This window comes from Aquarana catesbeiana, linkage group LG03 (genome assembly GCF_042186555.1).
Source record: "Aquarana catesbeiana isolate 2022-GZ linkage group LG03, ASM4218655v1, whole genome shotgun sequence".
Taxonomy (NCBI): Eukaryota; Metazoa; Chordata; class Amphibia; order Anura; family Ranidae; genus Aquarana; species Aquarana catesbeiana.
Genome location: NC_133326.1, coordinates 200,883,401 through 201,938,223, shown reverse-complemented (window position 1 = coordinate 201,938,223; position 1,054,823 = coordinate 200,883,401). Strand labels below are relative to the sequence as shown.

Sequence of the window (1,054,823 nt, the reverse complement as noted above, 5' to 3'; positions counted from 1 at the left end):
TGGGGGGTGAAGTACATGTAGGTGGGTCTGGATCTTCTTTTACGGGTTTATTTTGTTTTGCATTAAAAAACCTTTTAAGGGTTAGATTACGGATATAACGGTTGAGATCTTTAAACAAGAGGAAGGGGTTGGGCTTGTTTATGGGAGCGAAATTGAGTCCTCTGCATAGCAGACTGGTGTCTGCAGTGGAGAGTTCTAATGAAGACAGATTGAAAATCTTCATAGTTTGCGGAATTTGAGTAGGTTGCTTTTTGGACTTGGTTCGTCCTCCTCTACAACCTCTCGGTGAATTTTCTTTTTCTCCGGTTGGTTGGAGGAGGACAATGAGCTAAAAAAGAAGGGTCAGTGGGTGAGAGGGGACCTGGGGCATGGGGCATGTGTGTAGATGGGATGGGGGAGGAAAGGGGAGGGATGTGGGAAAGGGGAAGTGTGGGGGAGAGCAAGTCTGTGGTGGAATGGCTGGGTGTGTCCCCAAGATTAGGTCTGGACACGTATGTAGTTATGGGAAGATCAGTGGTAATACCTGACGGTACTTCCATATGATCATCATTGGTAGTACTGGGTACTTTGGAATGACGTGGGTCGGTAGCATTATTCGAATGAGCTATCCCAGGTATAGCTCCTGGCTGGTTGTCTGACGTCTGACAAGAAGTCAGTGTAGCAGTTGTGGCAGCATTGGTGCTTTTTGTAGCACGTGATGGTCTGTTGTAAAATCTGTTGAGATCAGTTAATAGATTACTGGTTTTATGTTTATTTTTAGTGGTAATGGGAGTTTTACGTACCGTACGATCATGGGTATTGGACAACAGATGTACAGAGTTTTTGTAAGGGAAACAAATTCCCATTAGGGGAGGGGGGTGATTGGGAGGTTGGATGGGGGGTGGTGGATGTGGGTGAGAAACATGTGATGATATGTAGGGTGGGGGAGGGGAAGGGAAGCAGGGATGAAAAGGACACGACGATTTAATGTCGTGGGTGGACTGTGGCAATTTTTGTTTCCAATTGAAAACACGATCTAAATTAAAATCGTCAAGATCTCTCTTGAATTTACCTAGTTTGCCTTTTAACATAAAGTCCTCATCGGACTTAGTGTTTTTCTTCAAGATCATAAACCAAGAGAGTGGGATAATGACTTTCTGATCAATGATGGTCTTGGCTATGGCATTGGCTTCTAACCTGAGTTTTTCAAAAAGATGTAATCTATGTTCAACCAGGATTTCCATCCATTTTGAGGTACAAAATTCGGAAATATTTTCCCATTCTTTTTTACGAACAGTATCAAGAAAGGGGCAGTCCTTGGTGACTCTAAGACCTCTGGGCGAGATCTTAGTGGAGATATACCTTTCTAGAAAGAATTTATCCCACCATTGTAAATTAATGTGTTTGATAATTCTTTCTAGATGTTTAAATTTGCCACACAGAGAATATCTAGTAGTGCCGGTTAGCTTGATGTCATTGGAGAACATATGGGAAGGTAGAATGGCATATAGTTCTTCCAATACCTTATACTTATAAGTTTCTATGTCATCTAGGAATTCCATGATAGATGACCAAAGCTAGGTTAAATGAGGGGGGGGGGGGGGGGGGAGGACGGATGGGGGGAGGAAGGGAGTGGAAAGCACTATAGAGGTTATTGGTATACGTATATGTCTATAGGGACACTACAAACAAATAACAGTGCAGGTGCAATAAATTTAAATAAAAAATGATGTACAAGGAACCATTATTTCCGAATTTTGTACCTCAAAATGGATGGAAATCCTGGTTGAACATAGATTACATCTTTTTGAAAAACTCAGGTTAGAAGCCAATGCCATAGCCAAGACCATCATTGATCAGAAAGTCATTATCCCACTCTCTTGGTTTATGATCTTGAAGAAAAACACTAAGTCCGATGAGGACTTTATGTTAAAAGGCAAACTAGGTAAATTCAAGAGAGATCTTGACGATTTTAATTTAGATCGTGTTTTCAATTGGAAACAAAAATTGCCACAGTCCACCCACGACATTAAATCGTCGTGTCCTTCTCATCCTGCTTCCCTTCCCCTCCCCCACCCTACATATCATCACATGTTTCTCACCCACATCCACCACCCCCCATCCAACCTCCCAATCACCCCCCTCCCCTAATGGGAATTTGTTTCCCTTACAAAAACTCTGTACATCTGTTGTCCAATACCCATGATCGTACGGTACGTAAAACTCCCATTACCACTAAAAATAAACATAAAACCAGTAATCTATTAACTGATCTCAACAGATTTTACAACAGACCATCACGTGCTACAAAAAGCACCAATGCTGCCACAACTGCTACACTGACTTCTTGTCAGACGTCAGACAACCAGCCAGGAGCTATACCTGGGATAGCTCATTCGAATAATGCTACCGACCCACGTCATTCCAAAGTACCCAGTACTACCAATGATGATCATATGGAAGTACCGTCAGGTATTACCACTGATCTTCCCATAACTACATACGTGTCCAGACCTAATCTTGGGGACACACCCAGCCATTCCACCACAGACTTGCTCTCCCCCACACTTCCCCTTTCCCACATCCCTCCCTTTCCTCCCCCATCCCATCTACACACATGCCCCATGCCCCAGGTCCCCTCTCACCCACTGACCCTTCTTTTTTAGCTCATTGTCCTCCTCCAACCAACCGGAGAAAAAGAAAATTCACCGGAGAGGTTGTAGAGGAGGACGAACCAAGTCCAAAAAGCAACCTACTCAAATTCCGCAAACTATGAAGATTTTCAATCTGTCTTCATTAGAACTCTCCACTGCAGACACCAGTCTGCTATGCAGAGGACTCAATTTCGCTCCCATAAACAAGCCCAACCCCTTCCTCTTGTTTAAAGATCTCAACCGTTATATCCGTAATCTAACCCTTAAAAGGTTTTTTAATGCAAAACAAAATAAACCCGTAAAAGAAGATCCAGACCCACCTACATGTACTTCACCCCCCAATGTTTTTGAATATGACGGTGATATCATAGATGTCCTAGATTCCATCAGGGAAGAAGAGGACCTGCTTGATCTTTTTACACAACACATGGCCACCTCCCCGCCCATCATTCACTCCTCTTTTAAACCGAAGTCGGTTTTTTTCCCTGCCCAATCGAAAGGCCCTTTCCTAGAAAGCTTCTACAGAGTGGTATACGCTGACTTTGTGAAGCTTTGTCAATCATCCTCCACCATTCCTATTCATAAACACAATCTTACAGTCGCCGAAACTCGAGCATTAGATTCTCTCATTCAAAACACCAATGTAGTCATCAAAACAGCAGATAAAGGAGGAAGTATAGTGGTACTGGACAGAGCAGACTACATTAAAGAGGCCCATAGACTCCTCTCAGACCAAACCACATACATTAAACTTAAAAAAGACCCCACTAGCGAATTTGCTCTGGAGGCGAGCAATTTGGTCCAATCAGCTCTTAATAATGGAGTGATTAATAAAACGGAAGCTTCCTTTTTTCTGAAAAGCTTCTACCAGGTTCCATATTTCTATTATTTGCCCAAAATCCACAAGAACACAACCACTCCCCCGGGAAGACCCATCGTGGCGGCGATGGACAGTGTTACCACGGGATTCAGCCAATATATTGATCAATTTTTACAGCCACTAGTTAAGGAATTACCGTCATATATCAGAGATGGTTCACATCTCCTAGAACTCCTAGCACCGTACAAGTGGGAATCCACCTACTTGTGGCTTTCATTGGATGTTACTTCACTCTACACCTCCATCCCCCACTCATTTGGATTATTAGCTCTGGAATTCTTTCTTGCCCAGGACCCTCTTTTAAACCCCAGACAAGCTGCTTTCATCATGGAGGCTACCAATTTTTGTTTAACCCATAACTACTTTGATTTTAATGGTGAGTTCTTCCTGCAAGCACAGGGGACCGCCATGGGAGCTAATTTCGCCCCCTCCTATGCCAACCTGGCTATGGGTTACTGGGAGAAAAACTTTATATGGCACAATAACCCACACTCAGCAAATATCATTTTCTTTGGGCGCTATATAGATGATCTGATCGTGATCTGGGACGGCTCCCCAGATCAGATTACATCATTTGTGGACCACTGTAACCATAATCCCTATGGACTTGCCTTCACCCACACCTCTGACCCCACCCATTTAACATATCTCGATTTAGAATTGGGTCACATGGACGATAGAATCATTGCTAAAAATTACACCAAGCCAACTGCTGGAATTCCTTCTTACATTTTCACAGCTGCCACTATCCGAAGTGGACGAAAAATATACCAAAGGGACAGTTCTGCCGTCTCAGACAGAACTGTACCCTTGATAGCGATTATGCAGCCTCTAGCATTCCATTAAAAAACAAATTCGCTGAAAAACAATACCCTAAAGAATTGGTTGATGTAGCTTGTGCATCCTATTCCAAGGGTAAACCAGCCAAAACAAATACTTGCCCAACTGATCACTCCACCAGATTTATCACGACCTTTCACTATGAATATAAAAAAATGGAAAACATCATGAAAAAACATTGGGGGATTCTATTACAGGACCCCCTTCTCAAAACTCTTCTCCCTACAGTACCACGAATCACTTACCGTAAAGCACCTAACTTGAAAAGTAAAATTGCCCCAAGCAAATTCAAAACTACTGTGACCAACGACCATGCCACCACACTTATACCTCTGGTTGGCATGTATCGATGCAAAAAAACCCTATGCAAAACTTGTGCCTTTGTTAAACATGGACAAAAGTCATTCCTTTCCAAAGGTAAAACGTACCAAATAGACCAATTCTACAATTGTTCTTCCGATTTTGTAGTCTACGGCCTTATGTGCCCCTGTGGACTGATCTATGTCGGTAGAACAATCTGCCCCCTCAGACAGCGTTTCGGTCAACACCGGAGACTGATAGAGGGTGGCAAAGATATGCACAGTGTCCCACGACATTTTGCTAGTTTTCACCAAAAATCCACCACGGGCCTCACTGTATGGGTAATTGAACAAATCCCCAAGTCATATACTCCCGCCGAACGTTTCAAAAAGCTCTGTGCAAGGGAAACGTTCTTGATTTACAATCTCGACGTCCTCTCGCCTGGGGGCTTGAATGAGGGCATCGAGATTGCCACCATATTATAGATATATATTGCTTTTATTTGCTTATATATGGTATGTGTATATTCATTGCTTGTATCTTTATCATCCTTACCACAGGTTGTATACACACTAACATATCTATTATTGTGGGGGTGGCGGGTCCACGAGTAAGTATATTCCATCCCCCGCCCCCTCCCCTGCCCTCATTCTTTCCCATTACCCCTCTAACCCCCCCCCCCCCTTTTTTTTTTTTCTCCATTCCTTTCTTCCCCCCCCCCCCCCTCCTTTCCCTTCTTGTTTTTCCTCCCCGCCCCCCCCCCTTCCCCCCCCCCCCCCTCCCCTTTTTTTCCCCTCCCTTTGCTCCTTTCTCCTGGTTCTTCCCTTGCGGACTGTGTTACATTGCTAATTATATTTACAGTATGTACTGATATTTATGTTTATATAATCACCATCTCTTGTGTATTTTACATATATAAATTTCTTATTTTTTATATATATATATATATATCTTTTATCTTGCACTGGTCTATGATCATTAATATTATTATTATTAATTTTTAGTACCATCCCAATTCTCAATTGATACACTTACATGTTCTTATATATGGTCCATATTAGTTGCATATGCACCAGGTTTTATTCTGCAGGTGGATGTGTACTGGTTTTTAATCAAACAATTTTAATTTTTTAATTTCCATTTTCCAATTCTATGTATAACTATGCTCATATGTCTTCTATATATGTATGTACAGATACTCCATGTTTAAATTTTATCTACTTGTGCCCCACTTCCATGTGCATTATATCTAGTATTGCCAAACAGCTGCATTGTATCCGGATACGGTTTATTATTCTCAGCCCCGCCCCTTCCCCCTCCCTCCCAAAGACTACAAAAGGACTGCCATCACATCTGCCCCCTATGCTTGAAAAAGGAGTGCCGCTATTCCTGTCATCTATAGCGCGCAGACTCGGAAACGCGTCGCAGAGCTGTGACGTCACGGCCCGGCGCCGCGCTGCGCTTGCTTTCCAGGCCTCGTTCTGGCTCCCTGTACGGCCGTCACCATCTCTCTCCACGGAGCCGTACGGGCCTCAGACGGCAGCGCGCCCGGCGATCAGCCTTGACGTCCCCCCACCCCCTCCCTGGAACCCACAGACCGTTGGTCTTTGTTATTTAACTTACTACCCATTCTGAAGTGCCATCTGGAGACCCGAGGGAACTTCCACCGTGTTCTGCCATCACCATCCATCCCTGCCAGGACTTGATGTGTGACCAGCACTGCACGGACTCGCTGAGACTTGTGGTCCTCCAACCTCTCCTCTACTCAGAGATGCACCAGAACGCAATACTACAGTCTTCCATGTGAGTGGATATTGTTTGTTGTAATAAATGATTATTGATTTATACTCAGAGGCGCCCCTCTTCCTTGTTTTTATCTTCCTCAGCCTATTGGACCCTGCTTCTGGTCTTTTATTGGTGGCAGCCCTGATAGACTTCCTCTTGTGTATATGTCTATATACACCTACAGTCACCTACCCTGCCATTGGACTATTTAGGATCTGTTATGTGAGGTATACCTGCTTTGCGCCTTTTTACTTGTTTAAAGTTATTTATATGTATCTCAAGGTTCAGTGTTGGGACCCTTACTTTTTAACATATTTACCATAAGTACCATTTCAGTGTTTGCAGATGACACCAAACCATGTAGTAAAATAATGTCCTTACAAGATGTCTCCAACAAATGTAAAGTTATGCACTTGGGGGCTAAAAACATACTAGGGGAGGACAGCTTAGAGAGTCAATGGAGGAGAAGGATCTAAGTGTTCTGGTAGATCATAGACTTATTAATAGCATGCAATGCCAAGCTGCAGTCTCTAAAGCTAGCAAAATATTTTCTTTTTTTTAATTTAAAAGGCATGCAATAGATACAATAAATCGTAAACTTCTCATACATGACAGCCAATGACATGGTACAAGAATCACATCAGATAGGCAGGTAAATTCTGCATGGCAATCAATAAGCAGTCATAATGAGCAGCCATCGTAAAAGAGGAGCAGTAAACATGTAGAAGTCAAACAGTTAGTCAAAAGACATCCTTATATGAACCATAGGAGCCTCCCAGGGTGACATATCAGGAACTAATCTGGATTACCTAAAAAATGTCCCTAACTCCTGGAAGAGACCACTCAATCATGAGGGGAAGTTGACTTCAGGGGGTCTGTGTCAGAAAGGATCTTGGTTCAGGACACTTGCTGGGCACTCTGGAGTGCGCCGCTTCACCCTGGAGCGCTCCCATGCGGGCGCGCACCTGGGCGTGCCGGCGTGGGCGCGTTCGCGGTGTTTGGCACTGGTTGCCCTATTTAGGTTGCTGGGATGCTGTGCTCGGTGCTGTCCGATCATCAGCTTCCTGTTCCCGTGCTTCCTGTTTCCTGTGTACTGCTTCATCTCTCTTTGTGACCCAGCTTGTTTACTGGACTCTGCTCTGCTATCCGCCTGCATCTGACCCCTGCCTGCCTCCGACTTTGAATCTGCCTGACCCCTCTGTACAGTGCCGACCGCCTGCTGCCGAACCTGCCTGTGACCTGGACTTTGCATTTGCTTATCCCTTTTGTACCGTGCTGACTGCCTGCTGCCAACTTTGCTAGTGTCCGGACCTGTCTGCTCTGCTCTGCACCTGTTAGCTGACCTGCAGCCTACCTATCTTCTCCAGCCAGCTTGCATCAGGACTCTGGGCCTTATCCCAAACCACCCGCCAGGCTCTCATACCATTCTGTGCTCCCGTGCCTGCCGTGTGCTCTATCAGGGGCCGGGAACCAGATACGTACGGGAGGCCATCCTCTGCTATATCGGGTTCGTCAGTCTGATACGGGTAAGTCTGACAGTATCGGACAGCCATGTCCGAGCCCTAGCAGGGGACCTCTCCCATGGAGGAGCTATGTAGACACCTGGCGGGTCTCACGCAGGCTGTGAAGAGCCTTCAAGAAGGTTATACCAGACTGGAGGAATGAGTTCAGGTGCTGTCCTCACCTGCTAATCCGCAAGGCGCTTCCGCTGCCGGGCCCTCATCCGCACCCTCAGTGGTTATGTTACCTCCTGAACCCAGGGTCCCTACACCCGAAAGGTTCACCGGTGAGCGCAATAAGTATCGAGCATTTCGCAACGCTTGCAAACTATACTTCGCCTTGCAACCACGCACCTTCTCCTTGGAAGCAACCAGAGTGGGTTTTGTCATCTCCCTTCTATCTGGAGAACCACGGGCCTGGGCCCACCGCCTCCTGGAGCAAAAGTCTGTCTGTTTGGATACCTTCTTTACTGCTATGTCTCAATTATACGAGGACTCTCAGTTAAAAGCCATGGCTGAGTCCACTTTACACGCCCTACAACAGGGGCGCAGGCCCGCAGAAGACTACGTCCTGGAATTTAGGCGTTGGAGTTCAGACACTGAATGGAATGACGCGGCCCTGCGATACCAATTCCGTTTGGGGCTATCCGATTCGCTCAAAGACGAGCTGGCACAGGTAGGCGTACCCCAAACTCTGGAAGACCTTATTAACCTGTCGTTGCAGATCGATCTGCGTCTGAGAGAGCGTCGTTCCGAGAGGTCTGTCAACCAGTTCCGCCCCACTTGGGTCCTTCCCAGGGTCCCTAGTGCTTCCAGCTCCGTAGGCCCAAGCCTTCCGGTACCAGCTGCCTCAGCCCTTGATACTTCCAAACCGATGCAACTGGGGCTTCTCCGTCCATCTCTCACTCCCGAAGAACGACAACGTCGACGGGTCAATAACTTATGCATGTACTGCGGAGAGTCAGGTCACTATGTGAGGTCTTGCCCGAATAAGACACGTAAGTCTCTTTCCGCTACTTCTAAGTTCACACCTGCCTTGCCTAACCTTGCTAACCATCTGGCTCTCTCCATTATCCTCCAGCTTCCAGGATAGGATCTGCCTACCCCGGTCATCGACTCAGGAGCTTGCAGTTGCTTCATTGATCTCACCGTTGCGACTCAACACCGTATCCCTCTCCGAACAAAGTCGCAGGGACTTGCTGTCTATCTCGTGGATGGTTCCACCCTCAGCTCTGGTCCGGTCACCCAGGAAACCATCCCACTGCTAGCCACCATGAACACCTGTCATCGGGAATTTCTCCGGTTGGATGCTATTTCTTCACCACTCTTCCCTATTGTTCTAGGAATGCCTTGGTTGCAGGCGCATAACCCCAACATTGATTGGGTTTCTGGGGAAATCAAGTTCCCTTCCAGTTACTGTCAACAGCATTGTTTGCACGGAACTCCTGCAAAACCCAGTCAACTCTTGTGTCTGAACACCGACACGGAATCGCAGCAGGCAATCCCCATCCCTTACCAGGACTTCTCCGATGTCTTTAGCAAGAAAGGGGCTGAGACCCTTCCGCCTCATAGACCCTACGACTGTCCCATTGAGTTGTTGCCTGGATCTGAAGTTCCTTTTGGGAGAATATTCCCTTTGACAGAGCAGGAGCTGGGTACCCTCAAGGTGTATATCGATGAAAATCTTAAAAGAGGCTTATCTGTCCTTCTACATCACCAGCCGGGGCCGGCATCTTTTTCGTCGAGAAAAAGGATCACTCGCTACGTCCCTGCATTGATTATAGAGAACTCAATAAAGTGACCATCAAAAATCGCTATCGCTTACCCCTTGTGCCAGAGCTGTTCCAAAGATTGGGGTCAGCAAGAATATTTACTAAACTCGATCTCCATGGGGCCTATAACTTAATTCGCATCAGAGAGGGGGACGAGTGGAAAACAGCCTTCCGTACCAGGTTCGGACATTACGAATACCTCGTCATGCCCTTCGGCCTGTGCAATGCACCAGCAACTTTTCAGCATTTTATAAATTACATTTTTCGTGACTTTCTGGATTTATATGTTATTGTATACCTAGACGACATTCTGATCTTTTCTCCTTCTGTTACTGAACATCGCAGGCATGTCAGGAACATGTTAACCCGACTCTATGCTAAATTAGACAAATGCGAATTTGAGCTCCGGAGCATTCAGTTTCTTGGCTTAATCATCTCTACCAATGGTGTCAAGATGGACCCGCAAAAGGTTGCAGCTATTCTGGACTGGCCCACTCCCTCCAATAAAAAAGGGGTCCAACGCTTTGTCGGCTTCGCCAATTTTTATCGCAAATTTATAAGAAGTTTTTCTACTATCATCGCCCCTATCACAGAACTGACGAAACAGGGAAAACAATTCTGCTGGTCTCCTCAGGCGCAAGCAGCCTTTGATAAACTCAAGGAACTTTTTACTTCCGCTTCTATCCTAAAGCACCCAGACCCTGCCTTACCATTTGTCCTTGAAGTGGACGCATCAGAGGTCGCGGTAGGGGCAGTACTGTCTCAATGGCAAGGTGCCAAGGCTCTCCTTCATCCCGTGGCCTTCTTCTTACGAAAACTTTCCGATGCAGAAAAGAATTACAATGTAAGTGATCGGGAGTTGCTGGCCATTAAAGCCGCACTTGAAGAGTGGCGCTACCTATTGGAGGGGGCCGCTCACCCCATTTTGATTTACACGGATCATAAAAATCTTGAGTATTTGAGAACTGCCAAGAGATTGAGACCATGACAGGCAAGGTGGGCTCTGTTCTTCTCTAGATTTCAGTTCCACATTACGTATAGGCCAGGTACCAAGTACATCAAACCAGATGCATTATCTCGTATGTTTCATGACTCCAGGGAATCTCTGCCTCCGGACACTATTCTTCCTCCCGGATTAAACAGGCCTCAAGGAATTGGTCCCCTTCTGTGGAAGGCGAGGTAAGCTTGCAAGACGGCTTATTCCGATACAGGAACAAGATCTTGGTCCCAGAGGATCTGAGGCTTGCCGTACTGGAACTCTGCCACGACCACAAATTGGCAGGGCATTTTGGTGTGTTGAAAACAACAGAACTGGTACAACGTACCTTTTGGTGGCCCCAGCTGGTAAGCGACTGCAGGAGCTTCGTGAAATCCTGTATTACCTGTGCTCATAGCAAGAGCAGCCGAACGAAGGCCTGGGGTCTGTTAAGGCCCTTACCTGTGCCGGAAAGGCCATGGAAAATGATTGCGATGGACTTCATCGTTGAGCTCCCGTTGGCAGAAGGCTACTCCACCATCTTCGTCATTGTAGACAGGTTGTCCAAGATGGCCCAATTCCTACCAATGAAGGGTAACCCGTCAGCTTTGGAAACTGCAAAAATATTCATTAAGGAAATTGTACACCTCCACGGAGTCCCCTTGAGTATAGTATCCGATCGTGGGGTCCAGTTTACTTCCAGATTTTGGAAAGCTCTCTGTAGGTGTCTTGAAATAGAATTGGCATTCTCATCGGCCTACCACCCCCAGACAAATGGGCAGACGGAGAGAACTAATCAGTCACTGGAACAGTACCTTCATTGCTTTTCTGCCTTCTCACAAAACGACTGGGTCTCTCTCCTGCCTATTGCCGAGTTTGCCTACAACAACTCTGTGAATTTGGCCATCAAACACCGTTTTTTGCGAACTATGGGTTTCATCCATCCTTTTTAACCAGTTCCTTACCTGAATGTGCGATTCCTGCGGTCTCTGAAACTATGAACTTCTTCATCAGCAACAACAAATTATTGCAGGAAACCATGGCTAGAACCCAAGAATACAACAAAAAGATGTATGACAGGAAAAAGCAAGGACGACTGTTGCTAGAACCTGGCAATCAGGTCTGGCTGTCTACCAGTAACTTAAGGATGGCTTGTCCTTCAAGAAAGTTAGGTCCCAGGTTCATGGGTCCCTTTTCAGTCAAGAGAAAAATCAATGATGTGGCCTATGAGTTGGACTTACCTAATTCATTGAAAATCCATCCGGTTTTTCACGTATCCCTACTTAAACCCGTTATCCCCAACTCTTTTTCGGGTCGCAATACTGGCCCGCCTGAACCCGTAATTATCAATAATGAGGAGGAGTTTGAGGTGGAGGCAATTTTGGACTGTAGAAAGAGAGGCAACCAAATCCAGTATTTAATCAAGTGGAGGGGGTATGAACCACAAGACAATTCTTGGGAACCGGAGGCCAATTTGCATGCTGAGGAACTCTTAAGGGATTTTCGGAGTACCCATGCAGATAGGTTAGCCCGGCTGGGCATCCGGAGGCTGCCCTTAAGGAGGGGGCACTGTCAAAGAGGATCTCGGTTCAGGACACTTGCTGGGCACTCTGGAGTGCGCCGCTTCGCCCGGCGCATTTCCGTGCGGGCGCATGCGGGTGCGCGCCTGGGCGTGCCGGTGCGGGCGCGTTTGCGGTGTTTGGTGCTGGTTGCCCTATTTAGGTTGCTGGGATGCTGTGCTCGGTGCTGTCCGATCATCAGCTTCCTGTTCCCGTGCTTCCTGTTTCCTGTGTACTGTTTGATCTCTCTCTATGACCCAGCTTGTTTACTGGACTCTGCTCTGCTATCCACCTGTATCTGACCCCTGCCTGCCTCCGACTTTGAATCTGCCTGACCCCTCTGTACTGTGCCGACCGTCTGCTGCCGAACCTGCCTGTGACCTGGACTTTGCATCTGCTTATCCCTTTTGTACCGTGCTGACCGCCTGCTGCCAACTTTGCTAGTGTCCGGACCTGTCTGCTCTGCTCTGCACCTGTTAGCTGAACTGCAGCCTACCTATCTTCTCCTGCCAACTTGCATCAGGACTCTGGGCCTTATCCCTGCAAACCACCCGCCAGGCTCTCATACCATTCTGTGCTCCCGTGCCTGCTGTGTGCTCTATCAGGGGTCAGGAACCAGATACGTACGGGAGGCCATCCTCCGCTATATCGGGTTCGTCAGTCTGATACGGGTAAGTCTGACAGTCTGTCTGAAGTCTGTGCACTTCAAATTTCTTTGATTGGAGAGAAGAAAGAGAGAAAAGAGGGAGAAGGGTAAAGAGCGATAAGGAGAAAAAGGGTATAAAAAAAAGGTGGAAGTAGGGGAAAGAAAGAGATCACCTTGGGGGAGAAACAGGGAGCCCATACAAGTGAAACAGGCTGTGCCTGCTACAAGCGGCACTGGTCAGGAATATTAGAGGAATTAATCCGAGAAACAAAACAGGTCCTAATAGAACCACCTGGTCTTATGTTCCTCAGAACAGTTAGGTTTTCCATTAACTTAAGGTTTCCACATACAGGGGGTGCAGGCCCTCGCTGCATTAAGAAGTTGCTTGAAAAGGGATTTATTATACCATTTCCTAGATAAAAGGGTCAAATTAAGTAGAACTGCAGCTGGATCATCCTGCAGGGAGATGTCTGTGAATTTATGGATAAATTGGAGTACAGGTTGCCTTAAGGACTGCAACTTGGGGCATTCCTAGGGAAATTTGCAGGATGGCACCTGTGTGTAGTCCCCAGCACCAGCATCTGATCGATTGGTGGGGGAAGAATTTAGCTAGAACCAACGGGATCCTGTACAAGCACATTAGCATTTTATAGGTAGTCTCCTGATATTTACTGCAGAGAGATGACTTATGCACAAAGAAAACTATATGCTCTTTTTGGGGTTTGGAAAAGGTAACTTTCCCATTTTGCCAGGTAAGGCGGGTCTGAAAAGTCATGCAAATTCATCAAGGCTTTGTAGTAAGAAGAAAGGGAACAACGAATTGGCCCAACACCCAAGCAAATCTCCTCAAAGGAGTGCAGCTTCCCAGAAAAGAGTGTGGGTTTAGGCAAGGAGTCTAGCTTGAGAGGTACCCTGCAGGAAAGAAAATTAGTAGGTCTAATCCAGGCATTAGATCGTAACCATTGGAAAGCACAAACAGTATGAGCCCTTGTGGAGATTGCAATAGAAAGATTGAGTCAGTTAGACCAGGTGAGAACCCAGGGTGCTCCACTATTGGGGTCATAGGGGAAAGAAAGCTTTGCACTGAGGATAGAAGAAAAAAAAAATCTATCCAATTCGGTGAGCGTAGGTACAATCAAATGGGATACATGTTGTTTCCCGGGCAAAGGTAAACCGTGAAGCGATGCATGAGCTGCCTCTTGCTCCAGAGCAAAACAGAGTTTCTGGTCTTTATGCCTGCACCAGTCAAGGACCCTGGTCATATGGACGGCTGTACAATATAAGGCTGTATCAGGAAAGCCCATTCCACCCTGGAGTTTTGTCCTCAGCAGTAGGGCTCTACCAAGGCAGGGGTGTTTACCATGCCAGATAAATTTAATGAAAGTGGACCGCACCACATGGAAAAAAAGTCTGGGGTATTCAAACAGGCAGGGCTTGCAACAGATATAGGAGTCTAGGCATCACATTCATCTTGAGTTCATTGCAACGACCAAATCAAGACAGGGCCAAATAATGCTATTTCGCAAAGTCAGCTGATAGGGTCGACAAGATGGGTTGGAAGTTGAGAGAAAAGATGTCATTAAAATGCGCTAATATTTTGGTGCCATGATCCTAAATAGAACGAGTGGCACATTTAAATGGAAAGTTGGGTGTAAGCCAGTCACAACAGAATCCGGTAAGGAAACAGTGAATGCTTCAGGTTTTTGAAGGTTAACCTGAAATTTGGATAAGGCACCATATTGTTTTAGTTCTTGCAATAGAGAGGACAAGAGGATGTTGTCTGCGTATGCTGCAACCTTGTGTGTATTTGCTAGCAGAAATCCCCATGATAGATGGGTCAGCCCTGATGTGTTCAAGAAGACGTTCCAGGCAAAGAACAAAAAGCAGGGGCGACAAAGGGCTCATTACAGAGCACAACAGGGAACTCTTTACATCTGGAGGAAGAGATATTTAACCTTCACATACAGTTCTTTACAGTAAGAACTGTGAAAATTTGAAATAGACTTCCTCAAGAACTGGTTCTGGCCAGCTCAGTAGATTTTTTGAAAAAAGAGCTGGATGCGTTCATTCTTAAATGTACAAAAAAATAACTGGATACTATAATTTAGGGGTATTAACTCCAGGGATAATTGATCCAGAGAATATGCAATTGCCAAATGGGGGCTCAGTAAGGATTTTTTTTCCCCACTGGAGCAAATTGGATGATGCTTTCCTGGGGGGGGGGGGGTTGCCTTCCCCTGGGTCAATTGTGGGTAAAGGATAATGTATATGGAGGTTTTCTATTTGTGTGAATCTTTTTTTTTTTATTGGTTGAGTTTGATGGCTCAGTGTCTTTTTTCAACCTGACTATTAGAGTTGGGCCAAACACCTGGTTCGGTTTGTGCCAGAACTCTCGAATGTCCCAAAAGTTTGGACCTGAACCCTATTAAAGTCTAGGGGACATGAACTTAAAAAATCATAGGTCCACATTTGAACGCTTATATGCACGTTATTGAATGCAAGGCCATAAAAAGGGTATGAGGGCCTGGGTACTGCCCTGGGGGACATGTATAAATGCAATTTTTTTTAAAGATTGTTTTTACAGGTGCAGTAAAACAATCTTACTTTAAATATAGTGCCTGGGGGGTCCCTTAGTCTACCTGTAAAGTGGCGCATCTGTACACTGTATAGAACCTGCTGCAGAAAAACTGTCATTTATAAAGAAAACCTGCAATTTAAATTGCTGGCAATACAATACTATTGTCGGCAATAGAAAAAAAATGGTGTGGGGGTTCCCCCACCAATCCATACCAGGCCACATGCCCTCAACATGGGGGGGTGCTTTGGGGCAGGGGGGCTTTGTCCATCAACAAGGGGACAAGGTGCTCTGGGTTGGGGGTGGGCCAAAGCACCCCCCATGTTGAGGGCATGTGGCCTGGTATGGTCCAGGAGGGGAAGCACTCGCTCGCCCCCCTTTCCTGCCCTGCCAGGCTGCATGGTCGGATAAGGGTCTGGTACGGATTTTGGGGGGGCCCACATCGTTTTTTTTTTTTTTAATTTGCATCAATGTTTTTTTTTATTCAATTGTCAGTAGGGAAGCCTGTTGACAGCTGATGACTCATCCATTGTTAAGGACACAGCAGCTGGCTTCCCAGCCTGATCCTCTTTGTTCTCCAGACTTTCTAAAATTCTGGAGAAAAAATCCATGCTATACTGGCATATCAGATCCTTCCGAGAAATCTTGATAGATGAGTATAGTAAAAGATCCAACACCCTGGACATAGACATTGTAAATCTTTGTAACAAGCTTCAGCAACTTAAAACCCACAGACCTATTACAAATAAAGAAGACAGACTGAAAACACATTTAGAAGCATTCAATAGAGACATACTTATGAAGAAAGGACAAAAACTCACTCGGGATAGAAATGCCTTTAAAGATGGCAAAGCCTACAAATGGACCCAAAATAGATCTAACCAAAATAAGAACAATTACCCCCAGGGACACCAACCAACAGACTTCTAATTTGCCCCAAGCCCCCTCCCAAATCCCCCCACAAACCAAAAACAGGGCAAAGTACTAAACGTTTTTATCACGGTGACCCCACTGAGGGACAACAGGCTAAAAAACTGACCCTGGACATCCCTAAGAAATCAAATCTCTCTACACCAACACACAAAATAATCACTAAAACATTAAACACGCACGTTAACACCCAAACCTTGACTAGTGAAAATCCCCCTGCACAGCTAATCAAAACAAGGGAATCCACCTCTTAACCCAACACTTCAACTATTGGTTCACTGGACACTATCTCCAACGATCCGTCTTTTTTAGAGAGGATCCTTATAGGTGCCCAACCTACACAACCCAACCTCAATACATCCCCACAACTTCTACTGGTGAACAAAATCAAACTGAGCTCAATATAATCAATTTATCATCCTACAAACTATCCCAAGATGAAGTAGCTGTCCTAAAGAAAGGCTTAAATTTTTGCCCAAATTAAGATGCAGATAAATTTGAAATATACAAAGATCTCCAACTCTTTGTCCGGAAATTAATCTTAAAAAAACTTTATTACAAACAAGGAGGGTCAATGGACTTTACCCCACAGGAAAATCAGGCAATAGATCAACTGGTCTCTCTCCTTGAGGAGAATGATCAAACCAATCTTATCGATAATATTGACCTTTCCCAAATTTTTAAATCAGTTGAAACATCAGGCGATATCTCTAAGACAAATAGGTCTGCACTAAAGAAAACATCAGACTTCTGTCCAGCACCGAGTACCTATCCAAATGCAGCGGCATTTCTTAAATTAGTTGATAAAGAACTAGACAACACGTTCCAATAATTTAACAAAAAGAGAAATCTCAGCATTAAGAACACTATCCAGTAACAACCAAATTACCATAAAGGCCGCAGATAAAGGCGGAAATATCGTTGTGCTCAACAATGAGAAATACGTCAACATGTGCAATAAAATACTAAATAATTTGGAATGGTATCGCCAGATTCCGGCTAGCATTGCAAAAAAATACAATGATGACTTCTACCTGCTAATAGACACTGCCTACTCAAATTCTATAATCACCAAACAACCCTGGGAATTCATTAGGAACAACATCCCTCGAACCCCTGTGTTTTACGCACTTCCAAAAATCCACAAGGATACTAATAACCCACCCGAAAGACCAATCATCTCCAGTATAGGGGCAATAAGTGAAAATGCTAGCAAATTGGTGGATGAATTTCTGAAACCGTTTGTTTTGTCTTTACCCTCCTTTGTAAAAGACACACTTCATTTCTTACAAATCATTGATAAACTAAAGATCCCCGAGAGTGCACTACTACCCTGTTTCTCCGAAAATAAGACCTAGCGTGATTGTCAGTGATGGCTGCAATATAAGCCCTACCCCCCAAATAAGCCCTACCCTGTTTCCCCGAAAATAAGCTCTACCCTTAAAATAAGACCTACAAGGACTTTAACTAGGGCTTATTTGGGAGGTAGGGCTTATATTGCAGCTATCACCGACAATCACGCTAGGTCTTATTTTCGGAGAAACAGGGTAGTAACAGTGGACGTCGAATCCCTATATAGCTCAATCCCCATGAAAAAGGCATAGCGGCCATAAAATACATCATGCAAAGAGCTGAGAATATAGATCCTATTATGTAGAATTTATTAAACAAAAAAAAAAAAAAAAAAAAAGGAGCAGAAGTTGGGACTTTATATGAAGCATGCGGCCGAATAGAACAACATGAGCAGAGAATGACTGGTGGGTGTACAGAAATAATGATAGTTAGCCCAGTCACATAGTGCTATGGCATGTACATAGTAACATAACATGAACCAGTATCCTGATTATACCATTTATTAGATATAGCAATCATATCGTAACAAAAATAACATAGGTAACATGAGTGGTACATGACATTAACAACATAATAAAAGGAGAGGGCGGCCACCAGATATACATTTCTGTGTTCACGCATTATAATAAGTTCATAAAGTAATTGGTAAAGGCCAATATGGAAAAGTAAAATCATAAACATATGGTAGAATATCACTCTTGGATGAAATTGGTATTAAGGGCATCTCTATAGCTCGACGCGTTTCATGGATACCTCCAATCTTCAGGAGCAGATGCAATAATCTATAAACATAACATATGATAACATATAACATATGATAAGTTGGTAAAACTGGCCGATTGAACAAAGTTTATCTCCCTCCCACACGTTATTTCCTCACTCTTGTCCATGGGTTGTGCCGCCTCAGCTCCCGGGAGGATGCTTGTTCCCCAGCGGGCCCGGGCCCATTGCGCCGTCGCATGCCATCACAGCTCAATTGTAAGTTGTCTACGGGTGCCATATATTTTCAACATCGTTACCATTCATCAATATTTCTGCTCTCCTTGCCTCTCTAGCCCCTGTATGTGGCAATTCCCCTTTGTTCAATCGGCCAGTTTTACCAACTTATCATATGTTATGTTTATAGATTATTGCATCTGCTCCTGAAGATTGGAGGTATCCATGAAACGCGTCGAGCTATAGAGATGCCCTTAATACCAATTTCATCCAAGAGTGATATTCTACCATATGTTTATGATTTTACTTTTCCATATTGGCCTTTACCAATTACTTTATGAACTTATTATAATGCGTGAACACAGAAATGTATATCTGGTGGCCGCCCTCTCCTTTTATTATGTTGTTAATGTCATGTACCACTCATGTTACCTATGTTATTTTTGTTACGATATGATTGCTATATCTAATAAATGGTATAATCAGGATACTGGTTCATGTTATGTTACTATGTACATGCCATAGCACTATGTGACTGGGCTAACTATCATTATTTCTGTACACCCACCAGTCATTCTCTGCTCATGTTGTTCTATTCGGCCGCATGCTTCATATAAAGTCCCAACTTCTGCTCCTTTTTTTTTTTGTTTATTCAAATAGGGATGGAGGCCACCTACGGCGGATGCCCTGGCCTCATATAAAGTCCCACAATTCCCCCCTCTTTACATGTAGAATTTATTATTTCTTTGTTAGAATTCATCCTTAACCACAACGTATTTACTTTCAATGGCTCCCACTACCTCCAGGTGCAGGGGGTTGCGATGGGGACATGTTGTGCCCCATCGTACATCAACCTGTACCTGGGGGAGTGGGAAGTCATGTTCCTGGGCGATGAGACTTTATCGATGTACACGGACCACATCCTTGGGTGGTCCGTGTCTGGGACGGTTCCCCAGATCTACTCCAACAATGTCTTTTAAGGATGAATCGTAATGACTTTAACTTGAATTATACCATGTCCTTTGACAAATTTTGTGTTACATTCTTGGATATAGAAGCCTATAGAGGAGAGGGGGGAGCCATTTTGAGCAGACTCTATAGGAAACCTACAGCAAGCAATGCAATTCTGCATGCTACGAGCTTCCACCCCAAACCCCTTATGGACTCTATTCCCTACAGCCAGTACCTCAGGGTAAGATGGAACTGCTCAAACGACACCGTCTATAAAATAGAAACAAACTACGTGAAAGACTGCTACAGCGAGGCTATTCTCACACCTCGCTAAAATGATCCTTTAAAAAAGCTTCCTTACAATCAACGAATGAGCTACTCTACTCTCAGAAACCTAAAAATTACAGCAATGCCATCAGAATTATTACGAAATACAGTAATCAGCAAAAACAAATTAAAACCATCATAGAGAAATATTACTAAATATAGAGCAATGCGATCCAGCATTGGGACGGTTTGTTCCACCCAAACCCTTGTTTACTTTTAAACGAGCCACATCCCTGAGAGACAGGATCATCACTAGTGAATAAAAAGGAGAAATTAATAAATCTCACTGTAAATATAAAGGAACCTTTAAAGGTCGGGCATGCAATTACTGTAAATTCATGCTCACACAAAAAAAACCCTACCCTTCCCAAAGGCCAGACTTTTTACCCAAAGCATTTTGATAATTGTAAAAACTTATGGGGTAATATACATGCTTTTGTGCGACTGTACATGTTTCTATATTGGCAAAACAAAAGTGGAATTTTGGAGAAGGGCGTATAGACATATAACGAGTATGAAAACCTGCAACCCCGATCTTCCTCTTAGCCGACATACCACACTAGTGCATAATGGAAAATTTCCAAAAATAAGGTTTCTTATTTTGGACCGCATACATCCAAGCCTCAGAGGTGGAGACTGGAATAAGATTCTGTTGCAAATGGAATCACGATGGATCCATAAATTAAAGGCCACCCAGCCTCCTGGCCTAAATGAAGCAATCTGATTCAAACCCTTCCTTGAGGGTTTTTCCTCGGGGGGAAGGGAACAATAATGTTAGAATATCTCTCCTTCTTTTGATCATTGGAACCAATATGTCAACAATAAACTTTTATGGCATATATTACCAATCATATCCACATACCATTTGATAACATACAAATAATAAAGGAAAAATCTTACTTCTAATGAAAAACATATATAATATATACAATGAGATACTCTATGTTGATTCTGTTCAACATATGTTACTCCATGCAATTCGATTCCTTATACAATCCTATCATGCCATTTAACATCTATATGTAAACTATATACACGTCTGGTTCAATGATCTAATATCCTTTGGAGCCCTGCTCTGCTACTAAACAGCTTTTGATATCAAATGATGTGAACTATATTTATGCTCATCTCGTCTATTGCATTACATCATGTTTAAATGAGGTATATTTATGTTGATCCTGCCATAAGTACCTGTCATTTTTATATGCCATCTCGTCTATTGCATTACATCATGTTTAAATAAGGTATATTTATGTTGATTCTGCTATAAGTACCTGTTATTCCTTTATGCTATCTCGTCTATTGCATTACATCATGTTTAAATTAGGTATATTTATGTTGATCCTGCCATAAATACCTGTCATTTTATATATGCAATGTAAGTTAGTCATGTTATTTGAATTATAGGACATCTATCTTTGCTTGTCTCGCTCTATGTACTCTACTCCATACAATCTGTAATGCCATGTAAACCTGTGAGATTATATCTGCTACCATTATCGTCTTGATTCCAGAAGACTGTGTAATTACACATTTATTTATCTATTATCATACAATCCAGACATGGGATGTTTTTTTCATCTAACAAACACTCCTTTACTCTTATATAAACTAATTTGAGGTACGCCCGGCACACTAAGCCGCACGGGCTATGTAACTCATGGTGGCATCATGTGAGGGCACAGTCAAGTCCATCCATGACTGACCTCCATCTTGCGACCCCAGCAGACATGCGCAGTCCGCTGGGGAAGCCTACTGTGTCAGCGGGTGGAGTGGGCACGGCCACGCTTTGACGTGCGTGCTCGTGCATGCGCGCCATGGACGGGGCGGCACGCACTCAGCCCGGGGGGCCATACGCGGCTCATGCCTGCTCCCTCTGCCTCCCATACCATCAGCTGTTGCAATCAACAGCAACAGCTGATTGGAGGAGATGTGCTTTATAGCAACACTGGACAAACATGCCGGACATCCATCGCATTCTGCGGGATGACACCGGTCTGAACAGCCAGAGATTTTTTCCTACTTCTGCACTATGTAAGTAAGATATCACTTCTCAATGACTGCTATTGCTTTTTGTGCGCGCTGCGTATACTCCCCAAGACTAATACCAAGGCTCTGTACTGGCTTTAATAATATTGCTAATAAGTCAACAGACAATTTTTTAATACAACTTCATGTTACTAAGGTTAAATGTCCTTTATCATTTTTTTACTATCTTCTATTATACAATAATAATTTCTAAATAAGCAAACCATCCTATTCAAATGCTATAGCAATCTTTTTAACACACATGTAATGTCTTGTTTTGAAAAAAGAATATTTAAAACCAGTCATTCAACTAATTAAATAAATGATTAATTCATTTGTTATTATTATAGTTACCAACTACATACTAGTAACGCCATTCGCTGAGCTACTAAACAACATCAAGGTATGATTCAATGTTTGCACACACAATTCCAAACCAATTTAATATTTTTTACTAAGTAACAGGATACCCTATTATATACTTTTATTATTATGCTTTCTTGCAGGACTTGCCTCTCGGCCTCAGTGGACCCTTAAATTATATACCCCTTTTATACGCCCCCTACTGGCCTCTTTCCCTTTTTGGAAGGCCAAGGGAGAGTCTCTTCTCTCCTTCCCTTACTATCACTGGATAAAAAAACACATAGTATACGTTGTGAAAGATATTTTACTTTCATCGGGGTATGGATATAAAATAAATCTTCCAAAATATTCAAATCAATATTCCCCTCTGGAATCAAGAACCTGTCTGGTAGATAGACCGTGTCATTGTTGCTGTTTTTAACTAAATGGAATGCCAAGTCAGTAATACAGTATACCTAAGTGTAAGAAATATGGAGATTACATTATGAACATACATATATATGTACTTAAATGCTTATATTTGTTTTTTTCAATATATCTTTCTAGAATAGAAATGTCTTAATTTACACCCACCCTTGAGGAAGGAGGAACATACACTCCGAAACGCGTCGGATGCAAGAGTACTGTTCTAACATTGTATATACACCAGTGTAAAAATGCCTAATTTGCATTCCAAATAATAGATGTTATACTACTGCTATGTTTTTATTGTTTCAACTCAATAAATTATTTTTGTATTAGATATATTTTCTATATATTTTTGTATGGGCCTAAAAAGTCCACCATTAGGGGATCTTTCTTGTTGCCCAGCCTGCTCACTAACAACCAGTTGCTCACTGTGCCCTGATTAAGCACAGCTTTGCTCAATCAGAGCTTGTAATTCTTTGTGCAGCGCATTGAGGGGCACTCAGCGGAAGAACATCTCACCGAGCAACCTGATAATTCAGGTGTTCGCCGAATAGGCGATGTTCGGGCTGAACTTTTGTTCGGTTCACCTAGTGATCTGGCCAGTAACACACCTACTGTAGTAGAGTGTCTACACCCTGGATGAAGGAACAACAGAGACATCTTTGGGCAGAGTGTTCTGGAGAGGGTAGTATTAGATGCATCAGCAGATTTAGATACGCTAACAAATTGAAGCCAAATACAGCTATCCTTTTTTAAACAGTTACAGCAACAACTTTGCTCATTTGGGGTTAAAAGTTTTACATAAATTTATAAAAGCTAATCATTGTAAGCATCCCTGTCAATGGTAAATGGTTGGTCTCAAACTCTCTAATTGCTACATTTGGAGGACAGCTTGTTATGTTGAAAAACAACAGTTACTTTCAGGATCACTGGAAAAAAAAAATAAAAGAAAGAAAGCCTGAAAAAGGAAACCAATGCAGTCATCACATCTAAGAATTGGTAGTAATAAATACATGTTTTGGGGTTTAATAACACTTTAAGTGGCTAAAAAAAAGTCATCAACCACTGTATGTTTGACCAATAGGTTCTTAGACATTAATGATAGAGTTACTTTAACTGTTTTGCAGTCAGGCCATGCACCTAAGTTTTAACCAGGTAATTTTAACAATTTGCTTTCCATTTTGTTACTTACAACTTTCAGAGTTTGTAAAAGACCCCTAAAACAATACATTTTCTGAAATCACAGCACTGGTAGGTTCAAAAGATGGTGCTACTGATTTTGTAGGTCTCTTGACAGTTGCAAAAATGTTGTAAAATGATACAGGCATTATTGTAATGTAGCTTGTTAGAATGCGCAACCATGCGTCAAAATGCACTGTTGCACATAGAGGTGAATGAATGCAATTTTAAAACAATAAAAAAAGGAAAAAATCCCAAGTACACAACGCACACCAATGTATACAAGTTATGTGCACCATCACCCAGGCCCTCTGATTTGAATGGGCCCAAACACATATAAAGTGCAATATCACGATGGTTGTGAAAGTTATGAGTGTGTATAATTTGTGTGGGGGAGGGGGCTTTACAGCCTCACGTAGGAGTGTATTTTTGTGCCCAGGAGGCACAGGTGTTTTTGTGTAGCACCTGCAGGCAGCAGCCTGTACAAATCATTAGCAGACAGGCCTATAGGGATAGGGATGTATGAGCAGCCCAATTTGCTTCCAGGATGTGCATACAGCCACGCTGTCTGTCAGAGTGTCATTGTTTTGTACAGACTGCTGCCCACGGCTGTAAGCAAATACCTGTAACACCTGAGCACAGAAAAACACGGTGTATAAGGCTAAGGCCTGTTTTATTTTTTTATTATATTTTACCTTGTTTTAAATGTTTTTCATTTTTTTTAAACAGTTCTGTGGGAGGAAGAACTTTTGAGGGGTAAGTAAATTAGGAATACTGTATATTTACTTACCTGCTCTGCATTCCAAAATTCTAATTCTCTCACTGTGTGCCTACAGCAGCTGACAGATGTAAGAGGGCAGAGAAAAGATGATGACAAGAGAGCTGCGGGGAGAGCCACAGGGATTGGGTGATTGGACTGGTGGAAGCCATGTTCGGTTATAGGTTCATGGTTACTTAGATGACGATGAACTTATAGAAGATTCTGGAAAGCCAATGATGTAAGGCTTACTAAGCTGGCCAGCTCAAAGTGGCCCTGTTCCAATGTAAGCCTTACATTCTTAGCAGCAAAATGGTTAAAGGGTGGGTCCATCAAAACTGATATTGACACTTTTTTATTGAAGATGGAAAATGAAACCACAATATCTTTACTCCGTTCCCAAGACCTGCCTACTTGTTTTCTTTTTTGAGGCCTCTGGTGGAGATATGAGAAAACACTCCAAAGTAGGCAAAGTAGGCAAGAACACTCCAAACTCCAAGGTGGGTAAAAACTAAAAGCAGTGATTTTTTTTGTTATATCTTAAATGCTAAACTGACTCTCAGCCACATTCTAAACCTTATCTATATAGCCCTGTAAAGAAGAGATTGGTAAATTTACCTATTCTGCAGCCTCTCCGCTCCCGTCCCACACTGAACTGTCAGCAGTAGCTTCAGTGTGTGGGAGTGTGAGAAGCAGCCGACAACAGAAGCCCCTAGTAACTCTATAGGTGATGTCACTTCCCAGGCATTTCAGTCGTTAATGGTTTTCTCTCTATACACAGCAGTCGCCGCTGGAGACCGGACCGGATTGGCTTTAGAAAAGGTAAGTATAGTGATTTTTTTCTTTACAGGGTTAAATAGATTATGTTTAGAATGTGGCTGAAAGTAGGTTTAGTATTAGATGGTTTGGCTGAACTTTCACTTTAATTTTACTATTATTAGTTGAGGTCCAGAGTATTATTTTTTTTTTTATTATTCTGGTTCTGCATATTATATCTTTTAGATTGTGTAGTCTACCCCAACAAATTATACATCAACCTTTTTTTGGACAGATAGGGATTTAATTTAGTAGCAAATTTGGATACATATATTGTTACTTCCTTGTTTTTAGGGGTAATAAATAGTAAGAAAAAATGCATCTTCTTGTAATTTTTTCGAATACAACCTTTGCATAATACTCAACCCTGCATATACTTACCCCACATATAATCAACAATGTCTGCTGATTAAAGTAATCATTATAGTGCAACATTTTATGTAATGTATGGTAAGAGAGATTATGTATGATGTTCAGTATGGGAGAGATTGCCCGCATCCCTAATATAGAACACAAACCAGAACGAATACCCTCTAGTGGGACTTTGAAGGGCAATGACTTTAAAATGGTGTATACAAATTAGTTAAAAAGTATTGTTTGTATTGATACAAACAATACTTTTTAACAACTTTGTATACACCCTTTCAAAGTCATTGCCCTTCAAAATCCCACTAGAGGGTATTCTTTCTGGTTAATGTATGGTACAGCAAATTTATCTGTGTTACTTTAGGAAAGCTTGAGAATAAGAAAATGAGAAAATGATGGTTTGCATATATTGTTAACAATAAGATAAGATTACATCAGGCTGATGAAGGCAGAAATTAGCATTTTACTAAACATGTTTAGGATACTGTGTTTTATTTAACCACTTGCCACCCGCCATATAGCAGAATGACGGCGGCAAAGTGATTTGAATATCCTGACCGGACATCATATGACGTGATCAGGATATTAAGCCGCTGCGCACCCCGGGGGGCGCGCATCGCGGTGATCGTTGTTGCGGTGTGTCATTCTGACACACCGCAACTCCGATCTAGGTAAAGAGTCTCTGACAGAGACTCTTTACCACGTGATCAGCTGTGTCCAATCACGGCTGATCACAATGTAAATAGCAAGAGCCAGTGATCGGCTTTTCCTCACTCTCGTCTGACAGACGTGAGTAGAGGAGAGCTGACTCGCGCTCTCCTGACAGGGGTGGACTGTGCTGATTGTTTATCAGCACAGCCCCCCTCGGATCCCACCCAGGATCACCATCATGCCGCCTAGGACCACCAGGATGGCCATCCACACTGGACCACCAGGTATGCCCCCCTAGACCCCCAGGGAAATACTAATTTGTGCCCAGGAAGCTTCCAATCAATGCCCAGGCAGCTGCCAATTAGTGCCCACTCACAATGCCTACCACTGCCAGTGCCACCAGGGATGCCTAGCAGTCCTCATAGCAGTGCCGCGTATCAGTGCCCATCAGTGCCACGTATCAATGCCCATCAGTGCCGCCTATCAGTGCCCAGTGTAATGGATGTGAATAAGGGGTTACCAGGTAAAAATATTAAAATGGCTATTTCAAATGTAATATTGCATCAGAAGTTTGAAATGGTAAAATCCTTAGCTTTAAGACTTTTCAGAAAACAGCAGATATCTGCTAGTTAATTATTTTCAGTCTGAAGCCAAACCGCACCAGGTTAAAAACAGACTGTCTTTTCCAAGACGTTGCACCAACAGCAGACATGACGTCAACATCCAATGCTTGAAGGGGAAATTACCAATAATTTAATAATAGCTATGATTAAATGCTGAAATTGGTACTAAAACTGCTGAAACTGTTAAAATCTTATGTATCGTCATAACAACATGTTTTGCATATGCTGTATTCTTTGTCTAACAGAAAGTGTATAAAACTAACCAAAAAGCAGAAATAAACTCAGAAGTTTTTCGTTCTGAACTGAGTGTCAGAGCGCGATTACTTCATGGCATGCATGCTTTTTAATTTGATAAAGGGGTAGATATAATAATATCAGACTTTGTTCTGAATCCAAAACATTTTGGCGCTCTAACGTGGGGCTCGAGGCTAGGGTCCCAAGAAGCCGTTCCAGGAGGGACCAGGATAAAGCCAATGTGGAAATACAGGAGGAGACTGATCACCTCTAGAAACGAAGACACTTTTGATATCTTGATACTTTTGATACTCTTTATATCACATAAATATCACAGTCATCAAGACAGAACGTAGCAAGATAGTGTTATATATTGGAAGGTGGTCCGAAAGAGGACAGGTGGTGGTTAGAGGATTGTCGGACCCTCGAGTCCAAGACAGCTTCATAAAACCACTATACAAATCCTGAGCCTGGACACAAACTTCCTAATAGCTAACGATGGGGCAGAAGTTAGAGAGACCTAAAGAGGGTAGTTTGGCTTGTGATTTGGTATTAGAATGAGAAGAAGAAGATGCTGTCACGGAAGGGAAGAAAGTGTGTGGGGTCACTATGCATTTGGGTGGTCGGCTAGAGCCGAATGAATGGCGTGCTCTTTTAAGAAGGGGGGGTTTGTTGTGGGGCCACGGGCTGCTGTGAACAGCAGACGCTTGGCTCAAAGTTGCCAAAGCCATTCATGAAGGATGGATAGAACAGGAAATATGTCAGAACGGTTGTATTATGTATGTGTACAAGAAGCCAGAAAAGGGGTCAAAAGCTAAGATAGACAGCCAGCCAGCCACCGCCCTATAATGGTGTCTGGAACCCAGGAAGTAGACACTCCCTTTCGTCTACTGCCCCTCTGCTACAAGTGACAGAGAAGCCCATGACACCTCCCCTGCCGTGCTTAATAGTAGACAATGTACACTTGTCTTTGTACGGCTCGGGTGGTTGCTGCCACACACGCCCGACCCAAACTGTACCACCTGCACCACCGCCCCCACCGGAACCTACCCACATATATCCGGTGATAGTCCAGTCCTTGGTATCGTATTACAGAGCCCAACCTACCCCATTAATGACAAGTGTACATTCTGGGGAAGACTCGGACAGCTCCCAAAGGGGGAAACGCAGACACTCAAGCCTCAGGAGGTTCCCCCTTGGCCCTCCTGCCCTAACAGACCTGGGACTAGGGACCCAACCTTAGCCCCAACACGGTCCCTCCTCTCAAAGTCCCGACCAGAGTCACGCCGGCCCTGCCAGGACGCACCAAGCTGACAGGCATGCCCGAACAGGTACAACCCCAAAAGGACAGACTGTTACATTTCAAGGCACACCCCGCATTGGATCCATCCCCATGTATGACTCGTCAGCTGGGGCAATGGGTTCCTTCGCGCCATTGTCCAACGACCCATTTGACCACCTATATGGTGACATACGTTTACAGTCCCTCTTACGCCCCTTGCAATCCAGCAGCCATTACCCAGTACTTTCCCTGAACCCCCTTTGAATGGGTTCCTGGACCCTCACACCACCAAAGACAATGGCTCCTTCCCTTCATCACCGAGAGTCTGAGAGTCTGACTTTAAGGAGTTTCTATAATAACAGTGAATGTAGCAAATGTGCTATATTTATGCAAATGGTTTTAATTGTGTTTAAGCTGTATTAGCAATAACTGGTTTAAAATGTTCAAATTCAATAGAGAATATATTTAAGAGTAGTATAGATAAAGAGGAAGTTTATGTATTCTGGGTGTTATGCCAAGAGAAGGAACGAAAGAGGAAGTGCTTTCCTTACGTAAATCTGTATCTAGATTTAGGGCCCATTCACATCTGAGCATTTTGTAGGTTATTCCTAAAAAAAAAAAAAAAAAAAAAAAAAAAAAGAGAAAAGAAAACATTTATTCTGTATGTATTCATATATCCACTCTGAAATGCCTGAAGCCTATATGTGTACAGGAGGTCACACAAGGAAAGGCGAATCTGTTGAGAAATAGCACAAGAAGTTTACTAATTTGGATTGTAGCGTGCTGAACAAAGCACATAGACACATGTTAATTTATTTCATGTCTTAAAGAGTCAATCCGAGAGGGTCTGAGTATAGAGTAATGGAGGTTGAGACGTTGTTATTAGTAGTTATCAGGTCCAGAATCCTCACAGTGCAGTAGAGAGTAGTTCCTCTCATGATGGCCTCTGACACACCCTATCTGCGCCCATCAGTACCAACTCCATGTGTCTACTACAATTGCGGAAGACCCAGCGGAAGACCCGGCTGTTCCAGAAAAGAATACCGAAGACCGCAGAAGCTTGTCCACAGGCAACCAGGCCCCAACCATGACCGACGTGAAGATGCCCAATATCGGAGAAATGACACCACTCCTCTGCCTCCTCGACCCCCTCCAGACCATACAGATCTTCTCCGCTAGGATTTTGGCAAACCTGTGTCACTTACCCCTACAATGGTATCTTCTGGAGACTTAGGAGGCCTTCTCGCAAAAATTAACTCTCCCCATCGAAGGCCATCCTACTACTTTCTTATGCGACACAAGCACTGTCAGAAGTGTGATTGGGGGAGAAGAACAATCCGGTACCTTGTTCTTATCAGACGTTGACATAACATGCGTAGGGGTGGACGGAACACCCAGGGAAAACCCCCTTACACGCCCTTTACAAGTTGGCAATTTTCCTGATCTACTACCAAGATTTGTGGTCTCTTCCATGTGCCCCTTAAATCTGTTAGGGGCTGATGTCTTATCCAGACTTCAAGCTTCTATTTTCTTCCAACCCAATGGTGGTGTTCTAGTCTCCTCATCGCTAACTATCGATAATGCCTCAGCACTATGCTCCATTCCCCTTTTACTATCATTGGATGCACAATGTGAGGTTGGGATCCCAAAAGAAGATTTAGATCGAGTCCCTACATGCCTGTGGTCCACAGGGCCTGAAGACGTAAGGCGTCTAAAAGTGCCACCAATCATGGTGCAGCTAAAGCCTGGGGCCCCCTTGCCCAGAAGACCACAGTACCCCTTGAAGCCAGCTCAAGCTGCATCTATTTCAAAGCAAATCAAGACCCTTCAGTCAAATAGAGTTCTGATACCCTGCACATCTCCGTGCAACACACCACTGTTCCCAGTGAAGAAACGAACTGCAAAAGGAGAGCCAGAAAAATACAGAATGGTACAAGACCTTAGGGCTATGAACGAAGTTACTGTATTGGAGACACCTATTGTGGCCAACACACACACCTTGCTGGCAGGAATACTGCCCACAACAAAATAGTTTACAGTAGTAGACTTAGCTGGACTGTTATGCCACAAGGTGCCCAGAACTCCCCTTCCAAGGCAATGGCCCTCATTTTGGACAACTGGATGAAGTTACACCCAGACATTGTACTCTTTCAGTTTGTAGATGACTTCCTACTTGTGCAGATACCCTTGGTGATGCCCTGATCTTCTCTGAAAGTCTCCTCCAACACTTGGCCGAGCAAGGATGCAAGGCCTCAAAGCAAAAAGACCAGAGAGAAAGTGATTTTCCTAGGCCTCTGCATTTCCCAAGGCACCCGACATCTCACTGAGGAAAGAGTTGCTGCAATCAAAGCCATCTCTTTGCCTCAAGGTCATAAACCCTTACATGCTTTCCTAGGAATAATCTCCTATGGCCACTCTTGGATCCCAGAAGCCTCCCTCTTGATGCAACCCCTTTATGATGCCCTTTCTCGCTTTTTCCAGAAGCTGTGGACTATTTTGAAACTCTGAAGGGGATCCTTTCAACAGCCCCTGATTGGGACTAAAAGACTTTCAAACTGTTTGTCTCAGAGAGACAAGGGGGGACCCTCCTGTCTCAGAGCTGTCTTTGCAGCCCAAGCCCTTTTGGACAAGACTGCTGACTTGGTGTTGGGCCACCCGTTAATCCTTCTTGCCCCTCATGACATAACTGCCATACTAAACCAAGTACAGCCCAAGCACCTGTCTTCAGAAAGACACCTCAGACTCCAGTGTGCCTTGCTCCTCCCTGATAACATCACTCTCCTCCGATGTGATACTCTCAACCTATCCACTCTACTTCCACTTCTCGAGGGGGGGAACCTCTTTGGAGAATGAACCTCATCTCACTGCTCATGACTGTTTCGAGGTGATAAAAATGGAGACTTCACATTTACCGACAGTCAGTGAAACAGCCCTTGAGAATCCTGACTTGACAATCTTTGTGACAGCACTGGACGGTACCACACAGGAAACGCAGTCACCACCAAAGATACAGTTCTTCAGGCTTCAGCATTGCCTTCCTCCATGTCTGCCCAGGAAGCAGAACTCCAGGCCCTAACAATGGCATGCAAATTGGCAGAGGGGAAAAGAGCTAACATCTATACAGACTCAAGATACACCCTCTGCGTTGCCTGCGATTTTGGGATCATCCGGAAAACCAGAGGGTTCCTGACAGCAGCAGGAACACCTGTAAAACACAGTACAGCTATCAAGGACTTAATGGATGCCCTACTCCTACCAGCACAAGTGGCTATACTCAAGATAAAGGCACACGGCAAGCTGAATTCCCAAGAAGCACGAGGCAATGACCTGGCAGATACTGCTGTGAAACAAGCTGCAAACAGAACACAAGAAGTGGTCAGTGGAGTGGATGCACTCATCCTGGATGGTACAGTGGATACCCCTCAAGAAACTGTACAGACCACCATGATTCTACAAAACCCTCCTGTGAGCAGGACCCATCTCAAGGAGCAGAAAGAAGCAGCTGACAAAGAAGAAAAAGAACTGTGGATCAAGAAAGGAGCCATAGAAACTGAAGGGATCATGGAATTAAACAAGAGGCCGTGTCTGCCACAATCAAAGTTTCCTGCAGTGGTACAGTGGGCCCACGGTGCCTCTCATCTGTCAAAAACTTTGATGAATGCCCTAATCAATAAATACTACTTAGCCCCAGGGATTACACCACTTACCAGCAACTTTTGCAAGTCATGCACTATCTGTGCTAAATGTAACCCAGGAAGAACGGAAAAGGTACCTTTGAAACATCTAGCAAAGTCCCAGTACCCCTTTCAAAGGATACAGATTGACCACATCCAGATGCCAAAGAGTAGCCAACATGAATATGCATTGATTGACAGTAAAAACCACGGCTAAAACACTTTTAACGGAAACAGTGTGCAGGTATGGTGTCCCAGAATTTATAGAGAGTGACCAGGGGCCGGCTTTCACGGACTCAGTAACCAAAGAGATATGGGCAGCTTTAGGAGTCACATGATCTTTCCACACCCCATACCATCCTCAGAGCAGTGGGAAGGTGGAAAGATTAAACAGCACAATAAAATTTAGAATGCTAAAAAAATGTCTCAGGAAACGGGAATGAGTTGGACTTAGACAGCCTACCCATTTCCTTATTCAGTGTTAGGTACACTCTAAGGGGAAACCATGGTCTGTCACCCTGTGGGATAATGTTTGGTTCAGCCCCAGACTAGGTTGTTATTTCCCACAATAGTTGCAGCTCCAATCTGATGAATTAACTGATTATGTGACTGCTTTATCGCGAGAATTAATCTATATCCATTTGGAAGTATTCTCCACCATTTCAGATCCTGAGCGAGATACAGGATCACACAAGTTGGTCCCCGGAGACTGGGTCCTGGTAAAGAAGTTTGTGAAAAAACACACCCTTGAACCCAGATATGTTGGTCCTTTCCAGGTTCTCCTAACAACCACCACATCAGTCAAGGTGGCCGGGAAGAACACGTTGACACACACCTCCCACTGCAAGAAAGTCCCTGTACCTGCCGAAGAGGCCAAGGGGACCGAACAATGATTCTGCATATTCTTTTCATAGTAATCATTGCCCAGGCGCAAGAGATAGCCATCAAACAAAAAGATGGTGTAACCCAGTCCTGGTATACCTCATCCAATACACATGTTGCCACTTTTATATCCTCTTATGAACAGATAGTTGCAGGTACTATGTATGGGATCCGGTCCTGGAATGAAGCAGTAAGACCCATGACTGTGTATGTATGCGTCACTGACACCTATTGGGGTAACAACTGTGACTCCTGGGGAGCAGTGGGTTGGAACACTGGGGGTACAAACCTGAAAACGCCCAAAATAGAAAAGACAAAAATTGTAAGTTACTCTTAGAATGACAATCAACAAACACACAGATCAGCCATACACCAAAGAGTTCAGGCTGACCATTGAGAATCATAGCCCAGAAGACAGTGAGACCTATGTTCTGGGCCTATGGTGGGGAGGTGGGCATCCTTGTTTCAGAAATCCTTTCCAACTGAAAGATATGTTCAGTAATCCTGAGTGGGGAGTTCCCCAATCCACATATAGCTCAAACCCCCTGAGGCCCCATATACAGAAGTTAGGGGACATGGTGGTCATAGCAGACCCTACCTTCAAGGACACAATGGCCGCAGAAACCGGATTCTCAGATGTCAACTTGTGGCTAGAGTGGATGAGGTACAATGCAGAGAAACATAACAAGACCAATTTTTATGTATGTGGGGGGCTAGGCCTCATTTGGGAACAGTACCCCTAAACATACCCCCCAAACATGAGACATGTTTCCTTAGCCTGTTTACCAACACAACCACTAACCATTGCTTGTGAGAACATTGGAAGGAGGAATATCCTATAGTCACCAAGACTCCCAAGCCAGGAGAAGGTATCCCCATATATCCTGGCAATTACACATGCTATGGACGGTATCAGGGAGTGGGGAAAAACCCTTTGGGAATTTCACTAGGGGTTACTGTGAATCTTATAGTGAGGTGTCTGCAGATCTAGTGCAAAATCAAGTCCAGTCTTTGGGAGACGTGTACTGAATCTGCAGGGTCATGAAAACTAGAAGCAGACTGACAGGACATTGGACAGGAGAATGCGCATTGGCTAAGGCCATAATGCCTCTGCATATTTTTCCAGAGGCCACTTCACAAATAGAACCAGACTTAAATGACACACCCAGGCCTAACAGGAGGCATAGGAGTGCCCCAGCAGGAAGCTTTGACCCCCATGTATACGTAGACACCATAAGGGTCTCTAGAGGGGTCCCAGATGAGTTCAAAGCAAGAGACCAAGTAGCAGCAGGATTTGAATCTTTGATCATCATCACTGTAAATAAGAATGTAGACTGGATAAATTACATCTACTATAACCAACAAAGGTTTGTCAATTACACCAGAGATGCACTCCAAGGTTTAGCCGAACACCTAGAAGCCGCGTCACACATGACTTTCCAAAACCGTGTGGCCTTAGATATGGTCCTAACTGAAAAGGGGGGGTGTGTGTAAAATGGTGCCTAAAACAGGTACATGTTATACCTACATCCCAGATAACACTGGCCCAAACGGTAAGGTGACTTTGGCCATCAGGAAACTTGAGGATTTGTCTGAGGAACTAAGAAAGAATTCAGGGCTCACCAACCCTTGGGATCAATATTTCACCTGGATTAGGGGAGGGTGGTAGGGATTACTAACACAGATAGGAATAACCATCCTGATAATTTTGGTGACCTTGGCTGTCATAGTTTGCTGTATTGTCCCCTGTCTTAAAAAAGTGTGTAGGGGAAGCCATTGACCAATGTTCTCCTACATTCATGGAAATACCAGATGAAAATTATGAAATGCATTCCGTTACAGTCACCTCCCCTCGAGAAGCAACGCCATAAGGTTACAGGGACAGACAGCACCTGATTGCCCCTCCCAGCTGTATCGAGTAGGGTAATGAGTTAGTCATTGTTTTCCTCTATATACAGTTGAAAAGAATTGCAGGGGAATGGGCCAGGGGTAGGATTTTAAGTGTAAGGGACAGATTTTAAATAGACATTTTCAAGGGGGGAACTGTAATGGATGTGAATAAGGTGTTACCAGGTAAAAATATTAAAATGGCTATTTCAAATGTAATGTTGCATCAGAAGTTTGAAATGGTAAAATCCTTAACTTCAAGACTTTTCAGAAAACAGCAGATATCTGCTAGTTCCTTATTTTCAGTCTGAAGCCAAACCACACCAGGTTATAAACAGACTGTCTTTTCCAAGAAGTTGCACCAACAGCAGACATGATGTCAACATCCAATGCTTGAAGGGGAAATTACCAACATAATTTAATAATAGCTATGATTAAATGCTGAAATCGGTACTAAAACTGCTGAAACTGTTAAAATCTTATGTATTGTCATAACAACATGTTTTGCATATGCTGTATTCTTTGTCTAACAGAAAGTGTATAAAACTAACCAAAAAAGCGGAAATAAACTCAGAAGTTTGTCATTCTGAACTGATTGTCAGAGCACGATTACTTCATGGCATGCATGTTTTTTAATTTGATAAAGGGGTAGATATAATATCAGACTTTGTTCTGAATCCAAAACACCAGCATCGTCACCTATCAGTGCCACCCATAAGAACCCATCTTTGCAGCCTTTCATTGCCCATCAGTGTCGCCTATCAGTGCCCATCAGTGCCACCCAAGAGTGCCCATCAGTGCCGCCTATCAATGCCCATCAGTGCTGTATATCAGTGTAACCCATCAGTGCCACCTATCAGTGCCCATCATCAGTGCCCGTCAGTGCCTGCTTATTGGTGCCACCTCATCGGTGCCGCCTTATCAGTGCCTGTCAGTGCCGCCTTATCAGTGCCCATCAGTGAAAGAGAAAACTTACTTATTTACAAAATTTTATATCAGAAAGAAAAGCAAAACTTTTATTTTTTTTCAAAAAATAAAAACTGCAGAGGGGATCAAATACACCAAAAGAAAGCTCTATTTGTGGGAACAAAATGGTAAAAATTTAGTTTGGGTACAGTGATGGATGACCGCGCAATTGTCATTCAAACTGCGACAGCACTGAAAGCTGAAAATTGGTCTGGGCAGGAAGGTGTATAAGTGCTCTATATTGAAGTGGTTAAGAGAGCATTTGATGCTTGTGCAGTAATCACATCAATTGACATTATTGTTGTGACCTGGAGATCAGTTTGGGGAGAGAATATCTTTATTTACTTGTATTACCTAATTATATTTGTATATGTATTTTTCCCTTATTGGCTTCACTTTTCATGGGGGTTCTGGATCTGGTCAGTGGAGGCCAGAGTCAGCCCCCCCATGCAGCTGTGCAGCAGCAGATCACTTCTAATAGTGATCTATTGAAGGCTACAATCAGCTTGCAATGGATCATTATAGCAGTGACCTACTGCTGCAACATGGAATAGAGCTGTAACAGTGTGTTCCAGTTGTGTCAGAAAGCTTTAAAAAGTATTAAAGTTATTAAATCCCACTTTCACTAATATAGCAGAGAAACCCATTACTGTATACAACATTGTTGGAGCACACTGAGTTACCCAGTCTTAATCACTACAATCAACTTCCGCCTCTAAAACCTACCTCTGCTTCTATTCTAAAGCCTTTGGTTTTTCTTCTAAAGCTGGCCATACCTTACACAATATTCTCAATCAATTTCCTTTAGATTTACCTTCAACTATGTAATGCAATGGCCTGCCTGATTGCATACAAATTAAAATTGTTTAGGTTTGACCTCATATTATATGGTTTTGGTAAATCTAAAGGAAGATTGTAGAAGAAAATTTTATAATTTATGGCCAGCCTTAAAGTAATAAACAGGATTTTTCAATTAACCTTGCCAAATAGTGCTGCCCCATCATCCCTTTAATACAGGACACATATTAAGTACACAGGTTCTGAGGCTGATTTAATGCAGATAAGGCACCAAGTGAGTTTAATTACCATCTAATCAGTCACAGAACCTGTATAATAAATATGTGTCCTGGATTAAAGGGATGATGTGGCAACCCTAGCTGGAAAGGGTTTTGAAGGATTAAGCAGTTCTTTTAAATCATTTCACTAAGCTCCTGGGGATACAGCAATGTGTTGTCAGTCTTGAGGGTGGAGCTATTTACTGATAGGGCTATCAGTGTTGTCAGTATCTAAGCAGCTACAGGAGCAACAAGGGTGACAATGCTGCAGTGATTTCACCACAAAAGAAGGAGGGTTTTCACTTTATCAAAGGAAGTGTCTATCCAATGTTTTTTTCTGGCAAGATCACTAGATAATTATAGAATGTTCTAGGATACTTACAAAAAATGAGTGCCCAAACTTACTGGTATGGTACAACACATATGTGATTTTATATTTTGACCATATTTCTACTTTAATTGGTTTCCAAAAGTGACTTGCATTGTACCAAAAGGCTAACTAATGAAATTATTTGTGAAACTAGAAAATGTAAAAAATAATTAATTATGTAATTCATCGCTTTGCAAGCTGTAGTAGCACAACTCCTCCAATATAAAAATGAATTGATTTTGTATAAATAGGATGCAGGAAAAGCCAAAATGTTGCCAAAATGTACATGTAAACTAGAAACAACAATATAACTACATTTTCATACTGAGGAAAAAGCAACTTGCTGTTGTAAAAATAAAATTAAACATCAACTCATTAAAACTTGGTATTATTAATATTTTTTAAGACTGGATTTTACTTTTGTGAAAAAAATCATTTAACTTTGTACATTTTCCCATTAGGTCACTGTATAGAAAAAAAATATCTGCTTGATATAGTGTACAGTTATGTGTTGTCAAACCTATGATGCAATCTTTTTAACTTTATGAACTGTATAATTATATTCTTGTTTCACCAGAGTTCAGTCCTTAACTGATGCAATGTAAGTTTTGGTCACATATATTTCACTCAAAAAGGAACAGCATTTTAATTGCAGCATAGTATTATGTTTCTTATATTACCACATATTTCATCTCTGGCTGCTCCAAGATTCATTGCTTCATTACTTCATATTATATTGCCCAGAGCCTGATATCTACATCTTTATGATGCCCCGGATCCGGAGCTCATGAAATATGCAAGCTGACATTGTCTTTTGAGGGACAGCTACAAGACGCTGCTATAAAATTTGGATAGACTGCCTAGGAATTTATTGACAGATGAAGTGAAATAAAGTTTTGAAGAGTTTGCTAATGCAATGAAGTAAAAAATATAATTATTTGTATTATTCAGCAGTTTGTAGATTTAGCATGCCCAGAAATTTATTTGGTAACAAACCTTTAAAAGAATCAAGGATGCATACCAAAAACTAGTAGTAAATGTCATTCCCAAGAGCTATTATGTCTATTTTATTTTTTAAAGACTTATTTTTACATGTATACAATCAAGATATAACTACATTATGTATAAAAAGTCATAAATACTGTATGCTTGAAAAGGTATTCAGACATTGTTCAACTCATTAATTCAGAAAAGCATCTATAATTACATTTTATTTATTACATTTACAGTATATTTTCACGTAGGCACTGCACCTGCACCACAATCTAACCTAAACCAAACCAAAATTGTGGTCAAGAAACATTATATTTGAATAAGATCTGCTTCTATTCTTATTAAAAGGTATCTATAGCAAAAACATTTTTTCATGGTTCTGGATAGAGTGGGGAAAGCTTAGAACTCCTGTCAGGTGTTACTGCAATTGGAGACTCCAATGGTGAAATTCTCTGTTTGTTTCTCTGTTGCAGATTTTCCTTTACTTCCTGTCTGGTAAAAGGTTGTCCACAGAACAGAAGGTGGGGGTAAATCTCTATAAGGCTCCAAAGTTGTGCCAACTTTTGAGTTCAACTTTGACGTAACTTTGGATGGGTGCAACTTGGATTTGACTTTGCCCAGTGATAATGGACAACTGTTGCACACAAGTTGCAGTGTATAACAATCAAGTACGACTTTCCTGCAACTTTTGAGGGTTAACATTGAAGTCTATGGCCCTCAAGTTGCACGAAAGTCGGGCCAATGTAGGGCATGAACTACTCTGAAGCTGCTGCAACTTTAAGTTGCGCATATATGAATGGGTATCATTAGAAACCATGGGGAACGACTTGTCATGCAACTTTGATGTCCAAAGTTGCGTGACAATCCACACAAGTGTGAATGGAGCTTAACAGAGCCCTAGATAGCAGTAAAACCAGACTGGGTTTCTGTCACATTCAATCCAAAACCAAACAAAAAAATCTCTCTGTAATTAAATTCACTTTAATCTCAGGACTGCAAGCACAAATCAGACCTCCTTGTTGTCCCTTTTGTGTGACCAGCATACAGGTTAATTCCAGGTATGCGCACTGTCTTATTTTTTTTTTAATAGAGGTGCTGTGTGAAGCAGGCTGTAAAACAGCAGTTTGTTTCTTTTAGACTCCACATGTGCACAGTATAACCTGTTTCTGATTCCTGTTCTTGTCTTTGAATAGCAGTCTGGCAGAAGAGAAGATGGTGTAAGATCTTATGGCTCCAGAGATTTGGGGGGTGATATGGATGCAATGAACACATCATCAGGGAACAAAGTGGAAATAGTTAGTTCTTATTTTAAGTATATGGCATATATCATTTTTTTCTTTTTTGTGTAAGACTTGTAAATTTAATTTTAAAGCAAATAACATAAGTATTCCTTTTAATCTTAGCAAAACAGATATTATAGTGTTATAATAAATAATTATTACAAATTGTGTATTAACATCGTGAAGGTATGAAATTAAGCACCATCTGTTAATTTCATCAACTGAAATCAGTTCAAACTGAACTGCAGCCATCATGAATAAGCTATTTATTGCAGCTTGACTAATGTTTTTGCCTGAAAAGGTCATCTCCCTGTCAATTCTGCATCTTTTATGGACATGAATTGTCTTCTGCTGTATTGATACTGGGCAGGCCAGCCATTGTTACTAATGTTTCTATGTAATAGATGCTGGTAGGGGGAAATTATTGTAAAAGCTAAAAAGTAAAAATGGAACTGCAACACAGCCATATGTAATGTAATAGAAAAACCTTAATGTAAAATTTTATACAGGCAGAACAATCTTGTTCAGTGTTTATTATTTATTTAACCGACATGTTTTAGGGAATTTACAGTGTCCCCTTCATCAGGGCTGCACCGGGGTGTCTGAGACAAGATAAAGTGATACAAATTACATTACATATTTAAAAAGTCAGTTTGTATAGAAAATACATTCTGGCCATAGAGAACATCAGTGTGTTAGTAAAATACATTTATATTTTGCATATGGCAAACTGGCAGCAAGAACTGCTGCAGCAAAGCATAAAATAAACTAGTTTTAAAAATAAAAGTTTTTAAAGTTAAGATTTCATTATGTAACAAGTTGTATTCACAAAAAGGGTTTTAAAGTAAGTTGTTAGTCATTTTCCCTAAGAAAAATGCTTTTTAGAACATATTTAAGAAATAACGTGTTTTAAGAAAGACTGAACACTTAACTCAAATGTTAATAGACCATAATTGCTAAGGTAAACCTTCCTCTTCAAAAACTCTTTGAGCTTTCCTAATGTAAAGGCAAAACTTAGTGAATATCTACTGGAATAAACACAATTACAGACTGAAACATTTTTGCCAGTGACAACTAAACATAGCTAACTAAGCATAAGTGTGAAATACTAAGGTTTTTTGGGTTTATGAATTTTAGTAGTAGGTAGTCTAGAGATGTTGCTGGGACAGATCCTGAACATGATTATAATAAAGCAGAATAAAAAATACCCTTAAATAGAGATGTAAGGGGGATTAAATCCCAACTGGTTGACGTGTTTGGATGGGGAGATATGGATTATTTCTTCTCTACAACAAAAGTCAGAGTAAGTAAGTATGTAGTTCAGACAACAATTACACAACATAAATGTTGGCTTGGGAGACCTCCACTATGTAAAGTTCCAATAGATAAGATGGATGGGTACCTTAACCACTTGCCACCCGCCATATAGCAGAATGATGGCGGCAAAGTGGTTTCAATATCCTGACTAAGCGTCATATGACGTCCGCAGGATATTGAGCTGCTGCGCGCCGCCGTGGGTGCGCATCGCAGCGATCGTTGTTGTGGGGTGTCAGTCTGACACCCCACAACACTGATCTAGGTAAAGAGTCTCTGATGGAGACTCTTTACCACATGATCAGCCGCGTCCAATCACAGCTGATCACGATGTAAACAGGAAGAGCCGGTGATTGGCTTTTCCTCACTCGCGTCTGACAGACACGAGTAGAGGAGAGCCGATCGGCTGCTCTCCTGACAGGGGGGGTCTGTGCTGATTGTTTATCAGCACAGCACCTCTCGGATCCCACCCAGGACCACCAGGGAAGCCGCCCAGGACCACCAGGGAAGCTGCCCAGGACCGCCAGGGAAACCATCCACACTGGACAACCAGGTATGCCCCCTAGACCCCCAGGGAAATACTAATCAGTGCCCAGGAAGCTGCCAATCAATGCCCAGGCAGCTGCCAATCAGTGCCCATTCCAATGCCTACCACTGCCAGTGCCACCAGGGATGCCTATCAGTGCCACGTATCAGTGCCCATCAGTGCCACGTATCAGTGCCCATCAGTGCCACGTATCAGTGCCCATCAGTGCCGCCTATCAGTGCCCATCAGTGCCACCCATAAGAACCCATCTTTGCAGCCTTTCAGTGCCTATCAGTGTCGCCTATCAGTGTCACCCAGCGCCACCCATGAGTGCCCATCAGTGCCGCCTATCAATGCCCATCAGTGCTGCATATCAGTGCCACCCATCAGTGCCGCCTACCAGTGCCCATCAGTGCCGCATATCAGTGCCCATCGTCAGTGCCCGCTCATTGGTGCCATCTCATCAGTGCTGCCAGTGAAAGAGAAAACTTACTTATTTACAAAATTTTTTAACAGAAACAAAACTTTTATTTTTTTCAAAATTTTCGGTCTTTTTTATTTGTTTCGCAAAAAATAAAAACTGCAGAGGTGATCAAATACCACCAAAAGAAAGCTCTATTTGTGGGAACAAAATCATAAAAATTTAGTTTGGGTACATTGTTGTATGACCGCGCAATTGTCATTCAAACTGCGACAGCACTGAAAGCTGAAAATCTGGGCAGGAAGGTGTCTAAGTGCCCTGTATTGAAGTGGTTAATAAAGGGATAAGTAAAACAAATTTATGGCTTTGACTTGATAGTAGAACCACTACGGTTCATCAAAGCACAATATAACGTTATTAATCTGTAAAGCCCAAAGATTTTGTATTATGTGATACATTTATTTATTTTACTAAAATCACCCTTAAGCCCCTTTAAATGCTGTGGTAGTCCAAAATGTTTTTTTTTTTTGCAGAGATAACAGTGTGCTTGCAACACTAGTGCTCTCTTTAACTATCATCTCTTAATACTTCCCTGCACATATCCTGCTTTATTCTATACAACCTCATTTTCAGACCATAGAGCTATACCTGATTGTATAGACTTTAGACTTTTAAGTACTATACAAGTTAAGAACCCAATGCAAAATATTGATAGTATAGCGAGCTATACAATATGCTGTTGCTTTTGACAAAAGCTATACCAAAAACAACCCTTCTTATATGTATACCATCAGAGAAGGGGTGGACATTTTGGACACGTAAAGACAATTTTGGATTTTATCAGTATAATAGTGTATTGAGCACCTCAGCAATCAATACAACATAGATTTTGCCTGGCAGTGACACCATCAGGCAGAACAATAACATTCAGTTTATAGATGAACACTTCATTACAACTCTGTACTCTTACTGTTTACCACAAGATACACATCAAAGCATTTCATTTCACTTACAGAAACTTTTGTATACTATTTAAAACAATATACTTATTTCTTTCCAGTTCTACAAAATACTCTTTACATAAATGAGATTAACCATATAATGTTATCTACCAAAACTGGAAATATGAGCATTTAATAACATTACATGTGTGTAATTTTATTTAAAAAACCATATATATATATATATATATATATATATATATATATATATATATATATATATATATATATATACTATACAGTTGTGTGAAAAAGCATTTGACCCTTCCTGATTTTTTGTTTCTTTTGCATATTTCTCACACTTAAATGATTCAGATCTTTTAAAAACTGGTAATATATTACACAAAGATAACCCGAGTAAATCCAAGATGCAGTTTTTAAATTATTATTTCATTTATTAAGGTAAAAAAAGATGATCAAACCTGCCTGGCCCTATGTGAAAAAGTAATTGCCATCTCCCATACTGAATCATGAATGAACTGTGATTAACCACAATTTTTTGGAAAGCTGAGTTAAATTTCACTTGCCACACTTGCCAATTTCACTTGCCACACCCAGGCCTGATTGCTGCCAGACCTGTTGAATCAAGAAATCACATAAATAGAAGCTGTCTGACAAAGTGAAGCACACTAACCGATCACAAAATGCCACACATCATGCCACAATCTAAAAAGAATCAAGAACAGATTAGAAACAAAGTAATATATATACATCAGCCTAGAAAGGGTTTCAAAGCCATTTCTAAGGCTTTGGAACTCTAGTGAACCACAGGAAGAGCCTTTATCCACAAATGGAGGTAACTTGGAACAGTGGTGAAATTTCCCAGGAGTGGCTGGCCTACAAAAATTACTCCAAGAGCATGACGATGACTCATCCAGGAGGTCATACAAGAACCCAGAACAACATACAAAGGACTGCAGGCCTCACTTGCCTAAGGTAAGATCAGTGTTCATGATTCAACAATAAGAAAGAGGCTGGGCAAAAATGGCATCCATGGGAGAGTCCCAAGGTCAAAGAACACAAAGGCTCATCTCTGTCAGAAACCATGAATCAGACTTAGACAGAAGTACAGTTAAATCACACTTGTTTAATAATAATAAAAAAAAGGTAAACAGAGTAAACATAGTCAAAACATAGCCAGAGTTAAGGAACCAGAACTTATAGTCAGACAAGCCAAACCGTCAGGGAGCCAGAGATGAGTGTAGTATAACAGCAAGCAGGATCTGGAGCCAGAAGTAATGTCAGCAAAGCAAGTCTTTAACAGGAACACAGGACAGCATCTCTAGAGATGCGACCGAGGCGAAGACAGAGATCATCTGGACTAGACGGCTAGAGTAGGCAGGACCGACGAGCAGGATCATCAACAGGTGAGTCACTGTGGAGAGATAGGAGCTGGCAATTAGCCAACAGCTGAGCGGCCAGCTCATAGAAGGAAGGGCTGGGCCCAGCCCTGACAATCTCACCTTTACCAAAAAACATCTTTATTATGCCCAAGACTTTTAGGCAAATATTCTGTGGACTGAGGAAACAAAAAATTCACTTTTTGGAAGGTGTGTGTCCCGTTACATCTGGCATAAAACTAATACAGCATTTCATAACAAGAACATCATACCAACAGTCAGACATGGTGGTGGTAGCGTAATGGTCTGGGGCTGCTTTCCAATGTGGCTGAATTAAAATTATTCTGCAAAGAAGAATGGGACAAAATTGCTCCACAGCAATGTGAAAGACTCATTGCCAGTTATTCCTTGATTGCAGTTGTTGCCTCCAAGGATGGCACAACCAGTTATTAGGTTTAGGGGTAAATTACTTTTTCACATAAAGCTAGGCAGGATTTGACAGCTTTTTTGCCTTAATAAATGAAACCATCATTTAAAAACTGTGTATGACAAAAAAACTGGCGCTGAAGTAAATACTGAAAAAAGTGTCAATAAAGTGAAAACTGTTGCAGCTGCTGCATGAAAAGTGCTAAAACTTCAACATGTGCTGTACGAAAGTATGCGGCGCTAGCAACTAAATAATAAGTCAATAATGATACACTCAATGTGTGTCTGTGAATGAACACAATAAAATCAATAACAACCACCTTAATGCGTGTCTGTGAGTGAACACAATAACCACATGAAATTAGCAAAAGGAATGAATGGCAAAATGGCAATATAACAATACCATGTTCTATAAGTTCTGTGATAGGGTGATAGATATAAGTGAAAAAAGTCCTCAATTAAGTATGTGGATTCCTTTAAGGGAGACCTCACTCATCAACCAATGTCAGACCTTCAGCTTGAAAGTCTGAGAAAGTAAACATACACAATCACCTGGAATGTTGTAGTTCTGGGGATCAATCAGATGGATGCTGAAATGTTGCAAGTCAGATGAATGCTTGAAGGTAAGAGGGATATCACATTCCACCAAAAAAACAAAGAAAGGATAACATGGTGGAGTACCGCTGGAGAATCTAAAAAGCACGCACTACAGCGCTACTTACAAACTGTAAGGCACAAACAGGCATTCAGAAAAGACTTCTGCGATCACCGCTCAGATGGAGTGCACTCCACGGAGGCAGGAAATTTTGTCACTGGTTGTGTGAGCCGGATATTACGCCAACGCGTTTCGCCCCTCCTCCAGAGCGCCATCAAAGAGATCATTTAAAAATGGCATTTTGTATTTACTCGGGTTATCTTTGTGTAATAATAAAATTTGATGATCTGAGTAATTTAAGTGTGACAAATACGCAAAAGAATAAAAAATCAGAAAGGGGCAAATATTTTTTCACACAACTGTATACATCAACACCTAGAGGGCCTTTATATTACAAAAATGAGTCTGGGCTTCTTGTGTATTTATTGCTGTACTATTAAGGATCATAAGGGTACCTCCAACCCATACCTGGTCTCAATTTACTAATTGCTATATATTTCCCAGATTGACAGCTCAGATAGTTTTAAGATAGGAACCACACTTTTGCAGAGGTGTTCTAATGTAGCAGTGCAAATGCACGTAAATTATTTTCTTCATCCTAAATGTTAAAGTGTTTCTCCAGGCAAAAGTAAAAAAAATGCTATTGCAGTTTCAAATAAAATATGCACATAGCATATAAATTCATTTTCACAGCTTAAGGGATTGTAAAGCAATTACCTGTTGATCCTGTTGTTTTCCTGCTAACGCCATTATTTTCAGTGCCAGTCTGTCAGAGTCCTGGATGTGAGGCCGAATTGCAGAGGGGGCTCCCTTGCGGCTAAGTGCAGCGTAACCCTGGGAATGAGACAGGGAGTACGGTGCCCAAAGGTGCACGGGTTGCCAGAGCGCTGTTGCTGAGTAGCTGATAGCAGGGAGCTGCTGGGGTGCACTGGTGAGGTTGAAGGGCAACTGTGCAAGGAGAGATTCCAGGTATGGAGTCGTGGAGCAACCAGGAGAGGAGCCAGAGCCAGGCCAATGGTCATACAGCACAGGAATCAGTCCAAGGTAAGCAGGATAATCAGGAACGGAGACGGTAGCTGAGCCAGGGGTCAAACACAGGACGACGATCAAGGTACAGATGCGAAGCAGAACAATAGTCAGGTCTAAGCCAGGGTCAATGCAGGCGGAACACAGGAGTAGTCAGGCAAGCCAAGTAGTAACAGGAAGCAGGTATAACGACAGGCACAAGGAACACAGGAAGCTGATGATAGCAACCAGCAGATCCAGCAACCAGCGTGTACCAGCAGCAGGCTTAAATAGGCAAAAGGGCGCCAATGATTACCGCAATGCGCATGCATCTACGCACTCCCGCTGTTGCGCACCTGTGTGCGCCCATCGTCGTGCGCCTACGTGCAAGCATGTGCACAGAGATTCACTTGGCGCCACCATGATGGATACTGGCAGAATTACCCGTCCTATGGCTATTACCCTGACACAGTCTGACAATGCTATATAGCTGCTTTTTTTCATGGTTGATCCTCCCAGCATTATTGGGACATTTTGGTGCTTCATTATCCATTCCTACACATAAGGCTGTCTGACTTTTTGTTTATTGAACATACACTCCTTGCATATGTTCTAATACCTCCTAGTGAAGAGCAATTACAGTTCCTGCCCACCTATTTTACTGATGTTGTTAAAGTGGAGAAGCTCCGCTCACTGCTAGAAAAGCACAGAACCAAAAATGATTGGTAGTGGTCATGTAACAAAAATGAAATCACAACAATCTACAGTATTTAAATGTTGATTTTCAGCTTACTGCGCTGTTGCTCTTTAAATCACATTTACGCGGTCATGGAACACTGTACCCAAATTTAATTTTTATAATTTTTTCACACAAATAGAGATTTCTTTTGGTGATATTTAACCACTTCAGCCCTGGAAGATTTACCCCCTTAATGACCGTGCCATTTTTTGCGATACGGCACTACGTCACTAACTGAAAATCGGTCCTGCGACATTGTACCCAAACAAAATGTATGAACTTTTTTTTCCACAAATAGAGCTTTCTTTTGGTAGTATATCATCACCCCTGCGGTTATATTTTGTGCTATAAACAAAAAAAGAGCGACAATTTAAAAAAATAAGCTATATTTTTTACTTTTTGCTATAATAAATATCCCCCCCAAAAATCTAAAAAAACAAATTTCTTCCTCAGTTTAGGCCAATATGTATTCTTCTACATATTTTTGGTAAAAAAAAAAAAGCAACACGCATATATTGATTGGTTTGCACAAAAGTTATAGCGTTTACAAAATAGGGGATAGAGCTATGGTATTTTTTTAATTATTTTTTTTTTACTAGTAATGGCGGTGATCAGAGATTATTAGGGGGACTGCGACATTGCGGTGGACAGATCAGGCACTTTTGAAACTTTTTTGGGACCAGTGACATTATTACAGTGATCAGAGCTAAAAATATCCACTGATTACTGTATAAATGGCACTGGCAGTGAAGGGGTTAACACTAGGGGGTGATCAAGGGGTTAAGTGTGTCCTAGGGAGGTGTTTCTAACTGTGGGGGGAGTGGACTGACTGGGAGTACCAGAGGGATCGCTGTTCCTGATCACTAGGAACAGACAATCTCACTGTATTCTCCTGTCAGAATTGGGATCTGCTTTGTTTACATTGGCAGATCCCTGTTCTGCCACTCTGAGGGCGATTGTGGGTGGCCGGCAGACATCACGGCCGCCAGACCTGCACATTCGCTCCCCCACTGTGCAGCACAGACATGCACAGTGTCTCGTGCATGAAGCGACATACAGGTACGTCGTTTCGTGCAATAGGGCCGCCCTGCCACAGTATATATGCAGTGGGCAGTCCTTAAGTGGTTAAACTATTAGGACAGTCTCATGCAGATAGCAGAGAGAGAGGAGAGATACCGTGAGGGGAAAAAGTATTTGATCCCCTGCTGATTTTGTACGTTTGCCCACTGACAAAGAAATGATCAGTCTATAATTTTAATGGTAGAATTATTTTAACAGTGAGAGACAGAATAACAAAAAAAAATATCTAGAAAAATGCATTTCAAAAAAGTTATAAATGGATTTGCATTTTAATGAGTGAAATAAGTATTTGATCCCTTATCAATCAGCAAGATTTCTGGCTCCCAGGTGTCTATACAGGTTATGAGCTGAGATTAGGAGCACTCTTCTTAAGGGAGTGCTCCTAATCTCAGTGTGTTACCTTTATAAAGGACACCTGTCCACAGAAGCAATCAGATTCCAATCTCTCCACCATGGCCAAGACCAAAGAGCTGTCCAAGGATGTCAGGGACAAGATTGTAGACCTACAGAAGGCTGGAATGGGCTACAAGACCATCGCCAAGCTGCTTGGTGAGAGGGTGACAACAGCTGATGCTATTTGCAAATGGAAGTAACACAAAATACCTGTCAATCTCCCCTTGTCTGGGGCTCCATGCAAGATCTCACCTCGTGGAGTTTCAATTATCATGAGAATGGTGAAGAATCAGCCCAGAACTACATGGGAGAATCTTGTGAATGATCTCAAGGCAGCTGGGACCATAGTCACCAAGAAAACAATTGGTAGCACACTACGCTGTGAAGGACTGAAATCCTGCAGTGCCCGCAAGGTCCCCCTGCTCAAGAAAGCACATGTATAGGCCTGTCTGAAGTTTGCTAATGAACATCTGAATGATTCAGAGGAGAACTGAGTGGAAGTGTTGTGATCAGATGAGACCAAAATTGAGCTCTTTGGCATCAACTCAACTCGCCATGTTTGAAGGCAGAGGAGGCCTATGACCCCAAGTACACCATCCCCACCATCAAACATGGAGGTGGAAACATTATGCTTTGGGGGTGTTTTGCTGCTAAGGGGGCAGGACAAGGGATGATGGACGAGGCCATGTACCATCAAATCTAGTGTGAGAACCTTCTTCCCTCAGCCAGGGTATTGAAAATGGGTCATGGATGGGTAATCCAGCATGACAATGACCCAAAACACACGGCCAAGGCAACAAAGGAGTGGCTCAAGAAAAAGCACATTAACCACTTGCTTACTGGGCACTTAAACCCCTTCCTATCCAGACCAATTTTCAGCTTTCAGCGCAGTCATACAACACTGTACCCAAATTAAATTTTTATCATTTTCTCCCCACAAATAGAGCTTTCTTTTGGTGGTATTTGATCACCTCTGCAGTTTTTATCTTTTATTTAAAAAATTTAAAAAGACTTTAAAAAAAAAAAAATTATATTTCTCTTTTATTGATGTACGCTGATGAGGCGGCACTGATGGGTGGCAATAATGGGCACTGATCAGTTACACTGATAGGCAGCACTGCTAGGTGGCACTGATTGGCAATACTGGTAGGCATTGATAGCTGGCACTTGTAGGCATTGATAGGTGGCACTTGTGGGCACTGTTAGGTGGCACAGATGAGGCAGATGTGCCTCTTCCACTTCGGGACCGATGTCCCTCGCGTCTGAGCCGGTGATCAGCTTTTTTTCTACTCACGCTGATTACTGATCTTTTGTTTACATCATGTGATCAACTGTCATTGGCTGACAGCTGATCACATGGTAAGGGGCCGGGCCTGGCCCCTTACTCGGATTGGTGATCACCCGAGTCTCAGTGATACGGTGATCACAGCATGCTCGGCGCGTGCCCTGCAGGTCGTGTGCACAGGGGAGGCTGTCATATGATGGCCTCCCGGGAATTCAGGTACGCGCTATGGCTGAATGACGGCCATAGCACGGATGTCAAGTGGTTAAGGTCATGGAGTGGCCTAGCCAGTCTCCAGACCTTATTCCCATAGAAAACATGTGGAGGGAGCTGAAGGTTTGAGTTACCAAATGTCAGCCTCGAAACCTTACTGACTTGGAGAGGATCAGCAAAGAGGAGTGGGACAAAATCCCTCCTGAGATGTGTGCAAACCTGGTGGCCAACTACAAGAAATGTCTAACCTCTGATTGCCAACAAGAGTTTTGCCACCAAGTACTAAGTCATGTTTTGTGAAGAGGTCAAATACTTATTTCACTCATTAAAATGCAAATCAAACACCTCTATATGGTTAAGTGGGAGAAAGCCCTTAAGGAGGAACTCTCCACGGAACAATGGCAGGTGATATGGTCTCAGGCAGCGAAAAGTTCAATTTGCACACTATATAAAGAAAACGCATACAAAATAATTTTCTTCTGGTACATGACCCCAGATGTACTCCATGCCATCTACCCCACCAGCTCAGATCGATGCTGGAGATGCTCAGGAGCCAGGGGTACCCTTCTTCATATCTACTGGGAGTGCCCCCAAATTGTCACCTTCTGGGGAAAAGTTCAGCAGTTACTGACCAATCTCCTAGGAAAATCACTTCCTATGACTCCTAAATTTTTTCTATTAGGCCTATCTCCATTAAAGCTTTCAAAAACCAATAAAAAATTAGTACGCCACATTCTAACGGCAGCACGATGCCTCATAGCATTGAATTGGAAAAAGAAACCCCCCCCCACCTCAGAAGCACTGTATGCAAGGATTAAAGATGTGGAACTGATGGAGAGGATGACGGCCAGGATGCAGGACAGATTGGAAGCCCACGATAAGGTCTGGGAGCTGTGGCACCTCCGGGAGGACTCTTTATAAACGGATCATTGACTCACTCAGGTGACTTTACTCCTTCTCTTTCCCTGTTCTTTTCCTTTTCTTTTTTCTTCCCCTTCTCCTGTTCTTATTACAAAAGTTACTTTTGTTACTAGATATCAGAGGTTTATCCTTAATTTGTGATGTTGAGAAGCTGTTGTAACTATGCTAGCTTAGAAACCATAACCCTCTCGCAACACACTAAGGAGAACACTATATGTACCTATACTTGTCTGTTTCATACCATGTATCGCATTTTTCTAATGCTCCACCCGTTGTATTCTATGCAATGTAAATTTTGATAACAGAATAAAATAAAAATGTTATTGGAAAAAAAAAAAAAATGCAAATCAATTTATAACTTTTTTTTAAATGCGTTTTTATGGATATTTTTGTTGTTATTCTGTCACTCACTGCTAAAATAAACCTACCATTAAAATTATAGACTGATCATTTCTTTGTCAGTGGGCAAACATACAAAATAGGAATCAAAAACTGCAGTGTTTATCCTCATGACACAACACAGGAAGCACTTCCACTTGAGAAACTTAACATTTATAAATCACCGGGACCAGATGGCTTGCATCCGAGGGTACTTAGGGAACTCAGTCAAGTGATTGCCAGACCGTTGTTCCTAATTTTTACAGACAGTCTACTGACTGGAATGGTACCAGCTGATTGGAGAAAAGCCAATGTAGCACCAATATTTAAAAAGGGCCTAAAATACATCCCTGGGAATTACAGACCAGTTAGCCTAACTTCGATAGTATGTAAACTCTTGGAGGGGATGATAAGGGACTATATACAAGATTTTAGTAATAAGAACGGTATCATCAGCAGTAATCAGCATGGATTCACGAAGAATCGTTCTTGCCAAACCAATCTAATTACCTTCTATGAGGAGGTGAGTTGCCATCTAGATAAAGGAAGGCCCGTAGATGTGGTGTATCTGGATTTTGCAAAAGCATTTGACACAGTTCCCCATAAACGTTTACTGTACAAAATAAGGTCCGTTGGCATGGACCATAGGGTGAGTACATGGATTGAAAACTGGCTACAAGGGCGAGTTCAGAGGGTGGTGATAAATGGGGAGTACTCAGAATGGTCAGGGGTGGGTAGTGAGGTTCCCCAGGGTTCTGTGCTGGGACCAATCCTATTTAATTTGTTTATAAACGACCTGGAGGATGGGATAAACAGTTCAATCTCTGTATTTGCAGACGATACTAAGCTAAGCAGGGCAATAACTTCTCCGCAGGATGTGGAAACCTTGCAAAAAGACCTGAACAAATGAATGGGGTGGGCGACTACATGGCAAATGAGGTTCAATGTAGAAAAATGTAAAATAATGCATTTGGGTGGCAAAAATATGAATGCAATCTATACACTGGGGGGGAGAACCTCTGGGGGAATCTAGGATGGAAAAGGACCTGGGGGTCCTAGTAGATGATAGGCTCAGCAATGGCATGCAATGCCAAGCTGCTGCTAACAAAGCAAACAGAATATTGGCATGCATTAAAAGGGGGATCAACGCCAGAGATAAAACGATAATTCTCCCACTCTACAAGGCTCTGGTCCGGCCGCACCTGGAGTATGCTGTCCAGTTCTGGGCACCAGTCCTCAGGAAGGATGTACTGGAAATGGAGCGAGTACAAAGAAGGGCAACAAAGCTAATAAAGGGTCTGGAGGATCTTAGTTATGAGGAAAGGTTGCGAGCACTGAACTTATTCTCTCTGGAGAAGAGACGCTTGAGAGGGGATATGATTTCAATTTACAAATACTGTACTGGTGACGCCACAATAGGGATAAAACTTTTTCGCAGAAGAGAGTTTAATAAGACTCGTGGCCACTCATTACAATTAGAATAAAAGAGGTTTAACCTTAAACTACGTAGAGGATTCTTTACTGTAAGAGCGGCAAGGATGTGGAATTCCCTTCCACAGGTGCTGGTCTCAGCGGGGAGCATTGATAGCTTCAAGAAACTATTAGATAATCACTTGAATGACCGCAACATACAGGGATATACAATGTAATACTGACACATAATCACACACATAGGTTGGACTTGATGGACTTGTGTCTTTTTTCAACCTCACCTACTATGTAACTATGTAACTATGTAAAATACTTTTTTCCCTCACTGTAAGAGAGGACCCAAACTCAGGGCTTTGCTTTCAGGTTAGTATGCATTATCCTGTGATGTAGTTTGTTCAATTTTCATGACTGAGGTTTAAACACTTCAATACCAGGCACTTAGACACCTTCCTGCCAAGGCCAATTTTCAGCTTTCAGCGCTGTCGCAATTTGAATGACAATTGCGCGGTCATGCAACACTGTACCCAAACAAATTTTTTATCATTTTGTTCCCACAAATAGAGCTTTCTTTTGGTGGTATTTGATCACCTCTGTGGTTTTTATTTTTTGCGCAACAAATAAAAAAAGACCGAAAATTTTGAAAAAAAAACAAGTTTTTCTTTGTTTCTGTAAAAATTTTTTGTAAATAAGTACGTTTTCTTCTTCAATGACGGGCACTGATATGGCTGCACTGACGGGCACTGATATGGCGGCACTGATGGGCACCGATGAGGTGGCACTGACAGGCACTGATGATGGGCACTGATAGGCACATGTAGGTGGCATTGTTGGGTACTTATGGATGGCACTGATGGGTAATTATGGGTGGCACTGATAGGTGGCACGGATGGGCACTGATGAGTGGCACTGACACTGATTAGTGGCACTGATGACACTAATGGGTGGCATTGCTGGGCATCACGGAAATATAATGGTGCCAGTCAGTGCCCATTTGTGGGCACTGATTGGCACAGATTGGGCAAATTGGGCACATGTGGATGGCCATGGGGTACATACCTGGCCATCCACATGTTGCCCCCTTCGCTGGTGGTCCTGGCGGCTTCACTGGTGGTCTAGTGTGGGCATCCAAGGGGGGGCTGCGCTGTTAAACAATCAGCGCAGACCCCCCCTGTCAGGAGAGCCGCTGATCGGCTCTCCTCTACTCGCGTCTGTCAGACGTGAGTGAGGAAAATCGATCAACGGTTTTTCCTATTGACATTGTTATCAGCCGTGATTGGACACGGCTGATCACGTGGTGAAGAGCCTCCACCGGAGGCTCTTTACCAAGATCGTTGGGGCGTTGTGTCAGACTGACACACCGCTCCACCAATCGCCTAGTTGCGCGCCCCCACGGGCAAGCGGCGGCATGTTATCCTGCTGGATGTCATATGACGCCCAGTCAGGATAACTGAACCACCTCCCGGCCGTCAATCTGCTATGGGCCGGGCGGGAAGTGGTTAAAAATACTTTAATTCTTTTTTTTTTTCTCCAGGTTAGAGCACTTGTCAGATTAACCACAAGTTATTAAAAGATTCTTCATCAACCTTAATGCTTGTAGATTCTTCTAGAGATCAGTCATGCGCAGGTGAAATGATAATAAGGAAAAAATTTGTAATTTACATCATAATACATAGACACTCCCAATGTGTGTACAGTGACATCATCAAGCCAGGGGCTTGCACATCAAAACTATTTATGATAATATTATTTTCCTTATTGGTAGTATATACATAAATGCTAAGTAGATGATTAGTACAAAAAATGGATCTCATGAAAATTCCTGGAAAATTATATAGCTGAAAAAGTAGGGGAGACCAGCCCCAGGAAGCATGGAAGTGCATGCTAGTTGTATTTGTATCATGCTATGATGGTTCCAATGTATAATGCAGCAATGTCTGCAATAATAAACAAATCTGACAACAAGAAACAATGCTTCATTGACAGGAAACCATTTTATTGATGTGTAAAACATAATAAATGCCAACCACTGTCAGGGTTTGGCATATTTATGTAGGTTTTCTAGGTCAGTGAAAATATATAGATTTACCGGTTCTAAGACCTGACACATTCAAGGTGCATCTGAAATGATTTCCCATCTTTTAAAATCATATTCATCCACATATATGGCCTTTTTGTGTATATATCTATATAGATAGATATATACACAGTATATTTACACAGTATATTTAATAACACAAAGTATTTTCAACAACTTAAGTTCTCTGTTTACTTGGTTTGTATCTCTCTATATTAATGTCAATGTTTCTATCATAAAACTTAGTTGAAAGCACACACAACTGCTGGCTGAAGCAAGCCATAAACACAAGTGGCACATGGATATATTTTATTTTGACAAAGTGCACAGTGCAGCAAGGCTGTTTGCATTGGTTTCAGATAAAATGATTTTTTCAAAGTACTATTACTGTATCTTCAGTGAAAACACTTTTTCTTTTTTACACGATACAGACAGATATAGATGGAGTACAATCAGACAGCATAAAATTGTGCTTTGCTGGCAACCACAGCAAAGTATTTTTACTAGATTGTTTACACAATATTTCAATACCATTTCTTCAGAAACGATGCATAACACAAGATAAACACATAAAGGGGCAAAGAAGAAGATGTGGAAATGGCACTCAATGGTACATTGTACTTTCCAATGTAACTATGCTTTGTATGTAGGCGCACTACTGCTTCATTGCAGCAATTATAAATTGGTAATTGCTCCACTGCAACGGCACTGGTAGAAACTAAAATAATTTTGTTTTATTTTCTTCTCCAAATCTGGATAGTGAACATCAGTTCACCTTTTTTTTCTCTTTGTGGCGGACGTTCTATGTTCTTTTATGTTAGGTATTGAAGTTCCATTGCACATACTATAACATTTTAAAATGAGTGCTAACTGGGGGATTCTGCCTTAAACATACTCTGCCCCCGTTTAAAGAAAAAGAAACAGTCGCTGCAAGGAAATGATTAGACCCCTTTCATACTGGGGCCACGGCTGCGTTACCGCTAAAGCACCGCTTGTTTTAGTGGCTCTTTAGTGCTATCTAACCACTTAAAGCCTGGAAGCATTTACCTCCTTAACCACTTCAGCCCCGGAAGGATTTACCCCCTTCCTGACCAGAGCACTTTTTACAATTTGGCACTGCGTCGCTTTAACTGCTAATTGCGCGGTCATGCAATGCTGTAACCAAACGAAATTTGCGTCCTTTTCTTCCCACAAATAGAGCTTTCTTTTGATGGTATTTGATCACCTCTGCCGTTTTTATTTTTTGCGCTATACACGGAAAAAGACCGAAAATTTTGAAAAAAAATGATATTTTCTACTTTTTGTTCTAAAAAAAATCCAATAAACTCAATTTTAGTCATACATTTAGGCCAAAATGTATTTGGCCACATGTCTTTGGTAAAAAAAATGTCAATAAGTGTATATTTATTGGTTTGCGCAAAAGTTATAGGGCCTACAAACTAGGGTACATTTTCTGGAATTTACACAGTCTTTAATTTATGACTGCCTATGTCATTTCTTGAGGTGCTAAAATGACAGGGCAGTACAAAACCCCCACAAATGACCCCATTTTGGAAAGTAGACACCCCAAGGAAATTGCTGAGAGGCATGTTGAGCCCATTGAATATTCATTTTTTTTGTCCCAAGTGATTGAATAATGAAAAAAAAAAAAAAAAAAAAATTACAAAAAGTTGTCACTAAATGATATATTGCTCACACAGGCCATGGGCCTATGTGGAATTGCACCCCAAAATACATTTAGCTGCTTCTCCTGAGTATGGGGATACCACATGTGTGGGACTTTTTGGGAGCCTAGCCGCATACGGGGCCCCGAAAACCAATCACTGCCTTCAGGATTTCTAAGGGCGTACATTTTTGATTTTACTCCTCACTACCTATCACAGTTTTGAAGGCCATAAAATGCCCAGATGGCACAAACCCCCCCCAAATGACCCCATTTTGGAAAGTAGACACCCCAAGCTATTTGCTGAGAGGCATGTTGAGTCCATGGAATATTTTATATTTTGACACAAGTTGCGGGAAAGTGACAATTTATTTATTTATTTTTTTTTTTTTTGCACAAAGTTGTCACTAAATGATATATTGCTCACACAGGTCATGGGCATATGTGGAATTGCACCCCAAAATACATTCTGCTGCTTCTCTTGAGTACGGGGATACCACATGTGTGGGACTTTTTAGGAGCCTAGCCGCGTACGGGACCCCGAAAACCAATCACCGCCTTCAGGATTTCTAAGGGTGTACATTTTTGATTTCACTCTTCACTGCCTATCACAGTTTCGGAGGCCATGGAATGCCCAGGTGGCACAAAACCCCCCCAAATGACCCCATTTTGGAAAGTAGACACCCAAAGCTATTTGCTGAGAGGCATGGTGAGTATTTTGCAGCTCTCATTTGTTTTTGAAAATGAAGAAAGACAAAAAAAAAAATTTTTTTTTTCTTTTTTTAATTTTCAAAACTTTGTGACAAAAAGTGAGGTCTGCAAAATACTCACTATACCTCTCAGCAAATAGCTTGGGGTGTCTACTTTCCAAAATGGGGTCATTTGGGGGGGGGTTTGTGCCACCTGGGCATTCCATGGCCTCCGAGACTGTGATAGGCAGTGAAGAGTGAAATCAAAAATTTACGCCCTTAGAAAGCCTGAAGGCGGTGCTTGGTTTTCGGGGTCCCATACGTGGCTAGGCTCCCAAAAAGTCTCACACATGTGGTATCCCCGTACTCAGGAGAAGCAACAGAATGTATTTTGGGGTGTAATTTCACATATTCCCATGGCATGTTTGAGCAATATATCATTTAGTGACAACTTTGTGCAAAAAAAAAAAAAAATAATAATAATTTGTCTCTTTCCCGCAACTTGTGTCACAATATAAAATATTCCATGGACTCGACATGCCTCTCAGCAAATAGCTTGGGGTGTCTACTTTCCAAAATGGGGTCATTTGGGGGGGTTTGAACTGTCCTGGCATTTTATGCACAACATTTAGAAGCTTATGTCACACATCACCCACTCTTCTAACCACTTGAAGACAAAGCCCTTTCTGACACTTTTTGATTACATGAAAAAATTATTTTTTTTTGCAAGAAAATTACTTTGAACCCCCACACATTATATATTTTTTTAAAGCAAATGCCCTACAGATTAAAATGGTGGGTGTTTAATTTTTTTTTTTCACACAGTATTTGCGCAGCGATTTTTCAAACGCATTTTTTGGGGAAAAAACACACTTTTTTACATTTTAATGCACTAAAACACACTATATTGCCCAAATGTTTGATGAAATAAAAAAGATGATCTTAGGCCGAGTACATGGATACCAAACATGACATGCTTTACAACTGCGCACAAACGTGCAGTGACAACAAAATAAATACATTTTTAAAAGCCTTTAAAAGCCTTTACAGGTTACCACTTTAGATTTACAGAGGAGGTCTACTGCTAAAATTACTGCCCTCGATCTGACCGTCGCGGTGATACCTCACATGCATGGTGCAATTGCTGTTTACATTTGACGCCAGACCGACGCTTGCGTTCGCCTTAGCGCGAGAGCAGGGGGGACAGGGGTGCTTTTTTTTTTTTTTTTTTTTTTTCTTTATTATTTTTTTGCTTTTTTATCTTATTTTAAAACTGTTCCTTTCATTTTTTTTTTTTTAATCATTTTTATTGTTATCTCAGGGAATGTAAATATCCCCTATGATAGCAATAGGTAGTGACAGGTACTCTTTTTTGAAAAAATTGGGGTCTATTAGACCCTAGATTTCTCCTCTGCCCTCAAAGCATCTGACCACACCAAGATCGGTGTGATAAAATGCTTCCCCAATTTCCCAATGGCGCTATTTACATCCGGCGAAATCTAAGTCATAAAATGCTCGTAGCTTCCGGTTTCTTAGGCCATAGAGATGTTTGGAGCCACTCTGGTCTCTGATCAGGTCTATGGTCAGCTGGCTGAATCACCGGCTGCATTCTCAGGTTCCCTGTTGAGACAGGAGAGCCAGAGAAAAACACGGAAGACGGTGGGGGGGGGGGGGCATTCTCTCCCACTGCTTGTAAAAGCAGTCTAGAGGCTAATTAGCCGCTAGGATTGCTTCTACATGAAAGCCGACCGCTGGCTGAAAAGAATGATACCAAGATGATACCTAAACCTGCAAGCATCATTCTGGTATAAACACTCAAAGTCGTGAATGCTGTACTCAGACAAAAATATGGTTAACAATAAAGCACAGTAAACGGTAAAGTATAAAAAATTGCAGACCTGAAAAGCAAACATGATAAAACATAATAACAATAAAACATTGCAGAATAGAATACAGTAAAAAAGAGCAGAACAATAGAGAGAATAGAGAGAGAGAGAATAGAGAGAGAACAATAAAACGACAACTATTATTTTTTATTTTATATTTTTGTTTGTGTTTTTTTTTTTTTTTTTTTTTTACACTTTTTTTGTAACTGTAACTTTTATAACTGTAACCGGTTCCAGGTTCGGGTCTCTCAAAATGCGATGGCATCTTGGGAGACCCTGTGAAAGTGTGTCCTAGTCTGTGCAATGCTGTACCCTACGCTAATACTCAGCTAGTGAATGGTAGCGTTCAAAACATTCACCAATGCAAAGACCAGGATTGTCAGGACAGGAGGGACAATAATAGTGGGTGTCACGCCTATATCCGCGCTTGCTGCAGACACAACATCTTTTTGGGGGGGGTTCGTTGGGTAGGGGTACTCGGGAGGACATAAAAATGCCTCTCATGCAGCCGACTGCATTTGGTTGGGGATGTGAATGGGGGAAGTACGGGCGCTGCAGAAGTGGTGGGTTCCCAATTAGGATTGGCGAATGCAGCAGGAAGGGCACTATGGGCATGATGGGCCTGTGTTTGTCTTCTTGGTGGCAGCGGGACACTATTTGTGCTTGCCACCTCACCAGCTTGAACTGCACTTATGGGACTCGCCACGTCACCAAGTGTTACTGCAGTGCTGGTTTGACTACGACCGGGGTGTACTAGGCCGCTGGCGCTTGCCAGTTCACCAAAACGCTACCAAAAAAACTGTTAACGATCGCAGGGATCAGGCCTGACTCTGCGAACGCTGCAGTTATGCATTTAGTGTTTTGTAAGTGACAGTGATCGATCGATACTGCACTTGGGTGGGCTGGGCTGGGCCGGGCGGAGGGGCAAAACGCAGGTGCTAGCAGGTATCTGGGCTGATCCCGCTAACACTGCGTTTTTGGGAACCCTAAACTGCTGGGGACGCCAGTATAGATCTGATCGGATCAGATATTGATCAGTTCAGATACTATACCACTAAGGGAGGTGTACAGTGCGTGCGTGGGTGTTAGCGCTACTGGCACTAACCTGACGCTGCCTGGGGCTGGTGCTTGCCAGTTCACCAAAACGCTACAAAAAAAACTGTTAGCGATCGCAGGGATCAGGCCTGACTCTGCGAACGCTGCAGTTATGCGTTTAGTGTTTTGTAAGTGACAGTGATCGATCGATACTGCACTTGGGTGGGCTGGGCTGGGCCGGGCGGAGGGGTAAAACGCAGTTGCTAGCAGGTATCTGGGTTGATCCCGCTAACACTGCGTTTTTGGGAACCCTAAACTGCTGGGGACGCTAGTATAGATCTGATCGGATCAGATATTGATGCGTTCAGATACTATACCACTAAGGGAGGTGTACGGTGCGTGGGTGATAGCGGTACTGGCACTAACCTGACGCTGCCTGGGGCTGGTGCTTGCCATTTCACCAAAATGCTACCAAAAAAACTGTTAGCGATCGCAGGGATCAGGCCTGACTCTGCGAACGCTGCAGTTATGCGTTTAGTGTTTTGTAAGTGACAGTGATCGATCGATACTGCACTTGGGTGGGCTGGGCCGAGCTGGGCGGAGGGGCAAAACGCAGGTGCTAGCAGGTATCTGGGCTGATCCCGCTAACACTATGTTTTTGGGAACCCTAAACTGCTGGGGACGCCAGTATAGATCTGATCGGATCAGATATTGATGCGATCAGATACTATACCACTAAGGGAGGCGTATGCTGCGTGCGTGGGTGTTAGCGGTACTGGCGCTAATCTGACGCTGCCTGGGGCGACGCATATCACCGCCGGGCGATCAGGGGGCTAAATCTTTATTCGGTAATAAACGGCGGGTTCCCTGACACTATAAAAAATAAACAAACTAACCAGCGTCACCCGTAACGGTTATACAGTGATCAGTGGTGAAAGGGTTAACTAGGGGGCAATCAAGGGGTTAAAACATTTATTAGATAGTATATGGGGGTCCCTGTCGCTATAAAACTCTGACGGCGAACCTAAATATTTACGTCCCTAACTAGCATCACCAGCGACACTAATACAGCGATCAGAAAAATGATCGCTTAGCGACACTGGTGACAGGGGGTGATCAAGGGGTTAAAACTTTATTAGGGGGGGTTAGGGGGGTACCCAAGACCTACAGGGGGCCTAACACTCACTGCCCTGACACTGTAACTGTCACAAACTGACACCAATACAGTAATCAGAAAAAAAAAAAAAAAAAACTGCTGGTGTCAGTTTGTGACAGGGGGGGGGGGGTGATTGGGGGGGGGATCGGGGGGCGATCGGGGTGTTTAGTGTGCCTGGCATGTTCTACTGTGTGTGTAGTGTGTTGGTGCACTTACATTGCAGTTTTCTCTCCTCGGCCCGGAACGGAAAATACCGAGCCGAGGAGAGATGACATCATTTCCTCTGCCTCTGTGTACAATACAGAGGCAGGGAAATGATCCCATTGGCTGAGAGCGATTGCGAGGGGGGGGCCACGAATGGATGGCCTCCCCCTCACCTCCGATCGCCGGGGGAGATTTGCCGACCGCCGCAGGCACCGGGGGGGGGTCCGATCGGACCCCCCACCCGCGGGCAGGCAAGGACGTACATATACGTCCTTTTGCCTGCCCGTGCCGCTCTGTCGACGTATATAGTCGTGCGGCGGTCGGCAAGTGGTTAATGACCAGGCCATTTTTTGCGATAAGGCACTGAGTCTCTTTAACTGACAATTGCACGGTCGTGTGATGCTGTAGCCAAACAAAGTGTATGTCCTTTTTTCCCACAAATAGAGCTTTCTTTTAGGGGTATTTGATCACCTCTGCGGTTTTTATTTTTTGCGCTTTAAACAAAAAAAGCGTCAATTTTGAAAAAAAAGCAATATTTTTACTTTTTTCTATAATAAATATCCCCCCAAAAATATAAAAAAACTAATTTCTTCCTCAGTTTAGGCCGATTTATTCTTCACATTTTACTTCACCAAGTTAGACTATTGTGTTCTGATCCATCAGATATAATTCAGATTAAAAAAAAAACATTGAACTAAAGGCTGCAATGTATCAAAATAGATAAAAAGCCAAGGGGGTGAATACTTTTGCAAGGCACTGTATTTTTGGTAAAAAAAAAAAAAATCGCAATAAGCGTATATTGATTGGTTTGCGCAGTTATAGCGTCTACAAAATAGGGAATATATTTATGGCTTTTTTAATTATTTTTTTTACTAGTAATGGTGATGATCTGCGATTTTTAGCAGGACTGCGACATTGCAGCAGATGGATCACTAATGACACTGGCAAGGAAGGGGATAACATCAGGGCCAATCAAGGGGTTAAATGTGTTCCTTGCAGGTGTTTTTTTAACTGTATGGGGGATGGGCTGCCTGGGGAAACACACAGATCCGTCTTCCTGCATAGCAGAAAGACAGGATGTGTGTGATCTCCCCTGTCAGAACGGAGATCTGCCTTGTTTACATAGGCAGATCCCCATTCTGTCACTGCGGGGAATGATCGCGGATGGCTGGCGGACATCGAGTCCGCCCCACCTGCTGATTGGCTCCCCCACTGGCCAATGGGCGTGCAATGACGGCGTTTCGCGGGAACGAGTCAACCTGCCACAGTACAATGGCGCCGGCTGGTCGGCAAGTGGCGCTTTTTGGTTGCTTGCCCCAAAGAAGGAGTTAAAAGCGCCTGTTTTGCGGCACTTCCGAAGAAGTGGAAAATATTTATTTTATTGTGCTCCACATGTTAGGCCAAAAACGCTGAGAATCTAATACTACTTTAATATTCACCTCTCCTGCCACCTGCAACTTGACTCCACCATTTTCAGGTGTTCCGGGGGGCCTGCAATCCCTGCTGTGCTCTACAGTTTCATCCACTAACCTGCGTCAATACAGGACACAGTAGTGACATAGTGTGGCTGGCAGAAGGAACCACTGTGGCAGACTGGGTTTCCAACACACCTGGAAAATGTGCCAGATGCTAAAGACTGTGGGGCAGGTAAGCAAGACATGTATTAAACATTTTGTTTGCAAGGAGTGCTTGTTTCTATTTTTTTTTCAAAAGCCACATGATATAAGAAATGTTTAACCCTCGGTGCCTTCAGATATGAACATTTGCTCACCAAAGATAAAATCCCAATGCAGTGGATCTTAGAATATTTCCTCTGAAATTGGCTCAAAGAAACTTGAACAAAGGCTGAAATCATGCAATAGGCTTTCTATTATTTAACCACCAGCCTACTGGGCACTTTTACCCCCCTTCCTGACCAGGCCAATTTTCATCTTTTAGCGCTGTCACACTTTGAATGACAATTGCACAGTCAATTTTCTCACACAAATAGAGCTTTCTTTTGGTGATATTTAATCACCAGTGGGTTTTATATTTTTTGCTAAACAAATTAAAAAATACCGACAATTTTGCAAAAAAATAACATTTTTTATAGTTTGTTTTAAAATTTAGCAAACAGGTAATTTTTCTCCTTCACTTATGTGCGCTGATGAGGCTGCACTAATGGGCAGTGTATATCAGAGACTGAAAATGTGGTTAGTTTCAGACTGAAATGGAAAGAGTTACACATTTTGAAGAAATAGTACAAAAAATGGTAGTTTTTATATCATGAATTTGAAATGGAAATAGCACATCACCACATGAACATATATGAGTATTCTTTGCAAGGTAAAATTCACCCACCCATTTTCTAAGCGCTAAGCACTTTTGCAACCCCATTCACATGGCATAACTTTAAAAAAATATTTAAAAATCACAGCTTACCTCTTTTAGGTGCTTTTTTTCCCTGGGACTTCCAAGGCAAAATTCTACTTATTTCTCTTTGTTATGTGGGGGCTGGAAAGCTGTGTTTACTATAACCCTGTCTGCACTATGTAGGCAGATACCTTCTCATCAGTTGTACTAGATTTGAACACTGTCTGTCTTAACAAAAGTTTAAAGGTGTAAAGCCCCATACACACTATTAGATTTTCTGCAGATTTTTGTCTTCAGATTTACCAAAACCATGTAGTGCAAGGGCCTGCCTGATTGCATACAAATTGAAGGTTTGACCTCATATTATATGGTTTTGGTAAATCTGAAGACAAAAATCTGCAGAAAATCTAATAGTGTGTATGGGGGCTTAAGAGCTGGTCTTTCCTAGTGTATATTAATAAGAAATGGACCCAGCTATTGGGACAGATCACGCTGAGCTAGTTGAGAAATTCTTGCAATCAGCCATGGCACCTTCTCCTCAGGAACATCTAAAACAACACTTTCTTTTTTCTTTTTTAGGTAGGCTGTGTGAATAGGAACACAAACATATAGTCTGGTTTTCAAAAATTTGACTGCAAAACTAGGAAATACTTTTTAAGTAAATCAACCGCATTTTTTATTTTTTTTTAAATACAGGGCTATTATATACCTACATTGAGTTTTTTCTTTTGCTTTAGTGTACCTTAGTATACTGCACAATAAATCAAAATTTCTTAAACACACATGTGGGCTGAAGGCTTTTGTTTTCATGTTCAATCATGGTGTGAATATGAGGTAGAGATATTACAGTTTTAATATTAGCTGTAGCTAAGTAGCCAGTGTAGAGCAGACTGGGGGATATAGAAAAATTAGAAATCATGAAAATAAAATCTTTATAAAAAGAAAGTACAGTTATAATAGTAAAATAGCAATTAAATATATTCTACATTATGAGTTATTCTTCAAACAAAGAAGATTAATTAACAGGGTTGATTTATGTAAAAAAGAAGTACTGTAGAAGATGTTGTCTTAAACTATGGAAGTGCTTTCAAAGAAAAGTTTGCACTACAACATTTTATTCCTTTAACGATACATGTTATTGACCACTTCAGTACAGGGCATTTATACACCCTTCCTGCTCAGACCAATTTTTAGCTTTCAGTGCTTTCACACTTTGAATGCCAATTACTCAGTCATGCAACACTGTACCCAAATAACATTTTTATCATTTTTTCATACAAATAGAGGTTTCTTTGGGTGGTATTTAATCACCACTGGGTTTTTTTTTTTTTTTTTTGCAACATAAGTGAAAAAAGAGCTAAAATTTTGAAAAAAAAAAACACTTTTTTTAGTTTCTATGAAAAAATTTTGCAAATAAGTCATTTTTGTTCAGAAATTTGGGACAAAATTTACACTGCTACATCTCTTTGGTAAAAATAACCTAAATTAGTGGTTATTATTTAGTCTCTGTGAAAGTTATAGAGTCTACATGCTATGGTGCAAATCATTGAAAATTGATCACATCTGATCACACCTGATGCACTGGCGGCCTATCTCATTTCTTGAGGCTCTGAAATGTCAGGAAAGTACAAATACCCCCCAAATTACCCCTTTTTGAAAAGTAGACAGTCAAAGGTATTTAGTAAGAGGCATGGTGAGTTTTTTAAAGTTGTAATTTTTTTCCCACAATTCTTTGCAAAATTAATTTATTTTTTCCACAAAATTGTCATAATAACAAGTTATTTCTCACACACAGCATATGCATGCTTCCAATTACACCCCAAAATACATTCTGCTATTCCTCCCGAGTATGGCAATACCACATGTGTGTGACTTTTACACAGCCTGGCCACACAGAGAGGTCCAACATGCAGGGAGCACCATCAGGGGTTCTAGGAGCATAAATTACACCTCTAATTTCCTACCGACCTATTACATTTATGAAGGCCCTGGAGCACCAGGACAGTGGAATTACCCACAAAATGACCCCATTTTGGAAAGCAAACACCCCAACGTCTATTCTATTAGGCATAATGAGTCTTTTGAACGGTTAATTTTTTTTCCATAAGTCTTCAGGAAACGTGGAAAGAAAATTAAAACGTATTTTTTTTACACAAAGTGGTCAGTTTATAAGATATTTCTAACTCAAAGTATGTATATAGCAAAAATGACATCCCAAAACACATTCTGCTACTCCTCCCGAGTATAGTGATAGCACATGTGTGAGACTTTTACACAGCCTGGGCACATACAGAGGCCCAACATGCAGGGAGCACCATCAGACGTTCTAGGAGCATAAATTACATCTCTAATTTCCTAACGACCTATTACACTTTTGAAAGCCCTGGAGTAGCAGGACAATGGAATTGCCCACAAAATAACCCCATTTTGGAAAACAAACACCCCAACATATAATCTATGAGGCATAATGAGTCTTTTGAACGATTAATTTTTTTTACACAGGTCTTCAGAAAACATGGAAAGAAAATGAAAACTGATTATTTTTTTTTACACAAAGTTGTCAATTTATAAGATATTTCTAACACATAGCATGTATATAGCAAAAATTACACCCCAAAACACATTCTGCTACTCCTCCTGAGTATGGCGATACCACATGTGTGAGACTTTTACACAGCCAGTCCATATAGAGAGGCCCAACATTGAAGTAGTACCTTCAGACTTTCCAGGAGCATAAATTACACATCTCATTTCATTCCTACCTATCCTAGGTCCTTGAGCACCAGGACAGTGCAATTACCCACAAAGTGGCCCCATTTTGGAAAGCAAACACCGCAACGTGTATTCTATGAGGCATGGGCTGCAGATAGGTACTTGGGTACTCTGATGGGCTGGAGACAGGTACTCAGTTACTCTGATGGGCTGGTGACAGGTATTCGGTTACTCTGATGGGCTGGAGACAGGTACTCAGTTACTCTGATGGGCTGGTGACAGGTATTTGGGTACTCTGATGGGCTGGTGACAGGTACTCGGGTACTCTGATGGCCTGGTGACTGGTACTCGGGTACTCTGATGGGCGGTGACAGGTACTCAGATGGGCTGTGACAGGTACTGTGATGAGCTGTGACAGGTTCTCAGGTACTCGTGTACTTAGATGAGCTGTGATAGGTACTCAGATGGACTGTGACAGGTACTCGGGTACTTAGATGGGCTGTGACAGGTACTCAGACTGTGACAGGTACTCACATGGGCTGTGACAGGTACTCAGGTACTCGGGTACTCAGATGAACTGTGACGGGTACTCAGATGGACTGTGACAGGTACTCGGGTACTCAGATATACTGTGAAAGGTACTCAGATGGGCTGTGACAGGTACTCAGGTACTCAGATGGGCTGTGATAGGTACTCAGATGGACTGTGACAGGTACTCAGGTACTCAGATGGGCTGTGACAGGTACTCGGGTACTCAGAAGAACTGTGACGGGTACTCGGGTACTCAGAGGGACTGTGATAGGTACTCGGGTACTCAGATATACTGTGACAGGTACTCAGATGGGCTGTGACAGGTACTCAGGTACTCAGATGGGCTGTGACAGGCACTCGGGTACTCAGATGGGCTGTGACAGGTACTTGGGTACTCAGATGGACTGTGACAGGTACTCGGGTACTCAGATGGGCTGTGACAGGTACTTTGATGGGTGGCGACAGGTATTTTGATGGGTGGTGCCACCTGTGAGTTAGAACAGGGCCACCACTGAAAAGTATCCATCTCTCATCCACAGCAATATTACAATTAGAGGACAGGTATAGCGGTGAGAGTGAAAAAGCATGCTCTCTTAAACTGTATACTCCTGACTGGTGCCTGTATTACCGCTCTTCATTTAGACCAGAAAAAAAAAAACACATGATACAAATGTTATACATTGAGTTGCAGTTCAGTGATTAAAATAAGCACTTGATCCCCAAAGAAAACATGACTTAGTACTTGGTGGAGAAACCCTTGTTGGCAAGCACAGAGGTAAGACATTTCTTATAGTTGGTTACAAGGTTTGCACACATCTCAGAAGGGATATTGGTCCACTTTTCTTTACAGATCTTCTTTAAATCCTTAAGATTTCTTGGCTGTTGCTTGGCAACTCGAAGTTTCAGCACCCTCCATACATTTTCTATAGGATTAAGGTCTGGAGACTGGCTAGATCACTGCATGACCTTAATGTGCTTCTTCTTGAGCCACTCCTTTGTTGTCGTGGCAATATATTTTGGGTCACTGTCATGCTGAAAGACCCATCCATAACCCATCTTCAGTGTTCTGGCTGAGGGAAGAAGGTTCTCATCCAAAATTTACAATACATGGCCCCGTCCATTGGCCCCTCAAAGCGGCAAAGTCAGTCTGTACCTTTAGCAGAGAAACAGCCCCAAAGGATAATGTTTCCGTGCATGACTGTAGGGATGGTGTTCTTAACGTCATAGTCAGCATTTTTTTTCCTCCTTCTTAGCATTTTTTTAATGTTTTTTCTCAGGATTTTTGGTTCCTATTATGTCTTTATCATTTAAAATACACCAATAATAACAATTTATAGACCCTTGATTTTTTTGTAAGTGGGCAAACTTACAGAATCTGCAGGGGATCAAGTAATTATTTTCCCCACTGTAGTTAGGATTCAGTGAAAGCAAAATCTTTTTTTTTTTAATTTTCTAATATATATATATATATATATATATATATATATATATATATATACACACACACACACAAATAGCATATATATTTGAACAAATAGCAGACAAAATGATTGTGATATCATTCTAAAATCAGTATTTGCCTAGAAACTACATTTTACAAAATAAAATATGAATCTATCTATCTATATATATAAAATTTAATTCCATACTATTTTACATATGTATAGTCACTGCTGTTAAAATTGTATGTTGGCTGTACGTATCTGGGGCCTGTAAATGATTCAATTAGTATATAAACATTGCAGTGACTTTCTTTAACTGACCTTCCTAGCTATCTCCTGTCAGTATTATATCACACTATATAAATGAAGCAGAAATGTACAGATGGAATCCCCTTCAGAGCTTATTGTTTATGCACATATATAATTGGCAAAATCTGCTTATACACAAACACTACTTTCTATTCAGTCAGCAGGTAGAAAAGCAAGATCAAATTAAACATGTACACTTGGAGGACTTAGCAAACAGCTTGATGACCAAAAAAACAAATACTTTATTTCTTATTTACTGTTTTGATTTGCAAAACAGAATTTCACGGTGACAAGCGGCATTAAACTAGTTTATATTTTGCTTCATGCTGCTTTTTTTCTTGGTTGGCATATTTCTCCCTGGGATTAAAACCTTTCCAGAGCATTTTAAGTAACCATTTAATGCAGATTGTTCATGAAAAATGTAAAACTTCACATTAAAAACTTTGTTAATCACTAAGCCACATTTACTATGTCAAATATTTAGACAGCATTTCTTTCTCGATCAATGAAAATGTAATGATTCCACTTGCTTTATAGAGCCAGCTAAACCGTTGTCATTTCAGCACTTTGTTGATAGCAGAGCAGGCAGGAAATAACATGAAATCCTGATCTGCTTTCCTTGTGGTGTCAGATCTCTTCCCCTCAGTTCTGACCTACTATAACACATGAGCTGCTAGCCATCTTCTTATCAAAAAGGGTTACCATAACAATGCAACACTATCAAAGCAAGAAAGCAGAACAACTAACAATCAGAGTTTGGTCTAATACGGTTCATAGATGGGCAGGTAACTTCATGATACAAGTGAGGAGATATCCTTAAACATGGAGCTTGGTAATGGCGCACTTGATAGAGTGAGGGAAAAAAGTATTTGATGCCCTGCTGATTTTGTACGTTTGCCCACTGACAAAGAAATGATCAGTCTATAATTTTAATGGTAGGTTTATTTTAACAGTGAGAGAATAACAAAAAATCCAGAAAAACACATTTCAAAAAAGTTATAAATTGATTTGCATTTTAATGAGGGAAATAAGTATTTGACCCCTTCACAAAACATGACTTAGTACTTGGTGGAAAAACCCCTGTTGGCAGACACTTCTTGTAGTTGGCCATCAGGTTTGCACACACCTCAGGAGGGATGTTGTTCCACTCCACTCCTCTTTGCAGATCCTCTCCAAGTCATTAGGGTTTCGAAGCTGACGTTTGGTAACTCGAACCTTCAGCTCCCTCCACATATTTTCTAAGGGATTAAGGTCTGGAGACTGGCTAGGCCACTCCAGGTCTTTAATGTGCTTCTTCTTGAACCACTCCTTTGTTGCCTTGGCCATGTGCTTTGGGTCATTGTCATGCTGGAATACCCATCCACGACCATTTTCAATGCCCTGGATGAGGGAAGGAGCTTCGCTCCTTTGATGCAGTGAAGTTGTCCTGTCCCCTTAGCAATAAAACTCCCCCAAAGCATAATGTTTCCACCTTCATGTTTGACGGCGGGGATGGTGTACTTGGGGTCATAGGCAGTATTCCTTCTCCTCCAAATACGGGTTGATGCAAAAGAGCTAGATTTTGGTCTCATCTGACCACAACACTTCCATCTAGTTCTCCTCTGAATCATTCAGATGTTCATTAGCAAACTTCAGACAGGCCTGTACATTTGACTATGGTCCCAGCTGCCTTGAGATCATTGATAAGATTCTCCTGCATAGTTCTGGGCTGATTCCTCACCGTTCTCATGATCATTGAAACTCCACAAGGTGAGATCCTGCATGGAACCCCAGACCGAGGGAGATTGACAGTAATTTTGTATTTCTTCCAATTGCGAATAATTGCATCAACTGTTGTCACCCTCTCACCAAACTGCTCGGTGATGGACTTGTAGCCTATTCCAGCCTTGTGTAGGTCTACAATCTTGTCCCTGACATCCTTGGACAGTTCTTTGGTCTTTGCTATGGTGGAGAGATTGGAATCTGATTGATTGCTTCTGTAGACAGGTGTCTTTTATACAGGTAACAAGCTGAGATTAGGAGCACTCCCTTTAAAAAGGTGTGCTCCTAATTTCAGTTGGTTACCTTCATAGAAGACAACTGGGAGCCAGAAATCTTGCTGATTGATAGGGGATCATTTCACTCATTAAAATGTAAATCAATTTATAGGTACTTACTGGCAGGAAAAAAAAATGTTTTACTATCCAAAGTTAAAATAACAAAGGGCAGAAGATTTAATAGATGGAAAGTTGAAAAAATGACTGAAGGTCCACTTTAAACAATGTTAGTAGAACATGCTGCTGCCACTGATCTGCTGAGCTGTGATTGGAAACAAATGAATTATTTCATTAGTTTCTCTTTCATCTATAGTAAGAGGAAGGGAAAGGGGTCAACAGATGTAAATATTATACTGTTTACAACTACGATCACCGTAATTTTTTCATCACCGCAACCACATGGTCGACTATTTTCTGTTTATAAACGTCAGTGCAGAAATAAAGGTTCACCACATTACCATTCTAAGATGTAAGGTAGCAGGTAAGTGGTTAATCACCTCAATACCAGCATTTTTATTAATTTCCTAGAAAATGTGGCAAAAAATTAGATCTTGGGGAGGCTCCTTTTCAAAAAAAGAGGACCTTTTGTTTTCTTTATAAAGAAATAAATTAAAAAGCAGTGGTTATTAAAGTGTTTGTTACCCCAGTATATCATATTTCATATTTTCACCAGTGTGAAATCACTGGTGATCCTGCTACTCCCTCTGCTTTCCTCTTAAAAATGGACCATACTAAGCAGGAGAACATACTGTAGACAGTTCTCTAGCTATACTGGGAACTCAGCCTGCTCTCCTCCAATGATTAGACTTGTGCTGACATGCCTCCCCTGCAAAGCCTATCACTTGGAAGCTCAGTGTGCTGCTGCTTCTCCTCTCCCTAGCACTTATGCAGCTGAGAACAAAGGGAATGTGATGACTTATAAAAAAGGGGAACAGAATGTACTTATAATGTTTTTTTATATGTATACATCAATGTTTTGCCTTTCATTTCAGGTTAAACCGAATGGGTTGTTTAACAAGGTGATCATTTACAAACACTTTAAATACCAGCAAAAAAAAAAAACGCTCTGTCTGTCTCAGAAAAAAAGATATACAATTATTTGGGTACAGTGTTGCATGGCCGAGTCGTTGTCAGTCCAACTATCACAACACTGAAAGCTGAAAATGGCCTGGTAATGATGGGATGGTATAGGCAGGTAATTGAGCATTCAGTCATGCTGGGTTTTTATGCTTTTTTCTCCTATGGTTCAGCGAGAAGAAGTGTGTGACCAGTTACTACCTGCTCTCTTCTCATTGAGAAAGACAGGCCAGACTGTTTAGAAACTTTTGGTAAAAATGAGCACTTTTGACCGGAGGAGCATTTTTTTTTATCAGATTTTAGGTGAACTTTACCCAAATTTTGTGTTGGGCAGTTTAAAAATTGGGGTTTTTAATGGCCAGCCTCTTGCCTACTATATACAGTATATGCTACACTGCTTCTCTCCCCTTTTCTTCCAGTTTGTGTGCATTTCTTTTTCCTGTCTGTGTTGCCCTGTGGTATTTTTTCCTCTTGTAGTCTATATATTGCTCTCTTCCTCTTCTCCTCCAATCTATGTGCTGCCCTGCTACTCTCCTTTTACAACCTGTATATCGTCATGTTGCTCTTCAATTCCAGTGGGTGTGCTGCCTTACTCCAGTCCTCTCCCAGTCTGTGTGCTGCCCTACTCTGGCCCCCTTCTAGTCTGTGTGCTGCCTTGCTCCTGTCCTCTTTTAAAGGGGTTGTAAACCCTGAAGGTTTTTCACCTTAATGCATTAAGGTGAAAAACCTGCTGTGATGCAGCAGGCCCCCAGAGCCCCCCATTTTACTTACCTGAACCCGGTCTTTCCAGCGACAGGGACGAGCACACCAGCTCCAGCCTGTGTCTCGGGTCCTGATTGGATTGATAGAAGTGCAAATATTGGCTCCCGCTGCTGTCAATCAAATCCAATAATGCAGGAGCTGGGGGTCAATAGATGCAGCAGCAGGACACGGGGGCGCGCCCACACGATAGCTCCGAGGGAGAGTGGTTCTCCAACGGGCACTCAAGAAGAGGTGGAGCGCCGCTGAGGGTCCCCAGAACAGAGTATAGCTGTACTTCCCACTGATAGGAATTGCTGGTGATGTCCCGGTGATTGGAGGAAGCGTCCTTAGGACTACATCTTCCGAACTGGCGCCCGGTTGTTGCTGAGTAGTCGCCCAGGAAGGAGGTTGGCAAGATTCCCTACAAAGCCTCTTATGGGACATCCCTTGAAGTTATTATTATTCAGGATTTATATAGCGCCAACAGTTTATGCAGCGCTTTACAATATAAAAGGGAGACAATACAGTTATAATCCAATAAAATACAAGAGGATTAAGAGGGCCCTGCTCAGAAAAGCTTACAATCTAATAGGGTGGGGCAGGTGGTACAAAAGGTTGTAACTGTGGGGAATGAGCTGGTGGACGTGGTAGGAGATTAGTTGGAGACATCATAGGCTTTCCTGAAGAGATGAGTTTTCAGGGATCGCCTGAAGGTAGCAAGAGTAGGGGATAGCTGGATAGATGGATGTAGCGAGTTCCAGAGGATGGGAGAGGCTCTGGAGAAATCCTGGAGACGAGCATGGGAGGAGGAGATGAGATAGCTTGAAAGCAGGAGGTCTTGTGAAGAGCGGAGAGGTCGATTTGGGCGATATTTGGAGACAAGATTAGTGATGTAACTCGGGGCAGAGTTGTGAATGGCATTGTATGTTGTGGTTAGTATTTTGAATTTAATTCGCTGGGTGATTGGGAGCCAGTGTAGGGACTGGAGTAGAGGGTTGGCAGACACTGAGCGGTTGGCAAGGTGGATAAGTCTGGCAGCAGCATTCATGATAGACTGAAGAGGGGATAGCTTATGGAGAGGTAAGCCAATGAGAAGGGAGTTGCAATAGTCAAGGCGCGAGATAACAAGTTCACCTCATATCTCTCTCTACTAAGCCTGTTTTGACCCCCCCTGAATAAGTGCAGTCGCAGGCTTTCTGGTAAGCCTTCATTACTCTATCACCAGGTGGTGGGCAGCACTGGCGGTGGATTATTGATCCAGAATTCCGCATGAAATAATCTTTGGACTTCACTTACACCATACTTATGAACTTTTTTCACGATATTTGCATTCATTATATTTGCTTTCTTTATCACCCATGGACTTTGGATTGATTGATTTTTTCATTAGTCACTATTATTAGCTGTTATTTATTATTGTTGTTTAATTTTTTCTTTTTTAAACACAATTTTTTTCACTTGTGATATTTGTCCAGCACTGCACTGCTCTCTTCATGTCTATTTCTTGTGCCCTCGTATTGGGGTTATAGTGTCCAGCAGCAGGACCCCCTTCACGGTTACTTTATCATAATTAATTATTTTTTCATATATATATATATATATATATATATATATATAATATTAATTATTTTTTCATATATATATATATATATATATATATATATATATATATATATATATATATGAAAAAATAATTAATTATGATAAAGTAACCGTGAAGGGGGTCCTGCTGCTGGACACTATAACCCCAATACGAGGGCACAAGAAATAGACATGAAGAGAGCAGTGCAGTGCTGGACAAATATCACAAGTGAAAAAAATTGTGTTTAAAAAAGAAAAAATTAAACAACAATAATAAATAACAGCTAATAATAGTGACTAATGAAAAAATCAATCAATCCAAAGTCCATGGGTGATAAAGAAAGCAAATATAATGAATGCAAATATCGTGAAAAAAGTTCATAAGTATGGTGTAAGTGAAGTCCAAAGATTATTTCATGCGGAATTCTGGATCAATAATCCACCGCCAGTGCTGCCCACCACATATATATATATATTTTTTTTTTATATATATTTTTATATATTTTTTTTTTTATATATTTTTATTTTTATATATTTTTTTTTTTAACACCTAGCGCAATTCTTTTTCTTTATGTCCAGCAAGATAACATGCATGCTCCGGGGCACGCAGCGCGGCAATCACGAGTGCGGAGTATCAGTTTGACACACCGCATCTCTGATCGTGATAAGAAGCCTCTGACAGAGGCTTCTTACCACGTGATCAGCTGTGACCAATCACAGCTGATCATAGCGTGAACCATGAAGTGACGGTAAACGGCATTCCTTAGTTTGTGCTGACAGGGAGAGCCGATCGGTGGCTCTCCTTGTCAGAGGGGGGTCTGTGCTGATAATCAGTGTACTAGAAAGTAGCCCCCATCAAATGTACCATTAAGCTGCCAATCAGTGCCCAGTCAGTGCCCCATCATAACCCCCTGCCAGTGCCCAATAAAGTGCCAATCAGTGCCCACCGCAGTGCAAATCAGTGTCCACCCTAGTGCCAATCAGTGTCCATCACAGTGCCAATCAGTGCCCAGCATTAACACCTGTCAGTACCTGCCCAATCATTGCTACCCATCAGTGCCATCTATTAGTGTCCATCAATGCCACCTGTCAGTGCCACTTATCAGTGCCAATCAGTCCACCGGTCAGTGCCCATCAGTGTCGCCTGTCAGTGCCCATCAGTGTCGCCTGTCAGTGCCCATCAGTGTCACCTGTCAGTGCCCATCAGTGTCGCCTGTCAGTGCCCATCAGTGTCGCCTGTCAGTGCCCATCAGTGTCGCCTGTCAGTGCCCATCAGTGTCGCCTGTCAGTGCCCATCAGTGTCGCCTGTCAGTGTCCATCAGTGTCGCCTGTCAGTGTCCATCAGTGCTGCATATCAGTGCCACCTATCGGTGCCCATCAGTGCTGCATATCAGTGCCGCCTATCAGTGCCCATCAATTCTACATATCAGTGCCTCATCAGTGCCACCTTTTCAGTGCCAACTCAGTACCCATTGGTGCCACCTCATCAGTGCAGACTCATCAGTGGCCGTCAGTGAAGGAGAAAACTAAATTTTATAACAGAAACAAAGAAAAACGTTTTTATTTTAAAAATGTTGGTCTTTTTTAGTTTGTTTAGCAAAAAATAAAAACCACAGAGGTGATCAAATACCACCAAAAGAAAGCTCTATTTGTGGGAACAAAATGATAAAAATTTAGTTTTGGTACAGTGTTGTATGACCGTGCAACTGTCATTCAAATTGCGACAGCACTGGGCGCTTAAAATTGTCCTGGGCAGGAAGGGGCGAAAGTGCCTGGTATTGAAGTGGTTAAAGGGGGCAATTAAACATTTATTGGTTCTATACACTACTGTTGCATACAGTTACACATTTTTTTTTTAAATATCCATATTAGTATTATGCGTTTAACAGGCAAAAAAGGTTGTAATGAGAAAAACTACACTAAACATCACTTTTAGGCCTAATGTGTGCCTGAGGCTCACCATTTCATGAAAGCACTATAGGATCAACAAAGGCAAAGATTATTCCCAAGTATTATTTTGTGAAAAAATTAATTTGTTTTCTCATGAATGTAAACAATCTTCAACAAATGTGTTAGCCAATAATTAGGCTGTGGTCACTGCTTTTGTCAATGAACACACAGATCCATAAATGGGTATGTAACCACAGAAACTAGAATTTAATTGCTTAAAACATTTTTTTATGGTGTTTTTATTTGCAAAGTTTGCATTTTTTAATGTTTAAAAAAAATACATTTAATTTTGGAAAGGAGACCTAGCTTCATTGATCTCAGAAGAGTATATTGGATAAATAATTTAATAACAGTGTGTGGTAAGCAATTTGAAACCTATTACAGGTTCTTTGTCCAAAAAAATGTGAGCAATTATTTGTCAAAGTATGCCTTGATTCCTGTACCTGTGGCCTCAGATTGCTATTGTATATGTTCATGTAGTCATAGTTGTATTGAAGAGTCAGGGTTTTCCTTTCTAGGAATCAATATCCTTCCACATGGGCTAATGCACATACAATCTAGCAAAATTGGTCTTTGACTTGAAAGGTGCTTAACCTACTAATTGAATAATAATCTCAGCAATGACCAGTTTGTGTTTTTCTTCAGTGTTATTTTTTAAGTGAAATCATGTTGTTTTATATAGAAAATTGCTTCTTTGGCCATCTGTGTACATTTAAAGAAAGGTAAAATAAAACAGCATAGCTGTAGTATTTCCCAGGGAATATGATTCAGTTGGGCAGTTTATATTTTCTCTGCTGAAAGTGAAATATCATATCCAGCTCAGGAACAGTACACCTACTTAGGTCAAGGCTACTAAACATAATTAAAATACAATTCTACACTTTATCAAAAACACACACCGTGATATGCCTACCTAGTATTACTGGACCATTGGATAGCATTACATTTTATAGCAATTATTTAAAAATGCTATACACACAGAGTGCATTATACAGTTCCACCATGCCATGACAACTGAACCAAAATGTAATAGCCAGTGTGGCTGGAACCTGAGTGGTTTCTCAGCAGTTTTAGTCACCCTGCTCCCTTTCTTAGAAGGCTGCCAATTCGCTACTAAAGTTGCAGAGAAACAGATTACAGCATGTTTTTAAAGCTTACTTACTGATTGGTAAAAATATGCAAGTACTAGAATGATCGTAGTCTGGGCAGAGGTTTACTTTAAAGTAGTTGAAAACACATACATAAAGCAAGTGAAATGACTAGCCTCAGGTGATACACAGAGATGAAAAAATCCTCCTACATAAGTTGTATCTGCATATTGGCAGTCATCTGTTCTGTACAGCCTTCTATAACACAGACAACAGAAGAATAAGGCAGCAGAGAGAAATCACACTCACAGCTTTGGATAGGGACAAGTACACAATATAGAAGGATGTGTTTTGTTCAGGTTTTGTGTCTGAGGTTTACAACCACTTTAACGAAGAAGGAATAGGAGGAGAAGACAGAGGAACACAATACACGCTGGCTATATTGGGACGTTCCATTTTTCGGATGAATAATTAACATGTTCTTAACTAACCAGGAACTCAGTTCTTCATGCTGTCAATCCCACCGAGGTTCCCCTTCTTTCCCTTACTCCTGCCATTTTTTTTCTCGCTCCTCCTTTTCTTCTTTTATCGCTCCTTTTTAACCACTTCATCCCCAGAAGGATTTGCCTGCTTAATGACCAGGCCATTTTTTGCGATAGGGCACTGTGTCGTTTTAACTGACTTACCCAAATAAAATGGACGTCCTTTTTTCTCCACAAATAGAGCTGTCTTTTGGTGGTATTTGATCACCTCTGTGGTTTTTATTTTTTGCATTATAAACAAAAAAAGGCCTTCAATTTTGAAAAAAAACCCCAATATTTTTTACTTTTTGCTATAACAAATATCCCAAATTTTTTTTAAAAAACAAATTTCTTCATCAGTTTAGGCCAATATATATTCTTCTACATATTTTTGGTAAAAAAAATTGCAATAAGTGTATATTGATTGGTTTGCACAACAATTATAGCGTCTACAAAATAGGGGATAGATTTATGGCATTTTTATTATTTATTTTTTTTTTTTTTACTAGTAATGGCGGTGATCTGCAATTTTTAGCAAGACTCCATTTAGATGAAACACGTTGGGTTTGCTAGCCAGCTCCATACATTGCAGTATATCTGTAATCACATTTTATCTGTACACATCTTGATGATGATGGTACCTTTTTTTTAAAAATAAACCCCCCTAATGATCTACACCATGTGGAGGCGTTTTTTCTTTCTATGACCCCTATTGTGCAAGCATCAGTCGGACGAGAATTCCGTGTACCTCGCCAGGTTGCTGAGTGCATCGCCAGGATTGCGGAGTGCGTCGCCAGGTGACCTTGACCAGAGTTCTAGTTTTCTGTCCCTAAGCCCAATTGACTCTCTGCCGCTGGCACGTGGGTCCAGAACCTATACCGTTCTATACTATCCAAATCTTTACCTGTACTGCTCTATACTATCCAAACTTTCTGCTAAACTGCCCTATACTACCCAAACCTTCACCTATACTGCCTTATACTATCCAAACCTTCCACTATACTGCTCTATACTATCTAAGCCTTCAACTATACTTCCCTATACTATCCAAACCTTCCTCTAAACTGACCTATACTACCCAAACCTGTCACTTTACTTCCCTATACCATCCAAACCTGACCTTATACATTACTAAACCCTATACTGTACCCTCCTGACCTCCCCTCTACTGTGCCCTCCTGCCTCCCCCATACTGTGTGCAGTCATACATAAATACAGGCCGCTAAATGGCTGGGAGATGCATTTATTACGGGGGCAGTGTGTACAGGGAAAAAGAGTCCATGTATACAGGGGGCAGTGTGTAGAGAGGGTGAGACAGTGTGTGAATTTAATTTGGGATAATTTCTTGGTTTTGTGTATTTGTTGTGTCTAATTAGACTAAAAAGCCATGCCAAATATGTAGCATTATTTAGCCACACTCACTCCTTGCCACTGCACGCATAGTACGCCACAGGTCACGATCTCCCTGGTAGGGCCCCTAGTGCATTGCTTTGCCCAGGGGCCCATGATGTTATTAAGATGGCCCTGTGCAAGGGTCATGGAGCTGAGTTAGACTTTAAATACATTTTTCAGGGGCCAGTTCACACTAAAAAATGCACTTCTGATGTGTTCCAGATGCTTTTTTTTGCTTACAGTTCACACCACACGCTGTTCTGTTGCTTTTTTAATGAGTTTTGCTTTGTTCCAGTACAATTCTGTGCAGAAAAAATGCAGCATGTTCTACTTTTTTTTCTGCACTGGAAACTGACTGGAACTGATTGCACTGGTGTGAACTATGGCCATTGGAATACATGGAAAACCCTGTGCATGCATTTTTAATGCAGAAAAAAAGAGCACTGCATCTGCTGTGAACTAGCACTTAATCTTTTAAAATTTGCATCTTTGATTAAAATAACACCTACAATAAAGCTCCTTGTGCTGGCACTTCCTGTTACAGAGTAACAACATTGTGTCTCTGTCACTCAGTTGTTCTCCTGTACAGTCACCCTCACATTCCAATGCACTATGCCCAGTCCTGTTCCAAAGTTGTTACTAACAGGAAATCTACCCTGAGAAATGATGTGCATAAGTTCATGGAGTACATGCAAATAGGCAGTGGCTGCAAAAAGGCTGCAGGAGACCAGCAGTGCTGAGATGAAACAACGGAAGAATAACAGGTTAAAACAGTATTTTATTTTAAAAAAGGAAGAAGAAATAGCAATTATTTATGGCTCAATGTTTTAGCTAAATGTCATCCAATTAGGGTTTACATTAATGTATGTGATATGAATACACGGAAAAAGTACTGTACAAAACTATGCTGTTTAACAAAAATAGTATATAGAGGATGTCTTTGTAATTATGTATACATTTTGATGAGTATTTTCTGACCCATTTATCATTAAAAAGTCTGATTTTGTAGGATCCCGGAAGGTAAGGGGGCTTGTCACACATTATCTGCACTCTTTCAGAATGTGTGGCAAATATAAAATACTGTCTAGCCAAGCATTACTTAAAGTGCATCTAAAACCAAGAACAGAAAATAAATACACTGCAGCTAACAGGGTAGATTTGGTGGCTGTCTAAATTTTCTTTTTCTCAGCTCTTTTTCCTTTATTTTTATCTAGTGATCCTGCAACTGGGGACAGCACTGTCAATTATAGGACAGCAAGGGTATTCGCACTAAAGAGCACCCAATCTCTACTCATCTCTTTAATTTGGGGGTATTCTGCAGTTCAAAGAGCTGAACTAGGCAGACACTGCTTGAGATTTCAGTGAAGCAAGGCACATGAAATTATGAGCTTACAAGATTTCTGGCAGAACCAACAATTTTTTTTTTACTTATCGAATATGTAAACAAAAAATTATAATGATTTAGAATGTTTGACATATTTAACAGGCTAAAAAGGGGGGGGGCAAAATAATGAATCATTGTTGGGATTTTTGGCACATTTGAAGGTAATGTGGACGACTTACAGAGTAGCCTAATGGAAACGTGTAAATATATCTTGGAATCAAAACGTGAAGGCATCACAGTTGTTTGCTTATTTCTATATTTTTATTAAGAATGCGCACATTAGCAATGACTATTTTTTTTTGTAATCAGACTGGTAATGGTCGAAACACTTTTACAAAATGTCCTCATTTTGCAAACATCAATGTCTTACATGCACACAAAGTACTTCAAATATAAAACACTACTCAGAAGGCAGTGCAAAACATTTGCCATCATTTAATTCTCGGTATCCTGGAGCGAATTCATGTTTAAAAATAATAAGGGGAAAAGATAATAAGTTTGCTGCCCTTACAAATAAAACCGGTGTTAACATTCTGTAAAGTACATTAGAAAATTAAATATGGAAGCAGGTTAAATGTTTTGGGAACTACCACCTTTTTTTGTGCTCCACTTTTCATAAATCAGCCACACTTAAATACTGCAGATCTAACACAACTGACTTAGCCACTTGCATTTTTGTTTTTGAAGAGTGTAGATACATCAACTTTGCTTGGTCAAAGTCATATTGTCTTTACTAACAAATATTTTTTTATTTAGAATTCATTTTTATTTTGTACAAGTCCCTAACTATGAATCATATTTAAAATGTTGAAACGAAGTTATAATTACATTTTAAATAAACAATAATACTAGTACAAAAAATAGAAGTGTTTCTATACAACTGCTTAAGACACATGCAGGGATAATTGGATTTCGTTTTTTTCATGCTCATCAGTGGAAATAATTATTGAAAATGGCCACTGTAATCTGGCTCAATATACTGTAAGTATAGAAACTATAGAGGCTTTAGCTCAGTTGCAAACTGAAATTAATGAATCAAATAAATGTTAGAGATTTGTGCTGGTGTTATAAACAATGTATTAAATTATGTAATATCACACGGCTTTTGGAGGTTGTCAGGGATAATGGAAAAGGTTTTGTTCAACCTGTAGGCTACCAGATGGCTTACAATTTATTTACTGTATGTCATGCAGACTTATAACAATACCTATATCTATTTATATGTTTCAAGGTACACATAAGACCTTTGTCAAGTTCAGGCCATGATGAAATGGCTCTGCCCGTACTGTGACTATGTTCTTGTAGAGAATACACAGCTGAGCCAACCCTTTAGAGGTTGGAACTGAAATTTTTCAGCAGGTGGCCTAAAAGTTCATTGACATTGCTTCATGCCTCAGTGCCTTCTTTACTAACAAGGAACTAGGATAGGTAGACTTCTGATGAATCCTGAATATAAAAACAGATGCTGATAATATGTGAAAATGCCAGAAACTGTTTTGGCTTTAGTGACAACTCCTTTCTGATACTACATACATGGTATTCTACTAAAGAATGTTTCGCTCTATTTAAAGACAAAAGAAATCAACAAAAATATAACAAATACAAATTTTCCATGATTTCCCTAATCATTTTAGTTTTCAATACTGCAATTTTAAAAGTAAATTACAGACATAATAGTGTTAAGGACATCATTTCAAAATAGTTTGATTTTCAGTTAACATAAATATTTGTTTAAACCACCTAAGAAATATTATGAAAAAAAAAGATAATAAAAACATTTTCTGTTTCTACGTGGTAATAGGTATGTTCAATATTGAGCAAACAAGCTCTGGTCTTTAGCAAACAAATCCTAGCATTACAATGTCTAGCTTGTAAGCAGCTCATTTGACATATTACACCACTATATTGGTGTAAATAGCTAAAGTTTACATACAGTGAGTATAGAAAAAAATCACCCCCCTTGAGGCTGGGTTCACACCTCCGACAGATGTGGCTCTCAGCAGGGGTCCGGTGCATCCTTGTTTTCCATTTCAGGGACGAATCAGGGCCGAATTTTTGCCTGAATTCAGCCCTGAAACAGAGCCAAAGATGCACAGAACACCTGAGCAAGCTGCTCCGCGGCCGCAATGAAGATATGTGAACAATCTTCACAATCTCCTGTCATGTGAATTGGATGCGGGGAGACCAGCATCCAATTCGCATAGGTGTGATCCCAGCCTTAAAATAATCCCATTCTGTTGTTTTGCAGCCTGAAATGAAGACATGTTTTTTGTTTTATTCAGCTGTATTTACTTATAACATCCAAGCGAAAGATATACCAACAATATGTCAGAAAAAATAAAAAATCAAACACAGATACACTGAGTTGGAAATAGGATAACCCCTCTCCTAAAAATGACTTGTAAACTCAATAAGGTAAAGCTAATCACCTTTTCAATGGCACACAAAGCCATTTGACTTTCAACTGTGATCAGCTGTGGTCATTTTGATTAGCTCAGCATGAAAAGAGCTGTCCTGGAGCATTTCAGTCCATGCTACTGCAACTGAAGAAAACAATCAACTATGGATGACAAGGCACGGTCAAAAGATCTCTGGGATAAAGTTGGGGATAGGCACATTTCAGGAGATGGATACAAAACAAATTTCAAAGACTTTATCAATGCCTAGAAGCACAGTGAAATCTATTATTAAGAAGTGGAAGGTATTTGGTACAACAAAGACCCTCCCTGGATCAGAACGTTACTCCAAACTGGAAGAGAGAGCCAGAAGGAAACCGGTCAGAGAGGCTAGAGGCCTACAGCAACTCTGTTGCAGTTGCAGGAATTTATGACAAAGAGTGGTCATTCTGTGCAAGTGACAACAATATCACAAATTCCCCACAAATGTGGCTTGTATTGGAGGGTTGCAAGAAAAAAAAGCCACTCAACAAAGGCCGCATGCAGTCATGACTGAGCTTTCCAAAAAACGCACCTTGAAGATTCTGAGGCCACATGGAAAAAGGTTATGGTCAGATGAGACTAAAATTGAATTATCTGGCCTAAACACCAAACGATATGTCTGACAGAAATCCAATACAGCTTACCATCTAAATAACACAATTCCTACAGCAAAGCATGGAGGTGGTAATATCCTGTTATGGGGGTGGACTGGAGCACTTGTTAGGATAGAAGGAAAAATGAATAGGGGCAAAATACCATCAAATTCTTTAGAAAATCTGCTGCCCTCGGCCAGAAAGTTGTCAATGGGAAGGCTGTTTACCTTCCAACATGACAATGACCCAAATCACACAGCAAAAATGACCACACAGTTGTTGAAGGAGAAAAAGGTGAATGTCCTTACATGGTCTAGTCAGAGCCCAGACTTAAACCCCACTGAAAATCTGTGGAATGACTTGAAGACTGTAGTCCATAGAAGAGTGGGTAAATATTGCAAAGTCTAGTTGTACAAAGTTAGTAGAGACATAAAGGCTGTAATCAAAGCAAAAGGTGGTTCAACAAAATACTGATACAAGAGGGTGGTCCTTTTTCAAACTCAGTGATTGGGTTTTTTATTTATTTTTATTTTTTCTGACATGTTGGTGTTATATCTTTTACTTGGATGTTAGAAGTTGCACTGCGCAAATACAGCAGGATAAAACAAAAACTGTGTCTGTCTTCATTTCAGGCTGCAAAGCAACAAAAGGTGCTTAATTTTAAGGGGGTGATTCTTTTATAAACCCACTGTATAACTCTTCTTGATCGGTTGCTTGGCATCATCATACCTACTGGGGTTGATTTACTACAGGCAAATAGATCATTTTGGAAGGAGAATTTCTCTTAGTGAATGTGGTAAAGCTCTGCTGACTTCCATCATCCAATTATGTGCAAGCAAGAAGACAGTTTATATTTTCCTTGCACATGATTGGTTATTATTTGGAATGTCAATATTCACTAAGTAAAAGGAATATTTTCCTGCAAAGTGAACAGCCTATTTGTTTTTAGTAAATCAACCCGTATCACAATGACAATAGCAGAGAAAAATATATCATGGTTGTATTTTATAGGTTTTAATGCACTGCCATGAGTTAAAAGGCAAAAGGGAATAGAGGAGCATTAAATATGTCTAAATTGTCAACTATCACAAACAAAAAATTAATAAACTGAATTTAAACCACTGAATAAAATGTTATATCTGTGCTAAATGTATTAAAGTTAAAAATCAAATCAGTGGAAAATAGCAGGCAAAGAATAAAAGCCTATTTTTTTTTTTTTAATGTCATGGCGACTTCAGTTCTATATACCAAATAGTAACTTGCCACATATACAGAAACAAGCTCAGTTTCTACCATAAATACATTAACAAAAAGAACTGAGGTTAAATGGGTAGAAGTGAAATACACTTTCTTTACTTAGTATTTAGCAGTACTGGGGCAAGGTAACTGAAAGAAACTTCCAAGCAGCATCGTCAGTAATATATTAGAAAGATTTTAATGCTTACTATATTTACATTTCACAATTTCAAATGACTAATTTTTGAAATACAAAGATCTGAATAATCCTGACTAGTGTAATTCAAACTTGATGCACTTATTTAGATAACTTTCAGAACACCTGCCATGATAAATTGGCCGAACCAGAAATGGGAGGATGCCATTTTCCTTTAGTTCTACCCTGTAAATTCTCTGAAAAATAAGTTTCTTTGGTATGTGGCATGTATACAATGGGCCTGGTCTATCAGAATTTACACCTAAGCCTCTGTAGATATGATTCCTTGTTATTTTGTGAATTTGTGAAAACGATATCACTGCAATAAAAAAGCACAAAAAGTATTTATATTGTACATATTCATATAAATCACTAATAAGGAGGGAGGTTTTCAATTGTTGCCTGCTCTGAATCAGGTCATTTCTTGTAGTGATTGGGGGCATCTGCAAAAGCAAACTTTAGTCTGTAGGCTTCAGCCAGGAGGACGCTGATATCTTCATTCCCCCAGTGTGCGGTTGGCAAATTCTGCAATAGGATCAATAATCCCTGGAAAACAAATGAAGAGTACATATTAAAAATCTTTCATATGTGCAGGTAGTGCCTTGATGAATGAGCATACCTAGCATGTGTGTTGATATATGCCTAATTTTTAGTTCGTACATAAACCCAAACATGCCAATGCTCTAAAATTGGATAAACCTTCAACAGCATCCTAAGTAAAAAAAAAAAAAACTACTGCAGTGTAATGATCTTTTATTGAATTTACAACATTATAGCCAAATAGATTATCCTGAAAACTCCAAGAAATAATTTGTTCATATGGAAGTGAAATTTGTCATAGCAATGATCTGAAAATATTTCATCATATTTCTGTATGTGTAAAATATGTTTGCTTTGCAATAAAAAAAACATGACAAACAAGACATAAAAAAGAAGCCCCGTCTAAAAAAAAAATATAAGAGAATCTATAATGAATATTAAATATCATCCACTTGCACAATATGGATGCAGGAATAGACTTGTGGGAATAAATATTATGTGATACATCAACCCTGAAATTATAACAATTAATCCCCTCTGCGTGTGTATGTATTTCATTTTACAATATGTCATCAGCCAGAGCTACAGCCTTGGAAAATCATTTATTGCTAGTGATAACCTAGTAAGTTTTGCCCATTCAGATGCATATATTTTGTCAGGCTAACATATTTGTAAATGATTACCATTCAGTGGTAAGGAAAATGAACATCACTGGCAAAATAGAGAAAGCCTTCTCATTTCTCCAGTGTCACTTTAGGTAGAAATAACCAACACTGAACAAGTAAGAAAATCAGGACCTCTGATCTGCAATTCTTTTTCTGGGTCAGCGACAAACTCTTGAAGCCAAGCATCATAACAAGCAAGTAGCATAGGACACTAGGTTAGACAACACATTTTAAATCAATAAATTACATAGCACTGATTCTTTTGGCTGCAGCACATATTTGGGAACAACCAGTTACCAGTTTAATTTCCACAATTCACATACAAATGCCCTTACCTTGGTAATAAAAATGCACACACACACTGAGACCTATTTGGGTGGAAACCAAATAAGTCACCAGTATGTCTTTTTGAATTGCGGGAGGAAACTGGAGAACAAGCAAGCTCCACGCAGATCTTGGTGGGAACAGAACCAAGTTCAAAGAGCTGAAAGACAGTAGTGCTAATTGGGTAACACAATTATATTTCTTTTACACATCACCCAAAAGTGATTTTTTAGTTTTATCGTAAGTGGAGCCTGGTGATCTGAGTAACCCTATGGCATATTCTCTTGAGGACTTCCATAGAAAGATCCATATTTCCTGGCTCAGTTGTCATCAACTTGGAATGTCGATTGTTCTCATTAATCTTTGGACAATCCTACTGGCTTCTGTTTCAATGTCATTAAGAAGATATTTAACCACTTCCCGACTGCAGGATGCCATGTGTCGTCCTGGAATGGAAGTGGTAATACCGGGATGATGCCTGCAGCTACAGGCATCATCCCGGTATCTATCTTTTCAGCTGGCAATTCCATCTCTTGTAAAAGCCATCCTTGCTGCTGATTGACTGCTGGATTGCTTTTAGAGGCAGCAGGAAGGGACGTCCCCCCTCCCATTGCCCAACGGCGCCTCTTCAGGCTCTTTCGTGCCATCGCCGGGTTACTATAGAACTGGTCATGAACAGGATTGGTCCCTGGCCATCTCTATGATCCTGGGGGGCTGGAAAGTATGTCACTTCCCACTTCCGGCTTTGGCAGATGTAAACACTGACATTTTTCCCCTGGAATGCAGAGATTGTTTTTTTTTTTAATCTCATGCTTTCCAAGAGAGAGGAAATATCTGGGGTCTTATTGATAAGACCCCAGATGTCTCCATAAAGAGGACCCGTTGTGCCATTTCTCTTTTACAAGCGATATTTACATTTCTTGTAATAGCAATAAAAGTGATAAAAGTGAGAGACCCGATGCGTGTGGCCAGTGGCTGCAATGCCTGCTGGCCACCCGCGATCGTGGGCACGAGAGCCAGAACAGGGATCTGTGTATGTAAACACACAAATCTCTGTTCTGACAGGAGAGGAGAGACAGATCTGCTGTTCCTAGTAATTGGGAACAGCGATATCAGAGCAATACCAGTCAGTTCCATCCCCCCACAATTAGAAACACTCATGAGGGAACACATTTAACCCCTTGATCGCGCCCTTGTGTTAACCCCTTCCTTGCCAATGACATTTATACAGTAATCAGTGGCTATTTTTAGCTCTGATCTCTGTATAAATGTCAATGGTGTCAAAAGTGTACGATCAGTCCGCCTTAATGTTGCAGTCCTGCCAAAAATCGCTGATCGCCACCATCACTAGTAAAAAAAAAAGCACCATAAATCCATCCCCTATTTTGTAGATGCTATAACTTTTGCGCAAACCAATCAATATACGCTTATTGCGATTTTTTTTACCAAAAATATGTAGAAGAATACATTTTGGCCTAAACTGATGAAAAAATAATTTAAAAAAAATTTTGGGGATAGTATAGCAAAAAGTAAAAAATATAGTTTCTTGCTCAGTCGGTCTTTTTTTGTTTATAGCGCAAAAAATGAAAAACACAGAGGTGATCAAATACTACTAAAAGAAAGGACATCAATTTTGTTTGGGTACAGCGTCGCACGACCACGCAATTGTCAGTTAAAGTGACACAGTGCCGTATCGGGGAAAATCTTCCGGGGCTGAAGTGGTTAAATACACTTTTTTTCTAATACCAAAGAATTTGCACTTGCTTAAAAACTGTAATTTTGATGAGACTGGAAATGAATGAATAATAAAAAAAAAAAAACCCCTCCAAAACACGAATGTGAGCTGGCAGACATGGCAAGACATAAAAACATCTGTAACTTGCTTCAGGCTGTTATACTTGTAGCTTTATTTTGAACTGTAAGCATGATTAATTTACATTGATTTATGTGTTACAGTGATCAGATGTCGCATTCTATTCACTTTTTGCTTACACTCAGCTGTGAACTAGAAAATTTACCAGGTTATGAGCAAAAAAGCAATGGCATTATATAACTACATTATTGTCTCACACTAGTCGGCAGGTAGTGGCTGCAGCCACAGCAACAGTGATAGCAATACTTATAAAGCCAAAGTTTACTATACAAGTTCTGCATACTTTGGAAGGGTCATGCACGTGTAAACTTTTGCGCAAACCAATCAAAGTACGCTTATTGGATTTTTTTTAACCAAAAATATGTAGCAGAATAGCAATTAGTCTAAATTGATAAAGAAATCTGATTTTTAAAATTTTTTTATTGGGTATGTTTTATAGCAGAAAATAAAAAAAATTGTTTTTTTTTCAAAATTGTCTGTCTTTTTTTGTTTATAGCGCAAAAAATAAATGCAGAGGTGATCAAATACCACCAAAAGAAAGCTCTATTTGTGGGACAAAAAGGACATCAATTTTATTTGGGTACAGCGTTGCACAACCGCGCAAATGTCAGCTAAAGTAACTCAGTGCCGTATCGTAAAAAATGGCCAGGCCAGGAAGGGTGTAAATCCTTCCGGGGCAGAAGTGGTTGAGGCCCATTGTGAGTCCCGTGCACCTCCATACTGTTTGCATTTAAAAATAACAGCTGGCTATTGGCATAAGATGGACTCAGGTCTGTGGTACAGACACTGCCAGCTGACCTTTTCCTTACATTGTATGGGCAGAAATAATTCTGAATTGCTCTGAATAAAACAAATACAAACTTGTAATAAAGTAAAATACAAACTGGTGATAAATTAATTAGTGAAAAATAAATTAATAAAAGTTCATACAAGGTAATATAAAAGTCCAACACCATATGAAGAATCCAAGCTGCATCTTAAAAGATGTGTCATAGCTCCACTTACTGAAGAAAAACACACCACATGCCCTTGTACCTAGTAAGGATGTCAAATTACAAGAGGACGTTTATTCCAATAATAAGCACTTAGAAACAATGTAGGCAAAATGCCTCAGCCAGAACTCCAAACCTCACAAAGCTGCCAAAGTATCTGTTCCTGCCCCTTTTTCTAGAAGCAGCACATCCAACTGTCAACGAAGATCTACAGTTAACTAAAAAGTGACACAAAGCTCTCACTGCTTAACCCCTGTAGATGTGCCCTCCTCCTTAACATTATAAATAACAACACTACTAGAACGTCTATAAATTAAATATATTTCATAATAAATAGCACTATTTTTTAAAAGGGAACAGTGTTAAATGTCATAATAATACTGTTTAAATGTAAAATGTTATAACACCCTTCTACCAAAGATATTACCTTTATGTAGCATGCTGTTCGGGCTTTAATTTAAGGTATAAATCAGTGGTGTGGTTGAATGATTTCTAAGATGTATGCTTACTTTGCTAAAACCTAAAAAGAAATAACTTTTCTCCTTTTCAGAGTTTCTTTTTCAATTCATTTTGCTTTATATTACTATGACCTCTATAGTTCTAGGGTTGAATGCAGCGCTCCAGCATTATGGTAACTTACTGACTAAGCTACACACTCAATTTCAAAATCTAATTTAGGGATCCAAGTTCAGTAGATAAAGGGTGAATGAAACTGTCCAGACCCCTGTCTTATAAAATGTTAAAGAGATGAAAATTGTATTTGTTTGACCTCCACAGATAGTAAGGCTGTAGCCTGAAAATAAAATCCGCTAAGTACATTTAGGTCTGCTTTTACAGCCACCACAATTATAGACAAGGCAAAAGACAAAGAAATCTCTTTGGCAGGACCTACTAACCTTAGTAAAGCAACAATCAGATTGAATTCTTAGCATTCTCTGGACTTCACATACTTGTGATTCAAAAACAGTAACAGTAGAGTGACTCTTGTGTGCTTCGATCATTGAGCCATCTGATGATGTTAACAGTTTTACTCATCTCTGCATGCCTTAGAAGGCTCACAAATGTAGAATATATACTACCAAATGCCTTCCTCCATAATTCAAGCCCCCCGGTTTACTGGCTTAGAAAAATGTGAAACACATCTTCATCTGACTTTTCCATATTTACAGAATGAGCAGATGTGAAAAAAATGCAAGTGTGTTTAATATTATGGAAGAACAATGTAGCAACACTGACTGTCTCTGCCTGATATACTGGGCCCTCAGTATTCTTCTGGTTGATCTGCAACAGATTTGGGCTTCCACTGTGCTGGCAATATCTGACAGATTATGCATATATTCACATATGTTCATTTTATTAAATCATTTTTAAACCAATAGTTGGACAATTCTTGGCATTCTGTACAGATAACAAGATTTTTTGTATATAATAAATTAAAATAACCTTCCTCTAACTAAAAAAATAAAAGATATTTTGGGGCAAATTTTGCATGGTAACATAAAATCCTAAGTTATAACCACGTTATAACAGTGGGTCCTTTACTTCTGTATGTTTGATTAATTTCAAGCTGGTATAGAAGCATGCAATGGACTTGAATATCCATTTAACATGGCAGGGGTATGGCTAACTTACCTGACCTCTACCTAATAGATGCAGGTAAGTTGTACATAATGCACTCATCTTATCTCCTTCATAGGACCCCAGAAATGCAGAAAAAAACCATCATCATTTGTCTAGCATTTTGGGTTAGGTCATCTTCATAACCAGATGTCACTGATGCATAAATATTCAAACCAAAAAGTTACACCTTTGTATAAAAATGCCCCTTGATATATAACAAGATAATAAAAACATTATTAGAAATTCTTACAGACTTGCGTTTGTAGAGATGTTTTAACTACTTCCTGTCCGCCCACAGTACATCACTGTGGGCAGGCTGGATCATGTACATGTACATCATTCAGTCTGCTGTGGGTTGGGTGTGCGCATGTGCACACCCCCTACTAATCCACAATGTCACTGGCTACAGTGGGATTTTTTCAACAGGTCTCGGCCAATGATTTATGGCTGAGACCTATTTATTGGCTGTAGCCAAAACAGCACAGAGTCCTGTGTTTACATACACATAGGGCTCTGTACACAGATAAGCGATCTGGCTGTTTCAGGGAGAAATAACAGCTAGATCTGTCACATTAAGGGGTACAGAAAATAGTAAAAGGGAAGGAAAAAAGGGGTAACAAATGTCAAAATGACTCAAAATGGTGCCATAATTGACAATATAACAAGTCGATGTTATGGCAGGTGAGTAAACAAATAATAAACGAAGAGAAAGAGCACAGAGTAGGAGGAGGAAAGAGTAGAAAGAAAGGAAAAAAGGAATGGAACGTTGGCTACAGAATCCATTATTATCAAACCATAACGTATGTAAAGACTGCAGCATCACAGTAAAGGACAGTCCCAGCTGATGTATTTCTGGAGAATATGGGTCCATATCGTATAGAGAGGTCCACAGAAGCATTGTATCAAAACATTGCCAGTTCATGCAAGAAATCTCCTAAATTTGTTGGAAGAGGAATAATGGAGCCACACATACCACAAAATGTTTTTTCCCATAGGTCCATTTCCCTTACCTGCATCTCTTCCATAAGCATGAAGTTGTTAAGGGTATCTACCAACATGTTTAGAAGGGGGGGGGGGAACGTCGGTTTTCCAAAATGTAGTAATAATAAGCTGGCGTGCAGCCAAAAGAAAAAAATCTGAGGAGATTTGTTTTCTGAGATTTGGCCGAGCCTGGAAGGACAGATAAAAGGGCGAGGAGGGGATGAGAGATTCATCATAAATCTCATTGTAGATCTGAAAAATCAGTTTCCAAATGGGACAGAGTCAGGCACATTCCCACCAAACATGTAAATATGTTCCTCTCTCTTGGTGACAGCGCCAACATGTATCGGTGGAGGTCAGGTGGATCCAGTTGATAGAGACTGGGTCTTTATACTAGCGGAAGAGTAATTTATCATTTTTTTCTTGCGCATAGCAGGGGATTGAAGATTTGTGCATAAAGGTAAATGAGGTGTGTCAATCCCCTAGAGAAATCTCCATCTCCAAATTCCCAGACCACAGCCTTAAGTGGGTAATGCACCATGTGTATGGGAAAGGATTTCTTTATAAATCAACAACAGCATGTGACGAGGGATCTGAGAGAGACTACACAGTCCCTCAAAAGCAGTTAGAGACCTATAAGCTTGTCCTGACATATAAAGACCTACAACACCTTGTAAAACACAAATTCGTCAGCCAGTCAGTAGGGTGGGCAGAAATCCCATTTGTTAGGCACACAGTTAAACCCTTCCAGCCAGTGTCATTAGTACAGTGTCAGTGTACAGTATTATTACTGATCACAATATTAGTGTCACTAGCGACATCAGTGTCAGTTAGTGACCCTCCCAGATACTAAATTTACAAAAAATGTTTTTTTCTTATTGGATATGTTTTTTTAACGGAAAGCAGAAAATATTGTTGATTTTATTTTTTTTTTAATTTTGGTCTTTTTAGTTTTAGTTTATATAATAAAAATGAATAAACCCAGTGGTAATCAAATACCACCAAAAGAAAGCTCTATTTCTGTGAAAAAAAATTAAATAAACTTTTTTGTACAGTGTTGCATGACCGCACAATTGTCAGTTAAATTACAGCAGTGCTAAATAGCAAAAAATTGTTTGTCATGAAGGGGGTAAAACCATCCAGAGGTCAAGTGGTTAATATATAAATATACATAAAGTCTAACATACAAAGAAAAATAAAAACAGGTAAAGATGTGGTGGCGATTATGAAGTCTTTATTACATAGAAAAACATTATTCAACTGTTGCACTAGGCCAGAACTCATTTTGCAAATTTGCTGCTTGGAGAGGGCAAAGCATCGGAAAAAAGAAGCCAGAAGTAGAATGAGCACGGACCACAAGCATTGAACCAACTGTACTGTTGTGCTCTGGTCCATTTTACAAGAGCTGTATCACATAAAAGAAAACATGAAGGCAATAAACATTTTACACTTGTCTCCCGCTGTCCTTTTCAGAGATAATTGATGGATTTCTTCTGTAATTTTGCAAATGGCTTCCTCTTTGCTCCTTATGGAGGAAACCTGTAACTTGGCCCTACTCGCTCCCTATCTATATATTTATTTTACTGCATATCAGACATGCTGGCAAAAAGGATTTCAAACCACAAATATTCATATTGTTGGTCAAGATTTACCCCTTGCTCCTACCACTGGAGAAATTTACAGCTGTCTCAAATGTATGGTGCAAATGAATGACCAATGTTAGATAAGTCAAGCAAACCTAGGTAAGGATGGGTTCATACCTATGTAGTTTGCTTTGGTCCATTTCTGCAGTGGTTTTTGCTGTGCATTTTTTGCACGTGTTTTTGATGCTTTTTTTACGCGTTTTGCATTTTTATGCTTTTTTTTGTTGGACAATTTGTTGTTGAGTGGATTAAAAGACACAAATCACAGTAAAATTGTGGTAATATCGCTGCAAAAATGCACAACATGCTTTTTGGAGCTTCTCCATTGTAGTCCATTGAACCAAAAATACACAGTTTTGCTTTTAACCACTTACCGACCGCCGCACGATGTACATCCAAACTTTGAACGGGGATATCATTGTATGGCAGCAGCTAGCTGCCAAAATCCCAGTATCCCCGTTTTCGTGCGGCGGCCGGCTTTCAGATAAAAGTGGTCCCTGCGGCAGATTCGCCGCAAGATCACTTTTATCGGTGGCAGGAGAGGGCCTCCCGCCGCGATCCGGTGCCCTCCGCCGCTTACCAGAGGCGTCGGTAGCGGCGGAGGCGATTGCATCTGTCTCCGTCCTGTGCCTGGAGACGAGTGAGGCTAAGATGGCGCCCACTCATCTCCATGACACTGCTGGGCGGAAGCGACGTCAAAACGTCACTTCCGTCCATGCCTCTTAAAGGCACATTTTTTCAATGTCATTAAAATATTGTAAAATAAATAATAAAAATAAAAAAAAATGTAAAAAACCCCCCGTCCCGACGAGCTCGCGCGCAGAAGTGAACGCATACGCGAGTAGCGCCTGCATATGAAAACGGTAGTCAAACCACACATGTGAGGTATCACCGCAACCGGTAGAGCAAGAGCAATAATTCTAGCCCTAGACCTCCTCTGTACCGCAAAATATGCAACCTGTAGGATTTTTTTAAACATCACCTATGGAGATTTTTGAGGGTAAAAGTTTGATGCCATTCCACGAGCGGGCGCAATTTTCAAGCGTGACATGTTGGGTATCAATTTACTTGGCATAACATTATATTTCACAATATAAAAAAAATTGGGCTAACTTCACTGTTGTCTTATTTTTTTATTCAAAAAAGTGATTTTTTTCCAAAAAAAGTGCGTTTTTAAGACCGCTGCGCAAATACGGTGCAAAAAAAAGTATTGCAACGACCGCCATTTTATTCTCTAGGGTGTTATAAGAAAAACCATATATAATGTTTGGGGGGTTCTAAGTAATTTTCTAGCAAAAAAAAACCTGTTTTAAACATGTAAACACCTAAAATCCAAAACGAGGCTGGTCCTTAAGTGGTTAAAGAAGTCTTTGACCCTTACCAAAAACACAGCAGTTGTAAAAAGAATATATGTGAATGTGTCCCATAGGAAACCATGTTAAACTGACTGTAGTGCGTTTCTGCAAAACGCATTTAAAAAAAACACATAGGTGTGAACTGAGCCTAAAGCTTTTAAACAAAGAGAAAAACAGGTTTTGGCAGAAACTGGAACAAACTGTCTGCAATATAACATTAAGGTAAACTAGCTCCTTCCTACATTTGCAATTGCATTGCTCTCGGATTTATTCTAGTATATTTATCAGACCACAATTTTTAAATTCTTAATAAGATTTGCAAATCCTGACATGTATAAATGCTTTCTAAATCTGTCAGCTCCTATTGCTGTTTCATTCCCATAAAACATACTAATTACATGCTGCTGCCTGTTGATATATGCAGTTTAATTCAGTAAATTAGAATTTTAATGCTGACAGCTAATTAGTAACAGCATAACTTCATACTGTTCTAACACATACATAGACCTTCTAACAAGTGCACTGACCCACAAAGAATGCTGAGGCTATGTTGCCCTATAGTAGTAGTTTGTAATATAGTTCTGAGGCTAAAGTGTAATGACAAGTTAATACCAAACCCACAAAAAAATGTAAATTTATAACAACATACCATATAAAATAGCCATTTGCTAGGAAACCAATTGACATTTACACATCCAATGTAAACTAGACATAGTTATAGATTAATTGTGGGCACTGACCACAGGCTAAGGATATGGTCCAAGGCTTTTTTGCAACTTGACAATAATTCATCTACTTGTCACAACTGTCCATGCTATATACAATGTTTAATTTTTTAACATTTGCAGCGGAATCTTGTATGCAATTCCAACACAACTATTCCATTGTGAAAGTTGGCTTTAATGTTGTTTTTGTAGCTGCTTCAACAACAAACAATAGACCATACTCACAAGATAACCCTTGACAAACTCAACTGATAGGGGATTTGAAAATCAATTTATGTCTACAGCCAGCTGAAGACTGCAAACACTATAAAGGCTGACCAAAAACTGGGAAAGAAACAATCACACAGTATGTTTGTTCCCTAGCCAGTCACTGCGAGCCTACGATACAAAGCGGAGATACAGTATGTATATACAAAGGGCATCAATCAAATATTGATGGAATCCTAAATCTTTATTCACACCTTTTTCTCTACTACACTGATTTAAAAGGTACACATATACTGCACTGATCAATTCCTAAATGGATGTGTAGCACAGTGGCTTAGTGGTTAATGTTCCTGCCTTGCAGCACTGGGACTTGGTTTGAAAATTGGCCAGGACGCTATCTACATAAAGTTTGCATGTTCACCCTGTGCTTGTGTGGGTTTTCCAAAGTTGAATGCCTATAATAATATATAAGGATTTCTCCTTCCATCTGGGGAATGGAGCTCTGTGTAAAAGCGTATTTGCAGTGCACTCTCTGCTCCTCTTTTAAGTAACTCAGTGGCCTGCAGAGATGTGACTAGATTATGCCAGTACACATAGGCGTGTGGAACCTGGACAGGTGGCTGGAGTGGAACATAAGGGACCGGTCTGTATTTTCTTCTGCAGCAGCTGAAAGTAGGCTTCTCCTCCTCTTCCTCATGCCGATATTCAGCTGCCAAGGGAGGAAAATACAGGGGATTGGTACCAATGTATGCCACCCCTCTTGTCCCAGTTCCTTTTCTTTCTGCTGCTCAGGTCCCCCTGTGTGCTCACCTGCCCCCCCCACCCCCATTGTTTTAGGATGGCGAGTGGGGAAGAAGCCAGTTAATATGTCACAAAGGCATATATGTTGGAGCTTTGAGGTGCACACCCTAATACAATAGGCTGCGCACACCTATGCCAGTACATTTAGCCACCAATCTATGCTGCAGCCACAAACCAGTTACATTTAGATTATATTTGCTCTGATGGATCACCAAAACGTACCAATAACCATTGCAAGAAAAGCTCTGGGAAACCCAGTTTAGCTATAGAAGCGTGTTATTTGCGCTGCTGGGTTTCTTGAGAAGTCAGCTTAATCAGGCCTAATTATGCTACAGTTGTGGTGGCAATCTAGTAGGTAAAAAGCAACTGGGCTCAGGATGAGCGGAACATAACTGTCCAGTAAGTTCTGCACAGGCTAAAATGTATTTTGTGCTTTATGTTTTATTTTATTTTTTGTGGAAACATTGCTTATTACTTAACTGCTTGTGTTCATTTGCTGATTAAAAAACAATGATGCTGATTGCAGTTAAAACTGAACTGTTGAGTGGATTCTTACTACCTGTCCAAAAAAAAAAAAAAAAAAAAGGAAAAAACAAAAAAAACTTAGTAGCATCCCTTTCACTGTCTCTTATCAATACACTGTTTAGTGTGGGTGCCAATCTAAACAGTCCATTCAACTTATATCCAATCAGGTAAGCCCTTGAACCACAAAGTGCGTGAAACATTTTGCTGATCTAAGAGATCAAAAATCTAGAGAAAAGCAAACCTATATAAGCAATGAGAGATATTTCTCTCTCTCCACACTTAAGCTAGGTTCCTCTCCCACAACTCATTTCACTTTTCCTGACCTGTACCTAATTATCCCTCCAAGTTCCAGTTTGCCCTTAGAGTTTCCAGACTGGTGTCTATTGCCCCGTACACACGGTCGGATTTTCCGATGGAAAATGTCCGATCGGAGCGTGTTGTCGGAAATTCCGACCGTGTGTGGGCTCCATCGGACATTTTCCATCGGATTTTCCGACACACAAAGTTGGAGAGCAGGAGATAAAATTTTCCGACAACAAAATCCGTTGTCGGAAATTCCGATCGTGTGTACACAAATCCGACGGACAAAGTGCCACGCATGCTCAGAATAAATAAAGAGATGAAAGCTATTGGCCACTGCCCCGTTTATAGTCCCGACGTACGTGTTTTACGTCACCGCGTTTAGAACGATCGGATTTTCCGACAACTTTGTGTGACCGTGTGTATGCAAGACAAGTTTGAGCCAACATCCGTCGGAAAAAATCCTAGGATTTTGTTGTCGGAATGTCCGAACAAAGTCCGACCGTGTGTACGGGGCATAACTGTTATTACTTGTCTGTACACTTTCTATCTATGTTCTGTTCCTGTCATGTAGTCTTAATCTTGCACTCCAGATTCTGGTAGTGCTACGGGTCGAGAGATAGCACGCTGTTTGACTAATGGTAAGGCTCCATTCACACCAATGCGTTTTTTCATGCTTTTTTGCAGAAACGCAGGACATTATTTTAACATTCCTTCAGAACACGGTCACATACATCTTTGTGCCTCTATGTTTTTGGAAAGGGTCAGGGACTTTTGGACTTTTTGGAGAAGATGCAGAAAAGCATGTAGTGTGTTTTTATTGCAATTGTGTCGCAATTTGCGTTTTGCATTTTTTTGCCCAAAAAATAAAAATAAAAACACAAAACGCGGCAAAAACACAGCAAAATTGCAGTAAAATGGTGGTAAAAAATGCAAAAAGTACTGCAGAAATGCTCAAATGCAAACTGCATTGGTGTGAATGGAGCCTAATTCCTGGGAGAATCCAATTGCTGGTGGACACACTAGTTTTAAAGAATTGAAGATTACTATAAGAAGAGCTTATCCAGACCACAGACCCCTTGCTGGATTAGTTAGTGAATGCACAGGTATGCCCAATGCACTTCCGTGTTAGTACTGTTATCTTGTCCCCTGGCCTCAAGTCATGGTCTGATTGTGAAATATAAAAGAATACACTGACAAGCTTTAATAACTGTATGTATGTGCATACCCAAGCACAAAGTATACACTAATGCAAAAGCTAAAATTAGTCATGAATGACTCAAAAATATAATAAAAATAATACAAAATAAGTCCATCAGAGTCCATATTAAAACAGTGCTCAGGACCTCAGACTTGGCCGAAGATTTACCTTCCAACAAGACAATGACCCTAAGCACACAGCTAAAATAACGAAGGAGTGGCTTCACAACAACTCTGTGACTGTTCTTGAATGGCCCAGCCAGAGCCCTGATTTAAACCCAATTGAGCATCTCTGGAGAGACCTAAAAATGGCTGTCCACCAACATTTACCATCCAACCTGACAGAACTGGAGAGGATCTGCAGGGAGGAATGGCAGAGGATCCCCAAATCCAGGTGTGAAAAACTTGTTGTATCTTTCCCAAAAAGACTCATGGCTGTATTAGATCAAAAGGGTGCTTCTACTAAATACTGAGCAAAGGGTCTGAATACTTAGGACCATGTGATATTTCAGTTTTTCTTTTTTAATAAATCTGCAAAAATGTAAACAATTCTGTGTTTTTCTGCCAATATAGGGTGCTGTGTGTACATTAATGAGGAAAAAAATGAACTTAAATGATTTTAGCAAATGGCTGCAATATAATAAAAAGTGAAAAATGTAAGGGGGTCTGAATACTTTCCGTCCCCACTGTATTTACTCTGATATTCTATAAAGAGCCATATTTGAGACTTGGTCCAAAAATTCATAGATTATGAAAAGATTGCATTTCAAGATCCACCTCTTCAGCCTGTGGGTAGCTGCTTGGAACTATAATGTAAACAATTGTACAGTATTGTAAGGAAGTAGGACTCCCAGAGTCAGTTTTTATGGTTTGTTTAAATATTTTTATACAGCAATATGACCTTATTTTTTATTTCTTCCTGTACCCTGGTACAAATTTAGAGGGCTATAGCTTTTATGTTTTTAATGTTTTTGTTTTCATTGTGGGATCAGTGTCCCCGGTCCCATTTTTGGCTTCTTCTTTTCTGCTGCTAATGGAAGTCACGGTAATGTTTGACACTAAAGTTTGATGCACTTCACCAATAAGGGGGTGTGCAGGGGGTTCTCCTTTGGGTGCGGAGGCTATCATGCTCTCCAAGAATGTGGAAATCCAATACAAAGCACAGGAAGGGGAGGGCTTTAGATTAGTCACAGGACCAGTATCATCAAGGAATAGGATAACTGGCGTGTGCCCCAGTCATCTGCACACGTTCCAGCAGACATAGTGCCACTTGTCAGTTTACAGCTAAAAATATTCATCCCTCTTATCCATGGATCTGGAATACAACAAAATATTTATGGTAAGATGACACATAAATTACTTCAATAACTCGCTACACATATACAGTATTGCACAAGAGTGAGTACACCCCTCGCATTTTTGTAAATATTTTATTATATCTTTTCATGTGACAACACTGAAGAAATGACACTTTACTACAATGTTAAGTAGTGAGTGTACAGCTTGTATAACAGTATAAATGTGCTATTCCCCTCAAAATAACTCAACACACACCCATTAATGTCTAAATCGCTGGCAACAAAAGTGAGTACACCCCTAAGTGAAAATGTCCAAATTGGGCCCAAAGTGTCAATATTTTGTGTGGCCACCATTATTTTACAGCACTGCCTTAACCCTCTTGGGCATGGAGTTCACCAGAGCTTCACAGGTTGCCACTGGAGTCCTATTCCACTCCTCCATGATGACATCACGGAGCTGGTGGATGTTAGAGATCTTGCGATCCTCCGCCTTACATTTGAAGATGCTCCACAGATGCTCAATAAGGTTTAGATCTGGAGATATGCTTGGCCAGTCCATCACCTTTACCCTCAGCTTCTTTAGCAAGGCAGTGGTTATCTTGGAGGTGTGTTTGGGGTTATGTTGGAATACTGCCGTGCAGCCGAGTCTCCGAAGGGAGAGGTTCATGCTCTGCTTCAGTATGTCACAGTACATGTTGGCATTCATGGTTCCCTCAATGAACTGTAGCTCTCCAGTGCCAACAGCACTCATGCAGCCCCAGACCATGACACACCCACCACCATGCTTGACTGTAGGCAAGACACACTTGTCTTTGTACTCCTCACCTGGTTGCCGCCACACACACTTGACGCCATCTGAACCAAATAAGTTTATCCTGATTTCATCAGACCATAGGACATGGTTCCAGTAATCCATGTTCTTAGTCTGCTTGTCTTCAGCAAACGGTTTGCGGGCTTTCTTGTGCATCATCTTTAGAAGAGGCTTCCTTCTGGGACGACAGCCATGTAGACCAATTTAATGCAGTGTGCGGCATATGGTCCGGGCACTGACAGGATGACCCCCCACCCCTTCAACCTCTGTAGCAATGCTGGCAGCACTCATACATCTATTTCCCAAAGACAACCTCTGGATATGATGTTGAGCATGTACACTCAACTTCTTTGGTCGACTATGGCAAGGCCTGCTCTGAGTGGAAAATGTACTGTTAAACTACTGTATGGTCTTGGCCACCATGCTGCAGCTCAGTTTCAGGGTCTTGGCAATCTTCTTATAGCCTAGGTCATATTTATGTAGAGCAACAATTCTTTTTTTTTCAGATCCTCAGAGAGTTCTTTCCTATGAGGCGCCATGTTGAACTTCCAGTGACCAGTATGAGAGAGTGAGAGCGATAACACCAAATTTAACACACCTGCTCCCCATTCACACCTGAGACCATGTAACACTAACAAGTCACATGACACTGGGGAGGGAAAATGGCTAATTGGATCCAATTTGGACATTTTCACTTAGGGGTGTACTTACTTTTGTTGCCAGTGGGTTCGACATTAATGGCTGTGTGTTGAGTTATTTTGAGGGGACAGCAAATTTACACTGTTATAAAAGCAGAACACTCACTGCTTTACAATGTAGAAAAGTGTAATTTCTTCAGTGTTGTCACATGAAAAGATATAATAAAATATTTACAAAAATATGAGGGGTGTGTTCACTTTTGTGAGATACTGTATATACAGTAGGAAACCGCGATATTGTGTCAATCTCGCCGTTGTTATCGAAAAATCGGCGTGGGGGTCCCCCCAAAATCCATACCAGACCCTTATCCGAGCATGCAGCCCGGCCTGTCAGGAAAGGGGGTGGGGACGAGCGAGTGCCCCCCCCCTCCTGAACCGTACCAGGCCGCATGCCCTGCGGCCCCCCTCCCCCAAAGCACCTTGTCCCCATGTTGATGAGGACAAGGGCCTCTTCCCGACAACCCTGGCCGTTGGTTGTCGGGGTCTGCGGGCACGGAGCTTATCGGAATCCGGGAGCCCCCTTTAATAAGGGAGCCCCCAGATCCCGGCCCCCCACCCTATGTGAATGAGTAGGGGTACATTGTACCCTTACCCATTCACCTAGGGAAAAAAAGTGTCAATAAATAAAACACACTACACAGGTTTTTAAAGTAATTTATTAAGCAGCTCCGGGGGTCTTCTTCCAACTTCTCCGCTCTCTCTGTCCTCTTCTCCCGGTGTCCGGTTCTTCTCCCGGTGTTCGGCCTCTTCTCCCGGTGTCCGATTCTTCTGCCGGGCTCCTCCGCTATCTTCTGCCGCTCTTTTGCTAGCGGTGGCCCGGTCTTCTGCGCCGTCTTCTCCCCTCTTCTCTTCTTCCAATGTTGACACAATGCTCTTTCCCTGCGCATGCTGGGACTGCGACGCCATAAAGGGGTGGGGTCACCGCCTATATAGGTCATTGTGCAGCTCACAATCTCGCAGTCAGGTACAGTACTTGCACCATAGGGAAATACTTTATGCAGTACTCTATACAGAACATTGGCTTTTACTATGTGTATGGGACCGTTGACAACGTTTTTTACAGGAGTCTAGTATTGCAGGTATGATATCAAGCTACATTTGAGTGCATTTATTGAATTGATCTATTTACTTATCATACCTTGGCTCTGGGTGATTACTTTTGTTTGTGTAATGGTACCCCCCACTCCTCCCCCTGCTCTTGTGGGGGGTATATTGGTTGGAGATCTTTTGAATGGTGATGTGGCACACAGACAAGCTGTGCTCTGATTTGTCCCTTGAAGTGCGTTAGATTGATACTAATCTTTAGCCTTACTACTTTGTCACTTGGGTTTTTGCCTTTTGCTTGTTGCATTTAGGCCTAAAGATTGCATAAAACCCCAAAACTATTATATATTTTATGAAAGCAGACACCTTGAATAAAAAAGTGGTAGTTTGAATTTTTTATATTACCAGAAATTTCTAGGAAAAAATACATTAAAGCTAATTTTAGGGCACACAAATGTAATAAAAATTTTTGGTAAAAAATAAAAGATGAGGTTTCACAAAATAAATAGATGCTCCAACATGTCAAACCTTAAATTTCCGTGCGCATTGAAATGACAACAAACTTCAGTACCCTATATTTTCCATCTGTAACACTTTTTTAGTGCCCCTATAGGTCATCATTTTAGCATTAGGGAAGAGGTCTGGTACTAGAAATATCGCTCTCACACGGACGTGTACAGCAATATGTGACATGTGCATCGCAAATGACGTTTCATGCATAGGTGCCCCAGATGACTGTGTTTACGTTTGTTATGTGCGTGGATGCGGGGAGCCTCAAAAAAAATTTGGGTAGGAATTTTATGTGCTTGGGTGTAACTTTATTTTTTCAATTACTTTTTTTTTTTACGAAACTTTTTTTCATTACATAGGGGACCAAAAAGTCTCCTGTGCAATGATTTTTTGATGACAGATTCTCTTGAATGAGACACCCGGGGTCTCAAAGACCCCGGATATCTCCCCTGTACTCCACTAAATTTAATGCAGTACATCTTGCACTGCATTAGATTGTCTCCCGGCCATGCTGGGGGACCCAGAAGTGGCAGCATACATGTTGCTTCCGGGTCAGCAAGAAGAAGGGGATGAGAGCACATGTATGTCCACTCAGCTCCCTCCCTTCTACCTAGTGACCCCTTCCATGCAGGTCCCAGGCCCGCAGATGGGCAAGCGGAGCCCCAGGTACCTGACAAATGTGAGCCTAGGGGGGCCTCTTAACAGGGGTGTGCGGAAGTAATCCGGCAGCTGCAGAGGCCCAGCACTTCTTCCAACTGATAGCCAGAAGTCGGCTTGTCAGATATACACAAACTATGCAGCCACCAGGAGTGGGACCCAAGAAGAATTATTACCAAGATGTCAGCAAAGACAAACAAAAAAATTACAATGGCCAAAAAACACATTGTGGACTATCTTTACTATTTCTTTTAGATGAGAGAAATAAGTCTCTTTACTTCACAACCTTACCTGTGTAATTCCCTCTGTCCCCAGCCCCACATGTGCTTATGTCTCTATACACCTCAGATAGTGATAGAATACAATTTAAAACATATGATAAAAGATAACATGTGATATCATTTCAAATTCTGGATGGACCCTTTGCACACTGCTATAATTAATTTGCCATGGATTTCGTGCTTAGACAAACTAGGCTACTTTACTACACAGTCATGTGATGACCCATCACAATAATCTTCATGACCTAATTTGGGTGCCAGGCCAATGTTTAAAAAAGCACTAGTTCAACAGATTTCAAGCAATGCACAGAAAGGCCCATTTTACACGGACGTGTCCCTGTACGGGCTCAGCTTTGCTCAGTGAGGAATCGTTCCGTCGATCCCTGCTGAGCAGGCAGATGACAGGTCGGTCTCTGCACACTGTGCAGGAACCGACCTGTTAGAGCTCCGCTCTCCTCTATGGGGGATCGGATGAAGACAGACCATAGAGTCCGTTTTCATCTGATCTGCCAGACGGAAGGAAAAATAGGGTTCCCATCCGTCACACTTTAGTGGATCAGAGCTGGTCGGATGTCAGTGAACATGTCACCGCTGACATCCGTCGCTCCATAGACCTGTATGGAGCGTCTGTTCAGGTCTGCCTAAAAAACTGAATGGTCCGCCCGTGTGAGAGGGGCCTTAAGCAAAAAAGAGGTATTCATGAAGGCTGACCCAGGGGGCAGGCAGGGAGTTAACTAGTATTTCAGATGGCTCAGTGGGATGAGCCTATTGGCAGACACAGAAGAACCTCTGAGTTCAGACCTGGATATCTTTTCTTTGAAAATGATGTTGCATTCGATGGAAAAAACAGAAAAAGTGGTATATATGTTGGTAATTTTAAACATTTTAGATAAATACAATTACCTAACACCATGAAGGTTGTTTGCTGATATGGTAATGAGCAGCAGAAGTCTACCAAAGCAAAGTTTTCAGTAGGGAATTGAAAATAGAATGTCTGGCTTGTTGTTTAATTCAAACTTTACATAAGAGCAAGGTTAATAAATGTTTCTCTTCTTTATACCTATTTAAACAAAATGGAAGTACAATATACTACTACATCTCTAGTTGCCTCAAAGACAGAATACATTCCTATGCTTGTTATAAAGCATTGGTGATGGACACACGACTCACACATCATGCTCCCTACCATAAAAACACCTTAAAGTCACTGCAATTTTGGAAATCACAAACAGCTATTCATCATTAAAAGGAAACCACACAACGCTGTCCTTACTACAATGACAAAGAAGTTAATGATGTAATGGTTTATCATAGGCAATCGCTATTCTCATCCTATTATTATGTGTGAAGACTACAGCTGTTAGCTGAAAGTGGAAAGACAAAATATTACTGGAGGGGAAGTTATGGTAGTTGGCATAATATAAGGTTAATAAATTAAATATAAAACATTCAGTCAATTAAAAGGCATTTCCTTAGGGTTGCTGGTGCTAGTGAAAGGAATAGAAACAGAACTACCAATAGCATATTTATAATTACATTACATCTGTAAGGGTGTATTTTTTATATTTGAAAGATAACAAGAGATACAATTGAATATTCAACTATATTTTAAACAAGGATTTCCAGTGATGGCAATATCATTAGAAAACAGCATCTCAGTGTGCTAAGATACATTGAAAAATGCTGAACAGGTCTATTAGTTAATGAATGGTTAGGATGGCTTCAAGAACCTGCAAGAGCTTTAGTGACCTAGGTAACCTAATGACGAACAACATATTCAGAGGCTATGTTAACATGCTATTTGGAAAGAGAATAAGAGCACCCAGGTATAACTTATAAATATGATACAAAATATATACCCAAGCAGACTGCCTGCTAAAGGAACATTTTACTTTGTTTCAAAACCATTGTACACATTAATGTTCTGAAAACTACTATACTAATTTTTAGTTAGTATTTTTCATGAGCACGTATTTAAAATGATTGCAGTCCTTTCCTTGGGTACTTTTCAGTGGTATTTTTTTATTTGACTTTTACATATTTAGATTTTTTATTTGTATTAGATCCCTTGCACACTCTCAGTGCTGCCGCGTTAGCGGTTACATATAGTTACATAGTAGGTGAAGTTAAAAAAAGAAAAAGGAAAGTCCATCAAGTCCAACCTATGTGTGTGATTATATGTCAGTATTACATTGAATATCCCTATATGTTATGGTCGTTCAGGTGCTCACCTGATAGTTTTTTTATAACTATCGATGCCCTCCACTGATACCACCGCCTGTGGAAGGGAATTCCACATCCTTGCCACTCTTACAGTAAAGAACCCTCTACATAGTTTAAGGTTAAACCCCTTTTCTTCTAATTTTAATGAGTGGCCACGTCTTGTTAAACTCCCTTCTGCAAAAAAGTTTTATCCCTACTGTGAGGTCACCAGTACGGTATTTATAAACGGAAATCATATCCCCTCTCAAGCGTCTCTTCAGCAAGAATAAATTCAGTGCTCGCAACCTTTCCTCATAACTAATATCCTCCAGACCCTTTATTAGCTTTGTTGCCCTTCTATGTACTCGCTCCATTTCCACTACATCCTTCCTGAGGACTGGTGCCCAGAACTGGACAGCATTCTCTAGGTGCAGCCGGAGTCTTGTAGAGCAGGAGAATTATCGTTTTATCTCTGGAGTTGATTCCCTTTTTAATGCATACCAATATTCTGTTTGCTTTGTTAGCAGCATCTTGGCATTGCATGCCATTGCTGAGCCTATCATCTACTAGGACCCCCAGATCCTTTTCCATCCTAGATTCCCCCAGCAGTTCTCCCCCCAGTGTATAGATTGCATTCATATTTTTGTCACCCAAATGCATTTTTTTACTTTTTTCTACATTAAACCTCATTGGCCATGTAGTTGCCCACCCCATTAATTTGTTAAGATCTTTTTGCAAGGTTTCCACATTCTGCGGAGAAGTTAGTGCCCTGCTTAGCTTAGTATCGTCCGCAAATACAGAGATTGAACTATTTACCCCATCCTCCAGGTTGTTTATGAACAAAATAAATAGGATTGGTCCCAGCACAGAACCCTGGGGGACCCCACTACCCGCCCCTGACCATTCCAAGTACTCTCCATTTATCACCACCTTCTGAATTCCCGCTTGTAGCCATTTTTCAATCCATGTACTCACCCTATGGTCCATGCCAAAGGACCTTATTTTGTACAGTAAACGTTTATGGGGAACTGTGTCAAATGCTTTTGCAAAATCCAGATACACCTCGTCTACGGACCTTCCTTTATCTAGATGGCAACTCACCTCCCCATAGAAGGTTAAGAGATTGGTTTGGCAAGAACAATTCTTCATGAATCCATGCTGATTACTGCTAATGATAAAGTTCTCATTACTAAAATCTTGTATATAGTCCCTTATCATCCCCTCCAAGAACTTGCATACTATTCATGTTAGGCTAACTGGTGTGTAATTCCCAGGGATGTACAGTATCTCACAAAAGTGAGTACACCCCTCAAATTTTTGTAAATATTTTATTATAACTTTTCATGTGACAACACTGAAGAAATGACACTTTGCTACAATGTAAAGTTGTTAGTGTACAGCTTGTATAACAGTGTAAATTTGCTCAAAATAACTCAACACACAGCCATTAACCACTTAACAACCGGCCCATAGCCAAATGACGGCTACAGGGCGGTTGTTTAACTCTGGGAGGGCGTCCAGGGACGTCCTCCCAGAATTCTGCTCTCGCGCGCCCCCTAGGACGCGCACTCGAGAGCATCCGTGACCGCCGGGTCCAGAGGACCCGGCGCATCACGGATCTCGGTAAATGGCCGCTAATCGTGGCCGTTTACCATGTGATCGCTCCGTCAAATGATGGAGCGATCACATGTAAACAAACCGGCGTCATCTGAGGACGCCGGTTCCTCTCCTCCCCTCCTGTGTACCGATCGGTACACTGTGAGCGGAGAGGGGGATGGATGGATGGCTGCTGTGGGCTGCATCTGTAGTGCCCACAGCGCTGCACAGAGACATCCAGCCATCCATCCATCCATGCTCAGCCATCCCTCACTACTCTGCATACCCCGCAATGCTGTGCAATACTCTGCAATGCCCCACAGTACTCTGGTATGCCCCACAATACCCCTGCAATACTCTGCCATATCCGGGAATACCCCGCAATACTCTGCCATACCCTGCAATACCCCGCAATACTCTGCCATACCCTGCAATACCCCGCAATACTCTGCCATACCCTGCAATACCCCGCAATACTCTGCCATACCCTGCAATACCCCGCAATACTCTGCCATACCCTGCAATACTCTGCCATACCCTGCAATACCCCGCAATACTCTGCAATACCCCGCAATACTCTGCCATACCCTGCAATACCCCGCAATACTCTGCCATACCCTGCAATACCCCGCAATACTCTGCCATACCCTAGAATACCCCGCAATACTCTGCCATACCCTAGAATACCCCGCAATACTCTGCCATACCCTGGAATACCCCGCAATACTCTGCCATACCCTGGAATACCCCGCAATACTCTGCCATACCCTGGAATACCCCGCAATACTCTGCCATACCCTGCAATACCCCGCAATACCCTGCAATACCCCGCAATACCCAGCCATACTCTGCAATACTCGGTGATACCCAGCCATACTCTGCCATACCCAGCCATGCTCTGCAATACTCTGCCATACTCTGCAATACCCCGCAATACCCAGCCATACTCTGCAATACTCGGTGATACCCAGCCATACTCTGCCATACCCAGTCATACTCGGCGATACTCTGCAATACCCAGCCATGCTCAGCCATACTCGGCCATGCTCAGCCATACCCAGCCATGCTCAGCCATAGAAAAAGAGAGACTACCGCGCTGTATTAACCCAAAGGGTACCTAATGCAAATTATTGATACTAAATTGTGATAAAAAAATATATAGTGGAAAATAAATATAACAAAAACAGCCACTCAAAGTGAGATACACACACTGTTACAACAATAAATATAAATGAGCAGCGCTGTGAATAAATGTATAATTGTGAAAATATACCAGTGTAAATAAAATAAATAAAACCCAATTTAAATGGATAACATAGTTCCTGAAATCAAAACATAGGGTGTAGACCAGTCACTCTGCACAAGTTGAGAGAGCAGCAGTGACCGGTCTTTATTACAGGAAGCTGCTGCACAGAGATTGTACGTAAGAGGGAGACTAGTGTGAGAGACAAGACACAGAGAAGAAGAGGAGATACAGAATACGTCAGACCATGGTCGGGAAAGAAGCCAGGTTCTGTAAGAGAGAAGAAAAAAAAAAAATATGAGAAAGTGGAAAAAAGGAACACATTAGAGATAACACACCGTACCAGATTTCAGAAAGGGTATCTCTAATGAGAACAACCCCCAGCTAGGAGTTTATCATCCCTATGCTAGAGGTATTGCCTGGTACTTGGTGTACAGTGGGTTATTATTCCATGGTATATGAAGTGGCATTATACCAAGTGGCATTATACCATTATTCCATGGTATATGAAGTGTTGTCTTCATCCGATGAAAGGCCCTGACCGGGTTAAGGTCGCAAGCCCTCTTATGCTTGCCGTTTGGTAAGCGCGCATCTCATATCTAGTTATCACAGTGGTGCGGTGAAGGATCAACTTTTTTATCTGCATTCCTGCCTTCAGACTGGGGCTTATGCCTATGTCTTTTCACTATATCCATCTGGACTTTATTCAATGTGTTAGGACTGTTTATCAAACACCCTATGTTTTGATTTCAGGAACTATGTTATCCATTTAAATTGGGTTTTATTTATTTTATTTACACTGGTATATTTTCACAATTATACATTTATTCACAGCGCTGCTCATTTATATTTATTCATGCTCAGCCATACCTAGCCTCTGTATGTGGCCAGGCTGTGGAAGTCTCACACATGTGGTATCGCCGTACTCAGGAGGAGTAGGAGAATCTATTTTGGGGTGTCATTTTTGGTATGTACATGCTATGTGTTAGAAATATTGTATAAATGGACAACTTTGTGTTAAAAAAAAAAAAGCGTTTTAACCACTTCCCGCCTTCCGTCATACGACGTCCTTGACTTTGTGCGGGGATATCTGAACGATGGGTGCAGCTACAGGCATCATTCAGATATCAGCTTTTTCAGCCGGCGATTCCCTACACCATAAGAACGATCATAGCAGCTGTTACACTGCTTGATCGTTCTTACAGGAGGCGAAAGGGGACGTCCCCCCCTCCCGCCGCCCTCCGGTGCTTCTACCGACTCACCGCTACGATCGAAGCCAGGATCTTTTTTTTTTTTTTTTATTTCAGGCACAGCCTAGAGGTGAGATGTTGGGTCATATTGACCCCATATCTCACTGTAAAGAGGACCTGTCATGCCATATTCCTATTACAAGGGATGTTTACATTCCTTGTAATAGGAATAAAAGTGTTAAAAAAAATGTTTTTTTGGAAAAGAGTGTTAAACTAAAATAAGTAAAGTAAAATGAACAATAAAAAAAAAAATAAAAAAATTTTAAAGCGCCCCTGTCCGTGTGCTCGCATGCAGAAGCGAACGCATACGTAAGTCCCGCCCACATATGAAAACGGTGTTCAAAGTACACATGTGAGGTATCGCTGCGATCGGTAGAGCGAGAGCAATAATTTTGGCCCTAGCCCTCCTCTGTAACTCAAAATTTGTAACCAGTAAAAAATTTTAAAGCGTCACCTATGGGGATTTTTAAGTGGCGAAGTTTGGCGCCATTCCACAAGCGTGTGCAATTTTGAAAGGTGACATGTTAGGTATCTATTTACTCGGCGTAACTTCATCTTTCATATTATGCAAAAACATTGGGCTAACCTTACTGTTTTGTTTTTTTTTTTAAAGCAAAAAACATTTTTTTTCCCAAAAAAAACGCGTTCGAAAAATTGCTGCGCAAATATCGTGCGAGATAAAAAGTTGCAATGACCGCTATTGTATTCTCTAGGGTCTTTGCTAAAAAAACATATATAATGTTTTGGGGTTCTATGTAATTTTCTAGCAAATAAATGATGATTTTTACATGTAGGAGAGAAATGTCAGAATTGGCCTGGGTGCTCCAGAACGCCTGAAGGTGCTCCCCTGCATGATGGGCCTCTGTATGTGGCCACGCTGTGTAAAAGTCTCACATATGTGGTATCGCCATACTCAGGAGTAATAGCAGAATGTGTTTTGGGGTGTAATTTGTGGTATGCATATGCTGTGTGTGAGAAATAACCTGCTAATATGACAATTTTGTGAAAAAAAAAACTTGATTTTGCAAAGAATTGTGGGAAAAAATGACAACTTCAAAAAACTCACCATGCATCTTTCTAAATACCTTGGAATGTCTTCTTTCCAAAAAGGGGTCATTTGGGGGGTATTTGTACTTTTCTGGCATGTTAGGGTCTCAAGAAATGAGATAGGCCATCAGTACTTCAGGTGTGATCAATTTTCAGATATTGGCACCATAGCTTGTGGACGCTATAACTTTCACAAAGACCAAATAATATACACTAATTTGGGTTATTTTTACCAAAGATATGTAGCGGTATAAATTTTGGCCAAAATACATGAAGAAAATATACTAATTTTCAAAATTTTATAACAGAAACAAAGAAAAATTTATTTTTTTTACAGAATTTTCGGTCTTTTTTCTTTTATAGCGCAAAAAATAAAGAACTCAGCTGTGATTAAATACCACCAAAAGAAAGCTCTATTTGTGTGAAAAAAAGGACAAAAATTTCATATAGATACAGTGTTGCATGACTGAGTAATTGTCATTCAAAATGTGAGAGCACCAAAAGCTGAAAATTGGTCTGGTTATTAAGGGGGTTTAAGTGCCCAGTGGTCAAGTGGTTAATGTCTAAATAGTTGGCAACAAAAGTGAGTACACCCCTAAGTGAAAATGTCCAAATTGGATCCAATTAGCCATTTTCCCTCCCCGATGTCATGTGAGTTGTTAGTGTTACAAGGTCTCAGGTGTGAATGGGGAGCAGGTGTATTAAATTTGGTGTTATTGCTCTAACTCTCTCATTCTGGTCACTGGAAGTTCAACATGGCACCTCTTGGCAAAGAACTCTCTGAGGATCTGGAAAAAAGAATTGTTGCTCTACATAAAGATGTTCTAGGCTATAAGAAGATTGCCAAAGACCCTGAAACTGAGCTGCAGCATGGTGGCCAAGACCATACAGTAGTTTAACAGTACAGGTTCCACTCAGAGCAGACCTTGCCATGGTCGACCAAAGGAGTTGAGTGCACATGCTCAACATCATATCCAGAGGTTGTCTTTGGGAAATAGACGTATGAGTGCTGCCAGCATTGCTGCAGAGGTTGAAGGGGAGGGGGTCCACCTGTCAGTGCTCAGACCATACGCCGCACACTACATCAAATTGGTCTGCATGACTGTTGTCTCAGAAGGAAGCCTCTTCTAAAGATGATGCACAAGAAAGCTCGCAAACAGTTTGCTGAAGACAAGCAGACTAAGGACATGGATTACTGGAACCATGTCCTGTGGTCTGATGAGACCAAAATAAACTTATTTGGTTCAGATGGTTTCAAGTGTGTGTGGCGGTAACCAGGTGAGGCGTACAAAGAAAAGTGTGTCTTGCCTATAGTCAAGCATGGTGGTGGGAGTGTCATGGTCTGGGAATGCCGGCACTGGGGAGCTACAGTTAATTGAAAGAACCATGAATGTCAACATGTACTGTGACATATTAAAGCATGTATGATCCCCTCCCTTCGGAGACTGGGCCGCAGGACAGTATTCCAACATCATAACGACCCCAAACACACCTCCAAGACAACCAGTGCCTCGCCAAAGAAGCTGAGGGTAAAGGTGATGGACTGGCCAAGAATGTCTCCAGAACGAAACCCTATTGAGCATCTGAGGGTCATCCTCAAATGGAAGGTGGAGGAGCGCAAGGTCTCAACATCCACCAGCTCTGTGATGTCGTCATGGAGGAGTGTAAGAGGACTCCAGTGGCAACCTGTGAAGCTCTGGTGAACTCCATGTCCAAGAGGGTTAAGGGAGTGCTGGAAAATATTGGTGGCCACACAAAATATTGACACTTTTGGCCCAATTTGGACATTTTCACTTAGTGGTGTACTCACTTTTGTTGCCAGTGGTTTAGACATTAATAGCTGTGTGTTGCGTTATTTTGAGGGGACAGCAAATTTTCACTGTTATACAAGCTGTACACCCACTACTTTACATTGTAGCAAAGTGTCATTTCTTCAGTGTTGTCACATGAAAAGATATAATAAAATATTTACTTTTGTGAGATACTGTATTTTGGGCCCTTTATACATATTGGTGCTACATTGGCTTTTCTCCAATCAGCTGGTGCCATTCCAGTCAGTAGACAGTCAGTAAAAATTAGGAACAATGGTTTGGCAATTACTTGAGTTCCCTAAGAACCCTTGGATGCAAGCCATCTGGCCCCTGTTAAGTTTCCCCAAGTCTAATTTTAATTCTGTCCTCTGTTAACCATGGAGGTGCTTCCTGTGATGTGTCATAAGGATAAACACTGCAGTTTTGGTTACTGAAGCCCCCCAATTCCCTTGTGAAGACTGAGGAGAAGAATAAATTCAATACCTTCGCCATCTCCCCATCCTTTGTAACCAGATGTCCTTTCTCATTCTTTTTGGGGCCAATATGGTCTGTCCTCCCTTTTTTACTGTTTACATACTTAAATAATTTATTGGGATTTTTTTTGCTCTCCTCCGCTATGTGTCTTTTGTGTCCTATCTTAGGCACCCTAATTGCGCCCTTACATTTCTTGTTGCATTCTTTATAAAGTCTGAATGCTGATGATGATCCCTCAACCTTGTATCTTTTGAAGGCCTTCTCCTTTGCTTTTATATGCATTTTTTCATTGGAGTTAAGCCATCCAGGACTTTTGTTCGCTCTTTTAAATTTATTACCCATTGGAATGCATTGGCTAATGCCCTCATTTAATATGCTCTTAAAGAAAACCCATCTCTCCTCCGTGTTCCCATCTCTCACTGTTTCCTATATTGCCCCGTATTTCCAAATGTGATCAGGTATTGTTGGTAATCAGTAGATCCAGTAACGCTTTATTTCTAGTTGGTGCATCTACTATCTGAACCATGAAATTATCCTGCAAGACATTTAGGAATTGGCGAGCCTGCGTGGTTTCCTCCGCCCAGGCTATGTCTGGAAAATTAAAATCCCCCATTATGATAACACTTCCCATTCTTGCTGCTAATCCAACTTGTGATAGGAGATCTGTCTCCCCCTCCTACCTCAGGTTAGGGGGGCCTATAGCATACTCCCAATATTATTTTCCCTTAGTTTCATCCCTTTGGAGCTCTACCTATAAGGATTCCACCTCCTCCCTAGCTCCCTTAGTGATGTCATCTCTCACATTCACTTGTACATTATTCTTGATATATAGGCATACCCCTCCCCCTTTTTTACCCTCTCTATCCCTGCTATAAAGGGTATACCCTTGAATGGTTGCCAGCCAATCATGAGATCTGTTGAACCAGGTCTCTGAAATTCCCACAAAATCCAAATCCTCCCCGCACAACAGTATCTCGAGTTCACCCATCTTGTCCGCCAGGCTCCTGGCATTGGTGAACATGCCATGTAGTTTAGACCGGTTGCATACTAACCTCTTATTGGGTGTTCAGAGATTGCAACTAGGACTTGTTACTATACTTACCTTGCGTTTATTTGCTTTAGTCAACCTACCACTGATGCCCCCAATACTACCCTCTGGACTATGTTCCGCATTGACGTTGTCACATGAAAAGATATAACAAAATATTTTCAAAAATGTCAGGGGTGTACTCACTTTTGTGAGATACTGTATATGTAGAGATCTTTAGAGATCTCTGACAGGCTCTTGCATCTATGTAGAGATCTTTTACTTACATTCTGATATAGACAGCTAGCTTCAGCCATCTAAAAGACAAGTCCAAATCCTCTGAAATCTGTCCAGACAGCTTACCATCAAAAACCTATTAATTACTAAAACATCCTTCTCACTTGATTGCCATCATGACTCATTACATTGCTAAATGTGAAGACACAAACTAATTTGTGCAGATGTGATTGGAAAGAGTATTAGGCCAATTAACCTGAATCTCCCTTGTTTGCATGTACATCTTAACGGCTATTGTTTTATCTCTTCTGTATTCAGTTATGAGAGAGGAGAATGAATAATTGTGAATAAATGAGACTCTTATCTATGCCATTAGTGAGCTTTGTGTCTCAGAATACAAATTTTACATACCGGGAACTGTTCTGACATTTGATGCTGGGGAGATATTGATTAGAAACAATATCACCCCCTCTGTGGATTAAAGGAATTGCTATTAAAAAGATTACTAGTGGTATTGCACGAGCTGAAATAAAAAGGAGTATAGATAATATGTATTTACATAATAACCTCTTTGTATTCTCTTTTCCACAGTAAAGCCTAAAATGTATTTCTTATATGCAAACCGTGCGCAATAGAGATGTTAATGCTGTCTAACATAAAAAGGTAAATGTTATCATTTATTCCCACTCAACAAACAGTAATTACTAGGTGTACAAGCTTTTTAAAGCTGGCCAAAGGCTTAAAAAGGTACTTGAATAGTTGTAATGATAGAACCATGGTACACTTAGCCCCCTTAATCCTCTCTGATGAAGAAACACATACAAAAATAAATATACTGTGTGTGTGTGTGTATACACACATACATATATATATTTACACATACATACATACACACACACACGCACGCACTATATTATCAAAAGTATTGTGACACCTGCCTTTACACACACATGACCTTTAATGGCATCCCAGTCTTAGTCCGCAGGGTTCAATTCTTTTCAGCTATAACAGCTTCAACTCTTCTGGGAAGGTTGTCCACAAGGTTTAGGAGTGTGTCTATGGGAATGTTTGACCATTCTTCCAGAAGTGCATTTGTGAGGTCAGGCACTGATGTTGGACGAGAAGGTCTGGCTCGCAGTCTTTGCTCTAATTCATCCCAAAGGTGTTCTATCAGGTTGAGTTCAGGACTCTGTGCAGGCCAGTCAATTTCCTCCACCCCAAACTCACTCATCCATGTGTTTATGGACCTTGCTTTGTGCACCGGTCAAAGTAATTTGGTGGGGGGGATTATGTTGTGGGATTGTTTTTCAGGTGTTGGGCTTGGCCCCTCAGTTCCAGTGAAGGGAACTCTTAAGGGGTCAGCATACCAACGCATTTTGAACAATTTCATGCTCCCAACTTTGTGGGAACAGTTTAAGAATGACCCCTTCCTGTTCCAACATGACTGCGCATCAGTGCACAAACAAGGTCCATAAAGACATTGATTAGCATGTTTGGGGTGGAGGAACTTGACTGGCCTGCACAGAGTCCTGACTTCAACCTAATAGAACCCCTTTGGGATGAATTAGAGCGGAGACTGCAAACCAGGCCTTCTCATCCAACATCAGTGCCTGACCTCACAAGTGCGCTTTTGAAAGAATGGTCAAACATTCCCATAGACACACTCCTAAACCTCGTGGACAGCCTTCCCAGAAGAGTTGAAGCTGTTATAGCTGCAAAGGGTGGACCAACTCAATACTGAACCCTACGGACTAAGACTGGGGTGCCATTAAAGTTCATGTGAGTGCAAAGGCAGGCTTCCCAATACTTTTATATAGCGTGTATATATATATATATATATATATATATATATACACATACACACACACATATACACACATGCCGGATATATATTTTTTTCAATTAATAGAACATCTTTGTGATGTAGGCTAAGCGTTTGTTTGATAAAGGCCCGTTTGTATGTCTGCGGAAAGACTGCACATCAATTCTTATTGTCAGCAGCCATTTAATGACCACATTTACCAACATGTCTGGCAGTTTCCTCATTGATTTGTATCTTATAATTATAGCACATGGTAGAGTTGCAGGTGGCGTGCTTCAATATCAGGCCAAATGTTCAATATCACTCAGCAACAGCAGCATTTATGATCACTGTTACTTAAAAAGAGAAATTAAACCAATTACATTTTTACTTAATTATCCTATAAACATATCCTTTTTACCGTACAGTTGGACAATATCATAAGACATCTCCACATATGACAGTGAAACAACAAAAATGTCCAACTAGTTTAACATACAGTTTTAATTATTATGCTTTCATCAGATTTCTGCATACTCACACTTACTTAGTCATCTAGAACAATTTGAATCACACAAGAAAAAAGACTATTTGTGCCAAAGTACCATAACACTAAAATACAGGACTGTTTTGTTTAATTTACTAGGTTGCTGATTCGCTGCTAGCCTAGAATTAACAGTTATTCTTTGTTAGGACAAACTGGTGACTGGAAAATGTCTTTTGCAAAGTATGACATCCTGTCTATTTACCCTCTACTCCAAGACCTATTTAACAGATGAATGGCCTGCTGCATTGAATCCGCCACTGGGAAGCAGGACCAAGACCAAGAGGTTCAGCCTTCATACCACCACACCTTATACCAACACATTGCCAATGCAGGCAATACCTTACCAATTTACTACAGTAAATCATTTCTTCGAGATAAAAAAAAAAAAAAAAAAAAAGACCTTTACTGTGAAATCAAATAATAGAAAATTTCACATAAAGTATTTATCAAGCCCACACAGATTTCCCACTGACTTCGCAATACATGTAAATGTACCATGGTCTGAGTACAAAATATCCAACAACTACTTGACAATCAGTGAAATGACAATATACAGTGCCTTGAAAAAGTATTCTAATCCCTTGAAATTTTCCACATTTTGTCATGGTACTACAAAAAATGTAAATTTACTTTACATTTTTACTAAAAGACGTACCCCTGTAATTGCAGCAAAAGGTGGTTCTACGAAGTATTGACTCGGGGGGATGAATACAAATCCATGCCACACTTTTTAGATATTTATTAGTAAAACATTTTGAAAACCATTAATCATTTTCCTTCCACTTCACAATTCTGCGCCACTTTGTGTTGGTCTATCACATAAAATCCCAATATAATACATTTACATTTTTGGTTGTAACATGACAAAATTTGGAAAATTTCAAGGGGGTATGAATACTTTTTCAAGGCACTGTAACTGATCTACTTGTATGTACCTATAAAGGTCTTCCAAAAAAGCATAACATACAGTATGTCTGATACCCTGTGGCTCAGCATATAGAGCAGTGGTGGTCAACATACAAATTAGAGGTCCTCACGTACAGCACCTGACACTTCCAGAGGGCTGCAAGATAGCAGCCTGTTGTCGTATGTTGAAGTGCATTACATGGAGGTAAAGCAGATTGTTGATTGGCTGTAAAGTACTTAAATGTCTGAAAATTTCTATTCTGCTGTGTTGCAATGCACACTAAATAGAAAGTGGGAGTAAATTAAGTCCCATCAATGTGGTCAGTAGCAGTAATAGTAATTCCCAACACTGGTGTAATTGCCTGTAATAGTGACCTTCCCGTGTTAGTGTATGCAATAGCAACCTCCAGAATTGGTTCCAGTGGACATAATTTCTACATAAAAAAATAAAACAAATTCTGCAAAGATGTAAGTGGATGCAATAATAAAACGTGCATTTATGTCAATGACCACTAACATTGGGCATTGGTGTCAATGACCGCAAAAATAAACCCAGCATTGGTGTCAGAGACAGCAATAATAAATACAGCATTGGTGGTAAGTGGCAATGCTATTTAACCCCCCCCCCACCTTCATTGCTAATCAGTGACAATGCTGTTAATCACTGCCCTCCCTTTATCCCTTTCTGCATAGATAGTTAGTGGCAGTGTTATTTAAAACACACACATTTGTGGTCAGTGGCAGTGTTAATTAACCCCCTCCCTCCTTGCACTGGTGAAAGGATTATCAGGTGAAAATAAAAAAGCAACATCTATAGACTGGTAAACTGCAGTATATTACATTCTTGGGTTTAGATATAATAGATTAAAAATGGATTATCCTATTTATTTTGGTGAAAAACAGTTGTGTATAATAACAATTTATAAACAATAAAACGAAAAACCTTTGCTGTAAAGTATTGATAAACAATAGTGTTGTAATGTAAAAAAAAAATATTCAAATTTCATCCCATAAGTAAATCTGATGGTGATGGGAGGAAAATAACATTTTTAGTTTGCATTTCTTCCCCCTAGGAAGTGCATCAACAAAAGACATATTTAAATAAATCTAGCATCATTTACTGACAAACTATCTACATGAGGCACTAGCTTCAGAAGAAAAACAACTATATTTGCCAATTAGCATAAACATCTTGATAAATACTGACCGTCTGATCTACGCTGCTGCAAAGGTGCTTGGAAAGAAAAATTACAACCTTCCTATTTCCAAAGCACATTTGTACTCATCTAGTTTGCACATCCCTACTGAGCACTTAAGCAACCGTCTAGTAAGGAAGAAATACATTTTTAACGGATTTTATTCCTGAACGAAATATTATTCCCCAAATCAACCAGCGGCAAGTCTCAATACTCAGGTCTACCGAGTCATGAATAACTATGTAATTAATTTATTTATGACAGCTGTGGTACATAAAATATTCAAATTATATTTATTTTTGTCAGATTATCATGACTTCCAATTTTTATTCTCAGCATTTAAAGAGCAACTCCACTTGGGTAGCACATTGTATATACACCAGAGTAAAAATTGTAAACAGTTTTTCAACACTTGAACAAGCTCTAGAAGTATCTATTGTGCTTAATGGAAAGTTTTCTTGTTGGGAATTGATCTGGGAAAATGTGTTTCTATGTGAACATTGTATGAACAATCACAGATATCTTCATAAAACATAACTCACCAATGGCAATAAGGAAAATGCAAGCATTTTTTGAAAGCTCTAAAATTCATATGGAATTATATTTTAAGACTGGTAAAGAACATCACATTATTTAAAGCGGAGTTCCGGCCACATTTTTTTTTTTCATGTATTCGAGCATAATGCATTATTATCATAAATAATGATTTTATATGTTTGCTAGTGAATGTTGCTAATATATTTATTTTATAGTCACAACTTATTAAATCCTCTTCTGGCTGTTGCCATGATGATTGGAGGCACGTGAAGCCCAATCGATAACTCTTCTGGGATTAGCGATGGTGAGGTGCATGCTGGGCAACCAGCATGCACCTCTCGATATTGCACATACACGATTCTCCTGCGGCCGTAGCGCCGATTGTTTCGAAAGTTGCCATAACGGGTGGCGACGGAGGAAGGTCCTGCCCCGTTGTTATAGCAACCGCCTGTCAGGAAATAACGTGATTTTTGATCACAGTACAGCCCACAGACTCCTGGGAAATGATGACTAGCACAGGCTAGGGAGAAAGTGACGAGGAGCGCCACAGACCAGGAAGTGGCAGATTAGGAGCACTAAATAGCAACAGGGCTTTTCTGGTAAAAAAAAAAAATGTTTTCCCCAAAAGTTTCATTATGGGATTAAAGGTCTGTGATTATGTAAAAAATTATTTCAGGGTAGAACTCCACTTTAAAGTACAATTACACTCTTGGAGTGTTAGGCTATAACATACATCTGGCATATATACAGTGGGTATAGAAAAGAATTACCCTCCCCTTTAAAATGAGCACATTTTGTTGCTTTGCAGCCTGAGATGAATACATATACAGTTGTTGTTTTATCCAGCTGTATTTACTCAGTGCAACTTATAACATCCAAGTAAAAGATATAATAACCAACATGTCAGAAAAAAATCAAAAACAGAGCCATTGAGTTGGAAAAACGATCACCCTCTTGTGTCAGTATTTTGTTGAACTGCCTTTTGCTTTAATTACAGCCTTTAGTCTGTTGGGATATGTCTTTACTAACTTTGCAAATCTAGACTTTGCAATATTTGCCCACTCTTCTTTGCAGAACTGCTCAAGTTCAGTTAAATGTGATGGAGACTGTTTGTGGACTCCAGTCTTCAAGTCATTCCACAGATTTTCAATGGAGTTTAAGTTTGGGCTCTGACTAAGTCATGCAAGGACATTCACCCTTTTCTCTTTAACCACTGTGTGGTCATTGTTGCTGTGTGCTATTGTCATGTTGGAAGGTTAACCTTCTTCCCATTGACAACTTTCTGGCAAAGGGCAGCAGATTTTTCTCAAGAATTTGACGGAAGAATTTTGCCCCATCCATTTCTCCTTCTATCCTGACAAGTGCTCCAATCTTTGTTGCAGAGAAGCACCCCCATAACAGGAGATTACCACCTCCATGCTTTACTGTAGGAATGGTGTTATTTGGATGGTGAGCTGTATTGGATTCCCACCAGACATATCGTTTGGTGTTGAGACCAAATAATTAAATTTTAGTCTCATCTGACCATAAAACATTTTTTCCCGTGTGGCTCCCGAACCTTCAAGGTGCGTTTTGGCAAAGCTCTGTCGTGATTGCATGTGGCCTTTCTTGAGGAGTGGCTTTTTTCCTGCAACCCTCCCATACAAGCCACATTTGTGAAGAATTTTTGATATTGTTGTCACATGCACACAATGACCACTGTCATAAATTCCTGCAACTACTTCAGAGTTGCTGTAGGCCTCTTGGTAGCCTTTCTGACCAGTTTACTCCTGGCTCCGTCATCTAGTATGGAGCGACATCCTGATCCAGGTAGGGTCTGTGTTATACCAAATACCTTCCAATTCTTAATAGACTTCACTGTTCTTCTAGGCATTGATAAAGGCTTTGAATTCTTTTGCATCTATCTCCTGACTTGTGCCTGTCCACAACTTTATCCCGGATCTTTTGACAGTGCCTTGCCACCCATAGTTGACTGTTTGCTTCAGTTGCACTACTAGGGACTGAAATGCTCCATAAAAGCTCAACGTTTCATGCTGATCAAAATGACCACAGCTGATCACAGATGAAAGTTAAATGGCTTTGTGTGCCATTGAGAAGATGATTAGCCACACCTGATTGAGCTTAAAAGTCATTTGTAGGAGGCAGTGATCCTTTTTGCAACTCTTTTTTTAATGTTATGACATGTTGGTGTTATATCTTTTACTTGGATGTTCCATGTTGCACTGAGTAAATATAGCTGGATAAAACAAAAACTGTGTGTCTTCATTCCAGGAACAAAATGTGATTATTTGAAAGGAGGTGCTTCTTTTCTATTCTCACTATAGGTGTGAAGTGTTTTACTGAGCACAGGGTTTATAATTCTTTTGATCAAGGCTAGACAATACAGCTGGGAGCATGCCACCATTTTCCTGGTTTACAGCTGTCCATGCCAACTGCATGCTCAATAGACAGAAGTATTGTTCAATGGGCAGACTGGATGCAGAAATAGGGTAACCATCTGCCTAAGTATGCTGTAGGGCAGGGGAATGTGAATAGCAAGAATGACTAAACCAAAATTCAATTATTTTGGTAGATAAATCCCAGTTCAGATTTAAGTATTTCAACTAACTGTGTATTTATCTGTTTGCGTGGAGTTCCCTTTTATAAACTAAAATACTTTTACAGGCTTTTAATACATGTTTATGTATTAATATATTGAACACTCATCTAAAGCAATACAAGGAAATTTGTTCTGCTTCTGTGTTTTCACTTTAAGATCTTTATTTAATATAGCAGGTAAGCGTTCCATTGTCTAAAAGTTTCTTGTAAGAAAATTGCTCATGAAAAGATCATCCTTATTTATCTTATTTTTAACCTTTAGCAACACTCTATGACCTTTTCGTCAATGGATCAAAAAACAGAGAACACAACCTGATACACTGGAAAGATGAAACTAGCTAGACAAAAAAGGTCATGCGGCACTGCCTTGGATCTGATGCTGGACACTCATTTTTGATTCTAAATAGGATAAAAGTCAATCTTTGCTGCCATGTTATCAAACCCAATAAGATCAGGATGGAGTGACTGTTCAACATCTTGTTTTAGATCAGCTATAGAAAAGCCACGGTTTGAACTGGGGATTTGAACTGGTTATATCATGCGTATCTAGTAATCTGCAATTTGACTTTTTCACTCACCCTAATGCCAAACAAACCCTGATCTTATAAGTGCAGGTGGAGATCTTCTAAGCTGTGATCTTGAGGCATCAGTGAATGCGGCTTCTCAAAGTTTATTGCTTTGACAGCTTGTTATTAGTTTGAATATCTTGTCAAGTTGTGGAAGAATCCACTGCTAAAAATAGAGAGACATTGATAGCTCAATAGGACACAACTGCCAGCTTCTGAAATTGGTCAACAACTTGGGCTGACAGCTCTCAACAAAGTGAAAAATGGAAGGTGACACTTTGACAGAGCAATCTTCTGTTAATCTTCTGATAACATAGGGAGGTATATTGCTTGTGTAATTAATTTCATATTTTTGAGAAGGTGAAATTCCATGGAGAAATGTATCTTTATGTCCTGAAAATAAAAGCTTATGACACATTGATGGTCTTTGCTGTTCATATTTCTTTTATCACACGCTGGGGCATAGATTTTATGATCACTACATGACCCACTTAAGGCAGCAATTAAATCCCTCATACATTTTTCTTACAATTTTTACTTCATAAATACAGAATTGGCCAGTCGTTTAACACTGAAATGAAATTTGGGTCTCTGCAGTGCTTTTATTTGAAGCAGTGAACATGAAACATGAGATGTTGGTGAGAATAAACTGTGCTTGTCTTGCCTTTAGAGAATTTTGCTAGTTTTCTCGGCTTTGTTTAAAATATATATTGCCGACATTTAGAAAAAAATTATCATATTGCTATTGTGTCCAGTGACAAGCATATTTCTTCTTTAAATGCACAGGTTATTGAAATAAAGAATTATAAAATGTAATGTGAAAAGTGCATTAATACCTAACAACCAATCAGGAATCATATTTAATTGCACTGACTGCTCGGAATTGCTGAACAGTATGGTTGGTTGCTACAGCATAATTCACCTTCACAGACCATCATTGTACCAAGAATTAAATTAAATGGATCAGTATACCCAAAAGTTATAATTCAGATATAGATGTCTTGAGGCAAGTCATCCCCTATTAACTATTATTGTTCTTATTAAAGCGGAGCTCCAGGCTCCTTCAGAAAAAATTTAAAGTCAGCAGCTGCTGACTTTTAATATTAGGACACTTACCTGTCCATGAATTCAGCAGTGTCTTCAAACATGCCGATATTTCAGTCGGCTCTTGGGTGCTGCCATCGCCATCTCGGCTAAGGGAAAACAGCGGTGAAGCCTTGTGGCTTCATAGGCGGTTCCATACTATGCACGCGCGCTGCGCCTTGTTTTCTGGCCCAGCAGCGGGGGAAGGAGGTCGAACTTCCGCCTAAGTTTGCCATGGTAAGCTTAGCCACAAGTGGGAGCAGGTATCCATCAAAACCAGGTACCCCCCAAATATGGCAGCAGAGGGGGGGAGACAAACAAGCAGAGCTTCCCCTTTTGGGTGGAGCTCTGCTTTAACACATATCATTCAGCTAGGGTGAATGCTTAAAACCAGTATAAGCTGGAAATAATTGGCACTAGGCTAAAACATTATGATTGACATGAGAAATGACAGATGCATTATGCTGTAATCCACTGTTATATCCCTGACCATTTTTGGTACTATTGTTTTGGTCCAGATGCTACTTGGCATGGGACTGCATGTTTTGGTGCCGAAATGCAGCTCATGGTAAGTATTGGGGCAATAATTTCAAATATAAATTTGTTTTCAGGGTCAGCATTAGTAGGGAGGTTACAGGTTTAGTTGATGCATGGTTTAGGATTAGGTGATTAAGTTCAATGGCTAGTTTACCCCAAAAATACAGCACCTGGGGCATGAGAAAATAATCATCAGACCCTAGCACTGTCACATGGGGCAGGGGCATGCCACTTAGTGTGACTGCTGGTGATTTTGCAGTAGTAGGGGAGGGGATCCAAGTGGTAGGGATACTTAGGATAAGGAGGGTGGCCCGTTTGATTATTTTTTTGGCAGGTACACTGAATGGGTTTGTTTATTGGCTTGGTAAAGGGGCTAATGTAAAGTGCTACTATGTAGGCTGTTTTAAACGTTACATTTGGAGGAAAGAAAAAGTTTTAAGGTAATTGGTGATAATGACAGTTGGTCCTGGGGGCATGAGTGTATATTCTTAGTTTCACATTTGTTTTCAAGCACTGGAAGCTCCATAATGGGCTAGAAACAAACATATCCCTTTTTGCCCACCCCATGGTGATACCAGTCCACATTTTGCATGTCTATAAAATAAAATTAAATGAAGCCAAACTAAAGTCTCCCTAAAGTACAGTCCTATACATCCAGGTTATGATTTGTAACTAATTTTCACTTGAAGATGCCTTAACCACTTCCCGACCGGCTACAGTACATATACGGCGGGATGGCTCTCCTGCGCGAATCGCTGTATATGTACGGTGGATCCTTTAAGAGCCATAGCAGGCACATGCGCGTCGCTGCATGGTGGCGGACCCGATGCGCGTAGCCGGCATGCGTGATCACCGCTCGCCACCCGCGATTGCGGGCACGAGAGCCAGAATGGAGATTTGTGTGTGTAAACACACTAATCCCTGTTCTGACAGGGGAGGAGAAACAGATCATCTGTTTCTACAACGATCTGGCTCCTCCTCTAGTCAGTCACATCCCCTCACAGTTAGAAACACACTTAACCCCTTGATCGCCAGGGACATTTACACAGTAATCAGTGCATTTTTATAGTACTGATCGCTGTATACATGTCAATGGTCCCAAAAATGTGTCAAAGGTCTCCAGTCTGCCGCAATGCTGCAGTCTTGCTAAAAATTGCAGATCGCCACCATTACCAGTAAAAAAAAATTAAATAAAAATGCCATAAATCTATCCCCTATTTTGTAGACGCTCTAACTTTTGTGCAAACCAATCAACACGCTTTGTGCGATTTTTTTTACCAAAAATATATAGAAGAATACATATTGGCCTAAATTGAGGAAGAAATTAGTTTTTTTTTTATATCTTTTTTTGGGATATTTATTATAGCAAAAAGTCAAAAAAACTGTTTTTTTTTTTCAAAATTGACACTTTTTTTGTTTAAAGAGCAAAAAATAAAAACCACAGAGATGAGCAAAAAAGGGACAACAGTTTTGTTTGGGTACAACGTTGCACGACCGCGCAATTGTCAGTTAAAGTGACACAGTGCCGTATCTCAAAAAATTGCCTGGTCATTAAGGGGGCAAATCCTTCCGAGGCTGAAGTGGTTAAAATATCAATTTCTCTTGATGAAAGTAGCTTTCTGCTCTCCCACTTTAGTGTTCTTTGTTGGCATTGATGAGTAACAGTCACTCCTCTCACCACGGGTATCCCTACACAGAATACAAAGAAAGAGGGGGGGGGGTGTCTAACCAGGACTGTTAAGGAAATTGATAGCAAAGTCTAACTGTAGTACCTGTTAGAATGGCATTCTTATTTGGAATATCAGTATAACAGTTTCCAAAAGCACAGGGGGAACATTTCTGTGACTTCAGGTGGGCTTTAAAAACCTAAACAGATAGACTGTAAAACCTTAAAGTGTATTTATGGCCAAAGTGTTTATATCTTAGGCTAGTAGGAAAAAACAAAGGTTTACATGTTGTCTGGGACCCTACATTTACAAGCTCACTTGTCCTAGTGACTTTATCACAGAGATAAAAAGTGGTGGTGTCACCAAAAAAAGAATAGGGAAATCTTCCAATGGGGACACCTGTTCAGTGACAACTGTATATAGGGGAAGGTCTCACATTGTACATATCCAAAGGGAAAACACCTAAGTGACACAAACAGCAAAAATAAATAGAGGTTTTAAATGTTTGCTACACAGTCGAAAACTAGAAGAAAAGTTTTGGCTATACATATCCTTTAAGAAAAATGATCTCACTACCAGAATCCGCAAACACTATCTTTTCATCATCTATCAACAACTATCACTTTTGGGTGGACCAACTCCTAAAAAATGTGCGACAGCCATTAATTCATCACAGAGCACATTGCAAAAGATAAATGGGTAAGGTTGGAAGACCTTCAATTCAGCCTAAGGCCCCTTCCATATAGGGTGGGCTCCGCTAGGAGTCCGCTTGCTGAGTGGGGGTTCTGTCTGCTGGTCACTGCTGAGCAGGCAGAATTGACTGGTCTGTGTCCGAGATGCGTATGCAGGGCAGACACAGACACAGCCTGCTCTCCTCTATGGGTGCTCAGATATAAACAGACAGCCTGTCCGTTTACACCCGACTGCCATCCTGATACAATCTGCTGGAGGGAAGGGTCCCTAATCATCTGTTTTTAGCAGATCAGATTGGATTGGATGTCAGCAGGTATAAATCGCCATGTCTGTTTACACATACTGCTCTATACAGTAAAACCTTGGTTTGAGAGTAACTTGGTTTGAGAGTATTTTGAAAGACCATCAAAATTTTTAAATACATTTTGACTTGATTTACAAGCAATGTCTTGATATACAAGTAGCGTCATGTCACAACTGAGTATAAAAGAGAAGAAAGGCACCTCTAAGTGTAGCAATATGGTTACATTTACTGAAGGTAAAACATTTAGCAACTCACATGGTTGAGGACTAAAACAGGCACATCTAAGTATGCAGGCATCCGGGGTAAAGCTGTTCACATAGACCATCCTCCACTTTGCCATCAACGTCGCCCCTTCCACGCTGTGCTCCACGAGTGGTTCAAGCCTCACTTTCAGATCGCTCTACTACAGGATAGTCTTCCCGGTCACGATTGCAGACTGACAGCGGTGAGAGTTGGATGGTCTATGTGAACAGCTTTACCCCAGATGCCTGCATGCTTAGATGTGCCTCTTTTAATCATCAACCATGTGAGTTGCTAAATATTGTACTTTCATTAAATGTAAGCATATTGCTACACTTAGAGGCACCTCTCTTCTCTTTTATACTCTGTAGCTGCTGCTGGATTTTGCTTCTAATCCCCTTGTGGAGGCTGCCATTTGTGGATGGACATTTTATAGTTACACAACCCATCACATTGCTATAATTTTTTTATATGGACTATAAACTGACTTATGAATAAATGGTTGTGGAACAAATCATTTGAGTTTCCATTATTTCTTATGGGGAAATTTGCTTTGATATACAAGTGCTCTGGATTACAAGGATGTTTCTGGAACGAATTATGCTTGCAATCCAAAGTTTTACTGTAAAGGGAAAATGGAGGGTCTGATCGGGTCCGCCTGAAAAACCAACAGGCAGACCCGATTGGTCCTCTTATGTGGAAGGGGCTTAATATGATGTAATCAAAATGTATTGAAACTGTGTTTTTGATCTTATACATGTAAGATGCCACTTAAGCCGACCCAGTGCTCTAGAAATGTTTGCGATGGTATGTGGCCTCAACCAGCACCCTCTGATGTTTTTCGCCCCACCCACCAGGGCTTATTCACAGAAGTCACATACTATCACAAACATTTCTAGCACACTGGGTCGGCTTGAGTGGAATCTTTCTATATGTCTCAGTGGACAAACTGGGAAACTTTCATCCACCAGCTTTGAGCGGCGCTACAAGCTCTGCACAACCAGTGTGTTTTTGATCTACTTTATGATGGTCAGGAAGTCTGTACAATCAGAAGCTGTGTGTGTCATAATCATCATCTTCTTACAACCTTTTATGTATTATCTCTCCTAAAAAGAACAGTAATAATTACATGTTGATATGGTCCTGTTGTATAAAATATAGCACAAACCATACAAAATTGGGTCACAAAGAAAAATGTGTGGTATTATTTAACATTTTTCAACTCATTCAAGCACTATTTCATTTGAGTTTCTGCCTTATCTATGTCTGGACTTCTTTAACCACTTCAGCCCCAGAAGGTTTCACCCCCTTCATGACCAGGCCATTTTTTGCGATACAGCACTGTGCTGCTTTAACTGACAATTGCACGTTCATGCGACGTTGTACCCAAACAAAATGTACGTCCTGTTTCTCCCACATATAGAGCTTTCTCTTGGTGGTATTTGATCACCTCTGCGGTTTTTATTTTTTGCACTATCAACAAAAAAGGCTGACAATTTTGAAAAGAAAAAAAAACAAGATTTTTTATTCTCTGCTATAAAATACATCCAATAAAAAAAATTAAAAAAATAAAAATTTCTTCCTCAATTTAGGCCAATATGTATTCTTCTACATATTTTTGGTAAAAAAATCCCAATAAGTGTATATTGATTGGTTTGCGCAAAAGTTATCGTGTCTACAAACTATGGGATATTTTCATGGCATTTTTATTTTTACTAGTAATGGCAGCTATCAGCGATTTTTAGCAGGACTGCGACATTGCGACAGACAAATTGGACACTAAGTGATACTTTTTGGTACTTTTTGGGGACCAGTGACACTAATACAGCGATCAGTGCTAAAAAAAATGCACTTTCACTGTATAAATGACACTGGCAGGGAAGGGGTTAACATCAGGGGCGATCAAATGGTTACGTGTGCGCCTAGGGAGTGATTTCTAAATGTGTGGGGGATAGTTAAACTGGATGAAGAAAGAGATCTGTGTTCCTGATAAGCAGGAAGACAAGTTTTCTCTCTTCCTCTCTGACAGAACAGTGGTCTGCCTTGTTTACATAGGGAGACTGCCGATCTGCCTCTCCAGCAAATGATTGGGGGGCCAATCAAAGTGGCACCTGGACGCCGGTGGCGCACCCCAGGTACGTTGTTTCATGCAGCCGGGCCGCCCTGCTGCAGTAAATGTGTGGTGGGTGGTCCGGAAGCAGGTAAACTCACATATAGAGAGATTTGTATAAAATTGAAACTAAATACCGTAGATTGACCTACATGATTTCTAAAGTCTGGTACATATAGGCCGAATATCGTCCAGTTCAACAGAAACCGTCTGACGTTGGGCCCATGTATACATCAGCCTGAATGGCTTCTGTCGAATGGGCATGCTTGAAAACCAGCATCCAATCGGCATCCCATCTCGCCTACTGGGTTGAATTAAAAAGAAAACTGATAGTGTGTACCAGGTTTAACAATGTAACCTACTTAGAGAAATGGTTTGTTTTGTCTATTATCTGAGCTGCATGTTTACATTGTTTAAGATTAACTTTCTAGGTTTTACAACATTATGTACAAGACACACTGTATAAGGCATACAGACAATTCAAATCAAACTTGAATCATCTAATGACATAAACTATATTAACAGCAACATTAATAGCTAATATGATTAGAATTTAATAACATTAAATGTGCAAACAGAATCAGCTTAATTATAAACAACATATTTTACTACTTAGTATACAGTCTGTTTCTTTTTTTCAGCAAAAATGAAACAGATATACAGTGTGTCCTAAAGAAAAAAAACATAGCATGAAGTATACAAAAAAGATCTCTGTAAAATCTAGAAAGACAAGAATTTCTTCTTGTTTTGTGGAATAACTATTGTCATTTGTTGGACCTTACATTCTCTAGCAGTTCGCATGTATTTATAATAACACAGCACATTGGGCTAAGTGGTTAGCATTTCACCAAGCAACTCTAAAGTCATTGGTTTGAATCCCAACGATAGATAGATAGATAGATAGATAGATAGATAGATAGATAGATAGATAGATAGATAGATAGATAGATAGATAGATAGATAGATAGATAGATAGATAGATATAGAGGTTGGTTAACCCAGTTGTAGATGTGTTTACAGTTAAGTCCATGTCCATCAGAACTGCGTTTAAGGGCCTGGTAGCCTACTTTTATTCAAAAGGAAAAAGAAAGTCTTTATAACATAAGGTTTTCCACACAGGGGCTTCACACAAAACAGTGTTAAACAAAAATGCTAAGCCACCTGGCTCTCCTGTTAGCAGCACCTCTGCTCTCTCAGACCATTGGCTCTTCTGGCTCACTCAGCCTTGGTTGCGGCACCCTGCTGTACAGCCCACCCCTGGCTCCCTGATAGGGTTTGCCAGCACCCCAAGTTCTCACACACCCCTCCGGAACTCAAACTTCCTCCAGCCCCCTGGACTCGCTAGTCACCTCAGCCTTCCTAGTTCCTCCAGATCCACGTAGTCTTTTGACTAAAATGCCACTTTAGTTTTAGTTGTATTTTAGTCGGCTAAAATCTAATGGGTTTAGTTAAATTGCAATGCATTATTTAAGCTTTTCTCTAGAATTGCCAAACTAATTATATACTCCTGGAGTAAAAATCTAACAACATGTTATTATTTATGGTATTAAGGTTTGAACATGCACTACAGACACAGATTTAGCCGTTGTGATATAAAACCAAGTTTCATAAACAAAAATATTGCTTTTTGACAAACAGAAGCGCAACTTTAAAATATAAAAAAAACAAAAACCTGTAAACTCTATTGGCTGTAATGCCATTACACATATCACCTGAATAGGTTGCCAACATTAAATATTAAGTGAAATAATAAGAAAAGCCTTTTTCTTCTTTCTTTCAGCAGCTTAGAAGATGCCCCCTACTAATTCATGTGGTAGTGCAATACATGTTTAAACTTTAATGTGCTATTATTATAGGCTGGGGATGGAATTGTGTTGCCAATTTAGAAAAGGCCAACAGAGGGCGCTAAAGAGATGGTGTGAATTAGTGTGACGTGTGGAACTGCATAGGAAAGGGAAAGGATTGATGGGAGCCTGCGTCTTTCAGCCAATACAGCTTGCTGACAGAGTCAGGGGGATGGGGCTTTAACAGACAGGTGGGGCTCCAAGGAAAGTGGAAGTTCAGGTGGGTAAACATCCCTCCCTCACATTTTCATTCCGTTTTCGTTCATTGATTAAAACTGGAATTGATTTATGTTATAGTTTTCATCAATTTGCTACATTCAAATGTTATTTTCATTTCGTTTTCGTCACTGAAAACATGCCGCTAATGAAAACTATGACAAAAATATTTTTGTTGACAAAATTAACACTGCTCACCAGACCTGGTTTATAATGATTGTGCGCACCAGGACACACACACACACACACACAACCTGTAGAAATCCAGGAAAACCTGGGCACAGGATTGCAGGTTCTGTCCCACCCAAGACTCTTTGGAACCTTCAAACTCCAGGCCCCAAACCCAGAAAAAAAGGTAAAATATTTTTATATGCTGGAGCTTATCAGACCGAGAATCCTTTGTCTTTTTTCTGATCATTACCTACATTTACAGTGGCAGGGCCTTGCTGTCACATTATTTATATGTAAAGCACTGCTTAAATTGTCAACACTATATAAATACCTATAGTAATAATAATAAACATTAGTAACAAACACAAAAACAATCTTTGTTCACTAGTTTATATTTACTGCAGGTCATTTTCTTCAAACTATCCATACACACAATATTAGCCACTAGGGCCTTTATTGGCTATAGGGAATATAGGGAATGATGAATTTGCCTGACACAGAACTTGCACTACAAAGCAAGGCTCACATATTTATTTGCCATACCAAAACACTAGTGCTTACTACCCCAAATCCCAAAAGAAGTTCCAGCTAGAGCACCATCTTGCAAAAACTTCCCCACTATCTTGCGAGATTTGGGCATTCCACAGGACTGTCACCCTCATCTAGGTGTTACAGGCAGAAGCTAGGAGTAAGGTTAAGTATATTTTTGAACTTTTCCCCCATTTTTTTTTCTTTAAATTAACAGCAGCATTTTGACCTTGGAAGACTTGAATAAATAAGGACACATTGCATTTTTAGTTCAAGGTCCCTTTTAAAATGATACATACCTATAAAACACATTTTAAAAAAGTTTGGAGGAAGGACAGATAAAAATAAGTTGTTATCCTGAAATAACAGCTAACAGATTTTAAAATTATTTTTAGTGCAAAAACACACAATATAATACCCATTTTTATTAAAATATAAAAGCTAAGGTTGCATCGAGTAAGTAGATACCAAACATTCCATGCCTTAAAATTTTTGTGCGCCCGCGATATCGCCAAAAATCATGGTGTCCTAAAATTTCCACAGGCGACACTTTAAAAGCCTTTTCAGAGCGAACTAAGAGCTCTTTTGCTAAATATATTTTTCTCACTCTGACGTTCGCAGCGATATGTCACACATGTGGTGCGACCACGGTTTATATGTGGATGCGCACCTTGGGCTTTAGTTTGCATTTGTGCAGGTGTGTGGGACAACAGGGGTTACAAAATTTTTTTTGTAATATATATTATTACAATTTATTTTTTAAAATGTTTTTCTTTTCTTTTTTTAAATGTATTTTTACTTGATTGCTATCACAAGGGGTTAATAAACCCCCTATGTGATAGCACCTGGCAGGTGACAGGTATTCTTTATGGAGTCATTGGGTGTCTAATAGACCCCAATATCTCCCCTACCCTTCACACTCTCTAACCAAGCACAGATCGGCTTGGTTAGATGTGTCCCCTGGCTGTACTGGCCAGGAAATGGTGCATCTGAACCCGGAAGTGACATCACTTCCGGTTTCATTGTTTGCATGTGAGATCGGGGCATGGATTTGCCTCGGTCTCACAGCACTCTCCCTTCCCTAGCCTGGGCTCTTACCAGACCTGTGGAACCATGGGAGGAAGTTGGGCACTATGCTGCCAGGTCTGTGAAAGTGATTGGCAGCGATGGAGCTGCTGCATTCCTTTCATTTTGCACCCAAACGCCGGTTAAACAAAACCCATACAAGCTGAAGGCTGCTACTGCAGCCATAAGCTTATGATTAAAGGTTCACTTTTTGAACATAGGAAGCACATTCAAAGAGCTGAACTGGTTAATGATAACCCCACATAGATTAAATTAATAGTAAAGGTTTTGTTTTTTTCTCCTGAAATAAAGAGGAGGTGTATACTTACCTGTAATATCTAAATGTGGGGATATACTGTGCTACACCCTGAAACCATTGACACCATCCCCCATTAGGATTATGCACAAATTGAGAAAGTCAGTGAGAAAGGTTTTTAGGTGAGGACGCATGCTCAGTTCTTTAAATATTGTATCTGTAGTAGTTGTACATATATTTGTTTGTGTAAATTTGTATATTTTCTTTGATATAGACATTATGTCCGCATCTTTGGTTGTGAGAGCATGTGGACCCTGAAGAAGCTCTGGATCAATGCAAAATGTGTCGGTCCACTAGGCTCTGTATCTGTTTCATGTACATTATGTAGATATGGACTTAGTTTGTATATGCAAATCATTTCATGTATTAATAAAGATGTTTTTGTATTTTTAATATTTTAGTTTTGTGTATTGTGACACAGTTACATTCCCCTACTCCAGACTTCAGTTTGTGTATACTTACCTGCACTGTGCAAGGATATTGCACAGAGCTGCCCCTTGCCTCCTATTCTGGGGTCTTCCGCCGGTGTGTGCCATCATACCAAGCCGTTTGCGTAAGAGGCAGACATGGGTGTATGCTTCCAAGCCAGGCTGTGGGCATCAGCGCAGCTCACCCCACTCCCCCTTCTCACTGGATTTGATTGACAGCAACAGGAGCCAATTATTCCGCTTCCATGTGAGACCAGTAAGAGACAGAGAAGCACTGCTGCAGATGGGTACAGCACTGGATCAATACAGGGCTCAGCTAAGTATACGCGGTGGGGGTGGAAGAAAAAATTACAGAAATGATTTTTACTTTAATACAGGTAATGCATTATGGTAAAAAAAAAATAAAAACTTGCGACTTAAGAACCACTGTAAATAAAGATCTTCCAATATACCAGTTAGAATATTCAATTAATATTTAGCATTTTCAGGTTATTTTTCACTCAATTTTTTTCACATTTGTAGTAAGAAAAAAAAGAACTAACAAAGCCTTGGGTGCAGTGAAAGCTGTGTTAAATGCAAGTTTCTATTGTATTGTCTACTGTAACTGTTTGACTATAGAGATCGATTAGAGATCCATATCTTATCTTATTTGCCGTTTTAATTTTGCTTTAATGGTACCTATGATTTTGTGTATATGACAATAGAAAAGATGTACAATTATTGGATTAAGTTACAATAAACCAGACCCACAGGGATCGCACACCAAATTATGCAAGAAAAAAAAAAAATCAATAAAAATTTACTGTAAGAGTTATTGAACAGTTTAAGAAAGTCAATTATATTAAAAGCCATGTTGAACTACCAGTGCACACTTCTTTCTATACTAAATATGAACTAGTAACACTGATACAGTTAAAGTAGAACCACAGGCAACACTTTATTTTTTTAATTTTGGATGGAGCAAGGGAGGGTTGTAATTAATTTTTTTTGCCATCTGTGTTCCATTATGGAGTTTTTCTTTCACGTCCTGTCCCATAGACTAACAGGAAGTGAGCAAATTAAGGGAATTCCTTGAGGACCCCCAGGTCACTAGTTGTCCCATTGCAAGATTTCCTCTCTATTACTTTTCTGAACACAACCCAGAATTTGGGATTTTCTTTTACTTTAGGCTACTTTCACACTGGGGTGGTGAGAGTGTCGGCGGTAAAGCACCGCTAGTTTTAGCGGCGCTTTACTGTTGTTTTAGCTGCGCTTTTTGGCCGCTAGTGGGGCACTTTTAACCCCCGCTAGCAGCCGAAAAAGGGGTTAATACCACCCGTGTAGCGCTGCTGCCAAAGCGCTTTGCAGGTGCTTCGGCAGCGCTACCTATTCAATTCAATGGGCAGGGCCGTTTAGGAGCGGTGTATACACCGCTCCTGCACTGCCCCAAAGATGCTACTTGCAGGACTTTTTCTAGCGTCCTGCAAGCGCACCGCTCCAATATGAAAGCACTCAGGCTTTCACACTGGAGTGACAGGAGAGCCCCTTTATAGGCGCTATTTTTAGCGCTAAAATGCCTGTAAAGTGTTTGTAAAGCGCCTCAGTGTGAAAGTGGCCTCAGTTTTCAATGATAATGGCAAACAAACAGGATAGATAGAGATGGCGAATCTTCTTTACGGGGGCACAGAAAGCAATAAAAACTGGCAAGTGTTTTAATCCCTCTCCATTCTATCTAAAACTAAAAAAAAGTTTTGCCTTTAGTTAGAGTCAGGTCCATAAATATTGGGACATCGACACAATTCTAATCTTTTTGGCTCTATACACCACCACAATGGATTTGAAATGAAACAAACAAGATGTGCTTTAACTGCAGACTTTCAGCTTTAATTAGAAGGTATTTACATCCAAATCAGGTGAACGGTGTAGGAATTACAACAGTTTGTATATGTGCCTCCCACGCTTTAAGGGACCAAAAGTAATGGACAATTGGCTGCTCAGCTGTTCCATGGCCAGGTGTGTGTTCCCTCATTATCCCATTTACATGGAGCAGATAAAAGGTCCAGAGTGCATTTCAAGTGTGCTATTTGCATTTGGAATCTGTTGCTGTCAACTCTCAATATGAGATCCAAAGAGCTGTCACTATCAGTGAAGCAAGCCCTCAGAGAGATAGCAAAAACATTAGGTGTGGCCAAATCAACTGTTTGGAACATCCTTAAAAAGAAAGAATGCATCGGTGAGCTCAGCAACCCCAACAGACCCGGAAGACCACGGAAAACAACTGTGGTGGATGACCGAAGAATTCTTTCCCTGGTGAAGAAAACACCCTTCACAACAGTTGGCCAGATCAAGAACACTCTCCAGGAGGTAGGTATATGTGTGTCAAAGTCAAAAATAAAGAGAAGACTTCACCAGAGTAGATACAGAGGGTTCACCACAAGATGTAAACCATTGGTGAGCCTCAAAAACAGGAAGGCCAGATTAGAGTTTGCCAAATAACGTCTAAAAAAGCTTTCACAGTTCTGGAACAACATCCTATGGACAGATCAGACCAAGATCAACTTGTACCAGAGTGATGGGAAGAGAAAACTATGGAGAAGGAAAGGAACTGCTCATGATCCAAAGCATACCACCTCATCGGTGAAGCATGGTGGTGGTGGTGTCATGGCGTGGGCATGTATGGCTGCCAATGGAACTGGTTCTCTTGTATTTATTGATGACGTTACTGCTGACATGCAGGAGGATGAATTCTGAAGTGTTTCGGGCAATATTATCTCCTCATATTCAGCAAAATGCTTCAGAACTCATTGGACGGCATTTCACAGTGCAGATGGACAATGACCCGAAGCATACTGAGAAAGCAACCAAAGAGTTTTTTAAGGGAAAGAAGTGGAATGTTATGCAATGGCCAAGTCAATCACCTGACCTGAATCCGACTGAGCATGCATTTCACTTGCTGAAGAAAAAACTGAAGGGAAAATGCCCCAAGAACAAGCAGGAACTGAAGACAGTTGCAGTAGAGGCCTGGCAGAGCATCACCAGGGATGAAACCCAGCGTCTGGTGATGTCTATGTGTTCCAGACTTCAGGCTGTAATTGACTGCAAAGGATTTGCAACCAAGTATTAAAAAGTGAAAGTTTGATGGATGATTGTTAATTTGTCCCATTACTTTTGGTCCCTTAAAAAGTGGGAGGCACATATACAAACTGTTGTAATTGCTACACTGTTCACCTGATTTGGATGTAAATACCCTCAAATTAAAGCGGAAAGTCTGCAGTTAAAGCACATCTTGTTCATTTCATTTTAAATCCATTGTGGTGGTGTATAGAGACAAAAAGATTAGAATTGTGTCGATGTCCCAATACTTATGGACCTGACTGTATACTTTAAAGCTGTAATAAGCACAAAAATGTTATATATTGCAGTTTAGTAAACCTTAAATATAGTGACTGCATTTTTAGGCAGTTGTAAGGTCAATTTTTTTAATTAAAATAAAAAAGATATTATAATTAAACGGTAGAGAGTGGTCCCAAACCTCCTCTTTAAGGGTCTCCTGCTGGCACTCTAGGCTCCTCATCTTGTGCCGTGTGCCACCATATGAAGCCACTCTCAAGCCAGGCTGTGTGTGTTCATTGACAGAGTGTGAAAAGAAAAACCATATAAGAAGCATGCTGATAGCAAGAGAGAGAAGACTGGCTCAGAGATGAGCTCATTACTCTGCTGCTTCTCTTGCATTGTCCAGTTACAGGCTGAGGATGGGTCCAACACAACCTGAGCTCACAGGAGGTGGGTTGAATGATGTTGGCCCTCAGATTGAGAGTATCTAGCAGCAGAAAAAAAACCACTGCAAGGGAAATTTCGGGATTGAAGGCGACCACCATAACCTGACTGGTTATCCTGTCTAGTTGTTGCCCTTTGTCATTCTCCATAAAATCAATAGTGATTAAAAAATCAAAAATAGCTATTCAGTGGTGCCTCCGTGGTATTTCTCTCTCGTTTTTCCTTTGTCACTTTTGATTCAAGAGGTTAGGCACGTGTGTAAGTTTACATGTACATTTGGTTAGCACACCTGTGTGTGTGAGCTTGTTAATTTTTGTTGTTATATTAATGCATTATAATAATGGAAAATGCTAAAATGTCCATTTAGAGACAATTGTGTTGGTGGGGATTGGTTTATGACATCATTATGCCTGCAAGTGGACTTTTTTTGTATCTGTTGATCTTTCAACTCAGTGACATTTTAAATAAATGTGATTTTGTTTTAAAAAAAACTACACTATGGGATCTACCTTTTTGTTCTCTCTATCCTGTATGTGGCTTTTATACAGAGCACTGGATCACTGGGGAATCTGTGAATATCATAAATGTGAGCAGCCAGGCACAATTTATCTCTTTCTTCTTCTAAGATTGCCCTGTATTTGGCTCCATCCATCTTCCCATCAACTCTGACCAGCTTCCCTGTCCCTGCTGAAGAAAAGCATTCTCACAACATGATTCTGCCACCACCATGTTTCACGGTGGAGATGGTGTGTTCAGGGGGATGTGCAGTGTTAGTTTTCCGCCACCCATAGCATTTTGCTTTTAGGCCAAAATGTGGACGGTCATGTCTTGGTAGATGTGCAGTTGTTCCACACTCTTTCCATTTACGGATGATGGATTGAACAGTGCTCTGTGAGATGTTCAAAGTGTGGGATATATTTTTTTATAACCTAACCCTGCTTTAAACGTTTCCACAACTTTATTCCTGACTTGTCTGGTGTGTTCTTTGACCTTCATGATGCTGTTTGTTCACTTGGGTTCTCTAACAAACCTCTGAGGGCTTCACGGAACAATTATATTTATACTGAAATTAAATTACACACAGGTAGTCTCTGTTTACTAATTAGATGACTTCTGAAGGCAATAGGTTCCACTAGATTTTAGTTAGAGGTAGCAGAGTAAAGGGGGCTGAATACAAATGCACGCCACACTTTTTTCAATATTTATTAGTAAAACATTTTGAAAACCATTTATCATTTTCCCTCCACTTCACAATTATGAGCCATTTTGTGTTGGTCTATCACATAAAATCCTACTAAAATCAATTTACGTTTTTGGTTGTAACATGAAAATATGTGGACAATTTCAAGGGATATGAATACTTTTTCAATGCACTGTAAATACAATAATGAACATCATATTTTGCAATGAAAAGTTTTCTATAGCTAGCTTTATGGTTTAAAGACCAAGAAGGATATTGACCCGCTGTCCCAAAGATTGTTGCTAGTACTAGAGACAAGAAATACAGAAACTCAGGGCAACTTTTGATGTACATACCATTGCACAGAATTTATTTTAAGAGTAAGTTAATTTCCCTTTTATTACCAACTATTCCTTTTTCGGAACCAACTATGTCGGTTGACATAAATTTGACATACATTTTTGACAACTGGTGGCAAATAAGTAAATAAACTGTCCTAACTATATCTAAAATTAAAAAAAGGGTTAGGACAACACAAGAGAAGTGCTGTCAACTTATGTCACCTCTTAATTTTTAAAAGCTCCCTAAATCTGACTTTTGTAAAACCAGTCCCAACCGTGTAGGAGAGATTTAAAACCCTTATAGCCAGCAAATCCCAAAGCTTGCATAAAGTTAAACAGAATTAAAGGTAGAGGGAGACAGGCGAGATTAAAGTCATAAATGAACTGAAGCGAAAAATAGCGTTTGCTTCCCTCCAGAAACAAGTTATGGCAAGTTTGTTTTGCCATGCCACATTAAATGGGAAATGTTATCATCTAGGATTCCGCAGTCTGTAATATATATGTTGCCACTTTCAGGTATTTAACAAGATGCAATATCAGCTCCTATATACATAAAGTCAAATCAGATTTATATAACTCTGGAATTTAAGATACCCAGTACATACAATTAAATTACAACTACTACACCAAAATATCACAGCTTCAAAGAATGGGATTATCTGTTCACTAATAATAGAACACACAGTATATTACTCATTACAAAAACTCTTTTGGCCAAATCATTTAACAAACAATACAATTCATATTAGAAATGGGAGCACACATTAAATAGATTTGCTTTAAAAAAACAAGGAAAGGCAATACCGTCTATAATGAAAAAAACTATTAAATTAAATGAAGGAGCAGTTGGGCTGCTCCTGTTTCCTTCAACACTAGTCCAAAAATTAAAAATACTTGCTAGTATAAAATGTGATGGTGTGGTAAAATGTGTATATATCTTAATCAATACAGGTTTGCTGCCACTAAGCATATTGTGTTAGATATGACTACAGTCAACAAACCTTAAAATGTTATCATCCAATAACAAAGACATATGGTCTTGTTTTAGACCCCTTTCACACTGGGGTGCTTTGCAGGCGCTACAGAGCTAAAAATAGCACCTGCAAAGCACCCTGAAAGAGTCGCTCCTGTCTCTTTAGTGTGAAAGCCCCGAGGGCTTTCACACTGGAGCGGTGCGCTGGCAGGACGGTAAAAAAGTCCTGCTAGCAGCATCTTTGGAGTGTGTATACCGCTCCTGCCCATGGAAATCAATGGGCAGCGCGGCTATACCACCAGCATAGCCCTTAACCCTTTCTCGGCCACTAGCGGGGGTTAAAAGCGCCCGCTAGCAGCCGAATACCCCCGCAATTATGACGGTAAAACGCCGCTAATAATAGCGGCACTTTACAACCGACACCGCCCCTGCCCCAGTATGAAAGGGGCCTTAACAAAACAGAGGGAATGTTGAACAATGTTTAAATGCACAATAAACATGGCAGCTACCATGAAATAATTCTAACACCAGGCTTTTTTTTTTGTGCTTTGATGGCTCAAGCCTAATGGTTATAATTGTTGACATCACAAACGTTGTTGCCTGTACTCCATAATAAAAAAAGAATGGCTAGAGCCCTTGGGAGTTTTTTTTTGTTTGCTGTGACTCGTTAAGTCAGCCATGCATGGATCGAAATTGCCCGCTGAACCGACTGAATTTCGATCCACGTATGGGCAGGCTGATTGTTCCCAAGTCGATCAGTGGATTGAAAATATGAAACGACTGTGTTGATGGGGGAATGCCTCCCGCAGCGCGATTGTATTCTCCCAGCAAGGGGGCGCAGGGAGCCTTCTCATCCAGCAGAATACAATGATTACTGCTGGAGGCTATAGCTTTTTTTCTACATGCAATTACGCAATACAGCTATAGCCTCTAGTAGTAATAACTGTACTATGCTGGCTGGAGAGGCTCACTGCGCCCCCTCGCTGGGAGAATATAATAACGCTGCAAGAGGCATTTCCCCATCAACAATGACGGTGTCGATGGGGAAGGCGATTCATTTATGGCTTGCCTTAGGGAGATTTCTCATCACTTCTTGTCCCAGACACCCAAAGAAGGGAGAGAAAATTTCTCCAAATAAAGCTAAATTCCTGTCTTAAGCACTTGTAACTAGAACAAGAGATTCTAGAGGAAGATGTTACCTCAGCTACTGTTCAAACAAAAACCATAACATTTTGAACTTCCCATCGCTTCCTGTACCCACAATATTACTCACCTGGACAAACTGAGGGAAAAAATCTCCCCAGCTGTACAAAGACAGCAACAGAGGTTTTAACACTTTCACTTCTATCCAAAACCAACCAATTTTCCAACTTGTACCACTAAAGTCTGATCACTTGCAGCCTTTAACACACATTCACTTGTTCCAGAATTATATTTATAATATAAATTGTGTTTCTTATCAATGAAAAGCAAAAGTAAAACAACACTGATTAACAGAAAGGACAGAAGAGCTATGTTATAAAGTAATTGTAGGTGTATGTGAAAATTACAGAGATTAGAATTTTTTATGTTCTCTCTTATATCTGTTATGTTGTGATAGCTAATTATGCAGGGGATTATTAGCACAACAACGAAGAGGTTACTGCTTTTGGGCCATTAAACATCTAAAAAAAAAACAGCAGTATTAAAAAAGAAGTATGGCCAAAGCTTTTTTGGTCATATTTCTCTTCTGCTGTGTCACAGAAGCACATTTATGCCGCATACACACGAGCGGATTTCTCGTCAGAAAAAGATATGACGGCTTTTCCAATGGGATTCCGCTCAAGTTTGCCTTGCATACACACGGTCACGCAAAAGTTTGTTGAAATTATGACCATCAAGAATGCAGTGGCGTACAACACTAAGACGAGCCGAGAAAATGAAGTTCAATGCTTTCGAGCATGCGTCAAATTTTTTCCGAGCATGCGTTGGGATTTTGCGCGTCGGAATTGTCACAGACGATCGCATTTTCGGATAGGAACTTTTCCCGACCAAAAAATTTAGAGCATGCTCTCAATCTTTTGCTGGCTGGAATTCCGCCAGCAAAAGACCGATGGAGCATACACACAGTCGCATTTTCAGACGAAAACTCTCATTGGTCTTTTGCGGGCCGAAATTCCGATTGTGTGTATGTGGCATTACTTGTGCTTTCCTGTGACCCAGAATCAGCCGATAAAGGGATAAAGCCCACCGTTGTCTGACGCCACAGAGCTGCTCAAGGCTACGGAAAGCTCCAAGACAAGAATGTCAAAATCCACCCAGAAGCCCGACTGTTAGCTGGCTCAGTCTCTCAGCACCTTGCTGGGAGCCTGAACCAGCTGCTCCTGTCAGCTCCCTAGTCCAGTGCTGCAGTGAGCACTGGAAGGGCAGAACAGAGAGTGGTGACTGACAGTGAACGATCTCAGGCTTAGAGCTGGTGGGGGATAGCTGCAGCAGCACACCGATGCTGAAGCCATATAGTTGAGCACGGGTTTTTTTTTTTTTTAATTCCCGCACTTCTCCTTTCAGAAACAATCTACAACCATTTACCAGAGAAACATTTTGTGCATTGATTTAAAGGGGAGCTACTGTTTTTTTTTTTTTTTTAAACCAGGTAAATATAAAGAAAGAAAAATATGAATGCACTTGTTACAACGTGCAAATAACAAATGGTGCTCTGTACACTGATTTGCTGCTCACCATCCTGGAGAGGGCTGGGATGTGGCAGAAGGGAGAATTTTGACGGTGCTAAGGGTTTTGACAACTCCTGAAGTAGTTGAAATCCCCAGCAAGTTCAAAGTCACATTGCATGTGAATAAAAAGTTAATTGAAAAAGGAAAACTACTAAGTAAACATAGAATACTTAATTTTTCTGTTTTTTTACCCTCAATTTCGTAGGCTAGTGAAGGGTTTCTTTAGATATAGCTAAGGCTAAAGATAAGTAACTGACTAAATATATCAAAGCTGCTAACTACAGTCATAAGAATATGACAAATGTAATTGCCGGAATACTCAAACCCCCCCCCCCCCCCCCCCAAAGAAAACTGATATGCATAGTCTGTAGAAAGGTTATAAATACCCTTCCTCTGATCATCTTTTGACTGACAGTTATTCACAGCAAATACAGTAGTAGAATTGGTTGTGTCAAAGGGAGCTACATACAGAAAAAAAACATTTACACTTATCATAGAATGAATCCAGCACAGGACAACGTACTATTTCTGCAAAATGACATTTACTCATGTGAAAAAAGTATGAAGAAAAGTGTATGCATTGCTCTGATCATTTCAGGATAGTCTTCCTGTCAATGCTTCAGTCATTTAAGAAACGACTAAGTTTAAGCTAAAATAATATTGATTACACGTGATAATTAGAAGTCTTATGCAGCGTACACACGGTCGGACTTTCCGCCAGGAAAAGTCCGACGGAATCTTTTCAGCAGACATTACGATCGTGTGTGGGCCTCATCGGACTTTTTTGTTAGAAAATTCTGACGACCTAGAAATAGAACATGTTTCAAATCTATCCGATGGAATCAGTTCCTAACGGGAAAAACGCTTGTCTGTATGCTGTTCTGACGGACCAAAAAACGATGCATGCTCTGAAGCAAGTACGAGACAGCAACTATTGGCTACTCGCTATTGAACTTCCTTTTTCTAGTCCTGCCATACGTGTTGTACGTCACCGCATTCTAGACGGTTGGACTTTGGTGTGATCGCGTGTACGCAAGATAGTTTCAGCGGAACTCCGTACAGAACTCCGTCAGAAAAACCTTCAGAGTTCATTCCGACGGAAAAAACGGTTGTGTGTTTGCGGCATTATTAGTATAACTGAAAGCTAATTAAGATAGAAAACTGAGGGATTTGAAAAAGAAAATTTTACAGGTAAGTGTTGCCAAACCAGAATAAATAATTACAATGTAATTGACAAGTACATAAACATATTAAACACTTCAGCCCCGGAAGATTTTACAGCCTTCCTGACCAGAGCACTTTTTACAATTCGGGCAACTACGTCGGTTTAACTGACAATTGCATGGTCATGCAATGCTGTACCCAAACAAAATTTGCGTCCTTTTTTCCCACAAATAGAGCTTTCTTTTGGTGGTTTTTGATCACCTCTGCGGTTTTTATTTTTTGCGCTATAAACAAAAAAAGAGTGACAATTTTGAAAAAAAATGCAGAATTTTTTACTATTTGCTATAATAAATATCCCCCAATTTTAAAAAAAAATAAAATTTCTTCATCAATTTAGGCCAATATGTATTCTTCTACAAATTTTTCATAAAAAAAATCACAATAAGCATACATTGATTGGTTTACACAAAAGTTATAGTGTCTACAAACTATGGGAAAGTTTAATGCATTTTTATGGCGTTTTTATTTTTTTTACTAGTAATGGCGGCGATCTGCAATTTTTAGCGGTATTGCGACGGACAGATTGGAGACTTTTGACACATTTTTGGGACCGCTGACATTTATAGAGCGATCAGTGCTATAAATATGCACTGATTTCTGTATAAATATCACTGGCAGGGAGGGGGTTAACAATAGGGGGCGATCAAGGGGTTAACTGTGTGTTCCCTCACTGTGTTCTAACTGTGTGGGGATGGGAGTAACTAGGAGAGATGACAGATCGCTATCCCTACTTCGAAGGGAGCACACGATCTGTCTTCATTCCTCTGACAGCACAGGGATTTGTGTGTTTACACACGCAAATCCCTGTGCTGGCTCACGTGCATGCAATCGCATGCCTCCAGCAGCGCTCGCACGTCCTCTGGTGGCACTCCTGGGCAAAGCTGTATAAATAGGGGATTTCACCCAGGAGAGCTATTCTGCTGCAGTATTTCTGCATGAGCCGGTCAGGAACCGGTTAAATAGACAGATAGTGGCTACATTTTTGTCTACCATTCCAACCCATTTTTGTGTGTGAATCCTGAAAATGGGTTTTTCTTATTTGCCAGAAGGTGAAAAAAACCCATCTTCCCTGGGTTATAGAGGGTCTTCTGCACATCCCTGCCTTTTAGCTAATTAAGACCTGGTGGAGTGAGATTCAGTCTTATGTGTAATGGTTATGTTTCATCCTACCTATTCTAATAAGCTGAAATGACTGCTTGGCTTTGCCCTATTGCAAATTTATCACATCGAAGATTCTTATCATCATCAGTTAATCAGTAGTTTTATAAGAACCCCATAAAAAGGGCATTACAATATTTACAACCCATAAGTCATGCAATATTACCTCAATGTACAAAACAATTTGATGTCCTATTTAGAAACTCATAAGAAAAACGAAGTGCTTTTAAGGTGGAACACAAATTAATCTAAAAGATGCATAGCTTCTTGATAACGTTAGGATAAGCTGTCATTTATATTTCATAAATTCCTGGATGCCTAATTTCACAATAATGTCATGTCTGGGATTTCTGTAATTTAATAAATTTAGGTTTCATTTCAAGAGAATAAAGACAAGTCAGGAGTATAAATGTTCCATTAAATTGTCACAATAAATTGCCTTTGTGAATTGGAATTCTTATTGCAATAATCAAGGAATAAATCATTTAAATAAAACACACTTGCAACATTCAACTATAATAAAATGAATGCCACTTTATGTCCTGAAAAATAAAAAACGTTGATTTTAACAGTTCTGTTTTATTTAAATGAAGACACAATAATTCTAATAAGGTACTTAAAATGCGGTCTAGACCATTTTTAAATACCTCTCATGTCTCTCCTTGGAATAAATGTATGATTAATACATCATGTATAAATAAGCCTTCAAATATATCCCATTTCACAACACTGCACAACTACTGGCATACATTTATATATTTTTAATTTTTTTAATTTCTAAAGTCTCTCAATCCTCCTCCATCAATTGTAGTTTATTAGTTTACTTTCCCCTCTTTGGCTCCCTGAACATACCTACCTGTAATTTCAAAGAAGTATTCAGCAGTACACGTCTCTTCATACACGATTCATTTCAAAGACACGATAAGGGAAGTTAGACAAAACTGGAGCAGCTGTGCATAGAAACCAATCAGCCTCCATCTGCACCTTGTTTAGTTAAACTTTGACAATGAAAGATAGATTAGATAGAGGATTGGTTGCCATGCACAACTGCTCCAGTTTAGATAAATCCCCCCAATGACCTTAGACAAGCCTATAGAGAACTTGTGACCTTATTTTTACTCAACCCTACATAAACTAGAAAAGAGCATTTAAATTTAGGGGACAACAAATATAGATGAGTAAGGTAAGTAATACCAACACATTATGAAATACTTACCTAAAAACGAAGCCCTCCAGCGGCCTGCTGACAGGGTTTCCATCTTCACCTGGACTTGCTTCCAGGTTTTGATTGGCTGGGCCGTGATGTCATCAATCCCGTGTGCATGCGGCACAGCTCTCTCAATGGGCAGCGCACCTGCCCCCTGCCAGGAGAACATAATATCTCGGCAGGGGGGATTCTCCTGTCAACACTGTCTGTGTTGATGGGGGAATCAGGAATGACTACAGGAAAGATATTTGTTTAGTCTATGGCCAACCTTAACATGGTACAAGACTGTGGTATTACAATGAACAATAAATACAAAAATTGGAAGCGTACTTAAATGTTTCACTTCATGAAACTAGTTTTCCTATATCGCCCCTATGGTAATCAGTAACTAGTTTAACATCTGTGTTAGCTGTAAGGGCTGGACAAGGTCTGACTCTTCTCAATCTCAAGCCACCCTGAGATAGACAAGTAAGGCTATACATTTTTTGAGTGATAAATGGTAGAGCAACTTGGACACAGTAGTAGGGGTCAGCAGGAAGAATTGCAGCACCAAGCAGGGCTACCTGACCCAATCAGAAGTGTTTAATAGACGCAGCATCTGCAGGTCTGCAAGAGAGCAAAGTTTGAACATACCACCTGCTGCAAAGGTGGGTGTTAAGCTGCTTTTTTCACAGAATGATTGTTCACATCTTGTATTTTACATTTAAACCAATCCTGTAAAAAGGAACAAGACCCAAGAAATATAGTATGCTGGGAACAGCATAACAATTTGCAAATAGGAATTACTGCATTCTGTATAAATAGGATGCAAAGAAAGAAATAGAAAGGATTAGATAAAATGAAAAGAAAGCTTATCCTAAATCAGATGTCATCAATGAGCGGCATGTGTCACTTCATCCTATTATAGAGCTCATACTCCAAACACTTCTAGTTTCTATTTGTTTCGTTATCAGCCATGCTGATTGAATTTGGTAGTCAAGTGTGCAAGCTCCTGTGATTTCTCTCATCTCTGGGGTTATACACTGATAAGGCCAATAACTGACATTGTTATTCAGCATATTCTACCAGAGAAATAAACACTCTAAGAAAATGGATTTCTTTAGAGAGAAATGTCTCCAGTGACAGTATTGAATTACTAAATAAATGAAAGAACTGCTGCTACATTCTCCTGAACGGGGCAGCTAAATTGCCAGGCAAAGACGGGGTATATTTAATGTAAAAGGGAACTTCTTTTCTTGTGGAGCTTGTTGAAGTGACTGCCACGCTTGGCAAATTAATACAAACTATATGCGATACATAAAATAACTTTGGGAATGAAGATCTCTAACTTGTACTGGTGGATTCATCAAATGGATTTATTCCATCGTAAGTGTAATTGATTTAGTATGGGGTGACATCTGAATAACAACCTTCATTCTGAAAACAGGCCAGACATCTGTGTTTGAGTGCTGTAATGTCCTTGACATCTTATCAAGTAGAGAATAGTCTATTCTAATTTTGCCTGAATGCAGAAGGAACTATGTAAGAATATACTCCAGGAAACACACATCAGATTGGATATACGTAACTCTGAAGTTAACACATTGCTGTACTGAACCTGTATGGCTTCTTAGTGAAAAACAGTTTTAGAACAGATGTAAGACAATGTTCAGATGGTTAACGAGATGCTGCCAACCCTGGATAGGAAATGTTCAAAACCAGATCAATCAAAGCAAAAGCAGCTTCCTCCCATGTCTTTGTCCTTGCCACGCTCTGTGCAAGAGGCAGCCAAGCGGAAGCAATTAACAAGAAATAACAAGAGAGTGTTCAAACACAAAAAAATAAGTCTGACAAAATTATGAGGCAAGGCAAGAATCCCTGTTCGGCTGGCACCTTACTAGGTCCAGCGCAGGAGAATGTGCATTTCCTTACCAAAATGGCACATGTCATGTTTAAATGCTTCATGAGAAATGATACCTGTGAAATGGGCACGAGTCTCAAAGTTAAAAATATACAAAAGTGCCAGATACACCCCTGATGGTAAAGTTTATGTAAACCCTAACAATAAAGGTTTCTATGTGAAGACACAGTGTAGCGCTAAAAGGCCATCAAGCAAGAAGACAGCATATTACAGTGCATTGAAAATGTGAAAACAAGGAAACAAGGAATAATAATATGTGCTAAAACAATAATGTTTAGTCAAGTCCAGTGACTAAAAAAAAACAAAAAAACAAGTGTAAATGTGAATTCACAATTGGTAAGCTCATTAAAGCAAATGTCAATAAATATAAGGAACTTAGGATCCACTCTTGAGGTGATACTCGAAAAGTAGAGGTAAGTTATTGGCCGTTAGGATGCCAGAGATAGTGTATCTTCCACCAAGGATATAAGATACAGTCAGGTCCATAAATATTGGGACATCGACACAACTCTAATCTTTTTTGGCTCTATACACCACCACAATGGATTTGAAATGAAACGAACAAGATGTGCTTTAACTGCAGACTTTCAGCTTTAATTTGAGGGTATTTACATTCAAATCAGGTGAACGGCTTAGGACTTTAAACAGTTTGCATATGTGCCTCCCACTTTTTAAGGGACCAAAAGTAATGGGACAGATTAACAATCATCCATCAAACTTTCACTTTTTAATACTTGGTTGCAAATCCTTTGCAGTCAATTACAGCCTGACGTCTGGAACGCATAGACATCACCAGAAGCTGGGTTTCATCCCTGGGGATGCTCTGCCAGGCCTCTACTGCAACTGTCTTCAGTTCCTGCTTGTTCTTGGGGCATTTTCCCTTCAGTTTTGTGTTCAGCAAGTGAAATGCATGCTCAATTGGATTCAGGTTAGGTGATTGACCTGGCCATTGCATAACATTCCACTTCTTTCCCTTAAACTCTTTGGTTCCTTTCGCAGTATGCTTCGGGTCATTGCCCATCTGCACTGTGAAGCTCCATCCAATGACTTCTGAAGCATTTTGCTAAATATGAGCAGATAATATTGCCTGAAACACTTCAGAATTCATCCTGCTGCTTTTGTCAGCAGTCACATCATCAATAAATACAAGAGAACCAGTTCCATTGGCAGCCATACATGCCCATGCCATGACACTACCACCAACATGCTTCACTGATGAGGTGGTATGCTTTGGATCATGAGCAGTTTCTTTCCTTCTCCATACTCTTCTCTTCCCATCAATCTGGTACAAGTTGATCTTGGTCTCATCTGTCCATAGGATGTTGTTCCAGAACTGTGAAGGCTTTTTTGTGGCAAACTCTAATCTGGCCTTCCTGTTTTTGAGGCTCATCAATGGTTTACATCTTGTGGTGAACCCTCTGTATTCACTCTGGTGAAGTCTTCTCTTGATTGTTGACTTTGACACACATACAACTACCTCCTGGAGAGTGTTCTTGATCTGGCCAACTGTTGTGAAGGGTGTTTTCTTCACCAGGGAAAGAATTCTTTGGTCATCCACCACAGTTGTTTTCTGTGGTCTTCCGGGTCTGTTGGTGTTGCTGAGCTCACCGGTGCGTTCTTTGTTTTTAAGGATGTTGCAAACAGGTGATTTGGCCACACCTAATGTTTTTGCTATCTCTCTGATGTGTTTGTTTTGTTTTTTCAGCCTAACGATGGCTTGCTTCACTGATAGTGACAGCTCTTTGGATCTCATATTGAGAGTTGACAGCAACAGATTCCAAATGCAAATAGCACACTTTAAATTAACTCTGGACCTTTTATCTGCTCTTTGTAAATGGGATAATGAGGGAATAACACACACCTGCCATGGAACAGCTGAGCAGCCAATTGTCCCATTACTTTTGGTCCCTTAAAAAGTGGGAGGCACATATACAAACTGTTGTAATTCCTACACCGTTCACCTGATTTGGATGCAAATACCCTCAAATTAAAGCTGAAAGTCTGCAGTTAAAGCACATCTTGTTTGTTTCATTACAAATCCATTGTGATGGTGTATAGAGCGAAAAAGGATTAGAATTGTGTTGATGTCCCAATATTTATGGACCTGACTGTATATACTCTTACTGGACAAAGTGGACTCACATGCCAGCGGCAGTGAGTCAATCGAGCTTGTATTGGCAATCAATAATCACAATAAGCGTATATTGATTGGTTTGCTCAAAAGTTATAGCGCCTACAAAATAGGTTATTGATTTATGGCATTTTTATTATTATTTTTTTTACCAGTAATGGCAGTGATCTTCGATTTTTATCATGACTGTGACATTGTGGCAGACAGATCGAACACTTTTGACAATATTTTGGGACCATTGACATTTATACAGTGATCAGTGCTATAAATATGCACTGTTTACTGTATAAATGTCACTGGCAAGGAAGGAGTTAACACTAAGGGGTGATCAAGGGGTTAAATGTGTTAGGGAAGCTCTGCTTGTCTGCCCCCCTTTCAGGTGGAAGTGGGTACCCGGTTTTGACAGGTACCCACTCCCACTTTCGGGTGACCTCGCCACGGGAAAATCAGCCAAAAGTTTGGCCCCTCCTTCTCCTGCCGGGCCATTCACAAAGCGCATGCACAATAGGGGACCAGCTGTGAAGCAGCAAGACTTCACTACCAGTTTCCCTTAGCCGAGATGGCAGCGGCAGCACCCGAGAGCCGATTGAAAAATCGGCTCATGTGAGGACACCGCTGGATTCATGGACAGGTAAGTATCCTAAATTTAAAAGTCAGCAGCTACAGTATTTGTATCTGCTGATTTATAATTTTATCTGAAGGAGCCTGGAGCTCTGCTTTAAAGTGTTACTATAGTAAATTTTTTTAAAAATGAAAATAAAAAACCTGTTATACTCACCTGCTCTGTGCAGTGGTATTGTACTCTTCTCAGGTCCCGCGGCGGCGATCCTGGCTCCTCCTCCTCTTTGTGTGTCCCCATGGCAAGCCGCTTGCTATGGAGGCACACAATGTCTGTGCGGTCCCAAGCTGTGTTTTTATGGAGCCGCGCTCCATAGACTTACACAGCAGGACTTTGCCCCGCCCCCACTTCCCCCTCGCTGCATTTGATTGACAGCAGCAGGAGCCAATGGCTCCTGCTGCTGCTAGAGTTCTGTGTGGAGAGGAAGAGAGGGGAGAATAGATGCAGCCATGCACAGCGCTGGATCTATTCGCACTTCTCTTCCCCTTCACACAGGGAAGGTGGGGGCAGAGAAATAGATTTTTTTTTTTTAACCTAATGCAAGGAATTTAATAACCACTTTCGCCCTGGAAGATTTGGCTGCTCAATGACCAGGCCATTTTTTGCAATACGTCACTGCGTCGCTTTAGCTGACAATTGCGTGGTCGTGCAACATTGTACCCAAACAAAATTGACGTCCTTTTCCCCATACATAGAGCTTTCATTTTGTGGTATTTGATCATCTCTGCGGTTTTTAGTTTTTGCGCTATAAACAAAAAGAGTGAAAATTTTGAAAAAAAAAAACCACAATATTTTGTACTTTTTGCTATAATAAATATCCCCAATTTTTTAATTTTTTTTTTAAAAAAGCGAATTTTTTCCTCAGTTTAGGCTAATATGTATTCTTATACATATTTTTGGTAATAAAAAAGGGGAAAGATTTATGGCATTTTTTTTTTTTTTTTTTACTAGTAATGTCGATGATCAGCGATTTTTATCGGGACTGCAACATTATGGCGGACTGATTGGACACTTTTGGCACATTTTTGGGACCACTGGCATTTATACAGCAATCAGTGCTATAAAAATGCACTCATTACTGTGTAAATGTCACTGGCAGGGAAGGGGTTAACAGTAGGGCACAATCAAGGGGTTGTGTGTCCTAGGGAGTGATTCTAACTGTGGGGGGTTGGGACTGTCTGCGTGAGGAGACAGATCGTTGTTCATACTTAGTATGAAGAGCAGATCGCTCTCCTAACCTCTGACAGCACAGAGATTTGTATGCTTACATTGACAGATCTCTGTTCTGTCTCTGTGTGGAGCAATCACAGGTGCCCGGCTGTCATCATGACCAATGGGCATGTGCATCGGCTTCGCGCATGACTTCGGCGGCGCGCATGCGCCTCTAGTGGCTAAAGGTGAACAGACGTAAGATAACCTCGTTTCGCTCAGGGGAGCCTACCTGCCGCAGTACAACTGCGGCGGCTGGTCGGGAAGGGGTTAAGGAAAAAAATGTTTTTATGCTTTAGTGTCACTTTTAAGTACAGGAACATATAATCTCTGTAGGGAATAAAATTGCTTATTAAGCCCACTAAATACTTTCAATACACAATGTTGTAAAAGGTATATTTTAAAATATATTAAGGCAAAAAAAGGTGTAATAAAGAAATCACACTTGTCGAAAAGAGATAATATAACATCCTCTCTTCTAGTACATGTGCAGCCTATTCCAATTCAGCAGGCCCTTTATTATTAATGAGCCTTTATCCCTAGCCGAGATAAAGATGTGTAGTCACAAATTACACCCTGACCTTTGCAATCTGAAATGCATTGCAGAGCAAACCTGGCTTAATGCTTTTAAATGCTAACCATTCTGATTACACAATAATTGTGCAGAAAATGCAGATCAAAAATGTTTAGAAACATTTTGCATAAGCTTTAAAAAGAGAGGGGAATAATTTTGCTCCCTGCCATATCCATCAAATAAAATTAAGCTAAATGTTTATCACTTAAATGTCATTATCATGAATGACATCAGATAAAAATTATCATGTTCAACAATGTTGTCTAATTGTAGATAATACTAGTGCTACCGCAAAGGAGCAATGTTAATAAAGGGACGAGCACTGAAAGGTATGGTTTACTCAGACCACAACTCTGCCACACTCTGAAAGACCCCTTTCACACTGAAGCGCAGGTCATTTACAGGCGCTAGCGGATCACTATTTTTAAGCCCCCGTGACAACGGGACCTAAAAATAAAAAAAATAAAAAAGACCCGTCTTGCGGCACTTTCAAATAATCACTTTTAAGGCGCTTTGGAAGTGCTGCCTATTCATTTCAATGGGCAGGGGTGTTTTTGGCACGCTATTTACAGTGCTCCAAACACGCCCCAAAGATGCTGCTTGCACACATAAAAATGAATGGAAGGCAGTTTTCAGGTGCTTTTCCGGTGCTATTTTTAACGCTAAAACGCCTAAAAACTGCCTCAGTGCAAAAGGGGTCTTAAGCAAGCTGGATTGAATTATTATTCACTTACCTGCATTTAGAATTTAGATCAACATATATGCTTTTAGCCCTAGAGTCCGATAGGGTGCTTGACATGTTAACAATGTGCCTAACACCCATTTGTGATGTGTGTAGAGGAATCACACCTCAGCATTTTTGCAGCATGCATTTGCGTGGGCACGGCAGCCAATTCCAATGCAAAAAAAAAAAGATGCATAAACCTTTTCAAAAATGCAGTCACAAGGAAATCGCATGGTCTTTTTTTCCAAGTGGGCTGCAATGCATTGGGGTGCCATTCAGAATGAATTCCCGCACCCGCAACCAAGCGCATAGGTGTGAACCTAGCCTGAAAGAATAAGGTCTAGATGCATAACTCCCTGTTGTAGGGATTAGTTAAATAAATATTTGTTATATTAATGAAATCTCTTTGACTTTACACTTTGAACACCATATTGTTTTGTTGCTTAAAAACAAATTCTACACAACAAATTATACATACAGAAAGAAAAGTTACCTGTAACAAAATGGAACTTGCATGTCTCCACTGAACTGTAGGTTTGCTAGTCTATTTAACTAGTAGGAAAACTGGAAATACTAGAAATGCATTTGAGATCTGAAGCAAAAAATATATATATGTAGACCAACAGTAGTTGGATAAGTTCACTTTTTATACATTTTTTTTTCTTTTTGTATTATTTTTAACACTGGAACCTGTAAAGCATTGCACTTGCAATCAGCAGATTTCGGGTGCAATGCCAGGACCCTGCAGACTCCCAGTACACTGTCTGCTCGTATCTCCAATACAGCCAGGCAGTTACTGAATTGCAGGAATAATCAATTAACTATGAGAACGCTCACTAGCGCCCTCTCAGTACATTGAGAACTACAAGTTGTCAGGTGTTGTGACCAACGGTAAATGTAGTTCACTTATTCACAGAACTCTGTAAATGAACAATATGCCCGTGTGGGCAGAGGCTCGCACGGCCGCACTGTTTTAAAATTGTGAAAGCGGGTGTGGGGAGAGGATCCCCCACCCACTGTCACAGGAAGAGAGGGATTGCAGGAAGAGCAGGCAGGAGCTGGAACATGTTACATAAAATACTAAATAGGGGTAGAACATATAATATGTTCCAAAGGTGAACTCAGCCTTTAATAGGTATTTTTTTTTATCTGCTGTGCCACATGCTTTATAGAAAATTTGATATCATCAGTAAAACTATTACTTTTTTTTTTTTTTTACACCTGATGACTATTAAAGATGGGACTTTAGAGGTGTTGAAACCTTCTTAACTAGATGCCGCAGGTTTTATGTGCCCGCACCGTGTTGCTAGGACATGGTGCAATCCTGATCTCAATGACAGAGCTGTGTGTACTAGCTGTTCACATAGAAATACATAAGTTTCTATATAAGATAAACAGTTGATTCAGGCATCTAGGTAGCAATGGCCACTGGTCAGAAAAAGGGTTAATGCAGCTCTTAGTGACACTCAACAACTTCAACATGTAAACTGAATGCCAATGATATCATGGGAATTTTGCAAAGTTAGCCAAGATGTGTAGTTTTTTTCACGTGATTTTGCATGTAGTGCTACAACTGGGTGCCATCACATGGGCTTAACAGTAGAGTGTGCATTTTTCAAGGAGATGATTAAGGTTAGGCAACCAACTAGAGCTATGATATGAAAGTAATTTCTCTTTGGAAAATATTTTAAGAGATTTTGAATTAAATCATTCTATAATATTTTAATGCCTGCAGTTAGGCTGAGGGTCTACAATTCTCCTCTACACTGACCTTCACAAATATTTTTACAAACAGTGCAAAACAAATGATGCTCTTTTGCTATAAATGGAATAAATCTCTACAGGAAGACATATCAATTTAAATAGGCAAGGGGATAGGGAGGTTATGTTTTATGCTCATGGCTTAAGGAGAACGTGCAAAGTCTACTGTCACAAGTTCAAGTCTATGTACAGCTAATCTTATGATAGCATTTTGTGCAGAAAATATTTGCTTAATAACCGTGCAAATAAAACATCAACATCCTAAGTTTCCCAATACCCCATATTGTTTTCTTTACAAGAGAACAAAAAGGTGAAACGTTTTTGGTCTATGGACAACTTCTCCACACTTGTTAAAGCAGATCTTCATCCTGAAATTAAAGTTCCCTCCTACCAATCCCTCTTACCTTCTGATACACAAATAGGACCATTTTTTTGTTTACTTAACTATCTTTTATTTATTTTTTTTCAACCAAAAGACTTCTGCTGCCCCCCATGCACTGCACTGATGTGCACTATGCTCACTGTGCCTCCTGAGATATACATCACATATCCCAAGAAGCATAGCCCAAAAGTGCAGGCGGCAGGTCCAGCAGCACATCCTCAAAAGGACCACTGGCTGAACCCGGCCTCCAGATGAAGTCACACAAGAAAATGGCAGCGGGGGAGCAAGCAGAGGCATAAGAGAAGAGGATCTCAACAGGACAATGCTGGATTTGCTGGGTGGGCGAGTATCTAAAATGTGAAGGAGACAACATCAGGTAACCAGGGGTTAAAAAAGGGGGGGTGAAGATGAAGATCCGCTTTAAGAACTAATTTTTGTCTACTTTTTTTTTATTATAGGTTCAGCACCCATATTTAAAAGCTATATGTTTAACAGTGCACAGCATAAATGAGTACACCCCAACAGATTTGTCAGAAAACCTTTACTTTCCTTTTAGAATCAACATTTTCTACAGGACACTATACTACAAAATACTCCCACAAATGCGGGCCATTGATTGCAGCCAAGATATGTTAATTTGCACACACAAAAAAGTATTTTTCCTAACAAATTAATTCAAGACAATGTTGCAAAAATGAATACACCCCAATGAAAGTCTTAGAAGCAAAGCTACATTTTAGACAACTAAATCATAATTAACAAGAATTCAACTACAGGTAAGGCTAATTATTCATTACACATGTCTAGTATGCATCGCATACTAGCTCATTATCAAATACTTACCTTAGAATGAGGTCCCCGTATTGCAGCCTGTTCCACGCCGAGGGAGCTGACATTTTGCCCTCTTCGTTTCTTCCAGGTGCGCAGCTCTGGCACTGTGAATGGCCAGAGCGGCGATGACGTCACGCCCGCGCATACGCGCGGGGGTCTTCTTCCTGGCAAGGTCCGGACCTTCAGCCAGGCATTCACAGAGCATGCGCCGCTGACGTCAGAGGCTACATGCAATGTGAATATCTCCTAAACCGTACAGGTTTAGGAGATATTCATTTTACCTATAGGTAAGCCTTATTATAGGCTTACTTGTAGGTAAAAATTTTAAATAAAGGTATACAACCACCTTAAGGCATCAACAGCAAAACACAGCACTTGAGGTAAATTTGCTCCGCTTTCAGCAGGATCATCCTCTTGGTTAGGCCTGTCAGGTCGTTTGACTTGATCCTTTAAGGACTGGCAGACTCCAATGGCTGCGACAGCTGGCTGAATAGCTGAACTGGCCAAAGAAAAGAAAGCCTTTAATAGTGACTCCAGTTTCTTGTCAACAGGGTCTTTCAAGCCCTGAGTGTTATCCACCAGACAAGTTAAGTTCTTTTTTAAGGAAGAGACTGCCGCATCTATGGCTGGCATGCTCCACTTCTTAACATACTTATCCTTCATGAGATATAAAAGGGAAAACCCCTTAGGAGAAACGAAAATCCTGTCAGGATGTTCCCAATCAGCATACACCGCCTGTTCCAACAATGGGTGCAAGGGGAAAGCCTGTGTGGCCTGAGGAGGCCTCAGGGACCCCAAAGAGGACCAGGGGGGGCTCATAAAAATCTGCAGCAAATTATTTAAAGGCAGAACGAACCATCTCGGTAAGAGTCTGGATCGAAAGCCTCTGTAACTGAGAGGCAGATACCAACTGGGCATCTTCTGGCCCCGATTGCTTAGAAGCAGACATCTGCCAGGCCCTCCACAGAATTCTTGGCATTTAGCTCTTCCACATCCTCAACACATTCCTGCTCCAAATTAGGAGGCTCAGGGGGATCTGTCACGCTTCTTGCCACCTTGCGGGATGGAGGCAATCATGCCAGCAATTCTGTGCTCTAACCCGGCTAGGGCTGAGGACAGTTCATCCTTGGTGATAAAGGGTGAAGCAGGAGCAGCAGCTGTAGGCACACTACCAGACAGGCAAAGCGGCTCAGATTGCCCGGAAGCCTCTAGTCTCTCAGGGGATACAACATTAGGGATACGACTAGGCTCCTCAGGAGCTACTGATGACATAGGTGTGCCTTTCCCTGTAGTGTTAACCCTGCTCCACTTTTTTGAAGACATTGCAAGCCACAAAAAGGGAATACCTGGGTTTAGCATTTACATACCCCAGAAGGGAGACCCCTTAATAGAGCTCACCAAGCCCCTATGCAACAATCCTGCTAAACACCTTAGCCTGCCGAGCAACACCTGGTTACTCACGTGACCCGGGTAAGGAGAAATGAACTGCTGAAAATGCCTGGTTCAGAGCCTGCTCTATGTCCCACAGCTGCCCTCTGGAAGCACTGCATGCTTAGCATACACAGATTAAATAAGCTGGCTGTGCGCCCAGGAATGGGCGCAGCTGTATTCGCATATGAGGCAAATCTTTGTGTGCCCAGGTTAGGCTACGGGACATGCGCAGCTCCTTGTGCGCACAACTCCTGTGGCGAAACCACGTGCTCCATAGCAGCCAAACAACCGCAAACTCCTGAGCACTTTGGCGAACACATGTGCGCCATGCGAACCAAGATGCGCAATGGCGCACCCTCGTGCGCGGACCATTATTTCAGGTAAAAACCAGCCAGACAACAAGAAAAAAAAAAGTACTCTTTGCAAACACCCACAGCTAGCCCAAAACTGTGGTCACTGCACACAGGTGTCCAGCCTCTAGAAAGCTTGACTGATTGTTACAACCACTGGGGCACCCCACAATAAGTAAATAAGGGGGTTTCACTTACCCGTTGAGGCGCAGGGCAGCCTTAGAAACTAAGAGCCCAATATTCACCCAGCACGGTGGGTTCCTGTCACTTGAGGACCTTCAAGGACTTGGTACCCGATCTGTTAATCCCTTGATTCATTTAAGAACCGTTTGTGGGACTAAAGACTTGGAGCTCAGAGAGCTCCACAAACGTGCCTATCCATCTTGCAGACACTGGTAAAAAAAAAACCTGAAGTGCTGCCTGTATGGGAGGGGTTATATAGGGGATTACTTCCTGTCTTAGGCCCCTTTCACACTTGTGTGACTTGTCCTGTGACGTGGGACTGCAGTCGCATGACAAGTCATTCCCCATGATTTACAAAGATAACCATTCATATATGTGCGACTTCAAATCGTGTCGACTTCAAAGTAGTCCCTGTACTACTTTGGTCTGACTTTCATGCAAGTTGAGGTCCATAGACCTCAAGTTTACACAGGCATTCCATGAAATCACGTCAAAATTGCGGTAAAATCGCATATGAAAGGGGCCTAAGACTTTGTCTACCAGTGTCCACCCACCTAGAGATGGCATTTAACCCAGTAGGTAATGAATATTATCCAAACTCTGTATCCCGTGATGTATGATAAAGAAAACATTTTCCAGCTTGTTCGCTCCACAAAAGTCAATCTAACAATCTACTTCTGTTAAAAGGGGGCAACAACACACAGATCCAAATTTGTCTGGTCCCTGATGAACCAGCCAAATTTTGATCTGCCTAAGGCCATCTTAAAGCGGCAGTAAACTTTCTTTGAAAAAAATAAAATTGTAGGCCCACTATGCTGTAAGCCATAATGTGTTAGTATGCATTGCATACTAGCACCTCATGGCATGCTTACCTTAAAACGAAGACCTCCAGTGGAGCACTGTCACAGTTGAGAGGGCTTCCATCCTCACCGGTCCTGCCTTCCGGTTTGTGGGCTTTGGCCGATTGAATGGCCAAGCAGAAATGTCACTCCTGGGCGTGCGTGTGGGAGTAAAGGCCACGGCCCTTCAGAGCGCATTTGCCGGCGACGTCACCGGCTGAATCCTTTGTGAATATTTCCTAAACACCGTAAGTTTAGGAGATATTCACTGTACCTATGGGTATGCCTTATTATAGGTTTAACTGTAGGTACAAATTCAAAAGCGGAGTTTACTACTGCAGTCAGAGGCTAAGACTGAAAGTTAGCGAACTAGGAACCTATATTGGTTATGTTGACCCATGCTGCTCTATCTTGCTCAATATACCCCATCAGTGGAAACTTTTTTTTTATCTGGTGAGCAGACAGGTTTCTTAAAAGGCTCAAGGTTTGATGCTGATTACTTTACCCTTGATAAATGTTTAAGGATAACATTTTAATTATTTAGGTCAGTGATTAGAAGTAAAAACTACAAGTAAACAGCTGAATACACAGGTGAAATACAAATGTACAAGTTACAATGAATCAATATGGGGATACTAATTTATTGTCTATTCAGCATAAAAGAGGCAGAGGGAGCTAATAGGAGGCTTCAAATCTAAACCTTGAAATTGTGGTGGTCGTACAACATGGATAAGAGGTGTGAGTAACAATACTAGCGTAACAGAATAACAAAGCTATTGGCAACATAGTTATACTCAACTGCATATTTAGCATTTTGCTATGCGTTCAAGTTTAATACAAAGGATTAATCCAAGTGTTTAAGTCATAAAAAAATATCAACATGTTATGGAGATCAAAAATAAAGAGTGTGGTCCCTCGTGCTACCAAGTGAAAAAACAATTTAAATAAATGATAAATGAAACTGCTGCTAGACCTAAAGTATAGACAGTGCACACAAATTAATAAAATGGTGAAGTGATTAGCACAATTTCTAAGGCCCCTTTCACACTGGGCCCTTTGCTTTAAAAATAGCGCCTGCAAACCGACCCGAAACACCTGCTGCTGTGTCTCCAGTGTGAAATAATAATAGCGGCACTTTACCGCCGATGTTCCTCCCACCCCAGTGTGAAAGGGGCCTTAACAAATGAATACGAATGACAATATAAAATAGTGACCTACTAAATGCCACAAACAGTACAGTACCTGACCGCGAGATTGTGTTTCCAGCGCGATAGGATTCTCAGCGACAGGGTACTGTGCATGTCGCGCTGGCTCACTGCTCGGGAAAGGAAAACTTTTTTTTCCTTTCGCGATGAGCGACAGGCAGTGCTGACAGCTGTCTGGTATGAATCATGAGGGGGAACGCTGCGCCAAATTTTAAATGAAAAAACCGGCGTGGGTTCCCCCCCAGGGGCATACCAGGCCCTTAGGTCTGGTACGGATTGTAAGGGGAACCCCCTACGCCGAAAAATCGGCGTGGGGGTCCCCCCAAATCCATACCAGACCCTTATCCGAGCACGCAGCCCAGCCGGTCAAAGCACCTTGTTCCCATGTTGATGAGGACAAGGGCCTCTTCCCGACAACCCTGGCCATTGGTTGTCGGGGTCTGCGGGTGGAGGGCTTATCGGAATCCAGGAGCCCCCTTTAATACGGGGGCCCCCAGATCCCGGGCCCCCCACCCTATGTGAATGAGTATGGAGTACATGGTAACCCTACCCATTCACCTAGGGAAAAAAGTGTCAATAAAAAAAAAACACATTACACAGCTTTTAAAAGTAATTTATTAGGCAGCTCCAGGGGTCTTTTTCTGACTTCTGGGGTCTTCTACCAACTTCGGGGGGTCTCTCAGGCCTCTTCTCCCTCTCTCTGGTGTCGCCTCCACGCTCTCTGGTTCTTCTCCGATGCCTTCTTCTGCCAGGCTCCTCTGCTATCTTCTGCTCTTTTGCCGCGCTTTTGCTAGCGGAGGAGCCCGGTCTTCTGCGCTGTCTTGTCCCCTCTTCTCTTCCAGAGATGTTGACATGATGCACTCTCCTGCTGGAATGCTGTGTGCGAGCTGCACAGCCATTTATATACGCGATGACCCCACCCCTTGTGATGCCACAGTCCCAGCATGCGCAGGGACTCTGGGGGCACGCCCCCTTATGACGCCAGAGTCCCTGCGCATGCTGGGACTGTGACGTCACAAGGGGGCGGGGTCATCGAGTATATAAATGGCTGCGCAGCTCGCACACAGCATTCCAGCAGGAGAGAGCGTCGTGCCAACATCTCTGGAAGAGAGAGCGTCGTGTCAACATCTCTGGAAGAGAAGAGGGGACAAGACAGCACAGAAGATCGGGCTCCTCCACTGGAAAAAGAGCGGCAAACGAGCAGAAGATAGCGGAGGAGCCCGGCAGAAGAAGGAAGAAGGCACCGGAGAAGAACCAGAGAGCGCGGAGACGACACCGGAGAGAGGGAGAAGAGGCCTGAGAGACCCCCGAAGTTGGCAAAAGACCCCAGAAGTCGGAAGAAGACCCCCAAAGTCGGAAGAAGACCCCCGAAGTCGGAAGAAGACCCCCGGAGCTGCCTAATAAATTACTTTTAAAACCTGTGTAGTGTGTTTTTTTTTTACACTTTTTTTCCCTAGGTGAATGGGTAGGGGTACAATGTACCCCATACTCATTCACATAGGGTGGGGGGCCGGGATCTGGGGGCCCCCTTATTAAAGGGGGATCCCAGATTCCGATAAGCCTTCCGCCTGCAGACTCCGACAACCAACGGCCATGGTTGTCGGGAAGAGGCCCTTGTCCTCATCAATATGGGGACAAGGTGCTTTGGGGTGGGGGGGCCCGCAGGGCGCCCCCCTCCCCCAAAGCGCCCACCCCCCATGTTGAGGGCATGCGGCCTGTAACGGCTCAGGAGGGGGGCCCTCGCTCGTCCCCACCCCCTTTCCTGACCGTTCGGGCTGCGTGCTCGGATAAGGGTCTGGTATGGATTTGGGGGGACCCCCACGCCGATTTTTTGGCGTAGGAGATTCCCCTTACAATCCGTACCAGACCTAAGGGCCTGGTATGCCCCTGGGGGGGAACCCACGCAGGTCTTTTCATTTAAAATTTGGCGCGGCGTTCCCCCTCATGATTCATACCAGACAGCTGTCAGCACTGCCTGTCGCTCATCGCGAAAGGAAAAAAAAGTTTTCCTTTCCCGATCAGTGAGCCAGCTCAGCGTTGGCTCCCGTGACGGGGCTCGCAGGTGTCAAATCTCGCCGATAAATGCGGCGACATTGACACAATATCGCGGTCACCTACTGTAAGTGCAAAATAGTGAAGCTACAGTTCAAAAGATTCTTCCAAATATCTATAAGTCAGTCCTTCAAAATAAAATTTCCGTGCAAACAGTGTTCTGGTGACTTCACACAATTGCTTAATGCTCACAGAATTCTCACCTCTGTGAAATGGTGAATCAGCCTTATGGATATCTATGGTGATGGCGGGCTACCAGGCCTTGATATGTCACTCAGGATTCTTGTTACATGGATTACAGGTGTCAGAATGGGTTGAGACTACAATGCAAAAGAAGAAAATGCAGCTCAAGGCTTCCGGCTGCCTTTCACATGACATATCAAGACCTGGTAGCTGGGAGCCTGGAAGTGGAAGCCCATCATCACCATAGATATCCATAAGGCTGATTGACCACTTCATAGAGGTACCCGGAATCCTGAGTGATCTACTAAGACCTGGCAGCTGGGAGCCTGGAAGTGGAAGACCGCCACCACCAAAGAGACCCATAAGGTCGATTCACCATTTCACAGAGGTGAGAGTTCTGTGAGTATTAAGCAATTGTGTAAAGTCACGGGAACACTGTTTGCATGGAAATTGTATTTTGAAGGACTGTGTTATAGATATTTGTAAGAATCTTTTGGACTGTAGCTTCACTAATTTGCACTTATTGTTTGTGGCATTCATAGTCATTATTTAGAAATTGCGCTGATAACTTCACCATTTTATTAATGTTATGGAGATACTTGCAGTGCATTTTTTATGTATTTATAATACTGAGAATAATATGACAGCTCAACTATCCGAGACTTGTTTTGTGGAGCCAGCAGGACTATAGGGCAAATCAATGGAGGCATCAATTAAAACCATACAGTTGGAGGTTCATGCTGGTAGGTCATGCTGTTACTTTCCTATATTTATGTTGCTCAAAACTTGCTTTATGCTGGAAGCTTTGTTATGGATCAAAACAGAAATATGCAATGAGAGCTCAAACTCCGTCAGCAACACTTTTCTATATGATCAGCAATTCATTTAACACTGAGCTCCTAAAACACATTAAGCAAATCTCCTAGCTGCCTTTGAGTGCTATGCATAAAAAATCTTCAATTTTGAATGACCGTGTGACAGTATCACGACACTGAACAAAAAGATTATTAATAATACAGAAGCATTAGAATATCATGCCACTGATATTATTTATACAAGAACTAAATTTTTAGGCAGCAGCACAAAATGTGACAAAATCTTAAAATCTGTAAACAATTAACAAGTAATAACATTAATAATTAACATTTGTGTTAGTAATCCACAGACTAAGAGACCTATGAATTCTATGTTCTTGTTATAAAATATACCCACACTCTGTCACCAGCCCAGTGTAAGTCAGTAACAGTGGTTCCTGCTTTCTGCCACCCCAGTCCCAATGTCATCAGACCAGTGGTCCAGCAACAGTGTTCCTGATTCCTGCCACATAAGTCACAGTGCTACCAGACTACTGCAAGCCAGCAACAGTGTTCCTGATCACTGCCACACCATTTTCAGTGTCACCAGACCAATGCAACCAACAACAGTGTTCCCGATTGCTGCCATACAAATCCCAGTGTCTCCAGATCAGTGTAAGCCAGCAACAGTGGTCCTCATTGCCGCCACACCAGTCCTAGTATTACCAGAGCAGTGAAGCTAGTAACAGTGTTCCTGATCACTGCCAACTGAGTTCCAGTATCACCAGAACAGTGTAAATCAGCAACAGTGTTCCTGATCACCACCATACCTGTCCCTGCATCACCAGACCAGCAACGATGCTCCTGATTATTGCCACACTAGCAGCCAGCAACAGTGTTCCTGATCACCACAACAGTGCTTAGTAACTCACACTAATGCAGCCAGCAACCGTGTTCCTGATCGCCACCACACCAGTGATCACAGGAGTTGTTTTTTTTTTTTTACAGTACAGTGTCACCAGAGCAGACTAGACTTATGTTCATTAGCTGTACAATGCAATTATTAAAAATGATTACAGTGGGTATATATAAGGGAAATTAGCTTGAAGAGTGATCAACACTACACTCCCCTAAAATCAGACAAAGCCTCACAGTATACATATATTCTGTTCTTATTACAGACCCATAGAAAAATTATAGAATTAGAGATCACAACAGAGAAAGTCGTATTTGATATTAAGCAATCTAAATCTTCTAAAGACCCATGTTACGGTGTCATACCACAAACATTTGCTCTGCAACTAATGCCACACTTGATTAAATATATTTTAACACACTCAAACAGGACACTCCCCTGGACAAAGACTCTAACAGGGCCCGCATTTGCACGAACCTTGAGCACAATAAAGACTTGAAAAAAAAAACAAAAAAAAATCCTCTCTGGGTGATTAATACAATATATATATATATATATATATATATATATATATATATATATAATATATATATATATATATACACACACACACACAGGGATTTTAACAAACCTTTTCCTACTGGTTTCTGCCCTGATGGAATAGCTGTTAGTTAGATCATGTCTTGTGCAGAACTGATTCTGAAAGGGAGTGACTTTTTCATTATTGATCAGCTGCTGCACTTGCAGGGCTCTAATGAGGAAAGTGGTGGAGTCTGCATTCTTTTAGAAGTGATTGACCCTTTAGGAAGATCTCTCCAAAACTGAAATTTCCATTGCAGAAGATTTCTAAAATCTGACTTATATCTTAGTGCAGGCTTCTGGAAAATCAAAGAGCCAATCACACAGGCAAGAAATTCCATCTCTGAGTGTGGTCCATATATCAACTTGCATTAAATTTTACAGAAAATTACAGCACAGCAGACGAAAATTAAATATAATTTTGAATAAGTTACAATATGGCTTGTGCCACAATTGTATACACTATATATTTTTTTCAAATTTGCAATATCTGTATTCCATGAAAGTGGTGTTATCCTGTAATTAACCTTGCAAATACAATAGCACCAGACTAATATCATTAATTGCAAATTTTAAAACAATATATCCATATGGATCAACTGTTCTTTATTCCTAATTGAGGCATTGAACCAAATTAGAAGGGAGATCTTGACTCCCTATTAAGATTCAATTGGGACAGCAAAGAGGAAAGGAAAGGCATGCTACCTCTCTCCCAAACTATCAAAGGCTTTCAAAACAATATCATGGTCACACATTTTTTACACACTGACTAAATGAAACTTCACAACTGAACTTATTACCATATTAGACTCTGCCTCTCCACCCCTACTGCAAATATCAGATTGAAAGGACACAAACCTGTTATTATTCACATCCAGTTGGGCACTAGACAGGAATGCCCCTTGTCAACGCTTCTGCACAACTTATGAATTCCGGGTGCCACCAGCAGAGTTACTCACCACAAAGGCATCTTTTTTGCAGACAACTTACTACCATTCCTTCTTTTTTTCCAATCATCTCTCTACCTAATCCATTCAAACCATTGAGAGAATTTTGGAATATATCAGGACTTAACGTCAATCACAACAAGTCAGGGGCCTTAAAGTCACTTTACTGGATTCTATGGTCAAAAACCTAAAGGATCATTTAAGCTTACCTCAGACATAGCCACACTTTACAAATCAAATTATGCCCCTCTTTTTACAAAGTTGGTGTAAAAGATGAATAAGTGGTCTACTTACTCTTTCATGGATAGGTAGAGTCTCTTTGATTGCTACCTAAGTTCTGTATCATTTCAGAACCTTTCCCATCAACTTCCCCTCCCCTGATCTGTAAAAATAATATAATCTGACATCATAAAAAATGTATCTTCTAGGGGACACAGGTTTGGCTGCAAGAAAGCAAATGCCTTTAAATACTCTGGTGGATTATGGATGCCAAACCTCCTGAAACAATATAGCTTATAAACCAGACTGGTTACATATCGAATCTCAGGTGGGCGCTCCTCAATCTATACGCCTCCTTATATGGCTGCTGCAGAAAAAATATAGTGTACTTTTGTGCCCTAAACCTTCACATCCATTATGTCTATGAGATAACTCATGTAAACTATTCTGACTCCTGATTATTTTCTCAGAAGAGAGGAGATATCTGTGTAATATCAGTTGATCCCACAGGCTAGCTTAGGAAATGGATTTGGAAAGAGACCAGCGAAGAAGACTAGAACTCATGGCTTACCCAAATACATGGGAATACATAGAGTGGAACTTCACCTATAATTGGACCATTTCACTTTCCCCCCTGCACCTTGTGCATGTACAGTAGTAAGCTGGCTGGGACACAGCAGGAAGTCACAGCTGGCTTTCCACAAGCAAGATGGTGGCATGGGTGACCCAAAGACTGGGGAAGAACTGGCCCAGATGCTGAAATCCTGGACCATTAAGAGTCTGTTAATTAAAAGTCAGCAGCTATAGTATTTAAAGCTGCTGATTTTTAATTTTTATACTAAAAACTGTAGCTCCTCTTTTACCTGACACTTTGAAGCTAATTACAAGGTCCTCTCTTAGCTGCTATTTAGTCATCAACAGAATTGCTAAGATCTATTCCATTGCCTCTTCGATATGCTTCAGAGGATGCAAGCAAATGGGCACGATGTTCCATATTTGGTGGACCTGACCTAAAATCAGACATTACTGCACAAGAATATATACAATGGTATATTCTTCTACCAATATCAAAATCCTCAAGTCTGGCTACACCGGCCACTTAAACAAACTAGTTACTGATATTACCAGAGACTGGTTCTACATATTTTTGGCCAAAACATTTGTGGTTGATACTACTGGGACTAAAAAAAAGATCTACTGGTGTGATGTGATGAGGTGTGATGCATGAAAATCTAGAAAGCATTTTACAGGACAAACAGGAGTGGTTTGAGAGAAATTGGAACCTGTGGATATGCCAAGTCCTTTAGTAGTCCTTTATGTAAGCTGGACACCGGGGTTTGTATGGTATGGATCCCTAGGCCGGGAGGAGGATTAACTTTATCTTTCTTTTTCTGTCACTATCAGCTTTATCATTACTTTCTCTTCTGCCCACCTTGGAACTTTCACTCGCTTTATCGTTTTTATGAGAGACTAATGCCCCGTACACACGGTCGGATTTTCCGATGGAAAATGTCCGATCGGAGCGTGTTGTCGGAAATTCCGACCGTGTGTGGGCTCCATCGGACATTTTCCATAGGATTTTCCGACACACAAAGTTGGAGAGCAGGAGATAAAATTTTCCGACAACAAAATCCGTTGTTGGAAATTCCGATCGTGTGTACACAAATCCGACGGACAAAGTGCCACGCATGCTCAGAATAAATAAAGAGATGAAAGCTATTGGCCACTGCCCCGTTTATAGTCCCGACGTACGTGTTTTACGTCACCACGTTTAGAACGATCGGATTTTCCGACAACTTTGTGTGACCGTGTGTATGCAAGACAAGTTTGAGCCAACATCCGTCGGAAAAAATCCATGGATTTTGTTGTCGGAATGTCCGAACAAAGTCCGACCGTGTGTACAGGGCATTACAGTTGTAATGGCTGAAGCAATAATATAGAACCTACTTTGGATGGGGTTCTGGGTTTCTGATGATGTCATCAGCTAAACAGACAGATACAGGTCTTTGCTCAACTTTCTATGCAATAAACGAAATATGTTCAGAGATGGACCCTATCTTTTGTAGCTCAGCTATATTGGATGGCTTTTTATCTTACATTTGTTCAAAATACTCATATTATGTCTCTATTTTACATATGGAGTGTCATAATTCATTGTAATAAATGTTTGTTTTTCAAACATTAACATGCACAGGGGTATGACACGCACCCTAACTTTAAAAGGGAAGTTTCAGGGAAAACATTCCATGGACCCCTTGCACAGTACAAGGACCCCCTGCACAGTACAAGGACCCCTTGCCCCCTTTCCCTGCACATCACACAGACCCCTTTCCCTGCACATCACACAGACCCCTTTCATTATAACCCCCCCCTGCACTCCCAGAAGACCCTCAGTCTCCTGGGACAGCAATTAAAAACATCACTGTCGGCCCCTTCTCATACACCGTTCCTCCTGTGTCACTCTCATTGTAAATGGAAGCTTCTAAATACCTCAATTAACGCCGCTCTCTCGTGGACCCGGTCTTGTGACTATTCTCCTCTGCTGTTTCATTGACGGTCTCCTCCAATCACAAGCTACACTCGTGGAGGAGGAAAAGCGGGAGGAGGAGAGCGGCCAGCAAGAGCCACATTAATTGAGGTATTTAGAGGCATTCATTTACATTGAGAGTGACACAGGAGGAGCGGTATATGAGAAAGGGCTGGCAGTAATGTTTTTTTCAACTTTAAAGTATGCTGGCAGTGCAGTCCCAGGGCAAAGTATATATAAGGTATCAAGCAAATGGCTGTTTTTCAACTGGGCATGGGGTCATGAAATCTACTCTATACAAGTCGATACTAGTCCCTCCATCTATGCTCTGCCCCTTGGTATTCAACTGTTAAATGCAGCAAGAAATTTAGCAAAAATTAAGAGCTTTACAACAGGGGTGTGACTCAGCACAAGGGAAGCATGGAGCTTCATCTCAACTTGGAGGCGTCAAGCCCCAAAAGATGCTTTCTCCATTATTACTGGTAAAGCCAGATTAAATTAAATATAATGCTCATGTCATTTGTCAGATAAAGAAAGACATTTGAATACAAACCCAGGTAGAAAATATACCCCGATACCTCAGTTTCAGGATAAAAAAAACCTGACCCCTTTTGTCAGGGTAAGGCTTACCATTATGAAAACATTAAATAACCCACGTACACATGGGAAGATCATACAATCATAAACCTCTCAGTAAAGTATTTATGTTGTTAAGTTTTGTTAAACTGCACTGCTTAAAAATATGTTCCAGACAGCAGTTTTTCCAGTGACTATCTAGATAAAGTCAAGGGGTTAACATGTAAAATCTGTGAGAGGATGAAGAAGTAAAATCAGTTATATAATTTTCAAGACCGTAAAATAAAATGTTCATGAGTTATGCATTTTAACCTTGCTGACCTTCAACCTTGGCAATCACATGCTTCTTCAAATGAATTAAAACAAGTACTGCGATTTCATGGTTCTTATTTATGCATTTATGTTGTTATACTGTGGCAGCGTTTCGTAATGCCAATCAATATCAAAAGAAGATCTGTGAATCCGTAAAGTGTATGGTTGATATAAAACCACTTACAAAGAGGATTACTTAAATCCAAGACATCCTTCAAATAATGAAAAGTGAGTGATGGGCAGAAAAAGCTAGAAATGCATTGTCAGTTATTGAAGACATCCAAAGCCAACATGTTAGATAAAGAAAAACATCAAAGAATTAAAAATGTAAAGCAACAAAATGCTTATGATTAGGAAGTGTTGTTAAAATACATCAATGTAAAAATTGCTAAATTGCCAAATGTTTCAAAAACACCATGCTTCTAAGAGATCTAGTCATCACAATTTAGAATCAACTGTAAACACTTCCTTACATGAGACAACAGGCCTACTTACTATACAGTCCCATTGTTGTGTAATCTTGACTTTCTATGCAAAATTATAGGTGATGGGAAAGAGACAAAGATCAAACACTTCTGAGTGTGCCCTGCAGGGGCGGTGGAGGGGACACCAATACCAGGTGGAAATTGTGATTTAGAAAGAATAATGTGGCAACAGAGTTTTTTTTAATTATTTCTACATTACTGTACATCAGACAGTGTCTAGGCACGAGTGAAATCATCCTTCTGGTGAGATTTGATACATAGGGTTTACACAGGTACACTAGGTTCTGTGGGGGACCGTATGTACACTGGGGAACAAGAAGATCCTGCCAAAGTAGTAGCAGGTTCCTTATACTATGCTTTATCTTTGGCAAAAGTCATTACAGAACCAACGTGTTTAATATGTACCACCTTGTTACCTCTAAACCTATATTTTCAATCAATTAATCTAATAGGGATGAGCTTTGGCATATTTGCATTCTAGTCCAAACCAACCTGAGCGAGCCAACCAGGAAGGTGTCATTGTTCTGGGCCAGTCATAAGCCTGCCCTACAGTGGCATCTAGACATGCCCAATGTACAGTATCTCACAAAAGTGAGTACACCCCTCACATTTTTGTAAATATTTTATTATATCTTTTTATGTGACAACACTGAAGAAACGACACTTTGCTAAAATGTAAAGTAGTGAGTGTACAGCTTGTATAACAGTGTAAATTTGCTGACTCCTCAAAATAACTCAACACACAGCCATTGATGTCTAAACCCCTGGCAACAAAAGTGAGTACACCCCTAGGTGAAAATGTCCAAATTGGGCCCCAATTAGCCATTTTCCCTCCCCATTGTCATGTGACTTGTTAGTGTTACAAGGTCTCAGGTGTGAATGGGGAGCAGGTGCATTAAATTTGGTGTTATCGCTCTCACTCTCTCATACTGGTCACTGGAAGTTCAACATGGCAAAGAACTCTCTGAGGATCTGAAAAAAAGAATTGTTGCTCTACATAAAGATGGCCTAGGCTATAAGAAGATTGCCAAGATCCTGAAATCGAGATGGAGCACGGTGGCCAAGACCATACAGCGGTTTAACAGGCCAGGTTCCACTCAGAACAGGCCTCATCATAGTCGAACACAGAAGTAAAGTGCATGTGCTCAGCGTCATATCCAGAGGTTGTCTTTGGGAAATAGATGTATGAGTACTGCCAGCATTGCCACAGAAGGTTTAAGGGGTGGGGGTCAGCATGTCAGTGCTCAGACCAAACGCCACACACTTCATCAAATTAATCTGCATGGCTGTCATCCCAAAACGAAGCCTCTTCTAAAAATGATGCACAAGAAAGCCCGCAAACAGTTTTCTGAAGACAAGCAGACTAAGGACATGGATTACTGGAAGCATGTCCTGTGGTCTGATGAGGCCAAGATAAACTTATTTGGTTCAGATGGTGTCAAGCGTGTATGGCGGCAACCAGGTGAGGAGTACAAAGACAAGTGTGTCTTGCCTACAGTCAAGGATGGTGGTGGGAGTGTCATGGTCTTGGGCTGCATGAGTGCTGCCGGCACTGGGGAGCTACAGTTCATTGACTGAGAGAATCATGAATGCCAACATGTACTGTGACATACTGAAGCAGAGCATGATCCCCCTCCCTTTGGAGACTGGGCCGCAGGGCAGTATTCCAAGCATGTCTCCAGACCTAAACCCTATTGAGCATCCTCAAACAGAAGGTAGAGGAGCGCAAGGTCTCTAACATCCACCAGCTCTGTGATAACGCCACGGAGGAGTGGAAGAGAACTGCAGTGGCAACTTTGACACTTTGGGCCCAATTTGAACATTTTCACTTAGGGGTGTACTCACTTTTGTTGCCAGTGGTTTAGACATTAATGGCTATGTGTTGAGTTATTTTGAGGGGACAGAAATATTTCCACTGTTATACAAGCTGTACACTTACTACTTTACATTGTAGCAAAGTGTCATTTCTTCAGTGTTGTCACATGAAAAGATATAATAAAATATTTACAAAAATGTAAAGGGGGTGTATTCACTTTTGTGAGATACTGTATGCATGCGGCTGTTGGGCAGGGAATGGCTGGATGCAGATGACTGGTGCAGTACAAGTAAGAACTTCTTGGAGGGTTCCCTCAGGTATGTTTGGACAAAGCCCCGAACATGTCTGAGCTTATTACTACTATCTAATAATGATTACCGGCATACTCAACTTTTTTTAATATGGAAACGCTAACAGATTGTAAATGTGTAATTTTGTACAATTTGGTAAAGCCCCAGTTGATGACAATAAAAAAATTGCCCTTGTAGTGGGTTCCCCCGTATTGCCAAGGTAAATGCTAGTTATGCCTGGGGGTTACTTTACAAGCAGCTTTACTTATACTTATACCTTGCTTCAGCACTCTCCTCTTCCGCCCAAAGCTATGGTCTATGCATTATCAAGTACAATAGAGGAACATTGACCCTGTACTGTACGTTTAGATGGCCAGAATGTGACTAAAGGTGGCCAGAACTTTCAAAGCAGCTGCAGGGGATTGGTTACAGCAATGAGGGAGACTGCTGCATCAAGGAGTAGATTTTTTTCATTCTCACGGATTTCCAAGTTATGGTAGTATTTCACACAGTGGGTTTTGTCTTGTTAAAAAGAGAAGTCTATTAGAAACAACATACAATATTTAAATAGTCTAGATTTTCTGCTACAGAAAACAGAAACAAATATTTAACAATCGTTTGATGGTTCATTATTGTTAATTAGTGTTCAGAACTTTATCATATATGGTGGCTGCTTCATGAGTTCGACTGGTTTTGACACTACATTGATACAGCTGAATCCTCATACAGGCGGTCCCCAGGTTACAAACAAGTTAGGGTCTGTAGGCTTGTTCTTAAGTTGAATCTGTAAGTCGGAACAGGTACATTTCTTAAGTGTAGCTAGAGCCAAAAATATGATTTTTAAGCTTTTTAAAAATGGCATAGGGAAGGGTTAACACCCCTGTAACATTTATTTTCCTGTCTGTGCCCCTGTTCAGAAGATTTCACCTCACTTTCTGTCCCTATGACAATTGGATTTTGAAAAGTTTGGGTTGCTGTGGAAACAAGCCTTGGTGATAAAGCACCAGTGGAGGTACCCTTTTCCTATAATAACTCTTACAGGAGTGAATCTCCCTTCCTAGAGGTAGATTTCCTCTCACTTCCTGTTGTCTCCCTCCGTTTGTAAGTCGGATGTTTGTAACTAGGGGATCACCTGTACGAGGAGTCTCTCCTTCCCACCAACCTTCACAATACAGCTATGGGAAGCTCTGTACGCACTTTTCAGCATACATCCCTTATTTGCTATACATATATGACAGTCTAGTGCCTGGTAACCTTCACTGGAAAGAGCACAAATGACACTAAGATAGGTGACCAATAACCAGAGAATTTAAAAAAAACGAGTTTAAGTGTTTACATACTGTATATGGGGTTAACCTGACCTTGCATCCTGCTATGTATATATCTGAAGTTAAATGGCTTATTATCTGTGGTATTCATACAACATTTCAAACACTAGAATGCACTAGTGTACAAAGAAGTCTTTTAAAATGACTGTTATGTTATGGAAAATGTATAACAATTGGGGAAAATTTGACCAGCTATTTCACCTTATATTTCCTTAACCACTTGCCGACCGCCGCACGACTATATACGTCGGCAGAATGGCACGGGCAGGCAAAAGGACTTACAGGTACGTCCTTGCCTGCCCGCGGGTGGGGGGTCCGATCGGACCCCCCCCCGGTGCCTGCGGCGGTCGGCAAATCTCCCCCGGCGATCGGTGGTGAGGGGGAGGTCATCCATTCGTGGCCCCCCCCTCGCGATCGCTCCCAGCCAATGGGATCATTTCCCTGCCTCTGTATTGTACACAGAGGCAGAGGAAATGATGTCATCTCTCCTCGGCTCGGTATTTTCCGTTCCGGGCCGAGGAGAGAAGACTGTAATGTGAGTGCACCAACACACTACACACACAGTAGAACATGCCAGGCACACAAAACACCCCGATCCCCCCCCCCGATCCCCCCCCCAATCACCCCCCCCCCCGTCACAAACTGACACCAAGCAGGTTTTTTTTTTTTTTTTTTTCTGATTACTGTATTGGTGTCAGTTTGTGACAGTTACAGTGTTAGGGCAGTGAGTGTTAGGCCCCCTTTAGGTCTAGGATACCCCCCTAACCCCCCCTAATAAAGTTTTAACCCCTTGATCACCCCCCGTCACCAGTGTCGCTAAGCGATCATTTTTCTGATCGCTGTATTAGTGTCGCTGGTGACGCTAGTTAGTGAGGTAAATATTTAGGTTCGCCGTCAGCGTTTTATAGCGACAGGGACCCCCATATACTACCGAATAAATGTTTTAACCCCTTGATTGCCCCCTAGTTAACCCTTTCACCACTGATCACTGTATAACCGTTACGGGTGACGCTGGTTAGTTTGTTTATTTTTTATAGTGTCAGGGCACCCGCCGTTTATTACCGAATAAAGATTTAGCCCCCTGATCGCCCGGCGGTGATATGCGTCGCCCCAGGCAGCGTCAGATTAGCGCCAGTACCGCTAACACCCACGCACGCAGCATACGCCTCCCTTAGTGGTATAGTATCTGTACAGATCAATATCTGATCCGATCAGATCTATACTAGCGTCCCCAGCAGTTTAGGGTTCCCAAAAACACAGTGTTAGCGGGATCAGCCCAGATACCTGCTAGCACCTGCATTTTGCCCCTCCGCCCGGCTCGGCCCAGCCCACCCAAGTGCAGTATCGATCGATCACTGTCACTTACAAAACACTAAACGCATAACTGCAGCGTTCGCAGAGTCAGGCCTGATCCCTGCGATGGCTAACAGTTTTTTTGGTAGCGTTTTGGTGAAATGGCAAGCACCAGCCCCAGGCAGCGTCAGGTTAGTGCCAGTAGCGCTAACACTCACGCACCGTACACCTCCCTTAGTGGTATAGTATCTGAACGCATCAATATCTGATCCGATCAGATCTATACTAGCGTCCCCAGCAGTTTAGGATTCCCAAAAACGCAGTGTTAGCGGGATCAGCCCAGATACCTGCTAGCACCTGCGTTTTGCCCCTCCGCCCGGCCCAGCCCAGCCCACCCAAGTGCAGTATCGATCGATCACTGTCACTTACAAAACACTAAACGCATAACTGCAGCGTTCGCAGAGTCAGGCCTGATCCCTGCGATCGCTAACAGTTTTTTTGGTAGCGTTTTGGTGAACTGGCAAGCACCAGCCCCAGGCAGCGTCAGGTTAGTGCCAGTAGCGCTAACACCCACGCACGCACCGTACACCTCCCTTAGTGGTATAGTATCTGAACTGATCAATATCTGATCTGATCCGATCAGATCTATACTGGCGTCCCCAGCAGTTTAGGGTTCCCAAAAACGCAGTGTTAGTGGGATCAGCCCAGATACCTGCTAGCACCTGCGTTTTGCCCCTCCGCCCGGCCCAGCCCAGCCCACCCAAGTGCAGTATCGATCGATCACTGTCACTTACAAAACACTAAACGCATAACTGCAGCGTTCGCAGAGTCAGGCCTGATCCCTGCGATCGTTAACAGTTTTTTTGGTAACGTTTTGGTGAACTGGCAAGCGCCAGCGGCCTAGTACACCCCGGTCGTAGTCAAACCAGCACTGCAGTAACACTTGGTGACGTGGCGAGTCCCATAAGTGCAGTTCAAGCTGGTAAGGTGGCAAGCACAAATAGTGTCCCGCTGCCACCAAAAAGACAAACACAGGCCCGTCGTGCCCATAATGCCCTTCCTGCTGCATTCGCCAATCCTAATTGGGAACCCACCACTTCCGCAGCGCCCGTACTTCCCCCGTTCACATCCCCAACCAAATGCAGTCGGCTGCATGAGAGGCATTTTTATGTCCTCCCGAGTACCCCTACCCAACGAACCCCCCCAAAAAAGATGTTGTGTCTGCAGCAAACGCGGATATAGGCGTGACACCCGCTATTATTGTCCCTCCTGTCCTGACAATCCTGGTCTTTGCATTGGTGAATGTTTTGAACGCTACCATTCACTAGTTGAGTATTAGCGTAGGGTACAGCATTCCACAGACTAGGCACACTTTCACAGGGTCTCCCAAGATGCCATCGCATTTTGAGAGACCCGAACCTGGAACCGTTTACAGTTATAAAAGTTACAGTTACAAAAAAAGTGTAAAAAAAAAAAAAAAAACACAAACAAAAATATAAAATAAAAAATAATAGTTGTCGTTTTATTGTTCTCTCTCTATTCTCTCTATTGTTCTGCTCTTTTTTACTGTATTCTATTCTGCAATGTTTTATTGTTATTATGTTTTATCATGTTTGCTTTTCAGGTATGCAATTTTTTATACTTTACCGTTTACTGTGCTTTATTGTTAACCATTTTTTTGTCTTCAGGTACAGCATTCACGACTTTGAGTGGTTATACCAGAATGATGCTTGCAGGTTTAGGTATCATCTTGGTATCATTCTTTTCAGCCAGCGGTCAGCTTTCATGTAAAAGCAATCCTAGCGGCTAATTAGCCTCTAGACTGCTTTTACAAGCAGTGGGAGAGAATGACCCCCCCCACCGTCTTCCGTGTTTTTCTCTGGCTCTCCTGTCTCAACAGGGAACCTGAGAATGCAGCCGGTGATTCAGCCAGCTGACCATAGAGCTGATCAGAGACCAGAGTGGCTCCAAACATCTCTATGGCCTAAGAAACCGGAAGCTACGAGCATTTTATGACTTAGATTTCGCCGGATGTAAATAGCGCCATTGGGAAATTGGGGAAGCATTTTATCACACCGATCTTGGTGTGGTCAGATGCTTTGAGGGCAGAGGAGAAATCTAGGGTCTAATAGACCCCAATTTTTTCAAAAAAGAGTACCTGTCACTACCTATTGCTATCATAGGGGATATTTACATTCCCTGAGATAACAATAAAAATGATTAAAAAAAAAAAAAAAAAAAAAATGAAAGGAACAGTTTTAAAATAAGATAAAAAAGAAAAAAAATAATAAAGAAAAAAAAAAAAAAGAACCCCTGCCCCCCCTGCTCTCGCGCTAAGGCGAACGCAAGCGTCGGTCTGGCGTCAAATGTAAACAGCAATTGCACCATGCATGTGAGGTATCACCGCGACGGTCAGATCGAGGGCAGTAATTTTAGCAGTAGACCTCCTCTGTAAATCTAAAGTGGTAACCTGTAAAGGCTTTTAAAGGCTTTTAAAAATGTATTTATTTTGTTGCCACTGCACGTTTGTGCGCAATTGTAAAGCATGTCATGTTTGGTATCCATGTACTCGGTCTAAGATCATCTTTTTTATTTCATCAAACATTTGGGCAATATAGTGTGTTTTAGTGCATTAAAATGTAAAAAAGTGTGTTTTTTCCCCAAAAATGCGTTTGAAAAATCGCTGCGCAAATACTGTGTGAAAAAAAAAATTAAACACCCACCATTTTAATCTGTAGGGCATTTGCTTTAAAAAAATATATAATGTGTGGGGGTTCAAAATAATTTTCTTGCAAAAAAAAAATAATTTTTTCATGTAATCAAAAAGTGTCAGAAAGGGCTTTGTCTTCAAGTGGTTAGAAGAGTGGGTGATGTGTGACATAAGCTTCTAAATGTTGTGCATAAAATGCCAGGACAGTTCAAACCCCCCCAAATGACCCCATTTTGGAAAGTAGACACCCCAAGCTATTTGCTGAGAGGCATGTCGAGTCCATGGAATATTTTATATTGTGACACAAGTTGCGGGAAAGAGACAAATTTTTTTTTTTTTTTTTGCACAAAGTTGTCACTAAATTATATATTGCTCAAACATGCCATGGGAATATGTGAAATTACACCCCAAAATACATTCTGTTGCTTCTCCTGAGTACGGGGATACCACATGTGTGAGACTTTTTGGGAGCCTAGCCGCGTATGGGACCCCGAAAACCAAGCACCGCCTTCAGGATTTCTAAGGGCATAAATTTTTTATTTCACTCTTCACTGCCTATCACAGTCTCGGAGGCCATGGAATGCCCAGGTGGCACAAAACCCCCCCAAATGACCCCATTTTGGAAAGTAGACACCCAAAGCTATTTGCTGAGCGGTATAGTGAGTATTTTGCAGACCTCACTTTTTGTCACAAAGTTTTGAAAATTAAAAAAAGAAAAAAAAAATTTTTTTTTTGTCTTTCTTCATTTTCAAAAACAAATGAGAGCTGCAAAATACTCACCATGACTCTCAGCAAATAGCTTGGGGTGTCTACTTTCCAAAATGGGGTCATTTGGGGGGGGGGTTTGTGCCACCTGGGCATTCCATGACCTCCGAAACTGTGATAGGCAGTGAAGAGTGAAATCAAAAATGTACACCCTTAGAAATCCTGAAGGCGGTGATTGGTTTTCGGGGTCCCGTACGCGGCTAGGCTCCTAAAAAGTCCCACACATGTGGTATCCCCGTACTCAAGAGAAGCAGCAGAATGTATTTTGGGGTGCAATTCCACATATGCCCATGATCTATGTGAGCAATATATCATTTAGTGACAACTTTGTGCAAAAAAAAAAAAAAAAAATAAATAAATTGTCACTTTCCCGCAACTTGTGTCAAAATATAAAATATTCCATGGACTCAACATGCCTCTCAGCAAATAGCTTGGGGTGTCTACTTTCCAAAATGGGGTCATTTGGAGGGGGTTGTGCCATCTGGGCATTTTATGGCCTTCAAAACTGTGATAGGTAGTGAGGAGTAAAATATGTAAAAGTAAAAATGTACGCCCTTAGAAATCCTGAAGGCAGTGATTGGTTTTCGGGGCCCCGTGTGCGGCTAGGCTCCCAAAAAGTCCCACACATGTGGTATCCCTATACTCAGGAGAAGCAGCTAAATGTATTTTGGGGTGCAATTCCACATATGCCCATGGCCTGTGTGAGCAATATATCATTTAGTGACAACTTTTTGTAATTTTTTTTTTTTTTTTTTTTTTTTTTTTTTTTTGTCATTATTCAATCACTTGGGACAAAAAAAATGAATATTCAATGGGCTCAACATGCCTCTCAGCAATTTCCTTGGGGTGTCTACTTTCCAAAATGGGGTCATTTGTGGGGGTTTTGTACTGCCCTGCCATTTTAGCACCTCAAGAAACGACATAGGCAGTCATAAATTAAAGGCTGTGTAAATTCCAGAAAATGTACCCTAGTTTGTAGGCGCTATAACTTTTGCGCAAACCAATAAATATACACTTATTGACATTTTTTTTACCAAAGACATGTGGCCAAATACATTTTGGCCTAAATGTATGACTAAAATTGAGTTTATTGGATTTTTTTAGAACAAAAAGTAGAAATATAATTTTTTTTCAAAATTTTCGGTCTTTTTCCGTGTATAGCGCAAAAAATAAAAACGGCAGAGGTGATCAAATACCATCAAAAGAAAGCTCTATTTGTGGGAAGAAAAGGACGCAAATTTCGTTTGGTTACAGCATTGCATGACCGCGCAATTAGCAGTTAAAGCGACGCAGTGCCAAATTGTAAAAAGTGCTCTGGTCAGGAAGGGGGTAAATCCTTCCGGGGCTGAAGTGGTTAACTGTGCAAAATGTATAACTTGCTATAACAAAAACTCTGTGAAAGCCTTTACTCTTGATTTACACCAAACAGGCTACCCAAGTAGTCTCACCACTCTTTGGGCATTACATTTACAAACATTTAAAAGAAATTCTATAAACATATGCTTTTTTTTGTTGTTTTTTGTTCCAAACCAAAGTTTATTCAGCAAAGAAAAATGGAGGAAAAAAAAAAAAAGGGTGATGTATACAAAATCCCGAAGAAATACAGTATCTTAGTTGTATAACAATGTACATCTTGTGACATTTAGATGGTTTGTTTTTTAGACAAGATCATGTTTTAAATAATAAATCAATATACCAATACCACGCAAAGATTTAAACAGGTAAAAACAAATGCAAAATAAATAAAAATAAAGCAAGATAGCTAGAAAAGGTAGCCATCAAACTAGCTGATAAAAAGTAAACAGGGTTTCGGCTTTAAACTAAAAATAATGGCAGATAACAGTTACTTGGCCAATCTGGTTAAGAAATTTTTCTTCACGTTGTAAAAAGCTGCTGCTCGGTAAGGCATCTTTTCAACTTTACAGTTGTATTCTGTCAAGCAGACAGAAAGTAAAACCAGATAATGAAACAGTTTTATTAGCAACATTCACATTGTCTTTTCTGTGATTTAAAATTATATTGCAGTGACCATATCTTCATAGTTCACAAATACCTACAAAAACAAACATATTTATACAATATTGCTATGTGCCACAGAAAGACTGCAGCTACCATAAAATTTGTGCTATAATTTCAATCTTCATTTCAGCACCTCTAAGTTTACAACTAGGTTGCTCACAAAACAAGTTAGCCATGCTGGAATTCTTTTTGTTTTGATAAGTCTTCATTCACATATTTAAGAGGCCAGCATCACAGCTTGTGTTAATGTAGTTTCTGAAGAATAGATTTGCCTTGTATAACATGGAACTGACAAAGCAGAATAGCAACTTTAACATTTGTTTGATGAGTTCATTTATTAGTAAACAACTGAGTAGGGTACATTTTTCCAACATATTTAAAGGTGCATATTGGTTATTTCTTTTAGGTAAAACTTCACCCAAACCTATTCAGAGTATATTTTTTGAAACATGCATCTAACATAGCAAGACTTTCTATGCTAGTGCCAGGGTAAACTAGTAAACTAGAATTAAAATCACTTATTAATATTTTAGCTTTAGTCAAATTTGGTTGATTAGCAAACCCCAGCATGCATTGTTGCCAATGGTATACTATGGTCAAATATGACAATCAAGCCTTTAGAAGCATACAGGGAAGCTCAACCTACTTACACAGGACTTCAGTTTTTCACCCAGGCATTGCTGTAGTGCAGTTGTCTATCAAACTCAAAAATCTAAAAATCCATGGTATATTGCAGGGTGGCTATATCAAAAAGAATGCTGCAGGCTCATTACAGTTCTCGTAGATACAGAAAGCCTTAAGTTTTTACAGTTTCTTGCAAAATTTAAACATTTCTTACAACCACCAATAGGGCCAAATCTTGGGATTCCTAAATGTGACTGCAGATACAGAAAGCAGAGAGTGAGGGAGTTACAGAGCACATCCTTCAAGACAAAATTCCAGTGACTCTGTGAGGTTTTCTAAAACCCCTTTAACACTGGTGCCGCCTGTGCATTTGCGGGAAATTGCCGCTAGTTTTAGCGCCACTTTACTGTCGTAATGGAAGTGCTTTTCAGTCACTAGCAGGGAGCTTTGCTTTGGCAGCGCTGCCCAATCGTTTCAATGGGCAGGGCATTTTGGGAGCAGTGTATTCACCGTTACCAAACCGCCCCAAAGATGCTGCTTGCAGGACTATTCAGAATGTCCCACAAGCACACCGCCCTGGCTTTCACACTGAGGAGACATGAGAGGCGCTTTACAGGTGCTATTTTTAGCACTAAAATGCCTGAAAAGTGCCTAGTGTAGAACCCATGGAACTCAAATGCGTTTTGCAGTGGATTTAAACTCACTGCTTATGAACCTGCCAGCCCATCATGAACTTCTGGAACCAGGTAAGTGTGTATATCCTACTCATTACCCACTCTCTACCACCACGCAACCCCTTTTTTTCTATTTTTTTTTTTTAAGAATGGTCATACGCACCCTTGCTTCACCCCCCATCGAACCAATAATCAACTTAGCTCTACATCTGTCTGCTAGCTGCTACACATTCCATTATCAAAAAATGGAACTCAACTAACCCTCCAACCATCACCAATATTAAAACTGCTATTCAGTATGTCTACCTAAATTAAAAACTTGATGCTGAATTAAAGCAAGATGATAGATGAGAACTTATGTCCAAATGTAAAGAATATACTAGGACTATCTCATATGGCCAAGAATAAGTTGGGCCTTCTGCCCACATACTGATCCAATTAATTTCCTCGCTTATCCTATATTCTGCTACTATTGTTGCATCATCTCCAATCTTAGGTGATCTGGTTCCTTTTTTTTCTTTTCTTCTCCTCCAGGATATGGATTTGTGTCCTGTTGTTCAAATATAGTTGTTCTTATTCTCCATTGTTCTTTCTCCTTTCTTTTAGGTTAGGCAGTAAGTGAGCATGTTGTCCCTGAAGTTGAGGTGTGAAAAGCAAAAAAAATGGGCAAGTGTAAGGATTTGAGCAACTTTGGCAAGGGCTAAATTATAATGGCTAAACAGGGTCAGAGCAACTCCAAAATTGCAGCTCTCATGGGATGTTCCCAACCTGCAGTGGTCAGGACCTACCAAACTGGTCCAAGGAAGGAAAACCGGTGAACCTCTTCTGCTGCTTCTTTAATCCCCCCACCAGTATTTAGATCACCAGTCATCATGGGGGGCAGCTCTGACATGATGATTTCCTCTACACAGTACTGAAGAAAAGATCAGCTGCAGAGAGACTACAGGTCATACTGGCGAACAGCCCTTTGCCCTCTTGCTTGCTTTATTTGAGCCTTCACAATTCAGTTCCTCAATCACTTGGTTCCTGACTCAAACTGTATTGTAGCTCTATTCAAGTCTATGATGGCTGACAACACAGACGCGCCAGTAGTGTACAAGATTTCAGCTAGGAGAGGAAGAAAATAAGGAGCAGGTCGTGACCATCCTAACTCGAGTAAATAAACAGGTGGGTTTAGGGGTTTTCAGAGTAAACTTATGTAGGGGGGGTCAGGGATGGTGGGTGAGTATTTTTTAATAAATGTACACCTTTACATTAAAAGGGTTGTAAACCCTTATGTATACCCAGTAAAGTGACTGGCTTCGGGTGATACACAGAGATTAAAAAAATCCTGTACCTGTTTATCTGCAGTCTTCTGTTCTCTACATCTGTTCAAATCCAGAATTTTAAAACTTGTCTAAGCTGTCAGAAAACAGGGGGCGGAGAGCTGAAGTTACACGCTGCATAGCTCAAGGAGAGCTTTGACAGCTGATTGGAGAGAAGGAACACACCCCCCTTCACACAGCACACAGGAACAGAGCTGAGGTTGTCAATCAGCTGGAGCTCCCTTCTCTGTCACCTTTTTACTCTGGATGTCAGGAAAACTTAGCAGAAGTGACCAATGCTGATAGCAGAGGAAAGAAGCAGCAGACAGAAATTACATTTAGTGCTCTTGACTGAGACAAGTACACAAGTACACACTAGAAGGGCTTTGTTCATACAGTGGGAAAATAATTATTTGATCCCCTGCAAGTTTCCCCACTTACAAAGAAATGGAGGGTCTATAATTTTATCATAGGTATATTTTAAATGAAAGAGACAGATTAGCAAGCAAAAATCCAGAAAAAAATACATGATATAAATGTTATAAATTGAGTTGTAGTTCAGTGAGTAAAATAAGTATTTGATCCCCAAGCAAAACATGAATTAGTACTTGGTGGAGAATGCGCAGAGGTAAGACATTTCTTGTAGTTGGTTACCAGGTTTGCACACATCTCAGGAGGGATTTTGGTCCACTCTTCTTGACAGATCTTCTCTAAATCCTTCAAGTGGATGGAAACCCAATGTCATCCTTTCTAAACTACTGCCATAGGGGTTATCTATAAGGATATACATGCCTCCTGCATGTATTTTTACCTCTGTCTGTTATGAGACCTGAAAAACGGCAGATTCTGTGGGTGGGTCTGTTGTCTGGAGCTCGATGGGTGGAGTTGTGATGTCAGTAGACTCCCCGCCCACCTCTACACTCCCCTTGTCAATATGCATTTCTCCTGTGTATTTCTTACAATGAACTTCTGCTATGATCTCTAACATCCAGTGAAAAGACAGGAATGTCACCACACGACTTCAGCATGCCAAATCATGCTGAGGTGTGCAACAGCCAATCCTCGCAGAGCTGCTGAAAAAAAGGAGTGGGGGGGTGGGAATTAAAAAATAATGCATGTCTTAGGCTAGTGCACGAGATATGTAAATTACCTGTCACTCACAGCAAGGGGGAGGATTTGACAAAGTTTTTTTGTTTGTCAAGATTTATCTCACTGGACAACAAAAGAGGATTGCTCAGAGCTGGATTAACTCTTTGTGGCAAGACTGGGCTCAAATGATAGTTAATCTTATACTCTACATTATGACATAATAAAAAAAACTTTAAGGTTTCTTGGCGGTTGCATGGCAATGCAAAGTTTCAGCTCCCTCCATAAATTTTCTATTGGATTAAGGTCTGGAGACTGGCTAGGCCACTCCATGACCTGAATGTGCTTCTTCTTGAGCCACTCCTTTGTTGCCTTGGCAGTTTGTTTTGGGTCATTGTCATACTGGAAGACCCATCCACGACCCATCTTCAGAGTTCTGGCTGAGGGAAGAAGGTTCTCATCTAAGACTGTACAATACATGGCCCTGTCCATTGGCCCCACAATGCAGCAAAGTTGGCCTGTACCTTTAGCAGAGAAACAGCCCCAAAGCACAATGTTTCCACCTCCATGCTTGACTGTACGGATGGTGTTCTTAGGGTCATAGTCAGCATTTATCTTCCTCCAAACACAGTGAGTCGAGTTAATGCCAAAGAGCTCAATTTTAGTCTCATCTGACCACAACACTTTCTCCAAATCCTTCTCTGAATCATTTAGATGTTCATTGGCAAACTTCAGATGGGCCTGTACATGTGTCTTGTTGAGGAGGGGCACCTTGCGGTCGCTGCAGGATTTCAATCCACAGAGCGTATTGGGTTACCAATGGTTTGCTTGGTGACTGTGGTCCCAACTGCCTTGAGATCATTCAAAAGCCCCTCCTGTGTAGTTCTGGGCTGATCCCTCACTTTTCTCATGATTATCCGTACCCCATTAGGCAAAATCTTGCATGGAGCTCCAGACCAAGGACAATTGATGGTTATTTTGTATTTCTTCCATTTGTGAATGATCGCTTCAACAGTTGTCTCCTTCTCACCAAGCTTCTTGCTGATGGTCTTGTAGCCCATTCCAGCCTTGGGCAGGTCTACAATCTTGTCCCTGACATCCTTTGACTACTCTTCAGTCTTGCCCATGATGGTGAGGTTGAATGGAAGAAAGAGATTCTGTGGACAGGTGTCTTTTATACACATAACAAGTTGTCGTTAGGAGCAACTTTTTAAATTGACAGGACTAATCTGAGTACCACATGAGCACATAGTGTAGCCAGTTTGTGGGAGCCAGAATTATTGTTGGTTGGTAGGGGATCAAATACTTATATTACTCACTGAACTTCAACTCAATTTATAACATTTGTATCATTTGTTTATTTCTGGATTTTTGGTTGATGTTTTGTCTCTATCATAAACCTATGATGAAAAATATAGACCCTTCATTTAGTGGTAAGTGGACAAACTTAAAAAATATGCAGGGGATCAAATAATTATTTTTCCCCACTTTATTTCATGTCTGAGGTTTACAACCACTTTAAAATTAACAAGGTCCCCCAAAAACTCACCTATAACTGGGATCAAGCTTTTTGCATTAATGAGTTGCTAGCTACTTCCTGGTTATGGCCACCGCACAGAGAAGAATCCGCATGAGAAACAAGTTGACTGGCTACCTGCGCATCTATCCAGTACCTCTTTCTTTATACAGATGCACCGTTGAGCATGGGTCATAGCCAAATCTCAGTGATAGGTGGTTTTAAAGTAGGTGGAAAGGCCGCACAAACTCTTAAAAACACACTTCTCCCATTGCTCTGACAATTTTCTGTATACATTTATAATAAAACAATATAGAAAAACTTTTAGTCTATGTGCAGTCAAACCCGCTGGCTCATTTCTTTTCTTGGCAGCTTGTGGAGTTCAAGCTGATGGATGTCTCAGAAGCACTATCTACTGGCCAATAACGGTGCTAAACAGCAATGTGTTGACATCCCTACCAACAGCAGTTAGAAGTTCTGGCTCAGAGAGCACACAGAACTGTGGAAAAATTCAGCAATGCCATTATATTATCTTCACCCCTTCACAGGAGAAAAAAGATTCACAACAGCACTGGCAAGGTCAACAGTTAACAACCTGATACACATTTAGAACTTAAGAAAACAGTATAATAGATTGTTAGGTAATTTCTACAATTTAAAGCAGCCCATCAATTTAACAGTTTTAAAAAAACAGTTCCATTCCTGGCACGTGCCAGGAATGCAATTGTCACATTGGTTGTGCTCTCAACCAATATGTCAAAACATCAAATTACTGTTCCCATAACTGATCACATGTACAGCACCATGGCAGTTGCAGATCAAACAGGAGCCAAGATGGCAGCTTCCATGGCTGAAAATGACAGGAGGGTTTAGTTCTGCTTTAAGTAGAGTTGCACGTTACCCACTTACCGACCACTGCACGATGATATATGTCAGCACAATGGCAGCGGTGGGCAAATGGGCATATCTGTACGTCCCCTTTAATTAGCGGGGCTAGTGGGCGCGTGCCCGCCGCGTACAGCATGACCGTGCCCGCTATGTAAACAAGGCATTTCCCCATTCTGCCTAATGACATGACAGGGATCTACTGCTCCCGATGTCATGTCAGTGGTAGCCTATCCCCCCAGTTAGAATCACTCCCTAGGACACACTTAACCCCTTGATCACCCCCTAGTGTTTAACCCCTTCCCTGCCAGTGTCATTTACACAGTAATCAGTGCATTTTTATAGCACTGATCGCTGTATAAATGACAATGGTCCCAAAATAGCGTCAAAATTGTCCGATGTGTCCACCATAATGTCGCAGTCACGATAAAAATCGCAGATCGCCACCATTACTACTAAAAATAATTAATAATAAAAATGCCATAAAACTATCCCCTATTTTGTAGATGCTATAACTTTTGAGCAAACCAATCAATATGAGCTTATTGCGAATTTTTTTACCAAAAATATGTAGAAGAATACACATCGGCCTAAGCGAAAAAAAACGTTTTTTTTTTATATATTTTTGGGGGATATTTATATGAAAAGTAAAAAATATTGCTTTTTTTTTTCAAAATTGTTGCTCTTTTTTTTGTTTATAGCGCAAAAAAAAAAAAATGCAGAGGTGATCTAATACCATCAAAAGAAAGCTCTATTTATGGGAAAAAAAAGGACGACAATTTTGTTTTGATGTAACGTCGCACGGCCATGGAATTGTCAGTTAATGCGACACAGTGCCGAATCGCAAAAAGTGCTCTGGTCAGGAAGGGGGTAAAATCTTCCGGGGCTGAAGCGGTTAATATGATCTCTAACTCATGAGCAGCATTAGGAGTTTTCCAAATAATTTACCAACTTTGAGTCAACTCAATGTTTTCTGGATAAAAATGTTAAAAAATTTAGAACAGGGTAAACAGGCTAGATTTTTGCCATTTTCAATGCATTTCTGTTTATTCAAATTCAATTGTTTTTAGGAGAAATTAATACTAATCAAGCACACCCAGGACTTTTAACAATCACTGTAATGAGCGATAAGAGAAAATGCTAATTATATAGGCATCAGACATACTACTGCGTTCTGTGTACAAATAACAACGGTTTATTAAGTACTGTAGATCGTTTTCTAAATCAGCAATTCTCCAACACACTTGCTTTCTTTTAACCCGATACTTTATAACATCATCATTTCTTATCTATCATTCAATTTCCCAGGTCCCCCTCAAATAGTCTTCATTGGGCCTATAAAGACCACAGTATAAGCACTGTATTTTCTTAGATAATACAAACAGGGCTAAGAATTTAGTGGAAGTAATTCTAAGAGCAGGAAAATGTTTTATTCCTATTTAGTTGTACATCAAAATCCTTTGCTACTGTGATACAAACATCTGTTATACCCCCCCCCCCCTCCCCCCCATCATCCAATCAAAACAGTTTTGCAGCTGTCAGCATTGATTTGTTCTCTTATCATTGGAACAAGCGTCATGTATGAAACGTGTAGATGAGAAAAATAATTAATTCAACCCAAATCACTCTCAAAATTAGAACCTGACAGCAACACAATACAGGATATAATCATAAGGACAGGAATATCACTTCCCCTTGAAACAAAACAGCTAAGCAACTGTGAAATTACAATATGGTCTACATTTAAGACGAATGTTCACATTAAGTATTGAAAGCCACCCTCTCAAGCTGTGTGTCTATTAAAACAATATAAGAAGGTAATTCTCCTAAACCCATTGTCATCGAAGCAGAAACAGAAAATATAGCTGCCGTAAACTCGTTTCCAAATACCCATATATACATTGAGGTTCTATTGATTACTTTGTTGCTTTTTTTTTTACTTCACCTATTACTGTATAATACTTTCATGCTTTTTTAATAGGACAAAGAGCAATAAACAGTGTATTAACCCCCTAGAAGCCAAAACACATCTCTTCTTGTCTTGTCCAAATTACAGCTCTGAAATGTAAACTGATTTGTTGCCATGGCTTACTGCACATTGTGCATCATTATTCATTTTATGTATTGTGCAGTATTAAAGGAGTTGTAAAGGCAGAAGGTTTTTCTATCTTAATGCACTCTATGCATTAAGATAAAAAGCCTTCTGTTTGCAGCAGCCGCCGCCCCAGCACCCCCTAATATTTACCTGAGCCCCATCTCTAACTAGCGATGTCCACAAGTGTCTTGGCCATCCGAGACGCTTCCTCCTGATTGGCTGAGACACAGCAGCAGTGCTACTGGCTCCTGCTGCTGTCAATCTAAGTCAGTCAGCCAATCAGGAGAAAGAGGGGGTGGGGCCAGGCTGCAGCTCCGTGTCTGAAAGGATACAGAGAGCTGTGACTGGACTCGAGTGCCCCCATAGCAAGCTGCTTGCTGTGGGGGCACTCGACAGGAGGGAGGGACCAGGAGCACAGAAGAGGGATGTGAGAAGAGAAGGATCTGGACTGCTCTGTGCAAATCCACTGCACAGAGCAGGTAAGTATAACATGTTTGTTATTTTTATTGAAAAATAAAACATGACTTTACAATCACTTTAAGAAAGCACTTTCACTAAGAACTGCTTACTGTGGAGCTGTATCATGGTACTGCCCCAACATAATTACATAAACAGTTGATCTATCTGTAAGGTTTATTGATTTTTTTTAACAATAGAAAACTACAAAGCATAGTTTGTGACGCAAACTGAGGATGTCAGACAAGCAGAATGTTCTATCCAAGCCCCATTGATGAGTGCAAAGAACATAGGCATATAATACCGTATATCCTAAATAGAGGCATGCCACTACTTTTCATTGTGTTTAATATGAAATGTGGTCCATGGAATCAGGAGTAATATAAAGCTAGCACCATGGTTCTGGACTATACAACACCTTGTAATGACTCTGAGAAGGAGAGGGACCAATTCAAATTCCTTGCCCCTAAGGAGGAAATGAATAAAGTGAGAAAGGTAGAAAATAATAGATAAAGAAAGAGGGGTCAAAAAAGTAGAAATCTTTAAACAATATGTACTTTTTTTTTCTTGGGAACTCTGCTTTTTGTTTTATATTACAAGACTTACAAAAAACAGCAAAGGCAGAGTGAACCTATAGTCTGGTCTAGACATTTATATTAGGGTTGCACCAATATCGTTTTTTATCGGCAAGTATGTGTCCCGATACTTTCGGTCAAGTATTCGCCGATACCGAGTACCGATAGCTTTGCGGTGCGATTTGAGCCCATACAAAATGAATAGGCTTAAATTGCACTGCAAAGAATCACATGCGATTTGAACAGGAATGTGCCACGATTCCTGTCTGAATTGCAAATGGATTCCAGCACTGCTCCTGTGTGAACCCAGGCTGAAGTCACTATGACAAGCTTGGGTTCACAAAAGGGCGGTGGGGGAAACCGCATGTGATTTGGAAAGAAATCGCACCACATTCCTGTTCAAATCACACGCAATTGTTTGCAGTGAGATTTGAGCCCATTCATTTTGTATGGGCTTAAATCGCACCGCAAAGGTATCAGTTTTAGGGATCGGAGTATTTGCATGAGTACGAGTACTCATACAAATGCTTAGTATTGGCAACAATACCAGTATCGGTGCAAAGCTAATTTGTATCATTAGTAACGTTACATGTGGGTGGAAAAACATGAGTATAACAAATTCTAAAAAGATCAGCACTGTTACCATCACTTATAAACTACATGGGAATCTTACTAAATGCTATAAGTCAACAAAGTGCAAAGGGTTTGAACTTTTGTGACTTATGGAATTTAATAAAATACACAAGTAGTTTACCAGTGATGGTAACATCGCTGCTCTTTTTTGAATTTATGTTCAAAAAATTATGTTATATTTATCACAGTGTATCATAAACTGTACATAGTTTGGAGTAGAAGCTATTTACACATGATTTCACAGAGCAGTATGATTGAATTTGCAATAAGATTTCACTTACAGTGCGGGTTTCTTTTGACGTCATCAAGAATCATGAGTGTTAAGCATCTGATGTTACCCTTGTTCTTTTTTTCCAAGTTAAAGTACATATCAAAATGTTGTACCCTGGAGAAATAGAAGCCAGCCATGTCCATGGCAATGAGAACACATAGCTTTCAACCTAAAACATGATTTTGATGGCATAAACATGATCCCTGGGTATAGGGATTGGCCAGTGGCACTTATTAAAGACTATAAATTGCCAGCTAATACAATTAGTAACTTGGATTTTCCTCAGCCTAAGGCAGCAGATTTGACAAAGTTATATTTCTTCATTCCAGTGTGTAATGACAACAGCTAGAAATGTGCACAGGGGAAGGTCTGCTATGGACAACTATTATGGAGTTCCCTTGAGTACATACAACCTATATAGTGAAACAACCATAAGCAATAAGAATTCTGCTTGATAACAGATGGAAGTGTAAAAGCTGTGCACGCTGATTGTAAAGGATTACGGTTAAGTACTTGAGTAATGCTAATGGGTGAAGTTAATGAGATATTATGGGTATGATGTACAGTAAATGTCTTTCCTGCACTATAAAGTAGTATTAAACCCAAAAGAAAACATTTATTATATTGCAGCTTACCAATTCTTAGATGTGATGGCTGTATTGGTTTCCTTTTTTAGGCTTTCTTTATTCTATTTTCATCTGGTAATCCAGCCAGCAAGTTTGATGTTTTTCACTACACAAACTCTTCAGCAGAATATATCAGTTTACATGGATGAGACAAACCATTTAACACTGACAGGGGTGATTCAAATGATCAGCTTTTATTTATTCTTTCAAAACCTTTATCCCAAAAGGAAAATAACTGTTTGCTCTAACTCGGTGGTTCTCAAGTCCTGTCCTCAGGACCCACTAACAGGCCAGGTTTACAAGATAACTGAAATACATCACAGGTGATATAATTTGCTACTCAGTGATTGCAGTATTCTAGTTTGCATCTCCCCAAGGTAGTACTTAAATTGTGGCCTGTTGGTGGGTCCTGAGGACTGGAGTTGAGAACCACTGCTCTAACTGATCAGAAAGTGTGAGCTGGAGTCTGGCTTCAATTTGTTTGTGGTTCTAAATCTGCTAGTACATCTAACACTACCCTTCTCCCAGACTAAAAATGATGCTGTCTGCTGTGCCTCGTATTCTCATTCCTCCAGAATTGTGTCTCACTAATACAGGAGGGTGTGTTATTGTCCAGATCACCAGATGAAAACAGAGCGGAAAAAGACAAAGAAAATAAAACCGATGTAGCAACCACATCTTATGATTGGTAAGCTGCAATATAATACATTTTTCGTTTTGGGTTTATACCGCTTTAAGTAAACCCTTATAGGACCATAGCAAGAGGTGTGCCAAATTCTCTCTTACTTACACCTTTCAGTATATTCATTAGTGGAAGTAGGGGGACAAAATTGAAGGCTGTTAGAAATTTCTGGACAGGTGTGGTGACTTTTATCTCCTCTGTAATAGGACTTAACTTCTCTCCTACTCCTCAAACAGTCTTACTCAGCATGGATTCCCACCTATGGCCCTCTAACATTAAAGTTATAATCACACATATCTTCATAGCTATTCGCTTAATAGCTAGGAAATGGAAAAGTGCTCATTCTCCCACTTTAGAGGAAGTAGTAAGCATACTTAATGATCATTGTTTGCTTGAATATGCCTTTGCCTAAGTGAACTTACAGATGCAAACCTTCTTAACTAACTGGCGCCCCTGGAGATCTTAAGTATTGTTCCCACCATGTTACAAGATCTACTCAAGACAATGCATAACAATGGAACCGTCTCATGCTGGGTGGTCCTTTGCAACTAGACTTTTTTGGATGCTGCTCCTTTACTTCCCTAGTATACCATCGCCTACGATTTTATCCGCCTGTCAATACCTTGTATTTTGCTTCCTACATTCCCATACATATTTGACAAGTAATGCCCCGTACTCACGGTCGGATTTTCCGACGGAAAATGTGTGATAGGACCTTGTTGTCGGAAATTCCGACCGTGTGTAGGCTCCATCACACATTTTCCATCGGATTTTCCGACACACAAAGTTTGAGAGCAGGCTATAAAATTTTCCGACAACAAAATCCGTTGTCGGAATTTACGATCGTGTGTACACAAATCTGACGCACAAAGTGCCACACATGCTCAGAATAAATAAAGAGATGAAAGCTATTCGCTACTGCCCCATTTATAGTCCCGACGTACGTGTTTTACGTCACCGCGTTCAGAATGATCGGATTTTCCGACAACTTTGTGTGACCGTGTGTATGCAAGAGAAGTTTGAGCCAACATCCGTCGGAAAAAATGCTAGGATTTTGTTGTCGGAATGTCCGATCAATGTCCAACCGTGTGTACGGGGCATAATTGTTTATAGTATATTGTACCCTGTTGGTCACAGTTTTATGACTAATATTGTGACATACTGCTTTCTTAACTGTGTATTCTAAACAGTGTGATTTTTTTTTTTTTTTTGTATTTTACTAAAATCCTTCAATAAAGAATAAAGTAAAAAAAAAACAAATAGTAGTTGAAGGCTGTTAAAATAAACCACAGTGAAAGAGTTCCACAGCCTGGCTTCAACTCAATCTCCTTCCATAGCACACACCCATCTAATGTGTTTCACCCAGGCAGGGCTTAGTCGTAGAGTCAAAGTTTTGTGTGGTTAATTTCAACAGCGTGTAGCACCACTCTTTACAGTTAAAATTTTGCTATCGAGTCAGGGGACTAGCACCTGGCAGCAGTAATGTATAGTGGCATTTAGAGCAAAGCTTTTTGTTATGTCTTGAAATCTATAATTTACCTTTGGATTATTGGCTGAGATAATTCATAAAATGTATTATGGTTATTATTACTAGGTATGTATATCATTTGAGCTGATGCGGTTCTGACTCTCTCAGAGAGAAATTTCAGCTGAATTGGGAATGTTTACCAGTTCAACGTGCAAAGTAATAACAACATATTAGTTTTGTACCAGCAGCATGCCAGTTTATAGTAGTTAATCTTGCCCATATTTCAATCATAAGAGACACCTGACAAGCACTAGAGCTTGTAATTCAGTGATTATCTTGTTGAGTTAAAGCTTAACTTCAAGAAAAAAATGTTTTTTTTTAGATATCAGCTGTGTTAAAAAAAAAAAATCACCTTGAATGATGTGTATTCCTCCACATGTGGGATGCTGTTGCATTATATAAAATTCTTTGTTTCATTTATCCCATGACTAGTGTAAGCACCAAAACTTCCAGCACTAAAACTTACAGTTCTGGCTCCCATACAGTGCATAGACTAAATTATAGTGGATTGCTTGCACCTCATCCATTCCCAGTACATTTTGTATACTTTCCACTGAATACAAGAAGTTATTTGACTGGATGGGGGGAAATCATGACATTCACCTGCACCTTCCTCCCATCATTCAATCACAGAATCACATCTTCACTGGCTGTATCAGGATGACGTAACATCCATGCATGGGTAGGAGTTTATACACCCCAGCATATGCAAAAGTGTACATTGTCCAGTATATGCACAGTTTATGGTACATTATCAAAATCTTTCACAGTGCATCCAAAAAGTATTCACAGCGCTTCACTTTTTCCACATTTTTTATGTTACAGCCTTATTCCAAAATTGATTAAAATCATTATTTTCCTCAAAATTCTACAAACAATATCCCATAATGACAAAGTAAAAGTAGTGTGTTTGAAATCTTTGCAAATTTATTAAAAAATAAAAAATCACATGTGCAGAAGTAGTCACACTCTTTGCCATGACACTCAAAATTGAGCTCAGGTGCATCCTGTTTTCACTGATCATCCTTGAGATGTTTCTACAACTTGATTGGAGTCCACCTGTGGTAAATTCAGTTGATTGGACATGATTTGGAAAGGCACACACCTGTCTATATAAGGTTGCACAGTTAACAGTGCATGTCAGAGCATAAACCAAGACAACAAAGTCCAAGGAATTGTTTTTAGAACTCCGAGACAGGATTGTATCGAGGCACAGATCTGGGGAAGGGTACATAAAAATGTCTGCAGCATTGAAGGTCCCAATGAGCACAGTGGCCTCCATCGTCCATAAATGGAAGAAGTCTGGAATCACCAGGACTCTTCCTAGGGCGCCCAGCCAAACCGAGTGATCGGGGGAGAAGCGTCTTGTCAGGGAGGTGACTAAGAACCTGCTGGTCACTCTGACAGGGCTCCAGCATTTCTCTGTGGAGAGAGGAGAACCTTCCAGAAGAACAACCATCTCTGCAGCACTCCACCAACCAGGCCCGTATGGTAAAGTGGCCAAACAGACGCCACTCCTAAGTAAAAGGCAAATGATAGCCCACCTGAAGTTTGCCAAAAGGCATCTGAAGGACTCATGAGACCATGGGAAACAAAATTCCCTGGTCTGATTAAACAAAGATTGAACTCTTTGGCCTGAATGGCAAGCGTCATGTCTGGAGGAAACCAGGCACCGCTCATCTCCTGGCCAATACCATTCCTACAGTGAAGCATGTTGGTGGCAGCATCATGCTGTGGGGATGTTTTACAGCGGCAGGAACTGGGAGACTAGTCAGGATCAAAGGAAAGATGAATTCAGCAATGTACAGAGACATCCTTGATGAAAACCTGCTCCAAAGTGCACTGGACTTCAGATTGGGGCAAAGGTTCATCTTCCAACAGGACAATAACCCTAAGCACACAGCCAAGAAAACAAAGGAGTCACTATGGCATAACACTGTGAATGTCCTTGAGTGGCCCAGCTTGAAGCCAAGAATTGAACCCGATTGAACGTCTCTGGAGAGATCTGAAAATGGATGTGCACCGACGCTCCCCATCCAACCTGATGGAGCTTGAGAGGTCCTGCAAAGAATAATGGGAAGAACTGCTCAAAAATAGGTGTGCCAAGCTTGTAGCATCATACCCAAAAAGACTTGAGGCTGTAATTGGTGCCAAAGGTGCTTTAACAAAGTATTGACCAAAGGCTGTGAGTACTTATACACATGGAATTTTTCATTTTTTATTTTTAATAAATTTGCAAAGATTTTAAAGCAAAATGTGGAAAAACTGAAGCACTATAAATACTTTCCGGATGCACTGTATTGCAGGCCACCCAGGCCAATTCTTACATTTCTCTCATACATGTAAAAATCATTGGATAAAATCTTGCTATGAGGTTGATATGCTCCTACTCTTTAGAACACAATCATCAAAGAAGGGGTGGTATAGGGGGCATTAATGCCTTTGGTATAAGTGTGTACATTTATTGGGAGTACCAACATATGATGGCGTACTCTGCTTGGGTTGACATTTATAATGGTTTAGGTGACATGTAAGAGTATCGGTGTATTACAATTTCTTTCAATGTACTGAGTGACAATACTCTCTAGAATGTTAATTGTTTTTGTACTGCTTATTATTTCTTAATAAACGACTTCTCTGATTTAAAAAAAAAAAAAAAAATCATCAATATTTTTGCTAAAAAACTATTTAGAACCCCAAACATTATATATCTTATTTAAGCAGAGGCCCTACAGAAAAAAACTGTTGGGTGTTGCAATTTTTTTGTCACACAGTATTTGTGTAGCAGTTTATAAAAACACAAATTTTGGGGAAAAAAAATATACTTTAATGAATTTTAGTGCACAACACCACAATATAATACCCTATTTTTGATAGAAAATAAAAAATTATGTCAAGCCCAGTAAATAGATTCAAAACATGTCATGCTTTAAAATCGTGCACGCCTATGGAATGGCAACAAACTACAGTACATTAAATTATCCATTTGCGATGCTTTAAAAGCCTTTTGCAGATTACCAGTTTAGAGTTACACAGAAGGTTGGGTGTTAGAATTATTACTCTCAATAATAATAAATCTTACATTCGTGGCAATACCTCACAAGTGTGGTGCGATCGCCATTTATATACGAGTGCGGGACCTACATGCGCATTTGTATTTGTGCTTGAGCATGGAAGGATGGGGGCGCTTTCATTTAAAAAAATATATATATATTATTTATTTTTACATTGTACCTATATTTTTTTCAGCTTTATTGCTATCACAAGGGATGAACAACATCCCTTGTGATAGCATGGACCTTGACAGGTCATCTTTATGGAGAGATCTGGGGTCTAGAAGAGACCCCATATCTCTTCTCTGGCCTCCAAAGCATCTGATAAAACAGAGATCGGTTTGATGAGATGATTGCACAAGCTGGTTATGGCTTGTAGACATCAAACCGAAACCAGAAGTGGCTAAATCCTTGTCACTTTTCTGATCTCACAGAGATGGAAGAACAACTTCAGTTCCTCTCTCTTTGTTCAGTGCACCAGATGCCACTGGTTGGAGTGGTCCCCAATGGAATGGGAGAGCCTGGGAAAGTGGTAACTCCTCCGCCACCTGTAGAAGTGTTCAAGTGGTTTTATAGCCACTCAAACCTCTTCTATGTTAAAGGGGATCACAGCTGAAAAAAATTTGCTACTGGGATGTTGCCTGGAGTGTAAACAGGGCAATTATTAATCTGCAAATTATGACTTTTTAGTCAAATGTCAACTGCTAAGCTCTCACCTCCATCTCAAATCACTACTCCTGGCTGCAGAAGTAAGCAGGGACCAGTGACACGTGGATCTCACAGGAAGGACAGAGGCACCTTTGATCTGGCCTCACATTCCCTGTACTGTGCAAAAGGTATGAAAGAGGTGCAGAGTGAGGAAATAAGTGAGTTTCAGCAGAGAGCAGAGGAGAAAACTTTGCACTGATTATGCACACTTATAAGCTGATCAGTTTAGCGGAACACAATTATAAAGTTGATAAATACTGAACCAAACTGAAAAAAAGGAAGATTTGTTAAAAAAAAAAAAAAAATTATTATATATATATATATATATACTATACACAATCATCATTACTTAATCCTTCCAGGTCCCAAATATTTGTTTTTGATTACACTGATGCTTACTGTGTGGACGCCAAGGGATTAACAAAGAATGTGAAAATGCCATTAAGCATTATTGCAATAGCAAACACATGGAAATGGTGGTGGTGTCTTCACTATCCATCTCAGTTTTATCTTTTTTCATTTATTAGCAATGTACGGTAACATATTCTTTTAATAAAGGCTTGACAAACTATGGTTAAGATTAGTGTTGGGGGATTGTATGTTTTCTTATTTTTTTCCTAATGAAAGTCTATAAAACAGCCAAATTTTATTTAAATTAACTACCAAATTAAAATGCTATCAATAACTTTAAAAAAAGATGCTATTAATAATACAATAATAAAAGATGGAAAATGTTATTTTATGCACCCTTGCAGAAATCGATTAAAAAAAACAAACAAAACAAAACACAAAACTTGTTTTATAAATTATCATAGGCCTTGAGCTAACCCTAAATCACAAGACAAAGCCAAGAGGGCTGTAAGCATAAGCCAAAGGGCAATACATGTCCTGGGGCTGCCAGGTGACCACTTTTCAACTTTCCCTGAAATATTAAGTAGCATATTATAAAGTATAAAAAAAGCTCATCATTAACTAGGTAAAAACCATAATATTGTGTATCTCACAATGCATGTACAATATTCATCTGCAATTTCCCTTTTTCTGGTTTATAAGCTGTAAACTCTGCTTTATCTGCAGAGCTTCTTTCAATGAGCTATGGCTCTGGCTCGCCATAAAAGCCTCTAGCATTAACCAGTACTTAGAGAGGCATGTAAAATATTTTACAAGTTTATGCATTTCAATTTCAAGTATCCCAAGAGAGGTACAATTTTATATGCTTATTACTTCCCTCTCCATTACCAATTTTCCCCAGTGTAAAACCTCTATTTGCTTTCCTTTAAACTCAATACACACTTTATTTTGTGCTACTGAACAACATGGTTAAGAGTGTCTTCTAAAAACATAATATTAAGTTACTGCTACATAAAGTATTACTAAAAAAAACCTTGCTAATAGGAAAAAATAGATTGTTAAAGAGAAGTGTGTTGCAAAGACATTCAGTTTAAATACATACACGCATTACAATTGTGTGGGAGCTATTTTCAACAATAAATATACAGCGTATTTACACAATGGGGGAGATTTACTAAAATTGAAGCACTCCAAATCTGGGGCAGCTGTGTGTAGTAGCCAATTAGCTTCCAACTTCAGCTTGTTTGATTAAGTTTTGAAAATAAATACCATAACAGCTGCACTAGATATTGCATGCTGCAGTTTTAGCAAATAACCCCCAATGTGACATGGGGATGTTTAGCTCAGTGGTAGATGTGGTTGCAAGTAAGTCCATGTCAGTCAGGAACTATATTTAAGGGTCTGGTAATCCACTTTTATTAAAAGGAAAACGGAATCACCATAAAACATAAGGTTTCCCACACAGGGTCTTCAAAACAGACGGCTTGACTCTAATGCACACAGCTCCTCTGGCCTTAGTCCTTAGGCGGTTATTCCCAAACCTCCATTATAAGGCCTATGTGCGCCTGAGCACACACCCTGCTGGTCCTTCACACTGGATTGCAGATTCCGTCTCCCCCTAGACATTATGGAATCTCCAAACTATGGAGCCCCATCCAGGAATACCAAAACCTAGAGAAGGCTATTGCCAAAAAGTCCAACCGTGTGTACGCGGCATTAGCCCTGCACTCAGCAAAAGTGCAAACCTTGTGTCCCTTTGCTGACCAATTTCACAGTGACAGAACCTCGTACTGTCAATATATATATACATACACACACACACATACAATATCTGTGTGTTGAACTCCATTGCAAATCAATGTGGTCTTTATTCCAATAAGCGGTGCATGGGAACATACAAAAAAACTATTTTAGGGATCCATGCCCTTCCTCACATGCAAACAAAGGTAAATTTAAATAGAGACACAGGAAGAAAACTGTCCCCCAAAAGCATGGCTGAAACGTAATTCAAACATTATTAACCACCAACACGTGATGAACCGCAATAACCCAACGCGCACAATAAGAAATATAGTCCAATATAATTCCTAATATATTAAACAATATGTACTTAGTGTATTTACTATGATTGCACTTCCACAGTGCTTCACATCCATATGACCTGTAAGAGATAAAACAATAAACCAGATTCATATACATAGACAGAAATCAAAGGGGTTGATTTACTAAAGGCAAATAGACTACTCTTTGTTAAAGTGCAGTTGCACTCATTTTCCAAGTAAATGTGGTGAAGCGTCACTTTTTAAAAAAAATGTCCAATCAGGTGCAAGGAAAAATACTGCATTTTTGCATGCACATGATTGGATGATAGAAATCAGCAGATCTTCACCACATTCACAAAAGCTCTGGGGAAAATGAGTGCAGCGGAACTTACAAAGTGCACAGCCTATTTGCCTTTAGTAAATCATCCCCAAGGTCTCTGTTCAATCCATGTGGATATAGAGCAACAAGCTATCAATTTCACCACACCTCCCCCATTTCTTTTAAGTCAATACTCTACTACCTTCCTTCTGTTTCGGGGACATTTTCTAGGGCCACTATTCTTAGGTTTAATTCAGAGTGATTCTGTTCTAAAATCTGTTTAGGAATTGGTAATATTGGCTAACGCATCTGTATAAAATGTTTATTTTGAACTGTATGATCTATTATTTTCTTAGTTATCTCACCCACATAAATACATTTGCAGGGACATACCAACATGTATACTACAAATGAAGAATGATATTTGTAATGCTCTTTTTTATTGAAAAAGCTCAACCTGTCTTGGAATTAATAAAAATTCCTCCCCACACAGCAATGAACATTGTGTGCACGATAAACTGGATACGAGCCCATATGTTAGTGATCCAAAAATACATGTGGAGCAGTGAGCTCTGAGGTTGCAGACTTCAGTCCAACCAGGCAGTTACACAATACAGGCAAAAAAACATTTATGGCTAATTATTGTAATAGTGAGATGTTTGGGTAAGCTTGTGAAAATAAATGCCTGCATATCCAAATTGCTCAATAGATCTTTCTACTATGTGAGTGGAATTCTGTTGCAATGGCAATCCTGGGTTTATTAGTCTTCTGATTATTCTTCTCTGTAGTTAAAGATCATTTCTACCTACTACATGCTCCAACACTGTATTTAATAAATCATCTGGACAATAATAATTAGTGTGTCTGCTCAACCAACCTTTGCTCACATCTCTTGGCATCATTAACTATCCTCATCACCCTGCAAAATGGAGCTCTGCCGAACAATTTAAACAATGTGGTGGATTTAAACTGTCAAATTGTAGTAATTAATTCTTATCTGCTGGTTAGGTATTTAAATGCCCATCTTCCACATACACCATTGTATCCAAAAATTCCACTTGCTTTACATCAATAGTCAGACTGAATTGTATTCCCACGCCATGTTCATTCAATTTCTCATTAAATGAGGTAAGTGATTCAATGTCACCTTAAAACATCATAACACTACACAGAGCTTAGTGAAAATTTTGTATTTAATTTTAATTTTACTAAATTAAGCACACTGTTTTAGGTTTGGCATATATACTGTAGTTTAGACAGAGCAACGTTTTGTTGGGAAAATATCCAAATAGTTCAAGCTGAAATCTTCCCAATTCTGATACAATGTTGATGATTTTCTTCTATGTAATAAACACTGTCAAGCAGAAAAGGGCCAGAAAGTGAATACTGCAAATTAAGACGTTAGTTTAGACCCAGATGACTCACTTAGGGCAAGTAACTTGGGATGGTGACAGATACTCCTCAGAGAGCTTGCAGGCTGTGAGAAATACTGCAGGGGTTCAAAGAGTTAAAGACATGCTTTAGTTTCAAGGTCTCTAAATAACGAAGTAGTAGAGCTACGTTAAATTCAATGGTGATTATGTTAACTTTGAAGGGTCTTCAATACTTCATGGCCCCTTGATAGATAAATTTTATGATCATGGGGGGTCAATAGAGTCTGAATGCAATGCAAATGGCAGATGAAGCAGCCAACCAAGCCTTATAGGATTGCATTGTCGAACCTTTTTTCAGATGATTTTCATTAAGCAGGATGAGGACTACCTAACAAATGTCCTGTATATGCACTGGAGATAAAAAAATATATATTTTGGAGGCACAGCAGTGAGCATCATAGGCGGAAAAATACAATGGAAACAAAGAGGTTATCAGGACTTGCACACCGATATTTGGAGGTCACTACAAGAATATAAACCTGTAATGCTCCAATCAATGATTGAGTTACTGTTACAAACTTTACATTTACCTGTTCACAAAAGAAGAGCAACAATTTATCATTTATTATGAATGGAACAGCATTATCTAGACTTGGCAGAGAAACTATCTCTGTATTTAAAACAGTATGTTAAAAATTCACATCCAGACCCACATCTAGAAAAGTTATTATGTCATCACAAAACCACAAGGACTATTCCAACATGCAGATTTAAATAATATGACTAAGATAAGAGTATATTCTGGAGCCTTTTTTTTTTTTCAAGGTGCGTGAAGGCATACAGGGGAATTCAAAAAAGCACAGAAAATTCAGGTAGTTCTTTATAGTGATATCTTTACAAAGTGGCACTATTACTGCACCAAATTAAAAAAAACATTTACCTCCAGTTTTTTAAACACACTGTTGGCTTCAAAGCCAACAGCCTACTAACAACCAGTGACAATGACAGAGCAGGGAGCCAGATGGGGAAATTTAAGCTCCCCATCAATTCAGCCAATAGCATGCTGTCCATTGGGTATGGTTCCACCCAGTACCTGCTGTCAATGAAAAGAGGAGCGTTAATAGGTACATGGATCTATTGCCCACACTGATATTTGTTGTTCAGAGGGACGTTGGTTTTCAAAATAATGCCTTAGACACTCTTGCTTATTTCACAAAGGCCTCAACTTGTGTAAAAGCAGCGTGAGCAGCAATCATCTACAATGCATTTGCAGAGGTTTCGGCAACCTTTGTTAAAGCTTTTAACCACTTAAGGACCATCCTCGTTTTGGATTTTAGGCGTTTACATGTTTAAAACAGGTTTTTTTGCTACAAAATTACTTAGAACCCCCAAACATTATAAATGTTTTGTTTTTTCTAACACCATAGAGAATAAAATGACGGTCGTTGCAATACTTTTTTTTGCACCGTATTTGCGCAGCGGTCTTATATACTTTTTTTGGAAAAAATTCACTTTTTTGAATAAAAAAATAAGACAACAGTAAAGTTAGCCCATTTTTTTTTATACTGTGAAATATAATGTTACGCCAAGTAAATTGATACCCAACATGTCACACTTCAAAATTGCGCCCGCTCGTGGAATGGCGTCAAACTTTTACCCTCAAAAATCTCCATAGGAGACATTTAAAAAATTCTACAGGTTGCATGTTTTGCGTTACAAAGGAGGTCTAGGGCTAGAATTATTGCTCTCGCTCTACCGGACGCGGCAATACCTCAAATGTTTGGTTTGACCACTGTTTTCATATGCGGGCGCTACTCGCGTATACGTTCGCTTCTGCGCGCAAGCTCGTCGGGACGGGGGTTTTTTTGAATTTTTTTTTATTATTTATTTTACATTATTTTAATATTTTTTTACACTGTTTTAAAAAAAAAAAATTGTGTCACTTTTATTCCTATTACAAGGAATGTAAACATCTCTTGTAATAGAAGAAAGCATGACAGGACCTCTTAAATATGAGATCTGGGGTCAAAAAGACCTCAGATCTCATATTTACACTAAAATGCAATTAAAAAAAAAAAGTCATTAAAAAAATTACATTTAAAAAAATATGCCTTTAGAAGGCGTGGGCGGAAGTGACGTTTTGACGTCGCTTCCGCCCAGCAGTGTCATGGAGACGAGTGGGCACCATCTTAGCCACGATCCGGTGCCCTCCGCCACTTACCGGAGCCGTCGGTAGCGGCGGAGGCAATCGCATCCGTCCTGTGCCTGGAGACGGATGCGATTGCCTCTGCCGCTACCGACGGCTCCGGTAAGTGGCGGAGGGCACCGGATCGTGGCGGGAGGGCCGCCCTCCCGCCACCGATAAAAGTGATCTTGCAGCGAATCCGCTGCAGGGACAACTTTTATCAGAAAGCCGGCTGCAACACGAAAACAGGGATACCGGGGTTATGGCAGCTAGCTGCTGCCATAACAACGGTATCCCTCTTTAAACTTTGGACGTACATCGTCGTGCGGCGGTCCGGAAGTGGTTAAAGTACCATTCAGCTTCAGTTTGTAAATGTTGAACACAGATCCTAATGTGAGTACCAATTGTCACTTTTAGGCCTTGTTTAGGCTTGGTTGGGGAGGGAGGAGAAAAAAAACCCATGGTTGAGCCATGTTTTTACCTCCCCTCAACTGCTCCTGTTGTTGCTGAGGCATTGGCCAGGGGTGAACACATACCACTGTTGTGATGTTTTGCTTCACAGCCATAGCAAGAGTCATATCTCATTATGCTCAGCGGGCGGTAAATGGGCAGCCTCCCGCGACCGCACACAATACACGCATTGTTTCGTAGTTAAGAGATTAAAACAGGCAGTGAGGAGGTGATACAACTTCTCCTCACAACCTGTCTATTGCTGTTGGTAGTGCGATCCAAACACAGATCAGGCTTTGGACTGTAAAGCAAATTTAAAAAGGCCTAAACAAGCTGCTAGCAGGCTTCAGCAGTTCAAGCTTGTTGAAAGCTTGCTAGCAGCTTGTTTAAAGTGACATACAGCACTCCCATTAACATCTGTGTGTAAAACTCTGTATAATGCACAGAACCTCACACCTCTGCATTACACACAGTATCCCAAAACTGTGTAGCACATACAGTGACTTAGATCTATGGATACCACACAGTTCTTCAAAGCTCTTTATTACAAGCAGTACATACTACATCTGCACTATACAGACTGCCTTATACCTTTCTATTTTACACAGTGTATCATCCTTCTTTTTCACACAAAGTGCCCTTTACCTGTACAACAGCATATACAGAAACATTCTATCCTAGGGCAGTGCCGAGGTGTTGGCTGGGTGTATCATGTATGTGTTTGTATGCAGTGTGGGACATTCCAAGTACAATTGAGCCTGAAAGCAAGATATAATTGCTGGTAGGGAAGACATCTCCTGTCTGTAAACATCACTACAAGTATATACTCTATATTTACCTTTCTGCATTATGCATAGTGCAGACAAAAAGCTGTGTGGGGACATGCTACCTTGACAGGCACTGGGTGTTTGTTTGTGTTTGTGATAAGAACCAAAAGAGTTCAGTGCGGTGTATACAATTTGTTTTAGTATTGTATGTATATATTACTCTGTAAATGTGTTTTGGAATTATTAAAATTTGTACTTTTTATATATTTCCTCTCAATTGCGAGTTACTAACAAATGCCGAGATAGTCCCAACTTCCAACCCTTAGGTGTGCATGCGCGGATAGGCAAGTGGCAGTAACTGCCTTCGCGCCTCCACCCCTATATCCCCTCAAGAACCAAAAGAAGACAGGGAATAACAATCCAGTACAAGTAGTACACATCAAAAGGATATCACATCTATAAATTATTTTGCAGGGTTTAAAAATGAATCCCTGTGTACCTAGCATTCAGTATAATTGATAAACAAAATCCTAACGACAAAGTTTAGCAGTGGCTGGAGTAGTTCTTGGAAATTCATGTTTCCCTCAAGGACAATGCAATGTAGCACTGCCACAAATGGGGAACTCATAAAACATGTATCAACTAACTTATCGCCACAAAATACATTTATAAAGCCACATCACTGTTAAAAAAAAAAATTAAAACATACACACAAATGTAATATTCATATGGGCAGAACTCTATTCTGCATTTTCCAGTTCAAAGAATGGGATCAAATTTGCTATGTTTTATTTTGAAATATATTTATTCAATCCACCAACATAAACACTTCATACATGCGCATAAATAGACAGGAGCACTTAGCAAAGTGTTTGATTTACCGGATACTTATAAGAACAATGCATATTGTGAATGCCAGGTACTCCAGCTGCTATGCCAGGTTATCTAAATGAGTGCTAAGTAAGTAGTATACATGGGGGATTTGAAATCATGAGCCCTAAGATAAACTACTCCACAATTTATTCTCTAGCTGGATGACAATTACAACATCTATTCATCCCATAAGTAGACTTCTGACTATTACTAAATACTTGAACTAAGTGTGTAAATAATTTGTTGCCACATTTTCCGGTTTCTATTGTGTAGGCTAGACAGCTGGTTTACTGGGTAATCAAATAAGTCACTGTTTGTCACAAACAATATGCCAGAGAGTGATTGTATGGTTTAATCAAATTAATCTCTGTCACAGGCAATATGTTGCTAAGTAAAGAATGCACTCTGACTTTGGTAATACAAAAAGTGGACACTAAAGGACTTGTAATGTATATTAGCAAGAAATTTAAATTGAAAGTAAAAAACACTATCCTAATATACTTGTTGTGGGGCTGTTCTTTTTTTTAAAGGAATACAACTTTATTACATGCCAGTTTAAAGTCTGACAATATTTAAAAAGTGGTAATAAGAAAGGAGCATATCATCCATCAGTATGTTTATATAAATAGACTTTATTCAACATAAATTACCATAAAGAAACCACAAGCAGAAATCCGGCATTTTGAGAGGTTGACAATCTAGACATGAGCAATAATGAAATCACAGATAACCAACTTGTAACCCGGTAATGTATAACTGCATCATAGCTCAAACTATCCCACCTTTGTCTTATCTTTGGTGCAGTTTTTCAAAAGCACACCAAAAAGGCACCTTCCATTGTAAGTTAATGAGAATGCATAAAAAGTGCATAGTTTGAATGGGCCCCAAGAGACTGTGGCATTATAATATTGGTGGCAGTTGGGCAGAACTAGGATGGATGAACAGTTTTAAAGTAAAGGTCCACAAAGTTCACTCCTGCTGCACTTTCTAATTGTGCTTACATCTCTGTACATTACCCTAATCAATTTCATACCACAGAATCTTTACAAAAAAAGAAATTCCCTATGTCCCAATAAAGCCCGAAACATGTTAATATACAAAAACAGAATGATTTTTTCGTTTTGTGTGCGCAAAACAGCAAGCGGTTTCTAAAAGCATTCAGCAACAAAACTCTAAGGTCATCTCAGATTTAAGGTCTGTGTCAATGGGCTTTGGACTTATTGTTTAAGATGCAGCTTGTTTTTTTACATCAGCTTGTGACTCTTATGGAATGATTGAGAATTCATGGAAAGTGTATCTCATCTGTAGCCAACCTCCTTCTAACCTGCTTTAGGGCCTGTGTCAATGGGCTTTTGATAGTTTCAGGCTGGGTTCACATGGAATTTTTGCCTGAATTCAGACCTGAAATGGACCAAAAGACGCACAGGACTCCTGTGCAATTCGCACTGGAGCCGCCGTGGAGATGAGAGAACCGGTCGCAATCTCCTGCTATGCAAATTGGATGTGGGGAAACTCTCATCCAATTCGCAATAGTGTGAACCCAACCTCAAGCAAGTTTTGCATTTCCAAACAAGTCTTTGATAAGCAAAAGCCTTATGGATTAGGTCAGAAGACAGTAAACTGTAGGTCAAATGCACTTGTCAATGAACTCTGAATGATTTCAGATGTAGAACTTGCACTCTTTTTCTACTACAATAAGCTGTAGACCGAGTCGCTGAAGTGAAAAAAAAAAGTAAGAGTAATGCCCCATACACATGATCGGACTTTCCGACAACAAAACCGTGGATTTTTGTTCGAAGGATGTTGGCTCCAACTTGTCTTGCATACACACGGTCACACAAACGTTGGCCAACAATTATGAACGTAATGACGTACAAGATGTACGTGATATCTCCATTATGAATGCTAGTTATATCTCCGGCTCGTACTTGATTCCGAGCATGCGAGGACTTTTGTCCGACGGACCTGTGTACACACGATCGTAAAGTCCGACAACAAACATTTGTTGGCGGAAAATTTGAGAACCTGCTAGCTAACATTTGTTGGCAGATGTCCGAAAACAAATGTTCGATGAAGCACACACATGGTCGGACTTTCTGCCAACAAGCTCACATCCAACATTTGTTGTTGGAAAATCCGAACGTGTGTATGGGGCATAAGAGTTTGAAGTTTGTTAGAGAGGGGATTAGGGTAGGGACTTGCAGTCAGGGGAGGCACCTGCCATGAACATAAAAAAAAAAGAGCTTGGAGGGTCGTAGATCAGCAACCTGAGGTCACAGGGACCTCAAATTTGGAGGCTAGGTAGCCTAAGCCCTACCCCAGCACTGGTAAATTTGGGGCTCCTACGACCTATGGTTCCAGAGATACAGGGCTCCTTGCGCAGCCCATCAGAAGCTACATACAGAGCAGCCAGTTTAAATACAAGCTGGCACACTCTGCAGCAGACTGAGAGGATGAGTTCACAGTGCCTCGCCTCACTTCTTGTCAGAGGCACGGAGCTCAATGGACAGCTTGGAGTCTTGGACCAATGGTAAAGTACCATTAGCCCCAGCTGTCCAATAAAAATGCTGCAGTGGAGGCACATCTCTGTGCAGTGTCATAGAAGGGGCATGTGTCTAAAAGACAAATGCTCCCTTCCAGCCCAGCCCTCTTAACTACAAGGAAAAAACATGGGCTTATGGGTATAAGATTTACCCACAATCCAATGTTTTTCTCACACAGTTAAGAGGGAGAATGAGAATTTGCTGCTGTTGAAAAAGCACTGTTATAATCAAGCTAAATCATATATTATTATGCTATATGTTATAAGATAATAATTTATTATTTATCTATTTGCTGTGAAATTACTGGTTATAGCTATAGCTGAAGTTATAACTTCAAACTTCAGTAATTTGTCCGTTAAGCCACCTGCTTGAGTACAGTTTTTGAAAATATAGTAAATTACCTTAAAAACAATATATAATAATTATTTGTATATTACTTATGGTAATTAACTTTTTTAATTTTTGCTAGAAAATTACTCAGAACCCCCAAACATTATATATATTGTTTTAGCAGACGCCCTAGGGAATAAAATGGTGGTCATTGCAACTTTTTATGTTACATGGTATTTGCGCAGCAATTTTTCAAATGCTTTTTTTGGAAAAAAACAGTTTCATAAATATAAAAAAAAAAAAAAAAAAACACTAAAGATAACTCAATTTTTTTTATAATGTGAAAGATGATGTTACGCCAAGTAAATTGATACCTAACATGTCACGCTTTAAAATTGTGTACACTCGTGGAATGGCGCCAAACTTCAGTACTTAAAAATCTCCATAGGGGGGCGTGGCTTGGACATGGCTGGATAGAGACATGTTTTACCAGAGCTCCTGGCCGCCTCCAGATTACCCCGACATTTACAGCCAGAACCAGCACATTATGCACTGCTCACGGAAGAGAACAGCAAAGAGGAACAATAAATCTACAAAACCCTCACCTCAGGCTCCGCCATCGAGTGAAATCAGGCACTTATTCCTACTTTCTCAACAGAACTCTCCGGATCCCAAGATGGTGACTGCACATGCGAGCATGGGAGAGACCCGAGCGCTCAGTCATTCACCTAACCTTCAGATGGAACTTAGAATGCCGGACTCATTCATGGACACTCCACAGGACTTCCAACCTGACTCAGAGGATTCGTCACAACCCTCATCCCTTCTCTACCGAGCAGACCCTGAACTCCGCTTCTTGCTTCAAGCACTTTCCACTAAAGCTGATATCAGGGCTCTGATCAGCACAGTGGAAGCAGAAAAAAAAAAGGAAATCACAGAAGTGAAGTCGGAGCTGAAAGGCCTCTCATCGCGGTTAGCGAAAGGAGAAACGTCCCTATCCTCCCTGAACCAACGGATGACAGCGTTGGAAGAGAAACAGGACACCTAGATGGAGGCCATGGTAGATCAACAGCTCCACCTGGAAGATATGGAAGACCAGAGCTGCAGGAATAATTTATGGCTCCGGTGCCTCCCAGAAGCCACAGAAGCTGAGGACCTAGCTGAAACAACACTTGCAATATTCCGCAGCATAGAGGGGGTGGAATTGCCTACCCAGGTCAAGCTGGACCGTATACACAGAGCACTAGGTCCCAGATCAATGGACCCAGTGAGACCACGGGATATTATCTGCAGGCTACACCACTATGCTCACAAAGAATAGATCATTCGTAAGGCCTGGGAAGAAGGAGAGCTGGAGTTCGATGGAGCCTCCATTAAGATATTCCTGGATCTCTCCCGTGCCATGCTGCACCGTCAAGCATTGCTTAAGCTGCTGTTGGATCTAGCCAGACAACAAAATGCCACCTATAGATGGGGATATCCGCTCTCGGTGACATTCCGGAAGTACCAGAGATCGTTTACCCTCCGAGCTCCAGTGTCTCTGCCGGCTCTCTTCGAATTCCTTGATGCAGAACCGATTGAGATACCCAATTGGCTGTCCCTTCTCCCGCGATTCCCAAACTGCCAGCCTTCAACACACGAGCAGACGAGAGACCCCCCCGCCTAGACAACAGAGAAACCGCCGTTGCCCCAGAGCACCATCCTCAAAGGGGGCACGTGAGGTGTGAAGCCTACCTAATGTGAGTACTTTCTCCCCTGTTGCCCCTGTCCCAGACTGAAGGCTCGGCATTGTGGCCTGACCCCCCCATTGACTGTGCTCGTTACACGCATTGTATGGGACATTGCCCAAAACTGTCAGTGGCTACTGCCGAACACTATCACTTCACTACCCACTCCTGAAGGACACCCCTCCTCCAGACCAACTGACATACTAAAAATCAGACCACAGATGACTACATCCACCTGTCCTAAAATATGCAGCCCCCAGACATGCAATCCCTCTGCCCAAGCAGCAACCCCCGGAGCCCCCCTTCTGCCAAAAATGAAGCCAGGATGTGTATTGACTATTAGTCACCTTTTCATGGCACCAACCCCACTCTTTCTGGTACGTGCACTGACGACCTACCTGGGATGCCCTCAGCTAACCAAAAGGCAGATGGGAGGTCTATATTGAACACACTAGCCACCTACTGCACAGCTGGTACAGGCACTGACCTGCATAGGTGGAGCGGGGAGGTTTTTATGAAACCCTTTTCTTCCAACTTCCTAAAGCCCTGCACATATGATAGGACATATGGGAAAAAAAGGAGACAAGCTATGGAAAATCAGAATCGAGATGGAAGCCGACCCGGCTGTATGGAGGAGGGGGGTTCTCTTCATCCTTTTTACTCCCCCCGCTCTCTTTGGATGAGGGGGCTGGCGTCTCCATCTGGGAGGGGTATGAAGGATACTAAGTGAGAGGAAGGATTATAAATGTATAGAAAACAAGCATAACCTATTACATAACGTAACCCATATATGCCTACATAAAGTATTCAGGTAATGCACCAGAGCTAAAGTGGGGACGGGGTGGGAGTAGATGCCTCCGGTTATGAGCTTACAGGATAACGATGCATGATACAGTTAATTTTTGACGGGGATGGGGGAGATAAGGTGAGAAATATAATATATAAGAAATCGACAAGTTGGTTCTTTGTTTAAACATTGAACAATAGCACTGTTATGTTGTTAAATTAAAGTTTGCTGTTTTTTTCTATTTTCTCTTGAGTAGCATAATTATTGCACTATTATGTTTGTCGGGGCGGACGGACGGGCCGGGAGCTCGCCTATTGAGCTCTGTACTTCCTCTCTCCCAGATAGGATAGCATATCCACTGGGGAAGCGTTCTTTAATCCCCCTGGGAGATATACGCAGTTACAGTAATTTAAGATGGAAATAGGGTGATAAGCCTAGATTGTATAATTTGAGTCTTCCTTCCTTTTCTTTTACCTCTGATTTCTTTTTCTCTTCTACCCGGATTATACTCCTCCGGGTTTATCTAATCTCCTATCCTCCCTAATCTTATCCACACCCCCTCTCTTCTTTCTACCCCCCCAATATGGCACTGGATCAAATTGAAGTGATGTCACTCAATGCCAGAGGGCTCAACACACCAGAAAAAAGACGTATGTTGATGCACGACCTAAAGCATTCCCACACAGACATCGCTTTCATCCAAGAGACGCACCTAAAAAAAAACAACCTACCTTACCTATGAAATAGGTCCTATCCATTAGCCTACCACTCTACTAACCTGACGACCAAGTCGAAAGGAGTTTCCATACTTATCTCCAACAACACCCCCTGGCAATACCAGGATTCCCTTATAGACACAATGGGACGTTACATATTCCTTAAGGGTCTACTGGGACACGTACAAGTAACGCTAGCGATAATCTATGCCCCAAATGAGAACCAGGCCTCATTTTTGGACGGAGTACTAGGGAAGCTACAGGACTTTCAGGAGGGACAACTAATCCTTGGGGGCGACTTTAATGCCAAATCACTACACAAGGCACATTTAATAGGCGCCTGGAGATTACAGCACTCTGGCAAGTGAGATTACACATTCTACTCTCCCCCACATAAAATATACACCAGAATAGACTACTTCCTGATCCCACACACTCAATTACATGCTGTCAGGACCACATCCATAGGCAATATCACCTGGTCAGATCATGCACCAGTCTTTTTGACCTAGAACCTGACCAGAACACAATCGTCCATAAACCGTTTCTGGCGTCTCAATGAAAGTTTATTACAAACCCCAGAAGTATTAGAAGAGCTGAATAAGGAGCTCAACCTCTACTTTCAAGAAAATGACCAATCTGATTGTGACCCAGGTATCTTATGGGAAGTGCACAAGCCAGTAATTCCAGGTATCCTTATTAAACATGGAGCTCGCATAAAACGAGAAAGCACAAACAGCTGTCCCAGTTATTAAACAAATTAGCAGCAACAGAATCTAGACATAAACATGCCCCCTCCCGGACGTCAGAGACAGAACTCACGATAATCAGGAAACAGATCACAGATCTATTACATTACAAAGCAAAGGCAGCTCCGCAGTTCTGCCGAAAGGCAAGCTTTGAATCAGGAGACAAATGTGGGAAGCTACTGGCGAGAGCGGTTAAAGAACACAAACTCTCTTCATATATCCCGCAGGTGGTCAGGAGTGATGGTCAAAAAATGGTCCTACCAGCACAAATTACACAAGAATTCCAGGAGTTTTACTCCCACTTATACAATTTGCCGCTGTCAATGTCACCCCAGTCAGCAATAGAAGAATACATTACAACATGTCAACTACCTTCCCTTTCCCCCGAGATCTGTGAGGAACTAGACTCCCCAATATCTCTGTTAGAACTCCAACGAGTATTAGGATCCATGAAACCAGGGAAATCCCCAGGCCCAGACGGATACACGATACAATATTATAAGACACTTCTCCCAACTCTAGGCCCGCACATGATCAATCTATTTAATGCAATAGATTCCGGCTCTTCTTTTACCAAAGACACACTGGGAGCCCATATATCGGTTATTCACAAAGAAGGGAAAGACCCTACAGCATGTGGCAGTTACAGGCCTATATCACTGTTAAATGTAGACCTCAAAATATACACTAAGATTCTGGCTACCCGACTGGCACACCACCTGCAAAAGCTCATCCACCTGGACCAAGTCGGATTTATACCCACGTGAGAGGCAAGAGACATTACCACTAAAGTACTGAATCTACTACATGTGACACAATCCACAAAGACACCCAGTGTTTTCCTAAATACAGATGTGGAAAAGGCATTTGACCGGGTGAACTGATCATTTATGTTTTCTGTCCTCAGGCATGTGGGTTTGAGAGAGGTGATGCTAACTGCCCTCTATCCCCCTTTCTGTTTGCCCTTTCCTTGGAACCCTTCCTCTCTACAATTCAGCTAGACCCTAACATACAAGGGGTAACGATAGATAAAACACAACATAAGGTCTCGGCATACACCGACGACATGTTATTCTCCTTAACAAATTCCGTAGTTTCATTACCGAACTTACTCAAACAATTCGAGATTTACGGCACATTATCCAACCTGAAAATAAATTTTACCAAGTCAGAAGCGATGGGAGTCACACTGCCATCGCAAACCCTTATAACAATGTGATCTAGTTTCCGCTTCAAGTGGACACCGGTTGCTCTGAACTATTTAGGCACGAGTACCCCTGCAAATATCTCCCGTATCTACGAATTAAATTTTCCTCCTTTGTTAATAAAGACCAAAAGATTACTTGAGAAATGGCATAAAAACACACATTCATGGTTTGGTTGGAGCAATCTGATAAAGATGTGCATCCTACCAAAATTCCTCTATCTGTTTCAGGCTTTAGCGATCTGGATACCCTCCCACTACTTTAAACAGATACAGGCAATATTTACCCGCTTCGTTTTGGGCCAACAAAAAAAGGCGCATCCCCCGCACCCAGCTGACTCGACCAAAACACTACAGAGGACTGTCGTACAAGTTTCGCAAACAACTAATGCCGCGTACACAGGGGTGGACTTTTCGACCGGACTGGTCTGACAGACTTTCCGGCGGACTTTTGATGGACTTTTGAAGGAACGGACTTGCCTACACACGATCACACCAAAGTCCAACGGATTCGTACATGATGACGTACACCGGACTAAAATAAGGACGTTGATAGCCAGTAGCCAATAGCTGCCCTATCGTTGTTTTTTGTCCGGCGGACTAGCATACAGACGAGTGGATTTCTGGGTCCGGCGGAGTCACGACGTAAAGATTTGAAGCATGTTCCAAATCTAAAGTCCGTCAGATTTGCGACTGGAAAAGTCCGGTGAAGCCCACACACGATCGGATTGTCCGGCGGATTTGGTCCGTCGGACCAGTCCGGTCGAAAAGTCCGACCGTGTGTACGCTGCATAAGACTTCACCTCTAACACCAATTATTGGTAACCCTAAAATTCCCCCGGGTATACAACTCACACGATTTTCGACTTTATGAGACACAGACCGAGTTACTGCCTGCAGTTTGTGATCGGAGATAAATGGGCCAATATTGCTGAACTAATGGACCCATCGGGCCCCTACCAGCTGCCTTTTTGGAACGCAGCACAATTACAGCATTTCCTTCAAACTATAAAAGACCCCCAGTCATACGCTAGGTAGCTGAACACATTTGAGGAGTATTGCTCTGGCACAGAACCAATGCCCCGGGTCCTATCCAAAGAATATGCACTACTTAACACCCCCCAGGAACAACCAATACAGAATGGGAAACAGACTTGAACCGTACGTTTACTGCCCCACAAATACAGAACATGATAAGCCTCTCTTTTAAGTCATCACTATGTACTAAGATACAGGAAACCAACTATAAGGTCCTGATGAGGTGCTACATGACACCCAGTCGACTTCACACTATTTACCCAGATACGTCGGACCGCTGAGATGTGGGCAGAGGAATGATTCTGCATATATTCTGGACATGCCCTAGACTGACAAATTTCTGGATGTCAATCTGCACCATATCTCAAAAATTCACAGAGTTTAAAATTCCAAATGATCCAGCATCCTTTCTGCTCCACGTCTCCACGATGTCAATTAGAACCTACACGAAATCCCTACTACGCCATTTTTTAAACGCAGCCAAATCCTGCATTCCCTTACTGTGGAAACAGCAGAACCCACCGACGACAGCATTATGGCTGAAAAAAGGAGGACATAAGAAAGATGGAAGATTTGATACTGACAGCTGCTGACAGACAAGAGACATACCAAAAAACATGGACTATCTGGAATTTATTCATTTGCTCAGATGAGGGTAAATCATTGCTTGAGATATGAATAATATGTAAAGTGCAAGTTGAGAGAAATTTTATATACGCGACATGCAGCTAATAAACATCCAACTCCAGATGCCATCCCTGCTCCCCTCCCTTCGTTCCCACGGCTTCCTTTCCTACCCCCTTCCCTTTCTGCTACTATCTCTTCGCTATTTCTTCTTACTTTAAATATCTTAATTATATATTATTTGTTTAGTTAGGATTATACGGAATGAGACAGGGTCGTGTTGAAGCGTAGACAGACAGAAGTTAGAAATCTACAGACACCACGACTCAATAACGCAGACATAAAAGGGTATTTCAACTGTTGAGCGGAGGAATTATTAGTCACTTGCTGTACTATAACTTTCAGCTCCATGTTAATCAATAATAAGAGGCTGCGACCTCCTATAATATAAGATGCGGTCACATTGTACAGACCCTGTTCATTCCTAAAAAATTAAATAAAACTTATATTTGAAAAAAAAAAAAAAATCTCCATAGGCGACATTTTAACATTTTTTACAGATTACATGTTTATAGTTACAGATGAGGTCTAGTGCTAGAATGGTTGCTCTCGCTCTAACGTTTGCAGCATATGTAACCTGCGTGTATCTGGCTCTAATACTAGCCAGTGCCTCACCAGCCACTGACCTCACCACACGTCCCTGGATTAGGGGATGCCCGAGCTCGCCCATACTCAGAAGAATTTCAAATTGATGTAATGATCACAAGCCTACAGCCCAAGAACAGACCCCAAAGCAATTTTTGCATTCTCAAAGACTCTTACACAAATAAATTAATTCTTCGCACAGATTAGGTTAAATCACCAAGCTGCAAGCACAAAGCAAAAAAACAACTGTGTAATGCAATATGATTAGTGCTACACTTCAAATTTAACAGTGCAAAGATCTCTAAACAATTTGTATATTTTACATTAAAATAATGGTAAATAATACAAAACATAACCCCTACAGTGATTCAGTGCCAAACCATTACATTCTTAAATACAATATTTCATGATAAAAATATAAATACAATATGTCATGTCAAAAAAAAAAAAAAAAGAGAGTCCAGATATTCATATGCATAAAGCAATAATCTGCAATCCTTCAGTGAAACCTCCACCATCCACTTTAGGCACTCTCTCACCCTTGGATTTGGACCCTCACTACAAAAGTGTGAAGCATGTGTCGCTTTAAGGCCTGGTTCACACCTATGCATTTTTTTGCGTTTACAGTTTTGCAGAAACACACTACAGACCATTTAATATGGTTTCCTATGGACCACGTTCACATCTGTGCATTTTATGGAAAGGGCCAGGGGCTTTTTTCAGTTTTTTTATTCCATAGACTTCAATGGATAAAAAATGTGTATTAAAAAATGCACCTGGAAAATGCAAACTGCAACCTGCATAGGTGTGAACCGGGCCTAAATCCTAGGGTCAGGCTTAAGCATTCCTTAATGAATTCAATCAATCAGGCATATACCAGCCTGATCAGAAAGACAAAAGGAACCTAGTGCTCTCTGCAGAAAACATTTATTATATCACAAAGATAGAGGTAATACACTCACATGAGGACAAGATAATATTGCCCAACTAAAGTGCAAGGCATGAGGGAAAAAAGCAAACATCCGGGTACCCTATACCATATCCTTTGGTCATGTCCATACCTGAAGGATCTTTGGACAGGCATATCAAATATAATAACTGACATAACACATATACAGTGCACAATCACTCCTCAATTAGACATTTTAATATTCAGCATTGATTTAATCCATTGGACTGGAATGTAAATTACCTACATACTTTTAGCAGCTAGACTGCTTATTACAAGACGCTGAAAGACAAACATCATGCCATCAGTCCTAGATGGGATAGCATTAGTACATACGCATTACTCCTACGAACATTTAATGTTGTGAGTAAAAAAACGCATATTCTAAATTCCTCAAATTATGGCACCACTGGAAACACTGGTACGATAGATTTATTAGCTGAATACTTATTTGAAATACTCTATTTAAGGCAAAAATAAAAATTAAGTACAGCGCTACGTTTAGAAAGAAAGTGAAAAGCAGCCAACACACCTATAGACTTAAGGCAGAGAAAAAAAAACAAAAAAACAAAAGAAACAAAAATGTGGCGCTATATATCACATCCACAGCCGTGTGTATTACAATAAAGACATATAAAAATGGTGAATACTACCAAAAAATGTATGACCATAAAATGGATAGTGTCAAATAATTAATCAGTGTTGATCACATATAAAGTAAATACACAATAATACTTAATCATCAAATGTGCCAGTGATTAATAGAAACCCGTGCTGGTTCCATAAGCCAGACACCAAACATAAAAAACATAAAACTTTAGAAGTCCATAAAAAAATGTGTAGAAAAATAGTGAAGAAAACATCAACAGAGTTCAAAGGGGGTGATGCATGGCCAGATGGTATTCACAGAATTTTAGTCGCACCAAATCTGGCGAGTGGGCAGAAGGGAGACCACAAGTGGGCATAGATTGTACATCAGTGCCGAGGCCAACACCAGGAGTAGAGGAGGCTTACCGGAAAGAATTGACCTGAAATGGCGTACGCCAGACAAGTCAAAAAAGCATAATAACCACTGGTTCTGGGAAATGCGTCTTGAAAAAATAAAAATAAAAAATGCATACAAATAAACATACTACTTTACGATATTGTTTATATATTTTGATGAATTAGTTATACTTATCCTTTTTTTTTTTTATTTCTTTTTGTTGAACATGTTTTTATCAAAGCATACAGACATCTGGGTTATGTCAACATGACAATTACCCTTTACAACCGGCCACGCAAGGCCTAACATGGCTATCCAACTAACATAGTCAACTAACAACCCAACTTCTCTCCCCCCCCTCCCTCCCACCTTGTCACAGCTCAAGGATGTCAACCTTTCAAAGTGAGCAATGCTACCCCTGATCGTCACAAAATACTTTGTTGTAATAACATATTGATATACTCCATACCCTCATTGTCATCAGTAGTAGTGTCACCGTAATCATAATAATAGCGCTTTATCTTAGGGCAATCCCATCTGTTATTCACCCTTAAAATCATAAGTTATGAGGTATTCATCCCCTATCCCACCGTAATATCAGATTCACACCAGGCCTTCCATATTTTGTCAAACTTTTTACCACACCCCCTCGCCCTGTATGTGGATTTATAAAAAGGTAACATAGTATTAAAGGATGGTGAGTAACGTTTTCAGAGCCCTCGTTGGAACCACCTCCTCCACCAACCCCAACAAGCATACTTTTATTGTCATTGGAATGGGCACTGACAAAAGAGCTGAAATACACTGTGTGATTTCCTTCCAAAAATCATGAATGGGTGGGCACGACCAGAAAATGTGTTCAGCGTTAGCTGGAGAGAACGAGCATCTCCAGCATTTTGCCGAGTCACTTCTATATCTTGGCAAGCCTAGCCGGCGTGTAGTAGCTTCTATGCAAATATTTAAATTGTATTAGTCTATCAATTGCTGATACTAGGTGTCTGAATGGTTGTGTCCATAAGTCATCCCAATCCTCACCCTGTATGTCTGGAACTTCTGCTTCCCATTTATACAGTTAGTTACTGCCTTAGGTGTTGTTTTAAAGAATTCTTTATATGTTACTGAGAGGGTTTTGGTCAAATCCTCCTCTGAGAGCATGAGTTATACTTATCCTTAACATACCATAACATAAAATATACACAATTAATTTTAAACAGCTGTATCTCCATCTTAAAATAAAATTTACATAAAGTTACAAAAAGTATATAAAACAATGACATAGAGAAATTAGCAACATGTATATAAATGTATAACAAAAACCTTTGCAATAGAACTCCTATAAGGTTTGTAAGAATTAACAAGTATTGGCTTTGAAGTTTTCTAAATCCCCCATATTAGAAAAATGACATAGATTCTTCTTGAGGAAACCTATGACCCTGGAAATGCCATAATTGCTGTTATTAAAGAATAAAGTGAGTGGTGTGTTTCAATACCTTTAAGCGAAGGTACGTAATAGTCATTATCTAATTGCTTGATGTATGAAGTGAATAGTAATGTTAACATTTTCAGCAAATCGATGAAATCCATTCAATCACATCTTGTCAAGGTGAGGGACAGGAGTTTACCTCCAAAACATAAAAGATAAAATTATCATTGAAGCCGCACAGGGGAAAAAGATGGAATTGTTAACAGGAAAATAAAGCTTTGTATTGATTATAGAAACAGAATGATTTTTTTTTTCAATAGCTCAAAGTATCATCGTGTAAACAGAAATATTGATCAAGTTGCTTATGAGAAAAGTAAGTGATGCGCTTGCATACACTACATCATAACGAGCTTGATATAGGACAGATCATGTGTTTGCAATATCCCAAAATGACTCTTGAGCTTTCTTTAAGCAATGGTTTCAATATCACATACTAAGGTCAATTAAGACTGCTTACTAAGCACAATGCGCATGCAATGTATCCCTCCTATGTATACAGTATGCACACTTGCTCTACTACAGTATATTACCTAACTGTGGCTTTTAGAGAAATACTATTATCATAAAGTACAAAATGGCAATTTTAACCACTTCAGCCATGGAAGGATTTACCCCCTTGATGAAAAAGGCCTTTTTGCGGTATGGCACTGTTAACTGACAATTGCGCAATCGTGCGACATTGTACCCAAACAAAATTGATGTCCTTTTTTTCCACAAATAGAGCTTTTTTTGGTGGTATTTGATCACCTCTGCGGTTTTTAATTTTTGCGCTATAAACAGAAAAAGAAAACAATATTTTTAACTTTTTGCTATAATAAATATCCCCAAAAAATATATATAAAAAAAAAAAAACACATTTCTTCCTCAGTTTAGGCCAATATGTATTCTTCTACATATTTTTGGTAAAAAAAAAAAAAAAAAAAATAGAAATAAGCGTATATTGATTGGTTTGTGCAAAACTTATCGCGTCTATAAAATAGGGGATAGATTTATGGCATTTTTATTATTATTTTTTTTTACTAGTAATGGCGGCGATCTGCAATTTTTATCGTGACTGCGACATTGCGGCAGACAGATCGGACACTTTTGACACTATTTTGGGACCATTGACATTTATAATATAATATAAAAATGCACTGATTACTGTGTAAATGTCACTGGCTGGGAAGGGGTTAAACACTTGGGGGCGATCAAGGGGTTAAGTGTGTTCCCTCAGTGTGTTCTAACTGTAGGGGGGATGGGCTCACTAGAACAAGACAGAGATCACTGCTCCCAAACACTGAGAGCAGTAGATCCCTGTCATGTTGCTAGGCAGAACAGGGAAATGCCTTATTTACATAGGCATCTCCAAGTTCTGCCTCTCTGTGCCATGATCATAGGCCGCTGGCGGAAATCGGACCCGCGGGCATGCTCCTGCGGTGCATGGCAGGCGCGCGCCACCTGAGGCATGCATGCGCCTACAAGCCACCGATGACGGAGTGACGTACAGGTACGTGGTTTCCTGCACCCGTGCCATTCTGCCGACATATATCGACGTGAGCCGCTTGGCAAGTGGTTAGTACAAAAGGAAAATTTGGCTTTCTTTCATTAATATTTCTTTAATGGTTATTTAATAAAATAGGATTTTTATCATACCTGTTTAACCACTTCACTACCCGCCCATAGTCATATGACGTCCACAGATGGGATCTCCCATCCTGGGTGGACGTCATATGACTTCCTGGGATTCCCGGCCGTCTAGGGGCCGGGAGCGCGCTCGTACGCGCCGGCCGCGTTGCTCGGGACCCGGTGCGTGTGCCCGGCGGCCGCGATGTCCGCCGGGCACCCGCGATTGCCCGTTAATCGGGCCAGCATGTGGATCTGTGTGTGTAAATCGCGATCGCCGCTAAAAAAATAAATAAATATATTTTTTTTAAAAATGCCATAAATCTATCCCGTATTTTGTAGACGCTATAACTTTTGCGCAAAACCAATCAATATACGCTTATTGCGTTTTTTTTTACCAAAAATATGTAGAAGAATACGTATCGGCCGAAACTGAGGAAAAAATTTGTTTTTTTTAAAAAAAAATTGGGATATTTATTATAGCAAAAAGTAAAAAATATTGTGTTTTTTTCAAAATTGTCGCTCTTCTTTTGTTTATAGCGCAAAAAATAAAAACCGCAGAGGCGATCAAATACCACCAAAAGAAAGCTCTATTTGTGATGAAAAAAGGACGTCAATTTTTTTTGGGTACAACGTCGCACGACCGCGCAATTGACGTTTAAAGTGCGACAGCGCTGAAAACTAAAAATTGGCCTGGGAAGGAAGGGCATGAAATTGCCCTGTATTGAACCGGTTAATCCTTTCCTTGGATTAAAGTATGTAAATGGGGTAGTATTCTGGAGCACTGGGTTATCCCAGGATAACCCTCTTTCTCCCAGCATACCACAATTTAGTTGCAAGCAATGGTAGGAGTGGATCACAAGAACAGAGAAAAGAAACTTGTGTGCCAAAATATCTTCCAAGAAAAGAATTTTACAGGTTTACAATGGGATGTCCAAAAGCAGTTTAACTGATGGGTTAGCAACAAATGAAAGACTAATGAAAGGGCTTAGGGAAGCATACAATGCCGCATGAAGACTGAAGCCAACATCACCTGGAATAACTTATTGATCATGTGAACAAAAGACCAGGTGGCAGCCTTGCAAGTCTGAAAAAAAAACAGGGGCTGATGCTGAAAAACCATGCAACACTAACTGATCTAGTGGAGTGTGCTTTAACAAGGAAAGGATGAACCTTGCCCCTGAGATCATAAGCTTGAATTATGAGCTGTGAAACCCCCCTTATAATGGACTGAAAAACAGGATGTTCCCTATGGGATCTTCAGAAACAACAAATAAGGGAATCAGAATGATGAAATGAGCTGTAGTGGAGAGATGAACTTACAGTGAGTACGACATCCAGACAATGGATATATCAGTTTAAAGCATTGTACACAATGCAAAGTTTTTTTTCGTTCCACCCAGCGGCCTGAACGGGAAAAAAAACTGACAGCTTAGGTCAGGGCCGCTGTACTAACAATCTGATCTTAGTACATCGATCTCCTCTTTTCTATTGTGTTCTGACATGACGATGCCCCCCCCAACCAGTACACTCAAGTCAGCGTTCTCAGCCAATGGCCGATGCCGCCCGACATTTGGCCCGTGTGTATGGGGCTTAAGATTAGGGATGAGCCGAGCACCCCCCTGTTCGGTTCGCACCAGAACTTGTGAACAGGCAAAAAATTTGTTCGAACACGCGAACATCGTTAAAGTCTATGGGACACAAACATGAATAATCAAAAGTGCTCATTTTAAAGGCTTATATGCAAGTTATTGTCATAAAAAGTGTTTGGGGAACTGGGTCCTGCCCCAGGGGACATGGATCAATGCAAAAAAAAGTTTTAAAAACGGCTGTTTTTCCGTGAGCAGTAATTTTAATAATGCTTAAAGTGAAACAATAAAAGTGTAATATCCCTTTAAATTTTGTACCTGGGGGGTGTCTATAGTATGTCTGTAAAGGGGCGCATGTTTCCTGTGTTTAGAACAGTCTGACAGCAAAATGACATTTCAAAGGAAAAAGTCATTTAAAACTGCTGGCGGCTATAATGAATTGCCGGTCCGACAATACACATAAAAGTTCATTGATTGGCAGGCCGCAGGAAAAGAGGGGGGGGACGAGAGAGCGCCTCCCCTTCTGAACCGTACCTGGCCACATGCCCTCATGACATCTGACCAGACAAGCTACCTAGACCTGTTGGTCATCAAGCTTTTTTGACCTGTATGGCGTATGCCACTTCAGGCCATTTAACTCTGGTAAGCCTCCACACTCTCCTGGTGATGGTCCTGGCACTGATTTCAGCTTTTCGTGCACCTTCGGTTCTACCACGGTTCACTTACCTGCCTGATTGGGTCTAATCATCCCCCTGTGCTTTTGGGAGGCATTCGCCCATCATCGCTTTTGCACTATCACCATAGACTTCTTTGATCTTTTTCACTTATATGATATGGACTATTATATTTTTTGATGGTATTCACCAATTATTTGAGGTGTTATATACACATATGTGTTATTGCTTTTTTATAACAGTCACTGTTATATTTGTGTATCTAATACACCACAGTTTTATTTAGTAGGTTACATTAATTGTATAAGGTTTTTCATTTTTCACATTATTTTGATAGATTTATCATACATATTTACTGAGCTTATAGCGCTACACTTTTAATTTTTTTGTTTTTTTCTATTTTCTATCTTCCTTCGGTTTCTTCCTCCATCTTCTTCTTCTTCTGGTTCTTCCTCTGGTGTTCTCGTCCGGCATCTTCCTCCGCGGCGTTGGCGTCTTCTTTCCTTCTTTTCCTTGGGCCGCTCCGCATCCATGATGGCATGGAGGGAGGCTCCCACTGTGTGATGCTTCTCCTCTTCTGACGGTTCTTAAATAATGGGGGGGCACCCGGTGACCCCGCCCCCCTCTGACGCACGGGGACTTGACGGGGACTTCCCTGTGGCATTCCCCGTGATGTCAGAAGGGGGCGGGGTTACGTAACGGGTGACCCCGCCCCCTCAGACGTCATGGGGAATGCCACAGGGAAGTCCTCGTCAAGTCCCCGTGTGTCAGAGGGGGCAGAGTCTCCCTCCATGCCATCATGGATGCGGAGCGGCCCGAGGAGAAGGAGGAAAGAAGACGCCGATGCCACGGAGGAAGATGCCAGACAAGAACACCAGAGGAAGAACCAGAAGAAGAAGAAGATGGAGGAAGAAACCGAAGGAAGATAGAAGAAAGAAGATAGAAGAAACATTTAAATAAAGGAATTGTCAAAAACTATCTCTTGTAATTTTTAACATTTTTGACAGTTTTTTTGTGAAATGGTAGGGGTACTTTTGTACCCCCTTACCATTTCACACATGGGGGAGGGCCAGGATCTGGGGGTCCCCTTGTTAAAGGGGGCTTCCAGATTCCGATAAGCCCCCCGCCCGCAGACCCCCACAACCACCGGGCAAGGGTTGTGGGGATGAGGCCCTTGTCCTCAACATGGGGACAAGGTGTTTTGGGGGGCTACCCCAAAGCACCCTCCCAATGTTGAGGGTATGTGGCCTGGTACGGTTCAGGAGGGGGGGCGCTCTCTCGTCCCCCCTGTTTTTCTGCGGCCTCCCAGGTTGCGTGCTCGGATAAGGGTCTGGTATGGATTTTTGGGGGGACCCCACGCCATTTTATTTTTAATTTTGGCGCGGGGTTCCCCTTAAAATCCATACCAGACCTGAAGGGCCTGGTATGGAATTTAGGGGGACCCCCCACGTCATTTATTCCAAGTAAGAATACACAGAGAAATATCTATCTATATATCTCTATATCTGTGTCAGACAGAATTGGATTGAGATTTCACAAAGTCACCAGAGAACACACAGGGGAAACAATATGCACAAAACCTTGTATAAAGCCCTTTAATATGGTGAGAGAGGAGGCAATCCCTAGAAATTGACCAAGGCCAAATTTTGACCCTTGAAGGGCAAAGGCAATTGTAGATCCAGATCAGACCAGAGAAAAGACAGGATCTGTCCCATGCAGAACATCCTGAGATTGAACTTTCTTGACCTGCATCAGGAGAAATACGCCAGACAAGTGCAATGGTAGGCTGGGTAAAATTCCTAGCCCTTCTTAGTCTTCAAAAGTGTAGAGTTGATCAGATCTTCCATCTCTTAGGACCTGGGCTCCAAAAGCCAGGTCATCAAGCCACTGACCAAAAAAGCGGGATTTAAACTGGTTCTTGGGATAGAAGATCCTGGTGGTCCAGAAGGGTCCATGGAGTATTTTCCAGGAACCTGACAAAGTCTGAGTACCACATCCTCCTGGTCCAGTTTGGTGCAATGAGAAGCATTGGATTGGTCTCTATCTTGAACCTGAGGAACAGGCGTGGAAGAAGCTTCAGAGGAGGAAACATTTTGAGCAGGTTAAACTGATCCAACAGAGTCATCAGAGCATTAACTGAAAAGGCAAGGGGATCCCGGGATCTGGCAACAAATTTAGACAGATTGTGGTTGAGTCTGGGAGCCAGGAGGTCAACATTTGGTGCTCCCCATCTGCAACAGAATTCCCTGAATACCTCTGGCTGAAAAGACCATTATCCCTAAGGACAAATGTTATTGACTGATGAAGTCAGCCTGACTTTTTTTATGCCTGGAATAAGCATGGCAGACAAGGCTGTCTGGACTTTTGCAACAGTAAACAAGAACAGAAAAATTTTGTCAGAGATTTGTCACCAAATTTGGACAACATCCGACATCCCACACCTGTGGCATATGGCTTGGAACACTTCTGGATAGAGAACCCATTCGCCCAGATCCAGACCCAGACTCCATGTAAACAATGACTTCTGAAGGTTGAGGATCGAACCGAGTCTGCACTGTTCGCTGGCCTCTGTCTGATAGGGAGAACTGTTTGTTTTTAAATATAGAAGTAACCTGCTCTATTCACCTGTACACCCCTGAAGAAAGAAGCCTCTGCAACGCGTTGGTTGTGGTCTATTATTCTGCCATGCTGGTTGTCATCCCAGTAGTTCTTGGACCATTTTAGAGCCACATGTTTCTATGTTCCCCGTATGTCTATGGACCATTTTAGAGCCACATGTTTCTATGTTCCCCATATGTCTATGTTTGATTAATCATGTTCATAGCCATTTTTTGACTGACTCTTAACATTTATACTTCAATAAATTTTGTAAAAACCTACTCTGATATATTGTTATTTGGGCCATTAAAGTCCCGTAAGGGGGAGTTCTCTCCACTTTTCAGTTCTATTTGGAATGTAGGCCCAGCCTTTTGGTCAACCACACCACCTTCTCCTTTTTTACACTGATCCTTTAGCAAGTGACTGTCCAGGTAACTCACAATGTGTATACCCTGAGAATGGAGCAGAGTTAGGACCCAAACAAGCATCTTGGTAAAATTGGTAATGCTGATTACCCACTGCAAATCACAGATAGCTTTGATAAAGATGAAAAATGAGAACTTGTATACAAGCATCCTGGGTGGCCACTGATGCCAGAAAATCCTCAGAAAGAAGGGAGGAATCGACCACCTAGCAAATTCAATATGTAACTTTTGAGCCCTCAGGAACAAGTTGGGAGTTTTCATATTCAGAATGGGCGATACTCCTCTATTTGGTTTGAGAACTGTAAACAGTTTTGAGTAGAAACCCTGCAAGTGTTTGTTGTTTGGGACTGGGGAAATGATCCCCTGTGAGGAGTTGAGAAACACCAGCAAAAAGATTTGCCTGTCTTTGCAAGAACAGAGGGAAATTTAAGAGCCTGAAGCAAAGACACTCTAGACCCAAACGTCTGAGATTTGCTAGGACCAGAACCAGACAACTCTAACGAAGGGGGGGGGGTCCCATCACCTAGAAGAGGGCTTGGAGCACGCCTTCAGACAAAAGTTTGTTCTAGACTAATTCCGCGTACACACGAGCGGATTTTTCGTCGGAAAAAACTTGGATGATTTTTCCGACAGAATTCCACTCAAGCTTGCCTTGCATACACGCAGTCACACAAAAGTTCTCTGAACTTTCGACCGTCAAGAAAGTGGTGATGTACAACACTACGAGGAGCCGAGAAAATGAAGTTCAATGCTTCCGAGCATGCATCGAACTGTTTCCGATCATGCTTAGGAATTTTGCACGTTGGAATTTGTACAGACGATTGCATTTTCGGATAGGAACTTTTTCTGACCGAAAAATTGAGAACCTGCTCTCAATCTTTTGCTGACGGGAATTCCGCCAGCAAAAGTCCCATGGAGCATACACACGGTTGCATTTTCCGACCAAAAGCTCTCATTGGTCTTTTGCTGGCCAAATTTTCGTTCGTGTGTACGCGGCATTAGAGTTGGAAATGGAGGTGCGAGAGGGACAAAAAAAAAGGGCACTGATTACTGTATAAATGTCACTGGCAAAGAAGGGGTTAACACTAGGAGGCGATCAAGGGGTTAAGTGTTACCTAACTGTGGGGGCAGTGTATTGACAGGGAGTAGAGAGAGATCACTGTTCCTGATCACAAGGAACTGACAGAACGGGGATCTGTCTGTTTACATTGACCGATCCCCATTCTATCTCTCTCTGAAACAATCATGGGGCGTCGGTGGACATCGCAGCTGCCGGCCATGCTCATCGGCAATGGCGTAGCGCCCCCTAGAGCTCTTTAAGCAGCTGATGTACAGCTACAGCGATTCGCACAGCCGTGCCAACCTGCTACGGTATACTGCATTAATTTTATTGTTTAAAAGAATTTGAGTTTAGTGTCCCTTTAATACAAAAAGTGACTGGGTCCACCATAGGGACCATCCATTTTTACATTAAGCTCTTCATAATAGGATAGTGTGTAGAATGTTTTGGCAGAGCAAAAAAATCTTTAGGTTAAAGGAGTTGTAAAGCCGGAAGGTTTTTTTATCTTAATGCATTCTATTGCATTAGGATAAAAAGCCTTCTGTGTGCAGCAACACCCTCCCTAAAACTTACCTGAGGCCCCTCTCTGTCCAGCAATGTCCACAAATGACTCAGCCGTCCGAGAGTCTCCCTCCTGATTGGCTGAGGCACAGCAGTGGTGCCATTGGCTGCCGCTGCTGTCAAAGTCAGCTAGCCAATCAGGGGAGAGAGGGGGTGGGGCCAGGTCTGGGCTCCGTGTCTGAATGGACACAGGGAGCTGTGACTCAGCTCGGGTGCCCCCATAGCAAGCTGCTTGGTGTGGGGGCAATGGACAGGAGGGAGGGCCAGGATCCCAGAAGAGGAACCCGAGAATAGGAGGATCTGGGCTGCTCTGTGCAAATCCACTGCAATAGAGCAGGTAAGTATGACATTATTATTTTTATAGGAAAAACATGAGGCTTTATAATCACTTGAAGGCCAATCACTTTATAGGACAGGTTCTAGAACGGGGTTGACTGAGAAGGTCTTAGTGGATTTGACCAAAAAATAGAACTCCATGCTGGAGACCTTAGGGTGAGTTAAAACAAGAGTGTACAATAAGGGTCGCAATGATAACCTTAAAGAGGTAATAAACATTCACATAAGCCCACTGAAGTGACAAGCTTTAAGTTTTACACTTTGATGAAGTAAATTCTCAAGCAGAAGCCGTGCCTCTTTCGCTGGAGCCTTCTCTTCTTCAGAGTCCTCCAAATTACTCAGAGTAGATGGTATTTCTCAGTTTCTGGAATGCAGAGGGCAGGCATCTGACATCAAACAGTCCACAGCAAACAAAGAGCTAATCTGAGACCTGAATGGAAGAATTTGACACAGTTCTTTTACACAACCTCACTGGGAAAAGTGCTGTCAATCACCTCTTTTGTGCTAGAGAGGGGGACAACATGGATTACCTGGTGTTTGGGAAAATATCCAAAATTGACACAAACAGGCTATGCTTTATTTTTCATTTCAAAGGTTTTAAAACAAATTTAACCTTGGAGGAAATTTCAGCCGAAGGCATCTTATCCTGATCTGATTCTTCACAAGGAAAGAGGGTCATCTACCACCCCCTCAGGCAGCTTGTCTGCAGCAAAGGCAAAGTCAGGGACCAAATCAAGAAGGGAGAATGAAGGGGTTTGCTTGTGACTTGTGGCATGGGCCATGATAATAGACATTGTAGCAGAAATTCCTCCCTAAATAAGTAAGATGAAGCCTGTGTGACCAAAGAGCCAGCAGATTTTCCAGAGGAAGGCAGTGAATAAGACTGGGTCAACTATCTGAACATGGGTTACTACTGCCCTGTGCAGGGAGACTACCACCTTCCCCCACAGAAATGTGCAGAATTTCAGCTAGTGAGGCCATCTGTCCCCTTGCCCCTGAGCTTATGATTTGCCAGGTGCAGCGTAAATTGTCCCCTGAAGGGCTCTGCAGAGGAATAGGGTGTAGTCTATTGTGTCAGGCATTATAGGTTGCTGAACTAAGACAGGCCCAGCATATTTCTCTTCTTCTATCTGATATAACATCACCTGTGGCATCGGCTATAGTAGCATTACCAACAACCTTGAAACAGTTAACAGGTCTACAATGTTGTGTCAGAAGTGACAGATGATTTGGAGATTTTAACATGATGCGTAGTTCAGTTTAATTTTATTCTCAGTTTTCGGGGATCTAGAGAGGTAATATATGTCAGAAATGTAAGTCACAATTATGTTTTATTAGCTTAGCATCACACAGTTGGTGGCCTGCAGCTGACTGTTGTTTCTGATAAACTAATGTACTGTTAACATTTATGTGAAATGGTAATTAAACAACTGATCACTGTGCAATGCAAGTGCCCATCTACAGTATCTCACAAAAGTGAGTACACACCTCACATTTTTATAAATATTTTATTATATCTTTTTATGTGACAACACTGAAGAAATGACACTTTGCTACAATGTAAGGTAGTGAGTGTACATCTTGTATAATGGTGTACATTTGCTGTCCCCTCAAAATAACTCAACACACAGCCATAAATGTTTAAACCTCCAGCAACAAAGGTGAGTACACCCCTAAGTCAAAATGTGCAAATTGGGCCCAAAGTGTTCATATTTTGTGTGGCCACCATTATTTTCCAGCACTGCCTTAACCCTCTTTGGCATGGAGTTAACCAGAGCTTCACGGGTTGCCACTGGAGTCCTCTTCCACTCCTCCATGATGACATCCCGGAGCTGGTGGATGTTAGAGACCTTGCGCTTCTCCACCTTCCGTTTGAGGATGCCCCACAGATGCTCAATAGGGTTTAGGTCTGGAGACATGCTTGGCCAGTCCATTACCTTTACCCTCAGCTTCTTTAGCAGGGCAGTGGTCGTCTTGGAGGTATGTTTGGGGTTGTTGTGTTGGAATACTGCCCTGTGGCCCAGTCGCCAAAGGGAGGGGATCATGCTCTGCTTTAGTATGTCACAGTACATGTTGGCATTCATGGTTCCCTCAATGAACTGTAGCTCCCCAGTGCTGACGGCACTCATACAGCCCCAGACATTACACTCCCACCACCATGTTTGACTTGGGTAAGACACACTTGTCTTTGTACTCCTCACCTAGTTGCCGCCACACCCACTTGACACCATCTGAACCAAATAAGTTTATTTTGGTCTCATCAGACCACAGGACATGGTTCCAGTAATCCATATCCTTAGTCTGCTTGTCTTCAGCAAACTGTTTAAGGGCTTTTTTGTGCATCATCTTTAGAAAAGGCTTCCTTCTGGGACAACAGCCATGCAGACCAATTTGATGTAGTGTGCGGCGAATGGTCTGAGCACTGACAGGCTGACCCCACCCCTTCAACATCTGCAGCAATGCTGGCAGCACTCGTATGTCTATTCACAAAGACAACCTCTGGATATGACGCTGAGCATGTGCACTCAACTTCTTTGGTCGACCATGGTGGAACCTGTCCTGGTAAACCGCTGTATGGTCTTGGCCACCGTGCTGCAGTTCAGTTTTAGGGTCTTGGCAATCTTCTTCTAGCATAGGCCATCTTTATATAGAGCAACAATTCTTTTTTTCAGATTCTCAGAGACTCCTTTGCCAGGAGGTGCCATGTTGAACTTGCAGTGACCAGTATGAGAGAGTGACAGCGATAACACCAAATTTAACACACATGCTCCCCATTCACACCTGAGACCTTGTAACACTAACGAGTCACATGACATCAGGGAGGGAAAATAGGTAATTGGGCCCAATTTAGACATTTTAAATTAGGGATGTACTCACCTTTGTTGCCAGCGGTTTAGACATTAATGGCCAGAGCTTGCAATAAAATTTTCAGAAATCTCTCTTTAAGTTCACTGCACTGTTTTCTTTAGTGCAATAAGCAAGGAATATGAACACATATTGTACTTGCGTGCATATACTAGACATACCTTCTCATATAGAATTCTACTTGTAAAGGTATAATTTTACCTCTGTAAATACAGAAAAGAGCAGGTAAAATTCTCCAGTGACCGAAAAGACTGGAAAGGATGTTTTCCAACAAATGTTAACAAAATAACAATTTAAAAGTTTCATTTCAAATTTGGAATATCTAACAGAGGATACGGGCACACTGCAAAGCTTCAGACATGCATAGCTATTCTGGTAATGTATTCTTTCAACAAAATTACTCCTGAAATTCTTAGGTCAAAAATAGACTAAAACAGTCTACTAGTCTTCCTTTGTGTCTCTGGTGTCATAATCTATTAATGCAGAGTAACCATTTTTGTTTTCACTGAAATCAAATAACCAAAAGATAAATGCAGTTGGCTATAGGTTACTGCACTTTTCCCTTTGCATACTGATTAAGTTGGTACCTTGTTTTGAGCCGTCTTTTCTTAAAGTAAACATGAGGTGCTGCACAGCTGTACAAGGTGATAAATACCACATCAATGATACAACTGTAGGCTGGTGCTTGGCTACAGCAAAATGGAGGAGAAGACATTGGGCTTCAGTTACTAAAACCTGCAAAATCTACGAATCAGCTTCCTGTTTTTTTTGTCAAAGCTTAATTGAATAAGCTGGAGTTGACTGGCTACCAAGGCACAGCAGCATTGGATTTTGCAACTCCACTGTCTTTTATTTTTCTCTCCCTCTACTGAAATACTGAATGTTATGCTCTGGCCAGCAGGGGGAGAGCTAAAGCCAACCAAGCCCATAGACTTCTTTGCAGAACACTGGGAATCCTGAGAGTTGTAGTATGAGATGGCTGCCATATAATGGGGCCAATGGACTCTTTACACTACAGGTCCTAATAGGCACTGTGCAGTAGGAAGAGTGAAGACATTATTTTTTAATAAACTGCCCACAAAAATTCTTGGTGCTGTGGGAGTTAAAAGAGAGAGCACCTCTGTCTGGATATTTGCCTGCCAGCAGGAGATCATACCAGTGGCAATCTGAGCCTGAGACTGGGAGTGAGGATAACCAAGGGCAGGAGGGCAGTGCAGCACCACCCACATTACAGTACCTGCACTGCTGCAGCAGGGAGACTGGAGTGCTCACTCGCCCTCTGCTTTCCACCAATGATCACTGGAAGCTTTTTGGGAGAGACCGAGGAGTCCCCTATCTTCTACAGAGAGAGGTCATCCCAGTATCCTGAGAACTGGTGAGATGGCTAGTCAATCATTATTGATACTGCTAGCAGGGAATGAGCCACTGAGAGCATGACACAGAGTATACCCAATCCATGCCGCACCCATATTGCACTCTATATCAACCCTATGCAACATTATGCCGAACCTTTACCACATCTAAACCAGATTTATCTTGCACCTGTGCTGAGACTATACCATACCTATACTGCATGCAGGTTAACTGGGACTGTCCTAAGTGCATCAATGCTCTCAAAAGGCCCCAACATTAGCCGGCAGAAGAACTACCCCTCCTCTAATAGTTATTTTGCAAGTCCTCTTTATTACCCTGCCCCCTCCTCTACCATTCACTTTTTGTCCAGACAGTGCATACCCAGTCAGTCTAGGACCAGCATCGTCACCATAATTGCACTCTGGCAGTATAGTTCAAGCAATCGGTAGATGAAACTTTACTATAGCTCACTGCTGCACGTAAGGTGGCCTTGCTACAATTTATGCTAATCTGGATGCAAAATTTAATCTTATGCCTAGTCCTATGTTAAATTGTGTTATTACCCATTTCTATGCTTACTCCATTACTAACCATATCAGGTGACAATTTATTAACTTTGCCTTTACTGATTCAGTGCCTGTTTTCTTTGATGTATTACTACTGGGTACTAAGTATTACTTTCAGTGACTTTCTGTGATATTGCATGTTTTGCACAATCATCCTAGTGTGTCATAGGGGCTGAATTTCTTAAAGAGGTTGAGGTGAAGAACAGAGGCTCTATCCTATCCAGCGGCTCCTGCAGAGGAAGAGCTATACAAAGCAGCAGTGATATAATGATAATGGGGCAAACGCAAAACAAAAGCATATTTACTCCACCATCTAATACTAGCTACCATTTTCTTTACTTAATCATATAGGCATAATATAATATATAATATAGAAATCTATTTCTTATTAATGGCAGATTGTTAAGGTTTAGTGTATGTTTTATTCATTGTAATAGATACCCATTACATGAAAAAAATAGTTAAACACATCAATTTAGTCTGAGTTGTTAATTTGATTGTGTCATATTATGTAATCTTAGGCATATTATTTTAGCCTTTGATTGATGACATACTGAAAAAAGCTACCCACAAACATGAGATGACATTCAGCCAATACGACACCTTTAAAGTGGTTCTAAAGTCAAAAGGTCTTTTACTTTATGCATTCTTCGCATTAAGGTAAAAATCCTTTCAATAGCAGTTCCCTCAGGCCCCCTTAAACACTTACAGTACCTGAGTCCATTTATTGTGTCTGTCTGCTGTAGCTCTTCTCTCTTCTTCCTGTATTCACTGGAGGCTCTGATGGCAGTGCTACTGGGCTCCTGCTGCTGTCAGTGAAATCAAATGAGGAGAGAGCAGGAGGCATGGCCGAGTAGCACTGTGCGTGTCTACGGATGCACACATCCTGGCTTGGGAGCAAGCCTGTATGTGTGCCACCATAGCACACAGCTCACTACAGGGCACACTGAAAAGATGAGAAGTGGAGTGCCAGCAGGGGACCCCAGAAGAGGAGGTAAGGGCCAGCTCTGTGCAATATCATTCAGATATCAGAAAAGGTAAGTAGAACATCTTTCTTACTAAAAAACAAACAAAAAGCAACAGCCTTTAGTATCACTTCAAGGCCCTGGGTGTAGGGGAGGAGAAGGAATAATGCAATTGAACAAGTAGTGCAGTGTTGAGTTTCTGCACTACAAACAGTGGTATTTGCTCAATTTTAACACTGTTCACCGCTTAGTCAAAGTGAATGTTTAGTTTACTGCAAATAGGGGATTATTTAATGAGAATTGGGAACAAAAAGTGTTTTCTCTTTTTCACGCTTTCAGTTCTGCCAGCTTAGTCTGCTCTAAGTGGCTACCACAAAGTTAATCCATTTGAAGCCAAGGTATTTTTGTATTCATATGTTTTTCTTCTATAAACATTTCATCTTCTACTTCAATTACTATGAGCGCTATGATTCCTCTCTAGTGACATTAAGCTTTTTTTTAGACCAGCTGTAAATTCATACTTGGTTCAGCAACCACACACATTTTGTCTATAATGATAAAAGAAATGACTAAAGAATAGTAAGTAAGGAAAAAAACTATTCCAAAATATAATGGTTAGCAAAAGTCCCTGGGTTCTTCAATGAAGCAGCAATACAATCCAGATGGATTTCACTTTATTCATGCCACAAAAGTACAGCTCAGGGAAATGGCCTCAACTCATTCCCTTAAATGTATGCAGTCCCGCACTGAATATTACCGGCACCCATTTCTCTCCATTGAAACTAGCTGTTCCAGATTTAAAGACCTATTGTTTTTCTTGGTTCAGTTAGTGATAAAATTGCTCAGTCTTCACAAAATAAGAGACAGGGTAGAACAATATTACAATTTCTAAACAAGTGATTAGGGGTTGTAAAGCTTCACTTTTTTTTTTTTTTTTTAAATAACAAACATGTCATACTTACCTCCACTGTGCAGCTCATTTCGCACACAGTGGCCCCGATCCACGTCTTCTGGGGTCCCTCGGCGGCTGTCTCGGCTCCTCCCGTATCAGCTAACCCCCTCTGGGAAGCGCTCTATCAAGGGGGTTAGCTTGAAGACGAATGCAGCTCTATAAGTCTCCGTGTTTTCAAGGTACTGCCGTCCTACTGAACAGAGTTGGGTGCTAGCTATGCACAAGGTAATGGAAATAGAGAAGTCCTGGACTGCCGCACTCCATCAAAAAACATCTTTATTGGGTATAAAAGTGACAAGTTATAGAAGTGGACACAGCGGGGATCAAATCGCTAGGGGGTTAGCTTGCGGGCACGTTCCCGAATCCTGTATCCAGCGTCCATAAGCCGCCGACTCTGCCCCGCCCCCTGGCCCTCGTGTCATTGGAGTTGATTGACAGCAGCGCGAGGCAATGGCTGCGCTGCTATCAATCTATCCAATGAAGAGCCGAGAACAGCCGAGAAGACCAGGCCGACATCAAGCGCGTTCTTGACACGGGACTTTTGAGGGCTCAGGTAAGTAAACCGTGGTGCTGGGGGGCCTGCAATCGCCGAATGTTTTTTCACCTTAATGCATAGGAGGCATGAGCCTTTACAACCCCTTTAAAGCAGGCCAAAGATTATGTGATTTTCATTCCTGCAACCATGTTCAATTTCCCCATCAACACAGTCTTGATGGGGAAATAACGTCCATGGAGCTATTGTGTTCGCTCGGCTGGAAGGGGGCTGCGGGGAGCTGTCCCTGCCATAGACACTGGCAATAATCGCATGCAAAAATCTGACACGCTGGTTGTATCGACTTGGGTACAATCAGCCTGCCCATAGATGGATCAAATCTCAGCCGGACTCTGCTGAACCGGCTGAGATTTCATCCATCTATAGCCAGCTTAAGGCAGGCTCTACGTGATTCCACTCCGCTGGGCTACAGCATTCTGCCGGAGGGGGGCCTTCCTGAATACTGAAAGTGACAAGATACTGAATTGCAATAAGAAAGGACTTTATTACATATGTAGCATGTCCATATGTGGGCATCATGTATGTGCATGTTACAACAAACTATATACTTAACACATAACATGAATGAAATAAGTCTGAAGTTTCAGAAAGACTCAACAGTATGACTAAAGTTTAGCATGTTTAACATAAAAACTAGCATAAAAATCTCCAACAAATGTACAAATTAGTCTAAAAATCTCATATTTAGCAAGGCAAGTACGGTAATAACCAAGACCAGTCAATTTAACTTAACACTTCTATCCATTGACCCCGTATCAGGGAAATAGGCGCATCCCCAGGCGCAATAGTGCAGGGATTGCGAATTGGCGTGGACAAAGGCACGCTGGCGCGAATCAACACACACAGGTGCAGCACTGTAAACGGGCGAATGTGCATGTGCTGCGGCACATGCACAGTGTGATAGTGGCGCTGCTGTCTATTTAAACCCGCTGCTGACAATGGTGCATTGCTGGTTTATCGTCAGCTTCCCTCTGTTTTCCTGTGCCTTGTGTATCCTGCTGATCTGATTTCCTGTGTACCAACCCGGCTTGCCTTGACCTGCTCTTCTTGATCTCCCGGCTTGACCTCTTGGCTTGTATCTTGACATGTTCCTGCTTGCTCCCTGCAATGATCCCGGCCTGGCTTAAGGACTCAGCCTTTACCTGTCTCCTGTGCAAAGACTCAGCTGACCCTTGGTCACTCTGATCTTGGACTGTCTTACTGTGAATGACCCCTAGCCTGGCTCCCGACTCCGCTATCTGGTTTGCTCCACTGGTCCGCATCTCCTGGACCTTCCAAGCATGCCTGCCTTGCAGTATACCTTGCCTGTCCCAGAAAGCTCCTGGCAACCAGCTCCAGCAATCAGGCAACCCGTGATTCTGTGGGCACCACACCTCCTGTGTCACCTTCAGGGGTGTGCTGCACTCGGCCGCAAGGGGAGCCCTCCCAGCATCTTGGCCTCCAACCAAGTTCCTGACACCTCGTTCAGCCATAGGGGCACAGAACATTAGTTTAAACATCCATTAGACATGGCAATGCCAACCAAATCATGATCTGGTAAGATGTTTTAACTGAAACAGCCTAAATATTTCCAGTAACAAATTAAATAGTAGATTTATATTTTAATATCAGATTTTTAACATACTTGATGTTCATGCACATAATTAGTGAGTTCATTTTAGAATGACAATAATATGTATTATGTACAGTTTACTTAAAAATGTAAAAAAAATGCAGTATTGTTTACAATCAGGGACTGCAAGAATGATTTGGAGTTAGATCAATGAAGAAAAAACAAATATATGCAAAATAACTCATATAAATAAACCAGATTTTACTTTATTAGCGTCAGTTCAGTTACAAAAAAGGATTTCTAATTGTCAGTTATAGATTTCTACACCATGCGCATTGTCCCCATTCTTCGCACTGCCTTATTGAATAAGAAACTGTTAAACCTTTCCTTTTACAATGCATTGTAACACAGTTGATTCCACACTTACTATAATGTATTTATTCAATTTCTATGCACAAACTTGTACAAACTAAATAAAACAAATTAAAATTCAAAGGTTTTTACAACTACACTCTTTTCTTGAATTCAAACTAATATTTTATTACAATGCAAAATGTAGCAGTCTTAACCAAGAATAATAAGTAGTCATAAAGAGTGAATGCTTGTCTTCCCCAGAGTACCAGTGGAACAAAAGTGTCTTGGGTCGCTCTTATTCATGTGCAAATAGGTTTCAGTTCTGAGAATTTTTGACTACGTGATATGCAAAGACTATATTGTCTTAGCTTTGTGCAGCTTTGTAAAGAACTGTTTTTACAATTAGTGCTAAAAGCAAAATTACACTAATTACAATCATTAGTTGTATCTTCACGACTCATCTTAATTACATTTTACAGATTGTAAGAAGAAAGTATACTGGGGATTTTAGTAGCAACTTGTCTCTCACTTTACACTGGGCTGCCATATAATTTCTGATAAAATGCCTAGCAAATGAATTTAGCACAGGACTGCAGCCCCACTTTCTCGAGAGTGAGAGATAATTTAATTTTACACTACATTTGTACTGGGCCTTCTCTAAGTAGCTGTGCCAAATTGAAGTATAAGCAATGGATAGAATTTAGCTGAGTCATTTAAATAAGACCATACGTGTAATTACATCTTCTTAGTGATTTAGTACATAAACTTAGAGAAGTTTATCTGCTTTGACACCTACCTGTAGCTGTAAGGATAACTTCATTATTATAATTATTATAGACGCACTTACAGTCTTCAAAAATTTAAATAGTCAGACTACAGAAAATAATTTATGGGACAGATTTTACAACACACAGTTCCCAATATTCTGCTGGCACTAAAGCCAGGTAGAAGCAGTTAGTTCTGAATACTGAATTAGGTTTTACATATCTTCTATCTATAAAAGAAAAAAAAAAAGAAAAAAAAAGCAAGCTAAATGGCAGTCAGCACTGTCTTATGTAGTTAAAATACACTAAAATTACAAATCCATACAAAACATGTAGGAAAACTATAATGGCAATCGTTTTTATGTATACATGACATGAAAGGCTGCAGATTGACAGGCCTGTCACTTGTACCTATGGGAGATGACATGATCTTCCTTTGAATGCTACCAAAACATTTTACCTAAATCAGGCAACGTTGAGCTTAGAAGCACCTAGCATAAAACAAATCCTCCACTTTGAAAGTGAATAATTCTTCAATATTCACACAAGTTTAACATAGTGGGACCTCTAGGCAACTAGATTATTGCAAACAATCCCAAATTGTCTCAAAAACCTCTAAGTATCAATAGGACACCATTCTATGTAAATATATGGTCCATCACAAGTTACTTAGAAATACCTTGTTCCCATTCACCCAGAGCGCTGTCCCTCTGTCTCCCCCATCGGTAAAAAATTTTCCCCTAACATGAACATAAAAATACCATAACTCACATATACAGCACCAGGCCTATCACACACAGGGGGCAGAGCTAGTGCCTCTCCAGACATCTGCTGTGCCTCAGTGTTCCAGTCAGCAGCATGTTACCATACACAGAGTCCAGGCTCCCCTCCCCATCACACACCGAGGACAGCATTTCGGTGGCAGGGCTGAAGAAACAATTCCACAAAGCCAGCCAGAGTGTGGAGGAGAATAGCAAAGGAGCATAGATTACATTGAAAGGCCCCGGAGGAGTATATCCAAAAGCAAGGCAGACCCTTTCTGCTAAACGGCAGGGGGTCAATAATCTCTGGTGAGTGTGGGACCATTGGGGTCACACAGCACTACACCGGATTTTACTTCACTGGATGAATGTTAAAAAGACACAGTACTGGTGGACTATATTTTAATATTGCGCACATGGCACGGGAAGATTGGTACTTTTTTATAATCATTTAGATTTGTTATATATATTTGATTAATGGTATTTTTTGTTCATATTAGGAGAATTTTTTCACTAATAGGGGGAAACAGAGACAGTGCTGTAGGTGAATGGGAAATTGTATTAAGTTAGCATGAGGGCACACTTTTGAACAGAGGCAGTCTCAATTTCACGTGCTTGGAAGTGATAAGTATTGACATAGCATAGATGCTTAGCTATACTTAGCACAAAGAAACCATGACACTGCAGAGGGTTAATATACCAGATGTCCGTATGAAAGCAAGAAGTTAAACTTCATCTTCTGTGCCTTAATGTGAATTTATGCAATGCTTATAAATATAGTGTGTATGTATACATATGCATAAAGTTACATTTTTTGTTTCTTCATGTTAATTGCTGCAAACAGGTAATATAAGTCCTAAAAATTAATCAATATTTGGAACATAGAGGCAACAGAACAAAGCCAGCACAAAAAATAATCTTAAAACTATATGTCTATCTATATCTGGAGTTTTAGAATGACACTGTAGTTATTTTATTAATGCTTTGACACAAATCATGAAGGTATCACACTGTCAGCTTAACAATTCCTCAGACAGGATCATCAAACTCAAAACAAAAACTATTAGAAGAGGCAATGTGGTCCTAGACTAACCAAGAAGGTCAAGGAAATGGGAATATGAAGCATCGGGTATTTCAAGAAAGTAATAACTATGATAAAACGCATTGCCATACTGACAGTTAATGTTAAAGAAAGCAGGCACTTGTTCAGAAAGAAAATTGAGTTATATAATGTTGTCAACACTTTTGTGAATATACATTATGTTAACTAGAAAATAAATGCTGGAAAAATAGAACAAAATGAAAAACAGTAATAAAAACATTGTTATTTATTTTTATTCTGCCTGCTGCCTAAAAATGCAATAAACAAATCCAAAGAGTAATGCATTTTCTTGCTACACAATCAGATATGGGAATCTCCAGAGGACTTATATTACATCTGTCATTCCACAAAAAGGTGTGTGGATCAACATACCAAAAACACAATACTACAAAAACATTCAATAAAATGTTTTTTTTTTGCATAAACAATACTGCAAAAGATTGGGAAAGATTCCCAGAAAGTTGGTATATATAATACGACCCCAGACAGTATGCTATCAAAACATATATTATTTAATGGAGTAAAAGTATTGTAGCAAAAAGACAGACACAGTCAAATATAAACCTCCACCAAACACCGCAAATAACAATGTTGTTATTGAATCATTTACAATGTAACACATACAGAGCCAAAATGCACAGACTCATAAGAGCGGGCGAGTATACCCTCTGTCCCCTGTGTGTGGTTATGATCAATAGAATTGCTCATAAGAGCAGTGTCATTCCCTTGATGAGGGGATAGATCAATTAACACCACACATGGACAGTGGATCACCCATTCTAATGCCCCGTACACACGATCAGACTTTCCGACAACAAAACCGTGGATTTTTGTTCGAAGGATGTTGGCTCCAACTTGTCTTGCATACACACGGTCACACAAATGTTGGCCAACAATTACGAACATTGGTACATACAAGACGTACAACGAGCTGAGAAAAAGGAAGTTCAATAGCCAGTGCGGCTCCTTCGGCTTGATTCTGAGCATGCACAAACTTTTGTGCGTCGGACTTGTGTACACACGATCGGAAATTCCGACAACAAAGTTTTGTTGGTGCAAAATTTGAGAACCAGCTATCAAACATTTGTTGCCGGAAAGTCCGACAGCAAATGTTCAATGGAGCATACATACGGTCGGACTTTCAGCCAACAAGCTCACATTCAACATTTGTTGTCAGAAAATCAGATCGGGTGTACGGGGCATAGGAGTATCAATCAGAGGGTATGATGGTATCTTGTGTAATGATCATGTAAAACAATGTATATTCGACCAATCCCTCTCCTAATGGCTACAGGTAGGGCTATTTTTTAATAAAAACATGTCCTGGGGGGTGACATGGAATCCAGAAATAAAAAGGCAACAGAGATCCAAAGCTGTAACACTCGTCCAGACAAGCCAATCGATGAAAATACTCAGATGGAAATAAAAGTCTCTCTCAGTAAAGCAATCTTCTCAGCCGATGTCAATATAATCTGCATGTGCATGTAAACTCTGCGGCCGAGATTGTAACACCAGGGAGTAGCACAGATGCTGAGCTGTTACAACCAATGAAATCGGTGGAAGTGAATTCTCAGGTGGGGGTATAAACACTCCTCAGCTCCAATCCTCCTGGCCGATAATTGTACAGTCGATCTGTGCACATAAACTCCACGGCCGTGACTGTGACAGCTGTAGGTAAAGTAATCTTGGCATATAGCCGACTCACAGTTAGTAGAGTATGTTGCAAAGTAGCAAGGAATCTGAACACTCCGTGCACGGAAAAAAGACACAAATGCTGGAAATTAATAAACTCCTAGAGGAGAGCACAAATTAATTAGACCCCCTTAAGGATGAACCTGAATTTATACGCCTCAATTACTTTTTAAGGAAAGAAGTAGAAAAAAAACTCAAAAGAATTTGACGATGACTAAACAAAGGAAATTCAGGAGAGACCTTGAGGACTGGACACGGGGGAATATGTTGGACCTCAGCAATAGGAGGGGAAGGAGTCAGCCACGCCATAGATATAACACATATGGACTCATGCTAGGATGTGTGTTTTATAGATTGTCATCCGTCTCCCTGTGTCTGATTTAACCAAGGCTCGCTCTAGAAGAGCGCACTTGGGTTGAATCGGGACCAGCGGTAAAACCGTCAGTATGAAAACCTTCTCATGGGCTTGGAGATGTGTTCTCTGTGTGTGTGGGCCTTTGACGGTTTGTAAGTATCAAGTGCAATGCGCTGGACTTCTTGCCTTCAAATGTCTATGCACATTAGAGAAGCGAAGTCCGCATAACGAGAGAAACATATTATTTTATCTCTGTGTGAGTGCCCTCCCCTTTAGTGTCATTCCCTGTGATGTCATTTTGCATGGAGGAAGCGATTGGCTGTTGGGGCCATGAGTTTCTGGAGTTTCTGTGTTGTCATATCCTTATTTGGTCATATCCTGTGTTGAGGTCACATGCTGTTTGTGTGTGAATAAAAAGCCAAGAATCTCTCTGCCCGGCAGAGCAGATGAAGGAACAATGGAACTGAGATGGTGATTATGGCTGCTTACTAGGGAACAGGGGAGACATGGGTTATTTAGGGATGCATTATACCATTATGGTGAAGGGGAGCGTGTTAACGCAGGGGAGATTGGTTATGTATAGCCAATCTCTCCACCAAAGATAGCGAGTCAGAACCGCAGGAATGAACAGAACCTCCTGCACAATCAGATCATTAGGCTGTGTGATGTGTTAGGTTGCAAAAAATTTTCATCTTTTGGTATAATGCTGGAATTTTGATCATATGTCTGTTGTGTGTGTTTGAGCGACTGATGCTGTGTAACAAGTATGTGATGCATATGAGAAATGTATGAATTGTGTATGGTGTTTAATTTTGAAGTTGTGTAAGTAACTGAATGAGAAATAGAAATGTATGAATTGTGATTATTAGCTATGTATGGGCCGAGTATAAAGATGGTTTGTATTGAGGAAGTTTTGAAAGCTTTGAATTTGTTTGTAAAATGCCTGCTGCCATGTGGTGCGGGGGAGGGGCGAACCGGGCATTGCTGGTCCATCAAATACAATGGGAACTGTTGGCTACTCCATGTGGACAATAGGAAGGGGGGAGCTTTTTTTTGTTTTGAGATGAAAAGATCATGTAAGCATCACTGTAGGTTGGCTGGTCTCAATGATTCTGGGATCACTGTTTGTATTTCTCAAACGTCTTGTTCCTGTGAAAGCTGATGTGAACTCTGTTTGAGAAAAGAGTGTATGTTTGAGCCATGTTATTTTGTGGTTTATGTGGTGTTGTTGTTTCATTGGATAGCATGTGTTCCTAAGTGTGCATTCTCAAATTTGCAGTCAGTCTTTGTGGAGAAAGATTCTAGTGAAGAAATCCTGGTTTTGGCGAGATTACATACTTTTCAGTGGAACTGTTCCTAAAATGTTTGTAATGCCCTGTACACACGGTCGGACTTTGTCCGGACATTCCGACAACAAAATCCTAGGATTTTTTCCGACGGATGTTGGCTCAAACTTGTCTTGCATACACACGGTCACACAAAGTTGTTGGAAAATCCGATCGTTCTAAACGCGGTGACGTAAAACACGTACGTCGGGACTATAAATGGGGCAGTGGCCAACAGCTTTCATCTCCTTATTTATTCTGAGCATGCGTGGCACTTTGTCCGTCGGATTTGTGTACACACGATCGGAATTTCCGACAACGGATTTTGTTGTCGGAAAATTTTATATCCTGCTCTAAAACTTTGTGTGTCGGAAAATCCGATGGAAAATGTGTGATGGAGCCTACACACGGTCTGAATTTCCGACAACAAGGTCCTATCACACATTTTCCGTTGGAAAATCCGACCGTGTGTACGGGGCATAAGTGTTCATGTGGTGCCTCAAATGTGTAGGTTTGTGGGGAGAAGTTTGTGTAGCTAGTGAAGAATTCTTGTTTTGGTGGGATCAACAATTAAATTTCATGAGTTAATGGCGCCATTTTGTTGTGGCCTGGCTTTCATCTACCATTTTCTATTCCCTTGTGTGTAGCCATGCAGTCTGAGCTACCTAATATCTAGGCACAATTTTCCTTTTAAGTGAAAATAGCTTTAACTGAGTTTTTTGTACTTTTAGCGGTGTGTGTTTTTAAATATTTTGGAGTTCCTCAGAGGGCAATTCATTGTTTTGAGGCTTGTATTGTATATCTTGCAGAGGAGGAATTTCAGTTTTGGCTTTTGTTGCACTGTTGTGTGGTATTTCGGTCTCAAAACTTGTGGTTTGATTTCCCAGGGGATATGTGAGTCAAGGGGGATTCCCTCCCATTTGCAATATGGGGGTGTATTCCACCCTCTCCTGGACAAAAGTTTTTAAACTGTTGAAATATATATGATGTTTAGCTATAGATTTTTTTATAGACGTAGTATTGAAGCTATTCAAGGCTCCCCCTCCCCCTCCCTCTTCCCGTTCACTGATATTTAAATAAACCAGTTAGATGGGTTTGTTTAGAGCTGAGAAGACAGGATGATCTTTCCAAGTTGTGATGTACAAAAGGAAGTTCTTTGGAGGTGTGCAACAGGAAGTTGGTGGGAGGAGCTTGTTTTTTTTTTTTTAAACTTGTGTTTGGAAGGACGAAATCATTTTAATTAAGGTTTATACTGTAATATAGTTTTGGGTAGAGAGCAAACAGGAGGCATCCAAGTTATTGTTGTAATATCTAGGTACAGACAGAAGCCATAATATTGTTTTGAATAAGTGGACAATTTTCATGGGGTTTTTGTAGTTTGTCTGGCAACACATTTATAGGGCTGCCGATAATCGGTTGTAGAGCATGTAAATGTGAGGAGTAGTACGCTAGCATAGAGCGTAGAGCTTTAACAGAATTAAAAAAAATGATCCAAGTATAATAATTAAAAACAGTGATAAAAGGGGCAATATCGTTATTGTGAATGATGAAGACTATGTAGATGAAATCGAGAGAAGACTCAAAGATGAGTATACATATTTGAGATTAACTGCCCCAACCTGACTTCCCAGCTCAACTATAAGCTATTACTGGCAGAAGAGGCAGAGGTTATTTCTAAAAAAAAAAAAAAAAAAAGAGTTGAAATATCTTAAGGTTGATACCCTTTATGTTCCTGTTGTCTTGTATACCATTCCTAAAATCCACAAAAACCCTAAAAAAAAACCCTGGAAGACCTATCGGGTCTGCAGTAGGAGGCCCCCTTGAGAAAATTGGAAAATATGTGGATCTCCTAATCAAGGAAATGGTGACTCAACTTAAATCGTATGTAAAAGGACATGGCGGACATACTGAGGAAGCTACAAGATTTGACTATTCCTGAGGGGACTTAGTGGGTATAGATGTGGAAACAATCTAAGCAGCCATACCCCATGAATCGGGCCTGAAATTAATTGCATATTATCTGGAGAAACACCATCCCCTAATGGGGACACAGAATTAATTTATTGTGGAACTATTGGAGTTTATTTTAAAGAACAATTGTTTCCAAGTCAATGGTAAATTCTACCAGCAAATAAGAGGAACTTCGACGGGGGGCCATGGGCACCGGCATATGTCTGCCTCCACTTGGGTTCATGGGAAGAGGAATTGGTCTATCTGTTGGCTCTATTTCATGCTCATTCTAGGTCATGGGCCATATATTGATGATGTATTGATCATTTGGACAGGGTCCATTGAATTGCATGCATTTATCCAGGAACTTAATAGGAATTAAAGAAATATTCACCTTACTTATAATTACCATCAAACACAAATTCCTTTCCTTGACTTGGTGTTATGTTATGGTGTGTTTTTCTGCTTATATGTAATTTTCCAAGATGCATATACGTATATAAACAATTGTTTAAATAATTTTTTGCATATACTAATGTTTAAAACTGCGGATACTTATACTTTTTTTCTTTCTTCTATATAATTTTAATTTTATATCAGCACCTACCCAGTATGTCCTGAGGAAGCTACTAAATTGCAAAACGTGTTGACAACCAAGAGAGGAATTTTGGATTGTACCTTCTGATATATATACATACCTATATGGTATTAATCACAGACCTATCATTTACCTCAATGAAAGGATCCAAACCTCTATGTCGGTTTTATTGGGTATTGGTTGACCTTGTCAAGTAATAGGTTGTTGTTGTTTGTTATATATTATTTTAATCTATTTTGTAATAAAGCAATATTTTTTGTTTACCATTACTGCCTCATGATATGCCAACAAAGTCCACCTTTTTTTGAGAGTTTTCAACTCTCCCAATCCTTACATATATCTATTGGATGTTGGCATAGTGGGGGTCCTCCCTTTCTATGCTCTTATGAGCAATTCTATTTATTGATCTTACCCACACACAGGGGACAAAGGGTATACTCACCCGCTCTTATAAGTCTGTGCATTTTGGCTCTGTATGTGTTACATTTTAAATGATTCAATAACAACGTTGTTATTTGCAGTGTTTTGTAGAGGTTTATTTGATTGTGCCTGTCTTTTTGCTACAATACTTTTAGTCCATTAACCACATGCCGCCTGCCATATAGCAAAATGACGGCGGCAAAGTGGTTTCAATATCCTGACCGGTTGTCATACGACGTGATCAGGGTATTAAGCCGCTGCACGCCCCCGGGGGCGTGCATCGCAGCGATCGTTGTTGCAGTGTGTCAGTCTGACACACCGCAACTCCGATCTAGGTAAAGAGTCTCTGACGGAGACTCTTTACCACGTGATCAGCCGTGTCCAATCACGGCTGATCACGATGTAAATAGGAAGAGCCAGTGATCGGCTTTTGCTTACTCGTGTCTGACAGACACGAGTAAAGGAGAGCCGATCGGCTGCTCTCCTGACGGGGGGGGCTGTGCTGATGTTTTATCAGCACAGCCCCCCCTCGGATCCCACCCAGGACCACCAGGGAAGCCGCCCAGGACCACCAGGATGGCCACAACACTGGACCAACAGGTATGCTCCCTAGACCCCCAGGGAAATACCAATCTGTGCCCAGGCACCTGCCAATCAATGCCCAGGCAGCTGCCAATCAGTGCCCACTCCAATGTCTACCACTGCCAGTGCCACCAGGGATGCCTATCAGTGCCTCATATCAGTGCCGCGTATGAGTGCCCATCAGTGCCGCTTATCAGTACCCATCAGTGCCGCCTATCAGTGCCACCCATAAGAACCCATCTTTGCAGCCTTTCAGTGCCCAATGTCACCTATCAGTGCCCAACAGTGCCACCCATGAGTGCCTCTCAGTGCCGCCTATCAATGCCCATCAGTGCTGCATATCAGTGCTGCCTACCAGTGCCCATCGTCAGTGCCCGCTCATTGGTTCCACCTAATCGGTGCCCCCTTATCAGTGCCTGTCAGTGCCGCCTTATCAGTGGCCATCAGTGAAAGAGAAAACTTACTTATTTACTAAAACCAAAACTTTTATTTTTTTTCAAAATGTTTGATCTTTTTTTATTTGTTTAGCAAAAAATAAAAACCGCAGAGGTGATCAAATACCACCAAAAGAAAGCTCTATTTGTGGGAACAAAATGATAAAAATTTAGTTTGGGTACAGTGTAGCATGACCACGCAATTGTCACTCAAAGTGCGACAGCGCTGAAAGCTGAAAATTGGTCTGGGCAGGAAGGTGTATAAGTGCCCTGTATTGAAGTGGTTAAATAATATATGTTTTGATAGCATACTGTCTGGGGTCATATAATGTATACCAACTTTCTGGGAATCTTTCTCAATCTTTTCAAGTAATGCATTTCCTTGCTTGATGATGAGTCTTGCACAGTCTTTCCTTATTCTATTTAGTAGAGTTAAAGATCAGGCCCTACTCAAAGAAAAATGATTCAGCAAGTTGGACAGTCTCCCTGTGAAGTCACAAATGTCATTAAAAAAATAGGTATTTTTGCCTCAATAGGTCAGGAAAGGCCCAGTGGTTGCAAGCAATTGTCAAAATCAGGAGAACTGCATCCTACTGCAGCAGTCATGGTCAACTATAAACATGAATACCCCAGAGAATCCAGACCTTTTTTAGGCAAGAACAGTGGTGTAGTGGATAGTACTTTTGCCTAGCAGTAAGAAGGGTCACTGGTTCGAATCCCCACCACAACACTACCTGCCTGGAGTTTGCATGTTCTCCCTGTGCCTGCGTGGGTTTCCTCCGGGTACTCCGGTTTCCTCCCACACTCCAAAGACATGTTGGTAGGTTAATTGGATCCTGTCTAAATTGTCCCTAGTATGTATGAATGTGAGTTAGGGACCTTAGATTGTAAGCTCCTTGAGGGTAGGGACTGATGTGAATGTACAATGTATATGAAAAGCGCTGCATAAATTGACGGCGCTATATAAGTAACTGAAATAAATAAATAAAACTTCTAGAGAGATAAAATGCTTGAACAGGCATAATTCAACTGCTTTATAATGTATATTGCCATAGAAGAGGATCTTCCTGCTGTTAGCAATTCAAATATTTTAGACACTTAAACTGAAAATTTTTACAATGCCACAAAATATTTTGAGACCAATTCTTCACAATAGTGAATGGACATGCTGGTTTTACTCACTGAACTGTGACTCAATGTATATCATTTGTATCAGGTTTTTTTCTGGATTCTGGTTGAAATTCTGTCTCTTTCATTTAAAATACAGCTATAATAACAATTAGAGACCATGGCAAACTTACAAAATCTGCAGGGGAGCAAATAAATATTTTCGCCACTGTATTCTGGTGAGTGCCAAGTGTTGGTGATGGTGTCAGGTTGTGCATACTGTGGGAGTCACTGCAATTTTCTCTACCTCACGAATTAATGGTGGAAGCCTCTTACGAATTGGTTAAACGTTTACATTATTTATATATTATTGGACCTTTTATGATTTATATTGTATATGTTTATGCAATTTAACTTTGGTTGGATACAAATAGATTTTTTATGAATTATCAGTCAGTATACATATTATTTATTGGATCATGTTTTTACCACATTTTGGATGATTTATTTATTGATGTGGTTTGCACAATACACAATAATTAAGCACTGCATTTACATCTAGTGACCAGGGAGGTTTTCTGCATATTGACCTCTTTTGCCATCTCTTCCATCAAGTGCTGACTTTTATTTATTTTGAAATTGAAAAAGTGAAACACTTGAAAATGGCCATGGCATCTGAATGTCACATGCCAAAGAGACACTACAAGAATCTATGCCAAATACACAAAGCTAATAGGGTGGTCAAGTATCTATCCAAGCAGAAAAATGTCTCTCTAAAGGTAACTCCAGGCAAAACCAATATATTTGTCATACCTCTCAGCCCATGTGCATAGCCGGTCACTGCAAATCTTATTTTCTTACCTGTTTCTGTTAGAAAGATATGCTTCTCTTTTGACCCTGTGACATCATCGTAGGTCCAAATCTAAACTTCTGCAGAGGCTGGAAGGAGGGGTAGGGGGCAGTTTGGGGATGTTCACAGGGAAGCAGAGAACTTCCTTGCCATCACAGATACTGTACGTACTGCCCTCTTTTCATTAGTTTCCCCTAAGAATAGCAAACAGCAAAGCCTTTTTGCTTTGAGGATCCTATTTAAGTGCAGCACTGGCACATTAAACAAACCCATAAAACCCACAAAACAAAAAGCTTTGCTGTTTGCTATTTTTGTGTGGCTGTATGCATGTGAAACAGGACTGCATATGGAGAATTTTTGGGTAGGATCTGCCCAGCATACACATCACTATCAGTGTCCAGACCTCCTGAGCAATTAGGAGCTGCTGGACACTGATCAGAAGTAGCACAGAGAAACTATGAGCAGTTTTCTTGTTAAAAGAAGTCCAATGATTTATACAACCTGTCATAGGCACAGGCTATGATTTTTAACACCCTGCAGGACACAGATCAGCAGGGCTAGCATTGCGGGCAGAGAGAGGCTGTAATTTACAGTGGCAGACATAGCCGTGCTAGATCAGAGGGAGGAGGATCTGAGAGGGGAGAGATGAGGTTGGGTGGGAATGATCCTACTACTGCAGGCAGTGTAAGTATAATGATGTCAACTCTGCCTGATTAGAGCTTGTAGGAACATTGAGGGGACCTGCTGCACAAAAAGTAGGCACAAGTGCACAGTCCCCTTGAGTAAGAAATGCTGGAGAATAGCTTCTAAAGCATTGCTTTGGTAGAGGACACCAGAACAATGCAGGAAAAAAAATATGTGAGGATAAAGGATTAAAAGGTACAAAATTAGAAAATGTTAACTTGGAGATAAACTTTAACATCTATAACACCTAAGGCCTGTAAATCAATTAAGTTTATCAATGAAATAAAGGCAGCAGTGACAAAATACAGTCTGCCTGTAAATTGCAAATGAAAATATGTTTATGCTTTGAATAATTGCATAATCTTTTAAATGGACAATTTTCTTTTCCAATAAGTTTTATTGAATAGTATTTTACAAGAGAAAGGTATAAATCACATTATAGGGTAACACTGGGTTAATGCCAAGCCATACATCTCCATAAACTTACAAACATAAAGATAAATAACATCACATATGGTAAGGAAATCAGGACCCACTCAAGTCCATGGTTGCGATGAGCCTAGGCTCATACACAAAGCGAACAAAATCTTACCACCATGGTACTTGGCAACTTAAATGGCCCTGAGGTTAAGTTAGCCACTTTATCTTGACAGTAAACTGTCGAGGCACAAGGCTTCACAGCTAAGTTTCAACAGGGGACATCTATCCCGTTAGCCGAATACACACTCCACTGTCTCGTGAGCTGGCATAATACGTGGCTCCCTACCTTCTCCAATTGGAGGGGATAACTTTGCAACCCGGAAAAGAAAATAGGAGTCAACATCCCGCACATTTAGAAAAAGACTAGAAAGAATACAAAATAAAATGAAGAGAAGGAAGGAAGTGCCTCTTCCAACCCACACCACTATCTAAATCAAGTGAGCATAGGTGTCTCCCAATAGTTATCGAATCCAGGGGCTCCAGGTTTTCTCTAGCAGCTTAAGTTTGTCATTAAGTATTGCAAACTAACTGTTCATTAACCATTATCCAGGACAGTTTAGCCCGTACCAAATCTATAGGTATCACTGCCAACTTCCATGACCTGGCTATTGCTATCTTTGTTCCCACAAACATAAAATAGATCAACCTACATGCATATCTCAGGACATTCTCCACAGGGCCTGTATAGGAGACTTCAGATTTATTTGAGTGAGCGAATGGAATTATAAATTCTGATCTAGAAACACTTCACCTTGGGGCATTGTCACCATATATGGAAACCAGTCCCCTCCTGACCACATCCTCAGAAACAGAGTGGAGAATCACCTGAGACATAAGCAGCAATCCTAGCCGGCATCCTATACCATTTCAGGATTATTTTGTAACTGGCTTCAACTATAGAAGTATTAATGAGCAACCTTGATGCTTGAGTCAGCGTGTACCAATCATCTAATTCCAAAGCGTCACTTTCTCCCATTGATGCATATATAACTGTTTCACATTAATAGAGGTCAGTATAGAATATATTTGTGATATGTAGCCCTTTAACTTATCATATTTGTTAAAATATAAAGAGGGAAAGGAATGGCGCCAACAAACATCCAAAATCAACGTGTATACATTCTAAATCCCAAAAATATGCAGCTGCGCCTTTAAGTGGTATAACCACTCTCACAAGTGTAAAATGGTCAAAAGGTGCTAACATGTGATCAATAATAAAATAAAACAAAAATTGAATAAACCATAAAAAGTAAATCAAATTATATCAAAAAGTTCTTGAAAAGAAATCCAGTCACTGTGATGAAAGTATTTGTGTGCTATACATCAACTCCTTCTTATAGTGCTTCACGAACCACGTATATAGAATGCGCACTCACCAACCATCCTTGTAAAGCCAGCCTTTAGATTATATCAACTCCTGCCTCTCCAACAATGGACTGCGACCAAGAGATCTCGTAATGGCATAAGTGGCTTCACCAACCCTGTCTCTCCAGATAGCTCGCTCTCATAATATCACAGACGATTATCCAGAGAAGATGAAAAGTGTCATAGTGTAGTAAATTAATATCCGGTTTGTCCGTGGGCTTAGCTTCCGGTCCATTTGGAATGCACACTAGCTTGAAGTGAGCGGCAGGGATTACACTGAAGGCTGGCTGTGTTGGTGCTGACTATAGCACCAATAAATGTAAGTGTGAACTTTGCTACTTATTGTAATAAGCCAAAGCTATATTAAATTACTACACTATGACACTTTTCTGAATACTTTTAAATGAATATTTACTTTGCAAGAGATCTGTAATGAACAACAATATTTCAGTGATTTGGCCGAATGATACAAGTGAAAATGACATAATTTAAAAAGTAATTAAAATGGGAAAAAATGGAAGAAAATTATTTTGGCAGTGGTTGTCTTACTCAGTTCAGCAGCCAGTTAAGGTTTCATACTTTAAATGCAAAGGACCAGACTCCTTCTAAGAACAGCCTTGTTTGGTAATAGTAAGCAGCAACAATGAAAAATATCTGGAACCACCTCTCCTAATAAGCAACAAGTCCCAGTGTGGCATGTTCAAATAAAATGAAGGGAAACATTTAAAAAATTAATTCTGATATTATACTTGCTGATCCTTGGAAAACATGGAGGCTGTAGTAGGTAAAGATCACTTCATGTTTCTAAAAGTGAAAAGTCCTAAGAAACATTCCATTTTCAGTTTAATGGCTTCTTCACACTTGTGTGGAAACCTGCATTTTTCTGCAATTAAAAAACACAAGCCTCCACAAGGACGTGCAGAAAAACAGTTCATTTTTATGTACCCTGTTCACTTTACAATGGAGTGAAGTGCAAAAAAGCCAGCATATTTGCATTTTGAACTTTTTTTTCTGAACCTCTCCAGAACTCTCCTAAAGAGTCAGTTCTTGTGTGTCTGTGCAACACAGAAAAACAGACACCAGCACAGGAAAAAGGCCCCTTTGTCTGTGCAGGCTAAACAAGCCTCATAAAAAAATTCCCACAAACATTAGATATTTTTTTCATATTTATTTTTGAACACCAAATAATATATAAATATACTAACTAGAACAGTAAGCCTAGCCATGAGACTGCACATAAAGAACTGCAAACGCATGCATGCATATTTGTATTCCCACAAACTAGAACAAGGATAAAGCCATAGCAGTATCTTATTGCACCAAAATATCTCAAGCCTGTTCTGACAACAGATGCTGAACTAATGCTCCATAAAGTAAACTTATTACATTGGCTACATGGTTAAGTGATACACTAAAGCACAACTACCTCTGGAATAAATTCTGAGCCCATATATGCTTCTATAAACGATATAACCTGTATGCAAAATAAGCAGTAACTACTGCAGAAGCTAAAGGAAGAGATATGTAAAAAGCAGAACAGGCTATAAGTTTTCTGTTATGAAATTACAACCATCCTTGAATGGTACCAGTTAAAATAAACACAACTCCGCTAACAAATGTACTTTAAAATGTATAAAAGTTAATGCACGGAAACCCAGAATAGCTTTGAAGGTGCTAAGGCGCCCAAAACAAACAGGTCTGGGGATTCCAGACATCTTGAGATATTACAGGGCTATCGCTCTACAAAAAGTTCTCAACCGGCGTTTCCACACCCAGTCAAAACTTTGGGTCTCTCTAGAAAAATGTTTAGAGGGGAGAAACTTGGCCTATGCACCATGGTTGATCCGAGAGCATAGAGGACTGTCAGATACTACCTCTCCACTAACGACGCATGCTCTCTCAACGTGGGACAGGATAAATCAGACTTTAAAACTATCCCCTCCCATGTCCCCGCTGGCTCCGTTAGGGGGATTCTTGTGGTTCCCGCCAGGGGAACAAGTAGGTTTTTTTTGGGCCTTGGGTGGATGATGGCAACGCCAGTTGTGGAAAATTAATGAGCAATGGTAAACTTTTGAGCTTCGAGTCCCTGCAGACCGGACATAGAGGCCCCCAAATGAATTTTTGGAGGTATAGGCAGCTCCACCATTTTTTTTAGATCAATGGTCCTTCTATTAGAGACATATCCTTCCTCACGCCCTTTGAATGCCTTTTTATAGAAGATGAACCGATCCCCCACTTAGTCTCAGAAATGTATCACCTATTGGGTTCTGCCACCCAAGACAATAAACCGGCTTTCATCAGAGTTTGGGAGAGGGACCTTAAACTTGATCTATCTGCAGCTCAGCTGTCACACCTATACCAGCTCACCCATTCCAGTTCTATTGAATCTAAAACTCAGGAAGCTAATTATAAAATTCTGTCGCCTTGGTATAGGGTGCCAGCTGATCTAGCCCATATTTATCCCTCAGTATCAGACTGATGCTGGAGGGATTGTGGACATAAAGGTACACTTCTACATATTTGGTGGGAGTGCCCACAAATCGAGCCGTACTGGATAAATAAGCAGTGTTTAAAAATAATCTAAAAAAAGAGACTAAAATGTCACACTAAACAGCGCTAATGTTGAGCAACCTATAATAAACATGTGGCCAACTACACATGCAAAAAAAATCCATCAGAAAAAAAGTGATGTAAATTTTAGAGTGCAGTTCATAAAGTGTTCATCAGGTGATGATGGAGAATATTCCTCAACGTGCACCTTTCACCGATCACTTCAAATTCCACCCTGTGCGAACACACTCCCCGCAGGGGGTTAAACTCACCAGAGCTAGAACATAATACAGCATCCAAAAGAACAACAGTTCACACCACCAGCTGCTGCTAACATCACTCCAGGGGGATCTCAGATGTACAGGGCTCGCAATAAGTCAAAAACAAAGAGAAAGGCGCACATAGTGTAATCCTGTTTATTGACTATATATCCCTTACAACAGGGCTCGACAAACCCCGGGCGCCAGGTCGCATTTGCGACTAGAATTAGCGACCTGGCGCCTGGGGCGGCACAGCTGGGGTATCCTGTGTCCGTTCGACACCCTCCCGGCGCGATCGCGTTGGGCCGCGCCGGTAATTGAGGCCCCGGCTTTGCGGCCTACTGCAGTCCTTGTCCTATGGTTCCTTCTGCAATCGGGTGCCCTCTGGTGGTGGCCGTTGGTATGACAAGACATCCACCAATGCTAATGGAGCTTTCCCTACCTGTTTTCACTGCCTGCTCATCTCCTTCCCTTTACTTAGAACCCCAAAACATTATATATATTTTTTATTCTAACACCCTAGAGAATAAAATGGCGGTCATTGCAATACTTTCTGTCACACCTTATTTGCGCAGCGGACTTACAAGCGCACTTTTTTGGGAAAAAATACTTTTTTTAATTAAAAAATAAGAAAACAGTAAAGTTAGCCCAATTTTTTTTATATTGTGAAAGATAATGTTACGCCGAGTAAATTGATTCCCAACATGTCACGCTTCAAAATTTCGTCCGCTCGTGGAATGGCGACAAACTTTTACCCTTTAAAATCTCCATAGGCGACGTTTAAAAAATTCTACAGGTTGCATGTTTTGAGTTACAGAGGAGGTCTAGGGCTAGAATTATTGCTCTCACTCTAACGATCGTGGCGATACCTCACATGTGTGGTTTGAACACCGCTTTCATATGCGGGCGCTACTCGCATATGCGTTCGCTTCTGCAAGCGAGCTCGGCGGGACGGGGCGCGTTTAAAAAAAAATATTTTTTCTCTTATATATTTTACTTTTTATTTTTTATTTTTACACTGTTTAAAAAAAAAAAAAAAGTGTCACTTTTATTTCTATTACAAGGGATGGGGCACATTTAATTTTTTTTTTTTTTCTTATTATTTTTTCATTTTAACGTTTATTTTTTCACTGTTCTTTTAGAAAAAAAAAAAAGGTCACTTTTATTCCTATTACAAGGAATGTAAAAATCACTTGTAATAGAAAAAAAGCATGACAGGACCTCTTAAATATGAGATCTGGGGTCAAAAAGACCTCAGATCTCATATTTACACTAAAATGCATTAAAAAAGAAAAAAAAAAAAAAATGCCTGCCGCCGATAAAAGTGATCTCGCTGCGAATCTACTGCAGAGACCACTTTTATCTGAAAGAGAACCGCCGGCTCTTGAAGAAGATACTGGGGTTATGGTAGCTAGCTGCTACCATAACAACGGTATTTCTCTTCAAAGACAGGACGTATATAGTCGTCCTGCGGGAAGGAAGTGGTTAATTAAAATGAATTTATTATTTGTCATCTCCCTGCTTGGCCCCTTTCACACGGGCTGTCTGATCAGGTTCGCCTGTCAGTTTTTCAGGCGGACCTGATTGGACCCTTAGCGGGGATATGGCGGTCTTGTGTCCCTGCATGGCAGGAAATAAAAGCAGTCACATTCGTTCTCGTCGTCTCTGTGTAAATTTAAGATAGCTTTATTTTCAATATAAAAATTAACCATTGTCGGTCGTTTAAAAAAAAAACCTGGCTCCTAACTTTTTTAGCTGGCTCCTAGATTCCAAGCAAATTTGTCAAGCCCTGCCTTACAACACATACACACACCCCCCTTCAATAAATATACGTACATCAATGTTCATAATACCCTTGCAATCAATCAAGCAGGTAGTAAGGAGCGTTTTTACATCACCGCAACAAGCCAGTATCGCTGCACAGGAACCGTCATCCGCTTCCTGGTTGTGTAGCTGGCTGTGGTGGAGCGCACACGTCACTTCCTACGTCGCGTAAGCCACGCCCTGATGCGTTTCGTCATATCCTCGTCATCGTGGATGCCCTCTGTCGAAGTCAGGATATGACGAAACGCGTCAGGGCGTGGCTTACGCGACGTAGGAAGTGACGTGTGCGCTCCACCACAGCCAGCTACACAACCAGGAAGTGGATGACGGTTCCTATTGAAGGGGGGTGTGTGTATGTGTTGTAAGGGATATATAGTCAATAAACAGGATTACGCTATGTGCGCCTTTCTCTATGTTTTTGACTTATTGCGAGCCCTGTACATCTGAGATCCCTCTGGAGTGATTTTAGCAGCAGCTGGTGGTGTGAACTGTTGTTCTTTTGGATGCTGTATTATGTTCTAGCTCTGGTGAGTTTAACCCCCTGCGGGGAGTGTGTTCGCACAGGGTGGAATTTGAAGTGATCGGTGGAAGGTGCACGTTGAGGAATATTCTCCATCATCACCTGATGAACGCTTTATGAACTGCACTCTAAACTTTACATCACTTTTCTTCTGATGGATTTTTTTTGCATGTGTAGTTGGCCACATGTTTATTATAGGTTGCTCAACATTAGCGCTGTTTAGTGTGACATTTTAGTCTCTTTTTTTAGATTATTTTTAAACACTGCTTATTACACTGTATGTAGCGATTTCTTAAACGGCTGCTTTTTTTGCCTTAGGGCTTTACGCCTTATTTGCAGATTGGGTTTTACTCATATATATATATATATATATTTGTTATTCTTATATATATATAATTTTTTTCTGTATTCAGATCAGTATCGCGTCCTGGCGCTGAGTGGTGTATCTGCACGTACTGGATAAATATCAAATCCCAAATAAAAGAAATCTTAGACTTGGATGTCCCCTTGCCACCGGCTCAATTACTTCTGCATATCCCCCAGATCCCGGTTAGCAGATACAAGAAAAGCATACTGCCACATCTTTTGAATGCGGCTAGGCGCCTTATCCCAATATAGTGGAAGCAATCCAGAATTCCTTCGAGGGAGGAATGGATTAAAAAAGTAAATGACATTAAGGAGGCCGAACATTGGGTATCGACTTGTAGAGGTACTGTGGAATGCTTTAACGTCCTATGGAGACCCTGGCTGGACTATATAGCTAACCCGGGGCAGGTATCTTCCAGTCTAGACCTGGCACTGCTAACGCTAGCAGAACCGTCCCTCAGAGCTTGTATAGATAAAATCCGTATAGCCCCATGAAAACTCTTTCCCTCTCTCTGGTCCCTCTGGAGTGGACCCGACCCTGGGGGAACTTGCTCGGTGCGGAAACGATGACTCAATATCTGATCACAGGTATGCTCTGACCCTTCCCCTCCCTACCCCTAACCCCTCTTCCCCTTCTCTATCTTTTTACTCTCTCTCTCTTGGTGCTCTTTTACCCCTTTTTTTATTATTATTTTCCACCAAATGCTCGCGAAACACCATGGGTGGGTCCGGTTGTTGGGGGGGGACCGGGAGAGGTAGTAGGGAGGCTGATTTAGCCCCCCTCTCCTGGGGCCCCTGCCTGCAGGACGCCCCATATACATGCCTTTTTACTCTTGTGATAGTCGACACATGTTTCTAAAATGTTCTAAATGTCCATGTATTTCAATACGGCTATTCATAGTCTGATTTTGTATGCTGTTTCATACTAAACTGTTTCTAAATAAAGATTTTACAAAAAAAAAAATATAAAAGTTACAGTGACACTAAAGGTAATTTTTTTTTTTTAAATAACAAACATGTCATACTTACCTCCACTGTGCAGTTCATTTTGCACAGAGTGGCCCCGATCCACATGTTCTGGGGTCCCTCTGTGGCTCTCACGGCTCTTCCCTGCAATAGATAACCCCCTCTGGGAAGCTCTCTCCCGAGGGGGTTACCTTGCAGGCGCACTCCCGTGTGATACACTCGGCGTCCATAGCCACCAAGTGTATGACTCGGCCCCACCCCCGGCGCCCATTTCATTGGATTTGATTGACAGCAGCGGGAGCCAATGGCTGTGCTGCTATCGTTCTATCCAATGAAGAGCCCAGAAGCCGTGAAGAGAGCTACGCGGGATCGCACCCACGGAAATTCAAGGCTCAGGTAAGTAAAACAGGGGGCTGGGGGGGGCGGACACTGCAAGGTGAGTCAATTTAAAGCTAGCTAGACAGACAGATTAATTTACCATGTAATGTATTTGACATGGACTTTTAAAGTCAAAGTATATACACTAATCCTACTAGAAAATGCAGGAAACCAAGTAGGAATTAGTTAATTGATTTGCTAACAAGGTGAATTGCAATTTGCCTATTATACTCTTATGAAGTCTTATTTCCTTCTATGGAGAATCATACAGTTTGTGGATCCTGAATTATTAAACTCCCTGTATATTCGACATCTGCATGGAAACACAAACCAAAAGTTTGTGATTTACTTACTCTCTTGAAGAATTGGGCAAACTTTGAATCACACATTTTTGAATCACCTGACCATAATCAGGCCTCATGCACACTGGACGTTTTTACAGCTGCTATTTTTGGCTTCGGGCGTTTTTTTTTTTGCAGCCAGTAAACTCCCCAGAATGCTATCCCGTGTCCATGCACACATAGGTGTGTTATCAGCGTTTCTTGGCAGGGGCGTTTTCTGGCTGGAAAAAACCCCACAACTAGTGGGTTTTAAGAAGAGTTTTTCAGCTGTAAAAACACTGATAAAAGTTTAAAAATGTAGATAAACTGCATTTCTTAGCATTTTTGAGCCATAAGCTTTTGTGGGAGTATAGTTTTGCTAAAAAAAAAGCTAAAAAAAAAGGCTGCAAAATTCATTCTACAGTTACATTTTTCTACAGCTAACTCTAGCGGCATTTTTATAACGTCCAGTGTGCATAAGGCCTTGCAGATGCAGATCAGGTTGAACCAAGCAATTCAGAATCCAGACAGTTGTGACTAAGTGAACAATTGTTTACAGAAGGTACAAGTTTGCACAAATATGTTTAGGCTAATAGAAAAAGGCAGTATTTGTTGAAGCAAACAAGTTTGAGCATCAGATAGTAAGCACTTATGCTTGTCTACAGATCCTGGAACTTTCACCCCTGCGGGTGATGCAACTCAGCTTCTCTTAGAGCCGTCCCTACTAGTCTCTTCTAATTTCCCTGGAGTTGCATGTTCCTGTACTTGTATGTTATGTGATGTTTTTATTTATTTTTATACTTTTCTTTTCCAGATGTCTTCAGGCTAGTCATGTCACGTGCAAGGTTTTCTTTCTCTTCACCTCTTCTACCGGGCTGGTTCTCAGTGAGGCAGAGAACAGCACTGACATAATGATGCCATTACAATGCGTCATTACATCGTGAGTGTAGGGAGCAATGTTGATGCCCCCCTTAGGAGGTAGGTCCATGAAACTGTGCATTCACAGTACATCCTCAGTCTTCCAGGTTGATAAACTCCCAAACTGAGGATATCCTGTGGCATAAAAAATGTGCTGTGGTGGACATTACTGAAGAGCAGGTGAGTATGGCAGTAAGAGCTGCATCTTTTTTTTTTAAATAGTTGGGAGACATTTCAAGAAAAAAAATAGCCAATAGTGTGGCTTTACATAATGGTAGAACAGCAGCAGTAGACCAGCATTCAAAAAAGATTTACAATCTTATTCAATATAGGTAATTCCACTAATGCCAAACATACACTTCTGAATGGTTACACTGGGTCACTGCATTTACCAATAGTACAAATAATACATTTTGAATCTAAATGGAGAGAAATATGACCTATAACGGTTTGCCAAACTCGTCCTTTAATGTCCCTTTAAATAGTTAATTTGGGCCAAGCTATTTATGACATTAGCAGGTGCGCTTGCTGGGTGCACCATAATAACTGAATGTAGCCTCAGCTGTATACAGCGTTGTGTCCTGACAGTTGAACAAGAACTTCCCATCCCACTCCCGAAACAAAATAGAGTTGGGCTGAGTGCTGCTCTGTAGCTTGTTTCCAGAAGTGGGACGGGAAGCTCTCATTCAACTTGTGAAACAGCACTGTAAACTGTATGTAGCTGAAGCTATATACAGTTAACACAGCGTGCCTAGCATGCACACCTGGTATTGCAGTAAATTAACTTTTTAAAAGAACATTAAAAATTAAGTTAGGCTTTGGATTAGATTAAGCCTAAAAGAAAACTGTACTTACAAAATATACATAATAAAATTGTTGGACTCTCCCCTTTCTTGATCCAAAGGCTTAAATTTGTTAGTCACTGACCCAAAACAAGCATACAGCTTGGGGGCTCTTGATGCTTGTTCCACATCAGCTACTCAGAAAGTACTGACACAAGAGACAACTAGTCAACCCAAACAAGGATATATCATTATCTAGGTTAAACAAGACAACCTCCATATTTCTGTCAGTATACGTTTCCTTTACTACCTGTAGAAGGATGGCATGTGGACCAGGTACTTTATCTAAAATAAATTTGGTGCAAATTGGTAGTGTACAGTAGAGTCAGCTTGGAAAATAATGCATGAGATTATAGGACATATTATTAGACTTTAAATACATCAAAATCATGTACCACAATTGTTAGCAGAAATATTTGGCTAGATACCGAAAATGTAATTGTCTCCCTAAAGTCAGTAATCTCCATTTTGTTACTGGTACACAGACTTAAGACACATACATTTGTAATATGCTGTACATACAATCTTGTTTAAAAGATGTTTGCAAATAAAACCTTCAATGAAGAAATGTGTCACTAAACTTTCAAAGCTATTGTCTCTAAATCTGTGAAACAACTTTGGAAATTGTGGTTCTACAAATCACCAAGCTTGGAAGAGGCTGCAAAGCCAAAAGGTGACATTGTTTAAGCGTGCTGTCTGTACTTACTTCACTTTGTTGAGGGGATTTATTGCACAGTCACCATAGACACATAACACTGGCCTCATTTGAATCCATATGCTACAGCAAGTAAAAGTAAAATATGACCACTTACATGGAAATCTCTCTCTTCCAGTATCTCTTTCCTCCATCTTACTAGAAAGGCAGCACAGACATATAAATGAAAGTGTGAAAATCCTTCAGGTTCAGACTAAAAGAAAAATAAATACAATTATAAGATATGTTATTCCAAATACACAAAAACATAACCTAACATATAAAATTCAGCAGTAAATCAAAATGACAATAACTATTTTCAGTTGCATCATGAAGACTACCCAAGTAAAAACTTTTTCTTTTGCACAGTAAAGAAGGGCTGCATTCACTCTATAGCATGTTTTGGAGAAAACCTGTGTGACAGTGTCAACACATGGGACATTTTGCTTCACAACTTTTAACCTTTGAGGAGATGTTGACAGAAAAAAAATACTCAGCAGAGGTAGAATAAATATATAAGGCCTCCATGGACTTATTCACTTTCTTAAGGGCATTAGCTTGCCATCATATATAAAACTGGCTTTTTAAAAAAAATAATTTTGTGCTATGTTGAACAGGAAAGTGGTAAAATGGACTCCACTGCCATATCCCTGGAGAAGAGATAGCACTACTAAACTGTGAAAAAAAAAAGGGGGGGAGAATTAAAGGACATGTTCCCTTTAGGAAATACAACTCCTCAGTTCAACTCCCTTTCGCCCAACCCTAGTCCTCTAACCTAGAATCCCCTTTTCCCTACTTAACCTGTTTCGATGACTGCAAAATTAACAACACTGGTGCAAACAATTTGTCCAATGCTGCCTGCACAGTAACCTTAGACTTAAATGGGGCCTTACTTCAATGGTTCAGATAAAAGCCATTTCAATCCATCAGAACGTACATTTCTGCACCAAGTCTGTAAACACCATAGGAGGCCACTACTGTCAAATGAGGTAAATAAGCACCTGGGTGGGGGTGGGGGGAATCTGTCATTGTTCTTGCATCCCTGACTTCAGCAAACTGACCTGATATGTCACATCTTTAACTAACAAGTTCATCACCAATGTGTCAGGGCTGGGCTCAGCTGTCGGCTAATTGCCAGCTCCCATCTCTCTCCACAGTTACTCAGCTGTTGTTCAGATCCTGCTGGTCAGTCCTGCCTACTAAAGCTGTCCAGTCCAGAGGGTCTCTGCCTTCGCCTTGGTCACATCACAAGAAACTATCTCCTGCCTTCCTGTTTAAAGACTGGCTTTGCTGACATGCTTTCTGGCTCCAGATCCTGCTTGCGGTTCCACCACATTGATCCCTGACTTCTGGCTTGGCTGGCTATCCGTTCCAGTTATTGAACTTTGGCTATGTTTTGAATATGTTTGTTCTTTTTCTTTTATTATTAAACAAGTGTGATTTAACTGTACTTCTGTTTCCGTCTGATTTCATGGTTTCTGACACAATGTGCATATCTCTGATCTTCTAACAATTGAATGACAACTGCTTAACATTACTTAAGGATTTACTGTTAACAATAAGATTTTAATCTGTAAACTAGATTATAGTAAAACAAAAATTAAATTACATTTACTGGTAACGTTCCTTTTTATATTCTACTTTATTTCTATTTACACGGCAGCATATACACAGTTACACTTGCTGCATAAAAAAATGAAGATCCCCTTTGAGCAAATAGCAGTCATTTTCACTTGTTGAATGACAGTAAGTAGATGTATTATGATTCACAAAGCACATGCTGCTGTGTGTGTATCAAAAATCAAGGCAGCAACTGGAAAATGACTGCTTACAAACATCTGAAAGTTTTCTTTGAAACAGGACCATGATAAACTACATTACAGATATCAGAGAGTTCTCAAAAGATCTACCATAAGGATAGCTTCCTTAAAGGAAAAGTAAAGCCAAAGCTCGTTAGGTTGTACTTCTCCTGTGATCAATTTTCAGCAGACAGTGGGCTGAAGCCCGTTGTCGGCTGATGTTACGGAGCTGATCCAGGCTGGGGAAAGATCGTGACCATATGGTCAGAATTTGCCCAAAACCACGACCTAGCTCAGCCTCTTAGCGAGCCGCTGAAAGCCTGGGCCAACCTCTCCCACCCCCTCTACAGCACAGAGCTGCAGTGAGCATGGGGTGGGGGGAGCATACAGTGATGACTGACAGTTGCCGGCTCTCTGCTCATGGAGCTCTGAGAACTGAGCAATCAGCGGTGTTTGGTTGCTCAGTTCTCAGTCTTAGAGCCAGCGGGTGAAAGCCTAGGTAAGTATGATTCTTTAAAAAAAAAAATCCCAGAACTTCTCTTTTAACTACTTGTTAAAACTATGTGCCATTTTTAAGTTTTCAGTGCTGTAATTTTATGACTGACAATTATTTGGCCATACAACTCTGTAGCCAAAAGCATTTTATATATATTTTTTAGACAAATAGAGCTTTTTTTTAATATTTATTAACCACTGGGTTATTTTAATTTTGACGGCATAAACAACAGAAATTTTGAAAAAACAAACAAACATGATTCCCTTACTTTCTGTTATAAAACATATATACAAATGCCAGGACAGCACAAAATTCATCACATACAGTAGGCAGATGAGATGTACAAGGAAAGTGTGCCTGGGGGTGGGGTTATAGGGTTAAAAAAATATTCAAAATTACATTTATTAAACACCCAAGTTTGTGATTCCTAATAAATATACACATATCTGAGTTTATCAACTCAAGTTTACCAAATATAAACACCAGAAAAAGTCTTATTAACTAGTATGGACAAAGATATGATCACCAACAGTTTTTAACACAAAACAAACTACAGTTAGATTACAGAATCGACATATAGAGAAATGCTCAGTATTGTATTTAGCCTATATTATTTAAGTACTAAAACAAAGGTGTTATCGATACTTGGTTAATCAAATTGAAGGAATTATGCCTGCCTCTTCAAGAGACAAGCTATGTACTTCATGTCTGATAAATTACTTGTGAAGAATAACATTGAGAAATATTCAAAGCTCTAATAATAGATAACATACTGCTATGAATGTCAGTATCTCTAAATTAGTGGTTCCACACTTTAAGACGAATCAATATATGGTGGTGGTGTCAGCACAGAAGTGTCAGTGCAGTATAACAAGCAACTGTAGAATAGTTATAGCATGGTGGAAAGACCTGCATTTTGATCTATAGACTTGGAAGCTAAGTCAAGGTTTCGTTATTTAGGAAAAAAGAACAAATATATCAGTGGTTAATATCATTCTGTGACCTTTATTGCATTAATGAAAAGAATATGGTGAGGATTGGAATGAGTGTGATTGTTCTATACACTGACCTAACAACCTGTCATCTCAAGAGATGTAAATATGCAATTCACTTTCTTGCCCACAATGTCAAGAGACATTTAAGAAGGTGAAATAATATGATGTTGATAAGAGTCATCTAATAGCAGGACACTGAATTGGTTTGTCCCTTCTAGATTGTACAGCACAATTAAATTAAACCTTGCTTGTGTTCTTAGCTTTCTGACACACACTTTGACTTACAAAATTCATATCTAAGGAGATAAAAAGCATGTTTGATCAAGGTGCAATAAAATAAGGAAAGTGCCGAACATTCTCAGCATTATCTTTTCAAACACCTGTGACTAACATTCATTTTCCATTTTTTTTTTTAAATCAAGTTTTAATCTTATAACCCACAGGGAGTTTTCTTTTAAATATACAGGGAAAATAAGTTGGAAAAAGCATTAAAGCTAAAACAAAGCTTAAATATAAATGTGTCTATTTATAGGTATAGGAAGACGGAGAGATATACAGTATATGAAATTGACAGACTTGTACCAGGAACATTATTCTTTAAAAAAAAAAAAAAAAAAAAATCTTTTATCTTTGAATCAAATTTTTATATATTTTTTTATTATAAAGAAACTTATCAAAGATCTTCAGTGTACCAGTAGCAAACTAAAAGCAACTGATCTATTTTAAAAGTATGCTTGGTATTTATTAACCGGTTCCCGTTCAGCGGTTCCCCTGGGTGAACAGCCTTAACTGTACGTCCGCCCTTTAAGGCACTGTAAAAGGCACGCACCCGCAGCGTGTGCCTGGAGCCGATGCAAGTGCCCGGCGGGCGCGATGACTGATGGGCGAGGACCAGGATCTGTGTGTGTAAACACACAAATCCCGATTCTCTCAGGGGAGAGGAGACAGATCGTGTGTTCATGCTAATTATGTCATTTATAATGGTTTGTAATGCATTGATAGGGGCTTAAAGAACTAAAGGCAAAACTTTATTTTTTGAACAGGGTGAGTGAGGGTTATAACCCCTGCCAGGTGTTTTTTTTTGCCATCTGTGTCCCACTAGGAAGATTTCCCTTCACATACAGTCACATAGCCAATATAGGACATCCCTTCAAAGTGAAGGAATCCCTGATTATCACCAGAGCCAGCATCCTCAGTGGAAGATCCCCCCTCTGTTCCTGTTCTAGTTACAACTCAGTATTTGGGATTTTCTTTCGCTATCGTTATTGGTGATAACAGCAAATAGGACACACAGAGAGGCATTCTACAAAAGAGAGGTATTCTAACCGTTCTCCACTCTATCCAAAATGAAAAAAAAATGCCTTTAGTTGTACTTTAAGTTTTTTGTTACAAGCTTATAAGTGAGGTTACCATGGCACAAAAGGACAATAGTCAAACTTTATATAGGTTGCTGAGTGCATACGTAATCTGTAAATGGCAATATGCCATAGATATTGTTCCAAGCTTGTGTCAAATATGGGAAAGAGGGGTGGGTGCACATGCCTCACATGATCCACCCCACATCTAAGTGCAATAGAATTTAAACCAACAAGCTGTACGACAGCTACATTTAAAAAAAAAAAAGTTTATTGATCCACAAATAAATCTCTAGCTAGACACAGATTGGTGGACTGACGGATCACATTTTTAAATCTTTGGTTCATTAGGCAAGGTTTTTTGTACGCCATCGAGCAGGTGAAATAATGATTCTTCAGTTTGAGACACAAAGGGGTTGATTTACTAAAACGGAGAGAGTGCAAAATCTGGTGCAACTCTGCATAGTAACCTATCAGCTTCCAGGTTTTATTGTCAAAGCTTAATTGAACAAGTTAAAGTTAAAAGCTGATTGGCTATCATGCACAGTTTTAGTAAATCAACCCCTAACTGTCAATGTGGAGGTGTGATAGTCTGGGGCTAATTTCCTGGAAGCCGAGAGCTGCAAAAGGTGGCTATGTTGAAGAGTTATCTCTAATTATTAGTTGTGCTTTAAATTTCCAGAGTACATTGATACAAACTGCACGCATTTCAATAAAAACAGTGACAATGGGAAGTGTTATAAATCTTCTAATAGTATGTGTGTATATATATATATATATATATATATATATATATATATATATATATATATACTGTATATACACATATACTGTATATATACATACACAGTATCTCACAAAAGTGAGTACACCCCTTATTTTTGTAAATATTTCTGTATCTTTTTTATGTGACAACACTGAAGAAATGACACTTTGCTACAATGTAAAGTAGTGAGTGTACAGCTTGCATAACAGTGTAAATTTGCTGTCCCCTCAAAATAACTAAACACACAACCATTAATGTCTAAACCCCTGGCAACAAAAGTGAATACACCTCTAAGTGATAATGTCCCAATTGGGCCCAATTAGCCATTTTCTCTCCCCAGTGTGGCCACCATTATTTTCCAGCGCTGTCTTAACCCCCTTGGGCATGGAGTTCACCAAAGCTTCACAGGTTGTCACTGGAGTCCTCTTCCACTCCTCCATGATGACATCACAGAACTGGTGGATGTTCGAAACCTTGCGCTCCTCCACCTTCTGTTTGAGGATGCCTCACAGATGCTCACTGGGGTTTAGGTCTGGAGACATGCCTAGCCAGTCCATCACCTTTACCTTTAGCTTCTTTAGTAAGGCAGTGGTCATCTTGGAGGTGTGTATGGGGTCGTTATGTTGGAATACTGCCCTGCGGCCCAGTCTCCGAAAGGGAAGGGATCATGCTCTGCTTCAGTATGTCACAGTACATGTTGGCATTCATGGTTTGCTCAATGAACTGTAGCTCCCCAGTTTTGGCAGCACTCATGCAGCCCCAGACATTACACTGCCACCACCATGCTGGACTGTAGGCAAGACACACTTGTCCTTGTACTCACCTGGTTGCCGCCACACACGCTTGATACCATCTGAACCAAATAAGTTTATTTTGGTCTCATCAGACCACAGGACATGGTTCCAGTAATCCATGTCCTTAGTTTGCTTGTCTTCAGCAAACTATTTGCGGGCTTTCTTGTGCATCATCTTTAGAAGAGGCTTCCTTCAGGGATGACAGCCATGTGAACCAATTTGATGCAGTGTGCGGCATATATCCTGAGCACTGACAGGCTAATCCCCCACCCCTTTAACCTCTGCAGCAATGCTGGCAGCACTCATACCTCTATTTCCCAAAGACAACCTCTGGATTTGACGCTGAGCATGTGCACTCAACTTCCTTGGTCAACCATGACGAGGCCTGTTCTGAGCGGAACCTGTCCTGTTAAACCGCTGTATGGTCTTGGCCACCATGCTGCAGCTCAGTTTCAGGGTCTTGGCAATCTTCTTATAGCCTAGGCCATCTTTATGTAGAGCAACAATTCTTTTTTTTCAGATCCTCAGAGTTCTTTGCCATGAGATGCCATATTGAACTTCCAGTGACTAGTATGTGAGAGTGATAACAACAAATTTAACACACTTGCTCCCCATTCACACCTGAGACCTTGTAACACTAATGAGTCACATGACACCGGGGAGGGAAAATGGCTAATTGGGCCCAATCTGGATATTTCCACTTAGGGGTGTACTCACTTTTGTTGCTAGCGATTTAGACATTAATGGCTGTGTGCTGAGTTATTTTGAGGTGAAAGCAAATTTACACTGTTATACAAGCTGTACACGTACTACTTTACAGGCCAGCATAGTGGTGTAGTGGATAGCACTTTCACCTAGCAGCAATAGGGTCGCTGGTTCAAATCCCGACCACGACACCATCTGCCTGGAGTTTGCATGTTCTCCCTGTGCCTGTGTGGGTTTCCTTCGGGTACTCCTGTTTCCTCCCACACTCCAAAGACATGGTGGTAGGTTAGTTAGATCCTGTCTAAAAAATTGGCCAAGTATGTGTATGGTTGTATGTGTATGTGTTTGTAAGTGTGTCGGGACCCCATGGGGCAAAGGACCACGCTATACCACAGATGGAAACCGGTGGCAAAAGTGCCCTGAGGCCATTCAGTTCGCATAGGTAGCGCTATACAAGTCACTCATTTATTCATTTACACTGTAGCAAAGTGTAATTTCTTCAGTGTTGTCACATGAAAAGATATACAAAAATATTTGCAAAAATGTGAAGGGTGTACTCACTTTTGTGAGATACTGTGTGTGTATATATATATATATATATATATATATATATATATATATATATAAACTTTTTTTGGTCAAAGGTACAGCTAAGATTATCTATAACTGTTGTTGACATTGTCTTTGTTAATGCTGGACAGGTTTTAACCTTTATAAAGATCTCACACGTTTACCTCACTTTAACTTTACCTCTTTACAATGGCCACCATCAGACAAGCTTAAAGTTGGTGTAAAAATCCACAACGACCTTCATTTTAGTATCTCTACACAAGATCTGTAGACAGATGTACAGCCTTCCAGAAGACTGTTCCGAACATATTACTTATGACTTGGAGCGTGTTTATACTGAACCATCTGTCACCGTCAATAAAGATCATTTATATTTTTACAATTACAAACATCAAGATGCCATGAAAGAACTTTCAAGCTTTATGTGAAGCTCACACACTTTAACAACCCTTAATAAAAAACCCAAGTGATAAGTGTAAAAAAAACATAATGACATGTATTTTCTCAGCAGTTGATATACTGGGGTTAATTTTCGAAAATGCAAATAAGCTACTAATTTTGAAAGGGAATTTCAAAATGATTGAGATTTCACTTTGTAAAGAATATCTCATCACGTGCAAGAAAAATAAAATAAACATTTTATGTGCTTGTACATGACCGGAAGATAAAAGGTCAGCAGAGCTTTATGTCAGTCACTAAGCTCTGGGGTAAGTTTCCTTGCAAAGTGTACAGTCTATTTTGCCCTTAGTAAATAAACTCCCTTTTAACCCATTTACACAAATTAAGTACACAACATTTTATAACACATGATATGATGAACATTAAAAAAATATATATCTCCAACTCTTAATTTGCTTAATGTTAACTAAAACCTGGACTAGGGAATCTGACGCTGCCTCTCCTCCTGCCCTCTCCTATGGTGGTCCCCACTAGACTCACTCATCCAGAACCAGTAAAGGAAAAGGAGGAAGAATTGGAATACTAATATCCCCACAAAGCATTTGTAAAGTTCTTCCTTCACACCTCTGTTTACTCCTCTCCTGTTTTAACGCATACTGTATATTATTTTATTTTTTTAAACAATTCTTTATTTTCTAAATGTCACACATATAAAATGAAAACAATAAAACCTGAGCAGAGAAAAAAGGGCATACACAAGCTTATACTAACAAAACTAGGATAACAGACATCAGCAAGTTTCAGCTAAATAATGCAGGATCAACACTCAAAAGAATGAAGGAAAGCAATCACCAAAAAATATCAGTAGATATCAGCCCCCCAACCTAGAGGAAGCGTATCAGAAACATGGGCGAATAAAGACACGCTGCCTAATATATGGTACCTCCAAACAACTGAACAGGGGAGTTAAATCATTGTTTTGATTGAGTTATCATTCTGTATGTCATGATCATAGTGACACAAAAAGGGTCATAGATATACTGATGTCAGGAGTAAAACCATTAGCCATAAATACTCTCAAGGGTATAAGTTAGATAAATAGGATGATGACAGGGGGTTATGTCCAGGATTATGCTCAGTAGTAGGGAGTTTGAGTTTGCCCAGTGAGTTGGAGAGATTGGCCCTTCATACCATTCCATGTACTGAAAAGTGGTCATTAATTGGGCTATTTCAGCCTATGAAAATAAGTGCTCTATAAAAACCCTCTATCTCACAAAAAACGTTTGGCGGGCCCAAGATTTTGGACCATAGCATCCAATTTTTTCAAAGTAGAGCAGGATTTCAACTCTCTCCTAACAACATTGGGGTCATTGGCGAGGTCCAGTCCTTGAATAGGCCATCAAAAAGCAGAGAAGCATCCAAGAAGGAAGTGAGCAGACTTTCAATGAAGAAGCTGGATCCAGTTGTTCAGCATAACCAAAAAGACACAGTATCTTACAGTATTTGGTCCCAGTAGGATCTTATAATTGGGCAATTCCAGAAACAATGCAGCAAAGTAGGTCTACTTGTGCCACACCAGGAACAGATAGCCAACATGGGTTAATTGGGGTCCATTGAGGCTGGGATGAAGGCCCCATGCAAGAGCTTAACCGCTTGGCGACCAGCTGACATCATTATACTGTGGCAGGTCGGCTCTTCTGCGCAAACCGCCGTAGGTGTACGCCGGTCTTTGCACAGGAGATCACCCCCTAGTGTTAACCCCCTCCCTGCCAGTGTCATTTTGACATTGATCAGTGCATTTTTTTAGCACTGATCAATGTAATAATGTCACTGGTCCCCAAAAAGTGTCATTTGGGGTCAGATTTGTCCACCGCAATGTCACAGTCCTGCTAAAAATCGCAGATCGCTGCCATTACCAGTAAAAACAATTGAAAAATAAATAAAAGTCCCTAAATCTATCCCATAGTTTGTAGTCGCGATAACTTTTGCGCAAACCAATCAATATAAGCCTATTGTGATTTTTTTTTTTTACCAAAAATATGTAGAAGAATATATATGAGCCTAAACTGATGAATAAACTACCAATATATATATATATATATATATATATATATATATATATATATATATATATTTTGGATATGTATTATAGCGGAAAGTAAAAACAAATGTGCTTTTCTGAAGGATTTCCTTCAGTACTGTAACAATAACACATTTGGTATACATTTCACCTCTGTTTCTGATCCCAATGATCTCATATTCCTTGATCTTGAAATATTCCATAATCAAGATACCAAAATATGCTCATGGACCAATTTTAAACCCACAGCAGGAAATTCCTACCTGCATAGGAAAAGTACATCCCGTACAGTAAATTTTGTTATCTAAAATGCAATTGTAGTTCCATCGAGGACTATAAAACACAGAGACGAGTCTTGATACAAAAATTCTTGGAGAAAGTCCACCATGAAGAAGATATCAACCAGGCTTTCTCAAAATACCTCCAAAAATACCTTAAAGAGCACCACCCCGAGGATAAAGTCAATAAGGAAAACAAATGTTTATTAACAAGTACAGTAAAAAGCACTGGGCTATTAAATATTCCTTAAACACTGGGGGATTCTTTGTAAGGACCCCAAATTATTGACATGCATCCCCCCTCAGCCTAAACTGGTGTTCAAAAGAGGCAATGTTAAAAATCTCATAGCCCTCCGCAAATTACGCAGGAGCCAAAAACTGGATTGCATCCCTAAAATGTTCTCCCTCACTGGTATGTACAAATGTCACAAGAAAAAAATGCCTTACTTGTACACACCTGACACATGGCCAAAAGACATTCTACGACTCAAAGGGCAACTCCTTCGCTATTGATGAATTTCTAACATGTTCCACTATCTTTATCTACCTCATCACTTGTCCCTACAAAATGTGTTATTTGGATCGCACCATCAGACCGCTTTGTACCAGATTTGGGGACACAGGAGGAGCCTGAAAGAAATTCACCCAAAATGTAGCATTCCGCATTTTTTTAGCCCATCATGATAGAAGCCCTGCACTGCTTAAAGTAACGGCTTTCCAATCCATCTCACATTCCCTGCCTGATGGGGAAAGGTTGTGCGCACAAGAAACTTACTGGATCTTCAAACTTAATAGTCTCTCACGTGAAGGCTTGAATGAAGAGTTGGTCAGTACTATTCTCTAATTCCCTTTAGCCCATGGTGTCCTTCCCCATGCCCCCTTACTTCTACTTCCCATCATACTTTTCAATCCATTCCACACGTAACATTGGAAATACATTCTATTCCAGTGTTTTTTATATATATTTTTCAAACAACATACGTTGACATCTTTCATATTTCCTCTATATATGTGGAATGCCTATACGTCAGCCTCAAGTTTAAGTTCATGATTCCCATTACTATTATTACTATTTAATTTCATTGTTCGTAGGTTTAGTGCATACTTTTCATCCATTGCCTTTATACTCCTACATATACAGTATGTCACAAAAAGAGTACACCCTCACATTTTTGAAAATATTTTATTATATCTTTTCATGTGACAACACTGAAGAAATGACACTTTGCTACAATGTAAAGTGGTGAGTGTACAGCTTGTATAACAGTGTACATTTGCTGTTCCCTCAAAATAATTCAACACACAGCCATTAATGTCTAAACCACTGGGAACAAAAGTGAGTACACCCCTAAGTCAAAATGTCCAAATTGGGCTCAATTACCCACATATACCCACTTTTTTCATCATTTTTTTCAGATACAATAACCATACATCAGCCCCTGAAGAGCGAGCAGAGACTCACGAACTACGTGGGGTACCATCAATGCTTTTTATATGCTCTAACTACTGGGTATTTTTGCTGTATACATCATTATTCATATATTACCTCAATTTATATATGTATGTACAATGTTTTACTCTTCATGATGTATGTATGCATATTTATTGGCTTAACAACTCACAACTTACATTGTTGTTTTTACGGCTGTATATCAATTGTAGTGAACTGATATCTATTTTTACTCATGCTGGTGACTTGGCCACTATGCTGGGTAACGCATAATTATTGTTGTTCCCATTTGGTTACACAGCATTTTGTAATTAATAAATTGATTTTATTACACTTTCTTTTGTGCCAATCTCTCCTACCTCATTCAAAGTCCCAGGGCGACCTGTTCTTTTTTGTGCATTTCAGGGATGGAGGTGTGAGAGTGGTCATTCCAGACCTTAATTTCCCTTTTTTTTTCTTCTAACCCGGGTGGAAGACACCCAACCAGCCCACCATTTGGTTTGGTTTTGACTGCTGGTCAGTGTTCACTCCTACATCCAATGCATCATCATCCCTTGTCCATTTGGATCTGGCCTGTCATCTAAGGGAGTTCATTATGGGCTGGTCTGGTTTACTCTCGCTGTTTGCCTTGAGGCTGGCGTTTGTTTTGTCCAGCTCGGGGGCTGCGTTGTGTGGGCTGTTCTGTCGTCCTGGATGGGTGTGGCAACCTGCACTTCGGCGCCATGTTTTCCACGCCCACACTGTGATGTCCCCTGACTTCACATTGTTGCGGGCTGTTTGGAATATCCTGGATGGAAGGACGGTGATTGCTCACGCACACCCCCTGTGATGGCTGGCGCCATGAGGCCAGTCCGTCACCATCTGTACATGACGCTGGGGGCGGAGCTTCCTGATCCGCCGTGGGTATATCCGGATGTTCAACACGGCTGCAGCTCGCATTTGTGGCTTGTTGGTCTGGCACAGTTGGGCACAGATTCGGGAGCGCACTCTCCAGGCTTGGGCTTGCCTAACTTTTTTAGGTAATATATCAATTTTTTATACTCCCTGTATGGTTGGTATTATTCCACCATACACAATAGAGTTTACTGATTAATTATTTTTTCCCACCACCTACCTACACACACTTCACTGTTTTGTTTGTTTTATTTTACCACTTCATATTAGTCAACTACATACATATATACACACTTCTGGCTCCATCCATTTATACACCAGCATGTTAATTTCAACCCTCAGATTGTACCACCTCACGCTCTCTTTTTCTCTCTTCTCCATCATGCCTTTGAGACCTGTGCATCTCCATATACATTATATATATATATATATATATATATATATATATATATATATATATATATATATTTTCAGGCACATCCGAGTTTGTTGACTATATGCCTTATGCAGTTTGTGCTGTTCATCCTGACCATTTCCCATCTGCGGTTCTTGTTCGCTGCGTTCTCTGAGCTCCCGAGCTGGATATGCCTTTGCCGCCCTCTTGACATCAGCGTTTGGTGACCCAGCCCAGTGGATTGGTAAGTGTGAGGTCTCCCATGTCCCTGACCTCTCTTGCCAACCATTTTCCCTGTTTACATTCACCAACATATACCCACTTTTTTCATCATTTTTTTCAGATACAATAACCATGCATCATCCCCTGAAGAGCGAGCAGAGACTTGCGAAACGTGTAGGGTACCATCAATGCTTTTTATATGCTCTAACTACTGGGTATTTTTGCTGTGTACATTATTCATATATTACCTCAATTTATATATGTATGTACAATGTTTTACTCTTCATGATGTATGTATGCATATGTATTGGCTTAGCAACTCACAACTTACGTTGTTTTTATGGATGTATATCAATTGTAGTGAACTGATATCTATTTTTACTCATGCTTGTGACTTGGCCACTATGCCGGGTAGTGCACAATTATTGTTGTTCCCATTTGGTTACACAGCATTTTGTAATTAATAAATTGATTTTATTACACTTTTTTGTGAACTTGTGCCAATCTCTCCTACCGCATTCAAAGTCCCAGGGCGACCTGTTCTTTTTTGTGCATTTCAGGGATGGAGGTGTGAGTGGTCTTTCCAGATCTTAATTTCCCTTTTTGAATTGGGCCCAAAGTGTCAATATTTTGTGTGGCCACCATTATTTTCCAGCACTGCCTTAACCCTTCTGGGCATGGAGTACACCAGAGCTTCATAGGTTGCCACTGGAGTCCTCTCCCACTCCTCAATGACGACATGAAAGAGCTGGTAGATGTTAGAGACCTTATGCTCCTCCACCTTCTGTTAAAGGATGCCCCACAGATGCTCAATAGGGTTTAAGTCTCGAGACATGCTTGGCCAGTCCATCACCTTTACCCTCAGCTTTTTAACCAAGGCAGTGGTCGTCTTGGAGGCGTGTTTGGGGTCGTTATGTTGGAATACTGTCCTGCGGCCCAGTCTGGGGATCATGCTCTGTTTCAGTATGTCACAGTACATGTTGGCATTCATGGTTTCCTCAATGAACTTTAGCTCCCCAGTGCCGTCAGCATTCATGCAGCACCAGACCATGACACTCCCAATACCATGCTTAACTGTAGGCAAGACACACTTGCCTATGTACTCCTCACCCGGGTGCCGCCACACGCTTGACACCATCTAAACTAAATAAGTTTATCTTGGTCTCATTAGACCACAGGACATGGTTCCAGTAATCCATGTCCTTAGTCTGCTTGTCTTCAGCAAACTGTTTGCAGGCTTTATTGTGCATAAGCTTCAGAAGAGGATTCCTTCTGGGACCACAGCCATACAGACCAATTTGATGCAGTGTGCAATGTGTGGTCTGAGCACTGACAGGCTGACCCCCCACCCCTTTAACCTCTGCAGCAATGCTGGCAGCACTCATACGTCTATTTCCCAAAGACAACGTCTGGATATGACGCTGAGCCTGTGCACTCAACTTCTTTGGTCGACCATGGCGAGGCCTGTTCTGAGTGGAACCAGTCCTGTTAAACCAATGTATGGTCTTGGCCACCGTGCTGCAGCTCGGTTTAAGGGTCTTGGCAATCTTCCTATAGCCTAGGCCATCTTTATGTAGAGCAACAATTCTTTTTTTTTCAGATCCTCAGAGAGTTCTTTGCCAAGAGGTACCATGTGGAACTTTCAGTGACCAGTATGAGAGAGTGAGAGCGATAACACCAAAATAAACAGACCTGCTCCCCATTCACACCTGAGAACTTGTAACACTAATGAGTCACACGACACCGGGGAGGGAAAATGGCCAATTTGGACATTTTCACTTTGTTGCCAGCGGTTTAGACCTTAATGGCTGTGTGTTGAGTTATTTTATTTACAAGCTGTACATTCAGTACTTTACATTGTAGCAAAGTTTCATTTTTTCAGCATTATCACATGAAAAGATATAATAAAATATTTACAAAAATGTATCTCACTTTTGTGAGATACTGTATGTGTGTATGTTTATTTACGTATGCATAGATGTATTCACTTGTTGATATCTGGGCCTTGCCCTTCTGTTGGACTGCCCATGGCTGTGGGTGGTGCCTTTGAACCCCTCTGGGAGGTGATCTATGAACACTTGTATATAAGAAGCTGAAGGAGATAACACTGCTGGGCTCTGAGGAAGAAGGTATCCCTTTGAAACGCGTTGGCCGGCAGTGGCCCTCAAAGTCTTCTCCATTGCCATCATCTCAAGGCCATTTTTTATTGCAGTTTTCTTTCATATGTTTGTGAGTAGTTTTTAATTTATTCTTTTAACAAAATATATATAAGGCTAATGCACAAGGTTGGTACGCTCTCTTTTTTCTCTTTCTCTTTTGACTGCTAGGATACCCATATCCTTGAGGGCAGCGAGGCCTGAGGCATTGTCCACTACAAACTTTTTTTTTTTTTTTTTTATTAAAGTTATTTTTATTGTAATTTCAAGGTAAATATAACAACAAAACAGAGCCTATTGGGCATACCCAGGCTCGGTCATAAGAACTACACACTAATACAAAAAAAAAACAAAAAAAAACACATATACATATATAAAAATATATATATATTCTAACTAACTACTGTACGCTAGACCACCTGCACAGAATATTCAAAGTAGTACCTCTAAATCCATGTATATCCTGTAATGCCCACTTTAGTCATTCATGAAATGAGATGTACATTACAGTAAACATATTCCTATTCCCCCCTTCCCATAAACTATCGATTGAGCAGCCTAGTGATGTTCATGAGATCAGGGATCTCACTTGTGCCATTCCCGGTGCTAATAGAGTGAACTAGTCATCAATTGAATCTGCATTAGTGGACAGGGATTCCGTCCAAATATCCCATATTTTGTGGAATTTTTTGCCACAGCCACATGACAGGTAAGTAGCTTTGTACAAGGGTAGAGCCGCATTCACTAACTTCTTCCAGAAATTTAATGAAGGTGCAGATGAGGCCTTCCATCTGAGTACTATAGATTTATGGGCGTAGTAAAGTAATAATCCTAGCAGGGTTCTGAGTGCCCGGCGTGGGGCCAGTGGTTCCACCAGTCCCAGCAGACATACCTCTATAGACAATGGCACGGGGACGGTGGTGACAGTCAAAATAAACTTGGTTACCTCAACCCAAAAAAATTCAATATGAGGACAGTTCCAAAAAATATGAGTGAAATCCGCTGATGCTGAGTTGCATCTCCAACAAGAGGCAGAGATAGATAGATAGATTCTATGTAAGCGCACAGGTGTGTAATATACCTTATGTACTATTTTAAATTGCACTAGTTTATCTCTAGCTGATACTAGTTGTGAAAAGGGGTATTCCCATATTTCTTCCCAATATTCTGTGTCTAGTGTAGGGAACTCTACCTCCCACTGTGCCCTAAGGTTTTCTAGCCCCGCGTGGACATTGGGGAGTAGTGCTTTATATATGGTAGATAAGGGCTTAGATAGAGCTTCATCTCTGAGTAGAGTCTCCAGATTCGAGGTGTAAAAGGCCACCTGGGCGTTTTCAAATTGGGTGTTGAAGGCATGCCTAAGCTGCAGGAATCTAAACAGGTGTGAGTTAGGTAAATTATACTGTTGCTTCAACCTGTCAAAAGTTTGTATTCTGCCCTCGAGACAAATTTGATTTATATATTTTATGCCCTTGCATGCCCATACCCCAGGGTCGGGAATGGACCCGAATTCTGGCAATTTCGGGTTAAACCAAAGAGGGCTATAGGGGGAAATGTGCCCGGAAGGTATAGGGCGTATTGAATTTTGCCACTGACCATGCCCGTATGACTGCCCTCATTGCCACTGTAAGAGGAAAGGGAGCTCTAGGGCCCCGGTAAAGTAGGTTCCGTAGCGCCTCATAAGACCCCAAACGTGCTGCTTCCAGGACCACCGTTGCGTTGGACTCATCAGAGACCAGCCAGTTGTGGGCAAGGGATAACATAGCCGCCACGAAGTAGTAGTGAAGGTCAGGGCAAGCCAAGCCTCCCTCTCCCCACGGTCTCTGCAGCACTGTCAGCTTAAATCTCGGCTGACCGGATCCCCAGAGAAAAGATATTAAAATGGTGTTTATTAGGCGAAAAACCTTTTTTGGGATCCAGACAGGTGCATGTCTGAGAGCATAGAGAAAGGCAGGCAAAAGCTTCATCTTAAACAAATTGATCCTCCTGATTAAAGAGAGGGGGAGATGTGCCCACGCCTTCAGTCTTATTCTCATCCTTTGTATCAGGGGTTCCAAGTTAAGGGTATGATAGTCAGAGGTAGATGTGGAGATGTGGATACCTAGATATTTAATTTTGTCTGTCCATAGTAAGGGTAAGTTGGGATCTGCTACCTCCTTTGCGGTCTTATCTATGGGCAAAATTTGGGATTTATCCCAATTGACTTTGAGTCCCGAACAGCTAGTGAAGTTAGAAAGAATGGACAACGTCTCTCGAAGAGACTGGGCAGGGTCACCCAAGAAAAGGATAAGATCAGCTGCGTACAGAGAAACTTTTTCGTGTATGGATCCCACCTGTATGCCCCTAACCCCATCTGCTTGTCTGAGGGCCGAGGCAAGTGGCTCCATCACCAAGGCAAAAAGGGCCGGTGACAGTGGACAACCTTGCCTTGTACCTCTTCCAACAGAGAAAGGCGCCGACAGGGCACCACCAAGCTTGATCTGCGCCGTCGGTTCCTTATATAAAATATCAATCCATCTGCGGAATACTTCTCCAAAACCCATAACCTCTAGGACCGAGGACATAAAAGGCCATGCCACGGAATCAAAAGCCTTTTCAATGTCCAGTGTCACCATTACCCTCGTGGAGGACTCAATGGGAGGCAGCTGAAGATGGTGGGTAAACACTCTGCGTAAATTTATATCTGTTGATTTCCCTGGCATGAAACCAGTTTGGTCTATATTAATCAGAGATGGTAAAATCGTCCGCAGTCTGGTCGCTAATATTTTTGTCAAGATCTTGAGGTCATAATTTAGCAGGGAGATAGGCCTATAAGAAGCACACAGGGATATGTCTTTTCCGGGCTTAGGGATGAGGACTATGTGTGCTTGATACATTGAAAGGGGTAAGGACATTTGTTTTTTACTTTCAGAGAAGACTTTTAACAATTTTGGTGCAATTAATGATGCATACGTTCTATACCATTCACCAGGTAGGCCATCAGGTCCCGGTGTTTTACCACTAGGAAATGAGCAAATAGCCTTCCTCTATCTCCTCAGTGGTAAAATCTTTGTCTAAGAATTCAAGATCCTCCTGTGAAAGAGTGGGTAGATGCAGGGAATGTAGAAATTCCCTACGCCGATCTTCAGGCCAGCCAGGGACCGCCTTGTATAAGTTTTCATAGAAGGATTTGAATTCATCTAGAATTAGTTCAGGGGTAGAGATCATCTGACCATCTAAACCACAGATTTCTGACACCACCGTCTGCAATTTAGAGTCCGCAACTAAATTCGCTAGGAGTTTGCTATTTTTGTCTCCGGATTCAAAGATCTTCCCCGCCAGGGAATTTAAATCTAAATGTGTGGCCGAGGTAAGATGTAGAGACAATGCTCTTTTCGCATCAGCTAGTTGGTTAAAGTGATCCAGAGTCGGGGAGCCAGAAAAAGCCTCCGCCACCCTAGCCTCTTCTTCCTCAAGTACCTGGACCTGACTAGACATCTCAACACGGACTGCTTTAATAGCTGAAATGTATTCTCCTCTGGTGTTGGCCTTAAAGGCGTCCCAGACTACTTGCGCTGAGGTTGAATCCTCATTGATCTCCCAGTATTGTTGTAATCTGGGAGAGACCTCCTCCTCCACCCTCGAGTCCTGCAACCACTTGGGTGCTAAACGCCAACAGTCTCAACTCCTGATGTTCGACAACTCCAAGGTGACCTCCAGGGGTGCATGATCAGAGAGGCCCGCAGGTAAGTACGAGATCCCCCTCACCGCCGCCAGGGCACAGGTGTTGCCAAATACCAGATCGATCCTAGAGCCTGATTTATAAGTGGTGGAGTGAAAGGAGTAAGCCCTAGTGGTTTGATGCTTCCATCTCCAGATCTCGGTATAATTAAATGCTTGTGCCCATTGAAGCAGGTCTGGCAAAAACACTCTATTTGGATTGGACGAGTCCAGGGACGGATCCAAAATAGAATTAAATTCCCCAGCTATGTATAGTCTGGAGAATTGTAATGTAGCTAAAAGCTCATATAGCTTGTAGAGGATCCGTTGGTTAAAGGGAGGGGGTATGTATATATTCACGAAAGCATAGACAACTGCTCTAATCTCCAGTAGTAGGATTATGAAACGGCCCTCCTGATCAGTATGTAGATGCATGACCTTATACGCAAGGGATTTGTTCAATAAAATGGCAACTCCCCTTGCATAACTGGAGTACGTTGCGTGAAATGCTTGTCGCACCCAGGGTCTGCGTAGCGCCAGGATCTTGTTCCCCAGAAGATGAGTCTCCTGCAGGAACAAGATATGAGGTCTGTGATTATTCAGATATTTAAACATTAATGCCCTTTTTACCTTGTTATTGAGACCCCGTACATTCCATGATACCAGTTTTAACTCCATAAATGTAATGACAGATTATGGTACAACATAATGATACCCATGTATGGAGGGGGCCAGCCCCCATGGAACCAAGGGAAATGTCAAAAGTCTAACAACTTTTGCATTGGACATAGTGAGCATTAATAGAACACCTGAAATATAAACATCAGTCAGTGGCTATAGAGCGTACAAAAAAGAAAGAAAAAAATAACCTGTGAACTCCCTACTGACCATGAAGTACCCCTAAAAGAGAAAATAGAACAAAGAGAATAACTATGGTCAGTTTGATACCCAAAACCGGAACAAACGTTTAGATCTTCAGACTTCTGAAAAAAAAAAGTTCCAAAGTACGGCAACTCAGTGTCGCCGACGCCTCTTCAATTGGCGGGGAGTATATATAGCTGAGGGTTTGATACTTCTGTGAGTTACTTTTTTCAAGGTAGCTCCGGGGTAGAAGAATGTATAAGAAAAGTACATCTAGTTTAGGAGTAGAAAAACTTCAGTGATCAATGGGTCTAGGAAAATAAGAAAAAATAACAATCGCAGTCAGTGGGAAGTCAAACACACCAGCTTCCGGGGATAGGATGTTCTCCCACCCAAGATAACATTTAAATTCTGCATGAGGGCCAAAGGAGTCATCTAGCAACAAAATCTGATGATGATGTCCAAGTAGCTATACACCAGAAACCGACGGCTGGATAAAAACAACCCCCCCGAGCATGGATCCGGAAGGGAAATGAAAACTGTGTGCTAACTTTAAGATAGCGACTTGTAGTGAGGAAAAACATCATGCGTTTACCGTAGGTTGTTCAGCCAGTCGTCAGCATCAGCCGGAGAGTCGAAGAATCTGACCGAGCCATTATGAGGGACCCGGAGACGGCTGGGATACAGCATGCTGTATTTTATGTCCTTTTCCCGTAGACGCTTACGGACATCATTAAAGGACTTCCTCTTGCGCTGCAGGTCAGCCGAGAAATCGGGAAACAGCAGGATTGAGGAGTTACTGTATGGAAGCGAGGATTGTTTGCGGGCTGCGGAAAGGATTCTGTCACGGTCCCTGAAGTTGAGGAAACAGACCAAGAAGGGTCGGGGATTTGCACCAGGAATACTGCGTCCCGTGGGTACACGGTGGGCACGCTCGGCAACATAAGTTGGGGAGGTATCCGCGAGACCCAACAGTGTTTTGAAGAATTCTTCCGCGAACTCCGCTGGTCGGTCACCCTCCTCCCCCTCCGGGAGACCCAAGACTCGGACATTGTTGCGTTTCGCTCTGTTTTCTGCGTCATCGGATTTAGCGACTAGCTGTTGTACGGTGCGTTGTAATTCCGCTATGGTGTTGTTGTGGGTAGCTGTAAGATCTTCAGTAGCAGAGATTCTAGATTCTGATTCAGTCAGTCTACCCCTGATCTTATCCAGGTCATTTCTGATGAGATTGCATTCTTCTGCGAGGCGGTCTATTCTCACCAGCATGGAGGTTTTACTTTGTTCAATGGTGGCCAGGATCACTGCAGTGCTGTCCTGGGATGGTGGGGCAGAGATAGACGCACTCGGAGAAGCTGGAGGCTCCATAGCTAATTCTGTCAACAGGGTTTGTATCTCCCTATAAGAGGAGGATCTCATTGTGCAGCCGGTGCAGGGGCCAGGCGGCCCGGCGTGGACGAGTTCTTGGGCCAACCCTTAGGGCCCATGAAGGAAAGGTGGGCAATAAACGTCAGCAATCTTCCACTGACCTGCAGGCAGTAGCTGTCCAGCGAGGGGGGCCAGCCAAGGGGACCATGCAGGAGAGACCCAGGGAGCCAGATGGGTATAGGAGGGTGAAGAGGATGCTGGACCCCAGGGCTCCTCAGCCTGCCCTCACAGTTCGTTCACCCTGACTGACTCCCCGTAGCTGTGTGGAGCAGTAAGGTGCAGGGCTGACAGGACGGCCGTGAGCGTCAGCGTCCGCACCCCCGAGCTGAGGCTAGGCCGGCCGCGGTGCTCCCCCACCGGCCGGCGACGTAGGAAAGTGCGGTCGGCGGCAGGCTGCACTAGGCCGCACCAGGCCGGATTAGGCCGCGACCACGCGGGGCGATATCAGCAGCCCCACGGACAACCGGACCCCACCAGGCACACAGTAGGGTAAGCTGAGGGGTGAAAGGAGCCCCCTACCTTGCCAAACAGTCCAGGGATGGCTTTTTTAGCAGATCAGAGGCCCGGGAAGATGGCGGCGGCCGCGGGTGTGGAGGATTTGTCGTGTCCCGGCTGATCACGGGCCGGATCTCTGCAATATCCTCACCGACTGCAGCAGGCAGAGTGTAGGTGTCCTCAGGCAGGTATTTGGGCTTTTTTAGCGTATATAGCGTAAGGATGGCACAGGATTAGATCACGGATGCTCGGAGCTCCTCTCTAACACAGCTGCCTGCGTTCACATCCGGACACGCCCCCCCTCCACTACAAACTTTAGTCCTCCTGGTTAACACACTTGTGCGCAAGAGTATTTGTTTCCTGGTATCAGGCTCCTTGCCAGGTTTAGGCAGAGTAACAATATTGGCTGACAACATCTCCTCGGGAAGAGAGGCTTTATTGGCCGCTTCTGAAAAAAGTCTTGCCATGTAAGGGGCTAGAGTTTCGGCAAAGTTTTGGCAGTATTCATTTGTAAGACCATCAAGTCCTGGGGATTTGCCATTAGGCAAAGTTTTAATTGATAGAGCTATTTCACTATCAGTGAAAGGGGAGTTCAAAAGTTTTAAATGATCAGAGAACTGGAAGATTGATTTGTTTTATAAAGTTGTCCATATCGATACCATAGGGCTGGGGGGTTGTTGGATCAACTTTTAGATTGAATAATGCCTTGTAATAGTCAGCAAAGGCATCAGCGATGTGCTGAGGATTACTAAGCTTTTGTTTCGTAAACGGATGGTAAATAAACGGTTATCTAGACTTAGCACTGCAGGTTTTTAATCTGTTTGCTAGCAACTTCGCAGCCTTGTTATTGTTGGCGTCTTAGGTATTGATCATGTTGAGAACTTAGGAGTGACCTCATAACGTAGAGAGACTAGAGTCGTCGAGTAGGATTCAGAGGGTGATGTTTATTTTTGTTTTCTAGATCATATATAGATTTCACAAGGGCCATAAGTTTGTTATTGTATTGCCTCTTTGCTCTAGCACTCATTTGCAGGATAATCCCACGTATATATGCCTTATGGGCATTCCATAAAGTAAAAATGCCTGTGTTGGAAACATCATTGGTGGTGAAATAGTCGCGGAGATGTTGTGTTAGCTTCAGCTTATTTTCAGGTTTTTGAACAATGGAATTATTACAGCGCCAGATAAACCTTGGGGGACAGGCGTCATCCTCCTCGATAATGAGAGAAATTGCAGTGTGGTCTGACCACGTAATATCATATATAGAGGAAGAGGAAGCCTGTTGTAGCAACCATCAACAAAAAAAAAATCAATCCTAGCGTAGGAACGGAATCTAGAAGAATGTCCCAGCTTGCACAGCTTTGGCTTTCTGGTTCAATTGCTTGAGCAATTTGAGTTGATGTGAATTTGGAGCATAAGCATTCACCAAAGTGTATGGGATAGAACTGAGGGTGCAATTCAGGATAAGGAATCTGCCTTCAGGATCAGAAATGCACTTTTCTAAGACAAATTAAACCGTATGTCTAATAGCTACGAGGACTCCTTTTTTTCTTTTCAGGGGCGCTGGCCATGAAGACATGGGGGTAGGATGGATGTGCACATTTCAGGGTAGCATCAGCTTGAAAATGAGTCTCCTGTATGTTCAGAGTGTCTGCACTTTGTTTACAAGCTTCAATCCACATAGATTTGCATTTGGCCGGGTGGTTTAGGCTCTTCACATTAAGTGATAAAAATTTAAGTCCCATGAAGTAAGATTATAGATAAGATAAAGGCAGGGCTTGCTTGATGGTGAAGAAAGATTGAACCAGGTGTAAAGGGAGGTGAGATGGTTGGTAGGCATGATCACCACTCTGAGTCATTAGGCGTGAACTTTGGTGTTGCCAAAAAATGAAAGTGGTGACACCCTGTTTGCGAAGAGGGGATGGGGTGAATTACAGAACTATGTTAAATCTGCAGGTTAGGTAGGGAAACAGTTCCAACTGGTAGTAATGATTAACAGTAATAAACAAAAAAAAAAGAAACAGTACAAAAAGGTGAGTCCTGTGATCAACACAGAGGATCTCTGCCAAACAGCATTGCCAAACATAAGTGGGAATAGCGGGACATTTGAACAGCGTAATTCCCAGTCCACCAGGAATATGGTGCATTAAATGCTAAAGAGAAGTATAGGCCGAGTATACCTTAGGTCGGATGGGTACATTGTTTTGCTGGTACGTTCCTCCATTCTGGGTTGGATTTGGACACCTATTGGGACCTGTTATCCGATGGCAGAAGGTCAGGAGAAATGTCCCACCTTTGCAATAGAAGGAGGCAATCTTCCAGAGAGGTGATGTAGGAGGTGGAGCCATTGTGAGTGACCTCCAGTTTTGCAGGGTACTTCCACTTGTACTGAATGTTGTGGTTCTTCAGTGCCTTGGTTATTGATATAAGGTTGTGGCGTCTCTGCAGGGTAAATTGAGAGAGGTCAGGGAGTAATTGCACTTTTGTAGCTTGTGAGGGTGCCTGGCTGCCTAAATGCTGCCAAAAGCGTCTCCTTCACTTGAAAAAAGCGTATTCTCAAAATAACATCTCTGGGGACCTCCTTCGGTAAGAAGGAGGGTTTAGGAACACAGTGAATTCTCTCTATGGGTGAGATCTGCCGGGGTGAGTGATGGGATGCCTGCCTGAAACAGATCTCGTGTGAAATGAGGAAGTTGTGAAGCTTGCACTGACTCAGGGATTCCCCTCATTTTTTTAGTTGTTCCTCCTGGATCTATCTTCAAGATCTGCAAGATTTTCTTTAATCCAGGAGATGTCCTCAGCTTGGGCGGTGTGAGCGTCAACCAACGTGTTGTAATTTTCAGTGAAGTCACACATGGAGCACTCTACATGACCCAACCTATCACCCAATGCTTGAATTTCAAATTTTGTTTGCTGAATGCAGGCCAGCATATATTTCTGTAAGGACGCTCTAAGGGATAAGAGCATGTCTTTCAACATAGTATCTGAGACAGGCTGTCCACTTGTGGGGAAAGTGGTCATTTGATCAGGCAAAGAGGTGGTGGCTGCACATTCACTGTTAGTGCCTACCTCTGTTAGCATGTCATCAGTGGCATCCTCTGCATCCTCTCTGCGAGGTTTGGATTTCACAGGGCTCAGGAATGTAGGTGTGTTGGAACCTGAAGCAGGGAGTTCACATTCTCTCCCTATGTCTGCCGTGCTGTGTCCTGGAGAAGCTGCTGCTAAGGGTCCAGCGGTGGACCGAGAGCTGAGGGCTCCTCCATTATTTTGTGGCCGCCGGACCGATAGGGGGAAGAATCCCATTCGTTTCTGGGGTCTGTGGGTGATCCCGTTTGTGACAGGGCATGCTTGGGTGTGTCAGGAGCACAGGGAGAGGCACTGCTGGAGCAGAGGAGCTGTAGGTGAGCGGCCGCAGTTGATATATCCTGGTGGGTGTGAGGAGCTATCTGCTCAAGCGTCCATCTTGCCGGACAGTAGTAATTTTGATGCTTTTTATAAATACTCTGACTTCACTTGTTATCAGTACATTGTGGAATAATCCAGCTGAAGCCGAGTTAAGGTCTTGTGGCACAGGCTGGGTTAACTGTATACCCTATTTAAACCAGAGGTCAGCTTCTAACAACCAGCTGATGAAGGAGGTGTGGCCTTGCCTCCGAAACACGTCCTCCGGGTCCCCAGCCCGCGCCTAAAGCAGCCTCGCCACCAGTAGCACTTAAAAAATCATAAGAGACTTTTAAACTGACCTGGCCCTCAAAGACTCCTACTAGGATTGTTTTTTAATTACCACTTGGACTGATTTTTCACAATGAATCTGCAATATTTATGGGCTATATACACTACTCTGAAGTCATTAGGTTTTAGCGCTGAGCTTTACACTGGCTGTGTACCTTTTCTTTCTTTAGGATGGGCTTACTGTCTGTTATGAGTAATCATAGCCCAATGTCCATAGCCCCTGAGGATTTTCCATCAACTTGTAGGGCGGAACTTAGGGACAATGACTTCATCACGCCTGCCAGCCGTGAATCATATCAAACAGGTAGTGGCGGTATTGAATTTTTATACTGGAAACTTTTTTTTAAAATGCTATTAAAATGAGTCTCTGATTTACTGTACTACGGGAGTGCTTTCCTTTACATTCTATGGATATTAGAGCCATGATGTGGTACTGGTGAGAGAGGCTGTGTTCCATTCTAAACATCCTACAGTATGTGGGGATTGTACTATATAAATGTGCATATTGACCTCTAGGCTTTGAAGGCCTACTATTTAGTAAGTGTTTTGGATGTAATTGTGATGAAGGTATCTATCTGCATGGCTACAGAAACTTCACTGATACTGAGGAGCATCTTTTGTCGATGGGCTGACGTCACTGCACAGTTCTTTCACAACACAGTGTTGGACATTTACTTATGGGGACTCCACTGAAGGAGTCTCACTAAGGGCGCTGCAGTGTTTCACATATGTTATCATAAGGACTTCCTGTATAAATCAGCCTTTTTTCTGACTGCGGTTGATTTTATTGTGAATATTCTTTGCATGTGTCATATTAGTTGAAGTTTAGTGCAGTTTTTTTAGTTAGTGTAAGTAATTGAAAGTATCTTCTTATAAGCCTTCAATAATCCCGTTTAGCAGACAGGGAGAGGAGGGTCAGTGCTAGGAGTTCATGACAATTAAAAGGGGAATGACCACATCACAATGACTTTAGCATTGCACTGTAACATTCATCTGGTAAACAGACTCAGGAGAGATATTTGAAGCAGTACCAGTATCATTCATTAAACCAATTTAAGCAAAATTAAGGAAGGAGAATCAAAGAAACAATAAAGTTAAAGCTTTTGGCAATATATAATTACATGGTTACAATCGGCACAGTCAGGTGAATTTTTATCACCTAAATGCAACATGTCTCTTTATGATTCCTGGATCCCACTATCTGGAGCTCCCAGGCACTAATAAATGTTTAAGTCCCATATCCCTCAAACAGTTGTCCAGCTGGTTGAATAATATGCAATTCCACAAAGGAGATGATTAATTATCACCATCACAAACAACTTACACCCCAATCTAACAATATAATTATTACATATTTTACATTTTGATGTCCAAACTACTTACCTCATGTATCATCTTAATTACTTTTTTACTTGTTTCCCAGAGAAGCAGAATAATATGGCATTAATTAATGGACACAATAAAGAAACTGCCAGTATTGTTTCAATTCTTTCTGTGAACCAGGCTCATTTGCATGGCTCCGTTTTTTTCTACCTTTTATATTAAACAATAGCACCACTGAGACTGCATTAAATTTTAAGTCCATTAAACAAAACACAATCATATCCATTCCCACAGATATTCATCTATTACCATATTTTACTGCAACAAGCACAGTTTTATTGTATTGTCTCTTGAGCATTGATCTAAGGGGTCAAATTTTTATTATATTATGCATTTTGCATGATAATAGCATTGGAGGTTACTATGCATTACATAGTAAATGTATGGCGAAACACTTGCATGCAAAGCAATGATCTCTAGAAGAAACAAATGAGCAGACTTAAAGAAATATTTTCTTCAAATAAGTGATGCAAAAAGTTAAAGTTATTCTAAACCTATAAGTACTAGTATATACTAAAACAGCGCTACTGTCATTTCCCTATATGACAGGCTTTCAAATGGTTATAAGCACATGAGAAAATATAGATGGCAGATGGTGATGAGAAAAAGTCCAAAAGACACAGGATGTGGTCCTAATACTGGATAGTAGTAGTGCACCTCACACCAAGATCCTCCAAAATGTGTGTCACACTCCCCTTAGGGGTTCTCACTCACCAGATATAAGCATAAAACAAGCCTTTAATATGCCCAGAAATACTCCATCCACATCTTAAGTTGGGTCAGAACCGCAAATCACCTCCGCAGGTACTTGAATAAATGGGAAACAAACTTCACATAGCATAATTCCGTTTTATTGTAGTCACGAACTTCATAGAATACGGGTTTCCAATAATTTTGCAATGGATAAAACATACAAGAAAATGCACTGTATAGCATTTCCAGCAGCCCTAGTTAGAAGCAAGACATTCACCTTGGAAGAACGGCCTCTGCTGATAACTTCTGGTTGTCTCTTCCTGGCTGTGGAATGGAAAACGTCACTTCTGGCCATGGTAAGGTCACGCGCCGACGCGTTTCGTCATCACGACTTTGTTTGAGGGCGTGGCCTTATGATGCGGCAACCCGATATTTATACCAAAACATCACAGCTGAAATTTAACCCTCTGATGGTGCACATAAACGGTGGTCAGTACACCACTCAGAGGTCAATAGATTCTCAGCAGCTGGCGATGGTAATCTTTGACATGTAGCAATACACGGCCAGATTGATATTACAACTCCACTTTGTTAAAGTCCATTGCCATATTAAGATCAATCATAATAAAAACTACCACATTTGATTATGCCACAAAACTACAGGTCAATCATTATTAACATTATATTAAACTCATATATAAAAAAAAATATATTAAATCGGTACATAATTGGTTAAAAATCATGTACAAATTCAACTACATTTTAAAATTGCTAAAAATTCATAATACAAAACAAACTAATCAGAGTTATATTTAATAGTCACTCACTAATAATATAATTGATATCTAGCTCTACGTTTTACCCTTTGGGGGTGAGAGTTTGTCCAAAAAATCCAATGTGTTTCACGCTTGGAGAGTTCTCTTACCATATTTGAACCTCTCCATACTGGTTTTATATAGACTACACCCCACAAATTTAAACCAGAGGGATCCTGCTTATGGGGAAGTTTAAAGTGCAACAATACACTTTGGTCCTTATAGCTCAATTTAATGTTCTGAATATGTTCTGCAATGCAAAGCCTCTTGGTATGGCCTACATACATTAACCCACATGGGCACTCCAGGACGTACACCACATGTATGGTGTTGCAAGTAATGAATTCCTTAATCAGGAATTCTTTATTATTTGAAGTGGACATAAATATATCTATACCTCTTATGGGCATTAAGACTATGCACGCCCTGCAAAAAAGCCATCTCTGTCCCAAAAAAACGATGGTCGGGTGGGAGAGTCCAAGACTTTTTTGACCACCATGTCACCAAAACTTGAGGCCTTTCTGTAAATAAACTTAGGCATAGATGGCAGTACAGGTTTTAATATTTTATCGTATGTATTAGAGACTAAGGTATATTTTAAACCTACTGACCCTGTGTGGTTGAAGAATATACCTAAAGGTCAAAAAATGAGGGTAAGGAGAAATTGCTCTACTGCAGATGACTTTGTAATCCACTCTGAAGTGTTTATGGGCAGATTTGTAGAGAAAGGTTATAACCCCCAACATCTGGACACAATTATAGAGGAGATATTGACCATCCCATGAACAGAATATCTAAAAGATAATGCGTCAGTGAATAATAATACGAATCACAAATGGGGTTTTATTTCCTCCTTTCACTCACAATATAAAGAAATAGAGACAATTTTTAAAACTCATTGGCATATCCTTTGCCTCGATAAAATAATTAAAACCTGTACTGCCATCTATGCCTAAGTTTATTTACAGAAAGGCCCCAAGTTTTGGTGACATGGTGGTCATAAAAGTCTTGGACCCTCCCACCAACCATTGTCTTTTTGGGACAGAGACAGCTTTTTGTTGCATGTATAAAGTGCAGGGCGTGCATAGAAGTCTTAATGCCCATAAGAGGTATAGATATATTTATGTCCACTTCAAATAATAAAGAATTCCTGATTAAGGAATTAATTACGTGCAACACCACACATGTGGTGTACGTTCTGGAGTGCCCATGTGGGTTAATGTATGTAGGTCGTACCAAGAGGATTAGGAGGATTCGCATTGCAGAACATATTAAGAACATTAAATTGAGCTATAAGGATCATAGTGTATTGTTGAACTTTAAATGTCACCATAATCAGGATCCCTCTGGTTTAAAGTTTTGGGGTGTAGACCATATAAAACCAGTAAGGAGAGGTTCAAATATGGTAAGATAACTCTCCAAGCTTGAAACTCATTGGATTTGTTTGACAGAAACTCTCACCCCCAATGGGTTAAACATAGAGCTAGATATCAATTATTTTATTGGAGTTTGTCTCCCATTTATCCGAGTACCTGCGGAGGTGATTTGCGGTTCTGACCCAACTTAAGCTGTGTATGGCGCATTTCTGGGCATATTAAAGGCTTGTTTTATGCTAATATCTGGTGAGTGAGAGCCCCTAAGGGGAGTGCGACACACATTTTGGAGGATCTTGGTGTGAGGTACACTACTACTATCCAGCATTAGGACCACATCCTGTGTCTTTTGGACTTTTTCTCATCACCATCTGTCATCTATATTTTCTCATGTGCTTATAATCATATGAAAGCCTGTCATGTAGGGAAATGACAGTAGTGCTGCTTTAGTATATACTAGTACTTATAAAAGTATCTGTGGACTTGATACTATTTGCTGATATAAAATTTTATTTTTAATCAGCTGCTGATCAATGAAGTGTATGTGATACATGTGTTAGTGCGTTGTTATTAACATTCAAGCCCTGGAGTGCTGAGAGAGTGGAAGGAGGCCCCGTTTTTCACTTTTTTTAAATATATATTCTAAACATAAACTATATTTATAAGTATAGAGGTCGAAAACGGACTCCCAAATCAAGTGATAAAGCAACGTATTAAAAAGTAGTTTCCACGTTACCTTTTATTCTTACTTTTGGTTCAGGGTCACCCGACTGCTTCTATTTGGAGCCAAACAATCCAGGTGGTGGATGGGACCAGCCTGCCGCGTCAAGAAAAGAAATGACAGGAGTGCCAATCACTCTTACCCCTCCCATCAGTCTCCCAGCTGATTACATCACCAGCAGCATCACCTGCTGGGGGGTAGGAGTGTTTTATAGATAGGGGATCCTCCTGTAACAGCCATTCAGGGCAGGGCAGTCTGGTCCCTCCCACTGCCTGGGCTGTTCAGATTTGAAAAAAAAAAAGGCATAGTAAACTGTAAATATGGCTTTTTAGAGCATGTGGTGCCAAATGAGATGGCAACACTGCGAGGATAAATGACCCCACAGGTCATTGCCACCACTAACAGCCACAAGAGATCACTGGCAGAATCAACGGGTGTTTTTAGCCAAAATGAATTTAGTAAAAAAAAAAAAAAAAAAGGCAGAGAATGATACTGTATATACATTACAGAGATTATGATGGCTTTTTTTCTAGGTTTAATGACACTTTAATTTTCTTCTCCTTTCTCCTTTTGTCCAAGACAGCTGAGCATTAAAACAGTCACATGTACCAAAAAAATCCACATTTGAACTTTGCAAATTGAAATTAAAGAATACAAGTTATGTACACATTGAACAGGTCAATATATTTTCCACAAGTTATATCAATGAGGTTCATACTTAGTTCGTAATACATCAATAAAGCAGAACTTCACCCCGAAGGGGAAGTTTAGCTCTTTCCCTTTCTTTCCCACTCCTCCTTTACATTTGGCCCTTTTTTTGGGGGGCAGGGGGGGAGTGGGTACCTGATTTTGACAGACATCTGCTCCCCCACTCCCGGTCAGATCGCCGCAGCGATCTGAGAGGAAGTTCAGCCTTCCTGCTTCCCCTGCAGCCTTCTGGGACACATGACAGGTCCCAGAAGACTGCAGGACCAATCACAAAAGCACAGCTTCACTGACGGTTTCCCTTAGTGAAGGTGTTGGCGCCTGCACTCGAAGCCAACTGGAGAATTGGCTTGGGTGAGGACAGCGCTGGATCTATTGGCAGGTAAGTGTTCTTTATAATAAAGGTCAGAAGCTACAGTATTTATCATATTTTTTTTGGGGGGGGGCTAGAGCTCCTCTTTAAACTGTTATTTTTCACTCTTTGTGAACAATAATTACAGTGATGGTGCTGGCTAGACCTGGTTAATGCCAACAGGGTTTCTCTTCAAAATGATCATTGTACACTGTACTGGGACAATCTCCCATCATGCACTGCAAAGTAACATGCAGTGAAATAATTATTTCCTTTACAGATGAAAATGGCAAGGCTGAAATCTGGACTGAGTCACAAGTCTGGTCCAACTGTGGAGTCTAATATACATGACCTAGTTATCATCAGAAATGGTCAAACTGGATGAATGCTGGCAAAAACTGGCACACAGATTATTAATCAAATACAAGCTAATGACTTCTCTTTATTGGTGTCCCTGCAAGTAGAAATTAAACAAAGTGAGACTGTTTCATTTTCTAAAGCTGACATTAGACTAGATAGTTCAAATGGTATTAAACCCAAAAACAAAAATGTATTACACTGCAGCTTACTAATCGTTAAATTAACTTTCACTGTGATAGAAAAACATTAAAGTTTGCAGTGATTTCCATCATAGTTAGCTATTTATAGGTGCCATACCAAAGTTGCTTTTGTTGTTTCTTTTTTTACCCACAAAAGTCTTATTCTAGCTAAAAAAATGGTGAGGTTAACAACCTTATAAACTGGTGCTGTGTATAATCTGATGTTCAGTTACTACTATAGTATATATAAATGTAAAGTAGAAAAAAGGTAAATATTATTTATGCTACAATTTTATCTGATTATTACAAATACTGTGCGTCTTAGTTAAGGTTTCAAAAGGTTACAATTTGCAAGATGCATAAACTTAGGGGTGAATCCTCACTCAAAATGCCACCTGTCATTTTAACAAACCTTTCCCAGCAAAAAACCTTGTTTCTTGAGTGTCCACGCTGCTGTGAAATTGCAAACAAGCCATAAGAGAAGGTGAAGTGCATCTTTATATGCATCAAGCTAATTAAAAATATTTAATTATCAATAATTCAAACAAGATGGACGTTACACAACCCAACCTACATACTGTATATAATATACCAGAAAGTGGCAAACATGGAAGCTTGCTCACACCAGGAGCATTGATTTGCGTTACTGAACGCAGTTCCAAGAAAAGGCAATTTGTCTTACGTCCTATGGTTTTGGTTCACGCCAATACCTTGTTTTTTTTTTTGCAGCATGTCTCAACATACTATAAAGTGTCGCAACACACTGCAGCAAATATTGTTAGTAGACACTGCAGCACCTGTTAAAGAAGCTGCAAATATGACCAAGCCTGGATATAACTTTTATAGGTGTTTTTTTACCTTTTAGTACAGATTAAATCATTTTTTTAAGCAATCTCTAATAAAAAATAAAAAAATCATGAAGTACACAAACCTAATAAATACTTTAACATAGACATCCACCCAGACATAAGTCAGAATGAAATGTAACCTGTTTCATTTAGAAACAAAATAAAGAAGCCTCTCTATATGAACTACTGCCAAAATACAAAGCTCTTTGGTATGAGTGCAGGTTCTCCAAGATATTGCTCAGACCATTCCTGATATCATGTCCCTACTAACAACCTTAATAAAGCTAATTAAAGAAAGAACAGATCTATCAGTCTTAAATCTGATAAATGTGTAAGATAGAAAATAATTAGCATTACCTCTACTTTGCTTCAACTTTTATAATTAGAATCAAAGTTTGGAACAAATTGTATCTTTTAGGTTCAATAAGTTTTTATTGTATATAAAGTAATTTTCCAAACGGAAGATGAATACATTAACAAGACCAGATGCTCGACATAGGGCAATCTGGTTTAATAGAAAAGAAACATACATAGGCCGATCAGTACAATATTATGCGTTCTGTCCTCAATATGAAAATAATGTAGCATCTCGACAGCTTTCAGAACTTTTGCTATTAGTTTTATTAACAAAAATTCCCGAGATCTGGACGCCCCAACGGGGTCATGCTGCGACCAGATGTCAAAGAACTCAAAATAAACAGACAGATAATTTGAAAGCCAACAGCATATATACCTTGGTATTTTGAATACTGAATACTGTAGGTTATAAGTCTTGGCTATAGATAGCTCAGAGGGGTAGTATAAGAATAAAGAAAAGTGTTAGAATGACAGGAAGAGGAAAGAAAAGAGGGGGGGGAGCGGGAAGGAAGACTGGCAGGGTAGGTAAGAGGGGGGGGGGGAGGGGAGAAGGGGGGGAGGAAGGGGGACAGCGAGCCTCATCCCAAGTCGGAACCTATATTGCTAGGTTGCTTGTGTAGAGTTGGTAGGTTCTGTTACTTGACTAGGTGCCTTCGTATCTGTGAGTCTGCGTTTTAGCTTATCTGAAGTGGAGTAATGCCTCCAGATACTCCAAATGAAGGAGAATTTTGCGTATTTGTCTATGGCTCTGGCTTGCATTTCCTCCATAAGCATGGCATTGTTTATTTCATTTACCCACTCTAGAAGAGATGGGGAAGTGGTGGATTTCCAGTGTCTAGAGATTAATTGCCTGCCGCTACTGAGAACATTTTTTAGGAGGTTGTGTTTTTGTGACTTAATTTTACCAGGTAGTACGGATAGAAGAGCAATGAAAGGAGAGGGAGAGAGTGATTTATCGTAAATTTCGGTATAGGTCTGGAAGATTTGGGTCCAGAACGGACGTATCACGTCGCATTCCCACCAGATGTGACTATACGTACCCTTCGCAGAGTTACATCTCCAACAGATGTCGGTGGTTGATGGAAACATGATCCTGAGATTCGTTGGCACTCGATACCATCTGGATAAAACCTTGTAGTTTTTTTTCCTTGGTGTAGCACGAAATGGCTGATTTGTGGGTAAAGAGAAAGGCCTTACCCCATTCAGCATCAGTTATATCCCTCCCGAGTTCCTCTGACCACGCTTTGGTGTAATTGGGTAAGGTATCATGGGTGTGTTCTATAATCAGTTTGTAGATCAATGAAAGGGTGTGACGGGGAGTTTCCGATAGTGTGCATAATTGTTTAAAGCCAGTCAAAGGTCTGTGAATCTGTTTGGAGTCATGTAGTTTTTTACAGTAGGCTGTCAGATGTAGACGCGTTAACCACGTTATGTTGGATGATGCGATGTTTAATCTTGACGTAAAAGTACCATGTGTGCTGTTGACAAATTGTCGTGCTGTGGGCCAAGTGGCTCTGTTATGATCATCTATGATTTGAGTTGAGCTGCCTTCAGGGAGGGCCGGGTTGTCAAATAGAGGAGTAAGGGGACTTGGTTCAGTGGAAAGTGAGTATCTTTCTTTTCTACGGTACCAGGTTAGTAGGGCATCTCTGGTCAGTGGAGACAGGTTAGTAAGAGATTTATGGGTCCACCCATAACCCCATGGCAAAGCCCGGAGGTCAATTGAATTTAAGTCTTGTTCCACCAAAGTGGAGGCTTTAAGTAGTGGGCTGGGAAACCACTCCAGGATACGGGAAACCACTGCTGCTGTGTAGTAGAGTTCAAAGTCTGGAAGGCTTGTCCCACCTTTAGAGATGGGGGCACATAAAAGTTTGTGTTTCAGTCTGGGGTGGTTTTCCCTCCATACGAATCGTATGGCCATAGAACGGAGAGTGCGGAAGAAGGCGGCCGGTAGAGCAATTGGGAGGGCTTGAAATAAATACAATAATTTAGGGAGTATGTCCATTTTCAACACATTCGTACGGCCAAACCATGATATTGGCAGGTCCCCTCGGCTTTCAGTGAGGCGTCTGAGTTTCGTGAGAAGTGGACTGTAATTTAGGGCGCATATGTCCGAGGCACGACTTGGGATGGCTGTACCTAGGTATGAAATAGATTTTGTTTGCCATTGGAATGAGAAGTTGGCCTTAAGGAAGGAAAGGGTCAACTGTGTTAAGGATATGTTCAGTGCTTCTGTTTTAGAGATATTCAGCTTATAATTACTGAGACCCCCGAACCGTTTGATCTCAGTAAGTATGGATGGTAAACTAATATGGGGGTTAGTCACATAGAGAAGCAAGTCGTCTGCATAAAGGGAAAGTTTACATTGTGAGGACGGGGTCTGTATCCCTCGTATATCAGGGTTTGCTCTAATAGCTTGGGCTAGATGTTTAATTACTAAGGCAAATAGGAGAGGGGAGAGGGGAGAGGGGAGAGGGGACAGCCTTGTCTTGTGCCATTTGAGAGTTTCTCTGATTGGGTTCCATTAACTAAAATTGTGGCTGAGGGCTTAGAATATAGAGACATGATATGAGCAAGCATTCTAGGTCTTAGTCCTATTTGGGAGAGAGTAGCTTGAAGAAAGGGTCAGCTGACCCTATCAAAAGCCTTCTCCGCATCACAGGAGAGAAGGCAGGTCGGTATGTGGTTACGATGGGCATATGCCACGAGGTGGATGGTTTTGGTGGTGTTGTCCCTGGCTTCACGTCCAGGGACAAAACCCACTTGATCTCTATGTATTAGATTTGGCAAAAGAGGTGAGATACGGTTCGCTAGGATCTTAGCATATAATTTAAGGTCTATATTTAGTAGGGATATCGGCCTATAATTAGAACATAGGGATGTATACTTGCCTGGTTTTGGGATGACTACTATTTGGGCTTGTAGTAAAGTAGGGGAGGAAATTGTATCTTTTAAGTGTTATATTTTATGACTCTACAACACTGAATGAAAACTATGAAACAAAATAAAGAGCGTAATTGTATAAATGCACCTGTGTTAAGGTAATAGTCCACAGACTATTCCTTGATGCAAATCCTTTCAACACAACAAGTCTAAACATCATAAAACAAAGAACTAGGAAACTAGTAATATCTCTCTCTCTATATATATATATATATAGCAGGTCCGACGGACTCGATACCTGCTGGCCACCCGCGATCGCTTCAGAGACAGGCAGAAGGGGGATCTGTCAGTGTAAACAAGCATCCCCATTCTCTCAGGGGAGGCAAGACATATCGTCTGTTCCTAGTGATTAGGAACAGTGATCTCTCTCCTCCTCCAGTCCGCCCAGCCCCCATAGAGTTAGCAACACCTCCCAGGGAACCTACTTGATTGCCCCCCTAGTGTTAACCCCTTTCCTGCCAGTGACATATATACAGTAACCAGTGGCTATTTTTTAGCTCTGATCTCTGTATAAATGTCAATGGTTCCAAAAAGTGTCCGATCTGTCCACCGCAATGTGGCAGTCCCGCTAAAAATCGCTGATCACGGCCATTACTAGTAAAAAAAAATGTAAAAATAAAAAAAATGCCATAAATCTATTCCCTATTTTGTAGAAGCTATAACTTTTGCGTAAACCAATCACTATACACTTATTGCAATTTTTTTACCAAAAATATGTAGAAGAATACATATTGGCCTAAACTGATAAAGGAATTTGTTTTTTTTTTACATTTTTTGGGGGATATTTATTATAGCAAAAAGTAAAAAGTATAGTTTTTTCAAAATTGTCGGTCTTTTTTGGTTTATAGCGCAAAAGATAAAAATGGCAAAGGTGATCAAATACCACCAAAAGAAAGCTCTATTTGTGGGAAAAAAAGGACATCAATATTGTTTGTGTATAGTGTCACACGACCGCACAATTGTCAGTTAAAGCGAGGCAGTGCTGTATCGCAAAAAATGGTCTGGTCAAGGTGGAAAACTTCCGGTCCCTAAGTGGTTAAACTCCTTGGATATTGATCTGGTCAGTTACATAGCAAAGGGGGTTGTTAATTAGTTTCAGCTACTTTGGTGTTAATAAAATTAACAACAGGTGCACTAGATAGGCAACAATGAGACAACCTCCAAAACAGGAATGTTTTTACAGGTGGAGGCCAATGACATTTCTTTTCCATACTCATCTTTTCTGACAGTTTTTTCACTAGTTTTAAATTTGGCTAGGGTCAGTGTCACTACTGGTAGCATGAGGCGAAACCTGGACCCTATAAAGGTTGCACAGGCAGTCCAACTCCTCCAGGATGGCACATCAATACGTGCACATTGCTAGAAGGTTTGCGGTGTCTCCAAGCACAGACTCAAGAGCATGGAGGAGATTCCAGGACACAGGCAAGTACTCTAGGAGAGCTGGACAGGGCCATAGAAGGTCCTTAACCCATCAGCAGGACCAGTATCTGCTCCTTTGAGCACTGTCAGAGCCCTACAAAATGACCTACAGCAGGCCACAGCTGTGAATGTCTCTGACCAATCAGAAACTTCATGAGGGTGGTAAGAGGGTCCAACGTCCTCTAGTGGGCTCTTTGCTCACTGCCCGGCACTGTGGAGCTTGAATGCCATTTACAATTGAACACCAGAATTGGTAGGTCCACCACTGATGCTCTGTTGCTTTTCACAGATGAGAGCAGGTTCACCCTGAGCACACGTGACAGTTGTGAAAGGGCCTGGAGAAGTCATGGAGAACGTAATGCTGCCTATAACATCGTTCAACGTGACTGTTTTGGTGGTGGGTCAGTGATGCTCTGGGGAGGCATATCCATGGAAGAATGCACAGACCTCTACAGGCTAGACAATGGCACCCTGACTGCCATTAGGTATTGGGGTGAAATCCTTGGACACATTGTCAGATGTTACGCTGGTGTAGTGGGTTCCTCCTAGTGCACAACAATGCCCGGCCTCATGTGGCGAGAGTATGTAGCCAGTTCCTGGAGGATGAAGGAATTGATAACACTGAATGGCCCCCAAGCTCGCCTGACCTAAATCCAATAGAAAACCTCTGGGACATTATGTTTCGGTCCATCCAATGCTGCCAGGTTGCACCTAAGTCTGTTCAGGAGCTCAGTGTTGCCCTGGTCCAGATCTGGGAGGAAATACTTCAGGACATCATCTGTTATCTCATAAGGAGTATGCCCCGACATTAACAGGCATGAATACAAGCATGTGGGGGCCATATAAACTAAGGAGTACCATTTTGAGTTGCTGCAATGAAATTTCAGCAAAATGGACTAGCCTGCTGCATCATTTTTTCACTTTGATTTTCGGGGTGTCTTTGAATTCAGCCCTCTGTAGGTTGATCATTTTCATTTCCACCAAACGATGTGGCATCCTTTCGCTCCTAACGCATTACCCAGTCCATATCAGTATAGATATCCAGCATGATATTTTTCCCCATCGAGATCTGATGTGTTTTCAAAGTGTTCCTTTAATTTTTTTGAGCAGTGTATATACATACACACAGTGGTTATATGTAATAATCACATTTTGTTGCTTTGTAGCCTGAAATGAAGACAGACACTGTTTTTGTTTTATCCAGCTGTATTTACTCAGTGCAACTTATAAGATCCAAGTAAAAGATATAACATGTAATTTTTTTTAAATTCAAAAACAGAACCAGTGTTGGAAAAAGGACCACCCCCTTGTGTTACTATTTTATTGAACCACCTTTTGCTTTAATTACAGCCTTTCGTCTGTTGGGATATGTCTCTACTAACTTTGCACATCTAGACTTTGCAATATTTGCCCAATCTTCTTTGCAGAACTGCACAAGTTCAGGTAAAATAGATGATGACTGTTTGTGGACAGCAGTCTTCAAGTCATTCCACAGATTTTCAATGGGGTTTAAGTCTGGGATCTGACTAGGCCATGTAAGGACATTCAGATTGTTCTCATTCAACCCACTGTGTGGTCATTTATTTGTCGTGTGCCTTGGGTCATTGTCATGTTGAAAGGTAAACCTTATTCCAATTGACAAGTTTCTGGCAGAGTGCAGCAGATTTTCCTCAAGAATTTGATGGTATTTTGTCCCATACATTCTTCCTTCTATCCTGAAAAGTGTTCCAGTCCTTGCTGCAGAGAAATACCACCATAACAGGATATTACTACCTCCATGCTTTACTGTATGAATGGTATTATATGGATGGTTAACTGTACTGCATTTCATATTGTTTGGTGTTAAGGCCAAATAATTTAATTGTAGTCGCTTCTGACCATAACATAATTTTCCATGTTGCCTCAGAATCTTCAAGGTGCATTTTGGCAAAGCTCAGTCCTGACTGCATGTGGCATTTTTTGAGGAGTGGCTTTTTTCTTGCAACCCTCCCATGCAAGCCACATTTTTGGAGAATCTGTGATACTGTTGTCACATGCATACAATGACCACTTTTTGTCATAAACTCCTGCAAGTGCTTCAGAGTTGCTGTAAGCCTCTCGATAGCCTCTCTGACCAATTTATTCCTGGCTCTTTCATCCAGTTTGGAGTGATATCCTGATCCAGGAGCCTGTGTTGTACCAAAAATCTGTCACTTCTTAATAATAGACTTTACTGTGCTTCTAGGCATTGCTTTTGACATTTTGACATTTTTTGTATCCATCTCCTGACTTGTGCTTGTCCACAACTTTATCCTGGAAATATGTTGTCAAACATGTAATGATATTTGTTTTGTTTTTAATAGCTGGATAAATTGAATTCAGGCAATTTTTTTTGCTTGCATATAGTGAGGATACATGTGATCATAGAATCCTCTATATATCTTTGTTCCTAGGGAAATTTCTCCTTACTTCTTGTCCTAGTGACAACTGTGGGAAATGACTACTGTAAAAACCTGAAAGAATGGCTTTATGTGTCCCTATTAGTATTGTCCCCTCATCTCTATTTCCAATGTCACTAAAATATGAATGAGGACACCAAAAAAAAAAAAAAAAAAAAAAGACAGTTTTTTAGCTTTCCCCATTTTATCCAAAACAAAGTAAAATGTTTAAAATGGGTAATAGAGAAGAGGAAACATGTTTTTATGGGTTACCTAAGCATTGTACCAGACCATAAACAGGTAAGTCATTAAATTTCAATAGCATCATACTTGGATTAAAAAAAAGATTTAAGACTTTCCATAAAAAATCTGTCTCTTGGAGCACAGTACAGAACACAGTATCTTTAGTAACAAACCAAGGGATATATGCAGCTACCCACCCAGGTGATTGGACATGGGCAAAAAAAAAAAGCTGCCGGTACATCCCTTCTATAACCCTCCCTTCCAGCGATGCTCAGTTTTGTACCAAGTAATAGGAACATCATGATGAAATAAAGAGAATGGACCAGTGTCCTGTACAGTACTTCACTTTTCTTAGCCTTACTTACAGTACAGGACATAGGATCTTTAGTGATTAAACATAGGACATCAAAAAGCAGTCCAACTAAGGAGTGCACGACAAAACAAACAATGCCAACCTGCCCATGTAATAAGTGAGTCAATAAGAGCTAACAAGCAATGTGTGAACCAAAGGCAGGTCTGAGAAACAGGCATCTAATGCTGAAAATCTCATGAAGCACAAATTCAATAGAGTGCTTCAACAGGGATGGGAGGATCTTTATCTTTTAATCCTTTTAATACCAGACGAATGGACCTGACAGCGGGGGGTTTTACACACACACTGTGTATATCTGACAAGCCGACTCCTGCTTGACAGATGGAAGCATTCTGGCGGCTGTACTGCAGCCCAATTGCTTGCACACAACCCCTGTACTGTGTTCCCCCCGCCATGCATCCCTGGCTCCGCTTGCTCATCTGCAGTCCTAGGACCAGCATAGCGGGTGCCGCTGCGTAATGGGAATGGAGTTGAGCAGACACACATTCGCTCTTCTCCCCTCTCCTTGGTGCTGACCCGAAAGCGACGTGAAAAACTTCACTTCCAGCTCCCCGTCAGTTTCTGCCCAGCATGATCAGGAAATAATGTAATGCAGACCAACCTGCCCTGCATTATAGTCAGTGGAGCCCAGAGGAGACATCCAAGGTCTTTTAGACCCTGGATGTCTCATTAAAGAGAACCTGTCACCAAAAAAAATCATCACATAGGGAACATTTTAATCCCCTGTGTGATGAAAGAAGGTTATGTAAAAAAACAGATTTTTTTTTTTTTAATTTTTAAAAAATTACAGTTATACCCAAGCACATAAAATACACCCCCCCCCCAAAAAAAAATAATAATAATAATAATAACTGAGGCCCCCTTACTCCCACATATGAGGCGATTACACATGAAAACATGTCCCCCTATGGAAAATATAAGATACTGAAGTTTGTCACCATTTCACAGGCGCATGCAAATTTAAGGTTTGACATGTTGGGTATCTATTTACTCAGTGCAACCTCATCCTAAATTTTACCAAAAGTAGGTAATGTATTGTGTTTGTGTGCCATTAAATTAACTATATATAATATATTTTTTTACTGAAATTTTTAGTTTCCTAGACCTTTGCAGTAATATCAAGTGACATGAAAATTTTAAACTACCACACTTTTATTTTCTAGGGTGTCTACTTTCAGTTTGGTGCAGTGATCACTGGAGTGACCCTTATCTCAATCTTGCGGAGCAGACAAAAGAGAAGCTGTATGAGGAGGAAAAGCATAGATCAGCTGAAACGGATTCCATGGAGTCACCAGCGTTTCCAAAGCAAAAGCCAGAGGGTCCCTGGACCTGGTAACAAACCTGTTCATTTTAATGCTGAATCTGGATGCCAGAGGATCCATGTCCAACACCCCTCACCTGTAACAGAAACTCTACCACCTCAAAGTGAAAATCACTCCATACAGAAACAAAATTCCTTAGAACCAAAATGGATGTTACCAAGTCTGGTGCCATTGCCAGAACAAGTTTAGTACTGTCCGACAGGTGAAGGGGACAATGCAAAGTCTGTGACCTCTAGTCCAACGATTACAAACTGGTGAGTGGCAGAGAATATGAGTATAAGAGGCTGCATTGAAAAGCATTCAATTAGACCCAAGACCTCCATGCAAGCACAGTGCTGATTCTCTCCTAGACTGCAGAGCAGAAAAGCAGGAGTGGAGAGCTGGGAACTTGCCCCAGGGGAAAGAAAAAAAAAACCCTGAACAGGGCTGAGATGAAGCCCTGGCTCATATACTTCAAGTGATGAAGCCATACCACATAAAAAGGAAAAAAAAAAAAAAAAACTTTTTTTTGTATACACCCAAAAGGCTACCTCCTCACATTTATTAATAATATGCAAAAATATAGAAAAGCACAAACCACATAACGAATACTTCCCAGTCCTATCCCTCCCCATCTCCCCCCAGAAAACCCTGCAAACTCCACCAATCCCCCTCCCCCACCCCCTAGACCTATGAACTGCCTCACCGGGATCTCCCAGAGGAGCTGAAAATGTGCGGCTATGCTGATAACCCCTCACACTGATGAAACAAACCCCTGGTGACTACACCTGCAAAGATAGTTATACATACAATGGGGACGCAAACATCCATCCAAGCAGCTGGGATGAGAGCACCCCACCTTAAAGCCGCTATAGGTGAACACAGTGCAATCTAACAGACAGCTACACCTGGGGGATGAATGTAAAGTCTTATGAATTAAACTGAGTGCCGCTTTTAGTCCTGTCACAAGACAAAAAATCACAATGAATCCTCATCCAGTCCCGAATCTCAGGTAATTGTAAGTGCCTGTAGGTTGTAAACACAGAGGCAATGGGTGCTAAGATGATGTCCAGCAATCTGCTATGGTATATCTCATTATTGAACACCTCATAGAGAATGAAAGTAATATCCACTGCTTGCTCTGCTTGGTTTCAAAAATAGATGGAACTGAAATAGTCCCTACTAGGACATAACTTCAAAGGACATAAGCTCAAACATATCTAGCAGCATAATAGACATCCAATCCGGCCAGTACTAAACCACTGTGTCCCGGAGCCTCTAGATACCTCATGAATACTGCCAATATGATCGGTCTGTCTGTGTATAGATTACTCACTGTTCCGTGGTTTTTCAGCAGCCAATATATGTTGTTCATATGATCCAAAGTCCTTAGTGGAAAAAGCCAGAGAGCCTTACAACCAGTTCGTTCAGCAGGCAAGTGCAGTGGAAGTCCTTACAGGTGTCCTGTGTAAATAGTGCAGGTGTTCAGTATCCCCTGTAAAAAATCTAAGCTGCTGACATCCTATAGAGCACAGGACAGGTGCAGGGCAACAGGCTGCAGTGAGGTGGGATGATCCCGTAGCATAGCACACCAAAAATCTCTGATAAGTCAGTCAGGTAAGTGGTATCATGTAACCAGGCAATGCAGGATGCAGTACATCAGGGGGTGTAGGGGGTGCTGCTCCAAATGGATCTACATATGTTTCGTTCCGCCACCGGAACTTCGTCAGGATGAAGCCATACCAGGGCTGAATTCTAGAGATTTAGGTGCTCTGGACTACATTAAGGTCCTGACAATTCGATGGATGTTACCTGACCGAAAATAAATTGTCTATTCCTTCAGAATAATCAATCAAAACGCACTGTATGAGCAGGGGCTAGTGCCTCAGTAAAACACGATGGGTTCAGCGAGCTGTCAAAAGGAAAGCCAGCACTTAGAAAGGCTGCATGTCTCCAGCTGGACAAAACACGGGATACCTAGAAGCACTGGGAAAATGGGACAGGCTTGTAGGTATATTGTAGTTCCACGTAAGCCAATAGGACTCCCACATGGAGTGAAGCATTGATCAATCTGACCAGTTACAAATGGGAAATTAGTACCTGAAGGGTTAAAGTGATATTAAAGCCAAAAAAAAAAAAAAAACATGTTATACTTACCTGCTCTGCACAGTTGTTTTGCAGAGAGCAGTCCTGATCTTCCTCACTTTGAGTCCCCTTGTCAGCGCTCCTAACCCTTCCTCCTGCCAAGTGCCCCCAGAGCAAGCAGATTGCTCTGGGGGCACCCGAGTAGGCTCACTCCCGAGCCGCGGTTGTGGCTCGGCCCTGCCCCCCCCCTCCTCATTGGCTTACTGGCTGTAAACGACAGCAGCAGGAGCCAATGTTCTTAACCAATGAGTAAGGAGAGTCCCCGGAGAGCTGAGGTCACCATAGGCAATTATGCCAACAGTATGCCAATTAAAGTATCAGCAAGGGTACTGGCATCTAACTGTAGAGCAGGAGGGGAAAAGGCTGCCTGTGACAAGGTCATCTTAAGCCAATAGTAGTGTGTAAATGAGTCAATATCATCAAGGGTTACACGCAGACCAAGGCAGGAGGTGTTAAAGGCCACACATAACTAGGACGTCATAGGTCACTGTGCAAGCCCTATACCAGTGAAACAGTAGTTAAAAGGTTCTTTCGCAAACCAACTGTAGAACAGCAGGGGGTGATGGCTGTAATGTAAATGACCAGGTCACTGGGAGGTGTCATGCAAACAGTTTACAAGTGAGACAGTAACAACAACTGCTACTCACAAACCACTGCAGCAAATGAAGTGTAAATTAATAGATGTGACTAGGTCACCATACACCTTCACCAAAAAAAGTGAAACTACTGCAGAGCAGCAAGGGTTAATGGCTGAGCAGAACTATGTCACCATAAGCATTTGTACAAATGTACACAAGTGAAACAATACTAATTTCTGCAGAGCAGTAGGTGTTAATAGCTGTGTGGGACAAAGTCACTATTTGTTGTTGTGCAAACAGTGCACAAATGATATTGCTCCAATAAGGTTACTTACAGACCACTGAAGAGCAGAAAGGGATACAGGTCCTATGTGACAAGGTGTACAACCATAAATAAGTGAGACAGAACCCATAAGGTTACGCACAGACCATTGCATAGCAAAAGGAGGTAATAGCCGTGTATGACTACATTACCATGGGCTGCTATACAAGTGAGCAAGCACAAACAAGGTTTACTCAGGCTTCTACAGAGCAGGAGCGGTTATTGGCCATGTGTGAATTAGTCACCATAGGCCACTATACAAAAGTGAGACATCACCACAAAGGGTTACTCAAAGTAGGGGTTAATGACCATGCAAACCGTACACAAGTGAGATGTTCCCACAAGGGTTTCTGACGGACCATTGTAGAGCAATAGGAGTAATAGCTGTGCAGGATTAGGTTACCACCAGTGTTAATTTTGTAGACTAAAACATTTTAGTCGACTAAATGATTACTCATTTAGTCGACTAAAAAACAACTAAAACAACTGAAATTTCTAAAATACGACTAAAACTAAAATAGAATTTTAGTCAAAAAACTGAAAAGGGACTAAAACCAAAATGCCATTTTAGTCAAAAGACTAATGCTGCGTACAGACTATCGGTCATTTGGACAACAAAATCCTAGAGTTATTTCCGATGGATGGTGGCTCAAACTTGTCTTGCATACACACGGTCACACAAATGTTGCCGGAAATGGTTAACATCAAGAACGCGGTGACGTACAACGCATACGACAAGCTGAGAAAAATTAAGTTCAATAGCCAGTGCCGCTCTTCTGCTTGATTCCGAGCATGCGTGGAATTTAGTGTACACACGATTGGAATTTACGACAACGGATTTTGTTGTGCGAAAATTTGAGAACCAGCTCTCAAATTTTGTTTGTCGGAAACTCTGACATAAAATGTCCAATGGAGCCTACACACGGTCGGAATTTCCGACAACAAGCTCACATCGAACATTTGTTGTCGGAAATTCTGACTGTGTGTACGCAGCATTAGACTAAAACTAAATTGAAATATGACTTAAAAATGAACAATGGTCTGTAGTGCATGTTCATACCTCAATACCATAAATAATAACGTGAGATTTTTCAGTCAAGCAGTATATGAGTTTGGAAATTGTAGAGAAATGTTAACTAATGCATTACAATTTAATTACACCCATTAGATTTTAGAATGTGGTGGAGATTTTAGTCGACTAAAACGTAGGACATTTTAGTCCACTAAAACATAGGACATTTTAAGACTAAAGACTTAAGACTAAAGCCTTGTACACACGAGCGGATTTTCGGCAGGGAATTGTGTGATGACAGATTGCCTAAAATCCGCTCCCTCAGACAATTGTTGTTCAACTTTCCGTCAACAAATGTTGGATGGCAGGCTAGTAAATTTTCGGCGGACAACGGTCTGTTGTCAGATTTTCGTATCATGTGTACACAAGTCTGTCACACAAAAGTCCAAAGTACAAAGATGAATGCTCAGAATCAATGCTCACCAAACACGACATTAGCAGAAGGTGCCCAGAGGGTGGTGCTCAAGAGCTGAAATTCCACGTAGTACGTCACTAAGTTCGTGTTTGCTGACAATTGTGTGCTGTTAGTATGCAAGACCAATGCAGAGCAGGACAATCTTTATAATCTGCCATGTACAGTGCAATAATGTCCCCCCCAAAGGGGTATGACAAACCAACCAGAGCAGATAAGAAATGATTAATACTTCTGTGCCATGCATTGTAGATGAATGGGGTCCAGGCAACATCCAAGTATCACTATGTTGAAGTGTTCTCTAGGACAGGAGTAAGAAATATTCCATGGTTCAAAAAATTATAATTCACTTAAGGAAAAGGGCAAGCATCTCTAAGTAGAGAAGATGTCTATCACCTAATGCCAACCTGAACATTGCTGTGAAGTGCGGGGTTTTTGAGAAGTCCCCATAGCTCTTTTGCTCTGTCAGTGTCCATATAAATGAAGATAGCGGTCTATAACCAATGGTTATTAAATACAGATGCAGTGTCCTGTACTGTACGACTAACAGGGGATTTAGTTCAACATTTATTTATTTCCTAATTTTCCGTGCTGGTCAACTACCAATATTTATCGGTTTCTTGGGGGTGCTGCACAAAAAAAAAGTCAAGTTAGTTACCTAGTAAATAATTTGCAAATTGAAAGAATTTTCCAGGACAACACATGAGAATGAGGCAAAAAGGAAGTTCTGGACAGCTGCACTCCGGAATATAGCCTTTATTAGTAAAAAGTCCAGATACAAGCCACAGCAAAAAATGGGACAAACAAGCTGACGCGTTTCACACTTAACAGTATTTAGTCTTAGCTATGACTAAGCACTGTTAAGTGCGTCAGCTCGTTTGTCCCATTTTTTGCTGTGGCTTGTATATGTTTTGACTTTTTACTAATAAAGGCTATATTGCGGAGTGCGGCTGTATATAACTTCCTTTTTGCCTCATGTTGCTGTATGCTTAGCCGGCACCTGCTGTTCCAGTTCCGAGTTCCACATTTCTACCTGGAGCGGTGATCCCTTTCCCTTCCCCCATTGTTCCTGGATTATACAACACATGAGAATGGCTGTGCACACCTAAAATAGGAAACACAATGCTCAACAAAATGAAAAAGCACCAGATCCCTGTAAGCATTAATAATTCCCAGAACCGATGGCCAAATACCACTACAAACTAGACACTATATCATTGTTCTGCATTCATTAGGTAAGTGAGATCTCGTATAAGGGCTCATGCACACCGCATCTCAAAAAAGCTCAAGCAAGCGGCTCCTACAGGCTTTTGAGCTTTTTTGAGATCTATTCTTTTTCTGCCTGGAAACTCCCCTCTATGTTAGCCAATGTGTTCATGCACAATATAGCTTTTTCAGGAGTTTTCAGGCATCTGCTCTTACAGGCAGGAAAAACCTCCCACCAAACCTGCATTTTTTGAAAGGAGCTATTGAGCAAAAAAGACACCTAAGTGCCCAAAAATGCGTGAAAAAGCACAAAAAAGCAAGAAAATGCACAAAAAAAGAGGAAAAATTAGCTGAGGGGAGGGTTTGTGAAAAAAAAATGCCTATGCTCAAAAAAGCTCAATAAAAACGTGTAAAAGAGCACAAAAAAGCACAAGCTTCTTCAAGCTTTTAGGCACAGAAATAAAAGCAGCTTTTTTTTTAAGCTGCAGTGTGCATTAGCCTTAACTCATCCAGTTGTTGTGAGATAGCTATAACTTACAATCTCAGCAGTGTTGGCAGACAGTGGCTTGATACTAATGACAACTTGCAGATTGTAGAGGGCTTTATTTGAAAACTTGTGCAGATCTTCACAAATGAACATCAGATACAGTGCCTTGACAAAGTATTCAAACCCCTTGAAATTTTCCACATTTTGTCTTGTTACAACAAAAGTCGTAAATGTATTTTATTGGGATTTTATATGATAGATCAACACAAAGTGGCACATAATTGTGAAGTGGAAGGAAAATGATAAATGGTTTTCCAAATGTTTTGCAAATAAATATCTGAAAAGTGTGGCATGCATTTGTATTCAGCCCCCTTTATTCTGATACCTCTAACTAAAATCTAGTGAAACCAATTGCCTTCAGAAGTCACCTAATTAGTAAATAGGAGTCCACCTGTGTATATTTTAATCTCAGTATAAATACAGCTGTTCAGTGAAGCCCTCAGAGGTTTGTTAGAGAACCATAGTGAACAAACAGCATTATGAAAGCCAAGGAGCACACCAGACAGGTCAGGGATAAAGTTGTGAAGACGTTTAAAGCAGGGTTAGGTTATAAAAAAAAAATACCCCAAGCTCTGAACATCTCACAGAGCACTGTTCAATCCATCATTCAAAAATGGAAAGAGTATGGCACAACTGCAAACCTACCAAGACATGGCTGTCCACCTAAACTGACAGGCAGGCAAGGAGAGCATTAATTTAGAGAAGCAGCCAAGAGGCCCATGATAACTCTGGAGGAGCTGCAGAGATCCAAAGCTCAGGTGGAAGAATCTGTCCAAAGGACAATTATCAGTCGTCCTGGAAGAGTGGCAAGAAGAGCACCATTGTTGTAAGAAAGCCATAAGAAGTTTGCAGTTTGCGAGAAGCCAAGTGGGGGACACAGCAATCATGTGGAAGAAGGTGCTCTGGTCAGATGGACCAAAAGTGAACTTTTTGGCCTAAAAGCAAAACGCTATGTGTGGCAGAAAACTAACACTGCACATCACCCTGAACACACCATCCTCACCGTGAACCATGGTGGTGGCAACATCATGTTGTGGGGATGCTTTTCTTAAGCAGGGACAGGGAAGCTGGTCAGAGGTGATGGGAAGATAGATGGAGCCAAATACAGGGCAATCTTAGAAGAAAACTTGTTAGAGTCTGCAAAAGACTTGAGACTGGGGCAGAGGTTCACCTTCCAGCGGGACAATGACTCTAAACATGCAGCCAGAGATACAATGGAATAGTTTAGATCAAAGCATACTCATGCGTTAGAATGACCCAGTCAAAGTCCAGACCTAAATCCAATTGAGATCCTGTGGCCAGAACTGAAAATTGCTGTTCACAGATGCTCTCCATCCAATCTGACAAAGCTCGAGCTATTTTGCAAAGAAGAATGGGCAAAAATTTCACTCTCTAGATGTGAAAATCTGAGGCGTACCCAAAAAGACCTGCAGCTGTAATTGCAGCGAAAGGTGGTTCTACAAAGTATTGACTAGGGGGGTTGAAAACAAATGTACACCACACTTTTCACATATTTGTAAACAATTTTGAAAACCATTTATCATTTTCCTTCCACTTCACAATTATGTTGTCATGGTTATGCAATAGTTTTCTCTGTCAGCTTACCTGTCTCCATGTGTTCATCTCTAAAGACCAGCTGCCTCTCACCTGACTGGTTTTATAACCTCTCCTCTAAGCATGGCCCCACCCCAGGCCCTATCAGGGAACCCTATATTAACCTGTGCACTGCAAGCCAGCAGTGCTGATCAACCATTGTGTGTTAGCCTCAGTGTGTACTTGCTGTGTTTCCTACGTCTGATTCCTGTTGCTGACTTTGGCCTTATCTCTACTCTCCCTGTCTTGCTTGTTACCCTGACCTTTGGCGTGTTATGTATATCCTTGTCTGTTAGTCGCCCTGACCTTATGCTTACCCCTTACTTCCCTGTCATTCCAGCCTGCTGCCTCCTTCCTCCTCTCCTGTAGTCTATGGTGAGCGTGAGCTGTGAGACCCTGGGGGCCGCAACTTGGAGCCAGACTGCAGCGCAGTCCATCCTCACCACTAGAGGCTCTGGTGAACACCCGCTGGCTCTTAGACTCCACGCCCTGGGGAATCTATGCTCTAGCTCCCACTGGGATCCATGTTAGTTATCCTGTAGACCTGCTTCCTGAACCCTCCAGGGTTCAATCTGCAGCAGTCAGTCCTAGGGTCCACTACCTTAACGGTGCACATCTGACTCCTACAGAGTGCATTTGTCACCTGGTCCCAGGTGACCTGACAGATGTGCCACTTTGTGTTGGTCTATCACATAAAATCCCAATAAAATACACTTACGTTTTTGGTTGTAACATGACAAAATATGGAAAATTTCAAGGGGTCTGAATACTTTTTCAAGGCACTGTAGATCAAAAAAATCATAGTATGTCTAGTTCCGGAAATTACTGTACATGTGCTCAGGAGAGAAACTTAACCACTTGCTGACCAGGCCTTTTCTGGAACTTTTTGTTTACAAGTTTAAATTACTATTTTTTGCTAGAAAATTACTTAGAACCCCAAAACATAACATAATTTTTTTTTAGCAGAGACCCTAGAGAATAAAATGGCAATCGTTATATATATTTCATGTCACACTGTATTTGCGCAGCGGTCTTTCAAACACAATTTTTGGGAAAAAATACACTTAAAAAAAACAAACACTAAAGTTAGACCATTTTTTGTAGAATGTGAAAGATGATGTTACTCTGAGTACATAGATACCTAATATGTCATGCTTTAAAATTGCGCACGGTCGTGGAATGTTGACAAAATAGGGTATTGAAAAATCTCCATAGTCGACTGTTTAATTTTTTTTACAGGTTGCCTGTTTAGAGTTACAGAGGAGGTTTAGTGCTAAAATTATTGCTCTCACTCTAATGATTGCGGTGATACCTCACATGTGTGCTTTGAACACAGTTTACATGTGAGGGGACGGCTTGCGTATGCGTTCACTTCTGCGCGCAAGAACGAATGGACAGGGCACTCAAAAAAAAAAGTTCTTAATTATTTTATTTTTTATTTTTGCACTGTCCCTTTATTTATTTTTTATCACTTTTATTCCTATTACAAGAAATATAAACATCCCTTGTAATAGAAATAAGCTTTACAGGGCAAAAAGACCCCAGATCTTTCATTTACCCTTAAAAAAAAAAAAAAAAAGACACTTTGACGTTAACAAAAAAAAAACAAAAAACTTTTCTTTAAGCCCGACAGATGGAAGTGACGTTAGACGTTGCTCTGGTCCTCCAAGGGCAAAGAGCCCAGGGGAGCTATCTTGCCCTCACTCGACTTCCTGCCCAGGCATCAGAGGGATTGGATGGGCTCCAGGCTTACTGATGTCTCCGGTAAGTTCGGAGACGACCGGGAAGCGGCAGGAGGGGGGCACCTCTCCCGCCGCCTTTACAAGTGATCCCTTTGGCAAATCCCAAATCCCAACCATGACACTACCTGCCTGGAGTTTGCATGTTCTCCCTGTGCCTGTGTGGGTTTCCTCTGGGTACTCTGGTTTCCTCCCACACGCCAAAGACATGTTAGTAGGTTAATTGGATCCTGTCTAAAGTGGCCCTACTATGTATATGTAAGTGAGTTGGGGACCTTAGATTGTAAGCTCCTTGAGGGCAGGGACTGATGTGAATGTACAATCTATATGTAAAGTGCTGTGTAAACTGACGGTGCTATACAAGTACCTGAAATAAAATAAAAATAAAATCTGCCGCTGGTATCAGTTTTGTCTTGTAGAGAATTGCCCACAGTATAAAAGCATACTGGGGTTATGTCAACTAGCTGCTGCCATAACAAGGGCATTTAACATCAAAGTAATTACGTAAATGTACTGTGGGCAGTCAGCAAGTGGTTAATATACAATGAAAAGAGAGTGGGGCTAGTTATACAGAGCACCTCCTGGCTATGGAGTGAGGCAGGGACAGAATTATTTAAAGGTAAACTGACGACAATGCATGTGTAACATGATAATCTTAATATAGGTATAAAAAAAAAAAGAGCAGAGGGTGGGAATTCTGCTGTTCTGGAAATAAATTTACCTATGTTGGCTTTTTCCCTAACTTGTTCTAAACACTCATCCCAACCCACACATAATTCTGGGTATAGTTCTACTTTATCTTCTACCTAACAAAGCATTTTTTTCATATTTGAGCTATGTGACAATAGTCTTTCATCATGCAAGGTTCTATTTCATTTCATTTTTTTGTTTTTATATAATTATTACAATAGCTATATCTAAGTGCCTGCATGCTGCTAACCACAATTTCAGCACCACAAGGAAAAATTATACAAAAGATCAAGGCTGCACCCACAGTACTCAATGTAGTTTTTCTTCATTTTCTATCACTGGATACTAAACACGGAAATTTGACGGAATATCCAGTCGACATAAAACATTGCACAGACTTTATTGGACATGGTCGTCTGTAAGGACAATGCAGATAGCACAGCAGAAGAAAAACATTCCAGTAGGTGGTACTTTTCATCTTATTTTTATTGTTACCAGTGTTCTTATCAGAAAATGTTTTCAACTAGGTGGGATGCTCTGCAATATTCTAAAAGCAGCAAAAGCATTCACTGAAAAGATACACCAGGAAAAACAGGCCTGAAATGTACAAGCTTACAATCTAGTATGGTCCTATTCAGTTACAATGTCACGTAGCATTTACAATAAAATTTACATTTCAGACACAATGTGCCAATAATGATTAGCAGCCAGGAGATGTTTACATATTGAATATTAAACTACTCATCACTTCAAACTTAATAGCAATCATGGAGAAGGGCAAACAATAACACCATTGGGAAAATTCAAACTCATTTAAGCAAAATAACCCTGAAAGAGCATAGTAATGAATAGCACCCTGTGTAATTGTTAATGATTAAATACATCAACTGAGCTCTTTGATGTAATGAAATGCTTCAGAAGACAATAGTCTTTCATATACTTTATTGCCAATAAATAGCCACTTATCATTACACTATTATAATTACAGTCTCTCCCTTCGTATACTTACTGAAAATATCTTTTGATTCTAAAAAAAACTAGTCAAACTACCAGGGTACCGAAACAATAGTTTCACTATTATTATGTGGACATTAAATAGGTCTTGTATCTTGGAGCATATCCATATTTTCTTGTTTGCAAAGATTACCATACCCCCCAATATTCTAAAAATATGTATTAAGAACACGTCTGAATTGATGGTGATGAAGTCGGCATCAGTAAGTAATTTTCCTATATATAATAGTACTGCAAGATACAATCATGTTGCACATGTGGAAGGCAAATTATAACTTTTATCACATTGTGCCATGATAACTGCATTCTAACTGCATTATAAAATGTGTACAATGTGTGTTTAACTAAATAAAGCTATGACAGACCTAAAAAATAAATACTTTTTGTACTGACATCTACACTTATGCATTTGCTCCGGCTGAATGTATTTCATTTCACTAATTCAGTAGGGCTGATCAAGATGTTGTAAGGATATACAAGTCAGTGATCACATTACTGATTTGTGAGCTTTTAAAGAGCAGTATCAAAAACATTTACTTGTCTTTGGAAGTTACACAATAAACAAAATCAACATCAATCATGAATCAATAATCCAAGTGCCAGCTTTAATTGATGAAAATATTTTACTAAATAAAAGTTTAACAAATCAATTAACACATATTTTACTAGATAAGCATTAAAGTAGTGAATTCCACCTAACACAACTTTGTGTGATGGCAAAAATGCCTAAAATAATAATAAACCGCATCCTTATTCTAAAAAGAAAAAAAATGCTCCATACACATTCACTAATTATTAACTTTGTAAGCTATTTTTCATGAAATAGTCTCTTCTGTGTTTTTCTGCCTCCTTATAACATTCTCCATTAGCTCCCAAAGCTCACCCCCTCCACCTCTACCACTGTCTATCTTGGGAGCCAACAAGAGAGGGTGGATATGTTCCTTCATGCAATGACACCGTGAAGAATGAATGAAGCCACCCTCTAACAAGAAAGTCACATTACAGCAGCATAAAAAAAAGAATGTATAATAAACACCAGTGCCTAGGTATATAAACTAAGTTTATAAATAATATGGGTAAGTTGCTGCTGTCTATGCTGTCCCCTCAGGTCAACCAATGTGAATGAGTAAATATACAGACAGTGCCTGCTTCACCTGAAGCTAATAGTACCACTGCTGTTATAGTATATGCTATAACCAATCTATACTGAAAATGATTGCATTGTGACAATTTATCAAAAATGTGCAAATAATTATATGATAGAAGTATTTTGAAGTGACAATTACAGTGCAAGAATAATAGTTGTGCAAAACAAAGTCTTTGTTATGTGCAAAAAAGTGCTGTCATGCTCCGTTCCCAAATAGATATCTGTGCATCCACCACATGAGAGGCTGTAGACCCTCCACACTCACCAGATAATATGGACTCCCCTACCTTATAGTAAGGAAAGTCTGCTGAGCTTGTCGGTCTTTTTCTGGGAAACCTTTCCCTCTGTGATGTCCTTCGGTGGCTCCCACTGGTACAGATTGCCTCCAAATGGTTCCAGGGTTCCAAAGCCAGATTATGCCGGTTTACAATGAATGGAGAGAAAGCTCCTCATGTTGTAAAATCCTTAGGTAATCTATTGCTTATAAGGCATTTTACATTACTTCTCCAGCTCAATGGGTATATCTCGGGCTGCTATCTCATCCTTGATGGAATCCGAGAGACCATGACAAAAAGCAGCCACAAGGGCCTCATTGTTCCAAGCAACCTCTGCTACCAGAGTACAGAATTCAATGGCGTAGTTGGCAACAGTTCTCGTACTCTGATGGACATGAGGCACTTGGCAGCAGAAGTGGAGCGTGCGGGAACGTCAAATACCCTTTTAAAGGAGGCCACAAACTCAGGGTAACTCAAGACAACAGGTTTTTGCATCTCCCATAGAGGGTTTGCCCAGGCCAAGGTTCTCTCAGAAAGCAAAGATATCATGAAACCTACTTTGCTTCTGTCCTGGGAAATGCCTGGGGCAGCATCTCAAAGTATATCTCAACCTGGTTGAGAAACTGTCTGCATTGAACTGGATTGCCCCCAAATCGATGGGGAAGCGGCGCGAAACCAGACATACCTCTTATAGAGGTAATACTCGAGGTGCGTGCCTGCACAGAGACTGGTGCAGCAGCAGGGACGGCCTGCAACTCAGATTGTACTGGAGCAGCCACAGTGGGAGATTCCAAGTGAGTCGTGTGACTCAGGAGCATTTGTAACGCCATGGCAAACTGATCCATGCGGTGATCTTGCTCATCCAATCTGGAAAAAATATTACCAACAAGTGGATTGATTATCTTCTGAATTCATGGCCTTTGCCTACTGGCAGAAACCATTAAATCAGACCAAGACAGAAGTACAGTTAAATCACACTTGTTTAATAATAAAAGTAAATAGAACAAAACGTAGTCAAAACATGGCCAGAGTTCAGGAACCGGAACGTATAGTCAGACAAGCCAAACGTCAGGGAGCCGGAGATGAGTGTAGTAAAACAGCAAGCAGGATCTTGAGCCGGAAGGGATGTCAGCCAAGCAAGTCTTTTAACAGGAATGCAGGAGAGCGTCTCTGTGATGTTGACTGAGGTGAAGGCAGAGATCCACTAGGCTGAACGGCTTAAGTAGGCAGGACTGACAAGTAGGATATCATCAACAGCCGAGTAACTGTGGAGAGATAGGAGCTGGCAATTAGCCGACAGCTGAGCAGCCAGCTCTGAGAAGGAAGGGCTGAGCCCAGCCCCAACAATGCAATCATTTTCAGTTAATTGGTTATAGCATATACCACAACAGTAGTGGTACTATTAATTAGCTTATGGTGAAGCAGGCGCTATATATATTTACTCATACAAATAAAAAATAAATAAAAAATTTGGAAAGCGGGGGGGTTTACACACTGTCCCGATGGCTGCAGCCACCGGGATTGTGTGTAAATCTGACAGACTCTTGGCTGTCAGGTGAAAGCATGAGCTGCTGCCCGAGTGCTTTCACGCACCCCGGGTAACGGCGCCCCTTCCTCCCTCCTCCCACACGCGCCCCCCACTGCATATTCCGAGCTCTGCTTGCCCATCTGCAGGCCCAGAACCAACATAGCGGGTGCCACTGGGTAGAGGGGAGGGAGCAGATAGGACACACATCCACTCTCTTCCCCTCTTTGTTGCTGGCCTAGAAAGCGACTTGTTTGACGTCACTTCCAGGTCTGCCTCTCAGTATCCCCAGGCCTGGATAGAATGTAATGCAATGAGATCTGCATTGCATTCAATTCAATGGAGCACAGGGGAGACATCCAGGGTCTTTTAGACCTAGGATGTTTTATTAAAGATAACCTGTCACCAAAAAATCATCACACAAAAGACTTTTTGTTACCTATGTGATGAAACAAAAGTTAAGTAAAAATATCTTCTTTCTAAAAACATTAAACTTACACCTAAGCACATAAAACACCCCTCCACATTTATTTTTGAGGCCTCCCCCATCCCCACATATACACGAACGTAAACACATGTGCCAGGGGCACACTGAATGGAAACAACTCAGTCATGCAACACTGTACCCAAATTGATTATTTTCATGACAGATAGAGCTTTCTTTTGGTGGTATTTAATCACTTTTTTATTTTTTTGCTATATAAACAAATACTGAAAATTTAGAAAAAATGCATTTTTCTTTTCTTGCATGTTTCTATTATAAAATTTTACAAATAAATATTATTTCTTCATAAATTTAGGCCAACGTGTATTCTGCTACATTTCTTTAGAAAAAACAACCCAAATCAGTGTATATTTTTTACTTTGTGTAAAAGTTATAGTCTTTAGTCTATGGTATATATATATATATGTGAAAATGGAACAATCCTGATGTACTGATGGTCTGTCTCATTTCTTGAGGCCCTAAAATGCTAGAACAGTACAAATATCCCCAAAGTTACCTCATTTTTTTAAAAAAAAGTACAGTCCAAGGTACAGGAAGTCCCCAAGTTATGAACACAATAATAGGGACAGTAGGTTTGTTCATAAGTCAAAGTTGTTCGTAAGTCGCAACACTGCATTTGTAAGTGTAACTTCCGGTCGGAACACTGCATTCGTAAGCATAACCTTCGCCTGTGCATGGATGTGGGATGTTCCAGGCGCTTGTTATGTTATCTGGGGCTTTTCTAGCCATGCAGTACATGTAGTACTGCAGTATGGGATGTGTCCGGAGGTATCCAGGACCAGCGTGGAGCACAAGTGGCCGGCATTTGAGGCCGTTCATAAGTAGGAGTCGTTGGTAACTTGGGTGTTGCTAAACTCGGGGACTGCTTGTATTTGTTAAGCGGCATGGTCACTTTTTTGAAGTTGTAATTTTTTCTCACAATTGTTTTTACCTACTGTCACTAAAGCAGTGCAGTGTCACCATATGACTGGTGTGGCGGTGGTCAGGGATACTGATTGGTGGCAGTATGTATTAAATAGAAAAAAAATTATATACAGTCACCAAAACAGTACAGTGTCACCATAGTGATAATGTACTCTGGGGAGACGATCAGGATTTTTTTTCTTTATACTTTGATAGCTTATATAATGATGATCAATGTAAATGGTGGTAACACTGCTGCACACCTCTTAGGGCACACCTCTTAGGGCACACACAAGGCATGCAAATGGAAGGACTTTATATGACGTCCTTCCGGAAAAACAGTGCTCCCACTCAGCTGTCTTTTACTATAGGCGGGAGGAGGTTAAACACAATAGTGAAATCAAAAATAGGTTGAGTTTAATGGAGTCACATATAGTAACAAATGGATTTATATGAGTTACATATAGTAGCAAAATTTCAGCTAGCAAGTTCGAGTTTCCAGTGTTCTGTTTGCTGGTCTCTGTCCCTACAACAGCGCTGTGAACAGTGGTGCAGTGTGTCGGTTCTCCAATCTCTCTCTCCGCATCTCCAATATAGGTAAAGATGCCTATGCCTATGCTCTTTACCACGTGATCAGCTGTGTCCAATCACAGCTGATCACATGGTAACCAGGAAGTGCCATTTATCGGCTTTCTTCCATTTGCGCTGACAAGGCACGGGTAGAGGAGAGCTGGTCAGCGGCTCTCCTGATGGGGGGGGGGTCTGCGCTGATAATCAGCGCATTGATCAGTGTATACTTATCAGGGATTCCCACCAGTGCCCATCAGGGATGTAAATGAGTGGCCATCAGTAATGCCAGTCAGTGTCTCTTCATCAGTGCTGCCTATCAGTGCCCATCATTGCTGCCTATCAGTGCCACATATCAGTGGCCATCAGTGCTGCATGTTAGTGCCTCCTCATCAGTGCCACCTCATCAGTGCCTGTCAGTGAAAGAGAAAACTTACTTATTTACAACATTTTATAACAGAAACAAATTAATTTTTTTTTTTTTTCAAAATACTTGTTCTTTTTTTATTGTAGTGCAAAAAATAAAAAAAGCCAGTGGTGATCAAATACCACCAAAAGAAAGCTCTATTTGTGGGGAAAAAAAGATAAAGTGTCGCATGACCACGCAATAGTCATTAAAAGTGGGACAGCACTGAAAGCTGGAAATTGGCCTGGGCGGGGGGGGGGGGGGGGGAGTGCCCAGTATTGAAGTGGTTAAACTGAATAACTGTACACCAGGTTCACTATATGGACTACTTATGTATTTAAACATGGTGATCATATCCCCCCTAATGTCCTCTTCTCAAGAGAGAATAAATTCAGGTCAGCTAATCTTTCCACATAGCAGAGCTCCTCCAAGCCTCTTATCAGGCATAAGGTATGTATGCACTTTGTGCTTCAAGTATTTAAAGCAAGTTAGTGTAGGCATTATTTACTGAAGAACTAAACACTTGGCTTACATAAACTAGCTGAACATGACAGACAAGAGAATAAACACTGTATTCAGAATTCCAATTTTAAAACTCACATATACAGTATCTCACAAAAGTGAGTACACAACTCACATTTTTGTAAATATTTTATTATATCTTTTCATGTGTCAACACTGAAGACATTACACTTTGCTACAATGTAAAGTAGTGAGAGTACAGCTTGTATAACAGTGTAAATTTGCTGTCCCCTCAAAATAACTCAACTTACAGCCATTAATGTCTAAACTGCTGGCAACAAAATTGAGTACACCCCTTAAGTAAAAATGTCCAAATTGGGCCCAAAGTGTCAATATTTTGCGTGGCCACCATTATTTTCAGCGCTGCCTTAACCCTCTTGGGCACGGATTTCACCAGAGCTTCACAGATTGCTACTGGAGTCCTCTTCCACTCCTCTATGACGACACCACAGAGCTGGTGGATTTTAGAAACCTTGCGCTCCTCCACCTTCCGTTTGAGGATGCCCCACAGATGTTTAATAGGGTTTAGGTCTGGAGACATGCTTGGCCAGTTCATCATCTTTATCCTCAGCTTCTTTAGTAAAGCAGTGGTCATCTTGGAAGTGTGTTTGGGGTCATTATCATGTTGGAATACTGCCCCGTGGCCCAATCTCTAAAGGGAGGGGATCATGCTCTGCTTCAGTATGTAACAGTACATGTTGTCATTCATGGTTCCTTCAATGAACTGTAGCTCCCCAGTGCCGGCAGCACTCATGCAGCCCCAGACCAGGACACTCCCACAACCATGCTTGACTATAGGCAAGACACACTTGTCTTTGTACTCCTCACCTGGTTGCTGCCACACACGCTTGACACCACTTATACCAAATAAGTTTATCTTGGTCTCATCAGACCACAGGACATGGTTCCAGTAATTCATATCCTTAGTCTGCTTGTCTTCAGCAAAGTGTTTGCGGGCTTTCTTGTGCATTATCTTTAGAAGAGGCTTCCTTCTGGTATGACAGCCATGCAGACCAATTTGATGCAGTGTGTGGTGCACTGACAGGCAGACCCCCCACCCCTTCAACCTCTGCAGCAATGCTGGCAGCACTCATACTTCTATTTCCCAAAGACAACCTCTGGATATGACGCTAAGTGCGTGCACGCAATTTTATTTGGTCAACCATGGCGAGGCCTGTTCTGAGTGGAACCTGTCCTGTTAAACCGCTGTATGGTCTTTGCCACCGTGCTGCAGCTCAGTTTCCGGGTCTTGGCAATCTTCTTATAGCCTAGACCATCTTAATGTAGAGCAACAATTCTTTTTTTCAGATCCTCGGAGAGTTCTTTGCCATGAGGTGCCATGTTGAACTTCCAGTGACCAGTATGAGAGAGTGAGAGCGATAACACCAAATTTAACACATCTGCTCCCCATTCACACCGGAGTCCTTGTTACACTAACGAATCACATAACACCGGGGAGGGAAAATGGCTATTTGGGCCCAATTAGTACACCCATTTTCACTTAGAGGTGTACTCACCTTTGTTGCCAGCGGTTTAGACATTAATGGCTGTGTGTTGAGATATTTTGAAGGGACGGAAAATTTACACTGTTATACAAGCTCTACATTCACTACTTTACATTTTCGCAAAGTGTCATTTATTCAGTGTTTTCACATGAAAAGATATAATAAAATATTTACGTGTACTCACTTTTGTGAGATACTGTATATATAGCTATATTTGGGCTAAACTATGCAGGAACATGGTACTGGTAAAAGCTGTTTATTTCCCATAAAAAACACTATTTTATTCATGCTACCCTGCTCCTTGCAAAGTGAGTCCTGTGCATACAGATTATTGACCCAACCTTCCAACAAAAACAGTATTTAGAAGTGATTTTCAAGTGAGCTTCCACAATGACCGAGCTACTTGACTTCAATCAGCTGCAAAGCTTCTTTTATTCTGTTATCACATCAGCATTGGGAATGAATGCCAAAGATTCAATAGTCTTCCTGAGGAAGTTCTATCACACTATTAGAATAGCAATGAGCCTCCCCTCTACTCACATATCTTGTGGAAAAATATATGCATGACAACAAATACAACACAGTCAGGTAAATCATAGATAGGTGTGCGGGACACATAACTGATGTGGAAAAACTATAGTATTTTCAAGGGCATTCACATATGATCACAAACCAAGCTACTGGCCCTGTGATACACTACAGTGAAAACCACTGAATCTTTGAGGGTATAACTGTAGTACAAACAGGCTAAGACCTACAGAGCACTTTGAAGAGGCATTCACTTCCTCTGACTTTTCCACTTCTTTTAATGTTATTATCTGGAATCTATGTTTTCTTCTTTATTTTTATTTTATTTTTATTTTTAGAGAGAAAAGGCATACATGTGTTGCTCGAATACATTCTTGTTACCGACCCTAAATTTAAAGAGTAACAATGTACATTGCAGGGATTTTACCAACTTTGTTGCAGATTCCTGCCTGTTTTTGTTGTTGTTCTATGTCTTTTTGGTACTGATTCTGAATGGGAGTGACATTTTCATTATTAATCAGCTGGTGCACTTTTTGTGCTCTAATCAAGAAAGCTGCATGGTCTGTAGATACCTTTAGAAGTAATTAACCCTTTAGTAGGATCTTGACAAAAATAATTTTGAACCTTAGTGCAGACTTCTGCGAAAATCAGTTAGCTGATGACAAAAACAAGAAATGACATTGCTTGAGGGTCTATATACACCCACTGTGTACAGAAGACTTCCTGGTTGCCATATTGCACTGCATTTTACAGGAAAATACAGCACTGCAGATTGAAAAGCAAAGGTAATTTTTAATAACATTAAATTACAATATAGCTTGCGCTGCAATTATATACGTTCTATATACAGTATCTCACAAAAGTGAGTACACCCCCACATTTTTGTAAATATTTTATTATATCTTTTCATGTGGCAACACTGAAGAAATGACACTTTGCTACTATGTAAAGTAGTGGGTGTACAGCTTGTATAACAGTGTAAATTTGCTGTCCCCTCAAAATAACTCAACACACAGCTATTAATGTCTAAACCGCTGGCAACAAAAGCAAGTACACCCCTAAGTGAAAATGTCAAATTGGGCCCAATTAGCCATTTTCCCTCCCCGGTGTCATGTGACTCGTTAGTGTTACAAGGCCTCAGGTGTGAATTAGGAGCAGATGTGTTACATTTGGTGTTATCACTCTCACTCTCTCATACTGGTCACTGGAAGTTCAACATGGCACCTCATGGCAGAGAACTCTCTGAGGATCTGAAAAAAAGAATTGTTGCTCTACATAAAGATGGCCTAGGCTATAAGAAGATTGCCAAGACCCTGAAACTGAGCTACAGCACGGTGGCCAAGGCCATACAACCGCTGAACAGGTCAGGTTACATTTAGAACAGGCCTTGCCATGGTCGACCAAAGAAGTTGAGTGCACATGCTCAGCATCATATCCAGAGGTTGTCTTTGGGAAATAGACATATGAGTGCTGCCAGCATTGCTGCAGAGGTTGAAGGGGTGGGGGTCATCCTGTCAGCGCTCAGACCATATGCAGCACACTGCATCAAATTGGTCTGCATGGCTGTCATTCCAGAAGGAAGCCTCTTCTAAAGATGGTGCACAAAAAAGCCTGCAAACAGTTTGCTGAAGACAAGAAGACTAAGGACATGGATTACTGGAACCATGTCCTGTGGTCTGATGAGACCAAGATAAACATATTTGGTACAGATGGTGTCAAGCGTTTGTGGCAGGCAACCAGGTGAGGAGTACAAAGACACACAAAATATTGACACTTTTGGACTTTACATTGTAGCAAAGTGTCATTTCTTCAGTGTTGTCGCATGAAAAGATATAATAAAATATTTACAAACATCAAAAATGTGAGGGGTGTACTCACTTTTGTGAGAATATATATTATATATAGATACAGTATATACATTTTTTTTGCTAAATGTTTTTCCAACAAAAGTAGAGTTATCCTTTTAATACCTGGCAGAACCACTTTTGGATTAGATTAGACATGTGAGTGTTTTGAAATAAGTCTCTCTTGGCACAGCTTGATCCTGTTATTTTTCCCATTCTTCTATTGCTTTTTTAGGTTGAACAGGGACCAATGATGAATGCCAGCTTTCATGTTGTTATAGATCTAAATCTGGAATTAAACTGGGCTGCTCTAACACATTAGGTATTCAGCTTTTAACCATTCCAGTGTATTTATAGCTACACGTTTAATGTAATTGTCTGTTTTGCTGGAAGGTGGACCTCTGCCCAAGTTTCTCCTTTTATATTGCCCTCACTCTTGACCAGTTTTCCAATCCCTGCCAACGAAAAGTGTCTTTAAAACATGATGCTGTCACAACCATGCTTATCCATCTGAATGGTGCTGTCAGAGTGAGGAACATAGGGTTTTGCTTTGAGCCCAAAAAATAGGATTTTTGGCTTACCATTAAAATCAGTTTCTTAGAGTACACTACAGCACAGGATCTTTAGTGTTTACCATGAGTTATATGAAGCTACAGTCAGGTGATTGGACACTGGAAGAAAAAAGAAATCTGCATCAACATCCCCTTTATAACTCTTCCCACATCCAGCTAGCCTCAGTTTTGTTCCAAGCAAGAAAATCATAGGAACAGAGGGGAGGGACCTGTGTCCTGTTCTGTACTTTAAGAAATGGATTTTACTGGTAAGTGAAAAAACCTAGATTCTTAGAAGTGCAGTACAGGACACAGGATCCTTTGTATTTAAAAGGCTTGTAAAGTCAGAAGGTTTTTTATCTTAATTAATTCCATGCATTAAGATACAAAAGCCTTCTGTGTGCAGCAGCCACAGCAGCACCCCCTAATACTTACTGGAGCCCCATCTCTGTCCAGCGATTTCCACAAGTGGCCGTCCAAGACTCTCCCTCCTGAATGGCTTAGATACAGCAGTCGTGCCATTGGCTCCCGCTGCTGTCAAAGTCAGTTAGCCAATCAGGAGAGAGAGAGGGGGGACGGGGCCAAACCACAGCTCCATGTCTGATTGGACACACAGAGCTGCAGGTTGGCTTGGGTGCCTCCATAGCAAGCTGCTTGCTGTGGGGACATTCAACAGGAGGGAGGGACCAGGGGCACAGAAGAGGGACCCGAGAAGAGGAGGATCTGGGCTGCTCTGTGCAAATTTACTGAAACAGAGCAGGTAAGTATAACATGTTTATTATTTTTATAGAAAAAAAAAATGAGACTTTACAATCACTTTAACCATACAACGTGTAGAAGCAGTCCAACTCAGGAGTGGTCAAAGACCCTCCATGCAAAAGTAATAGTAATGAGAAAGGCCACTCTGTGAGTAAGGTCAGACAAGGGAATATCCCCATTAGGTTTGAAGGGCAGCCTTTTTATAGACCAAAGAACCAGGTGAAAGTTCCACAAAGTCAAAGGAGAATGTACAGGGGGAGAGATGTATGTGATACCCTTCACAAATAGCAATGATTTCCTCCCTCTACTCATATACATTCCATATTTTGGAAAAATGTATGCATGATGACGAAAACAACATGATATATGTGTGAGACATTTATAACTGTTGTGGAAATATTATATTATTTCCAAGAGCATGAAAACAAATCAACCCATTGGCCCTGTGATATGTTGCTAACAAAATTGCTGAAAGGCTGAGCCGGGTGCCAGTCCGGGCATGTGGGTGGATTCCAACCATATGGTCATGATCTTTCTCGAGCCTGGACTGGCTCTGTGATGTCAGTAGGATTAAATGTTTTAGTTGTAAGCCCCCTGACTCTTGCTTCCCTTAAGCCATAGGATTTCCCATCATACTCTTGTAATGTAATTCAATGTTTTAGGAGATTTTAACCGCTTCAGCCCCAGAAGATTTTACCCCCTTCCTGACCAGAGCACTTTTTGCGATTTGGCACTGCGTTGCTTTAACTGACAATTGCGCGGTCGTGCAACGTTGCACCCAAACAAAATTAATGCCCTTTTTTTCCCCCACAAATAGAGCTTTATTTTGGCGGTATTTGATCACTTCTGCGTTTTTTTTTTTGCGCTATAAACAAAAAAAGAGCAACAATTTTGAAAAAAAAGGCATTATTTTTACTATAAGCGTATATTGATTGGTTTGCGCAAAAGTTATAGCGTCTACAAAATAGGGGATAGTTTTATGGCATTTTTATTTTGAATTTTTTTTATTAGTAATGGCGGCAATCTGTGATTTTTATAGGAACTGCGACATTATGGCGGACACATCGGACAATTTTGACACTATTTTGGGACCATTGTCATTTATACAGCGTTAAGTGCTATAAAAATGCGCGGATTACTGTGTAAATGACACTGGCAGTGAAGGGGTTAACCACTAGGGGGCGATGAAGGGGTTAAGTGTGTCCTAGGGAGTGATTCTAACTGTGGGGGGGATGAGCTTCAAGTCACATGACAGCGATCACCGCTCCCGATGACAGGGAGCGGTGATCTCTGTCATGACACAAGCCAGAACGGGGAAATGTCTTGTTTACATAGGCACTTCCCTGTTCTGAGGCTCCGTGACACGATCGCCGGGAGCATGCCTGTGGGCATGGTCTCGCTGTACGCAGTGGGCACATGCCTGCTATACCTGACTCTTAAAGGGGACGTACAGGTACGCACATTTGCCCACTGCTGCCATTGTGCCAACGTATATCGGCGTACAGTGGTCGGCAAGTGATTAAATCCTTAAAAAAAGAATAAAACACATTTCAAACAACAATTTGTTAAAGTGTAACACAATGGTGGAAGTATATCTGCATTATATACGTTCACAAGTTGTATAATTAGGATATATAACGATGGCTGCATCTTGGATTTGTAAACATTTGCTTTTTCACTATATGCCATGCTTGCAATAATACTTTTTATATAAACATTTTTGAATGTGCATTCTTTAACTTTGCAAGAAGGCAGCTTAAGCAATACAGACAAACGGACTGAGGAAAAACATCCCCTATCTGCACTGTTTATATTGGGCAGCCACTACCAATTAAAATGTTTCCACTTAGAGCCATACCAAAATGAAGATCACATAAATATGGCAACCAGAAGTTGGCTTTCCTCTGTTTTTCCTGTGCTGTTCAAGCATGCATAGAAAAAAGAGGCACGGTTCATTTTTTTTCATTTTTTCGGCAGCAACTTAATTGCTTAATTGACCCAAACATCAAATATTCACTATAAATAAGCCTGAGTTTCTGTAATTCTATAAGCTAGCCACAGATACTGAATGACCTTTGGCCAGACTGATCAATGTTCAATAGTACTTTCAGTTATGATTAGATACCTTGAAGCCGACTAAGGTGTACGTTTATCAAACAGAGATAATTTATCTCATTTCAGTTCTCAGCAGTTCTCAGAGAAAAATCTCCTCTGGCACCCTGTTTATGAAGCGGAGAACATTTGTTCTCAGAAGGAGAAGAGAGGAGAAGTTTTTCCTCTGAGAACACCGGAGATCTGTGTAGAATGGAGAGGGCTACCTGTTATCTCCTGAGATACCTGTTTGATTACAGAACAGCTGAGTTTTAAAAGTGAAACCAAACTTAAAAAAGACCATGTGATTACATGAAAATAATAAGCACTGACCACTGGCGCTTTTTTTTAACGCAGTTTTTTTACAGACGTTTTGGCACATTCTTTAAATGTGTGTTTTTGGCTCTTTTTTATTGCTAATTTTGGCATTATTTACGTGCATTTTGCTGGTTTATAATACGCTATATTTTTTTTTAACGCGCGTCTGGCCGTGGGTTTTTTTTATTGTGCATTTTGGTGCAGGTTATTTTAACACCCATTTTGGTGTGGTTTGTAACGCAAATTTTGGCACTTCTTTTAGCATGTAGTTTGACACCTTTTTAACATGCATTTTGATTTGCTTTTTATGCGTATTTTGGCAAACAGCACATTTGCTAGCCACTTTTGGGGTGCTATTAACAATTAATGGCACCACAAGCATATCATGCATTTTGCACGTGTTTCTGGAATGCACACAAAAATGCAGGTAAAAAAAGAGCCTAAATACATGTAAAAAAATCACCAAAATGGACATAAAAAAATTTCTAAAATGTGTTTTTTTAAAAACAAGCCAAAATGTGTGTTGAAAAAAGCAGCAAAAAGTGCATAAAAAAACTGTACCAAAATGCACAAAACAAAGGCTCAAAAAGCCAAATCGAAAATTTTTTGGGCATGGAGCATTGTGCATTTTTGCTCATTGGTAGTGTATTTGTCAAATGACAAAATGTGTGGAAAAATGCATGTCTGCTAACTGCATTTGGGGTGCCGTTAACAATGAATGGCACCCAAAAGCGCATTGTGTATTTTGACAGAATTTTACAGCAATTTGGAATCGCCACAAGAGTTGCAAACAATTCTGTAGCTCTGATGTGAATGGGTCCTAAAAAAAAGTACATTATAACTATACTGTGTGTATATATATATATATATATATATATATATATATATATATATATATATACACACACACACACACAAAATGTATAGTTTTTATTTATATTTATCTTTATGCTTGCTATTGCTGATATTAGGAGGAAAGAAGCCTCCTTCCTCACATCAGAGATATTTTACAGAGATGGCTCACCTTCATAAACTGGTCATCTGTGTAAGCCCAGGTTCACACTGAGCTGCAGGAAATAAGCCCTGCGGGTTCAGCTGAACTTGCATGATTTCACTCCCGCATGTCGGTCCCGATTTCAGCTGCAATTACACAGACATCTCTGCGGGTTTATGCACAGATGTCAATGGAAACTGCAAGCTGAAATTGCAAAAAGTAGTACAGAAACTACTTTTTGAAATTGGGGCGGTGCCGCAAATGCGGCGTTGCACTGATTAGGACGGTACCATTGCCGGAAACAGCCGCCGATTTGAAATGAAATTTGACATGTCAAATCACACCAGTGTGAACCAGGGCTAAAAGTGAATGACAGAATGGTGTGTCCTGTGAAGAGAAGTGAAGAACATGTCCTCCACTCCTCATCTCAGCTTCATAAACTGGCACACCTGAGAGATCAGCTGTGATCATCAGGATCTCAGCTCTTCTCTGCTTGATAAACGTACACCTAAATGTTAGTTTGAGGTTTAATTTTCCTCCATGTAGTTATTACCCACTGCTTAGAAAAAAGAATTCTGTTTTATTCTGCACATCCAGTAAACAAAGGAGGTTGGCAGTTTACTATATCCATTCATATTTATGTTTACTATACAACCTTTAATCATTTTTTTTTCCTTCTAAAATCAAAGAAAACTAAAACAGAATAAAGCAATTTTATTAATACCAAATGGTATAATAAATGTAAGAATTAAAAATATCACTTCAAAACCTCTAAATTACTCTAATATATGACAACCTATATAAAGTATTCAAACAAATCTGAGTTACTCTCCCATGACCTACTTACTCAGGTACCAATTAAAGTAGAAATCAATTCCCAGTTGTCTACTTTCACTCTGCTTTTTCCTATTACTTATTTACTCTTCAGTAAGCTGGAACATAAGGTGTTCATCCATTATCATTTTTGGGTGATCACATTCTCGTGCAAAGGAGGCAATTAACATGTTTCCAAAAGATTCTAAACAAATGATTACAGCAAAAGTAAAACAAAACCCACACTAATGATCATATTACAATTCTCTGACATATTTAGCATAATTATAGATCTATAAACTTGTGCACTTGCGCAGCTGTTGGACAAAGATAATTGAAAGAACATGTCAATCTAAACCAAGTATACAGTAAAATAACTAATTTATTTTAATTGCAAAATCTGAGTAATCAGGTTTTAAATTAGCACTGGTGGTGTGCTTAGAGTAAATATTGCTGATCATTGTCTTTATTAACAATTTATAGATAAAATGCTTCTGAGCCCTTCTACTTGTGCTTTCTAGAGTGTTTACAACCTGAAGTCTCAAAGTGAGATAGTTCAGAAGGCTCTAGGCAAATTGCTAGCCTTGATCTCCCATTTGTTTGCAAAGCAATTATGATGCAGTGATTAGGTCTACAGATAAATTCAGTAAGCAATATGCTCTTGACAAAAAAAAAAAAAACACCATATGATGTAAACAAATTTCTAAATAACAAAACATACTAATGGTTCAATAAAGAAAATATGCAACGTAGGAACTTATGACTCAAATAGTCACTGTGTTTCAGAGGAAACAAAATCTATAAAAAAAAGTAAAAATGCAATTATATTCCAGCAGCATTTTAGGACCAGAATCTGATAAAGAGTTTAGCAAAGATTCATTGTTACAAACCTCACCTAAATATGTACAGCCCTCATCAATTACATGTTATGACATGTTTTATTATAATAATTGTTATTATGTTGTACAAAAACACAAAGGCTGCACAGCACACACACACTGTAGATTCCATGAGCAATGTCAGAGGTGGTGCTCTTGGGGGTTATACAAGACAAAATTGTTAGTTGTCATGTGACCCCTTAGCTGTTTTCCACTGTGAATAGTGGGGAAGAAATGTAGTTGAAAAATCTTTATCACTCCATTGTGAGGACTTGGTGAAATTTTAGTAAACATTTTTTTAAACACATGGTTTCAAATGTCTTACTGAATAGAATTATGTAACTTGATACAGCAAGGAATATTAAAGGTAAACCATCCTCACCTGTGATCTGTTTGCTTGTAATTAGCATGTGTGTATAAAAGGTCAGTGAGTTTCTGGACTCCTGACAGACCCTTGCATCTTTTATTCAGTGTTGCACTGACGTTTCTGGATTCTGAGTCATGGGGAAAGCAAAAGAATTGTCAAAGGATCTGCGGGAAAAGGTAGTTGAACTGTATAAAACAGGAAAGGGATATAACAAGATATCCATGGAATTGAGAATGCCAATCAGTAGTGCTCAAACTCTAATCAAGAAGTGGAAAATTAGGGGTTCTGTTGAGACCAAACCACGGTCAGGTAGACCAACTAAAATTTCAGCCACAACTGCCAGGAAAATTGTTCGGGATGCAAAGAAAAACCCACAAATAACTTCAGGTGAAATACACGACTCTCTGAAAACATGTGGTGTGGCTGTTTCAAGATGCACAATAAGGAGGCACTTGAAGGAAGATGGGCTGCATGGTGGAGTGGCCAGAAGAAAGCCATTACTACGCAAATGCCACAAAGTATCCCACTTACAATACGCCAAACAGCACAGAGACAAAAATTGTAAAATAAAAATGAAAATAACAGGTTTTTTTTTACACATCATGATTGCTAATACCAGTAAATTTCATAGGTATAAGCAACCATGTTTACTGAATGAAACTGGTTTATTCGGTGTCTTTTGTTGTGATTAGCTGTGATTGGTCAAAGCTAATCACATGGTATAGTTGCGATGTGATTGGCCCTGTCTATTTCATTTGATCACTTTGACCATTAACAGCTAGCAACACAATTTTATACAATGGATGGCATGGAAGGAAACCATCAGTGTTTACAATTGTCATATGATCTGCTGTGATTTGTCACAGTGATCACACGGTACTGGTAGCGAGTCGGTACAGTGATCAGTCATCAACTGTGTCCGGTGGAGGACTGTGTCTTCCCAGAACAACAGTGCTCTCGGCTATCATTGTGCTATAGGCCGGGCAGGAAGGTGTTAAAGTTTACTGAAATTCTTGCAAAGTTCTGTAGTTAACTTACTTTGAGAGGATTGTTTTCCCTTAGCAAAATCAAAGTTCTCCTTTACAGGACAGTTACAATCAGTAAACAGTGGGATACACTATAAATATAAAGTTGAATCCTGATATGAATGTGTTTTTGCATGCGTACATGGAGGCTGTCAGATAATTAACAGTCGGATACAAACCACATGTAGATGTGTACAGACTTGGTGTTCTGTGCAACTGGAGGAAGCTATGCAGATGATGTTGATAGGTCAATAGATAATAAACACTCAGGTACAAGAGGACCTGTAGGTAAACAATGATATGGCACAATGCAAAATTAGACAGAATAAAAATAAAAAAAAATAACAGGACAACTTAAAACCCATTATTAGGAAAAATCCCTGTAAACATTTTAGGGGGAGATTACTACTATGAGCATGACCCAAAACATTTCTAGTGGCTTATCACTGGAATTGGCTGTCTTATTGGTCAATTAGAAAACAGGAAGCGGTGAGCAATCCTTGGCATTATCAAAAATCTCTGGCACTTTGTTATGAGAGCAGCCCATATTCAGTTGTAAGTGTAGGCTTTGGGAGGCTGCAGCAGCATTGTGTAGGCACCTGTAGAAACCTGGAGGTTTTTTTCCCTAACAGACTCGCATTAATGCCACTGTATGGTTTTTTGGGGAGGGGGGAGCCGATACCCTCTTTTTTTCTCACGCGGCGCCCGGAAGGGAGATCACCTCTCCCCCCTCCCTCTCGGCAATCATCTGGCAGTCCCAGATGATTGCCACAGGTGAAGCCACAGCCGGGCGCCCACAGTGCCAATTCCGGTGCCGCAGAGAGGAGGGGGAAATGAGCGGGGCTTCGTTCCCCTTCATCGCTGGACCCTGGGACAGGTAAGTGTCCGATTATTAAAAGTCAGCAGCTGCAGTATTTGTAGCTGCTGACTTTTAATTTTTTTTTTTGAAGCGCAACTCCGCTTTACCTCGCAGTTAGTTTTCAGCTTCTAGATCTAAATAAAAGCCTCCACTAGAAGGTCCCGAGACAATTTCTTTGCTTTGTGACAACCTCCTACTAAGAATAGGTTATATAGTGGCATCACTGACAGACAGAAAACAGTTACCCTTAAATCTAGCTTAGTGGCTCCTACTTATTTTGAATCTAAAATTGAATTAAGTACATACTATGAAAAAATGTCACATCTTAGAAATGCTAAATCCAATGGAAATTAGAACATAAGAAACATTAAAAGCACAAAATGACCATCACAGTGGGAAATGTACTTACAGAGAGGTTATTAAAGCCGTTTTCCATCTTCCCAACAAACACAATTCTGGTACTGGCTGAGAAGTAATTTGAGTTATGACTATGTAAATCTGAACTGCCTGGCAACATGAAATAAATTGGGTTTGTACTCTTTGGTTAAGGAGAAGTTGTCATGAACTGTATTTACAGTTTTGATTCAAGAACGCAAACTTTCTTATTTCCTGGCACCAACAGTTAAAAACAGGAATCAATCAGTGTCTAGAAGCTAAATTGAATTCATACTGCTATTGTTATCATTGTATAGTGGAACTTATTACACAATAGCACAGTTGACTGTGATTTTAAAATATGATTGTAGTGCATTACATTTGTAAGGGTCAGTTCTTAAAATATGTCTATTATGTTTTAATAATCCTACCAAAAATACAAAATGTAAAACGTTTAAGATTTCAACAGTATTTATGTAAAACATTACCACTGGATAAAATCAGATGTGAAATCATGAGATATCAATACAGCATTAAACAATCTTTTTGAGAAGAAAACATAACCCTTTTGCTGCCAGGCCCTGTGCTCCAATTTTAAACGCAGGTGGCCAGACAAATTTTGGCAATTTTTCTTTTTCCTTTACAGCCTCCAGAGTTTGTAAAATACCCCCCCCCCATACACACACAAATATCTTTTCTGAAAGCACATGACCAGTAGAAGAAAAAGAAGGTGCTACTGATTTTTAAGGTCTTGTGATATTTGCCCAAAAGTTTATCAAAAATACACTAAAATCACAATTAGCGGATGCAAACACAGCAAATTTTACCAAATCCCTGCTATAATTTCCACTAAATATAAAAGCTTAACCTGTACTGAGTTAGTAAATAGCAAATATTTGTAAATTTTAAATTGTGCCTTTTTGCAAAATGGTGAAAAGTTTAACGTACACAAAACTGTAAATAACCACATTTCTGTAAAAGTCTGGAGGGTGTTCATTTTTTACTCACAGCTTTCAGAATTTGTAAAAGACCTCCCAAACCATATATTTTCTGACAGCACATGGCCAGTAAAATAAAAAACAAAAAAGTGCTACTGAATTTTAAGGCCCTGCAATATTTGTGCAAATGTTTATCAAATCAATTATTTTGCCAACAATACACTATCATTATAATCATTAGCAGATACAAACAGAAATGTTTACAAAATTCAAAGCTGATTATGTGGACTCCATTAGAGAGATACCACCTCACTTCCTGCCCAGCTGACAATGGTTTTGACAACCAGGAAGTAAGGAAGCTGCTGTGTTTCCTTGCTGCATATTTTCCCCTACTTCCTGTTTGAAATAGTTGTTGGTACAACTTCCTGTTGAGGGGAAAGCTCTAAATTACATCCCAGATAGCAGTAAAACAGTAAAAACAGCCTAAATCTTCTACATTATAAACACTATCCAAAACTAAAGAAAATATATTTTGGCTTGATATACATCTGAGTTAACAGTCCAGCAGGCTTTTGCTAATTGGAACCAGTTTCTGACTTGAAACCTTTCTTTAGGGTAACTAACACTGAGAATGATAGGAATATTCACTTGTCCTCAAATTAGTAGACATGTCAAATATGTGCAGTAAGTATCAAGAAATCAGGGGCAAAAAGGCCTCAGGGGGTGCAGAGGAATTCCATTTGTCCTTCAAGACTTCTACATGCTGCCCAAGATTCACAAGCCAGGAAATCCAGGCAGACCCATTATAACAGGCATGATAACAGGCATGAATACACTTACTGAACATATCTCAGGCCTTGTAGAAATCATTTAAAACCTTTAGTCATGAACACTGCGAGTTTCCTACAAGACACCACTGATTTTCTGAACAAGCTTAACAATATACAACAATTACCACCAAATACACTTCTAGTCACTTCTAGTCAGAGATGTAGAATCTCTGTACAGTAACATCCCTCACAAGGATGGGTTGGCGGCATGTCACAGATTCTTATCATCCTCACAAAACCACAAATACATTGCTGAGGATGTGACACAGCTCATTGAATTCATTCTTACACACAACTACTTTACTTTCAATAATGACATCTATCTCCAGTGTGTGGGTACTGCTATGGGAAGCAAAATGGCACCTCAATATGCAAACTTATTTATGGCTGACTTGGAGGACAAAATCCTGAAGAGCATACAACAAAAGCCATACAAATATTATCGCTATATTAATGATATCTTCATGATATGGACTGAAGGTGAAGAAAATCTAAACCAATTCTTCTCATTGATCAACACTTTTCACCCATCTATCAAACTAAAAATGGACTATTCGAACACACGTCAACTTCCTGGACACTACAGTATACATCAGGGATGACAAGCTTCACACGTCGATATACAGAAAACTGACTGACCGGTGCAGCTATCTTCATAGTTCCAGTTTTCACCCCCAACACACTAAACGGGCCATCATACACAGCCAGGCCATCAGATACCACAGAATTTGTTCAGACCCAGAAGATCTCAGAACACTGGCAGACTCCTTCTTTAAGAAAGGTTACAAAGACAAAACCATCAACAACAGCATAAACACAGCCTTGAAAACCGGAAGAGAAAATCTCCTCCAATACACAGAGAAGAAAAACAAATAACCGTGTACCTCTAGTCACCTCATACAACCCAGCACTTGAAGGGATCAAAAAGATAATCAAAGATTTACAACCCATTATAACAGAGGATGAAACTCTGAAAGGAATATTCCAACAACCCCCATTATTGGCTTACAGACAACCACCCAACCGCAGACACAAACTAATCAGCAGGAAACTTCACTCTCATTATGAAGTCACAAATAATGGAAGAAAACCCTGCAATAAAAAATGCTGCAAACTATGCAACCAGATCAATCTATCCAAAAGTGTTACACACACAAATGGGACCTTCAATATCATGGGATCTTACAACTCTACCTCCAGTAATGTTGTGTACCTCATCCAATGCAAATGATGCAGCAAAAGATCTTATGTTGGTGAAAGAGGACAGAAGTGGCAAGCAAGGATGAATTTGCACAGAAATACCATCAAAGAACATAAAGAAGACAGTTTATGCACACCTGTGGGACATCACTTCTCACAACCGGACCACAATATAGAAGACCTCAATGTTTTAGTTCTTAAAGGGAATTTCAGAACTATCCAGGAAAGGAAAACGTTTGAACTAAGAATGATACTTCTTTTTGACACGAAAAATAATGGCCTGAATTTAGATATTGGTTTCCTTACACATTATGCTAAAGTTTTATGACCCCCCTCTGTGACTAGTATCCCCCCCTTCATTCTATAGCTCTCCCTCTGTCTTATCTCACTAACTCTGCTGCTATCTTTATTACCATTGATTTGTATGTGTTTGTTTTTCTCTTTTTTTTTTTTTTTTCTTTAACATTCTGCTTAAAAATTTGTGAATCAGTACTGCTTGGACCTTAGTTAGTGCAAATAAAAAAAAGTATCATGGACAGTACTCAATTTTCTCTGTCACAATTGCACTAATACGGCTATAATCACATGAAGTATTTGGCCTTCAAAAAAATACAAAAAAACAAACCCTGGGGCACCCCAAGGTTCTGTCCTGGGACCAATCCTATTTAATATATTCATAAACAACCTGGAGGATGGGATAAACAGCTCAATCTCTGTATTTGCGGACAATACTAAGTTAAGCAGGACAATAACTTCTCCGTAGGATGTGGAAGCTTTGCAAGAAGATCTAAATAAATTAATGGGGTGGGCAACTAAATGGCAAATGAGGTTTAATGTAGAAAAAATTTAAATAATGCATTTGGGTGGCAAAAGTATGAATGTAATCTAATCAATAGGGGAAGATCCTCTGGCGGAATCATGGATGGAAGAGGACTTGGGGGTCCTAGTAGATGACAGGCTCATCAATGGCATGCAATGCCATGCTGCTGCAAGCAAAGCAAAAAGAATATTGGCATACATTAAAAAGGGATTAACTCCAGGGATAAAACAATAATTCTTCAACTCTACAAGACTCTGGTCCGGCCGCACCTGGAGTATGCTTTCCAGTTCTGGGCACCAGTCCTCAGGAAGGATGTGCTTGAACTGGAGAGAGTTCAGAGAAGGGCAACAAAACTAATAAAGGGACTGGAGGACCTTAGGTATGAGGAAAGGTTACAAGCACTGAACTTATTCTTTCTGGAGAAGAGACGCTTGTGAGGGAATATGATTTCAATGTTCAAATACCGTGCTGGTAAACCCACAATAGAGAGAAAGCTTTTCCACAAAAGGGAATTTAATAAGACATTCACTAAAATTAGAAGAAAAGTGGTTTAACCCTAAACTGCGTAGAGGGTTCTTTACTGTAAGAGATGTGTAATTCTCTTCCACAGGCAGTGGTTTCAGCGGGGAGCATTGATAATTTCAAAAAACTATTAGATAGGCACTTGTACGACTACAACATACAGGGATATACAATGTAATACTGACATAAAATCACACACATAGGTTGGACTGGACGGACTTGTGCCTTTTTCAACCTCACCAACTATGTAACTGTGTAACCATCTAGTTATACCACATTTCTTAAGAACAGTCCTAAGGAACCCCCAATGGACCCCATCAAATGCCTCCTCTGCATCCACTGATAGAAGCAGAGAAGGGGTCTTCATGAGTTCCAGGGTCTATAACAACTGGTGGCAATTGAGAGGTCCTTACTGGGCTACGGTATCATTACAATTAAGGCTTGAATCAGAGGACATGGCTAGATTAAGGACAAAGACCAAATGAGGGGATACCAAGTGGGTAATTTGTTTATAGTGCTCACTGGGGTATCTATCAATGCCTGGGGATTTTAGATCAGGTAAGGTATTTTAATAATGGATTCCACCTCCTGGACTGTGAAGAGTTGGAGAAATGTGCAGTGTGGGTCAGGGGACAACTGGGATAAATTGCATGTCTGCAAAAAGGATGCTATTGTGGATTCGGATGGGTTTATCATGTTGCTATTATTTTGGAGGTCATATAGAAACTGACACTAATCGCTAAGTGCCTTACCTGTATCATGCGGGTTAGTGAGTTTCCTTTTAGTGATGGGATGGATAATTTCAAGGATTTTTTTGGTGTATACATTGTGTTTGCACTTTTTTAGCCAACCATTTGCCTGCCTTATTGCTAAGCTCGTAATGGCTAGCCTTTAGCTATTGCAAATGGTCTTTATATTTATATAGAAGTTTCTAATTTGTTGTCTTTCCTGCAGTAAAGCTAGAGAAAGCTGGAGGGTCAGGTTCCTTTTGCTTAGTCTATCTGCATGCACAATTGAGAAAAGCAAGTCCTCAGTCTGGCAGTTCCTCTGTTTCCTAACAAACAAAGCTAGCTTAATCAACATGCCCTGCATATAGACGTTGCACGTGTTCCAAAAGGTGAGACCATTGGTATCAGGATGGTCACTGGTATCAAAAAACAGATGGTGAGCATGAACAATTTGACAGAAGATCTGTTGGTCAGCCAGGAGGGAGGGGTTAAGTTTCCACATGTTCGGTGATGTGCTTTAGTGACTGTCATCAATATCAAGGGTAATAGGTACATGGTCTGACAAAGAGATTGTGCCAATCGTGGAGCCAGAAATCTTTTGCAATTAATAATTTTAAGAGAGAAAATAATTGATCCTAGAGTAGGATGCATGCGGGGGCAAAAAAGAAAAGTAAAGTCTTTCTTTTAGCCGTGATGGCCACACCATATGTCATATAGGTTGTATTTATCTAGTAATTTGGTAAGGGGCTGAGGCAAATTCTTCTTGGTAGAAGAGTCTAGTACAGGATCATGGCCCGTGTTAAAGTCCCCTCCAATAATAAGCATCCCTTGTGTGAGGCAAGAATGTGATTTTGGCTGGTATTAAGGGCATAAAGGTTCACCAGGGTATAAAGGGAGTGGTTGATTTCACATATTTAAATAAGATATCTTGCATGTGGGTGAGCAATTTAACACATTTAAAGACTGTAGAGTCTTTAATAGCAATGAAGACACCACATTTCATTTTCAGACCATTGGCCATATGCAAGTGTGAAAACTAAAGTATAAGCAAGGGCATTTAGAAGAAGTGAAGTGAGATTCTTGCACAAAGATGACATGTCCTTTAAGGGAATAAACTTCCTTCATCAATGAGGCACATTTGTAGGGGCTGTTGAGCTCTTTGGCATTCACAGAGATAAACTTTAAAGTCATAGGAAATAACATAGTACTGTTGTGTGTACTGTACTGTTAAAAAGGGCCCAAAAAACTTCCCTGGGAATTACAGACCAGTTAGCCTAACATCAATAGTATGTAAAATCTTGGAGGGGATGATAAGGGACTATATACAAGATTTTAGTAATAAGAACAATATCATTAACAGTAATCAGCATGGATTCATGAAGAATCGTTCTTGCCAAACCAATCTATTAACCTTCTATGAGGAGGTGAGTTGCCATCTAGATAAAGGAAGGCCCGTAGATGTGGTGTATCTGGATTTTGCAAAAGCATTTGACAGTTCCCCATAAACGTTTACTGTACAAAATAGGGTCCGTTGGCATGGACCATAGGGTGAGTACCTGGATTGAAAACTGGCTACAAGGGCGTGTTCAGAGGGTGGTGATAAATAGGGAGTACTCAGAATGGTCAGGGGTGGGTAGTGGGGTTCCCCAGGGTTCTGTGCTGGGACCAATCCTATTTAATTTGTTTATAAACGATCTGGAGGATGGGATAAACAGTTCAATCTCTGTATTTGCAGACGATACTAAGCTAAGCAGGGCAATAACTTCTCCGCAGGATGTGGAAACCTTGCAAAAAGACCTGAACAAATTAATGGGGTGGGCGATTACATGGCAAATGAGGTTCAATGTAGAAAAATGTAAAATAATGCATTTGGGTGGCAAAAATATGAATGCAATCTATACACTGGGGGGAGAACCTCCGGGGGAATCTAGGATGGAAAAGGACCTGGGGGTCCTAGTAGATGATAGGCTCAGCAATGGCATGCAATGCCAAGCTGCTGCTAATAAGGCAAACAGAATATTGGCATGTATTAAAAGGGGGATCAACTCCAGAGATAAAACGATAATTCTCCCGCTCTACAAGACTCTGGTCCGGCCGCACCTGGAGTATGCTGTCCAGTTCTGGGCACCAGTCCTCAGGAAGGATGTACTGGAAATGGAGTGAGTACAAAGAAGGGCAACAAAGCTAATAAAGGGTCTGGAGGATCTTAGTTATGAGGAAAGGTTGCGAGCGTTGAACTTATTCTCTCAGGAGAAGAGACGCTTGAGAGGGGATATGATTTCAATTTACAAATACTGTACTGGTGACCCCACAATAGGGATAAAACTTTTTCGCAGAAGAGAGTTTAAGAAGACTCGGGGCCACTCATTACAATTAGAAGAAAAGAGGTTTAACCTTAAACTACGTAGAGGGTTCTTTACTGTAAGAGCGGTAAGGATGTGGAATTCCCTTCCACAGGCGGTGGTCTCAGCGGGGAGCATTGATAGCTTCAAGAAACTATTAGATAATCACCTGAATGACCGCAACATACAGGGATATGTAAGGTAATACTGACACATAATCACACACATAGGTTGGACTTGATGGACGTGTGTCTTTTTTCAACCTCACCTGCTATGTAACTATGTAACTATGTGTGGCTGATGTGAATTTATAACTGATAGTGCAGGTGAAAAAATATACCTTCGGGCTAAAGTCCATTCTGAAAAACTGATTGGTGCAGATGTTGGGCTGTCTTCTTCATCAGCATTCTGAGGTCACTGGCAGGCTTTTTTTCTAACAGAATAAGCAGAATTCTTTAAGGAAGAGTGTGATCAAGGTGGGGTAGTGATCTCTGGTGGAGAAGAGATCTGAAATAGAAAGAGCAGCGACAACAGGTATAAACAAAAAACAGGGCTAAAAGCATCCCGCTAAAAGGTGGGTAGAATGGGCAGCCAAAGCTGCTACGTTAACTAGGGTAGACCATTCAGGATCCAGATGTGCTGATTGCAGTGGAGAAAGCACGTAGATATCTTTCAGAATAAGCTGCCACTCTTTAAGTTGAAGACTTTTGTCCAAACTGTATAGGAACGAGTTTGCTATTCCAGTTTACAAGCAGTTTTGTAGGAAAACCTCACTTTTGGGGGCAGTTTTTTTCCTATTGAGAACAGTTTGTTGTGACAGATTAGTGTGCAGAGAACTATTCGTAAATGTATTTGGTAAAACTGGGATTTGTTTGGCTCCCGCCATGATACCCTCTTTAATATGGTAAAAGTAAATAAGGGCCAGCACATGGGGATCCTATGAATTTAGGCTTGGGATCCTGTGGGCTCTATCAATACACAGTTCTAGTTTGCTTAGAGACACAGTATAAGAGCTTTCATAAGCTATTGGAGAAAGGTAACTAGGTCAGGTAGGGGCACAGACTCTGGAACACTTTGGAATTTAACATTATTTCACCTTGAGTGGTCCTCCATGTTCGAAACGTTAGCTTATAAAGCAGTGAATTTCAGCATCATGATCAGTATAGACATCTACAAGGTCATTGTGTGCTATGAATAGATCACTTTTTTTTCTCAATGTGATCGATTGTTTCAGGGTGGGTTTGTACTGTGTTATTGAGGTTATTGTATGAGACAGAGAAGCATGCTTTTCATTATGTTTTCAGAGATAAGTTGGTCTGCAGCTGGGAAGTTCTCAGTTGATGATTGTGTCTGAGTGCCCTGAGTTGTGCAATGACCATTATGCCATGGTGCAGTTGTGTGTCACCTTCCCTCTGCTGAGCTGCATGTGGTGGGGTGGAGGAGGGAGAAGAGTCACCTAGCATGGATGGACCTTTTCTCTCAGAGAGGATTCCCTGGGCAGCAGAACTGGAGCAGAGAGTGGTGCCTCATCGTGGGAAGAAACTTCCCTGCTGGATAAAAGTCTGTGAGCCACTGTGGCAGTTTGACAGGTTTACAGTGCTTAGACATGGTCCTGGAATACCGATAAGTTGTAGAACATTTGGCAGGAGTATGAAACCCCTCTCCCTGTGCTGTGAAGAAGCTGCTACGGTATATTTGTCAGGCTGACAGAGCTTAGGACTAAGCAGCCATCTTCTGCAACAGCCGGACATAACCCTCCCAACTTTTTATTTTTGTAAAATATAAAGATAAGGATTAGGTGAGTAAATGGATAACAAAAACTGTATAAGTCTCAAAACTTCATGCAAGCACAAAACAATGCCAAAATACCTGCTGTGCGATAACCAATATATATGACATTGCCCACCCATGCATGCCATTTCCTTTTCTATGCGCATGGACACTGGGGGGGGGGTGGAGAGATTTATTAATAGGCTTATTTTATCTATTAAATGTTATTTATTTTCAAATTATTGCTTTAACAAGGAGGCAGGCGAGCCCCTATGCTAAAGCATTGTACAGTTGACAGGTTCTATTAGCCAGGCGGATTGAGCAGAAACTGTCTTAGATATGCTGTTTCTCTGGCTTGTTTGTATGCTGATAGCAAGCAGGAGTAAAAAAAAAAAAGCTTGGGTCTGTCTCTCATGTCTGTATGGTGTCACATGATCAGCCTATGCATATGTAAATGTGTACATGCTCATTCACATGCACATTATTTTGGTGCAAGAAACAGTAAAAAATGTGGTGAGTTTATCCTGGACAAGCATATAGTAGACATCCTTTTATAGAAGAAAACTGTAATAGTGATTTGCTTGCTGGGAAATAGCAACAGAACAGACAAGGCGAGAGAGACAATCATGGGGGACAACCATGTAACAGTAAGCAGGTTTGCACCATATAGGCTAAAATACTCTTATTGAAGTTTAAATTATAAACAAGGTACAGAATGGGGATTCATATCAAGCAGCAATTTATAGGAAAACAGGGAGAAAAACCCTCTAAACTCCTCAAACAGTCATAGCTCTACAGTAGGAAGCATGGTTGGTACAATCTGAGCTGCAAGTACTACCTGATGTTTATGCTCAAGGAAGACGCAAGGGGAACAAAGGCTGGACTTGGGTCCAATAGCATTTTTTAAGACTTTTGGACTACTATAGTGGCACAGAACAACAGAAAAAATATATTTGTATTCACTTTCTTATGACCATTTCCCAAGTACCACATTGCACTTAGATTTTGCACACAAAATAGCACTGAGAACCAATCTCCAGTCCAACTGAGATATCTTTCCCCATCATACAGCTTCAGAAACATCTCAGAACGCCCTCATTCTTAGGCTTCTGTAAGTCTGTATAACACGTTATGTATGTATGCTAAAAATTTCGAATTGCTCATACAGATTCCATTGTTACTTGACATATTGCTTAAAAGCAAAAGCCCAAACTGACCATTACAATAAGTGCTTGGAACACTGGATATTTTATATCTGGCTAAATATTAAAACAGCACCACTAATATATTTGAGTAAACCTAGGATATTCATTGTTTAATAGTATACATTGTATTAAATGTTATTGCAACACTAATGATTAATGTCTCTGGTAACAGCTGAATCGTGTTTAAGAATAGAACCAAACCATGTGCACGGCATATTTGTGAATGTATGGCCATGCTCCTGGGTGTCACTCTGCACAGAGACACAGCGCTGATGAAAAGGCTCATAAATCAGGGAAAGGCTGGATTCATCTTTCTTCTTTGTAACTTCTAGAAGAAATACACATACCAGCTTTACTCATTTACACAAGGTCTTTTGGCAAGCTTTTATTTCTCCCAGTGTGATTATAAACCGTGAACCTTCCGCATTGCAAGTTTATCAGGAGAGTACTAAAAAAAGATTCCAAGGCAGAATTGTTTCACATCTAGCTCTCACATGCATGCACCTGTATACAAGCACACTGCATCGGCATGAGCATCAGGGGACAAGTGAATGTTAAGTAACATGCAATTTAAAAATGGAATGGAAATTTATTCATAGCATAACACTGGGCTGGAGAACAACTGATAATGTGTAACCTCAAAGGCTTTTACCACCAAGGATGATCTTAGAAAATAATAAGAATCTATGGTGACAGCAAAGAAAAATATTAACAAATTACATTCCTGTAAAATCAACACATCAATATCTTTTAAAGAAATATACAGTATCTCACAAAAGTGAGTACACCTCTTACATTTTTATAAATATTTTATTACATCTTTTCATGTGACAACACTGAAGAAATGACACTTTGCTACAATGTAAAGTAGTGAGTGTACAGCTTGTATAAGGCCCCTTTCACACATGCGGACCGTATGTCCGTATTTCATCCATCCGTTTTCGGATGAAATACGGACATACAGCCATCCCTATGGGATAGCGGGTGTCAGCGGATGTACATCCGCAAACACCCGATGTCATCCGGCTCCGCTCTCATCCGATTCTGCGGACGGAAGAAAATCCTATTTTTCTGTCCGTCTGCAGAGCGGATCGGAGGCACACGGACAGACGGTCCGTGTTCCTCCGATCCCCCATAGGGGAGAGCAGAGATCTGACGGGGCGGTCCCTGCAGAGTGTGCGGGTCCCGCCCTGTCATCCACCGGCTCAGCTGGGGAAAACGGAGCAATCCCCGCTGAGCAGCGGATGTTCACGGGGCAGATCAACACGGATCCGTCCCGTGTGAAAGGGGCCTAACAGTGTAAATTTGCTCTCCCCTCAAAATATCTCAACACACAGCCATTAATGTCTAAACCGCTGGCAACAAAAGTGAGTCCACCCCTAAGTGAAAATGTCCAAATTGAGTTCAAAGTGTCAATATTTTTTGTGGTCACCATTATTTTCCAGCACTGCCTTAACCCTCTTGAGCATGGAGGTCACTAGAGCTTCACTGGTTGGTGCTGGAGTCCTCTACCACTCCTCCATGACGACATCACAGAGCTAGTGGATGTTAGAGACCTTACGCTCCTCCGCCTTCCGTTTGAGGATGCCCCACAGATGCTTAATAGGGTTTAGGTCTGGAGACATGCTTGGCCAGTCCAACACCTTTACCCTCAGCTTCTTTAGCAAGGCAGTGGTCATCTTGGAGGTGTGCTTGGGGTCATTTTCATGTTGGAATAGTGCCCTGCGGCCCAGTCTTCGAAGGGAGGGGATCATGCTCTGCTTCAGTATGTCAAAGTACATGTTGGCATTCATAGTTCCCTCAATGAACTGTAGCTCCCCAGTGCCGGCAGCACTCATGCAGCCCCAGACCATGACACTCCCACCACCATGCTTGACTGTAGGCAAGACACACTTGTCTTTGTGCTCCTTACCTGGTTGCCGCCACACACACTTGACGCCATCTGAACCAAATAAGTTTATCCTGGTTTCATCAGACCATAGGACATGGTTCCAGTAATCCATGTCCTTAGTCTGATTGTCTTCAGCAAACTGTGTGCAGGCTTACTTGTGCACCATCTTCCGTCTGGGATGACAGCCATGCAGACCAATTTGATGCAGTCCAGACAACCTCTGGATATGACGCTGAGCATGTGCACTCAACTTCTTTGGTCGACCATGTTCTGAGTGGAACTGTCCTGTTAAACCACTGTATGGTCTTGGCCACCGTGCTGCAGCTCAGTTTCAAGGTCTTTGCAATCTTCTTATAGCCTAGGCCACCTTTATGTAGAGCAACAATTCTTTTTTTCAGATCCTCAGACAGTTCTTTGACATGAGGTGCCATGTTGAACTTCCAGTGACCAGTATGAGAGAGTGAGAGCGATAACACCAAATTTAACACACCTGCTCCCCATTAACACCTGAGAGCTTGAAACACTAACAAATCACATAAAAAAAAAAAGCTGTGGTATTGTGGCCAAATGCCATTTCTCACAATGGAGTCCCACACTCAAGTGATACTCTGAGCACCCTTGTGACATCACTCCAGTGGCCTCCGACCACTAACAAAGTGGTTTTGTTACTAACACTGATAACAGAAATTTTTTACTAACACTAATGTCAAGGCATTTTTTTTTTTTTAACTGCCATCAATGAAGAAAAATATATTTCTTTCACTGACCATCAACATATTATAGGATCCCCTGATTATTGAGGAAGGTAGAGGGATGCAGTACAGAACAATTTGCCACTGAAAAGGGACACATCTATCACATTCACCTGGAGGAAACAGGGTCACCTAGCCTAGTATATATAAACACCAGAATAAACATTTTCACATTTGAACATAGTCATTAAAATGAAACAAACTGAAAACCAAAGTACTTTCTTAAGAAAGTACATAAAATCAGCAATTAACTAATATAGAGGCACCTGTTGCTGACCTCTGCTTCTAAAAATGCTAGTTACCTGGATGTCATGCTAATCCATTCTAATCTGCTTGCTTGGTCCTAGTCAGTCACATAAAAAGTATTAAAGCTAAAGACAGGCAGGCACTCTTAATACAGCATTGCTTAAAATAACAATCAAAATAATAGGATTTTTGACTTACCGTAAAATCAGTTGCTCTGAGTTCATTGAAACACACAGCGCTTCCCTATTCAGAACGATAGGGTTTTATCGCCAGAAGTAAGACACTAGGCAGAAAAAAAGACTTGGCTACACCCATGGGCAGTCCTAGATGATATACACCTCCCTCTCTGCTATAGGCCTTCAGTTTTGTTCCAAGCAGTGTCAGAAGCATTAAAAACTCCATAGAGGGGTGGGTGCTGTGTCTGTCAATGAACTCAGAGAAACGGATTTTATGGTAAGTCAAAAATTCTATTTTCCCATTCGTTCATTGACAGACACAGCACTTCCTTATTCAGAACCATAGGGACATCCCAAAGCAGTGCCAAACATTGGGAGTGGGACAACGAAAAATCCCAAGGCTAACACAAGAGCCAACCAGGTAACAGGAGCTCAACACAGAGCCCAACCTGAACAATACCCCTTCAAGAGGGAATAGACCCTCTATATTGCAGCCTGCAACACCTTGGGGCCAAAAGAAGCATCCTCAGATGCCAGAACAGCCACGTTGTAGAATTTTGTGAAAGTGTACACCGACGACCAAGTGGCCGCCTTGCAAACCAACGCAGCTGACGCCTGATGATGGAAGACCCCAGAACCAATAGGCAGCCAAGTAGAATGTACCATAAAAGGGTAAGGAGGAACCCAACCCTTAATAGACTAGAGTCATCGTCTGTCTGAGCCATCTCAAAAAGGTCGCAGAAGAAGCAGACAGCCCCTTTTTTGGCCTGTCTGTGATCACAAACAGTGAGTCTGATCTCCGGAAAGGCCCTGTGACTGCCAAATACACCCAAATCGCCCAGACACATCCAGGGCATGTAAGGTAAATCCCTTAGGAAATTTTGACCTGGGACATAGGGAAAGCAATACGTCTTATCAAAGGAATCAGAGGAGGGAACCATGGACAAGGGCAAAGAACCACTTCATCTTTGTGAATCACCAGGTAAGAAGTATGACTTGGTAATGCCTACAATTCCGACACTCTGCGAGCAGAGGCGATAGCAACCAAAAAACCCACCTTCTGGGACAGAGCAAGCAGAAGAACCTCCCGAATATATTCAAAGGGAGGCTCCTGTAGAACTGGATGCACCAAGAGTAGATCCCACGGCGGTAGAAGCAACTGCAACCGTGGAGGCAGATGTCGAACCCCTTGATTAAAAGTACGCACCAGGGAGTGCGAGACCAGGGGATGCCGAAGAAAACTGCCAAGGCCGACAAATGGCCCTTGATGGTACTCAAGGCCAAGTTCTGCTCACCCCCCCCCCCCCCGTGAAGGAAGGTCGAAATTCACTGAGAAAGAACAAGGGTAAATGGCCTCACCCCAGGATATGTATGCTATCCATGTCCGGTGGTAAATCTTCCCAGAAGAAGGCTTCCTAGCCTTCAGCAGCGTTGTAACTTCAGCACCTGGCTCATAACAGCCAGGCCTTCAAAAAAGGTCGGCATACCAAGACCGACAAGATCATCTGGGCCCACTAGAATGACCGTAATCCCTTCGGCCTTGATCCTGCGCAAAAGCCACGGCAGAATCTTGAGTGGAGGAGAGGCGTAGATCCGACTATACTGCCCCCATGGGGCCACCAGAGCATCTGCGGTGTCCACCAGAGGAGCCCATGACATTGCCAGAAACCTCAGTACCGTTCTGTTAAGCCGGGACGCCAACAGGTCTACCTCAGTAGTGCCCCATCGGAGACATATCTGATGAAACATGTCCTGGTGAAGGGACCACCCCATGGACCAACACTAGCCGACTGAGGCAACTTCCTGCCATTTTTCCACTCCTAGAATACATACGGTGGAAAGGGTCGGAACAAGGTGTTCTGCACACCGGAGAATACTGGCTACTGTCAGGGCTGCCAACACACTCTTCGTTCCGCCCTGTGATTGACATAGACCACCGCCGTGGCATCGTCCGACTGGATCCGTACCAGGAGCCCCCAAAGTCGACCTCCATGATCCATACTTAGTCTGCTCGCACGAAGTCCCAGGATATCGATCAGCAGTCCGGATTCCTCCAGCTTCCAATGAGCCTGAGCAGAAACCAGTCCCAGGACACATTCCCACCCAGACAGACTGGCATTTGTGGTGACCACTGTCCAATACAAGGGGAGAAAGGATGTGCCCTGCCGAAATCCCAGAGAGCAAAGCCACCAGACCAGGGACCCCCGGTTTTCTGGCTCAGCCAAATCTGATAGCCCAGAGACCTCGGGCACTTTACGCCAGGATCTCACTTGAAAGGTGCTTGCATGGAACTGTGCAAATGGAACCGCCTCAAAAGGTAGATACCATCAGGCCCAACACCCACCTGCAGGATCGCAGGGAGGCCCACCTGTGAGACAACAGTTGTTAAAACGCAGCATGCAAGAAACACCATGGCCAGAGATGAAACCTGAATCAGGCCCAGACAATCCAATTTTCTGGAAGGAGCCTGAGCAGACTTCAGGTAGTATAGAAGCCAACTGAAAACAGGTTTGTATAGCGTTTGTATAGCGAGCTACGTTGCCCCTCAGGTTAGCCGAGGACTCTGCTTGCAGAAGAAGATTGTCCAAGCAGCCCAGGACCGCAATCCCACGCTTATGTAACCACGCCAGAACTGGGGCCAACGCCTTTGTGAGTACACGAGGGGTGGAGGCAAGACCAAGAGTCAACACCGCAATTTGAAAATGCTCTTTTCCCACAGTAAAATGGAGGAAGTGTTGGTGCTGGGCACATATTGGAGTGCTTAAATAAGCATCCGTGATGTCAACAGAAATAAAAAGTAGTATAGGGCGCACAGGACTAGCGTAGTCCAAATGATGTCTCTATTAGGGGTCGGCAGTCCAAAAATGAACGGGAGAAATGTTGGTTGAAAGGGATGAAAGGATGGTAATCTTCAGCAGAAAGGGCTGCAACTTTAAAAGACTTGAAGCAGGGTCTAAAATGACATAAAAACAAACAAAGGCGCCTCTAAGTGCAGAAGATAAACAATTTTAATACCCCAACTGGGTTAAAAACACTTACAAAATAGGAGTAGAAAACAGGCACATCGTGGGTAAGGCTGCACTGGAAGGGGTCACGATCAGAGGAAGCCTTCAGGAGGATGGATGTAGTCACTGTCAGCAGCGGTGTGAAACACAGGGAACAGCTGTGAAGCCGGCGTCGTCAGCGTGTGAGGGCTGCGAACCCGGAAGTGATGTCATCCGATGAGCGGCTCTGTGACCAGCCTGAACCGCAAACGAAAGGCCGGAGAGGGGATGTGATGTCATCAATGAGGGACGCGTTTCGGAACCGTCATTCGTTCCTTTCTCAACCTCGGATTACACTGATGGTGTTTCTCAGTGCTGGGGCTCAGTGGAATGTGTCCACATTCCTCAGCCCCAGCACTGAGAAACACCATCAGTGTAATCCGAGGTTGAGAAAGGAACGAATGACGGTTCCGAAACGCGTCCCTCATTGATGACATCACATCCCCTCTCCGGCCTTTCGTTTGCGGTTCAGGCTGGTCACAGAGCCGCTCATCGGATGACATCACTTCCGGGTTCGCAGTCCTCACACGCTGACGACGCCGGCTTCACAGCTGTTCCCTGTGTTTCACACCGCTGCTGACAGTGACTACATCCATCCTCCTGAAGGCTTCCTCTGATCGTGACCCCTTCCAATGCAGCCTTACCCACGATGTGCCTGTTTTCTACTCCTATTTTGTAAGTGTTTTTAACCCAGTTGGGGTATTAAAATGGTTTATCTTCTGCACTTAGAGGCGCCTTTGTTTGTGATGTCAACAGAAGCCTGAAAGTCCCCATGATGAAGGGACGCCACCACCGTGTGGACGGATTCCATTCTGTACCCACTGAAACTGGGACAAGCACACCCTGAAGCAACAATTGGAAGGAAAAAACCCTTTTCGGGGTTCAAGGCCAGAACACTAGGACATAGGTGAGGGCGCGCCTTCATGCTGAAGGGGTCTTGTCCGTGGGTCTACGGAGCCCCACTCTTGGCTCGCCAGACCAGGTCCATTGCGTGCAGATAAGGACCGCATCCGCACGAGGCCCTTATCCCAATTTCAGACATTTACACTTCCCTCCTGTGGGACTCGTAACAATGGTAACCCAGTCAGAGCTTTTTTAGAAGCCCAGTCCGCAGACCAACACTTAAGCCCCAATACATGTCTAAGCACCACTGCAGAAACAGAGAGCTTAGCTACCAAGGAAACTGCGTCCAGGAGGCATCGCATACAAACTGCAGCCCCCCAGACCAACTCAGCAAAAACAGAGGGAGTCTGCTACCCCTCCAGGTATGTTAGCTGGATCCTTAAAAGTAGGAGACTCCTCCCAGAATCATGGTCGCCTTGCGCACCCTAGAGACAGGGGGATCCACTACTGGTGGAACAGTCCACTCCTTAAGGAAGGACCCCACAAAGGGGTACCTCAAAACGCAGTGTCTTTGGAACCACAAAGGGACGCTTTGGACACTCCCAGTCTTTACGATAGGTGGGAGAAGGGAACGCTTTTGCTGTGCGAGACAGTTTATGGGTGCCAAGGGGGCCAGCACCTCCACCGCAGCCACAGCTGCATCCTCCATCTTTAAAGTTTCCTGCACAGATGTAATAAGGGAAACAACCAGCACCTTCTTGTGCGCCACTGCAGTTGTGGAGGAACAACCTCACTACCTGACAGGACAGGGAGTGTGGCCACCAACCCCGCAAGGTGGGCCACATCCACGACAGCAGAGCCAGACATAGGATCAGTCGAGACCGATGAGGCAGGGGAGGGCGCCATTTACTAGCCTATATTTCCAAGCGCCTCTTGTGAAAATGCACAGGGGCATTACCGAGGTCCACGCAGGGGACGTCAACTGAGGCCCCGCACATGGGGCACTGACCCAGGCTTCTCACAAGGAGCACCACCCGAGACTCCGCACTAGGGCGCCTACTGATACCCTGTACAGGGAGCACCATTGGACCCCTAACAGGGGCACTGGCTGAGACACCGCACAGAGGGCACCTACGGATGACCTGCACAGGGGACACCACTGGGCCCTTCACAGGGGGCACTGACTGAGGGCCCTCACAGGGGGCACTGACTGAGGGCCCTCACAGGGGGCATCCAATAAGGCCCCTCACAGTGGGCGCCTACGGAGGGCCCACTTAAGCAACCCCCCCAAAAGGGGGTCGCCCTCCGAGCCCCCACAGCACCATCCCTCTGGTAGAAGTCATCCAGCGTGGCCATGCGGACTAGCAGACCAAGGCCTAAATTTTCAGCCACCCAAAGCGAGTGCACAGGTCAGCGGGGGGGACCGGACCAGGCTAGAACTGAGGAAGGAGGGCGGATGCCCAAAACAGAAAACGGTGACCTCCGCCGCCCCCCACTCTAGGGCCCCCTCACACGTCGCCCAGTCGGTAGGCCGCAAAAGCCACGGCCCAAATTTTCAGCCACCCGCCGCAAGTACTCAGCCACAAAGCCGCGGCAGGGGGCACGCATCTGTGAATGCCCGGTCACCCACCCAACCATCAGGTGCTAAGGTGTACCCCCATAGTGACAACCCGGAGGGGGGGTGGACAGTGTGTCCAAAGCACCTAAGCCAGAGGCCTGGGCCTCACCTGGGGAAGGGGAGATGTGGAGTTGATTCCCAGAGGGACCGACCATCCCAGGGAGTACCCCACCCCACATCACTCCAGGAGATCCTCCTCGCCACTGAAGTGGGGGGGTTGTTGGCCATGAGGAACGCTGCGACCATCCAGTTGGGCTATGTTGCGGCCGACCTAGCGCAAAACTGCGGTCTGCACATGCTCGCTGGCCAGACTGGGGAGACCACTGGATCTTAGTGTCCAGCCCATCACACAGTCCGGCAGTTGATTTTAGATCTCACAGGAAAAAATCCACGAGAAAAAAAGTAGCTTAAAAAGCAAAAACAAAAAATTTCCAGGACCAGAGATCCTATAAGGGAACTAGGTCCTTACACCTGACTAGACAGAAAAAAAAACTCAAGGCCTATAGCAGAGAGGGGGGTGTATATCACCTAGGACTGCCCATGGGCGTAGGCAAGTCTTTTTTCTGCCTAGTGTCATACTACTGTAGGGGCCGATATAACCCTACGGTTCTGAATAAGGAAGCGCTGTCTCTGTCAATGAACGAATGAGAAATATGAGTTTAAGAAAACATCGCATACAGTAACAAACTATGCTTCTCAATGCGACGCTCAGCGCTTTGAAGATACACTGATCTAAAGGCATGAAAGATTTATGTCATCCTTTTTTCCTATGCCGCTCAATGGCTAAAAAAAGTGTTCCTCCATATAACAATATCACAATATGTCACTATCTTAAAAAGTGAAGGAATGGAAAATATATCACACATAGAAAAATATATATTTTTTATGCTAGGGCCAATGCTAATGCTTAAAACAAATATATAGTAAAAATAAAATTTTTGTACATACGGTAAAACATATTTTTCTTCAGGAACTCTTAAACAGTTGGGTTACACTGCCCCTGCAAGTGGTTGGGACACTGGCAAAGAAAAACATGTTGAATGCAGCCCCATATAATTCTACCTCTAACCATCATGCCTCAATTTTATGAGCAACCTGCACATAGTGCCAATAACACAGAGGGGAAGAACCTGTGTCTCTCAATTGGCTTAAAATAAACAAACAAAAAATAACATATGATGGTAAGTATGAAAATTGAATTTTCAATGTCTCCTATTGAGGGACACAGGAACATGCACATCTTAAACAGTCAGGATACCCAAAAGCAGTCCAACTGATGGGTGGACAACAGCCACTGAGAGGTCCAACAGATGTGGAGATTGTTCCACAAAAGAGTGTCTAAACAACCTAAGTCTGAATCATGGCTAGATATTGAAAGGGCCAAGTAAAATAGGTAAACTGATATGACCAAGGGGAGGGAATCAAAGATCAACCAGGTGCTCCAGACCAAGAGAGATAATCATAAGTAAGGGTGAATTACCACCTGAGCGAGCAATGAGGACAATCAGCATCAATCAGCCAAAGTATACTACCAACCAACTGTCCATCACAAACAGGTAGAAAAAAATGCTACCTGAATAGGACAAAACCAGACCAACAACTAATATGGTCAAGAAGAAGAAATGTTTGCTGGGCCAAGTCAAAAAGAAAAACAGATCCCTAAGGGGAAATTTGAACACACATACCATGTTCAACAGAAAGATTATTTGGTCATCTGCAGAAAAAGGCTTATGCCTAGCATATCTAACTTTTGACTTCAGGGAAAGGAAGTTATATGTTCAGAATATGTCCAAAACAAAGACCAGCTGGTCAAAACATGGGGCTTAAGCTTATAACCCCTAACCCTTAACTTTAGGGAAAAAGGAGGTCTATAATAAGGAAGGTTGTTAGACAACTATTCGACAACTAATCTAGTATTGATATAGCCATGAGTGTATGAGCCCACACAGCATAAAATCTAAATGTATAGATAAAAAAAAAAAAACTCTTAAATCTGGAAAAACTATAGGATAATAACCCTGTAAGCTTATGAAAGAGAGGATAGGGCAATCAACAACACCTGCAAAAAAAAGGGGAGGCAGGAACAAGATTATATTGTAATCCAAACTGGTATTGAAGAACACAGGAGGAGAAAGGCTCCCCCAACACCCAGAGGTTTTTCTGTGGTGTGACATTTACATTGCAACTTGCCTAACCACTTACCAACTATATGGTTCAAGAATCACAGAGGTTACCCCTGAAAAGTGCAATATTTTCTGCTGAAGTGCCAGGGGTAGGAACCCTACTGCTGACAGAGAATAGAAGAGAGAAAAGAATCTAAGGAGAGTTCCCCTGAAGACAGCAGTTTGGTCACTGAAAGAAAACCTTTCTCCTGTTCATTATAGGTCTCAAGAGGACCTCCAGGACTACACTATCCCTCTTAGGGGAATCTTCAATACAGTTCCAGCTTGTCTTGCCTGCTGACCATCCAGGTGAAGACAGGACCCCACAGCAATGGATAATTCCTTCCAAGGATGAAAGAGTGGCACTCAAGTGCTGAGGTCTCACTCTTCAATGTGAGGACAATCTGCCTGGGCTTCGGTCGAGGAGGGTTCGACGAACTTCAAATAAGTTTGGATGCTGAACCCAAATCTAATTAAAGTCAATGGGAACCAAATCTGCCAAATTAAAAAGCCCTTTCTGGGCTAATGTCTAAAATAGCATAGGGGGTGGCTTCTGCTCAGGAGAACATGTACCAATGCAAACATTTTTTTTTTAATAAAAAATTCATGTGGGCAGAAGCAGTGATATATTTAAATAACTTACATTTACAAAGAAAAAAAAAGTTTTAAATTGTCGGCAAACAACACTGCCCTCCTGGATTCTTTTTTGTTAAAGAAAAAATGACATGCAGACCCCAGCATTCCCCCAAAATACATAGCAGATCAGCCATTGCTTGCTACCACTGATAGCCCTTTTAGTGAACAGTTGTGTCTAGCTCCACTCACGTTCCTACAAATTGACAGCACACTGCCCTATCTGCAGGGGTTTAGGGTTATATAAAAATCTCTGCTCAGCATCTCCAAGCACCCTTACCCCCATAGACCCCCACGCCCCCGGTTTAGCAGGGTGCATGAGAAGCTAGCTTCATTAACCATTTATTAACCAATATTACCAGCTTGCATGTGGCTGTTATCACTTGGAAAAAAGTAAAAATGTTACAATCTTAGTCAGTTATAAGTAATTCAAATATTATTTAAGCATACTTCTTTGCAGACATGGATATCATCTACCTCCAACCTACTGCAGTCTCTTCCTAGTTCCTGCATGCTGAGTGTAAGGGTCCAGCTGCTACTGGTAAATAAGTCCCAGTATTGTAATAATAAAAAAACTAGTCAACCAGATGAGCAGGAAAAAAATAGTCAACCAGATGAGCAGTGAAATGATATTTCAGGAGGGGTTCAGTATACGAGCAGTATATAGACTACCCTCACTGCTGTCATGCTTTCCATAGTTCCAAGTAGCAATATCTGAATTTGTTTGTCAGTTTTAGAAAACTGTAGTCGGCTGCAGATTGTAATGGCATGATCATTATTAGCAATATTACATTTAAAAATGTCATTATAGCAGTTCTATAATTTTTTTTAAAGAAATGTGGTGTTTCCCTCTCTATACATAACATTTTTGCAGGATCTACTCATAACTGTAAGACCTTTAGAGAAGCTACAGATTGCATCCCTTATGCCAAGTTTCAATTTTTTAACACAATACCAGCATAAAAATTCCTGGTTGGGGATGCATAGATTTAACTTGACATATTTTATTTATAGTATATGACATATTAGAATCAACTGATATAAATGTGGACTACATAAGCAGGAGTCAATAAAACGAAAACTGAATCCACAATTAACGGTTAAAATAAAAACCAAACCCCATCAAAACGAAATATGTGAAAAGCAAAATAGTTGGCAAGGGATTGGTATTCGGTTTATAAACATCCATCTGTTGAAATCTGTCAAAAAAGAAGCAGCCAAAATGTATTTTGGCAATTCAAGAGTCTAACTTGATACAACTGATGACATATTTAATGGCAAAATCTAAACATGTTTACTATTTAAACAATAAACATAAAACAAAATAGACTTTGCCTGAAAAGAAACACCCTGTAAAACATGGCCAAAATTGCAATCAGATATTTTTTTTTTCTTTTTACAAAAGCTGCAATTAATTATAGCATCTATGTTTTTCTTTCTTATAGTGCACTTGAAACAAGTAATCAATATTCAGGCAGTGAAGAATATCTTTAGATTATCAATGTGAGCCTTGCCAATCAATTGTCCATGATAACATGCTCAAACAAACAATCTAAAAAGCACATCTGTCAAATACGGAGCAAAATCGATGCTAAACCTAATGCCAGTAAAAGCTTAAAACCACATATTTAAAGTAGAACAAAAACTGACAATGCTTTGGTAGGCTCCTGGAATTAACTTAATCTCATTGCAGCAACAGGTACAGAATTAATTACCACTTTTCAGTGCTGTAGTATGTTTAAATGTTTGACAGCAGTCAGCTTGTGAATAGAGGTGTTACTGTTGGTATTCCAAAACAGGTGACTAAAAGGCTCCATGCACACAGACATGTAAGGAAAGTGCTTATCATACAAGCCTGCACTCAGTAAAGACTCCCTGAGCTGGACTTCAAAAAACTAATTTTGGTCTGACACTATGGGGTTAATTTACTAAAACTAAAGAGTGCTTCAACATGGCCTTAGACTCGCTTCTTGAGACATCCATGGGAACCTTCTCACTTCCTTTTTCTTCTTTACGACAAGTGAAACTTCAACTGGCCTTTCTCATGCTCCATGATACCTGGCGCACTCGGAACTCACGAGGGAAAGATTATACATTTTTCTCATCCCCGCACAATGGCTACTCGAGGCTAGATTACCTTTTCATACCCCAAAAGGACACGGCCTACCTCTACGATGCGACAATAGAAACCATAGTGCTTTTTGACCATCATCCGATTACCCTGACTCTACGATTCCCCCAGAGGGAAATGTCTACCAAGATCTGGTGAATGGATGCCTCCCTTCTTACCAATCCTGGTGATCTGGCCACCATCAAACAGACTATAGGTGATTACTTCCGCCACAATGACACGCCAGATGTGTCCCCCGTGACTCAATGGGAGGCATATAAGTGTGTGAGAGGCCACCTGTTAGCCATCGTGGCCAGAAAAAAGAAGGTACAGCAAACTTTGGTCCGAGCACTGTCAGACAAAATCTCTATGCTGGAAGCGCAGCACAAATGTTCACTGGCTATTAAGATAGCAACCAACTTAGTTGACACACGGCACTTCTGCTAGAAGAACTATTTAAAAGGGCACGGAAGTGGCAGATGTTATCACAGAAATTGTTTTATGAGCAAGGTAATAAGCCAGGGAGACTTTTAGCAAGGTTCATGCAAAAACACACCCTCGGTTCTACTGTCCATCACGTAGTGGATACGTTTGGGGTAACTCATTCTAAGAATGAAGATATTGCTCGCCAGTTCCACGCCTTTTATAGCAAACTGTATGATATTAAATCAAATGAACATAGCCCGGTAGCAGCAAATACACGATCGGATCTGATCAGAGACTTTCTTCACATGTATAGCCCGGTTAATGACTGGCAGGCTCAGAGGAATGGGAGGAAGCTTTAAAGGCCACGAAGCCTGGTAAGAGTGCAGGGCTGGATGGCTTCATGGCACAATACTACAAAAGCTTTGCAGATCTTTTGGCTCCAGGTTTTCTCAAGGCCTTCAATATCCTATCACAGGGGTTTCCAAACTTTCAAAACAAAGGGCCAGTTTACAGTGCTTCAAACATTAGGAGCGCCAGACTGTGGCCATTGGGCGTAGAAAAGGTCCTGATGTCAGTGGGAAAAAACAATGCCCCATCTTTGGTGTCAGTGGAAGGAATAGTGCCCCATCTTTGGTGTCATTGAGAGGAATTGTGTACCATCATTGGTGTCATTGAGAGGGATAATGACCAATCATTGGTGTCAGTGGGAGGAATTGTGCCCCATCATTTGTGTCATTGGGAGGAATTGTGCCCCATCATTGGGCCCCATTGTTTGTGTCATTGGGAGGAATTGAGCTCCATTGTTAGTTTCATTGGGAGGGATTGTGTCCCTTAATTTGTGTCATTGGGGGGAATAATGCCCCACTGTTGGTATTAGTGAATTAAATAGTGCCTCAAGGGCCAGATAAAACCTAGCAAAGGGCCACATTTGGCCCCAGGGCCGCAGTTTAGAGACCACTGCCATATCAGATACCCCTAGTTCTTCAGGAAGCCTATTAGAGGCATATATCTCGGTGATTCCAAAAGAGGATCAAGACCCCACTAATGGGGCACAGTGGCACATCAGGCTGGGCAGCAGGCAGAGGCTCATCAGGCTGGGCAGCAGGCAGAGGCTCATCAGGCTGGGCAGCAGGCAGAGGCTCATCAGGCTGGGCAGCAGGCAACGAGACATCAGACTGGAAAGCGGGAACATCAGACTGGAAAGCAGGCACTGACTTCTTTTTCTTTTTTTTTTTTTTTTTTTACAAGAGAAGGCACTGGCTCTTCAGGCTGGAACGCTGACTCTGGCACCTCAGACTGGGACTCTGGCACCTCAGGCTGTAACATATCAGACCATGCTGAGAGTATTGGTTGGACAAAGGACGATCACATGCTGCCTGTCTAACAAGGGTCTGTACTGAGTGAATACATTCCATAAGTTTCTGCTGAGGACAAACGGAATACTGCTCAATAAAGCATGCAGAATCATCCCCTAACAGCCACACCAGAGACTCCACCTGATCAGCACTGAAAGGGGGAGAAAAATGATCACCGGTCTTTAGAACACAGGACAGGGCTAGCTCAGCACATATTTGGATCAAAGGCTGCACATCCCCAAACAGCATACAGCCCTGATCAACCCAGTAGTGAACAAAATGAATGATCTCCAGCAGCTGATCACTGGTCCACTCCTTCAGTGTCTGGCGGAGATATTCACTACTCTCTGATGCCAGCAGAGCATAATAACAAATCACATCAGTGTTCATTGCAGCAAGCAACCTGAACCAAGATGGTTCCTCTGTGCAGCCACTTCTGGTCAGGGATGGCCTTGGTTTACTGTCATGTACCAGGTATGACCAGAACGGTGTGGTTAGCTACAGAGGAACACCAAACACATGTAAGTGAAAATATATTTATTAAAGTGAGTGAATAATATAAGTACAACCACCTCCAATATGACACAGTGCAATAACCAACCAACAGACAGAGACCCACAAAAAACAACAGACAGATAAGTACAATAAATGGGAAATACCAGGATCATAAACAATAGCTAGGCCAGGGCCAAACACAGCAGATCAGCAGATGGACAGGGGATGTTCCAAAAACATAGACGTAAGCCAGGCCAAGGTCATACACGGGGAGATCAGCAGATGGGGTAAGGAACACAGTACAGGGAGAAGATAGATGGATGGATCAGACTGCAGGCAGGGATGCAAGGTAACAGGTGGGACATGATAGGGATCAGGACAGGGATACAGGATCAGATACATGGGTCACAGGTTCAGGGCACAGGATCAGGTTTAGAAACAGCATCAGATCACAAGCTAGCAGGTCAGGGGCAAGAACGAAACCAAGGCAAACATGTGAGTGCTTGCCGGGTATTTATAGGCCTGTGATTGGCCTCAAGTGACACCTGATTACAGGAGGTGCTGTCTGCTCCACACTGCCAGGAACATTTCCTGACAGATATTATTGGTCTGTTCATCTGGCTCGGATAGTGGATTGGAGGATACATACACGATGTAAGGGATGGGTACTCTTTGAACAATTGATCGCAGAATCTGAACTCCACTCAGTCCCCTGGTTCTCTAAAAAGCACATAACACCCAACATCCAGTCTCACCCTCTTATTGGGGCAACTTTTCATGCCTTTGAAAGGGCTTGTAAAGTCCACGCGCTCTCAGCCAAAGACTGCGCAATCACTCATATTAAGGGTAACCCAGATGTTCTTGCAGGCATGGCTAAGGCCTACTTATCAGCTGAGTGGCCCTACGGTATGAAATTAAAACGCGTGGTGCAAGACACCGGAACTGGTTCGTAAATTCATCTCGACAGTCCCAGATCGGTGCTGGAGATGTGGACAGGACTTGGGCAATTTTCTCCACATATGGTGGACATGCCCACTGATTCAGTCATACTGGCGTAAGGTGCATGAGGAGACAACTGCGATTACCTTGCTCCCACTGGATTTTTCACCAGCACAGTACCTCCTTCATCTTTCTAAAATACCCAAGAAAAGATACTATAAGTAGGTAGCTATGCATATGATTAACGCTGCTAGACTATGCTTGCCGGTTCATTGGAGGTCCACATCGACCCCTTCAATTTAAGAATGAGCGTCACGCATCAATCATATTGCAGCGATGGAGGAGAGGATACCACCCAAGATATCTCCAGTTTCTCGAATATATGGGAAGCCTGGTTTAAATATCGAAACTCTCAAGGATATCAAGAACTGATAAAAGGCAACGTATAGCCAGTGTTTCACGGTTAGTCTCTTTGTAGATAAAATCAGAAGGCATTGTAGGTTCTTATACAACATACATCACTACCAGAAGTAGATGGAGAGGTTAGCTGGTGGTTATCCCACCCCCACTCCTCGCATTAGCCTTTCAATACACCCCCCCCCCCCACTCTTTCCCTAATCTTTCTTTTTCTTCCTTACCTCCCCCTGATTTGGTAGTCGGCTCCTTCTCCCACTCCTCTCACGATATGCAGAACAAGCAGAGATCAGATCAGGAACCTTGCCAGAGGCCCCAAATGTCTAATAACTTTGACATGTCTATAGGCACCTGAATTACCTTACACAAAAATGGCAACGCAACAACATCTCGAAGAGCACTTTATGTCTTTTCATGTTAGGAATGTTGATTGTACCTTATGCAGGGAGTACCTTATTGACTATGTGACTGGTATGTAACTATTGTTTGTACTCCAGTTGGAGCTGTGTCCTTTTATATTGACATTTCTGTATTGTCTGTTAAAATCTTTAATCAAATTTTCAGGAAAAAAAACAAAAAAAAAACAAAAAAAAAACTAAAGAGTGCAAAATCCGATGCAGCTCTTGGGAGAAACCAATTAGCTTCCATTTTTATTTTTTTGGCAAAGCTTAATTGAATAAGCTGAAGTTAGAAGCTGATTGGCTACCATGTACAGCTGCACCAGATTTTGCATTCTCTGGTTTTAGTAAACCAACTCCTATGGGACTTGTTTAGTTTTTCTTCAAGCAACCTCTCAATTCAACAGCACAGGGGATTTAAAAAAATGTACTTGGTGCTGATATATGTCCCAGCCATAGCGAGAATTGGACAGAGTGAACGGACTTTACCGGTACCAAAAAAGGACCAACACAATTACAAAAAATATTTTACAAATAGTTAATTGATTAAAAAGATATTTGTACACTATAAAAACAAGAAAGAAATCAGAGCTCCCATTATTAAAGCTACTCGTTTGATATCATAATAGATCTCTGTTACTGCTAGGTCAAAGAGGTTGACATTTCGTTTTAATGCTTCCTCAGGACCTTATTCCCTTGACTATGGACAGAGATCAGGTGGAGAAAAGCTCTTAAGTAAGGTGGTGTGCCTGGTGTCATCCAAGAGGCGGCTTACACACAATGTCTTTCGGTACAAAGCCCCAAACAAGGAAGAGGAGAGAGAGGAGTCAATCACTGTCTCTTAAGTCTCATACTGCAATATTCTTCCTGCCTAGTATCTCAGCTGAGCCCTAGAGAATCTCAGTAATATTGAGGTGGCAGTAACCACTAGCATTAAGCTAAAAAAAACAAACTTTGCATCTCTTTACCAGACTACACTGTTAAATGGTGTCAATAGACCAGTATAGGGTATCCAAATCAATTTAGATATGTTATATGGCCACCGATCCTTTTGTCATTTATATCAGACTGTTCAGCCAGATAGTCTCACACCTCTTGCTTTGACAACACAGCAGCATCCATTGGTCCATATGTCCCAGCCAATATGCACCTGTTATGTGTTCTAGAAACCCAATTAAAATAATCAAATAGGGCTTTCTTCATCAGAACCTGTTTTAAAACACAAGCCTTATGTTTCAAGCATAGGTTCACAGTAAAGTTTCATATGTTCACAGTGATGTTTCTTGGTGATTTCTCTACTTCAATAACGATAAGCATATTTGGGCAGTTTATTAGGCAACAGTTTGGAAACATCAGAAGTGGGACCAACACATCTGTCTATTTAGGCACCAAAGAAGTAGAGGTGCGTTCATGCACACTATGCTATTTTGGTTTCCATTTATTTATTCATTTTTTCTAACTTCAAGTTTCCAACCTTACCCAAAATAAAAGTGAATACTTGAAAATTACCTAAAAAAGGCAACAACAGGTATTGTTTTTGCTAGATCAGTAAGCCAGCAGCACAATCTTCTACTGAATATTATATTATGAGATCTTGCAGCCAGACAACATTAGAGACTATGTGAATATTATGTTATAGAAAGCAGCTTTAAGTGGATGTAAACCAAAGAATGCAGGTACTACTTCTGTTTATATTTAATGGTACAGGTAGGACTGCAAAGCTAAACAACCCATTTTAAATAATTGAAAAAAAAAAACAATACTATAATCCCAAAGGAGAAAGTAATTTACTGTGAATCAAAAATTAATTTCCCTCATAGCTAAAAAAATACATAAATTTGTAGTAATTAAACCTGTCTACAAAACTTTGTATACAATAAAAAGAAGCAGACATAATGAGATGAAATGTAGCTCTGCATTACAATAAACCACATCAAGTAGAAAACATTTCATAATGTGAGTTACAAAAGCTCAACAAGCACTTTGGTTCTTGCCACCTGAGACATAGCTTTATTAGATCAGATAAGGTGCACTACAAGCATAAAGAAGTTTACTAAAGCATAACAATAATTTTCACCCAAGCAAATATAATCACACACAGGGCTGGATGAACGCAATCTGCATACAAAGTTAACAAATGAGGACATTTTGAACTGAAAGTAAAATTAAGTAGTGGAGGTAGTCATTTTCAGATACAATAATTTACCCTCCAGCAAATAAGTGCTCTAATCGCATTTTGATAATGCAGAAAAAACCCACTACATAAAGGGCTTATCACAATAAAAACAAAGTTAACTGTCTTGAAATACATAAGCTGTTATTGTTGACCTTCACTGGAAGCTGCTAATGGCCTGGATATTATGGGTATCTTCTAGATCCAACTATCTACGGAGTCATTACCATGTAGGAAGTACAAATCCAGACAAGTTGGGTGATTGCTAGTTCTCAGAAGGGCTTTTGGGCAGAGGGCTTTATGTTTACACATCTTAGGAGTAATGGATAAAAATGAACCTCAGACAAGCAGCAAATACATATACATAGCAGTTATATACATATTACCTCACTGGAGAACCGATATTACTCCAAGAATCCTTGATTATTGCTCAAACACACTATCAAGCACGGAATTAACTGTGTAAGCCAATGTGTGTGTGATATATATATATATATATATATATATATATATATATATATTATATATATATATATGTGTGTGTATATATATATATATATATATATATATATATATATATATATATATATATATATATATATCTATCTATCTATCTATCTATCTATATCTATCTATCTCTATCTCTCTCTCTCTCTCTATATATATATATATATATATATATATATATATATATATATATAGATAGATAGATAGATAGATAGATAGATAGATAGATAGATAGATAGATAGATAGATATACACACACACACACATATACACACACACTGATCATCCATAACTTTATGACCACCCACTTAAAATGAAGTATGTCCTTCTTTTGCTGCCAAAGCAACCCTGAACCATTGATGCATGGACACAATTAGACATCTGAAGGTATGCTGTGGGATCTGGCACCAAGCCATTCGAAGCAGATCCTTTAAGTCATGTAAGTTGCAAGGTGGAGCCTCCATAAGATCTGACTTGTTTTTCCAATACATTCCACAGTTTCTCAATTCGATTGAGGCATGGAGAACTTGGCAGCCAAGTCAATACCTTAAACTCATTGTTATGTTCATCAAATAATTCTTGAACCATTTCTGTAGTGTGGCAAAAGAGAACATGACACGTCAGACCAGACCAACTTCTTCCATTGCAAAACAAAAGGGTGAACCGCTCCAGGTGGTGTACTGAAGAAAACACCCTCCTCAAAGTGGAAGCCAGGTGCAGGCTCAGCGCAAGCAATATTGAAGAAATGGATTCTGGAGAGCCGCACTCCGATAAAAGCCTTTATTGTAATGAATAGTCAACGTTCATGTGACAACAGAAGCAGGACAAACAGCTGCCGTGTTTCACAACATTGTTGCTTAGTCATAGAAAAATGACCACATATTGTTCGACAAACATATACCAGATTCAAACATGTCACATGATGCATTCAATGATTTAAAATTGCAAACACATGTGGCCAAGAAATGGGGCGGGGTGAGAAGGAAGAGATGCATACATACATACATGCAAGGTCCACGAGAAAACATGGAAAAAGATGGAAAACATGGAAATAAACCACAAAACAAGATGGTTAACAAATAAAAAAAGAAAAGATACGCAAATATAATAAACTCCAATATCTCAAAATAGTCAAAAAAGTAAAAACATCATAATAAAGACATAGTAAACCATCACCATGTATAATACAGGGGAAATGCATGAAAACATGAAATCATAACAATAAAAACTAGATACATTTATAAACAAAAGTACATGTGCAAATTGTTGTGAAGCAACCTTTAATAGTAAAACCGTGCATAAAAGAAAATGTCTAAAAATCTACCAAAACATGTTGGAACGTACCATGTTTATATGTACGAACTTCAGTTCACAGGGTGCCACTAAAGAATAAGGGCACAAATACAAATGCAAAGTGGCGGTGTGATGATGTCTAGTAAATAAATACTTAGAAAAACTCTAAAAAAAATTAGTGATGACTACATCAAATAACACTGCTATTTAACCACATGAACATGCAAAAATAATATTTAATAGAACCCCTACAGATATCTAAATCTCTGGAAACCCAAAGACTTATTGGAATATATATTCACCAGAAAACACACACAAATGAAATATGATGGAAAAGCGACAGAAAAACAGCAGGAAAACATCAGGAAGACTATCAGAAACCAGCAAAACAGCAGGAAAGCAAAAAAATGCAGAAAAAACAACTCAGAAAAAAACCCATAAAACACTGGTTTAAACATAAAAAATGTATATATGAAAAAATTCAACATCAATTGAGAGTTAATCGTAAAAATATGAAACATTCCATTCAAAATTTAATCCTGCTGGTTTCCTGGTATTGAGGGAAAAAATATAGTAAACTTCCCTCTTGCAAAGCGCTGTAAATCTATTGCCTCCCCTAGGGGGTGTCACTATAGCTTCAATCCCCTGAATAAATAAACTGGAGACATCCTTGGTATGGACTATGTTCATACTATACCTGTCATAAGGGAGTGTGGTCATGGTGACCACACCCCCTTATGACGGCACAGTCCCAGCATGCCCAGGGACTGTGATGGCATAAGGGGGCGGGGTCACCGCCTATATAAGTTCATTGCGGAGCGCTCAGAGAGCATTCCAGCTGGAGAAAGCGTCGTGTCAACATCGGAAGAAGAGAAGAGGGGACAAAACAGCGCAGAAGATCGGGCCCCCGCTAGCAAAAGAGCGGGAGAAGATAGCGGAGGGCCCGGCAGAAGATGAGGACACCGGGAGGAGACACCGGAGAGACCCCCGAAGTCGGAAGACCCCGGAGCTGCCTAATAAATTACTTTAAAAACCTGTCTAGTGTGTTTTTTCATTGACACTTTTTTCCTTAGGTGAATGGGTAGGGGTACAATGTACCCCATACTCATTCACAAAGGGTGGGGGGCCGGGACCTGGGGGCCCCCTTATTAAAGGGAGCTCCTGGATTCCGATAAGCCCCCCCGACCGCAGACCCCGACAACCAACGGGCAGGATTGTCGGGAAGAGGCCCTTGTCCTCATCAACATGGGGACAAGGTGCTTTGGGTTGGGGGGGGCCCGCAGGGCGCCCCTCTACCCCAAAGCACCCACCCCCCATGTTGAGGGCATGCGGCCTGTTATGGTTCAGGTGGGGGCGCTCGCCCGTCCCCACCCCCATACCTGACCGGCCAGCTGCGTGTTTGGATAGGGATAGGGGGACCCCCACGTCGATTTTTTCATTAAAACTTGGCGCGGCGTTCCCCCTCATGATTCATACCAGACAGTTGTCAGCACTGCCTGTCGCTCATCGCGAAAGGAAAAAAAGTTTTCCTTTCCCGATCAGCGCGACATGCACAGTACCCTGTAGGCGAGAAACACAATCTCGCGGTCAGGTACTGTACATGGCGTGAGGCTTGTGCTTACAAAGTCGTACTGAAATCGTGTCCATATTATTCAGGTAAGATTTGCATGCTACTTGAGGGTTTAACATTGAGGTCTATGGAGTATAACTCGCATAGAAGTTAGACCAAAGTAGTGCAGGGACTACTTTCAAGTCAGCACGACTTAAAGTCATGCCAATATGAATGGTAGTCACTGAAAATCATGGAGAATGACTTGTCCCACGATTTTGCAGTACAAAATCGTGGAACAAGTCGTAAAAGTGTGAAAGGGGCTTAAGAGAGATCAGCACTTAAAAACCTGAATGTTGATAAAAGCATAGTTATTAGAAATGCTGACAAGGGGGGCACAGTTATAATCCTCAATTCCAATGCATATAAGGATGAAGCTTTACATCAACTATCTGACACCCCCACCTACCAGAGGCTCTGGGGCAATCCCAGACATTTAAAGAGGAACTAGGTACCCTCTTAGACAGAGCAGTTTTGCTGGTTTCTGATAGTCTTCCTGCTGTTTTCCACCATATTTCATTTGTTTGTGTTTTCTGGTGATTATATATCCCAATTAGTCTTCAGGTTTCCCGAGATATAGATATCTGTAGGGGTTCTACTAAATATTATTTTTGCATGTTCATGTGGTTAAATAGCGGTGTCCTTTGATGTAGTCATCACTAATTTTTTTAGAGGTTTTCTAACTTACTAGACATCATCACACTGTCACTTTGCATTTGTGGCCTTATTCTTTAGTGGCACCCCGTGAACTGAAGTTCGTACATATAAACATGGTACGTTCCAACATGTTTTGGTAGATTTTTAGCCATTATTTACAGTACCTGACTGCGAGATTGTGTTTCCAGTGCGATCCCATCGCGCTGGTTCTCAGCGACAGGGTACTGTGCATGTTGCGCTGGCTCGCTGATCGGGAAAGGAAAACTTTTTTTTCCTTTCGCGTTGAGCGACAGGCAGTGCTGACAGCTGTCTGGTATGAGTCATGAGGGGGAACGCCGCGCCAAATTTTAAATGAAAAAAACAGTGTGGGTTCCCCCCAGGAGCATACCAGGCCCTCAGGTCTGGTATGGATTGCAAGGGGAACACCTACGCTGAAATATCAGTGTGGGGGTCCCCCCAAAATCCATACCAGACCCTTATCCGAGCACGCAGCCCGGCCGGTCAGGATAGGGGGCGGGGACGAGCGAGCGCCCCCCTCCTGAACCGTACCAGGCCGCATGCCCTCAACATGGGGGGTAAGTGCTTTGGGGGAGGGGGGCGCCCTGCGGGGCCTCCCCACCCCAAAGCACCTTGTCCCCATGTTGATGAGGACAAGGGCCTCTTCCCGACAACCCTGGTTGTCGGGGTCTGCGGGCGGGGGGCTTATTGGAATCCTGAGCCCCCTTTAATAAGGGGACCGCCAGATCCCGGCCCCCTACCCTATGTGAATGAGTATGGGGTACATGGTACCCCTACCCATTCACCTAGGGAAAAAAAAAAGTGTCAATAAAAAAACCACACTACACAGGGTTTAAAAGTTATTAGGCAGCTTCGGGGGGTCCTCTTCCGACTTCGGGGGTCTTCTTCCATCTTCTCCCAGTGTTCGGCTTCTTCTCCTGGGCCCCTCCTCTATCTTCTTCCAGCTCTCTTGCTAGCGGGGGCCCGGTCTGCTGCCGCTGTCTTCTTGCCACTGTCTTGTCGCTTCTTCTCTTCTTCCGATGTTGACACGACACTCTCTCCTGCTGGAATGCTGTGTGCGAGCTGCGGAGCCATTTATATAGGCGGTGACCCCGCCCCCTTGTGACGTCACAGTCCCAGCATGCGCAGGGACTCTGGGGTCACGCCCCCTTATGATGCCAGAGTCCTTGCGCATGCTGGGACTGTGACGTCACAAGGGGGCGGGGTCACCGCCTATATAAATGGCTCCGCAGGTCACACACAGCATTCCAGCAGGAGAGAGCGGTGTGTCAACATTGGAAGAAGAGAAGAAGCGACAAGACAGCGGAGATAAGACAGCGGCAGCAGACCGGGCCCCCGCTAGCAAGAGAGCTGGAAGAAGATAGCGGAGGGGCCCGGGAGAAGAAGCCGAACACCGGGAGAAGACGGAAGAAGACCCCGAAGTCGGAAGAAGACCCCCGAAGTCGGAAGATGACCCCCCGGAGCTGCCTAATAAATTACTTTTAAAACCTGTGTAGTGTGTTTTTTTTTTAATTGACACTTTTTTCCCTAGGTGAATGGGTAGGGGTACCATGTACCCCATACTCATTCACAAAGGGTGGGGGGCCGGGATCTGGGGGCCCCCTTATTAAAGGAGGCTCCGGATTCCGATAAGCCACCCCCCCGGAGACCCCGACAACCAACAGCCAGGGTTGTCGGGAAGAGGCCCTTGTCCTCATCAACATGGGGACAAGGTGCTTGAGGGCATGCGGCCTGGTACGGTTCAGGAGGGGGGGCACTCGCTCGTCCCCACCCCCTATCCTGACCGGCCGGGCTGCGTGCTTGAATAAGGGTCTGGTATGGATTTTGGGGGGGACCCCCACGCCGATATTTCGGCGTAGGGGGTTCCCCTTACAATCCATACCAGACCTAAGGGCCTGGTATGCTCCTGGGGGGGAACCCACGCCGGTTTTTTCATTTAAAATTTGGAGCAGCTTTCCCCCTCATGATTCATACCAGACAGCTGTCAGCACTGCCTGTCGCTCATGGCGAAAGGAAAATAAAGTTTTCCTTTCCCGATGAGTGAGCCATCTCGGTGCTGGCTCCCGCGACGGGGCTCGCAGGTGTCAAATCTCACTGAGAAAAGCAGCGAGATTGACACAATATCGCGGTCACCTACTGTATAAACACGGTTTTACTATTAAAGGTTGCTTCACAACAATTTGCACATGTACTTTTGTTTATAAATGCATCTAGTTTTTATTGTACTCGGAGTCTCATGTAACCGTATTAAGAAAGGTCTGAGGGGAAATGGGAAAAGTCAGTATGCCTAAAAGGGGGTATACCCAAGTAGAAGTAAAAGAGAAGAAATAGCAATAAAAAAGGGGAAGGGCAGGTGGGACACAAGAAAAACCGTCAACCTACAAAATCAGGCTGACCTGCGGTCAGCCTCCCATTTGTACTCGGGGTCTCATGTAACCGTATTAAGAAAGGTCTGAGGGGAAATGGGAAAAGTGACCTGCGGAGTGCCAAAAGTCACATGGTCAGTATGCCTAAAAGGGGGTAAAAATAAGACAGTAGGATGAGCTAGCAAAAGATTTGATTGAAAGTAACGGTATGTGACATTGAGCAGCTAAATGGAGCAGCTAAATGCCTGAAAGCCCATGACATCTCAACAAGTGAATCCGGAGATGCATGCTGAATTTCACTTACCTAACTTCTCCACAACATGCAACACGGAACCCCTTGGTGAGAAGCAGCAGAAACTGCACCTATTCTAAAAGAATGGCCAAACCTAGGCATGGCAGCCGGGTATGGCGATGTTTCATGCACTACGCTAGTGAAGAAGGGAGCACTAGGGAAAGCCAAAGTGGCCTATCCCTGGGTACTTCCGCTGTTGCCACCATGAGTCGGTCTAGGACTGTGACCGGGCACCAGCTTGTGGAAAGCTTGAGCTGTGAGTGGCAAAAAGGCAACGAAAAGCAAGTAGATATTGAATGTTTGTGACAATAGAACCTAGGATACCAAGACGGAAAAGCCTGGAAGGTATCCCAGGCCGTGTCACCAGCCCCCCTAGGCTTAAACTGACAAAGACTTGTAGATCAAGCTCCATCTGTAGCAGGAAAAAACGGGACAGTGTAGCACAGGCGTACGTGACTGAGACCTGCTGGAAAAAGGCGGGTAACTGAAACGGGACAGAGCATCTGCTGCTGTATACTCTACCCCACTGTTGAACCTATAGTTAATGTAAATAAGGAACTGAAAGGGCAGCCAAATCAGCCTACATATAACAAAGAGTAAAGACCTGGATCTGCTTTGAGCAACACCTGAGGTAGACTGATTATCCGTGCAATCACAGAGCCTACCATTTCCCTTGCCGTCAGAGAGACATGGGAGAGTATCCAGCTGAGTGCTAGTGCAAAAGTATCCAAAGGCCAGTGGCTGTTTTAGGACACAAAGGATAGTTTAGTAGCAAAATAACACAGACCCCACCACCTGGATCCTATGCCACTGCCAGAGTGACGGCTGAACCGGGAGGTTTCAAGGAGGCCATGTTCAGAACCCCTAACCGGAGCAGGATGGATGGAGGCAAAGTCTTCGATATCTGCTGTCTGTGACATGACCTAAGCAGACGAGAACACTGTCATAAACAAGAATTAACCAGATGAACCCCAAAAGGAAAAAACTCTTACATCCCTTACCGCTACTCAAATAAAGGTGACCGTGAATAAAAGACAAAGTAAACGTTGTGCAGGACTGAAAATATGTCAGTCTCCAGAAACTAGCAAGGCCGAGTTACCTGAGGCATGTGAGGCAAATTAAAAACGTAAACTCAGACCTATGCAACCTGAACACGTGTCAGGCAAGTGACATGAGAAGTGCGATGACATGACGTATGAACTCGTGATGAAAGACATGTAAGAACGGATGAGGAGACTTGCCACTGCACCAGCCAATAAGAAAAGATTATCTCAACCTTTGGAACCCATGAACGTGATAAGTAACCCTGCAGTGGAGTGTTGCCGTGAGATCTAAACGTGTTGATGTGAACCTGACTTCTGTATGAAATGACAATAAACGGAAATGTACGTTGTGCCGGACTGAAAACGTACCAGTCTCAAGAAACTAGCCAAGCCAAGTTACCTGAGGCATATCAGGGAAATTAAAAATGTAAACTCAGGCCTATGCAACCCGAAGACGTGTCAGGCAAGTGATATGAGTAGTGAGATATCAAGATGTATGAACTCGTGACGTGGTCATGTGATTAACAGATGAGGAGACTTGCCACTGTACAAGCCAATTAGAAACGATTATCTCAATCCTTTGGCACCCATAACGTGATGGGTAACCCTGCAGTGGAGTGTTGCCGAGAGAAATAACGTGTGGATGAACCGGACTCATGAACGAGAAGAAAATAAAAAAAATGTACGTTGTGCTGGACTGAAAATGTACCACTCTCAAGAAACTAGCAAGGCCAAGTTACCTGAGGCACATCGGGCAAATTAAAAACGCTAACCCAGGCCTATGAACCTGAAAACGTGTCAGGCAAGTGATAACTTATGAAACAGAAACCGAGATGTAACGTATGCAACACGTATGAGGAGACTTGCCACTGCACAAGCCAATTAAAAACGACCAACTCAATCCATGCGAACCTGAAAACGAGACAGGTAACTGCAGTGGAGAATGCCATGATCTAACCATGAAGATGTAACTCAAAATGATAAAAACATATGAAAGGTACCCAGCCAAATGAAAAAAATAACAACCAAGAACTGAGTGAAAAACACGCAACTGGGTGAGGAACATGACCTGCGCGTGAAACATGAGTAAAAGTAACCTGTGACAGGAATGTATGCTATGTGAAGGAACGTACTGAATGAGAACCGTGAGTAGCGTGAGCAGCATGAGCAGCATGAGAACCGAGGCTGCATGAGAAACGTAGGTTGCACAAGCACATAAATTGTATGAGCAACGTGAGATATATTGCAAAACGTGAGTACCATGGGAAAACGTGAGTAACATGGGAAAACGTGAACATGGGAAAACGTGAACACGGGGAAACGTGAACAACACGGGAAAACGTGAACAACACGGGAAAACGTGAACAACACGGGAAAACGTGAGTAACATGGAAACAACGTGAGTAGCAAGGAAATGTGAGTTGGCCTGAGAAAAGAAAGTTGCGTGAGAAACGAAAAAGTTGCATGGGAAACGTAAATTGCATGAGAAACGTAAATTGCATGCCTTCCATGCGTTTAATGTCATAATGACAAAACCTGACAGCTGAGCATCCTAGCAGCAACAGATCCCACCCCTACCCCTGGCACTATGCAGAGCGGACCTTGCTCTGCCCCCCCCGCCTCCTAAGTCACACCAAGAAAACGGATGGACCTTGAACTGCCCCTCCCCTGCCCATACATCCCCCAACTGGGGGACCCCTCACAACGACTCAACCAAGCCCCCCAGCTACCAGGAGCCACAGTGGGGGAAACGTGTGCTGGTTGCATCCTCCTTCCCTGAACAAAGATGAGTGAAGACACTGGGGATCCCCGCAACAAGCACAAGCATCAAGGGCCCCAGCTCCTTGAGTGACCCACGCCCCCTTGCCAACAACCTCCACACCATGGAAGAACCCCCAACGAGCACCCAGCGGACCATCGTTATGGACGGAGGTAAGGGAGAGAGCGTCTCCCCCTTACCTCCGTCCGTAACGAAAACCTACCACTGCAGCACCAGAACACCCGGACCGGTTGGCCCCTTCTCCGCCGATGCCCCCCCATCGATACCTGAGTCCGCCCATGAGAAATGGAAAGAACGACCACCGCTGCCACCGCACGTCCATCTTGCCGAACTGAAACTGGAAATGATGTCCGATAGTCGCACCGGAAATGACACGTAACGCAAGAAGCGTCGTACACGAGAGAAACCGTCATACATCCCGACTTCTCCTACAAAATCAGGCTGACCTGCGGTCAGCCTTCCATTTGTTACAATTTTATGTTTTCATGCGTTTCCCCCAAATTATACTTGGTGATGATTTACTATGTCTTTATTATCATGTTTTTACTTTTTTGACTATTTCGAGATATTGGATTTCCTTATATATGCGTATTTTTGATATGTACATGTATATAAAAGCAATCCCTTTTTCTTTTTTTTGTTTGTTACCCATCTCATTTTGTGGTCTATTTCCATGTTTTCCATTCTTTTCCATGTTTTCTCAGGGGCCTTGCATGTATGTATGTATGTATGTATGTATCTCTTCCCACCCCCCCCCCTTTTTTTTTTTTTTTTTGCTAAATGTGTTTGCAATTTAAAATTAAAATCATTGAATGCATCATGTGACATGTTTGAATCTGGTATATATTTGTCAAACAATATGTTTAGCCCTGCTCCCCCTGCAGCTTCACTACCCAATACATACACTTGGGGATGGCACAAACCTCTTAAATCAGATATCCACATAAGAAAATGGTTTTAAAGAAGTTTTGGCCCAAGCAGGATATAACACACTTATAGGTTTTATTTATATATATATATATATATATATATATATATATATATATATATATATATATATACCGTATTTATCGGCGTATAACACGCACATTCATTTTAAGGGGGAAGTTTCAGGAAAAAAACTTAAATTTTAAATAAGGAACTTTGAGGCAAAATAAGGGTCAGTGCCCATCTGCAGCCTCACCATTGCCATCAATGCAGCCTGATCAATGCCCATCTGCAGCCTCACAAGTGCCATCAATGCAGCCTCACCAGTCCACATCAATGCAGCCTCACCAGTCCACATCAATGCAGCAGCCTCACCATTGTCATCAGTGCAGCCTGATCGATGCCCATCTGCAGCCTAGAGGGGACAGGGAGGGGGGTGGGGGACGAGCGCCGACAGATTACATACAGTGAGAATCTCCTATGATAGACAGAACAGTGGTCTAATGGCGGCCCAGGAGACGTGACTTCCTATTACAGAGGCCACCAAGTAAACAGAAGTTTCTCACTGTATGTAATCTGACGGCGCTCGTCCCACCCCCTTCCCTGTCCCCTCCGAGGCAGCTAAAATTGAAGTATTGGCGTATAACACGCACACGCTATTTGCACCCAATTTTCATGGTGAAAAAGTGAGTGTTATACGCCAATAAATACAGTATATATATATATATATATATATATATATATATATATATATATATTTATATATTTGTCAAAACCAGGCCGTGGCAAACTCAGTCGGAAGTTCGCCCCTCCCCTCCTTCCCCCACAGTGGGAACATTCACAGAGCGCAGCGCTGTTCGCACATGAGCAGTAGGGAGCCGGCTGTGAAGCCACAAGGCTTCACTGACAGTTTCCCTTAGTGGAGATGGTGGAGGCAGCACCTGATTGCGGATTAAAAAATTGGCTCGGGTAAGGACACCACTGGATTCCTAATATTAAAAGTCAGCAGCTACAGGATTTCTAGTTGCTGACTTAATTTTTTCTGAAGGAGCCCGGAGTTCCTTTTTAAGGTATCCATGTGACTATTACTACTTATATGCCTACAGCTCAGCTTGCCCAGGGGTTCAACAATACCGTCCTACCTCTCACATTGCAATAGCAATATAAGTATTTGGAAACCACTATGCTTCACAAAGGTAGAAAAAACATTTGACACAAGTAAAATATTTTTGCACTTCTGTAAAGTCACAGACTATGTGTCACAATATCAACATATCAGCCACCAGCTAGACTGCAGGTAGTTCCACAACCAGGCAAATGGGAGTTTCTGCTATGCAACTGCAGAGAGCCTATGAAAGTGGCACTCGGAAAGCAGACCTCTCTCTGGTGTCTCTCAAGGTTTGTTCAGCAAGTTTGAGGCTGGCAGCTAGTTATAGGCAGATGACAGGTGTGAGGTAAGCAGAGTTGCCGTGGAATGCATGATTGTTATGTACACATTTCCTCTCACTAGCTTAACCTTTCTTTGTTGGCAAGCTCCTTTTGAAATTTATTGCAAGGTGTCAAAATCCAGTTATGAAACCTCAGCTGCATCAAATATAGCCCTTGATCTTTTTTTCCCTTCTGCAGAGGATATTTAAGTAAAACTAAAAAAGTTAAGTTTTATCCTTCAGACTTTGCAAAGGATTTAGGGTCTGAGCAAACATGAAATTAAAGCTGCAAACAGCATGATCATATAGCAACTAATGAGTAATAGACTGTACTTTTATGTTGCATATCTTCCAACAATATAAATAGAAAAGAGCCTTTGCGCTACTATAAAAGTGTTCAAAAAATGTGTAGGTAAATAAATAATATAATCAATAAACATAAATATCCACCATAATGGTGAGGTGGATGATAAAGTGCAATATAGTGCAATAAAATGTGCTAAATACTGTCTGCAGCAAAATCTAATAGTGTCCACAACACATCAATTTTTCATGTGTATATCTATTTATAAGTATTTTTATACTTTTATTATACTCTGTAACAAATCATGATTTTTCGATTCTAACCATTTCTAATTTTTTAAATTTTTTCTAATTTTTAATTTATTTTTTCACATTTACCACTTTCATTAAAGTATTTTTATCTATTTTTAGCAGGTTCTAATAACTTTTTTTAGGTTTTGAGTTTTTAAATTCAACCTAATTAACTCCTCAGTCCGAGTCTGACCAGCGGAAGTAGTTTACTAGTCTGACTAGTTCACATAGGCTTCTGGGTCATTGCACGCTATTCTGGATGTGGAGCTGTCATCACAGAGTGTTCTCGTATCGATATCTAACAAAATGGCCGCGTCGATCGCATGCGGCGGGCTATAAGAAAATGGCCGCGGCTATTCAATATAGCGGACTACAAGAAAATGGCCGCATTTTCATTTACGGTTTTAGTATTTATAAGCAAATCCACTGCAGCCAATCCGGTTCCCCTGATAAGAAGTCACGTGGATGACGTAACACGTAGGGAGTGGCCGGAAGTGGACGTTACTCGATACCGGAAGTGACGAGAGAACGGCGTATTAACGCTACACTGTTGCAATTTTGCTCTTAAACCTTGTTTTTTATGTAAGGGTCAAATTTGTTTTCAATAAATTGGTTTAATATGTTGACATACTACACCATCGGAGGTTTCTTTTCTTACCCTCCCCTTTTGTAATTTCAACATAACGGGAGTGTATAGATCCGCATAAAGAATATCTGCACGGGCATAATCTATACTGGGACGGAGTACACCCTGGTGGCTACTATCAGAATACCATCCAACTACTTACATGCTGATATTCTAAGGATTAGAGGTGAGAGTTCTGTGAGCTCACTTGTGGATTACATATATTTAATCTCTTTTTCAATTAGCTTTGCAGGCAACCTGGTTTATTTATAAGAACAGCATTTTGAGACAATCACCATTGAGCTAGTTGCCTGATTAGAAGACAACTAATACATCACTATATGGATTTCTCCATCAGTTCTAACCATTGTTAATGTCCCAGATCACTTTTTGATTTATTATTTATTTAATATTTATCTACGACCATTTAACACTCATATTTTATATCATTTACGTTTTATTCCGCACGGTTTCACTGTTGCGCAAGATCATAATTTATATCTATAACTTCCAACAAGGCATTCCTGGCAAAGTTTATTAGCATGGGAAGGGAACAAATTTAGTCACTTACAGTATAAAGGAGACATGCCTTTTGCTGGCCAAAAAAAAAACTAACTACGCCTATGCATTTATGGAGGGCAGGAGCTACTCGGCTCGCTACAAAAAAGGTGCCCTAGGAGCAGATATCCAGATTGCGTTGTTTACCATGGATCTATGCTGCCATCACACTTCTTATGCCATACTCTTTAGGCTTTTCTTAGTTGTCAATCAAGTACACTGTTACCTCGCAGCTGCACAAGTCTTACACATGTCAATACATGTTTGTATTTTGCACCATCAATTTTGTAGGCTTGTAAAACAGCACTGAAAATATGTCAAACATGCATTTCGAATCACAAGGTTACTGCACAAGCATTCTCCGTTAAGACTAAACAACCTGGGAATGGGAGACTTTAGAGAATCACTGTATCAGGAAACCTTCCTGACTGAGGGGTTGGCTTGACACTGTGGCTCATGACAGTGCAAGACTGACTGTATTTGCATATATACAGTAGATGTTATGCAAATACTCTATAATAAACCAATATTTGTCAACTTTGGAACATGTTCCACCTGTTTTTTAGGGTGGAACATGTAACATGTTCCAGAATCTGCACCCCCCCCAAACCCCCCTCCTGTGACAGCGGGTGGGGGATTCTCTCCCCACAACCGCTGTCACAATTTGAAAACAGTGTGGCTGTGTGGGGCTCCACCTACAGGTCCACGTTATTCATTCACGGTTTCCTGTACAGTGGAACCTCGGATTACGAGCATAATCCGTTCCAGGATTATGCTCATAATCCAATGTACTCGCATATCAAAGCAAGTTTACCCATTGAAGTCAATGGAAACGAAAATAATTTGTTCCGCATTGACTTCAATGGGATGCAATACTGCGTGCGGCCAGAGGCGGGGGCGCCGGAGAGCCTCGGAAACAGGCGAAAAGACCCGAGGGACACTTCGGCGGACCTCGCAAACCTCGGAAAGACACTGTTCACGAGCCTTTCCGAGGTCAGCCGAACTGTCCTCAGGCCTTTCCGTGCATTTCCGAACGGCGCCGATTGGCGACTTTCGGCTCTGCTCGGCTCCGGCGCCCCCCACCTCAGGCCAAAAGCGGTACTGCACACCGCTTTTGGCCTGAATCCTGCTCGGTTTGCGAGACAACACTCGCAAACCGAGTTAGGCATTTTAGAAATACAGTGCTCAGTTTGTGAAACGCTCGTTAACCGCGTTACTGGGAAACCGAGGTTCCACTGTATATGAATTCCTACAGGTAGGGCTTATAGTTCTTAATGAACTATAAGGGTGCTGGTGAGCATCCTCATAGTCTATTGATCTTCCTGCTCTCAGGTAATTGCCTGCCTATAAGAGGTACGAGCAAACAGCTATGCTGCAAGTCTGCAGGAACCTGAGATTGCACCTGTGATCTGATGATTGTGGGTGCAATGCTCTGCAGGCTCCTTAAAGAAAAAATAAAAAATAAATACACATTTTTTTTCACTTGCAAAAATGTGCATTTGTTATTTTTTAAGGTGAACTTATCGGTTAAGAGTTTGCACTATTAGACTTGCTTCATTAGTGATTTGCTTTGTGGCATGCATTATTATTATATTTACTTTAAATTTTCATGTACTCTCTTAATTTGCAAAGATAAACAGTTTGAGCATTGTCAATCTGTACACGTACTGAAAAGGCAACTGCACAAGGACTTCACTATCAGATGTAACGTACATGTATATAAATATACTTTGACCTATGAAGCAGTGACTCTCATTTATCAAGCAGTCATAAAGGTAACTTGAGCCTATCTGGCACATTTGTTGTCATCTGTGTCCCATTTGTGGAAAAGAAGAAAAAAAAAAGAACACGCAAAGCGACATCAACCACACATACAACCACCCACTGCTATCATACACATACACACCGCTCTCTCCAGACCTCACTTGGGAAGCCTTAATGTCTAGCCAAGGTTGCCATACTTTAGTAAACTTTTTAGAACAGGCAGATCCCTTGTAAATAAGTATATACAAAGGGAATGCCAGGTTTATCAGATGACAGACATATGGCAGTGTGGGCACAGCTGGATCCTTCCTATGAAGCAAAATCGCTTTTTTAGCATAAAAATATATCAAACAAAACATAATACGATTACAAGTAAGTGGAACATGGTTATCCAGTTCATCCAAGTAGGGAAACCTTCAGCGTTTTTGGCGCTTGCAAGCATATCAAACAATTCAGCCCAAAAAGAGGATAAGTTTGGACAAGACCAAGGCATATGCAAAACATTAGCAGAAACTTCCCCACATCTAGGACAGCAGGTTTGTTTAGTCAACCCCATACGATTCAATTTTGCAGGAGTATAATGCAGTTGGTGAATAAATTTGAAATGTGCAATCTTATCGGCCATACTAATAACATCCTGTAGGAAAGTTTTGGTAACCTCCTCTCAATCCTCATTCGTAAGATCTGGAAAGTAAGCATGCCATTTCCCATAGGGGGAAGCAAAGGGGTGCGAACCTGCAGATTGCAATGCATTATAAAGGTAATTGTGGGTCTTTAAGGACCCTAGGAAAACACCGGGAGTAATAGATTTTACAGAAAAATAAAGCTTTTCATGCCCTAAATAAAAAAAAGTTAATAATAGAAATGAAAATATAAGAAACTTATAAAGACATTTCATGTAGAAAGCTATTTCAGAAAATTATTCATGCAATTAATAGTCACTTATAAAACAAGGCCACATTGTACAAATTCATAAATACATAATTAGGGAAAAAAACAGGAGGGGTTAAAACAATGCTACACTAGTTCAAGATACAGAAAACAATTTCAGAAACATGATGCATTATCATTGTTTACACAAGTCTCAAAAGGCTTGACCAGGGTTAGCTGCCATGGATTTGGTTGAGCGATCTCTAATACCACTCTCTAGAGGCAAAGCTGACAAAACCGCAGGGTTATTTCTATAAACCTGTTGTGGTCCAGTAAAGTAATGCCACAAAGCCATTTTCGTTCAGATACTGAACACTGCCTTTTTCTTTTCCGAATCCAAACAATGCATGCAGTTCACAGAGAAAGGCTAGAAACACTGACTAATCAAAAACATGCATGCAATATTCAGTACAGGAGAGAATCATACTGGTAAAAGGCTACTATAGCTGTCGTAAACTTAGAGCCTCCCACCCTGCAAACATAAGCAACATATTTGTCACACAATTGCTTAAAGTCCACCTGTTTCAGAGCCAAAGAAATAGAACACACTTGATTTTTTTTTTTATTTATTTTGGAAGTGGGTTGTGCATGATGAACAGAACATTTCACAGCTAATCAGCCACAGCAGTTAGTGACAACAGTGGATATTACTCCAAAACAAAATATATGTATTTCTATAATTAATAAACTGTAAAGCTTTTTTTAGCAAAATTGGCAGTTTGCTGAAACCTGCAGCTGGATGGCATCACAGCAACAATGGTGCTGTGCACCAGACAGATGCAAAAGCATGATAAATAATGTCATTACTAATAGAATCCAGGAAGAAAATCAAGAAGGTATTATATCTCCCTTCTTCTTTGCTATATCATTGTACTCCTCATCCCCTGATGTGGACTCCATTATCCTAACTGCCATTTTATCATTAAAATTGTTGCAAGTTTCACCACTCCAAAATTTCCTTGTTTGTTTTCAGCTACGGTACCATCACTATGGCACAAATCCGGTATGCTTTTATAAATCAAACTTGTTTGTCCAGGTGCGGTCTGCCCAAACACTGCCTTTCCAACAGCACCACTGTCTGCGGCACAAAAAGCAAAAAAAAAAAAAAGATAAACGTTTGCACCCGTGCTTAATATAACCACTTCTATCAGCTGCTGTATAAACCCTATATGTGTGCTACTTCTACTACAATGAAAGTGTATATACCATTATAGGAATATAAAATGTCCTTATTCATAAGTGCATTGCTAGGAATACAAGTCCTTTATATATCAAAAGTGCTTGTGCAACATGTGCTTTAGCCAACAGTAAAATGTCCTTTTCACAGGTGCATTATCCGAAATAAAAATCTTCTCTATATTTCAAAGTGCTTGTGCAAGATGTGCTTTCTAAATTAATAGTACTGATCCTCAGTGAATCACTCCACCACCATGCCTCCACCTCCACTCAGTAAGTCAATATGAGCCTTATCCCCTCAGAGATCAACCATCCAGAGCTCCTTTCCTCCAATACATCCATCTATATATATGTATATATATATATAAACCAAACGGAAACCAGAAGAAACAAGAAATCTCCAATAGTGTAAAACCTTTAACATCACTAAACCAACAATGTATATGCTTACAATAAAATGTGCATTCCTCCCGGGCACATACACTTTAACATGTAACAATCTCGGCTCCACTGTTGCTAGTGCGAGCTCGGATGCCTGTCCATACAACTCGGGTGTATCTCACCACTTCCGGGTCCGGCAGAATGACATCACTTCCTGTAGCCCCACCTCAACGTAGGTTTCGTCGTGATGACATATTCAGGAGGCAATATTTCTAATAAGAACATTTTATATTCCTATAAGGGCATTTTCTTTCATACATATACATTTTGCTCACAATTGCACTTTAAATATTTATTGTATATACAGTGGGGAAAATAATGATTTGACCCCCTGCAGAGTTTATAAGTTTGCCCACTTACAAAGAAAAAAAGGTTGCAGTTCAGTGAGTAAATAAGTATTTGATCCCCTACCAACCAACAATAATTCTGGTTCCCACAGACTGGCTACAACATGTGCTCATGCAGTACACAGATTAGTCCTGTTAATTTAAGAAGGTACTCCTAACAACAACTCGTTATGTGTTGTAACATTAGGGGTGTTTAGCTCAGTGGTAGATGCGTTTTTCAAGAGAGTCCACATCAATCAGTAATCAGGTTTGAGGACGTGGCAGACCATTTTTATTAAAAGGAACAAAATAAAACTTTATACACAGGATTTCCCACACAGGGGTGCTTCTCCAGTAAATTCACACAACCAAAAATGCCAAGCCTCCTGGCTCCTAGGCTTACTTTGCCTTGCAGTTCCCTGCTGAACCAGCCTACTCCTGGCCTCAACAGGATTCTCCAACCCCCTGGGTTTGCTCACTGTCCCCCAGACTTCAAGACTTCCTTCAGCCCCCTTGGACCTGCTAGTCGCCTCGGCTCTCCCAGCCTCCCAGACCCTCTTCTGGTCTCCTAGGCCTATTAGCCATCCCGACTTTCCCAGTCCTTCAGACACAAAGTCCCCCCTCACCAGGGATGTAGTCTCACACAGGGCAGAGGGTTTTCCTGAGAGGGGTCTGTCTTTCAACAGCAACAAGCTGCTCACAAACCACCTTCTGCTCTCACCAGTGCCTGGTTATATGGGCTGTGTACACCTGGGCGCACATGCTGCTGGCTATCCACAAGACCAGGACACAGGTTTGGAGATCCCGTCCCACCCAAGACTCTTAGGGATCTCCAAACTAGAGTCCCATCCGGCAGTAGCAAAATCTGGACAAAACTGCCAGAGCAGTTTACTCCATTTCAAATCTACCCTCTGCAGTCTTGCAATCAGCAGATATGCACACTGTGTCCCTTTTACATCCAATTTCATAGGGCCTCGCTCTGTCACATACCCCTCCTTGTTTCGATCCGGAGGGAGGAACACCTGTACCCACCATTGCAGTCGGGATGCCTCTGTGCTGGCCGTCAGCTTTGTAGGCCCAACTCTTTTTTCGAGTGTGCTTCCTGGTACGTCTCACCCAGGATCTTAACAGGGTCCTATATTTCCCTATACTCAGCCTAATTTTTCTTCTCTTAGGGTCCCTGGGCTTATTCTTTTTTCTTAGGGGAACTTTGCTTTCCCTGCTCCTTACTTTCAACTCCATTGATATCCGCTTTACCCATCACTATAGGTCTTTCAGGTTCAACGTGTCTCTGGTTAACCACGGCAACTAAATCAATGTTTGCAGTACGAACCATTAGCAGATCACACATTTCAATGTCACACTTTCCAACACAACCATTGTTGTCTATCTCAGTGCTTGTTAGAATCAAACCTCAGGGGGGACCACACACAGGCGAGTGACTACACCCCACAGGACGATAGCCCAGCTCAACCTCACCTGTTCTCCAACGCTCCATGGGTGGCTGTCCTAACAAATGACACTGATCCAAACATAAACCATTTCTTTCTGGTGTAAACATTACATTTTTGCAGCAACCAATACCTATAACACTTTTCCCCACAGTGTCTGCTGGTACCTTAAATTGTACCTCTTTCCCAGTGCCAGAAAACGACTCTGCTATGGTCAGGTCCATAATGGGCCCTTCCTTTTCAAGAGATCTAGCGGGTGAGACAGTATCTGCACCCCTTACTAACCACTGCTCATCCACACCTTAGACCACACCAGCAAAGATGTTTCTAGTCACTACAACAGGCAGAGACCTCTGATGTCTCCAACAGTTCTCCTGAGCGCCTTCCATACCAATCAGTAACTGGAAGCCCTTTCTCAGAGAACCTCAAGACCATCTGCCACACTGCCAATAAACATGGTACCAACCAGTTCCTCTCATGATGAATATCACCATGCACAGTTTGTACTACTTGGCTCCACACATTGGTACTGCGCAGTACCACCTCGTCTGACCGTGGTGGAGACACCCAAATGCACAGCGAATGCGCTTATATGACTTTAAACATTTCCAACAGTATATTAGTCACCTTAATGCGCTCCACATCTACAGTAAATACAAGACCTTTTCAGGGACTTTTATGTTAACAATGACATGGAGGGGCTCATCCGCTGAAGCTACAGAGGTTGAGACGTTAAAAGCGACCTCCACCTTACTGGAGGTAACTTAACACAGCCCGGTGCTCAACTGGAGCACTGTCAGATGTATGTCTAACACTTATCCCTTCTGCAGCATCAGTGAGCCACTGCAGGTCATTACAAGTCACACTGCCACTTTGGCACTCAACATTAGTTACCTGCTGAACTGTGGACAACACATCTGCGATGCCAGCGCCCTGAACTGTTCCTTCAGACTGGAGGACAGCAACCTTCACAGGGACCAAGGCACCTTTGTCCTACCTTCAACCACTCGCTGCTCTGCGATCACCCTGTCTGGTACAGCAGTTGTTGTGTCCACCCCCCTTCTCCAGAACACTGCAGATGGGTCGTGAATAAGTTTCCAGTATGTCAATGATCCAAAACATACCACCAAGGCAACAAAGGAGTAGCTCAAGAAGAAGCACACTACGGTCATGGAATGGCCTAGTCAGTGTCCAGACCTTAATCACCAAAATGCATCTCAATTTCTAACATTTGTATCATGTGTTTTTTTCTGGATTTTTGGTTGATATTCTGTCTCTATTTAAAATACACCTATGATAAAAAAATTATAGACCCTTCCTTTCTTTTTAAGTGGGCAAACTTGCAAAATCTGCAGGGCATCAACTAATTATTTTGCCCACTAAAGTGAGAGATGCTAGGAGTAGGGAATACCTTTTTTAATGCTTTCCTTCTCACTTATCTTAGGACCATTTTTATCTAACTGCCAAGTCTATCGACTTGGCAGAGTTTCCATGTGCTATGTCCATTTGTACTACTGCAGATCTCCCCGCTGGACACACTCCTACTTCACTGGAATCAATCCCATGATTCAGAGTCATAATTGTAAACTACAATAACTTACATTTAAAAAAAAAAAATCACAGAAAACAAAAACTAAGCAGATATAAATATAATATATTTTCGCACATCACTTCCAATCATGTGTTCCTTTTCACTTTCAAGCTAGATCCAAAGAAAATATAATGATCATCTATGAAAATATATTAGCACCATCCTTACAACAGGCTCAATCTGATAATACCTTCCTTGGGAGGCATAATATTTTATGTGCAATTTGCCAAGCTATGTTATCTAATTTGCCCAGAGTATCCCTACAAACATCGCCTCAGACACATTTACTAATCCACTATTGGTCCCATGCATTTTAATACTTACTATATATAATATTATACCCACAGCTCAGCAACAGCTAAAACTTACCAAAAATAAAATTATATATATATATATATAAACTTTAATTTGATATGTATGTCACATACCAGTGTGTATAGCAACATGTAAAAAATTTAAAAAATAGCTATAAAAATATACAAACATGCCAAGTTAGATGGGCACCTGAGCAAACATGAACAAAAAATGCATGGTTTCCAAACAATGAAAGAAGCAGATTGTTGCATTCTATATATAGAATACAAGGTTATGTGTAGATTTAGTCCTTTAACCACTTCAGCCCCGGAAGATTTAACCCCCTTCCTGACCTGTCTTTTTACAATTTGGCACTGCGTCGCTTAAACTGACAATTGCGCGGTCATGCAATGCCGTACCCAAACAAAATTTGCGTCTTTTTTTTCCTCAAAAACAGAGCTTTCTTTTGGTGGTATTTGATCACCTCTGCGGTTTTAATTGTTTGCGCTATAAACAAAAAAATAGCGACAATTTTGAATGAAAAAAAAAACTATTTTTTTACTTTTCGCTATAATAAATATATACCAAAAATGTTTTTAAAAAACAAATTTCTTCATCGGTTTAGGCCAATATATGTTCTTCTACATATTTTTAGTAATAAGCGTAAATTGATTGGTTTGCGCAAAAGTTATAGCGTCTACAAAACTATGGGAAAGATTTATGGCATTTTTTTATTATTTTTTTACTAATGTAAAGATGTCTGAGCCGACCAGGACTCTGACCCTAGCGCTAAAAATGGAAAGAATTTTTTAGTATACTAAAAGCTGCTGTTATAATTAAAATAAAACACTATTAAGATGAATATACCGTATATACTCAAGTATAAGTCGAATTTTTCAGCACTTTTTTTGTGCTGAAAGTGCCCCCCTCGACTTATACTCGAGTCAAGCACTTTTCTGCAGCAAAAAATTTCATTTTCCAAACCGAATTTGGGGCCCCGTATCTCAGGGCCACTTGGAGCTAGGAACCCCAAATTTGGTGTGCAAACCCAGTGGAACTGGTACCACAACATATCCAAAGCTGGAGTTCCTAGCACCAAGTGGCCCCGAGATATGGGGCCCCAAAATCAGTTTGGAAAATGTCATTCTCTGTTGCAGAAAAGTGCTTGACATTTTCTGAACCAACTTTGGGGCCCCGTATCTCAGGGCCACTTGGTGCTAGGAACCCCAGCTTTAAATATGTTCTGGTACCAGTTCCACTGGGTTTGCACACCAAATTTGGGGTTCCTAGCACCAAGTGGCCCTGAGATACAGGGCCCCAAAGTCAGTTCGGAAAATTAAATTTTTTGCTGCAGAAAAGCCACTTGGTGCTGGAAACCCCAGCTTTGGATATTTTATGGTGCTAGTTCCACTGGGTTTGCACACCAAATTTGGGGTTCCTAGCACCATCATTTCGGAACCCTTTGGGTTCAGAGACCCCAAATTTTGGTTGCAGCTAGGGGGCATCTAGAAACCCTTAACTACCGAGTTTGAAGTTCGGGGGACCTATGGCTGCAAATGGGCACAGTAAGGCATGCAAATGGGCACAGTGAGGCTGCAAGTGGGCACAGTGAGGCATGCAAATGGGCACAGTGAGGCATGCAAATGGGCACAGTGAGACTGCAAATGGGCATTGTTGACCCTCTTTTCCACTTACAGTAGCTGTGCATTTCTCACCCTCGTCTTATACTCAGGTCAATAAGTTTTTCCCATTTTTTTGTGGTAAATTAGGGCCTCGACTTATACTCGGAACGACTTATACTCGAGTATATATGGTACATTCTTAGAAGAAGAAGTATTAACAGCGCATTCAAATTATGTTATGTGTACCTACGACTAACCATTGATTGGCAGTCATAATTAACCATACAGTTCATTAGAATTAAAGGAATAAAAAATGGCTTAAGAAATTTACTCTAAAACCAAAACCACAATAAACCTTGACAGGGTTCAATAATGATAAAATCCAAGGAAAGTCGTAAAGTCATATACAATAATCCCAAAGTTCAAAATACTCAATATAGTAAAACACTGTGTTGTAGAGTTATCCTTTTGAAGCAAGTCCCCTGCATGCAGGTGAGAGCAGTAGTTTAATTACAGCTTAGAATCAGTCCCATGCATGCAGGTAAGTGCAGTGGTAAAATCTCAGCTTCTAATTCACATAGAACTTGATGCTTTTCTGCAAGGTGGTAAACCTTCACCATAACAACGCGTGACTAGCCCCTTATGTGTGTATGCTTACCAGAGGTAAGAATCAAAAAAGCCAAAAAGTAAAGGAGATTAAAGGCTTTTTTGATTCTTACCTCTGGGATTATTGTATATGACTTTACGACTTTCCTTGGATTTTATAATTATTGAACCCTGTCAAGGTTTATTGTGGTTTTGGTTTTAGAGTAATTTTCTTAAGTCATTTTTTATTTCTTTTATTCTAATGACCCATATGGTTAATTATGACTGCCAATCAATGGTAAGTCATAGGTATACATAACATAATTTGAATGCGCTGTTAATACTTTCTTCTTCTAAGAAGGTATATTCATCTTAATAGTATTTTTTTTTACTACTGGCGGTGATCTGCAATTTTTAGCAGTACTGCGACATTGCGGCAGACAGATCAGACACTTTTGACACGTTTTTGGGACCATTGACATTTATACAGATATCAGAGCTATAAAAATGCACTGATTACTGTGTAAATGTCACTGGTAGGGAAGGGGTTAACACTAGGGGGCGATTAAGGGGTTAGATGTGTGTTCCCTGGATGTGTTCTAACAGTGTGGGGATAGGACTGACTGGGGCAGGAGATATATTGTTGTTCCTACTTAGTAGGAACAAGCAATATGTTTCCTCTCCCCTAACAGAACAGGGATTTGTGTGTTTACACACAGAAATCTCCGTGCTGTCTCTCATGCGTGCGATCACGGGTGGCTGGCAGGGATCACACCCGATGGGCCACGTGCATCGGGTCCCCCGCTGTGCGGTGCGCGCACGCCCCCGGTGGCTCTTAAAGGGAACAACGTACCCATACGTTGTTTTGCCCAGCCGTGCCATTCTGACGACGTATATCAGCGTGAGCCGGTCGGCAAGCGGTTAAATAAAGGTATTTTTGTGGATAATCTTTAAAATTAAAATACAATAGTTTGGAGTCAATTGTATTGTAAGAGTAACTCCCTTTCAGACACTCGATCTAGGTCTAAATCTTCAGACTCTGCCATCTAAGGCCTCAGGCATACTAGGCTCTTCTATATGCCTTTCTCCTGAAAGGATAAAATCAGCATTGGAAACGTGTCTAAAGCCTTGTATTCCGGCACATCAAGCATTTGGGCATTCATTTCATTAGCCAGAAAATTAATTTATTCTAACCACTGAAGAGAACCGTTTAGGTGTGTTTACACACTTTCAGGAGCATCAGACATTTTTTTTCTGGTCAAACGCTCTTCTGCCAAACGTGATTTTGGTGCATTCAGATTTCTGCCCCTAAATGTTGCTGCCTGTAAATGCCAATGTGTGCATGGACACATAGGAATTGATTTAGTAAAACTTGAGCGTGCAAAATCTGAGGCAGCTATGCATGGTAGCCAATCAGCTTCTAACTTTAGGGTTAGAAAAAAATAGCAAACACTTGTAAAATTAGTGTTTGACAGCTGCAGTGTTCAGGAAGCCTAAAAAGAAAAAGTTTAAGTTTTAATTTGGTGTGTATAAATAACAGACTTTTAACAACATGTGGCCAAAATCTCAATCTGAGGAAATAATAAAAGATTACATAAAATTTATATGCAAGTTTCATTTTTGATTTAGGCAGTTGTTTTACCACCACCTGTTCTCACCTAAACATCTGACACTTTAAAAATCCAGCTTAAGGTGAAGAAAAAATATAAAATTTTAAGTTTTCAAAATGTGCTTGATGGTCTACAGAAATTATTATATGTCTTTAAAAAAAAAAAAAAAATCTTTCTTACAATGGCTAAAAAAAATAACTTTAGCTTTTTACATAATGTCAACTTAGCATGCACACATATTCATTTAAAAAAATTTAAACATATAATTTTTTTTTACATAGGAGCTAGAAAAGCTTACCACCCAACAAAATCATGGGTCATAATACACAAGGTATCAAGGTATGAACCTTTGGTTACAGGGCTACAGAAAGTTTCAATGATCTACATACTTGTGTTCTATTTAAAAAAGAGTCCCAAGGAGGAACATGGAACTCATAATATTTTCATTTATAACTTCCTATGAATGAATGACAACTTTGACATGTGCCTAACACATGCTAATAAAAAAAAAAAAAAAACAATAAAAGGAAAGAAAAGGAATGGCAATGATTAAAGCTGTGAAAAACATCAAAATTGTATAGTTTTTCATAACATATAACATATCTGTATTGTTTTAGATGAGATGCTATGTGCTGTTTTCATGTCAGGACAGCATGTAACAAAGGAAAGGCAGAATCTAGAGAAGATTGTTTGTACACCTGAAATTAATAGCAATGGGTCACCTGCTGCTTGGACTCACCTGGTATGTATCCCACAGCCTGATGGTACACCGCAGGGGGATCTCTCTCATCAGAAGATTATTCATCCAACGGAAAGCAAATTGCAGGTATTCAACCTCATACTGATGTAAGTGTCTATGTACTTGTTCTGAAAAGAAGAAAGCCACTTGTTACATCTCAAGATACTTCACATTACTACATACTAATAATATATTGAAAGAGAACCTTCAAGCCAATCACAAGCAATATTCTCTGCATATGCTTTTAAATTCTCAAGACTGTGGTACGAGCATTTATTTTCAGTACTGGGTTTGCATAATATAATTCAAGTCAGGCTCACATTAACTTGCAAAATATTCAAGCCAACTCAAATTAAATAAAATGATCAACACAAGAAATAATAGATATTTAATGCTAGGATCAACACAGCTATATGTGAAACAAATCAGTACAATGTTCAAGGTTGCATAAAATAACCATTTGTTAACTAAACAATATACCACTTAAATTGGGTTTGTTTAAAAAAAAACAAAAGAAAAATAATGGTTTTTCTACATACAGTCAGATGCCTGCTCACATTTTCTAACTGTTCCAAAATAATGACTAGTAAAATTCCACTTTCCTTTAGTCCCTATTTGTACTACAAGTGTAAGTGTTTGCATGGATCATCTTCTGTTCTACCTGACACCATGTAATGAGAACTACTACTACTCTGATTGTATGTATTACTAATATTAAACACAGAACATCCACAAAAAAAAAGTAAACAAAATAATGTAAAGAGAGCTTAGTTCACCATAACGATCAGTTCTTGCCCTGAGTGAGCCTATAATAAAACTGATGTCATAAATTGTGCAAACACAATGTTCCTAGACAATGTGCCCAGAAGAACGTTTTAGGGTTGGGGTCCCATGCAATCTCCCTAGCAGAAAGTTGGGGTCCTATGCAAACACAGGAAGAAAAGATTTAAAAAAAAAAATTGACACTATCTGTGGTGATAAATAAGCTCCAAATTTGAAAGACAAGGGTTGCACAGCATTGGGACACTATGCCCTTTTGAATTATAAAGGGTTAGTTCACCTTTACCAAAAAACTGCCAGTAAGGAGTGTCTGTGCAGCTTTGACTAAAGTCAAACAATGCCCTTGCTATAGGTATGAGCCATTTACTTACCTCATGTAGCCTGACTGGAAAACTCCCGGGGCATACTATTCACCTTTGCCATCACAGAGTGAGCTCAGAGCTACTGCATCAGGACAGGGAAAGCACCTGTGCTTTTTGAGTTTGGGTTTGAATCAGAAAAAGAGCTTACTCCTGTAATGGTGAAGGTGAACAGTAATTGTTGGGCCTCCCTTAGAAATGTCCTATCAGCATCCTGGGAGTTTTCCAGTCAGGCTTCATAGGTATAGTACATAAATGGCCTACACCTATATTCTGTTTAATTTTGGTCAAATAAGCTGCGCAGCTTGGTTTCATCTGCAGATATCCCTTATCTGCGCAGTTTTTTTTTTTTTTTTTTGTAAAGGTGAACTATTATATGTAAATAATGCAGCCATTACTCTACAGTCACCAACACCACATTGAGGCTATCAAATCAATTCTTCATAAATGCGTCTTTATATCACATATTAAGTGCTTCCTAGAAAATTTTAAGGAAAAGATTGCAGATGGAAATGTGGGAGCTTCCATTATTAACGTCTCATTCTGCAAGTTCTGATTTTTTGGGCTGCCATGCTGACTCTCTTGCTTCAATATTCCAAATCACTAACCCGAATAAAATTCACAAATAAAGATGTCTGACTTTTCCGTAACTTTGCACTACAGTATTAGAATGTATTTAAAGCTTAATTTAAAGTGAACGACATAAGAACTATGCAAATAATTATGTTTCACCTGCATATAAAGCTACTATAAAAGTCCCTTTAACCAGTTGCCAACCAGCTGCCGTCGTTATAAGGTGGCAGGTTGGCTCCCCTGAGCAAATCGCCGTAGCTGTACAACGGGGCGCGCGGGCGCCGCGTGACGTAAGAGCTGATGTGCGTGCCGGCGGCCGCAATGTTTGTTGGGCACTCGCGATCGCTCCTGAGCGAGACAGACGGGAGGTCTGTCAATGTAAAAAGACAGATCTCCGTTCTGTCAAGAGAGAGGAGACAGATCTGCTGTACATACTGGTTATGAACAACGATCAATCTCCTCCTCCAGGCAGTCCCACCCCCCACCCTCATTAGAAACACTCCCTAGGACACACATTAACCCCTTGATCACCCCCTAGTGTAACCCCTTCCCTGCCAGTGACATTTATACATTAATCAATGGCCTATTTTTAGCTCTGATCGCTGTAAAAATGTCAATGGTCCCGAAAAAGTGTCAAACGTGTCCGATCTGTCCGCCGCAATCTCGCAGTCCCGCTAAAAATGGCAGATCACCACTACTACTAGTAAAAAAAATAATAATAATAAAAATGCCATAAATCTATTCCCTATTTTGTAGATGCTATAACTTTTGTACAAACCAATCAATATATGCTTATTATCGAAGAATACATATTGGCCTAAACTGAAGAAGAAATTTTAATTTTTTTATTTTTTGGAGGATATTTATTATAGCAGAAAGTAAATAGAGTTTTTTCCAAAATTGTCACTCTTTTTTGTGTTTATAGCGCAAAAAAATTAAAAACGCAGAGGTGATCAAATACGACCAAAAGAAAGCTCTATTTGTGGGAAAAAAAAGGACATCAATTTTGTTTGGGTACAGCGTCGCATGACTGCGCAATTGTCAGGTAAAGCAACGCAGTGACGTATCGCAAAAAAATCCTTCCAGGGCTGAAGTGGTTGAATACTGGCCCAACAGTAGGTCTTTGGAATGAGCACAATGCTATAGATGTAGGATGCAAGATGAAGGGTACTCTATAGAGAAGGATTGCACTTGTAACTGGTAGACGTTTGTGGCTATAACAAATGGTATTTATTCATGCCCCATACGTGCTTTTTATAAAAATGATAAATTACTTTTCTTACTTTAAAAGATCCAATGAAAGTCACATTGAAATTTGATTGTTGGGCTTAAGTATTATCATTTCAAACTTAAGCACTGTAAGATTCACTAGCATTTAAACAATAATGAATAATGGTCCACTAAACTATAAGCATCACTCGCCAGTTATATTGATCAAGAAAAGCAAAGGCAAGTGTTGAATGAATTCATTCTTCCTTCTTGTAAGTAATTGTGAGCAGATGCACTTTCGCAGATAAAGGCAATTTGGTTAGCAATAATTCTAAATTTAAATTTTCCAACTCACAAGAAATAAGCATTTGCACATAATGAATGAACAGGCAAATGTAATTATTGTCATCTATCAAGCAAAAAAATATTTTTCATAAAATACTTATGCAGCAGTTTATGATAATAACATTATACGAGAGAAAGGCAATGATAGCTCTAATACTAAAATGTACACGGCTTAAGCAAGTGCCATTAAATACATTTCTCAGCACTTTGAACATTTTACAGTCATATTTTCCATCCGCAACATGTCACCTTGTTTCCATGGGGATAAATGATGCCTACCATTGCTGTTAAGAAGACTAATTATCACTGTATATCAAACAAACCAGTTGCATAAACAGGACAGCTATTTGTTACCGAGCTTTTAAATGGTATATGTATAGATTTGGATATGCAAAAATAGCTGCTTGGTAAACAAGGGTAACAGTCAAAGTATCATTATCAGGCCATTACATGAATAAAATGCCTCAAAGCTCCAGGATGATGTGCAACAATGACTTGTATAAGGCATATAGGGTACAGGTAAAAATGACCAAACACAAATAAAAGATATGTCACTATTTAATTCCTCCCAAACATTTACTTTCGTAAACTAATCCAAGTAAGGGTTCTTTAGAAAGGCAAGGACAGGTGCCTTTGGCTAGGTTCATAATTGAAAAAAAACATGAAAGCAAAATGTTTGTTTATTTTTTCATAGGAGCCTGCAAAGCGCCTGTGATCAGTGGATCAGGGGTGCAATGTCAGGCTCCTGCAAACACTTCTTCCAACTCTCTGTCTGTACCTCTGTATAGGCTGTCAGTTGGAGAGCCAGAGGATGATTCAATTGAGAGTGCACCGATTACCACACTCGTAGTCTATTGAGAACTACAAGTTCATCTGCCACAGTGGAAGACAGGACTTGTAGTTCGTTCATTCACAGAACACTGTGAATGAATGATGCAGCTGTGCGGGCAGAGCCTTGCACAGCCACACCTATTTTAAATTTGACAACAGCTGCAGGGGAGAAGAACCAGGCAGTTTGAGGGTGGGAGAGGAGGCATTTGCACAATGTTACATCCTAAATACGGTAAAAATATTGTGTAAGAAGTAAATTAAGCCTTTAAAATTTGGACACAAGCTCTGCAGCATATTTACATTCAGGTCCAGAGAGATTGGCAGAGGAATTTTGTAACAGCAACAAGAAAAACAAAATATTATTGCAATTATTGCAGTAAACTAACATATAAGTACAGTTCAGTTTTAGGTGGAAGGCACTGCCATGGCTTCTTATTTCTGGAGTTTGGTTTCCAGTGATAGGTCCTATATTGCCTTGACACTATATAATCCAAAATGCTTTAAATTTGGCATTTTTCAATTTTAATTGTTATTCAGTTTTAAACTTTTCTGATATTGGGAAATGCATTGCTTTGAGGCAGCATTTTAGAGGCATGTATTATCATCTCTGGCGATGATCATGAAGGGCAAAGTCATTATTTTGGACATAATAATAGGATTTTTATAACAGCTTACCTGTAAAATCCTTTTCTTTTGAAGTACACAGGACACAGACCCATAGTAATTACTATGTGGGTTATAGTCCACCTTCAGGTGCTGGACACTGGCACACCCTAAACAGGAAGTTGCCTCCCCTATATAACCCCTCCTATACCGGGAGCATCTCAGTTTTGTAGCAAAGTAATACACGTGTATACTAGAAAGAGGGGCGGGACCTATGTGTCCCGTGATGTACTTCAAAAGAAAAGGATTTTACAGGTAAGCTGTTCTAAAAATCCTATTTTCTTTAATCGTACATCACGGGACACAGAGCCATAGTAATTACTATGTGGGATGTCCCAGAGCAATGCCAACCGAGGGGAGGGAGACACAACAAAAGTAGGGCACGATGAGATCAGAGAACTTATACTGCTCCCTGCAGTACACTGTGCCTAAAGGCGACATCCTCATGTCTTTTTACATCCACTTGATAGAATCTGGTAAATGTATGGATTGAAGACCAAGTTGCGGCTTTGCAGATTTGAGCCATGGAAGGCTTGGTGATGCACTGCCCACAAAGCACTAACAGCCCTAGAGGAGTGCGTTTTGATTGGAGAGGGTAGAAACTACCTCTTTAAACCATAAGCTATAACAATTACTTGTCGAGTCCATTTAGAATAGTAGATTTCCATGCTGCCTGTCCTCTTTTAGGACCTTCAGGCAATCCGAACAAAACATCAGGTTTTCCGAATCTGAGCCGTTGTCTTTAACCACTTCAGCTCCGGAAGAATTTACCCTGTTCCTGACCAGTGCGTTTTTTGCAATTCGGCACTGCGTCGCTTTAACTGACAATTGCGTGGTCGTGTGACGTGGCTCCCAAACAAAATTGACGTCCTTTTTTCCCCACAAATAGAGCTTTCTTTTGATGTTATTTGATCACCTCTGCAGTTTTTATTTTTTGCGCTATAAACAAAAAAATAGCGTCAATTTCGAAAAAAAAACGCATTATTTTTTACTTTTTGCTATAATAAATATCCCCAAAAAATATTTAAAAAAAAACTTTTTTTCCCTCAGTTTAGGCCGGTATTCTTCTACATATTTTTGGTAAAAAAAAATATTGCAGGGAGGTGCGCATGCGCGGGACTCCCGAGGAGACGCTCTAATCGAAAGCTCCGCACCGCTCCGGCCCTTCTCTTCCCCCAGAGCTCTCAGAACGAGCGGAACTAACACCAAAACCTCCCCTGGGCTCACCGAACCTCCCCAGCCCACTACTATATGCCGAGCGGCACGAAAAAGAGCGAGGTGAGCCGTCAACTGACCTTTAATCAGGCGGCCCCTGACCCGTCCAAGATGGCGACCGCAGCTTCTAAGAGGGACAGCATGGAAGTCACAGATCACACTTCCCCCACCCAGCAGCGCGCTGACATGCTGGCAACAACTGTAAGTCAAGGCACCGCTCAAGAGATCCCCCCTGCTAGCACAGACTCCCTCCTAGACAGGACCCTGGGTGATATTATCCACCCACCCAGGCTCCATTCTCCTCTAGGCCTAGCAGGGCCCATCCATCCCCCAGCCTCACAGCAGCCCCAGACCCAGGACATGCAGCTCCTGCTACAGAGCTTTTCAAATATGCTGGCAGCAGGTCTAGCTCAGAATGCCACTCAGATTACAGCCGTTATTAAAGCTGATCTACAAAATTTGGGCTCTTGTATAGATGCAATTGAGCAGGTGGTGGATAATACTGCTGCACGCACCAACCAGAACACGGCCTGTATTCAGTCCCTACAAGACCAGCTAGATACTGCCTTATCCAAAATAGACGATTTGGAAAACAGAAATAGACGTTACAATTTCCGTATACGTGGGATTCCCGAAACAGTGACGGATATACCGAATACCGTCCAATTATTCATAAAAGATCTCATTCCAGACATCCAAACTCACAGACTTGAACTGGACAGAGCACACAGAGTCCTCCAGCTTCCCCGCCAAGATGGCCTCCCGAGGGACATCGTGGTCAAGCCCCATTTTTATGGCGTGAAGGAGGAAGTTATGAGAAGATCCCACAACATAGATAACCTGTCATTTCAAGGACATAAGATTCAAATTTTCGCTGACATCTCGCCAGCCACGGTTCAAAAACGAAGAGCGCTCAAGCCATTGTTGGTTATACTCGCCCAAAACTCCATCAAATATCGCTGGTCGTTCCCTTTTCGCCTTCAATTCCATTTCAAGGATGTACTCTACTACTTCTCCAATTTCCAGGACGGGGAGCACTTGCTCCTGCAACTAGGCCTGATCTCACAAACTCTGGCTCCCCTGCAGGAAACACCTACCCCGGGTAGCCCCCTTACTCCACTGTGGAACAAGCAGCAACCAAAGAGGCTACGAGTCTCTCGCTCCACAAGATGAACGCTCCTTCTCATGCCTGGAATGGAATTCCTTTATCCAAACTGCCTGTTGGACTGAGGACCACGTGTTTTCTTCAGAGTAGGGGCATCCCTACGTTAAACTAACCGCTACAATCTTTTCAAGCCAGCCTATGCCCACAGCTAGGCCCCCCTAGCCCCATTAATAGCTATTGGGAATCCCTCTCTGGGCTACAATGTATCCTCTTGACGAGGAGATATACTTTACGGCATGTCACAGTAGACAATATAATGGCTACCCTTGTAAAGATAAAAAAGGAAAGAATATACCTTATTTTTTCTTCTTCTAGATTCCCCCCCCCCTTTTTTTTTTTTTACCCCCCCCTCCCCACCCTGCAGTGACTCTCCTCCCCCTCCCTTTTTTTTATTGCATTACTGATCTTGGTTCCCTATTTTATACCCAATGTCCTACAACCATCTTACAATTTAGTCTGCACCCCCTCCTGGTGTCCGATCCCACTTTTTTTTTCGCCTTGCATTGGGGGATCCAGACGGCCGGAGCGGCCCTGCATACCACCCTCTCTGTTGTGACTCGAGGGGTCTCAGTGCCCCTCTGGTGACATCGGGTAGACAACCCTATTTGAGGTTGCCCTCTCCCCTTTTTCTCCAGGCTCCCCCGTTTAGGGGAATCCGGACCAGGACTAGTAATACTAGTCCGAGTTTTAATTACTTCCTTATACACTATTTCCTAGTTTTGATCTCATTAATTGTTGGTTTTGCACTTAATGTTTCCGGTATTATTATGCCTGATTAATCTACTTGTCCTACATTCTTCTCTCTCCCCTCTTCTCTTTCCCTTTCCTCTCTCCTCCTCTCCTTTGTCTCTTCCCCACTCCCCTCCCTCCCTTTCCCACCCTATCCAGGAATCCTCGCGGAACACGCCTACCTACCCAGCACTCAGGAAGAATTACGAATCTATTCCTCTTCGAGCAGACCTCCATTCCCGGGTGGTGCTGGTAAGCTCCCTATGCCTCATATCGCTCCGCATCCCCTACACCCATGGCTGACCCGACTACCCAGGCACATTCGTTAAAAATAGCTTTGCATAACGTCCAGGGACTCAATTCCCCCTCAACGCCGCAAGGCATTTCAGAGCTACCATTCTAGGGGCCTCGATGTTGTCCTGCTACAGGAAACCCATTTCCCGGCCAGTTATAACCCCACCTTCCTACACCGTACGTTCCCGACTTTTTTCCTGGCGAATGCTGACACCAAAAAAAGGGGTGTCGCCATTCTCCTATCTAAAAATACTCCCTTTGCACTCACACACACGATCAAAGACCCAGAGGGCAGGTATATTTTAATAAAAGGAACTATAGGGGGGATTCTGTACTCTATCATCTCCTATTACGCTCCTAATAAAAGACAGGCACCTTTCTTCACTTCTATGCTGTCAACTCTAGCCCCTCACTTAGAAGGCAGGGTGATCATGGGCGGTGACTCTAACATTGCTTTTGATCAACTATTGGACAAGTCCTCTCAGGGGAGATCTCGACTTAAAAATCCACCCACGCAAAGCCTCAAAATTGCCCGCCTTCTACATGATATGGGCCTGATAGACATCTGGAGGGAATTAAACCCCACAGCAAACGATTATACCCATTTCTCGGCACCTCATAATACCTACGCCAGAATTGATCATATATTCCTCCCAAATTCAGATATCCACACAGCATCCCAGGCCTCCATACAGGAAGTCCCATGGTCAGACCACTCCTTAGTGACACTTAAACTCTCCTGCTCCCTTTCACCTTCTGGACCTCCACAGTGGCGCATAAGTAAATCTCTATTATCCAACCCCGTCCACTGTATTATTTTAGAAAAAGAAATCAGGGAATTCTTCCGTCTTAATGATACAGGAGACACCTCTCCTAGTGTGCTCTGGGGAGCACACAAGGCTGTCCTTAGAGGGAAAATGATCCAGATGTCGTCTCAACTTAAAAAGGAAAGGAAAGCTGATATTTTGCAAATGGAAAGGGAATTCCATTCCCTCAGTAAATCCCATAAAGCTGACCCTTCTTCCACAACCCTGACCAAACTAGAAGCCTCCCGAGTAGCGCTTAACCTGGCCCTTACATCTAATGCAGACAAGCACCTATCCTGGCTCAGTGGCAGATTCTATATCCAAGCAAATAAAAATAGGCCCCCAGTTGGCTGCTAAACTATCCCCCAAAATTAAAACCTTCTCTCTGCCCAAGATCAGATCCCATGCGGGAACTCTTACCCAAAATCCCCAAAAGATCTTGGAAACCTTCCAGGCTTTTTATTCTAAGCTATACTCAGCCCCCGTCCCTAACAACTCAGACTCTATTGATTCCTTCCTGAATAGCCTCGATATTCCCACACTTTCGGACTCCCATAGGTCCATTATGGAAACCCCCTTCAGGGTAGAGGAAATTCTTGAAGTTATAAAAGACCTCAAAACAGAATCAGCCCCAGGCCCTGATGGCTTCTCCGCACATTATTATAAAGCTTTTGCGGTGGCCCTCTCTCCTTATCTGGCCCGCCTCTTCAATTCGCTTTGCGCGGGGTCCCCCTTGGAACCGTCAGCCAACTTGGCATACATATCAGTAATCCGCAAACCGGGTAAGGACCCCAGTGACGTATGCAACTACAGGCCAATCTCGTTGATTAATAATGATTTAAAAATTATGACGAAAATTCTGGCTAATAGACTGGCTTCCTTCATTGCTAACTATATTCACAAGGACCAGGTGGGGTTTATCCCCGGAAGACAGGGGCCGGACCAGATCAGGAGAGTGGTAGACTTAATTTCCCTCATGCAATCGTCATGGGATGGGGGGCCTTCTCATACAGGATATGTCCTTTCGATAGACCTCCAAAAGGCCTTCGACACGGTCACGTGGCCATATCTCTTTACTGTATTGCGGAAATGGGGTTTTGGCCCGGAATTCATTACCACTATATCCTCCCTTTATTCCTCCCCTAAAGCACGTATTAAATTACAAGGCCACCTTTCCGAAGAATTCTCTATATTGCAGGGGACTAGACAAGGCTGCCCTCTCTCGCCGATTCTATTCGCAATAGCGATAGAAACCTTGGCTCTGGCCATAAGACAAAACCCTAACATCCATGGAGTGCAATGTGGTCAAAAGACTCATAAATGCGCCCTCTTCGCCGATGACGTTCTCCTGTTTGTCACCTCCCCCTCATTTCCACCCCCAACATTCTTCAACTACTTAACTCGTTTGGCTGCATATCGGGACTTCAAGTTAACATGGCCAAATCAATGGCTCTGAATATCTCCACCCCCCATGAAATGGTGGAGAGACTCAAGACCAATTTCCCCTTCTCCTGGAGCGACTCCTCCTTACCTTACTTAGGTGTTTCTTTATCAGCGAAAATAGAAAGTCTATACCACCACAATTACCCCCCGATGATCAAGACACTATCCGATGATCTCACGCATTGGGCCCGATATAAAATGTCCTGGTTAGGTAGAATAAATTTGGTAAAAATGACATTACTTCCTAAGATACTGTATCTCTTTCGCTCCCTACCCATTCCCATCCGAAAACACACACTAGACAAACTTCAGGCTTCAATTACCAGATTTATCTGGGGGGGGAAGGGACACCGCTTTTCCAAACAGGTGCTATACCGACCTAAGAAAAAAGGGGGCCTAGGTCTCCTTAATTTATGGTGGTATTATCAAGCCACACAACTCTGCCAATTTTCAGCTATTTATTCTAAAGGCCCTAGGCCTGATTGGGTTGATATTGAACGCCAAGCCACTCCTAACCATACTCTGGACTTTCTGGTTTGGAGACCACAAAAGGATAGACCCCCAATTCTTTCCCCCTCATTGTCTCATTCAATGGCCCTGTGTGACACACTTTATAAGAAACATTACCTCACTTCCGCATGGTTGCCCCTAACACACATTTTCCACAACCTATAATTCCAACCAGGCATGAACATCGAGGCCTTTAGGTGGTGGCTCGACAAGGGCCTCTACAGAATAGGACAATTTTTCATCAACTCCGGTCCCATTTCACTTAAATACTGCATCTCTAAATTGGAAATGCCAGCATCAGAGACTTTCCGCTATTACCAATTATCACACTTCTTACGTGGGATTTGGAAAAGCTCGTCAGCCCCATTTTTGGTTACTCCCTACGAATTCTGGTGTTCCTCAGCCATGGGTGTAAGGGGTGGAATTTCCCTAATATACTCTGCACTAGCGGAGCCCCGGGAGTAAGCGAATTATATGTTGCAATGGGAGCGGGATCTGCAACTCGACTGGGACATGGATACCTGGCATACTTGTGTCTCCTGCTCCTTTAAGGGAATGCTTAGTTCCTCCTTGATGGAGGCGGATCTTAAAGTCATGACCAGGTGGTACGTGGTACCTGGTACCCACCCGAATTACTAAATTTTATCCACATTCTTCGCCCCTCTGTTTCAGAGGTTGTGGCCATATAGGTTCCCTACTTCACACATTTTGGGAATGCCCCAAAATTAGAGGGTTTTGGAATGGAATTTTTCATCTCATCCACAAAACCACAGGCTTTGCAGTCCAACAAAGCCCCACCATATCTCTACTAAATTACAACATCCCGAAAGTACCTAAATTGTCTCGATCTCTGATTCACTTCATACTGCTTGGGGCCAAGATTACGCTAGCTCATGCCTGGAAAAAACCTTTGGTTTCCCTTCGCCAGGCCAAACAGAAAATCTCCTGTATTATGACACAGGAAAAGGTCTCGAGCAGAATTTTAGACACCTCTGATAAATTCAGACTTATTTGGGAGCCCTGGGCTCGTTTCCTGGGCCTATCTCCTCTTACCTGAATATGTATAAGGTCTAGATAACCCCCAGGTTCTGGTAGGCTCCAGGCCCTCCTCTTTCTCCGCGAGGATTCCTGCTCCTAACCTTCTCATACCCTCTCCTCTCTCTCCCCACCTTACCCCTCTGTTCTTCCTCCTTCTTTCCCTTTCTTCCTACTTTCTTCTTTCTAAAATCCTACTAAGTATGATGTGCAAAGGTTGAGAATAACGTACCTTGCAGAACTCTCATGCACTGTTCATTTTTCCTTTAACTACATATTAAGGCTGTACAGTTCAAGAATGGAAAAAGCCGCAACATAGTGATTTAGCATGTACCTCCGCTAATTTTGGGGGAATGCCCCCTGTATAAGTGATATTATCTCTTAAGTTACTGTTGGGCTCACATTTTGCTTTTTGGTTACGATAGAGCTCTTGTTTATTCAAAGATGGGCGGTCCGTGAGTTCAGGACGGGTCCAATGAAGGCCTTTTTATCCCCCAGTGCTCCTCTCGGCTGCTCTGCGTACAGCAGGTTCCCATTTGGGGTGCGTGGCCGACCCTTGAGGAGCCCTGGTACCTTAGAGCCTTGGTTTCCCTATCCTGACCTCCGACGGCCATTCTCTAGAAGAGAGTGTATTTAATGTTGCCCCTGAGTTTATTAGTGTTTACACTTTTAATTTGAAGCTGACTATGTGGAAGGTACATGTATTTCTTGATTCTAATGTAATTTACATTGCTGTGTTATCTCATTTGGTCTCTGCCATTTTGATATTTTTGTACTGTTATTTATTTTTCAATAAACAGTATTGAAATAAAAAAAAAAAAAAAAAAAATTGCAATAAGCGTTTATTGATTGGTTTGCGCAAAAGTTATAGTGTTTACAAAATAGGGGATAGTTTTATGGCATTTTTATTATTAATTTTTTTTTTTTACTAGTAATGGCGGTGATCAGCGATTTTTATCGTGACTGCGACATTATGGCGGACACATCGGACATTTTTGACACATTTTTGGGACCTTTGTCATTTATACAGCAATCAGTGCTATACAAATGCACTGATTCCTGTGTAAATGGCAAAAGGGACGTACGGGTACGCCCATTTGCCCAGCCATGCTATTCTGCCGACGTACATCGGCGTGCTCCAGTCGGGAACCGGTTAAGTAGACTGCTCTCACCACATCAAGAGAATGTAGTGATTTTTCTTCCATAGAACAGGGTTCTGGAAAAAATGAAGATTAAACAATATCCTGGTTTAGATAAAAACCTGATACTACCTTCGGTAAAAAGTTAGGATGAGGACGCAATACTACCTTATCCTTGTGAACAATAATAATATGACTCTTTACAAGAAAATGCAGCCAATTCTGATACCCTTCTTGCAGCAGATATGGTTACCAGAAAAAATAGTTTCCTTGTCAAAAAAGGACCAAGGGAGTATGTCGTATCCTTCCAAAAAAAAAAAAAAAAAAAAAAAAGGCTGTTTTATAATGCTGCCAAAACAAAATTCAAGTTTTAACACGGGGATTAAGCCGTGTTACCCACTGAATAAAGTTACGAACCAAAGAAAGCAAAGCAAGTGGTCATTGAAATAATATCGATAAGGCCGAGACCTGTCCTTAGAAGCACTCAAGGTCAGCTTTATTTCTCACCCCATCTGCAGAAAGTCAAAGATTCTACCTTTGACCTATTTCCTGGGGTGCAACCCCTGGTTTCACACCAGGAGACATATGCTTTCCATATATAGAATTATGGAGGCCGGCTCCCTTGCATTAACCAAGGTAGAAACCACTGAACCTGACAGCCCGCGTTTCTTCAGAGTGTGGGTCTCAATAGCCAAACCATTAAATTTAGCGTTTGTAAAGTAGGATGGAATACCGGACCTTGTGAAAGAAGGTCTGGCCATGGCGGTAGGGTCCATTGGTCCCCTACTGTCATCTTTACGATCTCTGCATATCAAGATTTCCTGGGCCCTGCTGGAGACCACAAGAATCACCAACTTCCCTTCCTGCTTGATCCTGCGAAGAAGTCGTGGACGCAGGCAGAATAGGAGGTAATGCATAAATCAGTGAGAACCGATTCCACGGGAATAGCAAGGCATCTGTTCCGCATGCTAGCGGATCCTTTGTTGAACCTGGATGTAAACAGATCTATGTCGGGGATCCCCCATCTTTGACATATTGACAGGAAGATATCAGGGTGAAGGAACCATTCTCACAGGAACAACTGCTGGTGACTCAAGTAGTCCGCCTGCCAATTTTCTATTCCTAGAATGAAGACCGCCGATAGGTAAAGTACATTGTTTTCTGCCCAAGATAGGCTATGGTTCACCTTTCTCTGGGCCGCACAATTTCTTGTGCCCTCTTGGTGATTAATAAAGGCCATTGCTGTGGCATAGATGGATTAAATCCTGGCAGGACAATACCATTCAGGCCCTCAGAACCAAGTGCTCTGCCTGAATTTCTAGAATGATAATGGACAAGGCCATTTCTGATCTGGGCCACTTCCTTGGTAACTGAAGGAAGGGTTTTCCCCTTTGCAGATTATTGGATATTAACCATAAACTGAGGCTCCGGCGTGCCTAGCCTACAGCACCTGGTATTTCCAGGTGGTCCATCCGTGTATTAACCAGGCCCGACCCTACTTAGCCTCCAAGATCAGACGAGATCGGGCGCTTTCAGGGTGATGTGGCAGTAGGCTTAGGAGTCAGACACATTGGGAATCTAGAGTTTGAACCCTTTGTTCCAAGCCGATAGGATATTGTTTTGCAGCAGTCTCGAATGAAACTGAGCATAAGGAAAAGCCTCAAATGAAGACACCATCTTTCCCAACAACCTCATGCAAAGTTGAATAGAATTCATCTAGCTTCAACCACCTAAATCAGTTCCTTTATGGCGCGGATCTTTGCCTGGAGAAAGAATACCCCTTTTCTGGATGTATCTATGATCAGACCCAAGTATTTTAGCCTTTTTCATGGATTTAGAGAGGATTTCTCCTAGGTTGAGAATCCGACCTAGATATTCCAGGTAGTTGAATGTGGTGACCATACTTTGGTCTAAGCAGGCTACCAACTGGACTATCAAGAACATATAGTCCAGGTAAACCATAATCATTATACCTTGGGCCCTTAATATGGCTAGAAGAGGGACCAGAACCTTTGTAAACACTCAAGGCGCAGTAGCTAGACCGGAAAGCTGAGCTACACACTGAAAATGAAGATTTTCAACCTTGAAAAGTAGATCGAGGAAAGCGAGGAGCGTGAGCGAGAAATCTAGTGAGCGAGGAAACAGGCATATGGAGGTATGCATCTTTGACGTCAGAAGTTCTTCTCCTTGTAGGATGGAGATAACTAATTGGATTGACTCCATGCGGAAGAAGAGTGGTTATATTCAGGAATTGAATTAAAATTTTTGAGATTCGGAATGTCCATTTGGATTTAACCAAACCCCAACCTCTGCTCTTACATGGGGGCCAAGACTTATTTTTCTCTGGATCCTTAGGAACGTTTGATCTGAGAAAACAAGGAGACAGGAACTCTTGGAACTCCAGTTTGTACCTTGGAGCTATTTAGGAAGTCCCCCATTCGTCTTGACACTCTTCCTGCCAGATCCTTGAGAACTGCAGAAGAAATCCCCCTATTGTGCGAAGGGGGGCACCTCCTCATAAGGAGGCTTCAGTATCTTGTAGGTTACCTCCCCCAAGACCTCTTTTGTCCCTGGGGTTATCTTTTGAACCTGGCGGCGGAAGCCGTCATGACTGCCTGAAGGCTGATGCCCCTGGCACAGAAGGAGCTTTAAAACGAAAATACATTTACTCCTTTTCTTAAATGGCAAAAGTGGTACTTTTTCCAATAGAATTTCTTTGGATGTATTATCCAAAACATCCCCAAATAGCTGTTTTACCGCAAAAAAGAGGACTTGCCAGGAACTTCTGCATAGTGCTTAGCGAAGGGCGCAAGGTCTGAAGGATAGAATCTCTCATAGCAACTATTGCAAACATAGAGCTGCCAGATCCTGGGCTTGCTGAGCAGGATAACCTTGAACACCTGTTTAACCTCCTGACATCCGGCCGTAGCCGAATGACGGCTTCAGCGCGGATGTCAATTCCAGGGAGGACGTCATATGACGTCCTCCCCTTTCCTCGCTCCCCGTGCGCGCTCACGAGTGCGCAACGGGGAAATTCTGTGTTGGCCGTGTCCCTTGGACACAGCCAATCACAGATCGCTGTAAACGGCCAATCACAGCGGCCGTTTACAGCGCGATCGCTGCCTCCAATGAGAGATGATCTAAAATGTAAACAATTGAGATCATCTCTCATTGCCGGCTCTCTCTCCTCACACAGAGACAGCGTGTGAGGAGAGAGAGATCTGTCAGCGATCTGTGAGTGTCCGTTTGTCATTTACTGTGCCTACAGTGCCCCATCAATACAGTGCCCCATCAATACAGTGCACCATCAGTACAGTGCCAATCGGTGCCCACCTGTGCCAATTGGTGCCCACCTGTGCCAATTAGTGCCCACCTGTGCCAATCTGTGCCAATCGGTGCCCACCTGTCTGCCCAGCGGTGATCAGTGTCCAGCTGCACATCTGCACAATCAGTGCCCACCTGTGCCACCTCATCAGTGCCCACCTGTGCCAATCAGTGCACATCTGTGCTGCCTCAGTGCACATCTGTGCCGCCTCATCAGTGCACATCTGTACTGCTCCATCTGTGCCGCCCCATCTGTGCCGTCCCATCAGTGCCCAGCTGTGCCACCTCATAAGTGCACATCTGTGCAATCTCAGTGCACATTTGTTCCACCTCATCAGTGCCCACCTGTGCCGCCTCATCAGTGCCCACCTGTGCCACCTCATCAGTGCACATCTGCACATCTGTTCCACCTCATTAGTGCACATCTGTTCCACCTCATCAGTGCCCCTCTGTGCCACCTCAGTGCCCATCTGTGCTCATCGGTGCCGCCTCATCAGTGCCCATCAGTGCAGGCTTAGCAACCATGGCCAAAAGAAGCTTTTCCGCCGAGGAGGCGTACCAAATACTGTCCCAGGCCGACGAGAGCAACAGGGAGCTCTCTTTTTCAGATTCCCTTTCCGATTCTGAGTTGGACATAAATTATGAGCCAGTCCTCAGTAGTGAAACACTGAGTGACTCAGAGGAGGAAGAGATTCGGCCCGCCAAACGAAGGCGTTCTGGTGGGGAGGCAGTGGCATCTACCAGCACCGCAGTCCCATCCACCAGCATGGCAGTCCCGTCCACCAGCACGGCAGTCCCGTCCACCAGCACGGCAGTCCCGTCCACCAGCACGGCAGTCCCGTCCACCAGCACGGCAGTCCCGTCCACCAGCACGGCAGTCCCGTCCACCAGAACCGCAGTGGCATCTACCAGCACCGCAGTGCCATCCACCAGCACTGCAGTGCCATCCACCAGCACCGCAGTGCCTCGGCAAGAAAGGCCAAGGACCCATGCCAGCCTTCCCTATGCCCTGCAGAACCCCTTGTGGCTTCCTCCTAATTCAGGAGAAGCCAACATTCCCCCTTTCACTGCCCAGCCAGGAGTCCAGGTGAACACGGAGAATTTTTCCCCAATAGATTTTTTTAATTTAATTTTTACCGAGGACATGCTGTCAAGTATTGTGGCCCAGTGCAACCTTTATGCACAGCAATTCATTGCGAATAATCCAACGTCCTACTATGCCCGTCCCTACGAATGGAGAGACCTAACGGTGGAGGAGTTGAAGGTTTTTTTAGGGCTCACATTTAACATGGGACTCACGAAAAAAAACACTTTGCTGTCCTATTGGTCAACCCACCCCCTCCAACACATGCCAATATACTCCAAGGTAATGCCCAGAAACAGATACCTCATGATAATGAGGTTTCTTCATTTCAACGACAATACCCAGTGCCCTCCCCGAAATGACCCAAACTATGATAGACTTTTCAAAATTCGGCCACTTTTAAATTATTTTTCTGCACTATTCCCCCTGCTGTTTACCCCAGACAAAAACATATGTGTGGATGAGTCCCTTCTTAAGTTTAGTGGCAGGCTTAAAATAAAGCAATATATTCCCAGTAAAAGGGCACGCTATGGGGTGAAGGTATACAAATTATGTGACCGAGTCACAGGTTACTTGTATGCCTTCAAAGTGTACGAAGGGAAGGACACCCAGCTGCAACCCCCTAATTGCCCAGACTACTTGGGATCAAGCGGGAAAATTGTTTGGGATCTCACATACCCCCTACTGGAGAAAGGCTACCACCTGTACGTAGATAACTTCTACACATCTCTGCCCCTGTTCCACAACTTGCATCGGAAGAAGACGCCTGCATGTGGTACCATCAAAAAGAACCGGAAGGGCTTTCCTCAAAGTCTGGTCAATAAAAAATTGAGAAAAGGAGAAACGGCGAGTCTACGAAACAACAAGGTTTTGGCAGTGAAGTGGAGAGACAAAAGAGATGTGTACATGTTGTCTTCAATCCACGATGATACCTTCATGGAAATCCACAGAAGAAATGGCCCCATACAGAAACCTAAATGCATCTTTGACTATAATTTGTTTATGGGGGGAGTCGACTTGAATGACCAGATGCTGGAACCGTACCTTGCCACAAAACGGACATACCATTGGTATAAGAAAGTCACAATTTATTTTTTTCATTTGGCCATCTACAATTCTTATGTCATTTATCGTAACTCCACCCAAAACCCCAAACGCTTCCTTGGCTACCAGGAGGAAGTTTTCACTGCCCTTACATTCCCGAACGGCCCCCCAGAAAATATCCGATCTGATGTTCTAAGTCGACTCTCCGAACGCCACTTTCCAGATAAGCTCCCTCCCAAACCAACAGGCCAACGACTGCAAAAAAAATGTAAGGTGTGTACCAGAGCTGGATTCAGAAGAGACACATCTTATTATTGTGCACAATGTCCTTCTGAACCAGGCCTCTGCGTAGGTGAATGTTTTCGTCGTTACCATACTTCAGTAAATTATTAGTGAAGTATGGTAAACGTAAGCCTCCGTTCCTGCAATTTACCCTCACACCCCTTATGCCACTGCCTCCTCTGTAACTGACCCTGGCTTGTTATTTGACCACGCTTCTGCCTAACGATTCTGCACATACCTCTGCCTGATCTGGAACTGACCCTGGACTGTTATTCGACCATGCTTCTGCCCAACGATTCTGTACATACCTCTGCCTGATCTGGAACTGACCTTGGACTGTTTGACCATGATATTTGCCTGCCTCTTGGACTGATCTTGTACCCTGCAACTGGACTAGTGGGATTCAACACAGGGGTCTCACATATGTGAGGGGCTCCAGAATTGTTTTTCTGGATGAAGAAAACAATTTATTTTGTTTTCTCAATCCTAGATTAGGGTCTGGAGACTCGGAGGCTTCAAAGAGATTTGGGTGGGAGAAGCCTCTACCCCTGTCCCTATTCTGTCCTGAACGAGGCCCTACTTCTGCCTGTAGGACTTACTGCCGTCATGCCTCTGCCTGTTGCACTGACCACACCACATGGACCTGCCTACTACCAGGACCAATATTTTTGGCACTGCGGACAATATCTCTGCCTGCACTGACCCTGGACTTTATATGGACAGTAACCCTGCCTGCTGCCTGGACAATTGTGTTCGCCGCTGCTGACCAAGTCCCTGCCTGCTGCCTGGACCAGTGCTATCCTCCTGTGTACAACTGCGCTACTACAACCACAGGTAATCTTTTTTGTTTACGCTTTGCTCAGCATAATGTATTTTGGGGTGTAATTCTTGGTATGTGCATGCTATGTGTCCCTGGAACACCTGACGGTGTTCCTTGCATGTTGGATCTCTGTATGTGGCCAAGCTGTGTAGAAGTCTCACACATGTGTTATCGCCATACTCAGGAGGAGTAGCAGAATGTATTTTGGGGTGTCATTTTTGCTATCTAAATGCTATGTGTTGGAAATATCCTATAAACGGACAACTTTGTGTAAAAAAAAAATGCGTTTTCATTTTTTTCCACATTTTCCAAAAACTTCTGGAAAAAAATAAACCATTCAAAAGACTCATCATGCCTCATAGATTATACGTTGGGGTGTTAGCTTTTCAAAATGGGGTCATTTTGTGGGTGTTTCCATTGTCCTGGTGCTCCAGGGCCTTCAAAATTGCAATAGGTGGTTGAGAAATGTGATGTGTAATTTATGCTCCTAGAACACCTGATGGTGCTCCATGCATGTTGGGCCTCTGTATGTGGACAGGCAATGAAAAAATCCCACACATGTGGTATCGTAATACTCAGGAGGAGTAGCAGAATGTATTTTGGGGTGTCATTTTTGCTATCTAAATGCTATGTGTTGGAAATATCTTATAAAATGACAACTTTGTGTAAAAAAAAATGCGTTTTCATTTTTTTCCACATTTTCCAAAAACTTCTGGAAAAAAATAAACCATTCAAAAGACTCATTATGCCTCATAGATTATACGTTGGGGTGTTAGCTTTCCAAAATGGGGTCATTTTGTGGGTGTTTCCATTGTCCTGGTGCTCCAGGGCCTTCAAAAGTGTAATAGGTGGTTGAGAAATGTGATGTGTAATTTATGCTCCTAGAACACCTGATGGTGCTCCATGCATTTTGGGCCTCTGTATGTGGCCAGGCAGTGAAAAAGTCCCACACATGTGGTATCGTAATTCTCAGGAGGAGTAGCAGAATGTATTTTGGGGTGTCATTTGTGGTATACACATGCCATGTGAGAGAAATAAGGTATTACAATTACAATTTTGTGGGGAAAAAAAAAAATCTCAATTTTGCAAAGAATTGTGGGAAAAAAATACAACTTCAAATAACTCACCATGCCTCTAACTAAATACATTGAAATGTCTACTTTCCAAAAAGGGGTTATTTGGGGGGCATTTGTACTTTCCTGGCTTGTTAGGGTCTCAGGAAATGAGTTAGGCCTCAGTACATCAGATGTGATAATTTTTTTATGATTTGCACCATAGCTTGTAGACTCTAAAACTTTCACACAGACCAAATAATTTCCACAAATTTTTGGTTATTTTTACCAAAGATATGTAGCAGATATGTAGCAGTATAAATTGTGGCCATGAAGAAAAATTACGAATTTGCAAAATTGTATCACAGAAATTAGGAAAAATTTGTTTTTTTCAAAATTTTCGGTCTTTTTTCATTTATAGCGCAAAAAATAAAAAACCCAGAGGTAATCAAATACCACCAAAATAAAGCTCTATTTGTATGAAAAAAAGGACAAAAAAATCATTTGGGTACAGTGTTGCATGACTGAGTAATTGTCATTCAAAGTGTGAGAGCACTGAAAGCTGAAAATTGGTCTGGATAGGAGGGGGGTTTAAGTGCCTAGTAAGCAAGTGGTTAAACTGGTCTCTCAACGATTAAGCAATAACTGTCAGCGCAGGCTGAGACACTCAATCTGCCTGAGAAAAAATTTTTATTTTTTTTAATAGGAATTCCAACTTTTTATCCGTTGGATCCCTAAGCATTTGAGCATTGCCTGCCGGACAAGTCAAACTCTTATTCACAGAGGATATAGCAGCGTTAATTGCTGGTATACCCTACATAGTGAGTTTCCTCCACCATAGGATAAAGTGTGAAAACTTTATAGGAGGGAAAATAAAGCTTATTTGGGTAATCCTCTCAGATACAAAAAAGCTTTTCCAACAATGAATGGACAGGAAAAGGCATGTACTGCTTGAGGAGGCTTTAGCGAACCTAAACAGTCAGTTAAGGGTACATAAATGTGGAGCGGATCATTCAGCAAGAAATTGCACCATCAATCTTAAAGCGGAGTTTCGCAAAAAAATTTTTTTTAGATGTCAGCAGCTGCATATACTGCAGCTGCTGACTTTTAAAATAAGGACACTTACCTGTCCCGGGGTCCAGCGATGTCGGCACCCAAGGCCGAACAGTCCCTCGATCCTCGGGTGCTGCCGCCGCCATTCTCACTGAGGGAATCGGGAAGTGAAGCGTTGCGGCTTCACTGCCCGGTTCCCTACTGCGCATGCGCGAGTCGCGCTGCGCGTCTACACTGGTCCCCGTTGTGTTGTGGGAACTGTGTATTTCCCACAACACAACGGAGGTGGGCGGGGAGTCTGCGGCTAGCTATACCCGGAAGTGGGTGCAGATACCTGTATTATACAGGTATCTGTACCCCCCTGAAAGGTGCCAATTGTGACACCGGAGGGGGGGAGGAATCCGATGAGTGGAAGTTCCACTTTAGGGTGGAACTCCGCTTTAAGATTGAAACAGCTGATTCTCCAGCATTTGACACCTCAGAAGAGGAGTCATCAGCCTCACCACAGTCCCCTGAGGGAATTTGTTTTCTCCCGCCCCTTAGTTCCTCAGTTTGAGGGTCCTGGGTAATGGAAGAGAACCTGTCACATTTTGACCCACACTGGGATGCAATTAAAGTCGCAAAACCTATCATGGCTGAGGAAAGATCTTTTTAGTAAAATAAACAAGGGCTGCAGTGTTGAAAACAGTTGCAAACATTTCATGGCCCCGATCTCACTCTAACCAGCCACCCCCTCTAAGGGGAGGATGCAATTTGTAGAGTAGGCTTTCCAGAGCTTGAGGGAGACCCTTTTAGCTCTTTTTTGGGGTGCTTCAACCCCCCCTTCTGACCTTAGTCCGATGCACAAAGCAAAGGTACTACCAGATGAAATCACATCCACTGCTTGAGCAATAGTCAGCCACTGCCGCTGCTATTAATGCTCAGCCTGATGCAAATAGTAAATGTGTCAAATAGGAAATGCCTGTGTCACCAAAACCTCTTTCATGTTCCTCTTTGCTCTTATGACTATCTGACAATTTTGCAGCCAGCACAAATGGAGTTTTTTCTTTTTTTTAAAAAAAAACACACTCCCAAGTTGGGGGATGCCACCGCCGTGCTAAGCCACGCCCCCACCTCGCATCGCACCCTCCTCCTCTCTCTTTAAAAAAAAAAGGTAGTTTTCCAGCGCAAGCGCGGGCCTCCGATCCGCCGGGATCGGCTTGTGAGTGAGGGAGGGATGGCGTGGAGGAGACCTGGAAACTGCCGCCGAGTAGGGGCGGTGAAAGAAAATGGCATTGCTGATCGTTTTTAGTTCTCCCTTATACTCAGCCTCATGAAGAGGGGAAGAGTTCAGCCCAGGTGAGAGTGTCTGGAGGAAGCAAAACCCCCAAACTTACCAGAGGTCTGCCTGCTAGCCAGAGGAAAAAAAATGTCAGCTGCTTCTGTGACACAGCGTGATCTCTGAGCAAAGCATGAGAAGGTACGTGCTCCATACAGCCCCCAATGGTGACACTTAGGCATGACAACATTTACTTTAAAGGAGGCATTTCATAAGAAAATGTAAAAATTACTTAGAAAACTCCACTTACCTTTCCCACCGCAGGGTTTTCTGTGGTAAAACCAACAGACCCAATCTTCACCCATCACAGTGGGTTCCGTTAAACCTTTAGCAGCAGGGACCCACAGGGAACCCACAATCGTGGACCTGTAATAGCACCCCGCCAGTAAAACTTTATGGCCTTAATACCAAAAGTACTGGATCCCGGGGTCCAGCTCTCTAAAAAGGTAAGCGTTCACAAGCAAAACCTCGTTTCTTTGGATACGAGGCCAGGGCGCCATTCAATTTGGCCTAAAAGACACTCTGAATGGATCCGGCTGCATAGCTAGCCCCAGCAAGGATTGCTCCAGTGGAGCTCAGCACAGCACATCTTCACTCATGACCAACACTTTAGACGCTGGCGAAAAAAACTAAGATGCTCCCGGTATGGGAAGGGTTATATAGGGGAGCATCTTACTGTTTAGGGTGTGCCAGTGTCCAGCATCTGAAGGTGGACTATAACCCACATAGTAATTACTTTGGCTCTGTGTCCCATGATGTACGATTAAAGAAAAAAAAAAACAGCCCAAAAACCAGCAAAACAATCTCTAGGTCGAAACATTTAATGCATCCACAATACATACAAGCAATTTTATTGGCATAGGCCAAAAACTTTTACAGATTTTTTTTGATAAACATACTGTATTCAACAAAAGTACGTAAATGAATAAAGGTGACCAAAGTATATAGCTACAGAAAAAAAAAAAAAAAAAAACACATAGGTTATTACATTTCCTGCCGCTCTTCCTGCAGTCTACAAATATGATACAAGCCTCCTATTTTCAAGGCCAAGTATATGTGCGTATCTGCACTTCCTGTCATGTTTATACATAACGATCAACGATCCATCAGGCCCAGTCAGAACACTATCTGATAGAACATCTCATAATATTTTGATTAACATTCTTTTTGCCATTATTTAAAGCCTTGTTTCACAAGACAGGGCAACGTACCTTCCACTTATCTTTTCCAATTGTGCTACATTCGTATAAAGTATATGCAAAATATGCAGTTTCTATGACCTCTACAGCCTACGCCATAGCTTCACACATTTTACTTGGAAAAAATAATTGTCTTGATTTATGACTGCCCAGTACTTAATTATTTGCAAGCACTACCCTCCAACATGACTTTCTTTATAAAATAAATACTGATGTCAAAGCATGTATAGGTCCCCTAGGTACTCTTAAATGTTAATTATGTCTTCCTTTCAACACCTCTTGCTTAGTTAGTGTATTCCAAAGCACCTGAATCACTCAAACTCAGGAGAAGACAAATCATCCTTTTTCTCACATCTGTCACAAGTAGCTTTGCTCAGTGTCCTTCACATAGCAGGGTAACATAAGATTTACTAATAGGGTTCGGAATAACTATTCTACATTTCCAGCAAGGCCATTTTAAAGTAGCCATCATTTTCTGACAAACCACAAACCCTTAATTCAAATGTGTTTATGTGGTAAACCGGTTTTCCTACCACTCTTTCATAAACAGCAGCAAGGTGCCAATCTCCCAGTATTTGACATGACAGTTAGACATCAAAAAGTTTATATATCCAGCAATTACATATAAACCAAAGGTCTCACCCTATAAATACAATAACACTTGCTCAGATCATACCAGTGTGTGTAAATGGATTAAAAGTACTCCAGCTGGTTTATAGAGAAGGATTAGAGCTTTGCAAGGAGCTTGTCAAACAGGAGAATACCTAATTATACAGTACATTATGCACTGTGTACAGGGTTACCATCCTAGACATAACAGTTTCTCGAAATGGACTCTGCGGGAACAATACTTACACAAAGCTCAGACATACATAATCAATATCACAAAGAACTGCTTTACCTCATTTTCCTTTTTTATATCCAGTAACATTTTGTGGGAGGAAAAATGCTTGAGGTGATGTAGCCATATTAGTGCTATTGCGACATAACATTCTACTAAAACTTTTGTAAATCAGCACTGCTGGGACCTAGAAGAAGGGGACATACCCCGACAGCTTGTCCTGAAAAATTGTATGTTAATGCAAACTAAAAAAAAAAAAAAAAAAAAAAAAGAGTATCACGGACAGTACTCCATTATTTCCGGGAGGGAAAAAAAAACTCCACCCTAAAGCCGGGTACACACTACATTTTTTTTCATGTAACCCTGTGGGATGCGCAAAAAAAAACTGATGGCCCTGGTCAGGAGCCACTGTACTAACCATGCAAGGTTAGTCCAGCGATCTCCACTGTTGAGCTGTTGGTTTCTGACAGGGGGACAGCTCCCCTGCCAGAAGACTCCAATCAGCACTCTCTGCCATTGGCTGAAAGCGCTGATCGAGAGTTGGTCGGCTGCTGGTGTTCCAGCAGGCACGTCTGACATACACACAGGCAGAATGTCAGCCGTTATTTTTTGTATTGGCAAATGTCTTCCAACATTCTGCCCGTGTGTACGGGGCTTAAGTTACATTATCCTGAAATCCTACAATAAAGCAGTCATTCAGTAAGCAAAAACTTGGACTGCCAAAATTCTGAAGACAAAAAATACACAGTCTTGCCTCAAAATACTGGCAAAAATATTCCTTAAGACCTGGTTCACATGCATTTTTTCATGCATTTTCAGTTTTGTAGAAACACACTACAGTCCATTTAACATGGTTTCCTATGGGTCACATCACATCTGTGCATTTTATGGAGAGGGCCAGGGACCAGCAGGTTATGTTTTTGGTTCCACAGACTTCAATGGATGAAAACGTGTATTGAAAAACACAGAGTGCACCTGGAATAAGCATCAACTGCAACCTGCAAAGGTGTGAATCAGGCCTAAAAATGGGGAAATAGGTGGAGAGTTTGTACATAGTAACCAGTATTATTGCAATTGCCATCTTTTTCTGTTCAGATTTAAAATGTAGCAAACAAAGTAGCTGCTATTAGGATATTTTTTTTTCCATGACACAAGATTAGAACCTGTCCTCAAATACCAAACAACCCACGTAATCTCAGACAAAATACATTCTGATAAATGACAGAAAGGATAGACTGCCAGGCAGGGGCTGACATCAGAATATCCTTGTCTCATAGTCCCTCTTAGTAATGCAGATTTTTTATTTCTAAGTGTGTCTTAAACAGGAAAAAGTAAGTTACGTTGTAGCTGCGAAGAGAAAAACAACCCTGGACAGTATGGCTAACAGCACCACTTCCTTCTCTTTTATAAAATCTAATTTCTAAATAAGCATGCATAACACATTGCTCACCTGAACTTACTTTGTATTCAGAAAGAAAACTGCTAAAGAAAAAGCTTTAATTTTGGAATGGCTTCAATGCATATTAATAGTACTTTACCAATTGTATACCAATAATATTATACCAATAGATGTGTATATTATAGCTCACATGTCTACTTTTTACAACTGCCTTTTCAAAACTAACATATTTTCTTGTATGTGGCTAACAATGTTTCAATGGGTAGACATATTTGTAGAATATATGCTGCATTTGTAGAAATGCATAACCATTTACAGATTGTTCCAAAGAGTGGAAAAGGTATTATTATATCCAAGTAAATGGAAGGCTTTCCTTCCAGTTTCCCAGTTTGAAATTAGTATGTGTTAATTCCAAAGTAATATGATCACAGAAGCTGCTGGCTTACATAAATGAAAAGCTAACACGAAGGGATTACTGAATATAATTTCTTTATTGGTTTATATTAAAATGTGCAATGTACAAAGAGTCTTAATCGCACAGCTTTTTATAACATTATGATATCACCAATTTGTGCAATGGAAAGAGAAATAATGTAAAGCATCCAACTGGAAATAAATGAAGAATGCTTAAGCACTTAGAACATATGCGCACATGCTCGAAGGCAAAAGAATTATGAAAGCTAAAGACAAACAAATAATTGACAAACAATTAACTATTCCTTAAAATATGAACCTCAAGTATGACTGGTTGCACATTTTTTTAAACTCACTGAACAGTATAACTAATGCAGACAACAAAACTCTTAAAAATTGTTTAAAACTTTTGGCACATACAACACTGTTACACTGTTATAAGTGCTGCATTTAAAGCAGTATTAAACCCAAAAGCAAAATAATAAAAAAAAAAAAAAAAAAAACAATATTAAAAGTGCAGCTCACCAATGCTTAGATGTGGTGGCTGCATTCATTTTCCTTTATTTTCACCAGGTAATCCAGACAGTAAGTCTGTTGCTTTTAATTTGTAGACAAAGTAGCAATTAGCGGGAGACACCATTTAACACTCACAGGGGTGATTACAATGGTCTTCTTTGATTTATGTAAAACATGTTTTCACAAAAAGGAAAAAAAAAAAATGTTTGCTGCTCATGAAATGTTGGCTTTCAGCTTCACCTTGTTAGTCAAGACCATCTAAATCCATCTACTGGTCTAACACTACCCTCCCCTCAGGCTGACAATGCTGCTTTCTAAACGTGTCTGCTTTACTGCTTCAACTAGGAAGGAGACACCATAATGCCTGATACTAATGATGAGATTATTGGATGGGTTAAACTGCCTTGGTTGAGTAGCGGTATAGAAGATGGGTTGCCTCGCCATAAAGCCACGCCCTCAGATGATGTCGTTGATGATGAAACGCATCAGATTCTGGCTTTACGACGACCATCAGTGACTACAGCACGTCGTTCGGAGACACAATGCTTACTACCTCCGGAAAGTCATCTCACTGTGGTAGGAGACATCGCAATATCCCCGGTTTGCAGACGTAACCTTGTTTGATGCAAGTGCAAGTCCTAAAAGGGGGTGATGTTGTGGATATAAATAAATAGTTTTAAATTGTATTACACTATGGAGTTTGTTTTCCTTTTTCTATGATCTGAAACAAGCTTATCACTGCGTGACCCAACCCTCTGATGCAGTTTGTCCTGAGAGATTGGATATAAGGATTTTAAAACAGTGTGATTTTCTGCCTATAACCCTGTCAGGTCTGGTAAGAGTTTAATTAAAGGGGGATGTGAGTACCCCCCTGCTTCTTCACATGTGGTGGTGTTGGTGACAGTCGAACATCTCGCAAGCAAGAATTGAACCTATCCTGGACAATCTCATGGATTTTTAGCTGCAATATATTTTGGACTTTTTTGTATCAATTTGATTGCACTGCATGATGTCTTTGGTATTTTATTATATCGTCAGAGTTTATAGCGCTGCCAATATCTGTACATGTAGATTATTGAATGATCGTCTGTTTTTTTTTTTGCATTCTAATCTCATATCGAAAATGAAGAGCTTACTAAAGTTCAACGTTTTCAAATGACAGAACAAAAATTCTGTACTGATTAAACAAAAATCGTACAATCCGGTATCATACGAGAAAAGTTTTCGTACTTGTCCCATCGGATAATATCAGATGAAGTGTCGTGATCGGCTCTCAAAAGCTGTTTACTAACGATCAGATTATCGTACGATCGTTTCGAAAGCAGTATTTTTCTTATGATTTTCTGATTGCATGTACGGGCCATAAGATGGAAGGAAACACATTACTGGCTGGATCGCCAGGTAAAAAAGCCTTAAAAGAAAATGCAGCCATCACATCTAAGGATATAGTACTTTTTTTTTTTACAATGTGTGGCTGTGTGGATGTTTAAAGAGGCAGGCTGTATTTAAAGAAAACTTCTACTGTAAGAATCTAGAGGATGTCACTGCTGTCTGCAAATGCAGGCACATATTTGCTTTAAGAGTTATCTTACCTCTGCTGGCAAATCACCTTTGAGAAGCATTAGCAAAAAAGAGGGCAAAATGGCTTGAGTTATAACATCATTTGTAAATAAATGACTGAAGATCAAAAGACAGCAAAATATGAGTAGTTTGGACTCAATCAGCAAAAAAGAAGCTATAATGGGTTCTAGATTCTAGGTTTATGTTATTACAATACATTAAAAACTATTAAAGTTAATATCAAAGGAATAATCAAAAAGCGAGGTGCATAGTAAGGTGAATAAAACTATGCAGGATACAGCACTAACAGCTTATAAATCTAGCCAGTATAATATGGATAATTCCATTCCAATTTTATAAAATAGGCAAAATTAGTTTAGGTTGCAATCAATTTATGTACATCATCAATATATGTTTGGCATATTTTGTTAGAAAGCACACTTCAAAAGGGAACACGTTTAAACTGATACTAAATATATTTTGTGCTAATTAAAGATAAGATACAATGAGCAGTAGCGGTCTTTGTCCAACTGAACTGCCAAAAAAGTCCTCTATGAACGCAGCGGACAAGGAAAGAGGGACACATCTCTGACTCAGATGTGTAATTTAGACATATTAAAGGGGGGAATTTACTAAAACGCGAGCAGACAGAATCTGGTGCAGCTGTGTATAATAAAGCAAAGAGAGTTTATGGGGGGTGGGGGTTGTTTAGCTAAGTTTAAAAAAAAGACATTAACTGATTGGCTGCCATGCATAAGTGCTCCAGATTCTGTTTATTCCAGTTTTGATAAATTCCCGAGATTCTGTTTTGACTTCTCCTGTAACACCCTCTAGCCTCTATATGCCGGAGCTGCTAATTCATAAACTCTGCCTCATTATCAATCAACAAACTCCACCGCAAGCATTCAAATGACTATAACAAATATTTTGTCTTTCAAATAAACATTGTCCATGTATAGAAGCAAGCTTTTTTCCCCATTTTAAACAATTTTACTTTAATTTACACATAGTCACATGATCATCCGTGTCAGATAGGCTGGACCATCGGGGGGAGAAAAGATCATTTAACCTGCTGTCAATCTTGAGGATGGAGATATCCTGCATGGCCAGTAGGTGTGTCATGTGTAATGGTTTGCTGGCTGGAAGGAGGAAGTGTCCAGTTTCCCCTACAGAGAAATTTAAGCATGCACAGAGTGGCAAATGTGGATCAGGATCCAAAAGGTTCTCATTCTGATGAAGGAAGTCCTATGAACCGGCAGGATCACTTGGTATTTACTACCTGCTCCGCATTTTTTAAAAAGCTTCAGCACACAGTTGAATAATACATTTTTGGTGCTAATGACATTTAGATTTTGGGGTTTTACTGACACTTAAACTGTGAGGAGTACAGAAGCAGATGAAGTAAAACAAAGCATCAGTAAAACCTCCAGGAAATCCTACACCAAAAGAAGATGATGTGAACAGATGAAGGCTGATTAGCCTTGTAGACATGTCAAAAAGAGACAGAAGTTAAATGCACTGGCTATATTCGTATTTAAACCAACTAAATACATTTTAGTTGATTAAATTATATTATTTACCCTACTAAAACTATCTACACGTTTTTTTTTTAGGTTCTAACATACACAACTGTTTATTGGGACCTAAAATAGCTTTTTAGCACTGCTCTAAGCAGGTCTGTTTTCTCTGCCCCCTGGTCCTCAGGTGTAGGGGCAGCAGTGTTCAAATAGTTTCTTCCAGCAATGTCAGTAATAGGCATCCGGAACGCCGATATCCCGTTCAACCCATATGGAGTGTGCATATGGAGTGTATGGTTATGCAGCGTCACCCAGCACTTCCCTGCTGACCATGTCCACTGATGGGTTTAACCCCGCCGACTGGCGGCTTAGTCATAAAGCTGACCAACAGACCTGTCTTACTAAAAGTCCTAGCTTAAAAAATATAGAAAACAGAAACAAGTATATTCTACATAAATAAGCACCTGTATCAGGGGCATAACTACAGATCACGGGGCCCCAGCAACCTGCCTACCGTCACTGGTGCTATTATAAAGTATGTCTAAGTCAAGGATAGATAGCAGGAGAGCTTCCAGCATAGTCGATAAACTTTAAACCAGTATTGTGGGCAGAAGTTGTCAGGAAGAGGGGCGTAAGTGGAGTAAATTAACTTTTAACAATAATTTTCCACAGAAACACTCTGCCCTTCTGTCCTTTGTAGCTCAGCAGTCTTTCTGCATCTCCGATCTGAGGACCTCAGAGTAAATCTTTAAGGCTAAATTCACCTTTTACGAAATAAACAGATAAATGCACATCTTTTTGCAGGTAAAAAAAAAAAAAAGTGCATACATTTTTTTTTTTACTCTGCAGCCTTTAAGTTATTGCACCCGCGATCAATAGCCAGGGTCCTGCAGACACTCATTACAGCTGTCGTATGGGCAGTTACTGAATGACAGGAAAAATCAATGAACTACGAGGACGTTCACCAGCACCCTCACAATTCATTGACAACTACAAGCCGTTGGTCATGGGGGAAATTGGAAAACATGTAACATTTTGCAAAGGAAGTTATTCTAAAGATGAACTTTAAGCTACCCCACCTCTTCAATCACCACAACAAGTAAATACATTGCGGAAATATTTCTGATGAATAATATGTCTTCCTGAATATATACTCACAGTGAAGCAGTAATTATTGAGAACTTATTGAATACGTTAAACATTGGTGAGTTTGTGACTTGACTTCCAACAATCTTTAATTTGCATAATTTCCATAGCCAATAAATAATTTTTGACTAGAGCAAATAAAGTGGCATTATGCATTAAAATCATTAGGAATGTTTCCATTTATTTACTATCAAGCTTTGATGTTTGGATATGCAGTTCTAATATCACTGCCGTTTTAGTAGGATTGAAAATTTTAAGATTTTATAGGCCTAGGACAGAAAACTATTTCATTAACACTTCTACAAAATACTTCTATAAACATCAGTAATAAAAGACAAGTAACCACATCATATAAAACTTGTAACAGTTTATTAATTTAAAAAACAAAATAATTACCAAAAACGAAATGTTTGTGTAAATGTGTTGGTGGCGTTTCCTCTCTACAGTGCTTATGTCTCCTTTTTAAAATCTAAAACCCAGCCCAGGGTTTGGGTCCCTCATTCCTAGATGGCACACCACACACTCAAAAAATACAGCAATGCAACCTTCTGCATCACTCTCTGCAGCATTCTTCTGTGAGTTCAGAGCCGGCTGTGGAGCTCTGAAGATCGGCTCTTACAGGAAGTGGGTTAAATGGGTTAAATAACACCCAGTCATTCAAACTAGAAGAGAACATGCATATAGGACCTAGATCGATGAGTCTGCAGGATGATGAAAAATGGGTGAGAGAAAGCAGCAGATATGCTTTTTATTTTTAGCCTCCTTTGCTTAAACACCCACACTGGAATGAGCTTTACAGTGTAGGCAAACTGCTTATTACGCTGAAAATACATTGAAATACAGAGTTGTGAACTGTTTTAGGCCACTTTCAGACGGGGCGGACTCCGTCATGCAGATTTACCTGCTCTATGGGCGATCTCTCCGCTGAGCCCTGCTGAGCAGGCGGATGACAGGTCTGTGTCATCTCCGCTATGCAGAGCGGACACAGACATAGCACTCTTTTCTCTATAGGGCAGTCGGACGGAAATGGACTGCCTGTCCGTTTCCATCCGACTGTCATCCGATCTGATCTGCTGGACAGATGGGAAAGGATCTTAATTTGTCTGTTTTTGGCGGACCTGATCGGATGCCAGTGGGTGTCAGCAGACACATGTCCACTTACATTCGCGGCTCCATAGAGAAGAATTGGTGGTCAGATCGGGTCCTCCTGAAAAATGGACAAGCAGACCCGATTGGTCTGCTGGTGTAAAAGGGGCCTTATTTGCAAAAAATAAGCTAATTTTTCTATTCCAGACACTCCTGTCAGACACTATATAACATCCTGACAGCTTATGTATACCACTGCAGTCAAAGCACAGCTTGATCAAGACTGTTATTGGATAGTGAAGAAGCAGCAGCTCATTGAAAAAAAGTAATCTCTGTGTTTTGTTATCCAATCAGCAAAATCAGGAGTGTATTACCCAAGCCTTCACATTTGTAACCCTTTGTGAGGAAGGACAGTGCGTGCACCTATTTTTGAAATGATATTGAAACCCGACAACACAGTACAGGCAGGTTAATTGCAGTAAACAACTCCACAGCACCCTCCTTGACATTACATGGAAGAGGAAAGCTAAGTAGGATTTTTAAGCAAGTAAATAAAAAAGAAAAATAATAAACATATTTTTTTTTTTCTTAAATTATGCTTTGTAGGTGTTATTTCAATTTGGCTGCTGGACTGGAAATATACTTTGTTTCTTTTTTCCCAATAGATGTTTATTAGTTTTTACGTTACAACAAGAATGCATATTGACTATTGTACAAATTCAGTTATACAGTACAAGTATCTCATGAAATGCACTGATAATAGGAGAGTGAGCAACAGTAAGTGTATTTATTCATACTGAAAAGATATATTTCAAACAGGTAGTTAAGTATCCCGGTATTAGAAAAGAGGGCAGTAGCAACCATGGTTTGATTTAGTGAATAGGAAAGAACCTGGCACCAGTTAGGCGTCGGCTATCCCCAACTCACTGTTGCATCAGAGGAAAGATTGGGCAAATGTGATAAATATTACGAGCAAAGTTTCGACTTTACACTTTAACTTTAAGTTTCTGCTAAAGAACAGAAGAGTTAGAACCTCTGTGGAATCTGTACTGCTGTTGTATACCCACTGGGGGGGGTTACCTTCTCTTTGTGTCCTTGTGGCCAAAAGAGAAATAGGAGGAATCCCTCCATAGATGGCAAAAAACCCTGACAAAAAGTTCTCTACCTGTATCATTGTGAGATGTCTGACCTGCTAACCACATAGGAACTAAGAAACATCTACCCAACAAGGCTATAACCTGCAATAACAATATAATAAAGGTTCCAAATCTTGTGATTGAAACCGAAAGATTAAAAAAACGCTGGAGTTGGATTGTAAATACTGACATGTAGTAACAGTGTACAGTTGGTTAATTGGGATCTGTAGTGAGAAACACAGCAGCAGCAAATGCCAGAAATAAAAAGAAGCACTATTCACATTTAATGATCAGTGGTTGGAAAGCAGCATTTTCATATATAGTGAGCATATAGCAGGGAAAATTAGATAAAATGGAAATATAGGAAAATAAATAAATTCACAGTTGAAATAAGTTAGGTGTGAAGTGTCTTAAAATTAGAAACCTGTCACTTTACCAAAACCAGAAAACCCAGTCAGAAAGTCCTGCCAAGATCTTGCTTCATTTATCCTCGCTGACATTAAAGCTTTACAGCTTGATCAATGCCTAGACCAGATGTGATTGGATTGTGGAGAACCTTAACAAATTAATGAGGTCAACTGTGAGCTCTCCCCTTCTATCAGATAACCCCCTGTGCATTGTGCAGTGTGGTAATGACTTACTGGTTTTCAGTGCTTGCCCCTTTTCCCAATCTAAAGCTTGCTGTGCAGAAAACTACAGACGACCGACATATGAAAAGACATTTAAAATACATTTAAGAATTTTTTTTTATGAATAAATCACCAAGACAAATTAGCGTATCTTATATCTGCCTTCAATTCTACTTTAAATCCTTCAAAGTGAAACATTATTTTCACATACATTACATTTTGTGGGGGATTTTGATTATCTTGGCTTCTAGAAACAGAATCTGTCCTTTTTGTCACTTTTTAAATTATTAGAAAGAGTAATCTGCATCAGTTGTCATGCTGTCACTTGTAGAAAAACACAAATTACACCTGCAGGTACTGTTCATTTGGGTGCACCCAAGCATGCCACCAGCACTGCCGTATAAATATACAACAAATTACAACACCTGGCAAGGAAGGCTAGAGTCACATTTGCTTGGTGTCATGCTTTATCATACATCCAAAATACTTTCATTTCTTTCTATAGGTTGACAGATTTTTTTTTCAGGTTTTTATGTAATTTTAGTTTTTCGTTCACTGCAATGACTCAAACTGGCAGGAGGCCAAAAAATGCAATAAAGAAGGAAACCTAAGTTCTCATGAAAATAATGCATATTTCATTCTGCAGAATGCTGGCTTGCATTTTCAATCCATCACAGAAAGAGAAAAACATAATGTCATAAACTGAATATATATATATATATATATATATATAATCAAGATATCTCACCAATGCTGTCAAAAAGGTTAGCAATTCTTCCTTTATTATATGATCACCAAATACTCATACTCCAATGTCTTTTCCTCTAGGGATATCCAATTAAATTTGATCTATACAGTGAAAGAGATTTTGATCTATACAGTGAAAGGGTTTTTTTTTCCATTTCCATACAGATTCCTGATTTGTTGTCTAGGATTTTTAGCATGCCAAAGAAAACAAGTGTGTTTCCTAATCACAGTACAACGACTCAGTCATTTGTTGGGTTTTTTCAAGTTATTTTATTGTTAGATACATTTAAATGCATAGAAACATTTGGACATTTTCCTCAAGATTCTGCTTTAGCACAGAGTTCAGACAGAGCTATTACAGGAAATCAGCAGCAGTTTTGAAGATTTCAGTTTGCAGTACATCTGGTTAAGAAGACCGAAAGCTGCCACTTGACTAATAGGATGTATACTAGTTTGGGAGACTTACAGACATAATATGCGAGATGCTGACCATTTGTGATGGCCTGATACAACCACTGCAGATACAGCAAATCCTGAAACATGGAAGAAGAAATTATCCAAAATAATTTTCCTAGAAATTGTTGCCACCTTCCCTCCATGGCAAGGATGCGGGCAACCGTGCCAGGGCGCAATCATGGCTGTTCCACATAATTATCTCTATTCAGGATTTACTAATGTGGTAGTTAGACCTTTTAACAATTGTATCACGTAAATGAGTAGGGTTCGAGGGGAATAATTGTATGGGCTCAAACCCACTACCCTGAAGTAAGCATACAGCATGTTAGTCAACAATTATTCCTTTTTTTTTAGGTGTCCGAGACAGGCATTTTACCTCAGAACATAAAATGTTTACCATGGCTCTGCAGTATTGGCGGCAATATCAGGCATCGGGCAAAAGGTTCATTTCAACAGTGAAAAGAATAAAGCCCAACACGACTTTCATTCTGGTTGAATACAGTATGCCAGTAAAATCATCGTAATACGGATATGAATCACAAGTTGTACCAGAATGTTATCCAAGATGAACAAAAGAGAGTTGTGCCCTCTCAAAACCTTTAACAATAGATTTCCCTACTGCAAGTTTTAAGTAAAATCTTCTAAACGTGATGTCTATGAAAATCCAACATAGAGAAGCTGAGTGTCAAGTTAGTAGATATACATTTACAGTGCTTAAAGACCAAGCAACTTACACCTAAAGTATGTGAATATTTTTTAAAGAAGTTCTTTAATACTACTTATGAAAAAAAAGGCACCCTGAATTAAAAAAGAAAAATGTAGGCACCCTATAAAAGAAAACGAAACTAAAATAATTGTTATGTATAATAATAATAATGGGTGTTCACAGACATAGAAATAAAAGCTTATTACAACTAAACATAACATATTATTTGAAACCTGTTTTTACAAATTACTACCACAATATGAAAATGTTTAAAAAATCTGCACTACTGTTGCTCTTGCAATTTTTAATAAAAACAGGGGAAAAAGATATTTAAAGTATTATTATTAAAAGTAAACAAATATGGAACAATATCAAATACATTAACGTATTAAAAATGGCAAAAAAATAAAAATAAAGAGAACACGGCAGGAAAATATATATGCATAAATATCTGAACTGTAAATGCACACATGTACACAAAGACACGTGGGACAGGGTTAATCCATACTGTTTCTAAAAGCACACATTTTAGATGGAAATCATACCTGCATCTTAAAGCATGTAAGAGTGCACTGAAGCACTGTGGTGAAAAGAGAAGTTACGCGCCAAGAGTCAGACCAGCAACTGTAGGGAATTACGAGATGTGAATGTTTTGAAGAATTTCTCATTTAGATGAATGTTGGGGACAAAATAAATGATTCTTAAATAAAACAATTTGTGACACCTTTATCCATGAACTAATGAGAACAAACCCAGTGGGAAAAAAATATCAACAGTTCAATCCTGAAATGTTTTAAAATTACAGCAATATTAATTAATGTGGAATATTTGATTTCACTAAACGAAAGGAAATAGGAAGCAATATTAAGATGTTCAGATATGGAGGTAGGTGTGTATATTAGGTGATCATGTACCCTGTGTCTTTCAAAAGAGGTTATGATTAGGGATTTGTGCCAAGTTATGCCAGCTGGCATCTCGCAATGGACAATAACAGCATAAGCTCTATGTGTATGTGTGCGCGGGCATTAGCAAACTTCTGCCTGATATCAGTCAATACATGATTTTTGGAGCCAGAGAGATGGGAGGAAGTTGTAAAATCCAAGGCACTGCAATATGTCCAGTATCTATTGCATACACACATTAGTATCCTCCTATATTAGTTATTGGATAGTCTCACCAGACTGGGACAACACATATATTACAGACACACTAAACATAATTTACTAAAATTGAAGAGTGCAAATTCTGGTGTAGCTGTGCATGGTAGCCAGCTTCTAACTTAAGCTTGTTCAATTAAGCTTTGACAAAAAAAAAAAAAAAAATTTGCACTCTCCAGTTTTAGTAAATCAAACTGACTGTTCATACTGCAGAGAGAATAAGTAGTGATAGAAAAGAGACTGTTCAAGTACATAGAAACTCCCCAGCATGTCATGTCTTTTATTTTACTTGCAGGTTTTATAAGTGCAAGAAGACAGGCAAGACAATTTTCACTGTAAAGAAATGCAAAACAAAAACAAAAAACTAGATCATTCAGCACAAGAAAAATATGGGACATATTGCATCTTTTGAGATTTTGGTTTGCAAGAAGACAGGTTTCATTACTTTGTGGGATAATGCTGACATTTTGAAACCTCAAATGTGATTAAACTTGTTTCAAATTTACTGGAGGATAATGCACCTCAGTGAGGGGACACCAGGACCAAACAGCCCTGCTGCCCAGCACCCTTGTAGGGCTTTCAGAAATTACAATGTGCAAGACAAAACACAACTGTTTTGATACACAATCAAATTAGCCTTTTTCCTTACTTACGGTCGTAAAAAAAATAAATAAATAAATATAATAAAAAATAAATTATAGATAGATAGATAGATAGATAGATAGATAGATAGATAGATAGATAGATATGAATGATTCAAGAACCACAGTAGAGGTTGCTCCCTTCAGTTCATTACCATTACATTTTAACCCTTTCACTGCCAAGTCCGTACTCCGTACGGACTTCCTTTCTCCCTCTCCTTTAAGCTTATGGTCACTTCAATGACCATAAGCTTATATCAGAATTGTTCAGCAGACGCTGCTGAACAATTCTATAGCTCTGATCAGCGGATTACAACCGGCTGATCAGAGTTATTAACCCCTAATGTCACCGCCCGCCCCCCAACCATGCCGCCGCTTTCCTGTCCCCTTCCTCTCCACCCCCGCTGCACCCTTCCATCTAAAACTTGCCCCCCACTCTCCTCTCCTATCCCCTTCAATCCCTTTTTCATCCCCAGCACTGATTACCCCCCCCACCCGATCTGATCCCCCTGCAAACCCGTTACCCGCAGCCACTATCATTAGCCGGCATCCCTCCTCTTCCACTTCCGCTGGCTTCAGGTGCTGCATGGGGCTTGGGGGGGTCCAGATGTATCCCCCCCACCAGTTAGATCACCCCCCAAATGCCCCCGTACCCCAGATCTATGGCTGCTCCGAGTGGCATCTCTCCTTTCCCTCCCTCTGCCTGCAGCTACTCCCTGCACAGATCTCCGTGATCTGTCAGGCTGGGGAGGGAGGCGGCGGGAGCAGTTGGGGCTTGGGGGGGGCTTAGTAAACATGTGTTTACTAAACTCCCCCCTGTAGAAGAGAGGGCACATGCAGCAATCACTACTGTTCACTGTGTCATTTCCTAAATGAATGGAATCTCTATACAGATTCCTCATTCATTCAACTAAAGTGATACAAAGAAAATGGACTATCTTCAGTCCCTTTCTGTCTCAGAAAAAGAGATATACGGGGTCTGTTTAGACCTCCTTTATCTCACCAAAGACCCCCCCCCCCACACCACCACCACCAAAAGAGCTAAAAAAAAAATTACTGTAAAAAAATGTAAACAGTAAAAAAAAATATACAAAAAAAACACAAACATAGTAAGACCCCCCCCGGTCTGCCCACACTCACCCCTCCACGGTGATAGTCCCCCCTGCACTCACCCCTCCACAGATACCTCAGCTTCTCTTCCCGGCCAACCCGATCCATCCTGATTGGCCAGGAGGAGAAGACGGAAGACCGCAAATATCAATTAGTTATTGACACAAGTGGGTGGGGGTCCGGGGTGCAATTATCTGCGCCCCGAGCCCAACCTTTTTTAAGCCAATTAGAGCCTCATGCTCTAATCAAGTGGCTTGAAAAAAAAATTAGTCTGGTGCACCGCAGGGGGGCGGCGCCCCGGCGCCCCTAATGGACCGGCCGCTCCTGGTAATACCCCTTTCACATGGAGTGGACTCTGTCAAACAGATCTGCTTGCTCAGCGGGGGGATCTGTCTGCTGATCCGCTGCTGAGCAGGAGAATGACAGGTCAGTCTCCGCTACGCTGATGCAGAGTGGACACAGCTTACTATTCTCCATGGGATGGTCGGACGGAAACGGACCACCTGTCCAGTTCCATGGGATACGATCCGATCTGCTAGATGGATGGGGAATTGAATCCCCATCTGTCTGTTTTTAGCAGACTGGAACAGATGCAGGCAGGTGTAAACGGACGCATGTCCATTTACATCAGCCTTTCCATAGAGAATGGGTGGTCCGATTGGATCGCCTGAAAAATGGACAGGCAGACCCGATTGGTGTGTGCTTGTGTGAAAGGGGCCTAAGGCCTTGTTCACACAGGCCATACACAGCGTACCTTTACAGGGATGCAATGGTGTTATGTGCATGTCCCTGAGTTCACACTGTCTGCGTTTGGGATGATATACAGCAGCTATGCCTGTGCAGCCGTTGCATCCCAATTGACATAAATGGTACTGCCTGTATGGGGATGCATGGAACACCTGTGCATCCCTGTGTGAGTAAACATGGCCCCCCATGGGCGTACACTTTAGTATGCCACGTGTGAACGATGCTTTTGTACTAATTTAGCAGGAATTCTGTAAGTTACGTTGTGTTTATGTGCAATATTAATGATTTTAGTGTATTTTTTGTGAAAATAGCGATATGATGAACATTTGCGTAATTATTGCGGGGCCCAAAAAATCAGTAGCACTTTTTTTTATTCTACAGATCATGTGCTTTTAGAAAATGTCTAGTTTGAGGGGTCTTTTCAAATTCTGAAAGCTGTAAGTGAAAAATGAAAACCTCCAGATTTTTTGAGAAATTTTTGGGTACTTTCGATTTTAACCATTTTGCAAAAAGGTGCAATGTAAAAATTTTAACTTTTTGTTATTTAGTAACTCCATACAGATTAAGCTTTTAGATTTAGTTGGTATTTAGCAGGAATTTTGTAAATTATCTGTGTTTTTTCTGCTAATAATGGTTTTAGTATATTTTTTCCCAATATATTGGTTCAATAAACATTTGCGCAAATACCGCGACGTGTAAAAAATCTGTAGCACCTTCTTTTTATTCTAGAGGCCATATGCTTTGAGAAAATGTATGGTTTTGGGGATCTTTCAAAAATTCTGAAAGCTGTAAGGGAAAAATGAAAACCTTCAGGCTTTTAGAGAAATTTGGATAGTTACACTTTTGTGTCTGTTCAATTTTCACCATTTCGCAAAAAGGCGCAATTTAAAAGTTACAAATATTTGTTATTTATTAACTCAATACAGGTTAAGCTTTTATATTTAGTAGGACTTTTGTAAAATGTGCTGCATTTTTATCTGCTAATGGTTTTGGTGTATTTTTTCATAAAATATATGGTTGGGGGGGGGGTAACAAATTCTGAAAGCTGTAAGGGAAAAATAAAAAGCAAAAGGAAAAATTGCAAAAATGGTCTGGCCAACTGAGTGTACAAAATGGAGTACAGGGCCTGGCAGCTAAAGGGTTAAACAGAAAACTTTTTTTTTCAACTTTGAATAGAGTGGGGAAGGATAGAACCCCAAGCAAGTTTTTATTTCTGTCCGTGTATGGTACTGTAGATATTTCCCGATCATATTATGCTGTCTCCCCAGGACAGAATTAAATGGGAAAATAACATTCAGACAGCAAAAAAGTCAGACACAGAGCCACGGCCTGGCCCCACCCCCTTTCTCTTCTCTTTGATTGACTGACTGTTTGACAGCAGCGGGAGCCAATGGCGCCGCACTGCTGTCTCAGCCAATTAGGGGGGAGTCCCTGGGCAGTCAAGACACTGCTGCAACATCGTTGAATAGAGATGGGGCTCGGGTAAGTATTAGGGGGCTGCTATACACAGAAAGTGTTTTATCTTAATGCAGAGAATGCATTAAGATTAAAAAAAACAAAAAACCTTCTGCCTTTACAATCACTTTAAATTAGATTTCATTTAAATATTTTAAAAAGTGTTTTTCTTTTGTTAGACTTACTGTAATAAACTTTCAGCAAATGTAATTCAATTGCCACATAAAAAGTTTGAACATCTTAAATATATAGCTGAGATGTTATATATACTGGAAGACAGTGAATAACATAAAATATATATATATATATATATATATATATATATATATATATATATATATATATATATATATATATTAATGATATGAATTAGAACATTTTACATAGCACGCATCATCAGTACTTTTCAGTCACTTTAAAGGTCTATTCTTTAAATGACAACATGCCCCTAACCCATCTTATATTCATCTGTGCACAATATCCATGCTGTGTGGCCCATAGGGAACTGCACAGCTGTCATTGAAAACTCTCCCACTGATTCCTTTGAAGACGCCATCTATTGTTGGTTCCTATAACAAAAAGCTTCTCAATAGGAATTGTAATATGATTTTGTCTTCACATGAACAGAAGATATTAGGACTGGCCAGTAAAGGCCCAGCTGTATGGTTCTCCTGTGGGCCAGGCAGTGGATCATTTTCCTTCAGTTCTTTACATCCACTTGAGTCAAATTTTTGGATAAAATGAGAATCACAATTTTTTTGCTTAGAACAAAGATCACAATTCTCTCACAATTCTCGCGGCGTAACAAAATTGGGTTAACCTTACTGTTTAGTTTTTTTTTAATTCATTCAAGTGTATTTTTTCCCAAAAAAACGTGTTTGAAAGATCACTGCGCAAATACAGTGTGACATAAAATATTGCAGCTGCCATTTTATGCTCTAGGGTCTCTGATATATAGATATATATCTATCTATATATATATATCTATCTATATATATATATTATTTTTGGGGTTCTAAGTAATTTTCTAGCAAAAAACACTGATTTTAAAACTTGTGAGCAACAAACATCAGAAAAAGGTTTAGTCTTTAAAGTGGTGTTCCGGCCGAAATTATACTTTTTAAATAAAAATACCCCTATAATACAAAAGCTTAATGTATTCTAGTAAATTTAGTCTGTAAACTAAGGTCTGTTTTGTTAGTTTATAGCAGTAGTTTGTTATTTTATAAACTTACAGCAGGCCGTGGCCATCTTAAGTGTGGGCATCTGAAGCCAGACTGTATTTCTTCCTGGAATTCATCCTTGCAGATCTCGCACATGCTCAATGCAGCACAAGCAGTGTAATAGATTTCAGGTCAGGTTTCCATAGCAACGGCAGTTTCAGAGGAAGTTGCCGCCCCTTCCCAGAAGGCATTGCAAACAGGAAATGATGCGATGGGCCGCGGCCAGGGAGGAGCAAGTGAAAAATGAATACAGCAGATATACAGTAGGTGCTGAGAAAAAAAAAAAAATATCCAATTTGTTTACAGTGCACAGTTTAGTGAGGGATGCTTAAGAGTTGTAAAAGTGGGTGGAACTCCACTTTAAGTGGTTAAACGTCCCTCATTTACAGAGCAAAGTCATTCCTTTGATCAAAATAACCAAGAGATATATTGTATCTCTTCTCCATCTCTCTGGCTGAGGAATGTTTTTGTTTTTTTTTGACAGCTCTGGCTCTGCAATGTTTATTTCAGGGAAACGTCAGTTCAGATGGAGAGGGGGTTTGAATCCAGATTGTTTTTTTGTTTACAAACGTTTTTGTTTATTGAAGTACATGAAATATACAATCTTGTGATAATATACATCATAAAATTGACGTCAAGAGTATATCTTTGATAACAAAAATAAAGAACATTTTCAAAGCATACAGAAGAGTCATTAGAAAATACTGATCAGTTACTGTCTAAGATAACAAATATATAAAGAAGCAAGGGAGGAATATACCTGAGAGTATTGTTCATGTGAGGCAAGGTAAGAAACTGGTATTTATTCTTGTGATAGCAAAATATGCCTATGGGTTTTCCACGCTTTCCATCTATGCTCAAACATGTGCATTTTATCCTGTAGGGTATACCAAATCCTCTCCATTATCATAACCATATTAATTCTGTCTAGAATGGAGGATAGGGATACTACGGGGGACTTCCAATGAAGGGCAATAGCCCATAAGGTGGATACGCAAATAGTGTGTATAAGACATTTCTCCTTGCATGAGGATACCTGGGAATGATGCTCCAAGGAGACACATTGAGATTGTGAGCTGTAGGGGAAATCACAGAAGCAATAGCAGTCACTTTCTTCCACACTGGAGAAAGTAGCCCACAATTCCAAAATATGTGTTTAAAATGTACCTAGGAGCTGGCATCCCCTGAAACATAGTCCAGACGTTCCTGGGAAGATGGCCTGGAGTCTGGAAGGAGTATAATACCATCTGGTCAATACCTTATAGGCCATTTCCCTAACTGCCAAGGATTTTGTAGATTTGTGTAAGTTGTCCAGCATTGTATCCCAATCCTCTGGAGCGAACAGTTCATCACAGTCAGTTTCCCATTTACTCTATATGGAGGCTCAGTATAGAAATATGAAGCCAATGCTGTTTTGTAGAGAACTGAATTGAGGCCCTTGCCTCTGGGGGAGTCACGACAGAGCTGTTCAAAGGATGTAGGCAGGGGTGATGGGGTAAGACTATAATGAGAGATATAAATGTGTCTTATTTGTATAAAGTAAAAATGTTCTCTAAGTAGGATTTGTTTCTGTGAGCGGAGATCAAATGTGGCAATGTACCTCCTAGTTGGAGATCTGCTAAGGTGACCAGTGAGTTGGATTTTTACCATAAGAAACTTTCCGGGTGGTCAAACACTGTGGTAAATAAGGGTTCTCTTAAAAAGTAGGAACCTTGGGGTGCAGATAAAATTAGGCCAAGTTTACTTTTATAGCAGTTCCAGAAGATTAAAGATTGCGTTACAATAGAATTAAGGGAGGTAAGTTTATGTGCAGAGTTGGAGGGTGACCATAATATATACGGGAGGCAATAAGGTCGGATAGAGTTGGATTCAAACCTGACCCTGGGTACCCTTGAATCCGGGATATTCCACTGAGCTATCTGAGAAAAGCGAGCTGCTAAGAAATAAAACCAAAGATTTGGTAGTCCTAGTCCCCCTGTGTCCTGAGGTTTATATAAAATGTGTCTGGAAAACCTGGGCCTTTTGTTCTGCCAGATAAATCTATTAACTTTCTGTTGTAGCTTGTCAATAAAAGTTTTAGGGATAGCGAAAGGGAGGGCTCTAAACAAATAACAAAAAAAACAAAGAGTTTTGGTAACAGGGTCATTTTGACTGCCGTGACTCTTCCCAAAAATGAAATGAGATAGGAATGCCAGACTTTAAGCAAATTCCGAAGTCGGGACACACATGCTGGATAGTTTGCAGTAAAGATGGAAGACAATTGTGGTGTAATATAGATGCCAAGATAGGGAATTTTATCAGTTGACCATTGAAATGGGAAGGATCCTTGGAGTGTCTCACACTGAGCAGAGGGTACGTTAATGGGGAGTGCAGTCAATTTTGTTATATTTATTGTGAGTCCAGAGATGGAGGCAAATTTAGATAATATGGTGAGTAAATTGGGTAGGGAGATTTGGGGTTGAGTCATAAAGAGCATAACATCGTCCTCATACATGCAGAGTTTAAAGTGGGAGGATTCAAGCGGATACCGGAATATGTCCGGTTGTTGTTTAATAGCGATTGCTAGGGGTTCCAAGGCTAGGGCTTATAATAAAGGCGACAGGGGACATCCCTGACGAGTGCCTCTGCCCAGTGTGAAAAGTCCGAGTTGCAGCCCAGCAATTTAATTCTTGTTTTGGGAGGGTGGTAAAGGGCCTGTACACCCATTAAAAATGTGCCTTTGAAGCCCATGTAGGACTGAAACTAATTAAGGCCAGAGCACGCTATCAAAAGCCTTATTGATGTCAAGGCTCAATAGAAGAACCTGCTTTTTGTATAGATTAGCGTCTTGGAGAACATTCAGGGTCAGGCACATATTAGGATTTTTACTACAGTTACCTGTAAAATCCTTTCCTTGGTGTACATCACGGGACACAGAGCAGCCATATAACCAACTGGGTTATATGCCACCTATATGTGAATGGACACTGGCAAACCAAAACAGACAGGAAGTCCTCCCCTATATAACCCCTCCTACGCAGGAAGTACCTCAGTTTTGTAGCAAGCAACAAACTTCCCAAATAAGAGGGGAGAGATCTCTGTGTCCCGTGATGTACTCCAAGAAAAGGATTTTACAGGTAAGCTGTAGTAAAAAGCCTAATTTCTTTATCGTACATCACGGGACACAGAGCAGCCATAATAACTAACTGCCCCATCTTGGAACCTTCTGGCAATATAAACAGAAGATCTTCCGCATCTGAGCTGACATTCTCAGATAGACTCTGATAGCCCGTACTACGTCAAGAGAATGAAATAATCTCTCCTCTGCAGATTGTGGATTCGGGGAAAAAGGAAGGTAGAATAATATCCTAATTTAGATGAAAACTGGACACTACCTTGGGCAAAAATTCTGGTTGTGGCCGCAAAACCACCCTATCCTGGTGCAAGATCAAATAAGGTTCTTTACAGGACAGAGCCGCCAATTCCGACACCATCCTGGCCGACGTCACTGCCACAAAAAAACTAATTTTCTCGTGCAGCTCTAATATGCCTGTCATGTTTTTTTTTTACTTATGATTTTATTGCTATCACATAGGGGACCAATAGTCCCCTATGTGATAGCAGATACATGATAGGTCCTCTTTTGGGGAGGCAGTGTGCGCAAGGAAAGTGGCAGAAGAGGAGAAGAGCAGTATACACAGTGACAGGACAGTCTGTACAGACAGGCTCCCTCATTTGCCGATGCGGACTGTCACTGTCAGCTTTTAAATGCATTTGTCGGCTCTTTTTTCTATACTTAATAGAGCAGAGAAGGAGCAGTCATTCTGGCCCACCCCTAAATTAAACAAATGGGCAGGGTCACCCAGTGACATCACCCGATGACCCTGACCCTTTTTAATTCAGTGGCAGGACTGAATGACAGCTCCTTCCTGGCGCTAATAAGTATAGAATAAAAAAGCAGACAAGCTGACAATGACAGTCAGCATGACAAGTGAGGGAGCCTGCCTATACAGACTGCTCCCTCATTATATTTACATATCTATTTCCCTCCTGTCTTTCTCTGCCCCAACCCCCCCCCCCCCTCAAAAAAAAAAAAAAAAAAGCCAATTACATGTAGAAGCTGACAATGACAGTCAGCGTCGGCAAATGAGGGAGCCTGTCTATATAGACTGCTCCCTCACTATATATCTCTTCACCACAACCCCCCACAGTGACTGGTTGCCCCTAACATCCAATGTAAAAACAGATTACAAACAAAAGATAATCTCCTAAAACAAACAATTTTCTAAGCCTCCCACTCATAAATCAAACATCATTTTCTGCTTATTTTGCTCCTTTGTAAAAATATTACAATTTCTAATCCCTGTGACATGATCACAAAGTTTCTATCAGAATTTATATCAGGCTGGTGGGAGGAGTTAATATGATGCCATACATAGCTTCCTGCATAAATATTCATGCCCTGCCTATTACTCAACAAAGCATCTCCCCACCACACTGCCCTGCTCCAGGCTGTAGGTGTCTGTTGCCCGGACATTCAGGATGCTGCCAGCTCTGAGCAAGGCAGTAGGAGAGAAACATCATGCTCCAAAACCTTCCCTACCTCTCTTCTGTCATCCCCTTGTGCAATCACTTGAGGATTTACTACTTTAAGTGATTAGCTCTGTCAGTGTAACAATGCTAACAGTGTATTAGCACAGCTTTATTTTTTGCCTGCACATTCACCTACAAACTTAAAATGCATTTTCAATGCTGACAAAAAACAAAAAAAAACAAAAACAAACTTTGCTTTATTTACTGCTCAGAATAACCCTGCAGAAAACACAAGAGTTCTCTACTCCCCTGTCCCTGAAGCGGTCTACAAACAGCTAAATTGAAAGAGCAAGGGATCAGTGGGTGGATATGTAGAAGGCTGCACAGTCAAGAACAAGGGGGGCAAAGATCTCCCCTTTTTAGGCTACAAGATGGTTCTACCATCTGACCAAATAAAATAAAACCGTGAAATATTTTATATTCTATTTCTAGAACATATAGACAAAAAGTATCCTTGCGTAATTAAAAAAAAAAAATATATATATATATATTTTTTTTATTACAGGGTTTGCAAACATTATATACAGTATGTTTTACTAAAGATGCTCATTTATTAAACATCTTGTTAAACGCAAATGAAAGCTTCACATTAATCTTCTGGTTAGACACAGCATGATGCTACAGCAGTCTTTTTTGATCAATCAGAAAGCATATTCAGCAAGTAAACAGGTAATGATTTTATTAATACACAAGTTAACAACATTTAGTTTAATACATGGATCAACAAAATTACAAGCACTGTAGATACAGCTGCAGCATTTCATTAACAAATCACCTTTTTCTGTTGTCACTTTTTACCTGCAACAAATTATTAACTTCATATGTTAATTAGTCATCATTCATTAACAGGAAGCCACAGGCTAAAATGGTTTTAGCTTTTTTATGAAGAGAAAAAAATACCTTATCCCTAAAGTAATTGTGTTACTATCCCAATCTACCTTGGTATCTGTCCCTATGTTACATACTGAAACCCACATTGTAGGGTTTTAGTAATGTGTGTTTCGGTAATGCCTTAGCCCTGTTGCTATGTTTTATTTAACTTTTCCACAATGCAGAAATTATCCAATGTGCTTCTTGCAGTATGGTAATAGAACTTTTAGCAATAACAGAGATTTATATTAAATATCATCTTTTTGCTGTGTACTGTCATAAAATGTAAAATGTAGATTATATGTGTCTTGTCATACCTGGGCTAGCTGAAAGCCTGTACTGCCAAGGAAATCCTGAATGAAGGAAGGCAGACTTATTACAGGCACATCCTGGCAGCCTTGAGACACACTTTTTGATATCACTTCCTGAATGATAGATCAGGCATGTTGATATTTGGCAAGTGCAAAGCCAGTAAAAGCTTCTCTGCTTTGCTTAACCCAAGGTGATTAGCATAGTTAAAAAAAATATATATATATATATATATATATATATATATATATATATATATATATATAAAATCAGAATTTTGACATAGCTTTAAATTCTTTATCTTGGAGTACAGTACATGACTTGCATTCTTAGACCATGGATCCAAGAATGCCGATACCTTCAGGTAACTGGACACTAGGGAAATAGTTGCTAGTGCCATCCCCAGAGTGTACTATAAAATCCTACCCACTCTGTTCCAGTTTTAAGCAAGCAATAAGGAGCAATTCAAAAACATGAAAGGGGGAGGGTTGTCCTGTACTGTACTAAGATATGGAATATACAGGTAAAGCACAATTCATATTCCTTATTTGTACATTCCTGGACACAGAACTCATATTCTTAGACCATAGAACTTACCCAAGCAATGAACTGAGTGAACAACACTACAAAATAAACTGCCAAAACAAGTGTTAAAGAACCTAAACACCTTATGGTCAAAGCTCGCATCAGCAGAGGCTGAACATCTACCTGGTAAAACCTAGAGAACGTGTGAACAGAGGACCAGGTGGCAGCTATACAAATCTAGGGAGCAGATGCTTGATGCTGGAAAGAAACACCAACAACCCTGGTAGAATGGGCTCTCATGCACTGGAACAGGACAAAGGGAAGGAACAACAATGCCAGGTTGAGAACCAAGGTGATACAGGGGATTGAATTGAGGGGCTTCTATGCAAAGAAAAATCTTGATGAGGGTTTGTGAGCAAAGAATAAAATGGAAAAAGCAGAAACCTGTCATTTACTTATGTTGGTCAAGAGCAGACTGAAGAAAAGCCAACGGATGAGTCATAAGAATTTTCCCTGGGACTTTCCTTCCTGGCCTTGCACCAAGCAAATTATTATTTTCATATGCGGTGGTAAAACTTGGATTTTCTTGCTCTGATCAAGGGGAGAATAACAGAGTCAAATATGCCTCTAACCTCTAGGACTTGGCTTTCAGCAAGTCGTAGGGCCAGTATGTCTGGTCTGTTTGGAAGAGACCAAGGCTTGTTCACCAGAAGTCTGACCATGTCCTTGTACCACAATCTTTTGGGCCAATTTGGCGAGATGAGAAACACAAGAGCCCTTTTCTCGGCTCTCTTGCACAGCAGTCAAGGTAGGATCTTCATTGTAGGAAAGGCATAAATCAGCCTTAAAACGGAGTTCCAACCAAAAGTGGAACTTCCGCTCATTTGTCTCCTCCCCCCCACCGGTGCCATATTTGGCACCTTTCGGGGGGGAGGGGGAGCGGGTACCTGTCTTTGACTTCAATAGAGATTTTGAAAAATCTGTGGATGCACAGACCATTCTCTTGGGTCTAGGCTTTGGTAGCCCACTCCACGTGTGTGGATGGCTGAGAAAGCAGGAAAGTGACCCTCTGCCCAGATGAGCATCAGACTATTTTTTTCTTAAAGCAGCCTGACTTCTGGTGATCCCTGATAATATATGCAGACCACTGCTGTGACATTGTCCTACTGTACCCTGGCTGGGAGATCTTGCAAAAGGGAGGTCCAGTGATGTAGAGAAAATTTGATGGCTCTTAGCTCCAGGACATTGATAGCGAGTTTCAACTCTGATGACTAGATTCTCTGGACAGTATGGGTGATGTAAACGCTACCTCAGCCTGTAAGACCAGCATCCACTGTCACCACCTTCCAGGGAGTGTGAAAGAATGATCTTCCCAAATCGAAGGCAGGATTACAGATCTACTAAGTCGGGGAGAGCTTTGTCTGGTGGGACACATGCACTGGGCGATACAAGGATTGTATTTGCTTTGTCCATATAATGAGTATGTTGCATTAAAGAGGTCTGGATTGAAACTGGGCAAAATGAACTGCCTCAAAGGAGGCTACCATCAAGCACAGAACCCTCATGCAGAAGAAAACTGAGGGATGCTGTTTTGACCTGAGGGTCCCCATGTGAGACCTTTCTTGGGGTAGGAAGGTTTTGGCTTGGCCTGTGTTCAAGATTAGACCCAAGTACTCCAGATGGTGTGAGGGCTGGAAAGCAAACTTTGAAATGTTTATTATCCAGCCAAAGGCCTGGACACCGTTTGGATGTTGTTGATCAAGGATTTTGGCTAAGAAGTATTTTAGTAAGACATCTAGGAAACCTTTGACATGAAGGACAAGGGTGCAGAGGAGAGCCTAAAAAGAAGTGTTGATAGCCCACAGAAAAGTAGGGGAAAACTAAGAATGTGTAGTTACACATCTTGTATGTCTACTGATGCCATACATTCTCCTGGTCTTAAAGAAGCAATGACAGATAACATTGATTGAGTCAAAAATGTTGGTACACAAAGAAGTCTGTTAAGAAATTTTAAGTCAGGTATTAGGCTGATGTTCCGGTTTGGTTTGGGAGTGTAAATAGGTTTGAATAGAAACCTCAAAACAATTCTTCTAAAAGGAACTTGTACAATCACTCCCTGTGTCTGAGGTTTGTGCAAGGAAGTCATTAAATCTGCCTTCTTTTTGTCCAAAGCTGGCAGTTTGGAAGGCAATAAAATGAAGAGGGGGCAGATTCAGACTGGTGAAAATCATGAGTGCCCCCTCACCCCTTTATTGTGAGGAGGGCTTCTGGGCAAGCTTGGTGGACTTGAGAGTGCATGGCTCATGACAAAAGGAGACACAAAGCCTTGATTTGGAAGTAGACATCTGGGAAGAGTGAAAAGAACTCTTTCACTGAGAAGTAGTAGCTATAGCAGCATCAAAACAATGGCATCAGCATTGCTGAATGCGTTCCCATGGGGGAAAAAAAGTGGATGAAAAGGTGTCATCCCAAGATGCAATTACCTTATCCTCCTGAAAAAAGTCTGAACAGGAGTTAAAAAAAATATCAAACCACAAAGTTTAAATGTATCAAGCTGAGAAACAAAGACACAATAATGTAACACCCAAATCCTCTGCTGTAGAGCTGCCTCATGTCTGAGCTCAAAACTGTTAACCAGAACTATTTAGGCTGCCAGAGTTTGGTAAATTTGTCAATAACAAAGTGCTCAGTTTTCTTTCAAATAAACCTGACATCAGATTTGTAATATGAGTTTTTGAGTGGCTGTTATAAGCACTGAGCTCAGGCAGCAGATTGGTTTGTCTTGCAACCAGACAATGTTGCTTTAACTAGGAGAAAACATAAGTGATTGGATAAGAATATCTGTTAGTTTTTTACTGTAGTAACTGTCTACGTTGGAAGACCTTCTTTTACTTAATATGCAATCATCAGAGCATGAAGTAAGCAGAATCTCTGCAACTGGGACACAGATAGCAAAAAATGTACACATTTAGGAGAGTGGCGAAAAGTCAGATTTACCTGTTGGAGAGTTCTCCTCTACACATTTTTTTAATGTTTCAAAAGTTTTTATTGAGATGAGAAAAACATAGGATACAAGAATTAAAGCTGAGGCAGAGGTATCCACCCAGAATATGGATGTACACAAACATGGAATGTTACAACAATATCTCCTGAATCTGAATAAGCATAAAACCTATATGATGAGGTGCATACTCTAAAGCAGGAGGTGGACTGCAACATCAATCCTCAGGTGAGGAAAGGCAGGAAGGAGGAGAGTTAGCAGAGAGTGAAAGAAGGTTCTGAAGTAGACTTATGAAGGTGAAAAAGTGTACCGCTATTTTTAGCGGTGCTTTACCATCGCTTTTCAGCCCACTAGCGGCCGATGAAGGGGTTGATAGCGCCTGTGTAGTGGCGCTGCTGAAGCGGATTGAAGATGATTCGGTGGCGCTGCCCATTGATTTCAATGGGCAGGGGCGCTTTAGGGTCAATGTACAAACCGTTCCTAAAGCGCACCAAAGATGCTGCTTCCAGGACTTTTTTTAACGTCTCGCAAGCGCACCGCTCCAGTGTGAAAGCATTCGTGCTTTCACACTGGAGTGACAGGAGAGTTGCTTTACAGGTGCTTTGCAGATGCTATTTTTAGCATTAAAACACCTGTAAACCAACTCAGTGTGAAAGTAGCCTAAGGGTGATACTTCTGGTGTGTGCTAGCCATGACATTGCTTGTGGAACTTATCTCCAAACATGTTTGTCCCACAGATGCTCAATAGGGATTTAGGTCTGGAGACATGCTTGGCCAGTCCATCACCTTTACCCTCAGCTTCTTTAGCAAGGCAGTGGTCATCTTGGAGGTGTGTTTATGGTCATTATCATGTTGGAATACTGCCCTGCGGCCCAGTCTCTGAAGGGAGGGGTCATGCTCTGCTTCAGTATGTCACAGTACATTGGCATTCATGGTTCCCTCAATGAACTGTAGCTCCCCAGTGCTGGCAGCACTCACGCAGCCCCAGACCATGACACTACCAGCACCATGCCTGACTGTAGGCAAGACACACCTGTCTTTGTACTCCTCACCTGGCTGCTGCCAAACACGCTTGACATCATCTGAACCAAAAAAGTTTATCTTGGTCTAATCAGACCACAAGACATGGTTCCAGTAATCCATGTCTTTAGTCTGCTTGTCTTGAGCAAACTGTTTGCAGGCTTTCTTGTGCATCATCTTTAGAATAGGCTTCCCTCTGGGATGACAACCCACCCCTTCAATCTCTGCAGCAATGCTGGCAGCACTCATACATCTATTTCCCAAAGACAACCTCTGAATATAACGCTGAGCATGTGCACTCAACTTCTTTGGTCGACCATGGCGAGGCCTGTTCTGAGTGGAACCTGTCCTGTTAAACTGATGTATGGTTTTGGCCACCGTGCTGCAGCTAAGTTTCAGGGTTTCGGCAATCTTCTTATAGCCTAGGCCATCTTTATGTAGAGCAACATTTTTTTTTATCAGATAGTTCTTTGCCATGAGGTGCCATGTTGAACTTCCAGTGACCAGTATAAGAAAGTGAGAGCGATAACACAAAATTTAACACACCTGCTAGCCATTCACACCCAAGACCTTGTAACACTAACAAGTCACATAACACTGGGAGGAAAAATGGTTAATTGGGCCCAATCTGGATATTTTCACATAGGGGTGTACTCACTTTTGTTGCCGGCGGATTAGACATGGTTGTGTAATGAGTTATTTTGAGGGGACAGCACATTTACATTGTTATACACGCACCACTTTACATTGTAGCAAAGTGTAATTTCTTCAGTGTTGTCACATGAAAAGATATAATAACCTATTTACAAAAATGTTAGGGGTGTACTAACTTTTGTGAGCTACTGTACAGTCTCCCCCTGATGAAGACACGTGATTCCTTGTGTCAAAGACGCGTAGGGGAGGGGCCAGGACGGAGCGATCAGCACAGAGCTGGGCTGAGGATTTCCTTACACCCCGCAGCACGCCGAATAGCGCTATTTTTACCTGTATTGTTTGGTGCACAATAGCATCTGTGAAATGTGAGTACCCCAGTGTGGGGATTGGGTATATTTTATTTTTAATAAAGTACTTGGCGATATTACACTATATAGTCCCTTCTATTTTCTTGGTATGATACCTGTGGAGCCATAGAGAGCCTGTTTGGAGATCATCTGTCATCCTATCACTGAGCCCAGGGGTGGCTCCATAGCGTGTATTGACGCAGCTGAACACTGTGTCACGCGCTCTAAGGTGAGCGCAACTACTTTGGGGGTCACGAGGCACATCACGGCATGATCTGGGCACTGTGATTCAGGAATTGGATTTTCTTCTGTGAAGCACTTTATGCACCTTAGTTCACCTTTGGAATTTTTTATTGCACATTGTTGTGTGATGCTATATTGGAGGATTTTTTATAAATAAGGACAATATTGTCTCAAGCATCACATATCACTTTCATGGTTCTATGTATATATTTTTGTATATCACCTGTCACTTACATGAATTTATTGGAGTTTTGCATGTGATATGTATATGATATTATATTTATAATGCACGTTTTTCATTTTTATTTTTATTGAGTATCATCGATTAATGAGTGTGCATTACATTTATATATGCAGAGTTTATTTATTGTTTGCACATTGCACTTTGGATTTATTATATATGGCACTTTGGTGCACTTCTCTGACACATTGATTTATATTTGCAGAGCTGATTTCGGTATTATTGATTAACAAGTGTGCATTATATTTATTTATTTATTTATTTATTTACATACGTAGAGTTGATTTAGTATTGGCACATTGCACTTTGGATTTATTATAAATTATATATGGCACTTAGTTGCACTTCTTTGACACATTGATCTATACATGCAGAATTGATTTCAGATCTGCATCACATGCACATGGCACTTTTTTAAGTGCACATAGTACCAGTAGGGTGAATGTATATATTGTTACATACCTAAGCGCAGCACAATTTTCTTCATTTATATTTATTGCACGGCCATAAATAAGTGATCTGCGTTTGCAGCTGGGCATTTACATCCATATTTAGTTGGTTCTCCATTAAGGTATTGGATTATTGTGGCTCGCAAGATTTCTTCTTTATTACTGTACAGTCTCGTCTCTAATGTCCAAATGGACCACACTACCACTGTCCTGGATGGGCTGAATCCCTGTTGTGAAAATGTCTATTCTCCCAAAACTCCTCTACCAATTCCGAGAACTCCCTATCATAGTACCTTCATACTACCTCCGAATTTTGCAGCATCGCACATCCTCCCTTATCTGGAACAAACAGATCCCGACTACCTAAACCTACTCTATATACTGTACCTCTAGAATTAGAGGAGGCCAAGGCGTTCAAAAGTTTCAGAAGTACTATTATGCTGCACAGCTGGCCCAACTTCCAAAATACCATGCCACAGCGGAAACCCCACTATAGGTAGCCATAGAATCAGTGGACTGTGATTCCATCTCCACAGCCAATTTCCTTTGGTTGGCCCCAGCCCTACGTAGATCCATCACCAACCCAGATACAAAAACATAGCCTCGCTATCTGGGATAGACTTAAGACTTAATTTGGCCTCCAGTCCCCTCATAATCCTTTACCCTCTTTTCTTTGCAACCCATACTTTTCTCCAGCCTGGTCCTTCCCGGCCTCATTCTCAGCTTGGTCGAGAGCTAGCCTGATCAGAGCTCATCAATTCTTTATGTCCACCACCTTCAAACCCTTCCAAACACTCTGTGAGTCCCATGACATTCCCTCCTCTGAACTCTTCCGATTTTTACAGGTCAAACAATTTCTCACATCTTTTATCCCAACCGATCACCCAGACTCAGGTTTTACATCATTTGAATGGGCGTGTAAGTTCGATCCCCACAGACGAGGGCTAATCTCTGAGCTTTATACCTTCATAATTGCCCCAGAAACAGCAAAACCTCCAGAATATGTTAGCAGATGGGAAAGAGACCTCAACCTCACTCTAGACCAGGCTGATTGGTCATCTATCTGGCAGGTAACTAAGTATTCATCCCCAAACATTGCCACCCTAGAAACTAACTACAAGGTGCTCAAGCAGGTGGTACCTGGTCCTGCAATACTTGCCACACTGTTTCCGCGGCTGTAATGAGGCAGGTACACACTTCCACATTTGGTGGGACTGTCCCATAGCACAAGCCTTCTGGTCAGAGATTTTCTTAATCTTGACAAAACTATTTGCCAACTCCCTACCACCTGACACAACAGTGGCTCTTCTGAACAACAAACCCACGTCCTTGACTCATCACCATTTTAAACTACTGTTATATGTCACTACTGCTGCCAAGCAGACAATAGTGAAAGCTTGGAAATACCCTGCCTTTTTAGGTGTTTCGAGGCTGGCAAAAGCTATAGATGTGCTTAATAGGGAGGACTTTAGTTAAAGTTTTCGAGCTGCCCAGATAAATTTGTTGAAGGTTCGTTGAATTTTAGCAATGTCAGAAGATAGTATTGGTAACGGCAGAGTCCTGAAGAAGTAAAGGATATGTGGGAAGAAGAACATCTTGGCCCTATGTTTTTTGAGAATAAGAGTAGAAGTAGTAATCCCTCACAGTGCCATGTTGACATCTTCAAGGATCATAAAAGGTTTCTAAAAGTAGAAGGGAGGAGAGGGCCATAGACCTCCTTCTCTTTGAGCTGGAAGTGTCCAGGGAGTGATCTGTTACTTTGTTGAAGTCGCCACACAATGACTTCTCTGAGTCTCTGAGATAATGTAAAGTTTTTGCATGATAGTTTTGCAGAAGGATTTTTGGCAGGTATTCGGTGTATATATATTAACTATTATCAAAGGCTTATTGTTGAAGGAAGCCAACAATATTGAGAATTTGCCAGAGGGATCTTGTGCTACATGTGATAAAGCAAAGGATGCTAAAAAGTGTACTGCAATCATAACCCCTCTTAATTTTTTATTAGATTGAGAGTTGTAAATATGAGGGAAGCGTTTGTGGGTGCAGCGGGTCGAGTTGTTCAAAGAGAAATGTGTTTCTTGAACACATAGTATGTCTGTGCATTGGGCAATAGACTCAAGTCACAGGAGGGAACACTTGAATGGACTATTTAAGTCGTTAGCATTCAGGGATGTAATATCATAATGGCACAGAAAAGATATATGGTCCTGATAGACTTGGAGGGTACACTACATGATCCAAAAGACCAAAGTTAAAGGTACGATATTTGTAAATAGTCAAAATATGCAAGAAGTGAGGTTCACAGAGTATGCAAGTACTTCACAAAAACAAAAAACAGCAAAAAAAAAGTAAATATGAACAACAATGCAATTTCAAATCAGTTAAAACACATAGGAACAGTCCTGAGAAATGCTGTGCACACCATAGCAGTTGGGTGGTGAGAGGTCACCAACATGACATCTGCTCCTCCAAAAACATATAAATGTAACATCCAGCAACAAGTATAAGTGTCCATGGAGGGTAGCCCATGGGCAGCAGTGACATCAGATGACAAGGGTGCATCACTTGAGGCCCACTTATTGGTGATTTTGGATGGCTTGTTGGTGGGAGTTTTGAACGGTGTTTTAAGGATTATATTCCAGTTGTGCAGCTGTTTAATCCCATCTTTGGGAGTTAGGAAGGTGGTTTGCTGGTTCTGGTGACCAATAGCTTCATAGGGAACCCCCATTTGTATGTGATCTTGAGCTCCATGAGTATTTAAATGACTGGTGCAAATGCTTTGAGTGCCTGTGATGAAGCTTCTGAAATATTATTATATAGAGGAATTTTGACAGGAATTTTGAACGGTTCAGGAAGTGTCCACACGGATCTAGCGGCTCATCTCATATTGTGTTCCTTGAATTGAAAAAAAAATGGACTTGGGCCAGAATATCCATGGGGAGGGATGCAGGCAAGTGACATGGCTTGTGGATTCTATGGGCCCGGTCAATGAGCAAATCCTGTCTTGTGAGTGATGGCAGGATTTTGCAGAACAGTTGGTGTAGATACAGAACTATCTCAGCAGGTGTTATAGCTTCTGGGACTCCCCTGATTTTTATATTGTTTCGCGTGGAGCAATCCTCCAGGTCAGCAACTTTCAGGCGGAGTTGTTGTATAGCTTCAAAGTATTCATCTTGTATATTCACTACAGTATTATGATCTGTGGTGGCTGCGGATAAGTACTGTTCAATGTGCACAGTACGTTTCTAAAAGAAATCAATCCTACTGCGCAAGTGGCTAATGGAAGCTCTAAATTTTCTCTGCATGTCAGCTTGTAGGGACATTGCTTTAAGAGGGTGCTCTGAAGCAGGGCTGTCAGAAGTTGCAAATGCTGCAATTGATTGTGTAGGGAGAACATCAGCTGTGGGACTAAAAGTGTCAGCACCATGTTGTGTCTTCACAGGAGGAGGCTTGGTGGGGGAGTGAGCAGGGGATATGGCTGATCTCTTACCTCTGTCAGTGTGAGACAAGTCTGGATGGAGCTGCTGTCCAAGTGTCTTCTCCATGTTTGAGGAGGAGGCGGCGCCGTGTTGTTTCGGTCCCGGACGGTGCCATCTTGGGCCGGAGGCTGGGCAGACCGGATATAGTCATCTAGAAGCCAGCGCGATCCCCTCAGCTGGGTTCACTTGTAGGACATACTCCGGGACTGTGCTGTTTAGAGCTCCCTGTCTCAGTGCTCAGATGGGCTGCTGGTTGGCGCTAGGAGTAGCTGTGGAGGAGCAGCTGTGGAGGAGCGGAGCTCCGTTATCAGTCGGCCATCTTCTTACGCGGACCACAACAGGCCATGCCCCTCCTCCAAACATTTTTTATCACAAAGACAGGAAGTGACTGGGCAACAAAAAAAAAACTAATAGATGTCCTATTAGCTTACCACTCTATTGTAAATTAGATAAAAAAAAAAAAAAAAAAAAGTTTATTTTGAGCAGGGCTTTGAGCTAAGGATATTCAGCATTCTGTATACATGGAAAATATATTTGGACTTATAATGTAGAAATAACAGACAATCACCTGTATTCTTTAAGGTATCAATAAGAAGTATAACCACAAGATATCAACAATCAGTGTCTCATACACCGCAATGATGCAAGAAGTAACTTCCTAAACAATGCACAAAGCAACTCAGAAGTTTTCAAGAGATAGGCACATTGACATATATCAGACAGGTTAGCTGCTGATAAACTACATATGTCTTCCAAGTTCCAACAGAGTAAAGATACAAAGCACACAAACTAATCACTTACACAATAGACAGTACACACTTATCACAGCCACAGAAAATGTGCTGAAAAAATCTACTGCTTTCCTTCAAAAAAAAAAAAAAAAAAAAAAAAAAGAAAGAAAAAAGAAAAAAGGATAGAATTGAGCATTGCATCTGCTAACTTGTTTCTTAAGTGCAAGTCATTCTTGTCTTCAATTTACCTTTTAGTGAAACACTCTCCCAGAAAAGTTTAGTGAAGTTTGGACTACTAGCCTGCATACTTGTTCCTAAATTATCTACTGGAGTAAAGGACAACAGCCCTGGCACGTGCAGCTTTAGGCTGTCAGTGGTTCCTTACTTATTTCTATTTCAACAAGTACACAGTTGGGCTGATTTATGAAACATTTGCGCCATGAGTTGCGGCGCACGCCAATGCGCAAATGACATTTTCGTATTTACAAAGCATATGCACCGGTAACACAGCGCAATTCCCCATTTACTATTCTCTTCCCGGTGCACGGGAAGAGCCGATCGGTACGCCACTATAGACATGGCGCACGGCATCTTTAACTTAAAATTTCAACAAGCTGGAAGTGCCAATATTATGGGGGTGATGTGGGGTGATGTGAGGAAGTATGGTACTAACTGCCCAAGTCACAAATATGGCGAAAATAGAAATAGAATTTCTCCGAACAAGCCGGCTGCGCCGGCAAATACATTTGTAGCTGCGGGAGGTCAATTTATGCACTGCGCATGCTCAAACGGCATTTGCGCTTGTTCAAATGCGTTGGTTCAGTGCACCGGCAAAATCTTAGTAAATGTCAAGCAACGTAAATGCATTTGCATAGGTTGAAAGGGCGCACCTCACACTTTTTATTTATTTATTTTTTTAACGCTGGCTGCAGCTATAATGAAACGTTGGTCCGGCAATACACATAAAAGTTCATTGATAAAAACAGCATTAAGAAAAAAAACAAAATTAAGAAAAAAAAATGTGTCGGGTTCCCCCGAAATTCAATACCAGGCCCTTCAGGTCTGGTATGGATATTAAGGGGAACCCCACGCCAAAAATAAAAAAAAAAAGGCGTGGGGGTGCCCCTCAAAATCCATACCAGGCCCTTATACCTGGCAGGCCGCAGGAAAAGAGGGGGGGGCGAGAGCGCCCCCCCATGAACCGTACCAGGCCACATGACCTCAACATTGGGAGGGTGCTTTGGGGTCACCCCAAAGCACCTTGTCCCCACGTTGATGTGGACAAGGGCCTCATCCCCAAAACCCTTACCCGGTGGTTGTGGGGGTCTGCGGGCGGGGGGCTTATCGGAATCTGGAAGCCCCCTTTAACAAGGGGACCCACAGATTCCGCCCCCCCTGTGTGAAATGGTAAGGGGGTACAAAGGTACCCCTACCATTTCACAAAAAAGGGCCAAAAATGTTAAAAATGACAAGAGACAGTTTTTTACAATTCCTTTATTTAAAGTAATATAAAATATGTTGGTGCGCTTATCCCCATCTGTTGGAGTGGTGCTTATATATATAAAATCCTAAACCATAAAAACACCCTGAAGTTGTCTGACCATTATAACAAAAGTGATTCAGCTACTGCAAATGTGTGAGTGGATTACATTGTTTGCCCAGTCTTGTAGCATTTAAAACACTGCGTTTTTCTGTTTTTTCTTTTATCTTTATGTGAATCATCATATGTAATTCATCATGCAACTGTGATCTGTGAGAATTGAAATACAAGCAAGTTCATCGAAGGCAAGTGATTGGACATTTAGAGCTCAGCTGGATTAACACAGACACTATTTATTGCTTTTTTTTTTTTCATCTACATATATCTAGGGATGTGTGTTCCCTTATATGTTTTTTGATGCATCTATTTGCATTTATTCAATTTATTGATTGATATATGTATTTGCACCTATTCACTTTACTGATTGTGATATCAGGGTATATGTTTTTTGATGCATTTTTTTGCATTTATTCACTTTATTGATTGATTATTTATTTGCACTTATTCACTTTACTGATTATATCAGGGTGTTTTTATGGTTTAGGATTTTATATATAAGCACCACTCCAACAGATGGGGATAGTTTGATAAGCGCACCAACATATTTTATATTGATTTATAGCAACAGGTGTCACAGCACTAATTGGTTGGTTGCAGCTTACACATTTCTTTTTGCTGTTTTGCTATTATATAGAGAATCCACATCAGCGCTTTAGTTTTTTTTTTTTTCATCCTTTATTTAAAGCCTTCTTCTTTCCATAATCCTTTGGTTTCTTCCTCCAACTTCTTCTTCCTCTGCTTCTTCTTCCGATCCTCTGCTTCTTGCTCCAGCGTTCTCATCCGGCATCTTCCTCCGCGGCTGCCTCTTCCCTGCTTCTTTCTCAGGCCGCTCCCGCTGTGTGACGCTTCTCATCTTCTGACACTTCTTAAATAATAGAGGCCACCTGGTGACCCCGCCCCCTCTGAAACATGGTTCCGTTATATAAGTGTCAGAAGAAGAGGAGCGTCACACAGCGGGAGCCTCCCATCATGGATGCAGAGCGGCCCGAGAACTAAGCCGGGAAGAAGACGCCGCGGAAGAAGATGCCGGACGAGAACACCGGAGCAAGATCGGAGGGAGAAGCAGACGAAGAAGAAGATGGAGGAAGAAACCGAAGGATGAAGGAAGGAAGAAGACCCAAAGATGGAAAGAAGAGACTTTAAATAAAGGATTTGTCAAAAAAACTGTCTCTAGTCATTTTTAACACTTTTTTTGTGAAATGGTAGGGGTACCTTTGTACCCCCTTACCATTTCACACGGGGGGGGGATCTGGGGGTCCCCTTGTTAAAGGGGGCTTCCAGATTCCGATAAGGGTTGTGGGTATGAGGCCCTTGTCCTCATCAACATGGGGACAAGGTGTTTTGGGGGGACCCCAAAGCACCCTCCCAATGTTGAGGGCATGTGGCCTGGTACGGTTCAGGAGGGGGGGCGCTCTCTCGTCCCCTCTCTTTTCCTGCGCCCTGCCAGGTTGTGTGCTCGGATAAGGGTCTGGTATGGATTTTTGGGGGGGATCCCCACGCCATTTTTTTAAAATTTTGGCACGGGATTCCCCTTAAAATCCATACCAGACCTGAAGGGCCTGGTATGGATTTTGAGAGGGACCCCCACGCCATTTTTTTTATTTTGGCATGGGGTTCCCCTTAAAATCCATACCAGATCTGAAGGGCCTGGTATGGAGTTTTAGGGGAACCCCAGACATTTTTTTTTTCTTAATGCTGTTTTTGTCAATGAACTTTAATGTGTATTGCCGGTCAGGCATTTCATTATAGCTGCAAGTAGTTTTAAATAACTTTTATTCCTTAAGGGCCAGTTCACACCACATGCAGTCCAGTGCGTTTTTTTTTCTGCATCAAAAACGCATGGAAAGTAGGTTATATGGTTTTCAATGGCATAGTTCACACCAGTGCTTGCAGTTTCAGTGCGTTTCCAGTTCCCAACAAAAAAAAAGTAGAACATGCTGCATTTTTTATGCACTGGACTGTACTGGAACGCTGTAAAATGCATCAAAAATGCAATGGAACACACTTGTCCTTATTTAAGGTTAAGAAAAAAGAGGGGGGGGGAAGAGGGGGGGAAAGCACTGGACTGCATCAAGAATGCAACAAAAACGCACTGGAACGCATCAAAAACGTGCATGCAGAAAAGCACCTGGAACGCATCCGGACTGCGTTTCTATGGTGTGACCTGGCCCCCAGAGGATGTGATGTCATCTCTCCTCGGCTCGGCAGTTTCTGTTCCAGCGCCGAGGAGAGAAGACATGTAAGTGCACAAAACACACACACAGTAGAACATGCCAGGCACATAAAACACCCCCGACCCCCCCCCCCCCGATCCCCCCCCCAATCACCCCCCCTGTCACAAACTGACACCAAGCAGTATTTTTTTTTTTTCCTGATTACTGATTGGTGTCAGTTTGTGACAGTTAGAAGTGGTAGGGCAGTGAGTGTTAGCCCCCTGTAGGTCTAGGGTACCCCCCTAATAAAGTATTAACCCCTTGATCACCCCCTGTCACCAGTGTCGCTAAGCGATCATTTTTCTGATCACTGTATTAGTGTCGCTGGTGACGCTAGTTAGGGAGGTAAATATTGAGGTTCGCCGTCAGCGTTTTATAGCGACAGGGACCCCCATATACTATCTAATAAATTTTTTAACCCCTTGATTGCCCCCTAGTTAACCCTTTCACCACTGATCATCATATAACCGTTACGGGTGACGCTGGTTAGTTCGTTTATTTTTTATAGTGTCAGGGCACCCGCCGTTTATTACCGAATAAAGGTTTAGCCCCCTGATCGCCCGGCGGTGATATGCGTCCCCCCAGGCAGCGTCAGATTAGCGCCAGTACCGCTAACACCCACGCACGCAGCATACGCCTCCCTTAGTGGTATAGTATCTGTACGGATCAATATCTGATCCGATCAGATCTATACTAGCGTCCCCAGCAGTTTAGGGTTCCCAAAAACGCAGTGTTAGCGGGATCAGCCCAGATACCTGCTAGCACCTGCGTTTTTCCCCTCCGCCCGGCCCAGCCCACCCAAGTGCAGTATCGATCGATCACTGTCACTTACAAAACACTAAATGCATAACTGCAGAGTTCGCAGAGTCAGGCCTGATCCCTGCGATCGCTAACAGTTTTTTTGGTAGCGTTTTGGTGAACTGGCAAGCACCAGCCCCAGGCAGCGTCAGGTTAGCGCCAGTACCGCTAACACCCACGCACGCACCATACACCTCCCTTAGTGGTATAGTATCTGAACGGATCAATATCTGATCCGATCTATACTGGCGTCCCCAGCAGTTTTGGGTTCCCACAAACGCAGTGTTAGTGGGATCAGCCCAGATACCTGCTAGCACCTGCGTTTTGCCCCTCCGCCCGGCCCAGCCCAGTCCACCCAAGTGCAGTATCGATCGATCACTGTCACTTACAAAACACTAAACGCATAACTGCAGCGTTCGCAGAGTCAGGCCTGATCCCTGCGATCGCTAACAGTTTTTTTTGTAGCGTTTTGGTGAACTGGCAAGCACCAGCGGCCTAGTACACCCCGGTCATTGTCAAACCAGCACTGCAGTAACACTTGGTGACGTGGCGAGTCCCATAAGTGCAGTTCAAGCTGGTGAGGTGGCAAGCACAAGTAGTGTCCCGCTGTCACCAAAAAGACAAACACAGGCCCATCGTGCCCATAATGCCCTTCCTGCTGCATTCGCCAATCCTAATTGGGAACCCACCACTTCTGCAGCGCCTGTACTTCACCCATTCACATCCCCAACCAAATGCAGTCAGCTGCATGAGAGGCATTTTCTTTATGTCCTCCCGAGTACCCCTACCCAGCGAACCCCCCCAAAAAAGATGTCGTGTCTGCAGCAAGCGCGGATATAGGCGTGACACCCGCTATTATTGTCCCTCCTGTCCTGACAATGCTGGTCTTTGCATTGGTGAATGTTTTGAACGCTACCATACACTAGTTGAGTATTAGCGTAGGGTACAGCATTGCACAGACTAGGCACACTTTCACAGGGTCTCCCAAGATGCCACATTTGGTATGGAGTTTTAGGGGAACCCCAGACGCATTTTGAGAGACCCGAACCTGGAACCGGTTACAGTTATAAAAGTTACAGTTACAAAAAAAAGTGTAAAAAAAAAAAAAAAAAAACACATACAAAAATATAAAATAAAAAAAAATAGTTGTTTTATTGTTCTCTCTCTCTCTCTATTCTCTCTATTGTTCTGCTCTTTTTTACTGTATTCTATTCTGCAATGTTTTATTGTTATTATGTTTTATCATGTTTGCTTTTCAGGTATGCAATTTTTTATACTTTACCGTTTACTGTGCTTTATTGTTAACCATTTTTTTGTCTTCAGGTACGCCATTCACGACTTTGAATGGTTATACCAGAATGATGCCTGCAGGTTTAGGTATCATCTTGGTATCATTCTTTTCAGCCAGCGGTCGGCTTTCATGTAAAAGCAATCCTAGCGGCTAATTAGCCTCTAGACTGCTTTTACAAGCAGTGGGAGGGAATCCCCCCTCCCCCCAATGTCTTCCGTGTTTTTCTCTGGCTCTCCTGTCTTAACAGGGAACCTGAAAATGCAGCCGGTGATTCAGCCAGCTGACCATAGAGCTGATCAGAGACCAGAGTGGCTCCAAACATCTCTATGGCCTAAGAAACCGGAAGCTACGAGCATTTTATGACTTAAATTTCGCCGGATGTAAACAGCGCCATTGGGAAATTGGGAAAGCATTTTATCACACCGATCTTGGTGTGGTCAGATGCTTTGAGGGCAGAGGAGAAATCTAGGGTCTAATAGACCCCAATTTTTTCAAAAAAGAGTACCTGTCACTACCTATTGCTATGATAGGGGATATTTACATTCCCTGAGATAACAATAAATTTATGATTTAAAAAAAAAAAAAAAAAAAAATGAAAAGGAACAGTTTAAAAAAATGATAAAAAAAAAAAATAATAATAAAGAAAAAAAAAAAAAAAAAGCACCCCTGTCCCCCCTGCTCTCGCGCTAAGGTGAACGCAAGCGTCGGTCTGGCGTCAAATGTAAACAGCAATTGCACCATGCATGTGAGGTATCACCGCGAACGTCAGATCGAGGGCAGTAATTTTAGCAGTAGACCTCCTCTGTAAATCTAAAGTGGTAACCTGTAAAGGCTTTTAAAGGCTTTTAAAAATGTATTTAGTTTGTCGCCACTGCACGTTTGTGCGCAATTTTAAAGCATGTCATGTTTGGTATCCGTGTACTCGGCCTAAGATCATCTTTTTTATTTCATCAAACATTTGGGCAATATAGTGTGTTTTAGTCCATTAAAATTTAAAAAAGTGTGTTTTTTCCCCAAAAAATGCGTTTGAAAAATCGCTGCGCAAATACTGTGTGAAAAAAAAAAAAATGAAACACCCACCATTTTAATCTGTAGGGCATTTGCTTTAAAAAAAAATATATAGTGTGTGGGGGGTTCAAAGTAATTTTCTTGCAAAAAAAAATTATTTTTTAATGTATTCAAAAAGTGTCAGAAAGGGCTTTGTCTTCAAGTGGTTAGAAGAGTGGGTGATGTGTGACATAAGCTTCTAAATGTTGTGCATAAAATGCCAGGACAGTTCAAACCCCCCCAAATGACCCCATTTTGGAAAGTAGACACCCCAAGCTATTTGCTGAGAGGCATGTCGAGTCCATGAGATATTTTATATTGTGACACAAGTTGCGGGAAAGAGACAATTTTTTATTTTTTTAAATTTTTTTTGCGCAAAGTTGTCACTAAATGATATATTGCTCAAACATGCCATGGGAATATGTGAAATTACACCCCGAACTACATTCTGTTGCTTCTCCTGAGTACGGGGATACCACATGTGTGAGACTTTTTGGGAGCCTAGCCGCGTACGGGACCCCGAAAACCAAGCACCGCCTTCAGGCTTTCTAAGGCCGTAAATTTTTGATTTCACTCTTCACTGCCTATCACAGTTTCGGAGGCCATGGAATGCCCAGGTGGCAAAAAACCCCCCCAAATGACCCCATTTTGGAAAGTAGACACCCCAAGCTATTTGCTGAGAGGTATAGTAAGTATTTTGTAGACCTCACTTTTTGTCACAAAGTTTTGAAAATTTTCTCGTCTTTCTTTATTTTCAAAAACAAATGAGAGCTGCAAAATATTCACCATGCCTCTCAGCAAATAGCTTGGGGTGTCTACTTTCCAAAATGGGGTCATTTGGGGGGGGGGGTTTGTGCCACCTGGGCATTCCATGGCCTCTGAAACTGTGATAGGCAGTGAAGAGTGAAATCAAAAATTTACACCCTTAGAAATCCTGAAGGCGGTGGTTTTCGGGGCCCCGTACGCGGCTAGGCTCCCAAAAAGTCCCACACATGTGGTATCCCCGTACTCAGGAGAAGTAGCTAAATGTATTTTGGGGTGCAATTCCACATATGCCCATGGCCTGTGTGAGCAATATATCATTTAGTGACAACTTTGTGCAAAAAAAAAAAAAAAAATTGTCACTTTTCCGCAACTTGTGTCAAAATATAAAACATTCCATGGACTCAACATGCCTCAAAGCAAATAGCTTGGGGTGTCTACTTTCCAAAATGCGGTCATTTGGGGGGGGTTTATGCCATCTGGGCATTTTATGGCCTTCAAAACTGTGATAGGTAGTGAGGAGTAAAATCAAAAATGTACGCCCTTAGAAATCCTGAAGGCAGTGATTGGTTTTCGGGGCCCCGTACGCGGCTAGGCTCCCAAAAAGTCCCACACATGTGGTATCCCCATACTCAGGAGAAGCAGCTAAATGTATTTTGGGGTGCAATTCCACATATGCCCATGGCCTGTGTGAGCAATATATCATTTAGTGACAACTTTTTGTAATTTTTTTTTTTTGTCATTATTCAATCACTTGGGACAAAAAAAATGAATATTTAATGGGCTCAACATGCCTCTCAGCAATTTCCTTGGGATGTCTACTTTCCAAAATGGGGTCATTTGTGGGGGTTTTGTACTGCCCTGCCATTTTAGCACCTCAAGAAACGACATAGGCAGTCATAAATTAAAGGCTGTGTAAATTCCAGAAAATGTACCCTAGTTTGTAGGCGCTATAACTTTTGCGCAAACCAATAAATATACACTTATTGACATTTTTTTTACCAAAGACATGTGGCCGAATACATTTTGGCCTAAATGTATGACTAAAATTGAGTTTATTGGATTTTTTTTAGAACAAAAAGTAGAAAATATAATTTTTTTCAAAATTTTCGGTCTTTTTCCGTGTATAGCGCAAAAAATAAAAACGCCAGAGGTGATCAAATACCATCAAAAGAAAGCTCTATTTGTGGGAAGAAAAGGACACAAATTTCGTTTGGGTACAGCATTGCATGACCGCGCAATTAGCAATTAAAGCGACGCAGTGCCAAATTGTAAAAAGTGCTCTGGTCAGGAAGGGGGTAAATCCTTCCGGGGCTGAAGTGGTTAAATAATGACAAGTGCATTCCAGGGCATTTTGATGCGTTTTACAGCTTTCCAGTACAGTCCAGTGCAGAAAAAATGCAGCATGTTCTACTTTTTTTTTCAGGAACTGGAACACACTGAAAATGCAAGCACTGGTGTGTACTATGCCATTGAAAACCATATAACCGACTTTCCATGCATTTTTGATGCATAAAATATGCACTGTACTGCATTGGTGTGAACTGGCTCTTAAGCAATTTGGCATATTTAAAGGCATTTCTCCTTGTTTCGTTTTTGGGGTTGTCCAATTGGTGACATTGATATATGTCCCTTAGGGTAGGACCTGGGCCCCATACCCATATGTGTATTTTGCTTTCCTTGCTTCTTTTCCAAGTCCTGATTTTTTTTGGACCAATAAAAGTGTTTCAATTTTTTTATGTTTACATGTGTGTTCTTTTCATGCAACGGATTTCCCAGCTGCAGCTTAACTAGGCTGATTGGCATGTCTAAGACAAATCCCTTTTTAATTTTTTTTTAGTTTTAAGTTACTTTCCTGGTGCCTTCATGGTAGCACATGCATGGATTGTGCGTAATCTGCCATGGATAGTGACCAGGAAAGTAACATTTCAGAGTGGTTAGTATTCAATTTTCTTTTTGAGCAGCGGTTTTCAGCCTCAGTCCTCAAGTACCCCCCCCCCCCCCCCCGACAGGACATGTTTAGGAAATTTATCTTATCTAAAATAGCTGTCCAAAATACAAAGCCATTGACTTTGATTTAAAGCACCTGTGCAACATGAAGGAAAACCTGCAAACATGGCCTGTTGGAGGTACTTAAGGACAGGGTTGAGAAGCACTGATTAAGGCTCCATTCACACAAGCGCGTTTTTTGAAGCATTTTGCATTTTGCAGAAATGCACGGGAATTTTTTAACATGGGTTCCTATGGAACATGTTCACATCAATGCCTTTTTGTTTCTCTGCATTTTTGGAAAGGGTCAGGGACTTTTTTTCATGCAAAATGCAGCGTTTTGCATGTAATAGAATTCAATGGACAAGCATCAAAAACGCAAGTGCACCGTTTTTGCAGCGTTTTTGATGCGTTTTTGCCGTTTTTTTAAATTTTTTTATTTTTTTTAATTTTTTTTTTAGACTGTAAAAAAAACTAAAAAAAAAAAAAAAAAACGCAAAACGCAAATCGCGGCAAAAACGCTGCTCAAAAACGTGGCAAGCATGAAAAAAAAACCTCCAAAAACGCCCAAAAGCAACATGCATAGGTGTGAATCGAGCCTTAGAGCACTGAACTAAAATCAAGCTGAAGACAATCCTATTCTAATTGTGGACATTTGAGGGAAATCAAGATTTTTTTTTTTTTTAGGTTGGGCTTTGAGTCCCTTTTCTTAAAATTGGCTTTGCTTTCTGTCACTTAGCCAAACAGGAAGTGAGAGTAAAACCCTAACAATATTTTTCCTTGGGGACACACAGGTCAATCTAACTAGTGTCCCCATTATGCAAATTGCACTCTAGCACTTTGTTGTGTACACCCCAAATTATTAGGTATTTTGGAGTTTATTAAACGCAAATCTTTTCTGCAATACAAGTGTAGTTGATGAATCAATCATCTAATCATGTAGAGGCAAAGATGCTGTTTTTTTTATTTTCCTTGCATTTCCCCCTCGGATCTCCAGCAAGTGCACTTGTAGTGCAAAGTGGATTTACCTTTTAGTAAATAAACCCCAAGATACATAATAATTTGGGATGTACATGGCAAAATGCTAGAGTGCAATCTCCCGAATGGGGAAACTATTTAGGTTGACCTGTGTGTCAACCAAGGACATACATTGGTAGGGTTTTACTCTCACTTCCTGTTTGGCTATGTGACAGGAAGTAAACAATTTTGAATTAGAAATTGGCAAAATTTGGGAGGTGTCTTCACCCTACCAGGGGTGTAGACATCCCCAAAACTTCTAATCCCTCTGCAGTCTATCCCCAAGCAAAAATAATAAAGGATTTTAATTATTTTAACTTTGCAAAGACACATTTCTAAGTTCAATTGTGATGCATGTTAATGGCTCATTTAGACCTTTAATAGAAAGTCATCAGTTGCCTTTGACTCTAAACATTATTTTTGGCCAGTCCTAGAAATCTGCATCTGTATTTCTATTAACCACTTGGTGTCTGTGCTATAGCCAAACGACGGCCACAGCGTGGACCTGAATTTCTGGGAGGCTGTCAAAGGCCGGGCTCCCTGTGTGCTCCCTGCTGGGCGCGCACTGAGTCTCGGGTGATCACAGATTGAAGTAAGGGCCGAACCCGGCCCCTTACCATGCGATTAGCTGTCAGCCAATGACAGCTGATCACATGATGTAAACTAAAGTTCGGTAGTTGTTTATTTTTTTCTACTCACGCTGACAGCATGAGGATAAAAATAAAAGCTGATCACCGTCTTAGGTACAAGGGACATTGGTCCTGAAGAGGCAATTCTGCCTCATCTGTGCCCACCAGCACCACCTGCCAGTGCCACCTATCAATGCCTACCAGTGGTTCCAAGTAGTGCTGCCTATCAGTGTAACCAATCAGTGCCGCCTCATCAACGTACATCAATGAAGGAGAAAAATTACCTGTTTGCAAAATTTAATATAAAAATATCCAAAAATATACAAAATTATTTATAAAAATCTGTCTTTTCTTTTTTTTGAACAAAAGAAAAAAAAAAAAAAAAACACAGAGGTGATCAAATACCACCAAAAAAATGTTCTATTTGTGGGAACTTAACATTTGGTCAAGTATGACCACACAATTGTCATTCAAAGTGCATCAGCGCTGAAAATTGGTCTGGACAGCAGGGGGGTTTAAGTGCCCAGTAAGCAAGTGGTTAATTTCCATGCCAAATAGGGATTTCTGTAATAAAGAGGTGTGCCCGCTGTGTATACGGCATGTACGCATGGGCGTAAGCAAGTCACACACATATGAACGGTACTCATTGTAAATCATGGGGTAGAACTTGTGATGCAATTTTTCAGTCCCAAGTGGCATGAAAAGTTGCAATAATGGAAAACAAGCCAAAAAAGCACATTGTAAATCACACAACTTTGGGGTTGAAATAGTGGAAACAGAGCATTAGGCTAAAGCGGTAATAGGAAGATGCACTGTAAGAATTACTTCTAATTGTAGAAAACCAAACAGGCTCTTGCACTGAATATAATTTATGAAAGATCTAACTGATTGGCCAGTGTATGGAGACCTTTAAAGATATGAAAACTTGAATTTCTGTTGTTTAAGCCTCATACACACGATGGGACTTTGTACAAACTTTCCAGTGTATTTTTGTACAAAGGGCGTTGGCCTTAGGGTTCTTTCACACGAACGTGTCCGTGTACGGAGCCCGTTCTGCTCAGCGGGGAATCGCTCTGTCGATCCCCGCTGAGCAGCAAGATGACAGGTCTGTCTCTGCACACTGTGCAGGGACGGACCTGCCAGCGTGCCATTCTCCTCTATGGGGGATCAGATGATGACGGACCGTAGAGTGCGTCGTCACCCGATCCGATCTGCAGACGGATGGAAAAATAGGTTTTTCCTCCATTACACTTTTTCGGATTGGAGTGGGTCGGATGTCAGCAGACATGTCACCACTGACATCCGACTCTCCATAGAGGTCTATGGAGTGTCTGTTCAGGTCCGCAGGTCCGAGGCGGACCTGAAAGGTCCATCCGTGTGAAAGGGGCCTTAGGCCCGCTATTTTTAGCGCCGCTTTACCGGCGGTATTCGGCCGCTAGCGGTTTAAACCCCCGCTAGTGGCCGAAAAGGGGTTTATATAAGTCCGCCCGCAGAACGCCGCTGCGCTGTCCCATTGATTTCAATGGGCAGGAACGTTTTATACACCGCTCCAAAGGTGCTGCTAGCAGGACTTTTTTTAGGCCCCTTTCACACTGGGGCGTTTTTAGGCGCTACAGCGCTAAAAATAGCGTCTGAAAAACGCCCTAAAGAAGTGGCTCTATTTACACCAGTGAGGGCTTTCACACTGGAGCGGCGCGCTGGTAGGGCATCACAAAAAGTCCTGCCAGCAGCTTCTTTGGAGCGGTGAACTCACTGCTCCTCCCCATTGAAATCAATGGGGCAGCGCTGTGATACCACCGGCAAATGCCACTCCAGCGGCGTTTTGCGGGTGGATTTAACCCTTTTCAGCCGCTAGCAGTGGGGTTAAAACCAGCTGCAGATAGTAGCACCGAGCTGGCTCGCTCATCGGGAAAGGAAAAAATGTTTTTCCTTTCCCAATGAGCGACAAGCACGGGGATCCGACTTGGATCCCCGCCAATACCAGGCACTGTGGTATGAATCTTGAGGGAGAACGCCAAATTTTACATAAAAAACCGGCATGGGTTCCCCTCCAAGAGCATACCAGGCCCTACGGTCTGGTATGGATTTTAAGGGGGAACCCCCTACACCAAAAAAAGGGCGTGGGGGTCACCCCAGAATCCATACCAGACCCTTATCCGAGCACACAGCCCGGCTGGTCAGGAAAGGGGGTGGGGACGAGCGAGCGCCCCCCCTCCTGAACTGTACCAGGCCGCATGCCCTCAACATGGGGGATGGGTGCTTTGGGAAGGACAATGTTGATGAGGACAAGGGCCTCTTCCCGACAACCCTGGCAGTTGGTTGTTGGGGTCTGCGGGCGGGGGGCTTATCAGAATCCGGGAGCCCCCTTTAATAAGGGGGCCCCCAGATCCCGGCCCCCCATCCTACGTGAATGAGTATTGGGTACATGGTACCCCTACCCATTCACCTGGGGAGAAAGTGTGATGCCACCGGGTGACCCCGCCCCTTATGACGGCATAGTTCCATCATGCCCTGGGACTGTGTCGTCACCTCGCAGACGGCATTGCAGGAGAGAGTGTAGTGTCAACATTGGAAGAAGAGAAGAGGGGAAAAGACGACGAAGAAGACCGGGACCCCTGCTAGCAAAAGAGCTGGAAGAAGATAGCGGGGGAGTCCGGCAGAAGAACCGGACAGCGGCAAAAGACCGGGTCCCCGCTAGCAAAAGAGCTGGAAGAAGATAGCGGGGGAGTCCGGCAGAAGAACCGGACACCGGGAGAAGAGGCCGGACAGAGCGGAGAAGAACCGGACACTGGGAGAAGATGCGGAGAAGAGGCTGGAGAGCGCGGAAGAGACCCCCAAAGTCAGTCAAAGTCAAGAAGACCCCCGGAGCTGCCTAATAAATTACTTACTTAAAAAACTGTCTAGTGTGTTTTTTTCTTGACACTTTTCTCCCCCAGGTGAATGGGTAGGGGTACCATGTACCCCATACTCATTCACGTAGGGCAGGGGACCAGGATCTGGGGGCCCACTTATTAAAGGGGGCTCCCGGATTCTGATAATCCCCTCTCCCGCAGACCCCTACAACCAACGGCCAGGGTTGTCGGAAAGAGGCCCTTATCCTCATCAACATGGGGACAAGGTGCTTTGGGGTGGGGGGGCCACAGCGCTCCCCCCTTCCCCAAAGCGCCCATCCCCCATGTTGAGGGCATGTGGCCTGGTATGGTTCGGGGGGGTGCTCGCTCGTCCCCACCCCCTTTCCTGACCGGGCGGGCTGCGTGCTCGGATAAGGGTCTGGTATGGATTTTGGGGCGACCCCCCACGTGTTTTTTTTTGCGTAGGGGGTTCCCCTTACAATCCATACCAGACTGAAGGGTCTGGTATACCCCTGGAGGGGGAACCCATGCCAGTATTTCTTGCACTGCTTTAATAGTAAGATGTGTTTTTCCTATTGCAGCGAGCGCGAGATGTACCTCGCCGAGAACCAGCGCAATGGGATTGCGCTGGAAATATTCTCACGGGCAGGTACTGCTGTGCATGCGCCGGTTCACACGCTCAATTAAGGCTTTATCCGGCGTACCAATTAAGGTATGAACCAGCGCAGCGCATTCATCTTAGTAAATGACCCCTAGTGTGTTAGTTCTGACTTTTTTAAGGAAAGCAACCCAATGCCATTACAGGGTCTTTTTTAAGTAAAGCACAAGTTACCTTTGAGTGAAAACCTAGAACAGGTAGTGTAATTTCCCTCTCATTTACAATCAAAGTACTTACTTTGGCCATGAACATGAGATGCTATAAGACTGATTAGATCACCATGCTGAGGATAAATATATATCTAGCCTCAAACAAAATGAATATTTTAAGCTAAAGAAAAAAGGGATTCGGTGGACCACTTGGCCTTTTTTCAGCCATCATTCTTCTAGCTTCTCTACAGCATATCAGTTAGCCAAAAAAAAGGACCATGTAACCCGCAGCTCTGTTTGCAAATACATACATTGATGCCAACCTTATTAACCCCTTTGTGCCCAACCTGGCATCTCTTTAAACAGTACAAAATGCCTGGGTACAGGAATCAGCATCAGTGATCATGGGACCACTGTCACAGTGGTCACAGAATCAGAAGCCGGTCCCGTTGGTTACCGATTTTTAGCATGGGCTAAGAGCTATTTTTGTGCTGGGAGTCCACATTAAGTGCACTTTCAGCACATAAACATAAGCTGTCAAGCTGTTAGGCATTTAAGTGTTAAGCGCCCCCCGCCCCCCACCTTTGCCGCTTCCAATATGTGTTCGGCAGTCAGAAAGGGGTTAATGACTACTCCTTCACTGCTAATTTATCAGTTCAGCTCTTGTTTTCACGAATTACAGTGGGAAGAAATCTGAAACAAAGTTTGATAAAAAAAATTTAAAAACCTGCAGAATATGTAAAGTATTTTGTTCAGCAATGTTGCAGTCTCTCAAGCAATAAAAAAAAATAAATAACATTGAATTAATTAGGCAGAATGCATTACCTTTACATTTGGCTTTTCCAGTTCTGTAAAAAATCACTGTGATTTGGATAAGGGTTGCTCTATCTGTTTAAGATTATGTTGTAACTCTGAGTAATGTTAAACATAGTACACAGACAGTAGTGATCATGTACAACAGACAAACGCTGCTCAGATTAATTATCAGACATTTGCCACCAACTGTATCCAACTAAAAAAAGGCTGTGCACCAAATAAAAATTAAACTACTAAAAAAAAAAAAAAAAAAAGTGGCTAAAAAATATAATGAATACTAAAAATAAGAAATTAGTTTGCCCTTATTGTTTGACACAATACCTCCACTGTGACCAAAGTCCTAAAAAAGGACACAAGGAGGAGAAGTTAGATGTGTAAGTATTTCTCAATTAGCACGTCAAAAAAAAAAAAAAGGGGGGGGGGGCTCTGCTAACTTCCATTATCCAACCATGTGCAAACAAAAATGCAATTTTCCCCCTGGTATTCTTTGCAAAGTGAAGTTATGTCCTTGCAGAGTCCTTTGTCCTCTTCACTTAAACAATAACCATAAGGGAGAATGTAATTGTGATGCAGTCCTGTGTTGGCTAAAGAAAGCGATAAGACTTATGTCCCACAATGTCAATGTGCTATAGCATGTGCGGATGTGTTTTGATGTGTTTATCTTAATTTTAATAGAAAATGCGTCTAGCAAAAACATTCAAAAATAAATAGGCCCTAAAAGTTGACTTTAAAGCAGCACCTTTGGCTCTCCAAAACAGTACAGACATTTCTCACCACACTTCCCAGCTAGTTAGCACAAATAAAAAATATATAAATAAAATAACCAGGCTGCAGCAACTTCAAGCAACTCAGAGGTATTTGTGTACATGGGATGCCAAACATTACCAAGTAGGCCCATTTGGCTGGTTCTAAATTGAGCTGTTGTCAGCTGCCGAGAGTGACCGATGGGCAGGGATCTGAGTTGAAGCCTATCTTTCATTTACTTCACACCAGAGTTTAACCCCTTGGTGCCTGCAGCACGCAATAATGTGATGGGTGGGCCTTGGCGATGAGCGGCCACATATTTAAGTGAATTAGTGTAAATACAGCTGTGCTGAGAGCGCGTGCTCCTGGCACAGTTAACTATGGCTAATGGAAATTTCTCAATTGCTACAGGCAATCACGGCGGTCACATGATATGAAAAAGGGGAGGGGGAGGGGAAAACTTTGTGGGACTTTAAATGAAACATATGTGAATATGTCTCCATCCTTAAATCAGTAGAGAAAAAAATATAGGTGGGACTTTAACCACTTCAGCCCCGGAAGGATTAATCCCCTAATGACAAGTCCATTGTTTGCAATATGGCACTGCCATACCCAAGGGAGAGGAGCATTCTCTTTTCTGTGGTTACTATTTTTCCTCTTTTTGTCAGGCATCCTTGCTAGACTATTTTATATAATAAATTTTTTTATATTTTCACAGATACTTGATACATTTGCCCCTAAAGAGTGAAATAAATCCACAAAATGCATAGGCTTATTTGACGCATCATATTTTCATTACATGGTTCAATTAGTTTTATAAACAAAGATTTCATGTTCATTTTCTGTCTCTGAGGTAGTCCATGTCATCTAGGATGGCTGCAACATATTTATCCTACAATGCATTATTTTGATGCTGTTGTCAGTTCGCATATATTTATTATACAATGTATCAATTTTCTGTTGTTGCCAGTTTTATTTACAGTGTTTTGTTAATGGATTTTTTTTTAACATGTCATGCAATTACTACAAAGAAAAATTCAAGTTAGACCTACCGGTAACTTGTTTTCCAAGTTACCGGTAGGACAGCACATGAGAGTGGCTCCACCCACTAGGAAACAGGAAACACAAACTCCACCACATTTTAAAAGGAGGCTTCTCTCCACAGCTCATCAGTTGTAGTAGAGTACCTCCGGCCCAAGCTGGAACACACAATCATAATACGGTTAATTCACAGCACATATATATATACACACACTTCCATATACATACACATTATATATATATATATATATATATATATATATATATATATATATATATATATATATATATAAACATGATGGAGCGGGTAGTTTGCTGTCCTGAAAGACTCTTGGAAAACAAGTTACCGGTAAGTCTAACTTGAATTTTCCCTTATCGTCTTTCAGGACAGCACATGAGAGGATAATCGAGACTTACCAACTAGGGAGGGACAACAGCCTGCAGGACCTTTCTGCTAAACGCCTGATCACCAGCTGACAGAAGATCCAATCTGTAGTGACGGACAAACGTAAGATAATTTGACCACGTAGCCGCCTTACAAATTTGGTTTGGGGTGGCACCAGCTTTTTCTGCCCATGTAGTGGCTAGAGCTCTGGTAGAGTGTGCTCGTACTCCCTGAGGAAGAGACAACCCCGAATGGACATAAGCTTCTGAAATAGCCATTCTTAACCATCTGGCAATTGATCCCTTTGAAGCTTGCCTTCCCTTTCTGTTGCCAGAAAACAAAACAAATAAAGAGTCCGAAGACCTGAAGTCCCTTGTTTTTTCTAAGTAATGTAAAAAAGTTCTTCTTACATCTAACTTATGAAATAATTCTTCCTTACTTCCTGAAGGATCTGAACAAAAAGTTGGCAGGATGATTTCCTGCGACCTGTTATGGACTGATGCCACTTTAGGTAAGAACCCTGGATCTGTTCTAAGCACAATCCTGTCTGGGTAAATTGACATAAAGGGCTCTTTAACTGAAAGAGCATGAAGTTCTCCAATTCTTCTCGCAGTCGTAACTGCAACTAAGAATACCGTCTTCAGAGTTAAATTCTTTAAAGAGATTGACTGTAACGGTTCAAAAGGATCTTTTGTGAGTACTTGTAAGACCACTGTCAAGTCCCATTTTGGAAAGTGTTTAGTGGGAACTGGTTTGGATCTAGTAAGTGACCTAAAGAATCTTGTGACCAACGGAACTGAGGAAAAAGGTTGATCCAGGTATACTCCTAGGGCAGCCACTTGTACTTTAAGAGTGCTAATTGCCAGCCCTTTGTCTACCCCATTCTGCAGAAATTCCAGAACTGACACAATGTCTTCTAAATCTCAGTTTGCCAAGCGACACCAAGAGTTGTAGTCTTTCCAAACCTTAGCGTAGATATCTCTAGTCACCTTCTTTCTACTAGCAAGCAAAGTGGATACTAGAGGCTCTGACAAACCTTTGTCTTTTAACTGTTGCTCCTCAGATACCAAGCAGTGAGACTTAGTCTTGCTATATCCAGATGATACACTGGACCTTGAAGTAGTAAGTCCTGTCTGAGGGGAAGTCGCCAAAATGGCTTGACTGACATTAGTAGAATGGAGGAAAACCAGGCCCTTTTTGGCCAGTACGGGGTGATCAAGATTACCAACATCTTTTCCTTTTGTATCTTCCTTAATACTAAAGGAATTAGCTAAAAGGGGGAAGGCATAACCCAGCTGAAACTTCCAAGGATGCGCCAGGGCATCTATCCCTATTGATCCGTTGTCTCGGTGCAGAGAGAAGAACTGAGGGAGCTGAGCATTTTCTCTTGATGCGAATAGATCCACCTGCGGGCACCCCCACGTCTGGGTGATTAGAGTGAATATTTCTGGATTCAGACTCCACTCTGCCTCCTGAAGCTTTTGTCTGCTCAAGAAGTCTGCTACTCCATTTAGCGTGCCCTTGAGATGTACTGCTGACAGGGAAAGTAGATGCCTCTCTGCCCATTCTAGGATCTCTGAAGATAGCAATAGAAGAGTCCCACTCCTTGTGCCCCCTTGTTTGTTCAGGTATGCCACCATGGTGGCGTTGTCTGACAGTATCTGCACATGGGACCCCTGAAGGTTTGGAGAGAAGGCAACCAAGGCTAGAGCGACTGCCTTTAACTCCCTCCAATTTGATGACCTTCCTGCTTCCACTGGGGACCAAACTCCCTGAGCTATGTCTTGACCCCAGTGTGCTCCCCATCCCCAACTGCTGGCGTCTGTCGTTATCCTTCTCTCTGTTGGGAAGGACCAGAGTAAACCCCTTGACAGCACTGCCTGATCTCTCCACCACCAAAGGGTCCTTTTTACCCTGGTGAGAAGCTTTACCCTTGAGTCTAAAGTCTCTGGACTGTGATCCCAGATCCTTAAGAGAAAATTCTGAAGGGGTCTGAAATGGGGTCTGGCCCATTGAATGGCCGGCATAGTTGAGGTCAAGGTTCCCAGCACTGACATAATCTTTCTGACTGATACCTCCAAGTTCGTCTGAAGGCTGGATACTGCATGCAATACCTTAACTTTCTTCTCTTCTGGAAGAAAGATCTTTTGATCCACTGAGTCTATCAGATACCCCAGAAATTGGACTCTCTGTGCTGGATTGAAATTTGATTTTTGGATGTTTACAATACAACCTAAGGCCTCCAGATGATTGCGAGCCTTGATCAAATCCTCCTGTAACTTTTCCCTTGAAGGGGCAAAGAAAAGGAGGTCGTCCAGGTAAGGGACGACCGCAATTCCTTGTAGCCGGAGGGGAGCTAGAGCTTCCGCCATAATTTTGGTAAATATTCGAGGGGCGGAAGATAGACCAAACGGGAGGGCCCTGAATTGAAGATGCAGAACCTCCCTCCCCATATTTACTGCCAGCCTCAGGTATCTCTGGGACTGAGCGGCTATAGGTACATGCAGGTACGCATCCCTTAAGTCGATTGATGCCATAAAGCATCCCTTGACTAAGATTTCTTACCGAAAAGATGGAGTCCATACGGAATCGCCTGTATTGGACTGACCTGTTTAACGGTTTTAAATTGAGGATGAGCCAAAAGCTTCCTGACGGTTTCTTTATCAGAAAGATATGGGACTAGAACCCCTGATAATCTTCCTCCGGAGGCACCCGAACCACAACACCCTGTTTTATCAGATCCCCTAACAGGCTCTTCATAGCTAGGGCTTTTGTTGTGTCTTTTGGCAGATTTGTTACACTGTACCTCTCTGGCGGAAGGTTCAACAGCTCTATCTTGTATCCCTGGCTATCAAATCCAAAATAAAAGGGTTTTTTGTTGTTTGTCCAAAGAGGAAGGAACTTTTGAAGCCTTCCTCCCACAGGCACCACCAAGTCATTGTGTTTTATTGGCCGGCGTAGGAGGATTGAAAAGGACATTTTCTTTTGGCTCTTCCTCTTTGTGCCGCCCAATTCTTTCTTTTTTCTTGGGGCCTGTTACTCTTTTCCTGATTTTTTTGAGATTGAAAAAAACGCCTAACCGGCTGCTTTTTCTTTTTAACAGGAAAGGATTTCTTCTTATCAGCTGTTCTATCCAAAATAGACTCTAGCTCGGGACCAAATAGCTGATCTCCCAAAAATGGAACTCCACATAATTTATTTTTGGAAGCTGCGTCCCCAGGCCATGTCTTCAGCCATCAAGCTCTCCTAGCTGCAATGGTCAGGGCCCCTGATCTAGCTGACATTCTTATTGAATCTGCAGAGGCGTCAGAAATATAAGCTACAGCTGCTGTAAGGGTTGGGAAGGAATCTAGAATCTCCTGTTTGGGTGAATCGGCTATAATATATGCTTTTAGCTGATTCAACCAGAACTCCATATTTCTGGAGACACAGGTTGTAGCCATAGCAGGCTTAAGATTCCCTATAATGGACTGCCAGGCTTTTTTAAGTTGTTGATCCGCCTTCTTATCCATAGGATCCTTCAAAGTACCCATGTCCTCAAATGCCAGATCTGTTGATCTGGATATTTTGGAAAAAGCTGCATCTAACTTCGGGACTTTATTCCAAAGTGACTCAGGATTATCCTTAAATGGGAAATGTCTCGTGAGCTTTTGGGAAAAAAGGTTTTCTCTCTGGGTCAGCCCATTCTTTTTTAATGGTCTCCGAGATTACCGAATGTACAGGGAAAGTGCGACCTGTTGCTTCACTAAGTCCTTCATACATTCTATCGTGCAGCGATAACGCTCTTTTTTCTTCCTCCATTCCCAATGTTGCATATATTGCTTTCAACAGACTGTCTACTTGTTCCAAGGACAGTTTGTATCTTGAAGGTGCATCTGCCTCATCCTCTTCCTCCTCCTCTTCTCCAGAGTGTGAGGGGGAATGCCCCCTTTGGGTAGTCGGGCCAGCCTCAGCCTCTACCGTTGGGGTTAAGTGTGAGTCCTGAGAGGGGTCTGAGGTAGTTGCCTGACTTAATGCTGGTGTTACAAGAGAAGAGCGAAAAGCCTGTATAGTAGCATCTAGCTCTTTCTTAACAGATGCGATTATGTCGCTGCACGCAGAAGCCTCTTCCTTGACTAAGGAGTCAATACAAATCTGGCAAAAAGTCTTCTTCCAACCCTCAAGTAACTTTGTTTTACATGAGGGGCATCTCTTTTTAATAGCTGGATCAGAGCTCTTAGCCTGCCAGAAAAATGACAAAAGAGAAAACACCAGCATCCAATAAGCCAAAGCTTCCTCCTAACGGACTCACCACAGGTGCACAGGTGGAATAGCAGTTAACCCCATGTGCCCAGACAGGCCCCAGCCACCAAGGGGGAAAAAACATTTGTGAGAGGGGCACCAAAGTAACCAGGATAGTTCTCCATACCTTCTTACTTGGGCCTTACTGGTGCCTGTCCCACATGCAGCTGCCACAAAATCCATAGTGGTGCTGCTCCGATCGGTGGCTCTTATGAACGCCGGTTCCAGAGTCAAAAAACGCCGTTGCGCCCGACCGGAACTGGAATATAGGCACCAGGACCGCTCCTCCCTTCTACCTCTGCGCCATTTCCGATCGGAAATGATGCGCCCGTTCCTAGTGCCTTCCCCTCGCCGGATACCTCACTTCCGACCGGTGGAGTCTGTACTCTACCAAGATGGCGGCGGCCAGAAACGCCATCACGCGGTTTAAAAAAAAAAAAAAGGCCCGCGAATGGCTGCCGCCGCCTATGGAGCGGCTCCAGGAACGGTCCAGCTCATCTTGAGCAAAGGAAAAAGGAGCCCACTTACCAGCAAACCCTGTGGCGCGGTGTGGGAGGATCGGACTCTCTGGAGGAAAAAATAGGTATGGTGGGGTAGGCAGCCTGGCCTCTCAGGTACAGCACCATAAGAGACCCTGGCCCCTACTAAGTGTTCCCTTGCCGGAGGAAACACAAAAACTGATGAGCTGTGGAGAGAAGCCTCCTTTTAAAATGTGGTGGAGTTTGTGTTTCCTGTTTCCTAGTGGGTGGAGCCACTCTCTCATGTGCTGTCCTGAAAGACGATAAGGGAAAAAAAGATTGTGTTTTTACACTGACTGTTTTTCTGCTGCTGCACCTTATTTAAAGGGTAAGTTCACCTTTACAGAAAAATCTGTAAGATGAACTTACACAGGACCCCCTCCTCATCCCCACCCCCCAGTCCCACTGACCTGGATTGCGGTGATCTCCTGTTCTGAACCCCGGTATAGCCGCGTCAGGGGTCTGGGGGCTTAGAAATCCCCCAGATGAATCTCCAAAATGTACCCCATGAGGAGGGATGTTTCAGAGCATTATAAACTCTGCAGTCACATGATCATTAACCCTGCCCTGCCTCCCAGCATCCTAAACCTCCTAAAGGGCCAGGAGGTGCTGGCGCCAAGAAAATAATACAGTGTGTGTCGATACTTGTATGCTGTACGATAGCCATTGTTGCTTTGTTGAGTTGGGTGCAGACACACATTGGGGGCTTTAGCTGTTCTGAACAATGCTGGGCTGGAGTTGAAATGACCATCACATAAGCAATTACAAAAACCTGCAAACACTACAAATAGTAAATTACCACTTCAATACTGGGCACTTTAATCTCTTCCTGCCCAGACCAATTTTCAGCTTTCAGAGCTGTCACACTTTGAATGACAATTGCGCGGTCATACAACACTGTACCCATATGGATTTTTTTTCTTTTTACACAAATAGAGCTTACTTTTGGTGGTATTTAATCACCACTGGGTTTTTCATGTTTGCTACATAAACAAAAAAAGGTGTTTTTCTTTGTCTATATTATAAAATTATGTAAATAAATATTTCTTCACAAACTTAGGCCAAAAAGTATTCTGCTACATTTCTTTGGTGAAAATAACCCAAATCAGGATTAGTCTGTAGGAAAGTTAGAGAGTCCACAAACTATGGTATATGTATCTGAAAATAGATCAATCCTTATGTACTGACGGCCCATCTCATTTCTTGAGAGCCGAAAATGCCAGGACAGATCAAATATCCCCCAAATGATATTTTTGGAAAGTCGACAGTCTGAGGTATTTAGTAAGAGGAAAGGCACGTTTTTTTAAATTTGAGTTTTTTGGAAAATTAAGAAAAAAACTTTTATTTCACATTTTTTTTATATACTGTCAGCAACGCAGTAAAGCGTCATATAACAGGTGTGGCGGTGACCAGGGACACTGACTGGTGATAGTATGTAAAAAAATTATATATTTTTTTCAATTTTTTATTCTTAAATACTGTGATAAGAGCAATGCCATGTTACCATAGTAACACAGTACCATTCTGGGGAGTTGAACAGGACTTTTTTTTTTTTTTTTTTTTACATACTATGAACATACTGTTCACTGCTATAAGCAAATATTTTTTACTGAATGACAGTGTGTAGACTGTGTATTTATGTGATTAGCTGAGATTGGCCACAGCTAATTGCATAGTACAAATGGACTGTAATTGGCCTGTCTTTACCATGTGATCACTGTGACCAATCACAGCTAGCAACACAATTGTATACAATGAATGGCATGGAAGGAAGCCTTGTTTACAACTGTCATGTGATCTGCTGTGATTGGTCACAGTGATCACATGGTACTGACAGCGGGCTGGTACACTGATCAATCATCCTCTTCATCCCATGGAGAAGCGTTCTCGGGAGGACATCATATGAACAATAGGGTTCCCCTCCCCCCAGAATGTCATTTTACAATTGCCTGGGTGGGAAGCAGTTCAACAAGCAGAGAGTGTGCACAAAATTTTTAAAAATTAATCCCAACAGTTGCAGTGATTTTTTTTTTTTTTTTTTAAGCAGATATCACATTTTTTATGTTAAATTTCCTTATTATTAGAATTCAAACTAATGCAAGGTTTGTAGAATTATATTTGCATGGATATGTCAAATAAAGTGAGAAGAACACAAACACCAAATAGATGGGAAATAATAGCTGCTACTTTGGAAATGTAGGGAAAGCACCATTCAGAACACTGTACTCATTATTTAGCAAACATGTTATTTTTTTTGTAAAATAAGCAGGTGTTAAAAATAAATAGGCAATTTGGAATTTATGCAATTATTATGTAATCTTTTAATCACAAATTTGAAATAAATGAAATGCAACTGATAACAATTTTATTCTCCCAAGTGAAATTTAGATAAATAGGCCTTACACTGAAAATCACTATATCAGTAAATGACAATCAAAGCACCCATGCACTACGAGCTTTTCTACTTCTATTGAGGGGATTTAACTTTTGATTACAGCATCTTAAGAGAGTTCTCTGCATCAATGAACTGTGTATATCTTAAATACATAATTACACTTACATGATTTGCGGCAGCTTTTAATAGAACTTATTAAAACACTCACTGGAAATCTGGCCGGTAAAGTTTTAAACATAATGCAAAGTTGAACAGATGCATTGCTAAGCTGGAAATTACGATATATTACATCAGTTATTCACTTCAATAGGAGCACTACAGTGAATCGACATTATTAAAATGTCCTCATACAAAAAAATAGCAGAAATAAACTACAATAGATACTTTTACTTAAAAGTCTACTACACACTATAATTTTTTCTCAAAATATGGGGTTTTATACTGTGTGTCAAAGTCTTTCAGGAATCTAACTACGCTGAACCAATAACCTGAGCCAAAAAGTAGAATTGCATAACTGAGACAAATACGTAAACCCATACAATGTAAGCAAAATACATTTTCCTGAAGCCATAGTTAACAGTAGAGGGGATTTTAAGGAATGCTAGCCATGTCATCTTTGTCCTACCTAAACGAGAAGTATAGCCAAATATTTTTTGGCCATACTTCTACTGTGGTCACAGGAGTGCACTTACTTTTGCTCTCCTATTGCCCACTGTCAATTGACATCACAGAGCCACTCCAGGCTCTGAAAGGAACCTGGACTAAATTGTCGGGATCCACCCAGCTGTCTGATTGACAGCTGGCTCCTGCTCTCGGATGTGGACAAGAGCCAAAGCCAGCTATGTCTGCCCCCCTCTCCTGCCCAAAGCTCTAATGCAGGGGGCTCAAACTGGTGGCCCTCCAGCTGTTACGGAACTACAAGTCTCATCATGCCTCTGGTAGTCATGCTTGTAACTGTCAGCCTTGCAATGCCTTGTAGTTCTGGAACAGCTGGAGGGCTGCCTGTTTGAGACCCCTGCTCTAATGAGCACTGAAGGGACAGAGCAGAGATCGGTAACGGACAGTCACCACTCTCCGCTCTATTGAGACCAAGAACTGAGTGATTAGAGGTCATGTAGGAGAAGCTTTGCCACCCTAGGATGCTTGCTTCTGATTTGGACTGTAGGCTATATCTCTTTTAGAAATAATATGTTTGTTTTGGAGCCCTTGTTTAATCTCTCCTGGTGTGCTGCTGTACTTGCTTTTGTGATTTTTGTCAGCTTGCGGATTGGGGTAACTATAAAGTGTATATGCATTATGCATATATTATCATTATCTACAGATCATCTACTGTATATAAGCTACATTTATATTTGTGTATTGAATCTGTACACATATATTTTACCTACAACCGTATGTATTTTTGCAGATACTTCCACTACCCTCTTGTATTTAGATACACACACACACACATATATCTGAGGCATGCATACAGTATAAGCATTGATTTTTACATTTGATTTGATTACACATCTGAGCATTCTACATAATTAGTAGGTGGTGGATGGGGGTATATGAACCACTTCAGCCCCGGAAGGTTTTACCTCCTTCATGACAAGGCCATTTTTTGAGATACGGCACTGCGTTATTTTAACAATTGCACAGTCGTGCCACACTGTAACCAAATAAAATTGATGTCCTCTTTTTCCCCACAAATAGAACTTTCTTCTGGTGGTATTTGATCACCTCTGTGGGTTTTATTTTGTGTTTCCTTTAAACAAAAAAAAAAAAAAGCGACAATTTTGAAAATAAAAACGATATTTTTTACTTTCTGCTATAAAACATATTCAATAAAAAAAATGAAAAAAAAAAAAAATCGAATTTCTTTATCAATTTAGGCCAATATGTATTCTTTTGGTAAAAAAAAATCTCAATAAGTGTATATTGTTTGTTTTGCGCAAAAGTTATAGCGTCTACAAACAATGGGATATTTTTATGGGACTTTAATTTTTTTTTTACTAGTAATGGCGGCAAACAGAGATTTTTAGCGGGACTGCGACATTGCGGCGGAGAAATCGGACACCTGACACTTTTTTGGTGACTAGTGACACTAATACAGTGATCAGTGCTAAAAATATGCACCTTTACTGTACTAATGGCACTAACAGGGAAGGGGTCAACAACAGGGGCGATCACAGGATTAAGTGTGTCCCAAGGGGGTGCTTACTAACTGTTGGGGTTTCTCCGAATGGGAGAACACAGAAATCTGTGTTTTTGCTTAGCAGTAACACAAGGACCTCGGCTATGGAAAGATCTTCAGACTTACATCCGCATGGAAGAAAACCATCAGGTCTTCAGGAAAAAACTCAAGACCTACCTCTTCTAAGAAGCTGACAACACAGAACGCATTGAGGCAATTCAGTTCGCATTTGCAGCGCTTTACAAATCATTCATTTATTTATTCACAAGATCTCTATGTCCTCCCCTGTCAGAACGGCGATCTGCCTTGTTTACATAAGCAGATCCCCATTCTGCCTCTCTGGGGAACGATCGCAGGCGGCCCCCTCTGTCCAATCAATGTGCATCCCCAGAGGCTATTGCACAAAGTGATGTACAGGTATGTCATTTCGCACAGCCGGCCGCCTTGCCCCAGTACAAGTGCGGAAGGCGATCCGGAAGTGGTTAATGAAAGTTGTGCCTTGGGCAAATAAACAGTTTGTGCTGCTATGATTTTATCTAGTTTTTAACTTGTAAACATTGAATAAAACATTTGTAATTTTAATCATATTGTGTGGTAGGCACCTCAAAATTCAATTTTTTATTTGTTCACATGAAATCCTTCACAAAAAAAAAAATATTTTGTTTTTTCAGCAGTTGTAAGAGCAAAAGACAGGCTATGTCTGCATTGCATCCAAACTACAAAAAATGTTCAAGTGCTAATTCCTAACTACACAGAAGGCATAACACAACAGTAGACAGTTTCTCAGCAAGGAACATAAACATCGATAGCATTTTGAAACAGAATTCTAAACAAAGTAAGCAGTGAAGATGCCTTTTGCTTGTCATTTAAAGCATGTAAAAAGGTGACAGATCCAATACAACTTCTGGGGATATCTTACCGAAAATGCCTGTGACAACTAGGAAACTGACAGCAGTAAAGGTCTCTGCAAGCAACAGTGACTGAACAAAGAAAACACAAATTTAAATCTTCATTCAGCTAGGCACTTTAGTTGTTCAGTGAGGCTATTTTATTTCTTAATAAAACATTATTAGATGATTTCATTGCAATGAAATGGAAGTGAAATTAGATCCAACAAAGTATTTCCCAGTTAGCAAATAAATAGAATGAAAGAACCCAGAGGCTAAACTAGCTGTATAATGTTACAATATATAGTTCTGCAGGTTTCTAAAAAAAAATATGTTTTTGTCCATCATACCTGGGGATCATTTGAGCCTGTGGGGTCAGACTATATTGTTGTCATATTTTTAAACAAGGTTACAAAATTTCAAGGCACAATTTAGTAGTCTGTCACTATCTCTGCAGGGGGAAATATATATTTTCATCATCAAGCATTGCTTAGGCAAAAATGACTTCTCTGTTGGTTATTGCCAAATGATAATTTGCATCAGATTATACACCGATCGTTCATAGCATTATGACCACTGACAAGTAAAGTGAATAAAACTTTTTATCTCTTTACAACACCCTCACTCTCTTTCCTCCTGTATCCTGCTCATGTGGGTTTCTGTGTCCTCGAAGAGCAGCGCCGGCTGGACCAGACGCAAGCTCATTAGGATCTGCACGTTGAGCGTGGTGGTGGATAGCCTTGGATGTGCTGCCAGGATCCGGGCAGCTAGGTTGGATGTCCACAGCTTCCCCTTCCCCTGCTGAGATCTTGAGGTGGTTATAGTAGTGTGGCCACAGTGGAATCCTTATGCCGTATGTATCTTCACACAATGTGAGTTTGACCATTGTAGTGTTTTTGATGTTACCATATTAAAGCCGAGTTACACTAGGGCGGCTTTGTGCTCTATTCTCTTGTGTTTTGTCTGGATGTGTTCCTGCCACCCAGAGGATCCATAGAGAGCAGCAGCACCCTTTGACTTGAGGGCTATACCAAACTGTCGATCAGCGCACCTGCTAGTTTTTTCTTTTGTGTGTATTTTATCTCTTTATAACGGCATCTGAAAATTGGTGAGATATATTAGACAGCAAGTGGACATGTTGTCCCTGAATTTGTTATGTTGAAAGCAGAAAGATGGACAAATGTAAGGATTTGCATGATTTTGACAAGGGTCAAATTGTAATGGAAAGAGGACTGGGTCAGAACAACTCTAAAACTGTAGCTCTTGTGGGATGCTCCCAGTCTGCAATGGTCAAGACCTACCAAAAATGGTTCAAGTGAATTGGTGAACCAGCTGGCCTGTGTATTCCGATCCAATAGAAGAGCTACTGTAGGTCAAATTGATGAAAAATTAACGCCGGTTCCAATAAAAAGATGTCAGAACACACAGAGCATCACAGTATGAGGCTGCATAACCGCAGACGGGTCAGGGTGCCCATGCTGACCCGTATCCATAGCCAAATGTGCCTACAATGGACACGTGAGCATCAGAACTGGGCCACAGAGCAATGAAAGAAGGTGGTCTGGATGGAATTCAAGAATAAGTTGAGGAACACAACACATGCAAGGTGTTGACTTGGTCTTCAAATTCTCCAGATTGAGCATCTGTGGGATGTGCTGAAAAAACAAGTCAAATCCATGGAAGTCCTACCTCGCAACTTACAGGACTTAAGGATCTGCTACTGACAGCTGGGTGCCAGATACCACAGCATACCTTGAACACATGCCTTGACAGGTTATGGTGGGTTGTCATAGTGCTTTTAGTGATACCCAGAACTGTCATCCTTTTTCTTTATGACCAATGTTAGTGTAAAAACTAAACCAACAGCATAATGGAATCTGCACTATTCTGTTGCTCCTACTGTATCTTTAAAGTTAAGATTTTAGATTAGGTATCACTCAACAGATTTTCAAACTATCAATACAGGGCTCTGCCTAAAACTAAATGTTGACCTGCCAAAGAGAAGAAATGACACTGCACACCATTTAAAGTGTTATGTCAAGATTTGAGTATGCACAAATATAAGACATTATGCACAAATTGGACAATTGAATTACCAAATATATGTATTTACTCATTGGTGTGTTTCTGTGGCCCCCAGTGTGACAATTCTAGCTAGCTAATTAGCAGCTTTAAAAACTGATCATCTCTTTTGAAAAAGTCTCTTAACCACTTCCCGTCCGGCCTATAGCAGATTGACGGCCGGGCGGTGGTTCCGTTATCCTGACTGGGCGTCATATGACGTCCAGCAGGATAACATGCCGCCGCGGGAGCGTGCATCGCGGCGATCGGTGGAGCGGTGTCTCAGCCTGACACACCGCTCCACCGATCTTGAGCGGTTGATCGGGTTTTCCTCACTCGCGTCTGACAGACGCGAGTAGAGGAGAGCCGATCGGCGGCTCTCCTGACAGGGGGGGGTCTGCGCTAAATGTTTATCAGTGCAGCCCCCCATCAGATGACCACACTGGACCACCAGGGACGCCACTAGGACCACCAGGGAAGGGGGCAACATGTGGATGGCCAGGTATGTACCCCATGGCCATCCACATGTGCCCAATGTGCCCAATCAGTGCCCACAAATGGGCACTGATTGGCACCATATTTCAGTTCTGCCCAGCAATGCCGCCAATCAGTGTAATCAATGCCACCAATCAGTGTCATCAGTGCCACCTGTCAGTGCCCATATGTGCCCATCTATCAGTGTCCATCAGTGCCCATCTGTGCCACCTATCAGTGCCACCCATACGTACCCATTAGTGCCACCCATAAGTACCAATCAATGCCACCTATGAGTGCCCATCAGTGCCGCATACCAGTGCCACCTATCAGTGCCCATCAGTGCCACCTATCAGTGCCCGTCAGTGCCACCTCATCGGTGCCCATCAGTACCGCCGTATCAGTGCCCGTCAGTGCAGCCATATCAGCACCCGTCATTGAAGAAAACATACTTATGAACAAAAAATTTTAACAGAAACAAAGAAAAACTTTTTTTCAAAATGTTCGGACTTTTTCTATTTGTTGCGCAAAATAAAAACTGCAGAGGTGATCAAATACCACCAAAAGATAGCTCTATTTGTGGGAACAAAATGATAAAAAATTTGTTTGGGTACAGTGTAGCATAACCACGCAATTGTCATTCAAATTGCGACAGTGCTAAAAGCTGAAAATTGGCCTGAGCGGGAAGGTGTCTAAGTGCCTGGTATTGAAGTGGTTAAACAACATTCCTAAAAGATATAAAATATCCCCCACATGTCATTTAAAGGCAGAACTCTTACCAGCTTGGGAAAGTAACACATGCAGTTTATTACAGTGACTGAAAATCTCTACCCACTCTACCCTTTTATTACTCACCTAACTTCACTGCCTGTGTTCCTCACTGGCCTCATTACAGGAAAGGCAACAAGTAGATATATCTTATGGTAAAAAATATGTGTGATAATATTGCGCCAACTAAGTGAAAAAAGCAGCCAACATAACCAATAGACAAATGGTGAAACAGTAAACAAACAAAAATGTGGCGCTAAAAAATAGTGTCCGTTATCGGGCAACCACCAACCAGAATGGTCATCTGGAGGTGTGAATGCACAATAAAGTTTTTATTAGGATGAAAACTCCACTGTAAGGGAATCATCAATGTTTTTTTTTTTTACTATGTGGATAAGTGTATTATACTCGTGAAACAGTCAGAAATATGTACTGGAGCACATGTGACTAAGAAACTAAATGGCACTCTCTGACAAGTGAACTAATAACCATACATCTGTGTACTCTCAAAAGAGCATGCTAGGAGAAACAGTGTACATAAAATGGTATACCCCTAAAGGCTAGGTGACATAATAAAGGACATCCAATAGATCATAAAAAAGCGCTTCCGCTTGGAAATGTTAAAAAAGAGTATAGATAATAAACTGTGAATAATATAATTCAAACATTTACAATTAATATTTGTCAGAAAGTCCTGAGAAATACATATATCAGATATTAGTAAGGGCCAACTCAAAAAGTTCCAGTATGTCGAATCCCCTTAATCACTAATGACAGGGATAGACTTTGTATCCCCGGATCTTGGGAAACAGGAATGAACCTTGAACCGACTTGACATCTACAGGTGTGTATGAATGGTTGGATAACCCTTACCGGAATTGGTGGACGCCCTAGCCGAAGGCTGGGAGTCAGATAAGGCTTGTATCTGGAACATCCAAGGACTGTTATCCCGCCAAGGAAAGGTGCAGACCCCTGTCTTGGTGCAGTGAGGCGTGATGACAGCTACTCACCGGTCATCCCAAAAAATGGTCTCCCGATCTAAAGCTCTCCGGCCCTGTTTGTTGGGGTTCCGGAACAATTTTTATCGCATTAAAACCTTTTGGAAGTGGATTTACACTATGTGGAGGATCTTTGTGCTTCTTTTTTGAGGGATATACGTCCCTTAGATGTACCTGCATTGTGTATATACACAAACATCACCTCCACATCCATACCAAGGAGAGCTTTAGATCGGGAGACCATTTTTTGGGATGACCGGTGAGTAGCTGTCATCACGCCTCACTGCACCAAGACAGGGGTCTGCACCTTTCCTTGGCGGGATAACAGTCCTTGGATGTTCCAGATACAAGCCTTATCTGACTCCCAGCCTTCGGCTAGGGCGTCCACCAATTCCGGTAAGGGTTATCCAACCATTCATACACACCTGTAGATGTCAAGTCGGTTCAAGGTTCATTCCTGTTTCCCAAGATCCGGGGATACAAAGTCTATCCCTGTCATTAGTGATTAAGGGGATTCGACATACTGGAACTTTTTGAGTTGGCCCTTACTAATATCTGATATATGTATTTCTCAGGACTTTCTGACAAATATTAATTGTAAATGTTTGGATTATATTATTCACAGTTTATTATCTATACTCTTTTTTAACATTTCCAAGCGGAAGCGCTTTTTTATGATCTATTGGATGTCATTTATTATGTCACCTAGCCTTTAGGGGTATACCATTTTATGTACACTGTTTCTCCTAGCATGCTCTTTTGAGAGTACACAGATGTATGGTTATTAGTTCACTTGTCAGAGAGTGCCATTTAGTTTCTTAGTCACATGTGCTCCAGTACATATTTCTGACTGTTTCACGAGTATAATACACTTATCCACATAGTAAAAAAAAAAAAAAAAAAAAACATTGATGATTCCCTTACAGTGGAGTTTTCATCCTAATAAAAACTTTATTGTGCATTCACACCTCCAGATGACCATTCTGGTTGGTGGTTGCCCGATAACGGACACTATATCTTATGGTAAATCAGTGTGACATCATAATGCTGCTGCAGTCTGAATCAGAACAGAACTTCACCACTAAACAGCCAGTAGGAAAGTTCATATAAGCCAGGCAGTGATACATACATCTAAACAGGCCCTTCTCTTCTGCAGAGAAGATGATAAAAGACCACTGACTACGCATGAAGGGGACTATTTTGGCATTTTTTTTTTTTTGTTAAATAACTATAACTAGACCTGGATTCTTTCCTAGATACACATAATATAACTGGATACTAATATTTATAGGTAAATTAGATCCAGGGAACATCCAATTGCCTCTTGAGGGATCAGGGATAAACATTTTCGCCTGCTGGAGAAAATTGGATCATGCTTTATTGGGGTTTTTGCCTTGCTATGGATCAACTGTGGGTATAGGATTGTAAATATATATTTTTTCCCCTTCCATTGGTTAAACTGGAAGAATCTAAATATCTATGTAACCCATTAGTTAGTTGGGGGTTCTGCTAATGGTTTTTCTTACAAAACCTCCCTCCCTTTTTTCCTCCTTAAATTTTGGAAGGTTTGTCAATGTTGATTACAGAAGTAACACACTATGGAATTAGGTCAAATTTTAAAACAAATAAAAAACAGAGTAGCAAGGAACTGAGATAGTTGGGAGGGTCCTTAAAGTTCACCTGTTATAATGGAACTAGGTTTAAATGTGGAACATTCTTTTAAGTGAAAGGACCAATTTCACCAGCACTTTTATAATAGGAACTGAAAATCAAGAACTATCTATGATATGGATGGGCTTGGAGAACAATGGAAAAAAAATGTATAACTGACTATAAAATGTGGTTGTAAAAATCATTAAGCAATAGGCAAACAATTACACAGCCCACCAAAAAAAAACAAAAAAACAGCAACTTGTGTTTTGGACCTGTTCTTGGGGTTATTTAGGGTGCAGATTCAGAAAATTGCATTGGCTAGACTGTATCAGCTCTAGTTTCCTAGATATGGTTAAATCTATATAATTTTTTAGTTCGTTTTTGAAAAGATCTAGCTGATCAACTTGTTCTTCTGTTACCTAGTTTGTGTCTTTTTTCCGTACAAGTTAGCAGATACAGTAAAAGTGTTTATGTGCTTCCAAATGTAATTTTACATTGGAAACACTGGATTTCAAAGTGTAAGTTATTAACTGAATTATAGTTATCATATAGGACGTGTGTGTATATTGCCAATCATATAATTTCATGTTTGCCAATCGAGCACCGTAGAGGTTATAGCTACTTTATGATTGGGCTGCCTGAATCATCCCAACCCATGTGTTGCTATAATAATATCCTGGTTTTTGATGGGCAACCAGAGTGAAGAATGGTATATGACATTTATGATGTATCTCAAAAACAAGAGTGGATAGGGAAAATTTGTGCCATTTTTGGGAATCAATGGGTACAATATACCCAGAAAAAGGTCTAATGTTCAGGGCACCAAATTGTGTGTTGACCTGTGTTATTTTTTTACCATTTCTCCTACATAATCCTACCTGTTTAAATCACGCACTCTCTCAGTAAAGTATTGCAGATATGACTTCAAAAAGCTAAAGAGCATTACAGGTATGACTTACATTTGATTTTGTAAATCTCAGTAAAATCCTGCTCAAAAACCATTTATGTCACAAAGCTGGAATGTTAACATAATTACCAGATATGCTTCAATCAGCTGACAAATGTACAGATGGAGCCAAACAACAGAACTGCCAAATGTCTAACATCTGCAGAACTTGGATACATGAGACCTCAATTTATTCCAATTTCCACAAGAGCCAGCTCTCTATACTGAACCTGTGCACATATTTAGAAGGGTAGCGGACAGAAAGCGGAAGGTTAAAACATTACTTAACCTTTCTAAGCCACACATGCTAGGAATACAAGGACAAATAATGTGGATATGGCACTGCCATAATAGTTATCAGGACATTAACAGAAATAAATAACCCATAAAGCATATAAACTAACCATCTTATTTGTCCTTGGTGTATTTTCCCAATGCTGACTTCAAGGGATTACATAAAACAGGGCGTTTTCAAAGACACTTCAGTATTGGTATAATAAAGATGATGCAGGGCATTTTTAGACTGAAAGCACGGTTTGCTGCTGCTAGCAAGCACTTGAAATATTTGAGTGAATTGCTTGTTGGCCACTTAATCGAATATCTGATTGGCAACAGTTTATCTGACTTGTTTTGCCAGAATACAAGTATGCAATACTGTCCTATTGTTCGGAGTATGCTTTACAATAGGAAAACAGATATATAGTACTGGTTGTACTTTGTACACATTTTTACAGCACAGACAAGTGGAGTCATTAATCATAATTCTATTACAATATGTGAGTTGCAAGAAGGATTACCAAAAACATAGACTCATAAAATTTCAGAAGATCAATGAACAGACAAATTCAACATTTACAGTAACCTCTGATTCTGATCTGTCCTTCACCCATTTTACTAACACATACAGGAAAAGCTTTACTGAAATGATGCTGGTTTTGAATTAAACTTTTACATTAACCTCACTAACAAAACAAAATACTAACAAATGTGCTATTCATGTCCCATTGGACTGTTGTAGATTCATTACTAACAAAGTAACCCTTTACCAAGCTGTCACCACTTCAGTTAATAACGCATGTAGCACTATTGTACCAAACTACTTTACTATTGCTTCCTGCTTCAGACATTTAAATGCACTTTTCATTCAGGAAAATACATATTATTGTATATATACAAAGATTTTATATTTCCCCTTTTGCAGCCAGTCAATGGTGAGTTCATATCAAGTACTTAAAATGTTCACATTTTGGGGTTACAGCCAAGCCATGTCTATAGACCTAAAAGAGGGATGTAAGGTTACACCTGCACACAACTGAATTAATCTGAGGAAGGACAAACCCTCCAAGTAAAGATAAGGTCATAAATATCTTATTTTCAAGTGTGATCATCAAGACCAGACATACTGTAAATGTTGAATTATCTTATTTGACAATCTGGAATGCTATACCCAGTGCATCTAGTTTATATAAAATGTTATGTATTATAATGCGGTCTGCACATCCTGAACACATTTAGTAATACAGAAGTTTGTGCAGTAGCACTGCTTGTCCTATGTATTCCACTCCTAGTTAGCATAACAGTCAAACTTATATGTTCACTTCCAAGTACGATATTGAAAAGTAGTGAAGGATGTTTCAAGACAGGGGAAATATAATACTGCTGGGAGCTAAAGGTGTAGTGTGAGCATATTAAAAGTAGGAACATACATGCTCACCTCTCAGCTGCAGCATCAGTCCAATGCTGCAGCTGTCCCCTGCTGGCTCTAAGCCAGAGCACTGAGCATTCACATCACTGCAGATCGCTCAAGTTTTCGGTGTGCTCTGTGCAGAGAGCAGTGACGGTAAGTCACCAAGCTCTCTGCTCTGCCCCCTTCAGCTACTTCAATGGAGCACCAAGCTGGGGAGGAGGCAGAATCAGCTGGCTCAGGTCCTCAGTGGCATGCTGAGAGGCTGAGCCAGTTGTCAGTCAGGCATCTGGGTGGATCCTGACATTATTGTCAGGATGCTTCCAAAGCCTGGACTGGCTCAGTGATGTCAGCTGAAAGCAGGCTTTAGCCCACTGATTCTGGGTTGCAGGAGAGCACAAGTTCACACTCCTGTGTTCCAGAACAAAAGCATGGACAAAAACAGCTTTAGCCATACTTATCTTCCAACATAATGCTGGTGATGGGGAATACTATGTCATTCAATACAATTGTTATAGGCTAGCCCAATCCAAAGTTCACCACTGCCATTTGACCACTCCAGGGTGTTCTGGGATGCCATGGGTCTTTTAAGATCCTAGAAACTCCCTGAATCAAGGTAATCAACTACCCACTTGTCTGTAGCTTGAGACATGGCTGGGCGCTACCTACAGCATATTATCACTGAGCACTGCAACAATACTCATTTCAGACTGAGAAACAATTCAGCAGATGACATGGCTCCCCAAATCATCACCGACTGTGGAAATTTCACACTGAACCTCATGCAACTTAGTTTCTGTGCCTCTCCACTCTTCCTCCAGACTCTGGGACCTTAATTTCCAAATGAAATGCAAAATTTTTCACAGTCCATGATCATTTGGGAAGCCACATTATCTGCTAGTGTTGGTCCACTGTGTTTTATAATGCCCAAAGTCAGTGCAGCCATCTACCAGGGAATTCTACAGTACTTGATGCTTCCTTCTGCTGACCAGTATTATGGAGATCTTGATTTCATTTTCAGCAAGACTTGGCACCTGCCCAGACTGCGATACCTGCTTTATTGATTATGGTGTCACTGTGCTTGATTGGCCAGCAAACTTGTCTGACCTAAACCCCATAGAGAATCTGTGGGGTATTGTCAAGAGGAAGAGGAGACACCAGACCCAATAATGCAGACGAGTTAAAGGCTGCTATCAAAGCAACCTGGGCTTCCATAACACCTCTGCAGTGTCACAGGCTGATCGCCTCAATGCCACGCCGCATTGATGCAGTAATTCATGCAAAAGGAGCCCCAACCAAGTATTGAGTGCATACTATACTGTACATATGTTTCAGTAAGCCAACATTTCTGTATTAAAAATACTTTTTTTTTTAATTGGCCTTATGCAATATTCAAATTTTCAGAGATACTGAATTTTGGCTTTTCACCAGCTGTAAGCCATAATCAAAAAAAAAAAAAAAAAATGCTTAAAATATATCACTTTGTGTGTAACACATCTATATAATAAAGGAATTTCACTTTTTGAATTGAAATATTGAAATAAATGAACTTTTAACAGCACATAGCTGCTCTGGGCTGGTTTATGTTGTTTAAAGCGATGACCAAGCAGGGAAAATCCAACAGGGTGGCTGTACAGAAGTCAACAGTAGATCAACTTCTGTACAACTTCCCTGCCCATACATGGTCCCTGCAGAACTGGACAAATTTTGATCCATGTATGACTGACTTAACTAACATTTCCCTCATTCCAATCTCATGGGTCCCAAACAGGGACATGCAGTCAGGGGAGGCAGGTGAGGCCATGAGCATAAAAAAAAGAAAGATTAACTTTGAGGGTCATAGCTTGGCAACCTGGGGACACAGAGACTCCACATTTGGGGGGTAGGTAGCTGAAGGCAAAATGTGGGGCTCCTATTATCTATGGTTCCGGAGATACGGGGCTCCATGCGCAGCCTGTCAGAAGCTAAAGACAGAGCAGTCAGTTTAAATGCAAGCTGGCACACTGTTTGCAGCAAACTGAGAGGATGAGCTCACAGTGCATCTCCTCACTTCTTGTCAGAGGCACTGAGCTCAATGGACAGCTTGGAGTCTTCGACCAATGGATAAGTACCATTGGCCCAAGCTGTCCAATAAAAATGCAGTGGAGGCTGGCCTTCTCACTAGAATAGTTTGAGCTCATCTCAGTAGAACCTTGTGTTTGCTTGACTCAAGAGTTTACTATCAGACCAGGATGTTTTACCTCCTAGTCATTATCTGTAAATATATAGAAAACATTGGAGATCTAAGACTGTTCGACAGTATGACAAATGAGAAGTGAAGGAAAGAAGGGAAAGAGAGAAGAGAAGAAATTATAGTTGATGAGCCACAAGAAGGGGTAGAGGAAAGGAAAGGTCTTCCAGGAGGATCCATTTAAAGTAGTACTTGACCTGAAAAAAGAGGCACTTTTATATAGCATGCTCATGGTGCCCAGATAGTTTCAAATAGCTGGACTCTATCCAGCAGCTTGGCTACAATTTGTTCCTGGGACATGATGCAGGAGATTATAGGCTTTGTTGCCAAGATGGGGACTGAAGGTTTCTTCTAGGCTTCTGCAATCGTGATTTTATCACCCAAAAACAAAATAAAAAAAAAGGATCAGAGTTTGAGTGTGTTTAGGGACTGCTTACTCTGTGGTTCAGAAGGGTGATCATGGGGTCTTGGGGAACAGCTACTCCCATAACTCTCCATACTATTTTGAAGAACTTGTTCCAATAGCTTCTGATACGGGGACAAGTAACATATGTGTTACATGGAGCCCATCAGATTACACCCTCTGTAGCACAAGGGGGAGGCATCTGGGTAGATCTTGGCCAGTCTAGTGGGAACATAGTACCATCTGGTAAGGATTTTAACATTTGCTTTGAGTAACCACTTGCCGACCAGCCGCCGCAGTTGTACTGCGGCAGGTTGGCTTGGCTGAGCGAATCGCCGTCATTTTATGTTGGGCGCATACACGGCGATCTGAGGTGATCAAATACCACCAAAAGAAAGTTCTATTTGTGGGGAAAAGGTCATCAATTTTGTTTGGGTACAATGTAGCATGACCACACAATTGTCAGTTAAAGCGACGAAGTGGCGTATCACAAAAATGGCCTGGTCAGGAAGTGGGTAAATCGTTCCGGGGGCTGAAATGGTTAAATAAATATTCATAATAGAAATGCCTCCTTTTTGATCCATGATATTGGAACACCATGTTTCATAAATGGTAGGTTTAGGGGGGTCAGGTTTATTCAGCCAAACAGAATGTAGGAAATGTGTAATTTGAGTAGAGTCTGAATTTTTCATTATTCAATATTTTGAGTTTACCAACACAATACACTAACGAAATAGTACCAAACGAGGTGAAGAACTGGCCAATTTTGAATAATGCCCTATTCAGCCACCATCGGAAAGCTAAAATATTCATGCACGGGGGGAATGCTGGGTTTTGAAGTAAATGAGAGAGGGGTCTCATGTTGGATACTAACAAGCCCTGTTTGTGGAGCGTATCACAAAGTGCCAGGGAGAGGGATAGGGTAGATACAATACAATCTTAATTTAGGGGGGTACCATAGAAGGTAATTGATTGTGTGAAGAGGAACTGCTTGTCTCTATATAAACTCAATCAGGTTTAGGGACCTCTGGAGAATTCTATGGAGATTTGAGCCAATTGTGCGGCCTGACAGTACCACCATAAATTGGGAAGGCCCAGGCCAGCTTGGTTTTTAAGACAAAAAAGAGAACCTCTTTAGCATGATAGCCCATTTTCCCCCAGATTAAGCTAGAATAGCATTTTTTTTATAGGTATGGGGAGGGAGCAAAAAAAGGTATAGTAGATGTGGCAGCAATGCCATCGTAATAGCATTTACCCTACCCAACCAGGACAGATCACGCTTTGACCACATTTTAAAGTTCCTATTCTAGCTTTATAAACTTCGGAGGGTAATTAGCTGCAAACAAATTGTCAATCCTGTTTGATAGTTTGATTACTAAATATGGGATAGAAGCCACTGCCCAAGTAAATGGGAAATGGTGTTTGAGCTGATCCACTAGCTTAGGGGGGATTACAATGTTTAAAGCAGCAGATTTGGTGATATTTACTTTGAGACCTGAGATAGAGCCAAAGTCTCGAAGAAGTTGAAATACATTGGGGTAGATATTAGTGGAGAGGTAATAAAAGAAGCAGGTCATCTCCAAAGAGCGCGCATTTGTGTTCTTGAGATCCACAGGAAACCCCTTTAATATCATGGTGGGATCTAATGGTGATAGCTAGTGTGTCGATAGAAATTGCAAATATTAGCGGGGATAAGGGCAACCCTGTTGTAAAGTGCCTTGCGTAAACTGTTGCCGCTATATAAATCCTGTATAATAATAAATAATAACCCTGTCTAGTCCCCTTTTCTGATGGCAAAAGTGTCTGAGTAGTGACCCAATAAGCAAACTTGTGCACTAGGATTAGAGTATAATGAATGGATAATTCCTAAGAATTTATGGCCAAAACCCCACCTCTCCAGTATTTCAAATAGGTAAGTCCAGAAGACAGAATCAAAGGCCTTCTGAAGGTCAATTGACAATTGATAATAGAAAGCCTTCTTGTGAACCCCCCGCCCCCGTCCCATTGGGAATGAAGTAAGGAATTTTTATCTTTGACTCTTCTAATTTGATCTGCACCCTGTCTCCCCGGGATGAAGCCAACCTGATCTTTATGAATATATTTAGCAATAAAACTGGATAATTGCATTGCGAAAATTTGTGTCAATTTTGAAATCATTGTTTATAAAGGGAAATTGGACGGTAGTTACTGACTTCACTCACATCTTTCCCTGGTTTGGGAATGACAGAAACAAAGGCTGTGTTTAAATCATTATCCAGTGTAGCTCCATCCCAAAGAGAGTTGAAGAACCGTTCCATATAGGACACCAAGGAAGGACAAAACTTCTTTTAGTAACAAACCGAAAAACCATCAGGACCTGGGGATGTGTTTGTTTTAAGCAATTTAATGACCTCTAAAATGTCCTCCGGTGTAATAGGTTTTTCTAACAGTTCCATATGCTTATATGTTAATTTAGGGAGGAGTAAATCCCAAAGGAAATTTGTATGGGGGGGGGGGGAGAGAGACATCATTATACAATTTTGCGTAAAAATTTTGAAAGGATTACAAAATCCTATTGGGATTTTGAGTCAGGTCACCTGAAGTTGTGCAAATTTTGGGGACTGACAGAATGCGTGGTTTGAGGCTAAGTTTAGCTGCCAATTTAGAGCCAACTTTATCTTTGTGAGTAGAATTTTGCACCTATCCATCTAAGCCAGATTAAGTTGTACTCACATATCATCTAGCTGGGCCAGTGTGTAAGAGGTAGGGTTATGTTTGTGATGTTTGCTTAGTGAGAGGAATTCCCCAGTCAGTTTCTGGATTTCCACTTTGCGTTCACATTTCAGCTGGGAGGAAATCTGGATTTGTTTCCCTCTCAGCACAGCCTTGAGGGCTGCCCACAATGTAGTTGGTGAAACGGAATCATTATCAACAAAGTACTCTCTCAGGGTTTTATCTAGTAAGGTGCAATGTACGGGATTACTCAGAAGGCCTTTGTTAAGATGCCATCTACACAAACCCTCTACCCCTTGGCACCCATTTCTTATGCAAGTGACTTGTGTCTTACTAACAAGACTTCTTTGTCATTTATTTCTGGATATACTATCAAAACGATTACATTGTCAGCCATGCCTAATGATTCTCTGTACCTCTGAGGACGAGAGGCATATTCCATACCCTATGAAAATTACCACTTGCCATCTGGGGAAATTTTGACATCTCTCACATACAAGTTAAAATCAGCATTTTTTGTGCTAGAAAATTAATTAGAATCACCAAATATTATATACTTTCAGAGCAAAGGCCCTGGAGAATAAAACAGTGTTGCATTTTTTTATGTTCACACAATATTTGCGTAATACACATTTTCAGGAAAAATACACTTAAACAAAATTTATTGCACAAACTCAATATGAAACCCATTTTTTTTGGTAAAATATAAAAAATAAGGTGCATCAAGTAAATAGATAGCAAATATGTCAAGCTTTAAAATTGTACATGCCTGGGGGGCGTGGGGACCGGACTCCAAGATGGATGCTTAATCTGGGAGCTCCGCTCAATTACCAGAGATAATCCGCAGCCATCAGAGCACACCGGCACCATCCAAGACCTCATGCACCGCCACCTTGCCGGCGAAACCCAGGTGATCCAAAAAAGGATGCCTAGACACCACAAGAACCCGCAGCAGCCACAAAGAATGACGAGCTGCTACGCTGCACGCGAGCCTCAGCAAAATGGCGGTGGCACGCGGGAGAACAGGCCAGAGCACGGACCCGGAGCCTGTAGTGGCAACAATGGGCCCTCTTCTGCCTCCATCCGCACACCTAACCCTCCCAGTGAGTCATCCTCGGGCCCATCCAGCCCCTCAACGAGGAGTCCGGCAAAGTCAAAGCAGTGGAGACACTCTCCACCCAGGCTGCCGGCGAATCCTGTCATGGAGGCAAGCGGGCCTCAATGCACCACAACGACACAGAGTGTTCAGGGAGGGGATCCCATCACAGATTTCCCCACAGCAGACAGACCAGTGTCAGACACTATAGAGGAAGGACATGTTGCTGTCCCTGCGATCATCCCTGCAAGCAGACATGATCAGGGGGATAAATGAATGCAGGAGGGAGGTGCAAGCCTTAGGCCACAGAGTGCACCAGGTGGAACACAAAATGGAGGAATATACCTCATCATATAATGTAATGGTGGAGGCCCACACAGCACAGGGGGAAGATATAGAGTGGATAAAGGATAAGCTGGCAGACCTTGAGGACAGGTCCAGAAGGAACAACCTCAACTTGAGGGGTATACCTGAAGCTGTTCCCCCCAATCAGCTCCTGCAATTCGCCCAGACCATATTCTCCAACTAGTGCCAGAAGCAACAGCACAGGATCTTTTTGTGGACAGAATACACAGGGTCCCCAAACCGTCCTTTCTCCCTGCTGACACCCCCAGGGATGTACTGCTGAGAGTGCATTACTATCACATAAAAGACCAAATATCGCAAGCCTCCCGTAAATCAGAAAATGTCCCACAGCAATATGCAAACATCAGATTACTCCCTGACTTATCAGACACACCCGCCGCAACCTGATGACAATCACCAAGGCACGGAGGAACCATACTATCCTCCATAAATGGAAATATCCTGCAACACTCTTCATTACCCATAACGGGGTCACCATCACAGCAACCACATTAGAGGAAGGGCTTGCTGCCCTGCGGAGGTGGAATATACTTCCTGAACAGACCACCCTCCACTCACTCCCTGAAGGGCTGCCTCTCATACAAAATGATTGACAAATTGTAACCCACAAGCGCTCTTCCAAGAACAACACCGGTGGAAGCTCATAGAGATAATTTACAAGCATACAAATTTATCTCTGGAAAAGAGTTTCACAGTTAGATACTCTTCGACACCCCTATACCACCTATAGCAGTTACGCCTGCACTAGGATCAATTTCTGGATCCATTTATTATGCTACCCTTCCATTCGAAGTAACCTCAACTTATCAACTGACATGGACGAACAACACCTGCCCTTCTCCAGTGGCACAGCAGCTGTACCCTACCAAATACATGGACGCAGTGAGTACCTACACAACAATGCCTCACCAAACATACTACATCCGCTACAATGACGATTAAATGCTTATCCATTAACACCCGAGGTCTAAATCACCCGGCAAAAAGATTCTCTCTCTGGAAGGAAGCTAGCAAACAAAAGGCGGACATTCTCTGTGTACAAGAAATGCATTTCCAAACCAATAACAAACCACAATGTACGCATAGGGACTATCCGTTCATATACATGGCCTGCACGCCAAAGTATAAGAAAGGAGGTGTCCTGTTAGCCATTAAAAACTCCCTCTCCTTCCAACTCAAAGATATTGTTCTTGAGGAGGGGGGTAGATACACCATTGCCACTGGAGATATAAATTCCAAACCATATACCCTAGTCATGCTGTATGCACCAAACTCGTACCAAATCCGGTTCATTAAGAAGGTTCTCCATAGAGCAAACTCAATGAAATATGGAAATCTCCTGATCTGTGGAGATTTCAACGTGACATCTGATCCAGTACTGGACACCTCATCAGGCAAATCCAAGGGTATTCTATCCCTTCAAGCACTTCTTCACAAGGAGGAACTGTTTGACGCATGGAGATGCCTCCATGCCAATGAAAAAGATTACACCTTTTTCTCCAATAGGAACTGCTCATACTCCCATATAGATATGTTTTTGATGGACAAGTGACTTCTACAAAATGTGGAGACCACAAGTATACATGACATAACGTGGTCAGACTACGCTGCCATATCTATGTCTGTTGTGGAAAAGGGAGTCTCCTCCTCACCCCCCATCTGGCGCTGTAACACCAGACTACTTCAGGAACCACATTCTTTCAAATCAATCTCCCAGCATCTAAACAATACAATACAAACGCCAATAGAGTAGGCAATTACCTAGCAAACAGACTGAAAGCGGTTTGTACAAAAACAAGAACATACTTTAAACATCCTACGTTATCCTACAGGATTACAAATCCACAAGATATAGCGAATCAATTTGCTGAATACTACAATAATAACCTACATAATGATCCCAAAACGCCTCAACCGACCGCTGAAAAAATGCAAACATTTTTACAGAACATAAACCTACCAACCCTCTCCGAGCACCAACTAGCAGCCTTAAATGCCCCAATTACAACCCAAGAAATAGAACTATTAACACACTTCCAAATGGGAAATCTCCCGGACCTGATGGGTTTTCTAATGAATATTTTAAATTATTTAAAAACCTCCTTTCACCACACCTAACCACAATATACAACAAAGCTGCTGAGTCTGCTACCTTACCTCATGAAATGCTGAGGGCACACATAGTAACATTACCAAAACCAGGTAAAGAACCCAACACTCCGGCCAACTTTACACCCATTTCCCTTCTCAACTAGGATACCAAAATTTACGCTAAACTTTTAGCCAAAAGACTGATAAATATTACTCTCACAATTATACAGCGCGACCAGATGGGTTTTGTGAGGGGGAGACAAACTTCTGATGCAACTAAGAGAATTGTTAATGTGATGCATCATGCTGAGATAACTTGAACGCCTTCTCTGCTGCTATCTATTGATGCAGAGAAGGTGTTTGACAGAGTCCACTGGACCTACATGGAAATGACTGTAAACAAATATGGCTTCAGAGGCTCCATATTAATGGCCATTATGGCCCTGTATTCATGTCCTTCAGCGCAGGTATACTCTGCAGGCTTTCTATCCACACCCTTCAATATTACTAATGGTACCAGGCAGGGGTGCCCCCTATCTCCGACCATATTTAACCTGATGATTCAACCCTTGACAGAAGCTATAAGAACACACCCCTGGGTTACGGGTTTCCAGTTTGGTACTAGCATACATACCATCAATCTTTTTGCGGACAATGTAATCCTACTCCTGACCAATCCGCTAACATCCCTAAAACAAGCCCACAAAATCCTCACTGATTTTGGAGACATATCCTATTATACGGTTAATTTCACTAAATCATTCATATTGGATGTAGGTGTATCACCCTCCACACGTGATATTTTACAATCACAGCTACCCTATGCGTGGAGCAAGTGGAGCATCACGTATCTAGGAATTACTATTACAAATAAAACTTCAGCGCTTGCCAAAGTTCATGTGGTACTGCTGATAACCAGACTGGAAACACAACTCAGGGATATGTCAAAAAACGAAATATCATGGCTGGTTAGGATCGCAGCTTATAAAATGTTGATATTACCGCAAATATTATATTTACCAATCCACATTCCTCACCACTACATTAACAATATAGCAACCCTCGGTTGGAGGTATATATGGAATGGAAAAAAAGCCAGATGTTTTAGAAATAATCTTACCTTCCATAGGAAAGCAGGTGGGGCAGGACTAGTGGATATATTTGACTACTACTAGGCAGTACGTTTAGACCAAATGAAACATTGGTTCCAAAAAACTGACACACCATTGTGGGTGGACATCGAACCAACATTAGCACTGACTAACAATCTGACGTTATTAACTCTGAGCGATAGGTGGACACCATGGAACACAAAACAAATGTCTCCCCCAATGCAGGTATCTTTAAGAGCCTGGAGATTCCTACTGGAACATAATCACACAGACACACATGACACAAAATATGACCTACCTTTGACTCTACTAGATTCCATGATCCCAATGATGAACGTTAAAGACCTAATGCACAAGGGTATCACACATATATCAGACCTTTACACTGGACCACAACACAAATCTGTAGAACTGATCAGGACACAATACAAACTTCCTAATGACAGGCTATTCACATGCTTACGAATCATACACTTCCTAAAAATCACATTCTCACCCGACAATTTCCCTTCCATGCAAAATATGGCACTTCTACTCTACAGCCAAACAAGACACGAAAGGAATATCCTTCTACGTCATAAGAGACAAACATACATTTGTTAAAACTATAGCAATGAAAAAATGGGACAGTAGAACAATGGCAATACACATTCAAAGAAACACATAGAGCTTCTCACTGTGTCAAACACTGGGAACTAGCAATTAAAATAGCAAACAGATGGCATTACACCCCATAAAGAATCGCAAACTACTTCCCTGGTTCATCACCACATTGCTGGAGGGCTTGCTGACAAATTGGGAACCTCTTTCACATGCTTTGGCATTGCCCCACAGTTAAAAGTCTACGGAACCAAGTATTCCAAATGATATCATCCTTAATAGGAATGCTTATGGTCCCAGATCCAACTTTGGCAATTCTCCACTTAAACATAGAAAAATTCCTCGCAGACTTCAGATCAGTCATAACTCACATATTGATGGAAACGCGATTACTGATTCTACGTAATTGGAAATCCACAACAGCCATAAACTTATCAGGCGTTACCAAAGCTGTGCACAGGAACTATACGTTTGAACGCCTTATAGCAATAAATTCTTTGCACTGTACAACATTCAACAAACATTGGTCTATATGGCCCAAATGATCTTGACAACACCAGAGGTTACTTCACTAAGTTGACTTTAATTGCTTCCAAAAATTGATGATTGATTAACAATGACCACAATGAACCACTTTTCCCAATTTACTACAGATGACTGTGTTATATTATTATATTATATTAGATTAGATTATATTACCCCCCCCCCCCTTTTTTTTTTGTTCAGTACCATGTTTATCTCTGTAATATTCAATAAAAATATTGAACTAAAAAAAATTGTACATGCCTGTAAAAAATGGCAACAAATATACAGTATCTAAAATTATCAATTTTAAAAGCTTTTACAAGCTATCATATTAGAATTAAACATGAGCTCTGGTGCTATAATTACTGCTGCCCCTTCAATGTTTGTGTCAATACTTCATGTGTGCTGTACTTACCATTTACATATGCCTGCACAACCTACATGTACATTTTCATGTGCATGTGACCACAGGGAGACTGGGGTGCTTTATTTTATTTATTTTTTTTTAACTTTTTCATATTTTTTTCCCAATTCAACTTTATTGCTATAACAAGTGGCGAACAGATAGATTTGGGCAGTGACAGGTATTTTTTAGAGAGAGATTAAGGCTGGGTTCGCACTAGAACACACAGCGACTCACAGCAGGAGTCCGGTCCATCTCCATTCATTTTAGGTCCAATTTCAGCCCAAATTTTGAGCTGAATTTGGACCTGAAATGGACCAAAAGACGCACAGCACTCCTCTGCAATTTGCACCGGAGCAGCTGCGGAGATGTGTGAACCAGCTCCATAGAGAGCCGGTCACAATCTCCTGCTATGCGACTTGGATGCAGGGAAACCCGCATACAATTTGCATAAGTGTGAACTCAGCCTAAAGGTCTATTAGATCCCTGATCCCTCCACTGCCCTCTAAATAAACAGATCAAACAGGGATTTGTTTGATCAGCTGCTTCTATGGCTGTACCAGCACTGAAACCAGAAGTGATGAAATCCTCATAGCTTTCAGCTTCATTTGTCACAGAGGAGATGTGGGGAATGATTCTGGTATAACCACTTGTTCCCCAGGCCATATTCTGTATATACGGCCTGAGGACGACAGTTTTTACTTTTAACCAGCCTCCGGACAAGCCGCCACAGTTATAATGCGGCAGGTTGGCCCGGCTGGGCGAAGCGTCTTGGCTATACTTCACGCGTGTGGCCCCGCCGATCAAATTCACTTCAGAACCAATCTCCAGGCCCAGGCCAAAGGTTTCTGGCCTGGACCTGGTGATCGGTCCTGACGAATGAAATCCTTCCCCTGCATGTGTAGGTGTAACCACAGCAAGGGAAGTGATGTCATCTCTCCTCATGAAAGTCTTTTCGTTCCAGAGAGAGGAGAGAAGACATCTCAGAGTAAGTGCACCAACACTTAACTGACACCAGTTCACCTAGGTACACTTGTCACCCCCCGATCCCCCCCCCCCCCAGTAAACCCCTTCACCCCCTGTCACTGTGTCACCCAGTGCAGTGTTCATATTTTTTTTTATCACTGTACTGGTGTCATTAGTGACAAAAATCAGTGTTAGGGTACTTAGTGTAGGCCCAGAAAGGTCTAGGGACCCCCCCAATAAATGTTTAAGCCCTTGACCACCCCGTCACCAGTGATCACTGTATTAGTGTAACGGATGACACTAGTTAGCTATTTCTTTTTTTAATAGCATCAGGGCACCCGCCATCATAGTGTCAGAGAGAGTCTGTGTCGCCCCAGGCAGCGTCAGATTAGTGCCAGTAGCGCTAACACCCACGCACCCACCATACACCTCCCTTAGTAGTATAGTGTCTGAACGGATCAATATTTGATCTGATCAGATATATACTAGCATCCCCAGCAGTTTAGGGATCCCAAAAATGCAGCGTTAGCGGGATCATCCCAGATGCCTGCTAGCACCTGCGTTTAGCCCCTCCGTCCAGCCCACCCAAGTGCAGTATCAATTGATCACTGTCACTTAAAAAACACAAAACACATAACTGCAGCATTCGCAGAGACAGGCCTGATCCCTGCGAATGCCAACAGTTTTTTTTTCAGGCTCAGAATATGAGCCGGTAGACAGCAGCGGCACCCTGACAGATAGCTCTGATAATGGAGTAGTGGTCCCTGCCAAGGTCAGGCATACCCGACGCCATTCTACTGCTGTCATTGAGGTGCAAGAACCACATTGCTCTTGTATGGAGCAGAGAGCCAGTACTATTGTCGCTCATCCTTCTGGTGAACTGGCAATCACCAGCGGCCTAGTACATCCTGGTCGTACATCCAGCACTGCAGAAAAACTTGGTGACGTGGTGAGTTCCATAAGTGCAGTTTAAGCTGGTGAGGTGGCTAGCACGAGCAGTGTCCCGCAGCCACCAAGAAGACAAACACAGGCCCGTGGAGCCCATAGTGCCCTTCCTGCTGCATTTGCCAATCCTAATTAGGAGCCTACCACTTCTGTTTCACCCGTACTTCCCCCATTCACTGGCCAACCCGGAATTCAGGTGGAAACAATTGATTTTACGTCACTTGATTTTTATTTGCTGTATTCACAGAAGATCTCTATAGATCTATTGTGGACCAAAGCAATTTGTATGCTGGTCAATTCATCACCGCTAATCCCCAGTTGACTTGGAGACCTACTGCGGTGTCTGAATTTAAGACCTTCCTGGCCTATCCCTCCCCATTGGGCATAACTAAAAAGAGTGAGTTGCGGTCATATTGGTAAATGTTGCGCATAAAATTCCAGGACAGTTCAACCCCCCCCCCCCCCAATTACCCCTTTTTGGAAAGTAGGCATCCCATCGATTTGCGGATAAGCATGTTGAGTCCACGGATTATTTTATATTTTGCTACAAGTTGCGGGAAAAATATTATTATTATTTTTTTTTTTTACAGAAAGTTGTCACTAAATAATATATTGCGCAAACATGCCATGGGCATATGTGAAATTACACCCCAAAATACATTCTGTTGCTTTTCCTGAGTACGAGGATACCACACGTGTGAGACTTTTTGGTAGCCTAACCGCATACAGGACCCCGAACACCAATCACCACCTTCAGGCTTTCTAAGGGAGTACATTTTTTATTTCAATCCTCACTGTCCACAGTTTCAGAGGCCATGAAATGCCCAGATAGCACAACCCCCCCCCCCCCCAAATGACCCCATATTGGAAAGTAGACACCCCAAGCTATTTGCTGAGAGGCATGTTGAGTATTTTCCAGATCTCGCTTTTTGTCACGAAGTTTTGAAAATTGAAAAAAGAAAAAAAAAATACATTTTTCTTTTCTTTCTTCATTTTCAAAAACAAATGAGAGCTGAAAAATACTCACCATGCCTCTTAGAAAATACCTTGGGGTGTCTACTTTCCAAAATGGGGTCATTTGGGGTGGTCTAGTGCTATCTGGACATTTCAGGGCCTCCGAAACTGTGATAGGTAGTGAGGAGTAAAATTACCATACCATTTTACACCCTAAGAAAGCCTGAAGGCGGCAATTGGTTTTCGGGGTCCAGTACGCGGCTAGGCTCGCAAAAAGTCACACACATGTGGTATCCCTGTACTCAGGAGAAGCAGCAGAATGTATTTTGGGGTGTGATTTCACATATAACCATGGCATGTTTAAGCAATATATCATTTAGTGACAACTTGGTGCAAAAAAAAAAAAAGTCATTTTCCCGCAACTTGTGGCAAAATATAAATATTCCATGGACTCAACATGCCTCTCAGCAAATAGCTCAGGGTGTCTACTTTCCAAAATGGGGTCATTTGGGGGGGGGGGGTTTGTGCTATCTTGGCATTTTATGGCCTTCAAAACTGTGATAGGTAGTGAGGAGTGGAATAAAAAATGTATGCCCTTAGAAAGCCTGAAGGCGGTGATTGGTTTTCGGGGTCCCATACACGGCTAGGCTCCCAAAAAGTCTCACACATGTGGTATCCCCGTACTCAGGAGAAGCAGCAGAACGTATTTTGGGGTGCAATTCCACATATAACCATGGTATGTATGAGCAATATATAATTTAGTGACAATTTTGTGTAATTTTTTATTTATTTTTTGTCATTTTTTAATCACTTGTGATAAAAAAATTAAATATTCAATGGGGGGTTGTACTGCCCTGCCATTTTAGCACCTCAAGAAATGAGATAGGCAGTCATAAACTAAAAGCTGTGTAAATTCCAGAAAATGTACCATAGCTTGTAGACGCTATAGCTTTTGTGCAAACCAATAAATATACGCTTATTTCATTTTTTTTTTTTATCAAAGACATGTGGCTAAATACATTTAGGCCTAAATGTATGACTAAAATTGAGTTTATTTCTGGTCTTTTTCTGTTTATATTGTAAAAAAATAAAAAACACAGAGGCAATCAAATACCATCAAAAGAAAGCTCTATTTGTGGGGGAAAAAAAAAGACGCAAATTTCGTTTCGGTACAACATTGCATGACCACACAATTACCAGTTAAAGCAGCGCATTGCCAAATTATAAATAGTGCTCCAGTCATTGAGCAGCCTAATTGTCTGGGGCTATAATTTAAAAAAATGGAAAAAGTGAAAAAAAAAAAAAAAAAAAAACACACAAACATAGTAAGACGCCCCAGGTCTGCCCACACTTACCCCTCCGTGGTGTTGGTCCCCCCTGCACTCACCCCTCCATGGATACCTCAGCTTCTCCTCCCAGCCAACCCGATCTGTCCTGATTGGCCAGGAGGAGAAGCCAGAAGACAATAGCAAATTTGAATTCACTATTGTCACAAGTGGGTGAGTTTGGGGTGCAATGCTCTGTGCCCCAAGCCCAACCTTTTTCAAGCCAATAAGAGCCTCAGACTTTAATCATGTGGTTTGAAAAAAAAAACTCTTACAAACGTAGGAGTCGGCGCCCTGCAGGGGGGCGGCGCCCCAGCACCCCTAAAGGATCGGCCGCTCCTGGTAAGACCCCTTTCACATGGAGCAGACTCTGTCAAGCGGATCTGCTTGCTCAGCGGGTAACCGTCTGCTGATCCCTGCTGAGCAGGCGGATGACAGGTCCGTGTCCGCTCCGCTGATGCGGAGCAGACACGGACATAGCTCGCTATTCTCTATTGGAGGGTCGGATGGAAACGGACCGCCTGTCCAGTTCCATCGGATACCATCCAATCCGATCTCCTAGATGGATGGGGATTCCATTCCCCATCGGTCTGTTTTTAGCGGACTGGATCAGATGCAGGCGGGTGTAAACAGACACATGTCCATTTACATCAGCCTCTCCATAGAGAACAATGGGTGGTCCGATTGGGCCCGCCTGAAAAACAGACAGGCAGCCCAGATCGGTGTGCTTGTGGGAAAGAGGCCTAAAGCCTTGTTCACACAGGGCATACACAGTGTACCTTTACAGGGATGCACAGGTGTTCCGTGCATCTCTGTGAAGGCAGTCCCATTGATGTAATTTGGGATGTAGCAACTGCACAAACAATTGCTGTTGCTCCCAATTTTACATCCATGTAGGTCCGCATGCATGTCCCTGAGCTCACACTGTCTGCGTTTGGGGTCATGTACCCACAACTACACGGATGTCAGAATGGGAACAGCAGCTATACCTATTCAGCCGTTGCATCTCAATTGACATAAATGGGACTGCCTGTACGGGGTTGCATGGAACACCTGTGTGCCCCTGTGCGGGTAAACATGGCCCCCCATGGGCCTACACTTTAGTATGCCACATGTGAACGATGCTTTAGTACTAATTTAGCAGGAATTGTAAGTTACTTTGTGTTTATGTGCAATGATAATTATTTTAGTGTATATTTTGTGAAAATAGCGACATGATCATGAACATTTGCGCAAGTATTGAAGGGCCCAAAAAAATCTGTAGCACTTTTTTTTATTCTACAGGCCATGTGCTTATAGAAAATGCTGTAAGTGAAAAATGAAAACCTCCAGATTTTTAGAGAAATTTTTGGGCACGTTTGATTTTCACCATTTTGCAAAAAGGCACAATTTAGAATTTACAAATATTTGTTATTTATTAATTCCATACAGGTTAAGCTTTTATATTTAGTAGGAATTTTGTAAAATTTGCTTTGTTTTTATCTGCTTATAATGGTTTTAGTGTATTTTTTTTTTCAAATATATTGGTTTGATAAATATTTGCACAAACACGGCGGAGTCTAAAAGATCAGTAGCATCTTCTTTTTATTCTACTGATTATATGCTTTCAGAAAATATATGGCTTGGGGGGTCTTTCACAAATTCTGAAAGCTATAAGTGAAAAATAAAAAAGCAAAGGAAAAATCGCAAAAATGGTCTGGCCACCTGAGTGTACAAAATGGAGCACAGGGCCTGGCAGCGAAAGGGTTAAAAAGTAACTCCACTTTCGTGGGGAAAAAAATAGCAAATAAAGAAGAAATAATATAGCACATATAATTGTGACACTAATCATATTGTTGTTGAATGTTATTAAAAATTACTTTTCCTTTTCAATCTGCAGCTGATGTAATTTTCTGAGAATACATTGCAATATGACTACCTGGAGTTGTTCTGTATACAGAGTGTGTACTGACACTCCCTAGAAACATAATTTTCTGCTTGGGTGATTGGCTCACCAATTTTCCCAGAAGTCTGCCTAAGATACAAATCAGATTTCAGGCATCCTCTGCAACAAAAATTACATTTTGGAGAGTGCCCAGCTGACAAATAATTATGAAACCACCCCCATTAGACACACTCAGTACAGAGGCAAAGACAAACACACACACAGATTTCTTCAGAATAACAAAAGGTAGGAATCTGCAACAAAGGTTGTTATAATCCTTGCTACAGTCAGATCCATAACTATTGGGAAATCAACACAATTCCAATCTTTTTGGCTCTGTACACCACCACAATGGATTTGAAATGAAATAGACAAGATGTGCTTTAACTACAGACTTTCAGCTTTAATTTGAGGGTATTTACATCCAAATCAGGTGAACAGTGTAGGAATTACAACAGTTTGTGTAAGTGCCTCACACTTTTTAAGGGACCAAAAGTAATGGGACAGATTAACAATCATCCATCAAGCTTTCACTTTTTAATACTTGGTTGCAAATTTTTGTAGTCATTTACAGCCTGAAGTCTGGAACGCATAGACATCACCAGACGCTGTGCTTCATCCCTGGTGATGCTCTGCCAGGCCTCTACTACAACTGTCTTCAGTTCCTGCTTGCTCTTGGGGCATTTTCCCTTCAGTTTTGTCTTCAGCAAGTGAAATGTATGCTCAATCTGAACCAGGTCAGGTGATTGACTTGGCCATTGCATAACATTCCACTTCTTTCCCTTAAAAAAGTCTTTGGTTGCTTTCGCTGTATGCTTCAGGTCATTGTCCATCTGCACTGTGAAGCGCCGTCCAATGCGTTCTGAAGCATTTTGCTGAATATGAGCAGATAATATTGCCCGAAACACTTCAGAATTCATCCTGCTTCTTTTGTCAGCAGTCACATCATCAATGAATACAAGAGAACCAGTTCCACTGACAGCCATACATGCCCACGCTATGACACTACCACCATCATGCTTCACTGATGAGGTGGTATGCTTTGGAGCATGAGAAGTTCCTTTCCTTCTCCATACTCTTCTTTTCCCATCACTCTGGTACAAGTTGATCTTAGTCTCATCTTTCCATAGGATGTTGTTCCAGAACTGTGAAGGCTTTTTTAGATGTTGTTTGGCAAACTCTAATCTGACCTTCCTGTTTTTGAGGCTCACCAATGGTTTACATCTTGTGGTGAACCCTCTGTATTCACTCTGGTGAAGTATTCTCTTGATTGTTGACTTTGACACACATACACCTACCTCCTGGAGAGTGTTCTTGATCTGGCCAACTGTTGTGAAGAGTGTTTTCTTCACCAGGGAAATAATTCTTCAGTCATCCACCACAGTTGTTTTCCGTGGTCTTCCGGGTCTTTTGGTGTTGCTGAGTTCACCGGTGCGTTTTTTTTTTTTAAAGGATGTTCCAAACAGTTGATTTGGCCACACATAATGTTTTTGCTATCTCTCTGATGAGTTTGTTTTGTTTTTTCTGCCTAATGATGGCTTGCTTCGCTGATGGTGACAGCTCTTTGAAATGAACTCTGGACCTTTTATCTGCTCCTTGTAAATGGGATAATGAGGGAATAACACACACCTGGCCATGGAGCAGCTGAGCAGCCAATTGTCCCATTACTTTTGGTCCCTTAAAAAGTGGGAGGCACATATACAAACTGTAATTCCTACACCGTTCACCTGATTTGGATGTAAATACCCTCAAATTAAAGCTTAAAGTCTGCAGTTAAAGCACATCTTGTTCGTTTCATTTCAAATCCATTATGGTGGTGTATAGAGCCAAAAAGATTAGAATTGTGTCGATGCCCCAATATTTATGGACCTGACTGTATGTGCATAGATCATCCAGAGGGGAATGTTTTTTTTTTTTCTCAACAAAAGTGGAGTTTGCTTTAAACAAAAACAAAATTTCCTGAATCATGATACATGAAAAACTATTCAGCATCAATGAAAAGAGAGGGCACTCAATTGCTACGTCCGTAATATTAGGGAAGAAAAAGGGGTACTACTGGAGGTACTATCAAAAGTCGGACTTTATAGGCCAGGAAACAATGGAAAAGGAAACAATATAAATAATCACATTTATTGAAAAAATACAATATTAACATAATTTTAGGAAAAAGTAAAAAACATCATACATATGCATCTATGCAATTTGTACAGTGAGCCCTTGTGCGCCTACGGCTTCTTCAGGACAAGACCAAGGTTCAAAGACGCAACAGATAAGAGAAATCTTCAGTTGGAATACGCTGTTATATATACCCACATCTTGGGTGGGCGATGGGTTTTCAAAATTCTGAGTAATAAGTGAATTTCAAATTTTATGAACAGGGGCAGGTGAAAGCTTTCACTCCAAACATGTATGAGGCCAGCAGAGCAATACTATCAGGTCCAACATATATAGCAGAAACAGACCCTTATTGGGATTCAGCAATGCTCATGTGCTGTGCATGGAGAATATAGTATGAAAACGAGCCCCTGGGAGACAGCCGAGCACTGCACACTACTTTCTCCTAAAATTATGTTTATAATTTGTATTTTTTCAATGAATATGATTACTTATATAGTTTCCTTCTCCATTGTTTCCTGGCCTATAAAGTCCGACTTTTGGTAGTACCTCCAGTAGTACCCCTTTTTCTTTCCAACCATTCAGCATCATTAATGATAAAGAGAACCAATTTGAGAGAGTATGGAATCCTGGAATCAAATATGTTAATTCTCATTTGTTTTCCTGATTAATCATCCTCGCATATTTGTAACCCTTCCATCCACTTAAACGGAACACCAAATTCCTTCCCTCTTTCATTTATAGTTTCTCTTACCTTTTTTTTTTCCCCTTTCCTTTTACGGTCTTCCACATTAGATATCTATGTCTAGAGCACTGTCATCTCACAGAACGATATTAGAATGGTCTTTAAATTATTAATAGTCGACTATGTACAGCATGAGCTTACTGTATCTGTTACCTTTTCGTGTTTAAAATTTAATAAGAACCGGCCCTCAAAAGGTGCTTTCATATCAAAACACATTACCATCATTTCGTGTAGGTGATCAATGTCACCCAAGGGAGACATGGCGCATATGCCTAACCGCTAAGCCCTATGGGGAGCAAAAAAATGAATTGTTGCACCGTCCACCTGGACATGGCAAGGAAAGGAATAGAACTACCTAAAAGAGAAAAAGAAGTGTCAAGGAATCAAGGTGAGAACCTTCTTCCAGGCAAACCTGTCCGCAAGTGGAAGTAGAAGGAAGAATTCACTGCTGCTCGTGGGAACAGAAAGTAGGTGGCTCCAATTTTATAAGGATGACAAGAGCACAGCAAATTCCAATCTTGTTAGTAAGAAAAAGTTTACATGGATGCATGGACAGAAGGCCAGTGCGTCCCAGCAGAACAGTCCCCGCCCACTGGGACGCAACGCGTTCAGAACGTGACGTCATCCGCGGCCACTGCGCATGCTCCATCTCATGTTTACACTCCGCTGTGTAGTGCACTGTTACCGTCCTGGCACTTGTGAAGTGCCGGTTATGTAAGTGGATTTTTTACTTTTTATAATAAAGTTTGGCAAACAGAGAGAGCACTATGTTTGTCCCTTTTTATCTTTATGATTTATGATATATCCCGATCCCCTGCTACGTGGTTACCTGGAGGAGTTTCCTATCACCGGATTGAACCATCACTCTCTATGAGCCCTATGGGAATGCTTTCATGACCCTCTATAATTTAAGGGTCCTGGCCATCAGGTGAGAGGCCATTCAGTATTTGGTGAAGGGCACCTCTATCAGTCACACATTATTGGTTTGATATCACGTTTGTTCGGTGGAATCCTACAGGAAGTCTGGACATTGTCACTGCCTTTTATATTTACTGAAGGACTTCTGTTATATTGTCACCTTCTTTATATCCCTGGACGCTCTCCTTTTTTGGTTTTATTTGTTTAGCGCTGCAGTGTAACCCATCACACTGCTTTCATTAGAAAGGAGAATTGACATAAAGAGATCTAGCCATAGGTCTACAGGAGTCATGGCAAAGCCTAACTATTAGGTAGACAAATAGTTGGGACAGAGGAGAATCCATGGGAACCTGACTACTAAAATAGGTAATACTAATGCAGGGGTACTCAACCCATGGTTCGTAGAGTCCTCCAATGTGGCCCACAACCTCAAACTAGGTAAGCACATGCCCATACTCAAGGAAGGAGGGTCAGCAAGCCCAGATTGCAATCAACGGTTTTGCCGACCCACAACCCCAGAGCATCAGAGTTCATGAAGCCAGCTGCAAAGGAAGTAGGCACACCTCAGAGGAAGCAGCTTTCATACTGATCCTCAGGTGGGTGCAGCTCGGTGCATCTGTGGCATTCCTGCAGGTTAGCTGTACTGAGCCATAGACTTCTATTATATCCTGCATGTTTGATGTGCTTTCTGAAAGCGCACCACACCAGCAACATATAACAGAAGTCTATGGGAAAGTGCAGCTAATCCACAGGTGCATTGTGCTGCACCCACAGTGCATGTAAACCACAGTGCATCTGTGTGAGGCAGCCTTTTAGGGGGTTCAAGACAGTAAGGGCTTGTTTACATTTGCAGTTTGGGGGAGGGGTGGTAAAACCCCATAGTTAAAACATGTTTTTACCACACACCCCAAACAGCGATGCAGTGTCAGGGATCGCAATGGTGACCCCCACACCATGCTCCAGTGGACTCGTGCGACCTCCCTCTCACACTCTGTTTTAAACTTGGACAGAAGGGGCAGTTGGCATATGCAGCAACTGATCCTTTCCCTTTAAACACACCTGACCTCCTTAAACTCACCTTGAAGATTCTGAAGCCACATGGAAAAAGGTGTTATGGTCAGATGAGACTAAAATTGCATTATTTGACATCAACACCAGACTATGAGTCTGGCGGAAATCCAATACAGCTCACCATTCAAATAACATCATTCCTACAGCAAAATATGGAGATAGTAATATCCTGTTATGGGGGTGTTTCTCTGCAGCAGGGACTGGAGCACTTGTCAGTATAAAAGAAACATGGATGGGCTAAAATATCAAATTCTTGAGGAAAATCTGCTGTCCTCTGTCAGAAATTTGTCAATGGGAAGAAGGTTAATCTTTCAACACGGCAATGACCCAAAGCACACAGCAAAAATTACCACACAGTGGTTAAATGAGAAAACGATGAGTGTCCGTGCGTGGCTTAGTCAGAGCCTAGATTTAAACCACAATGAAAATCTGTAGAAAGACTGCAATCCACAGTCACCATCCAATTTAACTGAACATGAGCAGTTCTGCAAAGAAGAGTGAGCAAATATTGCAAAGTCTAGATGTGCAAAATTATTGGAGACATATTCCAAAAGACTAAAGGTTGTAATTAAAGCCAAAAGTGGCTCAACAAAATACTGACATAAGGAGGGTGATACTTTTTCCAAATCAGTGATTCTGTTTTAGATTTATTTTATTTTTATCTGACATGTTAGTGTTATCTATTTTGCTTGGATGTTATAAGTTGCACTAATAAATACAGCTGAATAAAACAAAAACTGTGGCTGTCTTCATTTCAGGCTGCAAAGCAGCAAAATGTGTACATTTTAAAGGGGGTGATACTTTTCTATACCTACTGTATTCCATAAGGAAATCTGGTCTTGGATAATGTGGTCTGAATCCCCCTTCGCTCAAGTAGCTGTCTCAATGTATTCATCAAGGAGTTCACCATTGAAGGGTATGGGCAAAAATCACCTTTGCTGCACGGGATCAGTCGCCAGAGCTTTAAGACATAGGATTCTGCACATATGCACACAAAATGAAGACATTCAGGAAAACTGATGGATCACATTATCCATGATGTCTACACAGAAGACTAGGGCTGAGGGCAAAAGCTGTAACCTTAAAAAAAGATTAGGATCATCTGTATCAGGAGAAAGTTCACCAAGGATTTCTTCAGCCCAGTTAACCCTAGACTGGTTAATCGCTTAGGCTGCAATAGCTGGTAGTAGGGCAGGGCCTGCCAGGGGAGTCTACAAATGAATATCCACTGAATCATTAATACAGACAGTACCCTCAAAAGAAACGGTAGACTGTGTCCATAGTGGGGACAGACCATTTTTTGTTAAATTGTGCATTGATAAGATACAAGACTTCAATGTTGACAGGAGGAGGAAATTGCCTCTTCAAGTCTGGCCTATCATTATGTAAGGCCCAACTAGCCTGACATAGTAGGAAAGGGCCTTCTACAAAAGACCCTTTTTGTGTTTTTTTTTTCTTTTTTTTTTTTTTTTTTTTACATGTGGGGGCTATGCATAACTAGACACATCTATCCACAGACTATTATGCACTGCCTCGATGATAATGTCCAACTGGATTTGAAAGTGCTCTTGCCAGCTTTGTTTTCTTTTTAATTGTTGTGGTTTACATTCTATAATTTAGTAATATCTACTGGTCAAATAAAGTTACTATATATATGCTGCACTATTAGAGCCTCCTCCCTGTTTCCTTGATGTGCTTTATGATCAAGCTGTCTTGTAAAGAGTGGGATCTGAATTGGACAGCTAGGTCAAGTAGCAAGGAAGTGTTGTGCCTCTGATATAGAGGGATTGAGAGCATCCATCCATTCTGGGATCAGTCACACACACACATGCGATCAGCCTCTTTATAAGAGAGTGTGGGTCTGGTAAGTATATTACCTACCTTTGGTGATGGGACCACTGGATCTGTGGATTCACTACACGGCTAGCATTTATTTCTTCAACTTGTAAAAGGCATGGATGCACTTTATTGATTGTGGACACTGTTATTTATCATTTAATTTTTGCACTCGATTTATCAATTTTTCTTGATTATACAGTGCCTTGCAAATGTATTCACCCCCTTTGCATTTTTTGTGTTTTGTTGCCTCACAACCTGGAATTAACATGGATTGTTTGAGGATTTGCATCATTTAATTTACAGAACATGCCCACAACTTTGAAGATTTTTTTTCCTTTTTTTGTGAAGCAAACAACAAATAGGACAAAATAACAGAAAAAAGTCTATGTGCATAACTATTCACCCCCCCTAAAGTCAATACTTTGTAGAGCCACCTGCTTGATAAGTCTCTATGAGCTTGCCACATCATACCACTGGGATCTTTCACCATTCCTCCTTGCAAAACTGCTCCAGCTCCCTCAAGTTGGATGGTTTGCGCTCGTGAACAGCAATCTTTAAGTCTGACCACAGATTTTCTATTGGACTGAGGTCTGGGCTTTGACTAGGCCATTCCAACACATTTACATGTTTCCTCTTAAACCACTCAAGTATTGCTTTAGCAGTGTGTTTGGGGTCATTGTTCTGCTGGAATGTGAACCTTCATCCTAGCCTCAGATTACATACAGAGTGGTACAGGTTTTGCTCAAGAATATTCCTGTATTTAGCATCATCCTACTTTCCCTCAACTCTGACCAGTTTCCCAGTCTCGACTGCTGAAAAACATCCCCACAGCATGATGCTGCCACCACCATGTTTCACCGTGGGGATGGTGTTCTTTGGGTATGGGATGGGATGGGATGTGTTGAGTTTGCGCCAGACATAGTGTTTTCTTTGATGGCCAAAAAGTTCAATTTTAGTCTCATCAGACCAGAGCACCTTCCTCCATACATTTTGGGAGTCTCCCACATGCCTTTTCACAAACTCACGTGTCGTTTTGTCTTTTGCTGAAAGCAATGGCTTTCTTCTGGCCACTCTATCATATAACCCAACTCTATGGAGCGTACGGCTTATTGTCGTCCTATGAACAGATACTCCAGTCTCTGCTGTGGAACTCTGCAGCTCCTCCAGGGTTACCTTAGGTCTCTGTGCTGCCTCTCTGAATAATGCCCTCCTTGCCCGGTCCGTGAGTTTTGGTGTGCGGCCGTCTCTTGGCAGGTTTGCTGTTGTGCCATGTTCTTTCCATTTGGTTACGATAGATTTGATGGTGCTCCTAGGGATCATCAAAGATTTGGATATTTTTTTATAACCTAACCCTGACTTCTCAACAACCTTGTCCCTTACTTGTTTGGAGAGTTCCTTGGTCTTCATGACAGTTTGGTTAGTGGTGCCTCTTGCTTAGGTGTTGCATCCTCTGGGGCCTTTCAAAAAGGTGTGTATATGTAATGACAGATCATGCGACACTTAGGTTGAACACAGGTGGACATCATTTCACTAATTATGTGACTTCTGAAGGTAACTGGTTGCACCAGAGATTTTTATGGGCTTCATAACAAAGGGGGTGAATACATACGCACATGACAATTATTTTTTTATTTCAGAAAAAATAGTGTTATGCATATATTTTTCTAATTTTACTTCACCAACTTTGACTATTGTGTTCCGATCCATCACATATAATTCAGATTAAAAAAAAAAAACATTAAATGAAAGGCTGTGATGTAACAAAATAGGTAAAAAGCCAAGGGGGTGAATACTTTTGCAAGGCACTGTATACATCAGACTTTGTCAGTTTATATGTACATTATCTCGCAAAAGTGAGTACACCCCTCACATTTTTGTAAATATTTTATTATATCTTTTCATGTGACAACACTGAAGAAATTACACTTTGCTACAATGTAAAGTAGTGATTGTACAGCTTGTATAACAGTGTAAATTTGCTGTCCCCTCAAAATAACTCAACACACAGCCATTATTGTTTTAACAGCTGGCAACAAAAGTGAGTACACCCCTAAGTGAAAAAGTCCACATTGGGCCCAAAGTGTCAACATTTTGTGTGGCCACAATTATTTTTCCAGTACTGCCTTAACCCTCATGGGCATGGAATTCACCAGAGCTTCACAGGTTGCCACTCCCATGACATCACAGCACTGGTGGATGTTAGAGACCTTGCACTTCACCTTCCGTTTGAGGGTGCCTCACAGATGCTCAACAGGGTTCAGGTCTGGAGACATGCTTGACCAGTTCATCACCTTTACTCTCAGCTTCTTTAGCAAGGTAGTGGTTGTCTTGGAGGTGTGTTTGGGGTCGTTATGTTGGAATAGTGCCCTGCAGCCCAGTCTCCAAAGGAAGGGGATCATGCTCTGCTTCAGTATGTCACAGTACATATTTGCATTAATGGTTCCCTCAATGAGCTGTAGCTCCCCAGTGCCGGCAGCAATAATGCAGCCCCAGACCATGACACTGCCACCACCATGCTTGACTGTAGGCAAGACACACTTAGCTTTGTACTCACCTGGTTGCCGCCACATACGCTTGACACCATCTGAACCAAATAAGTTTATCTTGGTCTCATCAGACCACAGGACATGGTTCCAGTAAGTCTGCTTGTCTTCAGTAAACTTTTTGCGGGCTTTTTTGTGCATCATCTTTAGAAGAGGCTTCCTTCTGGAACAACAGCCATGCAGAGAAGTTTGATGCAGTGTGTGGAGTATGGTCTGAGCACTGACATGCTGATCCCTACTCCTTCAACCTTTGCAGCAATGCTGGCAGTACTCATACGTCTATTTCCCAAAGACAACCTCTGGATATGACGCTGAGCATGTGCACTCAACTTTTTTGGTCGACCATGGCAAGGCCTATTCTGAGTGTAACCTGTCCTGTTAAACTGCTGTATGGTCTTGTCCACCATGCTGCAGCTCAGTTGTAGGGTCTTGGCAATCTTTTTATAGCCTAGGTCATCTTTATGAAGAGCAACAATTATTTTTTTCAGATCCTCAGTGTTCTTTGCCATGAGGTGCCGTGTTGAATTTTCAGTGACCAGTATGAGAAAGTGAGAGAGACAACACCAAATATAACACACCTACTCCCCATGCACACCTGAAACCTTGTAACACTAACGAGTCACATGACGCCGGGGAGGGAAAATGGCTAATTGGCCCCAATTTGGACATTTTCACTTAGGGATGTACTCACTTTTGTTTGCAGCGGTTTAGACATTGATGGCTATGTGTTGAGCTATTTTGAGGCAACAGCAAATTTTCACAGCTATACAAGCTGTAAACTCACATTTCTTCAGTGTTGCCAAATGAAAAAACATAATAAAATATTAACAAAAATGTCAGGGGTGTACTCACTTTTGTGAGATATTGTAAGTGAATATTGATTTCATAGTGAATTTATTACCAGTACTGATGGATTTATTTCATTATGCATTGATATAAGGATTTTTTTTTAGTTTTATATTTTGGTGCTGCAGTTTATTTACATGTTCATTGGGAAAGGCACAAATTGATTCCTTTGCTAGTCCCTACTGACCACAGACTTTTTTTGTGTTTGGTTTAAGGATAATGACTCAAGACACACAGCAACACAATTAAAGCACATAAGAATAGCTAAAAACAAAAATTTGGACTAAACTGAAGTCGTCTTCTATGATCCATGTTCTGAATCCAACCAAAAATTGACATAAAAATCTGGAACATTGAGACGGCATCCCTAAAACTTGAGAGAGCTGGAGCAGTTTGCTGAAGAACAGTGAACCAAACTACCTGATGACAGATGCAGAAGTCTTATTGAGAGCTACAGAGACCACTTGTTTGCAGTGATCTCCTCTAATAGTTGTGCAACCAAGAACTATGTTAAGGGTCCCATCATTTTCATCCATGTCATTTTAGTTTATTTGATTTTTTAAAGTATTCTTTTTAATAAATATGGAAGGAACAATGTTGGACGGCAATTGTCAGTTTCAAGCTCTTTCAAAGAAAAGTGTGGGTTCTTTTATTTGTGGAAGGATACCAACATATTTTTCCATGTTTGCATTACTATAGCAAAATGCATAAAGCCCTTAGGCTGGGTTCACACTATTGCAAATTGGATGTAGGTTTTTACATAGCAGGAAATTATGACAGGCTTTCTATGGAGTCGGTTCACACATCTCCGCATCAGCTCCAGTGTGAATTGCACAGGCGCCCTGTGCATCTTTTGGTCTGTTTCAGGTCCGAATTCAGCCCAAAATTTGGGCTGAAATCAGACCTGAAACGGCGAATGGAGACGCACCGGACCCCTGCTGTGAGCCACTGCATTCTTAAGTGTGAATCCAGCCTTATGCCCCGTACACACGGTCGGACTTTGTTCGGACATTCCGACAACAAAATCCTAGGATTTTTTTCCGACGGATGTTGGCTCAAACTTGTCTTGCATACACACGGTCACACAAAGTTGTCGGAAAATCCGATCATTCTGAACGCGGTGACGTAAAACATGTACGTCGGGACTATAAACTGGGCAGTGGCCAATAGCTTTCATCTCTTTATTTATTCTGAGCATGCGTGGCACTTTGTCCGTCGGATTTGTGTACACACGATCGGAATTTCCGACAACGAATTTTGTTGTCGGAAAATTTTATATCCTGCTCTCAAACTTTGTGTGTCGGAAAATCTGATGGAAAATGTGTCATGGAGCCTACACACGGTAGGAATTTCCGACAACAAGGTCCTATCACAGATTTTCCATCGGAAAATCTGACCGTGTGTACGGGGCATTACAGTGGTAAACTACTCTGAAGACTTGACTCCTTGGTGTTAACAATAGATCACATTACCCAACAACTGTTCGGGCTCCTACCAGTCCGATTTTAAATCCACACAAAGAAAATAAAATATGTTTTTCTAATAATTAGACTTTACATGTAAATATGGAGACAAAAGACAAATTTAAAACCATAGAAGTTTATTTCCATATATTTATAAAAAAAAATATCTGTCATTAAAGATCTTAAAATTGCTTTTGGGAGAATTTGAGATCTAAATATCTGCTCCTTTGTACTCTGTTTTTGTGATTCCTTAACCTATAGGTCTGCAATATTATGTGATACTCAAGTACGCATTCCCAATGTATCTGATATTACATGATGCAGATCTTTGTTTTTTTTTTTTTTTTTTTTTTTTTTACTTTTTTGTGATCCTGTTTATCCACCCCAACTTCCTTACAAGAAATGCTGATGTTACATTTTGGATTTACTTCATTACTTTGCTCTATATTTGAAACTTCTCTATTGTACTTTCTTGTTTGTTTAATAAAATGTTTATGCAACAAATAAAAATGTCACAAATTACTGTTTAGAAGAGAATGGACATATTCACCACACAGATGGTCTACATCTTTATGGTAACCACTTTTTTAGTAATAGCTTAGTATGGCCTACAGAATGTTGACTGGGCAAGGTGTCCTCTCTGTTTCAACACATTTCACAGGCAACATCTTCAGGACAGAAAGGAAACATAACAGTGCCCTACACATAACAGAAAACAACTTAGAAATCAGTATGATCATAAAGTATAAATTACAACTGCAATCACAACTTTTCAAATATATTACATAATTGGAAATATTTAATTTGTCCAGAACAGCATAGCAATATAGCGACGGCACAGCTATACCCCTGGTGGGCAAGAAGGAACCCCCAGCAAGATGCACCAAATCTCTCCTAGCTAGGCAAGATTAATACTATAAAAATTACCTTGCTTACTTGGCTCTTATATGTTTCCCACTCATTGCCAATAGGCATTGTTTTCTGTGACCTACTAAAATTGTAATCTAAACATCAGTTTTGTCTGGGGTAAGAAAGGATATGAACAATCCAAAAATAACTTTATAACTTTAAATAACTTAGTTTTCTCCTAAATCTTGGGGGGGGGTATTATGTAATACTATCAGTCTGCCCAACTAGTGCAAATACTAGATGTGTCCTCAGAGAAAGCTAGGCTAGACTGGGCATTAATGGAAAGACAAGCGACCCCACATTGCATGTTCATTACTTTGGTGCGTACCATGACAATGGCTACCTATTCCCGCTCCCACCCTTTCACACAGCTTTGCCCTGTGGGACAAGCTGCAACAATTTAGAATCTTATATCATCCTTTTGCCCTCTGGCACATACGTATATATATCAATCTTTTGTTCCCACTGGGCCTGGATGTCAGAGCATTTTCCTGGTGCTTGGACAAAGGGTTGTGCAGAATTGGACATGTTTTCATTCACAGAGGACCCTTTACCTTACAGTACTGTACAGACACCTTAGATGTGCCTCCCTCTGAGCGATTTCAGTTTTGTCAAAATTCCTATTTTTTTAAATCCATACGATTGGAAGCCTCTAATAGGACAGTGCTTACTACCTATGAAAAATGGTGTACACAGGATTTGGGTCAGATGGGTTGGTATTATAGAATATTTGTATTGTTACTTAGCTTACAAATTAAGCTTTCTTTTATGACAGACTGGGATGATGATTTTTTTTGACAGAGATCTTGAACTTTGGCAAAAATGTTTTTTTTTTAAGTTCCTTTAAATGTATTATAAACATTGCTAATTGAAGCTAATGTGAACGTGCTCACGTGATGGTGCTTGATCCCCACCTATCTCTCTAAAATGTACTAAACCTCCTCACCACTATGCTTTAGAGGCTGAGATCTTTACAGGCTATGTACCATGTGTGGTGGGAATGCCCCAGAATTCTGAGCTTCTGGAACAGTTTTTTTTTTCACTTTCTTGCTAGGATCACCAGGGTACCTTTACTACAAGTGCTCCAAAATGCTACTCTTCTTAATAAGCCTATCGGCATGCTCTTTAAGCATGCTCAACATTTGATATGTTTTATGTTACTAGCTGCAAAGATGACCATAACAAAGGCCTAAAAACAACCCTTGGTGTCCCTTGCGCTGGCAAATCAGAAAATATTGTAGAGTATGACCTATGAAAAAAAATTATTATCTTTAATGATAGGGTCAAACAGTTCAAGAACATATGAGATCTCCGTGTCCAATATATGAAGATAATGGCTGTCACCTGACTGGTGCTCAAATATTTTAGTAGTGTATGTCTCAGTCCAAACCTTTACTACTTAGTCCTCTTTTTCTTAACCCTTCTGTCTTTCCCCCTGAGGAAGCCTATTTATCATTTTTTTGGTGTTACAAAGCACTGCAACACTGATTCTCTTTACCATATGTAACTGCTAGTTGTTGAAATGTCCTCTGGCCAATGCTGGAGCTCATAGTGAAGAAAGCTACTGGTCCTGATGTGTTATCTGATTCAGTCTTTCTGTAGTATTTTGTATTACCATATAGCACTTGTACTTTCACTACCTGACTTGTTGGAGTTACTGTACTGCTGTTTACCTATGTTTAATATAAAATATTAAACCTAAAAGAACATCTGGGTAACAGCGACCATAACATGATTTTATTAAATGTAAGTTGTAAACAACAAATGCATATTGGAAAGATTACAACACACCTAAATTTAAGAGAGCAAATTTTCCAAAACGGAGGGCTGCTTTCCAAGTTTTAGACTCATTAAAGAACACAGAATAGTAAAGGGAATCAAATGTATGCAAACACACTGCAAGATATATTTACATGGGCAAGAAGTTTAAAAGGCTAAAAATAAAACCTATGTGGATCACATTCAAAGTTAAGAAATCTATAAATCGGAAAATAGCATTTAAAAATATATAAAAATGAAGGAATATCATTTAAAAGATACAAAGAATATGACTGAATATGTAAAAAGGAAATCAAGACTGCAGACGTTAAAAACAAATGACAGGTTGCAAAAAAAGAGACAAGGACAAACCTCAAAATTCTTAAAAAAATAATAGTAGTCAGGTCTAAGCCTGTAGGCCCTTTACTAGATAATTTTGAGTTGGTTACTGGGGACATAAACTAGGCAAATTTATTAGATATCTTAAAATCTCAAGTCTTTAACGGGGATATTATTGACAAAGTCCTAAATGATCTACAATAGATCAAAATTGACATGGTCCAGAAATGTTTACACAAAATAAAGGTGAATAAAGCACTGGGACCAAATGGCTTACATCCAAGTGTCCTAAAAGAGCTGAGTTATATCTAAGCCACTATTTCTAATTTTTAGAGACACTTTAACAAATGACATGGTACCACTGGATTGGTGCGAGTCCAATGTGGTGCCAATATTTAACCACTTGCCGCCTGCCCACCGTCAAATGACGAGGGGCGGTGCGGCTCCCGTTCTGGGACAACGTCATATGTCGTCCCAAAACAGCCGCGTCATGTATTTAGGACATGGCGCAACCCCGATCTCTGTAAAGAGCTGCAGCTCTTTAACCATGTGATAGGCTGTGTCCAATCACAGCCGGTCACATGTAAACACAGAGATGTCGGTAATCGGTGCTCCTCGCCTCACACTGACAGATTGTGTGGCGAGGAGAGCCGATCAGCGGCATCTCCTCGCAGGGGGACATCTACACATATAATCAGGACATTGATCATCAGTGCCCTGATTACAATATAGCACCAAATGTGCCAGAGTGGCAGCAATCAGTACCAGCAATCAGTGCCCGCCAGTGCCAACAAGTGCCACCAATCAGTGCCCATTAGTGATGCCAGTCAGTGCTGGCTATCAGCTCCACCTATCAGTGCTGCCCATCACTGCCACCCATCAATGCTGCCCATCAGTGCCGCCTATCAGTGCCGCCCATCAGAACCACCTATCAGTGCCCACCAGTGTCACCTATCAGTGTACATAAGTGTGGCATATTAGTGCCTCATCAGTGCTGCTTCATCAGCGTACATCAGTAAAGGAGAAAAATTACTTATTTATAAAATTTACTGACAGAAACTAAGAAAGGCTTTTTTTTTTTCAACATTTTCAGTCTTTTTTTTATTTAGTAAAAAATAAAAAAAAAACAGCAGTGATTAAATACCACCAAAAGAAAGCATTTTTTTGTGTGAAGAAAATTATAAAAAAATTGACATAGTTACAGTGTAGCATGACCGCGCAATTGTCATTCAAAGTGTGACAGCGCTGAAAGCTGCAAAATGGCCTGGGCAGGAAGGTGGTGTAAGTGCCTTTTTAACCACCTCTGTATTGAGGTGGTTCAAAAGGGATTAAAGTCTTTATCAGGTAACTACAAATTGATTATTTTAACTTCTATAGTTGGGAAGATACCTTAGAGTTTAATAAAAGACCATATAGACATGTTTTTGCTAGAAAATAATATCTTATCCAATAGCGAGTAAGGATTCACAAAAGACAAAAGTCATCAAACAAATCGGATTTCTTTTTATGAGCAGGTAAGCAAAAACTTAAATAAAGGAGTGGCTGTGGACATAGTATACTTTGATTTTGCTAGAGCGTTTGATACAGTTCCCCACATGCGTCTAATGTGTAGATTAAAGTCTACAGGCTTAGAAAATTCAGTATGTAAATGGATAGAAAACCTGGCTAAAACACCATGTTCAGAGAGTAGCAATGAATTATTCATACTCTGAATTTTCTAAGATTATTAGTGGTGTACCCCAAGTTTAGTGTTGGGATCCTTCCTTTTTAACATATTTATAAATGATACAGGGTCTGTAATTAGAAGTATCATTTCAGTGTTTGCAGATTAAACCAAGCTATGCAGTGGGATTACGTGCTTACACAATGTCTCCAACTTAGAAGCTGACCTCATTACACAATTAAATTGGGCAACTTGTGCACTTGGGGGCTAAAACATGCATGTATTATACATCCTAGTAGGAGAACAGCTGGGGGAGTCAATGGTGGAGAAAGATCTGGGTGTTCTGGCAGATCATAGACTTATCAATAGTATGCCAAGCTGCAGTTTTTAAAGCCAGCAAAATAATTTCTTGCTTTGAAAGAGGTATAGACTACAGAGAGTGAGACATCATTTTGCCCCTGTACAGATCATTAGTAGACCTCATCTGTAATATGCAGTTCAGTTTTGGGCACCAGTTCAAAAAAGGATATCGGAAAACTCAAGAAAATGCAGAGAAGGGTAACCAAACTGATAAGAGGAATGAAGCAGCTCAGCTATGAGGAAAGATTAGCTGAACTGAATTGATTCTCTTAAGAAGAGGCAATATGAGATCAACATGTATAACCCCCTTTGTGACGAGCGTACGCATATATGCCGCCTTGGCTCCTGGGGGTTATACCGGGATGATGCCCGCAGCTGCAGGCATCATCCCGGTACCGTTTTTTAGAGCGGGCGATCGGCTTTCCAGGGATAACTGATTCAGCTAAAAGCCGCTCAACTGCTATCCCGGAGGAGCGGGAGGGGACATCCCCCCTCCCGCCACTCTGACCTCCCATTCCACGGACAGCAATAAAAGTGATCTTTTTTTTTTTTTTTTTTTAAACACAATTTAATAATATAAAAATAAATAAAATAAAGAAAAAAAAAATTAAAGCGTCCCCGTCCCTGCGAGCTCGCACAGCAAAGAAAGCACATACGGAAGTTGCACCCGCATTTGTAAACGATGTTCAAATCACACATGTGAGGTATCGCCGTGATCGTCAGAGTGAGAGCAATAATTCTAGCACTAGACCTCCTCAGTAACTCTAACCTGGTAACCGTAAAAAATTTTAAAGTGTCGCCTTTAGAGATTTTTAGGTACCGTAGTTTGTCGCCATTCCACGAGTGTGTGCAATTATAAAGCGTGACATGTTTGGTATCTATTTACTCGGCGTAACATCATTTTTCACATTATACAAAAAAATTGGGCTAACTTTACTGTTTCATTTTGTTTAAATTCATGAAAGTGTCCCTTTTCGCAAAAAGTTGAGTTTAAAACACCGCTGCACAAATACCGTGTGACATAAAATATTGCAACAATCGCCATTTTATTCTCTAGATTCTCTGCTAAGAATATTTATATAATCTTTGGGTGTTCTAAGTAATTTTCTAGCAAAAAAAATATGTATTTTAACTTGTAAACGCCATGTAAAGTTATTCACTTACAGATCATTAGAGGACAAGGGGGGAGTCTGTACAGCTGAAGGAAAAGAGATTTAACCTTCACATAGAGAAAGGCTTCTTCACAGAAAGATCTGTGAAAAAGTGAAATAGACTCACTCAAGAACTAGTTCTGGCCAGCTCAGTAGTTTGTTTAAAAAAAAAAAAAAAAGAGCTGGATGCATTAATTAAGTGACAAAATATAACTGGATACTAATTTTTAGAGGTAATAATGCCAGGGATAGTTGATCCTGAGAATATCCAATTGCCTCCTGGGGGATTGGGAAGGATTATTTTTCTCCCACTGGGGCAAATTTTATCATGCTTTATTGTTTTTTTTTGCCTCTGGATCAACTGTGGGTCTAGGATAGTGAATATGGACGTTTTCTATTTGTGTGTGCTTTCTTTATTTTATTGGTTGAACTAGATGGACGAGTACCTTTTGTCAACCTGACTGACTAGGTAAGTGGGCAACAGGAGCCTTTAAAGTATTTTGAGCTACAATGATGGCCCCATTGTTTTTGCACACATTATTATAGTATATACCATGTTACAGTGGCGGTGGGGTGTGGATACGCAGGTCAAAACAGTATATGGGTAAGATATTTTAGTTGTAAAGTGATGTAATTGTAGCTTGCCCTCTACAGGTCCCCTTTTATAGTTACAGACTATCAGTATATATCAGATTGAATCATATACATACTATCAAGCCAGGATTCTAACTTATATTATATATACTGGGGTGTCTTTAAGAACCTTCTATGGGGGGGGGGGGGGGGTAAGTCCATATTTATTGGACTAGGAAACTTTTTAATTAGAGCTTGCCTTTGCCTATAAATTACTAACACTTACATATACTGTACCTGGATTAATACCTGTTGCAGTGTTGATAATTTTTCACAAAATATATTAATTGATCTCCAAGACCTTATCTTGAGGCTTTTTTAATGAGTATGCATATTACAGTTAAAATACATACCCTTAATATACAGTTATGTTTTGCAATGTCCATTCTAACTGTTGCCATTAAATCTCGACACACATTAGGTATCTGTCGCACAATGGTTGGGTTTCTCTCTTGCCCGTGTCCACCTGGGAAGTAGCTGTGCCTTCACTATACTGTTCTGGACAAATTAAATTTTGCCATGTAATATATATGAAACATTTATGAAAAATTGTAATTGTAACCATTTGATCCATATATTATGATCATACTGATTTATGATTAAGTTGTTTTCCATTATGTGTGGTGCACTATTATGCATCTGTTCTGTCCTGAAGAAGTAGACTGTGACTTTGAAATGCGTTGAAACAGAGATGGTGCTTCACCAAGGGCCTCAGTCAGCATTCTGTAGACCATACAAAGCTACTACTAAAAAAGTGGTTACTATAAAGATGTAGGCTGTGTCGGGAATGGGTCCATCCTCTTGTGAACAGTAATTGTGTGACATTTTATATCACTGGATCTATACAAGTTGCCCATTAATTTTAGGATCTTTAATGATAAAGAAGTTTTTCATAAATATGTGGAAACAAAATTATATGGTTTTAAATCATGGTTGTCTCCATATGTACCTGTAAGGTTCAATTTTTTTTTTTTTTGATTAAACATTTTTATTTCCCACAAAAGTATACAATTTTCCAATGCACAAACATTTTTCTTCATTCAGTACAATCATTCCACATATACGTAAAACAAAAAGTTCCTGATCGATTACAGAGACTGTTGCTATGCAATTTTTTTTTTGCAGCATCAGCATACTTTTTCGATTATATTTGCTTGAAGAGAGTGGTATATATGACCTGGGCCCAGCTGGGTGGTACATGACATAGGGAGGTGTATTCTGCAGTGCTATACACGTGTCAGATGCATTAAGCCAGCGGTCCCAAACTTTGTTATATTTTGCAGGGCACCCTCTATTAATGTGGATTCATTTGTTAAAGGGCAATGTGATGTTTACATCAGTCTTCCAGTCAGACAGTCTGGAGGGAGCCTGCCTCATCCAAAGTTTAGCAATTGTTTTCCGGGCAGAGAAAAGTGTCTCATACATAAAATTGTTTGTATATTTGTCAGTGTCTGGAAAAATACCTAGTAGGCACGGTTTGGGGTCTAGAGTCAACGGGGACCCCATGTTGTCATGAAGGAAATCTACCACCTGTTTCCAGAATCCCTGCATGTATGGGCAGGACCAAAGGAGGTAGTAGAATGTGCCTGTTTCTCGATTACATAATAGACATGTGGAAGGCTGTCCCTGATTAAATTTAGCCATTCTTACTGGTGTGAGGTATGTACGATGTAGAATATACTTGGGTTAATCTGTCAGTTACTTTGGGAGAGACAGCTTTGCATGTGTCCAGTGCCTCATTCCAGTCTTCGTCTTCTAGGTTCCCTAGGTCTCCTTCCAATTGTGTTTTTTTTTTATATTATAGGCTATTTTCGTTGACGAGGGAGAATGTAGCATGTTAAAGAATATTGATATTAGTTTCTGGGGGTCTTCACTTTTGACTACATCCATTATAGGATTGTGGGCGGGACCAGGTATCAATTCTGGGAATTGGGATGGAATAGCATGTCGGACCTGTAGGAATCAGAAAAACGTGATTCGGGAGAGTGAATTCTAATTTTAATGCATCAAAAGTTTTTAATGTGCCAGCAGTAAGTGTGAGAGGTAGAAAATTCTGCTTCTACATCAAGCCTCGGAATCTGGCACAATGAAGAGTTCTCTACTATGCCAGATGGGAGAATAGTGGTTATGTACGGGTACATCTAGTTTGATAGAGGCCAGTCTCCATATCTTTCTGTAGTGGGTTAGGAGGAAGTTATGTTCTTTTTTGGTAATATTTTCAATGCCTGCTGCTTTGGCGCAAATGGGGTCTGTTGTTAGTTGGGCCCAGGTAGGACATAGGAGTGAAGTGAATCGCTTCCTGTCCATCTTATCTATATGGAACAATTGGGATAGTTGGGATGCTAAGTAGTATAGACTTTAGTACGGTAGGGCCATATCAGCCAGATCAGTGGGGTTTCTGAGTAGTCGCCATGCTAATTTGTGCCTATTTTTCCCTCAAACAAAGGGTTTCAGAATTGCATCTATGGTTTTAAAATATTTCAGCTGTAGATATTCAGGGGTGTGCCATAATATATGTAGAATTTTAGGAAGGAGTATCATTTTAATGAGGTTGATTCGACCTAGTACCCCGAAAGGGAGGCGTGCCCATACTTGTGTTTTAGATTTAATCAGGGCGAACAGTGGTTCCACATTTAGAGAGACATAATCGATCGGTGACTTAGTTACGCTCACCCCCAGGTATCTGATACTATTGCTTCGCTGTCGGGGTAATTGGGTCTGTAGTTCTGTTTGGGGAGCAAGATCAAGTGGGAGAATCTGTGACTTCTCCCAGTTGATCCTGAATCTGGAAAATGAGCCAAAGTGTTCAGTTGTTCATAGGGCTTCAGCCAGAGAGGGACCTGAATCCACTAGATATAGTAGTGTGTCATCAGCGTACATGATTATTTTTCTTCTAGATCGTCTATGGCCTGTATTAATGGGTTGTGTCTGATAGATATTGCTAGAGGTTCTGTGGCCAAGGCATATAGTAGGGGGGGATAGAGGGCAGCCCTGTCTGGTGCCTCTGGATAATTCAAAGGTATCTGACTGCCATCCGTTAGCTGTTACTCTGGCTACTGGGGCCTGGTATAGTAAGCAGGTCCATCTAAGAAATTTAGGGCCAAAGCCATATTGTGCCAGACATTTCTGCAAGTAGTTCCACTCTACCGAATCGAACGCCTTGGCTGTGTCGAGCGTTACCACTACCCTCTCTACAACATTATCGTAATGGGCTTGCATGTTTATGAACAATCTTCTAAGATTGATTGAGGTGTTCCTGCCTGGCATGAAGCCGGCCTGGTCTTCATGCACTAGGGTTAGGATAACCTGATTGAGGCGCAGTGCCAAAATTTTTGCCAATATTTTGATGTCCACCTGGAGCAGGAAGATGGGCCTGTATGACTTGGGGAGGCCCAAATCCTTGCCCGGTTTGGGGATGAGCACTATAACAGCCTCCCTCATGGATGCTGGTAAGGAGAAAGTTTCAAATAGGTGAGTGTAAAGGGTAAGCATCTGAGGTAGGAGAGTCTCACTGTATAGTGGATAGAATTCGATGGGTAGTCCATCAGACCGAGGTGACTTGTATCTAGCGAAGCTGGCGATTGCCATTGCTATCTCCTTGGTCGTTAGTGGTGCTTCAAGTGCTTCTATCTGGGTTGAGGTCAGTTGTGGGAAGGTGATTTTTCCACTGAAGTACAAAAATGCAGACAAAGTTTTACTGAAGCCAAAAGGTGCCTATGCATCAAAAACCCTAAATATTCCATGCTGTTCCCTGCACGCCTTCGCGTAGAAGACTATGACCGTGCCATTTTCTTTTAAACTCCTGAAGACACTATCTCCTGGCTAGAGAGCTTAGAAACCAACAGGAAAGCACATGTTTAACCTACAATATACAGCACCCGGCTGTACACTTTTTTCAGGTAGTGTAGACTTCCTCCCGGGCCTCCACTTCAATTCTACCAGTTTGCTGTCAGCGATCAATGGGTGTTAGATCATTGGATGTAGTGGTGGTGTAGAGGGAGCTAAACAACTTGTGAAAGATTGCGGTTACTGTGGTAGGTACAGTCACTATCTCACCTGACGGGTTCTGCAGGGGGATCACTACTAGGGGTCTGTCCTCACTGTGAGCCATGTACGCTAAAAGCTTCCCCACTCTCTCTCCATGTTCAAAGAGTTTCTGTCTAGAGAAGAAAAGCTTTCTTTCAAACATCTCATATATTGCAGTGGGTTAACTACCCTCAATTGCAGTTTAAGGTGGGAGGCTTTATCAGGAGTTGGGTCAGTCTCATACTGACGTTCTGTGAGAGAGAGCTCCTCCAATACCTTATCTGTCTTTTCAGCTGTGGTTGTTTTAAGTTTATTAATTTGAGATATCAGAGTGGCCCTTACGTGGAGTTCGAATGAGTCCCATATATTCGCAAATGAGGTAGAGTGAGCATTTTCCTGGAAGCATCTTTTCAATTCATTGTCTATCTGACTATCATCTGATAATAAAGAGAGCCAGAAAGGGTTTAATCTCCATGTCCTAGATGGTTTAACTATAGGGACAGCTAGTGTTATCCAATACGAACTATGATCCAACAAGAGTCTAGGTCAAAAGGCCGCGTCTAGTAGGCGGGGCACTACTATCTGTGACAGGAGGATAAAGTCTATGCAGGGCATTGGGTTGTGGGTGGAAGAGAAGCATGAGTATGCTCTGGCATTTGAGTGTTTGGTCCTCCACGAGTCAGCCAGATTGAAGGATGACATCAATCTGGAAAATCTGGTGGATGTACAAGACCTAGGAGTTGAGGCAGATTGTTGCTCTGTCCAGGTCGGGATTTAGGGTGGCATTAAAGTCTCCCAGCCAAATGGTCCAAATAGTCCATCCGTCAAGACTGTCATGCAAAATGGAGGTGGTATATAATAAACCATTAGTAGAAACTGTTCACCATATATTTTAGCATAAATAAAAACATAGCGACCTTGTGGGTCTGAGCTTAGGTCACACAATTCAAAGTGCAGGGACTTGGTTATGAGCAATGACACCCCTCTTACGTGTGTGTTAAAGATTGAATGATATGCCCAGCCAATCCAGGGGCTTTTAAGGGCAAACTGTAGGCAGCCGTCTATATGCATTTCAACAAGGACTATAATGTCTGCCCTTTGTTTTTAATGTATGGATAGGACTGCTGTGCGTTTAACTTTGTCTCATAATCCTCTAACATTCCAAGTTAAGAATTTCAGAGAGGCCATGGTATAGTGTGATGTGAATAATAGAGGCGTTTGATCATATAGTACCATAATTTCACACAAGAGGAGGTCATCACCCTATATATGCAGGCAAGTTCTCCAGATAGTAAAGCATGTAGAAATATACTGAACATTGCATTCTGTAAATGATATAATTTGTATTGGTTGCATTGGACTTTTGACATAACAATCCCCCTTCCCTCTCACCCAGCCTAACACTGACCCCAACTGGTGTAGGCATGTTCTCATAACAAAAAAATTAACTTGCGCGTGAAGTGGGTCAAACACTTCATTCAAGTAAAACAGTAACAGAGAAAACCTGGATCTGGGCCCTGAGTGAAAAAGATTGATGCGGTAATACCGCTCTGGAATCAAACTTTGCAGGGCACAATGTGGTAAGGCTTGTGTGGTATGGCGGGGCAGATTCCAGGGTGAATTTATACCCACGGTCCAGGTCATTTTGGTAGTGCAAGGGGGGCGAAACTTCACTGAATAAATCTTGCATATTGTAAGACTTCTGTGACTCCTAGTAGTAATTCTCCGTCTGCACAGGAGGATGTTTAATCTGTTTGCGGCCTCAGCCTAAGTATTTTGTGTAGTCCGGCCATAGCCTTTTAGGTAAATTTGCGAGTGCCCAGGACAAGGTAGCGTTGGTTTTAGAGCGTCCTGGATGGGGGGGGGGGGCAGCAAACTGGGAAAATTGAAATGGAGGACCGGTAGGAAGTCTAAACTACCTGAAAAACAGCCGGGTGCTGTATATTGTAGGTTAATCATGTGCTATGCTGTTGGTTTCTAAGTTCTCTAGCCAGGCAATGGTGTCTTCAGGAGTTTAAAAGAAAACAGCACAATCATTGTCTTCTATGCGAAGGCGTGCAGGGAACAGCACGGAATATTTAAGGTTTTTGATGCGTAAGCGCCTTTTGACTTCAGTAAAAATTTGTCTGCGTTTTTGTACTTCAGTGGAAAAATCTGGGAAAATGGCCAAAGTGACATTACCAATGGGTATATGGCGGCTGTCTGGCGGGCATGCAGTGCGCTCTTTCAACAGCAAATGTGGCTAAAAAGGCCTCTCTGCCATATGTTGTGATCAGCGATGTTCAGCGAAAGTTGCACTATGGAGCCTGTTCTCCATGTAGTCTTGTTTTGCAAGGAGTTGATTGATCTGTTACTGCATGCGTTCGGATTAATTCTGTAAAGGTAGGATCGCGTCCTCTACTTCCCCCAATCTGGTCTCCGAGGTATTAACCCGTTCCTTGAGCTTATGAAGGTCCTGTCAAACCAGGGAGAAATCCACCTTCACCTCCTCAATTTTAGTCTTAAGGGGGGACAATACCTTCCGTATCTCTCCCCTCTGACGCGGGTCCGCCATCATCCTCTTTCATATTTCTTAGGTTGTCTTCTTATTTCTGTCTGGTTTGGCAGCCGCAACTGACCCAGGTTTCATCGGGGCCATGGCTGGTATAAAGAAGAGGCAGCTGTAACAGGCTGGGTGATGCTGGTGTCAGTATAGGGGGTGAGCTGGGCACCAGGGGAGTATGTAGGCCAGGACAAGGTATGGACACTGAAGGAGGGTGTAGTAAAATGGCCGCCATGTATGGCACCAGCGATAAGGCCACGACCGCTACTCACCTCTGACGGAGCTGGATGTTCGCTGGACACTGAGCCAGGGATATCGCTCTGACAGGCCGGGGTGCTCCGGTAGCAATGCAGGCCCGGAATCTGGCTGAAAAGTGATAGGGAGGCCCGCTTGGGTGTAGCAAGATGGCCGCTGCTAACGGGTTGGGGCCAGGGGATCATCTGCAGGCCGGCGCTCAATAGTGGCACTGTGTAGGCTGTATGAAGCAGAGAGCGAGTGGAGTGTCAATCAGTACCTGGCGAGGAGCGATCCAGAAGACAGCAAGGCTGGGATGCAGTGCTGGCCGGAAGGAGAGAGATGGCCGCTAGCCTCCGGGAGTAGGCCGAAGCTGTGGGCTTTCCTAGATGCGGCAACCGTGTGGGACGGTGCCATTCCATTCAGGCCGCTGTTCGTTCGGAAGCCTGTGGAGTCGTGCCAGGGTATATGCAGGGTGCTCAGGGGGATTTCCCAGGCGGGTGCAGGAGATTGCGGAGTGCAGGAGTATTTAGTAAAGGAGTAATGGATGGAGCTCAGGTCACACACATCCTACTCCATGCTGCGTCAGGCCATGACCCCCATAAGGTTCAATTATCAGAAAAAAATATATATTTTATTTTTCTTTGTGGGGATTCTGTACTATTGTTGCCCTTGTTAAAATACCTGATTTATGTTAAAGCGGGGGTCCACCAATCTATCGTTTTTTTTTTTTTTTGAGTTCATTCACAAACTTTTTTTCTCAGCATCACATACTCACATATTGTGTGTAATATGTCCGCCTGTGTCAGATTTCGTCGGAAAGAATAACTTATATTATTCACTGCAGGCGGTTTCCATCTTCATTGTGGGCATTTGAAGCCCACAAGCAGTTATTTCCTGGATGTGGTGAATGCTGTGCTCCCAGCATTCACCGTTCGTTTCCGCACATGCTCAGTGGCATCCTGAGAAGCCTGAGACTAGCTCCCAGGAGTCTGGGAGAGGCAAGAAACACGCCTACTCCCACGGGAGGAGAACCAGGAAGTGCAAAGAAGAATAGAAAAATAAAAGGTAATTACGGCGATTTAAATTTTTTTAAACGGCATGTCAGCATCTAGGCAAGGAAGAGAATACATACAGATATTGTTCAAAATTTGGGTGGAACCCCGCTTTAAAGTGATTGCAAAGGAAAACATTTATTTTTAAAATAACAAATACATTATATTTACCTGCTCCATTGACACACAGTTCAGAACGTTCTCTGCCCCAGTCCCTCTCACAGGCTGTGATTGACAGCAGCAGGAGTCAACAGCTCCCACTGCTGCTGCCATGTCCAGTGATTGGGGGGGAGGGGGGTGAGTGGAGAGCCACTGCTCTTGTGCACAGAGCTGTGCACATCAAGATCAGGCTGAAGTAAGTATAAAGGAAGGCATCGGGAGGAGGGGGAATGCCATACAGAAGATGTTTTACCTTAATGCATAGAAATAATTAAGAAATAAAAAAAAAAAAAAAAAAAACCTTCTTCCTTTGGAACCAGTATCAAAAGCGTTCAAACTCTCTGCAAATATAGAAAAATACATGCTTATGTGCCAGATATGCACTAAGCTCCTAATTTCAAGTTGTGGACGGAAACACACACCTTTTTCTGGACTGAAATAGCAAGGAATAATGTGAGCCCTGTCCAGCTGTTTTAGGTAAAGTACTAAAACACACCCACTCTCATTATCTTCACAACACTTGTACACACGATGAGAATATTCGACGAATGATCATCGTTTTTTTTTTGCATGCTAGTCTCATATCAAAAATGAAGCTGTTACTAAAGTTATGAAAATTCTCATATCACAGAATACAACTTTGGAAGTAATGTAATATTTTGTATTGTATTTTAAATGTATTCTTTTGTTTCTGGCCATGTGTGGTCTAGTATCGTACAAAAAACATGTTTGTGCTTGTTCCTTCAGATAATTTTGAATTAACTGTCATGGTTGGCTCTCGAAAGCTGTGTACTAATAATCAGCTTATTGTGCGACTGCTTCAAAAGTGGTATTTTTCATCCAATTTTCTCATTGTGTGTATTAGGCATTAAAGTGGTTATTATGTGGTCCAAGATGGGAGCCTGAAGGGCTCCTTGGATAACAAAGGAAGCATACACAGGACAACTGAATTTCTGAGAAAATTAACAGGTATTTTTTCACACTTATTGAACATTTTATATATATATATATATATATATATATATATATATATATATATATATATATATATATATATATATATATATATATATATATATATATATATATATATATATATATATATATGTATGTATGTATGTATGTATGTATGTATGTATATGTATATATATATATTTTTTTTTTTTTTTTGGCTTTCAATGCCATCATTGACAAGTTAGTGTCACAAAAAGCTTAGTTCTGCTTGGCATCACTTTGTTAATGCCCTGTTCATTAATTTAGCAAACTATCAAGAGAATATTTAAGATTAGGCCAGCTTTATCTGTCAAATTTATTTTAATTAAATTTTGCAGTAGCACAATGACAGTTAGCCTTTCTCAAAGGGAATTCTTTTAAAAGCTTGGAGGCCTAACCACAAATTGTACTTGAGCAAATGTTCATTTCTCTTATATTCTGCTTGCTTGTATTTAGTGAACTAAAGAAACACCACAAAGTAAAAAAGTCTTTTAGACTACATTCCTTACTGTAATTGTATATATAACATTTCCATCTATCTCTGCAGAACTGACGAAAAGAGAGCAAGCAAGCATTAAAGCAGTAGCTCCTGGTCTGCAGTCAGTTATGTCTGCAAATAATAGTACAGCTTAAGATTAGCCTCTTTTCCTCATTAAAGTAGACCCCTTTAAAATCTCAATAAAACAATCTTGTCACTAATATTTGCAAATTAACATGTCAAATATTGTGCATGCTTTGCTGGTAAAGTGTTATATTTGAAGGATAAGTGCACTTCCTGCATTTGGGAATACCTGCCCAACACAGAAAAAATTTACATTTTTGCTCATACCTTGAATGATCATCAAAGTTTACAGTACTTAGTCTGTAGGAGATCTATGCACCTAAGTGCTCTCAACCAGTTTTGGAAATCTGATGTATGCACTAAAACATGCCAAAGAAGACTATGACCTATGGCCTTCCCTTCCGCATGTACTTGGCTACAGAGGCAGATGACGGTAGAAAAAGACCAAGTGGCCCTTCAATTACATTTTTTTCCACTTTCTTGACTGAGTATAGACCTATCTTTATCCCAAGCATGCTTAAAATCATCTACTGTAGATTTTCCAAGTGTCTACCACACTTTCCAGCAAATAATGCTTCCTAAAGCTGGCCATACACAGTTCATTCTTTTTGTTCAGCCAGCGGGCTGAAAGAAAAAAACAAGGTAGGAGGAAGAAATAACCCCTACCAGGACATTGTATTCTGATAGAGCAACATGTCTCGTCAACAGAAAGCAATCGACTTCTGTTGAGCAGGGACATCCAGACACTAATCAAAACTTGTCGTGTTCCTACTGAACCAGATTTAAATCAGTGTATGGCCAGCTTAAAACTGGGTACACATGGGTCGAATGTCAGGAGACATTTGCCGGTTCAAAAAGGCCATCCGCTATTCAGTCCGTATGTATGTTGGTCTGTCATTTGGCTGGCTTCTGAAACCCAGCAGCTGACCGACTCCCGATCAGCGCTCTCCAATGGTGAAGAGTGCTAATCAGAGTGTTCTGGTGGGGGGGGGGGCACCCCCCCTGTCAGAACATAACAGCTCAGCAGGGAAGATCACTGTACTAAAGTTGGCACAAAAAAGAAGCCATTAGTGTGTTCAAGGATTAAGGTTAGTTATACACTTTCCTGCTGAAAGTTTATGGCCATGCCCCAGTACTAAAAGCACTGCCCTCCCAAACCTTATTCACACCTTTAATTTACTGTATGAAAGGTTACAATCATATCCCAATTTCCCTTCTTTTGTCAAGAATGTACATATTTTGTTCCTGCAGTTTCTTTCTATCCTACAGATGTGATCTATTCCTCTGATCATTGATAACCTCCGGACACCCTCTGGACTCTATCTTATCATCTCCTTGTGCACTGACCTAATTTTAGTGGGAGCTCTAATAGTTTAAAAAAAAAAAAATCTGGGCTAGCCCTGAGCTAGTAGAACAACGTAAACTGAGTTTTATTATTCACGTTTACAAAATTGCTATGGCTGATTGGGCTAAAGTCCAACAAGTGCCCTTGACTTACTCTTTAAGAGTACAGCGTACTTACTCGGAGTTCAGCAGGTCAGCTTATTTCAAGAGACAAAGCTGAAACTCTCCAGGGAATAATTTTGGGACTAGAAAGGAGGGTCTGACACCTCAGGGTACACCAGCCATACTTCATGGGGATAAAAGCATTTACAGGTTGCCAAGAAAAATAATAACTGATTTTCCAAGAAGCATTGCTATTTAAGAGTTCTCTTTAACATTTCACTGAATTTCCACATTTGGACAATCACAGATTACCCTGTGATACGGATGTTGTTTTTTTTTTTTTTTTTGTGACTTGTCACTGCTGTGCTGCAAGGAGATTGTCACTGATTTTTTACTATATTGGCCTAATGCAAAAAAAAAAAGGAAAAGCTCATGCTCTGGTATCTTGACCTTAAATAATGCATAGTAGAAATCTTTCAAACCGCATTCTGTCCCATGTTGATTGAGGAAGACATCCTATATGGGACATACGGAGGTAGACTGGCATGGCAAATAACTGTACTGATAGGATATCACTTTGCTGTATTTTAACTCTATATTGTGGCAGCTGAAGCAGTTCCAAGCAACTTACCATCAATACGACTAACCAGCTCCTCCAGCATTTTCACTTTCTTCTGAATTCCTGGCTGTGCAAAGGTGTAGTTATCCTGTAGAGGTGAAAGTAGTAAAAACGGTGTATCAGACATTTGTTGTAGCAATTATGAACACATCTGAGAATTCAGTAAAAGACTTGACCTTTAAAATGTTACATAACACCAAGCAAAAATATTAGAACAGGAATAACTAAAGACTAAGTTTGCCTTTTTTTTAATAAACTGGCCTGTTCTGACAAGGAGCCCCAGTTTAAAATTCACTGTGTGTGCGTGTGTGTGTGCGTGCGTGTGTGTGTGTGTGTGTGTGTGTGTGTGTGTGGGGGGGGGGGGGGGGGGGGCACAGCGTGCCTTGGGATGAGGATGGACACTTAATCAAGAAGCTCTCCAGTTACCCGAGGAACGTTTCTGCCTCACGCTGCTTCACATTCAAGAATGAGCAAATTTGGCTACCCACACTTCTCAGGGCTTGGCAGTGAGATGCAAGACTCGGAAAGATACAGGTGCCATCCTAAACTTGATTCAGCAGATGCCACGCACTTCAGATTACATTCTATTGCTGCTGACATCAAAGATGCTCTTTCGGTAGCTGTCTCCGACTTCAAGGATGAACTCTGAGGTGTAGCAGACTGTCTTGCAGTAGAGTGTAGAACTTGACGAGACCATACAACTCACAGGCTTTCATAGCAGCAAAAACTGGAAGACTTAGATAACAGGGGGAGCCGGAGGAACTTACAGTGGCTGTAAAGATCCAATTTCTTTCTTTCAAATAAACACGTTATATTTGCTTGCTCTGTGCACTGGCTTTGCACAGAGTAGCCCCAAACCTCCTCTTCTGGGTCCCCCACTGGTGCTTCTGGCTTCTCCTCCCTTCCAAATGTCCCATAGCAAGGTGCATGCTATGGGAGCACTTGTGCAGGTTCAAGCACGATCCGGGCTGTGTGCGTCTATTGACACATAGGATTTGATTGACAGTAGCAGGAGCCAAATAGCTCCCATTGCTGCCGCCATGTCCAGTGAGGGGGAGAGAGAGCAGCACTGCTGCTCTCAGGCACAGTGCTGGATCAAGCTAAGGCAAGTATTTAAGGGGGCTGGGTGGCGGAAGCTAATCACAAGTGTTTTACCTTAATGCAGAGAAAGTATAAAGATAAAAAACCTTCCGTCTTTACAACCACTTTAAGCTTTAGAGTGTGTTGAACATGAACATATTCCTATGGCATTACAGACCCTCTTGAAAGAGCTACTGGAACATCTGCAGGATACTCTCCACAGAATTTAAAGGGGCACACAGAGCTCAGACTGTGAAACAGAGACAGAGACTCCTCAAGAGATATTATATGCTGTTTTGGGGACTTCAAGCTGAAAGAGGAGATTATCAAAGGGGAAACAGAACAAGAAGCCCTCACTTTTAACAACTCCGATGTGAAGGTATTTCATGTCTTCCCTCTTCAACACCGCGGGGCACTGAGACTGAGCTTGTCAGTGCTGACAGAGTTTAACATTGCTTACAGATGGCATTTCCTTTTTGCCTGACCGCAAATCATCAGGGGAGATCTGCGCTCCTACAAGTCCTGGAGGACCTGTCCAAATTCTTTGATCTACGTCAACTGTCTCTGATACCAGTCCTGGAGTGGTATGAAGATTTCCTGCAGGCGAGCTCCCAGAGATCTACTTTTCCTGAACACCTTAAAGGGGTTGTAAAGCTAAACATTTTTTTGGCAATATCTGATCTATATGCTATATAGATCATGAATCTAGTTGTTATTTCTGCCAACATTTTTTATTTATCTGTTAGATAAATAGGCTTTATCAGCACTCCCTCCTTTCCTCTCGGTATGTTCTCCTCAACTTCCGGGTTTTCGAGCATGCTACCTGCAGCAATGTCACGGCTTCAAAGGAGCTACATTTCCCTTGATGCTTAGCGCCATCACGCATGCCTAGTGCCGCTTTTTCGCTGTGTGACGACGAACCTGAGCCACACTTCCACTTCAGCAAAAAAGGGGTGGAGTAAAGGCGGGGCTGCGCTGAGATGGTCATTCAGATTACAATAGCAAGTCACAGGAGGCGGAGCTACAGCATGTTAGACACGCCCACAGCTCCCCTGCCTCCCAACGCACACACAGCGTCTCCCTGAAGGGATGTAGTCCCAAGGGAGAGGGCGAGCACACTGACTAACCCCCAGCCAGAACGGCTCGGATGATGGGGGAAAGCTTCTAGAGGAGGAGCAGGAAGTTGAAAATACACACACAGAAAAAAAGCATTTACAAAGGAAAACAAAGGAAAAGGTAAATGAACCAACAGTACACTACCTTAAAGGAACATATTTAGAAAATAAAAAACGAGAAGAGAAGAGACTGCTCTTAGATCTATCCTCGCAGGAGAGAATCTGATGACCCTCCCAGGGATGCTTGATTGAGTTCTGTTGACACCCTAGTAAATTGAGCTATAAACAGTTGCTGCTCAGCAAAAGACAAACCACTTAGTGATGGAACAGATAGCAGGTTTACAGAAAGCACTGACCCAGCAGGCTGAAATGGTGGAAGGTAACCCCGATGTGAAGGGTGACACGCGGAAGGCCGTACAGTGGACCCTGCAAAAGATGACGGCCACAGATAACATTAAAGCTTACTGGGCAATGTTTGAGCGGATTGCAACAGGGGAAGGACTGCCTGAGAAAGACTGGGCAGATTTGCTGGCTCCTTTTCTGACTGTAGATCATCAACAGGCATACTGTGACTTGGCCCCAGAGTCAGCACAGGACAATAAACTGCTAAAGGTGGAAACTTTAGCTAGGCTGGGAGTGACTGTAGATTTAAGGGTGAGTCAAGTTCATGGCTGGCGCTTGACAGGGCTAAGCCTGCCTGTGCGCAGCTGTATCATCTAATGCACCTGTTCCAGGATTTGTTGAAACCTGAGGAAATGACACCCGTTAGATTGTGGAGTGAGTTGCCCTAGACCAGTTCTTGCATGGTCTTCCCAAGGACCTGCATCAGCTCTATGTATGCTTTTGCCGCTGGTCCATTAAACAATCTAAGTAGGCTTGAGTGTGTGGACAAGAGGTGGTGGCACTCCTTGACTCAGGCATTGGGGTTACCCTGCTCCAATCACAGGTTGCGGGGTAAGCTGATGCCCGGGAAAAAGATTTGGGTGATCTCTGTACATGGGGTTGTCAAAGATTATCCAATGGCTGGTGTAACCCTATCCACATCAGCAGGAACTGCTACATTAAGAGATGGAATGATCCCAGGGTTACCTCATGACTAGCTAATTTGGCGAGACCGCCCCCTTTATTTGGGGCTTGCTAATTCGAAAGCCCAAAGGTTCAGGGACCTTCACCAAAAAGGAGAAACCCCCAGATGAAGTGATTGATACTGTGCTGCAGAACTGGTATAGTGATTACGTTTGCTGAGAGCTGTGTGAATCTGCAGAAACTGACCTGGGTCCACTGGAGAAGTTTTCAGGATTAGAAACAGAGTTCTTCCTCTGAGCCGGACTTGTCAGGTTGTGGGTACTCCCAAGAGGATTTCCTTGGTGCTCAGAGGAAAGACTCCATTTTGATCCCCACCAGGGAACAGGTCACACTGTTGAGTGGTGAACCACAGCATGCTGTGGAAGATATGTGGGTTCCCCAATTTTCTGTGAGTCATGCATTACAGTACAGAGTAATTAAGGGTAAAGTGATTAGACATGAGCACAAACCACTGGTAAGGGCACAGAGTCGAGTGCACAACCGGTCTGCCACGGTCAGAGTCTGAACCTGGGGATCAGATGCTTGTGGTTGGGCCTACTGTGGATAGTTGGTGTCTCACAAAATGGCAGGGACCCTCTGAAATAGTCAAGAAGGTGGGTAATGTTCTCTGTGCCAGTGAAGGTGAGATCGGTGCTGGTGACTTTATACAGCCAAGTTACCCAATGATCATATTGAGGACTTTGATAGAATATGAAAATGTTGCTTCATTTAAACGGTGGCCTAGAGCAATGTTTCTCAACTCCAGACCTCAAGTATTCCCAGGTCATGTTTTCAGGATTTCCCTCAGATGAAATGGCTGTGGTAATTACTAAGGCAGTGAAACTGATCAAATCACCCGTGCAAAATAATGGCAAGCCTGAAAACATGACCTGTTGGGGTTACTTGAGGATTGGAGTTGAGAAACAATGGCCTAGAGGATGTTGGACTTGATCAGTACAGTCCTCTCTGCCAGTAAAGTTTCAGGAAGTGTAATGGAACAAAGGTGATAACCCTCTAAATTGGGATTTTAAACAGATCACCCACTCAAAAATATATAAAAAATATTCTTTAATGGTATAGAGTAAAAACATGTAAAATCCACATATAACAAAGATGCACAATGTGTGTTACATAGAACATATAATAATTACTGTACACGAACTTGGCATGCAATAAAATTGCCCAAATGCCCTGCAATAAAACTGCCCATGGACTTTTCTGTCCTCATTGCCTGCTTAGACATGGAATCATCACACTGGAATTTATTTGAATGTTTAAAACGTTTTGAACCTTTGGCCCCTGAGGAAGGTATTTGAACATCTCATAACGGAAACGTGTCAGACATTTGGGCAATTTTATTGCATGCCAAGTTCGTGTACAGTAATTATTATATGTTCTATGTAACACACATTGTGCATCTTTGTTATATGTGGATTTTACATGTTTTTTACTCTATACCATTAAAGAATACTTTTTATATATTTTTGAGTGGGTGGTCTGTTTAAAATACCAATTTAGGGGGTTATCACCTTTGTTCCTAGTAACAGGGATGGGACCACCACGCTCTATGTGATATGATGGGAGCCTCTCTTTTTTCAGGAAGTGTAATGGGACAGGATCAAGAGGACTATGATAGGTACAAAGCAGCAACCTGGGCTAGAGAGTATGCAGGTTCAGACTACAAAGTGGTGCATGGACCTGTGGGTGTGCATCAAAATTTGGATGCCCTTTCCTAGGCCTATGGCCATTTTGTGCATGGTGTCCAGACCCCTGGCCTGGAAGAGAGGGGGAGAATATGTAGAGTCAGCCTAGGGGAGGTTAAGAGAGGGTTAATAAAGAGGTACTTCCCTTCTCTTCAGCCCTGTGTTTTAAGCAGCTGGTCAGGGAGGCTGATTGATGGCTGTTTTGCTATCAATTCTGAGGAGACCTGAATGCTGGATGGAAGCCTCCCTGTGCTGTCTTGAATCTGCTGGGTGAGCTGGCCTGTTACTGGGACGTTTGCAATATTGTGGATGTTTTGGCTGGAATGCTGAAAATGGTGTAAAAAGAAGACTGTTTGTACTGACGAGCAGAGTTTTTTGTGTTGTTTTGAGCTGCCCATGAAAACAAAGTCCGTCATCCTTTTCCTGTTTTGCTGAATAAAGCAAACTTTAAGTTGCCTGAAGCATCTCCCAGCCCCTATTCAACCCTCAGGTCCCGACAAGCTATATTCCAAATTGATTCTGGCCATTTGTTCTCCCAATCATATGTTTATCTGAATAGACATATTGTTTTATGCGTCGTGTCCTATGCTATTCTATCAAGGCATTAGCTCTCAAATAAAAGGGACAAAACCTTAGTAATGTCTTTCTTGTTATTGTTTCCATCTGCCAGTAATCCATTATTGTGGACCCTCCGCTCTATTAATTGTAGTCCACACTACAATATCCTGAGCACTGTTCTTGGGGGTCGTCTTTGATGTGCATGCTACTTTCTCTGATTTTGATTGTTTCACACTGTGGCTCCTGAGACTCTATTTTGGTTTCATCTCTCCCCCAGAGCCCCATATAAGGAGGTCCAAATTGTATTCTCGTATTCTCAGTAATTGACCCTGCAGTAGATCGCTTTTCCTCATTCGATTGCCTTAGGATCCCTTTCAATAGTATCTATAATGTTCATCCCCCCCACACTGTCCCAGTATAGTTTTCCCTTCCCTCCCTTGACTTCCTTTATTTTTCTCTCTTTCCTCATTTTCTTGATCTCCTGTCTGTTTCTTGGACTACTGGTGGCCCACTTTCTAACATATCCATGATTTTCGACCCCGCTTTAATGCTCCTCAATGTTGCATTTTTGCGTACGCCTACACTGGTGACATTTGCAACTTCTGTTTGCTAGGTTTTGGAGTTGTATTTCCTAATTATTTTGTTAATTCACTGTGCCTGTACTGCTACCTCTCTTATGCAACCCTGGTAGATGATCGATCCCAACTATATGACTATGCTTATTTAGTCAAGGTTTGTTATTTTGCTATCAACTACTATAATCTATGTTAAGATTAGACTTTCTGGAGTAGATCTCTCTAAACAGTTGGATATCTACCCGCAGCTTTTCTACGGTGCATCACCTAAACTTCAGAAAGTATTCTTGCCTTTTTTTTCCTTGGTTTTGTATGTATATTGTATGTTTCTGAAACACTTCGCTTTTATGTGAAGTTTATAAAACTTTTATGAAACCAAAATGCACTGTGTTGTTTGGAACACTATTGCATGGAATATTATATTGTATGGAATATATTATATTGTTCCAATATTTGGAACAAACATGCACTTATAGTCACACGTGTTGATTATGAAAATTGAAGCAACGCTCATTAAAAACTAGCAGACCACCTTTTTACTGTGGCAGGGTGGCCTTGTCGCCCTGCATCACGTACATGTACATGAGCTAGTATTTCCGGGTAGGGGGTGCGCACCCACTGTCTAGTCTGTGCTGTCATTCCCTACAGCACAAGTCGGTCAGCATTTCCAAGCCAATAATTCATGGCTGGGACCTGCTTATTGGCTTAGCGAATCACACTACAGAGTCCTGTGTTTAATAACAACATAAGGTTCTGTACACAGTGCAGTGATGTGGCCACATCTATTAGTAAATGAAGCACACTTTGTTAGGCACACAGTTAACCCTTTGATCGTCCATAGATGTTAACTCCTTCCCAGCCAGTGTTATTAGTATAGTCACAGCGTGTATAGTATTAGCGCTGACCACTGCATTAGTGTTGCTGGTGATGTCAGTGTCCGTTACTCAGTTCCCACCCAGTGTCAGATCGCCCGCTGCACCATAACAGTCCTACTATAAGTTGCTGATCACCGCCATTAATAGTATATATATTAAAAAAAAAAAAAAAAAGTTTGTAGACACTATAACTCTCACGCAATCCAATCAATATACACTCATTGTTTCTTGTTTTTTACCAAGGACATGTAGCAGAATACATTTTCGGAATTTTTTTATTGGATATGTTTTATAGAAGTAAAAAATATAGTGTTTTTTTTTTTCAACATTTTTGGTATTTTCTTATTTATATAATAAAAAAATAAAAAAAAACAGTGGTGATAAAATGCCACCAAAAGAAAGCTCTATTTGTGAGAAGAAAAAAAAAAAACTGATGAAAAATGAACTTGGGTACACTGTTGCATGACCACACAATTGGCAGTTAAAGTAGCACAGTGCCGAATAGCAGATTAGGCACCAGGGCTCAAGATCCAGTGCCAAAAAACATTGAACATGATGGCTATGAAATGCAGCCAGACACAGGCACCCCAGAGCAAGGTAATACAAAGTGTACATAAGTTTACATACTTATGTTGTTAAAGTGATTGTAAAGGCTTTTTTTTTTCCTTTTTAATAACAAACATGTTATACTTACCTTCTCTGTGCAGATGGTTTTGCATGGAGTAGCCCAGATCCTCCTCTTATCGTGTTCCTCTTTGCTGCTCCTAGAACCTCCCTCCTTTGAGTGCCCCCGCAGCCAGAAGCTTGCTACAGGGGGCACCCAAGCCGAGTCAGAGCTCTGTGTATCCATTCAGACACGGAGCCCGACCTGGCACCGCCCCCTCTCTCCCTTGATTGGCTGACTGACTTTGATTGACAGCTGTGGGAGCCAATGGCGCCGCTGCTCTGTCTTAGCCGAACAGGAGGAGTGTCCTGGATGGCTGAGGGAATGGTGGACATCGCTAGAGAGAGAAGGGACTTAGGTAGGTAGCAGGGGGATGCTGCCACACACAGAAGGTTTTTTTATCTTAACGCATAGACTGCATTAAGATAGAAAACCTTCTGCCTTTACAACTCCTTTAAAGGGGGCAATACACGGTATTAAGAACTGGGGTATGTAAACTTTTGATCAGGGTCATTTTGGTAGTTTCTGTTGACATTATGATTTAAAAAGAGTAAACACAGTTGATTGATAATAAATGGCTTCAGCCAAACACTAACCTCGAGTGAAAGAAATGTTTTTTGTGCCATCATTCATATTCTCTGAAAAATAGCCAAGAAATCATAAATTCTGCCAGGGTATGTAAACTTTTGAGCACAACTGTATCGGTGGTAACAAGGTCTTTTGACAGAACAAGCTTTCTCCCACTAGAGTCTCTTCTATAACATGCTAAAGGCAGAAGGTCCCTTTTTTGAGTTTTACAGCCAATGCACTTTATCTTTGCTTACTGGTTGCAGCTGTGGACAGAAACACAACTTCTCAGGTCAGACAGACTGCTAGGCATCATGAGGCATTATTGCCCAAAAACAACATATTTAGCAAGCATGCAGACTCAAAGTGGTGTGTCATTTTGAGATGATTGACAAAGTATTTGCCCTCTATAGATGGCCGCATTTACAGAAAATCCTGGCTCACCCTTACCACAATAAACAGTCACACTACCATTGTGACCAGCTGATACAAAGAATACTTCCCACTACTGTAGTCCCAATACAGGACAGTCGTAATCCAGCAAAGACCTGCCCGATAATCTTGAGTCTGCTGTGTGAATAGGTCATCTACTGTAAAGTGTGGCTCATATAAGCAATTTAAAGGGGATGGATAAAGTGGTCATTAAAGCTCCTTTGAATATGTTACCTGCCAACCAACTACTGTATCTTATAGCACTGAAAAAATATATATATATACATACATATGTAATAAATATATATATATATATATATATATATATATATATATATATATAAATGTCTATTTAAAACATATCTATGAATACATTTTTTTTTTTTTAAGGAAATAGGAAAAGGTTAGACACCCTGGCAGTATTTACTGCTACCTGGGGCTCTGTTAAAGAGATTTACCCTCACTTCCTGTTCAGAGGACAACCTATTATCATACAAGATATGAGGGAAAATCTGTAAGCGGGAAATAGACAACTGCAAAAGGCTGACAGAGGTTTTAGCATTTCCATACATATTATATATATATATATATATATATATATATATATATATATATATATATATATATATATATATATATATATATATATATATATATATTTTTTTATTATTAAAGCAGAGTTCCACTCAAAAGTGGAAGCTCAGCTTGTTTCCTTCCTCCCCAACTCCGGTGCCACATCTGGAACCTTTCGGGGGGGAGGGGGGGAACGGGTACCCGGTTTTGACAGATACCTGTCCCCACTTTCAGGAGACCTGGCTACGGCAAAATGCGGTGAGGTCCTCCGGAAGTTCGGCCCCCCTCCTCCTTCCTCCACCGCCAGGCCAGTTAGAAAGTGCAGTGCACTTCACGCATGCGCAGTAGGGAACCAGCTGTGAAGCCGAAAGATTTCACTGCCAGATTCCCTTACCACAAATGGCGGCGGCAGCACCCGAGAGCTGATCGGAATATCGGCTTGGGTGCCAACATCATGGGATCCCTAGACAGGTAAGAGTCTTAATATCAGGGACGATCCTGGCCAGGGTGCATGGGGTGCAGTGCACCCGGGCGCCACAGAGGTGGGGGCACTGAAGTGCCAGAGTGATCCCCTCCCTCCTCCTCCTCCTCTCCTTGTCCGTAGGTGGCTCTTTCCACCGGTCACCGCCGCCCCTGTGTTTCTTGCCAAAGCCCATACCCCTCCCTCCTCCTGTTAGAGGAGGAGAGCTGGAGATTGGGGCGGCTGTGTCTCTGTGTGCAGAGAGACCAGCTGTGCAGTGATGTCACTGGAGGGGGGTGATTCGTGCCCGAAGTGTTCCAGTTCTCCTACTCCTGTGTCTCACTCCCGCCTGCTGCCCAAGCCTGACACGCTCTGTTCTCCACCAGGGCGGCGCGGCTGCACACTGTCCTCTTCACTCCAGCTGCCGCCCGGATGTTTTCTAATTAGTTTAATGGAGGGGGGGTTTGTCGGGGGTCTATACTAATGGAGGGGGGATTTGTCCTATGGGGTCTATACTAATGGAGGGGGGGTTGTCCTGGGGGGGTCTATACTAATGGAGGGGAGTTTGTCCTGGGGGGGTCTATACTAATGGAGGGGGGTTGTCCTGGGGGGTCTGTACTAATGGGGGGGTTGCCCTGGGGGGGGTCTGTACTAATGGAGGGGGGGGTCTGTACTAATGGAGGAGGGGGTGGTTTGTTCTGGGGGGGGTCTGTACTAATGAAGGGGGTGGTTTGTTCTGGGGGGTCTGTAGTAATGCAGGGGGGTGGTTTGTTCTGGGGGGTCTTTACTAATGGAGGGGGGTGGTTTGTTCTGGGGGGTCTGTACTAATGGAGGGGGTGGTTTGTCCGGGGGGGGTCTGTACTAATGGAGGGGGGTGGTTTGTTCTGGGGGTCTGTACTAATGGAGGGGGTGGTTCTGGGGGGTCTGTACTAAAGGACGGGGGGTGGTTTGTTCTGTGGGGTCTGTACTAATGGAGGGGGTGGTTCTGTACTTATGGAGGGGGGTGGTTTGTTCAGGGGGGTCTGTACTAATGGAGGGTGGGTGGTTCTGTACTAATGTAGGGGGGGTGGTTTGTTCTGGGGGGGTCTGTACTAATGTAAAGGGGGTGGTTTGTTCTGGGGGGTCTGTACTAATGGAGGGGGGTGGTTCTGTACTAATGGAGTGGGGGTAGTTTGTCCTGAGGGGGTCTGTACTGATAGAGGGGGGTGTTTTGTCCTGGGGGGTCTATACTGATGGGGGGGTCTGTACTGAGGGGGAGTTTATATTTAGTGGGGAGTCTGCACTGACGGAGAGGGGTCTATACTTAGTGGAGGGGGGTCTGTACTGAGGGGCGACTATAGTTGGTGGAGGGGGGTGATACCATGTTTTACCGCACTGGGTGACACCCCACTCCCTCTTCTCTTCACGCGCGCTGCTGTACTAGTGAGCGGCGCACTATGTTTCTTCCCTGCCTTCATATCGGCCAGGGAAGAAAAAAAAAGGAGCAAAGAAGAGGATTGTGGGACATGTAGTCCTGAGGACTGGCAGCCCCACTGTAACACGGAAACTGCAGCCCACACAGCATGCTCAGCTGAATGGGAGAGAGAGAGAGCCAGGAGCCCGGGAAAGCTTTCAGGGAAGTACACCCAGGACTCCAGAGGGAGAGGACAGTGCTAAGGGGAACACCATCAGAGAGAGAACCCCGCTGCCCTGCGCCACCAGAGGGAAAGCCACACAGCCTACCTCCATCCCTGGCAGAGAAAGGAATGGAGTCATTGCCAGAATACAGATCTGGGCTCTACCCAACGGAGTCGCCATGGGCAATTCAGAGTGAGCTGACTCCTGATCAGAGGAACCGTTGTTGCTGTATCGCTGGGTCAGGTGAGAGGGCCGATCGGCCATTATATACTAACGTCCATAGGAATTGCAGTCTCTGACCATCTCTTGTAACATGTCTTCAGTCTCTGACCATCTCTTGTACTATGTCTTCAGTCTCTGACCATCTCCTGTACCAAGTCTGCAGTCTCTGACCGTCTCCTGTACTATGTCTGCAGTCTCTGACCATCTCTTGTAACATGTCTGCAGTCTCTGACCATCTCTTGTACTAGGTCTTCAGTCTGTGACCGTCTCCTCTACTATGTCTGCAGTCTCTGACCATCTCCTGTACCAAGTCTGCAGTCTCTGACCATCTCTTGTAACATGTCTGCAGTCTCTGACCATCTCTTGTACTAGGTCTTCAGTCTGTGACCGTCTCCTGTACTATGTCTGCAGTCTCTGACCATCTCCTGTACCAAGTCTGCAGTCTCTGACCATCTCTTGTAACATGTCTGCAGTCTCTGACCATCTCTTGTAACATGTCTGCAGTCTCTGACCATCTCTTGTAACATGTCTGCAGTCTCTGACCATTTCTTGTAACATGTCTGCAGTCTCTGACCATCTCTTGTAACATGTCTGCAGTCTCTCACCATCTCTTGTAACATGTCTGCAGTCTCTGACCATCTTCTGTAACATGTCTGCAGTCTCTGACCATCTTCTGTATCATGTCTGCAGTCTCTGACCATCTCTTGTATTATTTCTGCCAACTCTGATCATTTCCTGTATTATGTCTGCAGTCTCTGACCATCTCCTGTAGTATGTCTGCAGTCTCTGACCATCTCCTGTACTATATCTCCAGTCTCCGACCGTCTCCTGTAGTATGTCTGCAGTCTCTGACCATCTCCTGTACTATGTCTGCAGTCTCTGACCATCTCCTGTACTATGTCTGGGGATTCTTTCTAACAGACTCTAACAGAAGCCCTCTCTGTGTGCATCAGAGAGACTCCCCTCCAGGTCTCATTAGTGTACACTCTTCCTGTATTTTCTTTATTGTTAAAAGATCATGGGAGGATCCCAGGGTAACAAAGACTTCTTAGGGGAGCATCTCTGTGTTTGAGTCGTTGCCATAGTAACATTTGTAAAGGGGAGGAGTTGGTAAGATGACCACGCCCACGTGGGGGCGCCAGAAATATTTCTGCACCCAGGCATCTGTGACCCTAGGATCGGCCCTGCCTAATATTAAAAGTCAGCAGCTACAGTATTTGTAGCAGCTGACTTTTAATTTTTGAAGCGGGGGGGGGGGGGGCTGGAACTCCGCTTTAAGTTACATAAGTTATGCCTATAGATATACTTTAATTCAATGTATCCACTTTTGGTAGCACCACTTGCAGTTTTTTAACCTTATTCATTAATATATTATTATGAATCTGATTGGATTGCATATCCTCATAAACAAGCAAATCAAAAACCTTTCATATAAATGCCCTGCAGACCTTCAGGCACAATTCCTTTTGTATATGGCACAGTAAAAGTACTTATGTAACCATGTTTACCCTATGCCTTTTTAAAAGAAAAAAAACACAACAGTAATGAAAGGGTTAGCTCGTTTAAATCAAATTTAGATTCATAAAAGCATAATTTTGTTAGGTTTTGCACATTAGATAATAGACTTGTAAAATAATACTCCCAACTGCATGCTCTAACATCTGATCCCATCTTAATTTTATTATGTTTCAAGAACATTCAATATTTTAGCTTTTTGCAACAAATAAAAGCAATCACACAAATGAACAGATAGTATTGAACATTTACAAGCCTTTCAGAGGTGCTTTAGATGCCTTAGGCAGAGAACTAAAACAGATCAATGTTAAACTCTAATAATTATAAAGGCCGTGAAACCACCAAAAGAACACAAGAACCAGGCTTCCTTTATCACACTATCACAAAGCAAACTAGTGCATTATATGGTCACGAATTAAACACAGTCATAAACATTGAGTGGTACAATTTAAAAAAAAAAAAATAAGAGAGATCATTATAATGATGTTGCTGTATACAATTTAGGCTATGTTCCCACCTATGCATTTCTAGTGTGTTTTGCGGCGTGCAGAAACGCACTACAGTACATTTAACCTGGTTTCCTATGAAACACGTTTACATCTATGCGTGTTTCAGCCGCTGCGTTTTTGGAAAGGGTCAGGGATTTTTTTTTCAAGCAGCAGATTGTGTTTTGCATGTAATAGCCCTCAATAGACCCGCAACAAAAATGCAAGTGTCACATTTTTGATACGTTTCAGACGGCCGCGGCTTCCTTATCAACCGATCATCATCGGCGGTCAGCGGTGAATCTAAAAAAAAAAAAAATTGCTGGCAAAGAAATAAGAAAAAAATGGTGTGGTATGGATTTTGAGGGGAGCCCCACTCCAATTTTTTTTTAATAATGTGGGGGTCCCCCTCAAAATCTATACTAGACACTTATTTGAGCATGCAGTCCAGCAGGTTAGGAAAGGGAGGGGACGAGCGAACGCCCCCCTCCCCCCGAACCCAATCAGGCTACATGCCCTCAACATAAGGGGGGTGCCCCCCCCCCAAAGCACCAACATGGGGACAAGGGCCTCTTCCCCACAACCCTAGCCTGTGGTTGTGGTGGTCTGTGGGCGAGGTGCTTATTGGAACCTGGAAGTCCCCTTTAATAAGGGAGCCCCCAGATCCTGAACCCCATGTGAATAAGTATGGGGTACAGAGTAGGTACCTTTACTCATTCACCAAAAAAAAAAGGTGTAGTGTAAAAAATGTCACTTGTCAGTTTTTGACAATTCCTTTATTTAACCACTTACCAACCGGCCCATAGCCGAATGACGGCTGCAGGGCGGTTGGATAACTCTGGGAGGACGTACTATGACGTCCTCCCAGAATTCCCCTCTCGCGCGCCCCCCTGGGGCGCGCACCCGAAAACATCCGTGACCGGCGGGTCCAGAGGACCCGGCGCATCACGGATCCCGGTAAATGGCCGCGATCACATGTAACAGACCGGCGTCATCTGATGACACCGGTTCCTCTCCTCCCCTCCTGTGTACCGATCGGTACATTGTGGAGGAGAGGGAGATGGATGAATGTCTGCAGTGCTGTGGGCTGGATGTGTAGTGCCCACAGCGCTGCACAGAGACATCCATCCATCCATCCTCAGCCATCCCTACTACTATGCAATGCTGTGCAGTACCCTGCAATACCCCCACAATACTCTGCAATGTTGTGCAATACTCTGCAATGTTGTGCAATACTCTGCAATGCTGTGCAATACTCTGCAATGCTGTGCAATACTCTGCAATGCTGTGCAATACTCTGCAATGCTGTGCAATACTCTGCAATACCCCCACAATACTCTGCAATGCTGTGCAATACTCTGCCATGCCCCCGCCATACTCTGCCATGCCCCGCCATACTCTGCCATGGCCCCGCCATACTCTGCCATGGCCCCGCCATACTCTGCCATGGCCCCGCCATACTCTGCCATGGCCCCGCCATACTCTGCCATGGCCCCGCCATACTCTGCCATGGCCCCGCCATACTCTGCCATGGCCCCGCCATACTCTGCCATGGCCCCGCCATACTCTGCCATGGCCCCGCCATACTCTGCCATGGCCCCGCCATACTCTGCCATGGCCCCGCCATACTCTGCCATTACTCTGCCATTACTCTGCCATACTCCGCCATGCTCAGCTGTACTCGCCCTCTGTATGTGGCCAGGCTGTGGAAGTCTCACACATGTGGTATCGCCGTACTCAGGGGGAGCAGGAGAATCTATTTTGGGGTGTCATTTTTGGTATGTACATGCTATGTGGTAGAAATATTGTATAAATGGACAACTTTGTGTTAAAAAAAAAAAAAAAAAGCGTTTTAACCACTTCCCGCCCGCCGGCCGTCATACAACGTCCTTGACTTTGTGCGGAGATATCTGAATGATGGTTGCAGCTACAAGCATCATTCAGATATCAGCTTTTTCAGCCGGCGATTCCCTACACCATGAGAACGATCATAGCAGCTGTTCCACTGTTTGATCGTTCTTACGGGAGGCGAGAGGGGATACCCCCCCCCTCCCGCGCTTCTACCGACTCACCGCTACGATCGAAGCCAGGATCGTTTTTTTTTTTTTTTTTTTTTTATTTCAGGCTTCCCAGCCTAGAGGTGAGATGTGGGGTCTTATTGACCCCATATCTCACTGTAAAGAGGACCTGTCATGCCATATTCCTATTACAAGGATGTTTATATTCCTTGTAATAGGAATAAAAGTGGTCAATTTTTTTTTTTTTTTGGAAAAAAGCATCAAACTAAAATATATAAAGTAAAATGAACAATAAAAAAAAAAAAAAAAAAATTTAAAGCGCCCCTGTCCCTGTGTGCTCGCATGCAGAAGCGAACGCATACGTAAGTCCCGCCCACATATGAAAACGGTGTTCAAACCACACATGTGAGGTATCGCTGCGATCGGTAGAGCGAGAGCAATAATTTTGGCCCTAGACCTCCTCTGTAACTCAAAACATGTAACCAGTAAAAAATTTTAAAACGTCGCCTATGGGGACTTTTGAGTAGCAAAGTTTGGCGCCATTCCACAAGCGCGTGCAATTTTGAAAGGTGACATGTTGGGTATCTATTTACTCGGCATAACTTCATCTTTCACATTATGCAAAAACATTAGGCTAACTTTACTGTTTTGGTTTTTGTAAAGCACAAAACAGTTTTTTTTTCCAAAAAAAACGCGTTAAAAAATTGCTGCGCAAATACCGTGCGAGATAAAAAGTTGCAACGACCGCCATTGTATTCTCTAGGGTCTTTGCTAAAAAAACATATATAATGTTTTGGGGTTCTATGTATTTTTCTAGCTAATGATGATTTTTACATGTAGGAGAGAAATGTCAGAATTGGCCTGGGTGCTCCAGAACGCCTGAAGGTGCTCCCCTGCATGTTGGGCCTCTGTATGTGGCCGCGCTGTGTAAAAGTCTCACACATGTGGTATCGCCGTACTCGGGAGTAATAGCAGAATGTGTTTTGGGGTGTAATTTGTGGTATGCATATGCGGTGTGTGAGAAATAACCTGCTAATATGACAATTTTGTGGGAAAAAAAAAAGTAAAAAAAAAAACCTTGATTTTGCAAAGAATTGTGGGAAAAAATGACAACTTCAAAAAACTCACCATGCATCTTTCTAAATACCTTAGAATGTCTTCTTTCCAAAAAGGGGTCATTTGGGGGGTATTTGTACTTTTCTGGAATGTTAGGGTCTCAAGAAATTAGATAGGCCGTCAGTACTTCAGGTGTGATCAATTTTCAGATATTCGCACCATAGCTTTTGGACTCTATAACTTTCACAAAGACCAAATAATATCCACCGATTTGGGTTAATTTTACCAAAGATAAGTAGCGGTATAAATTTTGGCCAAAATATATGAAGAAAAATGACTAATTTGCAAAATATTATAACAGAAATGAAGAAAAATGTATTTTTTTACAGATTTTTCCTTTTTTTTTCTTTTGCGGCGCAAAAAATAAAGAACCCAGCGGTGATTAAATACCACCAAAAGAAAGCTCCATTTGTGTGAAAAAAAGGACAAAAATTTCATATAGATACAGTGTTGCATGACTGAGTAATTGTCATTCAAAATGTGAGAGCACCAAAAGCTGAAAATTGGTCTGGTTAGGAAGGGGGTTTAAGTGCCCAGTTGTCAAGTGGTTAAAAAACTAAAATACAAAAATAGGATTTTTCCTACAGCTTACCTGTAAAATCCTTTTCTTGGAGTACATCACGGGACACAGAGCAGCCATTACTATCTGGGTTATACGCCACCTACTGGTGAATGGACACTGGCAGATCAATCAAACAAGAAGTTCTTCCCTATATAACCCCTCCTACACAGGAAGCACCTCAGTTTAGTAATAAGCAATAAACTTCCCAGACAAAAGGGGAGGGACCTATGTGTCCTGTGATGTAAAATCATTTTCTTGGAGTACAGGTAAGCTGTAAGAAAAATCCTATTTTATTTATCGTACATCACATGACATAGAGCAGCCATTACTATATGGGATATCCCAAAGCAATGCATTTGAGGGGAGGGTGACACCATCGCTGAAACTGCCACTATTACTGTTTGTAATACGCTGAGGCCAAAGGCAGTATCCTCCATGTTCTTTACATCCACCTGGTAAAAACCCTGTGGATGTATAAACCAAAGACCAAACAGTGGTCTTGCACACCTTGGCCACTTACACCTGATGGTGGATGGCCCAAGATAGTCCCCCACACCTGGTAGAGAATCTCTCCCAAGAAATGTTTTTTTTTTGCCCTTTAAAACCATAGGCATCATTGATAAACTAGCAGATCCGCTAGCAGATCTGCTGCTAAATATTCTACCTGGATGCCGCCTTCCCTTCCTGGGCTCTTCTGGCAGCATGTCAAGATCACTTAAGTGTTCCTGCTCCTCATTCCAGCATCCGGGTTTTGGGTATTGCATTTTCCCGGTCTGTGTCCACCTGCTAGCAAGCCAATTGCTCAGTCCTTTGCTTGTGATAGAGACAGTGATACCTGCATTGTTCCTGTTTGTGCCCCCCGTTTATCTGCCCTGCTTTGCTAGATTGGATTTCCCGGTGTATGACCTGGATCAGTCATAGAACCACGCTATCTGTCTGCGAACTGCAAGTATTCTGTTTGTTTGCTCTGTTCGCATCTGCCCTGGTGTGGTGGTCAGGCACTATAGCATTGTGTATAGGTCCTGGGGGCAACCAAGTACCGGTAGGCCTGCTTGCCTTAACCCTTACTGACTGGCTCCTGTACATATACGTCGGCACTTTGAAGATGGATATCTCGGTGCTGCCACACCCGAGGTATCCATCTCTTCAGGAGCCCATCGTGTTTACGACAATGGTGGTCTCTGCGGCGAATTCACCGCAAGATCACCGTTATCGGCGGCGGGGAAAGGGCCCCTCCGTCGCTTACCGGAGCCATCAGCAGCGGCGGAGGCTTTCGGGTCCTTGTTGTGGCTGGGTATGGAGACGAGTGAGGCTAAGATGGCCCTCACCCATCTCCATACCATAGCAAAGTGGAAGCGACATTATAACGTCACTTCCGCCCATACGTCTTAAAGGGACATTTTTTCAATGTAATTTTTTTAATTTTTTTTATTGCATTTTAGTCCAAATATGAGATCTGAGGACTTTTTGACCCCAGATCTCATATTTAAGAGGACCTGTCATGCTTGTTTCTATTACAAGGGATGTTTACATTCCTTGTAATAGGAATAAAAGTGACCCAAACTTTAAAAAAAAAAAAAAAGTGAAAAAATAAAATCGAGTAAAATAAGAAAAAAAAAATTTTAAAGAGCGCCGTCCCGACGAGCTCGCGCGCAAAAGCGAACGTATACGTGAGTAGCACCCACATAGGAAAACAGTGGTCAAACCACACATGTGAGGTATAGCCATGATCGTTAGAGCGAGATCAATAATTCTAGCCCTAGACCTCCTTTGTAACTCAAAACATGCAACCTGTAGAATTTTTTAAACGTCGCCAATGGAAATTTTTAAGGGTAAAAGCTTGACGCCATTCCACGAGCGGGCGCAATTTTGAAGCGTGACATGTGGGGTATCAATTTACTCGGCATAACATTATCTTTCACAATATTAAAAAAAAAATTGGGCTAACTTTACTGTTGTCTTTGTTTTTTTTATTAAAAAAGTGAATTTTTTCCAAAAAAAGTGCACTTGTAAGACTGCTGAGCAAATATGGTGTGAAAAAAAGTATTGCAATGACCGCCATTTTATTCTCTAGGGTGATAGAAAAAAATATATATATATAGTGTTTGAGGGTTCTAAGTAATTTTCTAGTAAAAAGACCGTTTTAAACTTGTAAACACCAAAATCTCAAAACGAGGCTAGTCCTTAAGCGGTTAAGGGAAAGGGGGCTGCTATAGGTGAAGCACACTGTAGCTAGCTATAGTGTCTGACCACCTGCGTTGGGGTAGATGTGACACAAACCAGGATTCTTGACCTGTGCCAACAGCTCAAGTAGATCCTGAGTACCTGAACTACCTCTAGAGTATGCAGCGATCTTTCTCCTATCGACTGTAGATTAGGAGAAAAATAAAAGGCAAGACACTGTCCTGATTTACGTTAAAACTAAAAACCACTCTAGGCAATAAAGATGGATGAGGACGCAACCTCACTCTATCCTGCTGTAAGACCAGCTCTGACACTCTATTTAGTGACGTGATAGCAACCAAGGAAGCCATTTTCCTAGATAAGGGACTAACAGAGATTTGGTTCGAAAAAATTGCCTCTTCAAAGACAGTCAAGAGCAAATTCCAGTCCCAAAGACACAAGAGTGGCCTGACGTGCGGGACTATCTACGTGCCACTTCTTGGCTGTAATTGAAGTTCCCTGAAGCTGGCTTCCAGGGCTCAACAGTGCTGAGATACAGCACTCCAGGACCGCTGGACTGGGAGTGACCAAAGAGCGACCTCCCCAAAACTGGCTATGTCAGTGTACCAAGCCCTCCTGGGCTAATTCAGCTAACACTATTATCAGTGTTAAAACCTCCCGGATTCTTTGCAAAAGATGTGGTTAAAGTCAAAACAGAGGGAAAGCGTCAAATAAGGGAGAACTGGTCTCTAAAGTGTTACCAGTGCATCTGCCCCTATTGCCGGTGGGACTTTCGTCCCGGACACAACCTGTTCCCACTTGTTGTAGAACTTGGAATCTAGTAGATCCACCTGTAGAGTTCACCCTGCCATTATTCTATACCTGGAATATGTACTAGTGATAGAGACAGCATTACTTGTACTGTCTCAGACAGAATGTGGTTCACCCTTCTGAGCCACATGACTCCTGGTGCCGCCCTGGTGGTAGATATATATGCCCCTGCAGAGGCATTTCCAGGTTAAACCTACAACTGGTTTGTCCCCACATCCAGAGCAAGGTATACTGTCTCAAAGTTTCATGATATTGATAGGCAGTATTTTCTCCTGCGGAGACCAAGTCCACTGAACTATAGCACCCTTCAAACCAACTGGAGAAGCTCCAGATTTTGATCCATCAACCACCAATTATAGCTCTGCAATACCCCAGGAACAGAGTCCTCCTGCAATCCAATGCCTGGATCTTCATGCTCCAGAGAGAATGATCCTCTACAAAAGACCTTGAGTAGGACTATATGTAGGGAATGTGCCTTGACCTAGATATAACTTCCTTCTGCAGAAATGTATCAAAGGAAAATCTGGAACAGACTGCTTCCTGAACAAAGATTATTGAGGTATACTGAGATTGGCACCCCCTGCATTTTCAGCAAGTCCAGCACTGGTGCTGGGAGCTTTGTGAACCCTCGGAGCTGTGGCCAGCCCGAAGAGCAGAGTCACAAAAAGCACATATGCGTACAGTTCAAAGCATATACGTATGTAGTACAAACTAAAACATGTCAGCCTGCATTTAAGCAATATGCATTTATGGAAGAATGCGTTTATGGAAGCATGTATGTGATAATGCAAAGAACAATTAGGCGGCTGATGTCACTGATTATTTCACTGTCTTGCTTTAGTGACTTATTCAGTAAGTGCAATAGGTGAAAAATCTGTTTCCCCTGAAAATAAACATTTTGAACTCTGAATTATGATAGTACAGAAAAGCAAGGGATCATGAAAAATTTTACCTGCTTAGTATAAGCAAAAATTGTTCCCACGTTGAACATCAGACTGTATTTTGGCCACTGCAGCCTCTATAATCCCTTAAATACTGAAATTACAAATATACCTTCCTCAAAATATGTTGAGTGGATTAACAGAACATGCTTAAACCTGTATTTCTCTTCAGTGGAACAAAAATGTAATTCAGCACCTTGGCTAGCTCAACTCTGCTCTATTCTCTTTACACAAAGTTTACATTTTAAAAAATAATTGCTAGAAACTTCAAATTATTATCTATTAACAAACTATAAAAAAAAAAAAGCTACCTGAAAAAGTGCAAGGGGCAATGGCAAGTTTTAACATATTGAAAATACAAAACATTTGATAACTATTTAAGAATCCTGCTCTGACCACGCAACCATGAAACTTTAGATGTAGAATCTTAAAAGATCAGGCATCGATGTATGTATTCAGTATTAAATTGTACTTATAACAAATAAATCTCAGTTATGAAGTTTCTGATCTTACGGAGGTTAAAATAAAAGGCCCATACTAGCGCTATTAAAGGGGTACTAAATGTAAAAACACAACATTCAAATGCATTTTTTTTTTCCATTGTAACCTTTTTGATCAATAGATTTATACAGAATTTTTAAGTAACAGCCAGAAAAAGAAAGCAGTATAATGCAACACTGTGCAAAAGTTTTAGGCATCTGTGAAGAAATGCTGTAAAGTACGAAGGCTTTAAAAAAAAAAAACATTTTAATTGTTTATTTTTATCAGTTTTCAAAATGCAAAGTGAGCAAACAGAAGAAAAATCTAGTCAAATCAATATTTGGTGTGATTACCCTTTGGCTTCAAAAGTGCATCAATTCTTACACTTGCACAAAGTCAGGGATTTTGTAGGATTAGGCTCAATTCACACAAATATGACCCCAAAGTCGCACAAATTGCAGTGTGCTTTTGATGTGACTTTATACTTTGGCACTCAAGTCGCATCAAAGTAGTACAGGAACCCATCGCATAAATTGGAACAGGTGCCAAATCAATGGGCTGTGAAATGTCATGCAACTTTGTGTCCAAAGTCGCATGACAAGTCACACTAGTGTGAATGGAGCATTAGAGTCAGGTTTATGATTAACCAATTATACCAAGCAGGTGCTAATGATCATCAATTTTATATGTAGGTTTAAACACAGACATTAACCGAAACAGCTGTGTAGGAGGCTTAAAACTGGTTGAGGAACAGACAACCTCTGCTACTAAGGTGAGGTTGTGGAACACCATTTTAGGTCATATACACCATGGTAAGACACAAGGTAGTTATACTGCATCAGAAAGGTCTTGCTTAGGTAAAAGATTTAAAATCAGACTGGGGTTTTAAGATGTGCTCATCAAACTCTTTTGAATAAGCAAAAAGAAATGGGCAAGATTGAGGACCATTTTTCTGGGGTGCAGAAAAATACCTGCAGGTGTTCTGGACTGACGAGTCAAAATTTAAAATCATTAGTTGTAGCAGGTGGCAGTTTGTTCGCCCAAAGTCTGGAGAGCAGTACAATAATGAATGTCTGCAAGAAACAGTAAAGCATGGTGGAGGTTCCTTGCAAGTTTGGGACTTAATTTCTGCAAATGAAGTTGCAGATTTGGACAGGATCAACGGTTTCCTCAATGCTGGGAAATAAACGCAGATACTTATCCATCATGCCACGTCAGAGAGTAGTGTAATTGGTCCCAAATATATTCTGCAGCAGGACAATGACCCCAGACATACAGCCAGTGTCATTGAGAACCATCTTTAGCATAAAGAAGAAGAACAAGGAGTCCTGGAAGTGATAATTTGGCTCCTACAGGGCCCTGATCTCAACATCATAGAGTCTGTCTTGGATTACATGACAAGATAAAAGGATTTGAGGCAATCTACATCCACAAAAGATGTGTACTGTAGTTAGTTCTCCAAGATGTTTGGAACAAACTACCTGCCGTGTTCCTTCAAAAACACTGTGCAAGTGTACCTAGAAGAATTGATGCTGTTTTGAAAAGGGAAGTTACACCAATGAATGATTTGGATTTTTTTTCTTTTCATTTTTTATCCCATTTTGCTAATTTGATAAAAATTAACTATTAACGCTTTTGTTACACCTGCCTAAGACAGTACTATATATATATATATATATATATATATATATATATATATATATATATATATATATATATATATATATATATATATATATTATAGCCCAGTAAGTATTTAAATATACATACACAATCACTAATGTTTCATAGTTTAAGAATGTTAATGTAATATCAAATGCCATGTTAAATCTATTTAAATTTGTAGCTTTCATTAACATGACACCCTGTGGTCTTGCCATGTATATGCTTGCTGAGGTACTACCTGTTATCGATTGTCAATGCTCTGTCCCTGTCTCCCAACTGCTTTCCTGCATTGCCATACAAAGACCATTGATATTTTAACACACATTACATTTGTACTGTCAACTGTTGTCACCATCAGGAAACCTGCCTTAAGGAATGCTATACAGCCATGGCTGAAGTGTGTGCATAGAGGCAGGAAGTGGATGCAAAAGTGTCTGCAGGAGATCAGCAGCACTAAGGTACCACAAAGGATTATAAAAGGTTAAAACAAGTAAGTTAACAAAAATTGCATTTGTTTATGACACACCATGCTTGAGAAAATTAAATGTCATTCACATAGGATTGACAACTTTAACCTCTTGCTGACCGCCAGGAGTACATCTAATGTTGGCGGGCAGCAGCCACAGGCACCGTGACGTACAGGTAGTTACTGGTTTAGTGGCACGCCCCCTGCTGACTTGTGCTGTGACTGGCCACAGCACAAGTTTGTCAGCTGGTTTCATCATATTGGCTGTATACCTGCTGATCAGCTGTGGCCAATTCGAGCACACTGGGTGTTGATATACACAACACATAGATCAAGTTGGATTTCTCCCTGCTATCAGTTACTGTTCAGAACCGAAAGCAAGGAGAGGCCCAGCCAGAAGATCTGTAAGTAAAAGCAGCACACATACACTTTCATACACTAAACCCCTTGATTGCCCTCCTGATCACTCCTGTCACCCAGCTGGTGCCATTAGTACAGTTATTAGCCATTATTATTATCACTGATCACTGTATTAGCGAGACAACTGTCAGTGTCAGCACCAGATTAGAACTAGTGTCCTCAATATAGAGAACTAGATAAAACAGTCACTAAGGCTACACCTGTAAATGGTAGCTGGAGGGGAAATCAAGTAGGTTAACCCCTGAGCAGCCCAACAATGATGATAACCGTCACCTCAATTAGATAACATTAGGTGGTGTGTTCCTCTGAATTAAACAGCAGCATATAGAAAAAGGGGGAAAAAATTCCCAAGGAATTCTTCCACGAGAAACAACCAGTATTAATCAAAGTTAATTAAATGTTTATTGAGCAATTCCACATAGACACTAGAAACAATAAAACATTATATCTAAATAACCTCCACCACATTCAGTTTAAAATTTGACAACGTTGTCCGAAGACACAGGTAGCCACCACAAACACTCATACCACACATATATTATGGGCCACTAATTCCACATGGTTATGTGCTGAATCTGTGGTTAATTAGATCACAGAGCCAAGAAAGCTGGTGCCTAGAGTTCCATATGGTACTCCACATGGGAGAATAACAACTTCACAGATAGCTTCAACGATAAACAAGATATCGGTCCATGTGAAGTGAGACATTGAAATTTCAATACCCAGCCATGTATATAAATGTTGATACAGCTCACCACTCTTCTGGTAGTTCGTTTAAGAGTTGTCCTGCAATCCGGCCACCCGGTCATCCAGTTGCTGTGTAAAGGGATTGGTTCACACAGAGTGGAGAGAGATGTCCTGCTCGATGCTCCACGTGTGTAGCTGGCATCTTGCGCTGTAACTGCAGATGTCCGGGGATCAATTCTGTATTTCAAGCATACTTCCGGGGGAGTATAGTGGAGAGTGTCTGTAGCTGGCATTTCTTGCCCTCAAAGCATAGGGCGTGATGGGGTCATGCTGACGCATTTCACTCATGACATGAGTTTCCAGTTTGCTCTGAGAATGCCTTAACCCAACGTTTCCGGTTATCGTTTTTTGGATTCAGCCCCTTGTTTTGGCTGATGAAGATTTTACTACTAATGTAATGGCATGACAGTGCATTACTTGAATAAGACCTAATTTTAAGGATTTACATTATGTGGCATTTATCTCTTTGCTGATACATTGCGCTGGATATCATGATCTATGACCAGGGGAGTATAGTTTTCCATGTGACAGTTGGATGATCCCTTCTGCTCTTTGTATGCTGAGGAACAACCGTGGATGCAGCATATGAGATCAATAAGCCCTTTCTGCCCACCCGTAATAGGTGGTCAACACTCTCTTGTAAGAGTACATCCAAAACTATGGTTGTGGTTTATTCACATGGTGGAGGAGCTGAGTGAATAAGAACTTTTGCATATACTCAAACTGTGAAGGCATTTCATTGGTGCCGTTTTGAAGACTGGACTGATTTGTATTTTCTTTTTTTTTTTCTTCTAATTTTAAGCGCAATGCATTTGTTTACCAAAAGGGGGAGTTTCAGGAAGTGCTAAGGAGACTGAAGAGAGGGAAGACATCTATGAGGAGTCCGCTGGAACTTCTTGGCTCATGGTCCATCACAGAAGCAGTACTCAGGAGAGTTGTGAATGAAAGCGCTTATAGACCCTTTTAGAGGTGAATGTGTCATGGAGCTCTGACAGAGGACCATCCCTGGATTTCTATCGATCACGCTGGTGAAGAGATCGCAGCAGTTACATCTACATGCGTATTGCCCCTTTGGGGTGAGTGGAGCTGGTGAGTGGGGACCCTTGAGGGGGAGCACAAAGTCACCAAGGATACTGCGAGCACTCAAGTCATCTTTTTGAAAAAATGTTTTTCACAGTTTTTGGAGAATACTTAATGCATAGACCTATGGACTGTTATATGAACACTTATATGTGATTTTTGCTTCTATACAATGATTATGGGCTCTTTAGCTTGCCCGCATAGTGCGGTTCTTTAAGCGGCTCACTTAAGCTGGCCACATATGGTGATTTAGCTATATCTGTGGGTATTTCTAGTATGTGAAGGTATTACTATTAGTTAACCACTAGGAACATCACTATACAGCTATTATGTATTTTGCACTTTATTTAACATTGATATCTGACACTGATCACGGGTATACATCACATTGTGAGGCTGAACATTTTGGAAAGCCTAGCAGCCACTCTATGGCACATTTTATGTTTTATGTTACTAATTTTATACTTTAACACTAACGGGGTTTAACGTTAGATGGGACGTTTTTTGGAGGTGGGATTATATATTTTTTATTTAGGTGGCGTATATTCATTCTTGGGTTAGCACGCTGGCTCCCCATTTCGCTTCCCCCCCCCATAAATCTACCTGTTCATGTCCGATGTAACCACCTGTAGGGAGCACCATTTACCCCATTTTATTTTCTGTATTCTGTCTGGAGAACCCCTAGGGGAGCTCCATTTAGGGAGGCAGCAGACCTACTCATTGCCCTAAGCGCAGTCATCACACATAATTTACTATTGCAAAAAATGGCCTGGTCATTGAGCAGCCAAATCTTCCGGAGCTGAAGTGGTTAAAGAGTTTAAACTTTTTTCATTCTTAAAACTCCAGGGCCCATGTTTGAACCACCCTAAAGCATCTGCAATCCTTTCACTGTAGTCCTACGTTCTATTTATAATTGAGCATCTCAGCCACTGATAATGTATAATATTGGTTCCATTTTCAAGCTCTGAAGGTTCATATCTTGTTATTACACTGGTTATTTCTCAGTTTGATGCCTCTCCTGATGTCATTGAGTACTGTTCTCTCATCTCAACTATTTAGTGGGGTAGCTGGCCCCTACCCTGCCACAGTTTGCTCCCATCTGGGGTGGCAGGGTGGATGTGGTCTTCAGCTACCACCTAGAGCATACTAATTGGAAGAGTTTTAATTCCATATGTATCTTTACAATATTAATATTTTATCCCCTGTCCCCTCCTCCCCATTATTGTTATTTGTATTATTCTTGTTATACTTATGGTTTGAATGGACTAGCTTAGTTGGCAATTTATACTACCATGTGCAAAAAATGTGATGTCCATTGTTCTTCTATATATATATATATATATATATATATACATATACACACACACACACACACATATATATATATATATACATACATATAAATATATGAAAATCTAAAAAAATGTGTTATATATATATATATATATATATATATATATATATATATATATATATATTTTTAAATGCTTTAACACAGAACAGCAATGGGGCAGCTGGGATATGCCAATGTGTGAATGAACTTAAACTTAAACTGTAATCTACACTTATTCTTAAGAGCAGCAGTGTAAATATAACAGACGGAGGAAGGTGCCACCACAACTTACCGGCCTGACATCACGGACACCCCAGCAAGGGGATTCTTTCAAAGACCCTCTGAGAGTCTGCGGGAACATCACTAAAAGGCCCTGGTGGGGTAATCAGCCAAAAGTGTTACTGGAACTTTTATGTCAAAGAGGTCCAGTACTGCTGGTAAGCAGGCATCTTTTCCACATTTGAAGTGAAGGTGTCTTTGGTGGTCGGTCACACAGGGGACTGTTTATAGACTGTGTGTCACCTTGATTGAAACCTCCATGTGAATCATTATCTGTGAGCTCAATTGATAATTTGTTTTATCACTTGATGGGGACTCTTCTATGCTGTATTTGTATATATTTTTGTGAGGTTCAATGTTTTTTTTTTCTTCTTTTGGTTTAGCGTGAGAGCCGGTTCACACGGGGGCGACTTGTCAGGCGACCTAGCCGCCTGACAAGTCGCCTCCCGTTCTGTACAATGGAACCGTTCTAATCGGAGCGACGCAAGTCGCTCCGACTTAGAAGAAAGGTTCCTGTACTACTTTGGGGGCGACTTGCATAGACTTCTATACAGAAGTCGTCTTGCAAGTCGCCGCGGCAGTCGTGTGCAGGTCGCCTCGGTGAGGCGACCTGCAAGTCGTGCCGCTTCTAATGTGAACCGGCGCTGACTCTGTTTTATATAAATGTTTAATTCTGTGTTGATATCACACAGTAGGGTCGCTGCTCAATTTATTCTTTGTTGCTTCTATGTATCTATTTTTTTTTTATTTCTAAGTGCAGCTTTTTTTTTCCATAAAAGTAAATATAACTAATGATTATCAATGTGATCGTGGGAATTTAACGCCCATGTGTACAATGATTTAGGCGTGCTTGTCCTAAACACACTACGTGAACATCTCTTTTGGGAGATCAGTGTGAAACATCATTTATATCTTGAATTCTGAACTATCACTGATGTTTATCCATTAAATCAGTATCCTCTGATAGCTCCCTTACCAAAAATGATATATGCAGTGTGCTTAAAAGAGTAAACTTGCCAATATGTGCAAGGCTATCAGTAGTTGGTCACACTATCAGCAGAAAAAAACATACCGGTTACTATTATTTTACCTCTCCTATGTAACCTGATATTGACTTTGGATATTTTCAGTTTTTAGAAAAACCAAAAGCTCCTTGAAGGATTATTCAATAAAACTTAATTTGATTTATTACTGAGCATTTTTTCTCTAAGCATTGAACCAAAACAAGCAGTTCCCACGTTACCTACAAATTTAACATGGCATCTACCTCCTTCAGAACTATTCACAATAAAATATGGGACTAGTACAAATTGTTGTCTAACAAAGGTGTCTGAAAAGCTATACAACGTGTTGTGCAAGTCAAATAGTTAAAAATAAAATACTTATTTTTTTCTCCAGCAAGGGTAATACATAACAAGCATATTTTATCTAACTGTAGAGTGCACAGAACCTACTGATGTGGGGTATAGACTATTCTTTGAGCCTATGTTCAACAAGTGTAATAATGCCTGGCATGTAGCAGACACCAATTTCTATGTTCTACCCTCTTTTTCTGCACTTATTGGGAAAAAAGTTGGTCAAAGGTGATTTCACAAAAATGGAAAAAAAAAAAAAAATTAAATTGACAATTTGAGAAAAAAAAAAAAAAAAAAAAACCTGGTCAAAACAGCCACGCAGTCCAATTGAGTTTTTTTTCAATATACTACAGTACCTGACCGCAAGAATGTGTTTCCAGCGAGATCCCATCGCGCTGGTTCTCGGCGACAGGGTACTGTGCATCTCGCGCTGGCTCGCTCATCGGGAAAGGAAAACGTTTTTTTCCTTTTGCGATGAGCGACAGGCAGTGCTGACAGCTGTCTGGTAGCGCCAAATTTTAAATTAAAAAAACAGCATTGGTTCCCCCCTCAGGGGCATACCAGACCCTTAGGTCTGGCCTGGATCTTAAGGGGAACCCCCTAAGCCGAAAAAACGGCGTGGGGGTCCCCCCAAAAATCAATACCAGACCCTTATCCGAGCACGCAGCCCGGCTGGTCAGGAAAGGGGGTGGGGACGAGCGAGCGCCCCCCCAGAACCGTACCAGGCTGCATGCCCTCAACATGGGGGGTGGGCGCTTTGGGGCAGGGGGGTGCCCTGCAGCCCACCCACTCCAAAGCACCTTGTCCCCATGTTGATGAGGACAAGGGCCTCTTCCCGACAACCCTGGCTGTTGGTTGTTGAGGTCTGCGGGCGGAGGGCTTATCGGAATCCGGGAGCCCCCTTTAATAAGGAGGCCCCAGATCCCGGCCCCCCACCCTATGTAAAGAAAAGAGGGCGCACCAGCCTAGTGCATTATCTTTTGGTACATTTATTCAGAAAATATACTGAAAACTACTCACAAAGGTAGGAGACAATCACGCTTAAAAAGGTCTTTGACATATGGCAGTCCGTCCACCAGGCTCTGATGTAGAAGGAATGCCTTTGAAAACGCGTCAGCCAGTAGCGGTTCGTATGTACACCCTCCAGGACTCAGAGTCTGCAATCAGTAGACAGACCATATATCAAAGACCTTTTTAGGCGTGATTGTCTGCTACCTTCGTGAGTAGTTTTCAATATTTTTTCTGAATAAATGTACCAAAAGATAATGCACTAGGCTGGTGCGCCCTCTTTTCTTTGTGTTTTTGTCTATTACTAGGATATCCCTATCCTGAAGGGCAGCAAGGCCAAAAGTTATTATCCATTTTGATCTTTTTGGATCACCTAGCCAACACACCAGTGCGCAAGAGCATTTGCTTTTTTGTTGTACCCCCACCCTATGTGAATGAGTATGGAGTACATTGTACCCATACCCATTCACCTGGGGGAAAAGTGTCAATAAAAAAAACACACTACACAGGTTTTTAAAGTAACTTATTAAGCAGCTCCGGGGGTCTTCTTCCGACTTCTCCGCTCTCTCTGGCCTCTTCTCCTTGTGTCCGGTTCTTCTCCTGCTCTCCGGATCTTCTGCCGGGCTACTCCGCTATCTTCTGCCGCTCTTTTGATAGCGGTGGCCCGGTCTTCTCCGCCGTCTTGTTCCTTCTTCCGATGTTGACACGACACTCTCTCCTGCTGTAATGCTGTGTGAGCAGTGCGCGATGACTTATATAGGCATTGGGCGTGGTCAGAGTGATGTCACCCGGTGACCCCGCCCCTTATGACATCACAGTCCAATCATGCCCTGGGACTATGACGTCATAAGGGGCGGAGTCACCAGGTGTCATCACCCGGTGACCACGCCCCATGCCTATATAAGTCATTGCGCACTGCGCTCACAGCATTACAGTGGGAAAGAGCGTTGTGTCCACATCGGAAGAGGAGAAGAAGGAACACGGCGGAGAAGACTGGGCCACCGCTAGCAAAAGAGCAGAAGACAGCGGAGGAGCCCGGCAGAAGATTCGAAGAGTGGGAGAAGAACCGGACACCGGGAGAAGAGGCCGGAGAGAGCGGAGAAGTCGGAAGAAAACACCCGAAATCGGAAGACCACCGGAGCTGCCTAATAAATTACTTTAAAAACATTTGCAGTGTGTTTTTTTGACACTTTTTCCCCCAGGTGAATGGGTAGGGGTACGATGTACCCCATACTCATTCACATAGGGTGGGGGCGGGGATCTGGGGGCCCCCTTATTAAAGGGGGCTCCCGGATTCCGATAAGCCCTCCGCCCGCAGACCCCGAAACCAACGGCCAGGGTTGTCTGGAAGAGGCCCTTGTCCTCATCAACATGGGGACAAGGTGCTTTGGGGTGAGGGGGCCACAGGGCGCCCCCTGCCCAGAGTGCCCACCCCCCATGTTGAAGGCATGCAGCCTGGTACGGTTCAGGAGGGGGGGCTCGCTTGTCCCCACCCCCTTTCCTGACCGGACGGGCTGCGTCCTCGGATAAGGGTCTGGTATGGATTTTTGGGGGGATCCCCACGCCTGTCGCTCCCGATGAGCGAGCCAGCTCGGTGCTGGCTCCCGCGACGGGGCTCACAGGTGTCAAATCTCACTGATAACAGTGGCAAGATTGACACAATATCATTGTCACCTACTGTATATATAAAATTCAACACAACACCAGTTATTAATTTGGCAAGCAGAGAAATAGGATTCAGCAATATGTTTTCAGAGTAAAGTGTGTTTATTTCTGTGCATGTTTTGTGCAAGTGAAAGCATGTACCTATGACATACTAGTAGAAGTTAAAATTATTGGCGTCACTAGGGTTGGTGTCACCTGGTGCAGTGGAACATAGTGTGTCCCCCCCCCGACTAGCCTGCTACAGTGCTCTTTCCTGCCGCTGCAGATTGACAGGACAGGCAGTAGGGCTTCCCCACCCTGACACAATGCTTTTTGATAATGTCACCCAGGGCCTTTTTCTCTGAGAAAAGGTGCAGGAAGTCAACCATGCCCCACACCTTTCCCCAGAGTAGGGGGCGTGGGGTTCAGCGTGCCACAGCAATTGGGTGTGGGAGGGTCCTAAAATACCAGGAGGGTGCTCGATACACAGTGTAGGGTTCTTGAGGGTGCTAGGTACAGGGTTCAGGAGTGTGCTTGATACAGGGTGCAGGGTTTTGGTGGGTATTAGATACAGGGTGCAGAGTTCAGGTGGGTGCAGAATTCAGGTGAGTGCAGAGTTTAGGTGGGTGCAGGGTGCAGAGTTCAGGTGGGTGCAGAGTGCAGAGTTCAGGTGGGTGCAGGGTGCAGAATTCAAGTGAGTGCAGGGTAGAGAGTTCATGTAGGTGCAGGGTGCAGAGTTCAGGTGGGTGCACCCCCAACTGCCATCCTTGACAGGACTGTCTTCCCCTCCCAGCACAGACACCCATCCCCCTTCCTGTTCGATTAGCACACTTTAATTTCTCCCCCCAAATCTCCCCTCCAAACACAGACCACAGATACAGCATGGCTCAATGCAGTGGGTTAGATGCCCTCTCCCTCCCAGGCTCCTCGTCATGACCAGTCAAAGGACACACAGAGCCAAGGAGGAGCCACCTAGCAAAAGCTTCCCCGGCTTAGTGTGATAGGCGGCAGCGAAAGATGCTGCAAGTGCTGAGAATAGGTATGTGGCTGGCATTAGTAGTACAGAAGCTGCTCTCAGGGGTTCAGTGCAGCGGCCGGACAGGAGTGCTGTCATTTCTAAACACAGAAGCCTGTTTTCTGTGTGTAGAAGTGACAGTAGTAAGTGGAAAGCACGAAAGCTCAGGGTCAGCGTCGGGGATGGCGGAACTCTCTACTGCCATGTTCCGGCTGAAGAAAGCCCTGGTGTCACCCCTCTGGTGGGTTTTACCCGGGCGCAGGCCACACCGCCCGCACCCCCATAGCAACGACACTTTGGATTAAACAAAATGTATCACTCCAAAAAGCAACTAATCAGATAGCGATCACTCATAAATCATCTCAAATATCTGTAAGTATTCATGTTCTTACTTTTTCTAGTGGAAATATATCCATACTGTAACTAAATGATACAATGTTTCTCTACACTTGCACAAATAAAATCTTTGTAAACATTGACTCAGCAGCATTAAAAATAACCAAAAGGTAAAATATAAAACTAGAATTCAGATAGACAAAAATACACTGATGTGCAGATTCAGCTATTTTAGAAATAATTTGAACAGATTCCTACTAACAATAACTTTCTTTTTTAGAACAGCTTCTATTTTCAACTCAATGGCAATGGGTTCTAGCATCACTCCATCTTTTGCCGGGGTGTTTATGCATTATATTGAGAGTACATCTATAAAGATGACTGTCCAGAAAAAGGACAGTTACAACATCTTAGAACTATATATGGACGTAAATGCATGTCCTTGGAAGAACAAGAGGCAAAATAGGGTAACAAACAAGAAAACATGTAAAGTGAAAAGAAGAGCACAACACTTATAAATGCTGACGGGTAAAAAAGTTCTAAGTCTGTCAGCTATTTTAGGTACAAAGAGATACATGAAGATATTCTCTAAACCTCTTTGGTATACCCAAGAAATGCAGGGATTAACAGTACAGTCTAGGGTGAGAAACAGAGATTAAATGCTTGCTGTGCATTCCGGACGAGATAGCCATGGCTGTCGTTGCTTCCAAAATGCCACCCTTTTGACGTTTTTGATTGTGAACATCAGTTCAAACTGTGTTTGCGTATTAAGATGTTGGATGAAGGGCAACCACTCAGGAGGGGTAGGTTGTTTCCAAGCAGAGGCTATTGCTATCCTGCCCACTACGATTCCATGCACTATGAAGGAGGAATGTGAGGATTTCCAAGCTTTGTGGTGTAGAAGTAATGCGGTGGCTGGGTTACAGGTTATGGTAGCTTGGGGAATATTGGACAGGAAGGAGAAAACACTTCCAGAACCATCAGTACTACGGGGCAGGACCACCAGATGTGTAGGAATGAACCTGTGTTGCCACATTCTCTCCAGCAGTCAGAGGTAATTGAGATGGACATTTTTGAAAGTCTAGCTGGGGTATAGTACCATTTGTGTAGGAATTTTAGAGAGGATTCCCAGTGGGTGATTCAATTGGAGGATGTCAGAAGCAATTTGGAAGCATTATGCCAACGAGTCATGGTACGATAGATCCGCTTCCCATGCTTTCATGGAATGAGTTTTGTTAGTAAAAAGATTATGGCTGAGAGGATGGAAAAATAATGAAATCCCTTTGCTCCTCTGCTCAGCAGTGTTGAATTGTGTTAATATATTCGAAGGGATCTGATGTTTCAATTCGCTAAGATTCGTGAGTATGAACTTTAGTCTGAGGTATTTTTAAAACTCAATTTAAGGAATTTTCAGTGATTGGCACCATAGCTTGTGATAACTTTCACAAAGACCAAATATACACCGATTTAGGTTATTTTTACCAAAGATATGTAACAGTATAAATTTTGGCCAAAATTTATGAAGATAAATTACTAGTTTGCAAAATTTTATAACAGAAACAAAGACCAATGCATTTTTTTGTATTTTTTCATTTATAGCGCAAAAATAAAAAAATCCAGCGGTGAATAAAAATACCACCAAAGGAAAGCTGTATTTGTGTGAAAAAAAGGACAAAGATACCATATAGGTACAGTGTTGCATGACTGAGTAATTATCATTCAAAATGTGAGAGGACTGAAAGCTGAAAATTGGTTTGGTTAGGAAGGGGGTTTAAGTGCCCAGTGGGTAAGTGGTTAAAGAACGCCATTTAGGAGATATTTACAGTATACTGTGCCGATGTTTCTTCAGTAGCAAGTGCCGCAACCGGCAGCTCGCGCGTGCATGCACACCGGTGGCCCTGGAAGGAAGAGGGGCGAAGATGGATGCGGCCTGCAGCAGGGAAGGCACAGGCTTTATTTGCAGGTAAATGTCACATAATGTGCTAGTATGTGATGCATACTAGCACATTATGTCTTTACTTTGCAGGGGAGGAAGAAGAAAACATTTTTAGAAAGGGTTTACTTCCACTTTAACTGAGGCCTGCAGTTCTTTAGATGTTGTTTTGGGTTCTTTTATGACCTCCTGGATGAATCATCATTGTGCTCTTGGAGTAATTTTGGTAGGCCGGCCACATCTGGAAAGGTTCACCACTGTTCTAAGTCCATTTGTGAATAATGGCTCTCACCTAGGTTTGCTAGAGTCAAAGCCTTAGAAATGGTTTTGTAAACTTTTTCCAGACTGATAAATGTCAATTACTTTGCTTCTCATCTGTTCTTGAATTTCTTTAGATTGTGGCATGATGTGTTGCTTTTTGAAATCTTTTAGCATGCTTCACTTTGTCAGACAGTTTCTATTTAAGTGAATTCTTCATTCAACAAGTCTGCCAGTAACCAGGCCTGGGTGTGGCAAGTGAAATTGAAGTCAGTTTTCCAAAAAAAATTGATTAATCAGATTTAATTTATGATTTAGCAGGGGTGGGGGATTACTTTTCACATAGGGCCAGGCAGGTTTGGACAGCTTTTTTTGTATTTACTTGGGTTAGCGTTGTGTAATATTAAAATGTGATGATCTGAATCATTTAAGTATGACAATTATGCAAAAAAGTAAAAATCAAAAAGGGAGCAAATATTTTTTCACCATTTTTCTAGGTAAATATATTTCCAAAGGTGCTACTGACATGAAATTTTTACCACGTCAGTAACAACCAATGCAATCCATACATACAAAAAAACAAGACAAAATGGTGCACGTTTAGGAAATATTTACATTACCTAGAGGTAAAAGTTAACTTCCACTTTAAGTCTTCTCCCCATTATCATCCCCTTTCCTTTTCTTTTACCTTTTTTTCTTTTTATTTCCCCTATTCCCCTCTCCCATACAAACTTTCAAGTTGCAAATTTTCAAAGACACGAACATGCGCTGGCATATCCAATCATGTGAGTTAGTTTACATTTCTGACCTACATTCTTGTGCGTGCATCCTCTACAAGTGGATGTGCTTCAATGTACTTTATACAGTACTGTATCTTTATTTCAACCTTTTTTCAATGTATTTTTTGTGTGAAACGTGTTATAAAGCTATTACAAGAATTTATTGGGCCAACTGTGTTGGTTGGGTATGTAGGCTAACTTCGTTGGACTTAAAAATGTGCTCTTAGAACAGAATGTGTTTTTATGTTGGGGACTTGCTGTGCTCCTTTTGTGTTGCTTTTTTGTACTTCTTTACTCACATTTGAACTTAACAGCTTCCCCCTTCTTTTTCCCATGTGTCATTTCTTTCTACTACTCGATTCTTGCCTTTTGCAGGCTACTGACAGGTGTCATTGACTTTAAATCTATCAGCCCTCAATTTCGGCTCTAACATGAAGCAGATGGGGCGTGTGTCCAAGATGGCGATGGGAGAGGACGCTCTGTAACTGGGCTCCTGGAGTCAGACCGATATATATCCTGCTTTTCCCCAGTGCTTAGGCTGTAACTGGGCTGTGGATCGGTCCGGAGTGCACAGCAGAGTCTCTGGGACATGCCCTGCGGTAAATCCCACTGTTCCAACTCAGCCACGGCTTCCCTGGACAGAGCAAGAACCAGAGGGCAGGCCACCATCACCGAGCACATGGCGTCTCAGACAGAAGCTTCAGATTCCTCCCCTGCCACGGCGGCGGACCTTGCAGCAGCACTTATGGACAAAATAGACCACTTGCAAACTAACGTGGACTTCATCCGCCGAGATCTGGACTCCTTCTGCGGCCGGGTGGCAGAGGTGGAGCAGCGGGTGTCTGCAGCGGAGGATACAGTTAGGGAGCACAATGGGGACCTGCATAACCTGAAACCTAAAGTGAAAACCCTGGAAAGTTGTGCTGAAGATGCAGAGAACCGAAATAGGCGCAATAATCTGCAGATCATTGGCCTCCCGGAGGGAGCGGAAGGTACTGACCCAACTGCATTTACAGAGCACCTCCTCTCAGTGCTGCTGCCTAAAGCCTCGTACATGCAGTACGATTGTTGGCCAATCGAGCGTCAAATTTTTGTCAAAAGGGAGTGTGCCAGGATCTTATCTTGCATACTAATGGTACACAATTGTTGTGCCACATACACGAACGTAGTGACATTCTACGAGGAATTTCAGCTCTTGAGCACCACCCTTTGGGCCCCTTCTGCTAATTTCGTGTTTGGTCAGCATTGATTCCGAGCTTGTGTGTTTGTACTTTGCACATTTTTGTACTGACCATATGAAAATCTGACGTCAAGCCGTTGTCCGCTGAAAATTTACTAGGCTGTCATCCAACATTTGTTGGCTGAAAATTGGACAACAATTGTCAAAAGGCGTATACTAACGGTAAACTTTTAGAACAACAGTCTGTCAACATACAATCCCCTGCCAACAATCTTACCGTGTGCATGAGGCTTAAAGCTCGCTTCTCCCCCTTCTTTACTGTAGAGAGGGCCCATCGCAAGCCTGCCGCAAGAGGCCCTCAGGGTTCCCCACCCCAAATGTTTATCTTCAAACTGCTGCACTTTAAAGACCGAGACATGGTGTTGAGGGAAGCCAGGGCCCTACAGGAGTTAAAGTATGAAAAATATAGCTTGTTATTTCCAGCTAGATTGCGGGAGGAAGGTGGGGGGACAGTTCGCTTCTTTACCTCACCCGAAGAGGCGTCCTCCTGGATAGAGACGGTCCACCGGTGTTAGGGAGCCCCCTCTCCTTTTGGTGGCTTTTCTCCTTGAGCTCTTTGGATGGTCTGGCCGCCTCTCTACGCTGTTGATCTACCTGTAGGGCCTGCTGTTTCCTGCTGTTATCCACCACTGTGATTGCATACTGAAGGTACTTTGTAAAGCGCCCTGAGAGTGCTGTATTGGATGCCCCCCTGGCATTACTGCACAGTTTGCATCCTCCTCCCTCAGATCTTTGATCTATATGCAACCTGTTGTATTGCCTGGTGTCTGAGATGGATACTTTGCCAGGGTATGTGGAAACTGCTATACGCAACATATTGCACTGTCCTGATCTATTCTGTATGTTGTCCTGGAGTCCCTCTGGGTTGTACTACTGGCACTGCTCTGTGGCACATTCACCTGCCTTATGGAACTGTGTTGTGTTTGCGAGTGGCAGCAATAGCTGGTATCCACAGCTTACATGTTACTGTTACTGGTTCACTACAGTTTGTACCCTAGCGTATGTTGGGAGACTGCACTGGCTCGGATATCCAGACACCTATATCCGGTCTATGTACTGTACTCCAGAGGACCGGACTCCAGTGTTTTTGGTTTTGGGCCTCCTCCAATTGGGGTGGGGTTGGGGGGGGGGTAATTTTGTTCTTGTTTAGAGTTCTGTTGTCACGTACCTGGTTGGAGGCCGAAATGCCAAGAGGGCTCCCCTTGTGGCTGAGTGCAGTACACCCCTGAAGTTGGATACAGAGGGTGTAGTGCCCAGAGAAGCACAGGTTACCAGATGGATTCCAGAGAGAAGAGCTGGTGGGCACCAAAAGGACACCGGGTAATACAGGAAACGAAGCTGGGCTAAAGTCTATAAGAATCCTCGGTAATACTTGGCAAGGTGGGCACAAGGAACAGCAGTGGAAGCCAGGCCAGGGGTCAAACACAGTAGATCTGGCAAGAGGAAGAGGCAGGTTGCAGAAACAGGGACAAGCCAAAGGTATCAGGAAGCAGGCAGGAACAGGTACTGTAGCAACGTTTGTGATACAAGCCGGGATTAGGTACTGGAGAGGACAAGTCGGTAAATCAAGCCAGAGGGTCAAACCAGGAGAGCAGATCAGACAGGCCAGGAACAAGCCGGGTCACAACAGGAATCCAAATAGTAATTGCACAGAGGCTCAGGAACACAGGAAGACTGACAAACCAGCAACTGCAGATACTAGCAGACTTCCTTATATAGGCCCATGTGACCTGCTGGTAGAGATACTGGGTCCTAAAGTCCTTCTCCTGCCAGAGATGCTGGGTCCTAAAGTCCTTCTCCTGCCATAAGTGCTGGTAGAGATGCTGGGTCCTAGAGCCCTTCTCCTGCTGTTGGTTCCTTGACAACTGGCACTATTGCCAGTTCTCCTACAGTCATTTCCCTGACATCTGTTTTTCCATATACATGCAAGTATGTGTCAGTATGTCTTCTGCAATATATGTCTATTGTTCTGTCTGGGGAAACTTATAGCCCTGCTCTTGTATGGTGGTGTGGTGGGTGGCCAACTTGTGGCATCTGTGGCCAAGGTTCGCTCCGTAATTCCTCCTCATATAAGTTTAATTATAAGACCATATGTCTATCTGTAAAATTGTGTTCTAGAACACCAGGGGCTTAAACTCAAAAATCAAAAGATCACTGGTGTTTCAGTTTCTGCAGCGACAGTCTCCCCATATCTGTATACTCCAGGAGACTCACCTGACCGGGGGAGACTTCTGAGTCCTAGGAGGCCCTGGATTGGTCACTCATATCACTCCACATATTCTAACCTCTCGTGAGGAGTTAGAATGTTGATCCGCAAATCTTTGCCCTTTTGTCTGCTGGCACTGGATGTAGATCCCGGGAGCAATATGTGATCATCCATGCTAATATAATGACTCTGGAAATTGTATGTACCCCCTCCTGCCTCAGTTGCCTTCCTGTACCAGGTAGTATCCAGGCTCTTACAGTATGCCACTGATAATAATTTTGATATTTGGGGACTTTAATATGGTCCTGGATCTTGGGGTGGACAGATTATCCCAGACATCCAGCTCTGCTACTGAATTGACAGCCTGGGCAGAAGCCTTTAATTTCATGGATGTCTGGTGGTGGAGACACCCCAAACTGAGGGCATATATCTGCCACTCTGCAACCTACAGAATATTCTCCAGCATTGATCTGGTATACTCCGGGGGTCTGTCCTCTCCAGGATACAAGATGTAACTATTATGCCTAGGAGTATATCTGACCATGCACATATCTCCAACTAGGGTTGCCATACTTTCCATCAGAGGGTTTGTGGCGTCTCTCTAGATTCTGGATATCTGACTCGAGGTTGCCATGCAAGGTGGATATGATCACATTCTGAAACTCGCAGGAGCGCCCTGTCCCTATTCCTGTCACTTGGGATGTATTTAAGGCTTGTATGAGGGGTAGTTCTTAGGAACACATTGAGAAGGTCCGAAGGAGGGCTCGCAAAGAACTACAGGAGGCTGAAGCTAAGGCTATGGCTTGGAGACTGTTTATGTTAGGGATCGTGATCCCCAGGTCTATTCCTCCCTTGAGACAGCCCTGCGGGATGTGTCCCTTATTCGTACTTCTACTACTAAAATCCATCTGCTCCACCAGAGCCAGAGGATTTTCAAACAAGGGGAGAGGAGTGGTCGTCTGTTGGCCTGGCTGTCGAGGGAGCACTCCTCTCCGGTGTCTATTTCTCATATGTAATCCTCCACTGGGGACATCCTAACAGATCTAACACAGATTAACGCTCGGTTTTCCTCATACTATCAGGAACTGTATAACTCCAGGATGTTGTATACAAAAAGAGAAATGCACGAGTATTTAGACCAGGTGGATCTACCATGTCTTACAGACTCCTCTAGGGAGAGGCTAGACAGCCCCCTGACCCTCAAGGAGATATATACGGAGGTCAAGTCTCTGTAGGGCGGGAAGACGCTGGGCCCGAATGGGTACACGACGGAACTTTTTAAAACAGTACGCCGATGCTCTCCTATCTACATATCGAGAAGTGCTTATAAAAGCCTTTGAGTGTGGCAAGCTGCCCCCGTCTATGTCCGAAGCAGTGGTAGTGGTCCTCCTTAAGCCTGACAAGAACCCTGAATTGTGCTCATCCCACCGATCAATTTCTCTCTTGAATGTTGATTTTAAAATACTTTCTAAAGTACTGGCCGGCAGATTGAATTCTGCAATCACGGCTTTAATCTACCCAGACCAGTCTGGGTTTATGCCAGGCAGAGGGACAGACATAAACATACGCATACTATTGATGCATATGGACAGGGCTGCAGAGGACAGTCCAGGGGCAGTGGTATCCCTGGATGCAGAGACTTGGTTGAATGGGAGTAACTCTGGGCTGTCCTTCAAAATTTTGGGTTTGGGCCAGTTTTTATCAAGTGGCTGCGTCTGATGTATGCCTCTCCCAGGGCTTGGGTGCGCACCAACAACTCACTATCCCCTGCATTTTCACTGGGCAGAGGCACCAGACAGGGGTGCCTGCTTTCACCGGGGTTGTTGCGCTCGCAGTGGAACCCTTGGCATTGCAGATATGAGCTGAGTATGCAGTCAAAAGAATCCAAATGGGGGTGGTGGAGGAGAAAATATCCTTATATGCAGATGACACTATCCTGTATTTGAGCGATGTCTCCTCTTTCCTCCCAGCGGCCCTACAGATGATTGATGTCTTTGAATCGTATTCGGGAATTAGGGTTAACTGGGATAAATCCCTCATATATCCCCTGAATTCCTCACAGCCTAGACCACTTATGCAGAGCCCGCTGGTCTGGGTGTACAACTTTAAATACCTGGGGATACGTATGAGCGAACTGGTCACTGGGTACTTGGACCTCAACCTCAAACCCCTGCTGACGTCGTTCTCGCAGTGCTGTACGGACTGGAAGATTATTTTTCTCCCTACATTTTTTGTATTTCTTTAGGAAACTGCCCACTCTTGCTCCCAGCGTCGATCTTTAAAAGACTAAAGTCCATAGTCATATCCTTTATCTGGCTAGGTATGGTGCCTAGACTGGCGATATCCACACTGCAGCTATCAATAGGACAAGGTGGACTAGCCCTCCCCAATTTTCAACAATATTACTGGGCAGCCATCCTAGTGACGGTGCGCTGGTGGTTCTCGCAGCCCGAGGACAATCCCGCGGTGACCTCGGAGGCAGCGATTCTGGGGTCATACACTACATTTAGCAACCTAGTGTTCCGCTGGGTTAGGGCCCACCCTGAGTTAACAACTTTAATGCCCACACTCCTCTGTGGGGCAACCCCAATCTCCCTCATATGTGCAGCATTCCTGACCCTCGGGTGTGGCCTTCTAGAGGCACAGTAGGGCTGAAGCACCTAGTGACAGGGGGTAGGTTAAGTACCTTTCCAGAGCTTAAAGCAGCGTATAATCTTCCCAACTGTATGTTCTTCAGATATTTGCAGGTGAGGCATGCCTTTCAACACTAATTCCCCAGTGATATCACTCTCAAGTCAGATCCAGTGGAGCGGGTATTTTCAAATAAAGTCCTGATAAGCCCCTTGTCCAGACTATATTTACATCTATCATTGTCCACATCTTCTAAATTAACTAAGGTCTGTAAAAAATGGCAATGGGATATCCCATCCCTCTCTGATGAAGACTGGGAAAGCTGTGTTTCCTCCTATGTTACCAATCTGATCTCTGCTAGAGATCGTTTCATACAACTAAAATTTTTACACAGAGCTTATTATACGCCTCACGGATTGGCAGCTATGTACCCGGATAGATCCTCATCCTGCCCATGATGTGGAGACCAGGAGGCTTCCTTTATACATACGGTATTGTCCTGCCCCCTTCTGCAGTGCTTCTGGGAACAGTTTTGGGGGGATGTTAACCAGGTTGCAGGGACAACACTCCCACCAACTCCTGAGGTCATGTTGTTGAATGTGATCACCGAAACCATGGTGAGAAAATATGCCAAATTGTTCATAATATATTCCACGTACTATGCGCGCAGAGAAATTTTACTAAAGTGAAAGGCTGAAGTGCCACCCACCATCACCCTGAATAATGCCTTACCTTCATATAAAATAACGTATATCAACAGGAACTGTCCGAGTAAGTTTGAGAAAATATGGTCCTCCTGGATAGATTCCTGGGGCTCTTTACAGCTGGAAATTTCACCTCCCAGCCCGGAAGCGGACCCTTAGGTTTATATACAATACTGGGCTGGGTGGACCTTAGCCTGGTTGGTATCCCCCCTAGACTCTCCCCCCTCTCTATACATCCTCCCTGCCTCCCCTATGTCCTCTCCGCTCTATCTTGCCCCCCTCCTTCTTTCCCTTGTGTCCCCCCACCCCCCCTGTGTCTCCCCCTCCGCGCCCCCCCCACCCCCCCCCCCACTAGAGATCCAACAGTGTCTATCCAAGACTCACTGGTCCGGGTGAGAGAGTTCTCCTAGTAAATATCTAATAACTTCTTATACTAGTATTCCTGTTGGATACAGTTGACTGGTATTCCTCTATCCAGACACATGTAAACAATGTACACAGAGAATATTTTTGTACCATCTTTTTTTTGTTTTACCCTGCAATATTTTGTGATACTGACATGTAAATATAGTTTTTCAATAAAGTTCTTACTTTGTAAAAAAAAAAAAAAAAAAAACATGAAGCAGATACCCTCTCTCCCCTGACAAAATTTGAATCAATACAAGTATATCAAAAGATCACCTACCTCACCCCCCCTCCCCCCACACCCACCTTTAATCTCCATTTCCTGCACTAAACCCTCATGCTTCTATAAAGCATGAGTTATCTACCCAGACTTTCTCAGCTATATTGTGCCACCTGATTGGATACCCACTGTTCTATTATTGTATTATTCTACCTATCCTTATGCAAATTTAATAGAAATATTTTGAAAGAAATCAATGACATTAATAAGCAAAGTGCTGATTTTTTTTTTTTTTTTTTTTTTAGTTTAACGTATATAGCAATATCTTGAGCTGGCATAATTTTAAAAATGCTGAACATTCAAATAGTCAATTTATCAAGATCAATACATAGGATCATTAATTACAAAATGTACCTATAGTTCCAAAACTGAAAAACTGCAGTTTCTGCAGTTACATTTTTCTGAGTTTAAAAGAGCCATTAACCTCATAAAAAAAAATAATAATAGAAAATGCAATACAATAAAAAGAATGACATAATACAATGTATTTACTGTAAGATGACAAAGACAAGTTAGATTCAATAGGAATGTATTGTAGCGTTTTATCCTTACAGGAAATTAAACTACTGAGACAGTGACTTTGCATCTGATTAGACTGAATACCGATTTGTCAGCTGTCTGCCAAAATAAAGTGTTTTTTGTTGTCAACATGGTCTCAATTGTGTAATGATAAACTCCAGGTAAGGTTTCATGGTAACTGTGCCCTCCCCCCCTCCCCCCCTTAACCACATTAAAAAAAAAAAAAAATGCTTTGTTCACAGCTACACCGATATATATATCCACAATGCTTTTATACATCAGTCAGCAAGTTGATTAAAAAAAAAAATATATATATATATATAATTATGCTAAAAGCAAAGTTCTGCCCGCTCCCTTTAAAAATTAAAAGTCAGCAGCTGCACATACTGTAACTGCTGACTTTTAACATTAGGGCACTTACCTGTCCTGGAGTCAAGGGATGTCAGCACAACAGACGATGTTTACACAGGCTGGTCATTTGCTGCCGCCACCATTGCAGGCAAGGGAACCTGGCAGCGTAGCTGCCACCATTTCGCTCTCTTACTGGCCCAGCAGAAGGAAAAGGAGGAGGGGGGCCGAGCCGTTGACGTAATTTGCCGCTTGTCGACCAGCCGCCGTCCTTATACGACGGCAGGTCGGCATGTTCCTGAGAGTCGTCGTAGCTATACGTCGGCTCCTTTAAGCGGGATAGCTGGAGCGCACATGCCCGCTGCACTACGGGGGTGCCGATGCTCATGACCAGCGGTCGCGATGACTGCCGGCCACGAGCGATTGTGGGCACAAGAGGCAGAACAGGGACGTGTGTTTGTGTAAACACACAAATTTCTGTTCTGTGAGGAGAGCAGATGCAGATGGTGAGTTCCTAATAGCCAAGAACCACAATCTGTCATCTCACATAGTCAGTCCCCTCCCCCTACAGTTAAAACCCACAGTCAGTGAACACAATTAACCCCTTGATCGTCCCCTAGTGTTAACCCCTTCCCTACTAGTGACATTTATGCAGTAATCATTGCATTTTTTTTTAGCACTGATCGCTGTATAATTGCCAATCGTCCAAAAAATGTGTCTAAAGTGTCTGATGAGTCCGCCATAATGTCGCAGTCTCGACAAAAATCGCAGATCGCCGCCATTACTGGTAAAAAAAAAAATAATAAAAATGCCATAAATTTATCCCCTATTTTATAGATGCTATAACTTTTGCGCAAACCAATCAATATACACTTATTGCACTTTTTATTACCAAAAATATGTAGAAGAATACATATCGGCCTAAACTGAGAAAAAAATTGCTTTAAAAAAAAAAAAATGGGGATATTTATTATAGCAAAAAGTACAAAATGTTGTGTTTTTTTCAAAATTGTCACTCTTTTTTTGTTTATAGCGCAAAAAATAAAAACCGCAGAGATGATCAAATACCACCAAAAGAGTTACCTGCTACTCAATAAAACCCCAGCACTTTTTCTACTATCATTTGCGACCTGCTTGAGTGAGTCAGATAATCGAAACCTGAATATCGCCTGCATCACAACATCTCCACCTCTAGGAGCTTTGATGAAGACCAAGCGTTATCTTAGACTGTGTCTCATAGAGATGTAAAATTTCCAGAAATTTTGAAGCTTGGAAAAAAAAAAAAGTTTTTTCCCGTTTTTGGGGAGGGGGGGGGGGGGACTAAAATTTTTGGAAAAATTGAAAAAAATGCTACATTAGCACTTTTTTGTCTTTTTAAGATTGAAAGTCATTCTGTTACTTTAGGAACATAAAATATGGACAATTTGACTTGGCATAAAATCACAACTAGCATATTAAAAATATAGTGTAGCCAAACAATTATCACAAACAGAATTTACTTTTTTTATAATATTTATTTTTAACAAAGGGCGCAACAGTCTCCTGAACTGCTTACTAGTTTACGTGGAACAGCCAAAAAGCCTCCACAAAACAATTTTCAAAATCAAAAGTAACAATTTTTTCATATTTTCTCTCCACAGTATTAAATAAAAATAAAAACCTCATTCTCATAAAAAGAATTGAAGATGGGGGAAGTGTTAAGAAGAGAGTGGGACTAAGTTTCAGTGGACATTTAATCAGAATCATTTTCTGAACTGAAATTGTCAGTATCCGTCTCTGCAGCTATTCTTTTTTGTCCGTCATTACAATTAGGAACTTCTAAAAACTTAAGGTGAACACCCGGTCTTAAAATATTTTTATTCATCATGTTAAAATAAAATATTCCATTATTTTTTTTTCTTTTTTCAATTTTTCCAATTTTTTGGAAAAAAAACAAAAAAGTCTTCAGGAAAAAAACGGGGGGGAAAAAAAGTGTTTTTTTTTTTCCGAATGTTTCCGTTTTTTTTCCGGGCCTTCAAATCTCTAGTGCCTCAGCCCTTCTCTGGGCTTTAATCATTGCTAAGGATGCAGCCAGCCAAGTCCTCTGTGGCTTTCACCACCATCCCTCCAGTTGTCCTCATCCACAGTTCCCCTAGTGGGAGTGGGTTTTCAATCTGGCACCAGAAAAAAAGGAATGATCAGGTTAAAAAATAATTTATTAAAAATTAGGACTACACTCCTTCCTTCACTAAATTTACTAAAACAAAAAAAAAAAGTTATAAATCATGGGGTTCCTCTGTCTTCTTTAGAGCCCTTTCACACTGGGGCGGGGGCGTTGTCGGCGGTAAAGCGCCGCTATTGTAAGCGGCGATTTACCGTCGGTATGCGGCCGCTAGCGGGGCGGTTTTACCTCCCTGCTAGCGGCCAAGAAAGGGTTAATACCACCGCAAAGCGCCTCTGCAGAGGCGCTTTGGCAGCGGTATAGCCACTCCGTCCCATTGATTTCAATGGGCAGGAGTGGTAAAGGAGCGGTATACACTCCGCTCCTTCACCGCTCCGAAGATCCTGCTGGCAGGACTATTTTTACCGTCCTGCCAGCGCATCGCTCCAGTGTGAAAGCCCTCGGGGCTTTCACACTAGAATTAAAGCAGCGGCTGTTTCGGGTCGGTTTGCAGGCGCTATTATTAGCGCAATAGCGCCTGCAAACCGCCCCAGTGTAAAAGGACCCTTAGTGCTAAATTCCAGCCCAAAAAATTTTAAAAAATAAAATAAACTTCAATTAATGAAGTGTTCGCCATTTGTGTATGCTGCTGGTTTTAGAAAAAGTTGTATTTTTATTTAGCCCTTGGAGTATAGTTCAGTACGGTATAGTAAGTGCCAAATATGCAGCACATTTCAAGCTGGAATACACTGATCACAGTGGGTTGCTTGCTCAGCTCCACGTCCATTGAGACAATTTCCTGCATACTTTTCATAGACTGTAAGGCATTTTGATGATTGGAGGAGATGCAGAGGAACATCTTATTCTCCCCTGCTCCAATCACAGAATGACTTGCATTGTGTAAAAAGAAGGAAAAACTTAATGAATGAGGTGTAGAGCGAGTGACCGTCTATGACAGCCTTTTTCAACCAGTTCCAATATCCAGTATGCCAGTCAGATGTCATTTAGATTTAAAACTTAAGAAACCTCAGGAAGCAATTTGATTCAAAAGAGGAGTGCGGGATTAAAGAAAAAAAAAAAACAAACATTCATACTTACCTATGGGGCTGCAGCATTAATTTGATACGGCAACTGTCCCCTGCTGACTCTAAGACCAAGAACTGAGCAATCACATGACCTCTGATTGATCAATTCTTAATCTTCAGTGAGCAGATGGTGGTGAATGTCAGTCACCAGCTCTCTGCTCTGCCCCTCCAGTGCTTACTGGAGCATCTGGCTGGGGAGGGGGCGGAAACAGCTGGCTCAGGCTCTTAGCGGTGCATTATCGTCGGGATCCCTACAGAACCTGGACTGGCTCTGTGACACCAGCCAACAGGTTTCAGGCTTTCACAGAAGTATGGTCAAAATAATTGTGTACTTAAAAGCGGGGTTCCACCCAAATTTTGAACAATATCTGTATGTATTCTCTTCCTTGCCTAGATGCTGACATGCCGTTTAAAAAAATTTAAATCGCCGTAATTACCTTTTATTTTTCTATTCTTCTTTGCACTTCCTGGTTCTCCTCCCGTGGGAGTAGGCGTGTTTCTAGCCTCTCCCAGACTCCTGGGAGCTAGTCTCAGGCTTCCCAGGATGCCACTGAGCATGTGCGGGAATAAGCGGTGAATGCTGGGAGCACAGCATTCACCACATCCAGGAAATAAATGCTTGTGGGCTTCAAATGCCCACAATGAAGATGGAAACCGCCTGCAGTGAATAATATAAGTTATTCTTTCCGACGAAATCTGACACAGGCAGACATATTACACACAATATATGAGTATGTAATGCTGAGAAGAAAAGTTTGTGAATGAACTCAAAAAAAAAAAAAAAACGATAGATAGGTGGACCCCCGCTTTAAGTGTTTAATGTTAGAGAGGGGAGATGAGCCTCTGCCTTATTCTAAAGGGAAACAGTGCCGTCTCCTTTTGTGTGTGTGCATATTTAGACATGACTTCATGAAGCATATTTGTAAAATGATAATAAATAGATGATAGGTTTTTCACAGACATTTTTATCATATGATAAAAAAACGTGAATGCATTCCACATTTTAAAAATATGTCAATGTAGCGCAAACATTTATAATTTGAGTCATAAGAACATTTTCATGAAACCATTTTAGATCAGTTTAGAATATTAATCCAGTAAAAGCCAAAAACCCAATAACCTTGGAGCATGTGTAATATTAAAAAAAAAAAAAAAACATACAAAAATGATATATTTAAGTAGTATTCTATACAAATCTATTGTTTTCATATAGGCCAATAATTGCCGACTGTCACAGGGAGAAAGACAAGCACAACCCCGAACACTTATACTAACCGTATTAATCAGAAACAAATATGGCTCCCCAATGTACATATTCATGTATGAAGCACAGGTTTTGAAAACTTTTTACACACATTGATAACAAAATAACATTATTTATGCTGACAACAAAAAATTGCCAATGCCCTTAAATGTAATTATTTGTGCAGAACAATACCTTGTAAAAGCAATGTTTACGGACTTAGATAATTACACTGAAACCTGCTTACCTTTTATAATGCAATGTAAGCTAGCACACCCTCTATAATATCATTGTTCAGCTAGTCTGCTTTTGCTATCAGCGTCATTACTTTAAAGCTCAGTTCTGCTACTATTCATTTTAAAATGTTCACTCTATTTGTCCTGTTCCCTGTGGCAGTTTATAAAATGAAACAACTTGCAGGACATTATTTCCTGCCCTACAGCTATCTGTAAGCATTAGGGACTGTATACCTAATTGCAGTTAATACTGCAGACTTAGCCCCCTGCAGAGCCCCAACTCCTTTCCCCATCATTAAGCTCTTAGTGCCTTGGTCCAGATTTCTCAGCAAGACAGAAATGCAAAATCTGTCAATGTTTACAGTGGGTGCCCCAAATCTACTGGTGCCATGTTGATAATACATACAAAGCTTCATTATCTGTCGACATCTTTTATTTCAAGCATCATGGTGAAGACAGTCTGCATTTATAGAACAACATCTGAATATTCATTAACTTATTACTTCATTGGCTTGGTTTGACCTACAAATCGCTAATTTCTAGAAATGTTCTTTCAGCCACTTTACAGAGGCAACATAATGCATGAACAGAGAAAGTGCTCATAATGATATACTGTATAAATGAGACGCTCGGTCTAACAAACCTGAAGTTCATTCATTCTAATGAGGCATATAAGAGGATTAAACCCGACAAAAAAATAACTAAATAAAAAAATAAAAAACACACAAACACACATGGATTTTTTGTTTTAATTTAAAGACGCAAAGTCTAGAGATATTTCCCCTAAGTAACTGACCTGAAACAACTACACGTAACAAACTTGTGGCCAGTGACTCATTGATAATGGATCGCTGTCTAATCTCCATTATAATGTAAAGCTTTTTTTAAATTAAAATAGCAAACATGGTATATTTACCTGCTCTGTGCAATGGGGTGGAGGACCCCAGAAGAGAGCGGCCCCAAACCTCATCTTCTTGGGTCCCCCGCTGGAGCTCTCGGCTCCTCCTCCCTTCCAGGTGCCCTCATAGCAAGTCCATTGACACACACAGCCTGGCTCCACCCCCCAACCCTCCTGCACTCCCTCCTCACAGGATTTGATTGGTGGCAGCAGGAGCCACCCACTGCACAGTGATGGATTGAGATGAGGCGCAGGTAACTATTTGGGTTGGGGGGTGGAGTTGAACAAGACAACCACTTTAAATATGCCTATGCCTTAGCATTTATCAATTTTAGCATGAATACTGCAGTTACACTTAAAGTAGAATTAAATTCTTGCCAATTCATTACACATTGGCTACATGCTTAATAGCACTTTCTAAAACTGGTTTCCTTTCCGTTATGAAAGTGTTACAAAACCCACATCAGTAAAATCAGTCTGTATATGCAGTGAAGCATGTTTGTTATACGCATTGTGGACCCTAAGGAGTTAATCATCTGTACTGTGTAAAAAGACTGTTTGATCCTGTCTTCTCTGATCCTCCTGTTCTTCCACTGTCCCCAAACCATCTCCTGATAGAACAAAACCTTGGGGGCACTCTGCACATGCTCAGTTTGGTATGTATTGCTGAAGTTTTTTGTTTTTGATTTTTTTTCTTGGGAAGGCGAATGTGATCAGCACAGGGCCAATCAGTACTGTCTAGACAGAGGGTCGGGGTTGAATAAATCTCCTCTTACAAACTTTAACTGATAGAAGTCACAAGACTGCTCTATTTGCTGATAAGAAAGGTTATTTAGCAGTTTATATTTACTAAAACTATTCAATTGCCATGTTCTGTGTATTGTGGGAGACCAGATATACTGAATGCAGGGTCCTGGGTTTAGTAACACTTTAAGTACTTCAAAATATTTTAGTTACTTTTGAAAAGCCTCCTCATCATTCCTCCTCAGTACCAGCATTCCTGCAACTTCTGGGGGAGTGTACACATAAACTTTTTTTAATGCTCTTGCGGTGGAACTACAATGCCCAAGATTTCTTTTGGTTTCTGTACACATGCACAATGCAATGATTTCTGCTGGCCTCTATTCTCTGTATATTGACTGTGTGTATTAGCACACAAAGCACAGCGAGATACAGCTGTAGGCTTCTGTTCGGGAGCATACCCAATGCGGTGTCAACACAAAGACACCGCGATAGAAAGAGAACACTGCAGAAAAAGAAGTGAAGGGGCTATTAGTTAAAACCGGTCCTGACATATTTACTAATGACTAAAAGAAATATGGGTGCAAAAAAAAAAAAAAAAAAAATTGTAATCTAGGTGTGCAGATGGTTTGCCATTTTTAAAATGTGTGCGTAATAATAATTTAATGATACATTATTAAAGCAGTATTAAACTCTGAACCAAATATGTAATATATTGTAGCTTGCCAATCTTTTGATATGGTGGCTGCATTTTTGTTTTCTTTCTTTTTCTTTTTTTAGACTTTTTTCCCCTCTGTTTTCACTTGGTGATCTGGCCAGTAACATACCTCCTGTATTAGAGTGCCTTCACTCTGGGTGAAGTAGCGTCAGGGCACCTTTGGATAGCAGCATTGTCAGTCCGGGGGAAGGACGTATTAGATGGACTAGCAGATTTAGATGCACTAACAAATAGAAGCTGACTGAGCTTCCTGTGTTGAAAAATGACAGGGCACCCCTCTCAGTGGTAAATGGTCTGTCTCAACCCTTCAACTACTACAACTGCAAGAGAGCTTGTTCTGTTGAACAAAATGACAGGCTTACTGGCTGGATCACCAGGTGAAAATAAAGGGAAAAAAAGCCTAAAAGAGACAACTAATGCAGCCATCAGTGTTTCTCAACTCCAGTCCTTAAGGCGCCCCAACAGGTCATGTTTTCAGGCTTCCCATTATTTTTCACAGGTGATTTGATCACTTTCACTGCCTTAGTAATTACCACAGCCGTTTCATCAGCGGGAAATCCTGAAAACATGACCTGTTGGGGCTCCTTGAGGACTGGAGTTGAGCAACACTGAGCCACCATATCCAAGAACTGGTAAGCTGCAATATAATATAATGGTATTTGCAACTCGGTTTAATACCACTTTAATATTCAGTCCAAGGTTCAATGTGTATTTAAATATAATATGTTAAATTTGCAGTTTACACATTTTTTTTTAAACTTTGAATATCATCAGAAATAAACGTTTGTATTCTACAACCAAAACCTTTTCAGCTAATAGCGTCCAATTACTGTATTTAAAAATGTCCTGTCCAAGGCACACTGTTCAGATTTTATCAAAAAATATCCACATTTCATTATTCTGGTCTTCTTGCAGGAAAGGGTACTAATTAGGAAGAATCCATAAGGACAGCAAAACAAAAAGATTTAATTGTAAACTACAAGTTATGTAGAACAAAAGGTGTTTAGACAAGTCCAAGAAAAAGTCTTTATACTTGGCCTGCGTTACTAGCAATCTACTAATGTTTGCGTTTAAAAACAAAATAAAAATCTTGAGCTCATTAGGACAAGTAAATAAAACAACATTTATTAATGTGGATTTGGTTAATTTACAGCTCTAAAGAAAAATCAATACTGGATTGTAATAAGGCTGCATGGAACCTAGTTTAACCTGATCAAAAGTGTGAAAACCGTGATCATTTCTGCTAGGGCAGGTACACAGATGGTACATCCTAATTATCAGCATCATTTAGCCATTAAAGAAAACAAAGTGTAAAGTTATCATAAACAAGTTAGGAAATTGATATGGAGATTATATCCACTAGGTTAAAATAGACCTAAGATTAAAAACAGTTATTTTCAGTTATGAAAAGGCCAAATATCAGTTATATCAAACAAAAATAGTTTTTTAGTAAAGAAAAAAAAATAGTGTTTTTGACCTACCAGTAAAATCTGTTTCTCGGAGTACAGTAGAGGACAAAGGATCCTTAGTATTTAACCATGGGTCATCTGCAACTACCTTCAGGTGATCAGATACTGGCAAAAAAAAAAAAAAAATATCTACAGGGAAATTCCCTATATAAGTCCTTCCACTGTCAGCTAGAATCAGCTTTGCAGTAAGCACAAAAAGGGAAGGACTTGTGTCTTATACTGCACGCCATGAAAAAAGATTATACTGGTAAAGATAAAAATCCTATTGTCTTAGTCCTACAGAAAAGGACACAGGCTCATTAGTCTTTAACCATGGGATAGTCGAAAGCAGTACAGCTGAGGGGTGGGAAACACTCCAAACAAATGTTGACGTGCCCATGTAATAAAGGGTGCAAGAAAAGCTCTACAAAATTCAGAAAGCCACTTGTAGCCCTTTACACCCAAAACTGACATTAGAGGAGACTCGAGCATCCACTTGGTAAAGTAAACAAGTAAAACAAGTAAACAAGTAAACAAGTAACCAGATGGCAGCCTTGAAAATCTGAAAAACAGATGAGTGATGCTGACAGGCCCAGGAGACTAACAGATTTGGTAGAGTGTATCTTAACATTAAAGAGAGAAAAACTCTCCTCTTCAGACAATAGAGTGGAATGATAATTTGTCCAATCCACATAGCATTGTTGGAGTCAGAAGCAGGGAAGCTATACAGGCACAAAACTTATATGAGGAAGAGCATAGTAAGAAAGGAGTCCATAATGAACAGTACTTAAGTCTTAACCCAAGATACCCATGGATGCCATGTTTTTTTCAAATTTGTCTAGCCTACTAGAGCGTATGGCTAGTGATTTTTTCATATTTATAAGTGAGATTAACAGATGTTATAACTTCAGATAGGTTGGGAGCCTGATCCGATTTCCAGTATCTGGTAACAGCCATTCTAGATGCCAATAGTATATGTGCAACTACAAAGCGATATGTAGGTGGAAAGTTCCCAATCTCTAGATTAAGAAGGGCTAGTGCTGGTGTCAGTGTTGTTAAGATGCCTGTGACAGAGGAAATAAACTAAAGGTCTGGTTCCAAAAACTAGTTAGGCTCTTACAGTTCCATAATGTATGATATTGCTTACTTGTCCACAGTTGTGCCAGCATAAAGGTTACTGGGAGGGGTAGAGCTGAGCCACTCGGTATGGTACCATCAGGAAATTATTTTGTGGGATAGTTCCCAGTGATTAGAGCAACTTGAGATACTGGGGTTTATTTACTAAAGGCAAATCAACTTTGCACTGTAAGTGCACTTGGAATTGCAGTCACTGTAGATCTGAAGGGGACATGCAAGGAAAATAAAAAAAACAGCATTTTTGCTTGCACATGATTGGATGATAAAATCAGCAGAGCATCCCCTAATTTCAGAGCTTCCCCTCAGATCTACTGCGACTGCACTTACAAGTGCACTTTCAAATGCACTTGTAGTACAAAGTGGATTTGCCTTTAATAAATCAACCCCTTTGTGTGTGTATTTAAATGCTTTAAGCCATTGTTCTGGTGAATAAGATTTTTGCAGGTCTAGCTCCCATTTAAGGATAGGGTCTGTTTTGCAGAATCTTTTGGAAAGCTTTGTAGAAGAGAGATATACCTTTAGGGCAGAGTGTTGTAAACCTGTAGAAAGCAAATATCTGGTAGGGGATTTTAATTGTTGGAAAGGGGTTAATCTTTAGGAACTTGGCTATTAGGATATATGTATATGACTCAGATTGGGGAATGTTGTACTGGGAATGTAATTGCCTCAGCATCCCTTTATCTAGACCAGGGATCTTCAAACTACGGCCCTCCAGCTGTTGCAGAACTACACATCCCATGAGGCATTGTAAAACGGACATTCACAGATATGACTAGGTATGATGGGAATTGTAGTTCCTGAACAACTGGAGGGCCGTAGTTTGAGGACCCCTGATCTAGACGATCTTCCACCCACTGAATGTTTTAGTCCCTCCATTCCAGGTAGGGAATGAGGACTTCTAGCGCTATAAGAGGCATTCATAAGTGCTGGGTTTTAGAGGGATCTCCTGGGTAGGTTTATAGAGTTCTCCAAGCTCTAACAGAAGCTTGAACAGTGATTGGTAAGGTACTCAGTTGGAGTGGCTTCCAACAGTCAGCTAGGAGTAAGATGGAAAGCTGGAGCGTCTTTACTAATGCTGCTGCACCACAGACCCAACGAGCATCTGACGTTGGAGTGAACCATTGTTTCATGTGAGATAGTTGTGTTGCTATACAATAGTCTTCTAGTACCACCATGCTTAACCCCCCAGTGCTTTTGTGTTTGATCAAGCGCATCTCGGGCGTTTACTCTGCCAGATGTTTTGTTTAAGAAGGTTGTAGAAGGGTAATATATCAGAGGAGGAGAATGGGATTGATAGTGTGCAAAAAAGGTATAAGATCTGTGAAAGTATCATCATTTTGAAAGCAGCTATTCTAGCTATCCAGGACAGTTCATTATAGGAGGGTTGAAGTATTTATTGTCGGACTTTAACAAGTAAAGTTTTTTTAATTGGCTTCCGCAAGGATACAGAATTTGATGAGGGAATGGGAGTGAGATTAACGTATTTGTTAGTGACAAAATGACGTTGTCTGCAAACAAGCTAACTGTATGGGATTCTCCTCATAACCTAAAACCTGAGACGTGTGGGTGTGAGCGGAGTTTCTGCAAGGGATTCTATCATGAGGTTAAAGATGGAGGGTGACAGAGGGCATCCTTGCCTAGTGCCATTTATGATAGAAAAAAGGCTTGGAGAGTAGTCCAGAAGTAAATACTTGGGCTGATGGGGTGGAGTATAGCACTAATATTGCTTTCAGAATGGACCCCTGAATGAGCTATACAATGTTTGACACAAGATGTTTTACATGTGAGTGGACTGGGTATTGTTTTTAGATTAAAGGTTGAGTTTTACAATATTACACTAGTGGAGCCTTTCTTTTTCATGTACCCATAGATATGCACCTTTTCTACAAGGAACTGTGAAGAAGTGGATTGGCTTATTAAGGAATCTTTGAACAATTGATTCTTATGGCTTACTAGCCTAACCATGAGAGTGGTAGACAAATAAATTTGGTGAGTTTCCACCTGATGGAAGTGGGTCTGATGTGACACATACGGTGGTGGATACTTTACAGTGTTTTTTCTTAATCAGGACATCACTGGGAACATCAACACATTTTTTTCATTGTTTAAAGAGGACTCCTATTGGAATCTTGTTTTTCTTTTTATGACATTTTAATTTTATTTTTTAAAATGTTTTTAATAATTTCTTTGCATATGGATTAGAGGTCGACCGATATGGGTTTTTCTCTGGCCGATGCCGATATTTAGAAATCGCGGTGGCCGATGGCGGATATATTTTGCCGATTTTTTTTTTTTTTCTTTTTTTTTTTCTTTTTCCCTTCATATCATAAAAGCTAACAGTTAGACCCCTTTCACACTGGGGCGTTTTTCAGGCGCTTTTGGGCTAAAAATAGCACCTGTAAAGTGCCTGCAAAACGGGCTTTCACACTGAGGCGATGCGCTGGCAGGATGTTGGAAAAAAAAGTCCTGCAAGCGGCATCTTTGGAGCGGTGTATACCGCTGCTCCACCACTCCTGCCCATTGAAATGAATGCTTCAGTGGTGCATTTAACCCCTTCCTCGGCCGATAGCTGGGTTATAAGCGCCCCACTAGCAGCCGAATAGCGGCGCTAAAATGACGGTAAAGCGCTGCTAAAACTAGCAGACAAGGAAAAATGATCAAATATTTTCCATTATTAATGACATAAAAACAACCTCCACCATCATCCCCTATACATGGTTAGATGTACTTCAGAATAACACCAAAAGAGATGAAGACTCTCTTGTCAGCTCCAAGATGGGAAAATTTAAGAGACTTGAACGACTACAATTCTGACAGAATCTTCACGTGGAACAAGAAACCTTATCCGAGTGTTGCAAATATACCACCCACCCAAGTCTCAGGGAGGATAGTACCCCCCATTCCATCTTCTTCTGCCTCAGGTCCTCCTCCCCTTATGAGTCTACCACCCCCCGCCCCCATTTCTTATCCCCCTCCCCTTATGAGCATACAACTTAATATACCCCAGAAATCCAAAACGCTCCCTATATCCCAAAGTATCCGACCTTCTTCGCACACACTTGGTCCACACCTGTCCGCTACCCATCATTCCACTTCCACACAGAAAAAAAGTAAGAAACTACATGATTCTAACCAAAAATACCCTAGAAAATATTTACAAAGAAATAGAGAACTAATCACTTCTCTAACCCTATTCTACAATAGGCAAAATCACACACCTACGGTTTCGCCCAATCAGACCATGAATGCCGATCCCCCTAACGGGACCACCGGCCTTCCTCACCAACCCACGGCGCACGTGGATAATACACACCCCCATTCAGATACCCAAACTACAGATATGGTCAATAGCCAAATAGACCCACCTGCCCCTATTTTTCATACCACAGGATGCCATACCCCTGCTGGTTTTTCCAACGCCCCTTCTCAGGATACTTTTTTAGTGTCCAGTCCTCCTCCGGCAACCATATCCAGAAAAAGAAAACTCACAGAAGAGGCCATAGAGGGGGACGAACCAGACGAGCCACTCTACACACAGAACCCAAAAAAACGGTAAAAATCTTCAATCTTTCCAATTACACCTTGTCTTCTGCTGACACGGCACTCCTTAGCCGTGGCTTAAACTTTGCTCCCACCAATAGGCCAAACCCTTTTTTGCTTTTTAAAGATTTGAATTGCTATATTAGGAATTTAACTCTTCAAAGACACTTTAATATCAAAAAAGCCAAAGATTTACCAACCTCCACTGAACAGGCCAACACTACTACATCTTCACCTCCACTTGAAGATGTCGACAACATTTCTGACATCTATGACTATGACTGCCCAGACATTCTACATATTACGGATGACATTCCATGTACAGAAGATGACCTGTCTAGGTTACTCACACAACACCTTATCACCTCCCCTCCCATTATACATTCTGATTTAAAGCCCAAATCAATTTTTTTTCCCACACACTCGAAAGGGCCCTATATAGAGAGTTTCTACAGAGTGGTCTTTTCCGACATGACCAAACTCTGTAGCTCCACCAATACTAGTAAATCACACAATCTCTCATCATCTGAAACCAGATCTTTACAACAATTCATCCAAGCGGAAGATCTCATTATTAAGCCTGCCGATAAAGGGGGTGGCATCATCCTCCAAAATAAAGTTGATTACATTGCTGAGGCTGAAAGGCTTTTGTCTGATCACACTACCTATATGAAACTTCCCAAAGATCCTACCAACGATTTCACTGTAGAAGCGGAAGCTCTGATCTCCACTGCCCTCAGTGATAACATCATCTCTAAGGCAGAAAGCCTTTTTTTCCGTAAACCTTTTTATTCCATCCCCTACTTCTACCATCTACCGAAAATCCACAAGAACCAACACAATCCCCCAGGTAGGCCAATAGTGGCCTCGATGGATAGCATTACCTCAGGCTTTAGCCTATATGTTGACAGATACCTACAACCCTTAGTTCACCAACTTCAGTCTTATATACGGGATGGGACACACCTCATGGAACAACTCTCACCATACAGTTGGGAACCCACGTATTCTTGGCTATCCCTAGACGTTAGTTCCCTGTACACTTCCATCCCTCACGACTTTGGTATCATAGCCCTCGAGCACTTCCTGTCCACAGACCCACTTACCAACCCCCGCCAGGCATCGTTCATCATAGAAGCCACCAAGTTTTGTTTAACGCACAACTATTTTACATTTAATGGTGACTTCTACTTACAGTTACAAGGGACTGCGATGGGGGCTAACTTTGCCCCCTCGTATGCGAACTTGGCTATGGGGTTCTGGGAACAGCAGTACATACATCACAACAACCCTTTCTTGGCCAACATTGTTTTTTTCGGTAGATACATCGATGACATCATAATTATCTGGGACGGACCCGTAGATCTCATTCCATCATTCACCTCATATTGCAATAACAACAAGTACGGATTAACTTTCACACATGACAATAACCTGACCTCTCTAGCCTTCCTGGATTTAGAATTAAGACATGACTACCAGGAGATATATGCTAAGAACTATACCAAGCCCACTAGTGGCAATTCTTATCTTTATTTTAAGAGTTGCCACTACCCTCCTTGGATTAAAAATATTCCCAAAGGTCAATTTTGTCGGCTGAGACAAAACTGTACCAGAAAAACCGATTACATGGAAGCCAGTACCCACCTCAAAAATAAGTTTTCCGAAAAAGGTTATCCGGAAGATCTGGTTGAGACAGCCTACGAATCATATCTTCACGGAAAAACTCCACGCAGTAACACGCCCCCCACAAATCGCCCCATCCGGTTCATCACTACTTTCCACTCCCAACACAGTAGAATGGAGAAGATACTTCGGAAACATTGGGACATCCTCCAACAGGATCCCCATCTCAGGTCCATTCTCCCTACACATCCACAGGTTACTTATCGGAAGGCCCCTAATCTTAAAAACAAAATTGCTCCCAGTAAACTCAAGACTACCTCGGCTTTCCCGTCCATTACTCCACTCATCCCTCTAGTAGGGATGTTCCAATGTCGGAAAAAATTGTGTAAGACCTGTCATTTTGTCCAACATGGCCAAAAATCGTTTTCCACCAAAGGCCACACATACATCCTGAAAGACTTCTACAACTGTGCATCCGACTACGTGGTGTATGGTCTCATGTGCCCTTGTGGCCTCATATATGTCGGCCGCACTATCCGGCCGCTGAGACAACGGTTCGGGGAACCCAGGAGATACATTGAGGGTGGCACAGACCCCCATAGTGTACCAAAACATTTCGCTGTAGCACACAAGAGCACCACCCATGGACTGTCAGTTTGGGTCATAGAACAGATCCCTAGGTCTCTCTCGCCCGCCGAAAGGTTAAAAAAATTATGTGCGAGGGAGACCTATTGGATCTATCGCCTAGATGTCCTTTCGCCTGGAGAAATTAACGAATGCATTGAAACTTCATCCATTTTGTAATATTCACACTAATATTAGCCTATATGATATTCACAAAATCCCCAAAAATCCCCATTATCCCATTTATTTTATTATAATCACTACTGTTTTTACTCCATTTTTATTTCACTTTTTAGTTTTATTGATAATGTTTTTTTACAAAGTGTTTAATGTGGTATATATATGTTGATATGTGTCGATAACATGTATACATGCACTTCCTCCACTCTTCCCCTTGTTCTATACCTTCGTTTTATCCCTACTGGGACTCTGTGTACTTAACATATACAGGTGTCTGTATCAGTCCCTTTCCTTCCCCCTCTTCTCTTTCTTACATTCCTTTTATCGATTTCCTCCCCCCTCCTATTCCCCCCCCTCCCCATATTTCTCCCTTCTATTCCCCCTCCCCCTTTCGTTTTTCCCCTTTCCCCTCTCCTTCCCCCCCCCCCATGTCCCTTTTTACCCATGTGGGTGTACGTCCAAGTACGTACATGAAATTCAGCCATATTTTTATAGTTAATTCCTGTAACCCACTACATCTGATCATCTACTGATGTGCTTATATACAACCAACATATAGCACACATCACAATATTCCCTTCCCGTCTCCCTTTTTTTTCCCTCCCCCCTTCCCATAGGTACATATACATATGCTTATTCATTCTTCCCCCTGTGCCCATCACAGGACACACATGGTCTCAGTTTTATCTTCCAATAGCTCCTCTTTCACTCCCCCTTCTTCTTTTACCCTCCCACCCTCACATCATTCCCCTTCCCCTCCCAATTCCATTTACATCCTCCCTCCCCAGTTCGTTCTATGTTTCCTTATGGCTGCCTCTCCCTGATTCCTTATGGCGGCCTCTTCCTGATTCCTATCACTGCTGACACTTCTACACACACAGAGCTCCAGGCCACTCCCCTTCCCCTCCCTCCTTTACTACTCCGCTCTCCTCCCTTTCACTACCTTCCATATATAAATCCTCTTCAGCTCCCAGCCAATCAGCTTGACAAAGGAGCGCCGCCGTCACACCACTCACGGCGTGCCGGCTCAGGAAACGCGTTGCATATCGTGTGACGTCATCATCCCGTGTCTGGATCGGCTGCTTACCAAGCCTCCCTTTGGTGCCTGTCTCCGGATGTGTATCTCGGCCGTCCACATCCAGCGTTCTTAGACTGCCCAGAGCTATTTAACATCCACCAGCCGAGAGATGACTCCACGGATCCCCTGGATTGCCCTGGGACAATTTTAAATGCCTGATACTTTCTACTCAAATGTGAGTGTATTACCAGCTGTTGCTGTTTCATTTTAATAAATTGTTTTAACAGTCTGCACCCAGAGGCGCCTCCTTTTCCTTGTCTTACAGTGCATTGGGATAATGGCTTTCACTCCCTCCGGAAGGCTGCCCTAAATGTGGACTCTACACATTACCCCTGCCTTTTCCACCTGCAGCTCTTATTACGGACTCACCCTCCACTCATTGCTACTATGAACTTTCATCCATTATATACCTTTTATGTGCATCATTGTATTATTGGATTTCGCTGTCCATTGTTGCGCCGAATACTTGTTATATTAAAACTAGCAGCATTTTACCATCAACACATGCCCGCTCCAGTGTGCAAGCAACCTTAAGGGCCCTTTCACACTGCGGTGGGGGTGGGGGCGGCGGCGGTAAAGCGCCGCTATTGTAAGCAGCGCTTTACCGTCGGTATTTGGCCGCTAGCGGGGGTGGATATACCCCCTGCTACCGGCCGAGAAAGGGTTCAAAACCACTGCAAAGCGCTTTGCCGGCGGTATAACCGCGCTGTCCCATTGGATTTCAATGGGCAGGAGAGGTGAAGGAGCGGTATATACTCTGCTCCTTCACCACTCCGAAGATGCTGCTAGCAAGACTATTTTTCCCGTCCTGCTAGCGCACCGCTCCAATGTGCAAGCCCTCGGGGCTTTCACACTGTAGACAAAGCAGTGGCACTTTCGGGTCGGTTTGCAGGCGCTATTATTAGCGCAATAGCGCCTGCAAACCGCCCCAGTGTGAAAGAGCCCTAAGTAATAAGTGATACAGAAAATTTCTTACATTTATTAAACAAAACAAACCTCCAATCAGTTCACTTGTATGTATAATTTAAATAACAAAAAAAAAAACCTATATATTAAATACACAAAAACAGGTAATCAAAACTTTTGGACGAAAAAAAATGGGCTAACTTTACTGCTTAGTTTTTTTTTTTTTAATTCATTAGTGTATTTTTTTTTTTAAATTGCGTTTGAAAGACCGCTGCGCAAATACCGTGTGACATAAAATATTGCAACAACCGCTATTTTATTCCCTATGGTCTCTGCTAAAAAAAAATATATATATATAATGTTTGGGGGTTCTAAGTGATTTTCTAGCAGAAAATACAGGATTTTTACCCGTAAGCAACAAGTGTCAGAAAAGATTTAGTCTTTAAATGGTTAAACTGAGAACTCCTCCACACGGAGTTCAGCTCATTGATAAAAGAACCTGAAGAGATGCAATGTTTCTTCTTATCAAATTTGGCAGGCTGCCCAGGGGAGGAGAGAAGAAAACTTCAGGCAACTTGCATTGACTTCTATTACAGAAGTCATTTGCAAGACACACTGAAGTTATAATCGGCCATTTTTATCAGCATAATCGGCCGATGCCGATTAAGTAAAAAACGCCAAATATCGGCCGATATATCGGTCAACCTCTAATATGGATTATTATATATAGATTTGATCATTACATTTTTGTATTGAGCATGGAATTCATTAGGTGTTATTGTTGTGCTACTGAGAATTTTTCTATATATGCACCTTGGTATATAAGGAGAAAGTCATGGTTGAGGTGGAAGGAGAAATTTACATTAGGGAGAAAAGACAACCTTGTCTTTGTGTAACACTAAGGAAGGCTCATTAAAGGTGTCATTAAACCCTGATTATGAAAAATGTTGTTTTGTATAGAGTAAAATATACCCGGTTGATCCTGTTTTTAGCTGTCTCTCCCATCTCCTCTGTGTCCCCATTGCAGCATGAGATTGTGCAGACAAGCTATTATCTACTGGGCATGCTCCAGTTTCAGTTCCCTTCTAAGCTCTTAATTTCCTGCTTTTTTCTTATCTGTGTAGACCAGTGTTTCTCAACTCCAGTCCTCAAGGTGCCCCAACAGGTCAAGTTTTCTGGCTTTCCTTCAGATGAAATGGCTGTGGTAATTACTAAGGCAGTGAAACTGATCAAATCACCTGTGCAAAAAAATAGGAAGCCTGAAAACATGACCTGCTGGGGTGCCTTGAGGACTGGAGTTGAGAAACACTGGTGTAGACCATATGAGTGTTGTTACACATGTGGGTGTATACACAATGGTAAATGACACTTCCCTTCATCCATCCTCCTATATTCCGATTGATTACATTCACTAAGAAACTCAGAAAACAAGCTTAGTTTATAATAAATCAATATCAAATATATAAAATGTAATTGCCATTACTTGTAAAACAAAAAAGAGCCTTGGATGCAATCATCTTTGACTCTAAAGTTCAAAGATGTGCCACCTGGTGCAAAAATTATATTTAAATTCAGAAAAAAATCTGCTGCAGAAAGTTAGAAATTCTCTACCGTTGGTTAGAGGGAAATTGATGTTGTATGAAAAATGTAACTGTGCTGATCATAAAGTGCTTATGCAATATTACCACTAAAAACGGTATCGGTGAAATATGCACAAAGATCAAAACGGTGCACATCTCATCTTTGACTCTGCCTACACCAAATGAATGCACAAAAAATACACAGTTGATATTCAATAAAGAGTTATAGGGAGCTGTAAAACAGATTTTTTTTATATTTATAATTAAAAGCGGAATTTCCCATTTGAAGCTCCACTTTAAGAGTTCCTGCTTGCATCCTTCAATGGATGATAAAAAGAGCCAATATGAATTTTAAATGTACGCAAAGGTCTATGTGTTAAGATATCTGGCTGTGTATTTACAATGTTCATCGAATGTGCCATCAAAATTGTTAGGGTACTAAAAAATTTACAACAAGCTACTTGCAGCTGTGCAGGAAATTCCTTCATAATAGAGATCAGTTTGAAATAATAATGAGATGACTTCCAATATGTACTGTTCTATAAGATGCAGAAAACAAAATCAAGGATTAAATTCTGTATCCATTATAAATACTTCCAATATCATCAATGTCAGAACAAAATGTGAAATGCCGTGTATGCACAATTCCTTTTAGATCTAATAATCTTTCCTAAAATACCTTTATAGTTATGAAAATTATAATGGTCTCTTTCTTGTATCCAAGTTGTAGTTTGGAATTCACATCCCTTTAAGACAAAGAAAGTTCTTCTGAGCTGAATTTATGAAAATATTCGGCTACATGGCTTCGCCAAGGACAATATCAATTTGCGTACATGGTCCCTTGTCATTCAATTCAATCCTGGATCAATGATGGCAGTGTAAAAAGATGGATGACTGTTTTTCTTTTAAAGTGTAGCAAAATTAAGATCTCAATGTCATTATAATTTCACCTTCTAGATGCTGTCGATATGGTATTGAATCAGTTTGTTATGATTCTAGCTGTTTATTTTATTTTGTTAAAAATATAGATAGATGTCAATCTTCCATTAACACAAGGACCTTGACTGACAATCTCCATAAAAATGTCTGCACAAAACTGCAGGTCTTGCAAAACTATTAGAGCTAAAGTATTGATGAGATTTTTTTTATGCACTAAACACGATAGAAAGAAGACCAATGAAAAAGAAAATCCATGAAAAGTGCCAGTACATACAGAAATTCTAGAGCAGCCTTTCTCAACCTTTTTAAACGCAGAGGAACCCTTGAAATAATTCACAGATATCAGGAAACCCTTCAAAAATCGAATTCATTGTTAGATGAAAAAAAAAACAAAAAAAATAAACCCTTAGTCACTTAGTGGGAAGAATGTACCCTCTTACAGTGGTGGTAAACATATCTAAAACAATCATTGGGTTCATACAGATGCTTCAAATGGAAGGAAACCCCAGCAACCTCGGGAGAAACCCTGCTTGAGAATGGCTTTTCTAGAGGAAGGCTTATGCCACGTACACACGACTGGTTTTGCCGTCATAATAAACTCTGATGGTTTCTCAGACGAAACTCCGACAGAATTCTATTCAAGCAGTCTTGCCTACTCACGGTCAACCCAAAGTCCGACCATCCAGAACGTGGTGACATACAACACTTACGACGGGACTAGAAAAAGGAAGTTCAAAAGCCAGTAGCTTCTGTCTCGTACTTGCTTCAGAGCATGCGTCTCTTTTGGTCTGTCAGACCAGCATACAGACGATCGGTTTTCCCGATAGGAATTGGGTCCGTCGGAAATATTTAGAACATGTTCCATTTCTAGGTCCGTCAGAATTTTCGAAAAAACAAGTCCGGAGAGGCCTACACACGATTGGTATATACGTTGAAAAGCTTCCATCTGACTGTTTCCTTCGAACATTCCGCTCAGGTGTACTCGGCTTTAGCCATCTAGACTAAATTTACAGCCGATTACTTTCCCCCAAAGTACTTATAGTGTCCAGCCCTTCTGCCACTTCACCAATAACCTACAATCAGCAGGAGTAAAATGTACTTGTAAGAAGAGAGTTAGGGGTTATACTAACCCTCAACCCATCTTCCGCACACTGTTTTGGCAAGGATGGGGAGGTCATGCTCTTTCCAGCTAGATACTGGGGAAAAGAGAGAAGCCAAAATCTAACAAGGAAATGCTCTTTCAATGGACTATAGAGTCTTCTTATGAGATTTTACCTGTTCTGCATTCCCCAGGAATCTTATCGTAAGGGCATTGGCAACATGCCCAGCAATGTGGAAGACGGGGGTAAGGTTAATATAAGTCTAACTTTTCTCTATAGGTTAATTTACACCACTAAAAAATTATTTGAAAAAAAAGAGGTTGGCAGGCCAATTTTGGGTGGCACATGCATTTTACTGCACAACACAATGACCAGTGCTTAACTGTCTTCTCTAATCTGCTTCCCATCACGCCTAAACACGAATGAAGGCTCCACCATCCTGGGTAGAGGCCTGCACTGCAACGCGATCTGTCACCCACATAACAGATCATTGTACCAGGCCAGTGCCATTACCATGTCATCCCATGAAAGTTGTACACAATGAATGGCTTTCAATAACAGCCATTCATTGTGTACTATTGTGTTGATCTCTGTGACTGATCACAGTGATCATATGTAACAGACAGGGCCAATCACAGTGTATCTGTACCATGTGATAGCTGTGGCCAAACACAGCTTCACAATAGTACACAATGAATCAATGGATGCCATTAATACAAACTTTGCTTATAACAGTGTTATAAGCAGCCATAGTGTGTTAAAAAACTAACTTCTCCTAAGTAGTACAGTGTCACTATGGTAACATTGCACTGCTCTAGTCACTGTATGTGAAAAAAAAAGTGTAAAAAAAAATAAATAATAGTAAAAAAATAATTTATTTATTTTATATACTGTCAGCAGTCATTGTCCATGATTACCGCCACACCAGTTATGGTGATGTTGTACTGCTCTGGTGACAAGTATGTACAAAAATAAAAAAGAACTGTGGAAGAAATTTTTATTTAAGGTCTTAATTTTCCCAAAAATAGTGGCAAAAAAAATTGCACCTTCAAAAAAATTGTTATGCTTCTTTCTTACTAAATGCCTTGGATTCTCTAATTTACAAAAAAGGGTAATTTAGGGGGTATTTGCACTGTCCTAGCATTTTAGGGCCTCAAAAAATTAGATAGGCAGTCACTACCATCATTGATTGATTTTCAAAATATACATACCATAGTTTGTAGCCTCTATAACGTTCCTACAGACTAATGCCCCGTACACACGGTCGGATTTTCCAACGGAAAATGTGTGATAGGACCTTGTTGTCGGAAATTCCGACCGTGTGTAGGCTCCATCACACATTTTCCATCGGATTTTCCGACACACAAAGTTTGAGAGCAGGATATAAAATTTTCCGACAACAAAATATATTGTCGGAAATTTCGATCGTGTGTACACAAATCCGACGGACAAAGTGCCACGCATGCTCAGAATAAATAAAGGGATGAAAGCTATTGGCCACTGCCCCATTTATAGTCCCGACGTACGTGTTTTACGTCACCGCGTTTAGAATGATCGGATTTTCCGACAACTTTGTGTGACCATGTGTATGCAAGACAAGTTTGAGCCAACATCCGTCGGAAAAAATCCTAGGATTTTGTTGTCGGAATGTCCGAACAAAGTCCGACCGTGTGTACAGGGCATAAGAAATACACACTGATTTGGGTTATTTTTACTACAGATATGTAGCAGAATACATGGCCTAAATTTATGAAGAAAGAGTATTTATTTGCAAATTTTATAACCAAAATGAAGAAAAATTTGTGGTTTTGTTTTCAACATTTTTGGTCATTTTATGTTTATATGCTGTTGCTTCTCCTCCCTTCAGCTCTTATGCACTGATAGAAAAGGGAAACAAAGTATTTAGAATGTTTTTATATAGATATCTCTCTCTCTATATATATATATATATATCTATATATAGATATATATATATAGATATATATATCTATATATATATATCTATATATAGATATATATATAGATATCTATGATATCTCTCTCTCTCTCTCTCTCTCTCTCTATATATATATATATATATATACACACACACATACATACATACATATATACACAAATATACACAAATCTTTGCCTTTTACTTCAATTTAAACTGAATGGATTGTTTTACAAGGTGATTTTTTTTTTACAATCACTTTAAAGTTATGCAGTCACTGACAATATACAAAGAGATGGGCAATGTTAATAAAGATTGGGGAGCTGATATGCCACACCAACTAAGTTTGTTAATCTGTAGAGTAACAGGACAGCAAATTAAAAATGTTATCACTGTGAATGCTTATACAGCTGCAGAGGAATATTTAAAATTTCCCTTCTGTGTAGAGATATATATATATATACACACACACATATACACATACACACATATACACAGGCACAGTATATAATATTTCTGGAATGGAATGTGAGCATAGCAGTAAACATTGTGTATTCACCATTATGCTACAGTCTGTGATAGATTCAATCACAGATACCATTAGTACGTGACATGGTATATTACTTAGTGCGGATATCTCTTTTCCTATATTGTAGAGTTGGCAGCAGGTTGCAAGCCAGACAGAATGAGTTACTGGCTCTTTAGAAGCCACTTATTGCAACCGACAATAGCTTTAGGGCAATCTATGTAAAGCAAAGGCACACTTTTATGTGCACACACTTTACACCCAGAATCTTGATGTCTGCAGTTTAATCATTGCGTGATGCTTAGAAGATTGGAATAGTATTGAGGAGCCAAGAGCAGACATGGCTGGACTTACAATTCAGAACAAAGAGAAGACCATATACAATCTTGATGAATTTCCATGTAAATAATACTCAGAATCAGAACCAGAAGAAAAATGTAATATTTACCCATATGAATAGAATTATAAATAACTTGAAGACAGCACTCTGTTTCAACATCATTGTTTGAGGTTTCCATCAAGTTTAGCTTTCAAGTGTTCATTTTTCCCTTATATAACTTATTCCCAGTTCAGAATTTCTCAGAAACATTATCTTTGTTCATTTGCAGTGCTGAATGCTGGGGAATTATGTATTGTACAGGACTGATGTTAAAAAAAAAAAAGTTACTTTTTTTTCCCCTTTATAAAAAAAAGTGAGGTAAATATGAACTATTACATATGAATATTTCATAGTTCCAACTCCAGTTAGTAATTTAACCCCCTTATACCCAACTTTTCTGGGCTTTCAATGAGAAAAGGGGGGGGGGGGGGTGATCAAAAAACACTTTATATTAAAAAAAAAAAAACATTATTTTTTTATTGTGCTACATACATTTATTACAGGCAGTAAAAGACCTGAAAATGTTACTGCTGGTATGAATCTGTTTGTTCAATAGATAATTGTGTTTTCAAGACAAGAGAATGGCCATGAGTCTATAAAATGTACATGAGACATGAGCACACCTGAAAAACAAGAACAATACAGAGAAAGGATAACTTTTTGTATTGCAAGGGTTAAATGATTTTATACTAGGGGTTGTTTAACCCCTTTGCCATCCGGCTGTTATACTTAAATGGCAAGACAGCTCACTCATGAGGGTTCCTTAATCACCTCCCACCCGCCGTATAGTAAAATTACGGCGGAAGGGATCACCACTTATTCTTGGATGACATCATATGACGTCACCCCAGCCACACCGCTCTCTCGCGCTGCAATTGTGGGCACACTGTGTCCCTGGGATATGGTGCAAACCCCAATCTCGATAAAGAGCCGCTGACACGGCTCTTTACCCATGTGATCGACTGTGTCCAATCACATGTAAACACAAAAGTGCTGTTAGACGCTCTCCTCGACTCACACTGACAGAGTGATGCCAGCCAGTGCTGCCTTTCAGTGCCCATCAGTGCCTGCTCATTAGTGCCGCCTATCTGAGACACATTTCAGTGCCGCCTATCAGTGCCACCTAGAAGTGTAGCATATTGGTGCCTCTTTATCAGTGCCCTTTAGTGCCTCCTCATAAATGGCCATCAGTGCTGCCTCATCAGCGCATATCAGTGAAGGAGAAAACAATTTCATAATTTGCGGTATTTTGCATTTTTTTTAGCAAAAAATAGAAAGCCCAGTGATTAAATACTATCAAAAGAAAGCTATTTGAGTGAAAAAAAAATGATAAAAATTTAGTTTGGGTACAGCATTGCATGACTGTGCAATTGTAATTCAAAGTGTGACAGCTCTGAAAAGCTGAAAATTGGCCTGAGCAGGAAGGGGATAAAAGTGCCCAGTATTGAGGTGGTTAAAAAGCCCTCCTGTTCTTGCATGCACTGTGTACAGACACCACAGATCACAAAGCGGGGAAGGGGCCAATGAAACTGCTCTTGCACTATATGATCACTGTGACCAATCACAGTCATTAAATATGTAAACAAAAGCTGCTTGTTGCTTTCTCTCACACTGATTGCCTGTGAAGGTGTCTCCCCAGTGATCACAGGTGCCTTTTTCTTTGCCTTTTAAACTGTACTGGGTGGCTAGTGGTCAGGGACACTGACAGGCTGCTCTGGTGACACATGCAGCCAGCCAGTGCCCCTGATCAAATAGCCACAACAGTACAGTGTCACCAGACCAGTGCAGCCAGCAACAATGTCCCCGACACCAGTACACCAGAGCAGTGCAGCAAGCAACAGAGTTCCTGATCACAGCTACACCAGCCCCAGTGTCACCAGACCAGTGGAGCCAGCAACAATGTTCCTGTTCATTGCCACTCCATAGGGAGTGTCACCACAGCCAATCACATCATCAGTCCCAGTGTCACCTGACCAGTGCATACTAGCAACAATGTTTCTGATGACTGTCACATCAATGTCAATGTTGCCAGACCAGTGCAGCCATCAGTGACAGTATCACCAGAACAGTGCAGCAATGTTCCTGATCACCCTCACACCAGACCAGTGCAGCATGCAACAGTGTTTACAGCTACACCAGCCCCAGTGTCATAAGACCAGTGGGGCCAGCAACAGTCTTCCTGATCGTTGCCACTCCATTGTCAATGTCACCACAGCCAGTGCAGCCAGCATTAGTGTTTGCTGCCACAGGAGTCTCCTTGACACTAGACTAGTGTAAGCCAGCAACAGTGTTTCTGATCGCCACCACAAAAGTGCCAATGTTGCCAGATCAGTGCAGCCATCAGTGACACCAAACCAGTACAGCCAGCAACAATATTCCTGATCACTAGCCACACTACTGTCAGTGTCACCATAACCAGTGCAGCCAGCAACAGTGTTCCTGATCACAACCACACCAGTGCAGCATTGCCTCTGCCTGCCACCTATACTGACCCTGGAATGTTTATTGACAATGTTTTTGACTGCCGCCTAAACTGATCTTTTACTTGTTTGCTGACCACGCCACTGTTTGCTGCATGAACTGACCCATCTGAACGACTCACTGATTGTGTTACATGAGACAGGAGTTTTAGCCATTCTGTAGACAACTACACTCCTGGAACCACAGGAACCTTTTTTCAGCCGCCCGCATATCATGGCCAGTGAATTTGACACTCCCGGGGGGGGTGGCCACATACAATAATAGTAAGCCAGGTTTGCTTGGCTTATAGTTACTGGGACTGTTATGTGACGCTACCCTAAGCTATATTCTCTGACCACTCTTACAGAGGTGACCATTACAGTATACTGCTTTTGATACAATATTAGTTAATGTGATATTACAAAATACAATTTAGTGGTAGATAATCAGTCCAAACACTGAAAACGTCTCACACAGACACTAGTGCTATAGACACAAAAGTGGAGCTCGTGTGAAATGGGCTGAGGTAGTGTTCTCAGTCCCAAAATAGTATACACAACACGAAAAAACAATATGCTCACGGGACTTTTAAAGAGTCACACCTCAAACAGTAACTGTAAAAAATATGAAAACATTTTATTTAACATACTTTCCTGTGCTTCTCCGGAGGAAGAAAGATCTATCTCGTGAAACGCGTCGAGAACAAGTTGCACAGTCACTTCAGACCAATGGTGGTGTCTATATGGTTCCACATATAAAAACGTTTTCATGTGATCTCCATGTAACATTATTCACGTTCATCCAATGTGCAATACATGTTTTTAAATGTATGTTAAATAAAATGTTTTCATATTTTTTTTACAGTTACTTTTTAAGGTGTGACTCTTTAAAAGTCCCATGGGCTTATTGTTTTTTTGTGTTGTATATCACACATGTGCTATCCTCATATTAAGGGTGAAATCATAAGTACATGTCCATGCTGTGTGTGAGAAATATCTTGACAACTTTCTGTAAAAAAAAAAAATAATAATTTTCCTTTTACATTTTCCAAAAACATGTGGCAAAAAAAGTAAATCTTTCCAAAACTCATCATACCTCTTAAAAAATCCCTTGGAGCATTTAGGCTGCAAAATGTGTTTATTTTGTGGGTGTTTCTACTGTCCAGGGCCTCCAAAAATGTGACAGGTAGTCAGGAAATTAGATGCATAATTTACACTCCTTGAAAGACTGAAGTGTTCCTCGGATTTTGGGCCCCTTATGTGGCTAGGCTGTGCAAAAGTATCACACGTAGTATTTCCATACTCTGGAGAAGTAGCAGAATGTGTTTTGGAGTTACTAATAATCTTGACAACTTTGTGTAAAAAAAAAAAAAAAAAAAATCTTTATTTTTCAAAAATGTGGTAAGAATTAGACATTTTTTTTTTTAAGATGTACTATGCGTCTTAAAAAATAATTTAGGGTGTTTTATTTCCAAAATTAGATCATTTGTTGGGTGTTTCTACTATCCTTGCACTCCAGGGCCTCCAAAAGGTGATGGGTAGTCAAGAAATTAGATGAATAATTTATGCCCCTTGCAAGCCTGAGTGTGTTTCTTGGATTTTGGGCTCCTCTATGCAGATAGGCTCTGAAAAGGTCACATGTGGTATCCTCATACTTGGGAAGAGTAGCAGAATGTGTTTTGGAGTGTAATTCTAAGTACACCCAAGCTGTGTGGTAGAAATACTGTATTCTATTAATTTACAGCTGTGTGCAAAAAAGTTAGGAAGTCAGATGCATTAATTATGTCACCTGCGAGCCTGAATGTGCTCCCTGGAATTTGGATCCTTCTATGCATCTAGACAGCACAAAAATCTCACACGTGGTATCACGATACTCAGGAGTAGAAGAATGTGTTTTGGAATGTAATTGTAAGTATACACAAGATGTATATGAGAAATAACTTGTTAAGGTGAAAACTTTGCAAAATAAAATAACATTTTATTTACTTTCTTAACTTTTCAAAAAACTGTGACAAAAAATTACAACTTTAAAAACCTACGGTACTTCTTACTAAATATCACGTGTCTACTTTCCAAAATTCGGTAATTTCGGAGGTGTTTGTATTGTCCTAGCTTTTTAGGGCTTCAAGAAATGAGGCCATCAGAACATCAGCTATCCCATAATTTGTTGACTCTATAGCTTTCTAAACATTATACACTTTTTTTAACCAAAGAAATAAATGTAGCAGAATACAATTTGTCCTAAATGTTTGAACAAAGGTTATAGCAGAAGCTAAGGGAAACACATTTTTTTTCAAAATGTTCAGTCTTTTTTTTTTCCTTCATAAAGTAAAACAAAAAAAAAAAATGGTAGCGATTAAATACCACCAAAAAAAAATTCTATTCTTTTTATTTGGTTGCAGTGTGAAATGAGCGAGTAATTGTTAAAGTATCACAGTGCTGAAAACGGAAAAATGCCCTGTTACAGGAATGGGTTTAACATGCCGGTCTTTATGTAGAAAAGTAGAGAAATACTTACCTTATTCCTCACTCCCCTGACAGCCTGAACTATGCCCTGTACCTGGTATGTCAGTGGGCCCCCTGTCCTGCACTGTAAATGATGACAATAAATTATGTAAATGATCAGAAAGGCTGTGACCACGTGAGCGTTGATTCTTTTGTTTTTTATATAGAGTAGATGTTTTGAATCTCTGTCAGTTTTTATTTTATTTTATTTTTTTTTCTGCCAACAACCACTTGTGGAAATTTCCCTTTACTTTCTGTTCAGTAAAATGAAGGATAAACTTGAGTGGGAAAAAATCCCCTCCAAGACAGATATCACAGGAGAAAATGTCCCTCTGTTCCTCTTACCTTTCTGCCCCAGTGAAAATGGTAATCAGAACAAACAGAAAGGATCATTTTCCCTAATGTGGACACAAAAGAAATTAAAACCTGACATGAGTTTGAACCAATCCACACTCCATCCAAAAATAAATTTTAAAAAAGTATTGGGTTGGTATTTACTGACTATTGATATATAGTTATTTCAACGTTTTCTAGTTTTGAAAAACTCTAACCAATGGAGTTGTTTAAATAAAAATCTACATAAAAACCCCAAAATACTTACTGTCTGACACTTTCTATTGGCTCTCCATAATTGGGGTGTTCTCAATATACAGAAGATTGGAGCTCCATGTTGATGTCACAAAATGGTGATCAGTCAGTGTGGGCACAGACTGCAGTGCTGGATACACTGGTCGTCACTCCCAGAAGCCGTACCAGCAAATGACTAAGACGGGAGGCTTATGCCGCATACACACGATCGGAAATTCGGCCAGCAAAAGACCGATGTGAGCTTTTGGTCGGAAAATGCGACCGTGTGTATGCTCTATCGGACTTTTGCTGGCCGAATTCCAGCCAGCAAAAGATTGAGAGCATGTTCTCAATTTTTCGGTCGGAAAAAGTTCCTATCCGAAAATGCGATCGTCTGTAGCAATTCCGATGCGCAAAATTCCTAGGCATGCTCAGAAACAATTTGACACATGCTCGGAAGCATTGAACTTAATTTTCTCAGCTTGTCGTAGTGTTGTACGTCACCGCGTTCTTGACGGTCGAAAGTTCAGTGAACTTTCGCGTGACCGTGTGTATGCAAGGCAAGCTTGAGCGGAATACTGTCGGAAAAGCCATCATATCTTTTTCCGACCAAAATCCTGATCATGTGTACGCGGCATAAGGCGAGTAGTAAAGTTTACCGAAGTTATTTACCATTTAAATTACTAATGAATAGGTGGGGGAGGCTTTGCATGTGCAATTTCCATTTCAGTCACATCACCTCTGCCCCTTTCCTTATGTCAAATGTATTTATGACTTTAAAATTAATACTTTCTTAATGTTTTGTTCTGTAGTCAGTGCACCATGATTCTGATGTTGTCAGAACATTGAAAGCAACAAGTTTTCAATAAGATATAAATCAGCTAACAGGGTGTTAAAATCACCACTTACCTGTGTCACATATAAATTGCAAATATTATTAATAGGTTTCCTGACCAAAAAGATTAGTATAGTTAATGATGAGATTTTACGAAGAAAAATTCAATAAAAGTTTAATTAGCCCAACGTCCTTGTCTGAAAACGTGAACTAATCCATCATAAAAAAGTATTAATAAATGAATTCTGATAATGCTTTGGCATTTTCTCATATCAGCATGTTAATTCTATATATGTAAATGCAACACTTTTCTTTGGCAGCTGGGATGGAAAATAATGAATTCCTTTGAAAGGTTGTCAAAATACTTAAGATTTTTAACACAACAAAAGGGTATTTCTTTAAGTACACTTGAGTTAAAACTGGAACATTACGTTTTGAAATACATACATGGAACAGAGCATTGGGCTTTTTTGTATTCATGAAAAGCTGTACAACACCAAGCCACACACATTAAAAAAAAAAAAAAAAACAAAAACAAAAAAAAAACGTCCTCTCCCCCACCAGTAATTTAGAGTTCCGAAAACACCATCTTCAAGACAATTTTAAAATAAAGTGGGTGGTTCTTATCACGTGAACAGCAACAACCATTTATCAAGGGCTGTAGGTTGTGTCAGCATGCTGATGGCACCATCTCCCCTGGGATCTGCTTGTCAGTCCTTTTGATAAAAGTCTTTTGCTCTGCACATACCACAGCCAAAACTTTTTTAGCCCACTCACTTTTGCAGCTCATTACATTTTTAAACGCAGGAACTTTCAGAGGTCAAAGGAACTACCTAAAGAGCTAAGAGACAGAATTGTGGCAAGGCACAGATCTGGCCAAGGTTACAAAAAAATTTCTGCTGCACTTAAGGTTCCTAAGAGCACAGTGGCCTCCATAATCCTTAAATGGAAGACGTTTGGGACGACCAGAACCCTTCCTAGAGCTGGCTGTCCGGCCAAACTGAGCTATCGGGGGAGAAGAGCCTTGGTGAGAGAGATAAAGAAGAACCCAAAGATCACTTTGGCTGAGCTCCAAAGATGCAGTCGGGAGATGGGAGAAAGTTGTAGAAAGTCAACAATCACTGCAGCCCTCCACCAGTCGGGGCTTTATGGCAGAGTGGCCCGACCGAAGCCTCTCGTCACTGCAAGACACATGAAAGCCCGCATGGAGTTTGCTAAAAAACACCTGAAGGACTCCAAGATGGTGAGAAATAAGATTCTCTGGTCTGATGAGACCAAGATAGAACTTTTTGGCCTTAATTCTAAGCGGTATTTGTGGAGAAAACCAGGCACTGCTCATCACCTGTCCAATACAGTCCCAACAGTGAAGCATGGTGGTGGCAGCATCATGCTGTGGGGGTGTTTTTCAGCTGCAGGGACAGGATGATTGGTTGCAATCGAGGGAAAGATGAATGTGGCCAAGTACAGGGATATCCTGGATGAAAACCTTCTCCAGAGTGCTCAGGACCTCAGACTGGGCCGAAGGTTTACCTTCCAACAAGACAATGACCCTAAGCACACAGCTAAAATAACGAAGGAGTGGCTTCACGACGACTCCGTGACTGTTCTTGAATGGCCCAGCCAGATCCCTGACTTAACTCTATTGAGCATCTCTGGAGAGACCTAAAAATGGCTGTCTACCAACGTTTACCATTCAACCTGACAGAACTGGAGAGGATCTGCAAGGAGGAATGGCAGAGGATCCCCAAATCCAGGTGTGAAAAACTTGTTGCATCTTTCCCCAAAAGACTCATGGCTGTATTAGATCAAAAGGGTGCTTCTACTAAATACTGAGCAAAGGGTCTGAATACTTAGGACCATGTGATATTTCAGTTTTTCTTTTTTAATAAATCTGCAAAAATGTCAACAATTCTGTGTTTTTCTGTCAATATGGGGTGCTGTGTGTACATTAATGAGGAAAAAAATGAACTTAAATGATTTTAGCAAATGGCTGCAATATAACAAAGAGTGAAAAATTTAAGGGGGTCTGAATACTTTCTGTCCCTACTGTATATACACACACACACACATACACATTTCAACTAGCGCATTATCACAGATTTGTGTTCGTTAAAAAAAAAAAAAAAATTCTGTTTTTGGTTATGTCAGCGTTTGAAAATAAAATGACATCCAGAGCCCCTGATGATCATTTTTTTGTCCATAAACGCATATCCAATATTTCCATTAACAAATATACTGGAATTGGAATTCAAGTTCAAACAAACCTGCTTCCAATCTCACTTCAATATTAAACTGTAATGCCCCGTACACACGGTCGGACTTTGTTCGGACATTCCGACAACGAAATCCTAGGATTTTTTCCGACGGATGTTGGCTCAAACTTGTCTTGCATACACACGGTCACACAAAGTTGTTGGAAAATCCGATTGTTCTAAACGGGGTGACGTAAAACACGTATGTCGGGACTATAAACGGGGCAGTAGCCAATAGCTTTCATCTCTTTATTTATTCTGAGCATGCGCTGCACTTTGTCCGTCGGATTTGTGTACACATGATCGGAATTTCCGACAACGGATTTTGTTGTCAGAAAATTTTATATCCTGCTCTCAAACTTTGTGTCGGAAAATCCGATGGAAAATGTGTGATGGAGCCTACACATGGTCAGAATTTCCGACAACAAGGTCCTATCACACATTTTCCATTGGAAAATCCGACCGTGTGTACAGGGCATTAGAGGAAAATCTGCCCTAGATTTATACAAACCAACGTTAACACTCAATCTCGATATCCTACATAATTAAAAAAAAAAAAAGTTCAAAACAAGATGCAAGTGACAGAGATGACTAGTGTAAACAACGCAACCTGTTGTGGCAGACAAGTCAGTTCTGGGATCATTTTGTAAAGTGCTACAGTATATAATGAAGATAGCCAAAATACTCAGTAAAGATTTCCTACTAATAAGTGAAAAATGAAATCCAGCATTATTCCAGAAAGGCATTATATGCAGTAAAGAAGCCTGGTATAGCAAAAAAAAAAAAAAAACCCTCAATTAAAAGTTCAAGGACATCACTTGCTCATAAATATATAAATTAAATACTTAACATATATACAGTATGTATCACATAATACTTCATATTTTATTCAAGAATTGTATTCAGGTTTCATGGAATTCCAACAAAATATATCAATCAGCATTTATATTGCAGGCATACATACAATCTGGTCGAGGTGAATTCACATCCCAACCAAGGGTACAAATGAAAATTACATTGAATGCAAAGGAATACACAAAGAAAACCGTGAAGCATTAGATAAGTAGGTTATTCTCGTCATAAACCTCGTAAACGCGCATAGGTGTAGATTCTCAAAACTGTTTGGTATAGTAGTTGCCTAAAGATAAGAATCTGGATAGGCAAACCAGGGCAGTTATAATGGGCACTGATAAGTGCGTATAAACCAAATCTAGAAAATAAACCTGACAAACTTAGGTCAGAAAGAAAAGGTGGGATTGCTGGGATCTGAGGTATATTGCAGCTGAATTGGATGAGGCATCACAGGCAAAAGGGGTGTGAGCCTTAGCTGCCATGTGTTCACCCAGCCTGGCATTTAGAATGTACAGGATTGTCGTATAAGAAGCCCGCCTTCACCAACAGAATGGTGAAAGGAGGAAGTAACGTGAGAAACAGGAAAAAGAGGTAGACAGAAACAAAGGTGATTGGGGAAGGGGAAGCAAGCAAGGGCGAAAAGGGTAGGTATTGTGGGCTGAAAAATAGGAGGGATGTGGTCAGATGTATCAAGCTGTAGTAAATAGAGGAGGGGTAAAGAATGCACATTATTAGCACTGCTCATTGTATTAGTGTCACAGGTAGTTTTTTAATTTTTTTGCAATATAAAATATAAAAGACCAAACATTTTCTTTTTCATGAGATGCCATCATCTGCTAGGTTTTATAATAGAAGCGTTACTCCCCATTTGCTAAATGCAGCCAAAATATTGATACCTAGATTTTGGAAACAGTCTGGATGTCCCACTACAATGGATTGCAAAAGGGAGGTAGAAAAAATAATGGAAGCAGAGAGATGGATACATATGGTTAAAGGCCAACAGAATAAATGTAAAGATACATGGGTAGGATGGCTGTATTACTCCTCAGAAATAGGGGTGGATTAAACCCTTTTGGGGGCAATGCTGCGTTATGGATCCGATAGTCTGTGAGATGCATCTGGTGGGGGGAAATTGGGAGGAAGTTTTTTTTTTTTTTTTTGTGTTGTTTCTTTTTTTCCTCCTCGATGTCATTAAAGGAAGAGAATAAGTTATAATAGTAAATTAGGCACGGGATGGGCAACACGTAATGGAATCACATAAAGAAGGGTAGATTGACATGAAAGGCGGAGAGGTAGAAAAATGAAATAGTAGAGAGATTATATTGAATTAAAACACTAAATAATAATAGGACACAAAAATAGTACCGTATATACTCGAGTATAAGTCGAGATTTTCAGCCCATTTTTTGGGGCTAAATGTGCCCACCTCGACTTATACTCGAGTCACCGCCGTCTGCCTACATGATCAGCGTGTCATGCAGGCAGACGGCAGCCAACGTGTGCTATTACTATTTGGCGGCCATTCACTGTTCAAAAGCTGCATCTCCTCCTCGTCTGTGATAGGCATTAAACTCCATTTCCCAGCAGTCAGTGTACAGCCTATCACAGACATTCTCTCATCCTCGTCCGTGGTATGAGGATGAGAGAATGTCCGTGATAGGCTGACCGCTGACTGCTGGGAAATTGAGTTTTCTGCCTATCACGGATGAGGAGGAGGCGTGGCTTTTGAACAGTGAATGGCCGCCGAATAGTAATAGCACACGCTGATCGGTGCAGAGCGGCACACGGAGGCATGCACAGGACACAGGTAGGATGCACACATACACAGGACACAGACACATGCACACATACACAGGACACATACACAGGACATATACACAGGACACATGCACAGGACACAGGGAGGTATACAGCTGCAGATGGGCATTGTTGACCCTCTTTTTCCACTTACAGTAGCTGTTACATTTGTCACCCTCGTCTTATACTCGGGTCAATAAGTTTTTCCCATTTTTTTGTGGTAAATTAGGGCCTCGACTTATACTTGGATCGACCTATACTCGAGTATATACGGTAATTCAAAATTATACACTTTTTATTTTTATTATTTATATATAGTTTTTTTTTTTTTATTACTTTTTTGTATTGTTGGATGTTTGACACATGTAATAGGGCGCTGTAAAGCCCCCTTCTTAATTATACTTTGAATAATGTGTTGCACAAATTGAGTTTTGGGTATGGGTAGGCAAGTGGGTGGGCTTTTTTCTTTAGTTTTTTTATATATTTTTTTTTCTTTTCTCTCTTTTTTTCTTTCTCTCTTTTGAAGAGGACATGATCAAGAATCTTGTGTGCATTCTCGGGGTGGGGTATTGTGGTGTATGTTAAAGATGTATTTAGATATATTGTGCAGTGTGCATTTCTATTTTGTATGTTGGAATTTGCCTTAATAAAGAAAAAGTGATTATAAAAAAAGACCAAAAATTTGGGGGAAAAAAAATATTTCAAACTTTCTGCTATAAAACATACAATGCTGTGAAAAAGTGTTTGCCCCCTTTCTGATTATTTTATTTTTTTTGCAAATTTCTCACACTGATGATTCAGATCATCAAACACATTTTAATATTACACAAAGATAACCCAAGAAAATCCAAGATGCAGTTTTTAATTATTTAATTTATTAAGTGGAAAAAAGCTGTTCAAACCTGCCTGGCCCTATGTGAAAAAGTAATTGCCCCCACCCATGCTGAATCATGAATGAACTGTGACTAACGACAATTTTTTGGAAAGCTGAGTTAAATTTCACTTGCCACACCCAGTCCTAATTACTGCCAGACCTGTTGAATCAAGAAATCACATAAATAGAAGCTGTCTGACAGAGTTAAGCATGCGAACAGATCGCAAAAAGCCACATATCATGTCACAATCTAAGAAAATTTCACGGACAGATTAGAAACAAATATGAATCGGCCTAGAAATGGTTTCAAAGCCATTTCTAAGACTTTGGAACTCCAGTGAACCATGGGGAGAGCCATTATCCACAAATGGAGAGAACTTGGAATAGTGGTCGACCTTCCCAGGAGTTGCCGGCCTACAAAAATTACTGCAAGAGCATGACGACTCATCCAGGAGGTCATAAAAGAACCCAGAACCTCAGGCCTCAAGAACTGCAGGCCTCACTTGCCTCAGGTAAGATCAGTGTTCATGATTCAACAGTAAGAAAAAGAGACTGGGCAAAAATGGCATCCATGTAAGAGTTCCAAGGCCCAAGCACTGCTGACCAAAAAGTACACAAAGGCTCACATTTACCAAAAAACATCTTGATTATCCCCAAGACTTTTAGGCAAATATTCTGTAGACTGATGAGACAAAAATTTTACTTTTGGTCGGACGGATTTGATTCTCCTAAAGGAGAATGTCCGACCATCAGTTTGTGACCACAAGCTCAAGTGCACTTGGGTTATGCAGCAGGACAATGATCCAAAACACAGCAGCAAGTCCACCTCCAAATGGTTCAAACAAAGCAAAATTTAGGTTTTGGAGTGGCCTAGTCAAAGCCCGGACTTAAATCCAATTGAGATGCTGTATCATGACTTTACACAGGCCGTTCATGCTGGAAAACCGTCCAATATGGCTGAATTTTAAACAATTCTGCAAAGAGTGGGCCAAAATTGCTCCACAGCAATGTGAAAGACTCATTGCCAGTTATCACAAATGCTTGATTGCAGCTGTTGCCGCCAAGGTTGGCACAACCAGTTATTAGATTTAGGGGGCAATTACTTTTTCACATAAAGCCAGGCAGGTTTAGACAGCTTTTTTGCCTTAATAAATAAAACAATCATTTAAAAACTGCATTTTGTATTTGCTCGGGTTATCTTTGTGTAATCATAAAATTTGATCTGAGTCATTTAAAAGTGACAAATATGCAAAAAAATAAAAAATCTGAAAGGTAGCAAATGCTTTTTCACCGCATTGTATTTTTTTTTTCCCCAACTTTTTGGTCTTTTTTATTTTATATCGGAAAAAAAAAAAAAAAAACAGTGGTGATCAAATAGCACCAGAAGAAAGCTCTATTTGTGTGAAAACAAAATGATTTCAATTTCATTTGAGTACAGCATTGCATGACCGCGCAATTACCAGTAAAATTAACGCAGTGCTAAATAGCAAAAAATGGCCTGGTCATGAAGGGGGTAAAACCTTCCATAGCTGAAGTGGATCAATTGTGCATCAATGCAACACACATGTCTCAATAGACCCTAAGCGGGTTTGAAATCGTGCAAGTTCAGCTGAACTACTTTTGGGAATTGGTGTGACGCCGCAAAGTCGGCATCACACTGATTGAGACAGTGCTGTTGCCGGCAATAGACACCGATTTGGCAAACGATTTGACATGTCAAATTGGCCGGGTGTGAACGAGGGTTAAAACAATGATTATATTAATGACGCTTCAAGTTTGCTAGACTGCTAACTATTAGAGCTTTATAGAACTATTTGATTGTAGGTCTAGTTTAACTAAACCAAATATGAAATACTAGATTATTAGCAAACCTTAGAAAATTGCCACTTCCTTGTTTTGAATCAAAACTTTCATTATTACATTTTTCAAGATAGTGTTCATTTATTACATTTGTTTGTGTATTTACATTTATGTTTTTAAAAAGAATCTATTAAATTATACCTTGGTGGAACTTTGACAGATAAATTCCTTTAGTTACTGTAAAGCTGTTATATATACATACTTGAAACGCAGACAGTTTATCATCCTTTGTAGTCGAAATTCATGCAGTGATTTCCAATTGTGTCAGGTGTAATGTATCAAGGGACAGATCTCAAAAATGTAACCTCAAATTACCTACAGACTTCAAGCAATCCATCTGATACAATGCAAGTGATTGCAGTCTTTACTAATATCAGGAGACTTAAGTCAATGTCCCTGGGGCCTGAACCCACACCCACACTTACACTCTACAGCAATGTTGCAAAGTGAGCACATTTGTCATTTTATAAGCCAGGAATAATAACAAAAAGCAGACAGATTTCCTCAATGGAGCAGTCTTTTCCCCTAAGTGTTTATTTCTCGGCTTACACTTTTCTTCCACTTAGGGCCCCAGCAGTAGCTCAAATTCATGAAATAAATCGGTTATAGGGAATGCATGAGGACAGGGGGAATCAATTTACCTGAATGCCATCAAGCAACTTGCTCATGCACCAGTAGCTGTCAGCTTCAATGTTCCGCAGCACCTCTTCAGGCAGACTGGAAACATCAACATTTTCCACTTCTTCTTCTTCAGCTAAAATGCACAGAAGAGACAGGGTTGTAAGCAAAGTGTGCAGAAATTCATAAAACAAGGCTGTGTATTTTCACAAACCTGATCTTTCTCGAGACTTAGTAGGAAATAAGATGGCCACTGAGCTAAGCTAGTTGGGAAGTAGATGGCAAATCTCTACAGTGACTAAAATGTAGACACTTTTTCACCTAATTATACTATCCTAAAACTAAAAACAGTGAAAAAAAATGCCCCTTTTTTATATATGATGATCTGTATTTAGCCATACACATTTTCCAGAACCAAGTGAGATCCCACTCTCCTTGGAAATGCCCTCAACCCATGCATCAAATAAATATACCAAATGATCCATGTGGGCACTGTCTTAATAAATGCTGTTACATCTATACAATGCATCGCCTCATTTGTGCAACAAATTTATCCAAACAGATATATTTATACTGTAAATAATAATATAGAGCTAGCATTTCAATGCATAAGTAATATGCACCATGTTTACCACAATGATTTAAAGAAAAAAAAATCTTCCTCCATGTGCCTTTCTTTTTACTGCACAAAGCTGTGGAACAACAGCTATCACAGAAAATAAAAGACTACCAACTGCTGTTTTACAATATAAAAATAAAACTAAAATAGTTGACACAATAAATCAGAAATACAATTTACCTTACATATTGGAGTTGCATGAAAATTCCTATACTTCTATAGAATCAGATGTTTTTCAAATTGTATTATACATGTTACGCAGTGGAATACAACTTGTTTTGAATAATTAGGCTATATTCAGCCTCATATATGAATGTTTTGGGTCTTTTGGAGTTGACCTTCAGTACAGATGGCTGCTTGCAGAGACAGACACACTTGTGTTATCATCACCCAGTAAGATAGGTACAGAGTTAACAGCTTATGCAAATCAAGGACAGGAGGCCCCTAGAACAGCATCCTTTCCCCTTACCTTACTGTCTCATTGTGAATTTACAGAGCACTTTGGATAGATGTGCTAGATCTCCCACTGTGTAGCTGTGCAGTGAAGATGAAGGACTGGTGTAGGGCTCAGGGGATGCATCTCCATGTGATGCAATTTTTGGTCATGAGATCTTTTATGAAGCGGCCAAGCAGAAGAGACATATCATGAAGAGTCACACAATCTGCTCAGCAGCTTCCCTGTGCAGTTCTTCTGCAGTGAAGAATCTTGCACATCTGCTCGGTGCACTTTGAATTAGTTTAGGAAGACAGTGGGGCAGTCAATAAATTTGGATGTGCAAATGCAGGATCACCTTTGATAACATCCTGTGGGAGGGACGAAATGCATTAGTGGACCGCGGGTGGTGAGGTCAGATCCGGCCGGTGACACGCAAGTGGTGGCGGAATTCCGGTTTTAGCTGGTTTTAAGCCTGTTTTTATCCTGTACAATGTGAGTGGAATTACACTATATACGTCCTCTTTCTTTGCCATTATACCATTTATGAGGAGAATCTGGGTCTACTAGGAAGAAGCCTGGTTGGAGAACTGCTAATCCCAGCATTTTCAGTTGATTCGCAAGGTGCATATGACTTCTGTTATGGAAGTCCACAGCAGCTGGTGAGTGAGTGGGCACACAGGAGGGGAGAACAGACTGCACTAAATTGTTTGCAGCATTTGGCACAAACAGCACTTTATACTTGATTGAGAATATCACTATTTGATGGACTTTTTTTCACTAGAGTACTTAAAAGAATCCCTGATTTGCACATTTTATGATAATATTCGCAAGAATGCAAGAGAAACTTGCTCAATGTCATTTGCACTTCTCATGGGAAAAAAAAAACAAAAACCATTGAAAACAGGTTTTAGAGCCTAGTATCTACATATTAATTATTTTAACATACACTGCATAAAGCAACTAACAAAGGCAAACAAGGGAGTGGAAATATATCAAATATTATATGTACAAAAAAGGAAAAAAAAAAAAAAAAACAGCAAACTGAATACCTAATTACATCAATTTGCTAGCAGTATACTTCAACGTTATTCAAATCACACTATGTCACATAAAAGGATCTGGCTTTTGTCTTACAGTATCTAATGTGCTTTTCTATGCATATAGTTAATATGGAAACAACAACACAGTTATTTACTTAGCATTACACTAAGAGCTATATGTAAAAAAGCAAAGCAGAATGTGAAAGTGCATTCTCATTTAAGGCTACAGAAAAGGTAAATAAATGACAGCATTTATTCCCTTTCACAAGTTTAAGTTTGCCCACTGGCACAGTGACATACAATGGACAAAGAGTTATACAGCATGAAGTGCTGGTGAGCTTAGAACGTTTGATGGTCAGATGTCTAGGTGACCGAGCTACTCTGTGTCCCTATTTTTTTTTTTTTTTTAACAGATGCATGATGAGTCAGATATGCATCTCTTTTCAGATGACTGCTTTTGAAACATTGTAAACTAGGCCAGCATCAAAGAAAGCATGCTTTCCTGAAGTGTTCCTTCCTTTTATGTTTTCTTTTTATCTGCTAGGTTCTTCAAAGCAACTGGGCAATGCACAATCGGCTAAAAGAAAATAGGCTGCAGTAAATGGCTCCATTATACAGAGTATGAGCAAACAGTGTCTCTTTTCTCTGACACATAATGCACAAATAATTATAAATACTACCAGCATAAGTTTGCATTAAGGGAGGATACATGTCAAATCAGACCAATAACAATAAACAAATTAAACTAAAATTCTTTATTAAAGTTTTACTGATTGGCAAGAATATACACTTAAAAGATGCACACACACACTCAACTAATTCTTTAAAATCAACTGGTTAACTGATTAATGGTAAGTTAACCTTTTGAAAACTGTAAATCAGTGATTAAAAACTGCCTTTATTATATTTATCTGCATTTCCTGTGTCCTTTAGTTTAGATAGGTAATCAACCCTCGGAATGCCATCATGCTGTGAGCCCCCAATTCATACATAGCTATATAAGATTTAAAGGATAACTAAAGGGAACACTCTCAAAAGTTTCTGATAGGGCAGAATGAGATTAGGATTAGAACATCAGATTCTCCATGTTGTCTGTGCCCCCGTTAAGGAGATTCACACCCTTTATTTGTCATGTCATTTGTCAAAACTAAAAGAAAATCCCAAATTTTAGATTGTCTTTAAAAGTTGTTTGAGATATCTGTCAATGGCAGCAAAGGGTGAATCTGTAAGGGCTTCTTTCGATTTGGCATCCCCTAGGGCAGATGATCGCTGTAAAGCCTAGTACACGCGATCAAGTTTTTTTTTTTCGTTCAACTGTAAAGAAAACAGCCAGCTCCGATTGGAGCTGTTGTGTTCTAACAGGGGGACGGTCCACCAGCCAGAACACTTTCGCTTAGAGCACTGATTGGGAACCGGTCGGCTGCTGGTTTTCCAGCATGCTCGTCCAACAGAAGCCGGCCAAGCGGCCGGCTTCTGTTGGACCGGATGCCATATACAGAGGCCGAATGTCGGCCAGTTGTTACTGAACTGGCCAATGTCGCCCGACATTCGACCCGTGTGTACTAGGCTTAAGGCTGTAGAAGGTACCTGGTCCAGGAGCTCAGTCACAATTTGACTTCACATTTCCATGCAGAGACCACACTGTATACGTCCTGCTTAAGGTTGTTTCTTAAACAGAAAGAAAATTCCAAGTTTTGAATTTTCACCAAAACAGGAAGAGAGAGGAAATCTTCCAATAAAGACACTAGTTCTGGTGACCATGGTGAAAACCAGAGCTTCCCTTATTTTGGATTTTTCTTTTCATGTCCTGTTTTAGCTATGGGACAGGACATGGAGAGAAATCTCCCCAAAGGGACACAGATGGCAAAACAAAATATGACAGGGATATAACCGTTCCTTTACTCTATCCAACATGAAAAAAGTGTGGCATACAGGAAGTGTGCTTTATTCCTGGGCACTGCATATAGGAGTTCCTGTGTTTGTGTTGGAAGCACGCTCGATCGTGCACTTTCAGGATGGAGACCAAGCTAACTTTTTCATTTGTGGCTGCAGTCATGATCCTGGTATCAAAAATTTCAGCCGGTGATCGGCTTTCCTGTAGAACTGATCAGAGCAGCCCTTGAGTAATTTCTACATGGCACAGAAGGCCAGCCCACCACTACCTGCCTCCTCCCCAACCGGCAGCTGTTGCAATAGTAATAAAGTTGATCCAAAAAATGAAAGGGACAGTGTAAAAGAAAAGTAAAGACATTTGTTCATGCCAAAATGAACAAATGCATAGCTGCTCTTTTTATCAGTCCCTCTGACTGCAATGTCCAGCTTTACTGGTCAACTTGGCTGTCTTAGCCTTTAGTCGCAGCACAGTCTAGGGAGAGGAAAGTGTTAGATATTCCAGCAGCCAAGCTTCAGCTAAAACCTTTTAAAGCGGAGTTCCTTTCATTTGTTTATTAAAAGTCAGCAGCTACAAAAAGTGTAGCTGCTGGCTTATTAAACAGCCACTGGCCTGTCCCAATGTCCAGCAGTGTACTCATTGCAGCCGTGTCCTCCCTCGTCGGTGCCGGCATCTCTACTACGGGCACCCGGCTGTGACAGCTTGCAGCTTCACAGTCGGTTCCTCACTGCGCATGTGCATGCGCGAGCGGTGCTGCAGTCTGTGACTGGTCCCAAAGTCCTCTAGGACATGTCATATGCTCCAGAAGACTTCAGGAGGGAGAGCTTTTGCTTCCGGTCACCTAGACGAGAATGGAATTGGGAGAAGGTACATGTCAAATTCGGGTACCTGCTCCCCCCTCCTCCCCAAAAGCTCAGTTTCACAAACAGGAGCCGGGGAGGAGGCTTTAAAGCGGAGCTCCAGCCGTTTCCGTTTTTATTAAGGGTCAGCAGCTACAAAAAGCGTAGCTGCTAACTTTTAAAAAACACACACTCACCTGTCCCACGGTCCAGCGAAGCAACTGTCCAAAGCCTTTGTTCACTCCCCGCCTCTCCCCAGCACCAGCATCACTAGTGTGGGCACCCGCTCCGGCTGTCACAGCTTGTAGCCTCACAGCCAGGTGTGCACTGTGCATGCGCGAGTTGCTCTGCGCATCCTGAATGGCCGGGCGATCTTGTGGGAAGGGGAGTGGATAACTTCCACTAGAGCCACCTAGGTGGCCCGATTGGAAGTGGGAGCTGGGTACATGTCAAAACTAGGTACCTCCCCAAAAAAAAAAAAAAAAAAGACATGCCAAATGTGGCATATCAGGGGGTCAGGAGTCTTTAAAGTGGAAGTTCCACTTTTGGATGGAACTCTACTTTTAGCAGTTACAGCAACATTTTTTTTTCCTTTGGGAAAGGGGTTTTTCAAAAATGAATAAAAGTTGACCACTGTAAGCACATCTAACATTGTTAAACAGTTTGTCTCGATCTTCTAACTGCTACATCTGCAGGACAGCTTGTTCTGTTGAAAACAGAGGACTTGCTAGCCTGATCACCAGGTGAAAACAAAATAAAGCTTAAAAAAGAAAACAAATGCAGCTGCCACATGTAAGAATTGGAAGGCTGTGATATAATAAATGTTCGCTTCTAGGCTTAATAACACTTGAAGCAAACACAGTGGGCAAGGCCACTTACAGGTGATCATAATAATTATCTAATGGGTGTCAATTCTAGAGCACTGGCTGGAGGTGGGTGGCCCAATATGTGCTTGATGTACCAGGACTGTTGCATGTGTCAAGTCAGAGAGGGCCTTCACCACAGCGGGGTGAATTTGTGACTGCTAAGCTGCATTTGTACAACCTAGGGGGAGGGTGTCCAGGCAGCCACATTAGTTTACCATTTGTCCAAACTATGAATGACTTGGATTTGGGTTGATCTCGTGGTCAGTCTGAATCTTAAGCTCATCCCTAGAAAACAAAGCTTTATAAAAATATTTCCACAGAATATAAGACAGTATGCCAGTACCACAAGGAACTGCTAATCATTTAGACTGTAGACAAATTATGGATTATTTATAATCTTCTTGTTCTATATTAAGTATGTCTCATAGCTTATACAGTTCTGTCATCTAACATCTTAAGCAAGAGAAACATTTCGACTACTATGAAATACACATCATCTGTTCTTTTATTCAAGAACATAGTCTTTAGCTCTAAATGCAATTTAAATTATTGCCCAAACACTAATTGATATTCATCCTTATTTGTCTGATCGCCAAAGCATAAATTGTTATTTTAAACTTGAGGACATTGGCTTCCTATAGTAATAGGCAATGATTCATTGATGCAGCAGGAAAGTTGGCGTACATCTTTGGATGCTTCACAAAAGTCTGCAAAGGAAAAGTACATCAAAACACAAAAAAGTACTTACTTCATACTTAACACATTTGGAAAAACTGGTCGTGGGAAAACTGGTTTCTACTTTGTACATTCCATAAACACAACTAAGTACATAGTATTATTGCTCTTTGTACCATCCTAACGAATAAGACCGGTAACCTTCCATTTCTTGTTTCACTGATTTGTCTAATCTAACCTGAAATTTGATTGACACTGTTTTTTTCCATACCTGGTCTTCATACTGATGTATTGATCACATGGTGTGGGACAAACATCACAAGACAGTAGTTAAATGTGAGATGTTGATTAGCCAGGTCTGCTTGAATATCAGTCTCCCAAAATTAACTAACACAAACCACAGTACCAGTGGTACTGTTCCTGCAATCACACATCATGAGAGGCACAAATAGATTTACAGTGTCTCACAAGAGTACACCCCTCACATTTTTGTAAATATTTTATTATATCTTTTCCTGTGACAACACTGAAGAAATGACACTTTGCTACAATGTAAAGTAGTGAGTGTACTGCCTGTATACCAGTGTAAATTTGCTGCCCCCTCAAAATAACTCAACACACAACCATTAATGTCTAAACTGCTGGCAACAAAAGTGAGTACACCCCTAAGTGAAAATGTCCAAATTTGGCCCAATTAGCCATTTTCCCTCCCTGGTGTCAATTGACTCATTGGTGTTACAAGGTCTCAGGTGTGAATGGGGAGCAGGTGTGGTAAATTTGGTGTTATCGCTCTCACTCTCATATACTGGTCACTGGAAGTTCAAAATAGAAATCTCACGGCAAAGAACTCTGAGGATCTGAAAAAAAGAATTGTTTCCCTACATAAAGATGGCCTAGGCTATAAGAAGATTAATTATAAGAAGATTGCCAAGACACTGAAACTGAGCTGCAGCACGGTGGCCAAGACCATACAGCGGTTTAACAGGACAGGTTCCACTCAGAACAGGCCTCGCCATGGTCGACCAAAGAAGTTAAGTATACATGCTTAGCATCATATCCAGAGGTTGTCTTTGGGAAAAAGACGTATGAGTGCTGCCAGCATTGCTGCAGAGCTTAAAGGGGTGGGGGATCAGTCTATCAGTGCTCAGACCATACGCCGTACACTGCATCAAATCTGCATGACTATCATCCCAGAAGGAAGCCCCTTCTAAAGATGATGCACAAGAAAGCCTGCAAACAGTTTGCTGAAAACAAGCAGACTAAGGACATGGATTACTGGAACCATGTCCTGTGATCTGATGAGACCAAGGTAAATGTATTTGGTTCAGATGTTGTCAAGTGTGTGTGATGGAAATCAGGTGAGGAGTACAAAGACAAGTGTGTCTTGCCTACAGTCAAGCATGGTGGTGGGGGTGTCTTGGTCTGGGACTGCATGACTGCTGTCGGCACTGGGGAGCTACAATTCATTGAGGGAACCATGAATGCCAACATGTACTGTGACATACCGAAGCAGAGTGATTCCCTCCCCTCGGAGACCTGGCTGCAGGGCAGTTTTCCAACATGATAACAACCCCAAACACACCTCCAAGACAACCACTGCCTTGCTAAAGAAGCTGAGGGTAAAATTGATAGACTGGCCAAGCATGTTACCAGACCTAAACCCTATTGAGCATCTGTTGGGCATCCTCATATGGAAGGTGGAGGAGCGCAAGGTCTCTAACATCCACCAGCTCTGTGATGACATCATGGAGGAGTGGAAGAGGACTTCAGTGGCAACCTGTGAAGCTCTAGTGAACTCCATGCCCAAGAAGGTTAAGGCAGTGCTGCAAAATAATGGTGACCACACAAAATATTGACACTTTGGGCCCAATTTGGACATTTTCACTTTGGGGTGTACTCACTTTTGTTGCCAGTGGTTTAGATATTAACGGCTGTGTGTTGAGTTATTTTGAGCGGACAGCAAATTTACACTGTTATTCAAGCTGTACACTCACTACTTTACATTGTAGCAAAGTGTGATTTTTTCAGTGTTGACACATGAAAAGATATCATTAAATATTTACAAAAATGTGAGGGTGGTACTCACTTTTGTGAGATACTGTACATACAGCAAGGGAAACCTTTTTTGATATTTAACTATTTGTAATATCATATAGGAACATTTGCAATAAGGGTCTTCGATTTTTGCTTTTGAGATATTGGGAAGATTATGCTCACGTGACAGGTGCTTTTCCAATGAGTTGCACAAGTCAAAACCGTATTTTAAAGGGCATGGCTGCCCACTTTTATTAAAGAACACAGAAAGTTCACATTGACATCAGTTTCCATGCAGGGGTTCTTCTACATCAATGTGAACAAAAATACCGAGCCACCTGACTCCCTTGTTGGCCACACCACTGTTCTTCTTACCAGTCGCCCTGATTGCAACTTGCAGCTTGCAACTTTACTGGTCCACTTGGCTCTCTTAGACTTTAGTTGCAGTGCCCTGCTGCACAGCCCAACCTTGGCTTCTGGATAAGGGTTCTCCTGACACACCGATAGAGGCCAACCTGGCTCCTGGAGCAAAACCTCCTGTCTCCTGGCTGGGGCACCTCTAACCCCTGGGTGAGACCTCCTTCCTCCCAAACTGGGAGCTGTCTCCAAACTGGGAGCCCTGAGATATTTTCAGGCTTGAGTATACAGTTGTGCTCAAAAGTTTGCATACCCTGGCAGAAATTGTGAAATTTCGGCATTACTATTGAAAATATGACTGATCGTGCCAAAAAACTGTCTTTTATTTAAGGATAGCAATCACATGAAGCTATTTATTATCACATAGTTTTTTTGGATCCTTTTTAAATCATGACAACAGAAATCACCCAAAAGGCCCTGATAAAGTTTACATACACTGGAATATTTGGCCTTGGTACAGATACAGAAGGTGGCACACACAGGGTAAAATGGCAATTAAAGTAAGTTAAACTTCCCACATTTGTGGCTTTTTAAATCAAAATTAGTGTCTGTGTATAACTAGTCAATGAGTTTGTTAACTCTCACATGGATGCACTAAGCAGTCTAGACACTGAGTCATGAGGAGGTAGAAAAGAACAGTCAAAAGACCTGCGTAACAAGGTAATGAAACTTTACTAAGATGGAAAAGGATATAAAAAGATATCCAAAACCTTGAATATGCCAGTCAGCACAGTTCAATCACTTAAGTGGAAAATTTGGGGATCTCTCGATACCAAGCCAAGGTCAGGTAGCTCAAGAAAGGTTTCAGCCACAACTGCCACAGGAACTGTTCAGGATACAAAAAAAACCCACAGGTAACCTCAGGAGAAATACAGGCTACTCTGGAAAAAGATGGTGTGGTTGTTTTTAAGAAGCACAATGTGATGATACTTGAACAAAAAAGAGCTGCATGGTCAGGTTGCCAGAAAGTTCCACAAAGAAGCCTGGTTACAATATGCCCAACAACACCTTGACATGATTCACTGGCTTTTTTGTAACACTGGCACAGTAAAGGCTTCCCTCTGGCAGCTCAACCATGCAGCTCTTTTTTGTTCAAGTATCATTGAATTGTGCTCCTTAAAAACAACCACACTGCCTTTTTGAAGAGCATTGCACCTGCGGGTACCTGTGGGTTTTTCTTTGTATCCTAAGCAATTCTACCGCCAGTTGTGACTGCAATCTGTCTTGGGCTACCTGACCTTGGCTTGGTATCAAAAGATCCCCTAATTTTCCACTTCTTAATAAGTGATTAAACAGACTGACATGACTGACTGGCATATTCAAGGCTTTGGATATCTTTTTAAATCAGTTTCCAACTTTGTAAAGTTTTATTACCTTGTTACGCAGGTCTTTTGGATTATTATTTTCTACCTCCTCATAGCTTAGTGTCTAGCCTGCTTAGTGTATCCATGTGAGAGCTATAGCATGGTATGGCACATAAATAGAGTTTGAAAGGCTGCGCACCCCGGATAACAAATCTTAAAAAGAATCCTTGTGGGAGGTAACAATCTTATTGACTATACACAGACACTAATTGTGATTTAACCAGTTCCGGACCTGCCGCCGCAGTTTTACTGTGGCGGGTTAGCTTGGCAGGGCAAAGCGACATTACCTTATGGGTCAGGCCTGATCCCTGCAAATGCTAACAGATTGTTTGGTAGCATTTGAAGCAGTCGCTGACAGTCAGGCACTCTTTTTTCCTGTGAGTCTCACTAGTGTACCAGTAAATTTAAAAATTTAAAGAAAGCGAATTGTGGGGAGGAAAAAAAGGACACAAATTTTGTTTGGGTACAACATTGCATGACTGCGCAATCACCAGTTAAAGCAGCGTAGTGCCAAATTGTAAAAAGTGCTTTGGTCATTGAGCAGCCAAATGGTTAAAAAGCCACAAACATGGGAAATTAACCTCTAATTGACATTTTAACCTGTGTGTGCCACCTTCTGTGTCTGTACCAAGGCCAAACATTCCAGGGTATGTAAACTTGTTATCAGGGCCATTTGGGTCATTTCTGTTATCATTATGACTTAAAAAAAATGATAAACTATGTGATAATAAATGGTTTCATGTGGTTGCTATCCTTAAATAAAAGACAGTTTTTGGGCATGATCAGTCATATTTTCAATATTAAATGCCAAAATTTCACAATTTCTGCCAGGGTATGCAAACTTTTGAGCACAAATGTATAACAACTCTGCATGCCTGTGTACACAGACAGACTGCAGGCACCTGGTAAAATCCAGACACAGAATTGAAATTTCCGATCCAGAATGTCAGAATCCAGAAAAAAACAATAATACCGGTTTCTCCGCTCAAAAGTAATAGTACCGAACCTTGCATTAACCCTTAATGTGAATCACGTGTCATATTCTCTTCCATTTTCACAAGGACAGTGCCTCGCTCTGTCACACCTTATTAATAGTGTTCCTAACTTCTAAGTGCTTATTTTTAAATGCGGTGCCAATTAGAATCCACTTTGCTGATGCTATTCCAGTACAGGAGGAAGTTTAAATAGTTACTGTGGGTCACTACTTCAAGCCAAAATAAGGCTGGGAGTGGTCTATCCACCCCCACATGACAGCACTGAGCAAATCACCAAGCAAATGCGCTCTCAAGTGAGAGAAAGGGGAGTGAGGCACATGACATGATGAAGAATAAAGACACTTGCTTCTCCATTCCTGGAAGTACCTGGTATCTCCTGTGCTCCCAATGGCTGACTGAAATGGTGAATTGTAAGAAAGTTAAGTACAGTATGTGCTGCTGGGAAGCGAGGCATTAAACTGAACATTTTTGATTAGCATCACGTGGGTAAAACACATGTGCAGTTTAATGCTTGCTTTAAGATGGACCACTTCAGAATTAAGAAATTTCTGAACAAAACTCTCAAGTACACTTTAAGTAAATCTGCATCCTAATGATCAGTCTAGAGCAGGGGTAGGCAACCTCGGCCCTCCAGCTGTTTTGAAACGACAAGTCCCATGACACATTGCAAGACCCTGACAATCACAGGCATGACTCCTAAAGGCAGAGGCATGATAGGATCTGTTTCACCACAGCTGGAGGGCTGAGGTTGCCTAACCCTGGTCTAGAGCAATTAAAAAAAAAAATCAATCTGAGATATAATCAGTCTTTATACTACTTAAAGCTGAACTTCAGTTAAATGTCAAAACTTTGGAGGCCCCATTAACCCCAAGGGTTAAATACTCGCTTTTCTCTAGAGTATCATTAAAAGCAGTTTTTCTTGCCTTACTTTTCATACTTCCCTGGGAATTTTGGCTGCCCTCCTCCCTCCAATGCTCTGGGTTGTGTGCAGGTCCTCAGCATCCTCGTTTGCAATGCAGAAGTGCTGGTGCTGCATTGCATGTGATGATGTCAGAGTGCAAGCAACTGACAGAGTCCCAAAGAGAGGAGGCATGGAGGGTGGACGCTTACAGGCGCAAGGGATAAGTAAGACTGTATGCAAAGACAAAAACTAGCATTTATCCCTTGCAGTAAGGGGGGTAGACCTGCTTCAAGAGTAGTAATAAATTGTTCATGGATTCAGTTTTATGACAAAACAGCTAAGACACCTAAAATCAATTGAGCATGAACTATCATTCACCAGTTTTAGTAACAAGCAAGCAAGGGCTCCAAACATTAGTTTAATTTATAGAAGGTTCCAATGACCCTCATTTAGGGCAGTCCACTGCAGTGTCCACTGACACGTGTTATATGGTGCATTAATGTTCATTTTGTTGGGATAGCCATTCATTTAAATGGGTTCCCAATGCACTACAGTGATCACAAATCAGACTTGTATTGATTGCTGCTAGTACAGTGCAATAATGCAGCTAATGTATGTTACTGAGAATTACTACAAAGCACTCATGTGAATGGGCTCAAGGTAACATTGCTGAACACCTACCAACATACAAAATGATATGTGGAGGCATATTGAACAGAAGTGAACAGCATTATAAGCACATTATTACATCATGAGATGTTACAGATGAACTATAGGCAAAATAAAAAAAATGGTCTACAGATGCATCTCAAAAAATTAGAATATCATCAAAAAGTTTATTTAATTCAGTAATTCAATTCAAAAAGTGAAACTTTTATATTTTGCATTACACACAGAGTGATATAATTTAAGCACTTTTTTTTTTTTTTTTGCTATTTATGGCTTACCCAAAATTCAGTACGTCAGAAATCTGGAATAATACAAAAGACCAATAAAAAAAGGATTTTTAATACAGAAATGTTGGCGTAGAACATGCACCCTAATTTTTAGAAGGAAGTTTCAGGAAAAAAAAAAACATTTTTAAAATAAACAACTTTGAAGAAAATTAAGGGTCAGTGCCCATCAATGTCCATCTGCAGCCTGATTAATGTCCTAAATGCAGCCCAAATAAACTCCTCATGCAGCCTGATCAATGCAGTAATGCAGCCTAAATAAAGTCCTCAATGCAGCCTGAGCAATGCATCAATGCAGCCTAAATAAAGTCCTCAATGCAGCCTGATTAATGCCTTTTTTTAAACTACCATCATTTGCAGCCTCACCATCTTCCTCACCAGTAGTCTGAATCAGGAAATCACCGAGCCATCATCTCCTCTCCACTCGGCTCTCACGTCACACACACACAGTCCTGCCTACGCCATCGGCATTGGACCAGCTCCTGTGATAGGCAGAACACTGGTCCAATGCCGGTGGCGGAGGCGGGACTGTGTGTGTGTGACGTGAGAGCCGATTGAAAGCCGAGGAGCCAGGTGGAGAGGAGGTGACGGCTCGGTGAGGTACGCTGTCGGCGTATAACGCGCACCCCCCTGATTTTCCCCCAATTTTCAGGGGGAAAAGGTGCGTGTTATACGCCAATAAATACGGTATGTCCATGTACAGTATAGTATACACTATACCAAAACTTGGTCGGGGTTCCTTTTGCGTGAATTACTGCATCAATGAAACATGAAGTGCTCTAGAATTTCCTGGTAGAGGGGCTGCACTGACTTTGGACTTGATACAACACAGTGGACCAACATCAGCAGATGACATGGCTCCCCAAATCACCACCGACTGTGGAAACTTCACACTGGACCTCATGCAACTTGGATTATGTGTCTCTCCACTTTTCCTCCAGACTCTGGGATCTTGATTTCCAAATGAAATGCAAAATTTTCCACAATCTGTGATGATTTGGGGAGCCATGTCATCTGCTGGTGATGGTCCACAGGTGTTTTATAGCGCGGTCCTTTACTCAGCAGTGTCCCGACGCGCTTACAAACACATACACAAATACACATACTAGGGCCAATTTTGTAGACAGGATCTGATTAACCTACCAGCATGTCTTTGGAGTGTGGGAGGAAACCGGAGTACCCAGGCAGGCACACCGAGAACATGCAAACTCCAGGCAAATGGTGTTGTGGTCGGGATTTGAACCAGCGACCCTATTGCTGCTAGATGAGAGTGCTAACCACTACACCACTGTGCTGGTGTAGTGGTTAGCTCTCTCATCTAGCAGCAATAGGGTCGCTTATCAAGTGAAAAGCCAGTGCAGCCCTCTACCAGGAAATTCTACTTCATGCTTCCCTCTGCTGACCAGCTTTATAGAGAAGCTGATTTAATTTTCCAGCATGACTTGGCACCTGCCCACACTGCCAAAAGTACCAATACCTGGTTTAAGAGGAAAATGAGAGACACCAGACCCAACAATGCAGACGAGCTGAATGCCACTATCAAAGCAACCTGGGCTTCCATATCACCTCAGAAGTGCCACAGGCTGATCACTTTCATGCCACACCGCACTGATGCAGTAATTCATGCAAAAGAAGCCCGGCCAAGTATTGGTATAGTGCATACTATACATGGACATATTTTTCAGTAAGCCAACACTTCTGTATTAAAAATCTTTTTTTTTTTTTTTTTTTATTGGTCCTATGTATTATTCTAATTTTCTGAATTTTGAGTTTTCACTAGCTGTAAGCCATAATCATCAAAATTAAAAAAAAAAAAAGAAATGCTTGAAAAATATCACTTGGTGTGTAACGCATCTATATAAAATAGATGCGTTTCAATTTTTGAATTGAATTGCTAAAAATAAATTAACTTTTTGATGATATTCTAATTGTTTGAGATGCACCTGTATATGATACACACTATCACTTGCATTAAAAGTGTTTGTTTTTCCATGTCTCGATAACAAGTTTCATTACATGTTGATGCTGGCAATAGCTCTGTTATTTTTACTAACTGTTACAGACCAAAGTGCCTAGCAAAAGTGGGAGATACGTTATTAGGAAGTCACTTTCTCTGCTGTCAAATGGTGGGATCAGCTGTCGTTATACCAGCAAGGAGCAATAACTGTGTCGGGTATTATGGGTCATGACCCTAACTTGAGTTGATGCAGAGCATAAAATACCCTCACCACCACAATTTGACCACTCTCCCTAAAAGTGAAATCTAAGGGGCATGTGATGTTCTGCCAGGGACCCCCTCAGATCTGCAAGCTACCCAGTCACCGAACAGGTACATGTGGAAGTAGAGATGGATTGGTGCCTGGAGAACTAGGGAGGCAGCAGTGTGGAGAGAGAACTTAATATCACTAGTAGTAGGACAGACAGAAAGACTGGACTGTGATGGACTGGACTGTGACAGATTGAACAGAACTGGAAAGGAAGCAGACAATAGCTGGGCTGACTGGAAAGGGATACAGAAAACCTAACAGATTGTAGCAGACTGCAGTGATAGATAATGACAGGACAGACTGACAGTAAAAGGGGCTCAGGTGCACAGAGACCAGCAGGCTCTGACACAATGCTTGAGTGGTGACATGGCCCGCTCAAGCTTAAATAGATCTTCCACCCCTGCAATGTATCACGTGATGGGCCTGGCAAACCCCAGGCAATACCAAAAGTGTCCACGGCCACAGAAGAGACAAAGCGCTGGTGCAGGGAATGTAAGTGACAGTGATGGACTGAAGTGGATTCTATGAAAGCACATGTTCACCACACTGAAGATTTGGGATCTGGTGGTCATCCTTTTAAAAAGGTATCAGCAAGAGAGCAAACGTTGGCAGGATGAACTGGTTTTTATGAAATCAACAGAAAAAAAGAAAAAGAAAAACTAAAAGTTAGAAAGCAAAAAGCAACATGTTTACACAACTTCAGAATTTGGGTTTACATAAACTTTAATGCTTCATGTTACATTTAAAGTGATTGAAAACCCTTTTTTTTTTTTCAAAACAACACACCTGTCATATTTACCTTTCTGTTCAATGGTTTTGCACAAAGAAGCCCTGATTTTCTCTTCTGGGGTCCCCACTATGGTAGTCCTGGCTCCTCTCCCAGGCCGAGTGTCCATCATAGCAAGCCTCTTGCTGTGTGGGCTCGCTCTTGAGGCGCGCTCCATATGCCCATTGACACACAGAGCACAGCTTGACCCCATGCTCTGCTCCCTCCTCACTGGCTGTGATTGAGAACAGCAGGAGCCAACAGCTCCCACTGTTGTCTCGGAGCCTATGAGGAGGGAGAGAGCAGAGAGAGCTGCTGCTCTTGTCCACAGCGCTAAATCGAGATCGGCTCAGTTAAGTATAGGGGGGGGGCTGCTTTTTTTTTTTTCTTACCTTAATGCAAAGAATGTATTAGGTAAAAAAAAAAACTTCAGCATGCTCTGGCTCACAGCAGGAGTCCGGTGCGTCTCCATTCACAGTTTCAGGTTCTATTTCAGCCCAAATTTTTGGCTGAATTCGGACCTGAAATGGATCAAAAGGCGCACAGGGCCCCTGTGCAATTCACACTGGAGCCTCTGCGGAGATGTGTGAACCGGTTGCATAGAGAGCCGGTCACAATCTCCTGCTATGCGAATTGGATGCGGGGAAACCTGCATCCAATTTGCATAGGTATGAACCCAGCATCAAGCTGCAGAAGCACTGTAGCCCCGCTCTTTGGTTTCACCCCACTGGCTCCACATACACGTATTCTGATTTATATATTATTAACAGGGAACGCGTTTTTTACCAACTGCCATATCACTGGTTACAGCTTTTTGAAAAAGGAATCTCATTTATAATCATAGTCTATAAAATAATTTCTACATTATAACTACACAGCAAACATAAGGAGCCAAAATACTATTTACATGAGTTCACCAAAAATCATTGACAGCACTTTAAGTACTATTCACATCACAAAGACTGATTCCATTTTGGCTTTCGCAGGTAAAGTCATACATGAATAGCTGACAGACTGATCCATCAACATGAAAACATAAAGATATTTCAGTAACAAATGCGTTCATACAATCTTGATAGTAAAGGACATAACAAAGCAGCAAGAAGAATAGCCACTGCAAGTATTTCTAAAGCCAAGCTGATAAATTCTAGCAAACAAACACATAAGTGCATAGGAAATGGTCTACATAAATGTCTAGCAGAGAACTAAGTCAAACCAAGTACACTGAGCTTTTATAGTTCCAAGCACAAACAAAATAAAATTGGGATATAGGCAACTAATCTACTGTAAAGAAACAGATAATTTAAAATTGTCACATTCAGTACATACATAAAAATGAAAACATGAGCAGGAAATTTAAGGGGACAAACATTTCCACTGACATAAAATGAGAAGGCATGGAGACACAGGAGCATCGGAAACTGATGCTGACAGTACAGAGCACCTGTTGTGAGGTCCTTGTCTTTGTCAATTAGGAACTTGTTGTCTGTTCCATTCACCTGGAGACTAGAAGCTCCAATAGTGGATCTCTTATGTCCCATGCCAAGCCAAATGAAAACAAGCTTCCATACTAAGCTGAACAGTGTTTTGCACTCTGCTAAATGCTTCAAGGTGGTACCAGTCACCGCACAATAGTAATTCATTCAAGTTTTAACTATGCAGACTGCTGACCTCTAAATCAAAATATCTAAGGCCCCTTTCACACATATGGACCATTTGTCGGTTTTTCATCCATCGGTTGATGGCTTCTGTCAACATCTGTTCTTTTTGAACGGCTAAAAGCCCTATTTTTTATCCGTCGATAAAATGGAAAACTAATGGTCAGTTTTTCATCTGTTTTTGCACTGGCTGTTACAGGCAACCAGTCACTTGGGGGGATTGGTGTGTCGTGGCGTTGCAGAGAAAGGCAGGAGAGCAGTATAGTAGTATAGTAGTATACACAGTGAGGGGGCAGTCTGTACAGACAGGCTCCCTCACTTACCAGGGCTCACTGTCACCTTTTAAATTTAATAGCCGGCATTTTCTTCTTAGCTTTTGAAGCTGTCATTTTGGGGACGAGGGGGTTAGGGGGCAGTGTGTGCAAGGAGGGGGGGGGGATGTAGATGTACATATAGTGAGGGGGCAGTCTGTACAGACAGGCTCCCTCACTTGCTGATGCTGACCGTTATTGTCAGCTCTTTTTTTTCTATAAACAGTGCAGAGCTGTAAAAAAAAAAAAAACAAAGAAAAGACATTCCTCAGTGAGAGATAATGAAGAGAAACTATATCTCTTGGTTCTTAGATCAAAGGAATGAACTTCGTCTGTAGATAAGGGCAGTTTAACCACTTAAAGACCAAACCTTTTTCAGACACTTGGTTACAAGTTAAAATCAATCAGTATTTTTTCTAGAAAATTACTTAGAAATCCACAAACATTATATATATATATATATATATATATATATATATATATATATATATATATATATATATATTTTTTTTTTTAGTAGAGATCCTAGAGAATAAAATGGTGGTTCTTGCAATATTTTATGTCACACGGTATTTGGGAAAAATACACTTCCATGAATTAAAAAAACTAAACAGTAAAGTTAGCCCAATTTTTTTGTACAATGTGAAAGATGATGTTAAGCCGCGAGAATTGTGAGAGAATTGTGATCTTTATTCTAAGCAAAAAAACCTGTGATTCTCATTTTATCCAGAATCGTGCAGCTCTAATGTAAACCAAAAATTTGACTTAAGTGGTTAAGCAGATGTAAAGAATTGATGTAAAAACTGGTGTAAACTGATCAGTTTTTTTTCTTTGAAAAAAACATGACTGAACTGATGAAACAAACTGAAGGCATGTGTGAAAGGGCCCAAAATAACTTATTAGAGGTGTGATAGATTCCATATAAAACAACATTTATGTCTTCCCTGCCATAACCCAGTGGTCCAATGTGTCCTTGGCCCTAAGTCCCCAACCAACCTCGATCTCAACAAAGGAGTTGATTCAATGCAAGTACTTTTTTTTCTACATAGGCGAGGTTGAAAAAAGATCCAGGTCCATCAAGTCCAACCTATGTGTGTGATTATATGTCAGTATTAAATTGTGTATCCCTGTATGCTGTGGTCGTTCAGGTGCTTATTTTATAGGTTTTTTTTTTTTATTGACGATGCTTCCCGCTGAAACCACTGCCTGTGGAAGAGACTTCCGCATCCTAACCACTCTTACAGTAAAGAACCCTCTATGCAGTTTAAGGTTAAACCACTTTTCTTCTAATTTTATTGAGTGGCCACGTGTCCTATTAAATTCCCTTATGCAGAAAAGTTTCATCCCTATTGTGGGATCACCAGTATGGTATTTGTACATTGAAATCATATCCCCCTCAAGCGTCTCTTCTCCAGAGAGAATAAGTTCAGTGCTCGTAAACTTTCCTCATAACGAATATCCTCCAGACCCTTTATTCGTTTTGTTGCCCTTCTCTGGACTCTCACCAGTTCCAGCACATCCTTCCTGAGGACTGGTGCCCAGGACTGGACAGCATACTCCAGGTGGACCAGAGACTTGTAGAGTGGGAGAATTGTTGTTTCATCCCTGGAGTTAATCCCCTTTTTAATGCATGCCAATATTCAGTTTGCTTTGCTTGCAGCAGCTTGGCATTGCATGCCACTGCTGAGCCTGTCATCTGCTAGGACCCCCAGATCCTTTTACATCCTAGATCCTGCCCCCAAGGTTCTCCCCCCCAGTGAGTAGATTGCAATCATATTTTTGCCACCCACATGCATTATTTTACATTAAACCTCATTTGCTATGTATTTGCCCATCCCATTAATTTGTCCAGATCTTCTTGCAAGGTTTCCACATCCTGCAGAGAAGTCATTGCCCTCCTTAGCTTAGTATTGTCTGCAAATACAGAAATGTAACTGTTTATCCCATCCTCCAGGTCATTTATGAATAAATTAAATAGGATTGGTCCCAGGACATAACCATGGGGGACCCCACTTTCGACCCTTGCCCATTCCGAGTACTCCCCATTTATCACCACCCTCTGAACTCGCCCCTGTAGCCAGTTTTCAATCCATGTACTCACTCTATGGTCCATGCCAAGTGACCTTACTTTGTACAGTAAACATTTATAGGGAACTGTATCGAATGCTTTTGCAGAATCCAGATACCCCACGCCTATGGGCCTTCCTTTATCTAGATGGCATACATAGTCCCTTATCATCCTTTCCAAGAGCTTGCATAAAATTTATGTTTATTACAGAAATTACTATATTTGTCCTCTGCTATAAGTGCTAAACTTTGCCTTTCAGTTACTGCATTCAACCAATCAAGACAGCCAAAAAATCTGAACTCAGAAGGGAGCAACAAAGTAGATTGTGGGAGTTGCATTGCTGGAGGAGGCAGCTTTGTGCTATAATTCGCACATGTGCTGAGTATACATATAACAAAATGGCAAAAGCACCTAGGTGCCCCAAATTGTGTAGACAATTTATATTGCTTTAAATGAAAACAACTTTAAATTGAAATTATATATGCACACACACACACATAATATATATATATATATATATATATATATATATATATATATATATATATATATATATATATGCTGCCAAAAGTTATTTGAAATTGTACATTATTAAAATAACTTTCCATTTCCTATCTGCAAGCACTGTAGTTTTCAAAATTGTCACAAAAAATAAATTTAGCTTTTTCCAACATGACAGCTTGGGGAGGTTCCATAAAGCACTGGTGTACACAATGCCTTCATAAATGTCACTAGAACATAAGTCAAATTTTAGGCATAGCCTGCAGTAGTAGTTTCATTTTTCATGAGACACTCCCTAGGCTTGTCCTCTTAGGAAAAAGAAACGCAGACACTGGAGCTTATCTCATTAAAATACTAAGATATGTCCAAGTGTTTATATTGAATGTACTGTAGCTTTTCGTATTCAAAAACCAGCTAGAGAAAGGACAAGCAATTTTTTTTAGGAAAAAAGGGAAAGGGGAAAGGAACAAATCTGCAACACAGTTTGCTGAAATATTTGCAATGTATTTAGATCACCTAATATTGCTTGGAGAAGTACAATCCAATCAATGTGCTGCACTTCTAAACCAACCTTAAAAGCTCCTTCCAAAACTATGGGGTAGATTTACTAACACTGGTGCACTCCGAATCTGATGCAGCTGTGCATTGTAGCCAATCAGCTTTTAACTTCAGTTTGTTCAATTGAAGGTTTGGAAATAGAACTTGGAAGGTGATTGGTTTCTATGCAGAGTTGAAACAGATTTTGCACTCTCCAGCTTTAGTAAATAATCCCCTATGTATCACCCTATAATGCACATTTAACATCGGGTGCTTATGTAATTAATCCGTGCGTGCAAATAGCAAAATAAAAAAAAATAAAAATATATAAAAAATATACAATATTGTCAACTACTTATCTCACATTAAATCACAACAATAGAGTTAAAAGTCAGTGCATATGAACCATACAGTCCTTGTTACATGGTATAGCCTCAAAAGAAAAAATATATTGAAAAACAAAAATTTGAAAAAAATTATCCAATTTAAACTATTGTAAAATCTTACTTACAGAAGTGTTGTGCTGAGGGACGAAAATGGATTCCTAAAAATATATATAATATATATCTGCAGTAGAAGGTTCTGGACTGCTCCAAAACCAAGCCATTTAAGACTACTTTGATCTGAAAGTCACCTGTCCTCTCCCAGGACTGATCACCTATCCAGCTGAATTACTGAAACCTTCTGTGGTTAAAAAACTCTGGGCGTGACATGGATGATATATTCAGAACAGGCGAACTAAAACAAAACAGATCACAGCAGTCTTCTTCCTATAGTAACTCTCCAAAAAACTAAACTGACTGTACACCATGTGCATTCTGTGAAAATTATGGCTTGAAACAATAAAATAGGGAGTAAATCACGAACGGAATATCATCTATTTGCCTAATAGTTCTTTGTGGATTCATACATTCTTGCTTTTACTGGACAATTCATAACAAATAATAGACTAGAGGGAAAATTTATTGATGAAATGACATCAAACTGTCATAGTACATGATCTATCACAAACATTACAGGTCTCCTTGGTTGAATGAACACCGAATGCATGATGACTCAATAAAAACTAAAAAAAAAAAAACACAATGACACAAAACGGTTGAATTATTACACCATAAGTTAAACAAGGGCATGACTCACTTCTTTAATAAGTACAAGAAGTGTAAGTTTAACACTTGTAAATACGAGTGATGCAAGACAAACTTTATATTTACAACTGTAATTAAAATGATGAAAAGTTACCCTTTCTGATTTAAGTTATCAATATGACCATGCTGCATATACACAATTTATACACTGTGAGAATGGAGAGAAAGATTTACCAAATTGTTATGTAACTACATACTAAAAATGGAGGACCAAATATTATTTACAATATGTGTATATGTATATTATCATGTTTTTCAAAGAAGGAAACGTTTTAGGTATTGTTGTCTTAAGATGTATCATCTAATTTTATTGTCCAATTCACTAAATGTTTTCACCATGTAAAACAGATATATTTGTTCTACAAAATACCATCATCACCATGTCAAGAAATGTACAGTACATTGCAAAGAATTCAGAAAAATGGTATGCAGATGCTGATCTTATTGTAATTAGGGAAACAACTGCTAAGAAAAGCAGTAACGCTGTATTCACAGTGTAATGCAGAGCAGCCGGAGTGATTTACCGCTCTGTGTTGTGGGCTGCGGTAGGATCCAGTGTGGTGTACGATTAAGTGCATCACATGGCTCCCATTTTATTTATTTATTTTTAATACATTTTATGTGAAGTGTACAAAACATACGCTTCATTCACTGCGACGTAAGAGCAACGCAATGTCCTGCGCTGCTATACATTGCAGTGCAGTTTGGCATGGTACACTGTGATAAAATGCAGCATGTCTGACTTTAACTGCAGCACATTGCGGTGCAGCACTAGACTGCGTTGCAATTTGCAGAGGTTTCACAATGCGGTAAAACGTCTGTCACCGCATATGGTGCGGATTAGTCCTTAGACAATTACATATGCATTAAATTACACTTACAGGGCATTCCTTACACATTTATGGGGCTATGTATAAAAATATGTTAGACAAGTGCAACAAACATTTGCCTAGCCTTTAGGAAATCTGGCCATATTTTGTATAAAACTTTGATTTCCTATGATCATCAATTCCATCTAGTGGCCATAACATGATTGAGGTATTTGAATGCTACAGCTCTATATGATAGTCTGAATTGCTATGAAAACTAGTAATATTACTTTTAGATCAAAAATACTCTATAGGCCTTCAATGAACATTTTACTGGGAAAAGTGCAGCGCTGATTCAAACATATAACCTTTCATAACAATTACCACATGAATTTGTTTCTTTGGGATTTAGCTCTGGAAAGTGAACCATGTTACTAATATTATCTTTTAATTTCAGGGTAAAGCCCCTTTCACATGGGGCAGACTCTGGCAGCGGATCCGCCTGCTGATCACAGATGAGCAGGCGGATGACTGGTTCATGTCTGCTCTGCATCAGCCCACTGTTCTCTATGGGGTGGTCTGATGGAAATGAACTGTCCTTTCCCATTCTGACTGTTACCGGATCCGATTCGACCCCATCCATCTGTTTTTAGTGGACAGGACTGGATGTCGGTGGGTGTCAGCGGACACAGGTCCACTGGCATCCGCTGCTCCATAAAGAGCAATACGTGGTCCTATTGGGTACGTCTGAAAAATGGACAGGCTGACCCAATCAGTCTGCTCGTTTGAAAAGGGACTAAATACTTAGCAACAAAGCTTTGTATAACCACTTGACGACCGCTCACTGTATATGTACGTCATTTTTTTAAAGATGGATATCTCGGTAACGGCAGCAGCTGCTGCCACAACCGAGGTATCCATCTTTAGGGCCGGCGATTCTGTACACGATAACGGTGGTCTCTGCGGCGGGTTCGCCGCGAGATCACCGTTATCGGCGGCGGGAGAGGTGCCACCCCCCCTCCCGCACCCTCCGCCGCTTACCGGAGCCGTCGGTAGCGGCGGAGGAGATCGGGACCTGTCACTGCTGAGGTACTGAGACGAGTGAGGCCAAGATGGCCCCGCCCACTTCTCTTAAAGGCACAATTTTTTTTGTGTCATTTTTTTAAACGACTTTTTTTTTTTTTTTTTTTTTTGCATTTTAGTGTAAATATGAGATCTGAGGACTTTTTGACCCCAGATCTCATATTTAAGAGGACCTGTCATGTTTTTTTCTATTACAAGGGATGTTTACTTTCCTTGTAATAGGAATAAAAGTGATCCAAATTTTTTTTTTTTTTAAAAACAGTGAAAAAATAAATAAAATAAAGTAAAATAAATAATAAAAAAAAAAATAAAAAATTTTTAAAGCGCCCTGTCCCGACGAGCTCGTGCGCAGAAGCGAACGCATACGTGAGTAGCGCCCGCATATGAAAACGGTGGTCAAACCACACATGTGAGGTATCGCCGCGACCGGTAGAGCGAGGGCAATAATTCTAGCCTTAGACCTCCTCTGTAACGCAAAACATGCAACCTGTAGAATTTTTTAAACGTCGCCTATGGAGATTTTTAAGGGTAAAAGTTTGACGTTATTCCACGAGCGGGCGCAATTTTGAAGCGTGACATGTTGGGTATCAATTTACTTGGCGTAACATTATATTTCACAATATAAAAAAAATTGGGCTAACTTTACTGTTGTCTTATTTTTTTATTCAAAAAAGTGATTTTTTTTCCAAAAAAAGTGCGCTTATAAGACCGCTGCGCAAATGCGGTGCAAAAAAAAGTATTGCAATGACCGCCATTTTATTCTCTAGGGTGTTAGAAAAAAAAACATATATAATGTTTGGGGGTTCAAAGTAATTTTCTAGCAAAAAACCTGTTTTAAACATGTAAACACCTAAAATCCAAAACGAGGCTGGTCCTTAAGTGGGTTAAAGACATGAAAACACAGACTTTTATTGCTTTTCCAGTCTTAATAGGTTTAGTAAACTCCATGTCTACACAATGCCATTCACTAAATATAGTACTGTAAGCCAAGGGGCTTATTTTTACTGTGCTTTCTATGCCCACTAAGTTTATTCTTAACCACTTGCCGACCGCCGCACGACGATGTACGTCGACAGTGCGGCACGGGCAGGCAAAAGGACTTACAGGTACGTCCTTGCCTGCCCGCGGGTGGAGGGTCCGATCGGACCCCCCCCCCCCGGTGCCTGCGGCGGTCGGCAAATCTCCCCAGGCGATCGGTGGTGAGGGGGAGGCCATCCATTCGTGGCCCCCCCCTCGCGATCGCTCCCAGCCAATGGGATCATTTCCCTGCCTCTGTATTGTACACAGAGGCAGAGGAAATGATGTCATCTCTCCTCGGCTCGGTAATTTCCGTTCCGGCCCGAGGAGAGAAGACAGGTATGTGAGTGCACCAACACACACACACACACAGTAGAACATGCCAGGCACACAAAACACCCCGATCCACCCCCGATCGCCCCCTGATCCCCCCCCAATCACCCCCCCTGTCACAAACTGACAACAAGCAGGTTTTTTTTTTTCTGATTACTGTATTGGTGTCAGTTTGTGACAGTTACAGTGTTAGGGCAGTGAGTGTTAGGCCCCCTTTAGGTCTAGGATGCCCCCCTAACCCCCCCTAATAAAGTTTTAACCCCTTGATCACCCTCCGTCACCAGTGTCGCTAAGCGATCATTTTTCTGATCGCTGTATTAGTGTCGCTGGTGACGCTAGTTAGGGACGTAAATATTTAGGTTCGCCGTCAGCGTTTTATAGCGACATGGACCCCCATATACTATCTAATAAATGTTTTAACCCCTTGATTGCCCCCTAGTTAACCCTTTCACCACTGATCACCGTATAACCGTTACGGGTGACGCTGGTTAGTTCGTTTATTTTTTATAGTGTCAGGGCACCCGCCGTTTATTACCGAATAAAGGTTTAGCCCCCTGATCGCCCGGCGGTGATATGCGTCGCCCCAGGCAGCGTCAGATTAGCGCCAGTACCGCTAACACCCACGCACGCAGCATACGCCTCCCTTAGTGGTATAGTATCTGAACGCATCAATATCTGATCCGTTCAGATCTATACTAGCGTCCCCAGCAGTTTAGGGTTCCCAAAAACGCAGTGTTAGCGGGATCAGCCCAGATACCTGCTAGCACCAGCGTTTTGCCCCTCCGCCCGGCCCAGCCCAGCCCACCCAAGTGCAGTATCGATCGATCACTGTCACTTACAAAACACTAAACGCATAACTGCAGCGTTCGCAGAGTCAGGCCTGATCCCTGCGATCGCTAACAGTTTTTTTGGTAGCGTTTTGGTGAACTGGCAAGCACCAGCCCCAGGCAGCGTCAGGTTAGCGCCGGTCGCGCTAACACCCACGCACGCACCGTACACCTCCCTTAGTGGTATAGTATCTGAACTGATCAATATCTGATCCGATCAGATCTATACTGGCGTCCCCAGCAGTTTAGGGTTCCCAAAAACGCAGTGTTAGTGGGATCAGCCCAGATACCTGCTAGCACCTGCGTTTTGCCCCTCCGCCCGGCCCGGCCCAGCCCAGCCCACCCAAGTGCAGTATCGATCGATCACTGTCACTTACAAAACACTAAACGCATAACTGCAGCGTTCGCAGAGTCAGGCCTGATCCCTGCAATCGCTAACAGTTTTTTTGGTAGCGTTTTGGTGAACTGGCAAGCGCCAGCGGCCTAGTACACCCAGGTCGTAGTCAAACCAGCACTGCAGTAACACTTGGTGACTTGGCGAGTCCCATAAGTGCAGTTCAAGCTGGTGAGGTGGCAAGCACAAATAGTGTCCCGCTGCCACCAAAAAGACAAACACAGGCCCGTCGTGCCCATAATGCCCTTCCTGCTGCATTCGCCAATCCTACTAATTGGGAACCCACCACTTCTGCAGCGCCCGTACTTCCCCCATTCACATCCCCAACCAAATGCAGTCGGCTGCATGAGAGGCATTTTTATGTCCTCCCGAGTACCCCTACCCAACGAACCCCCCAAAAAAGATGTTGTGTCTGCAGCAAACGCGGATATAGGCGTGACACCCGCTATTATTGTCCCTCCTGTCAATCCTGGTCTTTGCATTGGTGAATGTTTTGAACGCTACCATTCACTAGTTCAGTATTAGCGTAGGGTACAGCATTGCACAGACTAGGACACACTTTCACAGGGTCTCCCAAGATGCCATCGCATTTTGAGAGACCCGAACCTGGAACCGGTTACAGTTATAAAAGTTAGCTACAAAAAAAGTGTAAAAAAAAAAAAAAAAAAAACACAAACAAAAATATAAAATAAAAAATAATAGTTGTCGTTTTATTGTTCTCTCTCTATTCTCTCTCTCTCTATTCTCTCTATTGTTCTGCTCTTTTTTACTGTATTCTATTCTGCAATGTTTTATTGTTATTATGTTTTATCATGTTTGCTTTTCAGGTATGCAATTTTTTATACTTTACCGTTTACTGTGCTTTATTGTTAACCATTTTTTTGTCTTCAGGTACACCATTCACGACTTTGAGTGGTTATACCAGAATGATGCTTGCAGGTTTAGGTATCATCTTGGTATCATTCTTTTCAGCCAGCGGTCGGTTTTCATGGGAGAGAATGCCCCCCCCCCCACCGTCTTCCGTGTTTTTCTCTGGCTCTCCTGTCTCAACAGGGAACCTGAGAATGCAGCCGGTGATTCAGCCAGATGACCATAGAGCTGATCAGAGACCAGAGTGGCTCCAAACATCTCTATGGCCTAAGAAACCGGAAGCTACGAGCATTTTATGACTTAGATTTCGACGGATGTAAATAGCGCCATTGGGAAATTGGGGAAGCATTTTATCACACCGATCTTGGTGTGGTCAGATGCTTTGAGGGCAGAGGAGAAATCTAGGGTCTAATAGACCCCAATTTTTTTCAAAAAAGAGTACCTGTCACTACCTATTGCTATCATAGGGGATATTTACATTCCCTGAGATAACAATAAAAATGATTAAAAAAAAAAAAAAAAAATGAAAGGAACAGTTTTAAAATAAGATAAAAAAGCAAAAAAATAATAAAGAAAAAAAAAAAAAAAAAAAAAGCACCCCTGTCCCCCCTGCTCTCGCGCTAAGGCGAACGCAAGCGTCGGTCTGGCGTCAAATGTAAACAGCAATTGCACCATGCATGTGAGGTATCACCGTGACGGTCAGATCGAGGGCAGTAATTTTAGCAGTAGACCTCCTCTGTAAATCTAAAGTGGTAACCTGTAAAGGCTTTTAAAGGCTTTTAAAAATGTATTTATTTTGTTGCCACTGCACGTTTGTGCGCAATTGTAAAGCATGTCATGTTTGGTATCCATGTACTCGGCCTAAGATCATCTTTTTTATTTCATCAAACATTTGGGCAATATAGTGTGTTTTAGTGCATTAAAATGTAAAAAAGTGTGTTTTTTCCCCAAAAAATGCGTTTGAAAAATCGCTGCGCAAATACTGTGTGAAAAAAAAAAATGAAACACCCACCATTTTAATCTGTAGGGCATTTGCTTTAAAAAAATATATAATGTGTGGGGGTTCAAAGTAATTTTCTTGCAAAAAAAAATAATTTTTTCATGTAATCAAAAAGTGTCAGAAAGGGCTTTGTCTTCAAGTGGTTAGAAGAGTGGGTGATGTGTGACATAAGCTTCTAAATGTTGTGCATAAAATGCCAGGACAGTTCAAACCCCCCCAAATGACCCCATTTTGGAAAGTAGACACCCCAAGCTATTTGCTGAGAGGCATGTCGAGTCCATGGAATATTTTATATTGTGACACAAGTTGCGGGAAAGAGACAAATTTTTTTTTTTTTTTTGCACAAAGTTGTCACTAAATGATATATTGCTCAAACATGCCATGGGAATATGTGAAATTACACCCCAAAATACATTCTGTTGCTTCTCCTGAGTACGGGGATACCACATGTGTGAGACTTTTTGGGAGCCTAGCCGCGTATGGGACCCCGAAAACCAAGCACCGCCTTCAGGCTTTCTAAGGGCGTAAATTTTTGATTTCACTCTTCACTGCCTATCACAGTCTCGGAGGCCATGGAATGCCCAGGTGGCACAAAACCCCCCCAAATGACCCCATTTTGGAAAGTAGACACCCAAAGCTATTTGCTGAGCGGTATAGTGAGTATTTTGCAGACCTCACTTTTTGTCACAAAGTTTTGAAAATTAAAAAAAGAAAAAAAAAATTTTTTTTTTTGTCTTTCTTCATTTTCAAAAACAAATGAGAGCTGCAAAATACTCACCATGCCTCTCAGCAAATAGCTTGGGGTGTCTACTTTCCAAAATGGGGTCATTTGGGGGGGGTTTGTGCCACCTGGGCATTCCATGACCTCCGAAACTGTGATAGGCAGTGAAGAGTGAAATCAAAAATGTACACCCTTAGAAATCCTGAAGGCGGTGATTGGTTTTCGGGGGCCCGTACGCGGCTAGGCTCCTAAAAAGTCCCACACATGTGGTATCCCCGTACTCAAGAGAAGCAGCAGAATGTATTTTGGGGTGCAATTCCACATATGCCCATGACCTGTGTGAGCAATATATCATTTAGTGACAACTTTGTGCAAAAAAAAAATAAATAAATAAATAGTCACTTTCCCGCAACTTGTGTCAAAATATAAAATATTCCATGGACTCAACATGCCTCTCAGCAAATAGCTTGGGGTGTCTACTTTCCAAAATGGGGTCATTTGGGGGGGGGTTTGTGCCATCTGGGCATTTTATGGCCTTCAAAACTGTGATAGGTAGTGAGGAGTAAAATCAAAAATGTACGCCCTTAGAAATCCTGAAGGCAGTGATTGGTTTTCGGGGCCCCGTATGCGGCTAGGGTCCCAAAAAGTCCCACACATGTGGTATCCCCATACTCAGGAGAAGCAGCTAAATGTATTTTGGGGTGCAATTCCACATATGCCCATGGCCTGTGTGAGCAATATATCATTTAGTGACAACTTTTTGTAATTTTTTTTTTTTTTTTTGTCATTATTCAATCACTTGGGACAAAAAAAATGAATATTCAATGGGCTCAACATGCCTCTCAGCAATTTCCTTGGGGTGTCTACTTTCCAAAATGGGGTCATTTGGGGGGGTTTTGTACTGCCCTGCCATTTTAGCACCTCAAGAAACGACATAGGCAGTCATAAATTAAAGGCTGTGTAAATTCCAGAAAATGTACCCTAGTTTGTAGGCGCTATAACTTTTGCCCAAACCAATAAATATACACTTATTGACATTTTTTTTACCAAAGACATGTGGCCAAATACATTTTGGCCTAAATGTATGACTAAAATTGAGTTTATTGGATTTTTTTTAGAACAAAAAGTAGAAAATATCATTTTTTTTCAAAATTTTCGGTCTTTTTCCGTGTATAGCGCAAAAAATAAAATTGGCAGAGGTGATCAAATACCATCAAAAGAAAGCTCTATTTGTGGGAAGAAAAGGACGCAAATTTCGTTTGGGTACAGCATTGCATGACCGCGCAATTAGCAGTTAAAGCGACGCAGTGCCAAATTGGAAAAAGTGCTCTGGTCAGGAAGGGGGTAAATCCTTCCGGGGCTGAAGTGGTTAAATATAAGCAGAGAAGTGGTGGCCACCTAGCTCCTGATAGCCATATGCCAGTAGCAGTGGCACTGCCTAAATAAACTGAAGAGGAGAGCTTTTAATCCCACACAAATTTAAACCTACATTTTATGCTAACGTAAATAACACAAATTTGTATATTTCTTTATTTGTATACTTGAATTTGATTAATATCAGTCTTTTGCAGTCCCTATATAACAGAGGTTAGATTAGAAGAGAAAGAAGCAGCACAAGGAGCCAAATACTACATGTGCTGGCAATAAACATGCTCATAGGAGTTGAAAGCAGAGTAACAGAAAGATATGCTTATTATTGCGTCATTGTCCATGGCAGCCTGAGCTCAGATGAAATGAGTTGAATACAGCCCTGAAGAATGAGTCTATCTAGTGGAAAAAAAGAATTATTGTAGGGTGCAGCTCCAGACTGACGACAAGCTTTGCGACAAAAGCTTTTTTATTTATTCATTTTATAATTTGATGGGCTAATTATTTTTACAATTTTTTTAATATTTTTTTTAGAAGTTCTGCTTTAACTACCAGATAACTACCAGATCCCATTTTTATTGCCAAGAACTTTTCTACAAATGTTTGCATGAAAAATCATTAAAGAAACATAGTTAATTACTGTATAAATATTGAAACATGCCTTTCTACCCAACTCTGTAAGCGGTGTTTACTTAATGTTCATTAAATAGCACAGAATACAATTTTAACAGTTAGAGAAAGGTCAGACATACCCTACAATTAAATGTGTTCCTGATATAGAACAGTATTTTCTTCTTTGCACTAAGCATTTGCATAATAATGTGTTAATTTAATTACAAAATCTGAATTTAACAGTTGTACATTTTAATAATAGATCTAATGGATGCAAAATGTTAATAAAAATAAGTGATAATTAATTACTTTTGTGGTAAAACACAGTATTATTATTATTATTATTATTATTATTATTATTATTATTATACAGGATTCATATAGTGCCAACAGTTTGTGCAGTGCTTTACAACATGAGGGCAAACAGTACAGTTACAATACAATTCAATACAAGATGAATCAGAGGGCCCTGCTTGTTAGAGCTTACAATCTAGGAGGGAGGGTCAAGTGATACAAAAGGTAATAGCTGTGGGGGGAGGAGGTGATGAAGCAAATAAAGTACAGTGGTTAGGTGAATGCAGGATAGGCTTCTCTGAAGAGATGGGTTTTTAGGGATGGTCTAAAAGCAAAACTTAAATTGAAAAACAAACTGAAATCTTTTGGGGGGGGGGGGGGGGGGGTGTCTTTTAAAAAAAAAAAATAAAAAAATGTGGTTGCATAAGTTTGCACGCCCACTTATAGCTGGGGATGTAGTTGTGTTCAGAATTAATTAATTCACATCATAGGAAGCACACTCGTGGCTAATAGAGGACAGAATTAGAGATAGACTTAGAAAACTTTACATTAATAAGTCACCGGCACCAGATGGCTTGCAATTGAGGGTTGTTAGGGAACTCAGTCAAGTAATTGCCAGACCATTGTTTCCAATTTTTACTGACAATCTACTGACTGGAATGGTACCAGCTGACTGGAGAAAAGCCAATGTAGCACCAATACTTAAAAAAGGGCCAAAATACATCCCTGGGAATTACAGACCGTTAGCCTAACATCAATAGTATGCAAGCTCTTGGAGGGGATGATAAGGGACTATATACAAGATTTTAGTAATAAGAACGGTATCATTAGCAGTAATCAGCATGGATTCATGAAGAATCGTTCTTGCCAAACTAATCTATTAACCTTCTATGAGGAGGTGCGCTGCCATCGAGATAAAGGAAGGCCCGCAGACGTGGTGTATCTGGATTTTGCAAAAGCATTTGACACAGTTCTTCATAAACGTTTACTGTACAAAGTAAGGTCCCTTGGCATGGACCATAGGGTGAGTACATGGATTAAAAACTGGCTACAAGGGTGAGTTCAGAGAGTGTTGATAAATGGGGAGTACTCGGAATGGTCAGGGGTTGAAAGTAGGGTCCCCCAGGGTTCTGTGCTGGGACCAATACTATTTAATTTATTCATAAACGACCTGGAGGATGGGATAAACAGTTCAATCTCTGTATTTGCAGACGATACTAAGCTAAGCAGGGCAATAACTTCCCTCAGGATGTGGAAACCTTGCAAGAAAATCTGAACAAATTAATGAGGTGAACTACATGACAAATGAGGTTTTATGTGGAAAAATGTAAAATAATGCATTTGGGTGGCAAAAATATGAAGGCAATCTACTCAATGGGGTTAGAACCTCTGGGGGAATCAAGGATGGAAAAGGACCTGGAGGTCCTAGTAGATGATAAGCTCGGCAATGGCATGCAATGCCAAGCTGCTGCTAACAAAGCAAACAGAATATTGGCATGCATTAAAAAGGGGATTAACTCAAGAGATAAAGCGATAATTCTCCCACTCTACAAGACTCTGGTCCGGCCTCACCTGGAGTATAATGTCCAGTTCTGGGCACCAGTCCTCTGGAAGGATGTACTGGAAATGGAGCAAGTACAGAGAAGGGCAACAAAGCTAATAAAGGGACTGGAGGATATTAGTTATGAAGAAAGGTTGCGAGCACTGAACTTATTCTCTCTGGAGAAAAGACCCTTGGAGAGGGGATATGATTTCAATTTACAAATACCACACTGGTGACCTCACAATAGGAATAAAACTTTTCAGCAGAAGGGCATTTAATAAGACATGTGGCCACTCATTAAAATTAGAAGAAATTAGGTTTAACCTTAAACTGCATAGAGGGTTGTTTACTGTAAGAGCGGCAAGGATGTGAAATTTCCTTCCACAGGCGGTGGTTTCAGCGGCGAGCATCTAGTTTCAAAAAACTTTTAGATAAGCACCTGAACGACCAAAACATACAGGGATATACAATGCAATACTAACATATAATCACACACATAGGTTGGACTTAATGGACATGTGTTTTTTTTTTTTAACCTCACCTACTATGTAACTTAACTGTTAATAATAAATATTATATTCATCTAAAGCTGGATACATTTGAATATAAGTTTTATCATCAAATTGATTGCATTCACTTCCCCACACTGAAAAAGGTCATCCAATTACACTATAGCAGGCAAATGCTCATAGATCATATGACCATAAATTTAAAAGGACCCGGTTATCCACCTAAAAATTGTCAGTAAAAGTATAGAAAAAAATATTTTAAAAGGTCTACTTGCAGCATGCTTCTTTTCTATAAAATATTTTTTATTCACTTGTAACGTGCCTCTGAACTTGTTAGCAAATTTGACTACTATAAGAGAGACAAATCCCTAGCAAAGCCCGCTCTATCCTTGCATATGATAGCCCTCTTCTCCTTTTATGGGAGTGTTAAAATACTTTCTGTTCTGATTCAGCAAATACAGCATTTCCCTCCCTACCCTACTTACCTTTTATGTAGCTGCCAGGGAAGGAGGGAAGGGGAACACGCTAAAATTTTACTTGAGTGACAGCTCTAAGGTTGCTGACATCACATTTAGGTGGCTGCACCCTGCAACAGTGTCAGGGTTTTTGGATGGTTTTTTTTAAGAATGAATATGACATGCCTAAAATGCATTTAATGTACATATAATGGTATGTGAAGATCAATAGAATAGTAAAAAAAAGTTCACGTATACACATTAGCATAGACAATTAGTATGTTCTCATTTATTTTTCTTTATTTTTTTTTTTTTAACCATGAATAATGAAGCATAATGTTTATTGAATTAAAAGTACATTTTTAAAAACATGTTTTTTTTTTTCAATAATTACGGAGTCACAACCACAAGAATGCGTCACTGGGCCACATGAATGGGGTGTCTGACTGCCCCTAATTAATCCGAGAAACCAAATTCTCCATTTATATGGTTACTTGGGTTGGGTCGAGTTTATAAAGAACACTGATAAGTTACTAACAGACAAAGACACTGTTCTTCAGACAGACACTGACTTTATATATGACACCCACACTGACCTATATGATTCTTACACTGCAATTTTATTTCTCATTCTCAGCGTGTATACTTTTACCGCTTGCCGACCAGCCGCCATCACGGTGGTAGGTCAGCACGATCTCGTGAACCATCATAACTATACGTTGGTCCCTTTAACCGGGATAGCAGGCGTGGGATTACCGCTGGCCACCAGTGATCGCAGACACGTGAGGCAGAAGTTCTGTGAGGAGAGAGAGATTGTGAGTTCCTACAAGCTGGGAACCACGATCTCCCATCTCCTTTAGTCAGTCCCATCCCCCACAGTTAGAACACACACCTAGGGAACACAGTTAACCCCTTGATCGCCCCCTAGTGTTAACCCCTTGCCTGCCAGTGACATTTATACAGTAATCAGTGCATTTTTATAGCACTGATCGCTGTATAATTGTCAATCGACCCAAAAATGTGTCAAAAGTGTTCGATGTGTCCGCCATAATGTCGCAGTCTCGATAAAAATCGCAGATTGCCGCCATTACTAGTAAAAAAAAATAATAATAAAAAAATTTTTTAAATGGCATAAAACTATCCCCTATTTTGCAGAAGCTGTAACTTTTGTGCAAACCAATCAATATACGCTTTTTGAGATTTTTATTACCAAAAATATGTAGAAGAATACAAAATCAGCCTAAACTGAGGAAAAAATGTGCTCAAAAAAAAAAAAAAAAAAAAAAAAATGGGGCTATTACAGCAAAAAGTACAAAATAATGTTTTTTTTTTTTTTTCAAAATTGTCACACTTTTTGGTTATAGCTCAAAAAAAAAATCGAAAACCACAGAGATGATCAAATACCACCAAAAGAAAGCTCTATTTGTGGGAAAAAAAAGACGTCAATTTTGTTTGGGTACAACGTCGCACAACCCGCGCAATTGTCAGTTAAAGCAACACAGTGTCAAATAGCAAAAAATGGCCTGGTCATTGAGCAGCCAATTCTTCTGGGGCTGAAGTGGCTAAATGAGTCCATCCATTTTTAAATCAATACAATATAACCCAAATGAGAGCGTGGGAGCCTATACTGAAAACTTCAAAGTTATTCCTACAACTTAAGAGAAATGTGTGTAGATATTGTACAATGGTCACCACTGTAGCGGAATATGATCCACTGGGTGGAAATTGGAAACCCATATTAAGGTCACAGAGGTTTTATTTTTATTTATTTCATGGGTAAGTTTCATGTACAATGTCCTGTTAATTAGCAAAGTAAAAGAAATATTACTAAAACAAATATTCTCCATTGAGTAAAGTTTTGCCTCACATCACCAACAAAATGTAAGGAAATTTCCAGAGCGTAAATAATATACAGTATTCAGCATAACCAGACAGAATTATTACATGGTGTGACCTTTGCTTTTATACACACACACTGCTCTTTGGCATTTCCTATGAAAAAATTGAATTTTTTTTTTCTTTTTATTTTGATCGAATTTCCTTTATTAGCAATGAGGGGTGTTATGTTGTATACATGCCAAAGGCAATTGCACATCTTTGCTACTCATGGGAGCATCTTTCAGAATAATTGCAACTTGAAAGAGCAAACTGTATTTTACTACGTTCAATATCAGGAGCAAGAAAAATTAAAAATAACTAGGTGGATACCACAGGGAAGCTTTGAGAGTATGAAAGTATGCTGCTCCATTGAAGTACATTCCTCTGTTCACAATTGCATTAGTTGCAATTAGCTTTCCACTCCTTAATAATTCTTTAATGTTGACACCTGCAGACATTTTTGGCTACAGTTCAACTCCATTTTCATTCCTGCCATCATTATTCAAAATCTTATTTTCTTTGTGTTCCCCTGATACGATATTTTTCCAACTTGCTGTTTTAGTTAATGTTCCTGATGATAAACTCCCACTACATTCCACTATCTAGTGCTAATCTTTAGAAACAAATTAAGTTTGCTACTGTTAAAATCTGAGGCAAAGATGACAATGACAAAAAATTTCTTACCAATTAATTTAACCACACAATCAACAACGCAATATAATTATTTTTAGATGTAGTTTATAAGGCTTCTACAACTTGGCAAAGGTATTACCTGGCTATATAACAGATATTGAAGAACAACTTTATTTTTCCTAAAAGTCTGCAGTGCAATATTTGTTGTAAGCTCTAAGGAGCAGGGCCCTCTGATTTTTACAGTATTAAAGTGTATTGTATTTGTACTGTCTACCCTCAAGTTGTAAAGCGCTACGTAAACTGTTGGCGCCATATAAATCCGGAATAATAATAATTTGTTGTTATTATATTTGTTTAAACTTTTTAGTAAAGTGGTAGATTTCTTTTTGCAGTGTATCTTACCTATAATACCACACCAATACTTCAATAATATTGTTGTTAATTAAAGGTTATGTACAGTAGTATCAATGTGTTAGTTCACCTTTACAAAAAAAATGAAAAGGTAAACTCCCCCCCCCCCCAACCCTACACGCGTTGGCGCTGACCAAACAAAATAGCTTTGAGCTCTTTTGCATAATGAAGAGGGGGACAAGCAAGAGGAAGGTTGGTACAGCGAGCACCGGAAGGGTGGGGAAGATATAGGGCATTCGTTTTTTTTCTGTAAAGGTGAACACTTTAAATCCACTTTGAAAAATGTTTGCAAACATTTTGCAGGCAAAATAAAAAATGAAACCTACCTTACTTCCTGGTTTTCTTGAGGAACTGGTGATGTAGTCAAGGCCTACAGATGTAGCTCAGGAGGCTACATCATCAGTGCCCTCCCAAATTATCTTGCCTTAAAACTACACATCTCAAAAAGAAAAAATAAAAAATAAATTTAGGTCCCATGTCGTACTTCACATGCACATGATCAAGTACATAACATTTGTGCCTCATCTCACGCATGTGCCACATGACTTTACACTCACCTGTTGAAAAATAAAAAGCCTTCCTCCCAGAGCAAAAAGAAGGCAGATAAGTACTTGTTATTTTACTATGTTTAAGAAGTGTATTACATTTATGTAAATTACACAGTGGCAAGAAAATGTATGCAAATCCCTTGGAAAAAAATAGTTTTCTGCAGTAATCTGCCATAAAATTTGATCTGATCTTTATCCAAGTCACAACAATAAATACACACAATGTGCTTAAGCTGATAAGACACAAACTATTGTAATTTCTTCTGCTTTTATTGAACACACCCATTCATTGGAGTCAGTAGTTTGCACACCAGGAGTCTAGTTAATTAAATGAGTTTGGATATATGTTTTAGAGTTACTTTGATTGATAAAAGACACCCAAACATTTTAAGATTGCTGTTCATAAGAAACATCAGCAGCTATGAATCATGTCTTGCAAAAAAGAAGCTCTCTGAAGACATACAGTGCCTTGCAAAAGTATCCACCCCCTTGCCATTTTTCGTGTTTAAGTCTGAATACAGATTTTCTGGGGGGGCGTGGCCGTGGCATGGAAGGTAGCATACGTGTGTGAGTTGAGCTCCGTCTGACCCGCTCCACACAGCAGTATATGCAGCAGCATCCAGCCTCAGGACACCAGCCAGCCGAGATGCCATCACGGAGGAAGCAATTCCCGCAGCCCCGGAGGACTCTCCGGCTCCGATCCAGCGCTCTTGAAGCATATTTTACCGGCGGAGGCTGGCACCGCGGCGCTGAATCCAAGATGGCACTGGGTGAGTGTCTCCAGGCCGCACAATCAGCATCCCCGATCCTCTCACCGCGCCATTCACCTGCATCACCTCCTCTCCCCTCCTCACCGGACTCCCAGGGAAGCCCCTTCAGTAGCCCAGGCCGGCATGATGCCAGGGGGAACCGTAGCAATGCCTCCCACAGGTCGCCTCATGGCTTTCAGGCAAACTCTGCCATGCCTCTCTCCTCCCTGATCCCCCCCACACACACACACACACACACACACACACACACACACGTTTCCTGGGCACATGGGATCTCATGTGGCCCTAGGAGATGGGGACCCATATCTTAGCCCTCCCCACCTGGACTGATCTGGAGGATTTCATGGCCCAGATGGAGAAGGCCTTTAGGAAGGACATTGAAGAACTACAAGCAGACACAGCTCACGTTGGGGGCAGAGTAGAGGCCTTAGAAGCAACAGTAGAGGACATTAACCCTACCTTAAAGGCCCTGCAAACACGCTGTATGGTACAAGATCAACGTATTGACTCTTTGCTTGACCAACTTGATGATCTGGAAAACCAGAGCCGAAGGGTTAATATTCACATACGAGGTGTACCGGAAGCCATGGGACCCAGAGGCATTATCCCTACCCTTCAAGGGATATTCACACAGATCCTGGGTAAGGAGGCACATGACCGCATAGAGATGGATCGAGCCCTCAGACCCCCCTCTGATGATCCAAATAAACCCCGGGACATTATCTGTAAGTTGCACAAGTATACCTTGAAGGAACGGTTAATGTACCATGTCCGGGGGGGTCCACCACGAGGTCTTTGATGGAGCTAAGTTTTCCCTATTTTCAGACTTATCCAGACACACGCTGATGCAACGCAGGGCCCTTAAGCCTTTGTTAGAAGTTCTGCAAGATGCCCATCTGATCTACCGCTGGGGATTCCCCTTCAGCCTCACGGTCACTAAGGGGGTTCAGCAAGTCACTCTATGGAACACGTCGGACTTACCCCACTTTGTTTACTGCCTCGGCTACCTGCGGTGGACATACCTGATTGGCGCACTTCCCCAGATGTCCCAGCACCGGCTCGTCCACAGCCTTGGCGACAGGCCCATCGCAGACGCCGCAACAAACCACGTGAAGATCCCGCTGTCACCACTGAGCAGGGGCCTTCCTCTTCCTCAGCTGCACGTTGACTGTCTGTCCCAGTTCCAGATGACTCTGCCCTTCCCTCCGTCCCCCCCTAATTTCTTCTTCTATTTTCAGGACTGTTTTTGCTGCTGCAGATAATTCATATGCACATCCGATTCAAGGAAGCGCTCATGCACTGGAGTGGACCCTTAGCAGGGCTCCTGCCTGATGTCTCCCCACTCACCCCCGATAGGTGAACTCCTGGGAGTTACACTCCTCGGCCGAGGATGTCCACGGTGCGTGGGTTACTTGAACCCTTTGGAGCCGGCTGGCCGGGAGGTGATCCCTGCACCGTCGGTGTTAGTGTTAATTACTTGCCCACTGGGCACTATGTTCTTTATTTGTTTTGTATTATCTATGTGTTTTTTTTTATTTTTCTCCTTTTTACTATCTGGGTTGTACTCATGCTTTTTCTCTTCAGTACCTCAAGTTTATTGGGTTAACTTGCCGCCGGTCTCTCCTCATTCCCCGTGGGGCGGCGCTACCAGTGACCAACTATGGCCGATCTAAAGATCATATTGTACAATGTACAACTCACCCCGACCTAAATCTGGTAGAGTATCCCGACGGCAGATTTGTCTTTCTGAAAGGCACTCTGTTCGATCGCAAGCTTACACTCATGGCGCTCTATGCTCCTAATTCCAGGCAATTGGAGTTTTTGGACAAGTTGTTAGATACCCTTTCCACTTTTTGTGAGGGGAGGCTGGTGGTGGGGGGAGACTTTAATGTCTGCCCTGACCCGCAGTTGGACACCTCTTCTGGCCGTTCTACACACTTGTTCGCCTTTCTTAAGCGATTCCGTAAGACCCTACATGCTAATCATCTGATCGACTGCTGGAGAGTGCTTCACCCCACCGTAAAAGACTTTAGTTACTATTCCGCCACACATAACGTGTACATGCGGATAGATCTCCTATTGGTGAACCAATGCTTTTTGGAATCGCTCTCCAATGCGTCAATTGGATCACTGACGATTTCCGACCATGCACCCATCTCCGTCTTCCTAGCTCCTCTATTTCCTGATGTCCGTCAATGGACATGGCAGTTAAATGAAAACCTGCTAGATGATGCAGTGGCACAAAAGCAGGTCTCAGATACCATTTCTTTATATTTCAAAGAGATCATGACGGGAGAGATGGGGATGGCATCTGTATGGGAGGGACATAAGGCCGTGATACGGGGTGAACTTATCTCCCAGGGATCTAGACTCAAAAAGGCACGCAGGGGAAATTCAGTCCTTACTGGCCCAGCTACGCACCACGGAGCTTAAACACAAACGCCAAATGACGCCACCCCTCTGAGGAGCTTGTGTCTCTTATGCCGCGTACACACGACCGGTTTAGCCATCAGAATAAACGCCGAAGGTTTCTCCGACGGAACTCCGACAGAATTCCATTCAAGCGGTCTTGCCTACACATGGTCAATCTAAAGTCCGACCAAAGTCCGAGCGTCCAGAATGCAGTGACGTACAGCACGTACAACGGGACTAGAAAAAGGAAGTTCATTAGCCAGTAGCCAATTTACTTCCTTCAGAGCAAGAGTCGTTTTTGGTCCATCGCAACAGCATACAGACAAGCGGTTTTCCCAATAGGAATTGGTTCCGTCGGAAATATTTAGAGCATGTTCTATTTCTAGGTCCCTCTGAGTTTTCAAAAAAAAAAAAAAAAAAAAGCCTGATGAGGCACACACACGATTGGAATAGACGATGAAAAGCTTCCGTCTGACTTTTTCTGTCGGACATTCCGCTCGTGTGTACACGGCATAAGGGAAAAGCTTTCCACTCTGTTAGAAACACGGACACGGGATAGACTGAGGTACGTTTCCCATGAATTTTACGAGTTTGGAAACAAATGCAGGAGACTACTGGCCAGGGCCCTTAAATGACAATGCACATCCGGCCACATCCATAAACTGCCTCGGGCTCCCAAACGGTACTGTCCTCCAAAATTGCAGCCACCTTTCAGGGATACTATGCCCAACTTTACCACCTTCCGGCCACATTCGCGGGTCACACGCCCTCACAGAAAACGGAATGTATTTCACAATATCTAGAATAAGCACTAACCCCCCCAACTGTCGACACTACTTAGCGAACAGCTTGACAGGCCTATAGCTGTAAATAGATAGTAGATTGAAGCAGTTATTAAAGACCTTCCGCAAGGAAAGAGTCCTGGCCCAGACGGGTTCACTAATGCATATTACCGCAAATTCTCACCCCTCCTGTCTGATCGTATGTGCACATACTTTAACGCCCTGGCATCAGGCACTCCCCTTCCGAAAGAGGCATTGTTAGCACATATTGCTGTCCTCCTGAAGGAAGGGGAGGACCCATCCATTCCCAGCAGCTATAGGCCGATCTCGTTGTTGAACACTGACATCAAAATATTAGTGAAGGTCTTGGCTAATCGACAAACCCGTTCTACTGACAGTAATTCACCTCGATCAAATGGGATTTATAACATGGAGGGAGGCTAGGGACAACTCCAACCGAGCTATACAACTGATTCACTGGGCGAACCTGCAGAGGCCCAGCTCACCCTGTCTCCTATTATGCATGGATGCCGAAAAGGCTTTCGACCGTGTGGACTGGGCCTACCTTCAGGCGGTATTATCCAGATTGGGCCTAGGACATAACATGCTCAGGTGGATAGGCTCCTTATACAGTTCCCCAGAAACCCGGGTTAAGGTAAACGGGACACTTTCTAACTCTTTTCCTATACGGAACGGGACAAGACAGGGGTGTCCTCTGTCCCCCCTAAGATTTGCCCTCACCCTGGAACCACTACTTAATATAATACGGTCCAATCCTAACATCAAGGGGTTCACGGTAGGGACAATGGAACAAACTTTCGGCGTACGCGGATGACGTTCTAGTTTACGTCACAGACCCGCTGATCTCCCTTCCCAACATTATGGCGGAACTACGAAGATTCCATTCTCTCTCCAACTTTAAAATCAACTATAGTAAATCGGTGATCCTTCCCCTTGCTATTCCTCCTGAGATGCGCTCCCAACTACAAGCTTCATTTTTCTTCACGTGGTGCTGTTCCTCATTAAAATATCTGGGCATTTACCTTCCAGCTACATTTGTACAACTATATACGGGAGAGAGAAGATTAGCAGAGCATTTTGATCAAGTTGTGTTGGAGAGTCTCTGTAAAGAGAAGACCGGGGACATCCAGGAGTGCTACACAGTGGCAAATACTGTGACTGCCTGTACCCCTGCAGGGGGAAGTGAGTCCAGGTTGGACAAACCAGCTTTATATTTTTTTACGGTATATGAGCGGTATATGAACGATTGTTTGCCACACGAGATGACATCTCATATTGAGACCATGGGGAATCCTCATAGCGCTGACAGCCACCACAATACCCGAGGCTGAGTTAGAAGCCTAAGGCACGTTGGATCTCCGTAAAAAGAGATCTAAGGAGCTGGTAAGCGGCAGCATTTCTCGTGGTGGAGGCACTTTTTATACTGCACCCTACACTTATCACCTCCAGTGTTCGAATTGCATGTCACCGATCATAGAAGAACATTGAGTCCCCCGGAAGACGATCTATATTAGTGGACTTTTCATTTTGTCTATTTGAGTGGACTTTACCATTTACAATAATTTATTTCATTTATAAAAATTTTTTTTTTTTTTTTCTTCTCCTTTTAATTTTTGGTATACATTTTTTTCACTGGTATACATTTTTTTCACTGTTTGTTTTTGGCACTCATCACTGGTGTTAGTGAATGTCTATGTGATATTATATACATGCACAACTGTATATTCACAGAACTTGCAAAGGTTTTGGGAGAGGATTTCAAATTAATTTATAGCGCAGCTTAGTATTTGGTAAACTATATACGTGTAACTTTGCCCCTTTACTCGCCACAATTAAAGCTGATCTTTCGCTATGGGATCGTACAACCTTCTCTTGGATGGGCCGAGTCAGTATCCTGAAAATGAATGTACTGCTGAGAATTATTTTCTACCTTCAGATGATACCTATAGCGCTACCCAAATCTTTCTTCTCAGCCTTCAACAGCCTGTTCATAAAATTTATATGGCAGGGTCATGTACCCCGCTTGACCCTCCGCACACTGCAACGTCCTAAGATTTGGGGGGCTGGGGGTCACCTCCATACACAGGTACTATGAGGCGGTTGCCCTGCAAAAGGATTCTCGACTGGCAACATACTGCCACCAAATCTTGGGTTCCCCTTGAGAAAATCCAAGCAGGATGCAACTTGTCTCACGCTCCATGGCTCCCCCAGGACTGCCGAGACCTTTCGGATTTTGTGTCTCTGTCCACGTGCTGAGGTTATGGGATACAATAAACGCACCGGGCTGCTTTCGCAGCCTGTGTCCCGCTTGCACCTCTTGGAGGCTTCCCCTGGTTCACCCCAGGGGAACACCTCTCCTACTTCCCCATGTGGGCAAGGGACGGGGAGACGCGATGCGGGAGGTTTGTACACGAGCAAGGCCTAGTCTCCTTGGTCTGGCTACACTCCCAATTCGGCCACTTCCCGATGGAGGAATGGCGCTATAGACAATTACAACACTTTATCAGTAGTCTGCCTCACCCTGTCCGACCTCCCTCCTCCCTGACCCCGTTAGAAAGGCTATGTAAATCTGTAGACCTCATTCCTCACTCTATTTCCGTGCTTTACGAGATGTTGCAGTCTCCGGAGTTCCAGGGTAAACTAATATACATACGAGAATGGGAGAGAGACCTGCAGCATATATATACGGAGGCTCAATTGAGTCATTTATATCATCTCACTCACAAGTGCTCGGTGGACACTAGGATGCAAGAAAATAGCTTCAAGTTGTTCACTCGCTGGTATAGGGTCCCAGCGACCTTGGCTAGGATATATCTGATGGCTTCTGCTGCCTGTTGGAGAGGCTGTGGGCTTCGAGGCACCTTCCTGCATATTTGGTGGGAATGCCCGAAGCTTCAGCCCTTCTGGCAGGATATCAGGGCCCAGATAAAAATTATTTTAGATGTAGATTGGCAGGATTCCCCATTGGAGTTCTTGCTGCACGTGCCATCCACTCCTCAAAGCCTTTACCGTAAATTGATTCTCCCACACCTCTTAAACGCTGCCCGGTGACTAATTACCATACAAGTCGGCCCATGTTCCGGGGCAACCCGACTGGGTGTGTCTGCTCAACTCTATCATGGCAGCAGAGGAGTGGATGGCAAAGTGCAAGGACAGGTATGATAAATTTTATGCTATATGGGCCACTTGGCGGTTTTGAGGCGGTTGCCCTGCAAAAGGATTCTCGACTGGCAACATACTGTCACCAAATCTTGGGTTCCCCTTGAGAAAATCCTGGCAGGATGCAACTTGTCTCACACTCCATGGCTTCCCCAGGATGGCACGTGCAGAAAGGGCCAGTTTACTGTTCTTCAGACTTAAGGGGAGGCCGGACTGTGGCCAGTGGGAGTAGAAAATGCAGCAGAAGCTGGACGGAGACCAAGATGGCAACGTAACTCACTGGCTCCTGCGACCCGGGGAGTTTAATCTAGTGGAGACCCCACATGCCGAATTCTTCCCAAAACATCATGAACAGATCTACCCGAAGCTCGTCCACCTCCCGAGCTATTACAGATACCAGCACACAGCTCAGTAGAAACATACCGGAGCTCTTCCGAACCCAGCGCCTGTCAGCACATGCGGCCCAGCAGGCCCAGACACCAAGCTTGTCTAATACTGACCCAGGCACGTCGATGATGGGAGGATCTACACCCAGCGCGGACCGTGCTCACCCGCCGAGCCTATTTGACCTCGAGAAAGTGGCCTCCGACATTAAAAACATGGTCACAGCCGCCATAGCTGACCTTAGATCTGACATACAGGAGGCAGTCCATCGAATAGATGTGGAAAGGACGACCCAGACACATGCTGCAGCCATCAGACAAGTTCAGACCACTTATGACTCCCAGCTTCCCCACCTACTAGACCTTCACAGACACATTGAGGACCTCGACAATCGAGGTCGAAGGCACAACATAAGGGTGAGGGGAGTCCCTGAAAGTGGAGACCCGGGACAACTACAACAGACCATCTGCGCAATCTTTAATAATCTGATTGACCGCCCTATGGATTCACCTATCGAGATGGAAATGGCACACCGTGCTTTACGCCCCCCACCTCGAGACAATAAACCCCCCAGGGACGTGATATGCTGCATTGTTAATTTCCCACTGAAGGAAGAAATCCTCCGTAAACCTAGAAAAAGAGGACGCATCCTCCACAACGGAGCAGAGATCAAACTCTTCCAAGATCTTTCACAGATCACGCTACAGAACAGAAGAGCGCTGTGCCCCCTGCTGGAATAGCTTTGTGCTAGGAACATACAATATCGCTGGAAATTTCCTTTTGCACTTTCGGCTTCAGCTAGAGGGCACTCCGCGATACTTCGTACGCCAGAAGACATTAATTTGTTTTGTGAACAACTCGATCTCCCGCGAGTTGAACTTCCGGAGTGGTACGCCTTCTACTTCCCCCAGGAACCATGGCTTCCGGTCTCAACCAACCCATCTCCGCAAGCCCAACGCCAGAGATCACGCAAGCAAAGGCCAGACCAGCCATCTCCAAATGCCCGCTTATCACGGCAGGATCTTTACCTGCGCAGCCCGGGATCCCCCTCTTCACCATCCACGAAGAGAGACCGACCCACAGCCTAAAACTTCAATTCTCCACTTAGCCACGGACTGACTCTTAAGTAAGTGCCTCAACCTTCTGTTAGCCCCAGGTCTTTGGCCCCACTTTTACCCTCCCTCAATTTTCCCCTTTCTGTTTGTTTTTCATACTGCTTATGACTGGATTATTTTCCCGGCTCTCCTACAATAAGATGGCTTACAAAAAACATCCATACGGGAATTGATACGCCGCCGTAAGGTAACTTGACTTAAAGCTCTCACTCATATACAGCGTGGGCATCCCATTGTGTCGACCACATCCACTCACGCTCCATTGGGCCTACACCAAACTCGCATGCAGCTGCTGCGAGCGGGGTTGAGGCTGGAAATCAGTAGAGACAATGCTCACAGCAAAACCTCCTCACACTTATCTTAATGAGTCAATGTGATTTACCTTTTACTCCAGATATCCAATCTGACACCTTGTACCTAATGTAGTTACTGCAACCGCCTTAATTTTTATCCTTTTTAGTTGCCATATCCCCACTGCCGTTAATCCTATAGCGGACACAAAAATGAACATTTGCCACAAGGAATTATTCTGGATCTTGTCAACTATACCTCTCCCTCATCACTAACGGAGTCTACCGGCAGACTCAGTGATAATCCAGATATATCTACGTGTTATTACTTCTTTGATGTTGTAAAGGAACATACAGCTTAGATTATTTGTTGCAAATACTGTACTTTATGTATCTTTGTGTCTCCGATGGATATGTGAGGTGTGGGTTGTCTCATGAGCCCGGGGGAAAGGGTACATGGAACGCGATCACACACTGCCCTCTTCGCATCACATGACCAGTTCCAAATCCTCTTGTAATTCACAACACAAAACTGGACATGCTAATAGTTTATGCATGTAGTAAACCATTACTTCCACGGTTCTTACTTTTATTTTCACTTGCAAGCCAAAATTTGCAGGAACCAGAAACCCCGGGCTCCTGAGATATCACCCTTTCTTGAACACGTCTAAATGCGCAGAATAGCTGTAGATCACCCTAGATCTTCTGTCTAGCCTTGCGGAATGCAAATTCGCCCTGCTCAACTGGAATAAACATCCATTGACCTAGTGAAGCTATATGTTACCTTAGATATCCCTAAATTGCTCGCTTCTTTTCTTCTGTCCATCCCATACCCCCTAACCATCTCTCTCCCTCTCTCTCCCTCCCCTATACCTTCCCACCGCCACTCCCCTCGTATCAACTTCCTTTTTGTTTATTTTATTTTATCTCATTTTATTTTATCTCATTTATTTTACCTTATTTTAACACCTTATTTCCTCTCTTGACATATCCCCCCTTACTTTACTTAACTTACTTGTGCGAGCTACAACTATACATCCTACCAGTTTATAGACATTTTGCTGTCATACGCTGATAAGACAGAACCGTTCGATAGCTGTTCCTCTGTTAATGTTAATGTTTATTTGTTTTACATTTGGGTTTATACTTGCTTAATTGCTATCTGGTTTGGACGGTTCCCCACTACATACTTTCGCAAAAGCTCTTAGGGTCCTTTACTCACGCACCCAGAGTCACAGAGACCCTCTGGTCTTCATCCATCCTTCTGTTCCTACACAGCGGTCCTCCTGGACTTTGCTGACACCCCCAGCACTTTTCTCTATAGGTGAGGTAGCTTGCCTACATTCACCTCTGGTATTTTTCCATTCCATCTTCTAGTCCTTCCCTTACTACTTCCTACTGTAGTACTTACCCTTTCGCCTATTCTGATCCATATCTTCTTTCCCCACTACCTCTACTAAATCCCTATATAATCCTCCATTCTCCACCCCCCCCCCCCCACTTCCCCTAATACCAACCACCTCCTTCTCGTGTAGCCCCGTTCCTAAGCAATTACCCATCATCTCAAATTGGAAATCTTCCGCTTTCCCGAGATCCAGTGACATATATTTAGACAGCACATTTGTACGCCACCATGCAAAATAATACACTCACCTCTTCTTACCGGACCCTGAAGTGCGTATCACTAAATGCAAAAGGCCTTAATATCCCAGAAAAAAGATCCCAAGTTATGTCATCCCTCACGAAACATAAGGCCCATTTCATTTGCCTACAAGAAACACATTTCCGTTCGGATTCCATACCCAAATTATCCAACCACATATACCATTCTGTCTTCCACTCCACAAACCCGGACTCCAAAACTAAAGGGGTTTCGATCCTAATATCCAAACATGCTGACTTCCAACTCTGCGACTCTCTTATAGATCCTGGAGGGAGATTCATCTTCCTCAAGGGCACATATGCCGCAAAACCAATAATGTTAGCCAACATATACTGCCAAACGAAACACTTGCGATCTCTCCTATCGTCTTTTTAGAAGGGAATGGTACTTCTCAGAGGGGATTTCAATATTCCCTTAAACCCAGTCCTGGACTCCTCGTTGGGCACTTCTAATTTACCATACAGAGCCCTACGCCAGATTAAGCTTGAACCCCAGAAACTCACATTACATGACGCTTGGCGCACCCTATCCCCTTCAGTCAAAGATTACACTTTTTACTCGGCCCCTCACCAGAAATACTCCAGGATCAATTACTTTTTCCTCTCTCAACAAGATCTGTCATACCTACAACAATCCACAATAGAACCCATGTTCCTCTCCGATCACCATCCTATCACAATTACCCTATCCTTCCCTGAAATTTGCACGAAAACAAAAATATGGCGTCTAAACCCCTCCCTACTAAAGGATTCAACAACTATTGACCATATACGCCAGCGTATTCGATTATACTTCACAGAAAATGCCACCCTGGAAATCTCCCCTATTTCACTCTGGGAACCCCATAAATGTGTGGTCCGAGGTGAACTGCTAGCCTTAGCAGCAAAAACCAAAAAAGCAAAGAATCTCAAACGAAGATAAATACTTTAATTAAGACTATCAAGTCGCTTGAACTTATCCATAAACAGACATGAGCGCACACCACCCTCCAGGATCTAGTACATACACGCTCCTTACTTCTGGAAGAACTAGGTAAACTCACAAGGCGGCGATACAGTCTCGGCCAGAGGATTTTCTATGAGCATGGTAATAAGTGTGGACGTCTACTTGCCCGTTCGGTCCAAGAGTCCAACAATTCACCATATTTGTGATGCCTGGGGAACTCCTTTGGCCAAAAATGAAGATATGGCGGGAGAATTTGAGAAATTTTATTCAAAACTCTATAACCTACACCCTAGTCCAACAAACCAGACCCTGCTGAAATGCGCACTACAACAATTTTTAGCGAAATACAGCCCGAAACCACTCACTTCCCAACAGATCCAAGAGATGAAGAGTCCTCTTACCGGAGAGGAACTCGAATTAGCCATTAAGCAATTGAAGCCCGGTAAAAGCCCAGGTCCGGACGGATTTACCCTCCAATATTATAAAGCGTTTAATGATATTCTTTCCCCCAAACTCCTCTCTTCTTTTAATGCCCTAGCAGATCCCCTTATCTCTCCGGGAAGAATGCTGTCCGCACATATTTCCGTTATCCCTAAGGAAGGCAAGGACCTTGCCCAAGTAGCGAGCTATAGACCGATCTCCCTCCTAAATGTAGACATCAAATTATATGCGAAAATTCTGGCCAACAGACTGCTCCCCTTACTGCCCGGTATAATCTCCACAGATCAAGTGGGATTTGTCCCCGGCAGGGAGGCTAGGGACAATACCATACGCACCCTCAACATTCATCACTGGTTGACTTCCTCAAAATCTCAAGGCTTTCTTCTTTCCCTGGATGCGGAGAAGGCGTTTGACAGGGTGGCCTGGGATTACATGCGTGAAGTCCTCATGGCCCTTGGTCTTGAGTCGCGCATGCTGACACATATAAGGTCTCTGTATGCCTGCCCCACGGTGGCCGTTAAGGTCAATGGTCACCTGTCGAACGTCTTCTCCATCTCCAATGGCACACGCCAGGGATGCCCCCTATCCCCCCTAATATATGTGCTAACCCTTGAACCCTTTCTTAATAGGCTACGAAACAACCCCAACATAAAAGGAGTTAATGTGAAAGGAAAGGAATACAAGGTGGCCGCTTTTGCGGATGATATATTGCTCTCCTTGTCATCTCCCCGAACCTCGTTACCCATCTTCTCAAAGACATTGACTCCTTTGGTGTCCTGTCCAACCTCAAAATTAATCATGCAAAATCAAACGCCTTAAACATAACCCTTCCTCCACAAGATTCACTGCCAAGAATCTTTCCCTTTCAGATGGGAAAAGGAAGCAATCACATATCTCGGTATTCAAATTCCAGCTTGCCTATCTGAATTATACATGAAAAATTTCCACACTGCCCTCCTCAAAGCTCAAAAACACTTGAGAGAATGGATGGGTTTGAACGTTTCATGGTTTGGGCACTCAGCTTTAATCAAAACGATAATCCTCCCACGTATTCTATATTTAGTCCAATCAGTACCGATATACTTACCCCCAAATTTCTTTTCAAACTATCAGAAAGCTTGCTCTGCTTTTATATGGAAGAACGCCCCACCGCGCATTAAATACTCCCGTCTAACACTTCACAAGACCAAAGGGGGTATTGGGCTGCCAGACCTACACAAGTATTATTTTGCATTCCACCTTACCAGAATAGCAGACTGGAACATACACACGCTTAAAAAGAAATGGGTTCATCTTGAAAACTCCTTTACACCCAATCCCCTACACCTGATCCCCTGGCTACCTCACAAACATTTGGCGTCTGATATTTCTTCCCATCCACTTATCTATCCCTCCTTACTGGCTTTCAAAAAAGCTTCACAATCTAGATTTGCACCCATACCGGGTCCCCTGACTACTCTAAGAGGGAATCCCGCTTTTCCTCCGGGAGAATCTCAACACTTCTTTCGCCAGGAATGGCCATATGAAGACATTCTATCATCTCAATTTTTCTCAGGTGGTTCTCCTATCCCCATAGAGAAACTGACATCTCTAAAACCGCCTCTTTCCCCTTTTGGACCTTTAGGCAAATACACCACTTTCTCACGACCCATACACAGCGAACCAACTGGACGAGAAAGCTTACACCCTTTGAAGACCTTTGCCATCGTAAAGAACCGCAAAGAGATCTCATTTCCCTTCTTTACACACTCCTTTCAGAGGAGACTGACACCGCACTGCATCCCTCACAGATAGCTTGGAACAGGGACCTCCAAACACCTCTATCCAGAGAGGAATGGAAAACGGTTTATGAATATTGTCACAATTGCCCATTGAATGTTGCCATTCAAGAAAATTGTTACAAAGTAATTAACCAGATGGTATAGGACACCGTCTCGTCTTCATAAATGATCTCCCTCCATTCCCAAAATGTGCTGGAGATGCAAGAAAATAGAAGGCACCATGCTCCACATCTGGTGGGACTGCGACAAGATACAACCTTTCTGGAAAGAGGTTCATAACCTTATAACCCATATCACCACATTTACCCTAGATTACTCCTCAGCACAGTTCCTTCTTCACCATACTTCCCTGGGGAAAAAAAAAAAATAATATAAATCCTTAGCCATACATATGGTAAATGCAGCCAAACTCTGCATACCAAACCACTGGCGCTCTAAAAACGCGCCATCGATTAGGGAATGGCTGGCAAGAATCTCACACACAAAAAAACATGGAAGAACTAATCTACATATCCCAAGACAGAATGCACAAGTTTACATGTACTTGGGCTTGCTGGAACCACTTTACTTCATCAGATCGATACCTCCAATATGTCCCATAAGATAGGCCCTACAAGGAATCTACTCATCCTTCATTGGCTACTTGGTGGCCAGGGAGGAAGAAAGAGAACGGGGCCACACGAGAACGACCTACCATTACTCCCTAACACCTCCCCCCACTATCACGGCTCTAACAGCCACCCCCCCATCTAGACTTAATTCTCCCGTAATTCTTCCCCTCTACATTCTCCTTTGTTCCCCCCCCTTCCTCCATCTTTTTTCATATCTTATCCATTTCCTTCCTCTTCTCTACACTTCTATGATATCTCTTTCCTTGTTCTTTTGGAGCTAATTGCCTGGTATCCAAATGGAACTTCTATAAGCTCCATCCATCCATCCAACTCCTATTATACCTGGTTGTCACCTAAAAAGCCGTCTCAAGATGCACGACATACAACTGGTATATCAAGATGAATCCCGAGATTGTATACGAAGCATGATATTGAAGTGGTGACTTTATTGTTTCTTGTGCTGTTCTCTTTGTATACCTTGTTATCATAAAAACATTTATGGAAAAAAAAAGGAAATGCAGCAGAAATGGTGCCCCATCATTGGTGTCAGTGAGAGGATTGGTACCGCATTGATGGTATCAGTGGGAGGAAAAGTGCCCCATCTTTAATGTTCGTGAGAGTAAATATCTTCTATAGTTTATATCAATGGGAGGAATTTTCCCCCAATATTGGTGTTAGTGAAGGGAATGGTGCCTCATCTTTGGTGTCAGGGGGAAGAATAGTGCCCCAAGGGCCGGATAAAGGCAAGCAAAGGGCCGTATTTGGACCGCGGGTCGCAGATGGAGACCACTGGTTTAGATCGAAGCATATTCAAATGTTAGAATGGCCCAGTCAAAGTCCAGACCAATTTAGAAGACGTGAAAATTGCTGTTCACAGACGCTCCCCATCCAATCTGACAGAGCTTGAGCTATTTTGCAAAGAAGAATGGGAAAAAATGTCACCCTCTGGATGTGCAAAGCTGGTAGAGACATACACAAAAAGACTTGCAGCTGTAATTGCAGAGAAAGGTGATTCTACAAAGTATTGACTCGGGGGGCTGAATACAAATGCACGCCATACTTTTCACATATTTATTTGTAAAAACTGTTGAAAACCATTTATCATTTTCCTTCCACTTCACAATTATGTGCCACTTTGTGATGATCTTTTACATACAATCCCAATAAAAATACATTTACGGTTGTAACATGACAAAATGTGGAAAAAGTCAAGGGATATGAATACTTTTTCAAGGCACTGTATACACACACATCTTAGCAGTGCTTGTGTACACCCCTGTATGCACTGTCTTGAAAGAAGACAGGGTTTTATGCTGTACCTGTGACTACCACAGAATTATATCCAAATGCACACTTACATTGCCCTCTTGCTGCCACGTGGATTAACGTTTCTTTGGCCGGTGTAAGGCAGGCGATAAACGGTCTGAAATTGTTTCCTACTAACACAGGTTGCAGGGAAAAAAAATGCATGATTCCCCAATCAACACAAACAGTGCTGACAGGGGAATCCCTCCAGCCAAGCAATTGTTTGCTCCCGGCGGGGGAAGCCAGTGATTGCTAGCGGCTACAGCATTCAACAGAGATAATCAGAAGTGAATCCGGCAGGCTGGTTGTACCCAAAGTTGATCAAACTGGCCGAGATTCGAACCGTCTATGGCCAGCCTAACACTGCAACAGAGTGCAGATTGGAGACATGGGCAGCAGGACAGGTAAGCATTGTAAATCTTCTTTTCAAGTTGCTTTTTATTTACTTTTTTAGAGTGATTTTAACACAACTGGTACCTTGTTAATATAGTCCTCGTTAATACAGTCACTGCATGACACCGCAGTCTCAATTACAAAATGTAAAACTCTGTAGAAAAGCACTTTCTATATAGTACTACAACAGGCAATTACCCCAAACGTAAATTAATAAGACTGCTTACTGTCAAGAAAGTCCAATAAGATTTAACTAATCTAGAAATGTTCTAATTCTTACAGAAATATCTAATATTCACTTAATTTACTGAAGTAATACAAAACACATATTTGAAATAGTATTTTGCTCTAAATACATGCAAAACAAAAAAGCAATCAAGTTCAAATTAAATGCAAACAATGCAAGTGACTAAAATTGCTTGACAGGGCTCTAATTTATCAACATGATAAACAATATTTTTTTCTTTCCTTTACTGTCATTCAAACTTTAATTTACACTCTGATAATTGGAACATGTTAAAAAAGAACTACATTGCTGAGATCCATCCAATAATAAATTGTATGCATTATTGCTCCTCTTGGTCCCTCGGGAGCCTTAGCTCTTGCTTCCCTTGCCAATGTTACACTAATTATGACTCTTGGATCACTTCAATATGTCTACATTGCATGCTAAAACATATCATGGAATGCGTTAAGCCAAAGTCTACTACTTTTGCCCCGATTGTTTAACCTCTTCCCACCCGACCCAATGAAAAATTAAGGCTGGGCGAGAGCACCGTTGTTCTGGGAGGACGTCATATGGTGTCCTCCCAAGATCGGGCCGTGCTCAGGTTCAATCTGTCACCCTCCGTTGTCCAAAGTGGATGTAATCTCATACCTAGTGTGGTCGACTTCCTAGTGCTCGCTACCACTTTATCTGAGAGACATAGCGTGGTCAGTTTGAAATAGGAAAGCAGGGAGACTGGCAGGATCACCAGGTATTTCACACAAAGGAAGCAATACAAAGATAACAGGATACCTTTTATGCTAAGTACATGGTACAACAGACACATATTAAGAATATGAAATGTTGGGGTAACATTCTTTCAAGTAACAGTCTGGCTAGTGTTTTCTTGGACGCTTGTTTACCTTTTTGTTTGCCAGCGTACAGGGCGATGAAATATGAAATGTTGGGGTAACATTATTTCAATTAACAGTTTTTACTGTTTAAAATGGATAGTTTTACTCTAAAGTAATTGTACAGTCTATTTTTTAAAAATTAAAATAATAAACAGGTGTATATTTACCTGCTTTGTGCAACGGTATTGCACAGCGCCACCACGAACCTCCTTTTTTGGGTTCCCCTACTTGGGATTTTGGATCCTCCTCTTCTGTGTCTGCCCCCATAGCAAGCCACTTGCTATAGGGCAGAAGTGTGGGTTTACTTCCAAGCCGTGCTGTGTATGTCCATAAACACGTACAGTGCGGATCAGCCCGCCCCCCACTCACTGGATCTGACTGATAGCAGCAGAAGCCAATGGCTCCCACTGTTCTCAGCAAAGCCTGTGAGACCAGGAAATGAAGGAAACAAGCCAGGCACAGCACTGGATCAATACAGGAGCCGGGTTAGTTAGTGTTAGTGAAGGGGGTGGGAGGAACACACAGTGGAAGATTTTTTACCTTAACCACTTAAGCGCCGGAAGGTTTTACGCCCTTCATGACCAGGGCATTCTTTTCACTAATAAGTACAGAGCTTTTTTGATTGGCGAATGTGTGGTCATAAAAGTAAATTAAAAAGGTTATCTGCGCTTGGAGAACTAAAGCAGCAGCCAAGGACTACAACCTTGATACTAGGTGCAATAGTATGGAAAAAACAAAGTGCAGCGCTAAGCACATGCTGTGTACATAAATCAAATAACAGTGACAAATGAAGCAATAAATATGTGAATAAAAAATTATTATAAAAGCGAAAATAGTTCATAAAAAGAAGAAAGTCCCAGAAAGTAATCCCTGCTCAAAAAGAATCCTGATAGACCAACAGTGACACCCACATTAAAATCACACTGGAGGCTTACCAGAGAGCCAGCAATCTCCCTTATTCAGGGGGATCAATATGGGTGTGGTTTATGCCTTAAATCTAACCACTTTAGCTCAAACAGCATTAGGCACCAATCTTGGAAGTTGCTTCAGTATAACCTTGTATATGCTCAGTGAACGGGGTATATGTAAAACATAAAACTTCTCATAGCGCAATACTGTATAGCTTGCAATATTTATTAAAAGAAAAGTAGTGCACTTACATTTAAAACAACATAGTTATGCTTTTTAACATGTGTCATTAGGAACAAGTCCGTTTCTCAAAACAAAGATGGCGGAACCTCGGCCGTGCATGCTCAGTAGCACGTAGCTCGACCTGGCACGTTTCATCAGAAATGACATCATTAGGGATACGTACACATGCCGCGCGCCACATATAAATATATTTCTCATCAAAGAACCATTCCTATTGGCCGGTCAAAACCAGTACACCTATGTGATAATTAGGCTATTCATGGTCAATCAGTAACGTTGCCATGCCTTAAGAATACCATTTCACCTGCGCCATCTTGTGTTTGTTAATGAAAATACAATAAACGGTTGCATGAGAAACCACTAAATCTAAGGCAATGGATACGATCTCTCATCTACTGAAGAAATCATATCCCCTAGTGGTTAGGATGTGTCTCACAACAAAAAAATAAATTATCAAAACAGGAAAAACTTTAAAGTTACTCTAAAACTAGTAAGAAACTAGACCAGATACGTGAAACTTTTTAAATGAAATTCTTAAAAATTTACAAGAAAATTTGTATCATTTTCTATATTTGCAAAATAATTTTGTTTATTATAAACAAAGCCCCAGTAAAACTGGTATCTAAAAATGCATATAAAACAGTTGATGTCCCACTCCACGTTCAAGCCATGGGGGACATGCGTACCCAATTTCTAACTCTAGTTTGTCTCAGCCCTTGAAAATGTTCCTTTTGCCATTACTGCCTCGCCAATGCGGGATGTACTTTTCTAGTGTTAAAAATGTAGTGCCTCTGGGATCCTTATGTCTGAGAGCATAATGTTAAGACACAGTGGGGTTATTTACTAAAGGCAAAACCACTTTGCACTACAAGTGCAAAGTGCACTTGGAAGTGCAGTCGCTGTAGATCCGAGGGGGACATACAAGGAAAGTAAAAAAACAGCATTTTAGCTTTTACATGATTGGATAATACAATCAGCAGAGCTTCCCCTCATTTCAGATCTACCCCCCAGATTTAAAGCGACTGCACTTCCAAGTGCACTATCAGTGCAATTTCAAGTGCACTTTGCACTTGCAGTTTGCACTTGTAGTGCAAAGTGGATTTGCCTTTCGGAAATAACCCCCAATATGTTTATCATACCCTTTTTTTATATTTGCTATGTGTTTGCCCAGTCTAATTTGCAGCATACAGGTAGTACAAATTATCTGCAGCTGGTGTTTAATTATGATTTTTGGTCACTAAAAATATAGAACACAGTGTAAAAATAGATACTCAAGGTGTTTTTTATGGTAAAGGTTATCCTAGGGATGATCTTGCAGGGTATTTTTTAAGATTGATAAAGCAGAGTTAGTTCTTTTTTTTTGTTGCTACTTCAGCGTTCCCATTCACCATTTATGGCTCATTTTTTGCCATCTCGTTATCGTCACATCATAGTAGAAGAAACATTACTTTTTTTTACTTCATTTTAAGAAATCTTTGTTTATTCTTTACAAAATTTAAAAATCCCTCTACTAACACTAAGCTCCAGTATGCAACTTAAATTCCCATGCCCCAACTACCCCCCCCCCCCCCCCGCCTGCAGTCGTGCTTCCTGTAAAGCATGCATTTATTACATGAACTTCTCGGCGAAACTCCCTGTTTTTTTGAAGGATATCCACTTCACCCACTTTGCTCCATCCAGATCCTCTTCTATCTCTAGCCTAGTATCTTCAACCTCGCCCGCCTCTAAGATATAGGTTTCATTAACCCTTATTAACCACTCTCGAATGCTTGGGCCCTCAGCCTCCTGCCATTTTTTTGGAATTAAACTTTTTGCCGCATTTAGAAGTACCGGCGTTAGAGATACATTATACTTGCTAATATGACCTTCAGTCCCATGGAACAAACACACCCAAGGGTCATCCTTGATCTCAGTACCCATGATCTCATGTATTATCTTTAGCACATCCTGCCAGAATTTTTTTAATAATTGGGCACTCCCACCAGAGGTGGGCCATTGTTCCCCTGATGGAGCACCCCCTCCAACAGTTTCCGGAAATTTCCGGTTGCATCCTATTTGTTCTATCTGGTGTCATATACCATCTGGCTAGGCATTTGAAATTTGATTCTATCATTCTCGTATCTACTGCTGATTTATGTGTTGCGTTTAGGATGGCCTCCCAAGTCACTCCGCTAGATATAGATCCCAATTCGGATTCCCATTTATTGAAATATAATGGTTTCGCTACTTCACCCTCATCCCGCACTATTTTGTATAATTCTTTTGTTTTCCTTATAACTCTATTCTTCAAGAACAGTTTCTCCAAAGACCTGAGGTTCTTCTTATCTCTAATGGGCCCGAGGAGGCTTTTAATAAAGAGCGCAAGCTGGTTATATCACCATGTGTCTATTTTCATTAGGTCCTTGAGTAGGTTTAACTCCTGAAAAGTGACAATTTTACCGTTTTTCGTAATATCCATCAATTGTGTATCATTATTTTTTATCCAGTTCCCTCCCACTTCCCTCAACCCTGGCGGAAAAAACTCATTATCTTTTAAATAAATAAATGGTGAATTAAACTCCCAAGCATTTTGTTTATGTAATTGGTCCCAAATCTTTAAAGTGTAGCGTGTTATGTTATGTGCATTAGGGCCTAGTTTCCTAAAGTGTGGGGGATTCCAAATGAATTGGTGTAGTTTTGCATTGCTCATATATCTTTTTCTAATTTTACCCATCTTTTATCTATCGGTTCCTTTCCCCAATCTAACACCTGTGATAGTGCTATCGCTCTGTGATATTTTTTAAAGCCTGGAAGAGCCAGACCACCCTGTGCTTTATCCCTATTCAGGACCTTAAAGGCAATCTGTGGCTTATTTTTCCAAATAAATCTAGTAAGAATATTGTTCAATACCCTGAAGAAAGTCTGCGCTAACGGGATTGGGAGTAGCTGCATTTTATACAGGATCTTCGGGGCCAGGGTCATTTTAACAGTGTTTACTCGTCCGATCCAAGAGATCGGAAGAAGCATACTTTTTCTCGTTTCCTGCTTGATCTCGTCGAGGAGAGGAATGAAGTTTAAGAGGTACAATTTCCTTAAGAAATTTGCTAATGTAACTCCCAGATAACTAATTTTTTTGCTCCATGGAAAATGGAAGTTTTCCTTAAGTTTAGTTGCTTCTCGTCCATCAATATTAATGTTTAGAACAACTGATTTACTAAGGTTGACCTTATAATTTGATAGCTCCCCGTATCTCCTCAGAGTAGCCAGAAGGTTGGGGAGAGAAATCCTCGGTTTAACGATATAAAACAATACATCATCGACGAACGCCGAGAGCTTATGTACGTCTCCCTCCACCACGCATCCGCATATATCCAGATTCTTACGAATCAAGGCTAGTAAGGGTTCCAGGGTTAAAACAAACAGTAGGGGGGACAAGGGGCAGCCCTGCCTGGTCCCGTTCTCCATCCTGAACTCCGCCGATGGTGTACCATTCACCCTGACAAATGCCGAGGTAGATTTATACAATGCTTTAATCCAATTCAACATGGTACCACCCAAACTGCCCTCAACGTCCTCATCATGAACCCCCAGTCTACTCTGTCGAATGTGCTTTCTCTGCGTCAATCGACAGAAGCAGACCGGGGGTCCCCTTCGCTTTCATCACATCCATAACCAGGAGCGACCCAACGCCGCTGTCCCTCCCCTCCCTCCCTGGTATAAAACCCGTCTGATCTGGATGGATCCAGTAAGACATTTTATTCTTTAATCTGCTGGCTAACACCTTGGCGTATAATTTAATATCTGCGTTCAGCAATGCTATCGGACTATAGCTCGAACACAGCGAACTATCCTTCCCTTCCTTTGGTATTAGTGTTATTGACGCAGTCAGTGATCCCTCGCATAACTCTTCCTGGCCCCCTAACCTATTCCAAATCTGACGAAGCTTGGGGATCAGGGACTCCTTAAATCTTTTATAGAAATAGGAATTGAAACCATCTGGCCCTGGACTCTTTCCTGAGGGAGATGCTTTCAAGGCCCTCTCGATCTCTTCTACAGTGATCGGTCCATCTAGTTCTTTTGCATCACTGTCCGAAAGGCTTGGTAAACCTGCCTCCCTTATAAACTCATCCATTTTTTCCTCTCTTTCCATGGTATCTACCCCGCCTTGCCTAACTTTATAGAGGGATGCAAAAAAACTCAGAAATTCTTCAGCTATATCTCTGGAATTATGTTTTAGTACCCCCTTTTTACTTTGGATCCTATCTATAAAGTTGGTCCCTCCTTTCCTTTTCAATACCGTTGCCAGATGCTTCCCCACCTTGTTACTCCATCTAAATCTATCTTTTAAATTTTTGTTTAGAATACTCTTAGAATCTATCTCCATTAAATCTTTTAAATCTTCTCTTTTTATGATTAGCTGGTGAAGGAGTAAGTTATGACTACCACTAGCTGCCTTATGTAACTGTTCAAGGTGGTGAATTTCATCTAAGAGTTCTGTTTTCTTTTTTAACCTTTCTTTTTTCTCATTGGCCCCTATTGAGATCAAAATGCCCCTTATATATGCTTTTAGTGCCTCCCACAGGACTGATCCAGAAATCTCACCGGTATCGTTTATCGAGAGAAACCCATCGATTTCTTCCTGTGTTTTTTTTACTGATATTAGGATTCTCGATGAGCTTTTCATCTAAATACCATGAAAATGGGGGCCTCTGGAATCCCGGGATCTCCACCTTCATCAGAACTGGGGCATGGTCAGACAACGTGGTGACTCCAATCTTCGTATCCTTAACATGTTCTAATAATCTATGATCTGCCATAAAATAATCGAGCCTTGAATAAGACCCGTGGGCTGAAGAAAAAAAAAAGTATAGTCCCTATCCTATATGCTGTACTCTCCATGCATCAATCATATGGCAACTATGCAGTTTCTGTCCTATTTTTTTTTTTTAAAGTTTCCTACCCACTCCCTGTGAACTAGATGTACTATCCCAAGTTGGATCTAAGCAGAAATTGAGATCTCATGCCAAAATCACCTCACCTGCCCTGAAAACCATCAACTTATTCAGGACCTGAGACAGGTATTCGGTTGGGTTTCTATTAGGACAGTAAACATTTGCCAGAGTAAAGACTCTTTCTCAAACCCTCACCTTCAAAAAGAGATTGCGGCCTTCCAGATCAGCGCTCCTCTCCAAGAGCGCAAACTTAGTCCTTTTTGAGAACCCAATTGCCACTCCTTTGGCTCTCCTGATAGGGGAATCACTATAGAACCAGTTGGGGAAGCAATTGGAAAACAATCTAACGTGTGTGTCTTGTGAGAGGGGGTCTCCTGAAGAAACACAACGTCTGCATTGAATTGCTCTAGTTCTCTTAACACCTTGTGCCTCTTGAGGGGGGAGTTCAACCCTTTAACGTTGTATGTCAAACAAGAGAACTCTGTCATTTATTCTTTAGATAGAGCTGCATTATAATGGCGCATGTTGCTCTTTAAAGCCCTAAATGGAGCCTCTGCAGGACTAAATTTCCCCCAATCCCCCCTCCCCTATCTCCCCCTCTCCCTCCCCCCCTCACCTCCACCCAACCCCCGTCTCCTCTCCCACCCTCCCCCCCGCCAGCCAATACCTGGATCTAGGTCCGCAGCAGAGAAATAACATGGATCTCTGCCTGCGTCCAGTCAAATATTGGGGTGTGGCTCTAACAGCGGGTCGCCCTGGTCACCCCGCCCCCCGCTCTAAAGGGAGGGGCAGGGCCAGCGGGCGGGCAGAGACCTCTCGCATCGTCCTATAGTTCACCCCTCCCCCGCCTTTCAAACATTTATTGATATACAAAAATATACTCGTAGAATGAACATTAAGAGATATCTTATGAGTAATCTCACTAGACAAATCGTCACAGGTTCCCTACAGTTCATTCATACAGGTTTAGCCAACGCCTCTCTCTTCAATCCCCCCAATAATTCCCCGAACAGCAATGTATTTCATGACTTGGTTGATAATGACCAAGAAAATCTTAGATTAAAATCTACAAAACCCAAAACTACAAAAGAAATATGACTGGTTTGGATACTCTGTGTGCTAAAGAAGATATAGTTATCTGTCCAGCAGATAAGAAAGGGGAAACTGTAATATTGGATCAGGAGATTATAAATCTATATATATATATATATATATATATATATATCTATATCTATATCTATATCTATAGATAGATAGATAGATAGATAGAAGAGATGGCTAGGCTTCTGTTGGATGCCACTTACATACCAGTTGACCCTACATTAACTTTTAAGAGGGGCTTAAAAAATTGGCAGAGAAAGGATCTTGCATGCTGGCAAGTATATTGATCATTACTTGCAGCCACTGGTGATGGGCACTTCCTCTTATCTGAAGGATACGAAGCATGTGATCAATGTTTTAAATGAAATTGAGTTCTAGTAAACATATGTATTGGTGACGGTTCATGTAGAGTCCCTGTACACGGCTATATCACATGAATTTGGACATTAAGCGGTTAACTGTTTTCTATCTTGGGACCCCAATCAATCACACGCACAAAGGAATTTCATTTTAGAACTACTGAGTTTGTCACGAATGTCATGTAATTATTTCTGCCATGATGGTTCCTTCTTTCTCCAGCAGAAAGGTGTGGCCATGGGAGCCAAATTTGCACCAAATATGGCCAACCTTTTCATGTCAAAATGGGAAGAGGATGTCATACTTAGTAATAGACGCCCGAATCTTGTGGAAAAGATTAATCGACAATATCCTCTTTGTGTGGGAGGGTATCTTCAGTCAGTGGATTCTTTCCTATGTGATCTGAATGTTACTAATAGAGTAATTGTCCTCAGTCATGAGGCTAGCCCCACTGAGATCCACTTTTTGGATTTAAACCTTTCCATTCAGAATGGGAGTATAGAAACATCTACTTTTTTAAGCAGACAGAAAGGAATGGGGAAAATCCACTGGATTCGTGCCATCAACCGTCATGGCTATCAGCAGTATCTAAAGACCAATTTTTAAGATTAAGACGGAATAGTACACATTCAAAGATTACATTAGGGAAGCTGCTATTATTGAGGCAAGATTTCTGACAAAAGGATATAATGAGGGAGATCTAGATACATTTAGGAACATTTCAAGGGCTGAGACCAGCTGGATTTACAATTGGGTACGCATGTAAGCCATGGCTTGAACGTGGAGTGGAACATCAACTGTTTTATAAACAATAGTTGATGTCCCCTTTTTGTTTTATGCATTTTTAGATACCAGTTTTACTGAGGCTTTGTTTATAATAAACAAAATGATTTTGCAAAGATATAAAATTATACAATTTTTCTTGTAAGATTTGAAGAGTTTCATATCTTACTAATTTTAGAGCAACTTAAAAGTTTTTCCTGGCGAAACGTGTCGAGTCTAGCTTCATACACACGTTACTACGCATGCGCGACCGAGGGTCCGCCAACTTGGTTTTGGGAAACTGACTTGCTCCTAATGACATATGTTAAAAAGTGTAACTATGTCATTTTAAATGTAAGTGCACTACTTTTCTTTAAATATTGCAAGCTATACAGTAGTGCGCTATGAGGAGTTTTATGTTTTACAAAAATCTCCCGTTAACTGAGCATATACAAGGATATACTGAAGCAACTTCCGTGATTGGTGATCTAATCTATTCAGATGCTTTTTGTTTGGAGCCATGCCTAACGCTGTTTGAGCTAAAGTGATTGGATTTAAAGCCTAAATCATGTGGGTGTCACTGTTGGTCTATCAGGATTCTTTTTGAGCAGGGATTCCTTTCTGGGACTTTTTTTATGGACTATTCTCGATTCATAATAATTTTTGATTCACACATTTATTGCTTCATTTGTCACTGTTATTTGATTTATGTACACAGCATATGCTTAGCGCCGCACTTTGTTTTTTCCAATTGTGCGGTCATGCAACACTGTACGCAATAAAGTTTTTATCATTTTTTTCACATAAATAGAGCTTTCTTTTGGTGGCATTTGATTGCCACTGAGTTTTTCATTATTTGCTTTATAAATGAAAAAAAACTAAAAATGTTGAAAAAAAAAAAAAAACAAAAACAATATTTTCTACTTTCTGTTATAAAACACATCCAATAAAATCAAATTTCATCATACATTTAGACCAATACTTATTCTGCTACATATCTTTGATGAAATAAAATCCCAATAAGTGTATATTATTTAGTCTGTAGGAAAGTTATAGTGTCTACAAACTATGGTATATATATTTGAAAATTGATGAATCATGTCAGGAAAATACTGCCCAAATGGCCCCTTTTTTGAAAGTAGACAGTCTGGGGTATTTAGTAAGTTGCATGGCAAGTTTTTTCATGTTGCAATTTTTTGTCACAATTGTTTGAAAACTTAAAAAAAAGTTTTTTGTTTTTTTTTACATACTGTCACCAGGGTGCTGTGATTGGCCCAGGTACCATGTGATAAGCTGTGGGCCAATCACAGCTCACTAACAAAAGTAAACACAAAGCTGTTATGAATCATAAAGACAGTCATCATGTGATTGCATAGTAATCACATGATCACCAGCCGCCCCCCCCCCCCCCCCCAAGTATCGGGATCTGCATTCTGGGATCAAGGTGGACTCAGCAGCCGAGGGGAAGGGCACGCCCAGTCTGTAAAGGCAAAATGACGCACAGGTACGTCCCTTTGCCTGCACATGTCATGCTGTACATGCAAATGTACTGTGGGTGGTCGGCAAGTGGTTAAATGCATTAGGGACAAAAAGTATTGAAATCATGAGTTCTGACTTCACCTGGTAAATAACCGTTTCAAATGTGTTACTTGGAAGGTAATAAAACTAAAGATAACCAGACAAGCATATTCCGCAGGGGGTTTATAGTGGTAGCCTACATACATCTTTCAGGAATGTTGTGAAACCATTATAATACAGCGAACATTGTGTTTATTTAAAAGAGGGCTATCAACAAAAAAAACTTGTTCTTTAATAAAAGTATGCAGTTATTGCATGCAATGACAGCAATCAACATATTTATTTTTGTCTTCATTTACATACAAACCAATCTGTTGATGAAAAAAGATGGCGGCAAGAGTTTGGGCAAAAAAATAACACTTAACAGGAACAGGAACAATAAGGCTGCTTTCACACTGCAGCCGCCTGAGCGTTAGCAGTAAAGCGTTGCTCCTTTTAGGTAGCGGGGCGCTTTTAACCCCCAAGAAGGGGTTACAAAGGGTTACAAGCACTCGTGTAGTGACGCTTCTGAAGCAGTGCCCATTCATTCCATTGGGCAGGGGCGGTCTGGGAGAGCTGTATACACGGCTCCTAAACCGCCCCCAAAGATGCTGCTTGCAGGATTTTTTCTAACATCCTGCAAGCACACCGCCCCAGTGTGAAAGGGGTCTAACAGGAAGGCTTGAGCAGCTGCAGAAGCAGTTTCCAGCACTATTTCAACATGTGGTTATTTTGACCAAAGCAACAAATCAATTTGATCTCCCCCTTCCCAACAGCTTTACTGGATGGGGGGTTAACCACTTGAGCCCCGGACCATTATGCTGCCTAAGGACCAGAGGTCTTTTTCCAATTTGGCACTGCGTCGCTTTAACTGCTAATTGCGCGGTCATGCAATGCTGTACCCAAACGAAATTTGCGTCCTTTTCTTCCCACAAATAGAGCTTTCTTTTGATGGTATTTGATCACCTCTGCGGTTTTTATTTTTTGCACTATAAACGGAAAAAGACCGAAAATTTTGAAAAAAAATGATATTTTCTACTTTTTGTTATAAAAAAAATCCAATAAACTAAATTTTAGTCATACATTTAGGCCAAAATGTATTCGGCCACATGTCTTTGGTAAAAAAAATGTCAATAAGCGTATATTTATTGGTTTGCGCACAAGTTATAGCGTCTACAAACTAGGGTACATTTTCTGGAATTTACACAGCTTTTAGTTTATGACTGCCTATGTCATTTCTTGAGGTGCTAAAATGGCAGGGCAGTACAAAACCCCCCCCAAATGACCCCATTTTGGAAAGTAGACACCCCAAGGAAATTGCTGAGAGGCATGTTGAACCCATTGAATATTTATTTTTTTTGTCCCAAGTGATTGAAAAATGACAAAAAAAAAAAAAAATATTTACAAAAAGTGGTCACTAAATGATATATTGCTCACACAGGCCATGGGCCTATGTGGAATTGCACCCCAAAATACATTTAGCTGCTTCTCCTGAGTATGGGGATACCACCTGTGTGGGACTTTTTGGGAGCCTAGCCGCGTACGGGGCCCCGAAAACCAATCACCGCCTTCAGGATTTCTAAGGGTGTAAATTTTTGCTTTCACTCTTCACTGCCTATCACAGTTTCGGAGGCCATGGAATGCCAAGATGGCACAAAACCCCCCAAAATGACCCCATTTTGGAAAGTAGACACCACAAGCTATTTGCTGAGAGGCATATTGAGTCCATGGAATATTTTATATTTTGACACAAGTTGCGGGAAAGTGACACTTTTTTTTTTTTTTTTTTTTTCATAAAGTTGTCACTAAATGATATATTGCTCACACAGGCCATGGGCATATGTGGAATTGCACCCCAAAATACATTTAGCTGCTTCTCCTGAGTATGGGGATACCACATGTGTGGGACTTTTTGGGAGCCTAGCCGCGTACTGGACCCCGAAAACCAATCACTGCCTTCAGGATTTCTGAGGGTGGAAATTTTTGATTTCACTCTTTACTGCCTATCACAGTTTCGGAGGCCATGGAATGCCCAGGTGGCACAAACCCCCCCCAAATGACCCCATTTTGGAAAGTAGACACCCCAAGCTATTTGCTGAAAGGCATGGTGAGTATTTTGCAGCTCTCATTTGTTTTTGAAAATGAAGAAAGACAAGAAAAAACATTTTTTTTTTTCTTTTTCAATTTTCAAAACTTTGTGACAAAAAGTGAGGTCTGCAAAATACTCACTATACCTCTCAGCAAATAGCTTGGGGTGTCTACTTTCCAAAATGGGGTCATTTGGGGGGGTTTTGTGCCACCTGGGCATTCCATGGCCTCCGAAACTGTGATAGGCAGTGAAGAGTGAAATCAAAAATTCACGCCCTTAGAAAGCCTGAAGGCGGTGCTTGGTTTTCGGGGTCCCGTACGCGGCTAGGCTCCCAAAAAGTCTCACGCATGTGGTATCCCCGTACTCAGGAGAAGCAGCAGAATGTATTTTGGGGTGTAATTTCACATATTTCCATGGCATGTTTGAGCAATATATCATTTAGTGACAACTTTGTGCAAAAAAAAAAAAAAAAAAAAAAATTTGTCTCTTTCCCGCAACTTGTGTCGCAATATAAAATATTCCATGGACTCGACATGCCTCTCAGCAAATAGCTTGGGGTGTCTACTTTCCAAAATGGGGTCATTTGGGGGGGTTTTGAACTGTCCTGGCATTTTATGCACAACATTTAGAAGCTTATGTCACACATCACCCACTCTTCTAACCACTTGAAGACAAAGCCCTTTCTGACACTTATTGTTTACATGAAAAAGTTTTTTTTTTTTGCAAAAAAATTACTTTGAACCCCCAAACATTATATATTTTTTTAAAGCAAATGCCCTACAGATTAAAATGGTGGGTGTTTCATTTTTTTTTTTCACACAGTAATTGCGCAGCGATTTTTCAAACGCATTTTTTGGGGAAAAAACACACTTTTTTAATTTTAATGCACTAAAACACGCTATATTGCCCAAATGTTTGATGAAATAAAAAAGATGATCTTAGGCCGAGTACATGGATACCAAACATGACATGCTTTAAAATTGCGCACAAACGTGCAGTGGCAACAAAATAAATACATGTTTAAAAGCCTTCAAAAGCCTTTACAGGTTACCACTTTAGATTTACAGAGGAGGTCTACTGGAAAAATTACTGCACTCGATCTGGCCTTCGCGGTGATACCTCACATGCATGGTGCAATTGCTGTTTACGTTTGACGACAGACCGCCGCTTGCGTTCGCCTTAGCGCGAGAGCAGGGGGCGACAGGGGTGTTTTTTTTTTTTTTTTTTTTCTTTATTATTTTTTTGCTTTTTTAATCTTACTTTTAAACTGTTCCTTTCATATTTTTTTTTTTAATCATTTTTATTGTTATCTCAGGGAATGTAAATATCCCCTATGATAGCAATAGGTAGTGACAGGTACTCTTTTTTGAAAAAATTGTGGTCTATTAGACCCTAGATCTCTCCTCTGCCCTCAAAGCATCTGACCACACCAAAATCGGTGTGATAAAATGCTTCCCCAATTTCCCAATGGCGCTATTTACATCCGGCGAAATCTAAGTCATGAAATACTCGTAGCTTCCGGTTTCTTAGGCCATAGAGATGTTTGGAGCCACTCTGGTCTCTGATCAGCTCTATGGTCAGCTGGCTGAATCACCGGCTGCATTCTCAGGTTCCCTGTTGAGACAGGAGAGCCAGAGAAAAACACGGAAGATGGTGGGGGGGGGGCATTCCCTCCCACGGCTTGTAAAAGCAGTCTAGAGGCTAATTAGCCGCTAGGATTGCTTTTACATGAAAGCCGACCGCTGGCTGAAAAGAATGATACCAAGATGATACCTAAACCTGCAGGCATCATTCTGGTATAACCACTCAAAGTCGTGAATGGCGTACCTGAAGACAAAAAAATGGTTAACAATGGTTAACAATAAAGCACAGTAAAGTGTAAATAATTACACACCTGAAAAACAAACATGATAAAACATAATAACAATAACAATAACAATAAAACATTGCAGAATAGAATACAGTAAAAAAGAGCAGAACAATAGAGAGAGAGAATAGAGAGAGAGAGAACAATAAAACAACTATTTTTTTTTATTTCATATTTTTTTTTTTTTTTACACTTTTTTTGTAACTAACTTTTATAACTGTAACCGGTTCCAGGTTCGGGTCTCTCAAAATGCGATGGCATTTTGGGAGACCCTGTGAAAGTGTGCCTAGTCTGTGCAATGCTGTACCCTACGCTAATACTCAACTAGTGAATGGTAGCGTTCAAAACATTCACCAATGCAAAGACCAGGATTGTCAGGACAGGAGGGACAATAATAGTGGGCGTCACGCCTATATCCACGCTTGCTGCAGACACGACATCTTTTTTGGGGGGTTCGTTGGGTAGGGGTACTCGGGAGGACATAAAAATGCCTCTCATGCAGCCGACTGCATTTGGTTGGGGATGTGAATGGGGGAAGTACGGGCGCTGCAGAAGCGGTGGGTTCCCAATTAGGATTGGCGAATGCAGCAGGAAGGGCACTATGGGCACAACGGGCCTGTGTTTGTCTTTTTGGTGGCAGCGGGACACTACTTGTGCTTGCCACCTCACCAGCTTCAACTGCACTTATGGGACTCGCCACGTCACCACGTGTTACTGCAGTGCTGGTTTGACTACGACCGGGGTGTACTAGGCCGCTGGCGCTTGCCAGTTCACCAAAACGCTACCAAAAAACTGTTAGCGATCGCAGGGATCAGGCCTGACTCTGCGAATGCTGCAGTTATGCGTTTAGTGTTTTGTAAGTGACAGTGATCGATCGATACTGCACTTGGGTGGGCTGGGCCGGGCCGGGCGGAGGGGCAAAACGCAGGTGCTAGCAGGTATCTGGGCTGATCCCGCTAACACTGCGTTTTTGGGAACCCTAAACTGCTGGTGACGCTAGTATAGATCTGATCGGATCAGATATTGATGCGATCAGATACTATACCACTAAGGGAGGTGTACGGTGCGTGCGTGGGTGTTAGCGGTACTGGCGCTAATCTGACGCTGCCTGGGGCTGGTGCTTGCCAGTTCACCAAAATACTACCAAAAAAACTGTTAGCGATCGCAGGGATCAGGCCTGACTCTGCGAACGCTGCAGTTATGCGTTTAGTGTTTTGTAAGTGTCAGTGATCGATCGATACTGCACTTGGGTGGGCTGGGCCGGGCGGAGGCGCAAAATGCAGGTGCTAGCAGGTATCTGGGCTGATTCCGCTAACACTGCGTTTTTGGGAACCCTAAACTGCTGGGGACGCTAGTATAGATCTGATCGGATCAGATATTGATCCGTTCAGATACTATACCACTAAGGGAGGCGTATGCTGCGTGCGTAGGTGTTAGCGGTACTGGCGCTAACCTGACGCCTGGGGCTGGTGCTTGCCAGTTCACCAAAATGCTACCAAAAAAACTGTTAGCGATCGCAGGGATCAGGCCTGACTCTGCGAACGCTGCAGTTATGCGTTTAGTGTTTTGTAAGTGACAGTGATCGATCGATACTGCACTTGGGTGGGCTGGGCGGAGGCACAAAACGCAGGTGCTAGCAGGTATCTGGGCTGATCCCGCTAACACTGCGTTTTTGGGAACCCTAAACTGCTGGGGACGCTAGTATAGATCTGATCGGATCAGATATTGATCCGATCAGATACTATACCACTAAGGGAGGCGCATGCTGCGTGCGTGGGTGTTAGCGGTACTGGCGCTAATCTGACGCTGCCTGGGGCGACGCATATCACCGCCGGGCGATCGGGGGGCTAAACCTTTATTCGGTAATAAACGGCGGGTGCCCTGACACTATAAAAAATAAACAAACTAACCAGCGTCAACCGTAACGGTTATACGGTGATCAGTGGTGAAAGGGTTAACTAGGGGGCAATCAAGGGGTTAAAACATTTATTAGATAGTATATGGGGGTCCCTGACGCTATAAAACGCTGACGGCGAACCTAAATATTTACCTCACTAACTAGCGTCACCAGCGACACTAATACAGCGATCAGAAAAATGATCGCTTAGTGACACTGGTGACAGGGGGTGATCAAGGGGTTAAAACTTTATTAGGGGGGGTTAGGGGGGTACCCTAGACCTACAGGGGGGTAACAGTAACTGTCCCAACACTGTAACTGTCACAAACTGACACTATGCAGTAATCAGAAAAAAAAAAAAAAAAAAAACAAAAAAAACTGCTGGTGTCAGTTTGTGACAGGGGGGGGGGGGGGTGATTGGGGGGGGATCGGGGGGCGATCGGGGGGGGGATCGGGGTGTTTTGTGTGCCTGGCATGTTCTACTGTGTGTGTGTGTGTTGTGCACTCACATTGATGTCTTCTCTCCTCGGGCCGGAACGGAAATTACCGAGCCGAGGAGAGATGACATCATTTCCTTTGCTGCTGTTTAGCATACAGCAGCAAAGGAAGATTCTCATTGGCCGGCGGCGATCGCGAGGGGGGGGCCACGAACGGATGGTCTCCCCCTCATCACCGATCGCCGCTGGACAAAAGACGACCGCCTCGGGCACCGGGGGGGGGTCCGATCGGACCCCCCACCCGCGGAAGGCAAATCACGTACCCTGTACGTGATTTTGCCTGTCCGTGCCACTTTGCCGACGTACATCGGCGTGAGGCGGTCGTCAAGTGGTTAACACTTTCCCTACCATGACCACCAATGAGGAGTAGGAAGGGTCTAACTTTTACTGTTTTGACTTTCAGTATGGGGGGTTAACGTTCACTGCCATGACTAAGAATGGGGAAAGGGGGGGATTGCTGGGTAAACTTTCACTGACACTGACCATCAATTCAGAGTGGGATGGATAGCTTTCACTGCCACAACCACCAATGTGTGTTAATAACAGTATTGAAAACAATGTTGGAGGTTATTATTGCAGTCATAGACACCAATGCTGAGGATTACTATTGAGGCTATTGACACCAATGCTGGCGGTTATTGTACTTTAACATTTTCAGTCTGCATTGCGATACACTACAAAAAAATTAGGTAGGACTGAAATTTTTGAGCCTTGAGGTGCGAAAATGCACTGCTACTGTGCAGCCCTCTGCAAGTGTCTGGGGAAGAACTCGAGGCCCTCTATAATTTTCCAGTTGACTACCACTGGCATATGGCATTAACATCCTGTTCCTTTTCATTGGTTGTTGGAATGCCTTGTTATCTGGAGATATTTTTGAACTCAAGAAAAAGCTAACTTTAGGAAACTTGAAGAATTCTGTCTAGTGTGGCAGAGACTACCTGGACATTCTACAGCACTACTTAAAGCGGTTGTATGCCCCGCTTGGTGATTTTTACCTACAGATAAGCCTATAATATAGATACAGCTTACCTGTAGGTAAAATGAATATCTCCTATATGAATATGCATTTAGGAGATATTCACCATGCATGCAGCCAGTGACATCACTGGCGCATGCGCTCTGAAAGTCCGCCATACCTTGCCGGAACTTCAGAGCTTTATGCCGTAACCAAGGGCTCCCGCACATCATCGCGGCTCAAGCCAATCACATAGAGTGCGCAAACCCAGAGGAAAGACAGGAGGAACAAAACACGTCAGCCCTTTCACCGGTGAGATTACAGCACTGGAGGATTTTGTTCCAAGTGAGTATTTCATAATGTCCTAGTATGTTATGCTATGTTGACATTACGTCTTTGCCTTTCTGTTTTTTTTTGCAACATCCGCGGTTAAAGTGGTTGTAAAAGCACAAGGTTTTTTACCTTCATGCATTCAATGCATGATGGTAAAAAACCTTCTGTGTGCAGCATCGCCCCCCAATACTTACTTGAGCCCCCTTTCGATCCAGTGATGTCCTCGAGAGCCCTGCCTCTCCAGGACTTGCACTCCTGATTGACTTTTGGCAGCAGCGGGAGCCACTGGCTCCCGCTGCTGTCAATCACAGCCAGAGAGACAATCAGGAGACGGAGGGGGCGGGGCCAAGCTACAGCTCCGTATGTGAATGGACACACAGAGCCGTGGCTTGGGAGGGTGCCTGCTTGGGGCACCTGACCGGAGGGAGGGGCCAGGAGCACCTGGTGAGGGACCCGAGACCGAGAAGAGGAGGATCTGGGCTGCTCTGTGCAAAACCATTGCACAGAGCAGATAAGAACATGTTATTTTAGAAAAAAAAAAACAAAACAAAACTTCCTTTAAACAATCTTCTTTTGGATAGGTTAAATAAAAATAGACTTTTAGGTATTGAGCACGGTATTATGCTTGGTGAAAACCAAGGACTATTTGTATACAATATGAAATCAATCCCAAACAGAGGAGAAGTAGAGTACTCCTGGGCTTTGTGATAGCAAAGTAACAGATCATATTTATATTGTTTGCGAAAACCAAAAAAATATCTGTGCTCAGTGTTACAGTATAAGGGTGAGTATCAAAATACAATTATGTGATGTAACAGTGTTACCTGTGCTACTGGACGACATCTGTGTTGAATAAGAGTGCTTCAGGTGGACCTACAGAGGTGACATTTTCAGTCAGAACAAATCACTGTCCTGTTTGCTTTTGCTTCTTGTGAGTACATTTCTCTCTGATGCAATAAATGTGAGTATTTTGGTACTTACATATGGCGTTACCTCTGTTTCCCTCTAATGTTTACCATTGTGGGATTGGAGTTTGTGCACTCTGCCTTTGAAATGCAATATCGCCTGAGTGAATAGAGATCCTTATTGGCCACATTCAGACCTCAGTGTCATAAGGGTAAGATTTTGTAATAAGATGCTTTGCAACACTTTTGTGGTGGAAGAAGGAAACACATTTGATGTGAAGATCACTGCTTGCACCTGTGGAGGGGATTTGTCTGCGCACCTATTTTTAATTTTTATGACACTGAATTATATTAATGTTCTTCTACGGGACAGTGCAACACTCTATTTTTATTAAAATCCTTTAGCATGATCTAAAAAAGGTTGTTCACACAAAATATCCTAAAAAATCTAAATGAAGTGAAACTACTCCTTCATAAGAATGGGCCAATTTACCTCCATATCACCGCACAGGACTGATCAGAACCTACAGAAAGCATTTGGTGCAAATAAAGGAAGTTACCTTTTTTGTTACACATTTATTTTAAATTTTGAGTAGGGTAAAGATTGGATCAAGAGCCATAAGTGATTAAGTCCAGATAGTTCTTGGAGGCTGACAAACTTTTCCTGTAAATGACTGCTATGAATGAATTGTCTGACCAAATCAGCTTGTGAATTAGATTAACCAAAAAATATGGAAAAGCTATAGTAGGATAATAATATGATAGTTCCTTCAAAAACACGAACATTACTTACAGCTTAATTTAAAAGTTAATGGGAATATAGAATGCACTTACTGAAGCCATTTAATTTGCTACTTAGAATTCTGGGCATTCATAAGATCATGTGTCAAAGTGAAACAATAATTAAGTGAATGCTGAAAATGATTCATTTCATAAGCTAAGAATCATGCCCAGATTCAAAGCAAATACATTAGACAGGAGACCATATGTCTGAGTTTAAACAAACAACATCACAATCTAAAAAATACCTGACACCAGACAAAGAAGCAGCCTGAAACATTTACCAAGCCAATAATAAAATAGAATCTGTCACAAAGTCTAAGTAATCAGACTAATAGCATAGTCTTAACACAGAATATTGAGATTCTGAGTGCTGGTTGCAAAAAGGTGAACATCACAAAAAAAAAAAAAAAAAAGTTTAAATTTATCAGATGGCAGCCATCAATCACATGCAGGTACACACACCAGCGAGGATACCTCCCCCCCAAATAAGTAAGAGATAAGTATGCAGAACAGAGACACGTTGTTTACCAATGAAACTATAAGACCAATTTAGGGTATAAGAAGGTTATGGTCCCTTGGAATGTGCGGGATATGCAGTTTTTCACTTTTTCAGTCAATTTAAACCTGCTATACTTTGTTTGCAAGGGACATGTTATAACAGATACAGTGAAATATTTGCAAATATAAACTATACTAAGTATGTACACTCCTCATATTTCTCTTATCCTCAAGGAGTTAGAACACTTATACACAGATTTACAGTTGTGCTCATAAGTTTACATACCCTGGCAGAATTTATGATTTCTTGGCCATTTTATAGAGAATATGAATAACACAAAAAAAATTTCACTCATGGTTAGTGTTTGGCTGAAGTCATTTATTATCAATCAACTGTGTTTACTCTTTTTAAATCATAATCACAACAGAAACTACCCAAATGACCCTGATCAAAAGTTTACATATCCCAGTTCTTAACCACTTCAGCCCCGGAAGGATTTACCCCCTTCCTGACCAGAGCACTTTTTACAATTTGGCACTGCGTCGCTTTAACTGCTAATTGCGTGGCCATGCAATGCAGTACCCAAATGAAATTTGCGTCCTTTTCTTCCCACAAATAGACCTTTCTTTTGATAGTATTTGATCACCTCTGCCGGTTTTATTTTTTGCGCTATACACGGAAAAAGACCGAAAATTTTGAAAAAAAATGATATTTTCTACTTTTTGTTCTAAAAAAAATCCAATAAACTCAATTTTAGTCATACATTTAGGCCAAAATGTATTCGGCCACATGTCTTTGGTAAAAAAAATGTCAATAAGTGTATATTTATTGGTTTGCTCAAAAGTTATAGCGCCTACAAACTAGGGTACATTTTCTGGAATTTACACAGCCTTTAATTTATGACTGCCTATGTCGTTTCTTGAGGTGCTAAAATGGCAGGGCAGTACAAAACCCCCACAAGTGACCCCATTTTGGAAAGTAGACACCCCAAGGAAATTGCTGAGAGGCATGTTGAGCCCATTGAATATTCATTTTTTTGTCCCAAGTGATTGAATAATGACAAACAAAAAAAAAAATTACAAAAAGTTGTCACTAAATTATATATTGCTCAAACATGCCATAGGCATATGTGTAATTGCACCCCAAAATACATTTAGCTGCTTCTCCTGAGTATGGGGATACCACATGTGTGGGACTTTTTGGGAGCCTAGCCGCGTACGGGGCCCCGAAAACCAATCACTGCCTTCAGGATTTCTAAGGGCGTAAATTTTTGATTTCACTCCTCACTGCCTATCACAGTTTTGAAGGCCATAATATGCCCAGATGGCATAAAACCCCCCCAAATGACCCCATTTTGGAAAGTAGACACCCCAAGCTATTTGCTTTGAGGCATGTTGAGTCCATGGAATATTTTATATTTTGACACAAGTTGCGGGAAAGTGACAATTTTTTTTTTTTTTTTTTTGCACAAAGTTGTCACTAAATGATATATTGCTCACACAGGCCATGGGCTAATGTGGAATTGCACCCCAAAATACATTTAGCTGCTTCTCCTGAGTATGGGGATACCACATGTGTGGGACTTTTTAGGAGCCTAGCCGTGTACAGGGCCCCGAAAACCAATCACCGCCTTCAGGATTTCTAAGGGTGTAAATTTTTGATTTCACTCTTCACTGCCTATCACAGTTTCGGAGGCCATGGAATGCCCAGGCGGCACAAACCCCCCCCAAATGACCCCATTTTGGAAAGTAGACACCCCAAGCTATTTGCTGAGAGGCATGGTGAGTATTTTGCAGCTCTCATTTGTTTTTGAAAATGAAGAAAGTCAGGAAATTTTTTTTTTTTTCTTTTTTCAAAACTTTGTGACAAAAAGTGAGGTCTGCAAAATACTCACTATACCTCTCAGCAAATAGCTTGGGGTGTCTACTTTCCAAAATGGGGTCATTTGGGGGGTTTTTTTGCCACCTGGGCATTCCATGACCTCCGAAACTGTGATAGGCAGTGAAGAGTGAAATCAAAAATTTACCCCCTTAGAAAGCCTGAAGGCGGTGCTTGGTTTTCGGGGTCCCGTGCGCGGCTAGGCTCCCAAAATGTCTCACACATGTGGTATCCCCGTACTCAGGAGAAGCAACAGAATGTATTTTGGGGTGTAATTTCACATATTCCCATGGCATGTTTGAGCAATATATCATTTAGTGACAACTTTGTGCAAAAAAAAAAAAGAAATTGTCTCTTTCCCGCAACTTGTGTCACAATATAAAATATTCCATGGACTCGACATGCCTCTCAGCAAATAGCTTGGGGTGTCTACTTTCCAAAATGGGGTCATTTGGGGGGGGGTTGAACTGTCCTGGCATTTTATGCACAACATTTAGAAGCTTATGTCACACATCACCCACTCTTCTAACCACTTGAAGACAAAGCCCTTTCTGACACTTTTTGATTACATGAAAAAATTATTTTTTTTTGCAAGAAAATTACTTTGAACCCCCAAACATTATATATTTTTTTAAAGCAAATGCCCTACAGATTTAAATGGTGGGTGTTTCATTTTTTTTTTTCAAACAGTATTTGCGCAGCGATTTTTCAAACGCATTTTTTGGGGAAAAAACACACTTTTTTAAATTTTAATGCACTAAAACACACTATATTGCCCAAATGTTTGATGAAATAAAAAAGATGATCTTAGGCCGAGTACATGGATACCAAACATGACATGCTTTAAAATTGCGCACAAACGTGCAGTAGCGACAAACTAAATACATGTTTAAAAGCCTTTAAAAGCCTTTACAGGTTACCACTTTAGATTTACAGAGGAGGTCTACTGCTAAAATTACTGCCCTCGATCTGACCTTTGCGGTGATACCTCACATGCATGGTGCAATTGCTGTTTACATTTGACGCCAGACCGATGCTTGCGTTCGCCTTAGCGCGAGAGCAGGGGGGACAGGGGTGCTTTTTTTTTTTTTTTTTATTATTATTTTTTTTGCTTTTTTATCTTATTTTTAAACTGTTCCTTTCATATTTTTTTTAAATCATTTTTATTGTTATCTCAGGGAATGTAAATATCCCCTATGATAGCAATAGGTAGTGACAGGTACTCTTTTTTGAAAAAATTGGGGTCTATTAAACCCTAGATTTCTCCTCTGCCCTCAAAGCATCTGACCACACCAAGATCGGTGTGATAAAATGCTTCCCCAATTTCCCAATGGCGCTGTTTACATCCGGCAAAATCTAAGTCATAAAATGCTCGTAGCGTCCGGTTTCTTAGGCCATAGAGATGTTTGGAGCCACTCTGGTCTCTGATCAGCTCTATGGTCAGCTGGCTGAATCACCGGCTGCATTCTCAGGTTCCCTGTTGAGACAGGAGAGCCAGAGAAAAACACGGAAGACGGTGGGGGGGGGGGGCATTCCCTCCCACTGCTTGTAAAAGCAGTCTAGAGGCTAATTAGCCGCTAGGATTGCTTTTACATGAAAGCTGACCGCTGGCTGAAAAGAATGATACCAAGATGATACCTAAACCTGCAGGCATCATTCTGGTATAACCACTCAAAGTCGTGAATGGTGTACCTGAAGACCAAAAAATGGTTAACAATAAAGCACAGTAAACGGTAAAGTATAAAAAATTGCATACCTGAAAAGCAAACATGATAAAACATAATAACAATAAAACATTGCAGAATAGAATACAGTAAAAAAGAGCAGAACAATAGAGAGAATAGAGAGAGAGAGAGAGAGAGAACAATAAAACGACAACTATTTTTTTTATTTTATATTTTTGTTTGTGGGTTTTTTTTTTTTTTTTTTACACTTTTTTTTGTAACTAACTTTTATAACTGTAACCGGTTCCAGGTTCGGGTCTCTCAAAATGCGATGGCATCTTGGGAGACCCTGTGAAAGTGTGTCCTAGTCTGTGCAGTGCTGTACCCTACGCTAATACTCAACTAGTGAATGGTAGCGTTCAAAACATTCACCAATGCAAAGACCAGGATTGTCAGGACAGGAGGGACAATAATAGCGGGTGTCACGCCTATATCCACGCTTGCTGCAGACACAACATCTTTTTTGGGGGGGTTCATTGGGTAGGGGTACTCGGGAGGACATAAAGAAAATGCCTCTCATACAGCTGACTGCATTTGGTTGGGGATGTGAATGGGGGAAGTACGGGCGCTGCAGAAGTGGTGGGTTCCCAATTATTAGGATTGGCGAATGCAGCAGGAAGGGCACTATGGGCACGATGGGCCTGTGTTTGTCTTCTTGGTGGCAGCGGGGCACTACTTGTGCTTGCCACCTCACCAGCTTGAACTGCACTTATGGGACTCGCCACGTCACCAAGTCTTACTGCAGTGCTGGTTTGACCACGACCGGGGTGTACTAGGCCGCTGGTGCTTGCCAGTTCACCAAAACGCTACCAAAAAAACTGTTAGCGATCGCAGGGATCAGGCCTGACTCTGCGAACGCTGCAGTTATGCGTTTAGTGTTTTGTAAGTGACAGTGATCGATCGATACTGCACTTGGGTGGGCTGGGCTGGGCCAGGCGGAGGGGCAAAACGCAGGTGCTAGCAGGTATCTGGGCTGATCCCGCTAACACTGCGTTTTTGGGAACCCTAAACTGCTGGGGACGCTAGTATAGATCTGATCAGATATTGATCCGTACAGATACTATACCACTAAGGGAGGAGTATGCTGCGTGCATGGGTGTTAGCGGTACTGGCGCTAATCTGACGCTGCCTGGGGCGACGCATATCACCGCCGGGCGATCAGGGGGCTAAACCTTTATTCGGTAATAAACGGCGGGTGCCCTGACACTATAAAAAATAAACGAACTAACCAGCGTCAACCGTAACAGTTATACGGTGATCAGTGGTGAAAGGGTTAACTAGGGGGCAATCAAGGGGTTAAAAGCTTTATTAGATAGTATATGGGGGTCCCTGTCGCTATAAAACGCTGACGGCAAACCTAAATATTTACGTCCCTAACTAGCGTCACCAGCGACACTAATACAGCGATCAGAAAAATGATCGCTTAGTGACACTGGTGACGGGGGGTGATCAAGGGGTTAAAACTTTATTGGGGGGGTTAGGGGGGTATCCTAGACCTACAGGGGGCTAACACTCACTGACCTAACACTTCTAACTGTCACAAACTGACACCATGCAGTAATCAGAAAAAAAAAAAAAAAAAAAAAACACTGCTTGGTGTCAGTTTGACAGGGGGGGGAGGGGTGCTTGGGGGGGATCGGGGGTGTAAAGTATGCCTGGCATGTTCTACTGTGTGTGTATGTTTTGTGCACTCACATGTCTTCTCTCCTCGGCGCTGGAACGGAAACTGCCAAGCCGAGGAGAGATGACATCACATCCTCTGCCTCTGTGTACTATACAGAAGCAGGGGATGTTTCTCATTGGCTGGGAGCGATCGCGAGGGGGGCCACGATCGGATGGCCTCCCCCTCATCACGGAACGCTCCCAGACAAAAGCCGACCACCGCTGACACCGGGGGGGGGGTCCGATCGGACCCCCCTGCCCGCGGGAAGGCAATCACGTACCAGGTACGTGATTTTGCCTGCCCGTGCCGCTCTGTTCACGTATATATGTGTGAGGCCGTCGGCAAGTGGTTAATACTGTGTATTGCCTTCTTTAACATCAATGACAGCTTGAAGTCTTTTGTGGTTTTTGTGGATGAGGCTCTTTATCTTCTTAGATGGTAAAGCTGCCCATTCCTCTTGGCAAAAAGCCTCCAGTTCCTGTAAATTCTTGGGCTGTCTTGCATGAATTGCACATTTGAGATCTCCCCAGAGTGGCTCAATGATATTGAGGTCAGGAGACTGAGATGGCCAATTCAGAACCTTCACTTTATTTTGCTGTAGCCAATAACAGGTCGACATGGCACTGTGTTTTGGATCATTGTCATGTTGGAATGTTCATGTACGTCCCATGCGCAGCTTCCTGGCTGATGAATGCAAATGTTCCTCCAGTAATTTTTGATAACATACTGCATTCATCTTGCCATCAATTTTGACCAAATTTCCTATGCCTTTGTAGCTCACACATCCCCAAAAGATCAGCGATCCACCTCTGTGTTTCACATTAGGAATGGTGTACCTTTCATCATAGGCCTTGTTGACTCCTCTCCAAATGTAGTGTTAATGGTTGTGTCCAAAAAGCTAAATTTTGGTCTCATCACTCCAAATGACTTTGTACCAGTAGGTTTGAGGCTTGTCTTTGTGCTGTTTGGCGCATTGTAAGCGGGATACTGTGTGGCGTTTGCATAGTAATGGCTTTCTTCTGGCGACTCCACCATGCAGCCCATCTTTCTTCAAGTGCCTCCTTATTGTGCATCTTGAAACAGCCACACCACATGTTTTCAGAGAGTCCTGTATTTCACCTTAAGTTATTTGTGGGTTTTCCTTTGCATCCTGAACAATTTTCCTGGCAGTTGTGGCTGAAATTTTAGTTGGTCTACCTGACCGTGGTTTGGTTTCAACAGAACCCCTCATTTTCCACTTCTTGATGAGTTTGAACACTGCTGATTGGCATTCTCAATTCCTTGGATATCTTTTGATATCCCTTTCCTGTTTTATACAGTTCAACTAACTTTTCCTGCAGATCCTTTGACAATTATTTTGCTTTCCCCATGATTCAGAATCCAGAAACATCAGTGCAGCACTGGATGCAAGATGCAAGGGTTTGTCAGGAGGCCAGAAACAAATTGACTTTTTATACACACACACACTAATTATGAGCAAACAGATCACAAGTGAGGATGGTTACCTTTAATAGCCATTCAAACCCCTTTGTGTCAACTTGTGTGCATGTTATCAGGCCAAAATAACCAGGGTATGTAAAGTTTTGATCAGGGTCATTTGGGTAGTTTCTGTTGATTATGATTTAAAAAGAGTAAACACAGTTGATTGATAATACATGGCTTCAGCCAAACACTAACCATGAGTGAAAGAAATGTTTTTGGGTTATCATTCATATTCTCTGAAAAATGGCCAAGAAATCATAAATTTGTATGTAAACTCATAAGCACAACTGTATATGACTTATTTGTATACAGACGGTAAATATGTATTTTTGTATAGAATAGTGGGTGGCATTAAACATATGATTTCTAAACATCCCAGGTTGGCATATGAGATTTTGAGGAGACCAAAACAGGAGGGTGGGACTTCTGGACATAGCGACTTACTACAGAGCCATGGCCCTGGTTCATATTATGAATTGGTGCCATGACTCTGTTGGTAAACTTTGGCTGCCAATGGAGAAGACATTAACAGGTAGGAATTTGGCTGGAGCTCCTTGGACTGCAGTTTCTTATAGGAGGTTATTGGAATATGGATCACCATTAACAAGAACAACATTATCCATTTGAGACAGAATGAATAGTACAGGAAATTATGCCCCCCCCCCCCCCCCAATATCCACTATGACACCATTAGAAGGAATCCCCTGGTTCCCCCTGGGGGTTCGAGGGGGAATGGATGGGAAGGGTAACTGTGCTAGAGTGGCCCCACAAGGAAAGCTGCTACCACAGGCAGAGTTGGTTTTTGTATTGGGTGAAATACCAATGACTGCATGGAGATATCGTCAAATGACAGATCTGATCAAGTGGAAGCATCAGATGAGGCCAGCGGACCCACTTAAGACTTTTGAAGAATGGTGTGTTAATATATCAGAGCCGGGTCACATGTTGTCTCGAATGTATAAGCTGGCCAAAGTATAACAACTCCCTATTTTATTAGAGAAAGAGAAAGAGAGTTAGAATAAAATTTCACATCCGAACAAATTCAAAGGTTGATAAGGGCAACACACCATACCTCAATAAGTTCCCATATACAGGGGATGTCTTATAAGTTCTTGACAAGATGGTATCGCACACCGGCTAGACTGGTTCAAATATATCAATTGGCGGATGTTAAATGTTGGAGGGGATGTAACCAAAGATCTGAATTTCTTCATTTATGGTGCTACTGCCCAAAGATCAAAGTATTTTGGGAGGCAATAGCCCCCTGGATTAAGAAAATGACACTTAGACCTATAGAAATTTCTCCATTACATTTTCTCTTCCATGGGATGCCATCATCTGCTAGGTTCTATAGGAGAAGTGTTACTCCACATTTGCTAAATGCAGCTAAAATACTGATTCCCAGATTTTGGAAACAGTCTGGATGTCCCACTATAATGGATTGGAAGAGGGAGGTGGAAAAAACAATGGAGGCAGAGAGATGGATACATATGGTTAAGGACCAACAGAATACATTTAAATATACATGGGCAGGATGGCTGTACTACTCCTCAGAAATAAGGGTGGATTAAACTCTATGGGGGGTAGTGCTGTGCTACGGATCGGATAGTATGTGGGGTGAAAGCAGTGAGAAGAAATTGGGAGGGGTTGTTTTTTATATATATATGTACAATGTCTTGCACAAATTGAGTTTTGGTTACGAGTAGACAAATGGTTGTGGGATTTTTTTTTCTTTTTCTTTCTTCTCTCTTTCTGAATAGGACATGATCAAGGATCCAGTGTATGTCTCTGGGGAGGGGGGTTATTGTGGTCTGTTAATGGAGAGATTTACATAGATATTTTTGCAATGTGTATTTCTGTTGTATGTTGAAATTTGTTTTAATAAAGAAAAAGTGAATATATATATAAATAATTTCTAACATTTATTATTGAAGTATTTTTTTTTTTACCCCTCGACACTGACCTCACACAAATATGCTGCCCTACTAGACTGGGCTTTTTTCAAATTTGGGTCACCGGATCGCTGTGATAGCCTCTGATTGGCTGCCACAGTAATCAGTCACCCTGAAGCCCGCCCCCATGTTTTTTCTCTCTGAGAATGGAGGGAAGAGATACATCATATTTCTCTCTTTCCTTGCAGAGAGAAAAAAATAAAAAAAGAAACAATAAAAAATTCCTAGATCAACGTTTAATCTAGGTCAGTGCCAGGGTTAGTGTTTGAGTCAAAGTCAGAGTCAAAGGTCAAGGTCAGGACCAAAGGTCAGGGTCGGTATTTTCTTGGGCAGGAGTTTTTTCCCTTTAAATTAGTATCAGCATCAGTTACTGTTAGGGTCAGTGTGTTTTGGGTAGGATAAAACAAAAAAAACAAAAAAAAGATAAACGTGCACAATTGTTTCTGTGCTGAACTACGGGTAGTACAAACAAATAAACTAACATATGTTGTATTGCTGCGATCGTCAGGAGCAGGAGAATTTTTTTTGGGCTGTTCTTTAGTGGAAGGTTATGGTAGAAGCAAGAAATATACTGTATTTATTGGCGTATAACACTCACTTTTTCAGCATGAAAATCGGGTGCAAATATCGTGTGCGTGTTATACGCCAATACTTCAATTTTAGCTGCCTCGGAGGGGACAGGGAGGGGGGTGGGACGAGCGCCGTCAGATTACATACAGTGAGAATCTCCAGTTTACTTGGTGGCCTCTGTAATAGGAAGTCCCGTCTCTTGGGCCACCATTGGACCACTGTTCTGTCTATCATAGGAGATTCTCACTGTATGTAATCTGTCGGCGCTCGTTCGGCCCCCCTCCCTGTCCCCTCTAGGCTGCAGATGGGCATCGATCAGGCTGCAGTGATGGCCATGGTGATGCTGCTGCATTGAAAGCAATGTGGAGGCTGCTGCATTGATGGCAATGGTGAGGCTGCTGCATTGATGGCAATGGTAAAGGTTGCTGCATTGATGGCAATGGTGAGGTTGCTGCATTGATGGCAATGGTGAGGCTGCTGCATTGATGGCAATGGTGAGGCTGCTGCATTGATGGCAATGGTGAGGCTGCAGATGGGCATTGATCAGGCTGCATTGATGGCAATGGTGAGGCTGCAGATGGGCACTGACCCAAAGTTCCTTATTTAAAATGAAAGTTTTTTCCTGAAACTTACTTCTTAAAATGAATGTGCGTGTTATAGGCCTGTGCATGTTATACGCCGATAAATATGGGTACCGCTAAATTAAAACTTTTTTTTTACTGTTTTGGGAGAGTTTTCCTTTGAAAATAATAAAAAAATACAAAATAAATAACGGAGATATCCATCACTATTTACCACCAAATGAAAGCCCAATTTGTCCTTTAAAAAAAAAAAAAAAAAAAAGGTAAAATCCACCTTGATTCACAAAGTAGGTAGGGAGTCATACTCTAATAATCATCCCAATCACCAGGCTTGGGAGGAGACAAGTGGATCTTCCATATACAGTGACTGGGCTGATTATTGGTGTGTGGCTACCCTAGTCTCTAAGCTGATTTGCATTGTAGAGCAACATATCTATGTCTTTGAATATTTGGCCTGCTTTCTTAAATATGCAAACCTTCTAAAATATACAAATCCCTCAAAATAACTTGGGAAACAGAACTGTATTGTCCTTAGATGTTTCTAAAGCCATTCGACAGCACTGTACAATCCAAATTGTATTCAGTGATGAAAAAAAATTTTGCTTGGATCCTAATTTTTTTAACCACTTTAAGACCGGGCCTCTTTTTGAGATGTGGTGTTTACAAGTTAAAACCAGTTTTGTTTTTTTTTTGCTAGAAAATTACTTAGAACCCCCAAACATTATACATTTTTTTCTAACATCCTAGAGAATAAAATGGCGGTCCTTGCAATACTTTCTGTCACACCGTATTTGTGCAGCGGTCTTACAAGCGCACTTTTTTTTAAGAAAAATCAACTTTTTTGAATTAAAAAAAGACAACAGTAAAGTTAGCCCAATTTTTTTTTTTATTGTAAAAGATAATGTTACGCCGAGTAAATTGATACCCAACATGCCACGCTTCAAAATTGCGCCCGGTCATGGAATGGCGACAAACTTTTACCCTTAAAAATCTCCATATGCTACATTTAAAAAATTCTACCGTTTGCATGTTTTGCGTTACAGAGAAGGCTAGGGCTAGAATTATTGCTCTCGCTCTAACGATCGCGGCGATATGTCTGGTTTGAACACTGTTTTCATATGTGGGCGCTACTCACATACGCGTTTGCTTCTGCAAGCGAGCTCGGCAGGGCAGGGCGTGTTTAAATTTTTTTTTTTGTATTTATTTTACCTTTTACTTTTTATTTATACACTGTTTAAAAAAAAAAAAATGTGTCACTTGCATTCATGTAAACATCCCTTAATAGAAAAAAAAACATGACAGGACATCTTAAATTTGAGATCTGGGGTCAAAAAGACCTCAGATCTCATATCTACACTAAAACGCAATTGAAAAAAAAAAAATGTCATTTAAAAAAATTAAAAAAAAATAAATTGGCCCTTTAAGAGCTATGGGCGGAAGTGACATTTTGATGTCGCTGACGCCCTGCAGTGTCATGGAGACGGGTGGGGGCCATCTTCCCCTCACTCGTCTCCATGTCTGCCCAGGGTACAGACATGATCGCCTCTGCCGCTGCTGACAGCTCCGGTAAATGGCGGAGAGCACCGGATCGTGGCGGGGGAGCCCTCTCCCACCACCGATAAAAGTGATCTTGCAGCGAATCCGCTGCAGAGACCACTTTTATCTTGTACCCGACAGCCGGCCAAACACAGGGATACCGGGGTTATGGCAGCTAGCTGCTGCCGTAACAATGATATCCGTCCCCAAAGTAGGGACGTACATCAGCGTGCGGCGGTCGGCAAGTGGTTAGAACAAGTTCAAATTCTTTATTGTGATCAGTCTATACAAGTTAGAACAAATATTTGCTTATTTTCTCCAGGTAAAATACAACTTGCCACCCATTGGAGTTTTCACTGTATCCTTACTATTTGCGATTGCTACAGAACCATTGACATTTATGATCAGACATTCTTCAAACATTGTAGGTTTTAAGCAGGTACAAACAGACAAATGGAGGAAAAATAAAAAAATCTTTAGATTTTGCTATGGCTGTTGCTTCCCCCTTTAATCATTTTTTCCAGTTTAATTATCAAAATTGCTACCTATAGATGACCTGAAATTCCCTTACTCAAATCCACTTTTTTTTTAGGATTGTTACTTCTAGGATTGTTAGTTGTAAACACATAACAATCAGTGTAGCGCTGGACATAAATAATGTGACTAGTGACTAAAAATTAGTGCACACTCTCTGATGTTACCAGGATATGATGCCAAGATAAACAATATAAATAGACATAGACTATTTTTCAAGGCCTATATCTAAATATGATACATAGTGAAATTCTCATATGTGATATTTGGTGGGTGTGGGTCCATGCCCAAAATAATATATGTAAAAAAACGTTATAAATAAACACGAATAGTAAAATAAAATAGTGAAATAAAAAGTTCAAAAAAGTGTCCCAAATAACAAAGTGTTAATTCCAGAACAAGATGTATTGCAGGGTTCGGGAATACTTGATCCACCTCTCGTGTGGCCCGCCACCAAATGGTAAAATTGAAGGCTTACCGAAAAGCCTGCGACCGCCCTTACTCAGGGGGGTCAAAACAGGCTTAGTTGTGGTGAAATCCAAAGATGATGGACCCTCCGAGCCCTCTCTCACTTCATCAAGCACGGCGGCTCGTTGTTCTTCCTTGCTGGATGTATGAGCGGTGTCTGTAGATCTGGCTGACAGAGGAGACTGGTGTGAATGAGCCCCAAGCCCACATATACATCTAACCACAACAGACTGATTACATCTCTACCTTCGTCACTCGAAACTCCACAAGAAACACTAAAGGAATTCCTGGGAGCATACTTCCACATCGGGGTCCCCGGTGCTGTGAACTGCCTGCTTGATGAAGTGAGAGAGGGCTCGGAGGGTCCATCATTTTACATAAATTATTTTGGGCATGGACCCACACTTATAAGGAAATATCACATATGAGAATTTCACTATGTATCATATTTAGATATAGGCCTTGAAAAATAGTCTATGTGTATTTATATTGTTTATCTTGGCATCATATTCCAGTAACATCAGAGAGTGTGCACTAATTTTTAGTCACTAGTCACATTATTTATGTCCAGCGCTACACTGATTGTTATGTATTTGATCTTTGCCTTATATCGAGGTTATAGTGTTTAGCAGCAGGATTTTTTTTCAAATTTGGTCACTCACGATTCACTTATTTTAGGTTTTTCACATTTATGCACATAGCGCGGTTCTTTACTTATTGTTAGTTGTAAAGGCAGGAGGTTTTTTATCTGAATGCATTCTTTGCATTCAGATAAAAAACCTTCTGTGTGTAGCAGCGCCCCCCCCCCCCCCCCCCAGCACCCCCCTAATTATCTACCTGAGCACCTTCTCTCTCCAGCGATGTCCACAATCCCCTCAGTCATCCAGGACACTCCACCTGATTGGCTGAGACAGAGCAGCGGCACTATCGGCTCCTGCACCTGTCAGTCAGCCAATCAGGGGAGAGAGTGGGTGGGGCCAATGGATACACAGAGCTCTGACTCAGCTTGGGTGCCCCCCTGTAGCAAGCTGCTGGCTGAGGGCCACTCAAAGGAGGGAGGGGCTAGGAGCAGCAAAGAGAGACCTGAGAAGGAGGAGGATCCAGGCTGCTCTTTGCAAAACCAACTGCACAGAGTAGGTAAGTATTAAATGTTTATTTATTTATTTTTTTTTTTTAAAGAGCCTTTACAATCACTTTAAATATGATTTATGTATTTCTAAATTCCATGCACAGTGAAAAGCGTGCTGTAAACTTCAACTTTCTATAGCAGGTAGATCTCATGTCAAAAGATGATCTGGATGCCTCATTTACTGTATATACTCCACAATTCATGGGTATGGATATTGAAGAGAACTTTTCATATATTTTTGAAAATATATTATTATATCTTTTCATGTGACAACACTGAAGAAATTACACTTTGCTACAATGTAAAATAGTGAGTGTACAGCTTGTATAACAGTGTAAATTTGCTGTTCCCTCAAAATAACACACACCCATTAATGTCTAAACCACTGGCAAAAGTGAGTACACCCCTAAGTGAAAATAATGTCCAAACTGAGCCCAAAGTGTCAATATTTTGTGTGACCACCATTATTTTCCAGCACTGCCTTAACCCTCTTGGGCATGGAGTTCACCAGAACTTCACAGGTTGCCACTGAAGTCTTCTTCCACTCCTCCGTGACGACATTATGGAGCGTTCCTCCACCTTTCATTTGAGGATGCCCCACAGATGCTAGTCCATCACCTTTACCCTCAGCTTCTTTAGCAAGGCAGTATGTTAGAATACTGCCCTGCAGCCCAGTCTCTGAAAGGAGGGGATCATGCTCTGCTTCAGTATGTCAAAGTACACGTTGGCATTCATGGTTTCGTCAATGAACTGTAGCTCCCCAGTGCCGGCAGCACTCATGCAGCCCCAGACCATCACTCTCCCACCACCATGCTTTACTGTAGGCACGACGCACCTGGTTGCCGCCACACACACACACACTTTACACCATCTGAACCAAATAAGTTTATCTTGGTCTCATCAGACCACAGGACATGGTTCCAGTAATACATGTCCTTAGTCTGCTTGTCTTTAGAAAACTCTTTGCAGGCTTTCTTGTGCATCATCTTGAGAAGAGGCTTCCTTCAGAGATGAGAGCCATGCAGACCAATTTGATGCAGTGTGCAGCATATGGTCTGAGCAATGACAGGCTGACCCCCCCCCATCCCTTCAACCTCTGCAGCAATGCAGAGACTCATATGTCTATTTCCCAAAGACATCCTCTAGATATGATGTTGAGCACGTGCACTCAACTTCTTTGGTTGACCATGGCAAGGCCTGTTCTGAGTGAAACTTGTCCTGTTAAACCGCTGTATGGTCTTGGCCACCATGCTGCAGCTCAGTTTCAGGGTCTTGGCAATCTTCTTATAGCCTATGCCATCTTTATGTAGAATACATGTAAAGGGTATATCCACACTAGGAACTAAAGTTAATAAGCAGCTGTGCACTATAACCCAGACACCAGACACAGATAATGTATGTAAAAAGAGTGCAGCGCTAAACAATAAAGTGCATTTGTGCGAATACAGACAAATATCAAAATATACAAATGTGCAGATAATCAACAGTATATAAACAATAATAACTGTGAATAAAGTAAAGGCACATATGCTAAATTATGTCACATGTGAATAAAGTGCATAGAGGTCACACAGCGCTTAGTTGGATCTCTGATCCACTGAGAAAGTAGTCCGGACGTTCCTCGCCTATGGCCATGGACGGTATACACTGGGAGGTTCACAGCAACTCAGGATGCAAATGCAGTGTTGGAAGCCTCGATATCAGAATGTTTAGGAAACAAAAGGACTCCACATAGTGTGATACTGTTTCAACATGCGGTTTATTAAGCAGTGCACTTACACAAAAGTCCAAACTATAATCATGTCAAAATCAACAGATTAAGCAGATAAAATCCTTGTCAGTTTCAAGCAGGTCTCCAGGTGTATACCCTCCACAGGCATAGGAGAGGAACGTCTGGATTTCTTTCTCAGTGGATCAGAGATCCAACCAAGCGCTGTGTGACCTCTCTGAGGAAGAGGTCACTGGCTTTCCAGTAAGCCTCCATTTTTGTTATGGTGATTGGTGTCATGCCTTCAGGAGTATGATCATTTCCAAACACTTTCTTCTTTCATGAGACTTTCTTTGATGGAATCCAACTTTATATGAACTTTTTGTTAGCACAATTGCACTTTATTCACATGTGACATAATTTAGCATACGTGTCTTCAAACTTTATTCACAGTTATTATTGTTTATATACTGTTGATTATCTGCACATTCGTATATTTTGATATTTGTCTGTATTTGCACGAATGCACTTTATAGTTTAGCGTTGCACTCTTTTTACATCTTTATGTAGAGCAACAAATCTTATTTTTAGATCCTCTGCAGCAATGCTGGCAGCACTCATACGTCTATTTCCCAAACACAACCTCTAGATAGGACGCTGAGCAGGTGCACTCAACTTTTCTGGTGGACCATGGCAAGGCCTGTTCTGAGTGGTCTTGGCCACCGTGCTGCAGCTCAGTTTAAAGGTCTTGGCAAACTTCTTAGAGCCTAGGCCATCTTTACGTAGAGCAACAATTCTTTTTTTTCAGATCCTCAGAGAGTTCTTTGCCATGAACTTCCAGTGACCAGTATGAGAGTGAGAGCAATAACATCAAATGTAACCACTTACAGACCAGAAGATTTTCCCCCTTTAATGACCAAGCCATTTTTTGCGATATGGCACTGCGTCACTTTAACTGACAATTGCTTGGGGTGTTTACTTTCCACAATGCGGTCATTTGGGGGGGGGGGGGGGGGGTTGTGCTATCTTGGCATCTTATGGCCTTCGAAACTGTGATAGGTGGTGAGGAGTGAAATCAAAAATTTACACCCTTAGAAATCCTGAAGGTGGTGATTGGTTTTCGGGTTCCTGTACACGGCTAGGCTCCCAAAAAGTCTCACACATGAGGTATCCCCATACTCAGGAGAAGCAGTAGAATAGATTTTGGGGTCTAATTCCACATATAACCATGCCATGTGTGAGTAATATATCATTTAGTGATAACTGTGTACTTTTTTTTGTCATTTTTCAATCACATGTGACAAAAAAATAAAATATTCAATGGGCTCAACATGCCTCTCAGCAATTTCCTTGGGGTGTCTACTTTCCAAAATTGGGTCATGGGGGGGGGGTTACTGCCCTGCCATTTTAGCACCTTAAGAAAGGTAGATAGGCAGTCAAACTAAAAGCTGCATAAATTCCAGAAAATGTATCCCTAGTTTGTAAACGCTATAACTTTTGCCCAAACCAATAAATATATACGCTTATTGACATTTTTTACCAAAGACATGTGGCTGAATTCATCTTGGCCTAAATGTATGACTAAAATTTAGTTTATTCATTTTTTTTATAACTATAAGAAGAAAATATAATTTTTTTTCAAAATTTTCGGTCTTTTTGCGCTTATATCGTAAAAAATAAAAAAAACGCAATCAAATACCATCAAAAGAAAGCTCTATTTGTGGAAAAAAAAGGATGCAAATTTTGTTTGGGTACAAAATTGCATGACCGCGCAATTACCAGTTACAGCAGCGCAGTGCCAAATTGTAAAAAGTCCTCCGGTAAATCATTGAGCTGCCAAATTCTCCTGGGCTGAAGTGGTTAAGGCAGGAATAGTTTTTTTTTTTTTTTTTTTTTTTTTTTTTTTGTTTTTTTTTTTTTAAGACATTGGGAATATACTGGAGGGGAGGGTTCTTTCTGTCCCAATATTAGCCCCACAGAGAATAACTCTGTTATTTATTGTCTATAGGATATATACAACTCTCCATTTACTTTATAAAGCAGGCCTCCAACATGGTTCTGGATACACCCATAGTGGTCAGATAATGGGAAATTTTATTAATCTTCAGGTTGACCTCTTCTTCATTCATTCTCCATTCATTGAGCACTTTTCATTAAGGGTACTGATAGCATGGCTTCTAGAAATGGAGCACTGGGGAGGAAAGGGTGGGCAAAGTCAAAGTTTGTCACAGGTGCAGCTGCTCATATTATCTGCCGTAGCACTGGAAAATCAAAGCTGTAGAGGTACCTGGGGGCAGAGGACTGTGAACTTGTAACACAGAAGCCACCAGCACACTGGACAATTAATATTCATGGTAAGTACAGTCCCTGCTGTTGTTATAAAAAAAGAAAAAAAAAAAATCACTAAACTTCAGCTTTAAATATAACTCAATGAAAAAACAAAATCCACACTTCAGCTGAGCTATGTACTTACTCAGGAAGTATTAAATGTAATAATTGTATTTTAGAATCCTGCTAGTATAAATATTATATAAATATCCTAAATCAATCTTTATAATAGTTTTCTATGATGCCTTATGTCAGATATCTGAAAGGTTATAAACTATGATCCAATTTGGTTCACGTCATTGAATGTTCTGAGCAGTGGTAACGGAGTATGGAGGCATTAAAGTAGGCCTCTGTACATTGGCACCCTTGTGTAATCACTACCTCCTTACTAACCATTATTAATTATCATTAGATTATTAATAATCAGGATTTTTATAGTACCAACAGTTTGCACAGTGCTATACAATATAAAAGGGGACAATACAAAAGGGGACAATACAGTTACAAAACTGTACGAATACAAGGGCCCTGCTCATGGAGCTTACTATCGTAGATGGACGTTTTTATCCCACCTGCCAATTATTTTGTTAATATAATACAGGATTTATATAGCACCAACATTTTACGCAGGGCTTGACAATGTAGAGGGGGGGGGGGCAAAACAATTAAAATACAGAAGTAATTGGAGGGCCCTGCTCATTAAGCTTACAATCTAAAGGGAGGGGGAGGTAGTACAAAAGGTAATAGCTGCGGGGTTTAGATGGAGATGGGGTAGGCTTCCCAGAGTTAGGGAGTTTTCATGGATCGCCTAAAGGTGGACAGGGTAGGGGCTGACCGGACATACTGGGGCAGGGAGTTCCAGAGGATAGGAGAAGCTCTGGAGAAATCCTGGAGGTGAGCATGGGAGGAGGCAACAAGGGAGCTAGAGAGCAGGAGGTCTTGCGAGGCGTGAAGAGGACTTTTTGGGCGATATCTGCAGATGAGGTTGAGAATGTAGCCAGGAGCAATGTTGTGGATGGCCTTGTATGTTGTGGATAGCCTTGTATGTTGTGGTTAGTATACAGATTGTTATACAGTGGGGTAGGGGAAGCCAGTAAAAGGGATTGTCAGAAAAGAGCAGCAGTCATGGATTGGTTAAGTAAGGTGTATTAGTCTAGCAGCAGCATTCATAATAGGTTGAAGGGGGTATAGCCTGTATAAAGGAAGGCCAGTGAGGAGAGGGTTGCAGTAGTCAAGGCAATTCAATCATACTATGTTTATAATTGTTTCAGTATCCATTTAACCACTTCCAGCCCATACCTATTCTGACACTTCTCTCCTACATGTGAAAATCATCATTTTATTGCTAGAAAATTACTCAGAACCCTCAAACATTGTATATATATTTTTTTTTTTTAGCAGCGACCCTTCTCTCCTACATGTAAAAATCATCATTTTATTGCTAAAAAATTACTCAGAACCCCCAAACATTGTATATATTTTTTAGCAGAGACCCCAGGGAATAAAATGGCAGTTTTTTTATGTCACACGGTATTTGCGCACCGGTTTTTCAAACGCAGTATAAAAAAAAAACAACACATTATTAAATACAAAACAAAAATACTAAAGCCCAATTTTTTGTGTAATGTGAAAGATGATGTTATGCAGAGAAAATAGATGCCTAACATGTCATGCTTTAAAATTGTGCACACTTGTGGAATGGCATCAAACTTTGGTATTTAATCTCCATAGGCTACGCTTTCAAAATGTTGACCGGTTACCTGGTTAGAGCTACAGAGGAGGTCTTGCACTAGAATTATTTTCCTCACTTTAACGTTCACAGCGATACCTCACATGTATGGTTTGAATTCCGTTTACATATGCGGGCACGACCTACATATGAGCTTGCTTCTGTGCGCGAGCACGAGGTGATGGGGTGCTTTTTTTTATTATTATTGTTTATATTTTATTTTTACACTTTCCCTTTAAAAAAAATGTTTTGATCACTTGTATTCCTATTACAAGGAATGTAAACATTCCTTGTAATAGGCATAGGGAATGACAGGTCCTCTTTACGGAGAGATCTGGGGTATAAAAGCCCCCAGATCTCTCCTCTATGCTGGAAAGCCTGAGATCAAAAAATAAAATAGATTTTCAGCTTTCAGGGTTGTCACACTCTTTGAATGACAATTGCACGGTCATGCAACACTATCCATATGACATTTTTATAACTTTTTTTTTTTTTTTTTTAACACAAATGGAGCTTTCTTTCAGTGGTATTTAATTTTTCTTCGCTTTGGTTGTAAAACTTTGCAAACAAATAATCTTTCTTTATGAATTTAGGCCAAAATGTATTCTGCTACATTTCTTTGGTGAAAATAACCCAAATTGGTGTTTATTATTTAGTCTGTAGGAAAGTTAGGCTGCTTTCACACTGACTGTTTTTTTTGCATTCAAAATGGGTGACCATGTATTCCTATGAATCAATGTGAAAGTAGCCTTACAGAGTCCACAAACTATGGTGTGTGTGTGTGTGTGTGTGTGTATATATATATATATATATATATATATACACACATATATATACATATATATACACATATATATATATATATATATACACACACACACACACACACACACACACACACACACACAGTGGGTACGGAAAGTATTCAGACCCCCTTAAATTTTTCACCCTTTGTTATACTGCAGCCATTTGCTAAAATCATTTAAGTTCATTTTTTCCTCGGTAATGCACACACAGCACCCCATATTGACAGAAAAACACAGAATTGTTGACATTTTTGCAGATTTATTAAAAAAGAAAAACTGAAATATCACACGGCCCTAAGTATTCAGACCCTTTGCTCAGTATTTAGTAGAAGCACCCTTTTGATCTAATACAGCCATGAGTCTTTTTGGGAAAGATGCAACAAGTTTTTCACACCTGGATTTGGGGATCCTCTGCCATTCCTCTTAGCAGATCCTCTCCAGTTCTGTCAGGTTGGATGGTAAACGTTGGTGGACAGCCATTTTTAGGTCTCTCCAGAGATGCTCAATTGGGTTTAAGTCAGGGCTCTGGCTGGGCCATTCAAGAACAGTCACGGAGTTGTTGTGAAACCACGACTCCGTTATTTTAGCTGTGTGCTTAGGGTCATTGTCTTGTTGGAAGGTAAACCTTAGGCCCAGTCTGAGGTCCTGAGCACTCTGGAGAAGGTTTTCATCCGGGATATCCCTGTACTTGGCCGCATTTATCTTTCCCTCAACTGCAACCTGTCCCTGCAGCTGAAAAACACCCCCACAGCATGATGCTGCCACCACCATGCTTCACTGTTGGGACTGTATTGGACAGGTGATGAGCAGTGCCTGGTTTTCTCCACACATAACGCTTAGAATTAAGGCCAAAAAGTTCTATCTTGGTCTCATCAGACCAAAGAATCTTATTTCTCACCATCTTGGAGTAATTCAGGTGTTTTTTAGCAAACTCCGTGCAGGCTTTCATGTGTCTTGCACTGAGGAGAGGCTTCCATCGGGCCACTCTGCCATAAAGCCCCGACTGGTGGAGGGCTGCAGTGATGGTTGACTTTCTACAACTTTCCCCCATCTCTCGACTGCATCTCTGGAGCTCAGCCAGAGTGATCTTTGTAGGGAGTATTATTCCTGCGCTACCAAGCAGTGGTGTTATAGGTGATTTTAGGGAAAAGCAGCTTGCACCGAATGGGGTCCAGCCTTAAAGCCTGGTGTGACTAACAACTGACAAATGGGGATGGTGCTGCGCTAATCTTACAATAAATTATAATATCTAGGTGTACTGGGTATGAACTCTTGTCTTTACTGAGGTATAGGATGGTGATCTAAACCACCATGGGGAATATAGCACTATGTGGACGTGCAGTCAGTATGTGCATAATAGAAAAAAATAATAATAAATAAAGGGTGGAGCCCACCAAAAAAAACTATACATATGTATCTCTCAGCTTAAATAAAAATAAAACCATGGTGAAATCTACAATAAAATTAAAAAAAAATAATAAAATATTTTTTTCAATAGGATAGTGATTGCCGCTGAGACATTAAATGCCAGTACAAAGTGCTGTGAATTAATATCCGGAAATTATTATAGTTCAATGAACCATGATTCATATAAATAAATAGATGGCTAAAAACTCAATAACATAAAAGCAAAAATTGCCAAATGATACAATGTTACATTGAATGTCCAAAGTGATCTTCATAGTTGTGCATCATGCAATATAGGGTCCAGCGCCAACAGGGGGTGCTCAAACTTAAAATAATACAATCCAATAAAGGTGACTTCGTGCAACAAAAAACAGCTTCAATGCTTCCTTAGTGATAACAGACAATTAAGTTGTGTAGATAGCAGCTGAGTTTAAATATCATTTGTTCAGAAGAGTGGTGAATGAAGTGTGCAGCAGGATCTCCTCCATGCAACAATCCTCTAGTGGTAGATAATGGCCCCTTACCTCACTTTACTGAGGTTACAGCATAGAGCAGACAGCGCTTGTGGTGTCTCCTGTGCAGGGGGGTCCTAGGTAATGGACTGTCATTTATCAGACCTCAGATCCATGGGGAGCATCATAGTAAATGGAGAGATGAAGATACCTTATAGTGTAGTATTTCAAGCACGTATCAGACTTTATTCAACATTAGCAGCATACAGGGTACTCACACAGTAAAAAACTAAAGGTACAGTGTATCCAGACGAGCGGCGAGCTCATACACTGCTGACAGTGGGCGGTGCCTGTCCCTACACGTGGGTCATGTGGCTTCATCAGGGGATGCTAACACAGTGATCTTTGGGTTCTTCTTTACCTCTCTCACCAAGGCTCTTCTCCCCCGATAGCTCAGTTAGGCCAAACGGCCAGCTCTAGCAAGGGTCCTGGTCATCCCAAATGTCTTCCATTTAAGGAATTATGGAGGCCACTGTGCTCTTAGGAACCTTATGTGCAGCAGAATTTTTTTTGTAATCTTGGCCAGATCTGTGCCTTGCCATAATTGTCTCTGAGCTCTTCAGGCAGTTCCTTTGACCTCATGATTCTCATTTGCTCTGACATGCACTCTGAGCTGTAAGGTCTTATATAGACAGGTGTATGGCTTTCCTAATCAAGTCCAATCAGTATAATCAAACACAGCTGGACTCAAATGAAGGTGTGGAACCATCTCAAGGATGATCAGAAGAAATGGACAGAACCTGAGTTAAATATATGAGTGTCACAGCAAAGGGTCTGAATACTTAGGACCATGTGATATTTCAGTTTTTTTTTTTAAATAAATCTGCAAAAATGTCAACAATTCTGTGTTTTTCTGTCAATATGGGGTGCTGTGTGTACATTAATAAGGAAAAAAATTAACTTAAATGATTTTAGTAAATAGCTGCAATATAACAAACAGTGAAAAATTTAAAGGGGTCTGAATACTTTCCATCCCCACTGTATGTATGTATATATACACACACACACACACACACACACACACACATATACATATGTATATATCTGAAAATCGATCAATTCTGATGTACTGACAGCCTATCGCATTTCTTGAAGCCCAAAAATGCAAGAACAGTACCGATATCCTGCCAAATTACCCATTTTTGGAAAGTAGAAAGCCCAAGGTATTTAGCAAGAGGCATGGTGAGTTTTTTTGAAGTTGTCATTTTTTTGTCACAATGTTTTGGAAAATTAAGAAATAAAAACTTTTTCTCACATTTTTTACATAATGTCACCAGTGTAGTACAGCATCATCATATAACTGGTGTGGCGGTGAGCAGGAACAATGACTATTTTTTTACTTTGATCAAAGCAATGCAGTATTACTATAGTAATGCTATACGACTCTGGGAAGGTGATCAGGATTCTTTTTTTTACCCACTATGATTGCTTATAGCAGTGAATTTCACAGTTATAAGCAAGCATTTTTACTGAATGAAATAGGTTCATTCAGTGTGTATTGTTGTGATTAGCTGTGATTGGCCACAGCTAATCACATGGTACAGATAGGCTGTGATTGGCCCGGTTTGTACCATGTCATGACTGTGACCAATCACAGCTAGCAACACAATTGTACACAATGAATGGCATGAATCAAAGCCATTGAATGTTTACAATTGTCATGTGATCTGCTGTGATTGGTCACAGCAATCACATGGTACCGGCAGCGGGCCAAGTACACTGCTCAGTCATCTGCTGTGTCCGGAGGACACAGTGGGTGAGATATCACACCGGGGCATGGCCCACAGGGCTCGTGTGAGGCAAATTCTGTGGATGACATCATATGACATCCACCCAGAACAAGAGGGCTCCAGCTCCAGTGTCATTTCACAATGGCCCAGGTGGGAAAAAGTTAAAAAAAAAAAAAAAATTCTAAAAAGAAATATGTGGAACCAAGGAGAAAAATGTATCTAAGCACAGAGATCAAGAAATATGAATAGATTATTCAATGGATCAAGGTGAACAAAAACATTTATAAATATATATTTAGGCCCCTTTCACACACGATCGTTCTGCCTGTCGGCTTTTCAGGCAGAGCTGATCGGACCACCCATTGTTCTCTATGAAGCGGTGGATGTCAGCAGATGGCGGATGTCGGCATCCGATCCGATCTGGTCCACTAAAACGGATGGATGGGGATCCCTTCACCATCTGTTCGGCGGATCGGATGGCAGTCACCCCACAGAGAACAGTAAACTGTGCCTGCTCTGCATAGACATGGACCTGTCATCCGCCTGCACAGTGGGGATCAGCATAGAGATCCCCGGCTGAGCAGGTGGATCCACTTGACGGATTTCCTCCGTCTGAAAGGGGCCTTACAAGTTTCAAAAATTTTAGAAGACAAATGTTCAAAGTGTGTTTTTTTACCGATTCCCATAAGATTTTGAGTGAAGGGTGCTAAGACTTAAAAAGGTAAACCAGACCAGTTAAAATGTTACCAAACCATAATTTATCCCCACAGAGTCAGAAGTTAAAAAAATATTTGCGATATATTTACATGTTTAACCACCACCTCTATATGGCCGACATAATCCTCTCTCGTTCTGGGAAGATGTCATATGACGTCATCCCCAGTCTCACACGTCGCAACCCGAATCTCAGTAAGGAGCCAAAGACGTGGCTTTTTACCCATGTGATCGGCTGTGTAAACACAGTAGTGCTGGTAACTGGCTCCCCTCACCTCGCACTGACAGAGCGTAGGGAGAAAGGAGAGGAGAGGTGCCTCATCAGTGCCACCTCATCAGTGCTGTCTCATGAGTGCCCATCAGTGCAGCCTCATCAGCGCACATCAGTGAAAGAGAAAAATTACTTATTTACAAAATTTTCTGACAGAAACTAAGAAAACTTTTTTCTTTTTTGTTAGGTCTTTTTTCCTTTTTTTAATAAAAAAAAACAAAAAATAAAACAAAAAAAAACCAGTGGTGATTAAATACCACCAAAAAGAAAATTATTTATGTGAAAAAAATACTAAAAATTTCATTTGGGTACAGTGTTGCATGACCGTGCAATTGTCATTCAAAGCGTGACAGCTCTGAAAGCTGAAAATTGTCCTGGGCAGGAAGGGGGTAAAAGTGCCCAGTATTGAAGCGGTTAAACCAATGCAAAAGCTTTGTTTTAGTCATGGACTCAAAACTAGACTCAGTAAAGGAAATTGGTACTGCAGAATGTTTTGAGGTAAGATGGGCCAAAAGAGAGAAAGACACTAAGAAGTACATACCAGTGTAAACAAACCCTTCTTGTATTTGCCAAGAAGATAAATAAGTATTTGTGTTCACCTATGATCCTGACACAGATGCTACTACATTAGCAGCCACTCGGGTCCTACAATGCAAGTTGCTGGCAAAGTAGTTAAGACAAACTTATTTACTACATTAATTAAATGGTCTATTTAACGTGGAATATCAATTCTCTAATCACATCTCAGCTGAACTTCTTATTTCAATTAACAACTCTAAAGTCTTCCAACAGAGATCCAACTGCTCTAGGATCATTAAGAGCATTTTCATTACCTGTCAAATGAGGGAGTAAAAGGCAAAAACTGCAAGCACTCTCAGGAGTAGGCATCTACCCTACTTAAGAGATGATTAGGGAGTAAGCAGCAGTAGTTCTCATTAGTTGCTAAGCAATGAAAAGACCTCCAATGAAAAAAGGATTGGAAACAAAGAAAAAAGGTGTTTTCCATGCAAATCCAAACTCAAGGGCAGCGCGCCCTTTTCAATTAACGCTAAATGTGACATTAGGACACAGAGCGTAATCATCACAAGTCAGAGAAAGGTGAATCCGAAAAAAAAAAAGAAAAAGCATTCACACAGTACACTGTAGCGCTTTCTTGAAATCTGAAAAATATAATTGTATAAACAGAGAAACAAGAAAAGGATAAACAAAACATATTTATATATTTTACAGTAGTGCTGTCAAAAAAAAAAAAAAAAGGGATTTAGGGGCACTCTGATTCCCAGACAAACACACCCATAAAAAGATGCTATGCTGGCTTTACCATACTATCTTAAAAGGGAACGCCCTCTCTGTTGAGAAAACAATTCTCACTAAGTATATTGTATGCATTGCAAATATTTTAACAAACTAGCAAATATAAACTGCCCCATGTAATAAGAAACACTGCACTAACTAACCAAATATTAAATTACCACTTCAGTAAATCTAAGGACAGCTGGAAATACTTGTAAAACACGTCTGGCTGCAGACTAGTGTAGAAAGCTAATTTCTCATAAACTGTAAATGATGAAATGCATTAACCAGTTCAGCTCAAAGAAAATTTTTGCACACATGTAAAAATCTTCATTTTTGGCAAAAAAATTACTTAAACCCGCAGAACATTATATATTTTCTGAAAGCACAGGCCCTGTAGAATAAAAATATGATAGTTGCAAATCTTTATGTCACATGATATTTGCACAACTGTTTATCAAATGCAAATTATCAGGAAAAAACATAATAAAATTCATTTTAATGAAAGCACACACAATACTACACAATTGTTTCTTAAAATATAAAAGATAAGGTGGCGATGAGTAAATAGATACCAAAAATGCCAAGTCTTAAAATTGCGTGCACTCGTGATATTGCAAAAAACTATGGTACCCAAAAATCTCTGTAGGTGAAGCTTTAAAAGCTTTTACAGCTCATCATTTAGAGTTAAACAGGGGTTATTTTGCTAAAAATTATTGTTCTCAGTATGACATTCACATTGATGTGTCACATGTGGTGGGACTGCGGTTTACATACACGTGCGCACCCTGAAAATGTGTTTACGCTTGCGCGTGTGTGGGACAACATGGGTTAAGACAATCTTTTTTAAATGCATTTTATTGTAATTTTTGATGCATTCTTTACTTTTTGTATACGTATTTATTCATTTTTACTTGATTGCTATAACTAGGGGTTAGTAAACCCCTATGTGATAGCATTGGGCAGGTGGCAGGTACTCTTTTTGGAGACATTAGGGGTCCAATAGACCCCAATATCTCCACAGCATCAAACCAAGCACAGATCTGCTTGGTTAGATGTGTCCCCTGGCTGTACCAGCCAAGAAACGGTGGGTCTGAATCCAGAAGTAATGAAAGCATCATCACTTCCAGTTTCATTGTTTACATGTAAAAGTGAGGCATGGATATGTTGTAGGCCCAGGTGTGACGGGAGGGCCCGTGGAACTCAGAATCCCTTGGAAAGTAGGGGATGCCTTTGTTTCAGCTCCCCATACACCTCTTATGTCTAAGTCACCCTGTGCTATCCTGGCACAGGGTGAGTGAGAAAATATATCTTGGACTACTTAAAATGGGACAGTAATATTTGTCCACAATATCTCCCAGGATGTATGTAGAGACTATTATTGGTTTGTTTGATTCTGAACTCAACATGTTAATTGTGTGAGCTGATCACATTGGCCTCCAGGACTGGCTAGGAGACGAACAGTCTACTCCTACTATAGTTTGTTGATGACTAGGCTGAGGAGGGGGGAGATTGTGGTTTGTATAGTTAATTGTAATTAGCTCCTGCTATTGTGTTTATATTACTGTGTGAAGCTCGGTGACCACAAGTCTGTGTCCTACAGGTCATGTTTCAGTCATCTGGTCTGGGTAAATGATTTAGTAAACTAGCTCATGTTAATTAGGTTAATTAGGTTACAGGTGTATTGTTAGAGTAATATGAGCAGGAGGGGGGAACCTCATCTTCTACTGTATATAAGACTGTATTCTGGTTCTAATAAAATTAGTCCATGTTAGCAACTAAGCAAGTCTCGTCTTGTTTTATGATTGGGAATGGTTGGAATATCTGATATCTGTATCCAGAATACAAGGAAGTCGTATACTGACGGAAGCACTCAAGTGGAGTGTGGGATGTTCCGGGACGTTCCGTGACATTGTCCAGGCTCCCGCTGTGTGAAAGTGTTCGGCATCTAGAGAACTGCCACATCAATTTCACTTTCAAGCCCACAGCCTGTTGAACAAATTGATCACAAGCTGATGGCTGCTACTGCAGAAATACTACATACTTCCAAAGAGCTGAACTGGTTAAGTAACATTTATATTATATTAACCCTTTCATGACTAAGCCTATTTTTGAAATTTGGTGTTTACATGTTAAAATCCGTATTTTTTGCTAGAAAATTACTTAGAACCCCCAAACATTATATTTTTTTATCAGAGAATCTAGAGAATAAAATGGAGATTGTTGCAATATTTTATATCACACGGTATTTGTGCAGCGGTGTTTTAAACGCAAATTTTTGGGAAAAGAGACACTTTCATGAATTTTAAAAAATCCAAACAGTAAAGTTACCCCAATTTTTTTGCATAATGTGAAATATGATGTTACGCCGAGTAAATATATACCAAACATGTCATGCTTTATAATTGCACGCACTCGTGGAATGGCGACAAACTGCAGTACCTAAGAATTTCCATAGGCGACGCTTTAAAAATTTTTTACGGTTACCAGGTTAGAGTTACAGAGGAGGTCTAGTGCTAGAATTATTGCTCTCGCTCTGACGATCGCGGCGATACCTTACATGTGTGATTTGAACACCTTTTACATATGCGGGCGCGACTTCCGTATGCATTTTCTTTGCTGTGCAAGCTCGCGGGGACGGGGAAGCTTTAATTTTTTTTTTCTTATTTATTTGATTTAATTGTATATTTATAAATTGTGTTTAAAAAAGAAATGTTTTGATGACTTTTATTGCTGTCACAAGGAATGTAAACATCCCTTGTGACAGTAATATGTGGTGACAGGTACTCTTTATGGAGGGATCGGGGTTTGCACTTCAAAGTATTCAGATCGCAGAAAACAGCGATTCTGAATACTGTTTTTTTTTTTTTAAATTGGCGCCATTGGCAGCCGAGTAAACGGAAGTGACGTCATGACGTCGCTTCAGCGTTTACAATGAGAGGGCTGGAACGAAGCCGCCCACAGCTTCGTTCCAGCCTACCCCCAGCCGCCGGAGACAGCCGATTGGCCGATTGGGAGGCCCGGTAAGGGCGGCGGGAGGGGGGGACGTCCCCTCCCGCTCCTCCGGTATAACAGCCGAGCGGCTTTCAGCCGCATCGGTTGTTATATTCGGATAGCTGATAACCGGCTCTAAACAACGGTACCGGGATGATGCCTGCAGCTGCGGGAATCATCCCGGTATAGCCCCCGAAAGCCGAGTACACACATCTCGGCGGGAAGGGGTTAATTCCTATCTACAGTAGAGTATCTCTTTCAAATTTTTAAGTGCAGTTATCCTTGCAGACATGCTTTGAGGTGAATGATGACTGCAGTGCACAGAATCCAAATCCGCATGGAGGATTTTCCAAGATTTTTATAGAGGCTGTGCAGTGGCTGTACAGTTAGGCATCATTCACACAGGACTTTTTTTCCCTCCTTTGACACCTTTGCTCCTGGCAAGAAAAAAGCAGCCTAAAAAACATACCTAAAGTTGTGTTTTGCTACTACAGGATGAAGGTGCGTTTCCCTACACACCGGAAAGCAAGGTTATTATTATTATTATTATTATACAGGATTTATATAGCACCAACAATTTACGCAGCGCTTTACAATACAAAAGGGAGACAATACAGTTATAATACAATAAAATACAAGAGGATTAAGAGGGCCCTGCTCAGAAGAGCTTACAATCGAATAGGGTGGATCAGGTGGTACAAAAGGTTATAACTGTGGGGAATGAGCTGATGGAAGTGTTAAAAGATTAGTTGAAGATGTGATAGGCTTTCCTGAAGAGATGAGTTTTCAGAGATTGCCTGAAGGTAGCAAGAGTAGGGGATAGCCAGACAGGTTGAGGTAGCGAGTTCCAGAGGATGGGAGAGGCGTTATAAAACTTTATACCAAATTTAAACCCAAATTTCAGCGTATTGCCTTGTTGATTTAAACTCTATTTTCCACGTGTTGGTAAATTTTTCAATCTCATCCTTCCCACTATATATCATAAGTGTTCCATTTTATATGTATTTTCCACTCTTTTAACCCAATCCCCTCTTGTAGGGCTCTCTACTTCTTGTCAATATTGTATCAACCTTTTTGCTGCGTTCATCAGGTTTGGCATCACTGTATTCTTATATTGATTTATTGGACTTTTTTTATACCATAAAGTAAACAGACCCACAGGTCCGCTATTTCAATATTTGTGATTTCTTGTACTTGTTGCAACACCTCCCTCCAAAATTTCTTTATTTTTGGGCAATCCCACCATATATGGGCCAAAGTTCCCACCACTTTACATACCTGCCAACAATATGGTAATTTCCCCAATTGATATTTATGTGCTTTATCTGGGGTTTTATACCATTTTACCAGACATTTTTAATTCAATTCTATGGTATTTGTATCTACTGCTGAGCTATGTACCTATTCTCAAGATTTTTCCTAATTGTTGTTCATCCACTCCTGCTCCTAATTTTATTTTCCCATTTTTCCATGTATGGCGGTATTTTAGGTTCAGCCATTGCCACAAGTATCTTATAGATCCAGGAGGTACCAAGCCCTGTGTTCGTCAAGGTACACAGGCGCTCGAATGGCAATAAATCCTCCCCAAATCTTATTGTTGTAACAAAAAGCCTTAACTGAAAATACTGCCATTAATCTATCACCAGTGTTTCTTGTGCCTCAATTCTCGAAATGTGCAAATCTTTCCTTTTTTCTTTGTCTTTCAACTGTGCATTCTCATCTCTTATTCACTCCCCAAATAATACTCCCTTTCCAGGTGGAAAATAATTTGTTTCCTTAAGCGGGATTAACAGTGAGTTATACTTTTTGTGCTTTTGCATTTTGCATGCTTGTGCATTAAGTTGCAAACTCTAAATACGTTCTGTGTCATGACGTGTGTATTTGTGTCTAACATTCTATATTGTGGTATCCATATAATTTTACCCAATGGTGCATTACCAATCATGTTCTCAATTTTCACCCATCTTTTTTCACTTGTCCTTCTTGTCCACTCTATTATTTGTGCTAATAATGCAGCATTATAGTATTTTTTTTTAAAGTCTGGTACCGCTAACCCCTTGCAATTTCTCTTTACTCAATACCGAAAACTGTATTCTCGGTTTCTTGTTCTGCCATATACCTTAAAATCATTGCCTTAAGCGTCTTAAAATATGTCTGGGGTAGAAAAATCGTCAACATTTGAAATGTATACACGATTTTCGATAATATCACCATTTTCACAATTTTTATACATCCTATCCAAGTAGTCTATCTTTTTTATTTCAGTTTTTATCTCATTTAATAGCGGGATATAATTGACTCATATACAATTTTCCCAGGGAAGGTGTTCGTTTTATTCCTAAATATTTTAGTTCTGTGTTCCTCCATGTAAATGGGAATTCCCATTGTAAAACCTGTTCTTCATGCTTGCTCAGATTTATATTCAGAATCTCTGACTTTGAGGGGTTCATTTTCAAGTTTCATAGCTCTCCAGTTTCATTAGGTTTAGTAGTGTAATTCTGGGATTGGAGATGTAGAACAAAATATCATCCGCATATGCTGCTACTTTATCCACTTCATCTTCAATCTCTAAACCTCCTATGTCTATACTATTTCGGATGGTTGCCAATAGGGGTTGTAATGACAGAACAATAGCAGGGGTGAAGGGGGACACCCCTGCCTTGTTCCGTTGAACATTTCAAATGGTAGGGAATCCCATTGATCTTTCGCTGTGGGGTGGTTATATAATGTTCTGATCCATTGCCTCTAGTGTGTAGGCACCGGTCTAAAACCTAACCGTAATTAATGACTGTTTATAAAATGTAAATTGGTAAATGTGCGTGTACTTTGTTTTTTAGAGAGGGGTAATTCCAGACTCCAAACAAAATTACAAATTGTAATGATATTGGTGGTCAATAGTTGTCCAAGAAAAAAACTCCCCACTGCAATACTACAAAATCACTTTATGCAGATTTGGGGACTTCTTAGGCAGCCTCATACACAAATGGCGGTCCCTGTATTTCAAAGCCATAAGCCAGAGGTACATTCAAGCCCAATTCATTCAGATAGTAAATAATCTTCATTTACTCTAGTAGATATATTGCGCAATGTAACACCTACTCAAAAAAACACTTTGCAATGCCGGTATCTGACATCAGAAAGCTCAGTGACTAGAGGTCCATAGCATCAACCTCCCTATTCACTGTGCTCCCTCAATGTGTAACACTTGGACTAATTTCAAAAGACCACCATATATCTAGGAGTCATCAAAACCCCCTCCCCAATTAAGCCATGTGAAGCCCCTACATGCTTCACTCAAAAATACTTTGTATGGGGTGCAAATAAATAAATAAAACATGAATAAAGAAAATAAGGAAGTTGAATTTTGCTTGTGTTTAGGCATGTCAAGCATTTGAGCATTCATTGATTCTTTGGGCCAAAACAATAGATTATTCTAGGCCATTGGAGTGAACGCTCAACCACTAAATGTGATTAACGTTTAGCACTTTTAAACACGTTCAGCGTGTTTTTTCTGTCAAAATCTTCTTACCTAAATGTGCTGGTTGTGCGTTTTTTTATTTTTTTCTCAGCCTCTAAACTCTTCTAATACACCCATAAACGCTTATGTGTGCATGGCCACATAGGCTAATAGAGGTGAGTTTAAAGGCTGGAAAAAAAATGTCAAACACCTGTAAAAATGGCATTGTTTTTGCCTTGTGTACATGAGGCCTTAACCACTTGAGCCCCGGACCATTATGCTGCCTAAGGACCAGAGGTCTTTTTCCAATTTGGCACTGCGTCGCTTTAACTGCTAATTGCGCGGTTATGCAATGCTGTACCCAAACGAAATTTGCGTCCTTTTCTTCCCACAAATAGAGCTTTCTTTTGATGGTATTTGATCACTTCTGCAGTTTTTATTTTTTGCGCTATAAACGGAAAAAGACCGAAAATTTTGAAAAAAAATGATATTTTCTACTTTTTGTTATAAAAAAAATCCAATAAACTCAATTTTAGTCATACATTTAGGCCAAAATGTATTCGGCCACATGTCTTTGGTAAAAAAAATGTCAATAAGCGTATATTTATTGGTTTGCGCAAAAGTTATAGCGTCTACAAACTAGGGTACATTTTCTGGAATTTACACAGCTTTTAGTTTATGACTGCCTATGTCATTTCTTGAGGTGCTAAAATGGCAGGGCAGTACAAAACCCCCCCAAATGACCCCATTTTGGAAAGTAGACACCCCAAGGAAATTGCTGATAGGCATGTTGAACCCATTGAATATTTATTTTTTTTGTCCCAAGTGATTGAATAATGACAAAAAAAAAAAAAAAAAAAAAATATTTACAAAAAGTTGTCACTAAATGATATATTGCTCACACAGGCCATGGGCCTATGTGGAATTGCACCCCAAAATATATTCAGCTACTTCTCCTGAGTACGGGGATACCACATGTGTGGGACTTTTTGGGAGCCTAGCCGCGTATGGGACCCCGAAAACCAATCACCGCCTTCAGGATTTCTAAGGGTGTAACTTTTTGATTTCACTCTTCACTGCCTATCACAGTTTCGGAGGCCATGGAATGCCCAGGTGGCACAACCCCCCCCCAAATGACCCCATTTTGGAAAGTAGACACCACAAGCTATTTGCTGAGAGGCATATTGAGTCCATGGAATATTTTATATTTTGACACAAGTTGCGGGAAAGTGACACTTTTTTTTTTTTTTTTTTGCACAAAGTTGTCACTAAATGATATATTGCTCACACAGGCCATGGGCCTATGTGGAATTGCACCCCAAAATACATTTAGCTGCTTCTCCTGAGTATGGGGATACCACATGTGTGGGACTTTTTGGGAGCCTAGCCGCGTACGGGGCCCCGAAAACCAATCACCGCCTTCAGCGTTTTTAAGGGCGTGAATTTTTGATTTTACTCTTCACTGCCTAACACCGTTTCGGAGGCCATGGAATGCCCAGGTGGCACAAACCCCCCCCAAATGACCCCATTTTGGAAAGTAGACACCCCAAGCTATTTGCTGAGAGGCATGGTGAGTATTTTGCAGCTCTCATTTGTTTTTGAAAATGAAGAAAGACAAGAAAAAACTTTTTTTTTTTTTCTTTTTTCAAATTTCAAAACTTTGTGACAAAAAGTGAGGTCTGCAAAATACTCACTATACCTCTCAGCAAATAGCTTGGGGTGTCTACTTTCCAAAATGGGGTCATTTGGGGGGGTTTTGTGCCACCTGGGCATTCCATGGCCTCCGAAACTGTGATAGGCAGTGAAGAGTGAAATCAAAAATTCACGCCCCTTAGAAAGCCTGAAGGCGGTGATTGGTTTTCGGGGTCCCGTACACGGCTAGGCTCCCAAAAAGTCTCACACATATGGTATCCCCGTACTCAGGAGAAGCAGCAGAATGTATTTTGGGGTGTAATTTCACATATTCCCATGGCATGTTTGAGCAATATATCATTTAGTGACAACTTTGTGCAAAAAAAAAAAAAAAAAAAAAAAAATTTGTCTCTTTCCCGCAACTTGTGTCGCAATATAAAATATTCCATGGACTCGACATGCCTCTCAGCAAATAGCTTGGGGTGTCTACTTTCCAAAATGGGGTCATTTGGGGGGGTTTTGAACTGTCCTGGCATTTTATGCACAACATTTAGAAGCTTATGTCACACATCACCCACTCTTCTAACCACTTGAAGACAAAGCCCTTTCTGACACTTATTTTTTACATGAAAAAGTTTGTTTTTTTTTGCAAGAAAATTACTTTGAACCCCCAAACATTATATATTTTTTTAAAGCAAATGCCCTACAGATTAAAATGGTGGGTGTTTCATTTTTTTTTTTCACACAGTATTTGCGCAGCGATTTTTCAAACGCATTTTTTGGGGAAAAAACACACTTTTTTAAATTTTAATGCACTAAAACACACTATATTGCCCAAATGTTTGATGAAATAAAAAAGATGATCTTAGACCGAGTACATGGATACCAAACATGACATGCTTTACAATTGCGCACAAACGTGCAGTGGCAACAAAATAAATACATTTTTAAAAGCCTTTAAAAGCCTTTACAGGTTACCACTTTAGATCTACAGAGGAGGTCTACTGCAAAAATTACTGCCCTCGATCTGACCTTCGCGGCGATACCTCACATGCATGGTGCAATTGCTGTTTACGTTTGACGACAGACCGCCGCTTGCGTTCGCCTTAGCGCAAGAGCAGGGGGCGACAGGGGTGCTTTTTTTTTTTTTTTTTTTTTTTTCTTTATTATTTTTTTGCTTTTTTATCTTATTTTTAAACTGTTCCTTTCATTTTTTTTTTTTTTAAATCATTTTTATTGTTATCTCGGGGAATGTAAATATCCCCTATGATAGCAATAGGTAGTGACAGGTACTCTTTTTTGAAAAAATTGGGGTCTATTAGACCCTAGATCTCTCCTCTGCCCTCAAAGCATCTGACCACACCAAGATCAGTGTGATAAAATGCTTCCCCAATTTCCCAATGGCGCTATTTACATCCGGCGAAATCTAAGTCATAAAATGCTCGTAGCTTCCGGTTTCTTAGGCCATAGAGATGTTTGGAGCCACTCTTGTCTCTGATCAGCTCTATGGTCAGCTGGCTGAATCACCGGCTGCATTCTCAGGTTCCCTGTTGAGACAGGAGAGCCAGAGAAAAACACGGAAGACGGTGGGGGGGGGGGGGGGGGCATTCCCTCCCACGGCTTGTAAAGGCAGTCTAGAGGCTAATTAGCCGCTAGGATTGCTTTTACATGAAAGCCGACCGCTGGCTGAAAAGAATGATACCAAGATGATACCTAAACCTGCAGGCATCATTCTGGTATAACCACTCAAAGTTGTGAATGGCGTACCTGAAGACAAAAAAATGGTTAACAATAAAGCACAGTAAACAATAAAGTATAAATAATTACATACCTGAAAAACAAACATGATAAAACATAATAACAATAACAATAACAATAAAACACTGCAGAATAGAATACAGTAAAAAAAGAGCAGAACAATAGAGAGAGAGAATAGAGAGAGAGAGAACAATAAAACGACAACTATTTTTTTTTATTTTATATATATTTTTTTTTTTTTTTTACACTTTTTTTGTAACTAACTTTTATAACTGTAACCGGTTCCAGGTTCGGGTCTCTCAAAATGCGATGGCATCTTGGGAGACCCTGTGAAAGTGTGCCTAGTCTGTGCAATGCTGTACCCTACGCTAATACTCAACTAGTGTATGGTAGCGTTCAAAACATTCACCAATGCAAAGACCAGGATTGTCAGGACAGGAGGGACAATAATAGCGGGTGTCACGCCTATATCCGCGTTTGCTGCAGACACAACATCTTTTTGGGGGGGGTTCGTTGGGTAGGGGTACTCGGGAGCACATAAAAATGCCTCTCATGCAGCCGACTGCATTTCGTTGGGGGATGTGAATGGGGGAAGTACGGGCGCTGCAGAAGTGGTGGGTTCCCAATTAGGATTGGCGAATGCAGCAGGAAGGGCACTATGGGCACGACGGGCCTGTGTTTGTCTTTTTGGTGGCAGCGGGACACTACTTGTGCTTGTCACCTCACCAGCTTGAACTGCACTTATGGGACTCGCCACGTCACCAAGTGTTACTGCAGTGCTGGTTTGACTACGACCGGGGTGTACTAGGCCGCTGGTGCTTGCCAGTTCAATAAAAAGCTTCCAAAAAAACTGTTAGCGATCGCAGGGATCAGGCCTGACTCTGCGAACGCTGCAGTTATGCGTTTAGTGTTTTGTAAGTGACAGTGATCGATCGATACTGCACTTGGGTGGGCTGGACTGGGCCGGGCGGAGGGGCAAAACGCAGGTGCTAGCAGGTATCTGGGCTGATCCCGCTAACACTGCGTTTTTGGGAACCCTAAACTGCTGGGGACGCTAGTATAGATCTGATCTGATCGGATCAGATATTGATCCGTTCAGATACTATACCACTAAAGGAGGCGTATGCTGCGTGCGTGGGTGTTAGTGGTACTGGCGCTAACCTGACGCTGCCTGGGGCCGGTGCTTGCTAGTTCACCAAAATGCTACCAAAAAAACTGTTAGCGATCGCAGGGATCAGGCCTGACTCTGCGAACGCTGCAGTTATGCGTTTAGTGCCTTGTAAGTGTCAGTGATCGATCGATACTGCACTTGGGTGGGCTGGGCTGGGCCGGGCGGAGGGGCACAACGCAGGTGCTAGCAGGTATCTGGGCTGATCCCACTAACACTGCGTTTTTGGGAACCCTAAACTGCTGGGGACGCTAGTATAGATCTGATCGGATCAGATATTGATCCGATCAGATACTATACCACTAAGGGAGGTGTACGGTGCGTGCGTGGGTGTTAGCGGTACTGGCGCTAACCTGACGCTGCCTGGTGCTTGCTTGCCAGTTCACCAAAATGCTACCAAAAAAACTGTTAGCGATCGCAGGGATCAGGCCTGACTCTGTGAACGCTGCAGTTATGCGTTTAGTGTTTTGTAAGTGACAGTGATCGATCGATACTGCACTTGGGTGGGCTGGGCGGAGGGGCAAAACGCAGGTGCTAGCGGGTATCTGGGCTGATCCCGCTAACACTGTGTTTTTGGGAACCCTAAACTGCTGGGGACGCTAGTATAGATCTGATCAGATCAGATATTGATCCGTTCAGATACTATACCACTAAGGGAGGCGCATGCTGCGTGCGTGGGTGTTAGCGGTACTGGCGCTAATCTGACGCTGCCTGGGGCGACGCATATCACCGCCGGGCGATCAGGGGGCTAAACCTTTATTAGGTAATAAACGGCGGGTGCCCTGACACTATAAAAAATAAACGAACTAACCTGCGTCACCCGTAACGGTTATACGGTGATCAGTGGTGAAAGGGTTAACTAGGGGGCAATCAAGGGGTTAAAACATTTATTAGGTAGTATATGGGGGTCCCTGTCACTATAAAACGCTGACGGCGAACCTAAATATTTACCTCACTAACTAGCGTCACCAGCGACACTAATACAGCGATCAGAAAAATGATCGCTTAGCAACACTGGTGACAGGGGGTGATCAAGGGGTTAAAACTTTATTAGGGGGGGTTAGGGGGGTACCCTAGACCTAAAGGGGGGTAATACTCACTGTCCCAACACTGTAACTGTCACAAACTGACACTATGCAGTAATCAGAAAAAAAAAAAAAAAAAAAAAACCTGCTGGTGTCAGTTTGTGACAGGGGGGGGGGGGGGGGGTGATTGGGGGGTGATTGGGGGGCGATCGGGGGGGGGATCGGGGTGTTTTGTATGCCTGGCATGTTCTACTGTGTTGTGTAGTGTGTTTTCACTCACATTGATGTCTTCTCCCCTCGGCGCTGGAACGGAAAATACCGAGCCGAGGGGAGATGACATCATTTCCTTTGCTGCTGTTTAGCATACAGCAGCAAAGGAGTGTTCCCATTGGCCGGCGGCGATCGCGAGGGGGGGGCCACGAACGGATGGCCTCCCCCTCATCTCGGATCGCCGGGGAACAGAACGGGACCGCTTCGGGCACCGGGGGGGGTCCGATCGGACCCCCCACCCGCGAGAGGCAAATCACGTACATGTACGTGATTTTGCCTGCCCGTGCCGCCTTGCCGACGTAAATCGGCGTTAGGCGGTCCTTAAGTGGTTAAAGTGTTACTAAACCCAGGACCCCACATTCACTACATCTGGTCTCCCACAGTACACATAACATGGAAATTCAATTATTTTAGTAACTATAAACTGCTAAATACCCTTTCTCATCAGCAGTATAAAGCAGTCTTATGACTCCTATCAGTGTCTGTTTAAAGCTTGTAGGAGGGGTTTTCATTGCACTCTGACTATCCTATGAGGCTGCCCTGACCCTCTGTCTGGATAGTGCTGATTGGCCCTGTACCGATCACATGCACCCTCTTAAGAAAAGAAAAAAAACTCTCTAGCAATACATACTAAACTGAGAATGTGCAGAGTGATTTCAAAGGCTTTGTCTTACCAAGAGATAGATTAGGGTCAATGGAAGAAGTGGAGGATCAGAGAAGATAGGATCAAACAGCCTTTTTGCACAATGTGGAGGATTAACCCCTTAGGTTCCACAGTAAATATAACAAGCATGCTTTATTGCATATACAGACTGATTTTAAGTTTATGGGTTTAGTAACACTTTAAAAGTTGAATTTCATGAGGATTTTTTTTTTTTTTTTTTTTTAGTTTTTTGTTCTTCTATAGTTACATTGATCAAGCTTGGAACAAAGTATACATATTCTATGCCTTTAGCAACATAGCAAGGTAGCAAAATCATTAAAGATTTTCATCAAATCCTGAAGAAGCATTGGGTGACATGAGAAGAGTTTTGGCCATATCCCTAACCAATATATTGACAACAGTATGTCTACACTGAACCCTAGTTTGTTGGGTTTGGAACATAATGATAGGGAAATTTCATTTTTCCTTATTGAAGTTGTCTCAAAATATCTAAAGCCTCCAATATCCTGGTAAGCTGACTTCATACCAAAGGAATGTCATTGCAAACTGACCAAGTCCTAAAAAGGTCATATTGCTACAAGGGGAGCTGGTCATTTCCTTACACACAAATCCTATATACTACAGCTATAACTTGGAATATTTTGTCTCTATCAGGTCTGATCATCTGCGACACACGGTAAGAAAGTGAACAGGACTCCGTGGCGAAAGACCACACTTTAGTTGAGTATTCTTGTTATATTTTCTAATACTATTACACTTGTTATCTGTGTATGTCATTATTTAATGTTAAACCTACATGTGTTTGTGTGATCTTTCTTTGCACATCTCGAATACAAGCCCAAAAATGTAAACTATCACATAACTAGCATACATCACATAACACCTAACAATACAAGCCCAAAAATGTAAACTATCACATAACTAGCATACATCACATAACACCTAACAATACAATTGAGTAAATTTAGTAGTGGTTTGGGGTTGACAACTTGAGGGTACTAGCAGTGCTACACACAATAATGCTTAAATTTGTTTTAATATCTGAGAAGTTAACCTTTATATTGCTAAAATAAAAAACAATAATTTTAAGCAGTGTTTTTTTTCATGATTATTAACATGTTACATCCTAAATGCGGGTATAACATGTAACATATTGGTAAAGGTCTATCCTTTCATGGGGAAATCTGCATGTATTGCAATTTTTTTTGTCTTTACATACTTTTTAAGGACTGATAAAACTAAGTATATTTGATTCTTAAACAGCTAAACGGAGAGAAATTGGATGAAAAAGGATAGGCACATTTTTCCTTTAACTACAGTATCTCACAAAAGTGAGTACACCCCTCACATTTTTGTAAATATTTTATCATATCTCTTCATGTGACCACACTAAACAAATGACACTTTGCTACAATGTAAAGTAGTGAGTGTACAGCTTGTATAACAGTGTACATTTGCTGTCCCCTCAAAATAACTCAACACAAAGCCATTAATGTCTAAACCCCTGGCAACAAAAGTGAGTACACCCTAAGTGAAAATGTTAAAATTGGGCCCAATTAGCCATTTTCCCTCTCCGGTGTCATGTGACTTGGTTACAAGGTCTCAGGTGTGAATAGGGGAGCAGGTGTGTTACCTTTGGTATACAACAATATATAAAGGACTGTGCTAATTCATCAAAAAAAAAATGTGAAAACATATATGATCCACACAGCAAAAAATGTAAAAATGTGTAGTAGGTCATCTTAATTGTCCATGCTCCACACGTGTGTGAGAAGAAACAAACTCACCAAGTAAGCTAAGGATCATGTCCCTTTGCTGTGGCTTACCCATCCAAGGATCTGAGACCTATGCAAGTTTTTTCCATCTAGCTATTTGGTGAGTTTGTTTCTTCTCACACGAGTGTTGGTGGAGCACAGACAATTAAGATCACCTAGACCACGTTTTATAATTGTGTATATATATATATATATATATATATATATATATAAAAAAATATATAAATATGTGATGTAATCATACATGTTTTCACTTTTTTGGATGAATTAGCACTGTCCTTTATATTTTGTTGTATATGTTTATGGATGATCAGTTCTCTCGAAAAAGGGGCAGCTTCTTCTGGATTTTGTTAGATAATGTATTTGTTTAGCGCCATCACTTGTTAAACTATATATATATATATATATATATATATATATATAATCTCAAGTGTTAAATATGGTGTTACTCTCTCATACTGCTCACTTTTGTGAGATACTGTATATATGAATTTAATTTAAGTATATCCAAGCAGAACAAAAATCAAAACTGTATAAGAAAGAAATGACTAACGCTTTTTATGATTTTTTTTATGTTAAAACTTACCCACATAGTCACTAATGAACACAACAAAGAAAGGTGTGACTAGGTCATTTATTCCTTGTACGTATCCACTTGCCGGATGTCGAATTGCCCATATAAACAAAATTCTTTCAAATATCTGCAAAACAAAATATACACATACTTAGAACAAAACAATGCACAACAGGATTTAATGATTGTTAAGGTTCATTAAAAGGATTTTACATTTTCAACAACAATGGAGAATACCTATAGTCTGGCAGGCTAATGCAGAATCACACTGGCCTCCTCATCAAAAACTCAAATGGTCAGCTGTTGGCAGCAACAAAAATGTTAGCCCCAAAGTTGCAGGAATTCTCAGGGATACACAACCTTTTCAGCAACACACAGCTGTAAATTGAAAGCTGAAGTCGCAGGCAAAAATGGTCAAGCACCTCAGAACATACTAGCATCCTCTAAGATGCTCTTTTATCACTTACACAGCAGGGTGTCTGAGCACAAACTTCTGCCCATCAGTACGCAAAGTGAAAAATCCCTTAAGCCATTTTGTTTCCTATAAAAACTCTTTAATGTAAGCCAGTGTCCGAAAAAATGGAAACTCTTTTATTATCGCTACAACTTATTATGGCAGCTTTCCACAACAAATCTGTGCAACCCGCTGCTCAGAAGCCTTAGAAAAAGAAAGCCTTTGTTTTATTATTGCAAAAACTTATTATGGCAGCTGTCCAGAACAAGAGTTATACAAGCAACCTGCAGGTCAGATACCATAATGACTTCTTTGATTCTGTTTTTGAAGCTGCCATTTTGTTCAAACTGCAGTTAATCGTAAAAGGAAACTGCATCTTCTGGCACATTTTTTTTAATATAATCTTTATTTCTATGTTTCAATGTATACAAATATACATATACATAGTTACATAGTCAGGCAGGTTGAAAAAAAGGCACAAGTCCATCTAGTTCAACCAAAAAAATAAAATAAAAAAAATACAATCCCATATACACAATCCTTCACCCTGATCCAGAGGAAGGCAAAAAAAAAACCCTTAGCAAAGCATGCTCCAATTTGCTACAGCAGTGGAAAAAAATCTTTCCTGATCCCCCAAGAGGCAATCAGATTTTCGCTGGATCAACTTTACCTATAAATGTTAGTACCCAGTTATATTCTGTACATTTAGGAAAGAATCCAGGCCATTTTAAAGCAATCCACTGGTGACCAGCTGTGAAAGAATAGAAGATATCTCCATATTGAACCTGTGTATTGTCTTGTTGTGTACCTGTGTATTGTCTTGAGTATTAGTGCCAGGAAGCTAGCTGTTAGGTAATTTGGACAGGGTAAAATCCCCAAATCCTCACTAAATTTAATAGGTATGATGCTCGGCGGGTGTGGAGAGGCGACTCTTTGTACATCTTGCCGCATGTATGCGTTCCTTGATCATCCGATCGAGGGCGAATACTGCTGTGCAAAATGTAAGCACATTGTTTCCCTGGAAGCCCAGGTTCTGAATCTGGGGAAGCAACTGTCAGCACTGAGAAGTCCCTCCATACTAAAGGAGAGCCAGGAACGTACATGGCAGGTGCCGGCAGGGGCCAGCACAGAGGCGGGTGGAGACAAAGAGGTGCAGGCACTAGCAAAGAGTAGATGGGTGACAGTCAGGAGGGGTAGAGGGGGAAGTGCCAGGGAGGCCGATCCAGGACTGGAGCATCCCAATAAGTACGCTACTTTGAGTGACATTGGTGAAACCAGTCAGGGACCAGCACTGCTGGAGCTGAGGGACTCTCCTAGCTGCCGGGGGAAGAACTCCTCCAGTGAGAGTGGGGGGGGCAGCAAAGGGAAAGGAAAGACAGATTCTGGTGGAAAGACAGATTCTGGTGGTAACCAAGACCTGAAGCGCCGAACAGTATGTTGTCTACCGGGCGCTCGGGTTCGGCACATCACGGATCTTGTGGACAGATTACTGGGAGGGGCTGGGGAAGACCCGGCTGTCATGGTGCACGTTGGCACCAATGACAAAGTCAGAGGCAGATAGAGTGTCCTAAAGAACAATGTTAGGGACTTAGGAGCTAAATTGAGGAAAAGGACCTCCAAGGTAGTATTCTCAGGAATATTACCGGTACATCGAGCCACACCAGAAAGGAAGAGGGAGATTAGGGAAGTAAACAAGTGGCTGAAGAGCTGGTGTAGTAAGGAGGGGTTTGGGTTATTGGAGGACTGGGCCGACTTCTCAGTCGGTAACCGGTACTATAGAAGGGACGGACTGCACCTAAATGAGGAGGGTGCAGATCTGCTGGGAATGAAGATGGCCAAAAAGTTAGAGGGGTTTTTAAACTAGGCGATGGGGGGGAGGGTCCAGAGGCAGAGATAGCCAGCGTGGAAGATATTCCAGAGGGTAGTATTGGGGGCATTAGTGGCAGGTTAACCAAAGCACAAAAACACAAGGTGAGTATAGTAGCAAGTCCTAGTTGCAATCTCGAAACACCCAATACGAGGACAATATGCGACCGGTCTAAACTATGTGGCATGTTCACCAATGCCAGGAGCATGGCAGACAAGATGGATGAACTAGAGATACTGTTGTACGAGGAGGATTTGGATTTTGTGGGAATTTCAGAGACCTGGTTTAACAGCTCTCATGATTGGCTGGCAAACATTCAAGGGTATACCCTTTACCGCAAGGATAGGGAGGGTAAAAAAGGGGGAGGGGTATGCCTATATATCAAGAATAATGTACAAGTGAATGTGAGAGATGACATCACTAAGGGAGCTAGGGAGGAGGTGGAATCCTTATGGGTAGAGCTCCAAAGGGATGAAGCTAAGGGGAAAATAATACTGGGAGTATGCTATAGGCCCCCTAACCTGAGGGAGGAAGTGGAGACGGATCTCCTATCACAAATTGGATTAGCAGCAAGGATGGGAAGTGTTATCATAATGGGGGATTTTAATTATCCAGACATAGACTGGGTGGAGGGAACCGCGCATTCATTTAAGGCTTGCCAATTCCTTAATGTCTTGCAGGACAATTTTATGGGTCAGATGGTAGACGCACCAACTAGAAATAAAACATTACTGGATCTACTGATTACCAACAATACAGACCTGATCACGGATGTGGAAATACGGGGCAATTTAGGTAACAGCGATCACAGGTCAATTAGTTTCAGTATAAATCACACAAATAGGAAACATAAAGGGAATACAAAGACACTGAATTTCAAAAGAGCCAACTTCCCTAAACTACAAACCTTACTAAAAGGCATAAACTGGGATAAAATATTAGGAACAAAGAATACGGAGGAGAGATGGGTTTGCTTTAAGAGCATATTAAATAAGGGCATTAGCCAATGTATCCCATTGGGTAATAAATTTAAAAGAGCGAACAAAAGTCCTGGATGGCTCAACTCCAATGTAAAAATGCATATAAAAGCAAAGCAGAAGGCCTTCAAAAAATACAAGGTTGAGGGATCATCCTCAGCATTCAGACTTTATAAAGAATGCAACAGGAAATGTAAGGGTGCAATTAGGACGGCTAAGATAGAACATGAAAGACACATAGCGGAGGAGAGCAAAAAAAATAGCAAGAAATTCTTTAAGTATGTAAACAGTAAAAAAGGGAGGACAGACCATATTGGCCCCATAAAGAATGAGGAAGGACATCTGGTTACAAAGGATGGGGAGATGGCAAAGGTATTGAATTTATTCTTCTCCTCAGTCTTCACGAGTGAATCAGGGGGCTTCAGTAACCAAAACTGCAGTGTTTATCCTCATGACACAACACAGGAAGCACCTCCATGGTTAACAGAGGACGGAATTAAAATTAGACTTGAGAAACTTAACATTAATAAATCACCGGGACCAGATGGCTTGCATCCAAGGGTACTTAGGGAACTCAGTCAAGTGATTGCCAGACCGTTGTTCCTAATTTTTACAGATAGTCTACTGACTGGAATGGTACCAGCTGATTGGAGAAAAGCCAATGTAGCACCAATATTTAAAAAGGGCCCAAAATACATCCCTGGGAACCACAGACCAGTTAGCCTAACATCAATAGTATGTAAACTCTTGGAGAGGATGATAAGGGACTATATACAAGATTTTAGTAATAAGAACGGTATCATTAGCAGTAATCAGCATGGATTCATGAAGAATCGTTCTTGCCAAACCAATCTATTAACCTTCTATGAGGAGGTGAGTTGCCATCTAGATAAAGGAAGGCCCGTAGACGTGGTGTATCTGGATTTTGCAAAAGCATTTGACGCAGTTCCCCATAAACGTTTACTGTACAAAATAAGGTCCATTGGCATGGACCATAGGGTGAGTACATGGATTGAAAACTGGCTACAAGGGCAAGTTCAGAGGGTGGTGATAAATGGGGAGTACTCGGAATGGTCAGGGGTGGGTAGTGGGGTTCCCCAGGGTTCTGTGATGGGACCAATCCTATTTAATTTGTTCATAAACGATCTAGAGGATGGGATAAACAGTTCAATCTCTATATTTGCAGACGATACTAAGCTAAGCAGGGCAATAACTTCTCCGCAGGACGTGGAAACCTTGCAAAAAGACCTGAACAAATTAATGGGGTGGGCGACTACATGGCAAATGAGGTTCAATGTAGAAAAATGTAAAATAATGCATTTGGGTGGCAAAAATATGAATGCAATCTATACACTGAGGGGAGAACCTCTGGGGGAATCTAGGATGGAAAAGGACCTGGGGGTCCTAGTAGTTGATCGGCTCAGCAATGGCATGCAATGCCAAGCTGCTGCTAACAAAGCAAACAGAATATTGGCATGCATTAAAAGGGGGATCAACTCCAGAGATAAAACGATAATTCTCCCGCTCTACAAGACTCTGGTCCGGCCGCACCTAGAGTATGCGGTCCAGTTCTGGGCACCAGTCCTCAGGAAGGATGTACTGGAAATGGAGCGAGTACAAAGAAGGGCAACAAAGCTAATAAAGGGTCTGGAGGATCTTAGTTATGAGGAAAGGTTGCAAGCACTGAACTTATTCTCTCTGGAGAAGAGACGCTTGAGAGGGGATATGATTTCAACTTACAAATACCGGACTGGTGACCCCACAATAGGGTTAAAACTTTTTCGCAGAAGAGAGTTTAACAAGACTCGTGGCCACTCATTAAAATTAGAAGAAAAGAGGTTTAACCTTAAACTACGTAGAGGGTTCTTTACTGTAAGAGCGGCAAGGATGTGGAATTCCCTTCCACAGGCGGTGGTCTCAGCGGGGAGCATTGATAGCTTCAAGAAACTATTAGATAAGCACCTGAATGACCGCAACATACAGGGATATACAATGTAATACTGACACATAATCACACATAGGTTGGACTTGATGGACTTGTGTCTTTTTTCAACCTCACCTACTATGTAACTATCTATGTAACTATGAAGCACTTATTTTGGTGTTGGGATTTGTCACATTGGACTATTTATATTGCTTTGGCTATTTGTTTATATATTTTTATTTATCACCAAAATGTTTCAGCACTGTTTATCTTCATGGTCACATGAAGTCATATTATTATTTGAATGTCACTTATTCACTTTATACATTAAGCATTGTGAGCGCCATGCTTTATTTTGTTTATTTTACGTTTGTAGGTGATTTATTCACCTATTTAAAGAGGCAGCCATATATCACTAATTCATTTTTCAGGGTGCCATTCTTTGGTATTATTTACTTTAACAGTCAGTATGCATAACCATATGTGTACATAATAAAAGTGTGCCAAACTAAGAAAGTACATATCCCGTGAAAACAAGAAAAAAGTGGTCCATAAGCAACCAACTGTTACCCAGGTATCATCTAAGCATCTCAACGACTTGTATTTACATCATATTTTATACCTCCACTCCCCTGATAGGGGAAAGGGTGACAGAATATAAAAGAAAAGTGAAACAGCAAGTATCTTCTGGCACATTTAAAAATATTATTCGGCAAAAATATAGTGTGCTATAACCCACATAAATCACATTTTTCCTGCAAGGTTGTTTTACCACGTACCTTCAAGCACCAGGGACTCACTTTAACCCTTTTACTGAAAGAGCTGTTTTTTTTTGTTTTTATAATAAATATTTTAGGTAAGCACATTAGTTAAACCTCCCCAAACATGATCTATTTTTCTGAACGCAGTGCATAAAATTGTGGTAGCTCCCATTTTTTCCAGACATTACTGCAACACTTTATCAATGTTTGGTAAAAAACACTAAAGTTAAAGTGATTCTAAACCTATTTTGTTTTTTAAAATAACAAACATGTCTTGCTTACCTGCTCTGTGCAATAGTTTTGCACAGAGCAGCCCTGATCATCCTCTTTTTGGGTTTCCCGGTTCCTAGCTCCTCCCCCTGTCAAGAGCCCCCATAGCAAGCCACTTGATGTGGGGGCACTTTCTGCTTGGTCGTTCCCGAGTCAGTTCCCAGTGATCACATGACAAGTGTAAACAATGGATTGGCTTCCTTTTATGCCATTCATTGTGTACAATTGTGTTGCAAGCTGTGATTGGTCAATGTGATCACAGGGTACAGACAGGGCCAATCACAGCCCATCAGTGCAATGTGATTAGCTGTGGCCAATCACAGCTAATTACAACAATGCACATTGAATAAATCAATTTCATTCAGTAAAAATGGTTGCTTATAACCATGGGAAAAAAAATCCTGATCACTTCCCCAGAGAAATATTATGGTAACACTGTAGTGCCCTGGTCACAGTATGTTAAAAAATAAATTAAAAAAAAGTAAAGTAAATAATCCAAAAAAATTAATAAAAAAAAAGGAAAGAGAAAGAAAAACAGGGAAAAAAAAAAAGTATTTTTTTTTGTAACATACCGTTACCAGTCAGTCTCCCTGATTACCGCCACACCAGTTACATGATGACACTGTACTGCACTGGTGACCGTAATTTTTTTTTAATTTCTTCATTTTCCATGTGGTGGCCATCTCATCTTTCGAGACCCTGTGTAAGTGTGCCTAGGACCGTGCAATGCTGTACTCCACGCTAATACTCCACTAGTGTGCGGTAGCGTTCGAAACAGTCACCAATGCATAGACCATGTTGGTCACGATAGGATGGAAAATAAAAGCGCATATCACGCCTATATCTGCGCTTTCTAGACATGACATCTTCTTTGGGGATTTCTTTTTTTTTTTTTTTTTTTAATTTTTTATTTATTTCAGGAAACAGGTATACATGTACCAAGATAACAGAATTGGGGATTTCTCTGGGTAGGGGTACCAGGGAGGACATGCAGAAAATGCCTCTCATGCAGCCAGCTCACTGTATTTGGATTAGGAAGTTGAGCCACAGCACCGTCTGATAACAGAAGGGCTGTGATGATCTCTTCCTGGAATTCAAGGAAGGATAGAGTTTGTCCTGAAGCTTTGTATAGCACATAAGCATTCAGCAGAGCCAATTGGAATAAGTATACAGACACTTTTTTATACCAGCGTCTGGCCTTACGGCAATTAGGTATGGTTCCAACAACTGGTCCTTGAGGTCCACCCTCCCATATTAAGGTTATATTCGTGAACACAGAGGGGTTTCTCCACAACACCAGTCGCTGTAGGAATTTGGGCTGTCATGTCTGCATGAAGGGAGGACAGAACGAAAACATTCCTATCCCTCCACTTCACAGCCAGTAAATTATTACATCTCAAGCAGGGTAAGCCCTGGCGATTAGATCGCACGGTGCCACATGTGCCAATACCGTGAGCAAACAAGTGACTAAAAAGTGGCACGCTTGTGTAATAATTGTCCACATACAAGTGGTACCCCTTTCTGAATAAGGGTGACACCAAGTCCCACACAATCTTACCAGCGCTCCCTATGTAGTCTGAGCAGTTCTCCGGATCAACATAACTAGCTCTTCCCTCGTAAACCATAAAACTATCTGTATAGCCTGTTGCCCTGTCACAGAGCTTATACATCTTGACCCCATATCTGGCACGCTTGCTAGGAAGATACTGTTTGAATGACAAGCGGCCAGAAAACTTAATCAGGGACGCATCAACGCAGACAACTTGATAAGGAGTAAACAAGGTTGCAAACTGCTGGTTTACAAGGGGCTGAATTTTGTAGAGCCGATTGTATTCAGGGTCACCCCAAGGACTACAGAGTTCATTGTCACTGAAATGCATGAACTGCAAGATCTCCTCGTATCGTGTCCTGGTCTTGGAGGCAGAGAACACGGGCATATGATGTATTGGGTCAGTGGACCAATATGACCGCAACTCACTTTTTTTTTAGTTATGCCCATGAGGAGGGATAGGCCCAGGAAGGTCTTAAATTTGGAGACCGTAATAGGTTTCCAATCTCTGGCAAGGGTCAACTGGGGATTAGCGGCAATGAATTGACCAGCATACAAATTGCTTTGGTCCACAATAGATCTATAGAGATTTGCCATGAAAAACAGTGAACAAAAATCAAGTGACATAAAATCAACTGGTTCCACCTGAATTCCGGATTGGCCAGTGAATGGGGGAAGTACAGGTGCTGCAGAAGTGGTGGGCTCCCAATTCGGATTGGCAAATGCAGCAGGAAGGGCACTATGGGCTCCACGAGCCTGTCTTTGTCTTCTTGGTGGCTGCGGGACACTAGTTGTGCTAGCCACCTCACCAGCTTGAACTGCACTTATGGGACTTGCCACGTCACCACGTGATACTGCAGTGCTGGATGTACTAGGCCACTGGTGCTTGCCAGTACACCAGAAGGATGAGCGGCACTAGTACTGGCTCAGAAGTACTAGTACACCTGACCTTGGCAGGGACCACAACTTTGTCGTCAGAGCTATCTGTCAGGGTGCCGCTGCTGTCTACGGGTTTGTATTCTGAGACAGAATCTGACAGGTGGGCGAGTTCCTCTTCACTCTCATCTGTCATGCTCAGAAACGTGTATGCCTCTTCACTAGTGTACCTTCGATTGGACATTTTGGCCTCTAAATTTACTGGTACACCAGTGAGACTCACAGGAAAAAAGAGCACATGACTGTCAGCGACTGCTTCAAGCGCTACCAAAAAAAACTGTTAGCGTTCGCAGGGATCAAGCCTAACTCTGCGAATGCAGCAGTTATTTGTTTAGTGTTTTGTAAGTGACAGTGATCGATTGATACTGCACTTGGGTGGGCTGGGCTGAGCAGAGGGGCTAAACGCAGGTGCTAGCAGGTATCTGGGCTGATCCTGCTAACACTTTTGGCAACCCTAAACTGCTGGGCACGCTAGTATAGATCTGATCAGATATTGATCCGTTCAGACACTATACTACTAAGGGAGGTGTATGGTGTGTGCGTGGGTGTTAGCGCTACTGGCACTAATCTGACGCTGCCTGGGGCGACGCACACCCTAATTGACGCTAAATCCTAACTGATATTACCTGCTGGGTGATCAGGGGGTTAAAACGTTTATTAGGTAATATACGGCGGGTGCCCTGACGCTATAAAAAAATAACTAACTGACCAGCTTCACCCATGACACTAACACAGGGATCACTGGGGACAGGGGGTGATCAAGGGGTTAAACCTTTATTAGGGGGGTTAAGGGGCTCCCTAGACCTATCTGGGGCTACTACTAAGTACCCTAATGCTGATTAATGTCACAAATGACACCAGTACAGTGATCAAAGAAAAATATGAACACTGCACTGGGTGACAGAGTGACAGGGAGTGAAGGGGTTAACTGGGGGCAATCAGGGGGTGAAATATGTGCCTATGTGTACTGTGTCAGTGTAGTGTTGTCACGTTTTGATGTCCTCTCTCCTCTCTCTGGAATGGAAAAAAGTTCCACGAGAGGAGATTACATGACTTCCCCTGTCTGTGTTTACACTTACACAGGCAGGGGAGGATTTCGTTTGTCAGGACCAATCCACAGGTCCAGGCCAGAAACCATTGGCCTGGGCCTGGAGACTGATCGGTTCTGAAACAAATGCGATCGTCACGGCCGCCATAACATAATGTCGCTTTGCCCACCCGTGCCATTTTGCCGCAGTAAAACTGCGGCGGCTGGTTGGGAAGTGGTTAAAGCACAGTGTTTATTTGAGTTGGATATTTGTATAATTAAAAGCAGAAGAGCAACACAAACATTTTTCTATGCAAAAATGTTACATTTCCAAATGAGTGCAAACTTAATGAGAACTTTTACACAACAACTAAAATACTACAATAAACTGAAGACCAGCACCACTGAAGAACTCCAGAATTATGTCACGTTTAAAACTTACCGTGGACCAGCATGGATAAATTGTTTTCTCCACAAGCCAATATGGTCTCTGGAGACGTTGCAAAACACTGTGTCATGGGTAATATGCGAGTTGCTTATACAGCACCATGGCAATTCAGGAAAAACCATGTATTATTATTAGTTAATATAAGGTGTCCTCTGATTGACCAAGGTGGACAAGATGGCCAGATAACCTCCACCTTGATCAATCCAAGAATGCCTTGCATGCAAAGATAAAAATACAAAGTGCTTCCTGAATGGTCAAGGTGCTGTACCGGCATCTATCATCGTGTTTCCAGCAGTGGAAAAAACATGTATTTTTATCAGTGAATATAAGGTGTCCTCTGTTTGGACAAGTAGTACAAGAAGTTTAGCCCGTGGGACTTTGAATGAGTTGATCTTAGGCTTCATGCACACGAGACGCTGGTGCAAACTCTGCTGAACAGGTTTTTAAAAGCTGAAACCGGCGTTTAGAAACGCCCATTTTGCCCCGTTTGAATGCCGCGTTTGCATGCTGCGTTTAGCCGTGTTTAACCACGTTTAACCGCGTTTGCGTTTAGAAGCGTTTAGTTAAGATAATAAAGACCCTCCTCAAGCTCAGAAAGCATGATAAATTTTAACTATTTCTGCCATTTTGATCAGAGTGAGCAGCAGCAGCAGAGTGAGCAGTTGTATACTTGCATTTGCCTCTCTTTCTGTGGTTTTTTTTTTGGAAATGGATCCCATATTGAACATACAGTGGGGACGGAAAGTATTTAGACCCCCTTAAATTTTTCACTCTTTGTTATATTGCAGCCATTTGCTAAAATCATTTAAGTTCATTTTTTTCCTCATTAATGTACACACAGCACCCTATATTGACAGAAAAACACAGAACTGTTGACATTTTTTCAGATTTATTAAAAAAGAAAAACTGAAATATCACATGGTCCAAAGTATTCAGACCCTTTGCTCAGTATTTAGTAGAAGCACCCTTTTGATCTAATACAGCCATGAGTCTTTTGGGGAAAGATGCAAGAAGTTTTTCACACCTCGATTTGGTGATCCTCTGCCATTCCTCCTTGCAGATCCTCTCCAGTTCTGTGAGGTTGGATGGTAAACGTTGGTGGACAGTCATTTTTAGGTCTCTCCAGAGATGCTCAATTGGGTTTAAGTCAGGGCTCTGGCTGGGCCATTCAAGAACAGTCACAGAGTTGTTGTGAAGCCACGCCTTCATTATTTTAGCTGTGTGCTTAGGGTCATTGTCTTGCTGGAAGGTAAACCTTAGGCCCAGTCTGAGGATCTGAGCACTCTGGAGAAGGTTTTCGTCCAGGATATCCCTGTACTTGGCCGCATTCATCTTTCCCTCGATTGCAACCAGTCGTCCTGTTCCTGCAGCTGAAAACCCCCCCCCCCCACAGCATGATGCTGCCAACACCATGCTTCACTGTTGGGACTGTATTGGACAGGTGATGAGCAGTGCCTAGTTTTCTCCACACATACCGCTTAGAATTAAGGCCAAAAAGTTCTATCTTGGTCTCATCAGACCAGAGAATCTTATTTCTCACCATCTTGAAGTCCTTCAGGTGTTTTTTTTAGCAAACTCCAAGCTTTCATGTGTCTTGCACTGAGGAGAGGCTTCTGTCGGGCCACTCTGCCATAAAGCCCCAAATGGTGGAGGGCTGCAGCGATGGTTGACTTTCTGCAACTTTCTCACATCTCCCGACTGCATCTCTGGAGCTCAGCCACAGTGATCTTTGGGTTCTTCTTTACCTCTCTCACCATGGCTCTTCTCCCCCGATAGCTCAGTTTGGCAGGACGGCCAGCTCTAGGAAGGGTTCTGGTCGTCCCAAATGTCTTCCACTTAAGGATTATGGAGGCCACTGTGCTCTTAGGAACCTTAAGTGCAGCAGAAATTTTTTTGCAATCTTGGCCAGATCTGTGCCTTGTCACAATTCGGTCTCTGAGCTCTTCAGGCAGTTCCTTTGACCTCATGATTCTCATTTGCTCTGACATGCACTGTGAGCTGTAAGGCCTAATGATCAGAAGAAATGGACAGGACCTGAGTTAAATATATGAGTGTCACGGCAAAGGGTCTGAATACTTAGGACCATGTAATATTTCAGTTTTTCTTTTTTAATAAATCTGCAAAAATGTCAACAATTCTGTGTTTTTCTGTCAATATGGGGTGCTGTGTGTACATTATTGAGGAAAAAAAATGAACTTAAATGATTTTAGCAAATGGCTGTAATATAACAGAGTGAAAAATTTAAGTGGGTCTGAATACTTTCCGTCCCCACTGTATTGCAGTGCTTAGAATGACATTTTGCGAGCCGACTTTGGGGACCCGTATCTCGGGGCCACTTGGTGCTAGGAACCCCAACTTTGGATATGTTGTAGTGCTAGTTCCACTGTGTTTGCACACCAAATTTGGGGTTTCTAGCACCACCATTTGGTGTGCAAACACAGTGGAACTAGCACTACAACATATTCAAAGTTGGGGTTCCTAGCACCAACTGGCCCCGAGATACGGGGCCCCAAATTTGGGTCGCAAAATGTCACTCTCTAATGCAGTTTACCATCATATTTCTGTGTTTTCTGGTCTAAAATATAGGGTTCCTTCAAAACACTTATAAACGCAAACGCGGTTAAACGCGGGTACCGGCATTTAGCCGCGTTTGGCGTCTGAAACGTGGAAAACTTTTGTGTCTGAACCCATTTTTTTGCTTCTGGAAAAACGAGGTTATACGCAACTGCCTAAAAACGCCAAAAAACGAGACTGTGTACACGCCAACATAGGATAACATTGAATGAGTTCAGGGGCAGTTGAAAAAAGTGTCCAACTGCCTCTGAACGCGCGTTTAACAGCGTCTCGGGTGCATGAGGCCTAAGATGTCATAACAAGTAGATGGAATAAATTAAGAATTTATTGAAATTCCAAAAACATCATCATAAATGAGCATGAGCATAAAAACATCATGAAGCATATAGCTTACAACCATAAACACGGTCGGTACAATGCTGGAGCATTCTCCGTTATCATTGAGGATCAGTCCTTGGGACCAATTGACCATAATGTAAGTATGGGGTACCTTGCACAGGCCCCCTGCTTCTATTCTAACCTTAACCATCATTGAATGTTATATCTTATTCATATTTAATTTTTTAGATACCTTGCACATGCATCAACTCCTGAGGAAACAAGCATAGCTTGCGAAATGCGTCGAGTATATAGATGTATATTATATATTTTCAGCATTGTACCGAACATATTTATGGTTGTAAGCTATATGCTTCATGATGTTTTTATGCTCATTTATGATGTTTTTGGAATTTCAATAAATTCTGAATTTATTCCACGGTTAAACTTCTTGTACTATATATAATTAGGGATGAAGTTGTGTCATATAAAGAGGCAGTATCCAGAGCTCTCTCTTTTTCTCTGTTTGGGCAAGGTGGATTAGTGGGCCAGATAACTTTCACCTTGATCAATCTGAGAATTCCTTGCATTCAAAGAAAAAAAATACTAGGCACTTCCTTGAATGGTCAAGGTGTTGTACCAGCATCTATCAGCATGTTTCCAGGTGCAGTATTGGAGGGGAAATTGGATGTACCCCTCCAGATGAGCAAAAAGCTTACTGAATTAATCTGGAAAATTCACTTTAATAATTTATGGAGTTCTTCTTTAAACTACTTGATATTAGTTTTATTTTTCAGCATCATAGTTTCTCTGTTACAATAACAAGAAAATATTTATTTTGTATCAGAACACATTTGTTATTCAGACTGATAACCAGAAATGAATATGGGAGAGAGTGCAATAGCTAAATACATATAAACCCCAACAGTGTAGGCACTTGTAATGTTCTACATAAACTGACACTGCAGTTCAGCCACAGCTCACACAATACTCAAGCTGTATCATTTAACTTAGTATTTTACACTTGAAGAATCATAATAAGCATCTAAAATGATTTCTCACCTTCAAATGTATTATTGAGCTAAATATGCTAAGTCACAATGATTTCAGTATAAACTGCATATATTCATGCATTATTCATAGAAATATATTTATGTTTTTTATGTCTAGTTTCCTGTGGTGTGAAAAGGAGATAACACTTTCTTTCTGTATTACATTTTTGAAAGTGTCCTGTGACTTGCATGGGCATTTCTTATGTGAATGATACTGTAATGAACCACTCAGACTGATTTGCATTAGCATTCTGTTTGAAATGTCAGGTCAGTTCAGCACTTATCCAGAAAAATGTGAACAACAAATGACTGGCTACATACACACATTGTAAAGTGATCTTGCCAAATTGTGATGATTTTTTTTTATGCAAGTCATAATGTATAAAACAGCATTACTCGTAAATGCAGATATTTTATTAGTAATCAAACATTTTCTTTAAATAATTATGCCTATATGGTATTAACTACAAACATGACACCTTTACATTTATCAGGTGCAACATAATATGACATACATTTGCCATATTATTCTGCATTCAAAAAAAAAAAACAATACTCTAAACACCATGGAGTTTTGTTTTTTTTTGAGTGCAGAGTAATATGGAAAATGTATTCTATATGATGTTGCAAAGCTACTATTTAGTGTAATAATTTTGTGGCCCACAATACACAAATGTTCTCAAAGTAAATACTGCAAAAAAAGTATTAGGGCTCTTTCACACGGGGGATCCGTATGTCCGTTTTTCATCCTTCCGTTTTCGGATGAAAAACGGACATACATGTATCCCTATGGAGCGTCGGATGTCAGCGGTGACATGTCCGCTGACATCCGACCCGCTCCGATCCGAAAAGTGTAACGGAGGAAAACCCTACTTTTCCATCTGTTTTCGGATCGGATCGGGTGAAGACGGACTCTACGGTCCGTCATCATCCGATCCCCCATAGGGGAGAGCGGCACTCTGACAGGTCCGTCGCTGCACAGTGTGCAGCGACGGACCTGTCATTTTCCTGCTCAGTGGGGATCGGCGGAGTGATCCCCGCTGAGCAAGCGGGTGTTCACGGGGCGGATCATCACTGATCCGCCCCGTGTGAAAGAGCCCTTAAAGCACAGTGTTGTTTATTTGAGTTGGATATTTGTATCATCAAAAGGGGAAGAGCAACACAAACTTTTTTTCTATACACAAATGTTACATTTCCAAATGAATGCAAGGAAATGGGAACGTTTACACAACAACCAAAATACTACCAATAATCAATAAGCTAAAGACCAGCACCACTGAAGAACTCCAGAATGATGTCACTTTTAAAACTTACTGTGGACCAGCATGGATAAAGTGATTTCTCCACAAGCCAGTATGGTCTCTGGGGACGTTGCAAAACACTGTGCCACGGGTAATATGCAAGTTGCTTATACAGCACCTGGCAATTCAGGAAGAACCATGTATTATTATCAGTGAATGTAAGGTGTTCTCTGATTGGCCAAGGTGGAGGAGTGGGCCAGATAACCTCCACCTTGATCAATCCGAGAATGCCTTGCATTCAAAGATAAAAATACAAGGTGCTTTCTGAATGGTCAAGGTGCTGTACCCAGCATCTATCATCATGTTTCCAGTAGTGGAAGACCCATGTATTTTTTATCAGTGAATATAAGGTGTCCTCTGTTTGGGCAAGGTGGATTAGTGGGCCAGATAGTTTCCACCTTGTAGACTGATCATTTCTTTGTCAGTGGGCAAATGTACAAAATCAGCAGGGGATCAAATACTTTTTTCCCTCACTGTGTGTGTGTGTGTGTGTGTGTGTGTGTGTGTGTGTGTGTGTGTATATGTATATGTATATGTATATGTATATATATATATATATATATATATATATATATATATATATATATATATATATATATATATATATATATATATATATATATTTATTTATTTATTTTTTTTTTAGGGGAATGTTCATCATGCTATATGTGTAATGATGGTCATTATACATATGGCATAATGAACATTACCCTAAAAAAAAAAAAGCAAGAAAAAAAAACATATATACAGTGAGGGAAAAAAGTATTTGATCCCTTGCTAATTTTGTACATTTGCCCACTGACAAAGAAATGATCAGTCTATATTTTTAATAGTAGGTTTATTTTAACAGTGAGCGACATAACAACAACGAAAATATCCAGAAAAACACATTTCAAAAAATGTATAAATTGATTTTCATTTTAATGAGTGAAAGAAGTATTTGATCCCCTATCAATCAGCAAGATTTCTGACTCCCAGGCATCTTCTATACAGGTAACAAGCTGAGATTAGGAGCACTCCCTTAAAGGGAGTGCTCCTAATCTCAGCTTGTTATCTGTATAAAAGACACCTGTCCACAGAAGCAATCAATCAGATTCCAAGCTCTCCTGCATGGCCAAGACCAAAGATTTGTCCAAGGATGTCAGGGACAAGATTGTAGACCTACATAAGACTGGAATGGGCTAAAAGACCATCACCAAGCAGCCAAGACAAAAGCTGGTGCGATAATTCGTAAATGGAATTAACAAAAAATAACTGTCAATCTCGCTCGGTCTGGGGCTCCATGCAAGATTTCACCTTGTGGAGTTTCAATGATCATGAGAACTGTGAGGAATCATCCCAGAACTACATGGGAACTACCAGGGAGAATCTTGTCAATGATCTCAAGGCAGCTGGGACCACAGTCACCAAGAAAACAAATTAGTAACACACTAAGCCTTGAAGGACTGAAATTCTGCAGTGCCGCAAGGTCCACCTGCTCAAGAAAGCACATGTACAGGCCTGTCTGAAGTTTGCTAATGAACATCTGAATGATTCAGAGGAGAACTGGGTGAAAGCGTTTTTGGTATCAACTCAACTCGCCGTGTTTGGAGGCGGAGGAATGCTGCCTATGACCCCAAGAACACCATCCCCACTGTCAAACATGGAGGTGGAAACATATATACTTTACTATACTATACTATACTTTGTGGAAGTTTTTCTGCTAAGGGGACAGGACAACTTGACCGCATCAAAAGGGACTATGGACAGAGCAATGCACAGTGGATGAGAACCTCCTTCCCTCAGCCAGGGCATTGAAAATTGGTCATGAATGGGTATTCCAGCATGACATGACCAAAAACACAAGGCCAAGGCAACAAAGGAGTGGCTCAAGAAGAAGCACATTAAGGTCCTGGAGTGGCCTAGCCAATCACTAGACCTTAATCTAATAGAAAATATGTGGAGGGAGCTGAAGGTTCAAGATACCAAATGTCAGCCTTGAAAACTTAATGACTTGGAGAGGATCTGCAAAGAGGAGTGGGGCAAAATCCCTCCTGAGATGTGTGCAAACCTTGTGACCAACTACAAAAGGTCTGACCTCTGTGATTGCCAACAAGTGTTTGCCACCAAGTACTAAGTCATCTTTTGCGAAGGGGTTAATTACTTATTTCACTCATAAAAATGCAAATCAATTTATAACTTTTTTGAAATGCGTTTCTCTGGGGTTTTTTGTTATTATTCTGTCCCTCTGTTAAAATAAACCTACTATGCCTCTAGCTGTATCACATGCAGCCCTATAAAACGGCTAATGCCCAGGCTAAGGCAAACTTGATTGATGTCACAGACCTGGTCCATGCTCAGAAAAGATCCCCACCATATGGTCGGGATCTGCCCAGAAGCCTGGAAAGGCAGCTGGCTCATCCTCTCAGCGAGCTGCTAAGAGTATGAGCCAGCTGCTCTCTCGATTGAAAGTCACTGGGATTCTGCAGGCTGACGACTGAGAGCTGAGCAATCAGTGGTGTTTGATCGCTCAGTCTTTGGTCTTAGAGGCGGCAGGGAACAACTGCAGCGATCTAGGTAAGTATGATTGCAATTTTTTTCTCTATAACCATATTTCTCTTTTAACCTGATTGGCCCTTAAACCGTGATTTGCCTAACTTCAAGAAGTTATTTTCTCCTCTTGACAGTTTAGATGCCTTGTACCCTATGGAAGAAGAGATCATTTTTAAGGATTCAATTGATAGGCATTTGGGGACACTTTTGGAGTGGTGTCAGTGTATGGCCTTGCTCCGTAATACCTATCGACCAGCCAGGACATTTTCCTCAGGGCCTGCAGCAAAATCCCCACTTTCTGTCCTATGTGTTCTCGCTCCCAAGTGCCTGTGAGCTGCCATTGCTAAATTGGGATCTGCCCCCTGCAGGGTACTTACAGAATGGATGAGGAATGAGGAGGTTCAGCATGTCCAGTATGAAAATACTGCAATAACTCAACTGCTGAATTTCTGCAGCTGGATCTCTGGGAATGAGACAAAATCTACCTTGGAAGTGTACCCTCCTCACACTGAAGCAGCTGAAAGCTCCTATAGCAGGGGTGCAGGGATAAGGCGACTTATCTTTTTATCTTTTCCCATTCTTAGCTCTGGCAGGCTTCCTCAAACCATGTGACTGGCCCCTGGAAGCGTGCTCTCTAAGCAGCTTTGGGCACATGATCAGCTCCTCACAATAAATGTAAGGTTAAAGTGGGAGTAAACTCCCTTGGCTGATTTTTACCTATAGGTAAGTCTATAAAAAGACTTACCTATAGGTACAGTAAATATATCCTAAATGTGCACGGTTTACCTGTGAAGCCGAGGGTGACTTCACCTGCTCATGTGCTCTGAAGGAATGGAATACCTGTGCCGCTGCTTCAGAGCCCTGTGCTGTGAACAGTTACTCCCACATGCATACGTGGGAGTGCCGTCATCGTGGCTTGTCCATTCAAGGGACCGGAGCCTGCGAACCCAGAAGGAAGACGAGACAAGGTGAAGATGAAGAAGAAACCCTGTCAGCAACAGTATGCCGCTGGAGGGCTTAATTTTAAGACAAGTTTCACATAATGGGCCAGTATGCAATCCATGCTAGCATATTATAGCATTGCCTTGCAGAAGGCTATTTTTTTCTTTTTGACCATGTTTACTACGGTTTTAATAGCCCTGCACCATGTGTGATGAGATGACACCAAGGGACCTGGAGCCTGCTGGACCAAATGACAGGGTAACAAATACACTTTAACCCTGCATTCCTAAACTAAACTAGCAATGAACCTTTGCAGTATGGTTTGGTGCCCACTGCAAGGGTAGATATAGTTTTTTTTTTTAATTCTGAGGTTTACCTTTACTTTTCAAAAAAGAACAACATGTACTACATTCGATTGTAATCGAATCTATGTATTTTAAAATTATTATTACATTATTTGTATTAAGCACCATTTTGTACATTAATGTTAATAAATAAATAGATAAAAGATGTATGCATATGATAAGTAATTATAATTAGGAATGTGATTAATGACTGTCTCCACTTGTGCCAAAAAAACAGGAATTTAGCAACAGTCACTACTTTTTAATATCAGCCTGCCAACTACATATTACCCAGTGCTGAGCGAATAAAAGACTAGAACAGGAGAGAAAAGCAGACTATGGTATAAGGAAGCAGGACTAGATGGAGGTGTAACAGGTTTGGAGTTCAGAGGACATGCAACATAAAAGAGAAATGAGATGCTTCAAATGCATTCTTTCCACATGCGTTTGATATAAAAGCGAAAGATGTCATGTTACAAAGGATCTGCAACATAAAATACCTCTTTTACACTAGGGGCAACCCAAAGGTCATCCCAATAGTCAGCAAACTCCGCAGAGTTGGACAAAGCACTGGAGTTGAACACAGAACAGAAGGATACATTCCATTTCAATTCATAAAGCTTATGTTACATAAAAAGTGTCACACTACTGACTGATGAGAAAAGGAAGAGGGCAGATGGAAGCAAAGACAAATTGGCATGTCTAGAAAAAGGTTAGGTAAATGTAATAAGAATGAGCTATCCCATTAAACCAGTCTGTGGTACATGAATTCTACAAGAATCGCAGAACATGATGCAACGTAGAGGTAATTACATTTGAATGGTCACAAGGTTTCAGCTTATGGAACACTGAATAGAACAAATCAGACATCCTGTACTATACATGATTGATCCTTAAAATGGCATATTAAAAGTATTTTAGAAAGTTTTAATTGGAAAGGGAAATGCTGAAAAGAAATCAGTGAAAAATCACAGTGACAGCAGAATCATTTCTTAGCTGCTGATGAAATGGCAAGTGGATATCTAAGTGGGAGATTGGTAGGCTTGTGACTCCCATACTGTCCTTACTTTATATCAAGAGTCATTCAAACCACTGTTACCCGTATCTTTGCTTTTAGGCAAGTTCAGTTTCTATAACTATGTTTTCAGCAAAAGTAAATTAAACTGAAGCAACTAGCTTATTTTGAACAGCAGATATAGTATTATAATTGACAACCAAACATTTAAATCCAATTACTTGACCGCCATTTTATTGCCTAGGGTGTCTGCTAAAAAAAAAAATAATAATAATAATAATAATAAAAATAATATTTGGGGGTTCTGAGTAATTTTTTGCAAAAAAATATGATTTTTACATGTAGGAGAGGAGTGCTAGAATAGGCCTGGTATGGAAGTGGTTAAATATGGCAGAGACTCTGCTGATCCATTGGTCATTCTCATATATCAGCAGATAATTATACCTGAACAGCACATTATTCTAGATGGCTTCACATTCTATGGTTGGATACAGTTTAAAACCTTTCAGTAAAATTATATCCTTACTTTGTCTGTGCCAAAAACTACAAATAACAAGTGAAAAATGCAATTCACAAAAAAGTCCAAGACCCAGATTATTAGGTAAAAGAGAAGCCCATTGTTTCCCAAGAAATGAAGCACTGGATAATAAAATACATGCACATTTCAATAAAGAGATTGGTTAGGGTTTTGATCAAGCATGACAAAAGCTGATGTATCTGTCAATCACCAGCCGAAAAGATAATATTTATATTCCTTTGCAATGATAAATATTTTGAATGAGAGCTCTCTTGTGTGAAGTGCAAATTCTGATAATTACTTCCCTCATGCATCTATTAACACCCGAGGAGGATTACAATTTTTCACTTTTCTTGTTTGATGGTCAAACTGGAGCTGAAAAAGTTAACTTGGTAACTGGCAAAGTAACAGAAATGAAATACATAAAACTGCTATATTATATCTTAAAGGGAAGTCCTCACTCATTTGAAAAGCTATATAAGTTCATATTTACAGTATGTATCATGCTAGCCTCTAGAAATTTGGATAAAACCGTTTTGCTCATATAAGTGGAAGTATAGCCAAATAGTAAGCCTACTCCCACTACCATTGTAAGAAAAGAAGTATATACTAACCTATGCTGAGGACAATCTGGTCCGGTCACATAATCTCTCCAGCAGTTGGCTTTGGTGTAGAGGAAAGATCACCAACAGCTGCAGAGTCTAAGTGATGATGTCATCCATAGGTTTACTATGGGCATCCGTTGTCACTCCTCTACACTGACACTGAGAGACGATCATGTGACTGGACCGCAGCACCTTCAGAATTGGTAAGTATAGACTTCTTTCCTTTACAAGGTAATTAGAATAGGCTTAGCATAGGGGTGGGATTAGGTGTAGGCATAGTTTGTATTTGACTGAAATCCCACTTTAACCACTTGCTGACCATGCTATCGCCGAATGACGGCTACAGCATGGCCGGCCAGTTCTGGGAGGGTGACTTATGACGTCCTCCCATGAGCGTGCCCGCTGTGGTGTGATCGCTGTGTCCTTAGGACACAGCTGATCACAGATCAGGGTAAAGAGCCAGTAACAGCGGCCCTTTACCACACGATCAGCTGTGTCCAATCACAGCTGATCAAGATAAAAACAAAAGCCAGTTATCGGCATTCCTTTCCTAAGGCTGACAGCGCGAGGAGAGCCGATAACCGGCTTGTGTGAAAGGAACATCTACACTGATTATCAGTGTCCTGATTGTTAGTGCAGTCCCATCAGTGCTGCCAATCAGTGCCTCCTCATCAGTGCCACCTATCAGTTCCGATCAATAGTGCCTTAGCAGTACCACCTATCAGTGCCCATCAGTGCTGCCTCATCAGTGCAAACTAGTGAAGGAGAAAAATCACCTGTTTGCAAAATTTGATAACAAACTATGAGGTTTTTTGTTTTTTTTTACCATTTTATTTTTTTCTGTCTTTTTTAGTTTATTCAGCAAAGAATACAAAACCCAAGTGATTAAATAACACCAAAAGAAAGCTCTGTTTGTGTGAAAAAAATGATAAAAATTTCATATGGGTACAGTGTTACATGACCACGCAATTGTCATTTAAAGTGTGACAGCACTGAAAGCTGAAAATTGGCCTGGGCAGGAAGGAGGTAAAACTGCCCAGTAGGCAAGTGGTTAACCATTTAACGCCCGCCATAGAGTAAAATGATGGCAGGAAGGATGCATTCTCGATATGGGACACCATCATAGGACCGCGCCCCAGAACCTCTGTTCAGGCGCACAGCGCAGTGATCATGGCGGCATGTGTTCCTAGGACACGGCGCGACCACAATCTCGATAAAGAGCCGATGATGCGGCTCTTTACCCATGTAATCGGCTGTGTCCAATCACAGTTGTGCTATGTTCCCAGAGTGCCATATACTTTTAAAAACATAAAGTGTCACTAAACTTACATCATAAAAAACTGTCAATAGATTCTGTATTATATGTTGTTCATACTCATTCAGTTACAAAGATTTGTTTTTGTTTTCTGTATTCTGCAAAAAACCTGGTTAATCCTGCTGTTCTTCACCTTCTATCCATGTCCAGGCTGCAGTTGGGGATTTTGCAGAGCAGTGTTGGCAACTTTGCACATGCTTTGTTTTCAGTGAGTTTCTATGCTGAGCATTTCCTCCTTATCACATCTGAGCAGCCCATGTGACTATAGTCACACATGTGGCAGTAAGCACAGTGGTAAATGATAGCTCACTCCCTCCCTTCTCCTCTATGTCCACTAAAAAGCTAAGCACAATGAGGGTGGAATAATACATGTAAACTGATGGAAGCTTCACTTCCCTCTTATTCTAAGGCACTGGCTGGAGGAGCCTGTAGAACTGGCAGAAATCTGCCCACACTATGTTATTATTGGAAGATTGTGCCATTTGCTATAAAGATTGTTATAAGTACCTATGTCCAGAAGTTCTATATTTAGGATTTTTGTAGAGGCTTGTATGGATTTTAATGGTACTGCTTAGGACACCAGTAATTGATTATAAAAACTTTTTTATTCCAAAATGATTAAAAAAGACAGATATACAAACACATGCCATTCATTCAGTCATTGGCACTAAAAAAGTTCTCTAATAATCGGATAAATAGGATGATATAGTCAATCATACAAGTCCTATCTGAATTCTTTTCAACATGTTTTGCGGTTTTATTTCTGCTTCTTCAGGAATAGAGAGCACATGTATCAGAGGCCAGGAAAGCACCCACTCATGTAGGATGCCGTGGGCAAAGTCTCCCCCGGCGGGCATGGGAGCATTAAATGTAGAGAAACGCACACTCGATCCATAGGTGTTCCCAGAAAGGGGGGGGGGGGGCAGCATTAATAATTGGTCTAGTGTTGTCAGAAAAAGGGAAAACAATACTTACACCTGTGGTGGTTCCGGGGTGATATTTGCACCATATGAACATGTCCATGGCAGGTGTCAGTTACAAATCTATGAAGTGGAACAGTATAGGTTGCCAGACCTCTTAACTCAAAGATACACACTTACCTCTGTAACTACTGGTTGAAGAATTAATGTCTCAGGACTCATTCTAGGAATATCTATCTGAATCTGTAATGAAAAAATAAATATATTTTAAACGTTATCTCATTTTCCAAAGTCAAGCTACAAGTGTGTCATACATTTTTGTTCAGCTTGGCTATGCAACGAATTGATATGCTCTAAACCGTATTCTGCCTTGCATATTCTATGAACAATTTATTTAGACAATGTGAAACATTGCTGCTTTCCTCTAATGTCACTGTAATATATTTGCATATTTACGAGTTCTCTGCTAGCTGGTGATTCAAAGAGGAGAATGATTTGAAGGGCAACTGAAGTTCTGTGATTAAAATAATTAGAATAAACAATAAACATAGCTTATGGCTAAATTTGCAACAAAATATTGAGGGCTGGTTCTCACCAGAACATAGATCAGGAAAGGCGTGCTCCGTGCGCGTTTCCTGCACAGTATTCAAATGCACGTGCTATGCGCTGTGGGTGGAAATACCTGGTTAACTGTACCCAAAAAGCAGATCACACATGCAGTGTGTTTGCGGGTACCAGATTACATGGTACTGCAGCAGTATGTGATTTGGTGTGGAACGCATTTCAAAAGAGGTACTTGCACTACTTTTTGTGCGACCCTGTGCGATTTGCAGCCCATTCATTTGCAGCCCATTCATTTGCTGCCAAATCCCACTTTAGAGAATTCACAGGAATCACACTGGAACGTTGTACGCATTCCTTTGAAATTCTCATGTGAACCAGCCCTAATGCTGTACTGCACATTCACTGTACAAATTAAGGTTGGTGAGCATTTTTACTGCCAATTTATCAGGAGAGTTTCTTTAAATTTGTGTAATTTGCAATCTTCATCAATTTTGAATAATGTGAAACATCTTAGTATTACTATTCTGCTTCCTTGCACAAAAATAGTTGCATATACTATTTACCGATTTTCAGAATCCTTTTTAATCTTGGATGTGCAAAGATTTTGTAGAAAACACATTATCCTCTTTCTTTGATTTTCTAGAGGTATATACAGTTGGGCAAAAAAGTATTTAGTCAGCCACCAATTGTGCAAGTTCTCCCACTTAAAAAGATGAGAGAGGCCTGTAATTGTCATCATAGGTATACCTCAACTATGAGAGACAAAATGTGGAAACAAATCCAGACAATCACATTGTCTGATTTTTGAAAGAATTTATTTGCAAATTATGGTGGAAAATAAGTATTTGGTCAATATCAAAAGTTCTTCTCAATACTTTGTTATATATCCTTTGTTGGCAATGACAGAGGTCAAACGTTTTCTGTAAGTCTTCACAAGGTTGTCACACACTGTTGCTGGTATGTTGGCCCATTCCTCCATGCAGATCTCCTCTAGAGCAGTGATGTTTTGGGGCTTTCACTGGGCAACACAAACTTTCAACCCCCGCCAAAGGTTTTCTATGGGGTTGAGATCTGGAAACTGTCTAGGCCACTCCAGGACCTTGAAATGCTTCTTACGAAGCCACTCCTTCATTGACCAGGCAGTGTGTTTGGGATCATTGTCATGCTGAAAGACCCAGCCACGTTTCATCTTCAATGCCCTTGCTGATGTGAGGAGGTTTGCACTCAAAATCTCACAATACATGGCCTCTCCTCCAAACACGACGAGTTGTGTTTCTACCAAACAGTTCTACTTTGGTTTCATCTGACCATATGACATTCTCCCAATCCTCTTCTGGATCATCCAAATGCTCTCTAGCAAACCTCAGATGGGCCCGGACATGTACTGGCTTAAGCAGGGGGACACATCTGGCACTGCAGGATCTGAGTCCCTGGCGGCGTAGTGTGTTACTGATGGTAGCCTTTGTTACATTGGTCTCAGCTCTCTGCAGGTCATTCACTAGGTCCCCCCGTGCGGTTCTGGGATTTTTGCTCACTGTTCTTGTGATCATTTTGACCCCATGGGGTTAGATCTTGCATGGAGCCCCAGATCGAAGGAGATTATCAGTGGTCTTGTATGTCTTCCATTTTCTAATTATTGCTCCCAAAGTTGATTTCTTCACACCAAGCTGCTTGCCTATTGCAGATTCAGTCTTCCCAGCCTGGTGCAGGTCTACAATTTTGTTTCTGGTGTCCTTCGACAGCTCTTTGGTCTTCACCATAGTGGAGTTTGGAGTGTGACTGTTTGAGGTTGTGGACAGGTGTCTTTTATACTGATAACAAGTTCAAACAAGTGCCATTAATACAGGTAATGAGTGGAGGACAGAGGACCCTCTTAAAGAAGAAGATACAGGTCTGTGAGAGCCAGAAATCTAGCTTGTTTGTAGGTGACCAAATACTTATTTTCCAACATAACTTGCAAATAAATTCTTTCAAAAATCAGACAATGTGAATGTCTGGATTTGTTTCCACATTTTGTCTCTCATAGTTGAGGTATACCTATGATGACAATTACAGGCCTCTCTCATCTTTTTAAGTGGGATAACTTGCACAATTGCTGGCTGACTAAATACTTTTTTGCCCCACTGTGTCATTCTACTGCATGTTAAAGTCACTAGTTAGTCATTAATAAGGTCTAGTCTTGAGTTGTTTTGTAACCATTTATTGATAGTAAGTTGTGTATTATTACATAAAATTCAACAAACATCACCTTTAAAAAATAATTTAGCAGTAGGGATGAGCTGGGTTCATTGCAAACCCAGTTTGATATAGCCCGTGAGATGCTGTCACATGATTGCATCCCCATCAGCCCAATCAGCTGCAGTCTGGGCATTTCCGTCACCAAACTTCTACACAATGGGGCAGGGATGCTTGTGATATCACTGACCTAATATGGCTACAATGGCCAAGTTTGATAAATGTCATTGTTCTAATATGACCACGTGGTCATATTGGATCAATGTCACAAGCATCTCCGCCTCTTTGTTTACCTGCAGCTGCAGGGTGAGGAAAGCCCCCCAGATGGAGGGGATGCAACCATGTGACAACTCTTCAAAGGGTCTGCCGAACTGGGTTTGAACCAAGTTCTGAGGGAACTCAGCTCATCTTTCTTTAATAATTCACCTTCTGGTTTACATCAAAGTTACAGTGATGCACTCTCATCACTGGTGAAGCAGAGACTGAGGAAATGCGCATGAAATGCCCAGGAAATGTCCAAGTAAGGTCACTCACTGGAGCTCAAGGACAGCTATTTAGCCACTTAAGGACCGCCCCATGCAGATATACTGCAGCGGGGCGGCCCTCCTGCGGTGGGTCTGGTGGCCGTGATGGATGCTGGAACCTGCCAATCGTTCACAGGAGAGGCAGAATAGAGGTGTGCCTATGTAAACAAGGCAGACTGCCGTTCTGTGAAGGAGGAAGATGAAAATCTTGTATATCTGATAAGCAGAAACAAGGACCTCTGTATTCCTCCAGTCACAGCACCCCCCCCAGTTAGAAAGTACTCCCTAGGCGCACACTTGACCTTTTGATCGCCCTTGATGTTAACCCCTTCCCTGCCAGTGTCAGTTACTGTTACAGTTACAGTGCATATTGTTTAGCACTGATCACTTTATTAGTGTCAAAAGTGTCAGTTAGATGTCCGATTTGCGCACCTCAATGTCCCAGTCCCGCTAAAAATCACTGATCACCGCCATTACTAGTAAAAAAAAAAAAAAAATTCCATAAAAATATCCCCCTAGTTTGTAGACGCTATAACTTTTGCGCAAACCAATCAATATACGCTTATTGGGATATTTGTTACCAACTATATGTAGTAGAATACATATTGGCCTAAATTGATGAAGAAATTTGATTTTTTTACAATTTTTTTATTGGATAGGTTTTATAGCAGAAAGTAAAAAAAAAAAAAAAAAAATTATTTTTTCCTAAATCATTGGTCTTTTTTTTGTTTATAGAGCAAAAAATAAAAAACACAGAGGTGATCACATACTACCAAAATAAAGCTCTATTTGTATACAGCGTCACATGACCACGTAATTGTCAGTTAAAGTAACGCAATGCCATATCGCAAAAAAGGGGGGTAAACCTTTCAGGGCTGAAGTGGTTAATGATAAAAGGTGTAGTTTTTCAGAAAGATGGTACTGTTGCTGCAAATTGTAATATGTCAGGAATTTATGCATGCAGACTTTTAAAATGACTTTAAATGCTTATGAATAAGATGTTCTCCTCATGGGCATTTTGAGGGGCTGGGAAGGTTTATTTGTAGTTCTCATAACAGCTCAGTACAATAAAACATATTAACATTGTTGAAAGAGAACTACTACTGTTTGGTAAACAAGATATTTTTTGACTGAATCGCAATTTTTCAAACTAACGTTTGCACACTTCTAAAATGGAGCTCCAGGAAAATATAAACTGCTTATGACAGACTTCCATGGTAGCATCTAATTTCATTAATAAAATATTAAGGAACGGAAGTAGAAAGTGCTTTAATGGGAAACATTGCAATACCTGTCTGTATGTGCTTTGATTTGTTTCATCATTTCTGGAATTGTAGTACTGTTCTATGAAGGCAAAGTACTCTTTTTGCTTTCTCTTTAGTGTCCCCTCTCTTCTTTCCACATTTACTGGCAGATAACCCTACATTAACAAAAGAAAGGAGGGAAAAGGAAAATGTGAATTCACAAAGTTAATTTACAGAAAGACAAATGAGCGGGTTATCAGCACAGATGAGCAAATCATTCAAAATTATTTCTGCCAACAGGTCATCAATCTGCTCCTACAAACAACTTTTTTTTCTTTAAAAAAAAGACCACAAAAAAAAAAAGACCAAAAAAAAAAAAACCACACATCTCCCCACTAATAGCTGTCAGTGTGTTAAAACTGTTAACCTTAGAGCAAGAAGGACCCCACTGCTAGAGTGATATATGCTTCTAATCCTTTCTGCTATGGGTAGCTACATCAGAAGGGGTGCCTATAAAATAGGAGGAGGATACTTCAGCACAAGACAATAAAAAAAAATCGTATTCCTAATCCTATTGGACAGAAGGGCAGCTCATAATAGTAATGGATCAGGAGAGGGTATCAAGCTTTGACATTAGCAGGAAGTCTCAGAGATTTGACCTTTACAACACACTTGCTTTACGGCATTGTGACATCCAGTAGTCTAAAGGACAAGACAGCCATGCCACTCCATTAGGGTAAGCACGGCAACTTACCCTCAAAGTGATAATAAAGGCAGATTTTTCTTTTTAAATAACAAACCTATTATACTTACCTGATCTGTGCATTGGTTTTTAACAGAGCAGCCCCAATCCTCCTCTTCTCGGGTCCCCCACCAGTGCTCCTGGCCCCTCCATCCTGCCTAGTGCCCCCACAGCAAGCAGCTCATTCCCAAACTACTGCTCTGTGTGTCTATTCAAAGGAAGAGACCTACATTGCTGGATCGAGATGGGGCTCGGGTAAGTATTAGGGGGGCTGCTGCATGGAAAAAGTTTACCTTCAAGCATAAATGCAAAAACCTTGAGCATTAACAACCAATTTAAGTTCCATATCACTCTCCCTCAGTGTTCCCCAGGAATTTCCCACAACATTTTGGGGAACTGTTATTGAGGAAATTAGTAGTTTGTATTAGCTAAGGGCATGAGAAGCTTTTACCATAGCTGAAGGCCTAAACAACTGTAGCACTTTTGTATTGGTGGGAACAGTCTGTAGAATTTATAGGATGCCACCAAGATAATTGGGTAAATACTTTAAGTTCTGATGGGGGAAGAAAAAGCTACAGCACACACACAGTTTAGAGCAGATTCCTGCAAGACATTATTTGCAGTGATCCTATTCAAATCTAGAACCCAGTAGAATTATTTATACATTTTCATTCATATAAAACTGCTAAACAGACAATGACCAAAATGAAGTAGTTTTATTTATGTCATCATATCGTCTGGCAAGGTCTTAATCAAGAAATGGTTTTCTATGGATTTAATGAATTACTTACACTGAAAAGAGAACAGTGTGATTACTGACCCTTGTATGTAAATTATCTTTATCGTATTGGCATTTAAATGATATTATATTGCATAAGTGTATGTAAATAATCTTTATATTATTGACATTTATTTGCATGATCTTGATATAGTGCACACCGAACAGCTGGAAATGTGTTCTGTAAGAAATCATCTCATTTTACTTCTACAGAGCTATAGACAATATGCTCCTAATAAGAACAACCATTTTATTCCCTGAAATCCCTGCCCCGTGGATGTCATTTTTCTAGGCGAATGATGTGCACTTTGCCCACATCGCCTCCTGGGAAATGTACCTCTAATATTCCAGGAGGCGAGTCTTCATTGGGAAAGAAGGAAGGGGTGGAGCCAGGTGGCGCGTCATCAGTTAAGCCATCGGCTTGATCCAAAAGAGCCAGGAAGCTTATGCCGCGTACACACGAGCGGACTTTTCGACTGGACTGGTCCAACGAACCAAGTCCAGCGGACAATCCGATCATGTGTGGGCTTCATCGGACCTTCAGCTGACTTTTCCAGTCGAAAATCTGATGGACTTTAGATTTGAAACATGCTTCAAATCTTTCCGACGGACTCTAGTCCAGTCGAAAAATCCGCTCGTCTGTATGCTAGTCCGACGGACGAAAACCCACGCTAGGGCAGCTATTGGCTACTGGCTATCAACTTCCTTATTTTAGTCCGGTCGTACGTCATCACGTATGAATCCATCGGACTTTGGTGTGATCGTGTGTAGGCAAGTCCGTTCATTCAAAAGTCCATCGGAAGTCCGTTAAAAGTCAGTCGATAGTCCGTCGGAAAGTCAGTCGGACCAGTCCAGTCGAAAATTCCGCCCATGTGTACGCGGCATTACTGATGACGTCACAGAAGATGGGACTGAGGGGGGTGCAGAGAAGCAGCAGATCTCAGCAGGACAACGGTGGATCCACTGGGTGGGAGAGTATCTTAAATGTGTAGGACCAGCAACCAGGTAAGTAGGGGTTAAAAAAAAAGGGGGGGGGGGGGGGAATAGGGAACGTAAAGTTCCGCTTTAGTAAAAAACTACTGAACTCCAAAACCATACCTTACTACACAATGATAGATCAGGCCTTATGTGTCTAAGTAAAGCATTTCCACATACACTATATTACCAAAAGTATTGGGATGGCTGCCTTTACAAGCACATGAACTTCAAAATGGCATCCCAGTCTTAAACTGTAGGGATCAATATTGAGTTGGCCCACCCTTTGCAGCTATAACAGCTTCAACTCTTCTGGGAAGGCTGTCCACAAGATTTAGGAGTGTGTCTGTGGGAATGTTTGATCATTCTTCCAGAAGTGTATTTGCGAGGTTAGGCACGGATGTGGACGAGAAGGCCTGGCTCACAGTCTCCACTCCAATTCATCCCAAAGGTGTTCTATCGGGTTGAGGTCAGGACTCTGTGCAGGCCAGTCAGTTCCTCCACCCAAAACTCGCTCATCCATATCTTTATGGACCTTGCTTTGTGCACTGGTCCAAATCATTTGGTGGAGGGGGGGGGATTATGGTGTGGGGTTGTTTTTCAGGGGCTGGGCTTGGCCCCTTGGTTCCAGTGAAGGGAACTCTTAAGGCGTCAGCATACCAAGACATTTTGGACAATTTCATACTCCCAATTTTGTAGGAACAGTTTGGGGATAGCCCATGACTGCACACCAGTGCATAAACCAAAGTCCATAAAGACATGGATGAGACAGTTTGGGGTGAAGGAACTTGATTGGCCTGCACAGAGTCCTGACCTCAACCCGATAGAACACCTTTGGGATGAACTAGAGTAGAGACTGAGAGCCAGGTCTTGTCATCCACATCAGTGCGTGACTTCACAAATGCGCTTCTGGAAGAATGGTCAAACATTCCCATAGATATACTCCTAAACCTTGTGGACAGCTTTCCCAGAGGAGTTAAAGCTATTATAGCTGAAAAGGCTGGGCCAACTCAATGTTGAACCCTATGAACTAAGACTGGGATGTCATTAAATTTAATGTGCGTGTAAAGGCAGGCATCCCAATACTTTGATAATATAGTGTATCTTGCAGTATCTCCTTACATATAGGCACAGTGTAGTCAGAAACTGCATGAAAAGTGGAATGAGGCATTTACAATGGTGCACGAGACATGAAGAGGGGATGCATATATATTTACATTTTGGTGCATTTTTCTTTTAAAGGATAACTAAACTAATAACAAAAATGTTATATATTGTAGCTCAAATGGGGTGGCTGCCTTTCTTGTTTTTTTCAGGGAAAGAATATTTTCAGCAAATATATAAAACGCATAATAATCTTGCCAAAAATGCAGTGTCCTTGGTCATTTCTGTGAGCTGCACTGAAGAATATCTTCTTTCCTAGCTATCTTCTGTAAGGCCCCTTTCACACTGGGGTGGGGGCAACATCGGCGGTAAAGTTGTTAGCGGCGCTTTACCGGTGGTATTCGGCCGATAGCAGGGCGGTTTACCCCCCGTCAGCGGCCGAGAAAGGGTTAGAAACCACCGCAAAGCGCCTCTGCAGAGGCGCTTTGCTGGCGGTATAGCCACGCTGTCCCATTGATTTCAATGGGAAGGAGCGGTGTATACACCGCTCCGAAGATGCTGCTAGCAGGACTTTTTTTCCCATCCTGCTAGCGCACCGCTCCAATGTGAAAGCCCTCAGGGCTTTCACACTGGAGAGAAAGCAGCGGCTGTTTCGGGTCGGTTTGCAGGCACTATTATTAGCGCAATAGCACCTGCAAACCACCCCAGTGTGAAAGGGGCCTAAACTACCACTTGCTCTGCCCACCATGTAATGGAGATGAAGAGATCCGGACATGTATGTGGCCCAGATCAGGAGAGCAGCCAAAAGTGAAAACCCTTGTCCCCTCATAGATACAGGGGAGAAGTAACATAGCCACCCAGAGACAGGAATTGTGTTACATTTACAATAACATTTTGGTTTGGAGTTTAGATACACTTTAGATTTCCCATTAGGAAAAGATCCACAGGAAATAACTCAAAAAGCTATAAATATAGTAAAATGTAGTGTGCCATCTACCTTCCACCAAAGATTACTAATGTGCTGTTTGGACTCCAAGTGCATTCAATGGAAGTACTGGCATTATTTCAAAATACATAAAAAGGCTGTGTTAGAAAAAAAACAACACAGAATTTTGTAGCTGTGCCGACCTATGACTTGGATAACTCAGAATGAGGAGAAGCAAATTTAATGGATGTGCTTTGATTTTGTTTACAGTTTGAGTAAATGTTTCATTTTGGCCTCTTTCACACGGGGCGGATCAGTGATGATCCGCCCCGTGAATATCCGCTTGCTCAGCGGGGATAGCTCCGCCGATCCCCGCTGAGCAGGAAGATGACAGGTGCATCGCTGCACAGTGTGCAGCGACGGACCTGTCAGAGCGCCGCTCTCCCCTATGGAGGATCGGATGATGACGGTCCGTAGTGTCCGTCGTCATCCGATCCGATCCGAAAACGGAGGGAAAAGTAGGTTTTTCCTCCGTTACACTTTACGGATCGGAGCGGGGTCGGATGTCAGCGGACATGTCACCGCTGACATCCGACGCTCCATAGGGATGAATGTATGTCCGTTTTTCATCCGAAAACGGAAGGATGAAAAACGGACATACGGATCCCCGTGTGAAAGAGGCCTTTGTATTCATGCTCTTTGCATTATTAACCATTTAAGGAATACAAAATTTAGAGGTGCTCAGCATGTTTTGTTACAATGATGGTAAAATTCTCTTTCAGCAAGCAGAGACACTCTGCAGGCCATACACAGCTGCAACTCCTGTACTTTAAGAGGCATCATAATGTTTGGCTTGAATATGTAAGCAGTAGCCTAAATACCATTACCACTCATCGGGCTTTGTAACCCGTCATAATTAATTGTGCAAAAGCTTCGCCAAGTTAGACAGAAGGAAATGTTTGCTTGAAGTAGTACGATGATACGGGTTCTCCAGAAAGATATTCTGATCACATCTTTTTTGAAAGACGGTATTTTCTTCAGAGGAAAACATTTCTTTAATGACAACAAACACTGCAGAGAGTACATATCAACACACTCCAATCTAGACATGTAGCAGCACTCATTTATTATAAGCCTGCCTTGTTTAAATTGCAAAGGAACATCTTCTATGGCTCATATAAAAAGCAGCAAAGCTCCGACATGGGACATTGTTTTAGTAAATGAAGTGGATGCACCAACTCCAAAAATGCCTTTTTATATTTGCTGTAGCTGAGCATATTTAAGGCATATTGTTACTATGTTAAACTTAATTAGCCTTTAAAAATGTTGAACAGATGTTTGCTGTATAAAACCAATTTCACAATAAATAACACAAGACAGCAAGAAACTACTGCTTGATGAGTGCATTCATTATACTTTCTTGTGACCTTTTACATTTCTTGGGGTACTTTTTCTGTAGCCGAGTATGTTTGATTCTACTTAACATGTCATTTACGCTTGGAGTTTGGTTAAGTACGGCCGTCAGCAGACTGTGTCAGTGACATTTCTAAAAGCACAAATAAAATGTTTCCAGTCTGAAAGAATACCCGCCATGCATGTAAATATCTAACAAAAATAATACAACCTTTCTACATATATTATTCAGGAGGAAACGGATGCAATTAAAACAGGTGGCTTGAAAAAGGTTAATTCAGCATGGTGGAAGAAATACATTGGTTTCCATTAATAAGACTACTCAATGAATATTTATTTATTACAGGAAAAATTGGTGTATATCACGCGGACATATATCAAATAGCATCCAGCACAACACTAAGACAAGTTTAAATCAAGAGATATGTGAAAGATAAAATTTTGTGCAGCGCTCAATAACTCATGATGATAAAAATTCATATACAAACTAATATATACTGTGCAATGACCCAAAAAAAAAAAAAAAAAAAAAAAAACAACTGTGAAAAGTGATGTGAAATTCACACCCAAACTAAAGTCCATGTGCCATCATGTAAAGTTTTTTAAACAATAAATATAGCAGTCCTTAGATAAACAGTGAAAACAGATTATGTAGCCAGAAGTGGAATTACAAGTGACATCAATGTTGAAGTGAAGACACAGACATTAGAACCACCACCGGTTAGTGAGGAGGCTTACCGGAGTAAGAGGACACACATGGGCATATGCTCGGTGAGTCAACAAGGCATATGGTGTAAAAACTAAAGTATGGGACCTCCACATCTGGGCTCCAGATCAAGATGGAAGATAGTCCAATTGATCAAGAGATGTCACAGAGAAGCAGTCCTCAAAAGCAGCCAACTTTTTAGACCAAATCCTCTCAAATGTTCAAAGTAGCATGAGGCACAGACAAACACACATGGATTTCTCCAGAACAAAGGCTTTCTTCTGTTTTCATCTGCTGATCCGGTGATCTGGCCAGTCATGCTACTTTGAACATTTGAGAGGATTTGGTCTAACAAGTTGGCTGCTTCTGAGGACTACATCTCTGTGACATCTCTTGACCAACCCCCCACAGTTAGAACACATCCCTAGGGCACACGTAACCCCTGCAGCGCCCCCTATTGGTTAACCGCTTCACTGCCAGTCACATTTACACAGTAATCAGTGCATTTTTAATCACACTGATCGCTGTATAAATGTGAATGGTCCCAAAATAGCGCAAAAAGTGTCCGATCTGTCTGCCAAAATGTCGCAGTCACGATAAAAATCACAGATCGCCGCCATTACTAGTTAAAAAAAAAAAAATTATTAATGAAAAAGCCATAAAACCATCCCCTATTTTGTAGACGCTATAACTTTTGCGCAAACCAATCAATGAACGCTTATTGCAAATTTTTTTAACCAAAAATATGTAGAAGAATACGTATCGGCCAAAACTGAGGAAAAAAAAAGTTTTTTATATATTTTTTGGGGGATATTTATTATAGCAAAATGTAAAAAATATTGTGGTTTTTTTTTCAAAATTGACGCTTTTTTTTTTTTTATAGCGCAAAAAATAAAAACCACAGAGGTGATCAAATACCACCAAAAGAAAGTTCTATTTGTGAGGAAAAAAGGACATCAATTTTGTTTGGGAGCCACGTCGCACGACTGCACAATTCTCAGTTTAAGCGACGCAGTGCCGAATCGCAAAAAAATGCTCTGGTCTTTGGCCAGCCAAACGGACGGGGCTGAAGTGGTTAAATGTCCCAAAACATATACCTTTATTCCAATTGCCTTCTATCTAGCCAACACAGTAACTTAACTAGTTATTTCTCTTCATATCAGCCAATGGCAGTGAACAGTCCTTAGTGCAGAACTAAACATCATTCACATAATAATGTGCAATGTTTAGAGCAGCACTGTGACCCCACAACTGTGTGATGATGCACCCCATGTGGTGTGTCCATAACAGCCTGGGCTCACAGAAAGCTAGCAGAATAATGCTGGCCTTTATTAAACCTGGAAGATCATTATCTTGGGGCGGAGAGGCCTTTCTCCAATTAACAACGCCAAAGGTGTTTATTTTTCCCAAGTGCTGGGTTATTTCTTTCTGTGTTCAAGTCCTTAACCACTTGTCGACCGCCTCACGATGATATACGTCGGCAGAATGGCACGGGCAGGCAGAGTAACGTATGGTAAGTTACTCCCCCCCCCCCCGGTGCCAGAGGCAGTCAGCATGGTTCCAGGAGCAATCCGTCCGAAGGGGGAGGCCACTGATTCATGGCCTCTCCCACACGATCACTCCTGGAGAATGAGAAGCTTCCTCTGCTTCTGAAATGTAAACAGAAGCAGAGAAAGTGATGTCATCTCTCTTCGTGGAGTCTTTTCTTTCTGGCTCCAGAGGAGAGAAGACATCACAGTGAGTCTGTACTAACACTACACTAACACTAGCACACATAGGCACATAACCCCCCCAATCACCCCCCGATAAACCCCCCTGCACCCCCTGTCACAGTGACACCAATAGCAGTTTTTATTATTTTACCGATTACTGCACTGGTGTCATTTGTGACTGTTATAAGTGTTAGGACAGTTAGTGGTAGGCCCCTTTAGGTCTAGGGTACCCCCCTAACCCCCTAATAAAGGTTCAACCCCTTGTTCACCCCCCAGTTAAACCTTTCATCCCCTGTCGCCAATGTCACTAAGCAATCTTTTTTCTGATCGCCGTATAAGTGTCACAGGTGATGCTAGTTAGCCAGGTAGGTATTTAGGTTCACCGTCAGCTTTTCATAGCATCAGGTACCCCCATATACTACCTAATAAAGGTTTTAACCCCCTGATTACCCCCTAGTTAACCCTTTCACCAGTGATCACAGTATAAGTGTTACGGGTGAGGCTGGTTAGTTAGTTTGTTTTTAATACCCGCCGCTTATTACCTAATAAAGGTTTAACCCCCTGATCGCCTGATATCAGTTAGGTTTTAGGGTCAGTTAGGGTCGGCATCGCCCCAGGCAGCGTTAGATTAGTGCCAGAACCGCTAACACCCACGCACGCAGCAAGCACCTCCCTTGGTGGTATAGTATCTGAACGGATCAATATCTGATTAGATCTATACTAGCGTCCCCAGCAGTTTAGGGTTCCCAAAAACCCATTGTTAGCGGGATCAGCCCAGATACCTGCTGGCACCTGCGTTTGGAACCTCCGCCCAGCCCAGCCCACCCAAGTGCAGTATCGATCGATCACTGTCACTTACACAACACTAAACACGTAACTGCAGCGTTCGCAGAGTCAGGCCTGATCCCTGCGATCGCTAACAGTTTTTTTGGTAGCGTTTGATATAGTTGCTGACAGCCTAGGAGCTTTTTTACCTGTGAGCCTCACTTCTGTACCAGTAAATTTAGAGCCCAAAATGGCAAATCAAAGATACAGTAGTGAAGAGGCCTACACGTTTCTGAGCATGACAGACAGTAAAGAGGAAGTCACTCATCTGTCAGATTCAGGCTCAGAATATGATCCTGTAGACGACAGTGGCTCCATGACAGCTCTGACAACGGAGTTGTGGTCCCTGCCAAGGTCAGGCGTATCAGACCCCGATCTTCTTCTGCTGTTGAGGTGCAAGAACCGCAGGGCTCTCGTATGGAGCAGAGAAGTACTAGTGCCGCTCATCCTTCTGGTGAACTGGCAAGCACCAGCGGCCTAGTACACCCTAGTCATAGTCAAACCAGCACTGCAGTAACACGTGGTGACGTGGCGAGTCCCATATGTGCAGTTCAAGCTGGCGAGGTGGCAAGCACAAGTGTCCCTCTGCCACCAAGAAGACAAAGACAGGCCTGTCGAGCCCATAATGCCCTTCCTGCTGCATTCACCAATCCTAATTGGGAACCCACCACTTCTGCAGCACCCATACTTCCCCCATTCACTGGCCAACCCGGCATTCAGGTGGAAACAGTTGATTTTACGTCACTTGATTTTTATTCGCTGTTTTTCACTGAAGATCTCTATAGATCTATTGTGGACCGAGGTAATTTGTATGCTGGTCAATTCATCACCACTAATCCCCAGTCCTCCCTTGTCAGAGATTGGAAACCAATTACGGTTTCCAAATTTAAGACCTTTCAAGGCCTATCCCTCGACATGGGCATAGTTAAAATGAGTATGTTGCGGTCATATCGGTCCACTGACCCAATTTACCATATGCCCTATTCTATGACCAGGGCATGGTACGAGCAGATCTTGCGGTTCATGCGTTTCAACTACAATGAACTCTGTCGTCCTTGTGGAGACCCTGGATACGATCGGCTCTACAAAATTCGGCTCCTCGTAAACCACTTCAACCAACGTTTTGCAGACTTGTTTACTCTCCATCAAGTTGTCTGTGTTGATGAGACCCTGATTAAGTTTTCTGGCCGCTTGTCTTTCAAACAGTATCTTCCCAGCAAGCATGTCAGATACGGGGTTAAGATGTATAAGCTCTGTGACAGGGCCACAGGCTATACATGTAGTTTTATGGTTTACGAGGGAAGAGATAGTCACAGAGCCGCCGAACTGCCCAGATTACATAGGGAGCGCTGGCAAGATTGTGTGGGACTTGGTGTCACCCTTATTCAGAAAGGGGTACCATTTGAATGTGGACATTTATTACACGAGCGTGCCACTTTTTAGTCACTTGTTTGATCATCAGATTAGCGCATGTGGCACCGTGCGATCTAATCGCCGGGGCTTTCCCCAGCCACTTGTAGATTCCCGTCTAATAAGAATGTTTTCATTCTTTCCTCCCTTCATGCAGACACGATGGTCCAAATTCCTACGGCGACTGGTGTTGTGGAGAAACCCCTCTGTGTCCACGAATATAACCAAAATATGGGAGGGGTGGATCTCAACGACCAGTTGTTGGCGCCATACCTAGTTGCCCGTAAGGCCAGACGCTGGTACAAAAAAAGTATCTGTTTATTTATTTCAATAGGCTTTGCTGAATGCTTATGTGCTATACAGAGCTTCAGGACAGACTGGATCCTTCCTTAAATTCCAGGAAGAGATCATCAGAGCCCTTCTGTTTCCAGACGGTGCTCCACCTCACCTTCCCACTTCAAATGCAGTAAAGCGGCTGCATGAGAGGCATTTTCCGTATGTCCTCCTGAGTACCCCTACCCAACGAGCACCCCAAAGAAGATGTCATGTCTGCAGCAAGCGCAGATATAGGTGTGACACCCGCTATTATTGTCCCTCCTGTCCTGAAAATCCTGGTCTTTACTGGTGAATGTTTTGAATGCTACCATTACACTAGTTGAGTATTAGTGTAGGGTACAGCACTGTACAGACTAGGACACACTTTCACAGGGTCTCCCAAGATGCCATCGCATTTTGAGAGACCCGAACCTGGAACCGTTGCAACAAAAAAAAGTGTAAAAAAAAAAAAAAATGTATACAATAAAAAAAAATAAATTAGTTGTTTTATTGTTCTCTCTCTCTCTCTATTGTTCTGCTCTTTTTTACTGTATCCTATTCTGCATTTTTTTTGTTATTATGTTTGCTTTTCGGGTATGTAATTTTTTTTTATACTTTACTGTTTACTGTGTTTTATTGTTAACCATCTTTTTGTTTTCAGGTACGCCATTCAGCTGCAGCGCGGATTTATTTATCTTGACAGCAACAGCGTTTGCTCCCACGATACATAAAGCCGCGACTCCAGCGCTGTAGGAGGTGATTTCACCACCACAGTTAAAAACAAAATGGTGCATGTATGCCCATCATTAGAAGTGGGTGGATGAAGGGAGGTATTCTAATGGTGGGCATACCCACCGATCAATCTCTTCTTTTCGTTTAGCCCAAAGGCTGCATGAAAAAAAAAAAAGATTACAATATATGCCCAACAAGGACCAGCAACGTACTGGTATGTTGCTGGACTTTGAGTGGTTATACCAGAATGATGCCTGTGGGTTTAGGTATTCTTTTCAGCCAGCGGTCAGCTTTCATGTAAAGGCAATCCTAGCGGCTAATTAGCCTCTGGACTGCTTTTACAAACAGTAGGAGGGAATGTCCCCCCCCGTACCATGGTTTTCTCTGGCTCTCTTATCCCAACAGGGAACCTGAGAATGCAGCGGGTGGTTCCGCCAGCTGACCATAGAGCCGATCAGAGACCAGAATGGCTCCAATCATCTCTATGGCCTATGAAACCAGAGGCTACGACCATTTCATGACTTAGAGTTCGCCGGATGTTCACCGGGAAATTGGGAAAGCATTTTATCACACGGATCTTGGTGTGGTCAGATGCTTTGAGGGCAGAGGAGAGATCTAGGGTTTAATAGACCCCATTTTCTTTAAAAAAAACAGTACCAGTCACTACCTATTGCTATCACAGGGGATACTTACATTCCCTGGGATAACACTAAAAATTGGGTCATTTGGGGGGGGGGGGGGATGGGGGTTGTGCTATCTTGGCATTTTATGGCCTTCAAAGCTGTGATAGGTAGCGAGGAGTGAAATCAAAAATTTACACCCTTGGAAATCTTGAAGGTGGTGATTGGTTTTCGGGGCCCCATACGCGGCTAGGCTCCCAAAAAGTTCCACACATGTGATATCCCCATACTCAGGAGAAGCAGCAGAATGTATTTTGGGGTGTAATTCCACATATGCCCATGGCATGTTTGAGCAATATATAATTTAGTGACAACTTTGTGCAAAAAAAAAAAAAAAAAAAAAAAGTTTGTCATTTTCCTGCAACTTGTGGCAAAATATAAAATATTCCATGGACTCAACATGCCTCTTAGCAAATAGCTTGGGGTGTTTACTTTCCAAAATGGGTGATTTGGGGGGTTTTGGGCCATCTTGGCATTTTATGGCCTTCAATGCGGCAAGGCTCCGAAAATGTCCCACACGTGGTATCCCTGTACTCAGGAGAAGCAGTAAAATTTTTGTAAAAAAAAAAAAAAAATTTTTTTTGGCCATTATTAAATCACTTGGGACAAAAAATTAAATATTCAATGGGCTCAACATGCCTCTCAGCAATTTCCTTGGGGTGTCTACTTTCCAAAATGGGGTCAATTGGGGGGTTTGTATTGCCCTGCCATTTTATCACCTCAAGAAATGAGTGATAAACTAAAAGCTATGTTTGTAGACGCTACCGATAAATATACGCTTATTGACATTTTTTTTTACCAAAGACATGTGGTTGAATACATTTTTGGCCTAAATATATGACTAAAATTGAGTTTATTGGATTTTTCTTATAACAAAACGTAGAAATTTTTTTTTTTTTTCAAAATTATCGGTCTTTTTCCATTTAAATCGCAAAAAATAAAAATTGCAGAGGCAATCAAATGCCATCAAAAGAAAGCTCTATTTGTGAACAAAAGTGCGCAAATTTTGTTTGGGTACAGCATTGCATGACTGCGCAATTAGCAGTTAAAGCAGCGCAGTGCCAAATTGTAAAAAGTCCTCTGGTCTTTAGGCAGTCAAATTGTCCGGGGCTTAAGTGGTTAAAAGGAGTACTTAGTTTACAAGATACAAAAATCAATCTCTGAATTTATATAAATCTACTACAACTTTTTCTTTCTTTATTTTTTCTTTTTAGTTTTAAAGGGAATGTATAGTATTTCTTACAAACTGAACAGGACTAAAAAAATACAATTGTATATTTTTAAGTTGGATAATATGAAATATTTTAAAATAATATATAGTTTTGCTTTAGCCAACGACAGCTCCTTTTAACATCGGTATATCAATTTACAGCCTGTTGAAAAATGCTGTGTGTAGGCTTTCTAGCCCACATGCAATCTAGATATGATTACTTACCTCAGTCATTCACCCCTTATCTTATTGGAAACTTGCAAAAGGACATACAGAGCTGCTTAAGCTAACCTGACAGGCTGGTTGTACTGAAGTCATAGATCAACTGCTTTGGGGGGGGGGGGGCAGTACAGTGAGGGGGGGGTGATGTGAAGGGGGGGGGACACCACTGTGGCAGGGGGGGGATGTAAAGGGGGCAGAGGGCACTGTGATAGGGGGGTGCAGAGAGGCAGAGGACACTTCAGTAGGGGGGGCACAAGACACCACTCGGGGGGGGGGGCCTAGAGGGCACTACTATGGGAGCAGAGGACACTACAGTGGGTGGGGTGTGATGTGAAGGAGGCAGAGGACGCCGTTATGAGACATTACTTGGCAAAGGAGGGGAATGCTTCCCCAATGGGAATAAAGGCAGGAGTCACTGTACTTTTCTTTACAGAATGTCAAGTGGTTCAAGCTTTGCGATATAAGATCCCTGTCACTATGTGGTCAACGGGACAAGAAGTTGGGGGAAAATGCTCTCCAAGTAGGACATAACCAGCTATAAAAATTATATCAAAGCTCTCTCTAAACACTCATTTTCAAGAATTGCGTCACTACTTTCCTAGAACACGGACTTCTTTAGATTTTTTTTTTTTTAATCTTATGTAGGTGAAAAAAAACTCACCAAAAGCAAAGAGATATTGTAAAGGATAATGTAAATCAGTTGTGCAATACATACACTATATATACCGTGTATTTTTTATTTTTTTCATCTATTGTGTCATCTTTTTTTTTCACTGCCATGGGAGGATTGCTTTTATACTCAACATAATCAAAGTAATGGCTTGCTGATCATTATTAAATGAAGTCATGTGTCAATGTAGAGATATTTAAAATTTTATGATGTAATGCTTATGCAGGTTTTAGTCTGTCCTTAAGTTTATGAGCTACAAGGTTTTCTTACACTCACAGTGATCTTTGCTTGTCCAGAAAGCATGAAAGGAGTTGTAATTTAAATGATAGCACATAAAATGACAAGCACTTATTCAAATTAAATCAGCAGATGGCACAGGTTTAGGATGGTATCATTATGGGGTATGTCATGGATCGCTTAATGTAAGATTTCAGATCCCTTAAAATGTTACAAAATGTCAAAAAAGGGCAGTTTTATCAGTAAAATTTCTCTCTTTTTTTTCACTGTTCTATTCAGCAAATAATCTATCAGAACATTATTTAATTTCAGCCCTCATTGATCTACTCGCCCCGAAAAAATGCTCATTTATATCAGGAGTGATCACAGAAACGTAATTGTTGCTAAGTCATGCAAGATATATAATTTCCTGATTTTATGTTAAATTTGTTCTTTAAAAGTCGTACATCTAATCTAGACATGCAATCAAAAGAGAAAAGAGATCCACAATAAATTAAAGGATGAGAATAAAAACATTTATATTAATCTCTGCTCCAAACCTTACGTTAACGGTACAGATATCCGAACATCTACTTAACAAGACAAAACAGGGCACTCTTCAGGTCTTGCGCAGAAATGGAAGGAGCCAAATGGAACTTCCACCATAAAGCAACTCTACCATTAAAACAAAGCTCGGCATTCATTTACCCCCTGCAAAAAAAGACATTGAATACTCAACCTCTCTTGATGCCCGCACTGTCGATCTCTTAAGTAATGAAGAGAAATTGTAAGCTGAAATCTTGAAGATTCTAACATTTCCAGAAGGGTACATAGTAGAGACATAGGGGCCAGCAGATCATCGAATTCCTGGGCACAGGAGGAGAACAGAAATCTGACAATCCTGTAAGGACTAGATTTTGTAGAAACGTCCACTGACAATTTACTGATGCAGAGATCAGCACCATGGCAGCAGGAGAGGTGAGTATGTGTTATCTGCAGGGGCCACTTTTTTTTTTTTGTCAGTATGTTTTTATTGAAGCAGAATAAAGTGATACAATCACAAAGCATACAATAGCTGTTAAGGGATATGCCGTTAATACATAAAACCTCATAACTGGGTAGGCCCAAATATATCAAGCTATTAAAAATATAGGAGAAAAAGAAACACACAAACATGCAAGCCACTTGATGTACACTGAAGAGGTGTATTTGCTGTGGCTTTAAAGGAACAAACTGGGGGAAAGAAAATAAAGAAAAGGGCAAGGGCATAGGAGGAGGAGGGGAGAGGAAGGAAGGAAGGAAGGAAGGAAGGAAGGAAGGAAGGAAGGAAGGAAGGAAGGAAGGAAGGAAGGAAGGAAGGAAGGAAGGAAGGAAGGAAGGAAGGAAGGAAGGAAGGAAGGAAGGAAGGAAGGAAGGAAGGAAGGATTCTGACCAGTCACCATATGATAGTGAAATGGAGAGGAATAAAGCATGAACTAGAATGCAAAGTATTAAGACTTTAGTTTTACATTTAGAGATAGACAGCCATATGGCCAATTTTTCTCCAAACATTTCTACAGTGGAGTCAGCGATCGCTAGCAGTTTCTCCATCTCGCACTGATGGTTGAGAGTAGTGATGGCATCAGAGGGAGATGGGGAATTGGATGTTTTCCATAGTTTCGTAATAGTGAGCTTCGCAGCCAGAAGTTGTAATATCACTACTCTAGTTTTGAGTGAAAATTTGTGGATGTTTAGGTGTAGGATGGCCAACTTAGGGTTAGGCAGAATGTTTTAATCACAAATATCTGATAGGATAGAGAAGATTTTGTTCCAAAATGAACGTATTGATTTGCATGACCACAATGTGTGATAGAGAGTTTCTCCATAATTTCGCCAGCAAAGAGCTGACTGGGAAGGGTAGAACTTAGAGAGATGGTACCATGAGCACACAGTTTTTTTAATTGTTCCCAATGGTTCATACATTTGGATGTGGCATATGTGGTAGTGAAGGCTTTCTGCCAACTATTATCTGGAAATACCATGCCCAAGTTTTCTTCCCACTTTAGAATAGTTGTGGATTTTGAGAAGGAATCTTGGGCATTTCAAATGTTGTAGAATTGGGAAATTCCTCCTAATGGGCACTTTATGTCTTGAAAAAACTTAAATATCTAGACCGGTAGCTCTAAATATAGGGGCAAGGGTTGTTTCAAGAGAAATTACCAAATTTGCATACAGGTAAAGTGAGTGTTGGGGGGAAGGAGATTGAAGTGTGAGCATAGATATCCGAAGTTATGGAGAGAAGTGCCATGGCATAGTTCCTTTAGGAGTGTAAGTCCTCTGGACTTCCAAAGGTTTAGGTCAATATGAGGGATGAAGTGTTGGAGCACCGAGAGAGGGGTGTTGATTTTACATAGCAAGTTTCGAGGTGTAGAGGGGATAGGGAATTCTGACCACACTTTAGTAGAGATCTGTATTGCGGGAGTTAAGGAGGTAGGGGATGGGGCTCCCAATTTAATAGCAATAAGGATTAATATAGGATCCTTAAAGGGGATATTTACACGCTCCATATTTGACCAAGATTTAGGTTCATGGGGAGTCCACCAATATCTAAGTTGGTCTAGCACACAGGCTTTCTAGTAAGCCAAGACATTGGGCACTCCCATTCCTCCATTTTTCCTGTGCTTCAACATAATTGAAAGGGAGCACCTAGGCGGTTCATGGTTCCAGATAAACTGGGTAAAGAGTTTTTGGATCGAAGAGAAAAAGGTGTGTGGGATGGGGATTATTAACCGGATCCTGACCAGCCGCCGCAGTTTAACTGCGGCAGAATGGCACAGGCGGGCAAAACGATGTTACCTTACTTCGGCTGAGACGATCGGATTTGTTTCAGAACCGATCAGTCTCCAGGCCCAGGCCAATGATTTCTGGTCTGAACCTGCTGATCGGTTCTGACGAATGAAATGCTTCCCCTGCATGTAAGTGTGAAAACAGGCAGGGGAAGTGATGTCATCTCCCTCTCTGGAATTATTTTCCGTTCCAGAGAGAGGACATGCAAACGTGAGTTGCACCAACACTACACTGACACAGTACACGTAGGCACACATTTCACCACCCCGATCACCGCCCAATTAACCCCTTCACTCCCTGTCACCCAGTGCAGTGTTAATTTTTTTTTTTTTTTTGATCACTATACTGGTGTCATTTGTGACACTTATCAGCATTAGGGTACTTAGTAGTAGGCCCAGATAGGTCTAGGGACCCCCCTAAACCCCTCCTAATAAAGGTTTGATTACCCCGTCACCAGTGATCACCGTATTAGTGTTACGAGTGACGCTGGTTAGTTATTTTTTATAGCATCAGGGCACACGCCGTACATTACCTAATAAAAGGTTTAACCCCATGATCACCCGGCGGGTGATACCAGTTAGGTTTTAGCGTCAATTAGGGTTTGCGTCACCCCAGGCAGCATCAGATTAGTGCCAGTAGCGCTAACACCCACACACACACCATACACCTCCCTTAGTAGTATAGTGTCTGAACGGATCAATACCTTTGATCTGATCAGAACTATATTAGAGTCCCCAATAGTTTAGGGTTCCCAAAAACACAGTGTTAGCGGGATCAGCCCAGATACCCGCTAGCACCTGTGTTTAGCCCCTCCGCGCAGACCCAAGTGCAGTATCAATCGATCACTGTCACTTACAAAACACTAAACACATAACTGCAGCATTTGCAGAGTCAGGCCTGATCCCTGCGAACGCTAAAGACGCGTACACACAGGTGGACTTCTCGACCGGACTGGTCCGACGGACTTTCAACTGACTTTTTAACGAACGGACTTGCCTACACACGATCACACCAAAGTCTGACAGATTCATACGTGATGACGTACACCGGACTTAAATAAGGAAGTTGATAGCCAGTAGCCAATAGCTGCCCTAGCGTCAGTTTTTGTCCGTTGGACTAACATACAGACGAGCGGATTTCTGGGTCCAAGTTGGACGTAAAGATTTTAAGCATGTTCCAAATCTAAAGTCCGTCAAACTTTCGACAGAAAAAGTCAGCTGAAGGTTCGATGAAGCCCACACACGATCGGATTGTCCATCGGACCAGTCCGATAGAAAAGTCCGCTCGTGTGTACGCTGCATAACAGGTTTTTTTGGTAGCGTTTGAAGCAGTCGCTGACAGTCAGGTGCTCTTTTTTCTTGTGAGTTTACTGTACCAGTAAATTTAGAGGCCAAAATGTCCAATTGAAGGTACACTAATGAAGAGGCCTACACGTTTCTAAGCATGACAGATGAGAGTGAAGAGGAACTCACCCATCTGTCAGATTCAGACTATGAACCTGTAGACAGCAGTGGCACCCTGACAGATAGCTCTGATGACAGAGTAGTGGTCCTTGCCAAGGGCAGTCGTACCCCGACCCCGTTCATCTGCTGTTGTTGAGGTGCAAGAACCGCAGGGCTCTCGTATGGAGCAGAGAGTCAGCACTAGTGCCGCTCATCCTTCTGGTGAACTGGCAAGCACCAGCGGCCTAGTACATCCTGGTCGTACATCCAGCACTGCAGTAACACTTGGTGACGTGGCAAGTCCCATAAGTGCAGTTCAAGCTGGGGAGGTGGCTAGCACGAGTACTGTCCCTCAGCCACCAAGAAGACAAATACAGGCCTGTCGAGCCCATAGTGCCCTTCCTGCTGCATTTGCCAATCCTAATTGGGAGCCCACCACTTCTGCAGCACCCGTACTTCCCCCATTCACTGGCCAACCCAGAATTCAGGTGGAAACAGTTGATTTTACGTCACTTGATTTTTATTTGCTTTTTTTCACAGAAGATCCCTATAGATCTATTGTGGACCAAAGCAATTTGTATGCTGGTCAATTCATCACCGCTAATCCCCAGTTAACCCTTTCTAGAGATTGGAGACCTATTACGGTCTCCGGCTTTAAGATCTTCCTGGGCCTATCCTTCCTCATGGGCATAACTTAAAAAAAAATGAGTTGCGGTCATATTGGTCCACTGACTCAATTCACCATATACCCGTGTTCTCTGCCTCCATAACCAGGACATGATATGAGAAGATCTTGCGGTTCATGCATTTCAACTAAAATGAACTCTGTCGTCCTCGGCGTGAGCCTGAACATGATCGGCTCTACAAAATTCGGCCCCTCGTAAATCACTTCAACAAGCAGTTTGCAGCCTTGGTAAGTGAAGGGTTAGTGTGTGGGTGTGGCGCTGTCCTAATTCATAGAAATACTTGGTAAATCGTGTGTAGCCAAATCCCATATGTAAAGTCGCATATAAAGTATAGACCAAAATTGCAAATAAAAAATTCAACGAAAATAAAATAAAACCAAACATAAAACAGCAAAGTGACCCCCCTTTGGAGTGTGTAGGTGTAACGTTGTCCTAGTTTAAAAAATACTTTGTAAGTCGTGTGTAGCCAAATCCCACATGTAAAGTCGCATGTAAATTATAAACAAAATATAAACAAAATCGCATATAGCAAATTTAACGGCTAGGTTGGCCCCCTTTGAATTGGGGGAGGGGGAAGGGGAACAGGGGATGAAATCAAAAAATGACTTTAGCCAAAACTATTCCATCCGCATAAAAACCCCATATAATGACTGATTTAAAAGTCTTTGACAAACATAACATTGCTGAATAATTACATAGGTTAAATTGTGACTAGTGCTCAGTGCAACTTAAGTGAAAAACTTGACATCTTTGTAAAACAAGGCAGGTATTTGTATTAATCTTGGTGACCAGGTGCTCGTGTCTTGTGATCATGCGGACACTCACCAGCTTCTTTAACCCCTGCGGGGGTAATGCGCAGTCACAGTGTATGCCACTGTGCGGCAATCCACAGGCTGTTTCTGGGTCACAGTGACGTTTTAGGCATAAGAGAAGAAAGAGGAGATTCCATAGCGTAAAACCATAAAACACTCTTTATTGAACACAGATGACAGAATGGTACTCACATTTAAGCAGTTTATAATAGGCAACCAAATGTCATCAATTTATAATAGGCAATTTTAAATCTGACGCTCTCCTGTTTTGATGACATTTGGTTGCCTATTATAAACTGCTTAAATGTGAGTACCATTCTGTCATCTGCGTTCAATAAAGAGTGTACCCCCTAGTACCCCTACCCAAAGAAATCCCCAAAGAAGATGTCGTGTCTGCAGAAAACGTGGATATAGGCGTGACACCCACTTTTATTGTCCCTCCTATCCTGATCAAACCGGTCTTAGCATTGTTGAATGTTTCAAACGCTACTACACGCTAGTGGAGTATTAGCGTAGGGTACAGTATTGAACAGTCCTAGGGCACACTTAAGCCTCATACACACAATTGGATTTTTAGCAAAGTGTCAGACTTTTGTCTTGCATACTAACTAACACACAATTGTTGGCCAACAATCACAAACGTAGTAACGTACTATGTGGAATTTCAGCTATTGAGCGCCACCCTTAGGGCACCTTCTGCTAATGTTATGTTTGGTGAGCATTGATTCTGAGCATGCGTGTTTGTACTTTGGACTTTTGTGTGATGGACTTGTGTACACACGATACGAAAATCTGAAAACAGACCGTTGTCCGCTGAAAATTTACTAGTCTGCTAACCAACATTTGTTAGCCAAAAGTTGGACAACAATTGTCTGAAGGAGCGTACTAATGGTCAGATTTTAGGCAGTTTGTCATCACATAATTCCCTGCTGAAAATCTGATCTCCTCATATACACTTTATAGGTGTTCCACAGTATAAATCTATTAGTCCCAGGGATGTCATTGTACATAAAAAAATCATGGTGTTCTTGGACGATATTTTGGTACAATTGCCTGTCGTTCAAAAGCGAGGTGTTCAGTCTCCAAAGAGGAGGGGGAGAATAGCAGAGATGGTCATCAAATATCAGGGTTATTGGCACATGGTCCAACCAGGAAATTGTACCAATATCTGTGTATAGAACATTTTGCAGCGATCTTTTAGTAGTTAGAAATAGAAACGAGACTATGAGTGTGCAGCAGACAGGAAGGTGAAGTCTTTTTAAGATCCATGGAGGCATCACCAGGCATCATAAAGCTTGTACTTCAGTAACAAGGGAGCAATAGATTGTTTAGATCTTCTGGTAGTGGTAGTGAAGTCCATATCGGGGTTTAAGATTGTGTTGAAGTCTCCACCAATGATAAGGGTGCCTTGCATCACTTCCGCAACTTTGTTGAGTAGAGGGGTAAGGAATTTTCTTTGCTTAGTGTTCGGAGCATAGAGGTTGACAAGTATGAAAGCAATTTGATTAAATTCGCAGATAAGGATGAGATATCTGCCTTGAGGATCTTGAATGGTGCAAATGTGGTTGAAGGTTATAGAGTCTTTAACAGCGATGAGGACTCCACAGACCTTTTTTGGGCCATTAGCCATATATGGTGGGGAAAGCTATGGAAATTCACTTTGGGACATTTATGGGCAGCAAAATGTGTTTTCTGGGCAAATATAATGTCCGCCTTGAGAGTGCTGGCTTCTTTTAATAGTGATGACCGCTTAAAAGGGCTATTTAGACCTTTAATGTTCAGTGAGAGAATTTTCAATGGCATAAGGAATCAAATGAGCACTGGAGAATTGTTGCGCAGAAGCTTACTATTTGGATATGGTTAGAAGAAGCATACCTGGGAGATGATGGAGTCTGTGTGCAGAATGTAATCCTTTGGGCACCCTTGGGGGCAGGCAATTGAGGGAAAATGAGGTGTTAAAGGGATCCCAGGGATCAAAGTTCTTGTCAGGTGATTCAGTAGGTGAACCAAGTCCATTCCGAATACGTGCCAGATCTTGCATAGTGACTGGATAAGTGGAGGGCTCAGAAAAAAGGGTGAAGCAGAAGAAGAAAAAAAAAATCAAAAACAACATATTAAGAAACTGCTGTCGAACGCAGGCTCAATGGGCAGCCTAAGCTGCTATGGTAACTTGGGGGATAACTTGAACCAATAGTGCAGTGTAAAAATAAAGGAATTTTCAGTAACACAGGTAGGCTCACAGCCTGACACTAGGGAGATCTTGTGATGGAAGAGAGAGGCCTATTAAGAGTAAAGGGTTTAGCTCATGTCCATTCTGTTTCTGGGTGTTCCAGCGTGGATGGAGATGAGGAGGAGTGTGTGCTTCTGCTGGGAACAGTTGCCACTGCTTAAAAAGATGTATGCCTTTGTTTACACTGTGGATAGGCAACATTTTTCCGTTCCAGGTGACCAGTAACTTTGTGGGGAAACCCCATCGGTAGGGGACATTATTGTTTCGCAAAATTTTTGTGAGTGTGGTGAGCTTCTTCCTGTTCATCGCTGTTTGTTGCAGTATAGCTGTATACAGGGATATGCTCGTGAAGTCATCTGGAACCGCAGGGTTTTGCTTAGCAGCCGCCATGACACGCTCTTTCACATAGTAGTGAATGTGAGCCAGGGTGTCTCTGGGCGCAGTGTTGGGCAAAAATTAAGGTTTAGGTATGCGGTCAATGCACAATTCGATATCTGACAAGGATGGCAGAAGAGCTTTCATGAGGCATTGGATAAAACTTGTAAGCTCATTTGGAGGTATGGATTCAGGTATTCCTCTGAACTTTATATTGTTCCTCCTAGAACGGTCTTCTACTGTAGATCTGCTTTTTTTTTCTGGAGTCGCTGATGTTCATTCTCTTGGTCTGTGTAAGCATCTACAAGGTCATTGTGAGCAGAGTACAGATCAGCCATTTTAGTTTCCAGGTAGTGTATTTTGTCAATATGGGTTTGAACTGTGGCACTCAGGGGAGCAATCATGTCATAAAAGTCACTGAATACAGTTCTTCTGAAGGACAGCAACATATCCTTCATAGTGCTTTCTGATATTGATTAGCTTGCGGCAGGGAACATTTTAATTAAGGACTCTGCCTGTCTGTTCTGCATGAGACAGGGAGAGAAGGCAGGCTGCATCCCATGAGAGCACACATCCTCCTCCCTACGCTGCCTAGTTTTAGCAGGGCTGCATGTAGTGGGTGTGGAAGGGGAATAGAACTCAGAGTCCTCGGGAGGATTTGTAGTATGTTTCCCCACGCTGTGGTGGCTGTGAGGCGAGCGGGCCAGCGCCATCTTGCTTACCTCGCGCGGCCCCCGCTGGATAGAAGTCTGTGAGGCGCTGGAGAGGTTTGTTTTACTTCCACCTTTTAGGCATGGCTCCCGGGTGTGATCACTGGTAAAACGAGCGGGAGCAGGGCTTGGTGAGTCTCTTCCTTGTGCTTTATACTCATTGCTGAGAGCATGAGGCTGCTGGAGCTCTCAGTTAAACGGCCAGCTTCCCCGACGGCCGGACACGCCCCTCCAGGGGGCACGTTTTTGTAGTTTATTTCAGAAAGAGTTACTTTAAAGTGATATTATAGGCAGATTTTTTTTTTTTTAAACAACAAACCTTTTATACTTACCTGCTCTGTGCAGTGGTTTTGTACAGAGCAGCCACAATCTTCATCTTCTCTGGTCCCCTTGCCAGTGCTCCTAGCCCCTCCCTCCCTCCGAGTGCCTCCATTAGGGTTGCCACCTCATCCCTTTAAAACGAAACACATTAATTACACAGGTTCTGTGGCTGATTAAGGTAGTAATTAAACTCACTTGGTGCCTTAGCTGCAATAAATTGGCTCGACTCTCTCCTCATTGGCTCACTGGCTATAATTGACAGTGGCGGGAGCCAACGGCTCCTGCTACTGTCTCAGCCAATGAGGAGGAAGAGACTCGGGAGAGCTGCTGCTCTGGTGTGCATAGTTGGATCGAGATGGGGCTCAGGTGGATTTAAGGGGGGGCTGCTGCTGCACACAGGTTTTTTTTTTTCACCTTCATGCATATAATGCATAAAGGTAAAAAAACTTTGAACCACTTTAAATAAATCTGCATATTAAACACTAAACTTTAGCCAACAATGTTTCAGTCTTGAATTTTAAAGTTGAGAACATCCAGGAATTTAGAATTAAGATGCATCAATTGTTTTTTTTCCTACCATTGCACTGCCATTACTAAAAACGTCTCACTTAATATTAGCTGTAGTAAAACGCCAGCCTCCGAATCATGCACCAGTTGAGAAATAATTCACAATTAGCAAGATTAGGATAGGAAAGTAAGCTGCCTGAGTAAGTTTAAATTACTAGTCTTCTCACAGTGAATCTAAAGTGCTGGGTTAATTTAGCCTTTGTTCATTAATTCACTGTTTAAGCCTAGGTTCACATTAGTGCTGCTGCATATTCAACCAATTTTCAGTGCGATTTTGTGCATTTTTTTATTCTTTATGCATTTTTTTGAAAGAGGAGGTGGCTGGCTGATGAACACAAAACCCTGCCAAAAGCACAAAAAAAAGGCATGTACATTGTATGTTCTATGCATTTTTTCATACTCTCCCACTGAAATCTATTGGGCCCAATCCGCACTATGCTGCACCAGAAGATGCAACTACACCTTTTTTTAAAATCGTTTTGCATCATGTTGCACTAATGTGAACAGCCACCATAGCCCTTGAAGCGCAATGGCAGATGCAGGAGAAATCACACTAGTATGAACAGGGCTTAAAGTATTACTAACCCCAATAATATGAAAATAGTCCTTCCTGCTCACAGTGCCCACAGCTTATAAATCTTATTTTTACATTAAAATACTGCCACTATATACCTTTTTGGCTGATCTGTATACCACAGTCACATGATAAACTGCAGGGTCCGCCCGAGTGCTGAGCGTTAAGGTAGGAGGAAATTTCCACTACAGCCTGTGCCCTCATGCTTTTATGGGAGATGGATCATCCATGAATCAAGATGTGACATCCCACCCACTGTGTTCTTTTTTAGTTACTGGGCATGGAGGAGTAGGGAAGGACTGGGCTGTCATTTAGGATCTGTATACATGCCCACATGTGTGATGTCAATATCATGTGACCTGAACATCTCAGCTCAACAAGTAAATGTTCTCTTCAGCAATAGAGACCAAACTGAGCATGTGCAGGAGGACTACTCTGTGTCTTATCTGGACTTGTCCAGTGTGACCCTGCAGGAGAGGGAGGATCTGTGCATACAGGATCAAACAGCCTTTTTACACACTGCAGAGGGTTAACCCCTTAAGTTCCACAGTGAGTATAACAAGAATGCTATTCTGCATATACAAACAGATTTTACGGTGGTGGGTTTAGTAACACATTAAATGATGGTTTTTGGTTTATAATTTTAGATAGTTTTAATGAATTATTTAAATACATCAACATTGGTAGATATTAATGGATGTTTTGAATTTTAGATAACTGCTATCCCTCAGATGAGTGTATTATCAAATCAGGAGGAAGACACCAAATAGTACTCATATACAAGGCTACAGGGTAAAAAATACTGTAAAATAAGCCTACTAAATATCAAGTGTAAAAATCTTTTTGTAATGATTGATTGCATGACCATAGCAACTGGGTGGCTAAGGGAAAAGTATATATTTTTTTCTCAGACTTACATATAAAATCTGTTTGTTTTATAAGTAAACATCAGATTTTGTTGAGTAGACATTTCTCAAATAGAGGGGGGAGGCGCAATCTAAGTGCAGTATTAAAAGTACCATTTTAATTCCACTACCCTGTTTCCCCGAAAATAAGACCTAGCGTGATTGTCGGTGATGGCTGCAATATAAGCCCTACCCCCCAAATAAGCCCTACCCTGTTTCCCCGAAAATAAGCCCTACCCTGAAAAGAAGCCCTACAAGGACTTTAACTAGGGCTTATTTGGGGGGTAGGGCTTATATTGCAGCCATCACCGACAATCACGCTAGGTCTTATTTTCAGGGAAACAGGGTAGATTAAAAACACTCGCAGAGTATCAATATAAAATATATGGGGCAACAAGCTCAGTCCATGAAAGGTATAAGATGCATAAAATTCCATAGGGTTAATAGTTTAGGTTGCTGTGATAGTAGCAGCCATCCTCAGTGTGTAAAGCTCTGTAGAGATACAAGCAAAGGAAGGGAGGGTTCCACCTAAATGCAGTATTTATAGTACAATTTTAATTCCACTAGATTAAAAACAAACACTCACAGAGTATCAGTTAGAAATACACTCATCAAGTACTAAGGGTCTGCTGCTTGCCTCCATCCTGTAGGCTTATATTTGGTCTGGATGGCTGGAATATGGTGGAGATGGGCATGGACGCCCTGCAAACTTTGTTGGCTGGTGTGGACTTACTTTACTTGCAGGGCGTCCATGCCCTTCTCCACCATCTTCCAGCCATCCGGACCACCTAGCGAAGCCTACAGGACAGAGGCGAGTAGCAGACCCTTACTACATGATGAGTGCATTTCCAACTGATACTCTGAGTGTTTTTAAACTAGTGGAATTAAAATTGTACTAATAATACTGCGGCGCCCCCTCCTTTGCTTGTATCTCTACAGAGCTGGACACACACTGAGGATGGTATAAGTATAAGCCCAGATTTTCAGCTTTTTTTGGGGGCTGAAAGTGCCCCCCTCGACTTATACTCGAGTCACCGCCGTCTGCCTACATGATCAGCGTGTCATGCAGGCAGATGATGGCCAGCGTGTGCTATTACTATTCGGTGGCCAATTACTGTTCAAAAGCCGCGCCTCCTCCTCGTCTGTGATAGGCAGAAAACTCCATTTCCCAGCAGTCTATGTACAGCCTATCACGGACATTCTCTCATCCTCGTCTGTGGTATGAGGATGATAGAATGTTCGTGATAGGCTGACTGCTGAGAAGTGGAGTTTTCTGCGTATCACGGACGAGGAGGAAGCGCGGCTATTGAACAGTGAATGGCCGCCGAATAGTAATAGCACACGCTGATCGGTGCAGAGCGGCACACGGAGGCATGCACAGGACACAGGTAGGATGCACACATACACAGGACACAGACACATGCACACATACACAGGGTACAGGACACATGCACATATGCACATAGACACAGGACACATGCACATATACACATGCACATATACACAGGACACATGACACATGCACATATACAAAGGACACAGGGAGGTATACAGCTGCAGATGGGCATTGTTGACCCTCTTTTTCCAACCCTATTTCTCACCCTCGTCTTATACTTGGGTCAATAAGTTTTTCCCATTTTTTTGTGGTAAATTAGGGCCTCGACCCATACTCGGGACAACTTATACTCGAGTATATACGGTACCTTTCATGGACTGAGCTTGTTGCCCCATATATTTTATAACTGTCTAGAGACTCTTACCACCAGCTGGGTATACACCCTTGATGCGCCAGAAATTTCTGATAATTTCTCAAAAAAATGTCATTGGAACGTTTGCATGTTTGCTATACAATGGAAAGATAGACACTACTGTTGTATACTTGGCCAAAGTAAATATTTTAGTTGTTTCCATTGTTTTAGGGGGGTTCACGTCAAACACTGATTCCAAAGCGATGTTGACACCTATGGTATGTATGATACAACTGAGTTTGAGTTAGGAAATGTTCACTCATGCAAAACGATGCAGAAAAGGATACGCCCATGTTGGAATGGCTACACAAACTTTCCAAATAAAAAGCCAGTAAGCATAAGCTGCAAAGATGGCTCCATAACAACAAGAAAGGTCTGTGCCAGAGGACTCCATTACAACACAAAAACTATAAAGGAAAGTCTGTGGCAGAAGGAACTTCACCTGGTGATGATGCTAGTGCCCGATTTCCTGCAAACGCTTCTGGAGTATAGCCAAGGTGACTTTTAGTGCATCCCAATTGTACACAGGCCATTGTTCATGCTCATTCACTAGGAAGGTTTGGTAGTGTGTGCATGTGTTGAATGTATATCTGTAATAATGTTTAAGTCTTGCACTGTATTCCTACAATTGTAAGTTGTTTGTATGTACTGCATTCTTGTTTAGTAAAGCACATTAATATACTACTGAGGTTTATGCTTATTTGCTTTTACTGCAAAGTAACCCTATAAGATACAAAGCAAAACATATGTAAAGCATGGTAGCCTGTGTCGGCGATCTAAAACAAAATGATAAATACAAATGATGTAAGCAAAATCATATGTAAAGGCAATACAGACTGCCAAAAATGCCATGGCTCTAAGAAAATGCAAAGCAAAATGCATTTGGCATTTCAGAAATGTTAAATAACGTATTGGTTTTGAAATGGATGGCATGTTATTTAACAATGAGACCAGAGCAGCAAGCTGTTTATGCTGGGCTCCTCTTTACTCTTAGTTAACATCTATGTTTTTTTCTCAATTTGAAAATCCACTAAGCTGCAAACATATTAGCACTCATTAGTGAGAAAAAATTGGAAATTAAACTCCATCTGATGTAAACACTTTGTTTTCCCACTTGATTTTATGCCAAAGAAGAAAAGCTGTCTAAAGCATCTTTCTAGGGAAAGAGGGAAAAAAGCCCAAAAAAAAGAGCTAAACACTGATGTGCACAACACAGAATGTTAAACAGAGGTTAAGTGCATCGAGATCCACTGATAAAGTCTCTTTAATATTCTCTGGAGAAAACAGTCTAAGTGAATCAGTCCAGAGTTCTACAGCTGTTGAAACTGGCAGATAAAACATGCACTAGTTAGAAACCATTACTATTAAAGAAGATGAAAACTGACAATTAATACATTTTGCCAACTGTCTCCGGCATATTCTCCTGCATGTCTTCTAATAAAATAATTTATTCAAGACAAACTTAGACCTATTGCAACAAATACTTTGTACAATGGCAAAAGAGATGATAGTCAAATATAATTAGCAATTATATTACAACATAATGACATGAATAGCTATAATAATTTTATTTTAATAGAATAGAATATTGAAAAATGGAAAAGGAGAAAAACTGTATCTTGTAGTTTGTTATGCAAGAAAGACGATGCCACTAAAATATCCCCCCCCCCCCCTTTTTTTTTTTTTTTGTTTGAAAGGTGCGCCTCAAAAGAAGCTCACAAAATCAGGGCACATTAACTTACCGAGAGAAGCTTCCATGTTATAGACCTGACAGGTTTTGGAATTCCCGACCAACTTAATTTTCGCAACTCATCTATAAGAAAATAAATACATATTTAGTACAGTTTCATACATGCATCAGAATCAGACTATGTTCCTACAGAATACTGTACAAGTTTAAATTAAAACATAAATCAAAGGTTTACATTACTAATCGATCAATAAAATAAAATATGTTATTGTATAAACAATAAGGAGAAAGAAAAAATGTTGAATCAGCAGACATGCTGCATATCACATACTTCTTTTGGTTCACAAACACTAATAGCTTGCATGCACCCTCAAAAATTCATATCATTACCCAGCAGAAACTTACAAACCTTGCCAATAGGTACGCACCACTCGCCCAGATCATCAGCTCTCATAAAAGCGGTGTTCCTCTCAAAAAAATAAATAAATAAAAGCCAGCTACACATACTGCAGTTGCTGGCTTTTAACAATAGGACACTTACCCGTTCTGGAGTCCTGCGATGTTGGCACCGCAGCTGATGTTTCCAGCAGCTGTCGGGTGCTGCCGCCGCCATTGCAGGTAAGGGTACCCAGCAGTGCAGCCTTATGGCTAACCCTACTGCGCATGCGCGAGGCCCCACTCCTCTCTCCTACTGGCCAGGTGACCGGGAGAGGAGGAGGGAGGAGGAGGGAGCTAAGCGGTGATGTCACTGGCCGCGGAGCGGACTCCCGGAAGTGGGAACACAATACCGGACAAAAACAGGTATCCTGTCCCCCCTCCCCCCGAAAGGTGCCAATTGTGGCACCAGAGGGAGAGATGAGACAAATGAGTGGAAGTTCCACTTTTGGGTGGAGCTCCGCTTTAAAAAAAAAATGAATAACCACATAGCAGTGGCAGGGCTGGCTAAGGCTTACTGGGCTGCTTGTCCGTCATTCTGACTTGACATTAATTTATTCAGCAATTCTACACATAAGGACAAAATGACTGCGTCTTGTGATCCTGTACCATTTAAAAAAAAAAAAAAGGTTTGCCCAATTTCTACTTGCGTATCAAAACAAAATATTGTTGAATATGATCTGCAAACTTTATCTTTACATACAAGTAGCATAAATACTTGACACCATCTTGATAGTAGTCTCTTCTGAAATTCAGCACGGGAGCGTTTAACCACATGCCAACACAATAACTTTGATATATGGCGGCAAAGTAGCCGTACCTAGCGTGTGATCTGCCACTGCAAGTTCTGGGGCGCACATGCGCGCCACCGTTGGCCCACTCCGATTAAACACAGCAGGAACCGCAGACTATGTGCGACGGCACTCGCTGATCCTTCGGTACATGGATCCATGCCTTCCCTTAGTACAAGCACCTCCCCCACAGTAAGAAAACACCAGCTACAACACACATGTAACCCTTTCATTGGCCCTGATGTTAACCCCATCCCAGCCATTAATACAGTGACAGTACATATTTTTAAGCACTGATCACTGTATTAGTGTCACTGGTCCTCAAAAAGTGTCAAAAGTGTCAGTTAGTGTCCGATTTGTCCGCCGCAATATCATAGTCCCGCTATAAGTCGCTGATCGCTGCAATTACTAGTAAAAATAAATAAATATATCCCATAGTTTGTATATGCTATATTTTCTGCGCAAACCAATCAATATACGCTTATTGGGATTTTGAAGAAATTTTATTTTTTTCACTCTTTTTATTGGATGTGTTTTTTAGCAGAAAGTAAAAAAAAAATTAGTTTTTTTTTGTTTTTGTTTTTAATTGTCTGCATTTTTTTGTTTATAGCTAAACAAAATAAAAACTACAGAGTAGAGCTGCACAATTAATCATTAAAAAATTGTGATCTTTATTGCAGAGTTTGCCAATTCTTTCATAACAAGTGGAGACACTTATCTGCTCACTCAGCTGTCAAAAGAAAACATCTGGGCAGTCTGCCAAGTTTTTAACTTGAAACATTGTAACTCTTCCTTCTTAGGCTAAAGGGATAAACTTCTGTGTGAAAAAAAAAATCCAGGCAGTCTGCTAAGTTTTTAAACAACTGTGTAAATGCAGGAAGTTTAACCACTTAAAGTCTAAATCTTTTTCTGACACTCGTTTCTTAAGTTAAAATCAATATTTTTTGCTAGAAAATTACTTGGAACCCCCAAACATTATATATATTTTAGCCGAGACCCTAGGGAATAAAATGTCAATTGCTGCAATATTTTATCTCACACTGTATTTGCCCAGCGGTCTTTCAAACACAATTTTTTGGGAAAAAATACACTTCAATGAATTAAAAAAAAAAACGAAACTGTAAAGTTAGCCCAATTTTTTTTTGTTTTAATGCGAAAGATGATGTTACACCGCGAGAATCATGAGAGAATCGTGATCGATCTTCTAAGCAAAAAAATTGTGATTCTCATTTTAGCCAGAATCGTGCAGCTCTACTACAGAGGTGATCAAATACCACCAAAAGCAAGCTCACTTTGTGGGGGAAAAAAAGGACATACATTTTTTTTGTGTACAGTGTCGCACGACCGCACAATTGTCAGTTAAAGAAGCGCAGTGCCGTATTGCAAAAAAAATGGCCTGGTCATGGTAAATCTCCCAGAGGGCAAGTGGTTAAATGAGGGTCAGCACTCTGAGGGTTCTGCTGTATTAAACAATGCTGTTTAACCACTTCCATACTGGGCCTATTCTGGCACTCCTCTCTTTCATTTAAAAATCATCATTTTTTTTGCCAGAAAATTACTCAGAACCTCCAAACATTATATTTGTTTTTTTAGCAGACACCCTAGGGAATAAAATGGCGGTCATTGCAACTTTTTATCTTGCACAGTATTTGCGCAAAAATTTTTCAAACGCCTTTTTTTGGAAAAAAAAATGGTTTCATGAATTAAAAAATAACAAAACAGTAAAGTTATCCCAATTTTTTGGTATAATGTGAATGATGATGTTACTCCGAGTAGATACCTAACATGTCACGCTTTAAAATTGCGCACATTCATGGAATGGCGCCAAACTTCAGTACATAAAAATCTCCATAGGCGACGCTTTAAAATTTTTTACAGGTTACCAGTTTACAGTTACAGAGGTCTAGTGCTAGAATTGTTGCACACACTCTAACGCACACAGCGATACCTCACATGTGTAGCTTGAATGGTGTTTACATATGTGGGCGGGACTTACATGCGTGTTCACTGCCGAGCGCGAGCTACCGGGAACAGGGGCATTTTAAATTTGTTTTATTTTTTTTTTATTTTTACATTTTTTTTTACATTTTTATTTATTTGATCACATTTATTGCTATTACAAGGAATGTAAACATCCCTTGTAATAGGAATCTATTGTGACAGGTCCTCTTTATGGAGAGATACAGGGTCAATAAGACCCACATCCCTCCTCCAGGCTGGAAAGCATGAGATCGAGAAAAAAAAATTCACTGATCTCATGCTGACAGCTGCGATCACGGCTTTGTTTACTTCCGGGAACCCGGGCATGATGTCATAACGTCACGCCCGGGCCTCTGACGGTCAAAGAGATGACTGATCTCTATCGTCGTCATCCGGCGCTGGATGATTCTTTCTCTGGGCCCCCGATGGCACGGGAGAGCCCGGAGAAGCACTGGATGGCGGCGGGAGGGGGGGGATGTCCCCCCCATCGCCTATAAGAACGATTAAGCAGCGGAACTGCCGCTATGATCGTTCTTATCGTGCACAGAATCGCCGGCTGCAAAGAATGATATCTGAATGATGCCTGTACTGTGGTAGGGAAGTGGTTAAATAAAAGTGATTTTTTTTTCTGGCAAAACAGGAGACCAGGCTGTATTACTCAACTGCATAGTAGTCTGCAGAGAGGTTCAGAAACTGCCTGTGTCAGACAGGGGTGCCTAAATAACTAGATCGGCTACACAGAATTAAAAATCCTTGGGCAGGGTAGACGGTTCTCATATAAGCATTTCAACTGTTTATTTAGCTTTGAGAAGGAACTTCAGGAATTTCAATTCTTCAAAAAATTAGCTGGTTTATAAGGGGTTAAATCTAACAAGGTGTATGTCACTTTGTGGACGTCACTCTTTTATTTAATATTTCCATTTTTACTGAGCACCAGGAGTATAGCCATCGCTATACTTCCAGTGCTCCGACATTAAAGGGCTCACGCGCATGGGCAATATGGCTCATACAATTTGAATGAGCTGTTTGTTTATGAGGCTGGAGGTGGCAGAAGTTGCACGCAGGACATACTAACAAACAGCTCACTCAAGCTGCGCAAGCCTTTGCACCCATGTAAATAAGGCCTAGCCCCTATTTTAACCCATTTTTTTTAAATGTTGCAATTTTTGGAGTTCTGATTTAAATAAATAGATTTGCCAGTTTCTTTTCCCAGAAAATATTTATTTGTACAGACTATAAAATGTATCTATCTGCAGGATGGTACTGCTTTTGGGCCTCACTATCAAATACATACCGTAGATCTGCAAGCCTCTTCTGTATTTTATCACATCTAGTTGGTCTGATAGTGTCACAACTGAAGCCATTGCTGCCCATCTTCTGCATGTCCCAAAAAGGCACCCAAGGCACACAAACTGTTCATGCACATGTCTGTATATGCCCCCAATTTAAAACTGTAATCATTCTGAAACACATACAGTGAGTATAGAACAGAATCACCCCCCTTTAAAATAATCACATTTTGTTGCTTTGCAGCCTGAAATGGAGACAGACACCATTTTTGTTTTATCCAGCTGTAAATACAACTGTGTTCGTTTTCATTTCAGGCTGCAAAGCAATAAAATGTGATTATTTTAAAGGAGGGTAATTCTTTTCTATACTTACTGTATATGCATTTTCTGAAATTCATAAAGAATGTTACAGATACTCATTGGACAAGTGTCAAAATGCAACAAATGGGGCAACCTATAAGATTTATATATATATATGTCGATAAAGTGTATAGTCCTAAAGATGCATAGAGGAATACCACTATTTTACTTGGGAGAAAAGAACAAAGAGAAGGAAGTGCTAAGTGTAGTATCCCGGTTAAAATGCTTTAATAACAATGGATTAATAACACTCATGATTGAAAAGATTAAAACGCTCATTTGGTGATGAGTGTGTAGATGTATTCCTCATGTATATGACCTGCAGGACCGCTGTGAGGTGTTCCAGCTGCAGGGAGAGGAGGATGGCCCACTTGGGAGCTTGGAGGAGCCCCCGGGAAGCCACGCATACCAGTGTGGAAGGCACACCGGAAGTGATGTCACCGGAAGGATAGAGGACCAGATGAGAAGTCAAAGCTACGCGTTCAGAGCGTTCCAAGCTCCTTCTAGAGACCTCTACATACTCAGCACCAGATGAGCATTTTTATCTTTTCAATCTTGTGAGTGTTATTAATCCATTGTTATAAAAGCATTTTAACTGGGATACTAAACTTAGCTAGTGCTTCCTTCCCTTTGTTCTTTTCTCCAATTGAATCACACAGAGCCGTACACAACTCTGAGGATAGCAGCCGCAGGTGGCCCCTGAACCTCCCCCCTCTGCCTTTACATCTTGTCCTACAGGATTAGAGACTACCTTGGACTAGCCCCTTAACCCCAACTATGGTCTCATAAACAATTTATTGCCAATTGGACCATATAATCTTGGTGCGCCAGATTACCACTATTTTACTTCATGCCTATGTATACTGAATTATTTGTTTGAATTATATTTTATGGTATCTATTACTTTTAAAGTTTTAAGGCTTGGCATCTAATTTTCCTGGCACAATGGGTTTTAAACAATTTAACACAGGGTCGCATTATTTACCACCTTTCATTCTGCAAAGGGAACATTCACTTTGATAAACAGTCTCTACTCATTAGGAAAATCTAAACCCCAGTGTATGTATCCTGGACTGCACAAAACAGAAACAAACTCAACAGAATATACATTAATGGAGGTGCACTGAAGGATTATCATAACTATCAAAGTGAGGGGTAATTTCCTTTTTGGGGACAAAAAGAGCAAAATAACTTAAAAAAAAAAAATTAACAATGAAAGAACATATGGTTTATAACAATCTGGGTACCTCACAAACCTATTGTGATGCCAATTGGATCAATAAGTTGAATACCTGCAGAATAATGTATATACTTACAGTGTATATCAAATATTTTTGAGAGGTGCTTCCTTATAAATTACAAATCTATGTTTATATCCAGAAGTTTATCTGACACTTAATTCCTAAATGCGATTCATTTCCTGGCAACGATTTTAGAGTCTACAGAAATCCTAATACAACTGCCCAACGATTCAAAAAATGGCTACGATTACAGGAAAAAAATATTTGCAATCATATCTCCGTAAGAGTTTCCAAAGATATAAAATTTCATGAAAATGCAGCAAAATGGATGTAGAAGAGAAAGAGCCGAGTTCAATATGCTAAAGCAGTTTAATAGCAGGCAGAAAAAAAAAAAAGCTCTATGCTCAGCTATATCCTAAAAGGCATTGCAGGCCTTATTTATATTTTCATAGCTGCTAGAAGGCAACATATTTTATAGTGCATTGTGCAAACTGCTCTTATTTATGTTCTATGATTCTCCTTAAGCAGCAGTATGAGTTTTACTACACTTACCTGCATGCTTCTATAAAGTTCCCATATTTACAGTTCAAATTATTTGCATTAATTGAGAACCCTAGTCATTGGCAACACATCCTTATCAACTAACTGCAGGACTTTAAGAGCGAGCATTATGCTGTAAAATAGGCAATTATATAGTCATTTTGTCTTGCAAAGAATATTATACTGGGTCAATAATACCCTTATACTCAAATAGCCCTAAAGAAAGCACAATTCCGATCACCACCTCGTGGGCTTTGAACCAAGGAGCTTAGGTTCAAGAGCACGCTAATGTTACAATAAACAACTCAGTCAGGCCTCATTCCCATGCTGCATGTACTAAATGACTATTTCCTTACCACAGGAATGAACTGTGCTACAGCTGCTCAGACAGCCTTAACCAAAGGTGCAAGAACAAATAACATTTTAAAATAACATGTTCAAGAAATTGATTTATTATTTGCATTTACCATAGTATCAAATACAGTATATATAAATATAAGCTTAAATATATATATATATATATATATATATATATATATATTTTTTTTTTTTTAAGTGCTTGCAAAGCCCAAAGTATTCAGACGTACATTTTCATTGTGACATGCAAAAAGGACAGCTATAATCTGATTGTTTTAACCAACATAGCTATTTTCCCATTATTTTATCATTCAGATGCACTGCCCCCATGTAAAAATGAATCTTGTGCTTAAAGCCTCAAAATATTTAATGTTTTGGAACATACAATACATCATCCTGGTAGATTTTACTGGTAAAGCTTAGCCACTCACAAAAAAAAATGCTCAGGAACTGAGGAATGCTTTTGCAAATAATGGAAATAAAAAAAAAAGATGCATCTCTGTGCTGTGGTGGGGCGACAGCTGACACAGATAAGTAATATACCAAATTTATAAATACTCTTAAGAAAAAGTGGTCACACCAAAAGTAAATTAACAGCGATGAGATGAGAATACTTGTGTTATAAATGAACAGCACATTGAAATAAAGTCCAAAAAAGTGTTAAAGTCCTCAGGACCCCTTGATAACGTCCTATTGGACAAAAAGCTTCGGGGAGCAGACACTATTGTTGACGCCAGGCCACTGTCCGATACCAGGTCGGCAGTGGCACCCATTGTCATATGTTTTTATGATTAATTTTATTTTGGCTTTTAACATACAATTCCAATAAATATTGCAGTATGGAGACTTAATCTGGCTTCTAGTGAGCTTTATTTACTACAGCTACATCTGGATGGTGCGAGTTGCTGAACAGCCTTTCCCACAACAGATGGCAGATCTACACTGAGTGCATGCTTGCTCCTGTAAGAGCAGCCAGCTTTTCTGGTGAGTGTCCATTTCCCAGGGGTGCGGTGGAGGATTCTGGAGCACTTTACTGTATCACTTCTTCACTTTTCAAGTCCCCACCAAATCTTTGTGCACATCTTTGCACTGAACTATTGTGTTTTCACCAATAAGTTTAGATTGCTGATCCTATCATTGGACTGTGCATTTAAATCTACATTTTTCACTACATTGCTTTTTTATTATTGATTTCCATCCACAAGATTGAACTTATATTTTTTTTTTCACATTAGCAATTTTTCACTTTAACACTTTTTTGGACTTTATTTTAATGTGCTGCCTATTTATAACAAAGTATTCTCATTTCATCGCTGTTCATTTACTTTTGGCGCTTCACACTTTTTCATAAATAATGGCAGGACTATAAATTCAATCCTTGATATCACAACCCCTTTGTTTTAGGCATGGTTACAAAAGTACAACTTTAAGGTACCACTTGCATGCAGCTACCCCCAGCCCCCCCCCCCCTACTTACCTGAGTCACATCATGATCCAACAATGTGCATGAGAGCAGCGGCTCTCTGGTGTCTCCCTCGCCTCATTGACTCACATAGCAGTGGGAGCCACTGGCTCCAGCTGCTCGCAATCAGCAGAGCAAGGAGGAGAGAGCGATGGGGCAAGGCCAAGCCGCACTCTGTGTGTGAATAGACGATGTCCATTCACAGAAGCTAGGCTCGGGAGAAAGCCTGCTCGAGTACCCTCATAGCAAGAGGCTTGCTATTGGGGGAACTGAGCAAGGGGGAGGAGCCAGGACTGCAAAAAGAAGAGGATTGGGGCTGCTCTGTGCAAAACCATTGCATAGAGCAGGTAAGTATAGCATGTGTTATTAAAAAATAAATAATAACCTTTAGAATCACTTTAAATGCTTACTTGTAGCGATTCTGCTTTCCGCAAAAGGTTTTTTGTTTGTTTTTTTAACTTGCAACGTGACCCTGAAGTTGCTATAAAATATTACTAATTCAAAAATAGTCAATTTGCTGGCACATACTCCTCTCTCTTTGTATGGCATAGCCTTCCACTCTTCTGGGAGTGTCTAATTACTTTCTGTGCTGTCCCAGCTCCTCCGCCCCTCATCTTCTTACATAATCTTTTATAAAGCTACCAGAAATGGAGAGAATGGGAATATTATAAAGTGTAGTTTGGGTGACAGATCTGAATTTGAGTAGCAGTCTCAAGCCTTTTTGATGTCAAAACAAAAGAGGCTTCCACGGGTAGAAAAACATGCCTAAATATGGTAATGCACATGGAAGCTGTAGTTGAACCTAATGGCCTAGCAGCAGGGTCTCCTCAAAAGAAACAAAGGAATTTCAACTGATAGGTTGTTCCAAGCTGTTTGGAGAAGCTGCATCAGGTCCAAAAGAGACTTTGGTTTTGGCCTAATTTTTCTTCTGATTCTGCAAATATCCCAGACTGACTTAAAAATGCTGAGATAAAGGCATTATTTGGGCCATACTATGTCTTGCAGGATTCCTAATCCCGCTATTCACTGTAGATAATTTTTTTAAGGATTTTGCATGTTTATCTGGGCTCACTGTCATGATGCAGAATAACATCAGGACTTAGAGCACCCTTTATTACATGATGGATAAGAATCTGTCTGTACTTATCAGCAGTGAGGAAGCCATATTTCTCGATCAAATCATCAACTCCATCAGTGGAAATACAGCTCCAAACCTGCAGGGAACCTCTGCTGTGCTTTACTGATGTCTGCAATCTTCCATTTAGTGTTTTTCAGCCCTTCAAAAGACAAATTTTCTTTGGTTAAAGCCCAAATTTTGACTCAGTCCAGAGTACCTCCTGCAATTTTTCTGCAGGCCTTGTTTCAACCTTGGAAGAATTAATTTTTGGTCACAACTCTGTCATGAAGACGTCTGATAATGGGATGGGTTTACCAAGGTCCCAATGGTTTCTGACAGTTCTAAGCAAGCTTGACTTCTTGTTTGTTGCACTTTCTGTAGCAAACCAATGCATTGCCCATTTGGTGACCACGTGTGGAAAAACCGGTCCGCCGCAAAATGTTTGCTTTGCAGAGACCTTGGTGATGCAGGATGACCACGTTGTGTCTTAGTGCTGTACTCATTGTCATGGTGCAAAAATGTAGCACATTTATGGCAACCTCAACTTTTTAGTATGGTCGTCACATTCCCAGTTTTATTTTCTATACAAAGCTGTTTTGATTTCAGCAAACCAATTTGGTTCACACTACACACTGGGGGATAATTTACTAAAGGCAAATAGGCTTTACAAGAGAATTTTTGCATTTAGTGAGTGAAGCAAAGCTCCGCTGACTTCCATTACCCAATCATATGTAAGCAAAAACACTATTGTACTGTATTTGATTGGGTATTTTTTGCAAAGTGAATTTTCATCACATTCACTAAGCGAAGGGAAAATTTCCATTCAGAATGAAAAGACAAGTTGCCTTTAGTCCAATCCCATTACATCATTGTTCTCGAGAACATTTAGTTAAGTTTACAGTGGTATAAAACCCAAAAACAAAAGTGTAATATCCTGCAGTTTTTCAATACTTAGATGTATCAGTTGAATTCATTTTTTTAGACCTTTTTTTATTTTTCTTCATTTCACCTGGTGCTCTGGCCAGTGACACTTCCTGTCTTAGGATGTCGACATTCTGGATGACTTAGGTTCCTTTCATACAGGTGGACCGATCCAGTCCGCCTGTCAGTTTTTTTTGATGGACCTGATGGTACCATCCTTTACGCTTCATGGAGCGGGGGATGTAAACAGACATGTCTGTTTGCACCCGTCGACATCCAAGCCAAAAAACAGAATGAATGGGTGATCCTTTGCCCATCCATCTAGTGGATCGGATGGCAGTTGGATGTAAACAGATAGATGGGCTTTGTCTTATGCAGAGCAGTCACAAACCTGTCATTGGCCTGCTCTGTGGGGATCAGCAGACAAATCCCCCACTGAGCAGGTGGATCCGTTGGCAGGGTCCGCCTGTTTGAAAGAGCCCTTAGTAATGTAGTGTCTGGGGAGAGGGTACTGAAAGATTAGCAGAGTTAGATGGACTTGAATAACAAATTAAAGCTAAATTCCTGCTAAAACTTTATAAGCAGTTACAGCAAACAAAATCGTTTTTTTTTTTTTTCTTTACATAAATGAATACAATCTAACCATTGTAAGTACCCTTGTCAGTGTTAAATGGTTTGTCCCAACCTCCAACTGCTACTTAGTCTGAACAGCTTGGTCTGTTAGCTTAAGTTCACATTGGGCTGTTTTGACATGAAAAGTCAGTTCAGCTGAACTCGCACGATTTCAAACCTGCCCTCAATGTGAACCTGGGCTTAAAGTAAGTTGAAAAGATAACAGACTCACTAGCAGGATCACTAGGTGAAAATAAAGGAAAAAGCCTACATAAGGTAAACTAATGCAGCCACCACATCTAAGAAATGATAAGCTGCAATTGAATACATTTTTGTTTTTGGGTTTAATAATGCTTTAGTTAATCACCGAGTTTTATGCCTACAAAAATCTCAAATGGTCTATTACTATTTTACAGCTTTAATGAACATTTACTGCAAAAAGTAATGATTGTACCTTCTAATAACATTCTTTTCTAATGACATACTAATCCAGAAGACCTAAAACAACCATATAAAAACAAACATAAATATTTAATGTACCTGAGACTTCTGCACGGTACTGTATATTTTATAACCCCAGTTAAGTAAATTGATTCCCAGATATGTGATAGAGTATTGATGGAAAAAATCACTTCAATTACCTATGGTGATCTCTTCCCCTATAAGCCAAAAGCACCCATGAATTATCCTGTCTCACAAAGGCAGCATGGATGTCATAGTGATATGTAGATTTTTATGTAAGAAACTACTCTAGAGAAAAATAAAGGCTTATAAACATGACATATTAGTCAGCTACTCAAAAATAAATAGCTAACCATTCAATATAACTTGGAAAAAAAGATTGCCCTTACCTGACATTTTTGCTATAAAACAAGGCTAATCCACCCATGTACATGTGTAGCACAAATACAACAAATGACCAGAAAATATATCCTGTGATGCAAATTAATAAATATCCAAAACAATAATAAAAAAAAAATAAAGTGCTCGTGCTCCATGTATTGCACAAAGATCCATAATAATGTAGTATCCTGTGATACAAAAGTAAAGTGTCCAAAAGACACCGCTCACCACCGAGGGGGGTGAACAGCCATTGGGCACCCCATAAAGTGCACCTTTCACATAAGAGACTGCCAACAGTGACCGTCAGCGGTGCACCTGTCACCCATCAGCCGTCACCCGTCAGTGACCGTCAGCCATCACCCGTCAGCCACTACCCGGCACCCATCAGGGATGTCAGCCACTACCCGGCACCCATCAGGGATGTCAGCCACTACCCGGCACCCATCAGGGATGTCAGCCACTACCCGGCACCCATCAGGGATGTCAGCCATTACCCGTCACCCATCAGTGACTGTCAGCCTTCACCCATCAGTGACTGTCAGCCATTACCCATCACCGACCGTCAGCCATTACCCATCACCGACCGTCAGCCATTACCCATCACCGACCGTCAGCCATTACCCGTCACCCATCAGTAACCGTCAGCCATTACCCGTCACCCGTCACCCATCAGTAACCGTCAGCCATTACCCGTCACCCATCAGTGACGTCAGCCATCACCCGTCACCCATCAGTGACGTCAGCCATCACCCGTCACCCATCAGTGACGTCAGCCATCACCCGTCACCCATCAGTGACGTCAGCCATCACCCGTCACCCATCAGTGACGTCAGCCATCACCCGTCACCCATCAGTGACGTCAGCCATCACCCGTCACCCATCAGTGACGTCAGCCATCACCCGTCACCCATCAGTGACGTCAGCCATCACCCGTCACCCATCAGTGACGTCAGCCATCACCCGTCACCCATCAGTGACGTCAGCCATCACCCGTCACCCATCAGTGACGTCAGCCATCACCCGTCACCCATCAGTGACCATCAGCCATCACTCGTCACCCATCAGTGACCATCAGCCATCACCCATCAGTGACCGTCAGCGGTGCACCCATCAGTGACCGTGGCCTGTCACTCGTCTGTGACCATCACCTGTCACCGTCCGTGCCACCCATCAGTGACCATCGCCTGTCACACCATCATCACCTATCGGTGAACGTCACCTGCCACCCATCGCACAGCCCATCAGTGAGCGTCACCTGTCACACAGCTATCAGCATCATGTCCAAAAGGGTTTACAACAGTGAGGAGGCGTTCCAGATCCTCTCCATGACTGATGAGACCAACGGGGAGTTCTCATCAGATTTCTAATTCTGATTCCGAATAAAATTTGGAATTTGAACGGATTGAGTATAGTGAATCAGCAAATGATTCAAAGGAAGAATGGGTCCCTCCTAAAAGGGCACGGCACTCTGGAAACCAGGATTATATTCTCAGGCCCAGTACCAGTGCTGCCACCAGCAATAGGCCCCAAGAACAAATTCCCAGGAACAGTACCAACGCTGCCACCAGCGATAGGCCCCGGTAACAAATGCCCAGTACCAGCGCTGCGGCCGGCGATAGGCCCCAGGAACAAATGCCCAGACCCAGTACCAGTGCTGCCACATCACGCCTGAGTACCAGCACAGACAATTAAAATCCCCCAACTACTGAAGTGTCACATCCCCCAAGAGCCAATGCCTCTACATACATGCCCGGTGGTCTTGCCAACCCAACATGGCTGCCATCCGACTCGGCATCACCAATTATTCCCCCTTTCACAGCACAGCAGGCGAACACCCAAAATTTCTCAGAGATTGATTCCTTTCATCTGTTTTTGCCCTACACTTTGCTGCAATTCATTGTGGACCAGACAAATTTATATGCCCAGCAGTATATTTGCCAACAACCCCCAATCATCATATGCCCGTTCGTTTGAGTGGAGAGATCTGAATTTGGAGGAGTTCAAATTGTTTATGGGCCTCACCCTAAACATGGGGCTTACAAAAAAAAAAAAAAAATGAAGGACATGCCTATTGGTCCACCGACTCCATCCACAACATGCCCATTTATTCTGCTGTAATGGCTAGGTCCCAATACAAAATGATAATGCGCTTTCTTCATTTTAGTAACAACACCCAGTGCCCTCCGCGCAATCATTCAAATTACGACAAATCATATAAACTTCACCCACTGATAAATTTCTTTTCCCAATAATTTGCAGAACTCTATGTTCCCGATCAGAATATATGTGTCGATAGTCCCTGGTCCCCTTTTCGGCTAGGAATAAAGCAATATATTCCTAGCAAAAGGGCCAGATACGGAGTAAAATTATACAAGCTCTGTGAGAGCCACAGGATATCTGTATGCGTTCCGCATATATGAAGGAAAAGATTACCAGCTCTAGCCCCCTGAATGCCCGGCCTACATGGGCACAACTGGAAAGATTGTATGGGACCTGGCATACCCACTTCTGAACAAAGGATATCACATATACCTTGTCAACTTCTACACCAACCTGCCCCTTTTCAAACACTTATACATTGCAAAAACCCTTGCCTGCGGAACCTCCAGAAAAAATAGGAAGGGCTTCCCACAATCTCTAGCAAACAAAAAGCTGCGAAGGGGGGAAAGAGCAGCATTGAGATGCAACAAAGTGCTGGCCTTGAGGTGGAAGGATAAAAGGGACGTGCACAGGATGTCCACCATCCATGACGACGCTACAATTAAGGTTCAAAGAAGACGAGGTCTCATTGAAAAACCAGTGTGTCCAAGATTATAATCTCTACATGGGGGGGTGGATTTCAGTGATCAAATGATTCAGCCCTATTTGTCGATAAGGAGGTCCCAATTCTGGTACAAGAAGATAGCAATTTATCTCATCCATTTGGCCGTTTATAATTCCTACGTAGTCTACACCAAATCCACAGAAAGTCCCGCCCCCTTCCTACAATTCATAGAAGAAGTTGTCACGTCCCTCATCTATCACCAAAGACCCCCCCCAGAAGACCTTCGCTCTGAGGCTGTTTGCCGACTTCATGAGCGCCACTTCCCCTTCAACATTCCACCATCTGAAGCAGGCGGAAGAAGGCAAAAAAAAATGTTGCGTGTGCACCAAAAGAGGATTTTGAAAAGATACCAGCTACCATTGTCCCCAGTGTCCCTCCAAACCTGGCCTTTGCATTGGTGAATGCTTCCAACTTTATCATACATCCCTAAAATATTAGCCCATATTTTTAACCATTTCCCCATTTTCATCATCTGTGCTGACCATTTTCCATGCTTCCCCAAATAACCATGCCACTGCCTTCCATGTGAACTGACCCTGGCCTGTTTTTTGACTATGCTTCTGCCTACCGTTTGGACTGCCTCCACGTGAACTGATCCTGGCCTGTTTTATCAACTATGCTACTGCCTACCGCTTGGACTGCTTGCACGTGAACTGACCCTGGCCTGTTTTATAGACTATGCTTTTGCCTACCGCTTGGACTGATCTGTTGCTCTGCTACTGTAGAACAGAGTGGTCTCACATATGTGAGGGGCTCCAGAATTGTTTTTCTGGATGGAGAAAACAATTTTTTTTGTTTTTGCTGGGTTTTGGAATTTCCGGATTAGGGTCTGGAGTCCGGAGCCTTCATAGAGATTTGGGTGGGTTGAAGCCTCTACCCCTGTGCACAGGCCTTACCTGATTGCGGCCCTCAGCCTGCTGCTGACTTACTGCCATCATGCCTCTGCCTGCAGCATGAACGGACCACACCACTACCTGGACTATGTAAATAATTAGCTGTAGCAAGAGGCAGAATGTTTATGAAGGGCTGGAGAGTGGTACAATGAGTGTCTGCAGTTAACAGTGTACCAGGACGAATATTATGGCTGTGCTGGCTGTCTCTGCCTGGACAATTTCTATTGACTGTGCTATGCTGACAATATCCTAGTGCTGACTATAGACAATATTCCGGCCTGCTGCCTGGATAATTACTATCGCTAAGCACATCCCTGCCTGCTGCCTGGAGCAGTGCTCTCCTCTGTAGATACTACTAAAAGCACAGGTAATTCTTTTTTTTTTACCCTTTCCACAACAGAATTTATTTTGGATTGTAATTTTTGGTAGGTACATGCTATGTGTTAGAAATATGAAGGGCCTTCAAAAATGATAGGTTGCCAGGAAATTATATTTATATATTATGCTCCTAGACTGCCTGAAGATGCTACTTCAATGTTGGGCCTTTGTATGTGGCCAGGCTGTGTAAAAGTCTCACACATGTGGTATCGCCATACTCAGGAGGAGTAGCAGAATGTATTTTGGGGTGTCATCTTTGTTATGTGCTATGTATTGGAAATATCTGATAAATGGACAACTTTGTGTAAAAACAATGTGTTTTCATTTTTTTTCCACATTTTCCAAAAACTTCTGGGAAAAAAAAATGAACCGTTCAAAAGACTTATTATGCCTCATAGATTATATGTTGGGGTGTTAGCGTTCCAAAATTGGGTCATTTTGGGGGCAATTCCATTGTCCTGGTGGTTGAGAAATGAGAAGTGTCATTTATGCTCGCCTAAAGGTGCTACTTCAATGTTGGGCCTTTGTATGTGGCCAGGCTGTGTAAAAGTCTCATACATGTGGTATCCCCATACTCGGGAAGGAGTAACAGAATGTATTTTGGTGTGTAATTTGTTGTATGCATATGCTCTCTGAGAGAAATAACCTGTTAATATGACAATTTTGTTAAAAAAAATATATATATATATCTTAATTTTGCAAAGAATTGTGGAAAAAAAAACTCACCATGCTACTTACTTAATACCTTGGAATGTCTACTTTCTAAAAAGGGGTCATTTGGGGGGTATTTGTACTTTCCTGACTTGTTAGTGTCTCAAGAAATGAGATAGGCCTTCAATACATCAGGTGTGATAAATTTTCAGTGATTGGCACCATAGTTTGTAGACTTTATAACTTTCACAAAGACCAAATAATTTACACTTATTTGGGTTATTTTTACCAGAGATATGTAGCAGTATAAACTTTGGCCAAAATTTATGAAGAAAAATTACTAATTTGCAAAATTTTATGATAGAAACAAAGAAAAAGGCATTTTATTCACAAAATGTATGGACTTTTTTATTTATAGCACAAAAAATAAAAAACTAGTGATTAAATACCACCAAAAGAAAGCTCTATTTGTGTGAAAAAAAAGGACGCAAATTTCATATGGGTACAGTGTTGCATGACTGAGTAATTGTCAAAGTACGAGAGCACTGAAAGCTGAAAATTGGTCTGGGCAGGAAGGGGGTGTAAGTGCACTGTATTGAGGTGGTTAATGATAATATTTCAAAGATCCATTATGAAAACATAAAACGTAATGATGGTGATGATATCTTCATGCAGTGTGCACGCACCCGCCACCAATTGTACCATCACCTTAAGGGCTTTATATAAAAAGCCTGTGATAAATATTATTATCAGCTTGAAAAGATCCTCCTGTGTTTCCTCTTTCCTGTGGTGGCTAATTTTGGCTTAAATGCTGATACAAAGAACACTCCTTCCTCCTGATTAAAGTGCAGATCAAAAGCCAGTGCTTCCTCCTGTCTATCAGCAGTCTCCTCATATATAGCACATGTGGAAAACAATAGAAGCTTGCAATGGTGTGAGAAAGTTTAAAACAGGTTTATTGCAACTTGAAATGCACATAGATTTAAGCCCACTGAACTGTAGCCAGCCTCAACTCAACTTAGAGAGACTGGTATCAGTGGTTATTATTTTCCAAATTCCTGAACAGGAAGGACTATCAAGCACCAATTTTCACTCTGCAACACCCCGGAAACAGAGCCTTCTGGCAATGCAATGCCTGGATCTTCAAGTTCCAGACAGAGAATGAACCTCTACCAAGACCTGGAGTAGGGCTGTATGTAGAGAACGTGCTTTGACCTAAACACAGCTTCCTCCTGTAGAAATATATCGAAGGAACCCCTGGAACTGACTGCTTCCTGAGCAAACATTATCAAGGTAAAGAGTACTGAGGTGTCTTCAGCAAGCCCAGCACTGGGGCTAGACGCTTTGAGAACCCTCGGGAGCTTTGGCCAACCCAAAGGGAAGATTCACCAAAAAAACGGCTGTCCACTGCAATTACAAAAATCTTTGATGAGCCTGGAAACAAACCTCCACACAAAGATGTCCATGTACAGATGATTATGGACCCCGAAATCAACCTCTTGCAGAGAGGTCATCACTGAACAGTCTAGCCTATCTGAAGCAGAAGGATGTTCAGCGGCTTGAGATCTTAAGATAGACCGTATGTCCCTATTTGGCTTTGGAACAGGTACCATTTAATTGTTTCACAATAATGAGCCCACATCTTCTGCTCCAAGAGCAAATGCAAAGCAAAAGAATGACGACTCTGTGACAGATCCAGACAGTCCCAAGAGGTGCACTTAACCACAGTGGCTCAGATGCACCCAAAACCACTGTCCTCTTTTCTGGAACCATTTAACTGGTATAATAGGTAAATAATGCAGCAACTATATTATCCCACCTAATATACAGTCCTCCAAGGATGCAGGCCTAAAACAATGTTGGTTTACCTCTAAGCCACCCCCCTTAGGTATGCAAACATGCAGGTATACAAGTATTCTAGCCATTCATGTATGCAGTACAAGGTCAATAAGCACACATGCATGTACCCCCAGGCAAACAAGTACCCAGGCAAATAAGCCCATATGCATGTAGTCCTATTAAAATAAACACATACACACAAGTACATATGTATACAGCTTAATGGAAATAAACATAGATATGCAGTACAAATGAAAACATGTCAGCATGTGTTTAAGCAATATGCATCTATGGAAGCATGTGCTTATGTAACTATGCATTTAGGCAAAATATAAAAGCGTGTGCTGTACACACGCATTCATGTAACACGTGTCCATAGAAACAAGCATTTCTATGCTCGTTTCCCCGGATAAGCAGTCTCCCTGGAAAAGCAGTAAATATGTAGCATATAATCATGACTTGTCTGTCACACAGTTCTCCTATAGTAAGTACTCACACTTTGTTAGTATCCATGGGCTGCTGCTATGTCTCCAGAGGCCTACTGAACCTGTTGCCTAATGGCATGGCCGCCCTTCCTGCCTATATAAAAATAGGCCATACTGAGCGAGCCTGCGTCCTCTAGTGGCTGGAGAAGAAACAACAGCCCACAAGAGTAAGAGTACATAGCATGATTAAACAGCAAACTGCTCCCAGTGGCCACCGGGAGAACAGAGTCAGAACTCTCGCTCTTTTTTTTTTTTCTCAAAAAAAAGTGAAACTGCAAACAAATGCAGACTTACCATTCCTGCTGCAGGACTCTGAACATAACAGGAGTCCAATCTTCACCCAGCATGGCAAGCTTTGTCATAAAAGACCTTCAGAGACTGGGCCATAATCTGAGGTCCACCCCCCATTATGCAGGGTCCAGCACTGTAAGGCTGCATTACAGGCAAACCTTGAGGAATCTTTTCTCTATCTATTGAGGCTCGGGTACCATCTATTTTGGCTGACAGCTTTTTCGAATGGATCCGACTGAAGTCCATGATTCCTAAGAACCGTCCAGACCTCCAAGTATGCTCCAAGAGCACATGTATTACATCAGTGACCACCACGTTACAGACACTGGCGAAAAAACAGAGGTACTTCCTGTATAGGAGGGGTTAAATAGAGGGGGGACTTCCTGTCTTTTGGGTGCGCCAGTGTCCATTCACCTATAGGTGGCATATAACCCAGATAGTAATTACTATAGCCGCTCTGTGTCCCGTGATGTACGATAAAGAAAGTGTGTTTACCACATATTATATTATGGTAATCTTCTTGTGTGTATGGTAGTGATGCATGCGTTCACCATCGGTGTGAAAGTGACCCAATATCACCCAGCCACACACCGGGAATAAATTGAATAGCTAATTTGATAGATAGATAGATACATACATACATACATACATACACACACACACACACACACACACACACACACACACACTACTAAAGATTAAATGTAAAACAAAACAAAAATAAAATGAAGAATATTAAGAATTGTACTAATAAAACTATGCATTGTTATGACAATACTAATCATAAGGAGATCCATATAAAACCCAGTTTTGTAGGTAGAATGTATACATAAAAATGAATATTCTTGTTTTTTTGTTTTTTTTTTTTTAATACAAAAAATAATGATTAAAAATTAGCCAAGAAACAACTGAGGTCAAATTCCTTATTTAATCCTCCGGGCGCTAAAGAGCCCAATTCATATACCCACCATGATTCCCTTTAGCTAAGTGTTCTGATGCAATGACTGCCCCTCCAGTATTTTATTTATTTTTTATATTTTTCTAAGCCCCAAAAGGTCATCCCCAGTACATTTCTGTTATGTACTGTTCTAAAGTGATGATACAGGTATTCCTCCTTTTTACCTTTGACTATTTGGTATACATGTTCTTTCATTCTTATATGCATGGCCCTCTTAGTCCTCTTTACATATATCATACCACATGGACATTGTAGGGCATATACCACCCCCTCTGTATTGCACGATATGAAGTCCCTAAGTGTATATTCCTTCCCATTTTGGCTGTTGGTGAACTTATCCATTTTCTTAATATTGCTTGTGGCTGCCATGCAGCTGTAGCATCTGCCACAGACATAGAAAACCTTTTCCATTGAATATAGTTATGGTATTGGTAACTGGGGGTTCCACTACATTCTTAACCAGTCGATCTATTAGTTTGGTATCTCTTTTATATATGAACCTGGGTTTTTCCGGGATGAGTGGTTTTAAAATGTCGTCATATTTTAGTATATCCCAGCATTTCTCAAAACCTGTTTGTATTGAAGGTTGTAGTCCATAATCAAAGCTAGAGGTAGTTCTCGTCTTTCCTGTACTGGTTTGTTCGCTAGTAATGCATCTCTTTCCATGTTGCCGACCTCCTGTTTCTTCTAATCAAGAAAAATTGTGATTATAGTCTTTCATAATGAATTTATTTGCCAACTGTGATGATTGTACCTCATAATCACTAGTGGTGGTAATGCAAAATAAACAAAAAAGACTTACTCCTGTGCTCGTGAGGGCGTTGTAGGTGTGGGTACGTAGTACTGTTGAAATGGCCAAAAACTGGAGAAAGTGATCATGTGTGTCCCGCTGCCTAGACTGACCGGGGGTGGTCTGAAGAAGATAGTATGGGAAGGATGGATGGAAGGCGTGTGATCAAACACTTGCATCAAATCATACAGTTTATTCATGAACAATGGAATACATACATATAGGAAATAAAAACGTACTATGTTTCATAAAATAAGGTTACAAAATACGCACTTGTAAAGTTACAAGTGGGACATGCCCAAACAGGGGGAAGTACTAAAAAATAGGCTGATGGATGACCTGTTCATCAGAGCTTTAAGAAAAAGAACACAGTCTGTACAAATGAATGGACCAACACATATGCACATGGGAAGGAGTGGCTAGTGGGGAGACATATCATGTGAAGGATAGTTAGTTTTTCTTAGCTCCATGTAGGTCCACATCAGTGCACTCTAGATAGAAAAATAGATAGATAAAAATCATATATGTGTGATGCAGAGCGCATGGTAGATGTGTGTTGCACTAAACAGATGGGTCCTCAGTGAAGCTTGATAACCTAGGTAAGGTGACATACTGGTGGATGTAGCTGGAAAAACAACTCAGTTGCACCTACCTATAGCAACAAAATGTATATGTGCAGTGCAATCCTTTTTGTTGAAGTAGGACTGTCCAGTGCACCTACAAAGGAAATAAACAGGGATGGAGCAGAAAGGATAAACCTGGGTGAGGGCTCCCAGGGGAGCTGAGTGGGTGCCAAATTTAACTACATAGGATAGGAAAGAGGAGTGCCCCGAGTGTGTGGGGGATGTCTGAATGACTGACCTGTTTCCAGAGCTGTGTGAAGTAGCTGCAGCCTGTATGCGTCCTTGGGGGGTCAAGAGAAGCCGAAAACTCTATAGGGTGGGAGATAGGCGATGTCTCCAATTTGTACCCTGTCATGTGCCTTCAAAGCGCTGTGTCCATCACTATCCATGCGAGACATAGATACTGTGGAGGGGGGGGGAGCTGACAGGGAGCGGGACCGAGGGCGGGCTAAGAATACCTCGTGGCTGGCATTGGAGGAGGGCGGGCTATGTGCTGGAATGCACGCGGACGAGTGAGTGGGCGTGGTTATGCATTCCAACGGCCAGTCACTCGTCTGTACAGCAGCCTTTCCTTAGAACAGGCCGATCCAAACAGGCACTGTGTTTAGTACAGAGCTGGACCTACGTGCGCTGTAAAAACATTGCGCATAGGCAGCGGACACATGGAGGTGGAGGTGTGTATGATCCGAATTATAGATGTAATCATTTAGTGTCATGCCTGTCTGGGGGACACTTTTAAAGGGAACCATGCCTCCATACCATGGACCTACATGGAGCTAAGGAGAACTAACTATCCTTCACATGATATGTCTCCCCACTAGCCACTCCTTCCCATGTGCATACGTGTTGGTCCATTCATTTGTACAGACTGTGTTCTTTTTCTCAAAGCTCTGATGAAGAGGTCATCCTCAAAACGCGTCAGCCTATTTTGTAGTACTTGCCCGTTTGGGCATGTATCACTTGTAACTTTACAAGTGCATATTTTGTAACCTTATTTTATGAAACGTAGTATGTTTTTATTTCCTATATGTATTTCATTGTTAATGAATAAACTGTATGATTTGATGCAAGTGTTTGATCACGCGTCTTCCATCCATCCTTCCCACACTAGTGGTGGTTCAGTTTCACTTAATCCTAAGAAACTGTCCTCTAGGTACATTAACTAACCAGGGTTTGTAGTGGCAACTGTTTTGTGGAATATACAAATTCCTATCTGTAGCTTTAAAAAGGGTTTTCGTAATTATCTTATTATTTTCATTATTAATTTCCAGGTCCAGAAAGTGTATTTTCATATGGCTGAGTTCCCATGTCAGTGTGATACTTTTACTGTTAATTATTCATTCCCATCAGTAATGTGTTGAGTTCCTGTTCATTACCATCCCAAAATATAATCAAATCATCAATAAATCTATTGTACAATCTTAACTGACTTGGTGAGTTATACAGGGCTTCTTCTTCTTCTTCCCATTTGGCCATATATAAGTTTGCTATGTTTGGGGCGAACCTAGTGCCCATGGCTACCTCCTTGATTTTGAGGTAGTATTAGTGACAGACCTAGCCGGGAGAGAGACTTTTGGAGGGGACTGTATGCTAGCCTCTTGCCGATCGATCGGGGGCCCTTGCATTTGGTGGAACGGTGCTCTTTGTGAGCTGTATGCCTGGGGACCCTGGATTTGCCATATTGGAATAGTGGCTGATTCATAATGCTGGGACAGATACTTGTAGGAGATGCTGATGTAAATTCCAACACCTGTCTGTCTATTGTCTGCTGAAAACGTGTATTGTAAATAAGTCTACTATGGGATCTAAGAGTCATTAGATCCCCATTGTTATTTGTGTTAATTAACTCTGCTATTATGTGAAGAAGAGTCTATGTTGATTGTGCTAATGTTGATTGGATTTTCTGAACTACAAGACGGCCAGTCTGGCCTAACGGTCGTGTCTGAGTCATCTAGTCTGTCTAAAGGGATTAGTTAATTAGCTCATGTTAATTAGGTTAATTAGGTTACAGCTGTATTGTTAGAGTAATATGAGCAGGAGGTCTGCACCTACACTTTGAGTGTATAAAAGCCTGTATTTTGTCAATAAAGATAGATTTCCTGGTTGAACTTACATACAGCCTGCCTGGTGTTTGTTCTGAGCTATCACAACTGGACTAGAACGGCACAGAGCTGTGGTTCTAGTCCCGGACCATTGGATGACTGAACCATCAGACATTGCAATCTGATTCAACAGCTGCAGAGGAGTGTCGGGAGAGTGGAACCGAGCGAGCAAGGGGCTCGTTACAGTAATGATCCTGATACCAAAAATAATTATGATTTAAAGAGGGAGTCCGGCAATCTTTTTTTTTTTTTTTTTTGGTCATTGGGACACTTTGCTTACCCCAAAATAATACTCACAGTTTGGGTGTAATATTTCCACCTCTGTTTTCGTACTGAAGAATAACTTAAAAAATGTGATGCTGGCTGTTTCCATCTTGCTTGTGGGCATGTGAAGCCCACAAGCATAGATTTCCTGTATGCGGTGAATGCTGTTCATTCACAGCTTGTTCACATGCATGACCATTGTTTCCGCACTGAATCTTGGGAAGCCTGACACTAAGCTCCCAGGAGACAGTGCGGCGCCGGGGAAAGGCAATAAACACGCCTACTCCCATGGGAGGAGAGACAGGAAGTGCCACAATAAAGTACAATATAAAGGTAATTACAGCGATAAAGCGAGCCATAATAGTTTTACCCAAGACACTAATATCCTTCATAATTTGCAATATGCATTTTGTATCCTTCAAATATGCCTTAGTATTTTGTATCGGGGTTGTAGGTGGCAATCTATGTACTGTCCCAATCTTGAGGACAGAGAATCAATTCCATTTATGATTGGGTGTCCTGGTGGGTTTGTGCTATTCTTATGAATTTTGGGGATTGCGTATATGACGGGGATCCTGCAAGTTTCAGGAATTAGGTACTTTTCCTCTTTCCCCAATTTTTGCTACCTATTTTATAGGTTGCTTGTAGTTTGATTGTAAGATTTTCTCCCTAACTTGATTTGCATATCAGATATACAATTAGAATTGTTTACATTTAAAGAAAGATTCAGAAAGCTACCCTGCTGTGAAAACATTTTCACACTTCTGTCATCTCGGTGGTTCTGCCAACTTTCAAATAAAAAGCCCATTCTTAAAATAAACTAGCACATCTCTACTGAGCCGTCTTATGAAATGTAGAAGGCCTTTAGATCAAAAACTTTGCAGAAATATTTATTAGTAGAAACAGTCCGATGAATTTATATGAACCCAGTTAATGCTGCACTAATGAACTGTGAACCGAAAACAACTTGAGTCTGTTTTTTTATTATGTTCATAACTGCTATAAATTAAATGAAAAAAGCAGAATATATTTAGAACAGATGTGGCACCAAATACACAGTATAGATAACGCTAAGGCTCCATTTACACCAATGAGTTTTTTCATGCTTTTTGCAGAAACGTTGGATGTTATTTTTTACATGGGTTCCTATGGAACACGTCCACATCAATGCATTTTTGTGCCTCTACATTTTTGGAAAGGGTCAGGGACTTTTTTAAACGCAAAACTGTGCTTTTTTTTTTGCTTTGTCCAAAATTCCAAAAGATATGTTTGACGCAAAAACAACACTGCACATCACCAAAAGAACACCATACCCACAGTGAAGCATGGTGGTGGCAGCATCATGCTTTGGGGTGTTTTTTCTTCAGCTGAAACAGAGGCCTTAGTCAAGGTAGAGGGAATTATGAACAGTTTCAAATACCAGTAAATATTGGCACAAAACCTTCAGGCTTCTGCTAGAAAGCTGAACATGAAGAGGAACTTCATCCTCTCAGCATGATCCAACGACCCAAAATATACATCCAAATCAACAAAGGAATGGATTCACGAGAAGAAGATTAAAGTTTTAGAATGACCCAACCAGAGCCCAGACCTGAATCCAATTAAACCTGAAGAGGGCTGTGCACAGGAGATGCCCTCGCAATCTGACAGATTTGGAGTGTTTTTGCAAAGAAGAGTGGGCAAATATTGCTAAGTGAAGAAGTGCCATGCTAATAAACTCATACCTAAAAAGACTGAGTGCTGTAATAAAATAAAAAGGTGCTTCAACAAAGTATTAGTTTAAGAGTGTGCACACTTATGGAACCATATTATTTTATTTTTTTATTTCAACTTCCCTCCACCAAAAAGATTTCAGTTTGCTGTTCAACTGAGTTGTACAGCTTATAGGTCACATTAAAGGTGGAAAAAGTTCTGAAATCATTTATCTTTGTCTCATTTTTTTCCATCACAAAAACCTGACATTTTAACAGGGGTGTGTAGACTTTTTATATCCACTGCAGTACTCACATCCTATGCGCTCAAGGACAAATGCCTAGAATGCAGGTATTCTGCTTCCCGGGCATACATCCCTCAATGCACAGGGCCCTAGCCTTGAGCACCACTCGATGCAGCGTTCAGACGTAGCGTATTTTATTGACTTCAACAGGGCTGGACACTACACCTGTTCCTTCCAAGGGCGCAAAAATACAATAATTGGATGCACAGGGGATGGACGCCCAGTGTGCATGTGACCTTAATTAACCCTGGCCTAAATAATCAGTCACATATGCACAGAAAACAAGAAACCCTAAGGTGGCCTTGTCGCCAACCCACGATAAACATCTCTAACTAAAGAACTAACATAAGCATACGATATGCTGCATTTGTTTTAATTGTGCTGAAAATAGACTGGATATTTTTAAGTACCTCCAATACTTTCAACACATACTGAACACACACAATTGCTCCTAGCCCTACAGTCAGTCAAGGTACTACCACGAAGAATGTAATGATACTGCCACACCACTAGTTCTGAAGTCCAAACTGGTGATCTTATTTCTTAAACAAGATGATACAAGATGACAAAATAGCCAACATGTTTCTGGGGTTGGGTGCAGGCCCTCAGCCTCAGGCCTCATGAACTATATGTGTATGTAGAACAGGACTCTGTCCTAATTGAGAAATATGTTTGTTAATGGTTTAGAATTGGAGGTAAAAGTATCTGCTGGTTGGCACGTGTCAGTCATGGTCCTGGCAGGGGCCAGGAAAGATCTGTTGCATTGCTACAGATTGCGTGAGGCTTCCTTAGTCCCTACAAGAACCTACATCAGGGCTGGGGCGAAAGACTAGTTGCATGTGTCTGGAATGGAGAGACTCTGCAGTTTCAAAGGTGATCAATAAAGGAAAGGTCAGAGGGTGCAGCACAGAGGGGGGGAAAACATTTTTAAACAAATATAAACTTGCATATGCAAGTAATGTAATTTGAGATACCTTTTGTAATTGGTATGGGAATGTGACAGTCTCTTTTAGGAAACCAATATACATCAGGAAACATAATCTGTCAACCTCTTCCCTGTGAGTGGCTCCCTGCTGTAGAGGACCGCCATTTTTTAAGCCAACTCTCTGTTCTCTGCACCCCACACCCCAGAAAAAAAACTAAAGATAATTCTAAGGCCTCTTTCACATGGGGCAGATCCGCTCAGCGAGGGATCGCTCGGTTGATCCCCGCTGAGCAAGCTGATGCCAGGTCTGTCTCTGCTCCCTGTGCAGGGATGGACCTGTCAGAGCCCCACTGTTCTCTATGGGAAGAACCGCTAAACGGATGGCGAACGTATCGCCATCTGTCTGTTTTGAGTGGATCTTGTCGGATCAGATGGCAGGTGGGTGTCAGTGGACACATTTCTGCTGACATTTGCCTGCCCATACAAGGCAATGGGTGGCCTGCTCGGATCTGCCTGAAAAGCGGACAGGTGGATCTTTGCAGGCCAATAGTGAGAAAGGGGCCTAAAATTTTAGGAAAAATAGGATTTTTAAAACAGCTTACCTGTAAAATCCTTTTCTTGGAGTACATCATAGGACACAAGTAATTACTTGGTGGCTTATGGGCCTACTTTCAGGTGCTGACACTGGTATAACCAATACAGGAAGTTGACTCCCCTATATAACCCCTCCTCCTTCCAGGAGTCCTCAGTTTTTGTAGCCAAGCAATATACTCTCACCCCATAAAACAGAGGGGTGGGAGCTCTGTGTCCTATGATGTACTCCAAGAAAAGGATTTTTACAGGTAAGCGGTTTTAAAAATCCTATTTTCTTTATCGTACATCATAGGACACAGAGCCTCAAGTAATTACATGGTGGGCTGTCCCATAGCAATGCTACTTGAGGGGAGGGATACACAACCCGTAGGGCACCCCCAGACCTTGAGGAATTATACTGCTGCTTGCAGCACACTGCGCCCGAAGGCGATAGCCTCATTCCATTTTACATCTACTTGATAAAATTTTGTAAATGCATGCATTGAAGACCAAGTCGTGGCCTTGGTCTGAGACATGGAGGCCTGGTGACACACTGGCCAAGAAGCACCAACCGCTCTGGTAGAGTGCGCCTTAACTTGAAAAGGGGGAATCTTTCCTTTTAAATCATAAGTTCGAATTATAATTTGCCGAATCCACTTAGCCACAGTGGATTTTGACGCTGCCTGTCCTTTTTTAGGACCCTCTGGCAGAATAAATAAGACATCAGTCTTACGAATCTGAGCAGTTTTCTTTAAATAGATCTTCACTGCTCTCACCACATCAAGACAATGTAGTGACTTTTCTTCCTTGGAACATGGTTTTGGAAAAAACGATGGCAGGACAATATCTTCATTCGGATGAAAGCCTGAAACCACTTTTGGCAAAAAGCCTGGACGAGGGAGTAACACCACTCTGTCCTCATGAATAATCAAATAAGGCTCTTTACAGGAAAGAGCAGCCAATTCTGAAACCCTCCTTGCTGAGGATATAGCAACCAAAAATATCAGCTTCCTAGTCAGAAGGACTAAGGGAACATGCTGTAATGGTTCGAATGGCGGTTTTTGTAACACTGACAAAACTAAATTCAAGTCCCAAAGGCTTAAGGGTGATTTAACTGGTGGATTAATCCGCATCACTCCTTGCATGAAACCCCGGACTAAAGAATGCGTAGCAAGTGGTCTTTGAAATAAAATTGATAAGGCTGAGACTTGGCCCTTAATAGTACTCAGGGCCAACTTCATCTCTACGCCTACTTGTAGAAAGGCAAGAATGCTGCCTCTAATATATCTCCAAGGGTGCCAACCCTTGGATTCACACCAGGAAATATAAGCTTTCCAGACTCTATAATATATAGCTCTAGAAACTGGCTTCCTAGCATTAAAGTAGAAATAACTGCCCTGGAAAGCCCACGTCTTTTCAGAATGTGGGTCTCAATAGCCAGGCCGTTAAATTTAGCATTCGTAAAGTAGGATGGAATATCGGCCCCTGTGAGAGCAGGTCTGGCCTTAGTGGAAGGGACCACAGATCCTCTACTGCCATCTTTAAGACCTCTGCATACCATGACCTTCTGGGCCATGCTGGTGCTGCCAGAATTACCGGTTTTCTTTCCAGCTTGATCCTGCAAAGAAGTCGAGGCAGCAACTGAATAGGGGGAAATGCATAGATCAGTAAAAGCTGATCCCACAGTATCACCAATGCATCTGTTCCGCATGCGAATTGATCCTTTGTTATGGACACAAAGTTGACCAACTTTATGTTGCACTGGGTGCTAGAAGATCTACATCCGGAGTCCCCCATCCTTGACAAACAGCCCGAAACATGTCGGGGTGAATAGACCATTCCACTCGGAATAATCTGCTGGCGGCACATGTAGTGCGTGTGCCAATTCTCTATTCCCGGAATGAAGACTGCCGATGGGCACGGAATATTTCTTTCTGCCCAAGTTAGAATATGGCTCACTTCTCTCTGCACTGAGAGATTCTTGGTGCCCCTTTTGGTGATTGATATAGATCAAAGCCGTGGCATTGACAGACTGGATCCTGTTGGGACAATCCCTTAACCTGGAAATCCAGGCTTTTAGAGCCAGACGCACTGCCAGAATCTCTAGGATGTTGATGGGCAAGGCTCTTTTGGTTCTTGAGCACTGTCCCTGGACAGTTGTCTTCTCTGTCATTACCACTTACCAGATAAGTGGTCTGAAGGATTTACCCTTTAGGACATTCTTTAGTAACCACCAATTGAGGCTTTGAACAGCCTTGGGGACAGCCGCATTGGCAAGTCCAAAGCTTGGATCATTTTGTTCCAAGCAAATAGAATACTGTTTTGCATCATTCTCGAATGGAACTGCTTCCAATGAAGCCACCATCCTTTCTAACAACCTCAAGCAAAGGTGAATGGAGGGACCTCCTTTTGACCTGACCATCCGCACCAACTCTTTTATGGAGTTGTGTTTTTTTTTTTCTCTTTCTGGGCAATCAGACCCTTTTTCTGAGCTGTATCTATGATCAGACCCAAATACTGCAGCCCTTTTTTAGCGAATTTAATAGAGACTTTACTAGGTTGAGAACGCAACCCACACCTTTCCAGGTAAACTGGTTGTAATGCATACCCCTTACTCCGAACAGCGATCGGTCTAATAGCACTGGATCGTCTAGGTATGCCAAGACTGTTTAAGCCCTGTGCCCTTGACCTGGCTACAGGTGGGGCTAGCACCTTTGTGAACACTCGAGGTACTGTAGCTAGCCCGAAGGGCAAGGCTATAAACTGAAATGCTGCTGTTCTACTTCGAACCGCAGAAACCTTTGGTGAGCGGGAAATATATGGACATGCAGATATGCATCCCTGATGCCCATAGGCGCCAGAAGTTTTCCTCCTTGCAGGATAGAAACTACTGACTTGATCGACTCCATAGAAGGAGCAGATCTTCAGGAACTGATTTAGATTCTTTTAGATCTAGAATGGATCTGTTGAATTTATGCGTGGCTCTGTACATGTACAGGAAACGCATGAAAAAGGCAGTGAAGGTTCCAAGGAACCTAAGAAAAAACAGAACTATCAGCTGACTCTACTAGAGGTAGCTTGAAAGAGGCACAAATCATCTCTGCAAGAGGTTTGTACCAGCAATTTCTCAGATTGCGAGGCTGAAAAAAAGTTCAACTCTAGGAGTACTCGGTTTGCCTTTCTTCCCGATTACCTGAGGGTAATCCTTCATCCTCTACCCATTTTTCCCTTGATAAGTGGGGGATCTAACACACTTCCCATCCTTGGATAGCGGATGCGATTGAAGTCGCTAATTTTCCTTCTAGGCCCTGCAGGGCGGAGGAAAAACGCATCTTCAATCATGTATACAGGGGCTGAATATTTTCTCCTCTTAGGCTCAGTTTCCACTATTGCAACCCCAAAGTTGCGTGATTTTACCGTGATTTTTTGCCGCCGAGAATACGTCGGGGCGAGATTTTGATGCGACAGGAAACAATGCCTGTGTATTCTAGAGGTTTATGGACCTCAAGTCGCATCAAAGTGGTACCAAAGTAGTGCAGAGACCTCAACAGTATTTCTTGGAAATCATGCCCTAGAGTCTGACGGTGGAGGCCGTCACCAATGCCTAGAGGCAGCTGCCCCTGCACAGGGGAAGGAATACGTTTAAGTGACTTGTCCAAGGTCACAAGGAGCCAACGTGAGGACGAGGTCCCACGTCTTTCAGGAAGCCTCCCATGGCTACGCTGGCCATCAGAGTAGTTAACCTGTGAGGAGTGGCTCCTTCACTAGTGAACGCCGACATGTGGATCTGAATCCATGTCTGTCAGGAAGTCTCCCATGGCTGCACTGGCCGTCAGAGTACTTAACCTGTGAGCTGTTGTGGCTTCACTTTAAATAAAAGGACATTTATACCTTCTACTGGACAAAAGAGCTTTACTGCTAGAAATCATTTGGATGTATTTCACCAAACCTTCCCCAATGAAAAGGGAAACTAGTCAGACACCCTTTTTTGCAAGATGCTTCGGTTGACCAACCCTTTTAACCACAGGGTCCTAAGCATGTGTTTTAGCACAAGCACAAGGCGAGACGCCTGGTGGATAGGGTCTTTTATGACATCTATGGCGAAACATAGCGCCATTGGTAGGTACCATCCTCTGGCCTCAGTGGCGAGGATGGATCCGGTTGTGGAGGTTTTTTAAATACAGCATGGATCCCGCCCTGGAGCTCCTCAGAGCACATCTTCACTCGTGACCAACACCTTAGACACTGGTGAAAAAACTGAGGACTCCTGGAAGGAGGAGGGGTTATATAGGGGAGTCAACTTCCTGTATTGGTTATACCAGTGTCAACACCTGAAGGTAGGCCCATAACCCACCAAGTAATTACTTGAGGCTCTGTGTCCTATGATGTATGATAAAGAAATAGTGTTGTTCTATTGTTATAATTATTAATAATAATAATATTATAATACAGGAATTATATAGCGCCAACAGTTTGCACAGTGCTTTACAATACAAAGGGGGACAGTACAGTTTAAAATACTGTTTGATACAGAAGGAATAGGAGGGTCCTACTAAAGAAGCTTACAATCTAAAGGAAGGGGGTGGTGGTATAAGTGAGTAAGGGGTTGCAGTAATCAAGGCGGGATATAACCAAGGTGTGGATAAATTGTTTTGTGACATCATTATTTAGGAAGAGGCATATTTTGGAAATGTTGCATAGGTTGAGTCGGAAGGATTTAGCCAGTGATTGCATGTGGGGAGAGCTCAGTGTCTAGGATTACACCTAGCACCCTGACATGTGGGGAGGAGCCAATTGTTGTGCTGTTAATCTCAATGGTAAAGTCATGAGGGGAGATTGGGGAGGAGGAAATATTACAAGCTCAATTTCAAAAGATTGAGTTTGTGGAAGTGGTGTGACATCCATACTGATATGTCGCTCAGTAAATGTGTGATTTATAAGGAGTTTAAGAGGGGGAGCTGGGGAGCAGAGAGATAGATCTGGGTGTCATTGGCATAGAGTTCTAATAAGAAACCCAACACTTGCTTTGCATTTGTTGACTGTTCCAGCAGACAGAAATCCAGAGAAGTACCATAGTTTTTAGGAGAGGGCTGGGGGAAATGTCAATCTTCTGACTAATTCAGCTGATTGTGTAATTTGATATATTGCTTTTCAGATCACAATACAAGCTATTCACAGCACTGAAGTAAAACAAAAATAAAAAATCTGCTACTGAGTTGGCTCTGTTGACTCAAGTTTGCAATCTTCCAGGTGCAAGCAGTAAGGCGCAATAAAAAAAATGCATTTAAAAAAAAAAAATCAGAACATCTTAGTAAGAAACAAGAATATAAAATGTAGGTAAAAACATTATGCACAATTTTTCCAAGTTGTGAGCACTCTTGACTCTCTTCTTATGATTAAACTTCAAAATAAATAAATAAAAAGGAGCTGTAGTTCACCACAAGCCTAGCTGCAGACCAATCAAAATGCACATAGTAGCACATTATGTTTTAAATATGTCATTTTTTGAGCTTGGACAGCCCATCTGATTATCATTCTGCAAAACTATAGTCACATCAATATTCATGGATTTCGCCACACTACATTAAACAAAGAAAGGTGTGTAATAGAGCGTGAAAAAGGCTAAACACCATTTATCTCTATCTAAAAAAATCACCCTGTTCCACTACACTCTAATCCTTTTTAATAATACAGGTCTGCCTGCACAAATATGCACAGCTACTGAATACATTTTTAAGTTTATAAAAATATTAAGTGACCTAATGAGTATTCTCAGAATGACTTTGATAAAAACTGAAATTATTTATATATATATATATATATATATATATATATATATATATATATATATTTGTGTGCGTTATTTATGTGTGTATGTATGCACACACATACACAAGATCTTATGCTTGTAGCTCTAACGCAAGGTCAAAATATAGGATAGCTCTGACCACATCAAGGACATACCTTCCAAATCAATCACTGAATGAATTTGGAGCAAACTGCTGTATATATGCAATGTTAAGTTGCTGAATATGTTGAACAGGTTTTATGAAGATAAATCACTGATAGCCCAAGACTTATGATTGCTTTCCATCTCCGAGACATCCAGCTAAAGTGCTCAATGTTTTTTGCAACGGACTTTGCTCTCTAAAATAAATGTAGGAAAATGTTTTGCGTAACTGAAACATGTTACACTTGAGAACACAAGGTGCAACATTAATAAAAAAAAAAAAAAAAAAAAACAACCCATACAAATGAAAGTGTATCTGTTACCTTAATGTGTATATTCTTCTCAAAAAGAGTTGGACATTCCAAGTATATTCCAAATGTATAACGTTTAACCTCCCCCCAAACAGTTTCAACACTGTCCCTTTAAACTGAATCCCCTCTGTTAAAAATGACAGTGGCAATGTTAGCGAATTAAGTGGTGGAAAGAGAAAGGCTGTGCATAACCAGACCAACATTTGCAAGTCCTGCTACTGATATAATAATTGAGTGACAAAGAAATTAAACAACCAAGCAACAAGAAATGAAGGATACCATTTAGTCCAAGTGAGGTATGATAGATATAAATGTCCATAAAATTAAATAGAAACAACAACTAAAATAATTATTTTTTAACATAGTCCCCATGGGATATATTTGTCTCACCAATCGTCCAAAGCATGGATCTAGTTTAAAGTGAACGTATAGTAGTTTGCCAAGGATTTTATACCATACATGTAAATAATACATGCACATAGACACAGTAGTATGTCAGAGTATTCCACTGAAAAAATGTTGTATAGGAAGGAACACTTAAAAAGTGATTCCTTGAATAGGAATCAAAAACTTCCTAGAAAGTGCTTTAAACGGCAAACTTAAATCAATATTTGTTGAAATTGTCTTCTGAAGATACTTAAATGGTAGGATTTTCAAATCATCTTGGAGAACTTGGTACATTTCCACCACGGACATTAGCTGTCTTACTTATGTCTCTGCAAGTACACCCAGACTGGCTCCTTATTGAGATCAGGATTCTGTGGGGGACACAGTATCTGCATGATTCCTTGTTCTTTTTACTCCAGATAATTCTTTATGATTCTGGTTGTATGTTTGGTAGTATTGCCAGGCTCAAAACTCAAGTGTCACGCTCCTACACGGTTTTACTTTGATGGAGAAGAATCTAATCGTATTTCTCAGCAGCGAAGGAGCCATCAATTTACGTAAATGCTAACCCGAAAGCCTGCCAGAAATATCCACCATGCTTCACTATTGCTTGCAGGTATTCATACATGCACCGTTCTCCTCCTATCCGCAGACAAACTGCCTTTCATTAGAGCAAATCATTTCAAAATGTGACCCCTGCTGCCATTTAACCTCCCCACAGTATTTTTATGCATAAGCTGAATCATCTGATTTTGTTTTGCACATAGGAGGAATTTGTTTTTTGGTCACAAAGTGAAGGCTACTTCTGATAAGAATTTCCAATTGTAGAAGGATGTCCCAGAGTCATAGTGGTTACTGTCTGTTCTAAGCCGATAGTGGTGCTGGCAATTTTTGAATTTCAAAAGGAAGAATATATTGGCTATATTTTATTGTAAGTTACACAAACATAATGGTAAGTGCAGGCACCTTCTGCCTACTTCGCATGGATGCTGTGCTTAATTGCTTTGGGAAGTAAAAGTTCACTACATAAATACTAAGGTAAACTGTCCCATATATGAATACTGTAGTAAACTTAGTAAACTGTCCAATGTATTTCTTATCTGTTTGGGCTCACCATGCCCAAGGTAGAAAAATACCGTTCCTCAACTGTCACTTATCGCTTCTACAGAAGAGATCAGACAGAAAATCTGAAAAATGTCTGTCTGCTACAGACTGCCAGAGAATGGGCAAGTTATGTCTGTATGCTGCTTTGCTCACATTTGCCATTGTGTGAAAATTTGAAGGTTAAAGCAATACATTTACTTTAACCTACCTCTTTTAGTATCGTGATCCCTTACATCTCCCCTGTACAGCCGTTTATCTTTCAGCTAATCATTGTTGTTCAATCTATAACACTTAAACCCATCTGTTATATTTGCTTAAAGCAACCTTGGTGCTAAAACAGGGGTCTCAAACAGGCAGCCCTCCAGCTTTTGCGAAACTACAAGTCCCATGAGGCATTGCAAGGCTGACAGTTACAAGCATGACTCCCACAGGCAGAGGCATGGTGGGACTTGTAGTTTTGCCAGTTTGAGACCGCTGTGCTAAAGAAAACTATTTCAATGAAGACATATCTGTAAAGGGTCCCCCAAAATTCCATCCTCGGACCCCTTCCTTTCTCTTTCTACACCTTCTCCTTGGGTCTACAACGGCTTTCAATACCATTTCTGATGACAACCAAATCAATTGCTCTACGCCTCAGCTCACCTCATTATTCTCCTTGCACACCACTATTTTACTAATAAACATATCAGCATGGATGTCACAACACTTCTTCAAACTATCCAAAACTGAGCTCATAACATTTCCGAACCCACTGCTCTCTCCCCTGACTTCTTAGCCGAGCTCAACAGAAAAATTATTAGTTCATACCTGTATGTTAGGTGCTTCGTGTAATCCTGGACTCTCCTTTCTTGAGCAATTCTCATCGGAGCCCCTGCAGATATGTGTGAACCAGCTCCACAGAGAGCCGGACACAATCTCCTGCTATGCGAACTGGATGTGGGGAAACCCGCATCCAATTTGCAATATAGTGTGAACCCAGCCTAACTCCTTAGCTCATCTCTCACCTCGACTTTTGCAACTCCTTCCTCATTGGCCTACCTTTATGTAGACTATTCCCCATCAGTCCATCATGAATGCTGCTGCCGGACTCAACCACCTCTTTGCAGGCTACAGGTCTATGCAATAATTATTTTTGCTGTAAAACTTAAAGCGGAGTTTCACTAAAAAAAAAAAATTTTAGATGTCAGCAGCTGCAAATACTGCAGCTGCTGACTTTTAAAATAAGGACACTTACCTGTCCCGGGGTCCAGCGATGTCGGCACCCGAGACCGAGCAGTCCCTCGATCCTCGGGTGCTGCCGCCGCCATTCTCACTGAGGGAATCAGGAAGTGAAGCGTTGCGGCTTCACTGCCCGGTTCCCTACTGCGCATGCGCGAGTCGCGCTGCGCGTCTACACTGGTCCCCGTTGTGTTGTGGGAACTGTGTATTTCCCACAACACAATGGGGGTGGGCGGGGAGTCTGCGGCTAGCTGCGGCTAGCTATACCCGGAAGTGGGTGCAGATACCTGTATTATACAGGTATCTGCACCCCCCTCCCCCCTAAAAGGTGCCAATTGTGACACCGGAGGGGGGGAGGAATCCGATGAGCGGAAGTTCCACTTTAGGGTGGAACTCCGCTTTAAATTTGGCTTATCCCTTCCTAGTAACCAAACCTTGCTACTGATGCCTCTAATATGTTAGCCTCATTTACTAACAGCAAACTACAGAAGTTGGGAGAGGGTAAATATAAGCACGACTGAGTATATTGTAGCTTAGAGCATGAAGTAAAAAATGCTCAACAAGCAAAAACCAATTGTTTTCAATTGCCCTTGTTCACATCCGAGTGTCCTATCACTTGTGGCAAAACACCTGTCGCTCAAAAAAAATACATTTTTAGGCAGAATTGAGCATTTTTGTCCCCAAAGACATCAATGGAAAGGCCTAAAAAGTGTGCCATGAGATTTTTTTGATGCATTTTGTTACACATTTCCACTCAAACTGCAGCTCTCCGTCCCATTTTCAGCAGCACTCCAACACCTTTTAGTTGAAAAACACCCTAAAAATTGACTGACAAAAGTTGCAAAAATGTGCAATTTGTATAAAGTATACCACTATCCCCAAAGTAGGAAGCTTTCTGCTATAATCCCTTACATGTGTACAACTGAGAATAAGAAAAACTCTATCAAACCTGAAGCTAGTATTAATGGTAAGCCTTCTAGAGAGCTAAGACCAAACCTGCTACCTCCATCTCACCCACTAAAATCTATTTCTATGCAGGGTACATGCTTTAAAATACGAGCATATCCAGAGCACAGATTTCAAGTAAAACTCTGGGGCCCATTTAAGAGAGACTCACAAAATAAATGCTTTTTATTTCACCGCATGTTGCCCTATTTCAATTATTGAGAAAAATAGTTACTCTCTATTCACGATAATGGATGAGGTCTGGTTTTGGATTTAAAAATTCTTAAAATCTGACAAGGTTATCAGCATACTAAAATTTCATCAGTTTTATTTACCTTAGATGAAAATACAGGCATTGTCATTTTAGTCTAAAAGCCCTTTCACATTGTTAGCGCCTGGGCGTCGGCGGCAAAGCGCCGCTAATTTTAGCGGCACTTTATCGTCATTTCTGCTGAGCTTTTCGGGTACTAGTGGGACGCTTTTAACCCCCGCTAGCGGCCGATTAAAGGTTTAAAAGCTCCTAAAGCGCCTCAAAGAAGCTGCTTGCAGGACTTTATTTTTATTCAGTTTTATCAACATACAAAGGGTGAACATTATTTGCCATGTATGCAATACAGATACTGACACAGATGATCATAGATAACGAAGTAGTAAAGGGTGATGATGTGGAGTCCATTTGTGGATCAGGTGTAATATTGAAATCGCCGCACACTAGAAGGGATCCTTGTTGTATCTGCTTTAATTTTTTCATCAACCCATTCAGGAATTGAACTTGATGCTTATTAGGGACATAAATGTTCACTAGTGTATAACGGGTAGAGTTGATATCACACACTATGATGAGAAAGCGACCAGAAGGGTCAGATGTTTCTGAGTGTAGTTGGAAGGAAACTGAGTCTTGATTGCAATCATGACCCCCTTTTTGCTGACATGTTGGAGGTGAAATAATGTTGGAAGAATTTATGGGTGCATCTAAGTGGAGCCTTATGGTGAAAATGTGTCTCTTGGATGCATTTGTCACAATGGGAAGAATCTTCTTCTCTCTAAAGGGACGCCCTTTTGGCCGGATGATTTAGTCCATGTGTGTTTCTGGAAAGAATTTTAACCAGCATAACATATTTTGGAAGGTATGATAGGTTTCAAGTGTTGAATGTACTTACAAGTAGACCGATTGGTGGTTATTCAGGGAAAGGGGAGTATCCGTAGTCCCAAGGCGATGATGTCCCAAGAAACAGCCTGACTCTTAAGTTTACCTGAAGGTTCATGAAAAAAAGAGTCCCGAGCATAGTAATAAGAACAGTTTCTGAAAAAGTAACGGGTAAAAAAGAGATAAGTAACAAACTTAAAAGGAGGGTATTCAAAACCCAGGTGCAAAACATTTCTGCTCAGGTGGGTGGGAGCTTGTATTGTGAGGTAGAGCTCCAAAAAGGTAGGGCCCTGCATTAGGGCATCTTATGTAGGCAACAGGGCATCAGGCTGTGTGTCCTATGGCTTTAGAAGGCAGAAACTTGATGCCACTCTAGAGGGATTCTGCTGGGGCTATTCGCAGTTGGGGATGTAGGTGGTTTACCTGGTATAATCTTCCCTTTCTGGAGAAGCCGGAAACCTTTGGTAGGGGAGGTGATCACATGTGTAGACCCATCTTTGGTAACAATCAATTTTGTTGGGTATCCCCACCTGTAGCCAATGTTGTGGTTCCTCAGAGTTTTTGTGATGTTATTTAGGTTTTTGCAGAGTTGTAATATAAATTGTGATAAGTCTGCATAAAATTTCAGATTAGAGTAATCCGTAGTGCGGTGTTCCCCTTTATGTGTAATTTGCATCAGGCATTCCTTAGTTTGGTAGAAATGTATACGGAATAGAACATCTCTAGGGGCATGTTCTGGTATGAATGAGAGTTTTGGAAGACGATGGATCCAGTCTATAGACAGCTCAATAGAAGGAATGTCTGGCATTAAGGTAGAAAGCACTGCAGTGGCATAAGAGTGTAGCTCAGAGGGTTGTACTGATTCTGATATGCCCCTTATGTTAACATTATTCCTTCTAGACCTGTCTTCTAAATCTGCCAGCTTTGCTTTGATATAATTTTGTTCCTCATCCGCAGTATCATGTGCATCTACAAGGTCATTAATTGTCGTTGCATATTCCTCCATTTTGGATTCAATATGATCAACTCTGTCTCCTACAGCAGTGAGCTCAGAGCTGAATTTTCTCTTGCATGTCATCATATCAGTATGGGTAGTGCTTCTTAGTGAGATGAGCATATCTTTTAGGGTTGTGTCCAGGACTGGTTGGTTCAGTGTGGGGAAAGCTACTATAGAATCAGGGAACTCTCTGGTATCTTCTTGGGAATCAGCATTAGACCTTACCTCACACTGCTGCAGCCCCGGGTCTTCCATCCTGAAACATGTTTTTGCTGGGCTCCTGTTGAGAGGAGAGGAAGTCTGTGAGGTCTCCCCAGAGCACCAAGCATTCCCGTATGCAGGGTCATCATGGCTCTGTGAGAATCTGGGAGCCATTCATGGGGTGGATGCGGAGCCGGTGCCATCTTGCCCACGAGGCTGCAGTGGCAGTGTGAAGTACGCTGTGAGTTTTTTAGGGCGGTGTTCTGCCTGGCGTCTTCTGGGCATGATGCCAGGAGGTAGGGGAGTTAAACCGCTGCTAAGTGCCATTAATCTGATGCCCCGTGCTGCTGTTAGCCGCTGATGAAACCAGCCGATTGCTGGAGCTCCGGGATCACACCGCCATCTCGGTAAAGGTCAAGCCATGCCCCCCTTGCAGGACCTTTTTTTACGTCTTGCCAGCACAGCGCAGCGCCCCAGTGTGAAAGCACTGCAGATGAGGCTCAATTTTAGGCGCTTTACAGATGCTATTTTTAGCCCTAAAACACCTGAAAATGCTTCCAGTGTGAAAGGGGTCTAAATCTATTTTCCCATAGGGGAAAATCAACCAAGAATAGAAAGTTTACCTCCACAATTTGGGCCCTGTGTTGTTAGCACTGTATTACTAACTTCCCTAAGGACGCAGAAGGTGAAAGCAAAGCGTCATTCATTTACTGTATATTATAAGTTCCACTGCAGAAGATTGTGTTAACAATAGGCAAAACCAGAAAGGACATATATGATTCCATAGCCCACACCTTTTCATATTATTAGATGGTATTTTTTCACTTCCTGTAACAGGGTGACAATGCTTTTCATTCTGTGGTAAAATAACAAAGAAGTGTTGTCACTCTGTGGGACAGACTAGTCTTAAAGCAACATAAGTTTTAAATAGACTTTAAAATCTAATTCTGGGTAAAATTTAAAAAAAAAAATTACAAATATGTTGCAATCTATTAATAGCAGTCAGTAGAGTCTCTCTTAACACAGTTATGTTATTGATCATGCCACTATATCCATTATTTTTAGGCTTCCTGTAGCCTCCCTGACGGTTTTCCCGAGTGTAGCTCGGGGTTAAATTTCAGTCCCATTAGCGGTAACCCCGAGCCACACTCGGGATTACATTGCAGGATCCTGGTGCGGCGTTACTTACCTTGTCCCCAGGATCCTGCGATGTCCCCCGCTGTGTCTGCGGGCTGTGTCTCCTCTGAAGTCTCTCCGTGCCAGGCTCCGTTCCCTGCGAGCGTCGCGACGCACATCGGCGGGGCCTGGCGGCAAATTCAAAAACATGTAAAAACCATAACACATACAGTACTGTAATCTAACATACAGATTACAGTACTGTATGAAATTATTTCACATCCCTTTTGTCCCCAGTGCTTTGCCCCATGCCCTGCATGCAGTTTTATATATACTATTCTTTCTGCCTGGAAACTGGAGATTGTCCATAGCAACCAAAAAGTGTCCCTTTACATCAAAAGTGGCTTTAGACCAGCTAGAAAACAGCGATAGTAAATTAGAACACTTGCAGAATTGAGCGATAGTGAATTGTGGGGAAATTTATTTTATTATTATTATATATATATTTTTTTTAATTATTTATATGTATTTATTATATTATAATTTATGTTTTTGTTTCAAACTTCATCATACCCGGGATATCTACTAGACTCTTGTTTGGACTGATTTAAGTGTGTTATTGTTAAGAATTACAGACCTACAATATAAAACGCCAAATTTCCATGCAAAATAATTGTACCGCTTTCAGCACCTAAAATCCGAAATAATCATACCGCCAGGTAGGTCAACAGACCACCATGATGTTGAGCATAAGTTTTAGTTACAGGGGTTGGGGGAAACTATATTACTCTGACAGAATGCTTACAAAAGAGTAAGGGCTCATTTACACTTGTTTTGGCTTCAACACACATTAATGGCTGGTTTACCCTTGCTTCAAAACAAGGCTTTGGACAGGCTTTGTTAAAGCTCTCTGCACGCTAGTCAAAGCCCCTGTCACAGACACAGATGGGTCGGATCAGCTGCTTCGCGCTATGCAGCCAACAAAGAGCCAGGACCAGAAGTGACGACATAATCGATGCTCGCTGATTCTGACGTCACACAGTGGAACAAGTTTAGTTCCTCTCACTGTGAGGCCGAACATGGATACCGCCGGTCACATGGCTCCCGTGTTTCCCAATCGCTCGGGAAAGCCTGGTAATGGATGCGGCAGGAGGGGGTTGTGACCCCTTCCGCCACCTTCAAAAGTATTCCAATCCCGATATTACCACCTCCCTACAAGTATGTATATATACAGTGACCGGTAGGGAGGTGGTAAAGTAGGAGACAAACAAATTAAATCTGAGCTCCAGCTAATCATTTTTTTCTGTTTAAATATGAATAAAGCTGACCATTGCCAGTGCCGAATTATTTGTTGGTCTGTTACATGAAAGGGAAAATAACATCTTATTGCAGAATCAATAGATGACAAAACTCTAACAAAGGGTAATCCAAAAAAAAAAAAACAAACAATTTGCCAGCCAACTATCAATATCTTTGTAATTAGCTGTTTTCTGGAAGTTGTACTCTAACCAGCAGAAGTATTTTATCTTTTGTCAGAAGGACCAGCAGGTTTCACCAGTTCACCTGTATAAAACTTTGAGTATGTTTTAGCTCAACACCGTGTGCACAATAAAATAAAAAATGTCAAGTTAACCATTTGTTAAGATTCTTACCCCAACACGTGCAGTTTACAACTTTCAATGCTGATGCCTCCTGCTCTAGCAGTGATGCTTCCATAAATATCCAGTCTTCACAGGAAAAGTTAATAGTGGATAGAGTGGTCTCCACTAAGTTTGTTGGTTTGAGGAATGGAGGGAACAGTAGGGGAGTGTCTTGTCATCCTAGGCAATGGGGCTGTGTGTTTATACTGATTCACAAAGTGGAGGAAAACACAACTCTAGTCCCCTGCATGGAAGGGTGGGCCCATAGGATTTTGCAAAAGAAAGGAGCTACCCTAAAACAGGAAACCTGAAGCAGTGGTAATGGCACCAGCTTAAAATGTAACATAAGCAGTGATTAAACAAAATAAAAGTTACAAACTCACTAAGTGATTCAGCCTAGGTTCACATTGATGCGATTTGGCATGTGATTTGACATGTCAAATTGCATGCCAAATCACTGGCTATTGCCCTCCGATTACCAAAAGTAGTTTCTGTACTACTTTTGGTGATGTCAGGGTGCGATTTGTATAGACATCTGTGTAGAAACCCACACAGATGTCTCTGAAATCGTCCCCGAAGTCGGACTGACATGCAGAAACGTAATTGTGCGAGTTCAGCTTTAAATCAGATGTTGAAAGTGCTTAAAAACCTGAGGATTTAAAGAAGAAGTCCAGCCTGGGCTCGTTTGGCTGGGTTTCTCCTATGGGTCACAGGAGTGCAATTAGTTTTGCCACTCCTGTGACCCATTTTCAGCAGAGATCGGTCTGAAGTCCACTCTCCGCTGACATCACTGGAATCAGTCCAGGCACCGTGTCATCATGACAATGAAGTCTGGATTAGTCAGGTGCCTGGACTGAGGCCTGTCTCAGCCTCTCAGCGAGCCATTGAGAGCCTGAGAGGGCCACTCCTCGCCCCTCCCCAGCGCTTCAGTGAGCGTGGAGGAGCAGAGAAGGGAGCTACTGATTGACAGCCAGCAGCACTCCGCTCGGGGAGCTGTGAGAACCAAGCAATCGGCGATGTTTAATCGCTCGGTTCTCAGTGCAGAGGCAGCGGGGGACCGATGCAGCACCCACCTAGGTAAGTATAAAAGGGAAAAAAAAAACCCTTACTTCTCTTTTAAGAAACTCTATATGTTTAATACATATCTTGAGTTGTCAAACAATCACATTTCCATGGATTATATTTTCATATTGTAACATTTCTAGAGAGACAAACTTAAAATTTGTTAAAAAATCTGAAACACAGTGTATTCCAGCTCATTTATTAGTGCCCATATCTGCTCAGCTCACTCTTGTGATCCCTCCCCTGTGCTGTCAGCTACAAAAATTAGACAATGAATTTTGTTCTTCCAGTATAATTAAACTATCCATGATAACCTCTAATGCTATATTAATCACACGGTTGGAAAAATCAAACTCAATTATCATTGGCTATTAGGTTAAAATGTTCCCGAACAAAAAGTTATCTTCAAAGAAAAGCTTTATGAAAAGTCTGTGCAAATGTTGATATATGGTAAATATATACACACATGGGAATATAGGAGAAATCTTATTTATATTGTACACTCATATGAGTGTACAATATATCATACACTCATATTATATATATATATATATATATATATATATATATATATATATATATATATATATATACACACACACACACACACTGGATAAACTGACAGACTCAACAGAAACACAGATCATTTAACACAAAATGTGGCAAATACTGTCACACCCAATTTGCAGACACTTACATATTATTATGACTACATTTTAATCAATTTCAACTCAGTGTAACCCCTTCTGGACCGCCCCACGTAGATACACTGTGCCAGGACGGCCCTCCTGCGAAAAATCACGATTTCATGATTTTGTGCACTGCATCTGGCTCCGCCGGCGACCTGCTCCCCCGTGATTTGACACAGTGGGAGCCAATCAGCAGGTCCCACGGATCCAATGTTCACTGGCACCCCGCGATCGTTCCCAGGAGAGGCAAAGCGGAGGTCCTGGGTTTATGAACACTATAAGTGACAGCAGGACCAGCATAGCAAATGAATGATAATGGGTACACATGCATATTGGTTGAAGCAAGCACAGTGAATCAAGGGCTTTCAGTACCTGTAGAGCAGTGCATGTGGCTGTAAAACATGGGGTAAACCTTTTCCATTGGCATGATGGTTAGGGAAGAATCATTATACAGCAAAATAGGTAACTAAACATTGTATGCGGATTTAAGGGGGTTGTAAAGGCAGAAGGTTTTTTATCTTAATGCATTCTATGCACTTTATGTATAATGCTGGATTTGAAACTTGTTTTAGCTTGAGGGTTTAGTGAATGAACACAGACTAGCTATCTGTCTATTACTTTCAACTACCTGTTTTCGGTCAGCAGCGTTTTTATTCTGTATAATTCTGATTAATGCTATGTTTCCCAGCAACTATAATTTACTATCCTAATGTTTAGCAAAGACTGCATTCAATTTCAGAAAACGTAATGCCACTCTTGTGCTACAATAGGTCTTTTTGCACTTGTTACAGGCAGTGGCTGGAAAGGGTATATATATGAAAATATGAAAAAAAAAAAAAAAAATGATATGCAACCTACATGTACAAATTACAGTGCACTTGTAACAGACAGCAGAGAAATAATGGTCTATGAGGTGAACTTTTAACGATCCCCAGATCAGTTCTCACTGCTTTCCAATAGTATAGCTCCATTAAGCAGGGTGCAATAAAAGAACGTATTACACATCCTTGAAACCATGTAAAAGTCAAATAGCTTTTTTTCATTTCTTGTTGCCTGCCATCTTATAGCAAAACAGTGTTATTTCCCTTTGTAACCATAATCTTTAAAGTATTTCCAATAAGTCTTTTTTGGCACAGACGCCTAGCAGTTGGCACAACAAGCCCTCCGCATTGTTTCCTGAACTATTCTGCCATTTGGTAAAGCTTTCAGTATTTGCCATTTGGGAATGATTTCTTGCACAGATGCAAAGTTCCTCTGTTGACTGACTCAAAAACAGCAAGATAAGGCTTTGTTTGTTCCTTGGGGGTAAACTTGAAAAGTCACCAAGGGCCCCCAGGACACTACTAATCTAGAGAAATGAAAAAGAACAATCTGTGACAGAACCTTAAGAAGCAGCTTTCTTTATAAGACCATTTATTAACAGATTTTAAATTGCATAAAAAGTCAAAGTAGTTTAGTTGCTCATGGCAGCCTTGGTGTCCTTGTTTTAGAAGACAGATGATGCCTCATGCGCTGCTTTGTGTAACATCTCCAATTTTAATAAATCCTCACTGATTCAATTCAGGAGAACAAATGATGGAAACAATTGATTAATTCAAAAGTAGTGGTTTTAACCTCCAAAGACAGTTTACACTGAATCGGTACAGGTGAAGTTGAGATTTAAAAAAAGAATAAAATGCTACAGCTTTAGTCACATCAATTTAAGTGTTTGTAAAGCCACTTTTTTTTGTCCTCTAGTTCCCTCTGTTAGATAACATGATGCTCCCCAGTGTATGAGATTTATAAAAATATGCTGCCTAAAACCTTATTTCTGAGAGCTGCTTGGCGCTCAAGTGACTGTCCACTGGTCTCCTCTCCCGATCTGATGGGTATCCCCCGCTGACGTCATCCGAGAGGGGGAGACCAGCAGGTAGTCAAGTGAGCATCAAGTGACGCTCAGAAATAAGGTATTAGGCAGCATATTTTTATAAATCACATACACTTGGGAGCATCATGTTATCTAACAGAGGGAACTACAGAATGAAAACAGTTATTTTTACAGCAAGAGGGGGGATCTAGGAGCGGACGGAGCTGACAAGCAAGGAGGGGAGGGGGGAGAGAGGACAGAGGAGAGAGCAAATGACAGAGGCACGTAAACTGACCACAGTGTCAGGGCTTTGCAGCCATGATTAACTGTGGTCAGTTTACAAGGGGGAGGGCAGAACCAGGAATGTCAGCCAGATATTTCAGGTGATACAGGGGGACAAATAACACAGCACAAGCACTTTACTTTAAAAGAACAGGATCCATTTTTTTTTTTTTTTTTTTTTTAGGGTAACAAACACTTTAACTTTAATGTGGTATGCCCCATGTTATACAGGCGGCTGGAAACTAGAAAAATCTTGACTGCAGGGATGCCTGTCTTTTTCCTGGCTTTGAACTTCCACTGCTGCAATGGTTAACAGCTTCAGATCTTTAGAAAGATTAGCAGTAAAGAAAAAAAAGTTTGTGACAAGAACGCGCCCCTTACTCCTTCAATAAGAAAATTTCTTTCATTGGAGGAGGGGGTGGTTCCCCACTAGACCATTTTTACTGCTATTCCCCCCTGATGACCCGAAGCTGTCAATCATCACAGCGCTTGACGTTCAGAGCCAGGAAGAGGACGAGCATTCCTGCAGGATCCAGCTGTTTGCACATTGTGCTACATACTTTACTAAAGGTGATATGACTAAAGCTGTAAGGGTTTTTTTTAGGCTAAACTGCAGCATTAAGGTAAAAACAAAGCAAGAACATGGTTTTATTTTGTATGATAGCCTAATGCACTTATTCACATAATGCCTTATATTAAAACTGAACTGAGAACACTTAGCCCCGTTTACACCGATGCAACTTGTCATGTAATTTGACATATCCAAAGTGCATGACAAGTTGTACCCTATTGGAACCGTTCAAACTGGTGTGACTCTTTCTGCGGTGCCGCACCGGTTTGAAAAAAAAGGTTCCTGCACTATTTTCTGCAAATTCAGGTGTGACTTGCATAGGCATCTGTGCATGAAGAGGCACAGATGTCAGCCAAGTAGCACCTGAAATTGCGATGACCTGCTACTTTGAAATTGTGCTACTTCACTTGAGCACGATTTCAAAGTAGCATTAATGTGAACCAGGGCTTAAGCATATTTAAAAATAAGCCTGTAAAACATGTCAAATTAAATTCAACATCCTGCAGCCGTTAAATTCATAAAAAAAATGGGACATGGACTCATCAATGTGTGTTTTCATAAATTCGGAAAAAAGAAATTGAAATTGTTTTCACAGCATGCATACAAATTATTGCTTAGTATAGTGATTTCGATATCCTATTTTATTTAAAATTAGACAATGACAGAAAGTCTCAGTAAGGGATTGAAAGAAGGTTGAGAAAATGTTAAGAAATATAGTTGCTATGTGTATGCCCAAGTGCTCACTTTCTGCACCAGTAATAAACACGGTCTTGCTTTACTGTGTACAATATTTATTTGATCAACGGTGGAACTATATCAACATTTGTTCTTATACTTTGTACTAGCACTTGTCATTTGCTTTTATGTATTAAAGTGTTACTAAACCCACAACAGTAAAATCAGTCATTATATGCAGTAAAGCATGCTTGTTATACTCATTGTGGAACCTAAGGGGTTAATCCTTTGCATTGTATATAAAGGCTGTTTGATCATGTCTCTCTGTTCCTCCAGTTCTACCACTGTCCCAAAAAATAACCTGATATTTACAGAGCCAGGGGCAGGCTGCACATGCTCAGTTTGGTGTGTATTGCTAGAGAGTTTTTTTTTTTTTCTTGGGAGGGTGCATGTGATCAGCACAGGGCCAATCAGCACTGTCCAGACAGAGGATCAGGGGAGAATAAAAACTCCTCCTACAAGCTTTACTAGGAACTGATAGAAGTCACAAGACTGCTATATACTGCTGATGAGGAAAGGTATTTAGTAGTTTATATTTACTAAAATAATTGCATTTCCATGTTCTGTGGGAGACCAGATATACTGAATGCAGGTTCTGGGTTTAGTAATACTTTAAGGAAGAGTAGGTTATATCAATTTAGGTGGTTTACATATCGGTATAAAAATTTACAATTAGGATTTATTTGGAAGCGTAATATATTATATATATACACACATACATATACATATATATATATATATATATACATACATACATACATACATACATATATATATATATATATACACACACACACACACACATACATATACACACACACACACACATACATACATACATACATATACATACACACACACAGTATCTCACAAAAGTGAGTACACCCCTCACATGTTTGTAAATATATCATATCTTTTCATGAGACAACACTGCAGAAATTACACTTTGCTACAATGTAAAATCGTTGCTGTCCCATTAAAATAACTGAACACACAGCCATTAATGTCTAAACCACTGACAACAAGAGTACACCCCTAAGTGAAAATGTCCAAATTGGACCAATTAGCCATTTTTCCCACCCCAATGTCACGTGACTCCTTAGTGTTACAAGGTTCTCAGGTGTGAATGGGGAGCAGGTGTGTTAAATTTGGTGTTTTCACTCTCACTCTCTCATACTGGTCACTGGAAGTTCAACATGGCACCCCATGGCAAAGAACTCTCTGAGGATCTGAAAAAAAGAATTGTTGCTCTACATAAAGATGGCCTAGGCTATAAGAAGATTGTCAAGACCCTGAAACTGAGCTGCAGCACGGTGGCCAAGACCATACAGCGGTTTAACAGGCCAGCATTGCTGCAGAGGTTAAAGGGGAGGGGGGGGGGGTCAGCGTATCAGTGCTCAGACCATACACTGCACACTGCATCAAATTGTTCTGCTTGGCTGTCGTCCCAGAAGGAAGCCTCTTTTAAAGATTATGCACAAGAAAGCCCGCAAAGTTTGCTTTAGACAAGCAGACTAAGGACATTAGTACTTTACTGGAACAATGTCCTGTGGTCTGATGAGACCAAGATAAACTTATTTGATTCAGATGGTGTCAAGTGTGTGTGGCGGCAACCAGGTGAGGAGTACAAAGACAAGCATGTCTTGCCTACAGTCAATCATGGTGGTGGGAGTGTCTTGGTCTGGGGCTGCATGAGCGCTGCCGGCACTGGGGAGCTAAAGTTCATTGAGGGAACCATGAATTCCAACATGTACTGTGACATACCAAAGCGGAGCATGAACCCCTCACCTCAGAGACTGGGCCGCAGGGCAGTATTCCAACATGATAACGACCCCAAACACACCTCCAAGACGACCACTGCCATGCTAAAGAAGCTGAGGGTAAAAGGTGAACTGGCCAAGCAGGTCTCCAGACCTAAACCCTATTGAGCATCTGTGGGGCATCCTCAAACAGAAAGTGGAGGAGAGCAGGGTCTTTAACATCCACCAGCTCTGTGATGTCGTCATGGAGGAGTGGAAGAGGACTCTGGTGGCAACTTGTGAAGCTCTGGTGAACTCCATGCCCTAGAGGGTTAAGGCAGTGCTGGAAAATAATGGTGGCCACACAAAATATTGACACTTTGGGCCCAATTTGGACATTTTCACTTAGGTGTAGACTCACTTTTGTTGCCAGCTGTTTAGACATTAATGGCTGTGTGCTGAGTTCTTTTGAGGGGACAGCAAATTTACACTGTCATACAAGCTGTACACTCACTACTTTACATTGTAGCAAAGTGTAATTTCTTCAGTGTTGTCACATGAAAAGAATAAACTATTTACAAAAATGTGAGGGGTGTACTCACTTTTGTGCGATACTGTGTATATATAGATACACACACACAGTCTGCCAATGTTTGAAAGTATTGAACTTGTTATTCGGGCACTGAATTACATTTCTTAAATAGAAGCTAGCTTTTAATAGTAATTAAAAGTACCAGAAGCAAAGATGGCTCTTGACAGGATCACAATATGTTAAAAGCTAAAGATGCTAATTATTGGCAAGATTAGACTGCTGCAATAAAAAACTGCTGATAGAAAAGTCTATCACCAACCACCAGACTTCAACATAAAGGAGCAGCACTGAATTTATATGCGAGTGCCGAATGCCTGTACCAGTGATATAAGAGTAAATCTGCCACAGACCAGTCCACATATGCCCACACCAAAGCTGGATCAAGCACAAAGATCTGAATATTTACGAGCAACTTGTGTCCATGTGAAATTATTTCAGGAGGGGAACCTGCTACATTCTTTGACCGCCTAGAGCCAAAGAAGACAGAAGTACCTGCGATAGAAAGGCAGACGTTTCAAGGGCAAATACATCCCTGAGGTAAGACCAACAATGTCTTAACGGAACTATCACATTTAAGTAGAACTGGCGTTTAAGATAAGTCAAGATAATTGCATGATTTTGTGATCATGTTGATATGAAAGTCTCAGTTTGTCAAAAATCCTCTGGTCAGAGGTTCTTATCAATGCAAAGCATGCATACCAAGACAATGTTCATTTCCTGGACAATCATTTCCATGTTCCCCTAATATTTTACTATACATATATATATGCTTTTTTTATGTTTTTGTTTTAAATATGTAGGACGTTTATCAGTAGTTGCTTTCAAACTACTATTATGAAGAAAAGGCAGCCAAAGGAAGCTAGCCATGTTATTTTTAATACGTTAATAGCTAGAGGAAAACCTTTCCCTTGCTATTATAAGAGATATCACCTTGTACAAGTAAGGTGAAAGTTGCCATAGCATTTCTAACACTCAAGTCATTCCAAATAACATATACTGTAATGCTCACAGACAGATATTCCAAAACCTATTAACTTATCACACAATTTCAGGTCACGTTCATCTTCCAGTAAATATTTGGGTCTTAACTCCTTGAGGACTGCAACATTACTAATGGAAAGCAGTGCAATCCCAAGTAGTATACTCTCCGCACCAAAGGGGTTAATATAATGTCTTCTTGCACACCACATGCTACAGCTTGTTTAATTTGTTTCAAAGCTTGTACACATCAAAAATGACTATGAAACCTACTTGTTTTATTCCCTTGGTTCTGATGTACTTTATTGATTTCAGTGGAAGCGTACAGATGATGGAAGTATCTCCGACTTCACCAAACTGTGCTAACAAATATCTCTGTCAAAAGACAGAGCTTTTCATCATTCCTATTTGAAACTGTCAAACATGTTTCTTCATTTTGCTGCATCCTTTTCATTTGAACATCTATAATGGAGTCATCTTAATAGCTCTGCTTTGACTAACTGAATTAAAAGTTATACTAATACACAGGGCTTTTATGATATTCCTATAATACATGTACTGAAACTTTTTTGTTAGTTCTTACAGTTTACACTTTTGGAAATCTACCTTCCCACCCACGCAAACATTTACTCAAAAAAATAGAGTATAATCAATCGGTTAGTTTTTTTTTTTTTATTATCCCATTGGGGAGATTTCCCTTCAACTTCCTGCCCCGTAGTCAAAACAGGAAGTCGGAAGAAATCCCTCCAAAAAGAGGGAATCCCTAGGTGCCAATAAGGTCACCAGAACTAGTGTCCGCTTTGGAAGATTTCTATTACTGTTCTGATGTCTAATTCAAAATTTGGGATTTTCTTTTACTTTAATGATGGGGGGTGTTGGTAAACAGAGGGGGAGAATCTCCCTAATGAAGGCACAGACTGTAATAAAAGAGTTCTAGCCTCTCTCCACCCTATCCAAAACAAAAAAATGCCTTTAGTGACACTTTAAAGAAGGCCCTCAGCCAAAAAATACTGGCATCTATAAAGGCCACTGTGACAGAGAGCCCCCATTGGTTCAGTGCATGATGTGGGATAGGGTTCACTTGCCATCCAGAGGTTACTGATTTATCAAGTGAATGGTTTCTGTCCCCGTGCTTTGGAAGAGAGACTTCCAGGCTGTTTAGAAATAAACAGGGGGTTGACCACTTCTCCATCTCACACCTGGTGCAAAACAGCTGCTTTCTCAAGAGAAAAGGCCAATATCTGAGATATAGGCAGCCTAACTGGCTTTTAAGCTTTGTTGTATGTTGTACCCCAGTTGGTTTAGTGTTGCGTCTTTTCTTCTTAGAAAAAATAGCAACAAAACCCTTGACACAGATTATTAAGAGATAAACATTCCCAAAAAATAACTTTCTGCAAAAGACAACTGTGACTACTTTTCTTTCTGACAGGGGAGAATCCTAACTTTACGGTCTTCAATAGTTTTATTTAGCCTCCAATACCTCCATATATGTTGAATGCTAGCATCCTCCAGCTTGTGTATTGGTTCCATTTGCCAATTCTTTGAAGGCAAAGGAAGGAGCCACAGTGCACAGCAGGGAACTGGGCATCAGATAGAATCGAAAATGTGTTGCATGCTAAGGATTCTTAAAGCTCTCAAAGAGACTAAAGTTAGGACTTGATGCCTTTTGGAGAGCAGTAGTATGCTCCTTTCTCAAGGATTTTTTTTTTATTTTTTTTTTTTTTTTTCAAGTTACTGAGTCATTTCAAATTCACTTAATGCCTGAAACATACTATTCTGTGTGTCTATTCCTCATGTAAGCACTCTAGCATTTAATGTGGATTCCTACACACAGCATAACTAAATTATGAAAAACAGAACAACTCAACAATTGTGACGGAAAATTCATTTTTATGGTTTCTCAAGTCTCTTTCAGAAACATATTAAAAAATTTGATTTTTTTTTTTTTTTTACATATGGACACAAGGAAAATAACCTTAGCATTCATAATGCAATACAACGTAAAAGAATAAAACTAATAACCTAAATAGCTCACCATTTTATTTAATAGTGGGTGCTGAATTCAAAGCAAAACACTTAGAACAAAGGTAGAATGTGTGTAAATGATGGGTTCCAACTTAAAAAAAGAAGAAATTGTATTAATTTGACTATAAATTAAAAATACAGGATGCCTAATCAGATCCCAAATATTAAGAATCTGACAATAATGTTACAATATCAGCAAAATAGTTCTTAAATTATAATTCATCTAATGATATAATTTATGAAAAAGCAGATATAATCTTAATGTAAATACAAAACCTAAAAATCACAATATAGATTGAATAACACATGCATTAACCCCATGGCAGTGGCTCCAGGATTCCAAATAAAGCAAGAGATCCTCCAAAACTGTAGCCAAGTATTTAATTATTCAGCAAGTTGCAAGGTCCAAATCTTCTTAAAACCTTCTTAATAATGCATCAACAAGAAGTTCAACTGTAAAAATAATTAATAGAATATGCCCCATGCAGTTGCAAAATAAGTAATAACAGAGATTGTAACAATGACTTGGATTCTCGACCGGTTTCGCGGTATTCACCGCTTCCTCAGGAGAGTAAAGTCCATAATGTAGCATAAGAGACAAATAATAAATATACAGAGATTCACAGATGCATAAAGTTTTTGTGATGGTGGCAGCGAGGTCATTAAATAATACATTGAACAATAATATACAAGTTGAATATAGAAAAGACAGGCTCACCTGTCATTGTTACAATCTCTGTTATTACTGGATGCAATTCATGTGGTTGTATATATTGCCTTGTCCTGTATTGCAACTGTATATGTTATTGCATTATTGTGATATATATATCTTTTTAAAATGGCTTTCTATTAAAAATATAGTTTTTATCCTATTATCCTCTCTTCACCTTTTTGTATTAATACCCTACTACCTTCAGTACCGAAATAGTCCCCTGTGTTTTTCCCTGTGTGTGGGGGGTTGGGACATCTGCCGACAGAAGCAGCGAACTGCGGCATTCCCTACTCCCTGCCTCCTTTTGTAGTAGATTGTTGGGATGATGGTACTTTATACTTGGTAACTTAACTATTTAATCGTAGGCGCTCTGTCCTATTGCATTTTTCAGGAGATTTAGCTCTAAAAACAGCGCCTGTAAAGCGCATGAAAAAAGGCTCAGCTGCAAACCCAGTGTGAAAGCCATAGTGCTTTCACACTGGGGCGCTGCACTGGCAGGGCGTCACAAAAAGTCCTGCAAGCAGCTTCTTTGCAGCGCTGTAGGAGCAATGAATACACTGCTCCTATAGCACCCCAGCCCACTGAAATCAATCAGCAGCGCCGCCGTACTGCCGGCCAAGCGTCGCTGCAGCAGCGTTTTGCAGGCGGTTTGAACCCTTTTTCGGCCGCTAGCAGGGGTTAAACCACCACCCCATCTCAACATAAGCCAATTATTTAAAGTGGTCATATACCCATTTTTTTAATTTTTACCTACAGGTAACCTATAATAACCTGTAGGTAAAATGAATATCTCCTAAACCTATACGGTTTAGGAGATATTCACTTTGCATGCAGCCGCTGACGTCAGCGGTGCATGCGCTGGGAATGCCCGGTTGAAGGTCCGGCAGACGCTGCCAGACCTTGCCGGGAAGAAGACTTCCGCGTGCATGCGCGGGAGTGATGTCATCGTGGCTCTCTGGCCACTCACAGAGCCGGAGCCGCGAACCAGGAAGACACGCCAAGGGCAAAATGTCAGCTCCCTCGGCGTAGACTGGGATTAGATAACGAGGCCTTGTTCTAAGGTAAGCATTTCATAATGAGCTAGTATGCGGTGCATACTAGCTCATTATGCCTTTGCCTTACAGGTTTTTTTTTTTTACATTTTTTTTTCTGTGGGTCTACAACCACGTTAATAGACTTTGGCAGCAGCTGCAGCCATTGATTAGTGTATTCTGACAATGGTGGGTGCCAGTGTCAGAATATAGTCTTGGCAGGGGTAGACGCCTCCATCCATCTTGGGGAAAAAATAAATAAATAAGTGTATTTTTAAATACTGTTTGTAAGAGGACATTAATCTCTTCCTCAAGTCCAAAAGGGGAAGGGGGGGGGTTAGGTCAGCACTAAATGTCTTAGGCTTTCTTGAATTACACAGTCTAACACTAGGGCTTGCTAAAGGGATATTCTCATCAGTTTATGCTATTCCAGCAGCCTGGAAAGAGGGAGATAACCAAAACAGTGGCACTCTGGCATCCATTTTTCCTGCAATAAGCTAAAAGACGCAGGTTTACATTTTCATGCTTTTGGGGAGATGCTGAAAATTACAAATAGAGAATGCTTTCTTTTACAACACTTAAGTGGGGTATATATGGGGTTCCATTATAATGCCACAGACATTGATGCTGTGAAGGGATGAATATCATAAAAAGTGTCTAGGTATTTGAATCAGTGGAGCTTATCCCATTATAGGATCAAACCTATATTTTACTGTACTTGGTGTAGGTTCCACTTTTACAATGGATATAAAAAGTCTACACACCCGTGTTAAAATGTCAGATTTCTGTGATGTAAAAAAATTACAAAGATAAATCATTTCATAACTTTTTCCACCTTTAATTTGACCTATAAACTGTACAACTCAGTTGAACAACAAACTGAAATCTTTGAAGGGAAGTAAAAATAAAAAAAATAAAATAATATGGTTGCATTAGGTCCTTTCACACAGGCGGACCGTAGAGGTCCACCTGTCAGTTTTTTAGGCGGACCTGAACAGACGCTCCATGCAGGTCTATGGAGCGATGGATGTCAGTGGTGACACGTCCGCTGACAACCGATCCGCTTAATCCAGACGGATAGAAACCCTATTTTCTATCCGCCTGGCGGATCGGATCAGATGAAACGGACAGGTCCGTTTTCATCCAATCCCCCATAGAGGAGAGCGGAGCTCTGACAGGTCCGTCCCTGCACGATCAGAGACTGACCTGTCATCCACCAGCTCAGCGGGGATCAAGCAAGAGGTCCCCGCTGAGCGAAGTCTGTCAAAATGGACAGCCCCGTGTGAAAGGGGCCTAAGTGTGCACACCCTTAAACGAATACTTTGTTGAAGCACCTTTTGCTTTTATTACAGCACTCAGTCTTTTTGGGTATGAGTCTATCAGCATGGCACATCTTGACTTGTCAACATTTGCTTACTCTTCTTTGCAAAAACACTCCAAATCTGTCAGATTGCGAGGGCATCTCCTGTGCACAGCCTTCTTCAGATCACCCCACAGATTTTCAATGGGATTCAGGTTTGGGCTCTGGCTGGGCCATTCCAAAACGTTATTCTTCTTCTGGTGAAGCCATTCCTTTGTTGATTTGGATGTAGGCTTTGGGTCGTTGTCATGCTGAAAGATGACGTTCCTCTTCAACTTTCTAGCAGAAGCCTGAAGATTTTGTGCCAATATTGACTGGTATTTGGAACTGTTCATAATTCCCTCTACCTGGACTAAGGCCCCTGTTCCAGATGAAGAAAAACAGCCCAAAAGCATGATACTGCCGCCACCATGCTTCACTGTGGGTATGGTGTTCTTTTGGTGATGTGCAGTGCTGTTTTTGCGCTAAACATATCTTTTGGAATTATGGCCAAAAAGTTCAATCTTGGTTTCATCAGACCAGAACACATTTTCCCACATGCTTTTGAGAGACTTTAGCTGGGCTTGGATGTTTTTCTTCATAAGAAAAGGCTTCCGTCTTACCTCATAGCCCAGACATATGAACAATATGGGAGATTGTTGTCACATGTATCACACAGCCAGTACTTGCCAGATATTCCTGCAGCTCCTTTAATGTTGCTGTAGGCCTCTTGGCAGCCTCCCTGACCAGTATTCTTCTCATCTTTTAATCAATTTTGGAGGGACGTCCAGTTCTTGGTAATGTCACTGTTGTGCCATATTTTCTCCACTTGATGATGACCGTCTTCACTGTGTTCCATAGTATATCTAATGCCTTGGAAAGTGATACCTTTTAACAATGAGATCTCGCTGATGCTTTGGAAGCTCTCTGCGGACATGGCTTTTTCTGTAGGATGCGACTAAGAAAATGTCAGGAAAAGACCTACTAGAACAGCTGAACTTTATGTGGTGTTAATCAGAGACAGTTTAAATGATGGCAAATGTGTACTGACTCCCATTTAATATGAGTTTGAACGTGATTGCTTAATTCTGAAGACAGCTACATCCCCAGTTATAAGAGGGTGTGCACACTGCAACCACATTATTTTCGTTTTCTATTTTTGACTTCCCCCCGCTAAAAGATTTCAGTTTATTTTTTTTAATTGAATTGTACAGTTTATAGGTCACATTAAAAGGTGGAAAAAGTTCTGAAATTATTTTTCTTTGTCTCATTTTTTTTTACATCACAGAAACCTGACATTTTAACAGGGGTGTGCAGACTTTATATATCCACTGTATATACAGTATTAATTCCATTTTTAGGACAAGGTCATTTTATCAACATATATTATGACAAAAAAGATAAATGTGTCACACTGTTGTTGTTAAGACATCAGGATCAAACACCCAGGTTGCAGTCATAATTGCGACATTTGTTATTTATCATTAAGATAATTACCAAATAAAAATGTTTAATTTACAGATACATTATAGGTATTCTATATGTGTGTAATAGCCATTTCGCTCCCCACATGCCTTTTCTAGAACATAGTAGAATAAACAGTAAACAGTTAACATTTGTGGCACTCTGTTATATTGAGTGAACACTATTTTTTTTCTTGCACATGTTTTTGCTTCTTGTGTTTGGTCGTTCTATTCTATTACTTTATACTGAAAAGTGCTACTAAAGTGGCTTATTTTAGGTAAACATCAAAGATTCCAAGACATCTACCATGAACTCCATATCTCTTCACTGAGCTCTGATGACAGAACTGAAAGGCTTTTAAATGTTCTCAAACTACTAGGTTTTTTGCACTGCATTTTAACACACATCTTAAACTCTCCTTCCTGAAAATACATTTATTGTGTGCTTTTCAATAGGACTAGCAACAGATTTAACTATAGATGAACAAAAAAACTGCCCTTAATAAGACATGAAGCCCCTTTTTCAGTTAGGCACATCAGTGCACTCACAGGATGTAAAAAATTAAGCTTTTACAGACATTTGACTTTTTTTTTTTCAGTCTCTAAATGCACCTCCTTGTTAGTCTATGTGGCCATGAATACATAGACATTTACAGGCGTATCAGAAGAGGAGCGTTTAGAGACTGAAAAAAATAAAACATCACTTATTCAAGAGAAGAACATTTGAGGAGAGAAAACTTGACGCATCTAAACACCTGTAAAAGCGTGTAAAAATAACCCCTCATACACACCGGGAATTTGCCCAGCTCTTCTGAGCACCTTTGTTTCTGGCAGAAAAAAGCAGCTGAAAAAAACATGCTTAAAGCCATGCTTTGCACATGCATTTAGGTACGTTAAGCGCTTGAGCATTCATTCATTTCGATAACCAGAATAAAATTAAAGGAGAAGTTCACCTTCGGAACATGTTACACGTTCCATCAGTATATAGGGTAGAACATGTAACATGTTCCAGCTCCTGCGGCCTTCCCCCACATGACAACAGGCGGGGGTTCTTCTCCCAGCACCTACTGTCACTTTTTGAAAAAAGCACGGCTGTGCAGAGCTCCGCCCACACAGCCGTGTCATTCATTCACAGTTTCCTGCGAATGAACAAGCTGCAAGCATCATCTGCCACCGCGGTAGACAGACTTGTCGTTTTAATGGACTGAGTGCACTGATGTGCCTTCTCGTAGTCCATTGACATGTCCTCCCGGCTTACAAACAAAGCCTGTACAGAGGTACAGGCTAAAAAGCCAGAGGACATGTCTGCAGGAGTCCACATGTGATCTGCTGAACTTGGGTGCAATGCTTTCCAGGATCCTATTGGAAAAAAAAAAAAATACATTTCTGAAAAAAAAAAAAAAAAAAGGATGTGCATTTATTATCTTGTCCATAAAGGTGAACTTATCCCTTAATATACTGGCCAATGGAATAAATGTTTGTCCAAATGCTTAACGCATAATGCACATGCAAAACATAGCTTTATACACTATTTTTTCAGCTGCTTTTTTTTCCTGCCAGCAGCAAGCGTCACTAGAAGCCTCTTTTGCCGACACTCGACTCCCTCCCCAGCAGCGCAGGGAGATGTCAATGAGACACTAATGCATTCCAATTTCAGAGTTCCTCACGCCGCACACGCACTGAGGGGGGAGGCACTGTGCCCCCACACATTGTAAAAGATGGGAAACATTGTTTTGTTCTTTCTTTGCTGTAGCTGCGATCGTCAGCTTTGTGATGGGGAAGAGATTGGGTGCAGTTCTGCTAGAGGGGGCGGTCCCTGTTTCCAGGATAAGGAGGACTGTCATTGGCCACTGCTAAAGCCAATCACAGTCCTGCTAGCCCACCATCTGGAGGAAGATGACTCTCTTGGTTGCCACTATCAATCTCAGAAAGAAGGGATTTCACTGTGATTGAGTAAAGCTCAATCAGGTGACAGTTTGTGAAATTACTGTTGAGCTTCTGGGAACTTAGTTGAAATTATTCCTGAACCTTTGCGTCACTTACTACTGAACCCCTGAACTGTCCCTTTAAGCCACAGTCAGTATTCAGCGCAATGAAAATCACACCCAAATTTTGCTGCGGTGCAGAGTGCTGCACTTTTTCTCAGCTGCGGGGGGCCCAACTTGATCCTGCACACAGGCCCACTGATTTCAGAAATACCCCTGACCTGAGCTCATCATTGCGCATCCATTCCAGATGCTTGTATCTGATATCACATACAAGCATGTGGGCTGGATGCGAGAGGTGGATCAGCAGGATGAGTGTGGCAGGACAGGTAGATGTGTCTCATCTATGCTTCCTTCCACCACTCTGCATATCACACATATCATAGATGAGAAGAGGGTACTGCTGTGGAGCAGATGAGCAGGAGGGTACATCAGTGGGGAAAAACCTGAACTGAGATAAGATGGCTATCATTTTCGTCTGAATATGCTAGTTGCCTGGCTGTTACAGATTTCAACAATTAGTAGTTACTGACCCTAAACAAGTACAACAAATGTTAGCCAGAGAAATGTCAAAATTATCTCTCTATACATATTAAAGGCCATTGGAAAATTGAATGGACCATATGACAGCCAGAAGTCTAGGATTTTCAGGCGAGGCCAGCAATGGAGACCAATATATTTTTCTCAGGGCAGATATACATTAATATAACTAAACTAACTCCAGATGAGCTGCAAGTTTCCCTAGCCTGGACCTCTTTTCTTTCTTTTTTTCTTTTTGTAAACTGAACAAAAAACACACAATAGTTATTACAGTTAATTTCCTTGCATATTTATGAGATCTAATATGTTTTTATCCTAGCAGAAGCTACATTAAACACTTAATAGTTTTTGCACATAAGAATGAAGTACTGTACATTAGATGGTGTTACAGAAGTCTGGTTTTATTCCAAGCATGTCACAGCTGCGTTCAGTTCAAGTAGAACATCTGCAGAAATGGATTACACTACCTGAAGCACATGCATCATCAACAACTTGCTGAGAAGGAACCAAACAAGGTTACAATCGTTTGGAAAGATTAACAGTACAGTTTGAAGAAAAAAAATGTATAATATCATATAAAATCATACAAAGTATTCTATTAAAATTTAAATCAGAGATATCAAGTGTCATGGGTGAAGGAACGATATGATGTAGATGACTGTTATTTTCTCAATTTCATTGTACTGGTATATTGTATGCAGAGCTATCTGTAGCTGTACTGTGATCCGTTCACTATCACAGGACATTACACACTGGCTAAGAAAGCATGTCGAATATAATATTCTATAAACTATATTAAGCATGACAAAGGTTTTGATAGACTGAAGGCCTCATACATTATGCTTAACATTATTGCTGACTGTTATAAAAACACACATGAAATGTGAGAAGTCATTTTTTAGATCGCACATAGTTAACAGAAGCATACTTAACAGGCCCAAGATCTGTAGCAGCTAATGTGATCAGGGGCATAGGATAATCAAGCTGTCATTTGTTATCTTAATCAGGGCCGTCCGCACATTAAACCAGTGTGGGAGAAAGTTCCAAACAACTTACATTGATAGTCATAAGACAGCTCCCCCAAAACAGGATAGGATGCAGAGGCTTCCTTTAATTCTAGGGCACAGCCATCTTGTTCTTACATTTCAGTGCATTTATATGTAATCTACTGTATAATCGACAAGCCTTAAAGTGGTTGTAAAGCCTAAACATTTTTTCCCTTAATGCATTCCTTGCATTAAGGTAAAAAATGTTCAGGTCAGCATTCACCCCCTTTTTACTTACCTGAGCCCTCATTCGATCCAGCGCCGTGCACGTCTGCAGCTCTTCTCTCCCTTCACTTCCAGGTCTCACCAATTTTGCTGGGGCACTGGGAGCCATTGGCTACCTAGCCAGTTGCTATCAGGAAATAATGCACCCCACACTTGAGGTAGTTGAATCTGTGTTACCTAAAATACCAAAATACCAAGGACCTGTTCACACTATGGCATTGTGGTAACATCTACTGCATGCTTTACTACAAGCAATTTAGGTAAAATATGTTGGTGCGATGCATTGCAACTCATTTTGAATGTCACCCTAACTTGCCCTACATATTAGTTAAGTCATGCACACAATACATTACAGTCCCTTGTCAATGAATCTTTCAGATTCTACTAGAAAGATTGTTTTTTGCTTGTGTATACCCCTCTTGGGCAGATTTATCCTATCTTCCTGTCCTGTCTGATACCTATCAAATAAACAGGAAATGAGAAATCTCCCAAACAGTGACACCAACAGCAATAAAACATTGACAGAGGAACTATATATTCCGCACTCAATCCAAAACTAAAAAATATACATTAATAAAGTCTTCAAATAAAAACTCAGCATGAAGGAAATGGTTAAAAAAGTGTTTTTTTTCCTCAGATGTTTGCTGGTATACAAACTTGGACTGTTAGGCCCCTTTCACACTTGTACGACTTGTCCTACGACTTGGTACTGCAAAGTTGCATGACAAGTTGTTCCCCACGATTTCCAATGACAACCATTTATATATTAGTACCGTGCCGACTTCAAAGTAGTCCCTGCACTACTTTAGTCTGACTTTGATGCAAGTGCAGGTTCATAGACCTCAAGTCCCCCTGAAATTGCGGCAAAATCGCATCAGTTGTGGTAAAAAAATTGCTGCTAAATTGCACGACTTTGAAGTCGCAGTAGTGTGATAGGGGCCTTACTGCTGGTCAACACCTAACAAGAGGAAATTCTCTATTTTGAACTGCCTGTAGAAGGTCCACAGGTAAGTAAACAAACATTCAAGGCATTGTGGCAGGTAAATGTGGGTAAGCCTAAAGCGAACCAGTGATTTGTCCATATAGAGCAAAGCAATTGGTACACTTTTTTTCCCCCTCCCCAGAACCACAAATTTTCACTTCCTTGCCACTCATCTAGCTGTCTGGAGTAGGAGTACCAGTTGCTCAAGCTACAGCTTACACAGAGCTGTAGCCTCAGGCCCCTTTCACACTGGGGCGGTGGGGGCGTCGGCGGTACAACAGCGCTATTTTTAGCGCTGCTGTACCGTCATTCTTGCAGCGGTATTCGGCCGCTAGCGGTGCGGTTTTAACCCCTGCTGGCGGCCGAAAAAGGGTTAAAATCCCTCGTACAGCGCGGCTATAGCCGCGGTATTGCCGCGGTATAGCCGCGCTGTCCCATTGATTTCAATGGGCAGGAGCGGTGAAGGAGCGGTGAATACACCGCTCCTTCATCGCTCCAAAAAAGCGGTTTGCAGGACTTTTTTCACCGTCCTGCCTGCGCACCGCTTCAGTGTGAAAGCCCTCGGGCTTTCACACTGAACAAACAGCGGAGGCTGTTTAGGGGCGGTTTGCATTTTTAGCGCAATACCGCCTGCAAACCGCCCCAGTGTGAAAGGGGTCTCAGGGAGTGATGCTTGGTGACTGTCCCGGCGCTGCCACATAGAATATAGTAGGTCAAATGCTACTCCATACCCATAAGTACAAGTTATGTTCCTTGATTCTGGCAAATGAACGGATCAGCGGGGACTGAGACCAAAGGTGAGATAAGAAAGTGCTGTTGAAGTGGGTGGGGGGTTAAAGCAAGCTTTTACTTTTGCCCTGTGTGGATTCATTTTTAAGAAGATGTGGTGAGATTCCTTGGATATTCACAAAAAGTCACTACTCGATAAACATGAACAATATTGCATGAATTTATGTATAAAAAGGATTGTAACAGATGAATCAAACATAGTTACATAGTAGGTAAGGTTGACTAAAGACACCAGTCCATCCAGTTCAACCTATGTTGGTGTGTGTAGAAAATAATTTCCCATATCCCCCTATATCGTGTTTGCTAAGATGCATTGTACGTCCAAGAGTCTTTTAAAACAATCCATACTTCCTGTTGATACCACAGATTGATACCACAGATTGTGAAAAAGAGTTCCACATCCTTACCATCCTGTGAAATACCTGCAGCATGTTCAATACCTTGCTTTTACACCCATATGGCAGGCCTTAAATTGGAACTAAGCCCTCCTTTTGTTTTCAGCCAAATAGTAGTTGCCATCTTAGCCTCTGTTTGAACCTCAACTGCCATGATACTGCACGTGATCAGTTTTGACACCAGCCATTTGTGGTTTGACAGTTTGGTTGAGAGCACAAGCAAATGTGACAGCTACATTACAGGCATGTGCCAGGAATGTAACTGTTTTTTTTGAAACGGCTACATCAATGGGTTTAGTTCTGTTTTAAAGCTTTGGCACATTCTACACATGGGACAGTGAAACAGCCAATCAAAGCGATGAATCAATAGAAAAGTATGTGGGGGGATTTGCTGCAAGCTCTACAACTGCCGGCCCAGCATTTGGCAATAAAAGCAGGGCATTGTGCAGGTACATTATAGTGAGGGAAAAAAGTATTTGCTGCTGATTTTGTATGTTTGCCCACTGACAAAGAAATGATCTGTCTATAATTTTAATGGTAGGTTTATTTTAACAGTGAAAGACAGAACAAAAAAATCCAGAAAAACGCATTTCAAAAAAGTTATAAATTGATTTGCATTTTAATGAGTGAAATAAGTATTTGATCCCCTTATCAATCAGCAAGATTTCTGTCTCACAGGAGTCTTCTATACAGGTAACGAGCTGAGATTAGGAGCACTCTTAAAGGGAGTGCTCCTAATCTAAGCTTGTTACCTGTATAAAAGACACCTGTCCACTGAAGCAATCAATAAATCAGATTCCAATCTCTCCACCATGGCCAAGACCAAAGAGCTGTCAAAGGATGTCAGGGACAAGATTGTAGACCTACACAAGGCTGGAATGGGCTACTAGACCATCGCCAAGCAGCTTGGTGAGAGGGTGACAACAGTTGGTGCATTATTCGCAAATGGAAGAAACACAAAATAACTGTCAATCTCCCTCAGTCTGGGGCTCCATGCAAGATCTCACCTCGTGGAGTTTCAGTGATCATGAGAACGGTGAGGAATCAGCCCAGAACTACATGGGAGAATCTTGTCAATGATCTCAAGGCAGCTGGGACCAAAGTCACCAAGAAAACAATTGGTAACACACTACGCCATGAAGAACTGAAATCATACTGCCGCCCGGAAGAAAGTACATGTACAGGCCTGTCTGAAGTTTGCTAATGAACATCTGAATGATTTCGAAGAGAACTGAAAGTTTTGTGGTCAGATGAAACCAAAAATCGAGCTCTTTGGCATCAACTCAACTCACCGTGTTTGGAGAAGGAGGAATGCTGCCTATGACCCCCCCCAAGAACACCATCCCCACTGTCAAACGAGGTGGTGAAAACATTATGCTTTGGGGGCGTTTTTCTGCTAAGAGGACAGGACCATTTACTGCATCAAAAGGACAATGGACATGGTCATATACCATCAAATCTTGGGTGAGAACCTCTTTCCCTTAGCCAGGGCATTGAAAATGGGTCGTGGATGGGTATTCCAGCATGACAATGACCCAAAACACACGACCAAGACAACAAACTAGTGGTTCAAGAATAAGCACATTAAGGTCCTGGAGTGGCCTAGCCAGTCTCCAGACCTTAATCCAATAGAAAATATGTGGAGGGAGCTGAAGGTTCGAGTTACCAAACGTCCGCCTTGAAAACGTAATGACTTGGAGAGGATCTGCAAAGAGGAGTGGGACAAAATGCCTCCTGAGATGTATGCAAACATGATGGCCAACTACAAGAAATGTCTGACCTCCGATTGCCAACAAGGGTTTTGCCACCAAGTACTAAGTCATGTTTTGAGAAGGGGTCAAATAATTATTTCACTCATTAAAATGCAAATCAATTTATAACTTTTTTAAAATGCGTTTTTATGGATATTTTTGTTGTTATTCTGTCTCTCACTGTTAAAATGAACACACCAATTTAAAATTATACTGGTTTGTAGCAAGAGATATACAAATAAACCGCCCCTGAATCTCTCTTACTCCACTGCGCCAAAGAAAAGTGCAAAGCTATATAAAAGATGTGTAAATGAACACAATATATGTGTACATACATAGTGTACAGTGAAAAAAAGCTGCCACTTAAATAAATACATAAACTATCAGAATCCCAAAACTATACCTCTCACACGTGTACAGATAGAGATAGCGGCGCTAATATAAATTGTGTAAAATAATGGGTCAGAGCAGTATAATGCCTATGACCCTCTACTTATGCATAAAAATATTAATAATAATAGTGTCATGAAAAATATTAATTTTATCATGAAAAGAAATTTCTTGCCCATGGTTACACGGCATTCCATCGCACTGACATTAGATGCCGCTGTCTGAGGAGGACTACACCGATCGGATGGCTGGGCCTTAGAAGGTTGGGTGAGAGATACACCAGTTTACACTTCAGGTCCGCTGTGACCGCGGATCCTGTTGCTTGCTGTGCTTGCTGTGGATTTCTTTTTAAAGGCTTTTATGTTTCAGTTTAAAAGTGAGTGTAACCATTGAAGTGTGTTTGAAGTGATTTTAATAAATCTGTCAAAATGGTATCACGCTATGTGGAGCACTTTATTCATTTTTTCACATATGGAGCTGGCTTGATTGGAGTCACGGTTCATCACATGCAACCCAGGTGTGGTTCAATTGCTGTTTTGCCGAACACGAGAGTGGGAGGCTATACAATCTGGTGAGTGCGCTCTTCAGAGGGAGTGGTGTCACTATCACGGTGGTGTGGTGGAAGAGTAGAAGATTTTTCACACAAGAAGATTGAAAAACAACTGTTGAACTTGATCATTCATTTCTTGTATTTTATTATTTATAGTGACACTTTTCACTGGGTGTTAAAGAAATTTCTTTTCATGATAAAATTAATATTTTTCATGACACTATTATTATTATTAATATTTTTATGCATAAGTAGAGGGTCATAGGCATTATACTGCTCTGACCCATTATTTTACACAATTTATATTAGCGCCGCTATATCTATCTGTACACGTGTGAGAGGTATAGTTTTGGGATTCTGATCAATTTAAAATTATACACTGATCATTTCTTTGTCAGTGGGCAAATGTACAAAATCAGCAGGGGATCAAATACTTTTTTCTCTCACTGTAGTTTATGACAGGATGTCTTTCATATGTAACAATATCCACATTTAATATTGTACGCACAACTGCTTGTTGCAGTTTATTTTCACAGTTCTAAATCTCTGATCAGTTATAAAAATGTATGGTTTTATTGCCTGTGTACCGAGAACAATAGCATCTAAGATATTCTATAAATATTTCTCAGGCGAATAAATAATATGACACTGCTGAAAACATTGTGCAAAAATACTTTATTTTGATGTCGATCATAAAATTATTATTAAAAAAAAAAAACACTTAGACAGAAAAAATATATACAATAGTCAAAACAATTTTGCAACTTGCAGGAAAATATTTTTGAGAATACGGTCAATACAATTAATCAAGTATCATCTAGGTCACTGTTTAAAGCATGCATATGGAAAAAATATTACAAACATTGTACAAGCAACACAAAGCTATAGAAAATATGTTCCTATTAGTTGTTTACTTATGAATATATGATAACAAATCATCAGAAATAATCCTGGGCATTGCCAGTTTTAGGCACCTTCCAAACCTTGAGTTGTCGTCAGAGCAGGAATTGAAGGGAATCTTTCAATGGGGACACTATGCCAAAACCAGGGATTTCCTCTCACTTCCTATTTTGGTTTCAGGACAGCAAGTGAAGGGAAATCTCCCCAATAGGACAAAGATGGCAAAAAAAAAAACGATCGGGGCTATAACCCTTCCATACTCTATTGAAAATAAAATAAAAAAAGTTTGGCCTTTAGTTCTACTTTAATGGAGCTGCAATCTGTCTACAGAAAGCTCATGATGCTCTGGGAACCCTGTACATCAAATGATATGTGTATTTGTAAAACTAAGGTGCTTTTTACCAGGGAGTGGATACTGCTTTCCGCACTCCATTATGCATCACTGCACTACGCACGCCATGACCCATCTCATTCATACAAATCAGCCAGTGGAACTCTGCGATCGGAGGAGAGCAGGTCATAATATGATTTTGACAGATCACATGATTAAGATCGCCTTATATTTTTTTTTTCCCTTTAACAGAACTATCATTCAGTTCAGCAAAAAAGAGGAAAGTGGCAGCACTACCGGCATAGAAAAATAGTAGTTTATTGAAGTTTCATAAAGATCAGCAGACGCATTTCACACACCTGTGCTTAGTCATTGAATGACTAAGCACAGGTGTGTGAAACGCGCCTGCTGAAGCCACAGGAATAGTGTGTGCTTATCATGTTCCTGATTTTTTTGAAACATCAATAAACTACTATTTTTCTATGCCGGTGGTGCCGCCACTTTCCTCTCTTTTTTGCTGTACACATCTTGGTTGCAGACCAAGGCTGGCACCCGGCTTTTTGTCACAGCAAGGGGAGATCTCAGTTTTCACCTGGAGCGGTGCAATCTTTGTGCTATATTTTGTCATTCAGTTCTGTTGCACTCTGCCGGCTTCAAAACTCACAAAAAGCATAAGTCTGGGTTCACACTTATTCGAATTGGATGTGGTTTCCCCGCATCCAATTCGCATTACAGGAGAGTGTGCCTGTCTCTTAATAAAGCCGATTCACACAGCTCCGGGGCGGCCGCAGTCGACGCTGGAAAAGGGTCCTGTGCATCTTTGGCTCAGTTTCAGGTCCAAATTCAGGCAAAAACTCGGACCCAATTTGCATCTGAAATGGAGAAGAGGGAGGGACCGGACCCCCTGCAGCTAGTTTGAACCCGGCCTAAAACACACAAAAAAAAAAAAAAAAAAAAAAAGCATTGCTATGCTTTATAAATGTGTGGGGCCTTTTTCTATTGTGATGCAACCATAACATTGCTTTTTAAGGGCCAAATCATACCAATGCATTTTAGCACAGCTGTAAAATGCAGATCAACAGAAGGACATCTGAAAAACAATAACTTCCAATGTGTCCTATTTACACCAGAACGTAGTGTTGCATTAAAATGCAAAATATATGTCAACGGACGTGAAAATATATGTCAACAGACATCAAAGTACATTAAAAAGCAACTAAAATGAATGGAAATGTACATGCATTTTAGAACAAGTAAGTGTGAATGTGGCCCTAAATGAGCAGCTAAAATTTTAAAACTAATATTTTTCCCTTTAGTTAGTTTGTAGTATTGACAGGATCACTTGCACCAACAATAACAGTGTGATTATGCTGCTTATTAAAAACTGTGTAAAATATTTTGGTAGACACATGTAGTCTTAAGAATAAAGAACCATTATTCATAGCATAATCTTCCCCCATCTCTACCACCTACAAAAACTAGACAAGAGACCCTGTCAGTTGTTCTTAAAACACTTCAGAAGGTCTAATTACACACTCTGTTTTCTTCAATACAATTGATTAAGCAGCCAATACTGTGTGGGATTTAATTAAGGGAAGCTTTCTTTTGTGTTAAAAGCCGATCCATTGTTTCAAACAAAACCAAAATAGCTGAAATACTAAAGATGTTCGTTTTACAGTTCAACAAATAACTCCCTTTTCCAAGAAAGAGCATAAAACATAATTCATTTCAAGTTTTAAGCAATGGAAAGGGTGTGTGTATAATAATAAGCAGCCATTTAAGCTGAAACTTATTTTGATTGATGTTTGGTAATGAATATTGCAATGCAGTGTACAAACATGATATTAAAGTGGTTGTAAAGCCTCACATATACCCAGTGAAGAGAATAGCCTCAGATGATACACAGGGATGAAACAAATCCCTCTACATGTTTATCTGCAGTCTTCTATCCCCTACACCCCTTCAAAAATACAGATGTGTTAAAAATCTTTATTCATCTGTCAGAAGCACAGAGGAGGGGGCGGAGAGGCTGCAGTTACAGTGTGTGAGAGCTGATTGGAGGAAAGGAACACCCCCACCCCACAGCAGAAGAACTGTGTTGTGAATAGACAAGCTGCGTCTGAGCTTCCCCCCCCCCCACCTTCAAACACAAATTTATCTCATGTGTCTGGAAAACTTCTTAGAAGTAATTCATTCTGATAACAGAAGCACCAGAGAGGAATTACACTTTTAGCTTTGGAGAGAGATAAGTAAACACTAGATATATGTGCTTTGCTCAGATTCCATGACTAAGGTTGACAACCACTTCAGGGAAAATATGTGAATAAACCTACCAGCGCCTGCGTATTGCATCAGTGCAGTTCAGCGACACCCAAAGCCCCTCATGTTTCTTCATTTCCTTATAGTGGTAGTTGGGCACACCCCCCCCCCCCCCCTCCTTTCACACCACCCCACCCACATTACATGCAAATAATGGAGGAAGATCTACTTCTGATCAACTAAAGCCAGAGTGACAGAAGAACAATGCCCTAGTGGAGATGAAGTCCAAAACTACCTTAGGAAGGAAGTACATTCTGGGCTTCACCAACACCGTGTCCCTGTGCAAGACCAGAAAGGGTTCTATACAGGATAAGGTGACTTGTTTCATAAAGGTGATTGTAACTAAAAGTGCAACATTGTGAGAGAGTCCAGCATTCGGCTATGGACGCTGAATGCTGGACTCGGGAGCACGCCCGCAAGGTAACCCCCTCAGGACAGCGCTTCTCCTAGGGTGTTATCAGATGTGGGGAGGAGCCGCGAGAGCTGCCGGGGGACCCCAAAAGATGAAGTTCAGGGCCACTCTATGCAAAACAAGCTGCACAGTGGGAGGTAAGTATGATATGTTTGTTATTTAAAAAAAAAAAAAAAAAAAAAAGAACCCTTACAATCACTAACATTTTCCATTCCATGTGATGAGGGTGCTTGTACTGGAGTAACAGTGAGACAAGACACAGGAATTAGAGAGAGTAACTGCAGTGTTTGGAGCGACAATCAAGGTGTGTCAGAGCTCTATTTTGACCTATTTACTTATGTAAAAGGTCACAAACATCCGATGTATGTGGGCAGACAATGAGGGCACTGGGGGTGCAGGTTGTCTCCACGGATGTGAAGTGTGACAAAAATCTGACATCTTTTTGGTAGAATTTGTATACAAGATTTTCATGTCATTTGGACTTTTGACTTTTTTTTTCCCCCACACACACACAGCACTTTTTTTGACCTAGACGTTCACTGTATACACTACGAATTTACTATTTAAATATTGTTTATATGTTGCATGTATGAGATTGTGTGTGGTTAACTGTACAGTTAACAACTTGGTATTTTTGCACATTATTTTCACTATATTTTATGTATTTTATATTACACACTATTTAATATGTATTTATTTATAGCACTGTCATGTCACATAAATTTCATTAATAGGATGCTTAGGCATCTCACAACAGCTGTTTTATACATGTAAATCAGCTGCTGGTAACAGAAGACGGTCAGATGACTGAAGGTAACTAAGCCAAGATCCATGTCTCACTTGCAGCACCAGCTGGAAGGTGCTTCCTCAATGCCAAACGATGGGAAAGGGTAAAGGGAGCACATGCATGAACACTTTACCCAGCACCAGCAATGGGGTAGCTTCTGGCGTTTAGCCCACTGCTACTTACGAGTGTTCGGAAATTGGGTCACACAGAGAGCGCTCCATGCCTACTTAAACCATTACAGTCAGGTCTCGAAAGCACCATAATATAAAAAGACCAGTGCCCAAAGGTCACATTCTGAGCTAGTCCCACATGTCCAGTCCAGCAGGAGCCAGGTATAGCACTGCAAAGTCATGCTAAGGAAAGGCCAATAGGGAAAGCTGACTATAGAGACCAGCTAAGCAGTGATGTAGCAGGAATCTACCTCCTAGGACATACTAGCAAAAAGCTGAAACATGGTCGCAGTAGGAGGGCTTATCCTGAGCTGGCCCACAGTTATATTTTTTGTTAAATTAAAATTAAATTATTTAACTAGTCATTTCTAAGATTAACCACTGTGATTGTACCCCATAACACTGTCCATTTAACCACTTAAGGACCACCATGTTTAAAACAGGTTTTTTTTGCTAGAAAATCACTTAGAACCCCCAAACATTATATATTGTTTTTTTCTAACACCCTAGAGAATAAAATGGCAGTCAATGCAATACTTTTTTTTGCACCGTATTTGCGCAGCGGTCTTATAAGCGCACTTTTTTTGGAAAAAATTCACTTTTTTGAATAAAAAAATAAGACAACAATAAAGTTAGCCCAATTTCTTTTATATTGTTTAATATAATGTTACACCAAGTAAATTGATACCCAACATGTCATGCTTCAAAATTGCGCACGCTCGTGGAAGGGCGTCAAAGTTTTACCCTCAAAAATCTCCATAGGCGACGTTTAAAAAAAACTCTACAGGTTTGCGTTAGAGAGGAGGTCTAGGGCTGGAATTATTGCTCTTGCTCTACCGGTCGCGGCAATACCTCACATGTGTGGTTTGACCACGATTTTCATATGTGAGCGCTACTCACGTATGCATTCGCTTCTCGTCGGGACGGAGGGTTTTTTTTTAAAAATGCTTTATTTTTATTATTTTACATGATTTTGTTTATTTTTACACAGTTAAAAAAAAAAAAAAAAAAATTATGTCACTTTTATTCCTATTACAAGGGATGTAAACATCCCTTGTAATAGAAAAGAGCATGACAGGACCTCTTAAATATGAGATCTGGGGTCAAAAAGACCTCAGATCTCATATTTACACAAAAATGCAATAAAAAAAAAAAAAAAGTTATTGAAAAAAATGACATTGAAAAAAATGTGCCTTTAAGACGTATGGGCGGAAGTGATGTTTTGACGTCGCTTCCGCCCAGCAGTGTCATGGAGACGAGTGGGCGCCATCTTAGCCTCACTCATCTCCAGGCACAGCACGAAGAAGGGCGCGATCGCCTCCGCCGCTACCGATGGCTCCGGTAAGCGGCAGAGGGCACCTGACCGTGGCGGGAGGGGGGCCCCCTCTCCCGCCACCGATAAAAGTGATCTTGCGGCGAATGCGCCGCAGAGACCACTTTTATCTTAAAGCCGACCGCCGCGCGAAAACAGGGATACCGGGGTTATGGCAGCTAATTGAACAAGCTGAAGTTAGAAGTTGATTGGCTACCATGCACACCTGCACCGGAATTTGCATTCTCCCGGTTTAGTAGACCAACCCCATAGTTTTATTTATGTATGTAAATCTTTGCTTCAATGGCATATAAAACAAAAGTTAGGCAGAGATTGTGAAACATCATTAACTACTTGCTGTCGTGGCCATTTTTTTACATTTTCACACACAGGTAAAAATCAGCATTTTTTGCTGGAAAACTACTTAGGCACCCAAAACATTATATATTTTCCTAGTGAAGAGGGTCTGAAGATTAGAAAGGTGGTCATTGCAATTATTTTTTGTCACACAGTGTTTGCACAGCTGATTTAAAACACAATTTTACAAGAAAATAATACACAAAAATAAATTTGAATGCCCACAAACACAATATAATACTCATTTGTGGGGTTGTGTCAAGTAAATAAATACCAAACATGTCAAGACTCAAAACTGCACAAAATGGCAATAAGCTACTATACTGAAAAATTTTCATTTCTTTGCAGCCATGTGCCCACTCAAAAGCATGTCTCCACTCGGCAACCACATGTCAGATGTCAATGAATGAGCCATACACCAATGATATCACAGCTAGTCCCTTCCTGCCTTTCATCTACCGACTCCAATGTGTTTAACCCAAAAACCCATTCACACATACCATATACATGGATGTTAAACATCTGATTTACTAAATATTAATTGTTAAATGTTAATGTTTTTCAGTGCCTATCACAAGCTTTCCTATCCACTGAAGTAGTTTGGGTTTCACTAATAAAATACACAAAATAAAGATGGACATTTGTCAGTTTGTAAATACTAAACCCAAATAGGTGTATTTTCAAAGTAGTAGTACATACACTACCTAAAATGCCAAATTAGAATAAGCCAGATGAAGTTACACTCTGGTGGTAGTGACACTGTCCAAAGAATAGGCAACTTTATTTTTTAATGACAAAATAAAATGTTAAATGCACCATTATTTCAGGAATGCCCTCATAGTTCCCCACCCCCCGTTTTTTCTTTTATTGATATGGCTGCGTTTGCTAGTACTTTGTTGATATTTCATTCTTCAAGGCCTCTCTGGGAGTCCTTGAGGCCCCATGTTAACCACTTCAGCTGTACGTCTTTGCTTTTGGCTTTCCATTTTTCCTGGAAAATCCGCTTTATGGCCAGTATCTGTACTGTCTGTATTCTCACTATGTCATTTGATATTGAATGCCAAACAGTTTAAATCTATATTTTTAAAACGTTGAAATAAAACATATTTAGACTAAAAAAATAAAAATAAAAATTAGTTCAAACAAAAATCAAGAAACAGTATATTCGAAGAAACAAATATTTCAAACAAAAACCTGAAACACAGATAAAGGCAATACTATTGATAGTGTTGTCCAAAATTATGCTTTAATTGAATTAAACAAGCTAATGTGGCGTCCTGCAAAGAATCACTCTCAGCGCAAAATATTTAAGTGCCTAGTAAGCAAGATTGGAAATCGATCTCAAAAGAGTGCCACGTGTCAATATTTGGGTAAGCATTATGAATTATATTTGGCAACGTTACAAGGTAATGTGAATGGTAAAATATGTTTGTACAGTGCTCAAAAAATGGAAAATCATGTATATACAAACCAATATACACTGTGCAATGACGACAAAAATGAAAAATAATGAAAAAGAAATGTGGAATTCACACTCAAACTAAAGTCCATGTGCAATCATATAAAGGTTTTTTTTAAAACATAAACATAACAGTCCTTGAGTAGACGTGAAAACAAATTGTGTAACTAGAAGTGGGATTCCACGTGACATCAATGTTGAGGTGAAGACACAGACAAAAGAGCCACCACCGGTTAGTGAGGAGGCTTACCGGAGTGAGAGGACTCAAATGGGCATATGCTCAGTGAGTCAACAAGGCTTATGGTGCAACCACCAAAATATGGGACCTCCACATCAAGTTGTAAGACAATCCAATGGGTCAAGAGATGACACCGAGAAGCAGTCCTCAGAAGCAGCCAACTTGTCAGACCAAATCCTTTCAAGTGTTCAAAATAGCATGACCAAAAACTAAAATATTCCACATAGTGTGAATCCGTATAAACATAAAAATGTATGAAAAGAAAATTGGAAACACTCACATTTAGAAAGTGGATTAAGCACTTAAAATTAAGGTTTGTAGGTAACGCAGGGCTCGTTCCAATGCGTTTCATCTAAAGAGACATCATCTGGGGTATGAGCCTGCTGTAGTCAACTCGTTTATATATGTTATCAGGCCCAATAATGAGATTGCCAACCTGTGATAATAATTGATGCTTCCTACATGTGGACACTGCACTTCCTGGTTTGGACAACATGGCGCTGAGGCATGCGTTCCAAGCCTCATTCTAGATAGAGTTGTAAAATAAATTGACAGGTGAGGGGGCGGGCTTTTGCGAGTCAAGCCTCACTGATTCGCATATGAGGTAACCGGATCAGCTGACACAGAGTGTCCTGTGAGGATGTGGACATAAACCACACCTCATATACCCATGGACAGCACATGGCTCAAGCCTCACCCTGAAAGGATAGAATCAGCAGACACATCCATCACATCATCAACAGAAAATACAATGATCATTGGCATTTGGCTCACCACTTATAGACGTAATGCAGTACAGAGAATAAACAGAGAGGTCAAAATATCAACCGCAATGTAAACAGGAAGTGTGAACGGCCGTGACACCATCATGTAATTTGAAGAAAAGGGGAAGCAACTATTCATATACTAAATAAAAAAAAGAAATTAAATTTAAACAATTTGATCACAGGACTGGTCTATACAAAATTAAATTGAATAACTAAAATTAAATGTAAATACATTACTTAAAATTATTTTAAAAATTGTAGTATAAAAAATGATTTGAATATTCAGAAAATTCATATGAATTACACTTTAGGCTTTATTAATGAATGCATTGATGTCCCATTCGATATTAAGGCCCAAGGGGGGGTGGCATTGGAGCTCGTAAGTCCAATAAGTTTTGAGGCGTGACACGCCCCTGGTTGGGGCCCCACCCCACCAAAGGGGAATATACCCGTCAATTAAAAATTCCATGCCTGTAGGATCTCTATTATGAAACTGTGTCTTGGGACATTATGTTTAGGTTTAGTGTCACCTTTCTTGAGAGCTATGTGTTCATTAACTCTCACTGAAAAAGCCTGAATGGTTCTGCCCACATACTGCTTGCCGCATGGGCAGGTGAGCAGATAAACCACATTTTTTGGCACATGTACAGAAGTGTTTAAGATCATATAGAGGATTGGTGATAACTGATTTGAGTTGTAAAATCTCACATCGTCCTCATGTGTTATGAATACATACATTGCACTTCTTACATGGAAAGTAGCCAACCAAATTATGGAAAAAAGATGTTCTAACTGGGGGGTTTATGATGTTAGGTGCAATTTTGCTCTGTAACGATGGCAACCCCCTGTATATCACCTTAGGTTGGTCAGGCAGTAGAGGACCCAGAATTTTGTCTTTTTTCAAAACATCCCAGTGCTTACGAATGACTTAATCTGCACACGCTGAGTAGAAAATTAGGTAATCAATGACCACTTAATGGTTTCATTGAACCTTTCGTTAAACTCAGAACAGGGTTTCTCTCTCAGCAGAGAGTTTCTCTCAGTCTCTAATGCTCTCTTTAGTTCACCCTCAACTTCACTTTGATTATATCCCTTATGAAGGAATCTTTGCTTTAGGACATTCGCCTGAATTTTCAATATCAGAACAGTTCCGACGTAACCTTAGAAATTGGCTATGCGGAACTGAGCAGAGCCACGATTTGTGGTGGCAACGGTCCACAGGGATAAATGTGTTGTGGTCAGTTGGTTTGAAGTGGGTTTTAAAGGTGAATTGACCACCAACTATCTCAATATCCAAATCCAAGAAGGATATCTTCTCATGACTAGACTCATAAGTCAGAGAAATCCCCCTATTGTTGTCACTGAGCAAGGTGAAAAAAGAATCAAGAGAATAGCAACTGCCATTCCATACGAGGAGGATGTCGTCTATGTATCTTGCCCACAAGACCAATTTGGGCCACTGTTGGGCATAGATGACATCCTCCTCCCACTTGGCCATAAAGAGATTGACGAGGCTGGGGGCAAATTTGGCCCCCGTTGCTACGCCTTTCTGCTGTAGAAAAAAACGGTTATCGAACCAAAAATAATTATGTTGAGTGGCGAACTCCAACAACTCAATAATATATGCACTTTGAAGTTGAGTAAGAGAAGGGTCTTTATACAAAAAGTGCTGAACTGCTTCAATTCCCAACTTGTGTGGTATGCAAGTATACAGGGAGGCCACATCAACCGTGGTCATGATGTAGCCCCCTTGCACATCAACGTGTTCCAACAGTCTAATGGTTTCACCCATATCCTTCAAATAGGAGGGTGTGCATTTGACCAGTGGCTGGAGAAAAAGTCTATATAACACCCCAAACGTGATAAAGGGTTTGAATCTAGGCCACTGATAATAGAGCGTTCGGGGGGGGGGGGGAGTCCTTGTGGATTTTTGGTAGATAATACATGATTGGGGTCCTGGGGGCTATAGGGACCTTTTCTTTCTTGTTTAAAATGTGCAGAGCGAACCCTTTATCCACCAGGGCTACAAGACTCTTCCTGTAGTAACTGGTGGGATTTTGTGGTAATTCTTTGTAAGTGTTATGATCACGCAAAATTCTGCACATTTCGTTCTGATAGTCCTCTTTGTCCAAAATGACTATGTCACTGCCTTTATCGGCGGGGCGAATGACAAGATTTTTTTCTGTCGCAAAGGGATTTGAGGCCTGCATTTAACAAAGGCTGATTGTGTACTTTTTTGGGGGTAATTTCTGTAGGTCTTTGAGAAATAAATCTCTGAAAATGGAAATTGTCGGAGCTGTTTTTGTTGGATTAAACAGCGATAGGTTTGTGAAACCAGAATGTACAGATAACTGCCCTGGATGGATTTCTAAAAGGTATTGGTGACTAAGTAGCGTTGAATATTAATTTTACTGATATGCTTATGTATGCCGATAAATGTCCCAAACTTGTCCAGTCTTTTAAAAGGAACAAATTTGAGGCCTTTATCGAGAAGAATTTTTTCCTCTCTACTTAATTGTTTGGTGCTAAGATTGAACATGCACTGTGCAGCTAAGTTCTCTTTCTTTTTCCGTTGTATTCTCCGCCCTCCCCTCGAGCCTCTTAGGTCTGGACCTCTTTTTTTTCTTCCCTCGTGTAAAACCTGTCCACTCCGAATATTTGAATTGGAGTGGTTGTATCTATGTGCTGGGTACTCATATTCACCCTCCGTGTAGGAGTATGAGTCCTCCTGATAGACATCACAGAGTGGAGAATATCTATTGTAGGTGGACACTGAGGGACGATTCGACCATTGAGAATTATAATTGTAAGGTGCTGGGTGGTCATAATGGCATTCAGGTGTACGTTGTTGCCCACCCCAGTCATATGATTGGTAAGTGCAAGAATTATGACGGTTACCCCTAGAGGGACCTCTACTCCCTCTTCCATTAGGGTGGGACCCTCTAAGACTATGGGGATTAGTTGGGGTGTGGACACTACGGTGACGACCCCTAGGTCGGGAGGGACCTTCTCTATGATTGCCAGCTCTTTCCTCTAAGAAAAGGACAGTTTTAATACTGGAATTAGTGGGTTGATCCAAGTTCACTTGACTCCCTGTATCCATAGGAAACTTGTTCCAATGTGGGGCGTTTCTGCCATCTAAACACTTCTCCCGATTTGTAGTCTCCTACATCTCTGGAGTATTTTTTATTTTTTTTATTTTTTTTTTTTATTTTTTTGATCTCTCTCTTTTTCCAAATGTATCTGGAGACCAGAAGGCAAGTTCAGTGTCCACATATAGGAAGCATCAATTATGATCACAGGTTGGTAATCTCATTATTGGGCCTCATAACATATATAAACGCAGTCACACTATTTTGAACACTTCAGAGGATTTGGTCTGACAAGTTGGCTGCTTCTGAGGACTTCTTCACGGTGACATCTCTTGACCCATTGGATTGATCTGGAGACCAGACGTGGAGGTCCCATATTTTGGTGGTTGCACCATAAGCCTTGTTGACTCATTGAGCATATGCCCATTTGAGTCCTCTCACTCCGGTAAGCCTCCTCACTAACCACGGGTTCTTTTGTCTGTGTCTTCACCTCAACATCGATGTCACGTGGAATCACACTTCTAGTTACACAATTTGTTTTCACCATCTACTCAAGGACTGTTATGTTTACGTTTAAAAAAAACCTTTATATGATGGCACATGGACATTTAGTTTGGGTGTGAATTCCACATTTCTATTTCATTATTATTAATGTTTGTGGTTATTGCACAGTGTATATTAGTTTGTATATACATGATTTTTTCATTTTTTGAGCGCTGCACAAAAAATGTTACCTTTCACATATCCCTGGATTTACACTTATCTTAGTGTTGAGCTGGCTGCTATTTGATATATGTCAGCGTGATATACACCAATTTTTCTATTAACGTTACAAGGTAAAGCCAATATTTACTTTGGCCTCAAAACCTATAATCTTTTTCTTTTTTTCACCGTTAGATCTGCTGCCACCAACGATACAGTAAAACAAATGCATAAAAAAAAAAAAAAATTAGGACGATACTAGAGATGTGCACTGCAGTCTATGCAGAGTAGTGACAGGGCAGTCAGAAATAGTTAAAGCGGTAGTTAACCTGCAAAAAGTAGAACAAAAATCTCTCTGCAAGTTAAAAGCATAATGTGCTAATATGAACTGCAGACTACATTATGAAAACTAAGCCCTCCAGCGGTGTGCTGTCACCACTTACAAGGCTTCCATCTTCATCTGGTCTTCCTTCCAGGTTCACGGGCTATGACCAGACTACGATGATATCACTCCCGCAGCACGGCTCTTTAAAACAATGGCATGCCGTCCATTGAGAGCGCTGTGCTCTCAATAGGAAATATTTACTGTACCTACAGGTAAGCCTTATTATATGCTTACAAATCATAATCACAATCATACAAAAATCAACAAAAGCCTTTATTACCGATTTAAAGCTAAGAGTTTAGTCTGCTCATATTTGCCTTTCCTGGCTGCCTCTTTTCCCCATATCAACAATCCCAATTAAATTTTTTAAATAAAACTCTTCCCCTTACCTTCTGGAAAAGTGCTATACATAGCTTTCAGAAATGATTACAGCATCCTGTCTCAGTACTGCCCATAGCCCTGATGCAGGCAGAGTAACAATGCTGTGAAAAAGTATTTGCCCCTTTCTGATTTTTTTTTTTGCATATTTGTCACACATAAATGACTCAGGTGAAACAAATTTTATTATTACACAAAGATAACCCGAGTAAATACAAAATGCAGTTTTTAAATGATGGTTTCATTTATTAAGGAAAAAAAGCTGTCCAAACCTGCCTGGCTTTATGTGAAAAAGTAATTGCCCCCTAAACCTAATAACTGGTTGTGCCACCCTTGGCGGAAACAACTGCAATCAAGCATTTGCCATAACTGGCAGTCTTTCACATTGCTGTGGAGCAATTTTAGCCCACTCTTCTTTGCAGAATTGTTTTAATTCAGCCACATTGGATGGTTTTCCAGCAAGAACGGCTTCTGTAAAGTCATGATACAGCATCTTATTGGATTTAACTAGGTTACTCCAAAACCTACATTTTGCTTTGTTTGAAGCATTTGGAGGTAGACTTGCTGTTGTGTTTCGGATCATTATCCTGCTGCATAACCCAAGCTCACTTGAGCCTGAGGTAACGAACTGATGGCCGGACATACTCCTTTAGGATTTTCTGGTAGAACTCAGAATTCATGGTTCCATCAATTATGGTAAGCTGCAAAGCAGCCCCAGACCATCACGCTACAAACCACCATGTCTGACTGCTGGTATGATGTTCTTGTTATGAAATGCTGTATTAGTTTTATACCAGATGTAACAGGACGCACACCTTCCAAAAAGTTAAATTTTTGTCTCATCAGTCCACAGAATATTTGCCTAAAAGTCTTAACCCAGATGTTTTTGGGTAAATGTGAGATGAGCCTTTGTGTTCTTTTTGGTCAGCAGTGGCTTTGGCCTTGGAATTCTCCCATGGATGCCATTTTTGCCCAGTCTCTTTCTTATTGTTGAATCATGAACACTGATCTTACCTGAGGCAAGTGAGGCCTGCAGTTCTTTAGATGTTGTTCTGGGTTCTTTTATGACCTCCTGGATGAGTTGTCATGCTCTTGGAGTAATTTTTGTAGGCCGGCCACTCCTCGGAAGGTTCACTGCTGTTCCAAGTTATCTCCATTTGTGGATAATGTCTCTCCCTGGAGTTCCAAAGCCTTAGAAATGGCCTTGAAACCCTTCCTAGACCGATACATGTTTGTTTCTAATTTGTTGATGTATTTTTTTTTTTTAGATTGTGGCATGATGTGTGGCTTTTTGTGATCTGTTAGCATGCTTTACTTTGTCAGACAGCTTCTATGTATGTGATTTCTTGATTCAACAGGTCTGGCAGTAATCAGGCATGGGTGTGGCAAGTGAAATTTAACTCAGCTTTCCAAAAAATTGTGGTTAATCACAGTTCATTCATGATTCAGCATGGGAGGGTCAATTACTTTTTCACATAGGGTTAGGCAGGTTTGAAAAGCTTTTTTCCCTTAATAAAAGGAAATAACAATTTAAAAAATGTGTCTTGGATCTACATGGGTTATCTTTGTGTAATATTAAAATTTGTTTGCTGGTCTGAATCATTTAAGTGTGAAAAATATACAAAAGAAAAAAAAAATTAAAGAAAAGGGGCAAATAATTATATACAGTGTTGTGTAAAAGTATCAAAATGGGTCAGTCTGGACAGGGTGACATTCCTAGGCAGGCTACCAATTGCATTGCTGCAGCTTCAAATACTCACCATTTTCAGTGAAATAAGTGAGAGCAATTTCAGTACAGGATAGTTGCCTGTAAAACAGTACATGGACTATAGGCTCATTCACATAGCCATAGAAGACACATCCAAGTTCAACAGATACGCAGGGATAGGTGCAAAGCCCTGAACACGGACGTGTGTTTGAGTCCTTGCATCCATCCTTGCATGTCACAGCGGGATGGGAAGGTGAGTCCATACGTTGCTGTCTCTCACTGGCTAACAAAATCTGCCTGCATGCAGCTCCACACTCCTTCAGCTGCATAAAAAACAGCTTCTGCATGCTGTACAGGACTCTGCGCCAGTGTGAATGAGTACTAAAAAAGGTATGGCTGGAGTTTAGCTTTAAATTCTTTGTTAGGTCCTTTTCTGCTCTTTTCCCTTCTCTTCACATCACGCTCACAAAGCAAGAAGAGAGAAGAAATCCCTTTTTGGACAGTAGACAACTGTCAGATGGTCATCAGGGCTAAACAGAGCTGGGACACAGACTGCACTAAAATCCTGCAGTTATCACCCCCCCCCCCGTTTTAATCCAAAACTACAAAAAAGTCCTGGATTCACACACACTTTAAGGCCCCATTCACACTACTGTTCCGATCAGGTCTGCCTGTCAGTTTTTCAGGCAGATCTGATTAGATAGTCCATTCAACCCTATGGATCTGCAGCTGTAAACTGACTGATGTCTGTTTACACACGTCTAACTCCGATTCGCAAACAAATGGAAGGGGATCCATCTTCCTCCATCTAGGCAGATCAGATCGGAGGTAGTCCAGTACTCTGTCATTCCGTTTACACCCGGCTGCCAAATAAGCAGAGTGGGCTCTGTCACTGTCTGCTCTGCAGAAACTGAGCGGAGACGGACCTGTCATTCTCACGCTCTGCTCTGACCAGCAGTTGGCCCCATGTGAAAGAAACTTCAAGTGTATTTCCTATTTTCCAACTTTTAAAGGATAAGTTCACCTTTGTGAACATGTTACACCAAGATTTATTGTGTAACATGTTGAGCATCTGCCTGCTCACCCCTAGATTTCCCCCCACCCGGTTCAACCCACACCAGCTGTTCGTATTCAAAAAAGCCAGCGGCCATGAGAAACTTAATAAACTACAAGTACCACCAGCCTTATGCAGCTGATGGCTTGTAGTTCTCAATAAACTACCAGGGTATTAATCAGCACTCTAGGTAGTTCAATGATCTTCCTGTCATTCAGTAACTGTCTGTCCATATCAGAGGTACAGGCGGACAGCTACACAGACACTCTGCAAAAACCCGACAGTGCTCACGATCTGCTGATTGCAGGTGTAATGTTTTACAGGCTTCTAAAAAATAAATAAGTATACCTGCAAAAAAAAAATCACCTTAATTATTTTTTAAAAGGTGAACTCATTCTTTAAAACAATATTTCTTATTGTCTAGATTTTTCATTTTCCTTTACTTAGGAGAAGGTGCCATGATTGGCTGCAAGCATTTCTAAAGAAAGTAAATCGTCCCAAAAGAAAGGCTTAGGACAGGATCAGCTTACTATTATTAACATACAATAAAGATGCCCAGGTTCTATCTAGATTTTCAACCCTTTGTTAGAACAGATTGTGTTCATATCTAGTTTTCAACTCATGAGATCTGTCAGCACAGTACAGACAGGGAGCAGGAAAAATTAAGGCAAATAAAGCTCTCCAGCCACCTAATAAACAAAGGGATGTAGGATCAGAAAAGAACATTTAAAAGATAGTAAGCAGCGATTTATACTTTATTTTTTATTTTTTTCAGTTATTCTAAGTGAATGAGAACACGAGTAACAAAAAGTATGTAGTATCCCAATTTGGTTGCAAGTGGAAATACACGTAAAGGGTAAGTTCACCTTTGTACACTTTTTTTTTTTCTAAATTCCAGCTCCCCTATGCACCAATATAGCATTCGTGGACTTTTTTTGCAAAAATATCAAAGCTTTCCATTAAATCTACAGTCATTACTCATCTTGTCCTAATCCACGTTTCCAGACGTTTCCATTAGTAATGTCTTCTTCCTGATTAGACTTTAGGTCATGACACAGGAAGGAGTTGAACAGCTGACCACATTAGCACATATCCCGCGCATCATCCGCTTTCCTACCTACCCACCTACTCCCAGGTGCACATTTTTTAAATGAAATGCAATCAATCAGTAATCACCCTTCTCACTAAATACACAATATGCAATCAGATTGCATAGTGTATGGCCACGTTTATACACCTAAATATACTAGTTAAGCTTTCAGTGCCATTAATTGTTAATGACACACCAAACACAGAAGCAAACACACGTTTTGCTATGTGAAAAAACGAGGGGCAAATGCTGCAAAACACACAGTAAAAAAAAACACACAACCCACAAAACGCCAAAATGTCCCATTAACCACATGTAGTGCAGCTAACTGAAATCAACAGGATGTCCTATGCGTGTCACAAAAAAACAAGACAGAGCCCAGGTTCACACTGACAGCGGGAATTAAATCATGTGAGTTCAGCTGAACTTGCACGATTTCATTCCGCATGTCAGTCCCCACTTGGGGGGCAATTACAGAGACATCTGTGTGGGTTGCTGCACAGAAGTCAATGGTAAATCACCCCCCCCCCCCCAGGAAATCGCCAAAAGTAGTACAGAAACTACTTTGGGAATCAGTGCGGTGCTGCACCGATTCAGGCAGTGCCATTGCCGCCAATTGCGCATGCGATTTGACATGTCAAATTGCATGACAAATCGCATCAATGTGAACCAGGGCAAAATGTGTGCTCCCACTAAGCTAGATGTGAATGAGCTTGAAAGTCAAATTGGTGCAGTAACAGAAGAACAATGAGGCTCCATTCACATCTGTGCGTTTCCTTGCATTTCAGAAATGTGCTGCACCAAAAATCGCAGTAAAAAACGCACCAAGCTCCACACTAAAAAAAAGTTCTGAAGTTTTGGGCGATTGCTGTGTGCAGGGCAGCCCATTCAGGTGGATGGGCTGCCCTATGTGTGATGAGTGAAAATGCTCCAAAACGCCTTCCCCCCCTCACCAAAAAAAAAAAAAAAGGCAAAAAAAATGTGGGAATGCGAGTTCCTGCTATGCAAAGTTGTGAATGGGACTTGACAGCTGAGTGTTTCTATCTACTCCCTCCTATGTACTTGTATAAAGATGGCCATATACACTATGCAATCTGATTGTGTATTTAGTGAGAAGGATGATCACTGATTGATTGCATTTCATTTAAAAAACGTGCAGCTGGGAGTGGGTGGGTGGATGATGCAGGGTGTGTGCTAATGAGGTCGGCTGGTCAACTCCTTCCTGTGTCATGACCTGTCTGATCAGGAAGAAGACATTACTAATGGAAACGTCTGGAAACGTGGATTAAGACAAGATAAGTAAATGACTGTAGATTTAATGGAAAGCTTTGATATGTTTGCAAAAAAAGTACATGAACGCTATATTGGTGCATAGGGGAGCTTGAATTTAGAAAAAAAAAAAAAAGTCTACGAAAGGTGAATTTACCCTTTAAAGTTACTTCCTGTTCATTCAATTCAATTCTTTTGTTCATACAAACAAAATTTATTATACAAAAACAAAAGCATTTCGACGCGGCCTATTTTATCATCTTTTTAAACCTTGCCAACCTACTGACAGTAAATCGGACAAAAACAAGAAAATTAAAAATCTGTATACGGCAATTCTTTAAAAGCTTTTCGCTTAAGGACATTTTAAATCGCCAACTCAAAACCAAACTATTTACATATAAAACTCTAGCCACAAAAATTAGAAAAAATGGCTTCAATTATTTTTTTCCATTTAACACTTCTAAATATTTACACCTATTACATAGTAAGGTTATTTAACTGAAAGTTCACTGTAATAAAATTCATCCTCCTAATTTTTATAGCAACAATTCTTCATTACATTAGAATTAATGGATAAACAAGGGCACATTCACCTATCACTGGTAACTATTTAACACTCAGTAAAATGCCATGTCTTGCCCACACACGCACATTTTCCAGAAGTACAAAACATTTATAGCAAGAAAAAAAAAAAAAAAAATCATCAGCTCAACTCTTTCATCACATTCATTATTCATTCTTTGGCACAAAATTGTTATTTCAGTAAGATTACTGTAAATCGCTACATGAGGAGATGGCTTGCATGAACAATTAAACGATGGAAACGATAAACTAGATTTAGCTTTATGTTCTTATAGCAAATTTCTTGAGCAATTTAGCAGCACAAGACTAAAAGGATTCCATTTAATAGAAGCTGAATGGACCACCAGCTCCCCCTTCAGATGAGAACGGAAGCAGAGAAGAGATGCAGAGAACGCGGCGTACGTGACCTTGGTAAAACACTATGCTAATTAATAATTTTCTCTTACATTCATGTTCAGGTATCCTTTGGCAAAACTACGACCTAACACGTTGTTATTTAGCCAAGAAAAGCCCACCAGGGAAAAGCTGTACTGAAAATGCTCACATTAGTGTTTATGCAAACGGTTTGCTGGTAACAACTAAGCTAAATGAATCTGCTGATCAGGTGGCTTCCACAAGTCTATAGGCACTACTACTACTGAGATATAAAACATTAAAAGCCTGGATCAGCAGAAATACTGCTATGATGAATGCTACCAATGCCATTAGGTATAACATTTTTTTTTTCCCATAACCAATTTAAAATAACACGTGTGAAGTGGAATAAAATTAAAATGTGCTAGAAGGATTTATGTTCTGATGATTGCAAAAAAGACAAGACAATCGCTAAGACGTGGCTTTCTAAATCTTTGTTCATGTCTGAAGTTAAAGAGTATGTCACTCCAACATTTCAAATTTCATATTCCATATGTGCCTGTTGTACCATGTACATGTGTTATAAAGTGTCCTATTCTCTTCCTTTGTGTGAAATACCTGGTCCCCCTGCTTTCCTATTACAAACTGACCATGCTAGGCATGACAGCACATTCCTCTCATCATAGTCAGTTTTCTGGCTGTGCTTGGAGAACAGCCTATCTGCCCTCCAATAGTCAGACTTGTGCTGACATGACTCTCTGCACATCATTCACTGGGAAGATCAGTGTACTGCTGCTTCACATCTGGCCAAACGGTTTCTTCCACCCCTTGTACATGGCTGTTCCGGAGCCCCACACCGCTCTTCAACACACGGGTACCTGAGAGGGGGCAGCCACCTCAGGTCATGGTGCCACGGCTTCCCCAGCTTCTCCTCCCAGCTAACCCGGTCTTCTTTAGATCCGCCTCCTGTCCTGATTGGCCGGGAGGGGAAGCTGGAAACCAATAGCGAATACTGATTCGCTAGTGTTACAAGTGGGTGTGCACTGCGCCCCAAGCCCAACCTTTTTCAAGCCAATTAGAGCCTCAGGCTCTCATGTGCTTAAATAAAAAAATTTTTTTTTTAAACTTATAGAAGGCTATGAGTCCAGTGCCCCCCACATGCAAACTAGAGGGGCGGCGCCCCTGCGCCCATTATGAACCGTCCGCCACCGGTTTCACATAGTCTGGGAACGAGTCTCCCATTTCCTACCAACTGGTTTTGACCATATCCTAACCTTTGACACTTGGCTAATACAGCTATCAGGAATCCCCCTAATACCCCCATCCTCTTTCCCAATTGTGGCACTGAGGCTATGTTCTTTTTTTATGGGTTCAATTGTATAATATTCAAGAACATCTGTGCCATTTATCAAATGCTTGTAGACCTTGAACTACTAGCTTTTCACAATGTGAGTGTCAACTAGGACTATGCAACCTTAGTAATGTTGTCAAAACTTTCAACACACACATTGAACACAAAAAAATAGCTAAAAAGTTCTAAGAGCATTTTGGGTAAGACTTTGTATGCTTTTTTGCTCCCAGTAATTCTTTCATGTGTACACTGTCTGCGGCTAAGGAGCAATGCAGTGAACACTATCAGCCCATTCTCCCTTGCTATACTGCTTGGCTGTGGTGTCTGGATCTCAACATTGGCTTTCTAGTATTACAAAGCTTTTAACAAGTAAACTTTCAGGAAAATATATTTCAGCTTTGTATTTGGTAGTTTATCTGTAATTCAACTTCTTTATTTTACCCAGGACAATAAAACTAAAAAAGAATACAAAAAAAGAGAGGTGATGACATCAAACCTAACAAACCAAAACCTAACACCTGTACCTGTATTTGTCAATCAAAGTGATTCTAAAGGCAAAAGGTTTTTGACCCTAATGCATTCTCTGCATTAAGGTAAAAAAGTGCTACCCCCCAGCCACCCCTCTGACTCCTCTCTAAATCCCATGTGCAGCACACTGCTCCTCTCTGCCTTCATTCAGAGGATTTTCAGAGAGCAATGGGAGCTATGATCTCCTGCTGCTGTGATTAAATCCTGTGTGGAGTGAGTGGGGGGCAAGGCCGAGCCGCACCGCGCCGAGCCGTGCCGTGCCATGCCGTGCTGTGCCATGCGTGTCTATGGACACACAAAGCCTGTCTAGGAAGAGCACCTACACAAATGCTCCTTCAGCACTGGGCTTGCTGAGGGAGCACTCGAAGAGGAGGAGCAGACAGCATTGGTGGGGGACTCTAAAACAGGATCAGGGCTGCTCTGTACAATACTTTTGCACAGAGCAGGCAAATATAACGTTATTTTATTATAATGAAAAAAATGTATGCTTTTAATATTACTTAAATGTTGAAGATAGGAGTAGTCATGTTATTATTTTAAGGTTTTAAATAACTGGAAAACAAAAGAAGTCCAAAAAGATTACTTAAAAGCTCAGGGAAAAAAAAAAAAAAAAAAACGCTAAAACAAAAAATAATCCCTCATGCAGTAAGAAAAATTATTCTATGTGTATATATACACTATATTGTCAAAAGTATTGGGACGCTTGCCTTTGAACTTTAATGGCATCCCAGTCTTAGTCCGTAGGGTTCAATATTGAGTTGACCCACCCTTTACAGCTATAACAGCTTCAACTCTTCTGGGAAGGCTGTCCGAAAGGTTTAGGAGTGTGTCTATGGGAATGTTTGACCATTCTTCCAGAAGCGCAATGGTGAGATCAGGCACTGATGTTGGACCAGAAGGCCTGGCTCGCAGTCTCCGTTCCCCAACTCATCCCAAAGGCGTTCTATTGGGTTTAGGTAAAGACTCTGCAGGCCAGTCAAGTTTCTCCACCTCAAACTCTCTCATCCATGTCTTTAGGGACCTTGTTTGTGCACTGGTCTAAATCATTTGGTGGAGGGGGAAAATTATGGTGTGGGGTTGTTTTTCAGGGGTTGGGCCTAGCCCCTTAGTTCCAGTGATGGGAACTCTTAAGGCATCAGCATACCAGTACATTTTGGACAATTTCATGCTCCCAACTTTGTGAGAAAAGTTTGGGGATGATCCCATCCTGTTCCAATCCGACAGAACACCTTTGGGGTGAATTAGAGCAGAGACTGTGACCCAGGCCTTCTCCTTCACATCAGGGCCTGACCACACAAATGAGCTTCTGTGGTCAAACATTTCAATAGAAACACCACTAAATAAGCCTTCCCAGAAGATTTGAAGCTGTTATAGCTACAAAGTGTGGGCCAACTCAATATTGAACCCTACAGACTGGGATGCCATTAAAGTACATGTGCGTGTAAAGGCAGGTGTTCCAATACTTTTGGTAATATAGCGTATATACACACACACAAATATATATACAGTACGTATATACAATATGATTGACAGCATAAGCATTAAAATACTGTTCAATGTGGTCTTGTACATAGCAGTTTGCAAATAATCAGTTATAAGCTTAAGTACACATAAATACATCATTAAATATACAAATGTAAAGGTTCTGCCTTTCAGAGAACTTCATGATAAAGTAGTACAAGGCACCAGCAGCATTAATTAAAGTCCATTAAAAATTCAAGAGCTCATGCTGCTGTGGAGATTACACAGGAAAAAACAGATGCTTATTGCTTCCTTAGCTGCTACTTTAAGTGTGAGAAAGCGTCAGATGAAATTTAATGCACACAGGCTATATGTTTTATTAGAAAACCTGGTGTGAAAGAAGCCTCCAAAAGGTCATAAGCATTCCCTGCAAGGAACTGAAGACTCTGTGTAGACAAACAGAAATGGTATGCCAATATACAGGCCAAACATGTGAACTTCAATGTGAATTATGAGAACACACATTCAAAGAGCATTTGTGGACTGGGTAAACATATTATTATTGTTTTATTTCGTTGTTTGCACACTAACTGATTCAAGTGAGCAAAAGCTGGACGTGCAAAGGAGAACCTGATTAATTACTTGCAAATCTAGTGCCCGATCAGCTATACACGCTGCATGTTTCAGAGTTACGGAAGCATACAGATAATGCTGGTAATGTTACAGAAGCCATAATAATTCCTATAGTGAGCCAAGTAGTAAAACGATATAATAGGCCTCCTGGAACACTGTGATTGCCAGCAGGTAGCCAGCGCTTCTACTGTATACCATGATTGCAAGTTAACAGCCAAGATCACAACTCTTATTAAAAGCACTGTGCAAATTATTGGCGCTATATCAGCACTAAATAATAATAATGACAACACTAATTGCACACTTCTAGCTACTTGAAGAAAAGTCATCTTTTTCCTATAAGCAGACATCAAAGGGTTACAAACCACTATCCCTGTCCTCCTCATCAAATTAGTCAGTTATACAACCTCGGATACAGAAAATGCAATCTTTTTACTGCCTAACCTGCAGCAACCTATGAAATAAAGTGTCTTTTCTGGCCACACCATAAAGAATAATGGACCATAAAGAATCCTTTCTGAGATCTGTGCCTGAATTGGCAACAAACATTATTCTATGCTGCCAGGGATGGTACATGAACACCATTTCAAAGGTTGCCAATGTGTCAGCTCTAGGAAGCCTAAACATTTATGCAGCCCTGGGCTAGATAGATAGATAAATAACTTGTTTTAAAGAGAAACTATACACACCTTGGCTCCAGCGATGCAACGTCCTAGAGCTGCTCGCCAGCCGCTGTCATCTTGAAGCGGTCGGCTTCTGGTATTGAACCCCAGCCGCTTTCATTGGCTGTGTTCTGTCAAAATAGCCAACCCACAGAGATCTCAAATCACTTCTGGTTACTGTAAAGCATCAGTAATTGGAGATTTAGACGACTTGCTGTTTTGACACAACATCGGCAAGCGTATACACTCCTGTACACGATATGAGTGAACATTGTTAGTCTGCCCAATACTAACCAACATGGCCGCATCCAAGACGGCAACAACAACTTTTTCCTCCTTAGCCGCTATTCTGTCAAAACAGCAAACTCTTCCTGTACCGGAGTGTACGCGCTTGCCCATTCTGTGTCAAAACAGCAAGTTGTCTAAATCTCCAATTACTGATCCTTTACAGTAAGCAGAAGTGACATGATTGATGATCTTGATGAACTGGCTAATTTGACAGAACAGCTGGGGAGGTATGACGTCACTTCCACGAATGTGTGGGAGTTCTGTCAGCTTCAGCATTGCCAAATTTCTACAGTGAGCTGCACATGCGAAGGGGCAAAGAGACAGGTAGGTATTTTTAATGGAAAAGAGACAAAGCATGTTTCTTCTGCATTAAAAATCTTTTTTCTGTTCACCCATTTTTGTTGTTTATGACCTAAAGTTCAACTTTAAGCTGGTCACAGATGGAACAAAATTGGACTGGTCCAGTCCAGCAGGCCGTCTATGGCCATTCCCGGTTAAAAGATCTGCTTCTCTTGAACGGGAATATTGGACAATTTTCAGTTGATCAGTGCCTACAGTCAATAGGCTGCAGCGTTGATCAGTGTATTCTGCTGACGGTGAAAGAGTACCTGACATACAATATAATAGCACAGCAGGGAGGATTTCCTCCATCCACTTGCTTGTGTGGATGGGAGAATCTGTTTGATGAGAATCTGTTGCCGATTTAAAAAAAAAAAAAAAAAGATCCGTCTATGGCCAGCCTAAGGCCCCATTCACACTTTGCATAGGGAGAACTCACGTTCCCGCTTGCGATTTTGTGTGGCCAATTTTCACGCAAGTCCATGTGTCACACATAGGGCAGCCCATTCACTTCAATGGGCTGCCATATGCACATTTGTCAACCCAAAAAGCAACTCCTGCCCCTTTTTGGGGACAAGCTTCACACAATTATTTTTTTTTTTTGCTATAATTGCAAAATCACACTGCGTTTGCCATTTAGAATGATTCCACCCACGATTCCAAATGGCCAGATGAGAATGGAGCCTAAAGCCTTGTACACACAGTACGATTGTTGGCCAACCGAGCGTCTGATTTTTGTCAAAAGGGCGTGTGCCAGGAACTTGTCTTGCATACTAACGGTACACAATTGTCGTACCACAAACACGAACGTAGTGACGTACTACGAGGAATGTCAGCTCTTGAGCGCCACCCTTTGGGTCCCTTCTGCTAATTTCGTGTTTGGTGAGCTTTGATTCCGATCATCCGTGTTTGTACTTTCGACTTTTGTGTGACGGATTTGTGTACTGACCATACGAAAATCTGACATCAAACCTTTGTCCGTCGAAAATTTACTAGCCTGTCAGCCAACATTTGTTGGCGGAAAGTTGGACAATTGTCAAAAAGAGCGTACTAACGGTAGGATTTTAAGACAACAGTCTGTCAACAGACAAACCCCTGCCAACAATCGTACCGTGTGTACGAGGCTTTAGAGTGTATGTCAGGTGTGTACTTGTACTGATGAATCATCTATATCATCCGATAAAGAGGTGAGGCAGGTTTTGTTTTGCCTTCAATTAATATAAAAATTACCCTGAATGCAATTAGTGTACTTATTTTTCTGGTGCTAAATAAATTCATTCTACCCTCAAAAGAACTTCACAACTCAAATTGAAAAAAAAAAATGCAGATCTCACACTGCGTAATCCTTCAGTAAACAAATGCTAAAGCTAGGACTCTTCTAACAAAGTGTATGAATCTTGGCTACAAACTAAAACCACTGAAAAGCCTCTAACAATGCCAAGCCTTATCAAAGCACCTTAACTAATCTTCTCAACCTGCTTCAACTATAGCCTAAAGGGCTTTAAATCACTGCATTTAGAAACAGTATAAAAATCGACAATTCTGTGGTTCGCTGTGTCCAATTGCATTACCCAGTTCCAACAGCATAGTTCATTAAAGCTGGACAAGTAGCGATTAAATACAGCTACTTAATTTTACAGAACGCTACCCAACAAATGTAAAAGCTACAGCCGTTGTGGGAATAACGTTATTTACTCATCAGACTTTGGAAAAGCAAAATTACTTTTATTTTACATAGAAAAGAGAGCTTTTGTGTATTTATTTGTTTACTCTAGTGCAATATAGAAGCAGAATATTATATTTTTTTTAAATATATTTGCTGAACAGAAACTGCATCCTAACCAATTGACACAGTTTTTACAATGAATATTTCAAAACGATGTGCCTTGTCAAGCTGTATTTTGTACCTTCACAAAGTGCATTTGACTGTAACTGTTAATTCTCCAGTGACTTCCACAACATGACAGAAGACATCACATACGGCTTTAAAGAAAAGATGGGAGAAAGCAGCTGCACCCACACTTCATGTACAGTAAGAACGTTAATTAGCTTTACTTAAACGATCTCATTTTAACATCTTAGTATGGTCATTTTAATGTCCATAAGAACAAGCAAAATTATGGCTTCTGACAGCGCATATGGCAAGCCTGTCTCTGTTGCCTAATCTATGTAGCTTAATTAGTGATAGAGAATTAATTCTGACACCTTCAAAAATGGGAAACAGTAAGACCATCGGTAGGTCATATTAGTGTATCCACATCAGTAATACTTAGCTTAATACTGCTCACTAATTAGATTTTTAAAAGAAATTGTTCTCTTGATTAGCATCCCTACCCTTTACAACCCTAGTTTGCTAATATTAGCATGAGACCATCTTCACTTTCCCTGGAATCACATACTAAACTTATTTGAATGCGGAACTGAATTTAATAAAAAGTATTTGCTACAATATACGGAAACTTTAGAAATTCCGCGTAAGCAGTACCCTGAATAACATTCCTTAGGTTTGGAATTCCTACTGAAAAATAATAGCGCACCTCCTGATATGTGAGGGTGCCTAGGCACCCCTGCAAAGCCTGTTACGTGTAAATCTGCAGTGTGCAATCGAAGGCCCAGCTGCCTCTAACTGCTAGTCCCAGGAGATTGGTTTCTACTGTGTTGTTCACTGTTTACCTTTGCTGGAGGCGTTGGCATCTCTACAAAGATGGCAGCTTCCATACAAGGACACTGTGCTGAACAAGGTATGGGAGTCAGGAATAGGGAAAAGATCAGCAGCAGGGAGACCAAAAGGCAATACTGGGGACTAGTCCTTTTGCCACCTGCTCTATTTTTTTTTAGCACAGATGCCAGAGATCAGATACTCTTTTAAAAGGTATATATTGGTACAGTATGTTTTACATGGAACTGACAAACAGGAGAACAGAGTAGCTGTCATGTGTCTGGGTGGTTTTGAACCTGGATCCTTCTGCTTCTGAGCTCTACTCACTCTACCATAGGAAGATCGAAGTCTTTGCAGCATATACTTTAACCTGCTTAGTGCTTCTGCCCCTAGCTCCACCTGCTTTCCAGCTGCAGTCAATCGGCATTTAGCTCAGTTTTTAAATAGCAGCACCTCCTGTGTTCTGTGCCCATTTGTGTGGATTTGTTCCCCAAGACCCCTTCCACACTGCGTGCATTTTTTAGGCGCTACAGCACTAAAAATAGCACATGTACAGCGCCTAAAAAGCGGCTCCATTCACTCCAGTGTGAAAGCCTGAGGGCTTTCACATTGAAGCGGTGCGCTGGCAGGGCATCACAAAAAGTCCTGCCAGCAGCTTCTTTGGAGCGGTGAAGGAGCGGTAAACTCAACACTCCTCCACCGCTGCTTCCCATTGAAATCAATGCAGATTTAACCCCTTTTTATCCGCTAGCGGGGGTTAAAACCTCCCCACTAGCAGCCGAATAGCGCCGCTAAAATAATTGCTCTGCTTAACCGCCGACACCCTAGGTGGCTCGGTGGGAAAGGGGTCTTAGTGGCTGCCTTTCTGTGTGAACTGCTGAATTACCTGTTTTGGACTTCTGCCTAATGATTCTGCATTCCTCTGCCAGACTGTGTATGACCTCTGCTTGCTGTCAAATCCTGTTTTTGTGCCTTTCTGCTAGATTTGTTGCTGACCCAGCCTGCCTGACCTCGCTAACATCTCAGCGCTCAGCCTAAACTCCACTTCGGACTCTACCTCATAATAGGTACCTTACATGTACAACATAATATTCCAAATGTACCTTTTCAATGGCATTCCTAAATTGATTCAGTTACTTTAAAAAATAAAGCTGATACCTGTAGCAGTTCTCCTTCCCTTCTGGTACAGGCTGCTTTAAATAGAGAGACACCAGCAAGTACTGAAGGGAGAAGGTCACTAGCTAGCCTAGGGAACATGTTGGCAACACGTGCACATCTTGAGAACCAAATAAATATACAACCTTTTCTGCACAAGGGCCCTTTCTACATTGTATTTAACATAAGTAATACAAATCTGTCCTTTTAAATAGGACTTTCTCATTTCTTAGTAACACTCCTGTTCACCAATTCATATGTATCAGTCAAGATTATATTGGGGTACATTATGTAAAAAGTACCTTCTTGGATGATCAGCTTATACAGTATTTTAAGAAGAATTCTTTAATTTTGGTATAATCGCCATGGATTATAAATGCTGGTAATATAAAACTGCTGATTTACTTTATCCTTGTTTGCAACAGTACATACAGACTTTAATAAGCTATATCCAAAATACTTCAGAGTTATTTATTCGTTTGTAGCTATAGTAATAAAAATGAGCTAGAAAACACTAACCAAGTACTTGATTAGGATTCCTGAACATTCCACCAATAAATGAAAATGCGTTGGCAGATGGTACTTCAATGGCAGGGATCATGCATTGAAGGCACTTGAGCAAGCCAATTACAGAAGAAGAATGTAAGACTGACCTAATCTTTGCATACAGAATATTGTAAATGATCTTCTCAAGCACTCACATGCTCATTTTGCAGAATATATTGGTAGTTCAAAAATGTTACAAAAAAAAAAAAAAAATGTAAAAGGGAACATTCACGCTAACACTTCTCAGAGCTACTAGATAGTAAAAATAACAGAAAAATAAAATAAGAAACCATAACAGAAATAAAATTGTGAACAGGCACTATTCCTTGGCTTTGTATAGGTAGCTCTGGGTAAACCTCTGCTATGTACAACCCAAATTTCCACTGTTAGGGATACCTGAGGAGTCAGGAGATTAAAATTCATGGTATCCCAATCTTTACACAAAGCATTCTAAAAAGGAAGATGTAGATTAGGTGACTTCCATCAAGCAAATCCATCAAAAACTTACTTATCTGGTTTGGGTGGAAGGTGATAAGGTTCAATGGCTGTCCATTTTTATTTTCTGCTACCCAAGGCTTTCCTATGACCATTGTTATAGGCCTCTGGGAATTCTCTCCATATTCTTTAGAATAATCCACTAAAGCAGCTGTTCTTCAATTGTAAGTCATGCACTGCTTCCTTGATGAGGGTGTACAAGTAAGCTTGAAAGCTTTACATTGCTATACTGGCTAAAACCTTTTCTTTTTGGACCAATTTGCTATTCAGCAGAGTTGGGAAATTTGCAGTCTCACAAATTTCATTCCCCATTTTTGATTTGATATGCTCATTATTCTGTTGCCTGAGTAATGTTAGGCTGCTCAGACACTACTGAATCTGGCATCACAGGAGTTGCTCGACCAAGAACTGTCTCCCACATAGGTTTTATATGCTAGGCCACAGCTCAAGGGGCTACGGGATACCTTTACACTTCTTTGGTACACATTGGAACCTATATAAAGAGATTAGCCAGTTTGCAGAACATCACAATCACTCACATATTGCAATAATTGGTTTACCTGCAAGAGTAACATATAGTGGATATAAAAAGTCTACACACCCCTGTTAAAATGTCAGGCATCTGTGATGTAAAAAATAAATAAATAAATAATGAGACAAAGATAAATCATTTCAGAACTTTTTCCACCTTTAATGTGACCTATAAACTGTACAACTCAATTGAAAAACAAACTGAAACCTTGGAGGGGGAGGGGGGTGGTGTGGGGAGAGTAAAAATAAATAACTAAAATAATGGGGTTGCATAAGTGTGGACACCCTCTTATAACTGGGGATGTAGCAGTGTTCAGGATTAATGGCCCGTACATACGATCCGAATATTGTATGTAAATGGTCGTCCGAGGAAGAATCGTACGATTTTCGGATTGTGTGTACACTACTTTCGACAGCCGTTCATCCGATATTATTCGATCGGGCATGCACAAAAATTTTCCTTGTACGATTCCAGATCGTACGATTTTCGGTTAGTCAGTATAGTTGTCGTCCGTCAATACAATACAAATACATTACAACACATGACATCACTTCTGATTTTTTTTTTTCTGTCATACGAGAATTTTCGTGACTTTATCTACCTATTCAATTTCTACTTGCGATTATTAAGCGAAAATGGTCGTACGATATTCGGATCGTGTGTACGGGACATAAGCAACCACATTCAAACTCATGTTAAATAGGAGTCAGTACACACCTGCCATCATTTAAAGTGCCTCTGATTAACCCTAAATAAAGTACAGCTGTTTTAGTAGGTATTTCCTGAGATTTTCTTAGGCTACTTTCACAGTGAGACGCTTTACAGGCGCTACAGTGCTAAAAATAGCATAGCGCCTGTAAAAAGCCTCTCCTGTCTCTCGAGTGTGAAAACCTGAGTGCTTTCACACTGGAGCGGTGCGCTTGCAGGATGGTAAAAAAAAGTCCTGCAAGTTGCATCTTTGCAGCGCTGTAGGAGCGGTCTATACACATTGAGTCCCAGGACCCACGGGCACGCACCGGCGGCAAATTCAAAAAGGGACGTACACAGGTACACCCATTTGCCTACCTATGTCATTCTGCCAATGTACATCTCTGTGCAGCGGTCGGCAAGCGGTTAATGGTGTGCACACTTATGCAACCATATTATTTTATTTTTTTTATTTTTACTTCCCTCCACCTAAAAGATTTCAGTCTGGATTCCTCCCCACTCCGGTGTCATGTTTGGCACCTTTCAGGGGGTAGGGGGGAGCAGATACCTGTCTAATACAGGTATTTGCTCCAACTTTCACCGAAAGATCGCCGCAGTATCGGCGGCGATCTACGCCATGTCTGTCCCCTGCTCCGTCCCCCCTGCTGTCTTCTGGGAGACACACTTCTGGGAGACACACAGGTCCCAGAAGACAGAAGGGGTACACACAGCTCAGAGGGCTGTAGAAATGCGAGTATCATGGTATGCAGCAGCTCAAAAAAATATAAGTTTGCTGCAAAAGGTGGACTATGTATTTTACTTCCTTTATACAACTTCCCTGGTCTGCATTGTCCTGAGTCACTAACTAAAAAATGTTAAGACTAGCAGGCCAATATAACAACCAGGAGCTAGCTTTTTCAGAACAAGGGTAGCAATGGTAGCCCCTATGATTGTCTCATGACTGGCTGAAGTTTATAAAAACTCGAAACCAGAAACCCAGAAAGACAAAATCTTTAAGAACATCTTCCAAACCAGTTATCATGCCTGTAATAGTGTATTTTGGCCCTCGAATGCCTGCAAAACCTGAAAAGTAACAGTATAATAAGCCTGGTTTACGATAACTGGTGAAAGGGTAAGGAGGTCAGTTGCATTAGCGTTAATTCTCTATAAGGCGGAATGAAGGGATGGAGATGCTTGCAATGGGTAAGTACGCACTGCATGCTTGCACAGAATGGCAAACTTATCTCTGAGTTTGCTTTGTTTCAGCAATGGAAGCTCAATGCTCTGACAAAGTGGACTTAAGTTGAATTAGCAAAAAATAGAGTGGATGAAAGGAGCAGAAAGTAACTACAATATATAGAGGCTGAGCACACAGCAAAATGCAGATTGTAAAGATAACAGTGTGGTACAGACATAGGGGTTAAGTGTCAGACATTGGGGTTGAAAGTGGTGCACTGAGGATTGCAGGTATCATTGAGACAAATCAAGTATCATCAGCAGCAACAGGAGAGCCTTGATCTTCGCACAGTATCATTTCTCTCTTAATATGCTTCTCATGTAATCTTCAAGTAAGTCTGATATTGTAAATGTGTGTGTTGAGTGCGCTACTCTATTTATAATACACCACTCCTCTTCGCATTGTGTATTCTCAAACTTTTCTAAACATATACATATGCCTTAGTTAATTAGTATTGCATAATATTCCCATGAATATCAGTATATAGAACAATGTGTCCCAAATTTCATAATATTCCAATCTACGGCAAAACCCCACATTCATGTGTATCAAAATATATCCAAAAAACTATCGCTTAAAATTAGAAATTATATAGTGTCCCAAAAAGTCCATGTGCAATGTGCAATAAATTCAAGATATACTGTGCAGGCTTCCTTCAAGTTCACAAAGTGCAATGTGCAATAAATTCAAGGGTTACTGTGCAGCCTTCCTTCAAGTTCACAACATTTGTTATCCGTGATTCATCGTGACATAATCACCATTTCCGTGACTAACCACCACCATATGGATTGGCCACTCCCCAGATATTTAATGAACAATGTGCCTTCGGTTCATTAATAGGGATAACCACTCCACCTGGGTCATATATGTTCTGTCCCCAAGGCGCTATACATGAGCTTTAGTTTTCCTCATAGAAAATATATGGACAACGATAAATTGTGCAATATGTTTAAAAAAACGTATTTATTTTAGCCAAAATGAAAGAGTATACGCTCTCATTTAAAAGTGCCCTTGAGCCGGCACTAAGCTGTTCCAGCAGATAAGGATGGGTGTAAACGGTAGCGTGTTACCGGCGTGCGGTGTAAGCTTCTTCCGCATTCGGCTTGCGCTTCACCCCTCGTTCTCGTCCGCGCCAGACGTAACGTAGTCACGTGACCAACAATCTCCCAGCAGCCTCTGACTTTTTGTGAACTTGTTGTTGTGTGAACTTGAACTTGAAGGAAGGCTGCACAGTAAGGCTCGGTTCACACATGGGCGGCACGACTTGCAGGTCGCCTCAGCGAGGCGACCTGCAAACGACTGCGGGGCGACTTGCGAGACGACTTCTGCATAGAAGTCTATGCAAGTCGCCCCAAGTCGCCCCCAAAGTAATACAGGAACCTTTTTCTAAGTCGGAGCGACTTGCGTCGCTCCAATTAGAACGGTTCCATAGCACAGAACGGGAGGCGACTTGTCAGGCGACTAGGTCGCCTGACAAGTCGCCCCAGTGTGAACCGAGCCTAACCCTTGAATTTATTGCACATTGCACTCTGTGAACTTGAAGGAAGCCTGCACAGTATATCTTGAATTTATTGCACATGGACTTTTTGGGACACTATATCATTTCTAATTTTAAGCGATAGTTTTTTGGATATATTTTGATACAGGTGAATGTGGGGTTTTGCCGTAGATTGGAATATTATGAATTTTGGGACACATTGTTCTATATACTGATATTCATGGGAATATTATGCAATACTAATTAACTAAGGCATATGTATATGTTTAGAAAAGTTTGAGAATACACAATGTGAAGAGGAGTGGTGTATTACAAATAGAGTAGCGCACTCAACACACACATTTATCAACACACACATTTATTATTTGGTTCACTGAACGGTTTTCTTTTTTTGAATGCAGCAACTCAAAATTTAAAATTTAAAGGGGGATCATTATTGTTTGGTACAAATATTTTGCGCCGGTGACATATATATATTTTAAGTCTGATATTGCATCACAAGCTTTTGCTCACATGCTTTTAAACTTGCTATAAACAAATAATATATGTGTCGATAACAGATTATGCATTTTGTACCATGTCTGTAAAGGTTATCCAAGTCATGGTATAACTAGCATTAGGCTGCATTCACACTTGCGAATGCATCTGCTCGGCGATTAGATGTAAAAACCCCAGAGCGGGTTCCTGCAATTAACGGTGAGAGGCAGCCCCATTAAAAGCAATCGGAGGCTGCCGGCTTCCGCAGCTAATCACACCCACTTGCATGCAAACGCTCATGCAGCGATCACATGAGTGATCGGCCATGGACAGGTTCCTGCATCTAAAGGCCAAGCGGGTGCATTTGCAAGTGTATATGCATACGGACACTCACTTTACATACACTCGCGAGTATGTATACCTGCAAATGTACGTAAAGTGCCTCACAAGTACAAACATTCCCGCGCCATGCAGCCGCAGTATAAGGAACTGAAGCTCTGAGCATGTAGCCCTGTTCCAGTGTGCTTTTACTGTATCCTGGCCGCCTCCCCACCTCCGGTGACATCACATCCGCTCAGTGGCTCTTCCAGCTTCCCTGTCAGCCTCTCCACAGCACCAGTGTCCTCCATGCACAGTGCGATGTCCTGAGGATGGATTGGAGCGCCCCCCCTTGCATCAGATGAGCCTATTTACATGTGAGTGTTCCCCCAACGCCCCCACTACAGCCCCTGACGCCACACTACAGCCCCTGATGCCACACTACAGCCCCTGACGCCCACACTACAGCCTAGAAGTAAAAAAAAAAAAAAAAAAAAAAAAAGGTATTGCTTCACTTTAAGTACATTTTGGTTTTACATACATGCTCCGGTCCCATTGTGTACTTAAAAGTGGGGTATGCCTGTATTGTATTTAAGTAAATTTACAGGTATTATATTTTAGTTTATGGCAACATTACCTAATTTAAAATCATATATTTGACTATTTTAGATGAAATCAATACAGAATGTGCATCAAAGTGCATTAGTGACATTTAGTAATAAGTTTCCTTGATGAAGTTTGCAAGAGTACTTAGAGGTCATCAGAGATAAGCATGTAAGGCCAAGGGGAAAAAGCCCACAATATAATTCAGTGAAAAGCACATAATGTGTTGGAAAAACACATACCGGTATTTCATGAAACTTATTGATGCATTTTTATTGTGCTGTGTTTTGCCATTATCACATAAACCTTGGCTCACTATTCAAAGCCATAAATGAACCGATCCTTTAAAAGCAAAATCATTTTTCAATTAAATATAGCACCCAGCCCCTTGACATTTCTTTCCTTTCTACCGTAGCACTAAGCATTAAGGACTAGCATGCAAATGCATACTTGCTAGCTGCCCCATTCATATTAATAGGCAAAACATTAAATGCACTTGGTAGATACAGTATAAATACAAACAGCAAAAAACACATCAGGGGAATCGGGCTTTAGGAGGTACACTGCATAAATATCACTATCAATAAGCTTCTCAAATGTATACATGAAGTTCTGAATATCTATTTTAAATCAGAAAAGTTGGGCTATATGTCCAGTATCCTTTTAACTGGCACACTACAAAAACATTTTTAAGCCTATGTGTTCCTTTGTATACCCAACCTGGCATATTTATCAAGTAACACAAAGCAAGTATAATCGCTACAATAAAATTTCTTTAGGGCGAGAATTTTTTTTCTTGTTACTTGCAACTCTTATCCAAATGAATTCTGCAATGGTTTAGTAGACGACTGTGCTACATAAAAAATAATCAGACCTTCCGTTTCTGTAATCTTCCACAATGTTTAGCACCCAAAAGGTGCATGTGCAAGTATTACAATAATATATAACATACTGAAAGAAAAAAGCTAGCCAACTATAGGCCCTAACAAATCGTTTCAAAGCGTAACGTAAAAGTTTGTATTTTACATATATCTCAATACAGTGAAAGCAAGATGTTCTTTTACATTCAAATGGGGATTCTCTGTAAAAAGACAGCTCATAATGGGTTCCTGATGGCTTGTTGCATTTAAATAGGCCTGTATTTCTAATCATTTGTATGTGCTATATTTCCATTGAAGGTATCCAAAATACAAAAAAGACTGTTCCTTCAATCAGTAGGAATGTTAATGTCAAGTGCTTTCATATAAAAAAGAAGATATTTAAAAAAAAAAGGCAACAGAAAAAGTCTGCTCAAAAGCTAATACACAGCCAACTTTAAAAACACATCTTTTGTTGGTCTAAAAACGGCGAATAAATTTAAACAAGGTTATAAAAATTGCAAAACACCTTGATGCTTTAAATGCTGCTTTGAAAAGCTGAAAACTTAAAGCGAACCTGTGCTTTGTTCATACAGGGAAAAGGATCAGGCTAACGTTATTTACTCCCTATCCAGCAGCATATATTGTACTTACCTTCCTTTTGCTTCAATGCTGCTCTTTTCAGCTGCCAAGAGTAAAAGGAAAACCCTGGGGGTAAGCCAAGTCACTGGAATTTTAGCCTACATATGGAGGGATATGGAAAGATTAACTATTTGCTGCTGGGGATTGGGGGAGGGGATTTAAAGCAAACCAATGCTTTGCCCTGAAAGGGTTGCTTTATTCACCTTACTACCACCATATGGGTAGGTGGATATTTTCAAGAATGCCTGATGGGGAAATTGCATATTTCATACTTACTTATTAAAGTTGTCTCAATATCTAAGAAAGCCTCCAATAACCTGGTTACCTTAGCTGACTTCATATCAAAGGAATGTCATTAGAAACTGACCAAGTTCCTAAAAGGTCATGCTGCTCCAAGGGGGCGGGTTGAAAATTCCTTACATTCAAGTCCTATATATACTACAGCTAAAACTTCTAAAAATTGTCTGTTCTCAGAGCTGTGTTATGCATCTGGTCATTTGTGCCATGCCATAGTTGTGTGAAAAAAATTATATAAAATTTCATTTGGGTACAGTGTTGCATGACCACGCAATTGCCAGTTAAAGTAGCAGAGTGGCGAATAGCAAAAAATGGCTTGGTCATGAAGGGAGTAAAATCGTCCGGCACTGAATTGGTTAAATACAGACAGAAACAGAGGGAGCATGAAAATCTTCCAATAGAGTCAATTGCTTTAGGCTGGGTTCACACCTCTGACAGATGCGCCTCGCAGCAGGGGTCCGGTGCGTCCCTGTTCTCAGTTTTAGAGACGAATCAGGGCCAAATTTTTGCCTGAATTTGGCCATGAAATGGAGCAAAAGACGCACAGCATTCCTGTGCAAGCCGCTCCACGGCCACAATGGAGATATGTGAACTGGCTCCATAGAGAGCCGATCACAATCTCCTTTCATGCAAATTGGATGTGGGGAAATCCGCATCCAACTCGCATAGGTGTGAACCCAGCCTGAGTGACAATGCCATTTTCTTTTGTGTCTCTGAGACAGAGAGTGAAGGGACATCTCCTTAATTAGGACACAGATGGCAAAAACCTTACAGGTGTTTTAACCATTCCCTATTCAATCCAAAATTAAAAAATAAAGGTCTTGCTCCAGATTAACTTTTAGCAAACCAAAATGTTTTCCTAAAGTATATATTAACCAGTTCAAGTATAAAAATGAAGCTTTGCCAAAAATAAAGTTTGGGCTGTTCTCATTAGCATAATACTTAGAAAATCTTAGATTACCAGAGCAGATCACACTTACCAAGATCAGTGCTTGGACCAGCAAGAAGCTGTCTGAATTTTTCTAGCCGAAAAGCTTCTCTTTCCGATAACCCAGCAGTGCTCAAGAGGACTTGGTCTGCCGGTTTGTTCACCACTGCACCAGATGTCTGCTGAGGCACAGATTGCTGTCGTTGTAAAGAATGCTTCTCACCTGCAGCACAAAGCGTAAAGTCAAGACTTCATTATTTTAGCATTAACCACTTGCCGACCAGGCATTTTCTGACTTCTTGTTTACAGGTTTAAATCAGAATTTTTTGCTAGAAAGTTGCTTATAACTAATATATATTTTTTTTTTTTTTTTTTTGCAGAGACCCTAGGGAATAAAATGGCGATTGTAGCAAATTTTTATGTCACATGGTATTTGCGCAGCGGTTTTGCAAACGCAATTTTTATGGAACAAATACACTCTAATAAATAAAAAATAAATAAAAAATAACAGAAAAGTTACCAGTTTTTTTGCATTATGTGAAAAATGATGTTGCGCCGAGTAAACAGATGCCCAACATGTCACTCCTTAAAATTGCGCACGCTCATGGAAACTCGAAAATCTCCATAGGCGATGCTTTAAACGCCTTTACAGGTTAACTGTTCAGAGTTAATAGAATTATTGCTCTCGCTCTAATGTTCGCGAAGATACCTCACAATACTGTTTACATATGCGTGCGCGACTTACCTATGCCTTCACTTATGTAAGCGAGCACAGAGGGATGGGGGCGCTTTACATTTTTTTTTATTATTTATTTATTTTATTTTCTATTTTTACACTGTTACTTGCATTTTTTTTATCACTTTAATTCCTATTACAAGGAATGTAAACATCCCTTGTAATAGAAATAAGGGTGGCAGGTCCTCTTTATGGAGAGATCTGGAGTCAAAAAGCCCACAAATCTCTTCTTTACCTTTAAAAGCAAAAGATCAAAAAAAGAACTGGCCAAAGAAAAGGAAGCCTTTAATAATGACTCCGGTTTCTTGTCAACAGGGTCTTTCAAGCCCTGTGCGTTATCCACCGGACAAGTTAAGTTCTTGTTTAAGGAAGAAACTGCTGCATCTACGGCTGGCATGCTCCACTTAATGAACTTTTCTTCCATTGGATATAAAAGGGAAAACCTCTTGGGAGGAACGAAAATCCTGTCAGGATGCTCCCAATCAGCATACACCGCCTGTTCCAACAGTGGGTGTAAGGGGAAAGCCTGTGTGGCCTGAAGAAGCTTCAGGGACCCCAAAGAGGACCAGGGGGGCTCAGTAACCTCTGCAAGAGGCCACATAAAGGCAGAACGAACCATCTTGGTAAGAGTCTGGATCAAAAGCTTCTGCGACTGAGAGGCAGACACCAACTGGATATCTTCTTGTCCAGATTGCTCAGAAGCAGACTCATCCGCTAGACCTTCCACAGAATCCTGAGCTTTTAGCTCTTCCCCATTCCTCAACCCATTCCTGCTCCAAACTAGGGGGATCTGTCACGCTTTTTACCACCCTGCGGGATGGAGGCAATCATGCCAGCAATCCTGTGCTCTAACCCAGCTAGGGCAGAGGACAGTTCATCCCTGGTGATAAAGGGTGAAGCAACAGTGTTGGCTGTAGGCGCACTACCAGATAGGCGCAGCGGCTCAGATTGCCCGGAAGCCTCTGGTCTTTCAGGGGATACAACACTAGGGATACCACTAGGTTCATCAGGAGCTACTGACGACATAGATGTGCCCTTCCCTGTAGTGTTAGTCCCGCTCTTCTTTTTTGAAGACATTTACAAGCCACAAAAACAGAGTACCTGGGTGTAGTATTAACACACCTCAGAAGGGAGACCCTTTAACCATCTCAATACAGTGCATTTTAACCCCCTTCCTGCCCAAGCCATTTTTCAGCTTTCAGCGCTGTCACACTTTGAATGACAATTGCACGGTCATACAACACTGTACCCAAATTAAATTTTCATTATTTTTTCCCCACAAATAGAGCATTATTTTGATGGTATTTGATCACATCTGCGGTTTTTATTTTTTGCGCTATAAACAAAAGAAGAGGGACAAGTTTGAAAAAAAACACAATATTTTTTACTTTTTGTTATAATAAATATCCATTTTTTTTTATTTTTTTAAACAAAATTTTTCCTCAGTTTAGGCGGATACTTATATTTCTACATATTTATGGTAAAAAAAAAAAATCGCAATAAGCGTATATTGATTGGTTTGTGCAAAAGTTATAGCGTCTACAAAATAAGGGATAGATTTATAGCATTTTTATTGTGACTGCGATATAGTGGCGGACACATCGGACACTTTTGTCACATTTTTGGGACCATTCACATTTATACAGCGATCCGTGCTATAAAAATGCACTGATTACTGTATAAATGTGACTGGCAGGGAAGGGGTTAACACTAGGGGGTGATAGAGGGGTTAACTGTGTTCCTAGGGAATGTTTGAAGGGGGAGGGGACTGACAAGGGGAGGAGACCGATCTGTGTTGCTCTGTACTGAGAACACAGATCGGTCATCTCTCCTCTCTGACAGGACGTGGATCTGTGTGTTTACATACACAGATCCACGTCCTGCCGTGTTACTGGGCCACGCGCCCCCTGGTGGGTAGGGAAGGCGAGGGCATCATATGACGCCCTTCCAGAATGAGAGCCGCGCCGCCTCGCCGTCATATGACAGCAGGGGGGCGGCAAGCGGTTAATAGGACTCACCAAGCCCCTATGCAGCAATCCTGTTAAGCACCTTAGCCCGCCAATCAACACCTGGTGACTCACGTGACCCGGGTAAGGAAAAATGAACCGCTGCAGATGCCTGGTTCAGAGCCTGCTCTGTGTACCACAGCTGCCTTCTGTAAGCACCGCATGCTTGGCATACACAGCTTAAATAAGCTAGCTGTGTTCCGGGACGTACTGTGCATGCGTGCGCATGCACGTGCTCGGTCCTGGCGAACGGGTGCAGCTGTATTCGCATGACGCAAATTTTCATACGCCTAGATTAGGCTACGGCGCATGCGTGGCTTTGAGTGCGCATAACGCCTATGGCGAAGCTGCGTGCGCTATGGCCGCCAAAATGCTCAGCACAGCAGCGCTCTTGCGAATGCACGTGCGCCATGGCGAAACCAAAGCAAAATGGTGTACCGTCATGCGCCATCTTACAGGTAAAAAAACAGCCAGACACAAGCAAAAAAAGGTACACTTTACAAACTCCCACAGCTAGCCCAAAACTCCCCCCGTATGGTCACTGCACACGGGTGTCCAGCCTCTGGCACAAAGGTTGCATTACTGGGAAAACCTCGCAGGATCTTGAGTTTTCTTTGCAGGGCTCAGGTACCATTTATCTAAGCATATAGAGCCAGTGTCAAATGGATTCAATCGAGCAATCCCTTGATTGATTTAAGAGTTTGTGGGACTAGAGATCTGGAGCTCAGACAGCTCAAACGTGCCCATCCACCTCGCAGACACTGGTAAAAAAAACTGGTGTACTTCCTGTATGGGAGGGGTTATATAGGGGATTACTTCCTGTCTAAGACTTTGTCTACCAGTGTCCATTCACCTAGAGATGAAGTATAACCCAGTAGGTAATCAATATTAGTCTAACTCTGTGTCCCATGTTGTATGAAAAAGAAAAAAAACGTTTTTTGTTTTTTTTTTCGGCCTCTTTTTGTTTGTTTAGCAAAAAATAAAAAACCCAGTGGTGATTAAATATCATCAAAAGACAGTTCTATTTGTGTGAAAAAAAAATTGTCATTCAAAGTGCAACAGTGCTAAAAGCTGGAAATTGGCCTGAGCAGGAAGTGGGTGAAAGTGTCCAGTAGACAAGTGGTTAAAACCAACAAAAAAGGGTCTGTGATTTTTTTCTGAGTCATATAGAGTGGGGCGAGTTCCATACACACTATAGTAACAAACCAAATGTTAAATGTTCATGTGACTGAATGTCTCATGGCACTGAACAGAAAAACAGGCTTTGATACTGTAGAAACACTGAAGGATCTTCAGATTACAGATATATTGTACATGTTTATGACTCAACTTGGGAAACATTGAAGAGGTGTTAATCTGCCCTCTGCTAATGTCTAGACATTCAGGATAAATTGACATGAACAGGAAAATGTGAGAAAATGACAAAAAGATGTGCTAAAGGGAAACTAGATTACACATTCAGAGGCTACACATTTTACATTATTGTAAGGAATGTTTAAAAACAATTGCTAGTGTTACATATTTGTACAGTTTGATAAGATTTCTAATACTTTTTTTGTTTCTAGGAGAGATCTGCTAATGTTTCCTTTAGTTGCTGTATGTTCTTTATGTCAGCTATTAATATTAGAATATATAAAAAAAATTGCCCAGATAAAAATCTTATGCACGATTATCTACCCAGGTGTATTATTAATTGATCTGGCCTCACTAATACTGTAGATATGTGAGCGAGTGAATGCAAAGCACAATCTTTGTAAAGGACAACTAAGCAATAAACACAATTTGCATATAAATTTAGAGCATGGCAGCCCCATGTAAATATGCATATTATACACTAACATATTTAACTATTTCAGAGATATTAATACAATTATTACAGCTGAACTCCAGACAGAAAGAAAGTACGGTATTAAGAAATAATACATTATTCATAGTGCAATTGGTGTAATTTACCTTGATATAAATCACCTGTAATCTCCAACATAGTCACAATCAGAATGGGAGAAGGCAGGCCAGCAATTATACTGTAGCTAATCAGAATCTGCTGCAGTATATATTTGATGACAGAGAACACGCTGACAGAAGGAGAGAGCAAAGTAAGATGAAGTAAAGTGATGATCTCATCAGTATTATGTGCTCCTTCACTAATGGCTATGTGTTCTAACATCTCAGCTCCTCATATTCAACAAGCCATAATGTCTGTATGGTGCACCAAGCCCTAAAGGGGTTGTAAACCCTCGTGTTTTTTCACCTTAATGCATCCTATGCATTAAGGTGAAAAAAAAAAAAACCTGGCAGTGACCGGCCCCCCAGCCCCCATTTTACTTACCTGAGCCCCGTATTTCCCTTGGCGGAGACATGCTGTCCCTTTCTGCACGGGGTCCTGGCTCTTGATTGGATAGACTGATAGCATGACAGCCATTGGCTCCCACTGCTGTCAATCAAATCCAATGACACGGGCGCTGGGGGGGCGGGGCTAAGTCCGGCATTCGTGTCCATGGATGCCGAATGCTGGACTCAGGAGCGCGCCAGCAAGGTAACCCCCCGGGAGAGCCCAGAAGAGGATGATCGGGGGGTCACTCTGTGCAAAACGAGTTACACAGTGGTGGTATGAAATGTTTGTTATTTTAAATAAAAACTGGACAAAGATGGAAAAAACAAACCTTACAGGGGTTATAACCCTTCCTTGCTCTATCCAAAATGGAAAAAAAAAAAAGTTTTGCCTGTAGTTCTACTTTAACTGTAACCAATCCAGTGGAGCAATTCCTCACTAGAATATTCGTCATTTTCCAAAAATATTTCTGATCATGCGTGCACTCTGCAATTCCATTTATTTCTATGAACTTCAGAGTACTAGCTCTACAATGCTCTACCACAGCTTACTATTTATTACATCTATTAGGGAAGAGGTCCAACTCATCTGGGACACTGTAAATCTTCAAGGGAACTAAATGCATGATTCACTGAAAAGAGTTACACACGGCATCAAATTCCCCTATAAAACTAGACTGCAACTTCAAATAATTATCGTGATCCCAGTGCTTTGTAAATACTGTATTTATCGGGGTATAACATGCATTTTTTCCCCCTGAGAATAGGGGGCAAATCACAGGTGCGTGTTATACGTCAATAGTGTACCTTGGAGAGCAGGAGGGGGACGAGTGCCACCAGAATTCACTGAGCCGTCATCTCCTGTTTGCTCAGATCTCACTTCACACACATAGTCCGGCATTGGACTAGTGTTCTGTCTATCACAGCAGCTGGTCCAATGCCAATGGCAGAGGCGGGACTATGTGTGTGACTGCCGACTGAGAGCCGAGTAAACAGAAGATGACAGCTTAGTGATTTCCTGCACTGTTCCGGCTGCATTGATGAGAGATGGTGAGGATGCAGATGGGCATTGAGGCTTAAAATGGGCATTAATCAGGCTGCATTGATAGGAGATGGGCTGCAGATGGGCATCGATCAGGCTGCATTGATGGGAGATGGGGAGGCTGCAGATGGGCATTGATCATGCTGCATTGAGGCTGCAGATGGGCATCAGGCTGTAGATGGGCACTAATCAGGCTGCATTGATGGGAGATGGGGAGGCTGTAGACGGGCACTAATCAGGCTGCATTGATGGGCATTGACCGTTATTTTGCTTCAAAGTTGTTTATTTAAAAAAACAAGGTGTTGTGCTAGCCCTCCAAATTGGAAAGCCTCAAATTACCAACCTATAGTGCGGTAACTTAAAGGCTAGGTTCACCTTTGGAACATGTTACATGTCCCACCTGTATTTAGGTTGGAACGTGTTACATGTTCCAGCTCCTGCTTCTCCTCCCGATCCCCCCACCTCCTGTGACAGTGGACAGGAGAATTTTCTGCCCGCACCCGCTGTCACAATTTAAAAACAGCCCCGCATGGCTGCATCATTCATTTACAGAGTTCTGTTTATGAATGAACCACACATACCGGCTGCGGCTTGTAGCTCTCAATGAACTGTGAGGGTGCTGGTGAGCTTTCTCATAGTTCATTCTTCCTGCAATTCAATAACTGTCTGCCCGTATAGGAGGTACAGGCAGACAGTGTAATGAAAGTCTGCAGGATCCTTGCATTGCACCCGCTATCTGCTGATGGTGGGTGCAATATTTTACAGGTTCCAGTGTAAAAAATAATAAATGTAATTTTTTTTTTTTACTTGCAAAAATATGTGCATTTGTTGTTTGGATTATCCTTTAATTAAACACCAATTTGTGCAAAAGCGACATGTGCAAAAATAAATATTGCAATTTCAAAAATAAATCATATAAGGTGTATAAAGAAAGAATCATAAGTAAAAAAATGTCATAAAAAGAAATGCAGCATTAGTTGATGCGAGTTATTGTGCAATATCCAAAAGCCATGATATATAGGGCAATCAGTGACACTCTCCTCCACCGACATAGACCACAGGCTTCTTACCAGATGCCAAGACCCCTTAACTATAGGACATCAAATGTGCATCCCAATCACAATGGGACAATCAGCATGGCAATGTAGTGAAAACTCCCCCAGTTACACTCCTCTGATGTTCAAATGGAAGCCGTAGTATCAGGTTACCATGACTTTATCAAAAAGAAAAGGCTCCACATAGTGTAAGAAGTAAAAAATCCTCAGTTTTATTAATAAAAATAATACAAAGATAGAGAGTTCTAATCATGGAAGTGCCTCTGATGACATCGTTTGTGATGAAAAACATTGAGAGGAGCCAACGATCTGCTGTCACAACACATGCACGGCAAGCAGAACCGATGTGCTTCCATGTTTTTGGCTTGTAACTATCTTTGTATTTTTTTTTTTTTTTATTAATAAAAAGCAAGGATTTTATACTTTTACACAACGTGGAGCCTTTTCTTTTTGATATGGCCATGGCATACTAGTACTGCAGCCTGCATTATTCATCACTGGTATTCTTGTTATAACCCACTATAAGCTATATTCGCATTTGCACGTGAGTACTGAGGGACGAGGGCACTTTTTTTTTAATAGTGGGGTCCATATCATTAGGGGAGAGGACACCCAATAGGGTAAAGTGGCAGGCACACTGGTGTTCATTTTTGGTGACAAGTTGCTAAGCTACCATCACTAAGATATTTTGATTGATTTCACTGTGAAATCGGACTGTTTATCAGTGGTTCAAAAGATTGGACACATATTTGCAGTATTCTTTAAAATTCTCTAAAAAAAAAAAAAAAAAAAAAAGAGTGCGGTTGATTATTTTATTGGATATGTATGTAATTTGCATATGGATTTTGATGGTGAATATTGATGTATTTTGCACATTATTAAATTTTAATGTGAATTTTGAACTCTTATACATATTGGAGCGCTTCACTGTTTTCTTTTATATTTGTTAAGTGTGGTGATTGCATTGTTGAGTGCTAGCTGCTCTATACTTACTCTTGATTTATTAGGGGATATAAAATATATTATTTGTTTTGGGTCATATAATAATGGCATGGAGATTTTTTTAGTAATATTGAAATCTAATTGAGTCACTAGGGAATGTGAACTACACCCTATACAAAGCCCTTTACTAAGGAGTGACAGGCAATCAGCCTCTAAAAAAAGAATGGCAGAGGTTGGACCCTTCATGGTACTCAAGACCAGCCATTGATCCAAATCGAAAAAACAGGATTCATCCTCCTGGTATGAATTTGTAACAAGCCAATTTCCTGACCTTTACACTAGTGTTAAACCCAAAAGCAAACATTTATTATATAGCAGTTTACCAATTCTTAGATGCGATGGCTGCGTTCTTTTACTTTTTTAGGCTTTCAAAGTCTATTGTTTTTCAAAGGAACAAACTCAATTGTAGGTGTATCAGTTTACAGGGATGAGACAAACTATTTAAAAAGTGGTGTTGTACACCCCGTAATCCACTTTCACCTACAGGTAAGCCTAGATTAAAAGCTTACATGTAGGTGCTGGAAATATCTCCCAAACCTCCACGGTTTAGGAGATATTTACAATTCCCCTTATGATGAGTACATACAGTGGGGAAAATATATATTTATGGAGATTTTGTAAGTTTCCCCATCTATAAAGAAACGAAGGGTCTATAATTTTTATCATAGGTGTATTTTAAATGATAGAGACAGAATATTAACCAAAAATCCAGAAAAAACACATGATATAAATTTTATAAATTGGATTACAGTTCAATGAGTAAAATACAAATTTGATCCACAAGCAAAACACGACTTAGTACTTGGTGGAGAAACCCATGTTGGCAATCACAGAGTTAAGATATTTCTTGTAGTTGGTTACCGGGTTTGCACACATCTCAAAAGCAATTTTGGTCTACTCTTTTTTACAGATCTTCTCTAAATCCTTAAGGTTTCTTAGCTGTTGTGTGGCAATTTGAAGTTTCAGCTCCTTCCACAAATTTTCTATAGAATTAAGGTCTGGAGACTGGCTAGGTCACTCCATGACCTTAATGTGCTTATTCTTGAGCCACTCCTTTGATGCCTTGGGGGTACGCTTTGGGTCATGGTCATGCTGGAAGACCCAGTGCCAGTGTTCTGGCTGAGGGAAGAAGGTCCTCATCCAAAATTTACAATACATGGCCCTGTCCATTGGTCCCCCAATTCGGTAAAGTCGGCCTGTACCTTTAGCAGAGATAAAGCCCCATAGCATAATGTTTCCACCTCCATGCTTGGATTGTGGAGATGGTGTTCTTAAGGTCATAGTCAGCATTTTTCTTCCTCCAAACATGGCAAGTCGAGTTAATGCCAAAGAGCTCAATTTTGGTCTCATTTGACCACAGCACTTTTTCCCAATCCTTCTCTGAATTATTTAGATGTTCATTGGCAAACTTCAGAAGGGCCTGTACATGTGTTTTCTTGAGGAAGGGAACCTTGCGGGTGCTGCAGGATTTCAATCCATTTCGGCATCCATTCTTCCATTCGGCAATCCATTTTTGTCTTACCAATGGTTTGTTTGGAGACTGTGGTCCCAACTGTCTTCAGATCATTCACAAGCTCCCCCTGTGTAGTTCTGGGCTGAAGTCTCACTTTTCTCATGATCATCCTTACCCCATGAGGCGAAATCTTGCATGGAGCTCCAGATTGAGGGTGATTGATGGTTATTTTCTATTTCTTCCATTTGCGAATAATCGCTCCAACAGTTGTCTCCTTCTAACCAAGCTTCTTGCTGGTGGTCTTGTAGCCCATTCCAGCCTTGTGTAGGTCTACAATTTTGTCCCTGATGTCCTTTGACAGCTCTTTGGTCCTGCCTATGATGGTGAGGTTTGAATGGAAGAAAGATTCTGTGGATAGGTGTCTTTTATAGACATAACGAGTTGCTGGTAGGAGCAGCTTCTTAACCACTTTCGGACCGCCGGCCATCGATATACGTGGGTCCTTTGACGTTAAATACCATTGTTATGGCAGCCATAACCCAGATATTTTCTTCAATGGCGGGCAGTCCGCTTTAAAAAAAAAAAAGAAAAGAAAGTGGTCTCCGCGGCGCATTCGCCACGAGATCACTTTTAAATCAGTGGTGGGAGAGGTGCCCCCTCACGCCACATCCTGGTCGTCTCCTCCGCTTACCGGAGCCGTCGGTAGCGGCAGAGACAATCCGATCCTTTCCCCTGCTAGGCACTAAATCAAGTGAGGGAATGATGGCCCCCACTTGACGCTGTGCCATTAGATGACGGCCTTAAAAAAGGGACAATTCTTTTTTTTTATTGCTTTTAAGTGTAAATGTTAGATCTGAGGTCTTTTTGACCCCAAATTTCACATTAAAGAGGTCCTGTCATGCTTTTTTTCTATTACAAGGGATTTTTACATCCCTTGTAATAGGAATAAAAGTGATCCAATTTTTTTTTTTTTTTTTTTTTTTAAAGGACAGTGCAAAAAAAAAAAAAAAGTTAAGTGCCAAGTCCCTCCGAGCTCGTGCGCAGAAGCGAACGCATAGGTAAGTCGTGTCCACATATGAAAATGGTGTTCAAACCACATATGTGAGGTATAATAATTCTAGCACAGGACCTCCTCTGTAACTAGGGTGTCTGAAAAAAATGATATACAGTTGTGCTCATAAGCTTACAGAATTTATAATTTCTTGGCCATTTTTCAGAGTATATGAATGATAACACTAAAACATTTTTCACTTTTGGTTAGTTTTTGGCTGAAGCTATTTATTATCAATCAACTGTGTTTACTCTTTTTAAACCATAATGGACAGCAGAAACTACCCAAATGACCCTGATCAAAAGATTACATATCCTGGTGATTTTGCCCAATAACATGCACACAAGTTGACACAAAGGGGTTTGAATGGCTATAAAAGAGGAAGTAAACCCTGGTGGGTTTTACTTCCTCTTTATTTTCCTGCAATGGTAAAGCATAACGGGCTACCATGCATCGCATGGTAGCCCATTATGTGTCACTTACCTGACACCGAAGCCCGCAATGTCTTTGTTGTCCCCACGAGCAGGGATGTTCATCTTGCCCCTCTTCCTTCCGGAGCCGCAAACTCTGGCTCTGTGACTGGCTGGAGTTGTGTGACGTCACTCCCGCGCATGTGCGCGGGAGCCAACAGTCACGGCATGACTCCTATTAGAAACAGCACGATGTGCCCTTTTCAAAGGGAGCATGCGCCGATAACATCGGCGTATGCGCCGTAGTCATCGGCGCTCATCTTTTTAGTAAATATTTCCTATACCGTGGAGGTTTAGGAGATATTTCAAGCACCTACAGGTAAGCCTTAATATAGGCTTACCTGTAGGTAAAAGTGGTTGTACAGGGTGTACATCCACGTTAAAGGGAACCATCCTCACCTGTGATCTGTTTGCTTGTAATTAGTGTGTGTATAAAAGGTCAATGAGTTTCTGGACTCCTGACAGACCCTTGCATCTTTCACATCCAATGCTGCACTGAGTCATGGGGAAAGCAAAAGAATTGTCAAAAGGATCTGAGGGAAAGGGTAGTTGAACTGTATAAAACAGGAAAGGAATATAAAAAGATACCCAAGGAATTGAGAATGCCAATTAGCAGTGTTGCAACTCTAATCAAGAAGCGAAAAAATGGGGTTCTGTTGAAACCAAACCACGATCAGGTAGACCAACTAAAATTTCAGCTACAGCTGTCAGGAAACTTGTTCAGCATGCAAAGAAAAACCCACAAATAACTTCAGGTGAAAGACTCTCTGAAAACATGTGGTGTGGCTGTTTCAAGATGCATAATAAGGAGGCACTTGAAGAAAGATGGGCTGCATGGTCGAGTCGCCAGAAGAAAACCATTACTACGCAAATGCCACAAAGTATCCAGCTTACAATACGCCAAACAGCACAGAAACAAGCCTCAAACCTTCTGGCACAAAGTCATTTGAAGTGATGAGACCAAAACTGAGCTTTTTGGCCACAACCATAAACGCTACATTTGGAGAGGAGTCAACAAGGCCTATGATGAAAGGTACAGAGGTGGATCGCTGATGTTTTGGGGATGTGTGAGCTACAAAAGGCACAGGAAATTTTGTTCAAAATTTATGGCAAGATGAATGCAGTGTGTTATCAAAAAATACTGGAGGAACATGTGCAGTACATGGGACGTACTTGGACATTCCAACATGACAATGATCCAAAACACAAGGCCAAGTCGACCTGTCATTGGCTACAGCAGAATAAAGTGAAGGTTCTGGAGTGGCCATCTCAGTCTCCTGACCTCAATATCATTGAGCCACTCTGGGGAGATCTCAAAACGTGCAGTTCATGCAAGACAGCCCAAGAATTTCCAGGAACTGGAGGCTTTTTGCCAATAGGAAGGGGCAGCGTTACCATCTGAGAAGATAAAGAGCCTCATCCACAAATACCACAAAAGACCTCAAGCTGTCATTGATGTTAAAGGGGGCAATACACGGTATTAAGAACTGGTGTATGTAAACTTTTGATCAGGGTCATTTGGGTAGTTTCTGATGTCATTATAATTTAAAAAGTGTAAACAGTTGACAGATAATAAATGGCTTTGGCCAAACACTAACCATGAGTGAAAGAAAAGTTTTTGTGTCATCATTTATATTCTGTGAAAAATGTCCAAGAAATCATAAATTCTGCCAGGCTATGTAAACTTATGAGCACAACTGTATATAATGTTTGGGGGTTCCAAGTAATTTTATAGCAAAAAAAAAATGGATTTTAAACTCTTAAACAGGTGTCAAAAATAGGCCTGGTCCTTAAGTGGTTAAATGGACCATGTACCACATGAGCACATATTGTAGCTAGTCTGTGGGAGCCAGAATTATTGTTGGTTGATAGGGGATCAAATACTTATTTTATTCACTGAACTGTAACTCAATTTATAACATTTGTATAGTGTTTTGTTTTTGGATTTTTGGTTGATATTCTGTCTCTATCATTTAAAATACACCTAGGATAAACAATTATAGACCTTTCATTTCTTTGTAAGTGGGCAAACTTACAAAATCTGCAGGGGATCAAATAATTTTTGTTTGCCACTATAAGAGTAGACATTGTTATGAAGTTTCTTTTGGGCTGGCATCCATCTTCCCTAGGGGTCCTTGCCCCCTCAGCTCCTGGGAGAGATGCATGATGGTCACCACCAGTTTAGTGCCACTTGCACATATTGTGTACCAACATGTAAGTAGGGGGTTGGACAATTTCCTTCCTCCGCACCTTTATTTATTCCTCCCCTTTTGTTTTCAACCTTCATTAGTGGAGCTATGAATAGATCTCCCCAGCCCTCATACATATGTACAAAGTCTTTACAGATTACATGCATTTGCTCCTGATGAGGCGATATAGTCACCGAAACGCATCAAGCCAACAGGCTATCCTAGATGCATTATGGTATTACATATGATGTGATGTGATTCACTTAATTTTTATGTTAACTTATATTTCTACAAGGAGCCAACCGGCCCAAGATGTTTGTACAATTTTCTTCATGGTTGATACCTTTACATGTTATTACCCAATATTGGGCCATTGGTTATGATGATCATTCAACCAATCATTTGTGCATGTATATGCATTATGTCATGTATATCTTCAATAAACTTGCATTTTTGATCCATTCCACTCATGTGCCTCATCTAAAGTCCCAAACCTCCCCCCTTTATTTACAATTGATAGGGATGGAGTAACCTACTTTCCAGGTGATCTCATTTTAAGTCCCAAACTCTTTCGCCCTTTACAGTTATGTTTTGGGAACCAAGAGCAACAAAGCTTTGAAAACAAAGTGATTAAAAAAGGAAACCATTTTATTTTAGGTACAGTGGATATAAAAAGTCTAAGTTTCTGTGATGTAAATAAATGAGACAAAGATAAGTTGTCATCATTTCAGAACTTTTTCCACCTGAAATCTTTTAGGTTGAGGAAAGTAAAAATAAAAATATAACATAATATGGTTGCATAAGTGTGCATACCCGTAAAAACTAATAATTTGTTGAAGCACCTTTGAATCTTTTATTACAGCACTCAGTCTTTTGGGGCATGAGTCTATGAGCATGGCACATCTTGACTTGGGTGTTTTTGCAAAGAAGGGTGGGCAAATATTGCCAAAATCTGTCAGATTGCAAGGGCATCTCCTGTGCACAGACCTCTTCAGACCACCCCACAGATTTTTATTCATGTCTGGGCTCTGGCTGAGCCATTCCAAAACGTAATCTTTTTCTGGTGAAGCCATTCTTTTGTTGATTTGGATGTAAGCTTTGGGTCGTTGTCATGCTGAAAGATGAAGTTCCTCTTCATGTTCAGCTTTCTATCAGAAACCTGTAGGTTTTGTGCCAATATTGGCTGGTATTTGGAACTGTTCATAATTCCCTCTACCTTGACTAAGGCCCCTGTTCCAGCTGAAGAAAAAAAGTCCCAAAGGATGCTGTCACCACCATGTTTTACTGTGGGTATGGTGTTCTTTTGGTGATGTGCATTGTTGTTTTTGCGTCAAACATATCTTTTGGAAAAAAAGTTCAAGCTTGGTTTCATTAGACCATAACACTGTTTCCCACATGCTTTTGGGAGACTCCAGATGTGTTTTTGCAAAATTTAGCCAGGCTTGGATGTTTTGTCACTCTACCCCATAGCCCAGACATATGAAGAATACGGGAGAGATTGTTGTCACATGTACCACACAGCCAGTACTTGCCAGATATTCTTGCAGCTCCTTTAATGTTGCTGTAGGCCTCTTGGCAGCCTCCCTGACTAGTTTTCTTCTCATCTTTTCATCAATTTTGGAGGGACGTCCAGTTCTTGGTAATGTCATTGTTGTGCCATATTTTCCACACTTGATGACTGTCTTCACGATGTTCCATGGTTTATCTAATGACTTGGAAATTCTTTTGTACCCTTCTCCTAACTGATACCTTTTAACAATGAGATCCCTCTGATGCTCTGCAGACCATGGCTTTTGCTGTAGGATGCGACTAAGAAAATGTCAGGATAGACCTACTAGAACAACTGAACTTTATTTGGGGTTAATCTGAGGCACTTTAAATGATTACAGGTGTGTACTGACTCCTATTTAACATGAGTTTCAATGTGATGGCTTAAACGCTTGCCGACCAGCCGCCATTATACCGCGGAAGGTTGGCTCCCCTGCACAAACCGCCATAGGTGTACGTCGCCCACTTTAAGAGCTAAAATGGGGGCACACGTACGGCACCGAAGCCAATGCGCGTGGCCAGCGGCCGCGATATCCGCCGGCGACCCGCGATCACTCCTCAGAGAGCCAGAATGCACGTTCTGTCAATGTAAGCAGACAGATCCCCGTTCTGTCAGGGAAGTAGAGAGTGATCTGCTGTTCCTAGTAATCAGGAACATCAATCTCTCTCTATTCCCTGTCAGTCCACCCCCCCTTAGAAACACCTCCCTAGGTAACATTTGATCACCCCCTAGGGTTAACACCTTCCCTGCCAGTGACATTTATACAGTAATCAGTGGCTATTTATAGCACTGATCGCTATATAAATGCCAATGGTCCCAAAAAAGTGTCAGATCTGTCCGCCACAAAGTCGCAGTCCCGCTAAAAATGATCACCGGCATTACTAGTAAAAAAAAAAAAAGTTAATACAAATGCCATAAATATATCCCCTATTTTGTAGACACTATAACATTTGCGCAAACAAATCAATATACGCTTATTGCGATTTATTTTACCAAAAATATGTAGAAGAATACATATTGGCCTAAACCGATAAAAGAAATTTGTTTTTTTACATTTTTTTTTTAATAATTATTATAGCAAAATGTAAAAAATATTGTTTTTTTTTTCAAAATTATCGCTCTTTTTTTGTTACAAGCGCAAAAAATAAAAAACGCAGAGGGAATCAAATAGCAACGAAAGAAGGCTCTATTTGTGGGGGGAAAAAAGGACATCAATTTTGTTTGGGTACAGTGTCGCATGACCGCGCAATTGTCAGTTAAAGCAATGCAGTGTTGTATCTCAAAAAGTGTCCTGGACATTAAGGGGGAAAATCTTCCGGGGCTAAAGTGGTTAAAGTGGATGTAAACCCGATTCATGAAATTTGAGCTGCAGTGTTTTGTTATCTCTCTTCAAAGCACTTAGTCTTGTAGCTCTGTCCTGCCCCATTCCTCTGTTATCAGCCCGATAACTTGACAAGCTCTTGGAGGCTGGAAAAAGACCCATGTGTTGGAGGAGGTTGCTATAAATAGATTAGCAGCCAGCTCAACAATTCACAGGCATGCTCTGCATGTGTGGGGAGGGGGTGTGTGCCTTTCCTCCAATCAGCTTTCTCTGTGTCTAGCAATGATCTCCTCCTACAGATGAATGAGGAAGAGAAAAATCTAACAGGATGTGCACTTTCTAAACAGTATATAAAAGGTGAAGACAGCAGATATACATGTAAAACTTATATAAGGAGAGGTTTCATCTCCTTGTATCATCTGAGGCTGTTCACTTCACTGGGTACATGTGAGGGTTTACAGGTACATCCACTTTAATTCTGAACACAGCTACATCCCCAGTTATAAGAGGGTGTGCACACTTATGCAACCACATTAATTTTATTTTTTTTATTTTTACCCCCCCCCCCCCCCCAAAAAAAAAAAAAAAAATGATATCAGTTTGTTTTTCATTTGAGTTGTACAGTTTATAGGTTACATTAAAGGTGGAAAAAAGTTCTGAAATGATTTATCTTTGTCTCTTTTTTACATCACAGAAACCTGACATTTTAACAAGGATGTGTAGACTTTTTATACCCACCGTATAAGAGTTTCACAAGTTCTTGGAGAGACAAAAAAGACACATCAAGGGAATTTAAGCTGGCAGCTTTGTCACACATACCTCCCACAAAATGCACCCCCCACTCCAAGAATTACCATAGTAACAATTTTTTACATTCTCTACAGATTTTGGTTTTTATTTTTACACTGCATCTTCATCAGTGTTCTGCAATACATAAACAGATGTCAGTTACTATACAACCACATTTTTTTAACTTTCTTGGACAATAGCAGAACGGATACCTACTGGCTGTGATAATATATTTTACTGGTGTAATTGGCTAGATATTTGGCACCTCTGGAACTAAAATTAATGACAGGATAACCTGAAACAAAGATCAGCTTAACAGTACCCATCAAAGCATTCAACATTTCAGTCCATGTCTGGACCATGTAAAAAGCAGCTGCACAATGACCCCAAAAAAGGCAAAGGTAGTGTAGGAACACATTTTTCCATTCTGTCTGATCAGGCTAAGGAAAGGCTGATTAACTCCACACATATGGCCGTTACTGGCACTACTTGCGTGCTGTAAACCCTCATGTCTATGCCAACAATTATATCACATCACACTTGTTACTTGGCCACACGTTTACATTATTAGACTAAAAGATAAATGGGAGATAAAGCATGATAACTTTCTACCATATACATAGGCTCTTTACCCAGTGTTCACCTGACCACAGCATCTAGTGACCCAAAGTAGAGCTATAGGCAAAACCTTTTTTTTTTTTTCCATTTTAGATAGAGTAAGGGAGGGATAATAGTACAGGGATTACCCTGTCAGTGTTTTTTTTTTTCTTTTTGCCATCTGTGTCCCATTGGGGAGATTTCTCTTCACTTCCTGCCCCATAGACAAAACAGGAAGTGAGAGAAAATCCCCACAAATTAACAGCTTAAGGACCGCCCCACGTACATATACTGCGGCAGGGCAGCCCTTTAGCGCCAAAATTTCGTACCGAGACGATCACGAGAATCGCATACAGGTACGCAATTTTTATGTTATGCCAAAAAAGAAAATGCTAAGCAGAAACATGGATCTCTGTTTTCCTTTAGTCAAAGCACTCCCTCTACAGTTAGAAAGCACATATAGGGAACACCGTTAACCCCTTGATCACACCTGATGTTAACCCCTACCTTGCCAGTGTCATTTATACAACGTCAGTGCATTTAAAAAAAAAAAAAGTTCCTAAATCTATCCCATAGTTTGTAGACGCTATAATTTTTTGAGCAAACCAATCAATATACGCTTATTGGGAGTTTTGTTTACCAAAAAAAATGTAGCAGAATACATATTGGCCCAAATCGATGAAGAAGTTTGATTTTTTTTATTGGGTATGTTTAATAGCAGAAAGTAAAAACGTTGTTTTTTTTGTTTTTTGTTTTAATTGTTGGTCTTTTTTTGTTTATAGCGCAAAAAATAAAAAACGCAGAGGTGATCAAATACCATCAAAAGAAAGCTCAATTTGTATGGAAAAAAAAAAAAAAGAAGGACATCATCCATTTTATTTAGGTACAGCGTCACAACCACGCAATCCTATCGCTGTGCCATATTGCAAAAAATGGCCTGGTCAGGAAGGGGGGTAAACCTTCCGGAGCTGAAGTGGTTAAGGGAATCCTTTTAAGACACCACAATCTCCAGAACTAGTGTCCCCATTTGAAGATTTCCCCTCTATTACCTTTCTACGAACAAGCCAAAATGATAATGGTAAAGAGGACAAATAGAGAGGGTGAATCTCCCTTATGGGAGCACAGACAACAACAAAGACTGACATGTTTTTAATCCATATCCACTCTGCCCAAAACTAAAACAAAAAAAAAACAAAAAAAGAAGTTTTGCCTTTAGTTATACTTTAACCACCTGTGAAGGAATGTGATGTAGATAATAATAATAGTAATCTGAAAATGTCTATTTTCTTATGTGCATACATATTTTTCTCCTTACTCATTATATAAGTATACAGATTTGCTCTGTTCCTATATTTTCTCAAAATGGCGTGTACCCCCTACCTCCCACACACAGAAGAACGCGGAACTGGAGATAAGAACAAAGAGAGCCAAACCTCGTTATGAAAATTATCCATCTTCTTTTCTATCTTGACCAATGAGATGTACCTATTAGACTGACATAGCAATGACGTATTTGTGTGTATAAAACATTAACACCGCCTTGAATAAATTAGAAGTGTAACAGTAACGAAACTGAGCGTGTCTCAGTGTGTTTACTTTTATATGCATGCATATCAACACTTTTCAAATTAGAGACAGCAGCAGATAACCTTGAGCTCGATTGGAGCTCTTAATCATTTCCCTAACAGATGGTGCCGAAACCCGGGATCTCAGGCTACGGTCGAAGTTATACCGCGACAAGCATTCGGGCGTTAACTGATTAATGAGAGTGGGGTTTGCGCAGCCCTAACAGTACCGGTGAGTTGATTGATATTCTTACCACTGTACGACTCTCTTATCTTTCGGTTGACGGCTGGATTCTGTCGGTATGCTGAGACTGTTTTAGAGGCAGGTATTTCCTCGCCTGAGGTTGTTTTAACGAACCTGCCGATGGGTTTCTGCTGACTGTATTTGTTCACTGTCTGCCATTCTTTGGGCTACGAAACTCAGCAGTCTAAAAGTGCTACATGCGTGAATGTATGGTCTCATCTCCAGACGAGCTGTCGGCCTCTGGGATGAGATAGTTTCCTTGTAGCAGTCGTTTATAGACGGGTGTACTCTAGGTTCAAGGAACCTTTGAGGGTTATCTCAGCTGCTGGCTTTGCAGTCTGAAAGCGTTACAGAGGACTCACCCCAAGAAGAGTTGTCGGCCTCTTGGTGTAGAGCTGTAGAAAAAACGTCTATAAACGGGTTTATTTTTTGCAGGGTGGTCTGCCCTTACGGTTATCTTAGCCTGCTGAGGCTTTACGGTTCAGAGAGTGGCAGGTGTAATGTCCTGTCCTGAGTGTATCTGTGGTCTATTGTTTGCTATACATGAGAGGGGGTGGGGACTGGTGAAAGTCAGAGAAGGAGGCTACCCGAAGGATCTGTTGGGTCGCGGGCCGTAGCTCCTCACTACCCCTGATGTGTTTGTTCTTGTTCTGAGATTAACTGTACATTAGTCTTATGTGCCCACACCGAAGGAATTTGCTGATAAGAACGCTGAGAAAAATATTAACTCCTTGGTTGTGTGTATTCCCCTCTCAAGCCGTTAGCCGAGAAACAGAAAGTGATATTGTAATGAAAGTGATATTGTAAAGAAGGAGAGAAGAAGATGTTGAAATAGTTAACAAAGTTGAAAGAAGTGACGAAAGTTATGTTGCAGAAGAAACAGGGAGAAAAATCCTGTGTGATAAAGAAAATTGGATAAAGGAAGTTAAGAAAGATGGCGATTGTATTATGTATGTATAGCTGATGATATGTTGGAACTTTAAACAAAGGAGGGGAGGGACAGCACTGCCCTCCGTCTAACAACCACTCCTTTCTCACCACCCAAGCACAACCCACTGTGACAACTCAGCCCGGCGGCCATCTTAGTGCACCCATGCCTTCACTTTCTACCCAGTCCAGTGCACTTCCTGCCGGCGGCCATCTTGGTACACCCAGTAAGCTTAAACAGCCTGTACCCAGCCCTCCCTGTTTTAGACCAAGATGGTTCATACCACACACCTGTCTTCCCCAATACGGGAGCATCACATTCCCAGGCTGGATATGTTAATGATGAAGAAGCATCTGAGTGGGAAGCCCGACAGCAGGCAGCAAGGCCACCCACTGATTTAACCCCCAATCCGGCTCCAGACTCTCAGTTCCGAGAGGATCTCAAACACATGCTGGCAACCGTAAAGAACAGTGCCTCTTGTCAGCCCCCGCCCCAACAACAGTCTCGGTTACCAGAAGGGGCACCAGTGATGTATGTCGCTTTTACTCTATCACAAGCAGCGGCCTTAGTGACAAGTCTGCCTGACCCAGAGAAGCAGCCAATTCCCTTCTACCACAGGATAGTGCAAATACAAGAAACTTACTCAGCTGCCTGGAGAGACTTGATCAGCCTATGCCAAATCAAAGCAGGATATGTCTTTTGGCCAGTCATGCAGATGGCCTTCAATGATGCCTGCCTGACAAGTGCCACTTCCTACACCTCAGGCGTGGAGTTCTGTGCACAACTCCACGACTGGGCAAAGGAGAAGTTGACGGATCAGAAGACCACAATCCAAGATATTACCCAAGATAAAGGGGAGTCTGTGAAGAAGTATCATGCTAGACTCATAAAGGCACACACACACATGTTATCAACTGCTTTTGTTTCAGGGCTCAGAGAGGATATCAGAAAAGGCCTGATGGTGGCCCGCCCTGAATACTATTCAATGAAAATGTCTGATTTATTGTTGGTGGCCAGAGGTATAGAAAATCAAAAAGGTAAAAAACCAACGCCCCTCATGGTAACCCATGATGAAGATCCCGCCTACACTCGTCCACCACCACTGCCCAATACCAGGGTAAGGATCACCTGTTACAACTGTGGGAAACGGGGTCACATAAGGAAAGAATGCAGAGCCCCAAGATGTCCCAGACGAAAAACCTACCACTTTCCTCATTGACAGGGGTGCAGCCAAAAGTGTGTTGAGAGCGGTGAACCTGCCTAATAATTCTTTCCTTTCCACTTCCTGATTTGCTTGCCAGATTTGTGGTGTCCTCTACATGTCCCTTGAATCTACTAGGAGCTGATGTGTTGTCCAGACTACAGGCCTCAATCAGGACACGCCTGAAGGGGGGTGAAGTTACATACTCCCCTATCTTTAGAAGACTCATCTGCTTTGTGTTCTCTGCCTCTCCTGATGACACTTAATGAAGAAGAAAAAAAAAAAAAAAAAAAAAACCTTCAAGTTCAATACTGCAGGAAGTACTTGACAGAATCCCTGCGTGCCTATGGTCCACAGGACCGGGAGACAACGGTAACTTAAAGATGCCACCAGTTTTAGTCAAGCTAAAAGAGGGCACTTCATTGCCCCGGAAACCACAATAACCCCAAGAAGAGAATCCTAAAAAGAGAACCAGGTACCTACTGTGGATGCCTTTGACTGCAAAATACCTCACAGAGGTGGACCTTACAAACGTTTTCTTCAGTGTCCACCCTCACCCCTTCTGCTGGTACCTTTTCGCATTCATCCACGGAAAGAAACGGCAACATACCTAAACAGTTGTGCCACAAGGGGCACAGAACTTTCCAAGCCAGTTTGCAAAAGCTATGGCTATCATCCTTGACACATGACAAAAGGAACACCCGGAAGTGATTCTCTTCCAACATGTTGATGACCTTCTCTTTTGTGCAGCTGACTTACCCCCTCTTGAAGTCACCTCAGAAAGCCTGTTGTGCTATCTTGCCAACCAGGGCTGCAGAGCCTCAAAGCCCAAATTGCAGTGGTGCTCAACACCTGTCATTTTCCTTGGACTAATTTCCTAGTGCAGAGCATGGATTCCAGAAGCCTTCCTACTGATGCTCTGCAATCAGACCCTTCCAGATGTCTCCTGAAGAAATATCTAAAGTTTGAAACCCTTGAGTGCGCCACCCCCGGCGCTAGGGCTCCCAGCCTACGACAAAACGCTCAAGCTCTTTGTATCCGAACGTCTAGGACATGCTGCAGGTGTACTCACCCAATCACACGGCATCAGCCTACGCCCCATAGGATATTATTCCTGTCGACTGGATGCGGTAGCAAGAGGAGGCCTATTGTGTCTGCGAGCTGGATTTGCTACACAAGACTTGCTTGACAAAACTGTGAACTTGGTCCTCGGACACTGCCTCGTTCTGCTTGTTCCCCATGACGTTGTTGCCATATTCAACCAAGATCCAGCCGAAACACTTGTCCACTACCAGACACTTGAGACTCCTGTGTTCCCTCCTACTGGACAGCATTACTCTATTAAGTTGTCAAACACTGAACCCTACCACCCTTCTTCCACTTCTCGAGGGGGGAAAGGAGGAGGAGGAGTAGAGTCTTGACTTGTTACCCCCGTGACCGCACAGGACACGCGGTCACCACTGAAAACACTGTTCTACAAGCTGAAGCCTTAACACCGGTGATGTCTACACAGGAGGCAGAGCTATAAGCACTTACTACAGCACGTAAATGGGCAGAGGGAAAAAGAGCCAACATTCATGGACTCAAGATATGCTTTCAGCATTGCCCATGATTATGGTGTTATCTAGGACAGAGGATTCCTGATGGCTGCAGGAACACCTGTGAAAAATTGATTGATGCCTTGCTTCTCCCAACCCAAGTGACTATTCTGAGTAAAAGCACACGACAAAATGAACTCAAAAGAAGCTTAAGGCAATCATCGAGCCAATACAGCTGCCAAACAGACAGCTGGTGGTCCGCGGGAAGTGGACAGCAGGGTGGTAGAAGAAGACCACCCCGTGCTTACCTTACAGACTTTCCCAGTGGACAGAGTTTATCTAAAAGAACTACAGGAAACAGCAAGTCCGGATAAGAAGGAAAGCTGGAAACGGAGAGGAACAACTCTCAGAAATGGACTATTCGAGTGCAACAAGAAGCCTTGTCTACCCAGGAGTATGTACCCAGCCGTGGTGCAATGGGCACATGGAGCTGCCCACTTGACAAAGACTTTTATGAACTCTCTTATCAACAAGTGTTGCACCAAGAGTTACTCCACTGACCGACAGCTTCTGCAGATCATGCATTATCTGCACCAAATGTAACCCAGAATGCACAGAAGAAGCACCTGGCAAAAGCCCTATACCCCATTCCAGAGGATGCAAATTGATCATTCTCAAGTGCCAAGAAGTGGCAAATTCGAATACGCCCTAGTGGAAGTGGTCATGACTGCCAGGACCACAGCTAAGAAATTACTGAGTGAGATAGTATGTAGATTTGGGGTCCCAGAGGTGATATTGAGAGATCAGGGACCAGCCCTAACAACAACCCTTACTAAAGAGATTTGGGCAGCACTGGGGGTTCAGTTGGCACTACACATCCCATACCACCCTCAAAGTAGCGGGAAGGTAGAAAGGATGAATGGGACACTAAAAACAGGATGTTAAAGATGGCCCAAGAGACTAACATGAGTTGGCCAGACAGTTAGCCCATTGCCCTGTTCAGTGTCAGACACACCCCCAGGGGAAACATGCCCTATCCCCTTATGAAATTTTGTTTGGTTCAGCCCCCAGACTTGGTTGTTACTTTCCACAACAGTTACAGTTACAGTCTGATGTGTTGACTAATTATGTAACCACATTATCACGAGAATTAACCTGAATGCATGTCCAGGTGTTTTCTTCCATTCCAGATCCTGAATTAGATACAGGAACACACCAACTACTGTCTGGAGATCCTTGAGCCAAGTTATGATGGTCCATTCCAAGTTTTGCTGACCACAGCCACCTCAGTCAAGTTGGCCAGGAAGAACACCTGAATGCACGCTTATCACTACAGGAGAGCGTGTTTTCGGGTGCTGCATATCCTTTTTCTGTTTGATCTAGGGGGGAGGGGCCCAGGAGGTGGCCATCACAAAAATGATAACATAATTACGTTTTGGTGTAACTCTTCAGGTACACATGTGACCACCTTTACCTTAGATTACTGTGACATAGTACCTTGTCCGTTTGACCCTTCATGGTGATGCCATTGGTACAGTGATATCCCTGACGGTAAGGACATATATGTATGCCACACAGACAGTTACTGGGGACAGAGTTGTGGTTTCTGTGGGGGCCAGTGGGTTGGAACACAGGGCCAGACTGGGCGACCACAGAGTGCATTAGACAAAAAAGATGAAAATAGAAAGCCCCATATCCTAACAAAAGATACCCCTGATACATACACTGACCCAGCACACAGTCAGAGGAGGAAGCGAGCAGCTCTCTCCGGAAGCTTTGATCCTCATGTATACATACATGTCATAGGGGTTACAAGGGGGGTCCCTGATGAGTTTAAAGGCAGGGATCAGGTAAAAGCTGGTTTTGAGTCTTTGATCCCCATAACAACTGTCAGCAAGAATGTAGATTGAATTAACTACATGTCATGGTTATGCAATAGAGTTTGTCGATCAGCTTACCTGTCTCCATGTGTTCATCTCTAGAGACCAGCTGACCCTCACCTGACTGCTTTTGTAACCTCCCCTCTAAGCATGGCCCCACCCCAGGCCCTATCAGGGAACCCTATATTAACCTGTGCACTGCAAGCCAGCAGTGCTGATCAACCACTGTGTGTTAGCCTATGTGTGTACTTGCTATGTTTCCTACATCTGATTTCTGTTACCGACTTTGGCCTGTTCCCGGCCATCCCTGTTTGCCTGTGACCCTGATGTTCCAGCCAGCTCCCTCCTTCCTCTGCTCCTGTAGTCTACCGTGAGCGTGAGCTGTGAGACCCTGGGGGCCGCGACCTGGAGCCAGACTGCAGCGCAGTCCATCCTCACCACTAGAGGCTCTGGTGAACACCTGCTGGCTCTTAGACTCCGCGCCCTGGGGAATCTATGCTCTAGCTCCCAGTGGGATCTGTGTCAGTGATCCAGTAGACCTGCTTCCTGAACCTCCCAAGGTACAATCCGCAGCAGTCACCCGTAGGGTCCACTACCTTGCAGTGCACTCCTGATCCCAACGGTGTGCATCTGTCACCCAGCCTCTAGGTGACCTGACACTACACATATTATAACCAACAGAGATTTGTAAATTACTCTAAAGATGCCCTCCAGGGAATTTCTGATCAGTTAGCCCCCACTTCCTACATGACATTCCAGGACCGGATGGCCTTAGACATGGTGTTATCTGGGAAAGGAGGTGTTTTGTAAAATCATAGGAAAAAACGGGAACCTGTTGTACATACATTCCTGATAATATTGGCCCAAATGGTAAGGTTACTTTAGCTATAAAGAAATTAGAAGATCTGTCACTAGAGTTGAAGAAGAACTCAGGTATCACAGACCCATGGGATCAATATTTTAGCTGGATGAGTGGGTGGCAGAAGGTGTTCGCCCAGATACGGGTAACGGTATTAATAATCCTGGTCCTTTTAGCCCTGATTATATGCTGTATTCTACCTTTTGTAAAAAAGTTAATGAGCAAGGCTGTAGACAATAGCACACCTACATTTCTCCACCAAGAAGAAGAGGACCTCCTTATGATGGAAGATGACAAACCCTTCACTCCTCTACAGTCACTCCCTGTCCATAATCTCACAATCCTATAGGGTTATAGGGATAGATAGCGCCTGACTGCACCTCTCCAGCTGTATCGAGGAGGGAAGTGAACAGTTGCTGCCCAATTCTATATACAGCCTAAAAGAGTTGCTGAGGAGAAGGGTCAGGCTAAAAAGTAGGACCTTTAGTATTAGGGACAGAAAAGAGAAAATAGTCATTTTAGGGGGGATTGTGAAGGAATGTGATGTAGATAATAATAATAGTAATCTGAAAATGTCTATTTTCTTATGTGCATACATATTTTTCTCCTTACTCATTATATAAGTATACAGATTTGCTCTGTTCCTATATTTTCTCAAAATGGCGTGTACCCCCTACCTCCCACACACAGAAGAACGCGGAACTGGAGATAAGAACAAAGAGAGCCAAACCTCGTTATGAAAATTATCCATCTTCTTTTCTATCTTGACCAATGAGATGTACCTATTAGACTGACATAGCAATGACGTATTTGTGTGTATAAAACATTAACACCGCCTTGAATAAATTAGAAGTGTAACAGTAACGAAACTGAGCGTGTCTCAGTGTGTTTACTTTTATATGCATGCATATCAACACTTTTCAAATTAGAGACAGCAGCAGATAACCTTGAGCTCGATTGGAGCTCTTAATCATTTCCCTAACACACCTAATGACCACGCTATAGCCAGTCGCAGTGGCTCTTTACCATGTGATCAGGTGTGTCCAATCACAGCTGATCACAGTGTAAACAAGATTTGCCAGTTGTCTGCAATCCCCTCCTGTGCGCCGGATCACGTACAGTGGGGACGGAAAGTATTCAGACCCCCTTAAATTTTTCACTCTTTGTTATATTGCAGTCATTTGCTAAAATCATTTAAGTTCATGTTTTTCCTCATTAATGTACACAAAGCACCCCATATTGACAGAAAAACACAGAATTGTTGACATTTTTGCTGATTTATTAAAAAAGAAAAACTGAAATATCACATGGTCCTAAGTATTCAGACCCTTTGCTGTGACACTCATATATTTAACTCAGGTTCTGTCCATTTCTTCTGATCATCCTTGAGATGGTTCTACACCTTCATTTGAGTCCAGCTGTGTTTGATTATACTGATTGGACTTGATTAGAAAAGCCACACACCTGTCTATATAAGACCTTACAGCTCACAGTGCATGTCAGAGCAAATGAGAATCATGAGGTCAAAGGAACTGCCTGAAGAGCTCAGAGACAGAATTGTGGCAAGGCACAGATCTGGCCAAGGTTACAAAAACATTTCTGCTGCACTTAAGGTTCCTAAGAGCACAGTGGCCTCCATAATCCTTAAATAGAAGACATTTGGGAGGACCAGAACCCTTCCTAGAGCTGGCCGTCTGGCCGAACTGAGCTATCGGGGGGAGAAGAGCTTTGGTGAGAGAGGTAGAGAAGAACCCAAAGATCACTGTGGCTGAGCTCCCGAGATGCAGTCGGGAGATGGGAGAAAGTTGTAGAAAGTCAACCATCACTGCAGCCCTCCACCAGTCGGGGCTTTATGGCAGAATGGCCCGACGGAAGCCTCTCCTCAGTGCAAGACACATGAAAGACTGCATGGAGTTTGCTAGAAAACACCTGGAGAAAACCAGGCACTGCTCATCACCTGTCCAATACAGTCCCAACAGTGAAGCATGGCGGTGGCAGCATCATGCTGTGGGGGGGGGGGGGGGGGTTTCAGCTGCAGGAACAGGACGACTGGTTGCAATCAAGGGAAAGATGAATGCGGCCAAGTACAGGGATATCCTGGGCGAAAACCTTCTCCAAAGTGCTCAGGACCTCAGACTGGGCCGAAGGTTTACCTTCCAACAAGACAATGACCCTAAGCACACAGCTAAAATAACGAAGGAGTGGCTTCACAACAACTCTGTGACTGTTCTTGAATGGCCCAGCCAGAGGCCTGACTTAAACCCAATTGAGCATCTCTGGAGAGACCTAAAAATGGCTGTCCACCAACATTTACCATCCAACCTGACAGAACTGGAGAGGATCTGCAAGGAGGAATGGCAGAGGATCCCCAAATCCAGGTGTGAAAAACTTGTTGCATCTTTCCCAAAAAGACTCATGGCTGTATTAGATCAAAAGGGTGCTTCTACTAAATACTGAGCAAAGGATCTGAATACTTAGGACCATGTGATATTTCAGTTTTTCTTTAATAAATCTGCAAAAATGTCAACAATTCTGTGTTTTTCTGTCAATATAGGGTGCTGTGTGTACATTAATGAGGAAAAGAAATGAACTTAAATGATTTTAGCAAATGGCTGCAATATAACAAAGAGTGAAAAATTTAAGGGGGTCTGAATACTTTCTGTCCTCACTGTATATATACAGGTAAGTGATCCAGCTCTTCCGTGTAGGGGGCGTGCATGTGCACCGCCCGTGCCTCGCTTTTGCTGTAATTATACACAGCAGGTACCACAGACTCGACATCCGCCAGCACCCGGCGATCGGCAGTCTACCTAAGTAAACAAGGCAGATTGCCGTTCTGTCAGTAGGGAAGGCATGGACCCTGTGTTCCTGCAAAGCAGGGACAAGGATCTATGCCTTTCCCTAGTAAAAGCACCTACAATAATACACAGAAACACTAGACAGGCACACAGTTAACCCTTTGATCACCCCTGATGTTAACCCCTTCCCAGCCAATGTCATTAGTACAGTGACAGTGCATATTTAGCACTGATCACTGTATTTGTGTCACTGATCCCCAAAAAGTGTTAAAAGTGTCAATTAGTATCAGAATGTCTATCACAGTATCGCAGTCCCGCTACAAGTTGCTGATTACTGCCATTACTAGTAAAAAAAATTAAAATATCCCATAGTTTGTAGACGCTATAGCTTCTGCGCAAACCAATCAATATACCCTTATTGGGATAGTTTTTACCAAAAAAATGTAGCAGAATACATATTGAACTAAATCGATGAAGAGATTTGATTTTTTTCAATTCTTTTACTGGATACGTTTTACAGCAGGAAGTAAAAAATATTTTTTTTTTCTAAATTGTCAGTCTTTTTTTGTTTATAGTGGAAAAAAATAAAAACGCAGAGGTGAGGTGATCAAATACCACCAATAGAAAGCTCTACTTGTGGGGAAAAAAGGACATCAATTTTATTTGGGTACAGCATTGCATTACCGTGCAATTGTCAGTTAAAGTAACGCAGTGCCGTATTGCAAAAAGTGGTCTCGTCAGGAAGGGGGGCAAATCTTCCGGCGGTCAAGGGGTAAAGTCTGAATTGCACAGGATCTGCTAAAATTCCTTATGAAATTAACACTGAGAGGGACTAAAATATTAGTTTACGAAGCCATCCCTCTTTAAAGTTCTCATTCTCTAAAGTCTATATAACTAATGTTAGCATTCAGAGAATGTCAGCTTAGTACCAATGTGCATTAGCAACACTTGTTTGAGCTATTAATTACTAGTCATCCTCATCATACTAATTGGCACTTGCATGACCAATTACTGTGTAACTAACTTCCCTGACAGCAATTTCTTTGCTGTTTTGTGCATCTTGGATGTTGTTCAATGAGCACAAACATGTACAAATCAGATGGAATCATCTGCGTTATCATATTTGCACAATTGTGTTAAAAATACCATACTGTCAACATCTGCAGGACTGCTAAAACAATGATTTAAGCCCTGTAAAAAATCCTACTAGTGACACTACTGTGACCAATTACTGGTCATCCTCATTAAAAGGAGAAGCAAGTGTCACTAATTATAATGTGTGTCACAGTATTGTATAGAGTTTTTTCACTGTTATTTACATCTTTGATGTTTCTTACTAAGCAAAAATGTATCGGTTGTCTGATTAGAATTGCATGAAAGTGTTATAAATACAAAGCTAATTACAGTTTTTTTGTTAAATTGTGTCATCAGAAACACGGACAATAATGTTGCATGAAGACTGTAGTTGTGTCGAAAATTTTGTCAGGCTGGATGGAGAGATGGGCCTCCAAACCGGACTTTCTCCAGCGGGTCCCAGTCTGCCGCTGATTAAATAGACGTACAACGCCCAAAATAAAAAGCGAAAAACGTGTACAGTCCTCAAATGTGTGACAAAAAAACCATATAACAATTAAGTTGCCAGCAAAATAATGATTAGGTGATTTCACCACATCCTCTAAATATCAACCAACAACCAAGAAAAGTGTAGTGCAATTTTAAAATATACAATCAATAGTACATGAACGCATCAACTACTTTTGGGACATTTATTTTGCAGTAGTAGTAGTTGCGCTACACTATACTATTTGTTGGTAGATATGAATGCCATTAGCTCCCACAAAACCATTACACTTCCCAAAACAGAAGACAGACGTATTAACAAAAAGGTTAATATAAAAAAAATAATGATTTTTTATTAAAGAAGTTCACCTTTTAGAACATGTTACACCCGTATGTAGGATGTAACACGAAACATGTTTTTGTCCCGTTCCTCACCCCCTCAGTGTGACAGCAGGCAGGGGTTCCTCGTCCCACATCTGCTGTCAGATTTAAAAAAACAGCATGGCTGTGCGGGACTATGCCAACACAGCCACGTCATTAACAGTATCTTGTGAATGAAAAAAACTACAAGTCAACTACAAGTCACTGTGACAAACGGAACTTCAGTTTGAATGAACTGTGGGCAAGTTGATCAGCACGCCCATAGTTCATTCACAGTGCCTACAATTCTGAAAATGACAACTTATACAGAGGTATTGGCAACAGAGCCTGGCATTACACCTGCAATCTGCTGATCACGAGTGCAGTACTTTGCAGACACCAGTGTTCACCTCTTCACGCTCGCGCTATAACTGAAAGGCGGCTACAGAGCAGGCTTAAATTGCTGAGAGGACAGCCATGTACGTCCTCCCATGATTGCGGGGAGTGCGCGCCGATTCTGACCCTTTACCATGTGATAAGCTGTCAGCCTATAACAGCTGATCACATAATGTAAACAGAAGCTGGTAATCTGCTTTTTTTACCCACGCTAACAGCGTGAGAAGAAAAAATAAGCCGATTACCGGCTTGTGTAAACGGGACATCGGTCCCGCACACTGACAATCACTGCTGCTAAGCAGTTCCCACCAGTGCCACCTACCAGTGCCCATCAGTACTGCTAAGCAGTGCCCACCAGTGCTACCCACCAGTGCTGCCAATCTGTGCCCTCATCAATAGTGCCCATCAGTGCAGCCTATCATTGCCCATCAATGAAGGAGAAAAATTACCTGTTTGCAACTTTTATATCAAACTATGAAAACGTATTGTTTCAAAAATTTTCGGTCATTATTTGTTTTTTGTGGCAAAAAAATTAAACGCTCCAGTGGAGATTAAATACCACCAAAAGAAAGCTCTATTTGTGTGAAAAAAAAAATGATACAAATTTTATATGGGTACAGTGTTGCATGACCGCGCAATTGTCATTCAAAGAGTGACAGTGCTGAAAGCTGAAAATTGGCCTGGGCAGGAAGAGGGTTTAAGTGCCCAGTAAGCAGGTGGTTAAACAATAATTAACTTTTTTTTTTTTTAACCAGCAAAAAGATGCGCATTTATTTTTTTTTAATGAAGAGGTGAAGGGTTATCAATAGAAACAGCTACAATTCAAGAAATTTTGGTGCTAAAACTTTCTTTCATATTAAAAATACAAAAAAAAAAAAAACATACAGGTAAATTAATGGCATGAGCTTAAAGTGTTTATTCAGCTTTACAGAAAATTTGTAAAGGTGACCTAACACTGGACCTGCTTACCCCCCAGTTCCCGCTGAACTTACTACCGGCGAGTCTAAACTGTCAAGGCTACAGCAAGCCGTACCACTGGTCCGCGGATTTGAAATCCCGGGTGCTTTCTCTCCTCTCTGCCCAGCGCTGCCAGTATGGACCAGTCATATTCTGACTGGTCAGTACGGTTCATGTGATATGTAAAGTGATAATTAAGGGTTTATTTAAGGGTTTTCAACCACTTTGAATCAACTTGTTTTAACCAACTGGGTGATCCTATATGAAATCTTTAAATGTGGCTGTTAGCACTGGATGAAAAAGTACTGTAAAATGATGATGCATGGGTATGGAATATGCATATTAGTAAAATCTAACCCTTAAACAAATATCATAATAAAAATGATTGCCAACAACTGCTAAATATATTATATAGAACATATATTCAACAAGTATTTGGTCGATTAAACTATCATAAAAGAACTACAATACAGGTCTGCTAAACGATCTTCAAGAATTATCCACTTTGAAAAGAAATTTAAATGCGTATCAATTCCAAAAAATAAAAAATAAAAATAGCAAGAATTTGGTGGTAACACATATATAGTACTGGCTTATGCCCAGTACACACGATCCGAAAATATACCGCTTTTGGAGCGATCGTACGCTAGCTTATCACAACAGTTCACCCGATATTATCTGATGGTACAAGCATAAAAACATTGCTTGCACGATACCAGATCGTACGATATTCATTTAATTAATTGTCGCCTGAAAATACAATACAAATTAAACTACAACATATGACATCACGTCCGAATTTTTATTCTGTTGTATGAGAATTTTCATAACTTTAGTAACCTATTCAATTTCTGCTTGTGACTAGCAGATGAAAAAAGTCAGACTATCTGTCGCCCGATTTTCGGATCGTGTGTACGGGGCATTAGGGTGGCTCCACTCTGGATAGAAGAGACCCTTGTGCCTTTTTGGCCCCTTTCACACCAGGGGACTGATCAGGTCCACCTGTCCAATTTTCTGGCGGATCCAATCGGATCACCTATTGTTCCCTATGGAGCAGCAGATCTCAGTGGGCATGTGTCTTATGACACCCGCTGGCATCCGATCCAATCCGATACACTAAAAAACAGAGGTTCCCCAACTGTCTGGCGGACCAGATGACAGTCGGATGGAAATGGACAGTTGGTCCGTTTTCATCCGACCGCCCCATAGAGAACAGCGGGTTGGGTCCGTGTCTGCTCTGCATAGAGGAGCGGACACGGACCTGTCATCCACCTGCTCAGCGGGGATCAGCAAAGAGGATCCCCTGCCGAGCAGGTGCCGCTTGATGGATTCTGCCCCGTCTGAAAGGGGCCTAAGGAGAAATGGGCTCCCTCCAGGAATACCTGCCCTTAATTTATCCGCTGCTATATATGCTCCAACTTGGAGGTTTTCATCTTACAAAGTTAGAACAGCACTTTACAGGAAAGCCTTGGCAAGGCATGTGCCTTCCACATATATCTGCAAATGTATGCAACTCAAATCCCTATTTTAAACGTAAATTGTTAGACAGTGTCAAATAGTTGTTTTTTTCAGGCTAGCTGATAAGTGTGATTGAAATTTGTTTGTTTGTAGGGAGGAACAACAGATTCCACTTTGGAAAGCACCATTTTTAATTCTGGGAGATGGCAGTGTTATATTTAGATAGACTTGACTAAGAAATTAAAGCCAAACTCCAGCTAAAAGCAGATACAGATAAAGCTTTTTAGCTTTTTTTATATTGTAGTGAATAAAAATGTGACCACTGTAAAACCCCCACCCCCCGCCACCCCCGGTAAATGGTTTGCCTCAACCCCTTAAGTAATTGTACATCTCAGACATGAAATGTGAACATATCTTTCTATATTATTTACTTGTCTCTATCTAAAGCATTAAGTGTGATATCTCTCTGCTGCCTCATTCCTCTGATATCTGCATGAGTCACTCCTAACAGCTTTTCCCCATACCAGAAGATAAAAAAGGGGGAAGGAAAGCTCCCGCACACAGCCTGTGACTGATATCCTCAGCTCTACATGTTCTCTATGTACTGTGTGAAGGGAAGTGTGTCTGTTTCATCCAATCAGAGCTGTCCTCACCGAGATCTGCACGGTGAGACTTCAGGTTCTCACCCCCCCAGCTGTTCAGAGCTGAGAGATCCTGTGTAAATTCTGGACTTTGAATGGCTGTAGAGAACAGATGGCATGGATAAACAGGTACAACCAATGTAAGAGAATGTTTCACTTCTGTGTATTATCTAATACTAGTCACTTCACTGGGTATATGTAAGGTTTTTCAATCCTTTAACTGCCACTTTTAGTGTACCACTTGGTATGTTAAAGGATGCTTAAAAATACCAGACTTATTGTTCAAAGAAACAGGTGAAAATAAAAGGAAGAAAGCCCAAGAAAACAAAAACTAATGCACCCACCACATCTAAAAAACTGGTACACTGCAATAAAATAAATGGTTGTTTGGAGTTCAATATCTCTTTAAAGCGGAGTTCCACCCAAAAGTGGAACTTCCACTTATCTGTCTCCTCCCCCCCTTCTGGTGCCACATTTGGCACCATTCAGGGGGAAGCAGGTACCTGTTCTTCACAGGTACCCTTTCCCCACTTCCAGAGACAGTGCCATCCCTCTGAATTTCGGCCCCCCTCCTCCTAGCCAATTCGCGCACCCACAGTAGGGAACCGCCTGCGAAGTCGATAGCCAGCGGCAGCACCCAACAGCCGATCCAAAAATCGGCTGGGGTGCCAACATCGCAGGAACCCTGGACAGGTAAGTCCACCGATTTAAATGCTCAGTAAAAGCATATAATTGACTTGGGTCATATTAACCACTTGCCGACCGCCTAACGTATATATACGTCGGCAGAATGGCACGGGCAGGCAGAATCACGTACCTGTACGTGATCTGCCTCCCGCGGGCGGGGGGTCGATCGGACCCCCCCCCGGTGCCACCGGCGGTCGGCATCTGACTAGGAGCGTCGGGAGGCGAGGGGGAGACCATCCGATCGTGGCCCCCCCCTCGCGATCGCTCCCAGCCAATAGGAATCCTCCCCTGCCTGTGTGTAATTTCACACAGGCAGAGGATGTGATGTCATCTCTCCTCGGTCTGGCAGTTTCCGTCCCAGCGCCGAGGAGAGAAGACATGTAAGTGCACACAACACACACACACACAGTAGAACATGCCAGGCATACCTTACACCCCCGATCCCCCCCCGATCGCCCCCCGATCCCCCCCCCGATCACCCCCCCCCCTGTCACAAACTGACATTAGCAGTATTTTTTTTTTTTTTTTTCTGATTACTGCATAGTGTCAGTTTGTGACAGTTACAGTGTTAGGGCAGTGAATATTACCCCCCTTTAGGTCTAGGATACCCCCCTAACCCCCCCTAATAAAGTTTTAACCCCTTGATCACCCCCTGTCACCAGTGTCACTAAGCGATCATTTTTCTGATCGCTGTATTAGTGTCGCTGGTGACGCTAGTTAGGAACGTAAATATTTAGGTTCGCCGTCAGCGTTTTATAGCGTCAGGGACCCCCATATACTATCTAATAAAGGTTTTAACCCCTTGATTGCCCCCTAGTTAACCCTTTCACCACTGATCACCGTATAACTGTTACGAGTGACGCTGGTTAGTTCGTTTATTTTTTATAGTGTCAGGGCACCTGCCGTTTATTACCGAATAAAGGTTTAGCCCCCTGATCGCCCGGTGGTGATATGCGTCGCCCCAGGCAGCGTCAGATTAGCGCCAGTACCGCTAACACCCACGCACGCAGCATACGCCTCCCTTAGTGGTATAGTATCTGTACGGATCAATATCTGATCCAATCAGATCTATACTAGCGTCCCCAGCAGTTTAGGGTTCCCGAAAACGCAGTGTTAGCGGGATCAGCCCAGATACCTGCTAGCACCTGCGTTTTGCCCCTCCGCCCGGCCCACCCAAGTGCAGTATCGATCGATCACTGTCACTTACAAAACACTAAACGCATAACTGCAGCGTTCGCATAGTCAGGCCTGATCCCTGCGATCGCTAACAGTTTTTTTGGTAGCGTTTTGGTGAACTGGCAAGCACCAGCCCCAGGCAGCGTCAGGTTAGTGCCAGTACCACTAACACCCACGCACGCAGCATACGCCTCCCTTAGTGCTATAGTATCTGATCGGATCAATATCTGATCCGATCAGATCTATACTAGCGTCCCCAGCAGTTTAGGGTTCCCACAAACGCAGTGTTAGCGGGATCAGCCCAGATACCTGCTAGCACCTGCGTTTTGCCCCTCCGCCCGGCCCAGCCCAGCCCACCCAAGTGCAGTATCGATCGATCACTGACACTTACAAAACACTAAACGCATAACTGCAGCGTTCGCAGAGTCAGGCCTGATCCCTGCGATCGCTAACAGTTTTTTTGGTAGCGTTTTGGTGAACTGGCAAGCACCAGCGGCCTAGTACACCCCGGTCGTAGTCAAACCAGCACTGCAGTAACACTTGGTGACGTGGCGAGTCCCATAAGTGCAGTTCAAGCTGGTGAGGTGGCAAGCACAAGTAGTGTCCCACTGCCACCAAGAAGACAAACACAGGCCCGTCGTGCCCATAGTGCCCTTCCTGCTGCATTCGCCAATCCTAATTGGGAACCCACCGCTTCTGCAGCGCCCGTACTTCCCCCATTCACATCCCCAACCAAATGCAGTCGGCTGCATGAGAGGCATTTTTCTTTATGTCCTCCCGAGTACCCCTACCCAACGAACCCCCAAAAAAGATGTTGTGTCTGCAGCAAACGCGGATATAGACGTGACACCCGCTATTATTTTCCTTCCTGTCCTGACAATCCTGGTCTTTGCATTGGTGAATGTTTTGAACGCTACCATACAATAGTTGAGTATTAGCGTAGGGTACAGCATTGCACAGACTAGGGCACACTTTCACAGGGTCTCCCAAGATGCCATCGCATTTTGAGAGACCCGAACCTGGAACCGGTTACAGTTATAAAAGTTAGTTACAAAAAAAAGTGTAAAAAAAAAAAAAAAAAAAAAAACATACAAAAATATAAAATAAAAAAAAAATAGTTGTCGTTTTATTGTTCTTTCTCTCTCTATTCTCTCTCTCTATTGTTCTGTTCTTTTTACTGTATTCTATTCTGCAATGTTTTATTGTTATTATGTTTTATCATGTTTGCTTTTCAGGTATGCAATTTTTTATACCTTACCGTTTACTGTGCTTTATTGTTAACCATTTTTTTGTCTTCAGGTACGCCATTCACGACTTTGAGTGGTTATACCAGAATGATGCCTGCAGGTTTAGGTATCATCTTGGTATCATTCTTTTCAGCCAGCGGTCGGCTTTCATGTAAAAGCAATCCTAGCGGCTAATTAGCCTCTAGACTGCTTTTACAAGCAGTGGGAGGGAATGCCCCCCCCCCCCCCAACGTCTTCCGTGTTTTTCTCTGGCTCTCCTGTCTCAACAGGGAACCTGAAAATGCAGCCGGTGATTCAGCCAGCTGACCATAGAGCTGATCAGAGACCAGAGTGGCTCCAAACATCTCTATGGCCTAAGAAACCGGAAGCTACGAGCATTTTATGACTTAGATTTCGCCGGATGTAAACAGCGCCATTGGGAAATTGGGAAAGCATTTTATCACACCGATCTTGGTGTGGTCAGATGCTTTGAGGGCAGAGGAGAAATCTAGGGTCTAATAGACCCAATTTTTGCAAAAAAGAGTACCTGTCACTACCTATTGCTATGATAGGGGATATTTACATTCCCTGAGATAACAATAAAAATGATTAAAAAAAAAAAAAATGAAAGGAACAGTTTAAAAATAAGATAAAAAAATAATAATAATAAAGAAAAAAAAAAAAAAAAAAAAAAAAAAAGCACCCCTGTCCCCCCTGCTCTCGCGCTTAGGCGAACGCAAGCGTCGGTCTGGCGTCAAATGTAAACAGCAATTGCACCATGCATGTGAGGTATCGCCGCGAAGGTCAGATCGAGGGCAGTAAGTTTAGCAGTAGACCTCCTCTGTAAATCTAAAGTGGTAACCTGTAAAGGCTTTTAAAGGCTTTTAAAAATGTATATAGTTTGTCGCCACTGCACGTTTGTGCGCAATTTTAAAGCATGTCATGTTTGGTATCCATGTACTCGGCCTAAGATCATCTTTTTTATTTCATCAAACATTTGGGCAATATAGTGTGTTTTAGTGCATTAAAATGTAAAAAAGTGTGTTTTTTCCCCAAAAAATGCGTTTGAAAAATCGCTGCGCAAATACTGTGTGAAAAAAAAAAATGAAACACCCACCATTTTAATCTGTAGGGCATTTGCTTTAAAAAATATATATAATGTTTGGGGGTTCAAAGTAATTTTCTTGCAAAAAAAAATTATTTTTTTATGTAAACAATAAGTGTCAGAAAGGGCTTTGTCTTCAAGTGGTTAGAAGTGTGGGTGATGTGTGACATAAGCTTCTAGATGTTGTGCATAAAATGCCAGGACAGTTCAAAACCCCCCCAAATGACCCCATTTTGGAAAGTAGACACCCCAAGCTATTTGCTGAGAGTCATGTTGAGTCCATGGAATAATTTATATTGTGACACAAGTTGCGGGAAAGAGACAATTTTTTATTTTTTTTATTTTTTTTTGCGCAAAGTTGTCACTAAATGATATATTGCTCAAACATGCCATGGGAATATGTGAAATTACACCCCAAAATACATTCTGCTGCTTCTCCTGAGTACGGGGATACCACATGTGTGAGACTTTTTGGGAGCCTAGCCGCGTACGGGACCCTGAAAACCAAGCACCGCCTTCAGGCTTTCTAAGGCCGTAAATTTTTGATTTCACTCTTCACTGCCTATCACAGTTTCGGAGGCCATGGAATGCCCAGGTTGCAAAAAACCCCCCCAAATGACCCCATTTTGGAAAGTAGACACCCCAAGCTATTTGATGAGAGGTATAGTGAGTATTTTGCAGACCTCACTTTTTGTCACAAAGTTTTGAAAATTGAAAAAAGAAAAAAAAAAATTTTTTTTCTCGTCTTTCTTTATTTTCAAAAACAAATGAGAGCTGCAAAATACTCACCATGCCTCTCAGCAAATAGCTTGGGGTGTCTACTTTCCAAAATGGGGTCATTTGGGGGGGGTTTGTGCCACCTGGGCATTCCATGGCCTCCGAAACTGTGATAGGCAGTGAGGAGTAAAATCAAAAATGTACGCCCTTAGAAATCCTGAAGGTGGTGATTGGTTTTCGGGGTCCCGTACGCGGCTAGGCTCCCAAAAAGTCCCACACATGTGGTATCCCCATACTCAGGAGAAGCAGCTAAATGTATTTTGGGGTGCAATTCCACATATGCCCATGGCCTGTGTGAGCAATATATCATTTAGTGACAACTTTGTGCAAAAAAAAAAAAAAAAAAAAAAAATTTGTCACTTTCCCGCAACTTGTGTCAAAATATAAAACATTCCATGGACTCAACATGCCTCAAAGCAAATAGCTTGGGGTGTCTACTTTCCAAAATGGGGTCATTTGGGGGGGTTTTATGTCATCTGGGCATTTTATGGCCTTCAAAACTGTGATAGGTAGTGAGGAGTAAAATCAAAAATGTACGCCCTTAGAAATCCTGAAGGCAGTGATTGGTTTTCGGGGCCCCGTACGCGGCTAGGCTCCCAAAAAGTCCCACACATGTGGTATCCCCATACTCAGGAGAAGCAGCAGAATGTATTTTGGGGTGCAATTCCACATATGCCCATGGCCTGTGTGAGCAATATATCATTTAGTGACAACTTTTTGTAATTTTTTTTTTTTTTTTTTTTTTTTTGTCATTATTCAATCACTTGGGACAAAAAAAATGAATATTCAATGGGCTCAACATGCCTCTCAGCAAATTCCTTGGGGTGTCTACTTTCCAAAATGGGGTCATTTGTGGGGGTTTTGTACTGCCCTGCCATTTTAGCACCTCAAGAAACGACATAGGCAGTCATAAATTAAAGGCTGTGTAAATTCCAGAAAATGTACCCTAGTTTGTAGACGCTATAACTTTTGCGCAAACCAATAAATATACACTTATTGACATTTTTTTTACCAAAGACATGTGGCCGAATACATTTTGGCCTAAATGTATGACTAAAATTGAGTTTATTGGATTTTTTCTAGAACAAAAAGTAGAAAATATCATTTTTTTTCAAAATTTTCGGTCTTTTTCCGTGTATAGCGCAAAAAATAAAAACGGCAGAGGTGATCAAATACTATCAAAAGAAAGCTCTATTTGTGGGAAGAAAAGGACGCAAATTTCGTTTGGGTACAGCATTGCATGACCGCGCAATTAGCAGTTAAAGCGACGCAGTGCCGAATTGTAAAAAGTGCTCTGGTCAGGAAGGGGGTAAAACCTTCCGGGGCTGAAGTGGTTAAAAAGAAAAAGAGTTCCTAAAAAGTAAAAAATCTATTTTAGCATAGTTTGCATCACAAGTACTCAGTTCAGCAGTCGGTATAGTACTGTCCACCCTGAGTACATCACTGCCATGATCATAAAAGGTATTTTACATACTCTGCACCAAAACCAGTGTAGGATTCATCTCTATGAAATAAGAATTGTCACAATGTAATACAAATGGTTACTGAGCAATAACCGGGAGCTCTACAGTTGCATATGTAACATATCAGTCTGGCTTTTCATTTAAAAGAAAAAGAAAAGATTGCAGTCCTCAGTAGAAAGAGATTCATTTCCACAATGTCACACCCCTACGTAAAAAATCTAAAATAACACAACATGACACATTTGAGTACATACCAGATGATCTGGGTATCTGGCTTTCACTGGCTGATTTCACAATCTTGTTATCGCTGGTCACATTTGAGGTAAGCTCTTCAGGTGCCACAGGTCTGTCTCCCAGCTGTTTAATCTCTTGAAATTTGTTCTGCTCTTGTAATTTCGTATGGTTTTGGATGACTTTGTTTGCAGTTTCTAGCACAACCTCAGTATTTAAATTTTCTGCTGCCATGGCTAGCAGTTCATCATCGTCCTCCCCAACATCCCATGCATCGCTTGTGTTGCTTTCAAACTCTTGGAAAGTGGTGACCTTTTTTAGCTTTATAGGTGTTGTTGGAGGCTTTTGAATCGTTTTTGTCAAGCTATCAAAATAGAAATGAAAAACAATGTGAATGTATTTATAAGAATTCCAATATCCTACAACAAAAACACAACAACTGAGTTTTGTAATAATGACCACAGAAATAAAGTAAAATAAAATAGAAAATTTTGGGTGTTTTTACGTCATAATCAGCATCATAAAAATTATGCTTTTGAGTGTTAAGTCACTGAAAACAAAAACTGCAATAAAAAAGAAATTCTCTGTGTCAGAGGCATCACACAGTCACCATTAGTGTCCAGCAAACATTATGGTAATAAAGAGATCTCAGACCGGCAATAGATGTAAGGGTGTAGGGCAGCATACTGCCCCTTTCATACGGGACGGATTCCATTCTAATCTGCTGGGGTTCAGCTGAACGGATCAGAGCGGGTGGATGACTGCAGAGTGGACATGGACAGAGCCTGCTCTACTCTATAGGCAGCCAGGAGAAAACTGACTCCACTGCCTGTGTACACCCGACTACCTCCAAACTATTCCACCTAAGCAGAAGAGGGCAGATCCCCTTACGTTCTTATTTTCTGTTTTGTGAACCTGATCGGACCCAGAGGTAGGTGGGTGTAAACTACCACAAGTTAGTTTACGTCTGCCTATCCACAGGGATGAATGAACCTTCTGATCGTGTCCACCTGATCAGAACGGCTGTGTGAAAGTGGCCTAAAGATAAAGAATAGAACTGAGCAGAACACCAAATGAGCAAGAAGGAATGAGGTTAAAGTATACCCGGTTCCCGACCGGCGCACACCGATGTACGTCGGCAGAATGGCGCGGCTGGGCAAATGGACTTACAGGTACGTCCATTTGAATTCCCCGCCATGCCATTGTGTGCGCGCGCCGGCCGGGAGCTCCGTGAGTCAGGTCGCGGGTCCCGCGGACTCGATCGCCGCGGGGATACCCGCGATCGCCTCACTGAGAGGACGAACTGGGAGATGCTGATGTAAACAGATTCAGATAATAAGATTCTTTGGTCTGATGAGAACAAGATAGAACTTTTGGCCTTAATTCTAAGCGGTATGTGTGGAGAAAACCAGGCACTGCTCATCACCTGTCCAATACAGTCCCAACAGTGAAGCATGGTGGTGGCAGCATCATGCTGTGGGGGTGTTTTTCAGCTGCAGGGACAGGACGACTGGTTGCAATCGAGGGAAAGATGAATGCGGTCAAGTACAGGGATATCCTGGACGAAAACCTTCTCCAGAGTGCTCAGGACCTCAGACTGGGCCGAAGGTTTACCTTCCAATAAGACAATGACCCTAAGCACACAGCTAAAATAACAAAAGGAGTGGCTTCACAACAACCCCGTGACTGTTCTTGAATGGCCCAGCCAGAGCCCTGACTTAAACCCAATTGAGCATCTTTGGAGAGATCTAAAATGGCTGTCCACCAACGTTTACCATCCAACCTGACAGAAATGGAGAGGATCTGCAAGGAGGAATGGCAGAGGATCCCCAAATCCAGGTGTGAAAAACTGGTCTGAATACTTAGCACCATGTGATATTTCAGTTTTTCTTTTTTAATAAGTCTGCAAAAATGTCAACAATTCTGTGTTTTTCTGTCAATATGGGGTGCTGTGTGTACATTAATGAGGAAAAAAAACGAACTTAAATGATTTTAGCAAATGGCTGCAATATAACAGAGTGAAAAATGTAAGGGGGTCTGAATACTTTCCGTCCCCAAAATATATATATCTCAAAATTCTAAAAATATTTTAATAGTGGTCCTGACCTGCGACACAGGCTAGTGCTATTCAAGTGTGCAAAACTAAAAAAAACATACCAAAAAAAAAAAAAAAGTTAAAACGGTTTAAAGTGGCTCACCATCCTTGATCTAATGACTACAGTGGGAGCGGCTGAGATTTCCCTCTGACATTAGCTGGGCGGTCACGTGACTGCACATCAGCAATGTGCAATAACGTATTTAGCTGCAGAATTTAAGATAAACACATACACTGTGTAGTATATCTTGTTATAACAGAGGGGCTGGCATTATTGTGAGCATTACATTTACTGCTACACGGAATAGTGGCAGGAGAGGAGGGGTGGCTCACACACCGGGTCCTGACAGGCAGGCAGGGAGGGAGGGGGAAGACTGCGGGCTGAGAGGTACATAAACCGACCACGGTATCGTGGATCAGCAGCCATGATTACCGTGATCAGCACACCTTGAGGGACACAGGAACAGGCAGGATCAACCATTTTTTTTTTAGAAGACACTACACAAGCACTACGCGGTTTCTTTTCTTTTTGTCCTTTTTTTTTTAGGGTTACAACCTCTAAGTTGGTATCTGTTGCTTTTTTTAAGAACATTTGGGACAAAACTACAATGTCTTTGTAAAGCTCAAAAAAGTACATGAGATTCTTATGAACTACAACTACTCCTGATTCAAAGCTCAGAAGAAAACAAAAGAAAGCCCTGCAGGGTTGCATAATGGACCACTGTCAGATAAACAACCCTTCTTATGCCTCATTTACATATGCTAAAATAAGCACGATTATGTGAATTTATAGGACACACCTAAACATACATAAATGCATTTAATGATTATAAATGATTGAATGCACACTGTTTTTTGCATACTATGCAATTACTTGTGTTCAGATGCATTCAGTTTTTTTTTTTTGTTTAAAAAAAAAAAAAAATAGAAATCTGTACATTCAGTGGCAGATTAGATACTCTGAACACAGTTAAAAAACACAGTTAAAAAAAAAAAAAAAAGGCCTGCGTGAATAAGGTCTTACACATGATGCTAAAAAGTCAAATCAACATCCGCTACCAACTTGCACATCACTAAAAAAAAGTTGCAAGCTTTAACCTTTGAGGGCTTAAAGCAGCACAAATCAGCTTTAAAAGCATTAAAGTTTAAGAAGAGGTCATTTACAGCCTCTGGTAAGAAATATGTCTTTTAAACAGAAAATAGTAAAAGTATTTTAGTTTAAGTTTTCAGATAACAAATAAGCTGACATGCAGCTTAAAAGATTGTGAGCTATAATCTGGAAGACGTAAATTATGTGATACATTACCAGTTTAGTAAATAGGGCAGGAGTTTCATTCACCTATACTATGTGTTCATAAAACTAGTCACCAAGCAATCTACAGACATAAAAAAAAAATATTATCTACTAAAACCATAATTAAAGTCTTATGCCCAAGATGTAAATCTCCTTAATGATGCCAGTCTAAAAGTCAACACCTTTAAGATGTCAGGAGAGCTAGGTTTTAGGGAGAACAACCTGCTCCCACTGGCCTTTTTGTTTTTTTCATTCCAAGATCAAAATATGCAAGCATGAAACTGAAACAATGATGTATATGTGTGTATATTTTTCTGTGTATAGTGTCAGTTTAAACAATCAATAGATACACACTTGTAAAAAAAAAAAGTCAGTCATATAAAGAAAATGTAAAGATTCAAATAGATTCTAGTTATCTTTCAGTTTTGAGGTCCAATGAGCATAATAGAGTGAGGGCTCTTGCACACAGGCGCCTAAAAAAAGCCATATTTTTATGCGTTCAAGTTTATTTTTTACTGATCTAAATGCAGTCCGTTGTTCTTAATGGGCCTGTACATACAGGCAGGCAAACTTGCACTGGGTACAGATCAGTTTAACCCCTTCATGCCTAAGCCTTTTTCTGACACCTGTTGCTTAAAAGTTAAAATCAATATGTTTTGCTAGAAAATTACTTAGAACCCCCAAACATTATATATAATATATTTTTTAGCAGAGACCCTAGAGAATACAATGGCGATCGTTTTATGTCACACTGTTGTAGTGATATAATACATATTACAACAACTGTATTTGCGCAGCGGTCTTTCAAATGAAATTTTTTTCGGAAGAAATACACTTCCATGAAGTAAAAAGAAAAACAAAACCATAACGTTAAGCCCATTATTTTTTTTTTTTCTTTTATGTGAAAGATAATGTTCCGCCGAGATACCCAACAGGTCATGCTTAAAAATTGTGCACACTCGTGAAATGGCGACAAACTACGGTACTCAAAAATCTCCATAGGCGACGTTTTAAAATATTTCTACAGGTTACCTGTTTGGAGTTACAGAGGTGGTCTTGGGCTAGAATTATTGCTCTCTCTAACGATCATAGCAATACCTCACATGTGTGGTTTGAACACTGTTTACATTTGTGGGCGTGACTTACGTGTGCGTTCGCTTCTGCATGCAAGCACGGAGTGATGGGGTGCTTTCACATTTTTTTTTTCGCTCTTATTTATTTTTTTATTTTACATTTACCCTTTAAATTTTTTATTATTTTATTGTTTAATCAGTTTTATTGCTGTCACAAGGAATGAAAACCTCACTAGTGACAGTAATAGGCAGTGACAGGTACTCTTTATGGAGAGATCTGGGGTCTATGAGATTCCAATAAGCTTGCCGCCTACAGACCCCGACAACTGTTGTCCTCCTCAACATGGGGACAAGGTGCTTGGGGGGGGGGGGGGGCACAAGAGAGTCCCCACTGTCAGAACACAATGGGGTTGATTTACTAAAACTGGAGAGTGCAAAATCTGGTCCAGCTGGGTAGCCAGTTTCTAACTTCAGCTTGTTCAATTAGAGCCCATTCACACAGGGGCAACACGACTTCCAGCACGACTTTGGGAGGCAACTTGGACATGACTTGAGTATGAATCACAGCACGACTTGGGGCAACTTACAACACAACTTGAAGTCGCCTCCAGGACAGGGAACTTTACAAGTGGCCAATCAGAGCTTATCAGCTGTGTGTGAGAAGGAGGGGGCTGGCTGTTTAGTGGAGGAAATTACTTTCTGTTTCTTTTCTGCTTCCTGTAAAGTTGCCTCAGTATGAACAGTGATCAGACTTGGAGGCAACTTCCATTGAAATCAATGGGTACAAGTTGCCTTCAAGTCGGATTGAAGTAGTACAGGAACCTTTTCTGAAGTCGGAGCGACTGCAGTAGTGTGCATTAAGACAGATCCATTCACTTACATTGATTTTTTCGTGTAGCGCGACTTGAGGCGACTAGGGGCGACTTGCAGTCGGATCCAAAGTTGCCCCTGTGTGAATGGGCTCTTAAGGTTTGACAAAAAAAAAAAAAAAAAAAAAACACAAAGAAACTGACTGGTTTCTTTGCACAGCTGAACCAGATTTTGCACTCTCCAATTTTAGTAAATCAGCCCCAATGTCTCATCAGGGAAGACTCCTGTAGATTGTGTGGAAGGAGGAATCGATTCAATTTTTTCACTCAGCTTTCTGGCTGAGCAAAAAAAAAAAAAAAAAAAAAAATCATTTAGAGCCAGCCAAACACTACTGACTTCTGATAAAACATGAGATATAGGCCGGCAGTACACTGATCAGCAGCTACAGCAGCAGCAGTACACTGAACAGCATGATACAAGAATACAATTTGGATGAAAAAGACTAAAGCCCGTACACACAATCCGAAAAGCGCATAACAGATTGTCTGGGTTTTTTTTTTGCATGCTAGTCATATATCGAAAAATGAAGAGTTTACTGAAGTTCTGAAAATTCTCTTGCGACAGAATAAAAAAAAAAAAAAATTGGAAGTGATGTAATGTACTGTAGTGTATTTGTATTGTATTTTCAGGCGACAACTGTACCGATTAAAAAGGAAATTATACAATCTGGTATCGTACAAGAATAACGTTCATGCTTGTCCGATCTTATAATAAATCGGATGAACGGTTGTGATCGGCTCTCAAAAGCTCTGTAATAACGATCCGATTATTGTACGATCGCTTCGAAATCGGTATTTTTCGTACAATTTTTTGATCGCGCGTACGGGCCTTAAGGATGGTTCCAACAAAATGCATACAAGCCTGACTTCAGAGTGATCCTGGATTCATCTTATATGGAACTTCAAAAAAAGTAAATTGTGCCTATGCAGTACCCTGAAAAAAAAAAGTGCATGCGAGGGTGCCTAGACACTCCTCTGCATACAACCTCATACAGTTAGATCCATATATATTTGGACACGGACACAATTTTATTTTTTATTTTTTCCCAGGTTTTTACCAAAACATATTACAGCTCTTAAGAAAGGACCAAAAGAAATTGGATAGTGTTACCAAAAGCGGGTTACTGGCCAGGTGTGGGCTACTCCTTCGTTATTTCTTCGACAATTAAGCAGGTAAAAGGTCTGATGTTGATTCTAAGTGTGGTATTTGCATTTGGAATCTATTGCTGTGAACCTACATCATGCGTTCAAAGTAGTTGTCCATGCAAATGAAACAGGCCATTGCAAGGCTTCAAAAACTAAACAAATCCATCAGAGATAGCAGCAACACTAGGAGTGGCCAAATCAACAGTTTGATACAGTCTGAGGAAAGAAGGAGGCACTGGCGAGCTCAGCAACATAAAAAGGCCTGGATGTCCACGGTAGACAACAGTGGTGGATGATTGCAGGAGCCTCTCTATGGTAAAGAAAAACCCATTCACAACATCCAGACAAGTGAAGGACACTCTCCAGGAGGTGGGCGTATCATTGAGAAAGTCTACAATCAAGAGAAGACTTCACGAGAGCAAATATAGAGTGTTCACCCCAAAGTGAAAACCATTCATAAGCCTGAAGAATAGAAAAGCCAGATTACACTTTACCAAAAAAACATCTAAAAAAAGCCAGACCAGTTCTGGAAAAGCATTCTTTGGACAGATGAAACTAAGATTAATCTGTACCAGAATGACGGGAAGAAAAAAGTGTGGAGAAGGCTTGGAACAGCTCATGATCCAAAGCACACATCATAATCTGTAAAACATGGTGGAGGCAGTGTTATGGTATGGGCATGCATGGCTTCCAGTGGCACTGGGTCAATGGTGTTTATTGATGATGTGACAGAAGACGGACGCAGCCGGATGAATTCTGCAGTGTTGAGAGATAAATTAGTCAGCCCAGATTCAGCCAAATGCAGCAAAGTTGACTGTCCATTTGTACTGTGAAGCACCGTCCAATGATCCAAAACACACTGCAAAAGCAACCCAGGAGCTTTTGAAGGAACAGAAGTGGAATATTCTGCAATGGCCGAGTCAATCACCTGATCTCAACTCAATTGAGCATGCATTTCACTTGCTGAAGGCAAAACTAAAAAGGCAGAAAGACCCACAAACAAAGAACAACTGAATAAATCTGCAGTTAGAGCTTGGCAAAGCATCAGAAAGGAGGAAACCCAGTCTTTGGTAATGTCCATGGGTTCCAGACTTCAGGTAGTCATTGCCATTAAAGAATTCTCTACAAAATATTAAAAATTAACATTTTATTTTATGATTATATTCATTTGTCCAATTACATTTGAGCCCCTGAAAATAGGGGGGCTGTGTATCAAAAATGGTTGCAGTTCCTAAAATTTGTACTTGATACATATGTTCAACCCCTTGAATTAAAGCTGAAAGTCTGCACTTCAAATTAATTTGGATTGTTGTGTTTTAATTTTATTCTGGTGGCATACAGAGCCAAAAGTACGAAAATTGTGCCTGTGTCCAAATATATATGGACCGAACTGTATATTCACTATATTACCAAAAGTATTGGGAGGCCTGCTTTTACACGCACATGAACTTTAACCCCTTCCCGACCAACCACCGCAGTTGTACTGCGGCAGGTTGGCTCCCCTGGGTGAACCGACGTACAGCCTTCGACCACTAGGGGGCACATGCGCGCCGCCACAAGCACACTAGTGCATCCGTGGCACCACACCGGAGCCGATGCGCGTGCCCAGCAGTCGCGATGACCGCCAGGCACCCGGGACACTCCACACAGAGACAGAACAGAGATCTGTCAATGTAAACAGACAGATCTCCGTGCTGTCAGGGGTGAGGAGAGCGATCTGTTGTTCATACCAAGTATGAACAACGACCGCTCTCCTCAACCAGTCAGTCCCCTCCCCCCACAGTTGAAATCAATCCATAGGGAACAAAGTTAAACCTTCGCCCCCTAGTCTTCACCCCTTCCCTGCCAGTGACATTTACACAGTAATCAGTGCATTTTTATAGCACTGATCGCTGTATAAACTGATCGCTGTATAAAATGCCAATGGTCCCAAAAATGTGTCAAAAGTGTACGATCTGCCCGCCATAATGTCGCAGTCCCGATGAAAATGGCTGATCATTGCCATTACTAGTAAAAAAAAATAATAATAAAAATGCCATAAATCTTTCCCCTATTTTGTAGATGCTATAACTTTTGCACAAACCAATCAATATATGCTTATTGCGATTTTTATTACCAAAAATATGTAGAAGAATACATATCGGCCTAAACAGAGGAAAAAAAATAGCTTTTTAAAAAAATAAAAAAAAATTGGGGATATTTATTATAGCAAAAAGTATTGTGTTTTTTCCCAAAATGTATTCTCTTTTTTTGGTCATAGCGCAAAAAATAAAAACCGCAGAGATGATCAAATACCACCAAAAGAAGGCTTTATTTGGGGGGGGGGGGGGGGAGACGTCAATTTTGTTTGGGTTCAATGTCGCACGACCAAGCAATTTTCAGTTAAATCGACGCAGTGCCGTATCGCAAAAAGCGGCCTGGTCATTGAGCAGCCAAATCTTCCAGGCTGAAGTGGTTAAAGGCATCTCAGTCTTAGTCGAAGCTGTTATAACTGCAAAGGGTGGACCAACTCAATATTGATCCCTAAGGACTAAGACTGGGATGCCATTAAAGTTCATGTGCATTTACAGGCAGGCGTCGAAATACTTTTCGTAATATAGTGTATCTGCAATGTGCCTTTTACTGCTACCCCCATGAGATTTGGTGATGTCACTACTGTGATGCTCATTTTTTTTCCTTGCTGGAGGCTCTGACATGGGGAAGGAAAACTATGTTTCCACCAACATGGCCACTTCCACGCAGACAAACAGTGCAAAAAAAGGCACTTCAAGTAATAAAGGGAAAGATAAACTGCTGGAAGTCCATAGGCAATAGTGGTGACTAGTCCTTTGCTTTCTGTCTGCCGTTAGGGGCACAGCTTCAGCAACTGATGGAAGTTATTTGACAGTAAAAAAAATACAATTTCCACAATAACTGAAGAGAAATCCCTAGCATTTAGCAATAAATGAGAAGAGTCACAAATACCTGTTTTTTTTTATTTTTTTATTTTATTTACTGCAATTCAGGAAATAATAGCTTTAATAAATGAAAACCAACATTAATGCTGAAAAACATGTCTATATAATCTATTTTTCGATCAATGATATAAAAATAAGCCACTTAGTAGGGTCACTATATAGGGAAACAGTGCTGATTTAACCACTTCCAGTCACATTAGCCACAAAGTCATGGAGTTTGTAAGAATCCATAGAACAAGTATATTGGTCAATAACATCATTGCTACTCATGCATAAAGCCTGCTAAAATTTAACATTTCAAGAAAGTTACATTTTTCTGGCTTCTGATCAATAACCTGGAGGGCATTACCAAGTTAATTGAACTCCATGCAGTTTGTACACTGGATTCTAAAAGCACTTATTGCTCTGTAGGATACCTCAAAATGAACAGTGATGTGTTAAATGTGTTGAAAAGTATATACAAGAATTTCCTGGATCAATGATATTTGAGAAAAATGTTTTATTTATAGTTGAGAAGCAGAGTTAAGTCACCTGCATAAAATAAATGATTTCCGGTGCTGAGCAACATGAAACATATCCTAATAGAGTCACCTGTGTAACAACAATTGTAAATAGCGAAATGAGATGGATACATACCTCGATTTTACATTATAACTAACACAATGGATTAGAGTAAAGAATCACTGGCTGTCTATGATTAAAATGAAGCTAGACTATAACAATTTTAAAGCGAACCATTGTAAGTTTTCTTACTTCTGTGTAAGAAATACCCCTCCTTCTGGTGACTTGGCTCTTCTGGTTTGTACTGCTGTGACCCCTTGTCCAACCCTCTGCCCTCCTTTTATAAAACTGTATTTTGTTTTCCAATACAGTTTTCGATGTTCAGAAAAAGATAGTTTTCATTTCTCCGTAATACAACTATGATTTACTGCAATCTTTGCATAGGACTCTACTGTCCTCATACAGAAGCTTTGTGTTGTATCACAAAAAGAAATAAAGCTTTCTGCTTGAGTGTATTCCAGAAAGCACTGAAACCAACTAAAACTCTCTTAGTAGCAAATTGAACATCCCAGTGATACCCTTTTCTCTAGGTCAGCAGCCATCATTTCAGCTTATCCATGTATCCGAGCTTAAAACTTAACTTCAGGAATTAGGAGGGCCTTAGTGAAAGTAATGCAAAATCAGGCATCACTCTTATTTACTTACATGGGTCATTTAAATTGCATATGTCGGTAGAGTAACTCTTTCTTTGTAGTAGCTCTCCTTATTTTTCATTGCAGGTAAATGATAGGATTCCAAGCAGAAGCAAGGTGCCGCCATTGAGTTCTTGAAGAAAAGGTGCAGGCTGTCTGTCAACCATAGAAGGCTACACAACGTTTGGTGCCATTGACAAGAGTAATGTGTACAGATAGATTAGGAAATTTAAATAAGGGGAAACCAGTATTGAAACAAATCACGTTTGTAAACAGCCTGCATCCCTCCTTCGACAATAACTCAATGACAGCACATTGCTTTTGCTTGAAATCTACTATTTACCTGCAATGAAAATGAAGAAAATTAGTAAATTGCTAACTTTTGCATTACATTCATTACAGGCCTCGTATCTTTCGCATATTTACATAGGATCAGCTACACACAGAGATACAGTGAGGGGAAAAGCCCTCAAGTCAAGGTAATTACTAGATATTTTACGCAACACACTCGATTGTGGTCCATCTTGTCCACCCATTGGCATTTATTGATCAATAATCACACTTTAGCCAAATATGTTTGATTTGTGCCAGAACTAGTGTTCAGATTAGGAACTTCACTATGGGACCAACTGACTTGCAGTCACTATGTGGCAGCCATGGGCAGACTCCCTGGCCCCGTGTTAGCTATAGATATGGCGAATGCCCACGGAGCCCTTGGGTTCGGCAAGGGTCACGTTTAACTCTTCTCAATGGGGGGGAATTAACCCCACGTGTGTTTGCTAATTATGAGACCAATGGGGTGGTTCACCTCATGACGTGCAAATGTAAGGCCTACTATGTAGGTAAAACCATTTGGCAATGTGACCATGTTCATTATTCAACTATTGGAAACATTTCTGAGCCCTGTAGGCAGACATATAGGCCTATATCACAGATATGACACCTCGGTAGAGCAATCTATGGCACTTGAAGTCATCCCTGAGGGAGGGTGGCTGGTATCATAAGATTCTCCAACTTGAGACTTTATGGATAGAGCGTCTCAGTGCAACCTCCCCGCCTGGTCTTAATGAAGTTATTTCATACAAGCCTTTACTATAATTTGTACTATTTGGTGCTGGCTGGGTTATGCTGGAATGCTCTGCGTCTATAGCATTATTGGTTTATTTTGTTTCTTTATGAACACCAGATTGTTAATTTTCAATACTGTTTGACGTCTGCTGTTGGATTAATTTGCCTGTGTAGAAATTCTGTTTCGTTCTACACCATTTCATTAACTCTTCTGTACTCCCAATTGTGTATATGATTTATGTCTGTGCTATGTCATGGCTGTTAATGTGTCTATATACATATTGTTTAGTTGTTGTTATCATTACAATGCATCTGGAACTTCAGAGTCTTGGCTTGCCCTGGCATGGTGGGGGCGGGGCAGGGCCGGTTTGTCTTCCCCGGACAGCCATGCACGCTCCCTCGGGGGGGGGGGGGCATGCAGTTAGGCGTAGTTTCACCTCTGCGTCCTCCTCCCCTGAGCCCAATGAGGCCTTGCTATGGATCTTTCCTAGTGACAGAATTGCGTATGCGCAGGAGCCCCACACATGCTCGGTTGGGAGCGCATCACATGCCGTGATAGGCGTGCCAGGTTGGAGGCATATATAGGGATGCCCGCCGAGCACTTGGGTGAGGGATTGTCGGAGGGCTGTTCAGTATATTCTCATTATAGGTGAGCCACTATTTTTATACTTATTACATTACCTATCATTTACTTGGGCTCATTTTACTATTCCTCAAACTACACTGGCATTTATATATAGCTTTATTTTCAGATCTTTTCCTCTATGGATTTTAGTTGGGGCATAAATAGAATACACTAAGGAGATTTATCTGAGTGATCTGCCATAAACCACATGACCAGAATTATCTAGCCCTGGTTCACACCAGTGCGGTTTTGAAGTTGCGCTACTTCCGCGAGACTTCAAGGAAGTGTGAATTCATGTGCAGCTTGCTGATATCTGTGCAACTTCATTTAACAGATATCAATGCAAGTCACACTGAAATCTCACAGAAATAGTGCAGGAACCTTTTTCAGAATCGCAGATATTTGAACAGTTCCATTGCCACAAATGGGTTGTGACTTGTCATGCAACTGTCGCATGACAAGTCTCATTACAAGCCGAACCGTTGCTCAATCTCAGTGACAGTCTGTAATAAATTGACCTGCATAATTATTTTGCTGCCCTCTTTTTTCCCCTTCCGACATACATTTACTTTTTTTGTTATTGAGGTGGGTACTTCATGGATATATATACACCTCTTCTGTCACCCCTTTCTCCCTTTGAATTAAGATCGATTCTGATTGCACTACCTTTGCTCCCCCTTTAGCCTTGTGTTTTGGAGTCGTATACCCTGCCTAGGTCTCTCCTGGGGGAGGTCTTTGGGTTCTTTGATAAATGGGATCCCGTCTGAGCTTTGCTTTCCATAATTTTGGGAAGTTGGTGTCATCTACCACTAATATCCTTCTATGGTGTACTATATAGTTTGTAACATGTACAAGCTCTTTGTGGCTAATTTTTACCTATATTTTGTTAGAGAATCTACAGGCTTACTCCTGCTGTTGAAGCGACTGATGTTGTGAAACATGTAGCGGGTCTAACACATCTTGTTTCCAATTTATTTATTCTACTTGGAAATCATATTTCAGTGTTGGATGCAGTTAAACATCATTTGGGAAATCAGCACGGTGAATAAGCGCCTTACGGTTACAATTGTTGATATTATTTAGGTTTTTAACCATAGTATTAAAATTTAACTTTTTATACATTTTGTTCGTGTAAACCTGATGTTCCTTGGGTACCGAGAATGTCCATTTTGGAGATTTTCTTTCTTTCCTTATACACCTGGGAGAGCAGGGTCTTTCTGAGTTCTGTGCCAGAGACCGCCCCTTTGCACACAAACCACAGTGGGGTCACTCACTTGGCACTGTCGCCATTAATAGAGCACCTTGTATTTTTTCAATGCATACAATGCATCCTATAAATTAGACAGGGTGAAGAATGAGACATCACTTCCTCTTGCCACCTCAGAGAACGGCTTGTATTTATTTGAAAACACAAGTCGTTCAATGAATAGTGGAGTGCCAAATAAGCAAATTTGTGTTGAACGTACAGAGGGGATGCCATTGGGCCAGTTCCCAGAAGATTATGGCTATCACTGCGTATAGCGCCGACTACTACAATGATAAGCATAATCTCCAGTGGGCCTCTAAATATCAGATACGAAAACTTACATTGAGCCAAGCTGGCCCAATGTAAGTATACAAAAATATAATTCATTTAGTATAGTTTAAAAAAGAAAACCAAATACAATTACATCTCTCTACCAGAGTAGGCCAATTAGGACATAATATACAAATCACTGTTGCGAAAAGGGGTGCAGGAAGGAAAACCTTCCTTGAACATGATGAGGTCAGACACAGTGGTACAAATTTTGTTTATTCTTTCCTATCTGTTAAAGGTAAACTGTTAGGATATAAAGAGATTAGAAGAGTGAAAGGATCGGGTACCATATCAAGCACACTTTATATAAACACACTTATATTTGAGCAAGAACTAAGCAGCACTGGAACAAAGCCGGAGTTCCTTGTGGTAGAGGAGCGAGTGACCCGGGTCAGTGATCCTAGTGGTGGACAAATCCTCTGCATCACAATTGCAGACAGGCTGGTAGAAGAGATCACATGTACCTGCATAATCCATGTTGGAGCGATGAAATGACAGGGGGCTCTACCTACTTCTTCTGTATTGTAATCATGCCAACACATTTCAGGTAGTGTTATTACATGGAAATTTGGCAAGTGGACACATTAATCTTTGGGCACCAGACAACCTTTATGCACCACATGGGAACATTATAACACATATAAGGATGTGGAACTCCCTTCCACAATCAGTGGTGTCAGCAAAAAGCGTAGATAGTTTCACAAAAAACTCAACTAGGCATCTTATTGAATGCAGTATACAGGGATATGGGAATTGGTAATGACATGCACACACCCACATAGATTGAACTGAATGGACAGGTGTCTTTATTCAACCTCCCCAACTATGTAACATAAAATACTGTAAAATAAAACAAACACATACTATGCAGTATTTTATATGAATTCTATATATGCATTATAAAAAGGTTATAAGGACATACAAATAAAAACAATAAAAAAAAAAAAATTAAAAAAAAAACACAACAACAAATTGAAGGGACACATACTCTGAAAAAAATACATTAATTGTACTAGTGGAATAATATTACCTAAAAATCATTTACTAAGAACTAAATAAATATAAGACTATATGTTTTGTTTTTTTTTTTGTTTTTTTTTTTATAAAGGACCAAAAAATAGCAGTAAAGAGCAATATTACCACTGTCTAAAGGCCCTGTTTACAGAGTGGAGTGTTCTGTCACACTTATGCCTCAACTGGTGGAATCCCACTCATGTCAATAACCTCTGTTCAGATTGCAGCACTCTGTTGCTTGTAGCGTGTCACCTGTCGCTAGAAAAAAGTACAGGAGCTTCTGTAGAGCAGAGTTACACATGTTTGGTCCTCAGACTTCAATAGAAGCACTTGAAAAATGCTTGCATAAGTGCATTTTGTATACATTTTTTTGTCCTTATTCTCCTGGTAACTAGCTTTCCATTGGCTAAAACAACAATGCGCAAGCCTGAAAGCACCTGATAAGCAAGTGTACAAATGCGGATAAAAAAAACTTGAAATTTCAAGCTCAAGTGTGAGCTTAGCCATTCTCATTTTTTTTTATCCTGGAGGTACCCTTGAATTAATTTTCAGGTCCCAAGAAACCCCTGCTTGAAATTATTATATCTACGTTTAAAATAATATAATATATATATGCACACACACTACTCACCTGTTCTGTGTAGTGCTTTTGCACAGAGAAGCCCCAATCCTCCACTCCGAGTCCCCCTCCGGCACTCCTGGCCTACCCCTCCCTCCTGCCAAGTGCCCCCAGAGCAAGCAGCTTGAAATAGGAGCACCTAAGCAGGCCACGGCTCTGTGTGTCCATTCACAAACAGAGCCGTGGCTCGGCCCTGCCCCTTTTTCCTCATGTGATTGACAGCAGTGGGAGCAAGTGCTGTCTTAGACGAGGAGGGAGAGTCCCAGAGAGTCGAGGCTCTCATGCACATCACTGGAGGAAGATCAGGCTCAGCTAAGTATTGGAGGGGGCTGCTACACAGAGGTTTTTTACCTTCATGCATAGAATGAATAATTTAATTACATTATAGTATTAATGCATTATTCTGCATCCAATATTTTTGGTGCCATACAGTCTACGGTAAACATCTAATATGTATAGACATATTACCATGAGCAATACGTTTAAAAGGCTAAAAAAAAAAAAAAACTATGTGTCTCATGTCCAAAGATTAAAAAATATATATTAAAAAAAAAATGAAGGAACGCTATAATCGTTTAAATGTTATAAAAATAATAACAGAATATGTAAAAATGGAATAAAGGATGCAAAAATTCAAAATGACAGACTGCGAAAGATAGTAGGACAAACCCCCAAAAATTCTTTAAATATGTTAATCATAAAAAAAAGGTCAGGTCTGAGCATGTAGGCCCTTTACAAAATAATCTAGAGTGGGTGAATGGGGACAAAGAGAAGGCAAATTTATTAAATATTTTCTTCAGCTCTGTGTATACAAAAGGAGCATGGGGGAGCTCATGTCCCTAATGGGGTTGGTAGTGACACAGCCCCAAATGATCCACAATGGCTCAAAAGTGATATGGTCCAGGAATATTTAGACAGAATAAAGGTGGATTAAGCACCTGAACCAGAAGGCATCCACCCACGCATCCTAAAAGAATTGAGCTCTGTCATTTCAAGGCCATTATTCCTAATATTTAAGGACTCGTTAATGACTGGAATGGTACTAATGGATTGGCGCAGGGCCAATGTGGTACCCATATTTAAAAAGGGATCAAAGTCTTTACCAAGTAACTATAGACCTGTTAGTTTAACTTCTATAGTCGGGAAGATACTGAAGAGTTTAATAAAAGACCACATAGATGAGTTCTTGCTGGAAAATAATATTTTAAGCAACAGACAGCATGGATTTATTTAAGACAGTTGTCAAACAAACCTGATTATAAGGAGGTAAGTAACATTTTGGACAGAGGGGTGGCTGTGGATGTGGTATACCTGGATTTTGCAAGTGTTTGACACAGTTCCCCACACACGGCTCATATGTAAGGTAAAGTCTACAGGCTTGGAAAGATCAATTTTTAAATGGATAGAAAACTGGCTAAAAGACAGAATTCAGAGAGTAGTGGTTAATGATTCTTACTCTGAATGGTCTAAGGTTATCAGTGGTGTACCCCAAGGTTCAGTGCTGGGACCCTTACTTTTTAATATCTTTATACATGATATAGGGTCTGGGATTAAAAGTACCATTTCTGTCTTTGCAGACACTAAGCTATGCAGTGGAATAACGTCCTTACAGGAGGTCTCCAATTTACAAGCCAACCTCAATGCACTGTCTAATTAGGCAACTAAGTGGCAAATGAGGTTTAATGTCGATGAATATAAAAGTTATGCACTTGGGGGCTAAGACTATACATGCATCATACATACTGGGGGGAAATACAACTGGGGGTATCAATGGTGGAGAAGGATGTGGGGGTTTTGGTTTATCATAAGCTCAATAATAGCATGCAATGCCAAGCTGTGGTTTCCAACACAAGTCTTTTCCTGTATTAAGAGAGGTATGGACTCCAGAGAGAGAGATATCATTTTGCCCCTGTACAAATCATTAGCAAGACCTCATCTGTAATATGCAGTTCAATTTTGGGCACCAGTTCTCAAAAAGGATAACTGGGGAACTGGAGAAAGTGCAGAGAAGGGCAACCAAACTGACAAGAGTCATGGAGGAGCTCAGTTATGAGGAAAGATGAGAGGAACTGAATCTATTCCCTCTTGAGAAGAGGAGATTAAGGGGGGATATGATCAACATGTACAAATACATAAGTGGTCCATATAGTGAACTTGGTGTTGAGTTATTCACTTTAAGGTTATCACAGAAGACAAGAGGGCACTCTTTATGTCTAGAGGGAAAAAAAGATTTCATCTCCAATTATGGAAAGGTTTCTTCACAGTAAGTAGCTATGAAAATGTGGAATAGACTCCCTCCAGAGGTGGTTCTGGCAAGCACAGTAGATTGCTTTAAAAAAAAAAGGCCTGGATTCTTTCCTAAATGTACATAATATAAATGGGTACTAACATTTATAGGTAAAGTCGATCCAGGGAAAATCCGGTTGCCTCTCAGGGGATCAGGAAGGAAATTTTTCCCCTGCTGTAGCAAATTGGAGCATGCTTTGCTGGGGTTTTTCGCCTTCCTCTGAATCAACTGTAGGTGAAGGATTGTGTATATGGGATTGCATTTATTTATTTCTGGGTTGAGCTAGATGGACTTGTGTCTTTTTTCAACCCATGTAACTATACCTGGTGGATGAGTCTGATGTGTTGAGAAAGGCCTCTCTTACACCTACGGCTCAGGGCCCCTGGTAGAGTGAACAGGTGGCACGAGAGCATGGAGTGCCTGCTGGTGATGCTGGTAGTGGAGACGAGTCGGATGTGAAGCTGGAGAAGAAGTACCCCGACAGTAGACCATAGCAATGTAACTGGCAGTTGGCAGCCGATGGGTGGCAGGCTAGAATAGGCATGCACTGGCTGGCAGCAGGCGGTGAGCATGCACTAGTTGGTACAGGCAGGTTGTGAACAGGCATTGGCTGGTATCACATAGGTGCATGGAGCAGTTGGTTAGAGAACATGTGGAGAAACAGCAAAGTCGGACAGGCCAGATCATGAACTGGTAGTCAGATCAGGTACAAGTGCATAGACAGGAGCAAGGTCAAGAAGCAGGCCGAGGTCAGTAACAGCTAAGCAGCACAGAGGCAACAGGATCAAGCAGAGGTCAGAGGGTAGCTGGAATCGGTGAAGGCAGAGTTCAAAGGTCAGGACAGGCCAGGCCAGGCCAGTAACTGGCAACAGATGCATTTAACAGGTGGTCACACATCACATAGGAAACACTAGACAAGAAAGCACTAAACCCGACAGCACAGGCTCCGTTTAAACAGCCAGCCTGGTGTCAACATTAGCAACAGATGCGCAAGTATGGGCACGTGATTGTGCATGGGGATGCGCATGCACGCAAGCACGTGTGCCCCTTTTCCATGCGGACATGTAAGACTGCATATCAGCCTGCGTCTGCGCACAGAGATTAGTCTTGGAGATCTCTTGGCAGCTGGCAAGCCTTACCTGACACTGACCCATCCCAATGGGTAGCGTCTGGATGCCCAACAGGGCCAATTTTTCCAGATCGGTACAAATAAATACTTGAATGAGTTTTTGAAATGAATATCGTTTCCAGGTTCCCAAGAATTTTCTTCAGGTCCATACCCCTTACACTTAATCAAATACTCTTTGGCTACAGGGGGTGTGGCATGAACAGACACGCTGACTGAGCGTGCTGCTTAGTGATCCCCGGGCTGCAAAAAAAATACAAGAATATAAATGGAAGTCCGGGGTTCACGGGGTACACTAGTCATGTTTTTATTCATCTTTTCCCCAATAGGTCGCTCCCGAGACAAGGGACTTTGTTTTCAGCCAAAAGGCGGAAGGGGGGGGGGGAATTCACCCTCCCTTTAGGGGGATGTGCCACAGACAGTGGCATAGTAGGTTACGGTTTTTTAGATGGTTTTGTGTGTGTTTTTTTTTCTTCCTTCCTTCTCATCAGATGCATCCAGGGTGAGAGAGCTCAGAAGGCTGGGCGCAGACACCGATCAGGCACAGCAGTACAATAAGAGACCTATGGGAGTAATGAGAAAATGGCAGGTAGAATAAAGATTGTATCGTATAAAGAGAGGGCTTTGCTCGATTGGTAAGAGGGGCGCCTCTGGCATGAACAGCGTCACATGAAGGCAGAGATAGTTTTTTGCAAGAGATGCACCTCATGGCAGGGTCGACCCCTCATATGCCTCTTTTTCCATATAATCAATGGTTTCATGAACCTTCACCCATTCCTAGGGCTAGAGGAGTTACAATAGCTATAAACAATGTCCCCTAGTACCCACAGAAATACGAGTAGATCCTGAGGGCCGCTTTCTTTTTGTTAAAGGAAAGATCCAGGGCCAATGTTATACCCTAGCTACTATATATGCCCCCAATAGCCATACTGTTACATTTCTAAATAAATTATAAATAATCTAAAACTTTGGAAATCCTGGGGAAGTTTTGAGAAGGCCTATCGGTTATGGGAGGGGATTTTAACATTACCTTAGACCCTAGTCTAGACACCTTTTCAGGGAAAACCTTTGTGTCTCATAAGGCGTTAAGATATGTTAAACAGCGCCCTAAGCTCTCTGCATTTGGTGGACAGTTGGAGGGTGCTGCATGAGTGGGACAGGGATTTCAGTTATTACTCCAAAATACACAATGTATATTCAAAGATTGATATGTTGTTGATTAATAATATCTGAATTATGTAAATTCATCAACTATCGAGTCAATCACCATGTCAGACCATGCTCCAATAAGTTTAACAGTACGTTCGGCATGGACTGGGAGCCTGGAAAGAACATGGCGATTGAATGAATCTATTTTGGATGATAAACAAAATGTGGAATCCTTGTCCCACACATTAGCCCTATACTTTGAGACCAATATATCAGAGGGAAATGGTCATGCTCTTAGAGGAAATACATAAACTTGAAATGAAACATAAGGCCCATTTAAAACCTGGGGACACGCAGAGACTGGAGAAACTGCGGGCAGACTTAAAACAGCTTTTCGATCGAAAAAGTTCAAAATAAACATAGATACTTTGCCCACCGATTTTATGAACAGGGGAATAAGGGTGGGAGGCTATTGGCTAGACAACTAAAGAAACAAGATTCACCCCATGTTCACACTATAAAGACAGGGGATAAGCAGATAGTGGACTCCCAAGCAATAGCAGCTGAGTTTCATCGCTTTTATGAGTCTTTATATAACAGACTCAGTTCCTGTGGGGGCAGAGGAGGGTGGACATTTTGATAGAATTCAGGAATATCTTGAGGCCTCAGGGCTACAGGCCATTCCATCTTTGGGGGAAATGGAAAAGCAATCTCCATTGAAGAGCTGGACGGAGCGATTGCGGCTTTGCCATTAGGTAAAAGCTCAGGATCTGATGGTTTCACAAATATGCATTATAAAAAAAGTTTTCCTCAATCCTGTTGGTTCCTCTTGGCAGATACCTTAACTCTATCTCGGTCTCTAACCCATTGCCTCCAGAGGCACTGTTGGCTTATGTGACGGTTCTCCCGAAGGTAGGGAAAAACCCTCAGTGCTGTGCCAGCTACAGACCCATCTCACTCCTTAACTCTGACACTACGCTCCTGGTTAAAAATTCTGGTCTTAAGGTTACAAGAACATAGAGTCAAATTGATTCACCCATATCAAACAGAGTTTATGAAGGGCCGAGAGGCTAGAGATAATACTATTCGGGCCCTGCATGTATTGCATTGGATGCATAATGGACTAAACCAGACCCAGAGTGTAGTAATTTCAATGGATGCTGAAAAAGAATTCAATAGGGTGGGGAGGGAGTTTATGGTCGGAGTTTTGAGGGAGATGGGTCTGAGAGAGCAGATGATGGGATGGATGAGGGCACTGTATGCAGATCCTAGAGAAAGGGTTAAAGTTAATGGTAGACAATCAGATTATTTTGAGATACGGAATGGGACTAGGCAGGGATGCCCACTGTCCCCATTGTTATTTGCTATGGTGCTGGAGCCCTTTTTGTGCATGATTAGGGGAAATAGGAAGATCAAGGTGATTTGTATTGGATCAACGGAACATAAGATCTCAGCTGACGCAGATGATCTACTGTTGTACCTCTCCTCGCCTCAAGAGTCTTTGACGGAACTGATGTTGGAAATAGACAGGTTTGGCCTTATATCTAATTTTAAAATAAATATTGAGAAATCAGTGTTGATGCTGAGCCATTTGCCTTTGAAGATGAGGACCACCTTGCAAGAATCTTTTCCTTTTGTTTGGTGCCTTGATTCTATATTCTATTTAGGGATCTATATCTCTTCAGATATAAAGCGCCTATATGACCTAAACTATGGACCCTTGATGGTATCCATAATAAAAGATTTGCAAAAGTGGAGAAGTCATATTCTGACATGGTTTGGCACAATAAACTCGCTTAAAATTAGTGTAACTCCTAGGCTTATTTACATTTTACATACCGTACTCATAACACTCTCACAGATATTTTTAAAACAAATACGAAGGGCTTTCATGACCTTCGTGTGGGGAGATAAATATCCCAGGTTGGCACACAAGATTTTGAGGAGACCAAAAACAGGAGGGCGGGGTGGGACTCCCAGATATAGCATTTTATTACAGAGCCATGGCCCTGGTTCGTATAATGAACTGGTGCCATGACTCTGCTAGTAAAATATGGGTGCCCTTGGAGAAAACATTAGCAGGTAGGAATTTGGCTGGAGCCCCCTGGATTCCGGTTTCTTATAGGGAGTTGTCGGAATATGCATCACCATTGACAAAGACAACACTATCCATTTGAGTTTGAATGAACAGTACTGGAAAGTTTGCCCCCCAATATCCCCTATAACACCATTGGAAGGATTTCCCTGGTTTTCCCTGGGGGAAGAGAAAGGGAGTTTAGATCGCTGGGGAATGGATGGGAAGGGTAATTGCGCTGGCTTGGCCCCACAGGGTAAATTGCTTCCATTGGTGGATTTGGTTCGAATAGTGGGGAAGTACCAATGGCTGTATGGAAATACCGTCAACTCACAGACTTGTTCAATAAGTGGAAGTATCAGATCAGGCCAGCGAACCCACTTACTATTTTTGAGGAATGGTGTGTTAATTTATCAGAGCCGGGTCATATGTTGTCTCGAATGTATAGGCTTGTTCTGAGCGCCCAAAATACGACAACTCCCCTTTTCATTTGAAAATGGGAGAGAGAACCGGGCTATAATTTTACATCAGAGCAAATTAAAAGGCTGATGGGAGCGACACACCATACCACAATAAGTTCCCATATACAGGAGATGTCTTACAAGTTCCTGATAAGATGGTATCGTACACTGGCTCGATTGGCTCAGATATACACATCAACAGATGTTAATTGCTGGAGGGGATGTAACCAAAGGGGTTCATGTCTGCATTTATGGTGGCATTGCCTAAAGATTAAAGTTTTCTGGGAGGAGATTGCCCCTTGGATTAAGAAAATGACACTTACACCTATAGAAGTTTCTCCATTACATTTTCTTTTTCATGGGATGCCATCATCTGCTAGATTTTATAAGAGAAGTGTTACTCCATTTGCTAAATGCAGCCAAAATATTGATACCTAGATTTTGGAAACAGTCTGGATGTCCCACTATAATGGATTGGAAAAGGTAGGTAGGAAAAATAATGGAAGCGGAGAAATGGATACATATGGTTAAAGATCAGCAGAATAAATTTAAAGATACATGGGCAGGATGGCTGTATTAATCCTCAGCAATAGGGGTGGATTAAACCCTTTTAGGGGTAATGCTGTGTTACGGATCAGATAGTCTACTGGATGCGTCTGGTGGGGGGGGGGGGGTGTTGGGAGGAGTTGGGGGTGGTTCCTTTTTATTTTATTTTTTATTTCTCTCCTCCTCTGGGCGGCACAGTGGAGAGATGATTGATGTCATTAAAGGAACAATATAAGTTATAATAAATTAGGCACGGGACGGGCAACACGTAATAGAATCACATAAAGAAGGGAAAATTGAAATGATAGGTGAAGAGGTATAAAAATGAAATAGTAGAGTGAGACTACATTGAATTAAAACACTAAATAGGACACGAAAATGACAATTCGATATTATACACTTTTTTTTTGTATTGTTGGTTGTCTGACACACGTAATCGGGCGCTATAAAGCCCCCTTCTTAATTATACCTTGAATAATTTTTTGCACAAATTGAGTTTTGGTTATGGGTTAGGCAAGAGGGTGATCTTTTTTTTTTTTTCCCTTTCTTTCTCTCTTTTAAAAGAGAACATGATCAAGGATCCGGTGTGTTTTCTTGGGGGGGATTAGTGTGGTTTTATGTTAATAGAAAGATTTATATAGACACATTGTGTATTTTTATTTTGTATGTTGGATTTGTCTTAACTTTTTTTTTTTTTAATGTCATAATATAGAGTATAAGATTTCCTATCATTTGAGCCCAGTCTTGCCACAAAAGAGTTAATCCATCTCTGAGCAATCCTCTTTTATTGTTCAGTGAGATAAATCTTGACAAACAGAGAAAAACTTTGTCAAATCCTCCCCCTTGTTGTGAGTGACAAGTAATTTACATATCTCGTGCACTAGCCTAAGACACATGCATTATTTTTTAATTCCCTCCCACTCCTTTCTTCTGCTGCTCTGCCAGGATTGGATGTTCCACACCTCAGCATAATTGGGCAATGCTGAAGTCATATGGTTACTTTCCTGTCTTTTCACTGGATGTTAGAGATCATAGCAGAAGTTCAGTGTAAGAAATACACAGGAGAAAAATGCATGTTGACAAGGGGAGTGTAGAGGTGGGCGGGGAGTCTACTGACATCACCCACAGAGCTCCAGACAACAGACCCACCCACAGAGTATGCAGTTTTTCGGGTCTAATAACAGACAGAGGGGAGACATTTGACAGGTAAAGATACATGCAGGAGGCATGTATATTGTTATAGATAACCCCTATGGCAGTAGTTTAGAAAGGATGACATTGGGTTTACATCCACTTTAATAAAGAAAAAGTGATTATAAAAAAAAATAATCAAATACTGGAGTTGATTTCTCCTTTTCCTGCAATCCAGAACTGTTACAGTTTTGTATTCTTCATCCCCTTATACAATTACTGGTTCAGGTGGACCAGTAATCCAGTAAGAGAAGCTCAGTACGTATTGGAGCCAGAAGGCCATTACATGCATATGCTCATAATTCTGAGCAAAGTCTCAATACAGAACAGGCATTAGCACACACGCACAAACAAATTAGTGCATGCACAAGACAGAATGTGCATAAGTGCATTCACATGCGAGCATGGCTCCAAATGTTCTATTTAAGCTGGACTATGGCAAGAACAGATTGCTGAGTGCTAGTTCATGTTTAACCTGCACCTGGACCTGCTATATCTGCCTACCCGTGCACGACCCAATTTGCCTTTGACCAATCTCGGGATTCCTTGGCTTGTATTCTGACCCTGCCCATCTTGTGCCTCGACCCTTGCCTGTATCTGGACTCTAACTCCATCTGATGTTCCTGTACTTTCCCTGCCCGGTTGTTGATGATCTTTTAGCATTTGTCTTGACTATGCTCCTGCCCGCTGATCAAGCCTCACCGTGTTCCAGTTCTTTGTTCCTGTCTGGTGATCCACGGTCATTTGCTTTCTGCAAACCTCAGCTGGTGCTGCCCATTATACCGGCCCTTATACCACTGTGCATCCTCAACTCCTGTCATCACTACCGGGGGTGTTGGACAAGAGGTGCAAGAGACACCCCTCTACAGCTTGATCTCCACTTGGTACATGACAATTCTTTTGTGGAAATGAGTCAGGGATTGCAGGTTTCAATATATTTTACATTGAAGACAGGATGTATGTTAAATGAATCCAGTAACACCACCATAGGCAATATCATTGATCCTCTTCTTCACAGAAAATGGTCCTATATATTCAGGTCCCAAATTCTTTGAAGGGCAGATCATCTTCAAATCTGTTGTGGACAACCATACCTGATCACCAGGTTCCAGATTTAGTTCCCATCTTTTTATCAAACATTCACTTATCTTCCTGTGCTCTGGCTACCGCTTTCTGCAACACCTTGGTATTAGAACTAAAAACACTTATTGTGCCCTGGAAAGCAACAACTGAACATTCAGGAATTGTGACATACAAAAATGACAGATGAAAACCATACCTGGCAAAAAAAAAATAAATAAATAAATTGAGTTTGCTTTTTGGTAGAATGGGTGTCACTATTACCACAAACCAAGTTTGCCTACAACAACTCGAACCAGTCATCTTAGAAAATGAGGAAAAGCACCAAATATTGCTCAAGAGTATGACTGGGTCCTTCTGTCTGGTTAATAGTTTCCGGATGACAAGCTGAGGAAAAAGGACAACTCAATCTTTAAAGATTCACAAAACGCCTACCAAAATTTTTAGGTAAATTGAACACCACAATCGGACATGATGTTAGCAGGAATCCCATAAAGCCATACTATTTCCCTAATAAAAATAAGTTCCAATTCTATAAGCAATAGTGTGCTTTTCATGGGTACAAAGCGTGCCATCTTGGATAATCGGTCTACGACCACAAAGATGGCAGTACATCCTTCGGATAAGGGAAGTTTTAAGATGAAGTACATCAAAATCATTTTTCCACGGGCTGTCTGAAATTGGCAGAGGCTAAAGCAGGCCCCATTTTCTGGTCCTCCTGTCTTTCTGGTCCTTCAACCCAAGGTGCCTCGAAACACTGTCCAACTGTCTCGAAACACCTTGGGTTGAAGAGACCATTCTTCGGAGTCCAGGACAAGCACATGCCTCTCTGAGTTTCAAAGACTTCTGATCTCTCCCTGGTGGTTGATATCAGTCACTGCTTTGGCACCGTCCAACTGTAATCTGGTCAGGTGACCTTGCAGTCAAGATAATATCAGCAAAATTCCAGTATGTTGAAATCGGGAAACAGACGAGGTAAGACGTTTCTTGTAGTTGGTTACCAGGTTTGCACACATCTGCATTTTTGTCCACTCTTCTTTATAGATCTTCCCTAAATTCTCAAGGTTTCTTGGCTGTTGCTTGACAGCTCAAAGTTTCAGCTTCCTTCGTAAAGTTTCTATAGGATTAAGGTCTGGTGAGGCCACTCCAGGACCTTAATGTGCTTCTTCTCGAGCAACTCCTTTGTTGCCTTGGTGGTATGTTTTGGGTCATTGTCATGCTGGAAGACCTATCCATGACCTGACTTCAGTGTTCTGACTAAGGGAAAAGGGTTCTCATCCAAGACAATACATGGCCTTGTCCATTGGCCCCTCAATGCGGCAAAGTCGGCCTGTATATTTAGCAGAGAAACAGTCCTAAAGCCTAATGTTTCCACCTCCATGCTTGACTGTAGGGTGGTGTTCTTAGGGTCATAGTCAGCATGTTTCTTCCTCCAAACACAGGGTCGAGTTAATGCCAAAAAAAAACTGAGTTTTGGTCTCATCTGACCACAGCACTTTCTCCCAATCCTTCTATGAATCATTTAGATGTTCAATGGCAAACTTCAGACGGGCTTGTACATGTGTGCCTCCTTGCGGGTGCTGCAGGATTTCAATCCATGGTGGCATATTACCTTACCAATGGTTTGTTTGGCGACTATTGTCCCAACTGCCTTGAGGTCATTCACAAGCGCCTCCCATGTAATTCTGGGCTGATCCTTCATTTTTCTCATGATCATCCTTACGCCATAAGGCAAAATCTTGCATGGAGCTCCAGACTGAGGGCAATCGATGGTTATTTTGTATTTCTTCCATTTTGCAAATAATCACTCCAACAGATGTCCATTTCTCACCAAGCTTCTTGCTGATGGTCTTGAAGCCCATTCCACCCATATGCAGGTCTACAATCTTGTCCCCCCAATGTCTTTTGACAGCTCTTTGGTCAAAAAATGTGAAAATATCTTGCAATTCCACACAAAACAAACAACAGTCCTCTTGAAAAGTGCAAAAAACTGATAAAATAATAGCAAAGCCTCGAACACAGTGATAAGTGGGAGTTCAGCTCTTGTAGGAAACAGCTTACTAGATGATGTGGCCATTCACTCTCATGTTTGGCAAAAGAACTCAGAAATTAAATTGAAGAGCCGCTGTTAGACGCCACACTCCGTTCAGATGCTTGACTTTAAACTCCACATATAGGAAAAAAAGACAAAGCCTCCGATAGTGTAAAATCACTTTAGTAGATTTATTAACCCCTTCCCGACCAGCCGCCGCAGTTGTACTGAGGCAGGTTGGCTCCCCTGGGTAAACCGACGTAACTGTACATCGGTTCACCTGTTGACCACTAGGGGGCGACGCCGGAGCCAATGCGCACGCTCGGCAGGCGCGACAACCTCTGAGCACCCACGATCGCTCCACACAGAGACAGAACAGAGATCTGTCAATGTAAACAGACAGATCTCCGTGCTGTCAGGGGTGAGGAGAGCGACCTGTTGTTCATACTAAGTATGAACAATGATCAGTCTCCTCACCCAGTAAGTCCCCCCCCCCCCAGTTAGAGTCACTCCCTAGGGAACACAGTTAACCACTCGATCGCCCCCTAGTGATAACCCCTTCCCTGCCAGTGACATTTACACAGTAATCAATGCATTTTTATAGCACTGATCGCTGTATAAATGCCAATGGTCCCAACTGATCTGTTCGCCATAATGTCGCAGTTCCGATAAAAATAGTTGATCACCGCCATCACTAGTAAAAAAAAAAATATATATATAATAATAATAATAATAATAATAATAATAAAAATGCCATAAATCTTTCCCCTATTTTGTAGATTCTTTAAATTTTTGCGCAAACCAATGAATATATGCCTATTGCCAAAAATATGTAGAAGAATACATATCGGCCTAAACTGAGGAAGAAATTTGCTTTTTTTAAAAAAAAAAAAAAAATTGGGGCTATTTAAAAAAGTACAAAATATTGTGTTTTTTTCAAAATTGTCGCTCTTTTTTTGTTTAAAGCAGAAAAAAAATAAAAACCGCAGAGATGATCAAATACCACCAAAAGAGAGCTCTATTTGTGGGAAAAAAGGAAGTGGTTAAAAGAAGGCTTGATCGCACACTTAAATCCAAAAGATGCTGTAGAGATTTCTTTAATTGTCATGAGCCCGACAAAATTGCAATGATGATCAGTTGACGCGCTTCACACGAAAAGAGCCGTGCTTGTTCACAACAATTGAAATGTTCACAATACAAGCTATTTAAAAGGCATATATCAAATCAAACACCTAACACAAAACACCTGTAGTTAAAGGGCAATCAACACAAAACTTCACCAACATAAAAACATTTCTTAAATGCTAAAACATCCGATTACAAAATAGTCAAAACAAAAAATAGACAGACAATGTAAACACGTAAGCAAGAAATATATAATTATATATATATATATATATATATATATATATATATATATATATATATATATATATATACACACACACACACACACACACACACACACACATACATACATACATACATATACACACATACATATATACACATACATACATACATACACACATATACAAATACACACACACAGTGGGGACGGAAAGTATTCAGACCCCCTTAAATTTTTCACTCTTTGTTATACTGCAGCCATTTGCTAAAATCATTTAAGTTCATTTTTTTCCTCATTAATGTACACACAGCACCCCATATTGACAGAAAAACACAGAATTTTTGACATTTTTGCAGATTTATTAAAAAAGAAAAACTGTAACATCACATGGTCCTAAGTATTCAGACCCTTTGCTCAGTATTTAGTAGAACCACCCTTTTGATCTAATACAGCCATGAGTCTTTTTGGGAAAGATGCAACAAGTTTTTCACACCTGGATTTGGGGATCCTCTGCCATTCCTCCTTGCAGATCCTCTCCAGTTCTGTCAGGTTGGATGGTAAACGTTGCTGGACAGCCATTTTTAGGTCTCTCCAGAGATGCTCAATAGGGCTCTGGCTGGGCCATTCAAGAACAATCACAGAGTTGTGAAACCACTCCTTTGTTATTTTAGCTGTGTGCTTAGGGTCATTGTCTTGTTGGAAGGTAAACCTTCGGCCCAGTCTGAGGTCCTGAACACTCTGGAGAAGGTTTTCATCCAGGATATCCCTGTTCTTGGCCACATTCATCTTTCCCTCGATTGCAACCAGTCGTCCTGTCCCTGCAGCTGAAAAACACCCCCCACAGCATGATGCTGCCACCACCATGCTTCACTGTTGGGACTGTATTAGACAGGTGATGAGCAGTGCCTGGTTTTCTCCACACATACCTCTTAGAATTAAGGCCAAAAAGTTCTATCTTGGTCTCATCAGACCAGAGAATCTTATTTCTCACCATCTTGGAGTCCTTCAGGTGTTTTTTTAGCAAACTCTATGTAGGCTTTTATGTGTCTAGCACTGAGGAGAGGCTTCTGTCGGTCACTCTGCCATAAAGCCCCGACTGGTGGAGGTCTGCAGTGATGGTTGACTTTCTACAACTTTCCCCCATCTCCCAACTGCATCTCTGGGGCTCAGCCACAGTGATCTTTGGGTTCTTTTTTACCTCTCTCACCAAGGCTCTTCTCCCCCAATAGCTCAGTTTGGCCGGACGGCCAGCTCTAGGAAGGGTTCTGGTCATCCCAAACATCTTCCAGTTAAGGATTATGGAGGCCACTGTGCTCTTAGGAACCTTAAGTGCAGCAGAATTTTTTTTGCAACCTTGGCCAGATCTGTGCCTTGCCACAATTCTGTCTCTGAGCCCTTCAGGCAGTTCCTTTGACCTCATGATTCTCATTTGCTCTGACATGCACTGTGAGCTGTAAGGTCTTATATAGACAGGTGCGTGGCTTTCCTAATCAAGTCCAATCAGTATAATCAAACACAGATGGACGCAGATGAAGGTGTAGAACCATCTCAAGGATGATCAGAAGAAATGGACAGCACCCTGAGTTAAATATATGAGTGTCACAGCAAAGGGTCTGAATACTTAGGACCATGTGATATTTCAGTTTTTCTTTTTTAATAAATCAGCAAAAATGTCAACAATTCTGTGTTTTTCTGTCAATATGGGGTGCTGTGTGTACATTAATGAGGAAAAAAAAATGAACTTAAATGATTTTAGCAAATGGCTGCAATATAACAAAGAGTGAAAAGTTTAAGGGGGTCTGAATGCTTTCCGTCCCCACTGTGTGTGTGTGTATGTATATGTATATATATATATATATATATATATATATATATATATATACATATATACACACACACACACACACACACACACACACACACATCCCAATATAAATCACATATATCACTGTATAACAAATTAAGTCTAATTGTGTGATTTAATGCTTATTATTAAAGACTTCTTAAAAACTGTTCAAGGATAAGAGGAAACAATAAGATGCCATATACATGATGGAAAGAATGCGCATACACATGAAAATCAACCATGTCCACGTATATATAAATTATGTGGAGGCAAAATACTGTGTATATAAATGCATATACATTGCAAATATTCCACACAGAACCACCCTAGAAAGCAACCAAAATCACATGCTTTTCAAAGGGAAGAAAAAAAAAAAAATGAAAAGCAACCATTGTCCAATTGTTCCACTTTACTTATGAAAATCATTATTTCATCAAAGAAAATTGAAGTTAACATTAACAAGCTGCAATCCGACATCCTGACTCTTCGGAGGGAAAATTAAGCCTTTTTAGAGTACGGCTGATTTCACAGATTTAGACAAAATTTTAAATGAGCGTCTAAACTAGAAATGCCCATTATTGAAACCAAAAATGACAAAATGTTCAGGGACAAGCTAGATTATGATACTAATAACGTTTATGTTTGGAAGCGGAAAACTAAACTGGGGCAATACATCCGGGAAACATGTCAGTTTTTCTGACACCGAGACTTTATAGTTTATAGAAGATTCTGTACTTACCTCTGATTCAGATTTGCCCACTACACGCTCTTCAGAGGACGTAAAACAGGGACAACAGGGGTGGTTCCAATCGTTATCCACTACGGACTGTCCCCCGCAAGACAAAGTAGGTACCTGCAATGTCTTGAACCTTTCTGATAGGTCTTTATCCCCTCATGAGACTTCCTTATTGTCTAAAGACCTCAATTTTTGCCCCCAAAGACATTTCAATGTTATTGATACTCTTTTAGACATTAATAAGTTTATTAGAAATTTAACAATAAAAAAAACATAATTTTGATGATCTTGGTCGCACATAGGAGTCTGCTGATGAGTTCTCTTGACACCACTATACAATTCTGATTTATAGAACTGTGTGCTTTAAATGATTTGGAGGATTTGTCTCATGAAGGTTTGGAAGAGACTTCCAGTAATCTTACATTCCCTGATGGCACTTCAGACTGCTTTAAAACTAATTCTCATATTTATCCCATCAGTGCACGTTGTCCCGAAATGGACAAGTTCCAAAAATTAATTGAAAGGGAGCTTTCGTTATTAGCATCTAACATAATCAGTTGACACATGCACCAATCGTGATAATCTTTCAGGTAGTAAAAAAAAGGCTTTGAGGCATTTGGAAGAGGACACCTCCATCGTCATAAAAAATTCGGACAAGGGAGATTTAGTGGTGATATTGAATGCAGATGCTAATAGATCGGAAGCAGAGAGACAACTCTCCAATGATGAGATCTATGAAAGATTAAAAAGTGATCCCACTAAGAAGTTCAAAATGATTTTAACTTCTCTGGTAAACGAGGGGATATGTCTAGGTATTTTTGATAATAAAACTGCAGCTAATTTAATCCCCGACTTTACAGTTGAACCAATCTTTCATTATTTACCTAAAACCCATAAGGGGTTGGACCCCCTGCATGGGAGGCCTATTATCTCTGGTATTAAATTATCTTAATAAAAGATTGGGTCAATGGCTTGATTGTGTGCTACAACCTCTGGTGGTCCTCAGTTATCTAAAAGATTCCAATAATTTGTTAAACATCGCAGGTGACACCAGATGGGACGATCGTTCGCTCTGGGTCACCTGCGATGTTTCTAGCCTCTATTCTAGTATTCCACATGCCCAAGCTTTAGAAGCTGTTAGTTTTTTTCTCACACGTGACATTTCCTGCAGCCTAGAAAGAAAAATGTTTATTCTGGATGTTTTGGAATACCTTTTAAAACAGAATTTCTTTTCTTTCAATGGTGAATGGTTCCTTCAAAAAAAAGTGTGGAGCAGCGATGGGCGCTAAATTTTCGCCATCATTGGCCAATTTATATATGGGATGGTGGGAGCATCTCCATATATATGGTTCTTCTAATCCATACAGACTTTTGATAAAAACATTTTTTCGTTACATAGACAAATTTAATTTTCATTATGGACATAGCTTTTGGTTCTTTGGATGAATTTTGATTATCTCAAATCACAACAATATGAACCTAAAATTCACAAGGCTCTGTGACAAATATGAAAATAACTTCCTTGTTGTTCATTTGTGTGGTCAAGGTACTTCAATACATACTGGACTCTACAGGAAAGCTCTTTCAGGAAATACTCTGCTGATGGCCAGATCTGGCCATCCTCGACACACCAGATGTATTCCCGTAGGCCAGTTTCTCAGGATTCGCAGAATCTGTAACGATCCTGTGACAAATGAAACAGAAGCGCACACCCTAGATACTCGTTTCTTGGAGAGGGGTACCCTAGATACATTCTTGATAGAGCAGTTTCTATTGCTAATTCTAAAAATAGGAATGACCTCCTAAAACACCAGTGTGTGTCAATAGAGGGAGACCCACCATCAGTACTTCGTTCAGTCAGGAATTTTATGACATTAAGACAACTGTTCACAGATATTTACCGATCCTATTTGAGGATCAGATTTATGCCAATTTACTGAAAGATGGTATTAATTTTGTTTCCAAACGTGCTCCCACTTTGGGAAACTCTCTCACCTAGTGCCTTTAACCGCTTCCTGACCGCCTCACGCAGATATACTGCGGCAGAAGGGCACGTACAGGCAGAATCACGTACCTGTACCTTGCCCTTTAAGAAGCGGGTGCGCACGCGCGCCGGGAGCTCTGTGAGCATGATCGCGGGTCCCGCAGACTCTATGTCCGCGAGGATACCCGCAATCGTCTCATGGACAGGAAGAACAGGGAAATGCTAATGTAAACAAGCATTTCCCCGTTCTGCCTAATGACACTGATCACAGTGTCGTGTCACACACAGCCCTTCCCGCCCACAGTTAGAATCACTCCCTAGGACACAACCCCTACAGCGCCACCTAGTGGTTAACCCCTTCACTGCCAGTCACATTTACACAGTAATCAATGCATTTTTAACTGCACTGATCACTGTATAAATGTGAATGGTCCCAAAATCGCGCCAAAAGTATCCGATGTGTCCGCCATAATGTCGAAGTCACGATAAAAATCGCTGATCGTCACCATTACTATCCCCTATTTTGTAGACGCTATAACTTTTGCGCAAACCAATCAAGCGCTTATTGCTTATCTGTTTTACTAAAAATATGTAGAAGAATACGTATCGGCCTAAACTGAGGGGAAAAAAAAAAAAAGTTTTTTTAATATATTTTTGGGGGATATTTATTATAGCAAAAAGTTTTTAAAAAATGCGTTTTTTCAAAATTGTTGCTATTTTTTTGTTTATAGTGCAAAAAATAAAAACCGCAGAGGTGCTCAAATACCACCAAAGGAAAGCTCCATTTTTGGTAAAAAAAAAAAAAAGGGTTGACGATTTTGTTTGGGAGCCAAGTCGCATGACCGCGCAGTTGTCAGTTAAAGCGACGCAGTGCCGAATCGCAAAAAGTGCTCTGGTCTTTGGCCAGCCAAAAGGTCCGGGGCTTAAGTGGTTAAATCAAATAAAATTAAGTCACACACTTGGTTGCATTGCAAGGGCAATTATAGTTGTGGTGCGACTGTGTTCCTGCTGTGCACATATTACTAAGGGGAATGTTGTATGTTCATACTCTAATGGTAAACAACATAAATTAACATCTTTTTAAAACTGCAACACCGTTATGCAATATATATCATTACATGTACTATCTGTAATGTACAGTACATTGGTCGCACCATAAGACGCCTTGAAGATAGGTTTCAGGAACATAAACATATACAACATAGAGAAGAAATTCTCCACGATGTAGCCAAACATTTTAACCGATTGCCGCACGCCGCATCGTCAAATGATGGCGGGGCGGTGCAGCTCCCATTCTGGGACGCCGTCATATGATGGTGTCCCAGAACGGGCGCGCAGCACATCGATGGCGGCCGCGCCGTGTTGCTAGGACTCGGCATGTCTGCGGCTCTTTAACCATGTGATCAGCTGTGTCCAATCACAGCCGGTCACATGTAAACAAAAAGTTGCCAGTAATCGTCGCTCCTGTCAGTGTGAGGCGAGCCGATCAGCGGCATCTCCACGCAGGGGGGACATGTAGGAATGTAATCAGGGCACTGATCACCAGTGCCCTGATTACAGTATAGTAAAACAGTGTCACCATACTGTGCCCACCAGTGGCAGCAATCAGTGCCCATTAGCGATGCCAGTCAGTGCTGGCAATCAGTGCTGCCTATCAATTCCCATCGCTGCTGTCGACCAATGCCCATCAGTGCCACCCATCAATGCCCATCAGTACCGCCTATCCATGCTGCCTATCAGTGCCCACCAGTGCCGCTTATTAGTGCTCAGTGCCACTTATCAGTGCCCATAAGTGCGGCATATTAGTGCCTCCTCATCAGTGCCCATAAGCGCCACCTCATCAATGCCCACCAGTTCAGCCTATCAGTGCCGCCTCATCAGCGCACATCAGTGAAGGCGAAAAATTACTTAGTTACAAAATTTACTGACAGAAAAAAAAAAGTAAAAAACATTTTTTTTTTCAAAATTTTTGGTCTTTTTTTTTGTAAAAAATAAAAAACCCAGCAGTGATTAAATACCACCAAAAGAAAGCTCTATTTGTGTTAAGAAAATGATAAAAAAAATGTGTTTGGGTACAGTGCAGCATGACCGTGCAATTGTCATTTAAAGTGCGACAGCGCTGAAAGCTTAAAAATGGCCTGGGCAGGAAGGGGGTGCAAGTGCCTGGTAGGCAAGTGGTTAATCAATTTCACAAAGGCAATACTTCGGCTGTTGGTGTGCAAATCATAGAGAAGGTTCATACACTCAAGTGGGGTGGCGATGTCTTTAGACTTCTCGGTAAAAAAGAAAATTTTTGGGATTTTTTAATTTTGAGACTCACATTCCGTTAGGAATTAACTTTGAGTGGGACATAACTCATTACTATGGTTAGTTCCTCTCCATCATGGAGGTAAAAGAGGGGGTGGGGTGTAGGGGTGTTTTTTTGCCCTTGCTTCACCATTCCTTGCTTTGTTTGATTTACATTTTTTTTTCTTCCCCTTAAAAAGCAAGTGATTTTGGTTGCCTTTCATTTTTTATTTTTTTCTTCCCTTTGAAAAGCGAGCGATTTTGGTTGCTTTCTAGGGTTCTGTGTGGAATATTTGTGATTGTATATGCATTTATATACACAATATTTTGCCACCACATGATTTATATATGTGGACATGGTTGATTTTCATGTGTATCCGCATTCTTTCCATCATGTATATGGTTTAGCATCTTATTGTTTCCTCTTATCCTTGAACAGTTTTTAAGAAGTCTTTAATAATAAGCATTAAATCACACAATTAGACTTAATTTGTTATACAGTGATATATATACATACATACATACACACACACACACATACATACATATACACGTTTTTTTCGCTCGTTTTTCTATATTTGTTTTTAATACATTTCTTGCTTACATGTTTACAGGTTTATCAGCTTACGCGCCTACAGGCCATTCAAAACGCGGCGGCAAGACTGATAACAGGAAAAAAACCCTGGGAGTCCATCTCCCCATCCCTGAGGAGCCTACATTGGCTAACAGTAAAGAATCGGATCACTTTCAAGACCCTCTGCCTCACCCACAAATGCATACATGGAAACGCCCCTCAATACCTCCGAGAGAAAATAAAACATTACACACCGAATCGCAATCTGCGATCATCTAGCCAAAACCTCCTCCTCATTCCCTAATACGACTACAAAGCAAGGGGAGAACGAAGATTTGCAGTCCAGGGACCTCGGCTATGGAACTCTCTTCCGACTCACATCCGCATGGAAGAAAACCATCTGGCATTCAGAAAAAACTCAAGACTTACCTCTTCTAAATGAAGCCGACAGCACCTTGAGGCGATTCAGTTCGCATTTGCAGCGCTTTACAAATCATTCATTCGTCTATTTTTTGTTTTGACTATTTTGTGATCAGATGTTTTAGCATTTAAGAACTGCTTTTATGTTGGAGAAGTTTTGTGTTGATTGCTCTAACTACAGGTGTTGTGTGTTAGGTGTTTGATTTGATATACGCTTTTAAATAGCTTGTATTGTGAACATTTCAATTGTTGTGAACAAGCATGGTTCTATTCGTGTGAAATGCGTCAACTGATCATCATTGCAATTTTGTCTGGCTCATGACAATAAAGAAATCTCTACAGAATAATAAAGAAATCTCTCTTTTGGATTCAAGTGTGCAATCAATCTTTTCTTCTCTTCTTGATATTGCCTACGGTGATGAGCCGGGATTAGCACCTTGGACCACGTGCCTGGTTTTTTGCCTGAAGCGGTGTGTGCACCCTTGTTCTGTTTCCTTAAGGCTACTTTCACACTGAGGCGCTTTACAGGCGATACAGCTCTAAAAATAGCGCCTGTAAAGCGCTAAAAATAGCGCCTGTAAAGCACCTCTCCTGTGTCTTCAGTGTGAAAGCCCGAGGTCTTTCACAATGGAGTGGTGCACTTGCAGGACGGTCAAAAAAGTCCTGCAAGCCGCATCTTTGCAGCGCTATGGGAGCAGTGTATTCTTTGTTTAAAACAATGGGGAAGCTCCACAAACCCACCGGCAAAGCGCCGCTGCAGGGTGGTTTTAACCCTTTTTCGGCTGCTAGCAGGTGTTAAAACCACTAAAACATAATAAATATAGCACCGCTTTACCACCGGCGACCGTCAGCCCCAGTGTGAAAGTAGCCTAAAAGAAGGCTTGCCTTACTTGTATCTGATGTATGTTCATGTACCTATGATGAAAAATTATAGACCCTTCATTTCTTTGAAAGTGGGCAAACTTACAAAATTTGCATTGGATCAAATAATTATTTTCACCACTGTGTGCGCGTGTGTGTATAATATTAATAAAAATATATGTGTGGGTGTGTATGTGTTAGAATTGCACGATTCTGGCCAAAATGATAATCACAATTTTTTTGCTGAGAATAAAAAGATCACGATTCTCGCGACGTAAAATCTTTCACATTACACAAAAAAAAATATAAATATATATATATATATATATATATATATATATATATATATATATATATATATATATATATATATATATATATATATATATATATATATATATATATATATATATATATATATATACACATATATATATACACACACACATATACACACTAACTTTACTGGTTAGTTTTTTTTTTTTTTCTTAATTCATTAAAGTAATTTTTTTTTTAAATTGCATTTGAAAGACCGCTGCGCAAATACAGTGTGACATAAAATATTGCAACAACCACCATTTTATTCTCTAGGGTGTCTACTAAAAAAATATGCATAATTTTTGGGGGTTCTAAGTAATTTTCTAGCAAAAAAATTATTTTAAACTTGAAACCAACAAATGTCAGAAAAAGGTTTAGTGTTAAAGCAGTTAAACTTTTTTCACTAAAAAGGCCTTTCACACGAGGCGGATCCGCTTCCACAGAGTCTGCCTCGGCCCGCCGGCTCAGCGGGAGATCTCTCCGTTGATCTCCGCTGAGCCAGCGGATGACAGGTCCCTCTCTGCTCACTGAGCGGGGAGGGGCTTGTCGAGCGCCGCTGCTTCCTATGGAGAGATCGGACGAAAACAGACAGCATGTCCATTTTCATCAGATCTTACCTGTTCCGATAGCGACGGATGGGAACATAGGGGCATCAGTCTGCTTTTAGCGGATCGGACCGGGTCGGATGTCAGCGGACATGTCACCACTGACATCCATTGCTCCATAGGCTAGCATGGAGCACCCCGTTCAGGTCCGCTGTCAAAACGGACAGGCGGACCTGAACGTGTGAAAGGGGCCTTACACACAAAGTCTATTCCACTGACAAATTGTTAAAATGTTTATACTTAAATTCAACTGATAAAGAATGTTTTGATCCTTAGCAGACTGCCCAGTTTTTCTCTTCCTTTCTATTGACGGCTGTGGCTTCAGAAGAGCAGAGAGAATTCTTTGCATAGAAAGAATTGTGAAACACTTTAGTCAAGATCACGATAACGATTCTTGACGATTAATTGTGCAGCTCTAGTGTGTGTGTGTGTGTGTGTGTGTGTGTGTGTGTGTGTGTGTGTGTGTGTGTGTGTGTGTGTGTGTGTGTGTGTGTGTATCCTGGCTCCTCCCTCCTGTTCAGTGCCCCCACTTCAAGCAGCTTGCTATGGGGGCATCTGAGTCACAGCTCTCTGTGACCCAGCCCCGTCCACTCTCTCCCATGATTGGCTAGCTGACTGTGATTGACAGCAGCGGCAGCCAATGTCACCGATACGGTGTCTCAGCCAATCAGGAGGGAGAATCTCGGACGGCTGAGACAATCGTGGACATCGCTGGACAGAGAGGGACCTCAGGTAAGTGTTAGGGGGTCTGCTGCACACGGAAGGCTTTTTATTCTAATGCATAGAATGCATTAAGATAAAAAACCTTCTGCCTTTACAACCACTTTAAGGGTTTTTTTTTCTCTGGGTTAAAGCATCAGAAGAGTCTGAAAAGATGTTTGGAAATTGACAAACCATGTTGAATGATTGATTTTTGCACGGTGTTCTTAAAAAAGCAGAAGGGTTGTTTACAAAACATTTTACACGGCAGCTTCTATTTAGCTAGAGCCATAAAGGAGGAGAACAAGCTTGTGCATTCCAATTTATCAATATTAAATTGCTATACTGTAAACAAATGAACTCCGTATGCTCAGAAAACGGCTGTGTTGAAGGTAGACTTCACAGAGAGAACATTTGGAAAACAGCACGACAGATTTCACTTTATTGAACGTACAGATTTCCAAACATAGTTGCTGTAAACCTGCAAATACCTTGTCACGGAGCAGGATAAGCTCTACTGTACAACAACCTTGCCTCAACAATCGCTGTTAGGTAGCCCTCAAGGAAGCAAAGAGGAGCCATCAACTGCTGTAATTACATGATGGTCAATGACTGATGTAAGCTTGCTACACTCGCTGGAAATATGTTATTAGATACAAAAAAAATAATAATAATAATAATAATAATAATAATAATAAATAATTTAGTGAAGCTCTTCCTGAATTACTTTATTGGGAACAGAAATTACAGGCAATTCCGATTTGAAAGGTCAGTTTTGTGAGGGTAATGAATCCAATGGGGACATGTTCTGGTGACAATTGTCAATGGGAATCTTCATTTTGGACAAAATTTCCACGCATTCTCTCATTTCCTGCTGTCTCTCCAAGACAGAAAATTGAAAGAAATCTCCCCAAAAGGGACACAGACAGCAAAAAAAATATAGGCGTTATAATCCTTCCTCACACAAGTGTTAGCTATGCACTTAGGAGATATTCTCCATTTCAGCAGCCTGTGACGTCTCCAGACATGCGCATAGCGCTCTGCACTGAAGGCATACTGAGCAAGTCGTCATTCCAGAGCACTGTGCCATGACTGCAACTGCTGTGTACATTCACAGGAGAATCATAGCAGCTCAGTTATTTAAACGGCCGGAGCCCACGAACCCGGAAGGAAGACCCAGTGAAGATGGAAGCCCTGTCAGTGCGCCGCTGGAGGGCTTCATTTTAGGCTGGGTTCACACTAATGCCGCAAGCGGCTCGTAGCAGGGTGTCTGGTGCATCCCTGTTCTCCATTTCAGGGACGAATCAGGGCAGAATTTTTGCCTGAATTTGGACGTGAAACTGAGCCAAAGACACACAGGACCTCTTTGCAAGCCGCTCTGCAGCCGCAATGGAGATATGTAAACCAGCTCCATAGAGAGACGGTCACAATCTCCTGTCAGGAGAATTGGACGGGGGAAACCCGCATCCAATTTGCACTAGTGTGAACCCAGCCTGAAGGTATGTCTTTCATAATGTGCTAGTGTGCAATGCATACTAGCACACTATGTCACTACCTTGCAGGGGGACTTAAAGTAGAACTATAGGCAAAACCTTTTTTTTGCCATCTGTGTCCCATTGGGGAGATTTCCCTTCACTTCCTGTCCCATAACCAAAACAGGAAGTGAGAGGAAACAACATCACCAGAACTAGGGTCCTCATGGGAACATTTCCCCTCTATTACTTTTCTGGGAACAACCCAAAATTTAGGATTTTCTTTTACTTTCACTTTCAATGATAATGGTAAACAGGACAAATAGAGTTCTAATCCTGCCCCACTTTGTTCATAACAAAAAAAAAAAAAAAAAAAGTTTTGCCTTTAGTTGGTCTTTAATCGTAACTGTGAAGATTACTATTTCAATAAAGAAAATTTAAAGGCAACCTAAAAAAACTCTATAGTCAAGCCTAAATATTTTCTGAGTGACTGAGCTGGAAAAAAAATACGCTTCCAGAGAAGCTGGAAGTCCTAACCTTTACTTTATTAAAAGATGTTTTAAAATTGTTACACTTAGCATTTTAGAGATAAGACAGGATTTAAAGCCCAACTTCAAAAAAAATATAAAATCTACCCTTGCAGTGGGGCTCTGCAAACTACATAGATTAAAGCGTTTGTTACCCCAACACTTCATATTTCTGATATGTCCCTGCTGTACCATGTACTTGTATGACAGTCTCCTGTTCTCTTTGTATGGCTTACTTTGTGTGGAATTCCTGGTGTTTTGCCAGTCTCTCTGCTTTCCTAATAAAAACGGACCACACTAAGCAGGAGAGCACACCATGTTCAGTTCTCTAGCTGGGAACTCAGTGTGCTCTCCTCCAATGATCGGGCTTGTACTGACACACCCCCACTGCACAGCCATTTGTAAAGAAGCTCAGTTTGCTGCTGCTTCTCCTTCCCCCCAGCTCTTATGCAGCTGAGAACAGAGGGAATGTAATCACTTATAAAAAAAGGAGGGGGGGTATTTTGCCATTCATTTATATTTTAAACAAAATGTGTTGTTTTACAAGGTGGTCGTTTACAATCACTTTAACTGTTCGTTAAGTGTGGGGGATTTCATAACAAGCTCCATCACTTACCTTATACTGCACGCTCCAACACTTTCCTCTTTTGCCTGAAGAGCCAGTCTTTGGGCAGAGCCTCAATGTCTTTGCTTAGGCCTCATATACACTGCTGCTGGTAAACAGACGTTTAGGAGCAGATGGCCATTTTCTTCAACTGCTCCTGAACTCTCCTCTATTTTATCTTATCAGTACATGTACACAGGGTCATTTATAGTCATTCCAAGGCAGTTGTGTTGAGGCTTTTTTTGGAAACCAAAAAAAATGCGTTCAGAAGCTGTGTTTAGGAGGCATTTCAAAATGTCAAATGTGGCTAAACACGTTTAGGCGTGTTTTCGTCTAGTAGCATTTTTAAAGGAAAATATTTAAAATTATTATTGAGCCTTGAAAATGCTACCAACACACCAAAAACTCAATTATCACTGTATGCAAGCTTGATATACCTTGTGCTATTCCCCTCATCAGCCAATTATGCCTTTTCCAAGAGAACGTCAAAAGGTGGCAATTGACATGCATGTAAAAATTAAAAAAATCTCTGGGTAATTACGCAGCTGAACATACAAATTAGAAGAGTATCCTGTGGACATGCGTTGAGCCATCAATGGATGTGTCCAGTAGCAACGAACTCTGGTCTTCTCACGCAATTTTCTACGTCTTTGCAGCCTCAGCAAAAGCAACATCAGGAGCATTTCCTCACACATTCTCATCATGGGATCCATATTAACAAACCAACCAAAAAAATAACAGCTAGCTACAAGCACACTGCTTTCTCAGCTGCTACTCACACTGTTCTCTCAAAGAATGGCGGAAATAGTTAATAAATACTTGTTTTTAGTGCTTTCTAATCATTTGGGGAGGGGCTCCTGAGGTTATTTTCAGTAAACGCTCCTGAAGCCAAACGCGGCTTGTAAACGCTGCTAAACACACGTTTTTTTAAATGTGGATTACTAGCTGTGATGTTCCAGCGTTCAGGAGAGGTTGAGAAACGTCCCGTGTACATAAAGCATTACACTGCAGGGACAATAACCCTGTACTGTATATGTATTGGAGGCTGGTGCACTACCAAAGCCAGTTGCAGCTCACAGAGGAGCTGCAGGGGATCAGCCGCAGCCTTAAAAAATGTACTCTGCTGGAGCGAGGAATAAGGCAAGTATTTTCCCAAAGACAGTGCAGGGCATTGCAAGGATGGATTTTTTTCATTTTCATGGAGTTGGGCTTTAAAGAATTACCGTTTGAAGAGTGCTGCTATATTGTATGTTTCCTCTAAAAACATTGCTATAGCGTAAATGTTATAAATGCTCGGACATGCGCAACTAGGACGTTGGTTTACACGTTTGATATTCACTACTTTAAGGCCGGTTTCACACGGGCAGATCGATCGGGTCTGCCTGTCAGTTTTCTAGGAGGACCCGATCGGACAATCCATTGCCCTCTATGGAGCAGCGGGTGTCAACGGACATGTGTTCATCGGATGACAGTCGGATGTAAACAGACAGGCGGTCTGTTTACACCCGACCATCCATACAGGAAAGTCAGCTGTGTCCGTGTCCCCCCTGCATAAGCAGAGCAAACATGGACCTGTCCATCCGCTGAGCAGGCAGATCCGCTGGCGGAGAGTGCCAGTGTGAAAGGGGCCTTAAGCAAAACTCCAGGGAGAGATTTAAAATTAAAAAATGAACAACTACTCTAGATTAACAACCTCTCTCTACAAGAGAAGGAACCTGTGACATCAACAGAAAGAAAAACTGAAAGGAGCATTTTTTTTTTGTTTTAGGGGTAGGATTTCGCATAGAATGATAAATGAATTCAGTGCCTGAAACTAAAATTGAACTAGATGAACTTCTGTCTTTTTTTCAGCCAGACTAACTATGCAAAAAACATTTTTGCACTTAAAGTGGTTGTATGCCCTGAAAAAAATAAGAATAAAAAAAACCCTGTAAGGCAAATGCATAATGAGCTAGTATGCATCGCATACTAGCTCATTATGAAATACTCCCCACAGAACGAAGCGCCTGCACCGCTTCCTGGTCACCGCTGAGGGAGCAGACATGTTCCCTCTGCGTTTCTTTCGGGTTAGGCGGCTCTGGCACATGCACACGGGAGTCCTCTTTCTGGCAAGCTACGGCAGCATCGGCCGGACCTTCAGAGCGCATGCGCCGCTGACGACAGCGGCTGCATGCAAGGTTAATATCTCCTAAACCATACAGGTTTAAGAAATAAGCCTTTAATTGGGTAAAATGAATATCTGTAGGAAAATATGCGCAAGCAGGGTATACAACCATTTTAAAAACATATTTAAACACCTTCCCTCCCGACCCATGGTAAAATGACAGCCGGATGGGAGCACTGTTGTTCTGGGAAAACGTCATATAACGTCTTCCCAAAAATGTGCCTCTTGCCGGGCCACTCAGCGGTGCGATCTGTCACTGGCTGTGTCCACCAGACACAGCTGATGACTGATCACTGTACGGGCCTGCTGCCAGTGTCAGGTAATCGCTGTGACCAGTCAGAGCAGATGACATGACAGTTGTAAACAATGGAGGGCTTCCTTTCATGCCATCCATTGTATACAATTGTGTCGCAAGCTGTGATTGGCCACAGTGAACACATGGTACAGACATGCAAATCACAGCCCATCTGTACCATGTGATAAGCTGTGATTGGTCAAAGCTAAATCACATTAAAGCGGAGTTCCACCCAAAAGTGGAACTTCCGCTTATTCGCCTCCCCCCCCTCCCCCCCGGTGCCACATTGGGCACCTTTCGGGGGGACGGAGACCTGTTTTTCAGCACCTCACTTCAGCAGACGGCCCCATGGCAAAGCTCGGCCCCCTCCTCCTTCTGTCGCAGGGCCAATTAAAAAGCACAGCCCGCCTCGTGCAGTAGGGCTTCAGTGCCAGGTTCCCTTACCGGCAATGGCAGCTGGCTGCACCCAACAGCCGTTCCGAAGATCGGAATTGGCTGGGGTGCCGACATTGCAGGCTCCCTGGACAGGTAAGTGTCCATATATTAAAAGTCAGCAGCTGCAGACTTCACATTTTTAGTGGGGTGGGCGGACCTCCGCTTTAAAAATACACTGAATGTACTAGTTTAATTCAGTAAAAATGCTTGCTTAAATGAAATTCATAACGTGAAAAAAAAAAAATCCTGATCACTTTCCCAGAGTAGCACAGTGTTACTATGGTAACACTGTATTGGTTTGATCAGAGTGTGGTGGGAATATATATATATATATATATATATATATATATATATATATATATATATATATATATATATATATAAATTTTTTTTTTTCCCCCGCCATAGTTTGCGGACTCTATAACTTTCCTACAGACTAAAAAATGTACACTGGTTTGTGTTATTTTTAATCAAAGAAATGCAGCAGAATACATTTTGACCTAAATTAATGAAAAAAAAGATTTATTAATTTGCAAAATTTTATGACAGAAACAAAGAAAAACTTTTTTTAATTCTTCTTAATTTTACGTTGTTTTTCATTTATTTAGCAAAAAAATAAAAAAATTCAGTGGTGATTAAATACCAGCAAAAGAAAGCTCTATTTGTGTGAAAATATCATATGGGTACAGTATTGCATAACGGCACAATTGTCACTCAAATTGTGACAGTGCTGAAAGCTGAAAATTGGCCTGGGCAGGAAGGGAGTAAAAGTGCCTAGGATTGAAGTAGTTAAAAATAACGTAGACTCCCTTAACTGTGGGTTGCAACTAACCAGCAAAGGGGCAGCAAGAATTAGTGGTGTCACAATACTGCATACACTGTGTGGTAAGGCTTGTGAATCATAAAAGTGGCTAAACAAAATTACAATTAAATTTGGCAGGTATTTATTTTTGATTAATGTGCCCCTTTAATACTTGAAGTTCTGTATGTCTCATATGAATGCACTTAACTTTCGGTTGTGCTCTTTGCATTATAGATTACAAAAAAATAAAAACTTAAAGCAGGTTTCAGGACCGTGTAAATAAATTGGAATAATTTATTGTACAGTTCTCAGAAGTACGCAAAGAACGAACTTTCACATTGTTCATACCGATTGTTGAACCTTGGCAAGCAACAATCTATATATTTATGACTTCCATAACAGGGAAAAGCAAATACAAACAGGTCAACTGTCCACAAGGCATAAAACCAAGCTAAAAGACCGTTCATGCGCTTTATTCTATTTTTTATATAAAACATGAAAGCACTAAAAAGATAAAAACTTGACTTACGCTCCATGAAGCAGTGGATCAAAAGGCGGATGCTGGGCACCATATACATGTTGAATGCTAATTTAAGAGGGGATACAAAAAAAAAAAAAAAAATACAACACTGTCAATACACGGTACTACAAAAACAAAAGCATTAAGACTTAAACATCAAGGATCTTTTCCTAAATTCACATAATAGAATTTTCTGTAGGAGTCTTTGTGCTTCCATAACAATTGTGCCACCTCTAAAGATTTGTGATGCTAATATCATAAACAATATTACCGCAGGAGAAAAAAAAAAATATAGCATTGCCTGAGAGATTATGATCTCGAATAAGATTTCCTTAAAAGAGAAGTATGGGATTAGAAAAAATAAACAATCGTACCTTCCTAGGTGGCTGCAGCACCCATCCCAGCTGCAGCTATCCCCCTGCCTTGAAGACCAAGAACAGAGTGATCAAACACCACTGAATGCTGAGTTATTGGTCTACAGCCTGCAGAGAATTGGTGATGATCAATCACCAGAGCACTGAGCTGTGCAGGGGGTGGGAGCAGCTGGCTCAGGCTCTCAGCAGTTCATATGGTCGAGATCTTTTCGGAGACTAGACTAGGCTCGTGATGTTGGCTGAAAACGGGTCACAGGAGTGCAAAACTAAAAAGCTTTGGCTATACTTCTCCTTTAAAGTGGAATTCCGAGCTAAGATTAACTAATCTAGAAAACACACATACACCCCAAGCCTCCTATCTAAACCATTCATCGGGCTAGGTTCACACCATTATAAAATCACATACTGTAGATCGCAAATAACTATGAATTTGCAACAACTGCATGCACCAACAGCCAAAACACGGTGCTACTGAGCAGACCTGCAGGCACCCCCATGCACTGGAAAATGCAGCAGGTTTTCTGGTGTGTGAAACTGCATGGTGCCAAAAGCACCATGATGTTCCTATGGCCACATTTTTCAAAAAGGGTCCGGGAGCTTTCCCCTGCATTTCCCACAATTACAGCAGCCCATTCAAATGAATGGGCTGCCGTGCCCGCGCAAACACAAACCGCACCACCCGCAATAGTGTGAATCTGACTTTAGTCAGGTCAAGTTAACAAGGTTTAGCCTACTTGCACAAGTGGCCCATGTGCATCATATCCTGGCATTTTCAGTTCCATGGGAGGCACAGATGCAGCACCCAGCCCTGCTGCCAACAGCCTGTCAGAATCCATAACTGTCTGAAATACACAGCAGCTGGACGCTGTACTGAGCTTGCTCACGTTTAGGGCCATATGCATTCAGGATTGTTTGCCCACATACACACACACACCTCTGGGTGCATCAGAACATTTTGGGGAGTATTTTGGACTTTTAGATTAGGTTTCATTTTAATGTACTGCAGCGATTACCGTATTTATCGGCGTATAACACGCACTTTTCCCCCTGAGAATCAGCAATTCCTGCTGCCTCGGAGTGACAAGGAGGGGACGAGCACCGCTGGATTACACACAGCAGCGTTCTCCTGTGTATCCGGCGCTCAGTCACACACAGTCCCACCACCCTGGCCCGGCACTGGACCACTGTTCTGTCCATCATATGAGCCGGGGCGGGACTGAGAATGACTGAGCGCTGGATACACAGGAGATCACGGATCTGTGTAATCCAGCACTGGCGATGCTGCAATGATCATCAAAGGCAAGTCTGCAGATGGATATTGAACAGGCTGCAATGATGGGCATGTTAGAGGCTGCAGCTGGGCACTAAACAGGCTGAACTAATGGGCACTGGTGAGGCTGCAGATGGGCACTGACCCTTATTTCAAAATGTAAGGTTTTTTTCTGAAACTTCCCTTTTAAAGTTATGGTGCGTGTTATACGCTGATAAATACGGTAGTTACAGGGGGTAGGATTTTAAAACGCATCTAAAATCGGAAAGTTACTTTTTTTTGTAGCTTTGGATAGAGTAGGGAAGGGTTAAAACCAATATCCGGTTTTTATTTCTGCCTGTGTCCTGTTGGAGAGTTTTCCTTATATTTCCTGTTACAGAGATGAGAGGAAAATGCTCCAAAAACAAAGGGAAACACTCTGACAGTTAGCACCAGGACAGGTCCCAAATGAAAGATATCCCCTCATCTTCTGTTGTGGTGACAACTCTAAAACACAGATTTCCTGTCACTTGTTGTCCCAGTGATATTGGTCACCAGGACAAATCGAGAGTGAGGACACACACCAGGAAGCACCTAACAGGACACTAGGATTTCCAGAAAAATAAAAAATAAAATAGTTTTTAGAGATACGTTAAAAGTAATGCAGCAATAAAAAGTTCCAATATGACTCTGTACTTTAGGTACGAATGCAAAGAACACAGCAGTGACAGTTTTGTACATTCAGGCGGTGTAATCCGTTCATCTCTGTAGGTTTGGTCTGAGAGTTAAATTGTGACTTTTTTTCAGAATCACATTTTTCCAGTGTAGTGCTCCTCATCATTTTTCCAGGAATCTCCTCTTCTTCTTTTAGTCTATGCCTGGCTATACAAGTTTACCGTTATCTGCCCATATTCTAAAGAAATTGTGAAATCCATTTTAGTTTACTTCTGCAAAACTATTTCCCTACACATCACAAGACAACTCCAGCTTCATTCCTACCAGCTCTTATCTGTGTGCCATTCTAAAATCATGTGTGCCATGAGAAATACACGGACTGCCATTGGTGACCCCCCTATAAAATATGTGGTTTTCTAGATGTCATGCTGATCCTCTGGCTTGAATATTTCCCGAATTGTGGACTCAACATATGTATGAAACAAATGAAGTCAGAACTCCTTGTCTGCTTGCTTGTTTCAGTCTTATGCCTAAGGCTTGGTTCACACTGCTGCGACATAGGATCTGACGTGTAAGAACCCAAATCACATGACATGTCAAATTCAATGTTTTCCTAGGAGAGCCGTCTTAACTGATGCTACACAAGTCGCTCTGACTTTAGAAAAGGTTCCTGTGCTACTTGGGTCCGACTTAGGTGTGATTTCAGCCATTGTACAGGCTCCTAAATAGCATCCAAGTCGGATCAAGTCAGAAGGAAGTTGCAGGCAAAAGTCATACGACTTTGCCTTTGCAGCAGTGTGAACCGAACCTCAAAAGTACTGAATGCAGGCAATTGGCATTATAAGTCAAGCAAATAGAATTTTCAAAAGGAAAAGCAGTGATGACAGCCTACAGGTTTTCTAGTTCTCTTACTTGTTCTGGGTCGGTGACTGAAGCAGGCCACTGGACCACAATTAAAAAACAGGGAACTAGAAGAAGCAGGTCAGAGATGACGGCCCCATACTTACTCTGTGCAGGTATCCTTTATACACTGGCCTCCTGCATTTAGATCAGTGTTTCTCAACTCCAGTCCTCAAGGTGTCCCAACAGGTCATGTTTTCAGGATTTCCCTCAGATGAAGCGGCTGTGGTAATTACTAAGGCAGTGAAACTAATCAAATCACCTGTACAAAGTAATGGGGAGCCCGAAAACATGACCTGTTGGGGCGCCTTGAGGACTGGAGTTGAGAAACACTGATTTAGATAAAGCAGTGTTTCTCAACTCCAGTCCTTAAGGCGCCCCAACAGGTCATGTTTTCAGGCTCCCCATTATTTTGCACAGGTGATTTCATTAGTTTCACTGCCTTAGTAATTACCACAGCCGTTTCATCTGAGGGAGATCCTGAAAACATGACCTGTTGAGGCGCCTTGAGGACTGGAGTTGAGAAACACTGGGTTAAAGAATATGTTAATCCAACATTTCAGATTCCTGTTATGTGCCTGCTGTACCATGTACTTGTATGAAAAAGTATCCTGTATTGCTTCCTTTGTGTGAAATCCCTGTTGATCCTGCCAGTCCCTCTGCTTTCCTATTAAAAAATTGACCACACTTAGCAGGAGAGCACAGTGTGGTCAGTTCTCTAGTTGTGCTGGGAACACAGCATGCTCTCCTCCAATGATCAGACTTGTGCTGACAACCACCCCCCTCAACATACTCACAACCTTTCACTGGAAAGATCAGTGTACTGCTGTTTTACCTCCCCTAGCTCTCTGAGCTCCTTATGCAGCTGAGAACAGAGATTATGTAGAATATTACTATATATATATACATATTTACACACACACACACACACACACACACACACACACACACACACACACACGTAGCAAAATTATAAACGCAACACTTTTGTGTTTGCCCATTTATCATGAGCTAAACTTAGTGATCTACAACTTTTTCTATGTACACAAAAGGCCTATTTCTCTCAAATATTGTTCACAAAACTGTCTAAATCTGTGCTAGGGAGCACTTCTCCTTTGCCAAGATAATCCATCCACCTCACAGGTGTGGCATATCAAGATGCTGATTAGAAAGCACGATTATTGCACAGGTGTGCCTTAGGCTGGCCACAATAAAAGGCCACTCTAAAATGTGCAGTTTTACTGTATTGGGGTGGTGGGGGGTCCGAAAACCAGTCAGTATCTTATGTGACCACCATCTGCCTCACACAGCACATTTCCTTCGCATAGAGTTGATCAAGTTGTTGATTGTGGCCTGTGGAATGTTGGTCCATTCTTCTTCAATGGCTGTGCAAAGCGGCTGGATATTGGCAGGAACTGGAACATGCTGTGGTATACGCCAAACCACAGCATCCCAAACATGCTCAATGCGTGACATGTCCGGTGAGTATGCTAGCCATGCAAGAACTGGGATGTTTTCATCTTTCAGGAATTGTGTACAGATCCTTACAACATGGGGCCATGCATTATCATGCTGCAACATGAGGTGATGGTCGTGGATGAATGGCACAAGAATGGGCCTCAGGATCTCGTCACGGTATCTCTGTGCATTCAAAATGGCATCAATAAAATGCACCTGTGTTCGTTGTCCATAGCATACGCCTGCCCATACCACATCTACAACACTGACATCAGCAAATCACTAACACAGATTTGTGAACAATACTTGAGAGAAATAGGCCTTTTGTGTACATAGAAAAAAAGTTGTAGATCTTTAAGTTCAGCTCATGATAAATAGGGGCAAACACAAAAGTATTGCATTTATAATTTTGCTCAGTATCTATTTACACACACAGTTGTGCTCATAAGTATACATACCCTGGCAGAATTTATGATTTCTTGGCCATTTTTCAGAGAATATGGACGATAACACAAAAACTTTTTTCACTCATGGTTGGTGTTTGGCTGAAGCCATTTATTATCAATCAACTGTGTTTATTCTTTTTAAATCACAAGCAACAGAAACTACCCAAATGACCCTGATCAAAAGTTTACATACACCAGTTCTTAATACCGTGTATTGCCCCCTTTAACATCAATGACAGCTTGAAGTCTTTTGTGGTATTTGTGGATGAGGCTCTTTATCTTCTCAGATGGTAACGCTGCCCATTCCTCTTGGCAAAAGGGCTCCTGTTTATGTAAATGCTTGGTCTGTCTTGCATGAACTGCACGTTTGAGATCTCCCCAGAGTGGCTCAATGATATTGAGGTCAGGAGACTGAGATGGCTACTCCAGAACCTTCACTTTATTGTGCTGTAGCCAATGACAGGTCGAATTGGCCTTATGTTATGGATCATTGTCGTTTTGGAATGTCCAAGTAAGTCCCATGCAGAGCTTCCTGGCTGATGAATGCAAATGTTCCTTTAGTATTTTTTGACAACATACTGCATTCATCTTGCCAACAATTTTGACCAAATTTTCTGTGCCTTTGTAGCCCACACATCCCCAAAACATCAGCGATCCACCTCCGTACCTTTCATCGTAAGCCTTGTTGACTCCTCTCCAAATGTAGTGTTTATGGTTGTGGCCAAAAAGCTCAACTTTGGTCTCATCACTCCAAATTACTTTGTGCCAGAAGGGTTGAGGCTTGTCTCTGTGCTGTTTGGCGTATTGTCTGCGTATTTCAGATACTTTGTGGCAATTGTGTCGTAATGGCTTTCTTCTGGCGACTCGACTATGCAGCCCATTATTGTGCATCGTGAAACAGCCACGCCACATGTTTTCAGAGAGTCCTGTATTTCACCTGAAGTTTTTTGTGGGTTTTTCTTTGCATCCTGAACAATCTTCCTGGCAGTTGTGGCTGAAATTTTAGTTGGTCTACCTAAGCGTGGTTTGGTTTCAACAGAACCCCTCATTTTCCACTTCTTGATTGGAGTTTGAACAATGCTGATTGGCATTCTCAATACCTTGGCTATCTTTTTATATCCCTTTCCTGTTTTATACAGTTCAACTACCTTTTCCTGCAGATCATTTGACAGGGAGACAGAGAGACACCTTTTACAAGGTGAGGGTTCACATATACTTTAAAAGTAATGTCACTGTTATATACTTTAGTAGCATACGTATTTCTCAGCAGTATGGGCGACTTTTCCATCTTATGCCAGAACAAAATACAGTAAGGCTGAGTGCTTTGTCATCATTCAGGAGAAGCCTTTACATTTTTTATGTAGAGGCGGGAGGATGATGTCATGATTTCCCACTTGGCCAATCAGAGGAAGCCATGTATTCACTGATAAAAAAAATAAAACGCTTTTCTTGAAAAGCGGAGGAGCACCCAGCCCGACTTTAGTTCCTGACAGCAAATGGAAAGTCACCCAGACTGCTGCCAGAATACATCGCCACTTTCTGTATTACAGCACACACAGCTGCTACTTAGAAGCAATTTGTTTGGACCAGCTTGGTCCAAACATACTAAAAATCTGAAGAAAGCTGAAATTCTACTTTATACTGCGGCAGATCACATACATGTACATGATTCGGCTTTTCTGGGTAAGGGGCGAGCACATGCCCGCCACCCCAGCTGTGGTGATATGCGCTCCAGCACATGCCAATCAGCAGGTCCCGGCCAATGATTTATGGCTGGGAAACACTGATCAGTTGAGCGAATGGCAGAAAAGAGCCCTGTGATGGTAAACACAGGGCTCTCCACAGACAGCAGCTATATTCCGGTAAAAAGGGGTACATTGCTTAGTGAACACAGCACACATTATTAGGCACACAGTTAATCCTTTGACTGCCCCTAAATATTAGCCACTTCCCAGTCAGTGTCATTTGTACAGCAACACCGATTAGCACTGATCACTGCATTAGTGTCACGGGAGACGTCAGAGTCAGTTCGTGTCATATTTCCCTCCACACTATCACAGTCCCACTATAAGTCGCTTATCATCGCCATTAGTATAAAACAAAACAAAAAATTTAAAAAATCCTGTATCTTTACCATAGTTTGTAAATGCTATAACTTTTACGCAAACCAAATATACGTTTAAATATACTTTTTTTTACTAAAGATATGTAGCAAATACAATAAGGCCTAAATTTATCAAAATGTTCAGTGGCTCATATATACACACACACTGAAAGTTTAAAATTACACATACATATATATATATATATATATATATATATATATATATATATATATATATATATATATATATATATTTTACTTTCTGCTATAACACATATCCAATAAGGTAAAAAAAAAAAAAAAACTATATAAAAAATATATAACCAATTAAAAACCCAGTGGTGATCAAAAACCACCAACAGAAAGCTATATTTGTGTGAAAAAAAATGATTGGGTACAGCATTGCATGACCGCGCAATTACCAGTTAAAGTATTGCAGTGCTAAATAGTAAAAAATTGCCTGGTCATGAAGGGTAAAACTTCCTTGCGCTGAAGTGGTTAAACAAAGAAGGAATTATTTGAAAAATATGGGGAAAAAAAAAAAAATAAACACCATTGCCAATACATTTATAGTCTGCCCCTGTATGCACAGAATTCTAATTTCTCTAAATACAGCTAAATTGAACTCAGGTAAACACCCAGGGGTTTATTTACTAAAACTGGAGAGTGCAAAATCTGGTGCAGCTGTGCATGACAGCCAATCAGATTCAGCTTGTTCAATTAGGCTTTGACAATAAGCCCACGTTCACATTGGGCCGATTTGGCATGTCAAATCACATGCCAAATGGAGCCTATTGCCGGCAATGGCACCGTCCGAATTGGTGTAACGCTGACTTTGCAGCGCCGCACCGATTCTCAAAAGTACTTCCTGCACTACTTCGGGGGCGATTTCAATAGACATCTGTGCATGAACCCACACAGATGTCTTTCAAGTCGCCCCCCAAAGTTGGAGTAAAATGCAGCTTTGAAAGTGTGTGAGTGTGATTTCAAAGCCACGTTCAGTGTGAATGAGAGCATAAGAGAAGGTTTGTCAAAGCCACTGTGAATGGGGGCTTAGGGTAAACCTAAACACAGGCACGGCCTACTCTTCTGAAACAGCCATACAATTGGGAAACATTAGCAGCAATGACAAACAAAACTTTTGTTGTATGTTACAGCAAAAAATATTTTATGAACAACCTCTGTTATATGCATTTAAAGCAAAACTGAAGTCATTTTACAACAGATTGTGAGCAGGCAGGCTATTATCGCATGCAATGTTTGCAATAAAATAAACCTATCTGCCGCCTCATAGTCTTCTGTGCCATGTAAACTGAGCTGCTCACACAGAATAAGGAAGTACCTGAAGAAATGTAAAAACAAATCAATAAAATCTACATTCCCATTTACTAATGGCAGTAGCATACAGATTCAAATTAAGTACTGCCCATTGAGCGAGCAAAGTTCAGTTTTAAGAAAAAAGGGACTTTATTGAATTAGTCCGATTGTCTTCAGAAGGGAACTCATCTTTGAGGCTACGTGTCTTATTAAAGAGGAGCTCGAGTCTCTCCCATAAAAAAAAAAAAAAAAAAATAGAAGTCAGCAGCTACAAATACTGTAGCTGCTGACTTTTAAATATAAGGACACTTACCTGTCCAGGGATCCAGCGATGTCGGCACCTGAGCTGATTCTTCAATTGGCTTTGGATGCAGACGGCAGGCATGTTAGGTAAGGGAAACCGTCAGTGAAGCTTTCCGGCTTCACAGTTGGTTTCCTACTGCGCATGAGCAAGTTGTGCTGTGCTTTGTGAATGGTCCTGCAGTTTTCTGCGACTTGTGTGTGTCCCAGAAGGCTGCGGGAGAAGGAAGAGGGGCCAAACTTCCTCGCAGATTGCCTCAGCCATCTGACCCAGAAGTGGGTGCAGTTTCCTGTCAAAACCTGGTACCCGCTCCCCCCTAAAAAGTGCCAAATTGGCAGTAGAGCAAACAAGTGGAGCTTCCCCTTTTGGGTGGAGCTCTGCTTGAAAATGTATATAAAGCCAAAATTATTTTTTTTTTTCTAAATGGCAGAGATGGGTTACTAACTCTGGTCTACATTATTTTGTCCTAGTAAGCATGAAAAAAAAAAGATTTTTTGAGTTACCAAAAAGAGGAATAGAAAGCAAACCTTCCAAAGAGGACACTTGTTGCACTAATATCTGTCCAAGAGAGATCTTCCCTCATTTTTGGGAGATTTCTTATGGCGCAAGGTTTGCGGGAATGGCAGGGCATTTTTCAAGTAAATAAACTATGCAAACAATTGCAAATACATCGCGTTTTAGATGCCGTTGAAAAGTAATGACACCTGAACCTGCAATCTGTGACTGAAGGACATTTTGAGATCGCTGACAGAATCGCAGGTCTGGCTTAAACTTTCTTATTTCCTAGTGTTTCTGCTGTGATCCCAAAATGCTCAAGTGTGAATGGGGCCCAAAAGGAACATCTACACAATAGAAGTTTTCTGACAGGTTTGCTCTAAGTGGGCCATGATACAAGGGGTGATATTTTAGGTGGTATATTTGCAGACCCTCTCAGAGGTTACACAAAATATACTAATCAGCATTACTATACATTATTAAAAGGCTTATTCCACCTTTTATTAAAAAAAAGGTAATAATGTATCCATATTGAAAAAAAAAAAAAAAAAGAAAACAATGTGCATGGGTGCAATGCATAAATGCATAGGCTCCTGCAGACTCCTCCTCTATGGATCTTTGGCTATGGAACTGGAAGAAGTAAACAACAGACTACAAGGGTGGTGATGTTGTCTACTTGTGCGCAACTGAATGAGTACCACTGCCGCATGGCAGATGGAACTTGTAGTCTTCCTATTCACAGAACCCTGTGAATGGGAAAACTGCAGCCAGTGTAGAGAGAACAATTTCCATTAAGTCCCATTCACACCAGTAGGTGTGTACAACAAATGGTCGGTGATGTGTTGTTTTAAAGAATTCCTCTACTTTATTGCAATAACACTTCTTTAATCTCTATGTGCAGCTATGTTGCCACATGTAACATGCTGATTTGTGAGAAAATTAACTGCAATTTTATCACAACACACACCAATTGCTTATAAAAGGCAATGCGTTTTGGGCAACAAGGCTGGTGTGAGCAAGACCTTAGGCAGCTCTCCCAGGAGAAGTGGCCAAAGGTCAGATGTTTATTTGAGTAGGGACTGGATGTGCAAGCAGGAAACATCCAAAAGCAGAACATATAAAGTCCAAATTTAATTTTAAAGTGGTTCTAAAGACTAAAGGTTTTTACCTTCATGCCTCCCCCCCAGCTCCCCCAATCCCTACCTGAGCTCCCTCCAATCCAGCGATGTTCATGATAGTCATGGCTGTCCCGGGACTTTCCCTCCTCATTAGCTGAGACAGCAGCGGGAGTCCACTGGCTTCCACTGCTGTCAATCACAGCCAGTGAGCCAAAGAGGAGGGGGGGGGGGGGGCGGTGAGCCATGGCTCTATGTGTCTTATGGACACACAAAGAAGCAGCTCGAGAGCGAGCACGCAGTGGTGTCCCAAGGGCAAGTGGCTTTCTCTGGGGACACAGCTTGAGAGGGAGGAGCCAGGAGCACCAGCAGAGGACCCAAAAAGAAGAGGATCGGAGCTGTATAGAAAGTATAGCAAGTACAGTATAGAAAAAGGTTGAAACCTTGTGGACTTTAAAGGGTCCCCTTTATTATTATACAGGATTTATATAGCACCAACAGTTTACGTAGCGCTTTACAACTTGAGGGTAGACAGTACAAATACAATACACTTTAATACAGTAGGAATCAGAGGGCCCTGCTCCTTAGAGCTTACAATCTAAGAGGGAAGGTCAAGAGATACAAGAGGTAATAACCGTGGGTGATGTTCTGATTGAGAAGATAAATGTACAGTTGTTAGGTGGGGGCCAGATAGGCTTCTCTGAAGAGATGAGTTTTCAAGGATCGTCTGAAAGTGGATAAAGTAGGAGAAAATCAGACGGATTGCGGTAGAGCATTCCAGAGGATGGGAGAGGCTCTGGAGAAGTCCTGAAGGCGAGCATGGGATGAGGTGACAAGGGAGTTTGAGAGCATGAGGTCTTGGGAGGAGCGAAGAGAACGATTAGGTTGGTATTTTGAGACTAGGTTAGAGATGTAGCTGGGGGCCAGGTTGTGGATGGCTTTGTAAGTTATAGTTAGCATCTTGAATTTAATTCGGTGACTGAGTGGCAGCCAATGGAGGGATTGGCAGAGGGATATAGCAGACGCTGAGCAGTTTGTGAGGTGGATGAGCCTGGCAGCAGCGTTCATGATGGACTGAAGTGGGGATAGCCTATTTAGAGGTAAGCCAATGAGGAGGGAGTTGCAGTAGTCGAGGCGGGAGATGACCAGGGAGTGGATTAGAAGCTTTGTGGTGACATTGGTTAGGAAGGGGCGTATCTTGGAGATGTTGCGGAGGTTGAGGTGGCAAATTTTGGATAGTGATAGAACATGGGGTCGAAAGGTTAGTTCAGAGTCCAGGATTACACCTAGGACTTTGGCATGGGGAGATGGGTTGATAGTTGAGCCATTGATTTTGACAGAGAAATCAGGGGAAGTGGCACCAGAGGGAGGAAATATCATGAGCTCGGTTTTGGATGGGTTGAGTTTGAGGAAGTGATGTGACATCCAGGCTGATATGTCTGCTAGTAAGTTGGTAATGCGTGAGGAGACAGATGGAGAGAGCTGGGGGGTGGAGAGATAGATTTGGGTGTCATCAGAGTAGAGATGATATTTAAAGATGTGGGAGGCAATCAACTGACCCAGGGAGGTGGTGTAGATTGAGAAAAGAAGAGGTCCAAGAACAGAACCTTGGGGGACACCAACGGAGAAAGGAAGAGGAGAGGAGGAAGTAGAGTTGTAAGCGACACTGAAGGAGCGGTGGGATAGGTAGGATGAGAACCAGCGAAGAGCACAGTCACGGAGACCAAAGGAGTGGAGTTTACTGAGGAGGAGGGGGTGGTCCACTGTGTCAAAGGCAGCAGAGAGATCCAGGAGAAGTAGTACAGTATAGTGTCCACTGGTTTTAGCTGTTAGGTCATTTGAGAGTTTAAGGAGAGCAGTTCCCATGGAGTGTTGAGGGCGAAATCCGGACTGAAGGGGATCAAGAGATTTATTCATGGTCAGATGGTTGCTTAGTCGGTTGTAGACCAGTCTTTCAAGAAGTTTGGAGGAGAAGGCGAGCAAGGAGATGGGACGTAGGTTGTTAAGATTGGTGGGGTCCAGTGAGGGCTTAAGTATGGGGGTGACTAGTGCATGTATTAGAGAGTTTGGGAAGATGCCACAAGAGAGGGAGAGGTTGAAAATGTGAGTTAGAGAGTGTATAATCGAGTCAGAGGGTGAACGTAGCATTTGTGAGGGAGCAGGATCCAGGGGCAGGTGGTTAGATGAGTGTTAGACAAAAGTTTAGCAACCTCATTAATAGTAGCAGGGTTGAATGAGGAAAGTAATGATTGTATCTGTGGACATGGGGTGTTGCATGGGGGAGGTTTTTGCGTATTGGAGATCTCCTCATGAATTGTACCAATCTTAGTTTTGAAGTGATTGGCGATCTCCTGGGCAGTGAGTGAGTTTGTGGGTGGAGGCAGAGGAGGACAGAGTAGAGTGTTGAAGGTAGAGAAGAGTTGACGTGGACTGCATGAGAAGATGTTAATGAGCGTAATAAATTATTAGGGCCTAGTAAGGTTGAACAAAGTGTATATTGGACTGATAAAAATCAGAGGGATCCTGGAGGGGTAGTCTGTTGAGATTTGGCAATCACACCAACTACCCCGTAGGTCTCATTCACACAGCATTTTAGTGAAGGCTGTGGAAAGAATCCAGCATATTACTGAGGTTGGATTCACAGGTGGATGTGGAGAGTTTGGACTGCTGAGCCTGCACAAATCAATGAAAGGCCGATAGCGGCCACAACTGTCGGCCAAAAAACCCAATGTAATTGCACAAGGATCGATTACCTGCCGTTAGAGACAGATTATCACCCCTGAATGCTAGCCATTTGTGTCCAGGGCCAGTCATCTGTCCCTAACTGCAGGTATTTGCTGGTTGGAACAGCAGCAGACACCTGCAAACATTGTCAGCCTGTCATTGCTTTGTATGGGCTGAGTGGCTGCAACTATCCACATCCACATCCACCTGTGAATCCAGCAGCAGGAAAATGATGGACTCTCATCACCTGGCATTCTTTGTACATCCAGTTCCTGCTGGAGGTTCTTCTTGCTGTCTGTGTCCCTGTTAGGAACATTTTCCCTTACACATTGTTCAATCACACTCCACACTAAGTTATCTGGCATATAATAACCAAAGCTAGGAAAGAAGAAAATTGAAACCAAACTTGTGCCATTTCTACACTTTCAGAACCAAGTTAGAGATTAAGTCATGAAAGTGGGTGTAAATCACTAATCTATAACATTTCATATAATCTTTAACATTCATAAAATATATAAATTAATTTTCAAGATTTCAAAAGGGCCATAAAGGTCTTTATAAAAGAATAATTCCAGACATCGGCTTGTTATGCATTCATACATTAGTCCATGTTAGACCAATTCAGAGTGGATAAAAATCGTGGATTTTTAACAAACTATTTTGATATAATTCGGATTTATTTAAAAAAAATGCTTTTGGAGTAAAAATCTATCTAAAGATAGTTTTCTATTTAAGATACATTAATAACTTTGTTTATTCGGCATGAAATGGAGCTTAGTTATGTAGCATGAGGCTGTATATTCTGCAATATTTACATTTTTGGTAAACTCATTCAATGAATCCAAGCTCTGCAAGCTGAGAGAACATGCACAGCATTGATGCATTCACACAATTTCACACTACCAGCAAGAATGAGTCCTTACATTTAAAGAGCTCCTGTCATTTCAGATCTATCATGGCAGCGCCTGTTAGCGGGCATCCACTCACCTGCTGCCGCCATGTCCCTCACCTTGTTGCGTCACTGCCGCATCACCAGCCATCCCATTAAAGCAAATAGGACTGTCAGTAAGTCAACAGTGGGTCAGAAGATGAGCTGCTGCAGGACAGAGATGACAGTTGCTCTTTAAAAATTATTTAAATGGAGTCGATTTAAATCAAGCCTTTTTACAAGTGATTTAAATCAAATCCACCCTGGACCAATGTAACTATGTATATACCATTCCAGGTCGATGCTGCTGGAAGCTGGAAATCAATGAAGTAGACACGTTACTCTACTGATCTCCACTTGCTTTTGAGTCCCATGCCAAATGGCTGGTCATCTGCATCGTGAACACAGGTGGGTTGGCTGCACGGCACAGGCGTCATTCAGAGAATACTTTGCATATGCTGAATTAATAGTGTTCTCTGACTAAACAAGGTGGAGAGATGGGGCAGTGATGTCACTCTCGCCACCTCCTCCAACCAGAGAAAGCTTTGCGTTCATTCAGAAAATGCCAAGCATTTTCTGGCACCACTGCTGAGGGACTTATCTCCTATGTTAACAATGTATCAAGTCAGCTGCCCAGCACAGGACTCAGAAGCAAGAGGAGATCACTGGAGTATCAGAGTCCATCCCCAGTGGCATCGGCCAGGTAAAGTATATACCCGAGTTTTTCAGCACATTTTTTAGGCTGAAAAACCCCTCGACTTATACTCGAGCGAGGGTGCCCATCTGCAGCTGTACCTGTGATTACTAATACAGCGGGTGTCTCCCGCTGTGTCATGCAGTCTGTTCGGCAGCCGTCCATTGTAACAAAGCCCTGCCTCCTTCTCGTCCGTGATAGACGAAACTCCGATACAGTTTCCCAGCATTGTATCAGTGTTCTATCACCAAGGAGGAGGCGGGGCTTTGTTACAATGGACGGCTGCCGAACATATTGCATGACACAGCGAGAGACACCCGCTGTTTTAGTTATGACAGCTACAGCTGCAGGTGGGCACAGTGAAGCTGCACAGGGGCACTGCTTACCAGTAGCTGCTGCATTTCCCACCCTAGACTTATACTCGAGTCAATAAGTTTTCCCAGTTTTTTGTGGTAAAATATTCGGGTCGGCCTATACTCGAGTATATACAGTACATAGTTACATTGGTCCAAGCTAGACCAGTGTATTTATGTAGAATGTGCCGATTCCTGGAATGATTCTTTAAAGCGGAGTTCCAGTCATATTTTTGTTTATTAAAAGTCAGCAGCTACAAAAAGTATAGCCGCTGACTTTTAATAAACACACACTCACCTGTCCCACAGTCCAGCAGTGCACTCACCCACGCTGTGTTCTCCCAATGTCCTCTCTTGGTGGTGCCGGCATCTCTACTATGGGCACCCAGCTGTGATAGCTTGCAGCTTTACAGTCGGGTGCCCACTGCACATGCATAAGCAGCCCTTCGCTCTGTGACTGGTCCCGAAGTCTTCTAGGACCTGTCATGTGTCCCAGAAGACTTTGAGAGGGAAAGCTTCCAATCGCCTAAGGCTACCAGAACGGAAGTGGGAGCAGGTACCTGTCAAAATCAGGTACCTGCTCCCCCCTACTCCCCAAAAGCTCAATCTCCCAAACAGGAGCTGGGGAGAAAGCCTTAAAGCGGAAGTTGCACTTTTAGGAGGAACTCCACTTTAAGGTACCTCCTGTTATACAGAGACTCTGTGTTCCTGTTACACAGTTGTGCTCCTACGCTGTCATCCTGCCACCCAGACTTTTAATGTTTGTACACAAGCATTGCTCACTGTTGTCATCATCAGGGAACCTGCAATGAGAAATTCCATGTAGCCATCACTGGAGTACATTCATATTGACAGGAAATGGCTGCAATGAGGGTGTAAAAAAAAAAAAAAAAAAAACAGCACCACTGGGATGCAACATCTCAAAAACTTACAACTGGGAGTATGGCCAAAGCTTTTTGGGCCATATTTCTCTTCTAGGTCACAGGATGGGTCCCTTCTCTCTGCACTTCTGTGCCCAGATATAGCCGACAGCAGGCTAAAGCCCGCTGTCAGCTGAAGTCACAGAGCCAGTAGCCAGTCCAGGCTCTGCAGGGATCCAGACAATAATGTTGGGGGGGGGGGGGTGACTGCAACCAGCTGAATCTACAGTAAATATATCCTAAACGGTGTACATTTAGGAGATATTTATAGTACCTATAGGTAAGCCATATTGTAGGCTTACCTATAGGTAAAAATCATGCATGGGAGTTTATTCCCACTTTAAGTTAAAAATGCCCCAGTACCTTTCTGTGCCCAGCCTCCACACACCTACCTGAGGTCTGTAGTCACCAGTGCTGGTTCCCACTGATCTGCATCACTTCCCCGATCTTCTGGGTTCTGGAGGCAGGTAGTGATAGAAGCAGGGTTGCCACCTCATCCCTTTAAACCCAAATACGCATGAATTACCCAGGTTCTGAGGCTAATGTACAGCAGATGAAACACCAAGTGAGTTTAATTACCACCTTAATCAGCCTCAGAACCTGAGTACTTAAGTGTTTGGTGTTAAAGGGATGAGATGGCAACACTAGATAGAAGCGACTGCTGCCCTCAGTCAAATTACTGGGAGGAGTGAGTGAGCAGGAGCATGGCTTGCCAGGCATGGTTTCTGTATATCAGGGGTAGGCAATCTGGGGCCGTCCAGCTGTTGTGGAACTACGTTTCCCATGAGGCCTTGCAAGGCTGGCAGTTACAATTACTCCCAGAGGCATGGTGGGACTTGTAGTTCTGCAACAGCTAAAGGGCCCCAGGTTGCCTACCCCTGCTATACATGGACAAGAGGTGACCTCGGGAGTCCTCCAAACTCATTTCTAGCCACTCTCCAAACGTGCGCTCTTTTATTTGATTCAATGAGCTGTGTGTGAGGTCTTTCCTACCTAGCAGCTCATATAAAAACACAGGTGGGCTGCAGTGCAGGAATGACAGCTCATTGGGGTGAAAGAAGAGGTTTGGTGTTGAGCTGGAGAGGAGTTCAGGGGACGCCTGCGCTCATCTCTTGTCCATAGAGATAACAGACGTGTACAGCGCTGACACGGAGCGTGCACACAGGTGGGGGTCTCCTGACCAAGCCCCCCGCTAAGCAGACACCTATGCGTACACGCGCTCAGCAGTAGAAGTCAAGAGAAGCAGAAATATAAAATATATCTCACACACCGTATAAGTGTGGACCTCTTCTACCCCCACAGAAAAATGTATGGGTGTAATATCAGAAAAGAAATCAATCACAAACCATGGGAGACCCCATTGTAGATGGGGGGAGGGGAATGATAAATAAAGCAAAGCCTCCTATTGGAGGGAACCCTAGGACACTCCATGCTGCACCCACCTACATATCACTCAGTTAGGCTCCCTATCTAGAACATGTACATTCTATTCTGCTTCTTCTGACTCCAGAGGATGGCACCAGTCATCACACAGGCATGGTGTCCCCAGAGCACAGACCATCAGGGACCCCCCGGCTGTGGTGACTTCTAGGGAACCCCCAGGCTGTGCGGATGGTGACAAGGAAGTCCTGGTGACACTAGTGTCAGGAAATTAGCCATTTGTCCCCACAGTGCCTACCTCCCCGGTACTTTAGAGACGTTCCTCTTCCAGAATTGCTTTCTCCCCGTATCGCTCGCCATTTCCTTTCCACATCACCGATCTCCCGGGAGAAACAGACGGATCGCACCCGGCTACTCAATTTTTTTCCCCAAACCCTCCTATCCACTGTGACTGGAAGTCGCCATGTTTGGACGGGCAACAACCAATCCCGCCATTGGTCGAGCTGACAACCTGAGGGATGTCGTCCAATCAGAAGTGGCGATGCTTAGCATCGCGGAAGTCAACAAACTTTTGCCAGCACTTAAAGGTCCCTGTAATATAGTAATGACGTTCCGCAGCCCGGTGTTCCGCCCACTTTACGTCACATGGGAGTGACAAGTACGTAACAAATGTGTCTCCTCTAAGGACGCCGCCATGTTTATGGTTCTCCAGCAGGGATAGAAGCAGGGGACTCAGGCGTATAATGTAACGGAATGCAAAAAAGCAAACGTTCCATTCAGAGATCTTAGTTCCATTCGCGCGGCAGATGAGATCTCTGTTCTGTGATAATGTTTTTTTTTTCATGAGTACACAACTAGATTTTTTTTTTTTTATCTTAATGAGAATTTGTCACCACCTCATAACTTTTAAAGCGGTTTTCCACCCCCTTACGAAAAAATTAAAAGTCAGCAGCTACAAATTCTGTAGTTGCTGACTTTTGATATTAGAGCACTTACCTGTCCAGGGTTCCCGCGATGTCGGCACCCCAGCCGATCTTCATCTTACGGCTTCATAGACGGTTCCCTACTGCGGATGTGTAAAGTGTGCTGCGCTTTCTAATTGGCCCAGCAGCGGAGGAGGGGGGCCGAATAGGGTTGCCACCTGTCCGGGATTAACCCTGACAGTTCGGGTTTGGAATCCTGCATCCAGGTTTCAGACTGCCTGAAACCCAGACACATTATTCAGACTGGACTATGGCTTCCCAGCAGGGTTGCTGGCTGCAGTTGTCTAAGCTGAGAGTGTCTGTTACACTCTCTTTCATGCTGCCCAAAGCCAGCACTAACACCCCCCCCCCCAAACAAACACACAGACGGGAGAGGAGAGAGGGCTCCATCTGCACCTCTTTCTCCCACCCCTACCCCTCTGTCTGCCCACATTCCAATCCCCAGGGCTGTGCCTCAGAAAAGAAAAGTGGGGGCCAGAAATTTGAAGTCCAGCAGCCTCAGATACATTTGGATGAGAGTTGCTGACTGCCAAGGGGTGAGTGAGCTCACCATCCATCCCTGTCTGTGACTGAAGTCTCCCCCTTCTCTCTCCGGCCTCTGGGTGAGTACACTAAGGCAAATCAGGGTTCTCAGAGCACCCCTTACATCACAGTTCCCCATTACACCAGAGGCCACAGTGTTCCCCCTTACATCAGAGTCCTCTCCATACATCAGAGTTCTCATTGTTCCCCATTAAATCAGGGTTCCTAGAGCATCCCTTATGTTAGAGTCCCCTGAGTTCTCCCTTACATCAGAGTCTGCAGAGCCCCCCCCCCCCCCCCTTTACAGTGAAAGGGAACTCTGCGAGTTCAGATGTAAAAGGGGTAGCTGTGCGCCACTAAAGTGTTCGGTTTGGCTTGATGAAAGGGTGGCAACCCTAGGGCCCGAACCTCCGAGGGACGGTGCCACTGCACAGTCTCCAGAAGTGGGGAAAGGGTACCTGTCAAAAACAGGTACCCGTTCCCCCCCTCCCCCCTGAAAGGTGCCAAATGTGGCAGGGGGGGGACAGATAAGTGGAAGCTTATATTCCACTTTTGGGTGGAACTCCACTTTAAGTCATAGCTTCCAATGGTCCTTGATTTCAAGGGACTGTCCATGATTTAGAATAAAGTCCCTCTTTCCTCCTCATTTGTCCCTTATTTTGGTCTGATATATATATAGTTGTATATAAAATGCACTTTTTATCTTTCAAAAAGTGTTTCCCAGTGCTAGACCTTTCATCCAATTTCTAAATCGCTGCATTTGTAAATTTCAAAAGCCAGGAATAGTAGTGGTTAAAAAAAAAAACACTTGTGGGTTTAACTAATGTTTTTATATAATTCTTCTTTAAAGGGTTGTGGCAGGGGGTGTATCCTATGCCTAAATACCTTTGCTAATAGGTGTCCCTCGTTCCCATCTCAAAAAGTTGGGAAGTATGATAAAACTGGTTCGCGCCCGGCGTATTGCAGATTGGTGCCGGCGGAAACCTCTCATCCCTCCAGGCGGGCATCATATGACGTCCTCCCAGTCACACCGCTCGCATGTGCCCCGGGGGCATGCAGCACCGTGATCAGGGATGGGCTGTGTCCCTCAGGCATAGCCCATCCCTGATCAGGTTAAAGAGTCAATGAAAATGGCTCTTTACTAAGTGACTGGCTGTTGTCAATCACAGCTGGTCACATGCAATGTCCTCATTCACATCGCTTGTGCGTGCCCCCAGGGGCATGCAGCATGGGGATTAGGTGTGTCCCTCTGACACAAACCTTTCCCCAATCAGGGTAAAGAGCCAATAAAATGTATTCTTTACCAAGTACACAGCTGGTCACCAGGTTCTCCTCCTCACACACCGATCCAGTGTGAGGATGAGATCATGGGAACAGTGAGTTACCGATTACAGTGAACATTACCGTGCCCAGATTGCCCCAGTAATAAAGAATACCTGTCTGTGAGCCTATCAGAGTACCTGTCCGTAAGCACATCAGAATACCCGAGTATCTATCTGAAGCCGATCAGAGTATCTGAGTACCTGTCTCCAGTCCATCAGAGTACCCAAGTAACTGTCTCTAGCCCATCAGAGTACCGGAGTACCTGTCTCCAGCTCATCAGATTAACCAAGTACCTATCGGCAGCCCACCTGAGTACCTAACTGCAGCCCATCAGAGTAACCAAGTACCTATCTGCAGCCCATCAGAGTAACCAAGTACCTATCTGCAGCCCATCAGAGTAACCAAGTACCTATCTGCAGCCCATCAGAGTAACCAAGTACCTATCTGCAGCCCATCAGTGTACCTGATTACCTATCTGCAGCCCATCATAATACCTGAGTACCTATCTGCAGCCCATCTGAGTACCTATCTCCAGCCCATCAGAGTACCTGAGTATCTATCTGCAGCCCATCAGAGTACCTGTTGTGCAGCTTATCAGAGTACCTGTCGTGGTGCCCATCACTTCCTGTCATGCAGCCCGTCAGCGTACCTTTCCTGAAGCCCATCAGTGTTATCTGTCATACAGCCACCATGTCCAAAAACATTTTTACTACTGAAGAGGCATATCAAATCCTAAGCTTGACAGATGAGAGTAGCAGGGAGCTCTCACCTTTCAATTCCAATTCAGAATACGAGCCCATTGAAAACAGTGGATCAGCGACCGAATTGGAGGAGGAAGCAGTCAATCCTAAAAGAAGACGCTCTGAAGAACAGGCAGCCACCAGCAGCACCATACACCCCAAAGGCCAGTCAGCCGATGCCAACAGCGCTAGACCACAGGAAGAAAAGCCCAGTGCCAGCACTGGAATTTTACACTAGACCCAGAGAATTAAGCCCAAACCCATTATGGCTGCCTTCTAGCTCAGGGACAGTTACAATCCCCCCTTTCACAGCATAGCCAGGTGTGCAGTCCAACACTGACATTTTTTTCCGAAATTGATTTTTTTAAATGTATTTTTCCCTGATGAGTTACTGCAATGCATCCTGGACCAAACAAATCTTTTTGCCTGACAATACATTGATAACAACTCCAATTATTTGTGTGTATCTAGAAAAGAATCCAAGTCTTTCTTAAAACAATCTGCTGAGCTGGCCAGAACCAGCTGTTGAGGGAGTCTATTCCACATTTTCACAGCTTTTACTGTGAAGAAGCCTTTCCATGTTTGGAGATGAAATCTCTTTTCCTCCAGATGTAAAGAGTGCCCCCTTGTCCTCTGTGATGACCTTAAAGTGAATAACTCACCACCAAGTTCACTATATGGATCACTTATATTTATGTATTTATACATGTTGAACATATTCCCCCTTAATCTCCTCTTCTCAAGAGAGAATAAATTCAGTTCAGCTAATCGTTCCTCATAGCTGAGCTCCTCCATGCCTCTTATCAGTTTGGCTGCACTTCTCTGCACTTTCTCAAGTTCCCCAATATCCTTTTTATGAACTGGTGCCAAAAAACTGAACTGCGTTTTCCAGATGAGGTCTTACTAATGATTTGTACAGGGGCAAAATGATACAGTGGGGACGGAAAGTATTCAGACCCCCTTAAATTTTTCACTCTTTGTTATATTGCAGTCATTTGCTAAAATCATTTAAGTTCATTTTTTTCCTCATTAATGTACACACAGCACCCCATAATGACAGAAAAACACAGAATTGTTGACATTTTTGTAGATTTATTAAAAAAGAAAAACCGAAATATCACATGGTCCTAAGTATTCAGACCCTTTGCTGTGACACTCATATATTTAACTCAGGTGCTGTCCATTTCTTCTGATCATCCTTGAGATGGTTCTATACCTTCATTTGAGTCCAGCTGTGTGTGATTATACTGATTGGACTTGATTAGGAAAGCCACACACCTGTCTATATAAGACCTTACAGCTCACAGTGCATGTCAGAGCAAATGAGAATCATGAGGTTAAAGGAACTACCTGAAGAGCTCAGAGACAGAATTGTGGCAAGGTGCAGATCTGGACAAGGTTACAAAAACATTTCTGCTGCACTTAAGGTTCCTAAGAGCACAGTGGTCTCCATAATCCTTAAATGGAAGACGTTTGGGACAACCAGAACCCTTCCTAGAGCTGGCCGTCCGGCCAAACTGAGCTATCGGGGGAGAAGAGCCTTGGTGAGCTATGTAAAGAAGAACCCAAAGATCACTGTGGCTGAGCTCCAGAGATGCAGTTGGGAGGTGGGAGAAAGTTGTAGAAAGTCAACCATCACTGCAGCCCTCCACCAGTCGGGGCTTTATGGCAGAGTGGCCCGACGGAAGGCTCTCCTCAGTGCAAGACACACGAAAGCCCGCATGGAGTTTGCTAAAAAAACACCTGAAGGACTCCAAGATGGTGAGAAATAAGATTCTCTGGTCTGATGAGACCAAGATAGAACTTTTTGGCCTTAATTCTAAGCAGTATGTGTGGCGAAAACCAGGCACTGCTCATCACCTGTCCAATACAGTCCCAACAGTGAAGCATGGTGGTGGCAGCTGGGGGTGTTTTTCAGCTCCAGGGACAGGATGACTGGTTGCAATCGAGGGAAAGATGAATGCAGACAAGTACAGGGATATCCTGGATGAAAACCTTTTCCAGAGTGCTCAGGACCTCAGACTGGGCCGAAGGTTTACCTTCCAATAAGACAATGACCCTAAGCACACAGCTAAAATAATGAAGGAGTGACTTCACAACAACTTCACGACTGTTCTTTAATGGCCCAGCCAGAGCCCTGATTTAAACCCAATTGAGAGAGAGACCTAAAAATGGCTGTCCACCAGCGTTTACCATCCAACCTGACAGAACTGGAGAGGATCTGCAAGGAGGAATGGCAGAGGATCCCCAAATCCAGATGTGAAAAACTTGTTGCATCTTTCCCAAAAAGACTAATGGCTGTATTAGATCAAAAGGGTGCTTCTACTAAATACTGAGCAAAGGGTCTGAATACTTAGGACCATGTGATATTTCAGTTTTTCTTTTTTAATAAATCTGCAAAAATGTCAACAATTCTGTGTTTTTCTGTCAATATGGGGTGCTGTGTGTACATTAATGAGGAAAAAAATGAACTTAAATGATTTTAGCAAATGGCTGCAATATAACAAAGAGTGAAAAATTTAAGGGGGTCTGAATAATTTCCGTCCCCACTGTATCTCACTCTCTGCAGTCCATGCCTCTCCTAATACAAGAAAAGATTTTGCTCGCTTTGGAAACTGCAGCTTGGCATTGCTTGCCATTATTAAGCTTATGATCTACCAGAACACCCAGATCCTTCTCCACTAATGACTCCCCCAGCTGTTCTCCTACTAGTATATATGATGCATGCATGTTTCTAACCCCAAAGTGCATAACTTTACATTTATTAACATGAAACCTCATTTGCCATACAGTTGCCCAATGAAACAGTGCATTGAGGTTGACTTTTAAGTGACATGATCATACACTTCCTACATTTCAGCGATAGCTCACGGTGTCATCCCAACTTTGATAAACTATATAAAATTTGCCCCCTTATTGATTTTTTTGTAAGAGGTTTGCTGAACTTTATGTCCCTGACCAGAACACCTGTGTGGACAAATCCCTTGTCCATTTTACTGGCTGGCTGGGATTCAAGCTGTACTTTCCCAGTAAGAGGGCCAGGTAAGGATTGAAGCTCAATAAGCTCTGTGAAAGCACCAGTGGATATGTGCATGCCTTCTTCGTGTACGAAGGCAGAGACTCCCAGCTCCAGCCCCCTGAGTGCCCAACGTACATTGGAACAAGTAGAAACATTGTCTGGGAGCTGGCATTCTCACTGTTCCAAAAGGGGTATCACATTTACATGGACAATTATTATACCAGTTTGCCCCTTTTACGCCACCTGTACCGTGAGAAAACTTTGGCCTTCAGTACAACAAGAACAAACCGGAAGGGCTTCCCACAGCATCTAGTCACCACAAGACTACAAAGGGGGGAATCAGCAAGTCTGAGGAACGAGGAAATGGATGAAGTGGTGGGATAGGAGAGATGTGTATGTCATGTCCACCATCCACAATGACACCTCGGTGGAACGTCACAGAAGATGTGGTCCCTTTTAAAAGCCTGGGTGTATCCACGATTACAATTAGTTCATGGGGGGGGTAGATTTAAACGATCAAATGCTACAGCCCTAGTTGTCAACATGAAGGTTGTAATTTATTTTTTCCATTTAGCCATTTTTAACACATACTGTACGTCACCAATCACAGGTCAACGGACAGACCCAACACCTTCCTCAGATTTATCGAGGAAATTGTCACTGCCCTGATGAGTGCCATTTTACTGAGAATATTCCACCATCAGAAACCAGAAGAAGATGCCAAAAAAGAAATGTTGGGTGTGCGGCAAAGGAGGAGTTAGGAATGACACCAGTTTTCATTGTCCCCGATTTCCCTCCCAACCAGGCATCAAAGAATGCTTTAGACGTTATCACACTTCCCTAAAATATTAGCCCATATTTCTAACAGCCTGCCATTTGCCCATTTTCAATATCTGTGCTGATTATTTACCTGCTGCCTCAACCAACCATATCACTGCCTTCCATGTGAACTGACCCTGGCCTGTTTATTGACTATGCCTCTGCCAGCCATCTGCATTGTTTATCCACTACGTTTCTGCCTTTCACCTATACCTAGACTGTTTATCGACTGTTTATCGACTATGCATCTGCCTGCCATCTGGATTATCAACCACATTTCTGCCCTTTACCTGCACTGACCTCGGCCTGTTAATCAACCATGTTTTTTGCCTGCCACTTGGACTGATGTTTCGCCCTGCTACTGTAGTAGTGGGATTCAAGATGACACAGGGGTCTAACATATGTGAGGGGGTTCAGAATAGTGTTCTGGGTAGAGAAAAACAGTTTTCTCTGGGTTTATAACTCCCAGAACAGGGTCTGGAGACCGGAGGCTTCAAAGCGAGTTGAGTGGGAGAAGCCTCTACCCCTGTCCCCATTCTTTCCTGACCGAGGCCCTAAGCTTGATGGTCCTGCCTGCTGCCTGGATCAATACTTTGGCTTTGCTGACCATATCTCTGCGTGCACTGACCCATGACTTTTTTATGGACCATGTGCCTGTTGCCTGGACCAATACTTTGTCTGTACTGACCATATATTTGCCTGCTGCCTGTACTGACTATGGACAGCATTCCTGCCAGCTGCCTGGACAATCCTTTCGCTACTGCTGACCACTTTCCTGCCTGCTACCTGGACCAATGGTTTGGCTGTGCTGAGAATATCTCTGCCTGTACCGACTATGGACAGTATTCCTGCCTGCTGCCTGGACGATCCTTTCACTGTCACTGACCACATCCCTGCCTGCTGCCTGGACCAATGCTCTCCTCTGTGGGCCACTACACTACTAAAACCACAGGTAATCTTTTGTTTACCCTTTGCTCAGCAGACTGTATTTTGGTGTGTAATTGGTATGCACATGCTATGTGTTAAAAATATGAAGGGACTTCAAAAATGTGATAGGTTTTCAGGAATTTATGTGTGTAGTTTATGTCCCTAGAACACCTGATGGTGCTCCTTGGATGTTGGGCTTTTCTATGTGGCTAGGCTGTGAAAAAGGTCTCACACATGTGGTATCGCCGTAGGAGTAGCAGAATGTATTTTGCTATGTTCATACTGTGTTTTAGAAATATCTTATAAGTTGACAACTTTGTGTAAAAAAAAAAAATATGATTTCATTTTCTTTCCACATTTGGCCTGGCTTGTAGAAAAAAAATACATGTTCAAAAGACTCATTATGCCTCAAAGGGGTATATGTTGGGTTGTTTGCTTTCCAAACTGGGGTCATTTTGTGGGCGTTTCTATTGTCCTGGTGGTCTAGGGCCTTCAAAAGTGTGATAGGTAGTTAGGAAATTAAATGTGTAATTTATGCTCCTAGAATGCTTGAAGGTGCTATTTAGATGTTGGACCTCTGTATGTGGCAAGGCTGTGTAAAAGTCTCACCCATGTATAATTTTTCCTATGTACATGCTATATGTTAGGAAAACTTTATAAATTGACAACTTTATGTAAAAAAAAAATATTTTCTAGAAACTTGTAGAAAAAAAATGACACGTGCAAATGATTTATAATGCCTCATAGAATATACATTGTGGTGTCTGCTTTCCAAAATGGGGTCATTTTGTGGGCGTTTCCATTGTCCTGGTGCTCCAGGGCCTTCAAAAGTTTGATAGATAGTCAGGAAATTAGATGTATAATTTATGTCCCTAGAACGTCTGGAGGTGCTACTTGGATGTTGGGCCTCTGTATGTGGGAAGGCTGTAAAAAAGTCTCACACATGTAGTATACTCAGGACTAGTAGTAGAATGTGTTTTGGGGTGTAATTGCAAGTATGCCTATGCTGTGTGTGAGAAATAACTTGTTAATATGATAATTTTGTGTAAAAAAATAAATAAATAATAATTTCTTAATTTTCCCAAGAATTGTGGGAAAAAATTACAACTTCCAAAAACTCACCACACCTCTTACTAAATACTTTGGACTGTCTACTTTCCAAAAAAGGGTCATGGGGGGGGGGGGGGTATTTGCACTGCCCTGGCATTTCAGGGCCTCAAGAATTTAGATCAGTCAGTTCACCAGGTGTGATCAATTTTTAATGATTGGTACCGTAGCTTGTATGCTCTATAACTTTCACACAGTCTAAATAATATACACTAAAATGGGTTATTTTTTTACCAAAGATATGTAGCAGTATACATTTTGGCCCAAATTTCTAAACAAAAATTACGTATTTGCAAGATTTTATAATAGAAACTAAAAAAATGTTTTTTGTTTTTTTTTAAATGTTCTCTCTTTTTTCACTTATATCACAAAAAATAAAAAACCCAGTGGTGAATAAATTCCACTAAAAGAAAGCTCTATTTGTGTGAAAAAAATGATAAAAAACTTTGTTTGGGTACAGTGTAGCATGGTTGAGTAATTGTCATTTAAAATGTAAGAGCATTGAAAGCTGAAAATTGGTCTAGGCAGGAAGGGGGTAAAAGTGCCCTGTATTGGGTGGTTAAGCAAAGCTTTTAAAAATAAGTGAAATGTACCTATATAATCATAACTTGGGCTAGCTTTGTAAAAGCAATTAATTCCGGACATTTGGAGGAATTAACAAAAAGTGGCATAGACATAACACCTGCCCCACTCTCCTAAACTGGGGAGCAGATCCTGCTCCTAATATAAGAAAGAGTTTGTTAATAAGGAGAAGGGATAAGCTTGGGTTCAGCTAAAACCGGAAGAAGACAGCTTGTGCCATACCAGTCAGCTGGTCAGCTGTGGCCAAGACATTCCCATCCCAACATTCAGAGAAGAAGAATGCAATGCCTCCAATAGACCTGCTCTGATTCCTAGTGCTCTACATCCCATATCTACTACATCCCATCTCTAATGTGGGTGAAACACTGACATAAAAAGGGACTCTAGTGTGAGGGGGACACTGATATAAAGAGGAACCCTGATAAAAGGGGGGTCACTGATGTGAGGGTGGTATACCGATGTAAGAGGGGATACTGATGGAAGGGGGAACCTGATGGAAGGGAGAAACTGATATAAGGGCACTACTCTGATGTAAGGGGGAGACATTGATGTAAGGTGGAACTCTGATGTATGGGGGAACACTGATGTATGAAGGGACTTTGATGTAAGGGGGACATTGATATAAAGGGGTACTCTAATATAAGGGGGGAAGTGATATATGGGGGGCCACTGATGGAAGAGGGAACCCTGATGTAAAGGGGGGGGGACAGATATAAACGGGGACTGTGATGTAAGGGAGTACATTGATGTAAGAGGGAAATCTGATGTAAGGGGAAACCCTGATGGGACTGTGATGTAAGGGAGTACATTGATGTAAGAGGGAAATCTCATGTAAGGGGAACCCTGATGTAAGGGGGGACACCAATATAAGGGGGGGCACCGATATAAGGGAGAACATTGATGTAAGAAGGAACTTGCATGGGAAACCCAGATGTAAGGAGGGGCATTGATATATTGGGGGCTCTGAACTGAAAGGGGATACTGATGTAAGGGGGGCACTGATGTAAGGGTGTCACTGATGCAAGGGAGGACACTGGGGACTCTGATGTACAGAGGGTAAAATTATGTAAGGAGGGGAATCTAATGTAAGGGGAAGCAGCGATGTAAAGGGGGACTCTGATGTAAGGAAACACACTGATGTAAGGGGAGTGCACTAATGTAAAAGGGACTTTGATGGAAGGGGGAACCCTGATGTCAGGGGGGATCCTGATATAAAGGGGGATTCTTATGTAAATGAGATGCTGGGGCTCTGATGTAATAGAAGGAACTGATGAAAGGGAAACACTGTTGTAGGGGGTCTCTGATGTTGGGGGGGGGGCACTGATGTAAGGGGGGGCACTTGGGACTCTGATGCGAACAGGGGGCTGCTTGTCCTGACTGCTGCATTCTCTACGTTGTTAAAGTGAATGTAAACCCTTATATATATACCCAGTGAAGTGAACAGCCTTATATGATAGAGATGAAACAAATCTTCCTACATAAGTTTTGCATGTATATCTGCTGTCTTCAGCTTTATATACTGTTTAGAAAGTGCACATTCTGTTAGAATTTTCTCTTCCTGATACACCTGTGGGTGTGGATTTTTTCCATATGCTGTAAGACAGCTGATTGGAAGAAAAGGCACATACCCCTACTCCGTATAGGCAGAGACTTGCAGAACTGCTAGCTGTGAATAGACCAGCTCTCTGCTAATCGATTTATAGCATCCACCCGGACACATAATTCAGGCTGGTTTTATCACTGTTGACAGAGAACTTGTCAGAAGTTATGATGCTGATAACAGAAGAACAAAGCAGGAGAAAGCCACTGGACTTAGGGCTTTGAAGAGAGATAAGAAAACACGGCAGATATATGTACCCAGCTAAAATTTCATTAATCTGGTTTACATCCACTTTAAGTATGTTACTTCTGACCTCTGCTCTACGTTACATAGTACTGACCAAAGTGTTAGTTTTCTCAACAGTTGCTAGTTTTAATTAAATTTTTGACTTGTTTAAGCTAAGCTCAGTTAGAATTAAATGATAATTTGTCCCTCGGTTTATGTGTGTCTGTGACTTGTGGAACAGTATTTAGAAGCGTTTGGTGGGTACAATGACTGTGGCATATGTGTGCAGTGTATACAGCAACTAGGCACATATTTTGTGTACTCATTCTTTTTTAAGCCCCTTTCACTGTTGAGCAAAATCTGACCTTGCACTGACAGCTTCCCTCCAGATCCTAACACAGGTTCAGACCAAAATCCAAGCTCAACCCTAATTAGGCACAATCTACTCGGTTTTCTAATTTGTGTATGACCCAGACATGCATTGAGAGAAGAAAAGATGGGGTTGCCCTCTGCTTCCCCTTCTCAGCTGAGAGTGAGAGGAAGGAGGAGGACCACTAGCTCTGCATTTGTATTCTCTGCTTTTTTGCATCCTCTGCCTGTGTAGTGTGTTGTTTGCACGAGCAGAGCTAAGTATGTGAATTGTCAACCGGGTTACTCAGACAGTTTACATCCCGTACACCAGGTCACCCTGAAATGAAAACTGGCATGGTAGTTGCAGATAGACCTAAAACAGATCTGTCTACTGTGTTAATGTGGGGCACACCACTCAAGGTAGTTCCTGTACCATTAGCACCATAGTGTCCCATGCAGCTGCAGCCTGTTAAAAATCAAATACAGACTGACAAACACAGTGGCTGTATGGATTTTCCCACACATCCGAGTGTTTACACCTGTACTGGGACAGATAACCGCTCTGGACACAGACAGACTAGATATGTGGGAAAATCCATACAGTAACTGCATTTTCAGCAGTCTTTGATCTTTAAAAAAACTGCAGCTGCATGGAACATCTGTCTTTTCTCTGCACATAAACATACTCTGTACAGTCTCTGAGTCTGTGTGGAGGAGCCCTTAAACTAAAAGTTCAATTGGATTTTAAAGATAACTCAAGTAAAAATACAGTTATCCTTTAAACTGTCTGAAGCTTTAACAAAGCCTCTGAGCCCTGATTGAAATTTAGTCTGAAATGTTTTACTCTAAAAATGGCCTTTCTGCCATAGCATCAGCCATGAGAATTGCAAGCCCTTTCTACTAAAGCTCTATATAAAAGAATCCTTGAAGACAGGGCATTCTTTAGCTTTCTACCCTTCCTTTTCACAAGATCATTTTGAAATTCCATAAGGATTAGAAATATTTCTGACTTTCTTGCCAGATTCTTACCAGTGATTTACAAAGGAAATTACAGAAATTTATCTCACAGGGTCAAACAAGCAATTAGTCTATCTTATGAATCAGCGGTTAGGGAAACCTTTAATTTGCTTTATACCTTTATACCCATTATGGACCAGAGCAATGTTTTATAATTCCACTATGAGCCTGTTTATTTGGCAATAACTTTGTAATTACTTAACAAAGTAAAAAAGTAATACACACATTGTTTTTCTTTGGGGGGCAATAAAAGTTGTTTTACTGTGTAAAGGGCTCACATTTTAATTTAAATTGTGTTTAATTTAAATTTATACTAAAAAAAATTTCTAGTTCAAAATATGTTAAAGTGGTTCTAAAGGCTATTTTTTTTTTAAATATTAGACTTACCTGTTCTGTGCAATGGTATTGAGCAGTCCCTCATTTAGCTGTAGCTTTGGGGTTGAAAGTGCCCCGCTAGCGGCCGAAAAAATCGGAAAAAACAGCGGTAAAGCTCCGATGAAATGAGCGGCGCTTTAACGCTAACATGGCTGTGGCCCCAGTGTGCAAGGGGTCAAAGGGTTCTATTTATCAAAAAAAAAAAATGCTGGTTGAATGTCACAAGCATTTGCCTAGTTATCATACGTTTGGACCATTTTTTTGCTTAAAGCGGAGTTTCGCCAAAAAAATTTTTTTAGATGTCAGCAGCTGCAAATACTCACCTGTCCTGGGGTCCAGCGATGTCGGCATCCGAGGCCGAACCGTCCCTCGATCCTTGGGTGCTGCCGCCGCCATTCTCACTGAGGGAATCGGGAAGTGAAGCGTTGCGGCTTCACTGCCCAGTTCCCTACTGCGCATGCGCGAGTCGCGCTGCGCATCTACACTGGTCCCCGTTGTGTTGTGGGAACTGTGTATTTCCCACAACACAACTGGGGTGGGCGGGGACTCTGCGGCTATCTGCGGCTAGCTATACCCGGAAGTGGGTGCAGATACCTGTATTATACAGGTATCTGCACCCCCCTCCCCCCTGAAAGGTGCCAATTGTGACACCGGAGGGGGGGGGATCCGATGAGCGGAAGTTCCACTTTAGGGTGAAACTCTGTTTAAATTCAATGATTTCTTATGATCATTAGCTCCATCTAGTGGCCATGATGCATTTTTTTAATACCTCAATCAGGAAAATGATGGCCACAAGCTGACAATCTTAGGAAAGCACTGTAAATGCGGTCATACTTCATGACAACTGGGCGAATGCTTGTGACATTTATTCAGCAGATGTTTTGCCAATAGCATCCTTGGTGTTACGAGAGTAAATTGGGGGTGTGATGCGTCTGAAACCTTCACACATATGTAGTGGACCCGCCCTTGAATAAAAGTTTTTGGGGAAAGAATAGCTTTAGTTATCCAGGACATATAGGAGTCACTCATGGAGCCCTGGAGAGTTTTGTTCCACTGCACTGAAGTACCCGTGGCCCAGTATAAGAGGCCTCTCCTGCCCCATTAATAAATGCGGCCAAAGAGTTGATCCCTAAGCATTGGTGCTCATATACAGTAAAATCCCTACTGTGAAGGAATGGCTTCTAAAAGTCAATTACACATGCAGGGTAGAAGAAATTATGCTTGGATTGGAAGATACTTTAGAGAAATTTAAAGCTATATGGGAGAAATGGTTAACGTTTAAGAAGTCAGAAAAACTTACCGAACTGCTAAGTAGAGAAGAACGTGAATAAGAAAGAAATATGATAAGTAGGAACAAGTAAAAGTGATTAGTGGGTATTTTAACTAGCTGGAATGCTATGACAGATTTTTATTAGGGAGCTAGTGATTAAAACATGAAATAATTGGATAGCTGGACCCAGGGGAGTCGATGTTTTTTTTGGGGGGGGGATTTGGGGAGTTGTTAGTTGCAGTCGATTTAAATTCTAACTATTTAATTGTGATCTATTTAATTGTAATTGTAATATTAACAACTTAAAGTGATACTAAACCCTTGTGGTTTTTTTATTTAAATAACAAACATGTCATACTTACCTCACTGTGCAGTTAGTTTTCCACAGTGTAGCCCCGATCCTCCTCTTCTGCGGTCCCCCGGCAACGCTAGTGGTTTCCCGTGCGGACGCGCTCCCGAGTCCAGCTTTTGCGTCCATAGACACAGAATGCTGGACTTGGCACTGCCCCCCAGCGCCTGCATCATTGGATTTGATTGACAGCAGCGGGAGCCAATGGCTGTGCTGCTATCAATCTGTCCAATGAAGAGCCGAGACACCAGCCAGAGAGGGTGAGCGCGTCTCTGGCGTGGCAATGAACAGGCTCAGGTGAGTAAAACGGGGGGGGGCTGCTCAGTGAGAGTGAGTTTTTTCACCTTAATGCATAGGATGCAACACGAGGGTTTACAACCCCTTTAAAGGTCCACCCTATAGCAGTTCTACTGCTACAGGGCGGCACCTCTGTGCCGGATCACGTGTGTATATACTTGATTCGACTCTTCTGGGTAGGGGGCGCGAATGCGCACCTCCGGCGGCTCTCTCCCGCTGTGAGACGAGTGGCTGGTACCGCAGACTCGATGTCTGCTGGCACCTGCCAATCATCGAGCAGAGAGGCAGAGGCAGAACGGCGGCTCGCCTATGTAAACAAGGCAGATCGCTGTTCTGACAGGAGGGAAGAGATGACATTTGTGGAATTTCATCAATTCCCCTAGTAAAAGCACCTTCCACAGTGTAGCAAAACACAGGCTAGGCACACAGTTAACCCTTATTAGTGCCACTGGTCTCCAAAATGTGTCAAAAGTGTCTGTTTGTGTCAGAATGTCCTCCATAATATTGCAGTCCCGCTATAAGTCGCTGATTGCCACCATTAGATGTCTTGCACTTATAAGTCGCTGATTGCCACCATTAGACGTCTTGCACGTGATACCCCTGTTTGAGCATCTTTTTTTCAGACTTTTTTTATTTGCATGTATTTGCGCGCATTTTCACACATATACGATTGTGCAATTTTTGTGCAAATCCTCACGCATGGCCGAAAACTTATTCTCGTGTTCTTGCTCTGCACAATTTGTAAATGGGAATTTGCACAATTTCGCGTGTATGAAGTGCAAATTACTGACCAAAAATGCAGCTTTTTCTATTTTTTCTTTTACTGAAGAATGCACTGCTCTTGTTTACGCGCCTGTGTGTACATACGCACAATTAATGGACTGTATTTTAGCTCAGTAAAAAAAAAAAAGCTGTACTGAGCTTTTTCAAACTGCAGTGTGCAAGAGCCCTTACTGATGAAAAAATAAAAATATTCCATAGTTTGTAAATACTATAACTTTTGCGCAAACCAATCAATATACGCTTATTGGGATTTTTTTTTACAAAAAATGTGGAATACATATTGGCCTAAATTTATGAAGAGATTCGATTTTTCAATTTTTTCAATACATATTGGCCTAAGTTTATGAAGAGATTCGATTTTTTTTATTTTTTTTTATTAGATACGTTTTATAGCAGAAAGTAAAAAAATATATATATTTTTTTTTCTTTTAATTGTCGGTCTTTTTTTGTATATTGCGCAAAAAATAAAAACTGCAGAGGTGATCAAACACCACCAAAAGAAAGCTCCATGTGGGAAAAAAGGACATACATTTAAAAAAAAAAAGTCGGTTTCTTTAGGGCCCATTCAAACTATAATGTATCCCAAAATGCTTCTGCCTGCACAGCATTTGTGTGTGTGTGTGGTAGTGGGCTGGTGCGATGCGCATTTTATCGCATCACACAGCTCTCTTTTTTCCCATGAGGAAAAAAGCATGTAACCGGACATAGCATGAATGAGCCATTAAGTTTTTTTTTTTTCAAAATTGTTGGTCTTTTTTTGTATATAGCGCAAAAAATAAAAACTGCAGAGGTGATTAAACACCACCAAAAGAAAGCTCCATTTGTGGGAAAAAAGGACATACATTTGAACTGAGTACAGAGTCGCACAGCCGCGCAATTGTCAGTTAAAATAACGCAGTGCCGTATCGCAAAAAATGGCCTGGTCATGAAGGGGGGTAAATCTTCTAGATGGCAAGTGGTTAAAAAAAAAAATATATTAAAAAAATGAGAGCTTTAATTGGAAAATATTTTAATTTATTTTCTCAACTGATGCCATATGCAGACAAAATGTGTACATTAATGGTAAAACAAAGACAAAAAAAAAATCAGTAGATAATTGATAACTAAGGGGAGAATAAGAAGAAGGAGTTTATTAGGTCTGATTAGGGCTAACTATTGTTAAATAAAGAAAAATGGATAGGTATGCATTGTGTTTAAAAAAAAAAAAGTTGGTTTCTTTAGGGCCCATTCAAACTATAATATATCCCAGGCTTCTGCCTGCACAACATTTTGTGTGTGTGGTAGCGGGCTGGTGCGATGCGCATTTTATCGCATCACACAGCTCTCTTTTTTTCCATGAGAAGAAAAACATGTAACTGGACATAGCATGAATGGGCCATTATTATTATTTTTTTTTTAAGTGCTGCCATATGCAGATCAATGGTCATACCTACACTTTTGTTAACCACTTCAGCCCCGGAAGGTTTTACCCCGTTAAGGACCAGAGCACATTATGCAATTTGGCACTGCGCTGCTTTAACTGGTAATTGCGCGGTCAAGCAATGCTGTACACCAAAAAAATTGCGTCCTTTTTTTCCCACAAATAGAGCTTTCTTTTGGTGGTATTTGATCACCTCTGAGATTTTTATTTTTTGTAATATAAATGAAAAAAGACCGAAAATTTAGAAAAAAAATGATATTTTCTACTTTTTGTTATAAAATAAATCAAATAAACTCAATTTTTGCCATACATTTAGGCCAAAATGTATTCAGCCACATGTCTTTGGTAAAAAAAAAATTCAATAAGCGTATGTTTATTGGTTTACGCAAAAGTTATAGCGTCTACAAACTAGGGTACATTTTCTGGAATTTACGCAGCTTTTAGTTTATGACTACCTATCTCATCTTGAGGTGCTAAAATGGCAGGGTAGTACAACCCCCCCCCCCCCCCAAATTATCCCTTTTTGGAAAGTAGACACCACAAGGAAATTGCTGAGAGGCATGTTGAGCCCATGGAATATTTTATGTTTTTGTCACAAGTGATCGGAAAATGACAAAGTTTCGGAGGCCATGAAATGCCAAAATAGCCCGCCCCCCCCCCCAAATAACCCCTTTCTGGAGAGTGGACACCCCAAGCTATTTGCTGAGAGGCATGTCGAGTCCATGGAATATTTTATATTTTGCCTCAAGTTTTGGGAAAATTACACTTTTTTTTTTTCTTTACACAAAGTTGACACTAAATTATATATTGCTCACACAGGCCATGGGCATATGTGGAATTGCGCCCCAAAATACATTTAGCTGCTTCTCCTGAGTATGGGGATACCACATGTTTGAGACTTTTTTGGCAGTCTAGCCACGTACAGGACCCCGAAAACCAATCACCGCCTTCAGGATTTCTAAGGGCGTAAATTGTTGATTTCACTCCTCACTACCTATCACAGTTTTGGAGGCCATGATATGTCAAGATGGCACAAAACCCCCCCAAATTACCCAATTTTGGTAGTAGACACCCCAAGCTATTTGCTGAGAGGCATGTGGAGTATTTTGCAGATCTCGCTTTTTGTCACAAAGTTTAGAAATTTGAAAAAAGAAAAAAAAAAAGCGTACCCCACTTGATTCTACTATTGTTGAGAAAAAAACATTCCCATCTGGATGAACTATGTACTGTACATTGCCGGGATTTTAACAAACTTTGTTACAGATTCTTACCTTTTGGTATTCAGAAGTAATAGCTGTTTGTTTGTCTGTGTCCATGTGCAAACTGAATGGAAGTGATGTTTTCATTATTGATCAGCTGCTGCACTTGCAGGGCTCTAATGAGAAAAGTGTCAGCGTCTGAATCCTCTTAGACATAACTAACCCCTTGGGAGTATCTCAGCAAATATGAGGTGTTTGTTGGAGAGGATGTGAGGATGACCAAAATCTGATTTGTATCTTAGTGCAGACTTCTTGGAAAATCAGTGAGCCAATCGCACAATCAGGAAATTATTTCTGGGGGGCGTTCGGTACACCATCTGTGTACTCCTCCAGTTTGCCATATTGCATTGCATTTTATAGAAAATTACAGAGCTGCAGATTGAAAAGGAAAGGTAATTTTTAATAACCTTCTATTACAATATGGCTTGTGTCGCAATTGTATATGCTATATTATTTTTTTATTTGCTGAGGTACCTTTTAAACAATGCATTTTTTTTTTGCCTTATGCATGAAGTATTGGATAAAGAATGAGACAAACATCAATCTTTTTAATGAATCACAAAATGTATGCCTGAGATATTTGCTGCAGTTCCTAGTTCTACTATACAGTACTTGCACTAAAAGTATACTATTATGAATGAAAGTGATTGTAAACCCTTACATCTTCCCAGTGAAGTGACTGGCCTCAGGCGATACACAGAGATGAAACACATCCTCCTACATAAGTTGTACCTGTTTATCTGCAGTCTGCTCTTCTCTACAGCCGTTAAAGAATTTATACAGCCTGTCTGAGCTTCCAGAAAGCAGGGGATGGGGAGCTGAAGTTACACTCTGCAGATCTCAGTGAGAACTGATTGGAGGGAAGAGCAATCACAATGCTGCGAGCTGGAGACCCCTCCCCTGTCACCTTTTCACCTCTGGGTGTCAGCAAAACTTGTCAGAAATGACTCCTTCAGGTAACAGAGGAAAGAGGCAACAGACAGAAATGACACAATAGAAATGGACTGATACAGTTAAACACTATAGAAGGTAATGTAACTAAAAAAAAAAAAAAAAGAGGGAGAAAATTACTCCCATTTCCTGTTTTGCTCCACTTACATAGCTTAAAGTGGAACTATGAGAAAAACTTTTTTCTCAATTTGGATAGAGTAAGTGTGGGATATAAAAAATATAAATATCCCCGAGCTACCAAACAAATAAGTGCTATTAACTGCTGCAAGCACCGAAAGGGTCAGTCCATAACCACAGGGTGAAAGTAAATATACAAGTATAAGTGGTAAGTGGTATAAGTGGTGCTGCGCCGTTACATATAGTAAATGGCCAAAAGCAAATTGCTAAAACCTAAATAAATTGGATTGACAAAATAACTGTGATAAATTATCAGTCACAGTCAGAGAAAAAGCATCAATAAAGTGCTAAAGGTAACAGTATACTGTGAAAAAGTCCATATTTAATGAATAAAAGTCTCATAAATATATGGTGGAGGGGAAAACCAAGTGCTGGATTCCCTCTGCAGCTTGTGCAAATAGAGGCAATGTGCAAGGTGAATTATCCTTTTCTGTGCAACCACACCTCAGTGCAAGGTGGCCTCTTACCGTAGAGCTGTAAAGCGTGTGTATATGGCAGTAGAGATCCTATGTGGTGAAATGGATCACAATCGTGGCTTCTTGTAGGTAAATGTCTAGGGAGCCTTCTTATCCTGATAGATTGTTCTTAGTGTGATGATATTTATCTACTCCCTTGGAGTCATGACAATGGCATTCCTCTCCAGGTTGATACATGTACAATGTGAAGGAAGAAAGGGGAATTCCGGATAGAGTAGTATGTAAAACCAAATCGCTTTATTTTTAAAAACAGCTGTAGTACTCACATCTCAAACAAAGGTAAAAAAGCTAAACACCACGAGCGGCGAGCCAACACCACTTCTTGTGCCTGTCTGTCCCGACGCGTATCGTCACAGTCACATGACTTCATCAGGGGAGGGATATAACCCCTGCCAGATTTTTTTTCGCCATGTTTGCGGAGATTTCCCTTCACTTCCTGTCCCAAAGCCAAACAGGAAGTGAGAGGAAATCCCTGTAAATTAGGGGAATCTCTTGCGAACCCCCAGGTCACCAGAGCTATTGTTTTCCTTCTTCCTTTGGAAGATTTCCCCTCTATTACTTTACTGGGGACAACTTAAAATTTGGGATTTTCTTTTACTTTAACGTTCAATTATAATGGTACACAGGACAACTGGCAGGTGTTCTAATCCATCTCTACTCTATCCAAAACTAAAAAAAAAAGGTTTTGCCTTTTAGATTTACTTTAAATTCCATATTTACAGTTTTGAAGTCAAATTTGAGTAAACCCCTCTTTAGGTTTGTTATGTGTTCCCATTCACAAAGTATTGCTAAAAAATGTTTTCCAAATATTTTGTATCTTTTAGGTCTCCAACCTTTTCACTTTGAAAGCCATATTGTATATTTTACAAATATTCGTAGGTGAAAAAATTGAATATTTATAAATGAATCCACAGCCGCTGAAAAGAATAGAATTTAACAGACTGCATGCAGGAATTTTGGAGTGCTTTCTGAAAGCGCACCAAAACTGCATGACATAATAGAAGTCTATGGCAAAGTGCACCTAAACAGTATGAAAACCATGGGTACACTGCGATGCACCTCTACTGCAGAAGAAGTGCAGAAGAAATCTATGTGAAAGGCGCCTTAGTGTATTTTTTTAGCTTCTGAGATCAGCTTTGCCATGAAAAGAACAGCAAGCCTTTCTATTTTCTATAATATTTCTATGTATGTGGCACAATCTGCCATCACAAACTGGCACCTGTATGATTCTTCATGAAAGACTAAAAGCTAAAAATGCGGGAGTGTACTTACACTCAGTGGAAACAATATCTGCACTGTCAGATACCGTTTTAGTGTCACTGATCTTACAGACTTTCCAAGTTCCACTTGCATGAGCTGACAGCGACTGATGAAGCATAGGGTTCAGCTCCTGACAATACAGTGGAGAACATACAGAAAATCCTGAGGGTAACCAATATAATACAATATGCAGTTTATATAAAGCACTTCTAATTTGTATTGATCGTTTTTTTCTGTGTTTAATTGATTGAAGATAAAACAACATATGTCTTTTTCACTCTATTGTGACTTCAGTTGCAATGTGAATAAAGGTCAGATTAAATTTTGACCCATTATTTTCTCTCTTTTGATTATAGTGTCTGCCTCCTGTTTCCAGCCTCCTTTTTTAATTGGCACGGACTGGGCAGACTGAACCTGGGTAGGGATATATCAGATTTGTCACTATCACAGTCGTATCAGTGACACCAGAAACCTACACACAGAGATCCCACAGGGGTTATTTACTAAAGGAAAATCCACTTTGCACTGCAAGTGCACTTGGAAGTAAAGTCGCTGTAGATCCGAGGGGGACATGCAAGGACAATTAAAAGCAGCATTTTAGCTTGCACATGATTGGATGATAAAATCAGCAGAGCTTCCCCTTATTTCAGATCTACCCCTTAGATTTAGAGCGACTGCACTTACAAGTGCACCTTCAGTGCACTTTCAAGTGCACTTGTAGTGCAAAGTGGATTTGCCTTTCGTAAATAACCCCCAGTATCTCACAAGTGAGTACACCCCTCACATTTTTGTAAATATTTTATTATATCTTTTCATGTGACAACACTGAAGAAATGACACTTTGCTACAATGTAAAGTAGTGAGTGTACAGCTTGTATAACAGTGTAAATTTGCTGTCCCCTCAAAATAACTCAACACACTGGCAACAAAAGTGAGTACACCCCTAAGTGAAAGTGTTCAAATTGGGCCCAAAGGATCAATATTTGGTGTGGCCACCACTAATTTCCAGCACTGCCTTAACCCACCTGGGCATGGAGATCACCAGAGCTTTACTGGTTGCCACTGGAGTCCTCTTCCACTCCTCCATGACGACATCACGGATGAGAACCTGCGCTTCTCCACCTTCTGTTTGAGGATGCCCCACAGATGCTCAATAGGGTTTAGGTCTGGAGACATGCTTGACCAGTCCATCACCTTTACCCTCAGCTTCTTTAGCAAGGCAGTGGTCGTCTTGGAGGTGAATTTGGGGTCGTTATCATGTTGGAATCCTGCCCTGCAGCCCAGTCCCCGAAGGGAGGGGATCATGCTCTGCTTCAGTATGTCACAGTATATGTTGGCATTTATGGTTCCCTCAATGAACTGTAGCACCCCAGTGCCAGCAGCACTCATGCAGCCCCAGACCATGACACTCCCACCACCATGCTTGACTGTAGACAAGACAAACTTGTCTTTGTACTCCTCATCTTGTTGCTGCCACACACGCTTGACACCATTGAACCAAATAAATTTATCTTGGTCTCATTAGACCACAGGACATGGTTCCAGTAATCCATGTCCTTAGTCTGCTTGTCTTCAGGAAACTGTTTGCGGGCTTTCTTGTGCATTATCTTTAGAAGAGGCTTCCTTCTGGGACAGCAGCCTTGCAGACCAATTTGATGCAGCGTGCAGCGTATGATCTGAGCACTGACAGGCTGACCCCCCACCCCTTTGACCTATGCAGCAGTGCTGGCAGCACTCATGTGTCTATTTCCCAAAGACAACCTCTGACGCTAAGCACGTGCACATAACTTCTTTGGTCGACCATGGCGAGGCCTGTTCTAAATGGAACCTGTCCTGTTAAACCGCTGTATGGTCTTGGCCATCTGCTGCAGCTCAGTTTCAGGGTTTTGGCAATCTTCTTATAGCCTAGGCCATCTTTATGTAGAGCAACAATTCTTTTTTTCAGATCCTCAGAGAGTTCTTTGCCATGAGGTGCCATGTTTAACTTCCAGTGACCAGTATGAGAGAATTAGAGCAATAACACCAAATGTAACACACCTGCTACCCATTCACATATGAGACCTTGTAACACTAACGAGTCACATGGCAACGGGGAGGAAAAATGGCTGATTGGGCCCAATTTGGACATTTTCACTTAGAGGTGTACTCACTTTTGTTGCCAGCGGTTTAGACATTAATGGCTGTGTGTTGAGTTATTTTGAGGGGACAGCAAACTTACACTGTTATACGAGCTGTACACTCACTACTTTAAATTGTTGTAAAGTGTTAATTCTTCAGTGTTGCCACATGAAACAATATAATTAAACATTTACAAAAATGTGAGGGGTTTACTCACGTTTGTGAGATACTGTATGCTTGAGGGATTGTCCATGCTTGACATAATACAAAGATCAATGCAAACTACGTTTAGACCATTAATTTGTTTAAAAATGTTACAAGCTATTATTCTGTTCAGTTACCTTTACACTCATGTCTATTTAAAATACTTGTAATTAATTTTGTTGTATTGCAGATGCTTTTTTTTATACAAGGCAACAAACTTTGATCAACCTGTTAAGTCAGTGAATCCCAAAACAGAAATATAATTAATTACAAATGTCTTACTTAAAGTTCACTTATATTGTATATAGCCCATGCAGATTTCATGATAATAAAGTATTTTACAAAATACAGCTTAGTTCACTGTTTTTTCTTGCTACTCTGGTGTAAGGAGATTCAGGCCAAGGTCAGGAAATTTTCTGAAATTTAAGAACACAACTTCAGCCCATAGTATTTCTGTATACATAGGGATGGTCCCTATTAGGTTTTAGAATATTGGCTATTAAGAGCTCTCTCATAATAGGTACAGGACTGTTTTTAAGGCAGGGCAAAAGGGGCAGCTGCAGTGGGCCCCATCATATTTGTGGGGCCAAAAGCAGCTGCATCAAACTTGCCAACTCTCCCAGTTTAATTTCCCTTATCCCTTGAAGTTTTAGTCCCGTGCTGTGCCCTGATATCTTATGGCCCGTACACACGGTCGGATTTTCCGATGGAAAATGTCCGATCGGAGTGTGTTGTCGGAAATTCCGACCGTGTGTAGGCTCCATTGGACATTTTCCATCGGATTTTCCGACACACAAAGTTGGAGAGCAGGAGATAAAATTTTCCGACAACAAAATCCGTTGTCGGAAATTCCGATCGTGTGTACACAAATCCGACGGACAAAGTGCCACGCATGCTCAGAATAAATAAAGAGATAAAAGCTATTGGCCACTGCCCCGTTTATAGTCCCGACGTACGTGTTTTACGTCACCGCGTTTAGAACGATCGGATTTTCCGACAACTTTGTGTGACCGTGTGTATGCAAGACAAGTTAGAGCCAACATCCGTCGGAAAAAATCCTAGGATTTTGTTGTCGGAATGTCCGAACAAAGTCCGACCGTGTGTACGGGGCATTAGTGTAAAGTTCTATTGCTGTTACCCAACTCTGCCCTATTACCATATACAGATGATTCACCTGCAGACCCTGTGCTTTCATGTAAATAACATGCATTGATATATAAATAGCAGCAGCATTAATATGTAAATAGTCGTGCACTGCGGCATTGATATGTAAATAGAGGCGGCATTCATATGTATATCATGCCCCCCTGAGGTCATATCTACCATCATTTCTGCTGAATGCTGCCCACTTGGGAGGTAAAGGAGCATGCTTGAAAGTCCTACCTACAACTATAGTCATTAAGCCTAACATCAGCCTGTTCTGCAAAGGTAAGCAAATTGGAGGTGGAAACCTCCTTCAAAATAACACGGTGCCACAGCACCTTGAATTTTGGTGCATGTGAATACGCACATCGCAGCCGATGCATGAGGGTGTCATTAACTATTAAGGGCACTGCAGTGTATCTGCTAAAGAGCAGCATGTTTCTGTGGTGTCAGGAAAGTGATTTTGCATGTATTCCCGACACACACAAATGTGAACGCAGGCTAAATGTCTCAGTTACATTGGTGGTCAGTGTAAATCTTCTCATTACATTTGGGCTTGGTGTACAATCCTTTAATTCACACTAGTGGCCAGTGTGAAGGTCCCCCTTACACTGGTGGCCAGTGTAAATCCCTCTTTACATTGGTGGTTACTGTGAATGCTCCTATTACATTAGTGGTCAGTGTAAATCCCCATTACACTGGTGGCCAGTGTAGAAACTCTTCTTTATATTGGTAATCCAAACTTGCATTTGTGGTCAGTTTAGAATCCTCCCTTACATTGGTGGTCCATGTAGAAGCCCCCTTTAAATTGGTGGTGAGTCCCCCTTACATTGATGGCCAGTGTAGAAATCCCCCTTTATTGGCTGTTGATATAAAATCCCCCATTACATCGGTTGTCAGTGTGAATTCTTTATAACATTGGTGATCAGTGTACATTTCCCTTTACATTGGTGGTAAGCGCAGAATTGCCCTTACACTGGTGGTCAGTGTAAATCCCCCTTTACATTGGTGGTCAGTGTAAATCCCCCCTAACATTGATGGTCGGTGTAGAAGTGTCACCTTACATTGGTGGTCAGTACAAATCTCCCTGACAATGGTTGTCAGTGTAAATTCCCCCTTACATGGAGGTCATTGTATATTCCCCCTTACACTGGTGGTTGGTGTAAATGCTCTTATTACATTGGTATCAGTGTAGAAATCCCTTTTTTCCCCAGCATTGCCACTGATCCCAGGAGTCCTAGGATTCCTAGGAGTTTTCTGTCTATTGAGTGTGTAGGCAGTGAGGAGATGATGTGCTGTAACCTTTTGCAACCAATCAGTGAGCAGTAATGCTGTGCACTAACCTCTTGCATCCAACAATTGAGCGGTAAAGATATGCAGTAACCTCTAGGAACCAATCAGTGAGCAGTAATAATGTACAGTAACCTCTAACAACAAATTAGTGAGTGTTATAGATGTCCAGTAACCTCTAGCAATTTATCAGTGAGCAGTATTGATGTACAGTAAACTCTAGCAACCAATCAACAAGCAGAAGTCATGTGCTGTAACCTCTAGAAAATAAACAGTGAGACATAATGTGTGCTTTTCAAGCTTAGGGGGGTTTTAGAATTTTAGATAAATATATACTTAGATAATTGTCTGTATGCGATTAATTTTGCGATTTGTGATCATGTCACCAAAAATCACCTGGTTTGGGCCAGTATTCCTAAGCCTTCTCCGGGTTGAATTTTGTGATCTAATACCCTTTTTGTTGTCTTTATTATTATTATTATTATTGTTCCTATTTGTCCGTTTCCTGCATCTTATCATCCCCTTCTGCATCTCGGGGTTGTACCATGTGGGGGTGGACAGTCCCTCCCCTTGGGTGGGTCTTTACCCCATATGTCCTATTCCTACCCGACACAGGGGGGCCCCAATGTTATACTATACATTGGGGCCTTCCCTACTTCGAGCGGGGGTCCCTGTGTCGGTGGTTACTAGTCCCAGCTTCCCCTCTCCCACTCGACTTATTGTGAGTGGGATATGGGGACTATTTTGTGGTTAAACAGGATCAGGTTCATTTATTTATTTATTTATTTTAACTTCCCCCCCTCACCGCAGCTGGCTGGTCCACCTGCCGGGACTCACCATCCTGACGGGTGGTCATTTCAGCCTTTTTCAACCTGGGGGTCTATGTGTGGTTTTTGGGGGTAGGGTTTCCCACATGAGACTAACGTATCTATGGCATTGATTTCCTTGTCTCATGTGGTTTGCTTTATTTATTTATTCCAAGTATGGGCACGGCCCCTTTCTAACATGGTGGCCAGCCCATACATGCTGCTCCATGGCGTGATAGACGCACGCTGTCGTGGCGTGCGTGCGCGATGAGACACACGCTATCACGGCGCGCATGCGCGGTATCCGCAGAGGCATTCGTTGCCATGGTGACGCTCAGCGTCCTCACGTGGAACGTACCTGACGGCGGCCCGGGCAGGCGAGCTGCGCCATTGGCTGGCGCGGCGCCCTATCCCCGCCCACACCACATAAAAGGACGCCAGAGATGGCAAATGGCGTCACTCCTCCCTCAGGAATCACCGAGGGCCATCAGGGCAGACGGTTTGCTGGATGTACACGGACTTTGACTGCTTCAGCCCACTTTGACCTGCATCCCTTGGTAAAGTAAGTGTTTTTTTTGCCCCACATTAGCACAGGACCCTCTCTGTTGGGGAGGGGGAAAGAAAAATTATGATGGTAATTAATAATATAAAAAAGAGGGGGGGCTTGCTATAGCCCCCCACCCTGCCACTATTATCCTTTATTCATTACTCCCTATCTCTGCCCTATTCCAGACAGCCATCAGAAATTTGATGCTGAAAGGCCAACACTTGGATTAAATCTACTTATCCAGCCGTCTTGTAGGAGATATAGGCCATTTTTTAACTCATGGAGGACTAGGAATCTATACCCTGACATGGGAGATTACATTTACCCATGAGGTGCTTTGGGAGGATGTAAGTAATGTGACAGTTTCACAGTGCGGGAAATGTACACATACATATATACAATTTATAACATTATTACTTTGTTTTTTTTAGACTGTGATGCATTTTCCTGAAGAAGACTTTTCTTTGAAATACACATGTTGAAACGCGTTGGAATTCCACTACTTGACGCCACGGCTGTTTATCTGCGGTTCTCCTTTTATTAGCCAATGTACTTTTTTTTTTTTTTAGACTGTGATGCATTTCCCTGAAGAAGACTTTTCTTTGAAATACACATGTTGAAACGCGTTGGAATTCCACTACTTGACGCTACGGCTGTTTATCTGTGGTTCTCCTTTTATTAGCCAATGTACTTTTTCAATCATTTGCAATGTGATATCCTTATTTTTTTGTATATATACAGTTTTTCTTGAATTTTGTAGTTCAATTGATTATCTCTATTTTTTGTAATCTTTGTACTTTTTAACTTTGATCGATAATAATAAAATTGATTTTTACTTGAATTGAAAATTTCCATTGCCTTAAAAATCCCTTCAGAGGTTCATATACTTTTTTCTATAATGTGTGCTGTAACCTTTAGCAGCCAGTCAGTGAGCAGTAATGATACACTGTAACCTCTGGCAACCGATCGAAATCGCTGCCTGATCTGATTCAGTAAACTGATTTTGAGTCTAGCTGTTATTTATTGTATGTCTCAGAGCATGTGGAGAGTGACATTTCATGGAAGAGGGGGCCCAAGAAAATGTTTGCCCAGGGTCCAGTGAATATTAAAGACGGCCCTGAATAGGTGAGAAAATCCCATTCTTTCAAAACCTTTCAAAAGGCATGGGGTGGGGAGTTCAGAGAATCTGCATTACTATTCTGCTGAGAAATCATCTTATTCTGGCATTTTGTGTTTTGAGAATTTACTAAGTGCTATGGATAGCTTTTTGTCAAGGGTGCTTTTAATGCTCTGAGACATCTAAAGAAAGGGAAGTTTATATAAATGTTTAGTTCTATTTGTGTATACTGTGTTTGTGAGGTATATACTATATATATGCTGTATAATGTGGAAGAGAATAGAAATGCTGCCATAGAATCTTCAGCAGAGTACAATATGCATCTCTCGCCATCCTAATACAGGCTATAGATGGATGTGCTTGATCTGCTTTAACTAAATAAGAGGCTTCAATTTGTTTGGCCATTGAAATCCTTGACTTTCTAGTGGCAATTTCTTTTGAAAATGTTCTCAAAAGATTAATCCATATGCTGTTGTCTTCCCAAGCCATACTACTATTTTTAAAAATAATAACCTGGAAGGACTAAAGTATGTCTCAGGAGTCATCTTAAATGCATTCCTTATGATGCTTCTGTATATATATATATATATATATATATATATATATATATATATATATATATATATATATATATATATATATTTTGATAGATATATTACTATATATACACAGTATATTACTATTACTATATATACAATATATATAGCTCTATAAATATATATATATATATATATATATATATATATATATATATATATATATATAGATCCATATACATACTGTATATATATTAATATGGAGAGGACGATATCACCAAACAACCTCTTGTAAAAGCTAACAGGCTTTTTTTTTTTTAAAAACAAGAAAAACAAAAATTGTTTTTCTTCAGCAAAGGGAGTAAAAACAATCCATCATTCTGGTATAACGAATCCAATAGATTGGCTCATCACCAGTATACCAGTCCCCCTAGGGTTTAGGGTTCTATACGCTTTAGGGTAGCACAAAGTACGGAGTAGCTCAGCAAAACAATGCCTTAGTTGCCAGACATTTTACATTTTCTTACAGCTGTGTGAAACTCCACTCTACTAAAGGTACTGAAAACCTCCTCCTCCTCTTCAAGCCTCCCTTGCAGGCAGGTTAACCCTTTTGCAACCAAAGTCCCTGTAATCAGGGTTTGAAGGCTCGTTCCCACCCAAAGTCTCTCTGAACCTCCAAATTCCAGGTTCTAAATGAGGACTTATCAATAGTTATAAAACTGCCAATCAGTCTTCTCATCTACAATTGGACTATCCACAAATTCCCTCATCCTGCATGGGTGAGAACCCCTGAGTACACAAAATGTCTCTTCTCTTCCCCCATAAAGAGACCACAACATAAACAACAGGGAAATATACCTACCGCCCAGGACTCATCCCTGGCATCTTGTACAACATATCCATCTAGGGTAAAAGAAAAAGTGGCAATGTTTTTAAAGATTGCTAGTTTTGCCACCCCTATCCTGTTCATCATGCCTGGCAGTAATGAAATATATAAACCATATATCCAAGTAGTGTTGATGATAATCCTTGACACCAAGTACTAAACAGTACAGATCAACTTGTTCTGCTTAACAATATTGTAATAGCAAAAACTGCTATATCCACATATACAACCAGCACAAAAGAACAAATGCGTGCTACAAATAATATACGTTTTACTCTTTTTCTGTGTTTCATTCACCACACAAAAATGTCTTTGAAAATGGATCCACCACCTCTGACCAAGTAAATTATCCACAGCACCACGTGTTCTGAAATCCACATCAAATTTACTGAGATGATAGTGATCCGGCCAGTAAACACTTCCTGTCCCAGGGTGGCTTCACTCTATGGAGGAGCAGTAGAGTCACCCTTGGACAGTAGTGTTCTGAATCTAAAGGATAGGGTAGTGTTAAAGCAGAGTTCCACCCAAAAGTGGACCTTCCACTTTAAGGCCTCCTCCCCGACTTCTGTTTGTGAAACTGAACTTTTGGGGAGGAGGGGGGGAGCAGGTACCTGATTTTGACAGGTACCTGCTCCCACTTCCATTCCGGTCGCTTTAGGTGTTCAGAAGCAGAAGTTCTCCCTCCCGAAGTCTTCTGAGATATATGACAGGTCCTAGAAAACTTTGGGACCAGTCACAGAGCGCAGCACCGCTTGTGCATGCACAGTGGGCACTCAGCTGTGAAGCCGCAAGCTGTCACAACCAAGGGCCCATAGTAGAGATGCCAGCGCCGCCGAGGGAAGACACAGGGAAAACACAACATGGGTGAGTGCATCGCTGGATTGTGGGACAGGTGAGTGGCTGTTTATTAAAAGGCAGCAGCTACACTTTTTATAACAAACATATGACTGGAACTCCACTTTAAGCTGGGGAGACGCACACAGTGACACTGACATATTCCCGCATCAACACAAGCGATTTTGATGCAGGGTTCTCTCCCTCTGTTCTATTGTATTCTGACAGGGGGGACTCTCCGAGACTCCTTGGGACTCCCCCCCTATCCCCCCATCAGAATATACAGACCAGCAACCATTGGCTAAAAGCGCTGATTGAATGTGCTGATTTTCTGTTCAACAGACACTGGCGCACCCTGACCAAAATGCAGCTAGTTCCTGATGATCTAGAAACATTTTGATACTTGTGTACTGGGTTTAAGATTCACTAACAGATTTAGATGGACTTGACTAACACATTACAACCAAGCCTCAGCGAACACTTTTTAACCCCCTATGTACCATAGTGTGTCTATCAGTGGTGGGTTGGTGTCCCTTTGTGCAGTGCCGTTTATGAATGATACTGGATAGTAAATACCCTTTGGGTGGCTAATCTGCTGGGAGATATCTGGGAGATCCCTGCATCATTAGATGACTGGGTGCACAGAGACGCTGTACCCAGCTGTTCTGAGTGGCTGGGTACCATGTGATCCCTATGACTGGTCATCACAGAGATGGTATGGTGTTATTTACAGTGCTGGTCCCTCCCATTCTTTTTACAAAAGGGGAAGGAGAGAGGTCTTTTTTATTGTGAATAGGCACAGAATGAATGGATCATGTATTCATTATGTTGCTATGACACAAAAATCTTTATTTTTAACCCTTTCCTGCACTCTCCTCCCCAACACATACTATCTCCAATACTGTCCATATACCCTTTCACCTCCCTTGTCCTGCACATCTGAACATTAACCTCTTTACTGCCTCCTTCCACTGTGTATGACCTGTACAGTCAGGTCCATAAATATTGGGACATCGACACAATTCTAATCTTTTTGGCTCCATACACCACCACAATGGATTTGAAATGAAACAAATAAGATGTGCTTTAACTGCAGACTTTCAGCTTTAATTTGAGGGTATTTACATCTAAATTAGGTGAATGGTGTAGGAATTACAACCGTTTGTATATGTGCCTCCCACTTTTTAAGGGACCAAAAGTAATGGGACAATTGGCTGCTCAGCTGTTCCATGGCCAGGTGTGTGTTATTCCCTCATTATCCCATTTACAAGGAGCAGATAAAAAGTCCAGAGTTCATTTCAAGTGTGCTATTTGCATTTGGAATCGGTTGCTGTCAACTCTCAATATGAGATCCAAAGAGTTGTCTATATCAGTGAAGCAAGCCATCATTAGCCTGAAAAAAACAAAACAAACCATAAGAGAGATAGCAAAAACATTAGGTGTGGCCAAATCAACTGTTTGGAGCATCCTTAAAAAGAAAATGCTTCGGTGAGCTCAGTAACACCAAAAGACCCGGAAGACCACGGAAAACAATTGTGGTGGATGACCGAAGAATTATTTCCCTTGTGAAGAAAACACCCTTCACAACAGTTGGCCAGATCAAGAACACTCTCCAGGAGGTAGGTGTATGTGTGTCAAAGTCAACAATCAAGAGAAGACTTCACCAGAGTGAATGCAGAGGGTTCAGCACAAGATGTAAACCATTGGTGAGCCTCAAAAACAAGAAGGCCAGATTAGAGTTTGCCAAGCAACATCTAAAAAAGCCTTCACAGTTCTGGAACAACATCCTATGGACAGATGAGACCAAGATCAACTTGTACCAGAGTGATGGGAAGAGAAGAGTGTGGAGAAAGAAAGGAACTGCTCATGATCCAAAGCATACCACCTCTTCAGTGAAACATGGTGGTGGTAGTGTCATGGCGTGGGCATGTATGACTGCCAATGGAACTGGTTCTCTTGTATTTATTATTGATGTGACTGCTGACAAAAGCAGCAGGATGAATTCTGAAGTGTTTCGGGCAATATTATCTGCTCATATTCAGCAGAATGCTTCAGAACTCATTGGACGGCACTTCACAGTGCAGATGGACAATGACCCGAATCATACTGCAAAAGCGACCAAAGAGTTTTTTAAGGGAAAGAAGTGGATTGTTATGCAATGGCCAAGTCAATCACCTGACCTGAATCCGACTGAGCATGTATTTCACTTGCTGAAGACAAAACTGAAGGGAAAATGCCCCAAATACAAGCAGGAACTGAAGACATTTGCAGTAGAGGCCTGGCAGAACGTCACCAGAGATTAAACCCAGCGTCTGGTGATGTCTATGCGTTCCAGACTGCAGGCTGTAATTGACTGCAAAGGATTTGCAACCAAGTATTAAAAAGTGAAAGTTTGATGGATGATTGTTAATCTGTCCCATTACTTTTGGTCCCTTGAAAAGTGGGAGACACATATACAAACTGTTGTAATTCCTACACCGTTCACCTGATTTGGATGTAAATACCCTCAAATTAAAGCTGAAAGTCACTTCCGGTTCCGGCGCCGTATGGAGTAACTGAGCCTCCTTACAGCTCCCACACCACGATCCAAGAATCGGCTTATAAATACCTGCCCAATCCCCCCTTGACGCCGGCACACATCCGCGGGTGTTCCCCGCTCTCTTGCCGACCTCCAGAGCTCCAGGAACCGGCTTCTTACTAGGCCTCGACGACCTCACTCGGCCCGGCCGTAAATCGAGGCCCCGGTCTCGGCCTACGCGGCGTCCACACCACGAACAAGGGCTATAAAACAACCGCCCGACCCCCCCTCCTGCCGCCTGCAACCTAATCGGGGACCCCCTACTCCCCTAGGATCTCCAGTTCGCCAGGTACCGGCCCCCTACAAGGCCGCGACGACTTCACCCGGCCCGGCCGCAAATCGAGGCCCCGGTCTCGGCCTACGCGGCCTTCACGCCACAATCTGGGGCTATAAAACAACCGCCCGACCCCCCCTTCTGCCGCCTGCAACCTACTCGGGGACCCCTCACTCCCCTACGATCTCCAGATCACCAAGGCATCGGCCTCCTACTAGGCCGCGACGATCTCACCCGGCCCGGCCGCAAATCGAGGCCCCGGTCTCGGCCTACATTGCCTCCACGTCACGAATCTGGGCCCTGAAACAACTGCCTGACCCCCCTCCTGTCGCCTGCATCCTCATCAGGGACCCCTCATCCACTAATCAAAGGAACGGCTCGGATCCAAGCCAGATTCGTCCAGCCCAGCCCTAATTTGAGGCCCCAACCTCGGCCTACGCGGCCCTAACAGAACAAAAAAAAAAAAAAAAAAAAAAAGAGAGGATCAAATACAGCCGCCTGACCTCCCCCCTGTCGCCTGACACCTCAAAGGGGTCCCCACACTCCCTTAAGGACCGACTGCTGGCACTCAAAAGAACAACTTACACTCGCCTGGCACAGCTGCAAATTGAAGCCCTGGTATAGGCCTTCAATATCGAGTGCACACCCCCCTCCTGCTGCCAGAAGTCACACCACAGCCCCCACAAGTCACCCTATGGACCGATTCGTGGAGAAAACTGGCGTGCGCTCCTACGCGGCCGCAACGATGCAACCGGCCCGGACGCAACCCGAGACCCCGGTCCTTCCGAATTCCGCGCCCGACGACCCAGGCATGGAGGTGAACGTTCCCACAGCACCCCCCTCCTCACTCCACTCTCCTCTCTCCCTGCACCCTGCCTCCCCCTCCCCATACCAGGGAGATAATGACACAGATCGTATAGCTCAAGCCGTCGCAGCCCTCCTATCCCCTATGATAACCGCCTCAGTGGAAAAGGCGGTGGATGCGGGAATGAGGCAAGTCAAGGCACAACTAGGAGAACATTCAACTAGACTTCATGAGGTGGAACACCGCCTTTCAAGCCTGGAAGAAGAAGTTTATCAGGCACAAGCTACCGAACAAGCACAAGAGAAAACCAATCAATACATACTACAAAAGCTGGACGATCTAGAAAACAGATCTAGAAGGAGCAATCTGCGATTCGTGGGGGTACCGGAATCACTACAGTCCTCAGCTATTGCAGAATTCTGCGCCAGACGCGTCCTGGAGGCATTAGGCCTCCCCGGCCCTTTTACGGTAGAACGGGCCCACCGAGTGGGAACATTCGCCCCTGATCGCAAGTCCCCTCGCCCAATCATTGCGAAGTACCTAAACTACAACGACAAGACTGTCATCCTACAAAAGTTTCGGCAAAACAGATCTCTGGAAGTTGACGGGATCAAAATCCTGATCTTCGCGGACTATTCCATGGAAGTTTCAAAAAAGAGGAAAGCTTTCCAACACATCTGCACAGAGCTACATCAGCGACAGATGAAGTTCACCTTGGCCTTCCCTGCAACTCTCCGCATCAAAGCTCCTAACGGAGACCAGCTTTCCTTTCAGAACACCTCTGAGGCGGAAGCCTTCTTGCGTTCACTGCGCTCTGAATCTCACTCCGATTCCCCACTCAGGGCCTCTCCAAACAATCGCCCTCTGGACCAACGAAGACCGAGGAAAGATTCCCCAAAACGCTTCAAATCCTCCGGACCTACCCACCGTAACACCCCCCGCTGACGAGAAGATTTGCTACCCCACCATATTTTCTTTAGGAACATATGTTCTGCCAGCTCCTCTGTATTAAAGACTCCAATGTCTGGACACTCAGGTATATGGCTTGTTTAAGTTTGACTGTTCTCTTTTATTATGCCACAGTTTTCTTTTCCTTTTATACTACTTCACCTCTTATAGCCTCACTTTGTATGGCCTCCTCCGGATTCTCACCCATGAGAGGTCCTCCGTCGCAGCCACTGCAACTGAGCCATTCAGGGCGCGCACCCATTACAGCGACTGGATCGTTAGGGGAGCTGGCCTGCACAGTGACTCTATGCGGAAAAAAGAGAAGTTCTTCTTTTGTTATGAGATGTTTTTATTTCTTGCTCCTACCCCTCCTTATCCCTCCCCGTTATTTGTCCCCAGCAACATCCATCTGCCACTAGACTCCCAGCCACATCTCCTTCCTCATAGCCAATCCACCCTAGCTAACACTACCAGTTCAATTCCTCTCCTCAGGTCTCCATATATTATTACCGATTCACCGGCACACAACCTACCTTTGATCTTACCCACATGAAGGTCACCTCTTGGAACGTGAAAGGGCTTAGGTCCCCCGTTAAGAGACTTAAAATTCTTCGCCACCTCAAGAGACTAAAAACAGATATCGCCCTGCTCCAGGAAACCCACCTAACCTCCTCTGACCTCCACCGAATGAAAAAACTTTGGGTGGGTACTGTCCTAGGCTCAAGTGCACTCAATCGCAAAGCAGGGGTTATCATTTTAATCCACAAAAACCTTCCCTGCGAGATACTGTCCGTGGAAACAGACAACCAGGGTCGTTTCCTCTCCACACACATAAAACTGGGTAACAGCACTCTAGTGATCTCTAACATATATGCCCCAAATAATCCCGGCAAAAAATTTCTTAATGAAATGTCCTCCTGGATTCTACGCTCTCCACACCTCCCACATATAGTTGGGGGAGATTTTAACTCCATCATACACCCAATCGATGACAGATCCTCTTCCAAACGAATGCGTACATCTGCCACTCCGTCTGATCTCACACACTTCGCATCCACTATGGAATCTCTCCACCTACATGACATCTGGCGGCTTTTCCACCCAGCAGATAGAGAATACACCTTTTACTCCAACCCTCACAACATTTTCACTAGAATCGATTACCTTTTCTGCACTGACAGTCTTATCTCCATGATCTTGAATTCTGATATCCATGACATAGCCATATCAGACCACGCTCCCATCTCAATTTCGCTAGATACCCCTGACTTACATCCTACTCCTAAACTTTGGCGTTTCCCCGCTTATCTCCAAAATAACTCAGACTTTCAACACTACATGGAGAAAGCTTGGTCTGAATTCTCCGAGACTAATTCCCCACATGCAGACAACCCAAACCTTTTCTGGGAAGCTGGTAAGGCCTTCCTCAGAGGCCGAATCATATCATACGCTGCCTCTCACAAGAGAAACACTTTGACAAATTATAAGAGGGCCAGTGCCAACCTGCGCTCGGCACAACGCTCTCTCTATACTAGCGACTCCCCTGATAACAGGCTACACTGGCAGGTAGCAAAAAGGGATTTTGATACCTGGGCAGATACCCTTGAGCGGACATACAGAGCACATATGACAGCCACCCTTCATAAATTTGGCAACAAAGCTGGCAAACTGTTAGCAAGACTCTGCAAAGGCCCTTTCCGCCCGACACACATCACCTCCCTTCGGGACACCGCAGGTGACATAAAAACCTCACAACAGGACATTAACAAAATAATGTTACAATACTACTCCTCGCTATATGCCACCGACCCTATCGACACGAACACTGCCAAACACTTCCTAGACAGGCTGTCTCTACCCATGATCTCTCCCTCCCAACTTGAAGTCCTCAACGCATCTATCTCCTTACAAGAAATATCAAATGTCATCCGGAACCTAGCTCCCTCTAAAGCCCCAGGCCCACAGGAGAATTCTATAAGGCCCTACAAACTATTACCGAACCCGTTCTCTTCACCGTCTATAATGGTATATGGACTGGTGGCCCCTACTTACCGACTGGGAATCAGGCCATAGTCAAACTACTTTCAAAAAAAGGCAAAGACCCCCAAGAACCGGGTTCGTACCGACCCATCTCACTCCTAAATTTAGACGTTAAAATTCTCTCAAAAATAATAGCTTCCAGACTTGCCACCATCATTCCCTCTCTGATTCACCCAGCCCAATCAGGTTTTGTGAAGGGGAGAACAGCAACTATGAACATCCGTAAGGTAATGATGGCTCTGGAACAAGCCAAAATCAACCCAGGGGGGGACCATGCCATCATCACTCTGGACGCGGAAAAAGCCTTCGATAACGTTAGCTTCGAATGGCTATCGCTGGCCCTATCAAAAATGGGTTTTACGGGCCCTTTCCAACACCTTGTACATGCCATGTATGCCTCCCCCGCGGCCAGATTGGTGGCGGCAGGCCTTCTTTCAGAGGAATTCCGCCTTTACAAGGGCACGAGACAAGGTTGCCCCCTATCCCCACTCCTCTTTAACATCGCCTTAGAACCCCTCTCTAGATACCTTACTCTAGAGGCTCCATTACACGGCATCAAAATAGGATCCCAAGAACTCCGCACGTCACTCTTCGCCGATGACATCCTAATTTTCTCAACCAACCCCTCCTCTGACATGTCCACCATCAAAACAATCTTTGATGAATTTAAACTCTGCTCGGGTCTCCGCATAAATTACAGCAAAAGCGAAATTCTCCCCATAGGCACTTTATCTGTCCCTCGCTGGGCACAACACTCACCCTTTCCAGTAGCCAAGTCACACATAACATATCTAGGCATTAAAATAGGAAGACTGCCCCATTCTATATACCATCTAAACTATCCCCCACTGTTGAAAAGAATTTCTCAAGAATTGGATAACTGGATGGATCTGCCCCTTTCGCTCCTGGGAAGATGTCACCTAATAAAAATGGTCAGTTTCGCTCGATTACTTTACCCTCTCCAAACGATACCATTACTTCTTAAACATGCAGATATCAAAAACTTAAACAAAGCCATCTCCAAATTTCTCTGGCGGAACAAAAGACCACGTATAGCCCTTGCTAAACTGTATCTTCCCAGACGCGAAGGAGGGATTAGTCTCCCAAATATCAGAACATATAACCTCTCTTGCCTACTCAGAATAAGCCTAGACTGGATATCGCAACTTTCTCGCTGCTCTAACTACTCCATGGAAGCTTCAATGGCCCAACCGTACTCCCTGGTGGCATTACTTCATTGCAGGTGGAAATCAATTCCCCCACCTATACAACACAATCTTCTCCTTAGAGACACAGCCATAGCTTGGAGGGAAATACGGAAAGCACTGAAACTTTCACCCTTTATGTCCAGACATCTCCCGATTCAAGGAAACCCCAGCTTCCCACCGGGATTGGAATACAAACCCTTCGCTATTTGGCAACAAAAAGGCCTCACACATTTTTCCACCCTATGTGATCTGGAAACAGGACGCCCTCATAACTTCTCTGTCATCGCAGAAACTTTCTCTCTCCCCACATCTCATACTTTACACTACGCACAATGCGTCAGCTTTATAAAAGACTCATGCAGAGAGGAAAGTAAGAGATTTCAGACATCCATCACAGACTTACTTCTCCACAGGGACTCCTATAAAATCTTGGATATCTATAAACCTTTCTTGATAAGGACTACTCCCCCACTTGCCTCCTCATCGGTAGCAAACTGGGGAAAGGATTTCCCTGACTCAGACATAGTGGAAAAGGTTCTTCAGGGGTACCAGAAAACGCTTCAGCTGACCCCCAATGAGGTATGGAGAGAAACTCAATTAAAGATTATGCACCGCGCCTACATACCCTTCATCTCGGACAAGACTGTCCAAGATGCAGCAAATTGCCCCATGTGTCGACAGCCAAAACCATCACTTTCCCACCGTTTCTGGTCATGCCCCTTCATCTCCACTTTCTGGGACCAAATCATCTCCTACATCTTCAAAATAACGCTGTTAAAAATACCTAAAGACCCCCTACTCCTCATCTTCGGATACTGGGATGACCAACTGCTCCCGTGGTCCCCAATCACCCACCCTACGTATACGTATAAGGACTGGGCCTTGATCAGTCTCTTACTAGCTAGAAGACTAATTCTACAAAACTGGACCTCCTCTCTTTGCCCACAGATCCCGCAACTTAAAAGGGAACTTCTAACCTTGCTTCACAGGGACAAACTCAATACCGACTTCAGAAAAGAACTCCCCCACACACGATTTTACTCAAGATGGTGGGCCTTCATGCAATCAACTCTGTCCCAAGAGGAACTACAAAACTTCGAAAACACTTCATTCGCTTACTATGACACTTCCATTACCACTCCTGAGGAGGAAGACACTCCCGTTCTCTCCTCTTCCTGTAACTCTATAGCTACTTAATCATTCAACCGACTGATGTATGCTTCCACTCCCCCCCCATTCTATCCATCTCCCCCCCCCCTTTTTTTTTTTTCTTTCTGTTTTTGATACCAGTAGCTCCCGCAGGACCCACCCTGTTGATCCATCCAGTTATATCGTCAGGATATGTCCATCTAAAAGTCACACCATATATCCCACCCTGGTTATTATGGTTCTACACCTATATATAAATGTGCATAGACTACTGGTATTTATATATATATATATATACATATAAGTAAATATATATATGTAAAATGTTCAAAAATTATATATGTAAAATGTTCAAAATGTTGTATACCAACTAATGTGATACCCTGTATTGCAATTTCTTTCAATAAAATCTATTTAAAAAAAAAAAGCTGAAAGTCTGCAGTTAAAGCACATCTTATTCGTTTCATTTCAAATACATTGTGGTGGTGTATAGAGCCAAAAAGATTAGAATTGTGTCGATGTCCCAATATTTATGGACCTGACTGTATGTGCATTATTGAATCTAGCGCACCTTTACCAGCAGTGTTTTTAACCCCTTCAGTACCAGCATGTTTCTTCATTTTCAAAAAATTGTAGCAAAACATGAGATCAAAAAAGGGTCATTTATTTTTAAAGAAAATTTTTGGTCTTTTTTCCTTTTAAAAAAAAATGTGGTTATTAAATACCACAAAAAGAAAGCTCTATGTGTCTCCAAAAATGATATAACATTAATTTAGGTACAATGAAAGGGTATTACAGACTAGCAACAGTTTTGTCCTTTTGGGACAAAGGTTTCACATAAATGCTTAAAAGCTGACCATTGGAGGTACCCAATTCAGTGGTAAATGGTTTGTCTCAACTCTCTAACTGAAAATTTTGCTGGACAAAAAAAAAAAAACAACAACAGACTTATGAGGCTGGATCTTCAGTTCAAAATAAAGTGGAACAAAACAAAAAAAAAAAACGAATGCAACAATCACATTTAAGGATTGGTGAGCTGAAACACAGTCGTAGCTGGAAGCTTGTGGCCCTGGATGGAAAAGTTGACCTGGCCCTCCCACTACCACCTGCCGCTTCCACCATGTGCCTTAAGAGACCATCTGCCTTAAGATAGGAAGACCATTTTTTTTCTTGAATACCACATATGGTACTGTTAATTACTCTCTTACACAGTGACACAATTTAAGGGCTAATTCACACATTGTGTGGTGACAGACGTATTAATGCATTGTAAAATACCTATCACCACAAGGTTACACGGAAAACAATTGTTTCCTGTGTGTCCAATTCATACTGCAACTTCCTTCGTACAGAACCGCATGGCACTGTACAGCACCACACTTGCTGAACTTATTTGTCTGCTGCCTCTTATTTTACTGTCCAGTCATTTCTTTTCTTTCTGCAATATAATACTACAAATATTGCAGCTTGTTTTAAGCCCTTGTCTACCAAGGTACATTTATTAACATCCTGGTAGTGAAGGGGTGAAAGCAACCTTAAGGCTACTGGCTGGTATTGATTGTTTTCAGCCGACTCCAGGCTGTCATGTAAAAGAAAGTTGGTCAGTTGTAGAATAGGTGCCACCTGTGGCATACGGCTTTAGAATACCGAGCAGGAGGAGATCAGGGAACATCCATTCCCCAATCCCCTCTGCTATGAATGAACCCAAAAGCAATGAGGATTTTGTAGCAGCCAATCAAGCACAATCTGTGCTAGATCAGCTGCAGTGGAGGGCAGGGGAGACATTGGGGTCTAATAGACTTCCGATGGGTCCATAAAAAGGACCCGTAACCTGCCCAATGCTATCACATAGTGTTTTTTTACCCTCTTGAGATAGCAATAAAATTAAATTAAAAAAAGTAAAAAATAATTATATATATATATATATATATATATATATATATACCCTTTGCAGCTATAACAGCTTCAACTCTTCTGGGAAGGCTGTCTACAAGGTTTAGGAGTGTGTATATGGGAATGTTTGACTATTCTTCCAGAAGTATATTTGTATGGTCAGGCACTGATGTTGGACGAGAGACCTGGCTTGCAGTCTCCACTCTAATTCATTCTAAAAGTGTTCTATTGGGTTGAGATCAGGACTCTGTGCAGACCAGTTAAATTTCTCCACTCCAAATTCGCTCATCCATGTATTTATGGACTTTGCTTTCTGCACTAGTGTGCAGTCATGTTGGAACAAGAAGGGGCCATCCCCAAACTGTTCCCACAAAGTTGGGAGCATGAAATTGTCCAAAATGTCTTTGTATGCTGATGCCTTAAGAGTTCCCTTCACTAGGACTAAGGGGCCGAGCTAAACCCCTGAAAAACAACCCCACACCATAATCCCCCCTTCACCAAATTATTTGGACCAGTGCACAAAGCAAGGTCCATAAGGACATGGATGAGCAAGTTTGGGATGGAGGAACCTGACTAGCCTGCACAGAGTCCTCTCAACCAGATAGAACACCTTTAGGATGGATTAGAGTAGAGACAGAAAAAATACTGCACTAAAGTGCATAGAAAAATAAAAATATATAGCAAAGCAGCTGCTAAAACTATGAGATACATATAGAACAAATACAATAAAACAATGTTGCAGCGCTAATAACTGTGAAAAAATATATATAAATTGAATAAGTCCAAAAAACACTATGATGTGTCTGAAATAAACAGTTGAATATGACTGGAAACACAATCCAAAAATGCACATATGTGAGTGCTGACCAAAACACCTCTTGATGACAGAGCATCACCACCACACAGATATGCGCTTACCAGAGGCAAGCTAAAAGGAAGCCTGCGGCTAATACCCAGCCAGGGCCTTTTCCACACGGAAGTTGACGTCACACCAACAGCAGAGGGAAGCCTGGACTCCAAAAGGCTCAAGATCGAACGTCAGCCACCAAGGTTTAGTATAAGTATTGCCTAAAAAATAAAGGAGAGAATTCCATAGTGCAGACTGTACCACAATGCGATTTATTAAAATAAATGTAGTACACTTACATTGTGAGGATGAAAACAGACATATAAAAACGGCCGGCCAGCAAGCGAAACACCTGTCACTGAGAAGCACAATGGCGTCAGTACGTCCACCTTCCTATGCGTATTTCGTCATCAAAAGATGTCGTCCCCGAGACGACGTCTTTTGATGATGAAACTCGCGTAGAGAGGTGGACGTACTGACGTCATCACGCTTTTCAGTATAATTTAAAATAATTTAAAAAAATGTAAAAGCAACCCTGACATTCAACACTCACATGGATGCACATGCATGTATGTAAATGGTAATTGCTCCACAAATGTGAAATGCAGCTGTGAATGTCAGAATGAGAGTAGTAGTTCCAGGGCCATAATTCACAGGTAACTCTAAACTGATAACCTGCAAAGGCTTTTAAAGCGTCGCCTATGGACAAATTTGGGTAGCATAGTTTTTCACCATTTCACAGGCGTGCACATTTTTAAAGCTTGATCTATTGAGTATCTGTTTACCCACTGCTGTCACAGTCAGTGTCAATTAAGAAGATTTGACTTTTCACTTTGCATCCCGATAAAAAAAAAAACGAAATATACTGTTTTAATAATCTGCATTATACAGTGGGGACGGAAAGTATTTAGACCCCCTTACATTTTTCACTCTTTGTGTAAATGATTTTAGCAACCATTTGATAAAATCATTTAGGTTCATTTTTTTCCCTCATTAATGTACACACAGCACCCCATATTGACAGAAAAACACAGAATTGTTGAGATTTATTAAAAAAGAAAAACTGAAACATCACAAGGTCCTAAGTATTCTGACCCTTTGCTGTGACACTCATATATTTAACTCAGGTGCTGTCCATTTCTTCTGATCATCCTTGAGATGGTTCTACACCTTCATTTGAGTCCAGCTCTGTTTGATTATACTGATTGGACTTGATTAGGAAAGCCACACACCTGTCTATATAAGACCTTACAGCTCACAGTGCATGTCAGAGCAAATGAGAATCATGAGCTTAAAGGAACTGCCTGAAGAGCTCAGAGACAGAATTGTGGCAAGGCACAGATCTGGCCAAGGTTACAAAAAAATTTCTGCTGCACTTAAGGTTCCTAAGAACACAGTGGCCTCCATAATCCTTAAATGGAAGACTATTGGAATGACCAGAACCCTTCCCAAAGCTGTCCGTCCGGCCAAACTGAGCTATCAGGGGAGAAGAGCCTTGGTGAGAGAGGTAAAGAAGAACCCAAAGATCACTGTGGCTGAGCTCCAGAGATGCAGTCGGGAGATAGTTGTAGAAAGTCAACCATCACTGCAGCCCAGTCGGGGCTTTATGGCAGAGTGGCCCGATGGAAGCCTCTCAGTGCAAGACTCGCATGGAGTTTTCTAAAAAACACCTGAAGTACAGGGATATCCTGGACGAAAACCATCTCCCGAGTGTTCAGGACCTCAGACTGGGCCGAAGTTTTATCTTCCAACAAGACAATGACCCTAAGCACACAGCTAAAATAATGAAGGAGTGGCTTCACAACAACTCCGTGACTGTTCTTGATTGGCCAGCCAGAGACCTGACTTAAACCCAATTGAGCATCTCTGGAGAGACCTAAAAATGGCTGTCCACCAACGTTTACCATCCAATCTGACAGTACTGGAGGGGATCTGCAGGGAGGAATGGCAGAGGATTCCCAAATCCATGTGTGAAAAACTTGTTGCATCTTTCCCAAAAAGACTCATGGCTGTATTAGATCAAAAGGGTGCTTCTACTAAATACTGAGCAAAGGATCTGAATACTTAGGACCATGTGATATTTCAGTTTTTCTTTTTTAATAAATCTGCAAAAATGTCAACAATTCTGTGTTTTTCTGTCAATATGGGGTGCTGTGTGTACATTAATGAGGGAAAAAAATGAACTTAAATGATTTTAGCAAATGGCTGCAACATAACAAAGAGTGAAAAATTTAAGGGGGTCTGAATACTTTCCATCCCCACTGTATATATTAATATATGCTGTATGCATATACCTGTGTCTATGTATATATATATATATATATATATATATATATATATATATATATATATATATATATATATATATATATATATATATATATATATATATATATGTATATATATATATATATGTATATATATATATATATATGTATATATATATATATATATATGTATATATATACATACACACACAGACACATACAGCCTGGTCTTTAGCTTATGTGCATGTTAAGGAATAGGGATGGGCTTTATGTTCATTGGTTCATTCGCCCGTTCACCGAATAGCGAACAATTTGGGGTGTTCGCGGCAAATTCGAAAGCTGCAGAACACCCTTTAAAAGTCTATGGGAGAAATCAAAAGTGCTAATTTTAAAGGTTAATATGCAAGTTATTGTCATAAAAAGTGGAGACCTGGGTCCTGCCTCGGTGGACATGTATCAATCCAAAAAAAGTTTTAAAAACGGCAGTTGTTCGGGAGCAGTGATTTTACTAATGCTTAAAGTGAAACAATAAAAGTGAAATGTTCCTTTAAATTTCGGGGGGTGTCTATAGTATGCCTGTAAAGTGGCGCATGTTTCCTGTGTTTACAACAGTCCGAGAGCAAAATTACATTTCTAAAGGAAAAAAAGTAATTTAAAAGTACTCGCGGCTATTAAAGATGTGTCGGGTCTTTGCAATACACATAAAAGTCATTGAAAAAAACGGCATAGGATTCCCTCACAGTCCATTACCAGGCCCTTTGGGTCTGGTATGAATATTAAGGGGAACCCCAAACCAAAATTAAAAAAAAAAAATGCGTGGGGGTCACCCCAAATTCCATACCAGGCCCTTCAGGTCTGGTATGGATATTAAGGGGAACCCCGCGCCAACATTTAAAAAAAAAATGGTGTGGGGGTCCCCCTCAAAATCCATACCAGACCCTTCATGTCTGGTATGGATTGTAAGGGGAACCCCACACCAAAATTTTTTTAAAAATGGCATGGGGGTCCCCCTAAAAATCCATACCAGACCCTTATCCGAGCACGCAACCTGGCGGGCCGCAGGAAAAGAGGGGGGGTGCTCTCTCATCCCCCCCTTTTCCTGCGGCCCACCAGGTTCCGTACCAGGCCACATGCCCTCAACATGGGGAGGATGTCCCCATGTTGATGGGGACAAGGGCCTTATCCCCACAACCCTTGCCTGGTGGTTGTGGGGGTCTGCGGGCAGGGGGCTTATCAGAATCTGGAAGCCCCCTTTAACAAGGGGACCCCCAGATCCCCCCGTGTGAATCTGTAATGGGATACAAATGTACCCCTACCATTTCATAAAAAAAGTGTAAAAATGTAAAAAATGTTAAAAAAAGACAATTCCTTTATTAATGTCTTCTTCTTTCCCCGCTTCTTCTTCCATCCTCTTCTGGTCTTCCTTCGTTTTTCTACTTCTTCCTCCACCTTGTTCTTCCCCCGCTTCTTCCTCTATCTTCCCTTGGTCTTCTCCTCCGGCATCTTCCTCCGGTTTCTTACCCGCTTCGACCTCCGGACGATCCACCTCAATGGGAGGCTCCCACTGTGTGACGCTTCTGTTCTTGCGACAGCTCTTATATAACTGAGGGCGGGGCCACACCGTGCCATTTACGGGTGACCCCGCCCCCTCTGAGGCACGGGGACATCCCTATGGCTTTCCCGGGGTGTCAGAGGGGACGGGTCACCTGTTTACTTAAACGGGTGACCCCGCCCCCTCTGATACCACGGGGGAAGCCATAGGGAAGTCCCCGTGCGTCAGAGGGGGGCGAGGTCACCAGGTGACCCCGCCCTCAGTTATATAAGAGCTTTCACAAGAACAGAAGCGTCACACATCGGGAGACTCCCATTAAGGCGGATCGTCCGGAGGACAAAGTGGGGAAGAAGAAGCTGGAGGAAGATGCCGGAGGAGAAGACCGGAGGATGAAGCAGAGGAAGATAGAGGAAGAAGCGGGGGAAGAACAAGATGGTGGAAGAAGAATAAAACTGAAGGAAGACCAGAAGAAGATGGAAGAAGAAGCGGGGAAAGAAGAAGACATTAATAAAGGAATTGTCAAAACCTGGCTATTGTCTTTTTTAACATTTTTGACACTTTTTTTGTGAAATGGTTACAAATTCACATGTTGGGCCGAGATCTGGGGGTCCCCTTGTTAAAGGGGGCTTCCAGATTCCAATAAGCCCCCAGCCCACAGACCCCCACAACCACCGGGCAAGGGTTGTGGGGATGAGGCCCTTGTCCCCATCAACATGGGGACAAGGTGCTTTGGGGGGCTACCCCAAAGCACCCTCCCCATGTTGAGGGCATGTGGCCTGGTACAGTTCAGGGGGGGCGCTCTCATCCTCCCTCTTTCCTGTGGCCTGTCAGGTTGCGTGCTCAGATAAGGGTCTGGAATAAAATTTTGGGGGACCCTCAGGCCATTTTAAAAAAACATTTGGTGCGGGGTTCCCCTTAGAATCCATAGTCTGGTATGGATTTTGAGGAGGATCCCCACGCCATTTTTTTTTTATTTTGGCACGGGGTTCCCCTTAATATCCATATCAGACCTGAAGGGCCTGGTATGGAATTTGGGGGGACCCCCACACAATTTTTTTTTTTTAATTTTTGTTCGGGGTTCCCCTTAATATTCATACCAGACCCAAACAGCCTGGTAATGGACTGTGAGGGAACCCCATGCCGTTTTTTTCAATGACTTTTATGTGTATTGCCGGGACTGACAATTCATATAGCCGCGAGTACTTTTAAATGACTTTTTTCCTTTACAAATGTAATTTTGCTCTTGGACTGTTGTAAACATGGGAAACATGCGCTACTTTACAGGCATACTATAGACACCCCCCCAGGTACAAAATTTAAAGGAATATTTCACTTTTACTGTTTCACTTTAAGCATTATTAAAATCACTGCTCCCAAAAAAACGGCCGTTTTTAAAACTTTTTTTTGCATTGTTACATGTCCCCTGGGGCAGGAGCCAGGTCCCCAAACACTTTTTATGACAATACCATGCATATAATCCTTTAAAATTAGTACTTTTGATTATTCATGTCCCATAGACTTTAACGGTGTTCGCGTGTTCAAACAAATTTTTTGCCTGTTCGCATGTTCTGCTGCAAACCGAACTGGTGGGTGTTCGGCTCATCCCTATTAAGGAAGCTGATATGTTATATTTTGCTATACTTCTTTCAAGTAAATTTAGCTGTAGCTTGTGGAGTTTTACCTATAATTACTACACTCTAGAGTCCACTTTTTGGATAAGTAGTTATTGTATTAACTTTATTCATGAATGAATGCAAACCTATAATCCACTAATACTGTACATAAATAATTTTCCTATAACATTTATGAGGTTGCTAAAGTTCTTACCTCAGTGGCTCACTTTACAATTAGTATCTAAATTAAGATTAAATATTAATTACATATAAGATATTCATTACAATGAGGAAGCAGGAGTCATAATGAGACACCCTAAGGCGGTCACTGCAGCTTTATTTTTTAAATTGGGAAAGTTAAGGCTTTTTTTGAAACTAGGCACCTTGGATATGAAAATCCATTAGTAATTTCATTATGTCTCTACATTTGTACAGACTTTGCTATGTGCAGATGGGTTACTCCTGTTAAAATTTCCTACTTCCATATGCATATAACTTTACTGCTGTAAATGATTTAGAAGTTGAAACTGCCAGAATTGACCAGTATCCAGTCCGATAGTTTAATTGAAATGTTTCAAAGCAAGCTGCTGGAAATTCATTTAGTGCAAACTGTGAGTTGTTCATCCAGGATTCAGATGGAAAATAATAGAAATGTGTTGTTAAAGGGATGTCGGAATAAATGAAAATTTTACTTTTCCGTCTGAAGTCTTTTTTCCACCATCCCACATTTTTCTGGGATTGGGATCTATGATTTTTGATTTTGTCTGTACCATTGCTAAAGGTTAAATTTGATATTATCTCCCAACCATTCATAGCTGGACTCAAATGCTATTACATGTTAACCAGGTTTTAAAGCACATAGTAGGAGGGAGGCATGGAAAGGTTGTGACCTCTGAGCTGGGAAGCCAGCAGAAATCGAGCCCAAGAGGTCATAGGGAATGCTAGGTCCTGCCGCTAGCCTGCACAGAGCTGGTGATCCTATTGAGATGGTCACAAGGCACATAGCTTTACAAGTATGCTTGCATATATTATATTTAACTTGCAATTTCAGAGTGTTTAAATGTCTGCAATAATAGTCTGCTAACGGTTCTTATAATCCTCACTTCAATATGCACACCACATTTCAAAATGAAGCAAAACATGTTTGCTCAACCACCATGCCTACCAACATATTACTCATTCAGTGCTTAGCTCATCTTTAATGTATTTACAAAGCAATGTAACAAGAACCAGTCCTGATTGAACATATGCAAGTATCTGAATCTTCAATGTTTAATTATTTTAGAAGCACAGCCTTGCTCATAAAAAGTTACATGTACCCCTTTTTTTAGCTTTACCTATAAAAGCAAAACTATATTTTACAGGCAAGGAAGCTGGCATCTTAGGCTGACCATACATGGATTAAAATTCAGTCGGCTCAACAGTGACCGGCCAAATTTCGATCCATGTGAGTCCGGTGCTGTTTTGTTCACCGGTTCAGGTGCGATTCAGGTGCAAATTTTTACTTGAATTTGCTCCTATACTGGACCCAAAATTGCACAGGACCCTTTTCAAAAATGGACCGCGGCTGCCCCCCAAGCATGTGCGAGCCAGCTCCAGTTCATGTTATGCGAATCGGATGCGGTTAAAAATGCATTAAATTTGCATTAATATGAACTGAGCCTAAAAACTGTGGGGGGGGGAGTCTCCCTTCTGTCAAAATACAAAGATGCAGCAGGGAGGATCCCCCCATCCACCTTGAACGTGCGAGTGAGGGAATCGAGCAGTTGTTTTGTTCAGTTGCTGAACAAAATAAAGCTGACTCATCTATGGCCAGCCTTAAGCCTCGTACACACGATTGGATTTTTGTGGGGAATTGTGTGATGACAGACTGTTTAAATAAATAACTGGTTAATAGTGTGCTAGAACCTATAATACTAATCCATAGTGAAAAATGAAAACAACCACATATATTAAATTGTCCATACACATATGAATGCTGCAAAAAAAACTCTGATATGTAGACTCTGTATCAAAAATTCTTATACCATGATCATGAAAAAAGACAAATTGAAAACGTGCAGACAGAAAGTCTCCACCACCTCAGTGTGAACTGCCTGCTCACCTTCCAGGAGTTTTCATACAAAAATCCTTATAGAGGTCAGCCTTTATGTGTTCCGATCTTGGATAATGGTGCAAACAATTTTTCTGGACTTTTCCAAAAGTGATTTAACTTCTCCAGGGTAAGTTGATTCTCAAAATAATTAACCTAACATCATCGCTCAAGATTGCTAATAAACTGATTGCTTCCACTTAGTATAAAGTAAACACTCACATCAGCATAAGAACGTAGCTCTCCTCCTCACTGCACATTCAGCGTGTTCAGCATAACAAACACCCGGAAGTGTCGTCACCGGCTCCTCCCGACATGTTGCGTCACAGGTCACATGACTTTCTCAAGGGAAATGAAGCCATGTGACGAACGTGATGGGTTATAAGGCATAGTTTGTGCATCGGTTGCCATGGTGACATGGGAATCATTAGATCATCATACCGTCAATCACGTTTATAGATAAACTACATTGATTCACAGGTATATTATACAATATTATACATAAAAATGTTATAATTATTTATTAAGATAATAATTATTTTAAAACTTGCTGCAAGGACCAGTTTTGAACCCACTAATTTTTACTATATAGCCAAACGCAGAAATATAAAATACAATTTAGTAGAGTCCATCTAGTGGTCAATTTCAAATATGACAAGATAACATAAGAAAAAGATTAACTATGCACTCTTTACGTCTAGAGGAAAAGGTTTCTTCACAGTAAGAGCTGTGAAAATTTGGAATAGACTCCTGCCAGAGGTGGTTCTGGCCAGCTCAGTAGATTGCTTTAAAAAAAGGCCTGGATACTTTCCTAAATGTACATAATATAACTGGGTACTAACATTTATAGGTAAAGTTGATCCAGGGAAAATCCGTTTGCCTCTTGGAGGAACAGGCAGGATTTTTTTCCCCTGCTGTAACAAATTGGAGCATGCTCTGCTGGGGTTTTTTGCCTTCCTCTGGATCAACTGTGGGTATAAAATTGTGTATATTGGATTGTACGATATTTTTAATTTTATTTATTTATTGTTTTTAAGGTTGAACTGGATGGACTTGTGTCTTTTTTCAACCTGACTAACTATGTAACTAGGTAATACCATCATTGGGAATTAATAATAATTAAAAATCAACCATTAATTTTAAAAATTAATAAAAAAATGGAAATAAAACAAATTAAATCAAAATCAATGTTCAATCCAGATGACGAAAGAGTACCAAGCTCAAAAATCCATCTTGATTCACATTTGCTTAGTTCTTTGACCCTATTGCTCCCCCTCCAATATGGTTTATACTTATCAATTGCCTAGAACTTGAGCCCTGTCGGATTTTTATTATGGCATTGTGCAAAGTGTCTGGATACACTATGTTTTAAAAAACCATTCCTGATATTTTGTGTTCTTGTATTCTTTACTACATAGGACGTTTTGTTCTCCCTACATATTGCAATGAACATGGACATTGCAACATATATACTACTTCTTCCGTTCTGCATGAAATAAAATCTTTTAGAGGGTATTCTTTTTTGGTGGTATTATAGATGAATTTGTTACATTTTTGGCAGTTTTGATTGGTATTCCTACATGCATCTTTTGCATGGGAAAATACCTTTCCCCTGGAAAAATGTGAATTCTTGTGCTTTTGTTGGTGGATCTGGGACATTTTTTGCTATTAGATCCCTCAATGAAGGTGCCTTCCTATATACAAATCAAGGTTTTTCTGGTAGAATCATCCGTAATTGACTGTCTGCTCTCAGAAGTGACCAATGTTTTTTCAAAATATGTTCAATGTGTTTATGTTTGACATTATAGCTTAAAATCATAGGGACTTCTTGATATTGAATCACTTTTATTTCTTTATCTTCAATTAAAAGAGCTCTTGGTAATTCCGATACTTCATGTATCTTCCTCTTTATAAATTCTTCATTGTAGCCTTTATGGATAAATTTGTCTCCTATCATTTGTGCTTGTTCCAAATAGGTTTTCTGATTGCTGCAGTTTCTCCTCATTTGTCCCTTAGGTATGTTAATCAGCCATGGATCATAATGACAGCTATCGACTGGTATGTAGCTATTTCTATCTATTGGTTTGAAGAATGTTTTAGTTGTTATTGGGTTGCCTTCTAGATGTATTTCCAGGTCCAGAAAGTTGATAGTATTCTCTTGAATCTCATACAATAATTTAATATTTTTTTGATTGCTATTTAATTTTTCAAAAATTTAATCAAACTATTCTGGTCACCATTCCAGATCAGAATACTGTCATCTATAAATCTTTTATACATCACCAGTTGTGTAGGGGTATTGGAATAAATGGCTTCCTCTTCCCATTTTGCCATGAAGATGTTAGCGATGCTTGATGCATACTTCGCTCCTATTCAGCTGTCTATAATAGTCAGAATTGAACCAAAAATAATTGTGCTGTAATCCAAAGGCTAGACATCTCAAAATAAATCTTTTTTGTTTTGAGATAAAATTACTAAATGTATCCATAGCCCATCTAGAGGCCTGAATAGCTTCCTTGTGGTTTATAATCGTATACAATGAAAATACATCCGCTGTGGCTATCAGATATTTCTGTTGCGGATTAATTTCAGTGATATTCAATATTTGGATTAAATGTTTCGTGTCCCTTAGATGTATGTATGTGGTACCAAAGGTTGTACAAATGTATCCACATATTCTCCCAGCCTTGCATTGATTGGTTGTATTCTGTTAATTATTGGTCTCCCTGGAGGGTTGACTTGATCCTTGTGTATTTTGGGCACCGTATAGATTATTGGTACTCTACAGGTTTCTGGTATTAGATATTTTTCTTCCTTCTTAGTTAGTGGATTCTTACTACTCCTGTTTGCACCATTTTCCAGGATAGGAACACGTAAAGGCTGACCACTATAAGGCTTTTTGTCTGAAAACTCCTGGAAGGTGAGCAGGCAGTTCACACTGAGGTGGTGGTGATTTTCTGTCTGCACATTTTCAATTTAGTTTTTTTCATGATCACGGTATAAGGATTTTTGATACAGAGTCTACATATCAGAGTTTTTTTGCAGCAATCTTATGTGTATGGACAATTTAATATATGTGGTTGTTTTTATTTTTCACTGTGGATTAGTATTATAGGTTCTAGTGCACTATTAACCAGTTATTTATTTCATTATATTAGGTGGTAGAGCACATTAGAATAGCTGCAGCTGAACTTTATTTATTGTTATTCATTTTTATTCATATTAGCGCTTGAGTTTCCCATTTTTTATATTACAGACTGTTTTCCTAAAATCCAACCGTTAGTACGCTCCTCCTCCAGACAATTGTTGTCCAACTTTTGGCCAACAAATGTTGGATAGCAGGCCAGTAAATTTTTAGCGGACAACGGTCTGTTGTCAGATTTTCGTATCGTCTGTACACAAGTCCGTCACACAAAAGTCCAAACTACAAACACGCATGCTCAGAATCAATGCTCAGAAAACACGACATAAACAGAAGGTACCCAAAGGGTGGCGCTCAAGAGCTGAAATTCCACATAGTACATCACTACGTTTGTGTTTGTTGGCTGACAAGTGTGTGCCGTTAGTATGCAAGACAAGTTCCTGGCACACGTCCTTTGGACAAAAGTCTGACACACTGTTGGCCAACAATCCAATCGTGTGTACGAAGCTTTAGCCTCTGTTTGATTTGTAGTTGCCATGATGCTGCACATGGGATCATTTATGAGTCCAGCCACTTGGGGACTTGAAAGCTAAAGCAACTCTGACAGTTATCATTCAGGGAATACCTTGAATGTAACTGTTTTGGGAAACAGTTAAATCAGTGGGTTTATTCCTGCTTTAAGGGACCTATTTGTTCTAAATGCTTGTTTCACATCTTTAGCTCAATTATTTTCTTGCACTTTGCAAGATACCTTTTTTTTCTGCTGTTTTTAACGAAGACTTTGAATTTTGGTGTAATTGCACATTTCCAGTAAAAAGTGCATTTAAGCAAACTGATTAAACTATATGTAAAATTGCCATGTTGATTTTATTACAGTCTGTTTCTCTGTATCAGCTTTGATATTTTGTACTATTGATATACTATATACTTTAAGAAAGCAAACTTTAAAACAAAACAGTTTTAGGATGCAAAATTAAAACCAGCCCAGCTGGGCTCTTAATTCCCTGCTGGGCTATTAATAAAGTAGATTTGCATATGAATGTTTAAATATTTTTTTCTTGTATAAGAGAGAAACAAGGGCTTCAGTATTCAATAATTAAATAATTTTGAGTTCCTATCACTTCTTCCTCTGGCAGGGGAAAGAGTGAGGATCTGTGCTTTGAACAGTTTTAAACTAGGAGTAAGCTCTGGAGAGGGAATTCCCTGGTGTTGCCTGCAGTTTTATTAAATTCTAATACCATATTCAGTATAGCAATACAGTAACCGTACATTGTAGCCTCAAAGTTAATGCTTGAAGAAGTATTAAACCCCAAAACTGAATATATTACAGCTTACAATCCTTCAAGCAGAAGTAAACCTATTGATTTAACTCTTTCCCAAGGTATGCTGTAAATGATGGGTACTACAATTGCTTCCGCTCTCTACCAAACTGTAATGCCCTCAAGTGGCTGATGGCATAACCGATCACATGTGCAGCCAGTGGCGTCGCCAGGGGGGGCGGGGGGGGCGGGCCGCACCCGGGTGACCCCCGCCAGAGGAGTGACACCTGTGGGCAGCGGCACCGCTAACACTGCACCCTAAGACAGATCTGTGTCTTTCCGACTGTTTCCTGTCTCGCACAGCGGAGCGGACTAGACCAAAGCTGCCTCCCCCTCCTCTCTGTTTACATCTACACACAGGAGGAGGGAGTCCGAGGGACACACTGCTGTGGATATCCCGTGCTGTTCTGAGGTCTGTACAGGTAAGTGTAATGTAGACAGAAGAGGGGGGCAGTGACCAGGAAGGGGGGGGCAAATAAAAAAATGATGGGGCGACATGTGCTGGGGGGCTATGGGAGGGGAGAGGGGGATCTACTAGCACAAGTGGAGAGGGGGTCTGCACTGAGGGGGGTCTATACTGATAGAGGGAGGTCTATACTGATGGAGGGGGGTCTGCACTAAGAAGGGTCTATACTGATGGTAGGGGGGTCTGCACTGAGGGAGGTGGGTCTGTACTTAGTGGCAGGATCTGTACTTAGTGAGGGGGATCTGTACTGAGGAAGGGTGATCTATACTGCGGGAGTGGGGTCTGTACATAGAGGGGTCTATACTGAGAGAGCAGGGGTCTGTACTTAATGGAGGCTGGTCTGTACTTAGTGGAGGGGGTCTGTACTGAGGGAGGGGGGTCTGTACTGAGGGGGAACTATAGTTGGTGAAGGAGGGTGACACCATGTTTTTCCACACCGGGTGACACCAACCCTAGTGACGCCACTGTGTGCAGCACCATGTCAACTGCGGATCAAACAGAGGCTAAGATGGCATCTTCCTTGGCTAGGATGGTTTAGTTCTGCTTTAAATGTGGTGGTTGCATTATTTTAACCTATTGATCCAGCCAGTAAATCTGATACTTTTGAATGTCTTTTAACAAACTAAGCTTTCAAGCAAAAATGTCAGTTAGAAGG

At 41.5% G+C, this 1,054,823-nt stretch overlaps 1 protein-coding gene and 1 pseudogene across 4 annotated transcripts; both read right to left on the bottom strand.

Annotated features, from left to right (window-relative positions):
* Positions 1-80,098: 80,098 nt before the first annotated feature.
* On the bottom strand, positions 80,099-999,241 carry TBC1D22A (TBC1 domain family member 22A). 4 transcript variants are annotated; one of them, XM_073619714.1, is made up of 13 exons: positions 998,961-999,238; positions 981,239-981,295; positions 935,279-935,619; positions 894,667-894,837; positions 790,535-790,605; positions 761,009-761,137; positions 756,575-756,637; positions 732,759-732,873; positions 616,971-617,083; positions 534,013-534,088; positions 390,326-390,453; positions 262,067-262,162; positions 80,099-85,733 (listed from the first exon to the last, which is right to left on the bottom strand). In XM_073619714.1, exons 1-13 carry the CDS (start codon positions 999,020-999,022, stop codon positions 85,605-85,607), a joined length of 1,551 nt encoding a protein of 516 aa, XP_073475815.1. In that variant the 5' UTR covers positions 999,023-999,238; the 3' UTR covers positions 80,099-85,604. The 4 variants fall into 4 exon arrangements, with proteins under 4 accessions (XP_073475815.1, XP_073475817.1, XP_073475816.1 ...); XM_073619715.1 differs by lacking the exon at positions 80,099-85,733 and adding an exon at positions 182,369-182,908 and having other exon boundaries at positions 998,961-999,239; XM_073619716.1 differs by lacking the exon at positions 894,667-894,837 and having other exon boundaries at positions 998,961-999,241.
* On the bottom strand, positions 404,860-404,975 carry LOC141134964 (5S ribosomal RNA; annotated as a pseudogene).
* Positions 999,242-1,054,823: the final 55,582 nt, after the last annotated feature.

Bases quoted from the DNA above. Each gene is read 5' to 3' on its own strand.
- TBC1D22A (XM_073619714.1), bottom strand. From the start codon at position 999,022: ATGGCGAGCGATACGGGGAGAAAGCAATTCTGGAAGAGGAACGTCTCT. The intron at 732,874-756,574 runs GTAAGTGTGTAT...TTTGTTTTGCAG, and splicing joins TTCAACCAGTAGTTACAGAG to ATATTTGAAAGAATTTTGTT. The intron at 617,084-732,758 runs GTAAGTTTTAAC...TGTGCATTTTAG, and splicing joins GTTCATTAGTGACTATGTGG to CTGAAGAAGAAGAAGTGGAA.